The sequence below is a fragment of the Alternaria atra genome (genome assembly GCF_907166805.1).
Source record: "Alternaria atra isolate CS162 genome assembly, contig: 25, whole genome shotgun sequence".
NCBI classification, from domain to species: Eukaryota; Fungi; Ascomycota; class Dothideomycetes; order Pleosporales; family Pleosporaceae; genus Alternaria; species Alternaria atra.
Window position 1 is genome coordinate 3,229,954 of NW_025091323.1, and position 987,868 is coordinate 4,217,821.

General features: G+C 51.0%; 335 protein-coding genes across 336 annotated transcripts; 161 read left to right on the forward strand and 174 right to left on the reverse strand.

Annotated features, from left to right (window-relative positions):
• Positions 1-2,288: 2,288 nt before the first annotated feature.
• On the forward strand, positions 2,289-2,969 carry ALTATR162_LOCUS6139 (uncharacterized protein; the record flags this gene model as incomplete). Its single annotated transcript, XM_043313760.1, has 1 exon — positions 2,289-2,969. One exon carries the CDS (start codon positions 2,289-2,291, stop codon positions 2,967-2,969), a length of 681 nt encoding a protein of 226 aa, XP_043169695.1.
• Positions 2,970-3,809: 840 nt separating this feature from the next.
• ALTATR162_LOCUS6140 (uncharacterized protein) lies at positions 3,810-12,889 on the forward strand (the record flags this gene model as incomplete). Its single annotated transcript, XM_043313761.1, has 3 exons — positions 3,810-8,064; positions 8,112-8,512; positions 8,561-12,889. 3 exons carry the CDS (start codon positions 3,810-3,812, stop codon positions 12,887-12,889), a joined length of 8,985 nt encoding a protein of 2,994 aa, XP_043169696.1.
• Positions 12,890-13,647: 758 nt separating this feature from the next.
• Positions 13,648-15,679, reverse strand: ALTATR162_LOCUS6141 (uncharacterized protein; the record flags this gene model as incomplete). Its single annotated transcript, XM_043313762.1, has 3 exons — positions 13,648-14,984; positions 15,032-15,536; positions 15,623-15,679. The coding sequence occupies 3 exons, from the start codon at positions 15,677-15,679 to the stop codon at positions 13,648-13,650; spliced, it is 1,899 nt and encodes a 632-aa protein (XP_043169697.1).
• Positions 15,680-16,281: 602 nt separating this feature from the next.
• Positions 16,282-17,940, reverse strand: ALTATR162_LOCUS6142 (uncharacterized protein; the record flags this gene model as incomplete). Its single annotated transcript, XM_043313763.1, has 4 exons — positions 16,282-16,452; positions 16,503-16,963; positions 17,010-17,320; positions 17,498-17,940. The coding sequence occupies 4 exons, from the start codon at positions 17,938-17,940 to the stop codon at positions 16,282-16,284; spliced, it is 1,386 nt and encodes a 461-aa protein (XP_043169698.1).
• Positions 17,941-19,726: 1,786 nt separating this feature from the next.
• Positions 19,727-20,800, forward strand: ALTATR162_LOCUS6143 (uncharacterized protein; the record flags this gene model as incomplete). Its single annotated transcript, XM_043313764.1, has 1 exon — positions 19,727-20,800. One exon carries the CDS (start codon positions 19,727-19,729, stop codon positions 20,798-20,800), a length of 1,074 nt encoding a protein of 357 aa, XP_043169699.1.
• Positions 20,801-21,163: 363 nt separating this feature from the next.
• Positions 21,164-22,557, reverse strand: ALTATR162_LOCUS6144 (uncharacterized protein; the record flags this gene model as incomplete). Its single annotated transcript, XM_043313765.1, has 3 exons — positions 21,164-21,491; positions 21,550-22,010; positions 22,078-22,557. The coding sequence occupies 3 exons, from the start codon at positions 22,555-22,557 to the stop codon at positions 21,164-21,166; spliced, it is 1,269 nt and encodes a 422-aa protein (XP_043169700.1).
• Positions 22,558-23,843: 1,286 nt separating this feature from the next.
• ALTATR162_LOCUS6145 (uncharacterized protein) lies at positions 23,844-25,466 on the reverse strand (the record flags this gene model as incomplete). Its single annotated transcript, XM_043313766.1, has 1 exon — positions 23,844-25,466. One exon carries the CDS (start codon positions 25,464-25,466, stop codon positions 23,844-23,846), a length of 1,623 nt encoding a protein of 540 aa, XP_043169701.1.
• Positions 25,467-27,423: 1,957 nt separating this feature from the next.
• Positions 27,424-28,677, reverse strand: ALTATR162_LOCUS6146 (uncharacterized protein; the record flags this gene model as incomplete). Its single annotated transcript, XM_043313767.1, has 1 exon — positions 27,424-28,677. The coding sequence occupies one exon, from the start codon at positions 28,675-28,677 to the stop codon at positions 27,424-27,426; it is 1,254 nt and encodes a 417-aa protein (XP_043169702.1).
• An 811-nt stretch (positions 28,678-29,488) lies between these two features.
• On the reverse strand, positions 29,489-30,326 carry ALTATR162_LOCUS6147 (uncharacterized protein; the record flags this gene model as incomplete). Its single annotated transcript, XM_043313768.1, has 2 exons — positions 29,489-29,969; positions 30,169-30,326. 2 exons carry the CDS (start codon positions 30,324-30,326, stop codon positions 29,489-29,491), a joined length of 639 nt encoding a protein of 212 aa, XP_043169703.1.
• Positions 30,327-30,946: 620 nt separating this feature from the next.
• On the reverse strand, positions 30,947-31,394 carry ALTATR162_LOCUS6148 (uncharacterized protein; the record flags this gene model as incomplete). The annotated part of the gene is made up of 2 exons (XM_043313769.1): positions 30,947-31,236; positions 31,283-31,394. 2 exons carry the CDS (start codon positions 31,392-31,394, stop codon positions 30,947-30,949), a joined length of 402 nt encoding a protein of 133 aa, XP_043169704.1.
• Positions 31,395-35,273: 3,879 nt separating this feature from the next.
• On the forward strand, positions 35,274-36,320 carry ALTATR162_LOCUS6149 (uncharacterized protein; the record flags this gene model as incomplete). The annotated part of the gene is made up of 2 exons (XM_043313770.1): positions 35,274-35,753; positions 35,805-36,320. The coding sequence occupies 2 exons, from the start codon at positions 35,274-35,276 to the stop codon at positions 36,318-36,320; spliced, it is 996 nt and encodes a 331-aa protein (XP_043169705.1).
• Positions 36,321-42,600: 6,280 nt separating this feature from the next.
• Positions 42,601-44,392, forward strand: ALTATR162_LOCUS6150 (uncharacterized protein; the record flags this gene model as incomplete). Its single annotated transcript, XM_043313771.1, has 2 exons — positions 42,601-42,942; positions 42,989-44,392. 2 exons carry the CDS (start codon positions 42,601-42,603, stop codon positions 44,390-44,392), a joined length of 1,746 nt encoding a protein of 581 aa, XP_043169706.1.
• A 1,276-nt stretch (positions 44,393-45,668) lies between these two features.
• Positions 45,669-46,895, forward strand: ALTATR162_LOCUS6151 (uncharacterized protein; the record flags this gene model as incomplete). The annotated part of the gene is made up of 1 exon (XM_043313772.1): positions 45,669-46,895. The coding sequence occupies one exon, from the start codon at positions 45,669-45,671 to the stop codon at positions 46,893-46,895; it is 1,227 nt and encodes a 408-aa protein (XP_043169707.1).
• Positions 46,896-46,988: 93 nt separating this feature from the next.
• ALTATR162_LOCUS6152 (uncharacterized protein) lies at positions 46,989-48,888 on the reverse strand (the record flags this gene model as incomplete). Its single annotated transcript, XM_043313773.1, has 3 exons — positions 46,989-48,328; positions 48,386-48,661; positions 48,735-48,888. 3 exons carry the CDS (start codon positions 48,886-48,888, stop codon positions 46,989-46,991), a joined length of 1,770 nt encoding a protein of 589 aa, XP_043169708.1.
• Positions 48,889-50,678: 1,790 nt separating this feature from the next.
• ALTATR162_LOCUS6153 (uncharacterized protein) lies at positions 50,679-52,398 on the forward strand (the record flags this gene model as incomplete). The annotated part of the gene is made up of 2 exons (XM_043313774.1): positions 50,679-50,845; positions 50,901-52,398. The coding sequence occupies 2 exons, from the start codon at positions 50,679-50,681 to the stop codon at positions 52,396-52,398; spliced, it is 1,665 nt and encodes a 554-aa protein (XP_043169709.1).
• A 1,515-nt stretch (positions 52,399-53,913) lies between these two features.
• ALTATR162_LOCUS6154 (uncharacterized protein) lies at positions 53,914-54,588 on the forward strand (the record flags this gene model as incomplete). Its single annotated transcript, XM_043313775.1, has 1 exon — positions 53,914-54,588. One exon carries the CDS (start codon positions 53,914-53,916, stop codon positions 54,586-54,588), a length of 675 nt encoding a protein of 224 aa, XP_043169710.1.
• Positions 54,589-54,862: 274 nt separating this feature from the next.
• On the reverse strand, positions 54,863-56,707 carry ALTATR162_LOCUS6155 (uncharacterized protein; the record flags this gene model as incomplete). The annotated part of the gene is made up of 1 exon (XM_043313776.1): positions 54,863-56,707. One exon carries the CDS (start codon positions 56,705-56,707, stop codon positions 54,863-54,865), a length of 1,845 nt encoding a protein of 614 aa, XP_043169711.1.
• Positions 56,708-58,149: 1,442 nt separating this feature from the next.
• On the reverse strand, positions 58,150-59,639 carry ALTATR162_LOCUS6156 (uncharacterized protein; the record flags this gene model as incomplete). The annotated part of the gene is made up of 5 exons (XM_043313777.1): positions 58,150-58,565; positions 58,614-58,934; positions 58,984-59,205; positions 59,261-59,564; positions 59,613-59,639. 5 exons carry the CDS (start codon positions 59,637-59,639, stop codon positions 58,150-58,152), a joined length of 1,290 nt encoding a protein of 429 aa, XP_043169712.1.
• Positions 59,640-60,176: 537 nt separating this feature from the next.
• On the reverse strand, positions 60,177-61,658 carry ALTATR162_LOCUS6157 (uncharacterized protein; the record flags this gene model as incomplete). The annotated part of the gene is made up of 1 exon (XM_043313778.1): positions 60,177-61,658. One exon carries the CDS (start codon positions 61,656-61,658, stop codon positions 60,177-60,179), a length of 1,482 nt encoding a protein of 493 aa, XP_043169713.1.
• Positions 61,659-62,252: 594 nt separating this feature from the next.
• Positions 62,253-63,326, forward strand: ALTATR162_LOCUS6158 (uncharacterized protein; the record flags this gene model as incomplete). Its single annotated transcript, XM_043313779.1, has 2 exons — positions 62,253-62,360; positions 62,415-63,326. 2 exons carry the CDS (start codon positions 62,253-62,255, stop codon positions 63,324-63,326), a joined length of 1,020 nt encoding a protein of 339 aa, XP_043169714.1.
• A 1,312-nt stretch (positions 63,327-64,638) lies between these two features.
• Positions 64,639-66,186, reverse strand: ALTATR162_LOCUS6159 (uncharacterized protein; the record flags this gene model as incomplete). Its single annotated transcript, XM_043313780.1, has 2 exons — positions 64,639-65,627; positions 65,688-66,186. The coding sequence occupies 2 exons, from the start codon at positions 66,184-66,186 to the stop codon at positions 64,639-64,641; spliced, it is 1,488 nt and encodes a 495-aa protein (XP_043169715.1).
• Positions 66,187-66,742: 556 nt separating this feature from the next.
• On the reverse strand, positions 66,743-69,453 carry ALTATR162_LOCUS6160 (uncharacterized protein; the record flags this gene model as incomplete). The annotated part of the gene is made up of 2 exons (XM_043313781.1): positions 66,743-68,173; positions 68,236-69,453. The coding sequence occupies 2 exons, from the start codon at positions 69,451-69,453 to the stop codon at positions 66,743-66,745; spliced, it is 2,649 nt and encodes an 882-aa protein (XP_043169716.1).
• Positions 69,454-70,092: 639 nt separating this feature from the next.
• On the reverse strand, positions 70,093-71,098 carry ALTATR162_LOCUS6161 (uncharacterized protein; the record flags this gene model as incomplete). The annotated part of the gene is made up of 3 exons (XM_043313782.1): positions 70,093-70,182; positions 70,233-70,640; positions 70,817-71,098. 3 exons carry the CDS (start codon positions 71,096-71,098, stop codon positions 70,093-70,095), a joined length of 780 nt encoding a protein of 259 aa, XP_043169717.1.
• Positions 71,099-71,991: 893 nt separating this feature from the next.
• Positions 71,992-73,613, forward strand: ALTATR162_LOCUS6162 (uncharacterized protein; the record flags this gene model as incomplete). Its single annotated transcript, XM_043313783.1, has 2 exons — positions 71,992-73,034; positions 73,082-73,613. 2 exons carry the CDS (start codon positions 71,992-71,994, stop codon positions 73,611-73,613), a joined length of 1,575 nt encoding a protein of 524 aa, XP_043169718.1.
• Positions 73,614-76,494: 2,881 nt separating this feature from the next.
• ALTATR162_LOCUS6163 (uncharacterized protein) lies at positions 76,495-77,775 on the forward strand (the record flags this gene model as incomplete). Its single annotated transcript, XM_043313784.1, has 1 exon — positions 76,495-77,775. One exon carries the CDS (start codon positions 76,495-76,497, stop codon positions 77,773-77,775), a length of 1,281 nt encoding a protein of 426 aa, XP_043169719.1.
• Positions 77,776-78,166: 391 nt separating this feature from the next.
• Positions 78,167-80,702, reverse strand: ALTATR162_LOCUS6164 (uncharacterized protein; the record flags this gene model as incomplete). Its single annotated transcript, XM_043313785.1, has 2 exons — positions 78,167-78,212; positions 78,268-80,702. The coding sequence occupies 2 exons, from the start codon at positions 80,700-80,702 to the stop codon at positions 78,167-78,169; spliced, it is 2,481 nt and encodes an 826-aa protein (XP_043169720.1).
• Positions 80,703-80,975: 273 nt separating this feature from the next.
• ALTATR162_LOCUS6165 (uncharacterized protein) lies at positions 80,976-82,728 on the forward strand (the record flags this gene model as incomplete). Its single annotated transcript, XM_043313786.1, has 2 exons — positions 80,976-81,644; positions 81,688-82,728. 2 exons carry the CDS (start codon positions 80,976-80,978, stop codon positions 82,726-82,728), a joined length of 1,710 nt encoding a protein of 569 aa, XP_043169721.1.
• A 2,719-nt stretch (positions 82,729-85,447) lies between these two features.
• Positions 85,448-86,032, reverse strand: ALTATR162_LOCUS6166 (uncharacterized protein; the record flags this gene model as incomplete). The annotated part of the gene is made up of 1 exon (XM_043313787.1): positions 85,448-86,032. The coding sequence occupies one exon, from the start codon at positions 86,030-86,032 to the stop codon at positions 85,448-85,450; it is 585 nt and encodes a 194-aa protein (XP_043169722.1).
• Positions 86,033-89,070: 3,038 nt separating this feature from the next.
• Positions 89,071-91,284, reverse strand: ALTATR162_LOCUS6167 (uncharacterized protein; the record flags this gene model as incomplete). Its single annotated transcript, XM_043313788.1, has 3 exons — positions 89,071-90,454; positions 90,505-91,107; positions 91,154-91,284. The coding sequence occupies 3 exons, from the start codon at positions 91,282-91,284 to the stop codon at positions 89,071-89,073; spliced, it is 2,118 nt and encodes a 705-aa protein (XP_043169723.1).
• A 1,316-nt stretch (positions 91,285-92,600) lies between these two features.
• ALTATR162_LOCUS6168 (uncharacterized protein) lies at positions 92,601-95,209 on the forward strand (the record flags this gene model as incomplete). The annotated part of the gene is made up of 4 exons (XM_043313789.1): positions 92,601-92,723; positions 92,780-93,287; positions 93,325-94,087; positions 94,135-95,209. The coding sequence occupies 4 exons, from the start codon at positions 92,601-92,603 to the stop codon at positions 95,207-95,209; spliced, it is 2,469 nt and encodes an 822-aa protein (XP_043169724.1).
• An 841-nt stretch (positions 95,210-96,050) lies between these two features.
• ALTATR162_LOCUS6169 (uncharacterized protein) lies at positions 96,051-97,369 on the reverse strand (the record flags this gene model as incomplete). The annotated part of the gene is made up of 2 exons (XM_043313790.1): positions 96,051-96,917; positions 96,971-97,369. 2 exons carry the CDS (start codon positions 97,367-97,369, stop codon positions 96,051-96,053), a joined length of 1,266 nt encoding a protein of 421 aa, XP_043169725.1.
• A 980-nt stretch (positions 97,370-98,349) lies between these two features.
• On the reverse strand, positions 98,350-100,903 carry ALTATR162_LOCUS6170 (uncharacterized protein; the record flags this gene model as incomplete). Its single annotated transcript, XM_043313791.1, has 3 exons — positions 98,350-100,419; positions 100,467-100,612; positions 100,666-100,903. The coding sequence occupies 3 exons, from the start codon at positions 100,901-100,903 to the stop codon at positions 98,350-98,352; spliced, it is 2,454 nt and encodes an 817-aa protein (XP_043169726.1).
• A 1,109-nt stretch (positions 100,904-102,012) lies between these two features.
• ALTATR162_LOCUS6171 (uncharacterized protein) lies at positions 102,013-103,503 on the reverse strand (the record flags this gene model as incomplete). Its single annotated transcript, XM_043313792.1, has 3 exons — positions 102,013-102,610; positions 102,665-103,338; positions 103,396-103,503. 3 exons carry the CDS (start codon positions 103,501-103,503, stop codon positions 102,013-102,015), a joined length of 1,380 nt encoding a protein of 459 aa, XP_043169727.1.
• A 536-nt stretch (positions 103,504-104,039) lies between these two features.
• Positions 104,040-109,486, reverse strand: ALTATR162_LOCUS6172 (uncharacterized protein; the record flags this gene model as incomplete). The annotated part of the gene is made up of 3 exons (XM_043313793.1): positions 104,040-104,587; positions 104,640-105,175; positions 108,516-109,486. 3 exons carry the CDS (start codon positions 109,484-109,486, stop codon positions 104,040-104,042), a joined length of 2,055 nt encoding a protein of 684 aa, XP_043169728.1.
• A 3,332-nt stretch (positions 109,487-112,818) lies between these two features.
• ALTATR162_LOCUS6173 (uncharacterized protein) lies at positions 112,819-114,855 on the forward strand (the record flags this gene model as incomplete). The annotated part of the gene is made up of 6 exons (XM_043313794.1): positions 112,819-112,974; positions 113,028-113,322; positions 113,371-113,747; positions 113,798-114,023; positions 114,079-114,201; positions 114,263-114,855. 6 exons carry the CDS (start codon positions 112,819-112,821, stop codon positions 114,853-114,855), a joined length of 1,770 nt encoding a protein of 589 aa, XP_043169729.1.
• A 496-nt stretch (positions 114,856-115,351) lies between these two features.
• On the reverse strand, positions 115,352-117,340 carry ALTATR162_LOCUS6174 (uncharacterized protein; the record flags this gene model as incomplete). The annotated part of the gene is made up of 1 exon (XM_043313795.1): positions 115,352-117,340. The coding sequence occupies one exon, from the start codon at positions 117,338-117,340 to the stop codon at positions 115,352-115,354; it is 1,989 nt and encodes a 662-aa protein (XP_043169730.1).
• Positions 117,341-118,121: 781 nt separating this feature from the next.
• ALTATR162_LOCUS6175 (uncharacterized protein) lies at positions 118,122-119,903 on the reverse strand (the record flags this gene model as incomplete). Its single annotated transcript, XM_043313796.1, has 1 exon — positions 118,122-119,903. One exon carries the CDS (start codon positions 119,901-119,903, stop codon positions 118,122-118,124), a length of 1,782 nt encoding a protein of 593 aa, XP_043169731.1.
• A 534-nt stretch (positions 119,904-120,437) lies between these two features.
• Positions 120,438-121,358, reverse strand: ALTATR162_LOCUS6176 (uncharacterized protein; the record flags this gene model as incomplete). Its single annotated transcript, XM_043313797.1, has 3 exons — positions 120,438-120,479; positions 120,533-121,004; positions 121,057-121,358. The coding sequence occupies 3 exons, from the start codon at positions 121,356-121,358 to the stop codon at positions 120,438-120,440; spliced, it is 816 nt and encodes a 271-aa protein (XP_043169732.1).
• Positions 121,359-121,879: 521 nt separating this feature from the next.
• On the reverse strand, positions 121,880-122,329 carry ALTATR162_LOCUS6177 (uncharacterized protein; the record flags this gene model as incomplete). Its single annotated transcript, XM_043313798.1, has 2 exons — positions 121,880-122,088; positions 122,185-122,329. 2 exons carry the CDS (start codon positions 122,327-122,329, stop codon positions 121,880-121,882), a joined length of 354 nt encoding a protein of 117 aa, XP_043169733.1.
• A 371-nt stretch (positions 122,330-122,700) lies between these two features.
• Positions 122,701-124,217, reverse strand: ALTATR162_LOCUS6178 (uncharacterized protein; the record flags this gene model as incomplete). Its single annotated transcript, XM_043313799.1, has 2 exons — positions 122,701-123,585; positions 123,639-124,217. 2 exons carry the CDS (start codon positions 124,215-124,217, stop codon positions 122,701-122,703), a joined length of 1,464 nt encoding a protein of 487 aa, XP_043169734.1.
• A 471-nt stretch (positions 124,218-124,688) lies between these two features.
• Positions 124,689-125,622, forward strand: ALTATR162_LOCUS6179 (uncharacterized protein; the record flags this gene model as incomplete). Its single annotated transcript, XM_043313800.1, has 2 exons — positions 124,689-124,752; positions 124,982-125,622. 2 exons carry the CDS (start codon positions 124,689-124,691, stop codon positions 125,620-125,622), a joined length of 705 nt encoding a protein of 234 aa, XP_043169735.1.
• Positions 125,623-125,931: 309 nt separating this feature from the next.
• On the reverse strand, positions 125,932-126,741 carry ALTATR162_LOCUS6180 (uncharacterized protein; the record flags this gene model as incomplete). The annotated part of the gene is made up of 1 exon (XM_043313801.1): positions 125,932-126,741. One exon carries the CDS (start codon positions 126,739-126,741, stop codon positions 125,932-125,934), a length of 810 nt encoding a protein of 269 aa, XP_043169736.1.
• A 589-nt stretch (positions 126,742-127,330) lies between these two features.
• ALTATR162_LOCUS6181 (uncharacterized protein) lies at positions 127,331-128,298 on the forward strand (the record flags this gene model as incomplete). The annotated part of the gene is made up of 4 exons (XM_043313802.1): positions 127,331-127,610; positions 127,770-127,858; positions 127,913-128,063; positions 128,117-128,298. The coding sequence occupies 4 exons, from the start codon at positions 127,331-127,333 to the stop codon at positions 128,296-128,298; spliced, it is 702 nt and encodes a 233-aa protein (XP_043169737.1).
• A 172-nt stretch (positions 128,299-128,470) lies between these two features.
• On the reverse strand, positions 128,471-129,453 carry ALTATR162_LOCUS6182 (uncharacterized protein; the record flags this gene model as incomplete). The annotated part of the gene is made up of 3 exons (XM_043313803.1): positions 128,471-129,016; positions 129,068-129,304; positions 129,358-129,453. The coding sequence occupies 3 exons, from the start codon at positions 129,451-129,453 to the stop codon at positions 128,471-128,473; spliced, it is 879 nt and encodes a 292-aa protein (XP_043169738.1).
• Positions 129,454-130,036: 583 nt separating this feature from the next.
• On the forward strand, positions 130,037-131,712 carry ALTATR162_LOCUS6183 (uncharacterized protein; the record flags this gene model as incomplete). The annotated part of the gene is made up of 2 exons (XM_043313804.1): positions 130,037-131,624; positions 131,675-131,712. The coding sequence occupies 2 exons, from the start codon at positions 130,037-130,039 to the stop codon at positions 131,710-131,712; spliced, it is 1,626 nt and encodes a 541-aa protein (XP_043169739.1).
• A 728-nt stretch (positions 131,713-132,440) lies between these two features.
• On the forward strand, positions 132,441-135,031 carry ALTATR162_LOCUS6184 (uncharacterized protein; the record flags this gene model as incomplete). Its single annotated transcript, XM_043313805.1, has 2 exons — positions 132,441-133,544; positions 133,598-135,031. The coding sequence occupies 2 exons, from the start codon at positions 132,441-132,443 to the stop codon at positions 135,029-135,031; spliced, it is 2,538 nt and encodes an 845-aa protein (XP_043169740.1).
• A 758-nt stretch (positions 135,032-135,789) lies between these two features.
• ALTATR162_LOCUS6185 (uncharacterized protein) lies at positions 135,790-148,857 on the forward strand (the record flags this gene model as incomplete). Its single annotated transcript, XM_043313806.1, has 1 exon — positions 135,790-148,857. The coding sequence occupies one exon, from the start codon at positions 135,790-135,792 to the stop codon at positions 148,855-148,857; it is 13,068 nt and encodes a 4,355-aa protein (XP_043169741.1).
• A 482-nt stretch (positions 148,858-149,339) lies between these two features.
• Positions 149,340-150,494, reverse strand: ALTATR162_LOCUS6186 (uncharacterized protein; the record flags this gene model as incomplete). Its single annotated transcript, XM_043313807.1, has 1 exon — positions 149,340-150,494. The coding sequence occupies one exon, from the start codon at positions 150,492-150,494 to the stop codon at positions 149,340-149,342; it is 1,155 nt and encodes a 384-aa protein (XP_043169742.1).
• Positions 150,495-151,480: 986 nt separating this feature from the next.
• Positions 151,481-153,211, reverse strand: ALTATR162_LOCUS6187 (uncharacterized protein; the record flags this gene model as incomplete). Its single annotated transcript, XM_043313808.1, has 1 exon — positions 151,481-153,211. The coding sequence occupies one exon, from the start codon at positions 153,209-153,211 to the stop codon at positions 151,481-151,483; it is 1,731 nt and encodes a 576-aa protein (XP_043169743.1).
• Positions 153,212-153,877: 666 nt separating this feature from the next.
• ALTATR162_LOCUS6188 (uncharacterized protein) lies at positions 153,878-154,183 on the reverse strand (the record flags this gene model as incomplete). Its single annotated transcript, XM_043313809.1, has 1 exon — positions 153,878-154,183. The coding sequence occupies one exon, from the start codon at positions 154,181-154,183 to the stop codon at positions 153,878-153,880; it is 306 nt and encodes a 101-aa protein (XP_043169744.1).
• A 635-nt stretch (positions 154,184-154,818) lies between these two features.
• On the reverse strand, positions 154,819-155,489 carry ALTATR162_LOCUS6189 (uncharacterized protein; the record flags this gene model as incomplete). The annotated part of the gene is made up of 4 exons (XM_043313810.1): positions 154,819-154,847; positions 154,894-155,002; positions 155,055-155,266; positions 155,318-155,489. 4 exons carry the CDS (start codon positions 155,487-155,489, stop codon positions 154,819-154,821), a joined length of 522 nt encoding a protein of 173 aa, XP_043169745.1.
• A 585-nt stretch (positions 155,490-156,074) lies between these two features.
• Positions 156,075-157,493, reverse strand: ALTATR162_LOCUS6190 (uncharacterized protein; the record flags this gene model as incomplete). Its single annotated transcript, XM_043313811.1, has 1 exon — positions 156,075-157,493. One exon carries the CDS (start codon positions 157,491-157,493, stop codon positions 156,075-156,077), a length of 1,419 nt encoding a protein of 472 aa, XP_043169746.1.
• A 1,253-nt stretch (positions 157,494-158,746) lies between these two features.
• ALTATR162_LOCUS6191 (uncharacterized protein) lies at positions 158,747-159,527 on the forward strand (the record flags this gene model as incomplete). Its single annotated transcript, XM_043313812.1, has 4 exons — positions 158,747-158,885; positions 158,948-159,156; positions 159,206-159,313; positions 159,360-159,527. 4 exons carry the CDS (start codon positions 158,747-158,749, stop codon positions 159,525-159,527), a joined length of 624 nt encoding a protein of 207 aa, XP_043169747.1.
• A 2,035-nt stretch (positions 159,528-161,562) lies between these two features.
• Positions 161,563-162,126, forward strand: ALTATR162_LOCUS6192 (uncharacterized protein; the record flags this gene model as incomplete). Its single annotated transcript, XM_043313813.1, has 1 exon — positions 161,563-162,126. The coding sequence occupies one exon, from the start codon at positions 161,563-161,565 to the stop codon at positions 162,124-162,126; it is 564 nt and encodes a 187-aa protein (XP_043169748.1).
• A 536-nt stretch (positions 162,127-162,662) lies between these two features.
• On the forward strand, positions 162,663-163,157 carry ALTATR162_LOCUS6193 (uncharacterized protein; the record flags this gene model as incomplete). Its single annotated transcript, XM_043313814.1, has 1 exon — positions 162,663-163,157. One exon carries the CDS (start codon positions 162,663-162,665, stop codon positions 163,155-163,157), a length of 495 nt encoding a protein of 164 aa, XP_043169749.1.
• Positions 163,158-164,527: 1,370 nt separating this feature from the next.
• Positions 164,528-166,365, reverse strand: ALTATR162_LOCUS6194 (uncharacterized protein; the record flags this gene model as incomplete). The annotated part of the gene is made up of 5 exons (XM_043313815.1): positions 164,528-164,658; positions 164,712-165,535; positions 165,583-165,844; positions 165,901-166,110; positions 166,161-166,365. The coding sequence occupies 5 exons, from the start codon at positions 166,363-166,365 to the stop codon at positions 164,528-164,530; spliced, it is 1,632 nt and encodes a 543-aa protein (XP_043169750.1).
• A 1,703-nt stretch (positions 166,366-168,068) lies between these two features.
• On the reverse strand, positions 168,069-168,633 carry ALTATR162_LOCUS6195 (uncharacterized protein; the record flags this gene model as incomplete). Its single annotated transcript, XM_043313816.1, has 3 exons — positions 168,069-168,165; positions 168,217-168,499; positions 168,552-168,633. The coding sequence occupies 3 exons, from the start codon at positions 168,631-168,633 to the stop codon at positions 168,069-168,071; spliced, it is 462 nt and encodes a 153-aa protein (XP_043169751.1).
• A 1,023-nt stretch (positions 168,634-169,656) lies between these two features.
• ALTATR162_LOCUS6196 (uncharacterized protein) lies at positions 169,657-171,432 on the forward strand (the record flags this gene model as incomplete). Its single annotated transcript, XM_043313817.1, has 1 exon — positions 169,657-171,432. The coding sequence occupies one exon, from the start codon at positions 169,657-169,659 to the stop codon at positions 171,430-171,432; it is 1,776 nt and encodes a 591-aa protein (XP_043169752.1).
• A 556-nt stretch (positions 171,433-171,988) lies between these two features.
• On the forward strand, positions 171,989-172,882 carry ALTATR162_LOCUS6197 (uncharacterized protein; the record flags this gene model as incomplete). Its single annotated transcript, XM_043313818.1, has 1 exon — positions 171,989-172,882. One exon carries the CDS (start codon positions 171,989-171,991, stop codon positions 172,880-172,882), a length of 894 nt encoding a protein of 297 aa, XP_043169753.1.
• A 299-nt stretch (positions 172,883-173,181) lies between these two features.
• On the forward strand, positions 173,182-175,527 carry ALTATR162_LOCUS6198 (uncharacterized protein; the record flags this gene model as incomplete). The annotated part of the gene is made up of 1 exon (XM_043313819.1): positions 173,182-175,527. One exon carries the CDS (start codon positions 173,182-173,184, stop codon positions 175,525-175,527), a length of 2,346 nt encoding a protein of 781 aa, XP_043169754.1.
• A 767-nt stretch (positions 175,528-176,294) lies between these two features.
• On the forward strand, positions 176,295-177,083 carry ALTATR162_LOCUS6199 (uncharacterized protein; the record flags this gene model as incomplete). The annotated part of the gene is made up of 2 exons (XM_043313820.1): positions 176,295-176,578; positions 176,750-177,083. The coding sequence occupies 2 exons, from the start codon at positions 176,295-176,297 to the stop codon at positions 177,081-177,083; spliced, it is 618 nt and encodes a 205-aa protein (XP_043169755.1).
• Positions 177,084-179,691: 2,608 nt separating this feature from the next.
• Positions 179,692-180,636, reverse strand: ALTATR162_LOCUS6200 (uncharacterized protein; the record flags this gene model as incomplete). The annotated part of the gene is made up of 1 exon (XM_043313821.1): positions 179,692-180,636. One exon carries the CDS (start codon positions 180,634-180,636, stop codon positions 179,692-179,694), a length of 945 nt encoding a protein of 314 aa, XP_043169756.1.
• Positions 180,637-181,507: 871 nt separating this feature from the next.
• ALTATR162_LOCUS6201 (uncharacterized protein) lies at positions 181,508-183,853 on the reverse strand (the record flags this gene model as incomplete). The annotated part of the gene is made up of 1 exon (XM_043313822.1): positions 181,508-183,853. The coding sequence occupies one exon, from the start codon at positions 183,851-183,853 to the stop codon at positions 181,508-181,510; it is 2,346 nt and encodes a 781-aa protein (XP_043169757.1).
• A 1,396-nt stretch (positions 183,854-185,249) lies between these two features.
• Positions 185,250-187,885, reverse strand: ALTATR162_LOCUS6202 (uncharacterized protein; the record flags this gene model as incomplete). The annotated part of the gene is made up of 3 exons (XM_043313823.1): positions 185,250-185,535; positions 185,623-186,256; positions 187,597-187,885. The coding sequence occupies 3 exons, from the start codon at positions 187,883-187,885 to the stop codon at positions 185,250-185,252; spliced, it is 1,209 nt and encodes a 402-aa protein (XP_043169758.1).
• A 1,482-nt stretch (positions 187,886-189,367) lies between these two features.
• On the forward strand, positions 189,368-190,108 carry ALTATR162_LOCUS6203 (uncharacterized protein; the record flags this gene model as incomplete). The annotated part of the gene is made up of 4 exons (XM_043313824.1): positions 189,368-189,392; positions 189,439-189,612; positions 189,672-189,962; positions 190,011-190,108. The coding sequence occupies 4 exons, from the start codon at positions 189,368-189,370 to the stop codon at positions 190,106-190,108; spliced, it is 588 nt and encodes a 195-aa protein (XP_043169759.1).
• A 75-nt stretch (positions 190,109-190,183) lies between these two features.
• On the reverse strand, positions 190,184-190,840 carry ALTATR162_LOCUS6204 (uncharacterized protein; the record flags this gene model as incomplete). Its single annotated transcript, XM_043313825.1, has 1 exon — positions 190,184-190,840. One exon carries the CDS (start codon positions 190,838-190,840, stop codon positions 190,184-190,186), a length of 657 nt encoding a protein of 218 aa, XP_043169760.1.
• A 449-nt stretch (positions 190,841-191,289) lies between these two features.
• On the reverse strand, positions 191,290-192,028 carry ALTATR162_LOCUS6205 (uncharacterized protein; the record flags this gene model as incomplete). The annotated part of the gene is made up of 3 exons (XM_043313826.1): positions 191,290-191,523; positions 191,576-191,939; positions 191,985-192,028. 3 exons carry the CDS (start codon positions 192,026-192,028, stop codon positions 191,290-191,292), a joined length of 642 nt encoding a protein of 213 aa, XP_043169761.1.
• A 435-nt stretch (positions 192,029-192,463) lies between these two features.
• On the forward strand, positions 192,464-194,739 carry ALTATR162_LOCUS6206 (uncharacterized protein; the record flags this gene model as incomplete). Its single annotated transcript, XM_043313827.1, has 2 exons — positions 192,464-194,122; positions 194,173-194,739. 2 exons carry the CDS (start codon positions 192,464-192,466, stop codon positions 194,737-194,739), a joined length of 2,226 nt encoding a protein of 741 aa, XP_043169762.1.
• Positions 194,740-201,612: 6,873 nt separating this feature from the next.
• On the reverse strand, positions 201,613-202,410 carry ALTATR162_LOCUS6207 (uncharacterized protein; the record flags this gene model as incomplete). Its single annotated transcript, XM_043313828.1, has 2 exons — positions 201,613-202,297; positions 202,379-202,410. The coding sequence occupies 2 exons, from the start codon at positions 202,408-202,410 to the stop codon at positions 201,613-201,615; spliced, it is 717 nt and encodes a 238-aa protein (XP_043169763.1).
• Positions 202,411-204,959: 2,549 nt separating this feature from the next.
• ALTATR162_LOCUS6208 (uncharacterized protein) lies at positions 204,960-207,222 on the forward strand (the record flags this gene model as incomplete). Its single annotated transcript, XM_043313829.1, has 3 exons — positions 204,960-205,004; positions 205,122-206,458; positions 206,523-207,222. The coding sequence occupies 3 exons, from the start codon at positions 204,960-204,962 to the stop codon at positions 207,220-207,222; spliced, it is 2,082 nt and encodes a 693-aa protein (XP_043169764.1).
• Positions 207,223-207,942: 720 nt separating this feature from the next.
• On the forward strand, positions 207,943-208,976 carry ALTATR162_LOCUS6209 (uncharacterized protein; the record flags this gene model as incomplete). The annotated part of the gene is made up of 2 exons (XM_043313830.1): positions 207,943-208,192; positions 208,237-208,976. 2 exons carry the CDS (start codon positions 207,943-207,945, stop codon positions 208,974-208,976), a joined length of 990 nt encoding a protein of 329 aa, XP_043169765.1.
• Positions 208,977-210,335: 1,359 nt separating this feature from the next.
• ALTATR162_LOCUS6210 (uncharacterized protein) lies at positions 210,336-212,578 on the forward strand (the record flags this gene model as incomplete). Its single annotated transcript, XM_043313831.1, has 6 exons — positions 210,336-210,379; positions 210,440-210,725; positions 210,772-210,898; positions 210,950-211,414; positions 211,467-212,069; positions 212,484-212,578. The coding sequence occupies 6 exons, from the start codon at positions 210,336-210,338 to the stop codon at positions 212,576-212,578; spliced, it is 1,620 nt and encodes a 539-aa protein (XP_043169766.1).
• Positions 212,579-212,968: 390 nt separating this feature from the next.
• Positions 212,969-213,991, forward strand: ALTATR162_LOCUS6211 (uncharacterized protein; the record flags this gene model as incomplete). The annotated part of the gene is made up of 1 exon (XM_043313832.1): positions 212,969-213,991. The coding sequence occupies one exon, from the start codon at positions 212,969-212,971 to the stop codon at positions 213,989-213,991; it is 1,023 nt and encodes a 340-aa protein (XP_043169767.1).
• Positions 213,992-214,161: 170 nt separating this feature from the next.
• ALTATR162_LOCUS6212 (uncharacterized protein) lies at positions 214,162-214,908 on the reverse strand (the record flags this gene model as incomplete). Its single annotated transcript, XM_043313833.1, has 1 exon — positions 214,162-214,908. The coding sequence occupies one exon, from the start codon at positions 214,906-214,908 to the stop codon at positions 214,162-214,164; it is 747 nt and encodes a 248-aa protein (XP_043169768.1).
• Positions 214,909-215,317: 409 nt separating this feature from the next.
• Positions 215,318-216,233, reverse strand: ALTATR162_LOCUS6213 (uncharacterized protein; the record flags this gene model as incomplete). Its single annotated transcript, XM_043313834.1, has 2 exons — positions 215,318-215,770; positions 215,862-216,233. 2 exons carry the CDS (start codon positions 216,231-216,233, stop codon positions 215,318-215,320), a joined length of 825 nt encoding a protein of 274 aa, XP_043169769.1.
• A 230-nt stretch (positions 216,234-216,463) lies between these two features.
• On the reverse strand, positions 216,464-218,359 carry ALTATR162_LOCUS6214 (uncharacterized protein; the record flags this gene model as incomplete). The annotated part of the gene is made up of 1 exon (XM_043313835.1): positions 216,464-218,359. One exon carries the CDS (start codon positions 218,357-218,359, stop codon positions 216,464-216,466), a length of 1,896 nt encoding a protein of 631 aa, XP_043169770.1.
• Positions 218,360-219,523: 1,164 nt separating this feature from the next.
• ALTATR162_LOCUS6215 (uncharacterized protein) lies at positions 219,524-221,090 on the reverse strand (the record flags this gene model as incomplete). The annotated part of the gene is made up of 4 exons (XM_043313836.1): positions 219,524-220,112; positions 220,172-220,396; positions 220,546-220,750; positions 220,802-221,090. 4 exons carry the CDS (start codon positions 221,088-221,090, stop codon positions 219,524-219,526), a joined length of 1,308 nt encoding a protein of 435 aa, XP_043169771.1.
• A 2,538-nt stretch (positions 221,091-223,628) lies between these two features.
• On the reverse strand, positions 223,629-225,188 carry ALTATR162_LOCUS6216 (uncharacterized protein; the record flags this gene model as incomplete). The annotated part of the gene is made up of 1 exon (XM_043313837.1): positions 223,629-225,188. The coding sequence occupies one exon, from the start codon at positions 225,186-225,188 to the stop codon at positions 223,629-223,631; it is 1,560 nt and encodes a 519-aa protein (XP_043169772.1).
• An 840-nt stretch (positions 225,189-226,028) lies between these two features.
• On the reverse strand, positions 226,029-227,652 carry ALTATR162_LOCUS6217 (uncharacterized protein; the record flags this gene model as incomplete). The annotated part of the gene is made up of 5 exons (XM_043313838.1): positions 226,029-226,186; positions 226,241-226,734; positions 226,784-227,292; positions 227,346-227,471; positions 227,521-227,652. 5 exons carry the CDS (start codon positions 227,650-227,652, stop codon positions 226,029-226,031), a joined length of 1,419 nt encoding a protein of 472 aa, XP_043169773.1.
• A 1,501-nt stretch (positions 227,653-229,153) lies between these two features.
• ALTATR162_LOCUS6218 (uncharacterized protein) lies at positions 229,154-229,956 on the reverse strand (the record flags this gene model as incomplete). Its single annotated transcript, XM_043313839.1, has 2 exons — positions 229,154-229,891; positions 229,948-229,956. 2 exons carry the CDS (start codon positions 229,954-229,956, stop codon positions 229,154-229,156), a joined length of 747 nt encoding a protein of 248 aa, XP_043169774.1.
• Positions 229,957-231,708: 1,752 nt separating this feature from the next.
• ALTATR162_LOCUS6219 (uncharacterized protein) lies at positions 231,709-232,944 on the reverse strand (the record flags this gene model as incomplete). The annotated part of the gene is made up of 1 exon (XM_043313840.1): positions 231,709-232,944. One exon carries the CDS (start codon positions 232,942-232,944, stop codon positions 231,709-231,711), a length of 1,236 nt encoding a protein of 411 aa, XP_043169775.1.
• Positions 232,945-234,161: 1,217 nt separating this feature from the next.
• ALTATR162_LOCUS6220 (uncharacterized protein) lies at positions 234,162-235,826 on the forward strand (the record flags this gene model as incomplete). Its single annotated transcript, XM_043313841.1, has 3 exons — positions 234,162-235,136; positions 235,188-235,435; positions 235,484-235,826. 3 exons carry the CDS (start codon positions 234,162-234,164, stop codon positions 235,824-235,826), a joined length of 1,566 nt encoding a protein of 521 aa, XP_043169776.1.
• Positions 235,827-236,106: 280 nt separating this feature from the next.
• ALTATR162_LOCUS6221 (uncharacterized protein) lies at positions 236,107-237,281 on the forward strand (the record flags this gene model as incomplete). Its single annotated transcript, XM_043313842.1, has 2 exons — positions 236,107-236,316; positions 236,364-237,281. 2 exons carry the CDS (start codon positions 236,107-236,109, stop codon positions 237,279-237,281), a joined length of 1,128 nt encoding a protein of 375 aa, XP_043169777.1.
• Positions 237,282-237,908: 627 nt separating this feature from the next.
• On the forward strand, positions 237,909-238,736 carry ALTATR162_LOCUS6222 (uncharacterized protein; the record flags this gene model as incomplete). The annotated part of the gene is made up of 1 exon (XM_043313843.1): positions 237,909-238,736. One exon carries the CDS (start codon positions 237,909-237,911, stop codon positions 238,734-238,736), a length of 828 nt encoding a protein of 275 aa, XP_043169778.1.
• An 801-nt stretch (positions 238,737-239,537) lies between these two features.
• On the reverse strand, positions 239,538-241,141 carry ALTATR162_LOCUS6223 (uncharacterized protein; the record flags this gene model as incomplete). Its single annotated transcript, XM_043313844.1, has 3 exons — positions 239,538-239,680; positions 239,733-240,945; positions 240,995-241,141. 3 exons carry the CDS (start codon positions 241,139-241,141, stop codon positions 239,538-239,540), a joined length of 1,503 nt encoding a protein of 500 aa, XP_043169779.1.
• A 1,023-nt stretch (positions 241,142-242,164) lies between these two features.
• On the reverse strand, positions 242,165-243,572 carry ALTATR162_LOCUS6224 (uncharacterized protein; the record flags this gene model as incomplete). Its single annotated transcript, XM_043313845.1, has 5 exons — positions 242,165-242,777; positions 242,827-243,119; positions 243,178-243,254; positions 243,305-243,367; positions 243,416-243,572. 5 exons carry the CDS (start codon positions 243,570-243,572, stop codon positions 242,165-242,167), a joined length of 1,203 nt encoding a protein of 400 aa, XP_043169780.1.
• Positions 243,573-244,985: 1,413 nt separating this feature from the next.
• Positions 244,986-249,374, forward strand: ALTATR162_LOCUS6225 (uncharacterized protein; the record flags this gene model as incomplete). The annotated part of the gene is made up of 4 exons (XM_043313846.1): positions 244,986-245,464; positions 245,516-245,682; positions 246,133-246,736; positions 248,243-249,374. The coding sequence occupies 4 exons, from the start codon at positions 244,986-244,988 to the stop codon at positions 249,372-249,374; spliced, it is 2,382 nt and encodes a 793-aa protein (XP_043169781.1).
• A 532-nt stretch (positions 249,375-249,906) lies between these two features.
• On the reverse strand, positions 249,907-252,159 carry ALTATR162_LOCUS6226 (uncharacterized protein; the record flags this gene model as incomplete). Its single annotated transcript, XM_043313847.1, has 1 exon — positions 249,907-252,159. One exon carries the CDS (start codon positions 252,157-252,159, stop codon positions 249,907-249,909), a length of 2,253 nt encoding a protein of 750 aa, XP_043169782.1.
• Positions 252,160-253,358: 1,199 nt separating this feature from the next.
• On the reverse strand, positions 253,359-254,469 carry ALTATR162_LOCUS6227 (uncharacterized protein; the record flags this gene model as incomplete). The annotated part of the gene is made up of 2 exons (XM_043313848.1): positions 253,359-254,308; positions 254,385-254,469. The coding sequence occupies 2 exons, from the start codon at positions 254,467-254,469 to the stop codon at positions 253,359-253,361; spliced, it is 1,035 nt and encodes a 344-aa protein (XP_043169783.1).
• Positions 254,470-254,967: 498 nt separating this feature from the next.
• On the reverse strand, positions 254,968-258,109 carry ALTATR162_LOCUS6228 (uncharacterized protein; the record flags this gene model as incomplete). Its single annotated transcript, XM_043313849.1, has 2 exons — positions 254,968-255,103; positions 255,153-258,109. 2 exons carry the CDS (start codon positions 258,107-258,109, stop codon positions 254,968-254,970), a joined length of 3,093 nt encoding a protein of 1,030 aa, XP_043169784.1.
• Positions 258,110-258,840: 731 nt separating this feature from the next.
• On the reverse strand, positions 258,841-261,625 carry ALTATR162_LOCUS6229 (uncharacterized protein; the record flags this gene model as incomplete). Its single annotated transcript, XM_043313850.1, has 4 exons — positions 258,841-258,918; positions 258,978-259,028; positions 259,078-259,178; positions 260,581-261,625. 4 exons carry the CDS (start codon positions 261,623-261,625, stop codon positions 258,841-258,843), a joined length of 1,275 nt encoding a protein of 424 aa, XP_043169785.1.
• A 1,050-nt stretch (positions 261,626-262,675) lies between these two features.
• On the reverse strand, positions 262,676-264,657 carry ALTATR162_LOCUS6230 (uncharacterized protein; the record flags this gene model as incomplete). Its single annotated transcript, XM_043313851.1, has 5 exons — positions 262,676-262,740; positions 262,792-262,829; positions 262,863-263,793; positions 263,849-264,568; positions 264,624-264,657. 5 exons carry the CDS (start codon positions 264,655-264,657, stop codon positions 262,676-262,678), a joined length of 1,788 nt encoding a protein of 595 aa, XP_043169786.1.
• A 1,121-nt stretch (positions 264,658-265,778) lies between these two features.
• ALTATR162_LOCUS6231 (uncharacterized protein) lies at positions 265,779-267,026 on the reverse strand (the record flags this gene model as incomplete). The annotated part of the gene is made up of 4 exons (XM_043313852.1): positions 265,779-266,618; positions 266,664-266,697; positions 266,750-266,820; positions 266,889-267,026. The coding sequence occupies 4 exons, from the start codon at positions 267,024-267,026 to the stop codon at positions 265,779-265,781; spliced, it is 1,083 nt and encodes a 360-aa protein (XP_043169787.1).
• Positions 267,027-267,595: 569 nt separating this feature from the next.
• Positions 267,596-268,656, reverse strand: ALTATR162_LOCUS6232 (uncharacterized protein; the record flags this gene model as incomplete). Its single annotated transcript, XM_043313853.1, has 3 exons — positions 267,596-267,798; positions 267,848-268,288; positions 268,350-268,656. 3 exons carry the CDS (start codon positions 268,654-268,656, stop codon positions 267,596-267,598), a joined length of 951 nt encoding a protein of 316 aa, XP_043169788.1.
• Positions 268,657-269,905: 1,249 nt separating this feature from the next.
• Positions 269,906-270,705, forward strand: ALTATR162_LOCUS6233 (uncharacterized protein; the record flags this gene model as incomplete). Its single annotated transcript, XM_043313854.1, has 2 exons — positions 269,906-270,341; positions 270,395-270,705. The coding sequence occupies 2 exons, from the start codon at positions 269,906-269,908 to the stop codon at positions 270,703-270,705; spliced, it is 747 nt and encodes a 248-aa protein (XP_043169789.1).
• A 366-nt stretch (positions 270,706-271,071) lies between these two features.
• Positions 271,072-272,000, forward strand: ALTATR162_LOCUS6234 (uncharacterized protein; the record flags this gene model as incomplete). Its single annotated transcript, XM_043313855.1, has 3 exons — positions 271,072-271,254; positions 271,306-271,320; positions 271,479-272,000. 3 exons carry the CDS (start codon positions 271,072-271,074, stop codon positions 271,998-272,000), a joined length of 720 nt encoding a protein of 239 aa, XP_043169790.1.
• Positions 272,001-272,475: 475 nt separating this feature from the next.
• On the forward strand, positions 272,476-273,385 carry ALTATR162_LOCUS6235 (uncharacterized protein; the record flags this gene model as incomplete). Its single annotated transcript, XM_043313856.1, has 2 exons — positions 272,476-272,877; positions 272,945-273,385. 2 exons carry the CDS (start codon positions 272,476-272,478, stop codon positions 273,383-273,385), a joined length of 843 nt encoding a protein of 280 aa, XP_043169791.1.
• A 2,586-nt stretch (positions 273,386-275,971) lies between these two features.
• Positions 275,972-277,919, forward strand: ALTATR162_LOCUS6236 (uncharacterized protein; the record flags this gene model as incomplete). Its single annotated transcript, XM_043313857.1, has 5 exons — positions 275,972-276,346; positions 276,397-276,555; positions 276,607-277,278; positions 277,328-277,627; positions 277,677-277,919. The coding sequence occupies 5 exons, from the start codon at positions 275,972-275,974 to the stop codon at positions 277,917-277,919; spliced, it is 1,749 nt and encodes a 582-aa protein (XP_043169792.1).
• A 2,435-nt stretch (positions 277,920-280,354) lies between these two features.
• On the reverse strand, positions 280,355-282,499 carry ALTATR162_LOCUS6237 (uncharacterized protein; the record flags this gene model as incomplete). The annotated part of the gene is made up of 1 exon (XM_043313858.1): positions 280,355-282,499. The coding sequence occupies one exon, from the start codon at positions 282,497-282,499 to the stop codon at positions 280,355-280,357; it is 2,145 nt and encodes a 714-aa protein (XP_043169793.1).
• Positions 282,500-284,872: 2,373 nt separating this feature from the next.
• ALTATR162_LOCUS6238 (uncharacterized protein) lies at positions 284,873-285,241 on the forward strand (the record flags this gene model as incomplete). The annotated part of the gene is made up of 1 exon (XM_043313859.1): positions 284,873-285,241. The coding sequence occupies one exon, from the start codon at positions 284,873-284,875 to the stop codon at positions 285,239-285,241; it is 369 nt and encodes a 122-aa protein (XP_043169794.1).
• A 523-nt stretch (positions 285,242-285,764) lies between these two features.
• Positions 285,765-287,847, reverse strand: ALTATR162_LOCUS6239 (uncharacterized protein; the record flags this gene model as incomplete). The annotated part of the gene is made up of 2 exons (XM_043313860.1): positions 285,765-287,464; positions 287,514-287,847. 2 exons carry the CDS (start codon positions 287,845-287,847, stop codon positions 285,765-285,767), a joined length of 2,034 nt encoding a protein of 677 aa, XP_043169795.1.
• A 2,785-nt stretch (positions 287,848-290,632) lies between these two features.
• ALTATR162_LOCUS6240 (uncharacterized protein) lies at positions 290,633-293,036 on the forward strand (the record flags this gene model as incomplete). Its single annotated transcript, XM_043313861.1, has 2 exons — positions 290,633-290,781; positions 290,846-293,036. The coding sequence occupies 2 exons, from the start codon at positions 290,633-290,635 to the stop codon at positions 293,034-293,036; spliced, it is 2,340 nt and encodes a 779-aa protein (XP_043169796.1).
• A 299-nt stretch (positions 293,037-293,335) lies between these two features.
• On the reverse strand, positions 293,336-294,871 carry ALTATR162_LOCUS6241 (uncharacterized protein; the record flags this gene model as incomplete). Its single annotated transcript, XM_043313862.1, has 1 exon — positions 293,336-294,871. The coding sequence occupies one exon, from the start codon at positions 294,869-294,871 to the stop codon at positions 293,336-293,338; it is 1,536 nt and encodes a 511-aa protein (XP_043169797.1).
• A 1,036-nt stretch (positions 294,872-295,907) lies between these two features.
• On the reverse strand, positions 295,908-296,692 carry ALTATR162_LOCUS6242 (uncharacterized protein; the record flags this gene model as incomplete). The annotated part of the gene is made up of 4 exons (XM_043313863.1): positions 295,908-295,925; positions 295,988-296,175; positions 296,227-296,434; positions 296,495-296,692. 4 exons carry the CDS (start codon positions 296,690-296,692, stop codon positions 295,908-295,910), a joined length of 612 nt encoding a protein of 203 aa, XP_043169798.1.
• Positions 296,693-297,565: 873 nt separating this feature from the next.
• Positions 297,566-299,238, forward strand: ALTATR162_LOCUS6243 (uncharacterized protein; the record flags this gene model as incomplete). Its single annotated transcript, XM_043313864.1, has 2 exons — positions 297,566-297,643; positions 297,757-299,238. 2 exons carry the CDS (start codon positions 297,566-297,568, stop codon positions 299,236-299,238), a joined length of 1,560 nt encoding a protein of 519 aa, XP_043169799.1.
• A 514-nt stretch (positions 299,239-299,752) lies between these two features.
• Positions 299,753-300,934, forward strand: ALTATR162_LOCUS6244 (uncharacterized protein; the record flags this gene model as incomplete). Its single annotated transcript, XM_043313865.1, has 2 exons — positions 299,753-300,293; positions 300,342-300,934. The coding sequence occupies 2 exons, from the start codon at positions 299,753-299,755 to the stop codon at positions 300,932-300,934; spliced, it is 1,134 nt and encodes a 377-aa protein (XP_043169800.1).
• Positions 300,935-301,143: 209 nt separating this feature from the next.
• On the reverse strand, positions 301,144-302,741 carry ALTATR162_LOCUS6245 (uncharacterized protein; the record flags this gene model as incomplete). The annotated part of the gene is made up of 3 exons (XM_043313866.1): positions 301,144-301,569; positions 301,624-301,907; positions 302,024-302,741. 3 exons carry the CDS (start codon positions 302,739-302,741, stop codon positions 301,144-301,146), a joined length of 1,428 nt encoding a protein of 475 aa, XP_043169801.1.
• Positions 302,742-304,520: 1,779 nt separating this feature from the next.
• Positions 304,521-306,278, forward strand: ALTATR162_LOCUS6246 (uncharacterized protein; the record flags this gene model as incomplete). The annotated part of the gene is made up of 1 exon (XM_043313867.1): positions 304,521-306,278. The coding sequence occupies one exon, from the start codon at positions 304,521-304,523 to the stop codon at positions 306,276-306,278; it is 1,758 nt and encodes a 585-aa protein (XP_043169802.1).
• A 418-nt stretch (positions 306,279-306,696) lies between these two features.
• Positions 306,697-307,338, forward strand: ALTATR162_LOCUS6247 (uncharacterized protein; the record flags this gene model as incomplete). Its single annotated transcript, XM_043313868.1, has 1 exon — positions 306,697-307,338. One exon carries the CDS (start codon positions 306,697-306,699, stop codon positions 307,336-307,338), a length of 642 nt encoding a protein of 213 aa, XP_043169803.1.
• A 1,115-nt stretch (positions 307,339-308,453) lies between these two features.
• ALTATR162_LOCUS6248 (uncharacterized protein) lies at positions 308,454-310,057 on the reverse strand (the record flags this gene model as incomplete). The annotated part of the gene is made up of 2 exons (XM_043313869.1): positions 308,454-309,942; positions 309,999-310,057. The coding sequence occupies 2 exons, from the start codon at positions 310,055-310,057 to the stop codon at positions 308,454-308,456; spliced, it is 1,548 nt and encodes a 515-aa protein (XP_043169804.1).
• A 497-nt stretch (positions 310,058-310,554) lies between these two features.
• On the reverse strand, positions 310,555-316,280 carry ALTATR162_LOCUS6249 (uncharacterized protein; the record flags this gene model as incomplete). Its single annotated transcript, XM_043313870.1, has 6 exons — positions 310,555-311,872; positions 311,929-312,278; positions 313,044-314,423; positions 314,482-315,578; positions 315,638-315,649; positions 316,193-316,280. 6 exons carry the CDS (start codon positions 316,278-316,280, stop codon positions 310,555-310,557), a joined length of 4,245 nt encoding a protein of 1,414 aa, XP_043169805.1.
• Positions 316,281-317,664: 1,384 nt separating this feature from the next.
• On the forward strand, positions 317,665-318,075 carry ALTATR162_LOCUS6250 (uncharacterized protein; the record flags this gene model as incomplete). The annotated part of the gene is made up of 1 exon (XM_043313871.1): positions 317,665-318,075. The coding sequence occupies one exon, from the start codon at positions 317,665-317,667 to the stop codon at positions 318,073-318,075; it is 411 nt and encodes a 136-aa protein (XP_043169806.1).
• Positions 318,076-320,570: 2,495 nt separating this feature from the next.
• ALTATR162_LOCUS6251 (uncharacterized protein) lies at positions 320,571-322,791 on the forward strand (the record flags this gene model as incomplete). The annotated part of the gene is made up of 2 exons (XM_043313872.1): positions 320,571-320,635; positions 320,688-322,791. 2 exons carry the CDS (start codon positions 320,571-320,573, stop codon positions 322,789-322,791), a joined length of 2,169 nt encoding a protein of 722 aa, XP_043169807.1.
• Positions 322,792-324,981: 2,190 nt separating this feature from the next.
• Positions 324,982-327,044, forward strand: ALTATR162_LOCUS6252 (uncharacterized protein; the record flags this gene model as incomplete). The annotated part of the gene is made up of 5 exons (XM_043313873.1): positions 324,982-325,055; positions 325,111-325,283; positions 325,335-325,811; positions 325,863-326,271; positions 326,336-327,044. The coding sequence occupies 5 exons, from the start codon at positions 324,982-324,984 to the stop codon at positions 327,042-327,044; spliced, it is 1,842 nt and encodes a 613-aa protein (XP_043169808.1).
• A 1,954-nt stretch (positions 327,045-328,998) lies between these two features.
• Positions 328,999-329,424, forward strand: ALTATR162_LOCUS6253 (uncharacterized protein; the record flags this gene model as incomplete). Its single annotated transcript, XM_043313874.1, has 1 exon — positions 328,999-329,424. The coding sequence occupies one exon, from the start codon at positions 328,999-329,001 to the stop codon at positions 329,422-329,424; it is 426 nt and encodes a 141-aa protein (XP_043169809.1).
• A 2,534-nt stretch (positions 329,425-331,958) lies between these two features.
• On the reverse strand, positions 331,959-332,177 carry ALTATR162_LOCUS6254 (uncharacterized protein; the record flags this gene model as incomplete). Its single annotated transcript, XM_043313875.1, has 1 exon — positions 331,959-332,177. The coding sequence occupies one exon, from the start codon at positions 332,175-332,177 to the stop codon at positions 331,959-331,961; it is 219 nt and encodes a 72-aa protein (XP_043169810.1).
• Positions 332,178-334,558: 2,381 nt separating this feature from the next.
• On the forward strand, positions 334,559-335,982 carry ALTATR162_LOCUS6255 (uncharacterized protein; the record flags this gene model as incomplete). Its single annotated transcript, XM_043313876.1, has 2 exons — positions 334,559-335,569; positions 335,620-335,982. 2 exons carry the CDS (start codon positions 334,559-334,561, stop codon positions 335,980-335,982), a joined length of 1,374 nt encoding a protein of 457 aa, XP_043169811.1.
• Positions 335,983-337,358: 1,376 nt separating this feature from the next.
• Positions 337,359-337,950, reverse strand: ALTATR162_LOCUS6256 (uncharacterized protein; the record flags this gene model as incomplete). The annotated part of the gene is made up of 2 exons (XM_043313877.1): positions 337,359-337,433; positions 337,483-337,950. 2 exons carry the CDS (start codon positions 337,948-337,950, stop codon positions 337,359-337,361), a joined length of 543 nt encoding a protein of 180 aa, XP_043169812.1.
• A 2,604-nt stretch (positions 337,951-340,554) lies between these two features.
• Positions 340,555-342,840, forward strand: ALTATR162_LOCUS6257 (uncharacterized protein; the record flags this gene model as incomplete). Its single annotated transcript, XM_043313878.1, has 1 exon — positions 340,555-342,840. One exon carries the CDS (start codon positions 340,555-340,557, stop codon positions 342,838-342,840), a length of 2,286 nt encoding a protein of 761 aa, XP_043169813.1.
• A 2,301-nt stretch (positions 342,841-345,141) lies between these two features.
• On the forward strand, positions 345,142-346,449 carry ALTATR162_LOCUS6258 (uncharacterized protein; the record flags this gene model as incomplete). The annotated part of the gene is made up of 4 exons (XM_043313879.1): positions 345,142-345,294; positions 345,350-345,423; positions 345,474-345,891; positions 345,940-346,449. 4 exons carry the CDS (start codon positions 345,142-345,144, stop codon positions 346,447-346,449), a joined length of 1,155 nt encoding a protein of 384 aa, XP_043169814.1.
• Positions 346,450-346,704: 255 nt separating this feature from the next.
• ALTATR162_LOCUS6259 (uncharacterized protein) lies at positions 346,705-347,558 on the reverse strand (the record flags this gene model as incomplete). Its single annotated transcript, XM_043313880.1, has 3 exons — positions 346,705-347,016; positions 347,073-347,427; positions 347,476-347,558. 3 exons carry the CDS (start codon positions 347,556-347,558, stop codon positions 346,705-346,707), a joined length of 750 nt encoding a protein of 249 aa, XP_043169815.1.
• Positions 347,559-348,910: 1,352 nt separating this feature from the next.
• Positions 348,911-350,768, forward strand: ALTATR162_LOCUS6260 (uncharacterized protein; the record flags this gene model as incomplete). Its single annotated transcript, XM_043313881.1, has 4 exons — positions 348,911-349,225; positions 349,283-349,632; positions 349,686-350,413; positions 350,461-350,768. 4 exons carry the CDS (start codon positions 348,911-348,913, stop codon positions 350,766-350,768), a joined length of 1,701 nt encoding a protein of 566 aa, XP_043169816.1.
• Positions 350,769-351,984: 1,216 nt separating this feature from the next.
• On the forward strand, positions 351,985-353,478 carry ALTATR162_LOCUS6261 (uncharacterized protein; the record flags this gene model as incomplete). The annotated part of the gene is made up of 1 exon (XM_043313882.1): positions 351,985-353,478. The coding sequence occupies one exon, from the start codon at positions 351,985-351,987 to the stop codon at positions 353,476-353,478; it is 1,494 nt and encodes a 497-aa protein (XP_043169817.1).
• A 620-nt stretch (positions 353,479-354,098) lies between these two features.
• ALTATR162_LOCUS6262 (uncharacterized protein) lies at positions 354,099-355,160 on the reverse strand (the record flags this gene model as incomplete). Its single annotated transcript, XM_043313883.1, has 2 exons — positions 354,099-355,041; positions 355,099-355,160. The coding sequence occupies 2 exons, from the start codon at positions 355,158-355,160 to the stop codon at positions 354,099-354,101; spliced, it is 1,005 nt and encodes a 334-aa protein (XP_043169818.1).
• A 604-nt stretch (positions 355,161-355,764) lies between these two features.
• On the forward strand, positions 355,765-357,702 carry ALTATR162_LOCUS6263 (uncharacterized protein; the record flags this gene model as incomplete). Its single annotated transcript, XM_043313884.1, has 3 exons — positions 355,765-355,884; positions 355,946-356,694; positions 356,745-357,702. The coding sequence occupies 3 exons, from the start codon at positions 355,765-355,767 to the stop codon at positions 357,700-357,702; spliced, it is 1,827 nt and encodes a 608-aa protein (XP_043169819.1).
• A 1,438-nt stretch (positions 357,703-359,140) lies between these two features.
• Positions 359,141-360,220, forward strand: ALTATR162_LOCUS6264 (uncharacterized protein; the record flags this gene model as incomplete). Its single annotated transcript, XM_043313885.1, has 2 exons — positions 359,141-359,168; positions 359,235-360,220. The coding sequence occupies 2 exons, from the start codon at positions 359,141-359,143 to the stop codon at positions 360,218-360,220; spliced, it is 1,014 nt and encodes a 337-aa protein (XP_043169820.1).
• Positions 360,221-360,643: 423 nt separating this feature from the next.
• On the reverse strand, positions 360,644-361,391 carry ALTATR162_LOCUS6265 (uncharacterized protein; the record flags this gene model as incomplete). Its single annotated transcript, XM_043313886.1, has 2 exons — positions 360,644-360,813; positions 360,866-361,391. 2 exons carry the CDS (start codon positions 361,389-361,391, stop codon positions 360,644-360,646), a joined length of 696 nt encoding a protein of 231 aa, XP_043169821.1.
• Positions 361,392-361,652: 261 nt separating this feature from the next.
• On the forward strand, positions 361,653-362,794 carry ALTATR162_LOCUS6266 (uncharacterized protein; the record flags this gene model as incomplete). Its single annotated transcript, XM_043313887.1, has 7 exons — positions 361,653-361,663; positions 361,807-361,880; positions 361,935-361,942; positions 361,997-362,128; positions 362,196-362,257; positions 362,450-362,615; positions 362,666-362,794. 7 exons carry the CDS (start codon positions 361,653-361,655, stop codon positions 362,792-362,794), a joined length of 582 nt encoding a protein of 193 aa, XP_043169822.1.
• Positions 362,795-363,564: 770 nt separating this feature from the next.
• Positions 363,565-364,746, forward strand: ALTATR162_LOCUS6267 (uncharacterized protein; the record flags this gene model as incomplete). The annotated part of the gene is made up of 3 exons (XM_043313888.1): positions 363,565-363,775; positions 363,831-364,351; positions 364,402-364,746. 3 exons carry the CDS (start codon positions 363,565-363,567, stop codon positions 364,744-364,746), a joined length of 1,077 nt encoding a protein of 358 aa, XP_043169823.1.
• Positions 364,747-365,589: 843 nt separating this feature from the next.
• ALTATR162_LOCUS6268 (uncharacterized protein) lies at positions 365,590-366,429 on the forward strand (the record flags this gene model as incomplete). The annotated part of the gene is made up of 4 exons (XM_043313889.1): positions 365,590-365,719; positions 365,793-365,844; positions 365,968-366,151; positions 366,262-366,429. The coding sequence occupies 4 exons, from the start codon at positions 365,590-365,592 to the stop codon at positions 366,427-366,429; spliced, it is 534 nt and encodes a 177-aa protein (XP_043169824.1).
• A 928-nt stretch (positions 366,430-367,357) lies between these two features.
• Positions 367,358-369,178, forward strand: ALTATR162_LOCUS6269 (uncharacterized protein; the record flags this gene model as incomplete). The annotated part of the gene is made up of 1 exon (XM_043313890.1): positions 367,358-369,178. The coding sequence occupies one exon, from the start codon at positions 367,358-367,360 to the stop codon at positions 369,176-369,178; it is 1,821 nt and encodes a 606-aa protein (XP_043169825.1).
• An 840-nt stretch (positions 369,179-370,018) lies between these two features.
• Positions 370,019-371,569, reverse strand: ALTATR162_LOCUS6270 (uncharacterized protein; the record flags this gene model as incomplete). Its single annotated transcript, XM_043313891.1, has 2 exons — positions 370,019-370,581; positions 370,627-371,569. 2 exons carry the CDS (start codon positions 371,567-371,569, stop codon positions 370,019-370,021), a joined length of 1,506 nt encoding a protein of 501 aa, XP_043169826.1.
• A 477-nt stretch (positions 371,570-372,046) lies between these two features.
• On the forward strand, positions 372,047-373,742 carry ALTATR162_LOCUS6271 (uncharacterized protein; the record flags this gene model as incomplete). The annotated part of the gene is made up of 2 exons (XM_043313892.1): positions 372,047-372,213; positions 372,263-373,742. 2 exons carry the CDS (start codon positions 372,047-372,049, stop codon positions 373,740-373,742), a joined length of 1,647 nt encoding a protein of 548 aa, XP_043169827.1.
• A 549-nt stretch (positions 373,743-374,291) lies between these two features.
• ALTATR162_LOCUS6272 (uncharacterized protein) lies at positions 374,292-377,606 on the reverse strand (the record flags this gene model as incomplete). The annotated part of the gene is made up of 2 exons (XM_043313893.1): positions 374,292-375,241; positions 375,293-377,606. 2 exons carry the CDS (start codon positions 377,604-377,606, stop codon positions 374,292-374,294), a joined length of 3,264 nt encoding a protein of 1,087 aa, XP_043169828.1.
• A 2,094-nt stretch (positions 377,607-379,700) lies between these two features.
• On the forward strand, positions 379,701-382,997 carry ALTATR162_LOCUS6273 (uncharacterized protein; the record flags this gene model as incomplete). Its single annotated transcript, XM_043313894.1, has 1 exon — positions 379,701-382,997. The coding sequence occupies one exon, from the start codon at positions 379,701-379,703 to the stop codon at positions 382,995-382,997; it is 3,297 nt and encodes a 1,098-aa protein (XP_043169829.1).
• Positions 382,998-383,159: 162 nt separating this feature from the next.
• ALTATR162_LOCUS6274 (uncharacterized protein) lies at positions 383,160-384,812 on the reverse strand (the record flags this gene model as incomplete). Its single annotated transcript, XM_043313895.1, has 2 exons — positions 383,160-384,240; positions 384,292-384,812. 2 exons carry the CDS (start codon positions 384,810-384,812, stop codon positions 383,160-383,162), a joined length of 1,602 nt encoding a protein of 533 aa, XP_043169830.1.
• Positions 384,813-385,557: 745 nt separating this feature from the next.
• On the forward strand, positions 385,558-386,372 carry ALTATR162_LOCUS6275 (uncharacterized protein; the record flags this gene model as incomplete). The annotated part of the gene is made up of 2 exons (XM_043313896.1): positions 385,558-385,886; positions 385,928-386,372. 2 exons carry the CDS (start codon positions 385,558-385,560, stop codon positions 386,370-386,372), a joined length of 774 nt encoding a protein of 257 aa, XP_043169831.1.
• Positions 386,373-386,652: 280 nt separating this feature from the next.
• ALTATR162_LOCUS6276 (uncharacterized protein) lies at positions 386,653-387,528 on the reverse strand (the record flags this gene model as incomplete). Its single annotated transcript, XM_043313897.1, has 1 exon — positions 386,653-387,528. One exon carries the CDS (start codon positions 387,526-387,528, stop codon positions 386,653-386,655), a length of 876 nt encoding a protein of 291 aa, XP_043169832.1.
• Positions 387,529-388,188: 660 nt separating this feature from the next.
• Positions 388,189-389,539, reverse strand: ALTATR162_LOCUS6277 (uncharacterized protein; the record flags this gene model as incomplete). The annotated part of the gene is made up of 3 exons (XM_043313898.1): positions 388,189-388,427; positions 388,479-389,239; positions 389,286-389,539. The coding sequence occupies 3 exons, from the start codon at positions 389,537-389,539 to the stop codon at positions 388,189-388,191; spliced, it is 1,254 nt and encodes a 417-aa protein (XP_043169833.1).
• Positions 389,540-392,083: 2,544 nt separating this feature from the next.
• ALTATR162_LOCUS6278 (uncharacterized protein) lies at positions 392,084-393,641 on the forward strand (the record flags this gene model as incomplete). Its single annotated transcript, XM_043313899.1, has 6 exons — positions 392,084-392,279; positions 392,333-392,355; positions 392,438-392,666; positions 392,719-392,818; positions 392,875-393,147; positions 393,203-393,641. The coding sequence occupies 6 exons, from the start codon at positions 392,084-392,086 to the stop codon at positions 393,639-393,641; spliced, it is 1,260 nt and encodes a 419-aa protein (XP_043169834.1).
• Positions 393,642-394,087: 446 nt separating this feature from the next.
• ALTATR162_LOCUS6279 (uncharacterized protein) lies at positions 394,088-394,962 on the reverse strand (the record flags this gene model as incomplete). Its single annotated transcript, XM_043313900.1, has 2 exons — positions 394,088-394,858; positions 394,906-394,962. 2 exons carry the CDS (start codon positions 394,960-394,962, stop codon positions 394,088-394,090), a joined length of 828 nt encoding a protein of 275 aa, XP_043169835.1.
• Positions 394,963-395,548: 586 nt separating this feature from the next.
• Positions 395,549-397,007, forward strand: ALTATR162_LOCUS6280 (uncharacterized protein; the record flags this gene model as incomplete). Its single annotated transcript, XM_043313901.1, has 2 exons — positions 395,549-395,987; positions 396,040-397,007. The coding sequence occupies 2 exons, from the start codon at positions 395,549-395,551 to the stop codon at positions 397,005-397,007; spliced, it is 1,407 nt and encodes a 468-aa protein (XP_043169836.1).
• Positions 397,008-397,615: 608 nt separating this feature from the next.
• Positions 397,616-398,219, reverse strand: ALTATR162_LOCUS6281 (uncharacterized protein; the record flags this gene model as incomplete). The annotated part of the gene is made up of 2 exons (XM_043313902.1): positions 397,616-397,959; positions 398,009-398,219. The coding sequence occupies 2 exons, from the start codon at positions 398,217-398,219 to the stop codon at positions 397,616-397,618; spliced, it is 555 nt and encodes a 184-aa protein (XP_043169837.1).
• A 529-nt stretch (positions 398,220-398,748) lies between these two features.
• ALTATR162_LOCUS6282 (uncharacterized protein) lies at positions 398,749-399,606 on the forward strand (the record flags this gene model as incomplete). The annotated part of the gene is made up of 3 exons (XM_043313903.1): positions 398,749-398,789; positions 398,849-399,525; positions 399,581-399,606. The coding sequence occupies 3 exons, from the start codon at positions 398,749-398,751 to the stop codon at positions 399,604-399,606; spliced, it is 744 nt and encodes a 247-aa protein (XP_043169838.1).
• Positions 399,607-400,292: 686 nt separating this feature from the next.
• ALTATR162_LOCUS6283 (uncharacterized protein) lies at positions 400,293-405,977 on the reverse strand (the record flags this gene model as incomplete). The annotated part of the gene is made up of 4 exons (XM_043313904.1): positions 400,293-400,349; positions 400,399-402,135; positions 402,200-405,324; positions 405,374-405,977. The coding sequence occupies 4 exons, from the start codon at positions 405,975-405,977 to the stop codon at positions 400,293-400,295; spliced, it is 5,523 nt and encodes a 1,840-aa protein (XP_043169839.1).
• A 1,482-nt stretch (positions 405,978-407,459) lies between these two features.
• ALTATR162_LOCUS6284 (uncharacterized protein) lies at positions 407,460-410,854 on the forward strand (the record flags this gene model as incomplete). The annotated part of the gene is made up of 2 exons (XM_043313905.1): positions 407,460-407,679; positions 407,730-410,854. The coding sequence occupies 2 exons, from the start codon at positions 407,460-407,462 to the stop codon at positions 410,852-410,854; spliced, it is 3,345 nt and encodes a 1,114-aa protein (XP_043169840.1).
• Positions 410,855-412,562: 1,708 nt separating this feature from the next.
• Positions 412,563-413,238, forward strand: ALTATR162_LOCUS6285 (uncharacterized protein; the record flags this gene model as incomplete). Its single annotated transcript, XM_043313906.1, has 2 exons — positions 412,563-412,596; positions 412,682-413,238. The coding sequence occupies 2 exons, from the start codon at positions 412,563-412,565 to the stop codon at positions 413,236-413,238; spliced, it is 591 nt and encodes a 196-aa protein (XP_043169841.1).
• A 600-nt stretch (positions 413,239-413,838) lies between these two features.
• Positions 413,839-414,207, reverse strand: ALTATR162_LOCUS6286 (uncharacterized protein; the record flags this gene model as incomplete). Its single annotated transcript, XM_043313907.1, has 2 exons — positions 413,839-413,898; positions 413,974-414,207. 2 exons carry the CDS (start codon positions 414,205-414,207, stop codon positions 413,839-413,841), a joined length of 294 nt encoding a protein of 97 aa, XP_043169842.1.
• A 516-nt stretch (positions 414,208-414,723) lies between these two features.
• Positions 414,724-415,194, forward strand: ALTATR162_LOCUS6287 (uncharacterized protein; the record flags this gene model as incomplete). The annotated part of the gene is made up of 5 exons (XM_043313908.1): positions 414,724-414,726; positions 414,788-414,851; positions 414,896-414,942; positions 415,016-415,107; positions 415,158-415,194. The coding sequence occupies 5 exons, from the start codon at positions 414,724-414,726 to the stop codon at positions 415,192-415,194; spliced, it is 243 nt and encodes an 80-aa protein (XP_043169843.1).
• An 818-nt stretch (positions 415,195-416,012) lies between these two features.
• Positions 416,013-419,284, forward strand: ALTATR162_LOCUS6288 (uncharacterized protein; the record flags this gene model as incomplete). The annotated part of the gene is made up of 4 exons (XM_043313909.1): positions 416,013-416,060; positions 416,137-418,363; positions 418,415-418,754; positions 418,810-419,284. 4 exons carry the CDS (start codon positions 416,013-416,015, stop codon positions 419,282-419,284), a joined length of 3,090 nt encoding a protein of 1,029 aa, XP_043169844.1.
• Positions 419,285-419,938: 654 nt separating this feature from the next.
• On the reverse strand, positions 419,939-421,450 carry ALTATR162_LOCUS6289 (uncharacterized protein; the record flags this gene model as incomplete). Its single annotated transcript, XM_043313910.1, has 1 exon — positions 419,939-421,450. The coding sequence occupies one exon, from the start codon at positions 421,448-421,450 to the stop codon at positions 419,939-419,941; it is 1,512 nt and encodes a 503-aa protein (XP_043169845.1).
• Positions 421,451-422,597: 1,147 nt separating this feature from the next.
• Positions 422,598-427,387, reverse strand: ALTATR162_LOCUS6290 (uncharacterized protein; the record flags this gene model as incomplete). Its single annotated transcript, XM_043313911.1, has 2 exons — positions 422,598-422,637; positions 422,691-427,387. 2 exons carry the CDS (start codon positions 427,385-427,387, stop codon positions 422,598-422,600), a joined length of 4,737 nt encoding a protein of 1,578 aa, XP_043169846.1.
• Positions 427,388-427,953: 566 nt separating this feature from the next.
• ALTATR162_LOCUS6291 (uncharacterized protein) lies at positions 427,954-429,043 on the forward strand (the record flags this gene model as incomplete). Its single annotated transcript, XM_043313912.1, has 2 exons — positions 427,954-428,075; positions 428,131-429,043. 2 exons carry the CDS (start codon positions 427,954-427,956, stop codon positions 429,041-429,043), a joined length of 1,035 nt encoding a protein of 344 aa, XP_043169847.1.
• Positions 429,044-429,404: 361 nt separating this feature from the next.
• ALTATR162_LOCUS6292 (uncharacterized protein) lies at positions 429,405-430,050 on the forward strand (the record flags this gene model as incomplete). The annotated part of the gene is made up of 2 exons (XM_043313913.1): positions 429,405-429,678; positions 429,734-430,050. The coding sequence occupies 2 exons, from the start codon at positions 429,405-429,407 to the stop codon at positions 430,048-430,050; spliced, it is 591 nt and encodes a 196-aa protein (XP_043169848.1).
• A 731-nt stretch (positions 430,051-430,781) lies between these two features.
• ALTATR162_LOCUS6293 (uncharacterized protein) lies at positions 430,782-432,476 on the reverse strand (the record flags this gene model as incomplete). Its single annotated transcript, XM_043313914.1, has 3 exons — positions 430,782-432,130; positions 432,180-432,366; positions 432,444-432,476. 3 exons carry the CDS (start codon positions 432,474-432,476, stop codon positions 430,782-430,784), a joined length of 1,569 nt encoding a protein of 522 aa, XP_043169849.1.
• A 2,719-nt stretch (positions 432,477-435,195) lies between these two features.
• On the forward strand, positions 435,196-436,719 carry ALTATR162_LOCUS6294 (uncharacterized protein; the record flags this gene model as incomplete). The annotated part of the gene is made up of 3 exons (XM_043313915.1): positions 435,196-435,296; positions 435,349-435,483; positions 435,561-436,719. The coding sequence occupies 3 exons, from the start codon at positions 435,196-435,198 to the stop codon at positions 436,717-436,719; spliced, it is 1,395 nt and encodes a 464-aa protein (XP_043169850.1).
• A 2,335-nt stretch (positions 436,720-439,054) lies between these two features.
• ALTATR162_LOCUS6295 (uncharacterized protein) lies at positions 439,055-440,192 on the forward strand (the record flags this gene model as incomplete). The annotated part of the gene is made up of 2 exons (XM_043313916.1): positions 439,055-440,064; positions 440,117-440,192. The coding sequence occupies 2 exons, from the start codon at positions 439,055-439,057 to the stop codon at positions 440,190-440,192; spliced, it is 1,086 nt and encodes a 361-aa protein (XP_043169851.1).
• Positions 440,193-447,573: 7,381 nt separating this feature from the next.
• Positions 447,574-448,788, reverse strand: ALTATR162_LOCUS6296 (uncharacterized protein; the record flags this gene model as incomplete). Its single annotated transcript, XM_043313917.1, has 2 exons — positions 447,574-448,541; positions 448,599-448,788. 2 exons carry the CDS (start codon positions 448,786-448,788, stop codon positions 447,574-447,576), a joined length of 1,158 nt encoding a protein of 385 aa, XP_043169852.1.
• Positions 448,789-449,297: 509 nt separating this feature from the next.
• On the reverse strand, positions 449,298-450,782 carry ALTATR162_LOCUS6297 (uncharacterized protein; the record flags this gene model as incomplete). The annotated part of the gene is made up of 5 exons (XM_043313918.1): positions 449,298-449,352; positions 449,406-450,276; positions 450,323-450,482; positions 450,531-450,685; positions 450,737-450,782. The coding sequence occupies 5 exons, from the start codon at positions 450,780-450,782 to the stop codon at positions 449,298-449,300; spliced, it is 1,287 nt and encodes a 428-aa protein (XP_043169853.1).
• A 359-nt stretch (positions 450,783-451,141) lies between these two features.
• Positions 451,142-454,646, forward strand: ALTATR162_LOCUS6298 (uncharacterized protein; the record flags this gene model as incomplete). The annotated part of the gene is made up of 6 exons (XM_043313919.1): positions 451,142-451,240; positions 451,307-451,409; positions 451,471-451,588; positions 451,646-452,010; positions 452,061-452,078; positions 452,137-454,646. The coding sequence occupies 6 exons, from the start codon at positions 451,142-451,144 to the stop codon at positions 454,644-454,646; spliced, it is 3,213 nt and encodes a 1,070-aa protein (XP_043169854.1).
• A 192-nt stretch (positions 454,647-454,838) lies between these two features.
• ALTATR162_LOCUS6299 (uncharacterized protein) lies at positions 454,839-459,630 on the reverse strand (the record flags this gene model as incomplete). The annotated part of the gene is made up of 4 exons (XM_043313920.1): positions 454,839-456,130; positions 456,192-456,587; positions 457,995-458,321; positions 458,373-459,630. 4 exons carry the CDS (start codon positions 459,628-459,630, stop codon positions 454,839-454,841), a joined length of 3,273 nt encoding a protein of 1,090 aa, XP_043169855.1.
• Positions 459,631-460,754: 1,124 nt separating this feature from the next.
• On the forward strand, positions 460,755-463,022 carry ALTATR162_LOCUS6300 (uncharacterized protein; the record flags this gene model as incomplete). Its single annotated transcript, XM_043313921.1, has 1 exon — positions 460,755-463,022. One exon carries the CDS (start codon positions 460,755-460,757, stop codon positions 463,020-463,022), a length of 2,268 nt encoding a protein of 755 aa, XP_043169856.1.
• A 3,956-nt stretch (positions 463,023-466,978) lies between these two features.
• On the forward strand, positions 466,979-467,716 carry ALTATR162_LOCUS6301 (uncharacterized protein; the record flags this gene model as incomplete). Its single annotated transcript, XM_043313922.1, has 6 exons — positions 466,979-467,093; positions 467,150-467,187; positions 467,254-467,311; positions 467,368-467,468; positions 467,515-467,554; positions 467,610-467,716. 6 exons carry the CDS (start codon positions 466,979-466,981, stop codon positions 467,714-467,716), a joined length of 459 nt encoding a protein of 152 aa, XP_043169857.1.
• A 253-nt stretch (positions 467,717-467,969) lies between these two features.
• Positions 467,970-469,895, reverse strand: ALTATR162_LOCUS6302 (uncharacterized protein; the record flags this gene model as incomplete). The annotated part of the gene is made up of 10 exons (XM_043313923.1): positions 467,970-468,073; positions 468,145-468,240; positions 468,380-468,648; positions 468,701-468,722; positions 468,770-468,793; positions 468,840-468,990; positions 469,043-469,084; positions 469,137-469,201; positions 469,460-469,556; positions 469,638-469,895. The coding sequence occupies 10 exons, from the start codon at positions 469,893-469,895 to the stop codon at positions 467,970-467,972; spliced, it is 1,128 nt and encodes a 375-aa protein (XP_043169858.1).
• A 258-nt stretch (positions 469,896-470,153) lies between these two features.
• Positions 470,154-470,789, reverse strand: ALTATR162_LOCUS6303 (uncharacterized protein; the record flags this gene model as incomplete). The annotated part of the gene is made up of 1 exon (XM_043313924.1): positions 470,154-470,789. One exon carries the CDS (start codon positions 470,787-470,789, stop codon positions 470,154-470,156), a length of 636 nt encoding a protein of 211 aa, XP_043169859.1.
• Positions 470,790-471,085: 296 nt separating this feature from the next.
• ALTATR162_LOCUS6304 (uncharacterized protein) lies at positions 471,086-471,523 on the reverse strand (the record flags this gene model as incomplete). Its single annotated transcript, XM_043313925.1, has 2 exons — positions 471,086-471,295; positions 471,374-471,523. The coding sequence occupies 2 exons, from the start codon at positions 471,521-471,523 to the stop codon at positions 471,086-471,088; spliced, it is 360 nt and encodes a 119-aa protein (XP_043169860.1).
• Positions 471,524-472,068: 545 nt separating this feature from the next.
• Positions 472,069-473,258, forward strand: ALTATR162_LOCUS6305 (uncharacterized protein; the record flags this gene model as incomplete). The annotated part of the gene is made up of 2 exons (XM_043313926.1): positions 472,069-472,886; positions 472,934-473,258. The coding sequence occupies 2 exons, from the start codon at positions 472,069-472,071 to the stop codon at positions 473,256-473,258; spliced, it is 1,143 nt and encodes a 380-aa protein (XP_043169861.1).
• A 1,728-nt stretch (positions 473,259-474,986) lies between these two features.
• ALTATR162_LOCUS6306 (uncharacterized protein) lies at positions 474,987-476,831 on the reverse strand (the record flags this gene model as incomplete). Its single annotated transcript, XM_043313927.1, has 4 exons — positions 474,987-476,199; positions 476,245-476,365; positions 476,419-476,465; positions 476,515-476,831. 4 exons carry the CDS (start codon positions 476,829-476,831, stop codon positions 474,987-474,989), a joined length of 1,698 nt encoding a protein of 565 aa, XP_043169862.1.
• Positions 476,832-477,336: 505 nt separating this feature from the next.
• Positions 477,337-477,794, reverse strand: ALTATR162_LOCUS6307 (uncharacterized protein; the record flags this gene model as incomplete). Its single annotated transcript, XM_043313928.1, has 2 exons — positions 477,337-477,591; positions 477,642-477,794. 2 exons carry the CDS (start codon positions 477,792-477,794, stop codon positions 477,337-477,339), a joined length of 408 nt encoding a protein of 135 aa, XP_043169863.1.
• Positions 477,795-478,414: 620 nt separating this feature from the next.
• Positions 478,415-479,797, reverse strand: ALTATR162_LOCUS6308 (uncharacterized protein; the record flags this gene model as incomplete). The annotated part of the gene is made up of 3 exons (XM_043313929.1): positions 478,415-478,628; positions 478,680-479,612; positions 479,664-479,797. The coding sequence occupies 3 exons, from the start codon at positions 479,795-479,797 to the stop codon at positions 478,415-478,417; spliced, it is 1,281 nt and encodes a 426-aa protein (XP_043169864.1).
• A 293-nt stretch (positions 479,798-480,090) lies between these two features.
• On the forward strand, positions 480,091-480,934 carry ALTATR162_LOCUS6309 (uncharacterized protein; the record flags this gene model as incomplete). Its single annotated transcript, XM_043313930.1, has 5 exons — positions 480,091-480,131; positions 480,183-480,208; positions 480,268-480,356; positions 480,421-480,823; positions 480,876-480,934. The coding sequence occupies 5 exons, from the start codon at positions 480,091-480,093 to the stop codon at positions 480,932-480,934; spliced, it is 618 nt and encodes a 205-aa protein (XP_043169865.1).
• A 428-nt stretch (positions 480,935-481,362) lies between these two features.
• On the reverse strand, positions 481,363-481,990 carry ALTATR162_LOCUS6310 (uncharacterized protein; the record flags this gene model as incomplete). Its single annotated transcript, XM_043313931.1, has 3 exons — positions 481,363-481,467; positions 481,518-481,618; positions 481,672-481,990. 3 exons carry the CDS (start codon positions 481,988-481,990, stop codon positions 481,363-481,365), a joined length of 525 nt encoding a protein of 174 aa, XP_043169866.1.
• Positions 481,991-482,274: 284 nt separating this feature from the next.
• ALTATR162_LOCUS6311 (uncharacterized protein) lies at positions 482,275-484,393 on the forward strand (the record flags this gene model as incomplete). The annotated part of the gene is made up of 3 exons (XM_043313932.1): positions 482,275-482,716; positions 482,770-483,985; positions 484,036-484,393. The coding sequence occupies 3 exons, from the start codon at positions 482,275-482,277 to the stop codon at positions 484,391-484,393; spliced, it is 2,016 nt and encodes a 671-aa protein (XP_043169867.1).
• Positions 484,394-484,849: 456 nt separating this feature from the next.
• ALTATR162_LOCUS6312 (uncharacterized protein) lies at positions 484,850-485,888 on the forward strand (the record flags this gene model as incomplete). Its single annotated transcript, XM_043313933.1, has 4 exons — positions 484,850-484,915; positions 485,029-485,187; positions 485,250-485,784; positions 485,845-485,888. 4 exons carry the CDS (start codon positions 484,850-484,852, stop codon positions 485,886-485,888), a joined length of 804 nt encoding a protein of 267 aa, XP_043169868.1.
• A 379-nt stretch (positions 485,889-486,267) lies between these two features.
• Positions 486,268-487,375, reverse strand: ALTATR162_LOCUS6313 (uncharacterized protein; the record flags this gene model as incomplete). The annotated part of the gene is made up of 3 exons (XM_043313934.1): positions 486,268-486,490; positions 486,543-487,166; positions 487,221-487,375. 3 exons carry the CDS (start codon positions 487,373-487,375, stop codon positions 486,268-486,270), a joined length of 1,002 nt encoding a protein of 333 aa, XP_043169869.1.
• Positions 487,376-489,833: 2,458 nt separating this feature from the next.
• Positions 489,834-490,157, forward strand: ALTATR162_LOCUS6314 (uncharacterized protein; the record flags this gene model as incomplete). The annotated part of the gene is made up of 1 exon (XM_043313935.1): positions 489,834-490,157. One exon carries the CDS (start codon positions 489,834-489,836, stop codon positions 490,155-490,157), a length of 324 nt encoding a protein of 107 aa, XP_043169870.1.
• Positions 490,158-490,693: 536 nt separating this feature from the next.
• Positions 490,694-491,795, forward strand: ALTATR162_LOCUS6315 (uncharacterized protein; the record flags this gene model as incomplete). The annotated part of the gene is made up of 2 exons (XM_043313936.1): positions 490,694-491,206; positions 491,262-491,795. The coding sequence occupies 2 exons, from the start codon at positions 490,694-490,696 to the stop codon at positions 491,793-491,795; spliced, it is 1,047 nt and encodes a 348-aa protein (XP_043169871.1).
• A 466-nt stretch (positions 491,796-492,261) lies between these two features.
• ALTATR162_LOCUS6316 (uncharacterized protein) lies at positions 492,262-493,080 on the reverse strand (the record flags this gene model as incomplete). Its single annotated transcript, XM_043313937.1, has 3 exons — positions 492,262-492,414; positions 492,466-492,801; positions 492,952-493,080. 3 exons carry the CDS (start codon positions 493,078-493,080, stop codon positions 492,262-492,264), a joined length of 618 nt encoding a protein of 205 aa, XP_043169872.1.
• Positions 493,081-493,299: 219 nt separating this feature from the next.
• On the forward strand, positions 493,300-494,878 carry ALTATR162_LOCUS6317 (uncharacterized protein; the record flags this gene model as incomplete). The annotated part of the gene is made up of 4 exons (XM_043313938.1): positions 493,300-493,350; positions 493,403-493,478; positions 493,525-494,020; positions 494,323-494,878. The coding sequence occupies 4 exons, from the start codon at positions 493,300-493,302 to the stop codon at positions 494,876-494,878; spliced, it is 1,179 nt and encodes a 392-aa protein (XP_043169873.1).
• A 1,477-nt stretch (positions 494,879-496,355) lies between these two features.
• ALTATR162_LOCUS6318 (uncharacterized protein) lies at positions 496,356-498,202 on the reverse strand (the record flags this gene model as incomplete). Its single annotated transcript, XM_043313939.1, has 4 exons — positions 496,356-496,989; positions 497,040-497,523; positions 497,573-498,020; positions 498,080-498,202. The coding sequence occupies 4 exons, from the start codon at positions 498,200-498,202 to the stop codon at positions 496,356-496,358; spliced, it is 1,689 nt and encodes a 562-aa protein (XP_043169874.1).
• A 461-nt stretch (positions 498,203-498,663) lies between these two features.
• Positions 498,664-500,483, forward strand: ALTATR162_LOCUS6319 (uncharacterized protein; the record flags this gene model as incomplete). Its single annotated transcript, XM_043313940.1, has 3 exons — positions 498,664-498,706; positions 498,756-500,029; positions 500,085-500,483. 3 exons carry the CDS (start codon positions 498,664-498,666, stop codon positions 500,481-500,483), a joined length of 1,716 nt encoding a protein of 571 aa, XP_043169875.1.
• Positions 500,484-501,507: 1,024 nt separating this feature from the next.
• Positions 501,508-502,803, forward strand: ALTATR162_LOCUS6320 (uncharacterized protein; the record flags this gene model as incomplete). The annotated part of the gene is made up of 4 exons (XM_043313941.1): positions 501,508-501,697; positions 501,748-501,889; positions 501,958-502,091; positions 502,148-502,803. The coding sequence occupies 4 exons, from the start codon at positions 501,508-501,510 to the stop codon at positions 502,801-502,803; spliced, it is 1,122 nt and encodes a 373-aa protein (XP_043169876.1).
• A 298-nt stretch (positions 502,804-503,101) lies between these two features.
• On the reverse strand, positions 503,102-504,139 carry ALTATR162_LOCUS6321 (uncharacterized protein; the record flags this gene model as incomplete). The annotated part of the gene is made up of 2 exons (XM_043313942.1): positions 503,102-503,967; positions 504,022-504,139. The coding sequence occupies 2 exons, from the start codon at positions 504,137-504,139 to the stop codon at positions 503,102-503,104; spliced, it is 984 nt and encodes a 327-aa protein (XP_043169877.1).
• Positions 504,140-507,576: 3,437 nt separating this feature from the next.
• Positions 507,577-508,496, forward strand: ALTATR162_LOCUS6322 (uncharacterized protein; the record flags this gene model as incomplete). Its single annotated transcript, XM_043313943.1, has 5 exons — positions 507,577-507,760; positions 507,815-507,978; positions 508,043-508,158; positions 508,206-508,396; positions 508,462-508,496. 5 exons carry the CDS (start codon positions 507,577-507,579, stop codon positions 508,494-508,496), a joined length of 690 nt encoding a protein of 229 aa, XP_043169878.1.
• Positions 508,497-512,772: 4,276 nt separating this feature from the next.
• On the forward strand, positions 512,773-514,201 carry ALTATR162_LOCUS6323 (uncharacterized protein; the record flags this gene model as incomplete). Its single annotated transcript, XM_043313944.1, has 2 exons — positions 512,773-512,928; positions 512,987-514,201. 2 exons carry the CDS (start codon positions 512,773-512,775, stop codon positions 514,199-514,201), a joined length of 1,371 nt encoding a protein of 456 aa, XP_043169879.1.
• A 406-nt stretch (positions 514,202-514,607) lies between these two features.
• On the reverse strand, positions 514,608-516,888 carry ALTATR162_LOCUS6324 (uncharacterized protein; the record flags this gene model as incomplete). Its single annotated transcript, XM_043313945.1, has 6 exons — positions 514,608-514,694; positions 514,749-514,873; positions 516,074-516,339; positions 516,396-516,503; positions 516,562-516,691; positions 516,744-516,888. The coding sequence occupies 6 exons, from the start codon at positions 516,886-516,888 to the stop codon at positions 514,608-514,610; spliced, it is 861 nt and encodes a 286-aa protein (XP_043169880.1).
• A 2,924-nt stretch (positions 516,889-519,812) lies between these two features.
• ALTATR162_LOCUS6325 (uncharacterized protein) lies at positions 519,813-521,069 on the reverse strand (the record flags this gene model as incomplete). Its single annotated transcript, XM_043313946.1, has 2 exons — positions 519,813-520,381; positions 520,430-521,069. 2 exons carry the CDS (start codon positions 521,067-521,069, stop codon positions 519,813-519,815), a joined length of 1,209 nt encoding a protein of 402 aa, XP_043169881.1.
• Positions 521,070-521,585: 516 nt separating this feature from the next.
• ALTATR162_LOCUS6326 (uncharacterized protein) lies at positions 521,586-522,622 on the forward strand (the record flags this gene model as incomplete). Its single annotated transcript, XM_043313947.1, has 2 exons — positions 521,586-522,058; positions 522,112-522,622. The coding sequence occupies 2 exons, from the start codon at positions 521,586-521,588 to the stop codon at positions 522,620-522,622; spliced, it is 984 nt and encodes a 327-aa protein (XP_043169882.1).
• A 76-nt stretch (positions 522,623-522,698) lies between these two features.
• Positions 522,699-523,173, reverse strand: ALTATR162_LOCUS6327 (uncharacterized protein; the record flags this gene model as incomplete). Its single annotated transcript, XM_043313948.1, has 3 exons — positions 522,699-522,717; positions 522,773-523,004; positions 523,059-523,173. The coding sequence occupies 3 exons, from the start codon at positions 523,171-523,173 to the stop codon at positions 522,699-522,701; spliced, it is 366 nt and encodes a 121-aa protein (XP_043169883.1).
• Positions 523,174-523,530: 357 nt separating this feature from the next.
• On the forward strand, positions 523,531-529,267 carry ALTATR162_LOCUS6328 (uncharacterized protein; the record flags this gene model as incomplete). The annotated part of the gene is made up of 5 exons (XM_043313949.1): positions 523,531-523,648; positions 523,728-523,917; positions 523,967-524,109; positions 524,156-526,271; positions 526,324-529,267. The coding sequence occupies 5 exons, from the start codon at positions 523,531-523,533 to the stop codon at positions 529,265-529,267; spliced, it is 5,511 nt and encodes a 1,836-aa protein (XP_043169884.1).
• Positions 529,268-531,603: 2,336 nt separating this feature from the next.
• Positions 531,604-533,108, reverse strand: ALTATR162_LOCUS6329 (uncharacterized protein; the record flags this gene model as incomplete). The annotated part of the gene is made up of 3 exons (XM_043313950.1): positions 531,604-531,717; positions 531,763-532,650; positions 532,704-533,108. The coding sequence occupies 3 exons, from the start codon at positions 533,106-533,108 to the stop codon at positions 531,604-531,606; spliced, it is 1,407 nt and encodes a 468-aa protein (XP_043169885.1).
• A 4,425-nt stretch (positions 533,109-537,533) lies between these two features.
• ALTATR162_LOCUS6330 (uncharacterized protein) lies at positions 537,534-540,863 on the forward strand (the record flags this gene model as incomplete). The annotated part of the gene is made up of 5 exons (XM_043313951.1): positions 537,534-537,756; positions 538,108-539,295; positions 539,356-539,668; positions 539,786-540,605; positions 540,717-540,863. 5 exons carry the CDS (start codon positions 537,534-537,536, stop codon positions 540,861-540,863), a joined length of 2,691 nt encoding a protein of 896 aa, XP_043169886.1.
• Positions 540,864-544,443: 3,580 nt separating this feature from the next.
• Positions 544,444-544,706, forward strand: ALTATR162_LOCUS6331 (uncharacterized protein; the record flags this gene model as incomplete). The annotated part of the gene is made up of 2 exons (XM_043313952.1): positions 544,444-544,556; positions 544,607-544,706. The coding sequence occupies 2 exons, from the start codon at positions 544,444-544,446 to the stop codon at positions 544,704-544,706; spliced, it is 213 nt and encodes a 70-aa protein (XP_043169887.1).
• A 4,303-nt stretch (positions 544,707-549,009) lies between these two features.
• Positions 549,010-550,220, reverse strand: ALTATR162_LOCUS6332 (uncharacterized protein; the record flags this gene model as incomplete). Its single annotated transcript, XM_043313953.1, has 2 exons — positions 549,010-550,142; positions 550,196-550,220. 2 exons carry the CDS (start codon positions 550,218-550,220, stop codon positions 549,010-549,012), a joined length of 1,158 nt encoding a protein of 385 aa, XP_043169888.1.
• A 314-nt stretch (positions 550,221-550,534) lies between these two features.
• Positions 550,535-553,048, forward strand: ALTATR162_LOCUS6333 (uncharacterized protein; the record flags this gene model as incomplete). The annotated part of the gene is made up of 1 exon (XM_043313954.1): positions 550,535-553,048. One exon carries the CDS (start codon positions 550,535-550,537, stop codon positions 553,046-553,048), a length of 2,514 nt encoding a protein of 837 aa, XP_043169889.1.
• Positions 553,049-553,873: 825 nt separating this feature from the next.
• On the forward strand, positions 553,874-556,430 carry ALTATR162_LOCUS6334 (uncharacterized protein; the record flags this gene model as incomplete). Its single annotated transcript, XM_043313955.1, has 3 exons — positions 553,874-553,943; positions 553,995-556,027; positions 556,092-556,430. 3 exons carry the CDS (start codon positions 553,874-553,876, stop codon positions 556,428-556,430), a joined length of 2,442 nt encoding a protein of 813 aa, XP_043169890.1.
• Positions 556,431-557,999: 1,569 nt separating this feature from the next.
• Positions 558,000-559,517, forward strand: ALTATR162_LOCUS6335 (uncharacterized protein; the record flags this gene model as incomplete). The annotated part of the gene is made up of 3 exons (XM_043313956.1): positions 558,000-558,098; positions 558,148-558,235; positions 558,289-559,517. 3 exons carry the CDS (start codon positions 558,000-558,002, stop codon positions 559,515-559,517), a joined length of 1,416 nt encoding a protein of 471 aa, XP_043169891.1.
• Positions 559,518-559,683: 166 nt separating this feature from the next.
• ALTATR162_LOCUS6336 (uncharacterized protein) lies at positions 559,684-560,538 on the reverse strand (the record flags this gene model as incomplete). The annotated part of the gene is made up of 1 exon (XM_043313957.1): positions 559,684-560,538. The coding sequence occupies one exon, from the start codon at positions 560,536-560,538 to the stop codon at positions 559,684-559,686; it is 855 nt and encodes a 284-aa protein (XP_043169892.1).
• A 512-nt stretch (positions 560,539-561,050) lies between these two features.
• ALTATR162_LOCUS6337 (uncharacterized protein) lies at positions 561,051-562,968 on the forward strand (the record flags this gene model as incomplete). Its single annotated transcript, XM_043313958.1, has 5 exons — positions 561,051-561,100; positions 561,160-561,451; positions 561,497-562,421; positions 562,470-562,734; positions 562,809-562,968. The coding sequence occupies 5 exons, from the start codon at positions 561,051-561,053 to the stop codon at positions 562,966-562,968; spliced, it is 1,692 nt and encodes a 563-aa protein (XP_043169893.1).
• Positions 562,969-563,867: 899 nt separating this feature from the next.
• ALTATR162_LOCUS6338 (uncharacterized protein) lies at positions 563,868-565,106 on the forward strand (the record flags this gene model as incomplete). Its single annotated transcript, XM_043313959.1, has 2 exons — positions 563,868-564,226; positions 564,284-565,106. The coding sequence occupies 2 exons, from the start codon at positions 563,868-563,870 to the stop codon at positions 565,104-565,106; spliced, it is 1,182 nt and encodes a 393-aa protein (XP_043169894.1).
• A 1,767-nt stretch (positions 565,107-566,873) lies between these two features.
• On the reverse strand, positions 566,874-569,756 carry ALTATR162_LOCUS6339 (uncharacterized protein; the record flags this gene model as incomplete). The annotated part of the gene is made up of 3 exons (XM_043313960.1): positions 566,874-568,023; positions 568,077-569,476; positions 569,604-569,756. The coding sequence occupies 3 exons, from the start codon at positions 569,754-569,756 to the stop codon at positions 566,874-566,876; spliced, it is 2,703 nt and encodes a 900-aa protein (XP_043169895.1).
• Positions 569,757-570,360: 604 nt separating this feature from the next.
• Positions 570,361-574,558, reverse strand: ALTATR162_LOCUS6340 (uncharacterized protein; the record flags this gene model as incomplete). The annotated part of the gene is made up of 7 exons (XM_043313961.1): positions 570,361-570,505; positions 570,557-570,788; positions 570,834-570,936; positions 571,065-571,116; positions 571,168-572,064; positions 572,117-572,924; positions 572,971-574,558. 7 exons carry the CDS (start codon positions 574,556-574,558, stop codon positions 570,361-570,363), a joined length of 3,825 nt encoding a protein of 1,274 aa, XP_043169896.1.
• Positions 574,559-575,450: 892 nt separating this feature from the next.
• ALTATR162_LOCUS6341 (uncharacterized protein) lies at positions 575,451-577,321 on the reverse strand (the record flags this gene model as incomplete). The annotated part of the gene is made up of 2 exons (XM_043313962.1): positions 575,451-575,542; positions 575,596-577,321. 2 exons carry the CDS (start codon positions 577,319-577,321, stop codon positions 575,451-575,453), a joined length of 1,818 nt encoding a protein of 605 aa, XP_043169897.1.
• A 1,822-nt stretch (positions 577,322-579,143) lies between these two features.
• On the reverse strand, positions 579,144-579,736 carry ALTATR162_LOCUS6342 (uncharacterized protein; the record flags this gene model as incomplete). Its single annotated transcript, XM_043313963.1, has 2 exons — positions 579,144-579,611; positions 579,695-579,736. 2 exons carry the CDS (start codon positions 579,734-579,736, stop codon positions 579,144-579,146), a joined length of 510 nt encoding a protein of 169 aa, XP_043169898.1.
• Positions 579,737-581,151: 1,415 nt separating this feature from the next.
• ALTATR162_LOCUS6343 (uncharacterized protein) lies at positions 581,152-583,226 on the reverse strand (the record flags this gene model as incomplete). The annotated part of the gene is made up of 2 exons (XM_043313964.1): positions 581,152-582,928; positions 583,036-583,226. The coding sequence occupies 2 exons, from the start codon at positions 583,224-583,226 to the stop codon at positions 581,152-581,154; spliced, it is 1,968 nt and encodes a 655-aa protein (XP_043169899.1).
• Positions 583,227-584,011: 785 nt separating this feature from the next.
• On the forward strand, positions 584,012-585,092 carry ALTATR162_LOCUS6344 (uncharacterized protein; the record flags this gene model as incomplete). The annotated part of the gene is made up of 3 exons (XM_043313965.1): positions 584,012-584,027; positions 584,089-584,322; positions 584,389-585,092. The coding sequence occupies 3 exons, from the start codon at positions 584,012-584,014 to the stop codon at positions 585,090-585,092; spliced, it is 954 nt and encodes a 317-aa protein (XP_043169900.1).
• Positions 585,093-585,289: 197 nt separating this feature from the next.
• On the reverse strand, positions 585,290-586,692 carry ALTATR162_LOCUS6345 (uncharacterized protein; the record flags this gene model as incomplete). The annotated part of the gene is made up of 2 exons (XM_043313966.1): positions 585,290-586,477; positions 586,540-586,692. The coding sequence occupies 2 exons, from the start codon at positions 586,690-586,692 to the stop codon at positions 585,290-585,292; spliced, it is 1,341 nt and encodes a 446-aa protein (XP_043169901.1).
• A 359-nt stretch (positions 586,693-587,051) lies between these two features.
• Positions 587,052-588,230, forward strand: ALTATR162_LOCUS6346 (uncharacterized protein; the record flags this gene model as incomplete). The annotated part of the gene is made up of 4 exons (XM_043313967.1): positions 587,052-587,054; positions 587,110-587,195; positions 587,383-587,578; positions 587,751-588,230. The coding sequence occupies 4 exons, from the start codon at positions 587,052-587,054 to the stop codon at positions 588,228-588,230; spliced, it is 765 nt and encodes a 254-aa protein (XP_043169902.1).
• Positions 588,231-589,980: 1,750 nt separating this feature from the next.
• ALTATR162_LOCUS6347 (uncharacterized protein) lies at positions 589,981-591,174 on the forward strand (the record flags this gene model as incomplete). Its single annotated transcript, XM_043313968.1, has 3 exons — positions 589,981-590,154; positions 590,204-590,300; positions 590,387-591,174. 3 exons carry the CDS (start codon positions 589,981-589,983, stop codon positions 591,172-591,174), a joined length of 1,059 nt encoding a protein of 352 aa, XP_043169903.1.
• A 597-nt stretch (positions 591,175-591,771) lies between these two features.
• On the reverse strand, positions 591,772-593,253 carry ALTATR162_LOCUS6348 (uncharacterized protein; the record flags this gene model as incomplete). Its single annotated transcript, XM_043313969.1, has 1 exon — positions 591,772-593,253. The coding sequence occupies one exon, from the start codon at positions 593,251-593,253 to the stop codon at positions 591,772-591,774; it is 1,482 nt and encodes a 493-aa protein (XP_043169904.1).
• A 1,237-nt stretch (positions 593,254-594,490) lies between these two features.
• Positions 594,491-596,622, reverse strand: ALTATR162_LOCUS6349 (uncharacterized protein; the record flags this gene model as incomplete). The annotated part of the gene is made up of 2 exons (XM_043313970.1): positions 594,491-596,049; positions 596,094-596,622. The coding sequence occupies 2 exons, from the start codon at positions 596,620-596,622 to the stop codon at positions 594,491-594,493; spliced, it is 2,088 nt and encodes a 695-aa protein (XP_043169905.1).
• A 2,114-nt stretch (positions 596,623-598,736) lies between these two features.
• Positions 598,737-599,675, forward strand: ALTATR162_LOCUS6350 (uncharacterized protein; the record flags this gene model as incomplete). The annotated part of the gene is made up of 1 exon (XM_043313971.1): positions 598,737-599,675. The coding sequence occupies one exon, from the start codon at positions 598,737-598,739 to the stop codon at positions 599,673-599,675; it is 939 nt and encodes a 312-aa protein (XP_043169906.1).
• Positions 599,676-600,106: 431 nt separating this feature from the next.
• On the forward strand, positions 600,107-602,658 carry ALTATR162_LOCUS6351 (uncharacterized protein; the record flags this gene model as incomplete). The annotated part of the gene is made up of 2 exons (XM_043313972.1): positions 600,107-601,152; positions 601,206-602,658. The coding sequence occupies 2 exons, from the start codon at positions 600,107-600,109 to the stop codon at positions 602,656-602,658; spliced, it is 2,499 nt and encodes an 832-aa protein (XP_043169907.1).
• Positions 602,659-603,538: 880 nt separating this feature from the next.
• ALTATR162_LOCUS6352 (uncharacterized protein) lies at positions 603,539-606,150 on the reverse strand (the record flags this gene model as incomplete). Its single annotated transcript, XM_043313973.1, has 2 exons — positions 603,539-605,872; positions 605,965-606,150. The coding sequence occupies 2 exons, from the start codon at positions 606,148-606,150 to the stop codon at positions 603,539-603,541; spliced, it is 2,520 nt and encodes an 839-aa protein (XP_043169908.1).
• Positions 606,151-606,630: 480 nt separating this feature from the next.
• Positions 606,631-607,359, forward strand: ALTATR162_LOCUS6353 (uncharacterized protein; the record flags this gene model as incomplete). The annotated part of the gene is made up of 1 exon (XM_043313974.1): positions 606,631-607,359. The coding sequence occupies one exon, from the start codon at positions 606,631-606,633 to the stop codon at positions 607,357-607,359; it is 729 nt and encodes a 242-aa protein (XP_043169909.1).
• Positions 607,360-607,599: 240 nt separating this feature from the next.
• Positions 607,600-608,359, reverse strand: ALTATR162_LOCUS6354 (uncharacterized protein; the record flags this gene model as incomplete). Its single annotated transcript, XM_043313975.1, has 4 exons — positions 607,600-607,730; positions 607,781-607,829; positions 607,884-608,203; positions 608,269-608,359. The coding sequence occupies 4 exons, from the start codon at positions 608,357-608,359 to the stop codon at positions 607,600-607,602; spliced, it is 591 nt and encodes a 196-aa protein (XP_043169910.1).
• Positions 608,360-609,692: 1,333 nt separating this feature from the next.
• ALTATR162_LOCUS6355 (uncharacterized protein) lies at positions 609,693-611,191 on the forward strand (the record flags this gene model as incomplete). The annotated part of the gene is made up of 5 exons (XM_043313976.1): positions 609,693-609,759; positions 609,820-610,028; positions 610,088-610,250; positions 610,309-611,113; positions 611,167-611,191. The coding sequence occupies 5 exons, from the start codon at positions 609,693-609,695 to the stop codon at positions 611,189-611,191; spliced, it is 1,269 nt and encodes a 422-aa protein (XP_043169911.1).
• A 407-nt stretch (positions 611,192-611,598) lies between these two features.
• On the reverse strand, positions 611,599-613,827 carry ALTATR162_LOCUS6356 (uncharacterized protein; the record flags this gene model as incomplete). The annotated part of the gene is made up of 1 exon (XM_043313977.1): positions 611,599-613,827. One exon carries the CDS (start codon positions 613,825-613,827, stop codon positions 611,599-611,601), a length of 2,229 nt encoding a protein of 742 aa, XP_043169912.1.
• Positions 613,828-614,856: 1,029 nt separating this feature from the next.
• Positions 614,857-616,490, forward strand: ALTATR162_LOCUS6357 (uncharacterized protein; the record flags this gene model as incomplete). Its single annotated transcript, XM_043313978.1, has 2 exons — positions 614,857-615,145; positions 615,202-616,490. The coding sequence occupies 2 exons, from the start codon at positions 614,857-614,859 to the stop codon at positions 616,488-616,490; spliced, it is 1,578 nt and encodes a 525-aa protein (XP_043169913.1).
• Positions 616,491-616,798: 308 nt separating this feature from the next.
• Positions 616,799-618,480, reverse strand: ALTATR162_LOCUS6358 (uncharacterized protein; the record flags this gene model as incomplete). The annotated part of the gene is made up of 4 exons (XM_043313979.1): positions 616,799-616,845; positions 616,896-617,018; positions 617,076-617,549; positions 617,601-618,480. 4 exons carry the CDS (start codon positions 618,478-618,480, stop codon positions 616,799-616,801), a joined length of 1,524 nt encoding a protein of 507 aa, XP_043169914.1.
• Positions 618,481-618,837: 357 nt separating this feature from the next.
• Positions 618,838-621,139, reverse strand: ALTATR162_LOCUS6359 (uncharacterized protein; the record flags this gene model as incomplete). Its single annotated transcript, XM_043313980.1, has 3 exons — positions 618,838-620,496; positions 620,550-620,816; positions 620,864-621,139. The coding sequence occupies 3 exons, from the start codon at positions 621,137-621,139 to the stop codon at positions 618,838-618,840; spliced, it is 2,202 nt and encodes a 733-aa protein (XP_043169915.1).
• Positions 621,140-622,977: 1,838 nt separating this feature from the next.
• Positions 622,978-623,724, reverse strand: ALTATR162_LOCUS6360 (uncharacterized protein; the record flags this gene model as incomplete). The annotated part of the gene is made up of 5 exons (XM_043313981.1): positions 622,978-623,028; positions 623,081-623,164; positions 623,216-623,303; positions 623,430-623,477; positions 623,528-623,724. 5 exons carry the CDS (start codon positions 623,722-623,724, stop codon positions 622,978-622,980), a joined length of 468 nt encoding a protein of 155 aa, XP_043169916.1.
• Positions 623,725-624,126: 402 nt separating this feature from the next.
• ALTATR162_LOCUS6361 (uncharacterized protein) lies at positions 624,127-625,439 on the reverse strand (the record flags this gene model as incomplete). Its single annotated transcript, XM_043313982.1, has 4 exons — positions 624,127-624,593; positions 624,641-625,065; positions 625,115-625,330; positions 625,417-625,439. The coding sequence occupies 4 exons, from the start codon at positions 625,437-625,439 to the stop codon at positions 624,127-624,129; spliced, it is 1,131 nt and encodes a 376-aa protein (XP_043169917.1).
• A 953-nt stretch (positions 625,440-626,392) lies between these two features.
• Positions 626,393-628,794, forward strand: ALTATR162_LOCUS6362 (uncharacterized protein; the record flags this gene model as incomplete). The annotated part of the gene is made up of 3 exons (XM_043313983.1): positions 626,393-626,638; positions 626,696-628,133; positions 628,181-628,794. 3 exons carry the CDS (start codon positions 626,393-626,395, stop codon positions 628,792-628,794), a joined length of 2,298 nt encoding a protein of 765 aa, XP_043169918.1.
• A 2,965-nt stretch (positions 628,795-631,759) lies between these two features.
• On the forward strand, positions 631,760-632,553 carry ALTATR162_LOCUS6363 (uncharacterized protein; the record flags this gene model as incomplete). Its single annotated transcript, XM_043313984.1, has 2 exons — positions 631,760-632,360; positions 632,411-632,553. The coding sequence occupies 2 exons, from the start codon at positions 631,760-631,762 to the stop codon at positions 632,551-632,553; spliced, it is 744 nt and encodes a 247-aa protein (XP_043169919.1).
• Positions 632,554-633,413: 860 nt separating this feature from the next.
• On the reverse strand, positions 633,414-633,835 carry ALTATR162_LOCUS6364 (uncharacterized protein; the record flags this gene model as incomplete). The annotated part of the gene is made up of 3 exons (XM_043313985.1): positions 633,414-633,494; positions 633,616-633,693; positions 633,746-633,835. The coding sequence occupies 3 exons, from the start codon at positions 633,833-633,835 to the stop codon at positions 633,414-633,416; spliced, it is 249 nt and encodes an 82-aa protein (XP_043169920.1).
• Positions 633,836-634,257: 422 nt separating this feature from the next.
• ALTATR162_LOCUS6365 (uncharacterized protein) lies at positions 634,258-634,753 on the forward strand (the record flags this gene model as incomplete). Its single annotated transcript, XM_043313986.1, has 2 exons — positions 634,258-634,347; positions 634,415-634,753. The coding sequence occupies 2 exons, from the start codon at positions 634,258-634,260 to the stop codon at positions 634,751-634,753; spliced, it is 429 nt and encodes a 142-aa protein (XP_043169921.1).
• A 289-nt stretch (positions 634,754-635,042) lies between these two features.
• Positions 635,043-636,061, forward strand: ALTATR162_LOCUS6366 (uncharacterized protein; the record flags this gene model as incomplete). The annotated part of the gene is made up of 4 exons (XM_043313987.1): positions 635,043-635,115; positions 635,192-635,463; positions 635,555-635,704; positions 635,915-636,061. 4 exons carry the CDS (start codon positions 635,043-635,045, stop codon positions 636,059-636,061), a joined length of 642 nt encoding a protein of 213 aa, XP_043169922.1.
• An 85-nt stretch (positions 636,062-636,146) lies between these two features.
• On the reverse strand, positions 636,147-636,611 carry ALTATR162_LOCUS6367 (uncharacterized protein; the record flags this gene model as incomplete). Its single annotated transcript, XM_043313988.1, has 2 exons — positions 636,147-636,267; positions 636,325-636,611. The coding sequence occupies 2 exons, from the start codon at positions 636,609-636,611 to the stop codon at positions 636,147-636,149; spliced, it is 408 nt and encodes a 135-aa protein (XP_043169923.1).
• A 345-nt stretch (positions 636,612-636,956) lies between these two features.
• Positions 636,957-639,214, forward strand: ALTATR162_LOCUS6368 (uncharacterized protein; the record flags this gene model as incomplete). The annotated part of the gene is made up of 6 exons (XM_043313989.1): positions 636,957-637,103; positions 637,157-637,276; positions 637,330-638,189; positions 638,238-638,319; positions 638,402-639,039; positions 639,091-639,214. The coding sequence occupies 6 exons, from the start codon at positions 636,957-636,959 to the stop codon at positions 639,212-639,214; spliced, it is 1,971 nt and encodes a 656-aa protein (XP_043169924.1).
• A 447-nt stretch (positions 639,215-639,661) lies between these two features.
• Positions 639,662-641,731, reverse strand: ALTATR162_LOCUS6369 (uncharacterized protein; the record flags this gene model as incomplete). Its single annotated transcript, XM_043313990.1, has 1 exon — positions 639,662-641,731. One exon carries the CDS (start codon positions 641,729-641,731, stop codon positions 639,662-639,664), a length of 2,070 nt encoding a protein of 689 aa, XP_043169925.1.
• A 4,155-nt stretch (positions 641,732-645,886) lies between these two features.
• Positions 645,887-647,026, reverse strand: ALTATR162_LOCUS6370 (uncharacterized protein; the record flags this gene model as incomplete). The annotated part of the gene is made up of 3 exons (XM_043313991.1): positions 645,887-646,108; positions 646,171-646,430; positions 646,480-647,026. The coding sequence occupies 3 exons, from the start codon at positions 647,024-647,026 to the stop codon at positions 645,887-645,889; spliced, it is 1,029 nt and encodes a 342-aa protein (XP_043169926.1).
• Positions 647,027-647,296: 270 nt separating this feature from the next.
• Positions 647,297-650,745, forward strand: ALTATR162_LOCUS6371 (uncharacterized protein; the record flags this gene model as incomplete). The annotated part of the gene is made up of 3 exons (XM_043313992.1): positions 647,297-647,391; positions 647,439-650,394; positions 650,446-650,745. The coding sequence occupies 3 exons, from the start codon at positions 647,297-647,299 to the stop codon at positions 650,743-650,745; spliced, it is 3,351 nt and encodes a 1,116-aa protein (XP_043169927.1).
• Positions 650,746-651,219: 474 nt separating this feature from the next.
• On the reverse strand, positions 651,220-651,889 carry ALTATR162_LOCUS6372 (uncharacterized protein; the record flags this gene model as incomplete). Its single annotated transcript, XM_043313993.1, has 2 exons — positions 651,220-651,423; positions 651,488-651,889. The coding sequence occupies 2 exons, from the start codon at positions 651,887-651,889 to the stop codon at positions 651,220-651,222; spliced, it is 606 nt and encodes a 201-aa protein (XP_043169928.1).
• Positions 651,890-652,338: 449 nt separating this feature from the next.
• ALTATR162_LOCUS6373 (uncharacterized protein) lies at positions 652,339-653,048 on the reverse strand (the record flags this gene model as incomplete). Its single annotated transcript, XM_043313994.1, has 3 exons — positions 652,339-652,746; positions 652,810-652,906; positions 652,960-653,048. The coding sequence occupies 3 exons, from the start codon at positions 653,046-653,048 to the stop codon at positions 652,339-652,341; spliced, it is 594 nt and encodes a 197-aa protein (XP_043169929.1).
• Positions 653,049-653,662: 614 nt separating this feature from the next.
• On the reverse strand, positions 653,663-654,119 carry ALTATR162_LOCUS6374 (uncharacterized protein; the record flags this gene model as incomplete). The annotated part of the gene is made up of 3 exons (XM_043313995.1): positions 653,663-653,809; positions 653,869-654,016; positions 654,073-654,119. 3 exons carry the CDS (start codon positions 654,117-654,119, stop codon positions 653,663-653,665), a joined length of 342 nt encoding a protein of 113 aa, XP_043169930.1.
• A 219-nt stretch (positions 654,120-654,338) lies between these two features.
• On the forward strand, positions 654,339-655,138 carry ALTATR162_LOCUS6375 (uncharacterized protein; the record flags this gene model as incomplete). Its single annotated transcript, XM_043313996.1, has 5 exons — positions 654,339-654,396; positions 654,443-654,477; positions 654,530-654,621; positions 654,673-654,984; positions 655,036-655,138. 5 exons carry the CDS (start codon positions 654,339-654,341, stop codon positions 655,136-655,138), a joined length of 600 nt encoding a protein of 199 aa, XP_043169931.1.
• A 376-nt stretch (positions 655,139-655,514) lies between these two features.
• On the forward strand, positions 655,515-657,802 carry ALTATR162_LOCUS6376 (uncharacterized protein; the record flags this gene model as incomplete). Its single annotated transcript, XM_043313997.1, has 5 exons — positions 655,515-655,790; positions 655,932-655,959; positions 656,017-656,247; positions 656,297-657,164; positions 657,220-657,802. The coding sequence occupies 5 exons, from the start codon at positions 655,515-655,517 to the stop codon at positions 657,800-657,802; spliced, it is 1,986 nt and encodes a 661-aa protein (XP_043169932.1).
• Positions 657,803-658,121: 319 nt separating this feature from the next.
• ALTATR162_LOCUS6377 (uncharacterized protein) lies at positions 658,122-658,706 on the reverse strand (the record flags this gene model as incomplete). Its single annotated transcript, XM_043313998.1, has 2 exons — positions 658,122-658,639; positions 658,694-658,706. The coding sequence occupies 2 exons, from the start codon at positions 658,704-658,706 to the stop codon at positions 658,122-658,124; spliced, it is 531 nt and encodes a 176-aa protein (XP_043169933.1).
• Positions 658,707-660,692: 1,986 nt separating this feature from the next.
• On the reverse strand, positions 660,693-661,931 carry ALTATR162_LOCUS6378 (uncharacterized protein; the record flags this gene model as incomplete). The annotated part of the gene is made up of 1 exon (XM_043313999.1): positions 660,693-661,931. One exon carries the CDS (start codon positions 661,929-661,931, stop codon positions 660,693-660,695), a length of 1,239 nt encoding a protein of 412 aa, XP_043169934.1.
• Positions 661,932-664,229: 2,298 nt separating this feature from the next.
• On the reverse strand, positions 664,230-666,749 carry ALTATR162_LOCUS6379 (uncharacterized protein; the record flags this gene model as incomplete). The annotated part of the gene is made up of 1 exon (XM_043314000.1): positions 664,230-666,749. One exon carries the CDS (start codon positions 666,747-666,749, stop codon positions 664,230-664,232), a length of 2,520 nt encoding a protein of 839 aa, XP_043169935.1.
• A 384-nt stretch (positions 666,750-667,133) lies between these two features.
• Positions 667,134-668,130, forward strand: ALTATR162_LOCUS6380 (uncharacterized protein; the record flags this gene model as incomplete). The annotated part of the gene is made up of 5 exons (XM_043314001.1): positions 667,134-667,148; positions 667,208-667,320; positions 667,374-667,384; positions 667,442-667,826; positions 667,875-668,130. 5 exons carry the CDS (start codon positions 667,134-667,136, stop codon positions 668,128-668,130), a joined length of 780 nt encoding a protein of 259 aa, XP_043169936.1.
• A 339-nt stretch (positions 668,131-668,469) lies between these two features.
• Positions 668,470-669,382, reverse strand: ALTATR162_LOCUS6381 (uncharacterized protein; the record flags this gene model as incomplete). The annotated part of the gene is made up of 4 exons (XM_043314002.1): positions 668,470-668,816; positions 668,866-669,169; positions 669,241-669,247; positions 669,306-669,382. 4 exons carry the CDS (start codon positions 669,380-669,382, stop codon positions 668,470-668,472), a joined length of 735 nt encoding a protein of 244 aa, XP_043169937.1.
• A 571-nt stretch (positions 669,383-669,953) lies between these two features.
• ALTATR162_LOCUS6382 (uncharacterized protein) lies at positions 669,954-671,357 on the forward strand (the record flags this gene model as incomplete). The annotated part of the gene is made up of 1 exon (XM_043314003.1): positions 669,954-671,357. One exon carries the CDS (start codon positions 669,954-669,956, stop codon positions 671,355-671,357), a length of 1,404 nt encoding a protein of 467 aa, XP_043169938.1.
• Positions 671,358-681,899: 10,542 nt separating this feature from the next.
• Positions 681,900-683,251, reverse strand: ALTATR162_LOCUS6383 (uncharacterized protein; the record flags this gene model as incomplete). The annotated part of the gene is made up of 3 exons (XM_043314004.1): positions 681,900-682,400; positions 682,451-683,152; positions 683,204-683,251. 3 exons carry the CDS (start codon positions 683,249-683,251, stop codon positions 681,900-681,902), a joined length of 1,251 nt encoding a protein of 416 aa, XP_043169939.1.
• A 4,302-nt stretch (positions 683,252-687,553) lies between these two features.
• On the forward strand, positions 687,554-688,727 carry ALTATR162_LOCUS6384 (uncharacterized protein; the record flags this gene model as incomplete). The annotated part of the gene is made up of 2 exons (XM_043314005.1): positions 687,554-688,531; positions 688,596-688,727. The coding sequence occupies 2 exons, from the start codon at positions 687,554-687,556 to the stop codon at positions 688,725-688,727; spliced, it is 1,110 nt and encodes a 369-aa protein (XP_043169940.1).
• Positions 688,728-691,164: 2,437 nt separating this feature from the next.
• On the forward strand, positions 691,165-691,815 carry ALTATR162_LOCUS6385 (uncharacterized protein; the record flags this gene model as incomplete). The annotated part of the gene is made up of 2 exons (XM_043314006.1): positions 691,165-691,437; positions 691,507-691,815. 2 exons carry the CDS (start codon positions 691,165-691,167, stop codon positions 691,813-691,815), a joined length of 582 nt encoding a protein of 193 aa, XP_043169941.1.
• Positions 691,816-693,830: 2,015 nt separating this feature from the next.
• ALTATR162_LOCUS6386 (uncharacterized protein) lies at positions 693,831-694,417 on the reverse strand (the record flags this gene model as incomplete). The annotated part of the gene is made up of 2 exons (XM_043314007.1): positions 693,831-694,261; positions 694,321-694,417. The coding sequence occupies 2 exons, from the start codon at positions 694,415-694,417 to the stop codon at positions 693,831-693,833; spliced, it is 528 nt and encodes a 175-aa protein (XP_043169942.1).
• Positions 694,418-695,191: 774 nt separating this feature from the next.
• On the reverse strand, positions 695,192-701,756 carry ALTATR162_LOCUS6387 (uncharacterized protein; the record flags this gene model as incomplete). Its single annotated transcript, XM_043314008.1, has 4 exons — positions 695,192-695,262; positions 695,326-697,002; positions 698,147-700,613; positions 700,704-701,756. 4 exons carry the CDS (start codon positions 701,754-701,756, stop codon positions 695,192-695,194), a joined length of 5,268 nt encoding a protein of 1,755 aa, XP_043169943.1.
• Positions 701,757-702,939: 1,183 nt separating this feature from the next.
• On the reverse strand, positions 702,940-704,679 carry ALTATR162_LOCUS6388 (uncharacterized protein; the record flags this gene model as incomplete). Its single annotated transcript, XM_043314009.1, has 1 exon — positions 702,940-704,679. One exon carries the CDS (start codon positions 704,677-704,679, stop codon positions 702,940-702,942), a length of 1,740 nt encoding a protein of 579 aa, XP_043169944.1.
• A 1,405-nt stretch (positions 704,680-706,084) lies between these two features.
• On the forward strand, positions 706,085-707,316 carry ALTATR162_LOCUS6389 (uncharacterized protein; the record flags this gene model as incomplete). The annotated part of the gene is made up of 4 exons (XM_043314010.1): positions 706,085-706,303; positions 706,372-706,534; positions 706,583-706,914; positions 706,987-707,316. 4 exons carry the CDS (start codon positions 706,085-706,087, stop codon positions 707,314-707,316), a joined length of 1,044 nt encoding a protein of 347 aa, XP_043169945.1.
• A 3,014-nt stretch (positions 707,317-710,330) lies between these two features.
• Positions 710,331-715,336, forward strand: ALTATR162_LOCUS6390 (uncharacterized protein; the record flags this gene model as incomplete). Its single annotated transcript, XM_043314011.1, has 13 exons — positions 710,331-710,549; positions 710,632-711,148; positions 711,207-711,424; positions 711,482-711,761; positions 711,819-712,729; positions 712,783-712,945; positions 713,000-713,323; positions 713,388-713,583; positions 713,639-713,689; positions 713,751-714,422; positions 714,491-714,574; positions 714,638-715,018; positions 715,093-715,336. The coding sequence occupies 13 exons, from the start codon at positions 710,331-710,333 to the stop codon at positions 715,334-715,336; spliced, it is 4,260 nt and encodes a 1,419-aa protein (XP_043169946.1).
• A 1,987-nt stretch (positions 715,337-717,323) lies between these two features.
• ALTATR162_LOCUS6391 (uncharacterized protein) lies at positions 717,324-725,363 on the reverse strand (the record flags this gene model as incomplete). The annotated part of the gene is made up of 5 exons (XM_043314012.1): positions 717,324-718,166; positions 718,233-718,559; positions 718,634-724,022; positions 724,072-724,121; positions 724,176-725,363. 5 exons carry the CDS (start codon positions 725,361-725,363, stop codon positions 717,324-717,326), a joined length of 7,797 nt encoding a protein of 2,598 aa, XP_043169947.1.
• A 1,242-nt stretch (positions 725,364-726,605) lies between these two features.
• On the forward strand, positions 726,606-729,476 carry ALTATR162_LOCUS6392 (uncharacterized protein; the record flags this gene model as incomplete). The annotated part of the gene is made up of 1 exon (XM_043314013.1): positions 726,606-729,476. The coding sequence occupies one exon, from the start codon at positions 726,606-726,608 to the stop codon at positions 729,474-729,476; it is 2,871 nt and encodes a 956-aa protein (XP_043169948.1).
• Positions 729,477-747,679: 18,203 nt separating this feature from the next.
• Positions 747,680-758,815, forward strand: ALTATR162_LOCUS6393 (uncharacterized protein; the record flags this gene model as incomplete). Its single annotated transcript, XM_043314014.1, has 3 exons — positions 747,680-750,811; positions 752,309-755,471; positions 756,861-758,815. 3 exons carry the CDS (start codon positions 747,680-747,682, stop codon positions 758,813-758,815), a joined length of 8,250 nt encoding a protein of 2,749 aa, XP_043169949.1.
• A 4,125-nt stretch (positions 758,816-762,940) lies between these two features.
• Positions 762,941-763,836, forward strand: ALTATR162_LOCUS6394 (uncharacterized protein; the record flags this gene model as incomplete). Its single annotated transcript, XM_043314015.1, has 3 exons — positions 762,941-763,178; positions 763,253-763,692; positions 763,759-763,836. 3 exons carry the CDS (start codon positions 762,941-762,943, stop codon positions 763,834-763,836), a joined length of 756 nt encoding a protein of 251 aa, XP_043169950.1.
• A 1,004-nt stretch (positions 763,837-764,840) lies between these two features.
• ALTATR162_LOCUS6395 (uncharacterized protein) lies at positions 764,841-765,949 on the reverse strand (the record flags this gene model as incomplete). The annotated part of the gene is made up of 3 exons (XM_043314016.1): positions 764,841-764,866; positions 764,913-765,583; positions 765,654-765,949. The coding sequence occupies 3 exons, from the start codon at positions 765,947-765,949 to the stop codon at positions 764,841-764,843; spliced, it is 993 nt and encodes a 330-aa protein (XP_043169951.1).
• A 2,721-nt stretch (positions 765,950-768,670) lies between these two features.
• Positions 768,671-769,473, reverse strand: ALTATR162_LOCUS6396 (uncharacterized protein; the record flags this gene model as incomplete). Its single annotated transcript, XM_043314017.1, has 2 exons — positions 768,671-769,106; positions 769,154-769,473. The coding sequence occupies 2 exons, from the start codon at positions 769,471-769,473 to the stop codon at positions 768,671-768,673; spliced, it is 756 nt and encodes a 251-aa protein (XP_043169952.1).
• An 845-nt stretch (positions 769,474-770,318) lies between these two features.
• ALTATR162_LOCUS6397 (uncharacterized protein) lies at positions 770,319-771,432 on the reverse strand (the record flags this gene model as incomplete). Its single annotated transcript, XM_043314018.1, has 3 exons — positions 770,319-770,750; positions 770,813-771,057; positions 771,111-771,432. The coding sequence occupies 3 exons, from the start codon at positions 771,430-771,432 to the stop codon at positions 770,319-770,321; spliced, it is 999 nt and encodes a 332-aa protein (XP_043169953.1).
• Positions 771,433-772,215: 783 nt separating this feature from the next.
• On the forward strand, positions 772,216-772,626 carry ALTATR162_LOCUS6398 (uncharacterized protein; the record flags this gene model as incomplete). Its single annotated transcript, XM_043314019.1, has 1 exon — positions 772,216-772,626. The coding sequence occupies one exon, from the start codon at positions 772,216-772,218 to the stop codon at positions 772,624-772,626; it is 411 nt and encodes a 136-aa protein (XP_043169954.1).
• A 1,166-nt stretch (positions 772,627-773,792) lies between these two features.
• On the reverse strand, positions 773,793-774,732 carry ALTATR162_LOCUS6399 (uncharacterized protein; the record flags this gene model as incomplete). Its single annotated transcript, XM_043314020.1, has 3 exons — positions 773,793-774,014; positions 774,062-774,482; positions 774,539-774,732. 3 exons carry the CDS (start codon positions 774,730-774,732, stop codon positions 773,793-773,795), a joined length of 837 nt encoding a protein of 278 aa, XP_043169955.1.
• A 602-nt stretch (positions 774,733-775,334) lies between these two features.
• ALTATR162_LOCUS6400 (uncharacterized protein) lies at positions 775,335-780,143 on the forward strand (the record flags this gene model as incomplete). The annotated part of the gene is made up of 4 exons (XM_043314021.1): positions 775,335-775,365; positions 775,476-775,615; positions 775,671-780,059; positions 780,114-780,143. 4 exons carry the CDS (start codon positions 775,335-775,337, stop codon positions 780,141-780,143), a joined length of 4,590 nt encoding a protein of 1,529 aa, XP_043169956.1.
• Positions 780,144-780,911: 768 nt separating this feature from the next.
• ALTATR162_LOCUS6401 (uncharacterized protein) lies at positions 780,912-782,030 on the forward strand (the record flags this gene model as incomplete). The annotated part of the gene is made up of 1 exon (XM_043314022.1): positions 780,912-782,030. The coding sequence occupies one exon, from the start codon at positions 780,912-780,914 to the stop codon at positions 782,028-782,030; it is 1,119 nt and encodes a 372-aa protein (XP_043169957.1).
• Positions 782,031-782,678: 648 nt separating this feature from the next.
• Positions 782,679-784,831, reverse strand: ALTATR162_LOCUS6402 (uncharacterized protein; the record flags this gene model as incomplete). The annotated part of the gene is made up of 3 exons (XM_043314023.1): positions 782,679-782,859; positions 782,908-783,028; positions 783,079-784,831. The coding sequence occupies 3 exons, from the start codon at positions 784,829-784,831 to the stop codon at positions 782,679-782,681; spliced, it is 2,055 nt and encodes a 684-aa protein (XP_043169958.1).
• Positions 784,832-786,462: 1,631 nt separating this feature from the next.
• Positions 786,463-787,144, reverse strand: ALTATR162_LOCUS6403 (uncharacterized protein; the record flags this gene model as incomplete). Its single annotated transcript, XM_043314024.1, has 2 exons — positions 786,463-786,645; positions 786,734-787,144. 2 exons carry the CDS (start codon positions 787,142-787,144, stop codon positions 786,463-786,465), a joined length of 594 nt encoding a protein of 197 aa, XP_043169959.1.
• Positions 787,145-787,606: 462 nt separating this feature from the next.
• ALTATR162_LOCUS6404 (uncharacterized protein) lies at positions 787,607-788,644 on the forward strand (the record flags this gene model as incomplete). Its single annotated transcript, XM_043314025.1, has 2 exons — positions 787,607-788,333; positions 788,385-788,644. 2 exons carry the CDS (start codon positions 787,607-787,609, stop codon positions 788,642-788,644), a joined length of 987 nt encoding a protein of 328 aa, XP_043169960.1.
• Positions 788,645-789,025: 381 nt separating this feature from the next.
• ALTATR162_LOCUS6405 (uncharacterized protein) lies at positions 789,026-789,885 on the reverse strand (the record flags this gene model as incomplete). The annotated part of the gene is made up of 3 exons (XM_043314026.1): positions 789,026-789,405; positions 789,461-789,778; positions 789,828-789,885. 3 exons carry the CDS (start codon positions 789,883-789,885, stop codon positions 789,026-789,028), a joined length of 756 nt encoding a protein of 251 aa, XP_043169961.1.
• A 643-nt stretch (positions 789,886-790,528) lies between these two features.
• ALTATR162_LOCUS6406 (uncharacterized protein) lies at positions 790,529-791,969 on the forward strand (the record flags this gene model as incomplete). The annotated part of the gene is made up of 2 exons (XM_043314027.1): positions 790,529-791,298; positions 791,348-791,969. The coding sequence occupies 2 exons, from the start codon at positions 790,529-790,531 to the stop codon at positions 791,967-791,969; spliced, it is 1,392 nt and encodes a 463-aa protein (XP_043169962.1).
• Positions 791,970-792,270: 301 nt separating this feature from the next.
• On the reverse strand, positions 792,271-794,940 carry ALTATR162_LOCUS6407 (uncharacterized protein; the record flags this gene model as incomplete). Its single annotated transcript, XM_043314028.1, has 1 exon — positions 792,271-794,940. The coding sequence occupies one exon, from the start codon at positions 794,938-794,940 to the stop codon at positions 792,271-792,273; it is 2,670 nt and encodes an 889-aa protein (XP_043169963.1).
• Positions 794,941-796,500: 1,560 nt separating this feature from the next.
• On the forward strand, positions 796,501-797,752 carry ALTATR162_LOCUS6408 (uncharacterized protein; the record flags this gene model as incomplete). The annotated part of the gene is made up of 3 exons (XM_043314029.1): positions 796,501-796,529; positions 796,602-796,836; positions 796,889-797,752. 3 exons carry the CDS (start codon positions 796,501-796,503, stop codon positions 797,750-797,752), a joined length of 1,128 nt encoding a protein of 375 aa, XP_043169964.1.
• A 279-nt stretch (positions 797,753-798,031) lies between these two features.
• ALTATR162_LOCUS6409 (uncharacterized protein) lies at positions 798,032-801,014 on the reverse strand (the record flags this gene model as incomplete). Its single annotated transcript, XM_043314030.1, has 3 exons — positions 798,032-798,151; positions 798,207-800,670; positions 800,725-801,014. 3 exons carry the CDS (start codon positions 801,012-801,014, stop codon positions 798,032-798,034), a joined length of 2,874 nt encoding a protein of 957 aa, XP_043169965.1.
• A 280-nt stretch (positions 801,015-801,294) lies between these two features.
• ALTATR162_LOCUS6410 (uncharacterized protein) lies at positions 801,295-804,942 on the reverse strand (the record flags this gene model as incomplete). Its single annotated transcript, XM_043314031.1, has 1 exon — positions 801,295-804,942. The coding sequence occupies one exon, from the start codon at positions 804,940-804,942 to the stop codon at positions 801,295-801,297; it is 3,648 nt and encodes a 1,215-aa protein (XP_043169966.1).
• Positions 804,943-805,334: 392 nt separating this feature from the next.
• Positions 805,335-805,634, forward strand: ALTATR162_LOCUS6411 (uncharacterized protein; the record flags this gene model as incomplete). Its single annotated transcript, XM_043314032.1, has 1 exon — positions 805,335-805,634. The coding sequence occupies one exon, from the start codon at positions 805,335-805,337 to the stop codon at positions 805,632-805,634; it is 300 nt and encodes a 99-aa protein (XP_043169967.1).
• Positions 805,635-806,723: 1,089 nt separating this feature from the next.
• Positions 806,724-808,013, forward strand: ALTATR162_LOCUS6412 (uncharacterized protein; the record flags this gene model as incomplete). Its single annotated transcript, XM_043314033.1, has 3 exons — positions 806,724-807,296; positions 807,346-807,786; positions 807,834-808,013. The coding sequence occupies 3 exons, from the start codon at positions 806,724-806,726 to the stop codon at positions 808,011-808,013; spliced, it is 1,194 nt and encodes a 397-aa protein (XP_043169968.1).
• A 1,071-nt stretch (positions 808,014-809,084) lies between these two features.
• Positions 809,085-810,232, forward strand: ALTATR162_LOCUS6413 (uncharacterized protein; the record flags this gene model as incomplete). The annotated part of the gene is made up of 2 exons (XM_043314034.1): positions 809,085-809,153; positions 809,210-810,232. 2 exons carry the CDS (start codon positions 809,085-809,087, stop codon positions 810,230-810,232), a joined length of 1,092 nt encoding a protein of 363 aa, XP_043169969.1.
• A 542-nt stretch (positions 810,233-810,774) lies between these two features.
• Positions 810,775-812,087, reverse strand: ALTATR162_LOCUS6414 (uncharacterized protein; the record flags this gene model as incomplete). The annotated part of the gene is made up of 3 exons (XM_043314035.1): positions 810,775-810,839; positions 810,888-811,986; positions 812,040-812,087. 3 exons carry the CDS (start codon positions 812,085-812,087, stop codon positions 810,775-810,777), a joined length of 1,212 nt encoding a protein of 403 aa, XP_043169970.1.
• Positions 812,088-812,770: 683 nt separating this feature from the next.
• Positions 812,771-815,486, forward strand: ALTATR162_LOCUS6415 (uncharacterized protein; the record flags this gene model as incomplete). The annotated part of the gene is made up of 2 exons (XM_043314036.1): positions 812,771-812,892; positions 812,942-815,486. The coding sequence occupies 2 exons, from the start codon at positions 812,771-812,773 to the stop codon at positions 815,484-815,486; spliced, it is 2,667 nt and encodes an 888-aa protein (XP_043169971.1).
• Positions 815,487-817,370: 1,884 nt separating this feature from the next.
• ALTATR162_LOCUS6416 (uncharacterized protein) lies at positions 817,371-818,773 on the forward strand (the record flags this gene model as incomplete). Its single annotated transcript, XM_043314037.1, has 3 exons — positions 817,371-817,765; positions 817,825-818,108; positions 818,160-818,773. The coding sequence occupies 3 exons, from the start codon at positions 817,371-817,373 to the stop codon at positions 818,771-818,773; spliced, it is 1,293 nt and encodes a 430-aa protein (XP_043169972.1).
• A 352-nt stretch (positions 818,774-819,125) lies between these two features.
• ALTATR162_LOCUS6417 (uncharacterized protein) lies at positions 819,126-821,999 on the forward strand (the record flags this gene model as incomplete). The annotated part of the gene is made up of 1 exon (XM_043314038.1): positions 819,126-821,999. One exon carries the CDS (start codon positions 819,126-819,128, stop codon positions 821,997-821,999), a length of 2,874 nt encoding a protein of 957 aa, XP_043169973.1.
• A 339-nt stretch (positions 822,000-822,338) lies between these two features.
• ALTATR162_LOCUS6418 (uncharacterized protein) lies at positions 822,339-823,004 on the forward strand (the record flags this gene model as incomplete). Its single annotated transcript, XM_043314039.1, has 1 exon — positions 822,339-823,004. The coding sequence occupies one exon, from the start codon at positions 822,339-822,341 to the stop codon at positions 823,002-823,004; it is 666 nt and encodes a 221-aa protein (XP_043169974.1).
• A 60-nt stretch (positions 823,005-823,064) lies between these two features.
• ALTATR162_LOCUS6419 (uncharacterized protein) lies at positions 823,065-823,751 on the reverse strand (the record flags this gene model as incomplete). The annotated part of the gene is made up of 1 exon (XM_043314040.1): positions 823,065-823,751. One exon carries the CDS (start codon positions 823,749-823,751, stop codon positions 823,065-823,067), a length of 687 nt encoding a protein of 228 aa, XP_043169975.1.
• An 825-nt stretch (positions 823,752-824,576) lies between these two features.
• ALTATR162_LOCUS6420 (uncharacterized protein) lies at positions 824,577-825,739 on the forward strand (the record flags this gene model as incomplete). Its single annotated transcript, XM_043314041.1, has 2 exons — positions 824,577-825,152; positions 825,206-825,739. 2 exons carry the CDS (start codon positions 824,577-824,579, stop codon positions 825,737-825,739), a joined length of 1,110 nt encoding a protein of 369 aa, XP_043169976.1.
• A 716-nt stretch (positions 825,740-826,455) lies between these two features.
• On the forward strand, positions 826,456-827,952 carry ALTATR162_LOCUS6421 (uncharacterized protein; the record flags this gene model as incomplete). Its single annotated transcript, XM_043314042.1, has 1 exon — positions 826,456-827,952. The coding sequence occupies one exon, from the start codon at positions 826,456-826,458 to the stop codon at positions 827,950-827,952; it is 1,497 nt and encodes a 498-aa protein (XP_043169977.1).
• Positions 827,953-828,204: 252 nt separating this feature from the next.
• Positions 828,205-832,766, reverse strand: ALTATR162_LOCUS6422 (uncharacterized protein; the record flags this gene model as incomplete). Of its 2 annotated transcripts, XM_043314044.1 has the most annotated exons (7): positions 828,205-829,113; positions 829,167-829,238; positions 830,958-831,339; positions 831,413-831,931; positions 831,983-832,002; positions 832,046-832,516; positions 832,575-832,766. In XM_043314044.1, 7 exons carry the CDS (start codon positions 832,764-832,766, stop codon positions 828,205-828,207), a joined length of 2,565 nt encoding a protein of 854 aa, XP_043169979.1. The 2 variants fall into 2 exon arrangements, with proteins under 2 accessions (XP_043169979.1, XP_043169978.1); XM_043314043.1 differs by having other exon boundaries at positions 831,987-832,516.
• A 786-nt stretch (positions 832,767-833,552) lies between these two features.
• ALTATR162_LOCUS6423 (uncharacterized protein) lies at positions 833,553-835,873 on the forward strand (the record flags this gene model as incomplete). The annotated part of the gene is made up of 4 exons (XM_043314045.1): positions 833,553-834,166; positions 834,219-834,441; positions 834,500-834,644; positions 834,780-835,873. 4 exons carry the CDS (start codon positions 833,553-833,555, stop codon positions 835,871-835,873), a joined length of 2,076 nt encoding a protein of 691 aa, XP_043169980.1.
• A 568-nt stretch (positions 835,874-836,441) lies between these two features.
• On the forward strand, positions 836,442-837,170 carry ALTATR162_LOCUS6424 (uncharacterized protein; the record flags this gene model as incomplete). Its single annotated transcript, XM_043314046.1, has 1 exon — positions 836,442-837,170. The coding sequence occupies one exon, from the start codon at positions 836,442-836,444 to the stop codon at positions 837,168-837,170; it is 729 nt and encodes a 242-aa protein (XP_043169981.1).
• A 1,104-nt stretch (positions 837,171-838,274) lies between these two features.
• On the reverse strand, positions 838,275-839,543 carry ALTATR162_LOCUS6425 (uncharacterized protein; the record flags this gene model as incomplete). Its single annotated transcript, XM_043314047.1, has 3 exons — positions 838,275-839,012; positions 839,202-839,356; positions 839,408-839,543. The coding sequence occupies 3 exons, from the start codon at positions 839,541-839,543 to the stop codon at positions 838,275-838,277; spliced, it is 1,029 nt and encodes a 342-aa protein (XP_043169982.1).
• Positions 839,544-841,955: 2,412 nt separating this feature from the next.
• ALTATR162_LOCUS6426 (uncharacterized protein) lies at positions 841,956-842,814 on the forward strand (the record flags this gene model as incomplete). The annotated part of the gene is made up of 3 exons (XM_043314048.1): positions 841,956-842,052; positions 842,104-842,545; positions 842,613-842,814. 3 exons carry the CDS (start codon positions 841,956-841,958, stop codon positions 842,812-842,814), a joined length of 741 nt encoding a protein of 246 aa, XP_043169983.1.
• Positions 842,815-843,163: 349 nt separating this feature from the next.
• ALTATR162_LOCUS6427 (uncharacterized protein) lies at positions 843,164-848,177 on the reverse strand (the record flags this gene model as incomplete). The annotated part of the gene is made up of 5 exons (XM_043314049.1): positions 843,164-843,927; positions 843,979-844,474; positions 844,522-845,157; positions 845,203-847,748; positions 847,799-848,177. The coding sequence occupies 5 exons, from the start codon at positions 848,175-848,177 to the stop codon at positions 843,164-843,166; spliced, it is 4,821 nt and encodes a 1,606-aa protein (XP_043169984.1).
• A 749-nt stretch (positions 848,178-848,926) lies between these two features.
• On the reverse strand, positions 848,927-850,554 carry ALTATR162_LOCUS6428 (uncharacterized protein; the record flags this gene model as incomplete). The annotated part of the gene is made up of 3 exons (XM_043314050.1): positions 848,927-849,292; positions 849,340-849,659; positions 849,711-850,554. The coding sequence occupies 3 exons, from the start codon at positions 850,552-850,554 to the stop codon at positions 848,927-848,929; spliced, it is 1,530 nt and encodes a 509-aa protein (XP_043169985.1).
• Positions 850,555-852,379: 1,825 nt separating this feature from the next.
• ALTATR162_LOCUS6429 (uncharacterized protein) lies at positions 852,380-853,502 on the forward strand (the record flags this gene model as incomplete). Its single annotated transcript, XM_043314051.1, has 2 exons — positions 852,380-852,521; positions 852,667-853,502. 2 exons carry the CDS (start codon positions 852,380-852,382, stop codon positions 853,500-853,502), a joined length of 978 nt encoding a protein of 325 aa, XP_043169986.1.
• A 1,293-nt stretch (positions 853,503-854,795) lies between these two features.
• On the forward strand, positions 854,796-856,372 carry ALTATR162_LOCUS6430 (uncharacterized protein; the record flags this gene model as incomplete). The annotated part of the gene is made up of 3 exons (XM_043314052.1): positions 854,796-854,804; positions 854,876-855,400; positions 855,455-856,372. 3 exons carry the CDS (start codon positions 854,796-854,798, stop codon positions 856,370-856,372), a joined length of 1,452 nt encoding a protein of 483 aa, XP_043169987.1.
• A 668-nt stretch (positions 856,373-857,040) lies between these two features.
• Positions 857,041-862,004, reverse strand: ALTATR162_LOCUS6431 (uncharacterized protein; the record flags this gene model as incomplete). Its single annotated transcript, XM_043314053.1, has 5 exons — positions 857,041-857,816; positions 857,877-858,325; positions 858,376-858,600; positions 858,647-858,861; positions 858,912-862,004. The coding sequence occupies 5 exons, from the start codon at positions 862,002-862,004 to the stop codon at positions 857,041-857,043; spliced, it is 4,758 nt and encodes a 1,585-aa protein (XP_043169988.1).
• Positions 862,005-862,441: 437 nt separating this feature from the next.
• ALTATR162_LOCUS6432 (uncharacterized protein) lies at positions 862,442-863,635 on the forward strand (the record flags this gene model as incomplete). Its single annotated transcript, XM_043314054.1, has 3 exons — positions 862,442-862,656; positions 862,717-863,002; positions 863,066-863,635. 3 exons carry the CDS (start codon positions 862,442-862,444, stop codon positions 863,633-863,635), a joined length of 1,071 nt encoding a protein of 356 aa, XP_043169989.1.
• A 60-nt stretch (positions 863,636-863,695) lies between these two features.
• ALTATR162_LOCUS6433 (uncharacterized protein) lies at positions 863,696-864,611 on the reverse strand (the record flags this gene model as incomplete). The annotated part of the gene is made up of 2 exons (XM_043314055.1): positions 863,696-864,335; positions 864,505-864,611. The coding sequence occupies 2 exons, from the start codon at positions 864,609-864,611 to the stop codon at positions 863,696-863,698; spliced, it is 747 nt and encodes a 248-aa protein (XP_043169990.1).
• A 726-nt stretch (positions 864,612-865,337) lies between these two features.
• ALTATR162_LOCUS6434 (uncharacterized protein) lies at positions 865,338-865,691 on the forward strand (the record flags this gene model as incomplete). The annotated part of the gene is made up of 1 exon (XM_043314056.1): positions 865,338-865,691. One exon carries the CDS (start codon positions 865,338-865,340, stop codon positions 865,689-865,691), a length of 354 nt encoding a protein of 117 aa, XP_043169991.1.
• A 1,069-nt stretch (positions 865,692-866,760) lies between these two features.
• On the forward strand, positions 866,761-868,209 carry ALTATR162_LOCUS6435 (uncharacterized protein; the record flags this gene model as incomplete). The annotated part of the gene is made up of 3 exons (XM_043314057.1): positions 866,761-866,849; positions 866,899-866,999; positions 867,053-868,209. The coding sequence occupies 3 exons, from the start codon at positions 866,761-866,763 to the stop codon at positions 868,207-868,209; spliced, it is 1,347 nt and encodes a 448-aa protein (XP_043169992.1).
• Positions 868,210-870,223: 2,014 nt separating this feature from the next.
• ALTATR162_LOCUS6436 (uncharacterized protein) lies at positions 870,224-873,524 on the forward strand (the record flags this gene model as incomplete). The annotated part of the gene is made up of 3 exons (XM_043314058.1): positions 870,224-870,231; positions 870,294-870,865; positions 870,922-873,524. 3 exons carry the CDS (start codon positions 870,224-870,226, stop codon positions 873,522-873,524), a joined length of 3,183 nt encoding a protein of 1,060 aa, XP_043169993.1.
• Positions 873,525-874,311: 787 nt separating this feature from the next.
• ALTATR162_LOCUS6437 (uncharacterized protein) lies at positions 874,312-877,991 on the reverse strand (the record flags this gene model as incomplete). Its single annotated transcript, XM_043314059.1, has 7 exons — positions 874,312-874,460; positions 874,508-874,558; positions 875,010-876,042; positions 876,119-876,144; positions 876,196-876,979; positions 877,510-877,648; positions 877,849-877,991. The coding sequence occupies 7 exons, from the start codon at positions 877,989-877,991 to the stop codon at positions 874,312-874,314; spliced, it is 2,325 nt and encodes a 774-aa protein (XP_043169994.1).
• A 1,106-nt stretch (positions 877,992-879,097) lies between these two features.
• Positions 879,098-879,737, reverse strand: ALTATR162_LOCUS6438 (uncharacterized protein; the record flags this gene model as incomplete). The annotated part of the gene is made up of 4 exons (XM_043314060.1): positions 879,098-879,104; positions 879,154-879,167; positions 879,199-879,439; positions 879,496-879,737. 4 exons carry the CDS (start codon positions 879,735-879,737, stop codon positions 879,098-879,100), a joined length of 504 nt encoding a protein of 167 aa, XP_043169995.1.
• Positions 879,738-880,007: 270 nt separating this feature from the next.
• ALTATR162_LOCUS6439 (uncharacterized protein) lies at positions 880,008-883,051 on the reverse strand (the record flags this gene model as incomplete). Its single annotated transcript, XM_043314061.1, has 3 exons — positions 880,008-881,040; positions 881,086-881,713; positions 881,764-883,051. 3 exons carry the CDS (start codon positions 883,049-883,051, stop codon positions 880,008-880,010), a joined length of 2,949 nt encoding a protein of 982 aa, XP_043169996.1.
• A 386-nt stretch (positions 883,052-883,437) lies between these two features.
• Positions 883,438-884,227, forward strand: ALTATR162_LOCUS6440 (uncharacterized protein; the record flags this gene model as incomplete). Its single annotated transcript, XM_043314062.1, has 2 exons — positions 883,438-883,624; positions 883,683-884,227. The coding sequence occupies 2 exons, from the start codon at positions 883,438-883,440 to the stop codon at positions 884,225-884,227; spliced, it is 732 nt and encodes a 243-aa protein (XP_043169997.1).
• Positions 884,228-884,318: 91 nt separating this feature from the next.
• On the reverse strand, positions 884,319-886,398 carry ALTATR162_LOCUS6441 (uncharacterized protein; the record flags this gene model as incomplete). Its single annotated transcript, XM_043314063.1, has 2 exons — positions 884,319-886,198; positions 886,251-886,398. 2 exons carry the CDS (start codon positions 886,396-886,398, stop codon positions 884,319-884,321), a joined length of 2,028 nt encoding a protein of 675 aa, XP_043169998.1.
• A 911-nt stretch (positions 886,399-887,309) lies between these two features.
• Positions 887,310-888,576, forward strand: ALTATR162_LOCUS6442 (uncharacterized protein; the record flags this gene model as incomplete). Its single annotated transcript, XM_043314064.1, has 2 exons — positions 887,310-887,763; positions 887,834-888,576. The coding sequence occupies 2 exons, from the start codon at positions 887,310-887,312 to the stop codon at positions 888,574-888,576; spliced, it is 1,197 nt and encodes a 398-aa protein (XP_043169999.1).
• Positions 888,577-889,105: 529 nt separating this feature from the next.
• On the forward strand, positions 889,106-889,798 carry ALTATR162_LOCUS6443 (uncharacterized protein; the record flags this gene model as incomplete). Its single annotated transcript, XM_043314065.1, has 1 exon — positions 889,106-889,798. The coding sequence occupies one exon, from the start codon at positions 889,106-889,108 to the stop codon at positions 889,796-889,798; it is 693 nt and encodes a 230-aa protein (XP_043170000.1).
• Positions 889,799-889,966: 168 nt separating this feature from the next.
• On the reverse strand, positions 889,967-890,941 carry ALTATR162_LOCUS6444 (uncharacterized protein; the record flags this gene model as incomplete). Its single annotated transcript, XM_043314066.1, has 3 exons — positions 889,967-890,242; positions 890,307-890,849; positions 890,903-890,941. The coding sequence occupies 3 exons, from the start codon at positions 890,939-890,941 to the stop codon at positions 889,967-889,969; spliced, it is 858 nt and encodes a 285-aa protein (XP_043170001.1).
• Positions 890,942-891,856: 915 nt separating this feature from the next.
• On the reverse strand, positions 891,857-894,604 carry ALTATR162_LOCUS6445 (uncharacterized protein; the record flags this gene model as incomplete). Its single annotated transcript, XM_043314067.1, has 8 exons — positions 891,857-892,188; positions 892,250-892,342; positions 892,390-892,463; positions 892,516-892,684; positions 892,740-893,208; positions 893,270-894,346; positions 894,398-894,520; positions 894,569-894,604. The coding sequence occupies 8 exons, from the start codon at positions 894,602-894,604 to the stop codon at positions 891,857-891,859; spliced, it is 2,373 nt and encodes a 790-aa protein (XP_043170002.1).
• A 699-nt stretch (positions 894,605-895,303) lies between these two features.
• Positions 895,304-897,114, forward strand: ALTATR162_LOCUS6446 (uncharacterized protein; the record flags this gene model as incomplete). The annotated part of the gene is made up of 5 exons (XM_043314068.1): positions 895,304-895,371; positions 895,427-895,850; positions 895,901-896,096; positions 896,146-896,286; positions 896,333-897,114. The coding sequence occupies 5 exons, from the start codon at positions 895,304-895,306 to the stop codon at positions 897,112-897,114; spliced, it is 1,611 nt and encodes a 536-aa protein (XP_043170003.1).
• Positions 897,115-897,353: 239 nt separating this feature from the next.
• Positions 897,354-898,449, reverse strand: ALTATR162_LOCUS6447 (uncharacterized protein; the record flags this gene model as incomplete). The annotated part of the gene is made up of 2 exons (XM_043314069.1): positions 897,354-898,378; positions 898,443-898,449. 2 exons carry the CDS (start codon positions 898,447-898,449, stop codon positions 897,354-897,356), a joined length of 1,032 nt encoding a protein of 343 aa, XP_043170004.1.
• Positions 898,450-898,605: 156 nt separating this feature from the next.
• ALTATR162_LOCUS6448 (uncharacterized protein) lies at positions 898,606-899,865 on the forward strand (the record flags this gene model as incomplete). The annotated part of the gene is made up of 3 exons (XM_043314070.1): positions 898,606-898,894; positions 898,942-899,042; positions 899,092-899,865. 3 exons carry the CDS (start codon positions 898,606-898,608, stop codon positions 899,863-899,865), a joined length of 1,164 nt encoding a protein of 387 aa, XP_043170005.1.
• A 441-nt stretch (positions 899,866-900,306) lies between these two features.
• Positions 900,307-901,945, forward strand: ALTATR162_LOCUS6449 (uncharacterized protein; the record flags this gene model as incomplete). Its single annotated transcript, XM_043314071.1, has 2 exons — positions 900,307-900,509; positions 900,559-901,945. The coding sequence occupies 2 exons, from the start codon at positions 900,307-900,309 to the stop codon at positions 901,943-901,945; spliced, it is 1,590 nt and encodes a 529-aa protein (XP_043170006.1).
• A 427-nt stretch (positions 901,946-902,372) lies between these two features.
• Positions 902,373-902,898, forward strand: ALTATR162_LOCUS6450 (uncharacterized protein; the record flags this gene model as incomplete). Its single annotated transcript, XM_043314072.1, has 2 exons — positions 902,373-902,638; positions 902,811-902,898. 2 exons carry the CDS (start codon positions 902,373-902,375, stop codon positions 902,896-902,898), a joined length of 354 nt encoding a protein of 117 aa, XP_043170007.1.
• Positions 902,899-904,186: 1,288 nt separating this feature from the next.
• ALTATR162_LOCUS6451 (uncharacterized protein) lies at positions 904,187-905,604 on the reverse strand (the record flags this gene model as incomplete). The annotated part of the gene is made up of 2 exons (XM_043314073.1): positions 904,187-905,259; positions 905,307-905,604. 2 exons carry the CDS (start codon positions 905,602-905,604, stop codon positions 904,187-904,189), a joined length of 1,371 nt encoding a protein of 456 aa, XP_043170008.1.
• A 2,975-nt stretch (positions 905,605-908,579) lies between these two features.
• On the reverse strand, positions 908,580-909,977 carry ALTATR162_LOCUS6452 (uncharacterized protein; the record flags this gene model as incomplete). Its single annotated transcript, XM_043314074.1, has 1 exon — positions 908,580-909,977. The coding sequence occupies one exon, from the start codon at positions 909,975-909,977 to the stop codon at positions 908,580-908,582; it is 1,398 nt and encodes a 465-aa protein (XP_043170009.1).
• Positions 909,978-910,835: 858 nt separating this feature from the next.
• Positions 910,836-911,894, reverse strand: ALTATR162_LOCUS6453 (uncharacterized protein; the record flags this gene model as incomplete). The annotated part of the gene is made up of 2 exons (XM_043314075.1): positions 910,836-911,801; positions 911,853-911,894. The coding sequence occupies 2 exons, from the start codon at positions 911,892-911,894 to the stop codon at positions 910,836-910,838; spliced, it is 1,008 nt and encodes a 335-aa protein (XP_043170010.1).
• A 1,616-nt stretch (positions 911,895-913,510) lies between these two features.
• Positions 913,511-914,134, forward strand: ALTATR162_LOCUS6454 (uncharacterized protein; the record flags this gene model as incomplete). Its single annotated transcript, XM_043314076.1, has 1 exon — positions 913,511-914,134. One exon carries the CDS (start codon positions 913,511-913,513, stop codon positions 914,132-914,134), a length of 624 nt encoding a protein of 207 aa, XP_043170011.1.
• A 260-nt stretch (positions 914,135-914,394) lies between these two features.
• Positions 914,395-916,771, reverse strand: ALTATR162_LOCUS6455 (uncharacterized protein; the record flags this gene model as incomplete). The annotated part of the gene is made up of 2 exons (XM_043314077.1): positions 914,395-915,481; positions 915,534-916,771. 2 exons carry the CDS (start codon positions 916,769-916,771, stop codon positions 914,395-914,397), a joined length of 2,325 nt encoding a protein of 774 aa, XP_043170012.1.
• A 361-nt stretch (positions 916,772-917,132) lies between these two features.
• On the forward strand, positions 917,133-919,573 carry ALTATR162_LOCUS6456 (uncharacterized protein; the record flags this gene model as incomplete). The annotated part of the gene is made up of 7 exons (XM_043314078.1): positions 917,133-917,163; positions 917,217-917,254; positions 917,308-917,395; positions 917,443-917,589; positions 917,639-917,841; positions 917,886-918,527; positions 918,575-919,573. 7 exons carry the CDS (start codon positions 917,133-917,135, stop codon positions 919,571-919,573), a joined length of 2,148 nt encoding a protein of 715 aa, XP_043170013.1.
• A 415-nt stretch (positions 919,574-919,988) lies between these two features.
• Positions 919,989-921,334, reverse strand: ALTATR162_LOCUS6457 (uncharacterized protein; the record flags this gene model as incomplete). The annotated part of the gene is made up of 3 exons (XM_043314079.1): positions 919,989-920,246; positions 920,291-920,428; positions 920,894-921,334. The coding sequence occupies 3 exons, from the start codon at positions 921,332-921,334 to the stop codon at positions 919,989-919,991; spliced, it is 837 nt and encodes a 278-aa protein (XP_043170014.1).
• Positions 921,335-922,062: 728 nt separating this feature from the next.
• ALTATR162_LOCUS6458 (uncharacterized protein) lies at positions 922,063-928,822 on the reverse strand (the record flags this gene model as incomplete). The annotated part of the gene is made up of 5 exons (XM_043314080.1): positions 922,063-925,067; positions 925,133-925,490; positions 926,101-927,343; positions 927,818-928,434; positions 928,493-928,822. The coding sequence occupies 5 exons, from the start codon at positions 928,820-928,822 to the stop codon at positions 922,063-922,065; spliced, it is 5,553 nt and encodes a 1,850-aa protein (XP_043170015.1).
• Positions 928,823-929,481: 659 nt separating this feature from the next.
• Positions 929,482-930,130, reverse strand: ALTATR162_LOCUS6459 (uncharacterized protein; the record flags this gene model as incomplete). Its single annotated transcript, XM_043314081.1, has 3 exons — positions 929,482-929,547; positions 929,602-929,702; positions 929,758-930,130. The coding sequence occupies 3 exons, from the start codon at positions 930,128-930,130 to the stop codon at positions 929,482-929,484; spliced, it is 540 nt and encodes a 179-aa protein (XP_043170016.1).
• Positions 930,131-930,953: 823 nt separating this feature from the next.
• Positions 930,954-932,206, reverse strand: ALTATR162_LOCUS6460 (uncharacterized protein; the record flags this gene model as incomplete). The annotated part of the gene is made up of 5 exons (XM_043314082.1): positions 930,954-931,026; positions 931,080-931,152; positions 931,202-931,735; positions 931,782-931,887; positions 931,937-932,206. The coding sequence occupies 5 exons, from the start codon at positions 932,204-932,206 to the stop codon at positions 930,954-930,956; spliced, it is 1,056 nt and encodes a 351-aa protein (XP_043170017.1).
• A 512-nt stretch (positions 932,207-932,718) lies between these two features.
• Positions 932,719-935,109, forward strand: ALTATR162_LOCUS6461 (uncharacterized protein; the record flags this gene model as incomplete). The annotated part of the gene is made up of 2 exons (XM_043314083.1): positions 932,719-932,775; positions 932,827-935,109. 2 exons carry the CDS (start codon positions 932,719-932,721, stop codon positions 935,107-935,109), a joined length of 2,340 nt encoding a protein of 779 aa, XP_043170018.1.
• Positions 935,110-935,504: 395 nt separating this feature from the next.
• ALTATR162_LOCUS6462 (uncharacterized protein) lies at positions 935,505-936,662 on the reverse strand (the record flags this gene model as incomplete). The annotated part of the gene is made up of 3 exons (XM_043314084.1): positions 935,505-936,289; positions 936,345-936,491; positions 936,545-936,662. 3 exons carry the CDS (start codon positions 936,660-936,662, stop codon positions 935,505-935,507), a joined length of 1,050 nt encoding a protein of 349 aa, XP_043170019.1.
• A 1,600-nt stretch (positions 936,663-938,262) lies between these two features.
• ALTATR162_LOCUS6463 (uncharacterized protein) lies at positions 938,263-940,792 on the forward strand (the record flags this gene model as incomplete). The annotated part of the gene is made up of 4 exons (XM_043314085.1): positions 938,263-938,524; positions 938,575-938,588; positions 938,743-939,634; positions 939,696-940,792. 4 exons carry the CDS (start codon positions 938,263-938,265, stop codon positions 940,790-940,792), a joined length of 2,265 nt encoding a protein of 754 aa, XP_043170020.1.
• Positions 940,793-941,234: 442 nt separating this feature from the next.
• ALTATR162_LOCUS6464 (uncharacterized protein) lies at positions 941,235-943,022 on the reverse strand (the record flags this gene model as incomplete). Its single annotated transcript, XM_043314086.1, has 3 exons — positions 941,235-941,311; positions 941,362-942,671; positions 942,721-943,022. 3 exons carry the CDS (start codon positions 943,020-943,022, stop codon positions 941,235-941,237), a joined length of 1,689 nt encoding a protein of 562 aa, XP_043170021.1.
• A 364-nt stretch (positions 943,023-943,386) lies between these two features.
• Positions 943,387-944,331, forward strand: ALTATR162_LOCUS6465 (uncharacterized protein; the record flags this gene model as incomplete). The annotated part of the gene is made up of 3 exons (XM_043314087.1): positions 943,387-943,659; positions 943,713-943,916; positions 943,966-944,331. 3 exons carry the CDS (start codon positions 943,387-943,389, stop codon positions 944,329-944,331), a joined length of 843 nt encoding a protein of 280 aa, XP_043170022.1.
• A 488-nt stretch (positions 944,332-944,819) lies between these two features.
• ALTATR162_LOCUS6466 (uncharacterized protein) lies at positions 944,820-945,224 on the reverse strand (the record flags this gene model as incomplete). Its single annotated transcript, XM_043314088.1, has 2 exons — positions 944,820-945,029; positions 945,120-945,224. The coding sequence occupies 2 exons, from the start codon at positions 945,222-945,224 to the stop codon at positions 944,820-944,822; spliced, it is 315 nt and encodes a 104-aa protein (XP_043170023.1).
• Positions 945,225-945,801: 577 nt separating this feature from the next.
• On the forward strand, positions 945,802-946,977 carry ALTATR162_LOCUS6467 (uncharacterized protein; the record flags this gene model as incomplete). Its single annotated transcript, XM_043314089.1, has 1 exon — positions 945,802-946,977. One exon carries the CDS (start codon positions 945,802-945,804, stop codon positions 946,975-946,977), a length of 1,176 nt encoding a protein of 391 aa, XP_043170024.1.
• Positions 946,978-947,106: 129 nt separating this feature from the next.
• Positions 947,107-949,620, reverse strand: ALTATR162_LOCUS6468 (uncharacterized protein; the record flags this gene model as incomplete). The annotated part of the gene is made up of 3 exons (XM_043314090.1): positions 947,107-949,021; positions 949,085-949,535; positions 949,584-949,620. The coding sequence occupies 3 exons, from the start codon at positions 949,618-949,620 to the stop codon at positions 947,107-947,109; spliced, it is 2,403 nt and encodes an 800-aa protein (XP_043170025.1).
• A 437-nt stretch (positions 949,621-950,057) lies between these two features.
• Positions 950,058-955,841, reverse strand: ALTATR162_LOCUS6469 (uncharacterized protein; the record flags this gene model as incomplete). The annotated part of the gene is made up of 2 exons (XM_043314091.1): positions 950,058-955,367; positions 955,416-955,841. 2 exons carry the CDS (start codon positions 955,839-955,841, stop codon positions 950,058-950,060), a joined length of 5,736 nt encoding a protein of 1,911 aa, XP_043170026.1.
• Positions 955,842-957,003: 1,162 nt separating this feature from the next.
• Positions 957,004-957,898, reverse strand: ALTATR162_LOCUS6470 (uncharacterized protein; the record flags this gene model as incomplete). The annotated part of the gene is made up of 2 exons (XM_043314092.1): positions 957,004-957,584; positions 957,643-957,898. The coding sequence occupies 2 exons, from the start codon at positions 957,896-957,898 to the stop codon at positions 957,004-957,006; spliced, it is 837 nt and encodes a 278-aa protein (XP_043170027.1).
• A 763-nt stretch (positions 957,899-958,661) lies between these two features.
• ALTATR162_LOCUS6471 (uncharacterized protein) lies at positions 958,662-971,184 on the reverse strand (the record flags this gene model as incomplete). Its single annotated transcript, XM_043314093.1, has 9 exons — positions 958,662-962,324; positions 962,378-963,046; positions 963,090-963,280; positions 963,339-963,360; positions 967,020-968,821; positions 968,879-969,005; positions 970,399-970,623; positions 970,675-970,901; positions 970,956-971,184. The coding sequence occupies 9 exons, from the start codon at positions 971,182-971,184 to the stop codon at positions 958,662-958,664; spliced, it is 7,155 nt and encodes a 2,384-aa protein (XP_043170028.1).
• Positions 971,185-971,426: 242 nt separating this feature from the next.
• On the forward strand, positions 971,427-973,381 carry ALTATR162_LOCUS6472 (uncharacterized protein; the record flags this gene model as incomplete). The annotated part of the gene is made up of 3 exons (XM_043314094.1): positions 971,427-971,747; positions 971,798-973,075; positions 973,307-973,381. The coding sequence occupies 3 exons, from the start codon at positions 971,427-971,429 to the stop codon at positions 973,379-973,381; spliced, it is 1,674 nt and encodes a 557-aa protein (XP_043170029.1).
• A 323-nt stretch (positions 973,382-973,704) lies between these two features.
• Positions 973,705-974,763, reverse strand: ALTATR162_LOCUS6473 (uncharacterized protein; the record flags this gene model as incomplete). Its single annotated transcript, XM_043314095.1, has 2 exons — positions 973,705-974,349; positions 974,416-974,763. 2 exons carry the CDS (start codon positions 974,761-974,763, stop codon positions 973,705-973,707), a joined length of 993 nt encoding a protein of 330 aa, XP_043170030.1.
• Positions 974,764-987,868: the final 13,105 nt, after the last annotated feature.

Here is a 987,868-nt window from a genome sequence, read left to right on the forward strand (position 1 = left end):
ATAGTATTATGATTGTGGTACACAAAAGTTCGTTTCTCTCAACTGCAATCCCCGCCCAAACATACCGCAAAGGTATGCGCTATGAATTATATTCTAAATCTTACATTTCATGTCAGGGTGTGTACCTTCAGGGTAGTCTTACATGTTAGATACCTTGGTACAAGGCGGACAAAAGTGGACCTCTTCGTAGCCCGCCTCAACTAAACCATGGTTAGACCATCCGAGGACGGGTAAAAAGAAATAGCCAAGGTGTAAGCATCAATCCACCTGTACCTCCTTCTACTCATATGCTTCAGCATTTTACAATATTCCTAGACAAAGCTAAACATGTCACCCATCCGCACCTTACTACGCGAGATCCGCGACATGATCACCGATGCCCTTAGCATCACGCCAAACAAGAGGGCTGATCAACAAGTTTTCAGCCCAGTATACGCCTCGCCATACCCACGACGTTAATCTCAACTTCAAAGACATCGATGTCGCCATCCAACCCAGACCCTTCCGCCACTTCTAGGCACGAAATCCACAGCCACGCTTGTCTCCTCCCATATATGCCGCCTCGCTACGGCAAGTAGCTACGGAACTCCAACCATATTTCAAACCACATGTCGCATGGCATTCACGTTCCGATCGAATTTTTCAACATAAACAAATGGACTCGCTCCAGCCGCGTCTCCAAGTCTAGCCCGAGGCTTCGGTTTGGCAAAGGTTGTGTTCTTGTAGATGGCAAAAACATTCGATAAAGCATGTAACATGGTACCGCATCAACTGTAAGAAGACTCGGCAACAGGAAAAGGTGCAAGGCGCGATGATCGACCTTTCGTCCATCCATATGAAAGTGCAAGTGGCAAGCATGATACCAGAGGTCTCACTGCAGGATAATCAGGATGTTGGTGGTAGCCGCCCGGGTCTACTGCTGGCGAGGATACATTGCTTGGGTCGTGGCACTTCGTCGACAAAATTTGCAGATGGATTAGTCGTAAGGGTACTGTACTACTCGTAAGCAGCCTCGCTGAACTCGCCATGTCCATGCTCATTGCACGGCATATTCCGTGTTCACGCAGTTGCTTAGTAATGGTTGGAGTGAGTGTATTAGGGCTGGTTTAGGGTCGCTGTGGTGGGTGGGTTGAAGGCAATATTGGAGGATGGGAGCAACAGTACGAATCAAAAACACTAGTCAGCCCTGGGGATGAATGTGTATAGCTGATGAAAACATGTATCCACGGAAGTTCCATAATGCTGAATTCTTTACGTCGCATCTGTTTCGTTACCCCGGTCCCACAGCGTGTCGACCATACAATGAATGTCTCCCGCGCTCATTCCATCCCCTGCTCTCTTCTTAATTGCCTTCACCCGGAGCCGCCCTTCCGCCGTCCCACCCTCACAAATCCATGGTGTCTGCCCATTGTTATAACCGGGTGACAATGTCATGACTGTTTCCAAGGGCGGCATGTATAACGTCGAATTCACATCCCACCCTCCTGTTCTCTCTTTATACAGCCAACCTTGCCACTGATAGTCCCTTTCTAGCATGCCGCCAGATGGTGTGATCAGAGTTTCGTGTTGAATACTCATAGGCGCAAGAGGAATTCGGTCCCTCGTCCAAATGTTGAGAGCACCGGTATGGTTGAGGGGTCCGTTGAGAAGGTGCCGGTGTGTATCGGGGAGGCGAGCCATCAATTCGGTATATTCCTAGTAGACTGTGATGGGCGAATCTTGTGGTTTGAAGTGGATGTCGAAGCCATTTTCAAGTGCGAGAATTGTTTGTGCGTCGTGCAGTGAGAACAAGTAGAAGAACGTCATGCCATAAGCAGCATTCTCATAGCGGAAGAACTGGACAGGGGGAGGTCGGGGAAGGGCCCTATTTATTCCGAGGTGTACATTCATCTTCGTCTGTATATTGATTCGATGTTTGAAAGCGCAAAAGATTTGGGGCTATCGGTATTCTCGGGTTGGTGATGGGGTAAGTGATGCTAGATAATGTGCAACGTCCTGATCTTGGAGTGTTTTGCTCGTGTCTTCCCTCTTTTGAGCCTCGTTCCCAATACTAAAATATAACAAGACGGTGCAAAGGGGTAGAGCTCTGGGGAAGCAGCATACCGAGAAGGAAGAGAAGGTGAGAACGACGAGGTGACAACACTGTCACTCTTCAGGTCTCACTTTCGATGCAACACCAACCTTACCATTCCCTCAGACCATCAACCACTATATCCGCACAACATTAGCACATTACCATCGCTACGTATCGTCTAGCCAGAGTTCGCTCACTATAGCCGTCAGTAAACATGGTGCCTTTCTCTGATCGCCGAGCAGCGCAGAAGCCGAGGCGGCGCGTCATGAATGCGGCAGGAAGGATAGTCGACGCCAGACATTCAGAGGAAAGTCATCGGGAAGGCGATTCGTCATCTAATGATGCGTCTTCTGAGCCTGAGCTATCATATGCATTTGTGCAACCCAAGGAGGCCAAGGCCATACCCTTCCGCGTAGACACACCTGCCTTGAGAAATGGCAAACCGTCTGACGACAGACTACCGAATTGGAGAGCTGGCATCATCGATTGCACGAACCCCATCATTGTCAACACAAAAAACGGTATAAAGCCCAGTATCGTCAACATAGGCAGGAATACGAAGGCCAATCTCACACCCTCCAGTGTTAGGCCCTCGAATACAGACAATATGGGCAAGCTCACAATCATTCACTCGGACAAACACAAACAGCTCCAGCCACAGCACAAGTCGTACGATTACCCTTTCGAGCAACTACAAGTTCCAAAACGGTGCGTGATACGAGACCAACTCTTCCGATGTCCTTGTCTTTGGCATGAGAACACATCCGACGATGTCCACAAAAGAGACGCTGAACGTGCATGTCCTCTTAGCAGTGGAGTAACCCTAGAGACAGACCATGAAGACGACAAAGGCGAACGAGGTTGGGCAACCCGGGCGATGAGCTTCTGGAGGTAGATATGTTCTGAAGGAGAATCAGGAACGATGTGAAGATTAGACGAAGTTATTGAAGTGAATATTGAGTTGTCTTGGGGTATGGCGAGGGGCTCCAGGGCAATGATCCACTGCAAGGATAGATATCTTTGTTTCCGACGCCATTCGGCGGTAATTCGGGTTGAGGTCCCTGGACGTATCGTCCCACGTATGCGGACAGCCGCGATCGGACACACTTGGCAGGAACGACCACCTCGACGGAGGTTTGTATTGGCGTGACGAGACCGCTACACTATACATGGCAGAAGCATAGAAACGTATATGCGTGCCAGTAGCAGCCCACCAGACTACGAGCGCAATGCATGGGCAAGTGCGGTGTTGAAGTGAGGGTCGCACGTCAGGTGGTGACAAGCTCCTTCCAGGTACGCGGGTAGGGCTTGGCAGAACAGGGATATGATGCCGACGAAGCGTGGGAACCTGGAAATCTGACGGCATCAGCACAAGACACCACAGAGGGAAATACGGAGCCCCGCAGAGAGACTGGAGAACGTCTCCATTGCCGTCACTACTCGATACATGGCCTACATGTTGAATTTTTACTAATAGCTAGTCTCTACCACCAGGCGACGCGTTCCGGGACTGCCGCTTTGGCCGCATCCATCACCCGCGACCGTTAAGTCCGCACTTTCATCCACGCCCTCGCCTCGCCCTCGATGCAGCAACACTCGTAGCCCTGCGCCTGCGCCTCGCTCGATTATGTTCGGCCGGTCGAATCTCCAATCTCTTCGGCACATCGCGTGCATTCGCGACCTACTACTTCGATAATACTCCACTCGGTCAATGGCATACGGTTGAAGCAGAATAATGGCCCTGCCAACCCTCCAGTTCCTCGCGGGGCTCCTGCTCCTCATCTACCTGCTCTCCTTTGTCCTATTCGCCTTTATACGCATTGCCACCGGGGTATCCATACAACGACTCGGCTTACGGGGCCTGCGACGCATTGCATTCACTCCCAAGGATGGCCTGCGCATCGAAATTCGTGGGCTCGGCTTTACCCTCCATCGACCCACCTTCGCCCAACCAACGGTAGTCAGCATCGTTCTACACGAGCTCAAAGTCACAGTGGACCTCAAGGTGCTTGGAGAGAAGCCACGGAAGAAGACAGGGTGGGCTCACTGGGCGAACGGTACGACACAGAAGGGCAAGAGCGGCCAGGATACACCGGAACCGGTTGCTGAGGACGACGAGCCGGGCGACGAGGAAACACAGAGAAGCCTGACGTGGAAGAGGCTCACGGATGCCAAGGAGAAGATCAAGCGTCTGCACAGGAACATCAATTGGCTCAGGCAGGTTGATGTTGTGGCTCACGCAACCACCCTTGTCGTCGTCGACGTGGGCTCAGTGCAGGTCGGCGGCCTCAATCTAGCCGTGGATACTAGACGCAAGACGGTGGACCGTAGCCGTCTCTTCAATCACCACAAGCCGAAGCCGGATCAGGAGCAATGGCCTGCCGAATGGCTCTTCTCCGCACGCAGCATTCTGTTCACCCCAGAAGGCAGGGAGTCGACCGAGCTGCTCGATCACTGCACTCTCAACGTTCACGGCTTCCTCAAGAAAGAGCTCGAGGGTCTGCGCGATGCATCCATCGCACTCAAGCTGGGTCGCCTCCTCATTCCGTATGACGATGTCAAACTGTGCATTGAGAGAGCCCAGAAGTGTCGCGCGACTGGCCCTCGTAAAAGATCTCGTGGCAGTCGCACAGATGTATCGCTCAGCGATGTCATGGAAGAGCTCGACGACCCGAACAGTCGTGAAGAAAAACTTGTCCGTGCCGTCTCCGATTCTCGCGAGTTCGCCAGCTCCATTCTCCGCGGCATTCACGAGTTCCAGTTCGCGGTTGGCTTCCTCGGCCTGACCAAGCAGATTGAGACCGCGGATAGCTCAGACCCTCCGTTCTACCTCAATCTTTCCATGAAGGAAGTCGGCATGGATCTTCTTCGCCTAGACCCTCGCAGTCCTGCACATCTCATGTACTTCTCGCCTAACGACATTGCTCACCAGGCTCTTCTTGCTGCAATATCCATATCCGTCGGTATCGACAATAGCCACGGTCATCCTGAACGCCTTCTGTACATTCCCATGGCGACGACGACCTTAAACACAACCCTCCCTTCTAAAACCATCCATTTCTCCAACGACAAAGATAGCGCCGAGCGCAACACCAATATACTCTTTGCCAACTTGGTCGTCACCTCGCCATCGCTCGACCTCGATCCCAAGCATTTACCACTACTCATTGCCTTGTTTCATAACTACGAGACGCATCGCAAGCCACCAGAAACAAGACAACGTAAACGCTATCTCTTTCGCCGGCTCTTGCCTAAAGCAAACATCAAAATGTCAATTCACGAGCCTGTCATCCGAGTCAGCCTACCACCGATGGACCTCGACAGGCATGACAAGGACGAGTTCGACCTGCTGATCTCTGCATCTTCTTCCATATCATTGGATGTGGAGTCATCGCACTCTGCAGATGGCGAGTTGCATTATGCGCTGAGCTCAACTTTTCGCATGAACGCACAGCAACTCTATTACCAAACTGCAGCGATCGAGAAACACAACTTGCTTTTGACCGACTACCTCGAAGTCAAGGTTCAGATGAGTGCAGCTCCCGACCCTGTTGTGGAGGTTTGGGGCACGGCACAGACATTCTCTCTATACATGGTACGCCCTGAAATCAGTGGAGGACTGCGACAGATCGTCACAAAAACGTCAGCGGATATAGGCCGTCGGCGAAGCGCGCCAAAGAAGAAAGGACTTAATGCACTCCGCAGATTACCGGCTTGGATGACCTACGTCCACCTCCAAGGATCAGATTGGAACGTAGACGTCGCTGGAATAGATTCCGATGTATCGAAACACAGTCGAGGAGTATCCCTACATCTGGAATCCTGGACCGCGGAATACAAAACAGGCCGCGAAGAAGAGACGGACCTGAAGCCTGCAAGACGGCGCGCACCAAGTAGGACCATCAATCGCGAAGAACATCTGCTTAGATCACCACCCCCAACCTCGCCAAAGTTACCGAAGGCAACGTCAGGCGACCCAACTGATGGTAGACGTCTTGCTTTGCATTTCTATGGGCTAGAGGGGTTGATCATCGAGGGAGAGGATCAATCGGAGCAAGAACCAACGCTGTCGCTGCCTCGCATGGAGATTGCTCTGCATACGCTCTCTGACAAGCAGGGTCCGATATTCCACGTGCATTCGTACAGCCAGAACCTATTTCTGCGCTATTCGCTATACCGCCATTTTGCTCTATGCATGGCAATGCAGGTCCTGCAGAGGTCTTTTGACTGGGACGTGAGGAAGACCAAGACTGCGGAGCCAACCTCAGCAAGCTCGCCGCGACACTTGTCCGTTCCGACGCTAGGCGAGGATGTTATTGAACCACTTAGCGGAACCAGCCATGAGATAGTGACAGTCGATGTGAAAGCTCACTTCTTCCAGATCAAAGCAGACATGCCTGGAGATCCACCCCTCATGCTTCAGATCTATGGACTTGAAGCGGGAAAACATCGCTGGACCAGCCCATTCCTTCGGTCGCGCCTAGTGCGCTTGTTTGCAGAAAACCCAGCTATCAAGCGCGCTTGGAGTCGAATCGTCAGTGTCAAATCTTTGCGACTGGATTATCGGAAGTCCAAGCTCAGATACGGTCACACGATAACGGACGAGAAATCATTTGACATTGCGACGGACGCGATAAGAATTGCTGTACCTCATCAGTTAGTCATGCATAAGATCTTTGACAACGTTGCCAATGTTGCGAAGACCGTCAAGCAAGTGCACCATCGCTTCAAGACTGGGACTAACGAGTACGTCCTTGACAAGGAAGCTGAAGGCCCCAAGATCGTGCCAAAGATATCGCTTCGAAGCCGCGCTGTGCTCTTTGAGCTGGAAGACAACGCCTTTGAATGGAAGCTTGGGACTATCTACCGGATTGGTCTTATGGAGCAAAAGCAGAGACTTGCTCGTGAACATGCTTTTGACCTGAAAGTGCGGAAGTTACAACAGCAAGACGACCAGCGTGGCAATTCACGTTACCGCGCAAGATCTGCACATGATGTTCGTGGACGGAACAAGATCAAGAAGAAAGACAAAGAGACTAGATTCCACCGACGCACGAAGAGCGCCGAATCAAGCGGTCGTAGCTCACCGGACCGGGGTCGTTCAGATCATCCTATGCGATACAACAAGGACGGCTTCAGCGGTCTTAGTGGGTCATATCAGACGTCTGTACAAGACGCACGCGTAAAGCTGAATCGCCTGAACGCTCAGACATGGAAGAAGCGTATCGACTTCGCGATGACAACGCAAAATCGTTCTATGAACGACATCCGCTCAACATTCTGGGGATTGGACGAACTGCCAGATGACATCGAGCAGAAGGAAACCATCCTAGCTGTCTCACAACGTCCAGCTCTCATGGCTCTCGCAGTCAGTGACCTGGAAATTGTCGTCGACAAGCCCTCGTTTCCTATCTCGGAGTACCCGCGCTTCCTGCACCGCGTCGGCAAAGGTATGCCGTTCGATACTCAGTATGCTCTTTTGATACCCATGCATGTCCAAATACAAATGGGAGAAGCCAAGATTCATCTTCGGGACTACCCACTGCCACTGTTGCACTTCCCAGCTATCGGTAACATACCATCGTCACGACTACCCAGCGTTTTGATGAAGACAGACTTTGTAATTGCAGAAGAGTTCAGGGATGTCGAGTCTTCACGCGTCAGTCGAGTCGTTGTAGTACCGTCAGAGCAAAACTCCGCGGGTGAGCTCGCGGGCGGATATGCTGTAGACGTTCGTCGAACTGTGGCGCCTGTAAAGACATACTCAGACATGGCGATTGATATCAATTCAGCGTACCCGACCAGAATTACCTGGGGCACGTCGTATCAGCCAGCGATTCAAGATATGATGCAAATCATCGAAAACTTCACAAAGCCTGCCATAGACCCCTCCGAGAGGGTCGGATTCTGGGACAAGATCAGGCTGACCTTCCATTCTCGTATCAATGTCTCATGGAAGGGTGACGGCGATGTTCACCTTATCCTCAAAGGTAGGATACAGTATGGCTTCGTAAAAGACCCCACTAACACGATGCAGGTTCGCGTGATCCGTACATGGTGACTGGTCATGGTGCAGGCTTTGTCATGTGCTGGCAGAATGATGTACAACTCAGCATCGCCCAGGACGAAGACCCTAGGAATTTCATGGTCGTCAAGAGTGGAAGCTACGTGCTCGCTATCCCAGACCTCAACCACTTTGCCCGTCACGACGCTGAGACCGAAGCTGTGGCCCGACCAGACACTGCATCAAGCATGTCTAGTCGCAGGCAGAGAGCCGTCTTCAAGAAGACTGTGATGAAGCTTAATGGCAATGTGCGCTGGGTTGCTGGCCTAGTATTTGAGCGTAATCGGGACGATGGTGGACGTTCGTTCAACTTCATACCTCACTACAACATCACCCTCAAAAACCCAAAGTATGCAAAGGCATCGAACGGGAAGGTAAGCAACGAGGCGCCTCGCTTTCAGGTCTTTGCTAATCTTGGACAGGAGTATGACGCTTTCCGAGGATTCCGCAGCCACCATATCCACATGTCTATCGCTATCGCTGCTCCATACGATCGAGAGTGGTCTGTCGCTAACTTAGAACCATCGAAAACATACAACAGTGTCCATCTCTCACCACGCTTCTTCACACACTTTTACAGCTGGTGGTCGATGTTTTCCGGTGCAATGTCCTTACCCGTACGCCAAGGGAAGCTGTGGCCAGGGGTAGAGAAGTCCAGTAAGAAGTTCGGCCGACATCTTGCGACAATCAAGTATAATCTCTTGCTATCACCCCTGTACATGAGCCACATCTACAAGCACAAGGATGCGGAGGATTATACTGCAGGTGTGGTTTCCGCCACTGGACTAAAGGCACGTCTCGACAGCTTCATGTTTGATCTCCACCAGCGCCGCGAAGAGTTCAGAACCTTGGTACAGGCGCCCGAAGGCCAGCAGAACAGCAGGCAAAACAAGACAACTGGTATGCGCATCAACCAGGTACAACTTGACCTTATTCGTACGGACATTCGAGCAGTATCTGCGAGCATCTCGGGGACCGGCTCTGAAGATGTGGATAATGCAACCGCAGATGACCTTGCCAGCTACAACCAAGAGTACCTCACAGCTGATTTGTCGAAATTCACCATTCCAGACAACGACCTTGGGTGGGTGGACATGGATGACTTCATCGAGCTCGGTTGGATCTTGCCTTCACGTCAACACCCCGAAACACAAATTCTACCACTCGCCTTCGCCCCGCGCTTTACGTACTTCCGCCAGACCGATCACAGTAACAACATCTCAGGCGACAAACACCGGAAGAGCGCATTCGGTAATGAGCCGACTCATCATTGTGTCATCTCAGCACGGAATGATCCACGCCGGGTACAGTGTCACCTGATTGAACAACGCATTGAACGCGTCAAGGAACAAGTTGCGCACAACCAGAATGCAGTGAATGAGCAAGAGCTCAACGCCATACGAGAAACATCGGAAGGGCAAGGCGAGTCGCAACGTCGTCTTGAAACGCTGCGGAATCATACACAATTCCTCCAGCGGAAACTGGAGTTTCTGTCTGCAATGCATACCAGTTTATTGGAGCGGTTGGAGACTGCTTCGTCTTCAGATAATCCTGTTCCAGAGCCCGAGACTGATGGAGAAGACGAGTACTTTGAAGCAGACGATGGTCAGGATACGGTTGGCCCAGAAGGCAAGCAAGCAGACTTACCTCCCAATCCCATTACCGATTCCACGAACGACTTTAACAATCGGTTCATCATCCACAACATCCACCTCAAGTGGGGCAACTCCTTACGAAATATAATACTCCGCTACATCCACCAAGTCAGTCAGCGCCGAGGTTTTGTTTATTACATGTCTCGGAGAGCTGTCAAGTTCATACTCGACGTTGTTGAAGAGCAAAATAAGTCTCGTGGACCATCTACATCTGGGCCCGAAGAGACACCTATGGCCGGTGACAACGAGGCAGGGCTGGACATCGACGAAACGATTGAACAGTTCCTGCGCGATGGCAAGAACTTTGTCAACGCTGATGAGGAGGACGCTAAAAGCAAGACCACGAACGGTACTTCTGGAGGCGCGAGCGATCCTTTACCTGCGAACCCTGCAAAAGCGGACGAAGATGTTGCGGACGACTATGTTTCTCAGAATTCATATCTTGTACGTCTTATTGCACCGCAAATCCAACTACAAAGCGAGAAAGACACGAAGTCCGCGGTACTTGTCACAGCAAAAGGCATGCAGCTTAAGGTTTTACAAATCATGGACAAGGACCGTGTTATGGACGAGGTCTCGGGTCTGGTTCAACGAAGATTCATCGCGGCTATGGACAGCCTGCAAATCTTCGTCACAAACTCAAAGACTTTCAGTAGTCCGGAGGATATTCACATGTACTCTGGAAGCATGTACGGAACGCCGGCTGGCTCAGCATGGCCACCATGGGTACCTTTCGAGGTCATGTTTGAGTTTCACACCAATCCGTTTGGCTTCCAGCGTGTGGTACAAAGAACCTCGGCCAGTATGCGGTATGATAAGCACAATGCGCTGCGTCTGAAGTACAATGACGATGTTTCGGCTGGCGACTCTTCCTCTTCTGCCGACAACATGGAGAGCCGAATCGACCATCTTTGGGTGGACTTCCCACACGTGCGGGCCTTGTGTGACTCTAGACAGTATTACGCGATGTATGTCATCGTACTGGATCTGCTGTTGTACCACGAGCCATTGGAAAAGACGCGGAACGAGCGACTTGAGAAGATCATGCTTGCATCAGACTTCACCGACCTTGCTGGAGCTCCAAACTTGGTCATGGGTCTTCAAGAGCGCATTCAACAGCTGGAAGAGATCAAGACTGTCTTCCAGATCAACGAGAAGTATCTGGACAAGCAAGGATGGGAAGATCGTATCGAGGTCGAGAAAGACTTGGCTGTCTACGAGGACGAACTGTTCTTCGTCATGAAAGCGATCACAACCGCGCAGCGCAAGCAAGATGACCGTGCGCAGGCAAGACAGTCAACTGGGCTCCTGCGGATGTATGTCTCTGCGTCTGATATTGTCTGGCATCTGCTTCGCGAAGGTGCAGAATCATTAGCAGAGTTCCAACTCAAGAACGTGGCGTTTGATCGCACCGATAACAACGACGGATCCAATTCCAACTCTCTAGAGATTGAACAGGTGCGAGGTCTGAATCTGCTGCCCAACGCGCTATACCCTGAGATGATCTCGCCTTTCCTGGAGCAAGACCAGACTCTTCCGGAGAACGCCAGATGCCTCAAGGTCTACTTCGTAGCTCTTGAATCGATCGCAGGTATTCCTGTTGTAGAACACTTTGAGGTTGAGTTATACCCGCTGAAGGTACAACTGGAGTACCAGATCGGCAAGAAACTATTGCAATACGTTTTCCCTACGTACGGCGATAGCAAGACTGCGAACTCATCGCCCTTTTTACTCAAACACACTCTACCGACCCAGGATGAGGAAGACGAAGCCAATAGTATCATTTCTGGGGCAGCAAGTATGAACGCCTCGCTTTCAACGGACGACGGTGCAGTGGAAGCTCTCAAGCAACGACTCACGCCCACACTTCAGCTCCCTGATCCGGTACAGAAGTCTGATGCGAAGAGGAAAGGTATGGTCAAGCGGCCGAGTGCTCATTATTTCCGTTTCTTCCGAGACAACAATGCTTCCCGTAGTGGGACTGAGCTCCGTCGCACTCTTCACCCAAGCTCTGCGTTGGTAGTCCCTACATTGGGAAGCAATTCGAATAATTCCACGAGACCAAGCTCCGTCCGGTCAAGCACAACCAATTCAAGTCAGACTGTAAACGAGTCTCAACGAACCGCCAAACGCTTTGCGCTTTACCGTACCGGTACCAATTTGACTGAGAAGCGCACGAACAAGAAGGAGGTTAGGAGCGATGACCTGACAGAAATGATGAGTCGCGCGAGCGAGTTCATGACTGTTGCTTACTTCAAAATTCCGTCCATGGTGTTGTGTCTCTCTTACAAGGGGAAGAGCACACGCAACTTCGAAGATGTCCACGATCTGGTCTTCAGGATGCCTACGATAGAGTACCGTAACAAAACGTGGTCCAATTTGGATCTCGTCACCCAACTCAAGAAAGACGTCTTAAGAGCGCTTCTGTCTCATGCCGGTACGATTGTTGGCAACAAGATCTCGCACCATCGTCCGTCAGCCAAAGCACAGTCTCGTCTTCGTCAACTTGCCAACAGCAGCGCAATGCTCAACACGTCTCCAGATCTCTCAGGCACTGATTCGAACTCTATGCGCGACCACTCGCCCGGCGGCTCTGACCTCTCAGCCGAAGATCGTGTGCCCCGCCGTTCTTTCGCATCCGGACGCCAGGGTAGTCTCATCAGCACCGTTTCGGAAGAAGGCTCATCCTTGAACTCGTCAAAACCGGCTTCAACAAACCAAGCGCGCTCCACGCACGGTTCCATCATGGGTGGCTACAGTCATCACAGCAACGGCCTAGGCGTCGATGATGTCGAGGATGGACGTGCCTTTGCTGATGAGTTGTCAAGAGTAGATAACACGGAGCCAGTCCACGCAAACCTTATTCATAGTTTGAGTAAACATATCGCTGGAGTCAGCGCCCCCTTTGCCGGGCACATAAGAAACAGAGCGAACAGTGGTGCAGCCAGCATGCGAGCTGCGAGCGTGGCGACTGGTATTAGTGGCATCAGTGGTGTAAGTGGGAGAGAAGGCAGCGTGATGGAAGACGACACGGATGGTCCAAAGACGAAGAAAGCGAAGGCTTTGGGGAAGAAGCTACTTGGTAGGGGGAACTAGAAACTTCTCTCGTTGACAAGAAGGAGGGCGTCGACTCCGGATTTTCTTATCTCTCATCATTCATAGCATTACTTGGCGTTCTTTCATTTGTAAATATTGGGTGGATAGACGGGAAAAGAGAGGAGGGGTCTATTTTATTTTATTTTTTATTTTGCTTTACACTATAGCGTGCCTCAGGGCTGTTGGGTTGAAAATAGTCATTCGTAACTCTTTCCTAGAGTTTTAGTAGTATCAAGAAGATTACCTTACTATTCTTTGACTTCATAGGTTCGTGCAGTGTCAAGATGCTGTTCTCGTTTCTTTGTTCATATGACTATATTGGTTGACTTGGTTGTTACTTACTTTCTGCACAGATGCAGGGTTGAGCGAATGGTGTGGAATGCGTGCCGTGAGAACGTGACGCGTTCGCGTTTGGTGGGGCTGGCTGGTGCGTTTCGGAGACGTCATTGCGGCATACCGCCAGAGCGCGTCGAGAGTCGCGATTTTTTCGATTCTTCTCCGTACCTCCCAAGTCGTTCGCTATGACCGACGACGCGGCATGCAGTCTGTCTTTCCTCTCAAAACACGCTTGATAATACCACGAACCACATATGATGAGGCTCGATTCTCTTGATTTGCTTCTAACATATAAAGTACACCCTAGGAGTATTCATTGTGCGCAACACAACTACAAGCATAATAAAAAAGCCAATGAATGCTGTTGAGTTGTGCTACAGGTGTAGCTTGAAAAGATTAACAACCCTCGACATCTCAATCCGTCATGAGGCTTCAGCCTTCTTGCCTTCAGGCTGATTCTCCTTCCCCTTATCATCTTTATGCAAGTCCGGGTTCAGTGGATGCTTAGGATCGTAGCCAACCCTCTTGACAATACCCAGTCCTTTCGTCCTGCCCTCACGGAAGAGTATTCGATCACCTACAGTCAAGTACTCAGGCCGCTGTACAAATCGGAAGGCTACCTGAGCTCGGTCACCAGTACGGATGTACTGGCGGTCAATGTCTATTATGGCACAGGTTTGGGAGACCGGTCCAACGTGGAGCATAGCCTGATACTTGGTCTTGATAGTGGTTGCGTGAGATAAGATCAAGACTTCGGCAACGAACTCGCGGTACACCTTGGGGTTCGGGAGGATACCAGTTGTTGGATCGGGCTTGTCGGCTTTATGCAAGACGACCATGCCTTTTCGCACATCTTTTCGCCGAACGTTGCGCAGCGCAAGACTGCCAGACTGACCAGCGGAACATCCAGGGACCTGTATTCGTTTCCGCTCAATGGATCGTACTTTTGTTGTTTGGAATTGACCAAGGCTGTCGGGGCCAATCAGAACCGTGTCGCCAGAGTGTATCACGCCAGACTTTACGACACCAGAAACTACAGTACCGACGAAGGGGACCGAGAAGGTGTCATTGACGTGGAACTCTAGAGGGGCAGAGCTGTCGTAGTTGCCGTGATGTGGTAGCGCATTAAGGAACATGCGCACCAGGTCCAGATTATGTCCAGTGACGTTGGATACTTGGAAGACGGGGCATATGCGACTGGATACAAACTGGGTAGCGGTGTTGATGCACCCCTCCCTGTTCTTGATGAAGATAGGTATCTTTCGCGCGCCGGGAGATTTGAGGATTTTGGTGAGCTGAGTGATGGTCTGTTCGAGAATTTGCGGTGGACATATGTCGATTTTGGTGATGACGACCATGACGGGCACATTGAGCGCGAGTGCAATACCCAAATGCTCTTTGCTCATGCCCACCAAACCGTTGTTCGCGGCGATCATCAAGAGACAGTAATTGGGCTCGCTGGATAGCAGCCCGAAGACGGTTGTCCGCAAGTACCGCTCGTGACCTGCAAGGTCAGTGAAACTGATAACTTTGGCCGACCGACGTCCAATCTCTTCCCAAGTAAGTTTTCGACCTGCGACGTTCGACACAACAACCTCGCTTTTGCTGTCGAAGCCCATTATTTCCATGCCGACTGAACTGGTTCGACCGCTCTCGATTTCGTGCTTGTGACGGAAGAGGTTGACGCGCGCCTTTCCACGGCCATCGTCGAGGCCGCCTTTGACAAGAACGCCCAGCATGGTACTTTTTCCAGCGTCGACTATGCAGAATCAGCGTCTATCCTTACTTGTACGTTAAGAAACTCACCATTTCCCACAACTGCTATCCTCGTCTCGATCACGTCGTCGACACTCTGCGGCTGCTGTCGCAGGATCATCTTGCCACTGAATCCGGTGTCCTTTGCATCGCGAGGTCCTACTTCAACGTCACCACCAACATTCCGCGTCATGAGCATTTTGTAGTCGGCCTTTATCTGTTCGCATACAACATCTATCCTCGCCAATGCGAAATCCCACTGGTCTTTGGTGAAGCCCATGGAGTCGCCGCTGTCTTCCATTCCAACATCGAACAAGACCTCCCCATGGCCCTCTGCCAGGCGTTCCTTGATATGCTCAGCTAGTGCTGCGACGTTCTCCTCGGCAGGGTCGGTAAGGAGTGTCCTGAGGCGAATATGCGTCTTGTTGTCATCGGAGAGACCGAGCTCGTCCAGGATGCTCAGCTCATCGTGGTCTTCGAGAACGGCGGGGGCTTGGCCTGGCGGTCGGCGCAGCGCTTGTTGTTTCTGTACATAATCGGCAAATTCGCTGAGCGCCTGATATGTCAATTAGCTTGTGTGCGTACTCTCAAGCCACAATGAGTAGTCTAGAAATGCCAGCTCATTTCCGCGTTGCTACTTACAGACTCCCCCTTCCGCCGCTCAGCTAGGCTTTGTTTGGGCTCGTGTCTTGAGGCCATAATATGCGCAAGCAGATGGGGTTTTAGTATATGCACAAGGTATTCGCAGCGATTAGGTGTACGTGGTAATGGCCGTGTTGAATGTGGGGTTGGAGCTGTCAGGAGGTGTTCCGCAAAGTCCGCCGTATTAATAAGACGTTTGGTATTCGCGGTAATCGGAAGAGGTGTGAATGTTCCATGAGTTGGCTGGCAGCGAGCATCGAAGGGTGGCAAGTGCTGGATGGCGATGGGTGCTGCTAGGGAATCCGGGGGACTACTTATCGATAGAAGCAGGAGCCATGACGCCGACACTCACGCGATAGCGCGTCTTGACTCACCCACCACCGCACGACTCATAACCCTTCCATGGCCGACCATGACCCCAACGCCACCGGTGAGCAGCTTCTGCAGTCATGATATATCGTATTTGCGCCCTCGCGTCGTCGATCTTACGCGAGTCATCATGGAAAAGGGCGAGAATACGAGAATATCACCATCAGGCAGCACTCCAATAAAGGCGCACACAGTGGAGACGACTTGGAACTTGATGTGACATGTCGTGACTGGGTACTATGATGATACAATGGTTGTGGAAGTGGAATCCTTTACAAGAGCGCACTCGCTTATGATGCGGCAACACCTCGTTCCCCGCAGTACTTTTCCACCTCCTTCCTCAGCGACTCTCGTTGGTGGTTGACTGTGTCCATGATATCGCTAACACCGCTGACCGACTTGCAGTACTCGGATGTCTCTACCATCTGTCTGAGAACTGCCGTAAGCTGGTTGGGTAGCCACTATTGTACATTAGCAAGAGTAAGAACATTCGAATCAAGAGAGCACCTACTGTCACAATCGGGCTGCCACCTGTCGCGGTTGGGTGCGATGTGTGCTTGAGGATGTATTCGCGCGTGAAGCACCAATGCCGCCAACGGAAGTCGCGGACCTGATCAAGAGCTTGGAGATAAAGCGCGGCTGATACAGAGTCGCCTTTCGCGAACTCGCGTACACCCGACTGCTGGGCGTAATCACGAACAGCCTCCAGAAATTCGCGATGGTTACCAGGGCGATACTGGCGGAAGTCCTTCAGGATGTCTGTGAGGGGTGTCTCCGGCATCTGGACCTGAAGCAAGTTGTCGCACATGGGGACCATGCTGTCATTGGCTCCAGACTCGCCGCGGAAAGACATTGGCTCTTCGCTCACGCCCTCGTACACGACACCATTCGGGAACATTGACTGCGAGGTAATACCGAAAATGAAAGTGCGGAAGTTGGTGTAGCCTTGAGGTTTGCTACGGTTCCACATCGCTGGGTTCGTCAGCCCTGAGCGCACCGCTTCAAGTAGGGCACTTACTGTTCATCACACCGTTGACTTTCCTAAGGCCGCCAACTAAAGTACGAAGACCGTCGTTGAATCGCTCTCGGTCCTTGGCCAGGCAGCTTTCAAGCATCTCGGATGCACCTGTAACAAGCGCACCAGACTCCTTGACCATGGCGATGTGAACAAGAACAAAGCCTGCCTCGGACGATGTGGGATCCAGACCATGCTCGAAAGCGCGGATCAAGCGAAGGTTGTCGTACTCAAGGCCCCGAGATGGATCTTCTAGGCGGTAGTTGAAGAGTGCATAAGACCCGGCGTACTCCATGAATGGTTTGAAGCCAGCACTGCGCGCGAAGAACGTCAGTCAATGTCAAATACTCCAAGATATACCCAGAAGGTAATTGCACTGCAAGCTTCTCCGTGGGAGGTATCATGGCGCATGGCTACCACACCAAGCAAAGGGAGTAGCTAACAACAAACATAGGCATAATATGAAGCCTAGAGAAGGTATAGGTACTTACATCTCAGCGACCTTGACAATGGGCAGCGCAATACATCTTGGCAGCGACTGTCGACCTAGCCCATACTCCTCTCCCCTCACATGCCTTTCATGGCAAGGCTCGAAGAGATATGCGGAGGCTAAGAAGGAGTAGTCACGGTACAAGGCGTTCATGACGACAAGATCATCGCGATACTTCTCTACCTCTGGGGTGAGGTCCGGAAGCTCCTTGAGTAGGGTGTCGCCGAAGGTGAAGTTTGCGAGCAGACCCGGCTCTCCTGATAAAGTCTTGATAGGCATGCGTTGCAAGAGAGACTCAAGAGGAGCGAACTCCTTTGGCAGCTCAACGATGGGCTCTTGACGAGGAAGGAAGCCACGTGTGGTTGAGACCATGAAAGCGGGAAGGGAGTGGTCATCGGGACGGGTGTCCGTCATGACAGGAAAGTCGAATGTTGAAGACGACATGGTGCAAAGAGCTATCAAAGAATAGAGTCAAAAGGTACTGAAGATGATCGGGCTTCGATGTTGGAGATCTGTGGTGTTGAGATGGAATAAAACCTCTTACGACAGCGACGACGCGCTGCTTATATCTCGTGGCCGGAATAAAAACCGGCCACGGAAACCTACCGTTGAAGAAGATAAGAAGTACGTAATGGCTGGATCACTTGTCTCCATCAGCAGAATTTGACCCGAAGACACCCCCCAATGCCCGGTCTCGATCCTGAAGCTCCCCCAGGCGTCCGAGGTGAGTTGGGATGGTATGCTCATCGTCGCCAAGACTTGGGTCAAGCAGAGGTTGAAGGCTCAGGCATTGCAACGAAAGTGGCCGTTCGTCTTATCAAGACTTCATCAGAGTCCTCAGAGTCATCAGGTTGAAATTGTGTTATGTTTTTTATATATCTTGACTGTAAAGAGAGCATACGACATCTCATCCGGTGGCTTTGTTCATCTAGCCCGCGACATACAAGTATCGAATGGAAAACAAGAATTTGCAAAGCACTTGATTGTGTCATAGTAATGAGCTCACTTTCCTACACGGATTGATGGGTCATCAGATACTACTGGCAACTACAACATCATTTTACGTGCCAGTCCTCAAAGCTGTCGACGACATGGCCGACTACGGCGGTGACAACCTCTCGTAAATCGGCCCGAATTGTACAACCGTACAACAGCATAGCCAATACATGCGCAGCCGTGGTAAGATCCCCTTGAAGGTAACCCGAACCAAGCATCGCTCAGGGCTTACTTGATAATATATGATGTGGCTCTATGATGGTGGTCATAGTTGATGACCATTACGAGGGGTAACAAAGGCTCGGTTGGGAGCCAACCAGAATAATACCGAAAAAAGGGCCGCGAAGAGCCGCAAATCGGCGCCAGATGCGCTCTCAATTCCGGCCTCACGAAAAGGTATATCAACGACTTGTTGCCTTTACACGTATAGAACACCACGAATAACGAAGATTTTTAGTGTCAAATGACTCTGTGAACATTTTAGATGCGCTATCACTCAAAACTAGACCTTGCTCACCCTTTTGCAGCCGCAACAAGGCATTGCAACACCAAGTGTCTCCAATTCCGGCCTCGTATTCCGGCCTGGGAAGAGCTTCACTAGGCTATCGCAAGTCTTCAGGGCTGGTGCAGACGGCCAGAAGCTCACTGATAACGATTTCGCCTGTGCACGCGCTACATCGGAGTCGAGTCCGCAACGCAAGTATGTGCAAAGTTTTCTATCGATTGTTTTGATTGCAGAGCTACGATGTCATTCCAAAAGTATTCTGCATGGTTTTATACGTGTATACCAGCATGGTGGCTCTTCACCGCCATCAGTAGCTTTGAAGAGGGCGCTGACAGCATTGCTGCATATCGATAACAGAACCTTGGAATCGCTCCATCGCAACTCTGGTGCAAAACTAATGCTTCTGAGCGACACCACGGATTCCTAACGTTTGCGATCTTTCTTGTTCAACAGTACCTTTTCGTATAGGTATGGTATGTGTTACGGAGATTGTAAGTGGCTTATGTACTCTGCGTCATCGCAGTACTAGTGGTTGAAGTGGATTCGATCAAGGTATTATCACAGTCAAGGACCAGAGTCAAAGAGTGGCAGGAATACAAAACTGAGCGATACCACGCACCGCCGCACACTGCGACAACAATCTACAGCATCGCTAAGCTTGCCTTGATCCTAGGAGGTCTTCAAAAAAAATCCCCCCTAAAATATTTGACAAGGTCGCCTTTACCCACCATGGCAACTATCGACCTTGCACAGTCGACGCTCTACCCGAAGATCACGACGCATATCCCACAGATCATCAGCCAACTACAATACTTGAACCGCGACCCTGATCACCCCGACGTTAACATCGCCCTGGAGCCTGTACCTTTTATCGGTACTGTCAAGCTTCACGGTACGCATGCAGATATACTGGTATATTCTGACGGTCGCATCGTCTTCCAGTCACGAAATATTACTGGTCTATCCGTTGAAAAAGACAACCAAGGATTTGCAGCAACCATGTCCAACAGAAGAGAGGCCATAATTCAACTGCGAGATTCGTACTTGGCACGGTGGAGAGAACTGAACCCTGGCGCAACGACTGAAGAAGACCTACCAGTGCTCATAGCCGGCGAATGGATAGGCAAAAATATACAAAAAGATGTGGCTATCGCCCAACTGTCCCGTCGCCTTGTCGTCATATCAATCAATATTAATGGGCAATGGCAGAAAGACGAAGAATACTCCGATATCTCGCTACCAACTCACGACATTTACAACGCATCAAGAGCTGGCCTATTTCGCACAACACTCTACCCGGAGGACTACGAACGTACAGTCTCAGAGATCGAACAAATGACTGAAGAGGTCGCTGCTCACTGTCCCTTCGCAGCGACGTTCGGAACAACCGGTCTGGGCGAAGGTATCGTCTGGAAACCCCTACCTCCTCAGTACAATGCCGACCCTTCTCTTTGGTTCAAAAGTAAAGGTGGAAAATTCAAGCCCAGATTCTTCCGTCCTCCTAAACAGACCGTCGGCACTGGTACCCTTGAAGATAGACGCAAAGCAGCCGCAACAACGGCAGCCGCGTGGTGTTCGCAGCAGCGATTAGAGCAGGGCTGGGATGTGCTACGCGAGAAGGGCATTGAACGGAATGTAAGAGCGCTAGGGGATTTTTTGAAGTGGATACAACGGGATATTTTGGATGAGGAGAAGATCCACATTAAGGAGCATGGGGTTGATGAGGCGAGTTTGAAGCTTGAAATTGCTAAGATTGCGAAACCCTGGTATAGGGCGCATCTGCGCGGGCTAGCTTCAGGATGAGAGTAGTTTTAGCTTGGTATTATCGCTACAGTACAGAATGCGAAAGTTCAGTACTTGAGAGCTACAAGACTTTCTGTGCTAGTTAAGTGGAGTTGACGTATCGGGATGCTTTCGCCTCAAGAACTTTTCTGAAGACTAGACACTATGGTAGCAGTGCAGCATTTCAAGATGATTACTAACTATGCTTTAGCGCTCCACTCCCATCCCGACCTGAAATCATTACAACTGCGCCTATTGTCGAAAACAAATAAACGAATGAGATCTAAATGGTATGCCGTCCGAACATGCGCATCATAGACTATGTCCCCCACTTGAAACTATATCCTCTATGTCCTACTCTCCACTACTTCACAACCTCATAAACTAAACAAGAGCAGCAGCAATACCCATGGCTCCAGCAACGGCTATACCAGCACCGGGTAGCATGCCCATCGCACCTCCAGTGTAAGTCTCCATAGGCGAGCCTGTAGTTGTAGCATTGACAGCTACAGTAGGCGTAGCGACAGCAGCAACGGTCTTTAGGAGCTCAGGTGTGGTAGTGTAGGTCATGAGATCACCTCCGAAAGCCAGAGATACGCTAGAGAAGGGTAGCTCAGAGACTGAAGTTGCGCCTTCAAAGGCAACACGATCAGATGCTGGCGCAGAAGGCTCAAGAGATGCGCGGTCGAAAGGGGCAAGAGGGCTTAGGACACTATTCAAAGATTAGGGTTAGCGTGTTGTACTTGTCATAAGGTGGGGGAGAAACTAACCTGTCGATAACGTGCGCGACACCGTTGAAGAGGATAGTGTTTGCGTAAACAATCTTCGCTCCATTAACCCACGCACTTCCATCGTCCAGCACTGTAAACACCAAATCTGCGCCCTGAAGACTCTTGACTGTAACGTTACCCAGCGCAGTTGAGAAGATGACATCGCTAGGGATGATGTGGTACTTGAGCACCTCCTGCAGCGTCGCTTGATCCGCAGACTCGAGCACAGAGCCAATAGACTCAAAGGCCTCGTTGGTAGGCACGAAGATGGTGAAGTCGGAGATGTTGAGGCCCGTGGCTTCAGGGCCGGAGAGGCCAAAGTCGATGGCGAGTTGGGCGGCTTCGAGAGCGGCGTTCATGGCGAAGTAGCCCGAGCGGTAGGTGAAAAGTTGGAAGGGTGCGCCAAAGGAGAGGACAGTGTCGACTTTATGGATTGTGATGCCCTCGCCGAGCATGATATCCTGGTGCTTCGCGTTAGTCATGCCATTGGATTGAGATGGATTATGCTCGTGGGGATAAAGTACTTACGGCTTCAGTGACGGTGGAAACAGTTTGTTCTCCAGAGATGACACAGACGTCTTCTCCGTTCTTGACGAGCTCATTGTAGGCTCCTCCAGTGAAGTTGGAAAAGGGCTGGATCGCGTTCACATACGAACTGTCCAAGAGGGTCTGCGCAAACGTCGGGATATTGGTAATGACACTGGCTGGGTAGACACCCTTGAAGACGTGGTTAGCGAGCAGAGCTCCGATGGCAATGGTGTCGTTCTTGTTCTCGATAGCTTGACCCTCAGGGACGTCGCGTGGTACGGCTGCGAAAGCATCGTTTGTAGGCGCGAAGATCGTGATGTTGGAGGCGGCGGAAAGTGTATCTGCCAGGCCATCTACAAGACCGACTAGCTCGAGGAGGGTGCTAAGATCGGGTTGTGAAGCCAGAAGAGCACCAAGGTCGCCCTGGGCTATACTTGTGCCAGCCAGAATGGCATAAGAGAGGACTTGAGATGGACGCATGGTGGGTATCTGGAGAGAAGAAGAAGAAGAAGCAACGGAGAGTGTGACGCGGAAGGAGGTATCACTTAGTAGACACTGAAGCTTGAAGGTGCGCTGCTGTGATGCTCTAAACTCACCCCTAAGGGACCATCTCTTTTATACGCAATCCAACATCGCCATTCAGGCTACATCCAAAGACCATCACAACCACACCCATACCACCGGCTGCCCAAATCCTGCGTGCTTACTTCAATGACATCTACGACTTCACAGCCAAGACCCAAGAATTCGTATCTGGAAGTGCACGATCAAAGCAGCATGCGACAAATATAGCATCGTCGTCTCACCGCAGGTACTGTGATGGCATGGTGCTAGTCATATTCGAGGTTGATGGCTCTCGATAGCCAAGCATCTGGGTGATCTGACAGCCCTATACATCCCTCCTTGTGTACGAGGTGGCGAATCAGCAGGGGGTAGTTGCGGGAGCGTGGTGGGGAAATCTGGCCGGTACCCACTATCTTGCAGCAACAGCAGTCACAAACGACACAACGTAGGACGTGTGATGGCTGTGGTATGTGGGGTGAACGGCTAGAATTCGCCAGAGATCACTGCTAGATACATACACATGTACCAAAGTATCGTTATGGCGTCCTAAGTTCCGGTTCTTGTGCAGGGCGGAAGCTGCGAAGAGAAGAAAGAGAATGGAGGGCATCAGATGCAAGCGAGACGCCGCTAGATGTTGCGAAGACTTGCTTCAGGTACCTAAGCATCAGACTATACACAACATCGTTCTGTGGTCGTCAACTCGTGTACGCGCTAGCTGTGTACCACAATGAAGGGAAGCGAGGAACGCATGGGAGACGACTGCTGAAAAAGAGCGTCACCTGGTGAGGCAGCAAGACATCACCGGCGCAGGGCGTTTCTCATGCAGGAACGGAGAATCCGCCATACCGTCACTAGCGTATGCGGAAAGGACGGCGAGATTTAGCCAGGCTGCCTACGTCAGTAAAGATCTGCGACATGTGTATTCGATGCGCTACATCATCAGATAGCAGGACACCAAGTTGCAAATATCTAGAGATGTTTATGCTGTGAAAAAAACGTCATTGCTGCAAGCCGAGGGCCAATTATTACCGATGGAGGGCGCGGCCAAAATCTGCCTAATTACGCTTATGCAAGAGCGACCACATGTGCACCAATCACCAAGATACCACGGCAAGATTTCACCGATTCCAGCGGCCAAAATTCACCGTTGCGATTTGACTAAAAGTAACTTTGGAAAACTATAAAACTCCGTAGTGATCCCATTAATTGGAAAGGTTTGCCTCATATCGCTGCAGAATAGCAGTGTAATCGTTATACCATTGCTCCAGCCAGCTCGTCGCATCAAACATACGTGTTGTAAAGCAGCTCAAGGTCGGATCCAAAACCTTCATGTACACGACCAGATTGCGCAGTTTCAGGCCGCAGTCTTCGATGCGGAAACAATCTTTTGGGAGGCATTGCCCGTATGTGTTGCCTGGGTCGGTCGTGGCTACCATGACGGCGACGAGCACAAAGAGCGTATAGAGGATGGTGGGTGCAAAGCAAAACGACGGTAGGTGAACAGCCAAAACTGGATCCATCTCTGCAGCTGTGTCGAGGGCTGCATGGCAGTTCTGGACAAGGGCTTCGAGAGTCGTTCTGAGAGGAGCGATGATGTTGGTAGGCTTAGGGTAGTCTTTGATAGGAAGACGGCCTGGGATGAATGGTGCTGTAAATGACGCCTTGTTTGTTGGTGTGTGTAGCACGAGCTCGTATAGGTGAACCATGGCTACATGCCACCATACCTTTAGGGTCTGGGATGTTACCAGGCTAGGTGGGATCTGAGCTGCCCATGCATCGAGTTTGCTCTTTAACGTGTCAATTACGGCATAGGTGTTGTAATCGTTGCCATCGACAAAAGTGGCGATTTGGCAAAGACACAGGTGAGTGGAAATCTTCATATTGAGCTGGGTGATGCGGACGATCTGACAAAGCAGCATGTCAGAAGCATCTCCTTGGCTCTCCAGACACAAAACGCACTCCTCATGATACGCATCCCAAGGGTACGGGTTAGGTCGGCGCGTGCTGATCGACGAGCTCGACAGTGCCACATAGCAGGCTAGCCAGGTACGCCGTGCCTCGAGTGACCCTGTATCCTCGTGCCGGCAGAAGTAAGCCACAGGAGAGGGCTGCAGCGAGAATCCTGCGATCCCCAGATCGATCGCCATGTCGGCGGCTAGCTGCAGGATCTGATAGCAGCTTCCCTGTTGGCCCCTCCGTGTACTTTTGTTCCAGAGTGTGGCCACGAGAAGTGCCTGCACAAGTTCAAGGGACCTCTGCCCCCTACCGATCACCTCCTCGCCGAGAATATGCATTGTTTCGCGCACTAGCTCATCATGCGTTTCTAGGTCTACGCCTTGCGCCTCTTGTGTAATAGTGTATGCCATCACAGCAAGCAGTAAAATAGGAGCTTTTGCGCGGAGATGGTCAAGATCCATCGACAGGCGTATGACTGGCCAAGCCGTTCCCGCCTGATGCGCATAAAGGTGAAGCAGGTGTTGTTGCTTGTTAGGCGGAATTCGGGCGTCTAGGAACGATAATACGCCATCGTAGTGGTTGTCGGATAGGCTACCGGGCGATCGGCCTAGCGTTGTGGTGGTAAGACTTCCAGGCGAGTGGCTCGGCGTAAGGCTGCTGGTGCTTTGGCTTTGTAGCAAGTTGTTGAGTTCTTGTATCTGCGCCTCGAGCTCCTGGATACGATTGCGTTGTAGTCGCGGCGCTGCTGGAACGCATTCCAGGTTGTTGCGCGTACATCTTTCGCAGCTGGCCGCGTCAGGATTACTGCTGATGTCGCACTTGATCTTCAGACGATGGCACTCCTCACAAGCGCGAAGACGTTTCCTCATAATGCTGTCTTCTAGCCTAGGGATGACAAAATTATTTTGCTGTAGTTTAGTGTGGGGCTTTGTCTATGACAAGCTGACTTACGCCCTGGGAAGGCGCGCTTGGTACATGACTGTGCAGGTGGCTGTGCTGTGATACCACCAGTACCAAAGCAGCATGGCGTGACGGGAGAGCCCGTCTTTCGTCCGGGTGACCAAATATGATTCGTCTGCAGCTTCAAATGGGATGAGAGAGTTTGAAGCTCTTTCTCGAAAATCTTACCTATGACCCCGATCTTTGGACGTAGTCTGGTTGCCTGAAGTTGGAGAAAGCGGATAAACTACCCATTGGGCATTGTCCAAGCTGCTAACATTGGAAGAGATAACTTCACTGCACTGCCGGAGTCCAGCTCGTAGTATGAGGACATTGGCTCTACTTAAAAATGTACACCGTCGATTACTTTTGGTAATGTTGATTATGATAGCGAGGACGCGATACCCGTTTGAGCGACAACTTGCGAATCCTACCTACTGCTTACGCGATCACAGGAAAGTAATCTGGAGCATATACGTTGCTCTCGCAGCATATTAAGGCAGAAATCAGACACATAGATCGAACAATTATGTCGATGGCTTCTCTGTTGAAGTAGCAAAAATACCTACATTCCCCACTCAAGCTTCTCCACGCCCCCCAGACGAAGCTTGTTCGGAATAAGCAACGCGTGCCAACACCCCGCTTACCCGCCATTAACCCATCACCACTTTGGGCAACCTTCAGCCGCGGCTTCTTGTGGCGCGCCTGCCCGCGCAAAGGGGGCAGGTCACACCACGCCACCCCTCTTTGCGCCCATACTCTCCATCTCTTCTTCATCCTCGCACTCGGAATCAATGTTGAAGCCCAAAAAGTCTCTCTTCGGCCGCTTACCCGGCATACACTGGGCACCTCATGATATACCGTCAACCGAGCCATCATCCTCGAAGCCCAAGTCGCGAAACCCGTTTGCGCTGAAAGCCTCTGCACCAGAGCATGGCGCTGTGCGTCCGCGCAAGTCAATTATCAGCTTGACGTCTGAGCCTGATGTCGAGGTTGATGCGCGTACGCACGCGCAGGGTCAGAGCACGTTCTTTGCGCGGCTGCCGATTGAATTGAGGCAGATGGTGTATGAGTACGTCATGGGCGCAGAAATTGTTCATTTAACGTTGAGTACAAAGAAGAAGAGGTTCGGGCATTTCATTTGCAACAGCGAGGGAGACGGTAGGGAGTACATGTGTCGCGTGCTCGTGTTCGGGAAGAAAGGCGCGAGGTTATATAGTGGTGGGGTGACCATAGCGAGGGTTTGTAGACGCATGTACGTATTGCTTCTCTTCTCTGGCTGTAATTACAACGGCATTGGGGAGACTAATAGAATGCCGCAATTTAGGTACTCTGAAGCCATTCCATATCTTTATAGCGCGCATACCTTCTCCCTCCTTCACGTCACACATCTGCTCTACCTTCCTTCCTCGATTCCACAGCCACGGCTCAATTCGATTCGCACGCTACATGTTCGCTGGGCCATTCGCGCGCTCCCCTACTTGCGTCGCGGCCCCTCGAATCGCGTCGTATACCGCGAGGACACGGCGAACTGGGAGAAAGCTTGGTCGATAATGGCCGGTATGCAGGGGCTCAGGAATCTTCAAGTTGTGTTGATTGATCCCAGCCCGCAGCAAATCTGGGCGAATGTCTGGTTGGACTTGGAAGACATCTTGCTGGACAGTGTTAGGGCAGTGAAGAGGCCACGCGAGGCCGTGCTTGTTCTACCGTATCCAAGTTGCAGGACAGACTGGGATATGGGGGATAGTACTGTGAGGCTGAGGCTACCGGACAATGGAAGAGACAACCAAGACTGAATTACGATTCTTAGGGCGTGGGTATCTAAATTGCGTTCTTGCAGCTGCAGCGCCTTTAATACTTTTAACTTTCTATATAAGGCATTGTTGCCTACAATCCAAAGCAGTTGGCATAGTAAGTGACGGTGGCCGGCCAATCTGAGAACATGCCTAGGATCTTGACATCCTGAGCAAGCACATCAAGTACCGTGTACATGTCGCCATCATTGTTAGTAATGTTGGCAACGTACTGGTAGTAGTAGCCACCACCCTCAATCTGTAGCCATCCAGAGCGCTCAAACGACCATGCAACCATGTCCAGACCATGTTCCTGGCAAGCGATGGCATACTCCGATGGCACAATCTTACCCGCATCATCCACTTTAGTAAGAGCGAACATAGCGGGAGCCATAATCTTGACGCCGCGAGCAGCGAGTTCAGGAATGCTAGCCGTAGCGTTGGCGTAGCCCTCAGGAGTATCAACGCGTTCATCGAGGTATACGGCTTGTATTCCGAATTCGGGCTCATTGTCGATCCAATAGAAGACATCATCGGGAAGGAAAGACTGCAGCCACACACGACTCGGATCGATCTTGTACTCGCGGAACTTATCGACCAAATCCTGAGCATACTGCTCCTGTGTGTATCCATCGAAAGGCATTTCAACCTCAGGGGTCTTGAGCTCGGGAGTGTACTTTAGGCCCCAGCTATCCACCAATGGGATGTAGTCGTCAACCGTCATGAGCTTGGGGCAGTCTTGGGCGTAAAGGTCGGTGCGGAAGTAGGGTGTGCCATCCATGTATTCCTCAACTGTGGTGCCGTTGGGGTTGAAGCCATCCATCTTGCCGCAAAGGGTACCAAACTCTTCCAATGTGATGTCCGAGGTGCAGCACTTGGCCGACGCAGCGGTGCCATTGGTGGCGGGCGAAAACGGGGTGGTGCACTTCTCGGCGAGTGTAGTATTGAGGATGTTGGTCGTGGTGTGCAAGTCGCATTGGGCGTGGCGGCAGACAAGTTGCTTGTCTTTGGTGAACGCAACATCGCATTCAATCAGGCCGGCACCCATACGATGCGCAGCCTTGTAACTCTGGAGTGTGTGCTCGGGGAATTGAAGCGGGGCTCCACGATGCGCGAAGACGAAGTCCGATGTCTTGAACTCTTGCTCCGAGCAGCTCTCAAGCTTCTCCTTCAATGGACCATCATCCATGTTGTCGACAAGATAATAAGGCCGGACGCCTACTTGCACGTTGAACTTCTTGTGCCCATGGCCATGACCGTAGCCGTCTCCACCACGAGGCGCGACAACAGGTACAGCAGCAGCGGACGCAAGTCCAAAGAGGACGGAGGTAGCAACGAAAGAGCGCATCGCGACGATACTCAAGCCTGAGATTTCCGGGAACCTGGAAAGTCAAACGGTTCCTGCAGCGCAAGCCTTCTGGCGGCCATGCTGCTTCTTATCTGCGCCGGAGAAGCGCCAGAGCTACACAATGCCTCGGATGGATCAAAGACGCCGAAATACCACACACCGCACGGTTGGAGGTGTTCGAGCTGAGCTGCACAACTACTGCACGTGGTGGAGCTACCCTAGCTCGAAGTTCTTGGCTGTACTCGAAGGCTGACGGAGCATGAGATAGTTGTGGAAAGCTATACGGGACAAGTTAGCCCGCCAAGCTGCCAAGTTCACGCCGCCTGTCACGTTGATCAACGGTGCGATAAGATACGCGCGCCGGTACAGCGGGCGGAACAAAACTTGATCAAGCCGCTTGTGGGAAGCTTGGGTGCAGGTCTCTGATGCGTCATTATCGTGTTATGTCTTGGCCGCGTTTTGCTTCTTAGAGTCTACTCCGAACAGACGGTAGAACTGGTCCAACATGTCGGCTCTCGCGAGATTTTCGTGTTCCCTCGGCTTAAGGTGCGAGAAACTCCATGCGAAAACGCTTGTTCTACAAGAGTTGTACATAAGACTGTAGCACATCATAAAGAATACATTGTGGTAGGCTCAAGTCTCTGCGAGCGAAAACCCAGCGAATACCTTCAGGATTAGTTTTTGGGTGCAACTCATAAGAAACGAGCTTCTTCGTAAGTCTCGTGAACATTCATAATGGTTCAGATCCATTTCCGAAAAGCTACCGTCCCTGTGATTGCGATCGCCCGAAAAGCCCTTGCACATGGACGCGTCACGACGCGTTACCTTCCTGGCCAACCCTCTCTGGCAGTTTGAAGACGCACCTAGACTCACCAACGTCAATATCGGTCGAACACTGCCAATTCGGAAGAGTGATGAGGAAGTCTCTTGGAGCCGTGATCCTCTTGATGGGTTGCAGCAGCTCCTTGCTATTTCGCTCCCAAAACTCGCCGTAACATCCCTGCCAAAGGTCGAGGCAGAAGTAGAATTTGATATGTAGTCGACGGAGGCCAGCCATTTTGCTCAGGCCGTCCCAGGATCTGTACCACTCGCTTCGGTGATGGTCAGGCATCAAGTTGACATTGAAGTATTGATGGCGGTCAATATCCCATTCAATGGTGAGGTTGCTGATCTGCACAATGCGTTGGGGTTGGAAGAAATAGGAGAGATAACCCGCTGTTGGGAAGTCTTCCAAATCGGTCGAGATGAAGAATTGGTTGGCTTTGTAAAGATACTCAATGGCCTCAGAATAGCTGAAAACGTCAGCCGGTCAGTCTCATGCTAAGAAGACAACTGCTCAGTTACATCAGATTTTCGACTTACATTTGCCGACACGTTCTTAGCAAAGGGAGTCCCAACTCTAACTTCTGACCGGGTGGGCAGGGCCTAACGTAACAAGTGCAATTTCTCAAGGTACACCGTCGAGCAAGCAACTTCCCATCTGAAACTGACGTATGTATGGATTGTTCTCCTAGGGTCTTTTCGTAGATCATGCGTCGGATCTCCAAAGGTAGCTTGTTTATAAAGGCAGACCGAGGTTGAGCCACCGTCAATTGACCGTTTTGTAAATCTCCCGAAATTGAAAGAGCACGCCTGCGTGGAATGGGCATCATTGGCGGCTCTATGTCGAATAGAGCTGGTCGCGTTCTGCCATGTCGATGGGGCAGAAACAGTAATATACAACAAATGCATGGCGAGCAAACTGTCCACATGATGCACTTAGAGATCTGCCACGTTGCTTTCCGTAAACAGTTGCCTGTCTGCCTGCCAGCATCCTTCAGCTTGCTTCGAAAGTGATTTGGCATTGCCGCGCCAGCCAAGAAGTCGCGAAGATAGCAGCGCAAGGACGGCTCTTATGACGCAGGAGCGGCTAGGTGGATAGCCGCACAAAGTTTCGCGATGTCGGACTCAGAAAACCAGATGGCCTTTCCTGTTTATGCTGCTACTTGGGGCGCTGGGGTGCTTGTGTCGGTTGTTCTCCAGATTGAAGGGGTGGGGAGGCTACCGTAGGGTAATTGTTGTGGCGCAGTTCAAGCCCCACTTAGTGGGTAGCCGCGATGACGATGACGTCTGGAAACAACGCTGAGCACCAAACACTACCTTTCTTATTTCGATCGGTCAGCTGCACTCTCACACCTCATGAACTTAGTATTTAGGCGCCATCCGAATCTCCATGGAATATGCTGAACTATGAACACATACAATACGCGCCCCGCTCTCCCAATCTGTCTCAGCCCAAGTGCGCCTCCGCTTCTATCTCGATCTTCATCGTCTTGTATAAACCCACGACCTGCACGACTGTCATAAGCGGTCCGTGCTTCTTGCATCTTTCCTTCACATTGCGAATAATCGGCTCCGCAATCTCATCGATTGGCACGGTGACGTGGATGCGCGTTTTATAGACCTGGTCCCAGCCCTTCCCACCAGCCTGACGAATAGCATGTTCAACGTTGTCAAAGGCTTGGTCCACCTCTTTCGAGAGATCATCAGGATATTCCTCTGTTGTGCGATCCCAGCCACCTGAGTCTGTCAGTGTAGGACAACTTATTGGATGTGGTGAAAGTACCTTGACCGGATAGCTCGATACGATTGTCGATGCGAACTGCCTGGCTGTAATTAAGATCCCGCTTGGATCGCTCGCCGAAGCCAGGATAGTCGAAGTATTGAAGGTGCGACATAATGTAGGGTCCAGGATAAGATTCAGAATTCCGCGGATGATAAGAGGCGGAACCGCTTCTTATACATTACCTGCGTAGACCGAACACTACAAACCATCCTTCGTTCATCGACAGCAACTGTCGAGCATCGCGTTGCGGTGAACGTTCCGCCAAGAACACATTTGTAAGCCCTGTTCAGGCGTCCTAAAATCTTCCTGCGAATAGTCGCACGCAGGCATTAACTACTGCATGACAAGACCTTGGTCAGTGGAGCTGAAAGTCCCTGATGGGCTAGAAGTCCTCGATGAGCTGAAAGTCATAGCTGAGCTGAAAGTCCTAGCTGAGCATACTTCGGAGTTTAGAAGCTTAAGGATGGACTTTAACGAAAGATATACGTAATCTGATGCATCCTACATCATTTTACCACGGCATCATTGGCTCCTGATCCAACCTTGATAATACCGACATGCCCCACATCTATCCCCAACCGGAAATCTGGCGAACTTCATCGTCTCCAAGAACCATCACACAGATTTGTGAAGGAGCAGCAACCACTTACTGATGTACTTCAATTCTGGGATGAAGGCAAATTTAAGCACTATTCTTTTGTATACTTTCTTGATGTATTGTCAGCTAACTAAGATCAGCCTAGGCTTTAGGTGTACTATGGACGCAAGTATCATTACGGATAGTACCTCTCACCGTGAACATTTCTCTTCCTACCACCATCTCGAATTCCCGTAGTAACGCGAACCTCGTGGCGGGAAGCCTGGCGGAGTTCTCACATCCCTCACCCCTCCACTATATCGCGATCCTCCATCCTGAGAGCCGCCGTAAGCCGAGCTTGGATCTAAAGAATACGACACGGACGGACCCGTGGATCGAATGCCCGAGAACATGCTACCTCCTGATGTGCTGGATTGAGGGCAAGGCCCAGTGCTGTCCTGAAGGCTGCCGCCGCGATAGCTCCAGACAGAGCGTGAGCGGGAATCGTAGGGGCGCCTGGTACCCCAATCTGCGCCATGGCCGAGGCCGAGAATATTGTAGGCGTCGTTGTTGTAGAACGAGTCATTGCTCATCTTTCTTTGGTATGTAGGTTTTTTAGAAGCTATCGGTAAGTGTGATTGTTCTCAGGTCGCGAGTCTTGGTTAGAGAGCGTTTTGTTAAAGCGAGAGAGTCAGACGCGCGGAAAACTTTTATGCAAGGTATGGTGAATACACACACTGTTTACGCATCCAGTTCTGGTACTTTATATGGTCAAATTGAAGATATACTCCGTTCGCTTAACACTTTCCATATCATACATGCATCGTATCAGTGCAAACATTCAATACATTCATAATATCAAACACCTTAGAACAAGTTCTGCAAAACGAAATACATGGGAAAGATACCCTGGAAGGCTCCGACCTCGCGTGAATGCTCTAGTAAGGTAGTAGTTGGGAACGCCGACTATACGGCCCTGTTCTATCCACGCCTCTTATACCCAGACAATTACCACCTACTTCTTTGAATTGTTGCCGCCAGGGGTAAATGACGTAGCTGCAGCATTCAAGCCTTTTGAGGGCTACGATTTGCTACCTTCAGCCGACTGTTTCATCGCCGTGCCCCATGCACCCCCACTGGTGGGCCACTGGTGGGATACTGTGTAGGAGCACCCCAGTTCTGACCATGACCAACGCCTGTAACTTTCCGCCAGTTTTCAAGGTTGTTGTTTTTAGACATTGTGGATTTGTGGATGTGGTGGTGAGTGTGTATGTGTGTGGATGCTTGGGTAGATCAGTTTGGTTATAGCGTGTGGTTATTATGTTAGGATAGTATAAGAGAGCGTAGATATATATATATATATATATATATACACCATTGAAGGGTATCAATGAATATAATCTTTACGCGTACTATGAAAGTGAAGGGTATCATCAGACCCCATATCTTACATTCGCCACGGGAGTGAGTATTGACATATGTAATGAGATCTGGATTAAATCAATGCTGTGCACACGCGTGTACATACGTGCTTGGCGGTTGGATGATAGTTTGTCTGTCCCACTCATATCGTGTATAGACTGGGGGTATCATTTGACCATGATGAGTCCTTGAAATATCTGCACTTCTGCACTTTGTCTTTGAGTTCTCTGTATTTACTGCGTGCGCTTTACAGGATATATACGTGCTTATACACAGGCAGGTGAAAACATGGTACAAGCAATATCAGCTTTGCCCTCTATCTACCCCAATCCCTTTAAACATCAGCTTACTTGTAATGTAGCATGATGGTGTTCAAATACTTAACATCCCCTAGTGCATCTACTGACAGCGTATAGGATACCTTTTAGCTTACTTGTTCTTAAGTGCATGTCCTTCAAAGTTACGTATGATATCCTCTATCGCAGCAACAATTCAGGCTGTATTTTTTTTTAGGCACACCTTCTTGAACCGGCGCAGGTGTTCCACAGTATCAACCGGGACATGTTTCTCTCCCCTGACCGCGTCGATTAAGCTTAGCCAATCGTGCAGTTAGACCCGTTTCTGCTGCTTCCCTCCTTGTTTTGCAGGGAGTCCACGTACCATATGGACCAAAACTGGGATCAATACAGCAGGTTCTTCCGTAAAGGTTCCTTATCGTTAACATGAAATTGGCTTCAACCGGAGAGCTCGGATCGTATCGCGTGCATATGGTCCGAATATCGCTGCAACGTATTCGAACTCTCTGAGGATACAGTCTCTTTCCTCCGCCAGTAATACGTCTTCTGGGGATTGACATTGCGCAGGTAAGCCGAGGTTCATGTCCTTATCCAAATCTTCACAATTCGTAGCGTCCAGCCAGTTGAACACCATACATAGGCCCTATGTAGTAATCAACATATGTATGATCGTTTTGTATGATGCCAAGGTCTAGGGTCCTGTATTGTACCAGACGGATAAGAGGGGATATCCGATTAGCTACATTCACTGGGTCAGGGTCTATATACCCCACTTCCATCTCATGTCCTTCACGCCTGTATATCTGCCCCTCACTCCTCTCTCTCTCCTCCTCCTCTGTGTGGCTCATCATATGCTCCTCATGCGTCCCCAGGGCATATTGTTGTAGGATGATTTTGTAGTATGCAGAGGCATGTCCGATAGGAAGAGAATAGGCCGGAAAAGCTGTATTTTACTTCCCACCTTGCATGATCATACACTTTAGCTTACCACAATCTCCTCTTCTGCACACGAGTCGCTCTTCTTACACCTGACTCGCCCAATCTCCCATTGGCCAGCTAGATCATCATATGTCCTATACCTTTGTAGTACGATCGCTACACAGGCCCCTAGTAGGACCCAACACAACCTGTTCCTCCCCCATAAAGGAGGCGAGTGGCGTTACTCTTGGTTCAGCCATAACATTTAGCTTCGAGACTTGCAATGCAAGCTGCGGACCAAGGGCTAAGAATTCGTTGGATTTCAGATCGTCGTTGAGTTTACGCAAGGGCACAGTCTATCTGTAGATGAGGCCTTTGTATAGATGACTTTCCAAATTTAACCTCTATTACTAGGATCAGAATATAACCAGCGAAAATTCCAGCCAACATTCATGTAGAGATAGTTCCGAGTCGTCCAAGTGGACGATGTCCAATTGAGATACATTGCAAGCCCTCAATCTCGAAGAAAGGGCTAGACCTCCAATCCCTTTAACAAGCATAGTATCATCTTCCATAAACCCCTAAGAAAGAAGTACGCAGAAAATTTTGGCAAACCCAGCAAAGGTCTATTAATATGGGTTTGATCCGGTGGTTGCACAAGGTCAACATCCGAGAAAGGCTAGATCCCGCGGACATGGCTGCTGACTCATCATCGAATCTTCGCATTCGTTCAACACCAGCCAGCTTGTCGCCAACAAGAAGATAGCCATCTACAGCCATGCCACCACGGCTAAGAGCGGTCCGAGCCGCCTCAACTCTGCTGTCCATATGTTCCAGAGCGCCCACAGCGGCATCGGTCGCCCCATTTCTTCTGCCCGCCCAGCAAAGATGCGCTTCCATCCTTTCTTCGCTTTCCGACAATGCAGGCGCCTACAATAAGAAAATTCGGCGAGGTCGCGGTCCCGCCTCAGGAAAGGGAAAGACTGGTGGACGTGGTCAGAAGGGTCAGCACGCACACGGCAAAGTCCCTGCAGGCTTCGAAGGAGGTCAGACACCACAATGGATCACCAACCCCGAGCGAGGGCGGGGGAAGTACAACCCGTTCAAGGTGGAGATGTCGCCAATAAACCTGGACCGCATACAAGATTGGATTAATCAGGGGAGATTAGATCCCAAGAAGCCCATCACTATGAAGGAATTGGCCAAGTCGAGGTGTTTGCACGGCGTAAAGAGGCATGGCGTGAAGTTGCTCGCGAGGGTATGAATCTATCCTTTACGACCTTTGTACGAATGCTAATTGTGACTGCAGAATCCGGAGCAACTGACTACACCCATTAACATTGTCGTCTCGCGCGCCTCTGCCGACGCTATCGCACGTATCGAAGCCCTCGGTGGCAGCGTAACAACACGCTTCTACTCCCCCACAGCCATCAAGCGCGTCCTCCGCGGCGACACACACCCGACCATCTCCCTTCAGGCCTCTCCAGACCTCATCTCTCTCACCGGCCGCTTGCCAGCTGCCAAGATTCCCTCGCCCATCCTCAGCGCCCTCCAAACGGCCACCGAAGAAAAGAAGAGCGAAGCCATGGCTGCTGTCATGAAGCAAATTGGTTCGAAATACAAGTACAGATTGCCTGATGCGACTGCCAGAAAGGACATTGAGTACTACCGCGATCCAGCGCATAGAGGGTACTTGAACTACCTCATGAAGGATGGCGAGAGCCCGAGTTTGTTCTTCAAACCGCCTGGCGAGGCCAGGGACAGGAAGAAGCAGAGCGCAAGGAGAGATGCGGCCAAGGCCAGCGCGGACAACAGGCTATTCTAGAGAGGGACACTGGAGCTTGTATCATACTATGTGTATAATGAGCAGTTTCCATGCGAATGTACTACTACGGCATTGGAGACGCAATCATGAGCAGTGACTTGACTTGCGTTCGTTATCATACGAACAAATGGCAAGATCAAGAATTACATGAACGCCTCATTCCGCTGACCAACGACTGATTTTCCTGCCACAATGAAGTCGCTATGAGGCTCAACTATCGTCACTTTTAGTCCTGCCACAATCTCATTGTGTGGCAGGCGCCTTGTAGGACGTGTGGCTGTGCAGCCTAATACCAGCCATTGCGCAGCATCCCCAAACCAGACCTAGATCAGTCTAAGCGGTAGACAGTCGTAACAATGAATCAAATCAGTATCTATGCGCTCGGCCTAATAGCAGCTCTGGCGGTGTGGTTAGTGAAGCAGGTGTGAACAAAGAAATGCGAAATCATGCCCGTTTCGAAAATGTTTATTACCATCAGCATGAAACATGTCGCACTGTCCCTCATGGCCGGACCTCGCGATTATGTTCTGCGACATTGCCCGAGCGTACGAATCACGCTTGGTGCGAGACATGGGAATTTCATGTCAGACGACACGGGCGTTGGAAGTGCTCCGGGGCTTGGAGTGGAGGCATGTGTCACTTTATGGTGCTGATGCCATGACAGTCCTGGTATAGATGCGGGTGTGAGTGGGAAAGGAATAAGCTTCATATTGAGAACTCGCAACGATGTGCAGAATTTCAATACATGTTGGGCCCCTACTAGTCAAAAGTGGTACACGCAGCTAGATAAACCCAGAGGTGTCTCAGGCGAATAGTTGATTGCGCAGCATGATCTACGTCAACATGTGCTGATTCGGCTAACCTCCCTCTTGTGTTGTTTCTAAGCCAACAATGCCCGAACAGGCTCCATCATCCTCACTCGATCGCATGTATGTTCCAAGAGGTTGTCTCAAGCTAACAAGAGGAAAGCTGTAAAGGTATTCCCAGTCCTCTACTATATCGGGATATCAACGCCGAACACAGCGAACACACTTTGCAGTACATTTCAACATTAGGATATAACCCAGCGAATAAACGAGCTTGTTCGTGCCAGGAGAAGCGACGGCCGTTTTCGTAATAGCGGAGCCCAACTTTAACTTCATCGGCAGTAATAATACCTGTTCAGTCTAGGCTGGGGCAACCTGACCGGAGTGCGGGCACCCGCGTGATGGCAATCGGGATCTTGCCATCAAAGAGGACATTATCTGATGACGAGAGGTCAGGCCAATGTAGAACTAGAGATGAGAACATCACATGGGATCAATGGACGCTGACCGGGATTCTAGCTATGCGGAGTCCGGACCTGTTAGGCAGTACACTTGAAAAAAGATACTCCTTTGGAACATGCCACAAAACTATTAGCTGCAGTGAGAGACAAGCGGTGGAAGATGATGATGCACACGAAAGCCGTCGTGCCGGTGGTTAACTGTCGCGACGTGTCCGTAGGAGTCAGCATAGCATCTAGTTGGTCGGCGCTCCGCTTGTGCGAGCCGGTGAGACTGTCTGCACGTCTTACAGATCCTTTGGATTGACGGCTGCCGGCGGCGTTCTTGCATGCCTCATATCTCTTTGTCGCTGCACAAGGCTGAATATTGACGATGGGGACGCGTATCGACAAGATTATCTGTGTATGCACATGGTGGCGCAAGCCAACGTACCCTGATCCGTTTGGTGACATACACGTGGTGCGAAGGCTGTCTCGCGTTCAGGTGAGAGAGTGATGCGTCGCTGTCCTCATACAGCTGAACCGGATGTGCTGAGCGATGTACTGCGGCTCCCAGAGGGGCGAGCGCGGCCTGAGTCTGTTCCGGCAGGTGCAACGTCTGTACACAGGGTGCATTTGTGTTGTCTAGCTAGGTTAGCTGCAATCGGCCCCTCGAACGACAATCCAGAGTTGCTTCTGAGCACCGGAGGAGGTGTGGAGTGATGTTAGCCGGTCGTCTTTGTTGGTTGTTGCATGATGGTGGCACGATGACTCGCCGCGCGCGTCGAAAGCACCGCCAGGTGTCCAAGCTGGAACATCATTGTTCGGATCGAGCGCTAGGCAACCAACGAATTGCAAGTCGTTTGTTGTGTAGCCCTTCAAGGAGTCTCGCCCGGCAATAAAGTAAAGAAGAATCTGAACTTGGCAGGCTAACAGGATGTATTGTATTTGGAAAAAATAGCGAAGGGTTTACCGACGTCGGGAGCATTGTCTTTGGCGCAAATAGATGGAGCCTCATGCATGATACTTGGTACGCATGGGGTATAATAACAAGGTGCAACTTGGTCACACAAAGTTGGTTGGCTGACTGACGCGTGAGTGGCTTCGCTAGTGTGCTAATGAAGCTTGTGGCGTAACGCATACGGGACTTGTCGTCCTCCATGACAGTGTCAGCCGCGGGATAGATGATACGGGTCAGCTGTGCATCGGGCAGGCTAGCATGACCTCGTGGATCGGTACCAATGCCCTTGTACATATTCACATTCAATCTCCGGTGAGAAGTAGCAAGTATCGGTACCCCTTAGATGAAGCCTATCCTCCCGCGTTATGGCTTGGCTGGTTAGTATGCTGTAATACTATTAGACGAGCGGTCTTGCAGCCCAAGTGCAATGTGGTTGCGTCACACTATACCTTGATACACTGCGCAAAGGATCACATCTAAGCATAGTAAAGGGATCCATCATACTGGGTATGGAGGCCTTGAGGTTGGGTCGCTGAATGATTAGGGCGTACTCGCTCTAGAGCGTGGGGTTGCGCATTGCTCATTCGTCGGGAACCGTCTGACCTACTTCTTTCAGCGCCATAGAGCGGGGAACTGGATATGGATCTGAGGACGCCGCAAGCCGTGCAAAAAGGCTAAACTCGACCCAGCGACTCGTGTGGCAAAGAAGTACAAGATCCTGAGTCGGCATGAGACTTGTTGCAGTGTGTGCGTCTATCGCGTTCTGCTTTTGCAGCTGGGCCGCTAAGACAGCAGTGGCAGAGCGGAATTAAACAGCCGTAGCCAAGATGCATCGCACTTCTCGATGGCGAACGTTTTTAGACACAGTGTCGTAAGAGGACGGTGAAAAATCCACCCATATCGCGCGCCGGCCAAGGGCTTGCGTGCTCATCGCTGGCGCCAACCATATACGATGGTCTCGGCTGAGTGGTTTTCGCAAACGTCTTGTGGCTAGGTTGCTGCACATGATGAAATGCACTAAACGCACATCCATGGAGCTGCTGCCCGGCAGGGTCGATTGTTGAAGGCAGACGATGGAGTCAATCGACGATAGATGCATGGTGTAATGTACGCGTCGTGGAAGCGCGGTACGTCTCAGCGCGCCATGACGGAGCTAATAGATGTGCCGTTCATGGTATAGACTGGGCCAGACGGAAACGAGTCGTTGGGGCTCGTATATTCGTGTACTGGTGAGGAAAGCGGTGCCGAGTATCGTCCGTCCCCTCCGTACCACGCCCCCCAGCCAACCGTGGAAGGAGCTATTGCCCTTTCTGCGCCAAAATAGTCACCATCAATCTCCACACGACGGTCAAGACGCTCGGTCAGACGGGATCGCTATTGAACATGTACGAAGGTACTGGCACTGCAGGCGATGATGCACAGCGGCGAAGTTAGTTTGAATAGAGCCATGACTATTGCAGCGCGGTGGACGACCATGGGCGGTCGTATCACGCGTATCAGCGAATCGCCAGCCGAGATGTCCAGGCATCCCGAGCCTCCCGTTGGCATGGAGCGAAGGGGCGTGTTTGAGATGTCGCCCCTCACACCGACATCGTACCGATGCTATAGTTTTACGGGTGGTGGAGGAGGACTAACAAGCATCTGGAATGCATCCATGCTTTGGTGGTTGCAAGCGTTTGCCATCCATGTGTTGTGTAGAGCTGATTACGTGGGCAGCTCTGTTTTTGCAGTGAGTGACGGACCGAGGAAAGCGCGACGGGCACCCCTGCACATGTACGTATGACGGCGCTCGCTCTGCTAAGCTCCACCGTTCCAACAACAACCTCATTGCATTGCGAAGCAGGATCACCGGCGGCACAGACTCTGCTCAGCGCTATCGATAGATTACGGCCTGCGTATCCCTTGCTTCACTGGCCATATTTCCGTCACGGTTTCACGGTTAGCGCTGCTGGCCAAGCAAGCGACTCGATAAGCAACCATGCTTCACGACGCCGGTGCTAGTTGGACGGGTCAGCAATCGCAACCTTGGAACTGGATGTGGTTTGCAAGATTTGCAAGAGTTGCAACATAGGCATCCGGGACAAGTGAATGCCCCAAGCAAGCCGCATGCCCGAGCAGCACCCATGGCCGGCCTGATTGACGGGCAAGGTGATGGAATGCAGAATGCAGCAACTGAGGCGCGCGCAATACCCCAATTCGTGTTTCGTCAGGGGCGTTGCAAATAGCGGTTCTGCAGTGCAGATTGCCTCAACTTGGATTGCACGCAACACCTGGCTGGCCGGCCTCAATAACAACAGTTCGTCTAGCGTCGGGGGTGCATCATACTTGCCATTCGCCGGAAGCATCGGAACCGAGGGCTGCAGCGGTCAGGATCCACATGATTGGAAGTCACGAAGCAAAATCATCTGCGAAAAAAAAAGAGGATTGAAGATCAGCAGCACTCGCTCAAACTTCAGCATGGGGAGCTTCACGGTGGACAGGGTTCGGGCTCGGATATAGAGCATGCTTAGGGAAAGGTAAGACGGCGATTTGGCTAGGGCGGGCTGGCTGGGCGACTGGTTCGTGTCGCTTCCTCGTCTGGCAGCACAGCGCCGTCGTCTGGTAGTCCAGCCAGTTCGCTATGCTTGCGCTTGCATCAGCGTTACTGTATGCTTTTTAGATGCCTGAGGGCGGCAAGCAGGTAGTCAAACACGGCATGGGCGGGACGCTGCACGCGTAAAGTGCCCTTCCAGACCGCCTGGCGCTGATGGAGGGTGATTATACATGGATGGCTGCCGCTTACGGCAATTCTTGCTGCTGGCAAAGTTTGAATGTGGCAGACGGCAGTCTTCATTCGTGGTGTATGCTCCGCCTTGGCTGGTGCAGGTGGCCGCGATGCGTAAGGGATCTCACAATGTCTGATCAGTCGTCGTGTCTGAGACGGCAGCGCTCCGGGGAGGCAGCAGGCCTACCATGTAGGCTGCAGGTGGTTGATGAGGCCCACCAGCGCTATCGTTTCTTCGTCTGTGGCCGGATGGTGTCCCACTGTCGCAGTGTGCACTGGGAAGGTCGTGTGTGGTGGGGTGAATGATGGCTGAAGCCCCTCTGGACGCGCACCATGCATCGCCTGCGAATGGGGGGGGCGCCAATCAGACGGGTCGGGAGTGCTGAGGCTGTATCGCGCGGCGCAGCTGGTGCTGGGGTGGTTTGGCGCAGGGATTGATTCTTCACGTCGCTCGTGCTGTACTTGTTGTAGTAGTAATTAGCCCGCGCGGCTTGGCTGCTAGCAGTGTCGGTCGCTCCTGTCCTCGCGGCGAACCCCCGGTCGCGGTTGCTTTGTGCTGGCGGCCGTGCGCCCCTAGCTCATTCCAGGCGCGGTTGATGTCAGAGCGCGGCTTCTCCTTCTGGGTCCTGGATCAGCCTCTTGGGGCGTTCCTCCTACCCTGCTCGCTCCTGCCTGGAACCTTCCGAGCCTTCACGACTCCGTGTGTGTGAATTACCTATGTTTTATTCAAATCCAACGGCCCCAAGCCATGTCTGCCATGCCAGCGTGCGGGCCCCGACAATCCGCCTCCCTACAATCACACACAATCAATCACTAACTACTACCACCACTACCCACCCAACACCAAGCCACTCCCGGCATAGCACCGCTCGCAGAGGACGCTCACCGGGCCTGACGTCTCTTTATTGTGTCCCTCTGCACCCTCCTCTGCCAAACCCTCTCCTCCTACAAGTCTAGCTGCAAGCGTCGTTGCCGTGTCCCGGATTCTGCCTGGCGTTGATTGGCCTAGCTCGTCTTGCTCTTGCTCTTGCTCCTCATCTATACGTGCAAGTCGTCAACACCATCCTTCCAAACCAAGGTTGAGTGAAGATAGTAGCGTGCAAACAATAGCTGCCCGGACATGACCGCCTGTTGCCGTTGACGTCGCCGCCTAAACGTCACCTTACCTCACCTCATCTTCTCCACGTCGTCTCCTGCCGTCCCTATGCTCGAGCTACAGCTCCCTCGCCCAATGCCTCACGCCCTGCCCCGGGAGCCTCCCTTCAACCTGTATGCCACGGCACCTCGCAGCTCCTCCAAGCTCGACTCCACGATGCACCTTCCCTACCCAAGCATCTCCAACAACTATGAGCACGACCCGCTACGGACAGCCCCAAGAGCTCCTCTCACACCCCCGGACCTCCCGGGCTCAGCAGTGAGGGTAGTCTCGCTACCGCCAAACCAGGGTGCTGGGCATCAGTACGGCTACCAGTTGCCTGCTATTGGCAACTCCAGATCAGTGGCAGCACCAAGAAGTCCCAGTCCGCCAAGGCAACAACCACAAGCACAAGAGATGGCTCAAACACCAAGGAAGAAGTATTCGATATCGCCAAATCTCAAGATACCACCAACTATCAGCACACCACAAGAGGGCCTTCCTCAGCTAGCAGCAGAGGTAACTATACATACTTTCAGCCCACATTCTGAAACTGACTTTTCAGGTGACATGTCTCTTCTGGTTCGAAAGCTCCACAACGCTCAAGCAGGTACTCGAGACTGCCTCGCCACGTCAGCCCATGCAACCTCTCGTCCCCGACGCACATCCCACGACTGGATTCCGGAAATGGGTAGCAACTATCTTGACGACTACGCAGGTTGCTCAGAACGTCATTCTTTTGGCATTGCTTTTCATCTACAGGTTGAAGCTGGCCAACCCCACGGTCAAGGGGAAGCCTGGTAGCGAATACCGCCTACTGACGGTCGCCCTTATGCTCGGTAACAAATTCCTCGATGACAACACATACACGAACAAAACATGGGCCGAGGTCTCGGGTATTTCGGTGCAAGAGGTACACATCATGGAGGTCGAATTCCTTAGCAACATGCGATACAGCCTGTTCACATCAAAGGAGAAGTGGAATGAGTGGCACGGCATTCTGGGCAAATTTGGCACCTTTTTCGATCGAGCATCCAAAATTCCAGCCTCCGGTGCTGTAAGCCCAGTCGGTCCCCAGAACGTGCTCGGCCTACCACAAAGCTATGCTCCGTCACCACCGACCCAGCAGCAAACGTCTCCACCGACTTCGATGATGTACTCTCCAACCCACATGTCATTTTCCAATACCCCTCTTTTGCAACCACAGGCCACGTCCGCCACTGTTTCTCCTATTGGCGCTCTTCCGGAGCTAGGTCCCATTCAGCGCAAACGCAGTGCTGATTACAGCATCGAGCCCCCAATGAAGCGACAGGCCCATGGATTTGCACCTGGTCCTTACAGCAATGCACCTTTGATCCCAACGTTGCAGACGCCTATCAATAGGTCATTCGAGCCACCACCATCTGTAAACCGACTCCCCCCTCTGCCAAGTCTCTCGATACCTCCACCCCAGCAGATGCCACCTACCCAGTTGAAGAACTGGTCCGACCTTCCCTTACCAGTCCCTGGTGGACGATCCATGGCCATGGTCTACCCTCCACCAGTCCAGTGGCAGCAACCGAATAACACACCAACTTCATCAGGCCCCCCTCCTTATACCCACAATTACACACCTTCTACCGATCAGTCCCGACAGATTAGTCCATATCCCCAGTCAGCTGGGTCCTCACCCGTGGGCAATTATCCGGCAACAGGTTCGAGACAATTGTCGCCATCGCATTTCCTTAACCAGCGCCAGTCTCCTTATCGACCAGTCCGCAGTGTGCAGACACTACTTGTGCCTCCGCCTTCGACCTCGATCCATAATCCAGCGAGGAACATCGGATACGATCAGATGCAATATCAGCCTTTGGGCCGACCTATGACTGATCGCCGCTCTGGCCTCCTGCCGTACATGGACCGTAGTGCATGGCCCGAGACGAATCAGTTTAACCAACTTCCCGTTCCCCAACAACCCATCTTCCGGTAATCGGCTACCGCTTACTTTCATGTAACAACTTTATGAACTTTCTGGGCTTAGATTTATTGCCCATCATTAGTCCAGAGGACACGATATTTGCTGCGTTCGAGCGTGCATTGCATTGGGTGGTTCTTTCAGTGCGCATTTTGTCGGTCAATAGATTTGATCATCACTTTCTTTACATTGCCACTGCATCTATAGGCGTTATTGTACATATAATATTCTGCCTGGTCGACACTCTAGGTCTCCCTAGGACGGGCTTTGTTATGATTGGCGTTTCAAGGATGGCGAGAGTGCCTTGGCTTGGGTTACCAGGAATCGCCCTGTGCCAAGCACTACTGAACCAGAATAGCAGAAACCCTCATAGGGTAGATAACCAAAATCAAAGCAAAATCACTTTATACCATCTGTTTAACTCTCCGCAATATGACGAAGCGATGCGATCCATCCCCATGCCTTGAGAGAAATGGCCAACAAACATGAGCGCCCGCTCATCGTCACGAAAGCATCCGACTTTGCACAGAAGTATTGATGTTGGTTTCGGCTGTCCTTGCAGCATAGGCCTAGCTTCAGACATTGGATACTATATAGCCTGTGATACCATTCGCATGCTAACAAGCACATATTAGTCGAGATTGGGGCCATTCTCTTCTCACCGAATAAGCGTATTGTTCTCACCGAGGTGCGCTTGCGTGCGCTCGCTGATCGCATCTTGTGAAGATCAAGGCCTCGACAAGTTTTATTAGTAACATTTAGAACAGGACAGTCAATACTTTCCTTTATAGCAGGCACTTGGTAGAGCCAGCTGCATGTGAGTTTAATTGGGAGCTTGCTCAACAATTTATTTGCCGGAACACACTCTCTTCTTGCATTGTGCTACATATGCAGACCCGGATAAGCTTGTAATCTGCAAATACTGTGGGCATGTTTCTGGAGAGCCCCATGTATCGGTTTTCGGAATATAGGCAACATGTGCGGTTAAGATGAATGTTCGTCAATCGAGATTGCCGCGATTGACATTTCTGCGATCGGTAATACCCAAGTTGGTCATTCTGGAGTTTGCACCCTCGCAATTATTATTCCTGTATTTGATCTCAATAACTATCTGGTCGTTGTCCAGAAGTCGAGTAAGGTAGTATTTAGATATTCACGCGGATGATACAAGGGCTTTCGTACAGCCCTACGCGCGCCAAGCCGCTTGCAAGAGCCGCGGCAGCGCGTTCACGATTCACCCCAAGTTTGCGCACTTCCTCTATACATCATTTCAATTCCGAAAATCGTCACCATGCCGCCACCAAAGTCCAAAAAGCTCACCGCGCAACCCGTGCGAACGCGCCAGTTCGCCGGCAAACCAAGAGCGCCTGAACCCGAAGAAGAACGCTCGAGCTCGGAATCAGAATCGGAAGAGGAACAGCCAAAGCCAAAACCTTTCGCAAAACCAAAGCCCGCGCCAATCGCATCCTCGTTTCCCAAGTCAGCGCTCAAATCGAAACTTGCATCGCGGCAGAAATCCGAGGCGGAGCGCAAAGCGATAGAAGACGAGTTCGAGACAGAGAGCGAGGATGAAGACGGCGGAGATGGCAGTGAAAGCGAGAGTGGAAGCGGCAGTGAGGAAGAATCTTCAGAGGAGGAAGAATCAAGTAGCGAAGAAGAGGCACCGAAGAAACTGCTGCGACCAGTATTTCTAAAGAAGAACGAGCGGAATAAAGTGGCACCCGTCAAATCAGCAGAGGATATAGCAGCAGAAGAAGAGGCGCGGCGGCAGGAGCAGAACAGGGCACTCGTTCAAGAGCAGGTCGAGCAGCGCATAGCAGAGAAGGCAGCGGGCAAGAAAGACTGGGATGATGACGTCGAAGAGGCCGACATCAACGCCATCGATGACACTGACGGTGTCGATCCCGACGCCGAGTATGCCGCATGGAAGCTGCGCGAGCTCAAGCGCATCAAGCGCGAACGTCTCGCGATCGAAGAAGCCGAAGCTGAGCGCGCAGAGATCGAGCGCCGCCGAAACCTATCGGCCGCCGAACGCGATGCCGAAGATCGCGCTTTCATCGAGAAACAGCAGGAAGAAAAGGGCGATCGCGGTCAAATGCAGTACATGCAGAAGTACTTCCACAAGGGCGCCTTTTTCACGGATGAGCTCAAGGAGCTGGGCGTGGATCGAAGGAACCTCATGAACGCGCGATTTGAAGACGAGACCAATCGAGAGATCCTGCCCGAGTATATGCAAATCAGGGACATGACAAAACTGGGAAAGAAAGGTCGGACACGGTACAGGGACATGAAGACCGAAGACACGGGCAAATGGGGTGACTTCGGTGATGACCGGCCGCGAAGAGACAAGGGCGACTTCGGTGTCGATGAGAGGTTTAGGCCTGATGCTTATGGTGGAAGAGATCGGGACAGAGAGGGCCCTTCAGGTGCAAATGCAAAGCCACTTGGTGAGAGGAAGAGATTTGGGGATGACCACGACCGGGATAGCAAGCGGCCGAAGATGGAAGGAAGAGTTTGAGGCATATCGTTGGTTTGGCGTTTACAGCATTGGGCGGCGTACTATCATCTACGAACATGAATATCATACCCACCGACTCTGATCGTCGGCTCATTATTCTTCACGAACTCTCTCGTACATCCCCCGTCCCTTCATATCTCCGTCTGCCATGGCACGCGCATCGTCCCTCCCCTTCTCTACATCTAAACGCCACAACAATGGTGCAGGCAGGAGTACCAGGACCGACAGGAAGATGAAAGCCGGGCGTATTGTACCCGCCTGATCAACAATCCAACCTACAAGAGCTGGCCCAAACGCACTGCTACCCTTGTCTGTAACAGCATATAGCGCAAAGAACGCGGCCTCACTGCCCTCGGGTATCAAGGGAGCGTAGACCGATCGCGCATACGACGATATTCCACCCATGACTATCCCATGGATGACAGCGATGGGATAAATCTCCCATGCTTTCTGTAGACCAATGAATCCCAAGCTCTTGAACGCAGGGATGAACCCGAGTAACCCGTACAAAGGGATGATTTCCATGCCCGCTACACAACACAGTAGTACAGTCTTGGGCTGTAGACCATAGTGCCGCTGTACACGAGGCCATGCAAATGCGCCTACGATGCCAGATCCGATGGATGTTATGGAGAGCAGCGCGATAGCGATGGTGCCCATATGCAACTCCGTACGTGCGAAGAGAACAGCAGTCCCGGATATCGTTGCCACAGCATCTGACAGCAGGAACCATGATATCAGAAAAAGTAGCGTCTGTCGTAATTTGATCGCTCTCTTAAGTGTCCTGTAGAAGCTACGTAAAGAGAAGGACGTGTAGAACAAGAACGTTCTCAGCCTTGATGATGACTTCCTTCCGGCAAAACCCTGGTTATCCTGTGTGGGTAATGGTGGACCTGGTCTCGGACGTAGCCACAATAGCGTCGGGATGGAGAAGATGGCCCACCACAAGCCGACCATGAAGAGGATTACCCGAATGGAGAGACTAGGAGAGGTTTTCGAAAGGCTGGTTTTGCTGAAAAGGTAGATGATCAAAATGGCCACTACCTGGACGAAAACAGCGGACATGTAACCATACCCCACGCCTTTACTTGAGATTTGCGCGCTTCGTTCTAGATCTCGCTTCAATCGATCCGGATCGAAATGGTGGTGGGCAGACGAAGAAGGTCCGTTGATGGGGTTTAGGGATTCTAGCTCGACGTCTGAGGCTGAGTCGGACGAAAGCGATTTCCCGGCTGTGTTGTTGTCTGGATGGTTGGCGACGAGTAGTGGTAAGAAAGCGTTTAGCAGGACAAATGAACAGCCTAGACTTGAAACTCCAACAAGTACTAGGACTGGAGCCAGGTAGTAAAGTGATGGGGAGATGAAGATGAACAGACAGCTTGCCAGGGCGCCCATGTATGATGTGAACATGAGCATCTTCTTGCGGTATGGGCCTTGAAATGTTGTCAGTCGTTGTCAAATTATTGAACACTATAGACGATGTTACTTACCGTGATCGGCGAAGGAACTAAAACATATCAAGACTACAGCCTGGAGCAACACAGCCGTAGAGAAAGTATACATGGCAAAACTGCTCGTCGACATGTCTCTCCCCAGGTACCTTACCATGCATTGCTCAGAGTCTCCCCCTCCAGCTTTCTGGCCTGCATCGTCGCGTATCCGGAGTCTTCCGGATGCGGAATGATCAACACACGGTTTGGAATGATCGGAGAAGAAAACGCCATTTTCTCGCGCGAGCTGCTCGAGGATGACGGGGAGGAAGGCCCCTTAATATTCGTGAGTATAGAGTAATAAATAACATGTGTGGTGGGTTAGGTGAAGGAATGGGCTATGACGTACCTACTGCGACCACAGCGAAGACTTCGGCCGCAATTGGATAAGCATACCAAGCTTTCAATTCGCGGTCGGTGGTGGGACTGGTATCTTCGCCTTCATATCTATCGATGCGTGGACTCGATATGAGCGTGTCATCATCGTCTAAGTCGAACGACATGTTTGTCTGTTGTTAGGGTTGTGGAATGCAACATTGAATAGAGGTTTGTAAGACTGTTGCCGGGTTCTTGCCGAGTGGATCGGGAATGGGTGGGGCGGCATCGAACATCGAGGGTTATGTCAGAGGAGCCTCGTTTTCGGTTGGGGAAGCTATGTTTCATTTTCGACAGTAGATCTCGAATCATTTGAAACACTCTTCCTAGAAGCATGCTCTGGGTTCTAGCCGGATAGGATCGTCTGTCTTGATGGCGCGTTTCAATAACGCGTTACATCATCGACTTCCCATTAGCGTCATGGAACTGGCTGCAAGCTTTCCGTATAGGAACCTGGCAGCAGTGCGCTGGTTGAGACGCACATTGGAATTTGCTCAGTAATCTCTACACGACGATTATATCGAACGCTTAATTATGCCAGTCACTTTGCGAAGCCGCCGAACAACAGCCTGCGCTCAACAAGAGAAGCGAAAGACTAAGGTCGCGCCTAAGGCGCGCAAAACTCCAGCAAGGACATCCACCCGGATAGATACCGAAGACCACCCGGAAGTCATAATAGAACCGCCAAACCTCCCGTTCAAGCTTCAGCCTGCAAAGTATGGCCTCATTCAGGAGCGTATATGCGACAGCCTATATGCATTAGTAGTCCAAGTGATCTTATGGAACCAAACTCATGGCCGGATGGCACGCCCAGTTCTATTTAAGATACTCACAGCCTACCCTTCACCAAATGAGCTCTCTACCGCATCTCTCGAGGATCTAACCACGATGCTACAACCGATAGGCCTTCACCGTATTCGAGCAGCACGCCTTATAGCACTAGCGAAGACCTGGCTCTCTGCTCCTCCGTGTAGGGAACGAAGGTACAGGAAGTTACATTACCCAAATCGTGGTTGCGGTGTCGATGTCAAGCCTGGGGAAATCCTAGGGCCTGATGACGGAAGAGAAGGCTGGGAGATCGCGCATCTGCCAGGTATGGGCGCGTATGCACTGGATAGTTATCGCATTTTCTGTCGCGACCGGTTGAGAGGGATCGAGCCTACGGATGATGTTGAGCCTGAATGGAAAAGAGTTGTACCGATGGACAAGGAGCTCATCCCATATCTGAAGTGGAGGCGAGAACAAGAGCGTTGACAAATACAACATACATGATATTGGAATTTCCAGGCCGTTTTAGCGAGGTTATGGCTTACGGGCCGCCAGTGCGCGTACTTTCATATCGAACATCTTTCGGATACCGAGCAACGAATCAACATCATCGTTACCCCGCAAAGTCACTCGCAGCGACCCAAGACCGACAAGCAGATATGCCACCTGTCTGACCACCCAGCGAATACTGGCGCGCTGACGAGATCCCAAGGTTGCTAACGTATAAGCTGTGCGACGTTGGTAGGCCAGTAAGGGACACACATGGATAATGTTGGATGCAAGGCGTACGCCCGGTCTTGGCGTTTCCAGCCGCGGGGAGGTGTCTAAACGACACAAATGCTTTTTTGAGTCCAGCTACGGCCGTAATGATAGTCCATGCATCTCAGACCCAGCAGATCAATTGCTGCAACGCCGCACAGGATCCTTCCACTACTGCGCCGCAATGACGAAACAAGAAGGAGACTCTCTGAAGTGAAAGCCTTAAAGGCTACAGGATTACTAGGGATCCTATGGTTGATTCTTGTCTGTGGCTGTGTCTAGTCATTTGGAGGCTTTCTTCATATCAAGAAATGTATGGGAAAGAGCATTTGGCCCACACGACCACTTCAACCATAACGAATTCAGCGCGAGCTACCCACACAGCCCAAATATGGATATCGAGAAAGCTTCCAGTGCCCAAACTACCTTGACCCCAGTCAGCATCGCTATTGGTGACGACGAGCAGGCTCGGACGAACACTGAGTCTGGTACCACTATAGTAGGGCCTACTACAGCGCCTAGCATTGCAACATGGAAACTCGTGTCGTTATATAGCAGGTAAAGTCACCAGAACTGTATATTATGGCCTTTGAGCTGACGCTTCATCGCCCAGTATTTGCATCGGCCTATTCCTATCGTTCCTGGACACATCGATTATCGCAACTGCCATCTACACCATCGGGGTCGAATTCCACTCCCTATCCAAGGCCAACTGGATCGCCTTGTCCTACACCCTTGCGTACGTTGGCTGTACTGCCATCTTCGCAAGCCTTTCAGACGTGGTTGGTCGTCGCAATGCCTACGTCGCCGCCTTTGTGATCTTCCTGGCTTTCTCACTCGGCTGTGGCTTTGCTCAGAATCTCGACCAGCTCATAGCTATGCGTGCGCTACAGGGAGTGGGCGGCTCGGGCCTGTATTCAGTGGGCTTCGTCGTCCTTACTGAGACTGCCTCGCCGCGTATGTCTCGGATGATTGGCGCTTTGGCAGGAGCCATTATCGCGATATCCGGCATCTTGGGTCCTGTACTAGGTGGTGTCATAACCAACTACACGACCTGGCGATGGATTTTCTGGTTAAACGCTCCCGTTGGCATCATCCCGTTAATACTTTTCATCACTGTGTGGCCCGACAAGACTCAAATCCGAGGCTTTCAGCGCCGCGGATTTAAGCAGATCGATATTCTAGGTTTCCTTCTCTTGATTGCCTCTTCAGTGCCTTTCGTGATTGCTTTCCAGCAAGCCGGAATCCACGTCCTTCTGGACAGTTCCATCTGGAAGTCTGCCCTCTTTGTCGCCCCGCTAGTCGTTGGAGTGCTGTGCTTCGTCGCACTTTTCGCCTGGGAATGGTTCGTTGCAAGGCGTTGGCCGGACACAATAGGCGCACTCTTCCCAATGCGACTAGCTAAAAACAGAGTCTACATGTCTGCAGTCACAGCAACGATGTTGACAGGGTTTCCTTATTTCTTCATCGTATATTCGCTGCCAACGCGGTTCCAGGTGGTTAACGGGAAAAGTGCTATTGCGTCAGGTATAGCTCTACTACCAATGCTTGGTGCTTCTGCTGTTGGGACGACTATCGCTGGTGCGGCTTCGAGTAAGAAGAACAACACGTTTGCTATCAACGTCATTGGAGCTGCCCTTATGCTGGTTGGAACAGCATCTCTGTCCACACTAGACAATACTGTGGCCCCACAAGCTCGAGCCTATGGGTTACAGGTTTTCCTCGGCTTTGGGTTTGGCTTAACAGTTAGTAACTCAACTTTGCTTGCTATTCTTGAGGCTGAGCTGCGCGATCGAAGTGTCGCGCAAGGCGTCATGGCTCAGGTGCGCGTGCTAGGAGGAAGCATCGGTATCGCTGCATCAACAGCTATCCTGGGTGTCAAACAACGTCAGCAGCTGCTGGATCCGATGGTTGTCAGTGCTGCGCAATTGGAGTCACTTGCCGGGTCTATACGGACTCTCTCGCCAGAGAAAGTCTTGGCCATTCGCCAAGCATACACGGATGCATTCAACGAGACTCTTGTCGTTTGCTCTGTCGTCAGTGGTGTGGCTCTCCTTGCGAGTCTTGCAGCGTGGCGAAAGCAACCTACCACTATGTGGACTAGAGAATAGGTTGTAGTCAGGTGGTGGTTTGTACGTTAATGCGCACGCTTTACGAGGCTCGCTTAGAAAAACAGGTTCAGAGGGTAGGAAAACGAGAGTTTCTGTACATAATCGGGAAAGCTCGTATCATTAAGTGATGCTGATAGTTACGCCTGGATTGGTCTAGTTGTCTAGGTAGCCCCGCTCGTGCATCTTCGACGTGCCCGAGGCTACACTCAAGACACCAAGCCTCATTGATCGTGCGACCACATATGTACCGGTCCATCCATAACAGTTCGACACATATAAAAATGCGCTTTGTATGCGCAAATGAGCATTCTTGTCCATAGAGCCGTGCAGGCGGTCTGGAAGCACCTGTCTCGTCTGTCCTACTACGTTTGGCCTTCACAACAGAGCCTCGTCAGTCACTTCATCTCAAAATTTACTGGATGGTTTCAATCAACACTTTTCGAACGTTGCAGCTTTCGATGGACGACGTACAAGCCGCTAGTTGAATCGAATAAAGAGATACGACTTCTGCATTTGTTTCCTGGCAACGATGAGGCTGAGTTGCGTTGTGCGCTCAGCGTTGCGTCACTTGACGACGATCCAAAATATGAAGCTGTATCGTACGTATGGGGGCCATTGGAAGATCTTGGTCATATCTCCATTGCCCTGTTCGAAGAGCATGTATCAATAACGAAAAGCCTACAATCGGTCTTGCGTAGCTTGCGCCTACCAGATCGACCGCGTATACTATGGGTAGACGCACTTGTCATCAATCAGGAAGATCTCGATGAAAGAGCTGCTCAGGTCACACTGATGGGCCAGATTTACAGGCAGGCGGAGCGCGTGCTGGCTTATCTCGGCGACCACTTCGAAGGATGCGAGCTCGCTATGGAAGCTATTCGTCAGCTAGCAAGTGACGAGAGTCCGCACTCCTCGAGTTCCATGGAGCCTGGATTGAATGTCGATGGGATGGGGTTGGACTCCCGGAAGCTCCAAGGTTACTTGTGTACGTTGCTCGATCCTCCATGGCTGAGTCGAGTGTGGACTGTACAAGAGTTTATGTGTGCAAAAGATGTTCTTGTTTACTATGGGCGCCATTTCATCCCAGGAGCACTCATCCACGACATGTGCAAGTCAATGATGTTCAAGCACCTCCACTGCTATCACAACACTAGCATGTTGCTTCTAAATTTGATAAACGAATGGCTACTGCTACATGCAACCCCCAGACTCAGTGGAGACGCACCACAGCCTCCGATGGACGTCCTGGAACGATTTCGACATCGCGCCGCTACTGACTCGCGTGACAAACTGTTTGGCCTTTTGAGCTTGATACCTCCAAGCTGGTTGCCATATGTACCTGTCGACTACTCGATCTCCGTAAGGGAACTGTATAGGCGTATTGCTCTTGTTGCCTTTCTTCACGGCGAAGAGCTATATTTCCTGAGTTATTGTTATGCGCACTCGAGCTCTAAACTGCCGTCATGGATACCCGACTGGGATGCATGTCATAGCCCATTGCAAGCAAGCGTTACTATGTTCGAGAACGACTATAAAGCTTGTGGTGCACAGAAATCGAGCGTGGGGTTTAATCCAGACGATAGTATGATCGCCCGTGGAACCATCATAAGCACCATATCGCAACGTACCGAGCTTTCTGACGATGACCCTCAACTCTGCAACCCCGACTTTACAAAGAAAAGGTTGAATGTCGCATACGAAATTTCCGGAGCTAGGGAAAACGGCACGCATATCTACGCAAAAACAAGCAGATCTGTCCTAGACGCTTGCCGTTTGTCGATCATAGGAGGCCGCACTTATAACTTCTCAACAAATGCCTTCGTCCGTGTATACGACATCACAGATCCAGCGCCATTTGAAGCATGGGAAACCCTATTTCTACCAGAAAGTCTTCAGAATACGTCAGAGTCCGGAGAGACGATGGCCAGTAATGAGATTTACGTTTTCCTAAGGTTCGCCTTAGCAAATCGTTGTTTCGTGTTGCTAGACAATGAGTATTTTGGCTTCGCCCATCAGAATTGTGAGCCAGGCGATGTCATAGTCGCATTGGGTGGCGGGCCTGTTTTATACGTTCTTCGCCCGTTACAAACTGGCAACTATACATTTATCGGTACTGCGTACATCCAGGACATGATGGATGGCGAGGCCTTCAAAGACGGTGCGAAACTACAATACTTCACGATTGTGTGAATGTCCAGCAACTTGTGCGTCGCTCTTGTACAACCAATTTCCTTTCTCAAGTCGTGCTCAACATACATTGTGTCCTCTAAACGTACCTGTGTCACGTACAAGTCAAAAGAATCATGCTACTTCCCAAATTCAAAGACTATGTCGACACATTGCAGTAAATTGAATTCTATAAATTAATATGCCAAATAGGAAAGCTCGATTTACCAACTGCCCCGAACTCGTCTAGCAAACCAAAGAGAATACGCCCGACTTCTCAGCACTCACTTCCACCCTTCTAAGGCGCAACGTCCATCATAGGCACCTGCTCCTTGTCTCCCGCTTCGACCCACTCCTCCTTCCGTGGTGGCCCCTGATTAACCGGGGGCTGCGGAATCGGCTGCTTCTCTGGCGGCGTAGGCTTGAGTCCATTCTCAAAGATCTCATTCGCAATCCCAATACCAAGCGGCACACCACCAATTGGCAACAAACCATCATGGCCTTCCCTCGTACCCATAGTCGTATAACGAATATCCTCGACGTTCTGAAACAGAGACGCGCCATTGTTGTCTACAGCGTAAACATCCTTGGTCGTCGTAGGGATCAAAATATCCTTGGCGGAGGCAGCGTCGAAGCGCCAGTGTACACCGAGGAAGATACGCGAGATGGCGTTTTCAAACATCATTTCCCAGACGGAGGAAAAGTGACGGGGGACGCGTGTGCGCACAATACCGGGCTGGTCAGTGATGGGCGCTTTGGGGTCGTAGGGTTGGCGGAGGTCGCGGCTCAGTCCGTTTAGTTCCTCGGATACCATCATGTCGATGGCGATGTTGTCTACTTCATCATCCTTCCAGTTTCCAACTCGCCCGTTGTAGTAGCGGCGGACCATTTGGAAGACGGCTCCGCCGAATGTGGCGTGGCCGGAAGGGTAAGCGGGGAAGGGGGGTTTGAACGGGATGTCGTTTGTGTTTGTGGCTGGAGCGCCGAGTGTGAGCCAGAAGGGGTCGCCTCGGTCTGGGCGATCGGGGTCGCGGAAGTTGTCATCGCGGACACCAGACAGTGGGCGCCAGAATTCGAATTCCCACTTCTCTTTCCAGGAGAAGATTCCTGCGTCTGCACAAGCCACGTTGACGAGGGCGAGGAGACGGACGAAATCGGCGTTGTTGATTTCACTGTTCGCCAAGCCCTCTTCCTTCTTGTATGTCACTGCGATGCGGCGGACGATTTGATTGTAAAACCTAGGTGGCGTGCCGACCAAGTTCGAGCCATCATAGGCCCAGAACATGCCTTGAGTTGTCTGGTGAGGAGAACGCTTGGTGGAGTTGAGAGCGGTAGCTCCACCCATGGCAATAATTTGACGAACGGCATCGTCGTATTCGGCCTGCTCACTAGCGGCAGAACGGATGGCTGGTGGGTCAGCGATCATATGCTCAGTCTGTGTAGCAAAACGCTTAGCTGTTTTGCCATAGAAGGGGCCGTGGTATTGACGGAAGGGCTTCTTGGGACCATCAGGGTTGTTGGCGTCGACGGGGACGAGGACGACAGGGTGAGTGGGCTCATCGTCGAACTTATAAGGACCAGGCGTGGGGTGGTAGCCAGCTTGCGAGGCACCTGGCGCGTGGAAGAGGAGGTTGAAGAAGACAGTGGCTACTGCCTTACCGAAGTTGAAGCTGTTGGACGCGGCGTCGACACCACCGGGTGCGTCAATTGCTGATTGATCAATGACATACTGAAGCTGTGCATAGGCGTTGTCGGAAATGCCGGCGCCAGGGTTGGGGTTGGGATTGGTGGGAGGCTTCATGTAGAGCATAGACAGCATAGTGATAGATGCACCAGCCACTGCCTGGCGAGCATCGTCCGCGCCGTTCAGGTCTGGGAGAGCGTATGCAACGTTGTCGGCACCGGATGTCAAAAAGGTTGAGAAGCTAGTAGAGGGCTTGATGGCGAAGTAGGCATCGTGTACAGCCAATTGAAGCATGCCTAGAGCTCTGGCAGAGATAGGTGGACCAGTCTGAGGACCTCCTACGGTGTGTGTGACACGATTAAGTTCTAAGCCGATATGATGCCAGTAGAGGATGTAGTTGGAGTTGTACTCGGCCGGTTCCTCAATCTGAGGAAGCGGAATAGGAGTGAAAGCTGCCATGGTGACTGTATTCCTGTGCAAGTATTTGATGAGTGGTGAGGTTGTAGTTGGGATGACAAGAGCAAGAACCCGATACTTTATACCCAACAATTCCAGGCTTCCTCAGCGCTGTCAACACTTGTCCATACCCCCAGCATGTGTTTTTCTCCTAGAATAACCCGGCTTACCATCAGGTGAACGTTCATCACGACGTGAAGTTCGCCATATCGAGGCAGATAGGAAGGCAACATGTAAGCCGCACCCGTTTCATAGCGGTGTGGAGGACCATTGCCGTGGAGTGGAGATACTGCCAAGACTTAAAAAAGCCCTCCCGTAAGGATCCATTCGCGGGAGGATCGTACTTCGTGCGAACTACATGTGACGAGTAAGATTGCTGATCGGCGCGTTACTGAGAGGCTGGAATGCCCTGCAGCGAGCAGTTGGTGGTCAGATCTGACGTACCTTTCAGCTGACAAGGGGTCCCGATCCAGCCTCACAGCCTCTTATCCAATACATCCACATTGCGAGATCCATGTAGCTAGATGAATTCTTGAGCAGTAAATAACCCAGGGTGTACACTGTGACCTTGGAGCCTATTGACTTATCGTTGGGCTATGGTGTGCCCGAGGTAAGCCGTCGGTGGCAGTGTTTCGGACCCCGCTGGTTTGAAATCGATACGAACACGTTCCAATCCCATCACATGGTCGTATTGGAGTTTCTGAAGGTTGGAAGAGCAGATAACGGTAGACGAGACCGGAGTGGTAGGACTCAGGTCGTGATGACCATAAGATGTTCAGCGATAGGGCTGAGACAAGCTTGCCTGGCACACCCAAATGCCATCGGAACGACATATTAATACAATCACCCCAACCTGTAAAAGGCAGTAGAGGTCAAATGCTGCGGAAGCGTGACGTACCAGACGAGAAATGGCAATACGCCCGAACCTTGTCCAGCTTTCACAGTAGCAAGTCAAGAGGCGGTGTATCTGAACTCTGAACACATATACCTGGCCTAACATCACAGCTCACCTCAGCCGGATGCGCACGTGGGTCAATGTATCATTGAGCCCTTGTTCCGAAGATGCTCTTCGCCGCCCGCCCAGATATGCAGCAAGGAAAGCTGTTCAAGGCAGATGCACCTCGGTCCGCCACCGGTTTCACTCGGTCCAATCCGTAAATCGGCCTTTCACCTCATCTGATCTCCTGATGTTGGATATGCTGCTGGGAAACTGTTGTTGGTTTGGAAAGCGCTAAACGTGTTACATCCTGCAAAATCAAAGAAGATCAACGAAAAGAGACAAGATGGGACGAAACTGCAACCATGAAGTGGTGTTTCCGATAGATCAAGTAAAGCTAAGACTCATCCTACCTACTAGTACGCAGCAGACGAGAGGTGTGCTGGAGTTCCAGATCCACTTGGTATTGCCGCATCATATCCCCCATCAAGCAATCGAAGGTAGCTCCTTATTTGGCTTCCTTCAGTAACGCCTCCATGGTGGCGTCCTTCTGACTGACGCTTCCACTTCGCTCCGCCGGCTTGAGCTTGCCAGTTGTTGGGCCTTCGCTATTTTGTGCAGCGTTCTTCAGCCTCTCGGTATCGTCGGGGTTTGTGTCCTGTTTCTTCAGGTCCTTCTCCTCGTCATCGCTGTCGCCAAGAGAAAAGGGGTCGTGGTCATCGGGCTCTGGGTTGGGCGCGACGGAGGTGAGAGGCTGCCATTTCTTGCCGCTCGATTTACTCTGGCTGCCCTGGTTGTTTGGTGATGGGTTGCGGTAAAGGGCATCGACTTCATCAACGGGGCCACTCTGGGGCGGGGATACCGGTGTAGGCTTGAAGAGGTCAGGGTTTGCATGCGGGCGACTTGACGATCGCTGGCCACGTCCTGCAACTTGTTAGCGGCGTTTTCACATGCATCGTGTGTGTAGCATACCCTCATTGTCTCTCAGCGCGAGCTTTGCAAAATCGTCGCCAATGACTCGGTTGTCGGCGTCGTAGCGGTTGTGGTCTGCCGACCGTCGCTGTTCAGCCGACTTGCGGATGCCATACATCTGTTCTGACTGCGATGGGCCAAAGTTCTGCCTCTGCTGTGGTGGTGGTTGTCGTCCTGTGTATTGTACGTTGCCGTATCTGTCGTATTCCTCCATCTCACCGCCGTCAAGCTTCTTGGTGAAATTGCTGATCCAATTTGTGACGGTCTTCTGCGTCTCCTTGAATCCTTGTTCGATGTTCTTGCGAATCTCGGGCAGGTCGTCTGCGTCAGCATTAGCGATTACATGAATATCGATGTCACCTGACCATACCATCGAAGAAGCTGTGTTCACGGTCGGGTTCGCCAGGCCGTTGTCGCTGCCCTTGGCCACGCGATGCATAGCCGCCCTGGCCCTCGGGACCGCCTTGACTCTGATAGTGCTGAGCCAGTTGCCGCGCGTATATCTCGTCCTGCTCGAGCTGACTACGGGGCTGCGGTCGCGGTGGTTGCGGTGGGGGAGCTTCCTCGGCCTTGAAGTTGGGATCCGACATGCCTGCGCTGGTTAGCTATACCCCTCATCCACATGCTACAAATAGGCAGTCACGTACTCAATAGCGCGTTGAAGGCAGGCTCGACCTTGCCTCCGCTGGCAACTAGAACGGCCTTGACAATATTGGGGTCGACGTCGGGGAATGCTTCAATCAGCGTGTTCTGCGCCTGCACTTGGGGGTCGACTGGTCGCGGGGGCTTCTGGGGAGGAATCTCGGTGGCCTCTTCATTGAAGCGCACACCGGGCTTGGGCGATTTTGAGGCTGGGGACGGTGATTTGGCACGATCTTGGGTCGAGATAGCCGAAGTGTCATTGTCATCGTCGAAGTCGAGCTCACGCGCCGTCGTTGGGCTCTCTGGAGGCTGCAGCTATTAGTGGGGAGCTTCCTCCTGGAACCTTTTTCTACGTACCTTTTCAGTGCTAGTCTTCTCAGACATTTTGCTTGTATTGTTCGGTGTAGTAGGTCTATGTCGAGGTTGTTGGTGTTTGTAGAAGCCCAGTCGCGATTGCTGAAGCTCTGGACTCGTGAATGCCGCGCAGTGCTCGTGGCTTGGAATGTTCCGCCGCCACTGATGACGTTTCGCGCCAAGTGGGGCTCCATCAACCAAGTCGCCCACGACCCCCCTCCTCTCTAGCATTCACCCCATCCCAGCTCTGCCACGACAAACTCACTACTGTGTTCATTGGACCACGAAGAAGGCTTTCGTCACGGTATTCGCAATCGATGATACGGCGATGCACTCATGTGAATACAACGGCTCTTGGCGCAGCCTTCTTGCATCCACTACTCCGGAATCTAACCAGGCGTCTGATATGCGTTTCCTTGCAGGTATCCCTAATGTCTCGACCGCATGAATACACGGTCCTACACTACAGCTGTTCGAGTTGAGACCCGAAAATCATAATCATCGCTGCCATGTCTAGAACAGTAACCCTTTTCAACTGTATGTATTTGGCGATCAATCAGATATTCTCTATTCAGGTACTTGCATGTCGGTACGACCTTGGAACCTACACTTCTCTAGCCGATCTTTTGTGATCAAAAAGCTTTCAGGGAACCACTCTGGCTTTCCTTTGGTATCTCCACCTCCCATCATCTCCACCAACGCCTCCGCAGACTTCAAACATAGCACCATCCCATGACCATTAAAGCCCGCAGATATCCACATACCCTTCTTGTCCGGTACCTCTCCCACGAAGGGTCGTCCATCTGCCGTCGCACCCATTATACCTGTCCACTCCTGTACCACACGGCGCGCTGCCTCTTCTCCAGATGCTTCACCCCAGTTCTCGGCGCCAAAATACCCAGTCAAGCTCTCATAGAGGTATTTGGAAATATCTGGGTTCAAAGCACTATCGTCAACTGTTCCATACTCACTGGGGCCAGCTGCAGGGAGGCGACCCAGACCACCGCCAATAACGATGTGCTGCCCTCCGTCTGGTAATGGCCGAGGAATCATGTACTCATAGCCGTCGCGATAGATGAACGAGTAGGTTGTCGGCAATGGAGTCGGTAGCTTCGTCGAGGTTCCTGGTCGCTGGGCGGTGATCTGTCCGCGCATCGGTACGATGGCGCCTTGAAGCTCTTTCATAATCTGCGCTGTGTAACCATTGGTTGCAATGATGACGTTTCTCGCTATGATAGTGTTGTGTTGGCTGAAAACGTCCCAATTAGTACCAGTATCGTTGTTCGGTTTTGCCGACGGGCGGATATCGTCGACTGGCGTATTTGTGCATAATTGCAATCCTTTCTTGACGCACTCTGATAGTAATCCTGTTGCGAAACGGTATGCATGTATTCGGCCGGCTATATATTCGAAAGCGCCCGCCAACTCCTCTTCTGGTGATACTGTTGGATTTCTGTTCCTTGCTGCAACGGAGAACTTGCGCTGGATGTCCTTGATATTGTTGTGAATTTGATACCATGCAGTGTTGCCTACTTCCTTCTCATGCTCTTCTGCATCGGCTTGCAACAACTGGATTGCTAACTTTCCCGCTTCGAAGGTGTGTTTATCGTAGATGAGATCCACTGTATTACACAACATACTTTCGCAGTTCAAACCCAGATCTTCCGCCATGCGATGCGTCTCGACTATGTTAGCATACTCCAATCTCGCAATCTTCAGTGCCTCCTCTTTGCCAAGTTTTTGGATATGATGCATGTAGCTGCGATAGCTTGCCGCTTTGGTGTGTCCACCATTCCGCCCCGTCGCGCCTGAGCAGATCTCACGTGCTTCCAACATCACCACGCGCGCATTAGGCCAAGTTTTGAGAATGTGGTGGGCGATTGCTGTGCCAGAGATACCGGACCCGATAATGGCATAATCGTAGACTTGCGTACCGTTATCAGCCTCAGGCTCGATAACATTTGCAAGAGGTGACTTGGGATTGTGCCAGTATGAAGGCAGTGGTGTGGTGATGGGTAGCGCGACAGGGATGCGTGCTCGTTCTTCCATAATGTCCTCAAATTGATAATGGCTTTCTACGCTTTGCAAGATAGAAAGATGGAAGGGTCTTTCTAGAACACGTAAGGATTCTTGGACCTGAGTAAAACATGATCATGATAGAGGCAGGCGGAGAGCAGGTGATACTGTAAAAGTGGGGTGTGCGTCGGCTGTACATGCTACTTCGGGGGTGTCACTGTCTACTATGCGATAGTGACAGGGTATTGATTGTCCAAACGTCCGTTCTTTCTGAATTTTGAAACACACAACGGCAGCCAGACGAATATCGTTCGCCTAGTAGATAATAGTGAAGAAGGGTATAAAGAGACAAACCATCCAAGTGGATCGTTCGCCCTGGTCATATCAACGCTCATTGGCGGATGATTCGGGCCAAAGAGGTCCGGTAGCAAACTTATGAAAATGAACGTGTCCAGAAGGTAACAATTTGGCACCTAACTGGATCCAATGCAAAGGCTATCGCAAGTTTCATTGCATCTTTCACATAACACTCGTGACGGTGTCATTGAGACGAAGTCCAGCTCTACCCCGCCATTCCCACCTGACGCCGATCGCGGACAACCCTCAACTACACGCACCAACACCAACATGGCGAAGACTAAAGTTGTTGTAACGCGACAATTGATTGACGAAGCGCAAAGATTACTCGATGCAAAGAAGGAGGACTTGGAAGTTGTGCAATGGCAATCTGAGAAGGTGCGTGTTCACCATTGGCGATAGAGACCTGCGTTGCTGATGAGATGCATGCAGCCATGCCCCCGCTCCTGGCTGCTCGAGAACGCCAAAGGTGCAAGCGGAATCCTAGTTATGCTCACAGATAAAGTCGACGAAGAGCTTTTGGAAACGGCTGGATCACAACTCAAGGCCATCGCTTCATTCTCGGTCGGTACTGATCATGTTGATCGAAATGCCCTCAAGAAACGCAATGTACGCCTCGGCTATACACCAACATGTCTCACCGATGCCGTAGCGGACCTCATCATCATGCTCATACTCATGGCTCAGAGAAGAGGTGGAGAGTCCATGTCAAAAGTCGCCAAGGGTGAATGGCCTCAGATGCCGTGGCATCCTCTGCTTATGACTGGCCCCCAAATCCGTGGATCGACTATCGGTTTCTTGGGATTTGGACGGATTGCTCAGGCTTCTCTGCAAAGACTACTTCCATTCGGTATTAAAAGAGTTGTCTACCTTACGTCCAAGCCTGGAAAGCCCGTAAAGGAAGACCACTTCGGCCTGATCCAGAACGCTACTATTCCTATTGAGCCAGCGAGCAGCACCGACCAACTCGCAAAAGAGAGCGATGTAGTCGTTGTCGGATGTGCCCTCACACCAGAAACGAAACATCTCGTAAGCACAGATTTCTTCGCCAAGATGAAGAAGCTTGCTGTCATCGTCAACATCGCGCGAGGTCCCATCATTGACACTGATGCCCTGGTCAAGGCGCTGGACCAAGAGCAGATATTTGGTGCTGGTTTGGATGTGATTGAGAACGAACCGAACATCACAGCTGATCATCCCATCCTGAAGCAGCCGAGAGCTGTTCTCGTCCCGCATATTGGGAGCGCCACAATCGAAACGAGGGAGCAGATGGCCACTGAAAGTGTAAAGAACTTGCTTGCAGGATTGATGGGAGAGCAAATGATCAATGAGCTAGAGCTCTAGAGTACACAAAAAATACGATATCGCGACGCTTTCAGCTCGAGGTCTGATAACGCTGCGTTGTACCTCAATACGATGACTGCACTTTAACCCCAGTAGCACTCGGTCATCTTCAGAGAGCTTCACCCCATCAAGTGCATGCGTCTACTGCGTTTGACTCTGTTGACTACAACCGAAGTCGCAAAGCGTCCTTGGTCCTATCACGGTAGTTGCGTCCATTGTACCTCTGCAGCGCGGCGTATGTAAGTGCGAAGACCAGCCAAATCTCTAAGATTGCTCCCAGAACCATGGCAGTAACGAGCGCAGGATGCATTGTGAGACAATTGGTATGTGCCGTGGTAGTGTGACAGAGGATGTCGAGCGGTGGTGTATGTCGGCCGTCGTGAGCTCGTTGCAGGTGTCGAAGTAGCGACGGATTGATCAGAGGTCGCAGGTATAAACGTATAGCCGTATTACTAGTGAGTTGGCTGCTGAAATATTGTCTGCGATGTGAGATACTTACACGTTACTAGCCTAGATAATTGTGAGAGTAAGTATTCTTCAAGGGTTAAGGGTTGATACGGTCGCTTAAGTTGACTGCTTTCTATTGAGTACGAATGGTTATCGTGGCCATGTTACCGCCATCTAGTCATGGGGAATTCGCTAGCGATTGCAGAGGCAGTGAATGTGACTCCGAGGGTGTGATGGGCGTTGCACTTCCATGAATTATTCCTTCACCTCACCTATTTCTCCTGTAGTAAACGAACCTTAGATCGGATATTGATTAATCCTAATGGGTGGTCATATAGATAGTATCGCTTGGGAAGAAGGAATTGTGTTGTCCCTGATATCCATGGTGCCATCAAAGGAAGGCGCACGATTTGACGCTTTCAAGGTTGATCAGAATCCAGCGCCACTACTATTACAATCTTCATTAGAGATGGTTATCGTGCAGTTATTTCCGTCCTTATTTCCCTACCCTGGATTCCAACAGTTTTGCGTGATTGCTCTTGTACCATGAATCGCTTGCTTCGCGTGCGGGTTTGCGGACGACCTTAACAGCGCGTATGTTCTAAAACGTTCATGAATGGCCGCATTGATCCATCACGTAGAATTTACATTAACGATGAATGCTTTAAACAAAACCAGGATACAGGCTGTTGAGAGAGCGATGGTGGTGGTGGTGGTTGGGGCTCACCGGTACGATGACGTAGCTAGATACAAAAGGGGCTGCGAAGTGCACGCGCCAACTCTTCCAGCCTCTCTCATTACTCGTGTCATCGTCGCCAGCAGTAACGGTATGGATCGGGACAAATAAAGGACGCAATATTCAAGATTAGAACAACTTGAACCCTCCGGGCACCTGTGTCTGAAACACACCCGTCGGATCATACTTCCTTGCCACTTTCTTCATCCTTCCCAACGCAACCTCGCCGTAGCTTGCCAACGGGTCCTGAAACGATGCCGCAAAGTTGAGATACTTGTACCGATGGAAAACACCCTCTTCCTTCGTTAGCCCCTCGACCAGCTTCACCAAATCCTTCAAAGCCTCTTCGAATCCATCAGTAGCGAGAGCATCTTCAAAAGTGAAGATTATCTGCAAGAACACAAGATCCTTCTCTGGCGTCTCGTCTGGCCTGAAGCCTAAGCTATTAGGAGATGTGCCGTTGCGAGGTGGTGCAGGAAGAGCTTGAAAGGTTATCTCTGCCACTGGTTTGGCGTAGGCATACTGTGCTGCGATTTCAGGCACAAGGTCTCTCCAAAGGTTGTGGATGCGATGTATAATGGTCGGCGAGATCGAAAATGATGTTGTCGCCCAAATAGTCCGTTGAGGAATCGCGGCCACTTGTCTAGATGCATTTCTGGTATGTTCACTTATAGGCGCTTCTATCATACCGTTCATAACCTGCGGCTTCACTTCGGTGATAGTCCTCAACGCTCCCAACTTCTGAGCTGGCCGTGTGTACCACATGATGCTGACTGGATTGAACGTCGCTGCAGTGTGGTTGTATCGCACTGTGACCCAGCCCGCTACATACGGATCATATGCTCCTAGTTTGAGCTCTGTATATGCCGAAAGTAGAGGCGTGGTAGCATTGGCTCCGAAAACGATTCTTCCACCATAGATGGGACCGGCAGAGAAGGCTTTCAAGTCAAAGCGTGTCACAACACCAAAGTTGTTTTGCCCTCCTTTGAGCGCTGCGAAGAGATCGGAATTCGATGTCGCATTTGCGTTAATGATCTTCCCGCTTGCGAGTACGACTTCGAAGTTGATGACGCCGTCACACGCCCATCCACGCTCTGGACTAAAGAAGGATATTCCACCTGAAAGACGTTCATCAGTCGTCTGTCTTGACTAGTTTGTTAGAAGAAGGGTATACTTACCTCCAGTCAAGAAGCCAGCAGTTCCTACGACCCCGATGCGGCCGCCGAGCGCCGTTAAATTACGCTTTTCAGTCTCGTCGTACACGTCTTGCCACAGCGCGCCGGCGCCGACCCTCACAACATGATCTCCTCTCGCTACTTCGACCTTCTTCATGCTTTGCATATCGATTGTGACGCCGTCATCGATGTTATTAAAGCCGGCATTGGCATTATGACCACCACTTTTGATCGCGAACTTGGTGCTGTTACTCTGCCCTAGAACGATAATGGCATTTGATACATCCTTTGCGGAGCTCGGGCGGACGATACACGATGGGTGCAGTCGAAGTTGAAGGAACGGATAGGATTGGATGGATGCGTTGTAGGTTGGGGCTGCGGGGAAGAAGGTGTTGTTTGGGAGTACCAAGGCTAGGTCTTCACATAAGTTACTTGAGTAGCCTTGTGCAGATACCACACCGAACAAGAACAAGGCCGTAGAATAAAATGTAAGAAGACCCATCTCGCAGAAGTCTAAAGATCTAGTTGTCAACTGGCACCACCGAATGTGACTCTAGAGTCATTTTAAACTTTTTCGACATTCCTGGTTCCCCATGTTGAGCAAGCATAGCAAAACAGCACGTGGTATAATGAGCACGAAGAAAGCGGATTGCAGATACGATGCTTCATTTGTGGCGTCATGGTTCCGAGGTTTCAGTCAGCCGCAGCTGGTGTGCTTCAACGTGATTGGCTGACATGGATATTGGAACCTCAACCGGGTAGCAGAGATGCATAGTAAGGTTTACACAACAGCTCAGATGAGCTTGTTGTTGCAAAAGCGGGGAGCCGGACTGATTGAGCTGCAGTTGATCAGTCCAGAACGTTGTCACAGTCAGAATTGAACGTAGGTTAGACGCAACCCTTCATTGCTGCTTGGGAGACCATTCGGTCGCGAATCCATCTGACGCATTTGGAAAACAGATTATTTAAGACCAATTTTACGCATGTCAATCGCTTAGCTACATACACCTCGGCGTGTGCTGAGATACAAGCAGCCATTGCGGTGCTTCTTGCAATCCCTAATCCCTTCCTCTACCCACCGATAGGGTTTTTAAGTTATTCAGTCCATCCAGAAATTCCTGTAACACCCGCACAGCTATATCAACGATGGGAGTCGTTTCTGCGATGCCCTTATCTTGCTTGCGTCCCCTCTCTTTCAAAAGGAAGGCGCGGTCGAGATCTCCAAGAAGCGTTGACACAATCGAGAAACCACGGTCGATAGGCGACTTCCAATCAGCCTCGTCGTGTGGTTCCGTGTTCCTAGAAAGCTTCTTGTGTTCAACGTCGATCTTGTGACAAAGCTCGTTGCACTGTAGCGTTAGGCTAATGTAGTCAAACTCGAGCCGGGAAAGAAGTTGAAAAAGCTGTCCAGAGTTGCGGAAGTCTCTGATGAAAGACAATATGTTCAGATCGTCGGGGTCTTGCCCCCGTGAAGAGCGTCCAGAATGTTTGGTCATCTCTTCATCCATACGATGCCATGTGCGTAATGTTTTGTCTCTCTCATGGACATAGTCGCGGAGAATGTTTGTCATCGGAAGTGGTACGAGCTCGCTCGTCTTGTGTGTGGGTTTCCCGAAGTCGAGATAACGGTCAGGGTTCTTGTTTAGACTTCGAGCTTCCTTAATCAACTTTGACGAAAACCCCGTCGCAAGTAGCAGTCGCGAGAAAAAATCTCCAGACTTGACGGGAACTTCCTTGAGAAATATCTCTTTCACATGCCACTCCATCACCAACTCAATCTCCGGCCAACCGCCGTTGATCAAGCCCCGCTTGAGGAAGCAGTTGTACAAGTGACAAAGCGCAAATATTTGTGGGCTGGCATTCGCAAAACTGAGTCCCATTTCTTCGCGCAATAGAAGATGGGTTAAGGAAAGCTTTGCTCTTAATGTCGGGATCGTCATCCGCAGAAAGTCACCGTCTCTGGGCGGAAGTATATACTGAGCAGCATAGCTCTGTCGCATAAGCGTGTCGCCTGCGTTATCCTCAATACCTTCGTTCTCAAGACCCTCCATGAGCTCATCCCGGGCTTCTGTAGTCCTGAATGTTGGCTTCGGGTAGTCGTACTGTAAGCCGTAGAGCGGGTGCGTAGACTTCAACAGTCGCATCTCGACATACCGAATTCGAGAAAATGGTCGACCTATGATAAAGGATCGGTGTGTACGTGCGGATTCTGTGACTTCCCAGCTATTTCTATGGAAGTTGATTCCCTGGTTCTGCCAGGATGCGAACTGCATCTCCTCTTTCGCCGCCCTAGTTAGGATCGGGGTATATTGCTTCAGCGAGTGGGCTTTGTCTTTCGATCGGATCCTGATCGCCAACTCGGCAGCGAACGTGGTAACCATCGAAACCTTTTCCCAGATACCGAGGGAGCCGTAAATTCTGGAAGGCGCGTCGAATGCCCCTTTCAGCAATGGCATCCTGAAGCCCTTTTCATGTCGCGTTCTAACTTCCTAGATATCCAATCAGTTTCTGGTAAAGAAGTGGATGCTCACATAGGATCGGAAGAGCTTACATGTTCTAATCCTGATTCGTGTAAATAATGAACGAGAAATTCGTAATCTTCTTTGGAATGTAGCCGTGCGGAAACATCGTGAGCGCCCAGGTGCGGTGCTAGGAATAAGTAATTTGGGCCAAACCTTCTCCGCTCTGCTTCAATCTTTTCGAGAGACCTCGCAGTCTTGCCGAAGAACTCATCCGCATTGAGAGAAGGATCAAACGCCGGTAGCCCTTTCTCATAAGCTGCTAGCACTAAAGCCTCCTCCTCGTGGCGTATAAGGCCGAACGCAGCTTCTGTCATGAGCATAGCTCGAACTTCGTCCAAGTGATCCTCAACGCCGAAGTCCTTGTGTGTGTCCTCCCAGTCACGCTCTAGCTGTATGACGGCCACACGCATGTCGTCCGTCAGACAAGACTTCCTCAAGGCCAACTCTTCTTTGGTCCTAGTCTTCCACTCTTCTTTGCGCTTGGTCTCCAACTCTTCTTTACTCTTGGCCTCCATCTCCTTTTCGTTCTCGGTCTCCAAGTCGAGCTCGAGGTTGCGAGCGAGCTCGTCCAGCTCATGACCGATGGCCTCCCGCTCTGCTTCAGCAGCCGCAGCTTCCTCGGTCACGATATCCCGGTCGTTACCAACGACTTGTAGCGTAGATGTAGACGCTGGGTGGGGTGTTGGCGCTGACATGGGCGCAATCGCAATGCTATATCGAAGGTCTGGGGGGTTGGCGGTAACAGGTCGAGCAACCGACTGTACCTTGACCTTCTTTTCCAGAATCTCGTGGCAGTATTTCAACAACCACAGGAAGTAAATATGACCATTGTCCGAAGTCCTCTCCGATAGTTCTTCCTGGGCATATCGATCGGCGTACGCCTGACGTGTTTTCACGGCCCGCTTGTAGGAATACCAGACAAACTTAGGCATTATCGAAGTCCTCTCTTTCTTCGCGATATGTCTTGCCAACTTGAGAATTGTCTCGGTCGAAATGGAGTACTTGCCCTTCGAAGCGGTCGAGGCTGCATTTGATGAGATAGCTTTGCTGGCAGCCGCTTGTTTAGCTTGCTTCCTCTCTTTACCTTTCAGTCGCTTTGAAGGCTGCTGTGTGGTCATGTTCTGGGGCACAGATGGGTTATCAATCTCGTACTCCTTGTCGCGCGCAGTGACGACAAGCCAGAAGATGAAGCGGCTAGTGTCGAGCTTGTACTGCTCGTACGAACCTGCTACCGACACGGTCGCCATGGCTTGTTGGTTGAAGGAACGAAGTCTATAAGAGTAGGCAGGAAAAGATCGTATAAAATCGTGAGCAGTTATTGGCAGTTGTGATGGGGTAAAGTGTAATGGAATATGGAATGTAGTTGAGTACCAATAGAACTTAGAGGACAAGCAGGGAGAGCTAGTGGGTGGCTCGATATAAGTTGTGCGAGGACTCATATAACGCCCGTTGACTAAAGAAAGGGAAAGTCCGCAAGGGAGTAGCACGGCTCGCTAAATCGCGACACCTACGATCAGGAGCGTCACTTGGTACATTTCCCTAATGGAAGTGACTAGCCGAGTGGGAAATCTCCAAAAAAGGAAAGGCACTTTCACTGTCTTATGGCTTTATATAAGTTGTGCAATCAGGTCAGGCGGACAAAGTACTGGAAACCTACAGCAAACAAAATCTTGCAGCGCGTCGCAAGCGCGACAATCGAGAGGACACCGAATGATGAACGAATGAGTATGGAAACCGTCCTTGAGGGCGACTTGAACATTATCGAGATTAATTTGGGATCATAGTGGCAATGGGTAAAGATGACACAGTCGCTGTTCAGGTCGAGCAGATTTGAGTCGCCCTACACGTCCCCAGAGCTGTCAACGCATTCGCTCTTATACTTGCCTTTATCGTCGAACCGGCGAGTAAAGCGAGACTTGTCCGACGAAGAATAGCGTGACTGCGACGATTGCTACAGTACTATACGTGATCGCAACCTTTGTGGTAAGTTAGAACACTATATGAAACGGCAGCCGCATGAACATACCTTGGTATTATCGTCCCACATTGTCGGATGGTGCAAGTGCGTAGTCGCCGACCAGACGTGAAGGAACATCCCAATAATCATGCAGAGAGTAGCCGATGTCAGAAACATCACCGGCATCTGCCATGTGATAATTTGGAGCAGGCTAGGCGTCCGACGGCCAGTCTTGGATGAGTGGCTCTTTTCGCCATTCGTCTTGGAAAGTAACTTGCGGATGTTGCTCAGTCCATCGCGATGTGATGAAAGGCGGTGCAATCGTACAGTCTGATCAGCAGCTGTAAGGATGCTGAAAAGCGACAGTATGATACCACAGTACCACGAAGTGCGCACAGACCATGGCGACTCTTTTCCGTTTGGTAAGATGTTAGGCCAGCTCCCGGTAGAGGTAAGAACGCCTGCCAAAAGGGCAGCCTGTTACATATCAGCATACAGAAGGCTACATAAAGCGTCGGAAGCCATCAGGAGAAGAAGAGGATGCAGGATTGTGCCCGTCTCAGTGGTACCCTCATTCGACAAGAAGCGGGTGGTATCTGGCGAGCATGATTGCGAACGTATGACCATATAGGAAAATATTTTCGAATACTTACCACAACACCAACAAAATTGAGCTCACTAAGCTTGTTGTCTCTCCATCGCACAGTAAGGTCGTCTCGCTCGTCCTGATCTTCAGTATTGAGAATGATCTCCAGAGGGTCGTACGTCGTCGGGTCAGGAGCATAGATACCTCCGCCGAAGAATTGCAACACCGTTATTAAACTCCATATATGACCTTCGCTCTCTTGTCCTATTCTCTGGTGCGATGAGCTTCCCAGGAGCGGTGTTCGCGAGCCGGACGTGCCTCTATCCTCGACATCGTTGTCGTACGTCATGATTTCCTGGAATACTTTGGTTTTACGGTAAACTGGTCGCTGGCTGTTGTCGGACCGGACCCTGGAAGATTTTCCGAAGATTTCAGAACCTAGAGATACGATGGGGGTGTGGTTGTAGGTATATGTTGCGCGGTAGCAATCATCCGGTTTCTGTGGAGGGTAAAAGGTCGCGTGCTTAGCCGTGCAGCTGCTCAATGACGCACGTTGGCGCGTGAGCCTTGCCAGCCCACGCGATCTTCGCAGTATCTACCATATCGCGCGAATAAAACTCGAGTACAATGCACGTTGCTGCTGGAAGCACACCATGAGATGGATCGAAATGCAGGATGGCGGGAGAAGGTCGAGGATTGATGCTGAGTGGCCAGATGTCGGAAGAGTGGTCGCCGCAAGGCTCCTCGGCGCCCCACGTACCCACGCGTTGAGATGCACTGCCTCTATAGAGCCGCCGAGACTGGTCAACATACGGCTATGACGTGAACCGTTATAAACAACATGTCTCGATGCTAACTACAACGACACTTCACGATACAACGCACCTTGTGACCAAGCATATCTAGGTATCTCCAAACATGTCATCCGTCGCGCAGAAGAAAGACTTCTATGTCGGAACAGACAGGCATCGGTGGTGGAAAGAGGCGGTGGTATATCAGGTATATAAATCCATCCAACTTACTAAGGAAGCGTTAACACAGGTATAAGATTTACCCTGCTTCATTTTTGGACAGCAATGGTGATGGTTGGGGCGATGTTCCTGGCATCACGCAAAAATTGGATTACTTGAAGGACCTTGGCGTCGATGTAATATGGGTATCACCAATTTACAAGAGCCCACAAGGTAAGTTTTCGACACAAGAAATGCATGTAATATAAAAACTGACTTCTTTATCGCTGACATGGGGTATGACATTGCGGACTACGAGGATATCGATCCTAGCTATGGCACCCTGGCTGATGTTGACAATCTTATCAAAGAAATCAAGAAACGTGATATGAAGTTGGTCATGGACCTCGTTGTCAACCATACTTCGGAAGAGCATGCGTGGTTCCTGGACTCACGATCATCGAAGAAATCGTCGAAACGCGATTGGTACATCTGGAAGCCCGCCAAATACGATGCTGAAGGGAATCGCCAGCCTCCGAACAACTGGGCGCAAATCCTGGGTGAGGCAAACTCCGCATGGACGTGGGACGAGACCACTCAAGAGTACTATCTTTCTCTCTTCACACCCGAGCAACCGGATCTTAACTGGGAAAATCCCGATGTCCGTGCAGCTGTACACAATATCCTTCGCTTCTGGCTTGACCGAGGCGTGTCCGGATTTCGTATGGATGTCATCAACTTGATCTCGAAGGTGCAAACATTTCCTGATGCGGATATCTCGGTCAAAGACAACAAGTACCAACCGGGCCACAAGTACTACGCAAACGGCCCGAGACTACACGAGTGGCTGAAGGAACTTCGACGCGACGTACTCTCAAAATACGACACCCTCACCGTTGGAGAAATGCCATTTGTTCGTGATGAAAACGAGGTCATCAAAGTTGTCGGTGCTGAAAATGAAGAGCTGAACATGATCTTTGCTTTTGACTTGGTCGACATCGACAACGTACCCGGCGACTTTAAGTACACACTGCACCCCTGGGATGCGCGGGATCTCAAAAAGATTGTGAACCGACTGCAGCGTTTGATGCTCGAGCGCGATGGCTGGAACTCACTCTACGTCGAGAATCATGATCAGCCTCGAAGCGTCAGCAGGTACACGGACGACAGTGATCAGTGGCGCGAATACGGTGCGAAGCTGTTGTGCTTGATGCAGACTACCTTGGCCGGGACACTATATGTCTACCAAGGTGAGGAGATCGGCATGCGCAACGTGCCCAAGGACTGGAAGCCCGAAGAGTACAAAGATATCGAGAGTATCAACTTCTTCAAAAAGTAAGTGTCTCCTTCTCCTGACCTTCTCACCTCGCTAACAGCTACAGATACCGCGACCTCTACCCTGGCAACGCTGAAAAACAGGCTTTGGCAGCTAAGATCATGCAACGCAAAGCTCGCGACAGCGCTAGAACGCCGATGCAGTGGGACTCGTCTTCCCAGGCAGGATTTACTAATGGAAAGCCCTGGATGCGCGTCAACGATGACTATCCTAGCATCAACGCCGCAGCTCAACTCACAAATCCCGAACCCTCACCCGGCATGCTTTCTGTACACGCATTCTGGAAGCGTGGCCTAGACTGTCGCAAGGAGAACAAGGATGTCTTCGTGTACGGTGATTTTGAAATGCTTGACATGGAAGATCAAAAGGTCGTTGCGTATCAGCGGTGGAGTGAAAAGAACGCTTTTATCACCGTGTTGAACTTTAGCGGCGAGCAAGTAACGTGGGAGAAGATGAGAGATCTGAAGGTGAAGAAATGGGTTGCTGGCAACTACGACGAGAGACAGTTGGACGAGAAGGCGAAAATTGGAAGGCTAGAGTTGAGGCCTTGGGAGGCAATGCTGGGTATGCTAGAATAAAGATTGGTCCATTGGTAGATTATAATTTTAGATACGCATTGCATACAAGATCATGAGGTGTAAGAGATAGCTGGATGCGAATCAAGAGGCTAGACGGGTAGGAGAGCAATCAACGCGAAACAAAGAGGGCTAAAATTAACTCGATCACGACTGCGAGAAGGTGGCCAACACAACTTCCGCGCCCGAATGTACATCTGAAGATTATACAGCCTTTAAGGTATCTTTTGCGACAGCTTGTATTGTGTTTAGACGGCCACATGGACGATCTAGGTCTGAGGGGGTCCAACTGATAGCCGGCGAATCACAGGCTGCAATATTAATATACGGCTTCTTTACATGGTCTGGAGATATTACATGCGTGACTTAAGTCACATTAACACTGGACAGTGATACATGAATCCCAACTGTGTTTGCGGGTGGCACTTCCTTACTGAGAACAGCAAGGCCGACTGCTACAAGCCTCTCGGTGAGTACGAAAACTTTGAGTGAATGATCCCTGGGTAGAAGACATGCATTATTCATAGCCTCGGTCTCGCGGCCAATGCGCGCAAGAAACAGGCGCAATTGCGGGTCGAGAAGACAATGCGCCGGAACTGTAAGCGCGACTCATTCAATGCGCAGTCTGACTGGTTCTACCACGTCCGTCCAAGAAGCCCGCGGTTGCGCCTTCAAGCGCTCGAGCAGTTACGACGCCCTCCTTTTGCGTGAAAAAGGCTATCATCGAGAGCACCTAGCAGAGGAAGGCCACGGCAGCACGTGGAAGCACATCGTATATTCAGGGAACCAACCTTCGCGACAGTAGGTACACAAATTGGGGCTAGACGCGATGCAGAGCTCTAAGTCCTTGATCCATGAGAGGGATCAAGGATGCCAAGCAGAAAGAACGAGGTAGAGATTTCTCGCTGTAGGTTTGCGATGGCGTCAGCAGAGAGTTGGTATTTCGATACCTTTGAGATGATCTTGGACTTTGATAGCACACACTGGTAATTAGATATTCATAATTCGATAGTCCAATGCCTGCAATTCTGAGACACTGACCATGGCGACGATCAGAGTATCGGTATGTGTTCGGACTAGTGCGACATCCGGTCGGGATCTTCGGGTGACATTTACTGAGAGATGCTAGCGCGCAAGGCTGGACGTAACACCTTCACCCTAGGTCGTGAGGATATACCCCGTTGAATCACTCCTATCGATCATGTGATCAATATTCTGTTGTGCTGGATGTTGCAGTAGTGGGCGGCCTTATTTCTGGAATGCGTATAGCGAGCACTGGCGGCCAACAATAACAATATCGTGCATATCTGTTTGCATAGCCAGCGCAGTGGCTAGAACATTGGGAATGATTGTCCTCTTCTTGACGAGTACTGGCAAGCGCGGCTCCAAGCTGTCAGGCGAGCTCGTGTTGCTAGCTTGATTCACGATAGCGATGGGCCGGTGTTACTGTGGATCCATTCGGCACCGCTTGAATACATGGAATGGTCTTCTTCGTTGCGGCGGCGGAGCTGCGAGTCGAGTCATGCCGAGTATAGGGGACACCTACGATGCGAGTGCAAGATCGCGTGAGAAGGGAAATGCCGTATTCGATAGACTGTCAGGCTCATCACGTCACACTCCTGGTCATCGGTACCTGTCTTGTACCATCAGCATCATTTTAGACACTTGCGATGCCGTTAGCAAAACCCTCAAGCACCACTATACCCTGGTATCATAGTAGATCTCCTTGATCGACTGCCGTAGCATAAACTTATTCCGATATGCACGACGGACAGAACGGTCTCCGAATCCCGAAGGGGCGCACCAGAAACGACGATGTAAATGTTACCTATGGGGCTAGTAAGGAAGAGCCTCTTGCGCAATCAAAGCTTGAATAGTCGGGGAGTCCTAGGCCAAAGACCTCGGCCAGGGAGCTTAGATACTGCTTGAAACTCTATGTCGCACAGGCCTGTATCGTTTACCCGGTGGTCACAGTATCTATGAAGGGACAGAGAAAAGACACTATGTGTATTATCTTGATGATCACACCTGTCTGTTGTTGCAATTCTTGATGAATAGTCGGCTAGGAGAAGGTGAGGGTGACAAACGTCAATTGCGGTGGCTGAAACAAGCCTAGCAGTTCCCGCTAAACAACCTCGGAACGGCGGTTTCCGCCACCCAACTCGATTGAGAGTCAAAATAGCCGACCTGGCAAACTCCTGCTTGCGCCACGACTCAGAAATATCACGAATAAGGCCACGCTAACGCTACTATTTTCCCCTCGAACTACCAAAGCTCCCCCCACTTTAGTTTCAAGGCCGCAAGGCTGCAAAACTGCACGGTGCGGAGAAAGTAGGCTAGCATTCCTTCCCTGCGCACATCGGGGCATCTCCCGTAACCTTAACCTGCTTAACCTCAACCTACCCTGCGCAATTCAGGCATCTCCCGTACACTTGCCGTCGATCCCGCAAAGAATAGCGTGAAACAAGACGGTCTAGACAACCCTTTCATCATATCACGTCTTTCAATAGAGTCGCCATGTTTCGAAACGAAGCTACCGTGAGGCTCGCCACGATGATGCTCAGGGGCCAGTCACTGACTACCGATGCCGACTGACTACGGAGACCTACTATGCGACTCGAAGTCTTCGAGTATAAGAGAACCAGTTCCCAGCGCAAAAAGTAAAAAGGCATCAGCTTTGATCTCGTCTACATTCAACACTTTCGCTTTTAGCAACCAACAACACTTACTTTCGCTACTACTTTACTCGACTTTTCAGTCTCAAGTCTTTCGTTTGTGCAGAGCACTTAACTTATTTACTATTTCCATTGATCACACATCGTATCCATTCGATACCAACTTTCAATTCACTTAATCAATCTCAAACGAACGAACAATCGTCAACATGAAGTTCTACACTGCTCAGGTTCTCGCTTTGGCCAGCATCGCCACTGCCCTTCCTCACCCTACCTACAACTCGGGTTCCTACTCTCAGCCGAGTGCTCCTCTCACCACCGGTGTATCTGGTCCTAGCTACGGATCAGGTGGCGCTGGCTCAGGTCCCAGCTACGGATCAGGTGGCGCTAGCTCAGGCCCCAGCTACGACTCTGGATCTTCTGGATCTTCTGGCTCTTCTGACTCTGAGGGTTCTAAGACTCCCAGCTCTGGCAAGGGAGGTCTCAACCTTCCTGGCCTCGGTGGAGGTGCCGGTCTCCCCGGTCTCGGTGGTGCAGGAGGCAAGGGAGGTCTCGGAGGCCTTGGAGGACTCATGGGTGGTCTTACTGGCGGACTCGGTGGAGGAAAGCTTCCCGGTCTTTCCGGCAGCGGCGCTGGCAAACTTCCTGGTCTCTCCGGTGGTCTTGATCTTCCTGGCCTCGGTGGTGCAGGAGGCGGCGCAAAAGGTGGCCTTGGTGGCCTAGGAGGTCTTCTGGGCGGACTCGGTGGCGCTGGCAAAGGCGGTCTTGGAGGTCTCCTCGGCGGAGGTCTTGGCGCAGGCGCTAACGGTGGTGCCAACGGCGGAGCTGGAGTTGGCGGATCCGGATCTGTGGGTGGTGGTGCCAACGCTGGAGTAGGAGGTGGCGCCAACGGTGGCGTCGGAGCTGGTGTCGGCGGCCACGCTGGAGCTGGAGCTGGTGTTGGCGGTACTGTTGGCGGTGGTGCTGGTGTCGGTGGCCACGCGGGAGCTGGTGCCGGTGTTGGCGGTACTGTTGGCGGTGGCGCTGGTGTCGGAGGCTCTGTTGGTGGTGGTGCCGGTGTCGGTGGCCACGCTGGAGCTGGAGCTGGTGTCGGCGGCTCTGTCGGTGGTGGTGCTGGTGTCGGCGGCCACGCTGGAGCTGGTGTCGGAGGCTCTGTCGGCGGTGGTGCTGGTGTCGGCGGCCACGCTGGAGCTGGAGCTGGTGTTGGCGGTACTGTTGGCGGTGGTGCTGGTGTCGGTGGCCACGCGGGAGCTGGTGCCGGTGTTGGCGGTACTGTTGGCGGTGGCGCTGGTGTCGGAGGCTCTGTTGGTGGTGGTGCTGGTGTCGGAGGCTCTGTTGGTGGTGGTGCTGGTGTCGGTGGCCACGCTGGAGCTGGTGCCGGTGTTGGTGGTTCAGTCGGTGGAGGAGCAGGTGCCGGTGGCCACGCTGGTGCCGGTGCTGGTGCTGGTGCCGGCGCTGGAGCTGGAGGCAACGGAACCTACGATGCTTAAGCTGCTTCAGTTGAAGTAGCATGAATGCTTTACTATCTGGACCCCTGATTGGACGACGATAAGATTCGATATACGACTTTTAATTCAACTTTTTTTAAAACATTGTTCCTCTAAGTGACTTGTATCTTGATGACCAAACACCGATTTAAGAAGGGTTAACAAGTCTTTGCAGTTATACTCAATACTAACTTAAGAATACGGCGTTAGAGGCTGTAACGATAGTCCATTGTCGGTGAACCTATTTCACAATATGTTAGCCAAAACAATTGTACGGTTGCTTATCGTCGTATCTCAGGATTTGAACAAGTAGCATGGCTTGAGATGTAACTCTTGCTTCATTTGAGAGGGTCAGGAATCTATCAATACTCGACCAAGAAGACGAATAAGAGTATCAAGGATTCGCTAGCGCTAAACATGCGTCAACTGCAAGACCGACCCTAGATGTTTGTTAGTATCCGTCATACGGTCAGAGTGAGATGAACAAGGACTTACCGGCCCTCCTTCTGCCGCACTACGTCGTCGATGACATCCCGGTCCAGCTGGGGAAACATGCCCGTCAGCGTCTCGACTACGACCTTGTGTTCCTGTCGCTGTATGCGCCTCGCTTCCTCCGCTTCGGCAGACGCCTGTCGCGCTGCGACATCTTCTGCCGCCAACCTCTGCCTTTGTCGGTCTTCTTCATGCGACGGCCGTTGCTTCTCACTCATGTTAGACTGAGGAACCTGACCAGGATACTCTGTTGACGCACGTGGCGGTAAATGCGGTTTCTGGGCTGCTGCAGGTCCAGATGGATGGTGTGTATCGTTGTCCGAGAAGATGCGACCAATAGTGCTAAGTGGCCGTTGTATTGTCCGCAATAGCCCTGCGACAGCGGCATTCTCTTCTTCTGGCTGCTCCGCCTCGGACTTGCGATCTTTCAGACTGGTTGACCGTCGCGGCCCTGCGGTCTCTGCCTCCATTGAATTCCTTTGCGTAAGTTCTGGTCGCAGTGGTGTCGTCTTTTCCGCTATGTGATGATAGTGCGGTGAAGGCATACGCTTATGGTTAGGCGCAGTAGGATGTAATAGCGCAGATGAAGATGAAGACTCGGCCTCTTCAGCTGCGTGACGTTCAGCGATGGCTGAGACGGCCGCTTCGACGTTCTTCTCGAATTCCTCATCCGTCACTGTTAATGACGTCTTGTCAAGACCCTCAATGAATTGGATGGCGCCCATCAAAGACGATATGTAGTAGCCTGCTTCCCCACCAAGCTTGTCCTGGTTCCGGAACCGCAGAATGTATTGTACGTTCGAGACGAGATGATCGGGGTTCGCTTGCAGTACCGTGTAGATGAGAAGTGGTACAAAGGCATCGGCAGACTGATCGGAGTTGGACGTCCGCAAGAACCCGAAGATGACTTTGCAGCAGTTCAAGATGCAGATGATCTTGTCTCTAGGCGCTCGGTAGCTTTTGATCTTCAACAGCTCCTGTTGGGCCAGATGTAGAAACTTCTTGCCCTTGTCGCCTACCGGCTTGATATCCAGGTGCTCTTCACTGACCCACTTGTATATGCGCACCTTCTGCGCTAAGACCTCATCTCGTTCTACGTCCTCTTGATGCTGACCCCTCCGACCTGGTCCCGGTGGCTCTTGTCTCCGTCGACCTTTGCGTGGTGATGCGGGTTCTGGAGGCGGGATTGCGGGCGAGAAAGTTTGGGTGTATAATCGATTCATGACTAACTTCTCCATGCCTTCTCTTGCATTATCGAATTCGGCGTCCGATACAGTCCGCCATACCTCGCATTGTGCCATCTTCTTGCTGATGAACTCGAGGAAGTCGCCGATGATTTTGACCTGCTCGTGTACCATCCATTGCTTCTTCCCAAACTCGAGAAGAAAAGAGCGCAAGAACTTGGCGACAGGGTCGGCCGTCCGGTGGCGTAGCTGCTCGAGGAAACGGTGGAAGTCGAAGGGTAGGTCTGGTTCGGGCTCTGGTGCTGGCTGTACTGGCTTGTACTTGGAGGCATGTGCACTAGGCGACGTGGGTTCTGCGAAGGAGGTAGCAGTGCTGACGCGGTGTAGAGAGGATGTACGAGGAGGTGGAGACTGCAGTGGGATTGTCGAAGCCGCATCGTCGGTCGGAATGGGTAGGGGCTTGTCGAGCGGCACGAGACTTGATCTTCGTGGTGGGTACGGGGTTGACGGTGATTCCAACATAGGGCTCGCTATTTCCAATCTGGGGGACATGATCTCAGTCTCGTCCGGCCCGCCATCCCCCTCGAACTGATCCATAATGCTTTGTATCTCCTCCTGCGAGTTGTCCACCGCGTCTCCTGTACCGTCATGGTTCGCAGCATAGTCGTCAGCCGCAGCGTCTTCGGAGTTCCTTCCACTCGATCGTCCTTGCGACATCGGGGACGTAGTTCGGCTGGGTACGTTACTTGTCGTAAGGTATTTGTCGTCTTTGGGCGGCGGAGGAGGAGGTGAAGGTGATCGTATGGGCGCTTTGCCTGCCGATTTCTCGCTAGGCTCGGGTGGTGGTGTTGATGCTCGGTCCGTCCCTGTGTTCTCCGTTTTGGTCGTGGGCTCCTCTGTTGGCGCGCCAGATGATGGCTGCGAAGCCTTCGCGTCTTCTTCTTGGACCGTCTCTGAGCCAGTGAGTGCCGCATTTGGCTCCTCCAAAGTACTGCGTGCTTTCCCCACCTCCTCTCTCGACTCTTCTTTCGCTACATGCCCCTCGTCTTGGGCTTCGATCTGAACAGGCTGCCCCGCCTTATTGGTGGCATTCGCGTCATCTGCCGTAGTCTTAGGCTCTGTAGCCAGTCCTAGTAGAGGCGCGCTCTCGTTCATCGTGGCTACATCCTGATGGTCGTCGACCTTCTCTAGCTTCGCTTCGGCGTTGCTGTCGTGGGCTGCATCGTGTTGCGGAGTGGAGTTCGGGGGAGACATAGACCGACTTGGACTGGAGGTTATGGAAAGGCGATAGGTGGTTGATCAAGTGTCCATGGGTCTTCTATGGAGCTCAAAATAGCTCTAGCAAAGGTGCATCTATGTCAAGTGTCTCAGTGGTCGAGGTCTGCTGCGCATCCATCTGCGAATCGTCCGCATGGTCTCTCGGCATCTAGAAGCCGAGTCTCCGAGCGGCCCCCACTAGCGCGTCGAGCAATCGCAGACGTGCAGTTGCCAACACGAATCCCCAACCGCGAATTCACCAGCCATATCATGTGCGGTATCTTCTTCTCGCTCAGCCGAGCTGGACATGTGACGCCTGACACGAATACTCAGCGGCTCCTCCAGAATAGAGGACCAGATAGCACAGGACAGCACGAGACTATCATCGAATCCAGCACCCAAGGATCTTCAACGCGTCTTCACGCGACTTTCCTGTCAACAGTTCTTGCTTTACGCGGCAACGACGTAGTTGAGCAGCCTCTCAAAGACAACGCGACTGGCTCTCTTCTTTGTTGGAACGGCGAAGCATGGAGCATTGCTGGACATGCCATTGATGGTAATGACTCTCAGCTTATCTTTACTAAGCTTTTGAATGCATGCACTGGTACAAGCGAGGCATCCATGAAAAGCGTCATTGAGCTGCTGTCTGCCGTGCGGGGCCCTTATGCGCTTGTTTTTTACGATGCATCCAACAAGCGCATCTACTATGGACGCGACTGTCTGGGAAGGCGATCGCTGCTCCAAAAGTCAACTCCGGACGGCACACTCGTCTTGTCTAGCGTTTGCGATAATGCTTCTGGTGATTCCTGGACCGAGGTGGAAGCCGACGGCATCTATGTCTTAGACGTGAACCTCGCAGACCCCACGTCAAACTCGTTGACAGTTACAAAGATTCCACACCGCCGCTCAGACCCGAAAGAGGACTCTGGACTGTGTTTCGTAGGTAGGTCATCTGGTGCGCAACTCCTGCTAACGGACTCAGACTCTGCCGTTTCCCACTATGAATCCCACTGTAGAAACCGAATCTGCAGGACAGAACACCAGCGCTACTGGTCAGTTGAAAGTGTCATTGCAAAGGTCACTTCAACTACGCACCCAGCATATACGAGAAGCAGTGCCTGACGGTGCGAAGCTGGGAGCTCCGAAAGACGCACAAGTTGGTATCCTTTTTTCTGGCGGCCTTGACTGCACAATCCTCGCACGCATGTGTCACGACCTCTTGCCACTTAGTGAATCTATCGACCTACTCAATGTCGCTTTTGAGAACCCTCGAATTCATTCCAACCTCGAATCAGGCACCAGCCCCTACGAGCTTTGTCCGGACCGTATTACTGGACGATCATCCCACGCCGAGCTGATGGAAGTCTGCCCAGGACGTGAGTGGCGCTTCGTCGAGGTCAATGTACCCTACACCGAGACGCAAGCCCACCGCGGCACTGTCATGGCGTTGATGCATCCTCACAACACGGAAATGGACCTCTCCATATCGTACGCGCTTTACTTCGCCTCGCGTGGGATTGGTCTGGCGCACCTTCCGGACGAGGCTAGCGCTGAGCCATATACCACCAACGCACACGTCCTCCTATCTGGGCTCGGCGCTGATGAGCTTTTTGGTGGGTACCAACGACATGCCGTGGCCTTCGCTCGGCACGGATATCCTGGCCTGATCGAAGAGCTGGAACTCGACTTCAGTCGACTGGGAAAGAGAAATCTGGGTCGGGACGATCGAGTCATCAGTAACAGCAGTAGGGAGGTCCGGTTTCCGTTCCTTGACGAAGACTTCATCGCATTGGCGCTCAGTCTTCCAGTGACAGCCAAGTGCGATTTCGGCCTAGCGCAAGTCATCGATAGTAGAGATCCTGCACAGCTTCTCGAGCCTGGGAAGCGGGCTCTTCGATTGCTGGCCTGGCAATTAGGCATGCAAAGGGTAGCTGCCGAGAAAAAGCGTGCAATTCAATTCGGCGCTCGCACGGCTAAAATGGAGACAGGCAGGACGAAGGGCACGCATGTTCTAAGTCAATAAGGTCAGTCATCCTTGTGTTTTTGTTTCCCTTTGGCAATGATTACAAACCGAGCAAACGATTGAGACACCGGTGTATTTCCTCGGGCTATCCTATCTAGTGATAGATGGGTTAAGCCTCTAAGCACTTGGTGTCACTGATTCGTGTTTATAAAAGGCAAGTCTGAGCCTTGTTATCATCATTACGTTGTCTTGTATACTTTACTATGCTTATACTAACATAACGGACAGTACCCACACCACTAGAACTAGTCATGTTCGTATGACTATAGCCTGATATTTGCATTATGTGTGATCTCATTCTGCCCTAAATATGATTAAGAAAGAAGATAATAAAACGACACTCTGCTCATCGCCCCATTATCACCTCACCGTTCCCGGTCGACCGTTTAGAAACTGAGGTCTTGACAGATCAAAATGGATCGACTGTCAGGCGATTTGATTGACACATACTGCTACCTCCAAAGCATAGCAGCAACCCCGAGAAGTACTATCCAAACGGAAGATTGAAAGAACATTGGAACGGCGAACCGTGCACTGGTGCTTTTGGGCCCGCCAGGTGCGCTTCCGCCAGGTCGTACACCGTTATGGCCTCCGGAGCCGCCAGAACCATGACCCCCGCCACCTTTTTTTTTCAGGCAGATCAATGTCAACTGTTATTCCAGTCGGCGTATGTGGCGGCATAGACATGGTAATAGTCATCGTTGAATCGTCGTACACGTTCGTTGCAGCAGGATTCATCGATATCAATTGCAAAGCAGAGGTCGCGGCCATGAGTGATAGCAATAAGAGAACGATGTTGATCAGAGTAGATGGTCTCGTTCTAGACGAGCCATTCTTAATCCGAGTGTTCTTTAAACCTGTCACGCTCGCCTTCGAAGGCCAAGGCTTCCCATCGTATGGCAAATTCTCTGGTACGGTCGGTATGCCTACAGGCCAGCACCACGGCCCAGAACTTTGCGTACCGGTCGCGACGATACAATTTTTATCCGAGGGACAACAGTAGTCTTGGCAGCATACATCGCCTGCATGGCATGTTCCGTAGGTAGTAGCATCTTGTTGGCAGCACCGGGTTGTCGCTGGATCATGACAGCCGTCACCACACGGTTCCATTGGCGTCTGACAAGACCAGCGCTTGTTCAGAAGTGAAGTTGAGTTGCTTATATTAGACCTTTCGGTGCTGTGCGGTGTTGGTAGCGATTGGAGGTGTGTCGCGGGAAAGCCCTGTTCGGAAACACTAGCCGCAAATCGGATGAAAAACGAAAGGAGGCGAAACAGCATAGGGGCAGCAGTTCTGATGCTGCCACTCTTTTGCGCGCTCGGGGTAGCAGTTGTCGCTGACAGATTGCGAAAGTCCTCAGTCTTACCAGTACTGTTGTCCTGTCTCTGCCAACACATGGGACCTCCAAAGCCACCCGCGCAAATCGCACCTTCATCGCAGCACATGTTTCCGTAGCAGTCTTGATCCGCGGAGCAGAGTCCATGCACACCGCCCGGCACAGCACAACACTTGAGGGTGGTTGTGTAGAAGCATGTATTGTTGTAGGCCAATGTACCATGAAGACAGCATCCTGCCGCGATGGTGCCGTTGTGTAGCTGAAATTCAACGCAGCTATCGGTGAGTTTGCAAATATTTTGCTCGTTCTCGCAGCACTTCCCCATTTCTGGATCGTAACATCCTATAGTGCCGCATGCGGTTTGGAGATGTGGGCACTGGGATGGAGGAGAAGACACAGGTGAGGTCGGCTCGAGAGCCCAGCTTGAGAAGATAGACGTGTGGATAGGGTAACCGTGTTTGATGTTGACCGAAGGCAGATTTCTGGTTGTGGATATACTACAGGACGCATGGGGATGCAGTGGCGTTAGCGTCGGCTTGTGATGGGACTTTGTAAAGGCTGTGGTAGTGTGGATTAGCGATGTACGCGACACGATAGGTAACATCGTTTTAGTCGTATAGAGCAGCATGGCAAGTTCGAGAGTATCAGGAGGATATGTCCTGAAGTTTTCAACATGCACTGATCGCAAGACATGTCTATGCGCACCACCACGTCAACTCTCCCAAGGTCTCATTGAATGAATCCCCCATCACGTATGTGTATAAAAGATTTCCTGGATGAACATGCATCATCAATGTGCAAACTGTCTTCACATGCAAAAGTTGGCTGTCGAAAATCAGTGGCGAATCACATCTCCTAGAAGCTTCCAGCCACAGCTGCACCGCCACAATGACGCATCACCGTCTGCCTATATAGTACCCATCACGCGCTCCTCCAATTCCTTTCGTCATCACAAACACTCCTCCAAGCCATTCAATTCGTCAAGAAAAGCTCGAGTTTTACACCCCAACAACACATCCACCACCAACAAACACCAACAACCGAGATGCCTGTCCCAATGCCCTCCAGTACCTCACAATCCACCTCTGCGACGCAGTCTTCAGCTGCGGCGCAGACGGCGCACAACGTACAGAACGCGGCCACGCAAGCCCTAGCGAGCGCAACCCACAGTGAAAAAACTGAGCAGGAGAAGGAAGCTGAGAGGAGGTACGAGGAGGCGATGGAGGAGGAGTACGCTAAGAGGGAGGGTGGAGCTTAGGCTTCAACATGCTGGTCATAAGAGGAGAGAAAGATGCATCACAGGCTCAAAATGATACCCGAATAAATCTCATCACAAACAATTCACACAAATCACCACTTCACTTAACATTCAATTCAAAACGTTATTATCCTGCCAGCGCCTTCTTCACTAACTCCATGGGCCTCTCCCCCATTGGAATCTTCAACGCCAACTCATGCCCTTGATCCGTCATCTTCCCCCACGTCTTCTGCAATATCCTCACAATCTTATCCTCATCATGTTCCTTCTCAAAAGCCTCAAACTGATCGTCCAAGAAAACGAGACATGCCACATCCTCCAACACCATTGTCTCCTCATTGGCCTTCAAGTCTTCCTTCCGTATCAAACTTCCCACTGTCTCGCTATCCTCTTTACTGTATCCAGAATCCAGGCATATTTGCTCAACGAGCTCGGCTTGGCGTTTCTTGAGGTAGGTGCGCCAGGCGTGGTAGCCCGGGCGTGTCATTGGGTAGCTGGCTCGAGGCACTTCCCAGCGGCGGAAGTGCTGGGCGCGGATTGCTATGCGGAGGGGTTCGGAGGCATCAGGGGCGCGTTTCTCGAGGTAGGAAGTACATTTTTGCGCGTAATGCAGTTCGTAAGGCACTTCTTCGTTGTTGATGGTTACTTTGTTCGGGTCGAGCGCGTGGGCTGCGTCGATGGCGGATAGGGCGCGTTCTAGGGGTGTCGACATGGTTGTGGTTATGGTGATGGTGGTTCAGGGAGGTTGCGGAAGTTGTAGAGAGTTTGCACTATGTTGCGAAGGGTGCGCAAGGGTGTTGTCAGACATTTTGTCGCGTGTGAGATTGGTTCATGGGCGTTGCGCAGAGATAGCGGCGGGTGCCCCGCGTCAAGTGGGGGTCGTCCCTGTCTGTCGATGGATGCACTGTCGATCCTCGCACCAGACACGCATCGTCGTCATCATCATCCTCTCCGGTTCATCTCAAGACTTTCACAAATGATATGCCATACCAATACTCACTAGACGTATTCTGTTACATGCGAGCGATGTGCTCTCGCCCTAGTTCTCTGCAATGCTTGGATTGATGCGGTGGCCTCAGCCGATTGGGCAGCAGCGACACCGCTGTTGCGCCTCTCTTAACCTCGAAACTCAACCCGCTCACCTTGTTTCTCAGCCTCAGCATATGTAATTGCTACATTCCAGTAGTTTCCAACATGCCTCCTAAACTTTCCATCCACGTATACAGCGAAGTTGGTCTACCTGTTCATCTGACCAAGACCCTCCAATTCCGAAGCTCCATAACCCATGTCTCAAGACTGGAATGTGTCAGACGAATTAGGTTCCCTCAACGGTTCTTTTGCATTTGATAGCGCGCATGGCTCTCAACGATGACCATATGTGGCTCGGTGCTGACTTCGCTCCACACGACTTCAACACTGGTTGCTATCCCGATGTCGACTTCGCCAGCACAACCCTGGACAGCTTGGATCCCAATGGACCGTCACTCGACCAGTCAGATTTTCCACCAAACCCGTTAAATACCGAGATTCTGGAAAGAGTGAACCAAATAGCTGTGGAAAAGGAAGACGCAAAAGTTGAGCCAGCAATCTGTGTATGTTCTTCTACAGTGGATGAGGCTTTACTCAATCCTAGCAAAACACCCGCTTCGAGAAGATCGGCTTCACGAAGCTCCACAAAGCGTTTAGCATCCGATAAAACAAAATTTAAGAGAACCAAAATCTCGAACCAAATCCGCGCTGTGTTAGACGCACACTTCATCGTCAACCCTTATCCGACAGATGGTGAGCTTACACTGTTATCCGGAAAGTCTGGGCTGCTTATACCGGTGATCAAAAGATGGTTTATGAACGCAAGGTCACGCAAACAGGCGTTGGATGAGGGTCTCAATATTGACCATCATTTCCGCCAACAGAACGACATAGGTAGCTATGCACAAGACGTATCGCCCCCAAATCGCATCTCTTGCGACGACTCCGTAGACCCTGGTCGGTGTTCCCCTACACCCAGCACGAGTTCGCTTGAAAGATATCTAGCCGCCTCGACAAAGGAAGATGCCATTCCAACCGCAACTATCGAAGCTACATTGCAGGACGATTTCGCTATACCTCCAAATCACCCAATCTGGGGTTTTCAAGATGAGCATGTCATGCCCTGGGAGGAGTCGGCCATGACTGTGCCATGGGACACAAACTCGAGGCAACCATCGCCAATGAGAGGCTTCGGGTGGAAAGGCTCCGACAGCTCTGCCTGCTCCAACAACAGCCATATGAGCCTAATTTCTGTCAACTCAAGGGCTTCCCGTCGAGGGCGTAAGCGTTGGAGACGAGCACCAACACCACCTCCAGCTATTCGACAGAGACGAGTACCATTACCACTTCCAGGTGTGCGACAGAGGTCTTCGTTCTCAAGAAAACCTAGCATCAAAGTGAGTCTTCTTTTCGGGCTTCTGAATCTTTGGGGGATGTGGTTGCTCGATCTATAGGCTAATCCTATGCTATCTAATATGCTAATTTCATTCTAGTCAGTATCGCCAGAGAAATCGAAAGAGAAACCTCAACCCCGATATCTCTGTACATCGCCTGAGTGCAACAAGTCTTTTCGATATCGTTTTGACTGGGCGAGGCACGAAGAAGCAGTTCATCATTATCCCTACCACTGGACATGTTGTTTGGATGTAAACACTACCATGAGACTGCCACACTGCTTTATTTGTGGTGAACGCGACATTCTTTTGAGCCACTTTTCGGAATGTCACTTTGACAGCTGTGCGGAGAGATCGGAAGAGAGTCGAACATTCTTGCGAGAAGACCAACTTTCACAACATATCAAGGGGGTCCACGTCGATAACAAGGATGACAAGGTCCTTATACCCAAAGACCTTCTTTCAGCATGGAAGAGAGATAACCCTGCATTGCCAAGATCGGCTCTTAACTGCGGGTTCTGCGGTATGGTATATGATACTTGGTCACAACGGCAGAATCATGTGTTCAGTCATCTTCAGGACAATATGTGTAAATTGGCTTGGTGGCCAGGACGACTACCAATTATCCCAACACGCATTCCAAGGTGATTTATGAGCATACACACTCCTTTCTTTGCTGACGCTGCGGTAGTACTGGCTCCTATACATGTTCTACTTGTTGTAAGACATACCCAAGCATCCAGGTGGCTCTTCAACAACACGCAGTATGCTCGACCTACTCATGCCGCTATCTTCATGACTGGCATTCTCTATTCGAAATCGAAAAAGAAACGGATACTAGTACTAGTACGCTTTCTAACGCTATGAGGTGCAACCTTTGTACTTTCCAGGCTTCCTCATACCTACTCGAAGAGGTAGACTCGGACTGCTTGCATGCCCTGCAAAGCCACGCAGAATCTCACGACTTACGGGCCTGTACCCAGCGGATATTTACTAGTAAAATTCAATTCCTGGAGCATATGCGTATCGAACATAGTGCAGTGCATTTAAAAGGCATTAATTGGCAAAGTACGCAATTTTTGGAGGCTGCAAATGGTGGTCAAGTGGTACGCACATGGCTTGTGTCAACAAAGAACGCTTTTTGCGATACGAATCCTGCCGACTACCATGGAATCTGTTCAGTCGCCACTCCTGTGGATCAAGTGGAGGTGGAGAGTAGGAGTTAAAGCAAACATCTCCTATTATCGCGAAGGCCATTGGTGGTAAATCGTTGGTGAGACATAGTATTGCGTTACATGTTCTAGAATACCAACCTCGCAAGCGTCATTCATCCCCAGTTTCCTTGCGATGAATCTTGGGTCCACGAATTGCTATGCTGTTGCGGCATGGACGGCGGCGCTTGGAAGTAGCCGTTGTGATCTTGTTGCTGTTGCTCCTGTGACGGCCAGGGACTGCTATCCTGCCCTGATATTGAGGATGCGCCAGGGCTATGACCCTGCCCGGGATGCGGTGCCGGGAGTCCTGGACCATATACCATTGCTCTTCTCTTCTGGCCACCCGAAGGCTGTGGCAACTCAGGTACCGGTTGAGGCGACGGAGTGGCCCATGTCTGTTGGCCAGGGCTCGCATCGAAGTTCATACCATGCGGTTGCGGACTGTGACCAGATCCATCGTACGAAGTGCCATTATAGGACAACGAGCTAGCAAAAGGACTGGATTGCGGAAACAGACTTGGCGGTGTTGTTGGACCTCCTGGGTACATCAAATGTGGCGCCTGCGGAGATATCGATGGCATCGGTACCCATTGTGGAGGGTAGGTAACAGGTGGCGGGATCTGTTGTACTGGAGGCGAAGTGTGTGGTGATGTTTGTTGGCGTTGGTAGAGTTGTGCAGAGAGAGCAGCTGACTCTCTTTGGAAGCGATCACGCCAGTGGGTGAAACCGAACCTTAGACCAAACTTGGAAAGTACTGACGTGAAGTCGTGGAGAGCGTTGATGGCGCGAGTGGTGGGGTCCAACGGCAGCATTTGTCCTTCAGGAAGTAGTGGTGATGGAAAGGGTGGTGCGCTGACCTGCGCGGGTGGTGCAAGCGGATCTTCAGATTCTGTTTGAGCAGCCAGTGGCGTTAGAGATACTGGTGGCCTTGGGTCCAGGATCATCTCCATGTTGCGTGACAAAACATCCACAAACTGACGACCGGTCATGTAAGCGCGCATGGCATCATAAAAGGTTACTGGAGGCTTGACCGTGTTTGAAGGCTTGTCCAGTATGGCGAGTAGATTAGTAGCGTACGCGATGCAATGCTCGAAGATCAAACGTTGAGCATACTCGTGAATATGAGGTATCCGTGGGCTTGGTGAGAGAATGTAGACGTAGCTGTAGAGAAGCTCAAGCTCGAAGAATGACTTGACGGCAGGGAGAGTACTCTGCGGCATGTCCTGAAACCACTCCGACATTCTGGCATACTGCTTCCAGATGTATTGATAGGGCTCTTGCCAAGGCTCTCTCCCTGACTGGAATAGATCCATGTACCACTCAGATTGAATTTCTCGTATCTTGAAGAGATCAACAGCTGTATCAAAAGACTGCTGGAAGACTTGAGATGTAGGCGAGGCAAACTTGGGTGAGACGGAAGAATTGTAGAATGGAAAGCCGACGTTCGCAGCCTCATCCGAGAATGAGAAGGCGCGAGTCTGGACGAGCGATGTCGATCTACCGTATATTTAGCACGGAGAAGGGAGCACGACGCAACATGGCCTTACCTATCCAGTGAGTATACGCACCAATATACTCTTCTCCTAATCTCTAGCTTTGGCCGTGGCATGGCAACATTCTTAGAAGGATCTTGATGTATGCCGAGATCAACCATCGCTCTAGAAGCTGCGCCAACTAGCGTCCAACTATCGAAATGATGAGGGTCCATAGTGGCATAGATGATCCAGAGTACCAGAGCTTGGATGCTGGAGACGTAACCGGGATGTAGTACATCTTCGGCATTCTCAAGAGCTGCATTCATATGGCCAACAGCATCGGAGTAGTGGGTATCACCTCTCGATTCAGATTGGGAGAGACACGCGATGGCTAAAACCATACGCACGCTCCAGCGATCCCAGGGTTTTGCGTCGTCGCCTTGTGAGTAGACGGCCTCTACGGAGGAGTAAAGAGTAGCCTCCTCGAAGACAGGCCAAAGGGTAAAGATGTTGTTCAAGTAGTGTTGAATCAGTGGCGTTGCTGCATATTTTGGAGGCAATGCTTTGATCAAGCCTGTGGGGAGTGGTTCCTTTGCACTTGCTGATCGGATCAGGCGGGCGTAAGACATCTCTGTCGTGAAGCCATAGAAATCTCTCGCTGTAGCATTCACGGCACTCGGACAATTAGTGTGGCACAACATGATTGATGGAAGACACTCACAGAAGACCAAAATCTGAAACCAGATCATCGATTTCCGAGGCTTCCTTCCGTCGTGCAGCTCTTTTGCTGATAGGTCTGGTCGCCTTAACGGTATCAACGGATGCTCTACGTGGGTCCGAGTTCTCAGACATGTCCAACATGAGAACGCCAGAAGATTTCCGCCTCGCCCGGGCTTCATGTATCTTCTTCTCTAGTTTCTCGACTCTGGACTCCAAGGTTGCGACATAGCTTCTCTCTTTGCCTCTCGCAAACTGGTCGTTGGTGCTTGAGCACTCCGAGGCCCGGTTGGACTTTTCACATGCTGTGCATGCGGGCAGTTTACCGTCACACTTGACTTTTGCTGCTCGACATCGCGAACAAGCGGCTACTGGCCTGCTTACCCGTAGCAACGGCGTTTCGAGCACCATCTTCTTCCGGTCTTTGGACATGTAAGTATGCATCGCACGATCACCTGACGCTGGGTGGACTACCATCCGGGAAGTACTCGGATAGCAGATGGCATTTAAAAAAAAGGGACCCAGAAAACAAAGGAAGATAGTAACGAGCACAATGTATGGATATCGATGTGAACTACATGCTGAAGGCGGTAGTGAAGTGGAAGAGTTCATTGCCTTACGACTGATACGAGACGGGACGGCACTTACCAGGCTCGGTCGAGTGCACGTTGTAGGTATAGCGCGTCGATGCGGAAAGTGAGTTCCGCGGACAGGCTTGCCGAAAAGGCGGTGCGACAGGCGATGGATATGGTGGTTCGGCTCTCTCGTGGTGTTGAGCGGGTTGACGGGTGGCGTAGCAAGCTCGCTGAACCCTTGAACTTCGCAGTGCCGCGGCTCTATAGCCAAATCGAGAGACGGCGGGCGGCGGTCTTGCCGCGCTGAGTCGGCCAGAAAGAAGGCAACGCTGAAAGGGACAGCTGTGACGCTGTTACGAGCGATGAGATGAGGATAGGCAGGTGGTAGAGTGGGTGTTGGAGAAGGGGCAGCCTATCAGGGCCTCGTCGCGCTTGATGCCCACGCTGCACTTGTTTCTCTCGGCTCCCAGAGTTTGGACACGTTCTCGACCTGTCACCATCAGCCTACGCCGCACCAACTACGGGGCGTGTCATGCTTCGTCTTCCTTTTTGCGCCGCCTGATTGGGGTCGCTCGGTAATGCGCAGGCGTTTTTTTGTGGCCCTTACGACGACGCGCTTTGTTCTTTTGGTTAAAGAGTTCCCACCGGTCGACACTCCGAAGGTACTGCTTGGCCATTCCGTAGACTAGGTGCCGCTGTCGTATACCACATCTCCATCTCGTCACCTCTCTCCGGACTGAGAGCACAGGACCAAACCTCGCCGGCGCGACAAACCTCTCGGGCATGGACGTGCGCGTCGATCTCCCCCACATCCCAGGCCGAGCATCATAAGCCAGCTCCCTCGTCCTCGTCTGCCCGTCTGGTGAGCGACGAGCGATGGAAGTCGCGACTGCGACACACACCAACACGGAAGGGGCCCCGCACCCGCCTGAGGAAGGAACCACCACAGGCCAGAGTCGCATCGCCCACACTCTTACAGCTTGTTGTCGTTGCCGGACGGTAAGCATCATCCCGGGTCAGGCTGGCTACGTAATTATCCACTGACCTTCGCCCAGCGCAAGACAAGATGTGACCCCGGACTCCCTCGATGCGGGCCATGCGAGCGTACCAATTCCCACTGCGAATACTACGACCCCACCAAGGGACGCAAGATACCCCGGAATTACGTTGTGCACCTGCAGCAAAAGGTGCGCGATCTCGAGAAGCAGCTGGCTGATCTCGAACGGGACGATGTCGAGCCAGACCCTGAAGATGTGATGCGTGGGGCGGCTACAGTGCGTGTCCAGGATTCCGACGAGTCCAAATTCCTGGGGCCTTCAAGTGGAATCACCATCACCCGTCTCGTGATGCAGCTGGCAAAGCAGTTTACCGAGTCGAAGAGCATTTCTGAGATTGTGCCACATTCCGAAGCAAAGAATATCAAGGACACCTTCGCCCAGGAAGACCAGCGACCTACCTCCAAGATCTACCCCATGGTCAGCGACGTTGCTGCTGAAGAGCTTCCCAACAGAGATCTTACCAATTTACTGGTCGAACTGTTTTACTGCAAAGGCGCGTTAGGCTGTCCCAGCAATGACTATACATGAACTGACTTGATTAGTGCACCCTATGTACCCCATCTTCCATGAGCCAACTTTCACCAAAGACGTCGATGAAGTTTACAATGGCTCCACAGACCCTTACCAGAATTACTGTCTGCGCATGGTCATTGCTATCAGCCTGCAGAAGATGGATACACAGTACGCAGGTCTCGCCGACAGTTACTATCTCGCAGCCTTGAAATACTTCGAAGCCGCCATCAAGCCGATGAATCTCAAGACCCTGCAGTGTTTCGGTCTCGTCGCAGGCTACTCACTCCTGACGCCAACGAGGACAGCCGTCTACTACATTATCGGCCTTGGTGTACGACTGTGTCAAGCCCTCGGCCTACACGAGGAGAAGACAATCAGCATGGGCCCTGGTGGACGTTCTGCAGACCCCCTCGAGATCGATATGCGTCGCCGCTTGTTCTGGAGTATACTTACTATGGATTACGGCTTGTCGCATAGCCTCGGAAGACCCGCCCACTTCGCGACACGACGGGAACACATCGATGTCAACTTCGGCGAGCTTGTCGACGATGTCTACATTACTAGGGATGGCATCAAGCCTGCACCTCAAGCATCGCTTAAGAAATGGATTGGCATACACTTCTACAAAATGCGCTTGCTGCAACTCGAGATACGCAAGATGCTATACCAGAGGAAGAAGCCTGAACCCAAGGATGATCAACACCCCTGGTTCGCTCAGATGCAGTCCAAGATCGAGGCGTGGCGCGACACAAGTCCTGAAATGGACGGCGGATCGGGGCTTAACAAGGTCTGGTAAGTAATGATGCTCTAATTTGTGGTACATGAACTAATCTCTCCAGGTTCATCGGTCGATACAACACTATGGTCGTATTCATGTACCGTCCGTCTCCACAAGTACCTCGCCCATCTCTGGACGCCGCCATCCGCTGTTACGATGCGTGCCAATACAACATCTACATGACTATGAAGCAGATTGAGACTAAGAGCGTCGACGTCACATGGATCTTTACGCAAGCCATCTTCATGTGTATCAACACCATGCTCTGGACTCTGTCGTACTCGGAGGTGCGACGACGTCATAGCCGCGAAGAAGTAGAAGGCCATCTGAAAGTGGCGATGGAGTCGATTAGGCAGGCCTCAGAACGATGGCCTGGAGTACAGTCTGCTATCGGCCTTTACTATAACCTGATCTCTGCTTGCATGAAGATCTTCGACAAGGATGGCGATGTTCCCATTTCGGCCAGTTCTCCATCCGATACTGCGTCCGTCGGTACTGGCAATATTGTAGATGGCATCAATCGATCAAGAACTACAAGCCCAGCAACGGCGTCTACTGCATCGGTGCGCACGCCTTCGGAAAAGGCACCAGGACCTTTTGGCTACCTACCTGAACACAATCAGCAACTCTTTAACTTTGGAAACGGCCTGTCGAACCCACCTAATCCATTCTCAAGTGCGCCGAGCTCGCAACAGGCTGGATTGCAGACGTCACCTCAACAACCCCCACCATTGATATACAATGAGCTAAGCCCAAAGACGTCGATGGATACCAGCATTCCGTCATACAGTTATGCTCCTACAACCCAATTCGCGCCCCTACCCACAACATTTGCGGAGCTACCTCAATGGAACCCGACATTCACGATGCCACCCCAAGACAACTACAACATGACGAATATGCAAATGGCTTCATCGCCATTCTACAATGAAGCTTACGCGGCAAATCAAGGCTACGAAATGGCCGACTATCTCAACCCGGCATGGAGTCAGGATGCTAGAGGAACCGGGCTGAACCAGCAACAACAAATGGAGTTGATGCATGATTTCGAGATGAACGAGGCGAAGAAGATCGAGATGATGATTGAACAGAGTCACCAACTCTTCCGTCCACCACAACTACAGCAAACATACTGAGATATCTCAAGCAACGTGCGCTCATCGAGAACCAAATACCATATACCATTCACTGTCCCATCTGCCATGGCGTACGAATACGAATGCGATGCGATGCGGAGCCGATGACGTCCCGGCAGGCGGAAATTTCGATCCGCGAAGATCTGGCGCATCCTTCGTTTCACTGGAATCATCATTTTCCGGCTTGGCTTTCGCATCCGAAAGTTTTTGGCATGTCGATCATGTCGATCCCGTCTTGTAGGTTTATCCGGTGGCGGCTGGATCGCGCATTGTTATCGATTACAACGGAAAAGCCTCCGCGGGTCCAGATTCACATTCTTGTCCCAGGGATCCTTGAACGCTTCGGGTGGTCCATGCACCCAACACACCTTCGCCCGAGCACATACAGCATGTCTGGATCGGCCCATGGCAGGAAAACGATTGGCTTCGGCATAAGAACATCAAAAAGGGATGAACGTATATGACTGCGTAAGAAGACAAAGACTTCCGAACACTTTCAGCACCCGCACCACGAAAGCTCGAGCATGGATAGCCAAGAAGTTACATATTAACCTCACCAATGAGCAAAGTGGGATGGCAGATATGAGGTCCATGTCTGAAAGTATGAGATCAGCTTCACGGAGCATGGAAATATAAGGGAAACAATTCACAAGAAAGTCTCGGAAGCGACTACACAATATGCGAGGGGTATTCGGCTGGTCTGAACAATCTTCAAACACAACACAACACAACCTGGATCAGTCTTTGTATCGTTCCATTCAGTATGACGCGTGCTTCTATTCGTTGTTGCCCTAGTCTTAGTCCCCCGCATGTCTCCTGCTTTACTCATGAGTTTTCAATCTCATTCCTGTCCACTACCTAACCTCCCCATTTCCCTATCGACCCATCCCCCAACCTTCTCCACGACAGCCTCAATATTGATATCCTCATCGCTTATCTCGCCATCCTCCTCATCTATCTCTCCCGCATTCTCCTCCCAAACATCTCTCATGACCTGATAGACCCAGCTACCGCCCTTCATCACAGTAGCGTGCTCCCAGTCGTTCACTATGGGCCTCGTATCATCTAGTTCCTCAATCAAATCGATCAAACTAACTAGCGGATCAGATTGGTGATCTGCCAGGATATTTTCGAGTGCGATACGTGCCCCACGTGTGAAGGGAGACACGGAGCGGGTTGACATGAGCGGATAAGGTGCAAACGTTGAAGTGGATGCCGGCCCAAGTGGTGTTGAAGGCTTCGAGATTGGCGTGTTGGTATTTGGCGACGACGGCAGGGGTTGTGAGAGAGGTTTACGTGTCGGGGCGTCGAGGTGCGCTTTGAGTGCTGGTACAGCCCTACGCCGTTGGCGCAGCGTAGCATGTTGCCTGATCCTGAAAGTGCTAGTCGCTCTTTCTTCTCCAACATCGTCATCCTTGATTGTTGTTTGCTTTCCCGTCGCCTTGCGCTTCCCGCGCATATTCACTTCAGGAGTTTCGGTAGAAATTTTTTCTGTGGTCTCTTCCTCTGACTCCACGACTACCGCACTCTTGTGACCACCTTTGTCTTTCTTCAGAGGTCCGCCGGGACGGCGTTTGGGAGCTGGTGTTGGCACAGATGGCCTCCGGGCCTTGAGTTTGACGATTAGACTGGGTTGGGTGGCAAGACTTACACTATCATGCAAGAAATGTGGTGTGTAGATGGAGTGTCTGCTTGGGGTGCTCTCGGTCTGCAGTTTGTTTGTCAGTTTGATTGAGCAACATGAGGAAACGGCGTGCATACCATAACGAGCTGTCCGCGATTTACCCTTCCGGGAACTAGGGAGTGCGAAGATGTTGCTGTGCCGACCTTCCTTATATCGTTGTTGCGCCTGGCCGGTTTCGAAGGAGTCGGCGAAACCGTCTCACTGAGGTCTCGCGACTCAGCTAGTGGGCCGAAGAGGTGACGCTTTGGGTTCTTGTCATTACTACTGGGTGTGCCGTGATTCAGGCGCATTCTCTTTCGCCTGACCTCCAAGGCGGCGACGATTCTGGCTTGCTCGGTGGGTTTCGTCTTTGGCCGGTCATGTATGCGCTTGCCTTTTCTCTTGTGAGACTTTCCGTAATCAGACTCGGATTTATGGTCTTCTTCTGAGATCTCATCAGGTTCTTCGTAGTCCAGTAACTCTGTTGATTCGATCATTTTCAAAGAGGTGATCGCTGATGTTGCGCATACTAAGGACAAGCTCGAACACGAAGTATTGGGGAAGTGTGCTCGGACCCTACGTCGGGCTCGCCATGACCGAGTTGGTGCAGACAGTGAAATTCACAGGCCAGGAAAGTCCACCGGCACACAGGAATCGTCACCAGAAGCGAGAGATTCGCTGCAGTATGAAACTAGTGGTACCCTTTGATTGCGCTTTTACTGCGCTGCATCGTCATCCATCCGTCTCAATGTCGCAGCCGTCGCCGCGGTAGTTACTCAGCATGTAGTTGCTGTCTTCAAACACTCCACTCAGTGATCTCTGCTGGTTCGTAACTCATTGAGGCTGTTCAAGCATGTCTTTGTAATGCGACGTAGGATAGTATCTAACCCTGAAACTATCATTGGCTTGCTCACGTTTGGACTTACATCGTAATTCTCGCTGTAGGCTACGTATAGCACATTTTCTAGAGCTCCAAATAAACACTCCAATTCACATAATAGATGATCCCGGAAACAGCTAGATTCGCAGTATCCATACCGTAGCAAACACTATTACTTTATATCGGAACTCCGCGAGACAGCTTCGTGTCAATCGCTGACCTAATTGAGCACATTCAGCATTCAGTATAAAGAAGTATCTTCTTTGTATGACAGACATGGATCTGGGTGGAAATGGTGGTGATGAATAGAAAGCAAGTGGGTTCTGGACGAGCGTAAGCAATTATGAATTGCGCTCATCCGAGACTTTACTTGCACGTGGAGTGGGTCTGATAGTGTATAGCGATTGAGCGGAAATATGATTTGATAGTACGAACATTATAGATACGAAAATCCTATGCTTCTGAAGCTCTAGCCATTCTTGAACGCCGATGATGCGAATGCTAATGCAATGCCAGACACAAATACCAAAAACGCTAAAATGCCCTTGCGCAAACATGACCGAAGATTAATTGATATCGTGATGATGAAACGAGCTTCTATGCCTCTCCTCGCTGCTTAGGTGGCTGTGACCATGCAGTCAACACACAGCTCGTGCGCGCCTCAAGTTGATCAGCCTTCTTCGCATCACGAACCGCGGCATCAACGGCATCATGAAGATCGAGGTGGAAGAACGGCCTATCGACTCCGTGAGTCGGATAGAACCTTCTCTTCTCGCTCGTGGAAGTCGACTGCATTTCAAGAGCATGTGTGTCAATCGACTCCTTGCCCTGCTCTTCGTCTCTGCTCTGTATATGCTGCTGTGAAGCCTCTATCTCTTTGCGCTCATCATCTGTCGCACCTGCAAAACTGGTCGTGACGGTGTAAGCTGGACACCAGTTCCCCGTATAGCCGGCAGTGATCATCGCAGGAAAGCCAAAACCTGCGAAAGCGAGCGCTTTGCGTGTCCACCGGTTGTGCACGCCAGCAAAATGCCACTCTACCAATCCAGGCGCAGCATGACGATCGAGCGTATCGCGTAAGCTCTTTAGTCCGTCAATGCTTGTAATGTCGAGGATGTTGACAGTGGAGAAGTCAAGAACAACGGCTCGTAGAACTGGAAGAGAAGAAGACGCTTCAATAAGCTTCTCGGTAGGTGGCGTGTCGCACCACAAGCGATCACAAGCGCGGATACCGTCATCGGCTTGGGTTCGGCGCGTGTGTGACGTGATGTAAGAGGTAAGGTAGTCAACGTGGTAGGCCTGGTTAATGTAGTTGAAGTTCTCGCTGAACCGATAGATGAAGACGCCGGGATATGCCGGCTCCACAGTAATGTTTGGGTTGTGGTTGTCTGTGACGTCGTAAGGCATGTAGACTTGTCGAACATTTTCTGCAGCTCCAGTGGTATCCTCGTGTTCGCCATTTGTCTGTAGAGGCAGCGATGTATTTGTTGTCGACATGGATTGATTGCAGAGGCGATCGTTGCGCACTATGCGCGTCACCTCAGCGGTACCTCGGAACTTGCCCGGGCTCTTCGCCATTCGAACGAGAAGCATTGCAAAAGATAATCCCACAGTGATGTAGATTGCAGTCTCGAGATCTGTAAAGAATGCAATGACAACGCCGCAAACCCAAATGAAGAGTTCGAACGGTGACAGTTGGTAGTACTTGTGCAAGTCCTTAGGTCCCTTGATCAGATCGACGGTGGAGTGTATGATCAGACCAGCGAGCGCTGCATTTGGTATGTAGTAGAAGACAGCTGTAAGCGCATACAATGCCAGCACCAGGACCAATGCACTGAAGACGCCGGATAGCGGGGTGCGTACCGCAGCCTTGGAGAGGACAGCAGAAGCACCAAAAGAGCCTGTGCATACGTAGCCACCAACAAAAGGACTCAGTATGTTGGCGGCACCTTGTGCAATCATCTCCTGCGAAGGAATAACGGTATAATTGTGCCTGCGACCGAAGTTTTTGGCGATGGCAATGTGTTCAACGATGAGGATGATGATAATCGCCGGGAGCTCTGATGCCACCAAGCCGAAGAGCTTTCCGTCCATTGAAAGCACGCCAGCGTGACTGAAGCCCTTCTCGATGTGGCCTACTATTCGAAACTTTTCTTGGCCGGCAGGAGTTGTTCGGTGTACGAGCCAGCTAACAAGGGTGTAGAGCAGAATGGTGAACGTGAGGCGTAGTGAAGAGATCAAAGACCACATTTTCTTCTTTCGTGGTTGTCGTACCTCCATCTTAGCGCACAGGTTCTTGATCAGGTATAGGAGCACAATGGATGTGATACCAATAGCCGCATCAAGTCTTGCCCTGGGTAGGCCCTTCAAGAAGTTGACGTACACCTTGTACGGAGACTCACGTGTGTTGATCCCTGTTACACCCATCAAGGTCGGCAACTGTGTCGAGATGATGGTGATGCTGGCGGATGTGACGAAGGCGGAGATGGGAATATATGGAATGAACTCAATGATGAATCCAAAACGAAGGATACCGAAGACTAGAAGAATGCTGCCAGCAAGGAAGCTTATCGCATGTGCTATCTCCTGGGGCTGATATACGCCGGGGTGCTCGGCTTCAACTTTGCTGACTGCGCTTCCGATCAGTAGCGACCCAACTGCTGTCGTCTGTTCATGGATTAGCCGAGTATGACTTATTTGCAGGAGTAGCTTACACCTATCACGATGTCTCTGGATGTTCCAAAGATCCAGTATATACATGCGCCTGTGAACGTTGTGTACAGGCCGAAGGCAGGTGACAGTCGAGCGAGCGACGCATATGCCATGGCTTGCGGAACCACTACAAGGCCGACCGTGATACCTTCCTTGGGTTAACAATTTATAAGGAAAAGCCGGTAAGATCCTTATACATACCAGCGATAGCATCTCCAGCCAGCCAATGTAGATTATATCGTCTCAGCCACCGTGCACTCGGGAACAACTCGCGTACGTATTCTGCGGCGCCATGTGAAGTCGGAATACATTCGCGGAACCATTCTGCTACCGACGGGTCCTCCTCGATGTATGTTTCGCCGATTGTGACATGCGCTATGTCCTTTAGTGACGTCGTCCGCGCGCTGTGGTCTTCCGAAAGGGTAGGTAACAATTTCATTATTCCGTTGTTGATATCCAGGGTTATGTCAGGGCTTTACACCAGATCCGGATAGCACTATTAAGCTGGAAAGTGCGTGTACACCGATTCCAAGTGACGTTAGAAGAACGAGAGTTGTGGTAGTTGCGTCCGGTCAAACTTCGTACGTCGGTGTGGGTGGTGGTGAATCTAATACTACGACATTGGAAAGTATTTGCACAAAGGAAGAGGAAATCACAAAGTAATGATTAAACGGAACGAACGTTTCTGTAGTAATTGGGACGTGTTCTCCATTGAATCTGACGCACTGTCATGCGCTGTGCTTGGAGCATTTTACCGATGGCCCGAAGTCTTCGGGCGAGAGGTCTTGGCGTGGTCGCGCCGATAAGATACTGCGACTCACCGCCGTCCTTCCCCGTCTGGGAGCTTCACGTAGTAAGTACTCAGATGGTGAAAGACCGTGATTTAGTGGCCCTGATCGGCTATGGTACTCTCAAGTCGCGTTTGACGGGTTCGAATTGTTTGAGCCTTGCAGTCACGTTCTACTCATGACGGACACTCAGGTAGCAATCGCCTTGCCAACAGGTCTCGCGATGCCCGCAGGTTGCTCGATCACATCTTGGCAGACGGAAGTCGGTAAGGCAAAGCCGCGATTGGATGATCTTGAGTCGTTGAGAGGTGCAGCTGACGATGGGATGCGGCGACGAAGCGATCAGCCAACGTCCGAGCGAGATCAATGTGTCAGTGCCAAGCTTTCAACGCACGCTTCAGGGGCCCACTTCGGGCAAGAGGTTGTGCGGACTGCGGGGAGGTCCAACGCATTTCCTCGTTTTTCATTCTGGAGTTCATCACAGACTACGGGTGATAGAAAAAGCTATTGCTAGCTTTACTTTTTTGGAAATATCGCTGTGTTCTTTCTTTCTTTCGTTGGAGTGGTGCTGCGTATAGGGACAAGCTACATATCCCTGAATAGGAAGAGCGGTCACGAGTAACTCCTGCGACAAATGCGGCACCAACTGCACATGGCATGCGACAGTCGTGCCGGTATCTATCCAGCCAGGCGCGAATAAGTTCACGCATTCACCGGTGATACTCTGCGTGGTCTGAACTTGTATAAGCGTGTTGTTGGCTCAGTCTAGTCCCCACTGATCTTCGAAGCCAGCCGCTGACCCGACTTCCTCCAGGTCGGGTAAATCTTGGTCATCACTGCTATCGTCGTCTTCCTCATCATTCCTGTCTTCTTCCCCATCCCCCGCGTGAGTATGATGAGAGTTCCGACTATTGCATACACAGCAAACACACTCAGCAAGCTTGCCCTGGATTGTCATCATCCATTGGCGAACTATGGATCGACCAAGACGTTCTCCGCGGATGCACTCTCCGTTCACGTATACCGACAGAGATTCGTCGTGGTTCTCGGCGAAGCCAAATTCGTCCTGGGGTAGATTCGCAAAGTCTGCAGCCGAATGGTCTTCCTCATGGAATTCCTCCTCTTGTTCTTCATCTTCGTCGATGCCTTCGCTGTTTCCACCAATGACATTGTTCTCGTCGCCTTGCTGAGGCCCCTCAATCTCTCCTTTGCACCAGTTGCACATAACCTTTGCTGCGACTTCGGGTGTGAACTCCGCTCCACAGTGACATACATGACTGTGGCCTTCTCCGACCTCATCTGCTACCGGGATGTGGCAGCGCAGATCTTCACCAGCAGTGTCTTCTTTAATATAGCAACTTGCACATAGCCACCGGTCTAGGAAACGCTTGCGTAGGGTACAGGAACATCACGCTAGGCGTTCCTTTCGACGTTCTTGGTAACAGGAAAGGCAAGTTAGATCCTTGCGCTTGTTGGTTATCATGTTGAGGAATGAGACAATCTGATGGCCAGAATACGGATATTGTGTGCGTCCAACAGGATTGATGGACCGGTGGGTGCCCAAGTCCAGGTCGACAATACGCTGTATCGGCTCAGGATCGCCTATAGCATTGACGTTTAGAGGGATGTGGAAGCGGCCTTGGTCGTGGAGAGGCTTCATGTCCTCGATAGGCAGATTCCAGACGCTGCATTCCGAGTCCTTGGGTGGATACACCGCAACGACTGTGGGTTCGAGAAAGTAGAAACCTGCCCACCAGCGACGCTGATCAAACCCGCAGTCTTCCGTGAGAGGGTTGTAGAGGGCATGTATACGGCATTCATCGCAAGTGTTGACACCGCACTCCACGCACGGGCGTGACTCTGTCGAGAAACCAAACCTAGCGCAGCCGATTATGGCGTCGAACGTCTTTGCTGGGCAGGGGCAATGAGTGACAGTCCGAACGCAGACGCCAAGTACGGGACAAAGAGTTTTAGAAAGAAGATTGGCCTTCGAGTTCGCGTTGTCCATGCGAATGTGACCATGGAGAGTCTGAGAGATCAGGGTAAGGGTGACAAGGTCGTCGGGTGTCAAGAACGAGATCAGCGCCTGTAGCTTCGTATCAGTATCGCGAGCTATGTATGTGGATAAATACTATATGCCTACCTCCTGTATTGGATATGTAGCGACAGCGACAGCGAGTGGTCTGGTGGTGTTCGACGCCGCCAGTGGTAACATCCAAGCGCGTTGCGCTGTCTGGTGCACTGAAGCCATCACAGAAACCTTACTAAAGGTTAGCCGAGACCTCCGGAAAGCGTAGGAGCCGTCGCAGTTGCTGTCACAAGCGCATTGCAGCACGCCTGCACTTGGTACACTCACTGTGAGAGTTGCTCAAATGCGCTTGTCGCTTGTCGCTTGTCGAGATTTGAGTTGCGTCCACGGTTTCATGCGAAGAAAGGAAACAGCGGGGATCAGAACAGAATGTCGAGCAGATATGATCGATGGCTTCGCGGAGCAAGAGCAAGAGAAGCGCGTGGTCCAAGGAGGAAGTCGTAAAGGGCATGTGCGTCAGCGACAAACAAATCGAAGGAAAAGAGCCCACATGCGAGGGCCCATTTCCCAAAAGCAGTAAATTATTATAGAAGTGGCATCGACGTGGAAAACAGCATGAACGGCGTTGCGCGACTTCCACACTTTTCAACTCGCTGCTGTTAATGGTCCTTCTTCCCTACCATTCTGCTCAGTCCAAGAGCCAGCACACCTCAGTCAATTCTGGAACTGCTCGACATACAAGGCGCAAACAATTCCCATCACACGCGTCCGACGTTCCCGATAATACCCTTCAGACACTCAGGGACCGTCTTCGCCGCATCGCCCTTGAACATCCAGTCACCTGTCCAAACACATCCTGGCTCGTCGTAGTACTCTTCCATGTTGAAATAAGCAACTCGCGCACCAGCGCTCCGAGCCCGGGGTATATACATTGCAGCTGGAAGGACAACGGCACTCGTTCCAATCACAAGCAATAGGTCGAGAGGTTCAGAAGACACGAAGGAGTATACGATTCCATTGAGGGTGCTTGACAGGCTCTCGCCGAAGAGTACCACACTCGGTCTCATGAGGTTGTTGCATCTTGGGCAATGAGGTAGTTGGGTATGGTCTAAAGGAGGTAGAGGGACGGACGCATCGCTGATATCGGTCGTGATTGTGAGCGCCTCGTTGGCGGGATAAGAGATTGGCACACTGTAATCGCAGTGGGCAGTACAGCCTGGATCGTACTTGCTGCATTTCATCTCAAACAAAGTGCCGTGTATTTGTGCTATCTGCTCATCCGGAAAGCCCGCTCTTTGACATAAGCCTACAAGTATTAGCATACTTATTCCCAAAATGAAGTCTGGATATATGCTTACCATCGATATTTTGATTGATTGCAAAGAACCCGTCTTTCTCTTTTGCGAGTTTCGAAAGTGCAATGTGTCCCCGGTTTGGCTTCGCCTCTTGCGCACGCTTCATACGGTCGCTGAAGAACCACCATACCCTCACTGGGTCATCGGACAGGGCCTCGATGTTCGACAGTTCTTGTGGCTCGATGCCTCTCCATCTTCTGTCTTCGCCGCGAAATGTTGAAAGTCCCGAGGAAACTGACAAGCCAGCACCTATGAGAGCCAAGATGCGCTTCGATGACTGCAGGTACTGGGTAAAAGATGTGTATTCGTCCATATCAATTCCTAGTGCTGGGTCGGGCGTAGTCGTTCCGCGGAATTTGCGCATTTCTTGCTTTGTCTTGAGTGCAGATGTCACTTTCGACTTAGCAGGTGATAAAGTATGGGAATTTTGGGACGAGGTGAGGTTGATATTTCGAAGCGCGGTCGCAATCTCCGTCGTGTGGGAAACGCTTTCCGCGCCAGTAGAGGGATGACTTGCCATGGCGCAATATGTAGGTTTTCTGTACCTTGTCAAGCATCAGAGTGGGAGAAGGTCTTATCCTCTATTCGAAATGATCAGGCAGGCGGAGTGGACGCCTTACATAATTGACATGACTCATGCTACCCTGCTTAAATGGAAGTCACCCACGAAAACAACGGTATTACCATACAAGAGCCAGAAGTCCGGTCATAGGCACTCTGCACGACTGTTGCTGTACTGGGTTGGTCACGCGCGAAGATTACCGCGCTTCATCAATACAGGCGTCATCATGAACAATCAAACATTACGAACAGACCATCAAACAACCAGTAGCTGCCGCATCAGATGTCGTGTATTCTGGAGGTCTCTTCTCACAACTGGCTGGACGAATGCGCGATGCTTGCCGGTGGTGGTGATGGGCAAGGTGTAAGGCTGCACAGGTCTGAAACACGAGTAGCACGCTAATTACGTCAGGGTTGCGGCAATCTGCCCTTTGTCCATTGGCCTTCCAGCAGACCTCATCAATTGCGCAAACCTTACTTGAGCCATCACATGATCCAGTCAGTGCACTTCCTTTTGTGTCTCTCTTATATTAGTGAGCTACAACACTTACACTTTGCACGCCGCTGCACCTTCCCCAATCCTGACGCCATAGACCGAAATCCACGTTGACCCGAGTACTGATTAGGTCGCTCCACCACTTACAAACCTTTCGAGATTGCGCATATTTTCGGCAACGACTCTGTTCCACGGATAATCAACCACGCAAGGAATTTTCAATATGCACTTCGCCAAATACAAAAATTGAGCTCAGATTCGGAGTCCAATTGCAGTGCAAATGATCCTGCCTTCTTTCTATATTGGATGAAGAACCCAGACCATTCAGCGATGCGGCCCGTCTTTGGTGTCGTCCTGTACCAATCTGCACTCCATCGTGGCTATCCTCGTCTTCTGCGATATATTCCTTGTCAATGACCAATTCGTATCTATTAGTCATTGTCAGCGGCTTCCTTGGAAAGTCCTGCCAAGGCAATGACAAAGTTCTGCTTCGTAAAGTGTTTCCCACCTCCTTCCACACAGCTGCTGTTCATGGCGACGACAGCCCTAAGGAGCCGACCTACTGCCTGCCTGAATGTCGAAGATCAGGCAACTCAAGGTCAGGCAATGCTGCTTTTAGCGCTTCGTCCAGCTCACCGTTCAAGCTCTAGAGCCTATCCTATCTGAGATCTTGTAAGTCGAGGCTAATTGTACCCGGGGTGGTCTGTGTTTCGAATGTGTCGGCTTGTTTGTTGTGTAAAGTGGTTGTTTTCTCGGATGACGTGGATTACCTAGAACCCGTCGGAGACTCGGGTCGTGAGTATAAATAAGATACAACTGAATGTGCGGTATACATGTCGTCGCTCCTTCATTTTATAACCACGGTTGAGGAATACCAATGTCATGGGCACTGTGAATGTATTGAGTATCTTCCTTTTGGCAAGCGCTGCAGTCCTAGGAAAGATCGTCCTTCCCGTGTAATGTCAACATCTCGTCTCGCACCTTCACGTATACCCAACACAATGGCGCACCTCTTGAGGTCGAGCATAGGTAACGCCATCTGCACCTCCGCTTTGTAGCAGCGCGCCTCTAGCTATATGAGTAACCTAGTTCGCATTCGCATAGGATGTCGAGTTTAGTGTCCTCCAGACTGGTCAGTATATCGGCCGTCATATGCTCACGATTTCCGCATTGACTCACTTTTAACTCCTAATTATCACCAGCTAACATTAACCATCCGCATCGCCATAACCTTGGCATTAAGCTTGTCTGAGTGTGTTGTTAGCTTATGGTCTGGTAAAGTAGATGCTATTGGTTACTGTACCCAGAATTTATTCTCTCCGCAGACTTGTTTGCATAGGCCCTCATCTTTCACCTTTGGGGCCCTCATCTTTCACCTTTGGGGCCCTCATCTGGGGAAGCTTTCATGGCTTTTCCAAACCACTTTGCATCTGAGCAAGCAGTCATTGGTTCCTCGTCTCTCTCTAAACCTTGGGTGGCCGTTGTGCTAATTGGCTGCATACGCGGTTGCTCAACTGGTCTCCAGATCATTGTCCAAAGTTCGCCTGCCAGATTCATTGTGTAATCGAAAGCGCCTTCCAGTAACGGCCAGATTGGCTGATGGTAGTAGTGATCCATAGCGCACACACGGTGAGGGGTCGGTGTGCGAAACTCAGCCTGTATTTTGAACAAGTTTCAGAATGTTAAAGAAGTTGTATCATTCGAGTGCATTCGGTGTTATAGTGAGTTGTGGTAGTGTGCCGAGAGATAAGGTGATAGATAAGAGTCCTGATATGGCACCACGGTGATTGGAGCAGCGCAGCGGGACCGAGCGCGGTGCACTAATCAGGAATTCCTTTTGGGTATAAGTTTGAATTTTTCTGCTTTATGATGTGTAAACGTCAGCTACCAATACCGCATAACCACGTCGCTCTACTCCAACACATCTTCTGCTGTACATGATGTCAACCTTGACGACGTTATGAGACCTGCTAGCATGTGTCCAGTCCTGTCACCAGACCTAACAGTCTAGGATTCTATGTACCTGCCATGATGGCACGGGGACCAACGAAGATCAACGGTGCTTGCGAGAGAACACAGGTAGCACGAACATGTTCATGTTGCATTGTTCCAGACCCCAACCAAGATTTGATTGCGCATTTCTTACACTACAGGAATAACGTGCTACCGTCATGTTTTGGCCCACTGTGAAGATCAATATTGGGGTTATGAGTGGCAACGCCAGGTGGGATGTGAACTGAATGACGGTCTGTTCTACATTAGTAAGGTGATGTTTGATGCTGGTAAAGCAGTTGTTGTCGCAAAGATCAGGGCGGTGAGAGTTCGTGAGAGTCCAACGCCCGTGGGCGGTTGCAAATCGACTGCTTTGTCATCAGTCACTGCGCCAACGGGGACCCCTAAGTTCGCACGCCATCACGCTCACTTTTGCCACAGAGCTTTTGAGTACCAGAACTCTCTATCAATGACACGACACTATCGAAAAGTATTTCGAGAGATACTGGAAGTACTATAAGTACTTTGTCGATGGAGTAACAAAGAATGGAAGAGATAATGCATCATGGTAGGTTAACATTGCTGAATCGGGAAAGAACTCAGCCCGGCAGACTGCGCACCTGTACCTACACTCATGCTTGATGTTAAGCTGCAAGTCTAAACATGTAGTGCAAAGCTCATGGCCACAAACATTCAACTTTCGCATCTCAACACCTGCATCGGCGCAAAGAGGACAGGATGAATCGGCCGAGCTTAGTACTATAGAGACACTATCCAACTCTGCGTGTTCCGGACCACGAAGCACGTCTTGAACATCGAAGAGTTCGTACTCACGGGTATGCCAATCGAAGTCGTCGTACTGGTCAAAGTCGTGGTTCGCCACGTGTTCAGGTACGTGCTCTTGGTAGTCTTCGTACTCGTCGACTTCATCCTCGTCGTCTGAGACGTCTGGAATGAAGAACGCGTTCAGTAGCGGCGAAGAGTATGAGAAGAACCTACCGACTTGTCGATAGAACACGGCTACTCTCGCTTTATTATCAGCTTGATTCTTGTCGACAGCATAACTGTTGCAGAAGGCCAAGTCATTGATCAACATCTTAAAGGCACTTTCGACATGTTGTCGCAAAGGGTCATGGATTATATGAACAAAGGATTGGCCCACAATATCTCGCGCTTCCGATGCTGAATTGTAGACGCCGCTCGTTCCAAGCTGCTCGCGCACAAACTGCTCGATGGCTGCGCATAGAATATCGATCTGCTCCTTCATGCAGTCGTCAATAATATCTTGTGGTACGCTTTCGGCAGAGATATTGTTAAACATATCGAAGGCGTCTGTGATTTTTGGGCCAAGGACGCTCGTCATCTCGATCGCCACGGCATTCAGCATTCCCAGAGCACCATAGGCTTCGGTGTAATCCCTATCTTCTTGACGGTGTACATGAATGTAGAACGCATTGAGAATCTCAAGCAGGTATTCGAGCTCCATGTCAGGGTTTTGAACACCCTCGGTATTTCCGTAGTAATCAGCCGCAGTCCTCTTGAGGGTACTTACAATTTGCCATGCTCGATCACAGTATAACGTAGACCAAGTCGCTTCCATGCGATCATCACAGAAAGCTCCGATAGCATCGTCAAGTGCGTTGCGAAGCCGAACGGCATATAGACTGTCGAAGTCCGAAGGCAGCTTCTCATTGAGACGGGCTAGTGCTAATACAGCCCATATGATACATGTCGGGTCAACGAAATCGATGTCAAATATACTGCCGAAATCTGCGTTTTTTGAGAAGTTGCTCGAGGGCATCTTACGTCCAGTATTAAAGTACTCACAAACAAGGGATACCGCAAACATAAAGAACACCAGTGTTGATGATAATGCAGCAGCGTGAGTATCAAGTTGATAGTGGTAAAGATTGTGATTGGGTGGCGAATCTTGAATGTTTCGATTCCGAAAGGGAAGAGCTGCTGAGTTACGTTAGACAGAGTCTCACGGCGTGCTATAAAAGCGGAGCTTTACAGCGTATCGGTATTACCACAATGAACATGTAGAGTGTATTTTCACGGCGATAGTGTTGGATCATATTGTGAAGAGGATATCGCGCACGATGTTCCCGAACTTGCAGGTCTTTACCAGATTTGCTCTTCAGCCGAGTTGACCCAAGCCGTCCAGCTTCGTAAGAATTCATGATCACAATGAGACATCCTGGCGTGCAGACGGCCTTCCGCGAGAGGCTTTCCGATTGTATGCAGGTCATCTGGAGCAGTTCGTATCACCCAGACCTGTTGAATAGGGGGCACTTTCTGCAGGAGTGATCCTGTTACCCTGTATCGAAATCGGAGAACATGACAGAGAATATGCGCGAACGGGCGGAAGATTGGAACCAGGAATCCGTCAATGCCAATGAAACTAACAGGCCAGATCGGCTGGAACCTGCACATATATGGAGAGACACTGGGATAGATTATTTGTTGGTATTCAATCAAAGTGTGATGCAGCTCTGGAGGCGTTCAAAGACACTTGCTAGAAGAGGGGGTGACGTCAAGACACTGAGGGTAGATCCCCCCTTTGTTCCTAGCCATCGGCATGGTGTCGGCATCTACCAATGTGACGCACCATCCCAGCGATCAATCGAAAATGAGTGTCTTTGCAAGACTGCTCGCTGCAGATATGCCATATGTTTCAATCTGCTCTTGAGAGAATAGGAAGGCCTCCGAAGCTTTGTGGAAGGCCCGCCATAAAGTTGTACAAGCAGAAGCCCAAGCACCGGCGCTCGGCGCAATGTCTCTGTGGATCTGACGACCTGCCGACATGCTACCTGCAGAATTGATCAACCACATACTTCATCCTTCTCCAAGAAGAAAGCTTGTACACTACACACTGTACTCGTTCACTCTTACGGTACAGGAGTGAGTGTGAAAAACCTGCCTCCTACGACGTTTTGTATATGGATCCAAAGAAGAAAATAGGTCAGTCGTGCGTGCCCGGTTTCTTTCTACATGTCTGCATCCACTACTAGTAGCACAGGTTGTAGTGCAATTATTTACACAATGCTGGTTCGTAGTGCCGTTGTTCTACGCTACAACAGATTTGAGTGGGTTGTCATCCCAATTTCGGTTTCTTGATTCGCATTATCGTCATGTTCGCACATCACAAACAGTTTCGCAAAGTCGAGAACCCTCGGTGGTCGCCAGTTATACCCGTTATCAAGCCTTGACTACCTTGGAGACGTAAACATCAAGTTTGACGTTATCGTTGTTCGTCGCTGTCTGCTTGAAGGGAGCCGAAGCCAGGCTATCAGTAGCAATTATTGTTGGGAAGGTGAATGTGCTCCTGCTACTGCATGCAACAAGCTGCTACAAATAGAAACTCGGAGCCTGCGACGCACTTCTACCCGAATGGACCCGATCAATGCATCTCTAAACATGGTAGATCCGAAGCGTCACGCGTATTGTGTGCCGCGGCAAAAGTATCGAATGAAGGCACGCGCGAGAGGAATTCTGTTTGCCAATCTACTGACTGGCATGCGCCAATACTGCCGAACAGAGAAGCGTTAGGCCTCTTTTGATCCATTCAAACCATAGCTCATCATTCGAGTAGTTACCCTGGAATTTGAAGGCCGCCGTTTCCGGCGGCAAGATGTTATCGCCAAAATAACGCAGTGAGTATCACTTCCAGCTGACGGCATCAATGAGTTGATGTTCCAGCTTGATTTCGCCCTACCCGATGAAAGCACCCTTGACGCTTTTCATGGCTTCCTGCATTGTGATTATAGACGCGAAATGTCGACCAACTTTGTATTTGATTGTCCTTAGAGTGGAGAACAGCCAAAATAATGCCGTGATGCAGCACGAAGAACACCTTTGTGTCTTGTTCTTCATGCTCACTTTACTCAAATATCCCCAGACAACCGTTTTCTCATCGCATACTGTGAGGGGTAGTTATAGGCAATAATATTTGCTTCACACTACAAGAGAATAGTGGGGGAAAGCTCTGTATTACTACACTAGGTGGGGAGGTCGTGAGAATAATTCTTGCCCATCTCCTAATGCACGGAGCGCAGATTATAAGCAGGTTCAGAGGCCGAGGCGCACGCGAGAGAAGCAAACATGTTGGGACCATAATCGTCCCCCTCGCTCAGCCTCTGCCATCCTGTGTTACACATACTCAGGAATGGTGTAGTCAAAACATCGGTAGCAAGATGCGTGACAAATATCGGCCCGATCCAAAGCCATTGGGGGCGTAGTCGAGGCGTCCAGTGGTTCCCGTACGCACCCACGAGCAATGCTCATGCTAGTCTGGATTGTATAGCAGGCACATGCAGCAACTCAATGTCCCTCGGTAACTTTCCAAATACCATGGATTCCAGTGCTGTGGCTTTAGGTAGCCAACATCCAGAAGAGATCGACAGCACCCATTGGACTGGTCACAACCTAGGCATATTGCAAGCGCTTAAGGGTCGCCCTCGCTGAGTCCGTGCGAACATTCCAATGACGTCCTTCTTAGTATCTTCAAGGTTCACACGTGACGGCTCAAGTCCTTTAGCCGCGTCAAAACTTGAGACGATTACAACGATTCTACGATTAAACACAAAGCAAAACAGACCATGATTCGAAGGAGAGCCCTTCGGAACGAAACTGGCTAACCTCGCTCTAAGCATCCCATAAGAAGACGAAACCAAGAGGTAAGCCTCATGTAGAGAGGAAGAAAAGTGCACGTTGCACCAATGAGGCAAGCTTTCTGCTCCGGACGCTAGTGCAGCTAGCAAGCAAGCGTGCGGGGCCCCCGCACTAATCGGTCCGCCACACACTCCACTATGATCTACAAGTCGTCAAACGGGCAATACGGCATGGTTGACGGCGCCTTGTTAGCGGAGAGGTGTCTTGGCCTTGTTGTTGGGTCTGTCAGCCCCGCTTACAGCGCTGTGTTACCGCGGCTCGTGTGAAGTTAGTGTCGATTCAGGCTATCTATTTTACTACCTTGCGACAGATATGAGGGCTGAATCATAAGCTAGGACTACGTATCGATAGTCCCTCTTACTAGGGTAAGAGAACAATCGAACTACTTGAACTATTTGAACGTCTTGAACTTTCTTTTTCTTCCTGACTGTACGCTCTCTCAGCCTTACCATTGTCAAGATGCAGGAAGCAGCGAGATCAGAAAACCGCTCTCACGATTTCGATAAAAATGAACAAAGCCATCTCGAGATGGTGGCTACTCGCACTCCGCCGAGCGAGCCCGAGAAACAGCAGCTGGCGCCTGTCATGAGTAGAGGCCCAGAAGTGCATGAGAAGGTGAGTGCAAACACTCCACAGTCTGATCCAGGTCTGACTGTGACAATATCTAGATGAACGCAAGGTTGTTCATGACTCTTCTGTGTATGTCATTTCTCTGGATTGGCTCTCAGATCCCGCTCTACCTCTTCGGCTCTGTCCTTCCTTTGATATACCAAGATATTGGTGGAGTTGATCGATACGTTTGGTTTGTAATCGGATACCTCATTCCCAATGCAGCCCTCTGTCCATTTGTAGGCGCCTTGTCAGATCTTTTTGGGCGTCAGAAGGTGGCCATCGTGGGTCAGGTTGCACTCATCATCGGGCCGATCATAACTGCGACAGCAAATACCATGAACATTGCCATCGGTAAGTGCCGCAACTTTGTATGAAACATCACAAACTAACGAACTCTAGCTGGCCAGGTCTTCTCGGGCATCGGCGCCGGCTTGAACGAGCTCATCGCCCTTGCCGGCACAGCAGAAGTTGTGCCTGTCAAGGACCGTGGCAAGTACGTCGGTCTTGTCGTGATTACCATCCTCCCCTTTTGCCCCTCAGTATTGTGGGCTCAGTTGATTGCTCAACAAAGCAACTGGCGCTACAATGGTATCTTAGTGGGAGTATGGAACTTCATCGGTTTGATACTATGTATCTTCTGCTACAAGGATCCGTCTCGCTTGACCGAGGAATACACCGCCCGTCATGTCCTCCGCCAGGTTGACTACATTGGTGGTATTCTAAGTACAGTCGGTATCACTCTGTTCATGATGGGGTTACAATGGGGCGCGTCACAGGTCAGTAGACTATCTCGAAGCAAACATACAATAATGCTAACATTTTGTAGTATGAATGGGGAAGCCCGCACAATGTGGTGCCTTTCGTCCTAGGTCTCGTGCTCATCATCGCCTTTTTCGTGTGGGAGGTGTATGCTCCATACCCCATGGTTCCGAGAGCGCTCTTCCACAAGGCGAAGCAGACCATGATCGTCATCCTTCTCATCACTTTCCTCAGTGGTGGTAACTACTTCGTCATGCTACTCTTCTGGCCGACCCAGGTGTACAATGTCTACGGTGAGTGTATCCCACAGCGATTTTACGCACCGCAATCATGCTGATATGAGAGTAGGTGACGACCCAATCGGCGTCGGTATCCGCTCTCTTCCCATCGGCTTCGGTATCATCGGCGGCGCAGTCGTCTGCCTTGTCCTCATACCCATCACCAAAGGCCGCGTCCGCGAGTTGATGATCTGTAAGCGTCACTGTACGAACTGCATGTGAGACATATACTGACTTCGTGAACCCACATTTAGTCTTCACGGCTATGATGACGGCCGGTACAGGAGCCATGTGCGTTGCGCGACCCGACAACCTCAATGTGGTATACGCTCTCGCCACACTAGCATCCGTTGGAGTGGGTGGAGTCATCATACCGTCCTCAATCATTGCGCAGATCGCCTGCCCAGACGAACTCATCGCAACTATCACCGCCATTACACTTAGTATCCGCTATCTGGGTGGCGCAATCGGTTTCGCAGTATACTCCAACCTCTTCTTCCGCAAGGTCACCCTACACTTAACCGAAATCGTCGCCACCAAGACACTGGCATATGGTGCCATCATCAACCCTCTATCAGAGGATGGGCTCGTCGTCATCTCACATGTTACCAACCTCATGGGTAACGCGAGGTTCGACGAAGTTAGGGAAATTCTTGCTACAAACCCGCAAGTCCTAAAGAGAGACTCATTCCCAGTCATCTTGGCAGCTTCGCAAGAGGCTTTCTCGTTGGCGTATAGGTGGCCATACTGGATCTCGATTGCTTTTGGTGGTGCTTGCTTCATCTTGAGCTTCTTTGTTGGGAATATCCGGAACCTTCTGACAGCCAAGGTTGCCCATCCTGTCTGAGAAGGTAAAAGGCTTGCGTGTATTGCTTGGAATGGTTATTGTGATCAACACGGCTACGGTAGCCAAAATTGTATGCAACCTACAACTATTAACCCATATTCACTTGTGCAACAGAGCTCACATGCAACTTGACAATGGCATGAATAGGATCTGTATTGTATTCACGTTACGAAAGCTCGCAATTTGTTTGTGCACTTGAAAGACATGTCATTAAGCTTGCAAGATGCGAATTACTATTACCTTCCATCGCTTGATTAATGTTGTTTCCTGTTTTTATGATGGTGTGCACATGAAAGCACACCGGGTATATGACGCCATGACAGCTGTTAACACGACTATGCTCACTATGCAAACCGATTCGAAGAGTAAAAGAAAGAAAACGAGCCATCCAAGGTCTCTCTGATGTGTGCTGTTGCTCTGGTTGACCTGGCAATATTAGCTACCGTAGGTCTTTGTTCCTCTTAAGCCCAAATGAGCAGTGTCTTGTAGATCCAATCTAATGACAACGCACCATACTCAGCAACCCACCAGCGACCACTCCAGCCGTCATGATGCCCACCTGCGTCCAAGGCACCTCACACATGTAAAGCCTGCTTTTTGTCACTGCGCTAGCTAGATAATCCAGCGACAAGGAGTTCTGCTTCTTGTGCCGGGTAGCGGAGGATGGCAAGGCTGATGCAGGACCGGGAACGTATCTCAGAGGATCGCCCCAGCGACGAGAAGAGGATTTGGAGGCGGGAATATGGGGTGATATGGTAGTGCTGGTAGCAACAGTGCTTTTGGTTGCGGATGAGGTATGATCGGCAAACGGGCCTGGGAAGACGAAAGATAAATCGAGGATGCCGCGTCCTTCATTGTTAATATAGTGAACTTGATCATCCTCTTCAATCGGTCCAACACTGTTGGCTTGCTCAATCAAGGCCAGCGCCAAATCGCTGAGCGGGCAGACCTTAGTCCTGTTCTCTTCTTCCGGTGGCACAACGATAAGGGCAAAGCCAGAGCCCCCATTGGCCCCGAATGGCTCTCCCAGCTCATCGTATGAGATTTTTTCTTTTCGGATACTTTCTGCCACTTCATCGTTTTCTTCTTCCTCGAAGGCGTCGTCGACAGGCTGCTCATTTCTGGCGGCCTGTCTAAACGCGTTGAGCGCATCCATGGAGTCAGTCCGACCATTGGTCTTACGGCGCATAGAAGACGAACTCAATCGCATCTCGGCTGGTATAAAGTCGTCTTTTGTATGCCTTTTGCCAATGGTTCTAAAATTTTCGAGCGTGGGAGTGATGGGTGGTGAAGAGGATGCGTAGCCCTCGTCACTAGGCTCAGAATCGGTTTCGGACTTAGTTTCCGCCTTGTGATCTCTGGCGTCGTCCCCGAATCCAAAGACCACATCATTGAAATCCAGCTCCTCTTCCGTTGCTGCGGCGTCGAACGGGTATTTAATCGAGGATAAGGTTTTATCGTCGTCCATCGAGCCAATAACCGAAAATGACATTCCGTCATCCTCGGCGCAAGGGTGGTAAGGCTCGAAAAGCTCTTCGTCCCAGCTGCAAGCCTCCCAACTATCGATCGAAGTGGTATCCTCTTCCTCAATCACATCGAGCCTGACCTTATCGTATAGCTCTTCAGCATCGCTCTTATCGGCCTCCAGCTGCAGAGCTTTGTAATGGTGATACAAACCCTCGAGCTCTTTCCTGGAAAATCGCTTCGATATGTCAACGTTGTTCTTGCTTTGATCCACAAGCATGCGATCGATTTCTTCATTCATTTCGCGATCAGCATCTCGGCCACGCTCAAATTGGTCGGAGACGGAAGTCTGAACCTGCTCTTCTTGTTCAAAGGGGAAGATCTGCGTGTGTTCATCCTCATCGAAAATCTCTTCAACCTCCTCATCTGTGCGATCGACGATGTCATCGATTTCATGCGCGTTCTCAATGGAAGTGAAGATCTTCAAAGGTGAACTTCGATACACTTTCGAACAGGAGAGCGATCTATGTTCCATTTTCCACTTTTGGAACCCTTTCATGTAACTAGACCGGTATGCCTTGCTGTTGCTCAACTCCGGATATGCAGGCGCCTCGGGATCCTCTTTGCCATCGTAGCGAAAGCCGATAGCCCGGGTAATACGATCGAACCGCGCAGAAATGACCTGGTGTTCTGCACGGCAGTTCAAGACTGCAAGATACCAGTATTCGGCTGGCAATTGAGCGATGGGATCTGGCCCCTGGGTGAGTTCGGCGTCTGGTGACTCTTTTGCGACGGGCGGATCCGGATAAACGCGCTCGTTGGAAATACGCGAGAAAGTGTAAGCCTCTTCTTCATCCTTCGTCACATTTCCAGTGGGAGGAACTTGAAGAGGGCCCAACTCATCAGCGGTTGGTGCGGAAGTGTCGGCGGTAGCATTCCAGCTTTCCAAGTCGAAATCATCGTTGTCATCTTCGGCCCAGTCAAACTTGCGGCTATCAGCAGCAATAGTCTCGCAAGCCATTTTACTTGTGTGATTGTGTTGATGTGGTAGTAGGGAGTGATGGTCGAAAGGTTGAGGTTGGTCGTTGTGTCAACTTTCGCAACGGCGCACAAGGTTTTGGCGGAGTTGAGCTGAGAAGAGTTTGTAAGAAAAGAGTGGTTCGGGGTGTTTCTTGAACCAGAAAGTTGCAGATACAGTCGCGAGAGTGTGACAGTGAGAGTTCAAACACTCTTGGCTCCTGACGTTTTCGTGATGATGGTGTGTGCGCAGTCGTTCGTAAAGAGTGAAACGACGGGCAGGACTGATAGAAAATTATGTAAAGAACGAAAGACTGAAGACATTTTGGTAAGTGAAAGTGTTGTGTACTGACGTCGCGACTGTGGATGATGACCCTCGATCAAACCAGGGTTCACTCCTTGTGGGCTTAGTCATTTACAAACACACTTTGGCTTTCGCACAAAATGCTTGAAGACCTTCGAGGGTAGACATAAGGGTTTATATTCACAGGTGAGATGCTAGTCCTGTATGCAGATGAACATCTTGATCCGGGTTTTCCTAGTGCGCCAAAAGAGAAATAACAAAAGCAAAGACGCTCTACAAAATATGTCTGTGTTGCCCAATGAAACGTCTCCCGCGGAGGATTTTCGATCAAACGCAACGCATTGCCATATTCCCAACATATGTTCCGGTCTGAGGTGGGCCCAAACGTTCGCCGACCCATCGTTCTGGGTGAAATGCGGAGTCGGCGTAACGGTCCGTGAGACTAATCGTATCAACTCCAAATAGTTCCCTGGCCGACCGCTTAGATAATGCTGCCGATCTTCTGGAACGGTTGTCGGCTCGATAACGCAGCTAGTACGAAGGTCCAAGCTGTGCGCGAAAATTTCTTTGTAGCTTTAACACAGTTGCGTATAGCCTGCTTTGTCTTCTTTGGAATCATTTGAAAACTATGTTTCACCATGCTCGCCCGCTTATGATATAAACGCTTAGGTGTGTTGCAGGCCGCAATTGTAGATTCCGAATCGTAACCAGAATCAGTGGAGATATCGTTATAGAACTCGACCGTCTCGTCACACTCTAGCTGAACGTCACACATGTCGTCGGCCATGGTCAAATGCGACATATCTCCGGAATCCTTAGCAGATGTCGGAAGCGATACACCTGACTGCGCAATCTCTTTTACTCGCAGCTCACCATACCAGTCTTTTGTGGGAAGAATAGTTAGGCTCAGGATGCACTGTTCATTCTCAGTCTGTGTGGACTGCGGACGGCTGTTCCGGTATGATGACATGGATGTTGCAGAAGTACATTTCGAGAACAGTGACGTCCGAATGGACGGTTTGGTATTCAATGTATCCTTGGAGGGCGAAGTGCGGACACGGACATCGCGTTGATTGGCGTGTATGATATCATTCGCATCCTTGGAGTGTTCCAGCTCCTCATCCTCATAGCAGTTCGTTGCGAATCGCAACAGCGATGGGCCATAAACCATGCTACACCTCAAGTCGAATTTTGCATCTAGCCAATCCCGAAAATAGCAACTCGTGCCACCACCAGCATAGTGTACCATCCGGAAGCGCTGGCGCAGCATATCCAGTGCGTCATCCGCTGACAAGCCCCAGGTACCTGCGTTGGATGACACAAATGGCGATGAAGAAGGCGAAGGGGACAAGGTCAGCGACCGAGAAGGCGAGCGCTCGTCTTCATCACGGGAAGATGAGATATCGCTAGCGTGAGCAATGAGGAACGCAAGTGACCTGCCGCCGCTATGTCGACGGAGTCCAGAATTCTGCATGGGTTTACAAGGATAGGGGATTTCAACCGCCTCAAGAGGTAATAGCAAAGTTGGCCGGTGGCCGACATGGTTGTTGGTCGTTATTATAGTGATTGTATCTTCCAGATCATTCTCATTTTCCTCAATTCTCTTAGCAAAGGTTGAGATGGCACGCTCGATCTTCTGGCTGAGACCGATTTCATCGTCTTCTGAATCTGAGTCGAAGCCTGAATCAGGGTCATCGACGACTGCGTTCTCGACAAATCGAGCGAGGGAGGGCGCCCTTGTATCTGCGGACGCCCCAGTCTTGAGCGTCATATCCTTCTGCAAGAAGTCGCGCACCCCACGCCATGACCGATCTGCATCTTGCTCTTCATTCACGTACGTATCCAAGTCGGCCTTCATGGCTTCGTCCAGTGGCTCAGTTTCTTCCTCTCGCTCGTCCTCCTCCCCTTCTCGCCCAAGGAAGAGGATAGCCTTGGTACCAGTCCGGTTGATATACTCGTGGCCCACCTTTTCGACAGCCTTGTACTGTCCCACAATGTACCCTTGTATATTCTGCGTTGTAGTCCGGCTTATTGGATCCAGGGTCTTCACAGCGCCTTTGATAGGATATTGGGACTGGTAATCGAAGGTGGAGCGGAAGGTATTGCGTTTGGGGCGCGCAGAGTGCGTATCAACAGCGACTTGAGGCTCAGTCTCTATGCCAGAATGGTCAGGACGGTCGACTGTCTCGTTACTGACTGCTGCATAAGCAGAAGGCGCTGGGCGAGCCTTGACTGGCGACGCAGGAACTCGAAGTCGAGCCATGTCGTCCGTATCAGTATCGTGATCCTTGAGTAAGCTTTGGTTGACACTTCTGAATATCGTATCACTCAAAGGTGTGAGGTGTGCATGATGGTTAACCACTGCAGTAGAGTTTCGGGGTGGTATGAGACGAAAGGTGGAGTAGAATAGCTCAACACCAAAGTCAAATGCGAATGAAGTCAATATGCGCAAATGCCTTGAATGCTTTAGCTTTCCAGATGAGGGCCTACCTTTGACCAGCGCTCACCACGGCAACGGCGATTTTGTTTGCTTAGGTTCCTCTTCCAGAGTCGTGGTGGCGCATAGACTATACTTTCATCTTTCACTCGTTACAAAGTGGGCTTCACGCAAGATTTGAGAGGGGTGAATCAGGGAAAGCGCAAAGAGAGAAGGGAAGCAGAGAAAGCAGCAGATCTGAATTTACTGCTATGTTGTCCACAGCAAACAAATCTTCTACAACGAAGGTCGGATTCGGGATACCTGCTCCGTCGCTGATGTGCAGATAAGCAATCACTATATACACGTCGATCATCACATCTACTGACCAGTGGGTTTCCGATGCATAACCGTCGCAGCCGCCTATCTAATGTCAGCAAATCATCCCCGAATTCTCCGCCTACGCTTGTACATACCTGGTGGTTCGGGAAGATCAAACTGTCAGCCAGCACAACATTCTCCCTCCGTCCCGCAGCAAACACCACAACCTCAGCGATATCCTCCGGTGTCAACGGTTCAACGCCCTCGTACACCTTCTTCGCCTTCTCTTTATCACCTCCAAATCTTACAACACTAAACTCCGTCTCGACCTGCCCTGGGTCAATCTCAATAACGCGTATTCTTGTCGCGATGAGCTCTTTGCGCATAGCGTCTGTGAAAGAGCGCACGGCTGCCTTTGTAGCGCAATAGATGGAACCACCTTGGTAAGGCTCCCGACCTGCGATACTGCCGATGTTTATGATGTCACCTGAGGGTGTGGAGCGCGCTTTGAAGATGGGGAGGATTGCTTGCGTCATATTGATTAGACCGGTTACGTTTGTGCTAAACATGGTGTCGATGTCGGCAGGCGAGATATCGGGGGCTTGGGCGACGCCCTTCACAAGGCCGCTGGAGTAGGTGTTAGTAAGAGAAGCGGGTACATGGGAATGCGGCGACATACGCATTGTTGACAAGCACATCAATGTCCTTGTACTCTTGTGGTAGGTTGCCAACAAAGTTCTGAACTTCATCTGGCTTGCTGACATCAAGCTTGACGGGTAGAACCTTCACGCCCTTTGCGAAACCCTGGATTTCTTGTGCTACCTCCTTCAATGTGTCCTCTCGCCGAGCAGTCAAGATAAGCTTCAGGTCATCGGGCTGTGTCCGCGCAAACTCAATGGCTGTGGATTTGCCAATACCAGATGATGCACCGGTAATGACGATAGTCTTGCCCTTTAGGCGCTCTGCCATCTTCGTCGACATGTTTGCGGTATGTTGTTGGAGGATGCTCGCTAGCTGTGTACTCGCAGGCGCAATGCGGGGTCGTAATGAAGCTTTGGCGAAGATGGAAGCAGTACGGAAGAATTGGCGAGATGACGAGTGATTAGGCATGTACGTCGCAATGCTTTGTAATACAGCGATTGAGGTTTGCAGGACGTGGGGGAGGGCAATTGGTGATTTAGAGATGCCCGCGGGTGGTTACGAGGTTAGCTATCGGCGTATCTCCGAGGCTGCACGAGTCAGACATGCAGCACCGAGGGGTAAGCACGACAATGTGGGGAGCTCTTGTGTCGCCATCAACCACTTGATCCGCACCATCGCACAATGGCATACAGCGAAAGAGAAATGTGAGTTGAAATTATTTCATTCATGCCTTGGCCATGTCTCAGGCCGGCTTCATGGAGACGTTTCATCGTCAATCCAAGTCATTATCTTCCTCCTCCAACTCCTAGCACACTGTGTCTGTGTACGGGGTATCGAAATCGTCATATATCACGACGACTTTAGTTGGCGCCCTTCTTCTTGAGCATGGCCTCGTCCTCTTCCCTCAACTCCTGGTCGATCTTGGCTCCCTTGGAGGGCTCGTTGCCGTGTGCGCGTGCGGGAAGGGTGGCATCTTGCTCGCGCTGACGGTCCTCAAGAGACTTCTCCTCGCCCTCCTGCTCACGCTTCTCCTCGCGCTCGAGCTTGTTGGCGATGGATCGCTCGTCCTCTGTCAATGGTCGTTAGTAAACGGTATAGTGAAGAGATGTCAGGTGATGCCTCATAACAACGAAGGGCAATGGATGCATGGATGGGAGGAACTTACTGGAGTCTTGTGCCTTGTGAGAGTTTTCCTTGCCCTCGTGGAAGCGGTTCTCCTTCTTCTCCTGCTGGATCTCGGCGTCAGAGCGGGTGACTTGGTCCTGAGACTCGTACACCGCGCTGTTACCGACGTTGGAAGTTCCAGACATGTTGTATGTGTGTGTATGGGTGAAAGTGGGAAGTAGTAGAAGGTTTGTAGAGTGTGGTTTGAAGTGAGAAATGGCAATTGATTGTTATTTATTGTCGTGTGAGTGTCTTCTCCCCTCTTTATTAAGGTTCTGAAGTTTGCGCAGAGGCTAGGACCCATGATGACGTAGCTGGTCGCAATTACATCATGGTGGGGAAATCGAACACCACTCATGAATGTTTCGGACACCAAACACGAGAGGGCTGATGACATGCATTAGGCCGATGTGGTGCCTGGGGCTGATTTAAACTTGTATATTGCGATCATCGAGCGCCTGGGATGAGCTAAGTGCAGCCTTCACACAGAACGCGATCTACAACAATCACGCGATATTTACGCGTAACTCCTCTTCCTGAGCCATCTATCAACCAAAGCCAGCGCCTCCTTGGGCTTGTTCATCGGCACCATGTGGCCTGCTCCGTCCACCGTTGCAAATGCAAATGTCGTCTCTCTTCCACTTGTAGTCGGTGTCTTGACTTCCTTGAACCACCCCACCTCTTTACCCTCGTGCTTCCATGTTTTCTTCGGCTGCGCGACAAACGCAGGTTGACCCTTCCATTGCATCGTGCTAGCCCATTGCAGATTACCTGCCGTGTTGCAAGCAAGATCTAAATTACCCTGATAGAAAAGCACATCGATGCCATGCTCAAGAAGATACAAGACTTGTGGTTGCGTGCTCAAGACGCCATCACCGGTGAGGGCGAAAGCCCATGCAATATCGTACGAGAGCCCTGTAAAGTTGGCTACAGCCTTGGGCACACTGAGCGCGTTCCAGACATCTGGCATGTTCATGTAGTCCTGTATTCTTTGCATCTCAGGGTAGCATAATTCGTCTTTCGTCTCGCAACCATCCGTGATATCAAATCGATTACGACCTCCTGCTCCTGACTCGCCGTCGTAGTAGAGGACTACACCTTCCATGCACATTGTTTCGGCCGCCAGGCATATGGCTGGGTCTGGGTGGTTGTAACACACATTGATAAGCTCCATACAACGAGGTAGGTTAGTAGCCATGATGTCGCAGCGGGTCTGGTTGAATATGGGCTTGTCGACACCGGGGTTTGTGGTACACAGCGTTTCCCAGTAACCAAAGTTGGTATCTCTAGGTGAGACAAATGCGTTGCCGGTGAAGGTTGACTTGAGGTTAACCTGGGGCCGCTTAGGATAGGCTAGATTCTTCGAAACGATCTCGGCACCAAGTGTTGGGACGTAATGGCCCTGTTCGTGATAAGTTTCGTGTTTTGTAGAGGGTAACAGCAACATAGACTTACAGCATAGCTCTCTCCCGTGATGTGGAAGTCTCGATTGCGAAGATCTGGGAAGACATCGCTTGTGAAAAGCTGCAGAAAGTAATGCATATCCTCTGCAGCCGTGAAGCTTGTAGCAGGAAGCGGGATTCCCTCATCGACGTAGCTGAAACCGACACCAGCGGGCTGATCAACGAAGATAATGTTGGCGTTCTTGCTCCATCCATATTCGTTGTACACGGTACCATTCCCAGACTCGTTGATCAGGCAAGGCCCCAGCTCGCCCAGCAATCCAATCATGCCTGAGCCACCTGGTCCTCCTGTCAGCCATAGCAGGAGCGGATCTTCAGAGGGCCTGTCTTGAGACTCGAAGTACCAGAAAAAGATATGCTTTGAGCCGATGTCTAACCAGCCAGTGTACTGTTTGGAGCGTGCATCACAGAGGGTGTTGTTTTGTTGCTGCTTAATGCGGATAGAGTGATGCTCTGAGAACTGGCTTTGGTAGATCTGGAAGCCTTCTACTTCTGGTTTCTCCTGAAACGGTACTTGCGAAAATAAGGATGTTGCAGTCGCGGCGAGCAGACTAAAAATAGAGAGCTTCATCGTTGGTAGGTGTACCCTGATGGGCGGTGATGGTGTTGTTCAACACGAGACGAAAGGCACCCGAACACGATTCAACAGAGGCAACACAAGCTAAGGATATCACAAACAGGTATCAGGGGTCTGAGTATCACGAAGGAGGCATGAGAGAGGTAAGAGGGAGAGGAGGTTGGTTCCTTATAAAGGGTAGGGTAACTGGCGCTTGATGACACCCCGTCGTCCTCGGTTGGAGAGGCCCGCGGCGATCGAACAGGGGTGCGACCATTTGGCTCCGCGAACATCTTCACCACCACTACCACACGCGACTTTACTCTCGCCCTGACTATTCTGCGCGATCAAACCGCGTCAAACCATACCTTTCATACATACGAGCTGCTATCGACATTCCGGACAATACCTAGGATCAAGCATAACCCAGAAATAACCCATCGACCCTGTGCGCATTCAAAACGAGCAGTCGCTCCTTCTTTCGCCATGCCTTACAACAACACGCCGATAGCGCCAAACAAGGAAATCACAGGTCATGTGTCACTTCCTCGTAAGTAACGATTTAATCTCATCTCTGCCTCACTCCTTGCCTCGATTCTCGGGTTGCTTCCTGAAGACTACCCTACTGCCCAAATAGCCACTGCCAATTGCGCCTGCGGTGATCTCATAACCTCTCCTTCACCTTCGTGCATGCAGGGAGCGCAATGTCTTTGACTCCCCCCATCCCTAGTGCTCCCACTTGTCCTCATAGTGGACCATTAGTCTAACACATCCCCCAGTCGCACGTGTGCAAAAGATAATTCAAGCGGACCCCGAACGCATCACAACCTCCAAGAATGCTGCCTTCGCCATCGCATTGGCCACGGAAATGTTTATTCAACACCTCGCACAAACCACACACAACGTCGTCAAAGCCGAACGCAAGCCGCGCCGCAATATTCAATACCGCGATGTCAGTAGTGCGATAGCGAAGACGGATAACCTCGAGTTCCTGGTCGATGTCGCGCCTAAGACGAGCACATGGGGAACCGTGAAGAAGAAGTTGGAAGAGAAAGAGAAGGAGGACGCGAAGAAGAAGGAGAAGGATGGCAAGAAGGACGGAGCGGTGAACGGACAGAAGACGTTGGATGGTCCTATTGAGACGGCTGAGGATGATGCGGACAAGGACAAGGACACGCATACCAACGGCGGTGCAACAGCCTCGCCTACACCAGCGAAACCACTCGAGACGCCTGATGCCATGGAAGTCGACCAAGAGGTCCAGCGTGTAGAGGACAGCGAACCAGAAGAGGACGCTGCAGCTATGCAAATCGAGATGGAAATGCGTGGCCCGCCCCGTCAACCCACGGCGAGTGTAAGGAAGAGTCCAGAAGCCAGGCGGTCGACTGGTGGATTTACTGCGATTAATGGCCAAAGGTGAATCTGCTAGGACAAGGAGAGCAGGGACAGAGGACGATGTGGAAGAAGGTCATCTTGCATTGCACAATGGCGTTAGCTGGGTATATCATGGGAACGGCGCCGGGCTGTTTGAACAGTGATCTGCATCAGGGTTTTGTCATCTGATACTATAGAATGTGGACTCAAAATGTGATAAATGTATAGTTGTATACATTTCTTTTGTCCAAGATGAGCTATTCCAAGATCGTCACATACATTACTAGATATTTCTCTCCTTCCGCTCGCCTGCGTGTCTTATTCGCTTTAAATCTGTCTCCAGCCTTCCAGCCCTTTAACTCATCTCTGGATTCCAAACCTCAACACTCCCCATCCACCCCTCCCTAATCACAATATCTTCCAGCACACCCCTCGTCCTCTCCCACTCGACTCCAAACTTTCCACTATTGATCTTACACATCCTGACCCCTTCAATTCCACCAGCCATGCTCACCAACTCGAGCAACATCTCCATAGCCGGCTTCGTGTTTCCGACGATAACATCTGGCTTATCCTTGCCCTTCCCGTACTTTGCACTGGTGAATAAGCAGCCAATCCAATGTTCCTTCCCAGCATCGACAGGCGGGATGAGGAGAGCGCTGCCAGTAGGTACAGGTCGAGATTTCAAGAGGTGTTCTTTGGTGCAAAAGGCGTGGTATATTGTGTAGGCTTTCGGGTAAGTGTCTTTGAAGGCTTTGGCTATTCCGCTACCCCAGGCGCCTTGGACGTTGCAAGCGTGTATTAAGAGAGTTTGTGGTGGCGCAGCGAAGATGTTGCCGGTGTGGTGGGTGAGAGTTAGGGTGATGTTAGGTATTTCAGATGAGAGAGGTGATGGGGAGAGCTGGTGTGAGGAAAGGTCTTTGTGTGAGAGATGGCGCGGTGGTGTGGTAGTGTCTGAGGATTTTGTATCTTGTCGCTTCCCGGGTATTGGGGTTGGGGATCTTGATGATGTTCTCTTGCCTTTACCCTTGTTTTCTTGGGATGAAGAAGTGGTCATTTGCGGCTCGTCAGTCGTACTCTTCACGGCTTCTTTGGCTTTCGTCATGGTTTTAATTCCTTCCGTGGGCGCAAAGTAGGATGTGATGTTAGGGCCTTTGGGAGGCATGGTGTTGTATGTCGAACATAAAGCTTCGTTGTGGTGAGGCTCTTAATTTGAAAGGTGAGGCTACTCGAAGTGAGAGGAAGTAAATGTAGAAGACTTCCGTATACAGCCAAAGAGGAATAAGACGGTAGCGACATTCAGGCAGTCGCCAAGACAATCAAGTAAGGGTACTTACCCAAACTACAAACCGTTTTACCTAGGACAGTACTTCCAGCGTCTAGATAGAGGAAGAGGATCGGTCTCATGCGACAATCCTGGATCGTTGATGCTGGTCTTGAGCCATGATCCAACAGTGGACGCTGAAGAGACGTGGTTGTTCGCTTTTGCGACGACCGTAGACATGATGCAGTATAGTTTCATGACTGTTATAATGAATGGAACAAGTGTGAGATCAAATCCCACGTTGCGTAGTTCTCGTGGTAATGTTCGCCGATGACGCTGCAAATGATCTGTCCAGCGATGGTCGCACGGGCGGTGGACCAATCACACGACACCTGACATAACGCTCCTTGCCAAACCGCCAAAACTTCGACATCCTCAACCCAAGCTCCTCCCCATCAACGACACCGACTCCCGCCCACCCGCGTCCACGATGCCCGCCCTCGCCAACACAACCCGTGCCATTGCACGCTCATGGACCGCTCACCAGATGCCCGTCGCTCGGGCGGCCGGTACCACCGCTCTGCAGACCCGCAACGCCTCGGCTTCCTCGTTCGACAGCCCCTTCAAGGGCGGCCCAGACACGACCAAGATCCCCTCATTCGCTGCGTACAGGAATAAAGGAGGCGAGACAGGTCCCAAGGTCTTCCAGTACTTCATGGTCGGAACAATGGGTGCGCTGAGTGCGCTTGGCGCGAAGGCGACTGTCCAGGGTAGGTCCCCAGCAATGCGATAGCCCGGCGGAGGTGTGGAAAATACTGGAAACAACCGATACTGCATGTTTGGAGCTGGAGGAGAGCAATTGGCTATTTTTGGGATGGTTTGGGTCGCGAATTGATGAAGACTGGACGGCTAACGACTGCGCCCAACAGACTTCCTCGTCAACATGTCCGCCTCTGCCGACGTTTTGGCCCAGGCCAAGGTAGAAATCGACCTCGCTGCCATTCCCGAGGGCAAGAACGTATGTTTCGCATTTCGACATGGAATACCCGGACAGTGGAGCTGATGAAAGCAGGTCATTATCAAGTGGCGAGGCAAGCCCGTCTTCATCCGACACCGTACCGAATCCGAGATCAAGGAGGCCGACGACACCAAGTGGGAGTCTCTCCGTGACCCTCAGCCCGACAAAGACCGTGTCCAGAAGCCCGAGTGGTTGATCATGTTGGGTACGTCACACGCACATGTACTTCATGCAACAAATGTAGACTAACAACACTAGGTGTCTGCACCCATCTGGGATGTGTTCCCATCGGTGAGGCCGGTGACTTTGGAGGCTGGTTCTGCCCTTGCCACGGTTCCCACTACGACATCTCTGGCCGTATAAGAAAGGGACCTGCCCCGCTCAACCTGGAGATTCCCGCATACGACTTCCCTGAGGAAGGCAAGGTTGTCATTGGTTAAGCAGGGCAATTCTTCAGTGGTGGAGGGGGCATGACGGCGATGTCGACTTGTGCATAGGAGCGAGCATCAATTTCCTACGGTTTGATTCACATAGATTCAGCTTGTGTCCTTGCAATGTAACACCAGTTAGAGTCAATCTTCGCCATCTTGGGTTCTATTATCTGGTGTATATTTACTGTCCGCTCAAAAACGCCTTGACAGCCTCCACAGCACCCTTGAACTTGTCCGCCTCAATCAACACCATATGTCCCTTGGGCTTAACCCCCAACTCCTGGAACGCCCGCTTACTGTCACTCGCGCCCTCATCCACCGGCGTATCGTACTCAAAACTCGTGTACCCCACAGCATGTTTGTGCAGCACCTCATCCTCGGGATGAAAATAGAATGTCTCCTCACCCACATCCGCCTTCTTGTTCTTCTTCTTGCTTGGCGGCGCGTCTTCACTCGGCAACTGGCTTTGTATCTCCGAATAGCACTTGGACAGAACGAGGTAATGGGTGAATGTGTAAGGCTCCTTCTCCTCAACCGCCCACTGGATCTCTTCCAGAAGCATCGTGTACATTGGCGGTACAATCTCGTGGGGCATATTTATAAAGCGCTCGGTTAGGATGAGGCCGATCTGCGCGGGAGACGTGGGTGTTAGGAGGGGTGGGAGTGTGGGGATTGGCGCGGACTTTTTGGATAGGTAGGTTGTTAAGTCTTGGATTACTTTTTTGTCCTATTTGCCGTTAGCATGTATGTAGACAAAGTATGGGTGGAGAGGCCCTACCTTGTGTGTCTCCAGGTTCAGGACGGTAAGGAAGGCGTAGGGATCTGTCTCATTGCCATCGACCTTGACGGTGCTGCCGAGTAGTGGCTGCGATAATATGATGTCGGCGAGTTCTGACAGGTTGAACAATTGCGAGTCAACATCGAGGAGTTGGCGCAGGAGGTTTTTCAGACCATGGAAATCGACTGCTGGCTGCGGATCGAACCACTCGAAGTCGACATTCACCATATCCATGTCCTAAATAATTTGTGAGCAGGCGCATGTGAGAAGGAAAAGCGGAAGGCGCATACCTCGTCGCTGCCAGACTCGTCGTCATCGTTTTGCTTGCGCTTGTCCGACACATCGGGGAGCTCTTCGGGATCTCTCTCAGACTTTCGTTTCGCCATCGTGTGTATGTGTGGTGGTTGGGATGCTGGGTTGAGAGAGGTCAACGCGACTTTGCGCGATGCAGCTACGCTCGTTATCGATACCGGTAGTGAAAATTAAAGAGCCCCGCCCTGGGTGAGCATGGTCAGTCACGAGCCATTCCATGGCTGCACATCTGTTCTATGAATCAAAGGCGACAGCTAGTTAATTGGAGGTTTTCCCGGTAAGTGGACGAAGTACTTGTACAAAGAGGCTAGCTTTTCCCGAGAAGTACCTCATGCTGGGAAAGGGTACCCTCGAAGGACTCGCTATGATTCCCAGCATGACACTTGCATGATATCAAGAGTGTATACCTTCAGGCTACGATGCGAGTATTAGGTATAATCTTTGGAACCCAGGCGGCACTCTTCCTCGTACCAGAGAATGAAGATGCATATTATCGATAAGGGATTTTTTTAGCCCCGCCAAAATTTTGTGAGAGTCAGGAACCCTCCCACTATTATACCTCTCTTCCCCAGATACCCGTCTTTCTTTTTCCTTTCTCTTTCCTTTCACTTCTTCCTTCCTTCTTTACTTCTATCACATCAATTCTTATACTTCAAAATGGCGACCGACGGTTCCGACCCCATTCCCCCCCACAAGACGTTCGATACCATCTTGGTTCTCGACTTCGGCTCGCAGTACACGCATCTGATTACGCGCCGCCTCCGCGAACTCAATGTCTACTCTGAGATGCTGCCATGCACTACTAAGATCGCCGATCTGCCCTTCACGCCCAAGGGAGTCATTCTCTCTGGCGGTCCATACTCTGTCTACGAGGAAGGCGCACCACACGTCGACCACGCCGTCTTCGATCTTGGCGTACCGATCCTGGGAATATGCTACGGACTACAAGAGATGGCCTGGCACTTTGGAAAGAACGCTGGCGTAGCTGCTGGCGAGAAGAGGGAATACGGACGCGCGAACCTGAAGGTTGAGAGCCACGGTGGACACATGGACCAGCTGTTCAAAGATCTGAGCAATGATCTGGAGGTCTGGATGAGTCACGGCGACAAGCTGAGCCATATGCCCGAGGGCTTTGAGACGGTTGCGACAACTACCAATGCGCCGTTCGCGGGTATTGCGCATAAGACGAGCAAGTACTACGGCATTCAGTTCCACCCCGAGGTTACACACACAAAGGAGGGCAAGGTCCTGTTGAAGAACTTCGCCGTCGACATCTGCGAGGCCAACACCAACTGGACTATGAGCAAGTTCGTCGATCAGGAGATTACGCGCATCAGGAAGTTGGTGGGCGACAAGGGACAGGTCATTGGTGCCGTCAGCGGTGGTGTCGACTCGACTGTTGCTGCGAAACTGATGAAGGAGGCAATTGGCGACCGCTTCCACGCCGTCATGGTCGACAACGGCGTCCTCCGACTCAACGAGGCCGTTCAAGTCAAGAAGACGCTCGATGAGGGCCTGGGCATCAACCTCACTGTCATTGATGCGTCCGACCTCTTCCTCGACCGCCTAAAGGGTGTTACCGATGACCCCGAGAAGAAGCGCAAGATCATCGGCAACACTTTCATCGAGGTCTTCCAGAAGCAAGCCGAGAAGATCAAGGCAGAAGCCCATGAATCTGCCAACGCCGGTGAGATCGAGTGGCTCCTCCAGGGCACCCTCTATCCCGACGTCATCGAATCCCTTTCCTTCAAGGGTCCCTCCCAGACCATCAAGACCCACCACAATGTTGGCGGTCTACCAAAAGACATGAAGCTCAAGGTCATCGAGCCTCTCCGTGAGTTGTTCAAGGATGAAGTCCGTGAACTAGGCAAAGAGCTTGGTATCCCAGAAGATCTCGTCTGGCGCCACCCCTTCCCCGGTCCAGGTATCGCTATCCGCATCCTGGGCGAGGTCACGCGGGAACAAGTCCGTATTGCGCGCGAAGCCGACAACATCTTCATCGAAGAGATCAAGGCCGCCGGCTTGTACAAGAAGATTAGCCAGGCGTTCGCTGCACTCCTGCCCGTCAAGGCGGTTGGTGTTATGGGTGACAAGCGTGTTCACGACCAGGTTATCGCATTGAGGGCTGTTGAGACGAGCGACTTCATGACAGCGGATTGGTACCCCTTCGATGGCGAATTCCTTAAGAGGGTCAGCAGGAGGATTGTGAACGAGGTGAATGGAGTTTGCCGTGTGGTATACGATAGTAAGTCTGACAAATGCGATCTCCTTGAGGCAAACACTGACATTGTCTAGTCACCAGCAAGCCCCCGGGTACTATCGAGATGGAGTAGACATACCGGAGGACTGACGCGTGTCTGGGTGCACGAAGTAGATGTAGTAGGCAAACCAGATTTATATCTGAAGGTTTTTAGACATATGATACCCCTGTATAAGTCACGATGAAGTGAAATACAACTTTCCAATTCAATACCGAAGTGCTGCCGAACTGCTGTGTGAAGAATGCTGCTGTGAAGAAGATCGTGTTATCTGAAATGTGTACTACACCAAAAAGCACCCTAAAGGTATTCGCTAGGTCTTACCGTGAAACTCAGCTATGCAAAACATGCTGTATACCTTTAGGATAACATGCAAATACAGTTTGAAAAACGTAAGCTTCCTCGCACGTTGTGGTGTTGAGTTACGAATTTTCTTGTGGAGTAGTCATTTGTTTCTGTATACAAACTTCGAGGAGGAAACTTTCTTAAGCTGTACCTAGGAAAATTGGACCCTAGAGGTATTCAATGTATTTTATGGAATTACAAGAGAATGTGGAACTCGGCGAAGACCCTCAGGGTACATTATAGGTACAAGCTAGATACAACGAGCTTTCTTGGTTAACGTCTTCGCAAGTGTGGCGGTGCAATGATCGGACTCCCGAGACGTCGGTCTGGAGCTGGGACGGGTGAGACCCTTGCATGAGATAGCTCCCCAGATACGCAACCACGCCAAACTCCAAACTTGGAAGCCAGCATACTTCACGCCCTTCCCACGCGAAGAAACCACCTACTATAACGATGCGATGAATCGTTCCTCATCCTCGGGCTCACGCGCCCGCCAACCCTCCCAACAACCTACACCCCTCCGTCCCCAGTCCACGCGGCGCCCATCCTCGCGCCTCAGCCAACCCTCACGCTCCACATCCTTCGCGCCCTCTCTCCGGCGGCGCACAACAGGTCAATCGCTCCTATCCCTCGACCCCGATCATGACGACCCAGAGGCTGCAGAAACCACACATACCGACGCTGCAATTGTCGAAGAAATAGCAGAGATCAAGCGCTACGAAGACTTTACAACCATAGACTGGGTACAAGATGCTGCCCGCGAGCAACTTCGACGGAAAGCGCGCCGGCGCGAAAGAGATAGCATTGGTGTACGGAACGATGGCAGGACAGCGAAAGTGTTCCTAGGCAGAGGACAAGGAAAATGGAGGAGGAAGATTGCCGAAGCATACGATGCAGGCCAAGCGTGGATTGTTGTTACGCTTGTCGGAGCGGCAATAGGACTCAACGCTGCGTTTCTCAACATCGTCACTGAGTGGCTGAGTGACATCAAGCTGGGACATTGCACCACGGCTTTCTATCTCAACGAGAATTTTTGTTGCTGGGGCGCGGAAGGAGGTTGTCCAGAATGGAAACGTTGGAGTGGGTTTTGGCCTGCGAACTATATCCTTTACATCCTCTTCGCAGCGCTGTTCTCTTTCACGGCGGCGAGGCTGGTAAAGAGCTTTGCGCCGTATGCAGCTGGATCAGGTATCTCAGAGATGAAATGCATTATCGCAGGGTTCGTTATGAAAGGCTTTTTGGGCTTTACCACGCTGTTCATCAAGTCGATTGGCTTGCCGCTTGCCATTGCATCGGGGCTGTCGGTGGGTAAGGAAGGACCTAGTGTGCATTATGCCGTATGTACGGGCAATGTGATTAGTAGGTTCTTCGACAAATACAGGAGGAATGCGGCCAAGACGAGGGAGATTTTATGTGCGAGTGCGGCGGCGGGCGTAGGTGTAGCGTTTGGAAGTCCGATTGGAGGCGTGCTTTTCTCTCTCGAGGAGATGAGCAATCAATTTCCACTCAAGACGCTTTGGAGGAGTTATTTCTGTGCGCTCGTTGCCACGGCTGTCCTTGCTGTACGTTCTGTTACTACAGGTATCAGGCGTATGTGGATGCTAACCGATGTTAGGCTATGAATCCCTTCCGAACAGGTCAACTCGTCATGTTCAACGTCTCCTACGACCGCTCCTGGCACTTCTTCGAGGTCCTTTTCTACCTCATTATCGGTGTCTTTGGTGGTCTCTACGGCGCCTTCGTCATCAAGTGGAATCTCAAGATGCAGGTCTTTCGTAAGAAGTACCTCTCTGCTTACCCCATCACCGAGGCTGTCACGCTTGCTGTCATCACCGGTGTGATTTGCTACCCGAACATGTTCCTAAGGATTGATATGACGGAGAGTATGGAGATTTTGTTTCAAGAATGTGAGGGCGACAAAGGCTATGACCGGCTTTGTGATGCAAATCATCGCTGGCATAATGTTTGGACGCTTGCTATTGCGACCGTTCTGCGTACGCTTTTGGTTGTCATATCGTTTGGGTGTAAGGTGCCGGCTGGTATCTTCGTACCTAGCATGGCCATCGGCGCCGCTTTCGGTCGTATGGTAGGTATCTGCGTCCAGGCTCTACACGAGTCTTTCCCTAGTTCTGCTTTCTTTTCGGCTTGCGGTCCCGATGGAGCATGTATCACACCAGGTACCTACGCCTTCCTCGGAGCAGCCGCAGCTCTGAGTGGCATCATGCATATTACTGTCAGCGTCGTGGTCATCATGTTCGAGATCACAGGCGCATTGACATATATTCTCCCTACGATGATAGTCGTTGGAGTCACAAAAGCAGTAAGCGAACGTTTCGGTCACGGTGGCATTGCAGACCGCATGATCTACCTAAACGGCTACCCGTTTCTCGACAGCAAAGAAGAGCATACGTTTGGTGTCCCTGTAAGCCAAGTCATGGCCAGCCGCGTTGTCTGTTTACAAGCCACAGGCATGGAACTCCGACAAATGGAACGCATAATGAACGAAAATGCTTACCAGGGCTACCCTATCGTCGAGGATATCAAGACGAAAACCCTAGTCGGCTATATTGGCCGTACAGAACTCCGGTACGCCATCGATCGCGCGAAGATCGAACAACAAGCCCCAGGCCACGCAAAATGCTACTTCACATCCTCCTCCTCCACCACCAGTGCCCCCAGCTCCCGGGCCACTAGCGGCACAGCTGCATCAGCACCGAACACGACATTCGAATTTATACCTACCACTTCTTCTCAAACCTCATTAGACTTTACTCGCTATATCGACCCAACGCCACTCTCAGTACACCCCCGCCTTCCCCTCGAAACCGTCATGGAGCTCTTCAAGAAAATGGGCCCACGGGTTATCTTGATTGAGTACCGCGGCCGTCTAACCGGTCTCGTTACCATCAAAGATTGTCTCAAGTACCAATTTAAAGTTGAGGCTGGAGGACATGGTGCTGGTGGAACGGGGAATGGCGATGAGGGGATGGAGAAATTAGCGGGGTGGGGAGGGCGGTGGTCAACTGGGGGAGGAGGAGAGTTGGGCTGACGGAGGTGGGAGAGGTTAGGTTAGCCAGCCCTACGACTGCGACTGCTGGGGACGCGAGAGGTGCAAGAAGGGAAAGTGGTGGTCACGATGATAGGGTAGATGGAGCATTTGCTGTCGGAGACGACGATGATGATGATGAAGTTGGAAGAAGTAGGGATGTTGAGTTGGAAGATAGAGGGAGAGATAGATAGTACTTTTGTTCTCGAATCAAATTCCGGCGCATGCGCCGCCCGTTGATGTGGATTGCTCTCCTCAGGTCTCCGTGCCAGCCCTGCGAACCTGAGATGAAAGAGCGGGTGGGTTAGCTTAGAAAGTGGAGCCTACGTTAGCTTACTTTGCACGTGGTGAGCTGTCATTGCCTGTCGGTATTCGCCGCTCTTTGTGTGGGAAAGTGCTGCTGCTAGACGTGCAAAAAGTAACCACAGCAACAGTGTCCGCGTGCAACTCGATTTGACGATTACACCAATTCCCACGCCTTGAGTAGCACTGCAGACGTCCTAAATTCAAGGGACCAATTAGACGACAATCACTCCGCTTCCCCTGCCGCTGCCACTAGTCAGGATAAGCGTGTGACGGCCGTGCGCGTCTACTTCGCGTACACCTACTCGAGAAATATACTGAGGAAGGCACCACTATCACCGTCCGGCGCACCAAGACCCTCTTTACAACTAGCAACCACTCCGACTCCCGTCCCTCTCTACTCCGCTGGAAGCGCACACCACATGTCTTCATAGCAACATACGCGATAAACAATCAACATGGAGGGACCCTTGAACCCAGGGGCGCCCAATGGCAGCATACGCACACCCAGTCCCTCACCTCCCTCGATAGACCCCCAAATCATCGTCGACCACCTGGAAAAGGTGCTTGATGTCAGTTTGGGAGCCTCGAAAGAGGATTTGTTCGCTCCCGGTAGTCTGCTATCAAGCGCTAAGCTACAGGACACGCTGCAACGATGCGCTCGCTTTGCCTCCGAGGGGCAGTCAGCGCTGTACGTTGTGAAGGATCGAGCAGACGAACTCCGCATGGATGGCATGGATGGCACAAACGGCAGGTACTATTCTGACGAGGAAGGAGCGTCTAGACTGACAAAAGTAGCAGGGGCGACCCAGCGCTTTACTTATACCATTTCGACTGAGCTTACGGCTTCTCCTACTTGCGCAGCATTTGTTGTTATTTCGAAGCGACCGATACCCATAGACCCCGCGATACCCCTTAGCCAGCAGGTCCTTATTCAGACGCTGCCCGGTTTTATACTTTCTAATAACGCCTCTTCGCCCGACGGCACTCCCTATGAGTTTCTTCGCTCCCTCATTCAGTCTGCGGTCGAGCCGTACTTTGACACCTACACCAAGAGCCAACGCGATCTGGCGGGGAAATACAGTAAGGGCGATAATGATGCTAGGACGGGTATTTCAGCGACAAGGAAGAAGATTGCAGAACTGGCAGTCAGTTTCAGCAATCTGGAGCAGAACGTGGAGATTCCGGAGCTGCTTTTGCCTCTCCACCCGCTCATTCAGAGTGCGTTGGATGATGCTAGCCAGCGTGGCGTGAAGCCCTCTCCGGAGCTCATTCCTGCTGCAATCGTACAAGACAGCAGCTTTCTCAACGGACTGCAATCGACAGTCAATGGATGGATCAAATCGATACAGACAATCACTAAAACATCTCGAGATGTGTCGACTGGAACTGCGGCGCAAGAGATCAACTTCTGGATTTCCATGGAGTCAAGGCTGCAAGACATTGAGACGCAGTTGGGTAGTCCCGGTGTTAGGCTCACTTTGGACGTGTTGAAGAATGCGAAACGTTTCCAAGCGACTGTGAGCTTCAGCGCAGATACGGGACTCAAGGAGAGCACAGATCTGGTACAGAAGTACAACCAGCTCATGCGCGAATTTCCTCTCGACCAGCTGTTATCTTCAACCTCGCTACAAGCAGTGCAGGAAGCCGTACAATCCATCTTCAGCCACATGAACAAGAAGCTTCGGATCTGCCCCTACCCCGTCCGCCGAGCGCTTCCTCTCGTTGAAGCTATATCCGGCGACCTCGACAAGCAACTCCACAATCTCTTACATGGGAAAACACTTATGCACATGGATTACCCCGAGTTCCAGGCCATCATGGCTGTAGCAGAGAGCATTTGGCGTACGTGGGAGGAGAACGTCAAGGAGTTCACCAACGTTGCGCGTGAAGTGACTAGGCGAAGGAACGAGAAGTTTATCCCGATCAAGATTGCGGCTAGGCATAAAGAGACGGAGGAGCGTATTCGCTACATTACGACATTCCGCAAGAACCACGAGCAGCTCCAGCGAACCATCGTCAACGTCCTCGGCTCGCAATCTTCTTTGTCCGAAAGTGCCCCAGCCAAGGAGGCGGTCATCATTGAAGAGATTGGTGATGTGGATGCCGTAAAGGAAGTCAAGGAAGCTTACGATGTCCTCAAAGATGTCGATGTGCTGGATGTCTCACCTGAAGGCACACGCCTCTTCGAACAAGCAGAGCAAAAGTACAATGAGCGTACTTCTCGTGTTGAGAACTCCATCATCGCTAGATTGCGAGATCGTCTTGGTACCGCCAAGACCGCCAGCGAGATGTTCCGCGTCTTCTCCAAGTTCAACCCACTTTTCGTGCGACCAAAGATTCGAGGCGCCATCTCCGAATACCAAACGCAGCTCATCGAGAACGTCAAGCAGGATATCTTGGCACTTCATGAGCGCTTCAAGCGTCAGTATGGCAACTCTGAAGCCCATGCCATGGCGCAGCTCCGTGACTTTCCTCCAGTTTCTGGCGCTGTTATCTGGGCTCGACAGATTGAAACACAGCTGGAGAGCTACATGGGTAAGGTCGAGGATATCCTGGGTAAGGACTGGGCGCTTCATGCGGAAGGTCAGAAACTCCAGGCTGAGAGCAGCATGTTCAAGAAGAAGCTCGACACCCGACCGATCTTCGAGTCGTGGCTTCAAGAGGTGGCTAGGAGGAAACTCCAGATCTCCGGACGTCTGTTCCTTGTCAACAGGAACCGTGCCGCAGGAAACATCTTGGAGTTGAACGTCAACTTTGACGCGCAAGTTATTGCCCTATTCAAGGAAGTTCGGAACCTGACATGGCGCGGCTACCAAGTACCCCACGGCATCAACAACATCTCGAAGGAGGCCAAGCGCGTGTACCCTTATGCTGTTAGTCTCATGGAAAGCGTCCGCACTTACACTCAGACCCTGCGCTCAATCTCTGAGATGGGTGGAGTCGCTCTTTTGCTCAACAACTACATTAACGAGGTCCAAGCGCTGGTCGGCAAAGGTGTTCCTCTCAAGTGGGAGTCTTTTGTTCACGCCTACGACCTCCACGTCCGACAATCCGGCTTTCCTGTGGGAGGTGGCAGCGTTCGTAGTGAGAGCAAACATGTCCAGTTCGTCCGCGATTTTGCAGCTACGACATCACTGCTCCAGCTCAAGGTCGTAACACTTGTTAACATCAACGCTGCCGTCGAGAAGTCGCTGAAGGATCTGGAGACTTGCCCATACACCAAGGAGGCCTTCCAACAGAACCTAGAGACCATTCAGAAGTCCATTGACCAGCTTAACCTCGAGAGCTACGCCAACCTTGCTTCTTGGGTATCTGACATGAATGCGCGCATTGAGTCCATCTTATTGGTTCGTCTCAGCCGAGCTATCACTTTGTGGATCGAAGTCTTCAACAATGTGAATGAAGAAGATGGAAACCGTCGTCCAGTTAGTGAAGTAGTGTCGACAGAGGTACCTGAAGTCAAGCCGACTCTTGCACGATTGACTCTTGAGATCACTATGCGGAACCAGGTGATCTACCTCAGCCCGCCAGTGGAATACGCTCGAGCAAGCTGGCTTGAGCAACTCCAGCAATGGCTCGCCATTATCTGTACTCTTCAGAAGATCAAGGCTTCACGATACGAGATCCGACTTGAAGCGACCAACGACACCTCTGTCAGCCAATTCTCCGACCTGCCAAGCCGATGCACTGATTCATTGATCGAGGTGTACGGCGCCGTAGAGGGCAAACTTCGTGATATCTCATCGTATGTTGACGAGTGGCTCCAGTTCCAGTCTCTATGGGATCTTCAGTCCGACCATGTCTATGACATCCTTGGCGAAGATCTCTCCCGATGGTTGCAGCTTCTTCAGGAGATTCGCAAGACTCGCGCTACGTTCGACAACTCCGACATTAGTCGCCAATTCGGATACGTCACTGTGGACTATGATCAAGTGCAGGTCAAAGTCAATGCCAAGTACGACCAGTGGCAGCAAGAAATCCTTACCAAATTTGCTAGCAGGCTTGGTCAGCGCATGAATGACGTGTATGTGCAGATCGAGAAGGCGCGCAAGGACCTTGAGATGCAGACACTAGAGGCCTCATCAACTGCTCAGGCTGTCTCCTTCATTACCACAGTGCAGCAATGCAAGAGGAAGGTCCTTGAGTGGGAACCGGAGATGTCCACATTCCGTCAAGGTCAGGCGACTCTGGCGCGCCAGCGTTATCAGTTCCCTTCCGACTGGCTGCAGATGGAGCAGATCGACCATGAATGGCAGACCCTGAACGAGGTCTTGGAGAGGAAGACCAAGATTGCGAATGACCAGGCGGACGCTTTGCGCGCTAAGATCGCTGCAGAAGACAAGGTCGTCAACCAGAAGATCGTGAACATTACCGGAGAGTGGGCAGAAGACAAGCCTGTCGCAGGCAACCTGGCTCCAGCTGATGCCTCAGCCATCCTAACCAAATTCGACCAGAAGCTCAGCCAGTTGCAGAATGAGTCCAGCAATATCTCTAAAGCCAAGGAAGCACTTGGATTGCCACCATCGCCGGAGAACGCACTCGAGACGCTGCTGGAGGAAGTGCAAGACTTTAAGTCCGTCTGGTCTGCGCTTGGCACGATCTGGGCCAGCATCGACGACCTCCGTGAGGTATTGTGGACCAGCATTCAGCCTCGCAAGCTGCGACAGAATCTTGACAACTTGCTCAAGATGACCAAGGATATGCCTAGCCGGATGCGACAATACCAAGCTTTCGAATATGTCCAGACTACACTGAAGCAACTTCTCAAGGAGAACACGATCCTCGCTGAGCTGCGTTCTGATGCTGTCAAGGAACGCCATTGGGTTAGGATATTCAAGAACTTGAGGCCGCACAAGCGATACTCGGCCATCTCCATGACCCTAGGTGATGTTTGGGATCTCAAGCTTGGCCCTAGTGAGAAGATCATTCGAGAAGTCATCACCCAGGCAGCCGGCGAGATGGCACTTGAAGAGTTTCTCAAGCAGGTTCGCGAAACCTGGCAGAATTACGCTTTGGAACTTGTCAACTACCAGAACAAATGCCGCCTTATTAGGGGATGGGATGACCTCTTCGCCAAGTGCAGCGAGAACCTCAACTCACTGCAGGCTATGCGTCACTCGCCTTACTACAAGGAGTTTGAGGAGGAGGCATCGTCCTGGGAGGATAAGCTCAATCGTGTGCACGTTCTGTTCGACGTATGGATCGACGTACAGCGCCAATGGGTTTACCTCGAGGGTGTGTTTACCGGCAACGCTGACATCAAGCACCTGCTCCCCATGGAGTCTGCCCGTTTCCAGAACATCAACTCCGAGTTCTTGTCCGTCATGAAGAAGGTCTCGCGACAACCTTTCGTCCTCGAAGTCCTCAACATCTCTGGCGTACAGAAGTCGCTGGAGCGCCTCGCTGAACTCTTGAACAAGATTCAGAAGGCGCTCGGAGAATACCTGGAGCGCGAGCGTGTATCTTTCCCTCGCTTTTACTTCGTTGGTGATGAGGATCTGCTGGAGATTATTGGTAATAGCAACGACGTTCTCCGTATCGCTAAGCATTTGCGGAAGATGTTTGCTGGTGTCTCAGGACTTATTACTGATGAAGACGGAGTCATTCAAGGTTTCACGTCCAAGGAAGGAGAAGAGGTTACGCTTCGCAAAGAGATCTCACTCGTCAAGACGCCCAGAATTAACGAGTGGCTTGGTGCATTAGAGGCCAACATGAAGACTACACTGGCTGAGTTGACTTTCGAAGCTTACGAAGAATTTGCTCAACTCATCGAACCAGATGCGATGGATCCTCAGGCCTTCACCGATTATATCGCCAAGTACCCAACCCAGGTGGTCGTCCTTGGAACGCAGATTGCCTGGACACATGCTGTGGAGAAGTCTCTGGCGGAAGAGGGCACGACCTTGCCTCAGTTGTACGAAAAGCAGGTCAACGTCTTGAAGCTACTTGCTACTGCCGTTCTGGGTGACCTTGATCCCATTCAACGCCGCAAATGCGAGGACCTCATCACTGAGTTCGTTCACCAGCGAGATGTTATCCATAAGCTTGAGAAGGTCGGCGCGCGCTCGCCTACCCACCACATGTGGCTACTGTGCATGCGATATGTATACGAGCCCGGCAATGATCTCCTGCAGCGACTGAGGATCAAGATGGCAAATGCAGTCCTCGACTACGGCTTTGAGTACCTGGGTGTTGCTGACCGCCTCGTACGCACACCTCTTACTGACCGCTGCTTCCTCACCCTTACCCAGGCGCTCTGCCAACGACTTGGTGGTTCACCATATGGTCCCGCTGGTACTGGTAAGACTGAATCCGTCAAAGCTCTCGGTGTACAGCTTGGACGATTTACCCTTGTCTTCTGTTGTGACGACACATTCGACTTCCAGGCTATGGGTCGCATCTTCCTCGGTATCTGCCAGGTCGGAGCTTGGGGTTGTTTTGACGAGTTCAACCGTCTTGAAGAGCGTATCCTCTCGGCCGTGTCCCAACAGATCCAAAACATTCAGTTGGGTCTCAAGAAGGGTGCTGAGGACGAGAAGTCTCAGATCGAGCTCATTGGTCGTCAATTGAAGGTCAACGGCAACACTGGAGTCTTCATTACCATGAACCCTGGTTACGCGGGTCGATCGAACTTGCCCGACAATCTCAAGAAGCTCTTCCGAAGTGTTGCCATGTCCAAGCCCGACAAGGAGCTCATTGCGGAAGTCATGCTTTACTCCCAGGGTTTCTCTCAGGCAAAGGAGCTATCGAAACAGGTTGTACCATTCTTCGACAGGTGCTCGGCGGGCCTTTCCAAGCAAGCTCACTACGATTTCGGACTTCGTGCGCTGAAGAGTGTGCTCGTCAGCTCCGGTGGTCTGAAGCGAGCTCGTATCGCCGCTCAACAAGACTCCCAGACCCTGGATGAAGCGAGCATGGAGCCTCAGATCATTATCCAGAGTTTACGCGAGACTATGGCACCCAAGCTCATTCGCTCTGATGTCGAACTCATGATGGCCATTCAAGAAGAGTCATTCCCTGGTGTCGAATACATCCCTGCGCCTCTTAACAAGTTGACTGAGGCTATTCACAAGTGCGCCGCTGAGTCGAAGTTCGTGGTGAGCGATTCTTGGATGACTAAGATCATCCAACTTTATCAGATCCAGAAGCTGCACCACGGTGTAATGATGGTCGGGTCTTCCGGATCCGGAAAGTCTGCTGCCTGGAGAACGCTTCTTTCTGCTCTTCAAGCCGTCGAGGGTGTAGAGGGCGTCTGTCACGTCATCGACCCCAAGGTCATGTCAAAGGAACAGCTTTACGGAACTCTTGATAGCACCACACGCGAGTGGACTGACGGTCTCTTCACGAGTATACTGCGCAAGATCGTTGACAACCTTCGTGGTGAAGACACCAAGCGTCACTGGATTGTGTTCGACGGAGATGTTGACCCTGAGTGGGTCGAGAACTTGAACTCTGTGCTTGACGACAACAAGCTGCTTACCCTACCAAACGGAGAGCGTCTCAACTTACCATCTAACGTTCGCATCATGTTCGAAGTTGAGACTTTGAAGTACGCCACTCTCGCTACTGTCTCCCGTTGTGGTATGGTCTGGTTCAGCGACGACACCGTGGAGGTGGACATGATGATCAAGAACTACATTGAACACCTCAAGACCACGCCTTTCGAGGACATTGAAGACGACTCGGTTGCTCCAGGTCAGATGTCACAGAAGACAATGACCACTCAGGGACTCATCGCCGATTTCCTGCATATCAAGCTCACCCAAGATCGATTCATTGAGAAGGCCCTCAGCATGGCTAGGAAGTTCAAGCATATCATGGAGTATACGGACATTCGTGCGCTCAACACGCTGTTTTCTCTGCTCAACAAAGCATGCCGCAACGTCCTGGAGTACAATGTACAGCACCCAGACTTCTCTCTGGAAGATGATAAGATGGAGACTTATCTCGCGAAGAAGATGCTTGTTGCTTTGGTGTGGGCTTTAGTCGGCGATTGCCCTCTAATGGAGCGCAAGCAATTCGGAGACCTTATCGCTGGCCTTACCGACGTTGAGCTCCCCACCCTTAACGAGTCTACCTCACTCATCGATTACGACGTCAAGCCTGACAAACCAGAGTGGGATACTTGGCAAAGTCAGGTGCCGAATGTTGAGGTCAACACCCACTCTGTCACTCAAACTGATGTGGTTATTCCCACGTTGGACACAGTCCGCCACGAGGATGTTCTCTACTCTTGGCTTGCAGAACACAAGCCTTTGCTGCTTTGTGGTCCTCCAGGTTCTGGAAAGACCATGACTCTGTTCAGCGCACTTCGAAAACTACCGAACATGCAGGTCGTCGGTCTCAACTTCTCCAGTGCGACTACACCGGACCTTCTCATCAAGACGTTCGAGCAATACTGCGAGTACAAGAAGACCCTCAACGGTGTTCAGCTCACGCCTACTCAAGTTGGTCGCTGGTTAGTCATATTCTGTGACGAGATCAATTTGCCTGCACCCGATAAGTACGGTACTCAGCGAGCCATCTCCTTCTTGCGACAGCTGGTTGAGCACAACGGTTTCTGGAGGACGTCTGATAAGACTTGGGTTACGCTCGATCGCATCCAGTTTGTTGGTGCTTGTAACCCCCCCACAGATGCCGGACGTACGCCTATGGGACTGAGGTTTTTGCGTCATGCTCCACTCATCATGGTCGACTACCCTGGACAGCAGTCGCTTCTGCAAATTTACGGTACCTTCAACACTGCCGTGCTCAAGATCATCCCGACCCTACGGGGATATGCAGATGCTCTCACCAGGGCCATGGTGCAGCTCTATGCAGAGTCTCAAAAGCGCTTCACGCCAGACATCCAACCGCATTACGTTTACTCTCCCCGTGAACTTACTCGATGGGTACGTGGTATCTATGAGGCCTTACGACCACTTGAGAGCTTGCCGATTGAAGGTCTTGTCCGTATCTGGGCACACGAGGCTCTACGCTTGTTCCAGGATCGTCTTATCGCAGAAGAAGAGAGGCAATGGACTGAAGAATGTGTCCACCGTATTGCGGCTGAGCACTTCCCTACTATCGATGAGGAGAAGGCTCTCGGTGGCCCTATCCTCTTCTCCAACTGGCTGTCCAAGAACTACGTGCCGGTCGAGCGCGAACAACTCCGAGAGTTCGTCAAGGCCCGTCTTCGAACTTTCTGCGAAGAAGAGGTGGATGTGCCACTCATCCTGTTTAACGACGTGCTCGAGCATGTACTTCGTATCGACCGTGTGTTCCGTCAACCACAAGGTCATCTCATTCTCATCGGTGTTAGCGGCTCCGGAAAAACAACGCTGTCCCGCTTCGTCGCTTGGATGAACGGTCTGAGCGTCTACCAGATCAAGGTCCACGGAAAGTACTCTGGTGAGGACTTCGATGAAGACTTGCGTACTGTTCTTCGACGATGCGGTTGCAAGGGCGAGAAGATCTGCTTCATCATGGACGAAGCCAATGTTCTCGACTCTGGTTTCCTCGAACGCATGAACACCCTCCTGGCCAATGCGGAGGTTCCTGGTCTGTTCGAGGGTGACGAGTATGCTTCTCTGCTTACTGCCATCAAGGAGGGTGCACAGCGACAAGGCATCATTCTCGACTCACAGGAAGAGTTGTACAAGTGGTTCACTGAGCAGATTGTCAAGAACCTGCATGTGGTGTTCACCATGAACCCACCCGAGGAAGGTCTCTCATCGAAGGCGGCAACCAGTCCTGCCCTCTTCAACCGTTGCGTGCTCAACTGGTTCGGAGACTGGTCTGACCAAGCTCTGTACCAAGTCAGCTCCGAGCTTACACAGTCTGTCGACCTCGACCGCGCGAACTATGTCGCGCCTGATAGCATCCCAGTCGCTTATCGCGGACTTACTCTTCCGCCATCTCATCGCGAGAGCGTTGTCAATGCCATGGTCGCTGTACATCACTCACTACGCAGCAAGAACGCGAAGTTGCAGAAGACACAAAACAGGAAGATGTACCTTACGCCACGCCACTTCCTGGACTTCGTTGCCCAGTATGTCAAGCTTTACAACGAGAAGCGCGAAGACCTCGAGGAACAGCAGCGCCATCTCAACGTCGGTCTAGAGAAGCTTCGTGAGACATTCGACAAGGTCAAGGAACTGCGAGCAAGCCTTGCCGAGAAGCAGACGCAGCTCACTAAAAAGGATGCCGAAGCGAACGAGAAGCTGCAGCGCATGATTGCGGATCAGAACGAGGCAGAACAGAAGAAAGCTGGATCGATCAAGATGCAAGCTCAGCTTGCGAAGGACAAGGAGGAGATCCAGAAGCGACAAGAAGTAGTAGAGCATGACTTGGCGGCTGCCGAGCCGGCTGTTTTGGAGGCACAGAAGAGTGTGCAAAACATCAAGCGACAACATCTTACTGAAGTAAGATCTATGCAGAATCCTCCCGCTGGTGTCAAGCTTGCGTTGGAGGCTGTATGCACGATTCTCGGACATAAGCCCGACAGTTGGAAGACCATCGTTTCCATTGTTAGACGTGACGACTTCATTGCCAGTATTGTGCAGTTCGACAACGAGAGGCAGATGACTGCAGCTCACCGCAGGAAGATGCAGAAGGAATACCTTTCCCAGGAGGATTTCACTTTCGAGAAGGTCAACCGCGCTTCCAAAGCCTGCGGTCCCCTCGTTCAATGGGTGTCTGCCCAAGTCACCTACTCTGATATCCTTGACCGAGTCGGACCTCTACGTGCTGAAGTCGACCAGCTGCAAGTAGAGTTACAGAAGACAGAGGAGGGTGCGAAGGAGACCCAGCTCCTCATTCAGAACCTTGAAGAGAGTATTGGCCGGTACAAGACTGAATACGCCGCTTTGATCAGCGAGACCCAGGCTATCAAGACGGAGATGTCAACCGTACAATTCAAGGTTGATCGCAGTGTACGACTTCTCGATAGCTTGTCCTCTGAACGCGTTCGATGGGAAGCGAGCAGCAAGTCTTTCGATTCTCAGATTGACACCATTGTTGGTGACGTGTTGGTTGCGGCTGCATTCATTGCTTATGCTGGTTACTACGATCAACAGTACAGAAAGGCACTTACGGAGGATTGGTACGATCACCTCAAGCACTCTGGAATCAGCTTCAAGCCAACAAACCCATTCACGGAGTACCTTTCGACAGCTGATGATCGCCTGAACTGGCAACACAACGGCCTACCTGTGGACGACCTGTGCACTGAGAACGCCATCGTCCTTCAGAGGTTCAACCGTTACCCGCTGATCATCGATCCTTCTGGCAGGACCACAGAGTTCTTGCAGAACGAATGCAAGGACCGCCGTCTCACGGTGACTAGCTTCTTGGATGACTCGTTCACAAAGCAACTTGAGAGTTCTTTACGTTTCGGTAACCCAATTCTGATCCAGGATGCCGAACATCTGGATCCTATCCTCAACCATGTTCTCAACAAGGAGTACCAGAAGACCGGAGGTCGTGTGCTCATACAACTTGGCAAGCAGGAGATTGACTTTTCGCCGTCGTTCCGCTTGTACCTCTCGACACGCGATCCTTCCGCCAATTTCCCTCCCGATATCTGCAGTCGTACCACATTCGTCAACTTTACAGTCACGCAGAGCAGCTTGCAGACACAGACTCTCAACGAGGTCCTCAAATCCGAGCGACCCGATGTCGATGAGCGCCGATCCAACCTCATCAAGATGCAAGGAGAGTTTGCAGTCCATCTTCGTCAGCTCGAGAAGCGACTGCTCCAAGCGCTCAATGAGTCGCGCGGTAACATTCTGGACGACGACCGCGTTATCGAAACGCTCGAGACGCTAAAGAAGGAGGCCAAGGATATCTCGGACAAGGTTTCTGAGACAACTGGTGTCATGACCGAGGTGGAGAATATCACTAAAGAGTACACCGTCGTTGCTCGTTCTTGTGCGGCTATTTTCGCCGTGCTTGAGCAACTGCACCATCTCAACCACTTCTACCAGTTCTCGCTCCAGTACTTTACTCAGATCTTCGAGACTGTATTGCGCAAGATCCGCAACGGTTCTATCACGGGCCATGCTGCTCGCATCGAGCAAATTGTCACTGAGCTTTTCGTGGATGCATACCGCCGTACATCGCTTTCCTTGCTACAGAAGGACCGCGTCACGTTTGCCATGCTTCTCGTGCAGGCAGCGCCCTACAAAATGGACAAGACACTCATCGACCAAATTCTTGACCCCGATGTTAAGGGTATCGATGTCTCGACCGAGACTGAACGCAAGGAAGAGGCCATGGAGCGTGCGAGCAAGATCCCGATGTTCAAGGAAGAGTTGGAGAAGATCGAAGATAGCGCTTGGGATGCTTTCCTCAATGAAGAGATGGGAGAACGGCAGGTACCGCAGGCTTGGCCGGAAGATCTTACCAAATTCGACAAGCTCCTGCGAGCTCTCATCCTCGTCAAGCTATTCCGTGTGGATCGCTTCGTACCTGCTGTCGAGCGCTTCGTCACTGAAGTATTCGGCAAGGGTATCCTAGATGCCAGTGGTGATCTGGGTGACATCGTCAAGCAAGTCAACGCAGTCACGCCAGTGGCACTCAGTTCCAGCCCTGGATTTGACGCAAGTTACAAGGTCGACAATCTTGTAGAGAGGGAGCAAGTCAGCTGTTCGAATATCGCCATGGGTTCCAACGAAGGTGCCGCATCAGCTGACAAAGCCATCGCCAATGCCGCCACCACAGGCAACTGGGTTCTTGTCAAGAACGTTCATCTCGCACCCCAATGGTTGCAATCGCTTGAGAAGCGTCTTGAAGCTCTTAAGCCCAACCCTGACTTCCGCCTCTTCCTGTCGATGGAGTCCAGCCCGAAGATCCCAGTCAATCTTCTCCGCGCCTCTCGTGTTCTATCGTACGAGCAGCCTGCTGGAGTTCGCGCCAACATGAAAGACTCGCTCTCTTCGTTGGCTGAGAAGGCTACCAAACAGCCGGTGGAGAAGGCACGTGTCTACCTTCTCTTGTCCTTCCTCCACGCGGTCATTCAAGAGCGTCTTCGATACGCACCCACGCTGGGATGGAAGGGCTTCTGGGAGTTTAACGACAGTGACTATGAATGCTGCAGTTTCATCATCGACACTTGGATCGATACCATCGCTCAAGGCCGGTCCAACATCGCCCCCACCAAGATTCCATGGGAGATGCTTCGCATTCTGATCACAGAGATGTATGGCGGCAAGATCGACGACGCAGAAGACTGGCGCATTCTCGCTTCTCTCGTCGACGCCTGTATGACACCCGCTGCGTTTGAAGACAACTTCAAGATTGTCAAGGATACCGAGCATAGTGAGGGTCTTGAACTGCCTACCTCGACCAGCTGGAAGGACTTCATGGGCTGGGTCAATGACCTTCCTGAGCGCGAGCCACCTACTTATCTCGGTCTGCCGGCGAATGCGGAGAAGCTGTTGCTGGTGGGTCAGGCGAATGATATGGTTGGTGGGCTGAAGAGGGTGTTGGATATGTTGGATGAGGGGGAGCAGGTCATGGCTGAGGCTGAGACGGAGGGTTAGTGCTGATCGATATATGATCTGTGTACTCTAGATGAGTAACGTGTTTCTCTTTGTTTTGCTGTAGTCGTTAGTTGGTGTTATAAGGCGTTTTATGAGAATGGGGAGTCGATTCGTTAGTCAACTCATACCCATAAATTTCTATACTGAAACCTATATGTCGCAACAGTGTCTGGTCTGCGTTATTGTGCTATCTGACTGGATGTTTACTCCTATATCACATTAATGACTCACGATTAGGGGGTCTTCAAAAAAAAATAACATGATGTTTTGTGATTGAATGTTGCTAACTGATAGGTCCACGTAGGTGCCAAAGTTCCCATAAATCACTTTTTCTTGAACCGAGAAGTCTCTAGAGACCCAGGCAACATCTCCTTATTCGGTAGATCTTTGTTCATATTTGGCTGAGCATCAACCAAAGTGCAAGCTTAGACCCATCAAGCAATTGGAGCCTACCGACCTCTCTTTGCTTTTGCGCCTTCCAGTCACTCCATTCTCCTACCAAGCTCAAACGCCATCGCCATACCACCCTGTCTTTCCAGATCCTCCTTCACCTTCAGCAGCGAGTCGGTATTGGATCCGGGTCCCGTCCTCCACTCCAACAACGCAGCTTCTCTCCTGGAGCACGCATCCAGTCGTCGCGCCTCTAGTTCTTCCTCTCTCTTCGCCATTATGCCAGGCATACTTTGACGTGATATTTCAGCTTCTTTGTTACGCTTCTCTATGGCCGCCTGAATGGCAAGCATGTCAGTAGCTATGCTCGGATTCGCCATGTCGGCATGTATCCTCCTAGCGCAGGCTTGAGCAATGGTGGCGAGATGCTGCTTTTCTTCGGCGGGAAGATCTTCAATGACGAGCGAGATGGCGGCCTCTTCCTTGGCGAAGTCGACGATGATTCGCTTGTGTGCGGAGATCGCGGCAGCTTCAGAGGCTAGTTTGTTGAGTATATCAAGGTACTCGTCGATAACCGAGATGTCTCCGGGTAAGGGCGAGGTGATAAGGAGATTTTGTGATATCTTAGGGGTGGAGTTGGACTGTATTGATACAACGATATTAGAACCGGTGTCAGAGTCGGAATCAGAATCAGAGCACTCTGATCCGCTCCCAACGACGATCGACCTCTTACTATGATTGCCACGGGTGGTTGCAGTAATACGCTCGGTCCCTTTAAGGCTTTGCGTGCGAGCGCTAGACGCTGGTGTTGATGGTGGACTCAGCATCTCGACATCGGCATCTCCGTCTTCCTGCCAGCCATTCGTTGGCTCGAACAGTGGACTCTCCTCCCTCTCTTTCCTTGATATCTCATTCTTCTCTGATATCTTATTATCAGCCAATGTCTCAGCTGCGGTCTTTCTCTTGCTGTTGCCAGATACTTCCTTGTACTTAGTCGCCCTCTTACGCTTAGCTAGCGTCTTCGCTGGCACGGGTAGAGAAAGCGGGCTGCATTGTGAGAACATGCCATACGGGCCGTTCATTTTCGCGTCTGGCTTGTCTGGATTCTCGGCAGCGTAGTGTAGGATGACGCGATTCTTCTTTAGATTAGGCTCTGTCGGGGGAACGTTATCCTCGGATGCTTGGCTTGACGAGTCGCTGATGTCTACAATTGGAGCCTTTTGGGTTCTTCCACGTGGAGGCGGCATGACTGAAACAAGAGCGAGTCGTGAAAGGCAGTAGGATCAAGTAAAGGCGACGACGAGAGGCGTACGAGATCGACTCCATTAATCCATCACAGCGATGACTGCGAGCCGGAGTGATGTCGAATTGCTATCAAATCTCCTAAAGATTAGACATTGACACATTGTTGTAGATACTACAAAGCCAGTGTCACCGCGAGCAGCGTTTGCTGTGTCATGCTAGCTATCCACTCTCCGATACGCTGCCCATCCGTGGTGCGCACCAATTTCCGTCCTTCCGAGATTAGTATATCACGCAGAGCCAGTAGAGTCCGACTCCAAGTTCTCCTCCTTTTCATTGGACTCTGCTTGTTTGTGTTTCTTACCGCTCACTTTACTTATTACCGTAACAGGAAGTTCCGCGAGAGCTAGGTATCCGGCCTTCACGCTCTAGCTTCTGTGGTCGAGCGCCTAGACCTGTGCCTAGGGCCGCGGAATGACTACTCCGCTTGTTAGGTCGAGTTATATATCATTGTGAAGCATTCGTATCCTTGGGTGTTGCTAGAGACACGGAGATACGAAGAGTTGGCGGCGAATATGATAGGTCAGCGGTAACATAAGCGGTGTCTTTGTCTATACTCTGGCCTTTTGCTATCTGCATGACCGCTTTCCATCTTTCCTCGTCGTCTGTGTGATTCAAAGTGGCAACACTTGCAGTAGCAGCCGGTTTAGTCACATCTTTTAGGATTTTTGACACGAAGCGAGGTGCGTCGTCCAATTGAACAATGCGAGTATCCAGCTATTTGTCAGACGCGGATGCAACGACTTTGGCATTGTGATTTAGATACGAATATTCGAAGAACTGTCGCACTTTGGGAGGGGATATGATAAATTGATATTGTATTAATGTTGAGTCTAACGCCTGAATATATGGGGTTCACATGAGCCAAGCTTTGCATTATCCTTACATGTCGACCACGGTTCGCAAACATGAAAAGTCCATCACATGTCCATTAGTCATCCTCAGCATCAAGCAGCCTTTGCTTCTTGAACATGTTCCTCACAACACTTCTCTCTTCTTGAATCTCGTCTCTTTTCTTTTCTAACTCAGCACGCTCTCGTTTCCACTTTTGTTGAAAAGCCTCCCGACGGGCGTCCATAACTTCTAGTTCGTGGTCGACGTCATTCAAGTGCTTGGTAAGAGTATGTTGTTTCATTACCAATCTGGTGAGGCTGTCGAATGTTTCGTCTTCGGCTGAGCGCTTGGCGCTGCGCGATGGGGCCTTGGGCATAGGAATTGCTTCGGGAGTGGACGTCTTGGAGAACGAGTTCCTTGGGAGCCCCGACATTGGTACTGGCTTGCTAGAGAGTGTTGAACGGCGTGCGACTGGGGAAGCAGATTTATGAGCAACCGTGGGTGGGAGGTGAGGCAACTTAGGCGGCGGTTCGCGGGCCAGTGTAGGTTGGATGTCGTTCTCTTCTGGAGCATAGGAGCTTTCGCTACCATCATCTGGTGTAGCATCCTCATTTGCGACGGGTTCAGGGGGTTTGACAGCGGCAGGCCCCATCTGGTCGGCAATGTAGTCTAGTGCTGCGCGAAGACGCTCAGGATAACTCTTGGTCTCTCTTAAGATACAATCTGTTGCAATTCCAGCGGCGATAAAGTACCACTTTACCATGAGCGTGAAGCGAGCTCTATCAGCTTGTTCACTGGGTCCGGTGCTCTTGGGATAAGTTTTGATAAAAGGGTGCAATATGCGCTGCTTGCCGGTAGCCTCGGTAGACATTATCGTTTTGTGGTCGTGGACGCTTTCCACGTAGAATCGGATCTCATGGAAGCCGCGCTGCTGTAACCACACCATATATGCATAGATGTCATCCCCTGACTTCGCATGAGTTCCAATAAACAACTTCTTGGGCTGAGCTTCGAAAATATATGTCTGATCCACAAATTTTATATCTTCGGCATCAGGGATATTTTCTAAGAGATACAGCGAGTCATGTTCATCGAGGTACTCCCGCAAGCGGTGCAGGTCTGGGTTTGCTTCCTTGCTCCATAGGTCTGGGGTTCTCATCGAAGGGCTCTGCTGCTCCAAGACGTCGTCCTTTGGGATATCTGCTTCGCCATTCCGGCTAGTTGATCGCAAGGCATACGCGTTGTCTGTATCGTCCGGCTCTGGGCTTTCCTCCACTGTTCGATTGAGCACAGGTTCTCCATTGGAACCCTGGAACATTTTCCTCAACATAGTTGAGAAACGCTTAGCAAAGTCGTCGTTCCAAGAATCAATATTGCTTAGGTAACCTCGCAACAGAAAGTAGTAGCGAACCATCATGCTAAGCACACGCTTCTTGAATTTCAACCCGCACAAAAAATGTTTGAATGGCGCCACAAGAGGCTTTTCCAGGACTTCTTCGCAGGTGATCTGCTCCAGTGTGGAGGGCGAACGTTCATCGCCGATGCGATTAAGACAGTAGCGGACCTCCCCAGTGCCATCACCACGTGATAACAAATAAGCAAGCACGTTGTGGTTGCCTATGCTGCCAATCACTAGAATGGGGAACTCCTCTCCTACTGAAGGTTCTATCCAGGTCATGGAATGAGCTGATGGGAGTGCATTGAGATAGGTATCGGCGCCGTATTTAGCCATCAGCCTTTGAATCGTATCAAGGGCCATCTTTCGGGTTTTCGGAGAGATGGGGGGTTGTGAAGGAGACTCTTCAAAGTCGTTTTCCAGTGTGTCCATTGTCAGGCCAGTTTGTTGGGGGTCACGGACCCCTACTGTTGCAAATCACGCGGCGAACCTCCCGCGTTCAACCCACCGCGAGCCCCTAGACGCTGCAGTCCCACGCTCACGACTTGTGATAATGCATGCGGAAATTCCGCGTAAGCTAGCCCAATTGATAGCCTGATAAGATCGCGATGGAGAGGTATCGACAATGAGGCTAGGGAGATACAGGTCGTAGAAGCTTGCTCATTCAGGGAAGGATCAGGCGGCCGAGAGGCACAAGCGAGAACACGTGCAGTGACCTAGACGCGTACAACATCCGCGCGCCAAAGACAGTTTCATCAAAGACATCACACCTGGTGATTTTGCGTTCGCGTACCGTGACCAGGAAAACGATGGATTGAAAAAAAACTTCCCCTGCATTCTTGATTGCACTACCCTATCCATACGATGCCACTTGGAAGGGCACATCCTGTACTCTTCTCCGCGGGTTATTAGCTGCTGTATCCAAACGGCTTCCAGTACAAAGGCGAGAATCAATACTACCTTCCTCATTGTTGAACCACTATCTTCACATTCACCTGCATTTCCTCCGGTATTGACATACCATTATTCATTCCACTCCTCTTCTTCGCTTTCTTGCTCTTTTCTCCAGCCTTGTCCAACAAATTCATCAGATCGCCCTTACGATCTACCAGTCTGTAAACCGGGCGCATTATGCAATTGGGCAGCCTCCAAATTTGCCTTCGTCTCCTTCTTCTTCTTCTCGGTCTCGGTGTCGCCGATAGGGTCTGCATCAGCTTGTTTCTGCAATACGACGGCATATGTCACGTTCCCATAAGATCCAACAGCGGCGATCTCGGCGTGTAACTGGTCCGGTGAGAGCTTGTAGATAATTACTCGTTGGCCTGGGCTTGATTTAGCTTGATTTTGGGCGTAGGTAGCTGTACAAGCTTCTGCTGAGCCTGCTTGCGAAGACGATAGGGACATGACGGATGTGAGTATGTGTTGGGAGGTAGGAATATGACAACGGAGAATATCTTTGTCTCTTGGTATATGGCTTGTGTTCAATTGCTGCAGTCGAGTGATCTGTTCATGATATGCTGTTCGTTAGACAATCGATCTCTCCATCACTGGTGCATCTTTGGTTGGGCAAAATGGAGTTAAAGAGGCTCATCTGCGGAGAAATCATAGGAAATGACCAAGAGGACCCTTACGCAACCGGCGGAACGTGATCATTATGCGTGTTGTGGTTGTATAGAAGACTGCGCGTCGAAGGCAACCAGAACAAACCGCACGTCCTTGTGTTGTGCAAGATATGCCTAGTCCGCAAATTAATTCATATATCAAAGTGAGACAAAATTTACCATCAAACAGCACAAATAGATGATACTGAGCCGTCTATGGTATTAACGTAACTGATTCAAAGCGTCCTCTATCAGCTCGCCAGTTCGATACCACCTAAATACAATTTTATGGAGATAATTCCGTTAGCCTTCGTTTTTGCTCTTTTCTGTTCCTCAACCTATGTTTCGTCAAAGGAGGCGGTCGCATTATCTGTGCTTTCAATGGCTACAACGCGAGGACGCTTGTTGTGGGAGGACTCAATGTTAGGGGATGAGATGTCAACCGTGAGACCAGGCTCCGAATGTGGCTAGACGAGGTCAGTAACAGCAGGTTATACCGCCAGTGACGGCAACTTAAGAAGTCATCGTCCTCCATAGTCTGAGTGGAGGCGTCCATCATAACCTTTGGAGTGTTTTGTGCGGCCCAGCACATCATGCTTGGTCCCGACAGGTGCTCATGATCCTACATATATATTAGTAATTATTAGATTGCTACGCTTGACAAGGTTGCGTACCGGGACGTTGTGAGCTTCGACACGGGCGAGGGCCGCGATACGATCCTGGAGGCACTTGTGAGAGTTGCGCGTGAAGTCGTCGTACATGGCGAAAGCGTGTGCGTCTCCGGCCTGGTAGGTCTGGTAAAGCGCATCATTCAGTGCATTGACTTTCAGGGACGTAGCTACAAAAAATAGAGTCACGGCTTGCCAGTCCTTGTCAGTCGAATCACCTATACATGCATCGTTAGCGCATTATGCAACGTCCTTCTCGGTATGCGGACAGATCATATAAAGTTGTGTGGAGACTGCAACATTGTAGTTCATCAAGACGCCGTGATCGTACACATAAGGAGGAGCTTGCCCGCGTGCCTGGGCTAGAGTAATTTCAGGAGCATCTTCGTTAGCGGTCTCGGGCAGCTTCTCGCCATGATCTTTTGAGCTCGGTTCGAACATGGTGAGTCGACTTCCTATGAAGTAGTGTAAGACAATAGTATAATTGCGGGATAGTTGTGTCTCAGTGCCGTCCGCAGTGAATATGGTTGTGGTTGAGGATGGAATAGCAACAACAATGATGCCGATGTTGGCAGCGTTGAGTCAAACACTTGACCACGACAAGTTAATGCAGTGTACAGCTTTCATTCCTGCGCAGCCACCGTATTTCATGGAAGAAGAGTTTATACCGCAATACCTGTAGGCCGTACATCGCCACTCTTCTTGGCGTCCGGCGTTATTGCAGGCCAAAGTCGTACTTTGAGCGTGGCTCTGGAAGTATTTGAGCGCGATGTCGGGCTAACCAAGCAATCGCTTGTGGGCGATTGTCTTGACACTTGGTGGAAAAACAACAAAATTCAGTGAGCATGCAAGCTGTGCAGTCAGCAATCAAGACCAAGCAAGGATGTATGGGGAAGCAGGTAGAAAAGAACAAGAAGTAGAGACAAGCAGCATAGTGGCCTGAAAGGAACCCAGAGACCTGACGTCGGGTCGGAATTTGTTGAATATGAATATCGCTGAAACGCTGAAAACGACTACACTTTTGGACTACTGATGTTGCTCCCTACACCGTTGCTGCTTTGCCCATCTGTTGAACTTATCCTTCTTCCATCCGCTCTTCCAAGTGAGTGTGCTTGTTTCTCCGTCGATATTTAGCTTTTGTGGCGCCTTGTGCGCTCCAAAGCGTATACTGCTGCTAAGATGGCACTTGGTTTGCGGGTTGTCGTTCCAGTTCTTCTGAGGAATCGAGGAATAGGACCACTGGACGCAGTACTTGCTGTTGTCGCAGGACGCCTGACATGCCTCGGGCGACTCTTCCCCATTCTTAGCTCGATCGGCATCCGGGTGTTGGCCTTCGAAAAGGATGTTCCATCGTCCGTTGGATGACTCGGAAGATAGGTTGTCCCAGTCATCGCGTGTGTAGTTTAGATTCTCCGGGGTCATGAAACGATACCACAAGTCGGCGAAGCGCAAGGTGGGTTGGTCGGAAGGTCGATCCTTCTCGAGTCTGAGCAGATCGCTACCAAGGTCTGGGGTGATGTGGTGCATCATCAAGACGGGCTCACACCAAATGGCAGGCGAAAAAGGCACGGTGCTGGGATCGAAGCCGGAGATACCGGGCCAGACAATAGTAAACTCAAGCTTGAGTTCGGTCTGCAGTGCGCTAGAAACGAGATCGAAGGCTGTCGTATGCTCTGAGATGCGCTCCCGCCGTTTTTGGATAAAGTCCTTACGGTTCTTGAATAGCTCCAGCATGACTTGCCGTGAGAGAATAAAGGATGTACCGCCAGCAGCAAAAGGGTCAGGGACGAGCGACGTTGCGGCTGCAGGTGGGTTGCCGAAGAAATGCATTGACGCTGGGTCGTGTTGACTCAGCCAGTCGAGCAGGTTTGGCCGGTTGACGTATGTCTCGTCGCCGGCAAAGACGTACCAGCTGCGGTCTGGCCTGTACTCCCACGCAGATGCCATCGTCTCCAGTATCTTGTATTTGTCTAGTATCTCCATATCCCTCCTTTCTTCCTCCGGGTCCGGCTTCTTCAGGTTTGTCAGGGGTATGCTCCTCCGCGCATAGTCGACCTGAGCACGGTATCTTTCCAGCTGCTCCGTCTTCTTTATGAATTCGGATCCGTAGCGCCAGATGACGTCGAATACCGGCCACCTTCCAATCTCTGTTTGTAGGTCTGAGAAGAGCAAGAAGGTGCCATGGTCTCGTTCGTCGGTGTTGAGGATGAGGGGCGCAACTTTGCTGTACACGTGGTTTGCGGTCGTGGTAACGGCGACGACGAGTTGGTCATGGCCGACTGGATGTGGGCCGAGGTTGGATTCTTGCTGCGGTCGCTTGCTCGGAGGGAGTTCTTCGTCGTCGTATGTGCGAGGCCATCCCTTGATCCAAAAGAAACCGTATATGAGGAAGATGCTGAAGATGAGGCGTGCCGGACGCGGCATATGCTTCCGGTAAGACGACATGGTCGCTAGCGTTCGTTACGTAGCATTTGTCTGTTTGGTAGCTAGAGAAGTGTACAGAGATCAATATCGTAGATGTTCAAAACGTGTTTCACCCCATCGCAATGGCCCGATGTCAAAAAAAGCCCGTTGCGAACGTCAGCCCGCACTCAGGGGATGCGACAAGCCTAGACCCGACCGAGACGTGCGGAGACATTTCTCGTGTGGCGCAGCCTTCGTATTGCGGAGGGACACGCGTCCTGAGGATGTGGGAGCGGCATGACCTTAATACTAGAGTCCACCACGCCGAGAAGACGTCTTTCCTCAAAGGCGTAAACTCCAACGTTTGACAGACGCGCTGCATGAGGCGTTTCTGCCCTCTTGGCGATAGATCGGAGGAAACAGCCGGCAACCTCCGATGGTGACGACCAGTGATCGGGCTGCATACAACCACCACCCGCCCATTCAGCTTGAGCATGTCCAATGGCTTCCGTCAACCCCAACAAGAGCGCCGCGTTTCCATGGACAGAAAGAGCTAGTAAAAGAGCATTAGGTTAGGAACGCTCTGCTGCACGTCATAAACGTGTTCTGGTACAAAATCATCATATTGGGAGCCGGAAAGATTGCCGCCTATTACACGGAAAGCGTGCGGTACGACGAGTTACACACTGATCTTCATCCACATCGCACCTTTCAGCGGCCCCCTTTCCAACATCGAGGAAGACAAGGAGGATACTGGTGGTTCAGGCCTGCCGCCGCTTTGCATGCGCAAGCACTAGTACGATGTGAATCGAATATGCGCAATATAATCGTGAGGTTCGCGTCCTGATATGAACACGGAACTATGGAAAGGAATAGGAACATAGAGTTAGTATAAAAGCTATCTGAAAGATGATAATTTTTGCAAGTTTTGGTTATTGTAGAGCATTCTTATTGAGAACATGCATGTTTTTCACCACTTGTACTTTTATAACATCCCCAGCCTAGTTACGGATTTTACAGCCGTTGCCTCGTTTTTCTCTTTGCTTGCTTTATATTCGCATACTTTCGACCTGTCTGTTTCGGTATCGGCGTCGCCTAGTAAACGTTCTATGATGTTCCATCTTACTGTGAACCCGGTGAGAGTGAGCTCAACCTCAGCACAATCGGGATTCACCAAGGACTATGATCATCCACGTCGCATCCACCCCACCTCTAGACAGTTCATGGGGCTCGCATATTGATCCCCCGAACCTTGAGTTCCTGATTCGCAAATTCCCCCGACTGTACAAAGAGCCATGTCGGATCCTCGCCGCGACAGCGCCATCAAAACGTCCGATCCGCCCTCTCAGCTCCAGCAGCAAGTTCGTGTCTGGGGCGGTCGATCCAATATTCTCTCTCAGCACGTAGTCGACGCCATCTATACAGCGGAGTACGGTATGCGCCTTTCCCTCCCTCCTTGATCTGTTGTTCTGCATCATGCTAATATGATATCACAGGTGAACCTACCCAGCAGGATCGCAACGGTTTCCTCTTGCTCTTTATCGGCCTAAATCAAGACATTATGGAATTACAGGAAGAGCTGCTTGAGATTACAGCTGAAGGTGCAGACGCGATGACTATAGCGCCTTGCTTCTACGGCCGCTTGAACGTCATGATGCAAGAACGTGTGGAGGCGCTGGCGAACGGAAAGCCGCTCATAGTCCGCGTTAGTCGGTGCTCACATCCACTTGCGTGCTAAGACTGACACACCGCAGGGTTATCCCCCCATCTATCCAGGGCGCATGATGTCACAGTGGGTGGAAGAGCACGTCACAGGCGCACCTTCGCTATACGATCGGATTGAAGACCTGCTCACGGCTCAGGTATGCTCTATCAGTGCTTGTTGAAATTCACTCTGACTTCAAGTAGGTACAGCAAACACATTCCGAGGCATTGCCAACTGTCGTTCCTACACTGGTCTCGGTATCCCTTTCCCCAGCACATCCTGAAGACGATGATATCGCCAGAGAGACGAAGAGAGGGCGGGAAAAGCGACAAAGGACTCGCAAAGTTACTCAACCCCAGCATGGAAAATAAGGTGTTTATCACTCGAAAGTAGTCGAAAAGGTTACACTAAGATGCGATGGCAAAGTAGAGAGCTTGCTATATTTCACGTCACTATACTATATCCGCCTAGTCTAGACCTCTGGACAAATACTCAATGCGTATAACCTGGGTTAGCAAACCAAACTTAGTACTCCGAAACGGTTCTTTGCCCAACTCTGGCTTATTCTCATTTAAAGTCATTAAAACGTGGAAAGAAACTGCGCATGAGTTCCTATGCCTTGGTTTTCTGGTCGTAGGCAGGGCCGCGCTCGGATCTACAACTTATATACCCGCCATTTCACTCCTGGTCATTCGTTGATGAAGACAGCGAGATTTACTGAAAGGAGGATTTACAGTACCTGCTAGACATACCGATTTCGGATGTGACGCTGTCTACCTGTGCCTCGAGCCTTCAGTAAGTTACTCATCGTCAGTCGCTATTGGAGTGTGCTAACGAAAGCTTCAGAATTTCGCTTTCTTCAAGATGTCGAACCCATACGCGCAAGTTCCCATCATCGGCAATTACTCGATGGCCAACTTGTTGGCCTGGGCCAATGGGAAGTACTCGGCTCGTTCGCGTTCAATGGGAGGTCGGTCTTAATAAGTAAACTAGGTACCGGTTCCAATCCTGCTCCACTGAATCCTGTATCAAACGCGCCAACCGTACTTCCTGATTCAACTCAAGCAGCACCGAGCCAACAGGCCGCTGTCGCGTACATCGGTAGGGTTACGGTCAGCCCGTTGCCTTCACGGTCATCTTCCGTCACAGACGTTGCCGTTACTCGAGTGAGTTGCATCACTCACGTACATGGATAGTATCCGCTAAAGAAGGACCGCCCAGAGATAGACCCATTCGCTGACGATGAATACAGCCATAAAAACGAGGCAGCCAGCGGATCAGTGAGTTTCTTCTTCAAAGTTGATCCATATCACAGTAGTGCCGACGCTGGCGGTAGATCAAATAGTAGAAGCGCTGCAGATATGGCCTGCTCAAGGCGAGTATAGAATACACAACCTTTAATTAACGACCCGGCTTGAACCACAGCTAAAGATTAAGAGCTTGATTAATGAAGGGAAATCTAAATGTGGATCATGATGTCTTAGGATCCTGCGAGTGGATCTCAGAGATAGTAGTCGCGCTTTCCATCAACATGTAGGAAGTGAAAACAGTTCTAGAGCTAAGCCTGATTTAGCTATCAACACCTTTCATTAGACGAAGAATTCTGAAGATCAGTCGCTAAATTATAAGATGTTTCTTTGGCGCCTTCGTGTCCTCAGCATTCGTGACCTAGTCAACGCAACCGCCGCTGACAACATCCCCAACATTACCATAACTCGTGCCACAGCTGCAATTGATGCTGACTTCAAAGTCACATTTCTGGGTCAAGCTCCCTTACCTCGACGTCCAGGAATGTCTTCACCGCCACTTGTGTCACCAACGATTGTCATCTAATACCTTTACAGGGTGTTCGTGCGCAAGGTCAGCGACGTGGAGACGCTTTTCGATTGGGACTAAGGCAAACCGAGCAGTCGCGAAGAGCCTGTCACACACTCGGAAACGAAATCAGCAGGCTCGCGCTCGAAAGATGTTTGATAGTGGTCCCGTTGTAATAGTAAAGAGTTAAATTTTGCTCTGTGTGGGAAATCTTACTATCGAAAGACGTTTGAGGCAGTTAACATTGGATGATGAAATTCAGTCGTTGTTCACATCTCTTGCAGTTACGACACCATGGACTTGAAAGCGCCTGGCTTCTGCCTGGTCTCCGAGCCTGACATAGCGCGTTTGCTGTGCAGTCACCCTCATAAGGGAGCAATCACACTCTCTTGTCAGTCGTCCAGCTGATACTTTTACATTCTCTACATAAATCCTACAGGTAGCTCAGCATAATATTATTGGCCGCTTGCCAGTTGGCTTTCAATTCCTCGCACTACCTCATTAATGTCTTATTCCCCGGCAAGCACTTACGTTCCAGGTCGGTGCAACACTCCACCCGTAGATGCACCTAACAGGCGCACCGGTCTATCTATGAGCCATTTCCTGTACAGTGGACCTCTAGACACACCAACCAGTACGCCCTCAATCCTCGATAGCGACGCGTCGCGCCTCTCAACTCGCCTCTGCGAAAGCCGGCTTCGATTCATAAAACAGGTACCGATCGACCTCAAGAGCGAGCTTTGCTCTCCAAGAGACCGGCGAGCTGCCCTTGCTGTATACAATGAAGCTATTGAAACTTCCAAAAGCACAAACGCAAACCATCTCGACGTCGAAACAGAGGCCGAAGCCAGGATCGAGACAATATTGGGGATCAAACGCGCAGATCCATCCGATCGTGTGTTCCAGAAGAGCCTTCTCTTACCCATCGACCCGATGTACGCAGAACCTCGCATAGAGGCTAGCGAGGATGGATTAAGCTATCACGCGTCCTGGAGGTTACATGAATGGCGACGAGATGGTTGGCCGGGATCGTATCCAGGTAGAGCCATTGAGAAAGAGAAGACCATGGAGGGTGATCCCGGCACATGGCGCGACCAGGACTGGTCTGATGAACCAAGCAAGGATTGGCCGAATTTGGGCGGCAAGACAATGTAATGAGTTGATAGCATCATGATGCAGCATTAGGTGCGTGGTTTACCCATCAAAGTCATCGATCAGATTTATGGACACCATAATACTAGCAACCGACACGAATGTGAGCCTTATACCATTTGAACATTGAGAAGAACTAATAGCTTCACATAGTGAGGCAGATTTATACCCTCAACATGCATATAGGTGAAAGCCTGGCAAGGGATGACACACGGGTGCTACCAAGAGCTTCTATCCAGGTATCTTTCCTTCCACATGCTGGCGCCTATTCGTTATGTCTCTTCGTTGCAGGTTCAGCGAAGATTCACTACAAGAATGGGTCCAGTGACTTTGTAAATATACACCCTTCCATGGTCTGTGGGATAGTATTTAAATACAGAAAATCTTTAGCTGTTCCATAGTTGGACATATCGCCCTTTTCGTCACGAAAACCCTCTACCTCAACTCCACTCGCGCTCGATCAACCCTTTAACTGTTTGTCCAAACGTCGAGTCGTCAGTGTGTCAAATCATTCACCTAGTACTCCCAAAGCTATCACAATGGACCGCTTACAGGAACTTGCTGCTGCCGCCGAGGCTCACTCGAGTCCCAACTCCACCACCCATCCAACTGCTAATCGCACTGATATGTCCCACTCCGTTGCCGGCGTATATACCGAGAAAGAGCTAGAGGCTGCAGCCACTATTCTAACACTGGGCAAGCCGATTTTGTTGTTCGAGGATGATGTAGAGGCCGCGCACATACTTGTAGATATGAGCAAGTCGATTTCGTCTCCCAAGAGCGATAGCGAGCGAACGAAGAGCGATAATGAGCGGACGCTCACTGCAGAGCCAAGTCCAGTTACGACTCCGACTCGCGCGGCTATGCCATCTACATACACCGTAGGCACCTTGGGGTCAATCGAGGATGTTGGCGTCTCGGTTCCTACGGCTATTACAGCTGTGCCTGCTCGTACAGTGAAAGTGGTCACGCTGAAAGAGTATATAGCCATGAAAGAAGGGAGGAAGGATAGGGAAGCGCAAAAGAATGCTTGAGTCTAAACTTGCATCTTGAACAAGTCTTGGTGAACCACAGTGTTGTGTTGTACTTATATAGGGACTGGTTGCTTCGTCAGCGAAGGAAACAATGGGACAGGTAGCTTATATCATGGTAGATAAAACAATCGTGTAAGAAACCCTGCAATAGCTGTGATGGCGCAAACAATTGCTTCTTGTTTGGGATCGCATCACAAATAACATCATGACCTGATCATAGACAAAGCTCCAGTGAGGCTGATTAGCTGAGCTCGTGGATTAGCAAGCTCGTGAAGCAATCAGCGTTAAAGACCATCACTCTTGCGCAGTACATGGCCATGAAGAAGGACAAGAAGACCAAGAAAGCAGCGCCTAACGTGCAAGCCTAGAAGTTTGCGATTAGTATAGCTTAATTCTGATACTCCACGAGACCACGTAGTCCAGATGCGTCCGCTTCGATGCTGCGCGTGCTACAGCGGCCGCTGAAGCATGCAGCAAACCCATATCAAAAATTGATATCAGTTACCATCTCGCGCCATCTTTGGCAACATCTGACACATGTCTTGGCACAAATATATCGTAACCAATCATGCACTGCCAACATCCACAAATCCGAACCGATGGATTGCGCATCTCGAAGGCGAAGGTATCTCTTGCTTCTCTCTCTCCTCAGCTAGAAACGCACTAGGAGAATACCACCGCCGGCTCAAAGATGGTTTCGGTCAACACTTCATACATGACCAACAGGTGTACGAAGATATGCTTAGCAAATTTGAGCAGCATGTCCATATCGTGGAGGAGGCTAAGCATGCGATTTATGCGCAACTGGCGATAGAGATATGAGGGATTACTACAACATCAATATTAAAAATACAGTGAGTCTGAATTTCAGGCATACTGCTGAGGCAGCCATATGGGATAGAGAGGAGCAGAGTCTTATCGATGGTGCGCTACCAGCCGAAGCCGAGGCTGCGAAGAAGAAAGAAAAAGGGAACGACAGCGAAATAGGAGAAGGGAACAACGAAAATTGATGTATTAGGAACTGAAAGACGATGACAGCGGGTGGCGGGTGACGGGTGGCGGAAGCTTGGATGAGCTTGCTGTGGCAGAGCGGACCGGAGTGTGTGGCGTTAGGACCGGAGTGGCGCCACGAATGCTTGTTACGACTGTCGTACTACTCACATCAGCTATCTTTCATTTCTTTAGCCCACAAGAACAAATCAGTGAACATCTCATCACCAAATGCATGAGAGTTTGTGAGACTATAAATCTTTGGCATAGGCGCGGACACACAGAAGTTTTATGAAAGTACCAAAGCGACAGCGACTTCAGGCGCCCGTCCTACACAGCCGATGATGGCGGAAAGCAGAGCATAAGTGGCTACAGATAGCCTAGGCTTTGCGCTCGATGGTTGTAGTCTCCATCTTGCCGTGATCAATAGTTGTTCCTTCATCGTGACCATGGTTGACCGTCTTCTCGACAGCTCTGACAGCCTCGTCTGCGAGCTCCTTGTCTTCAAACACTGTGGAGAAGTTAGCACTAGCCAGGCAGGGGGCATCATCGACTTGTACTTACAGAAAGCAAGTTCCTCAAGCGTGCGGTTGTACGTCTCAGGATACATGAAATACACAAACAAGAACTCGAATGTGATCCATCCACAGTAGATAGCAAAGTACTTCCACTGAATAGCGGAAAGCGCAACCGGGTTGACATAGATGGAGAAGAATCCGGCAAGCTTTCCGAACATCTGTTCGATACCAATACCCATGGTTCGCTGGGCGTACGGGAAGAGTTCGACCAGGTAGGTGTATGTGAGCGAATTGTTACCGATGTTGTAGCAAGGAGAGTATGCAAAGTAGAACACAAGCGAGGCGATTTGCGCAGCTTGGTTCTTGGTTCCCTGAGAATCAGCAAGCTGGAGGCGCTGGAAGGAGATAGTCATGGCCATGAAAACCATAGTCATAGAGCCAGCAGAAAGCATGAACATCCAGCGACGGGGGAAACGAGTGACAACCAGGGCGATGACAACGGCATTCATCAGACTCCAGCACTGGTTGGCGATGTTGATGCGCGTCTTGGCGTACTTGGTGGTATATCCCATCATCTTGAAGAGGAGGTTTTGGTAGTAAGAAAGCAAAGTGTTACCGCTCATCTGCGTAAAGAGACCGAGGAAACACGAAATTAAGACACGGCGTCGCATACCAGGTGTGCGAACCATGTCCTTCCATGAGCGACTGGAGTTCTCCATCTCGATTTTGATCGTAGATCGAATCTGCGCCATCTCGGCTTGTACGAGGATGGAGTTCGGGTCGCCTTCGGCATGATACTTCGTTAGGATCGCGAAAGCCTCATCGTCGCGGTCACGGCTGACAAGCCAACGTGGGCTTTCAGGTAGTAAGCTACCAAGATTAGCGCTAGGTCATCGGATCTCTGTTAGGGGACATACAAGACTGTGCAAATCTGCAGAATGGACGGGCAGATCTGCAGCAGAGATGGTACACGCCAGCCCCAGTTTCCAACCATCTCCGTCGTTTTGATTGAGATAGCAGCGGCAAGAATAGATCCGATAAAGTAAGAGGCATTGAAGAGCGAGGTCATAAAGGGTCGTTCCTTAGGGTAAGCTAGCTCTCCGATCAAGGAAGAACCAGAGACGATGGCGAAGAGGATACCAAAACCAAGCAGCATACGCGCGATGATGTACATGCCAACTGTACATATGTTAATAAAATGATCATGATGTAGCTGGCAGAGTTATTTGACATACTGTGTTGAGCAAACCCTTGCAGCAAAGCACCGACGACCATGATGACGGAGCCGACGAAGACCGACATGCGTCTACCATACCTTTGGCTCAGCCATGGCGCAACCGGAACTGCGAGGATAGAACCAAGCTGGTAGCAAGACGACATGAAACCAATGATTTTGGGTTGAATGCTGGCTTCGCCATCTGCGTCCTTGTATCCCTCTCCAAAGTCTGCGACTATCAGCTCAATTGACCCAGAAACCACCACGTTTGTAGCTTACATGTGTTGAAAGGTACCGAAAACTGGAGTGTGCCAATAAGCTGAGAATCGAAACCGGAAGTAATCTCAACGCCCATGCAGCAGCAGAAGAGCCAGATATACATAATGCGCAGGTTCGGCTTCTTCCACCATCGTACCTTGTCCTGCTCCACCATGCGGGTGATGATGGGGTCGGATGTACCATCCTGAGCTTTGAGGAGACCCATGGTGCCGGTGTTGAAGCGCTGAAGGCTGCTCGAGTCCGGGCAGGTTGGGGATTCACCCTTTATAATACGGTGTGCCAAAGGACTATCCACTACCCCGGCTCTTTACCCCAGATACTCCGTAGCCTAGGTAGGCTAAGGCGGAGAAGACAACCGTAATACCGAACCTGCATCTTATATTGGGTAAGCGTCGCGGCGCATCAGCAGCACGTCTTGGCAGCCGGCTAAATAGGGCTTGCTCCTCCAATTACCGGGTTGCAATCCTACCAAACAAGGCTCAGAACAGCCCCAACGAACGCCTTGCTGCTCGCGAGCGCATCTTTGAGCCTGTGTTTAACCTGTCCGTTGGTACGTGACCTGCCTTCATGTTGCACCTTGAAGTTGCAGTAGCACGTTGAGCTAGGCGGCGCCTGCTCGTACCTGTTGGTCGGCGCGGCCAGGATACATTGACCCGACACCGTGGATCTCGTCCTATGGCGAACTGAGAGCCAATATCGCGATACTTGAATGAGTTTGGGGTCCAGCTACGGATTGATGGATGGTAAGACGATCACGTTGTCAGACTTCGCCCCGAGGCCAGCCGCGAACAATGTCAGAACGTGGAGATTGTATTAAGTGGCATGATGCGAACAAACAGTGTCGGCACATAATGACCCAGACGTGCCCGCGCTAGATGGAGTAGCCAGTAGTGGCAAATGATAGCTCGGAAGCGGCAAAGACTTGTAATGTAGCTGCCGAAGCGACAGGTGGGGTTCAGTGCGAGACTATCATGTCTTAGAGGCGCGTCGGAACGTCAGCATGGCAATCAAAATCGTATAACCCCACACCCAACGAGACCAAGCCCGTAGCTTCAGAGCTTGTAGTACCAGGCCCGTGTGTACACATTCCATCAACCGAAGGCGTAGGATTGCTCCGAATTGCAAGCGAAGCAGATTGAGTGGAGTGGGCTACCGAGACCTTGCTAGGGTAAGTCAGTGCCCATTGCAGGGCAATTATGATATTGTGGTGGGCGCTTCATCAAGATCCAACAATATTCTGGAAAAGTCGGGTATGTCGCAACCCAGCCAAGCGGTACTCCAGGCAGGGCATTCCTCCAAGGCATAATCAGTTGATGTGGCAAGGTGTGTGATCACGACGATGTGCGCTACAACTCTGAGTCGAAACCTCTGGGAGGTTGATGAGACCATAGTCGTGAGTGTGGAGTCGACCAAGGCTACTATTGTCAAGCGCTGGCTTCGTCCGTGATGGCTCGCATCAAGTAGCGCGCTGCTTCGCTATACCCCCAAGATTGGTGAGGAGAGGTAACGAAAGAACCAGTGGCCCCTGTGAGGCGAGACTGAAATATAAGGAGCGAAGGATGTCTTACATTAAGAGTCGATCACCTCAGAGGGGCATCGCTAGCTAAAGTGGGGCAGTCGTCCATCATAGCTTGCTTAGGTCTGTCGCCGCGATCGTCACGAAGGTTTCAGTTGAATATCTGGGACGAGGGTCATTAGAATCATGCTTCCATTATGCGCAATGCTATAAGAACTCATATCGTATGTGAATGGTGGTATCAGGAGATCGACGCACCGCACAAAACACAAACGCCGTGCTAGGCATTACATTCTGATCGTAGGTACAAGAGCAGAAAATGTTTGGGTATCATTGGTTATAAGGCTGGTGGTGCCTCGTCAGCGCCGTAACGAACAACAGATGATGGTTGTTTAGACGCCAGCCATGTTGGGGGCAGGGGCAGTGTCATTCCTGGGTGAGCTGCGGATGTGCAGCGCCGCGAGAACGGTAGTAGCCACAAAGGCAAGCCTATCGCATGTCAGTACATGGTCGTGGGTAGAAAGCAGTCGGTATACATACCAGTTGAAGGCTGAGAAGACAATAGCAGCAACGCCACAGCTGTAGAAGGTGCCATGACGGCCGACCCACCACGAATTGCCCCATCGAGAAGCTACGGCAACAAAGGCCGCGAACCAGAAGATCATGGTCAGAAATTCGACGCCTCCGATAGCAAACTTGTGGGCTGCAGCAGGGAAGCGAGCTGGCGCAAGGACGAGGTATGCGACAGCAAGGAGGGTCCAGATGGAGGTGAAGAGCATGAAGGCGACGCTCGCCGGCACCCAATCAATGTAGGCATCGACAACTGCAAATGTGTTAGTGATGACATAGAATGTAGTAGTCTGCAGGTAACATACTGTAGGCTGTAAGACCCAAGACGATGATGCTGAAGACGACCTGTACGCCGCGCAGGCCTAGGACAAGAGCGGGAGCGACCATTTTGATATGATGGAGGCGCTACGGCTACGCGATGGATGGCTGCAGGGGACTATGGATGCGGGTAAGATGGAATGTGGCTGCAGATAGTCTTCGCTACCGAACGTCGAATATGGGTTATTGTATGCGGAAGTTTGTGCAGAGAGACTCGATGAAGCCTGCGAACGGCAGCAGCCTGGTTCTTTATGCCTTCGCACAGCCTGGTAAGCGATGATGCTGCCACGACCTTCGCCCTTCTTGATTTCCCTGAAACCGACGTCACTGCCAGTGGCGCATGATCAGGGAGCCACATGTGCTGCTGCTGATTGGTCAATCGCCGTCCTCCCAGCCTCTTAGCGCCAGTAGTGATGCGACGCGTTGCACAACCTTCTCGCATCTTCTGGTCTTTGTCTAGCCTTGTGACCTCACGAATCATTCAACCTCTGTGTTATTTCATCTCAAAATATTCTGTAACTTGACAGCTTTATTTTAGGACGTGTCGGATGCCTTGTTTCAACGCCAAAGTCCTTCAACCGGTGTTTGGACAGCCTCGTCAAACATATGTGGCGGTGCACGGTTTCATTTTTACAGCCTGCGACGTGACGCGGCCAAGGATATGCCGGCAACATCGGCAGACACAGCACAGCACAACAACACGCACACACACTGTATACTAAGATGTTGAGCTCCTAGTATTTCAACACTCACCGTACATCGCGAAAAGCCTAAGTGTGTCTTCAAAGGCTCAACCGACTTTCTCACCATGGCGATGCGACAACACCGAATCGCCACTCTCAGCTGACGCATATGTGATTGGGTATACAATAGTGACAGTACCTTGTCAATACAAGGGTGGAGATTCACGATTGTACGGTATACACATGTGCATATCGCCCCATATACGACTGACAATGAATGGACGGACGTGTTCGATAATCTTCACAATGCGAGATGCATGAAACAAAAGAGCGTAGTTCCCTTCTCCGATCTAGATTTCCCGAGGGCACAACGAGACATCCTCCGCGCCAATACAAGGTGTGCAAAGATATGCCTCGTCAAAACTTGTCTCCACGGACTTCTCCCTTGATTCCGACAAACTCCAACGAAGACCTGGCCACACCGTCACGTCACGCTAATATCAACTCCGTACAGAGCTTAGAGATTGCTAAACTAGAGAAAAGGGTCAAGGAGCTCCAAGCCAACGAGGCTGGCCTGAAATGGGGCCGTGATCAGCTCTTTCAAGAACTCAAAATCTGTAAGAGTGATCTCGCCAAGGAAAAGCAAGAAGCACGTAGATTCGCCGGTAAACTGAGCAAGGAATGCCGGAATGTCAAAGCTCTTGGTGAAGAGTTGGTCACCTTGCGACAAGATGCTGAGCGGAAGGCGCGCGAAATCGACATAAAGCTGGATCGTGAAAAGAAGAAGCAAATCAAGGAGCAAAAGGACACTCAGAAGGCTGTCGCGGACTTACAATCTCAACTAAACGTCAAACTGTCTAAGACCGAGGAGCTAGAAGGTCAATCGCAGGTGAAGAAGCTTGACACTATTCAGGCCGGGGTCGACGCCACCCGAAATACTGTTCATCGCCCACCATCAAGTTCTCTTGCTTGTGAGCTCTACACCGATGAGCCAAGCCCCGTCCGAACTACACTTCTCCCTCAACTTCATGACACTATCAAATATCTTCAAAAGGAAAATGTCCGCTTTCAGAATATGCATCATGAGGATGGGTGTGAAGAGTACCAGAGTCGCATCTTCCAGCAAATGGGAGACGCTAAAGATCTACAGGCTGCTGCCGAAGCAGAAACGGAAGGTCTGCGCCATCTTGCAAAAGCTAATGCTGATCTCATGGATGGTCATGTCATTGATGTGAAATGTATCAAGGAACTGATCCAGGAGAAGGATCATTACCGTATTAAAGCTAAGGAACATGTGCAGACTTCCGGCGAGTTGCGTATAGAACAGCACCTTGCTTCTGGACTGGCCGAAGAAAGCGGTGCCGCTAGTTTGTCCCCCCAGCCGTTGGGCTTCTCTCCCCTGGCGTATATCTACACAGCTCCTATCGCTCCCGAAGTCAACAAAGCGGAGACTTTTGAGTACATGCAACTTTTACGCACCGCAGAGCTGGAGGTCGAATTGCTGACTTCACGGAAAGACAGCCTCTTGTTTGAGCATGCCCAGATGAAGACTCAGGAGCAACCCTCGAAATCCTCCCTCGAATTTTCAGCAATCGTTTGTTTGGAGTCAGAGCCCCAACTAGCTTCATCAAGCAAGAGTTCGCTGACTTTCTCTGGTCTGCAAGCCATATCGACAATACCGCGGACACCCATTCATGAACTCACTCCATCAACCAATCCTGCCTTGCTGTCTCACCTCGAAGACCTCGGTCAGTCCATCATGGGTCTAAGTACTGCCCCACCTATCAAACTGCAGCCCACATCCCTTCTCCCCCACGTGGCCTTGGTAACCAATATCCAACCTACCGAAAAGCGCAACTACTCTTTACTGCAACGTGTTCAGAGCGCGATCTCTGTGACGTCGTCTCTCGATATCCACGGCCCCAAAGAGGTTGTCAAGCAATTTGTAGCTAGTATGCATGACGTTGAGACGGATCATGCGGAGAAGAGCAAACTCGTTTACCAGCTGGAGAAGGCCTCCAAGCAGCATCGCGCAGATATAGAGGCTCTGGAAACGCAGCTTCGGGATAAGACAAAATGCTCAAATCCTACACATCGCATACTGGCCGAGGAGCTTGAGGCTAAGAACGTACAATTCGCTATGCAGGAGCGGCTTTTGGCCGATTGGGGTAAACGGAACCTCTAAGCAAGTTCTCTCTCACTTCGCTCCCTATGGCTCGTTCATAAAATGTGAATAGATTAACATTATTACACATTGTATTCCTGCCCTGAGTGAACGTGGACTAACTCCTAGGCTACTGTATACCTCCTCGGTGCTGCAAGAGCTTTGTATGAAAGAAGACGATCATCACTAAATAGCTCCTGGTAATGTCACTTCATCTACAAAAATCGTCGCAAATCCAGCTGAAATACATTACACATCACTATGACCCTCCTCGGATCGTCCATTATCTGTGATGTCATTGTCGTGGAGAGGTCCGTGCATAACTACGCACCTTCAACGTAGTTGCCTGGCACATCATTCTTCGCACGCACACAGCAGCAATGTGTCATTTAGCCATGTGCAATCCTGTGCATATGTTCTCCTATATCAACTTCGAGGTTCTCCTCTGTTACGCGTACGACATTACTTGATCGTGTCAACGTCGCCTGTCACTGTACAGCGACGCGTTGCCCACATTAATAACAATAGCCTCGATCAATCAATAATGGCGTCCTCCTTATCCTCACGCACGATTCCAATGATAAACTGCGCCCGTTTCTACTTTGAATGGAAAGGCCATCCTATCGACGACCTTGCCACTTTCCACAGCCTCACGCTCGCGGAGCGGCCGGATAAGCGGATCGTATACTTGGCCGGCGATTCATCTCTCGACAACAAGTACTGGGTTGATAAGAGCAGTTCTATTGCCCCGCCTCAGATTCCGGATATCTATTCAAAGATATTTAAAAACCCTGTAGTCCCAAAGCCGGATGTTGCATTTTGGATGAACAACCTGCTGAAAGATCGCGCAACATGCATCAACACTGCAGTAGAAGAGTCGATGCTTCGAGATCGAGATGAAAAGCTCCTGCCACACGACCAGTTCATTCGTGACAACATCCGGTCCAACGATGTGTTGATAGTCAGCGTTGGCGCAAACGATGTCGCCCTAAAGCCAAATTCCTCCACGATCCGCCACATGCTGCAGCTCGCCTGGCTGACCCCTCGCAAGAACTTGGAAAATGGTACTGCAAGCGCATTGGAGTACTTCAAGCTCATGTTCGGAACCAAAGTCCAGGATTACGTCGCTCGCCTTACCGCCAAAACGAAACCTCGCGCCGTCATCGTATGCATGATCTACTTCCCTCTCGAGGCGGGATTAGGACAGACTAGTTGGGCTGATGCGCAGCTCAAGGCCCTAGGATATAACACATACCCTGAGCAACTGCAAGCAGCCATTCGAGCGATGTACCAAATTGCAACAAAAGAGATACGAATTGAGGGTACGGAGATAGTGCCTTGTGCACTGTATGAGGTGCTTGATGGTAAGAGTGTGGGCGACTATACGGCGAGAGTTGAGCCAAATGAATCGGGCGGAAAGAAGATGGCCGCCAAATTCGTTGAGTTGCTGGACGAAGTCCTGGAAAAATAAAACGTATTTGTGTATCCTTCACGGACATTGCTGCAATTCTTCCATATAGATCAGACGCATGGGCTCATCACTCCTGGTAGCCACGCTCGCAATCTTTGAGTGGTTCCGGGTGACACTCTAAGCGTTCCTTTGCTTCTTTGTACACACAGTGTCTTTGTGCTCTCAAAGCTTTCGTACCAGTGACCAGCGTCTTTGTTTCGCGCGAACTCGATATGATCGATCGAAGGCCTGCACATATTCAACTTACATGTACGAATATTCCTATTCCTCCTGCCGAGATACAGGGGAAAATCTTCACCATGGAGGGATACGCTTTGCCACGACGTGCGCTCGGCGCAATGCCCAATACATCCGAAGATATTGTCTTTCTTGCAGCAGCTATTGTCGCATTCTTCTCTGGAGCTCTGATCGTCGACTGGCTTCGATGGATTCGTGATGTAAGCAAGCAGAAACAGTGGCACGATATGCAAATGAAGGCATTGCAGGAAGGGTTCGGTTCTTCCCATCATTTTCCCAGGTCTTTTGCTGCTATTCAGGCTAGCCTCAATGTGCTTCACGGGAAAGCAGATGACGCCAGTGACCGCGTCGACGACAAGAGCAGCCGCATTGATGAGATCCGCCAGGCCCTTGATCACATTCACAAACATCAACATCAGGACTTCGATTTCAAGACGCCTTCGCTAGTACAGTCACCGGATACTGCCCAGTTGCAGGATCTCAGAGAGCTACTTGTGGCAGTTCGAAATATCCAGGACACTCTTACTTCTGCCGACCACAATATTTCCGCCGCTCCTTGTCCATTTAGCACTGTCGTCCCAACCGATGAGATCAATCTAAGTTACTCGGGAGTCCGCACTCTTGCCATCCATTCAAAGCTGCCACTAGCGTTAGATACGTCTTCCGCCCAAACCCAGACTGAAGCACCTGGTCTAAGCCATTCCAGCGTGAATTTATTTGCTGTGGAGCCGGGAGTATCTACCGTGGAAGCATTTGCATCTAGTGCCATCCAAACCAAGGAGACCGAACCACTTCATTCCAAGCTTGACCAATATGTCAACCGTCTCCAGGCTGAGTTATCAGATCGTCAAAGACAGTGCGATGAGCTCAATAGAGAGAAGGTGACCTTGGAGTCACAGTTGGAGGTTGCAGAGGGGATAACCGACAGGATTGGGAAGAACGCGAAGGAAGCAGCAAGGCAATACTGGACGCAGCGCCTAGATGACGAAACTAGATTAAATGAAACACAGAAAGAGAATCTACAGCAGGCACATGGCGAGATTAATAGTCTTTCGAAACAAAGAGACGAGCTAGCGCACACCAATGCTGAGTTAAGAGAAGAGATAGAGCGGGCGAGAAAGTCCGCTGAGGACTCCAAGGACGATTATGAAACGCTCGTCAACAAAAACGAGCGACATGAACACACTCTGCGGAAGGATGAGGAGGAGCTCGAGGAACTGCGTCGAGTGTTAGGCGATCAGGATTTTGCCCGGAAACAGCTGGAAAAAGAGATCGAAAGTCAAATGTCAGAGATTATAGACTTGAAGGCTGGGTTATCGTTGGCTGATGATGAGCGGGTCAAAACCGAAGAAAAGATCAAGGATCTCATCAAGCTTCACGAGAGCGCGCAGCTTTCAGAGAGGGAAAAGGGCGCAATGATCGATGAGCTCAACGAAAGGCTCACAGCTGAGGTTACTCAGATAACCAGGATATCTACGGAGCGCGATATTCTAGCGAAAGAGAATGAAAGCATGAATGATCAAATGCAAACTCTTGAAAAAGGAAAGACGGGAGACAAACAGGAGATAGATCGTCTCACGAACGAGATAGATGCAGTTGACAAGCAGAAACAGGGTTTGCAACAAGCGCTGGAAGATTGCAACCAGAAAATAGAGCGTCAACAGGAGGCTCTAGATTGCAATAAAAAGGCACGTGAAGGCTCTTCCGATGAAACAGACACTGTCAGACAAACTATCCCACCTCCAAAATCGGTCACATTGGAGACAACATCTGATGAGGAACCTACTCAAGAACCCGAAACCGAAGATACCGCGCCCGTGACCATGCCTATGGATACTCCTGGAGAGGAGGTTCCAGAACAGCACTCGGATGCCAACGATGGGGAAGAGGATGGGACAGAAGACATGACCTCTACCGCAAAGGTTCCTGTAGCTTCGAGTACTGGGGACGGTGATCAACTAGTTGAAAAGCGGAGTTGGGCAGATGACGACGCAGACGAAGATTTTCTCGTCGGAGAGGTGGAAAAGTTCACGGCCAAAACTGCGCTTTTGACTCTAAGCCCAGCAACGCCGAACACGGTGTCAATTTCTACTATCCCAGCTCGCCTGGACCCTCGCAGTGACTTTGCTCTTGATATAGGACATACTCACTACCAAACCACTCAAAAGAAAGGCCATGTTAATGCAATGTGTACACTTTGCGACAAACGCGTTGTATTGCCGTTTTGGAAGTCTGGAGATGAGCGGATGAATCTTGATTGGGATGACCATAAGTCGAGAGACTGCATCACTGATGCTTATCAAGCGAGTGTCAACACTGGAAACTACACTGGAAACAATCGAGGTGGTTATTGTGGCAGGAGTCGGGGCCCAAAAATAAGAAAGGGTCGTAGAAGAGGTAAATACTAGTCGAAAGAGTAACGTCCATCTCTGCGTGGCGGGACACCCTGTGCCCCGGGATATTTTTTTATCTAGGCCTTTAGTGTTCGGCCAGCACCATTGCAATGAGTTAAGCTCAACGCGCATCTATTCTGCAGGTGCACCTCTCCCAGCACGTTAGTCTCCGACGAAGGTGAGCGTAGTGTAGGCTGATCTGTCACTGCTATCAATCGACCTCTTCCAAATACCCCTCTGTCCGCGCGCGACGAACCATCTCTGCTAATTGCTCGGAAATCCAGAACGGAAGCTTACATCTTAAAGTTTGGAATTACTGTCTCTAAAGATTAATTTAAGCTAAGGAATATGCCCTCTAGCAGTTTCTCCGCGCGGACAGCAAGATAGATAAAACGCGTCTGTACGGACACTACGCTTTCGCCGTGCTTAGCGTGTAGTAGCGTGCTTAGATGTCTGTGTATTGTCTTGTGCTAAAAGATACACGCTTTGCCTATCTGGGATTAGCCCCAAAATCACCATACAGTAGGTCTACTGCCACGCGCCTAGATTCGCTGCGCCTCAGGACTGCCATGCGCGCATGAAGCTTGCGGCTAAGCACTGCTGAACACTCTCAGCCATACAGCCTTACGTGCTCGTCAACTACCTGCTCGCAGCCTACCTAATGTGCTTCATGTGTGTGCGCAACGGAGACGTCTTCTACTGCCCTGCAACACCTCTGCCCGTCTGTGCTACCCATCGCGACCGAGTCTGCTAGCCTTTTAGACAGAGCATGCCGGAACACAATGCGCCTTCTTAAGAGTCGCTCAGCAGGCGGCGGCTTCGAGCTGATATCTTTCAGCGACGACCTTGCTCCTCCGTACGCCATTCTCTCGCACACCTGGACGGACGGCCAAGAAGTTACATACAATGAGCTGTTAGCGGGAGCAGGCGCAGACAAGCGCGGCTATGCTAAGATCCGCTTCTGCGGCGAGCAAGCTGCAGCAGACGGCCTCGAGTACTTCTGGGTGGACACCTGCTGCATCGACAAGTCCAAGAGCGACGAGCTAAGCACAGCAATCAACTCTATGTTTCGCTAGTACCAGCGCGCAGTCAAGTGCTATGTATACCTAACAGACGTCCTAGTGCCAGATGAGGTCACTAACGCCGAAGCCTTCCGCATATCGTGGCAGCAAGCTTTTCAGTGCAGCCGGTGGTTTACACGAGGCTAGACGCCGCAAGAGCTACTCGCGCCAGCTAGTGTCGAGTTCTTCTCCCAGGACGGCAAGCGGCTAGGCAGCAGGATCTCGCTAGAGCAGGAGATACACAGCATTACTAGCATACCTATTAATGCGCTAAGAGGCCAAAAGCTCACTGAGTTCAGCGTCGAGGAGCGAACAGGCTGGGCGGCGAAACGCACAACGACGGTGGCAGAGGACAGAGTATACTGTTTGCTCGGCATCTTTGGCGTCTTCCTGCCGCTCATATATGGTGAGGGAGAAGAGTATGCGACACTGCGTCTCAAAGAAGAGATTCAGAAGCGGCAACAAAGACGGGAGAATGTAGTTGTGCAAGACCTGTCCGGTGTGTATTGAGCCCGGCTCGGATAGCATCGCACTGCACGGACCATACCTAGCTGATGACCTGTAGTCCCAGTGTTGCTGCCTTTTCCACGAAACGAGCTCTTCGTCGGACGAGAGAGCCAGCTGCAGTCGATCGAACGAGCCCTCCTTTCGCCCAACACCCACCGACGGATGACTATACATGGACTAGGAGGATGTGGAAAATCAGCGCTTGCTCTTGAGTTTGCTTATCGCGCACTTGCGAGACAGGCGAAACGCTTAATTTTCTAGGTACCAGCTATGAGTCGAGAGAGTTTCAAGCTTGCCTATCGCGAAATTGGAGTTCGTCTTCGTATACCAGGGATCAGCGACGACAACGCGGACGTCCAGCGACTTGTCAAGGAGACATTAAGCTTAGGAGACGTAGGCGATTGGCTGATGATTGTCGATGACGCGGATGACTCTCAGGTCTTGGTGGGAGTGGAGAACGAAAGCCATGAGTCAGCTCGATTGATCGACGATATTCCGCACAGCAACAAAGGTGCAATTCTTTTTACCACTCGCAGTAGGAAGGCGGCTATAGACTTGACTCAGGGTAGTGTCTTCGAGCTAAACGACATTGGCAAGGCTGAGGCTAGGCAGCTGCTTGCGCGGCGAACGACTGGACAAACATTGCTGAACGATGAGGCGGCGGTCGACGTACTGCTGGAGACAGTCGAATGCCTGCCGCTCGCTATCGTGCAGGCGGCCGCTTTCATGAACCAAAACGATACACCAGTCTCCGAGTATGTATCGTTACTCCAGAATGCTGGCACGAAAGCCGAGCTCTTTGGGGAGCACTTTGAAGATCCTAGCAGATACCACAGTATGGATAGCACGATTGCAAAGACATGGCACATCTCTTTTGAGCAAATTCGTAGACAAGACCCTCTTACAGCAGAGTACCTCTTGTTCATTGCATGCATTGATCGTATCAGCATCCCTCAGTCGCTGTTGCTGCCGGGAGAATCTGTCGTGCAACAGACGAAAGCACTTGGAACGCTGACAGGATACGCATTTATCACAGAGCGCCAGCAGCCTGTGCCAGGATCGTGCAAAGAGAGGCTTTTTGATATGCACCGACTAGTTCACATGGCGTTGATCTGATGGCTGGAGGGCCATGGTGAGCGGGCGGCCTGGGCAGGCACAGCAGCAGCCCGAGCTAATGAGCTAGTACCGTACGGCGGGCATGAAGGAAAAGAAGTATGGGTCGCGTACCTCCCGCATGTAACGTACGTGGCTGGACTCGTTGACGCTGCAGATGGCGCAATGAGTGCCACACTCCTAGAACGCCTGGGCCGATGTCAAGTGAGTCTAGGGCAATATACATCAGCAGAGACGTCCCACCGCAAAGCATCGTCCTTGAGGAAGGAGATGCTGGGGCCTGAGCATCCTGACACGCTGGCGAGCATAAACAACTTGGCGGACGTGCTTAACAGACAGGGCAAGTACGAAGACGCCGAGGCGATGAACCGGCAGACGCTGGCGCGGATGGAGAAGGTGCTAGGGCATGAGAATCCTAACACGCTGACGAGCGTGCTTTGCCTTGCTTATCTTCTTGCGGAACAGCATCGTGTCGATGAGTCTTTACTTTTATATCAGAGGGCATGCACTGGTTATGACACCACTCTTGGAAAAGACCATCCAACTACTGTGGCGTGTCACCAACATTACGCTGCGTTGTGCGCGTCGCAAGAGCAAGAGCAGCTTGTCTGTTCTCCTAGCACGCCAGATAGCGATGCGAGGATATCTACGAGGAAGAGATCAAGACAGTCACGCGAGTTAGCAGACATTAGCATCAGGAACTCGAAGTACCAAAGAAGGTGAAAGGGTTGCATGTGTCGTGACGGTGTTGAATGTTAATTTCTTCCCTACAATATTGCTTCTGTATTCTTGCTTTGAGCTGTTAACTCATGAACCTTTTCTCCTCTCTATATAAGTAACAATGACACCTTATATTTTACGTAAAGAAACTACTAGAAGATATACTTAACGTCTAAATTTTACTATTAGAGCCTACAACTATAATCTCTAAGATTTATGCTCTCTTATAAGACTTCCAAATAATTAATAGATATTGATTGTTACTCGTAGATAAGGGGGTTGTTTAGAAGAGGTTAATTAATAGTTGTAACATATTAACCTACACTACGTCTGACACAACGCTTTGCTAGGTTAGAGGCTAACATACCTAAGGAATAAAATGTACAGAACAGATTGCGTTAAGCTCGACTTCATGCAATCGCGCTGGAATAACGCTGAAAGTCTAGATGAAAATGTGTCCCGCTATGCAAGGATGGCCATCAGTTATTACAGAATAGCTGCAATGCATAAGTACTCCAAGATTAACCTTGACCACCATTTCGGCGCCACTGTCCTATGTGCAAGGCGCGAACCTCGATAGAAGATCCAATCTCTTGTTCAAGTTGATCGTGGGCTAAAGCAGTCATATTATCCTCATCATCTCTACTAACCTTCGAACTCTTGAAGTCCTCAGACCTTTACGCCAAAGAACATTTTCCTCTTCACAGCCCTTCTCTTTCTCGCCATATGGTACTAATACCGACTTGGTATAATACCCGCAGTATTCGTGCTTATCCTCTCACTCTTCTTCTTCTTTCTCTCGTGCTTCCAGCTTGGCTTCGAAGTTCACACACGCGAGGTGTATCTCATCTAGCCGTGACTTTTCCACTTCCACCTTCTTGTGCTGCTCTTCATAGACCCTCTTTGACTCTTCTAGTTCCTTCCGCATTCTTGCCAGCTCTTCATCAAGATTTTTGTTGCTGATGTATGCTTCTTCTGCTTCGATCGCCGACGCCATACTGTTGTCCTCATATGTCCGTTCATCAGTATCGAATTGGCTGTGAGAATATCCAGACTTCGTCTCATGCACATCTGCAGGCCTGCATGGGTTGGCCTTTACCAATGTCGAGGCGTTAACATCTTTTGGCGGGTCGATTATCAGGATTTGCTTTGCAATATGGCGACACAGTTTCTCAAACCATGTCCAAAAACAGTACTTGAATCCCTCTATAGCGGTTTCATAGCCTTGCAACAAGAGACAGTAACGGAAGAAGGCGCTCAGCATTATGAGGTGCTCCTCATCTACTACTGTAAGGATAGAGGAGAATGGTGGCGCGAACTCAAACCCGCGCTGCAGTCTCGATAGTACTTTATCGGTATCGGCGGTCATGGTTTGCGACTCGACAACTATATTAGAAAGAGTCGAGCGATCGACCAACAATACGGTTCGGTCCCTCTCGCCCCAGCGGATCTCTAGATGTTCCGAAAGTGCAGAATGGGGTTCTGAGCCTTGTCGAGAGTCTTTCGGCCACCCTAAGATTGAGCCGAAGCGACCTGGAGCACATTCGTGGTATCTGAGCGATGCGGTGTTTAAGAGAACTTGTAGCTCTTCAGGGAAGTACTTGAGCGCGTAGACATGTCCTTCCGCAAGACTAGATATCTTGCTCATGTGATCGAGTTTGCGCGACTGGTGATTTGGCGCGTCTTCGCACTGCGTCATCGTAGTGGGAGTATCGTCTGCCATCTCGAACTTGGTCTTGTGAATCTCGACTTGGAAAGGATTTGATTGGGGGTCTGGTTGTTGCGGTGGGTGAAGGGCTTGCGGAAGTACCGGAAAGCAGAATGATTTTGAGTTGCGCAATCGTCCAATTGTTTGTTAGAACCCAGGGTTTCAAATGCGCGACGTCACCGCTTACTCTACCCTAGGATAACTTTGAGTGAATATGCATACAGTTTTAGATCCTTCGCTATTCTTCCAAAAGGTGTATTGAACTATACACATGCAAAGTTAATAGCCTCACTGTTTCGACCATTTGCCGAAACGAGCGGCGACTAAATAACCCCTTGAGCGCGTCTTTCTCACAATTGCTTCTATACATTATGTAAATTGCGCAGTACACACCACCCTGTACAATGGAAGCACTAAACACTCCTTAGCAAGCTCTTCCCTCTTGTCTACTACATAAAGCGCATCAAAGTACTATATGAATTTGATAGATAACGTAGAAGCCTAAAATGCTGTTAAATTCTAAGGTTTTTCTTATAGTAGGCTAATATGATCTGTGATAGAGAATTAATTATCTCTGTACTTGTTCAGTTTTTCCAATGTATAGGGTGACACGGTCCCTGAAGCTTTCTCAGTGCGCGAAACAATGCGAAGAATGACGAAGAACAGAGAATTGCAGAGAACGAGAGCAAGTACGAGGAACTCGCTTTTGCAGATTGTACTGACGAAGTTGGACGACGTCCATGGCGCGTATCCTTGAAAAAGAATCGGGCGACCGGCAACTATAATACAATATGAACTGGAAGCAGGTGGAACTTTGGATTATTCATTACGTTGCCGCATTTTCGTAACTAGGAGCCGACAGGATTTAACACTATTTCAGACCTTTTCAAGCCTTCCATTTGCGTCCCAGACCCCTCTTGCTCCACTGGTGACCACCCTTGCTGTTACCCTCACGCGCCTTCTCCTCGTACAGCTTCTTGCTCAGCTGTCTGTACAAGAACCTGCCGTTGTTGTGAAAGTTGATGCTGTGGTCACTGTCGGTGAAGAAGGTGTTTTGCATCTTCTCCGGCGTGACTTGGTTAACCATGAGCAGGTCGACTAACGCAGCCGAGTTCTGGAAGTGCACGTTATCATCACCGGTACCGTGCTGAATGACGACACCACCAGCGATGTTCTTGAAGCCAGTCGCATCGTGTACGCGGCTGCGGTTGTAACCGTCGGGGTTGATGTCGGGCGTCTTCATGTAGCGCTCGGTGTAGAGAGAGTCGTAGAAACGCCAATCGCTGACCGGGGCCGTGATCATGGCGTAGCTGATGATTGGGTCGCCGACCTCAACTACCTTGGAGGAGAGGTAGCCACCGTATGACCAACCCCAAATACCAATGTGCTCGCTGTCGATCCACTCGTTCTTCGCGAGTTCCTTGGCAGCCCAGATCTGGTCTTCAGCCTCAAGTTGACCCAGGTTAGACGTGACGAGGGAGCGGAAAGCGCGACCTTTACGACCGGTACCACGACCGTCGACAGTGAGGGTAACATATTCGAGCTCAGGGTCGGAGGCAACATACGCCTTCCAGTTGAGCGGATTGAAATCCTTGTGAACCTCCTTCGCGTTGGGACCACCGTAAGGAATGAGGAGAAGAGGATACTTCTTGCTGGGGTCAAAGTTGGGCGGGAGACGGAGCATGGCGTCCAGCGTGTAGCCATCGGGGTGCTCCATATCCAGGTAAGTGATGTTGGGAAGAGCGTAGCCCTGGAGCTTCTCGTATAGTGCTGTGTTATTGACGATTGTGCGAATTGGCTCACTGGAGTTAATAGAGTACAACTCCTGATATGGCACGTCGGGACCAGCGTAACGGAGAACATAGTATGAGCCGCCAGAAGAGAATGATCCAGTCCAGAAAGCAGTTACGCTGTCGTCGACGAGCGCATTCTTCTTACCGGAGAAGCTGACGGAGTAGATGTGAGACTCAGCGCTATGATGCTCCGTGGATGTGTAGTATATAAGTCCACGAGAGTAATCAACCTTAGGGACGCTGATGACCTCCCATTCACCATCTGTGAGTGCGATGGCCTCTCCACCATCGACGGGAAACAGGTAGATATGTGCCCAGCCGCTCATATCGGAGAGATCCATGTAGTATTCAGTAGCATTTCCGTAAGAAGCGTTCGCGGTCTCAAGAGCTCCGATGTATCGAATCTGCATGAGATTCTCGAGCCATCCATCGGTACCGTCACGCTCGCGAGTGACCTTGGAAGATCCAGCCTCAACGTCAACAACAACTAGTTTCTCCATGTCTTGCACACGGTTGTAGGCGCGGTAGATGACCTTGCTGTGCTCCTCGGTAAGCCAGACAACCTCGCCAATCACAAGGTCATCCTCTGGAAAAGCGTCAATGGGAATGTTGGTGTATTCGCCAGACTCTACGTCAAGCATGTTCATGACCACAGTTGGGTTCTTGGTGCCAACCTTGGGGTAGCGAAGCTCCAACTCATTAGGGTAAACAGGGACGTATTCGGCATCATCGTCGATGTAGTATGGGATCCTGAATGTGCCAACACCAGTCTCGTTGAAGCTAAGGAAAGCAACCTTAGCGCCATCGGGCGAAAACCATAGAGTGTAGCGATCGCCGAAGATCTCTTCCTCGTAAACCCAATCAGGAATAGCATTGAAGTAGTCAGGCCCTCCATTCTCGGTGATCTGAATGATAGTGCCGTTGGTGGACATGTACAGGTTGTTGCCCTTGACGAATGCAATCTGAGACGATGAGACTGGGCTCCATTCAGCGTACTGAATATCGCCAGTCTGCTCAGGATCAAGAGGCACGGACTCTCCGGTCGCAACATCCATGATCAGGTAGTCAGCGAAGTAAGAGTGGCGGTATTGCTTCGTGTAGTTGACAGCCCACATGACTTTGGTGGCATCGGGCGAAATGAAGTAATCCCAGTAGTCCTCCGGGACCTGATCAGCGGAGATGAAAGTCGACGATTCGCCGGTCGCGACGTTCTCGAAGACAAAGTCGCCAGAGGCGGCTGTGTAGATGTAGTCGCCATCTTCTCCAGTGCCAACCCAAGTGAAGGATCGGGTCGAAGGTGTCAAAGATCCAGGGCTGTTGGTGGTTTCGTTGTAGCTCAGACGTTTGGTACCGTTCCCGAGAGGTTGGTGCGGCGTACGCGGAGGTTCAATCGCATGAATCAACGGCAATGCCGCGGCGAGGATTGCGAAAGAACGCATTGGGTTCAAGAAAGCGCCTGCAAAACGCAAAGGCTCTTGACGAAGCAGTTATGCACAGAGACCTTCTCCGCACTTGATATGGGTGCTATGCGGGCAGCAGGGTATTAACGTTCCCCACTCAATGACCCAAATCGACGCGTCGGGTAGAAACACGAGACGAATGCAACAAAGCACTTGTCATTCCATAGCAAGGCAACGATCCTTTTTATCTGTTTTCCATCGCACATATCAGTCTAATTGATATGCGCATTCTAGTTGCCGCATTGAGCAGGTGTTAAGCCTCCCAAGGCACGCTGCGTCTTCGCCAAGAGGCACCAAGCAACCGGCAACCCGGATAAACAGGGTCTGCAGCGGAGGCCTCGTGTAGCCCACATGATTGCAAGCGGCGCAGTAATGTTGAATAGGAAGGTGAATACAAGACCACAGAAGCAGGCGTCCTTTGGAAGAAGTTGAGATGGTTGGGCGAGTTGGTGGGTGCTGGTGGCGGCTAGGGTTCTACTGGATCCCGTTCATAACAAGGTACGACTAGATGCGATCTGTGCGCTAAAAGCCTTATCGCATCCCGACCATCTTTTCTTCTGCGCGCTGTAAATCTGGCTTCACTTGATCGCCGGGCCGTCGGTGTGTACGATCATAGCAAATGGGCATGATTCGAGCACCAGTTCAATTGTCCGAGTGGATCATCTTCGTCAACTATCACGGCCGCAGCAATGGCGCATCACCTTCTTGATATGCTCACAATATTCGCCATTGTGTTTACTTTACTTGAATTGGAGCCACAACACTAGAACATGTATGAACCCTTTTGCAATCTACTAAAGACATCCATCATGTTGTTAGATTCAAAAGCTAGTGAGGAGCTCCATGTCTTTCTATAACTTTATATGCGTTATACATGTTTGCGTTCAGCGCTGCCGACCATATCTATTCATCCATTTTACCCCATAGTCTTGCTGGTCGTATCCCGCAGTCTTCCCTTCTTTTTTCGCAGACTGCGTCTAATTCCTTCGCCAATCGCTCAAGTTCTGTCCTCCAGAATCTATCCTCAACTGGTTGGCTCTCCAGGTGGTTGATAGTTGAAGCACAAGCCGAAGCCATTCGGTGGTAAAAGCAATATCCTGTGGTAACATATGCATGTGCATAGAAGCATCGCGCGGCTTCATTAGATACATCGCTTCTTCAAAGCTGTCAAAGGGTCGATTGGTTACAGGGTTTTGATAGAGGGTGGCTCGTGCTGGTTGTAGAGAGGCGTCCCAGTTGGAATATTTTTAGGTATGTTGAGCGATGATTTGGTTGAGCTATCTCGGTTTCGTGGAAAATTCAATACAAATGATGAGCGCGTTTGCACTTTATATCACTGCAGCTGCGAAACATTGTCTCGGCCCTTCCACTAACCTCACGAATCATTGTTTGAACTTGCGCCAGGATTGTTCGAAATATCTGCAACTCTGCTTGCGACGTCTCGAATAGTCTCTCCAACCTTCGTCTCGTAGTCGTCGACATCGGGGTTTACCGTCCAATACTCTAACTTGCGAATCAAGTGGTAGAAAGCAGTTGCCAGCAAAGCACCCAGTCCGGGACCAACCCAATAGATCCAATGATAATGTGGAAAGCTTCCTTGTATCACGCAGACGGCGAAGGATCGAGCCGGGTTGATAGCTGCACCTGTGTAGGTTGAGGCCCTAGGTACCATAAGTCATGTAGTATGGTAGAGAAGCTGTGTGATGCCGATTTCAAACAGTGACCAAAACGGGAGAGGAGATACATACATAAGAATACAAGCAAAGACAGTCAGTCCGATGCCTACTGGAGCGATGAACGTAGCTTTGTGTTTCTCCGTCGCTAACATGAAGACTGCGACGACAACTTGTGCCGTAATGAACATCTCAATGAACAAGCCTTGCGTGACAGTAGTCGTGGAGCCCAGTTCAGTAGCTGCCAGCGCACCCGGCGGTAATAGCCCATACGCGATGGCACTTGCTAGGATAGATCCCATAAGTTGACAGAAGATGTCGAGAAGACCATCCAGCGGTGGCACAGCGCGGATTAGCATCAAAGCCATAGTTACAGCAGGATTGAAAAGCCCACCGCTAATGCGGAAGAAGCTCCAGGCATTCACTGTGACAGAGGCGCCCCATACCGTTGCGATGAAGAGGATCTTGGCAGGATCTGCTGAGGCATCTCCTCCACCATACTGTGCAGCAACAGCTGCATCGTTGATGACAGCAGAGTTGCCGCCTAGACCAATGAGCATGAAGAGAAAAGTGCCGACAAACTCAGAAATCATAGCGATAGATCGATTGCGAATCCGTAGTGGCACCTTCTCGCGGAACTGGTCGAGGAGATAGACATGACCTTTGCTCGTGGTGAGGGAAAGGCCTCTGTCGCCTTCCTGGTTGTGCGCTGGGAGTATCGGAAGCTTTACACGACGTAACCTTCGACGCCATAACGGCAGTTGTGACGCGTTACTATCTCTTTTTTCGCCATCGTGGTCGTTTGCGCCAGTCGACAACATGGTATTCGAGCTAATATTTGGACAGCGGAGAAGGAAACTGGTCCAAGCGGATTTGCGGAAGCTGCGAGCGTGTTGGAGCAGATGTTTGGCAGTTGGGACTCCGACGATGGCTGCTGTAGATATACAGATGAACCGGGAGCTTTAAGGTTGCGCGAGACTTGAGCAGATGCGATCAGAAATGTACGAATGTCATTGACACAACGAAGCAACATTAAGAAAAAATGCACATTTTGCTGCGACGACTCGAAAGCATGCTTTGTTAGTCATGCAACACTATGATTCCGATGGCATGATGCTTTGATGATGCTAGTGCGCATTTCTCCGACGCATGTTGAGGCGTCCAAAATGACATCACTCCTACGTGTGCTGGCCCCGCTGAATGTTGAGCCATGTAAGCGCGTGTCAATCTCAGATGAACGGGCTGGATAGCAAAGTGCAACTAATAGACGTCTGGACTTCATTTATCAAAACTATTGAGCTTGGGAGTTATAGCGAAGATTGACAGAAGACACCACGCGCGACTCACACCTGGAAATGCGCGCTTGAGTGACCATACTGAATATGGTATGATATGGAGCCTAGCGCTGTCCTGAGGGTAGACAAGTGGTTGGCTCGATACTCCGATAGCATGCACTGTAGAATTCAATACTTAACACTGCACGGAAAAATCAGATGGGGCGAGTTTAGATAAATAAAGAAAAGACTTCTGTGCATACTATATGGGCCGCACTGGTCATGTGAGATGAGTTTTGCACAGTCGAGTGAGCGTTATTAGAGAAGATCCGGGTGCTAGTATATTCTGGTAGGACGGGGGACTGTTTTTGTTCGATTACATCGTGGAGAAGGTGACTTGTCTTCGTCTCAGGGACCGCTGCGCCAGTGAGTGTAGGCTTTGGAGCAGCTGTGTAGAAGCCTCCGTATTGGAAGCTTTTATACTTCCAAAAAAGGCAGATATTGTCTCCACCATAAGCGTACCTTACGCCCCGCAGCTCTGTGGAGCTCGGTCGCCCCGGAAGAGTCTATGCAGAGCCTGCAAGAACTCTTCTCTGGTGTAGATACACGACTCATCCTCCATGAGCCAAGTTCCTCTGACAAAACGTTGTTAGTACATGATCCTACTGTATACTGAGATGTGGTCAAGTATGAGACATACCCTATGATATGATACCATGCGGTGCCATGGATCTTGAGCGGGAGCGGTCCGAATAGAACCTTCTCGGAATCCCACACGGGTGCACGTATGGCTCAAAGTTTGAGCACCAATCAAAGTGACTGCGTTCGTCCGCTGTGAATATCAAAACTTGGTTGATACGTTCCCATTCGTATTGCACAGGCTGCCAGTTGGTCGGTGGGTCCAAAAGTCTGCTGCTTCTTATCCACTGCTGTTTCCAAAACTCTTCGACAGATTCGTAGTCGGGTCCTACCATCTTGACTTCAGGATCAATGCCGTTTTCATCGTCGTCATAGACGCCTAATGTCGAGGACTGCCAATCAACAGCATGGTCATAATTGCGCATGTATATGGGAAGATTTTAGACTGAATAGAAATGGTTGACCTTTTCAGTTCTGTTTTCCGACATGTATGTAAGGCAAGCGAAACACTTCTTGAAGAATGGTCTTGCCAGTTCTCGATAGGGCTAATTGTTTAGAAGAGACCTTCTCTCGGCTGGGGTATGAGATCGTGGTGGTTCAAGTTCTCTAGTGCAAGGTCTGCAAATAACTGCTGGTCTACATTTGCAGAAGTCACCTTGAAGCTGCGCCTGCCGCCATGTGCGGTGACCATGCGTTACAAGAAATGCGTATGAGGGATTGTTGCTATGGAGTTTGTCAAGATCCGTATCCCAACATTCCGAGCATAAAGGATGTGCTCGCCCATTGCCTCGAATATTGGCACTTTCCGCATTGATGTGCAACCACCAGCACTGGAAACAAATGGTTCGGATGCATATGCTGCACAAACTGACATTGCTAAGACCACTAGGTCCATGTCGTCCTTTCATACAGAGTCGAATGTCAGAGCTGGTTCTTGAAAGTGCTTCGAAGTTGGCAACGCGCAGATGCGGGCAAAGTGCATCGAGGAAAGGTTATTGCCGAACAGCGTCCCTAAGATTCGCCATGTTACCCGTCGTGTGGAAATATGGCAAGAAAGCTCAGGCAAGTGTCTCTGCCAGCAGTCCTTCAAATATTATCAGGGATATCGTGGTGTGGTCCGACTGACTTCCATTAAGCTCAACCAAGAGACGGCACCAGGTATCTGCGAACAAATCAAACTGGAGCGGTTTCAATATTCTGATAATGGGAGTTATTCCTCTCATGCCTCATTCTAGGTATGATTCACTCTCTGTGTAAATCATGCAGAAATGGGTGGCCGACACCTGGACAATGCCCTAGCGAGTGCTGGAGGAAGCGGCAGGACTTTTGTTGGTATAGATTGTACTCAAATCGTGATAGTGCAGCTACAGTGTGGGGAGAATATATTATCACCCTTTCGAAGTAGTGGGAAGTAATCTCAAGATTTTATGTACAGAAAAACAGACGATTGTAACATTTGCGACGTACGTCGTGGAGAGAAGGAAGAAACAGAGCGGCCATGCGGAGGAAGTCTACTCTGATTGGCCTTACGCACGTGCCACTTGAAGCTCCACCGCAAAGCATCGTGAGCTTCACGTACCAAACAGCTACAATCATATCACGACACGCACAAGCAACTCGCTGTGTCCCCTCGTTCGCTCGCGCAAGAAATCTTCAACTCGTACTCCCGTGGCCTAAGACACCTATTCAGTCTTCGACATCCACATAAAACCAAGTTTGAAGCAAGTCGCAACCTTTTCCACAACGCGACGCTACACCACGAAGCGTTGCGCAAGCATCCTTCGATCACGTTCAGAAAGCACCCTAAGGAAACCATTTGAGCGATATTTCCGTACCGGCCTTACAAAGTCCCTCTGGCATAATCGCCGAGTTCCCAAACCAACGAATACATAAACCAAACCTTCACAATGGCACTAAACGCCTACCTAAACAGTACGTCGCTCGTGCCTCCCATCATTTCCCTGCTAATCATTCTTAGAGCGCGTATCAGTTCTCACCCTCGATGGCCGCACGATGGTCGGCCTCCTCCACTCCTGCGACGGCAGCATGAACCTCGTCCTCCAAGAAGCCGTTGAGCGTATTATCCGACCTATAGAAGATGAAGAGCCCAGCGAGGAAGTACCTCTCGGGCTATACATTATCCGAGGTGACAGTGTGGCGGTAGTGGGTAGAGTGGATGAAGAGATTGATGGGAAGATTGACTGGGGGAAGGTTCATGGCGAGGTGCTAGGGGGAACGAGACATACCTGAAGAACGAAAAAAAACTATGGAACGCATATCAGGAGTTGGATCTGGAAGTTGGGCGAAGAGGGTCTGCACGCGGCTGCATGGGGGGGACGGAATATGTGCCCAGCATACTGCATTGGAGCAACACCACAAATGAGCGATATTGGAAGTGGATGCATTCAGATCACAAGCCGAGACAGACGATACTGAATGGGGGAAGGATATACATGCATATATGGAGGACACGATACCCACGAAAGCGCAAAGACACGCTGAGTATGTCATCTCTAATAAACGCCGCATGCGCCTTTGCTGACCCCTCAGACTATGAAATGCTCTTAATATACAAACATCGACGCTCAGAAGCGATAGGCTGTAGCACATCCATGCTATCCGACAATGACCTACTGAACCTGATTTGAAACCATACCATGCGCCATGCTTAATGTGAATCTCTCGCAATATGGCCATGTTTCCTTCGCCAGACGCTTGCCCTTCTACTGTATACTCCGACCAACACCCTGGCCAATCCCCACGATATTCTTATGATCACTGGGATTTGCAGCGGCCTCATACAGTACAGACACAGCCTCCTTGTTCAACTTCATAAAGTCGCCCTTGAACGCCAGATAGCTCAGCCTCGTCTCATCCTCTTCACCATTACTCCAGTTGTCCTCGAAGAACAAGCTTAGACTGCGTGTTGTACCAAACTTGGCCCTCTTGACGGGTATCTCCTGCACCTCGCTCGTCTGACTAATCTCCAGTATCTGTGTAGGTTCCTTCTCGGCCGCAGTCTCGAAATCGAGTGAATCTTCGTTGACAAAAACTTTGAGAGTTTTGGGGCAGTCGGGGCCGGGGCTTGCTCGTAGGATGATGGAGTGCAACCGGACTTGGCCTGTGAAAGGCACCGTCATGAGAATTTGTTCGTCGGCGCTGCTCTTCAGCTCGGGTTCGGGGTCGAGGCGCTGGGCCCATGTCTTCTGGCAGATTGCGCGGCCGCTATTGGATTCATCTTCGTTGAGGGTGACGAGCTTGGGGAAGTCGAGTTGTTCGTAGAGGATGTTCTGAAGGGCTGGGGTGATGTCATCACTGTGGTCGTGGCCATCGTCATGGGAATGGTCGTGATGCTCGTCGTGGCAGTGTAAGTGCGACATGTTTCTGGATGATGTTGGGTGTGTTTGCGCGGCAGGGCTGATGGTGGTGGGGGTGATGGCGGGGTAGCTTCGAGCTTCGGTGTGGATGGATGCTGGGGCCAGGGTTGTTGATGCAGCGTCAACAGACTTTTGGTGGAGATCGGGGATGGATGGCAGAGAGATGGCGTAGATGTAGACGGGAGCTATGACATGACGCGCTTGGTGGGCGAAGAGAAGGCGAGACTGGCATACGTGGCAAACATCTAGGACGACGTATCATTGCCTACGTTCCGCACACGTCGTCACCACATGCATCAAGCCGTAGAACAAACTCTCATATAGAATCTTGTATGTATGCGCAGATGTAGCAAACATGCAGCATGGCCAAAGTATCACATCGTCCAGGTCATGCCAACAAAACACCCCAACGCCACGCTCTAATGCAATCTATACGCCAATGCCACGTCTCATTACGCCAGCATGGGCTGCGATGCCTGCTCGGAAGCCAATTCCCTCGCCCTCCTCGCCGCTCTGTCCTTGGCCCTCTGCGCCTTCTCTTGGGGTGTGAATTGTAGCGGTTCGGCAGGCACCTTGGGTAGTACAGGAAAGGTGCACTTTCCTTCTGCTTCGAGAGCTTCGAGCTCGTCTTCGACTTCGTCTTCGTCTTGGTTGGACATCTTGTTCGCAAGGAGCTCGCTGATTTCCTGTTGCGCATATCAGCATACATGTCATGAGAGGCTTGGCTATGCGGCGCACCTCTTGATAAGCCCGGGCCTCCTCGTTCTCACCCAGCAGCTTCTCCACGTTCTCTATGCCGCCCATTTCCTTGTGAATCTCTTTAAGTACCGCAGTTCCCTGCTGCAGACCAAACAAGACATCCTTCTGCACAAGGGCGAACTCGACATCGCTAGTGAGGATCTCCAGCTGTGCCAGTTGGGCATCAGTCTTCGACAAGAGACCTTCTTGGTACTTCTTTCTTCTCAGCGCTAGCTTGGCTTTATTCGTGTCGCCCTTGGCTAGACATTCTTTCGCAATCTCCGTTTCGCGATCGGTGAGGACGGTGATGCGCTTCTGGTACTGCCGCAGCTTATCGCGCTGGTTCTTCATATCCAGGATCGCCCTGGAATGTCAGAAACGTCTTGGTGTATCAGTAGAATCAACTCACTTATCCTGGGCAGAGATCTTGTTCGCGCTGCTCGAGTTGCCCATATTGCTACGATATCCATGAGTGATGATGGTTGCGCATGCGACATGTCCCGGGTGCCTTGATTGACGTATGCGAACTAGAGCGGAGCTAAGCACGGCGCTAGTCTTATCGATAGTCGTCGCGAACTTTTTTGGAGACACGAGCATGTGCATCAGAGGTGATATAACACCGTCGCATACATCTTCAAGTCCAGGCCCACCGTAGCATATTCGTGCCGCAGTTCTACATTTAGTCCTTGAAAATCAGTGCCAAGGCCCACTAGCGATAGCACTTGCAAACCACGGGAACTCACTCCAACAGCAGTCATCCTTGACAGCCCTGGCTCAAGGGATACTGGCCGTACCGAACCGACTTTCCGATCGTTCATACACTTTGACTGGCAGGTACATCAACCTGTACTCTGCGTCTGACTCACCCACGATACCACGATAATTGCCATGGTCTCAAAAGGTCGCCCCTCCCTCCAGGCAGGTCTGGACAAGGAAGTGTACCAGGTCGTACGCAAATACTTAGACGAGAAAAATGAGTCAGCGCTGAAACTGCGCTTGTCGACGGTTTACGACTATATACAGCGCTCAAACTCGAGCTTGAAGAGACGGCCAAAGAAGCAGATTGAAGACTCCATTGACCGCGTGATCGATGTCATCCGCGAAGACGAAGAACCCGATTCTGAAGACGAGATGGCCGAACTTGAAGGAGACTTCACCATGGACGAACCGAAAGAGAAGAAGGATCGTTCAAGCGATTGGATGAATAAGCAAATTGTCAATCAATGGGCAATTCCGCCTGCCGCGAATGGGGAAAAGAGTGAGAAGAGTGAGAAGAGCAAAAAGCGGGATAGCGGCAAGTCAAAAGAGGAGAGGGAGGCTAAGAGGCAGAAGAAGGCAGGGACTCAGGAGAGCAAAATCGACACCGCAGCGCCCACAGGTGTTACCTTGGAAGATCTCGGTGGCGTAGAGAAGGTCAAAGAGCAGCTCAAAGAGCATCTTGTACTACCCCTTCTCTGCCCACAGGAATATGCCAACCGCAAGATCCCAATACCACGTGGTATACTGCTCCATGGCCCACCCGGATGTGGTAAGACTGTCATAAGTCGAGCCTTCGCCGCCGAACTTGGTGTGCCTTTTATTGAAATCCTAGGTCCATCCGTTGTATCGGGCATGTCTGGAGAGTCGGAGAAGCAAGTACGAGAGCACTTCGAGAAAGCCAAGGAGGTCGCTCCATGCTTGATCTTCATCGATGAGATCGACGTTATTGCACCTAAGCGCGACAGTGCACAGAGTCAGATGGAGAAGAGAATAGTTGCTCAGCTTCTCATATCTATGGACAGTCTTGCCATGGAAGGCAACAATGGCAAACCTGTGATTGTACTGGCTGCTACAAACCGCCCTGACAGTCTGGATCCAGCCCTACGTCGAGGAGGTCGATTCGATACAGAGATCAACATGGGTGTACCAAACGAGCTCATGCGACGGTCTATACTTCAAGCTCTGACTCGCGAACCAAAATTATCACACGATGTCGACTTTGGTATACTAGCGAAGAGAACAGCAGGATTCGTCGGTGCCGATTTGAAGGATCTTGTCAGCAAGGCAGGCACATGGTCCATGGACCAATTCCGAAGAGCACTCGAAAAGCAGGCGGCCAATGCAGAGACTACGATGGAAATCGACAGTGACATCCCTCTCAACGTAGATAGCCTCATGAACCAGTCGATCCGCCGACTGATCACCCGTGTAAGAGATACAGAAGCTCCAAGACCAGAAGGATTTGAGGATACCGTGATCACGATGGAAGCCTTCGAAGCCGTCCTCCCTACCATTACCCCATCATCTAAGCGAGAAGGTTTCGCCACTGTACCGGATACTACATGGCGAGACGTCGGAGCGCTGGCAGGTGTTCGCGAAGAGCTCGAGATGGCCATTTGCGAACCCATCAAGGATCCTGCAAAGTTTGCAAAATTTGGTATCTCGGCGCCTACTGGCGTGCTGCTATGGGGTCCACCTGGTTGTGGTAAGACGCTTCTGGCTAAGGCAGTAGCGGCGGAATCCAAGGCGAACTTCATCAGTGTTAAGGGGCCAGAATTGCTGAACAAGGTACTTTACATACTGCGATATACACTTTGTCCCATGTTAACAGGTTACAGTATGTCGGAGAATCCGAAAGAGCTCTACGCCAGGTGTTTATGCGCGCCCGATCCTCCGTACCGTGTGTCATCTTCTTCGACGAACTCGACGCACTCGTCCCAAAACGCTCCACCGAGCTTCATGAAGCCTCCGCACGTGTCGTCAACACTCTTCTTACAGAGCTCGACGGCCTGTCTATGCGTGAAGGTATCTACCTCATCGCCGCCACCAACCGGCCCGAAATGATCGACGAAGCCATGCTCCGACCAGGACGCTTGGAGACCCTACTTTACGTCGAACTGCCCAAACCGGAGGAGCGTGTCGATATTCTCAGAGCGCATATTCGAAAACGTGGCGTCATCGCCCCCGAACTCGCTGAGATAGGCCGCCAAGATGTCTGCAATAACTTCTCAGGTGCTGATCTTGAGAGTATGCTACGGAAAGCTGGACAGCATGCGTTGAGGCGGCGCAGTGACATTGTGGAGGAGCTAGACTTTGTTGAGGCGGCCAAGACGGTTAGACCGAGTGTGGGCGACGTGAAGAAGTACGAGAAGCTGAGGGAGAGGTTCGAAACGAAACTTTTCTAAAGTAGGTGCTGAAGGGATTCGCGGGTTTTTGTAGCATCAAATGGCTCTGTTTGGGTGCGCGAAGATAGGCAAGCCTTAGTATGAGGAGATCTCCCTAATCATATAGCCTAGGGATAACGTGGTTCACAAGCGAGTCGCCAACACAAGCGGGTCGCCACCCCAACACCAGCGCGACGCCTGCGCAACAACGTAGTGTAGCACCAGAACACAATATTGTACTATAGGTAACAGATTACTATTACTCAGAAGCGTCACTATCATCTACATCCTCTATTTCTACCTTGCAGGTGCGAGAGTTATGCCCAACCTCGCTGCAACGGCCGCAGCGCCTCTCTGCGCGCACCCTCTTCGCAGGCGTCTCGCTGTCCTCACGCCTACCACCGTCCATTTTAGCAATTAAGTTAGATACCTCACCAACTGTTAGAGTCTCCTCTGCGCGTACGTACCGCCTTTTGCGAGTCTTGCGCTTTGTAAGCGTGTCAACAGCTTCTCGAAGGCTTCTCACTTCCTCTCGCATTAACACTATATTATGAGCTATCTGCTAAGCGCCTTTACCTAGCTGCTTAACCTGCTCGTCTAATGAGCTTGCTAGTGACCCTTGGTAGTTTCGCATGCGATTTCGAATCAGCGTAGATTGCGCCTCTATCTTGCGGGCGTTGCGCGGTGTTTGCGCCTCCTAGGCGACTGTGCCTGGTGCAGGTGGCGTCGGCGTACGCAGCTGCACATCTAGCTTTGATAACACAACCTCTAGGTCGTATAGGACTAGCCCAGCACCTCGAAAGCCTGCGCGAACATTCTCTAGTATAAACGTCTTCTTGTGAGCTTCTTTGAAGGCTGGTAGGAAGGTTTCCTTGTTAACATGGTGGATGCGGCTGCGTGCCAAGAGCGAGATCCCATCGCCGTAGTGGCGCTTCAACAGCAAGTGGGGGACAACGTCAAGAGGCTGCAGGAGGTGCGATGAGTGAGGTGGCATACAGAGAGCGATAATCTTGTTCTCCTTGCAGTAGTCCTGGAAATCTACTGAGCAGTGGCTGTCATGGCCGTCAATAATAAGCAGCCTATATGCCCTAACAGAGGACGCCTTCGTATGAGCATTAAAGTGCTTAAGCTACGCGAGCGCGAGGTCGTTGTTAATCCAGCCAGTAGGAGAGACAGTGATAATCTAGTCGCGAGGTAGATCTGCGAACTAGGAGGTAATAAGGACCTTCCCCGCAAAGATGAGGAAGGGCGGGATAACGCGCCCTGTCGCAGAGGCGCCTTGGACTAGAGTTACCCACTCACGATCGCCAGGCTGTAGTTTCTTCTGTTTCCCAGGTTTCTCTAAGCCTGTAACAACAAGCTGAGAGGATATCTTACCCATTATAAAGCTAGACTCGTTAAAGTTCTAGGTATCCTTATCTGCGATACTATGCTTCGCCTTCATCGATTAAACAAGCGTGAACCAGGGCCTAATAATCGCTGGGTCCTCGCAGACAGCTCGCTGGTGATCGTACGGACGGCTCCATCGCGTTCGCAGCTCAGGTGTACGCTTAATGAAGTTATCAACCCAGTTCTTGCCTGTAGGCTTCCCACCACGCTCTCTCAGCAGTCTATCAGCTATATCTCGTACGTTTGCCTTCAAGGGCGGTATACCACGTAAACTCTCTTCAAGTATACGCTGTACAATCGCCTCCTCTTCTAGCTTTGTAAGGCGTTTTGAGTTCGGCTCACAATCGCGTCGAGAGCGTCGTCTAGCGCGTCGGTCAACAAGCGTTCTTCGTGGGACGTTATAGATTGCTGCAGCGCGTGCGTTGCTTTGAAACTGATAAGAATTAATATCTAAGATAGCAAGCTGTATATTGCCTTCATTGTAGGTTCTTTGGGTATTGCGTAGTTGTGACATTACGTGAAGTTGCTGTGCAGGCGCCGCGCTGGTGTTGGGGTGGCGACCCGCTTGTGTTGGCGACTCGCTTGTGAACCACGTTATCCGTTTGCTGCGTTTTCTTTTTGTTAATGTGGAAGCAAGATTCACACCAATGTATATTTTTAGGGTACGTTATAAGCCGAGTATCTTCTAATTATGCATCCATCCTCTGAAATCCAAACACCTCACTATCATACCCCTCTCTAGCCTTGAACTTCTTCTTGAACCAACCTTTCACACCTCCCTCCTTTGCCTCCTCGGCAGGCTCTTTCTCCTGACCCTCCTTGCTGTCACCACTCGGCGGCCAATCGCTCGCCACAGGACTCAACGGCGTATCACTTGCAACAACACTGACATCGCTATCCTTACTCACCCTGTTTCCAGCGCCAATCCTCAGTGACCCCGCAGAGCTGGCGAGCGTCGAAAACGTCGGCGATCTCTCGAATATCGCGAACGTTGGTGATCTAACTCTAATACTAGACACCTTGGGTGACCCCGCCTCATAATTCAAGAAACTAGACATCGTAGGCGGCTGCAGCTCCGAAAAGTTTGAGAAAGTCGGTGATCTTACCACTTCACCCCAACCAGCAATTTCCGATACTTTGCACTCGAAACAAGAGGTGGCGTCGGAGCTATCTCTGTAGCGCAATTTGTGCTTTCTGCAGGAGCGACCGGTGCTAGGCTGGCGTTCGAAGGGTGTGAGTATGGGGCAGTAGGTCCAGTGGAGGAGGCGCGTGTGGGTGCAGCGGCGGTAGCGCGTGTGAAGTTCGATGCACATGATGACAGTTGGGTTGTTGAGGGTATTTTGTTGCGGCGGGGTGGTGTGAGGATGTCAGGAGCTCGGCTGATGGTGGGTGTGATCCTGGTGGACGGACGGTTGGATTGCGGAGAGATACGTGGTCCGATTATGCGAGCTGGTAGTGCAATGGGGAAAGGACAGGATCGCATCATCGCGAAGTCGTTAGTGGAGGTGTATCGCGTGACACAGTCGAGTGGTATCTTCTCCGCATAGAAGTGATTGCATGGTGAGACCGTGAAGAGTGGCGTATTGTACAGTGGTCATGGTGGAAGCGCGTCAATATCGCCTCTACCTTGTGATCACTGCTGCTGTTGTTCCTTTTTCGCACGAGGCTAGCTTCATGATCATTTTGTTTCTAGACTCAGCCGTTGGGTATCTGTATCTTCGTATGTCTTTCTTTACCATTGACAAAGTAGTAACATGGTCTTACCAGCAGTAGTCCGCTCGTACTATCTGTTCTTTTCTTATCCTATTTGTCTCGGCGAAAGTCTATGTCAGCGTTCAACCTCTGCAAATTTATTACTGATCTAATCTCACAATCTATTTTAACATGACTGGCAGCTTTGGGAGCCCTAATGTAGACACCGCGGAGGCAAAGAGACTTACTGTCTGCTCCTTCCGGAAACTCTGAGAGGTGTTGGAAACTGCTGACATACGACCGAGCCAATCGTCGTTCAAACCGTGAGTTGGAGCTCCTTGAAATACGATGGCTCCATGATAGAGCTTCTTTGGGTAACCTGGAGACACAGTCGTCGAATACTGCGGACATAAGACCGAGCCAGTATCAGCTCGTATCGTGGGTTTAAGCTCCACGGAGAGGGTTAGGTCCACAAGACAACTTGTTTGAGCAAGTTGAAGGAAGTACCACTGAACACTGCGGACGTAACACCGAGCCAATACACTTCCGCACCGATAGATAAGACAGCTCAGCATACGACAGAATTTGACAAAGTGCCTGCATCGAGAAAGTAGGCAAGATATCAGCTGAAAACTGCGGACACGGCACCGAACCAATACTTTGCCATTATCTCAAACCTGCAACAACACATAGCAGAAGCAAGTAGCTTAGTGTCCTTGCCAAGAAGCTAGATCAAGGATAATAGGAGACTGCGGGAAGTGTCGCCGATTGAAGCTACCTATTGTGGAAAGTGCCAGCAAGATTACAAGAAGTGTTGTTTGTAGCGGAAAGGAAAACCAACGAATGAAAGGCGCCGTTCACTATTATCTCCAGATCAAGGAGGTTTAATCGAGATCACAGGCTACCAGGGTTTCGAATCGAATGTGCGGCCACACGGAAGTTGGCTCCTCCCTAGTGTAGTATTCATTAGGCGCCGCGGACTGTGAAACAAATTTACCAATCTACGTGCCAGCGCCCTTCTCCAACACCTACGAAAGTTACCGATCAACCATGATGCCTTGGTCATTGGAAAACAAAACTAGCACTACTGTATTATGAGGTGTTCATATAACTGTTGTCGATGATAGACGCATTGTGTGCGAAAAAGACCGAATATTGAAAGTAACCGGATTTTAGTATCGCGATGTAAGGGGAAGAACCGAGTCCAGTTCTGCATAAACGATGCATTCTGGAGACAAGTTTCTCTAGTAGCGACCTTGAAGGGAAATTATAGAAAGCTATCAGGTAATTTACGAACAAGCCAATAATCTTGCATAGCTGCGTGTCCGTGGTGTAAGATTTGCTTCAAACTTACACGTCAAGCGTGGTAGTCGGCGCACAGCCTCAAGTCGCTCCCGAACCTGAAAGTCTTGACGCATAATGTTGGAAAGAAGTGGCGCGAACGGCAAAAATGTGCTTTTTGAACATAGGCCGAATGTGGACAATGAAGGAGCTTGCCACCGAGCTAACCAGAACGTTTAAGAAGCAGTAGGTCGCTGCAGGTCTGACTTAAGTATCACAATTCTTGCATGATCTCGGAACTTGACGTAACGTGTTTTATAAGCGAGTCGTCCTTACAAGCGAGTCGTCCACCCCACCAACTTTGATCACCTTTGAAGATCAAATCAGTTATGCCTCAACGCCAACAAGCTCTATTGCGCTCATCTGAAGCTGATATGCAGCTTACTATATCATCTCTTAATAGCCACCAGATCAAGACTGAGAGAGCTGCTGCTCGCGCGTTTAACGTCCCTCGAATGACGCTACGCGACCGACGCGCTGGCAGGCTTGCACGACGCGATTGCCAGCCTAACTCAAAGAAGCTTACCCAGCTAGAGGAGGAGGTAATTATTAGACATATACTCGACCTTGATCAGCGAGGATTTAGGCCTACGTATACAGCTGCGCGCGATATGGCTAATAAGCTGCTTGCTGCGCGTGGCGCAGGTCGCGTTGGCGTCCACTGGCCGCGCAACTTTGTCAAGCGTACAGACAGTCTTATGACGCGTTTTAATCGATCGTACGATAGGCAGAGAGCTCTATGCGAGGATCCTGTGCTAATCAGCCGCTGGTTTAAGCTGGTAGAGGAGACAAAGGCCAAGTACGGCATCTGTGATGAGGACGTCTACAACTTTGACGAGGCTGGCTTTATGATGGGCAAGATCCAGACTCAGCTAGTTATCACAGGGTCAGAGAGGAGAGGCAGGCCAAAGACTATCCAGCCTGGCAACCGCGAGTGGGTGACGGTAATTGCTGCAATCAACGCTGCTGGCTGGACAATCCCACCGTTCCTCATCTTTGCTGGCAAGTATCACCTGTCAGCCTGGTACGAGGAGGATATCCCACGCGACTGGGCTATCGCAGTTAGCGACAACGGCTGGACAACCAACGAGATAGGAGTAGAGTGGCTAAAGCACTTTATTAAGCATACTGAGGGCAAGGTAGTTGGAGCACGCCGCCTGCTTATCCTTGACGGCCACGAGAGCCACCAGTCTCTTGAGTTTCAAGAGCTCTGCAAGGAGAGCAATATCTACACGCTCTGCATGCCAGCTCACTCATCTCACCTACTGCAGCCTCTTGACGTAGGCTGCTTCTCGCCTATGAAGCGCGCGTACAGCCGTGAGATTGAGGCTCTAATGCGCTACAATATCAACCATATCACCAAGCTCGAATTCCTGCCAGCCTTTAAGGCAGCCTTTGATCGATCGTTCACCTTAGCCAATATCTGCTCAGCTTTTCGAGGCGCAGGCCTAGCCCTCTCCAGCCAGACGCTGTTCTATCAAAGCTCAACGTGCAGCTGCGTACGCCTACTCCACCAGCTGCTCTCGCAGAGCCTCCCTGGGAGGCTCGTACACCAAGCAACGTACGTGAGCTTGAGGCTCAATCAACGTTAATACGTGATCGCGTGCGGCAGCATAAGAGCTCATCACCAGCCTCGATTATTGAGGCGATTAACCAGCTTAAAAAGGGGGCTGAGGTGATGATGCTCTCAGCCGAGCTTATGCGCGATCAGATTACCTGCCTTGAGAGAGCCAACGAGGCAGCAACTAAGCGTAGGCAGCGCAAAAAGAAACGGATACAGAAGCGTGGGACCTTAACAAAGGGAGAGGGAGAGGATATACTAGCTCAAAAGGAGGCTGACCAGCAGATTGAGCGTGAACAGCGTCAAGGTGGTGAGCGATCAGGCCTTAGCCGCCAGGCTATTGCGCGCTGCAGGAGGTGCAGGGAGACTGGGCACAACTCACGAACGTGCAAAAAGGATGCTGTAGATACTATTTAATCTACTATATTAATCGCTTTGTTCTACCTTATTACGTTGTTGCGTTGCGTAGCTTTGAAGGTGATCAAAGTTAGTGGGGTGGACGACTCGCTTGTAAGGACGACTCGCTTATAAAACACGTTACATAGATTGTTGGCGGGAATAGTAGTTCGCGTGGGTCGCGTGCGCATACCTAGGTATGGGCTCCGCGGGATACCAAGACCGCCGCCGGGAGCAGAAAATCCATCATTCGATTCTCATACGATTTTTGACAGCTCGGCGGGGCGGCCCTTTCATGACGTTTATCGCGATCATGTTGTCGTAGAGTCAAGAAAGGACTCGGGCATCAGTTCATGTTTGCATACATATGGCGCGCTAGTAGTAAGTTGTGGGAGGGGCCGGACCACATGGATGGTAAAAGGTAGCGTAGTTGCGATCACCACCAAACCGTAAGACATATCCGTTGCATACCGCTTACCCCTCACTCCGATTTTCCTTAATCAAAATTCCGTTGTTCAATATCGATATCCGGCACCCCTCTCTCGTTCCAACGTTCCCAAGCCTTTTGGTCCCTCAGCGTTCAACGCGCTCTCTGGATGACCCAGGATGATGGCTTGCCTCGCCCCAAAAAACCCTGCATCATCATCGTCATTCAGCGGTACCGTCAGATCGCCCTCCCTTTCCCCTCCGCCTTCACCCTCCCATTTGAGGAATTTTTCAAACGCTGTGGTGCCACGTATGCTACCGGTTTTATCGTATGTCTGAATCATGTTGCGCATGTGGCCAATCTCGCGTGCGCAATCTTTACAGACGACCATTTGCCTACTAACATGCGTGCGCTTGACTGGAACTTCGCACCTCACAGCTGCGAGCTGGTGGTCTGGCAGGGTGCTGTAATCCAGCGTCATGGTACAATTGTAAGAACCTGAGCTTGAATCAGAATTTCGGGGCGTAACTGTGCCTGAGGGGCCAGAAGCAGCGCGACGCGAATTTGTCGATGCATTGGTAGATGACCGCGAGAGTTGTCCACTCAACGAGAAGAAGCGCCGTGTAGATGAGCTGCGCTTTGGTGGTGATGCGAAGTTTAGCGCAGGAGGGGAGATTGGTGGAGAGTTGGGCCCCCGGAGGGCGTTCAGCTTCTGGATTGCCGCGTCGCACAGCGTCCATGGATGCGTATGCGATTCCCCAATATGACCACACCTATAAATCAAAGCAGTCAGAGAGGCAGAATCTAAGAAGAATCGCTCTCTAACACATGCGATGCAATATGGGGTGACTTACCCATTGTGTTGTGAGTAGTTGTGGTAGCACATTGCGACTCCTGGGTAGGCTGATACTGGTGATTGCAAAATAGTATGACGTAGTAGGAGGCTTGAGTTAAAGTGGTGCGGTAGAACGAAGTATGCAGGGGTTGTTCAACGGTGGATGGAGTCAGACCCTGAGTTATAGAACACGAAAGTTGTGTTGAGGAGTGAATCGACTTGCACATGACACTTATGTTGTGAGCAACACATAGTCAACATGTCAGCTATGACTTATCACGTATTGTCAATCTGCTCTCGTATCCTGCCATGGTGCCTTGATTCCTGAGTGGAGCGGTGAAGCGATTTCCACAAGGGTTGAGTTGGTCACGTGCTCTGGTCGACGTGGCAGACCATGGCAAAATGTGATGATTCGAGTCTCAGGCTATCAGCGCTGACGGTTTCTGCATGCGCACTGTAAGACATTGATGTGCAAGGAAAGAGATACTAGCTGCAGATCTGTTGAGCTATTGTAAGCGGCTCTTCGCCTACAACGCAAATGGTAGATAGACCATGGCAGTGAACTTCAACGGACTCTTTCGTATGCGAGATGTATTGTTTGGTATAGGGGTGCACGCCATAATCGTTTTGGAATGGCTACCCGAGAGCCCTGGCGCTTCGTGTTGGATGAGAAGGGCCAGACTATGATGATGTCATAACCTCGAGGATCTCCTCATGGGTGGCATGGCTGGGTGGTGAAGTTGTTGGAAATCTTGGAATGTTATCGCTGGATTCGGCCCTACAAGTAATAACGACAGGAAGGTTTATGGCTGGTTGCGAAGTAGTGATGCAGGAGAATCAATGTTTGGGGTCGTTATGCCGGACCTAGCACGAGCGCTGGCCGTAGCCGCTCTGGCTCATCGTATCTGCTGCTTCGTTTGTCAATCAAACGAGTCAGTCAACATCACTATACCATCCGACTGTCAGCACCACTCATCATTGCAGTCATCGCTGGCGGGTAACTTTGTGGTCGGCCATGACCAAGAAGAAGTCCATCTTTGAGCGCACCGTTATCGAGTCGTCATGGAGGCATTGCATTCTTAAGGGTCATCGCGATACACCTTGTCAAACCCCGAGAAACCCGAAGGCTTCGATCCGCGAACAACTTCAAATCTATATGGACTTCTCGTAAGACAATGTAAGGTAGGAGCTATTGCCGCTAATCCAATAAAGTCGCGCTGTGCGACGCGACGAGACGTGCGGTTCACGGGAGAACATTCGATCTCAAGGCCATCTCAACCATGCCAAAGTATGCGATTCGTCAGAGGCGTAGTCTTCTCTCCCAGTCACGATAAACCGGGGTACCTTTTGCAAGGCTGTACCACGGCTCTTCAGGTACCACAAAGCAGGACCCGAGCTATGATATCGCTGCAAAGTACGGCAATATGTGCGTAATGTAACAGATCAACCCTTTTCTACTGTGATCTTGTTTCACGCCTCGAATCCGCATCTTCTCGTATTCTTGCTTCGCACCAACTACCGGGATACCTCAGTTTATCCTCACGTCCGATGGAAACCCGCCACGATGTGTTGTATAGTATGGTATTAGGGCTGGAAGATTGTAGACATCTACTGACCATCACTAGTTCCGCACGCGTCGCTACAAGCCATCCGAACATGAAGTAGTGAACAACGACCCTGCACAAGTCACCGCAGGTTCATCGACTCCTAAGCGATAGCCCTCCTGTCTCATCAGACTCGATCCACTCGCCAGCACCAAGCCTGTACAGACAAGAAGCGCTGCTATACCTCTTCCGCCTACATACCGATCGCGTGGTTCGAATACACCCAGGGTGCAGGATGTGACTGACCCTGCGATCCGGGCTTCGCTCTTTGGTCCTTTCGCTCGGATCGATCATCACCAGCAATATGGCTCTGGATTCGATTGAAGACCAAATATCACACTCCATGATTCTGGCTGCGCTGGAGTTCGTGGTTCTACGCGTTGTGGAAACAATGATTCTACAAATAGCGTACATCCAAGCTCTACATGCTCCACGAAGGATGACTCTGGGAACGGCGGGCATGGTATCTCACCGCACGGAGGTTATGGAGCCTTCGGTTACGCGGGCACTGATGTTAGTGACTTCGGCGGCGGACACATTCTTGGCTATAGTGACGGATGCGGCACAGGTGTCGGAGATGGAGGAGGTGGCTCAGGCGGAGGATGCGATTAGATGCTCTAATTTCTTTCGCTACGGATGTGGTATCGCGCATATGTTCCTCAAGCCAACACACTCTTCTTGGATGTTGTTGAGGTGCGGGGTCTTACTTTCAGCCCCTAGCCAATGGTTCGTGAGGTTGTTGGGTAGCAGGGCGTTGACCGGTCTTATCAGGCATTCATCGACGCACAGGTGCCGTTCCAGTGAGACTTGATTTACTAAACCTGCAACATATTCCACGAAACGTCTATCGCTACTCTAGTATTCCCTCACCTCGTCACCGCATCTCGCACTGTATTCTCGCGTTTTCCAAATTATCGTGCTGTCTGTATCCTAGCCTTGTCAAGAACACGCAGAATCGACACGTTTACCACTTTACAACCTCATCTACAAAGAAACATGTGCAGTTATCCTGGTATGCCGCCGCAACCGCCGCAATACGAGGTCAGTAGCCCACGATCGCGGCCCCGACGACGCCGAGTAAGGCCAAATTCGGAACAAGAGATGGTCAGACACCAACGCTATAGCTTATACTCCCAGCGAGCTACTGATCGACTCTAGATGAATTATGCTGGACCCTGGGACCCTAGTCTTGGTCCACCGCCTGTATTCGCTCCTCTAGGACCTGGATTACCTCCAGGCATTCAGCTGCCCGCCGAAGACGACCTAACTGAGGCTGTGGAGAAGGGCAGGCGCTGCAGCCACAAAGACATATACTACGTGCCAACCGATCAAGATCCGAATAGATTCCACTGGGTGGATGAAAAGCCGCTCTATTACGGGGCGACTGGAGACAAACTTCGGACGAAGAAAACGCGAGAGGCTTTCGCAGTGAACGTTTACCATCGTTTTGATGAGAAAACCGATGAATGGCTCATCCACGAAGTACGCATCAACAGTGAGCTTCTTCATACGGCTCTGGAGCAGATACTTGAAGGTTACCCGAGCCTAACACAACATGAGATGAAGTCATTTTCACCACCATTCCTCCCATTCATTCATCGATGGGAAGCGATGCTTGGCTATAAGGATCGTCTCGATCTAGAACCCGAGACCAAGGGCCACCTACAGTTGCTACAGGAAGTTCTCGAGCCCCTACTGAAGGAGTCGTTTGAGAAGATCGAAGATGTGAAGAAGACCGGCCATGTTGCGTTTAACGACCTGAATCTAGTGTACATCCCTGCAATGATGGTATTGGAACATGAGACCGACTCAGTTGGAATGGTACGCAGTTGCCAACTAATGTATCCCCCTCCGCCATATCCATGCTTTTGGTCGGTCGGTGTTGATGTCGTTGACTGGGATGGGAGACGATGCGGTCTTCTTGCCCAAGCGAAGCACGTATCCCAGTACTATGGCCTGCGAGCTTTGACTTCACTAGAGGTTTCGCCGCTCAATGGCCTTCCGGGTGAAGAGAAGATCCGTGAGCGACTCATCAAGCGAGGCCGAACGTTCGAACAGCTTCGCGGCCATTTCTTCAAGGCCTTTACCGACCAGCACGAAGAGCGTGTGAACGAGCGGATGGTCATTGATGCGCGAGCATACCACAAATATGAGACTCCGTCGTTCCCGGACTATGCTAAGTTGTCCGAGATTGGACAGCTTACTTGGGCCCAATCAATGAATCGGTACTCTTCCAGTGTCGCTAACACTCCAGGATCGCCAATGCAAGTGGATCTTTCGCCAATGACCGATGATGAATGTCTTCTGACTGTTCACTATGTCAAGTGCTTTGATATCGAAAAGAAGAAGTGGCAGAAGTTGGATGTAACAAAGATCCATGAGATACCATGGGCTAAGCGTGCTTTCGATAGCTTAGTCCTGGATCAGAACGAGAAGGACTTGGTACTGGCTCTGGTGGACCGCGATCAATTCAAGCAAGAGAAACCGTTCGATGAGTTAGTATTGTCCTTGTACGAACTGCATATGAGACCGGTACTGACTTCGTACACCCACCTCTAGCTTTATTGGCGGCAAAGGCCAGGGCATGATCATGCTTCTTTGCGGTCCGCCGGGTGTTGGGAAAACGCTTACCGCTGAGGCCGTGTCAGAGCACCTGCGTCGACCGCTGTATAAACTCGGTGCTGGTGACCTAGGAACGACAGCGCGTGTTGTTGAGGACAACCTTGAAACAGCACTGACGCTGTGCGGTCACTTCGGTGCCGTCCTCCTCCTCGACGAAGCTGACGTGTTCATGGAAGCGCGCACCTCGAACAACCTTCAACGTAACGAACTTGTTTCAGTTTTCCTTCGCCTACTCGAATACTACAAAGGCATCATGATCCTGACTACGAATCGAATGCGCAGCATCGACACAGCTTTCGAATCTCGGATTGATATCACACTGAGCTACAGCTCGCTTACAGAAGCTGACCGTCAGCAAGTCTGGCGTAACTTCCTGGCTACCATGGAAAACAGTGACGTTGACATTAGTGAACCAGATTTGATCAACTTGGCTAAGTTAAACTTTAACGGCCGTCAAATCAAGAGTGCGATCAAGACTGCAAGGATTCTAGCAGCGAAGAAAGAAGAACCCCTGAATGCGAACCATCTGATGGTTGTACTGAAATTGAGGAGAAAGGCTTTGGGTATGATGGATGGCGGGGCGGACGTTCAAGAAGCTGTGGAGCAGGCGTCCGACGGAAATGAGCTCGGTGTGTAGGCAAATTCCGGCATACTGTTGAATAATGCGAAATTTGAGGTTTTACGCTGATGATAATGGCCAACGTTAAATACGTGGTGGAAGGAATCGAAGTGGTGACGCCGTCTAATCACTTTGACGGGACTAACATGATCTGCTAGCATGTTTTAGCTACGCGACGCGTCCTCAGACGAGGTTTGACGTCTAGACGCTCTATACCACGATTTGTCCAACCTGGTTTGCTCCGCGTACAACACCCCGAATAATGCCATCGCGACTTTGCTACTACCGTTCATCGTATTCACGTACTTCGCGTTCCTCAAACACCATTAAATTTCGGCCCTTGTCTCCCCCTAGCCTCGCACCCAACAAAGAGAACGACTAATGACGCTTCCTTCTTGAAGATGAACTTGCCAGACATGACTCCAGTGATTCTCAAGCTGACCCAGTGTATGTTTGCCCCTGATAGTGTCGGAAGACGCTTGCCCTTACAGTGACTATCACTGGACCCGAAATAATTGAAGAAGCTTCTAGGCTATGACCGGTTTAACTCACTGAACAACTAAAAACCAGGATCTCCGGAATATGTTTTGGTTTCCATTAGATCTCGACAAGGGGACTTATAGCGCGGCTTCTGTAGTTGTTGCACTTTGGCCCTATTACCCTTCGCTTTTTTTGGTACTATATGGAGATGGCACGGTACTGGACCATGGAATGCAAACCCAACTGCACGCCACCACTATGGTGCTCGACGATGCTCGTATTGACGAGGCCGCTCTCCAGGCGGAGGTCTCTGAGCTGACTGACACAAATGTCGCATTGAAGCTCGACTTGGAGGACTTGGAGGACTTGAAGGAGTCAAACACCATCACGCTTGCTCGAGTCAACCAGCCTAGCGCTCAGGTCTGTATCATGGAGTCTTCGGAGTCGATCAACAAGGACGTTACAGCGCCTACGAAATTCCTTGGAGACAACGATACCATCAATACATGTGTCGGATATGTCCTTGGCGATGGCGAGAAGCTAATCAATAAGACCTGTCGCAAGTGCGAACAGTTGGTCGCGCTGCCTCATTGGTAGCGTGGCGATGCGGTCTGGGTAGCCAAGTGGGTGTAAATATGAAGACCTGTTCGCATACGCAGGGGAGCGAGAAAAAGGGAAGCCCGATCAAGCGACCGACGAAAAGATTATCCCGGCGGCAGAAGTCAACGACGATCCAAAAAACAAAAAACAAAAAGGACGACCTACAAGGGAAGACCGTCCTCAACGTCGCAACCCCCATGCTTAGGCATGTCTGGGTGCGCCCGCCTACTTATGCCTCCCAACCAACGCCAGACTCAGTACAAGGCTCGAAGCAGTGCAAGAAGTGTGGTTCCTGGTATGAATTTGACACTGATTTCGAGAAGGAAACATTCCGTATACACGTCAGCCTATGCGAGGAGGTCGTCTGCAAGCATGAAGGATGCTGCGATGTGATGAGTAAAGATCACTTCTTCAAGGAGCATCAACAGGTTTGCAAGAAGCGCGCACCGGGTGAGAGGAAGAAGCTCTCGTTCACTGGGGCTGCAAAGTCGGCGCCCAAGATACAGGAAACCTTCGACATACTGACTGCGGATGGAACGGCGAGGGAATCTGCTGAGCGAACACCAGCGGAACCTACTGGTGATGGGATCACAATTGATGATTACCAGCATGGTATCGAGAAAGGGCTGCGACTGGAGGAGGGAAGGAAGCGCGGCGGACTGCAAGGAAGTAGTATCTGGGCAGCTTCGTGAGCAGTCACATTGACCTCTCGAGGTGGGAAGACCGAGCCGTTCGTGTGTTCCTTGTACGTGTTTATTGTTTTGTGCCTCTAGGGTTTAGCGATGCTCTTCACCCCTGCAGACAGATCTTGCAAGCTGTCTGAATCGACAATAAGTTTACGATGTTTCCAAGATTTCTTGCGACTACGAAAGTGACGATGACTGTATTTGGCCGCCGCGAATGTTTCGTTTGCAAAGTGTCTTTCCATTTAGGTATCGTTTGAAACACTACTGTTGTTGGACGTGGCTCGCGGCTCACATATGACGATTGCCGGGTTGAACATGGATGGCATCAAACACTGGTGCACTTCTTGGGTGATGATTAGCAGCTATGACATATCCATCTGCAAGTAATCCACCGCGTCTCTGGGAGCGCTACACCCAAAAAGTCTCTCTGCAACTTCATTTTCATCTCCAAAATCTTAACGCCGAACATTCCTTACGTCGTTCAGGTTTCTAGATCGCGTCGGCAACTCGATTCTTTCCGTCGCCCAGCAATTTCGAAATTAGTGTAATGGGTTGTTGCTTGCTTGCTTGCTTGCCTGCTGGCGTGCTTGCCAACGGCAGCCAGCCTAAACTCGCCCGGCCCGAGGTCCACGATGTACGGATGACACGTGATGTATACTCAACTGTGCCGCAACACAAACCACCGCACGTCGATGAACAGGACCGATAGAGTCTCTCATATGTACAAGGGACCACATATTTGTTTTTAAGCCACTCAGCATAGCCTACTTCCATTAAGGAACCGAACCGATGCTGGAAAACAATTACGGGCCCATCATGCCGATCCTTCAAGCCACAATAACGGCGCATAAAGCCACCACGGTATGCTCCCCGGATAAGGTCGGAGGATCGGCTGGGGTCCAACTCCGCCTCTGCTAATCTCTTTGTGTTCGAAAAAGCTGTCGCGTACGTAGCACAAAAGCCGCCGAACCATTATAAATCGGAAACTCGCCAACGCGCCATGCAGCGATGTGAGAACCGGTCTCGGCTGGGCCCTTGGTCCTCAAAATCGGCAGATGCGGGCGGATCGACTGCCGGTCTCATTACGGTTACTTGACTTTCTTATGTACATATACCTAAGTACTTTTTGAAGGACCATACAAACAACTCGTGCTGTATGCTCTGATCATGCCTTCCCTATTGAGTCTCGGAGCGACTGTCGCGCTTTCTGCAACTGGTCTTCTCGCACATCCACTTTCCAACGCGCAGCTCGTTTCGAGAGCAGAAGATCTTCTCCCAGAATACGATTATGTGATTGTAGGCGCCGGCGCGTCGGGCCTCACAGTTGCCAATCGATTATCCGAGGATCAGGGTAGGTTTTACACCATGTCGCATGGCATGCAGTCAGCTAACGCGGGCCCTGAACAGATGTAAGCGTATTGGTTATCGAGGCTGGTGATCTGTAAGTGACATGGAATTCGAATCCATAGTCAAGATTCTGATTTGTCTATCAGCGACCAAAATGAAGATTACGTCACCATTCCGGGCCTGGCAGGTGGCGCTGTTGGAACAAAGTACGATTGGAATACTTCGTATGCCGCGGACGAAGGATTAGACGGCCGAATTGTTTCTATTCCGCAGGGTAAAGTTGTCGGTGGATCGACAAAACTCAATCGCATGGTCTTTGATCGTGGTGCGCGATCTGACTACGATGGATGGGAGGCTTTGGGAAATGAGGGCTGGAACTTCGAGACATTCCTGCCATACTTCAAGAAGGTATGTTTTCGCGTGAATATGATGAAAGCATCTAATCTGTGATTAGAACGAGAAGTTTACACCACCAACACCAGAGATTCAAGCCGAATACAACATCCAAGTTGACCTCGAATACCATGGCGATGAAGGATATATGCAAACAACTTACTCCCCCTTCTTCTGGCCTACGACGAGTGAGTTTGACACGCCTTTTGTCACGCAAAGGATACTGATGCTTCATTTAGAGAACATCGTACAAGCTACCGAAGAACTGGGTATCTCCATCAACGACCAAGCAACCGGAAATGCATTCGGTGGTTATTTCTGCCCACACAACCTGGACCCCGAGACTGTAACACGCTCCTCTGCAGAGGAAGCCTATTATGCATCTGCCGAGACACGCTCAAACTACCATCTTCTCACTGGTAATGTCGTATCGCGTATCCTCACAGAGAAGTGCAACGATACGGAAACGGTCAAAGTAACTGGTGTTGAGTTTTCGACCTCGGCGAATGCAACCCGCCAACAGACGAAAATCAAGCGGGAAGCTATCCTCGCTGCTGGAACGCTTCACACACCACAACTGCTACAGGTATCCGGTATCGGTGAAGCTTCTCTGCTCGAGTCTATCAACGTGAAGACAGTTGTTGATCTTCCTGCTGTTGGACACAACTTGCACGACCATATCTCTATTGCTGTTGTGAACATACGTGAGTATACCATTATAGGTTCTGGCTGAGGAAAATGCTGACAGTGGCATAGTAAACACCACCATCCTAACCAACACTCTGACAACGAACACTACTTTTGCAGCGCAAGCTCGCGAGCAGTACGATAACGAGAGATCTGGCCCACTGACCTCCCCAACTGGCGACTTTCTTCTCTTCTTGCCAGTTCAAACCTACACTAACGCCACACAATCCATTCTGTCTCAAGCCGTCGCTGGAGGATCATCCGCCTCTCTTCCACCTAACACACCCGCTGAAGTCGCACGAGGCTATGAAGCACAGTTTGACTCTCTTAACAAGAAGCTTGAAGCCAATGACTCCGCAATGTTGGAGATCATCTGGGCTGATGGCGTCGTGGTTCTTGGACTTCAACACCCGTACTCCCGTGGAAGCGTGAAGGCGAGTTCATCCAGCATGTTCGATGCTCCAGTCGCCGATGTGGGATTCCTACGCAACGAAGTAGATACTGCACTATTGCGCGAAGGTGTCCACTTCGCTCGAAGACTGGCTGTTGCACCATCTATCGCATCACTCAACCCCTTCGAAGTTTCCCCAGGCAGCAATGTTACAGCCTTCGCGGATATCGACGCTTTCATTCGTAGCACTGCGTCGACACTTTACCACCCCGCCGGCAGCTGTAAGATGGGTTCCAGAGATGATGGCGGTGTCGTGGATCAGGAACTGAAGGTCTACGGCGTGGAGGGCTTGAGGATCGTGGATGCGAGTGTCATGCCCATCTTGCCAGCTTCTCACATCATGACCACTGTTTATGCGACCGCAGAGAAGGCGGCAGATATCATCAAGGAGGCTGCGAAGGAGAAACGTAAGATATGAAGAGCCTTGATGGAAGAAAGAAGATGTTGAGATCTTGAACAGAGAGAATGAATGCGAAATTACTGTTTAAACACCCTTGAATGCCGTATTTCGACATAGTGATGAGCGTTTTTGCGGAAATGGTGAAGCCATGAAGACGCCAGTCGGACAAAATTCTGGGTCTCTAGTTGTTGTGAAGAAGTTGTCCATGATGCATCATCAACTGATAACTTCCAAGGTCATCGCGGCAAGCCCTCAACGATGAGTGTAAGATTCCAGGCGGCAGTCCTAGCTGACTACGGCCAAGCTGACTGCGGCGTCTTGCGAACTTGATAGATCACGATCTTCACATGCGAGTGGCTGGCGTTAGCCTCTGCCTACAAAGGTAAGTCTCTAACCCCTTCGGTAAAACGGCCAGACTATCTCTCCGAAAAGTCCATTAGTCTCTCCGCGTTCACCACCAGGCTTGCGTATCAAAACCACAAACCCTCCGCGTTTTGCATCCACGGTGAAAATGAGAGTGTATTGTCCCATATTACGCCTCGATGTATGCTGTAAGGCGTTCTCTACTCGTGTGCTCGATGAGCATAAGAGTGCGCGCAACACCAGTCATCAAAGTTCATCATCCCAACGCCTATCAACATTGCGCTACTAAACTTCTCAATCGCATCAATTTTGAAACCACCAGCCCAATCCTTATCAGATCTTGACTCGAAATAAAATATGTCTACGTCCATCCGCAAAGTCTTGATCTCCAACTTCGGCGACGCGTCCAACGTGTCAGTCATCACAGCATCCATACCTGCGCCTTCTGCCAACGATGTTCAAATAAGAGTCCTTTACGCTAGCATGGGTGGTTCAGATATAGCCATGCGACAAGGCGTCTACCCGTTACAAAAGAAAGCACCCTTGACACCAGGTTACGCGCTCGTCGGTCGCGTGCTTCAAAACGGATCTGCTTGCACCAAATACCAAGTTGGAGATCTTGTCACATGTCTCTCAATTTATGATGCGGAAGCCGAGCTCTGCAACCAGCCTGAAAAGCATCTCTTTGGTCTGCCAGAAGGACTCGATCTGCAGCAAGCGGTTGCACTGGTGCTAGATTGGAACACTGCCTACGGGTTGGCTTATCGAGCCGCTAAGATCTCTGCTGGCCAACGTGTTTTCATCCACGGTCTCAGCGGCAGTGTCGGTTTCGCCCTTCTCACTTTTTGCAAGATGCAAGGTGCAGACGTCTACGGAACAGCATCAGTCGCCAACCATGCGGCTGTCCGTGAAGCAGGCGCAACTCCCTTCGTGTACTCTGACAAGAACTGGATGACTACCATGAGAGATTTGGGTGGCGCAAACCTCGTGTACGACGCTCTCGGTTTTGAATCTTGGGACGAGAGCTGGAACATCCTATCGAAAGGCGGTCATCTTGTGGGTTATGGCGGCAATTACAACATGCTGAATGGTGGGAAACCTCGTAGTCAGCCGGTACAGGTCGCAAAACTGCTTGCAAGAGGACTTGTGCCTTTTTGTCCATATAAGACGAGTTTCTACTACATCGACCGCGATCAAAAGACGTTTAAACCGGAGTTGAGAAAGCTGTTTGAAATGCTGGGAAGTGGGGCTATTCGGGTACCAATCAGGAAGATATGGACATTGGAAGAGGTGCCGGAAGCGCATCGTGTTTGGGCCAAAGGGCCGGGTATTGGGGCTGTGATCATAAAGGTCACTGAAGATAAGGAACCACACCGCTAGTGTAGAGTGACATGGTACGAACTTTAGCTAGTCAGATTTCGTAGACTCTAACTGTACTCCTAAAACCTGCGTGTTACAAGTTGTAATCACAGCCCTTTATTCATGAGTTATTCCCATGCATGTGCTCCGTTTCCAATTCCCCGATAGCTTTCTCCACATAGTCTCACCCTTTAGATATTTCCTGCAACATATTCGTTGGCGTTCAGACTATGTGGTGTTAGCTCATTCTCTATTTCACGATAGTGCGTGTCCTGCAACTCACAACACCAATTACAGATGGTCTTAGCCAGCCTTTGTGGTGACTTCTCCGCCAGAGCCATATCCAATGTTAATTTTTGCCTGCGCTCAACCTCCAATATGACGCTTTGAGTGGCCTTGGGTTCGTTCTCAATCAACTTCGCGAACAGTGGTTTAAGAGCTTGCAGAGTGCGACGTAGAGCCATTCCTTGCGCAGCAATCTCTTCCACGCTTTTACGCGAGCTGTTTTCAGTCCACAGATGAATAGTGAGACTGAATTCGGGAGCGAGGCGCTGCTCAGTACATGATAATGTAGCGAAATGAGCTGGAAGCAGCTTGACGTCGATATAGTGTCTGCTATTGGAGAGTAGACTACCATCGACTGTGAGGGCGCGGAGGGGATAGTTGGCGGGCTTAATAGAGGAACCGAGTTTGAACAAGCCTCGCTGCAGAAGAGTCGCGATGCGCAACGGGTGCTTGACCTCGAAACCACTGTACTTGCAATAGAACGCCTTGGCGATCTCGACTGCAGAACAGTTTTCCACGATGCGAGATTTTAGGAACCGAGGGGTTGATTCGTACTTGAAGATAATACGGTCGAGTAGGTATGCGTAAGCGGTAGGGCTCGCGCAGGTAGCGATCTTCTGCATCATGTATGCAGTAAGCTCGTCGTAGATCATCAGGCGCAGTTCTTGTGGAAGGCGGTGGTAGATGCCCCTGAAGAAATCATTGAGTTCATGTCAAGTTAGCAAGTCACTCATCAGATCTGACGGGCTGCTCACTCAGCGTCCGCAATACTGTTACTCATGATCGTACTGCCTGACGGCGAGATGATTCGCATGTCTGACATCTTCAACAGTCTGTGATGTGGTGAATATAGTCTTCATACAAACATGCGAACCGGTGTAGTGTTGTGTTCACACTCGGTTTTGGCAACTTCAACTAGCGCGTGGGTGGCTTCGCGGCGGGTCGAAGTGAAAGTACATGGCGCTTCACTTTGCCCTAAAAGTCCACAGCAACTGGAAAACTATCAGTCAAAATTAGAGTAATATGTTACGTTTAGTCCGTTTCGATCACCGATCCTAATCATCATGTTCCCGCGATCTTCCGCGGAACATGCTCGTCATAATACAGAGTTTCACCACTCTTTCCACCCTCGAACAATCCCAACGCCAACTTCGCAACGGCCCTTCCACAAAGTTCAGGCGGCTCCACCATCTCGTCGCCTATTTCATCCCAGATTCTAAACCTCTCGATTTCATGGTCCGCCATAACGCCCAGGTACTTCCCTTCTACTAACCCATCGATCATCTTTGTCCGCGTCAACTTAGGGTATACGCCCTGCACGCTGAGCAGAGGTTCCTCATGTGCAAGACAAGAGATAAACCGGGTTAGTGCGGCTTTTGTGGTGCTATAAGGCATCCAGCCATGATAGGACACTGTGCTATCGCAGGCCGAAGATAGGATTATGACTTTGCCGCGGCCAGCATTGAGCGGATGGGATGTCCGCGACGCGCGGAGATGTGGGAGGGTGAGCTGAACCTGAGAGATGTTAGCGATGTGGAGATTGCTAGACCCATACCTTGCGACACAAGATGTGCTCAAGGTGCCAGGCTATCAAGTTGGTACCTACCATACTCATAGCCCCAAAAACGTTGATATCAAAACTCCTCTTCACAGCTTCGACGTCCACTTTCTCTAGTCTTTGTATCGGTGTAATAATGCCCGCGCAGTACACCAATGTATCCAGTCCCCCGAAATGGTTAAAACACGTCTGGACCGCCAACTCTCGGTCTTCCTCTACTGTGACATCGCCTTCGACTATCCTTAGACGCTCTCTCTGCTGTTTCGTAAACTCAAGCTTGATGGTTGAATCTATAAGCCCAAACGCGATTACTTTCGCATTCAATGGCAAGTAAGGTGATGAAAGGATGGATTGCGTGATGGCATATCCAATGCCGGACGTTCCGCCGACTACGAGGATGACTTGGGGTTTCGAGGCCATGACGCGTGGAAGAATAAGTTGAGTAAGAATGCATGTGTGACGGAGAATGGATACAGATCAGTTGATGATGCAGATTTGAAGCTTGTGCAGTTTAAGATGGCAGAAGTGGGGACATGCCCCGCGCTAAATCCGAAACTGGCAAAATTGGGGAAGAGCTCTGAGTAGCTATTTGGACCAGGTGCGTTGAACCTCCGCGGCCCCTTCCATGGTTTTGTGGCAGCTACATATCACTACAGCCTCGCCTTCGTGCCTTCGCCATCTTCTATCATACCTTCTTCTACAGCTTTGATCTGCAATGCCAATATCCTACTGTAAAATCTCGACAGAGCCAAATTTCCACCCATAAACCACAAGCCAGGATGACCGCTCTTCTGCCACATGGTTCTGAATTCGCCTTCGTTATTAAATCCCCATACGTCGCTGACACGGTCTGCTACCTCGTCTCCGAAGATCTTACGTGCCTGCGTGCGCATGTTTTGGTATCCAGTCGCAAACACGATCTCATCGGCCTCTAGCTTATCACCATCCGCAAACTCGATACCATTTGGCAGAATCTGTGCAATCTCCTGGCCCTGCTTGACCTTGATTTTTCCATCGATGATAAGCTGGGACGCTCCGACATCGATATAGTAGCCGCCACCGCGCTGGAAGTACTTGATGAGAAGGCCTGAATCCATCGGCCCACTGTCAAGACCGAAGCCAGCTGCGCGAAGACCGTCGTGGATCTTCTTGTCATGATCAGCTTGAATCTTGGTGACTTTTATCTGCTGTGCCTTCAGAAGCTCGCTTGGCAAGCCCCAGAAAGTAAGGTCGGCATCGTCAACGGGCGGCGCGTCTTGATCGTACAAACCCTTGTTGCCAATGTCGGTAATGGCTTCGGAGGAGACAACGCATGTTGTACTGCGCTGCACAATGGTAATGTCGTACCCTTTCTCGAAGAAGTCTTGCGCAATGTCGTGACCGGAATTACAGCATCCCACAACAACGGCCTTCTTGCCTTTGGACTCTGGGTTCGCGCCTGGGTGCTCGGAGCTGTGGCATAGGCGGTCGCCTTTGAAGCCTTGCATGCCTTTGATCTGGGGGAAATTCTTCTCGCCCGAATGACCAGTTGCTTGCACGATGTGTTTTGGGTGCAATGTGCGTGTTTGAGTGGTTCCGTCAAGTTTCCGACGTTCGACAGTAACGGTCCAATGCTTCTTACTCTCATCCCACGACGTTGACCGCAGGCTAGTAGAAGTCCATACGTTGAGTTCGAGCAGGTTCACATAAGCTTCAAAGAACTCAGCTAGCTTATCCTTGGGCGTAAAGACAGGCCAATGTGCTGGGAAGGGCACGTAGGGCATATGGTCGTACCACACCGGATCGTGCAGTACGAGTTGCCGGTACCGCTTGCGCCAGTTGTCGCCAACTCTTTCGTTCTGATCCACCATGAGTGCGGGAATATTGAGCATCTTCAGGCGCGCAGCGACCGTCAGCCCGCCCTGTCCAGCACCTAGAATCAACACTTTCGGGTCGATGTCTTCTTTCTCTGCATCTCGTGTCTCCTTCCAGGTCTTCCTGGCAGGGTCTCCGCCATGTTTAACCCCCTTCGTCCGTCGGTGCCCTAGCGGCTCTTCATAACCCTTGAGCTCCTTCAGCAATGTGTAAAAGGTAAACACCTTCCATTGCCCGTTGTCTTCCGCCAGATTCATGACACCCTCGCCACGCCCAACGCTTGTTTCAAAGGTTACGAAGAAGTTTATGCCATTAACATCGCCCAAAACGTCGATTGCTCCAAACTTCGGCGCCCGATAGTCTGAACTCTGATTTACCTCAATCTTTTCCAGTCGCACCTTGCTAGAGTCCAGGTACTTCTTGATGTCGGCAATACCCTTCGCAGTTCTAAGATCCCAAGTCAATGCCAGATGGTCTCTCCAGTAGCTATTGTCTTTGGAAAAGAGGTTTGCGATGGCCGCATGATCTTGCTTCCCAAGTGCATTGTTGAATCGTGTAACTATGTCGTTCGCTACTTTGTGTGCATCGACGGATTCACTCTTCGACGACGTCGGGAATACACCAACTGGTATGTTGACGCTGCCAGTCTCAGGACGCTCGCTCGAGCGGATCGAAGTGTCGCCTACTCCCATGTTCGTGGCTTGCGCAATGACGTAAGGAAGAAATCAGAGCGAATGGAGGTTATGTAGTAACAAAGTTGAAGACGATTATACAAAACCAGTACGAGAAGAACCTTTTAAACACGGCTAAAAGCCTTAAGACGTGTCATTAGCTGAATACACGGATTACCAGCTTTGTGTAATCCGTATACGCGTGTAGCATGCCAAGCAATCTTTCCGGAACGGTGTTGTGGATAGTCGGCAAACCTTCCTTGCGGGTAAGTGCGGGGGTTTTGTGGCTTTGCTCCGGGGAAGCAAGGTGAGTGTCCCTTCTACCCGCAACACCCTCGCAGCAACCTCCGATGTGCGGACAGTCTCCGCGCTTGCAATGCGTTTCTGCTCGAGCATCGAAAAACAAAGGTGATAGTACAATAGTGTCACGTGCATGAGAAGCGTACCCACCATGACGAAACTTACAGTGAAGTGCCCAGGTGGCCTAGCGTCAACTCTTCCACACACATGTCTGCTTTCTTTGCATTTCCTTGTTTCTCCAGAAAGGCTTTGCTCGAAGTTGTGTACTCTGAGATCGGTTTGCTATCAGGCTATATCAAAGCCAGGTTGGTGTAGGAATCTTTCGTCTCCATTGTCGAAGGAGCCGTCTTAGCATACACTTGCCATCCATGCTGTTAGCGCACTGGCGGCTTCTCAGCAAGGATCGAGTCTTAGATATCGGTGCGGCCCGGCATTAACTTTAACCATAGTGTCGGCATCACATTCCCCTTACTTTTCGGCATGATAGTTCAGCGTGTTTAATGTATTGCCTCCGAAGCTATGCTTGTCAAGTCACACAACACCGTACACTTAGTACCAGTCTGCCTGTACTCGGGTGCAGATCATGCTCAACCACCTCCACGCACGATCTCGAATACTTGTGCGTTATTCGAGAAAGGAATGAGAGTGGCTGAGTCAACTGTAGTAGATGATTTTGATGAGAAACAAGCTTCACTCGCTAGTGGGTTCACGGGTTCGATAAAACTGCACAAGAACAAGAACAAACACATTTTGTATCGTCATAATTATTCGATCTGTGATTATCATTCTGTCGCATTTCTGTATCGCAAGAACGACGGGTATACTTAACAACCCCACGCTAAAAAGAAAAAGACCAAACATATCCATGTTCAAGAGGCATCACGGTCAACTCGGCCGTCTCGGCCATCCCCAACCCTTTTGCTGCACGAGCGCCGCCTCGTCATCACTATCTTCCCCTAGCCGCTTCGGCGTCAAACCACTCTTCATACTCTCATTACCCTCCGTTATACTCTCCAGACTTTTTTGTCTACCCAGTCCCCTCTCCTCTACCACCACACCATGAGACTGTCTCCTTCCGTGACCCCCCGAGATCTCCACTTCCGAGCCTCTGCGCTCGTAATATGGGTTTGGCTCTGTATGCACGATGACCTCTCTGGTCTCCTTGATTTGGTTCCCTATGGGCGCGAAGCTAACGACGCGGTGCTGGTCTTGATCGCCTGTCGCTTTCGTATCGACGGTGTACGAGGCGAAGCTGGCGAGCTCGTGGACTGAGCCACGTGATTTGCGATGCCCGGCTGTGCCGCCAGTGCGCTGGCCGGAGGTGGATTGATTGGACGATGATCTGAACTCTTGCGCAATGGATGCCATGCCTGTCTTGCGTGACGTGGAGACTGCGATGCGTTTGATGAGGTTGGCCATTGTCATTTCGATGTTGAGTTTGACTAGGTAGGCAAGTGGGTGAAACTGGATATATCTGTAGACGCCGAGTTAATACCGTGGGATAAATGGGCGCATTATGAGACAGGCACATACACAAAAGAGTTTGGGATCGACATAGCGGCGATGATCATGACATCCATAAGGAGTGATACCAGGACGATTTGCTGGTTGAAGCGAACGAGCTTGTTGTATTTGGTGAGGCCGTTGTTGATAAGGTTCTGCTTGACAGTTTTCAGGAAATACCAGTTCAGCGCCGCGTCGGCGATGAGGTAGAGACCCTTTTCAATTCGATCCCAGTACTCGTTGATGAGGTGGTACCTATTGCTTCGTCAGTCCACTGCTCGTTACGGTCAAGTGCGCGGTCTGCACGAGTGTCATTGCCACCACTGCCATGTCAAGAGAGTCCAGCCCATTCTCTAGCTCATTTCGACCATTGATGCAATGTGCTTGGGGAGAAGGCAGCTTACTTGGTGCTGACCTGCAATCGTGCTGGTATCCAGACGTTGAATACGCTGATGTTGATAGCAGTAACGAAGACCGCAGTGCCAATCATGATCCACTTCGATCGCCGTCGATCAGGTACAATAACACGAATACGGTTGATGATGATCTGCAGTAAAAGCTGAACCTGAATACACCACCAAAACAAGATTGTGAAGTAGAACGCAAAACCTAAGATTTGGTCAGTATGAGCTCAAAGTAACATATGCTGCAGCCACCTACTCGGTTTGATATACTTCAACAAATGCAAGTAGCTCTCAAGTCCCATCACGAATGAAACAATAAGTTCCAGCCATATCATCCAAATATACACACTCCTCAATGGTGACCGAGATCCCCTCGTTTGCTTCTGTCCAAGCCATATGGCTACGACGACATTGACTAGTGTCAACGCCCACACGACGGAGGCAATGATGATATCTGCTTTTGTGATGGGCTCGTTCACGTAGGTATCCGAGATAAACGGGCCCCATGGTTGAAAGGAAGGGTCGTCATGATATTCGCCGCTCATGTTGGGTCGGCGTAGAAGAGTGGTGTGTGGTGCGAGGAAGGCCTGACAACGATTGTCGAGAACTTAGCGAACGTTCTGTTGTATGCGATAGGTGACGGGTCGAGAGTGGATCTGAATGACACAAGTAAGGACCCTTCCTTTACCTTTTGGCCAAACCAACTGATCCATAACGGCAGCTAAGGGGATTTCAGGAGATGAAGCGAAGAGTTGACAGACCCTTGAGTCGTAATAAGGTTCAGGAGAAAGTAGCGTAATGGCCCGATGTTCGAGAAGGATTGTTTCAATTCGTTGGGCGTCAAGTTCATGTGGATGTCTGGGAGGCCAAACGACCGATCCTTTAGTTCATCTTGCAACTAAGCCTGTAATAGCAGTATTACTTGACCTAGAATAGAGTGGTACCTGGCCTGACCTGCGTACGGAACGGGATCGCTTTCCTTGGAGCCCTAATGCTTGCTCGGCAAGGATGGGCATCCTTTTCGCGGGGTGATGTGCAAATATTACTACACGCGCTTCGGGTAGATGCATGTAAGTGTTCGGGCGGTTGAGGAACCGCTCCAATCATGATGCCTTGATTGCGACATGGCATCAGCAGATTCTAGGTTTGCAAATCCCTTGATAGTTGGCAGCGGTGAGAGGTGTACCTAGGTGGAAACCAAAGAACTGTTCTGATACGCATCGTGGCGCAACTGGGTGCTGCTTCCAAACTGTAGTGCCTGTCGAGTCTTCTGGTGGCGCTCGAGGAACTTACCGCGTATACGACGGTGTTGAGGGACTAGCCGCTGGCTTATAAGTAGGTGTGGCGACCCTTCCGCGTGTTGTGATTTGCTTATAGACGGCGACCATGGATAACTACAAAGTATAGTTGCAGTGAACTGCATTGCATGAAAATTCATGACCGAGGATACGTAATACCCAGCTCTTTTGCTGCCAGATGTCGCAGACGGCGCACCTTCTGCTTCAGCAGATGATGCGATTGAAGCTTCGCATTCTGACTTCTTCAACAGCTGTGGGGCTACATTGCATCGTTGAAGCCACAACTGTCATGATCAATGCGCTTCCCGGGAGCCCGGATATCCTTCTCTCCTCAGTTTCCAAGATTTCGGTTCAACACACGGCGGTTTTCCATGTTAGCGTCGGTGCGGCCGTGCCATTTGGCGTGGAATGGCGTACCGTGCACCACGTATCTTGTACCTTCTATTGGACAAATGATACCAAGTTCTTTCAGCCTCGAGGCGGCGTCAGCCTTGAAAGGTCTGAGCACCTCCTAACAGTGTCATTAGTTCTGGATGAACGTCGGAGGATTAGCGGGTCCCATCACAAGGAACAGGGCTACGAATGAAACGCGTGCTGGGTAATCTAGACAACATTACCAAGGTCGGACCTGTTTCTCCGAGCGAAAACTCAGCATGCTTCATCACCGTGCGACAAGATCTGTGGAGTCAACATCATGTTTTAATAAGACCGCAGTAGGATCGTGGAAGGCCTTGTCGCTGATCGTTTGGAGTTGGGAAGATTTGCGACATGCGTTAGGTGCGCGGATCCGGGCGATCATCGCCATCTAGGCAGCTCGGCGTTTCGAGACGGTCAATTCTGGCCGGCTCGCAGCTACAATCCAGATCTACCCGACCAAACAATCCATGGATTGGCATCGTGACGGCATAGAGTTTCCTGAGATCGACCAAGATCACATCTAAGAGCGTGGCAAAATCAGCTAAAGATCTAGGGTCGTTATTAAGGTCCCCGACAAACGCCCCCTGCCACACGGTGTGCGCCCCGCATTTTTCTCCACCGGCTATGGACACCTCCGATGCGATTTTAATCACCGAGAATACGACCGTTCTCGTCTACGGTGCACTTGCATTTAACCTCGAGTGAATAACGTTTGGGACTATCAAAAATCATTCCAAACATCTCGACGGTGTAGAGATATAGCGTCGCAATCAGCCACCAAAGGACCTCACGCGTAACCGAATTCTCTGAATGCAGAACACGGGCACTCACATTCCAACTCCGCCATATACCTATTGGATCACCGACTGTTTACACACGGAACCCCCTCTCAAATCCCCTCACTAGGTCTACGCCATGCCTTGAGAAAGGAGAAGTGACATAGCGCTCGCTATCGCTCGCAATCATGGTGTACGCTTTCCGCTCCTGTTTTGACCTATTCTCTTTCCGTCTTTTGGGAATTATGTTAGCATAAGCGAGAGGCTTGGTCTGCTTGTTCAGTCTGCGGTGGTTTGGGTGTGGTAGGTGTTGCGTATGCGTGAAGACTTTCAAAACAAGAGGCACACGTGATAGCCAAGCATGAAAAAAACGTTCGTCCTATTCAACCAACACGACAAGAAGATGTGGCATTTAGTCGTAATTGTGAACGAAAACAGACTGTTTACCCAAGCACATGCGACAGAAGAAAGCAGGGTAAGATCATGGTTTGTAATGTTTTGTTACATTGAGTTTTCTACTTCTACAACATTGTCACATCATGGTATCATCATCTTCGTCCAACTACCCACTCGGTTCTATACTAATACAATATTAGATAGCATGCTTTCCGGTACCACAAGTCTGACCATGGTGCGCATGACCACCGCCATCAAATCTCGACATGAGTCTGCTTCTCTCGGCACCACGCTTGCGGAGCGTCATGTTGGCCCTTGGGATACCCTCAAAGCTGAGCGCATACTTGGCTACTGAGTTGGCGATACTCTGAGTGTTAAGAAGGAAAGCATCTTGAGCAAGGTTGTCAATGTCGTCGCAAGCTTGGTGGTAGCATGCATCGAGCGGTTGACCGGCCTCACCACCAAAAAGCTGTGCTTCCTCCTCTGTCTTCAACTCTTCGGCACCTGTGAACAGACCACCGGAAGGAATACCGTTCTCGAGGAAAGCAGCGTAGTCGGAGCGAAGAGAGAAAAGAGCAGGGACGTGAGGAAGACCGCGCTCCTCGTAGAACTCCTCAAAGTCCTTCTCGATCTTGTCGGATCCAGGAGCACCAGAGAAGTTGAATGCGCTGCCATCGCCGTCGTAGATGCCGAGAACGTAGTTGGGTGAAGCAATCATGTCGAAGTTGAGGTAGGCACGAAGCTTGTTGACCTCAGTTGCGTTACCGCCGAAGGTACCGTTGATGGTCTTCATGTAGTAGAAGGAACCAAGCTTGCCAAACTCTTCTGCGCCCCAGAAACCAAGACGGACGGCATTCTTGAGCTTGAACTTGGTCAAAGCAAGACCAGTCATAAGCGTACCGATGGTACCAGATCCGTCGTCATTGATACCAGGTCCAGCGAACACGGAGTCGGTGTGGCCACCGATCATGAGCACATTGTCGTGGTCACCTTGCTTAGTCTCGGCGATGACATTGTAGTTGGTGCGATTCTCGCGGATGGCATCAATGAAAAGAGTTGCTTCAACTGTGCCATTGCCGAGCTTCGCTAAAAGGCTGTCGCCAGCTTCCTTAGTCATACCAACGACGGGAGCGTAGTCGCCTTCGGCACCAAGAGTGCCAGAAAGAGGTGTGTTGGGTTCGTTGTTGTAAATTGCAGCACCTACCGCACCGGCGGACAGGGCGTTGGCAGCCTTGTCAGCAAATGGACAAGTGCCTCGTGAGATGAGCGCGATCTGACCAGAAACTTCGGCGGGGAAATCTTCAACGGCGCATCCAAGGTTGTTGACCTTGACGAGGTTGGCGGTAACGTCACCGGAAGGGCCGAAGGTCATGTATGAGACAGGAATCTCCTCACCAGCGACGGTGAACTTGGTGGTGGCGGCAGTAAAGAGCTCAACGAAGGGTTGCTTGTACACATCGTAGTACCCGGTTGCCTTGAGTGTTTGGTATAGCCACTCGGTCGTGGCATTGTGTCCAGTGCCACCAAAAGCGCGGTTGCCACCAGCCTCGTCGGCGAAGGTCTGAAGCTGCTGGGAACCCTCAAGCAAGTCCTCAAGCTTGATCTCTTTGATCAGCGCTTTTGGGGAGACGAGCTTCCTGGGAGGACCAGATGGGTGCGGCTTTCCGGGCTTTCCAGGCTTTGCAGAAGGCTTTGGCTTCGCATCGTACTGTGCAAGGACAGGCGCAGCAAGCGCAATGAAGGGAACGAACCTCATCTTGAAGGATAGTAGTAAGATATGAGCGTGAGAGGAGGAAGCTGCCTTGGGATATGTCACAGGTACAGACGGACTCTATATACTATACCTCGTATCCATATAGCAGGCCCAGGAAGCGGACATGGGCCATTGTGTGCTTGCAGAACTAACCAATACAGGCAGCTGCTGTATCAATCGCCGCTCCATTGTCGTTCAGGTACTGCAATTTGGTAAGTCAGGGCATGCAGTGGGCCCATGGAAACGGGTAGCCGGGTGAAGAGCTGGGGCGAAGGCGAGGCGATGGATGAAGGTGTGCTTGGCTGCGCAATGCTGTCTTGCATGAGGAAGGAGAATAGCCGCTTCGCTGGGCGGAGACATCTAGCCCACGGCCGGACGCAACTTGATTGGGAAGGAAGGGACTTTAGATATGGAGCCAAGCCCAGATCCCCACAGCTTCTTCTTGGCGCACCAACGCCACAATCAGAACGAAGTAAACAAGAAGAGGTGATAGCTTTGTTCCGCTACTGAATCCTACGCGGAGAAATGCAAGCTTGGCGGCTAAACCCGGTTTCGTGGCAGGCGAAGATGATCAAAAAAGCAAAACGATGAGCAACGGTGACACCGACGCCGCTATATGCTAAGACTCAGCCGTGACAGGACATTGGTTGCTTGACACTCACTTTGATAGCTTCAATCTACGGGTCCAAAACGTGCGCGTCATTGCGCCAAAGCTCTATGGTAGACCAATCACCATACCAGATGCCGCACCGATACCGATGGAATACAGGCGGGATCGACGTTCATGAGAGACTCTAACCTTATTTCTGCCGCAAGTAGTTTCAGAATGAAGATGCTCTTCGTCTATTTGTCGTATCCCTCCTGCATCTTGACGATGAAGACACCGCGTTCCATAGTGTTGATCAAGATGTGACCACTCTTGAACAATGCATAGCTCGACCATGTGCCGACGAAGTCGACGGTACCACCGCCAGGCGTGTTATCGTCCTCTGGGTAGACGTCTGGGCAAATGTAAGCAAGTAAACGATGAGAGCGTAACGTTTGGTTTCACATACCGAAAAAACCAACTTCCCTCACACCAGCACCGGTCGGGTCGTCAGGGATGCTGCGAACATCAAGAACGCGGAATCCGGTGCCATAGTTTGATTGGTAAGCAAAGCCATTCGCGACATACTGGTTGTGGTCGATACCCTTTGCTCCGCTCTTGTACAGTCCAGTCTGCTTGGGCGCACGGAGAGATGAGATATCCCAAATGTACGTGATGGGATGGCCAGGGATAGCAGGGCCAACTTTGTCGTATTCATCATATTCATCGTCGAGCAGAAGAAATTGTTGGTTCATAGGGTCTAGAACATTACCCTGGTGGGTGTATGCTGCACCCTCGTAAGAAGAGTTGGACAGGATGACTGGGGCTTGCTTGTCGGTTACGTCGTAGATTGTAAGAGAATCCTCGTTGTAGCCGTAGCAGATCTCATGGCCCTCAAACTCCTCGTCTGGTCCGCGGTAGATGAGACATTGAGCGTCGTGTACGTAGCCGTCTTCTGATGCACTATTCTTGGTCAATAATATTCTCATCTCCAACATGAAGTCACACTTACCAGCCTGGGCTTGTTGGCTTAGAAGGGTCGGTTATGTCGATGAAGATAATGCCCGACTTGCACTTGTCAGTCCTTGGCTGTGCTCCAACGGCATAGATGAAGTTGGTCTCCGGGTTTGTCACAACGTTGTGGGTCCGGCCATTGGGGAGGCCTTTGAAATGACCAACAAGGTCGCCATTGTTGCTGAACGTCACGGGAGACGCAGGGTCGATGTCGATTAGCTTCTTCATATCGAAAATCTGGATTCCGTGGCCGACCGCCTCGCTGCCAATGATCATGAGGTTGTTCTGGCCACGGATCTCGCGCCATGTACTAGGCGTGGAGTAGGCTGGTAGGCGGCCCAAATATGAGAGCTTGCCCTCCGCAGTTATCTCGGCGAATGCAGCACCGTCTTGTTGTCCGATAGCAACGAACTCACGACCATCCTCTGATGTCCAGCCCCATGACGAAGACCCGACACCGCGAGTGCTACCCAGCTCGGCATGTGACAGGAAGTGGAGCAGATCAATCTGATTGCGTATGTCAACGGTTGGGAATCCAGAACTACGATAGGTGAACTGACATTCTTGCATCGGAAAACATCATTTCCAGTAACAGCAGTGCCGTTTAGGCACTCCACCTTGTCTTTGATCTCAGCGTACTGAGCAGAGTTGTACATGCCCGCAGCTTCCTGACGTGCCCATGACTCCTGGTAAAGGTTAATGCAGGCTCCAAGGAAGCTATGATGTGTTTGTAACCTTCTTGAGGGCCACGTTGTTTTCGTGCCTGATGCCAGAGTCATATAGCTGTGCGGCTCTGAACTCGTCTTTCGGCATTTCCTTTGCCGCCGCAAGGGCGGACAAGGAGAGAAGGGCTGTGCGAAGGTACATTTTGACTGCGACTTGGGCGATGCGCGAGATGCTGATGGATGATTACAGCGGGCTCTTCACGCACTCTTAAATACGTGCTCTCCGACATGGCGGTGCTCGACATGCCAGTATCTATACTGCACCACCTATGGCTAACTCGGCAGGTAGCCACAATACCTGCCCCTTTCGATGCTACCACTCATGTAGTGACCCATCGCAAAAGGTGGTAGAGATCCACGATTGGCAGTCGACAGAGATCATAAGCAACGTGTATATGACGTCGAATGCCGTGCAGGGTATGGCATTGGTGGTGTTAGATGAAGCAAAAGCTTCGAGCAAGGAGCTGTGGACGAGTTAGGAAGGAGGCTTCATCAAGCATATCTTGGCCACCGAGGAAGAGGACAGCGCCCAGAGTGCCAAGATGCAGCTCCGTTGAGCGAAGATAACGACAGGATGAGGTGCTGTCGTCGAACTCTGTGCTAGCACTTGCGCACACGATATCCAGCTGTTCAGTGGCACGCCCTTCGCAGAAAGAACTAAACACCTCTAGGCACGCTAGGAGATAGGAGACCTCTTACACCTGCTGCACATAGCAACAAGAAGAGGTAATTTTTTTAAGAACCTTCTATCTTATACTTTAACGAATAGAGAGTTATCTCCGTAAGGTTTAAATTCTTAGAAACGTTGTTGTTGTGCTGTTGTAAGGTAGTGAAATTGTACATTAAGGGAGCGCGCAGACCACCAGTCCAGTTTTTTCTGCGAAGGGCGTGGTGGGCTGGTTTTGCTTTGTGGAATGACCCAGCCGACAAGGGGCTGTTGGGTCTTGCGCAAAGAACGCACGAGAGCACGACTTTGGGTGATATTAACGCCCCACCTTACCGAGGCATGTTTTGCTTGGCAACCTGGCGGGCGCATAGCTGCTGTGTGGCCTCATCGTATGATCTGCTTACAATCACGTGCAAGTTGCTTTTATAAGGTTCCATCACTGAACGGGTGCTATGGGCTGCTCAGTCGTACGATTGGAAGCCTGCTAGTGCTGAAGTCGGAGTGGGAGGATTAGTGCGTGGATGGATCGGGCCGTAGACGTAGGTACGGCGGCTCAAACTGCGCACTCTAGTACACGTGAGCAGCAGAAATCAACGCCGCGAGAAGCCGGCACTAAGAGATCTGGGATGGTAAAGGCAAATGTTCGATGTTCGGGATGTTTCGCGTTGAAGTTTGCAGGAACCAAGTGGGGATGGCGGGGCAGCGTTGGGCCGTCACTCCGAGCCTGGAACGCGCCTTTTCACTGAACGGCGCGGGTCCCACCATTGCGTCACCAAACAAAACAGTAAACATGGCAGAGTGAGCAATACTGAAGGTGGTTGTTGTAGATGTGAATGGGACCTATGTCCACTAAATCTTCATTACTGAATCTATTTAGTCATTGATGTCGTGAATGTAATCGTAAGCTCCCCTGCAATGGCAAGTAGAGTTGATCAAATGTTCATCTTCCTCAGCTCCCCAGTGTCCGACCAAGCACTTACAACTTGGCCTCTACCTTCTTCAAGCACTCTGGGAACTCCTTCCAGTCGTACATGATGGCAGCGCACTTGGTCTCCTCAGTGAGAAGCTTGGCCATCTCGTCCATCTTCTGTTTGCCCTCTTCGATGCCGTAGATACCAACGTAGCCGATGCACGGAATACCAGCACGCATGGCAGCAGTGGCACCGCTCTTGCTGTCCTCGACGGTGATGGCCTCGGAAGGCTTGACACCTAGCTGCTCAGCAGCGTATAGGTAGATGGCGGGGTCGGGCTTGGACGAAGGAGGGTTGAGTGAGGTGGCTGCGGAGTAGACGTGCTCGGGAGGGAAGAAGTGGGCGATGCCTGCCTTCTCGATGGAAGCGACGACACGGCTCTTGGCGGAAGTAGAGACAACAGACATGGGGTAGCCCTGCTCCTTGAGCTTGTTGAGCTGGTCGGTAACGCCAGGGCACTCGACGGCCTTCTGGCTGAGCTTGAGAGTGACGGCACCGAGTTCCTGCGCGACGAAGTCCTCCATCTCGTCCTCAGGCATGGTGAAGTTGTGCTTCTTCTGCAGACCCTTGAGCATGCCTCGGAAGTTGTGGCCGACAAAGTCCTCGAGCAATGACTCGGCTGTGTAGCGGGCATCGATGTTGTGCTTCTCCATGACCTGGTTGGTGAGGTCGGCGCAGGCCTCGAACGCGAAACGCTCAGACTGGACGAGCGTGTTGTCGCAGTCGAGCATGATGTACTTCGCCTATGCAGGTGTTAGCGGGGTACCGGCGGGGTAGATCTTAGCACGCGAATATTTACCTTGCCCATGGTTGCGGTTGTTTGAGTTGAGTAAGTGGTAGTAGTAGTAGCAGGAGTAGTAGTAGTGTCGATCGACGTCCAAGGAAAGAGTTTGGTAGAGAGAAGTGGGGAATTGAGTGAGAAGATGTAGAAGGCTGGGGTTTTGTTGAGGGAGAAGTAAATAGAGTAGCAGCGCTTGCCAGGTGTCAGGGAAGGGCGGTGCAGCAGGGGAGGGAGGCGCGTTTACGTCATTGGCTGCCCCAGTGGAGCGTGCCCAGTCCATTGGGCGGACGAACGTCGCGGTTGCAGCTTCTCTCACCACTTTCTCTCACCTCGGACCCACTCACTTCCTTAGCCGATCGCGGGGTTACTTTGGCGACAACTCCTTTGCAGCCTGATGGTAAATGCGCATTCACCTAACATTGCACTCTTTTGTAGCGTCTTTCACTACAACCATCACTGCTTCTACGCCCTCGTCTCACCGCCTGTGCATTTCTCTGACGCTGCGCGCCACTGCATTTGATGGTTATGCCACTGCACGCCCACGCCTTGTGCAACCTCCCCTCACGCCAATCAGCTCACCCCGCATAGAGGATTCCCGAAAGTCTAATACGCTTTGCGGTGTGCACAGTGAGTAGTTCCTGCATACAGGCAGTGATGGGCATGCATCCCCGCACACTCCTCAAGGCAGCTATCATTACTTGGAATGCCATCCATTGGCATACGCAAATGTATTTTCAAAAAGAAAGTTTTATTAGGTTCTGCTTATATAATGACAAGACTGCTTCGTCGAATCTATCAACCGCATACTGTATGCCACATTCCCTGGTACGCCGTATGTTAAGGGGCTTGTGTGTCAAGCAATACTCCTGGGGCTACAAGCCTACCATAGAGGCATCCGCCCTATCCTGCGTTAACATGGTAATAATTTAGCAGACTATGAATATCTTCCAGGCACGCTTCTCCCCAATTCTTCCAAGCAGCAATGCTACGCCCCTTGTCCTTACAAGAACTCGTCTGTGTCGTCATCCTTCAATCGCCTACTCCCGGCGCTAACAACAGGGACCATAACCTCCACACCTCTGCCCTGCAAACTATTCTGCACACGTTACAATACGCATTCATCACCAGTTCCGACAGTTGTTCTCGTCGATGTGTTTGTTGTCTGAAGTAGTTCTAGCGTCGGAATGTCTTCGAACTGTGGATTGTTCTGCAAAACACACGTACGAACGACTTTGTACGAGTTGAACGTAATGACATGACCAACGTTCATGTAAATATAGAGATTGCGCAAGCTGGTTAACTTGCGACAAGAGCGAAACAGATTGTTGTACATCCAGAGCCAGGTCCCAGCAAGATCCAGGGTAGTCATGTTCGCTCGACCGTCTATGCCTATCTTTTCGAGGAAAGTAGCGGCAGAGGCACCATGTGAGCCTTGTACACTGAACGTGTTTTTGGAGCTAGGAGTCTTTGGAGCGCTTATACCATCACGAACATGCCAAAGCTGTTGAAGTTCGACATCGACCTTGTGATGGAAGAAAAACAGTAGGTGCATACCTGTACATATGCAACTAGCCAACTGTGGGAAGAATGCATGCCGGACATTACCAAGAGACTTGAGACGGCGATAGCAGAAATGAGTAACAGGAAAGTCGATTTGAAGATTGTTTATAAAGATTGAGATATTTTCGCTAAATATGGGCAACGCCGATGATGCATTATGGTACAAGTAAAGTAATCGTTAAACACTTCATCATGCTAGGACAACATGTTTGCGGTGTCCTATTTCTTAGAGTCCTCCTTGGCCTTCTCAGCCAACTTCGCTGCCTCATCTCCCTTCTTCTGGAGAATGCTCGAGATCTCCGAGATGGTGTCCTTGAAGAGCTTCTGTGCCTCGTCACCGTGCTTCTGAGCAACGTCTTGGAGCTGGCTTAGCTTAGGCATGATTTGGTCGCCGCCAGGGATCTGCTTGAAGTACTGCTCAAAGTCACCACCGAAGCCCGACTCCTTGGCCTTGTTGGCGGCGCTCTTGACGTATGACTCAAGGTCACCAGTATCGCCCTTCTCGACGGCAGACTTGACGCGCTCGTATAGCTCTTGGACGTTTCCGCTCTTCAGCGCATCCGCGTTCTCCTCCACAATCTTCTTGACTTGAGGGTTCTTGTCAAGGTAGGGCTTTGCCTGCTCCATACCCTTATCCCACGCCTCATCGCCCATCTTCTTCAGTTTCTCGACCTTCTCTTGTACGATACTCCTGATCTTCTCGATGTTTGATGCACTCACACCAGTCTTGACGACGTCGCTGATCTGCTTCCATGTCCTGTCGACCTCCTTCTTGGCCTCGGGACCGTACTTGTCGCCGTACTCCTTGAGCTTGTCGATGTTACCGCCGACCTTCTCCCTGAGCTGAGGGTGGTTGTCCATGATCTGTTGTGACGCGTCACCGGCAAGGTCTGCGATGCGGCTCATGTGCTTGGTGATGACGTCCCAAGTCTTGTGTGCGGTAACGAGGCTCATGTCGCCATTGCCGAGAACCCGGCGCATCTCATCGTATGCCTCGGAGACGATCTGGTCAACCTCCTTGCCGTGCTTTGCGCGAATGGCATCGAGGTCGTCAAACGCCGAGTCAACGTAGCCCTTGGCACCGGGGATGAAAGCAGCGTAGCTCTGCGCGGCGTTTCGGAGCCATTGCAGTGCCTCGTTGGGTTCTGGTGTCTGCTCCTTGATCTTCTGTGTGGCTGTGTTGACATAGCTCTTAGCAGTCTTGGAAGCTAACACAACATCGCGAGCGCCTGATTGTCTGTAAAAGATGTAGCCGACTGTAACAGCTGCAAGAGCACCGGAGGCGGCACCGATGGCGGCATGTGAGCCGGCGCCCGCGTTGCCGGAGGTTGCTGACTCGGTAGACTGGAAGCGCGGTTGTTGAGCGCGGAACTGGGGGTTGGGTACCCGCCCAGCTGGACGGCGGGCACAGCGGGCTGCAAAGCGAGCATTCTGGGTTGCTTGTCTTGAGAACATAATTGTGTTGGTATGTGTGTGTTCTTTTCGTTCAATTGATTGGATGAAGAGGTTGGCAAACAATTGGAAGATATTGGGGTGTCTTGCAAAAAGATAGTGTGTGAATGATGAAAGGTCGACAAGGGATCCAGAGCTTTAAGCAGCTGCAAACAAACTGTGAGCTCACAGGAATGACGTCGCCATGATGATGCGTGTCACTAAGCCCTGTGCAGTCCACTAAGCCCGCAAGGGCCGAGAATTCCACTTAACGTCATTGGCCTGTCATTGCACTAAGAATTTAAGCTTAACCTCCCCACCATTTCCCGTGTGAAGGCACGCTAGCGAACAGGTTTCTGGTCATCCCAGCGCTGTAACTAAACGACAATTCACATGCGATCCGAATGGCACAGAGCGCTGCATTCGAACAGACACCGCTGTTTATGCGCGAGAACTTCTTTCTGACTGCAGGAGGTTTATCTTTAACCTTCAACGTTTGGTATTGCAATTTCTTATGTATCCTCTGCACCATTTTGTTCCTTCTCTGGCTATAAAGAGTTGTAGGAAGCTATAAGGAACTCCTCAATCCTCAATTACAATCGTTGCCTTGTTTGAGCTCGAATAGCTCGTCCCGGAGCGACAGTGCTATCGAGTTCTAAGACTATCCCAGCGACCGATTTCTTCGCAACTGGTCGCTCCAGACCCTTGGATAGTACATTGTTGATCATGTACTCTATATTTTCTAATGGATACATGTGTGCCTAGGCGACAGCAAACACTTGGCTGCAGGGGTGCAAGCTTCGAGTGAGCGAAAAAGGAAGATGTCAAGTTGTGGTATGCAAGATGACGTTACGCTGGATAAACGATGAATGTGTAAAGAATCCAACCTCAACGGAGCCTTCAAAATGTATGGACGTAGATCTGCAAAGGTACTAGCGAACGAAGTTTCGCGTTCTGATGTCGCGTTTAGTAGGTGATCAGGATGACGTAACTTGAGCCTATCCTGACGCGATAGCGTCGCGCGGCAAATCGATTCAGCCTTCCTGTCATCTCCTACCACCACCACATTCGACATTGGTTCGTTTGGCTTAGCAATATCAAAAAACGTATGCTTGCGACATTTGAAAAGCTCAGAGAGGACGCGTAGCTCCAAGTCACACCACGTGGACACGTGTGACGCTCCATCACCTCGGCAAGAACGACAATTAGCTTATCAAGCCTCACACCTCAAGAACACGACAATGGCACCCTCAGAGACAGCGCCTCTGCTCCGCCAAGAATCGACGACATCATACGCTCCGGACGAGGAACACGATGACACTACAGCCGCGAGAAGCACATTTGCCCGCAATCTGGGTGCGCTCGATGGATTTGCGCTCCTGATAAGCATCGTCATCGGCTCAGGAGTATTTTCATCGCCTGGACCTATCGATGCGAACGTTCCATCACCTGGCGCTGGGCTACTTGTATGGCTAGTTGGTGGTATTCTAGCATGGACTGGTGCTCTGACCATGGCGGAACTAGGTACCGCGTTCCCTGGCGAGGGCGGCATCCAACCGTATCTCACTTACATCTACGGAGATGTCTTTGGATACATGGCCGCTTGGTCTTGGGTCGTAGCAACCATGCCAGCTACACTTGCGATTCTCAGCATCGTATTTGTGGAGTCCATCTACTCCAGCTTGGGTGTGAACGAACCAGATCCGCCCATCACGCATAAATTGCTGTCTCTGCTTGTCCTAGTGTGTGTAACGACTCTAAACTCCATCAGCACCAAAACGAGCACCCGGTTGTCTAGCTTCTTCGTTGCCATAAAATTGCTTACCATCTTTCTCCTCATCGTAGCTGGTTTAGTCGTGGTCTTCGTTTTTGTGGGAAAGAGCAAGGACCTCGGAGGTCATGATTGGCATCGAAACAATTGGTTTTCTCCAAGAGACACGGTACTACCCGATGGATCGAGGTTCGACTGGACAAAAGTGACTACGTGGCAGTCACTTGGCTTCTACAGTACAGCTCTTTATGGAGCCTTATGGGCGTACTCTGGCTGGGACAAGGCAAACTATGTTGCAGCTGAGTTGCGAAATCCCAGCCGCCAACTGCCACTCTCCATCAACACCGCTATACCTACCATCATACTTTGTTATATCGCGGCCAACGCCGTCTACTATATTCTACTCCCTTGGGAGGTTGTATCAACAACAGATGCTGCTGCTGTAGTAAGTTTTCCAGACTTGCGTGCCACAACTTCACATACTGACACGCATCAGACGGCTGTTACCCAATTCCTTGGCAAGAGTGTAGCTTACTTTGCTACAGCGCTCATCTGCCTTGTAATTGCGGGCTCCGCTCTTGGTAACTCTTTCGTGGCTGGAAGGATGACTGTCGCAGCAGCGAACAACAACTGGTTTCCGCGAGTTCTTGGCACTGTCGGTTGTGTCGGTACACTGAAAGTGAGCAAGATTGCCGATTCGGGCGAACCAGCGGACATGACCATGGATAATGGAGAGTCTCCAATGTATGTACATCCGAGTTTACTTGATAACCACTCCCTAACAAACGCTAGTAATGCTTTGATTCTCAACACCATACTCTCCGGCATCTACATTCTGCTCGGAAACATGCGCATTCTGTTGACTTTGAATGGCCTGGCTGAATATGCTTTCTTCTTCCTCACCGTGCTCGGCGCCATCATTTTGCGTTTCCGAGAGCCCGATCTACCCCGACCAGTGAAACCGCTCATCGTTATCCCCATACTGTTCGCCCTAATCAGTGGCTTCGTCGTTATCAGAGGTGCTGTTTTTGCACCCATACAAGCAGCGGTCCTCGTAGGAATATGGCTTTGTGGTCTTGTGTTTTACTTTGTCAGGGTATGGTTTCTGGAGACGAGGTCCGGGAGATCAGACTAAAGCAGACAACCAGGCATGTGGATAGTCGTAGCTTCTTTACTGATAATAGCAGCACATAGCGTCGCATAGTCATTCTATCGCGTCAAAAGTATCTACACGGCTTGAGTGACACTAGTAGAGGTTGTTGGCTTATCCCGTCATCCAACCGAACCCCGCGCGTTCCGAGGTAACTTTTTAGCGTCGCGTTGAACACCAGTTGTAAACACCAACACCGACTCGGCAAAGCAAGAAAACTAACCATTCAAACCTCTACATCATTTCAGAATATCTCATCGCTATCATGGTTGTACGTTCTTATTTCACCGACGATAGACGCGTACTTCCTTTCGACAAAGTCATCGAACTTGAACGTATCGATGATTGGACGTTTCGCTCGATCGTCAAAGCTTACTCACCAACTGGCGGCGAGAACGGAACGTATGGAGGGCACGTGTTTGCTCAAGCTGCATGGGCTGCGGCGCAAACCGTTAAGGAAGGGTTCCTTATCCACGTAAGCTGTTAGCAATATACTCTCATGGCAGCTAACCAATATGATAGAACATCACCGGATGGTTCATCCTAGGTGGTAAGCCTAATGAACACTACACATACCGTGTTAGAAAGATCCGAGACGGCTACAACTATTGCACCCGAAATGTTACCGTGAGCCAAGTCGCGGCTCATGGAGATATGTTTACATGTACCTGCTCGTTCAAGCGAGAAGAGAGCTCACTTCTCGACATGCAGGAGCATGTTGATCTGAAAGAGATGTACAGGGACGCACTAGAAGTCAGAGACGATGAGCCAATGGAACATGCTGCGGCTCCGAGTAACGACTCCGAGTATTTCCGCGAAACGTACCTCCCAGCTCACCCAAATCACTTCAATCCTATTGCTGGCTTACACATCCGCAAGGTTGACATGGCCAACTACAATCGCAGCCGGCACCCGCTCGATCGAAAACAATTAACCTTCTACACACTCCGCGGCTCACTACCGTTGCCTACCGCGCCATATCCGCCCCCGTCAGATTCCATCAAGAAACCGACTTTGACGCGTGAGGCTAACATGCACGCTTGTGCACACTTGTACGCATCGGACCGTAACTCGCTCTTCATCGTCCCAAACCATCTCGATCGGCCTCGAGATTACACTCGCATGGCATCCCTATCTCACAGCGTCATCTTCCACGTTGGCATCAAAGATCTTATAATGCCATCTGAGCCGCGGATCGACCACCCAAACGCCGATCCGACATTATGGGAGGATGGCGCGCTACCACTTTGCAACCTAGAGAGCCATAAGGGTGGCGATAAAGACGGACGGAAGTGGTTTGTGCAGGAGGCTTGGCTTACTCGAGCTACAGGCGGGAGGGCGCTGCATACTAGTCGTATGTGGGACTACGAACGTGGCGTACACATTGCAACGACCTTTCAAGATGGATTAATCAGATTCAAGGATGATGCGAAGCTCTGAATGATCAGTCCTCCATGCGTACCTCCGAGTCCCCACCGACTACTTAGGATCTGTGTAGGCGAACGATATCTTTCCAGAGCCCGCGCAGATTAGCACCAAACAGGCGTTCATTTCTATCAAAGGGCAAGATAATGAAGTAGATGTTGGGTGCTTCCGCTATGAGATATGTGAAACATTCCTTCGGCGACACGGAATTCGAGTGGTGAAGGATTTACTAGCTCACACTATATTGAATCAACGACGGGGCGTATTACGCCCGGCTCTCGATTGCCATGAAAGAGATGTACTCGATTTCTAAACTCGGGTACTTTAGATGGGTGAAAGTATCCGAGCTCTTGGCTGGAAGAAACCCGGAGACTTAGCAATCGATTCTGAAGATGTAATCAAAGATAGATTCCTTCCGATGGAATACGAGATCTGATTGATGTCTTTCGCGTATCTCACATGTTGACTTGCCCCACTTCAGCCATCACGCGTGTCAGCTGTTGATCTCTCGTAAGCCTTGAGCCGCCTATAAGTACCTTGCTAGTTTCGGCTTGTTTTCTTTCAGCATATACATTGCACCACTCGAGACACAACAACGATCATTTGATCATCATGAGTGAACCCAGTGTAACCGCTAGCGCAATGTTCGACACGCTCGCGTCAACCTATGAGGCCTCTACCGGTGGTTGCACCCGTGAGGTTGCCATATATCTCGTCGACATACTACCTCCGATTGACTCCGACTCCGTTGTTCTAGACAATGCATGCGGAACTGGTATTGTCGCGCAAGAAATTCTGTTCAAGCACCCCGACACTCCGCTGAAGATTACCTGTGTCGACAACGCAAAATCAATGGTCGATCTAGCACACCACACCGTTTCTGCTACGAAATCCTCGGCAACTCTATCCTTCGACGTGATCGACGGCATCGACCTGACATACCCCGATGAGATGTTTACACACTCCATCACCAATATGGGCATCTTCTTCTTCCCCGACGCAGCAAAGGGCGCAGCTCAGATCTATCGCACGCTCAAACCAGGCGGCACTGCTATTGTTACTAGCTGGAAGTCCGTGGGTCACATGTCTGTTGTACACGAAGCGCAAAAAGCCGTCAAGCCAGATGCGCCCTTGTTCCGCTGGCCTGTCTCGGACGATTGGTACGAAGGTCCGCACTTGAAGAAGACGCTGGAAGGTGCAGGATTCAAGGATGTTGAGTTGCAAGAAAAGACAGTGTACTATGCGTCAAAGAGTGTGGAAGAGACTTGCGGTTATTTGTTTGGCATGTGGAAGCATATGGGACCAAAGTGGACGGACGAGGAGAACGAAGAGTTTAGGAAGCAATTGAACATTGCTGGGAAGAAGGCGGCAGTTAAGGTTCAGAGGCCGTTAAACGGGAAAAAAGACGCGGATGTGGTTGAAGTAGAGGGGTTTCCATGCGTAGCGCATGTCGCTATCGCTAAAAAGTGAGAGAAAACGGTGTGTGAGCAACAATAAGGTAGTGCGCTCTGAGTCCTCAAACAAATGTTACATAGTTGGAAGCATTGTCGTTAAGCATGTGCTTATTGCCCAAATTGCTCTCTGGTTTACGAAGACGTGTAAAAACATCACGATACGCAATTTTACTAGAGTTTGTCGTAAGCAGATGACATGTGGCACGCTGCGTACTAGCCCGACAAAAAAAGGTTATAGGTGTCAAGGCAGCGATGGTGCTAACGTGGTTAGCTTACCATTGCTCTGAAACTCCCGACACCGCAAAAAAAGTATCCTGGGATATCTGCTGAAGCAGACGAATGCTGATGAGAGTGGGACTCGAACCCACGCCACTTTCGTGACCAGGAATATGTGTTAAGATAACCTTAACCTGGCGCCATAACCAACTGAATGATGTTAGAAGGAGATCTGATGAGAAGATTGATGGGAGTTACTAACCTCGGCCATCTCACCTGAGGATGTTTTGATGAAAGAATGAACAATAAATGCAAATATATTGTTAAAGGTTTATAGCCGGAGGCATGGTGGGGTGTGGGGTGAGGGGCAGAGGGGTAAAGAAATTTTCACCAATGTGGCCTTTGGCGGCATCGGCGACAGGAGCAGCATCACTCTAGTGCGGGCTGAGCTTGTTACCCATTAGTTCTGCAAGTACGAATCTCCTGCGTTGAGCGAAGGAGTATTGCGATGTGCGCCTGAAGTAGACTTCCATAACATTCACACGCAAAACTCAAAGTTTTCCAAGCATACATCCGGAAATAACTGGTAATATTATTGGCCTTACAGCTTACTCTTCAAGCTCAATTGCTCCGGTCGCCACATCTCGTTCAGCAGTCGTGTTGCATTGACCATTTCAGGTCTGCACTGGTCCAGCGATGTGATGCCTAACAAGCGCATGCCCGTCTGCAGCTCATCCGCAAGAACTATTGCATGTTAGTATGTCTTCTTGACTCCAAAGCCGCGGTTAGACTTTACCATCAACACATCTCTCGACACCCTTCGACCCATAAGCTCCAAGCGCATATAGAAACGGTCTTCCCACGCCCACCGCTGTCGCGCCCAGACATAACGCCTTTAGCACATCGTTTCCATCTCTCAAACCGCCATCAAGGAAGACTTCCAACTTTTTCAACACTTCTGGGCAGTACGTTCGAATCTCCAACAACGTCATGAGCGCACTCGGTGCAGTGTGCATTTGCCTGCCACCGTGATTACTGAGCAAGACTCCGTCACAACCATACTCCATCGCAAGCTTCGCGTCATCCGCACATTGCACCCCTTTCAACACGATCGGTCCATCCCATTCCTTGCGGATCCACTCTAAATCCTCCCATGTGGTGTGCGGACTCAACTGGCCTTGTACTGGCCGTCCACCCATGGCAGGCGCGAAAGCGTTATCGCCGCCTGTCTCCCATTCAGCAGTACTCTCCTCTGCAAGGCCGACAGCTAGCGCCTCTTCGGCCTGGAGATAGCGATCCGCCGTTCGCTTGCCAAGAACAGGCGTGTCGACTGTGATCCACAGGCCCCTGTATCCGCAGCGTTTGACGATTCGCATGAGCTCGATAGCTTTGTTGCGGTCGACAGGCATGTAGTATTGGTAGAATAGTTGCGTCGGGCTGCCATCTCCAAGTCGCTTTTGCTCATCGTGATAGCTCTGCATAATCTGCTCGCTGCTCTTCGAGCTCGCAGTACTGACGACTTTGTGAATTCCCTTCCGTACTGCTCCTCGAATCATCTCTGGCTCGGCAGCTTCATGAATGGCACCCATGGTTCCCATGGGAGAGATGTAGAATGGGTACGGTGAGCTATGCCCAAAGATCTTGCGACGCGTATCCACATCGCCTACGTTGCGCATTACACGCGGTCGGAAATTGATACGACTCCAGTCATCGAGGTTGCCTTTGAGCGATACACCAGTGTTGGCGGACCCGGCAGCGTAAACATACGACTTGTGAGGTAGGACTGCTTTGGCCGCTGCTTCAAAGTCGGTTGTGGAGACGCACAAGCTCACATGTGGGATCTCGTTGGAATTGGGGTCGGTTCTAGATGGCTTTGTCGATTCTTCGCTCTTGATCTGGCGTAGCTGGCCGAATGTGTTGGGGTCGACAGGTCCGAGGAACGCATCTTTGGACAAGTAATCTTCCAGATAGCTCAACGGGTGGTATTTCTTGAACTCTTCTGTCGCATCCTATTCGATATCAGTTATGGAACCTTATTAACCTTAAGACTGCACTCACCGACCCGGCGTTTTTCAGGATAATCGGTGCGCCACCCGGGTGATCTGACAGGAAATTTGTCACATCATATGCCTTGGAATCTAGCACTATCCAGCAATCGTTTTTGCTATTGTGCTTTGCTACTTCAGCTCCGTCAATTCGCGACATCGTTCAAGCTCTCTGCGAAGCCCAGGATCAGTGGAGATCTCGTCTTATGGTTCGGCCAACCGCCGGTAAGGTATTTGAGGGGAAGTCGCCGAGTCGGGTATACTGTGCCCCATCTTTCGGAAATAAAGCCGTCACTGTGACCGGGACAGTTGCGACCGAATGTCACCAACAGCGAGTGCCCTGCTGATTGCCTCTTCGACTCTTACTCTCGTTAGAAGTCGGAGAAATGGAAGCTTCGCAGCTGAGTTCTGATTCTCTCCCCCAGTCGTCCAAAGGGAGGCCTTTACTATTCTCATCAGGTCGCTTGGGCGCACCCAATCCTTGGCTGGTCAACAATTCCCGCTTTCTCGCTTGCTAGCCCCTGGAAAGCTTCCGTTATTTGCCATCGTATTCATCCTCCTGCAGCCCCATCGCAAGCACATAGGCGGCTGCGTGATTCCACTGCAAAGTCGCTGTACCTCGATCCTACTGTCGTATTGTAGTGGATGCGATACTAGGCGAGATTACCAGTACGACTGCTGAAGAGTGGACTCGCGCAATATTTATTTACATATCCAATGGAACTGCGTGAGGAATAACGTCGAAGATTTCGCTATTACATGGCATGCGAGGGTGCCAACGAACAAATGGTCTACTTCCAATCGAGTACGGAAGCTCAAAAGGACCCACATCCTGTCTGGGCGCGGAACCATGCATCCTTAGGGGGGAAGATGGAAATTCGAAGATAAGATGAACGAACTGCATGGTGGGAAATAGCACCAAAGACATCGAGGGGAATCTGGAGTTGGCCAAAAGGGAATGGCTGACGTCTTGGAGCGAGTCCGTAGTGTGAATTTGGCGTCAACCCTCACAATCTTTCGAAAACGTGTCATACAGTCTATTCTTTGAATGTATCAGGGTTTTGTGAGGCGCGGCCCCACTACGTATGCAGCACAGCACAGCTGCCTACGAGCGTCTTTGTATCCCAGTTGGACTCATCTCGATGATCGTAGCGTCCTCAACGTCCCACTCATAACACCAAGCTTAGATGATCTGCGTGGGACTCGCAGCAGGCTTTCCGTTCGTGGTATTTGGATCAACTGACACCGCTTTGCCTATTCGTACTTCTTCTCTCGAGTGTATTGTCCATTCCACAGTCTTGTTGATGCCGTCCCCTGTGATGTGCTGCTCATCACTTCTTGCATCGTCATCCCATCCCTTCTTCTTTTGCCAGCCACTCTTCATCTCGAATTCCTGATGATGAACACTCATCCTGTCCAAGTCATCATATCCACTTTGTGCGCCGTACTGCGACCTGCTTCGTTGGGCAACAACATCAGTATGGTTGCCATATTTGTTATATGAATTCTTGTTCCCGGAAGAGCGTTCGAACGAAGGACGGAGCCAGGGTATGAAGCGCGACAATATGTATTTAATAGTCGGCCCTGAGGTTCCGATGATGGCGACACTAGACTCTATCGCGGAGTAAGATGCTTCGACGCTGTAGCTTTTGGTTCTGCCTTGGAACGAATTGATGAGCCAGATGAAACGCACGACGCCGATTGCGATTACGATGAAACCGAGAGAGAGGAACGATACTGTGACAATTTTTCGCTTGAGTGGCATTTGCAAGTCCCAGATGATCCATGTAGGAATGCTGATTCGTTATCAGTAGGTATCATCATATTAGCAAAAGGGGTTCTTACAGGAGAACCAACACGTCGGTGATGAGTACAATAGAGATGTTGGCCAAAATATAATCTAGCGGATCGTAGCAACGTCCAGGAAGATCTGGTTGCCAGTTCTTTGCGATTGGTAGGCAGGGTATCGCCGCGAGTATGGTGAATGCAACGATGAATGCAGTGTTGATCGCCTGGAGGCTAATGATAGATCGCTTGATCCAAGGGTTGTTTGAACGAAGCTTGTAGAGCGTCCATAGGAAGGAGGCTTTGACGAAACCGATGCATGGTGAATATATAACGCTGAGACCATATTTGAGCTGTACAGAGGGGGGCTTTTCAGTAATATGTCGAGACATGTAGCTTACTCTGATTTACCTTGAATGCATGAACGAAGTCAATAGTTGGATACGGGACATCCTTATCGTGATAACCAGTATATAGCGCCACACAAACTTTGTACTCGTCAGACTCTTCGATGTTAAAATACTACCAACGGCCTTACACTGATGCGTAATGACGCTGTTGCCTAAGGCGAGAGCCCAGGCGATGGCGATCAGTGCATCGTCTATGAGGAAATTAGCGTAGCTCAGCAACCACAATTGTGTGTTCATACCTCCGCCAAGAATGTTATCTACCCATTTCCTCCAGAACCGAACCAGTAGCACCACGAGTGCAAGTCCAGGAAAAAGATACAGCATTGCTATGAGCGTGGGTTGAAGTCCAGAATCAACACCAGACATATCTGGCGCCGGGATACCGGGTGCAGGCATGACGAATAGTCAGACCTGTGTACGGATCGAAAACCAATTCAGTGAAAGTCACACGGGAAGTGGCACTCATGAAGTACTTGCACAACTCACAGTCTGACGGCAGGGAAATTCAAAACGATACCCGGACAGGGTCCATCACACCTCGCAGCATGCCGAGAGCGCCAATTCCGCCCCCGTGATGTTGGTAACGCCACGAACCCGAGAGGTGTTTGGAGGAATGTAACTTTCAAGTCGAAGCGGAGATGCGATCTCATCCGTCAAACACCCGTGTTGCCGGATCCGCCGAGCCGCCATTGAGATTAATCAAATGCACATAGCTGAAGCGGCATAGTCGTAACTTCATCTTGTATTAAAGTTCGAGGCCACGATGCCGACATGAAAGCATGTGCAAGAGAGCAAGCCCTGATGGATTATGCTTCATGCACCAAAGCGTTTTCGAACTAGGATAGTCTGTGTCGCCGTTATTCCTTCGCCATCCCTTAATTCATGGTGGCAGGCTCGGGTTCGCAAACCATAGTGGAGCGTGGATTTGAACGATCCTTCTCTAGGAAGAGCTTATCTTAGCAAAGGATTCAAAGGCCTGGCTTGGAATGTTCTTATTGCCACCGCCTCCAATATCATCATTTGGCTATGTGTTCCTGAGGATACCTATAGGTAAGCGTGGTTCATTTTAAAAAGATATGTCAACATCGTAGAGCAATGTAACACCTACTTGAAGTTACAAAAACTTCTCAGAGTGCTATTTTGGGTGTTGTGTGGCACGGTTATAGGATTCGCTCTATGAGCAGGGTCTTCTCTAGTGCCCCACCAGCTGTCGAATCCGGTATCTTCTCCAGGAATCTGCGCACCGTGCATCCGCGGTGGGACTAAAACTCCACAGGGGCTGATGTGCGGAACGCCTTGCCCGCGGTCCGTACCTATATGTAAGCTAGTATACTCAGTCAAACCCGTCGGCTCGATGGCGGTAAGATGGCTCACTGTGATATTGTTAAACCCGAGTGGCACCATCTTCATTTAGGGAGTCTGAGTTCTCTCCACTGCTATGTTCAGAGCGAATAGAATCCCACAGTCGTGCATGCATGCGGCGTGAATGCCGAGTTTTATGGTATCATCCTTCGCGCCTTCGCGTCCTTTGGACGGGACCACAGAGGAATACCCCTGCAGTCTTTAGACTCTAGACAAGGTGGCCACGCCTGGTGCTCATCCCACTTCCGTTTGCCGATGCCGGGATGAGCAGATGGCATCCGAAGGATTGGTAGATGGCTCGACCGAGATAGGGTTAATCGCCGCCACCTGCACGTTACAAGCAAACTCGTATAAAACCCTGCGTACAACGCAAGAACGTGGCAGCCAGGGACTCATCAACCAGCCGTCCTTGATTTCCCTCTCAACTGCAGGAGTGCATCGTCCGACATGTTGGCGAAGTCGTTCACTCTTTCCTTGGCCTGTGCCGGTTTCACCGCGGCACAGAGCGCTACGCTCACTTTCTCCGTCCCACCTGCTGCTGAGACACTTGCTATCGATGCCACACCTGCCAACCTCCCTCTTTTCGGTGTCGAGGCTGTACAGCTGACTGACGATGTTGTCTCATCGATGCAAGAGAACCCTGATCTCGCTGAGTATGCTTCACTCTTCGAGTTTGAAGACAGCTCAAACTCCACACTATCAGCGCGAACCCGCCGTGTGCGACGATCACTCCGATGCAAGACCATGCCTGGCGATCTTCTCTACCCAGGCAAGCTCACGTGGAGTGTTTTCGATCTCTTGCTAGGCGGTGCGCTGGAGAAAATCGTTCCTATAGGCTCGTCCTGTTACAAGAAGTCTGAGTACAACAACTACGACGCCGCAAAGTGCGCGAACCTGGTCGAGAACTGGGATCAGGAAGAGATTTAGTAGGTGAACGATGACCGACAGCATACAGGCACAGACACTGACAGGAGTAGCTATGTCGACAACGGTGCGCTGATGAACCCTCTGTGGTATGGAATGACTTGCCCTATTCCCACTTCAGGCGACTTCGCCAATGGCACTTGTACCCAAGGAGGCTACTCAGAATACGCTGTGAAAGTCAGCAACGTTGCACAGATCCAATTGGCTGTCAACTTTGCCCGTACCCTGAACCTCCGCTTGGTTGTTCGTAACACCGGGCACGACTACAATGGTCGTTCAGTTGGAAAGGGTGCGCTTAGCATCTGGACTCATGGTCTCAAGGAGATCAAGTACGTCAAAGACTACAAGAGTTCGACGTACAATGGGCCAGTCTTCAAAGTCGGTGCGGGTGTTCAAGGTTTCGAGCTCTACCAGGCCGCCGACAAATATGGCGTTTCCGCTATCGCCGGTATCTGCCCGACCGTTGGTGTGTTCGGTGGTTACTCCACAGGCGGTGGTCATAGTCCCCTGATGCAGTTGTTCGGTGTCGGCTCCGATCAGATCGTCGCTCTCGAAGTTGTCCTTGCCAGTGGCCGCTTCGTCACTGTTACCCCAGAGGTCAACAGTGACCTGTACTGGGCTATGCTGGGCGGTGGAGGAGGTACCTTTGGCGTGATTACCTCTGCTGTAGTCAAGGTCCACCGCAAGGTTCCCGTAACTCAGTCTTCCTGGACCATCATGACTTCCGAGACCGTTACTGTTGAAAAGTTCTGGGAGGCTTTTACATTCTTCTTCGAGAACATGCCCTTATACAACCGAGCGAAGACTTACTCATACTTCTCCCTCATGAAGCTCGCACCAGGCACTTACATGTGGTCTATGGGTCCTTTCTTTGCCACGGACAAGACCGTCGAGGAGTACGAGGCTCTCATCAAGCCCTTCTACGAAAAGTGCGCCTCGCTTGGTATTGAGCTCAATCCCAAGACAACCCACCACGACAGCTTCTACCCAGCCTACCAAGCAACATTTGGTACCTTCAACTATTATATTGGTGCCGCCACCGGTATTGCGTCGAATCGTTTGTTGACATCCGACAACTGGGTGAACTCCGAGATACGTAACCAAACAGTCGCCGCTATTCAGCACGTTGTCGAGAACGCCGTCATGATTAACATGTACCACCAGCGCCCTGTTGACCCGGTGCGGAAGGATATCAACTCCGTTAATCCTGCTTTCCGTAACGAAGAGAGCCAGATGGTCATCATCAACAGTGTCCTCGAAGAATCCGCTGCGGGGTGGCAAGCTGCGGTCGAAAAGATTACCACTCAGGTCATGGCTCCTCTTCGTGAGGTATCACCAGCTGGCGGCGCGTACGGTAATGAGGCCGACATCGCCGAGCCTGACTGGCAGCAGTCTTTCTGGGGTTCCAACTACCCCAGGCTCCAGCAGATCAAGAAGAAATATGATCCTGGCATGCTCTTCTATGTGCACCACGGTGTTGGCACTGAGGGCTGGGCTATTGACGATAAAGGCATCATCGGCGCCGGTGTTCAGTCGACGGACGGTCCATTGTGTCGCGTGTAGTCGTACCAAAGCGATGCGCGCTCGTTCCTGTAAATAATTCAATGCAAACGCGATATTCTCAATGGCATTTTTCTCGATGGACTCCCAGACAATGACACGCGTCACCCAGGCCGCACGGCGCCTACGGTGCTCATGGACGCGTATGATAGTGAACGTCCCGTCTGCCAAGGAATTGATGCGACGATATAGAAACGTTGTTTTGACATATCGGCAGTTGTAATCTGCATGGGCAGGCTTCGAAGCGATTAATGGGCGGAGTCCACGAGGTCATGTTGGCCCACAATTATCTCTCTGTCACAGACTCAGAAGCGATACATGCTCTTCTATAATTTTCCGGTGCTTCATAATGCGGTTTGACTGGAGAGCGGAAAAATTGCCGTAGATTCCGCTCTTTAACGCATCGAAGGATTTACCGGTGGGAACTTTTTGGGGGGCAGTGCGACACTTATGCTGCAGATGCGGAGTGCGGCCGCCTCCCCGTCCTCTAGCCCTGTCATCTGGCAGACGCTGTTCTAGAAGATCTGAAAGCGGAGGGAAAGTCGATGCGACATGCATGACCATGTCTCGTCGCACGTCCGCGCCTATGAGGAGTCGAGACGTGCAAGGAACGGGGCAATTGTGTCGCAAGTCATGGTGAGGGCCAGATTGTCAGGGAAGTGTATCGAGCGCGGAACACCAGGGCAGGTACACCCGATTAGTCAACCTTCAGCAGTCTGTCACCACGACAGGCAACGGGACGTAAAACAAACTGAGATCTCGTCCTCCGCCATGGCTTCCTTTCTCACGCCTCCGTCTTGCGATCGTCACCTGCTTATTCTATACATCTGCACTCAAATCATCGGAAGGCTCAGTATCCGACGCGGAATCTTCAACATCGGTCTCCAGCATGTGCCCCTTCAGTAAGCTTGGCAACTATATCGCTCTGTGATATCGCTAATTAAAAAAGCTTCATTGCCTTCTGGTGAAAGTCCAGCTCGCTTCTCTCCCAGCGCCGTCAAGGACTGGCAGCCCAGGCGAAAGTCCGTCTCGAACGCTTGCGAGCGATGTCGACGAAGGAAGATCCGATGCGACGGCGAGACGCCCTGCTCGACGTGTAAACGTTTTGCAATACAATGCGTGAGAACACAGAAACCAAAAGAAGTTGTTGCATCGTGAGTGCTAGCACCGAGACGCGTCAACGCGTAGTCACATGACGTCGTGTCCTAATGAAGCTCAAGTGAACATCGTGAAGCACTAGAAGGACGAATACACCAGCTCGAAGCACAGCTAGCCAGACATGTCAATGCGCCCATGCATGGTATGGAATCCATCGACCAAAACCTTATGGCCAACACACCAACATCATTCGACTGGCAAGGGCCGCCTCCCCACCTCAACCTCGATACTACGATACCCGCAACATTTACTGCCGATGATTTGGACCTTGGTGCTTTCTCTGCTAGAAGTGGGAGCATGCCTTCCATCGCTATAGATGAATGTGAGCCTTTCCCCAACTTCTCCTCGCCGTCTTCACCAGTACCTTCATTATGGTTAGGTACCACACGTGCCTCGTCACCCGATTCGATGCCACCTGGATCCGCGCTACCGCAATTCGGAACGGCATACCCAGCTATGAGTAAACCCATACCATCGTCGATCGAACCGCACACGGCGCCATCATGGGAGTTCATGGCTCAAGCAAGCTCTAGTCAGTTACAACCGGGTACCAGCAGTCGAGGCCATTCTCGAAAGACTTCAACCTCTTCTTTATCTCAGGCTAGTAACGAGCAGGCCATGTCGCCAATCCCAGAAGTCGAAGATGACATACTTCCTCTGGCTCCGGCCCCGCGATTACCTCGCCAAGGCATATTCGCCGCTCGCCATACGGAGAGTCCTGGCCCGGCTTCTTCCCGATCAAGTTTTACCGATCGCAGTCGTGCTCTGGCAACCACTCCACTTCCTAGTCGCTTCGAAGCGGAGACTCTAACAACGGAGTTTGTCCAGCATCTCGAATCTCTGGACTATAGAGCTTACTCCATTACCCCTTCACTTTTCTCTCGGTTCTGCGAGTCTGTATACCCCAATTCGCAGCGACCTGCAGTCGAAATCTCCGCATCTATGTCTATGGCACGCTTCCACGTCTTCCTTGCAATGGCCATTGCGATGAAAGTGAGAATCAAGGATGCGCCAGAAAACACAAACGCGCTCCTTGATACCTGCTATGAGCTTGCCATGCAGCAAGCTTCTTCTTCGACATTTTGGCAAGAGACGGGTGGGATGGAAGCGGCGCAACTCCTGGCTCTCTTTGCTTCGCTCCGTAAGCCAGCAAGCGAGGAGCCGCGCGGTCTCCAGCATTCCTTCTCCTGGTAACAATGATTTCCTTTTTTATTGGTCTTCTCTTCTGTTTTATGACTGTATGTCTTTTCCTTCCTTCTGCGTTCTTCCTTGATCTTGACGAAAAGTCCCAATTACCCCCAAGTTCTTGTGTACATAGCAAACGTTCACGAATAGCAATTTCCTCGCGAGCACAATAGATACCATGCCAGCCGTTTCCTCTATCCGCGTCGACGAATCATCCGCTGTTATCGTTTTACTGCTTTAATCATTCGATTGCAATGAGTGTACATGCATGTCCTGTCAATCAACGGCGCCGCAATAACACCGATAAGCCTCTCACAGCATCTCCTGCGTCTTGGACGAAGAAAGGATGAGAGTTAAATACCATTACAGACCAAACACGTATTAATTACTATAAATCATTACAGCTCTAAGCCAAGCAGTTTTCGAGAGGGTATAAACCAGAACAAGAGAGCAAACAAATCATCCAGTAACCTCCGCCATGATATATCTCTTCACGTGGCCTTTGAGATTCTCTCTATTCAACTTCCACCTCCCACCCGCTCTACCACTTAGCATCCCGATCAGCATAAGCCGAGCAATCCAGCGCCGGAATGCTAAACCCATACCCGTCGGTCCTGCCCTCCCTATCCTGATTGCTTATCTCCACCCTGAGCGTAACATCCAACCCATATGGTCCACAAAGACCCGAGGGGTTGATACCACCCGCAGCCGGATGCTGAGTGCCAGCCTTCTCTTCACCGAGATGGAAGCCCAGACGCATGTTGTCTTTCTTGCCAGGCGCAGCAGAAATCTTGGATGCGGCGGTGTTATTGGTGTGAATGGAGGGGGCGGAGCCGGGAGGTACGCCGAGAGTTGAGGGGGTAGGAATGGCGGATTCGCAGATGATGGCGTAATTACGGGAGGGCATTGTGGCGTGGTTTGCGGCAGAGGTTTTGGGTTCAATCTTTCCATCTTTGCTGTCGCCGTTGATTTGAGCGGTGGATGTGCCGTTCGTTGCGTTCACACCGTCAGGTAGAGCTGGGTCGCGGTCGAAGATCTCGAGAAGGGTCTCGTCGGTTTCCTTGTCAAGATGGTGGATCTTGTTTCGACGGGCGAGCAAGTTTGCGACAGCTTGGGGTGGGGGCTTGTTGGTGATGGCGGAGCTGATGATGTTGGGCATGTAGCGGTGGTCAGCTTCTGCGGGGATCTGGTGTGTCTTGGGGTTGGTGTAGAAACGACCAATGGCTCCTAAATGTACGTCTCCACCGAGGATGGTGACGCGTACGGAAAACTTCTTGGAGAATGCCTGGAGGCTGTGCATGAGGTTACGACGCTCCTCCTTGTGTTGACGCGCAGTGTAGTGATCGTCCAAGTCATCGAGCAAATCGACCTTGCCGTCAAACTGATTGAAGAAGCCTCCAGCGAAGCCGAAGCGCTTGTTCAGGAACTTGATGGGTGCGATCAGGGGTGACTGCAAGATGTTCTCGAGCCAGATCAAGCGGGGGTAGGCGATGGGGACACCAAGCAGCAAGATCATGTGCTTGAGCTCTGGGTTCGCGGTGAACTCAGCATCCAGACGATCAAAGAGCATCTTGTAGGTCTCGGGGTAGTTGACCTGATGTCTGGTACGCTCTGTTCGCGCATCAATACCAGCAAAGGCAATGCGCGCACCTAGCTGACAGAAGATACTGCGGCTGCGTTCCTCAACATATGGGCCAGGCTTTGAACCAATGAGGTATGATGGGTCGCCCTCATCGTTGGTCATAACGAAAGTGTTTTCTACCTGCGCAGGGTCGGCAGGCGTTGTTCTTTGTCCCTGACCGGTTACATCGGTTGTCTGTGGCGCATCGGTCGTAAAAGTACTCTTTGGAGGAGCAAGATGGTGCTGGAAGAGAAGGTAGTACTTGTGCGCAACACCGCCGATACCCCTAAAGACAGCGCAGTTCATGAAGTGATCGGTGTATGAACCAAAGCCATCAATGATGTCGTGGTCGTCCCAGATGTTGACTTGGGGGATCTGGCTGTTAGCAGTGGAGAAGGGCGCGTGGCCATACCACTTGACGTAGTTGTTGTAGTAGTATTCGTCGCAGTCGGCACGCATTTGCTGGCCGAATGGGAATTCCCGTCGCTTATGAGGACTGTGGATGTCGGTCCAGGGCTTGAGCGGGCCGTCTACTCGCACTCCGTCATTGTAGATCTGGTCGCCTCCTCCAATCATGACGTGGAAGGGTCGCTGTTCGTGCATGCGTAGGACGTCGTTCCACAGTACGGGACCAGACCAGACGTCCATGTCAGTACCGACACTGAAGCCGTTACAAGAGTGGAACATGATGCGCATCGACTGGGTGATTGAAGGTATGACGAAATTCTGCGGCTTCTCCTGCTTCTGAATGTCGGTGTACTTGAGGTTCTGGATATCGTAACGCCATCTTGACTCGAATGGCTGCATGGGTGCATTGATCCGGAAGCGCCAGAAGGCCCTCTTGCCGTCTTCGTAAAGCTTCTCCCCGTGAAAGGTGCGCGCATCTACGCTAAACCTTGCGTCACTGATATTCCTGTCGACTGCGCCAGCTGGTGAGAGTACAAGCTGAGGGTTCGGCTGTGCCTCGTTCGGGTTCTGCTGTCCAGGCGTGGTAACGATTAGGACACTGCCATGCCAGACGGGCTGCCCGGACTGCTCGTTGCTGGTGCGTCTGTAGTTGAGGAGTGGTCCCATGATGACATCCAATACACCCGAGGTGCTAATGACTTGAGGACCTGTCCCAATGCCTATCACGCCACTGGGGTCCTCATGTGGTTGGTATTCGGCGGCCATGATGGTAATGGGTCGCGAGCGATGTTCGATAGCGAGAGAGTGGACGAAGTATATGCGCAGACGCGTCGAAGATGTCTACAAGTCTACGCTCCAGTCAGCTTACCGAGTCAATTAAGCCAAGTAGCGACCTACAATGGCGATGCGCTCAGGGTCCAAAAGTTGAGCTCAGGCGCAGATACGATGCGCGCCGCTAGTATATCCCGCGTTCTTGTCGCGATGGAAGCAATTGCACGCCTATTCAAAGCGCGTGTAATATGGAAACGATAGAAGGCGGGGGAGAGTAAGAATTTCAGGAAAGGCTGGGGCCAAAATGAAAGCGCCTCTAGCCTCAAAGTCTTGAAAGTTGTTGTGCCTGTGATTGATGGCTCAGGGAACAGCAGGGATAGTTGCCGCTAGCCGGGTGGGCCATGACATCCTCGAGCCCTTTCCGCGCTGCAGTGGATCTCACACACACGGGACCTATCGCGATCTTCTGCATGGTCTGACACGCTGTCTCCAATCCAAACCAGCCCGTATGTCAGTTTTCCTACGATGACTGTTCTCAGACTCTTGCATCGGAACTCGCAAGATCTATGAGCTCATTATCTTCCTCCCGCGCCACAGGCCACCCGACCAAGCTTTCGAAACATGCGCCAAGCACCCGCTATGTTTGCCAAGCATCACGTAGCGTGATACGATGACGATGATCAATGGCTGTGGTGTGGCTGCCAGTCCACTCATAATTTCCACACGGTAATCTGCCACACGAAGATCCAACGGGGCGGCGCCATTGTGGCAGTGGATGATGGTGACAAGAGGGGCGAAGTGACTTGGTGTTGTGCCAGTCGAGGGGCGCATGTTTGCCAGTATACTGTTCATTACATACTGTTGTAGTACCACAAACAACATATTTTGCATCGCATTAGGAAAAACACAGCCTGAGCGGACGACCCTTATCCATATCACTCCATCTTTTGCGTTCTTTTGAAGATCATGTTTCAATGAGTTCGTTTGCAGTGATCTGCGATGCTTGCGTCAACCGTGTTCGTAAGTTTTTACGTTGCTGCTACGGGCCGACTCGCAGAGCTCTGGATAATGTGTGTTGTTGGCAACATGTACATTCGTCCATGAGCATATGCTCATATTTAACGCCATTTGTGCCGCTTAATAGAAATCACCGATAACCCTGAGTCTTAACATACCGACAATATATGGTAACATCAGACTTCATCCTCATCCACAGGCAACACCTCTTCCCTACTCAATCCAATCTCTTCCCCAACTCTCCTGACAACTTCCTTGATAGCAGCACACGCCGGACTGTCTGGATATGCTGTCAAGAAGCTCTCTCCAAAATCACAAGCCATGCCTATCCTCGGATCCAGTGGCACTTTGCCCAAGAAAGGTATATTCTCATCCTTGGCCAACCTCGCTGCACCACCCGTGCTTGCTCTGAAAATCTGAGACTCGTGTTTGCAGCCCGGGCACACAAAGCCACTCATGTTCTCCACAATGCCTAGTATAGGTATGCCAGCTTTCCTGCAAAAGTCAATTTCCTTCCTGACGTCAAGGAGCGAGACTTCTTGGGGAGTGGAAACGAGGACTGCGCCGTCGACGCCGCTGGCTTTGAGGAAGGAGTTTACCGAGAGATGCTCGTCGGATGTACCCGGTGGTGTGTCGACAACGAGGAAGTCTAGTTCGCCCCATGTTACGTCCATCAGGAATTTCTTGATCAGGCCGTTCTTCTTTGCGCCGCGCCAAATTACTGCGTCGTCGCGGTTTGGTAACATGAATTGGACGCTCATGACTCCGAGGTTCTCGCTGACCCATACAGGCTCCCATCCTTCTCCGCTGACATGTATCGTCTCCTCCTCCACACCCATCATCTTCGGTATGCTGGGCCCGCAGATGTCTGTGTCCATGAGCCCGACGGTCGATGAGGGATTTGATGCGAAGCCATGTGAAAGCATTGTGCTGAAGGTCGACTTTCCGACGCCACCTTTACCGGAGAGGACGAGAATCTTGTGCTTTACAGAGGAGAGGCGTGCGGTTATGATGGGTATGTCAGGATCGGGGCCCTTGGGTGCGGAGGCGCATATCGACTGGTTGGGACATCCTGCGCAGGAGTCCGCTTGACCAGCTGTGAGAGATTCGGGACCAGGACAGTGTTCTGTCGCAATTGCGTTAGTCTTCTGCCTTCCTAGAGTTGTAGATTGAGCGGCGGAGGGGTGGCGGGGCAAACGTACCTGGCTCAGGCGCAACAAGTTTCGGCGCAGCCTTGAGGGGCGCTTCGAAATCGACCTGCACTGGCTCTTCTAGTGAGGGTGCCATGGTATGTGTAACTGTGATTGTAGGGGTGGATGTAAAGACTACATTGTTGCGTGCTGAGGGAAAGTCCCAGAGGCTTGATAATCAACATTCGTGATAGGGCTGTAATGCTTGGCATTTCGCCCCACGCCATCTCGTCCGACTTTCGGCATCCACAACCAGAAGCGTGCATTCCATGCGGCTCCACCGGCCAGACCGATCTTTACCGGCACAATTGAGTCTCCCATAGCTCTTGGCCCAACGAATGAACACAAGGTGGTATTTCCTTTCATCAGTTAGTTGCGTCTGCGCGCACTGCTTACAATGGTCAGTTTGGCAGCTTTTTGTTTGAAATAACAGGAAACCGTTATAAATCGAATTCTGGAGGGACATTTTGACGTTGAAATGAAGTGTCTATTCATGCAAGCTGTGCTCGTCTAAGTCATGTCATATCATCCCTGTTTGTCGGGAACCAATTCACCATCCAGTCCATCGCTATCTTCAATCAAAGCAGCGAGATATCTACTTCAACTTGACCATCACGTATGGTATCTCAACATCTTCCTCCTTCTGGTCCTCAGCCGTAATCTCGAAGATGACGTTCTTCTGGTGTTCGGGTACGGGCTTCTTGCTGACGTGCTCGACAAGCTTGCTCATGCTGTCTTCTGTTAGTATCTGCGTATAACAAGAGAGTTAGGAACACTTACGTGAGAGGCATCCTATCCTTCAACTTGGAGGGGGGATAGAATGACGCGTAGAGTAAACTAACACCAGAGCTGATCATCTGAATCGATAGACCCTTCTTCTCAAAGTGGTCCACAAAGTCCTTGAGAGGGATATCATCCACCTCAAAACGATCCCACAGCTTGTCGATCGTGACTTCACCATCATGCCCTTGGTATGTACCCTTCGGGCTGGCAATCGGCTCACTGAAGCCGAAGAACGGCAGCGCCAAGTTAATGAAGCCGTTCTTGTACTGCTCGATATCCGTCTTGCCGTCAATGATCTTGTACAGCTCAAGGTTGACGAGACCGGTGACCAAGGCCGTAGTGGTGGCGATGGCGGGAATAATTTTACCAGCAATGAACTTGGTCTTGTGTCGATCCGCTTGCTCGATCTTGTAGTTCTCAGCACGGAGGTTGCTGGCAGCAGTGATAAAGTCGATGTGGTGGTTGGAGTCATCATCCTTCTCAAACTCGACAGGCTCAAGCTTGAATCCAGCAAGAGATTTTGGTGCCGGCAGTTGCTTGATAATGCTGTCGAGCGACTCGTTATCGTCCCCACCAGCCTGGTTGGCGTTCGGATCCGGCTCCTTCTCATCAGCCTGGATCTTCACTGTAGGGTCAGGCTGGAAATCGGGAACGATCATATCGTTGAGAACTTCGATGTAGTGCTCCTTGGACGCATTTGGCTTGATACCGTAGTTGAACGCGTGTAGGGTGGCAGCAGCTTCCACGTAGGTGAAGTGTGTTGGGTTTGAAGAGTCAAACTTCGATGGGTCCGGCGCGCGCTTGGGTCCTGACCAGAATGGCTGACCGGAACCAGTCTTGGAGTCCTTCGGGAAATTGTAGAGCAACTGCGCTATCGCGTGGTTGTAGTTCTTCTCAAATTGATGACGGGCCCAGATGATGCAGTCGTCAAAGGACAACGGCTTCTCGGTGACCAAGAATTCTCGTAGGGTCTCCAGAGTCTGCTTCTCATTACCAGACTGCTTCAGTGATGCGCCAAGGTAGTCGGGTTGCGTCAAGTACAAGTTGACAATCTCCGGACCCTTGACGAATAGTGAATCAAACGACTCTCGCGCCCAGGCGATAGTGTGCTCGATTCGGTTGGGGAAACTCCTGAGTGTGCACATGGGGAAGGATTTCTCTGGAGGATCTTGCGATGAAGAGTAAGACTCTGTGATGAATGGTAGGACAACCTGGGTGTTGCCCTTGGTGCCGAGAGTACCACTATCAAGCAGAGGCTTGCGGAAGAACACACATCGTCGGTCAACATATGTGCGCGCTTCTACATTGTCCAGCGCGTTTGTCACACCGTCCAGAGAATTCCAGAACTCTTCGTTGAAGATGTGCTCGGTCTCCGGGCCAACCTTGTCTTGTAGTGTCACGATCTTTCCACTGAGATCCGGGTTCATGACCTGAACTGCCTTTGCTGCAGCATCGCTCTTTAGCTTGCCAACATCAGCTGGCCGGAACAAGAACTGTCGGTTCAGGTTGCTCTTTTCGATCTGATCGTTGTCGGTTACGGTGATCTTGCCCTCAGGGCCAGTACCGAGACCCATCATAGCCCAGTTCTTGAGCATCTCGCAGCCAATGGCTCCAGCACCAACGAGGAATTGCTTGACGTTGCTGAGCTTCTTCTGGTATTCCTGACCGAGAACAGCAATCTGTCCATCGTAGCGTGAGCCGATCGGAGCGCACTGCTCTTCCGAACGGGTTGTAGACGTAGGGATCGACTCTAGCGAATCAAAGTAGAGGAACTGAACGATGGGATGGAACTTTCCAGACACTGCCTTCAGGACTTCTTGAGCAGCCATTCCACCGAAGAACGCAGCGACAGGGCTGAGATCACCGCGTGCTTGGTAACTGAGTTCCTTGATGAGCTTCTCGTCCAGCTCAACCTTCTCCTCGCCTTCACCCGCAATCTTTTGTGCGATCTTGAAAAGCTCGTCCGCATCGGCTTCGTGGTGAGGGCGTGGGAAGTCGCCTTTGTGGAGGTTCGCAAACTCGTGGATGGCTTGGATACCAACGTGTAGCTGTTGCGGTCGGTCGAATTTGGCGAAGTCGGAGATGAGAAGCTCAGGCTTCTTGAGCTGCTTGCTGAACGGTTCGAAGTCGATGATCTTGGGCATCTTGACCTGAATGAACTGTCCTCCCTTCTTGTACTCTCCTAGGCCAGACACATCACCAATAGAGAAAGTGTATGGTCCCTTGACTTCAATCTTGCGAGGCGCACAGCCGTTCAGGCCCTCCATACCCTCAACTTCAGAGAATGTAACCCAGTCGCCATCCTCTAAACCGTGCCTTGTCTCGTCCAGTGCTGAAACGATACCTTCCTCATCGATACTGGCGATGATGCCGTTGTTGACGTTCTCGCCAGTCGGGTCGCCGATGGTGAAGTTCTTGCCGAAATCAGTGAAGATGGTACCGAACAGACCGTATGTGTCGGTAATGACAACGTAAATGCCGTTGTCGTGGCAGTAGTCTGCGATCTTGATTTGGTCGTCGAGTCGAGTATCGGTGAGGACGATGACCTGGAATTGCTTCAACTGCGACAGGTCTGACGTCAGATCCTTTCCACTGAATTCCTGCACAGGTGTGTATGGGTTGAGTTCGGAGACGCGAGGTACGGTAACGGAGGCGCGCGGCTTTCCCACATCATCGGGAGTGAGGAAGAATTGCGACGATAGATCGGCGAGAGCGGCAGGCTTAGGGTCGTAGAGTGTCAGCGACTTGACACCGGCCAGGGCGATGTTCTTCGCAATCTCGACACCGAGACCTCGCAGACCAGCAACGAGAACGTTGGAAGAGCCCATGCGCTTCATAGCCTCATGGCCCAGTACGTACAGCTGCCTGCTGTAGAGGGACTCATCGATGTCGCCGTTGCTGCCGGAGGCTTCCTTGAGTTGTTCGACAGCAGTGGCAGGGCTGTCGACCTGCATGTTTTCCTTAGACATGTTAGATGAAGGCCAAATAAATGCAGAGGTAGTGAAGCATATAAAGTATGGGAGAGGCGTTGAAGACGCCGGACACCTGGGTTACGGACGCGGAGGCGCAAACCCACAAAGCACTTCTTACTAATCGTTGGGCGAACTTACTGCCATGGCTTTCTCTTTCTTGCTGGGACGAGTGTCCTCGCCGACGGCTTTCCGCTTCCCCAGTTTGCCGACTATAGTGAAGCCTGGACGCTTTCAGGTGTGGCGGTCGCAGGCGCCTGGATCGAGTGTCGCGGGGTAGTGCTGCTGTTTAAAGTTGTGAAGAAGGACAAACGAGATCAACAAGTTCGTCGCTAGATTGGGTTGAGTATGGAGGGTGTGAATGGAAGAAAGGCAAAGGCAGAAGGCGCAGCGGGCAGGAGCTTATTACGTGAGTACTTGTCACAACGAAGGTGCTGGAGCTCCACCCTAGCGCCATCCCACTTTAATCTTGGCACAATCGTCACTTCCGCCTGGAGTTTGCGCTTCCGGACGACCCTCGAATTCACAACATCACAGCTGGTGCCTGCTTTAGACTTCGCGACACGACTGTACACTCCCATTCGCGAAATCTGCAAGCTTTCTTGTTGATCCCGACTGTCCCGTGAGATGCATCCGATATCGCCACCATACCCATCGGTCAAGCAACCAAGGCCCTCATCAACGCATATTGCTCCGTAGAAGACTTTGATCCTCCATCAAGTTATTCGAACGTTTCCAAAGATTTGCTTCTCCTTGAATCCGCTGAAAACGACTTCTGATCTCGACTCTCTGGGCTTATTTGAGTCAGCTCCGCCACCTACACCCTGTCCCGGGACTAACAGTACTTACATACCTGCATCTGTCGCGTCTTAGATTGTATATCTTCGTCCACTGCTTCCTTGCTCTATAATTTTGTCAACATATGCAACCAAGTAGCTCAATATAAAGCTCACGGTATGCTCGGCGTAGTTGCTGCTGTTGCCAAAGGGACACGAGCCCGACAGCCAGTTGAAGCAGGCCGAATATGATGGCTGTGGTAGTTCCCACAGATTGGCTATCGAAAGGCATTAGCATGTAAGACTAACAGCGAATATGCTCAAGAGTGACCAGGCTTGATGTTGTCTATCGACATGAAAGCAGAAGGATCTATCCCCATCGCCTTCTATATGTCTTCTGAAATTGTACTTTTACATAACAAAATTGTACTTTTACATCACAAAATTGTACTTTTGCTGCTACTTTTGTGATTGGCTCAGTATCCCACCTCTCGTGCCTACGGCGTGCAGGAGGCTTATCTGCGCATCCCGGCGACCAGGGTCGGTTGCATGAATTGTACTTCTGTCGCGAAAGAAGAAAGCGCGGACTCTCCAAGGTGATACAGTTGCATCTTGTAGACAGACGACCGCTTCCGGAAGTCAAATTGATGACGGAAGAGGAATTCGGTTTCATACCGGAGTATGTTGGGCGTCCTGTTGTTACACAATGCTTGGACTGACGAGATGCTCAGGATTCGTCAATACCGATGTCGCCTGACCCAATGGAAACTGGACAAAAATATCAAACCAGAAGAGATGAAGGCCATAGTCCGACACCGCCTACAGCGAGGCCTCGTCGAAACAGGCAGGGGTGGTCTGAAGTTCGGCGTGAGAGGCCAAGGAGTTGAGCCGCAGAAAATTGAGAGATGGATGAAGAGACACGATGTAATAGAGAGCATGATTTATGCTCCCAGTCCTACAGCTTGTAAGTTGCTTTATACGTACCACTTCAATCACAGAAAGCTAACAAGCATAGCGACCCCTTCAGCTGTGAGCTATGCAACAATGTCGAAACTAGGATCACGGGGCACAAGGTCACTGCTCTCTCCAGACAGTGTGCCAGACATCGACATGGATATCGACTCCTCTTATACCCAGTTTTCGAGTTTCCCTAGACGCAATACTAAAACACACATTCATCACCAAATCACAAATCAAGTTGGGAAGAAAACATCATATTCACAATTCCTGATTGCACTTGCGTTCCATTCCATTCATATACATCTTTCTACCATCCCATGTCTCATATCCTTGCATACGCATTTCCTCATTAATCGCATACGTCCGGAGAGTAAGAAAAGTAAACTAAAACATAACACATTCGTCGCTTTGCAGTCGTGAGCGAACTCCGCTAGAAACGCCCAAGTAACGCCAAAAACGTCAAGATTGACGAGGCCCCATGTACCCACGATAAAAAACTACCCATGCCATAAGGTATCAGCACGGAGCTAGACACAAAGAGGAAGAAAGCAAAATGACTTTATACAGTTTTTGAAAAGTTGCTGAAAAGATTCCGTTTAGTGAGACGTTTATCTTCTTGACGAGTGGCGTGTTCGACGTGTGTGGCGGTCTGATGAACTTGCGCTGCCTGAACGATTGTTAGTGATTTGCTGGTAATGTCGAAGCTGAGGGTTTACTTACTCGAACTTGTGTAATCACTGTACATGTATGAAGTTCCACTGACAGTGGTGCTCTTATCGTCAACCTTGGCATCGTGTCTCCTCTTCAGGCCCAACGCAAGCGCGAGACCACCAAGTCCGGCCGCAAGGCCCAGACCCTTCTTCGCGCCGCTGTGCTTCTCAGAGCCGGCGCGCGATGGACGAGCAGGGCGACCGGCTCCGTACCAGCGACCTCCAGCAGCAGCGCCGCCACCGCTGTGGTGGTGCTCTTCGATGTAGGTCTCCTCGTGTGTGTGCTTGCGCTTCTTGCCGATGCCGAAGATGGCGAGGAGAGTGTCGAAGAGGGCGCGAGCGCAGCAGAAGAGGCAGAGAAGGAGGAGCAGCAATATACCCAGGATAACACCGATGACGATACCGGCGATAGCACCGCCACTGAGGCCGCTGTTGCTCTCTTCGGTTGGGACGAGGCCGTTACCTGCTGCGCCGGTGGGGATGGGTGTCTGGAAGGGGACGGTCGCGGTTGGGGTGCCCGTGTAGGTGATGACTACGACACCTGAGCTAGTTGGCCGCAGAGGAGCAGAGGGTGATATACCTCCAGAGCTGCCACCGGCAATCAGCGCACATGTGCCTGCGCTGGAAGAGAGACAGTAGAAACCCGAGTCGCAGCACGTAGAGCCGCAGGGGTTTTGCGAGTCGCTACATGTCTTTGTTGCTACGGCGGGGACATAGGTGCTGTAGACTTCGGTTTTGGTGAGGAGACCGACTGTCTCGACGTATGTTGTCGTGTGGTATTGCCAGTAACCGCCTGCTGCTTCTGTGTTTGCTCCAGCAGAGCCGCATTGCGCTTGGTTACTTGCATCGGTGTAGCAAGTTGAACCGGAAGGGCAGCATAACCAGCCTCCATATCCGCAAGGGTTGGCGCAGTCTTGCTTCTTGACGATCTGCGAGGCGTTGTGCAGTTCTTGGAATTCTTCAATGTGGACGGGGTATGGCTTTGCGAGGGCCGAGGGCAGGTGTGCTAGTGCGACCAGGCCGAGTACGGCGGGAGGAGCGTTGAAAACCCACATGATTAAAGGCGAATGTTGGAGGTACCAAACGCAGTAAGAACGAGTTTACTGCGATTGGAATAGATAGGACCGTTTGCAGGAAACGGGGGGAGAAGCGAAAGAAGAAGCGCTCTGCAATTCGTAGATATCGCGCAGTCGGCTTGGGAGCGGTGAATGGGTGGATATCGGTGCTGCGGGGTCGATCCGTTGGCTAGCGTGTCTTTCGTGTGTCTGCTGGCGTTGATGACTGGTTCCGCTCGTGGTACAAGTTTGGAACCACAAAAAGTCAGTTATTATTGAACTTGAATTATGGAGGAGAGAAAGGATGGTACGATGTGTGTAATCGTGCAGGAGGAAGTGCGCAAAGAAAAGGGTACACTTAGAATAATCGTGTGGTTGGAAGCCGCGGGAGAGGCTGGGGGTGGTTGGGCGACCTTTCCTCACCAACTTCAACAACACCGGGGTTCTGCGCTTGCGGGATTTTTGAAACTTGGCTAGAGTCTAGTAGTAGTGGGAACAGTAAGTCGTGTCGTGTTCGTGATGTCAATCAAGAGTGTCCGCTATACGTGAGAAGATGTGTGCTGTCTCGCAACTCTATGAGGCGTGTCGTTTACACTCATGTTCAGCGCTCGCTCCGCCTCCGGTTCACCCAGCAACGACCGTCGCGGGATCACCTAGGCGTCCTCTTTGTCTCAGCGACCACCTTCCGTCATAGCAATTTCCTCCAGAAGGATATGCCCGGCCCCGTGTTGGTCCAAGCCAGATTCTTGTCTTGGCGTCGGGCAGTAGTTCCTCAATCACTCTGCAGCGCAGAGTGATATGGTTCTGCGCATGCAGCCTGCAAGCTGGTGCAGTGGTTTGCCTTAGTCTCGCATAGCTTCTTGGTATCGCTATCCTTCTTTCTGCAGCATCCGAAAAACCGTTAACTTGTCGTGCTCGTTGTCAAGATCCAGACTCCAGATTTCCGGCCGGCTATAAATATCTTCCGCCGGTACCTGCAGGGCTCGTGTGATGTTGTGGGCCCCGCCTGCTGTGCTGGCAAAGGATCTTCCGTTTTGCACATGTCAACCACTACACCGTAAGTCGATGACAAGTACGCAGCAAACTGTCAATGTCACCGAAGAGGAAGGTCAAATCTGCGTTGTCAGGGGGTTCTCCGCATAGTTTCAGATTTCTCAACGACTGACCTGTCTCTCGTTTATGACAGTAAAGCGTGCATCCACCTCTGACTCTTCAGCCCACTCTATCCAACCCATACTCGGCAACCAGTTTCTCCGCCGCCTTCTGCGCAATCAAATACGCCGTAGCCTGCGTATGGTTGTTCGTCGTAACAGGCGCAACACTCATGTCCACCACCCTCAACCCCTCCGCTCCCCTAACCTTAAACTCCCTATCCACAACCGCTTCTGCATCCTCTTCCCTCCCCATCTTACACGTACCGCAAGCATGCCACACTGTACTCGCATTCTCTCTTGCAAAACGATCCAACTCCGCATCTTCCATGGACTTTGGACCAAGAATTGTACGCACAATATGCGGAGCGACAGCAGAATTCCCTGTCATTTTCTGCCACGTATTGCGGATAGCTTCGCGAAAAACGCGGACGTCGTAGGGATGCGTAAGAAAGTTCAATGTGATGATTGGCTTGTCGGATGCGTTCGCTGACCGCAGTGTTACGGAGCCGCTGGACTGTGGATTCATGAGAAAGGCAAGGAAAGTCATGTACGTGTTTCCTTCATCGAGCTGTGTACCTGGTGGCCAAAGGATAGAGTTGTTGATAAATTCATACGCTGGAACTTGATCTTTGGATAGAAAATCTTGGACGTCGGGCGGAAGCGCGGAGTACTCTTCATACGATTCCAGATCTGGTAGTTTGAGAAAGCCGCCCCAGAGCGACGAGTGCTGGAGGGCAAAAGCGCCGGTTTGGTCTTTGGTCCAAGATTCCTGGGCGGACGCGATGAGTTCCGGGTTGTTGTCAAAGGCGTACTTGGAGTTGATTGAGCCCGAGACTTCTACTGTCATGAAGGTGAGGACGTGATCTTTTAGCTGCTTGCCTACGCCGGGTAAGTCGACTTTGACGTCGATGCCGAGAGCTTCAAGCTCGGGTCTCGGTCCAATGCCGTTTAGAAGGAGAAGTTTGGGCGTGTCGATTGAACCGCCGCAGATGATAACTTCGTTGCTTGCCATCGCTTGTATCATATTAGTGCTCGCTATGTCTGGATCAATCTCAGGTAGTGGTTTTACCTTCTCGTCCATCTTCCGTGACAACGCCAACGACCTTCTTCCCATCCCATACGAACTTCTCCGCTTTTGCATCCGTCCATACCTCAAGGTTACCTGGTGGATCGACCAGATGCGCAATCGCACTAGTACTCCTCCCCTCCTTACTATAGCTATGCGGCAAAACCGCAATACCTATCGGATCCCCCGAATTAAGATCGAGATTGATCTTTTCTCCCGCCGCAGCCAGCCCCTCCATCTGGGGTACCACACCCTGCTCAAGCACAGGCGGAAGACCAACCTTCAACTGACCTTCGGTACCATGGGGATTGGCGCTAGGATCAGCGAGGTGTTTGTAATCTTCTGAGCCTGAAAAGTCATAATTCTCAATAGCTTGGAAGGATTTCTTGACAGACTCCCATTTCCAGCTATCATCGCCGACTAGTTCGCTCCAGCGATTGTAGTCCTCACTACTGCCGTAGAGATACACGGCGAAGTTCAGGATGGAACTTCCGCCTAGGCCCTTGCCTCTTGTATATGGTATGATTCTGCTGTTCAAAGCGGATTCAGGCTCGGAGACATAGCCATGGTCTAGATCCGGGCGCAGAGCTTGGGCATAGTACCGGTGGTAAGGCGCACGGAGGTAGTCACCGGAGGGGTTGATGCCAGCTTCAAGGAGAAGAACAGAAGGCCTACGTGCGGAGTGGGAGAGTCGATGAGCGAGAAGGCAGCCTGATGTTCCGCCTAAAGATAGAGGGATTAGTTTTGAAGGGTGTATGGGAGGATAACGAGAACGAACCGCCAACGATCACGAAATCGTACTTAGGTGCCATTGTACAGGTTTTGGTACGGGGTTCAAGTAAACAGCTGGTATGTAGGATGCAAACTCCAAGTTGCGCAGTTGAACCATCTTATATCTCCCATCGCTCAATGCAAGTAGCATGCACCCTGTGTTCCACTTTCATGCATCAGCAATATCGAGGTACAGGACACGCAGAGCGTTGCCGTCGGGAAGCCTACCCACATGCTTAGTAGCTTGATTGGTCCCGAGGATTTGGAACAAAGTACGAGGTAAGCAGCATACGGTCAGTCTAGCCGCATCTGGTCACTACGCTTGCATGTAAGCTGACTTGGCAGTTTTCAGCTTAGCGATGGCGGGGTGTGTAAGCAATCGTCTGTGACGCAACGTAATTGTAGACAGAGTCGGAAACTTCCCAATATTGTTAAGATAAGCAGATCCTTTAGCTAGGTTTATAGTTCAAACTATAAGCTTTAGTTCGGCGTACTGACTGTACTTTGGGTAGACATGTTATATAAAAACTCGAGACGCCTAGCGCAATATATTGATAGACGATTCGACAAATAGCTGTTTAGTACGTCGTGATAAAGATTGTCGACCAGCTAAATCAGCCGAGTCTGGTAGTCAGGTGCTTCCCGCCGGAAAATTCCACCGTCACAATAAGCATGTTGCGAGACATACTAGCAGTCATCTCAGCTGATAGTTCAGCTTAGTGTCATATTCCAAATTCCCTGGTCATGGGCTTTCTAGATGCTGGATGTCTCGCAGTGTTATCTTACTACTGATCTAACACCCATGCACATGGCCTACCGAGCAAAGCTTGGTTATTCAGGCAGATAGCAAGAGATGCGGATGAGTGGGCATGTCGACATACTACTCGTCTATCATGGCGCAGCCGATGATATTAAACTAGGGCTTATGATCAGCCGAGTAGTCCGTACATTGGGTTCCTCTGCCTCTCTTGTAAGTCACCTGCATGTTATTAGCATCATCTCCACTCGACAAAACTGTTTGGGGACATACGTATACCGCCAACACATCCCTCTATATGAAGTGCTGGATCTGAAGAAAGATATTATAGCTGTCATGCAGCATCATTCCTTATATAGTCTAGCCTCACAGACTGCACGGCCACTATTGCGCCAAAGATTGCTCTCAGCTTGCTGCTTTCTCTGGCCGTTGAGGGCTACTGGAGACCTCTTCGGTCGAAAGCCGGGTGACCTCGTTGTGTGTAATCATCGTCGACATCAAACTTGCAGGTATGCTATTCCTCAGCCAATCCGGTTTTCTGAACACCCTCTTCGCTCCAGAAGGGTCTCCAACCATTCCCATATGTGTACACCCTTGCTCAGCATCATGTGAACTGACCGGGCGTCCTTCCCTATCACCACTAGAGGCTGTGGCAAGACTGCGGTGATGAAGTGGCGAGAATTTCGAGAAGCTGCGTGCAATCAACGCGCGTAGATCCGGCAGCGACGCTGCAATTATGGCAAACGAGATTTGGATAGCGATCAAAATGTTGACAGCACTGCCGAAATACTGCACGTTGTCTTCTCGTCGCTTTATAAACGGAATCTGGAGAAGTGCAACAACACAAACGATGAATCCCAGGCCAAAAATAAGTACAAGACCAAGTCGTTGTCGGATCCTCAGTTTGGAGAGCCGCCATACGTATGGGATCGGCAATGCGAATATCATGCTGTCTACGATACTATCGCCGATGGCCGCAGAGTAGCTGTATATGGCGGAGCTGAAGCATTGTGACCCGGTGAATTCGAGCCAGTTCTTGGTCCATAACTTGCTGATGTCTTCGCACAAGACTATGAGGACGGTGAGGACTTCAACAAAGTGCGCAAGAGCCAGAATGAGGAGGACGTAACAGCATCTTCGGAGTGATACCATTCCTAGTGGAAAGATTCGAAGGTAGTACGCCAAAACCGAGAAACGTGTAAATGTGACAGCGAAGATGTACGCAACACGGCGCTCGAATATATGCTAGTACATGTGAGCACAGTATGATGTATCAGAGGAGAATCGTACTTGATAGAATGGGATTTCCGAAGTTCTATCAGGGCTGGCATAACAGTTAGCACAGATCTCATCACACAGTTGCACCACATACGCACCCTTTTCTATCATAACCCCAATTGTCATCTGCGCTCATACAAGATATGACGGTACGTGCGAAAGCCGCGGCCTGGTCGAGGTTAGCTCCAGTAAGTACTGAGTTGCACAAAGCTACGAGGAAGTTCAAGATCGACATACCGTACCTAGCATGATAAGAATGTCATCAGGTGCTATTTTCCTCTTGATCGCTAGCCTCGAGTACACTCTCAGGATGACAGTGCTCAGAGCCAAAACCATCAACGGCACCTCCACTGCCAATGCAGTTTTGAAGCCCATTGTGGCATCCCCGGCATTTACCTCGACTATCGGTTGTGCTATTGTAATGTGATACTTCCGACCGTCCGGTACTACGTACATGGTCGTATGCAATCGAAGCGGCTTCGCAGTCAACCAAGGATAGAATTGACAGGATCGGTCTAGGACCGCGGAAACAAAGTCAAGTACCACCAGCAGAACGAGAAGAAAAGAAAACCAAGAACAGAGAAGGAGGACACACGGTGGGGTGATCTGATGCTGATGTTGATGTTCGCTCAACGGTCGCCAAGCCTTAACATGTGCTTTGATTGCCTGTAGAAGCTTACTGAGCATATCGCATAAGGCGCCCTACCAATAGGAAAGTGAGTCCAGCCATGCGCGCATATAGTTCCTTGGCGGTGGTGCTGACACACCTCCAGCTGTCAGTGAGCGGTATTTTGCAAAACCGTGGGGTACCAAATATGTGAGTTTGCGATGCCAAGTGGGCGGAGCGGAGTGCGAGCATTGCTATATTTAGGAGACATTTGTGCGTCGGGATCTTGATGATGAAACAAATTTGAACATGGTGACCATTGGCGATCGAGCTCATATCAGAAGATGCCCTCAATTTTCTCGGTCTGGTCGAAATCATACGCGTTGCCGTAAGGCCTGTTTAGGTAGTTCTTAAGCAAATGCTCACGCGACACGTAAGTGGCAGCGATCTGCAAACCAGTCTTTTCATAGGATAGCCGCTCGGCAAGCTCTTCCGCAAACTCGACTTCCATCGCGTTTCGGTACCATGACGCGAAGTGTACTGCAAGAGTTCAGATGGGAAGAAAGCATAATGTCAGCAGTGGACTTACTCATTGCAAGCATCACCCTCGGATCTTCACCGAAGTTAGGTTTCCCTCCATGCCAAAGCCGAAGATCGCGAATGACGATACTACCTTTCTTGACAACAGGCTGAGATGGTGGTCGGACTTCGCGACGAGCGTCAAGGAGATGTTGCTTTATCCTTCCACTAGCACGATCGCCGTGTTCACCCTCTTGATCGGCGATAGTAGTTCCTTGATGTGTACCAAGCCAGATTTCTGTCGAGCCGTTCTCCGGTGTCATTGTTACGAGAGGAACGTTTACCACAAGAGCGAAGGGAATTGAGGAGTGATCGAAGTCAGCATCGTTGTGGGTCGGCTGAGAGGCTGGTGGCGATGAAGGAGTTGGTGGCAGCGCAGTGTTGCCAGACATGAAGCGCAACGACGGCCCAGGACCTAACGCAGTCGAAGTGACTTGCGTAACGATCGGGTCTGTGATGTGATGTTAGTATGCGTTCGGACAGCTGGGAATCTAGCTGGACTGAACACGTACTGACGTAGATTTCGTCACTGAACCACTCCTGGGTCATTGGAGGGTCCTGCTGAATGTTGCCTTTATTGTAGTTGAAAGGGCTATCCTTCCTTGCCTGCAATTCGAGTGCATCTTGAACCATCTTCTTGTTCAATCGGTCCAAGACTGCATGGTCGACCATGTCTTCTAGCACCACAAGGCCATCTCGAGACAGCGCCCTAATTGCAATCTCAAGATTGCGTTGGTCGAGTTTCCCGCTTTTCACTTCGGACGCTGAGGGTACAATGGATATTGGTGTTGATGAGAGGTGCGGAGTCGGCGGAGACATAGTGGGTCGGCAGATGACGTAATGACCAAAGGCGTGGAGCTGTAAGGGACGCGTGATATGCTCAAGCGCAACGATGCCAGAGCAAGTAGTTCAACGACTCATCGACTTTATATGTTATAATATCATGCTCTGGAGCAAATAGCGGAATGTACGAAAGCGGTATGGGTACACGCTAAACTCAGTACAGCACTGTAGCCGTTTGTGGAGAACCTGGCTGCAGCCTGCATGTCCTCGTGAGACGCATGATGCGGGGAGCTTACTCTATGCTTCGAGCAAAATCTAAGAGAGCACAAGATAGCTCCTACACTAAACCGGCAAGCAACAGACGGTGTGCTTTGATAGAGTAGACGATCCGACTCTCTTGGGCTTAAGCCCTGAAGTCTTTGAGTTCAACGCGCTGTCACGCGCCGACGGGATACCGGGCGCATTTCGATAGTCTAACCGGTCAGGGATGGGTGGTCAGAGGGGGCACAGCACAACATCCGAGCCTTCGATAGTGGTGCACCTGTGAAGCCTGATAGGGGGCCTTGAATAAGGGACACGTCCAAGTATCGCATTGCGTCAAGATAACTTAACCATTTTGACGTAATTCTGTGTAATGCGTGCCGGAAACGCGCTGTCGGAAACCTCTTTCAAGCAGACACTGGAACCATGTGGCAGTATGCGAACAAAGAAGAAGCCAACACGAATCCATCACAACTAGGGCTGGCCATGACTAAAGAAGGATTTAGGCAGGCACCGTGGCGTAGAATCGCGAATCACAGCGTGGGCAGGCGGTCTGGTGACAAGGATGGTGTTGAGTAGACTGCGGAAAGCGGCATGACGCGAACCAAAAGGAGCCAGGGCCACCATCTCTCCACATTGTTTCCAACGTGGGCCCACCAACCCTCCAACACTCTAAACCACCGCACTGCCTCGGCCAAAATAGCAGTTATTGTGTGCTTCTTTTCTGTACACGTCTTTCTCGCAGAATTATACCACACGTATTATAAACGTTTAATCAACAGCACGTGTCTATACTCCCGCGCCCGACAATCCGCTGCTCGTGCGACAATTGCAGCACGCGGAACTGTTTCGAGCCACAGATTCTACCAACACCACCTCATCGACCCATATACCCAAGACGACATAATACCAACGCCACTGGTAATTGGTAGAATTCGAGCAATACATCAGCCTGACAAGTTCTGAACACGATCGAGCCCGCTCACCACACGGCACATATCCCACCCGCACACACATCGCCATCATGCCGTCACAACGTCGCATGAGGTTCTTTGGCATCCTCATCGTCATCACAGTTGTTGTACTGTTCTACATGTCAAGAGCAGCACACCAAACACAAACCTCGGATTTCTACACAAAGACGCAGCAAGCCTTACAAGAGAAAGAATATGCAGAAGCGGCGAAGCAACGCGACGCAGAGAGCGTTGGGTCGCGACTCAAAGCTGCCGAGGAGCAGGCCAAGAAGAACGCCGAGGACAAATACGCAGACCACAAGGTCCAGGTTGAGGGCCAGGACCAGAAGGGCGTCGCGGGCAGAGTCAAGATGGACGGCGACAAGGTTCCTGGAGTCGCGCAACAGGGCGGTAGACCGCGCGACCAAGCGGCGATGAAGGAGCATGAGACACTGGAAGACCACGAAGTTGAGATGGAGCTCAATGCAATTCTGAAGAAGAGCCCGAGTACGCCGCTCCTGCATTACCCCTATCCATGCGCAGTCGCTAATTGACCACAGTGATTATCTTCTCAAAATCCTACTGCCCTTACTCGAAGAAGGCGAAACACATTCTGCTCGAAAAGTACAACATCAAACCCGAACCCTACGTCGTCGAGCTCGATCAAAGCCCGATAGGCCAACAACTACAAGCATTCCTACACAAATCTACAGGTCGACGAACGGTACCCAACGTTCTACTGATGGGCAAGAGCATAGGAGGCGGCGACGATATTCAAGAGCTCGACGAAACCGATACCCTTGTGGCCAAGGTCAAAGAGATAGGCGGTAGCCGCATCACCGAGGTCGAGCACCGGGGCGCCCGCGCCTGAGATGCGACGGAAGATGAAAGCGTAGATGATTCTGCGTCGTCCCCTGTTGCTCTCAGTATACTTTCACGCCATTCCTTGCAGCGCCTTTTGGGCCCGACATGCTATCTTACGCATGTTTAGGGTAGGCAGGATACGCAGGGCGTGTGTACAAACGCACATCAGATCCCGGCAGTCTGCATATTGCGATGGATATACCCTCATAGTTCCAATATCTTGTACCGTTGGCCTTAGCCATGCACCAGAATTTGTCCCCGTTCGATTTCCATCCAGTCCTTGAGCTCTGTTATTGCCTTGGTGAGGGAAGTCCGCTCCTGCCTCACACGTTTTCCTCTTCTCTCACCTCCCTTGGGCGCTCTTGCCAGTCACATGTCACAAGCCACCTTCGCGAAGTATGAGCTACTCTTTGATCTTCTCTCACCTCACCGATGCGCTTTCCGAACTCTGTTTAGGCCCACGGTGACAAACATTACGTTCTTATCCGCTTTTACTCCAGTGTTCCCCAAAGCATCAACACCAGCTTTCTCAGATCTAGAGTTGCACCTTGACCACGTAAGTACTAACCAGAAAGTATACGCTCTGCAAGTCGCTGACATTATTCAGGTCTGTCTAACATGTGTCTTTACTGGAAGAAGCTGCACACATGCAGCCACCTCTCCGACCGTCCCTACATCGAAATGTGCCGGCCGGGCTTTCTCTCCAACACGGTATGCCCCGACATTAGCGAAGACAACAAGCCTCGTCTGTCGCACTTCCCGTGCTACCCTTGCATCAAGCTCGAGGCTCGCGCTGAGACAGAAGCCCAAGTCCGGTTCGAGCAACACGAATTTGCCAAAGCCTACGAAGCTCGTGAACGTGCAGTGAGAGAGAAGCAGGCGGCAGAGCTAAGGGCCAAGGAGGAGCGTGTCCGACGCGAGGCTCGCGACAAGGCGGCAAGGGAGCGAGAGGCAGAACGACGTGTGAAGCGCGAAAAAGAAGAGGCCGAGCGCAGGGCAACGAAGGAGGGAGGTACATGGATCGAGACTTCAGGTGGAAAGAAGCCAAAGGGCAAGAGGAGTGGCGGTGGCAGTGGCCCTGCGAGCACTCCTGTGACACCATTGAACCCTCTGTCCACCTTCAAGATGGCTGCCGTACCCAAGAACATCAAAGATATCGGTGGAGGTACTGGCGGTGGTGAGAGGATGAGTCCCAAGAAGGGCCGTGCTGATTCTGGTGGTAGAGCCGGTACTTGGGGCCCTAAGAAGGTCTTGAGCAGGCAGGAGAACATCGCCGATGTCAACACTTCTGCAAAGAAGTGAGGCATCTGGTATAGAAGACAAAAGGCACATGATATTTACAGCACATTAAAGGGCCGTCACGATCGTCTGTCATCTGTTGCACCGAGTAAACAGGTAGATCTTGAAAGTTATCATTCTGTTTACGATTCTGCTTTTGGACTAAGGCTACTTCACCACCCTGCTTGCCAGAGGGTAGCATTTTTACAGCATCCTGTGGTACTATAAGACAAGGATGCCACGCATGGTTAGGCGTCTTAGCAGGTGTGGCGTGCTCGTGTGCAACATTGCCTTATTGGTGCTGAGTCCCAAATGGCAGTCACGGTGACGGTGACTGAGGAAGGCACAGTCTGCAAAACCTCGTTTGGCGACCTACGTTCATCTTCACATCAGTCAGAGCTTTCGTTGTTCCTGGTTTGCTTCGCACACTTCAGCAATTTTAACTTCCCAGTATATATTGCAGACCTCATCGATGCCCACCTTCCTCAGCCTGGCCACCATGACTTCAACCTCAGATGTCAGCCACGCGGCAGCAACCGACGTCGCTGACCTTGCATCTTCTATGTCCGCAGCAGCTTTTCTAGGAATTGCATGGTTCATCTGCATCGACCTCAACATCCGCCTACTCGTTAAGGCCGCACGTCGCAGCCTGTACTTCTGGAGCTGTTTGCTGTGCAGCTGGGGTATCATCGTGCATAGCATTGCCATCCTCCTAGCCAACTTCAACAAATGGACAGCATACTCGTCCATCGTCATTATTGAACTGGCATGGTTCGCATACGTGGTCGCTCAGTCACTTGTCCTCTACTCACGCCTCAACCTCGTACTGAAGAACGTGCAAATCGGACGCTACATCCTTTACATGATCATCATTGACTCGGTCATCTTTGGCCTCACTACAGTTTTGCTCGGAATGATTGCTGCACGTCGTTCGTCGCAAGCAACTGTACCATACTAATTAATCATAGCGCCACCCACACTTCAACGCACAACTTCACAACACCAATCTGATTTGGGACAAAGTGCAAATCACCGCCTTCTTTGTCCAAGAAACCCTCATTGGCATTCTCTACATCTACGAAACCGCCAAATATCTCAAGAATATGGAACTTCTCGGCAACTGTCGTCATACCACGCGTACCAATCTTCGAAATCTTATCGCTGTCAATGTCCTCATCATCGTCCTCGATTGTAGCGTCATGGGTTTGTGCTTTAGAGGGTACTTCTTCCTACAAGGCTTCTACAAGGTCGCTGTGTACGCTGTCAAGCTTCGAACCGAGTTTACGATTCTGAATCAGTTGCGGAAGGCGTTGACAGGCGCGTCCACGGGTGGATCTGGACTTGCTGCGCAGAGGGATATTGCAATGTCTTTGCCTAAGAGGAACAACATCGTCGAAATAGTCGAGTGATGGGACTGCGAAGGTAGACGGGCACATGTATGAAGGATGACATGTGAGTAGATAGCATGAGAAATGAGGTCCTCAATGAGACTATTCTATCATTGTTCGCCTTGCCTTATTCATAGCCTGCGCCAACACACCGGCATGTAAGCAGGTGTACATCACTACCTTGAGGTAGCTGGGAGGCCCTCAGTTTGTCGGAAGCTTATGCGAGATGAGCCAAAGCATGTTGAAGACACTTAAGCTTACTCAACATATCACAGTCGGATATCTCATATGCCACTCGTATACGGCAACAAGTATACGATTGGGTTACCGCACGTATATCATTCCTGCCGTTCTGTGCCAATAGTGTTGTCAAGGTTCGAAAGTATCAGGTGCCACTCCACTTTGCCATTCATGAGACGTCCTTTTGACAGCATGATTACATTGTCTTTGAGCTTCCAACATATATATCATTGCATCCCTATCCATCTATAACAGACAAACCTCTAATTTTCTTCGACGTTCGAATTGGCCCAGGCTAACTGATCTCCATTTACTCCTCAAACTCCGCCTCCTCCTTTCTACCACCAGCTACCTTGCACAAGCAGTGACTTGGCAAGCAGCGGCTCGTGGAAAATTTCATCAGAACTATCTCAATAGCACGGATAGAAGTATTCTAGAAAGTACTCGCATATGCCGGCCGCTACACAAGCCTCCGAAGCCTTTTGGTAAATTTTGCAGCACCGACCTGCAGTTTGATGGATGAGTCTCTGAAGTGCCGTCGCATTTTTTTTGCCGAGGACAAGGAATGCAAGATTCAATGACCACAGCACAAACATGGATGATCTGCCATTTCTTGGAGAATTGGTCACGGCGCGACGTGACCTGTATCCGAACCGTACGCGATTGGACCATCGTACCGGCTACACATAACGACAACATTGCCGCCAACGCTTAATGGAGAGCAGCAAGGACACTTCCAGCTTTGCATGACCAATGTAGTCGGCAGCGTGCCAGCATCAGCTTTACCAGAGAACGACCCTTGAGATAGCTTTTATCTTTCTCGACATCACCTTTGATGCAGTGTAGACATGTCCAGTTTCCCCAGATCTATCTTTGAAGCGTACAGGAAAAGTGAGATGCAATAATACAGATTCCGCACTGTACCGCTTGCGGAGCTCTGTAAACTCAAAACAGGCTTCCCGGATGATGTTGAGCTTGCCAAGATCAGCTCTCCGTACATCCGCATGGCTCGGGAGAAATATTGACGGAGCTGTCGAATGAAGTCTAACATTGAAAAGCTAGCCTGTAGGCTCGGTGCTGCACAATCTACCTACGCCCCACCTCTGGATTTTGGTAGGATAACAATCCATTCGGAAGAATAGGCGATGATATGTCAGTCGTGCGATAGTTTGGTTGCCAGCAATCGAACTTCGCTTTGTGTTATACCTTCGCCCGTACTTAGAAGAACAACATCACGTCAAACAAAGGTATGTCCGATAGTAGAATTTTGCTGAGATGAGTTGTCCCTGTGGGAGCGATTGTAGAGGCCGTTCGTGTTGACAACGGGCGTGCAAGCAGCAGCAATAGCCATGTCGAAAGCCGATGCACTTTATGGAATCGAAGGAAGTGCGCTCTAAAGATTGACGGGAGGTTGATGATGAGCTTCTGACGAGTATAAAATTTGTTTTTTTGTGTCAGTTGCACTTGGCTAGGGGTGGGTACAATGAGAAAACTTATCGGTCATGACGTGAGAGATGGCTGCCAGGTAACTGAGGTGGGCCATGCGAGTACTTCAGGGTGGCGTTATCTGACTCGACGCTAGACTACATCTGGTATAGACGATCTCCGAGAGCGAACTCAAGATCTTGGAAAAATGGAGAGGCTGGACCATGGCAAAGAACGAGATTTCGGTATCAGTGCCGGTTTTGTGGATGTCAATGTCAAAACTAGTAGTGGAGCTCCACGGCAATAATTGAGAGTGGAGGGGAGTGGAGCAAAGTTGGCAATAAGCGTGCTAGGAAATGACGCTGCAACTGAGTAGACTGCGTAACCCTCAGCCTTGAGCGGAGGACTTGGTCTGGGCACTGCGTAGTGCATATCGTTTGTTTGCGCCACTTGGGTTCTACCGTCATATTACAACAGGATTGTGAACCTATCAGGTGTTTGATGTACCTAAGCTGTTAGTGCATCCCGTTAGTTGCGCTCAAAACTTATCGTTACACGGCCATGCCGAAGTTACACTCCCATGCAAAGACAAGGCCAGACAAGGTCGCGCGACGAGCCCGCTTGCAATGCCGTCATCAGTTGGTGGCAACCAATAAGATCCAATGAGCTAGACCTCTGCCGTCTTGGAGACAGGGGCCGTTGAGCGGACAAGGCTTCGATCAGCGATTAGATCGTAGCGCCTCTATCGCTTAGATCCGTTTTCGCGAGTAGTCGGTGGTAGCGTGAGAAGGCTAGATGTTCCCCGCGCATACGTATAATACCTGGTCCCACGGTCCCGGCCCTGTAAACTGCCATCACCACGAGGCGACTCATCTTCGCCCACTCTACGCGAAGTCACCTGACGATACCCTGCACTTGACAGCTCGCCCACCTACAGTCGAGATGGATGTCAACCAGTCAGAGCGCAGCAAAGCGCACCTCAGCGATGATGAGAAGATACCAGTACAGATTCCTGAGAATGAGAAGATACCAGTTGAGCACCCGGAGAAAGCGCGCCCTGAGGTTGAGATTCCCATCTACAATGATGTAGAGCGTGTCGATCAAACCGACTTGTCTTTTGCTGCAATTCTAAAAGGCACCGCCGCAAACCCGCTCAACACCTTCGAGAAGAAAGCTGCTCTCATCAACGTCGAACTTGATAAATTCGGAATGGGGAAGTATCAAATCTGCATCTGGTTCCTCTGTGGCTTTGGATACTTTCTTGATCTCGCATGGTCACAAGGTGTCGGTCTGATTGCTTCAGCCATATACCAGGAGGTGAGTTATTCAACATCACGCGCGGGTAACGCGTACTAAAGCATCCACAGATGGGAGTCGCGGACTCACATACTGGAGATATCTTTGCAATCGCTAATGCAGGACTGGCTGTTGGTGCGCTTGGCTTTGGTCTTGCGGTTGACATTATTGGCCGCAAATGGGCTTTCAATCTGACTTGCCTCATCACTTCAGTGTTTGGACTATTGCTGGTACGTTCATGAAACTATATTTCCTACCATCAATGATTGACCGGTGATCAGGCTGCCCCCAAGTACAACTACGCTGCGATATGTGCCATTTACTTCCTCGCGTCGCTCGGTCTTGGAGGTAACATCCCGATTGATGCAACCATTGCGCTTGAGTTTCTGCCCCATAACCGACGATTCCTTGTCGCGCTTCTCTCCATGTGGCAACCCATCGGCGTCGCCATTGCATCTTGCATCGCCTACGGTACCACCGGTCAAGCCAAATGGCGCTGCGATCCCGCACTTCCGGCTTGTCCCCATGTCAATTCTGGAGAAGCTTGCTGTACCGTTGGCAGCAACATGGGATGGCGATACACTGTCATCGTCCTCGGATGCATGACTTTGGCGGTATTTTTCCTCCGTTACTTCATCTTTACTTTCCATGAGTCGCCCAAGTTCCTGCTTGCGAGAGGAAGAGAACAAGAGGCTCTCGACGTTCTGCACAGGATTGCGAAGTTCAACAAGCAACCAGCCCCGACGTTGACCCTTGAGATGTTTGCCGCTATAGATGAGGCATCTTCCAATGCCACATCAAGCGCACAAGTGTCAGACGATGGCCCTCAAGGAACCAAGGCCACTACCAAGAAAGTCGTTAGCGGATTTGGCAAGGAGTTGACCCGCCTCAAGGGTATCTTTACTAACAAACTGTCCGCTTTCATTTTTGTCTTACTTGCTATCACCTACATGGTAAGTATCATATCTCGTAAATAGCCCAGTATTCGCTAACATTGGCCAGGGAGACTACTGGTCCTTCAACCTGGCGGGTAACTTCCTTCCGCTTATCCTGTTACGAAACAACGTTGATGAAGGCCGGGGAACCGTCAGCGACACCTACGAGCAGTACCTAATTATCTATTTTCCGGGCATCATTGGCGCTATCCTTGCTCTTGCTTCGATTCAACTGCCTCTCATAGGCCGAAAATGGTCGCTGGTCTTCTCCGCCATCTGCCAGGGTGTTTCTATGGCTATGTATACTCAGGTGTCTAACACTGCGGCTTACGTGGGTTTGAACGCTTTGGAGTATATTATGCAAACAGTAAGTGCAAAAGCTGAGCATAATGTGTTCAACACTGATAGCATTCCAGTATTTCAACGCCGTCTTATATGCGTCTGCTCCAGAGCTTTTCGACACTGTTTATCGCGGCAGTGTCAGCGGCATGCTTTCGTGTTTGGGTCGTATCGCAGGAATTGTTGCACCCTATGCTGGTGCTCAGCTCCTCGCTGACAACAGTTCCGGTATCCTTTGGCTAGGTGCTGGTGGTATTTGGCTGTCTGCACTGCTGATGTGCTTCTTGCCTGTGGAAATGAAGAACAGGCAGATGTTCTAAGTAAGGGAGCACAAGTATACCCTACAAGTTGGCTTTGATCTATGCCACTAAACAAGATCTATTGATACCCAAGGTTATAGAGCAATGAAATTCATGCACACCGAAGCACACCGATCGCCCGTCTGCTATTCCAACTTCGTACTAGTGTACGGCCACTGACGTATTCTCCGCCCTCAACATATTCTTGCTACCGGTCGGCTTTGTCCACCCGCAACACCATCTCATGTCTTGTGACACTTTGGTCTTGCATTATGCAGTCGATTTCTTCTTCTTTACCTTTGCTACCTTCCGGCGCCTCTCTGATTAGGGATGCTCTTCAGTATCGCCTCTATCGAACGTCTTTCGTGTCTCGTGGAAGGATTGCCATTATTTGAGGAACAAGAGAACTTACTTCTCGCAACGGCCATATTTGCTAAGATGTTACCGCGCACTCGAGATGGTGATTAGTACGCGCTAATTCTAACATGAACACCATCTTGCGCCAGCACGCTCGCCTCAGAACACAGGAGAAGGTCTCAGCACGGATGCAAAGTTGTGGAATGCCAACCAAATGCCAACCATCGACCTTCCCCATAGCTCAGGATCGCCGGGCTATTAGACTTGCAAAGTCATCCGGCACTGCAAAGGCTACTGTAACCATTAGCTTTCATCATCAAAGGGCGCTCAAGCCGACATATGCCATCGCTTCACCCATCGCAGGGGATGTGTGAGGTCGCATAACAGGCATGTCATCACTTTCCGGGAGATGTAGTATTGTTACGAGTCGGAGATCGGCAACTGGTTCTCAAAATTATCAAATGTAGTAATGCGACGCGACGTGGACAATGACAGCGGTCAGGATAAGGCGCGCGCCGTTTCATATACGCCTTATCAAACCTACTGAAATTGATCAGAAACATGGCAGTAAGCATAAGTTTCCTGGTGCCGAACGATGTTGGGCCTAGCATTATGCCATTGGCAATGTACTAGTTGCATCCCAGGGCCTTTGCGCAACAAAGGCCCCCTACTCAGCAACCTCATATTAAAGCAATACGCCACGTTCATCTGGAACAGCCATTGACTTGGAAACGACCCACAAAAATATATTTGTTGCAGGAATAGAGATGCAACGCGCATGGGACGCTCTCAAGGTTGCGCACGATAATGTCTTCGATCTACGGTTACGACTTTCAGCACTTTCGACTGCTGGTAGTTAGAGGTAAAAGAGCGGAGCTCGCGATTCCAACCTGTCCTCAATATTGCTAAGCAAGACAGACGGCTGATATGGGGAGAGATGAACCCACACAAGTACGTATCTACTCGCCTAGTGTCATATGGCAACACGTTCAATATGAAGCACCGCTTCCATGAACTTCAACCTACGAGCGAAAGTATCTGCCCTTCTGGATACAGATTATCGAAGCCATGTATTGTAATATCCCACATATGACCCGGGAACATCAGGGTGCAAGGACGAATTCTCTATCTTAGCATGCCATTTCTCAAGCCCATATTCTGTCCGTATATCATGAAAGCTAAGTTATTCTTTAAGATCTGTCACGTCCCAAATATATGTACGGCGCTAGAATTGCAGTGGTCTTTCCATATTGTCGAATATCCAGTACACACTGCGTAAGCGGGCGCTGTCGATGTACACCAGCTAAATTTTGGATGCCTGCTCTAGACTTTAGCTTGGTGGATCGAAATGATGCAGTATTGTATGAAGAATAATCCGTATACTTTCCATACAACCAGGCCCTGTGGTGGTGCTATCCGAGATGATCTTGATTGATGGAGAGGAGTCGGCGCAAAGTGGTCGAGCTTAACGAGCCTACATCACATATTTTTGGGTCTAGATCATGTCGTAATGTAACCTACAATAGTCCGCAAAAACAACTAACTCTGGCGCAGCTTCTGGAAGCACGTATATACAGAGAGAGGCTCGAGGAAGAGAGACTATTCTTAGAGGCAGTCCATTGAGCATGCAGTGTTATCAGATCTGTCAGACGTGCCTCGTGTTGGTTGTACCGCCCCGATTAACGAGGTGGACCAAGGCAGCAAGATACTGGCTCAGGCCTTACTTCATGAACCTACAATATAGGTAGCCCTATCAGATGCAAGCGATATCGCTTTCACTACGCCGTACAACCGTGCTCATAGGAGACGCTCGATAGAGGAAAGGGTCCAGAGCCAACAATATCTTACCTTCGAAGAGGAGAGAGCTCTCGTTGCTCTGATATTGCTAATGAATGGCTTCAAACAATTGGTCCGCATTAAGTACATACCCATCTCAGCGTTTAGTAGCCGCAAGCGACGTACACATAGGAGCTTTGAAGAACGAAATCCGAATGATAGTCCCGTGTAGTGTACCCCTATAACTTCTTTCTCAAATCGGGGGTTATCTTGTTACTACCAGTTTTATCACTCCGTACCACAATACCTTAGCTGACAGGCACCTATCGTAGGCGAATCACTTCCACCAACCAGTCTCTTCTTCCTGATATATAGGAGAATACAGGAGTGGGACTCAAACTTCCTTTTTCCAGGGCCCTGGACCAGCCGCCATCCTTTTCATCGGGTGTAACTACCCCACCCATCGCCTCTCCATGCATGATATCAGAGATATAGGCCGGGGAGACAACAAGAAAGTGTGAAACAGTACGTCGAAGGACCATGGGTGTTGCACAGCCAAACAGGATCCATACCTCGTCGCCGGATTTTACCGAGGCTTTTCCTTCCGTGATGGCAAGAGCGCTGGTACAAGAGATAGATGACAGACATCCGGAAGATAGAGTTTTGTGTACCAGCTGGACGAAATGTCCGAAGCGTTCAGTTTGATCTTGTATATCCTGAACAGCAGCGAATAATCTTTCAAGGTCGAGCCAGCGAAGATTATGGAATTTCCGTAAAGCTCGAAGCACAACGGTTAGATCCCTCTGAGAATGGTCATAGACGCTCGTTGTGTAAGGAAGCAGATCGATAATGCGAAGTCCGGGAGTGACGAAAGAACAACCAAGCAGGATGCCTGTGTAAAGAACCGCTTCAATCTCGCTGAAATAACTGCAGCCTATGCGGAGCTCAGCAACAGCTGGGCCGGTAAGAGTGAATGCAAGCTTTCTGATATCGGTATAGCAACATCCGGTGGATTCTGTGGCGGAAATGAATAGGTTTGACAAAACCGAGAGCGGAGAGACAGCGTTGTCGGTATTCGAGAGCGTTCGGTCGACTTTAGCATACAGAAATCCTCTAGAGTGTAAAATACCGTCTTCGATATCTTCTTCAAAGGGCGTATTGTACATGGACAAATCGCCTGCCGCATGAAAAGCACCTGAGAAATATTCCGCATTTCCCGGCGAGTTCCAATTTGGAGCCCATGAAGGCAAACCCTGGACGGCAGGATCGGGAATAGTCTGGGTTCTGGCCATGGTCAAAAGTTGGAGACTGTTGCATTTAAATACTAGTAGTCGCGCAACACGTAGGCAGTATTCGGCATGGCTTTGTTCGTAGTCCACTTCCTGACCATCGTCATTATAGTCGATGACTAGATTTAGAGCGGCGATCACCCGATCCTTTGGTTCCGTTGCTTTCAAGGCCTGTGATTGCCGCAACATACCCAATAGATAGATTGGATTTGTGCTCAGCCATGGGCCCCATTTTCGAGGATCAAGTTGCCACTCCGCCTTTGGTTTGAGGAGAGACAAATCTGGTTGGAGTGTGTATGGGTCGACTGGCACCTTGCTTCTCATCATCTCCCGCCAGCAAGCTAAGTTCCGTGAAGGAGCTTTAGTGGTTGATACTAGCGGTCTAAATGGGCGCCAGGCATTATCGGCATCGAAAGGTCTCCCGCCACGAGCCAACTTCCGGAAAATCTGAAGTTGGAGTGCCATTAAGCAGTCCCCGGGGATAGCCATTCCTCTGCAGTGAAATACCAATTTTGGTGCGAAGACAAGTTCCTGTTGTATCCAGAGTCTGTCCCAATACGGATTTTGAAGAAGTGGGAGAAATAGCTTCCAGGCTTCGGGATCATCGCCTAGTTGATCGACAGTTCCTTGTAGTTGAAGAGTGAAGAGTTTTCGAACAATGGGGTCCTCAGCAGGAAGATCCACATCGATCCAGACCCTCACAGTTTTGGACCGAGAGTAAATCTCCTTCATCAAGTGAACTTGATTACCGCGTTCTTTAATATCGCATTGGTTGATGCATACGGCGTCTGCCCAAAGATAGCGTACACTGTCCTGCAGGCGCATATGCCTCAGGGCATTCTCGAGAGATCCAGTAACAGGGAAGGCTTCACCATCGAGAATTATCTCCCCCTTAAGTGATAAATCTCCCCACATGTACGAAAGTGCATCGTACACTGGGTGGCTCTCAATTGCCGCAACACGCAATCGGCATTTCAAAGAATCACCGAAAGACCCGGGGAGGAGTTCAAGGATTCGAAGGTCGCCAGTCGTCTCCATGTGGTAGTTGGTAGTTGAAGCGGTGAGGCATAGAGCATCAACAGGAACATCTCGCGGAGGGAACGTTCCGTCCTTCTTGTACAAGGCTCGCCTACCTTTTCTCAAGGGTAGATAGTTGTAATTCCCATTGTAATGCTCCATCTCGAACCACTTCTGGTAAGGCTGTATTTGATGTGTTTTGTGACTGCAACGTTGAACGATAGAAGAAATACTGTCGCATGGAAATGGGCATCATTATCCAGTGGGGAAGCGATGCACTACCTATGTACTCAACCGGCCAGCGCAGCGACTCCAGCGGCACAGCTGAGGCACAGCAGCTGCGGCGCTAAAACTGCGCTAGATCCCTTGACCGGATTTTTAAGTCGTTCAAACAGACATTTGTCGCTGACGGATGCGATTGCGGTGAAGCAGAATTTCTAGTACATGTTGTATCCCAAGCATTGCATGATTTATACCGGAGAGTTGCCTAATGATATCTAGAGAGATCACTATACAGTCAACGAGCGTGTGTGACACGGAAAGTCCTAGTGCCTTAGCGGTTAACAAAAAGGGGTTTGCTTTGGTGAATGTGCGGAGCAATAGACTTCCAGGCACACAAACAGGTCTAGCCTTGTAGCTCTACCATCTACCAATTATCTTCCACTCATTGCTCAATATACACAGTCCAGGCACAACATCTCTTCCCTACCGGTATTCAACCCTTTGACCACAGCTTGACCTTCAAAAGACATGCCATCACACCAAAGCACCTGAACTCTCACCAAGAGCTCTTGAAACAGAAATCTGGGAAAAGATCGACAGCAATGCCGGATCTGGAAGCTCCCACCGCACCTTCATAACCGGCTACTCGACCAGTGCAGCTTGACAACCCCTCAGATCCGACGACTCGCCCACCACCAGCCGTCCCTAAGAAGACTGTACGCGCCGATCAGTTCAAATGTGGCGTCTGCTATTTATGGGTAGAACCCAAAAATGATGCCAAAGCCGTCGTGCACTTCAACCAATACTGGAACGTGTTGAGAGACAAAGCAAGAGCTGCGGAGAAGAAGGAAGCAAGAAGAGTATCGGGAAGCCATGACATGAAAAGAGCGATGAAGCCATGACTGAGGTTCCGCCAGATATCAACAGCGCACTAGCCGAACTGGAAGAATCGTCAACTCCAGAACTGTCGTGCTCGACAGATCTTCCAACGACTTCCTGCCTGCTGTGTCACAAAGGCTTGTTGAACATGAAACCCCCTGACGCCTTCGACCACCGCATTGCCTGCCTTCGTAACCCCTCTCCACCATACTGTCCAGTCTACAAACAGTCATTCACAGAGATCCCGAAGCCACCTACAGAGCCAAACTCACCCGAGATCACTAGCTGGGAGGTTTATGGCATATTCTAGCACCTACTCGCCTGCCACAACGCCTGTACTCTGTCTCTAACGGCGCAGAATAACTACTCTAGCCTTATCTCCCGCTATGCAGACCTGATCGAAGTTGCTGAAAGGATTTTCTTAAACGTGTTTGGAAAGAAGAAGGAATGGACTACTCGGAAACATCGCGCTAACATGGAGGCCAAGATGGATTTAGGACTGGCGCGGCGGGACGAAATATATCGTAGTCCTAGCTCGCCGCTACTGACTTCCCAAAGCATTCTACCTGCGAGGAGGTCGCATAGTGGGACGGAGATTGAGGTTACGAGATGGGAAGAGGAAGAAGTAACTGACATAATTCCTTTCGATCTGTTCAAGCTGTGAAGCTACTCCGTACTGGACCTTCCCCGCAAATCGAAACTGCAAAAGAAATAAAAGACTAGAAAGGCGGTGATGGAGACAGTCTAGTTCTTTGACACGAAGACGCTTTGGAGTAAGCTTTGCTATCAATGGAAAACCGAGTTGCCGCTGAAGCCTGTGCTTAAGCCTTTTGCTGCTACTTTTCTTCCCGGGGAAAAGATGCCAGTTGAAAGTGCGGCCTCCAAGGACTTCCCAGTCATCCATGACAAACGCAGAAGACATTCACGGTCTCGATGGTTGCAACTCTATCAAGCAAGCAGGATGCCAATGGCGCGTCTCCAAGTAATAACACGGCGTCCATGTCCGCAAGGCCATGGTGACCTCGATGGCAATCGGCAGACGTTGCTGACTCTGCTCAAAAAGCCGAAAGAAGAGGTCAAGCGGTCGCTGTCGAGAATACCTGCGCCCTCAAAGCCCTTTCTAGAAGAGAGAGCGTTAATCCTTCCGCGATCAGTGCGTAAGTTTCCAACCATCGCACTCACTTGCCCACAAGAAGAAATAGCAACGCTCCCACGATCAGTGCGCAAGTTCCCAGGTATCACATTCGTTTGTTCACAAGAAGAACCCGACAACCCTTTTGCTTCGCCCTGCCTTCCACCCCAAAGCAAACCACGAAAAGATTTTCTACTCCAAGACAGCCACGCAGAAATATGACTTCAAATGCTACTACTGCAACGAATGCAAACCCCATTTGCCTCCCCAAGGCGTCTACCACCACCTCCTCGTCCGTCATTATGCCTCGAAAAGAGTTTCTGGAAGAAACACAGCCATACATATTTGTAGCGCCCTACGCACATACGGTCTTCTTCGCAGGCGACTCTTTCCTCGTGTTCGCAGAGGGTGTGGTTCCGCCGCCTCCTGGTTCTGTACGATACAGTGACGCTGAGAAGGGTAAAGTAGCTAGACTGCTAGAGTCTTTCTACCTACATTCCTCAACCTACATTCGCGTCAATTTATGGATGGCGCTAATGCAAGCAGAAGAGCGGAAGCGGGCTGTTGAGATGAATGCTCACGATGACTTACATTCGTCTTTGTCCCTTACCTCGTCCAACATCCCCGTCACTCCCTCCCAGTTCTATCTCTCGAACCATCTCCACCAGTAACCACCGAGACCACACACCACTGTCTCGCGACCTTGCGGCCAGAGACTTTTCTCAATCCCGACGAAGCCGATCGAGAGATAAACGTCGAGACTTATATGTATGGTTCGCGCGGCGCCATCTCAGTGGACTTATGATCCAACGTTCAGACCGCTATCGACCCGTTGCTGAGTGAGGCAGAGCAGAAGGTGCGTAACAGGAAGCGCTGTGGAGGTGTGTTCGGCGACTTCGCGGAGACAAGCGATAGTATCTAGAGCCTTGGGTGAACGCGAAAGATAGAAAAGCGCACGGACAGGAACAAGGAAGTGAAGGGGAGAAAGTAGTAGGGATTTGGCACGGCGATGCAGAGGTAGAATGTGTGCCCGTTCGGGTGCGGAACACGACTTGTGTATAAGTACGTAATGCCATAACCAAGAAGGAAAACAATGGAAAGCTCATCATAACATAATGACACTACTCCTACATAATGAAAGAACAATGAAGAAAAGACATCGCACACCCAGCATGTGTCTCATAAACGACTCTTCTACACTTTGCTCTTCTCATCTCCAACGACTAACACCTCAGTAGGCTCTACCTCAATCTCGTCCGATGAAAATGTTCTCGAGCGGCGGAACACAGCTTCTTCAACTGAATCGTACACCACCGTCCCTTTCTTGTTTACCTCAGTCACGTCACGGAGCTGCCACCCGAACCTCGCAAAGCGCTCACGGACGCGATCGTTCAAGCCCACAAGTCTGAACTGCGTGTTCTTCCCGCCATACGCCTCAATGTCCGCTTTAAGATCCTTGAGATGGGTAAGGCCAGTCGTGTCAATGTTATGCATGGCATACATATCCAACACCACACTGCGGATTTGAACAGGTTCTTCCAGAATCTCGGCTTTTGTGCGTAAACGTAAGGCGCGATCTTTGCCTGCGACGCTCCAGTTGCGGTTTGCGTGGGCAGCTTCAAGGGTAGCAACATCGCCAGAGTTGAAAGTCTGAACTGCGTCGAGACATTGCGTTTTGATGTGGTAAGCATTGTAGAAGAGCATGGATTGGTGGATGCGGAATACTTGAGTGTCGAGAGGGGTAGCGTGCATGCCTGCTTGGCGGCCGTGAGAGGTCACCTCAATAGAAGTGATGCGGTGGACACGGTGGAATGCCATGAAAAGGAGGTGGTAGACTATGTTGAAGCCGACGGCCGTGCCAATGCCGACTTCTGATGAGACGAAAAGGGTAAGCCAGAAGGCTAGCATTGAGGTGGTAAAGTCGACGAGTGAAGTGCGCCAGTATCCGTAGAAAACTTTGAGGGGGACAACAATGTGCCAAACTGCCGTGACGATGATGGCTGCTAATGTGGCTTTGGGAATCCAGTATAGTGCTGGCGAAAGTTTGAAGATGCTGAGGATGACGACACCGCCGGCGATCAAACCGTATGCTGGTGACTTGACACCGGATTCTGAGTTCACGGCAGTACGAGACATGGCGCCACCCACTGCCATGGATGAGAAGAAGGAGTTGAAGAAGTTGGTAAAACCAAGGTAGACTAGCTCTTGTGCAGCATCAGTCACGTAGCCATTCTTGCGACCGAAGGCTTTGGCAATAGCCAAGTGCTCAAGTGCAGCAGCAATGAAGGGAGCAATGCTTCTAGCAAACACCTTGCCGATAAGAGCTGAGTCGGGCATTCGAGGTGTTGCAATACCATCAGATTTGACTTTGCTGAGTGCCCATACAGGGTCGTCGTTCTCGAGGTCAATGTCCTTGTTCACCGCGTACGAAATACCGGCGAAGAGAACGAGTACTACAGCACTGCGGCCAAGCGCTAGCAGCCAGATAGCCTTGTTCTTCTTGCCCCAGCGCTGTCCCATCTTCTGCATGAGGTATAGCATCAGCAGGCCACCAAGACCCACTCCACATGTCGGGCCATCGTACTGGGGTATCTTGGCGAAGAGGTCGTGGATGATGTTCGCCGTACCGGAGCCGACAGTGATGCCAAACAGCGATGGGATCTGGCCGAGCATGATGACGATGGCGGCTGCGGAGATGAAGCCGCTCAAAACGGGCACGGAAATAAACTCTAGCAGGAAACCAAGCTTGAGCAAGCCTAGCGCCATGGAGTAGATACCAACGGACATGGCAACGGCGGAAGCGATTGCTTGTGGTGAATATCCCTCTTGAGCAACGTCTGCGATTATCTCCGCCGTCAACAGACCCATAAGCGAAGTGGGACCAGTCGACAGATCTATCAACCGTTTTAGTGGTTAGGCTATATACCAGTCACGACGACTCACCTTTAGATGTACCCATGATCAGGTAGAGAAAATTTGGTAGCCAGCTCGACATGAGTCCATACTGTCCGGGTATTGTCGCAATCTTCGCATATGCCAGAGACTGAGGGATGAGTAGCACGCCAACAGTAATCCCGGCTAATGTATCGTTGAGAAGCCATCGTGGATTGTACTTTGGCAACCATTGGATGATTGGTGCCTTTTGAAGTAGGTATTGACCTGCGACCGAAGGGGCGGCACGAACAGCCTTGCTGCCATACCGTACTGTACGTTGGAGGGTGGTATCGGTGGTTATCGCTTCTCGACTCCGTTGAGCCTTCTTTCTAATAAACTCCATAATGAATTGACGAGAAGCCAACAAATTACAAGCGCAGGGCGGATGCTCGACAACTGAGACGATACAGCGTTGAGTAGTCAATGAGGCCAACTGAGGGGTACACAGTGCACTTTGTAGCGAATATATACCCCACGCATCCTAGAAAGCGGCATTATCAACCACGAGGTAGCCTCATGTCGATGAAACCAGGTCTTGAAGCCATAGCCCTGGAGTTGGACCTACTAGATTGCTGGCCAGCACACCCACTTCTAACCGCTTACTCGCATGGAAACATGCTGAGAACGTCTAGGTGTACTCGCGTCGGGGTACTGCCAATCATACCAATGGGACATCAGCGTGCCGGTTCAGCGATATCCAATGAGGAAGGGAACTGCAACTGGCATACGTGATACCCTGTTCGAATCTCGACCTGCCGTCTTGAGAGACCGAGGCGCGAGCTGTAGGACGAGTGGAGATTTTGACGTAGTGGTGATTCGACGTTATTTTCGTAGTACACCACTGAGACGCAAAGACATAGTCACGCTGTCGATACCAGCAGGGGGCCGGTAAGAGATTAGACAAGCGCTTGTCACACTGCCGATATGCCTAAGCAGAGCGAACCCAGGGTTCGGTCACACTTGACATTTTCCCCGAGCCCATCTGAAGTTTCACGAAACTGTCCAACCTACTTGTATCCAACTTGATGAGTTGGTACGGACCAGCTTTTATTGAGTTTTGAGTTGCCTGTTTGCAGGAGACGATATCTTTGGGAATGAAGTTACCCCGCAATACACTTCATCAACGCTGTACTAGCTTCCGTCAGCCACCCCGCGCAGGCCTGGTTGAAGACGGACGCTAGCGCATTGAATTAAGCTTTGTGTCAAGCTCCACGAATAGATGGCCAAGAATCCTTGTGGAGTATCTCCCGAACAGAGCGTGTGCCGTGTCAGTGCAGCCGACGATCGAAGTTGGGACGAAACATCCGCAACAGCGATGATCCCACCAGCCTCAATCTGTACAAGCCGGCAGTTGTTTCGATGACCACCAGGATAGGGAGACTTTGCACAACTTGCCGAAATCATGACACACAGGTGTTTCCAGTTTGGCTATGAAGACTAACCGTTGTTACCCCTCAGCTGGTGGCGGCACGACCTAGACACCGAATTGCGCTGGCCTTGCTGAAGCATCGCACTTGTTACGCAACTCCAATCAGCCTCAGTGGCGTACATGGAATTGCCGTTCTCGCGAGATGGGGATGATGACCAGTCACATGCGACAACAACTTGGCAATGTTCATCGGCAATGCATTCGTCAGCAATACACGCAATTGTGGTTACATTGCGGTCCAGGTGTATCAGCGACGGAAGTGAATGTTCAGTCTCCAATCTGTAGGACATCGTATGAAACTGGTACTAGGATCGCCAAATCATGCCAATGCGCAATACACATAAGTTTAGTTTAGCAGCCACCTCTTACATGTCAAGAATGTAGTGCAAACTTGACCTGAGTGTAAGTGCATCTACACATGCACGCGCCAAGCGGGATGAGTTGCCGCAAACGATAGACGCATGCAGTGTGACCAACAACCTTTGGGCCAATAAGGATGACCTTGACGTTCCTGCAAGATGGCTCTCGCTAAGCCGTTCCGGAAGGTAGAGGTCAAAACAACCTCCCAACGACTTGTATGATGGTGTAGGATGTGGATGCCACGATATCGTTGCATACGGCATGTTGATTGCAAAATTGGGTGCAGCACAATCTCTTTCCCCATGTAGAAACGACCTCCGCTGATAAGAAGTGTTTGATGATTGAAGACTGTCGCCAGAGCTTCAATATCAGGGCCGACGTCCTTCCAGCGTACCCCGCATTCTTTGGCTTGGCTGGTGGTTAAGGCGGAACCAGCATGCTTGTTGAAGCTAAGAGACGGCATACTGAGTAGTCCTGCCATGGCTCAGCCATGGTTGCGCCTAGACTGCCCATGCCCATCACGTCGTCCTGACAATGAGCAAACCGGGTCCAGGTTGCGCATCGATCTGAAGATGCAGTCAGGAGGGGCAGAAGGTGCCAGCGTATTGGTTAGTGTGGGACACAGCAAAGCCACTATGCAATATAACGAGTCTCACCCTGCGACTCTCGTACATATTCCGGACACAATCCCCTTGAGCGACTTAATTCCTCCAATAACGGCGATATATCGGAAAGCCGCGAGAAAGCCAAAGACTAGACCATGTGCCGACACCACCATAGTGGCTGAGGATGTGAGTGATTGGCTGGTGAAGTACGATGTGCAACGAAAGAGGGGTTGGGCATGGTGGCCATGTATGTGGCGGCGACGTTGCTCGTTGTAACGGGTAATCAAATATCCAGCCTAACGGAGCATAGAGTAGAGGAAGGGTGACATCATGAGAGCGTCGTCGTCGTGAACGCTCTTGCAAAGAACCAGTGGGGTACGAGGCTAGAGAAGCGCGCTGCAGGAGGCCGTTAATTCCCCCCTTGTCAAGCATCAACGCGTAGAGGCGTGGCAGCCGCAATCCAGCGACCAGCAGTACGGTGATGGGAAGAAAGGGGATGCATCACTGCACGAAGGACACGTACGAGACGGAAAGCCGCGCGACGTGATAGAGAATGGTTGAGAAGATGGCAGCGGAGGTGAGTGATGGTGGTGAAGGGTGCCGTGTCGGAGACGAAGAGGCAAGCTCCGTCTCCGCGCTAACGCCAAGACGAAATTTATTATCGATACGGCATCTTTCAAGACAGGCCCAAGCAGACGTCCCTGGCCAGAGTTGCAAATCGAAGACATTGGAACATGGCGCGCAAGAAGAAGAGCGCGCAGGCTGACGAGGCACTCAGCGGCAGCGCCTCTTCGACGCCGCCGCCCGCAACCAACGGCGCAGCCGCAGCGAAGAAGGCGGCCAACGAGCCCTCGACGTCTGCCCTCATCATCTGTCGCAACAAGTGAGTGTGGGCGGGTACTGCCGTCTTGATGCAGAGAGACAATACCCTAATGGCGGCACTATAGGCATTGGCGCTACATCTCTTCGTTCCACGGCCCCTGGCTCCAACTTCCGCCCGAAGTCCTCGAGTCGCTCGCCCATAGCAACTACCTCTCGCCGCGTCCACACCCGATTGACCCCGCCGTCTTCTACGATCTCGTCAAGATCCGCAAGGCTGTTGATGAGGCGACCAATCTTGCTGTGCGCGCAACGTCTGGCTTGACGTCAGCGGCCCTCAGCAACAGTCTCAATAATGGGAATAGTATGCTTGGGAATGCGGCGGCGCTGGGGATAGGCTATGGGGGAGGGGGGACCTCGAAGCTGAGTAGAGAGCGAAAACATCGCATGCGGGAGCTGGCGACGAACAAGCTGAGTCAGGCATATCATTTGGACGAGATTGCGGCCAGTGTAGCCACTATGCAGAGCGCAAGCACGCTGGAAGACGTCGCGCATTTGGTGCTGCAGCGAGAGCCCAACAACGTGGATGCCAAGTACGTCCACTTCTTCCACGAGAAGATTCCCAGTCGCATGATGGCGCAATGTACACCTTTGGATACTTTGAATGAAATCATCACCGAGCGACCCAACGACGGGAGCCCCCTGCGAACACGCGCTTTGACAAGGATATTCAAGGAAGACTATGTAAACTCAGCCAAGGACCTGAGTGAGGCCTTGAGCTCGGCACGTTATATCATGGCACAACATCGAGCAGGCAAGGACCAGCTAGTACTGGCAAAGACACTGCAGGAGCAGTATGGGAGAGATTGGAGGCAGGAAGTCAAGATCCCAGACGAAGACCACCCCAATTCGCTCGAGACTCAATTACTCTTCCATCGCGCTGGCGTATACTTTACAATAGCATGCGGCCACGTCAATGCTGCACTAGATGGCCTACAGGCAGCCGAAGAGGCAAAGGCGCGGCGGGATGCTCAAATCGCTCAAGGCAAAGAACCAGATCCAGTGACACCAGAAGAAGCGCACGGCAACCATCTCCGTCTAGAAGCCCGCAAGCAAGTCCGCCAAAACGCCAAACGCGCCCTTCGAGACTATGTCGCCTTCCTCTCACACTTCGACTATACCCCCGGCATCTCCGCTGAGCTTGCCGAAGGCTTCCTGCGTAGGTTGGGTAATTCGGCGAACGGCAATACGAACGGTTATTCGAATGATAAGATAAAACCGAACATGAATCGTCTGATAGAGCAGACGAACGGCGCCTCGTCACCCATTTCCGAAGCTCTCGTTCCCCATCGCGGTCCGAACAAATCCTCTTCAGACCGCGCATCATGGCCCAAACTCCCTCCGCCAGAAATCTTCAAAGTCTCCCAGCTCTTCGACGCTGCCCCTCCGACCTCCCTACCTCCTTACCCACCGCCTCGCAACTCCTCTGAGTCTCCAACCTCAGCAGCAGCCACCGCCTTCGCAGATAGCCATGAGAGCATAACCTACCATCCCCTCATTACAGATGCCCTTCATAGTCTTCTCCTCTGCCATGCACTTATCCAAACACCCCCCAAAGAACATCTCCGCCATGCCCACAACGCCGCTCGCCTTGCCCGTGTCTGCGACGGCTACCCCATCTTCCTCGCCGCGCGCTCCCCTGCACGCGCAGACTGGATCGAAGTCCTCCGTCGAGCCGGAAACTGGATCGGCCTATCCACATCCTGGGAGAACCTCTGCCGCCCAGCCCCCCTACCCGGCCACGGCGGTGGTGGCAAGAACAGCTCAACAGACATGGCAGGAAAGAACGGTATGAACGGATCCAGTGGCGGCGAAACCGAAGCTCAACGTCGCGAACGCCAAAAGCACGAAGCTATCCTCGAAGCCCTAGCCGACGAACGCGTCGTCGATGAAGAGAGTTTCCAACGTGCTGTTCGCGCGCGCGAACGCCGGAATAGGGAAGACGAGGAGGCCGAGAAGAAGAGACAGCAATCTCCTCCTAGTGATGCAGATGGAAATCCCGTGTCGCCACAACCTACACCGCCCAAGCGATGGGCGCAGGACGACGGTCGCGAGTACCCCATCAGTACAGAGCGGGCAGAAGCCATTTCGCGCTGGGTTAGGGATGCGCCACCAGTGGGCGAGAGTAGCGGTGCAAAGAACAAGAAGAGGACAAAGGGAAAAGGGAAGAAACCTTCTCTGAGAGCTACTGGCACTGGTCTGAGTCTTGCAGACAGTGTGGATGCATTGAGTGTGCAAGAGGAAGATATTGATGAGTAGTTTCAGGTGTAGTTGATAGAGAGGCATATCCATGGCTTGACGACGAAGAGTTAGGGTAGACTATTTTTAGTGAGATTTTGGGCTTCGGCTTGATGTAATTGAGAAACAGAGTAGTACTCTGGGTAACGCTTGCAGATGATGGCAGAAAGTCAGATGTGCTTTGACATTTTCACTTGTTTTTGTGTCTACGTTGTGACTGTCGTGTTTACGCGCCCAAGCTAGATCCTTTCCCGAATACCTTCTTCTCCATCATGCGAGTCCATGGCATCCTACAGCGAAGGTACTCTCTGCTCGACATCTCAGTCAACCATGAATGCCCTCTCCGATCCACCAGTAGCAAAATGCTCAGGATCAAACGAACCAAAGTTCAATTCATCCACCTGTTGGACAAGCTTCCGCCAGGTCTTTTCCGACTCCTCCACTGATACCGTCTCTCCAATCCACTTTTGCTGTAGGTCCTTCTCTACAATCGTGAATCCATCGCCTTCACAGTCTTCAAGTGAATCAAATAGCTTCTCAGGCATCGGACTACTGTTCAGTAGGCTCTTGAGCGGGAACATGTTAGCAGCGAGCCAGTATGCGCGATGGAATCGTTTGTCCGAGGCTTTCATGTCGGGATGCCACTTCTGCTTGACAGTGAGTAAGCCCTGATCCAAACACGAGCTGAACCACTCTGGGATACTCGGCGCAATGGTCGTCCAATGGATTTCATTGTGCTCGTGAGCATAAAATCCATATACACCAATACTGGTGGTAGATACCGGCGGCACATCCCACTCGAACGGGTTCGCTGCGTTATGCAGGACCAAGATAGACAGTCTATTGCCCTCCTTGATGAAGCCTTTGGTTGTGTGAGTGTGCCACTTATGCTCCTCCGAATCGTAGATGTTCCGCTCGAAGTGGGTTTCCAAGAAACACTGAGCAAAGTTGTAGCCATTTTGGGCTTTTAGCTCGTAGAGCTTGACTGGCCACCTGTACTCATCGTAGTTGTTGGTCATGTGCTGAGGTATGGTCTTAGGGTCGATGACCTTGGGAGGTGACGGTGGATGTGGTGCGGGTGTATGTGTTGGATGCTGAGGCGGGTTCAGAGCGAGCCGTGTGTCAGGTATGCCCTCATACTGCGGATAATAGGAGGATGGGGGTGGTGTATGATACTGCTCTTGACCGGTCCAGTTCATGCCGTAGAATGGTGACTGTTGAAGGGCCAGGTCATAGTTCATCAATACGCCGCGTGTGGCGCTTTGCTGCTGCTGCTGGAAATACGCTAGATGCAGACGTCGGAGAGGCGGAGGCGGGGTAGACATGACTAGGTCATCGAGAATCCTAGCCTTGCGTTTACGACGAGGTGTAGATGCAGGTTCAGGCATTGGGGTATATTGTGGCGCTGAGCTTTGCGATGATATCGTCTTCCTTCTGACCGCCTCGCTTTTCCGTTTGTATGCTTCTTGCTTCTTCTTAGCTTCCGCATCGACCTTGAGGTTGTGGGTTGGCCATTGCTGGATAGAGGGTGTTATGAGAGTCGGGCCCGGGCGAGTAGTCTGCTGCCGGGGCGATGAACGTAAGAGGTTAATGGGTAGGTATAGACGAGGAGGTTGAATAGTATTTCGGCGTGACGGGGCACTTTGGAAGTTGGGTTGCCCCGGGAGGTGTTCATGTGCTGGTGTGTATGTGCCATAAGGAGACGTGTAGTCCGCCTGGGTTTCTGGTAGCTGAGCATAACCTGGGGGGCCTCGTATTGATAATGAGGCATCCAATTGGCGTTGATCTTGGAGAGCATCATCGCGGTAATGAATAGGCGGAGTAGGTGGTCGTTCCCGATCTACCCAGTGTGACATAGGTACAAAGTACCTATGCTGCGGACAGTGAAGAATTTCAGGATCAGGAGAAGGAAGAGTTGGGATTGAATCAACTGTTGGAGTCGTATGTTCTGAGGGAGCGCCAAAAGTAGCCCCGATGAGATGCTTGCGCATCGACGCAGTGCCATGCACGTCATCCAAATTCATATCCTGAGGCCAGCCGGCAGGCGCGGCGTGTTGAGAAAGATCCATCTGAAGTGCTTGCAGCAGGTCGAGTCAAGCGGCTCATATTTGGTGATGAAGGAGGCGGGCGGGGGTTGTTGACTATTTATACCGCCGTTGCTCGTGGCGACGGACGTATGGAAGGCGCCAGCGGTGAGTGATAGAAGGTGCGCTACCCAACAACAGACTATAGCACACTGATAGAAGGAAATTGCGACGTGTCTTCTGCCTTCACCATATGGAACTGGCCAATCGACACGTTGAGGCTGCAACGTCGCTGTCTGACTGTCCTGATGTGACGTAATGAGATGAATTGGCAGATGGCAACGACAAACGCAGATACGACTGATGAGCTGAGGATAGAGCCAGAACCCTGGAAAGAGGCAATGGAAGAGGATCACCTTATATAGAGACGCTGGAGATGGGAGCAGACATGAGCCAATAGTCAGAAGCTCCTGACGTAGGCTGACCATGCAAACATCCACAACATTCGTCTCCGACGACCACTTATATACCCATTTTCACGAAAGCGCCGGGCTGTCTTTGAAGCAGCTGATCGAAACGAACCATTAGACGGCTCAATTTGTGCCAAGCATCTGTAGGCAGAAGCAAGACCTGTGGACTGTTGGGGAACTTGGGGCAAAATGGGTGGAAAATGCATATGCAAATGTAATCTTACCCAGTATTTCGCTGATGAGTCATATAAGGTATCCACCATACTCCCATCCTTTCCCTATGCTTATTTTCCCAAGCTTGCGCTTCAACGCCGGAAAGACAGATACAAGGGCATGAACTAGAGACAAAAACGAGACATGCTGCGTCGCATGCAGTCCATGAGAGGAGTCGTGGGAAGCTAAACAACACGCTTGACCTGTCGAATATGTCAGTTGAGTACTTAGAGGTGGCAGACTGGAGTGCGCAGGTGCTAGTTACCTCGAAGAAGCGTTTCAACCACCACACCTGGAAGAAGCCCTGGCCAATGAGTACCATCAGCTGAAAGATGCTCCACCACTTGATGCGCGCGTTGGTGCTCTCAGCAGTATTCCTGTGCACCCGCTCGCGCACAATAATGTAGCTCTGCTCATCCTTGACTTGCGCGACAAGTTCTGACATTGTTCGCACTGTGTTCCATCAGTATAACCCTCTTATAACGACCCAAGTAGTTTCCTTACCCTCCTTCTCCAATGGATCTTGAGGTGCCTCCGATTCGGGAACGTAGACAATACCATGCACATTGAATGAGACCTCCTTCGTGTTCGCGCCCCAGTGTTCGTTGTTGAAGCAGTATGTGTATTTGCCGTCTTCTTTGGCATCGAAGGAGTGGTCGCCGGAAGACACACCGCGTTCGTGGACCTGGTAGCTTCGAGAGGGCGTCTCGATCTGAGCATGGAAAGTTAGCTACGCCCTCTAGAGGTGATAGTCGAGTCGCAATTGACGCACCCAGAAGTCAATCTCCAGGTTTCCGCTACCGCCAAACTCGCGGTCGCCGACTTGGAAGGTGACCGTCATCTTGTCATCCTTGTGGAGGGATTCGTGGAAGCATTCGCGCTGGTGAGCCTTCATTTGGATGTTGTGCGCGGTCGCAAATGACATCAGGCTGCTCGCCGCAGCGAGAATGGCGAAAGACGGGAACAGCATGGTGTAGGTGTGGGAATGCTGCTCTGTCGTGTGTTCGATTCGTATGTTTCGTGGAGCGCCAAGCTACATACACGGAGATGCCAGCTTGCCCGCAATCCAAGGGCCCAGAGCACTAGCGTGCAGCTTAGTCAGCTAAAGCTTCGTCTGAACTTCCTTCGAACCGCGTCTTGCTCTTCCACCCACTCACGATAGTGTCGTCGATCAACGCAACATGTGCTTCATCTAGCAAGAACGAGACAAGATGCAACACTTATCTCTACGGACGTCAATCATAGAAGTTGTGATCTTGTGACTCGCCGTGCAGTACACTGGGTCTGCACGCGCTGACGTCCGCTACCATCGAAGGTCTTGCAACGTCATGACTGTGTGCTGGTTTGAGGTTGTAACAATAGCAGCTGAGGGTCTTGAGAATGCCCTCGCAAGTTAAGTTAGTTTACGTTGTAGCTGGTGGAGTCTTCTCATCAATCAGACGTGGCGAAAGGTAATACCCATGTACTTTCATGTCTCCCAATTTTGCCGCTATCACTTGTTTGGTCTCACGGGCTTGAGCCATAGTTTTAATGTCGTGTTTTCAAAAGGGTCTTTCTTGTTTTGTCGTCACTCGCTAGAGGCGCGCTGTCAGAATCTGGACATTCTGGATAGGCCCTCCTCGCCGCCAAGCCAACCGCCAGACCGCACGCTCCCACATGGTTCCCGCAATACCAGCACTTCTATCTTACACAGTCAATCGTAGCCTCTTGTGGTATCATCTCAATCCGCCGCTTATCTTCGTGTTTCGCTTCTCTGCTTTCGTCGCTTGCGGATTACAACCTCCATCACACGACACGCCTACGCTCGCATTCCAGACACAACGCCTACACATAATCCATCACGATGGCCAATGCGAATGGCGCTCCACGCAGGGTCTCCATGGCTTACATTCTAGGCTTCAGCGACAAGCCGTACAAGGAGGTAAAGCCGCCCGCACTTCCGCCTCCGTCGCAACCTAGAAAGCCTAGCCAGCCAACTAACATATTGAGACCCTCCAAGAGATTTGGTAGAGCTCGCAGACTGACAGTCATTAGATCACTACCCCTGGCCGCATCATGGAGTGGACCGCAAGCGACGGACGTAAAGGCAAACTCACCGGCGCCGGCAAGCCACGACTCACTGCAGCTAGTCTTGCGAAGGTACCGTCCAAAAGGCGATCAACGAAAGAAGTACTAGGCGCGAAGAGTATATCGAAGAAAGCACCATCGAACAAGCCCGCCGTTGATGGAGATAACTTGAGGGGTGACAATGCCAATTGGGATAGCGCTTCCGTGAAAGATGGAACGAAGAAGTCGGGTTCAAAGAAGGGTGATGAATGGGTCATAGATAGCACAGCCAATGGTATCAGCGATCCGCTCGCGGACACTTGGGGAAACACTGGAAATGCTCTAGGTGGCGATGACAAGAACGGAGGCACGAAGAACCTAACCGCAGAGGAACGGCCAGCTGCCAGTGGCACTGCGGATGCTCCAGTCATCGCAGACACTAAAGACAAGCAAGCAGGTGACGACAATCCCCATGGCTTCACCAAAGAACAGGACGAGAAGTTGCTCAAGTGGAAAGCTGAGAACAGCAACAAACCCTGGGCTGATTTCGCAGGGGACATCGACAAGCAGGATCTTCAATGTAAGGAACGCTTCAAACAGATCAAGCCGAAGGATTTGAAGCCCAATGCGTCCAACCAAGGTGGAGGGGGTACGGGGGGTGAAGGCAAGAAGGAGAACATTAAAGGGAAGAAACAGAACCACAATCAGAATCAAGGCAACGGAGGGAACAAGAAGGACGAGAAGAAAGATGGTAATAAAGAGGAAGAGAAGAAGGAAGAAAAGAAGGAAGAAAAGAAGGAAGAGAGCGACTCAGTTAACTTATGGAAAACGTGGGGCGGCGTCGGCTTTACAGAGGGCACCAACGATGATAAGAAGGATGACGCTGGCAGGGCCAATAACGCGGACAACAGCGGGTCGAACAATGCCACTGAGACTTGGGGCAATAAGGTCGAAGACGGAGGTACTACTGGCGCAGGCGGCTTCGGTTGGAGTAAGGATGCTGGCACCGGTTTCGATCCAGGAGACTCGTGGGGACCCACTGCTGCAGTGGGTGTTGCCACCACAAATCGGGATACGATCAACAATCAGAGTAGCAACAATGCTGGTGGTATATCCCAGGGTTCTGACAACAGGGCCTCGCCAGCTGCGATCAAACCCACATCGAGGCCTTCTTCGAACAAAGCTCCCTCCAAGTCCCACTCTCAACACAAAGTCAGCAACGACAACAACATCCAGCCCACCACGGTCCGTCCTCTAGAGCTCGAAGTCAAACCAGATGACACCTTCTCCGCTGATGATCTACGTCTAATCGCTCGCATCTTACAACAGGATTGCTCCATGGTCTGGAATAGGGTCAGCTGGCGGTTCAGGGACAAGACTGGTAGGACGTTACACCCTGACGAGTTTGAGAAGAAGATTGCTGGGAATCTAGAGGGTAAGGACAGCGAGAAGGGTGAGCGGAGGCGATAGGGTCGTGACGAAGCATAGTTGGGAGACTGTGAGGAGAATGTACCATGGAACGTCCAGAGGGCTGCAAGTAGGGCTAAGGATCCCGTATATCCCGATTAATATCATCTTTTCATATCTGGCTGGCTTTTTGTCGTAGTCCGGTGTTCTACCGTCTCCCATATCTCACAGTAGCATTGGCCATAGGGTAGTGGTAATTCTGACTATCTGTCCCTCCGCTTTCTGCATCAGTTCTTCCATATGTTGCGCGCAATCACTACCTTTTTTCCACATGACGACAGAGAAATCTCACAAAACTACCAGCGGGCGGTACTAGACAGTGTGCAATATTTCAAGAGAGCGTTTGCTCTCTCGTCAGTGAGCCGTCGTCCCGAGCTCACACCGCAATTTTGCTTGAAACAACAATCCCCTCCCCCTCCCCCTACCCCTCCCCCTCCCCCTCGTCTTTACTCGCCGGATCCGACCACCCTGCCAACACTTGTAGAATCCAGATTTCTCTGCAAAGTCTAGCCTCACTATGACTGGAGTCAGGAAAAACAGTGAGGCTGCGCGCAAGCCATACCGCAAGCTCAAAACCGTCAGCCAGCTCAGTGCTGTTGATATCATCATCGAGACTCGCAAAGTCAAGCACCATTTCGATGATCTCCCTCCGGTGGAAGACTATCACTTCGTTGCGATCGGCGTCTCACGATTTCTCGACAAGAACACACATCCGATGAAACTATACCTGGGTCAAAACGCAACTCATAGGACCTGGGCCTTTCTCAAGCACTGGCCTATGTCAGTGAAGAAGGGATCTGAGGTATTGTTCGTCAACGAATACCGTTACGGAGACAGTGACACCATCAAGGACGTCTCACATATGGGCTTGATGTACCCTTTCAAGGCTTTCAAAGACAAGAACCTCGGCCAGAGCATCCGCCATCTGTCCCACTTCGTTCAATATGTCTTCCTATACACCGGCAAAGTGGACAAGGTGTACCCACAGAGTCTGATAACTGCAGAGGAGGTGCTCATCGCTGCGGTTAGCACCATAGCTTCCATATACAAAGCCAAAGGTAAGTCTCAACGTGCTGTCTTGGTAGCTGAATACTAACCTGCGCAAGGTGGCGTAGAGGCAATGCCCGATTGTCATCTTCCCGGCCCCTTCAACGATGCCACTTGTGACGATGATCATACTCCTCTCCCTCCGCATACAAACGCTCGCGCAACTCGAGCTTATCCTGCCCATCTCATCCTAAAGCTCAGAGTATCTCCAGACGCCCTCGCCTCCGCATTGGCAGAGGCTCCTTCCAAATCGAAGGAGATAGCCAAGCCTGATATTTTCTCGTTTCCGCTCGGTCGCACACAAGAGGATGATATGCAAACGGTTATTTCGGAGAGAATGAGCAATCTGGGCTTAGGCGCGCTTGACTCGGTAACAGAGATTATCGGTAGATCGAAGCGTAAAGCTGACGCTGACGAAAAGCCTTTCGAACACTGGAAAAAGCTTAAGCTCGAGAAACAGAAGGAGGCCAAGCTCGAGAAAGAGCTGAAGAGGCGGCTGAAGGGGATACAGGCGAGGCAAGCTCGCTATGATAGTGAGATGGAGACTGTGGCCAAAGAGCAGCCGGTTGCGACCATCATCCGCTGGGCTGCTGCTGACGTGGAGGATAGTGAGAAGGATGAAGAGATCAACCCGGTGCTTGAAGGATACTGAGGTTAAAACAAAAGTCCAGGTTATGGGAGGTTGGGCGATGTAGCCGCCACCATGGCCCATCAGCTGGGTGGATACTTCCCGCCAATGAGCTGAGGACATCCTTGCTTGGTTAAGACAATGATTCACAGGATAGAAAACTTTGACTGTATACTGCATTGAATTCAGTTTCATAGGTATCTAAGTAACCACCTCAGCATCTTCACTAGATCCTAGCCAGTGGCGCTATCCCTCCGAAGGCACGTCAGCTTGAGCTCTTTCTCTAGCCCAGGCATGTTCAAGCGATCAACATCCCAGCCACACGCCTTGCTCTCGCAATGCAACACCAGCGAGCTGAGATGACCAAAAACCTTTCCACATTCCTCATCACGGCACATGAATGGGTGTATGATACCAGCGGTTGACCAATGCTGTACTTCGTGGATGTCGACGCGGCCAGTCCGAATGGATGCATGCATATCGAGATCCATGTAAAGCGGTGAATACCACCATTTACCGAGACAGCGCATGAGAAGCGCTGGGTCGGCAAGTTTGGGACACTTGCCTGACTCTAGGTGGTTGACAAGGCTGGAGAAGGTGCGCATCGGTGCGTCGCAACCCCAGCAGCCGATGCTAACGGAGCTGTGCTTCGTCATGTGCTAATGTGTTGTTAGCGTGGCAGCCACGAGGCAGTCGCACGGCAGATCACTTACAATGTGATAGTTGCCCTCGTGGTGTGTGCGGTAGCCACAGTCCTCGCAGAGAAAGCAGTGCTCGAGATGAAGGGCCAATTGAGCCTTTCCGGCGTAGTGGTCGCCACATTGAGGACAGGCGAGTGCGAAAGAACAGCTCTCATAATGTTGATTGAGCTTCGTCAAGCTCGGAAGTACGCGCTTGCAGCCTTCGCACTGAAAATGATCGCATTTGAGGTGCTGTGTGAGTGCGGCCTGATCCGGGCCATCGAAATCACAGCCTGGCTGCAGGCAATGCTTGTGTTCTTACCTGGGTCAGCCACGTCTACATGATACAGTGGTTGACATGGGGCTTCAAGAAAGGTTTGAATAAAGCACAAAGGCAGGTTAAAGGGACGCTAAAAATTCTCTACACACTTACTGATTGTCTGTTGCCAATGCGCATCGCGCTCATCCTGGTTACGGAAGCGGCGCTGGCATGTTGCGCACCATGTGTGCTTCAGAGCGGTCTGGAGATGGCGCTCCATCTCATTGCGGGTTCTGAAGCCAAGCAGACAGGTGAGACACACGAACTCATGTCCAACACTGTAGTTGTTCTCGAAGTGGTTCTTGAGACCCCAATCATCCTTGAAGGCAGAAAGACAGAGGTTGCAGTAGGTATCATGGTTCCATGAATGGTCGACATGGTTCTTGAGACCATTGCGGTCTACAAAGACGCGCTTGCAAAGGTTGCAGTAGTTTTCGTGCCCGGTGTTGTGCTTGATATGACTGAGTAATGCGGCCTTGTTGAGAAACTTATGCGAGCAGACACCACACCAGTTCTCGTGTGGATCGTATGCCTTCTCGCTGCCGTTGTCTGTTGAGCCTGAGATGGCCCGGTCTCGCTCTCGGTGAGCGAGAGGGTGATTGAGAATAGCTTTGGTGCGGTCCTTCACAACTTGCGGAAGTGGGCGAACTGGTAGCGCCGATTGTGTTGCGGTAGGGCCACGCTTCCTCACCTCTTGCCACGGTATGGAGTCATCGGCGACCTGATTAAGAAACGGATTCTGAGCGGGATCAACAGCGGCACTGCGCACGGGGGTTGCGTTTCCGTCTGCGCTAGCGAACATCGCATAGCGGTTGTGGCCGGGCGCAGCCATGGTTCGTTCGCGGCGGCGATGTTGGAAACGGGATCAGCGTCAGCAATATAGTTCTGTATCAGACCAGCTTGCTGTGTTGATAGAAGTGATTGTGTTATTGCCGCTAGTACGGCTAGCAAGGATGGCCAATAACAAGCAGCCAGGCAGCAAGCGTCCTATCACATGACATTGTGGCACGAAACGGGTGAGAGCATCGGCATGCATGATAGCGCGTATACGCGTATGCAAGATTAAATACAGAATCAAAATGCGCCGACTGAGCATTTAGGGTTCGAGGCGCATCTGCACATCCCGCCAAGGAAGCGAGGGAAGTAACGATGGCGTGAACAAAAAGGTGGTGAGCGTGAAGGAAGGGGCATGATATTGGTATACTTCACAAGAGGCTGAGACAGTATTGGACATACAAGCTATGACTTAGTGAGTACGTGTGTTGCTTTATGGGATCAACTTATCAGAGTTGCAATGCAAATGGTCGCGCATCGCCGCAATTAACGGTGTAAGACGGATGGGAGTGCCTTCTGAGCGGCGTGAGCGGTGTGAGCTGTACCCTCACCTTCTAATGTTATCATAAAGACCAGGTTTGGAGAATTCGAGTTTTGCAGGAGAGCTGACAGAAGAGATCAGGAGGTCGAAATGATGGAGGTTGAGTCAATGACGCAGCTAAAGTTAGCGTGTCACGTTTCCCACGCGCTCACTTCCGAGGTTCATCGCGATGCGTCTCCCACAACCATCGACATTGATCACCTACAGCATCGACGCCATCCCGGAAAAGACATCTTGCGAAGGAAATGTGAGACACCATCACACAATGCTAGTCGTCACTCACGGCAGCCTATCCAGGATTCCAGCTTTGGCAGCCCGCCAGCCTATGGCCCAAACTGCACACTGCACAGATCACATCAGACGCTTGCTCACTCCAACACCCTAATCTCAAGGGCCGGCGGCCTGATTACTTTCTCTGCGGACTACGGCTAAGCATATTTGAATTTATTACATTACCGATCAGCTCGACCACGCCATCTTGTCGCCGTCGTTCCCTTTCTTACACCAAGATACCACTACGAGGACTCCGAGCCTTGAAAGTCTATACGAATTTGGCTCATATCTACCTGTCAATTTTTTTCCGCAAGCTCCCTGTTCCTATGGGGCGATGAACATAAGAAATGGTTTGCTTTGCGGGTTGGCAATCTCCGGACGTCGTATTTTGTAGGTCGCGATGGACTCAAAACGATACGGCTTCTTTGACAGCAAGTTGCTACGTCTTTGACTCGAAGTTCATTCAACTGGATTGGCCTTTCTGGAACAACGCGTCACGCTCTTACCTCTTATACCATCCGTTACAGGACTCCACTAGTGCTTCCCACCGTAATTGCCATGGGAAGTCGCATTCGCGTCACCCATACGAGTGGCGACGTAATGTATCCTTTTCTTCACCAACGTCCTGGTGAATATCACTGGGTGAAAGCTATACGCTGACGCTTTCACGCGCCAGAAATCAGGTCACACGTCGCGGAGCAAAGGTCGTCTGCGCCACAAGACGTACTTCCCTCCGATACAAGTAAGGATGATTCATACACTTCATCAATCTCTTGCTTTCTCCACAACCCTTCTCCTTTCTCTTTGGCTGGTATTATCTGGCACACAAAAGAACCTCCCGGTTCAAACGCGAGTATCTTGGAGCGTATAGATCAGTAAATATTACCAGAGCAAAGCAATATACTATATCATCCTTGCAGTTTTTGCGAGACATCGATCACAACAACAAGACGTCCGGCACATATGGTGTCTCACATTACAAAACGGACGCGCAAGGATTCTTATCGGTCTACCTCGTATGAGCCTCGTCTTGCCACCGATGTAGGGAGCTTCGACAAGCGCATGGAGGAAGCTAGAGACCATCAGTCTCGGGAACTCACTTCTGAACAGCTCGATCGAGCGCAAGCGCTTGCCAACATCAAGTTGAATTACCAATGCCCGGACGAAGGCTTGATCAAGAAGATGCGCAAAAGGAATGCCGCTCTGTTCAATCAAGCGGGAAAGCGCTTTGCACTATCCACATTGCCCACATCATCGACGTTATTGTCTTCGCAAATTAACCAGTTCGCTAGCAATCTGCCCGCACCACAGCTCTGCCCACCGAACATATCTTTTACCATTTCACAGCCTCTCCTAAGCGCGCAATCTCTGGCAGACCGCCAGAGTTGGGAAGATATCGCGAAGAAAAGCATTATTCATAAAGCATTGAGTTTGGACAAAGTCTGGGACCGCAAGACGTGGAAGCAGAAAGCAAGCAACATCGAGCGACTGAAATTGCTAAAAGACGACGGGTACGACATCGCACCCTTACAGGGCATAAAGGGCAAGAGGGTATCCGCCGATGCGATCATCACCGCCCTACTAGCCCACATCAAGACACGAAAAGTGAATGATACCGACTCTGCATCTGCTGTGGTCGCTCCGACCACTTTGTTACCACCCTCAGCTATTAGCGAAGAAGTATCGGAACCAACGCAAGAGGACAGTTGTGGCAGCCATGCGACCCCCATTATAGCGAACAAAGAGGGTGAGATATCCGATGAGAAATCTGGAATAACTGCGGCGGCTCTGCTGTCCGGTATAGTACCACGAAAGGTCCCGGAAGTTGAACGTATGAAGATGGAGCGGCAGTTATGGGTCACGTCCCCGCTCGCAGGCATAAAGCGCAAGCATACTCATGACGACGAGTACCAGCCTGATTGGTCCGAGCTGAACCCACACAAAGCACTCCATGACTTCTATAATGAAGCAAAGACCAACCGTCTCATCGAATCACCATGTACCTGCTGTATGTACGATAAAGTCATGCGGGTATTGACACGGGAAGAGGCCAGTAAGGCCTTTGAAGAGCAAGCTTTCGACATAGTCAAGCGGCGAATCGGTCGTGACATCTTCCGATACTCAAGGGCAGTGAGAAGGCTCCGTCATTTCCAAGTGTCAACTGCATCCAGCCAATATGTTGCAACATCGAAGCCTTCTCGAATCATTCTCCAACCGCAGGCATCGCCCGTTCATCTACCGTCTGGATTGCACGCATGCATTAGTGCGAACGGCATGAATTTGATTATAGAAGAGCTTAAACACATTGCATATGGTTGTAATGGAGACAACAACATGTACATCAAAGACCCTGAAGAGACTGAAGATAGAGAGAGCGATCAATTGATGGAAGCAGGCAAAACTGGAAATGAACAGTTCTTGTACCAAGTCCGTCTTTCTACCACCCCTGCGCTCCAGATGATCATTGAAGGAGAGACAACTGCACTTATTGGTCTGGTAAAGCGCCTTTATGAGAGCGAACTCACTCACTGTCACAGATGGCAATATGACGCGGATCTGATGGAGGTGATCGCAGATAATAGGGTGCCATGGCGTCTGAGCGATGCGACCCAGTCTGCTTTGGAGCATCTGGAAAAGCTCCTAGAGACGGGACAGACTCTTGGTGGTGTGGAGGTCCGTCTTGGATATGTGGGCAGCCCGGACAAGGCGAGGTCGCGTTAAGAAGCGCGCTTGTTCATTAGGGTGGATCTTGATGGTTAAAACCTTGGTCTCGCGTTCGCAATACGAACAATCCAGAGATATTGCAACAATAAACACAGTTGGCTGAGTCTGTGGCGCACGCACGCATTGCCGTATAGAATTTCAGAGTGGCTATGACGTTATGCATTGGAAAGGTGAAGTGCACCTGTAAGTTGGAGGCCCAAAGCAACATGGTGGTGAACGAGAGTTGTGATCCGTGCTTACCAGTTCACGTTTATCATCAATAGTATCTTATTTTCGCTTGATACTGCCTTGGCAACTTTTTTCCCTGCCTGTCTAATCATTTCGACAGTTTCATTCGCGTTCAATCAGCCACTCCATTACTACAGCCTCAATTCCCCACCAGGACCCCAGATATCTGCCTAAAGCCACGTCTAGAATGCCCGCACGTACCCGTAAGCTCGGTATCAACAATAGGGACAAGAGCGCTCTTGGTTTCTCAGAGGATGACTTTTGTCGTCACTGGGTCTCTGCCGATGTGTGGAATCCGCGCAATGCTGATCTGAGAGTTGCCTTCAATCAACAAGACAACGGCTTTGAGCATCTCAAAATCGCGGCTATGCCTTTGATCGGCACCAACATCATCGATGCGCCAGACTTTGCCAACCTCGGCCTCGAAGAAGAGACGAAATACCTGGGGATGCTTCGCGACAAGCTCAGCCTGGCCAAAGACTACATTCTCAAGGAGAAGGAGCTATCGCTCGATCCCGACCGCGTTGGCATGCGCCACGAGACAACGCCAGTAATTCTCGCCGTACCACCTATTATGATCGATATATACTCTCAGCAGATGACCCGACTGCTCATTGAAACGGCGGCAGAGCTCCTTAGGTTACACGCCGAAAGTCCGGAGGATGAATCCAGTGCCGCACTAGATCAGCTAATGCGAGATTACCTGGAGTTCTGGGTCGGGTTGCAGACGAGCCTTGTATGGCAGCTTCCTGGGAATAACGAAGAGGACAAGACGAACAAGGTAGATAGGATTATGGATGAGATACTGGAAAAGCTGGTTGAGCCTTGAGGTACGAAGAGCAAAGACGACGTAGCAAGTTGGATCAGCATGATGCGGAGGTAATTACACGCTCGACAAGATAAGCCACTTGGGATACGTAAATAGGACAAGAGTCGCATTCAGTGTTAAGGCGCTTGCGTGTCGCTTCCAGGATGTCATGTGTTTGACACTATCAGTGCCGTAGCGAATAGAAATGAAGTATTAGCGTCTCCATCGAAGACATGAATGCTTTACAGGTCTATTAAAAATCCAGTCCGAACGTGTCCTGACGGATGTATGGCAGATTTATCTTGCAGACTTCAATGTACATATTTGCTTCTGCTGCATCACCATATATGCACTGAACAAGAGAAGACGCGGATGCCATCGAACGAGCGAACAACCACGTTCATTAGAAATTGATAATGCTTCGACCAGGGCTTTCTATGGTCCAGCGCTTGACTCATGTGGTTGATCAAGCAAGCAACTAATGTGCTTGCTTATTGGATCCTTTTCGCTCCTCAGTCGCTCAGTGCGATCCCCAAGTTCCTCTGCATGCCTTTGACCGTCTATTTCGGCATGGAGCCAGGTTGTGCGGTCAGCGTAGATGGATGTGTCTTCTTCACCGGCGATGCTGGCTAGGGGGCGGGCATAAGGAAATTTTATATAGGTATCGACATGTGCTTCAGTTTCTTCCGATCCAGCTGGTCCTTTTTTCAGAACGCGATGGATCATCCCAGGAAAACGTTCGCATTCCGAATATGACTCGCCATTCTTATCACTGCGACAGTCGATGTGCGCAATAGCAGGGTTTAGGCAGGCCTTTCCTATGCTCATTACCTGAGGACACAGAGTCAGCGTGGCTGTGAGTCTTAACCAGGACATACTTTTTAGCGATCATTCGGAACGAGGCTTGCGGGTCAGTAGACTCTCACCAGGACGTTGTAGTGGTTTGCTGTCAGGATTTGACGGGGCGGGGCGATGGTGAAAAGCTATGTGAGGGTAGAAGATCCGAAGATTTTACGGCCAGACCGATACTGACGATGTAAACAGCCCGCGATAGAAAAAGAAGATTGTGATTGAATTTTGTACCACAATTCGTACCAACGAGGCCGGACTTGCATAGTATTGGTGCCCAGCACCACTCAACCATACCTGACCTCACCGGTGCCCTCCCTGAACCAGTCATCGCTCACCAGACCCTCTTCTGCAGTGGCATAGTTGATGATGGTGCTTTTCGATGTCGTATACGCATTGTAAGCGTCGATGCCGTTCTCGCTGCCCACTCCCGAGCTTTTGATGCCGCCCCATGGCGAGCTCGGGTCATTACGGTGATGCGTGTTGACCCAGCAGATGCCACTCTCGATGCTTTCCGACACCCGGAAAGCTTGCGAAAGATCTTGTGTCCAAATGGCCGCGCCCAGACCAAATTCGCTATCGTTTGCTAGGCCTAGCGCCTCTTCTTCTGTGTTAAAGCCCACGACAACGATGACGGGGCCAAAAGCCTCTTCCTTCCATATACGTGTGTCGACAATCTTCTTTGAAGCGCTGTCTGTAAGTATGGTTGGTGGGTAGAAGTAGCCTTTCGAGAAGTCGGTGTCGTCCAGCGAAGACTTGCCGTTCATCCTTTGGCCACCAGTAACAACGGTCACACCTGCATCCTTTGCGTCATTGACTAGCGTCTCAACGTTACCTAGCTGCTTCGCGGATATGAGAGGTCCCATCATAGACTCCACGTTCTTTGGTGAGCCCATTCGCCTTTCAATGCTTTGCACCTTGGCCTTCAGTTTCTCTACTACCTGAGAGAGAATCTCGTTCTGCACAATGATGCGCGTCGCTGCCACACATGTTTGGCCGCTGGCAATAAAGCTAGCGAAGACGATGCCATTCACTGCTAGGTCAACGTGCGCTTGTTCAAAGACAATGAGGGGCGCCTTGCCACCAAGCTCGGCGGTATAGTGTGCAAGGTTGCGTCCTGCGATAGCGCCGATGGCGCGCCCAGCTGGTGTGCCGCCGGTTACATCAACCTTCTTTACGAGCGGATGCTCTACAAGCGCTTTCCCGGTCGTGCTGCCGTCACCTGGCAACACGTTGAACACGCCATCGGGTAAGCCGGCCTCCTTCATGAGTTTGCCAAGCTCGATGCTGGTGAGTGGCGTGAGTTCACTTGGTTTCAGCACAATTGAGTTGCCAGCAGCCAATGCAGGTGCAATTTTCTTAACAGCAATCAACATGGGGTGGTTGAACGGTGTAATTTGCGCAACAACACCGAGTGGCTTACGATCGATCCAGTTGTGCAATTTACCGACAGTAGGCAAAACGGAACGCTCTTCGGTTCGTATTAAGGCGGCGTAGTATTTGAACCATTTGGTCAGGGTGGGAACTTGCGCATTCATCTCGCGAATCGCACGTCCCGTCTGCTGTACTTCCAGCTCGATGAGTCGCGGGAGACTTTTCGTAAGGAGTTCGGCGATACGGTCCAGCGTGTCCGCGCGAACATGGCGGGGCGCTTTCGACCAGACGCCCGATTTGAAGACATTGTGTGCAGTTTTGACAACACTGTCAATATCGGCAGCGGATGCTGCATGGCATTGTGCGAACACTTCTCCAGTTGCGGGGTCTTCAACGGCGATTCTGCGATGCTGTTAGCAATTGCAGTGGGTCACGAATGAGGGGCTCCGCTGACTGACTGCTCCGCTCCACCTTTCACCTCTTTCCCTTCTACCCACATCTTGTAAGCGTTCTCCATAATAACAATGTTATACGTCGTAAGGATCAATCGTGTGACACAAAAGCAAAGGGAGGATTGGAACTTTAGATGAGGGAGTCGGTGATTGCGGACTTCGCCGACGAAGAGTGGATCGCGATAAGTTAGCGGCGGCTTACCACGCCAGGGACCACCTCGCATCTTGACATCCAGATCACCTTCCAGATTCATGACAAACTGATCAATGTTGAGCGATTTCGGTGTTTAACGAAGGGTTCCAGCATGATCAATTACTATAATACAATACTTCGGGTATATCGTTCTATCTCACGATACCCGCTTGTGGCAACTTGCTGTAACGGCGCCTGACCAACTTCCTATGGTGGGTACAAAGCGGAGTGTCAAAAGGAGATCCCTATCCTGCATGCGTGGCTCAAAGCCGAATCTGGACAGCATATGGCTTGCTACTAGGAGCTGATCAAGTCCATCATGGTGCGTGGAAATAGGAACTATCGTTCTGTCCTGGTCAAGCCGGAGGTTCATGTTAAACCAAGCACATGTCTCCCCTTTTCATTACCTCTCCCACAGTCCAGATCCCTTTTCACTTCGCCCTCTGCCCCGTGTGCAAGCAAAAGCTCGATCAACATGCTTCTCTCTTTACCCTCTAACCTCGCCGCTTTGAGGGCGGACTGTAGTGGTGTCCGTCCATTCTTCGCTTCAAAATTCACGTCAACGCCAGCTTCAACGAGGTATTTTGCTATCGCAGACGCGCCGGGCGTCCTGCAAGCAAGATGGAGAGGTGTCTCTCCGCTGTAATCGGGGTTGTCAATTGAGTGACCCAAAGAAGCAAGGTAGCGGACGGTGCCAAGCTGTCGTCCTAGGGTTGCAGCGTGCATGGCAGAGTAATATGACGAGGGTGCGGGATTATTGCGTGTAATGTCGGCCCCGAAATCCATAAGGAGAGTGAGAATATCAGGCGACATCTCGTACGCTGCTCGGATGAAGAAGTACCCAAATTCTGGATGCGTCGCCATCGGGTTCGCACCTTCCCAGATAACTCTTTCCACCTCAGTGACCGTCGCTTCCGCTGGTATGTTTGCCAAAATCCGATCTACAGCTGCCCTTTGGTTCGGTTCCAACTCTTTTCTCTTGCTCTTTGTTACAGCTATCCTGTCCGAGGTAATTTGCTTCTGAAAGATGGAGACGTCCGAGCTAGATATCGTTGATGTGTACTTTGACACTTGTTTCGATGCGTGCCTGGATGCAAGTTGCAATCGAGTGCTCGCCTTTCCCGAAAGATCAGTGCACCAGCTGTAGGACTTCTTAAGTCGTGATTCTGGCGGTACCAGGGTAGGGCTGGATGCCGCCCCATCGTCAGTGTAGAATGTGCCGCGCGACGGAGTCATGTCGTTCCGCGATGGCGGTATCAGAAGTCGCCTTGGAACGGATGTCTGTTCGATTGCAGAATACGAGAGAGGTTGAGCGTCTTCAAAGGAGGGAACATTAGCGAGCCAGGTCCCGATGCCGTCATTCGCGCTGGTTCGTGTTGAGATCTCGTTAGGGCTTTTCCTCCCGCTTCGGGGCGTTTCACCAAGAACAGGCTCCAGGGAGTCTGGTCGAGGAAGAGTTGTCCTTTTTGCTAGTTGTGATGCTGATGGCGCACCTTCCCGTGATATGGCTGTGATACATGAACGAAGCAGACGAACAGCCTGAAGTAGTGAAGACAGCCTATCGCGTGCTGTTTGATTCACGTAAATCTCATCTGTATCCGTTCTCTTTAGTAGCTCATCACTCTGCGTAATGAGATCGCTGACATAGTTTTGAAGTAAGGAATCCAGCGTATCTTGTTGGCCAAATCTAAGCGAAGTAAGCTTTCATGCTCTGCTCAGTCATATCTAGCATGAACAACTTACAGTGCGACATAATCCAGACTCAGCTCTAGTACCACCTTGGATGCATCAAGATCATGCCGCAGGTTTACCAAGGGTCCGTCCTTCAGCACCTGCCAATCATCCTTTGGTTTGCTACTACACGAAAGCTTGAGAAAAGCTTTATGCAATCGCTCACTGGTGTCATCGCATGAGTCCAGCACTCGTGATACAGCATCAACGAGGGACGCCGGTAACTGGGACCACTTAGCTGAAAAGTCGTCTTGCGCAATACCAAGGCCGGTCCTGATCACCAGCAGATCACTATTAATGATGTTCAAGTCGTGACGCGCATCGCGGAATTTGCGGGCAAAACCGCTGATGTCCGGAATGACCTGGTTTGGGCGTTAGCGTCTGTAGCTGCAAAGTCGAACATCTGGAGCGGCTCTGACCTGCGCAATCGAAGTCCCTAGTGCAGCGCATCGTGCAGCGACTGTACTAGGACGCGACATTAGTTTGGGTGCGCGAAGACAAAATTGATGCTAATATGCACTTTGAAAAAGACGTGGATGGCGTTGCCGGGCTGTCGTCGCTGGCGTGTTTGTTTTGGAGACGGCGGTGCCTGTCGGCGATTTTTGAAAGGCGTGCTGTGTTGGTCGAGGCTGACAAGCTTGTCACATCGTGAAGTACTGGCGTACGGCACGGATCTCAAGCTCTTGCGTGCCCACCGGATACTTGGTGGTCCACGACGTTGGACGCAAAAGGGGGGAGACACAAATCACAATCAATCCACGAAGGAGGTACGCAGCACGTAATCCGAGAAAGAGCTGGATATCGTTGGGCTTTGCATCCCCAGATCAGTAGCTAATGCAAGCGACGAACCTCAAATTGCGGGAGCTTAGTATGAGATTTCCCGTCCGAAAGCCACCAACGGCTGGATTGTGGTGTGCTGCCATGGCTGGTAAAAAAGGAGACACGTCGCTAATGTGGGTTAGGCGCTACGGGAGACGTGCAGGGGACCCCGGCAGTGGAGAAGCGTGGAAATGAAGCCGACTAGGCAGTGGAACGTTAGATTGTCGCTTCTCCGAATGCGAGAACATCAATTTCGCATCGCTTTGCTTTTTTGTACATACTGTCTACCCACAAATGATTCAATCAACAATGCCAGGTGGCAAGAAAGAGAGATAATCGATCGGTGCGGGCTCAATGCCATTAGCTTGGCCTGTCAGCCGCACTTCGTCCCCTTGCCGAACCTCGACATTTCTGAACGTTACGCGTGTCGCCGAGTGCCCGTCAAGATAAATGGACGGCGCATGTCCCAGTTTGTCCTCGAGATCCCCAGTCCATGCACCAACAGTACGATCGCCAAGCTTCAGTTCATATTTCGCTTTACCTCCAATCAAATCGTAGTAGTTGACAGCGACATCGTATGTTCCCGATGCGAATGTGACGTTGGCCGTCGCGATGCCCGTCGTTGAGTTTGATGTGGTGACGATAGCCGTATAGCCGGATGCGGTCTCAAATGGGCTTACGGCGTAGGTCTTGAAACCGTCAAGCATCATGTCTTCCGCCTCAATACGGTATGGATGAAAGCCAACACGCTTGTTCTCGTCCGGTATTTGCGAGAGGTTGTGGTAGAACTCATTGATCGCATCGCGCCACACAAGGGAATGGCCAGCTTGGAAGATCTGCCTAAACAGCACATGTTCGTATCGCTCATCGTCGATTTTACCCTCTAAGGATTCCCACTGTCTGACGAATTCTTGAGCGGTAGCGGCACCTTCATAATGCGCATCGTAGAAATGCTGAATGACAGTCTTGTTAGACTTCAATCGCTGCGTATATGGTACGTGATGGAACCAGAGCAGCAAGTTGTCCGGCGTCGACTCTATGTTCTCATAGATTTGGGCGATCTCGGGCGGGTATTGTCCGGCGTTGCCAGTACCATTCTTCACAGTACGATCCATTCCGATGCTGAATGCATCGGCGCGTGTCCATTGACCCCACCCGTTACCGTCCTGCGATGCTGGATTGGGTCCAAAGTGTGTGTACAAAATATCTGTCAGCGTCTGGATGCCGAGATTGCCGCTGTAGTTTTCGTATGCCGGCCACGACCTCATGGACATGTCCGTGATAGTGTCGAGAACATCCTGATCAAATCCAAACGTCAATCGGATCCAGTCTTGCAGGATAGTTTCCGAGTCGACCGAGGCATCCCAGGCTAGTCGTCCGTAAGCATACAGGTTAGACATTGCTAGATGTGAGCCCAGCCATGTCGCATTAGATCCCACTCCTGTTACACCTGCGTAGCCACCTAAAGGTCGCTTGAAACGCTTGCCAGTGATGATGTCTTTGACCTTGGATGACCGATTCTCAGCCCTCATATCAAACTCTAGTATCTCTTTCCATTGCGGCGCAAGGTAAACTAAGTGACAGTTTTGACCAAGGTACTCGGGTGTGATCTGGAGTTCGATGGCTGTGCTCGTTTGGCGCAGAGATCCGAATAATGGCGATGCTGGCTCCCGGACCTGGAAGTCGATCTACAAAGGTAGGCATACGTTAGTCTACGTTTTCTGTAAGTAGCGTGTATGCACATACTGGTCCAAACTTTATCTGAACAACGACGTTGTCGTCAAACTTCCCGTCGAGATGTTGGAAGAATTCTAACTGCGCATTCGCCCTGTCGTTATACCAGTTTGTTTCGTTGATGTGGTTATCATATACGAAAGCACGGAACATCACCACGCCACCGTGTGGTTTGGCTGCCCTTGCAAACATGTTGGCGCCATCTGCAAGTGTTCGGTTGTACGTCAATGGGCCTGGCTGGCCCTCACTGTTGGCTTTGACAAGGTAACCTGCCATGTCCGGAACCTTGGAATAGATCTGGTTCGTGATGTTTGCCCACCATGCGTCTACCCTAGGGTCTAACGGATCAAATGTGCCTAGTGTAGCGTTTGGAGATGCGAAGTTGAGCGATATGCCAAGTTGTACTCCGTATGGCCTCATCGCATCAGCAAGCCTGCCAAGACCCTCCACATTGCGGTCATTGAGCAAGGTGGCGTTCGCATTGACGTTGTTGATGATCGCACCGTTGACGCGGATTGACGCGAGTATACGCGCATACTCAGCGACCCGCGTAGTGTTGTCTACCACGAAACCGTCTCGGAAAAAGAGCGAAGGGCCAGCGTAACCGCGCTCGATGCTACCGTCCATGTTGTCCCACTCGTTTGTCCATCGAATGGGTACCTGCGGGTTGTATACTGTGGAGCCGGATGTGACATTATTTTGCGCGAGCTGAGAGAGGTATTCGAATGCGCCGTAGAGAGCGCCTCGCTCATTCTGTCCTACGATGATGACTTTTCCTGGAGTAGTTGTGCTGAGGAAAAAGCCATCAACATCCAGATCCTTGCATTCATCGATGTTGCCGTATGCTGCCGTATACGCGTCTTTAGTCCCCACGATGATTGCTGAATGACTCTGGGTCGCACTTGCGCTGACGTTGAGCTTCCTTCCAATAATACCTCCCACTCCTTTCTGAAGCTCTTGGCCGGCGGTGAACACGGGGCTCACTTTTGTGCTGTTCAGTGCGATGATCGCGGAGGGTACTGACTGCGCGGCAGGCCCGTCCGGTATTGGAGCGTAGCGCAGCCAACCCTGTGAGCCATCTTCAGCGACAGCAACGCCAACAGCGAAGACTAGTGTGGTGAGTGTTAGCCGCATGTTAGACCTCATGGAGGATTAGTCAGTCCTCTACCTAGGTGCCGCCCTTCTCAAGGTGCTTTATAGGTCATTATAGCTTCTTCATGATCAAAGATCAAGACGTCACTAGTATGCTTACGGCAGCAAATGTCGTGATATCTCCTACCGAGAATGCACGACGAGGAGGGAGAGTCGTACCGTACTTCAGCCTAAAAGCCCGGTGTGGGAACAAGACCAGTTAAGCGTGCGGAGGGCGGCTTAAGCTTTGGTGGCTGGATGTGGGGATGAATGGCGGGGTTTGGGGGACGATCGGCATCAATTGGTTCAGCAAATCCGCCGAACCGAAGAACGACCGATGATAGTGCGCATCATGGTTATCGCGGACGCGTGGACGAGAACGACGCGTACTCGACTTCATACGAGAGGATTCATGGTTGTGTTCGACGTTGATGACCACGGGAGTGAGGTGGTGGCGTTGATGGGTATTGGTCGTGCAGGAACGACGATAGCCAGCGACATCTGAGAGGAATTCCAACGTCATCCATCGATAACTCTGTATCCGACCATCTGCAACAAAGACAAGTACAGAGCTAGCTCGGATCTTGCAAACTGGAGATCGGATCATTCAGATGACTCTTGACACCAGATACACGTAGTGGGTAGCGGCGACAACCATGATCCTGGAGCGCGGCAGGCATGTTGTAGATGACTACCAAAGCCTTAGTGAAGTCACTTGTCAGGCTCACCAGTGGCTTCTATGAAAACAAAGATAGAGACTCATCTCACTTCGGTTCCATAAGTGTTACATCGCAACCATGGTTGCTCAGCACTAATAGCCTCGTGCTTTCGCTCACTGACCTTCTGTCCTTCCTTCTATCACCATATTCTGCCGGGATCGGGCAGCCTCCTCCGCTACGTCTGCAATTTTCGACTCTTCGGCCCATCTAACTAGCTTGTTCAAACATCAACAAATCGAACGGTACTTTATACATCATCATTCTGCTCATACGTCCACCTCAGTCATACATTCTTTTACAAATCAATACATATACAATCCACACTTGTAGATCGTACCACAGCCATAGCATTCAATTATCGCCAGCAGCCTCGCCAGCTTCAGTCATCGTACTCGAAGAGGCACGTTCAATATTGATACTAAATTTACAACACACTCAGTTCGTACAACAGATTGTTCCAGAAATCGGAATGATACTGACAAACTTTAGCCTACAAGCAACATGTATCATTTCCCGCACTTCTGGATACCGAGGGATCTACTCCGCCGCCATGGACTATGCCAGCGCCAATAACCCTATCACCATTGGTGAGAGCGTACTAAACTGGTAGGCACAAACGATTTCGAAAAGCACTCTCGAGTATACCCGATCATATCAGAAAGATTCCAGCATTTGAGACACTTCAATTCAGCCACTGCGAAAGTTTTGGCCCAACTGTCATCGCCAACTGGTTCCAAGAGGCATCACCCGTGGTACTTGTCGTAGGCATACATGACGGTATTTCGTCAGACATGGAGCAACTCGTTTATGCCTTCGTACACGGAGCGAAGAATAACTTAGTTGGGTATTTCCTCATCAAGCTAAACTTGAGCATATTTTGGGTGTCACAGCATAATCTGCGCGTTGTCGAGGCCGAAGAACCTTTTTGTGATCTTGGAGACTGTACAGTTGGCGAACAGACAGTGCGCAACAGGATACGCGCGGTGATTCTGTATTATCTCTTAGCAGCTGGGCATATGGGGAATCCGCAAAAGCTGAAGATAAAAGTATAGAGACATGAAGCTCGACTAAGCGTCCCTGATCTAGCTGTCCCGGAGCTTGATACTATTGCATATAAGAAACGCGCAGGCGGCGAAGAGCTCAAAGTGGCACCAGGTCAGCTACGATATCTTTGCCCTCTCTGCCAACTAAAGCTCACATACTGTAGCGAGGATTAAGCGTTGTTACTACAGTTACGTGGTGAGTACGAACGATAGCTCGCTTCAAGCCTAAGCTGACCCTCTCTCTATAGATACAGGGACCACCTGCCATCATCTCTAGATCATCTAACCCAGAGTATCTAATCATGGCAACAAGTGTAGCGGCCTGGCTCAGAGCCAGCCAAGCAGCAAATGATCAGTTGAGAGCAGAGATCGCTACGCAGACCAGATCCCTCGAAGTTTACCAGAAAATGGTCACAGCGAACAGTCAGCTTCAAGCACAAGTCACCAGCCTCACAGCTCAAGTGAACCGAGTCAATAGCGAATCAATGTTCAGCCAGGACGCCTATCGTGGCATGCAAGCTCAATACGATGACTTGAGGGTGCAACACGTTAACGCGCTTAACGATAGAGAGGGTCTCTGCGAGCAGCTCCGACAGAGTCAGTCACGTTCTGTACAAGCTGAGAAGAGATTGACGGTGCTAGAGACAGAGGCGGATCGACTCAAACGAAAGATGAGGGAAGCAAGAGAAGGGTTAGATGATATTATTCTCTGACGAGAAAGGAGAAAAGGATTGCTGCGGAATGTGTAGGTTATAGCCTTGTTTCAGATGAAGGGCGTTAGCTTGGAAAAGCGAGTGCATGTTACGGTCATCTATAATGACTTTGAATGCTAGGATAGCAAAAGCGGTGGGCGTTGGGCAATTTTATTCGGAAATTGATTCGGGATTTTGGGAGCGATGTTCTTCAATCTTAGCTTCATGGGAAGTCAGAGTCAGGAACCACTCGCTGGCGTTGGTTTTGAACAGGAAAAGTCTTTTCGGTGTACAAGCATTGAACTCCAGCTTATTGATACTTGCGATCCCAAAAGTCGAAGTACCATGATCGTCGACCCTATTACCTTTGTCATACTCATTGTGCACCATACACCAGACCTTGACGGACCGTCTACTCAGATGTAGCAAACATATGTAGCAAACCCACAAGGTCTATAATACAAGCCTCATTTACGCCCTTCCATCACAATCCACATCATGAGCGGACTTGCTTCCACCCCGAGGGACCGCACCCCCACTATTCGAGACATCGTTTACCTTCACGATAAGATTCTTTGAAACCAGAAGTACAGGATGCAAGGTAAGAATTGAAAAAAGGCGGTTAAAGATCTGGCCGTTATTGTGCTCGATCTTCGGGAGAAGTTTTATGTTTTCAGGCTTTCGTTCGGATGCTGAGTGATCATTGTTTTGCTCCTGACACATGTTGTGCGCGATGCTATGACTTTGGTTACCGTCCGTCAATTCTACGACCCCGCGTAGCATAAAGCCACGGGAAGATACTAGGTAGTTGAATATGAGATGTCGTAACAACAACATATCATGTGGGTGTCGTGAGTGGCTGCTGGCTGGTACCGAGTTTATTGGTGGCCATGAATACTCGGTATCCGGCATTTTTTCGGGCTTTTCAAGACTGTGGGTACAGCACTAAAGGAAGTTGGTAGTGGAGGTAATCTGGTGGTTGACTGTCATCAATCGTTGCTGTTTTCTGGAAGAGGATGGTGATTGTCAGCAAATTATATACTAGCCTTCACCCGAAGCTTGTCCATGCGGAAGATCCTAGAGTTCTCAAAGTCCATGTTGCCAGGCGCTCGAACCGTTCGCAAGAGCTACGAGAGTCGCGAACCATCTCAGTCTGCTATATTTGTCTAGTGAGCTACCGCCCCGATGTGCTTGATGCGATCGTTGAGGGTCTGGAAACATTTGCACTATCCGATATTGCTGAAGGGTAGACGCAGGATTTTGTAAAGACGATGTTACATGTGTCTGGCTGTTCATATTGGCTCACACGAGAGCCCATGTGATGGTGCGGGACGAGGGCGAGTTAGGGATGCGAGCACCTTGCAAACCTCCATGGTATGCATTCATTATGGCGGTCGGTATTTACCACTGGAACATGTATCGGGCGCGATAACCATGATAATAGTGGACTGCCTCCGAGACTGCGGACACGCTAATACCAGTTTCCGGATTGTCGGTGCTTTTGCATGCTCGTAGGTATCGGGCAGTGCCCTTCAGAAGGAGAAGAGATTGAACCTACAGAGACCATCGGGATTTCCTACTTCTTGAGGACCGGACAGCAGGGTACTACAAGGCGCAGGTGCATAGTATATTGGCTCCGATACGAGGCTGTCGCTCAGCTCATTCGTTCGATGCTATCGACCCATCACGACGTGCGCCATCACCCAACTCAAAGAAGCAGCTGCATGGATGGAGTCTGCCTATCTAAGCCAGGCAAGGCAGGTGTAGATCACCAATTTGCTCGTGAAGGATATATGAATATTAGGCCCGCCAACAGGCCCGAGCCAGACCGAGGCTGCCCGTACGATTTCCGCACTTCCAGCCTCTGTATTTCGTAAGGCAGCGTACAAGCGACACAGCAACGCCGCAACTGGCTATCGATGAGTAAGAATTAGGAGGATAATCGTGTTGGACTTTTTATCGACCTGCCTGTTTTGGTGCGCCGTTTTATCCGCCACCAATTCGACTAAGACGGCGCGACTTGGCACGGCCGCCACTAATCTCGGCGAGAGCTTTGTCAGAGCTTCACCAGAGCTTCACGTGAGGCATGTATGGACATCACCGCCAAGCTTGAGCCACGACTGCGGGACATGTGGGCCGTATCGCGATAGGACGACGCAGAAACATGCTTTCTGGGAACCCACCGACGGCGAGCTTGTTTGTGCGCCCGCAGCCTTAGACCCCAATAGGAAGGAGACATCGCGAACAACGCCCATCTTTCTACACGTTTGACATAGCAACTACCGCAATGCAGGGCCGGCATGATGGCATCACCGAGTGCGCAGCCAACGGGGAGCTCCCTCACAGCCAGGTACCGGTCCCGAATGCAACGTGAACTCCACAGGCAAAATATCGTGTAGCCAGGGTCTGCAGCTACTCAGCAGCTTGTTCTACAAATAAGCTGCATGCCCGTCCTGAGCTTCGTTTGACCATCGACCTTGTCCAATTGAGCTTTTACGAAGCTGGTCGCATACAAAATGGCTCGTTACCTCAGTGTTGCCGCAGCTTTGGCTGCCACCGGCGCCTGTGCCTTGACACCTGAGTAAGTTGACCATCAAATCTACTTCCTTGTGCAACTACTAACAAGGAAACAGAGGTCTTCTCAGCACCGTCCGACGTGGCGCTGCCGACCCAAGTCCTGATGGCTCCGTCGCCCTGTTCTCGTACTCGCAATACTCCTTCGAGGAGCATGCAAGCGCGGGCTCTGGCATGAACCTCATCGACCTCAAGACTGGTGAGATCACCGAGTCTGGTCTCAACGCCAGCGAGATCAACGAAGTCGCCTGGATTCCCGGCAGCAAGACTGGCATCATCTACATCAATGGCACCAACGAGGAGATTCCCGGTGGTGTCACCCTGTGGATTGGTGACATCAAGAGCCCCAACATGAGCACCATGGTCGCTTCTCTGGATGCGCCATACAACGGTCTCAAGGTCGCAAACACCTCGACCGGAGACATGCACTTCTTGGTCAACTGCATGGCTTACCCCAATGGTACAGCTGTCAACCCCGAGACCGAAGTCACCCCAGTGACTACTGCCCGCTACTATTCGGACAACTACGTCCGTCACTGGGACACCTGGCTGACCAAGAACCGCTATAACCTCTTCGCCGGAACTCTTTCGGCCAATGCCAGCTACGCACTGTCCGGTGCTGGAATGAGGAACGTCCAGAAGGGCATCAACTTCACCACCACTCAGCCCGAGACTCCCATCCAGCCCTTCGGTGACTCTAGCGACTACGACATCAGCCCTGATGGCTCATTGTACGCTTTCGTGAGCAAGGCCCCTCAGCTGAACAAGGCCAACTATACCGCATCATACACCTACGTTGGTGCTTTCGCGTCTTCTGACGCCCCTGTCGCCTTCAACGGCCCCGACTCCGAGGCATACAAGGCTGGCCACCAGGGTGCTTCTGGTTTACCTTCCTTCTCCACCGACAGCAGCAAGCTCGCCTACGTCCAACAGGATGAGGACTACTACGAGTCGGACAGGTGGATTCTGTACACCGTCGACGTCGCCGCCGAGGGTACTGGTGTCGCCGTCACCAATTGGAAGTCTCTGAGTGCTGGCTTCGACCGCTGGGTTCAGGGACCCATCACCTGGGCTCACGACGACTCGTCCATCTACGTCACTGCCGATGACTACGCTCGCGTCAAGATCTTTAACTTCCCCGTCACCGCTGACGAGAGCTTCGTCCCAGAGCCCATGACCTCGAACACTTCCGTCTCGACTTTCGCGCTCCTTCCCGACGGTTCGTTGTTCGTTGCCGCTACTGCCATCTGGACTCCCAGCGAGTGGTACATCCTTGCCGATGGAAAGAAGAACACCCTCTTCGACGCGTCCCAGGTCGACGCCAACCTCGCTGGCCTCGGATCGCACACCGTTTCCGAGATCTTCTTCAACGGCTCCAACCCCGAGCTAAAGCAGCAGCTCCACGCCTACGTCGTCAAGCCCACCTTCTATCAGGAGAATGTGACCTACCCGCTCGCCTTCTACATCCACGGTGGTCCTCAGGGTAACTGGGGCAACAGCTGGTCCAACCGCTGGAACCCTCAGGTCTGGGCTGACCAGGGCTACATCATTGTCGCCCCCAACCCAACTGGATCTACCGGTTTCGGACAGTTCCTCACCGACTCTATCCAGGGTCAATGGGGTAACTGGCCATACCACGACCTGGTCAACGCCTGGAACTACGTCAACACCAGCATGCCATGGGTCGACACCAAGAACGGTATCGCCGCTGGTGCTTCTTACGGTGGTTACATGACCAACTGGATCCAGGCCAACGACCTCGGCAACGAGTTCAAGTGCCTCGTAACCCACGACGGTATCTCCAACACCGAGGGTGCATGGGCCTCTGAGGAACTTTGGTTCATCCGTCACGACTACAACGGCAGCATCTGGGACTCTGGCGCGTACCGCGAGTGGAACCCCCAAAACCACATTGCTAACTGGTCTACTCCCCAGTTCGTCATCCACAACACCAAGGACTACCGTCTGCCCGAGAGCGACGGTCTCAGCTTGTTCAACATCCTCCAGGCTCGCGGTATCCCATCTAGGTTCCTCAACTTCCCCGACGAGAACCACTGGGTGCTTAAGCAAGAGAACAGCTTGTTCTGGCACACCGAGATCTTCAACTGGATTAACCACTGGTCGAAGGGTGAGCCTTTGGACGACCTGCCCATTGGTAACTAAAATGGTTATCATCGCGCGGTTGTCGGAACAAGGGGGAGTTGCGAAGGCGACTTTGCTCTCGTAGCATTGATGACAACATTGATGAAAACATATTGATGAACGATTAATGATAATACATTGATAAAGAACTTGGTCTCACCGAATAATGCAGTGATTTGTGCCTGTGTCTTGGATGTGCATTTACGAGCTCCTCGACCTGGTAGGTCCATTTACTACGACAGTGATCGAGGTCGGATACTAATCCCGAACCAAAGTAGTGCCTTGCTAGCCAGAGGCTTCCCGACATGCACGTTATCAATGCATGGAAAAGATCAAATCTCCAGTGGCGCCTACATAGCCCACAAGATTAAGGTCACTAAGCTCGATAGCTACGCAGGGTAGTGGTACGCGCATGCCGATATCCGAAGAGTTCCAGTAACCCAGTCGTCCCTGGACCCGGCTACCGATCATACTTCGCGGGTTGATGTAGTCGCACAGCCCATGTACACGTCCGCGCTGCATGCACAAGAGCATAGGTCGTAGGTATCAAGCGCCGCTCCCGCTACCCGGTGGCTGGTATCCAGCGGCTCTACTATCCAGGGATATCCGCGTCTGTCCTCAGGCATGTATCTATTCCCGGGCGGGGTATGAGTAGTCTGCTGGCCTATCTTGGCGTTTTGATATACTTTCGGTTCCCGGCAGCAACTGCACGATGTAGCGATGAACGTGTCTAGACAATATGTTGATAAGAAAAAAAGGTGACTCGACTATCCGATGGCGTGTGCGTGGTTCGATACAACACCCCAAACTTCCAGCGACTTTCTTCGTGAAGTCTACAGCTGTTTTGGGGCGGAAAAGATAAGCAGCCGCCAATTGTCAATCCGCCAAGCCGCATCCTCCTTTGTTCTGTAATTGTCGAGAGATCCTACTTCGCCTCGCCATGTTGGTGTGTGTATGTGCATGGAAGGATCGTCAGATGGTTCCTTCCAACAAACAGCTAACGCCAAGGAAAGGCGGAAAAGAGCGGGTCAGTAACGGTGGGATGTTCAGAGGGTTGGATGGAAATGCAGAATGTGCCATATTACCGGGCGAGGTAAAGCTTCCGCCGATAGAGGCGAAGCCTTGTGCCAACCAGCATGTGCTTTCTTCGGTGCTCTTGTCTTCTTTGGTCGCGTCTTCGCCTAGTCCAGGAGATAAGATTATGGTGTGGTTATGCCAATACCGATGCCGTGTCTTCGAGAAGGTGATGGGGCGTCCGCGCCATGTTGAAGTGGGTATGACAACGCGATGGCTGATTGGTGTGCTAATGTAAACCTCTACGGAAATATGCTGCCGCGTCGCTGAACTGCCTGTTCGAGTTTAGTGGAGTTACATCGCATGCATGCGAAGGTTGTTTCATTATGTGGGGAGCAACCGAGGCGAGAAAACGCCCAGCGGGACGGAAGGCTCAGCGCCATGGCGGAGCGGCACAAGCGTTCGGCGGTGATGAGCGATGACACACGCGTTTTTCGACACCTTCGACGGACCGACCTCTTTCTGGGTTACTGATGCCAGCGTCTACCTTGTCGCGACAATGGATGAATTTTCATGACCTTTCACTCCCACATGTGTATGACTGTGTGCGTGTGTATCGCCCTGTGCATCGCCCTGCGGCGTGGTGTCATGGTACAGCATGTCGTCCAGATAAGAAAGAGCTAGGGGTATCACCGGTGTGAATGGCTGGAATTATCAATGCAAAGCGTGATCAGCGACGCTGCCAAGTAGAGAAGCACTTAATCGATGTCGTCGCGTGCGCCGAAATACCCATTTTCATGGAGCTTGGCCAGCCGAAGCCCTGCAAAGACGGGTGCGAAGCTCTAAACTCTAGTCTTGCTTTCGGCGTCTCCCAACCGCTCAGACTTTGCCCAGTCACCGGCTGGTGATAAGACGGGCCTTGCAAAATGGCCTCTTGAATCTGTATGGGTCGACCACAGGCCTGGGGCAACTAGTCGGATTCCTGGCAAAGAGGTGGAGTGTATCCACCCAGGACACCTGCTCAAAAGAGAGACAGTCAAGGAATACCAAGACGGCGCTTGGAAAGAGCAGATTTGCCGCTCATATGTTACAGGAAGTGTGGGCTACGAGTATAATTGCGGTCGATTGCCCAGTTCCTTACGGTTCAGCAGTAGCTCATTGTTTTTCCCCGTTCAACCTCTTCCCTGTCTGCTAATCATGACGGCCAACGCTGCATCCAACGCCGTGGACATGGCCATGTCCAACGAGCCCGCTAAGGCTGCTATGCCTCTGTTTGAAGTTGACGAGAAGCGTGCCCTCAGATGATCACACGCCGTCGACTCTCAGCCATCAACCCCATGACGCTGATGTCTTCGATGCCGACTTGGAAGGCGAGGAGCCTACCGAGGAGGATCTGAAGACACTCCGTCGTGTATCAGGAAAGATTCCGTGGACTGCCTTCACCATCGCCTTCGTCGAGCTTTGCGAGCGATTCGGATACTACGGTTGCCAAGTATTGTGTATGTTGCCGTCCATCGCCATCAGTATTCAAACCCACTAACCTTTTCAAGACACCAACTTCATTCAGAAGGATCTCCCTATAATTGATGGTGTTGTACAATCTACTGGTCGCGACCCGCGTCAAACGGGTCAACCAGGTGCACTAGGCATGGGACAGCGTGCTTCCTTTGGTATCGGCCAGTTCAACTCTTTTTGGGCTTATACCACGCCCATCATCGGTGCCATCATTGCCGACGAGTACCTTGGTCGTTTCAACACAATCTTCATCGCCATCGCCTTCTCCATCCTAGGTCACATCCTGCTCATCATCTCCGCCATCCCTCCCGTGCTCACCAGCGGTAATGCCATCGGTCCTTTCATCCTAGGTGTCATCACCCCCGGTTTCGGTACCGGAGCTTTCAAGGCCAACATCTCTCCGTTGATCGCTGAGCAATATCGTCAAACCAAGCCGCGTGTTATCAAGGACCCCAAGACAGGCGAGCGCGTACTCTCCGACCCTAACATTACGCTCTCTCGTATCTTCTTGTGTAGGTTGTCGCCTATTGCCATACTGTAATCAGCCCACTAATCTTCTCCAGACTTCTACATGTTCATCAACATCGGTTCCCTCACTGGACAAATTTCCATGGTGTACGTCGAGAAGTACGTCGGCTTCTGGTGTGCATGGCTGCTACCCACCATTATGTTCTGCTTCTGTCCCATCGTTCTTTGGGTCTGCAGAAACAAGTACCACCACACTCCTCCGACCGGTTCCGTCCTCATCCGTGCAGTCAAAGTCTTGAGGCTCGCTACCAAGGGCAAGTGGTCTATCAACCCCGTCACCACGCGCAAGAACTTCAAGAGCGAGCGTTTCTGGGAGGACGTCAAGCCCAGCCATCTCGGTGCCAACAAGCCTGGCTGGATGCAGTTCGATGACGCTTGGGTCGACCAGGTTGCTCGTGGTATGCGTGCATGCTCTTGCTTTACCTGGATTCCCCTCTACTGGCTGTTAGTAATACTCCTGTATGAATTGTATGTGAGACAAACACTGACTTGGTACACCAATCTTTAGGTCGTACAACCAGATGAACAACAATCTCACCTCGCAAGCCGCTACAATGACACGTAACGGTGTTCCCAACGACCTCATCACCAACCTCAACCCCATTTCCCTCGTCATCTTCATCCCTATTGTAGACAACTTCCTCTACCCCGCTCTCCGCAAGGCAAACATCCGCTTCACTCCCATCAAGCGTATCGCATTCGGTTTCATCCTCGCGTCCTTCGCCATGGTATCTGCTGCTGTTATCCAGCACTACATCTACGCCGAGGGCCCATGCGGCGAGTACATGAACAGCTGCGACGACCCAGCCCCAATCAACGTCTGGACCCAAGCCGTCCCTTACGTGCTCGTCGGTTTCTCTGAAATCTTCACATCCATCACTGGACTCGAGTTTGCGTTTACAAAAGCGCCCACGAACATGCGTTCGCTGGTCACTTCGTACTGGCACTTCATGTCTGCCTTCTCCAACGCGCTTGGTCAGGCGTTTGTGTCGCTATCCGAAGATCCTTTGTTGGTGTGGAACTACACAGCTGTGGCTATCTTGGCGTTCATTGGTGGTATCCTCTTCTGGTTCCATCAGCGCAAGACGGACAAGCAGGAGGACACCCTCAACATGCTTCCGGACTCCAACTATGTGGGCAAGGACCGAAGACACGGTCCTGTGATTGACGAGGAGGGTGTTGCTGGCCACAATGTCGAAGCGCATGTGCGCACTTAGATTGTGGTAGTGCACAGCATGATGCGACACGTCGATGTTTACGAATGCGGCTACCGAGGGTGGCTGTATGTGGTTGATTTGTTATGATCGGTGATACCTATTTGACTTACAAGTTGGAAGCTAGTTAATACACGAGTCTTTCACTTAGCTCAAAATACCTCTTCCTTTTATGTTGATTCTTCGCTATGCCATATTTTGCTGCATTGAAGATAACTTGCCTCAATTATGCTACTAGAGGGTCATGTGTATATATAGGGCTGAAATTCTAGGTTGCCGTTACCTTGCATGCCCGTTCTGCGTCCTTCCGCAGCATCGCACCCTTGCTAGTCATGCATTGGCGACATCGGAGGCGAGGCGTGGGTAAGGTAAACACAAGCCTCAGCCTCAACGACAAGATCCGACCCATTGCTTGGAAATCCGCTAGCACCTGCATACGCTCTTGGTAGCCAGCAATCTCTCGGTGCGGTTTTAGTATAGACTAGTCAGCTTTGTCGATGGTATGGATGAACTACTGTTACGTTTGGAGGGTCTACCGGAGATAACTAAATTCTGCCTTAGAAAAGAACAATGTATAGCGAAGGTTATGATGCAGTTCTACTTTAATATGAGTGAGTTGGCTACTAAGGTTGCTGTTGAAGCTTGCCTGTACGTGCCTACTGATGTTGCCTGCTTTAGTACCTGATCTTTAGTACCTGATCTTTAGTAGGCATTCTACCCTCTTCTGTCATTGTAATAGGCACAACGTAGGCAATGCCTCCTAAGGATGAAGCTGGGTATGAAGGCAGTTGGGATACAGAGAGTGTCTCTGTAGCCCCAAGTGAGGGACCACGGTTATTACCAATAGTAAAAAGTGTTGTGTTGTTCTGTATGTTGTTACAAAGATGGTTGAAACATGTTTCAGCTTGGCCTACTACAGTAAGGTCTATAACCTCTTTAACTGTCCTATCTACAGACTGCCTAAACACATCCCCCATACTTAGGATAGGATTAAGGTCTTGCTCAGAATTATAGTCGCGAATTAGGAAAGGATTAAAGACCTAGAACTGTGACTTAAGGCTGTCTATAATGTTCAGAACTTGTTTAGAACTTAGTTAGTGTAGAATGTGCCGGACAAGCGCTACGGAATAAGAGTTCTATTCAAGATGATGTGCGCGCACGGTCTTATACTTACCTGCCATGATTTCTAACCATCTGACCATGGCCTAGACAGTAGCGGCAAGAATCCGGCTAGCGCCATGGTTAGCCGAGGTTGATCCATGGTCAGATGACATTAGTCCTCAGTCGGTATCTGCTTCTACACACCCCACGACAGTGCATTCTCAAGATCTGGAAAGATCAATGAAGCTATTGAGTCTCTTTATCGAATCCATTCATAGAAAATTGTGGTAACTACGCGATCGTGTCGAGCCTCTTGATCCCCTCTAAGGAGCGCGTATGGCCTGCTCAGGTCTATTCAGTGTTGTGGTTCCTCGTGTTGCTGGATTCTTACATTACATTGCATTTCATCTCGACATCTAGCTTCTCGTTTATTTTTTCAAATCAAATCTTGCTTTGGAAAGACTTCTACTTAGTTGTGTGTCCCTACGCTAGGTGTTCGAGAAACACTATGGTGGTGTGATGAGGATGTTCACAAGAGAGCGACAACAACATGAGCGACGAACAGCAAGAACCCCGCAAGATGATCACAATCGTTCGTAAGCCTGCTTTTACAGGGAGCAAAAGACTCGTCTCCTGCCTCTTCTCAAATTTGCCTGAAGATCACAGTGGCGCTCACCCTGATTCACTTCGAAATGAAAGTTTGGAACATTCTAACACGAAATTCGTACTGTTCACCCACAGACCATAGCAAACGCTGAGCTAGGTGAGATGAAGACTGATCACTGCAGCTTCTCTCGTATCGCCATTGTTACCTACACCGTCGTATTTCCACCCCAACTCGCACAGCACAACAGCAATGGACGACGTGTGGAGCGACACGGACACCAGCATGACGCCACTCCACTCTTCATCTTTCTTGTCTACGGAATCGTCTTCTACCCCACCCACGTTCCTCACCACCTACCAAACTAGTCTCATATCCGCCTATACATCGCATAGCAATCGCGTCAGCGACCTCATGAACACCGTCGTCGACCTCGAGATCAGCGTGCGGCGAGAGCGCGACGAATCGAGCCTCCCGTACCTTGCAAAAGAGCTGGAAAGGGCGCAAGAGGACTTGTTGTTGCATAGAGATGCAAAACGAAAGAAGAAGAGGGAGATTGAGAGAGAGGAGGAGAACTTGAAGACGGTGGTTGGGAATGGGTCAGAAATGGCGAGGAGGCAGTTGAATGAGATTGGGACATATATGGAGAGGGAGAGGACAATAGTCTGTCTGCGTTGAAAGAATGACTAACTGGGATGTGCGTCCAGTGGGTTCGAATAAGAAGCGAATCGTGTCTGGCGTAGTGATGCCTTGGGCTGCTCGAACATTTACGAGCTCCACTAAAGGTAGTACAGAGATGAGGGCAAGCAGTACACACAGCTTGATCCTGTCTCATTGTGGATATATTTTGTACGCCAGAGTTCGTTAGGAGGAAGGATACTCTGAAATCCGATAACTGGGATGGGACTGAGCGAGCAACGGTCATAATAAGAAGATTGAGATTACAGTTGTATACAAGGTGATGTTACAAGTAGCAAGGTACCAAGATCAAAGATCAATAATACAAGGTTCAAGATGATGCAATACCAGAGGATTCCGAGCCCAGAGCGGCACGCTTTTGCTAGCTGGTATTTTCTTCCCGGTCCTCGTTCAGTACTTCGTCAAATTCGAGCATCGGATGCGTCACCTCTCCCCAACACCACAAACATGTCTTGATCCCATCTTGTCGTCCGCACGCGCAACGCTCTTTTTGATCAGCGAAGGCTGTGTCAAGGTTGTACTCTTCCGCTTCGTAACAGCGCAGGCACAGCCACCGGTCAAGGAATCGGTTGCGTAAAGTGCACTGGCATTGAGAAGCTTGAAGACCTTTTCGACTCTGGATCACGTCCGATGGCAAACATTCATTACAGAACCATCGTTTCCTCTGCTCCGTGGTTCGGTACAAGGCTCGAAGGACTGGCGAGGGATGAGCAACGCTCGAAGACGCTGATGCGGCCAACGTATGGTTGCCGAAGTCTAATTCTAGAAGGTTTTCCACACTCTCGGGTAGACCAAAGCTATCTTCCTCGAAGGGGACGTCGATGAAGCCTTGATCATGATAAGGCGCATGTGGACTGTTTGAAGGGTCTTGCCACTGCGACCCGGCGTCATCACTCGCCATGTGATGTGGGCTGAGGATGGGTATCTCGAGAGGTGACAGAAGAATGAAGCCGCTGAAGTTGGGCAGTTCGTCCTCGTCGCAAGGTGTTTCGTATATGCTCTGGTAGACGCAGTGAATGCGGCATTCATCGCACGTGCTAACTTTGCATCTAGCACAGGGACGGCATTCCGTGTCAGATTCCTTTGCACCACACTTGATGGATTCAGTACAATCATAAGCGTAGAAGAAACTCGACTTCTTGTGACGCTTGTTGCGGATCTGTACACCTCTACCAGAGCATTTGAGCTTTCCCAGCAAGTTTTCTAGGCTGCCAGGTCGTGGCACAATCGTTTCATGGGTACCTTTTGAGCATAACAGTAGTGCCAGTAAGTCGTCTGGGTATAGGTTGGATATGATCATCTCCAGTAAGCCATACTGGTGGAAGACTTCCATAAGTGGACACCGTTGCCTAGACTCGGACAGAGTGCTGTTTCGGGTCTTTTTATGCGTCTCGATTAGCTTGTCCCTTGACCTCTTGCGCTTCAGCGTCTCCATAATCTTTCAGTTGCGATAATCTTGCTTTCTGATGTTCTCTACTTCTGTTGCTCTACCGGTTGACGAGTGGTGGTCCAATGATTGAGTGGCCGTAAGGATCCTGATGCTTCTGAAGAACAATGAGCGGGATAACAAGGACAGTAACAGTTATGTTGAAGTCATCGTGGGCCAGCAAATCCGTGATGAGAGTACCGGCTCATGAGTACGGGCAAGTCCGCACGACGACGGGAAACGCATCTCAAGGCGACGTACTTGTCTCACACGCCACAGCGTGTATATAGCCTCCGGCGCTTTCAATAGCGCTTAGCAACCTACAATGGTCAGATCCGGATCCATCCTGGTGTTATGTAGGCGGTAATGTTGTGGGGAAGCTGCACGAGCGGGACGAAGTAGAAAATAGCGCTGTGTTACCAACGCTTAGCAGTAAAGTGGGGCGTAGACTTGGGAAGCAGGGCGCCTCGGTGAGCATGAAAGAAGATGGGAATGTCCTTTGTCTCGTCTATTTTGTGTATCGTGAAATGGAAAGTGCGGTGCCGGAGAGTTACGGGACTATGTTCCGATGGCCGCCGATCGACGAATGAGCGGCGATGACACAATGATGCCTCGGTCGTTCCTTCTTTCCGTTCCTCTCACCCATCAACCAACTCTGGTATACTGCTGCAATACTCGACGCTTCACAAGAATCGCGTAATATCCCTTCAGTGCTGCTCGCTACCCATCTCGTTCCTCCGCTGATCGTGGCATGTCATCTTACGAAGTATTTTGCAGTGTATGTTAACGCGACGCGTCATACCAAAACTTCCTTTTCTGGTTACAATCACTCAGAACAATGATTCCATCAGAAGAGCCTTGAATATGGCCACGCTTCTGTTCAACAACTTCAATGTCACTTGGCGAGTGCTTCGATGGGGGTAGATAGATTCGCACAAGAATTGATTCCGTTTCCTCACCCAACCACACTAGTAATTCGAGGTTCTCCCATTAACTAGGTCGCAAGCCCCTTTGTTCTAGTCAGATCTCCTACCATATGGTTCCGATGAGCTCCGACCCTGTCAGCTCGCTGCAGCTTCGTGATCCTTTATTTCTTCTCATCAGGAATGGAGTAGCAGCAACCAATGTCGAGCACGTTGTAGAAAGTGCAGTCGCGCTGGACGTAGAAGCCACCCTTCTTGTAGCAAGTCGCTTTTGTTGTGCAGATACCCGATGGGTCTGATCTTCCACAAGGCGCTGGGTACGGGTCTTTTGGTGCACCAAGAACAAGGGACGTGATCGCAGCGATGACGACAAGGACCTTCATTTTGGACTGTGATGGCCGTTGGTGCAGTGTTTGTCAGAGAAGACGTTGATGGTGATCCTCACGAGGATGTTTAGAGCTGAGTATGTTGATGTCTCGGTATGTGACCGCTCCGGTGATCACGAAACCCATCAGTTTATATATACCACAAACTCGTATCTGCGACGCCACTGACATCGCTGTGGAATACAACAGTCTTCCATGTCCTCTGCATTACAAGCCAAAATTAGCTGAACCTGCCCGGCCGAATACAAGATCGCAAGGTTTGTCCAATCCAGGCAATCCCACGACCACTAGTGATCGCATTTAGTTCTGCATATCCCCAGCAGAGATATCATCAGGTTGTGCTCCGGGCCAATGTGAGCTCACACCTGTGGACTTCGCGATAGCGCTCATATGCGTAAATTGCATCGCAGCCTTTAGCGAGGAACTCAATATATCTTCCCCAGATTCTCGTATCCCCAGAACGTCTGATAAGGTCCACCACGCGAGCTAGACATTCTACCATATGAAGAGGTCCGTACTGTTGTTTCCGATTCGGTTATTAGGCAGCTATGACGTTGCTGTAGCGTCTGGTGCTGGATTCTGTTGTGTTGCCCTACATACGATTCTGTCGAAGTGGAAGGTCCAAGGATGTCAGTGATAACTACGGCGGCAAGTCCAGTTTTCCACCCCGTTGGATCCCTACTCCAAGTTCGCTCCTGATATATAGTCACTTTGCCAAACAATCGTGCAACGCAAAAGTTGCTGGCCATTCGATCCAGAATGGAACGCTTAAATATCCACTGGCTAGTATCGAGTGCGTCTTCGATGTTCTGGTTGGCTAGCAACAATGCTGTGCTTCCAGAGAACGTTTTTTGACTTACTGGTCGATTGGGATTCGACATACTCCTAGCCTTCGTGTGGCCTGATCATGTCGTAGCACAGGAACACAATGCGCCACCATTGGTCTAGACCTTTCACAAATAAACGTTCGAGACGGCTCGAGGCGTTGAGGCGCATGCCGGTATTCGTCCCCTCGATTTCTTTTGCAGCAAAATGTCATGATATCTTTTGCGGGCCTGGAGCCCCAGCTAGTTCAGAATCGCAGCGAAAAGTCCTCGACGTGTTTCCTGACGGACTTCGAGCCCGATTCGACCAGCGGTTCCGCCGAGCTGAGTACGAGTTGAGCAACCAGAGTTGGAAGACCTAGTTAAGGGATGTGCCACTGTCTTGTACATGACCGCAGTCGCACCAAAATAGTTCATGCCTGGGCGCAGTATTTGGTGCGCCCGCTGTCGGACACGCTAAAAATCGCGCATTACGTCACGTATGCGCAGTTTAGCAGGCAGTCAGCCTCACATACCTCTATTCACAGCACCGGACGTAGCCGCAAGGCTGCGGCTTACAACAGGGTGGCCGTCGTCACCTTTTCCAACCCTGGATGCGCTATTAAAGATATTCCTGGTCGATTGGCTCGAACAGCGCATTGCATTACACTCTCAACACAAATTTTCACGACACCAGGGCCCGTGTGCAACACCATGCCCAAAAGAAATCTCACTACGACACGCCTGGTAAGCTTCTAGAATGTCAGTAATCGAATCATATAAGTTTTCGCTTATCTATACCGCGCACAGCCGGCTTGTCCATAGAAGCACCTTTCTTCCATGGAGCTTCTAGCGCCGTGAAGATTCTCGGGCAGACTAACTCGCGTCAGGGACGCCGGCGGTCAGTGGCGGCACTCAGCCATGATTGGTTGATGTCGTCACCCCTGCTGGGAAGGATCAACCGGCCTGCAGCCGCATCTCCACCTTTTGTTCCCAGCATCAGCCGCATCGATTCCCACGACATCATTCTGTATGGACTTTATATCTCTGTACTTCGTTTGATTGTCGTCTGCTTCCGATAAACTCCCCACAAACGCCACCAGTCTGCTGGTGCGTGAAACCCGACCCATCCGTCTAATGACGAAATGACGATATCCCGAGTCTCGTAAATACTGTCTATCCAAAGAGGCTAGTATCTTGGCCCCAGAATGGCCATGGCCCCACGGAAAGGAACGCGACGAGCGTGTGACCCTTGTTCTGTCAGTGAGTGTTAGGTGCAGGTCAACAATTGTGACACAACTGACATTGTGCTCTCTTTTTCTAGGAAAAGTGCGATGTGATGGCAATCAGCCATGTTCAAGGTGCGAAGCGGCTAGTTGGGACTGCACTTATTTGAAGACGCATGGGAAAAGCGGACCAAAAGGACCACGTCGGACTACAGAAGCTGCTATCAGGAGACTGCAAGAACGCAGCAAGGGGCCCCATGATGAGGGGTCAAGAAGCAACAGCGAGACAAGCTTTGATGCTGGAAGCCCAAGAACTGCTGACTTGCCTTATTTGGACCCGATACCCCTGATGAGCGACTCTGATGTGGACCCCAAGGCCTGGCCAGATATATTGAGTCCCACGCTGTCCGCCATCCCCCAAGAGCCTCAGAGGATATCGACTGCCTGCCTATCGCACTACTTGGACATCTATCAAGCACGCGGATACGGTATATGGCCGGTTGTCGATGCTGAAGCACTTACTGCACGGCTTTTGACTCATCCCGACGACTTGGAAGCCTACGCACTAGCCACCGCGATATGTGCTGCCATAGTGAGCCAGTTCTCTATAGATGCTGACCCAGGGAGTCCACTCGAGGGTCACTATCGCGTCCCGAGCAACACGTTTGAATCGGAAGCGAAGAAAGCGAGGAACGATTCTGATCACCTGGAGAATGTCACCATATTCTCTTTGCTAAGCAGCTTCTTCCTACACGTCTACTCAGCAAACGTTGGGAGAATGAACGCTTCCACAGTCCTCCTCGGGGAGGCTATCTTCAAGGCACACATCATAGGGTTACATAAGCCGACGCACTACGAGCTTATGACCATCGAGCAAACACAGTACGCTCTGAGGGTCTACTGGCTCCTCTTCATCACGGAGCGAGCACACTCCCTGCAACACGATGTGCCAACGACGTTGAAGCGAGCCCCTAGCCTTCCTAGATTGGAAGACTTACATGATGGATCGGTTACACCTGCGTTCGTCCAGCTTTGTCGGCTTTTTAACATCCTCGATGTTACCATAACAGCAGAACCTGCAGCTGCACGCCATGCTCTTGCTTTAGCTCAGCAACAGCTGAGCAGCGACGAAGATCCTCGCAGTCTCGAGAACGAGCTTCAGCGCGCAGATATCACTATGACTCAGCAATGGATGCGTATCTTCTTGTGGCAACATGCTCTCAATGTAACCAACTTGAGCAGCCGCGCCAGTCAAGATGAGGAGTTCTCTTTCCGCTTTCCTGCCAAAGTAGCTCAAAACGTTCTCAGTAATCTAAGTAGCCTCTCGCGGGAAAGCGTCGAGGCGCATGGTCCAGGCATGGTATGTACCATATCGCTGAGGAGCACAGAATATCACTGACATGCATATAGGAGTCCAAGCTCTTCGACGTTGCAAATTCACTTGCCGACGTCATGATGATTATGCCTTCGCTCAATCACGAATCTCACTTTAGTGTTAGCCCTAGAGATCTTATTCACTCACTAGCGCAAGTGCTCGCTTCCTTTCGTGGCGGCAACCCCGCTGTCATTAGCATACTACAGGACAAGCTCACTATGCTTGGGCTCTCTGCCGGGTCGCCACAAAAGTTGCTTGAGCTTTCCTCGCCCGAAGAGGAGCATGATGAATGGCATGGCAGAACGATGTCCGCCCCTTCCACGTACCCATCCTCGGCCGCCGACCCATCGATGCCGCCACCACTTCAATCGAGCATGAGTATGGATGCAACGTATTGATCCGTTTAGTTTCTCAAGGCACACACCTATGCAGTTCGACCTGCGCATGGAAGACTGTGAATGCAAATTGCGGTCACAAGCGACGCTCACGCCGAGACCTGCAGCCCACATATCTGGTTCACCAACGTCCGCAAGATATCCGCCTATCAAGAAACCCATTTCTCTGTCAGCAGGAAGCCCGCCGTCTATGAATGCATCACCCAGTATCGTGGAGATCGAGGCGACCATTACGACATGCTCGATGTAACGCTGTCCAGATCACCTACTCATCGCCAAGGGGAAATTCCCAGATCCAAGGCTTGTCAAGGTCACTTTCTGGGCACGGCTGGAAGAATATCCCGAAGCTCTCGAAGGGCACATGCGCCTTGGCGATGAGGGTTAATTTTTGTGGGAACGGTACAAGGATCGTGATGACGCGATACTCAAGGATCTGGTTCATGAGCATGTTAAGAAGAGCGGAAGGGGAAATGGCGGAGTTGAAGCTATGCAGACGCATGTGTGCATGCAGATGAGACAGAAACAGGCTGAGACCAAGATGAAAATCGAGAAGCGAAAGAGTAATATGATATCGACCCTGTGAAGGCGACCTATATCATTAATGGCGACGACAAAGGCAATCTTGTAGCTGCTGGCGTAGAGAGACCGTACGCATATCATTTGCCTCCTTGCAGATAAGGCGTTCGACTGCTCCGGCCGGTATTCGTGGTAAGACTGATTCGACTTGGAAACCAGGACAAGATCAATGGCAGCGCATGTGAATGTTGGAGACAAGCCACGTCGTAAAGTTGCGATGCGTATTATGATTCGGTACCATAGTTGCGACTTCCCACGGGGATTACGAATATAACTACTACCCATCACCACTCTATCTCAAATACGCGAGTCATCCACATTGCTGGACCCTCTGATGAATTACTTCTTAACTAAATCTATCTTGGCTTGAAAACTACACCACTTCGACACCATGAGGTCAACGTGTTGATCGTGGGTACCAGAAAACTGCTAAATCTAGACAACTATTGCGCGCTAATCATATATGACAGCTTTTGCAACATGCTACCACCACCAAGCCTTGACCTGTTATTTCGTGTTCATAACGTATGCCCGCCATCCACCTACTCCTTGCACCCAGAGTATCTTCACTCTACTCTACAAGCCTTTTCGTCGAAAACGATCTCCTTCTGCAGGCTGACCATCTCCAGAAAATTCACGTCATCGTACTCCACCGCATTCTCCGCCTGCCTCCTATGGCATGCCGCGCCGCACAATTCTGGGCGGCCTCTATGGGCCCCAATCTGGCGAGGACAAAGGTAGACTTTGCGGGTTCGCGGAACAACGTGCCACTCTTCGGTCTTGTGGACGGGAAGAACCTCCGGCTATATCAGACTGATGTCTTGGACGCTGCGGACGTTCGGGTTCGATGTTTGGACTTTGATAGCGGTAAGGTACTTCTAAGTACACGTCAATATCGTGTACATCTGATTGATTCATACAACATACCTTGTCTTTGATCCACTCATGCAGAGCATCGATCTGGAAATACAACGCCTCAGCTTGCAGGCGATTGTACAGATCATAGTCAAAGCCGTTCATCTTGCTGTAGAAGAGGGGAAAGACTTCAGGACGACGCATGAAACGAAGAAGATGCTCGAAGAGATCAGGGTCGGCATCCAGGAAGTACGAGCCATCTACCTCAGGCTCCCAAGGGCGGAAACGGCCGGAGAGTTGCCGCTCAAACAAGCCAGACTCGGCCATAAGTGTGTCGCGCGAGACTTTGAACTTGCGACCGCCAATATCGAGTGTAAGGTGTTTTGGATAGCTGGAAGTGATATTTGTTCCTTCAACGGTAAGTACGGTAATATTGATAAGATAGGTAGCTGGGATGGGTTCGGCTTTACCGTTTTGCTGGTTGTTGCTGTCCTTGATGTCAATAGGCGCGCTTGCATCATCGATGTTCGCGGCTGTCATCGCGGTAGCGGTGTTATCGGGACCCATTCTTGCGGTCGACGAAAGCAATGTGCGACGTCGTGGTTGTTATCCGCGATGCGAGTTCTAGAATATGCGGGGTATGCTCTCAGACTCACCTGCAGATTCACCATTCATTGTTCATGTCCCGCCAAGGAAAGGAATAGTCCGGAATCTTCACCGTGAACAGAACACATGCTCTGAGACTATGACCATTCGCACGACTTCTAAGCCGAAGATGACCCAGTACTTATGACACTTCATATCTGCTCACATGCATGGCCTAGAACCCATACTCGCTCCATAGGCTTGCCTTTACAAGAAGTTATCAAACTCGTCGGGCACCAAACTTCTCAGCGATAGCCTTCTGCGCCGCCAGAAATTCCTGTAAAGTCTGCTCCGCCTGCACTCTTTTGCCTCTCTCATAATACATGTCTCATATCAACTCGTTGTAAATTTTCCTTACATCATCAAGACGACTCTTCATGGCTTTCGTTTCATCCTTTGCATCTTCGACTGACTTTTTCATAGCCTTCGTTTCTTTCTTTGTGTCGTCGATTGACTTCTGCATCTTCCGAGCACTATCGCAATGCGTAGACCGCTCTACAATTAGATCGTAGTTGATCTCCTTAAGCACTTTGATATCTCCAATTAGCTCCTCCATCCTATCGTTAAGTTACGCTGTGACTATAGTGTCGCTTTTGAGGGTCGCAAGTTCGTGGTTCAGCCGCGCCAGCTCCGCTGCCTCCTCCTGGTGGCGCTTTCGCATCTTGGGCTCAGCATTGGAAGAGTCTTCGGTCTTGCGCTTTCTAGGTGAAGATAATTGACTTTCTAGGTGAAGATAATTGACTTTCAACTAGCTACAGTCAGATCTGAAAACAGTTACGCTGCAGGTTCAGATCTCTTACCTCCCAATTGCTCGAATGCATTCGGCTCAACGTGATCGCGCCTTGAAAGGGGGCGCCTTGGTTCGCACATCATGTGTAAGAAGGTAGTTTTGGGTGGAGATGCTTGAGGAAATCAAATGTGCGATTGTGACTGTGTGGGAATATAGTGCTAAACGTGCCAAGCGCTAGATAGATGAGGTGAAGGTGAGAGTGAGAAGCACTGCATGAGGAACTTTTGGTGGCTCTCTTCGGCCGCATCATTGTAGCCATCATGCCATAAAGAGAAGTTCCATAGTCTGCCTTCTTCGTCCATGATTGCAATCTCCGGACAGGCACCTGTCTCATCCGACTTCTCAACATGGCGTATGATCGCTGTTTAGTCATACAGAAAGCCAATCATCAAAATCGCCTGTGTAAGCTACACCTGACCCTTTAAATAATCCTCTCGCACCTGCCAAAGAAGCTCATCCAGCAAAGGCTCACCAATCTCACCGCCGTTCAATGCACCTTCCATGTCAGCCTTATCACAGCAACCCGACCATCCATACTGCACCTTGATCCACGCAGCATCCCACTGACTCGGTTCGAACGACATAGGAATCATCTCAAACCCCTTGTCGTGGATCGTACTATCCCTATATACTGCCACCGGACATTCCGCTTGATTGCCCACTTCGCGGCGATATTAACGTCGTTGCAAAGCTCAGCGGTTGTCACACTAGGGTCAGTTTCGCGAGCACGTGCAAGAGCGGTAGAGTAATCAGTGAGCTTCATGCAGTCGTAACGGATGTAAGTGTCGCGATCGGAGCGTTGTTGTTCTTGCAACGTTCCTTCATCTTGTAAGCTTCGTGGCCTCAAGAAAATTAGGCGATTGATGACCTATCCATGATATGTCCAAATTTATGTGCGATGGTCTGAACGCTAGCCCCTTCGCCAACCCAAATAGAAGATGAGGGGTGACAACGACTTCACAGCTTGTGATAGTGGATGGTGAGACCGACTAGCTAGCCTTGGCACATATACGGAGTAGAGCGTCATCGATGTGCATCAACCGAGAAACCTGAATGCTAAAAGTACACCAAGGAAGCTCGAAAATTAGAGAGGCGGTAGTCGTTCCGAAGTAAGATCAGACGTCTGCACCGGTCTCACTGCAGCTGCCCCACAAACTACATTTTCCCACTGTAGAGGATCCAATCCGCCGACGCTTTGAACATGGGTTGTGTGTTGATTGAATTACGACCATTATCATGTCTCATTCCATTATGATCACAGAAATCGCTGATGGTGGCTGCTGCTGTTTCAGGCTCCAGCGAGATGGCCGGACCAAACATACAATACCAGTAGAAGTGCCATGCTTGGACGCAGTCTTTTCATGAAAAGATACCGACATGGTCAGTAGATCTTAAATTGACGTATAGCAGTAGCTGAGCTGGGGACAGTATCTGTGGTGGCCTGAGCGGAGCTATGGCGGTGAACTGTCGGGGTCGTAGTGAAGGTGAGGTTGCCACCCTATCCTTCAAGGCCAGATGTCATTCTACCATCACTTAATTATACACCTTATTCTAGCAGCGTTCACTCAAGCGCGATAGAGGACCGCGAGTCTTGCATTTGGCTGTGGAGCGGCGCTAGAAATATTGCTTTCTACAAAACAGTAAAAACCCAGATTGCCCATCACCACGACCAAACGCCCGCAATCGTTGCGCGAAAAACTCAACTCAAGATGGTGCACTCTCCGTCCGACTCAGGGATTAAAAATGTACGCGACTTCTTTACGTCCGGCGACAAGGAAAAGATCTCTCCGGAGCTCAAACGAACCCTGTCACTGCTGCAATTATCCGGCCTCGACAGCCTCGAAGAGCGTTTCCTCGCGACTGCTGCATTCCTAGAGCCATGGGCTGTATTCCGCGATTCGATCTTCCTGTTGCAACCGGATGCAATGCCACGCGCGACAATGATAGCCACGGAAGAAAGGGAGGATGGTGTATCGCGCACGGATCTATTGTGGTTTTATACACAATTCGACGAAGGGATGCGCCGCTACGATCCACGCGCGAACAAGTATAGCGTGGAGTACACAACAAACTCAAGTGTGTATGGTGTGATCGACAAGAGCGATTGGAATGTGGAGGCGTACGAGAAGCATCTCTTCGCTTGGCTGCTGCAGGTATTCAAGGTCGGTAAATCACGCAACCCATGGAGCTTTGACTACTTCGAGCTTCGCAACATCTGCATTGCCTGGGAAGCAGTCTTCGTACCGATCGTTAACGCGGTGCGTGCTTCCTATAGCGTCAAAGGTCGACGACACTACGGTCGTCTTGCACTCTACATCGAAGAACGGTGCCCATCCGCTCTCGCATTCCCGAAGGGCAACGTAATGGTACCTGAGGGAAGCTTGATGTCGCCCACTCCTTATCGTATCGTTTCCATGCCAAAGAAAGTGATCCGTGATGACGGCGCAACATTCCACAGGCGTGTTGAGAGTGCCGGCGTGCTCACACGAAAGCATTACGACGAAACCGAGAAGGAACTTCGCGACGTGTACCCTCAGTACGGCGGTTTGGTCGAGCGACCCAAGTTCAAACACAAGATGGAGGAATGGTTGAATGAACAACGAGCGCGAGCCGACCGTAGAAAGGCGGCAGATATCACTGGTGACGTGAAGAGTTTCCAGCCCCAGATGTTGAATCGCGGCGGTAGCCTAAGCCCTGTAAAGGAGAGCTCTCCTGCTAAACACCAGAACAGACAAGGCAAAGACGGCAACGAGAGCCCAATTAAACGATACTCAGATAGTATTCGTCGCTCGCTGTCTCGAGGCGTGACCAGAATGGCATCAAAGGAGGAGCCGAAGAGTCCGTTGCACGGTGTGACACGACAGCTCCATGTTCCTAATGAAGGTCCAGCTCGCCGCCCGTCGGGCGCTCGAGAGCTCTCATCGGCTGAGAGACATGCGAGCCTCGCTTCATACGAGTCGTCAGATACTACCATGATCACGCCATGGCCGCGTCCCGATACAGAGCGCAAGCCATCCGAGCAAAGCGTCTTCACTTTGATCCGTAACTCAAATCCTTTCAGCCTATCCGATAGCCCTCAAACCAACCAAACACATCATAATACGGACGTGTCAGAATCTTCGCCGAAGATTCAATTGGATGCTGTACCGCAACCACTACATCGTGAGTACCGATGTGGTGTACGGGTTGCACCACGGGTCTTGGAGAAAAGTTCTTACGCAGATGTGCGGGTACCAAGCTATGAGGGCAGCGGCTGGGACGACGAGATCTCGTTGACGAAGCTTCACACTGTGCGTGAGGATGCTGTTCGTAATCTGCAATGTATTCAGCCTGCAAAACCAGCCACAAGGCTTCCTGTTCCCATCAACCCAGCTGCATATGCCGGCAATCTTCGTATCGCTTCGAAGGACAGCCACTTCAAGGAAACACCCAAATCTCTTGCCTGGCCAGGCACTTCTCCTCCTAATGCAACAGCATGGCCTGGGATGGACGAGTTGATTCCGTCCGTACCATCTAAGAGTCCCGACAGACGGAACAACACCCGGGGCTATGTCAGCAGTTCTCGTCCTCAACAGCTTATGCGCGATAAATCTGATCGTGGTATGACTCGTATCGTTTCGAAGGAAAATATCCGCTCAGCACTCAGAGGTAGCTCCCGAGACAGCTCAGCCGAAGACCTCACCCTGCAGCCTCCCATACGCAACCTTCAAGTACAGAATAGGACCATGAGTCCTGGCGGTACCGGGCTGCAGACGTACAACACGAATTTTTTCCCACGTAGGGACGAGCGCAAAGGAACGCTAGTAGGCGGGTGGGTTGGTACAGAAAAGTGCAGAGATGCGCCTGGCGGTCTCTATGAGATGGATACATTCAGCAGAGCGAGAAATGGTGAGGACTTGCAGGGTACAACTTCAGGAAGTAATACACGATACCATGAGAGGTACCACGGAATGCATGAGCCCGAAGACCGTTGCAGCTTCGAGAAACGGATCTAAGGTGGCGATGCTATCGCAGAACCGCGCTACAGGTATGCTTGTCGTTCGACCTCAGGTAGTCCTTTGCATCCTCGGATCACGTTGGAATTTGGTGGCTGTCATCTTGGCGTTGAGGCATAAGGATTGTCGCTGCTCTTACACAGATTGTCGACTGCAAATTGCTTCCGCGAGTGCTGGGCCATGGTAGGTTGAAGAAAAACGCTTCAAGTAGACAACAGAGAATGAAGAAAAAACTCGAGATGATAGCTCACACCCGCCGTGATGATGTGACGTTAATGCTTGGTCTTAGGCCTGTGGAGGGGTCCTAGTGGAGGTATGACCACGCGCAGCACTCTCAGCCGCAAAAGTGTTGAGACGCGAGAATGTCACGCTAGCATCAGATCAATCTTTAGCGTTAGTAATATGTCATCAACAGGTCTCTTGCAGCTGCGCGACATTACCAATACAAGACTACAAGCATCTCTAAATGCATAGAAAGATCATGTTCATACTGACTTACGGCCCAGGTTATAATCACTTACTCTCATGCCGCACGCCTCCTTACTATTCGCGGACTCTTTTCTCGTCAACGCGTCGTTGTGCCCCTTTGGTGGGGCTGTCTAGGAACTGAGCGCAGCCTCTCAACAGTCTTCATGACATTTATAATCTCGTTGCATTCTTACTAGCAACACCTGTTTTCCAGCGTCTGTATAGCGCCTTGAGCAGCGACCCGCCAACATCCCTCCCGACCACCAAAGCTCCTTATGATGCATGTCAACCCAGCTCGATGGATTACCCGCTGAAGTGATCCAACACATCGCGTAGTTTCTTCCACAAGTCGATATTTTCTGCTTGAACTTTCTTTGTTTGTCGATAAGATCATTGCAAGGCCCGAAATTGCAGAACAATATGTCAAGAGTTTAGCACTGCATTCCTAGGTTACAAAAGATACGGGGCTCCGTCCAAAAGCGTTATCTAAAGAAGACTACAAGAGACGAACGGAAGCTGCAGAGGTAGTGAAGGTTATTGACGTTATCTTCTTGTATGGGGCCGCGCAAGCGACCACAAACAAGAATATATGTGAACAGTGGTGGTTCATAGATCTCGTGGAAGATGCACGGGACGATGATGGGCCCCAAACAATCTCACGTTTTGCCGGTATCCGCGTGCTGGGCATGAAGATGCACTGGTGACACTTATGCTAGCTCTGCTACCTAATCTTCGCGTGCTCATTCTTAGAGGTTTTGTCGCTACATCCGTCCGATGAGGACATGACGGCAGATCTCAGCCAAGCCCAGGATCTCATCTCATCTCAAGAGCGAGTTCAACTTGGATCAAAAGAATTGTTGATTGGACTCACCTAAGAGCAACCGGACTCACCATAAGGAAATGCTTTCGGCGCTTGCGCAGGATCAACAAGTTGTCGATTCGCATGCAAACAGCCGATTGCGTGTAAAGTTGGAGATACTATGTAGGTATATGATCCTTTGAAGACGAGCTTCTATAGCTAGAGACCAAGCGTTGAAAAGGCTCGTATAAAGTGGAGTGAACACGACTATGTGCCTGAGCCAGGTAGAGCACAACCTTACGACCCAAGCCACCCAGGGAGGGATGCGGGTGTGCGAGCATCGACTGGGGAAATTTTTAGTTTGGAACAAAAGATTACTCACTCGAAGATGATTTAAATATGTTTGAAGAATTCGAAGCCGTGTCGGAAAATGAACGGTAATGAGAATACCATGTGTACATTTCGGCTTACAGCGCGCGTGTTATCGGACATAGGAGCCAACATTGTACACATCATTTCAATTCGTAATACGGTGCTTGAAGCTCGTGAGCACGTCTTAGTGCCTGATGGTGCAACTTTTTTGGTTGCCGGAATTCCGATGCAGCTGGTATGTTTGTCGGAATTCCGACCTCCGTGCACACGCAATCGTTCATAGATAATGGAAATCTTCACTACGAAACCAAACCAATGACGAGCGTCAGCATATGACAAACACGTCTCTATTTGTAGGACAAGAACACCAAGAGTCCGCCATCTCAGACCGCTTCGGAAGTGGTGGGGGGGCGCTATGCCCCCTTGGGTTTACGGCGGAATGAACTACCGTCATCGATTCATCGCGACCGACCTGTCCGGTGTCGCACATTCAAGCTGGCGTCTCGCACCTGCTTCGCCAGGATTCGTTCATCGGGACGCGGATGCAGCCTCCTGTCAGACTAAATTAGGTGAACGGAACGGGGCGTTCTCATCTTGCAGATCGATAACCTCGGCCGCCGTTTAGATCTGCACCTGCTACACTCCGATCGCGCAGTAACAACATGGGCGGTGTGCTTTCCTCGAAGGTTGAAGACGACTGGAAGAGCGACGCTCGATATGCTATGGAGGCAGGAACGTTTTGCGTCGTATGTGGTGGCCCATTCGATATCGAAGGGGATGTCTACAACATCGACCCAAAAGACATTCGGTTTCAGGTAAGGTATCTTCTCAAGGAGTCGTTCCGTAATACTAATTCAATAAAACATACAGTGGTTGTACAGTCTCCGTCTCCTTGGTCGCATCGCCGACGTAGCTGAGCATATGGTAGCCAGCGAGGGATCGATGTAAGAAGGAGCGGCTCCCATCCTTCTTCATCAGCTAAAGTCTCGAAAAGTCCGATCAACGTATCTGAAGTGCCTGGAATCTACCTCTCCGAGATTGCATCCTTCAGCTTGACTGGCTCGGGCTACTTTCGAATTATCGGCGACGCTGAACAAGATGATATCTGGTTCGATGCTCTTTCTTACACACGCGATCACGGAACCTTGTTTCCGTTGCACGAAGGGTGCATTGTAACGAGTTGTCGAGCTATTGACCGTCATTATTCGATGAGAAGGGAGGTCGAACCCAAACCCGCTCTTGAAATGTTGTATGAGCTATTGAATACACGCTTCATTCGACGAAAATCCCGCACGGACGAACCACACGAGACGTCAAACGATATCTTCGACCTGTGTTCTTCTTGTTCCGAATACGGTCCTAGAAGCGTATTGGCTTTGAGCAGGCTGGAATGGTGGGGCGGTAAATATGATGTAGGAAGCGACAGGATGTTCCTGAATCACAGCACTGATGAATTGCAGAAATTCTACACCGATCCCATCAAAGAAGAAAGTACTGCATCTTTCGTACGAAGGGTATTGCAAAGCTCGCCGCGTAGAAGAGACGAGCCAGAGTACGCGTTGAAGTCTTCACGTGAACCCCAGAGACTGGAGCGCCTTCCAACAGAATTGCTGGACGCGGTCTGCAGTTATCTTCCAATCCAATCTATCATCGCACTAAACCGCACCTCGAAAGTGCTGGCTCAACGTATTCCGCTTGACTCTGCTTTCTGGCGAAACAGCTTCCGGGACGGAAGTCTACATCCGCATATTTGGGACCTAGACACTAAGTGGATCGAGCATCATCTGTCCAAACCTGATGCAAGGCTCCTAGATCTGACTGCCTCCTGGGATTGGAAAGCTGCTGCAAAGCTCCTTGCGACGAAACGCTTCTCAATCAGTGGATGCGACGACCGTCTGCTTGATGTACCTGATGGCTTTTGGAACCGATGTAGGATCTGGGCTACTATTGAGGAAGCGTTACAAGAGTAAGAGAACTTGTTGCAATGTAACACATTGCAGCGGTAGCGGTATGCATTCAAGAGCAAGGTCTTGAAACTTTCCAGATTTACGGAAAACCTCTGAGACATCGCGACACCAAACGAATTCGTGTTTCGGATCCATTCCGACAGCATAACGCACCTATTTGTGAGAACAAGAATCGCGGAGCTTTACGACCTACTCGATGTCTCACAATACAATTCCTCTGCACCTCCATGAACGCCCCGGAGGTCGCTGCCTTTACTTTCATGGTCCCGCCAGCGATGCGACAAACCCAAGCCAACTCGCAGCAAAACTTTCGTAAAAGCCACACAACGCACTTGTGACAAACAAGTATTCCGCTCGCTCGCGTAGTGCTTTCGTTAAAGCCTCGACATTATCTTGTGGAACAGAATGTACTATATACGCAGTCCGAGGACGTTTGTACGGCGAAGTAGAAAGCCACTCCTGGTACTCTTCAGTCATGAATTCCTTGTACGATGTTTCTACAACCACCGTGACATCTGGTCCAGGAGCCGCAAGCTCAGCACTTACTGCTGTACCGGGGTTATGGATTATCTTGGTCCCTGTCAGCTCAGATAGCTCTCACCGATCTACAAGACGTCCAGACTTACGGTTCTCCTTTCTGCGACACCGATAAGAGTTCGTGCTCTGCAGTCGATAGCATCGAGGTATCTCTTAGCCTCCTCTGAGTACAAGTTCACCGTCTCGTCGATGAAGATGCCATCGACCCTCAGCCGGTCATCCTCCCCACCCCTTCGATCATACGTTCCGATATCCTCCAGAACGTTTTGAACAGGCCGTTTGCAATAGGTTGCTCTCACATAACCCAGGGTCGTGACGTTCGGCAGTGCATTCAGCCGTGGTATCTCCCGGACATAGTCTTCATTTGGCCACCACGGTGCAGCACCCGGTCCGGTGTTTGGATTGATGATGACGACAAACTGAATACACGGGTATGCGGCGACGCTGGGAGATGTCAGTGAGAAACAAAGTCAGCAGCAGAGGAGAAACCACGTTGTGTATAGAGGATCCCATGCACCGGGATGTGGGTAGATGTATAGTGGAAGGAGCACCTTGGTTTGGGGAACCTGCGACATGGCTATCAGGATGGAGTTGATGCGCAAAGTGGTAGAACTGTCCTCTTGGGTCTCATCGAAGCGCTGACTAATCGCTTATAGCCGTCTGTTATATACTGCTCTTACCACGTAGTACCTATCTACTGGGCTGTGCTGCGAAGAAGATGCGCATCAACACGCTTCCGAATACTGAGGTCCTAGATGTACGGTGTTGAAAAAGAGATACCAGCTGTAATATATAGACCAAATTCGTAGCGGTTAACGCGAAACATCACGGTCAATGTCAGCAAGATGGGTTAAGGTTATGGATCTTCGCATTCCTCCTGAGGTCGCATCCACAGCAACCTTTCTACGCCTTTCAGGAACAAAACCTCGACCCTTCAATCTAGATACCCGGTAGTAATGCTGGAACCCTCGGGTTAGATCTTTTAAACATGCTATTCGAAACCATAGACAGCTCTGCTTTGCACATAAATGGTTCTGCAGGGCTCAAATTGAACGACTCGATGCATAAGCATATGCCTCAATAAGGGCGTGTCAACAAAAGGTACTACTCGCAGATGCTGAACAGGGTGGGGTTTCCAACTTTGTTTTTTGGGCTAGCCCAAGATATGCCTAGTCTAGGGCCCCGCTTCGAGTGGCTGAGAGGGGCTCTCTCCGATGACCTCTCAACCACCCAGGTGCCGCCTCAATTGTGCCCCACCACCTACAACGACGCTTATCTAGGGGGGGTTTTTTTTTGTTGCTCAATATTTTCCTTTCTCTATGCTAGTCTTCGAATCCAGATAGATTGACGAGTTTGGACAGGCGTAAGCTTCCCAAAGTCTGGTGTCATCTAAACCTACCGGAATACTAGATGCACGGAAAAGACCCAGGAAGCGTTGATTCGTACATCATTCAAAAGAAAGATGAATTTGAATGGTATTCGTGAAGACCTGTGGAGCTGTCGATTCACCGACTTCTGGAGGCTTCCCGCAGAAGGAAAATGCACTGTGAGATAAGAGTAGGAATAACGTTGTCATTGCACGACAACCTTACTCAAAAATTGACGCATTTGGCACATCTCGGCGGAGGGAAGAGATAGTATTGACATGTCTGTGTTACGAGACAAATGGCTGCCTCTCCGAAGCACTCGGAGGAAGAGCGTGCCAAGACCTCGCCATCCGTTCGCCCTCCGAATACCGTTTATTCAGCAAAGGAGACGGACAGTCGATCACATATATTAAGAATGCTTTTCTCCGTAGCATGCTATATGTATGAAGAGTTCTCGTACATTATATGACATCGCCCACATGATTGTTATACAATACATGTTCACTTTTGATACCAATATCGCTTCCACTCCCCGATCTCAGTTACAATAAACACATACAATGGACTCACATAAAATCGACGCATCAGCTGTGCCTGATACAGATACGCAGTTTGCTAGCGGTATCACCACACCAGATGTCCTAGCAGAAGAGAAGCAGCGCCAGCACCAGCAGTGTATGGAGGAGGAAGTCAAGTCTGCTCAGGACGAGACAATCGACAAGGTTGTAGAAGAATATCCCAGAGGCTTACGACTAGTTCCCATTTTAATCGCCATACTCTGCGCAGTCTTTCTTACTGCCCTGGATATGACCATCATTGGAACTGCGATTCCTAAGATCACCGATGAATTCCAGGGCCTCAACATGGTCTCTTGGGTAAGCCTGAAGCTTTCTTACTATATCTCCAGATCGTACAATGCTAACAGATCCCAGTATGGCTCCGCGTACTTTATGACATTTGGTGGTTTTCAGTCCGCGTCTGGTAAATTCTACCGTTACTTCCCGCTCAAATGGTCCTTCTTGGGTGCTATATTCGTTTTCGAAGTTGGGAGCTTGATCTGTGCCGTGGCTCAGAACTCGACAACCTTCGTCGTCGGTCGCGCAATCGCTGGTGTCGGCTCCGCCGCCGTAGTGACGGGTGCGTTCACTATGGCTGCATTGTCTGCTGAGCCTAAACGACGACCAGCTCTCATGGGGCTTGTGGGCGCCGTATATGGCTTGTCTAGTGTTGTAGGTCCGCTCTTAGGAGGTGTCTTCGCAGACACTGTGAGCTGGCGATGGTGGTATGTAGACACATTTCCGTGGACGTTCTGCTGATCAGCTGACCATGATACAGCTTTTACATAAATCTACCTATCGGCGGAGCCTCTGCAGTCCTGATCTTGTTCACCTACAAGACCCCACCGCAAGTTGTGATTGTCAAAGCGACTTGGAAAGAAAAGGTCTTGCAAATGGATCCTCTTGGCATTGCACTTGTCATGGGTGGCATTGTCGCATATATATTGGCACTCGAAAATGGCGGCCAGAAGCAGCCTTGGGGCAGCAGTCTTGTCGTTGGACTACTGGTAGGCTTCGTCGTCATTCTGTTTACCTTCATCGCATGGGAGATCTTCAATGGCGAGCGATCAATGCTTCCACCCCGGCTCCTCCGTGAGCGAACCCTATGGCAGCCATCTGCCTTCATCTTCTTCTATTCATCAGCATATCTCGTACTATTGTACTACCTGCCGATTTATTTTCAGAGCGTCGACAACCGAAGCGCAATCAACTCGGGTGTGCTTAACCTTCCATTGGTCCTCGCAATGGTAATAGGCAGCATCATCAGCGGTGGCGTTGTCTCGAAGACGGGCTATGCTGCACCTTTTATGAACGTTGGTGCTATCCTAGCGACTGTCGCTACTGGTCTGATGTATACATTCGATATCGGCACTGGATTGGGCAAGTGGATAGGATATCAGGCTCTTTATGGTATCGCAGTCGGGTTGGGATTCCAAATGGCTATCAACACTGCTCAGGCCAATGCAACAATAGGAGACATGTCTTCAGCAACAGCAACAGTCTTTTGTATGTACAAAAATCCTAATTCGATCCAAAGGACTAACGTGTTGCAGTTTTCCAAACCATCGGCGGCGCATTCTCATTGACTGCTGCCCAGTCTGGCTTTGTGAACCGCATGATTACCACGATTGCGAGCACAGCACCAAATGTGGACCCACATGCAGTAATTGGAACTGGTGCCACTCAACTTCGGCAGACGTTCACTGCTGAAGATTTACCAGGCATCGTGGTGGCATACATGGCGGGTATCAAGGTCGCGCTCGCAATTGCGACCGCTTTAGCTGGTGCAGCGGTGTTAGCTGCTGTACTTACACCCTTCAAGAAACTCAACATGGAGAAGGTTCAAGCTGGAGCTGCGTAGCTCTCAAGCACTGAGGTCTGGTAGGGCTGAATGACACATTGATGGTATTCGCTCGATACCCCAATGTCTATCGGGATGCATCTATTGTACTCAGGAGGAGCTTCATTTTGTTAGCCATCTGGGCAAGTAGCATCCTCCTACGCTTGGGTGTCGTTTGCAGTGTTCGGTTTCAAAGAGTATAGATGTCCATACATTTTAAACAATGCACCAAAACCTTCCCATGCAGCCAAGAATACGTCCATGCCTACTTTGACTCGTCCGTCTGCGTGGTAGGCCTTACGCTGCGTGGCTGGCCTTAGTAACATGCTCGGAGTCCGAGGCCTCTTCCGCCGAGCTGGTTTTCGGTCCTGACTGCCCTCATTGCGCTCTCCTTTCGTGCTACCAAACTCAACTCGTATCACCAATATCGCACCTAGTTCCATCGCAGAATCTACAACGCATTCACTGGTGTTGTTCTGCCAGACTTCAAATTACTTTCCCTAAGTGGAGTTCTACGTGCCATCAAATCAGGCTAGCGTGAGTGGCCATGGAAGGCTTGCTGGGGCCGGCCATCAATGACGCCGACACGACCAGCTTTGAGCCTCACAGCAAACGGCGCAAACTTCGAAAGGGCACGACAAGCTGCTGGGACTGTAAGAAACGAAAGGTGAAATGCACATTCGATGCAACATCGGATACGATATGTGTAGCCTGCCGTCGTCGAAATGCGTCATGCGTTCGCCAGGACCAGCCGGATGAAGTCCTGGTTCGGGTAGACGACAGCAATCAGACATTGTCACTGCTTCGTTCCAGCGATGGGCCCAACAGGACCGTCCCAGCTCCTAATCTCACATATGAGCAACTTCTCGAGCGCCTACAAGGAGCGGAAGCATTGGTTGCGCGATCAGAAAATCTAGGACACGACTCAGGAATCAGCCATGTACAACTTCCAACACCCAGCTCGGCTGCACTGACACCGAAACAAAGTCTTCTGGAGACAGAAGACAGTGAAAACATCTCAATCAGCCTACGTCAAACATTCCCTCTCCAACGAGATCTCGACCTGTTGTGCAGATCGGATCGTAACGCGACCTTGTATAGCTACGAATGTCTCACGAGATCCAACAACCTCTTAGAGCACGAATCATTCAATGTTGTCGAAGAATTGGTCACGATCCCCGACGCTTCCACTACACCGCCAGTTCTGGTGGCTAGGCATATGCTTATCCTGGCTGTTATGTTGCAGTACTTTCGGTGTAATGGTGTCGACCGCCTATCTGAAGATCCGAACGCACTCGCCGTGCGCATGATGGAAGCGGCTGTTCGTCTAGTAATCACCAACGACCAGCTTGTGGGCTGTATCGAGGGTTTAGAATGCATTGTTTACGAAGCCATCTTCCAATCCAATGCCGGCAACCTTCGGCGAGCGTGGATAGCCTTCAGAAGAGCCATGATGTTTGCGCAGTTGATGAGGTTAGATACGTGTAACCCTCCACCAGTCAAATTTCTGGAGAACAAGTTCAGGGTGGATCCCAAGTTCCTATGGTTTCGAATTGTTCACATGGACAGCTATCTTAGCCTGATGCTTGGTCTGCCTCATGGGGGCCAACCGACGAATATGGAAAACACTGTTCCTGGAGAGAGCCTCAGTTGCAAGATTGACCGAGCGCATACCCTCATCGCACGTGGTATCGTTGACCGCAATCGAGGGGACCCGCATCAAAACATTGAGGCTACCCGTAAATTGGACCACGAGCTCCAGAACGTGGCAAAATCGCTTCCAGACAAGTATTGGCTCGCACCGAATTTCACTAGATTGCAGCCAACCACGAAGGAAGCCTTTGAGGAGCTAATGCGGCTTCGAGATCAGCTTTATCAGTACAATCTGCTCCATCTTCTGCACCTGCCTTTCCTCATACGCTGCGGCAAGGAATCCGATTATCACATGTACGCCAAGATAACCTGCATTAATGCGGCCAGGGAGGTTCTTACAAGATTTGTCGCATTCCATAATTTTCGACCAATCTCGACCCAGTCTTGCCATACAGCCGACTTCTTCGCGCTAATGGCAGGTATGACGATACTGATTGCGCACATAGACAGCTGTCGCTGGCAAGGCCATAGATTCCTAGTGCATCAACGACCTGGCGATCGCGCCATGGTTGAGCAGCTTGTCGAAAAACTGGAACTCGTCGCGACACAGACGAACGATGTCCTCACCGGCAAAAGTGCTGAGCAGCTTCGAAGCTTGCTTGAGATTGAAAGCGACGCTGCGCGTGGATTGAATCATACCAGTGAGAACACAGTTGATCGGCTCGAAGAGGGTTGCGGCGAGCAGTTTCAGCTCTCGATACCATACTTTGGGATCATCAAGATTTGCACAAAAGGCATCACGAAGGAGTGGCCCGGTCAGCAGACTCCTGATACTACAACCCCCGCTGTGCCGTCTTCTCCGAACCTGGTGGGCGTCAACGACAACGTCTTTTCCACCTTTGGTCAGGACATTGGCAATGATGGATCATCCGACCTCCTTGCGACAGTGTCCGATGTGCAGCAGTATCAAACGCTTGGATCCATACCAGCGTCTGTTGATGTTCTCAACCACTCGCAACAATATCCTGGATTGACCGCTGGAACGAATGACTGGGCGCTCCAAGGTGTAGACGCAGCATTCTTTGACTCGTTGATGAGGGGAGCGGGGGACTGGGAAGACGCACTACTGGGGATCTGAGTGTCTCCATGGATGACCATGTCTGCAACAATTTCTTCTCTCTTGTTGATTACAGTACTTTGGGTTTAGCTGGAAAGTGTGAAAAGTCTAACTCTGCATCGAATTCAGGCAGACAGACCTTGATCCTGAATCCGTTCGGATTGCCGATCTGCGCTCGCGTAAGAGACGTTTTGCAGGATGGGGATATGATGTCCTGTTCATTCGGCCTGAACCCATATCTTCTTTCGCCATCGCACCCGTCGCTATTTGTTCATCGTGTCGAGAACCATGTCACAGAGGAGGTTTTGATCATGTCTAAGGATGTGTTGCAAGAACATCTAAAGTGTCCTAGGCTACCTGCTGGCTGTCGCCTAACCTAGTGTATTGAAACGGTTATGAGCGCGAGACAGGGGTTACAGAGAGAGAGAGTGTGTGCGATAAGACAGAATGTCACATGCTTGGCCACCATCCGCATTCGACAGTTCGTGGGCTCTGTGGTGGCCATGTACAAAGGTCAGCATAATCGAAATCGTAAGAGCAACCAGGTAGTGGTCAGACTCGCCAAGAAGATATAAAGCTGTACTCATGGGTATACATCGTCAAAATATTGCGCTCCCAACAAATGAACTCTATATGTGCTCCTAGTCGTGTTGCGCCTTGTCTAGCAACTCCTTCAATATCGTTGCCGTGCTCCTCATACCCTGCAGTGCATTCTCATCCGGCCCTTGCCCTGGCGCCCACGTCGCGTGCGCAAAGTCAATCATCTTGACTTCAGCCAGCTTAGGCAGAGTCTCCTCATCGTCTTCATCTTCGTCTTCCGGGTGCGCAGATCGTAGCTTCTGCTTAGTGTTTGCGTACTCCTCTACATCACCCTCGTATACTAGCAGTATACTTGCGCTGTACATCCTGCTCTCTTTGCTTTCAAAGACCTCTTGGATATCCTTGACCTCGCCTAGAAAGTACGCGAGCACCTCTCTCGCCCGATCAAGCTCCGCTTCTGACTTGGCGCCAGGGAAAATGTAGTCTGTGAAGCCGTCGCTCACATTCTTGGCGCTAAACTTGCGTCCATACATCTTGTTGTACACCCAATACCCGCCCTCCTTATCCGTCTCCACATACTCTTTCAGATCCTCGGGAACGTTGGGTACGTCACTGCCCTTGTACGTGCGCATACCTGCTATCCTGAAGCCTAGGCTACCACTTGTAGTCTCCTTACTCACGGCATCTAGCCGCGCCCTCTTTTCTGGCTTCGCAGCCTCATCCCAAAGCTGCGCGCCAAGCTTCAGGTCCAGAACATTTGGTTTCTTGAATCCATGCGTAATGTTCTCTAGCACGATATGAAGATCTGTAGCGAGTTTCTTGCCGTGCAAACGCTCGATCGTGCCATCGGCTGTTTGTATAGTGCCGCTTTCGACGGATTCTGAGGCGGCGGCTTGGTCGGCTGAGAGGGAAAGTTGGCCCATGAAGGTGGGGAGATGACGCGCGAGGTCTGGGTGGTCGGTGAGGGATTCGTAAAAGGTGATCTCGGCGAGAGTGCAGGGCTTTACTACTACACCACCGGAATCATCGCTGAGAACACCATCGCTGGGGTGTTGAGTTAGTATGGAAGACGAGGCTGACAGGCGGCAGTGGGGCACTTACTGGCCAGCAGCAGCACTGCCGTATGCTTTCAAATTAGACGCGTCATAGACCTTGGTTGCCATGATGCTTGATTTGTACAAGGAGTTTGGTTAGGATATCAACGTGCTTGGACGCGTGGTTAGTGTTTAGGTGGAAGATACATGGTGTGCAGGCTGGAGGCCCCACGACATGTGTTCCAGGGTCCTTCGCGAGTCAGCGAATGCCGTCATCCAGTGTACTGTGATTCGTGTGAACCCAGTACAAATGATTAACACGGATGTACGATTCTTCGTTATGCCATTTCCATTTTACTGCTATCAACTTCGACTCAGAAGACCCAATACCAACGTAATCAAAATGCACATCTCATTGCCAATGGCCCAACAAATATGGTCTACAGCGTGGCTTACCACAATCCACACCTTGCCGATGAACTCACCGTTAGGGCGTTTAAGAGCACAGGATATCTGAGGTCGAGAGTCGTCACTACCAGTCTTGGATAATCGCGCTCTCTTACCCAAGATGCAAACGCAGTTACCCGCGAAGCACCCCGGCCGCTTGTTGCCGCCTCACTAGGGCGTCGACTTCCTACGCCCAATCTCTTATATATCACTGCTTATACCTCTCAATCCTCTCTCAGCGCATCCCTTTCCCAACCCCCAATACTCAGTACAGAGAGCAGCAGATATGGTGACCGCGATTATGGCGCCAATAGTAGATCCAGGATCTCCTAATGCAGCCTCTAGTAAGATCACTGGCACTTCTACCATCGAAGACCATCCAGATGGCGCAGAGATCCGTCGTCAAGTATGTCTCCCAGTTCCCAGCCTCCCAGTAATTCATGCAGTCATACTAATCAACCTTCAAGGTAGAGTTCTACTTCTCTGATGAAAACCTTCCTACAGACAGACATTTACTACAATGCTGTGGTGGGCGTGAGAACCTTCCTGTCTCAATCAGTCGCATCCGCGGTTTTCAGAAGATGCGACACTACAAGCCCAAGACCCTCGTTACTGCAGCTCTCCGCTTGAGCGCCTTCCTGGAAGTCTCTGCTGACGGAAAGACTATCAAGCGCAAGGTACCTCTGACCGGAAAGAACATCCTTGATCCAGACTACTTCGATGCTGAAGATGACAATGATATCGCCTACGCCCCAGGTTCTCGAAGGGCCAAAGCCCAGCGACCAGCTCAGTATCCAGTACCACTACTCCCCCAGACGAAGACGAAGCACCCCGAAGAAGTGTCTAAGAATATGCTCAAAGCTACTGGGTTTGAGAAGGCTTACGTGGAGCCTGTTCTCACCCCTGCTGAAGCTGCAGAAGAAGAAGAGATGTACGCTCTTACCAAGTCATTTGTCGAGCGCATTGAGATCGCTATCCAGCGCTTCAAGCAAAAGCGTCGCATGCATGAGATGTATGCACATGTCTTCAACAAGCTCATGCGATTCGGTGGAGTAGAATCCGGCCCTCGCATGTACCAAGGACTCTCCAAGCACGAAATGAACGAGATGGGTCCGGAGGAGCTGGCAAGGGCTCTCGCCATCCACAACGTGCCCTGGAACCGCTCTGATGAGAACAAGTGGGTCGTAGACTTCGTAGCTGTCTGCAAAGCGTTCCTGTGAGTCCAACTCTCCCTCTACTTCACAAACACGATACTGACTACAACAGATCGTCTTGGTACCCTGCCCACTATGGCTATGCGTCGCACGCTGTCAAGAACGCTTGTCAAGTCCCCCGCTCCTTCCTCGGGTATCTTCGCTTCCACCGTGTCTGTCCCGAATTCGACGATCAGCTTGCCACTGCACTTCAAATCTGCGACCAGGCTGAGAGGGAGCTTCCCAGAGTCAACTCCGTAGGTCTTGCTCTACCCGGAGACTTCAACAAGTCTGCCAGCGTCGTCTTCGGTGGTGCTCAGGCTGGCATGTATATTGGCAACAAGTTGTGGGCTGAAGACCTGAAGAAGGACGGCCTGGCCGTTACCGAGATCGGTATCCAAGATGAAGAAGCCAGGATCAAATTCGGCACCGGCATTGCCGTGCTGGGCTCAGACGCGCAGTATGACATGTTTGAGTCTAGAGACTTGAAGGTCCTCAGCAAGGAGACTGCTTATCTTGAGGTCACTGCCATTAGCCTCCCCAATGATGATATCAGGACTGCCTATGCAGAGCAGAGCAAGGTCTTCAAACATAAGCTCAGACAGCTGGAACCTCTCGGCAAGCTTGTCTGCAAGACTTGGTATACGGACGACTGCGACGACTACGACCTACCCAAGGACAAGAACAAGTACCTCAACGGCAAGCCACGGAAAGCTGGTGATGGCAAAGAGTACGAGTTCTGGATCGAGGAGAGCGTTCTTAAGGACTGTTTCGTGGGCTTGAAGATGCATGCCAACATCCTACTCCTTTCCGGTGGTCTCGCCATCCTCGACGACATCAAGGAGACCATGTGCAGCTTCTATACTTGGATTCCGAATGAGCTATGGATGGAGAGAAAGCCCAAGGAAGTGCGATGGTTGAAGAAGGGCATGGGTCTTGACGATGACGAGGAAGAAGAGGTTGAGATCAATGGTGAGAACAAAGCGAGTGCGGATAAGGATGCTTCCGATGACGAATTTGATGACGAGTGAATGAGTGGATAGAGGACAAGCCGGTATATTTTCGTGGCAGAGATGTGATGAAACGGTAGTTCGAGATACAGTGGTCAGATCTGTGCCGAGCCGCTTGGTGCGATGCAAGATTGACAGTGTTTGGTTTGGAAAGTATGGTCTCAAAGGACAAAGTCGCGATGAATTTCCAAACGTAGTAAGATTTGCCGTAGATGCGGATCTTATCTCTCATTTAGCGAAAAAGGTACAAAACATCTCAGTTCATCTACACTACAAATATAGTGCATTTTCAGTGTTTGAAGAGTAGCGATCATCACAAAAGGATGTGCCTTCTTCCGCTTTGGAAGACCGTGGGGATGCGCTTGCCCGCTATGTTTGACAAGCACCTGCGCCACACTCGTACGCCTCAGTTTCAGACCAACGTCCTTCATGACTAGTAGCAAGGATAACATCGCAACGAACAACCAAGGCATACAGCTCCAAGGCCGAACTATCCGACAATAATATCGCGCAACGTAGCAATGCCATGGCTTACACCTGCGTCTGGGGCAGCGCTTGGCGGGCAACGACTAAACATCGCGAAGACACTTGGACGACAGTTCAACACCACGCCCAGCGCACGCCCTACACTATGGTAAGACGCAAACTTCCGAGATGCGGATACTTCGGCGATCGAGCTCGTTGCCAACATCTTGGCAGAGACACATGCCATGGCTTTCGTTGGTTTGCCAAGGCCACGCCGCCGGATCATGTGCGCGGATTCGTGACGCGGTCCTCACACAAGCATCGAAAGAGTGAAAATTGGACGTGTACCTACGAGCTGTATTACATGTGTCAAAGGCAGATACGCACATGCAGGTAAAACATTGACTGCACATACGGCTTGCATGGCGTTGTGTACCGAATTACCCGTTCCTGTCTCGCATAAGGGACGTATCTGTCGCAAGTTACCCCGGCTCTACCTAGCCAACACACGTGAGACGCACTGAAGGCGTGGGAGATGATGGTAAGAAAAGGGGACGCGCAATAAAGGTTGATTGCTACAAGTGCGTGTGCGGAGTGGAAAGGGCAAGGGACTGCCAAGAGCCTTGAGTGCTCTTAGCAAGCGGAGAACGCAGGCGGGCTTTCACTGGGTAAAACGTGCGTTACTGCCGCCGGGCTTTTGTTATCTGAGTTCGCCTTTTCCCGCTGGTTCTTTGCCTGGATCACTCGACTATGCGCCTATACGACGAGGGTGCTGCTTTACAACAACGTTGTGGTGCTGCGATTACAAGTGCGACTGGGATATGAGTGACAAGGCTTCGGCATTGCGAAAGAGCGAATATTGCCACTGCTGCGGGCTGCTGTGATCGACGAACGATTTAGGGTCGGGAATTAAAAAGAGGTGGACCACAGAGCGGAGCGGGACATGTCTGCTAGGATGCAATTTACGACCGCCGTCGTAGAAACGCGATCAATCATGGGGTTGCCGAATCGGGCTCAACATGGTATGTTCGTCTCTAGTTTTCCCTACTAACAACATAGCACAACATGGTTGCTGACTGCTATGACAGCGCAAAACTTCCTCAATCCTTACATCTACGACCCTTCTTACCCTCTCGCCATAACAGGGACAATTGTCGTACTGCTGCTCTCCGCATACTCTCTCTACCAGTACATCCGCTTAAAAGCGTACTTCTTCTGGGCAGCCATTATTGCAATCGTCATGCTCGACCTGGGTTTCATATGCCGCCTAGTATCCGCCTATGACGAGCACGAAGAGTCGCCTTTTCTCGCATCCTGGCTCATGATTCTGCTGGCGCCCAGTTTCCTCGCTGCAGCATGTTACACTGCATTCAGCCGCGTAGTATGGTTTTCCTGCCCAACCCACGCACTCAACTTCAAAACGTTGTGGTGCTTCCCCAGATATATCACCGCCACCTTTGTGTCCTTCGATCTCTTCAGCTTCATCATTCAACTCGTGGGTGCCAGTCAAATCAGCCGACAGTACGACGAAGACGTGCAAGGAAACCGGTCTATTGCCTCGTCGGAACGGAAAGCGCTACCTGGTCGTATTATCCTCATCCTAGGGTTAGTATTGCAGGTGCTGTGTTTCGTCAGCTTCTCCATCATCAGCATGCGATACTTTTACATTAGCCGGCGCTGGGCTGCACATGACTTGGGGGATCTGCATCTCTGGCGGAAGTTGGGGTATACGATAAACCTCTCCTCGGTTCTCATCGCCATACGAGCCTTGTACCGCACTATCGAGATACCACATGATCGCAACTACGGGCTGCTGTATCTGCAGAGCCACGAATGGTGCTTTTGGGTCTTCGACGCCGCGCCAGTACTTGCTGTGCTGGTCGTGTTTGCTGTGTGGCATCCAGGTCGTTATTTACCTAGAAGCTATACGGGGTGCAAATTGGATAAAGGCAGGGCTGTCAAAGAGAAGGATGAGATCAGCTCGATGAACGGGGGAAACGGTGCACAGGACACTGGGTTGAGAGACTTTAAGCCTGAGGACTTCCAATCTGAAAGGGCGGCGACGACTGTGTAGAAATTTGGACGAGGAGGAAAAGACCATTTGTTCATGATACCATTGCATTTAGCGGGATGGCGTTTGGTGGCTTTATTGGGATGATACCATACTCAATGATACAGTTGCATGCATACTTCAGCTGAGTCTTTTGACCCGTGCGTGTTCGTAAGCGGTAGAGATCTCTTTGTAAGTCGACTCGCGCTTTCATCCTAGTCCTTCTCCGCACCAAAATGGTCCTCTGTCCCTAGACACGTCTCGCACAATACGACGTGCTTTTGTGCAGAGCCCGTCTTGTCAATTGTTCGAGCTTCGAGTTGTATCGGATTTTCATGGTCGGCGTCGCTGTGGACCGACCCATGAGGTCTATAGGGTCATAGGCCGGGTGTTTGTTCTCCACACAGGCCTTGGAGTGTTCGAAAAATAGATGACGTGTCTCCTTGTTCATATGTCGGGCTGATAGTGCATCCTGAACTTCTTATTTGCGCGATCAGCCGCTCTTGTCTGAAACTGCTCGGCGTTGAGCTCAAGTACGAGTGGCTTCGTGGCCATCGTTCCATTTTCGTCAGGAAGCGGTACCTCGAACCGGAGGATGGTGTGCTCCTTTGGGATAGCTGAGCTTGTTAGATACTTACCACTTACCTGAGCCCGACCCATTAGACTTACATTTCACAGTGTTGTTCTTGGTGATGATCTCGAAAGTAAACCTCGTGTCACGAACAATGATGCCCTCCAAGCCTACGCGACTCACGCATCGGCTCCTTACCACAGTCACGAGCGCACCGTGCATGTCGGCAGTCGCAAGCAGTTGTCCACTCGCATTGGGCGTGACAAGGACGCTCCTCGCAGCATCGTTCAACCCTAGCACTTCCCTCATATAGCCAACCCACAATTTGTGTAGTCCTTCATAGATTGCGTACTTCTGTTGCTCTTTGGGGATCTCGTTAAGACAGAGTGCACGCTTTTTCGCAGCGGATAACGGACGCGGCTTGTTCTTGCTGCGCTTCCGTGCAGTCTCCTTGCGTTCATTGATGGCGCGGCGGCGGACTGCACGTGCAGAAGATGTAGGGGAGGTTGCGCGAATGTGGAGAGGCCGCTTCAGGACGCGCTCGTGGTAGTGTGATTCTGCAGTCGAAGGAGAGAAGGCGCGATGCAGCAGGGTTTGTGCAATGTGTGGGTTAACGTCCGCCATTCTGTTTGTAAGATCGTCGTCTAGGGTTATTTCAGGACTTCGGTAAGCCTCGGTGAGATGCACAGTGGCTAAAACCCTGACTCCTCGGAAAGGATGAAGTTGGTGTTCTTGGACATGACGAGGAAGACGGCGGCACTAGCGCGCACAAAAGCGGGCTAGACCAGTGGCTCGGCTATCGTTTTGTTCCGCTGCCTCCCACACAATTTCGACAATTCGACCTCAGCTTCTCGACAACACCGCTAACCCGCAGCAACCGTCAAGATGAAGTACATGTACGTTTATCCCTCGATCACACGACTCTCAAATTGCCGCATCGCACGATTTTCCCGCTTCCGAACGGTCAATGGGCGCCTCGATATCAAATTCCACCGCCGATAATCAAAATCCGGGACTATTGCTAACAATTGCGCAACAGCCACTCTGAGGAAGAGCTCGCCATCCCCGAGGGCGTCAAGGTCGCCATCAAGAACAGGAATGTTCTTGTTGAGGGTGAGTGCGCACGGTAGAAGACCCTTGGGAATATAACACTGACATCTCCAACAGGTCCCCGAGTAAGCCAATCGCGATAGCCTCAACGATACCGAACCGATTCTTACACTCGCTAGGGAAAACTCACAAAGTCTCTCGGTCACTTGGCGGTCAGCTTCACGCACCCCAGGAAGGATGTCATCAAGATCGAGCTCCACCACGGCTCCCGCAAGAGCGTCGCTACCCTCCGAACTGTCCGCACTCTGATCGTACGTCGCGCACATCCTCAATTCTCTACACTGGCAAACAAGGAAGGACTGGGCTGACTGGAAGTAGAACAACTTGATCATCGGTGTCACCAAGGGTTACAAGTACAAGATGCGTTACGTATATGCCCAGTATGTTGCACCAGCCGCACACTCTTTCAGAACCCGCCGCAGAGCATATTCCGTCCGACACGATTTTTCAATGTCTTCAAAGGGTCAAACCAGGACTCCTGGCTCAGACGTGAGATGCTGGGAGCGCTAGAATGGTTTATGCTCAAGGCGAGGGTAATACACAGGGTCGGACACGACTAACATCACACCTAGTTTCCCCATCAACGTCAACCTAGACAAGAACAAGGAGACCGACTGCTGGGAGGTTGAGATCAGGAACTTCATTGGCGAGAAGCTCGTACGAAGGGTCGTCATGAGGCCCGGTGTTGAGGTTGAGGCATCAAAGAACCAGAAGGATCAGCTCGAGCTGTCCGGAAACGTAAGGACCGCGGCACAACAACTAAGCCAAGCAATGCTAACATCACTCAGTCGCTCGAGGACGTCTCCCAAGGTGCCGCCGATATCCAGCAAATCTGCAAGGTCCGCAACAAGGATATCCGAAAGTTCTTGGACGGTCTGTACGTGTCGGAGCGCGGTAACATCGTCGAGGACGCGTAAACGGTTCTGGGGAGTACGGGTTTCTTTACGGGCAATGAGCATCTATGAACTTCTCTGCATCATATGCGGTTGGCGCCTGGGGGTCTAAGATCAAAAACGATGTTCAAACAATACCACCATGACTTGATGGAATCGCGCCGACACATTCACGATGAAGTGTGAGGTGATGAGAAGTCAATAAGATCAGTACTTGCCAAGAGACATGAATGATCTGAACTTACTTCAACACTACGGCGAGCTTTGGTTTCATCATGCACTTGTTGACGATTCGGTTCTGTGATGAGTCCTCGTTTCAAGACCCTCAGCCTCTTTCCATGGCTTTGCTTTTACTAACAACATGCCCCACACACGGGACTGAATAATGGGCGTGATGATCGTTCCGCATCACCCCTTGATACCCATGTACTAACAAGCATATCTTTCCTCATTTTGGCGATTGTACAGTCCGCGGATATGATATTTCCACATGACGTACACGGCGGCTCTTCGTGCCTAAACCCCGCATCGTGGCTCGTTGCAGTATCTACCACCGGGATAATGATGAAGCTATCGCCGTAAAGCCCGACCTTGACGGCTCATTATACTCTCGATTGGCAAGCATGTAGTGCAGGCACGGAGAAACTGCCGTCGTTGCAGAGTATATGAGTAGGGTGCTGCCCTAGAAATGGGTGATTCATTCACGCCTCTCAGTTGCTCGCCCCACCACAGCCTTGCGAACCCCAAGGACCCCACTAAACATCAATTCGCAAACGATCCACTGATTTGCGATCATGCCGGACAAGCTCGATGTAGAAGGTCTCCTCCAGGAGTCCAAGGCTGAATATAAGCGCCTTGGAAAGAGCGGCCTGAAAGTATCAGTACCCATCTTGGGTGCTATGAGCATTGGTAGCTCCAAGTGGCAACCCTGGGTTATCGAGGAGGAAGAGTCGCTACCATTGCTGAAGGCTGCGTACGATCGCGGTCTAACGACCTGGGATACTGGTATGTTTGATAGGCTGCATGCCAATTTTTGATAGCTCACTAATATCTCGCAAAGCCAATGTTTACTCCAACGGCGTCTCTGAGGAACTTGTCGGTAAAGCAATCAAAAAGTACAACCTGCCTCGCGAGAAGCTCGTCATCCTCACAAAGTGCTTCGGTTACGTTGGTGAAGATCCAGGTCTGCGCACCATCCAGTACGGCAAGGAGTTGCCTCAGTTGAAAGACTACGTCAACCAAGGTGGTCTCTCCCGACAAGCAATCTTCAACGCCGTTAATGCGTCGCTCAAGCGTCTCGATCTGGAGTATATCGATCTTCTGCAGATTCACCGCTTCGATCCAAACACACCTCTTGAGGAGACCATGGAAGCGCTGCACGATCTAGTCAAGAGTGGGAAAGTGCGATACATCGGTGCCAGCTCCATGTGGGCGGTACAATTTGCGCAAATGCAATTTACTGCTGAGAGGAATGGCTGGACCAAGTTCATCAGCATGCAAAACCACTACAACCTACTGTACCGCGAGGAAGAGCGTGAAATGAATCGGTTCTGCAACGACACTGGTGTTGGTCTTATTCCGGTATGCTTCAGTTTCAAGTACAGAGTCATCCCTTTGCTAACAACCGATAGTGGGCACCGCTATGTCGTGGCCATCTTGCTCGGCCTCCTTCCGCATTTGGCTCGACCACCCGTTCAGAAGGTGAACAGAAAGCTGGCAACCAGACATCTGGTAACAATGAGCGTGACAAGAAGATCATCGGCCGTGTCGAAGAGATCGCGAAGAAGCACGATTGGAAGATGAGCCATGTTGCGCTCGCATGGATCAACAAGCGTGTTGCGAGTCCCATTATTGGTTTCTCCAGTACAGAGAGGATGGATGAAGCGCTTGCAGCAAGAGGTAAGCAATTGACTGAGGAAGAGGAGCAGTATCTTGAAGAGCTGTACGAGCCCGTCAGGATTGTTGGACATTCGTAGAGAAGTCACGCGATGACCTCTAGATAGGTGCGCGTGATTGACTAGCAAGACATGGATGCGCGCCATTATAGAATATACCGAATTACCGAAATTCTCTATATTGCTTTTCTGAATGAGTAGTTCTGAAGTTCAACGTTGAATGCGGCATGCGCCTCATGTATGTAGCCTCAGGTTGTCTTACGAAAGGCGGATAGTCCAGTAGGATGCTTACATGCATCTCCGCGTGGACCATGAGCCCTTGCAGCAATCAAGTGGACCTCTGATACACTCGGTCCGCATTAGGGCCTGGAGCTGAGCTGATACGCGTCGATGCGCGCTTTGTTGAAGTCGCCGAGCGCAATGACGTCGGTCACGCGATCTATCTCACCACCGTACCTGATCTTCCGGAACAACCGCACAACGACGACAGATAGCTGAAGCGAGCGAAATGTAAATAAAGAGGCTCAATTGCTAGCTTTCAAATTCTATCCCATGCTGTGAACTAATGCTACCTGGTGTACACGCATGCTTTCCCCGTTGGCATCTTGTTCCTTCCCCGCATTCTGGGCGATGCTCCCCTTCCCCGCATTGGCTCGACCATTCACGTCTCACGCCGGTTCGATTGGACCACAATGTGGTGATCGATCAAGTGACCGTCTCCTGTGCCTGCCGGCGACAGACTGAACCCCTCATAAGCTGCATCCTCCTCCCTTTCTTGCTCTTCCTCCCAGCCTCCACTGTGCCTCAACATCTCACATCTTTCCCATAGCTCTAAGCAATCCCTATACAGCTTCCCAAGCTCTTTCATCATCTGAAACTCTTCCCAATCTTTCAGTAGCTCAGCTGCAACTGTATACCACCACAATGGCCGCAGAGACAGAAAACACTCTCCAGAAGGTCGACTCTTTGACCGACCACCAGGATGGCGCCGCTAAGAAGGGCCACCGCAGAGTCAGCTCCATGGCTGCTGATGTCTACCGGATCGAGGATCTAGGTGAGTACCTCCTGTGATGATGGCCCAGATGAGGGGTCGTGCGTGAGGGGCAGGCGGGCTGACAGCACCACAGAGAAGGAAGGCAAGAAGATCGAGATCGCAATCGAAACCCAGAAGCTGAATTGGTAAGTGATTCTCACTGGTTCATTGATGCGAATCATCCAACAGCGGTGTCGACCCGCTCATCGTCGTCCGGATAGCTCCGGTCAGCTCCGATACTTTGCATCATGCTAACGCAATACCTCCAGGAAGCTGAACAAGTCACCGACCACTGTCGAAGACCCATCAGTCTTGAAGATGCCACTCACCGAGCCCAAGCTCAAGTCCATCGCCCTGCACTTCCCGCTAGGCCTAGAAGTCACCGCACGGAACATGAAGGGTGTCACTATCAAGGATGCACTAGATGCCATCCACAAGCAGTTCAAGAAGCGCGTAAGTATTCCTGATCATTGCATCTTACCCTCGGGCATCGCTGTTGATACTCTGATACCCCTTGTCATTTACGGCTAGTGTGGAAGAGCATAGCTGACCCTTTCCCATAGGCAGACGACGAGTTCGAGAAGCCATACCTAATGGGCTTTGAATGGGACCCAGAGGAGTGCTACACCCGCTTTATCGTCCACCAGTCGGCCGTCCCGACAGTAAAGAACGACTTCGGCTCAAGCAAGAAGAAGAAGAAGAACAAGGCTGAGGGCGAGGAGGGTTCCTAAATGAACGACTCGCCCCTTCCCTAACTTCGACTTCTACACACAGCCTCAGTCATACTTCCGTGCTTCGGCATCGGTATGTGCGGGGTATGGATATGCACTCGGGTGCTGGTCAATTTTCATATCGATATGGGAAGAGCGAGCGCGTCTGCTGCGGTGGCATGACTGGTATGCTGTATGCCTGTAAAGGTAGGCGGTCTACTGGCTGGGGCTATCGAGCGGTGGATATGCGTCGTGGAACCGTTTGCAAGATGCTTGCTGGAAAGGCAGCATCTGCTTATGTATGCTCTCTCGGGCACTGTTTTGGGTTGCTGGAAAGCACCTGGTATAATGAGAAGACCTGGTTATCGTGAATCCCTTTCTCGGATCTTGCTGTGATGTTGTTGTAAAGCTTTTGACGTCGATTGGGGCGGGACCCACTGCGGGCAGCTGGAGCTCTCCACCACGCTGCCCATAAGCGAAGGCACGTTGCGGCTTCCGCGGATGGAAATGACTTCACACATGGCCTATGAACAGCGTCTGCCTGATGGAATTGTTCAAGCATGTGCCGCATCTAGCACAACAGCATGCGCAACGCGAAAAAAACGCCCATAGCGCCCGCTCAGCTGCGCTCAAATCGGATAGCAGGTAGCCATGCATTGGTAGCGCTGCAAGCGCTGGCGCTTCACTACCCTTAGCATAAACCTTTGTCTTTCGACACCGTAATTTGAGCATCACTAACCCGTCTTTCTTCCTCGTATGATTATATTTACTTCTTGACATACAACTTCAAAAGTCTACATATTTGGTCCAGGTTCGGACATTATACGCGCAACGTAGCAGACGACCACAACAACCTCGCCTATCATCACAACGAGTCAACAACAACAATATCCGCCTGTGTCTAAGTCCTTCCAGACACCGCCTACCATCTTGGGTAGATATCAATGCGATGTTCGCAAATCTCCAGATACGACCTGCACCTGCCAAGACTCGACGCCGCAAGCCTAGCTTATCCATCCGCGCTGGCGTCACAAAGCGCAGAGTTTCGACTGTGTCGGCAGTGAGTGCTAGCAATGTGCCATCGATGAGCTTTATGGAAGGGCTGTTCGGCGATGAGTTCCCCGAAGCCTTTGGGAGTGGGGCTCAGAACAAGAAGACCATCACAGACTTGCCAACAGAGCTTCTCGAAATCGTATGCGAACATATCTCTAAGCTCGACATCAAGCGATTGCGGCTCGCGAGCAAGCATTTGGCGTCGAGCGTGTATCTGCGCATAGATCGCATTTATGTCTCGCCTAATCGAGCTAATCTGGACTATTTGCATCAGATTCAGGCCCATCCTACATACAGAGGTCGTGTGCGCGAGATTGTCTGGGACGATGCTCTGCTCAACGAGTATTCAACCTTGAAGGAGTTTCGCGCCGCAATTGTTGCCGACGAAAGAGAGACTACTAGGGCCATCGAAAGCCGACTTGAGGAAGCCATGGAGATTTATGGTGATGAGAACCCTGAGTACCGGTCATTGGAGATGGAAGACCTACTACAAGATGGTCGACTAACTGAGGTTGCGAAGGGAATTCTTCTGCGATATGACGATCAGTTCTCAAGAGACATCCTTGCTAGGAATGCCACAATGATGAGCATTGAAGACAGCTATGTGCTATACCAGGAGCTATATCGTCAAGAACAGGAGCTTGTGGAACAGCAAATCGACGCAGCGGCACTACATCAAGCGCTAGCTGGCTTTCCAAACGTAAGGAGAGTTACCCTCACGACCGATGTTTGGCCCGCGTGGAACATCTTACCTCGATACAGCACGCCCTATCATCGTTCGTTGCCTCTAGGTTTCCGCAAACCAGCTGTCTGGCCATGGCTTCGACCTCGGGAGGAATCAGAGACTATACTGAATCAGTGGCGCTCTCGTAATGCCAAGCTCACCAAGGACGGAGTTCTCCTGCCAGGAGAACACAGGAGTTATGGCGTTGTGGTTTCAGCTGTACTCACCATGCCAAACCCACAGATCGAGGAGTTCGTTATCGAATCCGAACACCAAGCGAATTGCTATCACCACTGCTTCCTTGTCGAAACTTCACGCAACTACCAAATCACGAAACAAATGTTCCAACGGACACCCCTGAAGCACCTTAAACTAATTGTCACTCCTCCAAACGACTATATCATGAATCCAGAAAGCTTGACCAATCTCAAGTCCTTACTGGCAGAACTACAGTATCTCGAGCATCTCGACCTCGGCTTCAACGACAGTAGATCAGGCCGGACGTGGCGCTTCTTTCTGCGATTCAATCCCATCCCTGAGACTATGAGATCGCGTCTGCGGAGTCTCACTCTGCGGAATGTAAAGTTGTCGGAGCAAGACCTCTGCAACATGCTTACGACATCGCCAAACTTACAGCACGTTACATTCTATGATTGTTTCCAGCGCATGCGTCCAGGATGTGGATGGCCATGGCTCTTCCGACAACTACGAGAGTATTACAATCGCGAAATCAATGTTAGCAAACCAAGTTTTACGGTTGTGGCACCACTGTCTCGCCAGGACTCACAACTTGTGGATGAGGAAGTGGATGCTTTTTTGTATGGCGACGACGACGCTGAGAATCCATTTGTCACTCGGCCACCAAAACCAGGAGCTAACGCGATTAAACCACACATGGGGTGGAAGGTTTGGAATCGCGATGGGAGCGTTAGGGAGCGGATGACTGAGGTGGCAGAAAGAGAGGAGATGCAAGAGCGGGATGAGGAAATGTAGTGGAATTATTGGGCACTTGACACAGGTCGGGTGCAGCCTGGAACTTGAAAAATGATTGCCACGGGCAGGATAATGGTCCCTCCGCCACAGTTCGGTGCACGGTGTGGGAACCTCGAGATACTCACGGCGTCGATGCAGAGCAAATCGAGCCCTGTAAACTAGGGGCAAAGTGCAAAAGCCGAAGCTCCTTAGACCACGGGTTCAAGCTGTGATAGGTGAGAGGTCTTCTGTTATTCATCGCCCGTTCATCTGAGAAAACTTCCAGAATATCGCGATGAATTGGGCGTGGACGGAAGTGGTAGACAGACGTCAAGAGATGACAGGGTGGAGAGGAGTGAAGTAGCGTGATCGGGCTTTTCATCCGCTGATAACATTATGAAAGAACTTAGGAAGCATAAGTTGAACTATCTGCTGCGGGATGGTGGCCAATCAGCCCGCTATGGATACCCAATTCTTGCTAGTTAAATTTTAGTTGGACGTTTGCTTACGCACGTGGGATGGAGAAGTAACACGAGAAAAAGTACCGGTCTATACCTTTAAAATAGGTTTCAACATTTAGGGCACAACTCTCTAATACCGTCGCAAATTCTAGATATGATGTAGGAGAGAGCATCCTTCATGGACCTACGAGTACGGATTTTGAGCAGGTTTCGAAGCAGACAAGCAATCTTGACCGCTAAATAGGTTTTTTTTTGAGAGTTTTCTATTACTTGAAACTTGTGTTATAGACTCCTAATCCTACCTCTCGTCCTCTTCATAAACGCCCCCAGTGCCAATGTATCATCCCTCGATCTTCTCGCTTCTTTCCTTTCATACTGTTAAATCCAGGTGATGACCCCCCTAGTTAACTAGCCCCTCCACAGTTTCCGGCCAATTGCCCAAGATCATGGCATTCCCTGGCGTTGCTCCTGGTAGTGGGCTGAGGAGCTTCACCTTCTTCTTCGCCTCATCTACGTCGGCGACGTAAATGTACCCCTTGATACTGCTGTCGCGGATAACAGCCTGCGGATCATTCGGACTCGCTGTAGTGATTGCCAGTAGCTGATTCTGCATTGCCTCAGACGGTATCACTTTTTCAAAGATTTGTCGCTCGACAGTCATGCCGTATTCGTCCACGCCGCCGTTGACGTCTCCTTCGATGACGCGGAAAATGTTGAGGTCGGCAGCATCGGCCATCTGGCTGCTAGGAGCGAGTGTTTCTTCGCCTTTTCCGAAGAAGTATTCTTTGATTTGGGAGTGACGCAGGGTTTTCATGTATTCTTCGCTGCGGTCCACGCAGCCGCCGGACTTGTCGATACGGATTACGAAGACGGATTCAGAGGGATCGCCGCTGGTGCGGGTTGAGAATTTGCGAGAAAGATCGGAGTAGAGACGTTCGGAGCCAAGGGTTATGAGGACGTTGACTAGGGGCGGTGTTAGTCGAATGACCTGAATGTGTTTATACATACAATGGATTGCCTGTCGTCCAGGACATTGGGTGTTGGACGCTGTGTATGTGTGGACATGGGCGATGGTGGAAGGGAAAAAGGCAGAAATAGTATTCAAGACATCACACGTACTAGAGAACTCAGAAACGATATGTTCTATGTTGTCGTAGACGCCATTTCTCCCTTGGCTGATGGCGCCTGAGCTATCAATGATGAAGCCAGCCTGCTTGCTGAGCTTGTCCTCCTCCAATCTACTTGTAACAGCAAGTGCCATGCGTGTCACCAACGGCTTGAACACCTTGCCCTCCTCTGGGTCCTTGAGACCGTAGTGATATACCAGCGGCATCTTCACCGGGATAGGGCTGGGCCCTGAGATTGGACTGCTACCCCAGCCCTCTTCAATGTCTACGATGGACGAGTACACAGCTGCTGAGAAGGAGCCGGGCACGCTGAGCATACCCTGGCGCGGATCCAGGTTTATGACCATTGGCTGCCTGCTCGTCTTGACCGCGTAGGACGTGAGGGTTTTGACGAGCGAAGTCTTGCCCGAATTCTCAGGCCCTACGACGAGTACTCTGGGGCCCATCTCGACGCTGCCGCTGGCGATGCTCTTGTCGCGCAGATTTTCTAGCGCAAAGTGTAGGTTCGCACAGCTCAGCATGGGTGTTTCTTCAGCGACATAATCCGACTCAACTTCACCGCCGATATCGAGCTTGCAGCCGTGCCATGTGAAGATGGCGCCCTTGGTGCCCTGGAAGGTATACGTGGTGGACGGGGCCAGCTCGGTACCGAAAAACTCTGCGGTTCCCGATTGCAGCTTAATTGTGAGTGTTCGGGAGAAGGATACCTCGAAGCGATATTCGGTGTTGGCAGCAAGGTCTTGGGTTCGTGTGGCCGTCGAGGTAGGACCATTTTGGGCTTCGGCGGGCTGCGAGGACAAGTTGAGGCCTGGTAGAGAAATCATGTTCAATATCGTCGCGTATTGCGCACCTAGAACTATGAGAGTCAGCGGCGCAGGTCAGTCGATAGTGTCGGAATGGTGAAGTCGCAGCGGCGACGTGATTGGTATGAGAGACCGCGCTCGAGCAGCAATCGCATGCAGGAAGCGCTGGAGCTGAAGCTCGAGCCCTGCGGACTTAACGCGAGCCTATTGGCGGAGGTGGTGGGGTGCTGTCCCCATGAAAGCCGGCCTGTCGGTAGGAAGCTCATCAATCTAAACTGCAATTGAACCTCGTCATCCTTTCATCTGGCTTTCGATGATGCGGATATTGAGTCGCGTTTATGTATAGTCATGCGTAACGTCTTTGGCTGAACGCGTTCCCCTTGGTGTTGTCAACTTTCATATTCCTCCATCCCCGATAACCGTCGCGCGACTGAATCTGACCCTACTTGCGGGAGCTCCAAGTCCTCACGTTGACAGTCTGGACTTCTCTTATAGACTATGAGGTCTTCAATAGCATCTCTGTCCCTAGGGGCTCTGTTCACCCTCTCATCCGTCTCCGCGGGACTAAATAACGCCGGAGAGCAAGAGCCTCTACGACCTCCCATCGATCCGCTCAAGTACAAAGCAGCATGTCCAGACTACAAGAACTATGCGATGCGACCACAGTATGTAAATTCACACACAAGAAGCGGCACATGCTGATGCATCCGACAGCCCACCGTACAGTACAGGCCCCATGGAACTACCCTTCCAACGGCCATCCAAGTACTGCCGAACCTTCGAATCGCCTCTCGTCGAAAAGGTCATTGATGACATGAACGACAAGATAGTCGACAAGGACCTCGCTCGTCTCTTCGAAAACGCATTCCCCAACACATTAGACACGACCGTACGATGGCACGTCGATGGGACTGTTAAACACAAGACCTCGAAACGAAACTGGGATCCAGCGGCGTGGAAGGGAGCGCAGAGCTTCATCGTCACAGGCGATATCAATGCCGAGTGGTTACGTGACTCTACAAACCAACTAGCACAATACCAGCTGCTAGCGAAGAAAGACAAGGATATACATCAGCTCATCTTGGGAGCCATCAACACACAGGCAGAGTACGTCATTGGCTCGCCGTACTGCAATGCTTTCCAACCACCTCCACCAAGCGGCCTGAACCCGACCTTCCAAGGCGATGGCGACAACGTACACCCAAACTACGAGCAATCATTCGTTTTCGAATGCAAGTACGAATTAGACTCGCTCGCTCACTTCCTCTCCCTATCGAACCAATTCCACAACCACACCGACTCGACCGAGTTCATCAATGGACGCTGGCTTCTCGCGCTCGATACATTACTCAGCGTGCTCCAGGAGCAGTCGAAGCCCACGTTCAACGAGCAAACAGGCGCTTACCAAGGCAACGAATACACATGGCAGCGTCAAACCAACATCGGCACCGAAACACTCAGCCTAAGCGGTCTCGGTAACCCGCTCAACGGCGGCACAGGACTCATCCGCTCTGCCTTCCGCCCCAGCGACGACGCCACAATACTCGGCTTCTTCATCCCCGCCAACGCCATGATAGCCGTCGAACTCCTACGCACAGCTGCTATCCTCAAGAAGGCAGGAAAGAAACACATTGCAAATGAAGTCCAGACGTGGGGCGAGACAATCCAAAAGGGTGTGTGGGAGCACGGCGTAGTCACGCACAAGAAATATGGCGAGGTCTTTGCATTTGAAGTCGATGGCTATGGATCTTCCATCTTGATGGACGACGCTAATCTGCCTTCTCTACTCGCTCTACCTCTTCTCGGCTTCACAGATGCGAACAACAAAATCTACAAAAACACCCGTAAGATGATCCTCGAGAAGAACGGTAACCCATATTACCTCACTGGCTCCGACTTCGCGGGTATCGGCGGCCCCCACGTCGGTGTGCGAAACGCGTGGCCCATGGCTGTCCTTGTGCAAGCTATGACTTCGGATGACGATGAGGAGATTATGACGTGTCTTGCTGCGGTCAAGAATGTGAGTAGCTTAGGCCTGGTGCATGAGAGTGTGAATGTGCAGTCTGGGAAGTCGTACACGCGGAGTTGGTTTGCGTGGGCGAATTCGGTGTTTGCACAGACAGTGTTGGACTTGGCGCAAAGGAAGCCGCATTTGCTTTTTGGTAAGGGGAGTGACGCGTATACTGTTGGTTGAAGTGGGAATCAAGAATGACGTGTGTCACTGATGTCTTCGCTGCGTGCGTAGTTGGATATCGACGCGGTATTGGGTTGATCACGGTCTCATCATTGTGCTTCCCGTTATCAATGCGTCGTACAACTGCAGTCAGTGGAATTCGAATGGGCGATGTATAACGATTTCATTACAGCCGCTTATATCACACAAGACTTCCTTGTCATCTAGTATCCCCCCATCCTATCTACGTCATATATCCGGCCAAATGTATCCTGTCCGTGCAAAAAACGCTCCAGACCTAATGGGTATCCAAAGAAACGAAACCAAAAAGAAGCAGAGAAAGTAGCTAGGCAATTAAATGAGATAGAAAGCAACGGGATGATTAGTATGGGGTATTTCAGGTCGTGTTATCGCCACCAAAAAAAAAAAAAAAAGAAGGAACAAAAAGAAGACCGCATACGCTTGCTCTCAAAGGGTTGCGAAACATCCAGGCCGTCGCAAATCATCCAATAACAGATATTGTCATCCAGGCTGGTAAGTTGCAGCTCTTATCGTGTTGTGTGTACAAGCTCAGCCAGTGAAGCTCATTTGGCTTCTCAACTTCTCCGTAGTTCTCCTCCTCGAAACAGCGCGCTGTTCGCCCGTTCCCTTGCCTTGGGCAAGACTCGTCCAGTCTTCCCAATCAGATGCCATCTCTGTGAGCACGTTGCCCATGACCTGTGCACTGGCCATGAGCCCGTGTTGCTCGCCCTCTAGAATACGGACTTCGCACTTGCGCATGAGCTTGCCGAGCCATCGGACGTTGTCGACTGGTACACGCGAGTCTTTGGATCCGTGGTGGATGACAACGGGCCTATTGATGTCTTCGTAGCGGAAACCGATAGTTTGCTTGGTTTCAAGACAAACAATTAGGTCGGTTGCGGGGTTTGCGTTTGCGGTTGCACGGTCCCAGATGGCGAAAGTCAGACGTTCGTCAAAGGCGCGTTGGCGTTCGAGCTCGGCCATACTGAGCATTTCCTGCATGCGTTGTGACTCCTCACTATTGGGGTCTTGGTTTGACAAGGTCAGCGTGCTTGCATTCGGCAAAACTTGGTCCATCATCATCATCGAATGTCGGTGGGTGTCCTTTAGTGATGGGCGGGTTGACGGTTGCTGTGGTGGCACTGGTGAAGGGGCCATGCTTTTCCGTCTAGTCTTGGGCGAGGTCTTCGGTCCGGTACGCTGAAGGCTGGCGCTTGTCGCACTGAGGAAGGTCGAGTTTGCCACCTTGAGTAAAGATGGAGGTAAAGCGCGAAGGAAGCGTTGCGATCGCGGAAGTTGCTGGGTAGGTGGTGAATCCTGGCTGATGCCGATGGGTGCCATTTGCGATGGCGGTATCCAGGGCGCAAGAAGGTGTACGCGACCACGGATATGTTGTGGCATTCGTAGAGATGTTGCCAATGCGTAAACGGCGCCTGCGGAGTGCGCAAGCATGGAAAACTTGCTGATTTTCAAAGACTGACATATCACGAGTACGTCATCTGATAGATGTTAGCTCAAAATTTCTCTTGGGATGACAAGTATCCACATACCAGGCCAGCTGAGAGGCGTCCCGTTCGGATCAGCTTGGCTGCCTCCAATACCAGGACGATCTGGTGTAATCAAACGCAGCTTCAGAGTCGCAGCGAGCTGATCGTAAAATGCCATCACATATCTAGTCAATCCCATACCAACACAGACAAAAACAGCAAAGCCGTTAGGGTCACCGACTTCTGAGAACGAAATAATTCTCCCCGTTTGTGGATGCCGGATCTTCTGTGAGAGACGTGCTGAATCTAGGTATTGGTGCACGTCCAGGTCGATGGAATCTAAACTTGCAGGTCGCTCCTCGATTATCGGGTGTGGTGGACTTTGCACTGCGGCCGATCTGGACTTTTCCTCCTTCCGATCGATCTTGTCATTGTGCTCTTTCTCTGCCTTGGCCGGCAGATCGGGGTGCGACCACCTCTTGCTGCTACTTGTGCGTTTGCGTTGCAATTGCATACTGTGCGACTCTGGCGGAGGAGACACAACATGCATTGAGCAGTGTCGAGTAATGGGCTCTTCACTGGCCGCTCGAGAGGGTGGTGCCAGTCTGCTTGTTGGATCCTCGGTCACACTGGAGGAGTGCTTGTGTTTTAAAGACTTGCCCATGATGACCGAACTAGTCGCCGCTCGACGCCCGAGCGCAGATCTCCCGCCGACGGCCAGTAGTGAGTTTGCTCGTTGGGGGACAGAGGATTCGCTACTTGACTTGGTTGCTTTCGAGATGATGCTTGCAGCACCGGGCGATCTTGACAGCCGTGGGTCTAGTATGGTCGGCGTCGGCGCAGACTCGTCCAGACTCTGGAGCGCAAGCGTGTAATCGATCGGAAGTGGGGTAAGCTCATCACCGTCATTCAATGTCAGACTTCGGTGCCGCGAGTGGCGCAGGTTGCGTGGTTGTGGTGGTACCGAGAGGTTAGGCCTGTCACCTTCTGCTTTTTCGGCCGGCCTGTCCATCGGCCTTTCCGTTAGCTTCTCGGCTGCTAATGCCGTTTCTTGTGATATTCCAAGCACCCTATGCGCCTTTGTCGAGTTCTGCACCCTCCTTTCGTCCTCTGACACGCTTGAAACCGTCGAGGTGGGCGACAACTCGGGACTAGGAATGGATGAAACGCGAGGCACCCTAGGTGGTGTTGCCCCTGCGTGTGCATCAACAGGCATCTTTCCGGCTAACTTATCTCTCCGCAGTTTTTGGTCTCTGAGTTCTCGGATCCTTTGAGCGACCTCGTTCTCTTCTTGTTCCAATTCTTCCAAAATATTCTTCTTCCTCTGTGCCTCGGGGTCCATCTTATTCTCCACTTCTGGAACCATATCCGTCTTCTGAGACTTTGGACGGCTCTTCTCCCCCGGTCGGCGCTTCTTGCTCTTGCGCGCGGGGCTGCCTGTGTGCTTCAGGGATGACCCGCGCTCGGGGATGAGTCCGCTGTCTGATGGGCTTTCGAGATGATGAGCATCAACTAGGTTCATACGTAGTCGTCTTGGGCTGTTATTCCTGCTGGGATGCCGCTGGGCAAATCTCGATGATTCGGCTACTGTCTCCAGTGATCGTTGTTCTTCTTTCGCAGAGGAGGGCTCTTCGCTGATCGTGTCCTCGTAGGGGAAGAGTTGGAGCGCAATCTTCTTCGAGGGGGAGCCAGTGGGGATATCGTCGAGGTTGTGTACGGTCACGCGCTTCCGTTCGGTCTCCTTTTGTCGTAGTCGCTCTCGCGAGCTCATGTACATTAAGCTCTTGTGCCCCTTCAGGCTCCTCTTGCTCTCGACGGACGATCTGGCGCTGCCAACCGACTGGCGCGGTACACCTGCTTCGACACTGATGTTACCGAAACTGCTCCCTGACCTATTTGAATGGGTCGATTGTAGGGAGCACGAGCTGCCGCCGCTGCGTCCAATATAACTGCTGAGCGAATGCGCTTTGCTTGGTTTCTTGGGGGCGGTAAGGGGCGACAGGCCGGATGGCGGCTTAGACGTTCGGATGACAGGCGGTTCGCATGCGTCGTCGGGGTACAGGTCGTTCTGGTCCCTTATTGAACTGTGGTAGTTGCCATGGTCCACCGAAATTCCATCATGTCCTGCGATCGAGTTCTTCTCCGAATGGGTGCGTACACTGGGCGCAGCGGATACGGAGAGGCCGTTGTCGTAGCCGACGAGGAGGTTCTCGAAATGATTATGCGCTGGAATGGATATAGCCGACAGCTGATCGATCAGGGACGAAATAACCTGGGGCGAGGCGGCTGTAGTGCGTATGTAATTAGGCGTGCGCTTGGTCGGTCGAGCATCCGTTGTCTTGACAGACGATGGGAGGGAGTCGCGCCGTCGCGACATCAAGGTCTGGGTCGCCGGGGCCCCGGTGGCTGCACTTGCACCGGTGGGGGAAGAGCACACGGGATGGTGGTTATCCATTTCCGCCGCGTGCTGCACGAGAGAAGGCCGTAATCCAGATTGGTATGCCGTCTATGTCACTCTGTCTGGAATGCTGCAGAGTTGATGATCAGTGCATGGTTGGCATGCAGAGTCCCCGGGTCCGGTAATCATGCGCGTCTAATTCCAGCCGGTGGGTGTAAATAGCGAAACAAGACTCCAAACTGCAGAGACGTCCAGAGGGCCCAAAGATCCAGAAAGGTACCAAAAAGACAAAAACTCGCCGAAGAGATGGGACGCCTGTGTTTAATTGCACATCGGGCAGCGGGCGCCCGAGGCGAATTGAACCTCCTCAGGGATACGCGATGCCGTGGTTTGCTGCGGCATGGGCCATGTGCTAGTCTCAGTTGAGTCGCCCACGAACTTTAACCCCTCGCATACCATCTCTCTTATACCGACAAGAAACGCCTCTTCTCGACATCCCACGTTTGTACCCTGCCTTTGCTCATTTGCGATTGTAAAACCTTCCGCCTATCATCTGTTCTTGCTGCTGCTGCTATGCCTGACTGTCTGCTTGAACATGCACGCCGTTCAGCTGCCGGTCCTCATGCACAGGCACTTCACGACTCATGTTCACTCATGCATGTCCTCAAAAGAACTGATCAACGTTTGCTTTTGGCCATGTTCCGACGCGTCCTCATAACGTCGGTTCATGTCGTTCCTCCTTTCCTTCTGCCTTCATGCTCATGCTGTTAACCATCGCAATTGCCGCCCCTCCCGTACGCTGGGACTCTCGGAGAATAACGCACACACCACGTAATACATCTAAGACCCGGGAGCAGCCGAATATCTGCTAGGTTACCCTTCGTCGTCAGCGGATATTGAATCCAAGCATCCTTGCTCATCCTACGTTGAAAACGACTTGAGGGCTGCTGTGCTGCCATGAACAATACTCACACTGACTCATGCGCGCGTCGCGCGTCGCGTGGGATTGCACAAAGAGACGACTTGAAGACTGCACTTGTTTAGTATTGACAAAACATCACCAAATAGACTTTTTGATATATATATCTCTCTCTTTATGGGATACAGCCTAGCTACTCAGGCAAAACTGCGGCTTTTAATACCTGGAGTCTTATTCGCGTGTCATTGATCCTTCCAAAACCATATTGCCTTGCTCGTCTAAACAAGTGAGCGAATCCTGTATCCTATCCAGCTCGTTCGAGCGGCTCTGGACGAGTGCTTACTGTCGTGCATAATGATCACCCAGACGATACTGACGACTATAGCGGACACTGATAGCATGGTTTCGATGATGACGGAGACTAAGGGGCTGTCGTTCACCATGGCTTTGGAAACGAGGCTGCTATGAATGAAGTTACATCTACATAGGAAGGAATGATAATGAACATGCTGGCGAGAGCAACATGGTCTTTGATATGTAGATAGTTGGCTCATGCTGTTTGAGCTTACTATTACAAATCTCGACCAGCGTATAGCGAACCATCTGTTATGCTGCGAGACTGCTTCAAGCGTTCGCTGGTCTGTTCGGCGGTCGTTGACTTCGTGACAATACTACCTAGATACAAAAGAAGCTTAACCTGTCTGCAAACCCAAGACCAAAGACTGTTTCAAAGAGGCTTGCTATAGGTAGCGCTAATCATCGCTCAATGTACATACTCATATGCGTTCTGATTTGTCCGTATTTCTGAAGGTTGTAGCTCAGCGTCACTCGTAAGTGATAGGTGCGCTGACGTACGCCAAGCCCTCGCATGGCCAAGTGGGGCATAGGCCGGGAAGCTACAGCAACTTTGCCTTTTTGGCTTACGACACGGCCCCTTCCAGAGAACTAAGCCTCCTTCTTTTTGTAGCTTCCTTTGCATCTTTGCATCTTGAAACGGTGTGTAAAAGGAAGCACTAAGCCTGAGCCAGTGGTTGTCTTGTGTCATCCGCACGCGCCACCGCACCAAATTTCCGACCACCACGCTGTGACCGCGTGACAAGTTCTGTCTTCTCTCATTCGTTAATAAGCTATATCTCAGTCACTAACCGCGCATGATGGAGAGGTCAAAGTCAAGGTTGAGTTCTCCAGAACGAGCCAGTTCCGTGGCGTCAAGGGCTACGGCATCGCGCACCAGCAGTCAGGAAAAGCTAGACGATATTGAAAAGTCGTCAACTGCTGTCGGAAGCCCGCAAACCTCTCCACTTGAATTTAAACCGGAGGCCGACCTTGAAAAGCTACCTGGCCACGGGAAACCACGCAGAGAGTCGGAATCTACCAAGTTTGGCGGTGAAGAAGAGAACCCAAATGTCAACGTATCGTTTCACAGACCATCCTCTCCGTCCACTGTTCACAAGGTCAAGGGCTCCACCTACCAGAATGTCGGCGAGAGCGGGATTAAGAGAATGCACAAATTCTCGCTCTACGAAACCAGTACCCGCTTCTACCTCATCGGTGCCGATATCACAGACAGGCAGTTTCGCGTGCTGAAGATTGACCGGACTGCTGCACCTGGGCACTTGAACATCTTCGAAGATGATATAGTGTACAATCGGCGAGAGATGCATCAGCTTCTGGATACCATAGCTGACGGTAACAAGGCCACAGGAGGCATGAAACTAAAGTGCAGCACGTGGGGTCTATTAGGCTTCATCCGGTTCACGGAAGCGTACTACATGCTTCTGATATCGAAAAGATCACAAGTGGCAATGTTGGGCGGCCATTATATCTACCAGGTCGATGGTACGGACATGGTTCCACTAACGACTGGATCAACATCAAGGTACCAGAAAGACCGCAACCCGGAAGAAGCGAGATTCTTGTCTATCCTCAACAACATGGACCTCACACGATCTTTTTACTTTAGCTATTCTTACAACGTGACAAGAAGCTTGCAACAGAACATCATTCATCAACGGACTGCACTTGGTGAAGGTATCTCCAACCCTGAACGCGATTTCCAGAACATGTTTGTCTGGAACCATCATCTCCTGAACCCTGCGCGAGATGCATTGAAAAATGTGTACGATTGGTGCCACCCAGTAATACATGGGTACGTGGACCAGTCTTCGCTGGATATATTTGGGCGACGCGTGTACCTTACCATCATTGCTCGGCGATCAAGACATTTCGCGGGTGCTCGTTTCCTCAAGCGCGGGACGAATGACCTCGGATATGTCGCCAATGACGTCGAGACAGAACAGATTGTGTCTGAGCAGACTACCACGTCCTTCCATGCTCCTGGGCCACGACTGTATGCAAATCCGTCCTACACATCCTATGTCCAACACCGTGGTAGCATACCGCTATATTGGACTCAAGACAATACTGGTGTGACGCCAAAGCCCGACATCGACCTGAGCCTCGTGGATCCCTTTTACAGCGCGGCAGGACTGCACTTTGACAACTTGTTTGAGCGGTATGGTGCTCCTGTATACGTCCTCAACCTCATCAAGGCGCGAGAGCGAACCCCGAGAGAATCCAAGTTGCTCTACGAGTACAAACACGCTATCGACTACCTCAACCAGTCCCTACCGAATGACAAAAAGATAATCTATGAAGCGTTTGACATGTCAAGGGCGGCCAAGACGAGAGGGCAAGATGTCATTGGCACCTTGGAGAATCTGGCCGAAAAGGTCTTGCGTAAGACTGGATTCTTCCGTAACGGCGACGACGAGTTTGATGCACCTCAAGTTCAAAATGGAGTGGCGCGGACAAACTGCATCGACTGCTTGGATAGAACAAATGCTGCTCAATTTGTCATTGGAAAGCGGGCGCTAGGTCGACAGCTGCAAGCGTTGGGTGTCATCTCCGGCAACACAGTGGAGTACGATTCCGACTGTGTTGAACTCTTCACGCAGATGTTCCACGGACACGGTGATACCATTGCGATTCAGTATGGTGGCTCACATCTCGTTAACACGATGGCTACGTACCGGAAGATCAATCAGTGGCAAAGTAGTTCGCGTGACATGGTTGAGAGCTTCAAGCGCTACTATCACAACTCCTTCCTCGACTCGCAGCGTCAAGAGGCCTACAATCTGTTCCTAGGCAATTATGTCTACCATCAACGCCAACCAATGTTGTGGGATTTATCAACAGATTACTATCTGCATCATCAAGATCCAAAAGCATTCCTCGAACGCACGCGACGCGATTATATTCAATGGTATACACTTTCGCATCTTCAACAGCGCAAATTACCACCTTCAGTCATGCCAGCTCGACCAACTGAAGAAACGGCGTTTGACTTTATCAGCTTTCGTGATGACTATTGGCTCGAGTACTACAGGCCATTAGCCATCTCATCGTATCTCAAGATCTTCGCCTTTCGTTTAGCTAAGCCACGGCCAGGTCGGGATAGCAGAGATGGAACATATCCAACTCGCAAGGAAAACATGTCACCGTTTGTTCCTCGCACCAAGCAACAAGATCACGACGCACATGGAAGAGACGGAAAGAAAGGTCCTCGAAAAGGCGTGACCATATTTGATCCGTCCAGCGAGACAGAGTTAAAACCTGATCACATTCCTAACAATCGCAGGAGAGATCTACATCTTAGCGTTGATTCATCAGTCCGACATTCGATTCTCCGAGATCCACACTTCGAAACCTACCCACCAGCCCCTCCGCCATCAGCATATCAGTCTTTGGCAAATTCAGCGTCGACATCAACTGGTCTCTCATCTACAATCAAGCCCGGCTTCAAGCCCGCCGATAAAGCCCTAGTCCACCAGTGGACATTAACGCAATTCTACGAGAACAGCATGAACCCATCGGTATCCCACGGCGAAGAAGAAGAATACGCCCGCTACATTGAGCACCCACTCAACCTACCTCTCGTAATCAGCAGTGAAATGCCCAGCGCCGACGACCCTAGCGCAATGGAATTCTACGATTACCTTTCCATGACCGAAGGCAGCATCCCCGCACCAAAAGACTTTGACGAAGACGGCGTGCAGATCACTCTCTCTGATTTACCTCGCCTAGACATGGATCGCTCGGCCCACCACTCCTTTGCCCGCCCCATGACCTCGCAGTCAGTCAGCACACCCTTCTCCCACGCACCTTCTTACTCATACCCACAAACGTACAATCTCTATCCACACGTCTACTCTGATATCCAGCAGCCGCCCCCACAGTCGCAGTCTATTGGAAGCAAGTTCCAGACGCCAGAAGAGGATATCGAGGAGTTTGAAGAGTTTCTAAGGGTCAAGGAGAACCCATTGGATGTTGAGGAGGAAGATACGGCCAAGAAGAGGTACAAGGCGTACCGGCAGTGGTTGAGAGGCAAGAGTTTCTTCAAGCAGAGTAAGGTTGATCCGGAGTGGCAGGCACAATTACCTGTGAGATAGAGGTAGAGCTAGAGGTAGAGCTAAAGGTAGAGCTAGAGGTGGTTCTGGGTATCGTGTGCTTTCATTTTGGCTACTTGGAATGTGTCTGAAGCCTGTGTAGCTTTGTTCTGGCTATGAGGCTCTTCTCTCTGATGATACTATGATAATGCTCTTGACTGACTCTCATACTATCTCATCGGTCATGCCCGCAAGTACCCCGGCGCCGACAATGCCTCCGTCCTTGGCCTCCTTGAGCGTGACTTGCTTGTTCTGGTTCGCCGATGAACCCTCCTCGACCAGAATATCTATCCACTGCTGACACGTCTGGAGCCACTTTGGATACTGTGAAATAGTTCCTCCAGCATACGCAATAAACAGCTCTTCTATCTCGCGTTTGCCCTTTGTATGCGCACCATTGGTTGAGGCTTGTGGCTTGTCTAGCGCGACGTCGCCTACACAGTTGAGCAGCCCGACGCAAGCAGCAGCGATAAGCGCCGATGAGCGCTGCTGAACAGCCTCAGCAATATCCCGTATCAATTCCACCTTGTCGACTGTCCAGAAAAAGTCTTCCGAGGACTCTGCGTCTGGGTATCTACTCTCAAGCTCTTGCTGTACGATACGACCCCCCTTTCGTGCGACGACCTCCGATAGGAAGCGCGTTGGTAGCGAGTTTTTGAGCATTAGTGATGACGGTACTTGCACGTCTTCCTCTTTTGATACAACATCAACAAACACTAATCGTACAATTTCGCCGAGATACCGTCCAGAGGTCATGTACTCGAATGGCTGGAAGCCTGGTGCATCGCTGTTGGCATCGAGTGTCATGTCCCAGGGCGTCTTGATGTTCAGGTCGACCAAAGGCTTGTCCGTGCCACGAATCGTCCACTCCGTATTGATGACCACAGTTTCCACGGCATCGGGGTTTGAGAGTGCACTTCTCTTGTCAGGATGAAGACTCTCTGGCTTCATTGGTACGGTAGCGTTGGTGCCAGTGCCGACAATGAGGCCCATGGCTACGCGGCTGTTAGGTGCCGCTTTGGCTGCATAGGCAAGAGACGCGAATGTTGCTACCGTGTCGTTGGTAATGGCCGCTACCCGTATTCTTGGCAATTGTGACTTGGAATGGTTGAGTTGGCTGGCTGAATCATCCGCGTGACAGTATCGTGCATAGCCAGCGAGAAGCATCTTGCCCAGGTTCAGGTCTGAAGTTATGGCGAATCCTTTGCCCATTGGCAGCAGGGTCGCTTCTGAGATGCGGGTTTGCCTAGATGTCTATTAGCGAAGTATCCTAGTGTACATGCGAGTTCACACTTACGCCATCGGAAAACTGAAGGTGATACCGAGCAGAATCTCATCACCTAGAGGGGATGTGACATGTTTCGTAGTCTCCTGCTCTTTAAGAGCGCTCTTGACAACCTCGGCGATACAGTCACCAATCCAGGCAAACAAGTCTTCAGCTTGGTCCATCTTCAGGTGGTCCCCAATAGGCCAATTCCTGTCATGACTTCTCTTGATCCGAGCAAATACATTCTCCCCAACCGTGCTGCTCCGTGTCCGCTCATCTTCTGCGCCACCATCTGGCTCTCCGATTAGCTCAACGAATCCCACTCTTAGATTCGTGCCACCAACATCGATGCTCAAGAATTTGCCCTTCTCTTTCCCCGTGGGTAGTGCCGTGACGGGTGTAACTAGAAAGTGCTCGGTGGAAGTTTTAGCCAGATGACTGTAAGTTGCCGAGAATTGCTGGGCTAGATCAAGCAAGGTGCCCGTATTGATAAAGCCGGTCAATGCTTGAATCGCAGCAGATGCCGCGTCTTGTTGATCATCTGACGCCATGTTTCGGGTTGGTGCCAGACTTCAGGAACGGACCTTGGGAGATGATGCAGCAGGGCTACCGCATGTGTTATCGAATCTGGAAGCGGAAGGTGGACAGGGGATTGGGTGCAGCCTCGCCAGTGGCAGAACAAGTCAATGTCCAAGTGGGGTAATTAGAATGTTAACAAGTCAAAGAGTCATTCCATCATGAGCGAAAGAAGCGAAAGGGAAAAGGAGGCATGGGATTGCAAGCTTTACGCGCCCAGCAGATCAGTCGTTCATGAGGTAGGATCTGTGTAGCCCCTCCGAAGCTCGGTGTAGCATTCGTGTATAACGCCACACGGCTCCAGCATGACGGCTAATTGTTCTGCCGTGCTCTGTTCCCCTCGGCTCTTTTCACGCGTTTAGCAAGTGCATTACATATCAGAATCTAGAGAGTGGCATAGTGCCACGCAGGAATGTGTCTTCTCAACTTGTTCAACGCTCACTAGATACCGAGTTTAGGTTGTTTTGTTTTGTTGTTGTTGGTACCTAGATGCGCCACTCATAGCCCTAGTCAATCACGCTATCAGCAATAAGCCCGAAGGCCTATCAGTTCCATCTTTCCCCATTCGACTACTTTCATCGCATCACAAGCCCATCGTATCTAGCAAGCCAGCCCAACAGCCCTAGTTAGTCGGCTTAACGTCCAGACCACCTACCACCTATTACGCCTAGACGAAGCCCTACATAAAATCTCATGGCGGCCCCGACACCGTTCCATGCAATGGAAGAGAAGGTGCCCTTCCTCGCAAACACGCACGAGGATATAAACGCGCCGCCACCCGACGAGACAATGGCATCTCGCAAGACAAGGAAAACGCGCCTCCAAGTGGCGGCGTTTGTGCTGCTATTCAGCCTTTTCTGGCTGGCGCGTACATTCACCTGTACAGACATGCATGACGAGACCGACACCAAAGTACCAGTAGATGTACACATCATGTCCAAGTGCCCGGATGCGCGGGATTGTCTGAAGAAGCTCGTCTTGCCCGCCATGGCGAATGTGTCGGATAAGGTAGACTTCCGATTGAGCATGATAGGAAGGCACGTCACATTGTCCACGCGCAAAGCAAACCATGTAGCTGACAAACACACAGCCTAACGGCAGACGACGGCGTCGAGTGCAAACACGGCCAGACCGAATGCCTAGGCGACATCGTCATGCTCTGCGCCGCATCCGAGTACCCCGATCTGAAATTATACCTTGGCTTCACCAACTGCCTTACCAACGATTATTCCGAGATACCCGCTCGCTCCCTCATCGAAGACTGCGCGTTGGAACATGGCCTAGACTTTGGCGTGCTGAACGATTGCATGAGCAAGGAGAACGGCGCGTATGGCATGGGTCTCCTGAGGGACAGCGTACAGCATAGTAGCGATGTAGGCGTGACGACGAGCTGCACCGTGAGACTGGATAACAAGGTGCGGTGTGTGACCGATGGGGGCAAGTTTAAGGATTGCGAGGGTGGAGAGAAGCCCGAGGATCTGATTCGGGATATTGAGACATTATACGAGGAGGCGCAGGGTTGGACATATTCTTGAGGGACGATTAGGGCATTTCCGGTAATGGAATTCTGGCGTTTGGTTTTGAGCGGTTCCTACACGCATCGGTAGATTGATATACCCAACGCACCTCGGTATTTTTTTTCAAACTCCACGATACACACGCACACATTCTGCAATGCGGAAACCTTTTTAACGTCTTGATATATCGTAATTGCAAAACGCCTCCCATGCGTGGAAGACCTAGACCAGTGCAAATAATAAACTCCAATGCTAAACATGCACAAAATACCCCCCACTTCTTCTTCCTAACTCTGCCTTATTGGAACTCTCCAAATTCGCCATCATCAAAGCCCAAGTCCTCGGCCGTCTGTTTAGGCGGCTGGAAGCTTGCAGCATCAAAGTTCTGCCTACTCCTTCTCCTCTCCTCCTTGACGCTCTTCGCACTAGGCGGCGGTGGCAGAAACCCAGGACCTGCACCACCCCCACTGCCCGGCGGTGGCTTTATACTAAACAGCGCATCTTGTTCGCTCTTGCGGTCGCCCTCCTCACTCTTCTCACCCCCTTCATGTGATCTCGACCGCCTTCCCTTCAAGCCCCCCAGATTTATCGATATCGTTTCGCCAGCCTTGAGGCTGAAATCGCGTTTCGGTTCTTCGGCGACGGGCGTTTGTGCGGATTTCGAGGAGCGGGATGATGACGACGTTGAAGTGGGGTTTTGTTCAAAACCGAGTACGCGGCGGGCGTCTTGCAGCGCAATGCTGAAATCAAAGGCTTCGCTGCGTTCCTCGAAGCCCATGCCCAGAATTGCTTTTCTGCCGTCGCCTACTACGGTGATGGCGAAGAAGCGGCTGCTGTCCAATGCTTGTTCTACTGTCCTCTCGCTTGTGTATGGTGCTGCGGCGAATAGATCGCCGGTTTTTGGGTCCTCCAGTAGGAGTGTTGTCGTGACCTTTTCCTCTGCATCGTCGTTGCTTTGTTGCTCGTCATTGAGTGGAATTGACGTCTCGAGGACGCGCAATCGAGCGGTGAAGATTTGCAGCTTGTTGTTGTCGGCTGTCCAGGTAGAGGCTTGGTAGCCCTTTGTAGAGGTTGCGGGTGGGATCTGGTAGATGTGGACTTTGGGCGCAAGGTAGAGGATGCGTTGGATGGCAGTTGAGGGGAGGGGTTTCCCAGTTACAGGGTCGACGTTCATGGTTGAGTGATTATTGGGCTCTGCTATGTTCGTCGTCTCTTGCGATAGGTGTCGTAACTTTCGTCGCCCCCTGGATCCAGAGAGTCGGGGGGAGCTATAATCTTAGCGGGGTAAGGGTTCACTTGAATCACGAATCGCGAATCCTACAACTCTGACTCTGTTATGCCAATAATGTTCGAGGGGCGCTCCGATTCAGGGTGGCTGTAATCCCAAACAGCGTTTGAAACGGGCGTGGTCGGAGGGATTGGAGGACATGACTGCCCTCGATTCTTCTTCAGCGGTGATGCGTTGGCACTGCAGGGTCTCCGCGCTTTTGGATGGAGAGACCCCGCCCATTCATATTCGTTGCGGGACATATGCAGCCCAGGTATGGTGACCGCTTAGCGCTGCGGAACATGCGTTAGATCGTGTTAGCTTCCACGTTCTATTCTGATATGAAGATTCGCGATACTTAAGGTTTTCTGATTCGCCATGCTTGTGCGGTCTAGACAAGGCTTGTACTTGTCACGCACTTGTTACGAAAATGGCAATGGATTCTCTTGATTGCTAGTCTATTTCGATCGCATCGGATACGCATGCTTGGTCTATTTTTGAGCTCAACAGCAATATGTATAAGTCAAGTATATACAGGAAGGGCCAGATACAGTTCAGAGACCATGTTTAGATGTAGGTGTAGCAGAAGGGTCCTCCCATAGTGCTCATTGCATCACCAACAGTAATGTTTCCAGGGTAAGCGTGTCCGAGGGTCATGATGTCGGTGAGCTTGGTCGCCGGTGCGGTAGGGTCACCGAGGAAAATTGTTCCGTAGATGGCGTTGGTCCTGTCGGCAGGGCTCATGTTCTGCCACGACCACCATACGCGGTCAATTTGGCCGTGGTGGAAGTAGAACCATGGGTCACCTGTTCAATGTTAACCGAGCGTCCTTGTGCAGCGAAGATAGGAAAACATACCAGGAGAAGTGAAGAAGTCCGAGCCGGGGTCGGCACCCACGGTAAAGTGACCAGCAGTGTGCACACCCATGAATTCAGTGAAGGCTGGGTCGCCACCTTGCATGTCGTACCAGAAGGTCTTCATGTCAGGACTGTTGAGCAGCTTGACAACCATATCATCGTTGGTCCACTGGCTGGAAGTCCAGGCAGAGATGTCACGCTTCAGGCAGCGGGGGTTGTATCCGAGTCCCGCGTTGGGGTCAGTAAAGTCGGTTATCGGGTTAGGAGGAGTGCAGAGAGAGTCGGTGAAGACTGGACCAAGGTTGACAGACCAATCCTTGAATGGACCAGAGGTCACGCAGCCTCCACCAGTGCCCTTGGGAATCTTGATCAAAGGTGCGTCGTTGGTTGGGATACCATAGAAGGTCTGGTTGCTGCATCCTGCAACACCGTTGCCGCCCATAGAGGTAGCAGAGCCGTCCAAAGCGGGGCTCTTCATCGGGTTGTCAGCCCATCGTGGCCAGTTGTAATACGGTTGATAGCCCTTGTAACCACACTCGTTACGGAGGGTTTGCTCGTAAGCATAGGTGAAGTAACGGTGCCATGGGAGGAAGTTGCCAGTGTTGTGAATGGAGAACGTTTGCTTGATGTGAGTGGCAACAAAATCATCGTATCGGTTCTGGCAGCCCGGGCACTCAGACTTAGGCGTCTTGGGAGGCAGCTTAGAGATGCACTGGACAGCTTTGACATAGTCATTCTTCTCCGATGTAGTAAAAGTCGCCCTAATTTTGTGAGCTACAGTTGATGCATCGGTTGCCGGAGACTTACCATTCCTTGCGAACAATGAGGTTCAGGGGGTTGCATTTCTTGAACTGGTCAGGCTTCTGAGTAGCCTGGTATATCTGCTGATTGATGGCGGCAACACCGGCATACAAATCAGCCTGCAGGATTTTTCCCCCGAGGAAACTGGGAGAGACATTCTGCCTCTTGTCGAATGAGACAGCGGGAGAAGCCTCTTCGAAGGAAGGGATGGCGCTGGCTAGTGCCGCAGGTGCAAACCAAAGTAGTGCAGCGGTACGCATGATGCCGTTTCGAACCGGGTAAAGATGGGAGGTCGAAGGTCTGGAAAGGCTTGTGAGGATGAAGACAAACGAATGACTGAAACGGTGGGGGACTTTGAATAAGGTTCCGGATGAAAGGCCAACACGAGCTAGCGATTACTGTATTAATATTAGGAGATGAAAGAGGCGTGAGCAAAACGTGGCGATGCCCTGTCTGAAGTTTCGAGGCTGCATGTGCCTTCAAATACTTGCAGGAAGCAACCCAACACTCGCCTCCATCTAGTCTAATGTTGGTATAGGATACCTGTGCCGTACAAGATCGTGCTGTTTTCAGACCCATTAACTCGGTCTGTTGTTTCCGAGTAGGCATTGATAGACATCGAGTCAGTTGGGGGTGGCCCTTGAGCTTATGGCATACTGAAGTTTTATTCGCCAATATTCTTCAGGCGTTCGAAAAGGGTTCGAAAAGGGTTCGAAAAGCTCCTTGGTGCATGATCTATCACCGAATAGGCGTCTGGCAAATGGCAAATGCCGAGGTCGCCTCGCAGGATTTGGCGAGGCGTTTCCAAAACTCCGCTACACGTGGGTTAGCATGAGTCTCGCCCCTTAGGTGAGTAGAAGGAAGGAGCTGGCGCGGATTTGACGCTCGTAAATGAGTGTAAGACGCGTTAGCGGGGAAGTATCATTGGATGCCGGGTTATTGGAGCCCTCGGCTGCGGATTTACCAAAGGTAGACAGGGTGACGGATAGGACGGGACTGCCGGAGACTTGTGCCAGTGGCTGCACCAGGTGAATGCCGAGCCGTGTGGGCTACTTCACTTTTTTGAGATGGCTCCACGGAGGTAGGAACATCAGCGCCTAAGCATATCCTAACATGAATACCAGCTGAATGCGATCGATACACTGGGGTCTCTCCCTGGATAAGATTTCTATATCGATCTGATGACGCTGTTCGGTCAGGGAAGTGAACGGACAAATCCAAGCGCGATCCCGACGAAAACTTCATCTTGATTAGGCGCCACTTTATTTTACCCGGTCGCATCGTGCGAAGCCCGGGTGCGGGATAGACGGGAAGAGCGGTAGGTTCCTAGAGATACACCAGGTACCTGCTGTATTCTGCTTGTAGTCCGATGAACATGAGGGATCGACCAATAGGTACCTGGTACCAGGAGCTTTGATGGACATTCATGTTTAGGCAATATGCGTTAAGAGGGCTAATAAAAGGTTTGATAGGAGGCCCTGTCGATTGAAAGAAGCTCTGGAGTTCTGAACTAAGAACGGGAGGGGGAATCAGGTAGAGCGGGCCGCCTGATCACACTATCTCGGGACAACTGTCAAAGACCGGATAATTAGAGTCTCCCGGGAGCGGCTTTGTCGCGCTTGAACGATTAGCGTGAACAATTAGCGCCTGTCATCGCTCGACCACCATTCCGTTAACTCATCTGACTTGCGACCACCTACATCACCTGCGGCAGGCCCGGACTTCGCTTAACACATTGTCCGCTTGATGCTCCGACTGCGGACTATGATGATAGCTTTTCCATGGCTTTGGCTTTGGCCTGCGACGAGCAAGCAACACGCAGCTCTTCTAAGAACACCTGCGCAGCGCTGTGCGACGCAACCGAGCTGTACGTTCCTCGTGACTAATAGATGGAGGACAGTGGTAATGGTCATTGGCACAGAACCAGTATCCCCACTCGGGAAGAAAGAAGCCTGAGACTGGCCCATGACTAGGGTATGTTCGTTTAAAGAACGCGAAGCTACGAGCCATGACGGGAACGCATGATAGCTTTACGCAAAGGGAAAGTCGCTACGAACCTCCAATATTCCTTTAAAAAAACACCACTTTTCGTCTATAGCGCATTGCTTCGACGCGTAGTGATTGTACCCGCATCAACTTCTACTCAGACTGCGAATTCCACGGAGTAACTTCTACGAGAGGATGGTTTTCGAACTCTGTCTCCCAAATTTGGCATTGATCGTCCCAAGTCTATATGTTCCTTGCCCATGATTGTGATTTTAACCCTGAATTACTGAGTGGACGGTCCGGACCGTTCGGCATCCGCACTCGATGAATGAAGTTGTATCGCGAATACGTTCTGTTTCTGTGCAGTCGCGCCCTGCATACGCAACCTTTTCTGCATGACGAAAGTAATGAAAGCATCCATCTTGATGCTGAAGATGTAGCAGTTAAGCGGCACATCAGAGGACGAAGGATTAAACTTTGCAACTGCAAAGCCACTGATGACTGCGAGAACAGTTTGGCACTAAAACCGCCACTCCGGTTATTCCCCAGCTGCACGACCCTGCCGAGCCGTCATATCGATATTAAAGTTGCATACTATGCATATACGGACGTGCAGTTATTGGTCCAAACCAATACTACTCGAGACATGAGTTCGCTTGCTCGCAATTCAGGATCTTTGCACGCTGCATGTGCCTAGATGCTCCTTTGGAAAAGAGCCTGCAGAAAGCGTTCTTGAACAATGCTCTAATAGTCTGAGGACCTACTTCCAAGAAGTGCGATCTACTCATTGCTTTCCCTTTGATTGCGCAACCGTCGACATGGAGTACCATGCTCTTGTTTCGAGACAGGAAGGGGGACCGCCGATGATGCCACCTCGGTCACCAGAGTACATGGCTGAGAACCAGGCTGGACGCTTGCTGGCGGTGGAAGGTTCGTTATTCGCATTATCGACGACCACTGTACTGCTGCGATTCTATGTGCGAATCTTCATGCTGAAGACGTTTGGTTGGGATGGTACGTACAATCCACTGATCTACAGTCGTATCAGACATGACTAACTGTAACAGATATTATGATGGCGATCGCATTGGTAGGTTGCCATTACTTTTATGATACATGTATCCTTGTGCGAAGTTACCGAAAGGCAGTCCTTGCTAACCATAGCTCTACAGGCTCTGAGTTCCACCACTCTAGGACTGTTCTTGAAGGTTATTGACCTGGGACTTGGAAAACATGCGGAAGCCTTCCCACTGGACAACATATTCCCATTCTTTAAGGTCATGTACTTCTACTCAATCTTTATCATCGCCGCATACAGCTTCATCAAGCTTTCTATCGGCTTCTTCTTGTTACGACTCGCGGACCGTACCAAGTGGCGGCCGTTTCTTATCGGCATGCTGGGTAAGTTTGACAGATTCACATTGCGAGAATGAAGTAACTAACGTGCAGACAGTCTTCATCGGTGCTTTTACTATCGGTTCAACTTTCGCTATCATCTTCCAGTGCATCCCGGTGCGAGCGGGATGGGACTACACCCTGCGTCCACCGATTGGGTATGCACCCCATCTACGTTCAGTATGATCTATCATCCATACTGACACAATCACAGAACTGCGAAATGCTACGATGCTGGAATCTTCAAAAACGTCGGTGTCTTCAACTCGTCAATCAACATTGCAACGGATCTGCTCTTCGCCCTAATCCCCATCCCCATGGTATGGAGACTCCAGGTAACGATACAAACGCGCATAGGCTTGGCAGTCATCTTAAGTCTGGGTCTTTTCGCCTCTGCAGTAGCCATCTACAAGACACCAATGCAGTATAACTTCTTCAAGATCACGGATTGGTCCGGCGATGGATCATGGTACTACATCTGGCAACAGTACGTGCTCACCCTGCCCAATCTAAACATACACTTGGACTAACACTTTCCACAGAGTCGAGATGCACGTGGGAATTATCGCCGCCTGCCTCCCTACCATGAAACCCCTCTTCGCAAACTTCTTCGGTCAAATGCGTTCCCTCGCTTCAAAAGGTCGCACCACTGGTTCCAACGGCCTCAACAGTACGCCGTTCCGTTCGAACGGGTACATGAAGCACAACGACATGCGCCCTGGTAATTCTTTCGCCATGAAGAACTTGAGCGAAAACTCCACATCGACTGGCCGTGACCCGTATACCGAGGAAGCTGTGCTGGGTAAGGATACATATCATGCTGAGGCGGGACCGGGAAGGGGAATGAGCAGACCAAAAAGCCAGGCAGGAGAGAGCGATGAGAGTATTCTGGATCATGACGTGGTTACGGGACAAAGGAGGAGTGTGCTTCCTGTGGGTATGACGATTGTAAGGACGACTGAGGTGAACATCACGAGATAGTGTGAGCGAGGATGCCGGGAAGTTGTACATAGGCGGTTTAGCCCATTATTACCATGTTGCGTTGCGTGAGATACCCCTGATCAAAGCACTTGTTGGTCGCGCAATGTTTGTATATGTAGTAACGGTCGTTTCATATGTGGCCAATATTTCTTGAGTAAAAAATAGATTCATCAGATTCTATGTCTATCGTGTAATCATATCTATAGCCTTTCTATGTCGTCCAGCATTTCCGTTTTTGGTAATCCCTTGGGGATGGCTCCTTTCCCCACATAATCTATCTACGCCGCAGCCACTGCCGTGCGCACATGATCAAGAGGATCTGGTATTTACTGCGCCGCAGCATAAAGGGTCCCAACCCTCAGGAACCAGGAACCAGGAACCAGGAACCAGGAACCAGGAAATAGGAAATAGGAACGATTTCCCCGACTCAATTTCCGCAGTCCCATCTACTTCTTCGTTTGAACTTCGATTCCGGCCGCGCCACTCTTGTACGCCTCGTAGCCTTCCTTGGCGGCCGCTTGGACGGTAGTCTTTCCTTCTACAATGCTCTTGCACTTGCTCAGGATGTTAGACCAGTCCTCGAAGACTGTGAATGGTACATCTTCCCGTGCGCAGTAGCTGATTAGGTCGTGACCCTTCTTGGCGAAGAGCAAGTCTGTTTCGCGTGCCGCAGAGAGGTCGGATACACCGTCACCAGCATAGAACATTGTTGGCCGGAGGTGCTCGGGTAGGCTGGAGTACTTTCGCAGTTCGATGGACTTGTCATGGCCGAATCCAGAGTCTGGGTGCTTGAACAGAATCTGCCATCCACCCTCCTCGTTGATGCTCTTTCCTTCCCGTGGACCGACGTGGTTACCTAGGACTTGCATCTTGCTTGCATTTGGGCCAACCAACTTCTCCAACAGCGCCTTGATTACTGGCTCCATGCCTGAGCTCAGCACTACTACCGGGATATTGTTCTCCAATGACCACTCAAAGAAGCCTTTGAATCCAGGGTCCAGCTTGATGTTATCGACAAGGTATTGGATACATTGGTCGTAGGGCTTTGTGACGCTGTCCATCATGTCTTGGAAGGAGTCGCGGAAGGAGATTTCGTTGTTGAGGCAGGCGATGTTTCCAGCGCGGCGCTTGTCGCGGCCGTAGCCAATGGTGTCGGTCATGAAGTCATTGGAGTCTTGGAGGGTGATTGTGCCGTCGAAGTCTGTGAAGAAGATGAACTATATTTGTTGGCATGAGATGTAGCAAACATGGCTGAGGAACGTACCTTTGGGTTACTCTTCATAGCAGGTAGTTCTGCCAGGTCAATTTGTGTGGAACCCATGGTATATGTGACGGAAACGAGCGACTGTGTTGCTGGTTCTATGGTTTGGGTCTGAAAGTGGATGTAAGGAGCATTCCACGATATCAACAACTTCTAAAAGATTGGATGGAGGGGCACTAGGGAAACCCTTAATCGGAATGCCGGCAGACTTGCAAGTAAGGAACGGTGGCTAAAGAGCCAGTCATCGTCATGCCGCAACCCCACGCGCCTTGGCACGTCAGCGCTCGATGCGACGCCGCCCGCTTCGGAGGTCCGCAATTTGGCCCTTTTTCGTCATTCGTCATCCAGCACAGGTGCTCTTCATGTGAGGGTAGAGACAAGAATGAGGCCACTGCTTCAGCATGCTTCACGTTCGGTTGTCGCCAGTACGGTAGCACCTTCGTCACCATCTTTAAATAATGTTGTTCGCAGCGCGTCGTCGGTGTATTGGAGGTGTCGGTATCGCACAGCTTCTGGTGCGCTGAAGTGGGATGCAAAGACGCAATTGAGCCCCGGCCCATCAGGACAATGGTCGCGACGCGCCTTTACAAGCTCGACAAGATGGAGGGAAGAAGGAAGACCGCCCAAGTCATCGGATCCCATCGCAATGCCACCGCCTACAGACGATGCGCGACCTATACAGCAACCTCCGAGCAGACTATCAGGAACCCCACCATCACCAGAAGATCAGGAGCGACTAGAAAGAAGACTCAATGCTATACTGGAGGATCAGATGGCTATCAAAAGAGCCGCGGAAACTTCGGTAGCCGCATTGCAAGACCCGCCCGTCTCTGAAGTCGAGCAGCCCCCTCCAAAAGAACCAGAACAACCCAAAAAGGATGAGCCCTTAGACAACATAGCTCGTGTACCGGATGAACATCTGCCTTCGCACCAAGAGAAGCAGCGATGGAGCCTTTCGAAACGCTTCTCCGAGGCCATGGATGAGCTGTTACCGAAGCTTGCTGTGGTTACGCAAAAGGTCAATACATACACCGGAACTGACTACTCCGGCGTGGAAGCACTTAGGAGGGAGATCAAGGAGCAAGGTATACACGCGAAAATCTTCTGCTATCTTCTATGACATCTAACATCACGCAGAGAAACTCGTCAAAGCTCGTCGTCTAGCCATCGATTCCGCCAAACAAGCTCTCGACACCGCCCTCGCCCACCAAGCTACTTCGCAGAAAGAAGTTGTCGCTCTACTTGAGCGCAAACACTCATGGTCAAACGGCGATCTCGAGCGTTACATGGCTCTCATTCGCTCCGAACACATCAACGATCAAGCCGTCCGGGAAGCCAAGGACGCCGTCGCGGACGCTGAAAATGCTTTGGAAGACGCGCGAGCACAGCTAGAAAAGAGAGAACGTGCGCAATACCACGAGGAGCAAATCTGGAGTGACACTATCCGGAGAAACAGTACATGGGTTACGTTTGGCTTGATGGGTGTCAATATCTTCCTGCTGTTGTTGAGCTTGGCGATATTGGAGCCATGGCGAAGGAGAAGGATGGTTAGGGAAATCAAGAAAGCGCTGGAAGCACAGCATCAGATTGCTATGGATGCTGCGACATCATCGGCTGCTGCAGCTGCTGCAGTTGCACCTGCGTCAACCACGCAAGGTCTTACAGCAATCGAGGAAGAGATCGATAGGGTTGTTGATCGTGCAGATGCGTCTGCAAATAAAACGACGCCCGTGGTACCTGAGGAGGTCATCGAAGAGTCACCGACAGCGGGAACCAATATCGTGTCGCCAGTCGAACCCGAAATTATTCCAGAAGTCATCGCTGAACCCGCTGTAACTCCGGAAGCTGAAACTCTCACACCAGAAGAAAAGACCCTAACACCCGAGGAACGCGTCATCATCGCTGAAGAAGCCTCACCATCACACACCACTCCTCCCTCCAAACTCGAAAGCTGGCAGCAAAAGGCCAGCTTCATAGCACATGATATCGTCAGCGATCGCCTCATTTCAATGCGACGAATTGATTACACGAGCGCCATTCTCCAAGGCGCTGCGGCGGGAGCTGTCATCACGGCGAGTATAATCGCCGTATTGAGACCGAACTGAGCCATGTAGTTTGTGTACGAATAGTCTCTGTATTAGAAAAGTGTATATAATCTATCCAGCGAAGCTCCAAGTGCTTCTGCTTTTTGACAGCCTCCTTGTACCGTATTTGTGGCCTGTGCGTGTTTCTCTAAGTACAACTCAAAGAAACCGAGCTTCCTCGTACTTGTGCCAAGGTGAGACGGTATAACCTAGGAAACTGACTTCTACGATAATCGGTGCACACATGGTTCTGAGCGCACCTGCCATCAAACTTGTGCGGTGCTCTCGTGGGAAAATGCCATGGACTTGATGGCAGACCTTGAATTGTGCTCGAGACGAACACCAAGCTTTAAGCAGGCAGCCACCTCTGAGATCCTTCCCGGCTTGTGTAGCATGTTATCGCGGAGAGGGGCCGACGTTGCTGTGATCAGTTCTGCAGAACAATCTTGTGGTCATTCCGAAACTCAGGAGCACACATGTGCGAGGCAGAATAGAAGGAATTCCGGAAGTAGGAATATGGTGTCCATGGTTCATGGTCCAGCGTCTAGCAACATTCCAGACGTATGCCTAGTATCCGATATGCCAGGCGTAGCAGATGAGAGAATAAAAGTGGAAGATGCGAGTACCACCTACTCACTCATGTCTTCACTCTCATTGCCATCGTCAATCTCAGCAAGCACCTCGCTCTCGCTTTTCCTTTCTTTGTCTACCGCCTTCTCTACACTCTGTAGCATCGGCAAGTCCCCAGCACCATCCCAAGCTCTTGCTCTTTTGATGATGTGCCGTGACCGCCGGATAACCTCCTCTTCCGCCTTTTTAATCGTACCGCTTACTCTTACGACTCTTATCACAACGGGTATATCGAGGGGTTTGGGAAGGTGGGTAATATATGTGAGGGCTGCCCAGACCATTCCGTAGTGATCTCGAGGACATCGTATTATGGCTGTGCTGGTCGAGGGAGAACAGTAGTTGACTGTGCTTGTCGTCAGTAAGGCGATTGTGATACACGAGGAGCTATGTACCTTTCAGCCCCGAAGACACCATGCCAGCACCATAGTCGCCAAATAGCTCTTCGACTCCCTCTCGTATCATGCGGATAATGAGGCCTTGCTTAAGAGCATCAGGCGTCGGCGAATTGATCTGAATGACATCTGGGAGCTGCGTCTTGCTCTTCGCGGGAGGTTCCGGGTATAGAAAGTTTACTACCAAGTAGCGATTCTTGACGCGCACCATGTTGACTTAAAATATGTCGTCTGTCTTTGTGTAACCGTCAAGTGCCTTCGCCGGAAGAAGGTGGGGGCATCCAAGTGAAAGGCAAACGGAATTTTGAAAATAAAACGACAGGCAAACCCTCGGCGCCACGCGATTGCAGCCACGGCAATCAAAAGTCCTCACAGTTAGTACCTGCGACAATCTTGGGGCACGCGCAGAGAAGACGCGAAAGTCACTAAAATCACAAGCAAGGCCCCATAAGTCAATCGCAAGCGCGATCCATGCATTAGCGTGTGAGGCGTGAACCGCCTTGGCTATGACGCACATGGCTAGAGGCAGCATCCCCAGCTTTAGTGCCTCTCCTTCCGCAGCAACAGCACCAACACCAGCAACGGCTATCACTACAACAGACCCACACCATCACCACGCTCTAGTCTCCCGAGGACTCATCTCCTATTCGAAATCCCCTTCAAACCCCAAGTCACGCAAACGATCGAAAGCGCCCCCGGCTAAGCGCAGAACCGTTCGTCGTCCTCCGGCTCCCTTCAACATGGCGTCTTCGTCTTCGTCTTCTTCCACGCCTCTGCTCTAGTACGATTCCCCTAATACACCATACATACGTCGAATGATAGTAGCTAACAACACTACAGCGCATGCATAGCCCACAACACAACCGTCCTAACTGAACACACGGCCTCTGCCTCCTCAAACGCCTCCTCTCTCGTCTCCCTCGTCCTCCCACGCATCGCTCACGACAAATCCGCCCACAAAACCATTGATCAATCCAAATTCTTCATCCATTGCCTCGTCAAATCCCCCTCAGACTTCCCCAACAACCAGTCTACGGCCGGCGGGCTCACCTTCCTCGTCATCGCCGAACGCGACCTCGGCCAGCGCATACCCTTTGGCTTCCTGACCAATCTCGAAAAGAAGTTCTTTGCCGAGTTTGAGCCTGGAAGCACCAATTTCCATGATTTGCCGCCGTATGGGTGTGCGAGTTTCAATGGCGCGTTGAAGAGGATGATGGTGGAGCAGGGTGGTACTCAGGCTGGCCAGCAGGATGCGCTCAGGACGGCGCAGCGAGAAATCGAGGGTGTGAGGGAGATTATGACGGAGAACATTGAGCGTGTATTGGAGAGGGGTGAGCATATGAGTGTGCTGGTTGATAAGACTGGCAGACTGGGAGAAAATGCGAGAGACTTCAGGGTTAGGTCACGGACGCTCAAGAGGAGGATGTGGTGGAAGAACGTCAAGTTGATGGTGCTGTTGACCCTCGTCGTCATCTTCTTGATCTACCTGTTCGTTGGCTTCGGCTGTGGTCTTCCTGGTAAGTTCACTGGGCATGGCAGGAATCTCTTGAATGGAAAGCTAACGAACAACAGGTTGGGGACGATGCCTCGGTCACTAGACTCTTGCCAGTACAAGCATAACATGACTGCTTTTCGAAATGCGACAAGGCCTTCACGAAGCGTACACGACGAGTTCAGAGAGATTGATGCGATTGCGCAAAGTTCGACGACTTCGCGCAACGTGGGGAATTTGTTTCCATTGTATACACCAAGGGCGAGGCGTCTGGCGTCTTCCCTATTCCCACTAGTAGTAATGACTACCTTTATTTCCAATCCCATTCCATTTGATTTGACCGTCCCATCGACTCCAAACCATGCAGATGCCTTCCCATAATACCGCCGATAGTTTCCCAGTCCGATCATGTACCGATCATCCCTCTTAACACCGATCCAAGTTCCCAACCTCGATGAGAGGACCCACCCAAACGCCAGAAGAAATCGAAATAAAAATGAAATAACTTCCCCCACCTCTTGAAATACAGAATAATAACACCGAAAAAAATGCTGCAGAAAAAATGAAATAGCTTCCCCCCATCCTGATGTTGATAATATTACATCATACATGTGCCCATGGCCCGTGACCAAAACTCCGTGGAAATGCTTTTGAGTATCTATCTACAATCTTTGCTGATTGATGCTCGTCTATGTCATGGTATAAACTCGAAAGGAAAACTTTTTGTTGCTTTATTCGTTTCCGTGAAAACCGTCAAACGCCTGCCATGAAGTCGTGCGCTACATGATCTGACTAAGGAGCCATGACCATAGCAAGAAGCGCCATACGGGTGTACAGGCCGTATCGCATCTACGATACTGTTAGCTGACATGTTCCTCTGCATCGTTGTAAAACTTACCTGTCTGAAGTAGGCTGCCCTAGGGTCAAAGTCCACCTCCTCGTTGATCTCGTTGTTCCTTGGTAGCGGATGCATGACAATCATGTTCGCCTTGGCTCCCTTCAACAGCTTGTTGTCGATGACGAACGCATCCTTGACGGCCTCGTAGCTGGCAACGTCTGGGAAGCGCTCTTTCTGCACGCGGGTGCAGTACATGACGTCCGATGAAGCGATGATATCGTCAGTCAGCTCAGTGGTGACCTTGTTCAACTGACCGCGGGTCTTGAGCGCATCAGTGACACCAGAAGGCATGGGGAGAGATGCGGGTGAGACGAGGTTGATGGTGACGTCGTAGTGGGAAAGGAGTTCGCAAAGGGAGTGTACTGTTCGGCCGTACTTGAGGTCACCAACGAAAGTGATGTTGAGACCGTTCACTGTACCAAGCTCCTCTCGGATGGTAAAGATGTCAAGAAGGGCTTGGGTGGGGTGCTCGCGGCTGCCGTTACCAGCGTTGATGATGGGCACATCTGAGAACTTGGTGGCGATGTTGATCGACTCCTCAGTTGGGTGACGCAGGACAATGGCGTCGCCGTAGCAGCCCAGAGTGCGAATAGTGTCGGCGATGGATTCGCCCTTCTGTGTCGACGACACCAGTTCGTTGATGACGACAACCTCACCACCGAGACGCTTCATGGCGGCATCGAACGAGGCAGAAGTCCTAGTCGATGGCTCGCAGAACAGGGTGCAAAGGACGCGACCCTTGAGGATGTCGAGACAACCCTGGCGCTGGGTACCAAGACGCATCTCCTGAGCGATGGTGAACAGCAGATGAAGATCGGCGCGAGTGAACTGCTTGACGGAGGTGATGTGTTCCCTCTTGAAAGGTGATCTTGCGAGAAGTTGCTGCAGTGACAGCGAGCCGTTGAGCTTAGACAGGGGCCCAGAAGATGAATCATGCGCACCTGGAGCTGCGGCGAATTCTTGGAAGTCCACCTTGCTAATCTCCATGTCGTAGTGACGAGCAATAGCCTCAATCAACAACTTCGCGTTCTTGACGTTAGTCACCAGAGGGGTCTGGTAATCGACGGCCATACGACGGGTCTGGTATCCTCTGCTCATGTAGTTGGCAGGTCGTCGGAAGCGATTGCTGGATGGCAAGTTGATGTACAAATCAATGAGGTTGTTTGACAAGTGCTGAGTGAGAGAGTACTCTTGCTTCTGCTCGTCGTGTTCACCACTCGACAGTACCTCCAAGAACTTGACAGGGATACCGTGCTCTTGGATGTAGTCAGCAGTTCCAGCAGTGGCGAAGAGGTTGTAGCCCATCTTGTGCAGACGTTCAATCGAAGGTAGCATCTCCAGCTTATCCTTGAATGAACCAATGGACAGCAAGATGTTCTTCTTCGGCAGCCTGAAGCCGGTGGCAATAAGACCTTTGATATAAGCTTCGTATTTGGTGCGACCGAAGCAAGCGACTTCACCAGTAGAAGCCATCTCTACGCCGAGGACGGGATCGGCACCAGAAAGGCGAGAGAAGGAGAACTGAGGAACCTTGACACCTACATACTCCGCGGGAATGTTGGTGGGTGGGTACTCAGTCACAGGTAGGCCTGACATGGCCTTGGTAGCCATCTCGATAAGGTCGACACCCATAACCTTTGAGACAAATGGGAAGGATCGGGAGGCGCGGACATTGCACTCAATGACCTTGATCTCGTTGTCTTTGGCGATGAATTGAATGTTGTACGGTCCAGTGATCTACAGATTGGTGTACTAAGTCAGTAAAAGTCTCATATGCAGTGTGTGTAGGGGCGTTACGAACATTCAAGGCTGCGCCAATCTTGCGAGTAGCATCTTCAATCTGGCGGATAGTCTCTGGGTCAAGGTCCTGAGGTGGAAGAATCAAGGTAGCGTCACCAGAGTGAACACCAGCGTTCTCAACATGCTCAGAAATGAAATGGCCAATCATGGTTCCGTTGCGAGCGACGGCGTCCATCTCAATCTCCTTCGCGTTCTCGATGTACTTGGTAATGACGACTGGGTGCTCCTTGGAGACATCGGCGGCCTGGTTGAGGTAGTTCGCCAGATCGTGCTTCGAGTAGACAGTGTTCATGGCGGCTCCGGAGAGGACGTATGAGGGACGAACCAAGACAGGGTAGGATACCCGATCGCAGAACTCCATCGCCTCGTCAATGCTGGTAAGCTCCTTCCAGGCGGGCTGGTCGACGTTGATGCGGTCCAACATACGAGAGAACTTGTATCTGTTCTCTGCGTTGTCGATCATCTCTGGGGAGGTGCCGAGGATCTTGACGTTCATGCGGTGCAGAGGTAGAGCAATGTTGTTGCTCGTCTGGCCTCCCATGGAAACAATCACACCACTAGAGTTCTCGAGGGTGTAGATGTCAAGGACTGTCTCCAAACTGATGTTCTCGAAGTAGAGACGGTCCGCTTCGTCGTAGTCAGTCGAGACGGTCTCAGGGTTGTAGTTCAACATGACGGTCTTGAAGCCTTGTTCTCTAAGGGTGCGGATAGCGCGAACTGAGCACCAGTCGAACTCGACCGACGATCCGATGCGGTACACACCTGACCCGAGCACCATGATACCCTTGTCATTGAAGCTAATGTCGTGCTCCGCAGCGTTGTATGTCAGGTAAAGGTAATTGGTCACTGCAGGGAACTCAGCTGCGACTGTATCGATCTGCTTGACGACAGGGAAGATTCCAGCATCGACACGCACGCGACGCACGGCAAGCTCGTTGGAGGCCCAGAACTTGGCGAGTTGGCGATCGGAGAAACCCAGCTGCTTGGCCTTCTTCAACAGTGGCATAGTGATGCTGACAGTGTTGTAGCTCGCCATCGACTTCTCGAAGTCACTAAGAGACTTGAGGCGGCTGAGGAACCACTTGTCAATCTGGGTCATTTCCCAGATCTTGTCGACGCTGTATCCAGCCTTCATAGCGTTGGCGATGGCGAACAGACGCTGATCGGAAGGTGTCTGCAGTTCCTGGTCGATCTCCATCAGGGCTGGGGTCTCGTTGAAACCAAGGTTGCTAGGATCGATCTCGCGAATAGCCTTCTGAATGGCCTCTTCGAACGTTCGACCAATGCTCATGACCTCACCAACACTCTTCATGGATGAACCGAGGAGTGTGGACACACGCGTGAACTTCTTCAAGTCCCAGCGAGGAATCTTCACAACAACGTAGTCGAGCGATGGCTCGAAGCAAGCACATGTGACACGTGTAACTGAGTTGGAGATCTCGTTGAGAGGAATGTTCAGACCGAGCTTAGCTGCGACAAAAGCAAGGGGGTATCCGGTTGCCTTGGAGGCAAGAGCGGAAGAACGCGACAGACGGGCGTTCACCTCGATGATGCAGTACTCCTTCGAGAATGGGTTCAGTGCGTACTGGATGTTGCACTCACCGACAACGCCAAGGTGGCGAATGACATTAACAGCGGTCGTTCGCAGCATGTTGTAGTCGGTGTCGGACAGAGTTTGCGAGGGAGCAACCACAATGGAGTCTCCCGTATGTATACCAAGAGGATCGAAGTTCTCCATGTTGCAGACTGTGATGCAGTTGTCCCGGCAATCCCGAACAACTTCGTATTCGATCTCCTTCCAACCCTTCATACTGCGCTCGATGAGGATCTGAGGACTGGCAGCGAAAGCCTTGTTGCAAAGGTCGAGCAGCTCAGCTTCGTCGTTTGCGAAACCACTTCCGAGCCCACCAAGAGCGTAGGCAGCTCGGACAATGACAGGAAAGCCGATGTCCTTGACGACGCGCATAGCCTCTTCTACATTGTTGGCAGAGGCGGACTTGGCACACTTCTCGCCAATCGACTCCATGCTCCGAGCGAAGAGCTCTCGGTCCTCGGTAGTGATGATGGTGTCAATGGGAGTACCGAGCACCTTGACGCCAAGGCCTTCGAATTCGTCCTTCAGTTGGATACCAACCTGTAGGGCGGTTTGACCACCGAAGGTTACATAGATACCATCAGGTCGCTCCTTCTGGATAATCTTGCGTACGAAGTCTGCGTTGACGGGCAGGAAGTAGACCTTGTCGGCAAGACCCTTGGAAGTTTGAATAGTAGCGATGTTAGGGTTGATCAAAATGGTGTAGATTCCCTCTTCCTTCAGAGCCTTGATCGCCTGACTGCCAGAGTAGTCGAACTCTCCAGCCTGTCCAATGCTCAAACCTCCACTGCCGAGAACAAGCACCTTCTTGACATCGACCCTAGGGGTGAGCTTCCTGTTCTCCTCAAAGGTACCACCGGGGAATTCAACTGGCTTTGACAAGACCTCGGATGACGCGATGGCCTTCTGGATGGTGCTGATGAAGACATCGAAGAGGTACTCGGTGTCGCGGGGACCAGGGGTGTGCTCGGGATGGAATTGCACACTGAAGTAGGGCCTTCGCACGTGTCGGATACCCTCGTTGCTGCCATCGTTGGCGTTGACGAAGAGTTCCTCCCAGCCGTTTGGTAGTGTCTTGGAATCTACAGCATAACCGTGGTTCTGTGATGTGATGTGACACTTGCCAGTAAGCAAGCTTGTGCAGGGGATGTTGGCACCGCGGTTACCGAACTTCATCTTGACTGTGTCGGCGCCTGCAGCTCGTGCGAGCAATTGGTGACCAAGACAGATACCAAATATGGGTGTTCGGGCTTCATCCATGGCTGCCTTGATGTGCTTGACGGTAGACTCCATCATAGCTGGGTCACCGGGACCGTTTGAGATGAAAAGACCATCGTAGTCCTTGCCAGCAAGCGAAGGGAAGTCATAGTCCCATGGAACTTGCAGGACTTCGACTCCTCTTCGCACCAAGCACCTGAGCTGGTTGTATTTGAGACCGACGTCAACAGTGACGACACGTACGGGGCGGCCGGAGGGGTGCTGGAGGGCAGTGGCAGGATCGGGCTTGTAGAGCTTGGGTTCCTTGATGGAAACTATGCACATGTTAGAGCAGATCTCTGTACAAGTTGGCGGCTTGTATACCTTCAGCAACCAGGTTCTTCTTGTTGGGGTCAAGCCATTCAATTTGCTCGAAGCTGCTTCTCCAGTCCACCTCGTCGTCGGCGAGGGTCTGAGTGTTGACTGCACCATTGGTGAGGGAAGTAGAGGAGGGGGATGGTCCGGTCCTCTGCATGAGACGTCCCAACATGCTTCCCTCTTCTCGGATGCGCTTGGTCAGCGCTCGCGTGTCGACGCCGGTGATGGCGGGCACGCCCTGCTCCTTGAGCCATGCGCCCAGCGAAGAGGTGGCCAAGTGATGCGAGTATTCCTCTCCAGCGTATGTAGCGACAACCAATCCAGCGATGTGAATCTCGCTGGACTCGAAGTGAGCTGGAACGCCCTCGAGAAGAGCGTCCATCTCTTCTCTCGATGGCACACCATAGTTGCCTACGAGGGGAAATGTGATGACCAAGATCTGGCCGCGGTAGGAGGGGTCGGTGATTGACTCAGGATAGCCAACCATACCCGTCTGGAAGACGAGTTCTCCAGAAATGCTCTTGTCAGCACCGAAGCTGTTTCCGAAGCAGACGTAGCCATCTTGAAGCTCAAGAGCCAAGTTGTGGCTTTGGTCGGGCTGTGGAGCCATAATTGAAGGTATAAGTGACAGCTCTAGGGCTATGGAACCCTTATGAAGCGAGACTGCCAGGCAATTGTAGAGAAGAGAAGAAGTGAAGCCTGGAAAAAAAAAAGTTTCGGAGCCTCACATTAACGAAAAAACGTGAGTAGTCTAGTTGCCGCTGTATGGCGGGGTTGATTGGTTCCAATACCCCACCTTAGCGAATGACGAGTTGGTCGGCCTTTCTGTGCCTCGCCGAGAGCCTTTCTCGATCATAGAGCAACAAAAAATATTCCTCTTACATCGAGGCCTGCTACGTCTTGGTCTCCTCATCGTGGTGTTCGAGAGAAGCTGAGGCGTGAAGCTGTACTAAATTCCAATTATTACTATGCTAGATGTTACAGCAAAGTGAGCGGCCTCGGACAAGTGAAAAAAACTCCATTGCACTTTCTTCGAGATCAGCACCTACTGCGCATATCAAAAACCTTCAACAAAGACTTTCTCCTGCAAGGGCTCGCAAGGCGGTGTGAAGACGAAGCGGCATGCATCGCCAAAGCTGCCAATCGTGAGTAGCGGGAACACCTTTAACGAGGTGGAGCTATGATCAGCGCAGGATCCAACGGCTCATGCACGACGACATCACCGTCTGTTCTGCCTCTACGCGCAAAGACATGTGTGCGAATGCGCATATACCGCAGGCTCTGGTGTTGGTGTTTTCGAGTCCGATAGCGGCTAGGTGACAAATAAGATGGAGCAATTATCTGAATGTCATGCAGGGCCAGTAGCCTCGCCCTAGAAGCAAAAGGCAGGGTTGCTGTCAGGGTATTTATTGATCGAGATCGTCTAGATGCCTTCAGATCGCGGACCTTTTGACCGCATCCTGGGGGCTCTGAGCGATGGATCAGACGGGATTATGGCGCGATACGAGGTAGTGGAAAGCCTCATCAGCTCGTCTCTAGCCATAGATGTGGTGATGGGGAGAGAGTCGCGAACAAGGTTTCGCCTACGTCCATCAGGCATGTGGAGGATCTGAGGTATTATATGCACTCTGCACCCCAGAGTGCTAAACATATCCACTTCAGGGCAATCGACTCGATGACGACTTTGAAAATGGCGCCTTTTCCCCTCGAGCCTGGCTCACATGGCATTTGGGACATGCTTTTGGCGGCGCCCCTCGTTGCAAGCCCTGTCTGCATGTGCTCCATGCCCGCGTCTATTGGCTACAGACGCGTCTGGGGGAGGGACGACGCGAGATAAGGATCGGGTCTTACCCTTCTGCATCTTCTCTCGACGGCGAAGATGGCGCATGACGGGCTAGAGTTCTCAGGCGGTGAACTGTGTGTGGCACGAAAGTAGGCAAGAGCGCTTTTCACGATCCTCCATCTCGTGCTTCATTTCCCACCCGTGATGAAACCTAGCACTCTCCACCCAACTCGCACCACCACCCTCTCCCCTACCTACGCCGACGCTGACGAGGAATCCCGATTCCTTTAGAGGCTCGAGGTAGTTTCCATGTTCGCTTCATTTTTCAGCAAAAAGTCTCGTCGGCCATCTGAGACGACGCCACTTCTCGCGGCCATCAACCGCTACCGTCGGCGCCAGAATGGAGAGGACTCGGAAAGTGAGAACGAGCCAGAGGGCATAGCGCAGTACGACGGCGACGAAGACGACGAAGACGAAGACCGCCAGCGAGACGGGCCCTTGCTGCCCGTCTTTTCTTCACAAGTTTTGGGTAGGCGGAGAAGAATGCTTGCTTGTTTGTAGCACTGACAATGCCCACAGATCGCATCCCCATCTACAACACTACGCACGCAATCCGCATAATCCTCGTCCAGCGATGCGAAACCACGCTGTCATGGGACCAACTGCGCTCCCCGCAAGTGTCGCAATTCCTCGTCAAGCCCATCCAGCAGCAGATTCGCTCCGACCAGTTCTCGCGTGGGCTGCTCTACTGCCTGCTCGCCAACTGCCTACAATTCAAGAAGGAGGGAGAGGAGAACCCAGGCAATGTGGGCGTCAGTAAGACACGGGCACTCATATGCGAGCTGCTGGCTATGCGGCTGCTTAAGGAGTTCTCCACGCGGGAACTCATCGATGCCCTCTCCTACGACTTCGACCCTCTGCAGGGCATGATGGCGCAGGGACGGGGTAACAACACTCCAGGCGGCGCAAACTGGTCGCGACAGGCATACCGTGCTGCGCGTATCTCCACGCTCGAGATTGCCATTCGCGCCCAGGCGAAGAAGTTTCTTGCCCATCCTCTGGTCGTACGCCAGCTCGAAGCCATCTGGGCGGGCACTATCGTCTTCCACTCCGCAGCCGACAGCCTACACCGGAAGCCAGACTCTCCCCAAGAGCGCGGGTTCAACGTCCGCGACGACCTTTCCCCACGAACGGGCCCCTCTCGTCGTATGTCGCCTACCAAACCTGCGCCTCCCCTGCCTCCACCTGCCGCGCTTCTTCGGCGTACAGTGACCCTTTACGATCCCCACGATGCCTCCCTTTTCAAGCTTTCCCGTCTGCGTGTTCCTCGCTACCGCAACCTATTCTCGACTCTCTCCTTCGCCATCATGCTGGGCCTGTTCCTGGCTGTGCTGGCTGAGAAGTCGGACGATATCACAGCACTCGAGGTTCTGTTCTGGTTCTGGAGTGCCGGATACATGCTTGACGAAGTGGTCGGTTTCTCCGAACAGGGCTTCGGCCTATACATTATGAGTGTGTGGAATGCCTTTGATCTAGGTATTCTCCTCATGTTCATGGCTTATTACGTCTTACGTCTTTACGGAATCCTCATGCCCGATGTCAGCCGTCATGGTGTAGCTGCTATGGCTTATGATGTGCTGGGATCTACCGCGGTCCTGCTTTTTCCTCGACTCTTCTCGGCACTGGATCACTACCGATACTTCTCGCAACTGCTCATCGCCTTCAAGATGATGGCTATGGACCTGGTTGCAATTCTAGTCCTTATTGTCATAAGCTGCAGTGGATTCTTCGTCGCTTTCAGCCTGGCCTTCAAGAGAGATCTCGGTGCTTCCGATGCCGCATACGCCATCTTCCAGCTGGTGATGGGTTTCACACCTGCCGCATGGGATCTCTGGGGCGAGGTTAACTTTCTTGGCAAAACTCTACTTGCTCTGTTCCTCTTCATTTGTCACTTCCTCATCGTCACCATTCTTGTCACGGTTCTGACCAACTCTTTCATGGCAGTCGTTAAGAATGCTGATGAGGAGCATCAGTTCCTGTTCGCAGTCAACACCATTTCTATGGTCAAGTCGGATGCGCTCTTCTCCTATATCCCGCCAACCAACATCATTGGATGGCTGTTGATCCCTCTCAAGTACACCATGTCTTTCAAGAGGTTCCTACGCATGAATCGGCTTGTCATCAAGCTGACACATCTTCCCATCTTGTTCATAATCTTCGTTTATGAGCGTGTTCTTCTATCGCATCTATCGTACGGTCCAACCGATCTGGTCGAACATCGGGGTCGGGCTGAATCCAAAGCACCCGTACCCGCGTTCAGCATTCGAGGCCCCACCGAATTGTTCAGCCCTCGCCTGCGTGAGCCTTCTGTCACTACCTTTCAGAAGGACCAGGCACTCGAGGAGGTGTTCCGACGACCTTTTCGCGACCCCAGCTTCCAGCCTACCCCTCGCTATCCGACACCTAGAAGGAACTCGGGTAATGTTGTATCGGATTGGATGAGGAAGATGGGCGACGATGATGAGAACACACCACCTCAGGACGACTCACGATCAGTTTTGGACCGACTTGAGGGGCCCAATCGGCCATATCTGCGGCGAACGAAAACCGTCGGCCAGCCCAGGCGCCGGCACCCGCTCGCTACCAGGACGGTGGTTTCCGATCCCGACGACGCCGCGACCCCGTTCACCCCAGCTATTGCAGAGGAAGAAGAACCAGACCTGAGTTTAGCTATGACCATGGAAGAGGTGCCGCAGCAGACTGATGCCGATGGGGATGACGAAGACGACGACGCAAGTACCGACCAGCAGGTCACTCCGCGGGTTGAAAAAAGTCAGAAAGAAAACAAGCCGCCTCAGACAGGATATGAGTCTTCCGAAGATGAATCTTTCCGTACGCCAATGACTATCCTGCCCAAGTCGCAAAGCCGTACACCAGCCATTGTGGCCTCGCCTTCTGATTCCAGCTTCAAAGCGAAAGCACCCCTATCACCTGGCAAGAGGCGACCCAAATCAGGGCACAACCGCAACACCTCCACAAGCACGATTCTCTTCAGTCCAGTCAAGGAGACTATGAACGTTTCCCGTGCTGCCTCCCCCGAAAAGCGACTGAGGACAAGCGCTCGCAGTGGGACAGCCACTGGTACAGCTACTCCCGGACGTTTGGACGGTTCAAGTGGGACAGGCGCCAAAACTCCGAAGCGTGCTAGTGTACCCCCTCCCGGTGTGGCTTCTCGTCCTCGCGCGATTATGCCACCACGTGGGATGTCATCCGACCTACTGTCTAAGAACAACTTGACACGTGAGCCCTCATTCAACGCCATTGCTCTAGATCTCGCATCAGATCTTGGAGACAACAACCTCAACCCCAACTTTGGGAATCTTAATGGACTACCCGCGTCATTCACCACGCAGTTTGAGATGGCTGCTAGAATGAAGGCGCATCAGATGCAGAAGGGTAGCGACAACGACTCGGACTCCAACCGTATGAGCAGAATTATGCTTGCGCGGATGACCACGCTTGAAGAAGGCTTCCGCGATATGCTTCAAGAAGTCAAGGGGTTGAAGCAAGGAGAGAGTCAGGTAGGCAGTCGCGGTACCCACTCGCCGCCGAACGAGCCGTCTACTAAGAAGAAGGGCAAAGCGAAGAAGAAGATGAGCATTAGACGAAGTGATGAAGAGCCAAGGATGGGTTCTAGCCTATAAAGAAGTAACGAGGCCGTATGTGGCGCATTGCATATCTCGGTGTTTTCATGGTTATCTTGCATGGCTTGCGTTTGGTCGTTTTGGGTCTGGCATAACTGTTTCGACAAGATACCCCATGGGTCTTTTCATGTCTGATCAGCGGCGTTTTAACTGCTTCGGCGAGAATGCATCGTCTGTGTCTTGCTTTTGTATCACTAGTCTTCGTCGTCTCTGTCGAAGTCTGATCGTAATTTCTAGTCGGAATAAATTGGTCTCGGAGTACCGAGAGGCTCTACTCGTTCTTCAAATCTTGACATGGTAGAGATGATTATCATCGTGATGAGGGTGAGGAGCTCGAGGAGTTCGCTTCGCGTCCAGGGTGTTGGAAACACTATGATATGCAAATGGAGTAATGCTGGTAACCTAATGATTGGGGTCTTAATTGAGACAATTCCAATCAGGATTTGGTAGAACAGATATAGTGTCGCTCATTGTAATTCGGAGTTCCTAATCGATGGCCATCTAGCGAGGCTGAAGCATGACTATACCAAACTCTAGTGTCGGAACGAATTGCTAGGTGTCGCTTAGTTTCTACTAACTCTGTTTGAGATGTCGGAAGTGAGCCTCACTGCTGCTACTAAATCATGGTACTGCACAGACTATGTAGCGATGCATAATGATAATAAGCGCAATAGCGCTAGTGCAGATGTGGATGTCGGAGTGAAATCGAGGCTGCTTTGAGGTGTCGGAACCTCAGCCAAGACAGCGACGTGTAGGTGGCTGCCGGACGCTACGCATCTGCCTTCTTTTCGCACACCTCGTTATTCGGAATCTCTATTGAGAAAACCAAGATTAGACTTTGGCTTGGGGGTTTGATCGAAGTCTCCCAATTCTCCATTTATCTTCTAGCACGATGTTCGAGCTGGAGTGAAGAAGATCGAGCAAAAGCAGGGGCTGAGTAAATTGGAAGTATGATACAATGGCTGTTTGTGCAAACTAAGCGTGTCTTCATAGACACATGTCATATTTCCAAGTACGGACTGCAGCGGTCATTATGTTGCAAGTCAAAACAATACCCACGAATGATAGATGAGAACATCTGGACGTCTGAGTAGGAGTCTAGACTTGTTCCCCTGAATATCACATAGAAGAGACTACGAGATAACGCCTAGCTTCTATACGTACAAATGCAAGAACACGCATGTGTGTGTTGCGCAAACCACCTCATTTCCTGCAGGCAGGTTCATAGCCACATCTATATTTGTTCGGACAGCAGACGTTCTAGAATCAACAAAGTGGGTCTCACACCTGAATGAAGCATCGATCTGACGTCGAAGGCATGTCGTGCGTTGCGACGCGCACCCTTTCCCCACAAGCACCTTATTCTGCGGGCAATCGGCGCAGGGGAGAGCTAGCATATTCGATGTTTCGTATATTGGAGTGATCCGTGGATTTCCATAATTAGTTCCTGAAAGTTCAATTGAATCCTTTACTCTTAAATTCAAGAAGTTGCACCTTCAATCGCTTTGACAAGTCGCTACTGCCAATCTACTAGAGTCAGAAGCGTTAAGCCATTGATCATCCCCCCGCATCCGATACCCTTTGTTCAAGGAAACTGGAACGTTTTACCCCGCAAATCAATTCGAGCCTCACGCGACCCATTCAAGGTTACAGCACAAACACACACATACACACACACACACAACATACGCACAGCGGAGGAAACAATATGGCATCTATGCACAAAACACCCAGCGAAGAAGGTACGTATATCCTACTCCAAGCACTTGCGTACACCAAAAATCTCCCAATTGAAGACGCACCGACTAACATGTCGTCTTCCAACAGAAATCGCAAGTACGCTCGGCAACCTCCGACTCTCAACCTCGCACCCACAGAAAACCGCGCAGAAGCCCAAATCCAAGCCTGTAGCCGAAAGCTGGGAAGCCGAACTCAGCGGCTCAGATACCGAAACCGAAGATGTAGATCTCGGCAAGTCAGAAGACAAGGGCTCACCACACGATTCTTTACAACCGCTTTCCACAACGACAACTCGCGATAACCCGCCGAATCCGCCGCCGCCTACACCTGCCAGCCCAACGCAGTTTGAGTACCCGGATACTGTACCGTATAGCTTGAACTCGAGTCTGAGCGAAAGTGGAAGTAGGAGCTCGAGTAGAGGGGGTGGAGGTCTGGATAAGCGACCGGAGAAGACAACAGCCGTAGCGGGCAGGCTTATTGCGGGCGCATTGGGTGTTAGGGCACCAAAGAGGACGGAAGAGGAGCGGGAGTTTGATCGTGCTATGAGGGAGAAGGAGAGGAAGAGGAGAAACGAAGAGAGGGAGAGGGAGAAGAGGGAGACAGAGGAGAGGGAAGCGAGGAAGAAGACTGTTTGGGATGATTAGAGGAGTCAGCTACTCTCATGTCAAGGCTTTGCCAGACGTATGGTATGAGACGAGAGCCTTTGCTACTATTGTGTATATATAGTCTACGGAAGTGTATAAGTTAGATGTAACAAGCTGGTCCTTTCTTTACGAGATTTGGAGTGCTAGCATAGTACATGCACTGCAAACAAGGAGATTGGGTATCGGACGTGTTCGACCAAAAGCCAAATCGTTGCTTCATCCGTCGTACCGGCAGCATCAACCCTCCCACAGTTTCCGGACGTTGCTCGTCGGTCCATAAGAAGTGCATGTAAGACGTGGAAAGTATGTAGTGAATTCAATCCTCCTCGCATATGGCGCACCATCAGCTAATACATGAAGACACAAAAAGCGCCGCGCAAGGCGGGCTTGGTAAATCCGTGACGCCCGAACCCATAGAATCATATCTGAAAGCAAAACCCATGCCTCTTTTCCGCCATCGCCGTCGCTGAAAGCAATCGTGTACTCGTAGGTCTTCGGCAGGTCGTGCTCGTGGGTACACAAGGTGGAGGCCTAACCGCTGGGTGTCGAAGTTTGGTACAGCTGTAGGGAGCTCTGCACAAAGTTGCAGGTGGTCGCTGGTCAGCAGCCACCAATCTGCTCCTGGTGGACTTCAAGGGTGTCGCCGTCTTGCATGTCGAGCTGTGTCGTGTCAGCGATTGGTTCAAGAAACATAGTCTCGCGCTAATTGCGGAAGACTACTGCTCTCCTACATACCGTGTCTGGGTTGTCTGCAGCTGTTACGCGCTGACCGTCGAACAGGAATCGTACGCTCGAGATATTCTTTCCTTGGCGGTCGCAGAAGGCGTTCATAAGTTTACCGAGGGCAGTGGTGCGCTTGATCTTGAAGAAGACTTCGTTGTTGTTATCGGTCACCTTGATGTTAAGGTGCTCGCTCTGGCCGCCATCCTCAGGCTTCTGCTGCACGTTGGGCGAACCGTTGTCAGACATTTTGGGGTGTAAAGAGTTCGTAGGCGGCTGAGTGAGATGTTGGGTCGTAGAGTAGCAGGGTAAGGCTGTTCGGCAAGGTCAGTCGGCTGTACTAGCGGAGGCGCTGGAGGTTAGGAAGGAACGTTTTCTCGTGGGGGGGAGGCTGCTTTATGTGGTGCGGAGATAGCCGTACCTTGATATCGGCGCTTTGAGTGCAAATTACGTCGGGTAATAGAAGGCTCTCGTGAGGCTGCGTAGACGCGTCGGGGGGGTTTGTAGGAGCGGTGGCAACGCGTGAAGGATTATGTGAAGGAGGAAAGCGCAACGACGAGGTGGAAGCACTGAGAATTAGTGGGGTCTCGCGCTGAAAGCATTGGCCAGATCTAACCAACCGGATACACCTTCATTACCTTCACCTGCAAGTCACAATTCCTCTTACCTGAGCGCTCACGATATTGCTGGGGTTAACTTTATTGATATCTGCTCAATTCTTGCATACGAATTTCTGCTGCGTTGCGGCTCCTTGCGTGGTTCACGATGGTATGCTCATGATGTCACGCTTATGGCACTGGCGAGAAACACAAAGTTGACAGACTCTTAGGGGGATATGGACAAAGACCTGAAGACAGATCCACCATGTCATCCTAGAGCATGTGCGATTCAGAGTGTGTAGTCCAGTCAACTCATGGTTCATTGTACTAAGTGATAGATTGCATACAAAAAAACAACTACAATGAAGCGAAGTGCAAAAAAGAGGTACGCATTTCGCATCCCGAAACAGCTTTGAAAACACACATGTGAAATCTGAACACGATCTGACTTTGGTCAGATCGATGCCCTATACGAGTGCTGCAACGCCTTCTACAAAGAGCAAGGAGAGAATGCCAGCACTGTTAGCTGTCCGAAATACTCGCTCCTGAAGTGAGTTTTCGATTACATTCCACTATACGGCAACTCTGACAAGACCTCAGACTAAAGATGGAGCAACGTGCCAAGGGTATATCGTAGCCTCTATCGCAGACTGGTTGTTATGGACTCAAACCCCCATGTAATTGTAGCCATGTAACATAATGAATGAAAACATTCGAAGATTTGTCCTGGAGTGAACCCTAGGACCTCCATCTCTCCATGGTAAAGTTCATATCCCTGCCCTTATCACGAAATGACAGCAATTCTCTGCAGCACACTGCACACACTGCAGGTATTCGCCATCGTTTGACCAGGGATACAGCAACATAAAAACATAGCGAATACGTGTAAGATCCATTTCAACCAGGATAGTCTTGAGAAACGCTGTCCTCTGTAAAGCCAGCGAGTCGATAGACGACCTTAACGCGTCGGCATTCAGAAGGCAGAATGCTGTCAGACGACAGTAGTGTCCGGAGTGATTCTCATGACATTCAAAAGGTTGGTTGTTAGTTTATGGGATGTAACAGTTCCTATATCATCCGCACTGTCAATCCCCACTTGGGAGTCCAGCCAGGTTACCAGGAAGCGTGTTGATCTGGGACAGCACGAGCGCGTCATGAGAAACTGAAGATTCCTGACGAGACTCTAAAGGCGCCGTCCTGTGAAAACATTGTACCGAGAAAATCTGGGTAAGGGCAGGCTCTGAGTTTTATATTCGCTAGCGCGCCGGGTCTTGGCGACGCGCTAACCCGCAGGGACGTCCGGGCGCGACTTCTGTTTTGTGATGGGCTTAGGGCTGTCAACCACGAGCATCGCAAGCTCCCAACACGACATTGGGGCGCGTTTAATCAACTGTTTCCGAGATCGCCTTGTCTCGTTTCTTCTGTCATTCCCAAGATTCACACCTTTCTTTCATCATGGCTTCACGATCACTATCGCGCCAGTCGCAGCCGACTGCAGCTCAGGTAAGTCATCAAGAGCTTCAACTGCCTCCTGTGACACTTTCAATCTATTCATGATAGGCACTCACGCCTTCTATAGTCCCATAACAGCAACGCGCTTTCCTTGGGAACGTCACGAGCCACCAACGGCACGAAAGCCAAGGATCCGCTACAACCGCTGCGTGCAATGGCCGAACGTGTAGGGAAAGAGGTGGAGAAGTTCGCGGAGCGAGTGGACCACTGGCACGTTCATGGCAATGAATCGAAAAAGGCCAAATACCAGACCACGGTCAAGTTGGTCGGGAAGTTTCAAGACGTTGCGGAGTCACATGTGAAGGAGCTGAAGCGGACGACGGAAGCAGAGAATAAGGGAAGCCTCAGCAAGACTGTTCGTCGACAAATACAGACTATGGCAGATGCGTCAGACAATGCAGGTCAGAGTGTCTTCGGCCAGTCCTCCCAATCGGTCATTCCATCTATCGAATCCAGCACCGCCCCCGTTTCTGCGAACGTCCGAGAGTTACGAGAATGGCAGGCAGAGCTTGCGACATGGAAGCTGCTGGAGTTGGTTATCGAGCATTACAACCCCGAACCTGGCACCGACGTGGCGGCGGAGAAGCAGGCGCGGCTGGAACAGGTTGGCGGAATTGCACGATACTGCAAGAACAGCGAGATCTGGGATCGTTTTCTGTTGGAGGATGACCAGGCGAAAGAGAAGGCGCTCGTCCTTCGTTGGCTAGAGCAAACGGCCCGCGACAGCGACAGCGATGTGAAGGCGATCATTACAGGGTTGGAGGAGCATTCCGGAAAGGGCGCACACACCTGGACGAGTGGCTGGTTGGAGACCAAGACCAAGATCAAGCAGGCGAAGCGCATGGACGACACAGAGCAGCCTCTGAAGCCGATAAACTCGAATCTCAAGACGTCAGACAGGACCGCGAACCTCGTTACCCAACTAGACCCGGACGCTCCTTCACGGCAGAAGCGCGCACTCGAGAGGAGTGATGAATATTATGAGCGCTCTCTCTGGATGGTCGCATACGAGATGATGCGACGCGGACTACCCTGGAAGACAATTGTCGACTGGTGCTACGAGAGAAACGAGTCGTGGCGCGGTGTCAGTATTGGAGCGGCGTACGAAGGTCATCCAGAAGGCGGACCAAATGTCGCAGGCCCGACCGTCGGCTACTTGTTTCGCCGCATGTGCTTCTATGCTGCAAGGGGAGCTCGGATACCATATGAAGGCGCTGTATATGGTCTGTTGAGTGGAGACTTGAAGCAAGTACAGGCAGTCTGCAGGTCTTGGGACGACCATCTCCATGCGCACTACAACGCACTTCTACTTTCCCGGTTCGACTCATATCTTCAGAAGAATTACCCGAACCGAGTGACAGAGAGCCTAACCCAGAAGTTCCTATTCCAAGATGCAGTCGCCAATATCGGAGACTGGGAGAAGTCACCTGAGAAGGTGATTGAGCTTTTGAAGCAACAGAAGAGCACAGCAGCCCAAGCCGTCTCCCCAATCAAGCTTATCCAGAGCGCACTTATTGGCAGAGACACTGATGATCTGATGCTGAAGGTCGGTGTGGCTCTTGCGGACATGTTCGACAAGGACGATCGACCGCACAGCCTCATCATACACCCAGACTCATTAGAAGAAGACCGGAGCCCGATACCTGCTGGAGACCATCGCACATTCCATGCAGAACAACACTACAAGACCCTCGCGAAAGATCCGCATGCTTTCCGCATTTTGGTGCATATCTTCATTGTCCTTCGCAATGGATTACATACGCTTTTTGATGATACACATCAGGACAAGATATTTTTGGCTATGGACAACGTCGTCACAGCCTACATCGAGTTCCTACGTTTGACCAAACGATTCGACACCATACCGCTATATGCAGCGCAACTCATTGACGAACGAGCAGCCTATAGTCTCGCGCGCGTCCTCCCTGACATCAAGAACAGCTCTGAGCAACGACACTCTGTTGCGCTTATGGAATCATACCGAATTGATGTCGTTCAAGTCATATCCCAGAGCTTTACGTTTGCTTCGCGGGATAGTGGATTTACACACTTTACCAAGGAGGGCTACGGCGTTATCACGAATCCCATCAAGCGATTCAACATCCTAGAGAAAATTACCCTTCCGACTGAGCAGCTTTTATGGCCAGGTGTACGTATCAAGCGGACGTTCGGTGGTGCTGAGATAAGTGCACAAGACGAGATCGTTATTGATGCGGTACAATGGTACAACTACGTCGGGAAGGACTACGAAAACACTTTCGGACATCTGAAGAGCGCGCTGACCATCTTCCTGCGTAAGTCAAATCCTACATAGACAGACAGAAACTTGCTGACATACTATCTAGTCAACGGCCGCCTTGCAGCTGCTGAGAAGGTCATCAGTGATCTCAGTGTCGAGTCTCTGTCGTTGTCTCGAACAGAAGCTCTGCTCGGTTACCCCTTCGATTTTACAACGGCAGGAGCAGAAGAACAAGATGAGCAACAGCTCCACGAACATCGCGATAACCTTTCAACTTCCGCACGAGCAGCTGCTATGCCTATAGCCCAACTGCCCAGCGCAGATCAGCACCGGGAGATTGTAAATAATCTACGCAAGAGCAGCACAGCATACTACACGCTCCAGCAGATTGTTCGCCTACTGGTTCTCTTCCGCGAATGGCGCGAAGAGGAACAAACACTCATCCAGTCAGTCACCCCTCTCTCCCATCCCTCTACGTACACCAACTAACAACATCTCCAGAATCCGCGCGGAACGCAAGAAAGAAGGCGCCTCTACCAAACACAAGCCCGATACTCAACGCACGAAGGCGCTCCTAGACTCAATATCCAACGTCTTCGATACCCTTATCCCTGCCATCTCCCAAGCCTCGGCTACAGACCCATACTACCTCACACATAAAACCTGGGACTTGATGAAGGCGTACATCCCGGACATGATACTTGCGTACCTTTCTGTCCTACAAGCAGCATCCTGGTTCTTGAACAAGGACCCTGCGATCAAGGCCATGGAGGTCGCTGTTGTAGTAGCAGACAAGGGCAATGAGTGGGTTCAAAGGTGTCTACTTGAGACGGGGCGGATGAGCGAAGTGCTGGAGTGTTTGGCGGCAGTGTCAAAGTGCATGTTGAAGTTGACAGAGGGAGGGAAAGAGAAGGGCACCAAGAAGAGGGGAGGAATGGGCGAGACGCTTAGGTTGTGGGATTTAGGCGCCAGGTAGACGAGTATAGGCAGTTGTAAGATAGTAGTCGGAAATGGGAGGTTATGTAGTATGCGCGTGCACTGGTTTTGGAACGTGATAGACAGCATAGTAAGCAAGCAAGCAATCACATATTGTCAAGTCACTTAACACCCCATATCAGAGTGACGTTGAGTTATGGGGCCTGGTAACCAAACAATAAATTAACTAGTTACGCAACGAGGGAGGCGTGTTAACTTGAGCTCTACTCTTGGAGCTAGTTTCAGTCTCTTTGATAGTTATATATCTACGCAATGATATACACAAAAAGTCCAGAATGAAGAAGTGAAGGGTGAGAACAATACCAAAGCCAGCCCAGAAGAGAGGGAGAAAAAAAAACCGATGTCTTAATGCCATCGTGACCCGCCCAAAACGCCGTTTGGTGTAGGTCATCAAGGTGTCGTGTCTATCCAAAATGCAATGCGTGTATGCAATTTTCGCTTGCTTCAAAAGAGCCATCGCTAATAACAAAGGAAACAAGTAGGCGAGAAAAAGAACCTGGAGGGAAAAAAAAGAAATCGGCTATGCGATGCAATGCAAAAAAGATGCCAACGCTGAAGTTACGCGAGGGGAGAAGTGAAATGTAAATGGGTCTGTGAACGTACTGTGTAGTAGTGGTAGGTAGGGATGATGCGATCAAAAGTCGACACTCCATCTAAACCTGGGGTCCCTCTCTGGCGGTCCAAAGTTCCGGTCAAAAGGCACTCTTACGATGCCTTCTTCCTCTTCGTCCCAGTCTCTTGATATGGTGAAGCCGCTGTTGAACAGATCTTGTCGCGCTCTTTCTGCCATGTCTTCTTCTGAAGGCGGTAATCGTATTTTGGCTTCTACGAGTGGCGCGGAGACGAAACGCGAGTTGAGAAGAGCACGTGGCGAAACGAGATCTTGAAGACAGTTTAGGGAGGATATATCGGATGAGTTGAGAGGTTCACGGTGTTTTGTGTAGTAGGGGATGGAATCGGGGGTCGATGTGGTTGTGAAGCGGTGGTGTGCTAGACTGGGTTTCGTGGGCATGGGAAGAGTGTTTTCGTCACTACCATTTGTGTCTGTTGTTGTGACCAGCGTATCGTTCCTACTCGAGTTGCTGGACAGCACAGTGGAGAGAGCGGGTCTTACTTTGATATCCGGAATGGCTGCGGAACGAGGTGCGGAATTGCCTCGGACAATGGTGTCACTGGAGTCACCAGACGAATGCTGGGTGCTAATTGTATCGGTCCGCGCCATGGCAAGGTCGCGAGCCATGGCGGTGTCTCTCCTCTTTCTCCGACGTGCACTGCTGGTGGCAGAAGGCGGTCGAGCTTGTGGCGTCCTGCACCGTGATGGATTGGAATACGAACCATTCGGCGATGTCGACCGTGCCTCAGGTGTCTCGCCTCGCTCCAGCTTGTGCATCAATTGCCTTGTGCTGACCTGGCGACCCAAGCTCAGTTCCACGCGGCTACTTGCGCCACTACCACTCCGACTCCTGTGGGATGCTCGCTCTTTCCCAGCCATGACACTCGCTTTGGGTGGGGGTTGGAGCATCCATCGGTTATCAATCGGGTCTGGAGATGGGAGACTGACGACAGGAGGGTGCAGGTCGTTGACTGGTGGTGCGCGCGCGGTATAATAGCTTCCAGACCTCGAAGTGCCTGGTCTCTGTATTTGGTAGCCAGCGCCTCCGACTGACGAAGCAGTCATGGTTTGCTCGAGATGTATTGAAGGCTCGTCGTGGCCCCATAGATCCTCATCTTCCCTCTGATAGCGCTTGTGGTTCCACGTCTCGTCGTCCTCGAGTGTATCGTCGCTGAGGCGCATATTGCCACCTTGATCGACATCAATGCTGCTTCCGCCCTTGCTCAAAGCCGAGCTCTGTGTTCCTCGTGTCGGTATGCCCCTTGTGCTGCCTGTAGTGCCCGTGTTGGTTCTCCGCGCTCTTCGTGGTGGTGGTCCCGGGCCCATGGCGATTTCCTCCTGCCAGTATATATTGGTGCCAGTCGGTTCGGGATGGTGATATGCATCGGGCTGCTCCAGCTCCAGCTTCTCCCTCACTTTCCGCGCGGCCTTTGCTGCTTTCCGCCTCTTTCTGCCGTCTGAGTAGCCGGTGCAGGGTGCGCACGAGGCATAGTGGAAGACGGCACTCTGAACTCCTCTCATGAACCAGGCCATGTCGGCGATGATATATACTAGCCAACCTGTAGCGTACGAGTGGATGAGGCAAGCGGGGATTTGGACGCGCGTTGTGGTGTTGGTCGGGTTAGGAGAAGGTCGCAGGCGCAGAAGCACTCGGTCTTCGATGCAGTATGGAGAGGCATTGCCGCTCTCCGTCGTGGAGGCTTCCAAAAGGTGTATGGAAAGGGTCAACCGCAGTGGAGCGCCGACGTTTCGTCGTTGGTTTGGGCGAGCGCGGTCCACGGATCCGGTTTCCGGCCGGGGTGGAGTAGGAGTGACGATAAACACGTCTGGGCAAGTTGGCGGCCGGATGGGGGCTCTGGGATCACGTCTCTTAACACGCGGGCATTGCCATGGAAGCAGACAATTGACTTGGGCCTTTGATCGATGGTGAAGATGACGAAGAGTAATCACAAGCTCGACGAGACTGGTCAGCGATCGTCGTCCAGCACTCCCAGTTCCGAGTTAGCGGAAACCGTCCCGATTGAGCGCGAAACGTTGACTTTGTTTCTAGCGCACATCAATCTCCATGAATAGCCTGACTTTACACATGATGAAACACATGTCCTTTTCGCCCTGGCTACTTGCAAACAACAGGCAGGCATACCAACACCTTTGCGCCTTCGCACCTTCCGTCCGAGGCCAACCTGCAGCATGCATGCAACCGCGGCATAATTCCCCCAGTCGGTGTTATCTGCAAAGCCCTGCCAGCACATGCATAAACTAGCGGGGTTGAGGCTGCCATGTTCCTTGGCGAGGCTGCGAGGCTGAGGAAGCTATTGGTCTTCTCCCGAGGCCACCAACAGACGTCTGCGTGCTAAGAAGCGTCGCATGTCCGTGTCAAGCTTACAATACTGAGGATAAATTTGTTTACTAAAAGAAAAAGCAGATGGTATATTGCTCTAAAACGCAGCATCCCAACCACTCAACGCCGTGTCATGTCATCATAAAGCAATCCCTATCACGCCCTCCACTCCGGCCTGAAAACTCAAGCACCACCAGCCCTGGTCCTAGAGAAAGAAGTAAAGGAAAAACGGCCTTGAAGACGACCATGATGCAAGCATGTAACATGAATTGCTCTACCCGCGCCATGCCAGCCATGATACGACGGTGTGGAAGCATTGCCGACTGCACCGCCGTGGTATTAATTACGCTGTATAAGTTCGTCAATATCGAGCTCCCGCCTGACACATCAGTGTAAGTCAAACACAGCAGAGCAGTCTTGATGACCACTCACTCTCTGATTTGCGCCTTCAAACCAGCGTTCTCTCTCTTCAATCGTGCGTTTTCTTTTCGTAGGCGCGCAAGTTCCTCCTCGCTCGTCTTCAATCGTCGCTCCACCTCTTCGCTAGCCCTTCCTTTGCGAGCACTGCTGGTCACCTTCTCCAGTTCTTCGTTGAAGCGCGCGTATAGTGCCTCGTTCTCTGCATTTACGTCACGGTACAACTGATCCAGGTGCTTGCATCGTGCTTCCGATACTTGTAGCGACGAAGTGACATCGTTGGAGATTCCTGATGTGCGTGCCGAGAGATTATCCAATGTGGCTTTGAGCTTCTCCAGAGTGGCAATGCGATGTTCTGCTGACCTTGATCCCGTCCCACCTGTTATCAGTGATGGAGCCGAGCTCTGCGTCGTCAGGCGCGGGGCGCTTCTAGCACTCAGCTCTTGGCCAATGGCGCTCAACTCGTTCTGCAGAGCTTGCGAAGCCGTGTCAATGTCACGCTGCTGAGTTTGGAGCCGCTCACGCAGTTTCTGCGGTGATTGCATCCTCAACTTCTTGGGAGAGCCCCCTGTCAGGGGAGTGCTTGGTTTGGTTGGAGATCGCGGAGTCGAAGGGGGCAGCTTGACAGCGTTGCCGGACCCATTACGCTCATGTAGACCCGCACTCGTAGTTGGCCTTAGACTTGGAATACCCGAATTACTTGGAAGACTTAAGGGGTTGGGCAACCCGGAAATAGTCTCGCTTCGCTTCTTCGTAGGACTGTTTGACTTGATAGTGACTTCATCCATGATATCTGGCCTCATAGTAACCGATTTCCCCCTTACGTGCGCTGGACGCTCTAAACCAACAGCAGGTAAGTTCTCTTTCTTGTCTGGCCTCTCTACCCGCAACGGTGAGCCGAGTCGCGTTGGCGTCGGTATCGACGACGTGTGTTTGTGCAGCGCCATCGTAGCGGCCGCAGGAGTCAGGGGTGAGTCACTAATCTGTCGATTCTCGTGGCGTAGTGAAGGATCGGCTTTGCGAGGAGTCTGTGGGGACCACGCGGGCACATCGTCAGCATCCTGCAGCGTCTTGAGATCGCTCAAAGAAGAGCGGCGCTTCTTGCGGGGAGGCCCAGCAGTGGGAGGTACCTCTCCAATAGTCCCAAGATTGCCCACGAAGCCCCGACCATTAGCGTTTGCGTTTGAGTTCGAGTTCGAGTTCGAATTTGAGTTGGCGTTCTCGAACGTGAAGGCACCCAGAACAGTTGGACGATCGCGAGACGACGGACGCTTCGGCGATAGGCGAGCAGCAGCGTCTATGGAGTTAGAACGACCAAGGTGCCCAGACCCAGACCTTCCCATGCTAGGTGGTTGGAGGTCTGTTCCGTGGCTGTTCTTGCTCAGAGAGCGCCAAAGCGAGCCTACCTTGGACTCCTTTTCTGACTTGCTGTTCTCTCGTTCCAAGGTACCAAACCCAAAACGCTTCCTCAATGACGTGTTGGAGTTGAGCGAGCCAGCTGCTGCATATCGACTCTTGGAGTCCATAGAGCCCCAGTTTGGGGTACTAAACCCAGGTGTCTCGGGCGGGAACAGTGCGTCGATATCTTGTACCAAGCGGTCCATGAGAGAGATGAAGTCGTTTGCGTTACCGGCGGGCACTAGCATCTCGGCAAATGCTGCAGTGAGAATACCTCGGTCACCGTCATTACTGGTGCCATCCAACAGCTCAGCTAAGAGATTGATGACTGCCCGGAACGCTCGTTGGTTCGGAGGTTGGAGTTGATCGAAAGTGTATTTGAAAAATTCCTCGAACTCATCAGGCGGCATGCTGTCTGACCGCATTTGCAAAGAGACCAGCGTGGCATGCGACAGCACAGGACCCATTCTCTCTTTCCAGCCAACGCTCAGGAATTTCTCGAACACCGCGAACAGAACATCCACCGAGGATTGACCGGCAAGTTCAAGGTTGGTAGGGTTTTCCAGGAGTGTGTTGTACAGCTCGTTCACGACAAGCTCATCTGCCACGGCTCTAGCACGGACGGAACGCCCAACAATGTTGCCTTTGCGTGCATGTAATGCTAGAGTCAGGTTTGCCAAGGTGTCCTCGAGCTTCGCGAGGGGGTCGGTCGGCGCGGTACCGTTGTAGGTAATGCTCTTGGTAGTACTGGACGAGGTGGGGCGTGACATCTCTCCGTCATGACTGTGCGTGCGATTTGGCCCAAGTTGAACCGGAGGCGCCATACGCGGTACCTCTCCCATCGTATGAGCATTGCGCTGCAGCCTGCGAGAACCCCCTCCTTCACGGTTGATACTGCCACTGAAGTTGCCCACGCTGCCACCGAAGAAACTAGACAGCATCTTTACTGGAGAGTGTGGTCGGCTCTTGCTACCTGTTTGTTGTTCTGCTTCATACATTTCCAGGGCAAGTGACTTGAGTATTTGCCTGTTCCGGAGAAGATACGCTTCAGCTAGGACGTGGTTCTTGACACTATTGCGTAACTGGAAGTAGTTGGCGAGTCGCTTCGTGAGGACAGGTCGGAACTCTTGGTCGGTCAGTTTGTCGCGTGACGTGTAGCCGTTGGCACCGTTTGACTCCAGCAAGTAGAGTCCGTCTCCAAGTATGGTGATCGTGACAGTAAGCTCAACGCCGTTGTCGCCCACTTGGATGGGCTTAGTGAACTTTGACCCTTCGACTAGAACCTGAACTCTCGCAGGTTCTCGGCGCCCTTCAACGTGTTGTCCAGCAGTCTCTTCGGCCACAGATGAAAAGAAACTCAGATCGCCTGGCAGATTTCGAACGTCCCATTTGCCGCCATCTCGCTCCGCTTCCGGAAACCTGCCCTCAACGCGAGCTTTGGTAAGCTCTTCGGTGACCTTGTGCCCTTTACCCTCATAGGCGCCCTGCAGGTAAAACATACGAATGCCAAGCTTTTGACGTTCTCGACTTCCCGGTCGTCCGGGTTGGTTGGCGAGCGGTACCGGCGATAAAAGCTGTAGGATGTTTCCTTCCGAGTGCTCACTAATGAAGACATCGCTGAGACTTAGATATTGGTGGAAAGAGAGCTCCGTAGTACCATCAAACGATTCAGCGAACTTTGGGTTGTCCAGCTCTGCGAGCAAGCCACGTGCATTGATCGAGCCGTCTTCCGACTTCTGAAGTAGCACCAAGAAATCTGTGAAGATTATCATGATGCCCGAAACTGTGGCGGGTCCAGACAACTCTCCATGATATGGTGGAGACAGCTCTACACAATCAATAACTGAGATGAGTCGACCTCTAGGGTTGAACCCGGATGGCCATGAAGTAACCATCTTGCGCAAGCGATCGAACACTCTGATCTGCGCCGCTGTAGGGCCTTCTCTAGTGCATATATCCGAGATCATATCCCTCGCCTTTAGAAATAACTTGATGGCAGGATGTCTGACTGGCAATTGCTTGATGATGTTGTCGATGTACAGATTATACCGGGGTAGACGTTGGACAGGCTCGATGAGCATAGATGTGAGTCGCTGCTCACCGGTCTCGTAGACCCTCTTCGAGAAGCTGGAGGCTGGTTCTTTCGTGAAATGTTTTAGTAATTGTGAGAAGTCGCCGTGGGCCGCCATGTAGTCAGTATAACAATCGGCGAACTGTGGTAGCCACTCAAGAAGAGCCCTGGCAACAGCGGCAGCTCCAGTGACATCTGGTGCGTCCTTCTGTCCACGCAACGGTGCGATATAGACGTCGTCTGTCGCCGTCTCGATATCTTCAATCGCGCCATTCTCCGACTCCTCCAAGATTATACGTATGGCATCCAGAAATTGGGAGTTGACTTCCAGTATTTTGTCGAGACTGGGAGGGAACAAGCCTCGTAGCGCCTGCTCGGTGGGGCTAGAGCTCGAGCCTGACTTCTGTTTCGCCTTCTCACGGAACTCGACGGCTACGGTGTGGACTAGCTCGTCCAACTTGCTCACGTAGTTCTCTTCTGTGTCCAAAAGCTCGCACATCTCCCGCCGGAGAGTCTCTTTTTGTTTCCTTGAGAAGGACTGCGATCGGTTGAGGGCGGTGGGTTTCGAGGGCGCACGGCGGAGTCTGGACGTGGGAAGGAAAGCGGCATCTCCAAATAGCTTGACGACGGGCGCGTACTGTCCGTACCGCTGTTTGGCGAGATCTTCTTCAAGGTCTTCAAACTGGCCCGACTCGCGCAATTCTAGCTTCTGGATGCTTCCCTGGGGTAGGACTACATCCAGGTCTATCCATGACAACGTCTGCTCGCCCAAAGCATGGCGCACATCTACTATGACATCTGCGACATTCTCGACCTTGATCATCCTGGCAGCGACAATGGCGGCATGTGCCTCGGAGAACAGCCTAGGCGCCATGGGCAGGTTCTCGGAGGAGCTGTACCGCTTCTCCCAAGCGCTTTTGATCTCCGAAGGCAACTCGAGGAAGTACTTGTACAGGCTGAAGGCGAGACCGCGACATATCTCGTCGCCCTGTTCCTCGCGCGGCAGACATGTTACCGCGTTGTAGTATGTGGCCGTCGGCGATATGATCAAACGGGCGAAGCTCTGGAGACCGGCCGGTGTGAAGACATGGGTCTGGATGCGCGAATGTGTCGCCTGTGTCGAGGTGGCTGTCGGTCCGTAGAAGATGAGCACGGGGGAGTTGGAGAGCAGCTCGTCTGTTGTGTAGAAGAGCGACAGGTCCTCGGCGGAGAGGGCCGCGGGTTCGGGGTTGATTATGGCCATGGTGCCAACTGCGCGGAAACGAGTGACGGCGTTGGCGAGTAGCAGTCAAACGGGTGAAGAGGACAACTAGTACAGTGGTTGCATGGCGCAGCCGCAGAAGCAGAAGGGGAGGGCGGTGTTGGTGTCGTGTTGTCGTCGGTGTCGTGCTAGGAAGCCATTGGGGTAGAGAAGGGACTGTGGAGGCGCGTCCCGGGGTCTAAACAACAACAAATCCCATGGATCTTGTTGAAGCCCGAACCAAGAAAGCGGTCATGCGGCTGCGACCAAGCGCGGGTGGGAAGCTGCAGCGCGAATAACCAAGGTGCCACTGTCTGCCACAGGTGCGACAAGCAGAAGCATGGGGTTCCCAGCAAGCGGCCGCAATGACAAGTATTTTTGGCTTGCAAATGGTGCCCTTGCAGCTTATCGTCCGATCCGTCTGGCTGCTAGTTGCACATCGCCGCACCCCGCAGTGTCCACAAACAAAAAAACATCGTCGTCATAGCAGCTGCCGGCATGGCTTGAAGTAGTGCACAATCTCCAGAGTGCCAACAGTCTGATTTGGAAGTCGTGTGGTAAATCGAGACATGGCCACGCAGCAAGATGTAGGCGGTATGCCCTTCTCCATAGCACATCAACAGCAACACTTCCGCCTGCTCGAGCTTCCCCAAGAGATTGTTGAGCTGATAGACGCGCCCAATCCTCCGCTGTAGGTGCGCCGACTGGTCGTTCCCATGCCGATACTCTTCTCACATGCACGCTAGGCTTTCTATTAAATCCCAAGCCCAGTCCGCTGCTTCTGGCACGTCGAATGCGAAGCCTGCATATGCAGTACTTTGTACGCCGAACAAAACTTTCCAGCTGCGCCAGGTCCAAACATCCAACTCGCTCTTCGTAACCCAGCCCACCCTCGAAGCCCATGGCAGCGACATACCCACCCCTGCCACACGCGCCATTGCACTGTGCACCGCGACGCTCGAAGCGCATGCATCTACCGCGTCTGCTTTTGCCCTCTTGAAGGAGACATTGCCCGTATACGATATCGTTGCAGGAGATGTCGACGCGACCAGCAATGGTAGTAACAAAACCTACATATTCAGCCATCTGCCCTTGTCAGATGGGGAGTGCCAGGTAGGATGGGATGAGCTGATGGCATTCGAGGCGGATGGTGCATCGTACCAACCTTCACCCAATGCCCTCTCACAAGTGTGGAGATCCATCAACGCTGCTGCGTTGGCCGAAGGCATCAAGATGGACGCGCAGTTCTTGACCAACGACATCACCAAGGCTGCAGCTGAGGAAGGACATCCATCGGGTCTCATAGAAGCTGTGCTAGGATATCTGTCGACGGACGATACTGACAAGAACGGACCATGGTCATGTCTTGATCGAGCAAAGACGGTTGCCTTCACTGGTAGGACGTTACTGGAAGCCAAGCGCGGTGGTGACTTCCTCATTGCCGACTTCACCGACACCTGGGAGGACCGCCTGCCCGAGGCATGGCGCAAAGATGCGCAACTCAGTGCCATCGAGGGCATCTACGACTTCCCCTCTGATACGACTATAAAGGCAAAGAGCAAAGCCGCCACAACTTCCAGTGCGGACAATGCGGTGGCGGCTATGAAACCATCAGCGCGTAAATGGCACGAGAAGTTTGCCAAAACGCGAAAGAACTGAATGTATTATCGTACTTAGCGATGTTGCGCACACGTGACCGCGTGACCAACCTGTGGACGCGTTTACCGGGATCGGGAGGTCCAACTGCCGGCCGCTGCCCGCTTGCTAAGGCAAAATTCGTAAGCCGCGAGTGGCTAACCGCTTTTCGAGGCTGTGTGCCACATGCAGAACATAGATACCCCAAACTATATCTTCTTATCGTCTTCAAGTGCCCTTCTAGATTTCCGTTCTCCAGCGTATGAAGCGTATTCAACTCTTGGCATCCGTCCTCAGGCTTCCACCTCGACCTTCTCTGACACAGTTTGGGAGGTATCACTTCACAACCACCCCTACACTGCGATCACCACTACCTCCCGCGAATATGGCAACCATTTCAGGGGATGACGGACCTACTGCGCCAGCCCCTCCTGTAGTCAATGACCCCAATTCAACACCTGCGACCAAAGAAGAGAAACCTCTGCCAAAACTCACACCATCCGAGTTTCGCCAGTATAACAGAATGGCCGAACACATGAACTATTTCCACGACAACTTTCGCGCGACTTGGAAGGTCTTATACGGAGCTTGCGAGGCACAGAAGAGGCCCAAGAACATGTCCATCCGCCAGTTCATTAGCATGGGCCAACAATTCTGCCGTAAGCACTAAACCACAAAGCTCTCAAGCAAACTTATTTAACAATTTTCATACAGATCACCTCACAGTGCACCACACAATAGAAGAACAGCACATTTTCCCTGTGCTAGCTAAAAAGATGCCTGCCTTCAAAAAGGAACTCGAGCTTCTAACGCAGCACAAGCAGATCCACAAAGGTCTCGATAAGCTGGAAAAGTACCTGGAAGATTGTGAAAGCGGAGAGAGGGAGTTGCGATTGGGTGAGTTGAAGGAAATTCTAGATTCGTTTGGGGATGTGCTATGGCAACATCTAGACGATGAGGTTAAGCAGTTGGAGGCGGAGAATATGAGGAAATACTGGAGCCTGGACGAGATGAGGAGGATTCCTATGTAGCTCTTTGTACTAATAGAGGGAAAGGAAGCAACGAACGAGGGCCGATGAGGGTCCCAAGTAATTAACGATTTCACGACTATGAGTACTTGCAATGTTACTGTCAACTTCATTCTTAGCCTCAACGTTCACCGGTCACTAACACCTGCCTGAAAACCCTGTCTTCCTTTGCTAAGGCTTGCAATCCTCGAAATAAAACACCAAACGATGGAAACTGCTAAAGCTAATACACTAGCGCGACCCTAGTACCCCTCCTCGAAACAGGTGACAGCAGACCAAGCGTTCCCTGAACCAACTTCATGTGCGTTTCGCGCTATTGTTTTGTTTTGAAGTCTTATTCTCAGGCACAGTGTCCGGGTTGCTGGGAGGGGAGCCGCGGCACTAAACTAGTTGCTGATCATCGGTCAGGGTGCCCGCGAATAATGTTGGTGGTGTAAAAATGAGGCTACGATGGAGAGTGGTGGTGGGGTTGTGGTATACTGGGTCTGGATTCAAGAACAATAACCGTTTGCTATGTCGTTGCTTCTGTAGCTGCTTTTGTACATGTGATAAGAAAAAGAGAAGTGCTGTCTAGCCTATATAGACCATCGTCTCCATAACAAATAGAAATGGGGTATGTTAAACACAAGGAAAGAGTTTTGCTGCCCAGCAGTGAATTAATGCCTTTCCCAACCCCAAAGAACGCCATCGCTGTAAGCACTTCATCAAACTGCTCTCTGCACACATCTGCGCGCTCATTTCGGAAGTTGCAAACCAATCATACTCCTCTTCTTCAAACTGAGGAATCGTCTCGGACTGCGGAATTCCCACTCGATCCTTGGTGTCCATCCACCCTCGCTGACGACATCGGGTATGCTAGGCGCACCGCTATCGCTCCTTTGGTGGTATGCTGGTTGAGGTGGTTCCGGTTCATCTCCTGTCGTGTGGCTAAAAACGCTCCTTGTCGGACTCCTGCTAATGCTGAAAGCCGTTTCAGTAGGACTAGGGAGTTGCTGCCATGGTCCGCCCAATCTCCTGATTATTCTTCCTTCTTCGCTCTCGCGCCATCGTTGTTTCTGTTCTGCCGTGGCAAAAGTGGTCAGTGTACTGGTAGATTTGCTGATGAATGACGATAGGCGTTGAGAGATGATGGAGCTGCGGGCTGATCTATCTACCGTCTTCGGTGGTGCAAGAGAGCTGCGGGCTGAACTCCTGTGTACTTCCATCTCTGGTGGTGCGAGGGAGCTGCGTGAAGAATTTCCAAGGTCTATCTCTATAATCCTGGGTGCAGCAAGCTCTTCGGCTTTCTCATCATCGATTTCCTTTTCTTCGTCTTCGCTAATAGTCTTGAGGGATTTGCTATCATCTTGCACGCTATCCGAGGACGTAGGTCGAGAATCTTGCATTTCCACGTCTTGCCGTTGTGGTTTAGCGTAGCTACCCGGTCCCTTTGCGCCATTGGGAATGTGCCAGCGAAGATCTACGCGAAGTATGGCATACATGAGTACGGTTTGAATTTCGACGAGGAAGTTGAAGATGTAGAATGGTGCCTTGCCAAGATATCCTGGTAGAGGTTGCGATCGTGGGACTGGTGTCTGAAGGGTAACGCCACAGCGAAACCATGCACCAATCGAGAGGAGTGTTGTGCTGATTAGTAGAACTATTACTTTCGTGCGAAGACGGCCGATACCGAAGCGATCGAGTGGCGAGTAGGGAATGAGCAGCGTAAGCATTGTAATCGGTAAAGGTAGTGTAGCGACGATGGCGAGAAACGTTGCGCCGTATTGCTGGAAGCCACGGTCGGTAGCTCGAGTACCTGCATCGAGGGTGTAGAAGCTCTGGACAGTAGCTATGATGACAGCGATAAGAGTCAAACCGATCAATACGTAAAGAACCCTGAATGCGATACTAAAGGCAGGATGCCAACCCACTGATGGATGTGTCGACCTTACTAGGCGTATCGCGAAGATGATGTTGATAATGAACAAGATAAGGACGCCTGCCGCGATGAAGATTTGCGCGGCGATGGCAAGCGGAACGTTCGTTGGATTCGAGACTGATGCGAGTCGTAGTATCGATGTCAATATGCGCTCCATACAAAAGCCTTCGAAAGAGTCAGCCTCAAGTCGGCCCCAAAATACGACAAGACGTACCGAAGATAAAGATGTTTGCCAGGAACTTGTGTCCTCGTGCTCTGTTCTTTTGGAATATCTTCATGTGTACCGCTGCTCCAATCATGAAGAAGAACATGAAAACTGTTTGGGCTGGAATGTCGATACGCTTCACTTGAGGTCCGCCTAGTGGCCAAACCATGGGAGGGTATGGAGGTCCTTGTGGTGCCTTTTCGTTGTTAGCGACTTCGCCTTCATTCATGTGTTGATCCCATATGATCAACCTATGTGGTAGGGTACACTCACCGTAGAAGGAGGCATACCGCCCTGCGATGCCATGTTACTGCTGAGTGGTGATTGCTTCGCCTTGTAAGATCCGATTTGCTCCTCCAGCAGATAGCGATGCAACGGAGCTGGATGGGAGGACTAGTCAATAGTCAAAGTACAGGAGTCTTCGCGCAGCGAGGCGCAAAGCCCGCCATATATATCACACCGCACCATGTCAGCCAACACTCCACCCGTGTCAATATGCCAGCAGAACATTTGTGCTGTGTTTTGTCCATGCGTCCAAACAGTAGTGTGGTGTTTGATGTTAGTGTCTGAATCGCCAGGCCGAGACACCGATCTTTGCGCTATTTCGGGACTACCGCTAGAACGACGTGGGGCATCAAGGCCGCTTCCTCACCACGATAACCCCGTGTATATCATGTTAATTCCAGGTGATCAGAAAGTGGGGTCTGCATGATGCTGTCGATTCTAGGTTCTAGCTGTCAGATACAGAGTCAGATTGACGCTATAAGAATGTCAGCGACTGACTTTGACGGTCGAGCAAAGCGGTATTGCGCGAAGATTACATGCCGACTAAACGCTGATGATGTAGAGAAATGACCACCAGTTCACTCCATTGTTGTTTCGAATGCTCACAGGAGTCATCGATGCACGCTGTGCAATATCGACTTAGTGTCAGAGCGCAGGTCGTGTAGTCGTGCCATAGGTGAAGTTGCTGATAAATGATGAAGACGTTTCAGGCTGAACAGTAAATCCCCTAGCAGCTTATGGTGGCTCGCATTTCTGTCTCGCGTCTTTCTTGCGTCTTTTCTCCGCTCGCAATTTGGCTGTCTCCACATGCCAAAGATAAGGGACCGGTGAGCGTACATCATGGGCAGTGCAACGAAGCTTCTCGTCGTGATGGATCGTCCTGAGATTAGAAGTATACATCATCGTTCTCCATCTTAATTTGGACCTCTAAATATTGCATTACAAGTTGAAAATAGCTGGCATCGCCGACAAACGTGAAGATTGAGTTAGAAAGTGTGTGGGCTGTCTCATCAGCGTCATCAGTATCGTGGTCTTCTTCGAGTACAACGTCACTTCCATTGTCCCCAGTACCCAACCGCGAATTGGATTTGCACCAAGGCGGAGCCGTTATACCAGGAAGCTGGTGAAGTACTACACCGTCGCTCAGTTCAAGACACCCTTAACTACTACATTGGCCTACAGAGCGCTCTGTGTCCTCGTCAAAACCAGTTGTCTGATCCTTGAATTAGACTGAGTATCTCCAGGTCTGAACAAAGTAGGCCGACCATGAGGGGTTGTTGTCTTGTCCACTGCCAAAACAGCTGAACTAACCATGTCACATTCTGCGAATACGGGCAAGAACCCAGCTCCTAGAGCTAATTCGCGCATAGTCCCGGGCTTTTGCCTCTTGATCTGATTTGTTTTTCTTCGACGGCTTGGTCTTTTTGTGGAAGTGAGCTGGAGTTCAGGGCCAACAAACCCATCATAAGTATCTCGGAAGCATTGACGATGCTGCATTCTGTCGGTAGATGGTATTGGGAGGCCCTGCAAGGGTCTTGCGGTACTTTTTGAGAGTCTGGTGTTTGGTGAGCGGACCGCGTTCGGCAGTTGAGTTATACAAGGTGATAGTCGGCGTTCGATGATTAACAAGTCGCGCAGAGTATGTGTAATCGTCAGCAGTTTCAGCATTTGTATAAGCCGACATACCCGATTGCTCAGTATACCAGCGAGGCGCATTTGATTATCTTCGATAGGATCAATTACAATGATGGGGTAAGCAGAGCCGACAGTGGCATCCTGAGATCAAGCAGTGTTAGCTGGTCAAAACTTTGTCACAGTGGCATCTGTGGAGAATGCTTACACCCGGTAAAGGCAGTCCATCCAGTGTTGTCGTCCGCAATAAGGCGAGCTCATGCACCAGTAGACGCCTTTTCCGAGTGCTTGAAAGCTCTTTGATCTTTCTTGACGTTTTCTCCACGATGGTAGTTGTTGCGATTACCTTTTGCGTGGAATGCAAAATTCTCCTGAACTTAGAGCGACGCTGGCCTTCGTCTGGGCGGTTGTGAGAGTCCTGGTCGTTGACACTAGCGGGTGTCAAACGGAGGTGGTGCACAGGAGATTGCGGCGTATCGTTAATCGATGTTACATGCATAGAACCTGTTGAGAGATCTTCTTCTTCGCCAACGCTAATTTGCATTGGCTCAGCATTTATCGCGGCCTCTTCGTCCACATAAGACATGATGGCTCCTCCCTCGGTCGATGTTTTTGAGGTTAAGACTAGCAGTTCATTGTACGCTTCTGGGACTGACACGTTGCAGTCAACTCGAGGAGGTATCGGAACAAGAGGTTTGGTTGCTTTGCCCAGTATCTGAGGTTGCCGACTGAAGCGTGACGGACGGGCTGGCATACCCTCATGTTCCACACATTAAATGAAAACGCTCAGCCGCAAATGATTGCCTACAAAGTTAGCATCATGCGCCATAGATAGTCGATAGGACGGCCGTCCATGTATAGATTAGTGGGAGTACAGGAATATGTGATCAAAGATGCTTGACGTTCATGCGAACATCAAGAGACTGCCGTGTGTAGGAACAAGGTCCAAAGCTGATGACAGTTCGATGGAAAGAGCGAAGGCTGCTGCCAAGAAAGCTATGACCATTGCGGGTACAACCGCATCCCCACCCGTGGACGCGTCGCGAAACTTTGCAAAGACTATGGCGGAAGGTTCTCAATTGCAAGCTACCCCAAAGAACATTCGATCATGTCAATGCCATCTACACCGAGATGGCCTGCAGATGAGACTGGTGTGCCTGAGATAGTCGGTGATGAGTGCTTCGGAGACTTGGCGGACAAACTGTGCCAGTCAGTTAATGCATGTGAATGCGCCATGTTCAGGAACCTAACCCAAGAGTAGATTTTTTGAGCATACTATCAAGACGCCGCATACATTCGAAGACTTACGTAGATCGCAAGAAGGGAAGGCCCTCCAGCCTCTCATCCTACATCTGTCCACCCAAGTCGATCACCCTGCCCTCGTATCCGCTCTCCTGTACGTCGAAGCATCCCGCATCATCCATACCAGACCGATAGAATTTCAATGCGTGAAGAGAGCTGACTATATTGAAGAGCTTTAAAAGGGCATTTCTCAGCCTTGGAGGAAGCCAGCGATGAACCGGGTGTGAACGAGGCGCGAGGTTATGCATGCGAATTCGTTGCCTGGCAATTCTTGACGAGCCTAAAAGAGGCAGATGTCATCGAGTCTCTGCTAGTGGAACTCCCGCCTGCAACGGCTCCGAGCACCCCAGATGCATCGAACGGCCATCACATGTACGAGGACGGACGCGACACTATACATGCGGACGAGCGATCGCCTCTACTGCCGATATCCAACGGCGATTACTTTGGCCACAGCGACTCTTCTAGATCTCGCTTCGGGTGGTTGATGTCGCAATGCGAGAATCTCAGTGCGCTGGAGCTTGCGACTGTATCCGGTGCAAAGAAGTTCCTATCGCAGAGACCGGTCCAGAAAATTATCAATGGCTTGTGGAAGGGCGACATCGTGTTTTGGGAGACCCTCAGTCTACACTCGGAGAAGAAACCGAAAAAGTACAATCGGAAACAGGCCGACCCATTCTCTCGCCTACGTGTCCCACTGTACCTAAAGATATTCGAGACGCTGTTCTTTGCGGCATTCTTGGGGCTGTACTATGCAGTGTTGGTGCAGCGCAACAACACCAGGGTGACCATTCCTGAAATACTGCTCTACGTGTGGATCGCCAGCTTCGCATACGACGAGTTCGCAGACTGGCTTGATGCGGGGCAAACTTCATTCTACGCTTCGGACTTTTGGTGGACCTGGGACATTAGCATTGTCGTGGTAGGCTTGGTTTTCTGCATTATGAGAATCGTTGGGTTAACTACAGCCAACGCTGCCACCATCGACCTCGCGTATGACGTTCTTGGACTAGAGGCTCTCTTCCTCGTGCCGCGCATCTTTGCTCTCTTGAGTCTCAATCGTTACTTTGGAACCCTCATTCCATGCCTCAAGGAGATGACCAAGGATTTCGTTAAGTTTCTGTCCCTTGTAGTCATTTTGTACCTAGGTAAGCCACTCGATATCCAAGCAGCTGTATTCATGCTCACCGGTAAAACAGGATTCTTGACTACTTTCGTACTGCTAGCTCGCGATAGCAGGTTTAATCCCAAGCAGATGGCAAGTTGTTCCATCGGGGTCACTGACGCGCAATCTGCTGACTCGTACATCCTAGAGTTGGATTCTAATTAAAGTCTTCTTTGGGTAAGTAAAGCGACGTTGCTGCTGTTATCGCACCAGCTAATGTTCCTTCAGTTCCAGTTACCTAGGATTCGGTGAGTCAAATCCCAGGCAACGGCCAAACGGGAACATACACCGCCTCCACTACAAGTGACTGACAACAGCCGTCTGCAGATGTCGCCGAAGAGATGTATGCACTTCTCCGAACAGTAGTATCGATGGGTCGCTAACGCTGCACAGCTCGCCGTTCTTCGGCCCCCCCGTCATGGTACGACTATTTGGGACGCATTGCTTCGCGGTCTGCTGATCCACACGCTAGCTGATCTTCGTAACTCTGACGAACATACTGCTCATTACGTCCTTAATATCGCTTTTGAGTAACTCGTTGAGCAAGGTACGTGGATTCCCTGTTTGTTCTCATTACTCCGCACTCCCAAAGTCGCATGCATGCCAAGCATAACAAAACAACGGCCAACTGCAAACTGCGCCGCGCCATCTTCATCCCCAGTCCCCTGGAGCGCATTCACATCGGGAAGCGCACTTGATTTCTTCCGGTTGGTGTTTCGGGTGTGTGATACAACCACATCTGGACTGTAGATCCAGATCCATCACTGTCGCCTTCTGCCCTGTCACCCATGGATAACAGGCTATATCTTACTTATTTTTCTTCGTCTTATATTGCGTTTGAGAAAATCAATATTGACAACGAATAGGTCTTGGATCATGCGCGAGACGAGTATCTCTTCATGTACGTTGGTATAATCGTAATGCGCCTTTCGCCAGACACTAACGGTATAGCTATTCCGTATATGTGCTCGAAGCATCAAGTTCAAATAGATTGACATACTTTCTGCCTCCACTGGTAAGTACGTCGCTCAGTGCTATTATGGGGAGGTTAAAAGTGGGCATTAAGCGCCGGGTCGTTCAACGGCCAATCGACACAGCCTCTATGACCATCATGGAAGATGCACTCAGAACCAACCAGTCAAAGCTCCATGGTCGGCTCGTGAGGAAAGCATCGTCGGCTCGTGCGCTGCCGTTGTCACGTCACTGGCAAGCCTTGTTCTGCCGCTCAGGCTTTCTCGACCCAAAAATGCCGTGAATCCCTGCGAACCCACGACACAGTGGAACCCGCAACTGTGCTCACCATTTGCAAGGCTGACCGGCTTCCAGAATCTCATTCCGCTAGTCATTCGACCTTTGCGGCTCGTTTTGCCCTCGGAGCGGCTTAGGAGTGTCCGGATTGTCTTGCTCAAGGCCACACATTTACCGCTCGTCTCTGCAATCTGGGCTTTTGAGCAGCTTATCGATACTCGGAGCCGTCATGTGAAAGCGATGTCCTTCAGTGGACCGCAAACACCTACACTGCCCAGAAAGGCTCTTCGGCTGCCTGTCAATTCACCACGCCTACTGATGGCAGATGCACCAAATGCGCTTGCAAGGAGGCCCCACAAGCCTCAGGCTCCCGCAGGGGTTACAGAAACCGATGCTCAGTTGAAGACACTAGTCCTCAAGCTTTCGACGCAAGTTGAAGAACTTACTGCGATGGTGTCGCAGCTCCAGCAGCAACGCGAAGCGAGCACATCGGTCGCTTGATGGTCGGCGCTTGCAGCCGCGGGAATATAGGTATATTCTGCTAGGTAAGAGCACCGTGAATCCGGTTAAAAATTAAGATGATCCTATCTATCCATCTTGAGAAGTACTCAAACAAGCGTGTATGGAAATGAGGTGTTGGTGTCTCACAGTAACAATGGCATCGGGGCCAGAGCGGGTTGAACGATCAACGGCAGATGCAGGCAAGACATCCTTCACCAGACTGGTCAGTTTCATGGGGACGCACATCGAGCAAGGGTACAACCGCCCTCTCCTCTTGCGCCTCAAGCTCCGGTCGGAGCAAGGATGTCTGTGTTCGGCCCGCTAAGACCTAGCTACCCGGCCGTCTGGTTCACTTACCCACCCACCCCGGTCGAGCCAGCATCCACCGCCCCTGCCACTCTTTCATAGCCCCATGAAGCTAACAGGCGCCTGCCGCGTAGGCGGCTTGAGCTCTCTGTTCATGCTGCCCTGTCTAGCATAATTTCAGAATCTGCCTAACACCCAAACGCCCACTGTTTAAATGTACTCTGCGAGAACGCACTGGCACAGCATAGAAATCAGTTCCATCTTGGAGTTAGTCACGCATTGCATCGCACAGATATAACTCGTCCAAGAACGCCCTGCAGTTGTCATCCTCACCCAGCTTCTACCCTATCATTTTTATCTTTGCCTGCCTTCATTCCTCGCCAACCTCTTCAACCTCAAAGACTTGTTACGCGCTTCGCATTCATCCCTTTCATATCCTTTCAACATGTATTCGTACGCGGACCAGCCTACGCCACCCTTCAACTCGCCCTACCAACAACACACATCACGGACAGGCTCCCTACTTGAATCGCCCTATCCTTCACCGGGCCGACAGGAGTCGCGACCCAACTACACACACGGTCTTGGTCTATATGAAGTACAGTCATTGCAAAACGGCCTGCCCCCATCACCTCAACCATCGGAAAGCTGGGGCGGTCACTATTCGAACGGTACTTCCACAGAGCCTACTGCAGACCCATATCTCTCAGGAGCTTTCGATCATCCAGTCTCTCGTTCGCCAGTGCCTTGGAGTTCCGCTCAACCCTCACCTCCTACATCTCCACCCCTATACAGTTCGCGCGCCATGTCTGCCGCCTATTCGCATGATGGATCGGAGTCTGCGGCTTACCCTGATGTAAAGATGGAGGCCCCGTCATGGAACTCGACAGTTCATATTGGATACGGTACAGAAGCGCCAGTCGCAATGGGTGGCCCTTCTTCGTCGAGGCAGCCGCCACTTACTGTAGCTCCGGAGCGGCTCAGCTCGAACATGTACCCGTACGAGACTGCATACCCATCGCCTGCCATGCCCAGATACGAGCCTGCGTCAGCGTACAATTATGACGACCATACCTACGAAAGGGCACCGTCAGTGGCCAGCGGTAGCAGCCCACAAACCCGAACCACACGAACCACCCGATCTACCAACACAATGTCGTTGGCAAACCGCAGACGTGCCCGCAACCGCAGACACACTGATCCTGCCCTTGCTGCATTTCACTGCGAACTTTGCCCCGACAGAGGTTTTGCAAGGAGGTACAACCTTAACCAGCACATGCTCACGCATGACTCGTACCGCAAAAGGGCGAATGTCTGCCCCCATCCTGAGTGTGGGAAACAGTTCGTGCGCAAGACAGATCTAGCCCGACACGACCAGAGCGTGCATTCGGATATCAGACCACACAAGTGTTCCAAGTGCGCCTCTGCCTTTCCTCGCAAAGACACGCTCCATAGGTCAGTAACGAGCCGAGCGCTTGTTCGTTTCATCTCACTAACAGATGCTTAGACACGAAATGGATGGGTGCCCTCGCCGCAACGAGGTGTCGCCGGAAGACACATGCTATGGGCTTTCGAAACTCTGACGTTGATTGAACTCAGCTGTCACGCGACTCTTCAATCGCTGGGGGCTTGGAATTCGAAAGCATTCAACAAATACGGTACGGAAGAGCATGCTGGAAGCAGCTTGGTTATGTTGAAGCTTATACGGTGAACGATGGCTTTCCTATCGCTGACTGGTTGGGATATTCTGTTTGTACTGCGTGGGTGGACATTTGCATTACGGCGTTTTGGTGCGCCTCAAAGAATTTGAGAGCGATAGACAGACTGCAGTTACGTAGTGAGGTTGCCCAGCTTCAGCGCATGATGGCCCCTCTCATTTACTAGGTGAACATGATCACGCTCGTTCACAACTACTTCATGACTCTTCTGCAACGTAGAAAATTCAAATCATTAGAAGCTCGTCTAGCATGATGCCTTGGCAGTCCAGAGTGGCTTCAAGGACGCCACCTAGATCGATCCCTAGAGACTGGCTGCAATAAGCCGGCACTGCCCACAACGTCTTTCTGCACAACCCACCTAAGACGGGGATACACGGGGAATCACTACCGCAAGCCACGAAGCGTGGCCCTTGTCAAGCAGGCTAAAACTACATGGATGCCATCTGTTTGTGAAATGTTGCAGGTTCGGTGCATATTAAGCGCCCTCGTTGTGAGCGATTTCGCGTAGGCCGCAGCTGACTGGCCAACGATACGCCGGGGCTGTGGCACGGTGATGCAGCTCGCGGACGGGCCCATGATGCTACTAATTAGACGCAGGATGATCCTTTGCAGACTATATTACCTGTCATTTCAGTTCAAGGGTTAGTCTGGGGCAGCTACAGCAACAAGGTAGTAGGCGGCTGTTGCTCATGGGATGCTGGAGCATTTTCGGCATGTCACACATCGCTCCCGACCCACATCGCATATACATATCGCATATTAATCCTGGAAGTTGTCTCTGCAACTTACCCGTGTACTTGAAAGACTAGTCGCATAGCGTCCTGACGGGCGCTTAATGTTTGGTCGTCTGGCCTTGTCTTATCTGGTCCGAGCTATGTCGGCTCGTTGGTTGTAGCCCTCGAGTGCGCTAGTCCCCCTACGTCACGGCAGCCAAGCTCCTCCCACCATGATCCCCCAGCGACCTCCCCCTTCTGTCACGCTCGTTTCGACGCGTCTCTTTTCGCTTACCCTTTCCTTTGCGCCAATCTAGAACCCGTTGCAATAACGGCCTTTTGCTGCCTAACCCGGGCTTCTGGGTCGCGCCCAGCCCGCAGCTGCACGCTTTTTGGCCCCTAACATCCTTCCCCTCTTGCGCACTGATACAGGTGATGCGATCAGCGTCTTGCTAGACATCATCGATTGGCACATGACGACACCAAAGGAAAGGGATTCGAATTGAGCGAGGAGGGCTCTGGTACCCGGCGCCACTCAGGTGATGCTCGTTCCATGCGAGTGACAGCACTCGTATGCGAAGGGACGGGACCTTCACATCCTATTTGGGCTAGCCGTCGCCGCTCGACCTTGAAGACATTTTCCATGCCGCGGGATCAAGGAACAAGTCACTGTGCCGGGCCGGACCCTCAACGCTGGCCAACACTATCTCGACTGAGACATTCTGCTGCAATGCACAGCAGTCGGGTCGCTGTTTAGGCCATTGCAACATCGGCATTTCTTCGCAATCACGTCCACATTGACTGTACAGTCTGCATGTATTGATGAGGATTGATGGCCTGCCTATACGAGCATCGCTTCAATCTTCATTGGATAATCCATGAACCCCATCACATTCTGGCGGAGCTCGAGCCTGTTTCCGCCGGGTCCCACGACGGGTCGTCTCTGGTGGTCATCGGCCTGTTGTACCACAGCTTCGAACCTCGGTCGTTGCAACATTGCACCGTGCTCAACCCACGCAGTACCGTTGACTTGGTCACTCGAACTCAGCAATATACAACCAACTGTGTGGTGCAACCCATAGCGTGCCTGCAATGAGCTGACCGGAAAATCCACGAGTAATCTAAGCAGTCAGCAGTCTCCCAAGCGACCTATAGCCCCATGTTAACGGGAAGAAAGGTGCAGTAGTTGGGTAACACTGTGCAAAACATGAGCAACCCCAGCGGTTGTTCAGCTACATGAGGTTCATGAATAAGGTGTCGGGGCAGAAGTCTCAAAACAACGTTGCAAAGAACTCGTTTCATGGCCCAACGACTAGCGGCCCAAATGGCTCTTCGGAAGTCCCCACCGTGGCATCGCCGGAAGACCCCGCCTGAGAAACCAAATTTTAGACAATCGTGATAACGCAAACGCGTGCCTGCGCAGCGTATGCGTAAGATGGATAGCTTGGGTTGCTCCTGCTGCCCATGACGCATATGCAGTCAGGTACCTGCTCGGTAGGGCTGGCGATCGCGCCTTTGCAGTCTGACAGGCCTGCAGGCGAATTGGACAGTCTACACAGATGGCAAACATCAGCAAGGCCACGATTCAACAAACCGTCAACGTCATCGTTTGTTGTGACATCGCGCTTGGAGTGAAGGACTAGAACTACAAATTTTTGTGCATTGCCACTTCACCAAATCATGTTCAGGTTGCTGGGAAACCACACACATGGCACTGGATGCAATACCACGCGATTACCATGCACGCCCTCCTTCTCGCGCCATGCTGTGCGAATCGCATTTCGCAAAGCGCTAAACGGCGCTTCTAGGGATCCAAGTCGATCGGTAAGGCGTTTAAAAAAAAAAGCTGGAGCTGCCGCGATGCTTCCGCTGTCCGCGCGAACCGCAAAACCCCTGCTAGTGGTGTGTGTTGCCGCGCCTTCACTCCGCGATAAACGCCGGCTCGCTAGAGTTGCGTGCAACGCAGCTAAAAACAACGTCACATCTTCGAAGCTGCCACCCCGCACCTGCGGTTCCTAAGATTTATACAACCTGGGCGGGGGAGCAAGAAATGCGCCCGGGCATAACTTCATTTTGACACGTTCTCTTGTTTCAGTACTGGTCTGTTTCGTCTTGCACTGAGCAAAGCCGAAGGTGCGTGAGGTCACAGCTGGTCAGACCTCCCTTCCATTCGTTCATCAGCAAATACTTTCTTCGTGTTCACATCGAGCAAGGGCATAGCGCTAGCGGCTTACATTGATCCGCTGGCCACTGTGGAGCAGACTCAGGGCTTATGACAATATCCACCCTGCATATGTATCGCGGCCTGACTCTCGCGGTGGCTTTGAGTGCCGGAGCTATACGCTTAGCGGCAGGCCGCGATACCCTGCAGAACCAGTGGAGTTACCTAGATATCAATCGGGTGTTTGTCCTCACCATGAGATTACAAAATCTTGTAGCTGGAAGACGCAGTACACCACATTCTTCGGTTGCAAAGTGTGTTTTCGCTTGGTGCATGGGTCGCTTCCGTGGTGAACTCTTCGAGCGCACATTTCTATAGCTCGTTCGGAGTACTACCTCTATCCTCATGGCGCCGAAACGGAGAATTAGGCCACATATCTCCGGTGTCCACTGGAGCCTCATCAAGTTTCTCTCGTGTACACTGCAAGCCAACCCTACGAATTGTTCAAGCTAGCTTACTATCTCCGGGTACGGCTTCCCTCTTCCCCAGCCAATAGCGCTGTAGAGCGCACGGACTTCCTACCGCATACAGATACAAGCCGGACTGTATGTGGTACTGTATTGTGACACTAATTTTATGCAAAACCCACCCCAAATTCCGGGAGCTGGGTACGCTTGAAATCCTACTGTAACTCTGATTACTTGGCAGGTTCCCATTACCTTCCATAATCGAAAAGGAAGGCAGCGAGATGCATACCTTTTGCAGTCAGTCCGCACATCGTGCACGCACACATCAAAGCTGATTCAACGCCAGGCACGATGGCTCAAACGAGGCTGAAAAGTATAACTTGGCTTTACGGAAAGCACTGATGAAAAGCGCTCTTTTCGTTCCAGGCTGTTGGTTCGAAAACCTCATCATCCTCATGACACTGGACTATTCCCTCCAGTCGTGTATGCGAATAATGTTAGCGGCATCTCTGTTGGCCGTCACAGGTAGGCTCGCCAGGTTCGGGGCCCATCTTCAAATAGTTAGGGCTCTTGGCAGACCTACGGCGTTTACCTTGCTTCGGTACTTCGGTAAGATGCTGTCCAATGTTGTAGCTGTCCTTTTCAATTATTGTAAGAGCAGCCTTGTTGAGTCTCAAGCGTCAAGCATCGGCGTCGAAGTGTGGATGTTGTCCGATAGCATCCCCCGGCCCCCTTTGCAATCTTACAACGTTGTGGCACAGCCAGATCGGTACGGCAGCTGGAAACTCCCGCGACCGCTCGCTTTCCCCAAACAGCTGTTCCTCCGAGATCGTTGACTCAGTGCGCGCGCGAAACTGCGCCGCCTGATCATGGCAAACGATGAACGCAACCCGAGCGCAGGCAGGAAACCTCCGCGGGGGATGAACCTGGACCTCCTCATCTCGCTTGCGGGGAAGCACAACCCTGCCTTCCTGCCGAATTATCGTATGAGCGTCGAAAACACAAATAACTAGACATTGATGTCGAGCTATGATGTTCGCATGCTGCATTTGAGATGACAACACATCCAGCAGACTGGTAGCGATCTCTCGGCGTTCACACACGTTGTCACACCAATACAGACCCGAGTCCTTTGACAGACAAAGCCGGCACGCACACATCCACGAGCCCCAGCGAGATGCATCTCGCAGGGTGGAATTTACCGAGCTACGCAGCTTCACTCGTTGATGAGGATCCAGCGAAACGAAGTTGTAGTGGATATGGTTCAACGCTCAAACCCTGTAGTACCAGTCTAACAACCCAACACAGGCAAGAGCACATATGCGACCGTGGTCACAGCCGGATCTATCCCGCCTTTGCAAAATCAGAAAAGGGTATTGTTGATTCTCTATCGTGTATGTGACCATCACCACGACGTGCAGCGTGCTATGCCTTCTTGTGGCCACTGATTACGCGCCTGTCGCCTGCCGATCGGCATCACACCAACATAGCTATCACCAACCGCCCTGCATCTAGCCCCATTACCGCTCATGGGATGAGACAAAAGATGGATAATTGCATAAATCGAGCGGGATGGTCGAACACGTATTGGCTTATCTAGGCAGGTGACAGTCGAAACAGGTAAATGATGGGCCGATTATACTTGTTAATGTTGGACGTGAATGGCGGTAAATTTACCATCCTAACGGTTTAGCCGTTCGCGCTTGGAAGACGCGACGGCCCACGGAAGACGAGGCTGAGCAAAGAGGTCGCCGGCATCCGAAATTTTCGTATTCCCAGGCTGTATGCTCCCGTGTAGGACAGTCCAATCTGGGTAAAGCTCCACACTGAACGGTACTTTTACTTCCTCCACTTGTACCGGTGTACAGTACCCCGGGCAGACAACTGTCGGATCCGAAGACGAGACATTGCGTCCTGGGCATTCGTCAGGTTCCATTGAAAAACACGGCCAAGAAAATAGGGGAGCTGGGTTAAGAGGGCCTCGCAGGGACAAGAGGAAGTGTAGGTAAGCTTCCGTGCCTCGCGGGTGAGGCTGCCATCTGGCAGCAGGTAAGATGCCCACTACCATCCCCGCAGCGGCAAGAACAAAAGTGCAGCAATCCCCTAAGATGCATGTACCGGTTGTTGTGAGGAGCACAGAAATAGGTCCTTCCAAGCCGTGGTTTCATGTCACTGTCACTGAAGTCGTTCTTCGCGCTTATAGGCGCACGGCACAAGCGCATTCTCAGCCCCCACACTATTTGACATCAAAATACTGGGACCTAGTATCACACCGAAACGACGCATGGGTTTTTAGTGAGATATGCTAGATACTGGAAGGTAATCACTGCGAAGCTGCCTGAGTAGTCCAGCAATCACCATTCACGAGCAATCAGCCGCTGCTTGAGCCACCGGCAGTATATATTGCTAGTCGCCACCACACTCAGGGTGACCCTTTGGTATCACATGCTAGCCGTGTGCGAACCCAACAAGACGGTAAACGGATCTCCTTACACCAAGGTATATCCATGAAGGACACCGAACAAAGCGAGTCAGTAAGCCGCCATTCGCCTTTTCGACCTTGTTTCGGCGCAGAACCATGACAGGTAGCCTATATGTGCGTGTGTGTGAGAAAGCCACCGTGAAGCTCGTCATTGTCACTTTTCTCGCTAGGTTTCTCCTGTTGGAGAAGATAACAAGTCCGCCCCGCGTCGAAGGAACGTTCACAATAGCCAAAGAGTATAAACTCCCTATTGCCTCTGCCACTAACCTCTCTGCTAAAAGTCCACGGGATGGTGCGGTGAAACACACACGTGCCTTGTTCCTTTCACGTATTGACCCAACCCATGCGTGTAAACCTGCTCCTCACGCGCTTCGCCTCCTCTACACGGGAAATAACATCCAGTTTGTTAGTCAACGAACTGGATTGTATTAGTCTGCATGGGAAGAGATAGGATGAAGAGTACGATGCTGTACCCATCCACTGCCAAAGAGCTTATTTCACCGCCAGAATCTCAGTCTCCGGAAACGGCGAAGTAGCTTTTCAACAACCAGGGCCTGCACAGTGGCGCCCCAGCACAAGCGAGACGTCCTTTGACTCAAACCTCTACAGCTTCTATCCAATCACCACATCTTAGCACATTGATGCGCCACTATCTCGTAACGACGGACTACTATGATATACATGTATACAGGTTCTCACATACGGTCTAGATATTTAAGCAGCGACTATGGCTGTCGTGGTATGGGTAGCAACGGATTCTTTGTTGGGTTATGAAAGCACTGCGACGATACGAGGACTTCCATGTACTAGCAGACATGTCTCAAGGCTATGCATACTTTATCACATCACATGCACGTCTATTCGAAGCAGATCATAGAAACAGACTAATAGTGACCAGGCAACAAGTCACTATGGACTTTCATCGGAATATGGTAGGGCGTCTTGATGCGAAGTTGTCAGTGGCAGCTGGACCTAACTGTCACTACAATTATCTCGCCCACCAAGTTCAAGTCCCAATGAAGAGCGCATGTGCTCAGGCAGCAGTTTGAATAAGAAGCGATGGTCTTGCTTCGTCCCCGACTGCGGTTAACATCTTCAGGCGGTTAATAGATGTCTAAGCCCCAAGTCTTGATGCTCGATCGATTTCGTTCGTCGCATGGAAACGAATAACGGATTTGACTGCGGAAAGCACTGGGGTATGCAAGTTATAAGTTCTAAATATATTACATGTTCAATTACATACTTATTGTACCTGCACAAGCACCGAGATGTGGTGTTGAGGCGGCGCAGCCAGCACCGCCTTGTCCGTGCCGCATGCACATTAACCGTGGTTCTTCCGTTTTGATCATCATTCGTAAATCTTTCGTCGTGTACTCTACACCTATCGCTTCACTCGTCGTACATGCAGACTTTCGCGAAGCGCTCAGATGAAGTCTCCACCACCAAAGCCACCGAACGGATTCGGCGGTCGTCCACCTGCTCCGCCGAAACCACCAGGTCCGCCAAAGCCTCCTCCGCCTGGAAACATGGGACCTCTTCCTCTGTCCTCCCTCAACGGATCGCCAGGTCCCATAGGGTCGTAACGAGCGCCTGGTGGTGCTCTCGGATCATAACCACCCTGTCCGCCTTGACCGCGGAACAACGGATCGTCGAACGTGGGATGCATACCGCCGCCGCCAAAACCACCAGGCCGTGGCAGTCCTCCTGCTAAGTGTGGTCGAATGGGATCGTTGGGCCCAAGACCCTGTGGATATAAGTCGTCGTGTCCGATATTGATAGGGTTGTTGCCAGGCATGCGACCAGGTTGCCGGTTCATGCCCAATTCATCATCGAAGCCAGGTATAGGCTCTGGCAGATGTCGTCCTGAGCCTGGCTGTGCGGCGAGAGGGTCGTGGAAGGGATACGGTCGCGCGGGCTCTGGCTCGTGAGGGGGTTGCCGTGGGTTGGCAGGCTGCCCTCGTTGTGGTTCCTGCCGGTCTGCTGTAGGGGTACGCTCGCGATCGGTGTTGCCCTCCTCGTACCCTGGCTTGTTGAGCCCCGGTGCCAGCTTCTGAATAACTGATATCTTGAGGAGCGAGCCAAGGTCGTTCAGCCTGCCTGGCGAAATGAACAGGTCTTGCAGCTTCTGTGACACGTCCTCTGTTGACGTGCCCTCCGACACACTGAAAGGTAGTTGTGATTCGGAGATGTAGTCCTTGGTTGTAACCTCGAAATGTGTAGTCTTGTCATCGCCTAGCGCCAGGGCGTAGACGACCGCTTTGCCTCCCAGTCTGTTAACCTTGACCAGGTATTCCATGGCTGATTGCGCGTGCGCGTATCGGAAGGCGTATGAAGACGATGCGTTCCATTCTTTGGGAAGTGGCAAAGGGTTTTCGGCGTCTGCATGCGCTTCTATGAGTTCCCGAGTTATGATAAATGATGATCAGAACAAAAAAGATGTATGCTTACCTATGCGCTCGTCCTCGCCCAGTCCGATCAGACGGAAGCCAACGGCAAGCATTCCAGCGTGAACAGCGAGCGCGACAGCCTCGGTTCCGTTCTTGAGTTGTGATGACTCGCCTTTTGGTAGCGACGTAGCCATGAAGAGGGCGAGAGAACCCGCGCTCAGCGGGTTGCCCGTAGTTCTTGCATCTACCATCTTTGCGGGCGCAAGATGTGTTGGGGGTATTTGAGGTCGTGTAAGATGGCTCAGGAGATTTGTAGAAATCAGTTGCAATCTGCAGAAGTGTCGTAAGAGAGCGCGTGATGGAGCATTAAAGCATAGAAGGAACAAATGTATCCATCATGCGACTTCAGGCAGCGACCAATGACGCGTGGGCGGGGTCTAATACGCGCTAGCACATGCCAGATCTCAATGATCTGCAGGTCTCACGATATCTGTTCATGCACGATGCAAGTGCCAAACTCGATAAACTTTCGACTGTACTACTTCCATGACATCACCATTGAACCAAGATGATACGAGAAAGCAAGTTATATTGCTGAGCGATAGAGCTGCTCAATGTGCACCCACACAGAAGAGAAAACTATGGTGCTACCCAAAAGACACGTGCGCCACACCACGGGGAATAATGTAGGACCAAGTACGCCACAGGCAATGCATGAAGAAACAAGTTGGCGGAAGTTGCAAGGCAGCCGATAGGAAGCCTATTCCGGCAGATCCTGAGAGTTGCTTGCTGCAAGCTCGTTCGGTTCAAGAAGGCTGCGATAAGCGTTAGCAGGCATCAAGCAACAGCAAGCGAATGGTCAACTTACGAGTACTGCTTGTACAATGTTCCCTCACCTCCTTTCTCCAGGTCTACATTGAAGACATAGTAGTTGCCTTCGCTGGTGACGACCATGATCTGAGGGCCGTTGTTGTTGAGTGCTACCACGTTCCTAACAGGTCCTGAAGATGAGCTCGTGGGAGAGCGCGGTATCTTTACCCAAGCAAAATCGCGCGACGGCTCCCAGATCTCCGCTACGGCGCTGGGTAGATATCCGCCGACGGTAGCAGCGAAGGACTTTCCAACGGTTTGCGATGTGCGCCGTATCAAGCTACCGAATGTAGGATTGATTGCTTTTCGCTCTGGAGACGATATATCCGCTGTGCTCGTACCGAACTCATCCTCGGTCTCTTGGCTCGTTCTGCTATTGCTCCGCGCATGGGATGCGCCCATGGGCTTGGTAGGCCCGGAAGAGACGCTATTACTTCTGCTGTTGGGCGCTCCTAAGCGGAAGATGTGGACAGTCTCAGTCGCCGATGATACGCTGAGCAAGGTCGACGTCGAGTTGAAGGACATGCTGTATATCCTCGCTGGTATCGAGCCCCTCCTGAACTGGTACAGCTTCTGTGCATCGGGTATGGAGAAGACACGGATGATGGTGCCTTTCTCTGATGCCGTCGCCAGCAGGGTACCATCGCTATTCAGCGCAATGCAAGATAGCGGAGAGTTGTGTGCCTCGATGACGTTGACTGCCTCCATCTTTGTTGCATCGTATATAAGGACCTCTCCACTCGTAGGTGCGATATGATCCGTCTTGGGCGGCGCGTGCGAAGGCGGCTGGAAGGTAGCGGGTGCGGCCTTGGTGGGTAGCGGATACACAAGGTAGTTGTTCTCGGACGATGCTGAGAGGGCGCATATTGCTATACTTGTTAGCAAAACTTTGGAGTGCCATTTCTCTCGACGTACCGTTAGGATTAGGCGACGTCTTCTCCGTCTTTAGCATCTGAAGGTTGCTTATATCGTAGATATAGAGTTCCGACTCGAGCACGACTACGATTCGTTTCCTGTTCATCCGCATCGCCAGAATAGCTGTTCGGAACGTCATCTCACATATGGTCGAGTGCCTCTTGACATTGTCAGTACCTGTATAGCCATAGTCGCCTGTCTGACGAACCTTGGTGTTTTGTATCCGCAAGACTCGTGGTGACAGTGTGAGTGCAACCAGCGATGTCGAGAAGAGCATCTCAAGGCTGGAAACATCTCCCTCGCGCGACTCAGACTGCTTGTTAAACGGATCGGTGGTATATATGCGGTAGCCGTTGGGTGTGCCTGCAGAGCCAGATCAGTACCCATGAAGCTATAAACAGAGATGGCGCATACCGACGCCTAGATGGCTGTGGTCTTGGTTGAATGTGACGAAATTCATGGCTGCGGTGTGTCTTGGACTGCGTGGTTCGCCGTACTGAGAAGGTTGGGGACTATCCGCGTGATAGCTCGGTGTAGCTTTGGGCAGCCGTTCGCGAGAGGTCAGCCCTATAGGCGGCGTGTAAAGGTAATCGCAGGCCCGAGCGATCGCAATGCAGAAACCAGCATGAGTATATACCTGGGTAGGTGAGAGATGCAATACTTTGGAGCTATTGCGTAGGTTGCAGCCACCACCGCCTGACGATGGTTCACGCGCCCATGCAGGGATCCCGAGGTCAGCTTAGCCCCACGTAGTGGCTGGTGCACCAGAAAACATTGCTCTCCCACGCCCATGTCGGCAACGTCAGTCAGATCGGAGTCATGACGAAAGATACCAAGATGCGGCTGAAGAAAGCCCCTCCGAGGACCAAAGGCAAGCAGAAAACACTGCGCGAAAGAAGGGACGTTGACATTATGAATGTGAGGTTTCCCAACCTCTTCAGCCCGTGGTCCTCTTCCAAACCACTAAACTAATATCCATGTCAGACAAATGACAGCAGCATTGTATCCAAAAGGAGTGTGTCCAAGTTATATCTGAGCCATGAGCCAGACTTCTATGAGCCGTTTGTACCAAAGTTCCTTCGACGCAGTACGTGACTTCCGCGCCAACTCCACGTGAGCGTACACTGATATTCGACTCCCGTTGCAAGACCCGTTAATCAATCGTGGATATTGGCTACGGATGCACGCTATTGAACAAGCTGTCCGTCTGTTTCTGGAAGAAGAGAATGGAAAGCCAAAGATTGTCGTGAACTTGGGATGTGGATAGTGAGTAAGACATCCGTCGTCGACAAGCAACGAGGAACGGCTACTAAGTTCTGAAAGTGATCCCTTACCGTTTCAGTTCTGGCACAGATATGCGGCTCTTACGCAATCATCCACATTCGTAGACGTCGACTACCCACAACTGATGGAACGGAAACGAGATACTATGCTCAGCAACGGTCTTCTTCGAGACGCCCTACTCAAGACCAAACTCCGCCAGTCCGAACAGCCTGTATATCTTCGTAGTGACAAGTACATGGCTTTGGGCTGTGATCTCAAAGACCTTGCAACACTTGAACGTCTTCTACGGGCCGAATTCGATGTCCCGTCATCCTCAATTATGTTCGTCGCCGAGGTGTCGGTGACCTACATGCCGCTAAAGGACTCTGATGCACTCATACAGTGGGCTAGTACCATTGAAGACGGTTCGCCGACTCCATGAATCCTACTCGTAGTGGTATGCTAACATATGCAGCTCGCTTCTGCATACTAGGTACTCAATCCTTCACATATGTCTCCGATTCCTCTCGCACTGACTTCATACCGCATAGAACAGTACCTTCCCCAGGGCTCAGCGCATCCCTTTGCCAAGACCATGCTGTCTCACTTCGACAAGCTGCAAGCCTCAATCAACGCGGTTAAGTTGCATTCATCATTAACTCAGCAAGCCGCTCGTTTCCGTAATGCAGGGTGGTCTACTCTAATCATGGCCCGCAATCTGTGGGACCTTTGGTCCGATGATGCCTTTACCTCTCCCATGCTCAGACGCGGGCTGGATGCTATAGAGCCGTTTGACGAGTGGGAGGAATTTGCGCTATTTGGCGGTCATTATTTCCTACTCGTCGCCTCAAACGCGGAGCAACGGGGAACGCCCGAGTCAATCCACAGTGAGGCAGCAGCCCCCAGAGAGTGCAGCAAGGTTACCGATGCGGAGACTATTACCCTTCAAACCTCAGAACCATCGACTGGTGGTGCTGTGACGCCACGACGTTTCACAGCAGCTTTCACTTACGACAAGGACTTAGTGGCCTTCCACGGAGGTCAAGGGACGCAAGCCCGTCTCGCCGATATGGATGTCCTGAGGCGGGAAGACCACAACGAGGATCATATCATCAAGTCTTGTGACTTTCTGCCTACTGCACGTATGTGCCATACCATCACGTCAATGCATAACGGTAAAGCGTTGCTGGTCGGAGGGCGTGGATCGCCTACCCAGGCTTGTGCAGATTGCTGGCTTTTCAGTCATGGAGCTTGGACCAAAGTGGATGACCTCGTGCCAGCGCGATACCGCCATTCTGCTGTAGCTGTTGCATTAGGAAGTGGGGAGTCACAGACCCCCGGTGTCCTCATCTTTGGTGGGAGAGCCAGTGACGGCACAGTACTCCATGCCGAACACTACTGCGCCTTATGGACTGCCAACGATGGATGGCACAGCATTCCCGTTGACGGACCGCGCCCGTCTGCACGCTTCGGCGCCGCGATGTCCACGATCGATTCTGCTCAAAATTGGGGGTTGCTGACAGGAGGTTCAAACGAGAGCGGCGTGGTTCTGGAAGACGCGGTGTGGGAGTGGTCCATTTCCGCCACACCAACAACTCGACTCAACTTTAAGGACCGAACCAATGACGTTCGAAGCAGTCCAGAAAACTCTGCATGCGCGCGTATAGGTGCCAACCTGGTCCCTTGGAACGGTTCTCTGCTGTTGATTGGAGGTGTTTCAAAGAAGCATATCCACTCTCTATCAGACGACTTTCTACTCTTGAAATGCAAGGAAACGACAATCGAGGTGGAGCACCTCCGCATGCAGGTCTTGCCACCAACTGCATGGCCTTTGCTAGTGGGTGTAGGGGCCGTTTCAACGTCTCGTGGCGAGATTGTGCTTGCAGGAGGAGGGGCGGTATGCTTCTCAATGGGAAGCTACTGGAATGAAGAACCGATCACCATCCTTCCTGGCATTGCGCAAGGGGCCAAGCCGTGGCGTCGCGTTGTGCCGAGTCAGATCAGCGGCACAGAAGGCACAGCAGGCACAGAAGGCACAGCACAAGCGAGGACTGCTGAAACGACATCCAAAGGTCGGCGAGGAGAAGTCAATGCAAAGAAGAGACCTGCTACTGCTGCACGTACTACCGAGATCGCAAGGGTACAGATCCAGTCGTCAGATGACTTTGCCAAGCTGACGGCCTCGTTGAAACCGGCCATCATCGAAGGCCTCGATATCGGTCCGTGCACAGACCTATGGACACTTGACTACCTAAAAGAGAAGCTCGGACCAGAGAGGGAACTTGTCATTCATGAATGCTCATCGGATCGTATGACGTTCAAGGACAAGAATTTCGCATACGTCAAGAAGTCAGTAGCAGACTTCCTGGGCGGAATAGCTCAAGGTTCTCATGCCTATCTTCGTGCTGTATCGTCAAGTCAGCCAAACAAGCTACCCACCAAACTTGAAGACGATTTTCCAGCAATCTCCAACGACTTCCACGTACCACAGGTATGCAACATAGTCAAGGAAAACTACCACAGCTCTCCCCTCCGGATCTCCGGACCTGTGACCTTGTGGCTACACTATGATGTCCTCTCCAACATCCTCTGCCAGGTTCGCGGCTCAAAGACCCTATTCCTCTACCCACCTACCGATGTCTCCCTGCTGGACTTTCCACCCGGAGGCTCGTCCTCTAATATCGATGTCCTGACCTCCAAGAACCCCAAACTTAGGCGCACTCATCCTCATATTGCTTTACTTAAACCTGGTGATGTGCTATACATACCGCCCATGTGGAGTCATACAGCTACGCCGGAAGATGGTGTCAGCGTGGCAGTCAATGTGTTTTGGAAGGGACTGGAGAGGGGGTATGCAGCCGGTAAGGATGTATACGGGAATAGAGACCTGCAAGCATACGAGAATGGTAGGAGAGATGTGGAGAAGATTGTCAAAGCTTTCAAAGATCTACCAGTCGATGTATCAAAGTTTTACTTGGAGAGACTGGCGGGCGAGATTCTGGAAAGGTCGGAGAAGCTAGAAGAGAAGAAGAAGGATAGTGGTAAGGAGGACGAGCAATGAATAGCATACACGCTGTAGCTTACTACGGTCTATAAGCATTTCCACTCAGCTCACTCTTCACTTTTGCACTTTTCCAGAATGTGTGAACTCACAACTCGAAGTGAAGCTCATACCCTATGCGCAGTGCAATAGGATGTGGCATATAAGAAGCAAGGCTTAAATGTCTACTCCTTTCTTGTCAAACGTCAAAGCTTAAGAGGCCTCATTCCACACTTCATTCCATCGTCCCACATCCAACTCAACAGGCCCGTTAAACCGACCGAATCTAGGTGGTCCTGTGCCTGGTTCGGGTAGGCATACCCATTCCCGTATGCATCCAGGCACTTCGTGCTTACTATGGCTGACACAAAGCAAAGCTTGATGTTCTTGTAGTCCTGGTACTACGACCTCACCCTCCCATTTCACCGGTCTTGGCCCGTCATCAGACGGCTTGAGTTCCATGCTCTGGCCACGACTAAGGAACAAAAGGCACTTGTCCCGAACCAGGTCGTCCATACCACTGAAGGCTTCATCCAAAATAACGATATCAGCATTACGGATCGTGGCGCGCAGGAAGAGGAGTACCCGTTGTGCTGAGAATGACACCTCACCGAACAGAGTGTCAGACGCCCATGCGAGAGTCTCGCTACTCTTTTCACCACCGCCGAACCCCGGCCTAAGTTCTGCCTCGAACCAACTCAAGCATGCGTCCACCCTCTTCTTCGCCTCTTCATCAAGTCTTGGCTTCGTGATCGGCGTATCAGCCCATGCACTCTCCAGTGTTGTTCTGAGAGTTAGCCTCTTCGGAAACAGGGCATGAACCTCCGGACTCGCATGACCCATTCGCGATTGTATCTCGAAAATGGTTATGCCTGGGATGCCGGGCTCGGGTAAGCGAGAGCGCTGGAAAAGCTTTACAGGAGCAGAGTAAGTCTGTGGATGATCTGATGTGACAAGAGACAGGAGGGTAGTCTTGCCGGAACCGTTGGCACCAAAGATACCCCAGCGCTGATTCCGACGGACGTTCCAGTGAAGACCGGGTCGAGATGAGCCATTGACCTCCTGTTGCCAGTCTCCCAAGACAGAGTTCTGGCCATAGGCGATGCGTACTCCTTGCATTTCGACGATGGGTTCGCCGATCGTAGGCATAGAGGTATCGACTTTTTCGTAGCCATCTCGATTCAGTGTTGGCGCATTTGGCGATGTTTTAGAGTCATCTCTTGCCGAATGTCGTCCTGCTTCCACTGTCTCCGTAATCGTCGAGATACGTTTATCACCCCTAGTACTCTCGTCTTGCCCATACTTCTCTTCCAAGTACCTCAGGACCTCTTCCTTTGGTCCCAATCTATGCACCTGTCCATCTTCCCCAGCATATACAACATGCGTAACCCATTCCGGAATATCATCCTGGGGTCGCAGACTTAGAACAATGCGTGGTGCATTTGCTTCCGCGAGACGATGCAAAACCTTGGAGATATGCCTTGTGACGATAGGATCCAGTCCGACTACCATGCTGTTAGCTCACTTCCCTCGGACACATACTGGTAGTATGAAGTCAAGACTCACTAAAGGGCGCATCTAAGCACAGCATCTCAGGCCCACTCAATAACGCCTTCGCAATCCTCGCTCGTCTGCTCTGCCCATTACTCAACATACTAACCGGCTTGTCGATAAACCTCTCTAGCTCCAAATCCCGCATAACCCTTTTCATATCCTCTTCATCCACGCTCTTTGCCTTCAATTCCTCTTCTCCAGGGTTCATCGTTACGATGCCGGTGAGATATCTCTGAACGGTAAAATCCGTATCTTCTCTTAGGGACTCATACCGTGCGGATAGATACGCGCCGCCAAAAGCTTTCCGCTCAACATCGAAGCCCACATACTCGATCGCTCGCTCTGGGAAGCGCAGGCGCGGTCTCTCTTCTGTGATGGCTGGGGTGAGGAGGTAAGGGAAAGAACGCGCTGTTGGGGGGAAGCAAAGTAATTGACCGCGAAGAATTTGGAGAAACGCCGTGCGAATGTCAGACGATGGACTTAAAACCACCCAATGTTGGTTTGGTGTTGAGAAAGATGGTAGATCCAAAGTCAGGGCTGAGAACAACGGCGGGTTTGAAGTCGCATTATGGCCTTTGGACGAAGGATGTTGGCGGTAGAAGGTGCCATTGGTAATTTTGACAATAGACGGCGAAGAATACAGTCTACGTGAAGTCTGGAGTCTTGTACATCTTGTGGCTGCAAAGAACAGCGCTTGCGTTTTTCGCATTTCGGAATTTCGGTGTTGTTACGCTCATATTGAAATGGGATAAACAGTCTGCATTTGGTGGTGTTTGCCGTAGCGGAAAAGTGTCCGTGTCCGCGAGAACGAAGTAGGAATGACGTCGCGCGCGGTCGCTCGGTCTGCCGAGGTACGTAGTAGATGGGGTCTCCGCAACGACAGTCGCGACAGTTCGAGGCTCTGGCAGTCCTCACGCGAGCAACTTGACATGCTCCCTAGCCTGCAGCCGTCGAGGCCAAAGGTATGTCATCTTCACGTTTAATCTCATCACGCTTGCTGACAGAACGTAGCCTCCCCAACAGTCCCCAAGACCTTCATACGCGCACCAACAGCAACGCGCCGCCCACTCGTCATCACAGGCCTCGCAACAACCTACAACACAGCCCTCAAACTCACATCTGAACCCTCCAAAACCACGATCACAGATCGAAGCCATGCCACCTTTTGGTCCCCCACAAACACCAGCCACCTTCTTCACACCGGTATACGACAGCGCGATACGGCATCCCGTCTTCTTCACGCAGAATCTAAAGAAGCCGCCGTTCCCCATACCACAAGTCGCTAGTCAAGGTTGGAGTCCTGTGGCGAGTGGGTATGTGATGGAGCAGAGGCGAGCAGACGTGATGGGGAAGACGAAATTATGACCTCGAAATAATATCATATGCAAGCATTGAGCGGCGTTAAGGAGTATAGGCGAACCATCTTAGGTTCGCAACAAAGAGTTCGAAATTGACTGAAAAACGCACTGTTCTTGGTTGCTTTACCCGTATATTGTTCGTCTTATCCTAGTAATGAATGCTACCTAGTGTAGCGGGTATCTCGAGCGCCGAACACGGTTACAAACATTCCCTCACCCGTTTCAGCTCTCCGTCGTACCTCACCCGCTTGCTGTTCCTACAAGCTCTGCCGACCTACAAGCTTGCTAGGTAGCAGGGCTGTCGTGATGACACAGCCCAACGTGACTCCTCCAGCTAGATATAACACGCTGTTGATATCCCTGCCTGCTCCACCACCCGCGTATAAATGCTGCGCAATAAGCGGACTGACGATACCAAACAGCCTGCCCCAGAAACTCGCGATACCGCATGCTGTACCTCTAATAGGTGCTGGGAAAGCCTCAGGTGTCCAACCGTACAAGACCGAGTTGAACATAGATTGGAAGAAGTACTCCATGACATTGAAGCCGATGTTCGAGGCTGCGGAGTTGACAGAACTGAAGAGGAAGATGGATATACCCATCAATGCTGAGGAAACCACCATTGTCCATTTACGGCCAACTCGCGACGCACGGTAAGACAGGGTCCCGAGCACAACACCGAGGACTCCGGGAAGATAGATGAAGATGTAAGAGCGATAAGTATAGCGAAGCGAAAGATCTAGAGCGCCGTTCTTCACTGCCAGGATTTGTGGGAGGTAGGAGCCTGAATAGAGGTTAGTATATACTCGTTAAAGAGAACATGTGTGCAACTTACCGGCAACAGTGAAACCCCAGTAATCGCATATGTAAGTCAACCAAACCAAAAGTGTCAGTCTTGTCATTTGAAAGCTCGAAAACAGAATCTTGAACCGATCGCCTTCTAGTTTGAGCTTCTCAGTCCAGGTGGATTTGAGCTGCTTGACACCGCCTCCGAGCATCGGCCCAGTACTCTGGCACGAATCAAATGGCCGCTCCAGAGATTCAAGATCCTCTAGGGACAGGGTACACTTTGTACCGTTGTATTGAGCCATAGAGTGCAACACTTGGATGGCTTCGGCATCCTTGCCACGGTATATGAGGAACTTGGGGGATTCCTGGAAGGTGAAAACCACCGAACGTAAGACGAAGACAAGTATGGTGATCCCTCCTAGGGTGAAGAGTAGATACCGCCATCCCATGTTGGCCTCTCTTGAACAACACGCTTCCCCTGCAGCAACAGCACCGCAGGCAGGCAACGCTCGATCTCCCTCTGAGAAGTTTGGACTGCAAGACCAGTTTGGTATAAAACCATAGGCGAGCACCGAGCAGATGACAACACCGATGGGTTGAAAGATCGACAACAACGGAAGAAGATAGCGTTTGCTCTGTGGTGTGGCTTCTAAAGTTATCGTGGTGTCGATAGGAATGTTGCCCCCGACGCCGAACCCAGTAAACGCCGTGAGGACCAAAATGGCGTTGTAAGTGCTCGGAGCGCCGATACAAGTGCCAAAGATGCACGCGATGAAGACTGTCAGGTTGAAAGAGAACTTTCGCCCAATCACGTCTACCAGGACGCCCCACACAAACGCGCCCGCTGTGAGTCCTATTGAAAAGGCAGTAGACAGTTTGCCAGTTTGATCAGCTCCAAATCCAAGCTCCTGCTGGATTGGCGATAAGACGAGGCCAAACGCTTGTGCCCACATCAAGTCAATCATGTAGCCAAAGCCACAGAGCGCCCAAATCGACCACTGGTACCGTCCCATTCCCATGAGATCGATCTCGCGATTGATAAGCAAGCATTTCTTCTCGTACAAAGAGATGCTCTCATCGCCAAGCTCTTCAGTTAATGAATGTGAACGCTCCGGGTCGTCAGACTGATCGTGGCCCACAGGCTTTTCTTTGTCTGTGTCCAATGACGTCCCATCTCTTGTAGTTATTCCTTCGGTGGGAGTCGGGTCATCAAGTGTAGAATAGTTTCGAGAAGAAGATGCAATAACCTCGCCGGCGTTCAAAAGGGCGTCGCCCTCGCCCGCTTCAGAACTTCGACGCGACATTGTTGGATTGTTGTCTGAGTATTCGACAGATCGCGAATTGTTGAGAGAGCCTTCTTCGGCGCTTACCCCTCCTGTGTGTGTACCATGGGCTTTACATGGGCGGCACCACACTCCGCGGCGGGGGAGGGCTAAGATGCGTTGGGCAGTAGTTAAGCGGTGCTCTGATAAGCCCTTTGATTGCGCCGGTTTAGCTTCGGTGTCAGAAATGTTAAAGGAGCTGCATCCATGACATTGTGTGCAGACGTTGAGTGCCGGGTGCTAACGCTTTGAGGCGTGGACGAGGTAGATCTTGTTATTCAACACGCCCCGGCATTAGCAAAGGTGCAATAGGGACGACAATAGTTCCAGATGAGAAACGCAGAACATCAGACTGGAGAAATTAACATGTTTCGTAAGGCTAGTGGGTGCGGCCGGAACATCTTCCGACAGAGATTATCTTGTCAACGGTTGTTGAAGCTTACAGTTCAAACCGTAAAAGTCTCCTCTAATACGCGAAGGGATGTCCCTAGGTGTTAAAAAACGTAAGCGATGTAGCACATACTCACACCTAGGGATACAGATATTGCTCTGTGATCTCTACTATTCCCGCAGCCTGTTGTTGTCAACAAAAGGTCATGTGCGGTGACGTATTTGCATGCATGCGTCCTGAGTCGCTGGCATGGGATTTCAAAAGCGCATGTTATCGTAGATTCGAGACCACCCAAGCAATGAGACATCGCTCGACTAGAACATGCGGCAATAGATAGCAACATGCGAAAGATTGTGTCCCATGACCCAAGATTGAGTGGGGGGTGTGCAGGCTGACACCCGGCTTGCCCAGTTGGGCGGGCACATCATGCAAAAGATCGCGATCTGAGATTCAACGCGAACGAAAGGAAGATTGAACGGTGAGCGAGAGTGAGTGAAGGTGAAGAGGAAGAATCCGGTTCTAGTGCATGCGAATTGGAAGACGCAGGTCTCGCCGTCCATGCAACGTTCAGCTGAAAGGGTCTAGCTCCACTTTCTGGCGCATGTGCTGCCAAGGCCGGAGCGGTGGATCTGTGCGCCGTGATGCTGGAACTTTTTTCAAAGACATACCAAAAGTCCAAACCCGCAAACAACGCTTGTCATATAACTCCTTTACAATGGCTCCCCGTAGAAAGCGCCAGCGTCTCTCAATCGATGGAGCAGAAGCCGTCACAGCGACCGCGGATGTTGAACAGCCTTCCAATCCTTCCACAGCCGCGCCTAAAGAAGCTGCGCGCAGACAACTCTTCGTTCGCGGACTTGCGCCCACCGTTACGACAGAGGACCTTACCGAATACTTCTCCGAATCATACCCCATCAAGAATGCGCTTGTCGTTTTGGACAAGGAAACTAGGGAATCAAAGAGCTACGGTTTCGTAACATTCGCCGACGTTGAGGATGCGCAAAGAGCGAAGGAGGAGTTGAACAACACGGAGATCAAGGGAAAGAAGATCAAGGTCGACTTTGCTGAGGCAAGACAACGTGAGGGCGAAGAGAAGCGTCCTAGGGCCGGTGACCGGGCCAAAGCAGAGCGCGAGCAGCAGATCAAGGATGCGCAAACACCAAAACTCATTATTCGCAACCTTCCATGGACTATCAAGACACCAGAAGATTTACAAAAGTTGTTCAGAAGCTATGGCAAAGTCAACTTCGTCAATCTGCCCAAGAAGCCCAATGGTGAATTGAGAGGTTTCGGTTTCGTCTCACTACGAGGAAGGAAGAACGCGGAGAGAGCGATACAGGAACTCAACGGCAAGGAGGTTGACGAACGGCCGATTGCTGTCGATTGGGCTGTGGACCGAGACACATGGCAGAGCCTGCAAAAGACCGAGCAGGAAGGAGACGATGCCAAAGCCGAGGGAGAAGACGAAGATGAAGATATGGAAGATGCTGAGAGTTCTGCGGTCAGCTCGGATGAAGACGACTCCGAGGCAGACGATAGCGAAGACGACGAGGATGAAGACGATAGCAACACCGACTACGAAGACATATCGGAGGATGATGAGGAAGGCGGAGTGGAGCTTGATCAGGCAGACAACCGACCGAAGCGCGAGGAGTACACCCTCTTTGTACGCAATGTACCCTTCACAGTGGACGACGAGCGTCTCAAGGAGCACTTCCAGCAGTTCGGTGGCATACGATTTGCCCGTGTCGTGGTCGATCGCGAGACAGAACGACCAAAGGGTACAGGATTCGTCTCGTTCTTTTCAGAAGAAGACATGATCAACTGCCTAAAGGGTGTACCGCGTGTCAAGCTACAGAAGAGGAACCTCGACAAGAAAGATGGCTCCACCATTACTGTTACACACTCTGTTCTCGAAGACGAAGATGCCGACCCAACGGGCAAATACACTATCGATGGTCGCATCCTACAAATCTCACGCGCAGTCGACAAGAACGAGGCGACTCGTCTGACAGCGGAAGGCGCTGCTTCGCGCTTTAGTCGCGACAAAGACAAGCGCCGTCTCTACCTTCTCTCTGAGGGAACTATCTCCTCCAATTCGCCTCTATACCAGAAGCTCTCCCCCTCCGAAATCAAGATGCGTGAAGAGAGCGCAACGATGCGCCGTAAACAGATCCAAGAGAACCCTTCGCTCCACTTATCCCTCACCCGTCTGTCCATACGCAACATTCCCCGCAGTATCACGTCCAAGGACCTGAAGCAACTCGCTCGTAGCGCCGTCGTTGGTTTCGCAGCCGATGTCAAAGAGGGCAAGCGCCAGAAACTCAACAAGGAGGAAGTTATTCGTGGCGGTCAAGAGATGCTTGTTGCGGAGAAGATGCGTAAGAAGAAGGGCAAGGGTATCGTAAAGCAAGCCAAGGTCGTCTTCGAGACACCCGCTGGTAGCAAAGTCTCCGAAGACACTGGTGCAGGAAGGAGTAGAGGATACGGATTCATTGAGTACTACACGCACCGAAACGCACTGATGGGTCTACGATGGCTCAACGGCCACGCCGTAGACTACAAGATCAAATCTGGCCCCACGCCAAAGAACAAGAAGGCTGCCCAAGAAGCTCTAGAAGATAAGCGGAAACGTCTCATTGTCGAGTTCGCCATCGAAAACGCCAACGTTGTCAACCGACGCTCGGACCGTGAGGAGAAGTCTAGAGAAGCACCTAAGTCGAAGGCCGATGGTGAGGCTGATAACGACGATGCTGAGCCGGGTGCGACTAAAGGCCAGAAGCGCAAGCGTGATTCTAGCTCCGCGGGTCAAAAAGCGGGCAAGGCTAAGAACAACGGCACAGGGAAGCAGGGTACGGGTGCTGCGGAAGCTGGCGCGGAAGCCGCCGCTGCAGTGAAGAGCAAAGATGGGAAACTGGCACAGAGGACGAGGATCATCGCGAAGAAGAGGCAAGCGAGGAAAGCGAGGAAGGCTGGAAAATAGTGACTACGATTACATCTCGTTAATAGCATTAGCGATGGCGTTGATATGAATGGAAAAAGTGATTGTTGATCCATGGTTTCGTTGACCTTGTCATCCACTGTCCTCTTCCACGGATTTGACATCAAAAAAACATCGAGTATGACGAAGACGCACAACGTTCAGCTGCAGCCTACTCTATCTCCAGTCAGCGCCTGAACGCTGTACTCTACCCCAGACCGTACTCGACTCTGCTTGTCCCTGTATCCTTTCCTTGCCGTGATACCGTTATTTCGGTGATTCGATACGATTCCTCCTTGTCGATTTACTGATTTCTAGGCTGCTTCCGTCGAGGCGCAGTCATTTCTGAGGTGTCCTGCAAGGGAAACGAATGATAAGACGGATGCGAGTTGAAGAGTGGGGAGTGACGTGGGAGTACTAAGGACTCGAAGCGACGTGTCGTATGAGGGATAATGAGGTGTGAGGGCCCCTAGCGTGAGCTATCCATAGACTGCTACGATCTGTAGTGGCACTGACATACTCATAAGTCTGGGCCGCTGTTTGGTATTCGCTCGATATGTGCATTTTGCAACAATTCCATCCGTTCATCGCAACTTTCGAATCAGGTGGTTTCGCGATGACCAAACAATTCTTGAACATTTTCCCCTCGGCGAAACGCCCCGAACGGCGACAACGGGAGTTACCTCTCGTACGAACCTTGATCGGAATGTCAGTGTTGGTCTCTAAGAGCCGATAAAGTGGCAGCACCCGCATATGCGGTGTCCCGTATACACCTGGACAGTGCCCAAAAGGAACGTTGTGCGTCAACTCTCATACACAGGCGGGCCCGCCCGTGCTTCGAAAGCTTCCTAGGTGTAACCACCGTCTCAGGGATGCATCTCACGTACCGATACGTAGAAACCTTGTTTCGAACTTCCTAACGAGTCATTAGGTACGTACAAAGTTGATGGCATTGTTTATTTTGATCTTTAACTCGTACCGGGAGATGAGATCGATCGTACTCGATTGTGTGGATCGGTCAATTTGATCGGGTTCGTCGAGTCCGCTGGGTTACTTGTCATATAATTCTGTGGTATATCTCTATGTCAGCCTAGGAACAGTTCCCTTAAGACGTTGAGTCATGCTTCCTATCCGATTCGGAGAGAGTACGCGATCCTCCAGAACGAGCTATAAGCACAGTTCAGATTGGCTCTGATAAATTAGCCACTTCCGTTAGCCGGTTGTCGTTGTAGAGCGCGTTCGTTTCTCTAGGCGTGGACGTGATATCGACATATAATACTACATTTTAGTAGCTAGATCTAATGCGTACAATGTCGCCCATAAACCCTGGATTGTCTATGTGATGTGGGTGCCTTGAGCATAAGGTGTTGTGTTCACTAGCTGGAGTTCAGGGTGATGAAACTTCTCTGGGTTACATCGCTGCATGCACGAGCTTTTCGAGAGCAGGATGCGCAGTTTTCACATGGTTTCAGGTTTTTTTCCATGAATACTGGTCACTTGGACCGAGCTATGAGTCGTGCAGGACTGCACCTTTGTGGGCGTCTACAACAGTTGCACGAAGATAGCAAAGTAGGGTTAGTGATTTCAACACTCCCACACGATATCGTACTCCACGGCTTACAGTTCCCCGCGGCGACTGCTATGCTCTTGTTTCCACGAATATCTTTGTATAGCGAGTTATGGTGTAAGTTCCGCGAGGGTAAGACGGTGGCTTGATAACTTCTGGGCGCTCACAGCGCTCATCGTTCGCCAGTAGCGAGAGCGGGAGGGGAAGTAGGTAGGCGGCCAATTGGAGACGTTCGTGATCGTGAACGGCGTTCGACATGATCTTACTATCGGCCAACCTTCAATGGGCGAACCCCGCTCCTGCGTCTTTCGCATTGTCGCGATAGCCAATTTCATACCAGATCGAGAAGTAGGAAATTGCGTGCGTTCATTAGTACGTGATTTGTATGCATCAAGACCGAACATGCTGATCTGATTCGGCTCCCGATCCATGAAGAAACTACAAATCATCCTCTCAAACCTGAAATTTATGCAGTTGTAGCACAATTGTGTACCGGGTCGTAACGTGGAAGCGGGGAAACGGGTACCGTAAGTATGTGCTGGATTATTTGTAGTTAGACTCACATATTCCGACCCCTGATATGCTCAGTGTGGCGTTAATAATCGTGCAGAAGGACTCAGTATATGGAGGCGTATCTTTCATGCCATGACTGGTGTACATTAATCCCGGTTTGTGTCAAACTGCAAGGGATAATCTTCGGTGAATCTGCAGCCTATGTTTGCCAAACTTCTATCGTCATAGGAGGCGCGTTTTACATCGCAACCATATCCGCCAATACAGCAGCAGAACCAAACGAAAGTATTGAACGAGGGTGTGAGTTGAACTCAAATTATAATACCGTCTTTCTAGTCTAGCTTCTAACAGACAAGCTGAGAGCGGTGTTATCACGAATGGTGAATGCCGAAGCAGCTGATTCTGAGGTTCGACTACCAGCATCCGGGCTCGTGGAACGGAATGCATAGGCAGTGCCTGCTGTAGATGCGATAAGTATCTGTGCGGTGTGGAACCGTACCACAAATTGCTAACACTCATGGTACTACAGCACCATGTCTGCACTTCATATTCTGTTGGAGAAGAGTGAAAGGGTTGTAGCATGAGGCTGCAAGAATGCGACAAGGCAGACCAGATGCTGACCTGGCAGGCAATCAGCTAGCCTGAGATTGTGATGTGTGAACCCAGCTGCTGCAAGAGCTCTGTCTAGTACATGCAATTACTCAAAGGAAAGCGCGGCTAAAGGATATGCTAAAGAAGCGTATGTAGCCACCGCGGTGACGTGAGTTGGTGGCGTATAAAGAGTTGTGACATTCCCTTTGGACGTACAACTCCCAGACTTCCTCAGATTCTCTCTGCAATTCTCTTTACATTCTGCACACCAATAGCTTGTGACAGATACATTCGAAACGTGTATCTTGTGGTCGGAAAATCTCGAGTACAAGCCACGGAATCGTGCTTTAATGTACGCTCGCAAGGTTCCACCGTAGCAAGCAAGCTGACAATGTTTTTAGTTATCGAACAAAGTATCAAACAGTCATATAATCCACACATTAGGAAATGTGCTTTTACGAGAAGATCAACTTTCCTTGTGGCCATCATGAGTATCAACTCATACAGCATTGCCATTTCGCACGCAACGATCCCGGTCATCAATGTTTCGGCGCATGGAACACCAGACGAGAGTGGGATCAAAAGGAATCAAACTGCAGCAACTGTGTAAGACAGAGTCAGTATAACGCAGCAGTTCATGCGGGTCAGTCAGCATACACTGTCGCTGGTGGAGGGTAATCTTCCCTTTACCGAGTAGGATATACGAAGCCAATCCCAGCAAACTGTGCATATTTGGATAGGATATTGGATGAACTGGCTTTCACCATACTTGTCAGGATCCTGCCAGCGTCGTACGCCTGGGCGATTTTTTCGTGCTTATGCGACAGGTCTTAGCGATTGTAATATCACGTACTTGAACGGCCAAGTCACCACCCTCGGTAACCGCACGTTCACTGTGGACTGTCGTTTCATACGTACATATTACCAAACATAGGGTAGACATACAGATAAATCCACATCAGCTGTAAACGGTGTTCGACAGATCGCTGGGAAGCTCAATACTATTAGTGACTCTACCAGATAGGCGCATTGAGAATGACTCGAAGCTTTGTGGAAAATACCTCAGCATCTGTCAGCGGTAGACGGCGATGGGCGCACTGATCGCAAACTGAGTAGTGTCAAGGGGATGCCACTTGTGGCTTTGTGAGATGGGGAAGTTCGTGGCGAAATGAGGCTTGTGCGACAGCCTAGCATGAGCCCCACCTGCCATGCCGAGGCCAGCATCGTGACTTCCCGTCAAGGCATCCGACGTTCCGCATCAATCAACACCAATATACAGCTCTCCACCATGTCAGACGCTACAGAACAACCGAAGAAAGAGAAGTTCGCGCCAAAACAACCCGTCACACTGAATCCACCGAAGGATGATGTTATTGAGCGTGATTACCTCGCAAAGTGTGATGGTATGGCTTTTCAATAACCGGCTGATATTGGGTAGCCAGCCACTGACTATCAGCAGGCACAAATGATGGTTTTCCAACTCTAGTCGCTATCAAGGTATCTACGACGACTCCTGACGGATGGTATCCTCACGCACGTGCAGAAGAATTGACCATACTGTAGGGTGACGTCTTTGACGTGAGTGGTAAAGAGACGTATGCGCCTGGCAAGGGCTATCACGGTTTGTCGCCTCCAAAAGAGACATCTTCTGTCACAAAAGCTAACCTACTCTTCCAGTCTTTGCGGGGAAAGAGCCCAACCGCGCTCTTGGGCTTTCTTCTCTTAAGCCTGAAGATTGCATATCTGACTACTCCGAGCTTTCCGATAAGGAAAAGCAAGTACTCAACGATTGGCACACGTTCTTCAGCAAGCGTTACAACATAGTCGGCCGGTTGCCTTCGGAGGGTGCTAACCTTTGAATGGCGTTCGTCTCCGAGTTCTGACCAGAAGGCGACCCATCGTTGACTAGTACAATGCAGAGAAGCAATTTAACAAGGCTACAAGCTTAGCTGTACATCCATTCCGTCGCAGTCGCTCTGTCCTTAGGGAAGCCCTCAATTTCTGTCTCATGACGACTTTCAACTGAATATGCAGATTTCACCTCCAGCTGTCAATCAATCTCGTACGATTCGGCAACACGAAGCCATTGACTTGTTCATGGTGCAAGGATACGATGACTGGTGGATTCTATATAGCTCCTCTTCCTCCTCCTCCTCCTCCTCCTCCTCCAACCTGTATAGCGACTCAACAAGTGACACAGCCCAACACTAACCTGCGGCCTAGTCTACCTATCCTACATCCACATTGTAATTTCCCGGGACAGTACTATGTTTCCAGTGCTAAGACGGGGACTTCACCATCAGTGTGATAAGAGAGTGCACAACTTCTGCTGCAGCCAAAACGGTGGTTTCCCCTGGGTTATCGTATATAGGAGCCACTTCAACTGTGCGGGGTGTACTTTATCAGCGATTACTGATCTTACAGGAGATTCACTTGTCATCAAAATATACATACCGACATCTGCTCCGATAACATCCAGTCCTTCAAGGCCATCCAGAACGGACAAGAGCTCTCGTGTAGTCCAGCCACCGACTTCGGCTGTTCCCGTGGCTATACTCATGCGTCAGTCACACTGTTGCCAAACCTTCGGGAGCAGAGGTTTCGAGATGGTGCTGCTGTATTAGAGACGACCGCTCTTGGTACGGTGGCACTTGTGTTGCGCAGTGGTATGTCCCATACAATGACTTACCAGGTGCGAACGCGGGATCAAGCACATCAATATCGACACTGATGTAAACCTTCGTTCCAGCCACTCGAGACTTCAGCCTAGCGATGACACCCGCCACACCGAATTGATCGATTTCTCTGGCCTTGACAATCTCGAACCCGCATCGAACATCGTTTCGCAGATCACCTTTTGGTCGTGCCATGGGAGCTCGAATGCCCGCATGCATACTAGTGTTTCGGATCAGGCCTTCTTCATGCGCAATGTGCAGGAATGTTCCGTGATTGACACCACTAGTGCAACTTTTCAGCAAGTTCCAGGATCCATCTCGATATACAGACTTACGCATAATGGGAAATACCTCCGCCTGCTGTATGTTAGTAGCTAGTCACACCTAGAGGCGTCTTTTCTCACCTAAGATTTCCGGATCCCATGTATCTTCAGAGCAATCAGCAGAGTCCAGGCTGTTGTGTTCCTAACTTACCCAGGTGACTGTCGAAGTGAATGACGCTAACTGGGCCCCAATGATGATAAGTCGATCGCAGGGCGGATAACGTTGTGGTATGATCACCACCTAGCGTGACTATCTTTGGTGTTGCGTGCTCGCTTGAATTGGTAGGCCTTGCGGACACGATCTTGAGAACGACAGTCAGACGCTTGGATCGATTACAACTCGGAGTTACCAACCTTGTGCGCCTTGTCAAGCTGCTTCAATGCTGCAGTGTTGTCCTTACAAAGTCGTTAGTTTTCATTCTTCTCTGTTGTTCCAGCATCGGTTTACCAAAAATGTCAATGGCGCATCACCGCAGTCAATGATCTTCGCCCAGTCCACGAACACGTTTTCACCTGGACAGCTTTAGTCAATGCGTTGGAACCTTACCTCGAAACAATGAACATAGCCTTGCGACGACAGGTGTGAACGTAAATGCATCAGGCTGGCCAGGGCACAGCAAGCGAATCTGAGCGCAAGCCTTACGAACACAGCTCGTCGAGGCAACGTGGTGCGGGCGTCGTCGCTGGTGTTACTGTCTCGCACGACCAACCGAAGTCCGTGCCTGCGAGACCAAGCTCCTACATGCGCACACTCAATATACTACAACATACCTGTGTATATGGACCAAGCCGCAGCTGGTGATATCCGGCTTGAGCCCTGTCGAATGCCACTCGGGCCGAAGCGCGCTCCAGGCCGTGCCGTAACGCCCTATCAGTTGTTAATTTTCACTAAAGCGACGCACCCGATGTTGGTGCTTGAAGTTTTGTCTATAAGTGGTATTTGACCTACTGTGTCGAATGGTGCACCAAGGATCGCGATGTCAAATGGCTCTACATCCTGACCCTCCGGGGCCAAACAATGTACGTAAGGTAGATTAGCATATGTCATTAGCCCTGCGAACTTCGCTTGAGTGATGTCTATCTCAAGATTCTGCTGGGGGATGATCTGTTGCGACGAGTACCCAGAGACTGGAGGGAAGGTAATGTCTCGAGCGCTTGCGAAGAGCTGAAGAGATGGCAGTAGAAACAGCAATGATTTTAGCGCCATTATGGATATAGCAATGCTGAAAAGTTGAGATACAGTGAGCAAGAATGCAAAAGCCTCTCACATAGCTATAATTACTATATGCTTATCTTCGCTATTTGTTGATAACATTCCGAGCAGGCGCTCCATGCTCCAAACGGCAGGTCTGGCCGATCATACCCCTCGATCCTCCCGCGGTTCTGCAACGGCTGCTAGTCTGCTACCTCTTCCAGAACTCGCATGCAATTCGCAACTCCGGAACTCTTCGTTGTCCGCGGGTGTTTATTCTAAAATTTCCAGCCCTTCGTCGTTTTCTGTTCCGTTCTTGGGACCAAGGAACATGATGTCATGCAAGCACTGCTTCCACCCCGTTCCTGGAGAATCGCCCACCATCTGGTCATGGTTCGCAATTTCTTCTAAGCGCCACCAGTATTGAACCTTGACCAAAAGACTTCCTTCTCCTCCTTCGTTCCACAGGTTGACACGCATACCAACCCATTTCTCCTGGACAGCTTTCAACTTCAGCTGTTCTACGGTCAAACCAATAGGCGCAACGATGTCGTCTGAGCCGAATTCGAACTCGCAGGGTTGCAAAGGGCGTATAATGTAGACGCTTCGGCCTTGCACTGGCTTTTTCGGCCCCGATCCCGTTTCATAGTGATCAGAGACGTCTGAGATATGAGTCGGAGACGACCCAAGTATATCTACTGGTATCTTCCCTTGTTGTGCGTCTCGGAGATACTGCACGATCCCATCACGACTGGTCGTCGCGTAGGAAGGCGCTGGTCGGCATATTTGCATGCAGTCTGGAGAGAAGAAGAATCCTTTGCGATCGATGTCTTCGGTGTGCCGGTACGCCTGGTAGCAATGCTTGATTTGAGCTACTGTATCCGCTGTGGGTTGTTGGTAACCTGCCATTGGTAATTCTCTATTGCTGTTCTAGGAGCTACGGCTCCTCCCTTTTAACTATCGACGACTCGCAGACCCTTCTAGACACTATTCGTGTTGTGTAGCGTTATGCACGAAATAGTTGCTTTAGTAGGAATGGACATAGCTGAGCTTGCATGTAAGCGCAAATGACTCAGCACGTCTCTGCTGCATCTAGCAGTATACTGTATCGGCAAGTAACCAGACTTTTTTGTGTTTGAATCGATTCAAAAGTATTGTTTTGTGCTGCCCAGCTCATGGAATAGCTTAGGATTAGTGGTTGATTACTAGCTAATCAGCGCTGTCACTTCGCACTCATACAATAGCTCTTTCGTTGCTAGACTTGCAACACCAACCACTGTATCCGGTGGTCTATGTCCATCGGCCTCCTTGTCCATATAATCCATCCAAAGCTCTCCCCAGCCACGATCTACAACGTCCTTTCCGTCCTGCTCTGGGTTACCAGTCTCCTTGACAATGTAATGTCGGACCATCACCTGAGTGAGAAGCGCAGTTAGTAAAGTCAGCACCAATCAACGTCGGCTGGGGGGACATGAGCAAAGTCTAAAGCATACAATATCCCGCGGTGTTGCGCCAGCAGCGGCCAAGCACTTGTGGATGCTATCGTAAGCGCCCTTTGCTTGCTCCCTGATATCTGAGGAGATGGGTTTGTCTTTTCGCATGCCTGTTTGACCGGCAAGAGTGATCAACTTGGATGAAGGCATTACGGGAGTGATGCAGACTTGATTATAGGTTTGCGCAGGTTCTGGTACCGTCGGTGGATTGAACGCATGGGGCTTGTTGGTTGCCATGACTGGTATTCACAACACTTGGGTGTGTGATGCTTGTTAATGATTCCTACTTTCTCTTCCCCTGTGGTATATGACTGAGGATGGATATCTCGGCATGAGGGGTACATTTCGCGTGTACCTGCCGTGGGTATATGTGGGGTTGAAGCATGGACCACAGTGACATCACGGTCTTTCGTCACGCGAATCCACTTTCACCACGCAAACCGGACACGACAAACTTCAAACACAGCCTGGATGGCTGATTAAACATAAACACATCATTGGATCATAGTGGGGTACTTCAACGACGGATGAAAACACATCTGCAGCCGGGCGAATGAGATGCAGCCAGACACGCGCCTGCATCCGTCAGAATGCGGGGAAAGCTCCAGCTATGAGCGCGTTAAAGCCGTCTGCTTGCGACAGTTCGCGCGACCTCAACTCACACCACATCTTGTTTGATAGAAACTACTAACACTATGGCGTCTGGCTGGTTCGGCTCGTCGTCGAACGACCCAAGGCGTCCTCCGGATGTCCGCGTCCAAGTCGCTGAACAGAAACCTCACGATTTTTACTTGCAGCCGGGTTCTAGTGCTTCGAGATCCGCTACGAACCGCTCAGCAGCCTCAGCACCTTCGGCTTACGTGGATACGACTCACTCCATGACGCATGTTCAAAATGCTTCGCTCTTCGATGTAGGCATCTTGAAAGACACGCTTGTCCCTTCGCTCACCCTACACTCCGGCCTGGCTCTCATCGCATATGGGGCTGCACGATACACAGATCGCGTCGAAGCGAAGGACTGGCTCTGGCCAAGCGGTCAGGTTGTAAACGCCTGGTGGTCAGCTGTCGGGCGTCGTCTCGCTCAAGGCTACACGGTTTCCCAGGCCTTTGGTCGTCTGTCGTGGCACGAGCGTGTCATTCTCACGGGTGTTACGCTATGGGGAGGACGTCTCTTCTATCGTATCGCTCGTCGTTCGATCCAGCGAGGTGAGGATGATCCGCGATATGCCGAGGTCAAGAAGGAAGAAGGCTTCTGGAACAGCGCTCTGTTCAAGGTCTTCATCCCTGAGGCCTTCTTCCAGATGCTCATCAGCCTTCCATTCACCGCGCCTTTCCGACACGAGGGTGCCGTCATGACAGGCTACCATCCCTTCGTTCAGATGTTTGCCGTCGGATTGTTCTCTTCCGGGTTGGCCTTGGAGACACTGGCGGACTACCAACTAGACCAGTTCAAGGCAGGGGGCAACAAGGGCATCATGCGCGAGGGTGTATGGAGCATTGTCCGCAACCCCAAGTATGTATTCTTGTTCAAATTCCATACTACTTGCTAACACCTACTAGCTACCTGGGTGACGCCCTCGTACACATCTCATTCATTGTCATGCTTTACGGCTCAGACATGCTTGCTCCTATCGAACTTTTAGGTCCCGCTGCAAACTACGCCTTCCTCCGCTTTTTTGGTGGCGATGCGGAAAAAGAGAAACATCAGAAGCGCCGATACTCTGCTTCCCAACCCGACAAGTTCCGTGAGTTGGAGAAGTTCAGGGCGGATAAGAATGCTTTCTGGCCAAGTGCCGACGAGCTAAGCAACAAGTGGCTATGGACTGTGTTGGGAGTTGGAGGTTTGGGTATCGCGGTCGAGCAGACGCTTAGGGCACTATACTAGGTCTTGTGGTCTCAAGGTGATGAGGCGTCGTTTGGGAGGATCTCCATGCGATAGGACTCAAATTTCTCTGTAAAATATAATTAGCCTGGATAATTTTCACTTGATTCTCATTCCATACCTACATATCTCTACATGTTAGTGGTCTTGAACACTGTCCAGATCGTCTACCTTGACTCAATATTTGACAAGTTTCGCCGGCTAGTCCATCATTTGGAAACTGAGATACGCAAACATATTGACGTTTGCCTACCACAATGAACGTTTGACCTGTCAAACGATACCAGCGAACCCACAAACCTCAGGGCGATGTTCAACCCAACATTAGCTTCTCGCAGCTTCACTCATCTCGACTGGTGCCTGTTCAGATATCTACCATCACTGTTTGAACTTTACATACACGTCGGTTGCAAGTCATGAACGGAAGAGACCTCGCCGGCGTCATCTTCGTAGCTGTATTCCTTCCTCTGTTCATTGTCATCGCTTCTCTATGTCTCTGGTGCAACTGTCGTCTTCAACGTCGAAGAAAGACTCGCAGATCAACTTCGTCACATATAGCTGCGATGCAATTCCCTCATCTCGACTCAGCGCCATTCGATTCGGCGTATTTCTCTCCGCACTTTAAACAACAGTTTAACAATAGTTCCAGGAGATATGTGTCATACAGATACGCTTCCGGTCCTCCTCGGTACTATCCACAAACACACGCCGCCAACCCATCGTATACATCGTTTGTGAGGCAACCGGCCTAGATCTTAGATACAAGGAGCTTGGAGGACAGCGGCAAAAAGAGATGCTGGCTCAGGCAGAGAGGCCGAGAAGGTCATTGGCTCCTAGCTGAGAAACTATGGGATGCATGTCGAAGGCTTGGGATGTACGAAATTCATTGTACTGAAACGAATCCGCACTGGATCGGACGGAGCGAGCCGTTGGCATTTAGAGAGAATGGACCTCAAAAGTCAGTAGCGATCGTGTACAGCTTTCCAAGGCTGTTTTGATGTCTCGATATGCTGTCAACAAACGATCGTTGCAATCAGTATAACTACGGCATGATCAACTTATCTATGTTTAATGAACAAAAAGTAAACTACTGCTGTGCATGCTTCATACTTCTCATCTGACTCAACCTGTTTCAAAATCAGTGTGACTGTGCTCGTTGCAGACATGAACGAAAGAGACAGAGCAGGTATGATCTTCATGGCGGTACTCATCTCCTGCCTTGTTATCGGAGTGCTTATATGCTTCTCGTATCATCGTAGCCGACGTCCACCAATCTATGATTCCCTTTACCATACTCTTCCTGGACCTGGCGGCGGAGGAGGAGGATCCATGTTGGTTCCGACACATGTAACAGCACCCTTACCAGCGCCTGTGCCTGCCAGCACTGCCCCTTCCCATCCACCAGCGGCTCCTGCAACGCCGACCCAATCAACCACCTTTGCCCAAGTAGCAGTACGTGCAGCCGGCTTGCCGACATTCGAGCAGGAACAACTACTTCAGCAAAACGGTGCTATGGGATCGATAGTAACTAGTACAGCATCGATACAATCGTGAGAACTCAGGCTTTGACAACAAGGTCTGAGGATGACATGAATAGAACGGATCAGTCACGGTTATCTTTAGGAATGATCGACGTGACTTTCGCAAAAAGCACCGTAAACGGGTCAAGAACATAAAAGTTCGTTGTATGCAAGAGCAGAAGGATCGATGTCTTGTATTCGCGAGTGCAATTTACAGCATGAAAACAAACTTCTTCCTCTCTCTTCTCGTACTACCACCTTCGTCTAATGGTACACCCGCATATTCCGCACTGCGACCATTGTTCAGCTTACGATTCTCTCTGATCAATACCCACCTCAGTATCGCAGCTAGAAAGCCTACGAAGAGCATGAAAGCAGCACAGATACTCATGCCCTTGACATAGTAAGGACCATCTTCATCTGGAAAGATGCTCGTACCAACCAGTGGACCCATCTGACCGATGATGTTCAGAAGAGCCATACCAGTACCTTTCTTACTATCACTTTCTTGGTTGTTAAGCGTCCACGTGATGATGATGGTGATTGCGCTGAAGAAGCCTGCAGCGGCAGGGTAGAGCGCGATGTAGCGGACCATAGTTTTATCGGATTGCAGGTACCCGGAGACTGCGATAGTACCGTACCCGAGCGTTGCGAGAAGGGAGTGAAGCATGATGAATGTTGAGCGTGATTGTAAGCGATCGGAGTAGTACGCAGTTGTAAGGACGATGACGAAGGCGAAGAGATATGGAGGGGCTGAAAGTCCTTGCGCTGTAATGGACTCCCATCCCATGTCTCGTATGACAGTCGGTAAGAACACAGGCATAGAGCTGAAAGCAACATTGCAGGAGAAGAACATGAGTGCTGTGAGGTAAGACTTCGGATCCTTTAGAGTTTGGAGCACTTCGTGGAAATCGACGTGTCCTCTCCTTCGCCCACCCTGGTACTTCTCCTCTTCCTGGTCTTGATCCTCGCTCTCTTTTTCTGATCTTAGCCTCATTACTGCAACTTCGCGTTGTCGCGGGCTTAGCCACTTCGCCAATCCTGGGCCATCTGGCACAAAATCCCATGCCCAGACCGCAATCAGTACGGACGGGAAGCCTTCAAGCAGGAACAACAGCCTCCAAGGGCTAAGCGGACCATGTTCACCGACTTTGGTGATGAGGTAGGCTAGTGCTCCAGCAAATGATGCTGAAAGGGGGCTGGCGCTGATGAAGAGTCCAGTTCGAAAAGCAAGTTCAGATCGACGGAAGAAGAAGGATAGGTAGAAGGGTACGCCGGGTCCGAATGCCGCCTCGCTGATACCGAGGAGGGCTCGCAGAACGAGGAGGAAACCGAAGGACATTGTGACTGCTTGTAGCGACGCAACTATGCCCCAAGATAGGATACATAGGGATATGTAGATGTGCGGTGGGACGATGCGGTACCTAGCAACATTAGCTGCGCTTCTTTCTTCACTTGCAAAGACTTACATGAGCGTCATCCATTCGAATAGAATGTAAGTGATGTAGAACGCCCACAACAACCACTCATACTGGGTAGAGCTGAGGTTCAGGTCGTCCGCGAGACCAGCTATACGCGCATTGCCAATATCTGTTGTATCCATCAGCATATGTCGCCAGCCCTACCAGATCTGCTTCGCGCACATCTGACGTACATATCACCCATCTGAGCCTCTCCGGAGTAGAAAGTACTCACTCGACCGATCCAAGAAGCTCAACATGTACAGCAAGGCCATAAACGCGACTAGCCTGCGATCAAGCTTCTTAAGCACTGTTCGATCCTCATCCGGGGTATACAGCTCGTAGCTCTGGACAGAGTCTAATGAGGCGCGTCGTGTACTGGGCAGAAAGTCCTCGTCTTCTTCTCCCAGCTCTTCTTTGGATACGGGCTCATCGTGTGGGGTGATCGTTCGGAGTTCGAAAGAGTTCGGCTCATGTATCATGGAAAAGCCATCGGAGGAACGCGAAGAGCGAGCGGAAGGTGTGAACTTGGGCGAGCTTTCATCGGTGCTGTTGGATGCTGGTTCGTGCTGTCTGCGGTGGGAGGAGGAGGGCATGCTTAGATTCGTTTGTCAGAATTGAGCCGCATCGAATAATGAGAGATCACATCGAGCATTATACGGCCATTTACAAAAGGTACGAACTCATTACCAGTGACGGGTCACGTAAATTCGAGGATGTCAAAGCTGTCTCTCGTGAGATGACGCATAGAAGCCCGTGCGCTTCTGTACCCCACAATCGTTACCTGGTTAGCCCTTGTATGTCCTTCCTTACACTTCACTTGATTCGTGGCGTGCTAAATCTGATGTTCTGAACACGACTTGTCAATTTGCTTCAGATGCTTGCAGTCGAGAGCGCAATATGGTACCCGTTTCACACTGTCCCCTAACGCCAGACTACTACGCATGAGCCATGTTATGCAAGCATAACTTTCCGTTTGCAATTCTTGCATTTTGTAATATCACAACACCACCGCCTCCACTATATCGGTACCTTCGATCTTCTTTCCCAGCATACGAAGTGGGTGTCTCAGAGGCGAACCTCCATAACGGAGCGGCTTGTTCACCTCGGGAAGATCGACCAGCGATATATTTCTTTGGCGACATTGATGCATGCATCCCGTTTCTCTGCGTCCCACCATGGAGGCAAAAGCCCTGCGGTTTTCTCGGCATTAGCAATATGCTTCGAGAGTTCTTGGAAGAGGTAACCTGTAATGTACTTGACACTGACGTCGCGGGACCCGTCGCGTGCGTCTACCATGGTCCTGAGGCTACGGCGTTTCGCCTCGTCCCAAGTACGGAAGCTCTCAATTAGGAGCTTGTAGGTTGTCAGCTCGTCTTTGTTCAGGAGAAGCCGGTCGAATCGACCCATGAAGCTTCTTGCGCAAGATTTCTAAAGGACGCACCCTTGTTCAAATCGAATTCAACACCGTCGGAGCCTTCTGTAGGGTCGCAGATGAGGTGGGTGTTGTGCGGATAGACGCGTGCGGGCATTTGTTGCTCAGGCCATTCCTCACCCATGTGGTGACGGGATTTATTGGATCGGTCCTTGTGAACAGCTTTCCAGTGCGCTCTCGGACAGCCTCGAGAGCAACACCGAACCTTCTTACACCCGCCGCAGCATTTTGAGAAGGTTGTTGGTATCTTCAATCTCGTTGCCATTTGAGCATCGAAAAGAGCCTGCTAAAGACTTAGTACAAAGCACGAAACCACCAAAGAGCTTCTGCTTACCTAGAACTGCCATATCATCGTGTTGGCGGTGGGATTTGTTTCGATTGACCCAGGAGTGGAGATGGTGGTGTAGCTGAGTTAACGTAGGTGGCTGATTGGTGTCGGGCTGCCTGTGTCAACACGTGGAGAGGAGTGGAAACCACGTACATAGACGTAGTTTGTCACGAGACGGGCAGAAGAGGTCTGTCTGTAGCAATCAACCGTGCAATCACACCTGCAGGAAGTGACGAAGTCTCAGGCACTTTCTGCTGGTACATTACGCTTCACAAGTCACCAACCTATCCAATGACAGCAGAGATTCGGCCTTACGAGAGTCACCAAAGAACAACATGTGAGACAGGTGAACATAGTGGTTGCGAAAGAATCGCATTCGTACGTATCTCGTCCCTCTCCTATCGTTCCGTGTACCTCTATTCGGGAAGCTTCCAGTCCTTGTAACTCCACTTCTCGGATAAGTGATACTTCTTCTGTTTGCCGTATGCAACCGGTCTCCTAGCCTCGACCTTGCCCTGAAGCATGAAAGTCCTGAAGCGGTCCTTGAGCAGGTTGCCCTCCGGTTTGAGAAGACGTAGAGAGTCGCGAAGCTCATCTGGCAGAACAACCTCGAGCGTGGCCTCTGGTAGACTGAAAAGGGTCAGCAGATGATCGGTGTGTGGAGCATGAACGGATACTTACGGTGTCTTGCCAAATTGCTTCTTCCTCAGCTCCACTTCTTCCCCGTCGTCCTCATCCGCTAGCTCAGCGTTCTTCTGTTCAAGAGCTTGTCGCACAGCTTCCCTCGCCTTCTCCTTCTCTTCTACGCTCTTCGCTAACCTCTTGATCTCCTGCACTTGTTGCTCCTTGGCCTTCATCTTTGCTTCGTGAACCGCCTTTCGCTGTGCTTCCTTTCTCCTCTTGATCTTGTTCCGTTGTGACAGGGATTTCCTTTCTGGTCTCTTCTTCTTGGCCTCCTTGTTCTCGTTATCACTGAAACCTTCCCACTCACTTTCCCAGACGCTCTCCTCGCCCGAGTCGGATTCCGTCTCGGCGGCCGCTCGCTCCATAAGCTCAGCCTCTTCACGAGCCTCCTGCAGGCGCTTCTTCTCAGCCTCGACAGCCTTGTCGGATTCGCGCATAAGCTCATTCTGCCAGTCTTCCAACAGGGGGTTGTACGACTTTCCACCAGTGGGTTTGCGGACTGACGGGATGGCTTTACCGGTCTTTGCCTGGGAGATGGGTGCGTGCTTAAGGGTCTTCGGCTCGACCTTGGGCTTCTTCTTCTCCAGGTAACTAAATCGAGGATCTTCCTTGACCTCTTGTACCGCCCATGGGTCGTAAGCAGCGTCACCAGTCTGCACGACGTCCTTGTTGACCTGCTCGCCTCCGTACGCGATTGCCCTTAGCCTGTCGTATTCCTTGCCTGATACCTTGGCCTTCTTTCTCTTGCCATCGTCGGCGATTTCTGAAAGTCGCTTCCTGGTGGAGACGGCGGGAACGGCAGAACGCTTGGCGAGGATCTCGTCGACTTTGAGAGGCTTGTGTCGTTTCGCGACTTCTTTTTGGATTTCGGCAGATCCGACTATATCGACAGCGAAAAGCTCGTCTGCTGTCTTTTCAGAGATGACACCACTGTAGAAGCGTTAGTAGGTTTGTCGTGTGTACAGCGAGATTGAAATGTACCCTTGGATGATCTGATCGCGCACGTCTTCTAGGCCAGACTGAATTTGCGTAACATCGACGTTCTTGCGCCAAGCCTTCTTGCCTTTGCGACTCGGCTGCTTGTATTGCGCGGGTGCTGCTTCGGTATCCGCCATTATGTCTCACGGTCGCTGTGTCTGAAGTTGTGGGGTTGTTGGCTGTCGCAAAAAGTTCGACCCAAAATTCCGACCAGCAAAGCGGCGCACGGGCTAGATCCACTTGAGACCCCTGCAGCCTCTCGGTAGTCGGTGTTGGCCGCCCAGGGTGCAAGGCCTCCAGATTCGACCGACACTCCTATTCAAACATCACACCCCCACCAAGCCACACGGCCAGAAGATTGCTTCTGATACTCGTGGATAAAACATTTTGAGGTTTTTGCTTTTTACGAAATCTTCACCTTTTCTTCACAATGGCGCAGTCGGGGTACTCAAACCCGCTCAAGAAGTTCAAGTGAGCTGTCCTCCGCGGCGGAAACCAACTTCGTATACTAACCGGCTGTAGGCTCGTATTCCTGGGCGAACAAAGTGGTATGCATACCGTCGCAAACATAGTATTTTGGGGCATGTCTGTTAACCTCTTCTCACAGTGGGAAAGACGTCTCTCATCACCCGCTTCATGTACGACTCGTTCGACAACACGTACCAAGCGACAATCGGAATCGACTTTCTGAGCAAGGTATGCTCTCCGTGAAGTGAATGCAGAACCATGTCCTTGTGCAACGACTGACTTCCATCCGCAGACCATGTACCTCGAAGATCGAACCGTCCGCCTGCAGCTCTGGGATACCGCCGGCCAAGAGCGATTCCGCTCTTTGATCCCCTCGTACATCCGCGATTCTAGTGTGGCTGTGGTTGTATACGACATCACAAACAAGAAGACATTCGAGAACACAAGGAAATGGGTAGATGATGTAAGAGGCGAGCGCGGCAACGATGTTATTATCGTGCTTGTAGGCAACAAGACCGACTTGAACGACAAGCGCGAGGTTACCACAGCCCAGGGTGAAGAGGAAGCCAAGAAGAACAACTTGATGTTTATCGAGACTAGCGCAAAGGTCGGTCACAATGTAAAGGCGCTGTTCAAGAGGATTGCGCAAGCGTTACCGGGTATGGAGGGCGAAGGCCAACAAGGGCAGAGTCAGAGTACGTCCAGTTGTACACATTGCGGTGAATGCCATGCTAATCCAGGGTCCAGTGATTGACGTGAACATCAACCCCTCGCAGCCGCCAGCAGAAAACTCGTGCTCGTGTTAGACAAGACATGGCCATGCGGCAGTCAATTCGGTTCATTCGCTTGAGAGCGTACTGTAATTATTTGGGATGATTTGCAAGTCTGAGGAAGTCATTGTCAGCAAGGCGTTCAGGCATACAGGCATGGGCTGCATGCATCTTAACGTCGAACACGTAATCTGTAGTATAGCAGTGCGTACCCATGCGTACCACTGCATGACGTCAATGGAGAGATGCCGAGTGCTGTTTGGATTGTATGCATTGGAAGCCCACATCTATGCCAACGCCCGCCCCAGCCAGATGAATCACGCTCAACCCGAACGCCGGCCGTGGAACCGACCGACCGCGCTGATGCTGATACGTATACAAGAATATTACAGAGGGTCGTCATCAGGTGGAGAGGGGTCCAAAAATGCGTGCTGAATTCATCGAAGTGCTATCGTCGAAGAGTTTTACTCGAGGTCGCCTGCCGAACCAGCCTCAGACGGCGTCTTGCTGCCGCCAACGGGGATTGACGTGTCTACTGCGATCATCTCGGCGAGGATGTCGAGAACAGGCTGCCGGGTGTTAGCGAATGCTTGGTATACGATAGCAAGCAGCAACTTACCTTGGGCACGGTCTTGTCGTAGATGTTGATCAATTCCCGCGGGTTGGGGTAGACCTTCAATGCGCGGTAGAAGCATAGCGCTGCCTCCACGTTATCCGCACCTGCCATAGAATTAGCACCACGGCCTACCAAGACGGTCAAACTTATGCCATACCCTTCTGTACCATTCCCTCTCCCTGTGCAACCTCCTGCATAAAGTACGCCTCCACCTCCTCTGGGTCCTTGGGGAAGCCTTCCTCGTTTGCCCGCTCTACCGCCTCCCGGATAGCCTTCTTCTGCTCGGCGCCCTGTGCCTCGGCCTCCTCCTTGGCCGCCCGCTCTGTTCGCTTCGACTCCTTCTTAAGCTGCTTGCGGAAGCCGGGGTCGTTTCGTCGCTTGTAGTCGAAGTAGGCGGCATATGCGAGAAGGCCTGTTACGATGGTGCCGGCGCTAATGACCGCAATGGTCGACGGTTTTAATGACGAGTTGGACATGGTGGTGGTGCAAGTTGCGGGTGTGAAAAGCGCAATCAGGCGAGGACAGAACAGATATACCCCTCGGAAATGGCGGAAGGAGATGGTGGTGATGTGGTGTGGTGTTTAACTTTTTCGACAAGTTCAGGGAAGGCACGATTCAACAAAGTGGGCCCAAGCTCACACTCGAGACCGCGGCTACATGCATGGGTGATGCGTCCCGCTACCTGTCACCATTGCACGACCGTCAGCAACCACACTCCCTCGCTCTTTTACCACAGCATTCCGTGTGTCTTGCAGGCAAGATGTCGGAAAAGCAAAAGGGTATCTCTCTCCGCAAGAAGCGGGGGGACAAGAGCAAGAAGAACGCGCCGCCGCCCACCATCAGCGCGCCGCGACAGATAAGTGCGCCTATGCCCGCGGGCGTCGCTGCTGCTTCACTCCCCAGCTCTGGACGCCCTTCAAACGAATCCAGCCGCTCGAGGACCAGACAAGATGTTCCTCAATCACGACCGCAGCGACCCGATAAGACGGCGGACCTGGTCAAGAGGAGGTACTCCCAGAAGATTACGACGCTGCCCGGCGACTTTGGCAATGGGGAGCCTATGCCGCAGATGCCAAAGATGCCGGCTCAGTACCGAGAGAAGAGTCAGACGAGAGAGGGACGGCCGCCTGGAAGCTCCAATGGGCGGGCATTGCAGGTTGACCCGCGGGCATTGAGAGACCCCAACCTCGAAGTAGAGCGATGTGAGAACTATTATGTGGCGGTGAAGTCAGTGACTGGATACTGACTCGCATAGATGTATCGACCATCCTCGCAGACGCCTCTGAAGCGGACATCAACCGCTACCAGGACGAACTGCGCAAGACGAAGCACCGTACATCCCTCGACCTGCAGCACAACGTATACCAGAACCGCACACAATTCATCAAAATCAGTAAAGAGGCCGAGAAACTCAAAGGCGAAATGCGAACACTTCGTCAGTTGATGGCTGACCTGACGACTACATTGGAACAGACGGCTTCAGCGACGGGCGCAAATGACGCTGCAAGCTCCCGAAGAGCCAACAGAAGTTCAATCGGAGACCTGAATCAATTACGTGCAGGTCAGCTACAGCAGCTTTACAGAGATGTTGAGGGTTCGCAGAAGTATCTACCACCTATTCCCGGACGATACATTGTGTGGAAATCGACGAGATGGTTTGAACTGGACTCTGCGACTCTCAAGGCGAGACGAAGAGTGAGACTACTGCTACTGAATGATCATCTCCTTATCGCATCGGAGAAGAAGGCGCGCAATGATGTTCCTGGTCAACGTGATGGCAACAGAGCGAATATGGAATTTACAGCTCAACGATGTTTTCCGTTGCAAGATACCCAGGTGATCCGGACACCAGAAGAACGCATCATCATACGTGCTGGCTCTGAGTCTTTCACGTACGACACCAAGAAAGAGGATAGCGGCGACAAGTCTGCTTTCGTTGCTACCTTCCGGAAAACTAAAGACGACTTGCGCAAGAGCCAAGAAGCGGATGTGCAAGAGAAAGACCGAACGCAAGACTCCTACAACCACCTCCTTTCACGCGACCCTGCTTTCATGAACAGAACGGAGCTGTTGGATAACCTCTCTGACGGCATCAACAACGAACAAGTCAGTACATTTATCGATATGGATGGGCAACAGCGCAATATCCGGTGGGTAGAAAGTCAACTGGACGATCTAGACATTGAGATTGCGCTTCAACACTTCCAAGAAGCTGTCCTGAAAGTCGATCGCCTCAAAGCGCTTGCGAAGAATATCAAAAGCAACGAGATGGCCAAGACGATCGTCACATATAAAGTCAACGAACGTGCTGCAAAGCTAGCCAACGTGTTGGTCAAGCACATGGTAGAGCACAACAACTGGTTCACGTCTGTTAGGCAACATGTCAGCTGGGTCGTCCAACTAGGTTTCGAAGATCGCGCACGAGAAGCTTATCTGGAAGCTCGCGGTAACCTTATCAAGACTCGCACACGGTATGTTTCCATTTTTATCATGATCGACGTTATTCACTGACTCTTTCTAGGCAATGTATATTCGAAGGCAACCTCCCCGACTACATTTTCCAGACTTCCTACATCTATTTCACCATCATCAAAAACACCGTCGACATGTATCAAAAGTGTTTCCCACAACAGCTCATGTCTGCGTGCGTCAAGTGGGCGAAAGAGCACATTGATCAATTCAACATACTATTGAAGAGGCAGCTGAGTAGCGTGGATGAAGGCGGCAATGTGTGGAACGAGTGCTTGAGATTGGCACACGAACACGCAGAGATGCTGAGGGAGGTCGGACTGGATTTCACCGAGTTGGTCGGGAACGGGATCGGGGGACAGGATGGTGAAGATGCACAAGGTCCTGTAGGATTGGGTGTGTCCGCATAGGCATGTTGAGAGTGCGGTCCACAATCGAATGATGCGCCCCAGGAATCTTCATTGCTAGCAATTGGTGCACAACGCAGTGTATTGTTGATATGGTACTAGCGTCCTTTGTGGCAGCAGCTTACACCTCTCATAGTCAAGGCCCACCACTCCTGCCCCATCTGTAGCTGTTTCTCACTCTCACCTAGACTTCTCCAGACTCCTCCTCACGGCGAATCCACTTGACTCTGCAGAAAAGGGCGCTAATCATGTTAGTGTGTCGCTTGTTGTCGCTGCCTTGTGAGAGCCCGCCTTCACCAAGGGAATGAGGGTTTATATCTGATTTGTCTGTCTTTTGTTTCTCTCAGTCCTACAGCCAACAATCAAGCTAGGGACTGCAACAACGATACTTCGACCTACGCCATTAGCATCAGCCAGGAAGCATTCGCATCCAGAAAACTTTCAAAAACAACATTCAAGATGCCATCTGAAGCGGAAAACATCAACTATCTCTACTTGGTGCTGACCAACGATGGAACCCCTGTGGTAAGCCCCACCGTTTCCTCTTGGAAAAAAAAATATGAACGAAGGCTTTTATCGCTATTCAACTGATCTAGTCTTTTGTATCATATACTACTCCATATGCTAACTCACGAAAGATCGATTGGAACGCCGTCTCCGCCGCACTAGACCTCAAGAAAGGCGCTGTCACAAAGCGATGGTCGCGCCTCAAGCAGGCTATGGAGAAGAACGAGGTTCCCGGAGGTACCACGTATCAGTTTCTATGGCTTTGTGCCAAGCACCACACGCGAACTCAAGTGAGTACCGAATTATCTCAGCTGCATTCTTCGGAGTGCTAGGATTGCTAATAGTTTCGTAGCCACCGAACTGGAATGAGATCGCAGCCGAGGCCAACACCACCTCAGGAGCCGCATCGAAGCGCTATTCACGGATGAAGAAGGTCTTTGAAGAGAATGACACAGCACCAGGTACCATTTCGCCTGTTGACAACTCTCCAGCTAAGGCCAAGACTACCCCGAAGTCTACTTTCAAGAAGTCTCGCACGTCTGCCACTTCGTCCGGCAGCGACGTTGACGACACCCAGATCACGCCGTCTACCAAGCGCAAGCGTGCGTCACCAAAGAAGAAGGTCGCTCCCACCGAGGACGAAGCCAAGTTCAAGCCCGACCCGGAGAACGAGGACGACCAGGAAGAGCTCCTGGAGCCCAAGCCCAAGCGTACGAAGGTCGGAAAGAACAACATCAAGGTTACCCCTAAGCTTAAGCTGAAAGGCATTGTCAAGAAGGAGGACACCAACGAGGACGGTGAGGACTCTTTCTTCGACGCCCAGGAAGATCTCACTTGTACGGAAGAGGCTGGAGAAATCGACCACGATAGCTACGCCGTTCATGACCGTAAGTTGCCCTACCCTTTGACATTTCAGCATCTCAACCAACGTACTGAGGATCTATTAGCGGAGCCATCTGATTCCCTTGAATTCTGCCATGGCTTTATCTGAACTGCGTACGCCAGTTGAGATGGACTGTATCAACGATTGCGCCCAATGTACTTGCCACGCCAAGGACATCGCTAACTAGCTTATGAGCAGGGACTCTAGAATGGCTCAGTCACAGCGGGTAGAGCTTGAGGAGATGGTCGCTATCACGGATTGAACTTTTCTCATCTTTGCGAGAAGCTTGGTGAGCTTTCTTCAGGTACATTTCACGAAGTTTAGCATTGGCTTCAATAGAGTGCATGGCGAGGGCGTCAATTGTGTTTGAGCGGAAGATTCCAGCTTTAACTTCTGACGGGGGAAAAAAGGTGTTAGGTCTCTGGGGGTGCTGATATCATGTCTTCTTCCATGCGTCTGATGTAGCTTAGCCGCGATTGTTCTCTAATCATGGTGTCAACACCAGTTTTCCAGTTGTCTTCCTGCCCTCGATATCCTTCGTTGCCCTTACAATCTCGCTCAATGGGTACACATCATGAATCTTGACATTTAGTCCGTCCTTTTCGATGAAGTTCCACAACTCCTTTGCCGCCGTCTGAAGCTCTTCGCGGGTAGCGATGTAGTTGAACAGTGTAGGGCGGATGAGCTTGACGTTCTTTGCTGACAAACGACTGGATAGTGTGTCAGCCACAAATTGACACGGATGAAATCGGGAAAACTTACGCAAGAGCGAAACCCTCAACCGGTCCTGACGCGTTACCAAACGAACACATTGTGCCCTTTCTCCTCACCACAGCTAACGAGCTGTCGAAGGTGGACTTGCCAACTGAGTCGAAAACTGCGTGTACGCCCTCGCCTCCGGTAATTTCCAGCACCTTCTTGACAAAGACATCCCGGTTTTCCTCGTGATATTCTAGTAGCACCTCTGCGCCATTTTGCTTTGCCAGATTTCTCTTCTCCTCTGTGCTGGCTGTAGCAATGACCCTCGCGCCAACCGCCTTCAACAGCTGACATAGCCACAAGCCGACACCACCAGCTGCAGCGGTGACGAGGATCCAGTCGTCCTTCTTGACTTCATACGCATCGCGGATCAAGGTTACAGCGGTTAGTGCCTGGAGAAGCGAAGCAGCGGCTGTCTTGGTAGAGATTGAGTCAGGGAGAGGGATGGTGTAGTTCGCGGGTGCAGCAGTATATTCCGCATATGCTGATTGACCCATGTAAGCTACGCGCGTGCCGGCTTTGAGATCAGAAGGTGCATTGGGTCCGACGGAGGCAATGGTTCCAGCGCCTTCGCGGCCAAGAATATAAGGGAATTGCGGAGGCTTGTAGACGCCTGAGCGGAAGTAGCTGTGAATTTCCATCAGCACTTTCTCTTAAAATTCATGGTCACGTAGTACTCACGTGTCGATGTAGTTAATGCCAATAAACTCGTTCTTGACAAGCACCTCGCCCTCTTTCGGCTCAGGAACAGGTACGTCAGTCTTGTACTGCAAGACTTCCGTGCCACCAGTTTTCTCAATGAAGACGGCTTTCATAGTCTTTGGAAGAGATGACATGGCTCTGATGCTGGGTGCTCTCGGAGCAATCTGTGAGTTGATGGCTGAAAGTCGTGTTGTCGATCTGGAAAGTAAATCTGCAGAGCGGAGAAGATGTGTAGCCAAAGTCATGGATCACGAGAGACAAGTGAAGGGTTTACTCAGCTGAAGTAGGCTACCTAAATAGAAGCATGCTCGTTGATGATAAATATCCGCGGACACGGCATTAATTCCGAGTGTTCAGCGAATGACAGCCCCGCTCCCCGCACACGTCATTATCATCTCCATTCGCGACTTCCTTCCATCAAACACGGCAGTCGCAATTGCTCTCGCGTGGCTTACAATCGATTGATGCTGCATCGGCCGTCACTAAGATGTACTTCCTAGGGCGTGCCAGCATTATGCTATCTTGGCAGGGCGCGTTTGTGTACAAGTCAAGGGCAATACCAAGCCCCTGCAAGTATGCCATGTGGGTATTGCCCGCCGTTTATCGGAATGCGTGGTAAGCAGCAGCTGCATCGCCAACGAGAGGCTTCGCGAATGACCCTGAAAGTCTTCGTGGGTTTTCCCTTTTCCCCACCAAGCTTGTAAATACGTAGACCACATGTTTTCACACCCCTGTAACCCTTTTGCAGAACCTCCGATGAAAACCGACGTCCTCAATGCTCATTGTTACAATTGTGCTATTAAGAACTTCTCATCGCTTCTGCACAAAGACTGTGCTATAGTATCACAATTTCTGGGCTTTGTGCTGTCTTCCCGTGTGCCGCTTCGTCTGCAGACGTCGGCCACGTGCTTCTTCACCAGGATCACTGGAGAATCAGTCCTTTCACCTTTTATCCTCACCACCAAAATGTGCACATCCAGAGGAAGCTCCGAGTGAGATAGAATAAGCTTATTTTTGGATGCGAGCCATGACGCATCCTTCACCACGCCGTTAGAACTTCCAATATCGACTTTCGTTGCTCTCCGCGATACTACTATCTCCCTCTCTTTATTCACACATTATCAACTCTAATCCAAAACCCCAACCTTATCTATCGCCGGGAAGATACTTGGCGACGTGATCAAGTATACGACAAAGAATTTTGCAGAGGACTTCACGAGAGTTCCGACTTTAATTATCCCATTCAATTACTACCACCTCGATGAACCCAAGAGTATCGCATATGCGCCATTGCCTGGAATTTGGAACTTCCATAAGCCCACTGTCAATCAAAGATGAGAATCTGGGAGATGCGGGAGTGGAGTAAGGCCATTGGAGAGTCAAAGAACAGATTTGCGAAGTAAAGCAGACTTCATTGCAACATCGTAAATGAGGCGAGCTACTTGTTCGACGACTAGAGCCTGGTGACTTTCGAATCGCAGAAAACCTACAAGGTGAGATAGCGAACGCGCTGTAACTTTTGTATGTTCGATAGATCTATCGCAGCCTCCAGGATTCCTTCTATAGCATAGTATCTTATCTCCTGTTATCTGTTGCTTCGAGAAGCGAAGTCATCCGCTCCTTCTCTTTCATCGCACCTCCCTTGATCGGCTTGGCCGACGCACTGTGCGGAGGCCGCTAGCCTCTTTTGGGATTATCGGTCGTCACTTCAGGGTGAAGATGAGCTCATTTTGGGCGGAAACTTTAGTAGCTCGACCTCCTCTTGCCCGAGTCGATGTAACGATACCTGCATCCACACCATGGCGCCCACCGGACTTACCTTCCGAGACATCCAGATATGGGCAATGCAGGACTTTCCTGCCGAATTCAAGCTTCTTCCTGACGCCAAAGCCTTCAGGACTCAGTTCAACATCGTCTGGGGCTACAGTCATGACAACAATTTGGAAGTCTCATCATCGGGAACACCTACACCAAAACAGGGAAGCCAATAGACATCATAGCGTGGCTTACAGGCAGCCGCATACAAATCGGCCATATTGGAAAGAACCGAAAGGGAGAGCCATAAATCCGTCACATCGAATTCGCGGAAGAGAACGTCTCATTGTGAAACTTCAAGTTTCTCTTCAATTTCATCCTACCAACCCAAAGCGAGACGGAAGTTGCGTGCTTCTATGCCATGTTACGCTACTACTTCCTTGCGAAAGGCTGGAGCAAAGGAGTTGTTGACGGGTTAGACGTGTTCAATAGATACGTGGCCAGATTCCCCTATGCCTGTCGAGCTGTCGCAAACGCAGTATCGCAGGGATCAACGCCCGGTGCGAAGTCATTCGGTGCAACCTATGCACAAGAAGTTAGTCTAATTGCAGGACAAGGAGAAATCTATGAGTATACGTCTTTTGTCAGCTATGAACTGGGCCAAGCAACTGGCGCTTGAGTCTAGCCCGTTATCAACAGAGAACTCCCTACCTTTCCGAGCAGATTGCCAACAACCCACTCCCAGACAGATCCTATACTGTACTCAGCAGCCCGTCACCCAGTCCACCGCCAACTGAAGACTGAGAGACACCCCAGAGCCTGCACTCCCCACTTGAGATGTACGTCAATACCAGCATACACCATCCACAACAAGTCCAAGCACGACCAAGAGATCCGCAACAAGTTAGTCCTGGCGGAGACCAGATGTTGGCATTCGAAAGATTGAACGATACAGGCGAGCGGGACGAGTATGAGCTGCGAAGGAAGGTCTTTGACCTCAACATCCGGTTGATGATCGCAGAAGGCCTCGCTCGTGATGCCGAAACAGCAGCGCGGACAGCTCAAGAAGAGGCACAAATCTGGATGAAACGGTTTGAAGAAGCTGAGTCTTACAAGACCAGATATGAGGAGGTTAGAGATAGCTCTGGACTGCAGGATTAAGTTGAATACAAGCGTGGAGGTCGCTCGACGAGGCGATGATACTGAGACGGCGAGAGATATGTAATAGTGGAGAGGAAGCTCTTAGTCGCTGTAACAAGCTGCAGAAGGCTGGAACAAAAGTACAAGGTTCTGAGGACGAGGGTGAGCGATCTTATCACATATACGTATTGTCACGATGAACTTTGCTCTGAAGAACACATTGCTTTCATATGCAAGTCGTCGCTAGTGTTCTCTGACAAGGAACGGGTGAGATATGTGAAAGGTTCCAATGATCTAGAGTGGTAAGAGGCAAGGCGCCCTCGCTTATTTCGCCCAAACCGCTACGCACGCGTTCCCACGCGGCTGGCGGCGTGAACCAAGTTCGCCGACTGGCCCTACGTCATCGCTACATCGCAATCAAGCGCAAACCACAAATACCTATCGCGAGCTGAATCTGTTAGTTTCCCCGCCTCTCACATGACGATGTGCATACACGTACCTTTCTACTCCCAAGGCCCCAGAGCATCGATTATCTCCACTTAAGCAACGTCGTCAGCATGGGCGCACTATTGTCCTCCGTCCTTGCGCCTATCGCCTTACCACTGGGCTCATTCTTAGCTATTCCTATGCTATCCTCCTGGTCTACAGGCTTAAATCTTATCTTCCTCTCTGTTGCATGGACAACGATCGCTGCATCTTACTCTCCTCTCCAGCTTGAGCTAGTTGCACCACTGGTCCTTCGACTATCTCTGTACATCATTCCTAGCCTGATCTTCTTGCTATTTGATATCGGCGTACCGAGTTTAGCAGTTGAGTTCAAATCGCAAGGACAATGGGGTATTCCAAGCAACCAAAAGGGTGGCGCAAGAGCAGTGAGGAGGGTTATAGCGTGGAGCTGTGCGAATGTACTGCTCACTGTTGCATTGCAAGCGGGCATCGAGTTCCTGATTACCGACATACTACAAATGAGGAGTCTCTTACTCATCAAAGGCAGTAAATGGGGATTGAATCATCTGCCAAACCCGTGGACGATGGTTAAACATGGCATCATTGGACTTGTATCACGCAATGTAAGTTACCCTGATCATATCCGTCCAGTAAACCGTGCTAACGAACATGCCTTAGATCCTGCAATACTATGTCCATACACACTTGCTGCACTCACCGAACGGCGGAGCACTCTCGGACTTGCATCAAGGCTGGCATCACAGCGTCAAGATCCCATACTCCTTCGCTGCAAATTACGACCATCCCATCTGCCACCTCTTGCACCGCTTTCTCCCCCTCTACCTTCCAGCGATTGCTCTACGGATGCATATCCTTACCTATTTGATCCTGATCGCTATCTTCAGTCTGGAGGAGACATTTGTGTACTCTGGCTACAATGTTCTACCCTCAACTATCATGTTGCGAGGTATGGCGCGACGTGCTGATGCGCACATGATGAGTGAGGGAGAGGGCAACTATGGATGCCTAGGTGTCTTGGACTGGTGCCACGGAACGACGTTGGGCAAGGACGTTGTTGAGGACTTGAAGGCGGAGATGGAGAAGCATGATGTGGAGGGCAAGGCGGGGAAAGCTATAAACAGCGCGGGGGATACGGCCAACGGGCTGGCAGGGAAGTTTGATAGGGCTAAGAAGGGGAGAGGGAAGAAGTAGGTCAATCGGCAAGCAATGGGTTGTAACGAGGCATGACCTTGAATCGTGTTGGCGCAATTGGTTTGGTGGTGGAGAATACCCTTGATTAGCTGTCGCTTCTGATACCCTCACATCATGTCGCTTGGAGTTCGCGTGGCAGTCGGCGCAGTATCGGTCGAATAATGTAACGTCTGTATGTCTATTTCATGCATCAGTACTCTCGATTACCGCCCAGTATATACCGCGCCAATTGAACGCCCAACTATGACATCACGCAAGCGGTGACCAAATGTTCACTTTTGGACCGTCTCAGATTCGCTTGCTTGTTATAAAGTCTTATGGTAAATGCCTTGTCGGTATCCTCCATGAAAAAAAATTGGCTGCCGTGCCGCTGCGGTTCTTGTTCCTCGCTAGTACGGCTGCAGTATGCCGAAGTCATCTTTCATCCCATGCACTGAACGCCGAATGCCCGATCGTTATCCGTCGCTTAGAAGACCATCTGGTGAGGCCTGTCTGAGCTACGGAGGCTGAAGCTGGCACCGAGGTAGTCGGCGAGGTGAGCCTCCTTCTTAATGGTGGCCAGAAGAGCCTTGTCGACGGCCTTCTGGTCCTCGACGCGGTCCTTGGAGGTCTCCTTCTTCTGTCGAATTTGTCAGTGCTGTCGCGTTCCGGCTCAGTCATGGGTACGTACCTCGGGCTTCTCGCCCTGCTTGAAGAACGCATCCTCACCAGGCTTGTGGGCGGCCTTGTCCTTGGTGAAGTAACCGTCCTGGCTAGCCTTCTCAATGACCTTCTCGTCTACGCCCTTCAGGTCGACCTTGGTGGAGGTGGCAATGACATATCGGGCGTTTACTCGTCGAAGGGGAACACCGTTGACTTTGAAGGGACCGGTAACAAGGAGGACACCCTGGGAGAGGTGCTTGAGGACAACGACGCGCTTGCCGCGGAAGCGACCAGCAAGGAGGATGACGACGGTACCGGGCTGGAGGGACTCGCGAACCTTCGCAGGGCGGACAGACTTGCGGGCCTTGAGTCGCAGTTAGCGGAGCTCCAATTGACGTCTTGATTCTCATCCTTGCACACCCAGACACATCCGCCGCATGGTGTCGCAGTGAAGGCATCCAATACCCCTGCAGTCCTTCTCTTCCATGCAAACCATCTTCTATCGCGAACGTACCTTCTTGGGGACAGCAACGTCCTCAGCAGGGTAGTACTTGCTGGCCTTCTGCGAGTGGTGCGGTATCGACCTCTCCCCCTTGGAGAACTTCTGGGTGGTGGGCTTCGTGTCCTCTTGTTTGGCCGCCATTTCGTTTCGCTGTGGTCGTTAGTGCTGGTCGGTGGTGTTGGCGATGGAATCGTATTTTCGTGAATTCGAATGTGTGCCAAGCTGTCCAATCGATACGCGCGACCGGGCCGCGAGTTGTTCCGTCGGTTACGTAACCCGCATGGAGCTTGCAGCTTGCGGCCATGCTTGCGGGATGGCGGCTGAACATCATTGCCCCAACACCAAACACACACCACAAACATGTCTGTCCAACCGCTCATCACCTTCAAGGCCGGCCAGTGCGAGCTGACTGTGAGCGATGCTGCCTCTTTGGTATCGAGCCGTAGACTAACAACAAATACAGCGCGGAGAAGGCAACCAACAGACAGTCAAGCCAGTACCGACACCTGGCTATGTTTATCTGTACCAAGGAGAAGATGGTTTGTTCGCGACCAAAACACTCTGTTCATCAGCTTACATTCCTAGAATTTGTGCACTTCTGCTGGCGACCACGCGACCGCCCACTCGACCAGTCCGATCTCGACCTAATCATGATCCCCGGTGATGGCTCTTTCCAACCCTACACCGGCAAAGACTCCGTCGACGACTCCGAGAACATCAAGTCACCCACCGACGGTCGCATCTTCGTCCTCAAGTTCAGCTCGAGCTCACAACGCCATCTCTTCTGGTTACAATCAAAGTCGCAGCACCCGCGGGGTGCGAGCTGGTTCAGCGAGCGTGATCTCAAGATCGGACAAGTAATTGATTTACTGCTGACGGGCGAAGAGATTGATGTGCAGGCTGAACTCGCAGGTATCTCAAACTCATCTGGCAATGATGAGGACGAGTCAATGGAAGACGTAGAGCCATCCAGCCGAAACCGCCACGGTAGCACCGGAGGCGCAGGGGCTGGTGCCACGGGCGGTGACATCCGAGATGAAGGCGAAGAGTCCCGAGAAGGAGGCGCCGATGGTGGTCGAGCGTAGGTTCCGTCTATTTGTATCGCATCCGGCGTCGTGGCGCGGTCTACCTTTCCGGAAAGAATCGAGCTGCTGTGGAAGACTATCAACCACTCTTTACAAAACTCTAAAGATATCCTGTTACGGTACGGCGTTTTGGGAGAAGCATAAGACCATCCAAACATATGGCAATTGGTACTGGCTGCTCATGTACAACAATAGAAAATAAGCATCATGCTCCGTTTTCCACTGGCCACGCCGCGACGCTCGTTTCGCGTTTTTACTTTGTTTTTGCTTCTAGAACATACCGCTAACGTGTCGACAGAGCCGGCTCGGGTGACGTCTCTGCCATTGTCCAAGACTTTATGAACTCGCTCAAGGGCGGCAACGCAGGCGGCAGCTCACAACAACGAGGCTCAGAACCCTTCACTACCCTCCTCGACCTCCTCTGGCCTTCACATACCCTCCCGACCGTTCAGAATGCGTCCGACGAACTCATCGACGCCCTGTGTGCACAGCTACCGACAACTCCTTTCCTCCTAGAAGCCGAAGTAGAAGATATCGACGAAATCGACCCGAACTCCGAGACCGCACAGATGGCTATCCAGACGCTGGGCCGAGATGAGAAGATCGAGGTACTAAATCGGGTTCTACGAGCACCCCAGTTAAGGGCGGCTTTGGGTAGTTTGACAGAAGCGCTGAAGACCGGTGCCCTGCCGACCGTCAGCCAGGCACTGAAGATTGATGTTGAGAACGGAGGCTACATTAGAGGTGGAGGAATGCCACTTGGTGGCCCGGACGCGGTCAAGGCATTCTTGGAGGGTGTCAAGAAGACTGTCGAGAAGGAGAAGAAGGGTGATGACGAAATGGACACTAGCTAGATGACCAAGTGGTTGTGGAGGCTTGGATACAGTCCGGCATTGAATGACGACCGATATACGACTTATGCATACATAGATGACGACCAATAAAATGAGTATTGCATGGCACAGGTAGGGCAATTCATCCATTTCTGTCCACTATCCAAGTTTTCCCGTTTTTTTTTCTCCTAGAAGGCCGCTTCCTGTCCACTTATGAAAATCTACATCAGGTTCGGGTAATTAGCAAACCGCTATCAGACCTTCACAAGGTTTACATCTTACTATCTGCTCTTCTCTTTCTCCTTGAGTTCAATGGAGAAATCGATTACCTACCAAATCGTTCTTTGACGACACTCACCCCGCTCAAGTTCTCAATATCCTCCGTGACTCCTGGATGTTGTTCCCGATATGCATTCATCTAAGAGTCCTGTCGGTTCTTCCACTGTGGTTGCGAGTAGCATCCTACACAAGGTACTCGCGAGTGGGTAAGATAGTGGGGAAAGTGGTAGGCGCAGAAATTTGGCTCCACGGTGCTGTGTAAATGTTAGTAATTGAGCCTTGGAAAGAAAAGGGGGGGCAAGGATAAGAGGGAAGAGGAAGATGCTCACGTAGTGTCGATCTCCTGATTCGCGGGAGTAAAGAATGTCGAAGGTGAGGATGAGATGGGCACATCAACGAGGGTACTGGTGGTGGAAAAGCTGGGTGAAGGTGCATTGGAAGATGGAGATGTTGGAGACCTGGACGCTGGGGGACCTTCTTGTCCTATAGTAGGCGCTACGAAGCGGAATGCTGGTGCGCCATCACCCTGCTGCAGTCCTTGTACTTGGCTGCTCAGTACCGCAGCTCTCGGTGGGGAAGCAGTCGTCGAGGGCGTTATGGAGGATATAACGGAGCTTGAGCGCGACAACTCGGACATGTTTCCGTGATTGTCGTCGGGAATCTTGCGTCCTGTAGCGATGGCGTAGGGGCATGGCGTGGTACAAATGATTTTGTTGTGGTTACAAGCGTAGACTTGAAGAAGTTTATGACACATTTTTAGTCAACGGTGAGGTTCTCTGAGGGAGTTTGGATTCTTGGTGGATGAACTGATAGGGTGTTTAGGATTGAGAGCTGGAATATCAGAGTAGATGAGCGGCAGAGTGACAGTGTAGAGGTGAGTTGTAACAGTGTCACGCAATACAATGTGGTTAAAAACGGGTAGCGGTTCTGTCATTCATAATCGGTGTGTAAGCGCTGGCTTATCTTGTTCACATCACCTTTACCCGTTTGCTGGCCCACGTGTTTGCCCATCTAACACCCACATAGTACACACAGGAAGACGAGATTAGCTTGGCGAATCAGAACTTCTAGTTCTATGCTAAAGGCTGTATCAACATTGCAAAATCGTAAATGACCAGTGTGACGACAACCCCTCCTCCATGCCGTGAACACCGTGCCATCAAACTCCATGCCACCAAATGCTCAAACAAAAACGTAAACCCGGCCAAATGGTGAAGCACTAGTAGCTTCGTCCGAACAAGATCCATTGCTTGGCAGGAGTCTGGCAGTCGGGGTTGATGCACTTGGTCTTGCCAGGCTCGATGCCCTCAGGCTGGTCGAAGGGAATGCACAAACTCTTTGCACCCATGGCTGGAGCCTGCTTATCTTCGGCAACGCCATCGCCGAGCGCTGAGCGCGCGCTCTTCGCCTTGACCTCGTCTTCACACTTGTCGCCCTCGCAGTGGGGAACCAGAACGACGTTCTTGCCGTTGAGGGTGGGGACGAAGTCGTCCCAGTTGGTAAGCTGGATACGGTGGTCTCGGTATGCCTTGTCAGCCTTGTTGAACATGTCTTTCTGGATCTGCTCGAGTAGCTTGGGAACTTCTTGCGCAAGGCTGTCAACGTCGATGGTGCCACGTGCGGCATCCTTGTCATCGATGTCGCGGCGGGAAGTGGTAACAACGCCCTTCTCAGCATCCTTGGGACCGAACTCGATACGCAGAGGAATACCCTTCAATTCCCAGTCGTTGAACTTCCAGCCGGGAGAGTAGCCCTCACGGTAGTCGGTCTCGACGCGAACACCAGCCTCAGTAAGGTCGTCAGATATCTTCCTGACCTTGCTGTAAAGATCTTCCTTGGCCTCGGCAGACATCCTGATCTCGTTAGCATGGTGGCATTTATCAGTCATCAGTGATAAACATACTTGGCGGTAACTCCCACAGGAATGACAACAACTTGGATCTCAGCCACCCTAGGAGGAATGACTAGACCTCGGTTGTCTCCGTGAGTCAGAATCATGACACCGATCGAGCGGGTAGTCAGACCCCATGAGTTCTGCCATACGTGGACGTGTTCCGACTTGCCGGCTTCTTTTGCCGTAGGGTCCTCGACTGTGATGTTGAACATCTTTGAGAAATGTTGGCCAAGGGCGTGTGATGTTGCAGCTTGAATACCACGTCCAGTAGCGGGAATGAACCCCTCGACGGTTGTGGTGTAGTCAGCTCCGGGGAACTTCTCGTTGACGGTCTTTGTTCCCTTCACTACGGGAACGGCAAGCAGTTCCTGGTAAACATCAGAGTACCAGTCCAGAATTTGTAGTACCTCATCGCTCGCCTCTTTCTGGGTAAGATGTGCGGTGTGGCCTTCTTGCCATAAGAACTCGCGCGATCGGATGAAGGGCATGGGGTCTAAACATGGGTTAGACGTAGGCGACGCAAAGGTCCATTGGGTACTCACGCTTAAACTCCCACCGAACAACGTTGTTCCACTGGTTCAGCTTCAGGGGCAGATCGCGATGCGACTGGATCTTGCGCGCGAAGTAGGGGTACATGGCGGTCTCTGAGGTAGGGCGCACAGCAACGGGCTTCTCAAGGTCAGACTTTCCACCCTTGGTCACCCACGCGACCTCGGCAGCGAAACCTTCAACATGCTCCTTCTCTCGCTCCAAGTTATCTGCGCTGATGAAGATGGGGAAATAGGCGTTTCGGACTTTGAGTGTCTTGATCTGGCCATCGAACCATGACTTGATGTTCTCCCAGATGGCGTATGAGGAGGGCTCGAGGATGTAGCATCCAGCGACGTCGTAGTATGAGATCATCTGTCCCTTGGTAATGACTTGCTGGTACCAGTCTCCTAGGTCAGTCTCCTTTGCGACATCGATACCAATGAGCGCTGAGCCCTCGATCTGTCACATAGTCAATATCGCGTCCGATTTGGGAAGTACATCTGAAGTCCCGAACTGACCTTCTTCTTTTGCTGTTGGGGCTTCTTCGCGGCTTTCTGAGGGTTGCCATCCTTCTTGCTCTTCTTGGTCTGGGAGATGGAAAGATCCTTCATCTGCCCGTCGGCAGCAGTGGCTTCGGCCATGTTGAATTATTCTAGGATAGCAATGTTAGCGCCGTTGGGGGTATAGTAGCATCGACAGCTAATATGGAAAATGCTATCGGGATCGCGATAGGTATAGATGTTGTGCCAGAAACCCTTTGTATATGTGAGGAGTTGGCGGGGCAGGCGGGGTATCAACACGCGACTTGGGGTTGCTTACGCGCAATTGAGTTGTAGAAAGTTGAGGAAGAAGTCTGGAACCTGAGGTATAGGTTATGGAAATACAGCGGACTCACCCAAAGCTAAGACAGAGTCGGCTCGTTGCAGTCTCGTGTGAGTCGACCACCAAATGTGTGGAGGGGGCCGAGTCATCGGCGCAGGGGTCCAGACTAGCGCGACTGACCAACGGAGCTACGATTCGCCGCGCGGGCGGGCGTTGCTGGAGATTTTCTGGACCGCGTAGAGGCAGCAACAACGAAGCAGAATAGCTATAACCCGACACAATGGCAGGAATCTTCGAACAGTCGCGTAGCGGAGGAACTCTGTGTAAGCTGGAAACGCCAAAAGGAACGCCGCAAAAAGCTAACACGTGCAGTCCTCGGCGGTCAGAAAATCAGCGGACAGGACATTCGCGACCAAAACGTCCTTGCGACCCAGGCAATCTCGAATGTAGTCAAGTCGTCCTTTGGGCCCTCGGGTCTTGACAAGATGATGGTCGACGACATCGGTGACGTTACCGTGACCAACGACGGCGCTACCATCCTCAGTTTGCTTGATATCGAGCACCCCGCAGGCAAAATCCTCGTCGACCTCGCACAACAACAAGACAAGGAAGTCGGAGATGGCACGACTTCAGTAGTCATAATAGCAGCCGAGCTGCTGCGGAGAGCAAACGAGCTCATGAAGAACAAGATCCACCCCACCACCATCATCACAGGCTACAGGCTGGCGTTGAGGGAGGCGGTCAAGTACATGAACGAGAACATCAGCACCAAGGTCGATGCGCTCGGTCGGGACTCGCTAGTCAACATCGCGAAGACGTCCATGTCCAGCAAGATCATCGGTTCCGACTCCGACTTCTTCGCCAACATGGTCGTAGACGCTATGACGGCTGTCAAGATGACAAACAACAAGGCCGAGATCAAATACCCCGTAAAGGCTGTCAACATCCTCAAGGCACACGGCCAGAGCGCTACCCAGTCGATACTGGTCAAGGGATACGCTCTCAACTGCACAGTCGCCTCGCAAGCCATGAAGACGCGCATCACCGACGCCAAGATTGCTTGCTTGGACATCAACCTGCAGAAGGAGCGAATGAAGCTAGGTGTTCACATCACTATCGACGATCCGGAGCAGCTAGAGAAGATCCGAGAGCGCGAGGCTGGCATTGTCACTGAGCGCATTGAGATGATCTTGAAAGCCGGTGCCAACGTTATCATGACCACAAAGGGTATCGACGACCTTTGCTTGAAGCACTTCATCGAGAAGGGTGCTATGGCTGTGCGAAGGTGCAAGAAGGAGGATCTACGAAGGATAGCGAAGGCCACCGGAGCGACGCTAGTTAGCACACTTTCCGATCTGAATGGTGATGAGAAGTTCGAGGCGGCAAATCTTGGTCATGCTGAGGAGGTTTCGCAAGAGCGCATCTCCGACGACGAGTGCATTCTGGTCAAGGGCACCAAGGCCTTCTCGTCCGCATCCATCATCCTGCGAGGTGCCAACGACTACGCCTTGGACGAGATGGAGCGATCAGTACACGATTCATTATCAGCCGTAAAGCGAACTCTGGAGAGCGGACGCATCGTCCCTGGCGGAGGTGCTGTTGAGACAGCGTTGCACATCTACCTGGAAGAGTGGGCAACGTCGGTGGTAAGTCACTTCAATCTTTGTGTGTCGAACAGTATCACTAAACATATTCATCCAGGGCTCTCGGGAACAGCTGGCGATAGCTGCCTTTGCCCAGTCTCTTCTTGCTATCCCCAAGACTCTTGCCATCAACGCCGCCAAGGACGCTACTGAGCTTGTCGCTAACCTCCGATCACGGCACGCTCTTTCACAGCGAACAGTGAACCCTTCAGACCCCTCGTCGCAAGATGCGAAGCAGCTGGCCAAGTCCAAGAACTACAAGAACTATGGTCTGGACCTGATGAACGGTAAGGTACACGACTGCCTAAAAGCCGGTGTGCTGGAACCCAGCATGAGCAAGGTCAAGCAGTTGAAGTCAGCAGTGGAAGCGTGTGTGGCCATTATGCGGATCGATACCCTGATCAAGCTGGATCCAGAGGAGCAAGGCGGAGGTGGTGACGACGGCCATGGACATTAGATGTCCTAGCGTCGAGAAGAGATAGAACCGACTGAAAAGATAACGAAAGCGTAATGAAGGCTCAAAGCCCACGTGCAAGATGCTAATCCTCCGTCCCCACTCAGTTTTGAACAACACACTGAGGACTTTGACCAGAAACCTGCTTGCCGAGGCACTGACTCATGATAAGTTTGGGGGCCAAATGCTGAATGCAGTTAATATGTAGGACCTTTCGGACCGAACCCAGCACCTGTTCTCAAGGCTGTGTAGGCAACTCAGCCTTGCGGACCTCAAACCACACCAAACAGCCCTTTGACTTTACAATCGGACGATGGTTCATATTCAACAGCTGTTAGTTCAAAGAACGAGGAGTCTTCTCAAAATCTTGCGCTCCAAGTTTGTGTCCCGCTTCGGCACTCCAATACCACAACAGGGATCTACATGCGAATCTGCCGCGCCGCCAGCACATGCCTTACCGGTGAGACTATCTTGCGATCAAAAGATCCGACGTGCCTGGTGGTCACCTAGATGGGGAAGCGCACGGCTGTATTGGGTCCGCGTGGCTTACGTTGTGACCTATCAAGAGGCTGCACAAGCGAGCTGAAGAAGAAACAAACATCCACCTCGCTACCCCATGCTCGTTATACACCCGTCGTCCCTGCAGCGGTCACCGTTGCATCTAGCGTCCAGACGGATGGTATGCTTAGGTGAGGAACATTTGAGTTTTCAGTACTGAGGGAACGGCAATAATAACAAGAAATATCGTCCAGCTATCCCAACGATCTCTTCTGTTTGAGAAGCAAGTTCGTTTGTACTCTTCGCTCAAGCCTCAATTGACACAGATCTCAGGTGATCAGCCTGCCAATACCCTTTTCTCGTATCTTAACCGCGGCATGCAAGCCCCAGCGGGTCACTGCACGGCTTATGGCGCAGCACCTTTCGCATTGCTCGCAACCCAATATTGGTACTTAGCTTGGAGAGTCTGCTCTTTCGCGGCAGGACTATTCTCATTCTCATTCTTGTAAATATCCGAGTCCTGGGCGCCATGGCATATACCAAGCTTAGTCCGCTGCTGGTCGTTCTCTTTTCTTCGGAATATGTGAACGCTGCTATGATACGGGCGCCGACGCCTGCTGTCACGCCTGCGCCCGCTGCTACAGCTGCTCCACTAGCTATCAGGGATATCACTACCATCGGGTACATATCTACGGGCATGTATGGCAGTACTACACTATGTAAGAGTGATCACCCAAATCGAACTCTCGCGGATACTAAGACTGATCAGATGAAACTATCACCGCAAATAACGAGGGCCATGTGATCGCAACGAGCGGTAGCCTTTACAAAATTTGTGCACCAGAGTCACTTTGCGAATTCTTCTCTTGTGAAAATGACTATGCTGTTTTCCCAACCACAAGCATCTTCTGGTACGTTGCACCACCTCATGTTCGATCTTCCGATTGTTTCCATACTGGATGTTGACATGGTATAACAGTGGAGGCGCAAGCAGCACGTGTTCCTACTGGGAATTGGCAACGGACATCAATGACCCTGCACCATTGACTAACTACTGGTGTGATGCTAAGACAGAGACGGGTGGATTGATCTTGATGGTCACACCTGATGATGGTATGCAAATCTTTTCATATTCCCAACCACGCGTCTGCTAACAATATATTTCAAAGACTCCTCAACCTCCCCAAATACGGGCCGATCAACGAATACTCCCCTATTTTCATCATTCACTCCGGTCTCCCGTTCCGCTTCCCCAGGATCCTCAGATATACCGGAAGCTCTCCCACCTTTGGCAGAAGCTAAGGAAACCAAGAAATCAACTCCAGTTGGCGCCATCGCTGGTGGAGTGGTCGGTGGCGTCGCTCTCCTAGCCGCTGTCGTCCTAGGCGTCTTCTTCCTCCTCCGTCGCAAGAAGAAGCAGCAGAACACCACCACCACTAACAATAACACGCAACTACCACCCACCGCACCCCAAGCCCCACCAGCAGGTGTCCAATACTACCATGAGCAAAAGCCCGTTCCTCAGCAGCAGGTCCAACAGATGCCTTCCCCACCTCCTCAACACCAACAACACTACGGTCACTATGATCCCAACGCACAACAGGCGCCGCAGTTCTATGATCCTAATGCTCAGTCTGCGTATGCTGCGCAGCAGCAGGGCGGCTATGCAATGCCCGAGAAGACACCAGCTGCGACGAATCCAGTGCAGGCAAATCCTTACTATGCAGATACTAGTGGACCAGTGAGTCCTGTACAGCAATATACACCGTCCATGCTGCCGGCGGTTCCGGCCAACGTTAATGAGCTACCGGCTGGGAGGACGTGAGTACGAAGATACTGTGGTGGATCGTAATTAATATGCTCACGCTCTCAGAGAGCGGTCAATGTCTCTGTCCTTTCTTGAACAGGATCATACTGCATGTCACATGGTGGGCGAGAGATCAGTGTGCCTATCAAGTACGACATACTTCTAGTCTTTATTAATTATACCCTCTGTTGTACATCTCGAAAGAGGGCCATAACGGATGTTCCAGCAGGAAGTATACAGCGGGCGAGTCTTTTTGCATAGTGCGGCTGGTTGCGATATCTTGACGTGCTGATGGTCATGCCATCCGATGAATCCATCATGGCTTTGAGCAATAACCCTTGTGAAAGCCCCAAGCCATCTTCTGATGGTCTCTCCCGCAATAGTACGCATCACCACATCCAGCACACTTGGACTTCGCGCTTGGGGCTCCGCAATGACCGCACCACTTCTCTTTCGCTCGGTTATCCCACCTCTTCTTCGCTCTCAATGCCACTTCTCCGAGCCAGTCATCTACAGGTGTACCGCTTGTCGCCAGAATGCGTTGGCTTTTACTTGGGTCTGCACCCGTCGCCAATTTACTAAAACGCATCGCAAACTCTTCAGGAGTATCCAGAGCAAATAATTGCTTTCCTTTTGGCCCGGGTCCGCGTCCTATATCGCCAAACTGCATGGAAGAGAGATCGAGAAAGGACTGAACGGTGTCGCTGTCGGGTGGGGAGAATCCTACGACCGCGTGTCTGAGATGTGGCTCGTGACCAGTGGCGTGCATTGAACCCTCCGGGAGTACGCAGATGGCGGTGGTGAATTTCGGGTTGCGGAAGGACTCTTCGATGATGACACGCCTACTAATCGTTGTCGTATAAGACGAACCTGGCTCCTTACCATAAGGTGCATGTCTCACCCTCAACTTTGTGTCCTTCCCAAAGAGAGCAAAGAACATTTGGAGAAGACTGATGGCCTGATAGGAGCCATCATGATTGCGAGCTTGGTGAAATAGAGTCTCCAATTGCTCGTTCGAGAGCGGGCTGTCTATGACTTTGTCCTGCTGTAAGAACTCTGTCGGTAAATCTGGACCATTCGGATTATTCGCTTGTTGTTGATCTAGTACAATCCAGGTACACGCGTTATCATTCCAGCCTTGGTTTACCGGACTTTTGAGTGCGATTGTTTGTGGTTGCGTACCTAGGAATGTTTGGTTAGGCATGAATCAACCTTTCTTTCTGTTCTACAGCGTACCCGGATAGGCGACTTCTCTTAATTTAGTGTGTCGAAACCGAGGTTCCGTAATGTTCCGTTCATAGTTGAGTAAAACCGCGATATCGTAGAGGTCCAGCAACTCTTCGGGATCCGTCATATTTGCCGGGGTCTTGCAAGGTTCGTCTTGTGTGGTATTAAATTGCCGACGGGAGCGTTGTTAGTGCGCCCTAGAGGTGGGGATGATCCGGATTGTGACGCGCTAATCGTCCACTTGACTGTTTTAAGCGTAGCGCAAAACGGGTTTCAAAGAGCGTGATCTCACCCGTGGACGCATCGTAAGTACGTAGCTGCGCACACACCAGAGCAAGATCAACGTCTTGTAACCCTCAAGGCTGAGCAAGAGCGTCCGACACTCCCCGTGACATGTCCAGTGTCTACTTCAGGCCAAGGTTCTCGTGTTGTAGCCACAGCGAACCTTGTATGTATCGCATACCTCTACTGCCGTGGCCCAGACGCTCTTGTGTATCTTCCACTACGCCACTAAAACACTTCTCCCGCCCCCATTACAGTATATCTTTTCTTCCAAATTCAGCTCTCGAGCACTACAAGATTTGCTAGAAATCACATCAGCAAGCTTTCGGACGCAAAACTCTTCTTTGGGTACAGAACCCTAGCTACTGGGCTGTTGTTGGCTTACAGCTGCTGCGGCCTTCTTTATTATAAAGGGTAAGTTCACAACGTGGTTGGATGCGATCCCGGCGAAACAGACGGCTAGCTAGCCGATGAGATATTCACAGAGCCTCGCCTTCGGATCGAGATCAAGATCGAGATCGAGACTCCCTACAATTTGCTCAGCCAAAGAGCATTGCTAGATGAAAAAGTCGTTGTGAAGGTTGCACTTGACAAGGGACGGTAAGACAATGATTCTAGTTATCTCATACGGGGTATGTCGATACGGAACTCAAGCACGGCAATGGTGAACGAAGTAGCCTGGATGTGATGGCTATGCATTAGCGTATCCGAAGCCGCGGAGATTAGCTACGTAGTCTCCTTGGAGATCCACCTGCTATCCACTGTGCTTCATGCCGCTCGTCCTTGCTGCTGGCTGTCAACGTTCGCCACGCCATCGTATAAGACAGGAAGTTTTATGGGAACAGATTGTATCACTTTATTTGACGCTGTTCCTGTAGACGGATCGCCATTGTTCGATGATCGAGGTTGGGGCCTACGGCGCAGCGCTTTAGCTATGGTCGATGGCCGCGCCACATTGGCGCATACAATAACAGCTTCGAAAGCGTTAATCGGCAGACTTGAGCGAGCCAATGAGCAGATGGTTTCAAACTCAATGCGTATACTGTGCTACTACAACCGAGGCCGGACGAGAAGTCGCAACTATTGATATTGTCTCCTAGCTTACCGAACGTCAGGTTGTTGAAGCTGCCACTCCATCAACAGGCGCGTCCAACGGAACAGGTAGTGAACAATATCTTTTCAGTTTCCTTGTTTGCAGTCCCTTGCCAGAGCTGTGTCTCGTCATCAACTCCACTATGCTTCGTCATTGCTGTCTCCTCAGATATGTCGTCCCGCAGTTGCAGTTCAGATGCCTCCTTGGCTTGCTCCCGGCTATTTGACGGAGGTAGCCTTGGCTCATGGTCCTTCGATCCATCATTTTCTCGGTTGTTACTGCGAAAGTGGTAATATAGAAGACCAGGGATGTAGCGTGCAAAGAAAGGCTTGAGGGCGGGAGCGCAGGCGCAGACTATTCCAGCATTGACTTCAGCAAAACACCACTGAAACTGTTCGACCGCGTCCCATGTATAGTCTGTTGAGATCATGAGCGGTTTCAAGAGTGTCGTTCGACGAATTGCTACTACACAGACGCTGCACACATAGTCAGCAGAGTTTTTCTGGACAACAAATGCTGTAACTCACAACCCTCCGGTCGCGAATATGCCACACACAGTGATCTTTTGTCTCCGCGGCATCCGTAGTCTTGCAATAATGGGGATCGGAAGCACCAAGGTAAACACGTCGATGATGATATTGAGTACTGAGAGCGCCATGTATTTTGTCGATGGATCCATACATGTAGCGCCGGGCAAGAGTGTGAGATCCCATGTAGCCGCTATCGGTCTACAGCCGAAGATGCTGACAAGGTCGTAAACTGTTGCGTAGGTTACGACACAGGCGATGAGAATCCAGACCAACGTGCGGAACCATTTCTGTGGTGACAAACGTAGGTAGAAAAGTAAGATAGAGAGCTTTGAGAAGGCGAGGCTGGTGGCATATAGGATTGTATCAACTAGCGTCCACTGTGTGATTTCTCAGTCGCGCAACGATACGCTTGTAGTGCTACACGTACCTTCTGAAAAGGAAACATACAGCTTTCTGGTCCTGACTTCCCACATATGGTAGCCCAAGCCGGATTTCATATCTAGAAATCGTTCAGCTTTGCGAGAGTAATAGAATCCCCATACCCATTTTTGTCACATGCGCTCGTGTGAAGAGCTGTAAGATTACCGCTACCAGAGCAAGTGTGGTTGTCGAGATTCCAACAGCAGCAAGCTCTCTGTGAAGATTCGGTGGGTCAACTGCATGTCTGATCTGACCGGACGGTGGCACCGCCACGTAAACTGATGTCACACTCATCCTCGTTAATCTAGGATACTTTGTAACTTGAGATCTAAAGTCTGACAGCTAAGGTAAAATACGCATGTTTATAAACCCCGAGTCGACCCATCGGCTTTCTAGATTTAACTGCGCCTCATCGTTACATGGTACCAATGGAGTGGTTGCTATGCGTCACCAAATCTCGGTGCATCCCTTTTGATCACATTTTTTCCGGTAGATATCTATAAGGCGAACTCGGATCCATGAATGTGACGAGATTATACTGGCTTGAACCCAGAATCATTCTCCTCAGCCAGCGATGTGCCCAGCATTTCATTCGTCTTCAAGTTTGGGATAAGAGTATCTGATTGTACAATGACGAGGTCTCAGCGACTTTGTAAGACCGAGACAGGCACCTCAAGACGATTGATTTCTAGGAGATATTGTTTCTGATGATATGGCTGTGGGACTGTCTGCACATCTGCGGCGCGGATGGATTGCGCTAGCCCCGGGGGTGGGTTTCCTGAACAGGCTACGGCACAACGTAGTGCCCTACAGAAGGATGCAATGTTATTTACCACGTGGGCACGGGTCCAAGTAACCAAGCAGCGGCCCTGTCCATGGGTTGGTTCATGTGCATCTGCGGCGCGGTTGTGCAGAGACGACTCGTTGCTTGCGGTCATTACTCAAGAGGTACCGATGGCTGTAGGGTATATGAGCGGCAGGATGCTGTCGAACTCGTGTTGTAGTATACTCTTCATGTTTTGCGGTGTGTCATTATGGGCGACATGTCGAAACCCCTTCCGTATGCCGTCAACCCCCTTCCTTTTGATGGAAAGGTTATCGCTGTTACTGGAGCCAGCTGAGGTCTGGGTCTAGCTCTTAGCAAGTACTTGCTGGTTCGGGGTGCCACTGTCAGTAATGTCCCTTTACGAACTACACATGATATATATACTGACTCTATACACTTACATGTAGGTCTCTATGTGTGCAACTTCAGCTGATAATCTCTCCAAAGCTGCCAAAGAGATTGACGATGAACTTCCAGATGCCAAGAGCCGGTACTGGACGTGTATTGTGGACATTGCCAATCTGGATAGTGTTCGTTCTTGGATCGAAGAGACTGTGGCTAAGTTTGGAAAGCTCGATGGGGCTGCAAACGTTGCAGGTAAGCTCGACTAGCTTTTCCAGGCGTTTGAGACGTTTTTAGTCGAATGCTTAGCGGTGGAACAACGTGAAATCTTCCCGATCACAGATCTTGACCCAGAATACTTTGCGAGACTAGTCAACGTAAACGTTGTCGGCACCTTTCATTGTTTGAAAGAAGAGATGAAGGCCATCAAAGATGGTGGCTCGATCGTAAACGTCGGAAGCATTGCGAGCCAGGTAAGTTGAGACTGTATGAAATGCATGTGAGACACACACTGACTTCCTACCTTCACCCCTATAGTACGCCACATATGGCACATCAGCCTACGTCGCAGCTAAACATGCACTTATCGGCTTGACGAAAGTTGCTGCTTTTGAAGGAGCATCAAGGCGAGTCAGAGTTAACGCGCTGTGCCCGTAAGTGATAGTAGTAATCGACGAGAATCTGAGCTGATCATTAGTAGTGGATGCTTCAACACACCAATGATGACGCAACCATTCAACTCGCCGAATGGCCAATTCCATCTTAATAAAGATAACATTCCGTGTATTCTGAATCGTGAGCTCCCAGAAACATGGGAGATTGCTGGGTCCGTCGCTTTTCTACTTGGTGATGAGGCTGCTCACGTTACGAAAGCGTCGTGGTTTGTTGACGGTAAGCAAGCCTCCTTTTACGAACTACGTGTGAGACATATACTGACTTGTTACATTAAAATTTAGGTGGCTGGGTGGAGGGAAACTACAGCTCTGGCTGAGGTCGCTGGCGCGGTACGCAACCTTGGAACATTGGGGAAGGAAGCCACCAGTTCTAATGAAAAACAACAATAACAGCAAGGTCTTGAAACTGGCATGTGTCGATGTGGAGTGCATAGGCCTTTAAATGCAAGTCATAATGTTATCTGGACTTAGCGCGATCGCGTTCTTGGTTTCCGTAGCATATCCATCGTGTATCAACCACCGTCCGTAGCTAGCTACAGTATCCGTGCACCAGTTGAACAGGGTCGCCAGTTGAACACCCCAACAACAAAATATTTTCAAAAAGATAGACTTGTAGAGCCCCCACCTGTCGTAATAAAATTGCGCAAATAATAATTTGTACTATACACAGGCCTGGGAGAGTTTTGCGCTAGTCAAATAATTTTTTTAAGGGCTGTATTAGTCGTGAACGGCGCCTACGCGCTAGAGTACCCAGTGCAACGCTTGCGACTCCTACTACAGCTAGAGCAACCCCAACACGCTTTTAACGCTTTGTAGCTAGCTTATAAGGTTGTAAAGCTTTGCGCTTACTCTTTTAGGGCAATTGTATAGCTTTTGCAGCGTCGCGGAGCCTCTTCTAGTGGTCTGTTTCAGCCTTCTCTGCAGCCTTCCGCTTTCTGTTTGTCACGAGATGCTACGAGCACGTGTTTAAGAGCTTACTAGAAGCGTTAATTGTGGCTACGTACGATATCTGGTGTAATACAAGACGTTGCGTAAGGAAACAGAATCAGCATGTACAGGCGGTGAGAAGTTATCGACGGGGGCCGTGCGCATGGCGCTAGGCCCGGCCGGCCAATCAGCAGAATTCGGGTGCTTGGCGGAGCACTCGGATTCTGTAGCGCGTTCAGTGTCAAGGGAACCACGGTGGTTACCGTGACATACAGCGTCTAGGTTAGCTAGGTGTATACTAGTAGCTTTAAAAGACCTCTTAATAAGTAGAGGTTTAAATACAAAGGTCCAGGACCTCCAGAAGAGCAGGAAGAAGTCTCCTTTAGTTAAATTAAGCAACCCCTAGCTGTCCTAAAGGTATCCAGCCAACTAAGTTAAGTAAGCGTTCGAGAGGGGTTTAAACATACAAACGTCAAGGGGTTAAAGCGTATAGGTAGCGTAAGGGGGGAATACAGCCAACAGGATCTTTTTATCGTTACAATATTCAATAAACTTCATAGTTACATAGGATCCGTAGCCGTTAAGGAGTAGTAATCGATACCTAGTTAAAGCATGCCGTCTAGTTTCTCTCTCAAACACCCCCTTAAGCCAAGCTAACCTAATATCGTTGTTGCTCCAACCAGAGGGAGATAAGGTAACAAATACTAAGTGCTCCCCTGCTTGTATAGCATCAACCCAGCTTAATTAAACAGCTCCGTTAGCTCCCTAGAAGATAAGTGTTAGACTTAAAGCTTTGCCATCCGAACAAATACAAGCCATCACTGTTATCCACTCGCTTGAACCATCTTCAAGGGCTTACCTTACCCCTTTTTGCTCGTAGAGTCTCTTGTTAAAGATACGCTTCGTTCTACTAACTCGTCTAACGTAGGTCACAAGCGAGTGGAACCTTCAAGCGAGTGGAACCTTTTTGCCAAGACCCAACCAAACTTGAAGCCTACCTGTAATGTCTTAACGCAACAATGTTAAAAAGACCTCAAACGAAAGAAATATACAGCTTGCCTTACAGGCTATCTAACAAGACGCGACATTTAAGCCGCGACGCGCTGCAGCTACCTATAACGTCTCTGAAAGCACACTACGAAGACGACTCGCTGGAACGCCCTATCGACGCGATTGTGAGCCTAAATTAATGGCTCTTCGAGGATCTAAAGAGGTAGCGATTGTTAGGCATGTTCTTAAGCTAATAGAGCAAGGATATCCGCCTAGGCTTGCTGACGTTGAAGAGATGGCCAATTCTTTGCTTAAGATCCGCAATTAGAAGCCAGTTAGCAAGAGGTGGGCTGCAAACTTTGTAAAGCGTCGCCCTAAGCTCAAAGTCAAGTTCAATCGAAAGTACGACTATAGTAGAGCCCTCTGCGAGGATCCTGAGGTTATACAAGGCTAGTTCCGCCTAGTACAGAATACGAAGGCTAAGTACGGCATCTAGGACGAAGACACGTACAACTTTAATGAGACTAGCTTCATGATGGGCGTGATATTGACTGGCGCGGTAGTTACAGCAGCAGACCGTCGAGGACGGCCAAAGACAGTGCAGCAGGGCAACTAGGAGTAGGTTACAGCTATCTAGGGCATGAACGCGACGGGGTGGGCGATTCTACCCTTTATCATCTTCTAAGGCAAGCACTACCTCTCCGCCTGGTACAAGGAGGAGAGCCTGCCTCAAGACTAGGTAATTGCAGTCTCCAAGAACGGCTAGACGACAAACAAGCTTAGTATTAAGTGGCTAGAGCACTTTGACAGGTATACAAAGGGGAGGGTTGTTGGCAGCTATCGCCTGCTAGTTCTCGACGGTCACGAGAGCTACAGCTCGATCGATTTCCACTAGCTCTGCGAGGAGAAGAAGATTATCACCCTCTGTATGCCTCTACACTCCTCGTACCTACTGCAGCCGCTTAACGTTGGCTGTTTTGCGCCGCTAAAGAAGGCGTATGGGTGCCAAGCTGAGAAGCTAATGCGCAATAAGATCACCCACATCACGAAAACAGAGTTCTTACCGTGCTTTATTGCCGCCTACAAGGCCTCTATTACAAGGAGCAATATCCTAGGAGGCTTTCGAGGCGCTGGCTTAGTTCCATTCGATCCAGAGGCTGTTATATCGACGCTCGACGTCCGCCTGCGTACTCTACCGTTACCCACCGTCGAGGACGGTCCCTAGCAGTCGCAAACCCCAAGTAATACCGTAGAACTGGGGTCTCAAACGAAGCTAGTTCTCGAGAGGTCTCAGAGGCATGTAGATAGCTCGCCTACTTCGATGGTTGAGGCGGTGAAAAGCCTCTCTAAAGGCGCAGAGATAATGGCGCATGCTTTAGTGTTGTCGCAAAAGCGTATCGCTGAGCTTGAAGCAGCTAACGAGGCCGCCACGCGACGTAAATCGTATAAAAGAAAGCGAGTACAGAAGGAGGGGACCCTTGTAGTAGAGGAAGGTCTTCGACTAACAACTCTAAAGGAGTTTGGGGCGCGCAGCGATGGGAAGAAGGCAAAGAAGAAGGCGCGCGTTGAAGTAGGCGAATCGTCTTAAAGACGCTGTGGACGCTGCGGCGAGGTAGGACACAACTCGCGCACATGTACGTAGGATGTAGTAGATATTTCTAAATAAATTAGGCTACTACGAATATTAATTACTGTTCTTAACGGTGCTGCATAGTAGTGCGTAGTTGCAGGTTTGGTTGGGTCTTGGCAAAAAGGTTCCACTCGCTTGAAGGTTCCACTCGCTTGAAGGTTCCACTCGCTTGTGACCTACGTTAAGTTAAAACCCCTTCTCGTCCATATTAAATATATAGATCGGCTGTATGTTGTACTCCTCCATCTTTTCATGCAAAAGCTTAAAGTACAAGCAGTACTTGGCTCCTAAATCAGCTTTAGTCCGCTCCTTAGCCATGGCTTTGCTAGAGCGAGAGATGAGATGGTTAGGATGCCGGCGGAGGAACCAGGTAACCCAGCTTTCGGAGACCTGTTTGCTAGCCAACTCACTAGCAAACTGCTGTACCATTGTTCTTATAGGTGGCAAACGTCGTTCGGTAAGCGTTTTGACGTATCGTACAAGCTCAGCTTCGTGTTGTGGGTAGAGGGAGAGGTTGCGTACGCCATAGGCCTCGTGTTCGTGTTTATGCCGTCTCATCAGCGTAACGCGGTTGACGCCATACTTTTTAGCAATTTGTGAGTACGAGAATTCATCTCCTAAATCACGCGATTCGATTTCTGCAATCGCTCCTTAAATCAGATTCATATTAGTTGAGTTATGACGCGTTGAAGTTGAGTTGCTGTTGTGGGTGGGGTGTTCAACTGGCGACCCTGTTCAACTGGTGCACGGATACTGTAGGGGTTATCTCTTGCGACACCGCCATGACCGCTCCAATCGATTACTTATCACTACCTCACCCCCGTCACTTTCTTTCCGACGGGATAGAGATCACGTGTCTGTTCTTCGATGCTCTTAACGTCTCCGTCGGAAAAGGTAACAATGTGCCTTCATGCGCACCTTTCCGTAGAGGACGATCAGTACGCAAGCTTATCTATATAACGCCCAAAGATTTAGCATGATGAACACAAGCACCTCCAAACATCCTGTTCTCCAATCATCAGTACAATTGTAGCCAGACGGATACCATGTCTTCTCTTCCATATGCAGATGCAAAAATTGCGCAGCTTCAGCGTGACGCGGACGACTGTCTACTTACATATGGAACTGCATTTCATCCGGAAATCATCACTTCAACTGATGGCATTAACGTCGAGACAGCTTCGGGCCACCGAATGATGGATGTAAGTGGCTCCAAGCCCTGGAGCACGTCGCGAACTCAATTCTAAGCACAATCTATAGTTCACCTCTGGCCAAATGAGTACTTTGATCGGACATGGCCACCCTGAAGTTGTGAAAGTGATTGCGGATCATGCGCAGCACCTCGATCATCTTTTTAGCGGCATGATTAGCCCTCCGGTGATTCACCTTGCGAAACGACTAACTAGCGTCGCGCCTGCCGGGCTCGACAAGGCTTTCTTCTTGTCCACTGGAGGGGAAAGCAACGAAGCCGCCATTCGACTAGCCAAGTTCTATACCGGCAAGTGGGAAATCGTGGGCCTCGCTGCCTCATGGCATGGCATGACAGGCGGATCGCTGGGTGCTCAGTATCATGCAGGACGTTCCGGTTACGGTCCGAACATGATTGGAAATCTAGCGCTACCAACCCCCAACTCCTATCGCTCAATATTCAGGCACGTCGATGGTTCACATGACTGGAAGACTGAGCTGGACTATGGCTTCGATCTTCTAGACAAGCAATCCTGCGGATCACTTGCGGCAGTTATCGTCGAACCCATTTTATCGAGCGGAGGCATGCTGGAGCTTCCTCCGGGATACCTGAGGGCCTTGAAGGAGCACTGTGAGGTGCGAGGTATGCTTCTCATCGTTGATGAAGCACAGACAGCACTCGGAAGAGCTGGTGATATGTTCGCGTTCACACATCATCCCGAGGATGAGGGCGTCGTACCGGATATCCTGACACTCAGCAAAACGCTTGGAAATGGAATACCACTTAGCGCCGTCATGACATCGAACCGCATCGCCCAGCATGCTAAAAACCACGGTTTCTTGTTCTATACCACGCACATCAACGATCCTCTTCCAGCTGCTGTTGGCGATAAGGTTCTCGAGATCGTTATCAGGGACGACCTCTGCGCTCGTTCCAGGACACTCGGTGTCAAGCTCCAAGCCGGTCTCAGGCGACTACAGTCACGATATGGTTGTATTGGTGATGTACGTGGCCGAGGCCTGATGGCCGGCATGGAAGTCGTCGGCGACAGAAAGTCGAAGGTTGGCGCCCCGGAAGTGGGGGCTGCAGTGTCGAACAAGATGGTAGAGATGGGCCTTTGGGCTCAATTAGCCACCATGGCATCTTTCGGTGGAGTGTTCCGCATTGCGCCTCCGATCACAGTTACTGAGGAGCAGCTCGATCTCGCATTGACAATCATTGAGGAAGCATTGAGGACGACTCCAGGTACGATGCCGCTATACACTGATGTTGACGCGCGGCTATAAGGCGGAACCATGTAGACAGATGGTCTAGGTGTAAGTTGGCAGCGGAATGTAAAGTTCATACTTCCATTCAGTAGAGAATTTCTATTGATAATCAGTCATCGTCTTCGCAGCTTCCCAGAGAAGCGCACCGCAACCACCCAGCATCGCAAAACGTGTGGTCGATGCGTTATCAACTCCAGGGGTATAGCCCAATCCCTTTCTGTTCTTCAGATGTTTCAAGCATGAAAGGCGTCAAAATTCCTCTCAAAGGTCTTGTTCTTTGCCACCCTACTTCGAACTTCCTCGAGTCTTCTCTCTGTGGCTGCCTTTACTATCTGCACCGCCTTGAGCCTTGCCTTGGCAGCTAATAAGGCTTTTTTTCTTTCAAGCTGAAGACATGATGTTGGGTTTCTGTAAGTGACATTGTTTATGCGTTTAGTGTGATTTGAACCGCAATCTCTTCCCTTTCTAGGTTCTCAATCTTGTGTCGGACGAGGCGCTTGAAGCGGCGGAACTAAGATGTAGTTATTCTCTTAGTACTCTCTACTGATAAGAACACACGACTTACCACAAGCTCTGGATCTCCTTGTGGCTCTTCTTCTCTCATAGCGATATCGTTGGCAGGCCTCTTTCTCTTGGGCTCATTTGCGGGTACGGGCGTTTCTTTCTTAGCCTCAGGTTCCGGTTCACCGACTACGGATTTTTAGATTAGCCGCGCAGCGATTTTGTCGCCCTGTTGTACCATGGTACTAACCGCGCGTGTAGAGTCGTTCTCAGTTACTTCCACCGGCACCACGGGCAAAGGCTCTCGCTTCATGGATGACCTCTTGTCATCCCGCTCACTTTCTCTTGCGTTTAGCTGAGCTTGAGGGTTTTTGCTAGTAAAATTGGTTCTCTGGAGTCTTAGAAGCGGCCAGGTTGGCTTTATCTGCATCCGAATTGGCGTACTAGTGATGCTGGTACATGCTCTCTTTAGTGCCTCAAGTTCGTTTCTTGTGAAACTAGAGCGGCCGATAATTTTTTGCTCAAGGATGTAGTACAGGAATAAAAGGCGTAGTGACTTGCGCCAATCAGTGCTTCTAGCGCGGCTACTAATGTTTATAGCTTTGAGTGAACGAGTAAAGGTGGCTTCAGCCAGAAACGTGGCTACCAAAGTTTCTTCGACACCCCTGGACGTATCAGAGTATCAATAGTTTCTATATACCCGGGCAACGCCTCACGTTGATTCTTGATTAGCATCTGACACCGCTGCCACCTATTGCGGTACATCGTCCCGTCTGATATCCCTTCCCGTATCTCCAGCATATCCAGACCACTTCGCGCCACCTGGCCAACGATCATTCCAGAGCTTCTTGCCTACGTCGCCTTGCTTGAGTTTACTACTGTGTTCTCGCATCCAGCAATCTATACACCACTCGCCACTTGGCTGGAATCCATCAACGATGCTACTACATTGACGCTGTATCGGGTGGTGCTGGGCTAGTTCGCATAGTGTAAAGGGATTCATGGAGCTAAGAAGGATGTGTTGATTTGGACAAGAGTATTCGACATAGTTGCGGAAGCACATTGGGAACAATGTAGTCAGAGTGATGCAAACAAGGAAAGACAACTGGCTTGGCAAGTTGTTTTGAGCAGTTGCGATCATGAAGACATTGCAGCAGTGACTGATATTAATGCAGACATGACGTGACGAATGGCAAAAGTTTGACATTTTTGCACTAGCAAGCTAGCAGCATAGCAAGATATGTACAGAAAAGAAGTTACTAGCGAAGCCAGCAACGCGCACACCAGCGTATTCCTTCACAGAATCCACACGGTCACCATTACTTCGGAACATCAAGCCGTATAGCTATTGAATGGCTTATGGGCAGTTCACGGTGATAGACGCAGAACCGGTAGAGAAGTAACCCTCAGTAGCGACGATTTGGTAGTAGTGGTTGCCAAGAGTCATGCCCTTGCTGGCCCAGGCATCGAAGTGAGTCTTCATGTTGACAGATCCGCTGGAGCGCTTGTTCTGGCGAACAGACCAGTACTGCTGAAAGGTCCTGGTTCCATCGATAGATGGCTGGTTGGTACGGGTCGACTGAGCGATCTTGTAAGAAGAGCCGTCGGCAGTCACGGTGCCCTTGTTGGTAGCCTGGGAACTCGGGTCGTAAGTTCTGTTGTAAAGATCAGTATATATTTCACATGTAATTCGTACAAGGAGATTGCTCACCCGAAGTTCTCAACGACGTAGTACTCAACAAGCGGGTTACGCGTCCAGCCATAGATGGCAAGATAAGAGTTACCGTTGGGGTTGTACGTGCCCGAGTAGGTAATGGTGCTGATATATGGTCAGCAAGGGTGTCTCGTCAAGCGTCTAGCCGAAGGGATTGGCGTACCGGGCCGATCCAGGGTTCCATCCCTTTCCACCGACAAAGTTGCCACCGCTTCCCCAGTTAACGCTGTAGCTACCACCGGCACCGTTAGTGTAGGTGACACGGGAGCCGCCATCAGTCCACCAAGAGTAGACTAAAGTATGTGGTCAATTACTGCTTACACACAGCTTAACAAATCTACTCACAGCAGCCGTTGTGCGTTCCCTCGGCGTTGGGGGTGCTTTGACGGGCGACGAGGTCACCAGACGAACGAGCAGCTACATCAGTAGGAGCAGCGAAAACGCCCGTCGCAGCAATAGCAGCAGTGACAAGAGAGGTGAACGAGACCATCTTGAATGTAAGTTGAATATGGTAGAGAACGAAGGACAATGTTTGGTTCTGGTGGTGATGTACAAGGACGACTCAAGATGGCTTTATAGCCGTCGCTGGTGTACACCGCGGCGTGATGGTCGAATGGAGTAGGCCCGGTCCTGCTGGCAAAGCCAAGCCAAACATTCTCGCCATCATAACGGCCGTCCATCTCTGAGCAGCTAGGATGTAGATCAAGGACTGAGGCGGAAGAGTCACTAATATGCTAGGCTTGGCTTTCGTAAAGAAATGTGCCTGCAAAATGAGTAGGCTAGGCCAATAGCATTGATATCAGCTTGAAACATTCTGGAATTCCAGCACATATGTCGAATTTGATTGGTCTATGACTTGAAACAAACGTTCATGGGACAAGGCCGTACGGTCATTAACTTAGATGTCAACATCTCCGTTATGGGGTTGGCTTCGGGTCATGGCGGCGCTACGGCCGTCATGGCAAGAACTCCTCCACCTATGTTTCCTGTCTCTTACTCGTGCATATGCCAAGCTCTCCGCCTTTGTATTCTCCCAACGGTTAAAGAGAATCTTGGCGTGAATGCCGAATCGTGGAGCCGTGAGCTGTTAATCTATGCGAAGCCGCGTGACATGTGTGGCGCTTGGAGGTGGCGGTAAAGGCGTAGTCCTTACACATCGTTCCGTGGCCATTCGACATCCAAGAAGCTTAGCATGCAGTATAGCATTTCATGCATAGGCTGTGTGGTGTTGGCGATGTTACAGTGATAGATGAAAGGGGGCTGAGAGGTCTTCGTGGGGCGTCCAGGGATGCTGCCAAGAAACTGCGGCCCTGCACCTTGCTTGAGCCGCATATCCTGGTGTCTTTCTTCCACCACCATGACTCTCGTGTTCTAGGCTAATTGATCAGCGAACAGAGACGAAACCACACCAGCAAGTCACCATGGTCGGATGACGTTTCGACCCTTCAGCCCGGTCAAGCACTCATATTCCCAGTTCCACCCCTCGAGATCCTAGGTGTACCATCTTGGAACGATCTTTGGTCACGGAAGCATGCGGCTAGCAATCCGAATTACCCCACAATATCAAAGTGAACTATTGCACTACCAAGAGTACGCAAATGAGTCCTTTCATGCCAGTAGATGAGACTGTCATACCCATAACCGACACATCACCACATCCGCGTCACCGCAGCCCATGATGCTTCTTCCAAACATAAACACTAGTCGTATACTGCAGTGCTTGCATTTGCAGAACGCGAGATGATCACAGGGTGCCGTTTGCCCTTAACCCGGAGAATTGCAAGTAGCTTGGTGATCCGGGAAACTTAACGCACGAATCACGATTTACCCACCATAGTACGAAGCCCCGTCTGCGGTGGATTTTACACAGCCGTCTGCACCCCGGATTCCAGGATGTAAACACTGCATAGCGGGATTGCTCGCCCAGGCTCTTGGTACTGTATAAGATGTCTTGTCCAGGCTTGTCCCGGTGGGTGAAGGGCAATTGCGTGGAAGCTTGGTTGAACCGCTAATTATGAAGGGTCAAACTATGGAAACTGCTGCACAAGAGTCTGCATTGAATGAAACAATGTATACACCATGCGTTGGAATAGGTGTAATTGCTGAACGGCATCCATCACCAGGCTGACACATGTATAGACAGCAACGTCAGGATCGCTGTTCACTGGACAGCTCAGGGCAGTGTCACATTCGACGAGACACCTGATATCCCTTCGCCGGTCTCTGGTGAAATCTTGTATGAGCTCTTTGTATCCCCCCGGAAATGCTGTAAACCAAGATTTCCTAGTAAGGAGTGCTCCTGATATCTCTGAGGTATACAATTCATTCGACAGTCTCTATCCCTTTATACTCTTCTGCGGGCCACACTCCATCTCAGATGAGCGTGATGCTAGAAGTGGCAGAATCATGCTTCACCGTGAAGTTCCATATGCTATTCAAAGTAGCTCTGCACCCACCTTCACCTCACCCTGAAGGCGGCGATAACGCAAGCATTTTCAACTCACAGTGAACGAACGATGTGTATTCTTCAACCTCCTCAGCCTTGGACCTCTCAGCTACACACTTCAACATCGAATCTACATTGACAACAAACACCAAGATCTAACAACCATGTGTAGACGCAACTACTACTGGCACACCGCGTGCGAGCACATCAAGCAAAACCACGCGAACCCGTTCACCATGTGTGGCGACAACCCGGGAAGCCGGTTTCGACTACCGTGCATAATCGTCATAGAAGTTGTCTCGGAGTTCTCCGGTCATTGCAAGGATTGCATGGAAATCCTGGAGAAGAAACTCGAAGAGTTGAGGATTCAGCGGGGAGCTGGTTGGAAGTGGGAGCCGAAAAGGCCAGTTGCCTAAGGCTCTCAGGGTTGAGCAGGTACGGGGTGACAGAATGGGGATTTCCAGGGGCTACGTGGGAGATGAGGTGAGTATAGAGATTGAAAATCAGGTCTTGGGACCCACGAGATGCTCAAGTCGAAGTTGATATAGGTGATTGTGTTTACCTGACGTCTACCAGCCAGCATCACAATCACACAGAAGAATGCAATTGCATGACATCTCCCAGTAGTTCACATGATCACTATGTGATTGCTACGATCAGTTTCACCTTCTTCATTCTACCTCATTGACCGCTACGTGTATGCTTCAATGCAATCGTGTGCAAAATGCCGCAATTTGATAGAGTCTTCTCCTCCAGCCGTTCCCCCCGAGCCAAACATTGGTGGCTCAACCAGATTAACATAAGAAAAGAAAAGGAGGTTGGGGTATTGCGCTCATTACAGGGTATATCGCGAAGCAAAAAGCCGCGCACTCAGTCGTATCCGATGTTCATAATTCACATCCATCTCTTCATTACGTGGTTCGTTATCTCTTTCCTTCAGTCTCGTGATTTTGTGTCGTGTTCGTCGTTCAAAGATCAGGGTCTTCTTCAGTTGATACCTCCGGCTCTGGCAGCCATTCCCTCAACTGCATCATCCTGTTCCTGCAATGAATAATGAAGATGGAGATGGCGAGGGAATTCCAGACATCGCAACCTTCCTGCATGAAGTCGTACATGGCGAGTAAACGCACAGAAGGCTGTTCATTCTTCTTGGTCGGCGGCGCATAGCTCACAAAAGCCATAACGGTGTGTGTTGCAGTGATACCATAAAGCGTCGGAACTTCAGGCACGATGGAATCTCCACGATCTACGGCTTCGTCGATCTGCAGAGCGTCGTACCACAGCTCGTGTAGTCGACCAAGCTTCTCGATCATCTTACGCTCCCCGACGGCCGGGTGCACATGCTTTGAGAAGGTGACAGTTTGGAACAGCGGGAGTTGGGACCAAAGGTGTTCAACTCTACCATCCTTCATGGCCCATTTTGTGTACGCCTTGACGGCTTTGCCAATCTGGAAGTGGGGAGCCCGCTTGGTTCGTGTATACCAGGCGTCACGAGAGACACTGCCCAGATCGAAGAGCTTCTCAAGAGCATACTGCGCTGGACATCATTAGTAAGATTTTCACAGTGAATGGGGCTGTAACATACCATTGTGTTCAGTGCCGTAGGCTGGTTTGATGAATGCCTTGTCGATGTTCTCAGTGAAGAGATCTGCGGGGACAGTCTCAAGGTCATCAATCCAGCTAATGGGCATCAGTGGCTCGAAGCCGCGCATACCCAACTTCTGGAAAAGAAAGACAGCGTCCTCGGACCAGCCAGCATCGCGTAGATCACGAGCTTGTTGATCTTGTCTCTGACGCTCCTGGTGGTAGTTCACTTTCTTCTGTACAACCATGTAAGTTCCGTCATCGACAACCATAGTTTCCTCGTTCGCGTCCCACAAGTCGGCCGAAGAGCCCTCTGTCTCGTTGTCTGGCGCTGCGGGCGAATTCACAACCAGCGTGTCGTCTTCTAGATCCTTGGACGAGATAGCTGAGGCTGGAGGAGAAGGCGGCAACAACGTCGCATCGATGTCGAAGTGAGAGCTTGGTGCTCGCGGATCGCAAGTCTTGACACGCGCTTCTGGACTCATCTCTCGTGTGAGTGGTGCGGTCTGTTTGGGGAGAGGCGTGGTTCGGGTGGGGATCGCGGGGGTCTTGAACGCGAATGGCTTCTCCCGCCGGTGTTGTATCTTGCGCGGACTGACGTAGTTCCAGATAGTCTCAGGTATTCCACGAAGAAATGCCATGGTGGGTAGTGGATTGAAGTGTTTATGCGTACTCGCGCAGAGCTAAGTTTGCTGTCGGGTGGTCGTTGGCGTTATGTGGAAAGAACTTGGTGGGGCTTTCCAGTCGATATGCGAAGTCGCGGTGAGGGTGAGGGTGAAGCGTACTCGATCCCTCATGCGGCAGGCCCATGTACCGTCTTTGTTTCTTTGTCGCGTTGTTGAATTGCTGGTGGTCTTTCACTCACAATGAGCAAAGACGAGGAGAAAAGGAGTCATAGTGAAGGTAAGGCTTGTTCCTGCATGCGCACCCGCACCTGCAGCCCTGGACTCGGTGTGCCACGCTGTCACATGCGATCTAACCGGCTCTGGCTAGCGTCAGCCGGAGCCTGCAGGTTGCGGTGAAGATCTTATCAGATGGGAGTTTGACACCCCACCAAATCTTTGGATCCCCGCCAAAAAAGAGTCGAGCCGCGATCGGGAAGACATTTACGTGAAAGACTAGGTTTTCCAATCACTCTTCTTTTCCACAACAACAAAATGGCAGTCACAGAACAGGACACCCAAGTTCTCACGCTTCGCAAAATCCTCACTTCGGAGTCGGAGCCTCTTGCCCGCCGCTTTCGCGCTCTTTTCTCTCTCAAGCACCTTGCAGGTCTGCAGCCACCCAATGCGCAGACCGTCCCCGCAATCGAGGCCATTGCTGCTGCTTTCGCATCGCCATCAGCTTTGTTGAAGCATGAACTTGCCTACTGCCTGGGCCAGTCTGGACATGATGCTGCTATCGCGCCGCTGAGGGGGGTATTGGAGGACAAAGAGGAAGACTCCATGTGCAGACACGAGGCTGCGGAGGCGCTCGGTGCACTGAGCGACAAAGGCAGTCTTGAGCTGTTGAGGGCGTTGAGGGACGATGTCAAGGAGATCGACGTTGTGCGCGAGACTTGCGATATTGCCGTTGACCGCATAGAGTGGGATCATGGACTGCAAAAGGGGCAAGAGAAGTTGAAGAAGAGGTATGCTTGTACGCAACTTGATGTATTTGGCATGCTTGCTGACAAGTGAACAGTGACTTCACGTCCATTGACCCTGCGCCGCCGCTCCCACAGAGCACTGAGAAGCCATCGATCCCAGAACTTGAAAAGACACTGCTTGACACGTCCTTGCCACTGTTCCAACGCTACCGAGCCATGTTCGCCCTGCGCGATCTCTCCTCCCCGCCCGACCTTCCAACTGCCGTCCCGGCTGTACAAGCGCTCGCCCGCGGATTTACAGACCCGTCTGCTCTCTTCCGCCACGAGATTGCCTTTGTCTTCGGACAGCTCTCACACCCTGCATCCATTCCCAGTCTTACAGAAGCGCTCAGTAACACAAAGGAGGCAAGCATGGTCCGACATGAGGCTGCCGAAGCACTTGGAAGTTTGGGCGACGAAGAAGGCGTCGAGGATACCCTGCGTAAATTCTTGAATGACCCAGAACAGGTGGTACGAGACAGTGTGGTTGTAGCGCTTGACATGGCAGAGTTCGAGAAGAATGGAGAGATGGAGTATGCCATCGTGCCGCAGGCTGTGGCAGCTTAGAACCGAAGGTATTGCATGAACACGGCGTTTTGGGTATATAGAATTCAACACAACCAACATAGGTAGAACATGCGCTTCAGTTGTTGGTGTTCCATCTGTAAGATAGCAATTAGCATAAGCTCAGCTCTGTACACGGACCTCTGAACGTACTTGTGACCGCAGTCGCACTCGTAGAAGACAGTACTCCCTTCATCTGCACTTCGCAGTTGCTGTGTGTAGTATCGAACCTCCTCCCTTCCACATTTTTCGCAGGGGTGGTTGATTATGCTGCTGGTCTGGACATCGGCCTCGGAAATGGTCTGCACCTCGGATCTCTTTGCGCGCAACGACGACGGGAAAGCGGTGGGCTTAGAGACTGTGACGACAGTCTTGGATGATGTGTCTAATGCAGGTTAACTCTCCCATCCCCGATGTTGCGCAATGTAGATGCGCATACCTTTACATTGCGCTCCGCACGCAGCGCAGGTAAGAATAACATTCTGTTTGCCGGCGGATCCGTCGAGGAGATTTCCACAGTCAGTGCAGAAGACAAGACTACCAATGGCTGACATTGTGGGTGATGTATCAATATGTCGTCTTAAAGTGGGTGATTGGTGTTGGAGTTGAGGAAAAAAGTTACCGGGAATCGCGACTTCCGCGGTTGCAGCCAAGCTAGGACGAGAACGGTAGGCGGTGAGAACGCGTCTGAATGTCGTGCACCACCACATGCATTTGATGATTGCATCGCATAGTACTTTCACCACAAGTCTGCTACTACGAGTCCATCAGGCAGTAACCGGCCAGCGGCCTGGAAGAAGCATGCACGCGCGTAGGCTCATATAGCCATATGCCCTAACCCACACAATCCAACACCGCCGCATCTCCACTGCGCTTGTCTACATGCACGAGTGCTCACCACGACAAGCGCAATGAATGGCAACTGGCATAATGGCAACGGAGGCGGGCTCCCGTTCAGAAGGCCTCCTCCCACAGTGGATGAGGCCCTTCCGTACTCGCCCTTTACCTCCATCATCCCCTTCTCGCCCGGTCAGTAACTCTGCTTCACTTGCGCAAATTGCCAGAGCACTTCTCTCACCTGGCGTAGAGCCCGACTAACAGTCTTCAGACATGATACCCTTTCCGACCGCCGAACCTCCTACCCCACCCTCCACCTTGAACCTCGAGCAACAGAAGGCTGCGAAGAAGGCTGTGGGAATCTTGAACGCAGAGATCGAAGGCCAGTCCACCGCCCAGCATCTACACGATACCCTCAATCAGCTTCGTAACCTTTTGCTTCGCGACAAACTGCCAGAGTAGTAAGTTTATGCTCCTGCCCCAGCTGAGCGCCGTCTCTAATACTTTCAGTCACTTCAAGCCTATGCCACAACTAGCAACCCCTCCACCCGACAGTCCTGTCAAGGGCACCAACGGAGACACTCCCAAATTTCTATCTGCGTTGAGCCCTTTTGCGCGCAAGCTCTATGAACAGACGGATGTAGCATTTACAGGTAGGCTTTTTTGTCACCTTCATCATGCGCCCACTAACTAGAACAGCACCGAGTGTCAAGCCACTCGAACAACCTCGAAAAGAATACGCTCCTTCCCGAAACGCTCCTCCCAGAAACGATCCTCCCCGAATTGCTCCTCCTCCTCTTCCTCCACAACAGGCTCGCGTAGCAGCCCCACAGCCGCCTGCCACCCCCAACGGCCATGCCTACGCACAAAACGCAGACTTACCATATTCGTCGAGCGCTCTTTCATCAGTTCCCAGCAGCACACCCATACGACCTCCCGGCCCGGCCGTTATGATAAAGCCAAAAGCCGTCCCACGCGGAGACTACACGTTCATTGACAATATCGACATAGGAAATTTGTCTCAAAAGAAGGAAGACAACCGAGCCGAGGGTGGCGCCACAGTTTTAAGACCTCACGAACGGGAGATCGCTGACGGCAAGATTGACGTGCTGGACTCTTTAGTCACCACTTTGACCGAAGACAAGGATGATCTGGACGGCTCACTGCATTTTACCAAAGTCATGACTCCTGATGGCGAATTCAGCGTGCTCAAGTCCCGGTCCATGGATAATCTTTCCGAAAAGATGTCTGGTGTAGTCAGTCTTGGTCGCTTCAATGTGCTTCCTGTAGATTTGGCCATGCAGATACAATCGCTCCTGCACCCGGCTGTCGTATCAACTACCAAGAATGGGCTCTTTCCCCAGGAGGAGGCTAATTTGGAGCTTACGGAGAGCATTGCAACAGCCAAATTTGCACTGAAATCATCCAAACTTCTACTAGAAACCATGATCGAAGGTCGCGATGACTACCGAATGCGACGAGAGGACATTATTGATACCATTGTCGATCTTACGAAGCTGATCAAGGACGCCTGCATCATTCCTGTCGTCCGATCTCGACGGTTTGGCGAGGCTCAAGATCTGTTCAATGCAGCGTCAGCTCACAGGCAAGACCTACAGATGGTACTGCGACTGTGTGGAGCCGTTCTGACCCGTTTTGCTACGCTCATCGGCAAATACAACCTGTCGGACCGAGCACTCAATACCTTGGAGTATCTGACACTGGAACTACTGGTGGAGCAGAACAGCGATAATGAGAAAGACTCCGTGTTCAGTATCAAGAAGTTTGAACATTTTCGACAGAAAGCCATGGATGTTCTTGCCCAAATCTTCGCTCGCCACCCAAGCCAACAATCATCTATTCTGGGAGGTATTATCAGCAATCTAGAAAAGCTGCCTGACAAGAAGGCGAGTGCGAGGCAGTTTTTGTCGGCTCGGGAAGTTCCTATCATGACTATATCTGCGCTGTTCATGCGATTCGTTCAGGTAGTCGCAACAAATTCGAGCACTCGTACTGTGTCGCAAACAGACAACGCGCTCGCAGACATGGTCGAGGACGATGTTAGCGATTATGAGCCTGGTCAGGCACTCTCCAGGGACTCAAAGAGAGGAGGTGGCAGCGAACCGCCAGCGGTAACTGCTCAAAAACTGAACATGACCGCCGCCAACATAGCCTCATACATCGTAACACAACTTTGCGAGAAGGCATCGAATACCTCCAAGTCGGGTGACAAACCATTCCGCAACCTCCTGGATCTGTTCGTGGATGATTTTTGTAATGTCCTTGGTTCTCCCCAATGGCCGGCTGCTGTCATGCTATTGCAAATGCTCTTAGTCCGCATGCGAACCATACTCCAGGACGACCAAGCGACCAAGCATTCTGTAGTCGACAAAGACATGGCACTCACAACCATGGCAAGGATCGGATGCGGCGTGATCGACTTTAGAGATCAACTCAAGAAGATGAGGCAAAGACTGGACATCTCGCAGTCAGATCTGTCTTCACGACTAGATCGTCTCGTGAACGATGCCATGAGTGAAGACATCAAAGAGAGGGTTAACGATGTAGATTTGCTAGCTTTTGATGGTCCATATCGCATGGTTCTTGAATCTTTGGTTGACTACCTCGATTTGCGACCTTCTCAAGAAGACCCACATTTACAGGCTGCGACTGGTTTTTATGTCAGTTCGTGGCTGACGGCTGTCGTCAAGACATTTCCCGAGGGAGATGAGGGTCATAGACCTCAAGCAATCACAACTGTTCAACAATGTCTGGAAAGCATGGTTGCAGACCCCAAATGGCTCGCTCAAAAGTAGTAAGTTTTCCGGATTGTCTAAGATCGTTTCGCAACTGACGCCATATGATAGCAAATTCCAATCTGTATCGGATGATCAGAGCAAGCTAGCCGCTGGTGTCATCACTTTACAAAGCCAGGTGTGCAGGTACCTTTCGCAGATTGTCAATCAAATGCAGATCTATGCTCGGGACAAGAGCTCTTCGAAGCTCCGAACAAGGGGGACAGCAGGACTACAACAACTGCTGGACAAAGACTCTCGAGTCATCTCCGACGAGCATGTTATCAACATGATTCCATCACTAAGAGACAGTTCACCAATGGTTCGAGAGGCGACACTATCGCTTCTTTCGAACTGCCTGGCCAAAGAACCATCTCTCGAACGACATGTTCTGCCACAGATTCTGGAGATGACTACAGATCCCTCAAATGGCCCCAAGAAGAAGGCTATCAAGCTGCTCAAAGAAATATATCTCCGCTCTACTTCAAAGCAGGTCAGGCTGAAGATCGCTGCCCCGCTACTTCTACCTTCACAGGATGATGAAAACGCCATTTCCGAACTGGGTCGCAACGTTCTTGAGGAGATATGGTTAACCTCGGCAAATGCCAATGTCAAGCCCGATGACAGTCAGCACAGGCTCAATCGTGTCCAGCGAGCCGCCTTCATGGTAGATCTCTTGGAGTCTGTTGAGAAAAGCACAATACATCTAGAAGCCTTTGAGAAGTTCTTTGTTCACTGTCTATCACCCGAAGCTAAAGGTCCGGCTGCCAACCTCAAGATCTGTGGACAGCTGGTTGCGGACTTAGTGGACGAAGTCATTGACCCCGGAAATGGCACAGATACCAAGTCTCAAGCACGCGTCATGAACACCCTCAGCGTTTTCGCGAAAATTCGACCGACCCTGTTTACGGTCGATCACTTGCGGCATTTAAAGCTATACATCAAGACTATCGTCAACAACGACGACGTAGCCCTTGTGCGACCGACGGTCGTCATCTTCCGGCATGTCTTGCCGACACTTCCACCCCTTCAACACGCTTTCGCAGAAGAGATCCGAGCAAGTCTGATGCGCAATGTTCCCAAGCTGGCCAAGTGCGCATCGATGGCTTGGCCCACAAGCAGAGAGACGCTTCTTGATGTCATCCACTGCCTGTGGGCAATCAGCGAAATGCCGGGTATGGACGCTGACAAGATTTTTGCTACAGTTTGCTCCGTCATTTGCAACCTTCGACCACTCCTGGCCTCAACAAAGGAGCAAGCAGCTGAAAACAATGATCGCATCCTGTCCTACCTCATCTTGCTTGGCGCTTTCGGTCAAGTTTGTAGTCTTGATCGACAGGCTGAGTCTTTCATCACCAAGCTTCGTACTTTCATCAGTAGGAATGAGGCCGTGAAGAAGCAGATGGAGCCGTTGTTGAACCAGAAGAACCCTCCCCCTCCTTCTCTCCTACTGTTAGATACCGTTCGACCTTTTACTATGCAAACTTGGGAGCTCAAATTTCGCGAGCAAGCCTTGCAAAGCATGGGTGGCATATGCCAGCAGTCGCCAGAGCATTTCATGCGTGGTGAAGTGGAGAAAGTAGTCAAGCTTGTCTTTATCAATGAAGGGAACGACTCTCTTAGGCACATCGCATTGTCTTTCTTCAGACAGTTCTTCTCTGTCGCTGAGCGGCGCTCTGAAACCGGCGCGCAGATTGCAACGGGCAAAGGAGCTGCCAATGGCTCGGCGCGCCTGGAAACATCATTTACTGCTACAGGGAATGACCATGCCACACTGCATCTGGCGCAGAAATTTCTGGAATATTTCGTGAAAGCGGCGTTGGAGAATAAAAACGATTCTGCCGTCATTGCCACAGACATCATTGCCAGTATTAGTCGACAAGGTCTCGTCCACCCGAAGGAATGCGGTGCTGCACTTGTCGCTCTAGCGACCTCACCAAACCCAAGCTTGGCTCGAGTTGCAGCGGATGAGCACAGGCGCATACACGAAAAGCAAGAGTCGTATCTGGAAAAGGAATACATGCAGGCCATATACATGGCTTTCAAGTATCAATTGAACATGTTCAACGATCCTCACGGCATGGTCGAAGCCACGCACACTCCGAAGCTTGCAAAGCTGTTTGAGGCATTGAAGACGGGCAAGAAAGCAAGCCTCAAAAAGTTCATCACCAACTTTTGCAAACAAGTTGACTTCGATCTTGCAAAGCTGGATGTTAATGGTACCATACCGGAAGCCATCTTGTATGCCCGTTTCTGCTTGGAAAACCTGGCCTTGCTCGACTTTCCTCACCAAGAAGAGCTTGCTGTGTTTCTTAATGCGGTTGAGGCAATGGTTCTGAACACTACAGGGCCCGCTATTGGAGTTGTCATTGCCGACGAACTTCCAAAGCAATACATGAATGTGGCGCAACCTCCGCCTCAGGATATATTCCAACAACAAATGCTAGAAGCTAATGGTATAAGTGAGATGCCACCCATGTTGCCAGCTGCAGTTCCGACGGCATCTCAACTTGCCCCTCCAGTAATCGACGATGGCAGGCTTCGTCAGATTACCATAGCTTGCATGATCCTGCAGATGGTATGGGAGACTCGCACCTTCGTTCGACGATGCTACTCAGTGAAGAGTAACGCACCCATTTCGCAGAAAGACTATATCAAACCTGCACATCGTAACAATCTCGTTACCGGCAAGGAAATCTGGGAACGCTTCCAAACAATCATGCGCGCGCTCGACAGCCGTGAGAGCATGGTGAAACAATGCTACGACTTTGCAGACTTGCTGGACATTGATCGCGAGACCTTTATCGACGCCGAAGGAGATGATACACTTGGTGCAGGGTATGAGACGCCAAATGAAAACGGCGAGGACGGTACGCCATTGCCTACTAGCGGTCGCGGCAGAAAGAGGAAGAGCAATGTTAGCTTAGGTAATACACCGAAGAAGGCAAGGAGACCTTCTGGATCGAAGAAGAAGCGGAACTCTAGGACACCGGATGGTGATGGCGACTCAGATTAGGAACCTTGATCGCTCAGCTACCGAGTGTAACGGCGAGCAAATGCGCATGACATAGCAATGTTACACTCCGGTAATTCCATCCAGCATGTCGGCATCTTCGCCATCCGACGCGGATTGAAGGCTTAGTGCTTTCTCACAACATCAGCATGCATTCGGCGTTCAAAGGAAAAGGCACATTATCGATACCCCTCAGCATATGGTACAGCCACATGGTGTATCTGGCGTTTCTAATCTAATGGCATCATCCCAAGCTTGCCGGCTTTAGCGACGATCTTTAGCATCGTCATATCCAAATAGTTGGAATCTACAAAAACATCTATTGAAAACTCTCCCCCTTGCTTTGAGCTCTCCTGATACAACTCATATGTGGCGGGAGCAAGAGTATACTTATGCAACAACATTTGATCTGTTCTATATTCTATCTTTGATTATTATCTAAAATCCCGTGCACTCGATCGACCGATACCGTAGTATTTTCCGACTCGTTCTTAAAGTTCTCTTACTAATGCTTCACACTCACTAACACGTATCCGCTACCTCCGCTCCAAACTCTTAGCATGCAACGAGCGGTTCTTCCACCCTCGCGGTGAAGCTACCCACCCCGGCACTATCACAATTATGTTCCACCTCTACATCTTTTTTCACCTCGCCTAACAGCGGCTTTTTCCGCGTCCGTACTGCTCTCTTCCTTCGCCTCCTTCGCACCATGCGCGCCATCCTGTACTTGGTTACCCTCGTCTAAGCTCAGCGTATGCGGAGAGTGTGCACCAATTTTCTTGTCTTTGAGGCCCGTTTCGTAAGAAAATGAAGAGTAAGAGATGTCCTCTTCGCCACTTGGATCGCTGCGATATGGCCGTTCACTGTTCTGCGTACTGTTCATGTGCGTCGCGGGTGAATCGTACTCTTTTTGTTTGCGGCGAGGTGACGTTGAAACGCTACTGGGTAGTTTTTGAGAAATGGTGCTGAGAGGTGCCATGGTGGGTTCCCCCGGAGATATGTCGAAGAAGGGATAGTGCGAGGTAACTTTTGTGTTGGTGTCAACTGATGGATGGCGCGTATCTGATTTGGTGGGTGAAGGAGGCGTGGGAGGCTGAGGTTGTATGCTTTGAAGCCGGAGGACGCCGCTAGAAGCTTCTTCTCTGATTTGTCGACGTTGGGCGTCTGTGAGGCCAGGGAGGAAGTCTGAGACGTCGATTACGCGTACGTCGGTTGGTTCGCCCTTGGGTGTTTGTCAGCGCGCATATGAGCTTGAGGAGTGTCTGTGAATACATACAATGTTCAGACTTGGCTTTCGCTCACGTTTGTCGCAGAGCAGATTTCGTTTGAGTCGCACGATGAAGCTTTTGAACGCCATCTTAATTTGGAGTACGCGTATTATGTAAGGTTGAACGTAAAACGTAATGCAATATATGTAAATATCTAACAAAGACGGTAGCGCCCAAACTAAAGGTGTAAGGGACGATAATTCCACACTAACACGAAAAACAATAAGATACCAAGGATGAGAAGAGGTCACGATAGCAAACTACTATAAGAAGTTACCAGATGAGCGACGTTAAGGGGGGAGATTAGATGGACGTGGACGAAGAGTTATGAGAGTTGAGCAAGAAGTTTACTTTGCTTAGCCCATCGCGTGGCGCTGGATCGCCCCTTGCGGCTTGCGGTCATTGTTCCGATTTGGCATTCCTTTGCTTACGTTGGAGATGGGCGAGTGGGAATCGTGGTTGCGGAATGTAAGGAGCCGTTCAGTGCTCCGGACCTTGTAGTTCTCAAACACTCGGACAAAGGACGAATCGGAGATTTGGAGGGAAAACTCATAAGCGAAAAGTATCCACTATCACTAAGAGCAAAGGCTGGAGGCTGTAATTGCTCAGCTAGTCGCCAGCATCTCGATTCGAGGTGCTGTTTTGTGCTCCTAAGCTTCATGCTTTGTTGGGTTACAAGAGAGAAAGCGCGTACTCAAGGACGATCTCGCCTTGTTTTGGACTTCGATCTTGTGTGACACAACAGTTAATCGTGCTTGAAAAGGTGCTAGGGAGTCCTGATAGATTCTTGATAATGTGACATTCACCGTCCTCCGGAACGCGTCTTCAGGTGACCTCGCGGCACACGTTGACAATGATTTAATAACACCATGTAGTACTCTTGTGACCATAACTTCAATGGCCTTGGGGTCATCACGGATGCACTCAACTAAGAACTGACGATGTCACATTGCGCCCAAGATTGAAGATTTATCGGATTGTGTGACACGTCTCTAGCAGGTATTGGATCGTCCTCAGGGAGAGAAAGATGTCCGCTTATTATCGGTACCTGTGTTCTGCATGCAGTATCATCTATTTTGGATAATCCTTGACGTGGTAGCTCTTGAGCTTGACGAACTGATCAAACCCGAATCTGCTCAATGTTTGGCCTCTTCCAGAGTCCTTCCAGCCGACCCATGCCAGATCCTAAATATGTCAGTAAGGTATTCGTCTGATATCAGAGCAACTTACTGGTGCGGGGTAGTCGCATCGGTTCACGAAGACTGTGCCAGCCTCGACGTCGTCGGCAAGCTCGTGACCTTTGTTCACGTCCTTGGTCCAGATACTGGCCGTCAGTCCGAATTGACTGTCGTTCATCAACTTGATAGCTTCTGCGTCATTCTTAACCTTCATGACCGGGATCACAGGACCGAATGTTTCCTCTGTCATTACAGTCATGTCATGTGTAACGTCCGTCAGAAGCGTCGGAGCGATGTAGTTACCATCTGCAGGTGGGTTCTTAAACGTGGCATTGTCCGGGGTAGCGTCCTTGGCTCCCTTCTCTAGAGCGTCCTTAACGTGCGCCCGAATGGTCTCTGCCGATCGCTTTGAGACCACGGGGCCAATATGCGTGCTCTTGTCGAATGGATCGCCGAGTTTGTACCCACTGAGTACGTTCTGGAGCGCTGATACGAATTCGTCATGAATCTTCTCGTCCACATATACCCTCTCGACACTGCAGCAACTCTGACCTGAATTGAAGACGGCACCATCCACGAGCTCTTCCGCGGCCCACTTGACGTCAACGTCGGAACGTACATATGCAGGATCCTTGCCTCCAAGTTCGAGACCTACTCGAAGTGGCACACGGTCATTTGCAGCCTGCTGGACTGCAAGGCCATTGGCTACTGAACCAGTAAAGCAGACCAGCTGAATCTTGGGCGAGCGCGCGATCGTCTCGATCTGGGTAATGGATCCACTGTGAAAGATTTGAAGCACACCGTCTAGCAAGCCGGCCTCTTTGAAGATCTGCTGGATCTGCTCGGCACTGGTAGGCGTTTGTGGGGAAGGCTTCAGGATGACCGAGTTACCAGCAAGTAGGGCAGGCACCAGCGAGTTGATGAGGGTTAGATACGGGTACTGCAGGTAAAGTCAGCACGTGGGGAGCAAATATAGCCTGTGGCCACACGCACATTCCATGGAAACAGTATCAACACGGGCCCAAGTGGGACTTTCTTGATGTAGCGCTTAAAGCCTTTCTCCGCCTCGCCTGGGGTGTCTTTGAGCGTATCTTCACTGATCTTGAGTAGATACTCGCCGCGCATGACCGCAGTAGTGACTTCCTTGGCGGTATACGCAATGGGGCGGCCCATCTGCTCAGTGATTTCCTTGCCCAACACATCCTGGCGGTCATTAAGTAGCTTGAGAGCTTTCTTGACAATCTCCTGCCTTTCGGCGAGGGATGTGCGTCGATAGGACTCGAACGCAGCTACGGCTGTCTCAGGTAAAGATTGGAGATCTGCATCTGAGAGGCCATTGCGTGTGAGAACTGGCTTATTCGTAATGGGAGAGATGGTTGTGATCTTCTCTAGCGACATGTTGATGACGCGTGTTTGGTTCGTGATTTATTTGGATAAATAGAGATTGAGACGTACTGTGAGCAATGACGACAGTGTTAATTCAGTGGCGTCTTGCGAGCAGTTAATTTTGAGTTGAGGCTTTGCCCGCAGTAACATCGGAGATGACGTATGACAGGCTAGCACTAGCTTGTGCACGTCCCACCACAGTGGAGGACATTCACAGCTTACGCCGAAAAACGGACTCCAATGTCTGCTATCGATAAACATCATGGCGCTCTCTGAAAATTGTTATCAAGACGACGCATTGCGTTGACATGTAACGAGACGCGCTCATCGTGCAAGCTCCACAGAAGAATTGCCAACTGATATTACTCCATTTTCTGGTAAGCCGCCAGCATCAACATGCCGGTACTACCCCCCGCAAACCTGGTAATTTACAAGCACACGTGGCTGTCTTTTCTCATTTACTCGGAGACAATCGCAGCTGGAGTCGAGATGCTGGATTGCTGATAGCGCAGATTCGGGCCTTTTCTGATTGCCTCACTGACATGCTGCCATTATGTACGAGAACGATCAGCCCGCGCCGCGAGCCGCCCACCACAGTCTAATGATATTCAGCGATCAACGTACCCTTCATCTGTGAACAGGATGGCGAGCAAGGCACGGCGTCGCCGATTCGTCGACACAGCCAGATCATACGGGACCCACATGCGCAGTGTTCAGAGGCCAACCATAACAATCAGGCAGGCGTACCGATGCTACCCTCCTCACTGAGACAGCATCCATAGAGCTGGTGCCGCGCCCACCAGGCAGTGTCCCGAGCGAAACGTAAGAAAGAGAATCGTATGGCTCTTCCCAGGGAATAAGGATGCCACTTCGTGGACCTTTCCCGCTCATCGTCACTAACTATATCTACTCCTATCGCTTTGTGGCGTCAAATCTGCGGAGGGGCAGATGGCCTTGGATAGAAAGTCACTCAGCTATCACGCGGCCTTCTGAAGAGATCACGTTCGGTTGACAAATTTTACTGCGCTCACTCATGCAAGCTGTACAACGTTCACTTTGGTGCCCCATGTCCGTGGAAGCTTCATGAACATTTCAGCTCTCGGCCAGTGGAAGGCAGCGATGGGGAGTTCAGACCAGACCTTGAGCGTCAGCATGTATTGCACAAGATCACCGGTGGTACATGGCCCTACTAACGGCGCATAGCTTGGCGGCATGACCGGCCCTCGCTTGCGCTCATCAATAAAGTCCACGCGGTGCATGCGGCGGCGGCGTCAGAAGCTGCGTGCGCAATATCTGGAGGTCACCAAACCCAGCCCAGGTCGGAGCTGGGGAGCCGTGGTGCCTTGCGTATTCACCCTTTTGGTTCCAGAATGCAGGTGGATGACAGCCCAGAAGAGTCAAGGCACTCATGATAGGCTTGAGGAACCTCTTGCAGAGTGTGGTCTAGTTTCTCGGTCCCAGGGCATATGTCATTGCAGTGGAGAACTTGACAAACTCCTGTACTGCTTTATACTAGCTTACCAGCTTACATACCTCGTCCAGAAACTCTTCACTATTAATGATCCGCTGCTATGATGAGGGGGTCGGGCATTCGCGTGAAAGTCTCGACTTCGTCGACTCACTTCTAGGTTGTCATCAGGATAGCCATTAGTCTCACCCCGCCATGTTGAACAACTAAGCGGCAGTAACGATATCACGATTCGAAGCAGTGGTCTTTACATGGCCTCACAGTAACCGTGAGGCAGTCTATATCTAGCCAGCAGCCTGCATCTCAGTATACAACCGTGCTACAGACTACTATTGACACAGACGCGAGCCAAGGCATCCAACGCGCTCTAACTTCAGAATGCATCTCGAATATCCTGAAGCGTTCGTATCACTGCTACGTCTTTCTACTCGCCTCATGGTCACCAATAAGTCGTCATGGCCAGAAAATTACTATACAAAAACAGTGAGATGATCAGAAACGGTTGCACATAAGCCTTCGTAATGGCCCAATAACGGCTTCTTCGTTGAGTTCCTTGAACCAGAGGAATACGCAACACCCATATTGGCTCCTGATAAGACACGTTGCCCACCATCTACATTACGCGAAGAGCTCACCAGACTGTAGATGATCTAGACTGGTCATGTTACTGCTATTAATATTGCGGAAATTTGCAGCCGTATTTGAATCGGCGTAGCCCGGGCTTCTGGACCCTCGTTCTGCTAAAACCCCGGAGTCTGTTATCATACCTTGGCCTATAATACTACAAGGCGACCGTCTGAGTGACAGCTTTGACACAACGCTTGAGTTGTCCTTACCAACTTCCTTTGCTCGCCAAGACTCGTGGAGTATCTGTCTCGTAACGAAGAAGACATTGAGCACAGTAAAAATGCACTCATACAGTTCTACTCCTATATTTGAAGCCGCGAGGTCCAGTTTCGATCTATCAACGATAATTCCAATCGATATTGATCTGTACTGAGATACTTCTCGTATTCTGGGGCTGCAACTCTGCACTTACATTACTAAGTGTGGAACATTGCTGCCGTAAATGCAGGCTGAGTCGTCGATAAAGCGCTTTTAAGCCACCATGGATAGCAGCCAACAGTCGACATGCGGAGCGATCCGCTGGCTCCGCTGCGTTGTCGCCCAGTGTCAATTGTGGAGATCTGCCAGCTAGACATTGAACCACAAGGCATCCTACAGGCAGCTATTCAAGGAGCTAGTCACTTTCGACTCAGCCTTGCTGTAGCGAACGCCTTCTTTACCAACCTGTGGATGTCCACTCTAACGACTTGGGCGGAGCAGGCCGCACCGTAGAGAAGATGGGCGCATAGCGTGAGTTCCTAGCATCACTGGCGCCACTCGCTTCGAATAACCGTTATGCAGGCCAGGTATTACCGCACTCGATATCATAACACAACGTGTTATAGACAAGAATTTGTGCACACCAGGTCAATTCGTTCTTTATCTTGGCATACATACATCTGTCACTGCAGGTGGCGAATCTGGCTCGCCCGTGGTTATGGAAGAGTACATAGTATGCATTACCGAAGTGGATATGAGAATAGACTGTCACGCGAAGATCGTCTCGGTCTCCAGCGTCAGCGCAAGCGAGTTGCATCGGCAATGTTCCTTTTTATGCTCGTTCGCTTTGAGAAACGGAGCGAGAAAGAGGATAGTTCGAAGGGTCCAATGTCCCTCCTCATGCTCTTACTTAGCATGGTTTATGTATCCTGATATACGTTTTTACGTGAAAGGGATGTAAGCGATCAGCGCAGGCTGCAACATACGGCGGATTGTTCGCTGGGGTGCAGATGACCGGCAGCATGGCGGGTAGCGCTGGCTGTCAGGGTGCATCGCGAGCCAGGGGAGGCGTATTCGGGCTGCGACTAAAAAAACGGCTGTCCCGTGGTGGTCGCGTCGAAGACAGTCTGGGCGATGGCGGAGACTGCCAGGTCCCGTGTTGTCAGCGGCTCGTCTGCTAACAGACGCACTGCAGCACGGGCTGCGGTCGCCAATCACAACGTGGCACCTTGTTCTGATCGCTCAGCAACGGGGAACGGGCGAAGGGGTGGTAGTGGGTGGGTCCTGAGCTCGGGCAGGGTACCCCAAGGTACTTGTTGAGCCGGCATCGGTACGCCGCCTTTCTTAAAACGCTGCATATAGGGTCGGGATGGCACCGATCAACCAATATGGTTTTTGATTGCGAGTCTAACCTGCGGCGAGGATCCTAGGATGTATCCGTTCAAGTCCGCGGCAACGATGATCCAGCGGATTTTCTGGATTGTGCTCAACGTGGAATGTTGGTGTGCAGCAAGACCCTGGTCGTGCAGGGGTGAATTGCTCAAAGTGGAGATGGGAGAGCGGAAGGCGAGTTGACCATCTCAAACTCCTGGACGCACGCACGCGCGAACATGCGTGCCCTGCTGCCCATCTCGTTTGCAGCATGGGGCCAGAGATGTCTCTGACGCGCGATGCAGCTGGTCCCGGAGAAAGGACCTGCCTGTCCATGCCGATTCGGTATTCTCACCCTGCACCCCCAGGCACTGGACAGTTCTGTATTATACCCCACTGCGTCCACTAAGATTCAGCGTTAAGGCGGAGACAGTAACGGCCGAGTGCTATATGGTACCCTAGGCGCACAGCAGTGGTCAAAAGACAGCGTTTGGACAACTGACCTGCATATCTTTTTTGACGTCCTTCGACGACATAACCTTGGAATCCAGCCCTGTGCTGACACCTCTCGGCCTCGTTGCCAGTTCTTCGCCCTTCGCCACCCCTTGGGCAATCTCAACTCCGACTGCATTGTTGCTCCTCCCGTTATTGACACCCCAAGATCTGCCCTCGAGTGGTGGAATTGTGGTGGAGACGGACGCTAGAACGCAGTTATGCTTTCCACGAATCTCCATCAATACCCCTCGGCATTCAGCCATCTCCCCGCGCCGAACATGGTCGAACATCAACATCATCATCTCGCCGCCCAGCATATGGGACAATCACCACTCGACACCCTCGCGCATACATCACAATACACAGCTCTACAATTTCACCAGAACCGGCATGTATTACCCAACGGGAAAGCTATCGTCAAGCCTCATCGGTTGCCGTACGCCAGCGGTCCTATAGCGCCTCGACACCAGCGAGAGATGCTCCACGAACGATCAGGACGAGGTAACTCAACGTCTGGACCAGTACGACGCAGGATCAGTCGGGCTTGTGATCAGTGTAACCAGTTACGAACCAAGTGCGATGGTAGACAATCTGTAAGTCCTTTCGCAGACTTGCGCCTCGTGAATCAGCATGCTAACGACCTGAGCAGTGCGCGCACTGTATAGGTACGTTTCGACTGAGGACGAAAAGCTCGGCGGTGATTGAACCGAGATGAGAACCATCTAGTTAGATGGCCAAAAGCCGCTTTTGTAGCGTCTGCTAGAGGCTCTTAGCTACGGGGCTTAAAGCTGCCGCCCACTTTTCATCACCCAGGTGCTACCACATCTGACAGCTTAGCTAACGTAGTGTCAGAATTTGGATTGACTTGCGAGTACATCCGTGAGCGCAAGAAACGCGGAAAAGCATCGCGGAAGGATCTTGCTCAGCAGCAAGCTGCTACCGCCGCAGCGGGGACTGGCGCGCCCAAATCTGAGGACTCCAGCACCTCACAATCCTCGGATAAAGCTGCTGAGTCTATCCACGGTAGTAGTCCTAAACTTCCTGAAGGTCAAAGATCTCTTCCAGAGCTGTCCGGTCGATCGGCCAGTATCGCGACAACAAGGCCCGAGATGGATACCGCGCCAATGTACCAGAACAGGACGATGAGCATGGGCGCAATTGACGGTTTGCCAGAAGCCGAGATGCATCATCATATGACCGAGAGCATGCAATCTATACATCCTATGCAACCGCCCCGGATCCAGACTGAAGGTCTGCCCATGCACAATCCGATGCCTGAGTACACGTCTATGGAGGAGTATCACCGGAACCTTAGCTACCAGTCACCACTCCAAATGATGCAGCCCGGAATGCATCCTGTCTTACCTTCTCATGGTCATGGAATCGAATATTCTGACAGCCCCTACAGCATGATGAGCCCGCAAAGCGCGCACACACAAGCACCAACGAATACCTTCAGGATGCCTGAAGAGGCATCCAATATGGGTTACATGGCTCAGTCCCCAGTTGATGGATCTCCAGGTTGGATGCTACCTTCACCTTCCGCAACGATGTACTCGGGCGCACAACATCAAAACCCTTCTCAGCAATTGAGATACCCTGTTTTGCAGCCGTTAGTACCACATCTCGCAAACGTCATGCCGATCTCATTAGCCTGCGACTTACTTGAGCTCTACTTCCAGAGTTCATCAACCGCCTTCATGCAACCAGTCTCCCCTTACGTACTAGGCTACGTCTTCCGAAAACGATCTTTTCTCCGATCCAACAGCCCCCGTGTGTGCAGTCCAGCACTGCTAGCAAGTATGCTGTGGATTGGCTGCTTGACAAGCGAGTCCCCATACTTATCTTCATCTCCATCTGCGCGAAGCCAGTTATCGGAGAAGCTTATCAATCTTGCCATCAGTCTTTTGAAGCCTCTTGTGCATCAAACACCGGGTGGTCCCGACGCTAGCCCCACGGCATTTAACGGTAGTGGTGTGGTCAACGGTGTCACCATGGGTGGCTTCGGTATGCCTGCACAGGACTCTGATATTGGTATACGTAAGTCGCGCATACACTTCCAGATCTGAACTTTCCTCCAACTAACAGGGCGATAATTAGCGGGAGCACCAGGGGGTCTTGATGATGTAGCGACTTATATGCACTTGGCCATAGTCATTTCGGCCAGCGAATACAAGGCTGCATCACTGCGCTGGTGGAACGCGGCTTGGTCACTGGCCAGGGAACTTAAACTGGGCAAGGAAGTGCCGGTCACACCACCTCCCGAGCCAAACAGCGAAGATGCATCGGGAGACCTCGACGCGGAACACATGGGCGCAGGGTACCCGACCAGTCAACACACCCCCGGGGACTTTACAGAGGAGCAAAGAGAAGAGCGCAGACGTATATGGTGGCTGCTGTTCACTGTTGATCGGTAAGCCATCCGACCTTTGTCACCCGTGGCACCCGCAAAGAGACATTGCTCGACTCCTGCCAACATTTTTGCGCATACACCAAATCTACCAGTCAACATACACTGATCGCTCAACAGCCACCTAGCGCTATGCTACAACAGACCTTTGTCTTTATTAGACGTCGAATGTTCGGGCCTTCTGCAGCCACTTGACGATAACGTATGGCAATCTGGCGAATTCTTCGAGGACTCCGCTCAATCGTTTGCAGATTCCAAATTTCGCAGACGAGGGCCTGCCTTTGAGTGCACCGGACACTCCATTTTCGGATTTTTCCTTCCTTTGATGACCATCCTTGGGGAAATTACCGACTTATACCATGCTCGCAACCATCCCCGCTTTGGAACGAAGACCGACTGGGATCACCACGCGCTTGAGATCAGCCAGCAGCTTGTGGTTTACGGACATTCACTACAAGAGCTACGAAATCGCGCAGTGAACGAAGCCAACGCGGAACATGAGCCAGCGCATCCTGGCACACCATCTGGCCGATCCGTCAACTCTACCATGTCCAGAGCGCAAGAGTCACTGATGCATGCTAAGATCGTGGAGGCCTACGGTACACATCTTATGCACACGCTTCACATCTTGCTTAATGGTAAATGGGATCCCATCTCGCTCCTTGATGACAACGACCTCTGGATATCCTCGCAAAGTTTCGTCGATGCCACTGGCCATGCAGTATCAGCCGCCGAAGCGTTGAACGAAATACTGGAATATGATCCGGATCTGAGCTTCATGCCGTTCTTTTTCGGCATCTACCTTCTGCAGGGAAGCTTTCTGCTGCTTCTGATAGCCGACAAACTGCAAGGAGAGGCAAGCCCAAACATCGTGCGAGCATGCGAAGTTATCGTACGTGCGCATGAAGCATGCATCGTCACCCTCAATACCGAATACCAAGTAAGTGTCTCGAATTATTCGTCATTCTTGCATCCTGCAATCAACCTTTGTCGCCCCAGCACGACAGCATAATGCCAAGGATCTGGAGCCGGGCTAACAAGCATTCTACAGCGAAATTTCCGTAAAGTCATGCGCTCTGCTCTGCAGCAAGTGCGCGGTCGCGGCATGGATGAACATGCGGAACTTGCGCAGCAGCGTCGGCGCGAGATGTTGAGCCTCTACCGCTGGAGCGGCGACGGCACCGGACTCGCACTCTAACTCGCGTTTGAGCTTCGCTTCGCTTCGCCAATCCCTTCCCGTCATCGACCCCTGTCGTCCGGAATCATAACACCGCATTTCGCGACAACATAGCAATACACGCCCTTTCACCTTACCGTTTGGCGGTTAGAGTTTTTCTCACTCGGCCGAGACACGCTCTTTGTTTGAAGGCAGCCTGGCCTGCCACTTTGCTCATTTTTGTGCGTTCCTAGCATCCATTACCCGATACCCTGACATCGCGCTGTTCTTGGCCTCGTCCGTTTTCATTTCCTTTCCTCCGGCGCACGGGTCATTTGCTACATGACTTCGACTTAGCTTCATTGAGGTTGGACGCTCACGATTAGTGTGGTGTATGGTCTCATGTATACTGGTTTTTGGTGTTATAACATAATGGGTTCGTCCCATGAGATATTGGTGTTCGGACTTGCGGCACGATGGTTGCGATGGGCGTTCTCGTACTAAACCTTATGCACGCCATCCTGTTCCACAATTTTCTTCACATGTATCACGTCATATCTCGAAAAGCGCAAAGTCCTCCGTGTATCTTTGTTTCGTTGGCTCGGGTCTAGCTACTCCGGGATTCTATGCTGTTAGCCTCTTGTAGACCTTCGGAAGGTCCCTTCGTCTCCTGGCTTCGCTTCTAGAACGCAGTGGAGAATAGTGGATGAGTCAGTAGTTGGATGCGAATGCGATTCGTCCCACCTCGCGTGCACACACACACCGAACAATCCTAAGTAATTGACTATTTACGAACTCAATTTGCTATTTAGTGCGTACAAGTTGAGCAAAGCTACACGACATCAGATCCTATCAAAGTAAAGAGCAAGGCGCTGTACCGTGCCAACGACTCGTTAATATTGCTGCCATGATCGCTCGCTATAGTCACGCCCTGCGGACAGCCACCTATCTAGCTCATTGCTTCAAGGTACTATAGCCCGGGTTGATGTTTCAAGAGTACACCCCTGCGGTTAGCGAGCCCCAAGCTTCCTTCGTTAAATCTTCGACTGAACCAAGGACCAGAGAGCAACTGCTACCTCAGAATACAACACATAGCTCTGTATTTGAGGCGGAATGATCAAACCGTTAGGTGGGTCGCGCGTGTCTGGCATGTGTTGTGCTGACGGCCGTGCCGCACAATCCGTTGGCCAGTTAAAGTGAGATGCGATGCCTGCCATGGCGGTGTAGCGATTGATCGGGATAAGAGCCTTGAATGATAGCACTTCATCGCAGCATGTAGATCTGAGCAACCCAGCCATCAAGCCAAGCATATCATGGAAACGTACAAATGATTCTGCTCAGGTCAAGGACGTGACAGAAAGTCGTGCGAGAAAGCATGAGTTGTACGTACTAAGCGACGCTGGTACTTGGACACCTGATGCACTGTGACCCTTTCCGTTACCAAATACTCGACCTGTGACCCTTTCTCAACTTAGCATACCAGAGTTCGGCTTCCCGGTCCAACACCCTACCCGGCGAGATTTCGATAATCTCCGGCAACAGATCATGTCTGAACCAGGAGTATAGAACGTGCTGTATGCACTTTCGAAACTCCAAGTGTACTGGGTAGAGCGAGGAGACGGAAATTTCGCCAGATGCAACGCACACGACAACATCGCTAAGGATCGTTGCAGCGCGAGACTCTTGAGGATAGTGACGCGATTGGGCAGGAGCGACTGTTTTCCATCGTAGATGAATGTCACTGAAACATAGGGTACGGAGACCACCTACCGGCGCTATATGAGGAAATGCAAGGAGTATTACCCTGCTATGCACCCCAGATCTGTTGAACGTTGGGGGTGCGGCACTGTTGGCCAACACCGTCTAGGGAGCCTGGGACTTTACGGGTCAGCGACCATCCGCTCCTCCCGAAGAGCCCTGCTGCTTGAGCCCTTGCATGCGACCAGGACATTTCTTGTAGAGCTTGAGCGACTACGAAGAGACGCACAGATGCTTGAAGCAACCTACGTTAGTAGAGTACAGTTAACCGCTTGTCATGGACTCGCGAGCCAATCCGTCTTGCGGGTAACGATGAAATTTTGCAGCGCAAGGTGCATATTGAAAACGATAGATTATGCGTTCATGATCCATTGCCGCAAGTACACTAAAGCTTTGGTGGTGTGAACAACAGTGTATAAGTCGTCTTAGTACCGCTATTAAGAAGTTGTGAATGCCCTCAACTTTACAAATTCGCACGAAGAGTCATACGACACGCAAGCTGCAAGCCCCTTCATCACTGGCACACCTCAGCCGGAGTCTCTCCCTACTCTCCGCTACATCTGTGCATGACCCAGTACAAAGGGAATGGAAAACCCAGGATGAGGAGACAAATCATGGTGACACTGCAGTCCTTCACGGTAGTGCTGCGTGCAATACCGGATCAATCTAGCCATCCCATCCCCACGTCTGCACCATGTGTCGCGGGCGAACGCCACTCTCTCAACATGCTTCTCCACATTTTAGGGCTTCTTTGGAAGCTTCGACATATTGAGGGGCTCATCTCTTTAGATGAAAACAAAGGAAAAGGCCTACAAAGGGCAAAAAGACCCCACACGCAGCACTGTGCACTGCCGTATGAGTTCGCATGCGGAGAATAGTGAGACAGTGTCAAAGCGCGTGGTACGCGCTTTACGGGCCATACGTCTACCGTGTGGTGACGTTAGACAATCAACGTGGGTCCCAAAAGTCCGGAATGCGGTGAGCAGACAAAGAATCACTGGCTGCTCGGTGTTCAAAGAGTCAGCCACGATCCGGAATTGCGGCCTGCTATGAAAGAACGGGTCATTCTCTGACAGATCGTCGCCAGCCGTTGCGGCAGGCAGGCTACTGTAACCGGTTTTTCTTGGTGTCAGATAGCTTGTACGACCTAGAGACTGCTATGGCTCTTAGTGACATCGTAACCTGTTCTTGGCGTCTGTTCATTGGCGATGTCGGCTGCCCAGACGTCAACCTGAGGTTGTTTAGACATGTACGCTCTGGATCAGTCAGATGGCGTGCGGCTGGCGTGAGGCTTGCATGTGATGCGCCGAATCCGTGCTACTTTGGCTCAGAGAGACTGCTGAGCTCCGTCGACCATGGCCAGAAAGAGACAACATGCGATGGTGGCTAAGATCGTAGCAGGCAATGGAGTACGAGATGCACGCGACGGCAACATAGAGCGCTTCCACGGCTCACCACAAGTAGAAGCGACCTACACGATCGACAGTTCAGGATGTGGGGAACGTGGTAGGTAGGGGTTAGTTGTTCGGGCACATGGGTACCCCTTCACTGGTTGCAGCTCGGTTGTACCCTCAAGTATTCCTCGATGCTTGCGTGCTCGTCTGTCATTTGCTAGATCTCGGTAATCAGCAGACAGGGATGATGTTTACGGTAACAACAGGGATAGGAAAAGTGGATATTTGACCATTTTGACCCGCTGTCAGCATTTAGCCTGATAACGGGTCGAACAGTCTTGGTAGAGGAGTCAGCCACATATGCATACCACACCTGTGATATTGGTGCTGTGCTAGGTCGAGCAGAGTCAATCCTAGACCCTACAGTGGCGTAACTTTGAGGCAAGCGATGTCAGAGTCGCAGTTGACCGATGAGGGCGTTGACTATCCTTAGCTGTGTAGAGGGTCGTCCCGAGGAAGGCTGCTTACACGCAGCATGCCGTAAGAAGAGTATCATAACGGCGGCGACGAACTTTGACGAGAAGTAAGGCACATCCTGACCCCTTTGTAAGGTTACTGATCTTCACATGTCAGCCTTACGCCGCGGACGCTTCCTTTTCGAAGGATCTATAACCTTTGTCAAGATGCAAGAATCCATTCGTCGTTACGTTCGGCATCACTGGTGCGCTACTAGCCTCCTTGTCCCTAGGTAGTAATTGTCGGTTTGAGCTCAGAGCACTCCGAAGTCGTTGCTCGATGTCTTAGTTGGTTAAACTTCCAACGCAGTCTAGCATACCAAAGCAGTAAAGCCAGATCAAGCAACTACTTCACTAGCACATGGGGTGCTGGAGTCTGGTTCCGAAAGTGGCCACCAAGGCTGCGCTGGCAGGCTCTGAGAGCCACTTCGGGTCAAGCGAGCGCGCGCAGGCAGCTCGAGACTACCTGTTCGTAAATTCATGAAGGACAATAGCGGCGCGGCCCTAGCACCTGCAGAAATCTCGCCTTTCCGAGATACTGGACAGTTGACAGCTGTCACTAGTGCAGAGGAGACGCCAGTGATGTCCTTTATTGACGAAACTCTTTTTGTGGCCAATCGGGTCCTCTACAGACAATAATTGGGTTGATAATGGTTGCATGGCTTTGGCCTGAACCTTTCGGTATCGGGAGCTACATCTAGACTTTCGGCCGACCATGCTTGACTAGACTCGGGCTACTGTAGATGTGCGGGATCGCGATGCAAGCGTCGCGTATACCTACGCAACTTTGTAGACTTCGCTTCGCGCGTCCCCTCGATGGAACTTGTCGTCGTTACTCAAGTCGCTCTTATTGTCATTCTGCTCCCGAGTTGTCATCTCGAGAAGCTTTGGGTAGAAGTCAACGATGGGAAGGTCAAAAATGACATCTCAAGATCATACTTTGAATGCAGGACGTGACCCTAGCAGTATCGGGTGCCTATCCGCCCGACGAGCAGTGAGCGGAATGCCATAAGCGATCGTGCTAACACAATTGCGTCAGACACAAGAGTCAGCCTCTGCGTCACGCCCAGGGGAAGACAGATCGATGTACGGCGCGCACATATAGTCGGTAGGACGATGCTATAACAGAGAATTGTCGATATAGCGAGGTACCCTACAGACACCTATAGCTACCAATAGCTACCTGTAAGGTCATACCAGGCACCCTTGATTAGTCTGTAATAGATGAACAGGTTCGTGGACCACCGGCCCTGGCCTCCACGAGTAATTAAGGCCTTCGAGAAGCCTTCCGAAACTATGCTTTTTCTTGGATCTTGGTATCGCCATGGTGCAGAATTGTTAAGCATGCCATTTGCGGCCTTGACCTTGTACTTAAGATGTGGGGTATGCGAAAACTGCAGGGTTACCGGTAATATTCCCCAGGTTTGCTAGGGTGCGATATCGTGGTTGAAATGATTCACGAAAACCAAACAGCCTCGATGGATCCACGTGGTCCGCAACCCCACACAGCAGAGTGTCATTTGGTCCGAGGTGTAAGCTAAGTCTTTACGACTACTACATAGGACAGCAACTCAAAGTTACCTCCCATTGCAGTGTTCTCGCCTCATCATTGTTTGAAGCTTGAAAGGGGTAAGCTTCAGAGCCTTAGCCGTGGTCTTCCAAGAGGAGGCTGCCTGCGGCGACGAAGCGGAATGCGGAGAAGCATGGTCGTACAGGGTGTGGATCCTGGCTCAGAGCGGATCGCTATATGCGAAGCACAAACATGCCAATATCTAAACATCGGTCGTGCAGCTGCGAAAGACCTTTAGGGTTGATCCTTCGTCCGGCTACATGTGCTCAAACTATATTGTAATCCCGCGCGTCTTTCTGTACGGGGCAGCGTCAGGGCGTAGAAACACTAGACTTGAATCAGTTTATGAAGAACGTAACGCATCTTGTGGGGATCTTAAAAGATGAAATATAGAGGTATACGTGAGGCCGCAGCTATAGCACTATCAGAGCAGCGAGCTCACTAGTAGCCATCAGGTTCGTAATATGGTCGCGTAACTGTAAGTATGCAGAATAATTTGAAGGTGATCCAGGTGAGGGTTTTCACTGGATCTCGGACCGAATAGTAAGCATTTGGAAGCCTCAGACAGCGTCTGGTGACATATCAGTATGTTGAGAGGTTACTGTAGCATGTTTGGCGAAAACTGACGCATTGATTTTGCATTATTCCTGAGACGAGTAAATTAAAGACGCGACATAAGCGCAACGATGAAGTTTGGAGCTTGGGCTCTGCTCGATCTTGAAGATGACGTTACCGTGCCACTAACCTTACGGCCACTTCATGTGCGCTTTCTTCATCGTATCTCCAACCTCGTTCTTCAAAGTCTCTGTAAATTCTTCAACCCTACACTCTGTTTCGTGTGGTTGACTAGACAATCTTAGCCCCCGACATGTCTATGAAGGGTGAAGTGCCCAGTCGGTCACTACGTACGTGCCATGACGATGATGAAACGGTTCCAATAAATCAGCCGCAAGCGTCGCATCATTTCCACACGCTTGTTGCTTGTATTCATACTTCTTATCAGGAAACATGACTTTGCACCTGCGTTGGTATCTGGAACATGCGCCGTGCTGGGGGAGCATCGTAACTCATCGATCGAGCACACCGTCTGTTTCCGAGGCCGTCTTGTTGTTTTTGTGTCTTTCTGAGTATCTCTTCTCCTCTGTTTTCTATCCGAAGTTTCCCTACTCTTCTCCGTCGAAACATCTTCCCAGAATTCCCGTCATGCTCACACTCCATCCGCAATCCTCAACTGATATTTTCAGCCCACTTGCCACACCATTATCTCCACATCTCGCATGTCATCTCCGATGTTGAAGATGTATTTCCACATAGCTGAAAACCGCCGGAGCATCTCTTAAACATGTATCAAGCCTCTCACTTCCGCCTATCACTCTGAAATCTCCCACCGGTACTCGGGAACGCCACAAAGCCTTTTATCCACCAATCGGACAGCTATACGACAACCACGTCAAGCCACCCGTCACCAAAATTAGCATTCTCTCTTCCAGCTACCTTCTGGAAAGAGGATGGAAGCATGCAGGGACGATCTTTGATTAGCATTGCCGGCGCTTAAAGAGATGTTGGTGGTGGAGGAGCAGGCTTGCTTGTGGATATGCGGGCCGCTGGGGTCTACGGCTTCGATGATGCTGTGCGTAAGATATCTATGATGAGATTATGTTGGTGGTAGACGGGCGGACGGGTAGAGGCGAAGATGAAGGATTACAATGGCTTGCAGACTGCAGTCACGGAGATGAAGCGGTTCTTGGTAAAGTGAGCATTCGAAGTAGGGGAACGACCGAAAGCTTAAACAGACGTGTCGAAGAACAGGTTTGTGCTGATGAGTTCGGTGTACTGACCTTCTGGAGCAGCTGAAGACGGCTTGCAGTTCGTTTTCACGGGCCGACCTATGCTTGGAGGCCTCGTCTCTTCAAAGCCACTCACAATGTCACGTTCCGTGTACATTTTATTCCGAACCGCGAATGAAGTCCTTCTTCATCTTAATAGCAATCTACAAGAAACAACAACCCATAACTAAACACACGGGCAAGCGAATCCAACCTGTGGACATGTTCAAGGCAACGCTCCCATCACATCTCACCATGTCGGGTCAGACAGCGGAGAGTACGCGCGTGACAGCTTGGGTACTCGTTGATGTGGAGTTGACTGCGTAGGTATACTCTGATTCCTCTGTGGAGTTCAGAAGAACGGCTACCGCAATAATCGTTTACCACGACGTTTCTTAGAAATATGCTTATTTAACCACGCCTTATATTCTTACATCCTGACGTGATACACCCGTTGCATAACAAGTGAGAAGAAGGTTGAAAGCCTGCGTTTCAGTTCTCCGTCCGCTACTCCGCATGCTTGGTCTTTGCTCGATTTGTGAATGTATCCTGCATCTTACGTATATCCCATGTGTTCATAGAAGCAAAGCGTTGGCATAACGCACCTCAAGTAAACTGCCTACAACTCCACTACCATCTTCCTCTCTTGTTCCTCCACCGCCTCTCTCTGTAGCCTCCATGATATCATGCAGATACGGATTGACGAGGCCGGCAACTAAGGTAAATCTGGAAATGAACTAGAAGAGGCAAAGTATGGAGTGACTATGCGTTGAGACATCGCTTGTTATCAGTTACGAGTGCGTGAAGTCGCCCCCGCAAAGGGGCATCGTGTGCCGGAAGGTTGCAGTCTGGGTCTCCAATAGTATTCGCTTTGTAGTAATAAGAGGGAGCAACAGTTCTTGTGATCAGAAAGTCCCAGCAAAACCGAGATGCAAGGGGACTATACGAACATGTCATGACAAGATGTATGACGAGAACAGATCGGTTCAGGAACAGTCCGGTGCTATTGTAGCATCCGATGGATACACAGGCAGTGCAGTGCATTTACAATTACATCAGATACTCGCACCCCTGAATGTGATGCATCCCTTCTCATTCATAACCAGCTGTATACATGAGATTTGGTTATCTCATTGGGTCCAAAACTATGTTGTCAATCAAGCGCACAGGTACCTGACGACCTTCAGCATCCAGCTGACCTAAATCCTCACCGTCTTGCGGTTCTTCGACCGGCAGCATTTTTACCGCACCACTGAGAATGGCACCTTTCGAATCGTCGATTTGATCAATCTCCTCCATGGTGTCAGGGTCTGCAAGACTAATGTAATCGACCTCAAACTTGGCGCGTTTGCTGGGTTCCATCTGCTCTTGCTCGAGCAGTGTCATGTCGCCGTGGTCGAACGCAGGCCAGAGGACGTCGTTCCGAAGCCTCATACCATTTTTGTACTGTAGCTCTGCTTTGCGAAGCGCTTGGTTGAGAACGATGCCAACATTGCGACGCCGTGCACCGAGATACACATTGCGCGAAGATAGTGCAAGTCCGTCTGATTCCCTAGAGGTAGGAACAATGCGCAGATTCATGTCCAAGTGGAAGTCTTGAATCAGCCGCTTTATGACGCGGGTTTGCTGGACATCTTTCTGGCCGAAGTAGACGCGATCTGGGGCGCAGATGTTGAAGAGCTTCATACAGACTGTTGCTACGCCGCGGAAGAAAACAGGTCTTGACGCGCCCTCAAGAAGCTGGCCAAGCGGGCGCATCTCGATGAAGCTTCCTGCACCCGGTATACTGCTATCGGGCGGCAGTGTAGGGTACATTGTCTTTGTGGTTGGTGCGAACACAGCTGTTACACGTCCCTGGTTTGCGGTTGCCAGCTCTTGGTTCAATTTTTCCAACACCTGCATATCTGCTTCCCATGTCTTCGGGTATGAGGCGAGATCCTCGTTCAGTCCGAACTGTGTAGGGTTCACGTAGATGGTGACGAAGACGTCGGTGTTCTCAGCGGCTGCGTGTCGCATGAGCGAGACATGGCCCTCGTGTAGGGCACCCATGGTTGGGACAAGGCCAACTGTGCGATTGGCGGAGCGAAGACGTCGGCTGTAGTCGCGCAACGGCGCGACATCGCGGAAGATTTGCATCTGCGCTGCTGACGAGGTATTACGCAGTGATGGGCTCGTAGCCAGGCACCGGATGCCATGGCTTGTATGAGCTTGTAATGGACGCGGAGAGCTTCTTGAGAGGCATCGTCGTACTATCGGCACTGCATAGTGTTAATTGTTTGGTTCAATGGCCTGTATCGAGGAGCACATTTACCGGCAGCAAAACGGAGTGATGCCATTGCGGAGAGTTGCGGAGGTGTCGCGGACAGAGCCCTCTCTTAGCCGTTGGATCGCGCAAAAATGGGGAGGATGCGAGAAGCGTCCCCTCGCAACTTGAAAGCGGACGATGCGCAAGGAGTCAGCGAGAGGGCAGCCATGGTCATCAAGTTGAGAAAGGTCAAGACGACTCGTTTCTGCGCTGAAGGTCCCATCATGGGGGGAAAGCCCATCTAAGCCTAGTGCCCCACTAAAAAGATCCCAGGTTCGAGATTTCGAACTCTTTCGCATCTACACCCCGCCGTACTCACGACCACACGCGACGACATAGGACAAGATGGCTGACGATGGCATGCTCCTCAACTTTTCCATACCAGACAGCGGCATAATAGCGAAACCGACCTTCAAGGGCGGCAACTGGAAGAGCCGGCTCACTGCGAAGAAGGCGGCCCAGAACTGGCATACAAAGGCTACAGCACGACTAAACGGCGAGACTGTACCGAAGAAGACGGTTGATAATGCGACAAACGTGAACCGCATAGAGCTAGGCCCAAGGACGGCACGCGTGTCCAAGAGTCCAGAGTTTCCCGATGCTGGCGACAGGCCCGTAAAGCGAGCGCGTGTGAGCGGGGATTTTAGGCCAAGGACGACCGAAAAGACAGACGATGCCAATTTCAGACCACAATCGAACCCGAACCCGAATCCTGCGAAGAGACCAAGCGAGCAGAATAATGCACCAAAGGGTGGAAAGCAGGTCATTTCTTCGCTGTTCACCTACAATCCCACATCAAAGACGAAGCCGGAAGCGAACGAACGCCGCGAAGACGATGCGTCCGTTGAACCTTCTAACGCACCACTCAGCAGCGAGCTGGATACCTTCACATCTCTTGGCATGTCTACGACGCTGGCGACGCACCTGTTAAATAAGATGGGGTTGAAGGCGCCTACCGCGATTCAAAAGGCCGCGATAACACAACTCGTCAAAGACGACTCAGATGCGTTCATACAGGCCGAGACTGGTTCGGGAAAAACGCTGGCATACTTGCTACCAATCGTGCAAAGACTTATGGAGCTGTCCGCGAACATGAGGAAGCGGAAAGTCGACGACAATGTACAGAGAAACTCGGGTCTGTTTGCCATCATCATGGCGCCAACACGCGAGTTAAGCAAGCAAATTGCGACCGTACTAGAGAAGATTTTAGGCTGCGCGCATTGGCTTGTGGCTACGACCGTCATTGGTGGTGAGAAGAAGAAGTCTGAAAAGGCACGATTACGGAAGGGCATCAACATCTTGGTCGCGACACCGGGTCGGTTGGTCGATCACCTGGAGCACACAGAAGCTTTGGATGTGAGCAATGTCAGGTGGCTTGTTCTGGACGAAGGCGATCGGTTGATGGAGCTCGGGTTTGAGCAGGAGATCCAGAAGATTGTAGGCGCACTGAATCTACGAATGCGCGCAAAGAAAGACGAGCATTCGAGAATACCTGGGCTGCCGGAGAAGCGCACAACAGTACTCTGTTCTGCGACCATGAAAATGGACGTGGAGAGACTTGGACAGATAAGTCTGAAAGACGCAGTACACATTCGAGCCGATCCATCAGAAAAGGGAGCAGAAACGGTCGAGGCAAAAGACGATCAGTCATTCTTTGCACCAGCGCAATTGAAGCAGTCATACGCAGTGGTGGCACCGAAGCTCAGATTAGTATCTTTGATAGCCTATCTGAAGCGGGCTTTCGCACGAAAAGGATCGGTGATGAAGGCCATCGTCTTCATCTCGTGTGCTGACTCTGTCGACTTTCATTTTGACATGCTCACCAGCGAAATTGAAGGGATCACCGAGACGAAGAAGAAGGAAGACACAGAAGAAGAGGAGAAAGAGGTCGAGGAGGCAGTTGAAGGCACAGAGAAGAAGCCAAAGAAAGCAAAAGCGATAGCGCAATCTGACCCGACCAAGCTCACAGTAACGGGTGCAGAGTCACCCGTACTCTCTGCAAAGACGCACACAGTAACAGCATATCGTCTCCACGGTTCACTCCAACAATCCGTGCGAACATCAACACTCGCTCAATTTACGAAGAATAAGTACCCTTCCGTCCTCATCGCTACCGATGTCGCGTCTCGTGGTCTCGATCTTCCGAACGTCGACCTAGTCATCGAATTTGATCCTGCTTTCGCCCGGGAGGACCATTTGCATCGTATCGGTCGTACCGCGCGTGCAGGTCGCGACGGACGGGCTTGCATTTTCTTGATGCCCGGAACTGAAGAAGGCTACGTCGATATCCTCAAGTCAGATAGGAAAGACACAGAAGCTGGAGTCCACATCTCACGTCAAGACGCCGACGATATCCTCAACCGAGGCCTGGTAACAAGCGGAGTAATGGAGAAGAACGCCTACATGGACAAAGCCACCGACCTCCAGCTTGCGGTTGAGCGTTGGGCTCTAGCATCCCCCGCTCGCCTTGAAGCCGCCCGAAGAGCCTTCCAGAGTCACATTCGCGCGTACGCAACTCACGTTGCTGACGAACGCCAATACTTCGACATCAAGTCGCTTCACCTAGGTCATTTGGCCAAGGCCTTCGCTCTCCGTGAGCGACCATCTGGAATGAAAATTCCGGGACAACGAACAGGTGCTGGACGCAACGACAAGACACCTGCCAGGGTGCGCGGTGGTGCGAAGGTGGACCTTGCCAGTCGCAAGGCTGATACTGGTGCGTCGAAGAGGGCGGTTGTGGATCTGGATCTTCCGGAGGGTCAGGATACGGACGAGGCGGCGAAGATGAGGAAGGCGGTTCGTGCGAAGGAGAAGTTTATGCGTCATGCGGGTATGGCGAGCGAGTTCAACTTGGGCTGAACATTTTGACGCAGATAGCAATATACCAGTCTCACAATGCGGTATTTTATGAAAGCACTTGTGTTCTGCACCATCTTTGAACCAACGTATGAGCTTGAAGACGTACAATAGCTTTATGCCGGTTGTCTGGTCTATACCCACTATCCCTTCTCTAACAGCGATCATTGAGCATAGTCTCCGCCACAAAACAGATACATGAATGTAAACAATGTGTGTGTCATTAGCTGTCATTCACCAGTCGCCTGAGACGTTTATGGAGCTCAATGGACATAGCTGTGATGCGGCTTTCCGATGTTTGAGAGCGAGCATCATAGTTTTGAGAAGGAGGTTAAGGTAAAAGCAAATATAGCGTTGATTCTTGCTGCGCGATAAGGCCGTCTGTATTGTACTTCGATGTTGTGCGACCACTGTACGATACCACAACATCTGGATGTGAGAATTTGGACTAAGTCGCATTTGATCTAGTGCACGTGTCTCCCGTCAGGTGACGTCAAGGGGTCCTTTGAACCCATACTCTAGCATCTGCAGTATGCGATACAATACCATAACTATATGCAAATCGCTGAACGAGACAAAATGAACATAAACGAAATGAAGCTATACACCTTGTTTTCTTATCTGCGGCCTGCCCACCTGCAGGTGCTGTCGCATCGTTTGGGCGAGCTGAGCTCTTTCCCGTCCCGACTTCCAATCAAGTAGTCCCCCTCCAAGCCACACGATCAGGCCTCCAGCCGTATACATTCGCCTTGCTACACGTGAAATGGTTGCCGGTGATGCGATGCGCCGCGCCATTTTGGCAGTGCAACGTCTCCACTAGCTAAGAGGATGAGTTTCGGCATCAGTATTGGAGATGTTCTCAAGCTATGCGAGCTAGCTGGCAGGGTATACAAGAACTGTCCGCTTTGCCCCACGCTTCGTAGCTCTCAGTAAGCTGAACTTAAGACAGGTCGCGACTGCTCGGGCGAATACAAGACTCTCACGTCGCAAGCTAGAACGCTATCTAATCTACTCGAGGACATACAAGACAAGTATGACAAGATACCCGAGAACAAGCGACAGCAGCTTATCGATGCGTACGAACCATGCATCGAAGTACTCGAGGAGTTAGACAAGCTTGTCTTGCACTACAACGGGCTCGATACGAAGAGTAAGCGCGCATGGGACCGCCTCAAGTACGACCCCGACCGTTCGCGAAATCTACGAGAGCGCCTTATCGCCAGCGTGTCGATGCTTAATAGCTTCTACACGTCCTTGATACACGATAGCCAGGTTCTTATACTGGAAGCGTTGGAGAGGTTGGAGAAGGACTACAAAGGCGGCCATCGCGAAGAAAGCATCGCTTCCATTGGAAGGCTCACATCTGGGGGCATAGCGGATAACGACGAAGACGACGGGGAAGCGTGGAGTCAGATCCTCCGCGATCTCGAAGATGTGGGAGTTTCTCAGCAGCAGGCTTTGAGTTACCGAGATGTCATTGTAGACTGGCTTGTTAAAGCTGTCAATGAAGGGAGGCTCTTGGAAGAGCGGCCAGAGGACGGGTTCTTTGCAACTATGCCGCAAGATCTTGGCACAGCTCTTCCCGAATTCGACTTCGAGGAACAATCGCATAGACTTGACGTACCGGCCATCAATACGCCTGTGCATCGAAGTTCCCCAGCTCCATTTGCAGAGCACCCTCTCGTATCAAGCCCACCGATAACACAAGACCAGCCTATCTACCTAGCTCCTTCAGCTACCGCTCGAGGCCATTCTACCACCTCTTTGCAAACGTCTTCATGGCATTCCGAATCAGAAGCCTCGTCGCTGTATATGGAACCACAGCCATCGTCTTTGCCTGCAACTCCCGCAGGCTCCGCGACTAGACGCGTCCTAGTCCCGCCTCCAAGCGCTGCGGTTTCCGTTATACCCGTGGACAATCCCGCTACGATAGTGTCTGTGGAGCCGACCAGACCTCCCCCATCTGTGCCTTCAGTCACAGATGTGACAGAAACATCTGCTGCGCCTCCGTCGTATTATGAAAAAGACATATCAGTCACGATAGACCTTGAATGGACGGCACACCGGATTGTGGCTGCGTGGTCTCAGAGTGACTTCGTCACGGCAGAAAAACTCCTCGAAGACCAGTTGGCCGCTGTAGAACGTGGACAAACATGCACGTCTGGGACCCAGCCTGATCGACGCATTCTTAGACACCTACTTGGAGTCTGCGCTTCCTATACTGGGAAGTTTACCAAAGCAAAACGTATGTTCGAAAGCGTGTTCAACGGAATTTATCTCAATCGCCAGAACCTGGATGATGGTGACATAGCTGCCGCACGGTGGCTAGGAGACGTATGTCTGCACACGCAGGAACATACGAACGCCGCTCTTGCATACAGTGTTGCTTATGAAGGGTCTATTGGGCGCTTCGGTGTAGCACGCGACCGTACTCGACAAGTGGCTGCTGAGATAAAGCTCGTCGACCACTGGCTGTGGGTATTCAAGAGAATCGAGAATTCCCTCAAGCTCAATCTGGACCCAACCAGTATTTTCGCATCTACAAACGTCGTTGAAAAGAGCAATTTAATGATGTCTGTCAAACACCATGTCTACGAGACGCCTGGATTTGCTGGTCACGATGCAATGCCACCACATCCCGGGAGGCGTCCGTCATTCACTATAGCGCCTCGGCCAACGTACGCTCTCATGATATCAGAGGGCTTTCTCCTGGGGCCTCTGATTTCTTTGAGCTCATGGCCACTGCCTTGGGATCCTCTTTTCTGCCCTACGGACGCTGTTCAACTGGATCGTTATATGAATACTGTACGAATGGCGAATTACATCGGCAGACGCTTGTCTGAGCGTGAGCTGCCAACCAACTCACTGGGCGACTCAAAGAAACTGCATTTTTTGACTAAAAGAGGCAGCCAATGGTTGATAGATGCTGTGAAGCAAGGCCTTCGCGAGATAGGGATTGAGCATGCTGAACATGGATATGAGGTAAGTGGTGACTGTACGAGATGCATATGAGACATACACTGACTTCGTATTTTCACCTCTACAGCCATCCATTCTATGCTGCCTCAATCAGCAGCGTGAGGGCGTGGTTTTCTCTGAAGGTATTGAGATTTGCTTCAGCAAGCTCCCATTCCGTCATGTTTATGGGATCAAAGTTTCGGACGTAAAGTGGGCCACACGAAGGTTCGGTGCGGTGACACAACATGTGGCGCCAGGCTTCCGAGACTCGACCAATTTTAGGAATGTCATCAAGGGTATTCTAGAGAGAGCGGAGGCACAGGCAGCCCTTCCAGGGTCAACGCAAAATGTGCAGCATGTGAGCATGGACGTGTACCCGCAATCTCCCCATGTATCACCGACTCTCAAGAGGCCATCGTACGGCTAAGTTGCGCGGCATGTCTTCCATTGAACACGGGATATTGAAACGATTTGGAGGCTGTAGCCAGTCAACGACGCGCTCATGACTCTGCTGCTTTATACTGCAGCATCAGCATCAGCCTGGGGTTTTCCGCAGGAGCTCTTTGTCGATTTTTGGCATCCGATGCACTCCACGAGAAGTAGGATACTTTTGCGCTTCCACTACATCTCTGTGCCTTGGCAGTCGGGTATGGTACATGCGTTTTAAAGGAGCGGTTGGGGTCTGCCAACGTTTGAAGTCGTGACATGCCAGGGCTACCCGGGCAGCTTTGATGTGTTGTTTTGTTGTTCTTTTTGAAAACCAACAGCGACGATAATTCTCGGCCCCAGGGTAGTCCTGCGAGATTCGGGAACCGACGACGGCTATCAGGCCAATTCGTTGTGGCACAACTCATAATTTCACGGGGAGCCAGCAGCAGGAAACCATATGTGCACGCCTCCAAGACAAGACGTATATCATCACAATTGCCCGCCCTCCTGTACGGTGACATCACGAAACGTCTGTTTTCATAGTTTGCGTCTAATAGCCAGATTGTGTTTTGCAGTGTAAACACTCTCAAGGGTGGGACCTCGCCGCAATTTGGCATCCTACATGACCCCAGGAGAAGCTGCGGGTACTCTTGGCATCAGGCCGAGATTTGCAATGTGGATGGTTCGCGAAATTACATTACTGGCAGCCTAATCCGCCAACACCGCAAGCTGCCTCCTGAACCAAAGTTCGTAGAACTCACCATGTTCGACGATGGGTAGCGCCCAGGAAAGGAGTGGATGCGCTCACTCCTGGCATCGGCAGTCTGTATCGATAACCCCGCTTCTGACGTTCTACGGCGGCTTCATGTGCACATGGCCGACAACGAGATCGACCCGCAAAGGCGCAAAGTTGTTTAATGAAGGCGCGGTACCTGAGTTAGTGTCGTCTGAGAAAGCGCCATCTAGCGGGTGAGCTTGCCAAAACCCCGATTAGGGTCCCGCTAAAATAGCTCGTTTGTGTTTCATGTTTCAGCGGCACAACCTCAATTGTGTTTTGATTGGCCGATGGTGCCTGAGGCTGACTGCATCTTCGGAATCCAGCGTTACTGCTAGGAAACAGAACAGCGGGCTCGAACGCCCTGCGATCTGTTGCAAGGAACCAAATCCGTAGCGGCGGCAAAGCGGATGCACAACACAGGGATATCGATGTCTGTAGGAGTCAGGTGTACTGATGATACGGCGGATATGCACCACTGGTCTAGGCTGAGCTCATCTGAATCAAAAGCTACGAGCCGCCGCGCTCGAACTGGCTTTTCTTCTTCACCTTTGACCACACGAAGATCTTCTCTTCAAAACCCAACTTCCTGTCTCTCCTTCTAGGGCGCTTTGCTGCTCATTCCATTCCTTCAGTGTCGCTAGTCGGCCTATTCATTCATTCACTTATTCTTCTGCACATTGAGTCCTAGTGACCAAACGTCCTCGCCGTGTGTCATACTATCACAGATATCTTGTCGAAAAATACAAGTACAATACCTCTACTACGAACAACAATCGAAAAACAGTCACGATGAAGACCCAATCTATGCTTCTCGCCGCTCTGGCCTCGGCCCCTGTTGCCCTTGCCCACACCGTCTTCACCGACTTCTTCGTCGATGGCATGCCTCAAGTTTGTTTTGCCAGTCATTTCATACGTAGTATATACTGACAGAAATCAGGGTGATGGTGTTGCCATCCGCATGAACCCCAACGCTGCGAAAGCCAGCAGCCCCATTGCCAGTCTCGATAGCGAGGACATGGCCTGCAGTAGGTTCTTTTACATCACTCTTTCCGATGCAACGCTAACGATCGATCCTTAGATGTCGGTGGTACCAAAGGAGTCTCCCGCGTCCAGCCCGTTAAGGATGGTGCCCTGCTCACGTTCGAGATCCGTTCATGGCCCAACGACCCTAGCAAGGAGCGCCTTGACCGTGGCCACAAGGGTCCTTGTGCCGTTTACCTGAAGAAGGTTGCCGATGCTAGCACCGACAAGGCTGCTGGTGATGGCTGGTTCAAGATCTTCGACCATGGCTACGACGCGTCCACAGACCGCTGGTGCACTGACGAGATCATCGACAACAAGGGTCTGTTGAACGTGAACCTTCCCAAGGGCCTTGAGGGAGGTGATTATCTTGCCCGCCCCGAGATCCTTGCTCTCCATGCCGCAAACGACAATGACCCTCAGTTCTACACTGGTTGCGCGCAGATCTTCCTTGAGAGCAGCGGAAACCTAGTACCTGAGAGCACTGTTTCCATCCCTGGCTACGTGAAGTACGGTCAGCCGTCTACTGACTTCAATATCTACAACACACCCGGCAGCGAATACGTGGTCCCTGGCCCCAAGGTCGCCAAGCTCACAGCTGGCAGCACACAAAAGGCCTCGACCACTCAAGCCGATGGTCTGAAGCCCGAGGGCTGCATCATGGAGAACGCAAACTGGTGCGGCAAGGAAGTCCCTTCGTACGATACGGAGAAGGGCTGCTGGGCCTCTGCCACAGATTGCTGGGACCAGAGCGATGTGTGCTTCAACACTAGCCCCGCAACCGGCAACGCAGGCTGCAAGATCTGGCAGGACAAGTGCAAGGACATCAATGCTCAATGCACAGCTATGAACTTCAAAGGTCCCCCTAACAAGGGCAAGATCCTTACTCCCGTTAAGAAGAGCATTGATGTTGGCAAGATCATGGCCACTGTAGGTGGTGGTGTCGTGGATGCTGCGCCAAAGACTAGCTCGGTGAAGAAGGAAGAGAAGGTTGCGAAAGCTACTCCTACGCCTGTAGCTGACAAGCTTACACCTGCTGCACCCATGCCTACAGTGGACGACCAGTACGAGAGCCCCCCTATCGTTGAGGCCTCGGCTGCTCCTCCGGCGCCCACAAAGCCAACCACCTTTTCCAAGGTGCCCGTCTCTACCATTACCGTCGGTCCTTCGTCTGCGAACGCGCCTGCGCCGACTGAGGCGTCGTGCCCCAAGGGATGGAAGTGCGTCACTGTGACGGATGTTGAGGTTGTTACCACGACAATTTACGTGACTGCTACTGCCTTGTAAATGGGTACTCCTGCATGGGGGAAAGGAAAAGAGAAGAAAAGAAGGTTACTTTCTGCGAAGGCAATTCGCGAGCCCATGAGCTCTGTTTGGGATAAGGTTCGCTTTCCAGCTACGAATGATACATGTTCACCTGTTGCACTCTTTACGCTTTATATGGGCTACATGCCTATTTCTCTCCCTCGATTGTCCGCATCTTGACGCTTCCATCCTCCATGCCAAAGTAGACAGCGACAGGCTTCTGACCACCCCGTACGGTCTTGGTCAACTGATCCTGCTCGCGAAGTTGCTGCGCATCGATTCCGTTGAGACCAGAAAAGATGCCAACCTCCAATACACCAGTCAAGCCCTTGATCGCCTTGCTGATAGTGTTGACCTCCCATGTACCATCTGTTCCGTCGCCCTTGCCTTTGCCAGCTGCGACGTCGGCGGAAGTGAGCAGTGCGGGGAACGGGGCATCGATAATGTAAAAGTCCTGATCCGTTTTCAGGGGCCCAGACTTCTCGAGTAGCGTAGTCCTTAGCTTAGGACCCGTTGAACCAAGCATCTTAAGCGCAGCAGCGACCTTGAGCTGAGACAGCGGCGCAACCTCGATTGGTATCGTTGGCCAGTTGGTCAACAGACGATCTTGTCTCTTCCTGTAGTCTGCGACACAAACAAACTTCTTGGCGCGCTCAGCGACTAGCTTTTCTTGAAACAGGCATGCACCTCCTCCTTTTATGCAGTTGAGTTCCGAATCGACCTCGTCGGCTCCATCGAAAGCGACATCGAGCATTACGTGATCGGGGAGACTGTCGAAGGAGATGGCAGTTAGGCCGGCGTTGACTACGAGTTGGCGCGATTGGTAGCCTGTGGGTACGAAGAGGATGTTGGGATTCGTGGAGCGCTCCTTGATGGCTTCGACGACGTATACAATGGTTGTTCCGGAGCCAATTCCAACGTGGGTGGCTGCTGGATCGAAATGATCCGCTACTGCTTGGTGTGCGGCAGCGCGCTTTGCGGCTTCAACGGTTGTGTCGGTCATGGTTTTGGCGTGACTAAGGAATCCCGTGGTGTGGAAAGCTCTGCAGGAGGGATAGCGAGACTGAAGAGGTTTTGCAGAAGGAAATTTGCCGGTGTTGTAAGTTTTAGACGGCTGTATATGTAATCTAGAATTTGACAGTGGTCGGAGGGGCAGTCGAGACTTGAGATGACTGATGCTGCGCGCTTGCTGATTTATATTGGCCGCCCAGACGTGGTTCAGCTTCAAAGGCATGAACCAAGATACAAATTTACTTGCAACGATCAAGTCAATTGAAATCTTACCAAGAGTCGCGACGAGACGGCACGGAATGAATGATTTGCTCGTGACGAGATGATTGAGGGTTCGGCCAAAATGACGATTTGAGCCCCACCAGCACCGATACCCCGCGACAGGGATGTTGCCTTAGCGCGCGGGCTGACAGCACGCGTTTGGTGCCTGGCAGCTTGAGCTCCCAGTCGTGTTGGAGCAAACATCTCTCTCGCCCTCACACTCGTCGTACAAAAGTCGCGACAATGGAGGATCTTCCGCCTCCAATCCAGGGCCCGACTGCCAAAGAGAGGAAGTAAGTCTCTGGTTTCTCGTGCATTTACATTCTGCTCGATTACCTTCTAACAAGACCAGATATGACCGCCAACTGCGCCTCTGGGGAGCTACCGGCCAAATCGCACTTGAGAACTCGCATATCCTGCTCATCAACTCCGGCCCAGGTGTTGTTGGTGTAGAAACACTCAAGAACCTCGTGCTTCCTTGCATCGGCAACTTCACGATCCAGGACTCTGCTATCGTGAGCGAAGCAGATCTAGGCGTGAACTTCTTCCTAGAGGACCAGCATCTGGGAGGCTACCGGGCTGAACATACGTGCAACCTGCTCAAAGAACTCAACCCGGATGTGGATGGCCATTTCATTACAGAGGTAGGCCAGACCATGTCTTCTCACGTCACCCACTGATCCAAGTAGCCTATAGAACCCTGGCTTGCGAAACCTGACGCTCTGCAACCATATACCCTCATCATCGCGACCGCACCTATTCGTCCCGAAATCCTTGCTAAGCTCTCCAACCACGCAAGCGCCGCGCTTATTCCGCTATTCTATGTCCACTCAGTCGGCTTCTACGCCCACTTCTCCGTACACCTACCTCCTGCCTTCCCCATCGTAGATACACATCCTAGCCCCGAGACCACATCAGATCTGCGCCTATTACGACCTTGGCCAGAGCTCGTACAGTACGCGGAAGAGAAGACGGCCGACTTGGACAACATGAAGCCAGAAGATCACGGGCATGTGCCATGGATAGCCTTGCTGCTGCACTTCCTTGAGCGCTGGAAGAAAGACCACGGCGGAGAGGTGCCGCAAACATACAAGGAGAAGACCGAGTTCAGGACATCGGTAGCACAAGCCGCGCACACCAACAACCCAGAAGGTGGCGAAGAGAACTTCGACGAGGCAGTGGCGGCAGTCCTCAAGTCCCTGAATCCACCACAAGCAAGCAGTTCTGTCAAAGAGATCTTTACGGCGCCAGAATGTCTTCTGGTCCGCGAGGATTCACCAAGCTTTTGGGTAATTGCCAACGCCATCGGTCTGTTCTACACCAAGTACAACGTCCTTCCAGTTCCCGGCTCTGTACCCGACATGAAGGCCCGGTCGGCGGATTACATCCAGCTGCAGAACGTGTACAAATCAAAAGCACGAAAGGATCTGGCAGAGGTGGTAGACAGCGTCCGCTTCTTGGAGCGTAACGCTAACCGAAGCACGCCAATTGATGAGAAGGATATCGAGACATTCTGCAAGAACGCGGCACACATCAAACTAGTGCGTGGACGGCCGTTTCACGTTGTACAAGCAGGCGAGAAGATCAAATGGGGTGACCGCGCGAAGTCAATCGGTGAGTAAGCCAATTTAGACATTCGCAACCTGAGCTAACACGATATAGCTCAAATGCTCACCTTTCCCGACTCTCAGATCCCGCTGTATATTGCTTTCCTAGCCTGGGACGAGTTTGTTGCAACACACTACCAAGATGGTCTAGGAGGAGCACCCCGTGTCGCTGGAGAGACCGACCCCGAAACCGACTCAGAGAAGCTCACAGGAATAGCCTTGAAGATCGCGAACGATCTTGTCAAAGAAGCAAACGCCTCTATTGAAGAAGATGAATATGACACGATCAAGTCACAGATTGGAGAGTACGCACGCGAGCTGTAAGTTACCAACCTATACTTGACACCATCATTGCAGCATAATATCAGGAATTTGTCGGCTGACCAAACCACAGTGTGCGAGCGGGTGGTGCTGAACTACACAACATCGGTGCCTTGGCGGGCGGGATCGTTTCACAGGAGATCATCAAGGCTATTACAGAGCAATATGTTCCTGTTGATAACAACTGTGTGTTCGATGGGATCAAGAGCAAGAGCACCGTTTTCAAGATCTGAAGAGGCATATTGGAGGGCATAATGCTGGTGTAGTGATCCGGTCCCCTTGTGATAAAGCATGCTTCTGCTATCGGATGGGATGGCTGCACACAGCAGTAACGAGGAAACGAAATCTAGCATGAAGGGAGTTGGCATAGCCTGGCGTTCATAAATCGCTTGTGCCATGTATGTCTGGCCAATGTGAGAGATAGGATACATCCATTAGGGCGCAGCAAGTGGTTTGAATAATAACAAAGACTAGTAACATGTGGGGACCTTTTCAGAATGTGCAAAGTGAGAGTGAAAGCACGATTAATGCATCATTGATCTGTGTCTTGCAACCAAGGGTATGCGCAAACGCTCTTACCCAACTCAGTCTCACTCGCATCTGCTCAAGCCAAGACTTCAACTTGCGAGCAGCATGAGAAAACCACGTACAATTCAGGAACATGTCCAAACGGCGCAGGTCAAACCAACCTGCTTTAGCCTTTTTCCCGACTTCCCGATCGAGACCCACTTCCATTGATGACAAAGCGATCAGACCCCGAGTGCAGTCACGTGGTCGACGTGACGCGATCGAAGCCGGCGCGTCGGATTCTAGCCAAATTGATACGTCTGTCAACTGCCTGTCATCCCAAGTGATTCCTGTCTGCGATAGACCCATGGACTCTTCCTTCGACCTCCCCGACTCCACCGATTGGATTAATACATCCTTGCCCACCTTCGAACCGCTCGAGGCTGCGTTGCGCTGCGAAGTCTGCAAGGAGTTCTACAACAACCCTGTCATCACGTCGTGTAGTCACACGTTCTGTTCGATATGTATACGGAGATGCATCACAGCAGACGGGAAATGTCCCAGCTGCAAGACTGGATGTTCCAGCGACAAATTGGCGCCTAATATCGCGGTCAGAGAAGTGGTGATGCGGTTCCAAGAGGCGAGACCGAAGGCTATGGAGTTGGCGCGCGCAGACAAGGAAGAGGAAACTGCAGCAATTAGCAAGAAGAAGAGAAAACTGGATGATACGGATATGGAAGATGGGGAGAATGTTAGGCATACACGGTCGCGACAAACGCGAACTAGAAGCCAGCGCAATGGAGACAGAAATGGATCGCCAGTGGTGGTCGCGGATAGCGAAGACGACGGCGACGAAGATTTCATGCCAGACGGTATGGCCAAGTGCCCAATGTGCAACAGGGCCATGAAGGCGGAGCTGGTCTACAATCATCTGGACGTATGTACTGGGCCTGAAGCTTCGCAGGGGCGCAGCACTCGGTCAAGGTATGCAAAGATATCGCCTCCTTACTAGATCAGTCGGCTGACTATGATTTACTGCAGGACTAAAAGCGCCTTTCCACCCGCCTTCCAAATACGAAAGAAAGACCCATCGCCTCCGCCGACCAGATTATCACAGCTCAACTACGCTATGTTGAAGGAGACTGCGCTGCGCAAGAAGCTACAAGAAATCGGCATACCTACCTGGGGTACAAAGGACTTGATGAAGAGGCGACACATCGAGTGGCTGAACATCTACAACTCGAACTGCGACGCTGATGAGAGCGTACGGAAGAGTAAAAGACAGCTGCTGAGAGAGTTAGACGAATGGGAGCAGACGCTCGGTGGAAAGGCGGGCACTAAAGAGAGCAAAATCATGAAGAAGGATTTTGACGGCAATGGGTATGCGAAGTCACACAAAACCGAATTCGACGACTTGATAGCACGAGCGCGGCAAAAACGAGCCACACCCAAGACAGACAGCGAAGGACCTTCCGAGCAAAACACACCTGCGAAAGAGCAAAACACAGAATCACAGGATTGTCATACTATACCAGTCAGTGATACCGAAGTTTCCAATCATGGATCGTCGTCGCACCATGCTCCCCCAGATATACAACCATCACCACCCAACAACCACAACTCCTACGAAAACAACGACTCAGCGCTTGCTAGTATACGAGCGAAAGTCGAAGAGGCAAACAACACATCCGCTGAAGTACTTGCATCAACGTCCGAGCAGTCGATAGAAAGTGTAAGAAGGCGTAGCTCAGCGACCTTGGAAGGCATACAGAACCCTTTAGGAAGTCCAAGTCGCAGGATGCCCATGTTCGCACTTCCTGAAGAGCCGGTTCGAGATGTGGAGGGAGGCACGGCTGTGCAATAGTAGGTAGTTGCGATGATTGACAATGACAAAGCTGTGGCAGGCCTGGTTGTTAAAAGGGCTCTCATTACTTCTTCCACATGGGTGTCTTCTATCACTTCCACACACTCTATCCGCACGCATTTGTTAAACACCCGTCGTTATTCTTCAACAATCTTGAACGATCTCGTGGCGCTCACTGTCTACGTTCACATCACACGTCGCTACTGAGAATATATACACTCACTGTTACGAACTCCTACATCTCCAGCGATGAATCGACCCAGTCCAACGCCGTCCTTCGACGAAAGCCCATCCCACGATTCAGCAATCGGCACGCCACACAAAACGGGGTCTTCTCGGGTATCATCAGGCACCGCTCCTTCAGCTTCCTCTCCATTGGCAACACTACCAACCCCCACAAACAGCGACCAGCTACAAGCACAACAGACCCAGGCGAGACCACGACCTAGCCCATTCGACTACGCAACAGCCGCGCGTCAGCACAGCTTGAATGTAAGATCGCGCGCCAACAGTGACACATGGCCTGAGAACCAAGTCCCTCTTCCACCATCCAGACCTGGCAGCGTGCCGTCAGTGAGCCCAAATGGACATGCCCCAAGCGAGTGCCACACCACAGCACCCCAATCACCAACATCACCTAGTCGACAGAGGTTTGAAGAAGATAACATAGGCGGCGAGGTCGTACAAAGAGTTCTCAGTCTTCCCCGAGGAAGACGAACACCATCACTGAGAAATGCACCAGACCTGCAATGGGATCTATCGGGACAACTACCACCAAGGTCTAGTCTGGATGAGCTGGGGAGTGTGGTGTCAGAAGACAGTGTTCCTGTTGGTAGGAGGGAGAGTCAGAGAACGAGGCTTAGTCCTGTGGTAGAGGGCCCGAGTTCCATTGGAGAACGTCCGATAACCCCTCTACTTCCTCCGACTTCAACTAGACAGCCCGCCGTTCGCGATTTTGCGAGGGTACTAGAAGGTAAGACCACAAACATCCTATATCGCCGTCCCTTGAGTAACAAATGATACAGTCACCCAGCACTATGACCGCATCAACTTCTCCCGTCCAACCTCTGCCCGATACTCGTGCACCCCGTCGCCTCCCAGAATCCGGGACGCATTTTCTGAATACCGACCCCACCGTCTAAGTCCCCTCAATGAATCCCCAGACTTGCGTCCGCAACATTATCTAGGAGAGTACGATGGGCATCCCGCGTACTCACCGCAGCCACCCTACCGTGCGACTTCCTCCAGAGCCACATACAGCGCCGAAGACGAAGATCCGTCGTTGAGCACAGCTCATCTCCTCCCTGTGCGGAGAGTGACGCGCGAGGATGTCCAAAGAAGCAAGATCACCATTGTAAGCCGGGATAGAGATGGGGAGCTCGAGCCTCTCTTCTCTTCGGAAGAAAGGCGCCCTGAGGCACCAGAGGAGGAAGAGATACGATTTATTCAGGAGCTGCGGGATAGGGCGGCGAGGCATGCGGCGTGGGGGCAGAGGCATCCCTTCCGACGGAAGATCAGAAAGATGTGGGACAAGGTTAAAGGATTTTTTGATTTTTGATTTTGGAGCATACAAAGTGTATCATTAGTTCATTTCTAACATTGCGACGCCGTTGTAGACGCCTGGGATACCCTTAATGAATCAACAGTGGTTCCATGTCCTCCCTTCCCTATATCCACACAAGAAGCAATCCAGAAACAGAGTATGATACCGACAGCTGCTGCTGCAGTACCACTCCAATACAACAACAAGCCATACCTCGACCTGGCCTACTGGTACCAGCTCTGTTCATCATAAGTAAATCCCGGCATTCCCATACCATTAAAGCCACCTGTGCCAAATCCATTTAAACTTGGGCTCGGATTCGGGTTCGCATTCCCGTTCCCATTCGTATACCCGTTGACCGTGCTGCCACCCACAGGCCCACCACTCATCTCATTGCTCATAACAGGCGCGTTGGTGTTACCCTGGAACGCACCTGCTGGACTGGTTGTGTTGGCAAACCAGTTCGCGATATCGTCGATGCCTTGCTGGTTCCAGTTCTCAAAATCAGTCGCGAGCTGTGTCTGATCGCGATAGATCCAGTCTTGGCCTTCCCGTAACAACTGGTCCACACCACCGAAGAGCTGGCTTGGAGAGTTTCCGGCAGTAGTCTGTCCGCCATCGACGGAGCGCCGACCCTGTGTGGAGGCCGGTGTTGGTGCGTTGAGGGCGGATGATGAATTTTGTGGTGTGCTGATCTGGTGCTGATTGCGCATGTAAGCCAGGGCGTTTGCGTCGGAGGGAGGTATGGAGTGGGTGCTAGAAGGGCGAGCAGAAGGATCATTGCTTACGGAACTGTTGGTGTTTGCTGTTACTCGGTTAAGGAACTGCGGTGTTGCCATGTTTGTCATGTTCATACTGTATGGTTGAAGACTTGGTGACGCTTGGTCTGCAGGTGATGGGTGCTGAGTGCTCGTCTGTATGGATGCGCGGCGATTTGCTCTAGGCGTGCTGATCTCATTCCAGGGGCCATATTTGGCATCAGTCCGGGACAATACTGTGGCAGCTTCTTCGGGCATCTCGACTTTCCAGCGTTTGGCCAGAACGCTGAGAATACCGAGCGTCCGACGAGCACAGAGCCATCCTTCTGCTATCTCCTCGAGGTGCTTGACACCATGTATGATATCGCGCTTCGCGTTCTTTTCTGGTAAATTCAGAAGGTGTATCGTACATGCCGAGTGTGTGATGTATACACAGATGTTGCATATCTGGCGCAAGCCATGCGATCGCTTATACAGTCGAAGTAACTTTGAGATCATGGCAGCAGCTTGTGTGCACAGCTTCCTTGGCGATACAGTTGCGGGCAGTGGGGAGTTGTTCGGACTATACTTGAGGAACGGTCGGAAGAGATGGATATACAACAGCTGGAAGAACATACTATGACCACGTTAGTACGACTGCTCATGTATGATACGTAAGGCGATGCTTACTGCATGACAAGCATGTGTGGCAAACCACCTTCCTTCGGCTCTAACTCCTTTGGCAATTCTCTTCTCCATGTCTCTAATCGCATGTGTATCTCGCTAAGCTTCTTCAGCTCTGCCTGTCTACCCTTGACTTTATCCATATCGATTGGGTTGTAAAAGGAGTTCATCAGGTCACTCGAGATCTCGCAAAGTTTAGAGATCTGGAGAGCGACCGCACGCGTCCGACTCGGCTGAGAGTGTGCTTGACTGAGACCCGAGTCTGTAACTGCGCTCCACGTTTCCGCATCTTCGCTAGGAAAAACTTCGAACTTGGGAACCGTAAGGATTGTGTTGGGCAGTTGTGGTAGCCGTCCCAAGTAATTACTCCAACACTTGTCGAACAAGAAGCAGCCCCAAAACGTGATCCTTCGCGCGTCTTCTTCGTTCTCGTCGATCGCGTCTTTGCTGTGCATGCCGAGATTCAGGCCGAGGTCGCATGCCATGCGGAACGACATGCCGCTGTAGACCCATCCCTTTGCTTCCCGTCCGCAACCAGCTTCTCGTACAGACATCAAGGCAAGAGCTTGCACCGTCGTCAGAGCTGGCATCTCGTGCAGATCGTCCTCCATGATCAACCGTTTGGCTTCTTTGAAGAAGTGGTCGCCTGCCGTCGCAGAATCATCGCGGATAGCTCTGGCTGCAGGCCACGAGGTGAAGTGACACCCCAGTGCTAGCATGGCGTTGACCAGTAACGGCGAACAGTATTGCGTCTTCCTCCCGGATCCTGGCAGTGGTTTGCCCAGTCTGAACTCTTGTAGGAAGAGATTTTTCGACAGCGTAGTGAAGAAGCTGTAGTGCCAGCAAAAGTACATACTAATCAGATGCTGCACAAGCTCCGGGTCCGAGGTGACGGTTGTCCACGAGCAGAACGGATCCTGTGTTTCCTGGTACTGGTCCTCGGTGTATGTATCCGGCGATTCCACCTCGTCATTGCTTTTCCCCATATATATGAGGTGTGATGTACCGCCAATGTATCTCGTCGAGCCATCCTCAAGCCGCAGCTCGCCCATCTTTCCGCTCAGCTGGCTCTCGAACGTGCCCTTTGCGGGCGCCATGATGGGCGTTGTAACTGGGCTGATAGGCTCATCTTCGTCGTCTTCGCCATTCTCCTTTGCAATGATAGCTTCCGCAACCGAGTCCAAGCTCTCACATGTCCGTATTTGGTGTACGAGATCGGCGACTTCTTCTTCGGGATAGTTGAGAATGGCTTGTATAAGGGTTTGGAGGGTCGAGTTGCGCGTCTTGAGGTTGTCTATGTCCTTCTTGTAGACACCTTTGCGGCGGTGGTCCGAGTTGGGGTCGTAGATGCATGGCGTGTTGTAGACGGCGGCACATGCTGAGCAAGCCGGAGTGGTACCGTCGCACTATGTCTCGGATTAGCGACGAGTCGATGGCCTGGCGCGTGATGCCGAGGGCGTTGGTGATCATCCGGAGAATGTGTGTATAGACCGGAGAAAGGGCATCAGAGCCAATTCTCGTTACCTAACATACCTTGGACTTGCGCTTTCTGCATGGAACACACGCGGAAGAGATGCAGCGCCTCTTCTTAGAGTCCTCGCTTCCCGCATCCCTCTTGCCTCTTCGTCCCTTCTTGGGCGGCGTATCGGAAGTTGTTTGCGCTTCCGCAGTGTTGTTGTTCTCCATAACAGGTCTTGGAGGTTGGCCGGAGAAGCAAAATGTGGGGGAATGGCGGGGCGCGCTTTCAATCAGCGCGACATTAATCAGCGGCCAGTGGATATAATAATCGGTCGTGGTTCAGGCCTCTATCTTGCGGGCTCAACATGGCTGACCAAGGACAGGGAAGCGGGCGGAATCGAATCGGAATGGGCGTCGCATTGGGCTGGTGAAGAGTGACTACGCGACCGTCCTGCGTCGCAGAGGTTCCTCGCTATCAGCAGTCGTGTGATTGGCTCAATTCGGCCCTTATCTGGAGACATCCCCTTAGCCAACGAACGCCGTCCATGACTGCAGCAAGGCGCGATAAAGCAATGAGGCAGTTGAAGTAATTAACAGGATTTTTGCCTCAAAAACAAACGCCCATGGTGGAGCGGGGAGACCTTCCGTGCATTCTTGCGAGCAGAAGCAGGCCTAAAAATACTGTAAAGACCTCCAGCCCACCCCAAAACCTACCCAGAATTGAACCATATCGTACTTTTCCCGAACGCCTAAAAGAGTACCCCGAAGTCCCTCGCACTTTTCCCGAACGCCTGAACGCCTACCCTAAAGCCCTCGTAATCCCCAAGCCATCCTAGAAATCATCCGCATAGCCTTCATCATCTCGATCAGCCCGGAAACCACCGCGTGGATCCGGGTTGTCGACCATGATGAACGTCCTACCATCCGGATCCTCCTCCAAGTTACCGAACAGTCGCATCAACGAGCGTGTATCCATCCTAAAGCCGTTAGTTGTATCTGATTGAAGGGATTCGCGAGCAGTCACTTACTTCTTCATCGTCTTTCCATCGTCCTCCATAACCGAAGCGATCTCATGTTGCTTGCGCTCCTGCATCTCGATGAGGCGCTCATCGACCGTGTTCTTGACGCAGAGGCGGCTCATGAATGTCTTCTCAAGCTGGCCGATACGGAAGACGCGGCAGAAAGCTTGTTGTTCCGATGCCGAATTCCACCAGGGGTCGATCATGATGACCTTGGAAGCCATAGTAAGGTTAAGTCCCACTACCGATAGTCAGTAAATCCCAAGGCGGAATTGGTTGTACTTACAACCACCGCAACGAAGAGAAGCCAGCATGATCTTGCAATCCGGATTCTCGTCGAATGAGTTGATAGCCTTGTCGCGAGCGCCCAAGCTCATGCTGCCATGGTACTGACAGATATGTTAGCAAAAGTCGGCAATAGACTGAGGCCTAAACTAGTGTCTGGAGGCATCCAGGGGTAATTTTAGCATCAAACGAAGACACAGAACTCCATGTCGCCGCCTAGCTGGGTGCTTACCTGCTCAGTCTGCCAGCCTTCTCCTCGGAATACTCGTGCCAGAATGCGGATCCTAGGGTCTGTTAGCATGTTTATTCGAGCAGAGGAGCGGGGACTGGCTCACATAGGCAGAAACTGGGTATAGACGATGATCTTGACGTGCGGGTTCTCCTTAAGCCAATTCATGATCTGACTCTTGACAGCGATCGTCTTCGCAGAGGGGAGAACATCATCGCCAGCCAACTCAAGCCAGTCGTCGGCAATGTCTTCGCGATCCTGACGCGTGCGTTGCTGCTCCTTATGTTTCTTCTTGTTGGCTCGTGTGCCTTGTGCTGGCGCATCTGGTGTATCATCGTCATCGACCTCGCAGGGGTGAATGGTTGTAGGAGTTTTACCGCACGCCTTGCATGGCAGAAAGATATCGGAGTCGTTCCCGGCCATTTCGACCAGCAAGTTTTCGTAGCAAGGTTCGCTGCAGATGAGATGTCCACAGGACGTTAATAGCGGTACTCTGGGTTGCTTTCCGCACCAGTTACACTTAGCCTTCTGCTTTGTCTTCTCCCAGCTCTCACCAGTCTTGAGACTGTTCAGGAAGGGCTTGAAGTTGAAGTCCTTGCCGAATTCACCACCCCCGGTGAAGCGTCGGATTATATCATCTGCAGACTCATCATCAACGGCCTCGTCGACGTCCTCCTCTATTAAGACATCGTTGTCGTCATCGTCGTTGTCTGATATGTATGCCTCGTTTCTAGCTTCGGCAGCCTTCTTGGCGGTAGCTTTTTTAGATTTGGCCGCCTTCTTAGCCTCAAGAGCGGCCATCCTCTTCTTCTGGTCCGCTGCGATCTTATCGAGCTGCTTACGGACAGCCGTGATCGTATTTACACCCGGCTTGCTGCTTAATTGTGCCTCTTTGTCAACCACCTGTTTGATGGCTTCGATGTCTTCGCGTTCGAGCAGATCTCGCACGACAAACTGGAGCATAAGGATGTGCGCTGTCAGTTGACGAAGTCGAAGCAGCATCCTGCAGACTGTTAGTAAGGTTGCTTAGGCTGGAAGGAGTCGTTGGTACTTACACCAATGCGTTACTGTATGACTTATCCAAAGTACCATTTTGCGCCCACATGTTGATGCACTTGGCGAAGCGCATGCGGACGATGTCATAAATGGCTCTCTCGACAGAGTTGAATTCGCACCAATAGGTTGTCTGGTCGGCTTGAGGAAGCTTCAGAATGGGAGCCCCAAACATCTTATCCGCGTGAGTGCGTCGGATCATGAATTGTGAGAGGCGTACCAACAGCCTCTCAGTATTCTCCGCATCTTTACTGTCGCAATAGTTGTTCTTGAAGATCTTAAAACTACCGGTGTGCGGGACATCAAGGAACTTGAAGTAGGGGTAAAGCTCAGTCAAACTGTTGAGAATCGGAGTGCCACTGAGAGCCCACTTGTGGCGCGCCATTAGAGCCCGACAGGCGATCGACGTTCGTGACATATGGTTCTTGATGGCCTGAGCCTCGTCCAGAACGATGCGTAAGAACATCATACGGTGTAGTGGGCCTCTCTGATTCCTGAAGACTTCTTTCCACCATTCTATCTTCTGCTGGGCGGTCTGGCACTCGATAGGTGGCTCATTTTTCGGGTAAGACTTCATGATCTCGGTATAGGTGGTGAGAACGACGTCGTGCCCTGCTAAGATCTCGTAGGCGTTGGTCGAATCAAGGCGCGTGCCAGCGCCATAACGCATGATTCTTATCTTGACCTTGGATGCATCGGTATGCAGTTCGATTTCGCTCTTCCATTGAGCCAATAGTGCAGGACTGGCGACCAGCAAAGTTGTCTTGGGGCCTTTGTCATTCTTAGCCGGCCGTCCATTAACCATGTTCGCTGTAAGAGTCAGTTCTGTTCGAGCAAGTCTTTTTGATACACATACCCAGCATCATGAGGGTCTTGCCAAGTCCCATTTGGTCGGCCATCAAGCCACCCCTTGGCTCTTCCGTTGCGTTCTCTCGACGACGCATGAAGGCGGTGCCAAGTACCTGATAAGGCTTGAGTGAGGTGCTCATACCGGTGACTTTCCAGAGGCCGCAACCATCTGCCTTGACACTGCCCTTGCCATCAAAATCTTTCGTTGCAGCTAACAGCATGGCCATGTCACCCCTGGCTTTCTTCTGGTCATCTAGAGGTACGCTGGCGATGAGTTCTTTCAACGCATCTGCCTTGACTCTCGATCTGAATGTAGGCTGCTCAGCTGCGTTCGCACCAGCTTGTTGCTGGAAGACGTCGGCGTTGAAAAGAGAAGTTGCTTGTTTGACTGCATGTTCCACAACTTCCTTCCTTGAACTTTTCCCACCACGGCTCTTAGTGGGCTTTTTAGGACCAGACCTCGGCTTTCTAGGCTTGCCTATCGACTTTCCTTTAGAATCCTTGCCACGACCAGAGGTCGCAGAACCCTGGACATCATCGCCGGCTGCATCTCCTTTCTTCTTCTTTCGCGGTAGATCGCCTTCGGCCTCAAGAGCAACTCGCATGCTCTGCATTTCAGCGTCCTGTATCGTCATCTGCTTCTCCTCTTTCGTGGGCATCGGTCGACGACGCTTGCGAGGTTCGGAGTCCTCAAAGCAGAAATCATTGTCGGACTCCTCCTCTTGCTCGTTGTTTGTTGGGAGGTGGAACTCCAGGAACAGGTCTGGTTCATCCTCATTCTCCTCCCGAGCTTTCTCAATATCACGAAGTCGCTTCCTCTTTCTAGCCGTTTCAGCACCCCTGATCTTCATCCACTCAACATCTTGCTTGAATGAAAGCGTACCGTTCTTCCTTTTGATCTCATCATAATGGCGTTTCTGCTTCTCGTAATCCCTGGCCGCTTGCTTGTCTGCAAAATCATCCTGGTCGATAGCTGGAACTGCGGTAGATGAGGGTTGTCCTAGCATGACGGCCTCCAGGTATGCCTCATTGTCAAGGTTGGCAGTGGTCTGATATGTCGAAGCCTGTCTGCTGGCAACGAGCTTCTGTTCCTGCCTCCTTTTCTGCATTTTCTTAATCGCGCCAAAGACCGAGAGACCAGGCATCTTCTTACGAGGAGGGGCAGGACATGCAGGAGGGGCCATAGGCACGATGGAGTCTTGTCGAGGTGCGATAACTGGGGACGGCGGGCTGTTCTCAGAGATGAACAGTGAGGTAGAGTCATTTTCATGGATGTGCGGCGCTTGTTCAGAGGTATCGTGCCTGGTGGTTTCTGCGGCGTCGTATTGCTCCACTGAGGCAACGGGTGTGTCTTGATCGTGGCTGATGAACTCTTCTTCCATAATCTCTTCATGGTCGTTATGAGCCTCATGAGTAAAGCCTTCCTCGTCATCGTCTTGATACCCGTGATTGGAAACTGCTTGAGCTTGTTGTTCGACACTATCGCGCTGAGGTTCATAACCATCACCGGTCGCATCATGGTCATTGAGACCCTCGATATCTGGAGCCGGTATCTGGGTGCCGATGATGCCGTCCATATGGTCAGGCTCGGCCATGATGGCTTGAAGTTGATGTAAGATTGGGGTAGAGTTGAGGGTCAAGTGTAGGCCGAAGTAGGCTTGAGGAACCGACAGAGGAAGAAGCGGAGTGTGGTGTAGAAAGGATAGAGGAGTAGCAGGAGGTGAGGCTTATATAGACAGCAGTGGGTTGGCAATGGGTCAGGGAAGCCAGGTAAGAGAGCTGCGCAGCAGCACCTGAAGAGCCAGACTGTGAGTGAGAGAGCGATGTCCGACAGGTATTTGGTTGGGTAAGTCACATGTACGAACACCTGAGACTGACGGTCTGGAGTCGAGGTGAGTAGGAGTCTACAGACCCGGGATCCATAGATGCCACATTTTCAGTGTACTCGGCACGTTGAGAACCTCCTGGCACCTTCGGGAGAGTTGCGATTGTAAGTGAAGTAGGGTCTTGTAGGCGGCAAACCTAACCGAGGGTTTGAGACTTGTGAGCAGGTCAGCGTATATCTGACAACGAGTGTGTGAACTCAGGCTGCGCACCGGCTGTAGATAAGGGAAACGTTTGAAGATCGAAGAGATGGGGTGCAGCAGGCCTAGGGAAGGCACACTGTGCCCACAACAGCAAGAGCTCCTGCCCTTTACGTGCAACATCAATAGAACCGTCGCCCTACTACAAAACACGCATTCTGAAAGGGAACCATAACTAGATATTATCGCGTGTATTGCTATTGAAATAAGGTGCTACACTAGACCTGGTTGTACAATTGGGTATCGGAACAAATTCAAAGGAAAAGGCAGTAGTCGCAATATGTAATCCCGTGAAACCCAACTAGACTCCCGAAGCACCATCCCCTTTTGAAGAGACCCTACGAGTATGTACATGAACAAAGGGAAGAGGAAACAGAGAGCGAGAGCTTGTGTGAGTATGGCTCTAGCACTGGTTCTCTTCAATGTCTGGGTAGAACCAGGCAGCTAGCGCGATGATGATATAACTTGCCATGAGCAAGATGCCTTCAAGCCAATCTGCGTAATGTTAGTAAAGTGCGCGGATGAGGAGGTCGGGAGTGGGAACTTACGTGACTTGCCGTCCTGAATGAGGTAGTTGACGAGCAATACCGAGACGAACAGTGTGGCGATCTGGAAGGTGTCGAAGTAAAGCGTCATGCAGTCCTTCCCGAGAATCCAACCCAAGATGACGATAAGCGGGAAGACGAGGAGAGCGATTTGCATACTGGAGCCGACAGCGACACCAATAGAAAGGTCCATTTTGTCCTTGATAGCGACAGTGACAGCGGTGGCGTGCTCGGCAGCGTTGCCGACAATGGGGAGCAAGATCAAACCGACGAATGTGGTAGAAACTCCGCCGGTAGCAGTGAGACCATCGATACTGGAAACCATAAACTCTGAGCAGAAAGCAACGAGAGTAGTGGAGATTGCAAGAGTGACTAGGGCGCCGGCAACGGAAAGCGAGGGTGTTTCGAACTCCTCTTCTTCCTCATCATCCTCTGAGCCATCAGGGTTCTTGAAGAGAGATTTCATGTTGACTCCACCTCCAGAAGCTGCGGCAGTACCAGCGCCAATGGCTGCGATACCGCGCGATGCGTCGCCTTCCTCTTTTTTGCCAGACTTGCGCTTAGGAACCTTCTGACTGGGCTCGTTGTACATTGCAGCGTGGGTCTTCAACTGGAAGCCAAGATAGCAAGCGTAGACTAGGAGAAGGATAACGGCCGTTCCATGAGACAGCTCCTGGTTCCTGACCGCATCTGCAGCACCGTTTTGTGCGACTGAGTCATCCTCGGCGATGGTGTTATGGAAAACAGTTGGAATGATAAGCGACGCGATACAGAGAGCAAGCAGTGACGCTGCCGTCTGCGCGACCGTGACGTTGAAGAACTGTTCCAAGCGGTTGATTCCTCCAAGGAAGAACGACATACCCAAAACCAACAGCAAATTCGACAACATGCTGCCAATGAGCGAGGTCTTGACGATGGTGATCTCGTTCTTGAGTAGGGCTTGGACGGAGACGATCAACTCGACAGCGTTACCAAAGGTAGCGTTTAACAATCCACCGAGTGTTTCACCAACTCTGATGGCCAGCTCCTCTGTCGCGTTACTCAGCATGGCTGCGAGGGGGATGATGGCGATGAAGTTGATGATGAAAACCGGAACGGGCTTTAAACGGGCATAGTAGACAGCAAAACCAACGGGTACCATGATGAGGAGGACGTTGATCCAAGCACCAAAGAGAACGAACTTGATCTGTGCGCCGACCGGAATCTTTCTCTTGAAAGCCTTCTTCTTGCGTTCCTCCAACGAAAGCTCATCAGCCTCTGGATGCTCGGCCTCGGCGTTTTCTGCGTCCTGGTGATCTTTGCGGAAGATGCCCTTGAACTTCGCTCGTCGGGTGGGACCAACATTGTTCTCTTGGTTGGAGGGCGCGATTGTGCTGTCGCCGGATGTCTTGTGTGCGCCGTTAAATTCAGAGGCCATGTCCTTCTCGGTTGCCGATTCTGGAATAGTCGTAGATGCGCTGCCGTATGTTGGCGAAGATGCGGAGGGTTCGGTGTTGTGGTGGCCAGGCATGCCGAACTCCTTTCCCGCTTCGCTGCTTTCTAACCGTCTTTGCTCCTCAATCGCAGGAGTAGCATGTGTTTCCGATCGCGTCCTGTATACTGCGTTCTCTTCATCTAGATTAATGTCGCGCGACCGTTGTCGGGCGAATGGGTTGTAGTTGGCTGCGCCGTTACCACCATGTTGCGATGCGACGCGATGCGCCTGCCTTCGTACAGTATCTAGATTCATCGTTAGATGCAATTTGGTGTTTGACAGGAGATGTTGAGTTGTTGGGTGATCAAGACTTGACATGATCTCGATGCCTCGGAGATGTGGATCCACTTACGCATTGATCTACTTTCGCGGCAGCTGGGCCGTCTTTTTCCACTTGGTGGTGGGTGGAGGTTTAGTCCAATCGAGAGTCGCGCTCAAGTGCGACTTTCAAGTCGATACGTGTAGTGGTTACTCGGAACGAAGTGCTTGTGCTTCGGAACGAGTGGCTGGAGGCCAAAACCGATGAAATGGGGGCGAACAATTGTTTGGGTCAACACGCGCGTAAGTTGTTGTACCTGAGGCGACCGGTGAGAGATGGAGCAGTCGGGGTCGGGAAATTGTAGGTGGTGGGATTGCCTGTGAAAGAAGGACCGGTGAAATGAATGAACAAAGGGAGAAGGACCTAAGGGTAATTAAACCTGTTGACAGGAGGCCAGCGCACGAACACTCGTCAGTAGATGTGGCTGTTGTGCACTTCGCACGAATGAGAAACGCGGCGAATGCTTCAGCCACAATTGAACGTGGCGACTAAGAGAGCTAATGGCGATTGTCAAAGGCTGTGTTCGGTAGCACGTGCATACAAACACAAATCAGTGCTATCTGAGTCTAGTTGATTGCTCCACGGAAGAGTGATATGCGAAGCTTCACGTCATAACATTCAAGCCTTGTCACGTAGGACCAAGATGCACTCAAGGCACTTGGCTAGGGGCTTGGGCTAAGACTCGGGGCGCAGAGGCGGTCTGGGCATGACGATACGCCTAGACTGCGGAACGCTTAATTAGTCGTCTCCGGCAAATATGAGCTGCAGGCCGGGCATCGTGATTCTTGATCTGGGGAAGCAATTGACGTCTTAAGTCTTCCTTGCTTTCGTCTCAAGAATGCTTGGTTCGCATCGGAGGCTTCGCTCCGTGTCTTACCACATATGCTATACTGATCTCACCACTGCAATCTCAAGAGTGATCTACGTGTACACTGTAAGCGTAAGACAGTTGTACAATGCCTGCTTGCAACCACACTGCAACCACACGGGGGACCCGAAATAAGCTCCCGCTTAATCAAATGTCTGCATGCAACATATTTTTACCTGCTTGTCTGCGCATCATACCGGTGCCTCAGTTGGACGGTTAGAACGACAATGACACGGCAATGACGGTGCGCATCCACCCCTCAACTAAAGATCGTACACGAGAGAAAGCATATCCTCTGGTCCGCATCAAACAATTCCAACGAGTCTTGCTTTTTCCCATGTCCTTGTCCCAACTAGGTAAGTTGCGCAAAAGTCATAGATGACGGCGGGCTCAAAGCAAAAGAAATGCCGGGGCCGTTGTCGTAGCATTGGTGCGCAATCGCCGAGGGCATGCCGCGTCGACGTACGTGGCGGCACGCCGCAACAATCTGATTCGTGGTGTAACATTTCGAATGGAAGTTGTCCATCTACGTGGTGCTCAATCTTGGTGTAAAGCATGGGTTAGGATCTTATGTCGGGTACGTGTGCCATTGTTCCTGCAGTCATAATATTCAGGCCGTACGATGACGTATGGGCTGAGGTTTGGACCGACACATACATGATCAGGACGCTCGTCACATGTGTAATGCTCGTAAGTGCATAGTCCAATAAGGTTATTGAGCCTTGGTAAGTAATGTATAGTATACACTGTTCCTTTCCACAGGAAATATCGATAACCATCATCCTTAAACGCCATGCTGTTATCCCAGCCACTCCTGTACGCCAGCTACCACAAACTACACTACTTCACTATTCCCTCCTCTTGAGACTGGTATACCCAAAACTATCAGCCTACGGGCCCTGTACCTTATTGTCACCCTTGATCACATCGGCATAGGTCGGTGGCGGCCCTTCAGGCTGGCTCGAGCTACCCTCGCCGCCTTGCGGTGCAGTCACAGGCGCAGGCGAAGTGCCCTTTGCAGCCTTCTGTCCCTTTGGCTGCGCAAAGCTGTTTGTCACGCCACTCTGCTGTCCGGGGAACTGTCCGTTGCTCGGCTGGCTACCCACAGTGCCGTAGTTCGCCTGTCGTCCAGCCGGCTGCTCATGTGTGATAACGTAGTATGTAGTTCGGCCGCCGCCTGTTGTGCCATGCTCGCGGTCGGGTACTTGCTGGTATGCATCGTACGGGTCTGGATTCTGCAGGATCACGTACCAGGCGTGCAGGAGGCCTGGCAGGAAACCGAGACAGCAGAGTGCGAGGTTTATAAGGGAGTCGGCGCTGCAGAGTCCTTTCTTAACCCAGACGCCGACGGGTGGGAACTAGTCGACGTGTCAGTACTGGAAGCGGTGGGTCGCAGATGAACAGCTGGTGCTTGCTTCAGCTGTGGGGGGCGTGAACGTACCAGGACGCTCAGGAGCATCAGAAAGCAGTCGGAACCGCACATGATGACGATTATATTCGAAGTAGATTTTGAGATAATCGAGGCGCTGTATGTGCAAGGTTGTAGTTGTTGCGCTGGCGTGGGAGTGTCGCCTGAGCGAGAGGTACAAGTCGCTTGACCAGATGACGCACGTTGTGGCTGAGCTGTGGCGCGTGCAGCCGAGGAACATGGAATACGATATACGAAACATTACGGCAACGCCGGTGCTAGTCAACGTCCAGAGACATGTCTGCAGTTCTAGATTTTTCTAGGTCATTCTTGAGCCACTGATGACATTTTTATCAAGTGGCGAGCTCGTGCAATTCAGCTGTCATTCACAGTACAGCTTTATGTCGATACCACGAAATTTGAGAGCACGAAACATTTGTGTAATTTTGTATATTCCATATCTACGTTGAGATGCACTTACATAGAATCCACCTGCTACGAATACTTTTCCTTCCATACAGAGAAAAGCATGTCTAAACATTCTCCACGCCCCAATCCTGGAAATCATGGCCAGTGAATTTGCACACAAACTTTACGGCACATGTTGGATCGAATAGGTCCATTGGAACCCTTCGAAAACCTCTGCACTCGCTAAATAACGGACAAGGTTCTATAGGTCTCTACAAGTTTGCCAGAGCGGAATAGGCCCTGTTGCTGGTGCCGCTTGATTCTAAGGAGCTAGCATCGAACAGGATGCAGACAAGCAGATACTTACTGCATGCACGACTATAAAATCTTGCTAGATCGCGTAGTCAAAACACGACCTGTAATGGTAAAGCGGAAAATAGGGCCAAATAACAGAGAGACAAGATTTGAAGACATAAAGACCAAGCGTGATAGAAGATGAACGGATGCGGCGACAATATGAGGAAAATAGAGGTTTCAAGGCGATTTAATTCGCCAACTGAGGGACGGTGAAGGTCGAATGAGATTAATATAAATATCGGTGAAGATGACAAGAATGCAGTACGTCTGGAACAGACAATGAAGAGAAAAGGACATGATGTGCAGTCTGTCAAATAAACACAGAGCATTGAATGACGCCATACCCATAAGACACCCATCCAGACAGGCTCATGAAAGCGTATTTTGAGATAGAAAATGGGGCCGCAATCTCTTGCGCCTTTCGATGTAAGAATGTGATGGCAAGACAATAGATAACGGTTTTTGGAACCTCTCGACACATGGACGTGCTAAGATGAATGCATACCCCAGGATCATGGACAAACCATAGTCCGAAGTTAAGGTAGTGGGGAAGCGTGCTCCAAGTCGGTGGATTGGAAGTCGCAGTGATCGATACTGATGTGACGAGAATACTGGGCAGAGAGAACAGCGGGTGTGCCGACGTACTATTTAGCCATTCAACGGCGACTGTGACTAGTAAGAAACTGCAGGGGGATTGGACAATATTGAAAGAAACGGGATAGGCCTTACCTATATGCGGCGTCAACCTGAGAGCGCCTCTTCCGTTTGCTGTGGTCCTCTTGCTGCCGCAAACGCTCATGCTCATGATCGGCATCCTCGTAGCTCCTCTTCCGAGAGATGGAGCTATCGCCTTGACCGAGTGAGGGTGCAGCCGGCGTGTCTTGCTGTGTCCCGCTGTCGAGGTTTTCGGGTTCAAAGTCAGACCCTGCCATTGTATGGTTGCTTCCTTCGGAGGGCGCTGGGCTGCCCCTAGAGCCATCAAGGCCATGGCCACTACGCTGAGGCGCATTCCAAGGATCGTACCGCTGTTCTTCAGGGGGTGGAGGTGGCGGAGGAGGCCTTGAGTTGGCGGAAGAGGACATAGAACCATAGGGCCGAGGAGGCGGAGGTCCATGCCCATTGTTACGGTGCCCTCCAAAAGATTGCGCACGTTGTGGTGGAAGAACAGGCTCGGTAGTCATTGCAGGAGGAGCCAACGATGGCTTCCCTGGAAGCGATGCAGGGGGCTTCGAATCAGAGGCTGACAACGGTAATGAGATCGGCTCATTCGATGGTGGCTTCGGAGTCCCAGTCACACCCAACTTAGCAAGAATGTCTTCCTGGCTTAGCTGTTGAGGAGAAGCTGTCTCAGATTTCATGGCAGTTGGTTTTGCGACTCCATTGTTAGTAGCAAGTGCTTGCTCGAGGTTATCCATGATGTCCCATGTAGCGTCGCGCATCTCTAGATCTTCGTCCTGTCGTGCCTCCTTGTATAATTCGTCTGGACGGTCTCGCTGGGCAATGCAGTCCTCTAATGAGACTAGATTTGATCGCATCTCCTCATCTGTGAACTCGACAAAGACTGGGTCGTCCTTGAGTGTTTCCCACTCATCCGTCTGTCTAACGTTCAAGAAGGCCTCATGCGAGTTGTCAGCTGTGAAGTACATGGACACTGAATCTCCGTTGTCCAGTTTCTCCGGCGTGGGTTTCAGAGCTTCTGCCTCGGCCTCGGCGAAGGTTGAGGGTAATGCACGTGTCACCTGCTTTGCGGGGTGCCAGATAATGACTCCGAGACTCAACGCCGGATCGACAGGTTCATTACTCTTCGGCCATATCGCACCATCGAAGTCGAAATCCCAATCGTCCCAGGCAAGAAATAGTTGTGGCTTCTCGCTCGAACTTTCCTCACTTACAGCACTGGTTGACTGGTTAGATGGTGGAAGAGGATGGGCTGTGTTAAGATGAACAGTCGCTTGAGTTGGCGTGGCATGAGGATCTGGCGCAGGGTGAGCATCGTGGGGTAGTCCGTTGCTTAAGCTGTATTGGTTCGGCTGATAAGATGCTTGCGCATGCTGTTGCGACCACGCTGAATTCTGGCCGTAAACCTGCTGGTTGGGATTAGCAGCTTGATGCTGGGGTTGATAGCCTTGATAGTGGCTCTGAGGTGGTGCATAGGGCTGGTTCAGAGGCTGCGAGTAGCCTGGGTTTGATGGGTAACCTGGTTGTGGCCATTGATAGTTAGGTTGTGCTTGTGGATACGAGGGCTGTGGATAGTTGGAGGCTTGAGGCGGCGGCTGGCCAGAACCTTGGGCAGAATAGTTTTGGTGCGCAGCAGGAGCAGTGTAACCTTGCTGTGGGTAAGTTGGAGGTGCTGCTTGTGCCTGTGAAAATGCTGGCTGCGGCGGTTGATACTGATTGGGAAACTGATTGGAGCCAAAAGGACCCTGAGGCTGCGCCGGTCCACGGTAGCCTGGGGGAGGAGGATACCGGGTAATTATAGGATTTCCCTTTTTCTTTGGCGGCCTATGCATATGTCAGAAGATAGTTTCACGAGCCATCATCTGTAGTTTCGCAATTTTGCAAAATGCCCGGCCAAGCTGGGAGTACGTGGTAAGATAGAAGTGACCTACTGAACATGAGGAGCCCGGTGGGGTGGGCCGGCTGGCGGGTAAGCCGCTCCTGGCTGATATTGTCCGTATCCTGGCTGCTGTCCTGGTTGCTGTCCGTATTGATAGGGTGGGTGCTGGCCATATGGCTGACCGTTGGCATATGATTGTTGCTGGAAAGGCGTCGCACCCGTCACAGGTCCGCTCCACGACATGCCACCTAAAGCAATTTACCTGTTGTGATGCAAAATACGAGCAAGACAATCAAGACCGGACAAGTACTAACGCGACTTGATGAATTGCTCGGAAGTGGTGATGTAGGTTGAACTTGATGTGGACAAGAGATCTCGAGGTGCGAGCCGGCGAGGTGCGCGTCTCAAAATTTGGTCTGGTCGAGCGCACGAGCCAGGACGAAGAGAAGCCCAAGCTCATAGAGGGGTCTTCAATTCAGGAATGCCCTGGTAATGCGTGAAAGTTGACTGTTTGGGGGCGAGACTATGACGATGGGAAAGACGGGATTGAGTTGACGGGAAGAGTGAAACAAGCCAGGCTGATGTGAGGAAAACCCTTGGAAGTTGCTATTGAGAGCACAACAGGATGCAGATGGCGAATAGAGAAGGGTGCAGGGGAGTATCCTCGGAATGTCAGGATCAAAAGTAGACGCGGCAGGAGAAGAGACGTAAGAGGCAGAGGCTTCGAAAGCTTCACCTATATGTGAAGCCTGACAAACCGACGTCGCGTTGAGATGAAGTCTGGAGCGTAGTCACGTTTTGCGCTCGGGCCAAGACCAGCGCGGGATGCTGCCGCAATTCAGACCGACAGCACACATTGCCCCCCATTCCCGTTGCTCGCGTTTGCGCCATCGCCCGTATACCGTCCCTCGATGCGCCCCCGAGGATGATTGTACGATATAGACATCTGTTAGCGACCAGTATAGACTCAATACCCTGAGCTGTGCCGCGGATGCTCCCACTCCCACGCTCACCCCACAAACGCCACCATGCCCGGTCTACCGTGTACGTCAGTTGCCGACGCCGCCTGCGCATTGTGTACATGGCTGTGCTGACAACTTAGCAGCTACCGTAGACCTTGATGAATGTATATCGCGCCTATCAAAGAAGGAACTACTCGCCGAGTCGGTAGTCGAGGCAATATGCGCAAAGACGAAGGAGCTGCTTATGAAGGAGAGCAATGTGGTGCATATCAGAGCGCCTGTTACTGTCGTGGGTGATATCCACGGGCAGTTCTTCGATATGATGGAGATATTCAAGATTGGCGGACCATGTCCCGACACCAACTACCTTTTCCTGGGTATGTTCTGGCTCATTGGCCACGTGCGGCACGCGACCTTGACTCACGACGCTGACAATGTACTAGGTGACTACGTCGATCGTGGTCTTTTCTCAGTCGAAACTATATCACTCCTTGTATGCTTGAAGCTCCGCTATCCGCATCGAGTCCACCTTATACGCGGCAACCATGAATCTCGCGGAGTCACCCAATCTTATGGCTTTTACACCGAATGCTCCCGGAAGTACGGCAATGCGAACGTATGGCACTACTTTACCGACATGTTCGATTTTCTCACTCTATCCGTCGTCATTAACGACCAGATCTTCTGCGTACACGGCGGCCTATCACCGTCGATTCACTCCATCGACCAAATCAAAATCATAGATCGCTTCCGAGAAATACCTCACGAGGGACCCATGGCGGACCTAGTTTGGAGCGACCCCGATCCTGAACGAGACGAGTTCTCGCTCAGCCCGAGGGGCGCAGGCTATACGTTTGGGGCACAAGTAGTCAAGAAGTTCCTGGAGGTCAACTCCATGTCGCATATTCTACGCGCACACCAGCTATGTCAAGAAGGGTACCAAGTTCTCTATGACGACAGGCTCAGCACGGTTTGGAGTGCACCGAACTACTGCTACCGGTGCGGCAACATGGCGAGTGTACTGGAGGTCAGCGATACGGGCGAACGCTTTTTCAACGTCTTCGACGCGAGTCCTGATAACGATGTGCACCGGGCAGAGCAGCAGCAACAGCAAGGAAAGGAGGTCACCACGGAGTACTTCCTATGATACCCAACAAACATGGCGATGCATTACTGGTTCGGCGCGAACCTTGCATTTATCGGCGTTGGCAAGAGGCATGGCGTTCGGACAAGAATATGTTGGTTATATACAATCGAACGTGAAATCGAATCATATAGTGAAGATCATCCGCAATCTTAGCCAGCTGGCCGTAACATGCGTAATTCGTGATGTGCGCTCCCTTTTCAGCATCCCAGATACTTCGTCTCGATCCATCGCGCCTCTTCATCGTTACCCAGTCTTGCAACCACAATCCTGATATCTGGAAATACGCTCAACACCCTGTTGAGCCCAACACGACCTGCAGTATACGTCACAAAGACGATCTTGTTCTCGGGAACGCCATGGTCGACCAGTACCCTGACCGCCATCAGTGCGGCCGCACCTGTAGAGAATTGAGGATCCAGAACTAAGACGAGCCCATGCTCGGCAATGTTCGCAGGAAGGGCCCGGTAATGCAACTCTGGTTCCCCAGTTCTGAAGTTTGTTTGGATTAAGACCCTGCCAGTCCTGCAGTCTGGAATTGTCCGTCGAAGGCCCGTCTCGAATGCACTTCCACCGCGTAGGACTACAACTGCACTGACTTCCGCAACCTTTTTCAGTCCCTGGTACTTGTACTCTTGCGGTGTAGTGACCTCATACGGTGCGAAAGGTAAGAAATCCGCAGCAGTTTCGACCAAAAGCGCCACCATGCGGTCAAAGTAGAACACGAAGTCTTCTCTCGATGTGCTCGGGTTCAGTAGCAGGGTGTGCATTCCCTTGACCTGATTCGTCTGCTTCAGCACGATAGCGTTCCCGCTTAAGGGGTTGTCTTCCGCGATTTTTCCCAGTCGTCTCAGCTCCGTCTGATGTTGTATACTCTTACTCTCTAGTGTCTGCCGAACCTGATTGCTCACCATGGTGATTGCGACCTTGTTCTCAATACCTCTTGGAATGATAAGATCAGCAATTTCCCTTTGTGGCGCAACGTATTTGTAGAAGTTGGGCTTTACGAAAGAGAACCATTGCTTGATGCATCCTTCGATGTCGCGGCCACGTTCTTTTACGTCCCGTACGAGACGTCGCGAGAGACACAGGTCGGCATCGGCTTCCGCAAAAATCTTGAGATCCAAGAGATCAAGCACGCGTGTATCGTGTAGAGCGAAGATGCCTTCCAGAATTATAACATGTGGGGAATAGATCGTTGTCGTCTTAGACAGGCGGGCGTGCTTCTGGAAGGAGTATATTGGGACTTCTGCCACCTTGCCGTTCTTGATGTCTTTCAAGCGCTCGACCAGGATATCGAAGTCTATAGCGTCTGGCGAATCGAAGTCGAATTCGTTCCGGAAAGCCGCTGCAGATTGCTCTGGTGTCAAGGGCTTGTAGAACGAATCCTACATGCAGTGGTCCTTAGCTGATTGGAGCACGTGACCCACTGTGCGAGGCTGGTACGAACCATAGACAGGATGACAACCCATGGCAAGTTCAAAGACGCCACGATAGCCATTGCCAAAGATGTTTTCCCAGATCCCGAGCTGCCAGCTACACCAATAATGCTCGCGTTGCCCCATGGCGGTTCGTAGTGCGTCCTGCGGCCTGCCGAGGCCATGTTTGTGATGTCTTTAGTTTTCCAAGTGAAACCGTACTTCTACTACCTCATATTCTACCAGATCGCACCTTTCGTAGCAAGATTGGAAGATATCGAGTGTATGCAGGGTTCCAGCACAATCGGGTTTGTGCAGCGGGCGGCTCTAGACTTAGTGTCAGGCTTACGTAAGAACGACCCACCGCACTAGTGTCGCCAAGCTCGCAAGTTCAGTCTTTGTCTTCCACGAACCTGAACTCACAAACTTTCTCCCACCACGCACCAAGCTTTGCGTGACTGCCAGCACACTCGACCAACGGTCGGGCAGCTCTATCTTTCGCTGATGGACGTCGGTTGAGGCTTGCTGAGCGCCTCGCTTCACCATGGTAAGCTCCAACGCGCTGCTGTCGCAAGTCTTCCCATCCTCTAACAATCATGCAGAGCTCATCCACTGTTTCTGTGTCGGCGGCTACGCCAACGCAGCATCCTTTCCAGAGGAAGATTGATGACATCAAGCCGTCTAAGACGTAAGTTGCTACCTTTTCGCGTCGCCGCAGCTACTGTCCCCACATGATGATTTCAAAATAAGTTGGGAATCTCTCCGAAACAACGTGTGGAGAACATGTTAACTTGTATCTCTGATCTTGCAGTAGCTTCTGCTTTGCGTACTACACTGTTTGCTACTGGATCGCAAAGCTAACGACTCCGCTACAGAGACATCAACTTCGTCATCATGGACTACCTGGTTAGCGAAGGCTATCCTAGAGCTGCTGAAAAGTTTGCCAAGGAAGCCAACATAAAGCTCCCTCTTGAGGAGGAGTCCATTCAATCCCGCGTAGAAATACGTCGGTCGATCCACGCTGGCGATATTGATACTGCCATCACTAAGATCAATGATCTGAACCCTCAGGTATGCTTTCTCTGCTCACTACTCTCCCATCTTGCAGGATTATATCCAGTTTCATGCACCACGCAGAATCTCTTTGATGATAATCAAACCTTCAGTCCTCAGTATGATTGCAAGCAACTACATCTACTCATATCGCACACCTTTGTCTGGGCTTTGCTAATTCCTGAGTCAGATTTTAGATACAGACCCATCGTTGCACTTTGCACTGTTGCGGCTGCAGCTCATTGAGCTCATCCGCGCATGCACATCATCTTCTACCTCCGACATCACACCCGCGCTTAACTTCGCTTCGTCTCAGCTCGCTCCCCGTGCAGCTACGAACAATGACTTCTTGAGGGACCTCGAGCTTACCATGTCGTTACTTATCTTCCTTCCTGCCGCTCCTGGAACACTACAGAAGGAGCTTAATGAGCTACTTGAACCCTCGCTTCGTCGCAACGTTGCGAGCAAGGTCAATGAGGCAATACTCACCAGTATGGGAGCTCACGGAGAATCCCGTATGAGGAGCCTGGTGCGTCTACGACAGTGGGCAGAAACCAAAGCCCGAGCTGCCCAAAAAGATATCCCTCCCGCGTTACCTCTTGGCCTGCAGGACGCCGATGAGCGGCCAGCTAATGGGAACGGCGAAGCTGCCGACGTTATGGTGCAGTAGAGACGTACCCCTGATGTGCGTCCATATTTTGTTGAAGCATGTACACGCCTTGACTTGTGTTGTAATGTTCCTGATGATTAAAGACTTTGAAGCCTCTCACTTGGCTATGATACCACAATGAACTTTTTGATACCCTTGCCTCTATACTTCGGGTTCTGTGTGTCTTGCCATGACCTTGCATTGCTCTATGCAAATTTTCAGTACTTCCAAGATGGGATGTCGAGCGCTTGTGACGTGAGTTGATCGCCTTGTAGCTCGAGTCTGGCCGTCCAGTTCACCAGACATCACATCGCGCCAGGCATGTAGGCCTAGAGAAAGTCATAAAGGTACTCATGTATGCAACAGGGTTCTCAAGAAGACGTGTGTATAAGAGGGGTCTTCTGCTCTGATGTTGTGAGCACTCCAGATCTTTCCCCTCCTGTCGGCTGTATAGCTAGCTAGCAGCAAGATACGTGTCTACGGCCCTTGGGAATCCTGTGCTTTTTTCACCAGATCTCCAGCCCCGCACTTTCCAACCACCTTAGATCTTGCTCGGAGCTTGCGTTTCTGAGCTCACAGGAAAGCTATCAACGGCCGTCCCTTGCTCCGTAGCCTCCGGCTACTTTCGATAGATGCCAGCGAGCCACTGTCCACAAACTACCCCGCGATTGCGGACGCGCTACAACCATGCTTCTCGGGACCCAGAACCCCCGCATAGTACAACAGGAGCCGCGTGTAGTGGAGCCATTTGGAGGCAATGGTAGGGATCTCTTATTGGCCAGCTAACTTTCTCGACTTCTTCAATTGGGAGATGTAGATGCAAGGCTACATGTGGCTCGACAAGCTTACGCAGAAGACCTGGGAATAGCGTTTGAGTTTGCGCTCGACCGACCCAGTTGGCAGGTTTCGTCAACTCAAATGCGCACTTACGGGGGTTTGCTTCTCACATGAGCTGTTGAATGATGCTGATGGAGGGACCCGATGGAGACGAGGCGCGGTTAAACCGAACTGTGGCCGAGCCTGGAACAGGACGTTACCATTGTCACCTGTGTCTTCAGTTAACATGTCACTCTGACAAGAATAGAATTTCGCCTTGGTATCTTTGCGGCAGCGGCCGTGGACGATGAGTGCTGAGTAACAAGTATCAGGAGATATTCTGTCCAAAGAGGCTGGTTGCCTGACGCCGACCCCACCTAGGCAACACATCCTCCAAATCACCCCTCACGCCACAGCAATCGAGAATTTGTGTCGAACCATGATCCTTGAGCTGATTTACATGCGCTAGAACTAGGCCACTCCAACTTTCCTCTTTCCGGCTTTAGTTTCCACCTTACCACGGATACTCCGCGCTCACGCTATAGTCACTCCCACCCAGCCGATGCATCATGATCCGATCACCATCCAATCCTACTACATGTACCCCTCTAGGGTCCACTGTACATGTGTACTTTGCAGGCATTGACCAATGAAAACGGCCCACCAGCGATCTTCCAACTCCGGCATGTTGAGCAGGAGACTTTGCTTGGCTATGGATGAACGGACGTAGTGCCTGTAGCTTTCTGTAAGGAGGCACGGATACAATCGGACCCTGATGAACTCACAGGTTTGTTCCCGGGTGGGGTCAAATTCTTGACCTTCTCTGTGCCGCAACGAACGAATATATAAACCGTATACCTTCTGCAAGGTTGAACTCATCTACCATCAATCATACCATCGATCTACTACTGCAAACAATTTAGCAACTCCCCAACATCCATTACACACTATCAATATGAGCGAAATTCCCAAGGAGCAATGGGCGCAGGTCATCGAGAAGACCGGCGGACCCGTCGACTACAAGAAGATTCCCGTCCAGAAACCCGGCCCTGATGAGGTTCTCGTCAACATCAAGTACAGTGGTGTGTGCCACACTGATCTTCACGCTGTGAATGGTGACTGGCCATTGGTGAGCATATTTCCTTTTTTCCATCATGACATAATCTGACGGCTTCTAGGCTACCAAACTACCTCTTGTTGGCGGTCACGAAGGTGCTGGTATCGTAGTCGCGCGAGGTGAACTTGTCACAGATGTAGAGATTGGTGACTATGCTGGTAAGTCATCCTTTCATAGCTACACCTGCATATCTTGGGGCTATCTCCAAATGATATACGTTTGAGCACTGCTAATCCATCGTTAGGTGTCAAATGGTTAAACGGTTCCTGCTTGGCTTGTGATTTCTGTCAGCAAGCTGATGAGCCCCTTTGCCCAAAGCCTCTTCTTTCTGGATACACTGTCGACGGCACATTCCAACAATACTGTATCGCCAAAGCTGCCCATATTGCACGCATTCCCAAGGAGTGTGATCTCGCCGCCATTGCTCCAGTTCTGTGTGCTGGTATCACTGTCTACAAGGGTCTGAAAGAGTCGGGCGTCAAGCCCGGCCAATTCGCTGCCATTGTTGGTGCTGGTGGTGGTCTCGGTTCACTCGCCTGCCAGTACGCAAAGGCAATGGGTGTACGAACAATTGCCATCGACACAGGCGATGAGAAGAAGAAGATGTGCACTGGAGAGCTTGGCGCCGAGTCCTTTGTCGATTTCGCTACGAGCAAGAACCTCGTCGCCGACGTACAAAAGGCAACACCCGATGGCCTTGGTCCCCATGTTGTCATCCTTGTCGCCGTCAACGAGAAGCCCTTCCAGCAAGCTGCCGAATATGTTCGCCCACGCGGTTCAGTCATCTGCATTGGCCTCCCGGCTGGCGCCTACCTCAAGGCACCCGTCTTCGAGACTGTCATCAAGATGATTAGGATCCAAGGTTCATACGTCGGTAACCGTAAGGACAGCTCAGAGGCTATTGAGTTCTTCCGCCGTGGCTTGATCAAGGCTCCATACAAGATCGTTGGTCTGTCCGAACTTCAGATGGTCTATGACAAGATGAACAAGGGTGCCATTGCTGGACGCTATGTCCTGGACACATCGAAGTAGGAGATCTTCGATACTGCAGATATGAAACGAATGTAATGTATATAGCAAGATTTTATTATATTAAACAATAGCTCATCATACTCGTGCCTGTGATTCACGCTTGGAGTATTCGCATTTTCGCGAATTGCTAAGAAAAGATGATCATGTGCCTCAATACTCGGCGGGTATCAATACTCGGTGCTCCACTGTCTCTCATAAGGTCACCTTTTCCTTCCGAAATCTATCCTTTTCCTCTCTTCCTAACTGGTGCTATCCAGATTGATCTTTTAGCCCAACCAAACACAATATTCCTCGCTAAGTCTGCCCGGCCTGCTTCACGAATCGCGATACGAGACGTTTTAGGGGCGACAAAATGTTGAGAGCAAGAGTCGCTAAGAGTTCGAGGCCAGCGCTGCTTCCTAAACATCTGCCATCTGGAGTGTGTAGCTATAACAGTCGTCCAGATCCTTGCCCAGAAGATCCACTCGAGCTGTTAGATGTGCAGCATCGCAGATAACAAGCTGGAAGGTACTGGCAGGTTAGACTCTTCGTCCTCGCTGCCCTGCCTAAACTAGCCAAGATGGCGCGACAGTTTAATCCCCACTTGATAACCTTTCTTCAAACGACCCACCTCACCTCCTCGTCCCCACCACACGTACTATCCATGTCCGCCACATATTGCTCAAGTCGGTCCATTATCCACCCAGATTGAATCGAGCCAGCAAACTGTGTACCCTCCTGCCAGCGAATGCACTTACTCGCTGCAATAGAATACTCTATACACCGCGTCTTGGCACTCTCACCGAGCACCACTTTTGTAGATGTCGAGCATTTCCCAGCGGCGTAGGAGAATTGGAGACAGGTTGGTTTGGATTCGCAGAGTAGTTTACATGCCTCGAATGGGCCCGTGTCGTCGGATTCTACATCCATGGATAGGTTGTCCCAGTCATTGACTTCGGCGTAGAGTTCGGGGAGGATGTACTCTTTGAAAACGTCGCGGTGGAGGAGTCGGGTTCTGCCAATTTGCTGGCGGGTCTGCTCGAAGTTCCATAGGTCTTGTATGTTTGTTGGACGCATATGGTGGTAGGTAATGGGCGCGTAACACCAAGGTGTTTTGTCAAGCTTTGAGACGTTGTGGTCGAGTGATGATACTGGATCGCCTTGGAAATGGGGAAAAGCCCAGAATAAGTCTATGTTGACTTCTTTCAGGGCCTGGGCTAGTACCATATCGCCCGCCCAGCTCTTGGTTGTGAATTCGTCATATTCGGCGAGGTTGGCATTTCGTCGTTCAGTTACTTTGCGTATGGCAGCGGAGGACAAAACAAACCCAGATCCGCCGTGAGCGAACACGGTTTGTCCGACGTACATGTGTTTACCGATATACAATGGCTGATCATGGTCGAACTGGCTCAGATATTCGAGCAGATTCTGCCAGACCATATAAGTGTCTGCTTCTATGAACACGAACCACTTCGCATTCGGCCGGTACTTGAGAGCCTTGTCAACCATAGGGAGAAATTTGAAGCGATCAAGTTTCCATGAGGGATTATCCAGCGCTCCGCCTGGTCCACTTCCAAGGTGCGTCGTGTTCTTCAAGCCCTCCCTGCCGTGTGTCCGGAGATGGTCGTTGAGCTTGAACTCTGGTGCTGAAGCCTTGAGCTCGTCGCTGATTCCTTCAAAAACATCATAGACCTGGTGGCCTTGGATCTCCTCCTCCATATCAGAGTAGACAATGTAGTCTGGGACGCAACGAAGTGTTGTTTCGAAGTGAACGGGTAGCTTCTCGAGAGCTTCCGTTGCGCCTGTTCGAAGAACTACCAAGACATCGTTTGCGATTGGTGATTCCCGACATATTGGTGTTTCGGCGCCTTGCGAAATTTGCTGTGCAGAGGGTATTCCAGAGATCGATGTATCGTTGGTGCCTTGTGAATGGACGTCAATCCCGTCACGTCGCGGCAAAAGAAACTTGTAAAGAACGAGAAAGCAGACGGCAACCCCAAGGAGAACCGTGCGTCGACTGCGTCTCCTTAATCCTACCGGAGAAGATTGCCTTCTCGGCACATAATACTGAGCTTTGTCATCCCGGAAATCGCGACGCATCTTGGAAGGAACGTGAAGAATAGAAGGAGAGCGATTTCCAAGGGAAAGAGATGCGAGACACGGCTGACATCTTCAAGTAGCGACGTTCCTCTGATTTGATACATGAGCCAAGTTTCGTGTGGCGTAGTTGGCGGCTGGATGCCTATTCGTACTTCCTTTATCTGGTAGGCAGGCGAGGCGCTTGGGTACGTACCTATAATCGCATATTGCGGCACAGTTCATCCCTGACTCGCCAAACACAGGGGAAAGCGCCACCATCTTGCTGGACTCGACCAATTGGATAAATTCACGGATAGCGCAGTGGGCAGTCGAGTGCAAATGTGCTCGAAATATCTTTTGCATGTGGACATGTTATGCTGAATGTCATGAACCTGATCGACGAACTACTCGTACTCGTTGGGTGGTCTTTGCTCAAACAACGAACGATAAGAAACGGATCCCGTACGCAACGCGTTTGAGAGAATTCCATGGCATTACCAAAATGGGATGTTAGCAACCACATACTGTGATCGTGCATAAAGCTGCGTGTGGTGCAATATAGCAAAAAGGGGTAACGCCATATACACACCTGCCTTATACGGCCATAATCCACTCACATCTCGTCGCTTCGACTGAATAACCCAGTGTGTCAATATGCGAGTGCTTTTTACCAAAATCGGAGGGAGATAGCAGAGTTTCATTTTACTAGCAGTTGTGGCGTACAAAGCCAGCGTTAGGGCTGAGGTGACAGGCGGCCTAACGAGGACTAGTAGACCAAGCTACTTCATCACACCAAATGGAACTTTGCCGAAGCGAATACCGAGTCTCAGACTAATTTTCACGATCCGAGCTATCTGCGAGCGGAAATGTGCATGCACATTGTAGTTAGGAAGGTGGCACGATTGGATATTCATTTGAATATCAGATAGTGTGCAAGCGTGAACAGGGGCCAGATGCTGATAAGTCAAGCACTGAACCATACTTTTCAAACCTAAGGGTACATATATACAAAATTCCCATGTGTACCAACCTATTTCAAAACATCCTTCCCGTGATCTTGTTATTAGGTATCGCAAATATGCTATTCATGACATCGTTAAAAAGATGACTTTCGTCACAGGCAGAGATACACAAAAAAATAATTTTCCAAGCGCCTTGCCTTTTGTGTAGAAATGGCCGTAGAGCAAGACACCAAGTAATACAAATCAAGAAGTCAAACAAAGACTAGGACTGGAAATGGAGGTCGTGCCAAGGATCGTTAGAAGAAATGTTGTCCGCCGTACCCATTCATCGCCGTCAGTGGCGGTTGAAGTAATGTTTGCGGTTGCTGCTGCTGAACTATGTTTGCGGGAACATAGTGGGTCTGGTATGGATGTTGTGGCATGCTGAAGTCTGCCACAAGCAGAGGGTTACCAAAAGCACGTCGTTGTACCGGAGCAGGTGCTACCGAGACTTGCGGCATCTGTTGCTGCACGACGATCTGGGGTTGTTGCTGGTACACAACGTTGCCTTCTTGTATATGACCATTCATTTGCTGCTGCTGTTGTTGTTGTTGTTGTTGTTGTTGTGGAGGCGGCGGAGGCGGTGGTTGTTGCTGTGACTTCTGGTCTTGGTTCTGCGGTGTATCCCAGCCCCACTTCTGCTTCAGCTCTGTGTTGACGAAACCTACACGCCAACCTGTCTCTTGTCTGATCTTGTCGAATATCTGGAGTACCTCTTCTTGCTCGCGTCGGTCTGTGAGCGGTTCGGCTGCAATAGCGAGTGATCGAAGTGCGACGCTAGCTACACCACGGTCCTTGACGTGTGCGCTGATACCGCAGATGAACTTGGAGTTTTGTTCAAGCATAGCCCACATGTCAGGTTCGCTAGGACCTTGTAGTGGGTTGATCTGCGCTAATAAGACAAGGGATGTGTGGTAGAAGAGCCGCGCTATTATCGATGCCCTCTTGATAAGCCAGACTTCGGGGAACGCTGAGCCAGATATCGTCTGCCCAGGATATAGATATGCCATTGGGTGCATGGTTCGCGGTATGTTCTCGTTCCACCGGTCAGTCATGTCTTTTAGCCGAAGCCACTCATTGTGTCGGTCCTGCAAGGTTTGCCTGGCGACGTCCTGGTTTCGCGGTATGGACGCACGGAAGTTGCAGATCCTTGCAACGACATAGAGGATGCGATGTGTCCATAATTCTTCCTTGCCTGACTCAGTCTCCGGTGTAAAGTCCATCTCGATGCCCCATTCGTCTGGGTCCCACGCGACTTGCCAGTTGAAGTGCAAACAACTCAGTATCTCCATGCCGACGTTCAGCCAGAAGCAGGCCGCTCCGATGCCTGTCGACCTAGCATTCCAGCGACATTCCTTGATCAGAGCACGAGCTCCCGCAATATGATTCATGCGTTGTAGCGCACGTTCGCCCATGATTTCGTATACATTCAATATCACCGCGGTGGTCGCACATAGGACGGTGTCGCGGTCGGGGTCCTGCAAAGAGTGCAACAGATCGCGTGTGGCTACATCGTAGTAGTGGAGTGCCTTTTCTTCGCTATACTTGGGGTTGACAAGAGCAAGATGGCGCGCACCGCATGCGAGGAAGGCGTGTAATAGCATAGGTTCGTTAAGCGCATGGAAGGGTAACAAGCGTGAGAAGTGCTTGTGTGCATCCATGCTGTCCATCCAAATACCAATCTCCTCGACGAAAACCTGCATGTATAAGACCTCCTCCTGGCTCTTCAGGTAGTCGCGCGTGGGGAGGGGCCCGGGACTCGCCGAGTGTTCCATCGTGTACGGGGACGGGGTTGGGCCGTTGGAATAACTCGATACTATGAGAGTCAGCATGGATTCCTTGCACGAATGCTTGACTTACTTGAACGCCCATGGTGCTGCTGTGTCTGCTGTTGGTCGAAGTTGTATGTGAGTTGCGCTTGCTGATACGACTCCTGTGCAATGCCCTGTATAGGAGTGATGTGTTGGCGCGACGATGCTGGTGGGCCCATACCAAACCCGTTGTTGCCCATGGGTACCTGTGATTCCGTATCCTCTACTGGATACATTTCCCGTCCGCCTACGTATTCCGAGGCGATAGTCCGTGACTCGTCCATGAAAGCTATTTGGTAGTCGATACCCTGGGGAATCAGGTACGCGTTCCTCTCGCAGGTAGTGTCGAGGAAGTTGAGCTTCTTGCCCCAATTGCACTCGCGCTGAGACTTGAGGCAGTTGCTGCAGGTCGGCTTGGTTTCGTCGCACTTGAGATGGCGCTCTCTACATGTCAAGCAGCCGGTACGTGTTCGCTTGGGTTTGTCGTCTGGTGTCGCATCGCTGGCTCTCTTCCTCGAGGGCAATGGCTTGCTCGTCGGCGAGTCATTGTTGGACGGTGGTGTAGCCGTGTTGGCCATGCTGACGTTTCTTCACCACACGCGGCTCGCGGCTTGTTCAAGTACAGTCGTTGTGCCGTCGGTCGCCGACGCAGGGCGATCACGACCCCGTGACAGGGCGTGCAGTGAACTGAGTACGTTGACCCCTCCACTTCGCCTCTGGTATCCGACAGTCGAGCGCCGTAGGAGTTTGGCAGCTGGGTTGCGACCGGACGCGACGCCGCAATGTAAGATTCGCAGTAAGGCGGTTGCGACAGGGTGTGTTTTGAAGACAATGAAAAAAAACACAAAGATACGGTCTCGTCGTCGTAAGGCGAGTACAGAAGTCTCAAAGTCCGGCGCAGGGATACGGGGTGTTTTTGACGTCGTCTTGTCCGGTGTTGAGCTGCGAAAGAGGGTATCTGCAGGCGTTCGGCCGCAGGTGATATGCAGGAACGCGGAGGTGTCTAGGTTGAGGGGTGGGCCAGAAAAGGCATGGGACAGGATGATGCTTTTGGCGGGACAGAAGCAAACAAGTGTCGAGAGCGAGTCGTGAGAAGAGGTGGAATATTAGATTATACCTGGGCGGGCTGGCGTAAATGCAGGTTATGACGAACGATAGGAGAATGCTCAGGGAGGGTCGCGGGGGCAGGTGTACGCGAGGCCGTGAACCGAGGGGCCTGTAACGTTGACAGCTATACTCTGAAACAAGACATATTCCGGGATTCCGGATATCAGAGTGTGGACATGTGGACAATTATCACGACGATCCTAAGATGGAAGACGGCAGAGGAAGGAGAAATGCGCTGTCGGGGAGAGATCTGGGCCTTGGTATACGCCAGTCCGGGGTGCGACGCCATGATGTGCGCGCCCTCCCAGTAATGATGTGCAAACTGGCTTGGATTCGTTGTGACCTTCGGCGACGTAGCATGGAAACCGCTCTTCCCGTCCCGCGGACCCTCAGTTGCTGTATATCATTTCTGTAGCGAGACGTATTGCCCAGCACGTTAGCATCCTTCGTGGCAGTTTGTGCGAAGAGTTGCGCATTGTGGCGCAGGCGGCAATGTTGACATGAGGGCCCGAGTGGATCACTTGCCCTCAGGTAAGACACCAGAAACTACTGAACAGATACACAAGATTCGCAGACAGATAGCGCCCAGCCGGCTTCCGCAATCTGCATGCTGCATCGCGCCCAAGCAGCTTCAACGCTCCGTGAGATGCTGACTGGCTGCATCATCCCTCGTCTAATCTTGTAGAGTTTTGCGATTAAGCTCAAGACCAGAATAGATCCCTGCACGCCTCGGCAATCTTTGCACCGTCATAGCATCTGGCATCCTTGAACACCTGGCGACGCCTCAGTATCCACTCCAAAGCTGAAAGGAGATGAATCATCTTCCTCTTTACCATTCACCATGGCCATACTCTTCTCCTGCTGCGGCTGTTGAATGAAATGAGCTCACCATTACCAAGCACCATCTGAGAGGGGACAGCCTAGTTCACAATCGTTCCAAGGGCGCATGTACCTGTCGTTCGCGTTCCATAACCGATATTCAACCGCTCATCACTGGCCCCACCATCGCTTCTAGACGATCGTCTCTCGTGCCGGCCTGCCCGAAACTAATACCTCAGCTTGCACATGGCTCTAGAGCGCCAAACCGCCACTCTCCCACCAGCACAGCCCGTCGCTATTCTCCGTGGCCATGCTTCGCATATTCACAGCCTTCTGTTTGTTCGCCAGAACAGCCGTCTGCTGACAGGCGACGCTGATGGTTGGGTCGTCTTTTGGAGTGTTCAGACTAAGCGACCACTCGCAGTCTGGCCAGCCCATCATGGTCCCATTCTAGGATTTGCACAATGGGGAGAAACAAAAATCATCACGTGAGTCATGTTATGACAACCTGCGAGTCACTTTGGGAACTGAACCAGTCTTCATTTCCATAGACTGTTCAACGATTATCTGTCGAGTCCTACTGACTTGACACTCTGTGTATAGACATGGCCGAGACAACAGAATAAGGATCTGGCGATTGGAGCTAGATGATGAGGCAGGGAAACTCTCGTCAATACTGCCCGAAGATGGGAACCGAGAAAACACTCCCAAACCATGGCTTCTCTATTCACTTCCCGTCAACACTCTGAACTTCTGTTCTTTCTCAATGTGCTACCGGCATCCTGCAACATCAACCGCAGAAGACGATTCCATCTTTGTCGCCGTTCCATCAACGGACGACAAAGTGATCGATGTGTACAGCTTCCCAGATGAATTACTCAAGGTCAGGATCCCACGAATACAAAAGGTCGAGACTGGGATGGCCATGGCCTTGAAACTTGTTCGCAATCAAGTCACGCAGAGAATCCTAGTTCTTGCAGGCTATGAAGGTGGTGTTACGGCCGCATTCATGTTGCCAGAAGAACATTTCAACACAGGCGTAGAAACTGCCCAACTCGTATACCTTAGCCAGCCCCATTCCCAGCCTATCCTATCACTGGATGCTTCACCAGACGGTGACTTCTATTACACATCCTCAGCAGACGCTGTAATAGCTAAGCATCGCATACCAGAGTTGCCACGCAATTCCGGTGAAGTTGGCAATAGCTTGGATACGTCTATTTCCGAGCCGTCACCAGGGGTTTTCTCAAAGCAAACTGTCACCCAACCTAAGCCCAAGACCTCCGGACCCAGCGGTCTATCTTCACTGCTTTCGGCCTCAGCACCGCTACCGAAGCTCAAACCGGCTCCGCCAGTCCAAGCGGTGGTCAGCCTACAACCGCCGTACAAAGTAGTGGACACCAAACATGCAGGCCAACAGTCCCTCAGCGTCCGCTCCGACGGTAGGCTCATCGTGACGGGTGGCTGGGACTCCCGCATCCGCATATATAGCACCAAAACACTCAAGGAAGTTGCAGTGCTCAAGTGGCACAAAGAAGGAGTCTACTCAACTGCTTTCGGGGCTATCTTTACACGAGAAGAAGCAGGTCATAGCGACAAGGTTGTCAACAAGCGGCAAAGAGAGCGCGACGAGCAGACGAAACTTAACCACTGGGTTGCTGCTGGAGCCAAGGACGGGAAAGTCAGTTTGTGGGGGGTCTTTTGAGAGGCAGCTGGATAACGACGAAAGTATGTAGTCAAAACGTACTATAGTATTGAGCCCTGCATTAGCAGGAGTCTACCATACAATGGCCAAAGTCGGTGGTCGTGATGGATAGCGAATCGGAGATGATGCACGCCGGCGTGGCTTCCTGTGGGGAAGCCGAGGCATAGCGACCGGGGAAGTGGGTCTCACCTCAAGCTTGACGTTTCGCGCCGTCCATGATGGCACCTCCCAATGGCTTGCCTCGCGATTTTTATAACATCAACCCTTGCATGACTTAATACCACCAACGAATAACGAACACTCGACAAAACCTGCATCCCGCCATCAGTCCGTGAGCGCGTCTTACTCATGCCATTCGCGCTTTTCGCCGCACTCTTTCCTTAAGGAGACGCTCCTTGCTGTCGGCTCGATATTGGCACATTCCCAGCACCATGGCGTCTTCCGATGAGGATCGCAAATCCTCCACCACCCGCCCCTCAAGCCCCGAACAAGCTCCCGATCTCAGCATAACCGCCGACGATAATGTTTACCTGCACGCAGCCGGCTATAACGAATCGCCCGATCGGGGCCTTATACACAGCTTCGCGCGCTTCCGCTCTTCGCCGCTCGACTTCATTCGTGAGGTTTCGCTACACTTTTCAGGCACAGGATGGCGGTCCTTTGACGATCATATTGGGCAGCCAGAGTTCTACTCGGGCTTCAGCGAGGACATGAAGGCGAGGGTGTTGAGCAATCCGATGCTTGTAGCCAAGGTTCGCGAACTGGCAGACAAGCGAGTGGACGTAGAAGCGAAAGAAGGTTTGTTGGGCCAAGAAGCGCAAAATGGGGGCGGTGTTGGCGAGAAAGACAACAAGGCTAAGAGGAAGGTGCAGATTGAGGAATCGCTTATGCAGGTCAGCGAGGGCTGGACAGATTCGATGATCTGCAAGATGGAGAGCAAGGGGTTCATAAGAGGCGCATACTATTTTGCGACACAACTCTTGACAAGAGCATACCATCAGGGCGTCCACGTTTCGAGCGAGGAAGTGCTACGGTTACGTGCTGTTGCCGAGAAGGCAGCGAAAGACAAACACTCCATCATCTTCCTCCCATGTCACCGCTCGCACGTCGACTACGTCTCCCTACAAATCATCTGCTATCGGCTCGGGCTAGCTCTACCAACCGTGGTCGCTGGCGATAACTTGAACATTCCAGTCCTCGGGTCCTTCTTACAACATGCGGGTGCAATGTGGATACGAAGAAGCTTTGGAGACGATCAGCTGTACATCACGCTAGTCCAATCGTACATAGATACTTTGCTGCAATGCGGATACAACCTGGAGTGCTTCGTGGAAGGTGGGAGGAGTCGCACAGGCAAGCTTCTGCCCCCCAAGTTTGGCATACTCAGCTACATGCTGGACAGTGTCGCAAGTGGCAGGGTGGAAGATGCCATCATCTGTCCGGTTTCGACTCAGTATGACAAGGTCATTGAGGTTGAGTAAGCTCTTCAAGCACTTTCAATGCCATCTGAGAAATACTGACATGTCCCAGCTCATATATCAGCGAACTTCTCGGCCAACCCAAACCCAAGGAGAACCTGATGGACTTCCTCTCCGCCTCCTCCGTCCTCTCTCTCAAACTCGGCCGCGTAGACGTTCGTTTCCACGAACCTTGGTCGCTCAAATCATTCATCAACCAACAACGCGAACGCTTCTCAAAACTACCCCAACAACTTGATACCAAAGAGGATCGACTTCGCCTCCTCCGTACTTTGGGCTACAAAGTCTTGTCAGAGATCAACGACGTCTCAGTTGTGATGCCCACCGCTCTTGTTGGTACCGTACTCCTAACATTAAGAGGTCGTGGCGTAGGTAAATCCGAGCTCATCCGCCGCGTCGAGTGGCTCAGCGACCGTGTTCGTGCCCAGGGTGGTCGTGTAGCACACTTTGGCAATCTCCCCACCAGCGTTGTCGTCGACCGCGCTTTAGAAGTTCTGGGACCTGGTCTCGTGGGCTTGGTCCCCGGATTACCAGAGGATACATTTTACGCCGTCGACAGATTCCAACTCTCCTTCTACAGAAACATGACCATCCATCTCTTCATTTTGCAAAGTCTAGTCAGTGCAGCATTGTACACACATGTCAAGCAGGGTGGCGGCCCGGAGCACCAGCGCATGTCGTACGGCGATCTCCGCGCGCAGGTACACTTCCTCTCGCAACTCTTCAGGGGAGAGTTCATCTTCCCCACCGAAGGCCTGGATACAAACCTGGCCAAGACTCTTGACGGACTAGAAAAGGATGGCGTAATAACAATGTCACGATCGAAAACCGAACTCGGCGAAGAGACTGTTGATTTCATCGAGCTTTCTCCTGCTGAGCGGACACAAGGACGTGAGAATTATGACTTCTACTGTTTCCTCATCTGGCCATTTATCGAAGCCGCGTGGCTCGGTGCCATCAGTCTGATGATGCTTACACCGCCCGTCTCCCCCACCACTACATCTACTACACCTACATCTCCATCCTCATCACCCTGGCTCGACCTCAAGAAGGTTCAAGATCGCGCTCAACTACTCGGTAAAACCCTCTACCACCAAGGCGACCTCTCCTATTTCGAAGCCGTAAACAAAGAAACGCTGAAGAATGCTTACACACGCTTCCAAGAAGAAGGCATGGTTCTCGTTACGAAGTCCAAGGACAAGACTCCTGCCACTATCACATTGGCGGAGGAATGGACTCCGCAAAGAGGGTCTAACGGTGATATCATTGCGGACGGTCCGTTGTGGCGCTTCGCTGAGCGGATTAGTGCTTCGAGAAGGGAGGGTAAGAATAGGCGCGATGGAGCAACGGTGCAAACGAGGGTTTTGGCGCTGGCGGATCTGGTTGGTGAGAAGCTTTGGGATGATGCCGTGTTTGATAGAAGGGAGCTAGATAGCGAGGATGTAGGAGTTGTGGAAGGGAAGGCGAAGAGCATGAGGAAGAGAGGAAACATGGCGCGACTTTAGGTCCCGTTACACGGCTGGCTACTTGCAGTTTCGTGTTTCGACATGTGCCATCATGTAACAACTGGTAGTGTCGTCTCAGACCCCATCATATGATTTTAATCCAGCTGAAAGTATAATTCGCCGATGCCAGAGTCGGAGCACTCATCTCTACTGCTACCACATAATCACATAATGAGACTACCATGATATAAATGGCCAACCTCTACAAACTTGGCAACCTGTACATATGCCTACACAGCTACATATAATCGCTCGACGATCCGGTCATTCCACCGTATCCTGCAAATTCATGTCCACAACGACATCGCCATGTGCATCCTATACGCTCAGCATAACGGATGTGATATCGAAGAAAACAGACACGGAACTTTCACCGAGCATGACAGACTATGTTACAAGCCCAACTGTAGCCTTGAGAAAAAAAAATGATTGACCAAAGAACAAATCAAAGAGGTAAGAAAGTGCAAGGAATTCAAGCTACCGTTGAACTATCGCAGAGTTCCCAATGCAAACGGCAATATGATAAAGCCGTCGTGTGTTACATGCCAGACAAAGTATGGCGTGGATATGGAAAAGGAAACCTTTGAGAAATTAGAAACGTGAGTAGAATGAGGACGTAGATAGAAAGGAAGTAAAGAAGGGAAGTAAAGAAGGGAAGTAAAGAAGGGAAGTAAAGAAGGGAAGTAAAGAAGGGAAGTAAAGAAGGGAAGCAAAGAAGGCGGGAATGAGAAGCAGGAATTCGATCGACAGGACCGTGGTCATTAGGTGGAACATAGCCGGTGTTCAAGTTGTATCCAGATTTATTTCTTTATTAGTAGAGCATGCGTGGTCTTTGGTCGTTAGCAGTGTATTACAGCTCTGTATCCCATAGAACTAAAGCCTACTTGATGAGGTTCCCTCTTTCATCGTCGTCAGTCTCCTCCTCACTATCTGTTTCGTACTCGCTCTCCTCCTCTGTCTCTTCTTCCTCATCCGTTTCCTCCTCACTGCCACTCTCCTCCTCTTCTTCTTCTTCAGCAAGCCAGTCATCCAATGTCTTCTCTTTCTGCGGTGCCTTGCTCGCCGCGCCAAGACTGGAATCTCCACCCATGCCATTCAGACTTCGTGGACTCAGCATGCTGTCAGGTGTCATCCTGCTGCTACCACCAGCTGCAGCATCTAACCTTTCTGCTGCAGACATGTTCTTCGCAGTCTCGTATGCCGACACGTAGGTTGAAGAAGAATTTGAGACAGCCTCGTCGCGTAGAGCTGGATCTGGTTCATCACCCTCCTTGACCCAGCGGGGTAGATCTTCGTAGCCCCGTAGACCGCCAACACCGCCTTCGTCGCCGATGACGAGACTAGCGCTGCCGAGCACGTAGCCTTTCCTTGTTTCACTTGGACTGGGAATGTGTGGTACCGGTTTTGGTGCGAGAAGTAGGAGCGACGCAAGTTGTGTTGATGTTGGTGTTGCCAGCAGCGCCTTGTAGACGCGGGCACGGTCGCGGAGATCGTACGAGGTGTCGTATCTCACGAGTAGGAGCACATAGTTGTATAATGCTTCGATGATGTGTGGCTTCTCCTCCTGAGGCTCCTCATTTTGTGGAGTGGACTCAAGACGCTCATCTCTAAAGCCGCCTTGCTCTTCCTGAAAATCATCCATGAGCGACGGGCTCGGTTTGGGCTCTTCTACTTTTAGCTCCGGAGGCGGGTTTGCGGCCAAGTGATGTACATAGACCTTCGCTGCTAACAGTACGATCTGAAGCTTTGCTGGCTCGGCTTCATCCGCGAAGCCTTTCACAAGGATCCGTAAGACATCAGCGGCGATGTTGTTCTCGGAATCGATTCCAGCAAACTCTCCGACCAGCCATATGATGCTCGCTCGTGCTTGGGGGCTTGTTGCTGCATCCAAGTGTTTCGCTAACCGGACTACAGTGGTTCGGTGAGCGTTCGGGTCTCGTTGAATCAGATGTCGGATGACTTCTAGCGACTCAGCAACCAGGTGGGTGTCGGCGGATCCAATGTGCTTTAGCAATAGCTTCAGACATCTTGCTGAGGTCTGTGGGCTTGTCGCAGGACTTTGCGAACAGCGTCCAATTGCGCGCACTGACTCCTTGACCAGTGCAGGATCCAGACTGCCAGAATGCGAGAAATGGCTCAGCTCGGCTAGGATCAGACTCTGTAGTCTCAATTGTGCGTGAGGAAATATCAGAGTAAGCAGTTCTAACTTGAGTTGCCAGATGTGTGGCGCGTCTGTTGATCGGACCAGGAAATGGGTGTAGTACTTGACAAACGGTTCCGGATGTGTCAGGCAGACCTGCACGATGTTGTACAGTGCTATATGCTGGATGTCACCTGCAGATCTCAAGAGAGATACTAGCGGTCCAATGGCCTGGGTCAGGTACTCCGGGGTGCCGAGATACAGGTATGTTCTTGCTACTGCTATCACCACAGCCGCATTTCGAGATTGCAGAAGCGATTGGCAACCCTTCAGTAGCAGTTCAAGGTCCGGATCTAGTACTGCAATCTCTTCCATGTCTTGTTCCTGTTCCTGTTGCTCCTCGTCTGACTCGCTTTCTGAGTCGTAGAAGCCTTTTGTCGACTGCTTGGGTTTGCTGTTGGTACTGGCCCCAGCTGCCTTCTTGACTCTCCTCGTCCGACGCGGAAAGCACTTCCTTGCATATATCATCATGAGTCGTAATGTAGCCAACTGCCCCCACTCGTCCATATCGACTAGCTTTCGTACCAGTGAGCGATAGTGCGGGTGTATAAGATCCAGACGGTCCGGACATAGCTCCAGGAAAGACGATACAGCTGCACCAGTCACAAAGTACTGTTTATCACCCAGTAATGTGGAAAGGTATTCTAGCAATTGCGGTTCGGTGTTTGGATCCAACCTATAGCACTTTGGTATTGCTAGAGCTGCTGCCCTCCTCACATATGCCGACATATCTCCCGAACCGCGCTTGATGCCCAAGCTCACAATCTGGCTGATGACAGGCACCCTTATACTGGACATGACGCGTAGAGCAAGCGCGCGAAGCTGAGGATTCGTATCCGTAAGCGACTTCTGTATCGTATTGATGGAGAGGAGCGCGGTATCCGGTTCGTGTTCGGCATGTTGAAGGAGGTAGATGTAGACAAGCTTTTTGACCTGGAGAGACGGTGACGCGACGTTCTTGATTACGTGAGAGAAGAAGGGTAGAGTTTGCGATGGAGGCTGTCGGTAGGACATCTAGATGCGCTATAGTCAGTTACTACACGTTCCACAGCATCCAATGGGCTGATGATCTGAGAAGCTCGAGACCATGGCGGGGGGCTTCCTACAGTGACGACTCTGCGCAGACCTTCCAGTACGTCGCGCTCTGTTCTGCTGTCAAGAAGCTTCTTGAGCTGGCCCGAAGGCAGCTCCTTGGTAGGGGCTCGGCGGACATTGCTGGCATCGCGGGCGGCTTCGAGGGTGAGATCGCGTGCTGCGGAGAGAGACCAGTGAGCGAAGTTCGAGGGATGCATGACAGCGGCACCAAGCAATTACATGTCCAAAAGGCCAACAGGCCAGATGAGGGAGGCAGAAAGTATGCAGTATATCTGTATGAAAATTGTGAAAGGCGCCATACCTGTCTCCAGCAAGCTCGATATGCGACTGATGGACTCCATGACCGCGACTTGCGCCTGGGAGAGCGCTTCGGTCCGGAGCGTGCGCGCTTCGTCTCTGCCCACGAACGGGATGCCGACTATGCAGAGTCAGGCAAGGTAGAAAGCAGGTTCTGGACCTGGTGGTCGTGATTAAAAGTGCCGGCGTGCATGCACTTGGTGTTCTGATGGATGGACAACGTAAGTAGTGGGGGTTGGTCGGTACTACCGCCGATTGGCGTCTAAGCTCTCGATGTTGCACTTCTCCAAGGGCTACCTTCCGCCCCGAATCAGTACACCGATGACAGACTGGACCGACACATGACAGTCGAGAAACTTTCCAAAAGTACGCTCTCTGTTATGTCGCCAGCGCCAACGGTGCTCTACCCGCTCACCCTCCCGGGCTTGCTTCATTACGTTGTTACTACCCAATCCGACACATGTCCAACGCTGCTGATCATATGCTCGAGTCGAGACATCTTCATTGAGGACCTTGCAAGCTCACTGCAGAATCACGGCGATCATGACACAGATGGTCTAGAGCAGCTGGTCGCGCCCACTCTTCACAACTTACTCACGACACGGCATGTCAAACTTGCCTTCTGCGCGTCTGTGCAAGCCTTGTTAGCCTACTTGACTGCATATGGTCGGTCTGGAACTAATCTCCTCGGTGAAGCCGAAGAAAAGGAAAGCATCGTGTTGGTGAATCCACTCGCTTTACATGCGCCAACGTCATCCTTCTCAGCTCAAGGCCTATCCAGATGCTTTGCTGCAGCGGCCGAGGTTACGCTCAAACCTGGTGTAACGCTTCATATTGCCGAGTGTGAGGGAAAGCGCGAGCGTCCGGAAGAACACGATGATGAGGATACAGAGATGGAAAATGATCACGAAGAGCTCTCCGCTGAAACGCAGACCCAAGATCCGTGGGAACAGGAAGTCTCCATCTTGAATGTGTCAGCCCGGAGATTCGGATCTGGCAGCGGCGAGCGAGCTTGGGCAGGTCGCACCGTCAAGGTGAAGAGGATAGCAGCAAGGTGGTTTCGCTTCCACAATCTCGAAACCCGGCAAACACACGCAGACCAAGAATGAAAAACAAGGCGCTCTAGTGACCACAAATGAAAGGATCCTGCAGTTTTGATTCGCCGTATGTGCGCCATCGAGCCGGACTTATTGAACCCATCTACATGGTCGACCGTCAGCCGTCGCTTCGTTACTTCGTGGGAGCCTAGGCTGCCCTGGATATCCATCGCTTCCAATCGAAAGAAAATGACATCTTCCACCACATGGCTACATGACTCTCCCCATTAGCCAAACTTATGCGACCCCGGTTTACCAGTCCTTCTTGATGTCGAAAGACCAGGTGAACTGCAGATGGGTCTGCTTGTCATCGTCGACGAACTTGGAGACGGCGGTGTAGTGGCCACGGCCGAGCATACCGGAGGGAGCGGTTTCGGGTTCGACTGGGACGCGTGTCAGTAGATTGTGCAAGACATTGTCGGGTTGCACGTACACTTCTTCTCGTAGTAGGGCTTCTCCTCTGTGTTGGGACCGTATGAGCCCTATTACGGCTGTCAGCACTTCTCCAGACACACTATTGTAGCGGGTGAACCTACCATCATCTCCTGCAGCTTCTCGCTGACTCCCATGCGTGTGACCTTTTGGAGGTACTTCAGACCAGACAGAATGTCGTGTTGGACCTTGAACTGTGCCTTCATGCGGAACCGAGCACCCTCCTTGATGGTGAAGGGCTTCTCCTTCAGAGCTTCGACGGCACCAGGTGCACGCAGGTCGATAACGATATCATCGCGGCCTTCGACTTCGAGAGCGAGGGAGAGGATGATACACCGGCGAGGGTCATTGGGATCGGAGATGTCCTTGCCTTGTCCAAGACCAAGGGATTTCTTCCACTTTTGGAGAGACTCGTCGTTCTGGTCTGTGGCAGTACGTGTTAGCTATGTGTACAGGAGATTAGCTCCTCGGGGAGATTGTGGAACCCACCTAGCTGCTGGTACTCGTCAATGGTCTTCTTCTCGCCAACCTTGAAGCCCTCGGTCTGCTCGGCGTGTAGGTCGTCTGCGTGGTCGGCCATGGCTGATGTAAGTGATTGCTTGGGAGTGATTGCTTGGGTGATTCGTGTAAATCAGCAAAAGAAATGTTGTGGAGAAGTCAAAGGGTCAATTGTAGGAATGAGGGGCGCGGCCTCGTGTTGAGCCTCGCGGTTAGCGGGGCACATTCACCGCTCCAGCAGGTCAGAGCTCCTCATTGGCTACGTTCCTGGTGTGCCGCAGTGCTGCGGACCCTTTGATATGCCGCAGGCTGTCCAGACTCTTGCTGCAACACGACTACCTCTACCATGATCCTATTTCCAGGGAGAGAAGATTCTTGGAGTATGAACTGTCTCATGGTGGAGCATAGACCAATCCCCGCTTGTTCTTTCTGAACTGGCCAGTTAAAGCTGCAGGGTCGTGTTGTATGCGCCCATGGGTTAGAGCTTCTGCCAGACCGACACGTCTTGTCAGTGAGCTTCGTGACGTGGTTAGCGCTATGCGTGGTAGCGTATGCATTCCGCCTCGGAGATATAAGCTTAAAGTGATGGTACCAGGTGATGCCCGGGCAAGAAAACAACTTGGAACAGACAAGCTTCTTTGTGTGTAGCTTCCCAGCACCGGTTTCGATGATTCCCCGTGGGCTCCCACTAGATTGTATCCCCCGAGATTTTACCAGATGATCACGGGACCTGGTATCTATTTCAGGGCCCTTGGCATTCTTTCCACACTGTATCAATTGATGTTGCATTGACTGGATGGAGCCATCTGCTTGCATTGTTTGAGAATGGAAGGGTGATATTGTTCAAGAGCAACGCGTCGCAAGGTCACGAGAAAGTAGGAAAACGCGTAACTTTCTGCGATTTCCTAATCCAGCACACGGAAAGACAGGCGACGCTTCTTCGGGCCTGTAATGCCATGACAATATCGGCAGAGCCAATCGGCAAGCAACACAAGCACTGCAAATACACTAGAAAGGGTGTCGCGAAACTTTTGCGTTTGCGCAGACATGTCCGGGGTGGCTGGGGGCGTCATCTTCCTGGGAGCGCTAGTGCACAGGGATAGCACACCCATCGCTCCTTCCTGTCCGTCTCTGTCGCATCGCAGCATCTTTCATCACGTCGATCGCGCGCTTTCACTCACCCTCGCCACGTCGCCATTTCGTCCCGAACTGACACTCTGCTGTCTTCACCCGTCGCACGACTCGGTCCGGCAGTACGTTATTACTGACGATTGCGCGCGTCATACGTAAACCAAAACCGCTCCAAACTTCCCGCAACCACATTTGCGCTGCGCGCTCCACCTATCGCCAACACGCGTTCTTCTATTACGCGCACATCGGACCAAACCTTAATGCGTACCGGCGACATCTCCAAAATGGTATCTCATCGCAATCTGCCCGAGAGGAAGAATCCTCTTCTCGAGCCTACCGATGCCACGGCTGGTATGTACACGTTGCGCATCGCGTCATTTCAACTAGCCGTCATCTAACATTTGTGCGCAGTGGAAATTCTCATCGAGAGACGCCGACTGGGACAGACAAACCTCGGCGTAAAGCCCGGCGTCAGTGGTCTTACCAATGCGACCAAGCCGGAGAACATGGGCACGTTTGACTACGCGCATCTGAGGGTTCCGTTGCCAAAGGACCTGACGGGATCCGGCATCTTCACACTGAACAAGACCTCGGCTTTCCCCGAATCTTACTTCCTGATGGTATGCGATGAGAAAAACCACCGCAGTTAGCGCAGACACTCGACTAACGCGACAAACAGCGACGCAGCAGCGATGGCTACATCAGTGCAACAGGCATGTTCAAGGCCGCATTCCCTTGGGCTTCGCTCGCAGAAGAGGAGTTGGAGCGAAAGTACCAAAAGACTTTCCCTTCCGCGGGCGCCGAAGAGGTTGCCGGAAGCGTGTGGATTGCGCCCGAAGAGGGTGAGTGATTTATCTTCACTTTTGCTCGAGAATTTGCGCTAACAGAAACGCCATGTAGCTCTTGCTCTGTCTGATGAATACTCTATGCGCCACTGGATCGAGGCACTCTTGGACCCCGCGCCAATCGAGAAGGGCAACAAGGATAAATCAAACACCCACATTCAAATGCCTCCCAAGTTCGATGTCGCAAACGCCACACCTGCGACTCTCCCCGCACCTGGTCTTCGCACAACCCGCGCGCGCTCAGCTCGATCTGTATCACCTAGCAGAGGCGCAACCCCTAGCCGAAAGTTTGCGACTCCACGAAAGTCACGAGCTACAAGAAGTGCGATGAAGCCTGAACTCACCAAGGCCGACGAGGTCGTTACTCCATCGAGTGCTCTGCAAACCATAATCGCAAACGGTGCGACACCTTCCGAGTCAGTCGCATCATCTGTCGATGGCGACTTCAAGGAGAAGGAGGTGGCAATCGAAAAAGCAGAGCCAGACGTCAAGGAGGGTACAGTCCACATCGAAGTCGAGCAGACCGTTGAGACAAACGGAGACACCGAAAAGACGAGCACCAATGTCACTGTGGACGTCCCGCATAGCCACGCAGCGCTTCCCGAGCCGGAAGACCCTACCGCTATGATTGAGGAGGCTAAGCGAATGGTCGCAGAAGCACAAAGGCTAGACGGCGGATCGTCGGCCCAGGTCACCAAGTCGACAAAGCGCGGAATTGAAGATGTCTTGGATGTTGAAGATCTCGCCGAGGAGCGCTTGACCAAACTTGCAAAGGTCGCATACACCACCGAGCAAAAGATGACCAAGGAGAAGGTTACACGGAGAGCACTTGTTGGTGTGGGTGTCATGGCAATCATTGGGTAAGTCTTTACTAAACACTTTCAAAATTGAGCATACAGCTAACGACAAGCAGCACTGCGTTCCAATACTTTGTATAGGTCGACCATCTTACTCTGTGTCATTGTTTCCTTTAAACCATACCGTCTCGCGCATGTTTTGGGTATTTGGAGGCTCTCCCTCGCGCGATTGAGTTCCACGTGCCTTACTTCACTTCGATTTCTTCGCAGATACCAACACCCAAATTTTTCTGATTGATCTTTTTACAGGCGTACGGGAGGCTTGTACGCTATTGCATGAAGGACATCGGTGGCTGGCTCCCTTTGGAAGGAAAGAGACATGTTCTGAGGTGGGAGCGGCAACACACTCGTTCTGTGATCCAGAGAAAAGGTTGTCCGGGTGGTCAACAGTAGAGCATTTTAATCTGATATCCCCCATTTTTCACTGCAGCGTTGTATATTATCAAGTGAGAAATGTTGAGGGTCTATTGTGTGCGTATTGGTATCATTTACCTTGCTCCACTAGCATTAGCCAACTCTCCAACTTTTCGAACTGCTTCTTCAAAGTCGTCAAATGCATGGATGGGTAGTTTAGCTTCCTCCAACACCTTCCGTCCTTTCTCCTCGTTCGTACCCCTCAATCTTACCACGACTGGCTTCTCTACTCCGATTTCCTTAAACGCCATAATGATGCCCTCGGCAATCATATCGCACAACGTCAGTCCTCCAAAGATGTTCACAAAGACAACGGACACGCGGGGATCAGAAAGTATAAGCTTGAACGAGGTCTTGATAGTGGCGGAAGTCGCCTTGCCACCAGTATCGAGGAAGTTGGCAGCAGAGGTCGAGTAAGGCGGTTGAGAAAGGCGTAAGGAAAGTGTATCAATAGTGTTCAGTGCGAGTCCAGCACCGTTCACCAATGTACCAATCAGATTTCGCGGGCCCTCTTCTGCAGTAGAGGAAGGTGGCGTTTGAGTCCCTGCCTGAGTAGTCCCGGCAGGAAATTCCGGAGAGCCCAACGGTATATAAACAATACCGGCTTCTTCGGCTTCTCGGTCGGTTGCGGAAATTGACTCTTGATCGCGTAAAGCGTGGAGTTCAGCTTGTCGTTTTCCTGACTTGAATGCCGCATCATCGAAGAACAAGTATGGTTCGTAAACTAGTATCTCGTCGCTCTCTACCGACAAAGCGAGCTTGACGTGGGCGTCGATTGCTTCTTTTTCGCTGTATAACGCCCAGAGATTCTTGATCAGTTCGACGGTTTGGGCTTTGGCTTTTGGTGGGGCGGCGTCAAGCTGCATGTGTGCGATTGCGGCTTGGATGGCTTCTGGACTGGGGCCAGAACGGTAGTCGAAAGGGAATCGACGGACGCGTTGGTTCAGCGTGGAAGGGTTTGCTGTGGGTGATACTATAATTGAGGGACTGCGGGCTGAGCGATGAGGAGATATACCTAGATAGTGTGTTGAAGGTGAGCCCTCGGGTGGTGTTGTTAGGTTGATCTTGTATTCTGTGAGAAGGTTCGTATATTGGTCCTTGGTAAGATGGAGGGATCGTTTTTGCTGAGAAGGGATCGATGGTCTAGTGGAAACGGTAGGCCGCCTTGTGAAGCTTGAAGTGTGATAGGAGCGGCGCTGTTGAGCTGCGGATTGTTCCTGGTCCTTGTCAGTGTTGATAGCTTTATTTTCTCTTGACTTTAAACATACGATCTTCTTCACATTGCGACCGGATTTGGCAAGGATATCCTTCATCACACTACCGAACTTGGCAGGGTGGTCCACCATTGTCACACCAACATTTTCTAGCGCTTTGTACTTTGATGCCGCTGTACCTTCTCCAAGACCAACCCACGCTCCTGCATGGCCCATCACTCTGCCATGTGGAGCTTCAAACCCTCCAATAACAGCAGCAATAGGTTTCGGATTATTGACACGCTTTCTGTAGTCTTTGATCCAGTCCGCTGCCTCCTCTTCTGTTGTACCACCTAGTTCACCGACGATGATAATAGCCTCGGTATCTTCGTCATGCTCAAAAACTTTCAAGGCATCGACAAAGTTGGTCCCAGCGATCACGTCACCTCCTACTGCAATGCATAGGCTCTGTCCAACACCAGCTCGCGTCAGAGATCCGACAGTCTCGTATGAGAGGGTACCAGACTTTGCTACAATACCGATGTGTCCAGGAGAGAATGTTGGAAGTGGTTGGAATCCAATCCTGCATTTTCCAATAGCTGAAATGATGCCAGGTGCATTGGCACCTACAAGCCGAGATTTGGACTGCGACTGCAGCATTGAATGTATCCTCATCATATCATGCAACGGAATATGTTCGGCAACTGCAACGATGAGTGGTACCTCAGCTTCAATTGCCTCTTCGATCGCAGCAGTCGCTTGGTGTGCTGCCACATATATCCCCGTAGCATCTGGCTTCAACTGTTCCATCGCAGCCCTCACAGATGGTAGGACAGGCAGCCCGAGATGCTCTCCCGATCCGTTAGGCTTTACACCGCCGACTACGTTGGTCCCCCATTCTATCGACTCTCTTGCATTCGCGGTGGCTTGTTTGCCGGTAAATCCTTGAAATATAACACGTGTGTGCGAACCGATCTTGAGATTTTGAATGGTGTCATCATAATTGTTGAGTCGAGAAGAGACCGAGAATGTAGCACAGGGTATCCGAGGGCCAGGTGTTCGCGCCGTTCGAACGTTGTTGCGCAAGACACGCGCTTGCTGTGAAAGCATATCGGATAGGACAGGCTTTTAGATGAACGTCATAGACTGTTCCCGTAATTGGAAGGAAAGAATCGTCGAAACCAGTCCAGATCAGGTTCCAACAGCGGAAAAGAGAAAACTGACGGGAGAATACGCTCGTATCTTCGTTACACAATTTGGGTCCAGGTTTCGACAAATGATACCTTGGTTGAGGTCAGAGCTATCGGGAGTAACCGACCTGCATTGCGGCTACATGCGAGTAGCCGAATGGACCCCTCATGCATGCGAACCTCGGGCAACATCGGGAGCCTTGGACAAATATCTATACGGTCTGTATAATGCGATTTGATGGTGTTTTCTTACCATTCACAACCGATGGTCGGCAGACATCTACTAAAGCTGACAAACTCAGCTGGTTCGAATGAGCAGTTCATGATATGGCCTAGATACAAGGCAGGAGCAAGATGTTACAAACTAGCCAAAGTATAGCCGATACTCAACAACTCATCATCCGTTGACACCATTCCGTCCTCGCATTTGAACTCGAGTTTCATGTGCGACTATGCGCAGACCTCGGCCATTTTCATGTGTTGCATGCCCAGCGGAAAAGTGCCTTGCATGCTTACCCCAGATCCGCGGAAGTGGGTCGCGTGACATTGTTGGCGTCGGCTCGCGTGGCTTTTTACACATCACCCGCCAGGTTAAACAAGACAATTGACCGCCCGCGCGACCACCTCCATTGCCTCTTACTCGTCCACGCACTTCGCTAACGTTGGCACGCGACTCACCGTCATCATCGTGATCGAGAATATGGCCGGTGGGAAGGATGACCGCGGAAGTCGAAAGCATGGACATCTGAAAGTTCGGGGGCCATGGGTGGCTCTTGAGCCTCTTTGATCGACTACTAACCCGTAGTTTTCACGAGATCTTTTACTCTGCCTCTTCCTTTGCTTTCTACTCCATCCCGCGCTAGCTATGAGCTGCTAATTACATTACACTACACTTCTTTCAGTGTCCTAGTCCATCGGCCCTACCCAGCCAATCTGACAACCAGCCGTCATGCTACCTCGCGTAGTTCTCCTCGCAGGCTTTCTCCACCATGCCTATGCCTTCTCAATACCACACGTTCCTCATCTGAGCAGTTTTATTGGCGCGAGTCACACGCAGACACAGCAGCAACCGCTACAAGATTCACTCGATGCGTGGATCGAGAGGGAAGGGCGTATAGCGCTAGACAAACTCCTGGCAAACGTCGCGCCTGGTGGCAGTAACGTCCAAGGGAAGGGTGTAGCGGATGGCACGGTCATTGCGAGTCCGAGTCAGGATGGCCCAGATTACTGGTTCCAATGTGAGTTTCGCCAACCTGTGCTTACTACCAATCGTTTACTGATGTATATCAAACAGGGGTCCGCGATGCTGCGATAACTATGAACACTCTCGTAGATCTCTACGCCGATGACCCGTCCTCTTCTCGCGGTTCCGCTCTATCTACCATCCTGGGCGCATATACTTCCCTCTCGAGCGACATCCAACATACCTCGAACCCTTCAGGCACATTTGACGATCTCTCTGGACTTGGTGAACCTAAGTTCCACGTCGATGGTACACCATTTACTGGCTCTTGGGGACGACCTCAGCGTGATGGACCAGCTCTACGGGCGTTGACGCTTATGCACTATCTGCGTGAATACAATGCCTCACACCCTTCGCTTTGGAGCTCAGAGTCATCTGAGGATTTCTTCGGACCATACTACACTGTGGAGATGCCTCCGCGTAGCGTCGTCAAAGCTGACTTGGAATACGTCAGTCACTTCTGGAACCAGTCGAGTTTCGATCTATGGGAGGAAGTCGAGGGCCTGCACTTCTTCAATCTAATGGTCAGCGCAAGAAGTTTGAGGGAAGGAAGCGATCTTGCAAGGGCATTCGGAGACATAGGTGCGGCGGAATGGTATGAAGTGCAGGCTGGTCATATCGAGAGTTTCCTCGGCAAGTTCTGGGATGCTCAGAAAAGTCACCTTGTAGAGACATTGTCGAGCAAGAGGAGCGGACTAGATTGCGCATTGCTCCTTGGCTCTCTACATGCTCTGCCCGCAGAAGATTTCGGAGACGACTCTGCATACCCACCTTGGTCTGATGAGATACTCGTTTCGCTTCTCGCCCTTGCACGCGACCAACGCGATCGTTTCCCGATCAACAGCAGCCCATCCGACGAGGACCAGGATGATGAAATGGAAGAAAACTCATTCGAAGGAACTGGTCTTGGCCGTTATCCCGAAGATATATATGACGGCTATGGCACCTCTAACCGCGGTGGCAACCCTTGGTTTCTGTGCACATCGTCAGCTGCCGAAGTTCTTTACCGCACCGCATCACATGTCTCGGTTGTTGGTAACCTGACCATCTCTGAAACCGGTCTACCCTTTTTCGAAGCTCTCCTTGCAACTTCATCACTCGATGTCGACGTCGGCACTTTCGGCCCCTCCGATGCGCTGTTCCACTCTGTCCTTGAGCGCTTGCACGCCACGGGAGATCAGTTCCTCGAGGTCATCAAGACGCACGTTGATACTGAAGGAAGCATGAGTGAGCAGTTCGATCGTGTGACAGGCTACATGAGGGGTGCTGAGGACCTGACGTGGAGCTACGGAGCATTCTTGCAGGCAGCCAGAGCAAGGAAAGCCTTCATGAGCCTTTGACAGATGTCAGGGTCAAGATGGCACAACTATGAGAAGGACGAGTTATGAATTACGACTGATATATGACCCCTGAATAGCGTGGAGTTTGTCCGGTCCGGACTATGGCCACGAAGACTTGATACCCTCGTTATGTAGCAATGATATTCTTATCATCAAACATCCATTATGTTGCGGTGGATATGCGATCAGGTGAACAAGCACTTTAGCTGGCTAGGCAAAGAAGAATATGTGCATTAGTATGTATACATTATGTTCTTATGATTAAAGCCACAAAGACATGTTCTATGTGCTAGAGAAGCGCTTCCAGCTTAGTCGAGAGGCCAGTACTCATGGATATTATGTTGTGTCTTCCATCCTGTTCGATGTTAGTATGCCAAAGTGTCCCAAGATGCGGAAGAGACTTACTCATGAACCAGCAGCAGAACGGGAAGAACAGCGTGTTAACTGCTCCCCAAGCAATCAAGATACCGAAATCCAACCCTATTCTCGAGTGTAAATCGAACAGTATCGACCGACTTCCTTCAACAACTGTAATTCAACATTAGCCACTAATCTCGCTGGACGTTCGAACTAAGCGTCACTTACTTGAGTGTAAAGGCCAGGCGTATCCCCATCGGTAAAAACCAGGCGCAATTTCAATGTCGTAGAAAGAGGTAGAAACGTTGGTAATGACCCAGAAGATCAAAAACAGTCCCATCCATGGCATACCCACTATCATCGCCACATTCTCACATGCCAACCCTAGTGCAATCATACCGCAGAAGTTAAGCATCCAGTATACCACGAACGTTCCGCTTCCATATGCGATCGGGTTGCCCTCCATCATATTCGTGGCTTGCGTTTCGCTCGTGATGGAGTTTGTGTGCCAGAAGTTGATCTGGAAAGCCATGGAGACGAATGAATAGGCGAGGGAGAGCATGAAATAGGCGGATATGGTAGCGCACCAGCGCCAGATGATGAGCTGGGGAAACTTGAGTGGTGGGTGGTTCTCGGGCTTGAGGTATTGCATGTGGATGGGCATGTAGAAAGAGAAGCTGAAGAAGGAGATGATGATGAGATCTGCGATAATCGTTAGCTAGAATTAAATTGGAAAAACACAGGCAATCTTACAAATGAGTCCGATGGATACGGCAGGAATACCAGTATACGGATAGAAAGGCCGCAGGTTGAACTCAGAAAAGCCAATTGCCGGGTTGATTGCTTGAGGTACGTTTTGTATGTTTGACAGTACGGCCGGGTCGCTCGCATTCTGCATCACCATCTGTGCCCATTGCTGTCCGACCATACTTTGCGCTTGGGTCATAAACTGGCTGATGATGGGAAGCATAAAGTCAAACCAATTTGTGTCGTCTCGCGCATCTTGATAGATCAACTGACACGCCCCAAGAGGGTCGTAACTCGCGTTTCCGTTGGCGATGGCAGAGTACAACAGCGCGCTTGCGTTGGGGTTGATGACAATAGCGGCCCAGGCATCGAAATTATAGACAGCTTGTCGGACTTGTATCGGGTCATTGTTGAAATCTGAACCAGGGCGTAGACCCCATCCCAGCGTCGGTTTACCGCTGCTTAATTGCTGTTGTACAAGCTGCGTAATAGTCGGTCCAACGAACGGCGCGTTCCCGGTGTTGTCATAAGGCGCCGCACCATCCATATCCACGACATAAACCAACAAATGGCTCAGCCTATCCACGACCTTGAAGAACACTGCCCAGTACAGTGATAGTATCGCCAGAATGAATGCCATCAAGAACGCTGTCGTAATGATCCATTTCACGAATGCGCGGTTGCGAACTTGTCGAAGATCGGGATGCCAGAACCCCACGGGTTGCATGTCAGACTGTTGCGATTTCTCGTTGCCATTCTCAGCCTCTTTAGGCGCTGTTTTCCCGCGATTCGTCTCTGGGTGTCCATTTGTGCCCTCTTCTGCCTTGATCTGAGCTGGAGGGCGAAATGCGCGTGGTAGGCGGATGCGATAGATTAGTTGTGACATGGTGATCTGGATGACACGGATGAGGCGCAAGTATCGTCACGCAAAGTGGACCACAATTCGTCGCTAAAAGGCTTGATGCCCTTAGGAAATGCATGGCGGCCGTTTGCTTTTATTTGTTGTTGCGGTTATTTCCTCTAGGAGCTGGTTGCTCGATGATAGGCAGATCTATGACGTATTGGCGGGTTTTAGATCGAAGTATTATGGTGACGTTTGTAGCCGCGAGATCCTAGCTCTAACACTTAGCTCCGACGCAAAGAGAAGAGTGTCTGGATTTGATCTTAGTTCTATATTGACTGTCCAGACACATCGGTAATTAATGGAATTATAGCAACCGCATCCAGAGTGGTACTTATCGCATCAGCATCGCTCAAACACTCGGTATAGACCTTTCAGATTCGCTACCTCCATCACTCCACCTTTCAGTAGCCCTTTCGTACCCACTAATCTTGCCTTGCAAGCTGGGAAGATAGTATACTCGATTACTCGCAGTAACTTCTTCCTCCTTGCTGCAACCTCAGGATCTTCTTCAGCAACCGGACCCTCGCCTTTACTATCATCGCCCTTTTGTGCCGAGGGCGGCAGAGGCAGACTTTCGGGTACGTAAAAGGATGCAATCTCTCGGAGCAACGTCTGAAAGCATCCTTTCTCCTCATTCCAATTAACGTGTGGTCCGAGGCGCAGTAGGAATTGAGGAAGCTTGGCCATAGAAGGAGTATAGTCTTTCATCAGCAACGGGATAGAGCAAAGTTCGCCTTCTGTAGTGATGTCCATTGAGAAGTATTCGCTCAGCAACGCTGCCTTACTGATCAACTGGTCCTTGACGACTTCGACAACCTCGTTCCAGTCTACCTCATCCGCCGTGTCGCCTGCATTGTTCTTTTCTTGTTCTGCGGCAACCTTGAGTAGATCACGTAGTGACAAAGGCGGATTAAAGCGTATTGATCCGTAATTGGCGAAATCAGTCAGACCGACTTGGTAGAAGTACTCGTTGCAGAGCATGCCATAATCAACAAGGAAGAGTTTGACGCCGCCTTGTATGGCTGCTATACGCTTCTGCTCGTCAACGATTCCAACAAACGTATGCGTTGAAATGATATCCGTAAGCTCGTTGTGCATGGCATCTCGAACCTCAGCGCGAAGGTCTTTGACGGATGTGAGACGACAGGCTATTGGTTCCTTTTGCGCGAACTCGTATTCCATCTCTTCTTCATCCATTGCAATCTCTTCGACTGATTTTTGCGGCTGCAACATCGATGTGATCTTGCGTGCTGAGGCATCTGTGCGAACAAGGTGGTTGTCATTTCGCTTCTTGGTTGCTGTTTGCGGTGCTTTCGAGCCGCTACGGTCAGATGCATCGCCGGTCGCAGGAGTCGCAGGTATAATCTGTTTTACGGGTGTTGCAAAGGGGGCTTTGGGATTTGAAAGCAACGACTGAGTCATAAACGATCTGCTTGTATCCACCTTGCTCAAGTTTTCGCGGATCGAGTCGCATATGACAGCTATGATCTCGTCTTCATTCAAGAAGTGAACCTCGCGCTTGGTAGGATGTACATTCACATCCACTCGCTGCGGCTCGATTTCGAGACTCAGATAGAAAAACGCATGTGCTCCTTTCGGTAGGAAAGTGGCATAAGTCTGCTCAACACTCTTTTTGATCACGGATGACTCTACCGATCGATGGTTGATGAAGAGTAGCATCTGCGTCCGTTTGATAGTGTGGTTTGCGTTACTGACCCAACCGTTGCACTTGAAGCCCCAGCGGTCATCTTCGACGTTTAGGGCTAACAATTCGTTCGCGATAGCGCTGCCATGGATCTGTCGTATTCGGTCTTTGATGGTAGCAGAAGCAGGCACCGTTATGCTTCCACTGTTTTCGCCCGCCTTCCTACAGGAGAAGGAAACACCCGCGCAGTGAACAGCATATTTTCCGACAAGTTCGAGGATCTTTGCATACTCTTCACTAGCGGAGCGGAAAGCTCGACGCCGTGAAGGAATATTGTAAAACATGTCCTCAACCTATATGGTTCGTCAGCGACCATCGTGAATAGTTCAAACAGGGAAGAACGTACCGTGATGGTTGTGCCCTGTCGACCAGCCTTGGGCTTGGGCTCTGCGCTCTGGCCGGGCTTCGCACTTGCAAGCTTGCCATCCGCAAAGTGTGCTTCCCACGCACAGCTTGACTCTTTCGTCCTCGTAGTGACTTTGAGATGAGCAATGTGACTGATGCTCGCCAACGCCTCGCCACGAAAGCCGTACGTGCCGATGGAGGTCAAATCTTCAAAAGCCTTAAGTTTGGAAGTAGTAAAGCGTTCGCACAAGATTGGCAAGTCTTCTTTCTTGAGTAAAGTCAGTATGTGATGATTCTGAGAGCGACTGTACATACATCGATGCCGTGTCCGTTGTCGGTGATCTGTAACAACTTGAGACCACCATCCTTAACTAGGACTTCCAATGCGGTCGACCCTGCATCAACAGCGTTTTCGACCAGCTCCTTCAGCGCGTTCACCGGCGCGACAATGATTTCTCCGGCCGCAATTTTGTTAACGACATCTTGCGAAAGCGCCTTGATCCTGCGTGGTGCAGGAAGTGGGAGGCTATCGTCGCCTTTCCTTTTCGTTCCGCGTGGTGACGGCGGCGAAACTTCCATTTCATCCGCCATGCTCTCACACTGAATTGCGCATTCGAACAACGGTTTGTGCTGATGTTGGGGAGTGATGCACGACGGAAGTGTGAGCGAAATAGGAAACGCGATGGATCAAGTGCCCCACTTTCGCGCTGTCACGTGGCCGGGCACCTACCTGACACCTACGCTTGCACCATGCATCGCCACGCATCAAACCTCACAGCCTTGAGGGGTGTGCATCGGAATTACACTGAAGATCGGATCCTTGGCAACACCTGGGGTAATGAAAGTCAAGGCAGAATGGCGTAGGCAAAGGAGTTGGATGCAGCAGGGCGTATAAACGACACATCCAAGTCGCCACTGCTTCTACAAGATACCTCAGGGTCGAGTTTCTGCTTTCTCTCCTTCCAAGGTTGCGTACTGAAGCACGTCGTTGTAGCGATGGCGCCCCCATCCTATGCCCGCGCCACAGCCTCGTCCGCGTCCAGAGCTAGCCTTAAGCCATTGAACAATACTCACATCACAGAAGAACCGATAATATCTTCACCATCCGGTACAAGAATCTCCAGGGCACCCAAAGAGATCGCTCCAGCTCCGTCAACACCGAAGAAATCCCTCAAACGACCATCCTTTCTCACACCTCAAGCGAGAGAACAGCTCATCTACAATCGCGATCTCTACCCAATCAAACCCAAAGATGCTTCAAAGCCATGTCCCTTGTCAGATCTCCCATCCGAACTACGCAGCTTGATATACACTTTCATCCTCCCTTCAACACACCATATATCCGATTCCTGGCCCGCAGTCGTCAAACACGGCCAACAACAGCCACCTCCCTTACTCCACACCTGTCGCGCAATCAGAATAGAAGCAGCATACGACTACTACACCAGCACAGGTTTCAAATTCACAGTCCGGAACCTGAACTTCCATCCTGTAATGAAATGGCTCGATGAACTACCGAAACAGCATCGCGCTCTCCTGTTATCTCGGAATCGACGTCTAGAAATCAACGTCTTGCCAAGTGTAAAGAATACTTTCACTTATCCACCCAAAGGTTGGTTGATAGATGGATACATGAAGGATCACTGGAAAGCATGTCAACCCTTTGGAAACATCTATACCGTACCTTCCGCTGTTCATAAATCCCATTTTCTGGTGTTCTGCCGGCTGGCTGCTTGGTTCTTGTGGTGTTCGAGGTCACAGCATAAGCCTATCAGATGGGATTATACATTTGAGCAGTCGCCATTTCATAATCCGTTTGGGTTGCCGGGTTTGCAGGAGCAGGCGGTGCTTGAGTGGTTTCTCAAGCATCATGCTATGGTGCTGACAATGGGGTGTGTGGAGAAGGCTTGGAAGAGGAATAAGAGCGGGGCGGCTGCGATGCGAGGAGAGGTGTTAAGGTGGCTGGAGGCGTTAGGTAAGAGACATCTCTGTACGAACTGCATATGAGACATACACTGACTTTGTACACCCACATTTTAGGGCGGTGGTATAAGACACGCTGGAGCAAAGAGGCAAATGAAGGAGACTGGAAGGAGCAGATGGAGTCAGTGAAGAAGGCTATTGAAAAGTGGTAATTAATCGACATGGTTGTCGGTTGAACATGTAGATCCTCATTTGGGTATCATCGCTAGTAAGGAAAGAAAACGCCTATTCCCTTGCATATGAAATCTGTCTCTTCTCTCACCAATCATACACATGTAAGGGTCTATCCAGAGACCGGTTGTCATGATATATCGTCCACGATCGGAAGTCATCAGCACGCCTTTGACCCCATCCATGTCGTTGTCTCGTACTCAGCATCGAGCTGTTGTGGTAGTGCACATCGCTTAGGTGGATGTCGGACATTGTGCATCGTGAAGAACATGCACTCAGCGAGCATTGAGGAAAGCGGACTCGAAACCGTAGATGGGGTTACCGAGCTGTCGAGATTGTTAGCGTCCATACCCAGAAGGATCTAGGACATAGACTTACTCTTCGAAGGGTGAAGACGATGTCAGTGACTGAGACAGTTTTGCGTCCACTTGAGTCCACGATGGCGCAGACATCTTTCAATATCTAACATTCGGTTAGTGAATGCGTGCAATGCCTTATTCCCGAGCAACTGACCCTTATTAGCCGCTCTTTGAGAGCTTGACGAACATCGTCGTAGATCGTACCTGAGATGCGCTTCACGCCGCCACGGCAAGCTAGTCGTCTGAGATGTGAGTTAGTAGATCGTTTTATTATTATCACGGGTCAGATCTCGCAGTGTTCAATCGCAATAGCACTCTACGACCAGATCGCTCATGCTCTTGCTTTTTCGTGATCCGGTACCACTCACCGAATGTCACCCTTCGTAACCCCGTATATAGTGTCTTTTTGTATTTTCCTAAAACCCATTAGTCCTTACATGATTCAAGGTGCAGACTGTACACTCACATGTGTCGTTTTTGCCCACCTTTTCCCAAGCCTCTTCCTTTTCCGAGGCCAACAGCGCCTTTGCCCAACCCGAGCCCTAGTCTTGCCGCTCTGGAGACAACTGGCGAAGCGGAGACGGTGGCACCTGATGCATGCGACCGCGCTGCCGAAGCGTGGCGGGATGGGCTACCGAACTGCCTGGGTCTCCCGTTGACCATGATGCCGCGTGATTGGTGTTGTGCTCAAGGTAAAGTGAGCGATGACGAAGTCACATTGGTGATACGGCTGGTGCACGGACTGTAACGCTACGCGCTGAGACGCGTTCGCGTTGTCAGGTGAGAACGTCTGCGGTGAAGGGGTCGATGGACGCGGGGTATTAATAGCGGGGTAGTATTTCCTGCTCTCATGGGCAATGAAAACAAGATGAGAATACATCACAATCTGCCAGTTAGTACCATAGACAGTGATGGCTATTTTTGATCTTCACAAGGCCACTAAACGCCAAACATCTTATGCGCGGCAAACGTGCCTCATTAGATTCCAGGTGCTAGCCCTGATGCATTATTAATACTAGGGTATACATGATCGTAGGGTCCTTGTATCCAACCTTGAGACCATATCTACGAGATAAACGTAGCTTCAGTGAATAGGGTACCCTCCTCTTCCTTAACCTCATCGCCGACCTTGACCTTGATGGTCATCTTGGGCGCATATTGGTAGATGTATGGCTTTGTGCCAGCTGCGCTTGCGACGATAGTCTTGATGAAGCCTGGCACTTCGGCCATGACATCGACACGGTCGATGTTCTTTCCTAGAGCACCAGATAGGTCTGCAGTGACTTCCTTGCCATCCTCGGTCTTTCCCACCCAGTGGTAGCTTGCCGAGGTAGGCTCCGCCCAGCCGGTCTCGTCTTGCTTGGTTTCGGTGTGCTTCACATCGCCTTCAGTGTTGGCGAAAAGTAGCTTGTCGTCGGTTGCGATTCCGGCGACTCGAACAACGGTCGACGCATAGGAGGCGGGAGTGGTGAACTCCATCAGGATGGCGGAGTATGAGGGTGATTGGAAGTTGACAAAGTTCCATCGCGCAGCTGTACATGTTAGTGGGGAGCATGGGAATACTTGATGAGATGCTTACCAGCGTGGTGTGGCTTCATTCCCTGGAGAGCGTGGCTCAGCATGCCTCGGCCCTTGACGTCAACTTCTCCCTCCTTGGTGATGATGGAACCCTCGACGCTGCATCGTGGCCAGAAGTGGTGGTGCATGGAGCCCCAGGGCGCCTTGGGGTCGGTGCCGTAGTTGGTTGTGCCATCCTTTCCACCCATGAAGCCAGGAGCAGTCCTGGTGAACTTGACGTTGACCATGCTGTTGTCGTTCACAGCTGCCTTGATGGTGTACGCGTTGCCGTCTTCCGAAAGCTCGATCGAGACGCCATCGGCGTAGAAGGAATGCTGTTCCTCGTCGAAGCCGTAATTTGAGACGGGGTCACTCGCCCATAGGAAGGGCTTCTCGTTGTTGGGGTAGAAGAGCTTGCAGTTGAACTGCACGGTTACTCGTAGACCGCTGCGAGCTGTGAGTACTACGACTGTCTAGACATGGAGACGACACTCACGCGATGTTGTTGTAGATGACCTGCAGGAAGCCCTTGTGGCCGGCATCGGTGAAGAGGTAGAAGGTCTGGGTCTCGACGTTGGTGTAGTCGAGCGTCACCCACTTGAGGTCCTTCTTGGTCAGCTCCGTGTAGGCGGGCTCACCTCCCTTCTTGCCCACGGGCTGGATGGCTTCGGGGCCGTATTCGGGCTCCTGGGTGCCGGCAACCGCGGCTAGTCTGCATTTGTAAGTACGCGTCCTCTACTAATACACCGTGTACGCCACGGTCGCGCAGGCACGTGTGGAGGCGAGGGTTACACTCACGTTGACTTGGCCCAGCTGAACATGTTGTGGGCAGGTCGACGCACTATCCAAAAATAACAGACGTGCGTAAGTAAAGGCGGTCACGGGGTTTGATTGGAGGAGGGCAGAAAAAACTCTGGAAAGGTTCTGTTCAACAGGTCTGGATTTGAAATTTTCGGAGTGACGAGAGCACGGCCGGGAGCAGGTAGGTACAGCGATGTGTGATGGGCGACGTCAGAACAGACGGTCGGGACACTTGGTGGGCGTTGATGTGCTGCGGGGGTATCACGAGATGCTGCGGTTGGGAACTGAGGGACCTCGGTGCTTGGGGAGGGTCTTTGGCGTGTTGGGTGAAGATGCCAAAGACGCTATAGACATGGGAGTTGAGGCGGCGGTGCATGGGAGAGGCTTAGCCGTAGCCTCCCGATGTTGAACGGATAGGGCAACCCGCGCGCCCTGTGCCTTTGGAGGTAGCACCTATCGAGTATCGTCAACCCCTCCGAAGATCAATTTCTTGTCGCTATTTACGCCCAACGCCGACCTTGCTATCCTCTCTCACATATACATAGGACCAATCCCCCGGCCGCAACCCCTTCCAGATTCCGAGCATCCGCGGTTCTACGGACGAATTGGTTGCACGCAATCGACGGCTAGCGCGGGGCTTCTTTACTCTAGTCTCCGATGACGATTCTCGATGCTTTGTAGTCAGGCACACGACTCGAGTATTGCACCTTGTTACTCCTCCTCCAGCATCACCACTGCGCGAATTGCTATTCTAATCGTTTCCGGCTCCTCCGCGCGCGCATTGGGACGCTACATCTGGCCTGCACGAGAGCTGTGACGGAGCTCTGGGCAACACGCATCACGAATCCACCCGGGTAAGCTAGAGCTGTTCGACCTAGACATCTGCATGTTTCGTCATGGCCTGGACCAAGGGAGCTGACCCTCTCTGATAGAACACCCACCTCACACTCACACTCAACAATCACCACCCATCATGACGGAGACTACCCCCGCCCAGTCCGTCCGCTTCAGTGATGTCAACCAGGAAATTGAACCAGAAGAGGCTGTGAGGGGTGTCGCGGAGCTCACGGGCACCGACAAGGCAGCCCATGATGGCCCGTTAAGCCCTCAAGCCGAAGAAGAACTACGTAATCTGTCGTCGACGCTTCAAAAATCACGAATGCAGGCAAAGCGCATGGAAAACTTCTCCTTCGAACCTGTCTCGCTTCCGCCCTCTCGAGTAAGCAAGCCTCATAAACTAGCCTATGACCATCAGCATACAGCTAACACGCCCAAGGCACCTTCCCCCTCTCCAGCCTCACGAACAGCTTCAGCACACTCAGGACACCGTTCTTCCATTCCGGGGTCACCTGCATCCGCCATGCACTCTCCACCCTTAACGCCGGCGGGCACTTCATCTCGCGAAGAGAGAGCTAACACAGAGGGACATAGAAAGCGCCCGAGCGATCCCGCTATGATGACGCCTCAAGTCTCACCCCCGCATGAAGCTCCGCCAACGTCCATGGACTCATCAGTGCAAAATCGAAACGATGGCCAATCTTCACTACCAGTTCCCGGCTCTCCCAGAACCGCACCACAATCCCCTCGACCTTCGTCAGATCTGTCCGGCATAGTACAGCCGCACCCAAAACGCGGCCCTGCATTCACAATGGGCCCTACTGGCGACTCAAACCCAGCTTCCCGGGATGCTAGTCCGGCTGGGTCCGGCGGAGAACGTACGCCAGGAACGTCGACCCCGGCACCAGGCTCCCGGCCATATACACCACAGGGAGATAGAGACGATACTTATGCTCGCTCCAAACGCGCAGCGCAATCGAGGAATCTGGATTCACTCGAAGCCCGATACATTTACGGCGGCCGCGATGGACGCAATTCGGCAGCATCATCTACGTACCAACTACCACGCTCCAGAGGTACCGACTCTGACAAAGAGGAGAGCAAGAGAACGAGCATATTTGGGAAGAAAACAAAGGCTCACTCTGACGTGGAGGACAGCAAATCGCAAATAGGCAAACACAGCCATGGATCCATGTCCGAGCTGAAGCGCTTCTTCAAGATCGGACACAAGAAGGACAAGGACAAGGACAAGGAGAAGCGGAAAGAATCGCCTGCGCCGTCTATCAAAAGTCAAAAAATCAAGTCGAATAAATCAGGGGTTATGACACCACCCATTACAAACGGAGCGATGAGCGTACCTTTCGCCGATGATCACGGCCTCCAGAGCAAGTACGGCAAGTTTGGAAAAGTGCTGGGCTCAGGTGCTGGTGGCTCCGTTCGACTCATGAAGCGAAGCAGTGATGGTACCACATTCGCTGTAAAGCAGTTCCGCAACAGGCATTCGTACGAGTCTGAAAAGGACTACAACAAGAAGGTGACTGCCGAGTTCTGTATAGGCTCGACGCTGCACCATGGAAACATCATCGAGACCATGGACCTAGTGAATGAGAAGGGCGCCTACTTCGTTGTGATGGAGTACGCACCTTTTGACCTTTTCGCCATAGTAATGACGGGAAAGATGAGTCGCGAAGAGGTCACCTGCTGCACTCTACAAATCCTCAATGGAGTGACGTATCTTCACAGCATGGGCTTGGCACATCGAGATCTGAAGCTAGACAATGTCGTTGTCAACGAGCACGGAATCATGAAGATCATCGATTTCGGAAGTGCTGCTGTCTTCAAGTATCCTTTTGAGGACGAGATTGTCCTTGCAAGTGGTAAGTCTATCATGTCGTCTTTGAAAAGCTTGTTCTAATCCCTCTAGGTATCGTCGGATCAGACCCGTACCTCGCCCCAGAAGTGTACGACCTTTCAAAGTACGACCCGCAACCGACTGACATCTGGTCTCTTGCTATCATGTTTTGCTGTATGACGCTCCGTCGATTCCCGTGGAAAGCCCCGCGCGTCTCCGACAACTCATACAAGCTCTTCGTCTCGCCTCCCAATGATGGACCGAGATCGATCACTGGCCCCTCAAAGTCGGCCACTGACCTCCAGAGCAGCGCAGGCGACGATCGCCGTCAATCAGGGTCGCAATCAGAGCCTGCATCTCGCCACCAAACTTCAGAGCATTCTACGGCCGACCATCGTGTTTCGACATCGTCGACGAGCCAGCAACCTCCTCAAGTGATTAAAGGCCCGTGGCGTCTTCTCCGTCTACTACCAAGAGAAAGTAGGCACATCATCGGCAGAATGCTAGAAATTGACCCGAAGAAACGTGCGACTCTTGACGAGATCCTCGAAGATAAATGGGTCACTGGTAGTGCAGTGTGCACGCAAGAAGAGGGCGGACGGGTGCTTCGATGTGACAACCACGACCATACTCTCGAGCCAGGCGCTGGCGTCGCCTCAGCTCCGAACACGCAACAAAAGAAATGAGCTTGGTCCATGAACCTGATAAGGGTCTTGTTATTTTTCTATATTGGCGTTTGGACGATTAGCAGGCGGGTGTTTACAGACTTTGCTTGTTCGCATGCTATAAGGTGTTCCAGCCCGACTAGAAAGGCGGTACTTCTCCTCTTCAACTATCGCGCGTTCCGTACGCCTTTTTGTGTAATACTTTGAATGTTGTCATGTCAATAGGAAAGATTGACGAAACCTAGTATATGGAAAATACGAGCCAGCAGAGCTGATGGAGTTTGGCGTCTGTAAATAGCTGTATGCCTCACGGAAAAAATGTACAAAAGGATCGACGAAGTTTGCCCACGCTTTAATTTCTAGTGCTGATATGCGAATGCCGATGACGAGCTCTATACAGTTCATCTACGTCGAACATCAAACTATACAAAGCTTGTATAACAGTCGTGTTTGGCCGGCCGGTTTTCCTTTCCCCAGCCTTCGCTTCGCCTGTCGTGCGGTGATCTTGACACTTCGAAACAAAGCACAACTCACCTGCCATAGCCGAAACATGCGCATCCACCGGTGCTCGTTTCGAACACACGGTTCACTCTGTTCATAGGATCGTCCGCGTTAACGCCAAACAAGCCTTTACTCTCCATTGTCCAACGGGCTTACTCTTTGCCTTGTGGAGAAGGCGACGCGTGTTTACGCAAGACGTGCATGCAATACCTCAGGCGTTGCGATCTGAGGCTGCAAGTGGATGACTGATGTGGAGTAGATGACTAGATGTGGAGAGCACACACGTCAGATGGCAGTATTGTTAAGCCAAGCCGGGGGACAAAGGATAATGTATGCGATATGGTTGGCTGGCAGGTAGAATATGATGCGCGATATGCGGGAGTTTTTTGTACAAGGGATCTAGGCCGGATTCCGAAAGCTGAAATGTGGAGTTGAGAGCTCTTGGTTGGAGAGATGTATGTTGGCTATACCGCGAGACCTCATCACGAGGGGAGGGGCTTATCGCACTAGATCGCGGTACTTGCCAGGAGTAGACTGGGAACCATGGCATTCTACTGGCGAATGGGTCGTGTTTGCGAAGAGACGAGGCATGCAGCAAGCACGTCTTTTCTGTAAACAATATGTGCATCCCACGCCTGTGTCACGATACTCGATTTTGACAAACGCCGGTTCGGCGTCCAGCAGCAACGCGCAAGCAAGTAAAGTGGGTCCATGTGTATCGTCAATCGAAAGCAGGGGGTGCTATGCAAGGCCTGGGCAAACGAACGTGAAACGAACTACGGTAATACAAGACGCATGCTTGCGCAGTCTCAGCCTGTCCGCTTTGACGCGGAGGGCGGCGTTTGAGATTGATGCACGGGTGGCCAAGAACGGGTTGGAGGGGTTGTGAAGGGTAAGCGCAAGCGAGCCCTGACGCGGGAGTCGCATGACGAAGATGGAGTGACGGCTGTCATCATGACAGATCCTGGGTATCAAGCGAATTGCAGATGGCATAATTCGATTCGGGGCGACAAAGAGGCGTAGAGGACAGAATTGGATGAACTGGAATAAGCACAATAGGAAAAAGCACCTTTGCTCCAACGACTATCGTGCTTGATAAAGCCTACCCCAGAGATGCTCGCCCTGGTTTATAGCAACGTGCCAACAAAACAAAAGATGGTGTATGCCTTTATGGCCGTGTTCCCACTCAACAAGAACAAACGTCTTCATAGAGGCGGTGTCTTGCACGTCTGCCAATTTTTTTCTAGATAGCCGCTTGCACAAGCCCGAGCTAGAAAAATAGAAACAACCACACCTCCATCAAAAACCAACACAAAGACTCACACGCGCAGCAAAACGGATCCGCAGACTGTCCATATCCAACCCCGCCACACCGCTTTCGCCGATGAATGCATCCCATGATCCAGGTCTGTTTGGATGCAGTCGTGTTGTTGGCCCTCAAGCGTCTTATCTCTATTGCAGCCCCCAGCCAATAGCCATCGCATACACTTGTCTTTGCAGCTGAAGCAGTGCGGACAAGGGGGGTCAAAAGTGAGCTCAGGGTGGGCCTGTGAAGATCGTCGTCGCAGCGCCTCGACTCCTGCGCTTCGCTCCCACCCGCACGTACGCAACCAAGGAATGCGCGGAACGTACCATGACATGGCTTGTGCGTTTGTGTTGGACCCGCTTCGTGCGAAAGAAGACCCCGTTAACGCGGGAAATCCTGTGGTCAAAGGATCTGTGTTATAGTTGTCTTGGCTTATAAGCCAATACTTTAACGCACGTTTTCCCACTTGTTCGCGAGTTGGATTTTTTTGCGGTTGTCTGGCTCAGCTTCTAGCCTCTAACCTTTCCACATCTACACGCCCCAATTCCCGACTCACTTCCCACCTTACTTCATTTAATTACTCTGTCTTCCCTTTCCTGGCTGGTCCGCCCACGTGTTTGACATACGCTTGTATATGTAATCGAATTTCGAAAAGGATTGAGCCTCGAGTTGTTTTATAAGAAGGATGCGTCGCCAACTTCCTCCAAGTCATCTCAAGGTCCCACCTGGTCCGCATGCTTTTCCAAGACAACAGCACTTTTTGAGTCAAGATACCGTTATTGTGAATCATTACTCAGGAATCGAAAAGGCCATTCCTGCGATACCGTCGTTACCTGGATTTAGGACAAGTGCGGGTATGTTTGGTTCCATTCATTTTTCTTTGGCGAGTGTTGATAGTCGTGTGCTCGGTTGCCGCGACTGGGGTTGTGATGTCAACCATGCAGCAACATAGACGCGCGAGATTTATGGGTACGAATACGAGCTAACGCGCGAACAACAGCATTCTTGACGTCGCTGAGCGCAAACCTCAGAATCGACCCTGATTTACCTTCGCCGTTGCCAACACCCACGTCTTTTCGATTGAACAACTTCTGTCAAGAAGTTCCTTCCACATCACTTTCCTACTCAACATTGCCTGCGCAGTACAACCCGTACCCTTCACCCGCCGAATCCCAAGCCATGTCGTCAACCGAAGCAAACATCCCGGCTAAACCACCCACCGACGAACTGCCGCAGCTCTCCACCTACACTGCTGAGACAGAGGATGACCGCATTGAGGGTTTGCGCTTAGTCGCAGACTCAGTGGCACAACAGCGCCAGATCGCGAGCAAGGTCATGCTGTTCCACCCCGTCTCGCTAGCCGCCTACTTCGCTATCGTCGCCATTGTGGCCCAGTACACGCTACGCTGGTACGAGGACAAGCTGATGCTTCTCACGACCATTGGAGGCATCTCGATGACTTTCCTCATTTTCATTCGATGGATGACTGGTGGCTACATCAGCATGGCCGAGGATATCAACATGGAGTGGCTTGGCGATGACAGGCTCATCGTGGTGAAGTGGGGTGAAGACGTTATTGGATCCTTGGTGTTGGGTTGGGCCGATAATGATGCCGCGAAGAAGCGTGGCAGGAGAAGGAGGGGCAAGGCAGTTGTGCGCGCTTGGACTGTAAAGTTGAAGTACCGCGGCAAAGGTGTTGGTGAGGGTCTTTTGGAGGAAGCTGTCAAGATTGCGGGAGAGCGAGGTGCAGATGGCATTGTCTTCGATGCTGACCATGCCAGTAAGTTCACACCTACTCATACTCTTAGATCACTGCTAACAGTACATAAGACTCCAAACGCGTTCTCCCTGCCATCTTCAACGGCTTCATTAACAAGCAAGATGCCAAAGCCGAAAAGGCCCTACAAAAAGTCGCAGATGCAAAGGGCAACTTCCGTCAGCGTCAGAGCTCTCCCACTTGGGGCAGCAGGTAGACACATTACACATTTCTTTTTGTTAGGACAGCAGGAGGTGTTCTGTCTTTACTTTATCGCGGCGACAAGTTTCTTTTGGAAGATACCCCATTCCTCTCGTTGATGATACCCCAAACGATCGTTATCGTTGCTAGCATCAAGCTTTCTGTACTTGCTTTTCCATGTTCCTAATTCGGCATCGAGTCTCTGTCATTGGATCACACATCAGAGTCATAATAGACGACACAACGGCCCTTTGTTGATAGAATGCAATGACGATATCTAGCAGAACTAGTTGCATGATGCCCGACTCCGCTGACCGGTGACTTGCATCCCGCCTGAAGGTGATTAGATTAATATTCACTGATACGTATTGCATACCCGACTGTTCCGCGCACCCTCCACAAACCTTGTGGTTGTAACCCGGGCTGCCCTTATCGCGACATGCCTCCCGATCCATGAACATCTGAGAAAACAAGCTCCATGTACTGATAACGGTGCATTACCTTTCGATATCAGCACCTTGGCGTTAGATTCCGGTTCGTTGGTAGATTTGCCCCACGTTACTCGCTACTGCCCCTCCATGTACAAGGGAAGATTAGGCTTTCCAGGCTTTCTGTCAAGGTTGCATGATGCATGCCAAGTACGTACATGCGGAACCGGAGACGAGGGCTTAGTCCAACGCCAATGTCTGAGTATGTTGGCTGTTACGATGATAACGATCCAGGCTCAACACAGGACAAATGATGCCATAGCCACTATTGATTGACTCCTCCTGTTCGCTCCTTCCTCGGTCTGCATGTGAAGTTGCAGACAAGCTTACACGGAACCGCCCGTGTAAGGCCGCACAACAACAGTTTCGGACTCGAACCTACTCGGACTCAACGCGCGGCTGCACCAGCCTCTGTATCGCCGTCAACCGAACTCGCTGGATATTCCTCGCGCAGCTGCAGTATGACTTTCTGTGCCACAGTCAGTATTTTTAGTAGTCACGCAGAAAAGGCCCCAACTTCGACGCAGCATCTCGAACCGCGCGCGAGGCGATCTGCTGTTACATCTTGCTGTGCCGTAAGGGCTACGTACCGCTAATGCCTCCGGGTTCGCGCCGTTCTCGATGAGCGATACGCAGTAAGACAGTTGTTGGCGATCAAGATGCGTATTCTGTAGCTGATGTCAGATACCGGGCGCTTCAGTGAGGCGCGGTGCCCCGTACTAGCAATGTTGCGATTTCATGAAGAATGTCGATGACTTCACGAGCGGCCTTTCGGCGGGCATCAGCTGATGACTGCTCGGCTGCTGGCATCTTCGATGTTCAATATGATGTTTGGAATTTTTTGATTGTGCAAGTAAACAATTTTGGGAGTTGTCTATTTGTTTACTGTCTCTGCGAGTTTCCGTGGTCAGAGTCGCGTCCCCACACGCGGCGCACTTTCCGCGCGTGAGTTGCTTGGCACATCTCACCCCTCAGGTACTTGATCGGAAAGTCGGAATCCTCATCTCTTGCACACCAAAACAGTGTTGTGATATCACCATCATTATGACGACAGATGGTCCACTGGTGCTCAGGCACGTAATGGAAGAGCTACATAATGAAAGCTCGCGTGCTTGCTGTAGGCTTCTTTCTTGCTAACACACAGCTTCATTTCACTACTTGAACGTACCCAAGCTTCACAGCATATAAGAGTTTCAAAACTTCTCCTTCAATCATATCTCAGATCAGACATTATGGCATCAGACCCACACCAAGGAGGCCGTCTTGAGGACATGGCCGTTAAAGGCACTTCAATCCCTGGTGACGCTGGAAAGATGAACGTAGTAAGCATTTACCCTTACTCTGGGGATTGTATGTCTTCATAAAATCCATGTATTAATGAGAACTCAGGTTTCACCCTCGTCTCACCCAGACCAGACTCATACAAACATCGCACACGCAGCGGATAACGCCTTCGACATACCGCGCAGTGTCAACGATTGCGGACAAACAGGCGAGGTCATTACCGGTACCGGTGACCAACTGCCAACGAGTGTTGAGAAGAAGAACCTGGATGATGCGAACTTTGACCCGAGGGCAAAGGGCCATGACCAGTATGCGAAGCACGCCAGACAGGATAACCCCATGAACAGCTTGAAGCATGGTGCTGGCGACCATAACGTAGAGGCTGCGCCGGGTGAAGAGGAAGAGAGTCAGGATGCGCTTCTGAACAAGAGGGGCGCGCAGTAGGTGTTGTAAGAACCTGCGCCTCTGATGTATATACTTTACGATGTCACGACCAAACAATAGCCAAGAAGCTTGAAATTTACTGAATTACGCATTCTTATCTTCAAGAGATCTGATCACCATGATGTGTTGCCTACTTGTGAGCTTTGGACCCTGAGGCTGGAGCGTGGCTCAATTACCTATGGATACCCCGCTAGACCCCACACGTGCTTGCCAAATTCACGATCCTAGCACGTCTCTGACTTGCTGTTTGACACTGGCCCGCGAAATCTAGGAATACCCGCCCAGCACGATGGTGTACTATTTCTCCTCCAATACTGTGTCCCCGGCAGCCTTCATCTACGTCGGCAAGGACAAAGTTGAGAGTACGTACATTTCGATTCGCTGTTGCACACTCAAAGGTCAAACAGCTGCAACCGCACATACTGATCGCTTGAACAGATGAAGAGCTCATCAAATACGGCTGGGACGAAGATGTCTGGTTCCACGCAGACAACCTGTCCTCGGCACATATCTACGTCCGGTTACCTGAGGGCGAAGATTGGGAGAAGATGACTAAAGAGCTGCTGGTGGACTGTGCCCAACTTACCAAGGCAAACAGTATTGAGGGCAACAAGAAAGATAACGTCACGATTGTGTACACGCCTTGGAGTAACTTGAAGAAAGATGGAAGTATGGCCGTGGGTCAGGTTGGGTTCAAGGATCAGCGAAAGGTAGGCACGTCGCTCTCTTGTAGCAAACGATATGTAGAACGTTTCTTGGCTTGATGATTATTTGATATTTGGTATACTGACGACATATCAGGTCAAACGCATACACGTAGAGCAACGAGAAAACCTCATCGTTAATCGTCTTAACAAGACCAAAGTTGAGAAATTCCCGGATCTAAGAGAAGAGCGAGAAGCAAGGCGGGCCGAGTTGAGGAAACGAGACCAGAGTGCTTTGCAGGCTAAGGTATGTATCCTTATTCAATCTTGTTTTCTTTTACTATATTCAATATTTTTCGCTATCGCGCAAGCCTTTACACATGCTCTTGCTCTCATGGTCTGTTATGCCATTCCCAATCACTCGGACGCTATATATCCCCAATCACCCAAGCTCAAATGCGAACACACTTCTTCCAATTGACTCCAAAAACCAAGGCTGGACGCTAATGTGACGCAGCGCAAAGAGGAGGCCCGTATAGCCAAGGAGCGCAAGGAGCTTGCATGGCGCAGAGATCATGCCTACGACGATGTCATGACAGAGGAGAACCTGGAGGAGAACACCAACGAGAACCGCGATGAGAACTTCCTCGACGACTTCATGTGAAGTGCCTTTTCGTATTTGCGCATCCGCATATAATGTGGGTGCGACAATAGCTGTATGGCGATGGTCTCGGCCTAGTGGGGTCGCCTCAACTGGGATCGCGGATAGTCATGGCTGGAAGGCACAGTCCCATGCTCTCATTTAGCATGCGGATATTGTGGTTGAAAGTATCGTACGCGGTGGTCTTTATCTCGATCTCGTCGCGCGTTCTGGGAAGCGTAAGCTGCGCGGCATTGAAGATGGAGCAGAATAAGCTGGCTACCTACATATTCTTCGGGTTTTGCTTTGAGCGACCTCCGTTGTTCTGTACCCACCACACGAACAGAAGGTTCTTCACTATCTTGTGTTCCAGCCCACTCTCTCTAGTCGCATACTGCAGGAATTCAAGCGTGTTCTGGATTCTCTGTGGCTCATAGTCGGCAGCGGACCCGTTGCGAAAGGCTAGGCGAAGTCGATCGCGCAATGTATACCGAGCCGGCTTCGAAAACTGGATAGCCCTTAGACTATGCCGGTATAGGTGCCTATATGCGTGAATGACTGCTTGTTGTGACATATTCGAGGATCAAGATCGCGATCACTCTGAGACCGAGGATCATGCGGTGGCGGAGAAAAGTATCACCGGCGATGATAACCGCCGCCCGCATTCCAACTTCGCCACTTTCCTCTCTCACCAACACGTACCACTCATCACCCCGCCTGTGCCTTTGCATCGCCTGGGGCTTGTAGACACGCAATCTGGATCTATTCTGGACAATTGCACTCCATCGTGACTGCTACGCTTGCCGTATTAATCACTAATTTCGTCGACTCAGGCCACATAGGGTGCTCAGTCATCCAGTAGCGACACATTGCCCTGGTCCGCTGTGGGATCTATGAACATCATTTGAATACCAGAGCTATGACCAGAGTATATCATGCGCGTCCGCAACAGGCGCCGCAGCGCAGCGGTACGCTTGATCAGTCGCGAGCCGCTGTCAAGAAGAAGAAGCCCTACAAGATCCTCCTAGAGGCGGTAACACAAGAGAAGAAAAAGCTACATTCCATTGTCCGTCGACGACGCGATTTCACCGTCCTGTAACACCACTAACTATAGAATAGCTAACATACGCGTCGAACGCCCCAATCGGCTTTGGTTTCATCCCAGCCGGACACCCAGAATTCACCGAATGGTGCAAAGAGCAGTGTCGACAACGCAACCTTGATGTGCACGTTGTCTCTGTGAGCATCTCACCTCTCCCAAGCCAATGGGCCGTCCACTAACAACGTCGCAGGCCAAGCCGAAGAACAAAACCCACTCCGACCCCGAGAAGCTATCCCATCATGTCCACCGAGTCGGACATCACTTTCCTATTCACATCATCGAACTTGCATGCAGCAAATTCGGATACATATATGACGAGAGACGCGGTTTGCGGAAAGACAAAGAGGGCGAAAGGACCAACTGGATTGCCCAAGAGTTTGAAGACTACTCTTCGCGGCAAGTACAGCATGGTCATCCTGCCACTGAAAAGGAAACCAAGGGTTACATTCATGGCGCTGTTCGAGAGATGTTTCCCAAGATCCCAGAGGCAGATCTACAAGCCATCGTTTCTCATGCCTTCGAGGAAGGGACAAATCGGGTAGGTAATGCCAAGGAACTTTCGTTGGCTCGTAGAGTGCAACTCGCTGTTGTCGCACATATCCGCCACACATATACAGACTACGATAAACTGCTCAAGACCGACGGCTGGTCGGAAGCCCGCAGCCAGGTCGAGAAGGTCTCTCTTGCAAAACTCAAGGAGTGGCGAGATGAAGATGGCAAGCAGAGCGATGAACTTGAAGAAACGTTCCGCGAAGTCATTGTTCTCGACGATGATGATGACGCAAGCAGCGATGAAGGATCAATGTCCACGCCTGATGAGCGTGAGCAAAGCATGGAAATTGTTTCCAGTCGTGCTACTGCCCGAGATCTACAACCGGAATCGCTTACTAACTACCCACGCGTATATGCATATGATATGCGGCGAGCCCCACGAAGAACCATAGTCCTTCCACGCTACCCACCACCTCCACAGTCCGCTGGTTTGTCTGGCACTTCGCGTTCCCAGTCGCAGCAGCCTTTCCAGTCAGCTCGAACAAGGACGACCGATCCGTAAGTGCAGATGACAGCTAACATCTAAATCCATGCTCACAATTATAGACGAGCGAGACCAGCTGAGGCTGGCCAGAGCCTGAAAAGCGCACAGCCGATTGTGCGTGAGATCAATGGCCAACTGTACCAAGTGAGTGTTCGAGAGTCAAGCTCCACAAGCAGGAGACAATGGTATTCCGATCCCTATCCTTTTCTTGAGCTAACATGTATAGCTGCAACCCATCAAGGAAACTCGTGGTGCTTCAAGGTCACAGTATGATCCTCCCATGCATGCTGTGCCGCGCCGCGTGCAAGAAGGTTATGTTCAGCCTCCATCACCTCGTCACAGTGCCTTTGACAGACCACCAGCGCACATAAGGCGCCCATCGGATCAAGATGTTGTGCTGCCTTCTGTTGAGCCTGAAACAGTTGATCTGACATCGCCACGACGTGCGGCAGCGTCTCAGCAGCCTGTCAGGCACCATAACGCGAATGCCACCAGGCCATACAATGAGGTGCCGTCACCAAAGCGAAAAGCGCTCTCTTCTTTTGCCAATGGCAGCGAGTCTCATGCCGAGCATTATACCAAGCGCTTAAGGCCCGTATATCGTGAGGAAGTGCATTCCCTGAACTACTATGATGGCCCGACAGAGTTCCATTCAAACCAGCGCATGGCGCCCAACAGTGGGCCAAGGGTACCACCTAGGGAGCAAGTTATTGATCTAATCACCAGTCCCTATCATCTGCCCACCAGTGGTGGCAGAGGTTACGATGTACCTGCACGCTCGTTTGCGGTTGCTGATCCTCGTGGACACGCATATGCTCCTGGACCATCTCACCGAATGCCTGCACATGAAGTGAGAGGTGCACAGTATGATGTACCCACTGTTCAGCCATCTCGTGCTTATATGCCTGACAACAGGGTGTATGAGAGACGCGCTCCTCCAAACCATGACTACATTCCCTTCCGACAAGATCAGCAGCCACGACGTCTTGAGGAAGAGAGTGTGCGATACTTGAGAAGTGGTGTACGATATGGTGGTTGAGTGCTTTGACATGCATCGGTAGCAGGATGGGCGGAGTTTTATGGCTTTCCTACGGACGATACCCTTTTCCTTCTTTTTGTCACGCATCCCGGAGCCCCGCATATTGAAGATCGCCCGTTTCCCGTCACTCGGACTTTCCATTTCGCATGACCTGTTAGCAGCCTTAGCGTCTTATTATCCTGGATTGCTAGGTGGATTCTGTGCATTGCAGAGCATCATCGATCGATTGTTGTACGCCAGTATGACATCGCAGGACAGGTGTCGGTCATGGACGAATTGTCAACAACTACAGAGTTGAAGGTATATCTTGATGAAAAACGAAACCATGTATAGATAGCACGAAGGCACAAGAGTGTCGGTGTAGAAGCAACGACGTTACGCAACTATTGCTTCTCTTGAACTGAGTGAATTCCTATATGTATATACATGCTCATGTAATCTTTGCAATTACTTGTGCATTTGCGCATACTTCTCCATGACGCGCTCGACCACTTTCTTCACCTCCGTGGCATCCAATTTCTCTTTTCGGTCGGGTGTGTATACTCCATTGACCTCTTGCTCGATATCTGTAAGCTGCGTGTATACGAATCCGCAGCAATGCCCTCCATCGACAATCCCTGTCATCATCTTCTCAATGCGTTTGAGCAGGTCCTTGGGGTCTGTCGCAGTGGTGTAGCCCCAGTCCCTCTTTCTATCCTCTTCTCCACCCGCTGCCTCCCTCGCAATGTTGACGCCACCGAATTCAGTGCAAATGACTGGTGCACCAGGCGTATGCTTCGATCCTGGATCCGACAAGCTCTCAATAGGTGCAAGGAAAGTTGGTCGATTTGACTGCTTCTTCATGATGCCTTCTAACGTCGAGCAAGTCTTTGTAAGCTCGTCCGCGTCCGCGTAGTCGTGGAACGTGGTCAAATCCGTGATGACATGTTCCCAGCCACAGTTGTCGTTGATGGGTCTTGTGGAATCCAGCACCTTGGTTGCATAGTACAAGCTCCTGATGTGATCTCTCTGCTGCTTGCTCGTATGCAGATCAGTGTACGCCCACGACTCATTGACGGGCGTCCAAGCGACTACGCAAGGATGGTTACGATCCCGCAGAACCGCCTCCCGCCACTCTTGATCCATGCGCTCTACGTACGCTTCCGAGAAGGCGTATGCATTTGCCATTTCGCCCCAGACTAGCAAGCCAAGACGATCAGCCCAGTAGTGGAATAATGGGTCTTCGACTTTTTGGTGCTTGCGGCATCCGTTGAAACCCATTTTCTTGGTCAATTCGATGTCTAGCTTTAGTGCGTCCGAGGATGGGGGTGTCATGAAGGTTTCGGGCCAGTAGCCTTGGTCGAGGAAGAGAGCTTGGAAGTAGGGCTTGTTGTTTAGACGGAAGGTAGAATTGTCCCAGTGGAGAGAGCGCATGCCGGTTGTTGTGTGGACTTTGTCAACAATCTTGTCTTCACTGTCGTATAGATTGATAGTCAAATCGTAGAGTGTAGGGTGTTCCGGAGACCAGAGGGCTAGGTTGTTGAGCCATGCCGTTGGGTCGGAAAGCGGGGCGGTGGATGTGAAACTTGAAGGTAGTTGCGAAGTCTGCGAGTCTGAAAGTCGCATTTTGGTGCTTAGGGAAACGTTGTCTGAGTCCCGTGGTAACGAGATCTTTCCTGTCTTGCTGACGGATATGCCTTCTAGGCTGGCTTCGAGCTCTACACTGTACGCATGGCCAGCAGGTCGCCCGAGGATCTTGATACTGGCTTCCAAATTGCCGCTTTCGATGTCATTACTCTTGAATAGCGTGCCCGCGCTTGCATCTCCGATCGTTACCACAGGCACTGACTCAAGCCAGACGCTTTGCCAGATACCGCCACTGGGTGTGTAGAAAATACTCTCCGGCTGTGCCTTCCAGTACTGCTTTCCACGCGGCTGAGTCAAATCGTGTGCAGAATCAAACACCCGAATAGTGAGTCTCTGGGTCTCTTCAGTCGTGAAAGCATCTGTAACGTCAATGTCAAAGGGAACGTGTCCACCACGATGACCACCAAAGAAGCGTCCATTGAGCCAGATTTTGGCTTCGTAGTCGACGGCTCCGAATCTTAGCAATACGTGGTTTCCAGCCGCCTTCTCTTCCGCAGTTCTCAAATCCTCGATAACCCTCTCGTACCACAACACCTCGTGCACGCCTGTCTCTTGGATACCCGAAGCAGGGCATTGGAATACATACGGGACCTGTATGTCCCTCTTCTGGTGTACAGTGTACTCGTTCTTGAACTGATTTCCCTGCAACAACTCTTGCGTACCAACAGCTATCTTGGCTGTGATGCTGTGGGCTTCGGTGTTCTCGGCGCTATTTGTGTTGATGGGGTTTACGGTAATCTTGTCCGGAAGGTTGGTCAAATGCCATCCTTGGTTCAGTCCGACATCATTGTCGTCGAAGAGGAAAGACCAGGGGCCATTGAGAGATGTCCATGTCAGGTCTTCGCGGAGGAAGTCTGGTCGGGGATAGGAAGGTGGGGCTGTGGGCGACATGTTGATTAAGTGGAACTTGAGATTTTGTGGATGATTGTAGGAGGCTGGAACGTCGTTTAGAATGAAGACGTGTTATAAAAGCTAGCATTCACGTGAACTCGATGCAACGAGGTGGAGGTGTGGAGAGATAGACTGGGTCAAGTGAGCACCAAGCTCGATTGGGACTAGACGATTGAGGGTTCATCATCGCCGTGTGTCGCAACCATCTTTCTCTCATGTCCTCCACAGTGCCAGTCATCGAAGTAGACACTCACGCAGCAAAGTAGTGACGATGATGCCTAGAGATTCTCTTGTGTCTATCTCCTTTCGGAAGGTAGTATAGGGTTCCTCCCGCAAAATCTCCAAATCCGTCAATCCCCACCGCGCAACACATCACCAAACCCCGTACTACTAGTTTCTCCCACCGTTTTCTGTATTGCAACCTTTACATCCTCCTGGCAAGCACTTCATGCTGGAACTAACATTGGTACTCAGCGTTGTCTCACGGACCTGATGTTGATGCTCGATATACATCACGGTGCCATCTAGGCGTGTGTAATAGCCCGATGATACCGCCCAGGGACTCTGGGGTAACACAATATCATCTCCTGAATTCCAAATCAATACAAATCTTGTAAAGACACAAGAGGGAGCCGTATACATACGATGAGGCATGCGATTCAGGAATGCGTGGATATCAGCCGGTGAACCTAGGTTGTACCCAGTTGCAGAACCAGTTGTACTAGGATGCTTTCCGGAGGAAGTGGTATCGCTAGACTTGGAAGTCATTGAATGAGATAAAAAGTCCTGAAGCAGAGTTCGAGATCTTTAGGACGGTAGTCTGAAGGCTTGAACATTCGTCACCTAGACTGCAATGACTATTGTCTCTATATACTGAGAGTTTTGAGAGCCTCTATATCAATGCTGGGGGGTCTCATTCAAGATGACACATGCTGAAGGGTCACGAGAGACGTGCCTTGGTGTCAAACGTTATGCCTTTCGAACGATGGCATGTTGGCCAGGGTCTCATCAGCCCAACTGCAGCTGAAGCAGTGCTCTCAAGAGTACATTGCAAGGCGACGAGGGTCTCAAAGTAGTTATGGATGATGAGTGAGGGTCTCATCGAGTTCGGACTGTAAGTACCCTGATCATGATTGGGCTAAGCTGACCATGCTGGTCCGATGGTATCAGTTCTCCTCAAGCCAAGGAAAAACCAGGATCTACTCTCTAAGCTGCGATAGGAAGTATGATTGAGGGTCTCAATCGCCGGGCTTGGCGGATTATTCTCGGTGTAGTCTAACTGGCCCGCGAACGCTCACCCTCCTTCGACAAGGCTCACGCAATGTGGGCCTCATACCAGGCATCGAAGAACTATGGCACTCTCGTGGATAGGGTGCCTCATTTCTGTGGCTTTAGATGCCTGCGCCAAGATTCTGTTCGCTGTCGTGGCTGAATAACAGCCAATCGGCCTTCGGAGGCCAACAGGGCCATGCAGTATTGAATGAGACCCTCCAGTTCTCTTTGTATACTTCTTGGCTTTCCTTTCTCGATCTGGATAGTCTCATGTAATCGATTGGCTACTACGAAGGGTCTCAAATCTCTTATTGGCCATCGCTTACCAGGAGCTCCTAATCAGCTGGTGAACACCGCTACGAAGGCTTTAGACTTTGCAGACGACATGAACCTTCTTGAGGTCTGATATAAGATGCCCATATGATGGCTTTGTTCTGCTATGATCATTTCCAAATCATTTTACTCAGTAACGTTTTGACAGGTACAGCTTAACACCCCTCCCTCCTTCCAGATCGACTTTCTTCGATATATCGGGTCCGACATCAAGGTTCGCATGAACTCATCTCAGCGACATGCTTACCAACAATTTTGCGGGTGGAGATACGAGTAAAATTCTCGCCACTATACACGCCCCCCAATCTGTTTGCTACGATGGCCAAAGCCCTTGCTTTCCAGATAATGTGGACCTCCCGGCGCATAGTGCATTACGTTGCGATCGTAGGCCGGATTCCAACGAAACCGAAGGTTCTGAACAAACGGGTTCTATGCCTTTATCGGTTTGCAGAGAGTGGTTCACGGAAACTGCACTAGAAATGAGCAACATCGGATTACACGACAACGATTTCTCGCAAAGCAACAGTCACACAGCTTCGACATGCATTCGAGATAACTGTGGCCCAACAAGTTCTGTCGATAGAGTGTTCAATCTCTCATCAGCACCGGAAGAAGGGCTAGACGATGCCTACGGTACGATAATCTGCCCATCATGCTTCGCCTGGTTTGTTAGAGTTGGCAATTTCAAGCTGATGTGCGCGATGCTACGGCATCTCTATGGATGCAACGTATACTATGGCGGTGAAGAACGACCGCTGTCTATACCACCGGGCTTTCTTCTTGTAGAACAAGGCCCTGGACTGCATTCTCTCGCCTCAAATATCAAAGCACAATACTCGGAAATAATCTGAACCAATCCCGTCTGCTCCCTCGATCCAACCTCAACATCCACCATCGGCTATTGTCTCTAGTCAGGTGCCTCAACTTCTTAAGCGCACCTCTTCGAGATTCTCCTGCAAACAGCAATCGTGCGGACAAGTCTTTACAACCCGCTTTCAGTTGGAAAACCACACCAAAAGGCAACACACAGTATATGCCTGTGATATCTGCTCCGTATCTTATCCTCACCCAAAGAATCTACGAGAGCATAAAGCGAGCGAACATCAGGGTATCCGATACTCGTGTGACATTCCGGGTTGCGCGCACACTGAGAAATACAAGAAGAATCTACCGAGACACAAGAGGGCGAGGCATGCGACAACAAGGCATGACGGATGATGCGTGAGGACATGGACGAGGTTGAGCCTAGGTTTCTTCCCTTTGTAATTTCTTTCATGATACCCAATCTCATATCTTGATAAAATCCCGGAAGTGCTCCGATAGAGGTTTTTTCAGGATCACGTTTGCTTAGCGTTATGTTCTGTATCCCAACGTCGATACCACGGTTTGCATGTTGGATGTTTGGCGTTGTCTACATATCGTTGTATTATTCCCATTCATGTCATTTCACTCTGTTCTTGGAGAATCTTTTCATTTTTGGAAAGTTATGTTTATCTGCCCGATTTGCACACATCTTTGGCTTATTAGAGAGTGGATGCTGGTCTTGGGGGTCCTTCTTAATGTTATCTTCACTAGCATTTTCACTTACAATTTAAATGCATTGAGATTTAATTGCCAAGCTTGGAGGGCTTGTGCTTCGAGCTGTCTTTTCACTGACACATAAAGTATACTATATTCAACAGTGAAAACCAGATGTTGTTTCCAACCACACTACGGCGATGCCAATACCCATTACCACATCTCATTTTACCTTCTTGTTCTTGCTGGGGATGCTTGCAGCAGATTGTCACATATGGACACTAATGATCAGGCCAGGGTAACTATCTTACTTATGTCGCTAGAGTGGCATAGGCGGCGCAAAGCACTCGAGCGACGATTGTACATAGAAGAGATAATGTAGGTCTCTAAACACCTGGAAGGACCCTGGTGGAATTCATGACATCCTAAATCGGCTATTCAATGTATGAACCCTACCTAGGTAGCGAGGCCTGGTACCTTCGAAAAGTATCCAGTAACAGGCCGACGACAACGAAGCTCCCACTACTACTATACAGTACCGATACTAGTACTCCTCCTTCCCGCATAGTCTCCATGTTCTGCGCATCGGCCACCAACCAACAGGCCAGTGACCAGGCCTAGAGTCCTCTTAATCTTGCGTTTCTTGTACGTACGTTCCTATTCCCCCAGGCAGCTCAATTTTTGAAGTAGTACCAGTCAACTGTACGAACTCGGTGCCAACCATCTTCGTCTCGTACCATCCGGGTGCCACGAATCTGTTGTGGTACCGCCTCGTAACCCAAGTCTATATCGAACTAAGAAAGGTCAAATCAGCATTGTATCACTAGATGGTCCAGGCCTCTTGAGGAGACGAGAAATACATCGATAGGCGCAGACCTGTTGCGGCGTCATATAGTAAGAGTTTAATAATATTTTGGGGGTATCTAGTAGGTAAATGGAAAGATAGATGTCGGCTGCCATATCCGGTAATGATGATGCTGCGAGAAGCTCTTTCGCACAACAGCCAGTGTCATGGGCGCGAAATCCACTTGCTCAACTCACTGATGGCTCGTTAGCCTCTTCTTCCTCGTCGGATTCGTCGGATATCTCGATGAGGTCTTCGGCGCCGCGCCTGGGCTTCTTCTTGCCGCCTTTACCACTAGAACTGATGGCGTCGAGAAACTCGTTATTGTCGATCTTGGACTGGAGCTTGGGTGCTGAAGCAACATCTGCGAGGAACAGGCGGTCGTGGTAGGCGTCGAAAGCTCGTTCGTCCTAGAAATTGATCAGCTTACCACTAGCGAAAATGAAGCGCAAGGCGCCAAAGGGCAACGTACATTCTCGTCGAAGTAGTCGAGCTTCTGCCACTGCTCTTGGTTTGTAGACTTCATGAAAGCCTGCGTCATCTCTGCAGCTGTATCACCACCCGTCTTCTTGACTTGTGCAAGGAAGGCCTTGGGTTCAGCGACCTTGGCGCCTTCTTGTGATTCCTTTTCGCGGCGGCGCTGGACAGCCTCTAGCTGAGCAGAGGCATCGATATGGTGGAATTGTGTCCGAAGTTGGACGAGACCGTTGCAACGTGTGAGGTGAAGTTCGTCTGCATAGAGTCAGTCTTGCAGCCATACTTTCTGCTATGCGCTACTCACTATCGCGGAAGGTGCCGAGCATATAGCTAGGACCTTTGCCGTCGTCGTGCATGATCTGGCCACCGAACGTCTGCGAGTTGAAGACGTGGCCCTTCTCGTTGGCGTCCTCAAAGTGAGTCACATACTCGTCAAAGTTATCGTCGTCTTCGGTCGCAATGGGTGCTGCAGGAGCTCCTTCGCCGGCGGCGCCAGGTCGGTTGGTGCTGCGAGGCATAGTGCGCTCGAATCCAGATGCGATACCGAAAGCCTTCTGGCCAAAGCCCTTGGTCTTGCGCATGGCCTCTCCCCATCGCACACCAGCAACACGGTTGTAGTTGCGGTAGATGTTGATGGGGACGTCGACTTCAATGAAGCCAGATTCTTTCTTGATGCGCAATTCCGAGGGCTGGCTGTCGGTGGCCTTGGTGAAGGGCTGGTCTGGCGGGCGGTTCAGGTACTGCAGCACGTAGAGCTGCTGCTCGGCCATCTCGGGGGTGATGTAGACATCGTACTCGGCCACGACAGGGTCGTCGTCTTCAATTTCCATGGCCGCTGGGTTATCCATCATGTTAGCGGGGTCGCGGTGTGGTGTTTTGGCGGTCAAGGGCTGGGCTTACAAGCCATTCTGTGCGCGCGTCGAGGTTGCGAGCAAAAAGATTCGCGGTCACTCAAAAGTTCCAAAAGTTAAGTCCGCCCCGCAACGCGAAGTCGCGTGGAGCCGCGGCCCGTGCAGCTCAATGACGGAATACATCCGATATCTCCAGCCCGTCAACGGCGACAATCGTAGTCTCTGTTCTTGAAGCTATCCATAGGCTACAGAACATATCAGAACGCCGCCATGGCCTATATAGCACCTATTCACCGGCCAAGCAGCGTTCGGCATGCGCTCAAGCTCAACTTCCTCGCCCCAGAGGAGGATTGCCTCGTAGTCGCGTAAGCAGTACATGTAAAGTACCCACATGATGCTAACATGATTACAGCAAGTCCAACAGACTCGAATTCTATACGCAAACGGACGATGGATTGGCCCTACAGCACTCGAAAGCCATCTATGGCAAGGTCACTATGCTCCAGAAGCTCCGCCCGGCACTATCACCCACCGACCACCTCTTCGTCGGCACCGATCGATACATGTACTTCACCCTGTCGTGGAACGCCGAGAAGAAACAACTACAGACGGAAAAGTCGTTTGCGAGTGTGGCCGACAATGCTGCTAGAGAGTCTCAAACAGGCGAGAGATGTCACATAGATCCAACGGGACGATTCATGACCGTCGAGGTTTACGAGGGCATCGTAACTGTCATACCATTGGTCCAAAGGGGAAAGAAGAAGAAGCAAGAGTCAGACATTGCCCACCTGGGAGACCCTCAACCAGTCAGACTACCGGAGATGTTCGTTCGTTCGTCTGCCTTCTTACGGCCAAGATCTTTCGAGGACAAGCCGAAGATGGCTCTGCTATACGAAGACACACACTCCCAAGTCAAGCTGAAACTACGGGAATTGACCTTCGCTGGCGAAGAAGTAGAACTGCAAGAAGGGGAAACGTGTAAGAGCGAACTGGAGCTTGGTTCGAGCCACCTCATACCTGTCGAGGAACCTTCGCATGGCCTCATAGTTGTCGGGGAGACGTCTATCGGATACTATGATGACGAGAGTGGAGAATTGCAAACCGAACCGCTGGACGAGGCGACAATCTTTGTGGCCTGGGAACGCATCGACGCCCAACGATTCCTACTTGCCGATGATTACGGTCGCCTGTACATGTTCATGCTGGTCTTGAGCAGCCAGGGTAGAGTACAGTCGTGGAAGCTCGATGTGATTGGGGAGACGTCTCGAGCATCTACATTGGTATACCTGGACGCTGGTTACGTTTTCGTAGGATCGCATCAGGGCGATTCGCAAGTCATCAAGATTGCAGAGAAATCCATGGAAGTTGTCCAGACATTCTCCAACATCGCGCCTATACTTGACTTTACGATTATGGATATGGGCAACAGGTCCGGTGAAGGGCAAGCGAACGAATACTCATCTGGCCAAGCACGAATAGTAACCGGTAGTGGCGCATATCAGGACGGAAGTCTCAGAAGCGTTCGGAGCGGAGTCGGACTGGAGGATCTCGGTGTGCTGGGTGAGATGGAACACATCTCTGATCTCTTCAGTCTGAAGTCGACTGCGTCTGCCCAGTATGCAGACACATTGTTAGTGAGCTTCGTCAACGAGTCGCGCATCTTCCGATTTGACCCGCAGGGCGAGGTAGAAGAGGTGGATGAGTTTGCCTCGCTCGCTTTGGAAGAGACAACGTTGGCCGCAACAAACATCTCACAAGGCCGCGTCGTCCAGGTCACCAACGGACGGGCCCGAATCTGTGATCTGGATGGTGGAATGATCACGTCTGAATGGATGCCAACGGATGGGCAAACTATCACTGCTGCATCGGTCAACGACAGCCATGTTCTAGTCTCCTTAGGGGGTGTTACTATCGTCTCTCTAAGTATGGCGGATGGTTTGCAGGTGGTCAAAGAGAAGAAGTTTGGTGCTGAGAGCCAAGTCGCCTGCGTTACTCTTCCATCAGTCTCAAGCTCGATATGCTTCATCGGCTTTTGGAGCAACTCACAACTCGCCATATGCTCTCTCGATACTCTGGAAGCGGTCAAGACTGTACAGATATCGGAGGATTCTGTTCCCCGTTCGTTGTTACTCACACAAATCTTCCCGGAACAACCACCATCTCTCTTCGCTGCACTAGCCGATGGTAATGTTGTCACATATACTTATGACCCATCAACGCATGAGCTCTCTGGAAGGAAAAGCATCGTACTAGGTACGCGCGAAGCCAGCTTCCGTGCCCTACCTCGGGGCGATGGGCTCTTCAACGTCTTTGCAACATGCGAACACCCATCTTTGATCTACGCTTCAGAAGGTCGTCTTGTATACTCCGCTGTCACAGCAGAGAAAGCGACCTCAGTCTGTCCTTTCGATTCAGAAGCATACCCTGGCTCAGTAGCCATCGCGACCTCAGAAGATCTCCGTATTGCCCTAGTAGACACAGAGCGGACGACGCACGTACAGACACTAAAGGTTGACGAGACCGTACGACGAATATCATACTCACCAAGTCTAAAAGCTTTCGGTCTCGGCACCATCAAGAGGATACTGAAACACGGCGAGGAGATTATGCTAAGTCACTTCAAGCTCGTTGACGAGATTCAATTCAAGGAGCTCGACACATATGCTCTCAACGAAGAAGAACTAGTCGAATGTGTCATGCGCTGCGAACTACCAGACGGCTCAGGCGGTGTGGCAGAGCGTTTCGTCGTCGGTACTGCATACCTTGACGACCAGAACGCGACTGCAGAACGTGGCCGCATAATTATCCTGGAAGTCACACCCGAGCGCATACTCAAGCTCGTCACTGAAATTGCTGTCAAGGGTGGTTGCAGATGTCTAGCTATATGCGAAGGCAAGATCGTCGCAGCACTCATCAAGACCATCGTGGTATACAATGTCGAATTCCGAACGCAAAGCTCCCCTGATCTGGTTAAGCTAGCCTCGTTCAGGTGCTCAACTGCACCGATCGATGTTACGGTCAATGGTACTATGATTGCCATAGCCGATCTCATGAAATCGCTCACAGTTGTGGAATACACAAAGGGCGAGGCGGGTCTACCAGACAAGCTTGTGGAGGTTGCGCGGCATTATCAGATTACTTGGGCGACAGCTGTGGCTGAGGTAGACACGAACACATTCCTTGAGAGCGATGCGGAAGGAAACCTGATGGTCTTGTACCGCGACCCGAACGGTGTTACAGACGACGACAAGAGGCGGCTGAACATTAGCTCCGAAATGCTACTTGGAGAAATGGTAAACAGGATACGCCGGATCGATGTCCTGACGACTCCGGACGCTGCAGTCGTTCCCAGAGCGTTTGTCGGCACTGTAAGTCTACTCTACATTGTCCTTCAAATGCGGATACTAACCTTCTTATAGGTCGAAGGCTCAATCTACCTCTTCGGTCTCATCTCTCCCGCACACCAAAATCTCCTCATGACGCTGCAATCCAACCTCGGCGCCCTAGTGGCCGCACCCGGAGACATGGAGTTTGCCAAATTCCGCGCTTTCAAGAACACCGTCAGAGAGGAAGAGGAGCCTATGCGCTTTGTGGATGGAGAGCTGGTGGAAAGATTCTTGGACATAAGCGAGGAGGTACAGAGAAAGGCGATTGAGGGGCTCGGTGTGGAGCTCGAAGAAGTCAAGGGATTGATTGAGGGATTGAGACGGTTACATTAGAGAGATATGAAGGTATATGATTAAGCTAGGAATATGAGTTCAGGTTACTCCTTGCATAGATTCAAGAAAGGAGAAGAAACCACACACTTTACTTTATTACTACGCAAATACAAATTCACTGCCTTTTCTTTCCCGTTATAAGGGCAAATCTTCAACTCTTGAACGCCTTCGCTACCGTGTCGTCGTACCATATTTGTCTTAATTCCCACTACATGCCCCATCTCATTATCGCGCCTGGACTCCTTGCTTGCTATATAATTGTACAGTTTGAATCTCAACATGTGCCCATTACCACTACCACTTTTAGACGTCTGAATGCCTTCGTTATCGTTATTACCCCCCACACAATCGTGCTCTAGCATCAGTATCCACTGCGGAAGACTCGGCCATCTTCAGTCTTGCTCCTCGATAGTGATGTAGTCCTTGGTCTCAGACTCCACATCGGTCTTTGACCTTGATCTCAGTCCCAGTCTGCTATTCCATGTTTTGACTATCGACATCAATCTCGAGCTTGGGCTCAGCATCAGTGGGCTGCTCCACGTTCTGCTCCTCAGTACGGTACTGCCCCCTTTTGAACTTGTTGAACTTGTTGCGCTTGTTCTTCTTTCCTTTCTTCTTGGGAGCACCGTTGCTGAAATTGATATTGTTGTTTCCGGTGCCGTAGTGGTACCATGTGTTCTGTGGAAGTCAAGATACGAAGTCAGTGCATGTCTCACACGTATTTCGTATAGTTGGAACGTACCTGCTGGCTAGGGATGTAACCATTTCGCACACCCTGAAGCTCTCTGAACTGGTCGTCAAAAGGCTCCTGTAAGTTGACCGTGTAGCTGACGCAGCCGTTTTGCTGGGGATACCAAGGTACTGCTCCTTGGGGTTGTGCAGAGTAAGGAGGTGGAGTAGCTGGGAAGTCGTAGGTTTGTGTGTAGCCGTTGAATAGAGGGAATGGCTGGTATCCGTACTGTTTCTGATGGCTGTAGTACTTCTGTGGCGGGAACTGGAACTGAGATTGAAAGTTCACGGCTGAGAGGGGCGTCGAAGGGGAAGAGAAGCGCTCGCTCGGGGCTGGGCTGGGATGCGCACTGTGACCGGGAGCAAACTCGGCGGCCGTGGCATTCAAAAGGCTGGGGGTTGGAGTGGTCGGCATGATGCGGCAAATTTCGATGTAGAGGAGAGAGCGGGTGATGGGTGGTGGGAAATTGTCAAATAGAAGGAAAAGAGCGCGTCGGATTTTGGTGTAGAAATAGTGGGCAGCAAGCGAACCAGATAGTAAAATACTTTCCAGTCCAGACACTGTGCACTCGCCCTTACGCCCCCAGTGAAAGTGAAAGAGTGTGATTCCGAATGCGATGGAAATGCACTGTTCCGGCTCAAGCGGCGATGAAGCGGGAGCGTGCTGTACCTGTTTGTGAACACACTGAACCCATTTGGCAAGCTGATCGGACCTTCGCATGGAGTTGTTGAGGGAATTTGAATGTCCTCGATGACGAAGAACGAGGGGTGGAAGGGGGAGTGGTACCGTGGTAATCAGGTGGTCAGGCTCCAGTAGTGAGAGTCCGAATTGTGTATTATCATGACAATGCATCTGCGTCTGGTCTACTTCAACACACCGTCTTCGTCGCTACTGTCTCCTCCTGTATTCTTCACACTGTTGAGTTCGACTCTCTCCTCGCCTTCGTCATCGTCGTCCCTGAAGCCCTCGGCGTTCGCATCGCCATCACGGTCGAGAAGTGGGGCCTCTCCCGTTGTAGCTACCACACTCTTCTTCTCCGTCTCTTCCCTCATTCCAATAATCACACTCCCAGCTACTAGCATGGCTGCACCGAGCCACCACAGTCCCGGTAGATTCTCGCTGAAGATAATGAAGCTGAGGACGGCGGTGACGATGAAGTTCGCAGACGTGTTTATGATACTGACGCGCACGGTGGAGGAAGCGAGAGTAAGGGCGCGTGTGAAAAGCCCCCACATGATCGCATTGAAGAGGAGGTTCATGCCGAAAAAGAGCTGCGCACCGTATTAGTAGTCTGCGAGTACGGAGGGGTGTAAGCGGAGGTGGAGGCGACGTACACCTCGTATCGCATATTCAACAATCTTGTTAGAAGCACTCAGCCCAAATGAGAGGGCTATGGAGCTTGACCAGGAGGCTGTGAGCTCTGTTGTTGTGCTACATCATCGTCAGCATGCATTGTGGGCTAGGGCGACGCGATGGTATCTTACAGCTTTGCGAACACGCCATTAAAAGCTGCACAAGCGCCACTGGAGATGGCAAGCATCAGCCACGCTGATTTGGTTTGCGGAAGGGACATGGTCGCAGCCGTATAGAACGCTGCGGGGAAAGAGGTCGATGTTCACTGACAGACGTAGGTTTAACGATCTGCAAGGTACCGGATGCGCTTCCGCGCTTAGTCAATGTATGGGGTAGTCGATACAAGCTGCATCTTGACGCAATGCTTGAGGCAGGCTCTTTACAGTCCGCATGCTGCGGAAGATTATTCAGAAACACTACTCGTCTTTCCTCTCATTTACATTATGGTGCTAATCAAAAAGCAATTGGTTGGACACTCCAGTCGAGCGTGGAATTGATCACCTGTCACAGCAAGCAAATAGTATGATAGTTGAGATGTGCATAAGATCATAATTGTTTCAATTTGTCGGCATTCAGCCAGCGCAGATTGCGCATCCAATCCCAAACTCCCGTTTATGCCATAGGTATCGTGAAAGCCTTGGTTTGTCCATAACGCCGAAAACATGTGACAGTACCAGTCTAGCAAGACATATGCTCTGCCTGGTTGACCGTAATTTACGCAAGTTACGCCCTTCTTTTCCATTCAAATGCGGTTGTCTCCTTGCTAACACATCCCAATGTGCTCGAGTGTTTCTAGAGTCACCATGAAGGACATGCCAGGCGAGTGACTTGGCTCTAGGCCTCGCCGGGACGCTTCGCGTTGCAACTAACAATCTTGACGCGGTCGGCGTGAACTTGGTGGGTGTTGTCCAGCTTAAAGTTGATGTCCTTGATGATGAAGGTCCATACGTCGTCGCAAAAGCGGTAGGTATCGAGATGTCCCTACAGAGTTCCAAGTCAGTATAGCATGCTTCCCGTTTGGTCTCACGCGCGCAACTGACCTTGAATGTCAAGCGCGACTTGACCTTCTCGGAGAGGACATCGGCAACAGCCTTGTCAAAGTTCAAGAGGATCTTCATGGCGAGCTGGGGCTCTATGCGGCGCTCGGTGATGAGGTTATCCAGTGTGTCTGTCAGGGAGCCGCCCAGACTGTCCTCCGTTAGCCAGCGCCCACGAGAAAGCTCCCCAAGATTCGCATATAGTACCTGCTTCGGCGGTAGAGCTCATAGTACTTGGTGTTGTCGGTAGCCATGTTGGTGGTGTTTGCGACAAGCTGGTGGTTGGGTCTGGGTGACGCCTGAGCGGGAAGAGTGATGGGGGCGCGCGGAGGCGGTTACTAAGCTGTTGGATACTAGCGCGACGCGGCTTGTTCCGCCTGCATCATCGCCAGCTTCGCAGCGAGTCCATCACGACGAAGCTCCAGCCGCCACTTTTACCATCCATCTCCGACTCTACAAACAATAAACCCAACATGTCTCTTACGTATGGAACGGGCGGTGCGACTGCCGCCCTCGGTGTGGTTGGCTTGTGTATGTACAGCGCGCAGGGGCGTGGGCGATAGCTAATGATCATCAGACATGCTCTTCAACAACGAAGGAGAGGCCTTCAACGTACGCACGCCTTTACAACAACATGATACGGTCGTGACTGACTGTACACCAGGTCGGAGCTTTCCTCGAAAGCATATCGCCATACACATTTGCTAGTGTTGGAATTGCGCTATGCATTGGTCTCTCTGTCGTGGGCTCGGCATGGTACGTCTAGCGGTCGGAATTCTACACGCATGGCATCTGACAATCGCAAAGGGGCATCTGGACAACCGGTGTGTCCATCGTTGGTGGAGGTGTCAAGGCGCCTCGGATACGAACCAAGAACTTGATCTCCATCATCTTCTGCGAAGTCGTCGCCATTTACGGTGTCATCATGGCCATCATCTTTTCCTCCAAGATGAACCAGCTCTCGGACCCTGAGCTACTGTACTCCGGCTCCAACTACTTCACCGGATACGCGCTGTTTTGGGCTGGAATAACTGTGGGCATGTGCAACCTGATCTGCGGTGTATGCGTAGGCATCAACGGAAGTAGCGCTGCGCTGGCCGACGCTGCGGACCCTGCAATGTACGCGCCTATCATCTCTGGCTTTCTCTTTCATTGCTAACTTTGTCCTAGGTTCGTCAAGATTCTCACCATCGAGATTTTCGCTGCCATTCTCGGACTGTTTGGTCTCATCATCGGACTGCTCATGCAGAGCAATGCCAAGGACTTCCAGTGAGCATAGAAGGATTTTGCCAATTCGCCCCAGGGCACTATCACACGGACTATATCAAAGTTCAGTCCCGCTCAGAACGACGCCAAGGAGGAGGGTATTTAAATTCCAGCTTGTGGAGCTGGTCAAGAGGTTACTGGAGGTCATTTGTAGAGGTTGTACGATGTACATGGGGAAGGCGCTTGTATAATGCATGTAATATGAGCGAGTATCGGCGTTAAATACCATTTATCGATTGGCATTTTATATATCGTTAAGTAATCCCTTTGCGTGATTCCAAGAAGCAGATCAACTGGGCTTGTAATCAGTGGTCCGTGCGCAGAGTCTACAGAGTGGGATGTCCGCTCTACTCCGCTTGCACTCAACCTTTACATCTACCAAAATGGCCACCACAAATTCCAAGCTGAAAGCAGCAATCTTGGTAGTATCTGAGACTGCTTCTCAAGACCCGTCTACCGACAAGTGTATACCAACCCTCAAGAAAGTCTTCGGCGAGCTCGGAAACGACCAATGGGATGTTAGCGAAACCGAGATCGTGCCCGACAATGCTCTTGCGATTCAGAAGACAATCAGAAAATGGACTGACGGTCCAGAGCCGATCAGTCTGATCGTTACTAGTGGAGGCACTGGTTTTGCAACTAAAGATGTTACTCCGGAGGTGCGCGCTCCAACGCACATAATGACGGAAGATGGGCAGCTGATAGAAAGAAGGCAGTTACACCGTTAATCGATAGGCATGCTCCCGGTCTTATGTATGCTCTCTCTTCTGATTAGACGTGGAAATGCTAATAGACACTAGACATGGCATGCTTACAACTTCATATGCCGTCACACCCTGTGAGACCAGGAACATCAAGCTAACAACACAGGCTAACGTTTGTTAGTTGCACTCATGGCGAGACCTGTTGCGGGTCTGCGAAAGAAGACTTTGATCCTGACTCTACCTGGATCGCCAAAAGGTGCCAAAGAGAATTTGGAGGCAGTTCTCAAGTTGCTACCACATGCGTGCATTCAAGCAGCTGGTGCAGAATCAAGACCGCTACATGCTGGTGGCGTAGAGAAGCTCGAGAAGGACGCTGGTGTCTCTTCCGCTAGTAGTAGTACTACTACTACAGGTATGTGATGTGTCATTCCTCCTAGCAACACTGCGACTAACAAGAGTAGGAACCGGATGTGGGCATCACCATCACCACCATGGTCATTCTCATGGCCACGGCGGCCACGCAGGACCAAAAGCTCATACGAACTCAGAAGAGCGCCCACAGTCCAATGATCCTTCTGCAGGACCAACACGCAGATACCGGTCATCGCCTTACCCTATGTTAGCTGTTGACGATGCACTTAAGCTCATCACCGAGCAGACCCCAGCTGCTGTAGTACAGCGGGTACCAGTAGATATGAGGTTAAGTGGTTCTGTTCTTGCCGAAGATGTCAAAGCCACGGAGTCCGTTCCAGCCTTCCGAGCCAGCATCGTGGACGGTTACGCCGTAAAGATCCCTTCTACTGGCAAGTTCGAGAAAGGAGTATACCCTGTTACGATTGTATCTCATGCTCAGGCTGGTGAAGTCAAAGAGTTGAAAGAAGGAGAAATTGCGAGGATCACGACTGGCGCCCCACTTCCTCCTGGTGCCGATGCCGTGGTCATGGTCGAAGATACAGTGCTGAAGAGTCTGACGGAGGACGGAAAGGAAGAGAAGGAGATCGATATACTGACTGATGAGATCAAGCCAAACGAAAACGTACGCGAGGTGGGCAGCGACGTCAAAGAGGGCGAGATCATCCTGAAGAAAGGTGAAGGCGTAACAGTCGTGGGCGGCGAATTTGGTCTCCTTGCATCTGTGGGTACGAAAGAGGTATCTGTGTACAAGAAGCCCATCGTCGGAGTTTTGAGCACAGGAGACGAGATCATCCCTCACAACAGAGAAGGCTCGCTGCGACTGGGAGAAGTGCGTGATACCAACCGTCCTACTCTCATCACTGCCGTGCGAAGCCACAGGTTCGAAGTTATCGATCTAGGTATCGTCTCAGATAAGTGAGTAAAATTGAGCAACACTACTGTCGGATCAGCTGTCGCTAACTATGTGTAGACCTGGTACCCTCGAGCAGACTCTCCGCGACGCGATGCGTAAGTGCGACGTTATCATAACCTCTGGTGGCGTCTCAATGGGCGAACTCGACCTCCTCAAGCCAACGATCGAGCGCTCTCTCGGCGGCACGATCCACTTCGGTCGTGTGAATATGAAGCCTGGCAAACCCACCACCTTCGCCACTGTACCTGTAAAGGACAACTCTGGAAACCCTGTCACCAAATCAATTTTCTCCCTTCCTGGCAACCCTGCTTCGGCCGTTGTATGCTTCCATCTCTTCGTCTTACCTGCATTGCATCAGCAAGCTGGTATCAAGCCACTCGGTCTGCCGAGAATCAAAGTTATACTAGATGAGGATGTGAAGATGGACAAGGGCCGTCCGGAGTATCACCGTGCACTTGTAGTGACCAAGGAAGATGGGTTGCTATATGCTAGCTCTACAGGTGGGCAGAGGAGCAGTCGAATTGGCAGCTTTAGGGGTGCAAACGCGCTACTTGCCATGCCACAGGGTGAAGGTAGTTTGAAGAAAGGGGAGAAAGTCGAGGCGCTGCTTATGGGAAAGTTGGGTGAGGTTGAGCGTTGATGTACATATTTGTTACATTGGAATACATATATCTATTGCACCTACAAAGGTGTCTAACAACATCTTTCTAGGTGTGATCTCCTTTGAACATCGTCATGACATAAACCGAACGTCTAATTTAAGAGAAAGGAAAAAGAATGCACCCAAGGGTATTCGCAACTGCCGAATGAAGCAACCAAATGGGCTAATACCCAAGACCAGTCAACACCAGGCCAAAGCTCAACATTACTCCACCCCATCATCACCATGACTGGACCCATGAAACACCGACGCTAAAGTGGAAGAGTGAAACAAAAGAAAAATCGGTCGTGTGTGCCCCTTACTCCGAACTACTGGACTTCAGTTTTAGATCGTCCAGGAGAATACTGCCTCTGCAAGATCCTGCGCTCGACGCCAACGCCTTTCGGTATGCATTGGTTTGCGAGAATTGCTCCTCGTAGTGCTCCTTTAACCTGCGCTGTCTCTTCTCCCTCTTATGCATCCAGTAGATAGTGGCAGCCAGGCCTACTATAAGTATGCTGCATACACCTGTGATGGTACCGCCGACTATCGCTGTTTCTCGTTTCTCTTTTGCGCAGACATTGGCGCGTGGTGCGGTAGTGGTTTCGAAGGGGGTTCCAGTGGAAACCACGGTTGCGACGACTTCTGTAGGAGCAATGGTCGCGGTCGGGGTTTGTAATTGGAGGGTAGCGCTGAAGGCTGTTGTAATTTGAGGTGCCTTTGCGTTGTTGCAGCAGCTTTTCGTATCATTGGCGCCGCGGCAACAGTATTCTCCCGAGTCGCACGTTTGAAGTTGCCAAGCTTTTACTGGCTTGAGACCGTTGAAGTCGTCGGAAACTGTAGTGGGTTAGTTGGAGAACAAGAATATGAACCAGGTTTCTATGAACGTACCACCAGGGCACATTTGTTGGCATGATGCGTCATTCCCTTTGGAGTCTGTACAACCTCTTGAAAAGATCATGCCAATCGACTCGTTCGTTGTTCCCATACACAGGCCATTACTCATGCAAATATCAGTGGATGCGCAACAACTGCTGTGCTTCGCGCTAGGATTGCATGGCGTGTATGTATTGTCGAGGGCCGTACCGTCGACCGCGTAACATTTTTGACTGGTAGCGACCGCAATGAAGGTCGCGAAGACCGTAAGGAGGGACCAGCTCGACACCATATTAAGCAAAAGACAGTATAGAAGAAGTAAAGGAGTGACTGGTTGGAAAAGCAATGGGTCGGAGATATTTGACGACAAGTGATGGTGTGAACTGCGAGTATGGAGAACTCAAGGGTATTTTAGACCATTAATGAATCCTATATGAGAGTCGACAGGACATGCAGGTTCATATTTAGTCTCGGGCCCTACATTCGCAATGTTATGCGGCGAAGCCCTGTGCAACTCTACTCCAGCTGGCAAAGCTGATGGTTACAGGGTAGACCCCGCCACCATTTGAAACAGGACAATCAAACCCGGTCTTCGAAAGACCTAGGGACCCGTATGCGGTAGGCTGGGGTGACGCAGCTAACAAGCAGTTCGACGCAAGTGTACAGCCTTGACTTCAGAAGCAGTGGTACAAAGACGACAAAGTCTAATTCAACAAGGCGCAACAGCGCTTCCTCCATCACTTGTTCGAAGGGATGCGCGCTTTCGGACCCACGTACACGATCGTGGCGCTTGCTGACGCGCCACTTTGGCTTTGTTTTGCGATGACGGGTCGTTTGGTCGTGCTTTTGCTTCAGTTTAGCCGCATAAGGTAGGTAGAGAAAGAAGACGAGAGCTTCACAGCAAATGATGGATTGGGGCGATGATGCGCCAAGGGATGGCAGAAGGTTTGAGATGCAAGGCGGAGTAGGCCACGTCTAGCATCTGATAGGTCGAGTGCCAGCTTAGTACAGCATCACAGACCCCTTTTCGGCTCGTACCTGCATTTCCACCATCGAACTCTCTGTCCCCCGATGCGACTTATCACCGTTGACAACGGCGCCGCGACCGACCCGTCCTGTCAGTTCGCCTGATGATGTTGGCAAAAGTCAATCGTAAATCGTTCACTCGATCAATAGGTCGGATGTCATCAATTGGCCGAAGCAGGCGCGACACATCGCACATCTGCCGCCCATCTCTATCAACCCCCCCTCAATCGAGATCACTCAGCGCAATGGCTTACTCGACCGTTACCTCTTCTGACTGTGGGATGATCGCCCACCAGATCTCACTTCGCCTGTGTACCCGGTACGTGCAGATCTGGGCACCCTTGGTTGTGGCACCAGCCACACATTCTACCTGTTGCTGCTGCCGGCAGGTACTCCGGGTGATAACGAACTACTACGTGTGTTAATTTGCACACGGTCTCAAGGAGCCTCATCTCTCAATATCTCGTTGCCCATTGCCCATTGCGCGTTACTCATTGTCCATTGCCCAATCCGTCGCTCACGTCATCTTACGACCAACTCTCTGGATCCTATTGAGGTTTAGTCCCCACTTGGGGATCACTTTCAGGCATTGCGACTTTAGTATCAACGACTATTCCAGCACCGCTGATTGATCAATGATGAAATGTGGGTTACTCGGAGTATTCGGAAGCCATGCCGACCTGTGGAATATGGACCGACCCGACCATGTCTTCGCTCACTGTCCACGTCACGATCGAGAGGCAGAACGAAGAAGAGTCAGCACCTTTAGCTCGGGCTGGGGGGTTGTACGCCGTAGAACCGTCTGGTCATTGCAAGCTCACTAGCACGGCTACCGTACGCGGACACCAGAGGCCTTTCCGCAATCAGACGCGAATCTTGTAAGGCGTGGTGTATTTCTCTTAAACTTTACAGCGTCCACGGTCCGTCTCCAGGCAGCGTTGTAGCCCAAGTTGACTCGACTATCAAGCCGAGATATGACCAGTCCAGCTTAGCCATCCAGCTCTCTGAGTAACTCCTCTATCCTCCTAACCTGATTGTCCGGCCCACCATCAACGATCACCCATTCCAATAAACTCTCCTTGGCCATCTTGGCCCAACGTCTTGCGTCCTTCACCATCCCATGACCCGCGTACACGTACGCCAGCCTCTCATAGTCTTGGGCCAGCAAAGTCTCCAAGCCCTCCCTTTGACCGATCTCCATTACTTCTTTCTCCCACGCTACAATTTGTTGGGCGTCGTAAGTTTCCGCTGTCAAGTTCTCCAGCATCTTTCTTAGTTGGGCGAACCTAGCGCGGCGCTGGTCACTGCCAATTATTTCGTACTGTGAAGCAGTGCAAAGCGGGCATGTGCACCCGAAGTTCCAACCTTCCTGGTACAGTGCCTGTCTATCCGCGTGCTTCAAGTCGACACGGCCGTACGAGATGCCGATTTCCTCTCCAGCGGCGATGTCCCGTTGGGCCTTGATCTCCATTGACATAGTCTTCGGAACAAAGCGCGCATGTGCGTTGGGTTGGCATGCATGATTGATTCGAGCGACAGATGGGAAGAGACACATGTAAGCGTCGTCCACATCGCCATCGGCCAGTTGACACGCAAAGGCGTTGGTCTTCATGATATCCTCAACCCTGCTACCCCCCAAACTTTGGTCTAGTGTGAGCACTAAGTCGCGGTCCACCCGAGGCAACTGATCGATTGCGGCACTGAAGAGGGCTTTGCCTTGCGAACGAGTGACCTGCGTCGGGAAATGCGAGCTTGCAATGATATGTGCGGAATCAAGTAGTAACCTCTCTCCTTTCTTGACAGCTTTTGTAGTGACAAGACCTTTGCCCTTGCCTGGGAAGGAGCGAACTTCGAGGCTGCTATTTCCGCTCTCATCTTCGCTTCCCAAGGCTAGAAAGGCTGCGGATATCGCGTCTGCCGCGACGGATGTCGCGATAATGCTCAAAGCATGACCGCCACGCGACTCGAAAGTCGTGTATGTACAATACTCCTTGTCCTTCCCTCGGGCACAAGGGGGTTTGTGTGACCATAGTGGGTGTTGAAGTGATTGCACATCCTGCAATAGTCGTGGGTCGCCTTTCGTGTTTAGACACAGCTGTAATTGAAGTGGCAGTTGGACTTGGGCTTTGAAGTGTTGGGGCACGTTCGCGCACTGTGGTGATGCACGAACGCGCGACACAAATGCGCATACTGCGAATGAGATAACGAAAGCTTGTATACAACTCATAATATCAGTTAAAAGTTCGCAGATTGAATCACGGAAAGCAGTCGAGGTGTCTCCTTTTCTCCTCGCTTCTGTAACACCACTGAAACAGAGACTGCCGGACAGCTGCGTCTTTGCACAACATATTCTGCAATACCTCAGCACTTCAACATTTCGACTTCACGATGAACCACTTCCATCAACTAGCCCATCGTCGCGTGTCTGAATACTGCTTGCGCTAATCAGGAACAAGTTGAACCAGACCCATGACTCGACAACAACCAACAACCCGGTTCCTGGTACGCCACACAATTCGACAGTGCCACGTTCAGCCCCGTGCCACTCGAAACATCACCACACCACCACATCGACTTCTTATGATCACCAGGGCGGATAGATCAGTGCACGTTATGCGGCTGATGCCGACAAGCCCTAGCCTGCTGATTTACTCTCATCTCCACACTGGCGCATCCCCGTCATACCTTGACGTGGTAGCACACGGCTGTCAGGCTGTCTCATAGTTGCGGTTCGTGCCACCGGTTGCCATTTGCTGTGCAACCACTGCTACCAGCTGTTGCTCAGTTTCCAACTCTGGGAGATTGGAGCTGCATCATAGTCAAGGGTACGAGGGCCTGTTGAGGTAGTGGCAGGTGACACTCCGACATCGACGAGGGTGGGCCTGGTTACTTAAAGGGGTATATTGACCTGCTTGATCTGGTACTGGGAGGTACTGGGATAGACCTTCATCGTGGGGAACACGTATAGGGACTCGCGCATCTCCGTGATGGAAGAGAAAGTTTGATAGGCATCAACATGCTGGGCTTTGACTGCCGTTGGTGCAAGTTCAGAACGACGTCAATACAGCGTGAGCGGTAACTGGTTTCGTCGAGCACAGCATACGCATGCGTGAAGCAACGAGAAATAAGTGACACGCAGCGTCTTTTGGAGCAGTGTATCGTGTGGAACTATTTCCCCACTATTAATGCCCCCACAGCGAAGAAAACGTGCCCCGCATGCCTCCCTAGTTGATTCGATGTGTCTTGTCCTATAATACGTCATTTGACACTGATCGCACGGGACGCTCATGTAAAATACCTGCCCAAGCCTCTACTTAATGAGTATCCGCCTGAAGAAAACTTCGTCACGATGCTAGCACGCGTTCGCACCAGCGTCTTTCGGCGGGCTGAGCTGCTACTTCCCTTTAGAACACGATGTTTAGCTAGAAACGACGAACAAGAATCGGATACGGATCGGACTCGTGAAGACACCAAGGGTGTAGAGGCAAGGGAAACAACAAACAGAGCATTAAGTGGCACCAGAAATCCTCCAGTTCAAGGAACAGAAGTACTACGTGGGAACGAACACAGGGCTCATTCAGCTACGGGTTTGTTGACGAACGAATCCCTTATTGGTATCATTATATACTTGCGTACCATAGCAATCTGAACGACAACGCGGACCATGTAACCATGCAATGATCGGACGTGACGTGAATGCCTCGCGTCGCTGCAAGCTTGATGGTCGCTCCTTCCGTCTTTTTTTGCAAATTCAGCTCAACAGGAGAGAAAGCGCATGATGAAGCACGTGGCTGGCCCCGCTTTCCCCTCCCTATACACTAGGAGCAACCAGTTCTTGGAGTACCTGGGTAAACCGTACATGTGGTACGTGTTTATTGCAAAATGAAGCCATAGAGGTGGGATGCAGTTTGCATGAGCTGAAGGCTTGTAACAGTCACGACCTAGGTATAGAACGGAGCAAGAACCAGCTTCAGACCCATCGCATACTTGAAAAGAAAGTCAGGACGTTGACTGAGGAGTGAATAGTGCTTGTTTTTGGCTAGAGTATTTAATATGACATGGTGAAGTTGGGAAGATGTTGCCAAGAACATACTGTTTGTTTGACCATTCGACAAAAGAAATCAGCCCACCACCAGGGGCTCTCTCCCGATCAAGATGCCTCGGACATCGTTTTGGAAAAAACCCTCACAAAGAAAAAAACGCCATATATGCAAAACGAACAAGTTGAGACAAGCTGTCAAGGTATCGATCGAAGTCGAGTAAAACACAAAGATCAGACTGTCGAAACCTCAAAAATTGGGGAGGTCGAAGCAAGGGAGACCGCACTGGATCAACCCAAATGTACACAAAGCAATGAAATAGTTCCGGAGTAGCATGGTACCTTCAAAGATAGCCAAGTGTGTTGTTGTCACCTTCCTCAAGTAACGCCGTTGAAAATGCATATCTTTCATCCTAATCCACCCACCCTTGACCTGATAAAATACCCTGAAGGTGCTTGCACGGAAAGCAACCTTGGTTTCGTGAATCATAGGTCGTCGTCGTCCAGATCGATCGCATCGGGGTTCGCGGCTGCCTCTTCGGCAGGCTTGATGTTACCACCTTGAGGACCGGTACTGGCGGCGACGAAGCCAGCTGGTGCGCGAGCTTGGCGTTCGAGAGCGGCCATTGCGTCCTCACCAGCAGGGTCGGTGGCGTCGGCGTCTTCGTCGGCAGGTGCACCATTCTGTTGGCCGCGAGCGACAGCTTGGGAGGCGATGAAGTTGACGTCGGTATTGTACTGAGCCTGGACACTGCGTTTGATGCGCAGCATCTCCTTGTAAGTGTCTTCGTTGCCATGCTGGACTTCGAACGACTCCCACTTCTTCCAGAACTCGGGGCTGGTTCTCGGATCGCAGAACTGGCTGGCATGACCGTAGATTGCTCTAGCTCGGTCGATTTCTCCCAATCGTCGTTCCATCTCGGCAAACTTAAGGCACATCTCCTTGGCTTCGCCGTCGGGGAGGGCAGCAATGGCGCGCTCGTAGATTGGTCGTGTGGAGGTAAGACCAAAGTTGGATGCTGATTTGGTAATGTAGAAGTTGAACATCTCCAGCCTATCTTCGTCTGCTACAGCGCGTGTAGCACGCTCGTAGATACGCATGGCATGCCTAGCTAGCCCGCGATCCTCTTCAAGTGCACCATACATCAAGTATAGTACCTTGGCAAATTTGGGTGGGCAGTCCTCGACAGCCTGTTCGAACAGATCCCGCAACCGCTCCATTCCAATCTTGCGGTCTACGGCCTTGGTCAGGTATAGATTCCAGATCTCGAAAGCGACAGGGTAGCTGAATAGGTCGAGGCCGCGCTCATACACTTTGAAGCAGTCTTCATAGTACTTGTTTTCCTCCAATAGATTCGCGTAGTTGACAATAGTTTGCGGTGTGGCGATGCGAAGCTCGAAGATTCTTTCGTAAACCTTCTTCGTCTCTTCCAGGGTACTGACACTCTCGACGAGATCGACGTAGAAACTCCACAACTTCCAGCTCTTGTGTACACGCTGTTGAGGCGACAGCGACTCATCGAAGTAGTCAACGTTGGATCGCTTAGGCGCTTGCGTAGCCTTGGCCATGATGTCCACAGCCTTGTCGAAGTTTTCATTGCGAAGCTCCATCTCTGCCCATTCGCACCACATCTCAGCCAGCTCGGAGACCGACTTGAAGGGCACCTTGACAGCCTTCTCCATAATGACACGAGCGTTCTGAAGATCGCCGCCTGATTCGTAGAGTTTGGCGTAGTTGGCCCAGAGCTCGTGAAATTTGCCCAGTGCTTTCTTCGGGTTGATGGCGGCGATGGCATCGGTATAGGTCTGTACCACCTCTTTTTTGTTGTCACCCCAAAGAGCGACGCGCTTCTCCCATTCGATGACATTGTGCGGGTTTTGTCTTAGCATGACATCGTTCAGCAAGAACGGTCTTCTCTGCATGAGTGATTCAAAGCGGACCATTCGGATGTCAAGGTCCGCGTCGGCAGCCTCATCGACCTTGCCCTTCTCCGATCGAGCAGCCGCCTCGTTAAGCTTGATTCCGATCATGGCCTCCTCGGCTTCGACGTAAGTGTCAAAGACGACGGAGAAGTCGCGCACAGTCATGACTGTGGTCACACCCTCCTCGAAGACGTCGCGCGCTTTCTCGTACTCGCCCTTGTGCATCCAGTACCGTGCCAGACCAACCCAGAGAATACCTCGCTGATCGGGGAACTTTGAAATGCCGCTCTGGATGATCTTCTCGACATCGATACCACTGTCGTCGCTGGTGTCGATTTCCTTGGCGTGGTCAATCATCAGATCGATCATCTCGGTCCAAAACTGGAAGGGTCCCTTTGCTTCCTTGCTCTTGAAGCGCGGGTTGTTGAGTATTTCCATGTACTTCTTCACAGCCTCGGTGTACTTGCGCATGTCCTTGAGTAGCTCGATGAAGTCCTCGGCATCTTCTGGGTGAATTTGCATGTAGCGACGCCAGATCTTGACGGCCGTTTCGCCAGACGCAGACGTCGCGAACGGTCGGTATAGGGCCCATATGCGGTTGTGTTGAGTCAGGGGAAGGGCGCGCAGTGCTCGGTCGAAAGTGCGGCGGGTTGTGGTAACGAGGGGCTGCTGCATGAGGAAGTTGAGGTACATCTCCCAGATGCGCGGCATCTTGTTGAGCAGCACGAGGGCGCGTTCGAAGAGTGCGTTGACCTTGACATAGTGTGCCGCGAACTTGGCAGGATTCTTTTTGGAGAGGTGCTTGGTCCGGAGCTCGAGGTAAAGCTTCCACAGCTTGTACGAGCGCGGCAGAGTCGTGACGGCGCGCTCCAGTACAAACGCCTGCTCCAAGATGCTCCCACGTGACTTCTTGAAACTGTAGTAGTCCAGCCACGGCTTCACACTGCCTGCGTTGCGCTGAATGTCCTGCTCGTACGCGACGTCCTGGTCGGTGATGAGGAAAAGGTCCAACGACGGCTCCATCTTCCGCTTGGTGGGCCGCGAGAGGCTCGCGGTGACGGTCCTGAGGAGTTCGCCAGGCATGATTGCGCCAGAGCCAGGGCGTGTATTGGCCCGCGGTGGGCAGGAAGGCGATGGGATGCGGTGCTGGACGGCTGATGGAGCGTGTCGCAGCGTTAAAGTTCTGAGGGAAAGAGCGATGGAGTCCGAGCGGTCAGCGGTAGTCTGCAACCAATAAGCAACGTGCATCCCGAGGACCCGCTTCGCAGAGTTGGCAGGCGCGCGAGCACGGACTCGTCTCACATAGCTCCCCGGCATAGCTGCGTCACGTTCCGTTGGATTCACTTGATCGGACTGCGCACGCTTACTGGCTCCGAGACACCTACCAGACTATCTTCGGAGCATTGTCAGCCTCTATACTTGGTTTTAGCCCCAGCACCTTCTCCACCAACTGTTCGAGCCGCAAATATGTCTGGCAGCGGGGTACGGCCAACTATAGCTATGCAACGCACTAGGACGTATGATGCTAACACGACTCCCAGGCAAGAGAGGCGGTCTTCGCGACACGGCAGTCGCTGGGTCTGATGAAGAGCAAGCTCAAGGGCGCCCAGATCGGTCACGACTTGCTGAAGCGAAAGAGTGAAGCCCTAACCAAGTATGCAATCATTGTCTACTACACATTCCTGAAGCTTTGCTGACCATATGCAGGCGTTTCCGAGGTACGACTACACTGTACATTCCCCACCATGTGCCCATGTAGCTGAAAATGTTTCCAGAAATAACGCGCCGTATCGATGAGGCGAAGCGCAAGATGGGCCGGGTCATGCAGGTTGCTGCATTCTCCCTCGCCGAAGTTACCTACGCCGTCGGCGGCGACATAGGCTACCAGATCCAAGAATCCGCAAAGCAAGCACGGTTCCGCGTACGAACGAAACAAGAGAACGTCTCCGGTGTCTTCCTCCCTCAATTCGAGAGCTTCACCGTCGAGCAGAACAACGACTTCGCCTTGACAGGTCTGGGCAAGGGTGGTCAGCAAGTACAAAGATGTAGAGAGACGTATGCAAGAGCTGTGGAGACGTTGGTAGAGCTGGCTAGTCTACAGACTGCCTTTGTTATATTGGACGAGGTTATCAAGGTGGTCAACCGCCGTGTAAACGCCATGTGGGTATCATTTCCTTCCAGACAACTGCCAAAGCTAACAATCAACAGCGAGCACGTCATTATCCCCCGAACCGAGAACACCATCAAGTACATCAACTCTGAGCTCGACGAGCTAGACCGAGAGGAATTCTACCGCCTGAAGAAAGTATCCAACAAGAAGCAGAAAGACGCTGCCGAAGAAGAAGCCGCAAGGGTAGCGGCAAAGAAGAAGAACGAGGAGGAGACTGAGAGCGAGGCGAGACAAGATGCTGCCGAGAGCAAGGATATGCTCGGCGACGAGGACAACGAGGACGTCATCTTTTGAGCAGTCGACGGACGACTAGTAGGAATTATCCGTGTTTTCCTGTCTGCGGCGGTGCTGTAGGCGGTACCTCGACCTTGCTAGGACAAACTCGTCATGTTCTCGCTTGAAATATTGGGCCTTCCAGAATGCTGACACGGCCTTGTAAGACCATGTTCCATTTCCAGCCCAATTCTGGGCGTCTCCTGCGAAGCTAAATAAGAGATAAGCATTGTGCCAGATAGATGTGAAGATAGGCCGTCAGATAATAAGACTCTATTATGCCGGCCTGTATCTGAGGAGAATGCCGAACGAGGTATCATAAACGCATAAATCCATAGCAATAAATCCATATACAGTAACCTACTGTTGCCGCTGGTAAGTGACCTTCATTGGCTTGCCCTCGGCGCCAATCGGCGTGTTGGCCGTCGCTTCTTTCGCTGTAATCGCAAACTGTTCGTTTTCGAATTCCGCAAAGGCCACAGCCCTGACCGAGACGAGACGTACTTCCTTGAATCCTTCGAAACGCTCGAATATTGTAGTAAGATCGTCCTCGTCGACATCGCGGGGAATGTTCTGTAAAAAGAGCGTTTTGTTTGGCCGCACGTATTCGTCGGGAACAGCGGCAGCTCCAGTTTTGGCTGCACGGGGCTTCTCGGCAGCGACGGGGTTGGCTTGCGCTTTCGCGTCTTCTTCTGCGCGCTTGAAGTCTGTGGTCGTTAGTGTATGAGACGCCAGGAGGTAGTGGGATATGCGCACCCTTGAGTGTCAGGCGCTTCCGCTTGTGATCCTCGAACAGTTCCGGCGCCTTTCGCTTGACCGTCTCGTCGCTGTGTGTCTTCGCCCTGTGCACCTTCAAGACCTTGCCGTACATCTCGAATCCGTTCATCTCCTCTACCGCCTCCAGCGCTGCCTTCTCGCTATCGAAAACAATAAATGCCTGGCCCTTTCGCTTCAGACTGCTCTTCGCGATAACATCGAGAATCGGACCGTAGTATTGGAAGACTCGTGTCAAGGCTTGCTTCATGGTATCAATCTTAACGCGCTCCTCGAGGTTGTTGACCTAGTGCTGTCAGCAATCGCGCCACCGAGTGCAATGTGAGTGCGTTGCTGGCGCGCTCGTCTTCAACTCACGTAGATTCTGTGGTTCTCTATTAGCATCAAGGGGACCTACCTTTTGGGCATGATCTTGCACTTACGTTTCGATGGGCACTGGGTATTTGCTAGGGTCTACGAGACCACCACCCATTACTACGCCCTCCATCTTGTCCGCCATCTTGAAGGGACTGTTGTGTGTGGAGTGGGGTTATATGGCTTGGTCTGACCTAACGGCTGAAAGCTATCAGGAGCTCGAATTCGAGATCCGCGCCAAGCACGCTAGGCTACGTCCCCACGTGACCGTGAGCGCAGCACCTACTTTGGATTTACTCCAGGGCTGCCATCCGCACCCAAATGTCTCGCCCTTTTGACTGTTCGAAAATAACAGAGGCCATGGCTATTAGTTTGCAAGTAGAGTTGCAAAAATCACACTCCCTCGAGGTGAGCTATGCGGCATAGACGACTGCGTGGGCATCATTCGGGCTGCTGTTCTGTCGATGCAATGTTTTCTTTCTACCGCAAACACTTTTCGTGCTCTGTTGTCTGTTGCTACGCGTAGACAGGCTGCTTGCATTGCATATCAAGCATATCAAGCAGTACTGACGTCAGTATGTGTTTAAGGGCTCGTGCGGAGACATCTTTCGGAAGCCTTTCAGATCGAGCTGAGGACCATCAATTTTGCATGTCATCACGCAGTTCCGATCTGAAGTCCTGCCATCACACCATCAATTTTTAAAGCCGCCTCAACAATGTCTCCACCCAAAGGAATGCGATGGCGATCGCACCCGTTATTCGTCGTCTTCACGGTGGGCATGGGTGCATTCGTGGATCTGTTCCTGTACGGACTTATCGTACCAGTACTCCCATTTTTGCTCAAAGACCGCATTGGACTTCCAGATTCCCAGATCCAAAGCACGATATCAAACCTTCTAGCGGTCTATGCGGCGGCTTCGTGTGCGGCATCACCAATCGCCGGCATCCTCGCGGACAGATTCTCTTCATCTCGACAGCTACCGTTCCTCCTCGGGCTCATCCTACTTCTACTTTCGACTATCCTTCTCGCGCTTGGGCGTAGCGTTGCTGTTTTGGCCATTGCGCGGTTCCTGCAGGGAGCATCGGGAGGCGTGGTATGGACCATCGGCATTGCTATCGTGATCGAGACCGTAGGCCAGGAAAATTTAGGCAAGACTATGGGCACCATATTTAGCTTTATCTCAGTTGCCGGACTCTTCTCGCCTCTCATCGGAGGGCTCCTCTATGCCAGAACTGGATATAAAGGCGTCTTTGGCGTAGGCATAGGCTTGATTGTCATAGACTTCATCTTGAGAGTGCTCATGGTGGAGAAGAAGGTGGCCGCGAAGTACCCTGGTCCTGACTCACATGCCTCAGAATCCGACGGTGAAAACGACCACGAGGACACAGAACAAACACCTCTTCTATCAAACAGCCGCACTACGCTTGACCGCTATCGCCTACCCAAACCCACGAATCGCTTCACACGCAACTTTCCCATCCTCATGCTGTTCCGTGACGCGGGTCTGTTGACGGCTATCTGGATCGGCTTCATGCAGGCCCTTCTGCTTGGTTCTTTCGACGCTACCGTACCGCTGGTGGCTTCGGAGCAATTCGGCTTCAACAGTCTAAAAGCTGGATTGCTCTTTCTACCACTTGGCGGCGCGGACTTTTTACTGGGTCCACTCTTTGGGTGGTGCGTCGACCGCTATGGTACAAAGCTAGCATCCTTCCTTGGGTTTACTTGGCTGATACCAACGCTTGTATTACTCCGGCTTCCGAACGAGTCAGGTCTCATCGAGAAGCTAGACAATGGACATCTTATCGCACTCTATGCCGGACTATTAGCGATGAATGGAGTAGGTCTGGCAGCTATCAACAGCCCTAGTATTGTCGAGGCTGGGAACGTCGTCGAAAACTACTACAAAGCGAATGAAGACATGTTCCACCAGGTTCCGTACGCTCAGCTCTACGGCATCAACAGCATGGTTTGGAGCGGTGGATTGACTGTAGGCCCATTGCTGGCAGGGGCTCTACGAGAAAAGATTGGGTACGGAAATATGAATGCAGTGCTTGGGGGTATTTGTGGGCTTACAGCGATTTTGGCAGCACTCTTCATTGGTGGCAGAAAGAAAGATTGAATATGTGTACGAAGAAGCACGTTTCCTGAATAGCATTGCCTAACTATGAAACCCATTGTATACCTTCGAACAACTCGCAGAATTTTGCATTAATTTGCGCTAGAATAATACTTGTTGAATACCTTCGGATTACAGCTTACCTGCGTACAACCCCCAAAAAGAACTACTCCGCAGCGAGAGTGTCGACCAAACGCCACCCTACAATTGCAAATATTATGCGTGATATAATCTCTCCACGATTCCATTGTGTGTGCAGCTATACCGTAACTGACAAAGCAAAACCAACGAGTGGCGTCGGCTTGTAAACACGCACATCCTTCCTATCCGCGCTTCATGAACACATTGACCAATTCTGAAACCACAGCGAATGATGAAGCTAATACTTCACGTCGGCTAATCCAAAGTCAAGGTCTTCCAAGAAGGCTGAAGGGTCGCCGAAACTGGGCCACAAGAAACCTCCGAAAGTGAATGGATTTGTTGAGGATTCCGCCAGACCTTCTATCACTGTGGGAGGGGCTCTGTACGACTCTTGGGTTCTATCTGCATCAGTGGTCCTACTCTCAGACGGAGGCCGAATATCCACTAGTGCATTCGACTCCATGGGCAAGAACTTGGCATCGTAGAAAGACTTCACCCACTTTGTTTTGGCAGACCACTTTGCAAAAGCGTCATTGTTCAGGACCAGACCATTAGGATGAGACTGCGATACAGCATCATAGCGTTGCGGAACTTGCTCCAAAAGCGACGAAAAGCCGACAGAAGATCTCAGAGCTTACACATCCCAGCCGTCCATTTGGATCAAACTTGCTCGGACAAGTACAACGAAATGTACGCAAACTGCGCAAAAACACCGAAAGGAATGAGAGGATAGTCTTCAACAAGTAAGTGCAAGTATATGTCTGTGTACCTTTTCGCAGCGTCCATGCAGTGCCACATGCCATCTAACCGCTGCCGTAGGTCCGTTTCTTTGACTGTGTGAGTAGTGAGATTCCCGAACGAGCGTTCTCAGATGGCGGTGCGAAGCCGTCTTCTCACAAAACCCTGGTGCGCGATCGATATCTAGGTCGTGGGCGAGCGCCATGGTAAGATGAAGGAGTACTGTAAGGCTTGGTGGGGCGAATAGATGTAGGTTACACCAATTCCCAAATACTAATCTGCCTTAAAGTAGATCAAGTGATTTCCCGCCATTGACCATTACTCTCTCAGAGATTTGTCGCATGAGGTCCTTGACCATAGACTGCTGTATTGCTGTGTCATGGAAGAAAGCTACTGTCTCGACGGCCTGTAACAAGAACGGCTTGTTTATGGCTATGCTCGAAGCATTGGTATCAATTGGAATTACCACGAACGGCATATGAGGTGCCATCAGTCTCTGATAGCGATCCAGTAAGGCATCAGTGTCTATTGCATCACCTCCTGGTAATAATTGTCTGCGATTGTTCGTCTCAAGTGTTGAGCCGTGAGCAGAGGCCACCGAACCGGTAGACCTTGTAACGCCTGGAGTTATGACCGGCGGTGTTCGATGCATAGCATGACTGTCTTGATGTACTCCATTCGTTAGCTATGATATAAGAGTCTGCAGGCTTGGTCCTGGAGATACTTCTCGCGCTTGTTTGTTGGTTAAAGCTTGAGCTATGTCTGCGAGCTTTGGTTCGAGGTGCTGCAACTGAGCGGATCGTCTGCACATCCATCAACACCACAAACATGGAGTCAAAACGAGGCTCAAAGCTTGACTTACATGATTTTTTTTGCCTTGCTTTTGCGTTTCACTGGCTCCGAGGCTAGCAGGCCTTATGTAGTCGTGTGCATCTGAGAACATGTTAAGTTACTTAAATTCGTCTACTATACGCTTTACAGACTGATGAGCCGTGCTATTGGATTAACTATTTTGCAGTCACTGACCTATCGCAAGTGTCATTTCCTCTACGCCTTACACATTTGCTCTTGGCCTTCGCACAGACTGTACATAATCCATAATGTGCATAAGTCGTGTTCTGCGAAGTAATCGTTACTTCTTCTAATTCTTCGAGTACTAAATCCATAGCGACTGAGACGTAGTAAAGCATATTAGGAACTTTCTAGAAGGCAAAAATAATAACGGGGAGAGGGAAGGAGAACAGACTAGATAGATATAGGTAAGGCAACGGATGAATATTTCCGTCCGTCTAAACTCTGAAATCTCCAAAATAACATCCTCAACCACGGTGCAATGTTCAACTGTTTAGTAGGTTCTCATGCGCGCCTCTATATCGCTTACCTGCTACAGGGAAGGTCTTCTGTGCCTCTTAAAGGTCCTCCATATCCTCGTCAGTCAATTCTAACAGCTTGCAATTCATCACAGCGCGCTTGATATTAGTAGATCCTGGAATAGGAATCGCCCCTTGACGTGCTACCCAAGCAATAGCGACCTACAATGTCTTAAGGCCTTTGCGCTAGGCGACCTTCTCTACGGCCCCAATAAGCTTGTAGTTTTAGTCAAACACTTCAGGCTTAAAGCGGTCAAACATCTGGGGGCGATAGTCATCGGGCGAAAGATCATCTATCTTCTTAAAGTTGCCGGTTAACCAGCCTCGTCCAACTAGGCTGTACGCAATAACGCAGATGCCGACTACGTTAGTGTTGTTAGTATTAGTCTTTCATAACAATGTTAGCTGCATATCACCTTACACTCATAACATGTCTCCAAAATCCTATTATAGAGAGGATCGGGTGTAAACAAGCTTAACTCAATCTCTACGGCTGCAATAAGATACACGGCATAAGCTTTGCGAATAGTATTCGCATTAACCTCAGAAAGGCCAATACCACTAATCTTGCCCTCTTCTACTAGCTTAGCTAAAGCTTTAATAGATGTCTTAATAGGCGTGTAAGGAACTACACGTGCTAGAATATTTATTGACTATAGGTCTTAGGTTAGTTTCTAAAGGTTTTTGTACCTATCTCGAATATATTGATAGCTATCGCGCCTCCCAGCCCCTTAAGAGCTTGCTCTATAGACGCGCGAATAGCCTCTAGACTTCCTGCTAGTCTAGTGTTACAGCTAAAGGCACCCTTAATGTTAAGGACAACCTTTTTAGCATACTTAGGGTATTTCTTAAAGTAATGCCGCATTAAATGTGACGGGCTAGAGCCCTTTGCTCTCTTATCCTCGTCTATGACCTCGGTTTTCTCCTTCTTCGGCCCGATAGGCGCTCGGACGTTATCGGCCAATAGTTCTTCCAGCTCTACACCTAAGTATATATAGATAGCTACGTAGCCTAGAGCTTAGCTCTCTATCGAATACAACTCCAGTATACCTGTGCGATAGCTCCCCGAGCGTAGCCCCTTACATTAAATGTACTAAGTTTAACTTTAGTGTGCTATAGATAAGTCCTCTATTCTATAGGTTAGTACCTTATTCTAATACCTCTTTAAGTAGGTTTATTAAATAATTCCGCTTAAACTTAGGGAAGAGATGTAACACGGGATATCAGAGGCTGAACGAGGGGGACGATTATGGTCTCAACATGTTTGCTTTTCTCGTAATCGCCTTGGCCTCCAAACCTGCTCATAAGCTGCGCCCCGCGCGTTAGAAGAGGGGCAAGAATTATTCTCACGACCTCCCCACCTAGTGTAGTAATACAGAGCTTTCCCCCACTATTCTCTTGTAGTGTGAAGCAAATACTATTGCCTATAACTACCCCTCACAGCTATCCCGTGTTACAGTATTATTAAACTTCTACTATTACTTATCTAGTACCTACTACCTCTTACTATTAATCAATTACTTGCTTACTCCTTTTATATATATTACTTTGTATTTGTTCTAAGTTTAATACTTGTCACGGCGCTGACCTAGATAGCCTATTAGAGCGCGCCAAGCTGCTAAGCGAGCAGCTGCGCGATCGCTGAAATTCCTGCGCGAACGCGCCCTGTCGTACGCTCCTTAAGCTACGTCCTTGTCTTAGCCTAACCCCGTACTATTAGCGATATCGTAGTGAATATACTAATTACGTGCACCTACCTTCCCTGCCTGCCGACCCTGTAACATTACGTAGCTCCTATCTATAGGTGCCTGTCCCCGCGAGGCCCGCTATAGATCGCCCTAAACCTCCCGCAACCCTAGACTTAGCTGAAGCCCTTATAGCTAAGGTGCAGAGAGACCCTAATGCCTAGCTGCTGTACCTGCGCAATAACTACCAGTACCTGCAGAGCCTCGAGGGCTCCCTAAGCGACGCGCGCACTACTAAGCAAGAGCTCTAGACCTCTGTTATTAAGCGCGATAGAATTATCCGCTACTAGAAGGAGCAACTCGCCGCCGACCAGAAGCAGATTACCTAGCTTGAGATTAAGAAATCTTACCTTGCTGCTGCCGCAAGCCCCGCTGTACAGACCCCCCGCGCCTCTACCCTATCCCCTTAAGCTACTACTAAAGCTCGTGCAGATAACCTAGCGAGACCGCCTACGCCTGTTACTGCCCTACATTCTAGAACTGCTAGCCTTAGCGAGAAAATACCTAACCTAAAGGAATTTAATAGAACTTAAGACGACCTTTAGCGCTTCGTCTAGCAGATCTATAGTAAGATAACTGCTAACGCTAACTGCTTCCCTCTAGCTACAAATTAGATAACTTACGTCGCTAGACGCCTAACTAGAAGAGCCTATTAGCTTATGCTACCTAAGATCTAATACAGAATCCCCTAGTTCGTGGACTACCCGCAGATGCTCAAATACCTAGAACAAGCGTTTAGGGACCTAGACCGTACCTAGAACGCTTAGAACAAGCTTTTTAACCTAAAGTAGAAGAACCTTAATTTTAGCACCTACTTCGCGGAATTCTAGCGCCTAGCACTAGAAGGAGAAATATTAGAGAGCACCCTAACGCCCCTGCTATTCTAAGGGATATCTCGCGAGCTGCAGGATATGCTCCTGCACAATCTACCGCCCTTGCAGGAGTTCTCCGTGTATGCTAGCTACCTCCAGAAACTTAATAACTGCTACTGTTAGCACTAACAGCAAGTCTCCCGTAACTGCACCCCTATAGCTAGGGCGTTCCTAAGCAGCTACGCTGCAGCCGCTAAGCCTACCGTCTACTTAAACGTAACTGCCAAACGACCTAGCTCTCCCCGCTCCGGCCCACTAAGTCCAGCTCTAATGTACAAACCTATAGACCTCTCTTCTTAGAAGACGTTCGCACTAGGCAGCTAGAGGGAGAGAGGCGAATGTTTCCGCTGCGGATCAAAATCCTACTAAGTCGCCTAGTGCCCTAAGCCTAACACCCGCTAGTCTGCAGGAACGATTACTAACTAGCACTAACGCTACCCTAGTCCGCCAGCCGCCTACTAGGCTCTCTGCTCTGCGTCCCTGCAGCCTTACCGCCCCGCTAGCCCCCCTAGGTCTCTACTACTCTGCCGTGCCGCTAGCCTGCCCTCTAAGACGAACTACTCGTTAAATAGAGTAAGCCTAAACTAAGTCGCGTGCAGGCTCCTAAACGGCGCATTAAGAAATCACTTCCCTTAGTCTAATTATCCGCCGCGTCTATTAAGGGACTATTAGTGCACGAGGAAAGTGACTAGAGGTCTAACATAATTATCCTGCCTATTACGCTAGAGATAGGGAAGAAGGCGATACTAACGTACGCTATAACTAATTCTAGAGCAGAGAGTAAAGGATTTATAGACTAAAGCTGGGCTAATAGCTACAGGCTACCTCTAAGGAAGCGAAAGAACCTCTTTAGCATTGTTACGTTTAAGGGCAATATGTCTATTAAGGGGATAGTAACGCACTATATAGAAACTACTATGCAGGTAGAGGACTACCTAGAGACAATCCAGCTAAACGTGACGCAGCTAGCGCACTACCTAGTAATCCTAGGAATGCCCTAGCTAAAGCAACATAACCTAAAGATTAGCTTCGCTAGCTACACGTTAACGTTTAAGAGCGAGTACTGCTAGAAACACTGTAACACGCCTAGAAGGCTAAACAAGATCTACGCTCTGCACGAGCTCCCGCTAAAATCCCGCCTAATTAACCTGCCTAACCGCCTAAAGCTGCTAAGGAATTAAGATATTGCGAAGGTATCGCTAAACGCTTGCGCTGCGTACGCCCAAAGAAACTACCGTATGTTTACGATTACGATTGAATAGATAGATCGCTATCTGTCCTAGCCTAACACGCCTAAGTTACTAGACCCTAAGTCCCTACTGCTAGAGGAGATAAGGGACTTCTAGGACGTCTTCTCGCCTAAAGAAGCGGAGAAGCTCCCTCTACACCGCTCACACGACTATAACATCTGCTTACTTAATAGCAAGACGCCGCCCTTTAGGCTGCTGTACCCTATGTCCTAAGAAGAACTTAAAGCCTTAAAGGAATAGCTAGAGGAGAACCTGCAGAAGGGCTTTATCTAGCTAAGCTCTTCGCCTGCTGCCTCGCCTGTACTGTTTGTTAAGAAGCTAGATAGAGGCCTCTAGTTCTGTGTCGATTACTAAGGACTAAACAACATCTTAGTAAAGGACTGCTACCTGCTGCCGCTCGTAAAGGAGAGCTTAAATAACTTAAAGGGAATAAAGTACTTCTCTAAGGTTAATATCATCGCTGCCTTTAACAACGTACGTATAAAGGAAGGCTAGGAGTATTTAACTGCGTTCTGAACGCGATTTGGCCTGTATAAGAGTCTAGTAATGCCGTTTAGCCTATCTAGAGCACCAGCTACCTTTTAGAGGTTTATTAACAATACCTTAAGGGAATACTTAGACGTTTTCTGCACTGCCTACCTAGACGACATTCTGATCTACAGCTGAACTAGAGGAGAACACGAAAAACACCTGCGCCTAGTACTAACCGCGCTGCGAAAAGCTAGACTGTACGCAAAGATCTAGAAGTGCGAATTCTTTAAGGAAGAGACTACTTTCCTAGGCGTTATTATTAGACGCGAAGGGATTCGCATAGACCCACAGAAGGTCGAGACAATACAGGAATGGAAAACCCCGTCCTGCCTAACTAACGTACAAGCGTTTATCAGATTTAGTAACTTCTACCGTTAGTTTATACAAGACTTCTTAAAGATTATCGCCCCGCTAGTCGCTCTTATAAGAAAGGGTATTAAGTTTATCTAGAATAGTGACTGCTAGAAGGCCTTCAACCGTCTAAAAACCGCATTTACAGAAGCCCTAATCCTAGCCCCGTTCGACTAGGAAAGGGAGATTATCCTAGAGACGGACGCATCCGACTATGTATCCGCTAGAGTGCTATCTCAGTACGGAGACGATAGGATACTTCGACCCGTAGCGTTCTTCTCTAAGAAACACTTAACGACTAAGTGTAATTATAAGATATACGATAAAGAACTGCTCGCGATTGTACGCTGCTTTAAGGAATAGAGACCTGAGCTAGAAGGAACCGCATCGCTAATTAAGGTTATTACAGACTACTACAACCTAGAGTACTTTACAACTACTAAGTTGCTGAACTAACGACAAGCCCGCTGGTCTAAATTCCTGTCCCGCTTTAACTTCTAGATTACATACCGCCCTAGCAAGCTAGGTGCGAAGCCTAACGCGCTAACTAGGAGGTTAGAAGATCTGCCTAAGGAGGGGGATAAACGCCTGCAGCACTAGAGCTAAGTCGTGCTAAAGAAGGAGAACTTCGATCTGCCTCCAACCCCGCTAGACACGCCCGCTACAACCCCTATACTAGCCGCCGCCTGCCTTGTCAATATACCGCCAACACCACCAGCTTCCCTAAAACCTAAGAAAAAAGTCCGCTTTGCCGTTAACCACTTCGTCCGCCTGTTCCCTATTACACGCGCCTGTGCGATAGGAAGTCTAGAACTAGCAGTGCTAGAACTAGCCGCTAAACCCGCCCGTCCGATACTACTACCTAGGAGAGCTGCACTAATACTACCGCCGACTATAAAGGATCTGTTCACGAAGGGATACAAGAACGACAAAGAACTAAGTTCTATACTAGAGGCCCTCCGTACTAGACAGAGTCGTTACAAGAGGATCACACTCGCCGAGTGTGTAGAGCGTGAAGGCTACCTGTATTATCGAGACCGCCTGTACGCGCCTAATAACCCTAAGCTACATGCTAAGCTACTACGGATGTACCACGAGAGCCCTGTCGCCGGCCACATAGGCCGATCCCGAACCTACAAGGCACTATCCTAAGAATACTACTAGCCTAGAATGCTAGACTACGTTAAGCAATAGGTTCGGAACTGTTACACTTGTAGACGAATTACGACGTCACGAGAAGCAAAACAAGGAGTCCTAAAACCGTTACCAATACCTAACCGAGCCTAGCAAGATCTGTCTATAGACTTTATCACGCACCTGCCTAAGAGTAGTGGATTTAACGCTATCTTAGTCGTAGTAGACAGACTTACTAAGATAAAGCACTTTATTGCTTGCTAGGGTACCTGCGACGCCAAGGAGGTATCGCGCCTATTCACGAAGTACGTCTAGAAGCTACACGGCCTCCCTAAGACTATCGTATTAGACTGAGGACCACAGTTCGTATCCGAGTTCTAGAGCCACCTAACCCGACGCCTAGGGATCTAGTCTATCCTATCTACTGCGTACTACCTAGAAACTAACGGGCAAACGGAGAGAGCGAACTCCTTCCTAGAACAGTACTTGCGAAGCTAAGTTTCGTACCTGCAGGATGACTAGGCGAGATGGCTACTGCTAGCCGAATTTGCGGTAAACAACGCTAACAACGAGAGCACCCGCACAACGCCATTCTTCGCGAACTACAGCTTCTACCCCTGCCTAGGATTTAAGCCTGTTAATCTAAGCCGACAGCCAGCGGCGCAAGACGCTGAAAATCTAGCCCTAAAGATAAAAACCGTCTATAAGTACTTGCGCTCTAAGATCTGTGTCGCACAAGCCTAGCACGAGAAGTACGCTAACAGGAAACGCAAACCTGCCCGCCAGTTCTTTGAAAACGACCTAGTGTAGCTTAACGCCTAGAATATTAAGACCGCCTACCTGCAGAAAAAACTAGACTGGAAATTCCTAGGACCCTACAGGGTCACTAAGGTCGTCAGCCCGTATGCTTACCGCCTAGAGCTGCCTGCTTCAATGAAGATCTACCCTGTGTTCTACGTGAGCCTGCTCCGCCCAGCTGCGACTGACCCCCTGCCTGGGCAGCGACAAGACCCGCCTCCTCCTGTCGAAGTCGAGGGAGTCGAGGAGTGGGAGGTCGAGGACATCCTAGACTCCCGCTAGGACCGCCGCGGCCGTGGAAGCCGGCCCTAACTAAAGTATATAGTGAAGTGGGTTAGATACGACGAGCCTACTGAAGTACCAGCCGACTACGTCGAGAACGCCCAGGAGATTGTCAAGAACTTCCACCGCCGTTACCTAGACAAGCCCCGTTAATCGCGTCGTCAGAGCTCCGCCTAAGGAGGGGAGTACTGTCACGGCGCTGACCTAGATAGCCTATTAGAGCGCGCTAAGCTGCTAAGCGAGCAGCTGCGCGATCGCTGAAATTCCTGCGCGAACGCGCCCTGTCGTACGCTCCTTAAGCTACGTCCTTGTCTTAGCCTAACCCCGTACTATCAGCGATATCGTAGTGAATATACTGATCACGTGCACCTACCTTCCCTGCCTGCCGACCCCGTGACAATACTCCTCTTTTATACTTAAACTAGAATAAGATTACACATCTTACTAACTTCTCTACTACCTGCTATACTAGTGACTACTTAGCTCGTAGGGATTACGTCTTTATATCCTTATACACCCGTACAGTATTACGACCTTAGAGGCCCTGCAAGTAGGGCGATAACCTGCGCTCTGCGCGTTAGGAGAGGAACAAGAATTATTCTGACGACTTCTCTACCTAGTGTAGTAATCTAGAGCTTCCCCCTACAATTCTCTTGTAGTGTGAAGCAAATACTATTGCCTATAACTACCCCTTATAACTACCCCTTACAATTACATCGATCGACCAATCGTGCTGGCACAAACCTCTTGTCTATCGTCGCTCGCTCATTCCCCAAGAACTAACCTTACATTATCTTCGGATGATCTTCAAAACAATAGTCAATTGGTTTTGGCAAAGTCCAACTGCTTGAGTGAGTTTACTTGTTGTTGTAATGGCTTGTAATAATGATAGGCAGCCTCCCAACATCTGTGCAAATTCAACATAGCTTTAGAAAGAATATAGCATTCGGCGCGCCTAGAATAGCTTAGTCGAGCTGTTTGAATATAGTACACGCTAAACGTCTGTGTAGAGTGGTGAGCCAATACGCGGGGGGTTATCTCTTAGCATCTCCAAAGGTCAATCACGATCACGTGGCAAGTCCTAGTTGGTTGTGATATGGCATATCAGACAAAGATAGACGATTGGGTATCTAGAGCGTACTGATCACAATATAATGGGCCCGAACAGATAGGCCCAGGCGAAGCGTGTTATCATGAATTCCCGCAAGTAGAAGCCTACATATCAGCTTGCTTGCGCCGCTGAAGTGACAACCCCAAGCCCAAGTCCGTTTTCACTTAACCCATGAATAGAGTCAGTATGAATACACATACAAAGTTAACGATATGGTAAGACTTACAGTGAATGAATAGAGGCACGCGCATTACGTTCGTCATCAACCTCGGGAGAATCATCAGCCGAGTCAGTTCCATTCATCGCGCTATTTTCTTCGTCCTCCTGGATGTTCTGTCTGTCGTGAAAATTATCCTGCTCACCCAGGACCATAACTTCAGGAAACAGTTGACCCCATAGCCAGATAGCCTGCTTGAAAACACGTTCACAGGCTAACAGTTCTGCGCCACCATTCTTTGAGGTCTGGACATTGACAAGCTCATCGACCATTGACTTGCATGCGGCTACAAAGCAGCCAAAATTTTCTGATTTCCAGTTTTCGATAAGTGCTTCGCGGAGGGCCCGGTTATGGTCGTTACTAGTCTGTGCTTGGCCGCGCCAAGGTATCGCCGGTGTCTGAAAAGGGACGGAGGAAGAAGGAAGGTAGTGGGTATCTTGCTGTGTTATCCGTGATGTCGATTGATTGACGAATGTGCCTGCGTAGGAGAAGGAGCGGTAGAAAAGCTGGGAGCTGGTCAGCTTATAGCAATCGGCAACATCGTAATACAACTTACTAACTCGATGGCCCAGAGCATAACCATTCCCTCAAGTAGCGTTGCAGACGGGCATGATGCACTGTTAAATAGATCGATGAAACCTTTGGTAGGTGGTCTAGGTTCATCAAACTTCACTCCTAGCCCATATTTCCGCTTAGCAGCTTCAAGGAATTCCAACTCTTTTTTCGTATTGTTTACCGCAGAGCATAGCAAGTCTAGGCAACGAAATGTTGAATCAAGTTCTAGGTCAGGGGTTTCCGGTATACGGATCTTGCCTATAAGTGTTCCGGTAAAGGAGATTAGTGACCGCGAGATATATCCAATTTGTGCGAGCCACTGGTTAAGAGCATCCTTAGTGAGCGATCCACAACCTGCGTGCATCAAGAAGATGTGACGACTAGCACCCATTAGTGCATCTTCAGTTTGATCCAGTAAATGGTTGGCTAACGAAGGGTTTGGGCCGAGAGTGTTAGTGGTAGTTCCACCACGAGGTTGATTCAAACCGAGACCATTGACCACGAGATTGGGATTTGGTTTCGCACCATTCCAAACGCCCGAGTTCTGATTTTGCTGTTCGTTTCGGGCCAGGTTTTCTTTCATCAATAGTTCTTGTCCTTCAGTAGTTGACAGGAACTCCTTGCATTCAGCGAGATGTTCCGCCTGGCGGGTTGTATTTTTGGCTCGAACAAAGCCACAGCTTAGGCATCGGACACATGCGCACTAGTTGGGTCATTAGTGAACATCTTGGAAAATTACATGCTTAGAACCCACCTTGCGACCAGAGCTGTCGTCGAAGAACTCGTCAAAGTACTTGTTCATGTTCACCCTCCATCGTGGCCGCTGTATTGTTGTGATGTTTTTTGAAGGCAGGGACGTATCATCAGGATTGCAAGCTTCACTAAGACTGCGTCGGCCGGTAGCGTCGTAGGGATTCGGTGGAGCCAATTCTTGACCGTTGCCCGCCGCCCTCCATGCTGCGTATTCCTGACAGATGCGGAGATGGTCCTGGAATAACGGTGAGTTTCGTTGATCTCAAGTCGAGTTTGAACATTTGTTATTGAAGAGTCTGACCTTCTTGCGACCAAGATTTCTGGCGCTACCTCGCCAATGTTTGCAATGGTAACACTGAACAGTTTCTCCTGAATTGGCACCATCGACCTGCTCAAACTACAAGATCTCTCAACGACTGTACGGAGAATGCTATGATGCTATGGGCTTGCGCATAATACCTGACTGTGTGTGTACGTGTCTATTGGACGAGCCATGGCACTTGCAGGGCGATACAATGACTGAAACAAAGTAGTCACTAGATATCGCTTCGATTACGAAGTACAAAATGTGACGCGCTAGTAGGGATAAAAAACTGTATGAGAGAATAGATGGCTGACAGCAGGATTGTACGGAACACATGTAATGTAATATCGAATTCTGATGACAGGGCCCATTTTGCTCCTGGCATACCGCCTAGCTACGTGCATGCATGCTTTTATTGGCGAAAAACGTACTACCTAGTCCTATATATGTAGCGTGATAAATTAGTAAGCTAGACAGATCACCAAGCTGAACAGCCCACCAAATCGCCGTAACTGTGTGTACGCCAACGACAATGAAGCGACAACAACGTCTGCAACAACAACGTCCGCAACAACAACGTCCGCAACAACAACTGTATCACCAAGGCACACTTTGTCTAGCTGTACGACAGTTTTAGCCTAACCTACGTTAATCTCTCTACTCGCTCGCGACAGCGCACGACGTCCTAAAATCTTCCCTATATACGCGTCTTGAAATTGGCAGGTGTCAGCACTATATATTACAGGGCGAACATGTAAGAGCTTATGCCACCATAGATGAAGATATGGTATATTTCCTGTAAGGACGAACGAATCGCTGCCAAGCTTACCCAGGCAACCCGTATGTGGTACAAAGAAATGCATAAATACCTACGAAGCAGGTCAGCGAGGTCTAGAATTTTAGGCAATAGTTATTGCGTGACATAGTCGAGTCGATGCATGTGCGGCGTTTCTTCGCCAAAGACGATTCTCAATTGCTGCTACGCAGAAATTGTGACGTCGGCGCTCTCGTACTTCATGTCTTATGACCCTGAGAGAGACTTTTGATCAGCGGGCCATTCCATCTACCACATTATGGGATGAAGATTCTGATCATCTCCATCTCAGCTGGCTCGATGGCTGATCAAACTCTACACCAATCACCTACAACGCCAAAGTGTCGTGGCCGCGTGGAAGGAAAAGAGACATGAGGTTGTCTCACAGATCGCTCTTCGAAAGGGGATAAGACAAGATCCAAGTCCTGTTCGCGACTATAACCAACACTGAAGCGCGATTGATCAATTAAGACGCTATCAAAAGACACCGTCATGAAGCCTGCTGGCTATGCAGGTGTGCAAGGTATGGGTATACTGGGATACAAGATTCCACCTTTCGATGGCGGCTAACATAATTCATAACATAGGTAGGTGGATCTCTGCCTGAAGGATTGTTTTTCGCAGAGATCAAGCATCAGGGTCCATTGTATAGCTCCAGCACAAGAAATCGTACAGCCGCGTTGCCTGGTTGGAAACCGGTGCCAGAATGGCGGTCTAACTGCACGTGGCAGGTGATTCAGAGTTCCAGAGCGTCATGAGGTGATTAAAGAGGCCAACTGCCTTCATAGTAACGCCCCTCACTATGCAACAGAAGACCCTGCCAAAATCTACCAATGAGAGTGCGAGGATAGCACATGTCTTGACCTAGTGTGACATTAGCTGTTTTCGGCCCGCCGGGTATTTCGATCCACGGAGAGGGACGTTAGTAGGCAGCCTTAGGTGAATGAGAATGACAAATATGACTATACATAGTATGTGCAAGTGGACTGATAGGCCGAGCGGGAGTAGGATTGTATGGATCATGGTGGGGGCCAGGCCGCATACCCACACCGGAAAGGGATTACCCGCCCGATCAAGCTGCCCCGGTCGTTCGTGGTTGGAAAGAACAAATTTATCAGGCGTCCAGGTAAGATTAAGATGACGCTGAATAGAATGGCTGTAAGATTGTGGTGGAGCGCTGCAGAAGATGACACGTCGTAAAAACCTGCTCTACGACCGAACGTTAGCAGGGGGCCTTGTCGGTTGCCGTGGTTCTTCGGCAAGTGGATTGAGCTGAATCCACTTTTACATAAGCTTAATGTGACTTTAGCCCCACCTTCTCTACTCCATGTCTAAAATCGTATTATAGCCGGCCAATAAGCTAGGTGGGTGGCGTACATAGGTCTCAGCCAATAAACGCATGGCTCGATTGTGGCTAGGAAAATTCGCTATGTTAGCTGCGGATGCGGGAACCTTGCGTTAAGCTAGGCTACCTAGTGTTAGGCCAACCTAGAAGTGGGTTACCCTACTAAGATCGTAAGATATTTTTTAAGTTGCGATTGTAATAAAACAACAATTACATTTACTACTCTAAGTACATAGAATAAAACGTATAATTACTAGGTAGTAGAGTTACTTTGTTAACTACTATACTACGCTTTTTAAGTAGCAAGGTAGTTGCTAAAGCTACTACAGCGTCTATTACGAGTCTAATTACTTCAACGTTTATAAACCTCTAATTCAGTTTAAGTAGGACTTATTATTTTAGCTCTTATATTATAACGTTATAATTATCTATATTAATAATATTGTAGTAATGCTATATAGCTTCGAAAGATATCTTACGATCTTAGTAGGGTAGTCTACCTCTAGGTTGGCCTAACACTAGGTAGCCCAGCTTACACGCTGGCGGCGGGCACGCCCGAAGGAACTATTCTGCTGGAAAGCCACCGCGGGATCTAGGTACGTCCAGCCACAGTCTCAGCACGCCCTCTAGCTACCCGCGGAATGTCATCCCTACCTACGCTTTGGGCTTCAATCCTCCTTTTTGCAGTGGTTCGAGAATCAGCTAGGCGCAAGCATGGTCTAAGGCTCAGCCAAACAACATACGCTCCGCAGCCAAGGGCTTTCGCTGTTTATGGGATTTGAAAAAGCTAAATTGCCTCTGTTTGACCTAGGTATTAGACTTGAAGGGCATTTCGCGGCCGCACAAAATCAGGTTTTCTTTCCGCCTAAACTAAGCTCCCACCTCTAGCGCGCTCCGAGCCGATCAGGCCGCTGCTTGCCTTATATTTAAAGCCCATCTGCACTGGTAGGTGTAAAATCGGACGAGTACAATAAACCCGGAGCCACGCAGTAGCATGAAATACCTGGTTCGATCGCTTCGCCTCACACGGCTGGCTGTCGGATAGTCTGGTTCTGCAGCCAATGGGACACACGCCATGGGTTCGGGAATAGATGTATGCGCTTACCCTGTACAACCACATTCTCAAGAGGGCTCAAAAGCGAAAGAGGCTGACGATTACTACGCTCACGCAAATCAATTCCATAGCTAGCAATTGTTCTTTCGAATACTATAGATTTCCTCTCACTCTATCCTTTTTATTCTCAATTAAACCTTCTTTGAGGCCACGCGCCAGGAGTATGTTGTTCGTTGTTTGATGCTAATGTACATACTTAATACATCCGTCCATTTGACAGAGCACTAGTGAAAACCAGGCCATCTGTCTTTTACCGACAAGTAAGCTAGGAGCTCGAAGCATACTGTCCTAATAACAATCGTTCTACCTGTAACGCAACGACACGAACACAAAGATCGACATTGGTTCGCTGAGATTCGTTCCAGAGCGCATGGAGCTGGTAAGTTTTGAAATTTATCCGCTTGCTGGAGCAAATCAGCTAATTGTAATCTGTAGCCAGAGTATGCTGTCCCGGCTTCTTTACTGTCACCGCAGCCGGGACCTCCCTCACGCGAAATCCACACTTCAAGTGAACCGTTGAACAAGTTTGACGAACCCGATGTTCATGACAGACCACGGGGCAAAAGAAAGAGAACACATGGCGTATCCCCTTCGCTGAAGTCCAACTCAGGACGCGTCGGACTCGTATGTCTTTGCAGCTCTCACATCTGTCAATAGAGGCTAATCAAATCTATCTTGCAGCCTCAGTACTCAGTCCCAGAAGCTTTACACCCATTGCCACCCACATTTCCCTCGCGCGGCGATGTCGCCAATCAAGCGCCACAGAATGGAACCATGGAACCGAACCGTTACGAGAACCCTGCCGCGATTCCACATCCAGGGCATAGCATACCCGTGCACACAAGATCAGAATCGGAGCATTTCGCTACTGGTGCTCATGGCGAGGCGCAGAATCACCCTCGTCTCCCACCTTCGACGAATACCAAACAATCCGAGGAGCTGTTGCACACTATGAGGCCGACAAATCGATCGTCAGACGATAGATCAGACTTGGCATTCCAGACAGCAGCCAACGATCTCGGCATGAAGAATGACGGCTTCTTGGGTGAGTGGATGGCGATCGACCATAGAGATGTCCCTTCTGATGGATTAGGAATATCACACGACATGTTCTTCCCAACCCCAGTCATGACAGAGGTATGGGGGGAAGAGTCTACTCCAAATCTATCGTGGGATTCAGGTCAGGAGCTGCCAAATTTTCTATCGGATAGACCTATGGTTCAGGTTGAGCCATGTGAAGCAGTAGATGGAGCCGCGCCTGCGGGTGGAAGGCGCGAACTCGCCTTGGAGAAGAGAATGCCAGAAACGCATAATGACGTCGACACGGCAATGCCCCTCCCAAAGACAACCTCTCAGCTCAAGCCATCCGCTCTGACTGGAGAACGTCTAGTGCATATTCTCAAGGCTGTTGCTGCAGCTGGCTTTGACAGTCTGGACGACGCCGTTCTTGCCTACTATACGGAAAATCTGAAGGACGAGGATCAGCTTCGGCAACAGCAGAGACTGAGTCGCATTCGACGGTTGCCTGTGCTCTTAAAGGAACTCCATCTCGCAGCGCAAGACTGGGGTCCATGGCAGCGGAGAGGGTTTCATGAGCAAATAATCAAAAGTACGGAAGATATCATCGTTACAGAGCTTCAAGAACATCTTTCCACAGGCCGATCCGGTCATTGCAAGTCGAATTGCAGCACTGAGCAGCGATGTCAACCCTGCAAGCAAATGGCGATGGATGAAACAGATATTGAGGCTGAGGTTAGTTCAAGCAGCGATGCCATTCACCATAACATTTCTCCGCGAAATCTAACGATATACGTAGATTCCCAACACATGGACCTTGCTGACCTCACTCTCTTCCAAATTTGATGCTATCAGTTCAAAGAATGGGAAGGCTGATGTGCCCAAGTTGGTGAGAAGGTTCCTGGCAACTGGAACTGATCCACATGCTTAAGATATAGAACGACAGGAATTGGGGACTCCACACGTAGTAAAAATCACACACATACTAAAACCAGGAGCTTCGTTCATGGCAGTCAAATCAAGTGGGTGGTTGTTGCGATCGACCCGCGCAATACCCAAAACACCATTTCGCTTCCTGAAGGACTTCGAGCATTTTCGGACCAGCTTTCTCTACGCGTTTACTCGCAGAATTACCATGCTAGAAATATCTCTCATGATGATATGAATGGGCCAATCGATATACGTGCCTGATTAGATCATAAGATCTTTTAACCTTGATCACACCGACAGCGATGCGGACACTCGCAATATCTCCTTCCTCGTTCCACCAATTGCTTCTCCCGCTCCAAGCCACTCTTCTGATACAGCTGAAGCTGCTGCTGATTCTTTGCAGGGAGATTGACCATATGTGCAGTCAATGTTCGAGTAACGAGTGCAAGAAATAGTCAAGGTGTGCAAAGCTATCACTATATGGAAATGAACGAGAAGTAGGAGGTTGGTGGGGCGAAACGTGAACATTCCGAGGTTCGAGTATGGCTTCGACGATGAAACGAAGTTCTATTATGCAGGATAAGGTGTTGGAATCTAGAGAGAATGTCTCATACACAGACAGAGTTTATATAAAAGCCGAAGAGCCTCTACACACTTACCGCATGTCGTTTGAATAGCAAGTTGTTCATACTTCGTACGACGGTTCACATTGGATTGATGGTTGCTTTTCGTCACGATGAAAACCTCTAGAAACTCTACACGGGCTCCTGCCCTTGCAGCAACAGCCCTCCAAGAATTGCTCGCGGATGCTACTCGCATCCAAGTCGGCATGCACGTCACTGTATTCGCATCATGTCGACTGGCGCAGTCACGCCCAGCAGCGGGCCAAGAGCTGCCAATTTCTCACCAACTGCTTACAATAGCGAATTCATATCCGAGAAGCTCTCGTGCATCGTGTACGCGACTGTGACCTACAACTTCTGACCATGCAGCTTTGGCCACGCCGCCAGCCAGCTGGGGTTGATAGAGCTCGGCTCGAATATATATAGCACTGGCTGAGATAATCCCAATAGGGGCAGTGGGCCCAAGAGGGTAACATGCAAGGCATTCGCCGCATGGAGGTGGGGGTCTTGGCCGGTGGCCATGTTAGCGAGGTCACCGCTCCGATGATGTCCTAAAACAGCGATGCGATCGATTGGGAACTGTCGGGGCTCGTGCTGGGAAGGCAATTTGGCAATGGCGGTTGCGCTGCTCAGCTGATCAACGATAAATGATGTCCCCCGGCACGGGCTTACCCGTCCCGGGTAAACTCCTCCAGAGTAAGCTTACTCAGGGCATTTCCATGCACTTTGCTGATGTGAGGATGAGTAATAATATCATTGTCTTGGGGGTGATCAACCATATTGACTATGAAGCACTCGCGGGCGAGCGATGGAGGTCTGGACTGGTTTTGTTGTCTGGAAGCGGTGTTTGATAGCCCGTGTCTCCTATCAGACGCAAAGTCCCTGCCCATACGTCGTCGAGTTATCGCTGGGGGGCTGTCGATTGCCTCATTGTTGTCGTCCTCGAGGCGTTCCCCAACTTTCCCGCAGCCATTTTGTCAAGTGTAATCGTCAGGCACTTCTTTAGCAACTCCATTGCCGTGTGATTGTGAGCATAAGAAGATAAGAGGAAAGGCGCTATAGAGTCGTGACATATTCAAGAGAACAAAGTGTCATCGCTGTCGAAAGATGCCTTGGAGGAAGAGCCGTTTTTTCTTCATTCCACTCCTTATCTATCATACATACTGCTTTGGCTCAGTCGTGAGTCATTTCACGGTAAACCTCCGCTATGAGACTGCTCTCCACATCTTTAGTGGTTACGGCTCTCTTACTTTATCGCGCGTTCGAGCGCAGTGTGATCATTTATGTTAAGCTTTTTAGTGCTGTCTTGTGTTTGGATGATCCGCTCCACTTTGCGGCGTGGCTAATGACCCCTCTCTACCCGCTTTCCCCGCAACAACGCCTCCCTCAAGATAACACGCACAAACAACAACCTCGCGCGACAACGCAAACCACGCCCTTACCACGCACCCCATCAGAAAATTCACGCCTGCAATACGACCCTCGAAATCGCCCGACACGCGCGCTATCCTCGTCGCTGCGAGAGCCATTACGTCAGCAAGATTCGCAGCGCGGTTGCGTCACTGCCCCTAGCCTGGAGCTCGAGAGTCTGGCTGCTACCGGGCGACGCAGCTGCCCACTTTCTTCATTCGCGCATCTCTCCGCACGCCTTCGACTGCGCGCCGTCGATTGTGCGCCATAAGCTCTGCGTCACTGCCCCCAACCCCGAGCCTGAAAAGGCCTGGTCAATCGGGCGACACAGCCGCCTCCGCACGCCTCTTGCCTCCCTGCCTGCCCTCCCTTCCTCTCCTACGCGTCTCCACATATGGCGCCGTTATGGCGCACGGTATATCGAACCCATATGCGACGAAGCAGGCCCTGCATCTCGTAGAATCCGAATTCGGCTCTAGACAAGGTCCGCGTCTGAGAAAGGCCGATCCATCAGCCGCACAAGAGAAGCCGATGGCCATGATCCCCCGCAACGGCAGCGTTACACATACCGCAATACCAAAACCAAACTTCGTTGAGGGCCGTGGCATTCCTGGGTATGCCGCCGTCCGCTTCACAGACTGCGCGTCACAGGAAGAAGCGGGTCGCCTGCTGGGACAGGTGCAGGCACTCAAACGCATAAGCTTATGCGTCGTCCATCATTGTCCGAGCACATGCTGATGTTCACAGGCCAAAACGCACTCCTCAAGGGCTGCCGCGCACGGCGATACGTTCCTCCAAGCGCAAATCGGGCTTTGGCGCAAATACAGCAAGGTGTCTTTTGTGTCCGTGGGATGTAAGCAGAAAAAGCCCTGGCTTGACCAAGGCATTCGCATTCTTATACGCACCGTCGATCGAAGCCTCGCGAAGGCCGCTGCATATCTTCGCAAGGTCGACGAGCCGGCCTATAATCGCATGCGCTGCAGTCATAGGGATATATCTAAACTTGCTGTTTCCGGCGTCGACCAGCTTCGTGCCGCTGAGGCTCATAAGACATAGTCCGCCAAGGACTTTAATCGCCTGCTGCGGTGCACGGACAGAGATAGCGCCCAAGGCTTTAACTATACTGTGCTATCAGGCATTAGTTTTGTATGTGGGCGGCTAGCAGAGGGCTGCAAAAGTGGAGTATGGGTCAGATGACCCCCTCACAAATCGAATTATATAAGCTCTTCTGATTGGTACGAAGCTGTCTGAGATCCGTGCGAGGTAGCGTTCCCACATACAAAAGTTATGCCTGATACCACAGTAGTACATGTCAGACTCCCCCGCAACGGCAGACGGCCTAATTCGCCGCCGCTTGCGACCATCGCAGATTGGCACCCGCAAGCTTACATCTAGCCCGCACCATAGTCCCAAGGTCGAATATACGCTAAAGCCATTGCAGGCTAATGTAGAAGCCCGTGTACCTAGTGTCAGAGCACGCATACTGCTATGTAGAGGTAGGAAATGTAGACCAGTTGCTGTAACACGGGATGACAGAGGCTAAACGAGGAGGGCGATTATAGTCCTAACATGTTTACTTTTTTCGCCCGCGCCTTAGCCTCTAAACCTGCTTATAACCTGCGCTCCGCGCGTTAGGAGATAGACAAGAATTATTCTCACGACCTCCCTACCTAGTGTAGTAATATAAAGCTTTCCCCTACTATTCTCTTGTAGTGTAAAGCAAATACTATTGCCTATAACTACCCCTCACAGTTGCTTTAGTGTGTAGCAGCTAGCTAGATCATAATAGAGTCTAGATACTCACCATCACCGCTAATGCACTCGATCACGGTAACTATTATGCATTTAACATGCGCGCCTTTATAGTTTCGCACAGCATTCTTACCTGCTAAGAATTTTACCATACCTAGCATAGACAGCATAACCACTAGTCTTATCCATGTTGTATAAATTCTTTTTTGGAGATAGCCGGTCTTTAAGCAGCCTCCCAATCACTTTTGAAAGCAATGTAACGTCTCCCACGATGTGCTTTTCTCGTGAGGATTCCAGCGCCTTGACTCTACTACAATCTGTGCGAGCCATGGTATGATTCGGACAGTGCTAGGAGGAGACGATTGTTGTGCTAGAACACGGCTGGCCTTGTCCTATCGTGGCGGACTTCTTAGCGATTGAGTTGTGAATTTCTGGAGTGATTCTAAGCAAGGCCATGTTCGGCGTTCAGAGGGCAAGAAAGAAGAAGGACCGTCAGTGTGCGCAAGTGGCGCTGTATCTGTGAGTGCAAGGATTCCGTAATCTATCCAATTCTTCCTTACATCATTTGGGATGAAAGGGATAAGGGGGGAAATAGGAAAGAAAGAAAGCAAGAAAGAAAACAAAGCAATTGGAGCAGCACTTGCCGGGAAGCACTACCTAGTAATGGAACATGCGAAAGCACTTCCATGTAACCGACAATGATGTCGTTGCGACTGCAACGGTTTCTGCTTGAGTCTCTCTGAGCCGGCACAGGAAATAATCTGCAAAGATGTGATAGCAGAAAGCGAGACCTAGTATTGGGACGATGTTGTGCTTCGATCATGTGCTGTGTACTCATCTGGACTAATCCAAAAGTATGTGATAGTTGAGCTTGCCTGCAGTAGATGTGCGAGCAGGTATACGTATGGACACGGGCAGTGGACAGGGAACTCTGGGGATGCCAAGTGAGCCCTTCAATTGCATGCTAACTAGTGACGTACATATCACGGCGCCACCCTTCTCGTGCCATTGGCAATGGAATGGCGGGATCAGTAAGGATTGGCGCGTCCTATTGGGCAGGAAACAGGAAATCGCGACCTTCGTTCTGAAACTGCCTTTTTTGAGAAACCCCTTTTCCAAATCTATGTAAACATGATCCTGCAAGTGAGGTATTGACTCCTCAGTTATACATGGCTTACTTCCTTCATCCATCCTGTACTTGATTTATAACAGATACCTGTAGCATACAGCGTTACCAAAGCATTCTCGCCCAAAAGTCCGCGACGGTCTACATCGCCTATGACGCGGGTCCCAATGTATAGAAATGCCGCCACGGGTGATCAAACGTGTGCAGTCTGGCTGGTGGTATGATGGACTGGGTGGCGCTTCCTGTTGTTGAAGAGCGAGATGGTCATGGCAGTGGTAAACATGAAGAGCAGCCACGTGAGGGCGGCAAAGGCGGTGCCGGCCTTGATTGCGCTGCAAGAACCATGGTCTGCCGAACAAGCGCTGGTGCCAATGTTGGCCGCCGCGGCAATCCAGCCAGCAAACCACGAAAGGACAGCCACAATCTCGACGCCGACGCGAATGTAGCCTATCAGCGGGTGTTCGCCAAAGGTGCCTCCGGAAACGAGCTGGAATATGACGACCAAGATAGTCCACGCTGCGCAGAAGAGTAAAAAGCCCCAGGAATTAGGCGCGCCGACGGTGACGTCGAAGTCACCGGTAGGGGTGTGGGCGACGGAGTCGTGAACGTGATACCCGTTAATGGCTACGAGGTGGAGTCAGAATCAAGCGAGGGCAATAGCGTGGGGGGAACAAGTTCCGTACCATAGCCAACTGTTCCTATCACAACAATAGCGAGCACGATCTGCAGCGCTCGCACCACAAGGTTCAACGGCCTGTTGTCTGCCGAGAATATGGCCATGGTGTCTAGCGATCTGTGATGAAATTTGATTGAGGGGCAGGGACCGAGCACGACGAGTGGTAATGAAAGAAGAGAGGAACGCGGAGTGAAGTTAAGTAAGTAGGCACCGTAGGGCAGTTGCGCGTTGACTGAATAAAGGTCGGTGGTTGTAATATCACCAAGATTTGCGCGATAATTCGGTGGTGGGTAAATACTCTGTACTCTGTACGGAGGTAGTAACTATATAGTGGCGTTGCCCAAGGTAAGGGCTGGAGTGGGGCACCCTCTGTTCTTACCCAGCCCGGGCGGGTGCCCACCGATCGCTGTGTATTGATTAATCGTCTCCCCTACAAACGCGCGCTTTTACATTCTCGCTACTTAAGCCCGACCGGGTGAAGCTTGCGAGGCCTGAAACTGTCACATTACAAAGGGCACCTTACTCAACTTTGCACTTCGTAACACTAACCTTGCTGTCTACTGTCTCATTGGCAGAAACGTCCTCGATTTTGGGGTAAACGGCAGGCGGAAACCTAGATGTTTCACACACCAGAACCGCCAAGGGACGCTAGAGAGGGGAAAGTGAATAGAGTGCAGGATGCTCGATGAGAGCCACCAGGAAAGAAAGCAGTAACCACGCTGTATCCTTTGTAGAGTTCGATATGATTATGTATACTACAATCAGGGTACGTCTGCAACAGCGCCAGGCTGAATGACGTTTCATATCTGTCACACTCCTACATCGCTACTCTCTTTCGTGGCTCATAAATCTCTAAGCCATTGACTGTAAATTCGGTATTATTGTGTGAATGTCGCACCTGGCCTGGCTTCCGCTGTGGAGGCAACAGCAGCGTTCGTCTCAAGATATACTGTACAGGTGTGTTAATTTCTTTTGGCGTTTGTCTTCTTTTTCGCACCGGATTGCAACTTACTATTAGGTTTGACAAACCAGCTAATGACGAAGCCCACTACAAAGACGAGAGCTAAACAGACAAAGACCGCCTGCGTAAAGTTGCCCACAGTCGCCGCGAAAATGGAGTTGAAGATGACGGGTGCAATTGTCTGTGTCAAAGCATGAAGAAGTCCGTTGGCACCCAGCAGCTGCCCCGTCTGGTCCGATGGCACATGCTTGGTAAGCGCCGACTGCAACGCAGGTGAAGAAATACTGCCTGCAGCGCCGAGGACGCCGAAGAGGGTGAAAAGGTCTCCTCGTCGTGTCAGACTATATCCGACCCACCCCAAAGTTTCGAATAAGATGCCAATCTGCATGATTCTCAGGTCGAAGACGTCAACACCTTTGCTGGATACAGCGGCGCAGTCGCTCCCCCGGTCGCGTACAAGGTAGGTTATAGCAGGTAGAATAACAAGCAGAAAGGCCACCCGCGTACTGTTCACAATAGTCATGTATCGACCCGATTCAAATGTTTCCCAACCAAATTGGTAGTTGACATATATCAGCAAGACATTAAGACTTCCCATGGCAACCCCGAACATGATAGTGTCCATGGCAGCCAATACTAAAAGGTTTCGCCGTAGAGCGGGTGTACTGTCGGGTCCGGTGAGATAAAGGATCTTGAGTGGTTCCAATAGATTGAGCTGGCGAAGTCTCTGTATCCAAGGCCCCCTTTGGTGACGAGCCGTCTTTTCTCTAGCTGCCTTGTCGCGTGCCTGTTCTCGACGACGTTTTGAAATGGACTCGGGAACGCAGAATAGAACGAACAGAATGCAACAGCCATGGGAAACCAACATTATCCAGAAAACGGCCAAAATGCTGCCCGTCCATTCCACCACGTAGCCCGCCAGAATGGGTCCAATGGATAAGCCTATGAATGTGCAGCCGTGCAGATAGCCGAAAGCCATACTGCGACGGTGGGCGGAGACGCAGTCGGCGGCATAAGTGTTCACCATGGCCATGGCCAAGATCGAAGAGCCCGTAACACCCTCGAGGGCAAACGAGAGAAGTATCCAGTCGACATGTATGGTGTCTTGGTAAGAAGCAGCCAAGATGATAAGGACTTCGCCGCACAGAGCTCCCAGGCTGCACAGGACAAAAATGGGTTTGCGGCCGTATAGATCTGACAATGAGCCTAGACGAGGGCTGACTAGGGCGGAGAGAATGCCACTGAGCAAAGTACCCAGAAGCAAGAAGATAGAGACTCTTTGGGAGACTTCAGGGGTGCGGCATTGATCATCAGATCCGTCGTTCAAGACGGTCGGAGGATTTTCGATATAGTATTGTCGACAGATTAGATCGATGATTAGGTTGATCTTAGGGGTGATGATGCCGCCAAAGATCAGGGCCATGATGAGGTAGGGAACAAGGACCCACTCGATGGTAGGTCGTTGGTACCAGGGGAGATGCGCAAAGTCTCGAACATACCTGTCACGATCATTTCCATCTTCGTACAGAGCAGGAGGGTGACCGAGAAGGGGCTCTTGCTCGTGGTCGTAGCTTTGAATGGGTTGTAGAACTCTGGCGGCGTTCTCCTGCCCTGCAGCTGCACGCTCAAGCTCATCAAGTTCATCAAATTCTTCCATCACGATGACAGTGAAGGATGCGACGCTTGGTGGGCGTGCGTCGGAGCCGAAGAAGTTGATAGAATTGAGAGCTGGGACGGGATGGGATGGGCTTGCATTGCTCACGGCTTGATCACCAATGGCCAGCGCTCAGGTAGAGAAGGAGTCGCAAACAAGCGGTTTCAGGAGAGCAGTCACGTGGCAGTCTCTTCAGTGCATAGCACCACTAGGCAATTAATGCAAAGCTACACTTGCGAGTGCACTTGGCGGCGTATGGGCACATCTCCGTGCGTTCCTTTGTGAGTAAGGAGGAACCGGCAGTCTTGCTCCTGCCCGTGCACACACACAGCCCACCTAGGAAAGCGGGGTTCATTCAGCTCGGACTGATCAGCCTAGGCTGCAATTGGTTATATATATCAGAGGCAGAGAGTTGGGGGCAAAATCATGCGCCTCATGCAGCGGAGATTAGCCTGTGTAATTCGCAGCTTATGTCATGTCTTGCAATTCGATGGGGTGGAGCCGACCCTGGTAACGGCGCCGGGCCGTGCTCAACCGACCCATAAGTGGGCCGTGCTCAACCCTACATGGGCCTAGGATGCGTTTGTAATGCACTGCTTTTGTCATGCTTCGTTTCCATATTCACACGCTACCGTGGCTGCGCCGCACCAAGCCTGTTCGTCATTCTGCCGCAGTTGAGGCAAACCAAACTGCCAATTACGCGCCCCTGGGACTTCCTGGGTTGTGGCATGCAGCCAGCGGGGTGCAGCTACGCAGTATCCTCGGGCTAGGCCAGAAGTTCAGAACCTCCCAAACCAATTTGGTACGTACTCTCAAATAAAATTGTAGTACAAACCTTAGCATTACACTATACATGGTAGTACCGGTTTTCTGCCGTGGTTTTGAGGTGCGCGCACACTGTGCGCAGGTTCGCTGTAGCGCCCGCGGCCAACTTGTCCATCACTGACTCTTCCATGATTCGGCGGGTTGCCAGCAGAGCATCCACCTCAATTGGGTGTAGATGAAAGCTGAGCCACCAAGTCACTGCTGTTGTTTCCTCTCGCTCGTTCGCTGTTGTCTCACATCTGCGAGGTTGTGGACAGGTGTTGTGCACATGACTACCACCTTCTTTCCCTACTCACGGGCTTGAGTAATTACATAGGTCACGTCACTAAGACTCGATCCCTTCAAATGAACATCGCATCAGAGATCATGTCGTTGAAGGCCCCGCGTACTGACCAGTCTCCTGCAAACTCAGCTTTAAGACCCTCTGCAATTCTTCGTCGTCCTCATCGTCTCTCTCTGTGGCACGGCCTTTGCCTTTGTTTTGATGGTCCGCTTCCAAGAGACTTTGCTTTTTGATGTACTCCATCACAATCTCTTCTTCTGTCTTCTCCTGCGCTGTCTTCTCCCCCTGATTTCCCTTTTGCTCTGCCACAAACTCGTTTTGCGTGGTGCCCGCGAGATGCCCTGGATCATACACAGGAGGTCGCTCGTGACGAAGTGATTGATCAGCGACGGCTGCTGCCCTCTCTGACCTCGTTTCAGACTCGTTTCTTTCACTCTCCAAGTTCGTGTTATCGTGATGCACATCCGAGTCCCATGTACCACCACTTGCGCGTCGCTGCGCTTCTGCTTCGCTGGCCAATATCGTCTGACGCACGTTGACTTGACCTGCCTGGTGATCTTGCCCGTGGCTCTGGAGCTCCGACACGTCTTCCTGCATCGTCTGCCTCAAGTTGACATCCATTGCTGTTTTGGCAACGCGTGGAGAAGAGTGTGAACCACCAATGGCGGGTGAGGTACTGCCGAGCTCCACGAACTGGTCCTCTGGACTGAGAATTGCACTGTCGACAGACTGAACGGGTCTCATAGCGTGCATGCCATTTTGTCCGTATTCTTCGTCGTCCTCCAAATTCGTTGTTTGTTGTAATTCCTGGGCATCGGGCATAATCTCATTGGACCTGACCTTTTCCTTCAAATCTTTCTGAATCGACTTCCACCCATTGATGACGGCTTGCTTTTCTGCATCTGAGCTCTGCAGCCACTCTTCATACCCTTGCGTTGCTCTCGATGTGGCAATGTAATCCTGGAAGTTGTTGCCGAATAACTTCGCCACCTCCTTGTTGACTCCCTGCATCGTATGACTTAGAATACCAAGGACGGCCGCGCCAGGTTTCACTATAAAACCTCCAATCCCTTTGCCAACTCCTTTCACGAAGCCGCTAGCGCCCTTTTGCTGTGCGCCTTTCCATGGTTGGGTGACTAGGCCAGTTATGCCATCGTAGAAGCCGAAACCAAACTCTCTTCCTACCGCCTTGACGCCTGATCTGAAATCGCTGACCCTTTCCTGTGGGCGCACGGTAGTGTCTCCCCAAAGTTTCGGAATATTGTGCATTCCTCTCGTGAGATTCACCGAAATGTCCACAGGTCCCTGAGCAACCGCTCTGGCGAAACGGCCGGCGCCCTTGGTCATGTGCACGCCAGTCGGGCGCAGCATGTCCTGGTTGTGTCTGAGGCCAGATTCATTCCCACTGCGGAGTCGACCCAGGCCAGGGTCGTCTTGTTTGGGATTCGGTGGGCCTTGTGATGGACCGGACACCGAGTTTGAATCGGCATTCGAAGTGGGAGTTGACCGGCCGGAGATGGCGTCAGAGGTTTCAACAGGAGCAACAGAGGCAACAGAGTCTTTCGTGATCGACCTTGTTTCACTTTGTCCATGCGAAGTCGAAATAATGGAAGCCTCTCGTGTATTTGCAGCCCTGCTTGTGCTCGCGATGGTTGGCAATGATGCTTGGGACTGCTGCCGGCTCCGTGTAGCCGGCATTCGCATAGCTCTCCAAGTCTCCGAAGGAACGTCAGCTAGTCCCATCATCATACCGCCAACTGAACCTATAAAAGCTGTAAAGCCACCGGATATAGGATCCAAAGGACCCTCGTCGATGTAATGTTCCTGTGGTCTGAAAAGCTTCAAGTCCTTATATTCCAAAAGGTTTGCATTCACTAAAGTATAAGCAGCGAAAGCGCTCAGCCTAACCTTAGTACGCTTGATACGCCACGCACTGGGCCTAGCTGGTGCGATTGTGCAACGAAGTCGGTCAGGTTCAAGAAACTGATGGATTGACTGAGCAGCCAGGTTGTTGCCTTGCTCTGCCGCGATCTTACTTGCGAGTTCTTGAGCGCGTTCCAGGCTTTCAGGTTTCAGACAGAAGTTGATAGCATCGGCTAGTTTGTCGACCGTGAGTTGTTTGTGGGGGATCGGCTTCGGACCTGCACCTGCTCGCGCGACCATGGCACCCCAGAATGGCTGATCCCCAAAAAAGGGCACAACTACAGTTGGCCGGCCTGCGATGATGCCTGCCGCCGTAGTCCCCGCGCCACCATGGTGCACGACGCATGAAACATGCCTGAAAAGCCAGTCATGTGGCACGTTGCCCAGCATGAAGATGCTGTTGGGTACATGAAGCTCGTCTGCGCCCATGCCTCCCCAACCTTTAGAAAGGAGGACACGCTGGCCAGTCTTGCTCACGGCCTCGAAAATGAGTTGTGTCATCGCATTAGGGTCGTCCAGGACTATACTCCCAAACCCTATGTAGACAGGGGGTGGACCGTTGTCGAGAAATGCCTGTAAGGCAGCTGGAGGCGTGTAGTCCGAGGCCAAATTCAGAAAGCAGAACCCGGATATAGATATATGAGAACCCCAGTCCTTTGGTTTGGGTATTAGCGCTGGAGACCAGCAATAAGTGTGGGGTATTTTCAGCCGATGAAGCATTGCAGGGCCCCAGACCCTACTTACGGGGTCTAAACCAAGGCACTTCGCGCGAAATCGGTTAATAATATCGCCAAGGACCTGCCACGAGAGAAGTTCGATGACGGCGTAGCTGAAGTAATTAGCTAATTGGGCGTCTTCATTCGAGGATTGGATGTTCGCAAGAGGATGGGGAAATGCATGGGTAGGCGAATAGGGCATGGTGAACATGATATGGAGCGGGATGCCGAGCTTCTCTGCGCAATGAATGTGGGCAAAACTCGGAGGATTGGCAATGATGCAATCGGCAACAAAGTGTCTCGCTGCTGGGCTAGGGCCAGTCTCGTCACTAGGAGACTCATAAAGGTCATCGTCGATTCCGTCTCCAGGTTGGTAACATGATCGCCAGCAGCCTTGAATGTACTCAGCAACATCCTTCCTTCGCCGCCCGACGTCTCCGCTCGCTACACTGCGCATGTCTGGCCTCAGGCCGGGATTTTTGACCATGAAGGCCATTAGTTGGGCTGGGTCGCCGCCAATGCTAAAGAATTCCAGACCTTGGTCTTGGACAAAGTCTCTAAAGGTTGGATGGGTGGCAAGGCGTACACGATGACCGTAGGTTTCTTTCAAGACCTTTCCCAAGGCCACGAAAGGCTGGACGTCTCCGCGCGAGCCCACGACCTGGATAACGACGTTCAAGGGCGGAGGCGGATGAGCGTCTTTTGCGCCTCCTAGGGATGGGTGAATATATGGGGGAGGGGGTAGACTATCTTGGCTTTCCTCCAGTTGTCGCTGCAAAGCAGGGGTGAAGATCTGGGATATACGGCGGTTGAAGTGATTGATGCGGATGTTAACACGGCCATCGTCGGTGGTCCTGGCAGTCGTGCCCGAGCCGTTCGTTTCATCGTGGATCTCGCCGTAGATGTCGCCGTAGGCAGGAGGGGGCACTTTGTCGTCGGCTAGCTCGTCGTCGTCGAAGAGAGCCGGATGCGCGACTTGGTAGGTTGTCGGTCTTGCCGAATCAGTGAGGGTGTCAGTGGTAGCTTGTCCGGGCCGAAGTGTGGGGTGTTGCTCCGGGGGCTCTCGCACGGGCTTCCTCATCTTTCAGGCAGGTGGTTGAGGGCGGGAGGGCAGCTGAGATTAGGCTCGCCGGTGGTGGGCGACGGGGACGGTCTGGTACAAAGGGTCCTTGATTCATGACGCTAATGCCACGGGCGGGAGAGAGGCAGGGACAAGGGAAGCTTTAACAAGGAGCTCCTCGTCACATGTAGCGGAAATAAGGGTTCAACGCCAGCCGCGGGCTTTTAGCGCGGGATCGCGCCTGCTCTGCTCTACGTTGGTGCCTTGGTGCCTACTGGGTGCCTGCGTTCTAGAGCCTGTGTCGCTCGGGCTTCGACCTACGCGGTATACGGCTAGACTACGATAACTGGGCTTGGTAAGATATTTCTGAGTCATCAACAAACTTGGCCCCTGCCGTAATCAAACTGCCCACCCACTCCGTTTGAAATCGCATTGCAGCCGCGGAATGTTACGCGATAACGTGAGAACGAGACGATACAATTGACTTATAGGCATTAGTTATGAACTTGCGGATCATTACGCCGTCTTCACATCTTTATCGGGTGTAGCTGACCAATACTAATCCTTACGAGTCCTAAGACGGGATTCGAAGGATCTAATGCGATTTTCAACATGGATTATTACTGACACGCCCCAGCCCTTTAAATATAGCATGGGGGCTGAACGCTCACGCTCTGGGTGGTACTAGGTGCATCGATGTTCACAGGGTGCGCCGCAACGCCCATCTGGCTGGGAAGCGGACAGCGCATATTTGTCGCAAACATTACTACACTCGTAGATTCTGGCCGATCATTTCTTTGGACGACATCACAACCATCTTCCGGCGCCAATTTACTCCCCTGCATGTGGTTATCAAGTCAGCTCTTCGACGGACCGTTAACCGTCATCTTGGTATGCCTTTGACTCGCTGAACACGCCATGTACGAGGTTTCCAACTTGACCGCATCACGTTGATTGGGCCAGCTCCCGATCCTATCTTGGCCGGAGATGAGCAAACCAATGTCGGTCAAGGTGACGACGTGCTCCAGAAGGCACGAGCATCTACTGGGTCTCGCTGTCTACAGAGCGCGTGGCAGTAGATCGCTACCTCCTATTGCTGCTGCTGCCGTTACGATGGAGAAGCAAGGTGACAGCAAGTTTGCAAAGAATTGGCTCTCAACGAAGATCAAATTTACTTCTTCATCAATTCCGTCTCTTCTCTCTATCAGTCTGGAAATGCACCAAACAGCTTGGCATGTACGACATTCAGCGCACGAGTCGCCTCCTGCTCCTCGACCACGCAACCAATGCTGATCTCACTGGCGCCCTGGCTTATCATCTCAATGTTGATGCCGTGTTCACCCAACGTGTTGAAGAAGCGACCCGAGATGCCCCTCATACCCCGGAGATGGCGCCCGACGAGGGAGATGATGGCCAGGTCGGGCACGAGGTCCACGTCGCCCCAAGCTTTGAGACTGTCGACCGCACGTCGCAGGGCTTCCGATTGAATCTGGAGGTTGTCCTCGCCGTACAGAGCAGCGAGGCGCGTGTTTTCCGAATGAATGGCCATGGAAACATGGACTTCGGACGAGGAGATGAGATCGACCGAAAGGCCGTTTTGGTCGAGGATGGAGAAGATAGAAGCGAGGAAGCCGTGCGCTCTGGTCCGTTTGTTGGAGTGTATGTTAAGCACCGTAATCTGAGGCTTGGCTGTGACTGCCGTCGGTCGTTTTGGCTCGACGCCGAGAAGAGTCGAGGCTGAGCGGTTACGAAACAGTGTCGGTTTTAGTTTGGCCAAGGTGGTATCTGCTGGGTCTGAGTGGATTACAGTGCCAATAGAATGTGGATTCATGACGTTTTTGATACGGATTGGGATATTTGCGCGATTGACTTGATCCATAGTGAAGGGATGAATTACTTCGGAGCCGTAAAAGGTCAACTCGGCCGCTTCGGCTGGGGTGATGGAGTTGAGGAGGCGGGCCTGGGAGACCTTTCGAGGGTCGGCGGTGAAGATCCCATCGACCTCCTTCCAAATTTGCAATTCGAGAGCTTGGAGTCCACCGGCAACGACTGCCGCGCAAAGATCCGTATAGCCTCGACCAACCTGCTCGAGCAGACCGCCTGAAACTTTGCCAAAGAATCCGGTGATGACGGGGACGACGTTGGGGCCAAGGGCCAGGATCTCGATGCGAATGAGGCGAGCGAGCTCCCTATAAAGTTCCTCGTCCGAAGCCATGGCAGTTGAGCTGCGGTCGGTAATGTCACTGAGATCGACGTAGACAGCATTGGCGCCTTTGATCTGCAGGAGGGCTGTCATGAGCAGGCAACTCAACTTTTCCCCTACGCCAATAATCATATCCCTAGTCTGATTTGTGACGGCCCTGAGGAATCGTGCGCTATCTAGAATATTAAGCAAGTTGTGGCATTCCCAATTCACTTGGGCAATATACTGCTTCAGAATTTCTTTGTCCTGTAACGTTTCTTGGCCAGCGGTCACATGGTCCCGATGCAAACCCTCGACGATGTCGACATACTTGCGCGGATCGGCCACGAGAACATTTTCAGCGGCGCGCAAGAGACGGTTAGTGGTGCCATCACTCTTACTTTTGCTATTCCTCGCCGAACAGACAACAGCAACTCGGTGTTGCTTGAGGCCTGGCCTGTTGCGATCAGTCTGTGACGAATCGGATGTGGTCGGACTAACATACAATACAATGTCCTCAGCGATAGTCGCAGCAAATTTGCCAAGACTTGTGCCTCCGAATTTTTGGACAATCCACGTGGTACCGTTAGGAAGTTCCTTTTCATGGCTGTCAGAGAGCGATTGGGGATGGCCATTGACCTCTATGGTATCATGAAGTAGCATGGCGGCCTTGGTTGGGTACTCTTTGCAAACCATTGGGGACTCCATAGCCGCGCTTTTGCTTGCTTCCACTGGGGGACTGTATACGGCGTTGGATGTCATTATCAAGGCGAGGGCACTGGAATACGGGAGCTGAGAGACAACCGCGGCTGTGATAGATTGGGACTAGTGCACGGTTGCTGCAGATGAAAGGCTTCAGGATTTGCCTGTCAGTCGTTTAGTGTTCGAATGACTAAAATGATTCCGGTCATATGATATGTCCCACAAATTGATGTTTTGAGGCACGCATTAATTCTGTAGTAGAGGACCGGCGCCCATGAATGCTCGGAGGTCTAGGCACTCTACGTTCATGAAGTGCGCTTATCTGGTGTAAGACCTTTGTAACGATTATTGGAGCCAAGGTCCAATGTGGAATGCGCTAGGGATAGCCCGCCTTGCTCGTGAATATCCCATGTAAATTTGCCGCTTTGGGAATAGTGGAGGGTCTAATAATGTTATGTGACTTCCAATGCCCTGGCATCTTCTCTTGGCATATTAGTTCTTGTACTCCCAGGCGCTCTCCATCGTCGAATTGAAACAGCCTTGAGCCGCTATCTCGGCAGCGAAAGGCGCACAATCATAGCAGTCACATTGAGATAACTTCGCAAGCGTACTCCTTTCGTCATCTACAGAAAAGATTGTCATCATGATCTTCACACCACCGGCCTTTCTTCCCACCTTGCCTTCTCCTCTCCCGCTTCAAGAAACTATTGGAGACTTTTGTTTGGCAGTAAATCTAGCGCATGCCGCAGGACCTGGGTCGGAGGAAAAACGCCCTCCCTTCGTCGAGGCATCAACTGATCGGGCATGGAGTGCAGATGAGATTGGTGTTCGTGTCGGTCAGGTGGCGGCAGCTTTGGCATCGTTGTGGAAGCTTATCCCTGGGCAACCGTGGCACAAAATCGTTGCCATTGTGGCTTCTAATAGTGTAAGTCTGTTCATATACCAACGTCGAGACATAAGTTTGAGATTGCTCTAGGTTGACACTCTGATTCTTTCATGGGCTGTCCACCGCTTAGGCGGTGGGTGCCTCATGTTGCAACCAACGAGCTCGGCTGATGAAATCGCTGGGCATCTTGCTAACGTACCGCCATGTGCTATCTTTCTATCACAAGATTTGCTTGCCTTGGGTCAAGACGCAATTCGGCGGAGCACTCTGCCCTCAGAGGTACCCATGTACAGGCTTTCAGTTCCTGTCCATACTCCGCAAGGAGCAGCGGTTGAGCCAGACCAGAAAACGGCTAGCATCCCCACTCTGGATGACTTGATCGCAAGTGCTAAAGATCTGCCCGCAATTGACAAGACTAATTTGTCTGCCAACGAAGCGGCTCGACGTGTCGCGTACTTTTGTACCACTAGCGGCACTTCAGGTTTCCAGGTAAAATTCATTGCCCACTATGTATTGTATTCGACTAACCAGACCATTCTTACGACGTGATAGCGGATTGTGGCAATCACACACGAAAACATGATTGCCAGCATCCTACAGGCTACATCTTTCTACAAGGCCACGAGGGAGAGAGGCGCCGAGGTGACTCTGGGCTTTCTGCCATTCAATCATATCTATGGTCTTTTGATCACTCACGCCCTCATGTACTACGGCGACAGCATCATCGTGCATCGGGGGTTCAATCTGATGGAGGTCTTGACTTCTATCATGAAATATCGCATCAACACACTTTATTTGGTCAGTGTGTCAATTGAGCCCATTTTCTCGCCCCTAGTCCTGCTTAGAATGCAAGCTGATGGCACCAGGTGCCACCCATCATCAACGCTCTATCGCGAAACGCATCCATATTGAGTCGCTTCGACTTAAGCTCCGTTCGCGCCATTGTTTCAGGTGGCGGGCCTCTTGATAAAGAAGCTTTCGCGAGAATGCAGGCTGCGCGACCTGATTGGCAACTCCTCAGTGGCTGGGGTAGGCTCTTGAAAGCGTAGTTTGAGCAAAAGCCTAATACTCTACTAGGTCAGACCGAAACCTGCGGTATCGGATCCTTGTCTCATCCTCATGATATATTCCCGGGTTCGAGCGGTATCCTGCTTCCAGGTGTCCGCATCGTACTGAGAGATGATAACGGCCGCGAGATTGAAGGACTAGAGGAGATGGGCGAGATCGAAATTGCCTCTCCTAGCGTCCTACGTGGATATATCGGCCATGCCAGCGAGGCGCTTCTCCCGCCCGCAGGTGACGAAGAATTCTCGTGGCCAACAGGGGATGTCGGTCTCTTCCGCACAGCTCCAAGTGGCGAAACCCATCTATTCATTGTAGACCGGATACGCGACATGATTAAAGTCAAGGTAAGCGAGCTTGCAAATATAAAGTGTGAATCATAGAACCAGGACGATGTTTGTTGACAAAATACTATTTAGGGCAACCAAGTCGCGCCTGGCCAAATTGAGGGCCACTTGGGCCAACACCCTGCTGTGGCCGAGACTGCGGTCGTTGGCGTGCCTGACGAAGTAGCCGGCGAGCGAGCTTTGGCTTTTATAGTCCGGGCGCCTTCATACACTCCGGACGCAAGCGACGCTGAAGTCAAGAAGACGATTCGGGACTACAATGACCTGACGTTGCCCGAGGTGTGCCGTCTACAGGACCGTATCATCTTTGTTGAACAGATCCCGAAAAGTGCAAGTGGCAAGGTGCTCAAGCGAGAATTGAAGAAGCAGCTGTCTACAACTGACCCTCGGCAAAAGGTGTGACAGATGGATGAGGGCTTTTGGGAGCGCTTCGGAGTATGTACATAACTAGTCTTGAGATTTTAACCTTAGATTATACAAGCCGAGCCATCATGAAATGTGTGCGCTCTTCTTCCTCTGCCAGTTATTAGAGTCTATCGTCTTGTAAACCGGTGTCGAAGAGGGAGCAGCTCCCTCACTTAGAAAATTTCCATGATGATAACAGATCACGTGATGCCATTCTTGATTTCTTATCGCAGGAACAATTTGGTGATGTCTGCACTTTTCTAGCCAATTAGATGAGAGATTGATACACGAATCAGCGTGCTGGTTCGAAATGACTCCAGCACGCTATACCAACAAGACATGGGATCCGGACCATGATTTGCAACCAAAGCTGCAATAGTATGCGCATGGTTATAGTGTATGCGATCCTATGCGAGAACCTGGGGTTGGTGGCCGGTAGGCACCTTGTTGGTCTCGCCATAGCCACGCGAGTCAAGCGCGCCAAGCGGGCTAAATCGTGGCGATGAAAAACCGTGCCGTATGCAGGGACTGTTGGAACGTGATGGTTAACGTGGTTCACAAGCGAGCGCCCCACCCAAGCGAGCGCCCCACGAAACACCAGCGCAGCGCACGCGCAGCGACAACACGCAATGTCACAACAACACCAAGCTCTAAGACTCTATACTGAAGGCGACGTACAGCTTGCTGTCTCTGATGTTCAAAGCAGCCAAGTAAAAAGCCTACGACGCGCTGAGGCAATCTGCAACGTTCCCCGAAGGACGATACAGCGGCGCTGCGACGGAAAGCGCCCTCGACGCGATTGCGAGCCAAACTCAAAACGCCTTACTAAGCTAGAAGAGGAGGCAATTGTACAGCGTGTACTTGAAGAGAGTCTACGTGGAATACCGCCCTCGAAGGCGCACGTACAAGATATGGCGGATAGACTGCTAAGGGAGCGTGGTAGGAAGCCTACGGGCAAGAACTAGATTGATAACTTTATCAAGCGTACACCTGAGCTGCGCACGCGATGGAGCCGTCCGTACGATCGCCAGCGAGCTGCCTGCGAGGACCCAGCGATTATCCGGCCTTAGTTCAGCCTAGTTCAATCGATAAAGGCAAAGTATAGTATTGTAGATGAGGATACCTGGAACTTTAATGAGTCTGGCTTCATGATAGGCAAGATATCCTCTCAGCTTGTTGTTACAGGCTCAGAGAAACCTAGGAAACAGAAGAAACTACAGCCTGGTGATCGCGAGTGGGTTACCCTAGTACAAGGCGTCGCTGCGACGGGGCGCGTTATCCCACCCTTCCTCATCTTTGCAGGCAAGGTCCTTATTACCTCTTAGTTCGCAGATCTACCTTGTAATTAGATTATCGCTGTCTCTCCTACTGGCTGGATCAACAACGACCTCGCGCTTGCGTAGCTTAAGCACTTCGATGCCTATACGAAGGCGTCTTCTGCTGGGGCGTACAGGATGCTTATTATCGACGGCTATAAGAGCCACTGCTTAACAGAATTCCAGGACTACTGCAAGGAGAACAAGATTATCGCTCTCTGCATGCCATCTCACTCGTCGCACCTCCTGCAGCCTCTTGACGTTGTCCCCCACTCGCTGTTAAAGCGCTACTACGGCGATAGGATCTCGCTCTTGGCACGCAGCCGCATCCACTATGTTAACAAGGAAACCTTCCTACTAGCCTTTGAAGAAGCTTATAAGAAGACCTTTACACCAGAGAACGTTCGCGCAGGCTTTCAAGGTGCTAGACTAGTCCTATATAACCCAGAGGCTGTGTTATCAAAGCTAGATGTGCAGCTGCGTACGCCGACGCCGCCTGCACCAGGCACTGTCGTCTGGGAGGCGCAAACACCACGCAACGCCCGCGAGATAGAGGCGCAATCTACGCTAATTCGAAATCGCGTGCAAAACTACTGCGGGTTACTAGCAAGCTTATTAGACGAGCAGGTTAAGCAGCTAAGTAAAGGCGCTTAGCAGATAGCTCATAATATAGTGTTAGTGCAGGAAGAAATGGGTCGCCTTCGAGACGCTGTTGACACGCTTACAAAGCGTAAGACTCGCAAAAGGCGGTACGTACGCGTAGAGGAGACTCTAACAGTTGGTGAGGTATCTAACTTAATTGCTGCAAAGGAGGGTAGTAGTCGTAAGGAGGGCGAGACGCCTGCGAAGAGGGTGCGCGCAGAGAGGCGCTGCGGCCGTTGCAGCGAGATTGGACACAACTCCCGCACCTGTAAGGTAGAAATATTAGATGTAGATAATAGCGACGCTTCTAAATAATGCTACATTATTGTGTATAGTATAATAATTTGTTGTAGTGTTGTACTGCGTCGCTACGCGTGCGCTGCGCTGGTGTTTTGTGGGGCGCTCGCTTGGGTGGGGCGCTCGCTTGTGAACCACGTTAATGCTCTGTACTATAATATATGGTATGAGTAGTATGCATTGCAGCGGTATAGAACAAGCGTAAAGGGATCTGATCGTCGCCGGAGCTTCCGGACAGCAGCAACTCGATGTTGCGCCAGCTAATTGCTAATTAAGCAAATCTAGCGAATGAGAGATGTTGGCAAAAGCGCTCACGTTTCCCCTGCCTTTTCCCCTGCAATGTACACTAGTTATGACATGCACATGTACCATTATAATCGCTCCGGCGTAGGTACCCAATACTAACTTATTCCAGGTACATGCCTTTGCACGGGCCACGTCGACCCGTGAATAACGAACTTAACATCGCACCCTCGCTGCAGGGCGCTTTGCCTTTCCTGCTCCTCAATAACTGTAACTGCCCCACCTGACTAAGCCCGCTGTATTACAGTCGTTAACTGTGGTAAGCCACACCTGATACCGCGCGCTAAGGCAGAAGGAACGGCTTCCCATTGCAGACACTTGCAGCTAGCCAACGCACTATGAGTGCGCAGGGCCTGGTCCCTTTCCCCTGGCTCTCCCACTTCAATCAACGGTGATCGCTGTCGAGTATAGAGCCTCACAAAACCTTGCACACGGCTTCTCCAAACCTCCACGATGATGCGTGGGCAATGTGCGCGCGAGGACGAAGATGTTTTCGGCCCCGTGGTCCAAGGCTGCCTGGACAACTTCGATTTCACATTGCTGTTTGAGGAGACGATCCTCTTTGTGGTTCCCGCTTCGTGTCTGATTCTGCTGGCACTGGCATGGCGCATACCAGAGCTCATTCGCGCCGAGGGCGTCGTGCGTGTATCTATCCTAGGCCTCTCCAAGTCTGTAAGTCCTCTTTCGCAACAAGATGCAATCTTGTCAACCCTTACAATCTTTGAATCCCAAACCTTACGGCTCGGTCAAACAGATCATTCACGCTCTTATCTTTATTTCTCAAGTCGTCTTCATTGCCTTGGCCTGCACCAATACCATGGCCAACACGCGGGCAACGATTCCAGTCACCGCCATCGGACTCTTCGCCATTGTCATCATGGGCGCTCTTTCGTACTTGGAACATAGGAGATCTCCTCGCCCTTCATCCCTCCTCACGTTGTATCTCCTTGTCGCTGCACCGACAAATGCCGCTCGTTGCCGCACTCTTTGGAATATGCCAAGTTCGACTGGGGTCCTCACAGCCTTTATCGTTACTACAAGCCTCATGGGAATTGCTCTCGTACTTGAATTGGCACCCAAGGATGCTCTCGTCCGAGAGGAAATACGAAAACCTTCCCCCGAAGAGAAGCGTGGCATAGTAGAGCGTTCGTTTCTTGCTTGGATTGTACCCACTTTTGTCTACGGTTACAAGCACACATTCACGCCTAAAACCTTGCCGCCGGTAGACCCTAGGTTGACTACGTGCGCACTGGACCAAACAGTTGTGAACGGTACGCTGCTCAGCATTGAGACAAGTGAGTGCATCAGCATACTAACTAGACATTGCAGATCTTGATCAAACGTTGTTCGCCAGTCTTCTCAAGCTCCATTGGAGAGATCTACTTAGTCCTGTGTTACCACGCGCTTGTTACCTTGGTTTGACTCTAGCACAACCCTTCCTTGTCGAGACGTCCACGGCGTGGGTCTTAGACGCTCCGGATTCTCAGCACTCCCAGACAAGGACATCGCTGATCGGTGCCTATGTCTTGGTCTACCTTGGCTTGGCTGTAAGTATCTCTCTGCTCTCGATCTAATGGGCTGTTCTTTCTAATCCCGGTTGACAGGTTACATACACTCTTTATCGCCAGAAGACCGTACGAACTGCCACCGCGATGCGAGCCAGTCTTACCGACTATGTGTTCCAACGTCTTTCGCATCTGGACTCTGCCATGGAGCTGGCAGGTTCAGCCACGACCTTGGTGAGTGCGGATATCGAGCGCATTCAGTTTGGAGTTCGTGAACTACACGAGATCTGGGCCAACGTCATTTCGGCCGCGATAGCACTGTTTCTAATCGAGCGCGCCATTGGTGTTGCCATGGTAGCCGCGCTTGGTGTTTCATTTGGTAAGACATGATCCCGTAACTTGCAAAATAGAAGCACTGACATGCTGACCTAATCAGTTAGTATGGCTGCTGTGTTGCTTGTCGCAGTCAGTGGCAGCGAGGCTCAGAAACGCTGGTTCGAAGCTACTGAAGTCCGTGTCGCTCAGGTAGTCAAGATCTTGGCCGAATTCAAGAGTATAAAAATGATGGGTTATACAAAGGGGCTTCTCGACAGTCTTGGTGCAGCGAGGGTTTTCGAAGTGCAGCGTTCTCAAAAATTTCGAGCGTTTTTGATCATGGTAGCTACGTTATCCCAAGCCGCCGTTGCACTCGTCCCAGCCTTTGGATTCGTCACGTTCATATTGTTGCACAGACACGGAGATGCAAAAATATTGGACTCCAGTCGTGCATTCGGGACATTGACGCTCTTCAGCATCCTGAGTTCCAGTGTAGGAATCCTGGTCGAAGCAGTGTTTGAAGTAGTGTCAGCCATTGGTTGCATTTCGCGTATACAAGGTGTGTGCACCAAGCACTACAGGTTGGACCCGCGTCAAATAAACGGTTCGGCAAACTCTTCGCAGTCCATGGTGGTCATGAAAGACGCAAGCGCAAAGTACGAAAGCGAAAGCGATGACATTATTAAGAAAGTCAACATCGACATCAAGCCTGGCTCGATCATCGAAGTCAAGGGCCCAGTGGCATCAGGAAAGTCTACACTCTTGAAAATGGTACTTGGCGAAGTGCGGTACTGCACAGGAGAGGTAGCTGTCGGTGACAACATCATCGGCTATTGTGATCAAAACCCCTGGTTGGACCATGTAAGCATCCGGGATAATATTACAGGACCTGCACCATTCGACCCAGAACGATACGCCGACACCATTCGCATATGTGCCTTGGACCTTGATCTGAAAAACATTCCTGGAGGGGACAGCAGCCTCTGTTTTGGAAATGGAACCACTTTGAGCGGAGGCCAAAAGGCTCGCATTGTTCGTCATCATCTGGACCCATTGGAGTGAAATGACTGCTGACTAATCTGTAGTGTTTGGCTCGTGCTATCTATGCACGTCCGCGAATCCTTGTCCTGGACGATTGTCTAAGTGGATTAGATGCGAATACAGAGCATACCATACTAGAGAATCTCGTCGGCGCGCACGGTTTCCTTCGAAAGCATTCCATCACTACCTTCTTGGTCTCAGCTTCACGTGCGTCCACTCGCCTTGACCGCCAGAGAATTGAACCTGCTAACATGCTCATAGGCAAACCTTTGCCCACCAACATTGCAACACTTTCGCTCGGGCCCGACGGACCCCGGCTGACTGAGAACGAATTGAAGCCATTAGACGTTTCAGTACCAAACAATTCGGAGAGTTATCATTTCATGAATACTTCGGCGCTTAGTGCAGACGAGGCTGCAAAAGAAGAACGACTATTGTTGGAAGAGAAAAGTAGGAGCACTGAGAAATATCAAAGGGGCGGCGAACGAGCTCTCTATGCTATGTTCATCCGAGTCGCTGGAAGACGGGGTCTGATAGGCTTCGTCTTCCTACTCTCCATATTTGTGGTCGGGATTACTTATCCGCGTAAGTCTCCTTTAGGTACAAGACGATGATATAACTTGCTCAGGAGGCTCACACAACCTAACAGAGATTTATATCCAGAGCTGGGTGTTGAAGAGTCCGCAACAACAACGTGACAGCATTGGCACTGTCACGGCCGTCTACTTAGGTTTGAGCTTTTTGGCCTTGTGCGCGTTTTCAGCAGCCTGCACGCATTTCACACTAGGCGTCGCACCACGCATTTCTCTCTCATTTCATGGGTCGTTAGCCAGTGCGCTTCTTTAGTAAGTTGCTATCTTTCTCCTACACCATCTTACTTCCTCCTAACAATACTTTTAGTGCTCCACTTTCTTTTCTCGCTACAACTGACATGGGCTCCATAACCAATAGGTATAGTAGCACACACGCACCAAGTCATAAGCGTCTTTAAGCTAACGCACTCGTTTCCCAGATTCGCTCAAGATCTTGCCGTCATAGATCAAGAGATTCCTTTGGCATTTATCGGTACGATACTCACAGTCTTGCAGCTGCTTGCTCAATCCGTCACTCTCATCATCGGATCGCACCTTTCTGGAATCGCAGTTCCGTTCCTCCTGATTTTGGTATATTGGATCCAGTCCATGTATTTGCCGACGTCTTATCAATTGCGCTTGTTGGATCTTGAGGCCAAGGCCCCCATCGTATCACTGTTTGTTAGGTCTATTGAAGGCCTTGCAACTGTACGGACTTTTGGATGGATGAACCGTACGCAGAAGGAATCAAAACAACACATCATTGCGTCCCAAACGCCGTTCTATCTTCTGGCAACCGTACAGATCATGCTTGGTCTTGTTCTCGATCTCGTGACCGCAGCAATGGCAGTTATTATTATCTCTGTCTCAGTTTACACGCGCGAGCCACGCATTGGTTTAGCGTTGTTCAGCATAGTGGGACTTGGGAGTTCTACCAAGCTCTTAATCACGCAATGGACAGAGCTGGAAACATCTTTCGGTGCTATGAGACGCATTAAGGAGTTCTCTGAAAACACCCCTCGCGAGATTGCGTCGTACAGGAGCTTACGGCCACCCCGAACTTGGCCGGACAAAGGCGAAGTCCAGTTTTCTGATGTTTCGCTTTCATATAGGTGGGTCGTTTTGACACTGCTGAAGACGCGATCAATTGGACATCAGCTGATGCGTATTAAATGGACAGTGACTCTATGCCTCCTGTCATACAGAATTTGACACTCAAGATCGAGCCAGGATGGAAGGTTGGAATCTGTGGGCGCACAGGCAGGTATGGAAATGACCCCCCCTACCACTGCATCTTCTCTTCGAGATACTGACGATAGCTCTCTAGTGGGAAAAGCACACTCGTCGCCTCTATCCTTGGTCTTGTTAATATCCAGAAAGGCACCGTCGTCATAGACGGCATAGATGTCTCATTCCTCGAGTCAGACTCGTTGCGTTCGAGCGTGACAGTGGTTCCACAGAATGGCGTATTACTGCGCGCAACTGTCCGGAAGAATCTGGCTCTAGGTTCTCCAGATCCCCCTACTGACGAAAAGATGATCGAGGTCCTGACAAAGTATGGCCTATACGACAGGTTCAAGGAGCGTGAGGGTCTCGACACTCTTGTTGTTGACGATATTCTTTCCTACGGGGAGCAGCAAATCTTCTTTATCGTTCGAGCACTGCTTCAGAAGACCCGTTTGGTTTTGCTTGATGAACCCACAAGCAGGTAAGTCCTGGTATACTGAGCTATCATGGTTCCGCGTTCAAGAATGACAACTGACCTCGCACTTTTTTTTCTAGGGCCGATAGCAGCACTCAGCAAGTCATAGACTCTGCTGTTCTGAATGGCTTCGAGGGTTCGACGGTGCTCTATATCGCGCATCGTCTCGAGATCCTTGCACAATTTGACTGTGTCATCGTCATGGACCAGGGTCGGATCGCCGAATTTGGCGACCCACGTGAATTATTGCAAAATCCTGACTCACATTTTGCCAGTACATTCAAAAAGGCGCAATCGCAGATAAGCAGCCTCAATGCATCGTGATAGCTGCGTTTATTCAGCAGGCCAAAACAGGCTCGGAGAAATTGTTGCTGCATGTGACGAAAAAGATGGAGTTCAGCGGTATCAACAACGGTTGCGGCTTCCAGCATTGCAATATCGAACAGGCTCCTTCGCTTGCTTCGCACATTTTACTTATAGACTTTGAGCGTTGTGCATTCTTTTAGTAATTCCATCAGAACTGATAGATATCACGGTGACCAGTATCGTGAACAGAGCAGCCAATTTCCCATGCAAATTGTCGTAGTGGAAAAATGCGTCTAATGAAGACTGAAATCGATCATTGCACACGATAGAGCCACCCACGTGAAGATCACAGGTGAACTCAATATTCGACTGCTTCGGACCGACTCAAGAACAGATACACCGCTGATGCTGATGCTGACGCAGCCCGCATTGGGAGGATGCGCTAGAATGGCGCATCGTAAACTTAGAGCAACTTACTCGTAGTCCTTCAATCCATATGACCAAGGACTCATACGAATAACGTATGGTCGAATAAGCCCAAAATTATGTCGTCAAATTCCTACCACTAGACAAAGGCGAGCAGCCGGAGCGGGAAGTAGGTATGCCATCAACGTCAAATACCATCCCTAGTCTTGAATCTCCTATCATGATCCCAATACCAAACAACATGACTGACACCGAACTTCCTGTTACGACCTCGCAAAGGTACACTAACCCTATCACTTATATTAGGGCCAGGTCGGCTGACCACTCCAGCCGTTACACCCACGCTCAACCTGTGTCTCCTGTATCCCACAAGTGCCGCTCAGACAACTACTCCTTCCTCACATCCTTAGGTACGCGCCAACACAACATAAAGTCGCCTGAGTAAAAGTTTATATTACAACAGAAACGTCGGAACAATTTCGGAAGCTGTAGGCGAAATCTTCTAGGCGCGATGCAAATAACAGGACAAAGGCAGCCAGAGTCAAGCACGAAGACCAGGGTGGCCGTACGCGCAATCCCATGATCCTCTTCGGACATGGCCGTCACTCAGCTGAGAGGTCCAAGACGGAAGTCGACCACCAGGTGCGCAAGTTTCGATGGGGAAGCCTAGATGGTGTAGAGAATAACAATGGCAAATGTGTCGGCCATCACCCCCAGGCTGGCGTTACCGCAACATTGTCTACTTAACGCCATGTTGAAATAGCTGCCACTCTCCACCTGCAGCTTCTCGATTTGTGGAGTATCATCTCGTCAGGCATGGAATTGTTGTGCATTCGTCATCAAAAAGAAATTGCATCCGCATGGGTTCACATGGTTCACTTCAACGCTGGAGCAGCATCATGGAGACGTGTTAGACAGACACCCTTCGCCCGAACACGCGATTCATCCCGGCCATAGCGATTCTAGCGATCTATCGCAAATATTTAAGGCGTAGCGAAGGAAATGAGACATGTAATTCATTCCGCTCTTGACGGCAAAGGTCTCCTGCTCTTCTTTCCCTTCTTAAAACGAAAGATGCGTTTTCTTCTTTCCTGCTTTTTCCATAATAACTAAGTAATCAATGGAAATTCTCACTGGCTGTATGGTCATTCGAAACATTAGATAAAACATACAGTACTCGTCCATGCATCAGCTACGCTATTTCCAATTGTTGTCGGCGGATAACAAATGGTCTGGATTGGCCTGTGAAACTCTCTCTACCTGACTTGAAACGTAGTCATGATCGACAAGAGCCCTTGCCCGTGGCTGTAGCTGTCACTGCTGTACTGTAGGAAGTGAGTCAACCAGTTTCATGCGTCTCATCAGCGAAGCTTGCATCTCGACTTTGGCGGCTACTCAGCCCTTGGTCGGGACACTCTCTGCGCAATATACTACGAAGTAGCGCCTGAGGACTTCGCTCCAATACCACGAAAATGTTGTTTCGATTTGAATCTAGAACATTGATGGAAGATTATAAATGCACGCAAACGAAGGAATAGAAACACAATACTCATAACGCCGGCCTGGTACATAAGAAATCTCAAACGAGCTTCGACACAGCTTCTTGTAGCTTGGCTGGAACCAATTTGGACCTACCCACGACCAAGCGGATAAGCTCTTCAATACTCCTAGACTCTCGAATCAAAAGGAGGGATACGTCAGCAGCGAGCATGACCACGATCCAGTTGCGCAATTCGACCGCCACTAATGAATCAACTCCGTATGAGTCCAGAGTACGATGAAGCAAGATACCGTCCACCGGAGTGACTGTCAGTTTGCTTAATTCGCCGAGCACTGCGCGTCCGACGGCGGTGACTGCTTCTTCTGCAGTCTTGGCAGACCTGATCTGGTCGAAGTGCTCTGCGCCATTCCCACTGCCGTCGGCTCCTCCTGCACGTCCAAAATTCTCGGAGTCTTGGACCAGATGTGCGATACGCCGTTGCTCCAGCCAGTCAGTTATGCTTACACCGGCCTCGGGGACCAAGCCAATGGTGGCCTGGCATTGCGATCCGCTGTCAGTCAGGGCATAATCGAGAGTGGCAAGAAGCTCGACGACCGAGATGGGGGAAAAGCCTTGACGTTTCATGGTGGCGAGCACAGCGGGAGTCTCACTGACAAAGCCAGCGTCGCCAACGACTCCAACATCGATCGCGAATCCGGACTGGCCTTGGTTTCGTCGATAGTGAATGAAGGCGTCTTGGAACGTACATGCAGCCGTGTAATTAACTTGAGCAGTATGGCCACTGATGCCAGCAATTGATGACAAGACGACGAAAAAGTCAATGTCAATGGGCAGGGCTTCGTGGAGGTTCCTGGTTCCGGCAACCTTAGGGGCCAAAGACGCCTCCCATTGCCGGTGTGTCATCTGGTCAAATAACGCATCCTGTTCAGTAACGCGTCAGTCACTGGGCGAATCACTCTTCTTGGGTGGATGGTAGAATTTACTGACCTCAAGCGCCATCGCGGCGTTAATGACACCTCGAATCGGGCCTAGCCCGTCGACAACTTGTAGCTCTCTTACAACGGCTTTTACGGCCTCTTTAGAAGAAATGTCACAACTCCTGGCAAGGACTTTGACGCCCATGCTGCGCATTTCTGCGACGCACGCGTTTGCAGCTGGAGATTTTTGTCCTGATCGTGACAATACAACAATCGTCCGCGCGCCTCTCGCTCCGAGCCATTGGATGAGACGAATTCCCAGGCCACCAAAGCCACCAACCAAGATATAGGTGGCCTCAGGCTGTAGCATGGGAAGCGCGTACATTTCTGGGAGGGCCTGCGAATGTCACCACGTCAGTATGTATACCTTCCCATCGCAAGCTCAAAAGGGTCATGCAATATTGTACGCACCGGAACAAGTTCATCTTGATCTACCGTGAGGATCACTTTGCCCATATGCTTGCCGGACGATATTAGACGGAAAGCAGCTTCAATCTCGCCAAGCTTGTATGGCTGGATGGTCACCTGGTTTTTCAATTCCCCACTGGCGATTAGTTCAACAACGTCGTTGAGCAAGCGGTACACTAGCTGTTTGTCTTCGGCCATCATCTGCACCAGATCGACACAGGCAAAGGTGATATTTTGAAGCAGAAACTTCGTTGGCATCAGCGAATTGTCCAGGAAGTCCTTTTTGCCAATCTCGACGAAGCGTCCAAAGGATGCGAGGCAGTCCAGAGATTCTCGGAAAAGTTCACCAGCCAGAGAATTCAGAATTACATTGACACCTTTGTTTCCGATCGAGGTACGTAACGCAGGCCCAAATGCTGGAGACCGACTCGTGAAGATGTGAGTTTGAGGAACACCAATGCTCTCAAGAAGAGCGCGTTTCTCCTTTGATCCACATGTTGCATAAACCACGGCGCCGAGATGTTGGGCCAGGATGACAGCGGCTTGACCGACTGCTCCGGCAGCGGCATGGATCAAGATCGATTCTCCTGCTTTGAGTCTAGCTACATCGACCAGCGAGTGGTAAGTGGTTGCCCAGACAATCGGAAGAGACGCGCCAAGTGAGAAGGAGACGTTGTCTGGGATCCGAGCCGCATGATCTCCGTCAACAATGGGGTAATTGTTGTACGATTGCGCATAGTAGCTGCAGACTCGATCACCGACCGCGTAGCGCGAACTCATCTGGCTGCCAACTTCCACCACTGTGCCGGCACAATCGTTCATCATGGTCGCAGAGCCGCCGAGTTCACCAGTGGCAATGAGGACGTCTCGGAAATTGATACTGGCTGCACGACACTCGATGCGAATCTCGTGCGGTTCCAGGCTACGACTGTACTCATGATCATCTACCCATCGGAAGGTTTCTAGTAGCCCAGCTACGCCTGGCTCGACCCTGAGTGTCCGCGAGCGGTTCAGGAAAGACGTCTGCTCGGGCTTGGATCTTGACGTGGAGCGCGCGATGGTCTGTTCGAGCTTCTCGTTGTGGAATAGTCGATTGACGTACAACTGTCCATTTCGTTCGGCAAACTCGTAATCGACATCAGCCAGGCTGCGATTGAAGTCGAATGTCTGAGAGGTCAGAAGCTGGGTTATCAAGGAACTCGTACGCTCGTCATCGGCTCCGCGCGGAGTGCTTGGATCGAGATCAAGCGTGATGTAACGAATGGTGGGTTGTTCCAGCCTCAGAGATCGAGCAAACCCCAGAGTCAGTGCTCCATCGGGCGCGGTCGTGTTCATAGCAGCGCCTCGCGTGATCAAGAGCAGGGCTTTGCACGACAGGGCACAACTCTGGAGTTGCTGCCACAACGAAGCATTCATCTGAGCGAGCGCTTCGCATATCTCTGAGTCTACCACAAGCACTGTATCAGCAATGTTCGTGATGCTTTCAAGACCACCGGTAGTAATCTGGCGCAGACCGAGTCCGGGGCTCTGGCGAAGAGTTTCAGCGATATCGTCAAGGTTACCTATAGAATCTCCGGTCAAACCACTTGCAAGATGGAGTGAGATCTCGCTCAGATCCGGCTTGGATTCAACAGAAGTCTTGGCAAAGATGACACTCATCGTACCGCCTTCAGACTCCGCGTAGTCGGACACAATGATTGGATCAGATTCGAAACCCTGCTCTTGTAACTTTTGTTTCCATTCAGTGTCGGGGAGAATGGGAGATTTTACCCGTCCTTCGCCGGCACCAGACCACCAGCCGGGAAGAGAGCCAAAGACAAGTTGGTACGAAGGTTCTGGCGTCGTGATCTCCATGAGGATCAGCGTGCCCCCGGGACGAAGGAGCTGGCGAATATTGTTCAGAGAAGACGCAATGTCGGGAGTAGCGTGTACAACATTGCAGGCAATGACAACATCGTAGCTGCCAGGTTCGAGACCTTGCGTATCAGGAGCTTGCGCAAGATCGAAAGCCTCATAGTTGACATTGTGGCCACACTGAGCCAAACGCTTGCGAGCGGCGGGAAAGAAGGCTGTAGAGAGATCGGTGAATTCATACTGTCCGATTAGTGGCTGGCCATTCTGAGACATTGCTTGCAGCAAGGGTAGTGTGGCTGAAGCTGTACCACCGCCAACCTCGAGCATCCGGAGCGACGGGTTGTGTAAACCGAGGGCCTTGCAGTACATGTTGATCTGATGGTAGCAGCGAGCATTTCGTTCCTCAGAGTACATCCTGCCGAGCAAATCATCTGGAGTGAGGAAGGAAAGAGGATCTGCAGTGCCACGTAGGAGATCAACAAGATTCTCACCGACGCGTTTTACTGCTTCGAAGGCAACACTGGTATCCGAAGTCGTTGCCTCCCTGGCTTCCAACACCACTTCAGGAGAATAGGCATCTGTGGCCAGGAAGTCCTGCATCCATTTGTACCACAACTGCCGATAATCGGACGCAACTTGGTCTTCTTCGATCTGGCCGAGGGCCCGCTGCACGTGATTGCGTACATCCGTGCTGACAGCAATGTTGCGCAGACGCGAAGATCCAGCAGGAAGTGAGTCCTTGCATTGAGCGATGATTTGCTGCCGTGTCATACTGGGATAATGAAGTACCCACTGAGGGCTGTGTGCCAATTGTCGAGACATTGCCGCCTCGACATTTCCAGGCAGCTGGGCCGTCCTCATTCCATGAACGCTTATTACTGCTCTTTCCTCCACCTCTATTTGAGCGCTCCAGGAAGAAGCTGCATCTTTGGCCAGGGCATAAGTGCGTAACTCGGTTCCTTCTGGAACCTCGAAAGCAGTTGAGATAGTAACTTGTTCAATGAAGACCGGCACCACAGGAGCCCTAATCTCTCGTTCCACTAGGAGACTGGCGCAGATTCCATGGAATAGCGTGGAGTCGAGCATTCCGGGATGCACTATGTATGTTTGCGGTCCGAAGGGATGCGCCGAGCTCTGCACATTGGGCATTTTGTTGGTGGTCACACAACAATCAGTCCGTCCCTGCAGATCCACAACGTTATCAAACGGAGCATACCACTCCATTCCAACCTGACGCGCGGTGGCGTAGAATCGGTTCGGCGAGATGTGGTGCGAGATCGAATCGAGAGTTTTCTCCTTGACCTTCAAGTTATCGCATAGGCGATCTGCTAGCATGGAGTCGTCTGTAATGACGCGGATACGGCCGCGACAATGCTCATTCCATTCTTTGCCAGAGTTTGTCGAGAAGACCCGGAACTCTTTCCAATCTGGCCACGAACTCTTCGCGCTCTGTGCCTCGGGTCGCAGCGACAGACAGATCTCAGTCTCTGTGTCACCCTCCTTGAGTACCAGTGCCTTGGAGAAGCTACAATCGCTTAATGTGTAGCCAATGACTGCCTTAGACTCATCCTTGAATGCCATGAAGCGACGCATCGCCTCAAGAGCCATGGCCAGATATCCGGCTGCTGGAAAAATGACTTGGCCCTGCACAATGTGTTGCTGCAGCCAAGGCAACTCCTTGAGCCTCAGGAAACGACGCCATTTAGGCTCTGTATGGTTCACGTCCGATGATAGGTTGCCCAACAGCTCATGCGGCAAGAATTGACGATGACTGAACTCGCGTGTAACACGAGTTTCATGCCAATGACGCTGCTCATGATTGAAGGCATACGGCGGCACGTCTCTCAGCCTACGTGGCAACTGCGCGCGGAAACCGGCATTCGCGCGATGAAAGTCAATGGGGGCGCCTAGGGTGAAGAGGTCCGCGAGAGCGCGCAACATAGTCTCAGTTGCGCTTGCCTTCCTTTTGAGGCAAGACACATACTGGATGCGAGTCGAAGATCCTAGCCCCTTTAACGTCTCTTTGACTGCACCTTGCATCTGCGCGTGAGGGCCCACTTCCAGGAGAATGTCAATCTCAGGGGTATGTTGTGGTCCTCCATGCTTTTCGCCGAGGATGAGTCCTTTCAAAGCTCCGCCGAAGAGAACTGGAGAGATCAAATTTCGAGCCCAGTAATCTCCGTCCAGCAAAGATCCAGTAGGCAACTCTTTTCCCCACAAGGAAGACATCATGCGCCCAGTAATCGGACGTGGCTGAATATGCGCAATAGCAGATCGGTACTCGTCTTCGATTGACTGCATCATCCGAGAGTGATACGCAGCTCCCTGAGTCTTGAGTTTGCGGTGAAAAACATCAGCTTCTTGTAGCAGGCGCGCTATCTGCTCGATGCCGTCGTTACCGCCAGAAAGCGTCACACTGGTGGGGCTGTTGTAGCAAGCAATCTTGACCAAAGCCGTGTCAGTGGTCTTGATCTGCTCAATGAACGTCTGCACGACTTCAGGTGTGGCGCCAACAGCAAGCATGCCTCCGGATACACCAGTGGATATCAATCTAGATGTTAGTCGACCGCGGTGATATGCCACAGTCAAGGCGTCTTCGAAAGTGAGCGCGTCAACAGCGTAGGCCGCAGCGATTTCTCCACTAGAGTGTCCCACGACAGTTGATGGACGCAACTTCAGAGATGCAAGCGTATCGACCAAAGCCAATTGTATGGCCGTTGAAAGCGTCTGCCCATACTCTGGCTCGTCCACATGTGAGGTTTTGGGGCTCTCATGACTCAGCTCAGTGAACAAGTCCCATTGGCAACCCAAAGCCCGGAGGTGGGTGCTGGCGCGATCCAGAGATTGATGAAAGACGGGCCAATCATTAATGAGCTCTCGACCCATGTTATGATACTGGGCTCCTTGGCCTCCGAACACATACCCAACACGGGCTCCTCCTTTGAATGGCGCTCTAACAGGGACAGGCATCTGCTCCAACACGTCGAGCTGCACCAGCAAATCGTCTTCGTCGTAAGCAACAACGGAAGCGCTGTAGTCGTGGATAGTACGCTTGTTGACTGTCAGAGCTAGGCGGTCTAGGAACGTGTTGACGTCCTCCAACGAAGTGGCGAGGGTTTTGCTAGAATATTCAGCTAGACGCCGTGCATTTCTGTAACAGCCCTGCTCTTCGGCGCCGCTCAAGATAAACACACGAGGCAACTCTGTTGCGACGTCGGATTCAATGCCGGTCTTTTCAATGACGTGGTTGTTGCCGCTGATAATGGAAGTATGCTCCGAGTCATTGACTCCATTGATGCGGCCAACGCCATTGATGCCATTAGTTTCCTTGATTCCGTTCACACCGTTGATGCCATTGGTATTTTTGGTGCCGCTAACACCATTGTTCTGGCTCATGCCGTTGGTGCCGTTCACACTGTTGGTGCCGTTGGCGCCATTGGGTGCATTGATGGGGTTGGAGTGGTTTATGGCGTCGGGATGAACATGCTCATCAGCACGGTCAAGGATGACATGAGCATTGGTGCCGCCATATCCAAAGCTTTAAGAATCAGCACAAGCTCGCAATTTTTAGATCTGGGCCGTTTTACCTGTTGACAGAGATGCGACGAAGAGTTTTCTTCTCAAATGTGGTTGGGATCTGCAACGAGTTAGCTGAATAGCCCTACTGACTGCTGATCTGTGCCATGCATACTCTCAAATTCCAGATGTCCAGCGGAATCTTGGGGTTGGGCTTTTCATAATTGACCTGAGGGGGCAAGGCTTGGTTTTCGAGCATCAAGACGGACTTGATCAACCCTGCAATACCAGCCGCGCTCTCTGTATGACCAATATTTCCTTTGACGGATCCCATGATTAATGGCCCTTGAGTCGAGTCACGGGGGCAAGCAAGTACATTGGCAATCGCTTGAGCTTCGATCGGATCGCCGACCGCTGTGCCTGTTCCGTGGGCTTCGACATAATCCGTCTCAGCAGGAACAAGCCCAGCCTCGGCATATGCCCGGCGAATTAGTTCTTCTTGCGCTTCACCACTTGGCACACTGATGCCTTGTGGTGTTCGGCCGTCTTGATTAAGAGCCGAGTTGCGAATCACGGCGCGGATCTCGTCGCCGTCCTTGATGGCCAACGAAAGTGGTTTCAAAACGACGCAGCCACATCCTTCCCCACGACCATAGCCATTAGCCCGCTCATCAAATGAGAAAGAACGACCATCAGGCGAAAACATCTTTAATTTACTTTGGTAAGTAAAGCGCTGAGGATCCAATAATATATTAACGCCGCCGACAAGGCTCATTGTGCTTTCGCCGCTGCGCAAGCTCTGGACAGCATTGTGTAGTGCCACCAGACTCGCAGAACAGCCCGTATCAACGGTAAAACTGGGACCTCGCAGGTTGAAGAAGAAAGAGACGCGATTCGAGGTAATGGCTGCACCAGTACCGAGGGTGTGGTAGAGTTCCTGATGTTCAGGATCTCGCGCCATGATTTCGCTGTAGTCGGAACTCCACTGGCCAACGTATACGCCCGTCGAGGATCCCCAAAGTTGGGAGATGGTCAAACCAGCATTCTCGAATGCTTCGTACGCAAGCTCTAATGTGAGACGCTGTTGAGGATCCATGGCTCGAGCCTCGGTAGGTTTGATCTCAAAGAAGCTGCAATCGAACGTGGCCACATCCGAGTCCAGGAAATGTCCTCCGGGAGTGTTTGTCGTGCTAGGGTGGGGATCTCCCTTGAGATAAAATGCCTTCATGTTGAACCGGTCTTTGGGCACTTCACTCCATGCCGATTTTCCGCTCGACAGGACGTCCCAAAGACGAGCTGGCTCGGAGGCGCCGCCTGGGAAGCGACAGCTCATGCCAATGATGGCAATAGGCTCTGATGTCATGTTGGAGGCCATTCCAAGGTGAAGGGAAACTATGGTACGTAGTATTAAAAATTCAACCGGGGTATCGGCGCATAGGATATCGCATCCATGCGCAGGCTCGTCTTAAAAAGTACCCTGATTTTGGGGGCTCACATCGGTCATCCTAGCCTAGCCACGTTATACTGACCCAACTTACCAACCCTTGTTACCTGCTACCGACGCAGGGACGAGAGAAAGGGTGGAGCAATACCAAAAATAAACTTATTCAGCTTTTCGAACCGGTCTCAAAGTAGGCCTCCCTACGAACAAGATATTCACCATTTGTCATCCACAGCATTTCTTGACCCAGCACTATGGTGCACGGATAGAGTCAGGTTGATTGCCCTGCTTTCGGGATTGCTAGATCTTGGCACCTGTGGACACCGGGGAGCCGGGTACGACACGGTATTTCGTGAATGCACACGCTAATACATACCTGCATACTGCACGACGAGCCAAAGACATTAGCCTCGAGCCTTCACAACACGACACATTTTCCCCTAACGAACCAAGTCATTAGAAGCCGCAGAATTGACATTTGAACGCCGCCAGATTCAGCTGGTGGTAAAAGAATGTCAATAAGATCGTGATCACACAAGGCTTAGTACAGCGCCTTGCTACTGAATACACAGAAGTTGGTAATAACCAGGGACCGAGGAGGGCAATAATGTTTCCTGGCATTACCGGTACCATTACCTCGGCATTAAGGTTTCCGTGCATAGCACTGCGCATGATATCGATTGCAGCTGTGCGTATGCGCTTTTACATGCCAATTATTAGGTAATCGTACGCTGCATCTGGGTGGATCTAACGTGGCTATACCCTGCACCTTGCTAATGCAGGGTCCAGCCCTACGGCCAACAAGCGCTGTTGGCGTCCATCTTTAGTGGCCGTCTAGCGCTTCTCGATTCGCCTCTACCGTGCACGCTTTCCGAGTAATAACGAAATGACTAGTTTACGAATTGCAGCTCATGCAAGGCCATCAGCAGTAGCCAGTAGCGAGCTAGCAGATCAGCCTTGAAAGCATGTCGCTTTTTTTAGTCTTGACTCGAGTGAGGGTCAGCAACTAGGAGAAGTCAAGCTTCGCTCTCTGTATTCCTTCGTGAAACTTTTTTCTGATCGCAAACTCGATTCAATCCGAAACTTAGATAGCCTTTTACAGAACATTGTCGCGATCAGCGAATTCGCCAGCACCTAATACCATCAACCCAACACACATCGAACATGGCACATTCCGACAGCGCGGAAATACTCATGGAGCCATCGAAGCTCGTACTTGGCAAGGTCATAGCTGACTTGCTCGAGATTGATGCCGAATCCCTGGACTGGAATACCTCGTTTATATTGCTGGGTGGTGACTCCATCCTAGCAATTGACTTTATTGTCAGATGTCGCGACGAAGGCATCGTTGTAGATATGAAGGAGCTCTTGGAGGCGGAAAGCTTGGCAGCACTCGCTGAGCAGATAGACCGCCGCAACATTGGAGCTGCCAACGGAGTCAATGGACACACAAATGGAGTCAACGGAAACGGAAACGGAGTCCATGGACATGCAAATGGATTAAACGGACATGGAAAGCCCGCAGTTTTGAACGGCCGGAATGATTGGAACGCAAGTGGTACGGCGGTTGTTGGTCGTCGATTGCGCTTTGCGTCCATGGAAATTGCACAAGGCGAAGTCGCGCCCATCTTGAGCACATTGGAGCGCATTGTCGCCCGACACTCAGCTTTGCGTTCCAAATGGTCCGTCTCATCACTCGGTCACTGGAAGCTCACATCCAGCGCCCCGTCAACAACAATGGGGCATCGCCAATTTTATTTCGCAGAGAGCTTGGGAGCGGAAAATATGAACGATGCATATGAAGCACTGACGAGGGCTTTGGCATCTGTTGAAGCGCCGCCATTTGGATGTTTGGCCATGGCCAACCATGCAATCAAGGGTACTCGTACCATGGTCCTAGCTGCAGATGCTAATCTCGTCGATTCGCTCTCTATGCGCCTTGTGCTGCGCGAGTTGGAAGTATGCGCCAAAGGGTCGCACGTTGAACCCAGCTTCGACTTCCAATTCAGCGATTGGGTAGCTCAAGGATGCTACGGTCGCTCAGTAGGTCCTCGGCATCGTCGGACTTCTCCAAGGTCACTGAAGTATCCGCTGGAAGAAGCCAATGTGACGAGGTCTAAGTCGACGGACGATACGGGTATGTCGGGATTGGATGGACATGCTGAAGGCTTCCTCACTTTCACGCTTTCTCATTCGACAACCGAGAAGCTTTTGGCATCGCAAACGCACGCTTCCCTGAGGACAAGTCCGGTCGACATTGTGAATGCAGCTCTCTCTCGCGCCCTCTGGTCACACTCTCAGGATCCGGAGGCGGTCCTTCGTATCCAGTCTGCGTACAGCATTCGCGAGGAGCAGAGCATCCCCTTGGAAAGCATAGGCTGTTACGAGGTTGAGGTTGGATTTGAAGCACTCGCACCGGAACCTCAGGAGAGATTGATCCACGCAGTTCGGCGCACACGTGATGCTCGCGCAGGGCACTCCTGCCGCGACGTCTTGGAGCGATGCGCCGGGTCCACCGCGGCAATCTACGTCGACTGCACGCGCCTCGAGAAAAGCCAGCAAGACTTGTCATGCCGCGATTGGCGCTTCTCGGATCCCATTCTCGGCCATGGTGCGCGTGTGGTTGTCGAAATGGTAGCCGACCAGGCACGTGTTTCCGTAGACCTCGAGGGTACGAGTCTTGATGCTGAGCGCGTTGCCAACGAGTTGGAAAGCTGCCTCGAGCAAATGGCGAATGCGCTCATCAACGCTCCGCCAACGGCGACGCTGGCCGACTTTCCCCTCGTGCAGTGGCCCTACTCGGCGCTGGACGAGCTCGCGGCAGAGCTGCAGACGCACAGCATGAGCATCGACGACGTCGAGTCCATCGCCCCTTGTTCGGCGGTGCAGGAGAGCTTCTTTGTCAGCCAAGCCATGAACTCTGCGTCCTACGTCAGCCATGTCTCCATCACGCTGCAGTCTGCCGCCGCCCAGACGGCCGGCGGGCCCGCAGTCGAGCGCATTATCGAGGCGTGGAAAGAAACCGTCAAGCGGCATGCGATGCTGCGCACGACGTTTGTCGAGAGCAAGGACCGGCTGGGCAAAAGCGACCAGGTGGTTCTCGAGCCCTTGGCGATGCCGCCCTGCGTCGAGGTGCGGCCCGCTCCCGCCAGCGGCCGCCCCGCGGTACGCCCACGCCCACGCCCATTCCAAGCCCCGCTCCGCCTCTGCATCTCCGAAGTCAGCGCGGCGGAGCTTCGACTCGAGCTCGAGATATCGCATGCCCTCGTCGATGGCCACTCTGCACGTATCCTGCTGCACGACTTCCGTGCTAGCTATGTGCGCACAGCCCACTTCTCCGCGCAGCCGCCGCTTCCCTACGCTGTTTTCGCATCCCGCCAGCAGCGCGTCGCGGGCAGCGAAGAGGCATCTGCCGGCGCCGCCTACTGGACAGGGTACCTCAACGCCGCCACCGAGTCGCGTCTGCCTGTCCTCACCAGCAATCCCCACCTCTGCCAGCTCGAGACGGCCAGTTGTTCCTTGCCACTACCCGAAGGACAGCTGCGCGCCGTGTGTGGACGATTCGCCATCACTCCGGCGAACCTGTTCCACATTGCCTGGGCGCTGGCCATCCGCCGCCTCACGCTTTCCGACTCCGTCACCTTCTCGTACATTGTCTCTGGGCGTGACAGCCATGTCGAGGGCGCCGAGGCGATTGTGGGTCCTCTGCTCAACACGCTGCCTTGCGCCCTGACATTGACGCCCGAGACGAGCGTCGCCGATGCGCTGTCGTTGGCCAAACGAGACTGGCAAAATGGCTTGCAGTTTCAAAATACACCCATAGCCTACCTGCCCACGGCAAAGACTCAGTCGCTGAAGCTCCTCGGAAATACGCTGCTCTCCATTGAGCGAGAAGCAACAAACAGCCATGTCTTGGCCAAGGGAATCTCCATGACCATAAACGAGAGGACAAGCGCAACAGATGTAAGAGACATGTTCCTTGCTTATTCGGTACTTCACTTACAAAACAACAGTTTGACCTATCAGCCAATTTGAGGTTCAGCGAAGAGCGCATCCACTTGAGCCTCGAGTACTGGGCGTCTAGACTGGCATGGCCGGTTGTGAATGCACACATGACGGCATTCCAAGACGCAATCGACTTCTTACTGCAAGGAGCCGGGAGCCACATTCGCGCCTTTGCAAGCTATGCCGTCCAAGATCGCGACGCCATTTCCAGTTGGAATTCGACCATGCCGCCGCGCCTCGAGCGTCGCGTTCACGACCTCGTCCAGGACAACATGGTCGCCCAACCAGCAGCGCTCGCCATCAGCGCTTGGGACGGAGAGCTGACGTACGGGGAGCTAGACAACGCGAGCTGCCTGTTAGCATGCCATTTGGTTCAACTTGGCGTGGGGCCAGAGGTCAAGATCGGTTTGTGTATGGACAAATCAAAGTGGGCCGTCGTGGCCATGCTGGCTATTCTCCGCGCCGGTGGTGCTATCGTCCCCCTGGGAGTACAGCACCCGCTGGCTCGAATCGAGAGCCTCGTCCAAGACACCACCGCGCCGCTTGTAGTAGTTGACAATAATCACCGACAGCGGCTAGCAGCGCTGGCACCCCATACACAGTTGCTATCTGTGGGATCCTTCTTTGAGGCAGCCGCACCAGGGTGCGCAAGAGGGCTCGAGACGCGTGCAGAGCCGTGCGTGTCTGTACGACCGGAAAATGTCGCTTGGGTCATCTATACCTCCGGAAGCACTGGTAAACCCAAGGGTGTTGTGCTCGAGCATGGAACCATGTCGACCAGCATGCTTGCTCACGGGCGCGTGGTCGATATACAGCCTCACGACAGAGTCTCGCAGTTCGCAGCATACACTTTCGATGTCTCAATCGCGGAGATTTTCACAACGCTCTCGTTTGGCGCATGTGTGTGTGTTCCGTCGGAGAACGATCGAATAAATCGACTTGCGCAATTTCTCTCAGACTCGAAAGCTACTATAGTCACATTGACATCGACCGTAGCAGCTCTGCTCCGGCCACACGATACTCCCTTAGTGCGAACTCTGATCCTAACGGGTGAGGCTGTTCAGCCCAAGGTTGTCGATGAATGGATAGTGCACGCACACATCATTAACGCTTACGGACCCTCCGAAAGCTCTATATGGACGACAGGTAAGACGATCGACAAGAGCTCAGATGCTACCAATATAGGAAAGCCGCTCGCTGGCGCCTTTTGGGTAGTGAACCCTGCTAACGTAGGGCAACTCCTTCCACTTGGGATACCTGGTGAGCTACTAATTGAAGGTCCACTATTGGCGCGTGGCTATCTGAACGACCCAGTTAAAACAGCTGGTGCATTCATCACTGATCCTGCCTTTGTTGAAGAGCTGGGCCTTCGCAATCGGCGCATGTACCGCACCGGCGATATGGTGCAACAGAATGCGGATGGCTCTCTCATCTACCTGGGCCGCCGTGACACACAGATCAAGATCCGCGGCCAGCGCGTGGAGATCGGGGAGATAGAGAATCATATCATGTCCCTGCTGCCAGAAGCACGGGAGGTCATTGTAGATGTGGTCCGTCCTGCAGGCGAAACGGAGGCCCACGATGGATCTCTAGTGCTAGTTGCCGTAATCGAGTTTCCTTTGGCTGGAAAGAACGACAGCAACAACAGTAGTAGAGGACTACAACCCTACAAGTCTTCGCAGATTACTGGCGACACACGCAAAGCGTTGGATGTGCTGGACGCTCAGCTTGGCCAGGTGTTGCCGGCGTACATGGTTCCTACAGCATTCCTACTCGTCTCTAGGATCCCGATAAATGCTTCTGGCAAGCTGGATCGTCGCGCCGTACAGGACGCGTTGCGATTGATGTCACGGGAAATGCTGACCAGCTTCGCTTGCTCGTCAGATGATAAACAAGCACCAAACACTGCAATGGAAGAAAGGCTACAAAGTCTTTGGGCCACTGCCCTTGCGCTCCCCCAACAGGGAGTCGGGATCAACGACTCGTTCCTGCGGCTTGGTGGAGACTCAGTAGCAGCTATGAAACTTACAGCTGCTGCTCAGGCGGAACAGCTCCCGCTTTCTGTCGCTGATATCTTCCGCTGGCCTCGTCTTGCAGATGTTGCAACAGCGATGGAGGAAAAAGAGAAGAACCTCCATCACAGCGACATTAGGGACCAAGATCCAGCTCCATTCAGTCTCTGGACAGAACTTGCCCAGGCAGATAATGTCGATGCCGAGCGGGGCCCACTGCTCGCAGACATTGCCGCACAATGCGGCGTCTCCGTTGATCAGATTGAGGATGTCTATCCATGCAGCCCGTTGCAAGCTGGGCTGATGGCGATTACTGCTCAGCGTCCTGAAGCTTACTTTGTTCAACGCGCGTTCCGGTTAGATCCCGAACTATCTACCGAGCAGCTAAAGGCGGCCTGGGCGAAGCTAGTTGAGCTGCTGCCAATCTTGCGGACACGCATCATTCCTTCGGTTCAGGTTGATTCGCTGCAAATTGTGGTCCGGGAGCAGCCAGTATGGCATGAGTCAACGTCGCTACAAGAATATCTCGCCACGGATCGCAACATCCCTATCGCTTATGGTGGCTCACTGAGTCGTACAGCCATTGTGAGTGATGAGGAGACAAATCGGTACCTGGTGTGGACGACACATCACAGCGTCTATGATGGCTGGAGCTTAGCAGAAATGTCACAACTGCTCGCAAGGTTACTGAGAGGTGAAGCGCCACCAGCATCCTTAGTGCCAGTCTCGCGTTTTATTCGTTATCTAGGACGGCAGAATAAGCAACAAACCACAGAATTCTGGCAGAGGCACCTCGAAGGTGCTGAATGGGCTCGCTATCCTTCTTTGCCATCCCCACAGCACCAAGTCAATCCGCGCGATTTTCTACAGCAGCAGCTCGAAATCAGGTTGTCTACGAGTACAATAACAGTATCCACACTCCTGCGAGCCGCATGGGCACTTCTGGTAGCTACCAACACTGGCTCAAACGAATCTATTACCAGCGTTGTGCTATCAGGCCGCATGGCTGATGTACGAGCTATATCAGACCTTGTTGCTCCAACCGTCACTTCGGTGCCATTCCGCGTCTCGGCCTCGCCGGAACAGTCTATAAGCGACTTTCTCGTTGGCGTTCATGAGTCGGCCACCAACATGATCCCATATGAACATACGGGCCTCCAGAATATCCGCCGCATGGTCCCTAGCCTTGGCCCAGATTTCGACCCGGGTCATAGTTTCATCGTTCAGCCAGCTGGAAAAAGCAATTCAACTATGCCAATGCCACATATGGAGATTGAGGATAACGCAACATCTACAGATGACGCTTTTGACGCCTATCCGTTAACAGTTGAGTGTACACCAGCCCTTAGCACAAGCTGTGTTGGGATTGAGGTACACTACGACCGTACAGTACTCGAGCATGGCCAGGCTCAGCGACTTCTTGCGCAGTTTGTCTCTATTGTGGAGCAGCTAGCGGTTAACGCTGATAGCGAGCAGCCGCTCGGTGATCTCCAGCTGCTTGCAGCGGAAGACACCGCGCTCTTTGCCAAGTGGAACTCTGTTTTGCATCCACGCCTGGAGCGTTGTATCCACGATCTTGTGCTCGATAGAATGGCTGCCCACCCAACAGCACTGGCGATTAGTGCCTGGGATGGAGACATGACGTATGGCGAGCTAGAGGATGCCAGCCGCAGGCTGGCTTCTCATCTCATTGGGCACCATAGGGTAGGCCCTGAGAAAATGGTTGGTCTGTGTATGGACAAGTCGAAGTGGGCCGTCGTGGCCATGCTCGCCATCCTTCGCGCTGGTGGTGCTGTGGTTCCACTCGGGGTACAGCACCCGCTGGCTCGCGTTGAAAAGATTATCAACGACACCTCTATGGACGTGATCCTGGTGAATGCGGCGCAGAATGACAGATTGGGCCCCGTAATGCAAGCTGCGTCAACAATGACTGTCGACGCTGCCCTGCACAAATCGATTTCAGCGACAGCAGCTATTTCAAGTGCTATAGCCACGCCTGACAACGTTGCATGGGTGCTTTATACATCCGGTAGCACTGGCGAGCCAAAAGGTGTGGTCTTGCAACACAGTTCGCTCGCTACCTGTGTGGTGGCCAACGCTCAGTTTCTCTCTCTTTCTTCTGAGACTAGAACCCTTCAATTCGCCGCATTTACCTTTGACGTCAGTATTACTGACATTTTCTGCGCTATGATCAGCGATGGCTGCGTGTGTCTAATGTCTGAGGAAGAGCGCATGAATGATTTGGCTGGATGTTTTCAGAGAGCCAATGCGGACTATGTTGAGTTGACGCCGACAACTCTCAAGTTGCTCTCACCCGAGCAAGTCCCGTCACTGAAGAATCTTGCTGTCGGTGGTGAGGCAATGGAACCACAGATTATCGAAAAGTGGAGCAAGAGAGTCCGCCTTACTAACTCCTATGGTCCTTCAGAGTGCACCGTTGTGTGTGCAGCTGCGAATATGGAGCACGCCAAAGATGCCCAGAACATTGGAAGGCCTCTGGCGGGAGCCTTCTGGGTGGTATATCCTAAGGATCACAACCGCCTCTGCCCTATTGGCGTTGCCGGCGAGCTCTTGGTGGAAGGTTCGCTTTTGGCCCGGGGGTACCTGAATGATTCGTCCAAAACAGCCGGCGCTTTCATTATGGATCCTGCGTTTGTGCAGAAGCTAGGCCTTACCTCTGGCCGTCGCATGTACCGCACGGGAGATATTGTGCAGCAGGAGAGAGATGGCTCGCTTCGCTACATAGGCCGACGTGACACACAGGTTAAGATCCGTGGACAGCGGGTCGAAATCGGGGAAATCGAGACCCAAATCATGCGCCTACTACCAGAGGCGCGCAAAACCATGGTCGATGTGGTGCGTCCGGCAGGCGAAACCCATGGACCACTCATACTAATGGCTATTGTCGAATACCTCGACGCTGGACCTGTGCCACAAGGAGACAGCGCAGTAGAGCCGTACGAACCGTCACAGATCACGGACGCAGCGCGCGAAGCCTTAGAAAAGCTGGACACCGAGCTGGTACAAGTACTGCCGTCTTACATGGTGCCCAAAGCATATCTCCTAGTCCCCAAGATCCCAGTCAATGCTTCTGGCAAGCTGGACCGTCGCGTCGTCCAAAATCAGCTGCGATCAATGCCTCGTCATAAACTCAGCAGCTTCGCTGGCTCACTCAATAAGAAAGCGCCGACTACTTCCATGGAGGAGATGCTGCAGGGCCTATGGGCCACGGCACTCGTGCTCCCTTTGCAGGCGATAGGGATTAATGATTCATTCTTCCAGCTTGGGGGAGACTCCGTCACAGCGATGAAGGTGACGGCTGTGGCCCGCAAACAACAAATCCCCATAACAGTTGCTGATATCTTCCATTGGCCCCGTCTTGCAGACATCGCAGCGGCGATGGAAGAGAAGGATCGCAATAGTAAGGACCTCGTGGACGACAACCCTGCTCCATTCAGTCTTTGGCCAGGAAATGCCCAGACCAGTGGCACTGAACGAGAGCTGCGATTGATTGATATTGCGGAGCAGTGCAGTGTTCCGGCCGACCTGATTGAAGACGTCTACCCATGCAGCCCACTGCAGGCGGGGCTCATGGCCATTACTGCTCAGCGTTCCGAGGCATACGTTGTTCAGCGCGTCTTCCGGCTTCATGCAGGCCTATCTACACAACGGCTCAAGACCGCGTGGACACAACTAGTCAAGATTCTACCCATTTTGCGGACGCGGATTGTACCATCTGTAGAAGCTACCGCACTGCAGGTCGTTGTGCATGAGCAGCCAGCCTGGAACGACTCGAAATCACTAGAAAACTATCTAGTCTCGGATCGGGCGATTCCCCTCTCCTATGGCAGCTCGCTCAGTCGCACGGCGGTTGTAGATAATGGCATCCATCGATACTTTGTGTGGACGACACATCACAGCGTCTACGACGGTTGGAGCTTAGTTGAGATATCAGAGTTGCTTGCGCAGCTACTCAGAGGGGATACGCCGTCTGTCTCCGTACCTGTCTCACGCTTCATCGCCTACTTGTCTCGTCAAAACCAGGAACAGACGGCATCATTCTGGCAGGACCATCTCGGAGGCGCTGACTGGACTCGATATCCAGCCTTGCCGTCTCCGCAGCACCAGATCAGCCCCCGTGATAGCCTTCATCAAAAACTCCATATTGAGTTATCAGTCACAAGTGCTGTCACAACGTCCACGCTTATGCGAGCCGCATGGGCGCTTCTAGTAGCTACTAATACTAGTTCTTATGAGTCAGTTATTAGCGTCGTGCTATCTGGCCGTATGGCTGCTGTGGAGGGGATCTCTAATCTCATTGCACCCACGATCACCTCAGTGCCATTCCGAGTTTCTGCCTCACCAGGACAATCTGTACGTGATTTCCTGGTGGATATATCCAAGTGCGCAACACAGATGATCCCATATGAGCACACTGGGCTCCAGAACATCCGCCGAATGGTCCCTAGCCTTGGACTAGAATTCGATCCGGGTCACAGCTTTATAGTTCAACCAGCTGGAAAGAACGAACTATCCTTACCCATACCAAATATGGAAATTGACGATAGCGCAGTATCTGCGCACGATGCGTTTGACGCATATCCGTTGACAGTCGAGTGTACACCCGAGCTAGGAACAGACAACGTCGGAGTTGAGTTACGATACGATCGCGCAGTATTGCCAGTTGAGAACGCACACCGCTTGCTTGCGCAGTTTAGCCATATTGTGCAGCAGCTGGCGCACTACGCAGAATCAACACAGCCGCTCGGGAAGCTCAAGCTGCTATCGCCAGAAGACAATGAGCAGTTTCGTATATGGAACTCAACTACGCCGCCACGAGCTGAGCGCTGTGTTCACGACCTAGTTCTAGAGAAGATGGCCATCCAGCCTGCAGCGCTTGCAATCAAGGCCTGGGACGGTGAAATGACGTATGGTGAGTTGGACAACGCCAGCCGCCTACTAGCCTACCACTTAGTGGACCATGGTCTTGGTCCAGATGTGAAGGTTGGCCTTTGCATGGAAAAATCCAGACTAGGAGTAGTGGCCATGCTAGCCATCCTCCGAGCTGGGGGTGCTGTTGTCCCTCTCGGGGTGCAACATCCACTGGCTCGTATCGAGGGTATTGTTCAGGATACAGCTTCTCCGCTATTGCTAGTGGATAGCAAACATGAGAAAAGGCTAGGTGCATTAGCAGCCTATACGAAGCTGCTGGCCGTCGACTCTTTCTTCGATGCAGTCTCTGAGTCAATCTCTCATGCTCCTTCCGACATCCGCCAGCTTGTAAAACCAGACAATGCGGCTTGGGTCATTTATACATCTGGTAGTACTGGGATACCCAAAGGAGTTATCCTTGAGCACGGCGCCATTGCGACGAGTGTGCTTGCTCATGGATCTGCGTTCGGAATTGAGCCCGACGACCGCGTATCGCAGTTCGCTGCATACACATTCGTGGACGCTATTGCAGAGACTATGACCACACTTTCATTCGGCGCATGTATCGTTGTCCCCTCGGAACACGATCGTATGAACCAGCTCGCACTGTTCTTTTCTAGGATGAAAGTTACTATAGCCAACATGACTTCAACCGTTGCAGGACTGATTCAGCCAGCTCATACTCCCACAATACGAACCTTGATTTTAACAGGCGAGGCTCTGCAACCAAGGGTCATCGACCAGTGGAAAGACCACGCCGTCGTTATCAATGGTTATGGGTCATCGGAGTGCTCTATATTTGCGACAGCCAACAAGATTAAGGATAGCTCGCAGGCTGCAAACATCGGCAAACCCCTTGTCAGCAGGTTCTGGGTAGTGAACCCGGCTAACATAGGAAAACTCGTCCCCCTTGGCTCGTCTGGGGAGCTGCTTATCGAAGGTCCACTACTAGCTCGCGGATATTTGAACGATGCTAGTAAGACAGCTGAAGCTTTCGTAACAGATCCCGCCTTTGTGCACGAGCTTGGTCTGCACTCCGGCCGCCGCATGTACCGTACTGGTGACATAGTAAAGCAACACTTGGATGGCTCGGTGCTCTATCTTGGGCGCCGCGACACACAAGTCAAAATCCGTGGCCAGCGCGTGGAGATCGGTGAGATAGAGAGCCAGATTCTCCGCTTACTGCCAGCAGCACGCGAGGCTATCGTGGAAGTTTTGCATCAAGATGGCGAAGCCGACCATGGCTTACAGATGCTCGTAGCTGTTATTGAGTGTCCTATGGCTGGGAATAATCTCGAAAATCCCACCAGCAGCAGCGAAGAGTTCCAACTATACGAGCCTTCAGAGTTTACTGAAACCATGCACAAGGCTCTAGATACGCTGGACGCTGATCTTGGTCAGGTGCTGCCACCTTACATGGTTCCGACAGCGTTCTTCCTCTCACCGAAGATCCCAGTCAACGCGTCTGGAAAATTAGATCGTCGTGCTATTGAAACTCACCTACGATCCATGTCTCGTGCAGCGCTGAGCAGCTTTTCTGGGCCACCTAATAGTAAGCAAGCACCAACTACTGCCATGGAAGAAAAACTACAGAGCCTATGGGCCACAGCCCTTGCGCTCACTCAGGACGCAATTGGCATCCACGACTCCTTCTTCCGACTTGGTGGAGACTCTGTGGCAGCTATGAAGCTCACGGCTGCAGCCCACGCGGAACAGATCTCACTCTCAGTTGCCGATATCTTTCGCTGCCCGCGCCTTAGGGACCTCGCAGCGGCAATGGAAGAAAAGCGGCGCGAACAAGCAGGCCTTGCGGATGAAGAAGATCCAGCTCCCCTGAGCCTCTGGCAAGAACTTGCTCAAGCTGATAACGCCGAAGCCGAGCGGCCGGGACTGGTCGCCAACGTCGCCTCGCAATGCGGCGTCACTCCTGAGCAAATCGAGGACATCTACCCGTGCAGCCCGCTTCAGGCTGGCTTAATGGCCATTACGGCCCAGCAATCCAGTGCCTACGTGGTTCAACGTGTCTTTCGAGTCAAGACATGCTTGTCTACGCAGCATCTGAAGGAGGCTTGGGAGCAACTGGTCAAACTTCTGCCTATTTTACGGACACGCATCATTCCCTCCGTCCATGCAATCGCGCTGCAGGTTGTCGTTCGACAGGATCCAGTCTGGCACGATGGATCTTTGTTAGATGATTACCTCGCGACAGATCTTGCAACTCCCATGACCTACGGCGGCCCACTCAGCCGCACAGCGATCATAGGTAACGGGGATCGGTATTTTGTGTGAACGACGCATCATAGTGTATACGATGGCTGGAGTGTCTTCAAGACAATGGAACTGCTTGCGCAAATCCTAAGAGGAGCAGAGCTACCGACAGCTATAGTGCCAGTCTCACGCTTTATTGGCTACTTAGCAAGGCAAGACCAGACACAGACTACTGCATTCTGGCAGAAACATCTCTCTGGTGTGAATTGGGCTCGGTATCCGGCCCTGTCAGCATCTCCGCAGCACGAAACGAAGCCAGGCAAGATACTATACCACCAGCTTCATATCCCAGTAATGACCGGATCTGCTACAACGTCCACAATGCTGCGCGCCGCTTGGGCTCTCCTCGTTGCCGCTCACACGGGTATAGACGAAGCCGTCATTAATGTCGTAGTATCTGGACGTATGACTGCTGTTAAGGGCATCACAGATCTCATAGCCCCAACAGTTACAACTGTACCCTTTCATGTTTCTACAACCCAGGATTGGTCTGTGAAAGACTTCCTGGCTAGTATACATGCGGAGGCCACAGAAATGATCCCCTATGAGCATACTGGACTCCAGAATATCCGGCGAATGGTACCTAGCCTTGGGTCAGATTTTGATCCTGGCCACATTTTTGTAGTCCAGTCTGTCGGAGAGAGTGCCACAGCGACATCGATGTCTGATCTGCCCTTGGAACGCGAAGGGCCCTCCGAAGACGCTCTTGACGCCTACCCGCTAACGGTCGAATGTACGGTTAGCGAGAAACCGAGCGATATCACATTGGAGCTTCGTTTCGATGAGGCGATCGTGCCAGTTTCTGATGCGCACCGCCTGCTTTCCCTATTTGACTGCATCACACAGCAGCTAGCTCTGAACGCAGGATCAGAGCTGCCTCTTGCACAGCTTCAGCTAATGTCATCTAATGACAGCGCGCAGCTCTCCAAGTGGAACTCAGCCACCCCGCCACGCATCGAACGTTGCATTCATGACCTTGTGCTTGAGAAGGTGGCGACCCAACCAACGGCACTCGCAATTAGCGCCTGGGACGGAGAGATGACATATAGCCAGGTAGAGGAAGCTAGTCGTCGTCTAGCTGATTGTCTGGCTGCGCACGGAGTAGGCCCAGAGATGATGATTGGGCTATGCATGGATAAGTCGCGTTGGGCCGTTGTAGCTATGCTCGCTATCCTTCGCGCCGGCGGCGTCGTAGTCCCCCTCGGAGTGCAGCACCCTCTTGGTCGTATCGAGGCGATCCTGCAAGACACATCGGCACCGCTTGTTCTAGTCAATCAGACCCACAAGATGCGACTAGCGCCGCTTGCATCTCATACGCAGTTGTTTACCGTGGATGACTTCTTCGAAGCCGATCAGTCAACTCCAATCGCAACGATATCCGTCGAGCCGCACACAGTCGCGCAACATTGGAACGCGGCTTGGATCATCTATACATCCGGCAGCACTGGCAACCCCAAGGGTGTCGTGCTTGAGCATGGTGCCATTGTCACAAGTATCCTCGCCCATGGGCTTGCTTTTGGTATAAAGCCCCATGATCGCTTGTCGCAATTCGCAGCATTCACTTTCGACGTTTCCATCCAGGAAATAATGACGACTTTGGTTTTCGGTGCCTGTATCTGCGTGCCGTCGGAAGATGACCGCATGAACGACCTATCTCGCTTTTTAGCAGACGCCAAAGTCAGCATAGCTACATTGACCTCGACTATCGCTAGCTTAGTAAAGCCAGATAGTACACCAACTGTGCACACGCTGGTCCTTATGGGTGAAGCAGTACAACCAAAAGTTGTTGACCAATGGGGGGAACACGCCCAGATCATCAACGCTTACGGACCCTCTGAATGTTGCATACATTCGACGGCAAATACTGTCACAAACAGAGCGGAGGCGAGTAATATAGGCAGGCCGCTAGCAGGTGTGTTCTGGGTCGCTTCCCCAACCAATATCCAACAGTTGGTCCCGCTCGGCGCGCCTGGCGAGCTGCTTATCGAGGGGCCCCAACTGGCACGGGGCTACCTCAATGATTCTATGAAGACAGCTAGCGCATTTTTGACCGATCCAGCATTTGTGCAGGAGCTCGGCCTCCGCTCCGGTCGACGCATGTACCGTACTGGAGACATGGTACGGCAAAACTTGAGTGATGGCTCCCTGGTCTATCTAGGCCGGCGTGATACTCAAGTCAAGATTCGCGGCCAACGCGTGGAGACTGGCGAGATAGAAAGCCAGATTGTGTGCCTGCTTCCAGAAGCACGCGAGGCTATGGTCCATGTTTTGCGCCCAGCAGGCGAGCCCCACGATGGACTGCTGATGCTGGTGGCGGTTATCGAGTACCCCCTCACCACCAGCATGAGTAATGCGAGTAGCAGCAGCACAGGACTTAAACTGTACGAGCTTTTGAAGATCCCTGATGCTGCTCGGAAAGCATTAGACAAGCTGGATGCCCAGCTTCGGCAGGTATTACCAGCTTACATGGTTCCAACAGCACTTTTATTGGCTCCAAAGATCCCAATCAACGCTTCTGGAAAACTCGATCGACGTGCTGTGTTGGAGCAGCTGGCCCTAATGCCTCGCGATGTGCTGAGCAACTTTTCTAGCTCCCTTGGCAGCAAGAAAGAAGGGCCAACTACTGCGATGGAAGAGAAGCTGCAAATTCTATGGGCCGAAGCTCTAACGCTTGCTCCAGAGGCTGTCGGAATCAACGATTCATTCTTCCAGCTTGGAGGAGATTCAGTGACAGCTATGAAGCTCACAGCTGCAGCTCGTGCACAACAGATCCCGCTGTCAGTTGCTGACATCTTCCGCTTCCCCCGTCTTGCAGACGCTGCAGCAGCAATGGAGAAGGAGTGCAAACACAGCCTCGTTGAAGAAGACCCCGCCCCACTCAGCCTGTGGCCAGATATTTCAGGGACGAACAACGCTCAACGAGTACGAATGTTGACAGACGTCGCCGAGCAGTGCAGTGTATCCGTCGATCAGATCGAGGATGTTTATCCCTGCAGCCCTCTACAGGCTGGACTTATGGCTATCACTGCTCAGCGTCCCGAGGCCTACGTCATGCAGCGGGTATTTCGACTGCATCCAGACCTTGCTACGGAGCAGCTGAAGAAAGCATGGGCAACCGTCATGAACATGCTTCCAATCCTACGGACGCGCATGATCCCCTCACTACATGCTGTTGCCCTACAAGTCGTCATACGAGAGCAACCGGTTTGGTACATGGAGACATCGCTGGAAGATTACCTCGCCACAGATCACGCAACTTATATCACATATGGCGGCCCACTTAGCCGTACAGCAGTTGTGGACAATGGGACTCAACGATACTTTGTGTGGACAACGCATCATAGTATATACGATGGCTGGAGCATAGTCAAAACGATTGACCTCCTAGGGCAGATACTAAGAGGAGGAACGCCATCACCGTCCGTTCCAGTGTCGCGCTTCATTCGCTACCTCGCGCGACAGGACCGGGAAAAGACAACGGCATTCTGGAAGAAGCACCTCGAAAACGCTGAGTGGTGTCGCTTTCCGGCTCTGCCATCGCCACAACACCAAGTAGACCCAAGTGATGTGCTGCACCGTCAGTTTCATGTGTCTCTGACCGCAGGACCGGCCACGATGGCCACTGTGCTGCGAGCGGCATGGGCCCTTCTGGTCGCTGCTTATACCGGCGCCAACGAAACTATCATTAACGTTGTTCTGTCAGGGCGTACGGCTGCTATTGAAGGTGTCACAGAGCTACTAGCGCCGACTGTCACTACTGTCCCCTTTTATGTCTCAGCGAAGCATGATCAATCTGTGCGAGATTTTCTCAATGCCATCCAAAACAGTGCGACAGATATGATTCCATTCGAGCACACTGGTCTCCAGAATATTCGACAGATGGTGCCTAGCCTTGGAACAGACTTCGACCCAGGCCATATTCTTGTAGTGCAGCCCACTAAAGAAAGCGCGTCCTCGACAACATCTTTCTTCAACATGGAGCTCGAACGCGAAGCCACCTCCCTGGAGGCTTTTGATGCCTATGCGCTCACGGTGGAATGTACAGTAGATCAAAGAGCAGGGGATGTTGAAGTCGAATTACGCTATGACCGCGCTGTGGTTGACGTTGATAGAGCACAGCGTCTCCTCGCGCAGTTTGCCCACGCTGCGGAGCAGCTAGCGCGTAATGCCAATACCGATCAGTCGCTCAAGAATCTCATCTTGCTAGCAGCAGATGACAGGGCCCAGTTGTCCAAGTGGAACGCAAGTATAACGCCCCGGGTTAACCGGTGCATCCACGAACTTGTGGTTAACAAGATGGTCACTCAGCCCGCCGCGCTCGCCATCAGCGCCTGGGATGGAGAAATGACGTATAGCGAGCTGGAACATGCTAGTCGTCGCCTGGCTAATGATCTGACCGCGCGCGGGGTAGGCCCCGAGATCATGGTCGGTCACTGTATGGATAAATCGAAGTGGGCCATTGTAGCCATCCTGGCAATCCTCCGCGCTGGTGGTGCGGTAGTCCCTCTCGGGGTGCAACATCCGCTGGCTCGCATCGAGGGCATAGTCCATGATACAAACATGCCGTTGCTACTCGTCGACAGCACCCATGCGAGGCGGCTAGGAGCAATGGCAGGCTCCACGGAGTTGCTTGTCGTAAAGTCTTTCTTCAACGCGGTCCCGGCAAAGCGGATGCCAGAACTCGACCAGTCCTCCGAGCCATGCATGTTGGTACGACCAGAACACGTTGCCTGGATTATCTATACCTCCGGTAGTACTGGTACACCGAAAGGCGTTGTGCTTGAGCACGGCGCTATGGCAACGAGCATACTCGCTCACGGACCAGCTTTTGGTATACAGTCTCATGACCGGCTCTCACAGTTTGCAGCGTATACCTTTGACGTTTCGATACAAGAGATCATGACGACTCTTTGCTTTGGTGCTTGTATCTGCGTGCCATCAGAACACGAACGTATGAATAGCTTCACTCAGTTCTTATCAGAAGCAAAGGTCACGATCACAACCTTGACCTCGACGATCGCCAGCTTAGTGCAGCCACAGGAGACGCCTTCCATACGAACACTCGTATTAATGGGTGAAGCAGTTCAAGCAAAGGTGGTTGATCAATGGATAGGCTACGCCAATGTGATCAATGCGTACGGCCCCTCAGAGTGCTGTATACATTCAACAGCGAATAGTCTTGTAGACAAGACGGAGGCTAGCAATGTTGGAAAATCCCTGGCAGGCTCGTTCTGGGTGGTAAACCCTTCCCATACCGGACAGTTAGTCCCAGTTGGCTCACCAGGAGAGCTTCTTATCGAGAGTCCCCAGCTAGCACGCGGTTATCTCCACGATCCTATCAAAACATCAAGCGCATTTGTTACAGATCCAGCATTTGTTCATGAGCTTGGCCTCCAGCCTGGCCGTCGCATGTACCGTACGGGCGACATGGTGAGACAAAATTTGGACGGCTCGCTCATCTACCTTGGTCGTCGCGACATGCAGGTTAAGATCCGCGGCCAGCGGGTAGAAATTGGCGAAGTACAGAGTCAGATTCTCCGGCTGCTGCCAGAGGCACGCGAGACTGTCGTCGACTTGATTCGCCCTGCTGGCGAGGCTGACGACGGACCACTCATATTAGTGGCTGTTATCGAGTATGCAATAGCCGGGTCAACTCAGATCAACGACAGTAGCACGACGAGCGGAGGACTGCAGCCTTATGAGCCTCCACAGATCACCCATGCTACCCGGGCAGCTTTGAACAAGCTAGACGTCCAACTCAAGGAAGTACTACCAGCGTATATGGTTCCCTCGTCGATCGTACTGGTTCCAATGATGCCCATCAACGCATCAGGTAAGCTAGATCGCCGTGCGGTTCAGCATCAGTTGCGATTGTTACCTCGCACTGCGCTCAGTAACTTCTATGGCTCACCCGATAGCAAGAAAGTACCGACAACTACAATGGAAGAGACGCTGCAGGGTCTCTGGGCCACAATACTATCGCTCTCACCAGAGACAGTAGGGACAAACGATTCCTTCTTCCAGCTTGGAGGAGACTCCGTTGCAGCCATGAGGCTAACAGCTGCGGCACGAGCCCAACGAATTCCTCTGTCTGTCGCGGATATATTCCACTGGCCCCGATTGGAAGATCTTGCAGCCGCAGTTGAAAACGACAACAAACACCTTGGCCTTGTTACGGAAGACCCAGCTCCATTGAGTCTCTGGCGCGAATTTACCCACGCTGGTGATGCTGAACGCTCACAGCTATTAGCAGATGTTGCTGCGCAGTGTAGCATATCTGCAGAGCAGATTGAGGACATCTACCCATGCAGCCCACTGCAGGCTGGACTCATGGCTATCACCGCTCAACGCCCTGAAGCCTATGTAGTGCAGCGCGCTTTCCGGCTTCATGCTGACCTGTCTACACAGCAGCTGAAGGCTGCCTGGATGCAACTCGTCGAGATGCTGCCGATTCTGCGGACACGTATAATTCCCTCGGCTCAGGCTATCGCACTGCAGGTTGTAGTTAGAGGGCAGCCGGTTTGTGATGAGGCCCACGAAGCGTCACTGGAAAGCTATCTCGCCGCAGATCGGGCTGTCCCTATTGCTTACGGTGCCTCGCTCAATCGTACGGCAATCATCGGCCGTGGATCACATCGATACTTGGTGTGGACCACACATCACAGTATATATGATGGCTGGAGCATAATAAAGACGATGGAGCTGCTTGGGCAAATACTGAAAGGAGAAGCGCCTTCACCTTCAGTGCCCGTGTCGCGCTTTATCAGTTACTTGACGCGGCAGGATAAAGAACAAACTGCGACCTTCTGGCAGAACCACTTCCAGGGCGCAAACTGGACTCGTTATCCGCCCTTGCCATCCCCGCAGCATCAGGTCAACGCATGCGATGTACAACACCAGCAGGTTGACGTCCCCGTAATGACAGGATCCACGACCATCTCTACAGTGTTACGTGCAGCCTGGGCGCTGCTAGTCGCTGCTCATACAGGCACGGACGAATCCGTTATAAATGTCGTACTGTCTGGACGCATGGCTCCTGTTGACAGCATTACACACATCGTAGCACCCGCCGTTACGACTGTGCCTTTCCACGTGTCTACTGCGAAGGACCAGCCTACACGTGACTTTCTTGCTAGTATACATGATCGTGCAACAAAGATGATTCCATTTGAGCATACTGGCCTACAGAATATCCGACGAATGGTGCCTAGCCTTGGACCAGACTTCGATCCAGGCCACATTTTTGTCGTTCAGCCAGCTGGGGAAAGCGAGTCGGCAACCTCTTTGTTCAATATGGAGCTCGAACGCGAGGCCACGTCGATGGATGCGTTCGATGCGTACGCATTGACGGTCGAATGCACAGTGGATCAGTCAACACGGAAATCTGACGTCGAAGTACGCTACGACCGGACAGTCCTCGAGAACAACAAGGTCCAACGACTGCTTGCCCAGTTTGCACATATTGTGGACCAGCTAGCCCGTACTGCCAACACTGATCAACCACTCGGAGACCTCAGACTACTATCATCAGAAGACAGCGCGCAACTGTGCGAGTGGAACTCAATCATACCACCACATCTCGAGACTTGCATACACGAAATTGTGCACGAGCAAATGACCAGCCAGCCAGACTCGCCAGCCATCTCTGCATGGGATGGGGAGATGACATACCGCGACTTGGACATTACCAGCTGTTTACTAGCCCGCCACTTGGTTGAGCGCGGAGTAGGTCCAGAAGTGAAGATTGGCTTGTGCATGGACAAGTCGAAGTGGGCCGTAGTTGCCATGCTGGCTATTCTCCGTGCCGGCAGCGCCGTTGTTCCCTTTGGAGTACAGCATCCCTTAGCTCGCATTGAGGGCATTATCAAAGATACAGATGCACCCCTTGTCCTGGTTGACCGCGGCCACGAGCAGCGACTAGCAACTCTGACAGCCCAAACACAGCTTTTAGCTGTAGACTCTTTCTTCGAAATGGCTTCGAAGGCCCCAGAATTGACGGGTGAAGCGTTTGTCAAACCCTGCTCATCAGTGCGGTCCGGAAATGTGGCGTGGATCATTTTTACGTCCGGTAGTACCGGCAAACCTAAGGGTGTGGTGCTCGAGCATGGCGCTATAGTCACCAGTGTTGCTACCCACTTCCGCTTCTTTTCCATGGGAAGGAACACCAGGTGCTTCCAATTCGCGAACTATACATTCGACGTAAGTATCTCCGACATACTTGCCACCTTGTTCTCTGGTGGCTGTATCTGTATCCCGTCCGAGCATGAGCGCATGAACGAGCTGGCATCCGCCATGCAGAAGTCAGGCGCCAACTTTGCCAACCTCACTACTACCGTAGTCAATCTCTTGGACCCTTCTGAGCACCCAGGGCTTTCTACTCTCGTAGTTGGCGGAGAGCCGCTGGATCCCCGCATCATTGAGCTGTGGTCCAGCACTGCTCGTGTAATCAATTCATATGGACCGTCTGAATGTTCCATGTTCATCGCATGTAGTCACGCTCTCCGCCGAAAAGAGGAAGCTTCAATAGTGGGCACACCCATGTCCAGCGGATTCTGGGTTGTGGATCCCATTGACATCAACCGACTGGTTCCTTTGGGCGCGCCGGGTGAACTACTAATCGAAGGCCCGCTACTAGCGCGTGGGTACCTGAATGATGCCGCAAAAACGGCTGCCTCGTTCGTAACAGATCCTGCTTTTGTTCAAGATTTAGGCCTCAGCCCTGGTCGTCGCATGTATCGCTCTGGGGACATAGTACAGCAGAATGCTGGTAACTCGCTCACTATGATCGGTCGACGCGATAATCAGGTCAAGATCCGTGGGCAACGAGTGGAGATTGGCGAGATTGAGTATCACATGGGGAATCAGACAGGCGTACAGGATGCTGTCGTTCTCTACATACGCCAAGGTCCTCTTGCTGGTCGTCTTGTTGCTACTGTTGTCCTAGGGCAGAGTTCAACCACTACTGCAGTCAGGCGCCATCAGTATACTAGCGATGTCGTTCAATGCGTTACTGAAGACAAGATGGAGGCGGCTCAATTGCGACTACGGGAGATTCAACAGAACGTGTCACAGCAAGTCATGCACTATATGGTGCCGAGCGTCTGGATTCCGCTCCAAGCTGTGCCCGTCAATCCCTCTGGAAAAACAGATCGGCTTGCGCTTACTCGTTGGGTGCAATCTCTGTCACAAGATGAAATTGCTGCCGTGACTAGAAGCGAGTCCGAGGACGCGAACTATGTGCCCGCCACGGACGTTGAGCGACAACTGCGGCAAATCTGGAGCGAAGTGCTCGGTGTAAGCCTTGGCGAAATAACACAATCGACAAACTTCTTTAGCCTTGGTGGCGACTCGATTACAGCCATGCAAATCGTCTCGGCTAGCCGCTCCCGCGGCATTCTTCTCACTGTTCGGAAAATCCTCGAAAGCCAGACGATACCCCAGCTCGCTTCCCAAGCCGAAGTTGAGACAACCGAGGACGTTGATCAGGCAGCACGGATACCTGACGAGGCTTTCGCACTATCGCCAATTCAACAACTTTACTTTGACGATATATCAGCTAACGGGCTTCGCGCTGACGATGAGCACCGATACAATCAAAGCGTCGTACTCCGTCCTACGCGTCGATTAGAAGTAGCAGAGTTGGCCCAGGCGCTAGATGTAGCTGTCGGGAAGCACGCTATGCTCCGCGCCCGCTTCCGGCGTACCGAGCATGGTTGGGAGCAGTGGATCGAGAAAGAGCTTGCTGGATCATACCGCCTTCATGCCCATACAACTGCTGACACGCGGTCTATACAACGCACTATTGCCCGCTCCCAGGCTACGCTTGATCTTGAGCACGGCCCAGTATTCACTGCCGATTTGATTGAAGGGCAAGACAGCAACAAACAAGTCCTCCATCTGGCCGCCCATCATCTCGTCATAGACCTCGTGTCTTGGCGTATCCTTGTTCGAGACATTGAGGAACTTCTTACAAATCACAAACTACCAAACCCACGTAGCTTATCGTTCCCTGTCTGGCTAGAGAGGCAGCGCACCTCACTTGGCAATGCGCAGATCTCGCCGATGGACTCTTTGCCAGTTACTATCCCGGCGGCGAACTGGGAGTATTGGGGCCTCACTCTTGGGCAAGCTACCTGGGATAGTGTCTCTAGCATCCGTGCTGAGTGCGACTCTCACACAACGTCGCTTCTGTTTGGCAGCGCCAATGCCGCCCTCAAGACCGAGCCAGTTGAGATTCTGCTCGCTGCGCTGTTCCTTTCCTTCAAAAAGTCCTTCAATGACCGATCTGTACCAGCTGTTTTTACTGAGGGACACGGTCGTGAAGCTAGCGACGAAACCGACTTGTCAGATACAGTTGGTTGGTTCACCACAATGACTCCGATCCACGTACCAATAGAGACCGATACTCGCAGCGCTGTTGATGTCCTCAGACAAGTAAAAGATCAGCGTCGACGAATCCCTGGACGCGGTGCACCCTATTTTGGCAACCGTTTTCTATCCGCTTCTGGACGCGAAGTTTTTGCGCATCACAGCCCAGCCGAAATCATTTTCAATTACACTGGGCGTTTTCAGCAGGCGGAGCGTGAGAATGCACTTTTCCATCTTGTTGATGATGATGATGATGATCAAGACGAGGGCACTGCATCAGAGGTTGGTGGTCTTGTCAGGATCCTTGCTGCGCTTGACGTGTCCGTGACAGTCGAAGCAGACATTTTACAAGTCAACGTCCGCTTCAGTCGCCAAGCACGGCACCAGGAAGCGATCCAGCAGTGGATTACAGCCTACGTCAACACTGTGAGCAGCCTCGTTCAAGATCTAACAACGACGGCCCCAGTAGCCACAGCTACCGACTTTCAGCTCATGCATCTATCTGATAGCGATATGGAAGTGGTGGAGAATCAGTACCTTCCCGCCATCAATATCTCGTCCACGAGCGAGATTGAAGATATTCTCCCCTGCTCGCCCTTACAGCAGGGTATCTTGCTCACGCAGCTACAATCGCCATCAACCTACTGTATCCGGCAGACGTGCCGGATTCTGCCATCCAACTCCCTCCAGCCTGTCAGCGCAGAACGGCTTCTAAAAGCATGGAGTCAAGTTGTTGCGAGACACTCCATTCTCCGCACTATTCTTCTTGAGCCACTGGCAGGTCAAGAGAGATTTATCCAGATTGTGCTCAAACAGCCAGATATCGCCATTGTTCACATGGACGGTATATTGGACAATGCCGTCGCGGAGTGGCTCGCCTTGCAGCCCACACTTGATCTTTCAGATATCCACCATCCACCACACCGTCTAACCTGCCTAACAACAACTACTGGCGAGGTCTACTGCCGTCTCGACATAAGCCATACACTTGTGGATGCCTCTTCAGTAGGAATTATACTCAGCGACCTTATCAACGCCTACGAGGATGCTTTGCCAGCTGAAGGTGGCTCCAAATACAGTGCTTACGTTGCCTTCCTGGACGAGAGAAATCCACAAGATGACCTCGTGTATTGGAAAGAGATGCTGAGCACCGCCAACCCGTGTCTTGTACCTCCACAAGAGCCCCTGCACAGCATCGAACACGCGCAGCTTGCGAGAGTTTCTACTCAGCTTGAAGATCTTGCAACAATCTATCGTTTCCGCGATGCGTACGGCGTTTCTATCGCCAGTATCTGTCAGCTCGCCTGGGCTCTAGTGCTTGCAAGGCAGATTGGGTCGACCAATGTGAGCTTTGGTAACATCTCGAGCGGTCGTGATGCACCTATCCCTAAAGTAGAGGAGTTGGTTGGTCCTATGATAAACATGCTTGTTTGTCATGTTCAATTAGATTGGACTGCAAAGGTATCTGACACAGCGCGTGAGCTGCAAAGACAGTCTGTCAAGGCCTTTGATCATCAGCAGACCTCCCTCGCAGCTATCCAACATGAACTGGGCCTTTCTAGGAACCAGCCGCTTTTCAACAGTACGCTTTCGTATAAGCGGCAGCGAATCTCCCCTAGCTTGAAGCAAGCCGGAATCGTCGTTGACAGCTTGGGCTCTGAGGACCCAACAGAGTACGATATCAATGTCAACATCGATGTGGCGGAAACTGGACTCGAACTAGCGATTCAATACTCGACCGCAGCCCAGTCAGCTTCAGCGGCTACGAGACTCGCCCAGAACCTAGTGCTAGCTATCCGCACTGTGTGCGAAAACGCTGAACATTCGCTCGGCCAGCTCAACTTACTTTCAGTCGAGGATACAGCACAGATTTGCAGGTGGAACTCCACCGTGCCGAAACGCCTCGACCGCTGCGTTCACAATCTTGTGCTGGACCAGATGGTTGCTCGGCCGGATGAACTGGCAGTCAGCGCATGGGATGGGGAGATGACGTACAGCGAGGTAAATGATGCTAGTCGCCGGCTGGCCTACCACCTGGCCGAGCGAGGGGTGGGCCCAGACATCATGGTCGGCATGTGTATGGACAAGTCGAAATTAGGGGTGATAGCTATGCTGGCCATCCTGCGAGCTGGCGGAGCTGTCGTCCCTCTCGGAGTGCAGCATCCATTGGCACGTATCAAGGGCATCGTCGAAGATATTGCCACACCACTCATACTCGTCGACCGTGTTCATGAGCAGCGGCTGGAACCTTTGGCAGCGCGTGCGCAGCTGTTGGCCATTGACTCATTCTTGGAAACTGCACCAGCCACGCCTGTACCTACCGCCGAGCCCTGCATTTCCGTTGGGCCCGAGCATGTGGCATGGGTCATTTACACTTCTGGCAGCACCGGCAGGCCTAAAGGTGTCGTACTTCAACATGGATCTCTTGCGACAAGTATCTTCTACCACGGTCGTCGACTCGATATACAATCGCACGACCGTCTATTGCAATTTGCAGCTTTCACCTTCGACGCTGCTATCCAAGAGATCATTACAGCTCTTGCGTTCGGAGCCTCTACCTGTATTCCCTCCGAAGAGGATCGTATGAACCGGCTCACAGCCTACCTAGCAGAATCAAGGGTGACGTTGGCCACCTTGACATCGACTGTAGCTGCACTCGTCCGGCCTCAGGAGACTCCCAGTGTACGAATCATGATATTGATGGGAGAAGCCGTTCAACCAAAGGTTGTCGATCAATGGATAGAGCACGCTACCGTTATAAACGCTTACGGGCCGTCGGAGTGCTGCATACACTCGACATGTAAGAAGGTTGCAGATAGCTCAGTAGCTCTGCATATAGGGACGGCGATCGCCGGTGCTACTTGGATTGTAAATCCTCGCAGTATCGGACAGCTGGTTCCACGTGGCGCACCTGGAGAGCTCCTGATTGGAGGTCCACTGTTGGCGCGCGAATACCTCAACGACCCGGTCAAAACGGCTGCTGCATTCGTGACAGACCCGGCCTTCGTACGTGATCTAGGCCTTGTTACTGGCCAGCGAATGTATCGCACCGGCGACTTGGTCCGTCAAACCGAGGACGGCACGCTGGTCTACCTTGGCCGCATAGATTCACAGATCAAAATCCGTGGCCAGCGTGTTGAAACAGGCGAAATTGAGTACCACATTGGTAAGCAGGAAAGCGTGCATGAGGCTGTCGTTCTTTATGTGCGTCAAGGTCACATGACAGGTCGCCTCGTTGCTGCTGTCGTTCTGGGAGAGAGCTCGACTTCCGAACGCCACCAGTACGCTACTGCTCAACGGATCCCTGAAGAGCAGCGGGAAGAAGCACGAATACGACTGAAGGAGGTGCAGCAGAGCTTATCACAGCAGGTTATGCACTACATGGTCCCGAGCATATGGATCCCTCTAGCTGCTGTGCCAGTAAACGCTTCTGGGAAGACCGATCGCTCTACGCTCACTCGATGGGTACAGTCCTTATCACCAGACGAGGTTGCCGAACTCAATAGCACGAACAGTGACACTGGAAATGTGGACGATCAGACAGCCACGCCCGTTGAACGACAACTACGGCGGATATGGAGCGAAGTTCTCAGCGTACCGCTCTCCAACATAACACATTCGGCCAATTTTTTCAGTCTTGGTGGCGATTCAATTACAGCAATGCAGGTCGTCTCTGCTAGCCGAGCTCGTGGCATCCTCCTCAGTGTGCGCAAAGTCCTCGAAAGTCAAACAATACCCCAGCTGGCAGCCAAAGCCCAGATAGGCGGGGACACGGATCACGCAGCACGACTGTCTAATGGACCCTTCGCGCTATCACCTATTCAACAGATGTACTTTAACGATATCGCCGCAGATTCACTTCACGCTAAAGGCGAACACCGTTATGTTCAAAGCGTCTCGCTGCGTAGTACTCGTCGAATAGAGCGATCAGCTTTAGTTGAGGCACTTGATGTTGCTGTCACCAAACACGCCATGCTCCGAGCTCGCTTCCGGCATAGTCAGACAAATGGCTGGGAGCAGTGGATCGAGAAAGAGCTGACTGGATCCTACCGTTTCAATACGCATGTCGCAGCTGACGCAGAGTCCATGAACCGCACTATCGCGCAGTCTCACGCTACGCTTGACCTTGAGTATGGCCCAGTATTCACAGTGGATTTGTTCGAACGGAAAGATAGACAAGTCCTCCATTTGGCCGCCCACCATCTTGTGATTGACCTTGTATCCTGGCGAATACTTCTTCGAGATGTGGAAGACCTTCTCGTCCACCAGAGGGTGCAAAACGCAACTAGCCTGGCATTCCCAATATGGCTAGAGAGGCAACGCCGCTCGCTGAGCACACTGGAGATCCCGAACACCTTGCACTTTGCGGTGCCGAAACCAAACTGGGATTACTGGGGTCTTACACCCGGCCAAGCTACCTGGGGCAGTCTGACCAGCGTTCAGTCCAAGTGCGACTCTGATACAACCTCACTCCTCTTTAGTAGCGCCAATACTGCGCTCAAAACGGAGCCGTTGGAGATCCTGCTTGCTGCTCTATTTATCTCCTTCAAGGAGATCTTTGAAGACCGTCCTGTTCCCGCAGTCTTCACTGAAGGGCATGGCCGCGAGGCTACTGATGATGAAACCGATGTATCGGATACCGTTGGCTGGTTTACAACAATGACTCCACTTCTCCCGGAGCTAGGCACGAACGGTGCTGTTCGCATTGTCAGACAGGTGAAGGACCAGCGACGGCGCATTCCCGGTCGTGGCGTACCGTACTTCGGTAGCCGCTTCCTAACTGCCCATGGACAGGAAGCGTTTGCGCATCACAGCCCAGCTGAAATTGTCTTTAATTACATCGGACGATTCCAACAAACAGAGCGAGACGACGCGCTGTTCCATTTCAACAACGACGATGACAATACTGGTGCAGCGTCTGAAGTCGGTGATCTAGTCAAGCTCTTTGCTGCGCTCGATGTCTCCGTTACTGTCGAGGCCGATGAATTACTGATCAACGTTCGTTTTAGCCAACAAGCGCGGCATCAGACAGCTATCCAGCAGTGGGCTCAAGCATATGTGAATGTCATAAGTACCTTGGTACACGAGCTGGTCAGGACAGCGCCAACAGCTACTGCTACTGATTTCCCGCTTATGAATCTCTCCGACAATGACATGGCTGTTGTGGAGAGGAACTTCATGCCTGCTATCGGTCTCTCCTCCACTAACGAAATTGAAGACATTCTTCCTTGCTCGCCACTCCAGCAAGGCATTCTGCTCACGCAACTCCAATCGCCGTCAACATACTGCATTCAACAAACGTGTCGAGTTGTTGCATCGAAAAGATCTCTGCAGCCGGTGAACGCAGAGGAGCTCATCAAAGCGTGGCATCAGGTTATTGCACGGCACTCAATTCTTCGAACTATCTTGCTAGAACCACTGCCAGGCCAAGAGAAATTCGTCCAAATCGTCCTCAGGGAGCCTAGTTGCCAAATCGTCCAGGTAGACGGAATATCGGACGACGTCGTGGCGGACTGGCTATCTTCGCAGCCGACACTCAACCTTTCAGACTTCCGCTCCCCACCACACCGCCTGATTTGTCTGACGACGACCACGGGGAACGTCTACTGTCGCCTGGATATCAGCCATTCCCTTGTAGACGCTTCCTCGCTAGCTCTGATCATCCGCGACCTCATCGATGCTTATGGGGGCACGATTCAGGGTGGCGGCTCCCAATACAGTGCCTACATCACCTTCCTTGAGGAACGAAAACCGCAGGACAACATTTCGTACTGGAACACCCTGCTGAAAAAAGCCGAGTCGTGTATTGTACCACTGCAAAACCCACCACATGAAGCCAACAATGCACAGCTTGCAAAGGTCTTCACACGGTTCGACGACCTGGCTATACTCCATCGTTTCCGAGATACACATGGTGTCTCAATCGCCAGTATATGTCAACTCGCCTGGGCTCTGGTACTCGCCAGATACACAGGATCGAACAATGTCAGCTTCGGCAATTTGTCAAGTGGCCGTGACGCGCCTATCCCGGGGGTAGATGAGCTAGTGGGACCCATGATCAATATGCTCGTGTGCCACCTTCAGCTAAATTGGAGTGCAAGTGTATCAGAGACAGCACGCGAACTTCAACGCCAATCTATCGAAGCGTTTGATCACCAGCAGGTATCACTTGCGGCTATCCAGCATGAACTTGGTCTATCTAGAAGCCAACCGCTATTCAACAGTACCCTGTCATACAAGCGGCAATCCCCGACTAGTTCTGATGAAACAGCGATCACTATCGAAGGTCTAGGTTGGGAGGATCCGACGGAGTATGACGTGAACGTTGGCGTCGACGTGACACCAGCACGACTTGAGATCAATATACAATACTCAACAGCGGTGCTCTCAGAAGCAGCAGCTGCGAGACTCGTCCATAGTCTCATACAAGCCGTCCGTGGCATTTGTGAGAACGCAGATCAGCCCCTAAAAAACCTCAGGCTGCTTTCGCCGGAAGATACGGCACAATTGTACAAGTGGAACGCGATCATGCCGCCACGTATCGAGCGCTGCGTTCACGAACTAGTACAAGACCATATCACCGCTCAGCCGACAGCCTCAGCTATCTGCGCGTGGAATGGTGAGCTAACATACGCGGAGCTCGATGTGGCTAGCCGTCGGCTGGCACACCATCTGGCTGGGTGCGGCGTGGGTCCAGAAGTGATGGTTGCGCTTTGCATGGATAAATCAAAGTGGACTATAGTGGCCATGTTAGCCATTCTTCGGGCTGGCGGAGCTGTAGTGCCTCTCGGAGTAGGGCACCCGCTGGGTCGTATCGAGCTTATTGTGAAAGATATCTCCGCTCCGATCGTGCTCGTCGATCGTGCCCACAGGCAGCGGCTAGCCGCGCTGGCAGCCCAAGTGCCTCTGCTTGCAGTAGACTCCTTCCTCGAAGCGGCTCCTGTCACCCAAGCATTGACGTCTGAAGCGTCTACTACAGTCTGCCCGTCTGTACGGCCCGAGAACGTGGCATGGGTAATCTTCACCTCTGGAAGCACGGGCAAGCCCAAAGGCGTCGTGCTCGAGCATGGCAGTCTTGTAACAAGCATCTTGGCTCACGCACCATTATGGGGACTGTCATCCTCCACACGCACTCTCCAGTTCGCAGCTTTCACCTTCGATGTCAGTATCTCTGACATATTTGCAACTCTTGCTTTTGGTGGCTGCGTTTGCTCGCCCTCCGAAGACGAGCGTCTGTCGAACCTCAATCAGACAACACAAGCCTTCCAGGTGACATATGCCAATGTGACACCTACAGTCGCTCGGCTCTTAGATCCAAAGCAGCTCCCCACGCTGAAAACGCTTGTGCTTATTGGAGAAGCCGTTGATGCAGGCGTCGTTCACAGGTGGAATAAAAATGCTGCAGTAATCAACGGTTATGGGCCAGCCGAAGCATCCATCGTGTTCCATTGCAGTCCACCGATACAAGATCCTGCGGCTGCAGCAAACGTTGGGCAGAAGATCGCTGGAGGCGACTGGGTGGTCGACCCAGACAATCTTGACCGCCTTGTTCCTATCGGCGCGCCGGGCGAGCTTCTCATAGAGGGTCCCCTCCTTTCGCGCGGCTACTTGAACGACCCTATCAAGACAGCCGCTGCCTTCGTCACAGATCCTGCGTTTGTGCTCGATCTATCCCTCGGTCCAGGCCGGCGCATGTACCGTACCGGAGACATGGTACAGCAGAATACGGATGGCTCGCTGACCTTCCTGGGCCGTCGCGATACGCAAGTTAAGATCCGCGGCCAGCGGGTGGAAATCGGCGAGATTGAGAGCGAGATCGTACGTCTACTGCCAGACGCGAAGCACGCTTATGTCTCCAAGAAGGGACAGGTCCTAGTTGCTGTCATCGAATCCACCACATCCGATAGCAATATCGAGGAAGCTCCAAGACATTCGATAATCACCCCCGACCCTGAGCAACAGAAACGCTTCGAGTCCCTCCAGACATCTCTCCGCGACAGTCTGCCCAGGTACATGATACCCTCAGCGTTCCTGGCCATCAACGCGTTTCCACTCAATGACAGTGGTAAAATGGACCGCCGATCGGTTGGTATCTTACTGGAGTCCATACCATCAGAAAAATGGCTGGAATACACAGCCAAGTCCCAGGTTTATCAACCGCCTCTTGGCGCTATGGAGCAACTACTCTCGGAATTATGGACGACCTGCATTGGCCTCGATAATATGGCTCTATCACGGACGAACAGTTTCTTCGACCATGGCGGCGATTCTATCACTGCGATGGCCCTCATTCAACAGCTACGGAAACGCGGATTGCGACTTTCTGTACCCGAGATTTTCAATTACCCCGTCCTCTCTGATATGGCGAAATGGATCACTGCGGACATTGACGAAAGCGCACAATACAAGCCCTTCGCGCTTATCTCACAGGAAGAACGATCAAGCATCCTTGAAAACGTGCTTTCTGATACCTCGCTCGGACAAGAACTGGATGTGCTCGACATGCTGCCAACAACAGATTTCCAGGCTCAAATCATCAGAGAGAACATGGAACCCGAACGCAGGCAATTGAACTATTTCGCCTTTGACGCGGGCGGTCGTTGCGACCCGCACAAATTGACACAGGCAGTTTCTGAGCTGGTCGTTAGAATCGAGGCACTTCGGACTGGATTCGCGAGATCCAGCGGGCAGAAATTCGTGCAAGTCGTCTACGCGAAATGGCAACCAGAAGTCCGCATTTTCCAGACCAATGAAGGTCTTGATAGCTTCTGTCAACGATCACTAGAACAAGATATGTTCGCAGCGCCAACCCTTGCACGACCAATGTTCGATGTAGCCATCGTCGTTGCCAAGGACCAACATCGCATTGTGTTCCGCATCTCACACGCGCTTTACGATGGAGCTACCTTGCACCAGGTGTGGTCAGAGTTGGAAGCCATCTTTGCCGGAGAAGTCAAAGGCATTTTCATTCCTGTCGGATCGTACTTCCATAGTCTGCAAGCCAGGACAACACAAGAAACCGAAGACCACTGGCGCGAGCTTCTTTGCGGAGCTGTCATTCCAAGCGTTAGTGGACGTACCGAACCGCGGGTCTCACGACTGGGTCTGCTTTTGAGCGAGCCGATAAAACTGTCAAGAAGCGGCCAATCAGACTTCACAGTCGCTGTAGCTGTCAAAGCGGCTTGGGCAATAGTGTTGAGCCAGCACGTGGCAACTCACGATGTCGTCTTTGCCGAAATATCTTCTGGACGGAGCACAGTGCATCCTTCAGTCGCGGGCGTCGTCGCATGCTGCGCAAGGGCGGTGCCATGTCGTGTCGCATACGAACCAGAGTGGACACTGCAGACACTGCTCGAACAAATCAGGCAGCAGCAGATCGACAGTATGCAAAATGAAAGCCTCGAATTTCAGCAGATCGCTCAGCGCTGTATGGGCTGGTCACAAGCAGAGGCAGAAGATCTACGCGTCAGCATGGTGAATCATCAGAAGGCGTCAAAGCAAGACATGTCGCTCGGTGCGACGGTCTACAGGAACGCTTTTGTCAGCCAAAAAGACCCCTACGCATCTGTTGATTTTGCCATCGAGACTGTAGAGGATGAACATGGCGCCATCTCTGCGAGCCTTGCATTTGCTGTGGATCGAATTCCTGATGAGCTCGCAAGAACACTGTTTGGCCGATTCCAGGACACCTTGGCGACTATCTTGGCCAATCGACATTGTAGTAGCAATCACTCGATCACGCAGATAACGGACATGGCGGCAAGTGGTAGGGCTCCGGCCAGCGATTGAGCAAAGGAAATTTTGCTCGCACTACTCATTCATAACAAGATTGTTTTCAACTAGATAGGAGCATCGTGCTTATTTTCATTTGTATTTGTTGGCGCTTGTTTCTAGTTATTTGCACTATTTCGCAGGATGTGGGATCAAATTGCACAGTTCGGATTTTGGTTAGTAGATCTTAGTTAAATATGATTTTGGTTCCCTTATTGCTACGACCATGGAGACAACTACAAGTGCTTCACTTCAAAAGAGCAGCCGTACAATCAGCTCCTCCAAATACTATGAATAGCGCTTCTACTACTTATGAAAAATCCCTCTACCATTCATTGGCTTTTCCAAGTGCGAACAGAAGGGCAGTCAGGTAATGAGCAAATATAGGAGCAGCTTAGAAGCACTGCAGGTTGACACCACTCGCTCGATGGTCACGATGGGGGTGGATAGGCAAACCGTCCATGCACAAGACACCCCTCCATGCCCGAGACCTACGAGTTATCTATGCATACATATATACTATATAATCATCACTACATCTTTTATATCGTGGCGTGATAGCAGTCTGGGCTGTAGATAGCTTTTTTGGCTACATGTCGCCACGCCATGCAGCCTATCACCGACCAAACCGGAATCAAATACCCGTTTAGTCTGCCACAGACTGGTTGCATAGTCGTTACGGCCCAGCAAGCTTGACTTCCAAGACATTCAGCGCATCTTCTTAACTTAAAGCAAGCATGTCAAAATACTAACTGATGGAGACCTGGTTACTGGCTAGATCTTATTGAGTCAGACAGATCTTGTGACAGTGTCATTCCTGGAAAATTACACGAAGCATCTGGTTGGGTCCGAACGTGCACACCACATTCTATTCCCCCATCATCTTCCAGAACGAAGTTGGTTGTGTAACGCCCGGGAACAGTGCTCTACTGAGAACGCCATCTGGGGTGTGGCTAGGGGTTGGAAGGCTCGTCTACAAAGAATGCAGCGCTGCATTGAAAGACCCAGATCTCGTCGAGCTATGGGGCGGGAATTGTTGCGGGCGCATTTGATGGAGGACCATCATTCTTCGATCGCCGTTATGACTCGAAGAGACGGCGGTCGATTAGTACAATGTGTTGTGTGATTGGGACCCGATAGACTGTAGAATGAGCAGCCATTGCACAGTTGCTACGTGGTAACATAAGACCATTTTTCCACCTGGAAAAAGGTTAGCTTGGTTTTGACTTGGTTGCAAGACGCATCGAATGCGCGCGGCGCAGTCATGTAGAACATGCGCACGTGAGCCTTAATGTCGGTAGTCCGCATCTTCTGCCAAGACTGGGCCCACCACGTTAAGATCGATTACCGGGCGCGTTTATTACTCGGGTTCTTACATATGCAGGTACGGGGAGGCGCGCTCGCGCTGTGACTGCGCAGCCTTGCTTACTAAGTAAGTGCTAGGTGCCTCCTTCGTATCTTCATACGTACGGCTCGTTCCGGTCGATATCGACTGAGAACATTCAAGACTATCGGCGCATGGCCATGAATGTAATCATGTTCGAGAACTCAATAACGAATATAATGTAATTAGCCTGTAAGGGCAGTTCCGATGGCTCTCTTCGCGTGGCATGAGCACCCCTAAGACAGCCCATCCAACGCCTTCTACTTCCTCAGCCGGACATAAATCGCCCCGTACCCACCAGGTCACACTAGCAGGTAGGTATCTGCGCTTATAACATGATATGTTTTTGTGTGCGGCAGTGACTAATTTGCTCTTAACATGCAAGAATGTAAAGGAGCGGAAGATACAATGGGCAACTTCGAGTCGATTAACTGCTCGAACATTATATATCAACCTAGGCATGTGGTTGTAACAGGCCGGCGTATACTACCTGCAAAGTTGGTTCGTACAATTACTTACCCACTGTCTATCTGCTCAGCGCCTTACGTAAAGGATTTACTGCTTGCTACGGCAGACAAATACAGTCCCGATCTGCATATCATATCTCTTCGTAATGCAGCGCTGCTTTTCCCCTGCTTACCATGCATATATACATCTCTGTTTATTATTATGTAATATTAGCGATCCTTGGAGGCATAAGACGAGAGTAGAAAGCTAGAAGAGTTGACGCACCTACGGATAGACTACTTGCACAATATATAGAAATAGCACATACATAGCTGTAGGGGGGATAGTGTGAGTATTAAACATCTAGATCGAGGTCTTCTTACCACAGTGCTGACTCCATGTTGGACATTGTAATAAGCCCGGCCGGTTGCGAAAACGTGGCAAACTAGGATCTAAGCCATGTATCAAGAACTATGTAAATTCGTAAGCTGAATAATTAGGTTACGATTAGAGTGCTAATTTCACTCAAATTTGACAGCCCTCCTTCTTGGCTAAAGCGAGGTGACTTGTAGAGTTGTCTAGGACAGAAGCCTGCTTATAAGCCGGGCATAATACAGTTCCACGCCAAAAGTTTAGTCGACCGCAACCTACGGGCCACGAACCCAGAAAATCTCAAAACAAGAGGGTGCCTGGTTAATCTCACACATTTCAACTCAACTCAACTACATCAAAGTAGCTCTAAATAAAATTCCGAAACGAAAGAATTGTTCGCAATTGCCTTAATATCGTTTCTAGTAGCCTCTTGCTTAAGGAATTATGCTAATACGTTATAACATAGATGTAATAAGGCTGCGTACTAGTTTTTCCAGTATGGCAGCCCACGCCTCCTTTAAGCCTATCCTAAACTCAGCCTACTTACTTTCTAAGTCCCCTATATTTAACATAAGGTTTGCGCTTATAAAGTCCTTTTTTAAGACTATACTACAAGTGTCCTATTAGGTTAACATTAGGTAAATATAGTAGCTAATCGATAGTATAAACACTGTAAAGCTCTAGCTACTCCCTTAAGCGATAGGCAGTATACGTTAATGCGTTATCCTACAGATACAGATTGCCTTATTTATAATTATCGCGGAGTCCTTCCTCGAAAGCCTTAGTATAGCTAAGGCTTGTATAGCTATTACGCGTTGTTGCTATATTGCGGGTTATAATTACTAGATAACTACGCCCCATTCTACCCCTAGAGTTAATTAAATCGTGGTCTAAATTATACGAGCTAGCTGCTAGCTAGTCTCCTCATTTTCTACTATCTTATACCTCTAGTTATCAGCTAGTAAACGCTAAACACAGCGAGGATTGCAGCTAGATCTGCGGGCAATACTGCACTTAACGCTGAACTTTAGAGTACTACGATCCTAGTCAAATTAGTCTATTATAGAGCCTACTTACGGCGAATTCTGGCAGTACTCGCTTTGATTCTGGGCCTCCGGGCGGCTCTATACTCAGAGTAGTTTGTACTTGCAAGTGCGCAGGCGATAGTTCGAAATCAGACCCGTGGTGTCATCACCGTCAAGGTCCGCGGCCGTACGGAGAGCGCTGTACTCGATTGTAGGATATTTCTTGACGATGATAAGAAGTCGACAATAATCTCTACTAGTTAAATTAGGGGCGCGGCCCATACGGTCGCTCCTGTTATGGTAAATGGTCGGTTTCCATCGCGCGACAATCTTCAGTACAGCGCGCTATGCACAACCAAGCGTCTCACTAATTTCGTGCGTCGATGCACCAGCATCATCCTGGGCTAAGATATACGTGTTACGCTTCCGATAATTCCCCTCCTGTGGTTCGACCGCCTAGAAGCTCAGTGCCAAAGACCTCATAATAACGAAACCGTGTGGTGTCACAGAACCTTGTGATCTCATGTTGTTATTGGGCCCGTGCGTTTAGCGCGAACAGACTTATGGCTTACTACATAGAGTATAATCATGCTGTTTGTAACAACGTAACTAAGTAACGGCCGGTTTGAATAATGCCCATCAGCAAAGGCAAGCATGTAGGCAGACTTTTGAAAAACTTTGACTCATCGACAGCTATCATCCCCGTACGTGCGTATATATCCCTGGAGAGGTTATCCTTCCTTGTACCCACTTGTTCAGCGGCATAATTGGTCGACCGACAATCATTTCCTCTCCCTCTCACAGCCCTCGTTATTTCCTTGGTCCATCGCATACCCAAACGAGGCATCATCGTCCCAAACCCCTTCACTGGGTATCCACCTACATAGGCTATACTAGCTATTCATTTTCATCATCATGTTGCGGCAGATCCAGAAACGCTCGTCAGGCTCCACCGCCATCCCTCTATTTCTCTTCCACGACGCCAGCGGCACTATCAGCAGCTACTATGCGCTGGGCCCCATGGGCCGCGACGTTTACGCAATTGCGAACTCGCGTATGGATAGCGACGAGCCCGAAAGCATGCGGGATATGGGCAGGCGGTATTACGCGGCCATCAAGGCCGTCGTACCAAAGGGCAGGATCATGCTGGGCGGTACGTAGACCCAAGATGACTCCCTGCTCGATGATCACCGCGTATATGTTATGGCTGACTGAAGAAACTTCCAGGCTGGTCGCTGGGCGGCATGATTGCACTGCAGGTAGCGTGGATCTGTGTGCGCGACCCCTGTCTCGCTGTCGACGGCATCGTCATGATTGATAGCCCGTTCCCGGACTACCGCCACGTTGAGTACATGGGCGCAGAATCCCCCATTTCAGAAGACGCTCCAAGTCCCGCAAAGATGAAGCTAGATAAGGCCATTCTGCGGACCGTGAATACGCTGCATAGCTGGCAGCCGCCGGTGTGGCGGCGACAGCGCCAGCCGTACACGTTGATGCTGTGTGCTACTGAGAGCGTACAGAATGAAGGGTATTCGGCCGCGCTGTCTTTCGTTGACCAGTTCCGCGACAGCCCAACGCTTGGCTGGAACGAGCGTGCTAGTTCCATTGTCATCGACAAGAGCTATCCCATTAAGGGTCATCACTTTAACGTCCTGGAGCCCAAAAACGTAAGTGCTAATGATATCAGCCCCTGCGTCACCCATTACCTCGCTGACTGACGGCGCGCTCTCTAGGTCGCGTTCCTCACCGAGACAATGGCTACGATCGCAGAAGGTATCGACCTAGTGTCCTTCCAAGACGACGATGAATGAGCGGACACAGGTATATGAGGAGTGTCTCTGCTCTGATTTTTCTAATGCTCCCTGAGTACGAATCTCACTTCTTCTTTTGCTACGTGTCATAGTGCCGACAGCAGAAATTTGCTCGTTCGTCGATGTTAGACACGAGAAGACTGGCGATTCTCTCAGAGGCTGTGTGCTGACATTTACGACCCAGTAAAGGCAGTTCTATGGGAAGGGTGTCAGCTCAAGATCCCTGTGTTCTGCGGTTGCTTACTCTTCAATTTTCCTGTGGTGCCTGGTTTTCAGTCTAGATGATGGCGTTGTATACCTCTTTGTTTTCCTCCGCAGAATCTATCACTTCGTCATGTTTCATCGTCGTCAATCAGCATCGTTCTTTCTTATGTTGTCTAGGATCCTAACGAGCAGTACTATAGCTATCTGAGGTGGGTAGCAGCCCACAGATCTCACAGACGTCTTAAATGTAGACTTCGAGCGTGTTGTTGCCAGAAGTTATTAATAACATCGACGTTCAGTTACGGTCTGTTTCTACGGCAACGTTAGCTACGCTGTGATACTGGCGTGAAACAAAAAAGGCATTTGGGGTCGGAAGGGAAGGGGGAGGGGGAGAGAAACATGTGTTGGTATGTACAATTTGTTCAAAATATAGGTGCAGAGAGTAAAACGACATAAGAAAGACGCAGGCTTGGTGCCATCCTATCGAGTCAAAACAACGAACTTCTTGAGCTGCGCTGTCGCCGAGGAATGCACTGTCACCATTCAATAAATTTTTCCAACTCTTCTTGGGATCGATGGCACTCAATGGAACATTTCGCGTATTGTTGCAACCAGGACTTTCGTGAACGGCTAGTCCCACTACCTCCCCCTTATCTGCCCCTCTTATCAAAGAGACGAAGAAACAGTAATTTGCGCTTCCTACCTCATCATCTCGGCGTGTGTACGCATCCAAATCGCCCTCCATGTGCCTGTCCTGCAGCTTGATATCGGTGCTCAGGCCCATCGCCGATAAGGGAGCTTCACTTAAGCTCGGGACCTTTGCGAGCTACGTTGTCGGCTGTGCGAGCTACGATGTCGGCTGTGCGAATTACGGTGTCGGCTGTGCGAGGACCGCCTTCGCCTGTGCTTGGACTCAGAGACGGATGTGGGGTCGTTGTTGGGCTTGGATCGGAACGACCAGTTCGCGGCGTGCCACTGGTCACCAAAGGCGGGACCCGGGTGGAAGACGGTCAGTAAAAGCACGGCCAGACTAATCATGGCTCCGTCGAGTACCATGAAATCGACCTCGTCGTTCCACAGTTCGCCCGAGAAGCCCTGCCACAGCTCTGCGACACGGAAAATGGACCGTGCGAGGATGGCGATGGTGGCGAGCACCAGGCTGAACAGGAAGACTTTGAAGAGCCCGCGGCTGCGGCACGCCGTTCTTGCCGGGTTCATGTCCAGGACGCCGCCGCTCCGACATTGCAGATAAAAGTAGGCCAGGTACAGCAGGAACACGGTCAATGAAATGGCTTGTAGGAACAAACCGGCCACCATAATGTTCGTGCCAGTCTGCCTGGCATCGCCTTCGGACGTGTCCGCGATGGCGCCTCCTGCAGCTTGGAGCACTAGCGAGACGAAATCGGAGGTCATGAAGATCAGTGCAATGGTCCGCGGCTTGAAGTAGGACAGGTGCTTGCCGTACAGACCGATGATGCGCACGATGGAGAGGTAAATGCTGGCGCTGATGAAGACAGGGGCAATAGTCAGGCAGATGAGATAACTAAGACGTTCATGCGTTAGCATGGGATGCATCCGTCTGCAGAAGCAAATTGGAGAATTTCGAGACTTACATCAGGAAAGCATTGGAGTTGAAGGGATCGTTGTGCAGCATCACGCGGCCAGCGTAGCCGACGGCCTCAAGGATGAGCCCTATCAGCATGCCGATTGCAAAGCCCGGCTGGCGATAGCGGATGCCAAGCCATAACTGCGGAAGGCACAGGACGGCAAAGTAGATGGTGAAGAAGAGGTTTCCGCCCCACGTGGGGATGTAGAGAAAGGACGATTGAGCGAGACAGCACGTTTCCAGAGTGCATGACACATTGGGGTCAATGTCGAAATTGCAGCCGGCCCACGGATTAATGGCCATGGTGGAGGGAATATTAGGACTGCTGGGTTGAAGGTTGAAGAAGACGGATGGAGAGTGGATAGTTGCAGCAAGCAGCGCCGAGCTACATGTAGTGCGTAGTCTGGCTTTGATTTAGACGTGGGTCTTGTGAATGGGGGCAGGGCAATGCTATTTGGCTCACAATTTGTGACAGTGATGCAAAGATAAATCGACTCTGTCTGGCAGGCGCAGCTAGATTGGGTGAAGCACCAACGGCGGCACGGGAGTCTGGCGGCAAGTTCTTGCAAGAGTCTACCTGATGCACCGCTTGTCCGCTGTGTGGAGTGGTGTTTACTATATAGAGTCTCTGTGCCTTTGGTGGGAGAAAGGGTGTTGGGGTATTGCACGCCACAAACATGGGTACTCGCAACTGGACCCAAATCGGGAAGAGCTTGCGAACGCTAGAGCCCAATCAACATTGATTGCTGTAACACTCAAAAAGGAACCCCCTTTGATGCAGGGCTGATCGGCAGGTACAGTTCCAGAAAAGGGACACTGACGGTAACGGTCAGGATACGCAACACTGCATTCACCCGACGCGTGGAGATTGGCACTGAGCGCTACATGTCGACTTTTACGCATATATCGAAAGTAATATGAAGGTACCAGCAGAAAAGTGCGAGAGGGAAACATCTACAGGAGGGACATGAAGAGAGTGGCCACAAGTCTCGTAGTAGTGCCGGTTGGACATAGGTACGTACAGCATCACTCGAAGGAGCCCTTGACGCAGCCCTTGACGTAAAATGGCTATGTATGCGCATAACAAGAGGGACGCGTCTGCATGCTGTCCTTCATCCATACCTAGTTGCATCGCTGGCCCTGCGAAGCATGCAAAGGGCAGCCCACCGCATAATTGTCCCAGGCCCGCATGTACTCCATGTATGATTTTGTAATACGGCGCTCCAATAAGCTGGTAGGTTGCAAAAAAGGATCTAACGCTAATGATCGGGCTTGTAAGATCTTTAGTTGGAAAGCAACCTGTCACGTGATAAGACGCGGAATCACGTGCCGTAGAATCAAGTCCGAGTATTGTTTCGATGCTCGATCTCACCCTACAATAAGCTTATTGCCTAGCAATAATACAGAAATATACATGGAGTATGGTGAGCGCTGAGCGCGGTTGGGAAGCGTAATGTTATTAGCGTAATTAACATACAATTACAACGGCTACGCGGTGAATATCATGGGCGGGTTATTAACAGGTACTCGTGTTGTCTTTACAGCTGGGTGCACGATTATTAACCACTAGCGTTACAATGGGCGCACCTCTTCACCTCTTCCCCAATGAAAAAAGAAAGCGCTGGGACGTGTTGACGCACAGCCCCAGGATGACAATCCTAGTGGTAAACCCACCCACAACGATATCTTCTGGCTTTCGCGCTCGGCCTGTTGGATCTTTACGCAAAGGACTCTGGTTGGGTACTTTGATGTTGTAATCTAACTGTGTATATTACTGCAGGCGTTGTTTTTATCCCAAAGAACCCCTCAATGGCCAGCGCTAAGAATAACTAGGCAACCCTGAGTTAAAGGCGCATTTATTTATTTATTCTACGGTAGGGAGTTAATGCGAAGACTGAGCTACAAAACACAGTTAAGTAACTTAGCCTAGTAAACTTAATGTAGGTGTATTTCCTAAACACCTTGTATTCGCTGTATGCAGTTGTAGGTATTGATAAAACTCGACTCATTAAGGCTTTGCCGTAGATTTAATAGCTAACGACGTGTTTAGGACACTTAGAGACTTGTGATAATATTAGTTCTATATTACGTTTGACAGGGAGTATATCTACCTTATACTAACGATATGTAAGGGGTAGTTATAGGCAATAATATTTGCTTCACACTACAAGAGAATAGTAGGGGAAAAGCTCTAGATTACTACACTAGATGGGGAGGTCGTGAGAACAATTCTTGTCCACCTCCTAACGCGCGGAGCGCAGGTTATGAGCAGGTTCAGGGGCCAAGGCGCGAGCGAGAGAAGCAAACATGTTGGGACCATAATCGTCCTCCTCGCTCAGCCTCTGCCGTCCCGTGTTACACCGATGGTTCGTAAAACTTCGTTCCACGAGTTTTTGTTTGGATCGTAACAACTATCTGTCTATCTAATAAGCTTAGCGCCCTTAATTAAGCTCTTATAAGTAGATTACTCAAGTGCTTCTTAGAGATAAGAGACTACGCTATTCACTTTACTTAACATATGTTTTTATTACCCTATCAGACAAGGTTGACTATGGTAGCAGCCAATCCCATGAAACAACCATAATTCTCTGTTCTTCCACTGCCTGCGCAGCTGGAGCATCCACAATGCTTCTTGAACAATGAAAAGCTTTCCTCCAATTCCCTATTCGCATTGCTTAGAGAACCGTTCAGACATTCTTCCATCGACGTGCGTGAGTTCTGTGATGAGAGTTCTGGAAAGGCCGTTCGAACTGCGTGGATGGAACCCCTTCCATAACTGCTGTCGGTGTAATTTATGAAGAATGTACGATCGAGGGAATCGAGGGTCGTGATCCCCTCATACTTGACCAAGTAGATACGGGCTACACATCCTAACAGGGTACCTAAACATGTCTCCAAATCCATGAATCTGGTGAACTCCGAATCAAACGCCTCGTGGAAGCAAGAATTCCAAGGGCAACGTCGGCAGGTAGTTCCGACCTCTTCGACACCGAACAAGCTCTTGTATCTCCCCAACTGATATGTCTAGTTTGTGATGGCAACATGGGGGACGCTCAGGTCGGTGACATATTGGACGTACACTTCGGAAGACGAGGTGCTCATGGCAGAGGTGAAGATAAAATTTCCGTTATGATCCTGAACCCACACTTTCAGTGAGAAGAGCCAGTATGCTGCAGCAGCAATGTAAGCACCACTCTGACCTCCAGTAACAGAAATGGTCTTCTTTCGTCCTTGGGTGATGTCGAAAAGTCCTTGGAGTGTTTTGGCTATGTCTATAGGATCAGATCTCGAGTCGTCAGGTCTCCAAGGTTTTGTTGGACCTAGCATATGGCGAACGATTTCCTGAAGTGGTGACCCTGCTAGTGCACCACTACAGACCTTTACGAAGCCCAGCAGTTGCGAATGTGATGGATGGTAGTTCTCAGGACATTGTTGATGTTTCAGTAGAGCTGACAGTACCCTAGCGGCGATGTTGTTGAATGCATCTTACTCAAAGAGGAACAGAACGTTATGATTTTGAGGCCTTCGGCATTGTCCGTCAAAGTCATGAATAAACTCCGTTCGTCAAAGCCGAAGTAGAGTGCCTCCCACCGCCAACAGGCCTTCTGTTGCCGGATGCTGGCAATAAGGTTCTCCTCGCCTTTCTCCGAAAGGGAAAAGTACTTGGAAAGTTCCATAATCGCTAGATACGTACCATGCTGCACGCCTGCTCCTTGAAACCTCATGATCAAACCAACAGTTAGGTTCTTCACACCCTTCCCAAAAGACACCCAATCGACTTGGCCTTGTTGGCTAAATCCAACATCTCGTGGTGACATGCCCGCCATGATATGTCGCGTATACGAATGAAGAATGTGATATACCGTTGTTGAAGAAGAGCTCCGGTCCCAGTTATAACTAAGCCAGCGAGGCGTTCCTTGCCGGTGCAGGTCTCCTGACCGGGTGTAACCTCAATGAGGCCGTCACCATATTACGCGACACATCAATGATTTGTTGCCTTCACATGGATGAGTATTGGTGCAAAACACCTCACGCGGTTAGGGGCATAAAACATTGGAGCCGGGTTACTGTAGGTGCGCATGTTCGCTAATTAATACCATGCGCGTACACCCGTGTAAACCTCGGGAGCAATGGCTGAAATAACCCTGGAGTCAGTGGGGGTCGCATCCTCCTCCTTCCAAGCCCTTATCTGGTTGGTAAGTGGAATTATCAAATCGAAGATGTTTGGTGCAGCGGCTAATAGATTTTGAATGTCGCTCGTTGGTCGCCAATTTGAATGTCTAATGTTGCCTAACTAGGTACCGGTAAGACAGATGCAATTGTCCTAACACAACATCAATCAGCCATTACCTGGTTGAGGTTCCCATATACATTTTGTGTACCAGCACTTTGTATATCGGTGGATGGCCACTAGCATGTTAGCTGTGGTACGTTTCTGTCTTCTTACTCGGCTCCAGAGCTGGGTGAAGGCGAAGTTGGTGGGCGAACTCTGTTCAAGCAACACCACCACCCAATAGCTGAACCCACATGATATTAGAGCAAACGCCTACATGCCTTCTATACCTTGTAAGGTCACTTATGCATGTCGCTCTTCGCATCAGAATCGGAGATCGGACGGATAGCTAGGTATATATTATAAGAACCATACTTGGCACGTCCGGCTATAAACAATCTAGAAAGCCAGTGTCTGTCCTGCCTCCTTGGTAACAGCAGCCTTGACGTTAGCGCTTCCCAATAGCTTATACTCGTAAGGGAAGCTTTGCGCATTAAGCGTACCCTTGGGCGCCGTGTTAGCGCTCTGGCCACCAAACAGGACGTCCTCTACAACTGCAAATCCATCTTCTGCACTACTCTCCGTGTACACCATCTTCTTGCCACTGTTCTCGAAGACTGTGCTTTGAACCAGAGCTTGCGCACCCATGCGGGTGTTTACGCCCGTAGACTGCTCGTTATAGTAGTTGTTGAAGATATGCGCTGTGCCGAAACGAAGCAGTGGGCCACGACTGTTGACGCGGTAGAAATGGTTGTTTGCGTATGTTACGCGGAGGTGGCCAGTGTCTTCGGCAGCATTCTTGTCGGAATGACCTACTAGAGTGCCTTTTGACTGTGTCGTATTAGTTATCGTGCAGTATTACGGAGAGAAGTATCTAAGAAGATCGAACGTACATGGTTGTGGAAATAAGTGTTGGAAATGGTGACAAAGTCAGCAGCGTGCGAAAGGTCGACCAAACCATCATAGGTATCTTTGCCCACAGACTCATCACCGGAGTAGTCGCAATGATCGACCCATACGTTGGTGGAAAGCTGGATGGTAGTGCCGTCGCCGTATGCAGCGGGCACTTTTGTGATCTTCATGTTGCGCACGATGACATTTTTCTGACCTAGAATCGTGAGACCGATACCAGTCAAGGCTGTAGAGTTTTAGTCAAAGCTCAAGTGAAACAGACGGAGGTTGAGGGCGTACAGCTTCCAGTCTTCCCAATAATGGTCTTATCCGAGCTGACCTGGACCTTTGCGGCACCACTAATAGCTCCTGAGACGACAATGTTCAAGGGCCCAGTAGAGTTGGCCGCGGCTGAGAGCTGAGGTAAAGTGCTGACAGTGGTAGTGGGACCACCGGCTCCGCCTTTAGTGCCTCCGTTTGCCATCGCATATCCAACATTAGCAGCATCTGTGATGCTAGCTCTCTTCTCTAGGGCCTTCGCCGGTTCTTCCCGAATAGTTGGAGTAGGCGATGCTGTGACCGCGGCTACTGTGAAAAGGATAAGAGAAGTAGGAAGCTTCATGATTGGTGTTATTGGGACACGAGTTTGGGTGTCTTCTGCTGGGAGACTATATGAACATACTAAAGCTTCATTATGTATATACCATCGGCGTTTGAACCGCAATAATTGTTGCTATTCATCTCCGTGAAGTTCAAAGAGTGGCTTGATTTCCGACAGCTTCATATCGAAGACGAACTCTCTTAGGTGGGATTCGGTCGCCAATGGCGCCGCGGGAGCATCCGCATGTATCGGACACCATAGATCTTTCCGCATGACCAATATGTGGCTCGATAAGGTAGCTCGGACGTGTATCATGGCTGTAGCCGAGTGTTGGCTGATGTATGCAAAACATCTTCGGTTCGGAGAAACCTCTGGTTGGAGGAAGTTAAAAAGACCCGGTAACCCCAGATCTCCGTTTGCGCAGTGTCGAAAGGTAAAGTCTGGGGAAAAGTGTTAGCTCTAGAGAATTTTGCGGGGAAGGCAATCTCTTGGTAGTATTCTGCTGGAAGGAATGGATTAGTGGATGAGGCGCATGATCACGTTCTGACTTTGGTGCAGGTTGACATCTCGGCGCCTTCGGAATCTGCTCGTCAAGCACGCAACACACGGGACTGATAAACAGAAAATCTGGGAGTAGTTAAGAGTGTTTTGAGAGGATGTCGTTCAGATGTTCGAGGTCGTGCCGATCAAATCCGACCTAACTAACTGCGACACCTGGTATGAATGCGATCATGAATACAGAGGCAACCTCGATTCTCACCTCAACAATGCCACTCATATTCAGCACTCGTTCCACCGACCATGATGTTCGCATTCCCATTGGCTACTGCAAATCCCGCACAATTTTTGTCAGGTCTTATGCAGCCGTCGATAACGGCTAAGATTGCCAAGGACAGATCGATGCTGTGTCTCATGGGTCAGATTAGTCCTAAACCAAAGTCGGTCGTCCGAATGGAAGAAGTCAGGATGAGCATACCAGTAGCTACTCTCGTGGACTCCAGTCCGACCTACACCAACGACAACAGTATCGATTCTATGCCAACACAATACTTTCGCCTCTCTGTTCTCGAACTCACAGCGCGTTCTGCCAAGTTTCTGAAGATAGTTGTAGCAGGCAATAAGGTTATCGACGCGAGTGTAAGCGCCATCCTCTGGTCCGCACACCATTTCATTGTCCGAGGTGGCTGGTTGAGCTGTGAAGAGATTGTTAGGTGAAGTCACATACCAGCCCACGACGTATGATTAGGAAGATAAACTCTTACCAGTCGAACCCCTTAGCACCGGTAACTCAGATAGGTCAGCTGAAGTCAGGTTGAGGGATGCTAGGGACGGAAGTCCCGGTCCTAGGATGAACTTAGAGTAACTGTCTGGGATTACAGCTGCAGAGCTCTTCAGCGTCAAGGGCAAGAGAACTAGGAAATACGTCGTGAAAAGCATGTTGGAAGTCAAAGAGCCTAGGGTATCTCCAAGTTCTACTTTGCCGGTACAGATTTAGAAAAGGAGTATAGTTGCCCATGAACATATTCTGTAGCACAATGTTGACATCTCCATCAGTTTCTGCTGTTCGTCCACTTGTTGATTGCGTCCATCATTGGTGCTTCTCGTAGGACTTCAGATCTGCTTGCCTGCACACATCGCAAACGTTAGCTTCGGGAACAGTTTGTGCAGGATAGTGTAACATACCAATTAGTGCCACTTAACACGTTTGATACGATCAGATTTGTGTACTTGATGTGCAAGATGGTAGGTTGCATCCGCCAAAGGTTACGAGCTGTGAGCCTTAGCAGAAGACAGCTCATGCGATCACGAGTCGGCACATGCTTGTGCGACAATGCGCACTTTTAGTTGAACAAAAAGCTGCCCACAACAGCTCGATTCGTGTCTTGATACCAGTCTTCTCGTAGTTCGCGTGATTATGGACTGTTGCGGTTGCGACGAACGGCCTCCACGTCGCAGCGGTCACACCAACTCACCGTCTAAAACACCCATCCAGTCAGGATCAAGTCAAGGAAAGGGTAAAAGAGAGGTGCCCGAAATATCGCAAAGTAGTAAATTGACCCAGCATGCATTTATCGCGAGTACGAATGCGAGTGCAGACTTAGGACGGTGGGCGAATGTCTCCGAGAGACCACCGCGCGAACGGAGAAATTGGGGAATATCCGAGGAAACTCCAATAGGCTTGAGAGTACCGTGAGCTCCCCTCCTGAGAGGCTGTAAGGTGAGTATGTTTTATACAGAGCTTGCTCGTCCCGCATCGTGTATCCAAGGGGAAGTGGCCATGCTGGCGAAGTAGAAAGTACGTTTGTCAACCGGGGAGGAACGTCATCGTGCGACATAGCAAAACAACGCAGATACAGTGCACATACAATAACATAATGTTTCTACCTATTTCTTCCTAGCCTTTCCTCGTAGTCATCTACCAATTCGTATGCCGGCCTGAACTTTGGCCTCGGGGCGCCAATCCCATTCTCAGCTTGGGGTACTTGTTGCGTAGATGGCTGGCGTACGAGCTTCGGGTTTGGGTGGGTATCAGTCGTCCCGCCTAACGAGGTATATCCACGATCGTACAGCGAGCAGTAGGGTATGTTGAGGAACCGTATAAACTAAGCATGTCAGTAAGCAGATACCAAGGTACGTAAATGCCGCATACCGTCCAAATATCCACGTAGTGCCAGTCTATGACAGGATGTATCCGTACAAAGGCCGGCCACCCTGAGTCTGTTGGGTCAAAATGCTTCAAATGTTCTCCATGCGGATCCGTCCGCCGCGTCCCCACCAATATCGCCTTGACTGACGGCATGTCCTTTAAGTAGTCGGCAAAGGCGGCTTTCATAGGTTTCGCATATTCTAACAAGGCAAGCGAGTATATCTTGCTACTATGGGCGACGAACTCCTCTACTTCTGGAAAGGGATGCGCGTCTTGTATGTACACGCACTGTACGGCGGTTTCGATGCTGGACGAGGGATTCGAGGTCTGCGTTAGACCCCTTCTATGCATAGCGCAGAGATATAGTATAAGAAGAACGAGGCAGTCTTTGCCGCCATTATACGATAAGGAGAGCTCCGGTAGACTACATAGCTGTCAGTCCCCAGCTTCCGCACGGTGCCCCACATTGTCAGGACCAACCTGTACTTGTCCAGTGCCTCCTCTATCACCTTCAGCGACGTGTGCGTCTGCTCCTGGACATTTTTGACGCGATCTGATATATCCTTCACGTCCAGGAACGCGGCTATGCGGTCATTGATGCGCGTGCACAGCTCGTGGAAGGGCAGCGGGGTATCGGAGACGAGGGGATCTGGAAATCCGGAGGCGGTGTTCATTGCAATAAAAGGACGCTAATCACGACATCAGATGCAGATGTAGGCGATTACGGTAAGGGTAGGTGTGAGTGTCGACGATTGGTCGTACGGGCGTGCTGGTTCATGCCATGATGCATGTGTCGGCCATGCCAGCAGAGGCGAACAGGTGGAGGTAGCCTGTGCCCCTATCGATAAGGATATGGATCCTCGGTACATCCCTATACGGCAAGGCGGCGTTGCCTCACCTGGCCACTCAGGCATCCGGGAGTAAGCATCACCACTACCCACGGACAGGACTCCACCACGAGATGCACTATGGGTGAAATTCGGTTTTCAGCCTCGCCTCGTGCTTGACAAGCAGGTCTAGGCAAATGCATTACACCGAACTCGCGCATCTATGATCGTCTGATTCGCCGCTGTTCGGCCTCCGCCCCAGACCCTGAAGTGCACTAAAATATTGCGTGCTTTCGGCACGCGTTGTCATGACCTCTTAAAGGGAATTTTTCCATTGCCGTTGCCGCTGATTATGAGGACTGTCGCCGACGGTCCGAACTATTACTACTACTCGTCTCCCCCGTGGACATTTCCTTACTGTTACCGTCAACCCTAAATTTGCAGTCAATATGGGGTCTATCTCGACTGCAGGAGAGGCCGGTATGTCCCCCGCAACCACTGGCCCCGCCATTGCCTCTACCCCAGCACGCCGCCGCCTGAGAGCAATTGGAGAGTTTGAAGTTACATATACTGATCTATACATTGCGTAGTGGCCCGAATTGCCCACTTGGCCTCTGACGTGATCGTGTCGGTCGTCCCTTCCCTCACGGCCGAATCCGAGTTCTCTGAGCCTTTGCGGGGACTACAGAAGCACAACGCGCCCAGCGTCGTTTGCAAGATACAACCAGAGGTATGTTCACATATTCTGATTGTATTCGACGGAATTGTAGTAACACCACCCTCAGATCCTTACAGTCCGCCAAAATGCGGATCCTCTTCTCTCCGTTTTCCAGCCCATTCGCGCTGGTAAGCTCACCAGCGTCACCACAACCTCTTCCATCCTCGTCAAGTCGATACCGCACTTATACAAGCTGGCTCAATATCCCGTCGTTCTCCACGTATCGGTAGCGCCCTCCGGCTTCCCTGACTTCTCCGACATCACCTCGATCAGGCAATCTGGATTCGCTTTCATCCAGTCAGAGACACTACAAGAGCTGCAGGATCTTGCACTTACTGCACATGCCTTGGCCATCAAGTCAGGCAAGGGTGTTATTCACTTCTTCGACTCAGGCGCGACCGCTTTCAAGAAGACTGTTGAAGTCGAGGATGCCGACCTGGTCCGAAGTGTCATCGACCTGGACGCTGCGGCGGCATATCAGAACGCCAAGTCAGAGGAGACATCACTATACGCCGACGATGGCAGGAACCCCACACTGACCTTCGCCCGGAGTCAGGCTGTCAATGCCGCCCCTGCAGCAACACCAGTCAGCCCTCCCGAGCAGGCTAAGTCGCTTCCGGTATCGGAGAGGAACAGCCAACGCGCCGATTCTTCCTCTGGTTCATCACAGCGTGACGCTAGCACGAGCGGTGCGTCCGTGTCATCTGCAACCACAGTTGAGTCCCTAATCTCGAAGCCTGTCTCGTCCGAGGATATCTACCGCTTCGCCACACAGATCTGGGGCACCATTCGGGATGCCACCGGCCGAAGTTACGATGCATTCGCATTCTCCGGCACTGGTAACGAGGAGGCTGCCATCTTCCTCTTCGGTGCGGACACGGCTGTGTTTGCCACCGAGTTGGACAGCGTCGAGGAGACCAAGGCATACGCCAACACAGCCGTTATCACCGCGAGGTTATACCGCCCCTGGTTGGGTGCCTCACTTGCGCCTATGCTTCCCCGCTCGCTCAAGAGGATCGCTGTGCTAGAGCAAGTTCGACGAAAGACCACTCGATGGGGACCTGTACTGCTCGACCTGCTGATGTCGCTGAAGTCGACTGGCGGCGCCTCTCCCATGGTTGTAGGATACCAACTCGGCTACATCAATGAGGAGACTGTGTCTCAAGCAATGCGTGGTGTCTTCCAGAACCTGATGAGCGAGACACCTGTGCAAAACCTCGTCATCGGCAACCTCGATGGCCCCGAGCCCCAGGCTATCAAGGCCGAGCAACCAGGGTTAGAGAACGCCTACATGAAGATCCTGAACCAGGTCTTTGGTGAGAAGCTTCACATTGCTAACCAGCTTGGTTCACAGCACGCCGGAATCTCCAACGAGATCTCCTCCAGTCCGGAGTACGGATTCGGCTCACTAGTAGCGCGCAAGGAGCACCGGAAGCGACTCGTGGACGAGGCTGCGGCTGCTTCGAAGGAGAATGCCTTCACTACACAGGCACCTAAGGAATGGTTATCTAAGTGGGCACTAAACGCCGATGACACCGACAAGGCCAATGACCTCGCTTCCGAAGTCATTGCCCGTCTGAGCACCGATGGTTCACCCGCTGCCAGCCAACTGCTATCATCAAAGAAGCTCTTCTACAAGGAATCACCGTGGTTGATCGGGTCAGACGCTTGGGCATATGATCTTGGCAACTCTGGTGTCCACCACGTACTGGCCTCTGGCGAGAATGTTAATATGCTCATCGTCGACTCCACACCCTACTCTGAGCGCGCTGCCGCTGATGCCGCAAGGCGGAAGAAGGACATCGGTCTGTACGCAATGAACTACGGCAACGCCTATGTCGCTTCAGTGGCTGTATACAGCTCCTACACTCAGGTTTTGGAGGCCATGATCGAGGCCGACAAGTTCAATGGTCCCTCCGTCGTGCTTGCATACCTTCCGTACGAGAAGGAGAACGACACACCTCTGTCCGTTCTACAAGAGACCAAGAAGGCTGTTGACCTTGGTTACTGGCCGCTGTACCGATGGGATCCACGAGCTGAGGAGAAGGGCGAGGAGAACTTCAAGCTTGACTCTGAGCGAATCAAGAAGGAACTAGAAGAGTTCCTCTCTCGTGACAACTACATGTCTCAGGTTATGAAGAGGCACCCCGAATTCTCGTCCAACATTTCCGGATCCTACGGAACTGAGGTCAGACAACTGCAAAAGCGCAAGGCTAAGGATGCCTACAGCAAGCTTCTTGAAGGTCTCCAGGGCGACCCCATGACCATTCTTTTCGCCTCTGACAATGGCAATGCCGAAAACCTGGCCAAGCGCCTCGGAAACCGTGGCAAGGCTCGAGGTCTCAAAACCATGGTCATGGCCATGGATGACTTCCCGATTGAAGACTTGCCCAATGAGCAGAACGTCATTCTGATGACTAGTGTAGCTGGTCAGGGAGAGTTCCCTCAAAACGGTCGAACATTCTGGGAAACCGTCAAGGACTCTACAGACCTGGATCTTGCGACAGTCAACTTCGGTGTCTTCGGTCTTGGTGACAGCCATTACTGGCCGCGTAAGGAGGACAAGGTCTATTACAACAAGCCCGCAAAGGACCTTCATGCTCGCCTAATCGCTCTCGGCGGCAAACCTTTGGCGGAGTGTGGTCTTGGAGACGATCAGGATCCCGATGCTTACCAGACTGCATACGCTGAATGGGAGCCAAAGCTTTGGGAGAAGCTTGGCGTTGCCAACGTTGAGAACCTGCCTGAGGAACCAGCGCCGCTGACCAACGAGGATATGAAGGCTGCTTCAAACTTCCTCCGAGGCACTATCGAGGAGGGTTTGGCTGACACCAGCACTGGTGCTATCTCGGCAAGCGACCAACAGCTCACCAAGTTCCACGGTACTTACATGCAGGATGACCGCGATCTTCGCGACCAACGCAAGGCGCAAGGTCTTGAGCCAGCATACTCCTTCATGATCCGTTGCCGACTACCTGGAGGTGTCTCTACCCCTAAGCAATGGCTACAGATGGACGAGATCAGCACAAAGCTTGGTAACGAAACCATGAAGCTGACCACTCGACAAACCTTCCAGTTCCACGGCGTCGTGAAAGGCAAGCTCAAGCCGGCTATGCAGGCTATCAACAAGGCGTTGATGACCACCATCGCGGCTTGCGGTGATGTCAACCGAAACGTCATGTGCAGCTCTCTGCCGACTCAGTCAAAGTATCACGGCCAGGTCCACAACATTGCACAGAAGATCAGCGACCATCTCCTTCCCTCTACCACCGCCTACCACGAGATTTGGTTGGAGGATGACGAGACAAAGGAGAAGCGCAAGGTCGCTGGTGAGGCTGTTCAAGACCACGAGCCACTCTATGGCCCTCTCTACCTCCCACGAAAGTTCAAGATCACCATTGCCATTCCTCCTCACAACGACACCGATGTGTACGCTCACGACATTGGTCTCATCGCCATCAGGGGCGAAGACGGCAACCTTGTAGGTTTCAACGTCCTCGCCGGTGGTGGTATGGGTGTAACGCACAACAACAAGAAGACCTACCCGCGAACTGGAAGCATGTTTGGCTATGTCCCCACTGAGCAAGTGCATCTTGTTTGCGAGAAGATCATGCTCGTCCAGCGCGATCACGGTGACCGCAAGAACAGGAAGCACGCCCGTCTAAAGTACACTATCGACGACATGGGTGTCGATGTCTTCAAGGGCAAGGTTGAAGAGCTCTGGGGTCAGAAGTTTGACGAACCCAAGCCCTTCAAGTTCCAAAGCAACATCGACACCTTCGGTTGGCAGAAGGATGAGACTGGCCTTAACCACTTCACCTTCTTTATCGAGAACGGTCGCATTGAGGACACTGCCGAGTTCCCCATGAAGACTGGTCTCATCGAGGTGGCCAAGGTACACAAGGGCGAGTTCCGGTTGACTGGTAACCAGCATTTGATTCTAGCCAACGTCGCTGACGAAGACCTGCCGGCCATGAAGGAGCTGCTGAAGAAATGGAAGCTTGACAACACCAACTTCTCTGGTATGAGGCTGTCCAGTTCCGCCTGCGTTGCCTTCCCCACTTGCGGTCTTGCCATGGCTGAGTCAGAGCGTTACCTGCCTGAGCTTATCAGCAAGCTTGAGGGTACACTCGAAGAGTCTGGTCTACGACAAGACAGTATCGTCATGCGCATGACTGGTTGCCCTAACGGTTGCGCACGTCCTTGGCTTGCCGAGGTTGCTTTCGTTGGCAAGGCCTATGGCGCGTACAACATGTACCTTGGTGGTGGTTACCACGGCCAAAGGCTGAACAAGCTTTACAGGAGCTCGATTAAGGAGGAAGAGATTCTGGAGATCTTGCAGCCGATGATCAAGCAATACGCCAAGGAGAGGAACGAGGGAGAGCACTTTGGTGACTTCGTCATCAGGAAGGGTTACATTAACGAGACCACGCACGGAACAAACTTCCACGACAACGTAAGTTGACCCAGGTCAAAAGGCATATGAGATATATTGTTAACACTATCACAGACTGCGGAAGAAGAGTCGGATGGCGAGTAAACCTACTAGCCAAGTGTCAAGGAAAGGTTTCATTGGATTCTTGTCGCATCTCGTCGATTTAACGACAATTTATGATCATTTCATGGCGTTATATGGGGAAGTCAAGCGGTTGGGGGAAGTTATGTCTATACTTTATGCCTATTCGCACGACCAAAAGGAATGAATGATACCACAGCAAGTGTTTGATACTTCTATCACAGCTTTCTATCGAGTACCATGATTGTTCACTGTTTGAGCGTTATTTCCATGATAGCGCTGCATCACGCCACTTTCGGGCGTTCCTGTGCCACCTCAACAAAAGAGATAAAGGAGGAGACTCTGAGCACGCCGCATCGTGCACATCGTTACTATTATTGGACCTCTCTGCAGCTTCAGCATGAGTCTATGCGCATAAACATGGAATTACGACAACGTAGTCAGCAAACACGAGGCGCCTTTGCCTAATGGCCGCCTTGAAACTCTCAGGCTCTAAACCCCAACAACGACGTCAGATCTTGTCGCGCACTGGAAATTGGTCTCTTCTTTGGTTCAAGAAAATCACAGGACAGCTGTCGCATGCTTTAGATGTCGGAAAGACTATGTCGGCCAGCTTACGATGCAGAACGGGGGAACGAGTCCTCGGTCACGTTGACAGAGGATGAACAGAAGCAGAAAATCTTTCTGGAAAGATTCGAGCACTTCACATGGGTAGGTACCAACGAGGTTTCGGCCATGTCCTGATTCGTGCATTCGCTGATCATTTCGACGCAGGCATGGTTCGCACTCCCAATGTCAACCGGCGGTCTAGCACTACTGCTCCATCCCGACAACCAGCCCAACAGGTTTTCTGGTCTCCTCGCCATCGGAAGAGGCATCTATGTCTTCGAGGTCTTTCTTTTTGTAGCAGTAGCATGCGCCATCAGCGTTCGTTTCGCACGGTGCCCACGATTACTCAGGGAAAGCTTGACCCACCCGTCCGAGAGCCTCTTCTTCGCAACCTCGTTCCTCTCCCTAGCCAGCATCATCGGCGGTATGCATCTCTATGGCGTGCCCGTTTGCGGCACCTGGCTTCTCATCGCTTACCGTATTGTATTCTGGCTCTACTTTACAGCTACCTTTGTCGTGGCGATCGGGAGCTACTACCTCCTCTTCTCCTCACCAGCGCTCAAGATCCAAGACATGACGCCCGCCTGGGATCTACCCATCTTCCCTTTCATGCTTTCCGGTACGCTGGCTGCGATCGGCGCTGGACATCAACCGGCAATGCACGCAGTTGCCATGATTGTCGCTGGACTTACAGCGCAAGGACTGGGTATGACTGTCAGTCTTATCATGTATGTCATGTACGTTCATCGAATGATTGAATGGGGCTTTCCTAGTTCGAAGAGCAGACCGGCTATGTTCATCGCTGTTGGACCGCCGGCCTTTACTTCGTTGGCAATTATTGGCATGGCTAGAGCGTGGCCGGTCACTGCGACCTTTTTCGGTACAGATGGACAAGCGACGGCTCATATGCTGGAGATGGTGGCTACGATGGTGGCAGTGTTTATCTGGAGTTTGGCACTCTGGTTCTTCTGCATTGCGGTGTTGAGCATACTTGCTGTGGCTAAGGAAATGACGTTTCATCTTAACTGGTGGGCGTTTGTGTTTCCTAATGTTGGCTTTACGCTTGCGACGATCAAGATTGGAGTCATGTTTGGGAGCATGGCTGTGGGTTGGGTAGGCAGCGTCATGACCATCTCCTTGGTCGCTACGTATATGTTCGTGTTTGCAATGTGTGCAAGGGCACTACTCAAGCAAGAAATATTGAGTCAAGGGAAGGACGAAGACACATACTTTGGTGAGGAGAAGCCAAAGGTTAGACGGAAAGAGGAGATCGCGGTAAAAGCTCAAGAGAAGCATGTATAACAGAGTGGTGAATAGGAGAAACTCGTAGACCCCACACGTTCAAGTGTTAGTACTAGATATCTTCTCTCGACTCTGATAAGAGAAGGTGGTAACAGCACTGACACGCGTATGAAGAGCAAGATGGAAGGAGACCCAATTCTTGAAACTAAACGTATGTACGCCGTAAAGTACTTTGAAAGCCGGTACTCCATGATCCTTCAGAACATCAGTCCACGACAGATCGACAGTAGAACGCAGCAGCGCTAAGTCCGTTGCAGCGGATCGAGACAGTAATACATGGATCAAAAAGATCAGTGATGAGGGATTCCCCAGCCCTTTGATACCATAACTCATAGACATCAGATACGGTCAAATCCTGCAGCCGTAGTTGCGCGAAAATAAACCAGACAGCGCGAAACTAGGTTCAGATCCGTAATGCAAAACAGCAGGGTCGCAGTACGAAATCAGCGCAACAATGTAACAGCCGGAAGTATTAGGAGAGAGTATGGAACGAACAAAAAAAGAGACCGCAAACGCCGATGTATCGCACGCAAAGGATGTGGAATCATCCTGCACTGAAAAGGTAGGGTAGAGGTGAAGGGCTTGTAGTCGTACATGTACGAGTCGTGTCGTCGTGAGTCATATCGAGTAGATAGGTCGTGGAAGTCGTTATCTGGAGTAGGGCTTGTTCATGAGAGCGATTTCGCGCGCTACAGTCGCCCACTCCAGGTCGCGGCGAAGAGGCTCATTGCGTCGTTGACGCTGGTACTCTTCCCACTTGAGTAGTTCGTAAGTGAATCGAAGGTGAGGTTGGATTATAACATTAAGTCGTCGGGCCCGGACAAAGCAGCTGGGAGAGTGTTAGTCGTAGTCGCGACGGAAGTCGTTAATTGCTTACTAGGCACGGGGGAAAGACAGCCCCAGCTCGTTCATGACTTCGGCAATACAGATCGTTGCAGACCGTGATACACCTACACGGCAATGCACTAACGTTGCGCCTCCCTCTCTCTTTCCTGCTTCTACAAAGTGTTAGTAAAAGTAAGCCTTACCATGAAGCTGCAATACATACCAATAAACTTTAGGCAACGCTCAAACTCGCCCCAGAGAGGATCTACACCATTGTCCTGAACTCGGTCAATCATCAGAAAGTTCTCCTCGGGCCAATCGTGCTTTTTCTCGACGTCTTCAGGCCAAGAAAGTGCTTCCCCAACGCTCAGAACTCGTGTGATTCCGATAGCGCTGAGGAGCTCCGGGTTGTTAGCATGTCCAAGGTTGCCGAGGTACATGTAGGGCAAGATCCGGCTGGGCAGGCTGCCATCAAGCTTCGACAGCCAGCGTGGTTCCGAGATGTTCAGAACACTCTGGCTGAAGCGAGGAGATTCTTGGAGGATTCGAGGTTGTATCGCTGTCAATAACGCAACGTCTGAAGGGTACGCAAAGAAATTGCGACCTTTGTCACGATGCATTTGAATCCAAGCATCGTGAACAGGCAAGCCCTCCGCATACATGAAGTAAGCTAAAGCAAGAAGAGTCGTCTCAGTGTAGCCATCTGTGCAGTGTATCAAGAACCTGCGCGGCGCCGCAATGTCGTCCATCTCTATGGCCTCGTCCTCTTCTTCCCGTCTTCGCTTTGACCGCCGGACCTCTTGTGGGTTCGCCAGTTCGTACATCCATTTGCACATGTCCATAAGACCATCAACTTCGCCATGTGCCCACGTAGGAGGCATGATGCTTCCTGATGACGGGAACTCCATGTGCAGGGTGGATTTCCGGTGGACTCGCTCAAGACCCATACGGAGAGCTCGCAGTGAGCGTGATTCGGGTATATGCGCAAGATCAGTCGCTTCGATGAGCATGTCGTAGGCTTCTTCGCCCACACAGTCCGGATGCAGTGCCTGATCAGGCGTAGGCCCCAAGAAGACATTGTTGCTGATCTCAGTCGCTTTTGACATTGCGCTCATCTCATATCGCTCCCAATAGAAGAAATCAGCAACCTCTCCCGTCATATCGCCCGCGGAATTAATGGCGATGAGCTTTGGGTATTTTTCTTGCATAGACGCAAAAGAATCTGAAAGCACGAACGTATTGAACAAGCAATGCGAAAATCCGTTCTTTGTTTCGTACTGCCTCTGAGCCTTCGAGATCTTCTGAGCGAGCGCAATCGTGTCTTGCGGATTGGTTTTGTGGTCGCCATATACGATGATGTCCGAAACCATAGCCAACTTACAGGCCTGGATCTGGAAGTTCCGCACAGAGAAGCCATCCTTTGGGTCGCACTCCAGAAACTTGGGTGATTCAGAAGACACAGACTCCAGTAATTCATCTGGTGCAACCGCGCCCTTTAACTTGGACGATGACAGATTTCCACCAGTCTTGACCACGGTAATGCTGCGAATGCATCTAGGAACCTTTCGGCCGCTTCTGCGACGAGACGAGAAAAAAGCAAGCTGTATCTGATTTTCGGAATGAAGACCGTGCATCCATGGGAAGACTTGGTCAGGGTTCGGAAGAGGCTGAGTTGCAATGTGCTCTAGGGCCTCCGCCATGCGATCCGCAGTGATGGTGTATACAGGCGGGTCATCCGAGTATTGCGAGCAGTATGCATCTGGTGGGTATGTGATTGATGACTGTTCAATGAGACTGTCTTGCCGCGGAGGAGATGCCGGGGGGGTTGCGGGAAGTCCACCAGGGGAGCATTCCGGAATGTGCTTGTTGGGGATAGCAGTAGGTGTACCACGAGAAGAGGTGTTCATCGATAGGTGCGGTGGAGGTGTTGAAGAACGACCGAGCATAGAAGGATACCTGGCGACAGCAGCGGCCATATTGACAAGTCCAAGGCCTGGGGGTTAAGATGTGGTCGAAGGTGCGCAACGTGGGAAGAGGACTTGCGGAGGGCGAGGGATCAATTGGGCAGGTTCTCTGCAACGACAATAGGCTGGCTAATGGTGATGGTCCCTTCCCAATCAACGAGATGCAGCGGAGGGGTCAAGACCACCAAAGTACAGCAGAAGCGTGCGTATCACGACAGAGTGGAGTGGCAAGAGTAATCTGTCGCGCAATTGATAAATATATAGGACCGAAAGGTGTCTTCGGCTTCGAGATGTGGGACCTACTGTGTTGAAAGTTTGGGGATGACGGCGCACGTTAGTTGTTGAGTTGATCAACAGCCGGGGTTAAAGAGGCAAGTACGGGAACCGTGGAGAAGTCGCGGCCCTTTGCGGAAAGAGTCAACCTAAAGCGCGACGGTAGACATGCTGTGAGGAAGAGGGGTGGAGTGAGAATTGGCGGGGGATGCGATGAATTGAACTAAATCGAACAGGAAGAAAGAAACATGGAGGGGCGAGGGGTGTCGATGGAGGTTGTAGCCACCAAGAATGATATGAGCGTCTTTAGTGGTTCCCCGCTATCTCACCTTCCCAAGCATTCGACAAGGCGCCGTTTTAATTCACCCAACCCGGCTTCATGGTGCAGCCACCATGCAACGCTTGCTCCGATAGCCTTTTGTGGTTGGCTCGTGCAAACCACACAGCACGACAAGCAGCCGAAATAGCAGTTTCGGCTTCGTGACAGCCGCTGGGATTCGGCAGCATCACGGCGCAGCTGTTGCAAGGGCGATAAGGATACCAATGAGTGGATCTCGCGGGCTTCGCAAGGATGTGTGCGGAGATATGGCAGACGCACTGTGCATATTCTACTAGCAACTATAGTGAACAAGTCCCCGCTAGCAAGGACGTCGCCGGCTGCGTGGAATCGGGCTGACGGTTAGTGTGCCATTCGCATGCGGATCCAGCATCATGCCCCACTGCCGTGCAGCTCAGCAATTGCCACCCAACACGCGAGCTTGAGGTCTGGAGCTTCATCGAGCGATTGTCGATCAACCCCGCGCCTTTTGGCTCTGGAGCCGCCGAAGCATACTAGAGTCTGGAGCCTCGTAATGGCTGTCAAACGACCAGCTGCAGACTGCATGCCATGCTAATCAAGCACCGTTTGTCGACCATACCGCATCGTGCCCACTTCGCAACCCCGCATCTCCATGTCGCTTCTTATCGCTTCTGCAAGGAGGCCAGGACTAGGTGTCTTTGTTAGTTTAGTAACTCCGAGCCGATGCCCCAGTCTCGAGGGTGTATGCTCCACTGCATGCTGACGTACAAGAGAGAAATGTGAATTAGATTCGTAGATTGAACTCTTGCATCTTGCATCGAATTCATGTAGCTCAATCTAGCCAGCCTGAAGTCGGCCTATATGGCGAAAACTACACATGTGCTCGCGTGCCCCACGATCCGCTTTTGCTGTACAGGCACAGCCACTCATGGGCACTGTTCAATCATGACGCCCAACTCCTCCCATAACGCCAGTATCCTAAAGCTCATGTTCATAGCACGAGTCGTCGAGGAGCAAGTTGCTCCTACGGTGTCCTTGCGGCAGTTTGCGCCCAACACGCTAGTACCCATTCTCATACATCAAGCTCGGCCTTGGAATTCAGAATATCATCGACGATCGAGCGCTGAACAGCTATCCTCTCTTTATCGCTAGCATCCTGTTCTCTCAACAGAACCGCGAGTACTTCGATCGGTGGGTCGAGATCGAGCCGTTGGGCTCGCTTCCAGCGCTTCAACCGAGCGATTCCGGTACATGGCTACATAGCGCATATCGTGTCAGCAGTGCAATGACAACGTAGAGGGGTCTCAAACTGGAGCTTGCTGGGTGGGGACTTGGTGACTTACGCCATAGTGTGCGCTCATGTCGAACTCCCTAAGTATCTTGTCATGCAGGCTCAGCGCTCCCTGATGCGCCCGCGGTGCAAGCCTTTGCTTCTCCTTTGCTGCCCAGTACTTCTTGATCGCTGCATCTGATATGCGCCGTGCTTTGTCCTCTTCTGGTGTGCTCTCCACCTCTTGCGCCTTGACCTCCTGTTTTGTTTGCTCGATTATCGCAGCTTCCGTCGTTGTCGGCTCAGTATTTGAGATGTCGACAATCTCCGGCTTGATGTCTTTCAGCCTCGCTTCGAGTATGTTCTTCTTTGCGCCTTGTGCTTTGGCGCCGGACTTTGTGACCCTATTCGTCGTCCCGTGGAACGCGAGGGTCGATTGTTGCGATTTGGCCACTGGGCCGGATGCTTTGCGTTTAGGAGCCATTCTGGAGTATTTTCGATCGATTTTATGTGGTTGTTGGTTATTTGACGTCTTGATAGTTGCGTGCGATGATGGGGTGGTTGGGCTCGGTGACCTCATTCGATTTGCTTGGCGCTGATGGGGGTCGCATCTATTGGTTGCTGCAGTGATACGCGACATCGCGCAGACATGTGATCTCGCAATCTCCACCCCCACATCAACCCGAAATTGCGGGAGACCTCTTTGTGTGTACTTTTAGGACCATTCCATCTTCGTCTAGTAAGTTCGTTCTTTCTAATATGGCATGAGTAGCCTTGTTTCCCTACCCAGATACGGCATGAAAAGTCTATAAGAAAGAGTCTTGACTCAGAGTCTTAGACATTGAAATCGGCATGTGTCTTACGCGTTCTGTTTTACTGATTGTGATGTACAGGCATAATCTGTCTAGAATAAAGACGCTGAAATAACACCCAATCACTACCAACCATGACCTCCACAACACCCCCAGATATCGCCGCCCACGTCGAATCTCTAATCCCTAAGTTCCACCTAACCCGCCTCCTAAACTCTGATCAAGCCGGCCGCCGCATATCTCTCTTCGGCACCATAGAGTCCAAGCCCGCTCTTCTAATCGCTGAGCGCGCCGCCTTCGACACCAACCCCAGCGTCCTATCCAACTTCTCCACCTCACTCCGTAACGTCAAAAATCTCGGTGCAAACGACATCTACGCCTGGTTTCTCGCAAACTCCAATCCCAACGACGATAACCCGCCTCCAGATTTCAAGTTGAATTTGATCTATCCTTGTACAGAGAAACATATCAAGAAGTATGAGCAACAGCGTTTGAGAGTTGTCACGGAGACGCCGAAAATCTACGAAAAATATGTGAGGCCGTATATGCAAGCGCAACGTGAAAAGGGCGCATTGGATTGGATCTTCAATATCCTCGAAGGGCGAACCGAGCAAGAGGATGTCATGTACCGTGAGTCTGGTGAGGAAGGTTTCTTACTCTTACCGGATCTGAACTGGGATCGCAAGACAATGGGTAGCCTGCACTTGCTGGGTCTGGTGGAGCGAAGAGACATTTGGAGTGTGAGGGATTTGAAACAGAACATGGCGGAGTGGGTGAAGCATATGCGGGAGAAGATGATTGAGGCTACTGTTAAGCTGTATCCGGAGATCGAGAGGGACGAGCTGAAGCTTTATGTGCATTGTAAGTTCATATCGAGGAGTGGTTTGGGAAGATGTGCTAACAGGTGGGTAGATCAACCGACGTACTACCACTTTCACATCCATATCGTCCATGTCTCGCTGGAAGCTGGCAGTACGCAAGCTACCGGAAAGGCACTGGGTTTGGAGAACATCATCTCGCAGCTCGAAAACATGGCTTCTAAATCAACTGCCTCGTCGCCAGGTATGCAAGATGTTAGCTTGACATATCATCTTGGCGAGAGAAGTGACTTGTGGGAGAAGGTGTATTTGCCGCTGAAGGAAGGGCGAGAAGTAAAGGTAGATGAGTTTTGAGCAAATCGACAGACTTTGTGGAGTAGCATAGATCAGGAAGGTCTCGGCATGATCTGACAGCATACTACAAACAGCTGTTACAGCGAAATCGAAATATGTAGCCTCCTCCTTGCCCTAGTCCAACTTCGCACTGTGTACTGCGTAATTGACATACCTCGTCAAGACAGGGTGGAGGAAGGGCTTAGGTATCCATGATGAATTAAACTCGGGTCTTCACAAGTCCATCAGTGACAGCACCTATGTAGAGCTATTCTTCGTTTTCGAAATATTCTTGCTCCAAAACATCCGAGATTCCGTATCCTGCCCATGTTCCCCTGCACACGGAAGGTTACCCCAGCACACTTGAGGAAATTCATGGGCGTCTCTCTATGCACAGTCCTCCTAGAACGATTCGGCAAGCGTAATCAGACTAAAACGTAGTTCGCCTCCACCAGCTTCTGCTTCGCGCTTGAGGAAACTGCGCACACCCAGATCAAGAGCCTTTTCACTGAGGACATCCTCGTCTGGAGCCAATGCGCCACGGTCAAGAGGACCCTTCCGGCGACCATCAAGTTCCCACAGATGGTTCTTGTCCGACTTGATGAAGCAGACGTAGTGCAGATCGACGTCAGAATCGGCCTCGGGTGCCGCGGTGTCGCCTCCCGATGCAGCGTCTTGATGTGCGCTCTCAAGTGCTTCAGACTCGTAGAGGAGATCGGCTCGTTCGATGGGCTTGAGTGGTATCGCGTCGTTGACCAGCTTGGCCAGGTTCGAGTCGGGCTCTGAAGCCTTTGTTAGTATGCTCAGCCCCTTTCTCAGTGCACTACGACTACCTACTGATGTGGGCGCGTGCAGAGCCATTGGAGACACCATGGAGCAGACCGATCAAACCACAGGCATTACCAATAGTCTGCTTGTACCAGACGACCTCTTCATCTGGGCCATGGCCCTGATATTCCGCCTTGTCTTGGTCTTCCTGTACGCGAAACTTTTCGTATGTCTTACTGACGGGGAAGACGAGGAGTAGAGCGTGGGCAGGCCGCGGTACGAAAGCAAGCAGTTCGGGCTCATCTATGCTGAAGACATCGTGGAAAGCAAGCTTCTCCGACAAACCGAGCTTGTGAACGAGAGCGGACATGACATCCGGGTTGTTCTCTGTCGCGCATTAGCTGGCGTATTTACAGTGTAAGTAAACATGTCATACCCAGAGGAATGAACCTCTTCTTGCCCTTGGGCACGTCTGGCGATGTCTCGGAAGCCATGGTAGTGCTGTGTAGAAATGGTGTTGCGGGGAAGGGGTTCTGAGCTCGACATGTTATACCCAGGTAAACGTGGGGCGCAGGCAGCAAACGACTCGTCATCCGAACTTTCTTTGCCTCTACCAGACATGTCATAGGCTACAGCATCGTCTGCTCAGCACGGTTGGGGGCATGGTTGTGCCATTTGAATATCGAGACGTGGACAAAACAAGATCAAGTACCATCTACTCGTCGAGTACAGTTTCTGATACAAGGCGACGTCTCACTCCAACATGATGAGGTCATCCTGAGATGCAGCAGACGTGAATGCATGTGATGGATACGCGACTTTGGGGAAACGCGATGGCCTGTGCGGCGACATGCAAGCTTCTGAGCCCCGCGGTGACGGGGGACCTGAATTTGACTCACGTGTATCATGCATCTTCGTCGTTATCCCTCAGCTACGCCCTTCTCTCGCATATTACACATCGGACGGCCCCAATTCCCACGGCCCAGACACTGTCAGCTCGGAGCATCTTTGACACCGCCTAGATATCCCCGCAGGTCCATAGCCACCGCCGCCAGTAGCTTTACCGCGGATTTCTTTACCCCACTACAGCCACTTGCTCTCGACTTTTTCCAGCGAACCTTCCCACCACTGCCCACCATGGCCACAATTGACGAAACCTTGGCTATCTTCCTCAAGACACACGCGCCTAACAACGCTGCCGACGAGACAGACGCTGTCAAGGCTTCGCAGGCTCTCTTCCCCGAAATCACCTACACCGACGCCGAGAAGACCGAGCTCAGCCAATGGCTCATCACTGCCTCCCACATCGCCTCCTCTTCTGAGGACGCCGCCAAAGCTTCCGAGCGCCTGTCATCACTGAACACACACCTTTCGAGTCGAACCACCGTCCTCGGCGCAAAGCCCTCCGTCGCAGACATCGCCCTCTACCAGAAGCTCGCACCAGTCGTCTCAAAGTGGAGTGCCGAGGAAAGGACTGGAGAGCAAGGATACCACCACATTGTCCGCCATGTCGACTTTGTCCAGAACTCGCCTGTCTTCGGTTTGAAGTTGGACGACAAGGTCAACATCGACCAGGACAATGTTATCTTCAAAATCAAGCCGGTAGACGCAAAGGCTGAGAAGGAGCGCAAGAAGAAGGAGAAGGAGGCTGCTGCCGCCAATGCCGCCGCATCTGCCGCCACAGCTACTACCCTGACTGGCGATCAAGGACAGGGTGGACAAGGAGGCCAGGGAGGCAAGAGCAAGGCAGAGAAGGCAAAGGGCACGGCCGAGGCTGCTGGCTCCGCTGTAGCATCCGCAGTTGTTGGCAACGCAGCGGGCGGCTCAGCTGCCGGTGCGCCAGAAGGTGCGCCGACCGAGAAGAAGAAGAAGGAAAAGAAAGAGAAGCAGCCCAAGCCTCAGAAGGCGTAAGTCAAACAATCTTGTTGAGTGTGTATGCAATCTGACAACACGCAGCGCGCCAGTCGAGAAGCCTCTTTCCCCCGCCCTCATCGACCTCCGTGTAGGCCACATCCTCAAGGCCGAAACTCACCCCAACGCCGACTCGCTCTACGTATCCACAATCGCATGCGGCGACGCCCCAGGCACTGACAACACCTCCGAGTACGAAGGTCAGGTGGTACGCACCGTATGCTCTGGTCTCAACGGCCTGATCCCTCTATCCGAGATGCAGAACCGCAAAATCGTCGCCGTGTGCAACCTGAAGCCCGTCACCATGCGCGGTGTCAAGAGCTGTGCGATGGTACTCGCTGCGTCACCACGCGTCGCCGAGGGTGAGGACAGCCACAAGGGACCGGTCGAGTTGGTAGATCCCCCCAAGGAGAGCAAGGCTGGCGACCGCGTCTACTTTGAGGGCTGGGAAGGCGAGCCTGAGCCCGTACTCAACCCCAAGAAGAAGGTATGGGAGATGATCCAGCCAGGCTTCACTACAACAGATGGTCTGGAAGTGGGCTTCGATGTTGGTGTCGTGCCACAGTTGAGCGGCGAGGGCGCGGATAAGAAGACGGGTGTAGCTAAGTTGAGGACCAAGGACGGTCTGTGTAGCATCCCTACCCTCAAGGGAGGTGTTGTGCGATAGACTGGCCTGAGGGTATACAGCAATCTTGAGAGAGTTGTTTGAATCACCTTAGTTAGAGTCTGGTGAATACAAGGGGTATTTAGAAGTAGATACCATGCCACAAAAGTGAGCCTGTGGCACTTCATTACATCACAAATCATTGTAGTCTTCCTGGCTTCATTATCATCAAGTTAGATATCAATTGCTAGTGCTCTAGTACTATTCTGGGGTATACAAAAACACTCGTGAAAAAAAAACCCAAAGGTATATGATAAAAAATAAATAAAAACGCCGTCATACTTTCGTCCCAAACATTACCGGCCTAATCCATTAGGCTAACTGGGTACTCGTAGTCCTTCTCCGCGTCTGTCCCATGTAGTCTCACCTGGTACAGGCACGTGTGACTAGCACCCCAATTGCTGGTCACACGTACCATGGTCCTCCAAATGGGTTCGGACGGCTCACCAGCGAGGTCAAACGTCTGGAGATGGTTCGACGCATGGATGTTGTACTTGAATGATCCTAGGCACTTCCAGGTGGGCCCACCGATGCTGGATGGCGGCGGGTCGCGGCAAGTCACTTGGCGGTGCGAGTAGTAGGGGTTGATGGGTGCATTTGTCTGGACCCAGAGCTCGATGTCACGGGGAGCGTTGGAGATGTTGCGCGCTGGCATCATGCTTATAGGTACGTGCTCGATGGTGACCTGCTTCGGAATGACAGGACGTGCGAGTCTGACTGTGAGCTGAGCCTGACCGGTTGACGTTCCGCTTTGTCCAGCAGAACACCAGCAGTCGCCTGGCTCTTCCCACTTTGTAAGCGCCGCCATCGGTGGGTTGCGTCTGGGGGTCAATGCCATGCGGCGCATGAACTCGTAGAATCGACCGGGCTTATTGTTGAAGGTGACGGAGGAGAGGTCAGGTTCGACAATGGCGCCTAAACCAGGGGAGAAGTAGTTGGGTTTGCTCAGGTGATGTTCGTAGTTTGCGACAAGGTTGGCTTGGGCTAAGGAGTTGAGACGGATTTGATCCATCATAGTCTTTCGGGCCTCTGCTTGCACCATCGTCTTGAATTGGGCGCTCTGGGCTCGGATAGCCTCGTCGATCTTCTTGTCGACTTGTACGGTCAGGTTTTCGTATCGGCGCTCCATAAAAGTAACAAACTCGTCACGAGAGACAGCTTGGGGCCAGCTGTCGGTGTGCCTGCGCTCTTGATGAGCTGTGGTGTCGAACAGCTCGCTGAGCTTGGTCTTGGTTTGTTGCACGTAGCTCGCCCATTCCCTGTCACCCATGCTTGAACGTGTCTTGCCAGTTAGTGCCATCCAAAATTCATCCGTGATTTCAGAGGAACCATCCTCATTACGTCGGACAATCATGATTTCCGGAAGCTCCCGTTTGAGCTCCTCGATTGCCGTACGCATATCTGCACGAACGTCCTCCACGCGCTTTGCGTTACGGTTCTCAATATTGGACATACGGCCCCACAAGAGGTTGTCGTCGCCGTTGTTCTTGTATGCCTGCGCCAGCTCAGCCTCAGTAAGTTTGCGCTCGGTAGGAGGCAGAATGGCCTCAGCAATCTTCTCGTACGTGTAGCTGACTCGGGCACCCACAGCCTTCAGCAACCCAGGTGTCCGCGCTGCAGACTCAGGATGCTCGGTCGCTGTCATGTAGGCGGAGGTCAACCAGCCCAATAGCAAAAAAGCCGCCAACGCTGCGAAGGCCCATGTCACAGGCTTCTTCCACGCCCACGCCGGCTCGTCGACCTCAGGCGGCTCGACATCGCCAAGCCACGCGTTGAGCTCGACTCTGTCTTTTTGGTGAGGGCGACGTCGCTCAGTCTGTCGCTGTAGTTGTGGTGGTGGTGGGCCTTGTTGGTGGAGCCTACCCTGCTCTTCAGCGATCAGTTCCTCGATGGATTCTTCAACCTCAGCTGACGTAGTGCGAACAGTTGGTTGCTTCAGGTTCGGCCTAGTTCGCGCCTGGTCTTGGATGGGTGCCTTGGCAGGCTTCTCGGCTTGAGTGGGAATCTTGGTCGAATCTGGGGTCTTGTTACGAACAGGACGTTGAGACAGAACCGGGGTTGGTCCTTGCGTCCTTGCTCCGTTCACAGTGCGGCTGGCGGGCCTGCGATTCGGCATTGCAGGCTTGGCGAAATGATCTTGTGCGATTGACGCTGCCAATTCGGGCTTGCGGTTCAGTGCTGCAGGCTTGACGAAAGGTGAGCTTCTAGGCTCGTCCCGAATGGGCGCCCCAGCGAATGGGTCCTGGGAGACAAGCATGCCAGCCTCGTGAGCAAGGCCGAACGACTTGGTGGTGTTTCCTACAGACGCTGCGAGATCATCGTCGCTATGACTGAAGTCATCACTGTCGATGAAAGAGTAGCCGGGAGTGGCCTTTGATTTGGATGTGGGGTTGCGCGCAAAATCCGGTGAGAGCCTGCCGCTGTTGCGCATTTGCCTGATGAAGAGTGATGGATGCTCGCTACCAAGCTCGTCGGCGTCATCATCCCCTTTGTTCTCTCGTTCTGTCCGATGGTCTTCTTCCTCTTCCTCGTCTTCACCGTTGGCATACTTTTCGAGCTGGCTCTCCATGGCCTGCGTAAAACCTGTAGCAGGGGCAGTCGGGAGCTTGTCAGGGGCTCCAATACGACCGCTTGCACCGTAAGCATTGGATCTGCGGTTGGCGACTTTGGTCAAAGTTGTTGTTGTGCGTTTTGCTGCGGCAGAAGCTGTGGCGTTGGTGACAACTGATTCCGCAGTAACGGAGTTTGCCTTTGCGCTGAGTCGATCTGAGCGGCGGTGCCGCCCTCCAGGCGTGCGCGCTTCCCCGTTAGCACGTTGAGACATGGCGATGAGTTCGTCACTATCCCGATTGAAGTCTGGAAGTGCTGGGGAGCCAGGAAATGTGAAACCAAGAACGGGCGATGAGGGCTGGATTGCTTGCTGAGCTTTAGTGAGTAACTGTTCGTTTAGAAATGGAGTCGTCGGGACAGTCATGTATGAAAGAAAAGAGGCGGATGACTAGAGTCGCGCAACAATAAGTGTGCAACAAAGAGAAAAGATAGCTACACAACAATGGCGAAGACAATAGAAAACAAGGGTGGGGAAATTCGACTCCTGTTGCAGCCAGCTGACGAAAATTTGCGCGGTGAAGATGAGAGGTGAAGGTGAAGCAGAACGACACGTGCATGCAGCCTCGATGCATGGGAGACATTTTCACACCGCGAGATATGGGTAGGAGAGTCGCGCCAACTTACATGTCGTCCTGAGGTCCAGCTCTTTCGCGTCCAGACTGCGCGAATTCAAGCGCGTCAACAAGCAATGTTCCAACTCTTGCGCTTTAACACTTCCAATGACGGTGTTGTTGGTGACGGGTTCCTGCAGTGGGTCCGTAAACACGTGGACAAACTCTCACGCGTCGAGGTCGGCAAAACAGCCGTGGGATTGAAATGGGTGGAAAAACTTTTGGCGCTCGTGTATGTGCAGTTTGCGACTCGCGATCATGTTCCCAGGATCCGGTGTGATGTTTTCCAGTGTGTATTGATGGGTGACGATGTGGTTGTTGAAAGTTCGAGGTCGCGCTTTGAGGTGCAAGGGTTCAGCCTGCCCGGAAGCCACCGCAAACGGGGGGTTAAGCGAGTAGGCGCTTAATTCGGCGGTGAGTGACATGGCAGTCTTTGACACAAAAAACTAACTCTTTAAAGGACACAAGCAGACATGAGCAAGAATAGCAAGCTGGGAGCGATGGAGCATCCATCAGAGAGGCCTGGGGGCTAGTGTCTCCGCTACCACAAGACATGGATGATGCATGAAATTTCCGGGCCCAGCTGGAAGCGGAGCACAAGACCCTGAGAGCCACAACGCTTATTTCGCATTCTCGCATGTACCTGCGTCACCCAACTCTAGTCCAGACGAAGATATGTCGTACGGCCATACGTGACTGGCGCATGTAGCTGTAGGACTGGGAATGGCTTGTCAAGTCCACGCAACGTCTCATGAACTGCCTGTGGGTTGCTATGATGATCTACGGGCTTGACAGGCGGCGATGCTGACACCTGCAATCGGCCCACCATGTCACAATCCCTTGCTCCTACATTGTTGCTCTACCCAACTTGACATACTCGTACCATACGTGAGCTTCACGGTGTCTTCAGTCGTTGCATAACCTACTTCCAGCGTAACGGTAGAGCAGAGCACAAGAAGTTGAACCCTTGCGCCTACATGTGACATGGTCAACTCGTACGCTTCATCTGATACGCATATGTATTTCCAACAAAGCAGATTAACATGCTTAGACATTTAGAAGGTCATAGATGTCCTTAAGAAACACATGTCTGGCCATGGCCATAACACAGCTAGACAGCCCTTGCCATATCAGGAAATCTATCCGCACGCGGCTCTTCTCCCATCACTAGTGGCACAGCCCATGAACCCAGCATCTCGTACTGCCGTGTTTTTATATATCTGCAACCTCGCAATCAAACACGAACCCCAGATCGCATAAGAGCAACATCCCCCCAGATACATCCCCTACTACCCACATTCCAAGCTCTCACAATGGTTGTAGGATCTGTTCTCGTCACCGGGTAAGCTACCCCTCCACCCCTCCATTCAACTATGCGAAAGCATCATGGTCATGGATATTGACAAGAGCGTAGTGGTACCGGCTACATTGGCTCTTTCACAGCCCTAGCCCTCCTCGAAGCAGACTACAAAGTCGTCATCGTCGACAACCTCTACAACTCCTCCCCAGAAGTCGTGAACCGCATCGAGCTCATCTGCGGCAAGCGACCTGCCTTCTACCAAGTCGATGTCACAGATGAGGCCGCGCTCGACAAGGTGTTTGAGGAGAACCCCGACATTGACAATGTCATTCACTTCGCTGCTCTAAAGGTACGTTTACTTGTCAATTGCCAGCTAATATCGTCGAGCTAACATTTCCCAGGCTGTTGGAGAGTCTGGCGAGATTCCCCTCAAATACTACCGCGTCAACGTCGGCGGCTCCATCGCGCTCCTCTCCTCCATGGTCAAGCACAATGTCACAAACATTGTCTTCTCTTCTTCCGCGACCGTCTATGGTGATGCGACGCGCGTCCCCAATATGATCCCCATCCCTGAACACTGCCCCATCGGTCCGACCAACGTATACGGCCGCACAAAGTCCACCATCGAGGGTGCCATCACAGATACCATTGAGGCTGAGCGCAACAATGCGAAGAAGGCTGGCAAGGACGACAAGGAGATCAAGAAGTGGAACGCTGCGCTACTAAGGTACTTCAACCCCGCTGGTGCGCATCCCAGTGGTATCATGGGCGAGAACCCTCTCGGTGTACCATACAACCTCCTTCCCTTGTTGGCACAAGTTGCGATCGGCAAGCGCGAAAAGCTCCTCGTCTTCGGTGACGACTACAAGAGCAAGGATGGCACAGCAATCCGCGACTACATCCACGTCCTCGACCTGGCGCGAGGTCATCTCCAGGCGCTCAACTACCTGCGCGAACAACAACCCGGTGTCAAGGCGTGGAACCTGGGTACTGGCAAGGGCTCAACCGTCTTCGAGATGATCAAGGCATTCAGCAACGTTGTCGGACGCGACCTGCCATATGAGGTTGCGCCACGGAGACAGGGTGACGTGCTCGACCTGACGGCGAACCCAACACTCGCGAACAAGGAACTCGACTGGAAGACAGAGTTCACACTGGAGGATGCTTGCGCCGATCTGTGGAAGTGGACAGAGAACAACCCAGAGGGTTACGAACAGCAACCACCAAAGGAGTTCCTGGACGCGTTGAAGAACAAGAAGGCTTGAATCAGAGGGGTATAGGGTACGAGCTATGGGTTTAACAAGGTGCAAAAGACATATGAGCATCTCAAAGATGGACGTCGTAGCGTTACATGTTTAATCTGCTGGACATGATTGTCTACGTTTGATGGGGGGTATAAATGTAAATCTTGATCACCAGACCATTTTCTTAGTAAACGTCATATGCTTGAAAGCCACATTTGGGTATAACATTATCAAACATGTAGTTGACTGTGGTATCCAAACTCCAGTTCACATATCAACAGAAACATGGCCACGCAACGTCTAAACAATGTCCTCAATCGGGCAGTTGGGGTGCAATACGTAGACCGCCTTATCGTTACCCTCACCCTGACCCTGTTCGTCCGCGAGTCCTTCACCCCGGATCAACATGAGATATTGTTCCTGTAGTTTTCGTTAGTACGCGTATCACTAGAAGTTTGGTCTTGTTACAACGTACCTTGACAACCTTCTTCAGCACCTTCTTGGCAAGTGCCCTCTCCCTCTCCAAATCCTCTTGCGTTTCCATTTCGTTCTCCTTCTGTTCAAGGTACCAGATGAGCAGCTCCTCCTCTTCGACACCGTCTTGTGTCTCTTCTTGGTCTTGGTTGACGCGCTTGACAAACATGTTACGCATCGCTACGTACTTGTCGTGCGTGATCTTGGTCTTCTCACGCGGCGCAGCAGCTGGAGTCGCTGTTCGGTCTCTAGAAGCATCTTGTTGGTCGTCCATTGGCGCATCACCCTCCTGTTCTGCTGCGGCGGCCGCGGCGAGTAGCGCTTCATCGTCATCGTCCTCAACTTCGACGTCGTCTTTCTCGACTGAGATGATGGACTGACGGAGGAGGTTGTAGGCTTCTTTGACAAACTCGGGGGTAATGTCGCTGACGCAGTTGGCCTTTGCGATTGCTTCCGAGAGACGGATCATACTCTCCAGTTGTCGAACAGTGATACGGTAGCTGTTGCGGCCGATACCGCCTTGTGCATCGTCTGCTCGCAGCTCCTTGTACTTCTCGACTAGTGTTTCCCTTGCCTCATCGGTAAATTCAGGCCTGAACGTCCTTGCAAACCGGATGTAGCGTTGTAATTGCTCAGTATTGAACTCCGGGTCTACAGCTTCGTCTCGGTGCTGGTGGATACCAACAATGTGCTCAGCAAGATGGCGATCGACAGCCTCGTCGCACTCGTCCAGAACTACGAAGAACAAATCGAAACGAGACATAATGGGTGCAGACATGTTGACGTTGGCGCGTAGCGTTGTCTTGCGGTTGTAACGTCCACCAACAGGATTGGCTGCTGCAAGGATAGAGGTTCGTGCATTGAGCGTAGCCTGGATACCGGCCTTCGCAATAGAGATGGTCTGCTGTTCCATGGCTTCGTGGATAGCGACCTGATCAGCAATGTCCATCTTGTCGAACTCATCGATAGCGCAGATACCGTTGTCGGCAAGCATGAGAGCACCAGCTTCGATTGTGAACTCTCCTGTCTCCTCATCCTTGACTACTGCAGCTGTGAGACCCGCAGCCGAAGAAGCCTTACCAGAGGTGTAGACGGCACGAGGAAGGAAGCTGCAAATGTACTTCAAGAACTGTGACTTGGACGTAGAAGGATCACCGACGATGCAGATATTGATGTCTCCACGCAACGCCATACCTTCGGGTGTCTCTTTTGATACACCGCCCATCAGCTGGAGCAGGAGACCCTTCTTGATGACCTGGTGGCCGTAGACCATTGGCGCTATCGAGTCAACCAGTCGCATAAAGATGTTGGGCTTATGTACCATGTCCTTGAGATCCTGGATCTCTGCAGCAGTCAGGGTACCGAGGTATTCTTCCTGTGCCTCTTCGCCGCTTGTTGCATTTGACTCAATCTGTCCCTGACCAAGAGACGCAAGGATGTTGCTTGCCTGACCTGTCAGGTGATGGTTTGAGGTTTGTCCGGGAGTAGAGTGATCTGGTGAGACCATGCACGCCAGGAAGGACATGCGATATGTCAGATCGCGGACACCAAGGGCTTTGAGACCACTGACACCCGATCCACCAACATCGTTGCCTCGCGTCGTGTTTGCTGTATCCCTCATTGCTTGTGGGCGTACACCAGGTACGCGGAACTGGCTCACATCTGGGATGACGATCACTGTACCTGTAAAGATACACTTCTCACCAGCCTTTGCTCGATCCACCATCTCTCCTCGTAGGATGACGTCCATGGTTCGGGGCATGCTACCAGTGGGTATCTCTGAACTGTTCTCTTGGATGCGTACTTTCTGCCAATCTACGAAAGTCGATTGCCGGATATCGAGGCGCCAACCCTCCCTGTTCATGCAGGTTATGTTGGGACATTGTGTCGGTTCGGTGTACTTGAAGGTTTGTTCGATATTCGGCACGACGGTGTTGCAGATCTCGCATACAAAGGTGGCCATTGAAAGCTCTGGTCGGACTTCAGATGTTCGTGTCGCAGTGCCAGAAATGGAAAGCAAGCTGCCGATTGATGTGGTGCGCAACTGGCGAATGCGGGAAACAAGAGGAAGGTTGTAGAAGGCCAAGGTAAACAGCTTGTCTGTCTGCTGGTTCGACGTCTTCTCGTTGAGACTCTCATTTTGGCTCGTAGCGTTACCGGCGTTCGATGTACCTGCTGCGGAGGCAGTCGAGGCGGGCTGCTTGTGCTGGCGAAAGTACTTGGGCTCGTACTTTGCAATGAGGTTGTGGAGCGACCGGACCATGTATGGCAGGAAGCGGTAGTATTCACTCGCAATTGCTGCGGCGAGAATACCATCCTCATGCCTGAGGAGATGTGTGTAGTCGACGTAGAGGGTAGAGAGCCCGTACAGTCGCATGCCCCGTATTTGGGCGATGTAGTACTTGTCTGTGGTGGGTACGGCGCTTGAGGCGGGAAGAGCCGATGACGAGGGGTCTTCTGTGTAGCTATCTTGTCATCAGTACAGTGCACAGCATCGAGGCTGCTGTTGTGAGGCTCACTTTTCGAGGAACTCCTGGAACCGCAGCGACAGTGTCTCTCCAGTAACATCCACCACCTTGGGGATGTCTGTTCGTGGGGCATTTGTGCGCCTTCCTGGTACTCGTGCTCCAATAATTTCGTCATCTGGGTCTCCTTCTACATCGCTGTTTGCGCCGGCGCTTTCAGAGGGTGGTCCGCGGGGTCTTGCAGACGAGGATCGCATTTGCGGTGTGCGTGCATCGTTGCCGTACGCGCTTGAGGGAGTGGGAGCGGCATCGGAATTTAGTGCGAGATCTAGTAAAGAAGACATGGTGTGCGTATAGGTATCGTGATGTGGGGTGCTGTTTGCTGATACAGGAGTCTTGCGGGGACTGTAAACACGCGAAAACGCGGTCGCGCTGTCCGGATGGGGAAATAAGTGTGGGTCTGTGCACACCTTCTTAACATCACGCGAAGAGCAGCAACAGTAACAGACTAGATATCCGATACACTGACAAAAGCGTCAGGCAATCGATCTTGAACTTTCAATAGGTTTTAAGTAACATCCAAAGGTATCTCATACACAGACTATAGTCCCAAAACACTCAAGATTAACCCCATGTTCCACCACCACCTCTACCAGCCCTCCTCTGTGCGCTCAATCTCCAATCATCTTCACCTGCAAACTTGTTGTGCAAAGGTTGGATCCTCTCGGCCTTCTTCCTCTTACTCAATCTATCCGTCGGCGCAACCTTGAAGAACGTCGGCGCTGCTTCGACAAGCCACTTCGGCTCGATAGCACTGCAGAAATGCATGTATTCCTTCGTCGTCTCGACAAGAGAATGGTATATAACGTGTTCGGCAGGCTTGCCAAACAGCGAAGAAGAGGGATGAAGGTAGACCGGTGTGCCTTCAACCAGTGTCTTGTAGCCCTCAGCAGGATCTTTGCGCGCCGAGTTGCGGAAAAAGCCTGAGCATAAGGCTTGTCGGACCTTGATCGTATTGCGACCGCATGATACGACTTGATGTTTGTGTCGCGCCATAATCTGCAGTAATTGGTTTCGCACATCGCGCACGCGCTGCATGTTCTTGGGCATGACAAAGTTCTCATGACACCATGGCGTACTGAATCCTCCCTGCTTCCAGCCGTTGTACACGTTGAGAAGGGTGATATGGTCGCCCGAGGGGTCGTTGAACTTCTGCTTCTTCTGGTCGGCTTGTTGTTGCTTGTCACGCGGACGGTGGAAAACGTTCTGAGTTGCGCTGATCATGGCGACGATGGTCAGAATCTCGTCCGAGCATTGAAGGTCGACAGATTTGATAAGTGACTTTGACAGAGACGGGTCCATTGGGAAGTCTGCCATTTGACGGCCGAGACGCGTCAGCAAACCTTCGTCATCCAGCGCGCCTAATTGATACAGTTCTTCCAAGGCCGTCAACATGGTATTTGTAGGCGGCGGATCCATAAAGTCAAAGTGCAACAGGTCGTTGATACCCATGGCCTTGAGCATCAAAATCGTATTGGACAAATTCTGACGCTGAATTTCCGGAATAGTAGTCGGCAACATCTCATTCTGGAACGCGGCCTCGGTATACAGACGGAAACACTTTCCTGGTCCTGTCCTACCTGCTCGTCCACTTCTTTGGCGAGCCTGGGCTTGCGAGATAGGGGTAATCTGCAGACGATCCATTCCCAACTTTCCATCATACGAACTTTGTTTGACAAAACCCGGGTCCACAACGTAGTAGATGCCGTCTATAGTCAGACTGGTCTCAGCGATATTGGTAGCGATGACAACTTTGCGAGTGCCGTTGGGGGCGGGCTCGAAGATACGAGAGGCCACCTCGGACGGCAAGGCACCGTAAATGGGTAAAATCATCAACTCTGGGACATTTGGACCCAAAGCTTTCATACGCTCTGATATGATCTCACAGGAAGAGTCGATCTCCTCTTTACCTGTTAGGAAGAGCAGAATATCACCAGCTGGCTCGGTCAAGTGGATCTGCATGACCGTGACCAGCGCCGCGTCGAGATAGTCAGACTCTGGCTCTTTACTGTACATGACCTCTACCGGGAAGGTTCGGCCTGGAATAGAGAATATAGGACACTTGTAGAAGTATTCCGAAAACTTGTCGGCATCCAAGGTGGCACTGGTCACTATAAGCTTCATGTCCGGGCGTCGCTTAAGTGTCTTCTTCAGCAGTCCGAACAAGACATCTGTGGCGATTGTACGTTCGTGAGCCTCGTCAAGCATGATACAGCTATACTTTGACAGCATGGGATCCAACAGAATCTCACGCTGCAAGATACCGTCCGTCATGTACTTGATACGGGTGTCCGGCGAAGTCTTGTCCTCGAATCGAATCGTGTAACCAACCTCATTACCGAGAGCGCAGCCGACCTCCTCAGCGACACGCTTAGCAACACTCATGGCTGCTACACGTCTCGGCTGAGTACAACCTATGACCAGCTCGTTACCATAGCCAGCTTCGGCCAAATATTGGGTCATCTGCGTGGTCTTTCCGGATCCAGTGTCACCGACGACAATTAGGATCTGATGGGTTGCGACAGCTTCTAGAAGTTGGTTTCTGAACTTGAAGACAGGCAAAGACTCTCGCTGCTCCTTAATGCTCATGTTTGTACGTTTACCGAAAGAGGTTTCCCTGCTATTCGTGGAGATCTTCTTCCATTCTGGTAAAGCTTGGCTAGGTTCGTTCGTTCGGGTGTTGCGAAGATCGCTTGCGAACTGTCGTTGTTGAGCCATGGGGTCATTCCACTGACTACTCAAGTCGACGTTTGCAGCCTCCTTTGCGGCCTTCTCTTGAGCTTCTTGTTGTTTGAGATCGCGACGTTCCTTCGCTAGTGTATCACCAGCCATCGCAGCGCGATTGAGTGAGCCGTCTGGTGCCTTGACAACTCGAATTGGTGAAAGCTCCAGTGATTGCTTGGTCTGACCGGCCAAGAAGGGCGGCTCCTCCTCACGAACTTCAATATCAACATCCTCTTCCTCTTCGAAACCACCTTCGCCATTGATATGCGCGTTGAAGTCTTCATCGATGTCGGGATAGTCTGATTTTGGTATTACACCAGAAGCGATAAGCTGCTTGATTTCCCAACGTTCGGGTGAGGTCATGCGCTTCCGCATACCATTCTTGCGACTGTTGAAGCCCTCTTCCACAACTGGCACTGAACTGTCAAGACCTGGTATTCCTCCAAGTCCCTGAGAGTTCGCGCCTGTTCCAAAAGAGGCTATGCGTTTTCCGGGATCAAGATCTTGGCCTGTCCTTTGGTCCACCTCTTTCATCGAGAGCGAAATCCTGTTGTTCTCGTTCTTGATGACTTTGACTTTGACTTCTTGCCATCTCGACACAAGATCAGACGGATGGTTGACCCGCCCCTCCATCATCTGTGTGACGTGTACCAAGCCATCAACCTTGCCTTTGACGCCCTGAAGATTGACAAAGCACCCGAAATCCTTGACACCTGTGACCTTGCCATCGTACACTTTGTATAGCACGGGCTCATCGTCGAGCTCGGGGGTGGGTGGTCGTCGGAACTCGTCCAGATCTTCGTCGCGGTACTTCTTGCGGCTTCGTTGCTTGTTGTTCGGTTTCACTGTACGTGTACGTCCAAACTCGTCTTCGAAGACTAGCTCGTCATTCTGCTGCCTTCCTCGCCGTGGACTCCTTGATCGCGAGCGAGAGTATGACCTGTCTTTCCGCCTGTGTCGCTTACTTCTGCTTGTATCGTCATCGCTGTCGTATGGGCTCATGCTCCTTTTCCGCGACCTCTCCTTGGGCTTGCTGCCCGGCGCCTTTCCTGCCAGACCCTCCAACATCGCAAAAGTATCGTCCAGCGCGTCGACTTGTGGCGCATCCTTATCAGGCTCCTCGTCTGCTACCTCGTAGTCCACGTCCTTGTCGGGAATCGCCAGGCCCTTGAAGACACGCGTTTTGCGATCCGTCGCATCGCCGCCATCCTCCCCGTTTGCGCCAGCTTCCTTCCCGTTTGCTCCTTTGTTCTTGTACTTTGGATGAAGTGTCAGGATGAGACGGTCAATACTCTCTACCAGACTCTGGGGGAACTCGGCGCCCATGGCCTCCAGCTGGTTCTTGAAGTCTGTGACACCTTTGCATTTCGCATGCTGATCAATGACAAACTCGGCGAGCGTCTTGTCAGATACACCGACGTGATTTTGAATCTCGGATGTGACTTTTGAGACGAGCGACAGGAACTCGAGGTTTGCGAGATCGTCCATGGTTGCGGTTTGGCCTCGTTCGCGGCGCGCGTTTCTTCGTGTAGTCGAGGCGTATGTAAAGAACGATGGTGTCGTAGTCGTGAAGAGGGTAACGGGTTTGTAGAGATTTGAAGATGTCGCGCCAGATCTCTATGCGACAACTAATCCTCGTCCAGCGGTGGCTGCCAAAGACTGGAGTGAATGGATGGAGCTGTAGATCGTCAAGAAAGTTGATTGCGGCTCGGCGGCGATTTCGCGCTAGGCTCCCCGCGCTGCAGCCACTCACCTCTCGCCAGACTCCGCAACACCGACGTCTCGTCGTCCTCGTATCACCAACATCCAGATCCTCAGGCACATTGCGTGTTCCTTTAGTCGTGCTAGACCATATCCTTAGCTCTGCACCAAACATCACGATGAGTTCCACACGTATATACCACAACATCTCGCGGATACCTATCACCTCCACCATCGTCCTTATCTTTGGCAACTACGAACTGTGGCGGATCCACAAGGGCACCCACCCGTACTGGAGTCCTAAATTCGAGCAAGCAGGCTTGACCATACCGCGTAACAAGACAAATTCAGGCACCTCCGATAATGGTGCTACGGGGACTCGGGTGGAAGCTGGACGAGAGTCGCGTGGGGTCTCGATTCAGTTCATGAACCTGAACGGTGTCCCCATACCCTTCCTCGGGCCCAAGTCGATGGACTAAGGGCCGCGACACCTTCAAGGGAACAGTATGCATGAGATTAGGGTCTCTACCAAGAGGTACTACATGTCAGTGAATTATTTGAAGAGGCGGTGTGCACGGAGTACAGGCGTTAGATATCGCAGCGTTCAAGCGAGAACTTTTGTTCAAGAAATGATGCCTCGGATACGCGGACTGGAAAATGGCACTGTTTGCGGGATCGGTTGTGGAGCTGGAATCGTCCGTATAGGCTGCTACGCTGGCATTCTCATACAGCCACGAGATCGATCTTACAGAGACTGTCAACCCACGTCCAGATCTGCGATCCAATCCAGGATTCGAGAACATTCGCAAGTCCCCTCTTATAACACCGGGTTCAGATAACGGTAAAGAAGAAATATGAGCAAGAGAGCAGATGGGCGTGAGGTGGTCCGAGCACCGCGATGTTGAATTCCCCAGGGTAGATAACGAAATATTGCGCCATCATTAGCGCCGATCTTACTCCAGCTCCAACGTCCCACTTGCAATCCGCTACTGCGAATACAGTGAGAGGCGTCCTCTTGGTTTCACGGATCATCGCAAGGATGAAGTGAAAGGCGGAACGCAGAGGAATGCGGTTATGTCTTCATGCTCGGCTGCGCTCTTGGTACATCCTCCTCACAGTTTTTGAGCCTGCAGCGTGAGCAATATGTCTCTTACATATCCCAATCGTCTGCGGTTGCATCTCGATGTTAGTGTCATGCGGCTCGGCGTCAGAGACGATCGGCTATCCTATTGTGTGCGATGGCGCAATTGTCCCGATACGGCAAGTGGGCACTGACTGTGACATGAATCACACGTATACCGCTTTGAAGTAGTACATATAAGGGCATGCTTCTTTTCCTGGCTATCTATCTATCATCTACCGATCCCTAGAGACCTCACACAAACACATCTTCCCTTCATATACCAAGTCTAGCACCTTCTTCAGCATCTACTAGTCACCCCATTGCATTGCCGTACCTACTCATTACGAAGAGGGACCACATCTCCTCAAAGTACCAAGATCTTGCCGCCGTAGACTTCAAAGTATCCGCATTCCATAGGATCTCTTGCCTATACCCCAGTACAACCATGGCGCCCGGACTCGTCGAAACCAACTACCCGCCCACCACCACATCCACATCCACATTCCTCCCCACACCAAAGTCTAGTAATGCCCACAGCTACGTCCCTGGTCGTACCACTGTCAAGAAGCATGCTGTACCTTACAAATACGAAGATCTTCGGCCACACTTCCCCAACATCACATGGCCAGCTTACACTGAGATCCCCTACGCCGACAAAGGCCAACTAGGCGACCCCAACTTCAAGAACCTCCTCGCAACTGCCACAGATGTCTTCGACTACAATCCAAAGATTGGTACTGAAGTACACGGTGTTGATCTAGCAAACCTTACAGATGCTCAGAAGAACGACCTTGCTCGACTGATTGCCACACGTGGGGTTGTGTTCTTCCGAAACCAGAAGAACTTTAGCATCGATGAGCAAAGGGAGCTTAGCAAGTACTTTGGTGAGCTTCACAGGCATGCTACAACTGGTGTGCCAAAGCGTGAAGGTTTGGAGGATGTTCATGTTATCTACACCGGCGAGGATAGCCCAGACCTGAGGGCGTTGTTCACCCCTTCGTTCCTATGGCACTCCGATGTAAGACTTCAACACCTTGAAAGTAGCTTGAGTTACTAACACGAAGCAGGTAACATATGAACTCCAACCTCCTTCCTACACCTCCCTCAAAGTCCTCACCGGCCCGCCTCGCGGTGGCGGCGGAGATACTCTCTGGTCTTCACAATACGCAGCATACGACATGCTATCACCACACATGCAAAAGTACCTTGAAGGCCTCACCGCCCTACACTCCGCTGAGCTCCAAGCCCAAGGCTCACGGGACCTTGGACGAACAGTACGCCGGGAGCCTGTTACCACTGAACACCCACTCATCCGAACGAACCCTGTCACTGGCTGGAAGAGCATCTTCTTTAATCCTGGCTTCGTGACGAAGATCGTCGGTGTACCGAAGACGGAGTCAGACCACATCATCAGTTTCTTGACTGAGATTGTGGCAACTAGTCCAGAGGTACATGCCAGGTTCCAGTGGAACGAGGGTGATGTAGCTTTCTGGGATAACAGGGTCACGGTATGTCAAGTCTTCCCAGTTATGTGATATGTGCTGACACGCAGTAGAACCACTCTGCTACTTATGGTTTTGCACCCCATCGCCGGCACGCTGTGCGGGTCACTGTCCGTGCTGAGCGGCCGTACCTTGACCCAAAGAGCCGGTCGCAAGAGGAAGAGTTGAGTGAGAAGTATGGAGTGCCCAAGGCAAATAAGGATGGAAGTGGTGTGGTGAACTACAATGATTGATTGTTGTCCATCTCATGAAACAGCGAGCAAATATGGTTTTGGGCTTTGATGGTATTAGCGTTCTTAGCGAGCATAGTGGTACTAGCGTGCATTTCAACTAGATTCTCATTCTTACGTCTCCTTCACGTCTTCGTTCACACACTCCTTGTCTTCTAAGAAACTGAGTGATTCCACACTCAGTTCAATTACGCCATATGATACGCAGGTTTAGGAAATGCCAAGTAACTTGCTGAAGGGTATCCCACAAACGAGCTACCTACGTAAGTAAGCTGCGTCCTCTCGGTAAGACTTGCCTAGTATCTACTACGTCTTAGTCCAAGCCTTGTACGAGCTTAGAATCTTCATGGACTGTTATGGAGAATCTTGCGAATCGTTCCAATTCTCTAGTGCATCAGACGCAGAATTATGGATTTTTTTTCACTATTTCTCTGAGCTTCAAATCCTATAACCATTTTCATTACCAAAATAATAGCGCGACTTTGATTCTTGCCTGGAACCACTGCCTATATTCGGCTCGTCTCGCAAGATTGGAGCTTTAGGGTAAAGCTTGACTTGGCACTTCCATCGTGCGATGTCTCTACCTCGGCACTCAGCTGCGACTTGATTGGTTCAATCTTTTTCATGTGTTACTCAATCGGCCCGTGTGAGGATGAGTTGCGAATATCCAATCGATTTATCATGAACAAACCTTGGAAGTTCAACCGACCATACTACTGGAATACTTCATGTAATTTGTATGGGAACTTTTCTCATGTGAAGTTCACCGCTTCGACAGCGGCATGTATATAACTTGGAACATCTGCGTTTTTCTCTTTCAAGAAAGACGCTGCAATTTGTTTCTACTCAGTCCTCATCATGGCTCCAGATATATTCCAACCCCCAAGTTTGTCAATTTCGCTAGCATGCGTGCGAGCCTTTACCGCGAAGCATTTTGTTTTTATGAGCTTTTCAATTGCGTATCTCGCCCTTGTTCGTTGGTTACGTTACAAGCGTGCCGACAAGATTGCGTCTCCCTTTGCAGACAGTAAAAGGCCGTTGTCGAGCATGACTACGCAGGAAGCGTTTGACATCATGACCCAGCTGCAATCGCTCGAGTTCCCCTATGCAATGAACAAGGCGCGAAGTGTTGCGCTTTTGAAGGTATGTGTAGTACTCCAAACCCTCTAAGTGTTATTGCCACTGACTCGGTCATGTAGGCGGGCGGGATACCCACAATGTCAAAGCTATTCGCCGTCACCGGCCAAAATAACACCAGAAATGCAGGAAGACGAGCTGTTGATACGGAAATCCTTCTACGCGAGTCACAGACGCAACCACGGGATTCTGAGCGCTATATGGATGCTGTTGCGCGAATGAACTACCTCCACGCTCGATATCGCAAAGCGGGAAAGATTCTAGACATGGACCTTTTGCACACCTTGGGTGACGGGGCATTGGAAATCTTGCACGTTATAGACAAAGAGGAATGGCGGAAGCTCAGCGATGCCGAAAAGTGCGCCGTGGGGATCTTCCATCGCAACCTTGGCGAAGACATGGAGATTCCATTCACTCCACTGAAAAGCTCTGAATCGGGATGGCAGGATGGGTTACATTTCGTGACTGAGTTGATTGAATGGACGGGAGGGTACGAGAAAGAGGTTTCGAAGCCGACAACGACAGGCGACCAGTATGTGAGGGTCTATGTTGATTCAGTCACCAAGAAGATGGGCAAGGGAGCCACGGCATTCCTTAGACAAATCGTTGGTTCGGATCTGGATGACACGATGAGAACAAGTCTCTGCATCGAAGCACCTCATCCTCTCGTGTCTGCTCTCCTGTTCACCATTAGGAGCATCCGCAAGATACTCCTCCGCTACTTTATGCTGCCTCGTCCGGAGGTTCTTGCCTACCAATCCGTCGCGCCTACTCCGAATGCTGAGGGCTTGTACAATTTCAGCCATAGTGGTTTTCAACCTTGGTATATTCAGCCCGGCTTTTGGTCCATCTGGAGTCCTGGCGCGTTACTTCTGAGGATGTTTGGCGCGAGGAAACCAGGGAGTAAGGCCGATAGGTACAAGCCAACAGGATATGACCTGAAAACGATCGGACCGCCACCACAAGAGGGCAAGGGCTTTGAGGAAATGAGGGCGACTGCCGAATTTATGAAGAGTCGGGGAGCAGGAGAGTGTCCGTTTTCGGGTATGAGGCAGCGTAAGGAGTCTTTTGTGACGAAAAAGTAAACGCAGGCATACGATAAACACTGGAATCAGACTACGAGTCTTAAAAAGTGAACAAGCAATATCTAGATTGCAATGGTTCAACGAAAAGAATATCTGAGATGTTCGCACATGATCGAAGATGTCATTACTCTACAATCATCAACTGCATGTGTGCATCGATTCAACAACACAATACATAGGTAACCGCCAATTGCCCGCCCACATCCGGATGACTTGCCAAAAAAGTAGCCCACAAAAATCACCAGAACCAACACCAATTCCGCATATACACCGATATGGTTTTGGACTATCCCTACGAAGGCCACTTGGGCAATGAAGTTTTTCCCTGATCAAAGTGCCCGGTCGGTCGCCGCCCTCTGGCAATACACGTCCCGAGGAGAGTCAAAATTGCGAGAACGAAGAAGACAATTTTTAGCACACGCCAAACCTTGGCTGAAGTCGAGAGTGGTGCACTTGACGAATAGTCAGACTAGTGTGCCAAGAGAGATGAGATAAATTCAAGGTTGTTCGGATCGAAGTAGGATGGAAGTGAGATTGAGCGCTTATTGCTCCTTTTCGTACCCTGCTGGCTTCTCCATGCCTTGCATTTCGTAGAAGCGAGATGTGCCTGTCATGGTGTAAGCGTGTGTTGATGGTTAATTTCAGGTGAACTTACAGCTGTATCCGTTCCAGTCAAAGTTGTCCTTGGGGTTACAGGAGCACTTGTGGTCGAGACGGTATTGCTCACCAGTTGGGCAATGCGTAAAGGGAACGTGGTAGTAGGCAATGTCGTTGAAGAAGTGGATCTCGTCCTTTTGTAGGAGCAGACCAGCAGCAATGGAGTGCACAGGAGCATCGCCCCATCGCTCGTAGAAGAAACCACCAGCATGGTCGAGCGAGGTGAAGAAGTCGATGTATGCGTCGGAGCGGAGCCAGTTGAGGTTGCCGATCTCGAAGTTGGACCAGAAATGGCAGTGGTTGTACGTCTCACCGCCGTCGTCACTAAGGAACTTCATGGCGTTGTCCTTGACAATGTGCTGAGGGTAGTGCTTGGTGAAGTTCTTGGTGGCGTCCCAAAGGGTAGGAATGGTCTCGACGTATTCGTAGAGACTGAGGGTGAAGCTGTACTTCTTCTTGTTGTCGGCCATGAACTTGAAGGTGTCGTAGTTGATGTCGCAGTAGAGCTTGACGCTGGGCTCGACGCGCCAGTACCACTCGTAGTCGAGCATCAAGGGGTGGCGGAAGAAGAAGCCAGACTCGTAGCGGCACATGTGCCTGTAGCTGACAGAGTCGCCGTAGATGATCTTCTTCTCCTTCATGGTCTCGCGAACCTTGGCAGCCTTGTCCTGGTCAATCCATTCAGGGAAGGACCAGTGTTCCTTGGGAATCTTGCCGTACTTGGTCGTACCGGATACGAGCGCAGTGGTAACCTTCTTGAACTCATCGCTGAAGTCGTCGTCGTTGAGGAAGACCCAGTCGTAGTTGAATTTGCGGTTGAAGCGGTCTTCGACTTGGCGGATAGACTCGGCAATCTCCCAGACATCGGAGTTACGGGCGAGGGTCACGAAGGTTGCGTTCATGCGGTCGCCGGGCATGGTCGCGGGCGGGAGCTTCTGCTGGTTGGGTGTGGTAGGGGGCGTGACTTGCTGGACGTCATCGTTGGCGACTGGAGCATTGCCCTGGGGAGTCGCGGGCGATTTGTTGTCTTGGTAGACTGGCCAGCTTGCGGAAGGCACAGACGAGGAGGAGCCGATGAAGTAGAGGAGGACAAGTGCCTAGAAAAAGTCAATGGCTGCTTCTGTAATCATTACACGTGGACGGCACGTACCACTACCGCAAAGACAATGTAGCGGATATACCGCTGGCTGCCTGCCATGGCGTTCCGACCCTGAGGCTGCTGCTCGGACGGATGTTTCTTTTCGGTGACGTTGGGGCCCTCCACTTTGCTTGCTCAATTGCGTGCGCTGCAGACGACGGTCGAGGTGTGGTGGGAAGCGTAGGTTCAAGTTCAGGTGAAGGCGTGAGGCGTAGCCCAGATGGCGGTGCCGGACACTCGGCGCGAGTCTTCCCCGGAAATGGACTATAGGGAAACGAGCGGATGCGAGACGCGGGGAATGCGCATCAGCAGGTAAGGGGTGGTCAAGGTGAAGGAGGGCGTGGGTGAAGAAGAAAATACGTGGTGGAACAAGGTAAAAGGAGTGGTCGTATCGGGCGCAGTGGTAAAGTGGTCAAGTGTGGCTGATTCGCCCAGAAGCCATGTTTGGGTAAGGGCGGGACTTGCCGCCAATTGGGACGAAGGCGCGAACACAGCCAACCCAAGTCGTAGCACCACCTCGCCCACTACCACCACCGTCCGAGTTGCTGTACGCTGCGACCGCTTTCGGATTCCGCAGCTTGCACCTTGACCGCTGTTCTTTCGTGATTGCGCCGATGCGACCACCGCCCTGCCAATCTGCCCTTACCCTAGCCCAACGTCACCACTCTCGCGTGTCAAATATCAGCTCGCCCGAAGTCTAAGAGCAACAGCCAAACCATCAACCCCACCGGGCACCGCCCACCATGTCTTTCTTCGGCTTTGATACGAATCTCCCGAGAGACCGGGGCCACGCCTCCAATGCTCCCGGTTTTGGCCAGCACGACGCCTTCGCCGCACTTGGTGGAGGGGCAGCCGATGACGATGTGTAGGTCGCGTCCAATATAGGCCACAGCTCCCACTTACCCCTTCCGCAGCATCGACTTTGAGGAGACGTACGACGGCCTAGGCGACCAGCTCGACGACGATGCCGATGACCTCAACGACGACACCTTTGGCGGCGGCCCCGCCACGCAGCAGTCTGTTGGGAAACACTTCGATTTCGCTGGCCAGACGTCCATGGTATCAAACACCCTGCAAGAGGAGCAGATGCTGTACCAGGCTCGTCAGAAGTATCCTCAGCAGCAGCAACAGCAACAGCAGCAGCAGCAGCAGTACCAACACCACCAGCAACAACAGTACCAGCAGAGACCGCCTGTCCCACAAGCGTCCAAACCTAACCGAACTGGCTACGAGAGCTACAAGGACCCCGAGTACATCCCTCAGTTGGAGGCGCGCGCCGATATTTGGGGCCTCAAGCCGAAGCAACCAGCTGCACAGAGGCAACCTTCTCCGCAGCCCCCTGCCGCTTCGCAACAGCCTGCACCGACTAGAAAGGCCATGAGCATGGAAGAGGTCGAAGCCATGATGCGCGCCCAATCCATTGGTGCACCTCCAGTTCAACAGGCGCCACCTCCAGGCTTCCCAGGATATGCGCAACAACAGCAGTACCCGCAACAGCACCAGCAACACTTCTCACACGGTCAGCCCCAGTACCCCGGCATGCCCGCTGGAGGTATGCCAGGACAATTTGCACCCCAGATTCTGCAAAGGCCTCAACAGCAACAGCAGCCACCGAGACAGCAGCAGCAGCAGGTTCGAGCTGAGCTCCCCGATCAACCCGTCCGCTCTCAACCGCCTCAACAGCCCACCATCCTACAGCGACAGAGGCCTCAGGCCAACGAGCCCAGCGCCCAGCAGCAACGCCAGGCGCCACCCCAGGCACAGGCTCAGGCTCAAGGCCCACCTACACAGCCTCGACAGATCTTGCAGAACCCGAACCGTCTGGCCGGTCAAGGCCAACCGATGGTTCCAAACGCTCCGCAAGGCCCTCAAGCCGCTCGCGGTCTTCCGGCAGGTCACAACCGGGGTCCTTCGTTTCCCGGAATGGTCATCACACACCCCGAGCAACTCCTACAGCTTTCCGAGGCCGAGCGCGCGGCCTTCCTCGAGGAAGATGCTAAACGAGCTAAGCGGAACCACAAGATTGCTCTCTTGGCAAAGGACAACGGCCTGATGACGCCGCAGGATAAGAACTTCATCACTCGAATCCAGTTGCAGCAGCTGATGACTGCGACCGGCAACTTGGAGGAAAGAGGACCCGAGGCGGCTATTGCTGAGGACTTCTACTACCAGGTCTTCACCCAAATTCGGGGTGCTCCACGTCAAAACCCTCACCAGCCAGCAAGCCAATTTGCCCAGACTTACCTGTTCCAGACTAACAACCGGTTTGGCAACCGCAGACAAGGCCGAGGAGGTGACAACCACATGCAACGCATGGAGCAGCAGATCCAGCGAGCAGTCGAGGCTGCCAAAGCGAGGCCAAAGGCTAGGCAGCTCGTTGTTGAAGGCAGCCTCGGAAAGATTGCTTTCAGCAACTCCAAGACCCCACGACCACTGCTCAACCTCAAGCGACCGGAAACCAACGACAAGCTGCCGAAAAACCACAAGTCTTCCATTGCTGATCGGAAGGAAGCCCTCCGCAACATCGAGGCTGTGTACAAGAACCTTATGCAGATGGAAGACCATGAGCGGGCAATGCCACCGCCGATCCAAGAAAGCAGCCCTCCTGAAGCCATCCAGGCGCACATGGAGTGGCGATCGAAGATTGAGGCTCTCCACCAGCAACTTTGGCTAAACACCAAGATCATGGAGCCCATCAACCCCAGGCATGTGTCGATATCCCCCAAAGTCTCTTTCTCGCTAACAATGACTAGCACACCGCATCCCTTCATCTCCATCCTTTCACATGCCAAGGGAAAGAAGGTGATTCCGCGACTCTTCCGACACATCAACGAGCAGGAGCGCATCACCGTTGTCACCATGATTGTGGTTCATCTGGATGCTCTCTCCGTGGTTGGGCATGCTATCGCTACGCCCGAAGAGCCTTTGAGCGCAGCCATCCGAGAAGAGGTTGACCTTTTCTCTCAGACCGTCATGTCGCCTATCCACGCACACATCTCGGAAGCACCATTGAACATCGTCATCGGTCTTCTTGGTCTTGTCTTGGACCGTACTAACCTCCACGTTGTGGCTCGCAGCAGGATTGGTCTTACACTCCTCACGTTCCTCATCTCCCGTGCTGAGCTTCTTAAGCAGTCAGCTCCTGAAATGGTGACCGACTGGCAACAGTGGACAGCGCTCTACAACCGCCTGTTCGACGTCATCGAGCCTGTTCTTCCCTATCTGTTCCCTGGAAGCATCAACGATACCGACGATATGTACATCTGGCAGTTCTTGGCTGCAATGGGTGTGGGCGCCAGTCCCGAGCAGCAACAGCGTTTGGTACTCGGCGTCAAGGACCGTGTCATGGAGACGGTCTCTGTTAGCAAGGCTTTACCTGCTGAGATGGCAAGCGCACGTACAGCCAACGTGAACCTCTTCATGAGGGCTATCGGTTTAGATGTGGAGCTGCTTGGATGAAACGCCTGAGGATCAAAATTTAGCCATACCAATGCTATCAGGGCGCCATGCATCGACCTATGCGGTAGGCCGATGTTCGGAGTACAAAGTCCATGCCGAGGGGGTTGGACGCCGATGCACTCGAATGTACAGCACCAATCTTGCATGCGGTTATCGCCTAGCTGTGATGTGTACATGGCATAGTTCGAGCAGAGCAAAGGATCAAAGAGCTGGCAGCGTATGAGTTGTCCGAGAGTAGACCGGTATTGGCGACCAGACTCATGATGAGGAATGGGCCTATGGTGACGCGTCGACGATGTAATAGGAACATCACCTTATGATAGAACAAAAGCGCTCTCATTCACTATTCGAATATACGCATTGATTTCATGCAGTCGACTCCGCCTGTCAGTGTCAAGATGTTGGCGCCTTCCCGGGGAAGCTTGTGCACTTGCGGTTCCTTCTTGTGACGCCACTCTCGCTTGAGTAGATCAACGCGACTACTTTTTCGGACTAACGCCTAGCGATGCGTGCTGTTCCCAACAGCACTCATTTATGCTTTGCGCCATCTCTTTTACGTGACTGTACCAAAATATAGAGTGGAGAAGCCTGATCGTCCACGCAGCCTGGCGCTGGCCATTCGTCCTTCGAGGCGACGGCTTGTAAAGTGAGGAGATTATTGCACTGGTCTGACCAACAGCTCGTCATGAGATTCGAAACATGAACTTCGCATCGACGCATGCCCAGTCTGTTTACTTGCCGAGATAAGTGGCGCCAAACCGCGATGAAGCATGTTTGCAGTGATGGAGCATGTTTGGGAAGAGACACATCAGGTTGGTTGGCCGTGGAGGAACCGCACATCCGACGCCGCAACATGACAATTAAGCCTCGCCCCGGTTGCTTGTCTAACATCTCGGATACGCGAGAGACATGGAGAGAATCCTCCGTCGGCTGCTTCTTCTCGAGTTGCGGGCTGGCGGGCCCTTTGTTTCATCCTTGCGGCGACGCCCAGTTAGCTTGTCTGGTCTTGGCATTGCGAAACACTACTCCCGCGGCTTCGTCAGCTCACCGGTTCATGCTCGTTGACGGCATAACCGCGCGTCGTCAAGTTCAGACGACTCGGCAGACAGAGATGTGTGCTTCCAAAGCAGCAGAGCAATAACAATCGTCAGTTGAAATGAGGTGGCTGGCAGAAACAACTTTCTAGCATCGCCACACGCAAGCTAGTTCTGCCGTTAGAGAGCCTCTCGTGCGACTCTGACGTTGGCTGGTACCACGGTACTGAAACGTACCTGCAGTCGATGCCATGCCTGTTGCTAGCCCTCTCCACATTTCTTCAACAGCGTCAAGCTGGACGCGTAACGACCCCCATCCCCTTATCGATACCTCTCCGATGAGGCTCGAGGTGCTTTTGAGCCAATCATGTCGCGGTTACCAGACCCATAGACCCCGTTTCTCACGTTTACTAGCCAACTAGGCCGGCTTCTAGACTTTGTGCCTGAAAACCTGACAGGAGCTAGGCTTGATGTTCCCCATGGATCATCATCAATGCAGCACGCATAGCGTTTTGTCTGCTGCCGCGTGGATCTCAGCTTGGCCTTGAGTGTCGAGTTAGCGCTCCCACATCTTTCATCATGCGTCGGTATCGGTTCGAATTGCAGGTACGGGTTTCATCTTCCTCAAGTTTCACACTCTCTACATCGTTGGTCGCGTAGACGTTCCTTCTTTAAAAGCACTCTCCTCGCACACTCCTTGAGAACCGTGGACTACCATCAGGCCGAGCCTTCTGTTCTGTTTCTTTCGAGGAAGTCGTGTTTCGTTTCGTACTTTTCTTTCTTTAAACCATTCCCTTCTTTCCAAACGACAGGTTCTTCCAGTCCGGCTGCCGGTCAGCATTAGCTCAACATGTTCTCTCTACGATTCCTCTTTTTCGTCACTCTTTTGGCAGCCGTTGTGCTAGCCGTTCCCGCCCCTGCACGCAAGAGGGGTCTCCAAAAACGTTCATTCAAAGTTCCCAGGCAAATCAACAGGGCTCACCCTACTGGACCCAATGGCGCTGCTGCCATGAGGAAGGTGTTTAGGAAGTACAACTTCAAGGTCAAGGAAGACTTTATGGTCAAGGAGGGTTTCATCTCATTCTCCAAGCAAAGCCAGAACGTGACTGCGGCTGCTGCCACTGGTGGTAACAAGACTGGTACTGTTGCGGCCAACCCCGAGGAAAACGCCGCTCTGTTCTTGTCGCCCGTCGATATTGGTGGTCAGACGCTGAACTTGGACTTCGACTCTGGCTCTTCCGATCTGTAAGCTCCACACCTACCATGTGTTTATGCAGCACAGTTTACTGACTCTTATCGCCCAGCTGGATGTTCAGCACTGAGCTCGACCCGCAATTGATTGGCCAGCACACAGCTTTTGATGCGTCCAAGTCTACTACCTTCAAGGCGACAGCCGGTGCTCAATGGAAGATCAGCTACGGTGATGGTTCCGGCGCTGCTGGTGTTGTTGGAACCGACACTGTCACCATTGGAGGTGTCAAGGTCGAGGGTCAGACTGTCGAGCTTGCGAACCAAGTGTCTCAGTCTTTCGTTCAGGATACCAACACTGATGGTCTTGTCGGTCTTGCATTCTCCAACCTCAACACTGGTAAGTTTCCTATGCGAGATGTACACATGTATTTGTACTGACAATAGCCAGTAAACGATGGTACCAAGAAGACCCCCGCAAAGACCTTTTTCGACAACGTTATGCCCAATCTAGACATGCCCGTCTTCACTGCCGATCTCGACCCAGATGGCACCGGCGTGTATGAGTTCGGCAAGATCGATGCCACCAAGTTTGAAGGCGACATGGCATGGATTCCGGTCAAGGCCGACACTGGCTTCTGGCAGTTTGGCTCTACCAAATTTGCTGTCGGCGATCAGCTTTTCGAGAACCCTCAAGGATCCGACGCCATTGCCGACACCGGTACATCGCTCCTCCTCGTCGACCAGCAGGTCGCCGAGGCATACTACTCGCAAGTCAAGGGTGCTCAGCTCAACGCTCAGGTCGGTGGTTTCATCTACCCTTGCGGTGCCACTCTTCCCGACATGAGTGTTGCAATCGGTGACTCGTACATGGCCAAGATCCCCGGTAGCCAGATCACTTTCGCCACTGTCGATGCAGCAAACACCACTTGCTTCGGTGGTGTACAGGGTAACCAGGGTGCAGGTCTGCAGATCTACGGCGACACCATGTTCAAGGCACAGCTTGTTGCTTTCAACGGTGGTAACCAGTCCCTTGGTTTCGGCCAGAAGCCAGTTCCTAAGTAAGCGCACACGCTTAGTGGAAGGAAGTACAGTTTTACCCGCATGTACATAGTTCGATATCCTTTGCACATTCACTTGAAAATATATGGAAGAATCCGAGACAAAGCATGGCACAGTGTAGCCACGAGTTAATGAAAGAATAAATCAACAAATCATCCAAAGCATCTGTGTGCGACTTGCTCATAGTGATACTCCGCTGACTGTATAACCACGTGAAGGCCCTAGCGTGTAGGTTGAGGAAGGCGCAACTCTCGAACTTGAAACTCACCGTTTGCACTAGTTTCAGTACTGAAGCTGAAGTATCGCTATTCTCACTCACCTTTGTCGATACAAAAATACCTCGGCCGTGTCTGCAATGGAACTGAAATTCGACCCAGATCCCATATCGCAAGAGCAGGATCCAAGCATCCTCGAATGGGCGCGAGCGCAACGTGCCTGCGTAGATTACGAGACTGAGCTGCTGTATACTGGCAATTTCCTGGTGCCATCAAACGATGATTTTGATCGATATCTTCACGATCCCTCTAATGCGACCATCATTAGTGCCGTCAGCGCACTTATCAAGGAACGACTTGCAGTGGACAAGAACGCTGCACTACTCCTCAAGGCAGTACATTCCCTTAGAGAAGTGCCTACAACCGACCCGTCAGCGACTAGCAGCCAAATGTGGATACGTGGTCTGAAGCAAGAGCTGCCGGTATTGCAATCGGACCATCAGCTCGATTTGCTGAGCTTCGGTAATTTAGCTGTGCCTGACTTCAAAACCTTGCAAATCCCTTCCGAGGTTACTGTAGAGCAGAACGACGAAGGCTTCGGATGGCCAACCAAGTACTTCTCCTATCCTGCACAGTGCGACGCGCAAGTCAAAGCCGAGAAACTCGCTGTCACGAGGGAAGTGTTGGCTTATCTGCAGGAAGCTATTCGAGATGCGTATATACCGGAAGATGGCGAAAAGATCGAAGCAGAAGGCATGATACGAAAACAGGTAGGCAAAGCTCTTGTTAGTATCCGTTTACTAACTATGCAGAAATCGATCGTCCGGCCTGTCACACCACCATTGCTCCCACTATCGCCGCCAGTGACACCTTATATTCCATCCTCACCTGCAAATCGTCTGCCACTAGCTTCATATAGTAGCGACTCGGTCACTGTTGAGGCGCAAGCTTTGCACGACCAGATCATGGCGGCGGATTCTCTGCTTCGCAAGGACTCTGATAGCAGCGACTCAATGTTACTCGATATCACTAACCCACCCAATTTCGATACTGTCTTCGAAGTATCCACCTTACTCACACTGAAGCGCCGAGCCGAAGATCTCAAGGTGGAAGGTCCGCTCACGCCACCAATGTTTTCCACTTCGCCCATGAGAAAGCTGAAAACTGTGTCTTTCGCAGACACTCTACATGAGTACATTCCCTACGAACCATGGGGTCAAGATCTAGTGACTGGTGAGGGAAACAAATCCGGTATCGAGTCCGACGAGTTCTTTCAAGAAATCGAGGCCTTGGCGGAGCAAGCGAGGAGGGGAATCGACCGTGAGCGATTATCAGGCGCCGACACGATTGCGAGAGTGAATATTCCTGAAGTTGACTTCTCGCTACCCATTGCACCATGGAATGAGTACAATCAGCAGAAGGGTGGCAAACATCGGCCTGGTGGTTCAGAGCTTCAAGCCCAGATGAATTTCATCTCGCGGATCAAGCGCGAAGACCTAAAGTCGGCGACGTCGTGGCATGGGCTTTCGGTTCTGGAAAGAGAGTTAAAGTGGGGCTTTCTCAATACCAAGGTGTCTACTCCAAGCCTCCAAGAGAAGCTTCATGGCGAGTCTGAAATGACTAAGATCATCACTGAAGCAGAGACCAGTGACTTTGCGACCAGCTCTGCACAGGTATGGAAGCGTGAAGGTTTGCGTATTCTTGATGAAGACGAGAACGAGGAAGAGTTGGATCCGGAGGAAGACAACGAGCGGTGGGACATGGAAGCCCTGATACGCAAGCGAAAGTTAGAAATGGAAGAAGAGATGGAAGAAAAGCATCGAAAGCGGACATCCGCGCAGAAGTCTGGACACCTACAGATCCAGCCGCTTAGAGTGATGCAACAGAGTCATCATTTTGAAGGACAAGGACCAGTTCCGATCTCAACGATCCGATCGAAGACGATGAATCATGCCTCTCAGAGACCGCAAGCGCCCAAGGATGCGAGTGGCGATCTAATTTTTGGTGGATTCTCAGCGTCAACCGCTCTTCATAAGTTCATGAAGACGCGGGGAAAGCCCGTAGACCCCGCGAAGGTCAGTACGAGCGAGGCGCCGGATTTGAAGGGATATGCTCGATCAAGGCAATCTTCGCACCGGCCAGCGACTCAGGACCAGCAGGCGCAAACGGTCAATAAGCCACTGCCCACACTGCCCGCCGTTCCAAGCAATCTAGCGCCTTGCTCTTTCGTGATATCGTCGACCTTCCTCCAGCAGCGAAGAATGCTGAAACAGATCGAACAAACTTACCCAAAAGCAGAGATGGTGTATCGGGACTACACGCTACCGCATTCAGTAGCCAGAGAAGCCGACATTATACTCTCGCCATCCACAGGACTGATCTTTACCACTTTACAGCAGGTCAAACAAAGAGCTCTCCCCGGCCAGCCAGATAGATCACCAGTGAACGAACGTATGATGACTCTTCAATTACGGTACGAGAGACTGGTGGTCCTAGTGGGCGAAGGCCTAAGCCGTGAAATGGAAGAGCTGGGATCAAGTCGGCCGGATGACCCACGCGATACAGAGGCACTAAAGGCTTTTGAGGAATTTGCTAGTAAACTGGAGGGTGATGTGGTCGTTCGGTATGTTCGTGGAGGGGAAAAGGCTCTCGCACGCTCCACGGTGGTGGAGATGGTAAACTATGGACTGCCACACGGCTCTGTGGACATTGGCGACATCAAGCCTATTGCTCAGGAGACAAGCTGGGAAGTCTTTCTTCGTCGAGTAGGATTCAACCCATTCGCTGCTCAGGCGATCGTGGCGTGGCTCCAAAAGCCCTTGAATGTGCCGGTAGTTCCTACTCATCACGCGAAAACCGTGTTAGCCATCGGTCTACCGCGCTTCATACTGATGGATAGGGAAGAGAGGATACGTTCGTTCCAGGCACTAATGGGTGGAAGTAGGGTTCTCATTACGGCTAGCAAATTGATGGATCAAGCATGGGTCAGCGCTGTGCATGGGTTCAGGATGTGAGATGAGGAGAGAACTGGGGTATGATCGATGCTGCGGATTTATGGCTTGCGATGTACAGAAGTCACATGGAGTGACTAAATTTAGAACTTCAAGATTTTTCGTGATGGAGCACTACGCAGCATTTCAAGAGACTATCAGCCTGAGCTACCTCGAAGACGGGTGAACGTGGGGTGAAGCTTGGACCAGGAATGACGCAGAAACAATTCGAAATATCGCGAAGGCTGCCACAACAATGAATCTTTCATGACAAAAGTACTTTCGTTCGGCTTGCAGCCTTACTGCCACTCCAAGTACATCCCCGCTCACAGACTCGAATACTGAGTCTCCAACACGCCCAACATGTCTTCCGTCGGCGTTGTCATCTCAGGACGGCCTGTCGTGACCGAACCTTCCTCGGTGATATCGCCTACCCAGTTCGCGTTCCAGATTCCTTCGCAGCCGTCGTTCTCCCACATCGTCATCTTCCTACTCCCAGGCGTTACATTACCAGATGGCACAGCCGCCGCCGTATACGCGCAACTACCCGGCACCACCGACTTCAAACTTCTCGGCGCAATCGCAAACGAGAAACCTAGCGCGATATTCAAAGTCAACGCAAAGGCTGGTGGACCCGCAGGTGGTGGACTAGGCGACAATGACGATGCCATGGTGGATGAAGGTGTGTCAGTGGATGCGTCGAACGGTAGCACCGCACCGCTAGCTCTTGGGATAGCTATCGAGCCTGCGCAACAAGTCGCTGCAGCTTTGGAGCAGAAGAAGGCACAAGATGCCGCGGCATCGGCAACACCGAACATGGGACAAGGCAACGAGTTAGTACTTCGGGGGCAGAGGAGTGTGGAGACGAAGGTACTGGCACAGAGGATCATTAAGAATTGTTATGACTTCTTGACAAGCTGGGGCACGGGAGATACGGTGCCGTTGAAGGCATTCCAAGCGTGGTGGACCAAGTTTGAGGGCAAGATCGAGAGGGATCCCGGGTTTTTGGAGAGAAGCGATGGAGGCTGAGGGCAAGAACGATATAGGTGGGTTACAAGCCTGTACGATACGAAGCTCGCAGACAGCCTCTCAAAACGCCTTGTTGACACCATCCCACTCCGGCTCCGCGAGCGACGCCACGTACATTGCATGCGGCCACGAAACCTTCGGCGCCTTCTCTGGCTTTCGCTTCGCCTGTTCCACTACCGCATCACCAAGCACCTTCTCGATCCCTACCCGCTCGTACCGCACTTCCAACTGCTCTCTCAGTGACTCGAGCACCTCCCAGTCCGCGCTCTTCCTTCCAAAGTCTGTGATAACGGCGATTCGAACCAGCTTCGAGAGCTCGCCAATCCTTTCGGCGATTCCCGGGCTGGTATGGCACGCAATCGCTGTCCAGACATCATGCGCATCTGCTCCTTCGACACCGTGGGTGAACAGAAACCTGACTGCTGCATCGGCGCCCTCAACCTCGAAGCGCTGCGAGCCATCATACTTTTGCGTAGTCCCCATATCGTGAAAAAGGCATGCGGTGAAGAGTAAATCGCGGTGGTGGACGTCTGTGAAATACTTTGATGATGTGTGTTTGGCCAACGCGTTAGCATAGAGATAGACTCTGATACTATGGTTGAGGACTGCTGTATGTAACAGATCAGCTGCATGTGTATAGGCAGCTTTCGATATGTCTGTGTTGGGGCTGCATTCCAAAAGACGCGGATATGTCTCGTCATCTGAATCGCGGGCACCAGTGATGGCCAGGTCTGATGGTGGGCACATTGCTGCGTTAGACGATATAAATGGTGATAAATAAATCAGAAAAGAATGTGTGCAATTCCATGGTGCTATGTGTCAGTCTTATATGACTTTGGACGCCTTCTTGTCATTTAATTCCTAATCGAGAGGAAAGGCGTGAGGGAGCGGGGTTAGCCACCATACCTCCGAGAACTCAACTCTCACCAACACGACTGGCCTGGACAGGATTCTTCAATCATGCACTTCAACCAACATGCGTCAATAACTTGATCCCTTTTTTTAAATTACTGTTTGCATCGCGACTTCCTTGGCTGTAGTTCTGACCTTTCTCTAGCGCCGATCGGCAGTGCGTATCTTCCAGGTACCGCCCACGCTCACACCCTAGCAAACCAAACGTAAGCCGCCTCACGACTAGAGGCCAGTAACGACTATCAAAGAAGACTCCCAGCATCGGGATTTGCTAGCATACTCTTGGCATTCTTACTCGACACATCCTAGCGGGTCCAGAGTGTGGGGTATCGCATGCAAGGCTTACTGATAAGACACGATGTCGCGGCGACGCATCTGGAGAGTTTCCATAGCCAAGAAGTTCAAGCCTTGCTACTACTCGGAGGATTAACTAATTGAGCTGCTTCAAGACATACCAAGACGGTATGGCGATAGTATTTTGTCCGTAGCTCGACACTGGCTTGATAAGCGGCCGTAGAGATAGGCGTGGTAGGTTCGCCGGCGGTGAACTTGGCATTTGAGCTGTGTAAGATGGAGGTCATAAGAGAGTATAAAACCTGGCGTCGGTTTCTTGTAAGCATTGATTAGAGTTCCAGTTACGCGCGCCTTCCAGTCGGCGAGATGAGGTTCCCAGCTCACCTCCTCCCTCTCTTCACAACGCTTACCCTAGCATCACCAGTCGATCTTAGTCGGTCAAATCTCCACCGACTTTTCGTACGCCAGGACATCCAAACACCAATCAATTCGTCCCTTCCTAATGTCACCATCTTCGCGACCGGTGGCACAATTGCATCACAGGGCAGCAGCAACACACAAACCACTGGTTACTCTATCGGCCTAGGCGTGCAACAGCTCGTAGATGCCGTCCCAGAACTTCTCAATATTTCGAATATTGCCGGCTACCAGATCTCTAATGTCGGTTCTGGCAGCGTCAATGAGACTATCAGCTTGAGCTTAGCGTATATGATTAATGCTGAGTTGGCGAAGGAGGAGGTTTCTGGTGTTGTGGTTACGCACGGTACGGATACGCTCGAGGAGACTGCTTTCTTCTTAGAGAGTACGGTGAATTCTACAAAGCCAGTTATTGTCGTCGGCGCTATGAGGCCAGCTACAGCACTGAGTGCTGATGGACCGCTCAATTTGTATCAAGCGGTTACTCTTGCTGGATCGCCTGCTGGGCGTAATCGAGGGACAATGGTGAGTGAATCAATCAAACTCATCTACAGAACACATTTTAACAGCATTCCTAGATCGTGCTCAACGACCGCATTGGCTCCGCATTCTACACGACAAAGAACAACGCCAATACCCTAGACACCTTTTCCTCAACAGAGGCAGGGCAACTCGGAGTCTTCATCAATCAGGTTCCATACTTCTTTTTTGCGCCCTCAGAGCCTGTAGGTCGCGTAGTCTTTGATGTGACCAACGTCACAGACCTAGCATCTGTACCTATTCTATACGCCCACCAGGACATGGATACCTCACTATTCAACGCGTCTTATGCCTCGGGTGCTCAGGGTATCGTCTACGCAGGAGTTGGCGCAGGAGGTGTGTCTACCAAGGCTGCTTTAGCCGCTGAGGAGCTGTATATTGCCACTGGTATTCCGATGGTTGCTAGTCATCGAAGTGCAGACGGGCTGGTACCAGACAGTGGTTACTTTACTATTGCGAGTGGATTTTACAACCCGCAGAAGGCGAGGATTCTGTTGCAATTAGGGCTCACCATTGGCTGGAGTGAAGCGGAGATTAGAGAGGCCTTTGCATTGAGTTATCCTGCGCCTTGAGGAGGACATTTCATATATGCGTTAGCAGGTTTAGAAAATACCACGAACTAACTGCAATAACTTCCAATAGATAATCTACTACATCAGTTCGTGTGCTCAGTGATTCCGCCGCCAAGACGGGTATATCGGACGAGTAGAAGGCATTGCTGTTATAAACTTTAGTCTACGTACTCCAAACCATGTCTCCACACTCGAACAAGTATCCATGCGGTTTACATATCCTTTACTCTTCAAAAGACATCGCCTTACCGAGCAAATATGAACAACGAGGAAATCTCCGATTCGCAGAAAGAGGATATACAGTTCAACGACATGGTGAAAAGGAAGCGGCGAAATAGGAAGTCAGCATAGTGGATGAAGTTTATGATTGGTTGCGTGTCAGGCTACAGTGCTGCCTGCTGGCTGGTGTCAAGACGTTGCTCCTAAAAATGGTCTTGAATTTTCGTAGACTGTAAGGGAAGAATACGCGACGCTGTTTGGTCGGACTTCGCTGGGTTCATCGTGCGACGGACCAAAATCACATACGGCTGATTGCGCGATGCGCCGTTGGAGTCGTCAGTGCACAGCCTCCCAAACTCCTGGGCCAGGTCCCGCTGCAAGGCGCTGCACCATCGACGTCATGACTTGGCGCTACTACAGGAAGCCAACATTATCTCCATAACTACATCCATGTACCCGGTAATCACGATGTTAAGTTGCAATTCGAATCCGCAGTCATGTCGAATGAAATTGCTGCAAACCGCTCGGGGCTCAAGGACTTTATCTCTTCCATAGCGACCATCTCGGGAGATCTTTCAAATATTACTGCGCCGCCTTTTGTACTAGCCGACAACTCAACGGTTGAGATACCACAGTACTGGGCGGACCATCCATATCTTTGGGCTGCGCCGGCGTTGGAAGAAGATCCTGAGAAGCGCGCGTTGCTTGTGCTGAAGAACTTTCTGGGCTCATTACGAGGGCAGCAATATGCGGGGCGGAACGAGGAGGATGGTGTCAAGAAGCCGTTGAACGCTTTTCTTGGCGAGCTCTTTCTCGGCAGCTGGAATACTGAGGAGCTGGGAGAGACAAGGTTAGTCTCCGAGCAGGTTGGCCATCATCCACCAGTAACGGCGTGCTACCTGTGGAATAACCAAGTTGGCATCCGAGCTGAAGGATTCACGGAACAAGAGATCACCTTCTCAGGAAACGTCAGTATCAAGCAAAAGGGTTATGCCCTTGTACATGTCGACAAATACAACGAAGACTACCTCCTGCCTTTGCCAAATATCAAGGTTAAGGGTCTGTTGGGTGGGGTCCCACATCCGGAGTTGTACGGTGAATACTCTCTGATCTCTTCGAACGGATACATATCGCACATCAAATTTGAAGGCAAATCCTTCTTTGGTTCCGGTCACAAGAATGGATTCGAAGCAAGATTCTTCCACGCAGACCGACCTGATGAGACAATCTACACAATCGAGGGAGCTTGGAACAGCACGTTTACCATCAAGGACGCGCGGAACGGCTCCGAGGTGGAGACATTTGACGTTAGGACCATCAAGCACATACCCATGACTGTGCCTGACCTTTCAGAACAAGACCCCTGGGAAAGCAGAAAAGCATGGAGCGACGTCATCTCCTCTTTGCATAAAGGCGACATGAAGGGCGTCACAACAGCGAAAAACGCAGTCGAAAACGGCCAAAGGCAAATGCGCAAGGACGAAGAAGCAAAAGGCGAGGAATTTAAACACATCTTCTTCAAAAGAGTACCCAACGACCCAGTCTTCGACAAACTAGTCAAGCATGACCCTCAAGCTTATACCGTCGACCCCTCGGGCGGCATATGGAAAGTCGACAGGGAAGCCGCGGAGCAGCGACAACGCCCGTTCCGCGGCGACCTAACACCTTCAAACCATAGAGTAGGTGGAGCGCAAAAACAGGGGCAGACGCAAGAGGGTAGGCGATCAATTAATGGCCAAGATCAGCAGCACAATGGGGCTGCTGGCGCGGTGGATGCGGCAACGACGTCTAACGGCAACGCACCGGACGTGCCGGTTCAGGTTGGAGCGCTAAGGAAATCGGTCGGCGACGCAACGCCTCGTGAAGAACGGCGTCCAGATTCGGCGGTCGAGAGTAACGGGGATTCCCGTCGTCAATCGGCTAACGTAGTCGAGGTTACTGATCAGATGGTTGAGAATTTTTTGAGAGCCAAGACGAGTAACCTGCGCTTGTAGATGCGGGTCGGCGTGGGGATTTTTTGTTCACTGGACCCTCACGTGGCAGTTCCCCAGTTCCACAAGTGTCACGATACTTCTAATGAGAACATGGCACACAGACAAGCTTAATCAACTATCCTTTTTATTTTTGTTATGTTGTTTTGTCTGGCTCGCGCCGACATGAGGGTGGTATCATGGAATCTAAATTAACTTATAACCCGGCCGTCTTCATCATGTACTTGTTCAAACCGTCGCCTTCCTCTTATCAGCCTATCGCCGCTCGTTCTTCTGGTTGATGTGCGTCTCCATAGTGATTTCGCCAACTCGGCATTCCTCATCAGATACCTTGCCTCCCCCCTTGATCCTCCAGCTATTGAAGACTTTATCGCTCTTCTCGTTTTCCGCGGAAAGATCATCTCGCAGTCTCACAGGCGCGAGATTTCCCATCCCATAGTCCTCGTCGATTTCCGATTTGGAAGGTTTCTCAGTCTTCAGCAGAGACATTGTCATGCTGAAAAGGCTGGGCTTCTTTCGCAGCTCTTTGTTCGGGTCGTTGTTCCATTGTGGTGTCCGCACGCCAGATGGACGCGAGGGGCCGAATGATGAGTTGGTGAAACCGAACTTTTCGGAAATTTGTCGCCAGAGGGGGCGGAGGGTAGCGAGGGAACCAGCCGTGATTGCGAGTCCTTGTTCGATGTCTGACCAAATCGCGATGTCAACCGTGGCCCAGAGGAAGTCGGGGTTCTTGAAGTCCATAACGTATCCCATGCGAACGCAGACGGCCACACTGGCGATGCAGGCCATGCCGAGAATGGGTATCAACAAAACCCTCGTCTTGACCGACATGTTCAAGCCCCAGATGAGAAAGAAAGGTAGAATAGCAAACGTGAAGTCGCTAATGACCGAAATGGCGCTGTACAAGAACGTGAGACCGATGATGACGTCCACGTTGATACAAGTACCATCCTTGATGCTTTTGTTCCAGAAGAAGCTGACCGGGTGGCATTGGAAAAGAGTGACGAAGAAGAAGATAAGTCCGCAGAGAACCGTGAGGCCCATCGCACTGTAGATGATGTACTTGTGGAGCTTCTTGACGGTGACGCGGAGGAGGAAGAGGCCGATAGACATCTTGGATGTGATCATCGCCCAGCAATACGCGATATAGCAGAGCCACCAGTACTGTAGGTAGTGTTAGTTTTCTGGTTGATGAGATTCCATTGGCCAAGGCATACCCGCATTGCTTTGTACTGTTGCTCGCCTGAGAGTGTATCCATGTGACGTCCGGTGCCATAGTGAACTCCACCCTAACATAGTTAGTTAAGACAACTAGCAGGTAGAATTCATAGATCTTACAATTGCACAAGTGGCGAACATTACATGGCTACATAATGCTGCCACCATCCACCAATCGTCCGCTCCAAAAGCTTTAACGACGCGCGCCCGTACGTAGACTCGCAGCACAGTGGCTATGAATGCAAGTGAAACGAACGTCGAGCATACCTACAAACATTAGCGGATAGTTTTTATTTCGTTCAGGTTCCGGCAACATACCGCCTGCAGCTCAGGTCCTCGATTCTCGAGTTCGTGCCTTGTAGCCATGATGATGGCGTAAAGTCGGGCAAATCTGGTTCCCCCCAGATTCCTGAGAAATCCGGCGGGTTTTGGCTCCATATACGTTGTACCCGAAGTCTTGGGTATCAGCCAAAATGAGTCAGCCCACAATTCTAGCGAGTCTCGATTCGATGGGCACCCAGGGGAAAGGCGGCTCGTGGGCCTGCCCAGTGCTACTGAATGGGAAACACCGCCGCCATGTCAGGGCAGGGTCCGGTTGCACGCCATGCTGATTCAACGCTCAGGCGCTACGATGGGGTTCAGGGATGTTGTGGCGATTATTCCCGTACTTTCGCAGCTTCCACTCTGGGCGTACATTCTCGGTCCCCTGCCGAGTTACGTGAGTAAAAGAAGATCATAATTTGTTGATAGATGCTTGCGGCTCGTGAACCTCCCGCAATCTAGACTACCCGTACACAATAAACGTCGACGGACTCCGTTCCTATCAATCAAGTGCCCGCTCTGACTGCGGATGTCAGAGTTTTCGGTCCCAGGCTTCCCGTGTGTGTAGCTTTCAAGACTTTCGAGACCCGCTCTTATTCCACATGCTGACCCCGATTTTGGTTTCTAACGTTAGGGAAATCCGGCTAAACGCCAAGTTTCGCTGTCGCGTGGCCCAGAGACGGGAAGGATCCGCGTGGCTTCAGGGACTGTTTTCGATGCATGTTTGCTTGCGCAGTTGCATGGGAGTCGTGACCCTGTTGGGATGAAATTTCCACCAAGGCATAATAAGCGAGACCATCTAGCACGGTCTTGGTAAAACACGTGGGAGTTACATGGGTAGCTAGGAAGTCGGCGACCTTAGCGGCAGATCGTGAAACTTAAATGTTGAAATGCCGAGGCATGATTAGTGGGTGATTGATCAATGGGGCATGACTCAGTGACAATGCACACCAAGGCACTTGAAGACGGCTTGTTCAGTAGTGGGACTGTCTCCCGGGTCGCTCTTGTCGCTCTTCGCCGCTTGACGCTGACGGAAGCTACTCCGGCGATGTACGTAAAGCTGTTGACATTCATTATCTGATGGAAAGGGGAATGCCCAAGTAAAGATATGAGGGATGAGCCGCGAGTCGTATTAAGTTTGCAGTTCGATTCCCTTCGATCAGCCCGATATGGGAATTGAGTTGCATTCATCCGCTCGAAAAGACATCAGCATAGCCAGGAACGCCTGATCGCCCTTGTATCCTCCACACCGCAGGCACCTCTCCTGTCCCTCAACCCAAGGTGGAAGATCGGCCTCAACAAATACCTGAAAGAGTTCGTCGGCCAAGCAGACACGGGAGGAAGCTCAACTGGCCAGCAATATGCTTTCGACGACGATCGTACTTGGATACAATATCTCGGCTCATCACGAACTTCCCCGTCTACGCATCCCCACTACGTCGACAGTAGCAACTCGCTTTGATACTAACGTCAGCTACAGCAAGTGCAATCCTCAATTGCTGCCCGATGATACCGGCCTCATCCCTCCGACCCAACGTCAGCAAACTCTCATGGTAGCCGCGCAGGGCCCATACGTTGTTCGGATGTTGCCTTGCCCGCGGTAGCGTATCATCGAACCCCAGATCTGCTTTATAGGCTGCCGCCGCATCTTCTATTCGGCCCTGTTCCATCAACAGAGCGGCATACGCATGTCGTGTCGGTTGCATCCAGGGCCAGGGCTCGGCGTATACGAGGTCATCATCACGTTGAATTGCCGTCTCGAGGTGTTTGAAAGCTTCTTCGTAGTTGCCTTTCCGGTACTCAAGCTCGCCATTTAGCATTGCAACTCCAACTTGCAGGACAACGTTAGACCTATCTTGGTTAGTATGATTCTGTTTTACATATGGGGGCTCCCGCTGTTCTGGAAACTTTGACTACACTGTACCTGTTAGGAAAATCTCCGCATATCCGCGATGCTGGGATACGCTCTACTGCTTCTACTAGGGCGTCGCGCTCCTTCTGTGCCTTTGCGACATCGCCAGTAGCGGCATATGCAACGCCTTTGCCGTAATGCATCATTGCTGTTGTCACACAGTGAAGATTTCTGTCCGACGGCATTTCGAGCGCGATGAGATCCTCCCACCGCCCGAAACGAACCAGGACATGAACCCGAACTGACGCGAAGTTCTCCAGCCAGTCTGCCATGGGCGGGCTTTCGATGCGTAGTAGCGAATCAGGCAGCGACGCCTCCATCCGGTTGACTGCATCTAGTGCGACCTTGAATTGACCTGCAAACATGGCTGCATATACGAGTGAATGATAATTATGCATCATGTAGAATGAGTAGAAGTTTCTTGCTCCATGCTCGGCAACATACTTCTCGTCAGCACGGCAAGCATCCACATTAGCGTCTATGGCACGTCGATAGTCGCCAACAAGGATGTCCAGATGGGACGGCATGTGTCTGTAGGTGTATGGAGTTAGTGCATGCCTCACATGTAGTTCGGACACATACCTACAGCAAGTGTCCTCCGTCTGGGGTAAGTTTTCTTAGATGATCTGCGCAGACAAGGGCTACTTCCGGCGTTGCTGACATCTCCATAAGATGAATGTACAGATGGAGAACTCCTGGATGTTTGTGTGAGCTCTCTTGCTGTAGGGCTTTCTCGAGCACGGTCTTGGCTTCCAATGATCGAGCACCTGGTGTCGGATCGCCAGTCTTGAGATCCCAAAGATTCCACGCCGAGAGGCAGACGAGGGAGTCTGCATAGAGAGATGCGATATCGAGGTCGCTAGAGAACCCCTCATAAACGGCCTTCATGGCTTCGGCATATTCCTTGTTGCATGCCTGGAAAGCGGCTTCGTCTAGACCTTTCGGCACACGCACCTGAACAGCGTCGATCAGAGCTCGTTCGATTTCCGTTGACTTGGCTGCGTGTTTTTTGGCCTTTTCGTTCGCTTCATTTATCCTCCTTAGTGTATTCTTGAGCTCTGTCTCATCGAACAAGTCCCAAGGCTTATTGTAATTCGGTCCGAGGGCGAACGCAAGCTGTGGCGATCAGCTACAAGAATAACAAGACGTCTCTGGGGGCTTGTCAACGACCTACACCCCAATAAGCTATTGCGCAAGTTGAGTCTTCGTCGATAGCTCGTTCGAAGCATCGGGCAGACTCTTCATGGTGAAATGCGTAACACCAAATCAAGCCGCGATCAAACCATTCCTGTGCTTTTGGACTGGAAGTGCTGATCTTTCGATGGAAAGAGCCCAGATCGTATCGATAAGGAGTTGAGTCGTGCATTGTAGTTATTGCCAGGTGGGGTGAGTGTGGGATTTGTGTATTACAAACATTGGGCGGGAGGGTGGCTCTTGCACGTATGAAGCGGAACGTCTCCGCGTCGGTAGGCCAGACCTCGGGGTCGCTTGCGTGGCAAAAACACGGTCGAGTCGTCTCACAAACCACGTCCTGTCTTTTTACAGCAAGCTCGGCGGCTTTTGTACGACTACTCGTCAAATGCTGTCCATTCTGGCATTCATCATTTGCGCAGACTCGCACACCACTGTACCTAGGTAATGCACGCATCCTTAGCCGCAAAATATACTCAACGATTCCAAACCTCTAACCAACACTGGTTTGACGACTGCACCCAGGATGGCGGTGCAAGTGCCAAGGAGTTCTTCTACCTATAATTGGAGTTGTAGAAATAGCAAGAAAAACTCCTACTCCGTTAAACTACTTTACTCCGTTCACTAGGTTACTCTGGTTACGCAAAAGCAGCATGACACTCAGAACACGTCGTCAGATTACACCCTCTTTTTATAGCTCACTACTTGTAATGCTCGTGCTACAAGACGACAGCAATTTTTGTGTCCCACAACCTCATATCAGAGTAGCCGGACGCCAAGGCTTGGTATAGGCCTTTTGGTCCCCAAAAGAGAGACGCCCCGCTGACCTGAGGTGAAACTTGGCCTCGCGCCACCAGGCCCTCGAGTACTGCGGTTGCATTCTTTGAAGATTGACCTCCGTCCGCTGGTCTGGCTGGTCGCGGTATCCGTCTTGTGAGGAACTACACGATTGAAAGATATCATGAATCATCAGTCTGAAGCTTTGTTACCTGTTTCGCTTGATGAGCCGTCCCCTGCTCCATCATGGGAGTCGAATCCAGTACGAAATCCGAGAACGATTCCGGTTGAGCGCCATGGCGAGATGTATAGCGGAGCTGGCAGTTACGAACGACTCATCTCTAGGAGACCTATATCGCATGTAGAAGAGGATCTAAATACGGAGCCATCGACTCGGGTCGAACCACGCTCATCACCACCTCTCCTACCTCCCTTCCATGAGTCCAAGGTAACATCCGGACCGCCTCCGAACCGCAATACAATAACCTCATGGGTGTTTGAGATCGTTGCATTAACAATGAGTGTGGCCTCCATTGTCGCAATTATCGCAATCCTTATCCACCAGAACGGTAAACCTATTGCGGCCTGGAAATTTGTCCTCACGCTGAACACAGTCATCGCCACTCTTGGAACGATAGCCAGAACTACTCTGGCTTTTGCTATGAGCCCTTGCGTTGGACAGCAAAAGTGGAGCTGGCTCCGTCGGAGGTCTGATAGTATACGGGCTTTCCAGAGGTTCGATGAAGCAAGTCGCGGCCCATGGGGCGGAATACGGCTATTTATCTGGCTGAAATTTAGGTACGGTGCCCTTGAAACGTTATGTGCGAGAGTTCAGCTAAAGATATTACAGACATTGGGCAGCTCTGGGAGCTTTAGTAACTGTCGGGACAGTTGCGTTCGACCCTTTTCTGCAAGCGGTCATATCCACGTACGGCCAAATGGACAACATCAATGCGGACCCAATCTCTACCGTGGGTCAAACTTGGAGAGTTGATGGTGGGCAGATTGTGAAGTCTCCAGGTTCCGCTATGGTAGGATTCAACTCATCGGCTGGATGGCTCGGTATCATACAGGTAAGTCCCAGTATACAGCTTCACGTCAATCGACCATCATCCCCCTAACGATATGTAGACGACTAGTCGACCAGACTTTGGGATGGTAAGCTCCATCTATGGTGGTTTTCACAATGACTCAGTGCTTACTGGAAATACCGTGGCGTTTGAATGCACTACAGGCAACTGTACCTGGTCGACCTTTGTCTCGGCTGCTGTGTGTAGTTCGTGTAAAGATATATCCAACGACATCTTTACCCAATCAGGGTCCGGGATGTACAATGGAACTAACGTTCCCACAACTACCAACGCGGGACTCTACGAAAATAATTTCACTATCTCTGCGTGACCGTATTCAGAAATCCGAAATTGGAATGGCTACTCAGAGATTGTCAACGAGAATTGGTGGAATCTCACCACTGGCAACTCGCAGTCCTTGTCCCGAACTCTTATGACGTTGAACACCACTTGTAAGTCGTCGCGTACCCTGAGGCATGCGAACATCGATACTCTGATGATGGCTTTTGCTATCGTGAGGGCACCTGATGAATGGATCCAATCGAAAGTGCCTTGGGAATCATCGCGGCCAATTGCGACAGAGTGCGCGCTATACTTTTGCACGAATGCTTACCAAGCCAAAAGCCAGAACGGAGTACTCCAAGAGCGTGTGATTGGTTCATGGGCTATTCGAGATCAAGAATCTTTCGCAATCGATCCTTCAGGTAGCATCCAACCGGAGCCGGGGGTGGAGGCCGTACAAGGAGCTCCGTGGCTTGACGTCGATATCGAGGATCTATACGACCCGATAGAGACTGCAGATCTGTCAAGGTACGATCTACGTCTCAAAATTGGTCCGGATCCAATCGAAGGTTTTGCACGCCCCGATGCGATAGCGCAGGGTGTTAACATCTCTCATGCGCTCATCAGAAGCACGATCAAGTACCTCCACGAATTCACAGGACGGACTGAAGACGACATCAAGATGGCCGTTACACATGGCAACGAATCGTACGTGCGTCCTATCGCCTTCCCTTTCAGCGACGCACCGCCTGTGATCGACGCGCTTTGGAACTCTACGAATTTGACCGCAACTTTCGAGAATGTCGCCAGAAGTCTCACTAGTCAGATACGCAACACCTCGCCTCAGCGACACGAGGGGTCTACGCAAAGCTGGGTGATACACGTACGGGTGGACTGGGCGTATTTAGCGTATCCCATCAGCATGCTTTTGATAGGAATACTCTATGTGATTCTTGTCATAGTCGAGTCTGCACGACTGAGATTACCAGTGTGGAAGGAAAGTGCGCTCCCAACATTGCTGTATGGATTCGACGATGAGACTCAGGTGTTGCTCAGGACAAGGGAGAACTACGAAGGAGGTAAAAGGGTGGACACGAACGTGAGGTACGATGTTGATGAGAAGGAGGACTGTTTGAGATTGACCGCTGATTAGGCAATGGCCGTTCAATGTCTTTATGGGCGTTCTTTGCGCAATACATGTCTTGGACCCTGCAGGAAACTATTTTCGCAACGACGCTCGCGCGGCCGTTTCTCGATTTGAAGTAGATTAGCGTGTCCCATATATGGAAAAGCCTCAATTTATCTTGGCGTAGCAGTGAAAATCCAATGAAGAATCATTCAAAGAGGTTCTAAGAACAATGTTACTATTGCATAGAAGCTTTAGGGCCTCATCCTTTCTGTTAACAGTCGGAAGTTGTGCAAGGTTCGTGTGATAACTCAGGTGCAAGGTCGACAATCGCGCTAGCATCTCGTTACGTCACCTCGCTTCGTTCCGATCGTGAGGACTCATTCCGAGCAGTTGTACCACTCGAATCACGCCACGAAAGTCACTCGACGTACCGAATCCTCACCACAGTCTGGAAAAATCAATGCTAATACTCAGCTCTAGAAACCTCTTCAGTAAATCCTCAAGGATCATCAATAGTGCAAGTTACATACGCCAACGCACATCGCTTCCCGTTGTAAAGCTTCCCCGAACGACTCAACGCCGACCGAAAAATATGCTGCATTCAGCTACCGAGTCAGCGAAGAAGATCTTCGCGCCCACGAGTAACTCTGAAGACCCTGGCCATGCAACCCAGTATAACAAAGGCGCACTAGACCGTGAAGACCTCCTTCCCACTCCAACCGACCAATTCCACAAGTGGTTCCAGGAAGCCCAGGCAAACAACGTTTACCAACCCGAAACCGTCACCTTGTCCACCGCCGAACTACCTAGCGGTAGAGTTTCCGCACGTACGCTTTACATGAAAGAGCTGGACGATCGCGGCTTCGTCATCTACTCAAATTGGGACACGAGTCGCAAAGCTAGCGATGTACGAAGTAACCCCCATGCGGCATTGACTTTCCATTGGCGCGAACTCGAACGCCAAGTTCGCGTCGAAGGGACTGTAGAGCGGCTTACGTCCGAGGAATCGCAGGTTTACTACGATACTAGGATTCGCGGGTCAAGAATTGGGGCGTGGGCCAGTCAGCAGAGTAGTGTGATTGAATCAAGAGAGCAGCTAGAGAAGAGAGTGGAAGATGTAGAGAAGAGGTTCAGTGGCAAGGATAAGATTCCGGTGCCGGAGTTTTGGGGTGGAATGAGAATTGTGCCAGAGATGGTGGAGTTTTGGCAGGGGCGGCCGAGTCGGTTGCACGATCGCTTTATTTATAGGAAGGTTGGTGGGGACGAGAACACGAAGGGGATCAAGGAGGCGGAGTGGACGATCAAAAGGTTAAGTCCTTAAGGAGGGAGAAATAGCATTGGAGAAGCACGTGTAATTCGGACAAGTCCCAGAAATCATACCTTGATTGGAGCTTCCTCCTTCCCCCGCCTACTTCACCACCCATGTGGCGCAAACAACTCTCATGAAGCGCTTGCCCACCTTGTCAGGGTCTTGATGACGCGTCACCTTGCTCGTTTTACTACTGGTTAGAACCCGATGCTCTGTTTAGAACAAACCTTAGTACTAAGTGGGATACCCGCCGTGAAGACTACATCGGCAATCGTCCAGTGCTCATCTCTCACCTCGTCGTCACTTTTTTCATTGGAGTTCTTAGTGACGACTCTCATAGTAGTAATTCCAATATTTAGTGGGGCTACTTGCAATGGCGTCGCATTACGCTCTATACAATACGCAGGACTATTGATCGTGGTTTAGGCATCACATGCCGTACCTTGAAAGCTGGCAAAGAGTTTGATCCTTACCTCACGCAGTTCCTGATACTGATTTTGTCCGAGCCAAACACATCTACAAAGTCACTATCATCAGCTGTACAAGCGATCGGGGCTACGAGAGCCTCATCTCGATGCTGCAAACCAACGACCTAATTTATACTTCAACATATCTTGGAGAGCTATTAGAGCTCTGCGATGGTCGTCCGATAAACTCACACGAGAGACCTGCATTCTCATTCCTACAATGTCAGCCACTGAACGTCTTGCGACGACCTTCTGGCTCGCACATTACCGCACTGATCTGCTACTATACTAACAATGTATTTGCCAAACCTAACGAACTTCTATCCAAGGAAGCGCAAACGAGCTTCCCACCTGGACCAGTGTGCTCATAACGATAGGCGCTCTGCAAGACTTCTTGTACTTCATATATATTCAAGAAGAAGCGGGCAACTGGAACTGTATCTGTGCAGAACGGGAGACACAAAGAGAAAGCTGGGCTTTGAAATTAGCAGGCAGGGCATTCGAATGCCGTATAACTCGCTGCTGGACGATCTGGCATATGTCGTGTTTCATAGCACTGCTTAGAATGCCTTTCAAACAGACATAGCAAAAAGAACTGGAAATATGTGTGAAGCTAGAGTTGATGTTCACCAGAATGTTATTGTCTAGCCTACTCCTTGCCTCCAAGATACCGGTAAACTACTGAAAAATCTTTGCCTTTGCAGTTTTCGGCTTTTTCACAAGCATCGTAGAGCGCTCTTGCAGGTTCCCCTAACGCGAGCTTGACACCTGCCTCATCAGCAGCCTTTAGCGCGAGCTTGAGATCTTTGCTGGCCAGACCTATGCCAAACCCTCCTTCATAGCCTCTGCTCGCAGGCGAGCCCTCAATGACACCAGGAACAGGATTGTTAACCTCACTGGGCCAGCACTTGCCAGTCGCTGTGTTGATCATGCCAGCCAGCGCCTTTGGATCTAAACCCCACTTCACGCCCATGCTCATGGCCTCTGCAGTTGCAATGTTGTTGAGCGCGAGCAAGTAATTGTTGGCAAGCTTTCCCTTGAGACCGGCACCCGGTCCGCCAAGGTGCACTACTCTCCGACCCATCATTGACAGCACCTTGGTAGCACCCTCGACTGCTTCTGGCGGCGCACCGATCATGAAGGTGAGCGTGCCAGCCTGCGCACCAACCACACCACCTGACATAGGCGCATCGATGAACTTCCCTTGACCCGTAGAGTGAGCAGCTTGCGCCACCTCACCAGAGGTCATGGGATCGATGGTCGAGCAATCTATGAAGAAACGCTCTTTGTTGACAGAGCTGTCTGAAAGAAGAGTAGCTGGCTCCAGCATCTCCTTGAAGACTGCCTTTACATGCTTTGGTTCTGGCAACGAAGTAACAATAGTTTCCTGCAACACTGTCAGTGTACCGCGCTCGAAGCTGGTGACGAGAAGATGTGTTGAGTATAAAGCATCAGAGGATTGGCTATAATATTTGTGTAATCAGGAGGAGGGTCACGAATGACCCCAACTTAGATCATTGATAGGAAAATTAATTCATCATAGAGCGATAGGAGGTGATGAAAGAGATATACGTACGGCTTTCTCGGCGACTTCTCGAACGTTCTTGGCCACTTGTACGCCTTGTGGGTGTTCCTCAAGGAACTGCTTTGTAGCTGCGGTGTTGACATCGTGCACGAAGAGAGTGTCTTCAGCCGGTATCTTCGCTCTGAGGTTCTTCGCCATGGGATATCCTATCTTGAGTGTTAGGAGAGGGTAGTCATGTGAGCTGCTATGGTACTAACCCATGCGTCCCAGTCCTATGAAACCCCATGTAGCCTGCAGGTTGTGGGAGCTTGAGAAGCATCTCCGCGTACTCTGGCGCGCTGCTGTAGGTGTTGATCTCCGCAGAGGCGAAGCTAGCGCCGAGATTGTCCGCATCGTGTGATAATGAAGAGAGGGAGGTGATCTGTATAGTTGGATTTGGCGACGTGTTGCGGAGAGCGGTTGGAAGCGGTCTCCGCACTCATGGATCGCGTTCAGCCGAGGTCGCGGTCCAAAGCAGCAGCTGTGGGAACATTGCCAACACCCCTACGCGGGGCTAGCAGCATTTGCGTATGCATCGCGAATGCTGTGGACCTGATTCCAGGCTGCTGGAGTTTGTCTTCCGTGTGACTTTTGTGAAGCTTGGGACTAAAGACGAGTGGGCGGGTGCGAGCTCAGAGAAAATTACAGGCTGGCGGAAAAGTAATTCCGGCCGAAGTACGCTAGGTCCAAATCGTCGTGAGCACGTTCACAGTGCTACACACTCCAGCACTACAATGTTCTCTATACATATTCACATATTTAACGTATTGATCTCCTGTTCTGGTACATACCTGGTGATAAGTTCTGTAAAGGCAGAACTGATAGAAAAAAACTTATTTGCATCGAGATATTAGAAGCTTTAGGGCTTTCCAAGGTTCCTTCATCCATTCTGGCTTTCGAGTTTAGATCCCATGTACTTCGCATGTGGCACACAGTTTGAAGAACGCATGTCGCTTTCGTTCTTCGACCGATTGCAATCTGATCAGCAGATCAGCGATTGCTCAAGATGACTGATTTGGCAAGTCGCAAATCCACTCGTCTGATGAGTTGGGTCGTGAATTTAATGCACACGCTGCTCGACGACCGCCTTCCACGCTTCCCATTGACTGTATGCAGGCGGAATACCCGGGTCTGTGGAGTCCACATGTTCACATGCTTGAGTCCTTTCCATCGTTTTCAGGCTACAGTGCCCTGAGTCGGGTTTCGGTTTGCCCCTCTGGTTTTTCCCTGGAGTGCGTTTACATGATCTGGTCAACTCTTCATCCGTATTCCAATTGTGTCGCTTCCACTCTTCAAAGACAAAAGCCGACAGATCCTTGCTGAAGCAAAAGAGCGAACGATGACGCAAATTCAATCCATACCTACCAATTTGTTTAGAGCGGACGTAGTATGAGCTGTTGAGCACATCCAATACTCGAGCCTACCATCGACGCAAAGAAATCTGCAAGAGACGATAACGGAGCGTTCCGTCAGCGAAGGCGATGGACACACGGCCATCCGAAATTGGCAAAAGACATGACTGTCAACGTGTTCGATTCAGAGAGTAGCAGGCATGGAATTGCTGTCCAGTCTATACAGCCGCTGTCGCTATGGATACAATGTTAGTCATGTCTCATATGGAAGATCTCTGGGCCTCGGTATGTGGAGGTTATATCATCGACGGTATGTGGAGGCTATATCATCGACGGTATAGATACTCATCTCATTCACCATCGCATTATTCACGAAAAAGCAGTAGTTATGCGGTCTGAGCCAAGCCGGACATGAACTTTGGAAGTGTTTGGCGCACTGAAGACGGCAGAGATAAAGGGGACCGCGGCACCGCGGCACCGCGGGTCGTGGTGGACCCAAACGTTCGCTCCAGGCAGGAACCAAGCACCGACTTCCACCTGCGAAATACCTGTCATCCACAACTTCGATAGTATTATGAATGCGCCTTTTCTTTTGATGATATGTTGATACAATGGGAGGTCTGCAGGAGTCGCGAATCGCCCTGGGACCTGTCTGCAGCGGACTTGCTCGCAAACAACCCTCTCCAGAGCTCGACCAACCCATTGACTCTATCCACATCATCGACGCACGCATTACTTCTTCTGGATATGCGTTCATCCATCACCAAAACATACCCTGCCGTTTATCCGCCTCTGCCTTCCCAAGCCTAAGCGCCGCGCATGGTAAGGCACTTCAGGTTTCCAAACGATCATGATGCAACTCGGCACTCCTCGCCCCACTCATCTTCAAACGGCATACTACGCCACTACCCATGCACATTTACCATCCTTTCTCTTGGCAATCAAGGCTGTCAAACCTCGTTTAGCTGACGTGCAACAATGCGACAGCTTGGCCGCCGTGGTCTTACAGCTTCGGTATCCACACGGTTGTGTGCTATAGGTTGCTTTGTGGCAGCCCTACAGAACCTCAGGCCATTTTCGATGTTTGAGGTATTATGGGCAGGAGGCAAGGTACGTAGGCAAGATTCAGGCTGTGGATAGAAGACGGTAAGGGTTGATTCAAGCGCGCGGACAGAGTATAGTGGAGGAGGCAAGTCTATATGAAGTCAAAAGTATTTGTATGGCTTTTCTTGCGCTATTGGAGTTTCTTCACCCTTCATTCTCTTCACATCGCTCTTTGACTACGCAAACCGTAGAACGGTCTTTACATAATACTTACTTTCGATTCTTTACTCCACCGTTGAACGGTATTTTAACTCTTTTGTCTATATACCAGCGATACCTTTTTGTAACTCAAGCTATTCGCTATTACACAATGAAGTCTTTCATCTTCTCTATCGCCCTTGCTGCCACTGCAAGTGCGCTTCCTGGTCCGGCTTTCAGGACTGTCAACAGACTGCCTAGCGTCAAGTGTATGTTTATGCCCCCTTGTTCTCATCTGGACTATACTAACTGAGAACAAGCCAACCCACTTCGTCGCGCCAACCAGATCATCCCTGTAATCGTTGGTGGTCCACAAGATACCTTCATCCCCAACACTGTCACTGCAGCAGTCGGCGATATCATCCAATTCCAGTTCTCCAACGGCAATCACACCGTCACGCAATCGACTGCTGATACAGCATGCACCCCTATGGAAGGCGGTATCCACAGCGGTCACATTCCCTTCGAAGACGGCCAGACAGATGTTGGAACCTTCAACATGCCTGTCACTAGCGCCGACCCCATGTATCTGTACTGTGCTACCGGACCGCATTGCCAGGAGGGTCAGGTCATGATGGTCAACCCTGCGAATACGCAGCAGTTGGCCGATTATGTCAAATTGAGCCAGCAGAGTGAATCCAGCACTGATGGCACTGACGTTGTGGGTGGAACGGCTGGAAAGCTTGCTTTGGACACTGCAGCGTAAGTCTTTCTCGACATCCAGGATATGCTGATGCTCCTGATGAACAAGATACTGACTCTGCCATAGCTTCGTGCCTGCACCACCAGAGGATCCGGCCGCCGCGCCTCCGCCTCCCGCCGCGCCCCCTGCTGGAGAAGCCCCCGCAGAGACACCACCTGCCGGAGAGACTCCTGCTGCAGAAACTCCTACTGAAGCACCACCCGCAGAGACTCCTGTAACAGAAGACCCAGCAGCAACTCCTGCGGAGACCACTGCCGCCATGGTCTAGGGAGCACATGCTCAAAGCAAACGAGGAGATACGGAAGAAGGGGTGCGTTTGATTGAGGGGGTTTCTAGAGATAGATGAAGCATTCGAATATATACATTAGAGCGGAGTAATGGTACTTTCTTTCTCCTAGTGCAGTCTGTATCCTCGCTAGACGATCCAGTATATGTGAGTTAGTATGCTGTGTCATGATTTTAGTATGAACAAGACCACATGCAACATGTGAGAAAGCAAGTCCTGCTTGGCGTCGTATGATTGTCTTCATTACTTCTCACTCCGTCTATGCTACAATGTAAAATTAATGCTACAACCACGTGCCCGATGCTCCTGTCGCTGCATGATGAAGTAGGTCCTAGCCCTCTTTCTCAGCAACCTTCTCCTTCTCTTCCTCAACCTCACTACCATCTGCGGTCTCGCTACTGCTGCTGCCACCCTTTTTCCTTTCTGCGACGTCCATCTCCCTGCCGTCGATTACCGGCTCACTCTTTGCCGCTCTCTCATCCTTACTAGGTCGCGGCCTCGCGGGCTTTCCAGCTTCTTCTGGGAACAGCTCAGCGAAGAGGTTGGGCTGGAAGCGATTGATGCGCTTCCACGTCTCATGCCATAATTGTTCCCGTTCGGGGTTTTCGTCGGGCGGCGCAAGATACCCGCCATTGCTGAGTACCAGGAGCATGTTCTTGAGATTCTCGGCAACGGCCTCTTCCATGTCACCCTGCCCGCTGTTGCCTAAGCGGTCCATGATGCCCACGATTGTGATCCATAGTTCTTCGAAAGATAGGCTCTTTTCTCCGTCCTCTTTCTCTTCACTCGAAAGGCCGTCCAGCAGTGCCAGGTAATGCAAGAAAACCTTGCTCAGCAGAGTGGCAGCCCGGACGCGGGTCTCGCTCATACCCAACGGATCAGACTGGTAGACTTCTGGTTTGAGAAGCTGCGTGATGAGAGGGATCAATACTTCGCTGAAAATCGCGGTCCATTCTCGGTGTTCAGAGGAGGCGAGATCGTTGGAAAGAAGGGTGCGTTGGAGTGAGGAGAAAGCTTGTTGGCGCAAAGAACGACAGGGGTTGAGACATTGATGAGCGAGGGTCTTCAAGATGGGCGACCAGTACGCCGTCCATGCTGAGAATTTGTTAATATCTTGATGCTTTGTGAGAGGGGTGATGACTCTACCTTCAGTAGTTTCGAGGTGAGACTGCTCGATGAAATTTGGCACTCTGCTGGAAAGCTGGAAAACAATGCTCATAGCAGTGCTACCGCGGACAACGACTTCGCTGCTCTCAAGCTTCTTATACTTCTGTCCCTTGTTGCGTCGTGCAGCCTGGTCATGCAGCTGCTCTTCTCGAGCACCAACTTGAGCCGCAGTTGCGAACTCGTTGAGAAGTGCAATCGCAGCTTCGTAGTTGTCCGCAGTGATGCCGGGTTGAGGGGAAGTGGTAAGGTCTTCGACAAGTTGGAAAACGTCCCCAGCAGCATCAGGCACACCTGCGAGCCTGTTAAGGATCGTCCAGAAATCTGGTGAGCCCGCAAGTTCACTGCGAAGAGCGTTGGGGCCTTTGCAGCAGTCTGTCAGGCCCTTCAGGATTGGCTGAGCGCACTCGTGCAGGAGGGCATCGTTGAAGCTTGAAAACGTGTGCATGAGGACTGGCGCACGGATAAAGTCGTAGTCCTGAATCGATCAGTATATGGCTTTCTTAGAGGCGCATCGGGACTTACGTTGCTGGCTTTGAGTAGGCTCAGAAGATAGTACACTGATCGCGCAATGACTACGTAATGATGCTTAGGGGCGTCTCGAATGACAGACACCAAAGCATCTGTCACATCCTTTGCAAGCTCCTTGACCGTCTCATCATCCCTCAGCGCCAGAACAGTCGCTAGCTCGAGAACGAAGACAAGGCTAGGATCATAAAGCGGGCCCTTACCCTTCTGTCTTGGGCCAGTCGTTCGCGGACTTGCGCCGGGTATTTCAGGTTTCACAACGATAACCCTTGGTGAGCCATCTTCAGGGAGGTGCTCAAGTAGCGACGCCAGAAGCGATCGTAGTGACTCTACTGGCAGTTGGCTAATGTTAGCAAGGATGTCTTCGAAATGACACTCCTTGACGGTGTCCACAGTGCAGAGTGTGTACTCGATTTCTTGATCTGATGGCTCTGGAGGCTCGTCGTTGGCAAAGCTCGAGACATAGGATGTCAACGCCGAGAATATGCCAGTGTCCGCTGGGCGCTCTGCACGGTCGATGACTTGCGCCGGATTCTGAAGCGGTATCGGTGCGAGAGCGAGCGTCTTCTGGAAGGAAAGGAAGTATGGTGGTATCAGCGAATTGACGAACAGATTCACCATGATGCGAATGAGCTAGGGATGTTAGTAGTGCACCGAAAACAAGACTGCCAATCTTACATGTCGCCATCCATCTCTTATCGATGCTTCGTTACCCTTGATGACCTGGAATAAGACCACAGTCGCTAGTTGCGCCCTGCCGTCACGACCGAATCGCACAGCAGTCTCGCTGACCATGACGCTCTTCTTGTCAGCTTGAACCTCGGTGTTGAGTGAGGTACTCGGCGGCACATCAGGCGCCAATGTGCTAATGTATGACAAACAGGAGATGATACGGTCCAGAGCATCAGTCAAGCCGTACTTGGCAGCAATCTGCGCGCACTGGTCAAAGCCTTGCACAACGCGTGAAAAGACAGCATCGTCAGTCGCGGACATGAAAACATAAGACAGTGTTGCGATGATTGGCTTCCACGTTGCAGCGAACATGTCCGCGTCAAAGATGTTGGTGTCACAGATGACGATATCGGGGGTCGACTGGCACTTGACTAACAGCTCCTTCCACGCGTGGTCGTAAGCGTTTCGATCGCTGTGCTCCTCGGGCAATACAATCTCGCGGTTCTTGATAGACTCATAGATTCCTTGCAAGAACTCAGGATCGAAATCCTTTCCGTCGTTCACGCCTCGGACGTTCTTTGTGAAGTCTTCCAGCTGCATTCGTTTCTGCTTCATGTTGGGGTTATGTTGATCGGTGTTCAACATGATGACAGCGTAGGTGAGGATGTAGATGGCATCGTGGTTGGCGATACCTTCCGGCTTCGCCATGGAGAAGTACTTCTCGGAGAATTCACTCAAGATTCGCTCGATCAGGGCCGATTCACCGGGGAGACGGAAGGCGTGCAGGAGTTGTCGAAGCGCTTCATCGATTCGTTGTCCTGTAAAGTCGAACAAGCTGATGAAGGCGCTGAGTACCGCTTCATTTCCTCTCTTGGAGATGAACTCGCCCAGCACTTTCTTGTCGACTCTCGTAGTACCCTTGACAAACTCGGCAATGCATTGAGGATCATTTGGGTCTCGGATGATTCCTTGAGATGCGAGGTAGGCAATACCAGCCTTGGGCTTCTCGTTGAATTTGGTTGCACCACGGATGATGATGGCCTTACGCGCCCGCTGCTCTCGGAGTGACTCGACGCTGGGATAGCCGTCCGTTACAGGCTCGTCGTCCAGGCGGTCTGCCATGGATTGCACAAACCCGAGCAGAGCGTCCAGACATAGTGGAGGTACATTGACAGTACTCCATGTCGCAGAGTCTGGAAAGGCGTTTCTCGAGAGAAGTCCGACTATATCCATACAGACATCTCCACGGTCAATCTCACAGTCGTAATTGACAAAAAGCTCTGCCATGTAGGAAGGTATCCGGACCAAGCCACCCAAGTTTTCTACCATGGCTTCCCGGGCATCTGGCTTGCGTGCACCCCCCTCTAGTCCCAGCTTTTGCCGATCCCTCACAGGTACTGGAGATGCACGGCCACCGGGGTTGCCGTTCTGTTGCGGCGGCTGCTTGATAAGGCTAGGCGCATGCGGGACGCCTTCGTATAACGAAGGTTCGATACCGGGCTCAACTGGTATCTCGACTCGTGGAAAGAGACACGCGACCAGATATGACAGGTAGAGCTCTTGCTGCAGCTTGAGCACGTTTCTGCATGTCGCCAGCAACGTACCCGCGACTCTCAATGACTCGTTCAGTATGGCCATGTTGTCTGACCTGACGAGCTGGAAGATGTGCCTGCACAAAGTGTCCTTGGCCAGATTCGCCAGACTAGGATGGCTCGCTATCGATGGCCCGGCGACTTCGAGCGCAACATCCACGATGCGCAACGCCATGACGCGCATGGTGTCAGTGTGTTGACGGTCGTGTGGGTCCAAGAGATCGACGAGTACTCTGAAAAGCTCTCTTATGGACGGCAACGAGTAAGGCTTGATCTCGAGAGGGGCTTGTGGCTGACCATCCGCGGCTGTTGCTGGGAGATCCAGGGTACTGCTCGCTGGATTCAGAGTACTATCGTTGTCCTCTTGCCCTTTCTCAGGGTCGATCGGTTGCTGAAGGGCTTCGACCTTGTGTTGTGAAGAACCTCCCTCACCATTCGCTGTTGGATCCATTCTCAGGCCATCTTGCTCGTCCTTTCCTTCGAGCTCTTCGTCCATGGCGTCCAGTTCATCTGGCGATTCTATTTCCAGCGTCTTCAGTCTCCGGAATATGACCTGGCACATGGACACCATAGCAATCTCTGCCGAGCGTCGGAGCAGCTCTGATAGTCTCGCTTGGCAGCACATGCTCAAGCCTGTCTCCATCATCTCGCACACGCTCTCGTCGCCCAGTACTTCTCCGCCTCGACCTGAGATCATGACCTCCATAAGCCTGAGTATGCGAAGCAGCACAATCTCGTCAGCGGCCGAGTCGCTAGCTTCGAACCGGCAATGTGTAATGGCGGAGGAGAGCTGTTGCATAGCTTCTGGAAGACGTGGAGAGTCATGGCCAATGATGCCGTACGACAGAAACTTGGTTATTGCGATGAGGGCGAGTGAGGTTATCGGTGCGGAGGTGGAGGAAGAGCGGATGACCTGCAAGAAGGGATGGAGCATGGAGGGGGTATCGAAGGTCCGGATGTCTGGTGTCGCATTAGCTTGGCTCATGTACCGTTCCGACTGCAATGTTCACCTTTACAGCCCTTTAGATCATTCCTCAGGCGCGCAAATGCAGACATGAGGGGGTTGTCCTGCATGCTCTTGCCCTTCTTGCCGCGTAGGCCCCATCTGCTCGGTACCGCCTCCTCTTGCTCTCCTGCGCTTATGATGCCTTGTCCTGTACGGTCGCGTCGTTGTACAGCTGGTGCCTTGTTTGAAGAGCTACCCAGTATAGCTGCGACTGATGAATGTGCCCAGCGGGCATGCTTTCGCATCGCCGACGTGACGGTAATGCATTCTGTGACCACCAGAGCTATTGGGTTGACTGCGACGGTAATGGGTCGGGGATCCAGGTCCACAATTGTCCCTTGGAGTGTTGACGCGACATGGTCGTCGCTGTCGGTGCTCGACATAGTGCTGAGGGGTTTTGTATGTAGATGTGTATGCGACAGGAGTGTGGTGCGCGACAGGGTGTCTTCAAGGTGGAGGGCACATGGACAGCTATATGTCTAGTTCAGTCGGCTTGAAAGATGACACGCATTCTCCCAATTGCTGCCGCCTGATGATAAAGACAGTGTTCAAGTTTGTGGAATGCAGAGAAGGCGTTTCCCTCGACAATCTGTCCACAAGTGCTGAGCAACTGATAGACGTCGAGTTGTCACCATTCCAACATTTGGCGCGGCTTAGCTCTAGCGGAGTTTCGGAGGTGCTGGCGCCAGGGGTCCAACCAGCGTCAGACGGCGATGACGAAACACATGACAAGCTATAGTCATGTTTCTCGGCAGCAGTTTTATAACGTTTCTTGATATTGTTACAGACAAACGCGATGCTCATCTACTATCGAGCCTACAACGCCCGTAATGCCAAAGCTACTGTCTAATGTATACATTTCTCCAAATAGTCTTCAAACGCCCCCCAAGCAGGAAGACACGTTTCCAATGCCACCATCGGAGACCGGCTCGGCGGAATGTTGCTGCCTTGAAAATCTCTAGGCTCCAATCCAAAGCATACAGTAGATCGAAAGAAACATAGGTTCAGATCTGCGCCCAGTCTGCCCAAGTCGTTACTGTCGTTGCTGTAGTGCTTCGCTCCATTGTGAGATTGCAAACACGGGTGCGGACCTAGGTCTCACACCCTTCAAATTACTGGGATACTGTGACGACTATGGTTGATCGCCCTCCTTCTTCTCAACTGGCTTCTCTTCTTTGCTCTCTGCCTTCTTCGACTCCTCTTTCGCTGCTGCTTCTTGTTGCCTCTTCTTCTCATCTGCTGCCTTCTCTTCGTTCTTTGCTTGCTGAACCATATCTTGGACGGCTGCCTTCTCCTTCTCCCAATCACTCTTCTTCTCGTCGAAGTTATCCTTGATCTTGGCCTCCTTTGCCTTCTTCGCCTCTTCTTCGGCTTCCTTCGCTTTGCGTTCCTTCTCCATTTCCTTCATGTGTCGAATATCGTCAACACTTGGCTCGTAAAGATGCCAGATAGTGTAGTGGGGTAGGCCGACAACGGAGAACTTCATGCGCTTGGCCATCTGCAGTATGTTAGCGTTGTATTGGAGTAGCAAACACCGCATCTTACCTTGCCGAATCCCTCTGTCTCAGCGTGCTTCTCAAAACTGAATGCAGGGAAGTGGACACCAGAACGGAAGACCTTGGCTTTGGCTAAAATACTGACACCACCAACACCGTCGATCTCCATCTCCATGTCTGGGTCACCGTAGGGATCGCGAAGGTAGGCCAAATGCGGGCGCCAAGTAGCGTACTCTGCGTAACCCTCCACAATGACTGCATCCTCATCGAGTGTGTCGGCGAGAGCGAGAGCGGTCTCAGATTCTTGCCAGGAGTTCAGGTCGTATGGCTGTTCTCCACCAAGCCAGTCAGGCAGGGGTCGCCAGACATCTGAGTGACATGTTAGCAATCGAGACTTGCGCTATGTGTGATTGTACATACTAGGTACGATAACGTCCTTGTTGTGTCGCATCAGATCCTCCAAAATAGTGAATGGAGCAGTCTCCACATCCACATCTCTCCAGTATACCCAGCTGTGTGTTGGTCTTAGAGCAGCGCTCAACAACCAGTTTCGCGCTTGCGCCATTGACTTTCGGCGGCCAGCCTGTGCGGCAAAACCGTGTCGACTCTCAACATCTTGGTTGACCTTTTGTCCAAAGTCCTTCTCCATGATCGAGATCTCACCAAATTGCTGCTTAGGGTCGGGGTTGGCCTGTAACTCCTCCAACTTCTCCGTCAAGAGTGAGATGGTGTTATCCTTGGAATCTCCGACAAGAAAAGCCAAGTCGATGAGGTTGTGGGGATATGTCAGGTTCTGCAAATGACCAAAGAACATGGGCAAATGCGGAGCCGCGTCTCGCAACGGAGCACATAACAGAATGCGCTCTTCCCTTTCCCATCCCCTCGCCGTTCCTTGCACGTTGTTCAAATCGTAGTATCGTACAGTCTCGAGTTGCGCGTCGTCGTTCGAGGTGATCAAGCTGAGGGGCCCGGAGCCCAGGTTCGGTCGCAGGTCGGGGAAGAAGAAGAATAGGGCTGTAAAGAACAGCGAACCGATAAGCAGCAAGCGCTGTATCAGCGTTCTCCGCCGTCTGAGCGCAGGCTGTGATCGCGGTTGGAATCTGAAGGTGCAACGAAAGTTAGATACATGCTTGTTTAGGTCGTAGTCGTAAAGGAGGCGCGGGCTGAGATGTTGTGCGATAGTTGCGCTGGTAAACGTACTTGTGAGGTTGGATTGAAAAGGTACCCCCTCCTTGCGAGGGATATGCCCCGTTGGAAAAGGCATGGCGGTGCATCTTCCCTTTCGACGATGAATGTAAGGGCAACATTCAGAGTTGGGCGCCAGATGTCGATTGCTCCCTTGGAGACCCCGGTCACCGAAGACCTGCCAGATCACCAAGATGCTGAACAAAGTACCACTTCCCGTCCTTGTTGGTCACAACCAAGAGGAATTGCCGCTCCCGAGAGTAGTTGCGACGTGAAATACCTCGATACTGGTGTCCAGATGGTGGTTCGCGTGCGTTCGGGGTGCTGCGCGTCGTTGATAACCTCCGTTGTAGGGCTTGGCCAAGGATTTGTTCGCTAAGGCCACGGTGACGTCCAGACGGAGTGCTGATAGCTCAGTGGCGTCTGCAACAGATATGGCCGAATCAATCGACTCGACGCGCAAGGCTGACGAGATGCACGGTGGTTGTCGTTTGGGTGCTGACGCTTTGCAAGATTCCCGTGGTGTGAGGCTAAGCCAAGCCACCTAGTATGGCCGTTTCAGACTGGTAGAGCAATGATGTGCAGGAGTACCTATCCCCGCCCAAGCAGCGAATGGTAGCAGTACATCAGCATAAGTGAGTTTGGACATTCGTATTCTCCATATTGCATACGCACTCTACCTCGAACAGAGTATGAACATGCAGTAGGTAGAGTGACTGAGCAGGCTACAATTGCCTCAACATGCACTACGTGTCATGAAGTGGAAAAGTGAATAGAGAGCGATACTGAGTGAGATAAGAATAAGTTCAATGAATGCATTTAGAGTTGTACTATCTATCACGATCTTATAACCACAATGAGCACTATTTGCAGCCATGTCTCTCCCAACAATCTGAGTGCTGTTAGCAGTGCTCGAACAGCAATGTCGTAATATTATCAAGTGATAATGTGTGCTCAGTAAGCCGTGTTAAATCATCCCCCATCGCCTGGCCTCGGGTCGCGGCAGCCCAAGACGGATTGCCGCGACTTTTGGCTCAAAGACCACAATTACGCGGCGTTGGACAAGCCAACAGTGCAACTCCACAACCCGTCATCCCAGCCGAGATTGGTAGGGTGCGGGAGGGTGACCCGGCGACAGATGTCGTTGAATGGATAGACTAGTTTTCCTCCTTGCGAACGGGGTGGGAATCGGGGTGCTTACCAAGAGTAGTAGGCGTGCGGTGTATGAGCTGAAGGATGGATATCTGGTGGGCAAAGTCAGTTGTGTTCTTCAATTGCTGAAATGAAGAGCTGAAAGTGCAGGGTTATATCAGACAAAGGTAAGCGGTATAAATTTTCTTCAAAGAGATTCAGTAGCAGAACTGAAATAATACGATCATCATATAAGGTAGGGCTGTAGGAAAAAATCATGACTTACCAATGATCAATGTGAGCTTGGGGGCGCTGTAGGTTAGCGATAGGTATGGTGACGCTCGATTCTTCAAGCTTTGCTGTCGCGTCAACAACAGCATACACGGACTATGACTGCCGGTTGTACCGTCGCGCGATACGGTCTGATCCTAGACTGTATCTAGGCTGAGTTAGCTAGAGTCGCAAAATCGGGTGCAAAAGCAGTAGCTTCAAAGTTGAGATCAGAGGGTGGTGCATGTGTTCAAAGCTCATTTGAGATCGCAAGAACTATTTCAAGGGTATCATCAATGAAAGGGAGGGGATGGGTGGGAGTGTGTCAACGTACCTTGAGCGCGGATGTGAGTTAAGGAAAGAAAGTTGAACCGGACGCGCAGGAAAATTGAACTTGAGGGTCCCGAAATCTTGGCGGGTCTGTGCTTAGTCATCCACTTTTCCGAACACCATGAAATCATCCGCAAGTACAGCGCGTCCAGCACAACACAGATACAAGCACAATGAACGCGGACAGAAGACGAAATAATGCGCCGAGCGGTGGGACTAGTGCGCCAGTCTTTGTGCGAACGATTAGAGACCCGCAGTATCTGGAGAAGCTGAGGCCGACGAGATCAAGAGGCGCGAATGAGCTTCGCAGGATCTGTAAGTGTCCGAACAGCTTCATGTGTTTTTGTACACGCGTGTGAAGACTTCAATCGGGGTGGCTTGAGCCTTCCATAGCTACTTGCGAGCTTCATGTCTGGTGAAGCAAACTTCATACATGGTCCGCCGCTAATCATTACAATAGTCCTTCAAACGTCCATCATACCATCTGCGTCGGGCTCTGCCTACCTCGAAATACCTTCTTCTTCCCCTGCGACCAAGTCGACTCTTATTCCGCCAACTTCATCGCTCAAGATCACTGCTTCTATACAAGGCCCCAAGCCTCTTCCCCGCAGCGCACCGTTCAGTCCATCGCTCCTTCTCACGACCACTGTCAAATTTGCGCCGTTCGCAACACGTCAAAGGCGAGGCTATATACGCGATTCGGCAGAGCGCGACCTGGGTGTTCACCTGGAGACTGCACTACGAGGTGTGATTATTGGAGAGAGGTGGCCCAAGAGCGGAGTTGAAGTGGTGGTGACGATTCTGGAAGGTGATGAGGACGGCTGGTGGGGAGATTCCGTGAGTGAAGGAAGCGCAACTGGAAGCGGATGGGGTCTCCTGAATGTGTTGGCAGGGTGCATAACGGTCGCCAGTGCGGCCATAACAGACGCCGGCATAGACTGCGTGGATGTAGTGTGTGGAGGTGTCGCTGCGATCACACGGAACCCCGAGTCAACACAACAGCAAGACTTGGCTAGGATACTCGATCCTTGTCCAGCAGAGCACAGGGAAGTTGTTGCTGCATGTGTGGTTGGCTACCTGGCTTCAAGAGACGAGATCACAGAGATATGGATGAAGGGAGACGTCGGCTCAGATCCTGATGCTTTGATCGAGGGAGCCACGCACGCAGCTGTGGGCAGTCTCGCGGTGGTCAAAGAGGTCTTGCTCGAGGCGCTTCAAGCTAAGTTTCAGGGCCAGATTGAGGGAAGCGAAAGTGGTCTGAAGAGGAAGGCACAAGATGTGGATATGACGGGATGAGCCGCAGTATGAGAGAGATGGCTACAAAGCTTTCAGCGTCGCAGTTGCGATCGTACAAGTCAGACAAACGTCAAGCCACTTGCGACTCAACTGCCGACACGTTACCATCTTCAGCTGAGCCTGGCCATTGCTGGTCGGGTAGGCTCCGGAACGTATACGGAATGTGAACTCGTCCACATGGCGTTCTCAAGATGCATAGCTTCGGCATTCAAAACCACCTGGGCAGGACAAGCTCATGCATGTGGATCTTGGGACTACTGTAAACTCTGCGGCTAAGAAGACCCACATGTATCCACCTGGAAGTAGACGTTGAGCCTCAAGTGCAGAGGCTATCTTTGCCAACGATATGTATAGAACTATGCTGTCCGCATACTTCCATGAATGTGTCTGCATTGTTAGTGAGGCTATCGATGCGAAGCTGCACCGACATCGAACAAAGGCGGTTCAGCTAACGACTGATCTGATGGCATTCGAAGCTGTACCTAGGAGTGCCCTCAAGAATCAGGCGCGCTATATCTCTCTGTCCCGCATGTGCAGTAAACATTGCCAAGATGCATATCGGAGTTGTGATTGCGATGATTGGTGCGCAAAAACAGAAAGTGGCTGGGGTGCAGCAACCCCTGCTGTCTGTTTGGAGAATGGCGTCATGATCCTACTCGAAAATCCAACACGGCTCGCGAATTGGACATATTCCTGATAATTTTGGGGGAGAACCTTGGAACAAGATGAGACAAGCTCATCGGTAGAGCCAGTATACGTTCACGGCCCACTCGGAGCACGCTAGACTAGGCATCTTCAGAGCTTTCTGCGCGGGCCGCATTGGCAATGGCAGCGGCGTGGGTCTTGAGGTCATCCCGTTTCTGCTATCGTGAAAGTAATCCCTGCCGAGATGGGATGAAGCAGTAAGCACAGCTTCCCAAATCATCACGTCCATCTGCCACTGCCTGCTTCGGTTGACAAAGAAGCAGAAATGTCTTTGGGTTCTGTCGTTTCGTTTCCCTCTCCCTCTTAACCCACTTTTGTCAGGTTCCTATCTTTTCCAGCGGACTAGCTGTATGCATGTCGTTCGTTTTTCACGCTCGAATCACAGTACAGTAGCCGGCAAGCGATTCCGTCTTAGCTGCTCCTCCGCGGCCAAGATCCACTGCAACTAGTCTTGGTGCATAACATTGCGATACCAACACGAGCGGATAACGGAGAGATTATAAGGCTTGACGGTAGTCGCTGTAATTGCCCAAAGGTTTCCAGATCTCTCATTCTACTGTCGTTGTTGTGTAACAGTCGTTCGCTGAAATGCCTTCTGTACGTTCCTTGTCTCTTGAGCATAAAACCCATGTTCCCTGCACCTGGAGCAACGCTAATCGTCTTCCCAGTTCACTCGTGCAGTCGCGTTGCTCCCCGCGCTCTTCTCAACCGTCGCGTATGCCGTTCACCCAGTCGAAGTCCGCGGCCAGGACTTTGTCGACACCGTCACGAACAAGCGATTGATGATCGTTGGTGTTGACTACCAGCCCGGAGGTCAAGGAGCATACCAGCCCTCAAACAGCGAGGATGCCCTCACAGATGCCGATGTTTGCCTGCGAGATGCAACGCTTATGCAGAAACTGGGTGTGAACACAATCCGTGTCTACAATCTCGACCCTTCGCTCGACCACTCCAAGTGTGCCTCCATCTTCAATGCCGCCGGTATCTACATGATTCTTGATGTCAACTCGCCCTTACCAGGAGAGAGCATCAACCGCGAGGCGCCATGGACTTCCTACAACAGCGATTACCTTACTCGTGCGCTTGGTATCATCGAGAACTTCAAGGGCTTCCCTAATACCCTGGGCTTTTTCTCCGCAAACGAGGTTATGAACGACCTGTCCACTGCTGAGTTCAACCCACAATACATCCGGGTACGTTCAGTCAATCTTGCCTCACCCAGTGATTCAAACTAACAAAACGTTCAGGCTGTCCAGCGTGACATGAAGAATTACATCAAGAACCATGCCGACCGCACCATCCCAGTTGGCTACTCTGCTGCAGATGTCCGTGAGATCTTGCAAGATACCTGGGCCTACATGCAGTGTGTACATGAAGAGGATGCATCATCCTCCGACTTCTTTGGTCTCAACTCCTACAGCTGGTGCAACGGCGACAACTACCAGACTTCCGGCTACGATGGCTTGGCCACCATGTTCGCCGACTCTGCCATTCCTGTCTTCTACAGTGAATATGGCTGCAACCGTGTTACTCCCCGGGACTTCGATGAGGTCCAGGCGCTCTACGGTGACCAGATGAGAGCACTCTCTGGTGGTCTCGTCTACGAGTACTCCCAGGAGGAGGCCAACTACGGTTTAGTCGAGATTGATCAAGACGGCTCTGTCAAGCTCCTCAAGGACTACGACAATCTCCAAAACCAGTTCAACCAGCTCGATATCAGCTCCCTTGAGTCGACCAACCCTCAATCTACCGAGATCCAAGCACCTGAATGCGACGCTAGCCTTATATCCGCGCAAGAATTTGGCAAAAACTTTACGATTCCGGCTGTTTGCCCTGGATGCCAGGACCTTATCGACAACGGTATCGAGAACCCGCAGAACGGTGCTCTGGTGGACATTGGTGACAGAAACGTCAAGCAGAAGGTCTACGGTAGCAATGGCCAGCAAATCCAGGACTTGTCGCTCAACGTTGTATCGAATGATGGGTCTAACACACCCAGCGGCGAGAACACAAGCCCGAGCGGCACTCCAAGCTCCAGCAGTGGCAACCCCAGCCAGACTGGGGACGCTGCGCAGCCTTCGGAGACGCAAGGCGCAGCCTCGCACGTTGGGTCCAGCTGCACCGCAGCTCTGATCGCCATGTTCGTATATGCACTCTTCTTGTAATCTCCACGCATGCGTATCATAAAGTTAGATGCGCCTCGCCTTGCCGCACTTCACTGTAGATACTATTAGATGCAGTTGTGACGAAGTTGGAGTGAAAGTTGGAGTGAAAGTTGGAGTGAAAGTTGGAGTATCGTATAACTACACACATTGCTCTGGAAGCTATCGTTTGTACATATTACGAAGTATGAGTTGAATGACTGGAGGAACTAATGGCGTTGTTATTCTTGTACATAGTTAGGATGAATATACCCTTGATACAATCTTGTAGCCACAAGACTCCGTTCTCTTGGGTTGTGCTTGTTAACACGTAATCTGATGTCATTCGCTGTGTTTTGTATCGATCGCTAGAAATGTAAAAGGCAGTGTATACCTTTAGTGTAAGTTTTCACTGCAGTCGGTTTAGGCGTCTATATTGCCGCTGGTAACGAACAACGGCTACTAATTGTTAGTGGACTGCAGTTCTGTGGTCCTGACGCGAGTCCCTTGAATGGCTGTCGTAGCAAGACAGACTCAAAATTGTGATTGTTGGCTAATTCAAGGTTTTTAGATATCATTGACTCCCTTTTCTTTTAGAAGCTGGGTGCTGTGGAACTTCCGTATGCAAGAGACCATAATGTGCATGCTCTGCAGCCGTCTAGGCGAGGAACCGAATACTCCAGCCCGACAGTCTAGATGCTCAGACCCGTAGCTTCCTTCATCCGCTCCTCCTTCGCCTTGAGCACCGCTTCATCCTGCTCACCTACGCCCTCTCCCTCGTACACGCAGTCGCAGCCGTACTTTTTCCGGAACTCATAAGGCGAGAGCCCATCTAGCTTCTCCAGTGCTGCATGACTAGCTCTGACACGCGCATACCTTCCGCTCTGACCCAGGGTGTGAAAGACCACCTTCCCATGGATCATGATCATAGCAGCGATGGCCTTGCCTTTACCAGGGATTAATGTGTCCGTCTCCATAGCGGCCATGCGCCACTCGCTGCAGCCGAAGGCAATAGAGAGGAGGCGACTCAAACGTGTGGTTGGATGGTTGGAAGCGAAGTTCTCGTAGGAGCTGAGTGTCATGTCCTCAAAGAAGGGCTTGAGATGCATGTCGAAAAAGTCCTGTACGACGCTGAAGTCAAACTCCGCATCAACGAAGATGGCTGCAGTATATGCTTCGATCACATCGGCCAGGCATTTGGGCGGTTCGCTTATGGTGACCCAATAGTCGACAGCACCACTCGCTTCCTCCTCTGCTACTTCGGCTTCCAAAACGTAGTCGCGGATCTGGGCGCTCAGAATAGCAGTATTCTGCTTGATGTGGACATGCCAACCTAGCTTGACACACACGGCGCCTAGGAATTTGTTGGATACCATGGGCGTCTTGTGCTCGGTGAGCCACTGGGGGTCCTTGTCCGGATACTTGTAGTAGAGATGCATGATGAAAGCCATGTCCAGAAGCGAATCGCCTGTAGAGACAGGAATCGTAGTTAGTGTATGCTAACATGCAGTTCTTCATGGAGACTTACCTAGGAACTCGAGGCGCTGATAGTTCGGTATGTTCTCATACATGTATGGGTACGAAGGGTGAGCGAATGCTGATCGGAGAAGCCGAGGATATTTGAAGTGATGCGGGTGCTTCAGTCCAACCTTGCGAGCGGTATCAAGCATCGCCGCGGTGGCGTCTGCGACTTGGTACTTAGGCTTCTGGTATGCGTCATAGTAGTCCGACCACTTCGACATTATATGGTCTTGACTGTTGGCGAAGAGCTTGACAGCTTTGACGGCTTCATCCCAGTCATTGGGATTCCATGGTCCACCCTTATAATGTTGCTGGAAAGCAGCACCGATAAAGGCCTCGCAAACGTCCGCTACACTCTTATCACCAAGGTTATGCGTGAGTTTAAGCCAGTCGTCCTCGGACTTATTCAAGCCCTTACCCTTGAGAAGCTTGAGCCCCTCAGGGTACCATGTGCGCCTATACCAGTTAGTCTGCGAAGAGCTCATTAAGAACAATGCCGTGCGTACCGTGAGAAAGTATCCGTACGGATATAGCTGTAGAGCTGAATATCGCGCTCAGTTCCGTCTGCAGAGACCACTTTCTTTTTGCCCACCGCAGTCTCCATCAGATTTTTGTTGCATAGCATTTCCATGCGACGGACGTGAAACTCGAACTCGTTCTCATCTGGCTGCTGGACGAATACCGAAAGAGACGTAGCCATCTTGAGGAAGCAATCCCCTAGAAACTCAAGACTAGGGTATATTAGCAGATAGTTTTACGTTTGAATCAAATACTGACCGTTCATAATTCGGACCCATTCCGCTCTTGAAGTTGATTTTCTCATCGCCATGCTCTTCAGAGTTGTCAGAGTCTTTAGTCAAAGCTTCCAAGGCAAGCGCCGGACTGATATTGAGATCCAGAACTTTGCAGGCGTCCAAAGCAATGAGGTAACTCTCGAAGCGATGGATGATGGCCGGTAGGACGTAGCACATGACTACGAAGGGCGTTTCGAGCTAGTTTATTAGTAATTTGTTGTATACTTGATGAATATTTGGATGCTTACGTTGGAGATGTGCAGGGGCTCGGGACAGATGTATGTCTTGGGGTCATCGAGCTCACCCTTCTCTTTATCATCGACGCATGCAAGGTGATTCCGACGGAATGGGATCTTTTCGACCTCAAGAACCGGCTGCGATTGATTCCACCTACTGATATCCCTGCTCTTTGCCCACTTACTGTCACTGTAGTCAAGGATGCTGTCCATAAACTTGTGTCCACTGCGAGGTAGACTCTTTGGGACTGGATCTTGTGGTTTGAGCTGTGTGGCAAGGTGGTTTGAGTAGTAGCGTCGACCTCCGTTCATAGGGTCCACAAAGTACCGACCAAGTAAGTCCTCAGGCTTAGTATCGGTTGTCCATCTCCACGTAGGCTCGTCGTAGACTTTGCGAATCTGATCCATGTCCAAAATCTGATCGAGGGCGGTAATGAATGGCAGAGAGGACATCTGGGCAGAGAGTACCGGCACAATCCAATAAGATATCCTTTGGACATCATTCTCATACTTCTTGTTGTAAATATCCTCGTATATACGCAAAGTGAAACCTGTGAGGACCTCTATTGTCTTCGCTGACACAGGTAGCGAAGTTCGAGAAGACTGGGACACGACATAAGAGGGCCTGCCATCATTAAGGTAAATAGGGAAGTTCGGCATTTGCGGGAAAGGATTGCGAGTGAGCAGTCCCATGGGTTGATGAGGTCGATCCAAACCAGTGTCGAGGTCGATGATGGTGAGATATAGGTACGCAGGGATGCCTCCTCGTCCCACCTTCCAGAACTCTGGCTTGATCAACATGGAGTACATGCCCTTCTTTTTCTCGCTGAGTGCTAGTAGTGCATTCCTTCCAGCTGGCAAACTTTTGTAGGTCGTGGGGAGTAGGTTATCGTCCAGATAGCCTTTATTGTATAGCTTGAGACACGCCTTGAAAGCGGCTGAACATTTCGCAATTGCTTTCTTGCCCTGAATGTCACCAGTGACCGAGATCACAGGCGAATGCTCCGGTAACATTACCTCACAAACGAAACCCCTTCGCTGCGGATCAGAGACATCGTAGTTAACCTCAGGGCTGATGACATAGGTAGGCTGAAGCATAGTTTGTCTGTCGGGTCCGGGTAGTGTAGCTACAAAGTGGTTGAGGATAGACAAGCTCGAGCGATAAGTGAGCTTTGCACCAGGCTTTGTGACAAAGCTCGGGTACATCTTGTCTTCGAATGATAACAAGTCAACATCATTTCCGCCGATTTGACGATCCTGGGGAAGAGCATTGCAAAATTTCCGCATGATGTTTTCGTCGCTTTTGACATCAAAAACCCAACCTTTATGATCCTCGTTGCCGTCCTCGACCATATGAAGGTATCTGGAATTTCGATGCCGTGCTCGACCCCGAGACTGCACGTATGCTATCATAGTGCGATAGAGGTCAAACCGTACGACGAGGTTGCATTGTGGGATATCCAGACCCTCCTCTGCTACAGACGTAGCAAACAGGCAGTTGAGTTCACCGCGACGGAATTTGGCGACTGTTAGGATCTGGTTTCGTAGAGAGATGTTGTGCTCGCCCACACGATTGTTGACGCCAACAAGAACGCTGCAACGGAGGTTTGGTCCACCAATCTGGGAGAAGATGAGCTGAAGCAGCCGAGCGGTGTGTCGCTGAGTAACGAAGATGATGCAACGAGCTTGATCATCGCGCTCGTAGTATAGATTGAGCCATTGACGAAGTTTCAGAACTTTGGAACTCAGGTCTTGATCACTGATGGCGCACAAACCGAAGTCGAGCTGCTGCACGAATGCGGCTGCCTCCTGCAAGCGTTTAGATTTAGCGTCCCATTCCTGCGTGGCGTCATCATGCTTAGCCTTGTTATGCTTGAAGTGCTCACGATCTTCGAGCTTGCGACTCTGCTCATCAGTGAAAGCAAAAGACCAATACATGTCGGAAGCCCAACGCCCTAGCTCGGAACCATGGTGCTTAGATGCTACGAACAATTTCTTGAACGCCGACATATCCCCAAACTTGGCTCTGATCTTTTGGTGGAGAGGTGTCTCATATTCGTCCTGTAGTCGTGCATATACTGCTATCTCCTCGATAGGCCTGCTGATACTGTTCGACGCGAGAACGCTCTCGGACGTAGTGACGATCTTAGAATGAAGTAGGTTCTCCAGGCCGTTTGCAACATCTCTGATATGATCGACCGATAGTCCTCTTGTATCGATCGGAGAAGCTGTCATGCCAAAGATCCGAGGCCGATTGGAGAGCTCCAATTCGTGTACGTAGTAATCCTTCATCAGACGGGCATAAGGATGATTGCTCTTCGCATGGTGGGCTTCGTCGAAGATGAGGATATTGACCTGAGCCATGGTGATGAAGGAGTGCATCATACATTGCACGAGGACCTCAGCGGTACATACTATCACCATGTTACTGTGAAAGTGACTCTCCCAGGTGGATTTTGACCATAGTGATGTACCCATGGCGCCACATATTCCCTCCACGGTCTGGTCAAGACCACAGCGCAAGACGTTTGCTTGTTGAAAAACGAGGTTGACCGAGTCTACCAAGAAGAACGCGATCTTGGGGATGCCGCCTGCGGCCCGGTGTTCAAGTTCGCCATCTAGAATATGTTGTAGAAGAAGAGTTGCGATGTGAGTCTTGCCGGAACCAGTGTCTAGAACCGCTATCACATTCTCGCTCTTGGCTCTTTGGAATAGTTCAATTTGATAGTCGCGTGGATTCGTGATGCGGGATGTGCCCTCTTGTTTTGCCAGAATATCGCGGATTGAAAGCTGCTCTTCGTTGGCGGTCTTTGCCGCAGCATCGTCAACTTCTTTCTGTGTCAAGTGCGAGCTGATGTTAGCAGCAAAGGCCCTCAAGACCTCGTTCTGCGCTCTGCGCCTCTCCGAGGTTGTTTTCGGGCCGTGGGCGCGCGCAATGTCAGCGTCAACATCTGAGTCTTCATCCTTATCTTGTTGTTTCGCCTCTGTGAATGAGTTTCCATCATCCTCGGAATCAGAAGATGCTGATGTCTCCTCGAATGAGAAGTAGTCTTCCTGTTCCTCCTCGATCGTTACCCACGATGTGCTTGAGGCGACACCTTTCATGCTATCGATTGCCAGAGAATTAATTCAAATTTGTCACAAGTTAGAGAAGGTGAGAGAGGGACTACTCTGATAACGTAGTCAAGGGCTAAGGGCAAGAGCGCGCTGCTAGTATTTGCGCAGCTTGTTGCGCGTCTCGCGAGCGGAGAGAGTAAACCACGCATGTACCCGACGCCGGGTGCTCAGACGCACTCGCTCGTCCTGACCCAATCAAACGGCCATAACCGTTTGAATGTGCTGGGGATACTTCGCGGCATCAAGAACGTTTGTCGCCGTGAAGTTACCGCTTCCAGAGGTGCATGCTGTACTGGCAGCGATAGCGGGGTACGCGATTTGAGAAGGGTCGATGCTGACTCATCAACACCATCTCACGCTCTCACGTGTATTCTCACTGCCATTTCCTCAACATTATCACAACCTCCAGTCTGAACCTCTGCACAATGTCGAACGAACCGCAAAGTCTCCGGGGTCTGTTCTCGAAAGCTGAGAGGGCGCGCGAAGAGCTCTCTTCTTCTTACGAAGCGAACAGTCCCACCTACCAGGAAAACCTTAGCGCGACCATCGCCACCTACGAAGAATGTCTAAAGATATCGGAGCAGGTGTCGCTGTTCAGCCCAAATGAGACTCTAGAGGATATATCGTCGTCTGATCTACAGTATGTGTTTTGACACCGGCCCACGATCCCGTGCACATGGGCCCTCGCTTACCCTTTTAGATACATGGCGATAAATTATCAGCTGGCAGAACTCGTACAGAAGATCTTCAACACTGACATATCAATCCGAAAGCAAAACCTACTTCGAGCGCGGGGGCACTATGAGCGATTTCTCAAGCTCTTAGATTCCTATGATGTGCTTGGCAAAGCAGACGCGAAGCTCTTCGAAGCCTACGCGGAAGATAAGAACAACTTTTCTACCGCTAACACAAGGGATGCCGCGGCGAAACGGGACGCGAAGATTTCCCGTTTCAGGGAGGAGAAGGAACTGAAGCGAAAGCTCGAGGTACGTGTTCACACTAACGTTGCTTTTATGGGTAGAATCTGGAGCTAAGACACGCAACAACAGTATCTGCGACAAAATCCCAAGCTTGCCGAGCAGGATGAACAAGTGGTACGAGAGCTACATCTCACCAATTTGGCGTTCATGGTGCATCAGACATTCGCTTCATTGGAGTCGATGGCCCAGGAACTGCACATCATCTCGCTAGCTCCGCCCGCGCCCCCACAGGGACAGGGACAGCAAGCGCCAGACGGCCGACAGGACGGTCGAGATAAAGATGGCTATTCTGAGCGCCTCGATGGTCAGTATGCTGGCCTAAGGTACTCTGGGCCCATCTTGAGCGGCGACGGCAAACCTATGCGGCCTTTTACACTATTGGACAGCCGCCAAACCCTGAAGAAGAACGTCTTTCGCCCAGACCACAGCCTACCGACCATGACTATCGACGAATATTTAGAGGAGGAGAAACGCCGAGGTGGCATGATCGAGGGTGGAGGCCCTCAGTCTGAGATCCAACCTGAGCCGAATGAGGACGATCTTGTCGCCGCGGACGAGGAGACGATGAAGCAGCGAGCATGGGATGAGTATGTAGAGGCGAACCCCAAAGGCTCAGGCAATACTTTGAACAGGGGTTGAGCGTGGTTTGAGCAACAGATCAGATACCCAGTAGAACGAACGCACGATTACAGTACAAAGTCACAACCTTTCAGCTGCCAGCTCTGGCCACTTCGCTGGCACTAACTCGTACAGTGCTTTATTCAGTACCCCGTATCCCTTGACATCCAAATGCAGCCCATCCGTAAACCATCCCGTTGGGAACGATTTCGCGCCAAGCAGGCCGCATCCTGGCGGCACATGCTCATCATATTGCCATCCTTCTTCTTCAATGACTGCATCCACAATGTCTTGCCAGAAGTTAAGGCCAACAACCCTCCCTGTCTCTTCATACTCTTTCGAAATTTGCATGATGCCATCTGCATACCTCTTCTTGCTCATGTAAGTCTTGTACCTTGGCCCTTCCTTTCTTGATTGATTGATTTCCTCAATCTCCTTTGCAGACGTACCTTCCCCAGTCTCAACCACAGCTCCGTTGATGGGCGGAGGGGTGATTAGAACGATCTTTGTGTTTTCCATAGCATGCTCAGTGAGAATGGTATCGAGAAAGCCGCGGATGTTTGCTGAAAATAGAGGCCAAGGCACGTACTCCGTCTCTCCAATCATGCAGGCGTCATTTGCACCGATGAAGATTGTGAAGAGGAGGGTTGGTGCTGCGGCGGGAGATGTTGCGCGGTGGATTATTCGGGAAAAGTCCTCTTTCAAACGAGTTGATGTGTAGCTGCGTGATCGTTATTGACGTTGTTCATCGATGCGAGCTTAGATGTGTACCCTGCTTTGCCTATTGTGCTAGTTAGTGTACCATCTAAAGTTTGCCCTCGATCTGCTACAAGCACCGGCAGAAGTGTGCCGTAATACCTTCATTCACTACCCTCGTCTTCCCCGCGTACTTCTTCTCCAAAAACCACCCAAATCCTTGTGTCTTCTCTCCAAAACTCCACTCCGTCATCGAAGCGCCGAACAAGACGATCTCGGGCAACACCTCAGACGTAGCCATGTTGGCGGCGCGCCTTGTCGGTCGTCACGGTGGCGATAAACAATGTATCGAGGGTCGGAATACAGTTTACTTGGGACGACCGTGATAAAAAGTGCTTAGACCTACCTTCATTGACAATCCGAACCTTGCGTTGATACTGTTGCCTAAGAAACAGCCCGAAGCCTTGCGTTTCCTCGCTAAAGCTCCATTCGGTGAGCGAATCACCAAAGAGAATAAATTCTGGCATCTCAGTAGAGAAAGGTGGCATTTTATCCACTATGCCTCTGAATATCCTGAAAGTCCCTCTGAAGACTACAGTATGCTGTCGCAAGGCTCTCTAAACATCTCAAGTACTGAAGAAAACTGGTGCGTAAACTAGTGCGGCGTAATCAGCACGCTAATGCTTGAAGCACGTGTAGCTACCACGCCTGGCTGAGCATTGCGATACACCTGTTAGCATGATTCCTTTCATCCCCTGTTTGTACATGGAAGCATGTGAAGAAGTATATCAGAGAATCTCAAGCTGTGATCTCGCGACTTCAGAGAGGATTTATGGATCTTCGCCACTGACGAAGCGGTCACAATGACATCACATCTCCGTCTTGCAACAACCGAGCTTCTAACGCTCGTCATGATTTATATTGATATGTGACTTGTTGGAGAGTTCTCCTCTGTAGAACCCCACTCGACACAATTTCAACAACCCTTCAACAAGTCTGAATCGCAGAACGTCACCATACATACAACATGTCGTCAATCAGCCTCCGCCTCCGCGCCCTCCAACGCCCACTCACATCTCAACTGCGCGCCTTTACTACCACACCCAGTCACGCAAAGTTGATGGACACACCAAATCCTGCTTCCAACCTTCCGGATCCTTCTGAAAACTCGTCAGCCGCACCAAACGCGAAGATGCGTTCGGACACGCAGAACACGGATCAGCAGTCTAGTGCGTCAAAAGAAGAGCATAAGAGCGGAGACGACCATCCGGCAAAACAGCCAGACTACCAGGCGCAGCCGAGTCGGACGACGGGTATTGGAGGCGAAACAAAAGTTGAGGGAGGGAAAGAGGGACTGGGTGAGAGGGGTGATAAGCAGTAGATTGACATGGTAGCGAAAGGGGAAGATGAGAACTATCTATGATAAGAAAGAAAAGAAGAGGATTGATATTGAGTAAATAGCACGAGTGGAATGAACGCACTGAACACTTCTTTCGACACAGCCAGTCGATACGATTAGTACTAATCGCCGACCATGTGACATTAATCGGAGAGCGGACTTTGGGGGTCACTCAAGAGGTTCGCCTGACGATATTCATACTCGCCGACATACTCTCAAGTCGCTTCATATAGTACCCTTGATAAGCCAGGTACGTATTCTACGACCAACATATAGATGCTGGCGCTACGACATCATCGTCTGATATCCGATAATCAGATTTATTGGACCCTATTATAACAGCGGACCGTAGTGGATGACGATGGCAACGTGGGAGATTCCGAGGATCACACTGTTTAGCACCAACATCTGATTGGCTTGACTTGCATGCTCCATCCACATCACGGCCCGCCGCGTAATAGACCATGTAACAACGCGTTTACTAGAACATGACCCTAACTAGATGATTTGGTGATCTCGACTCTTGCGAAACCGAAAAAGCCTTACCAATGTACACGGTTCCCAATGCGTCTCTGCAGCTGGTGGCCGGAACAGCATGTGGCGTTGCGGAAATGCGCGGAACGGTCCTTGAAATTGTTTCGCAATTATTGCAGTCGACGGCCTCAACTCGTCCACCCTCTCAACTTCGAGGCAGAATTTGGGTTGCTTGCAAAGATCTATGGCCGCGATATTCAGGCGTTAAAGAAGGGGGAAATATCCTGCGCGAACATCAAGAAGATGGCTGTTGTTCGGATAAAGTGGAAAAGGCAGCGGGGCCACAATGCTACCATCTGCGTAGACATCCCTGTCAGCAGACCTAGTTTTCATTTCGTACCCGCCACTGTTTACAACGGCGAGGCTGCCACGGGCTGTGTAGTCGGCTGCCTTACGCAAACGCATGTTTCGAGGAAGCCTAAGCAATACGGCATCGAAGGTATAAAATAGATCGAGGCTGCCACCCATCAACCACATCGCTGGTTTGGTAATTGTACAACACTCGAGTATCACCAAGATGCGCTTTGTTTCTACCATCGCTGCTGGCCTTATGGCTGGCGCTGCTGCTGGTCGGGCTACACCACGTTCTGTTGTCGACAGACCAATGTAAGTAACCCGATGCTAGATATCTACTTGTACTGATCTTCCCGTACAGAGTGGCCCATTACATGGTCGGCGGTCTACAAAAGGGCGATGTTCGCCAGGATATCCTTGATGCGAAGAGCATTGGCTTAGATGGCTTCGCACTCAACTTTGGTAAACGACCCTTGTACGATTCCACCCGTACGCCTTGTTAACAAATTCTCTAGACCAGTTCGAATGGTGGTCCACCGATACCGTGACCTACATGTTCGACAACGCCGATGAAATCGGCGACTTCAACCTCTTCTTCTCCTTTGACCATGGCCATGGCGTCTTGAAGAGTCCCATGGACTACGCCGATTACTTCCAAAGTTACCACAATCGTACTTGCTACCTCAAGATGCGAGACCCGTCCGACAATATCGAGAAGCCTCTACTGTCGACTTTCGGTGGTGAGGACTTTACGGATGACGACTGGAACGAGTTCAAGGGTGTGGTGGGCGACGTGCTAGTTGTCCCCGGTTTCTACCAGATTTACAACCCCAGCACCAACTTCTTCGACAGCCATGCCGCTCTGGATGGCGTGTTTAACTGGAACTCATGGCCTGAGACGAAAGACGGGAAAGTCGCTGTATCTGCAGCAACAGACCGTACGTTCCAGACTGCTGCCAACAAGGCGGACAAGCTCTTCATGATGGGTATATCACCGGTACAATACAAGCACCTCGACAACGACAACAACTGGTATCGTCGTGGCGAAGAAAACCTTGAGAACAGGTTCGGCCAAATTCTCGATCTCCAACCGGACATGGTGCAGCTTCAAACCTGGAACGATGGTGGTGAGGGCCACTACATGGGCCGTCTTCACTCGGATCCGTTGGACGACCGAACAAAACTTCTCACAAAAGACTATGACCATACGGGCTACTGGCAGATTCTCCAGCCTTTCATCTCTGCGTGGAAGAACGGCGATCGTACAACGGCGAACATGCATCCTACCAATGGCAAAGCTGTCCAGGGCACTTTCTGGCATCATACACTTACGGTCGGAGGCACCTGCTACGACGACGACGACGTAATCAAATCCCCAGACATCGAAACCGCCGCCGAGGACGCTGTATCTGGCGTCGTGCTCGTTCCCGAAGGCAAGACGAACCTTGTCGCTGTTGTCAATGTCGGTACAAAGGAGCTGAACAAGACAAATCTCAGACCGGGTTTCAATAAGTTCAAGTTCACCGGGCTAGAGAAGCTGATTCCAGGAAAAGTGCAGTTGGAGGTTTGGGATGGAAGCACCATGGTAGGAGGCGGATATGGAAGCATCGAGGTTACGGACTCCAAGCCACTTTGTAACTACCAGTTTGAGGTTGTAGGTGTGCCTTCTTAGACTCTTCCTTTGAAGGAAACGGGTGTATTCTAAGCGTAGTGCAAATTGAGATGTGAAAAAAAAACGACGTTTAAATGTTCTAAGCACTGAGTTGTAGGCGAGGTGTTTCTGGATCATTTCTGCAGAGTCTTTCCTGCAGCTCACGTTGAAACAATCTAGCTCGTATAATGCTCCGTGCTGCATGGCGCCTGCATGCGCGCCTAGCCGGTTAAGCGACGGTGTACATGACGGTGTTCGGTGCGTGTTTGACACATGTCCAGCTATATCCTATTGTTGTTCGTATACCATGAATGGAACGCCCTGAGAGCAATGCAGGGCTCTTGTATCAAGCGAAATAGTCTCGTCATGTGTGCTCGCAGTGCTAGCTGCATGTCTTGACAATTCAATAAAACAACTGTAAATCTCGTACACAAGGCGACTGACTACCTTGTAAACTTATAGGTGGTCTTAATGTCAGTGCACGAATGCATGACTTGATAGGCCGGCGCAAGGGTTGGGCCAAGGGGTTGGGACAGATTGGCCTATCTGGTTTTGACGGACATCTCCAGGCACGTCGATATGCGTACTGTTGCAGGGCGACGAGACACCTAGGGACGATCACGGTTGCGATCCTTAGTATGCGGTGTTACTGCTAAGCCGATCGGAACAGCAACCGATCCGGTTGATTCGCTGATCTTGATGGAGAAGGTGTGATGGAAATTGTAATGCAATGTCGGAATGGTGCGGATGAGGGAGATGCTTGCGATAAGAAGGAGTTACGGGGCGAAGCTGCACAAGGCGGCATGGGTCCGAGGTTACCGTGTTCTCGGTATCGGTAATTGGCGATAGTATGGATAGAAGCCCTAGGCGACGGCGCATCCCGCGTACCTCGTCGGCCCTTTGGAAGTTTGTTCTAATGTACTTTACGATTGAGAAGGATCGACCTCTGCTGGTCAGTAAAGAAAATACTGCTACCTTTGTGCATGAGGGGACCCATGTATAAAGTTTACTGCAGTTGGATAAGTGAAATATCGGGGTAGGAGTGCATGCAGGGCTGCCGCATCTAGCATAGTCTTTGATCGGAGCCTACCTACGTAAAGTGAAACGCCACGCCGGGACATTTTTCTGATATAGAGGTATGAGCCGAGCGAAAAGATAACGGCATGGCTGACACACGCAATTATAGGGCGAGTTGCCAGACGATTAGAGGTTGGGGTAGAAGCTGTCTGTCCCAAGCACGTCTGATTGGTGGTGCGGCGAGCGGCTGCCGTGGTGACAAGGCTGTTGGAATCCTCTTGGGATGCGCAGGCTAGAGTTTTCCAAGTCGCATATCCGTGAGCCATCAGGACTGGAATAAGTCGCAGATGTTTGATCTTGTCGGAGTAGGCATCACGCGATGCTTGTCATGACAAACGGACTTGTAGTAGCAATCGTCGCGTGCACAGACGCACTGATTGATAGTTACACACAGAATTGATGCGAATGGGCCGAAGGCAGATGGGGGATGTCTTCAGGGGTGGTTGACAGAAGCAAGCATGGTGGCCTCGAGGCCGTTTGTGGTGGCTTGCAGGGCTATGACGCACGGGCGGCGGTGCCCTGTAGCCGCGACTGGGCGCTGCACCTCGGGTTAGCATCATCAACCAGAACAAGCCTTGCATGCTCGAGCGCACTTGGGACGCCGGCAGTGAGACGAGCATTCTTTTTTGGCGCATCTCCGGGGTTGGGTCAATAGCGCTGGGCATCCATGGGGCCATGCTCCCGCAAAAGCACCATTGAGTACATGTTCCAAGGCGTGGCAGTTGAACTATTTGCTGCCGGTTGCTGGTCCCTCATCATTCATCACCCCACGCATTCCCGCTGCCAAAAAGCTTTGGCTCCCCAGACCGGACCTGCATGAGCAGTGACATGCTGACTACCTGCCGGACCCTCGTGCATTCTACCTGAGACGTTGCTTTGCACCCGTAAAATACTCATAGACGTGCGGATCGCCCACATAGCGCAACTGTAGCAGCGGCAAGTGGAGATAGAAGACACCATGTCGGGGTATGCTGCAACACCTGATGCTACTGTAGCGTCTGATTATACCGAATCGCTGACACGCTCAGGTCTATGCGCGAGTCGCTCAAAGCTCTCAACACGACATTTTCTGCCACCACAGTCCCCTACCCTCTACCGGACGAGCTCTATGCGACCATAGAAGCCTTCCTCGAGCGCTATGACGACATAGACGACCACGACTCCCAACGCTTCCACGATGATCTCCACGCGCTATACCTGCGCCATGTCGCACATAGTCCCGAGAAGCGCGGTGCCTTCTTATCAGCCCTGCGACTGCTTCGGCCCGCGATAACAGGCGAGGCGCGTCTGACCGCCTGGTGGAACTCGGCCCTGCGACCTGTAATCGACGGCATAGGCTACAAGAAGAGCGAGATTGAAGATGCGAGGGCCTTTGTACAGAGCATACTGGTATACGACCCAGAAGAGGACAAGGATGGAGAGCACGCGCGGTTGTCAGCCCTCTTCGCCAACAAGATACTCGACGCATACCTAGCGAGGACCAAGCTGCCTTCGGACGCCGTGTCTCCAGAGAACGACTTTGTCGCCCATGAGCTCGAATCAGTGTTGGTTGCCTTTGGGCGCAAGATGCCAAAGGTTGCTTCTGTCACTTTATACCATGGTCTTGACTGACTCTTCCAGGTCCTTCTCCTTACACTCGATGACCTCCTCCTGCAGAAGCAACATCGCATACAGGCCTTGAACTTGCTGAGTGCCTTTGTCCGCCTGCAGCCGCCCCACCTTCACCCTGGTTCTCATCTTCACCTCACAGAACCTGGAAATGTCTGCTCATCGACAACTCGTCCACCGTTATCGAGCTTGCCCTTGTCGTTCTCATCATGTTTCTACCTCACATATGTGGAGCGCTGACATCTGATCACCACCTCGAGAAGATGTTCCTTGTCTACTGTAGGATACTGTGTTGGGATAAGTTGGGGAACAACGACTCGAAAACTGGCGACATGGACATGCAGGACGACGATAGCGAAGAGGACGACGATGACGGAAACGATGATGACGACTCAGAGCAGGCTTGGGAACAGGTGCAGCCAGCCATGGACTACCCCGACTCGCCCCCACCAACCCTCATGCACTACTTCACCTTCCTCTACGGTCTGTTCCCGCTTAACTTCATGAGCTTCGTACGCAAGCCAAGGAAGTACCTCAAGTCGCTCAATTTCCCAGGAGCGCGCGACTTCGACCTGGACCAGGATCTCATCCACAGCCGAACCGAACCCTATCGCCGTGTCCATCTACTGCACCCCAACATGTTCACTACTACGGTCGAAGATGAACTGAGCGAAAACAGGTGGCTGAAAAGCGATCCTGCAGACGTCGTTGTTGAGTGCATGGATCTCTGCGTTGCTGTATCGGCGACATTGGAGGATCCCGGTCCACCACCCAACGCAGCTTTACCTCCTGTTCCAGAAATACCTTCGCACTTCACTCTGGATGATCAGGATGGCACGACTGTACATGGTTCAGATGAAAGCTGGAGGAATACTCAATCGACTCTGAATGTTCCTTCGGGTGATGCTCCAGAAGTTCTCGAGGTTGAGATGCCGCCAAGAAGCAAGTCACTCAAGTCTGCCGTGTCCGTGAAGTCGATGGCTTCTCCCTTGCTGAAAGGTCGCGATATGATGGACTCTCCAACACTGCCGCCTACCACTGATACAAAGAAGCCTGACATGACTAGTCCGTTGGCACAGCGGTTTGTAGCACAACAGCCCAGTCTAGATAGTTTTGCCCAGTCGATATCCGGACAGACCTCATCTACCCACCATGATTTCCAAAATCACACCATGGCGTCTTTGCAGAGGGAGATCATGCTGCTTCGAAACGACCTCAATTTCGAGCGTTATCTCAAGCTACAGCATCTTGCTCATATCGGTCAGCTTCAGCGGAAGCATATCAAGGAAGCGACTGTCGAAGCCGAGACCCAAAATCTCATCAACACCAACAAGACGCTAAAGGCTAAACTCGCCAAAGCAAACGAGCTGTATGCCCAACTCAAAAAGGAGACACTCACGAGTCGAAGTCAATCCAAGAAATGGGAGAGCGAGCTGAACAACAAAGTTCGGTCGTATAAAGAGAGCGAAAAGACGTGGCACAGTGATGAAGGTGGTCTACGATACGAACTTCAAAGGACGCAGTCAGACTATGAGCAACTCAAGAAGATTGTGGAGAGGGCTGAAGCAGAACAACTCAAGGCCCAGCAACGAACAAAGGCATTGGAATACGAGCTTGAGGATTACAGCGACATTCGACGAGAGCTTGAGTCCGCTCAAGATAAGATCATAGCGTTTGAAGATCAAAGGAAAGAGCTGCACACTCTCATCCAGGAGCGGAACGACTTGCGCAACGATCTCGAGATCGCAAACATGCGGCTAAACAGCCGTGAGCAAGATCGCGAACGATCGGTCAAGGCTTATGAACGCCGGATCATGGAGCTAGAGTCACGATTGCAAACGTCTGACAGAAGTATCGGTAAACCAGGACAACTCCCGTCATCCGTTCAGCAGATGCTCGACTCGGCGCTTGCAGCGAGCAATGCTAAGATGCAGCAATTGAAGAAGACTCATTACCGCCTGCTTGAGCAATACACCGAGCTGCAGATGAAGTACCACGAGCTCCAAGGTGAGCGAGAAGCCGAGATGGGACAGCTCTATCCTCGAGACAAGGCCGGTCACATCGATTTTGGCACGTCACGCGTCAGTCGTAACTCCAGCGTTCGGACAGCGAACAACTACAGCTCGAGGTATTTGACGCCTCTCTCAACTACAGAGGCTACCCCAAGCGAAGAGCAAGAATACTACGAGTACCGCTCACCGGAATCAGTCCACGGCCCCGGGTCAGCTGTGTCACCACCTCGCCCTACTAGGCTCGAATCGCTACAACACGGAAAGCCGCAACGATCGCAAACAGCACCATCACCGTACCCTGGATTTGGCGGAAACTATGGGCCGGATTTCTCCGCAGCCTACGACGCCTCTTTACATAGCCAGTTTCAGGCTCCAAAGCCCCAATCCAGCGGACAGAGTAGCTTCTCCGCCGATACCGATGGTAGCTCGAACAAGGATAGAAAGGACAAAGTGGACCCGAAATCAGAGGTTCGGATATACGGTCGAGGTGAGCCATGTGTATTACGTATTGCAAGATCAGAAATTGACTATGAGACAGGTGGCGCTCAGAATATTGGAAAGAAGGTCAAAGAGAAGGAACAGAAGAAGCCGTCGTCTTCCAAAACTGGTGGCTTTCGCGGACTCAAGGGCATAATGTAATGCTATTGGTCCAGGAGTTTGTTTCGAATGGGGAAGTCGCACCGATTGAAGGCTTGCGATGCGCCACCATGCTATCAGATGCAAAATGCGCGACGCGCCTCTATCACACTCGGTTATCTGCATCCTGTATCGGGATTCGCTTCTGCGTCCACCTCGTCATTGTTGTTACTTCTCAACATATTTTTATCCACTTCTGTTTCTTTTCTTCGTCATTTTTCGCATCTGTTCATCACGACTTTGCATGACGCGGAGGTTGTTTCGACGCGTATAGACTGGTTGCATGCTTCAGATACCTGCCTCCACTGGCACCCCCGTCCTGACCTTCTATTCGTTGACTGTATCTTATTACTAAGACTAATAGCGAACACATCGATACCAATTAAACCCATTGCGTCTCTTATGTGTACATTCATGCATCAGTATCATATTGTCCTTCAAAACGCAGGCATGTATCGAAGGCGCTTCGTAGCAAAGCGCCGACACGCCAAGTTGCTGATCTCCCATTGGCGAAGAAAGGCCGAGACATCACAACCACAACCTCCCAGCCAGATCTCCACAACACTCACATGTGCAACGACATTCCGGAGATCGACTCGACGAGATCTACACACAACCTCAAACCTAGGGAGAATCAGACCCGCAATTGCTGCAACCGCCATCACATTCAGTAAAGCTCGAACGAAACCAAGAATTGCTTTTTTCCCTTTCGTCATCCACCTTCCGTACCTCTTGCAGCTAGCGCCATTTTTATCTCGGAAATTAGCTCACCTGCGCATTGTATCCCACACTAAGATGTACGACTAACAAACGGCCGCCTTTGCGCTCTTTCTCCCCACGTTAGGGGTGGGTGAAACGGTGAACAGTGTTCGGTACTGTACTGCTGGCCATGACGTGGGGGGGCCCCTTGTTTGACGTACGATGCTTGATTGATCTCGACTGAACCAGTCAGTGACTTATACGGCGGATACGCTCGTGCAGCTAACAATTATCGAGATATGTGGTCGGTTCAGAAGCAATGCTCAATCGCACGCGATCTTATCGTGCTACCGATCTGACTCGTGTTGTGGTGTGTGATCGGGCGAACAGTACCGACAGTTCAACAATCGCGGAGCCGGGTGCTGCCACACTGCAGCATGAATAGTGGAGAAGGGACGGTATCGTAGGTACGCTAAGTGGTTCCGCGCAAAAGCAATTGTGTTGGGTTTGGGAACGGGTAGCTACCCTAGACTTGGACTTGGGTTGGTGTTTTATGCATGTTTGGGAGATCGACTGCGATGGACAGTTGTTCGTGGAAGAAGGAAACGATCGTGTCGTGAATGAGGTGTAAGTGAAATTGGTCACTTTTGACTTGGCGTGCTTATCGATCTTGGATACATTATCTTTCAGATACACTAACATCTACTAAACAACAACCCATGAACTGCGAGATCAAACCCAAAGACTTGTACGGACGATGGAACCATTATGTTTGCCTCAGTCAGTCACTTGTAGAGACAACGTCTGCTGGCATAGCATCGCCAACAACTCGAACCTTGCCCAGAGACATATTGATCTGATCCACCACCTCCTTGACCTTCAAGTTCTTTATGGCATCCAACTTGGTTCTGGTGCAATCCAGCTCAGCTTTGGTCATGTTTACTGACGTTTCCATTCTTTGAATCTCATTCCTTTGAGCGAGCAACTTGGGTTCTGAAGGCGCGGCTCTCAACGTGTTGACGCTCCCTTCCAGATATTGAACTCGCTGTTCCAGCGTCTCCACCAAGATATTAGCGGCCGGGTCTCCTCTTGTGCGCTCCCTTTCCTCCCATTCACGTATCTGTAGCTCTAGAGGTGACCGTCGCCATTGTGTATCACGAAGCTCCTGGATTGTGGCTCTCTGAACAGACTGTGAAGCCTTCAGCTGTTGCGTTAAGCTTACAACGTCAGTTTTGATATCCAAACATTTCGCTAGTTCGTGGTATTCGATCTTGACGTCCTTGGAGGCCTTTTCGCTCTCTACCAACTGTGCTTTCGACTCGGCGGCCTTCTCTTCTCGATTAAGCAGTTTGCGTTTGCACTCTGTGATTATGATGTCCTGCTTCACTGAACTTGCCTCCAATGTTCTTTTCTCCTCTTCAACCGTGATGTACTTGAGTTTGTAGTGCTCCTTCTTTCTTTCTTGCTCCGTTGACTTCGCCTCGATCGTCGCCTTCTCTTCTTTGGCGGCGATGTACTTGAGTTTGTAGTGCTCCGTCTGCCTTTCCTGCTCAAAAAGCATGGCCTTCCAGTTGGGGCTCCCCTCTTCTTTGACCGCTACCGTCTGGATAGCGTTCGTCTGGGAAGTTTCTTGTTGTTGCGTGCATCTCTTCCAGTATTTATCACGCTGTCCTTCAGCCGGTCCCCGTCTAGACTTCTCTTGAACCAACTTCGCCTTCGTAGCACTCCTTCTTGCTTCTTGGTGTTCAAGCTGGGCTCTGAGATCTCGCACTTCACGTTCCAGGTTGGCGTGAACCTCGGTTTCATAGTTGCTAATGTGTTCCTGTAGCTAGATATTAGTGGCTATCATACCTGAAATGAACCCTGGTCGAAGACGCAGATGAGAAGGAATGACTTACGAGTAGACGCGCACGTTTATCCAAGGCTGAATAGAAATGTCAGCTAAGTATCAAATACATGCAGACGCTGTACTTACGCCTTGAGTGATCACTGGTCGGATCGTCACTGATATCTACAATCTGGCGTTTACGCAGATTGGCCGAGGCCGGGTTCTTGTTGTAGTGTGCAAGCCGGGCGCTTGGCTCGATAGCTGCAATGCAATCGTTAGGATGAAGATGTCCATTCGCCCCTGAAACAGAGGCTTCACCCTCTGAATACTGATCATTTAGAGCATGGCCGGTAACATGGAGAGGTTTCTGGTATCGGACCAAATTTGCGCAAGCCTGTCTGAAGTTGCCAAGTATGTCCGGGTTTACTAGGTCTAATACCTGTTCCAGCCGGCCACTCATCAAGAAGATGAATTTGATTGCGGAATCAACTATCGTACGCTCAAGCTTGCGTTCCGGGTTCATCCCAGGCTTCAGACTATTGTAGTCTAGCGAGCCACTAATGTAGCTAAACGGAGGATCGTAGTAAACTTTCGACGAGTGTATATCCTGGACCAATAGAGTCACCTGGGTTCCCACTCCAGAATAGTAGCATATATTTTCGCCTGTAGCGTACGCCCATACTGGTGGGCCGCCAGACTTCCGCGAATAGTGGCCGACGAGAAGCATATGACATTGATGTGCGCGGTTCTTCTCGTCCAAATGTAGTTTTTCGGAGAATTCATAGAGTGCCATATTGGAGATTGTGGCGAACTTCGTTGCAAGCTTTCCCGTGCCATACTTGGTGAAGTCGCCAAGTACGTACTTCTTTCTCATCGTCATGGTAGCCGGTGAGTCGAGGTGCATGTCGCATGCGCGGATCATTGTAGCGACCTAGTTCAGCAATTAGTCAAGCCTGATTGTATGCGTGCTAGATCAATAGACTCACCAGTGTTTTGTGGCAATAGGTAGTCCCGCAAGAAAGTTGTCGTGGAAGGAGCTAGACAGATGGGAAAGCTGTACTTCGGGTCGAATTCGCCGAAGGCAGGAGCAAACGCACCCTCGTCCACTATCGACTTGGTGAAGGTGAGCAGGGATGATGGGGTTTGGCGAAGCTAGAGAAAGAACTGTCTGAAATTGAGAGCTTCAACGCATGTGCGCGAGGTAACATTAGTGTTACCAATAAGTGAAAGCACATGTGGCGTGAAGTGAGACAAGGCAAGCTCATATGTTCCACGTAGCCATCTAAATAGTCCTGTCGACTGCTACGAGCTCATCAATGCACTGTCCTCTGTGAGTATCAGCAGCTTATAAGGCCTGAGCAGCTAACTTTGTTGTATGTTCTCAAATTCTTCGAGTCTCCAGTTTCCAGTTATGATCTGAGTGGCTGGCTCTGCCGCATCTATTCAAGACCGAGGACAAACAATGTCTGACGAATAGAAGTCGACACCGGACATGTAGATGTGGGCAAAATGGTGACTAGCCTTAGCAACCTTGCGATGTAGCTCCACTTCCATCTCTCCACCGTTGTAGTCTACGTCATTCTCATAGTTCTGGTACATACTAACATCAGCTTTCAGTGACTTCCGTCCTCATCTCCCTCAAAATCTTGGTCCATTTCGCCACCAGATCTCTCGTGACTGCTCTTGTCGTGAACTTCCTGGTGTAGCGCGGCCTGAATAGCTTGCGTCGCCTTGAGCAATGCCTCTTATATATGAGCGCTCCTCTGTGTAGATCGTTCAAGTTTCTTCTCCCATGCGCACTTTTGGCGCTGTGCCCTCAGTGGCTGGGCCTTGTCCTTGGAGATGCGCTCGAACTTTGCGCGGGCTTCCCTCTCTCGTTCTAGTTCGGTGTGAAGCTTGTCCTGGTAGTTTTGGCGATGCTTCTGTAGATCAGTAGTTAGCATGGTAATTTTAGTGAGCAATGACGGATCAAGGAGATATGTATGAGAATAGATAAATTGCGCTGGAAAACTAGAGAGGAAATGGCAGTAAAACTGCGTGTACCAAAGCGTCGGAATATTCACAAAGATTGATCCGATTGGAATTGTCTGAGGGCTCTGTCTTGATACCCGCTACACGTTCTCTACCAGGCCTGTCGAAGTTGTTGCGCCGAAATCTAGCTTAATCTTCTTCATTTTGCTCCTTCTTCTCGGCGTATGCAATGCACGCCTTAGCAAAGTCGGTCAGCATGTCTGTGCTATTTTCATTCCTGACATGATGAAGCTCACAGCCTGCAAGGAAGACGTAGTCAATGACGATCTCGACTAGGACCCTTCCATACGCACGAGCTCTGTCCCTAGTAACGGATTCATGTGCGGCGATGAAACGGAAGTTTGTGCCGCGGTAGTAGATGCGTTGCTTTTATCGACCTTCTACCTGAACAAGTTGGTGTTCATGCGCGTATTGTAGTAGTAATTGACAGACAGTCCTGTCGCACATGCCCAGACTTCCTCCAGGCCGTTGCCCAAGAAATACAGACCAATACGCATTATCCTTCTGCGCTGTTTTACACCTTTGACGTCAACGAATGACTTCTTCTTGAATGCACAGAAACTGGCATGGGAGATGAGATCGGAGCCGAAAGACGCGTTGGCAGGAGCATAGTTGTTTAAGTCAGCTAGGGACTACTTGGCTTTGATGTCCATTGCCGCGGTTGGGCAGCTGCTGGATCGTCAGACTGTGTACCACATGATCATAATCAATCAAATCACCGCGAATCAAGTCGTTGGGTGTAGAGTAGATTGTTTACCGCGAGATGTGGAAGTTGTTACTTGTTTTCAAGAATGGCCAGCGGCGGCGAGGTCATATCAGGTGCCAGGACAAATCAAACGGCATCCTTACAGCGACAGCAGTCAATGAGCATGTTTGGGAAGTGAAGGTGACCAAGAACGAAGTTTACACTACGAAACATGGACAAAGAGAGGAATTGGAGCCATAGATGTGAGGTGAAGGCGAGACATATATTGAGAGACAGAGATTAATTGAAAGCTCTCCGCTCGAATATACGGAACTAAACTCTACTGAGAGTCAGTATCTTCAAGCAAATAAAGTCGCAAATACACTTACCTCCTACATTCTGCCTTGACTGGCGTTGTACACAACCTTACTGACCTTATACTCCACCACGACGCCCGGCTTTCCCTCGCCCGCTACAAAGTGACCTGCAGCAACATACGTTCCATTCTGAAGTTCTTTGTACTTCTCGTTGCCGGTCTCGAAAGTGAAGTTGACAAATGAGTCGCCATAGTCGGTAGTCTTAGCATCCGATGCACCAGACAGCACTTTCCCAACACCCGGTGTAAGCTTCACAGTACCCTTGTAGTACATTGCCAGAATCGTGCCGTCATGGTTCCTAAACACCTGTCAGCAGACACTTCACCTGAATTGATGCAGGCAGCTTCCACTCACTTGACTTGACTCCTCACATCCAAGCGCATGTTTCCGCCATCAGCGTCGTTATGGATGTAGTCGTAACCGACACCGTGTAATTCTCCGTCTAACTTCGGCTCAAAGCCCTCCTCACTCTTCACCGTGCCAGAGACCATCGGAACAACAACCAATTGAGGGCCGTGCTGACCTCCGACTTGCATCGGCGCATCGATGTCGACGCGGACTGTGAAGGCGGGCTGGAGAGATGGGAAACCTGACATCTTGATTTGGGTTGTTCAAAGGATGATTGGGAGTACTGTGGATATGGGCGGATGGTTGCAATGCTTGGTATATAGGAGCGGATCCGGGGTAGGGCTAAACTATGTAGTTGGTGATATGGGGAAGCTACCCCTCCAGCCCCACTTTGAGGAGAAGAGGTTCCTTCTTTCCGCGCTGATGACGGCACCGAATCAGAGACATCCATTTTATACATGCACACTATGTGTATGCCCCCGAAGGCCCATGTCCGGAACAATACGCCCATCCAAGGCTCAGAATCCACTAATCCTACCCTTCTTCTTTTTCTTCTTGTCTAGCTTACCTCCGAACTTGCCACGCTCCGCTTGACTTTGCGGCATCATGAAACTACTGCCATGAGATGGCACCTGACTTTGACTTTGACTTGGTACCTGACTGCTGCTGCCCATACCACCCAACATGGGCCCTGGAGAGCTCCTCGGGAACGCGGTAGGTTGACTAACAACTTTAGCCTTCATGAGCTCAGCCCTAGCCCTCATGAGCTCGTTTTCACGCTGTTGACGCTTTTCTCGACGCTCCCTCTTCTTACGTTCTTTCTCGCGTTGCTGTTGACTCTCCTCGTCAAGATCTTCGGATTGAAGAGCACGCTCCAGGCTGGCCCAGTTGTACATGTGAGGATCACTTCCTAATTGCCAATGCGCAAGACCTTGAGCCACGTTTGGGTGAATGATCGCTGCGTCTTTGGAGGTCGGAAGATACTTGCTGAGGCGACTGAGGGAGTCCGGTAGGGCAGGCGGCGTGGGAGGCACTTCTGGCGGGGACGATCCCAGCACAGAGGATGGAGGCAAAGACGAAGGCGGTATAGACGAGTATGGTGGTGTCGGTAGTGGCTGAGAGATCGGATATCTGGAGGTGGGAAGAAAAGCACCTTCTTTGGGCCTGGATGGCAAGATGGGCAACGCGACGCGATTATCCTCGCTTTGTCCATGTTGTGTGCTAACAGTAGGCACCTGCCTCCGATCATCACGTATGCAAGTGCTTGAGAACATCAATTCCGTGGCGATCCGCCGAGCCAGACGTTCCAAGCGTTGCCGAACGCGAATTGGCACCTCTGGTGGCAGAGGTGCAACCCATGTTTGGAGTATAGTGTCGTACACATCGGAAATCGTAGGGTCGCCGTCGAAGGTTAAACCAAGCACATGCATAGGTGCGATACGTTGAACATCCATTGTGTTGTGCCCATATCCGGAAGAAAACAGCTCTTGAAAGTTGGAAGAAGCTTCGTCGATGTCTGCAACGTCAAAAAGCGTGCGCATAAACTCCATCCTGTGAATGTTAGTTCAGATCTCAATGTGAGCATAAATTACTTACAAAGTACCCAATGGTAAAGATGGCAAGTCTGCACCAGTTGCCAGCATCTCGTTCACCTGGTCCATGACTGCCACCGCATCGATTGCGCCAGACTCCTCAGCCGAACTTTTAGACCGCGATATGACCTCACCCAATAGACTATTGTTTCGTGTTTCGTACGTAGCAAGATCATTCGAAGTGTTGTACCAGTGCGACCGTGGCCTTACAACCTTCGAGCGTGGCAATTCTGTGGTAGCCAGACCATCAGGGCTTACGAAATCATCGTCCTTGTTGACCGCATGAGACTTGAATGTCCGATTCCTAGGGCGTCTTATCGTGCCTCGTGTAAAGTTTGCAACGGCTTGGTCGTCCTCGATCGAATCGTCCGCTGTAGAGGCCCGTGTATATACAACGAACTCGTGGACGCTCAAATCGGTCTGCATCACAAACAACTGGAGAAAGCCGACCTCTGACCTCAAATCTCCTTGTTCCATCGTCTCGATAACCATGTTGGTTATCTGCCCCGAGTCCGGAATGGATAGATCAAGCAGAGTCGGATCAGAGCCGGTAACAAGCCCAGAAGAACGCTCAGTGAAGCTGTGTACTTGGATGAGGTTGTTGACACGGGAATGGATCATCAGACACGTCTCTGTTAATCTGTCAGTCGGTCTCTTCATGGAGGATGAGTTTATCACTTACCATCATCTGTCAGCATTTGCACGCTCATCCCGAGTGTGAAATCTTCAGCGCCTCTATAATGCCGCCATGAGAGAAGGATCTTAGCGCCTGCTTCGTGAGCACATGACAAGAGCTCGCTTGGTGCAGTGATTGCAATAAGGGTAAGTCGAGTAGAGGTCAAGATGAATACTCGACTACGGTCCTTTGGATGCCGCTTGGCGTCCAGAATCCAGTCTGCGGATCGCTCGCTGAAGATCTCTGGGCAGGGTAGGTACGACGTTGATCCGCCCTTGATACTGACAATGCTCAAGTGGCGCCTGTTGCAAACAAGCAATGTCGCGATGTCGGCCACCCATAGGACTTTCGCCCAGCCGTCTTGGCCAGTTGTATCCCCGTCTTCCGATTCGTTAATTCTTCCGCGAAGCACGCATGAAGCTGAGTATGTACCAAGCCTGAGCCGATGCTCGATATCCCATACACTCCACGTCTGGCTTTCATCGACGAGCGCAAACTGTAACTGGAAGTCGGGATTGAAGGCAACGTCGACATGAGGAAAGCCGCCCGTATCGTTCTGGTGTATGCTGAGTATGGGGTTTGGTTGAATCGTCGAACTGGGCAGACGGTAAAATGGGGAAGTTACGGCAGCGCGAGGTTGGTGGAGGTAGTCTGGATGGAACAGAACAGTACGAGTGGGGAGTCGCACGGCAAGCAAAGGTCTTCTGTCTTCTGAATACGCAAAACGAATTTGCTGTATCGGTGCCGCTTCCTCATTCCAAAATGCACTCTCTGCGGCTTTCAAGGTCTGTCCCTGTACCCACGGCTTCGGGTCGGTTGTCCAACCATGCCTTTCGCTGTCCAAAATAGACAACTGTAGTATGCTTCCAGTCTCTCCTGTCGGCAATGCAGCTATCCGCCACGCCTCGTGTCTACCCTTGGGCGTAATCGAACCGAAAGACAAAAGGTCACCGACGAGCGGATCATAGGTCGAAGCCGTAGAAGAGATGGCAGCAGATACCAAGGCTAGCTCCGGGAGCAGTTCGACAACTGGGGCGAGTAGAGGGTTGTCTTGAACAATGTTACTGATTTCATTCTGTATGCTCGTCCTATTCGCTGGAGTTTGCGGAAAGACAAGTTGTGTCGAAGTAGGTGTCGCATGGTTGCCCGTACAAGGCGTGGTCTTCAGGGCCCGGATTTGCTTGAAAATTCGTCTCTTGTATTGTCTAGCAAAAGCCCATTGTCTGTTTTCCAAATCATAACTCGCGACGCCAGGATGGCCGTAGTTTAGATCTTTGAGCGATCTGTCAGCCATTTGGTTGTCGTAAAGGTTCTCGATCCGTAACGACGCTGCAGTATAAACTCATACTTTGGGCGCAGAAAACAAAGGGCCGTATGCGGAAGCGGAGAAGATGTATGTCGAACCTGGTGATGCGCCCAACACGATTATGAAAGTGAACGAACCAAAAAGTTCCACTAGCGCCAAAGGTCGCGTCGGCACGTGCATGCGCCCCGCTCTTGTTCCTGCCGCATTAGCGCGGATGTTTGTTTACGGAGCAACCATCTCAACCACCCTCACCATTCGTCATCGCATCGCACCCACGGCGTATTCGCAAAGTACTGCGCACCACGAGATTACCGCAAGTAGTCCTGCGATACCGGCTCACCATGACGACCTTCGAACCTTCACTCAGCACCACCATGCGCGCCTCCTCGCACGATGCGCCGTCCATGGCCGATCAACTACCAAGCATCAATTTCGGATTTGACGACCTTCGCAGTCGCATGAACCAGTTCACTACACGATTTGACGCCTTCATCGAGAACGGACGAAGACGAGTACTCGAAGAGCGCAACCAGTTCCGCATGAACGTCGCAGAACTTCACGGTATGTTGTGATACGACGCTGCTGGCGCTGATCGATCATATGCTAACTGTAAATGCAGAGGACCAACGCATGAAGAAGCGCGACATTGAGATTCTCGAACTCAAGACAGCCCAGCACAGCCAGACTATCTCCAAGGAATCTCAGGAGACTTCCGAGATGCAAGAAGCCATCTCCGCCCTCACCCTACAGCGCGACGAGCGTCTAGCGAACCGCGACAGTCTTCGCTCCCAGATTGCCGAAGTGCAAAAGACCATCTCGGCGCGCCGTGAAGCCCAGCTCAAGCACCGCAGATACCTTGATGGCCAGAGCCGGTACAACGAGCCGGAACTCGACTTCTGGGAGAACTATCTGGGACTGAGGATTGAGGGACTTGGGAAGGATGATAGGCTCAAGTTTGTGTATACCAACGTGGATGAGAGGGAGTGGGACCGTGAGGCCTGGTTTGAGCTGGACACTAGCGAACGCGACTACAGAGTGCTTGAGATGCGGCCCAAGGTTGAGCGCGAAGAAGTCGAGACGGTGGTGGAAAGACTGAACGAGACACGCGATCTAGCAGGTTTTCTAAAGGGTATGCGCGAGCTGTTTGTGGAAGCATGCAAGTAATGATGCGAGACTAGCAGTCTTTTCATGATGTTATGTAATTATGCCCTTTAGTTTTGATAGATACCCGCAAGATTCTTCCTTTCCTCCCATCTCATCGACCGCCGTCCTTGATCTTATAGTACTCGGGCGCATATTCCGTCAGCCAATCCATATCCACTGTACTCAGATCCCTGATGTAGATTTTGTCCCTCGTGGACTGGATCTCGGTGTATATGACCCAATCAGCCTTCCTCGTGAAGAATACAGAACTCGGGTGAGCCCATAGTGTCGTTTTTCCGTCAACAGTAGTGAAAGTTCCGTCTGACTTCATTCTCGCAGCATGGGCGAAGAATCCAGTGGTCAAACAACGTCGGACGCGCTCGGCAAGTGGTGTACCGCCAACCCTCAGGACGCCCGACGATGCGAGAACATTCTCCTTGACACCAAAACGATCCAGATAAGCAACTAGTTGTTTCCGGACACTGACTGCCTTGACGAGCGATTTGTGGTTGAGACTATTCGAATGACACCATGCCGTGTTACCCATACCAGCTTTAACGAAAGCTTCGTACACATTGTACAGTGTAAGATGATCGCCCTCCGCTACTCCAAATTTCCGCCTCGCTGCATCGAGTTGTTTCTTTGCACCGTCATGGGATACAAAGGCGTTGCCTTGCAGTGTCATCATAGCAGCTATCGTGAGCATTTCGCTCAAGCAGCCAAACTCTGGTTCCGCAGCTTTCAACAAGGCGCGAGCAAGCATTGGTTCGAGAGGTAGTTCTGCCATACGTGTACCAAGGGGCTTTGTAAGCCGAGCGTGAGTGTCCAGGGCCCCAAGGGAGTAGAGAAGATCCAGAGCACGTGTTACGAGAGCTGATGGCGGCGAGGAGAGGTAGTCAAACCGCACCACATTCGTGATTCCTAAGTTGAGAAGCTGCAGAATTACAGGTGCGAGATTGGAGCGAGCGAGCTCAGGGAAGGTGGCTTCCTCCAAGCCTTCATATACGCTTTCTGGGTACAGTCTAAAGCACTTGCCTGGCCTTGTGCGCCCAGCACGACCTGCTCTTTGCGTGGCACTGGCTTTCGATACGGGGACGACGGCTAGATTTTCGATGCCTAGGCTGGCGTTGTAGGCGCGGAGCTTGACGTATCCTGTGTCTACCACGAAGGCAATGCCATCAATAGTCAAAGACGCCTCTGAAATATTGGTGCTGAAAATGACGCGTCGCGTATTCGGCGGTGGCTTTGTGAAGATGAGATTCTGGTCTTCTGTGGGCAGGCCGGCGTAGAGGGGCAGGGGCATGAGCCTTTGCTGGGATGAAGTCATCTCGGCAATGCGATCCCCCAGCTTGTCAATAGCGTCATCTATTTCCTCGCGTCCCGTTAAGAATACGAGAATGTCGCCTTCACTCTCGTGCTCGTGAATTTTCATGACTGTATCGACTGATGTTTCGACGTAGTTGTTCGTTGGTTCTTGTAGGTATTGGATCTCGACCGGATATGTGCGCCCTTCAATGCCGATAATGTACCCAAAATCTTCTCTACTCTTGCCATGGACCTTTTCCCCTTCGTCAGGATTGAAAAAGTCAAGGAAGTGTTCTGCTTCCAGCGTGGCGCTACTCACGACAACACGCAAGTCTTCCCTTTTCCTCAGCACTTTCTTCAGTAGACTCAGCAGTATATCAGATGATAAGCTTCGCTCATGTGCTTCATCAACCATGATAACGGAGTAGCGAGAGAGCAACGGGTCGACAAGCATCTCGCGCAGTAACAGACCATCTGTGACGAACTTTACCTGTGTGGCCGCGGATGTAACATCTTCGAACCGGATGCTGTACCCAACTTTCTGACCAAGTGATGTACCTATCTCTTCCGCTACTCTTGCTGCCACGCTAGTGCATGCTATCCGCCGAGGCTGGGTGATGGCTATTTGCTGGCCACTATTGCACCAGCCTCCTTCAAGGAGGAATTTTGGTATCTGCGTGGTCTTGCCTGGGCAATGTCAGCTCCAAGACACTGTTTAGTGTGAATTCAAAGAGCTTACCGCTGCCTGTTTCGCCAACAACAATTGTCACAGGGTACGTCTCTATTGTGTAGAGTAGTTGATCTTTGAGTTGTGCTATTGGTAGTAAAGCGGGCGGCTTGTAGAGGCTTGGAATCAAAGCAGATTCGACTTCCTCATCCTCGGCCATGGCTGAATGTTAAGAGAAATTAGGAAAGGAAGACAGATGGATGTCGAAGATGAAACGGGTATCGAGTGAAGGATGGCTGCTCTGGAGAGCGCGCTAATGAGATGCGCTAGCCGTGTCGGGAACTTAGTGCGAGATGGTAACATTTGGAGGAATGAACATTAGAAGCTACTAGTTGCAGAATGTGCAAATAAAGACACGAATATATGGAAAAAGAGAGTCTGAGCACGAATGAAGAGATAGATAAAAGTAAAGTCTAAGCACAGAGAGCATAGTGCTCACACGGAAGCAAGTTTGCAGAAGGCGCAGGCTTCCTATACAAACCAGGATGAGCTGCTCGAACTACAGGTGACAGACTGCAGAGGGAAATAGCAAGAAGACTATGAAAGGATACGATGAAGGGCGTTGATAACTTAGTCCGGGATGGGAAAAGCGCAAGCAATTGGCGCTTTCTGGAAGTAGTTGTGGTGTTTGCACGTGTTGAACTGGTTTGCTGGGGGACACTGCGAAAAGTTTGATATTAACTGTGCCAAACCAGGGACTCGATATTCATTCAAAGGCGTAAGGAGACATTCCGTTTAGCTAAGGGTTGTTTGCAGTTGGTATAAGTCTGACTCTCACATCAGATATAGAGGGAATGCTAGATTGTCTCAAACATGCCACTAGGATGAGAAGTGGCACAATTTCTGGTACGGAGTCACAGGAAAACCGCATAAAGTCCTAAACCCTTGTAGTGACCTTGATAGAATAACTGGAGAATCATAGTTCTGCTTCACGAGAACAAAATACTTGCGAGAGGTTGCCGAGCGCATCGTGGGCGCAAGGTCTGGATGACGTCTGACGCTAGCTAGCCTTATCGATAGCCCCTCTAACATTTTCGAGAAGTCGCGACTCACAGCTCAAGACACCTCAAAATGGCGTTTCGCAAGCGCAACGTAGCACTATCCCGTGCACCAGCAGGCGAAGACGCGTTGAACGCGCCCTCATCTCCCATAATAGCACAGCCTGCGCCAACACCTCCTGGTGTCCGTCCCTCGCCCATCGATGGCCGCCCCACCACATCCACCGGCACACCCTCGCTCGATGGCATTCTGGCAGGACATGCTGGCCTGGCGCTAGGGCACTCGATACTCATAGGCGAGAGCGGAACGACGGACTATGCCGGGGCATTGCTACGGTTTTACGCAGCCGAGGGCGTGGTGCAGGGCCACAAGGTGCATGTAGTAGGCATGGGTGAAGTGTGGGGTAGGGAATTGCCAGGCATATCGGAAGACAAGTCAGACAAGAGGAAGGAAGGGAAGGAGCGAGCGGAAAAAATGAAGATCGCGTGGAGGTATGAAGGTCTTGGACAGTTTGAGAGTGCTAGAGGTGCGTCTTGTACATATATCCTGCGAATGCAAAATCATGTTTCGAGCAATTTTGACAAGGTTCGCAACAGGCTCCCCCAATGTGCAAAGGACAGCGAGTCAAAGCGATGGTGCAGCCGAAGAACAGACGGTCTTCTGCCATACCTTCGACCTTGCCAAACGTCTCACACTGCCTGTCGGGTCGGCGATCAACTACGTGCCAATATCTCCACCGACGGGCGCTTCTGCGTCACCCTTCCCTTCGATTCTGCAGAACATACGGCAGCAACTCGAGTCGACACCATCACACACAATCCATCGCATTGTAATACCGGCTCTTCTCTCACCAGCGCTGTACCCTCCCTCGTCAGCCCACCCGACCTCCATACTCCAATTTCTCCATGCTCTACGCGCGCTACTCCGACAATATCAAACACGTCTGACCGCCATTGTCACGCTTCCATTGACCCTGTATCCAAGATCCTCAGGCCTCGTCCGCTGGATGGAGATCCTTTCAGACGGTGTCCTTGAATTGTCTCCGTTTCCATACTCGCGCATGCAAGCGCTTGCACAATCGGCAGGTACGACAAAGGACGAAGAGCGACCGCAGGGTATGCTCGCCGTGCACAAACTACCAGTATTCCACGAGAAGGGCGGCGGTGGTGGAGCAGAAGACTTGGGCGAGGACATGGCGTTTACGTTGAGTAGGCGGAAGTTTGTGATCGCAAAGTTCAGCCTCCCGCCAATGGAAGGCGACACCGAGGCGCAGGAGGAGGCTGTAAGGGAGGCGGCTGGTGCTAGTGCGATGCCCAAGAAGCAAGATCTAGAGTTCTAGAAGACGCAAATCGGCGGTAGTGTGTAGTAGATGAAGATACCCTGTATGGCACCGAGATGGCCGGTCAAGCCATACTTCTTGTCGCATGTGCCAGCTTCTTCATTCCGAGTCGCTGTCCTCCCCAAGCATATCTTCCATCTCAATCTGTTCCCAGCCACCGCTCCCTGCTCCCGATCCGAAGCCTCGCGTGTAGTTGCGCCCGAACGATGCGTTTCGAGGATTGAATGTGACTCCAGCAAATCTTGCGCGGAAGCCGTCACCCATGCAGGACGAAGCGGCAAGAAATGCGAGAAAGAAGATGAATGGGATAAAGAGCAACAAGCTCAAGAGGACTAAAACGTTCATCGTGAACTTGCGGTGTTGTCGGTGCGGTGAGAGGGCTAAATGCAGGCACGTGGAAATGTTCGAGACCCCTATGACATAGTGTCGGCGGTTGGCCAGTTGTTGAACCGAGCCCCTGGCCGACAAGGCCTGGGCTACTACTCAACGCAACCTTTACATGCTTTTGAATCTCACAATTCAAGAAATCATGGATCGCATGTTGAAACTGCCACTTGGCGCGCTCCTACTCGTATCATGCGCCCTCAATGCCTCAGCGCATGGCGGCAACGAGCATGCGCAAGTAGAAGTAGCACCGGACGCCGACTGGGCGACGCGACATATGGCTGGTATGAACTTCCCCGGATTTCCGCGATACGAAACACATAACAAGGAGTTAATGACTAACACAATCGCAGAAGAGCACCATATCTCCGGCTACGACGCAGCTACCTTCTTCAACATACACGACTACGACAGCACCGGTCTCTGGACTGCTGTCGACATCCGACGAACCTACGGTCTCGAAGACCCCTCCAGCGCCTCCATTTCCGAGACAAAGAAACAAATGGTCGTCCAGACTATCCTAGACATGTTTGATATCAACAAAGATGGTTCCATCACTTTGGCTGAATTCGTCCAAAAAGATTCGGAGAACGTCAAGCTACCAGACTTTGGCATGGGCCCAGGCCACCACGGTGATGATGAATACGAGTACGAGATCCACCATTGGGAGAAGTACCATAGTGGCGATGACGTAAAAGAGGAGGATCTGAACCACCCGGAGGATATCGCGCATTTCAAGATGCATGAGGAGAAGGAGGCTGCGCAAGAAGAGTGGGAGAGGCTGGAGCTTAGGGGCGTCGTAGAGAAGAACATTCCACAGAAATATAGGCGGAATTGATAAGCTCAGCAGAGCGTTAGATGGGCGTGCGGCGCTATGCACCTAAAGAATTCTTAAATACGTCGAGGCGATATACCAATTTATGGCTACGAAGATGCTCGTTCTCTGAGTTGTACCCAAATGATCCTGAAGCCCTGGGGTACCTGTACACGAGTTGCGAAACGACTTTCACAGCCACCTCTTCAACCACGCAAGCACCTGCTTCTCCGAATCCTCCAAGGCCTTCCTTTCCTGTGGATCGTCTGGGTTGCCTCTAACTGCGAACCCGTGCCTTCCGGGCTTGTACACTTTATGTTCGATCTCCGGAAATATCTTTCGCTCCTTCTGTGCCTTCGCATGACATGCCTCCACCTTGCTCTTTGTCTCAAAGCTTACAGCGATATCATCTACGCCCCACGCAAAGCTCGTGGGAACGACGAGACTCTCGACGTCATCCGGAACGACCTATAACGTTGATACACTACGTCAGTGTATGTCTCACATGCAGTTGGTACGTAGGAGCTTTTACCAAGTGACTTGGGTGCAATGCCACAATCGCGTCGACAAGCGGTTTCTTCTTCCCCTCAATCTCGATCATGTTGCTCTCCAATCCGGTACGAACAGCGTACTTGCCTCCCCAACAGAACCCGACCATACCGATCTTCCTTTCGCTCGGCGTCGCTCGCCTCAGCTCTCGCATAAAGTCGAGGCAGATCTTATCCGTCTCCGCTTTCCCATGTCTCCTCTGCCACATGAGGAAACTCGGCATACTCGCCAAGATACCCGTGTATTTGGCAAATGTACTCTGGGCTGCTGCGTCAACAGGGAGCAACGCGTCAGCAACCTTCAGTCCGACCGGATCGCCCTTGAAGAAGTCAGGGAGCAGGACTAGGTACTCTCCTGACTCGGCGTAGGCATCAGCGATGATTTTGTTGTTTGGAAGGCCTAATCCAAAGATGTCTGAGTATATGCAGATGACTGCTTTTGGTGTGGTCCGGTTTCCGACCATATAGACGGAGAGACCATGGAGTTGCTCGATAGTGCCCTTGGGGTTTCCGGCGTGAATAGAGCCCTGAAACGGGAGTGGTTAGCGACGATGTGGTATTTGGTGATGGGAAGACGTACCTTGATACACTCCGTCGAGCAAGACGTCCCTGTTGCCATGATGATTGTCTTGGTACGCAACACAGTATCGAAAGGATAGTAGTAATGGATTATATTCGAGAAGCTCTAATGCAAAGGCTTTGTCTACAAGTAGAAGATAATGCCGCCGATCTTGACGGAACTCACTGCTTTTATACATTCCCCATTAACCGTATACCCCGTATCTACGTTCTTTCAAGCATTTTGCTAAACGCTGCTAGCGCACATTAAACCATGCCAACGGGTCAACTCGCCCTCTCCACCTGTATGACCCCGTAACCACCAACTGAAACATATATTTCACTCGCCAATCATAGATTCCATAGATGGTGTTAGCTAGTGATGAGGCTGTACGCCCGACAGATAAGATGATTCCAAGCTAAACCTCTTGCGGCTCATTGAACGAGCACGAATGAACACCCCTGTCATGTCAGCATCGAAGCTGCACACGGGTGTATCGGGCGTACAGATAGTGTATTACGAAGCATTTATCGTAATGGACTTGGTCGCGCCTCTGAACATGTGAATCTGGTGGCGCTTGTTGGAAGAGGGACCTTTTGCACCACTCACGCAGGGATATTAGTGGTAGCTATCTCCGGCTTCGTCGAATGCTAACTTCTCCAACAGTATGGATGTGCTGCTACACACTGGATCTGGTTGTTTTTGTAATGTTGGCGTGGTGAAGCAACGGTTTGCTAGATATCTATAGCGGAACGGACCTCAGCATGATCGTCTAACTAATTTGTCTTTCAGAGAGATGTTTTGAGCGTCATATCGCTGCCTGGGTTGGTCGGATCCCGGATCAGTATCTGGTCAACGGTTGGTAAATCAAAATATGTTGCTCATTGTATTATCACAAGACAGGTGCATTCTCATAACCTCAAACCCTTCCTCTCTTCCTACTTCCTCCAAATATTGTCTTCTGACTACTCTCCTTCAAGATATACCCTTCTGTAGCCTCTTGTACAACTCCTCCTCAGCAATCAAATCCTGCTTGAACTGCTTCGTCTGCTCAACAACACGAATGAGATGGCTTCTTTTCAGCTTTCCCCCATTCGCTTCGTCCACCAATGCGATGCCCATAGCCGTCGACACTACATTCCTGATTTGGCGACCATTGAACGCTAGTTTGCGGGTCTCTCTGTGTACCCACTCTAGCAGATCATCGTAGTCGTAGACCAGCCTTTTGCGGTTTAGTTGTTCGAGGAAAGATTTGAAGATTGCCATTTGCTGGCTATGCACGAGTTCTTCATACTTGATCGCAATATCTGCGAAAACCTTAGTACGAAACAAGACGTTAGAACAGTTTGCACTTGGAATGAGACTTACGGATGCGGCTCTGAACGGCAATATCGAACGACCTCATACGGTTGGTGGTGAGGATCAAGATGCCATCGTAGTATTCCAGAACACGAAGGAGCACTAAGGTTGTCAGTATTGTGGAGCCAGCGAATGTACACTGTACTCACCCGAAACCATGGCATTACGCCTCAGATCGTTCTCTCCGCGACCACGGGCTTCAAGGAACACGTCCGCCTCATCGCTGTGCACATTAGTCAAAGGTCTTCATACAATCCGGAGGGTGCGGGACCCACAAGAGTAGTACAGCCTCCCACTTTCCTGCAAGGTCAAATACCTTCTGTAGGTTTGCTTCGACTTTGTCACCTTCGATTCCAATATCAGAGACACCCACAGAGAGCAAGGGTTTGCCTGCCATCAGGGCTACGCTCTCTGCGGTAAGAGTCTTTCCAACGCCCGGATGACCTATCTTGTAGTCAGTTCCCCGAAGATTATATAGGGAATGAAAAGAGACGCTTACCATAGAGCATGATGACGAGACCCTTTCCCTTATCCGGTGCGAAATCCTGCAAGCTCATTGACTCACCCTTGGCATTGAGGTTCTTACCATATTCGTGCGCTTGTACGGAACAACTAACCAGATCTTTATAGTCAGGATCGAGTTGCAGCTTATTGTGGAATACACTTGAGTCGGCTTCATTAGGCGGGTTGAGTTTATCGACTAGCAGTTGCGCCCACTTCTTCTGCTTTAGCGCATATCCGAGTACTCGTGGGGGACAGTGCAGGTACTGATCATCCGACATGGTCTTCCCAGGTGCATGTCGATCCCAGTGAGTCTTATACATGTCCATGTAGATTGGGTTGGCTCGCTTCTCGGGCGACAAATTCTCGAGTTGGCCCCGGAACTGTGATAGATCTCCCAAAATTGGTGTATTGGGAGAGAGATATTCGAAGAACGAGGCGAAGTCCACCATGGTGGTGCCATCGACCTGCTTTGGAGTTAGATAAGCGGTTCGGTTTACCGATAGCAAGGGGTATACAAGGACACACCTTCTTCCTCTTGACATAGCGGGCCTCGCTATTTCGGCCTCCGGCACCAGTTTCGGTGGAAGTTGACGAGTCGTCGTCTTGTCGACTACGGCGCATTCCTTCGTCGTCGGCGCTGTTGACGAAGCTCCGGCCAGCGTGAAAGTGTGCATCGCCAGAGTATGTTCGCATTTGTTTGCCTTTCTCAGCAGTACAGAGCTTGACGAATTTCTTTCCCCGAGCGATAAGCTGATCCTTGAGTTGGGCGATTGCATCCTCCGATGTAATGTTTTTGTCGACTGGGCTAGTATAGTACTCCAGGGGGTAGAATGGTAGCTCCGCGATACTTTTCCTATTAGAACCCCAGTGACGGATTTTCATCTCAAATGGAACACGTGTAAACTCGGTACCTGCCCAGTCAAAGCTGAAACAAACCAAATCGAATGTGTGTTCCTCACGGACAAAATAATCGCACGAATCGACGGTGAAGATCTGGGGCTCTCCTAGGAAAGGGTGCGAGACGATCAGAGTACCAGGGGGAAATAGCGTCCAGAGTGCGGCATGCGAGATAGTACCTTCTTCGACGAAGAAGCTTCGCTCTTTGAAGTACTGGTCGAGCTGTTGAATGCCAGATGATGTGGAGACGATTCTCATGAGTTCACGAAGGTCAACTCGAGCTTGCTTCTCATCGGGCGTCTCGCTCTCTACATACTTCTTAGCTTCCTCATCGGCCTCTGCCCACGTCCAAACTAAATTGGCAAAAGGAGAGCTGAGGCTCGTGACCAGCTCAGGTGCTCCGAGGCCTTTAGTTATCGTCCCAATCAACCTCTGCAACGGTTCAGACTCGATTTTGGCTTCTGACACGACCGTTTCAATGTAGTTGATTCTTGACCGAAGCATGGTGGACTTCCGAAATGTGAATGCTCTACGGCTTTGAGGTTTCGGTCCTATCTCCTTCTGTTCGGTGCTCTTCGTTATATCGTCATCTTTGTATTCTCCAGTGTCTGGGTCCCATTTGTTCACGATGATAACATATCGGGGTTCCTCTTCTTCGTTTGCATCCTCCTTCTCAACCGGTACCTCAGGTGGGCGGTCATTCTTCTGTATCACAGTCGATAAGCAGATTCGTAAGCGATGATAGTCTGTATTTACCTGTGACGCATGATCGTCATTATTAGCTGCTGGGAGACGTTCCTCAAGCAATGCTATCTTTCTCAGAAGTAGCTTGATGTATTGATCTTGGACCTGGGTTGTTTCCAAAGTCTTTGCTGGGCCCTAGATATCCTGTCAGGACTCGCAGATCCACAGGTATGGCGTTCATACTAGGCCTTCTTCTGTACCGGCGGTGGTATCATCCATCATTGACTGTTGCAATGCCTTGAGAGGATGATTCAAGCAATGTTGGATAAGACTCACGCGAAGTGGAGTAAGATGTGTAGCGAGAGCCCTGTTGTATATCTTTGACGTAGGCCGAATTCGTACTCGCCTACATGATGGGATTCTCTTCTGTGGAAACCGCGAAGCGCCCCATATCGCTGACGCGAAAAGACCACAGCATGGGGGCTGTAAGATTGGCAATCCAATATTACCCGTGGAAAGGATGAAAGCGTGTATATCGGACGCGATTCGAGGGAAGGCTGCGCCATCCATCACCTTGCATATGCACTACAGTCATTCGAGTTCCGAGATTGACTGAGCAACCTTGAACAACAGCAGAATCTGCTGTTCGGGTGCAAAGCGCAACATGCGCGGGGTTACCATTGCACTGATCCTTGAAGGACGCCACATACAAGGCTGAGTGCGGCAAACCATGCAGGCTGGTCTCTGATTCGCACGCTCTCTGCCCCCAAGACGCATCATGTATTGACAATCTAAGCCAACTGGGCAGTGTTGCAAACTTGTGCTGACAGATTATGCGGGTAGATCTCCTGTGTTGTAGCCTATGCGAGTGTTAGTTGTGTGGTAATAGCAATACGAAGCGGCTTCACATAACATTCTAAATCATTTCCTCGCAGTCAATTTAGCCAAAGCCAAGCTAACAACATTTGCAATCAGACAATGGAAGTTAAAGAAGATGAGAAAGCATACAGATCTGTATCGCAGTGGTTTCCTAACTCTGAGTGCATGTGCGTATCCTGTTGAACGGTTACGGATGGTGCGCGCTCCGACTGACTACAGCAGGAAGCGTTTGCCATTACCCCAGTTCGTTGCCGAACACAATGTTGATATAAGCAAAAAGCTCAAGCGCACAGGGCTCGGGATCAAAGCAGAGCTTACAAGTATCCTTAACTCGGTACCGCAGAAAAGTAATGCTGCAGTGACGGCGCCGAAACAAGAGAGTAATCTGATGGATTCGCTGAATGCTATTCCGCTCGATGTCTTGTTGACCTACGTTCATAAACAAGCTGAAGCTCTTGAAACTGCGCATACTGCTCTCGACCAGAGCCGGTCTAAGGGAATTCGCAAAGCCTGGTCGAAGACAGAAGAATTCGTGGTTCAGTTCGATAGATTCCTCAACGCTTACTCCGGCATCTTGGGTATTGTCACTTTAGCTGACGCTCAATATGGTGGAGTAGCTGGTGCGACACTTGCGTTGCTCTTTTCGGTAGGACCCCATCATTAAGGTCGGGTCGGAGAAGAACTAACTTGTGCAAGACTGTGAAGCTCAAGATCAAGAATGAAGAGGCCATCGTATCCGCAATGGTGCAGATATCTGATCGTCTCCCGGATTTGGCAGTGTACCGCAAGATTTACCCCGAGCCCGAATTGGGGAAGATGCTTATCGAAGCATACAAAAGAATTATCCTTCTTGCGCGTGAAGCGACGTCGTATTTCCTTGGGTCCACTTGGGGTAAGTAGTATTATGCTAGCTCTATGCCTGTTCACTGAACAGGCCTCAGGACGCCAACTGATCAACTTTGGGAACCCTCTTATGTTTGAGCTCATGGAGCAGGATATGAGGAAGATCCTCAGTCGTATCCGGACGAGATGCGAGGTTCTTTTGGCGCAACGAGTAGATCAACTCGCAAACGAGCTCAAAGGTACGGATAATACCGATGATGCTTGTCGAATACTAAGGTCTAGCAGATATGCAAGAGCGCGAAGATAGAAGTATGGTCGTTTCACTACGCGAAAGACTGAAGATTGGAAACTATCGAACCGAAGATGCTGCCTTGTCGCTGAAGCAATACCGAGAAACGCTGGGGTCCAGCTTCGATGACGACAGGCATCGCTCAAAGCTACGCAAGTCGGATCTCATGGCTGATAATAGGGCTCGCTGCTGGCAAGAAGGCTCCTCTTGTCTATTGATGCTCTCGGGTCGGAACGAAGAAGGTGTCAGTGAGGTAGCAATGTCTTGGCTATCACCTGTAGCTGTTGATATCGTCCTCGATCTGCTATCTCAACGTCGACTGGTTGCCTTCGAGGTTTGTATCAGATCGAGTACATTGCAGAATACGCTGGCACGATTCATCTTCCAGCTGCTAGAAAAGAACCCTGCCGTGGTTCGCAGAGGCCAGGATTGGTACGATATCGAGTCGCATATTGCTTGGGACGGAGATTCAGATGAAAGGACCCAGCATCTTTGCAAAGCCTTACTCAAGATCATTGATTTGCAGAATGACGAGGTGTTCATCATCCTAGACAGGCCTGAGCTGAGTGACGATGATTCCGTCGGAGCTTTCGCTTCTAGCATGCTCCACTTGGTCGAGCAGACGAAGGGTGTTTTGAAGGTTCTCATCGTCCATCGAGCTGAACTGTGGAACTGGGAGGAAAACCAGGGAAGCGTCATCAAGAAGAGTACGAGACGCAACGTCTGCCAAGCGCTTCGCATCGATCAATGTCGTCTGGGGAGTGAACATATTGAATAATAGGGTGAAGGCGGGGTAATAAGACGGTAGGTGTGGCATATACGTGCAGGAGCGATCAAGGTCCTTGACACGTGTTAACTGAGCTGAAGCACATGTATCACGCTTAGGAAGAGACCAACCTTAGTTGACTTTGGATATTCGAGATGGTGGTGGGGATCCATTGATCAACTGGTATATTTATCTCGTAACTTCCGACCGCCGCGGACAAACTTGGAGCATTGGTAGCAACTTCATCATGCTTACTTCTTCTTGCCTGACGCTTCGGTCGCGCTCAACTCCCTTATGAAGACCTTGGTCACACCGTCGGGCACATCATCGACACCATCCTCGAAGCCTGGACTGACACCAATGGCTACGTATTTGCCGTCGTTGGAGAAATCGATCGTCTGCACGCTAGCAGGGAACTTCTGGTACTGTCGTATCCTCCTCTTCGCTACTGCATCCCAAAGGGCAACTATGCCATCGCCACCTCCTGTCGCAAAAGTGCCGTGAACCGGATGATATGCTAACGCATGGACTGGGTAAACGACGTCCTGGCCGTCAACTTGTTGTCTGTGGCACTTGAACGCGTACTTGCGCGACTGTGACTCCTCAGATGGATCGAACCACTCGACTGCCACACGTCCCTCGATGCTCGAACTCGAGTATCCCGCATCGTTTGGCATGCAAGACACGGCGCGTGTCATGTACTTCATCGAGCTCTCCCGCTGCTGCCACGGCTCCACTCCGACTTCCTCACCGCCACCTCTCTTAGCAGCCTCGGCCAGCTTGTCGAGTTCGTAGATGTTGACTGCGCGGCTAGCCATGGCGACGACTAGTTTGGTGGGCGAGGCGGAAAGTGAGAAGGGCTTGGAAGGCAGGCGAACAGCAGAGAAGTCGCCAGGTTGCGACAGGTCGTGCAGGTGTAGTGTGGAATCCCATGATGATGAGATGAGAAGATTATGCGCGGCAGAGTAGAGGACGTTGCGAACACCCTGGGAATGTGTAGACATGATGGTCTGCGCGCCAGTCTCGAGGTCGATCCTGCGTACCTCCCAGTCCAGCCCACAGGAAAAGGCCTCGTTGTCGTCGCGTCCAAAGCAGACATCTAGTACTGGCGCACGGTGTTCGAACTTGTGGAGTAGCTTGCCGCCAGGCTCAGCATGTGTGTCGTAGAGGTAGACATGGCGGTCCCAGGAAGAGACGAGTAGGCGTGTCGGGTTGTTGGTCGCGAACTTGACCGACGATATGGGTTCGGTCGGGTTTTGCGCAAGCTCGAATTGGCCTGGTTATGTTAGTCAAAGTCTCTATCGCGAACCAGACGCTAGAAAAGGCTATAGCCAACTTACTTGACATGTTGGCGATATTACGCTGTGCGAGTTGGAGAAGCTAGGAGTTGAAGTGAAGCTCTTGAGGGCGGAGGTCCGCAAACCAAACAAATAAGATGTACGCTAACGCCCCTCCAAACGTTCCCCAGCTTGTTCCCCCATCGATCGCACAACAACAAAAAAGATGCCTTTTGCACAACTGGTTATAGGGCCGCCGGGCTCTGGAAAGTCGACATACTGCGATGGCATGCAACAGTTCATGGGCGCAATCGAGCGCAAGTGTTCTGTTGTCAACCTCGACCCCGCCAACGATCACACCTCATACCAGCCCGCCGTAGACGTCAGAGACCTGGTCACGATAGATGAGATTATGGAGCAAGAGACTTTGGGTCCGAATGGTGGGGTTCTGTTTGCACTCGAGGAACTGGAGCACAACTTCGACTGGCTAGAGGAGGGCTTGAAAGAACTTGGAGGTTTGCGATAGCACTGCATTATCTTGAAAGTGTACTCATGGCTTTAGATGACTACATCCTCTTCGACTGTCCCGGCCAAGTTGAACTCTTTACGCACCATGGCTCGCTGCGGAACATCTTCTTCCGCCTACAAAAACTTGGGTATCGAGTATTCGCCCACCACCCATGGCTTGTAACTGGGGACTAACATCTATCAGCTCGTCGTCGTACACTTGACCGACTCCATCGTACTCTCGCGACCATCGCTATACGTTTCCTCTCTTTTGCTCGCCCTGCGCAGCATGCTACAGATGGACCTGCCTCATCTCAACGTCCTCACAAAGATCGACAACCTCCGGAATTACCCCAACCTGCCCTTCAACCTAGACTTTTATACCGAAGTCCAAGACTTACAATACCTATTGCCGCACCTCAACCGCGAACAGACGTCCGGTATCCCAGGCCCCACAACGGCTGGCGCAAACGAGGACGTAGATCTGGATGATGACGAGCCAACGTCAAAGTTCTCTGCATTGAACAAAGCAATCGTGGAACTTGTTGAGGACTTTGCGCTGGTAGGGTTCGAGACACTGGCAGTTGAGGATAAAAAGAGCATGATGACGCTATTACGAGCTATCGACCGCGCGGGTGGCTTTGCAATGGGTGGAATAGAAGGTGCAAACGACACAGTCTGGCAGATGGCTATGCGCGAGAACGGAGCGACTATGGACGCTCGGGACGTGCAGGAGAGGTGGTTGGACAGGCGGGATGAGCTAGATGAAGAAGAGAGGAAAGCATGGGAGGACGAGACCAAGGACATGCGCGATCCACCACCACAGAACGCTCCTCAGATAATCCCCACATCGAAGCCTCCAGCGAAGCCTCCAACAAAGCCCGAAAACCAAGACAGTGACGACGATATGGACGACCTGGAGGAGATGCGACAGTTCATGGAGAAGAAGGATACCGGCATCAATATAGTCAAAAAGTGAAGTGGGAGTATATGGGCATCATAGTCGGCGTGACGACCGCAAGACCAAGCCTCTTTCGCCTGTGGTCCCAAGGATAGCACCAGACACGTCTAATTACGAACTACATGGACACGAAATGTGCAACTTCAGAGTCCCTCCCTGTACAGAGTACATGATATAGGGTTATGGCAGCTTCCGAGCTTACAGGAAGCAAAGGAAGACGGGAGCGTCGCTAGTGAGACGTAGGCAGTGACTGGGCTGATTGTTACCTAGGGAGGAAAGTAAAGGCACTTAGTGGGGTCTTGGGATCTTGAAACAGCGCGTCACGTCAGCAAACAGCTGCACGCGCCCGTATTGTACGATAGTCTACATAATACTACCAGGATATCTGACCCTGCACTAGACCCTAATAGATGCCGTCTAATCAACTCGTATTACTGCTCTGGCTGTTTGACCGCGCACATGCTTAAACGCAAGCCATCTCGCGACCTGGCCAGCGGCCCCCACGTCTCCATCTTTAGCGACGACCCCACGCTTAGTCGTCATAAGCGGAAGCGTTCGCTCTTCCGTTCCAAGCGCAGCAGAGCGCAGTGGGTACCTGAACCAGAGCACGACATGAGTGAAATGCTAGAATTCGTCTTGCAGCACGAAGAGGCGTTCAAGAAGTAAGATCAGCCGCACATCGCCAACCCCCTGCATCACTGACTAGCACAGCCAGTACCGCCTTGCATCGCTCTATGCAGACTTTCGGCAACAGCTCGAGATAAACCCCGAAGGCTACCATGCGAACATCGCCGCATGGACAAAGGCGCTCACCGACGCCTCGAGAGCGGGTGTTGTTCCCAGACAGGGCACCACACATGATCTCCTAAACATACGAGCAGCCGACGAGCTCGCGCGAGCCCTGCAACATCCGCAATATGGCAAGCCGACGTGCCTCCCCGCCGTCTTCCACGAGGCAGTGCAGAAGAAGGAGATGGTACCTCTGAAAGACTTCTTGACATCGAAAGAGAGCATATACAAGACATCGTGGATACCATCACCATGGAAGGTACTTCAGTGGAGCTTACGGCAGGTTGGCGTTTTAGGACAGGTACAAGCGCCAGCTAAGATGGAGGTTGGGGACTTCGTGGTCATCAAGAACGTGGAAGTTGCTGCAGACAAGATACTGAAGAAGATGAAGGAGCACACATCTACGGCTGATCGGGTGTTATCGAAAACAGACTTTCTGAAACGCTTCGCGACTGTACTCAATCCCTCCGCCCCGCTTACAACGAACGATCTTGATATCGTCCTTACATTCCTCGCTAGAGACAAGCAGGCGATATCTTACAATGAGCAGACGATCAAGTTCAAGCCGGAACATGAGCCTGCGCCTCTACCAGTCACTGAAGAGGACGCTGCTATCGCCAATCTTCGCGATACACTAGCGAACATCAACGCTCAAATATCGCCATTGATGGAAAAGATTGCTTTGGCAGATGCGGCGGCACGGGAAGCCGTAGTTGCGAAGCAGATGGTCCGCGCCAAAGCTGCACTGCGCTCGAAGAAGCTTGCCGAAAACGCCCTCAAGCAACGTTCTGATGTCGCCCTCCAGCTTGAGCAGGTTTACACAGACCTACAACATGCAGCTGATCAGGTCGAGATCGTGGAGGCCATGCGCGCTGGCGCCGCTGCACTGAAGGGTCTCAACGAGAAGGTGGGCGGTGCAGAGGGCGTTCAAGGTGTTGTTGATGCCGTCAACGAACAAATGGCGACTACAGAAGAGATTACGAACATCATAAACGAAACCGACCAGCCTCTTGATGAGGGTGAGATTGACGACGAGTTCGAAGCATTGGAGAAGGCGGATCGTGAGAAGCGGGAGAAGGAAGAAGCCGAGAAAACCGCTACGAGACTCGCCGAGCTCGAGACCATGGAGAGGAAGCGCAAGGAGAAGGAAGCTGCAAATGAAAAGCAACGGCGGAAGGAGGCTGTCGAGGCGCACGAGACCGAGGAACAGGTTGATGAGGCATCTCAGAGCATGGCAAGAATGTCTTTCCATCAGCCAGACGATGAGATGGAAGATGCCGAAGAGAAGCGCACGCCTGCTTATGCCTAGGCATTCTTCGATCATTCGGCGTTCATTTGATGTTTCTGCATAGCATCGGCGTTCATGGCTCTTATACCACAGACTGGTCATTGGTGGTAGACCACATGTTCATTATTCTGGGAGGGTATATTACATCAAGGTCTTATATTACCAACTACAATCATACACCTCGTGAATATGGTCCTTGCGAGTTGCAAATCAAAACGTCGTTCCAACTAGAGTGAGCGAGGTCTGACGTCTTGATAGTTCTGCTGCTTCGCTCCGACGCCGCTAGCTTCTCGCCGCCACGCCAAGCCCTTGCAACCAACGCGGAACCTCAAACCCCGAACATCACTACCACAGCCATTACCCACCACAACCCATCTCCCCTGCGTCGGGAACGACCAAAGCACTTCACGCCTCCCCTGAATTCATTCCCGCAAGACTTTAGACCACGATGAACTCGGTCCGCGCCGCAACCAGCGCCTCGCGCACCGCTCTCACCGCTACCGCCCGCACAGCAGCTCCCCGCCGGGCTTTCTCACAGTCACAAACAAAGCGATCGGGTCACGGACCTAGCTACGATCCCCCATCCGGATGGCTCTTCGGTGTCAAGCCTGGTGAGCAGTATGAGAAGGAGGGGTGGGAGAACGCTATGTACTGGGGATTCGGAGGAGCTTGTGCCTTTGGCGTCGTTGCTTACGCTTTCAAGCCGGACACTAGGTATGTACGAATTTCACGTATGAGAGATGGATGGTGGATGGTGGGCAAGAGGGGTAAAGAGACGGATAAGGCGGAGGAGTCATGGGGGAGCCAATAGGAATGACGGCAAAAGAGGAATCAGGAAGAGTGTAGTGGAGATGCAATAATTGGATAAAAGCTAACAGCCTGCCAGCATTCAAACCTGGGCCCTAGAGGAGGCGCGACGAAGGCTCGAAGCCGAGGGTATCCTCGCAGACCCAGATACCGTCAAGAAGGAGTAGACGACACTTGGAGCAAGTCAGCCAAGCCCAAGACAAGCCGAACTCTTACAGCAATACCACTGAAACTGTATATATGCTAGCGAGGACGAGGATGCGATTTTTCTTTTGTGAGCATGGATCTGGATGAGCTAGACGCTCTGTAGACTTTGCGAAGACGGCTGAGTAGCCGAGGGTAGGCAATTGCATTTTGTTATCGATGTTCGCAATTAGTACGCATGAGAAGTGATGTTATCAGATCCGCGAGACCATTGGTTACGGATTGGTAGGTTATGATGGATCGACGAGCATGGTACTAACCAAATCCGAGGAATTGTGCAGGTCCGTAGCCATCAGCACCCTTGCCGATCTGGTATATCTTCGCGCGTTCTTTGTAGGCACATGTGAGTTTTATCATAGCTACCGTTGACCTACTTGGGTGTACAACTCTCAAGTTTTGCATACCCATGCCGCATTCACGCTCGGGGTGTATTCCGTTTCAGCACCGCTGGAGGGGAGTCTTCATTTGTCATGAGATGCTATGTTATGAGTAGAAAACAAGGAGGCTGTGGATCAGAAGCCCTGTTCATGTTAAAGTAGGCAACTGCTTCATCCACGGATATACATCAACACTAGCCATATGTAGTTAGCCATTGCTGTGCCACAGCTCACGGAAGGGTACAAGGTCACTTCCTCTCGCATAGTCCAGCATATCAGTATGTGTTCAGTATTTGAGCCTATGCAATGATCCTTTCGGACAAGACTGACAACGCAAGTCTACAAGCCAAACTCAAGGATCAAACCCGGATGCGCGAAGCAGTTAATCCTCAACTACAACGGACACGAGCACGTTCTTGGACACTTGATGAGGAGAGGGAGAAATTGGATGAAGCAATGCAGTCAAGAATCAAATAACCGCAGGATAAGAACAATTTAAAGCAAGGCAGAATCATGGAACTCAGAGCTAGAAACAAGGAGCTCAGAAAGAGGATTTAAGAGTTGCAGAAGCGCCAGAGGCTTTTGGAGAAGGACATTCAAGGACGTTCTGGAAAGTTTGAACAACTACAAGAAACAAGTGAAGCCTTGGGCAACGAGCTCTAAGATAGCAACAATTACAACGCAAATGGCAGGATGAAGTCTTCGTACTGAGTGATTGCAATTTGTTTGTCTATATGCACACTTTCTATATCCACCACAAGTATATACAATTGTGAAACGAAACGAGAGGACGGTCGAAAGAGATCCACCAGCTCTTACAGCCCAGAGCCGTCAGTCCTTGGTCAAGACTTTACCCAACAGCCTCGTCGAGCGCTTATGCGGGCGCGGCAAAAGTAGAGCCGATGGGACCGAACTTGATGTTGGAGAAGATGACAGTCGCACCGGGCGAGTTGGCCTCGACATCCTCGGGCTTGCCAGAGTCGGTAGCGCAGGTACCACGGGCGGCACCAGGCTTCTCTGGGTCAGCATCGGTGGGGTAGGTGGAGTCGAGCCAGAGCATGTTGACCGCATGGTCGTCCCAGAGGGACATGACAAGGACGTGGCCGCGAGCAAGCGAGGCACCCATCTCATTGAGTCCACCAAGAGTCTTGAAGGAGGATGTGTCACCAAAGGCGGTCTTCTGCTGGTCACAGAATTTATCAGTGATGGAGTTACCAGTGACGCCCTCGATAGCGGAGTCGGAGTTCTTGAAGACAGTTCCTCCCTGGATGTAGAAGCGCTTGATATCAGAGAGCTTGGAGCCGGAACCGATGAACTGAGTGACGACAGTCATCTTCTTGGTGGTGTCGAGGGTCATGCCTGGGCCGTAGAAGTCACGGACGCCCATACGGTAGCTGTTGAAATCGCAACCGTCCTTGTCGCAGAGTCCGCCGTAGCGGTTGTCGCCATCACCGCAGCTGACCTCGTCCTTGCACTCCTGGAGACCAGTGCCCTTGCAGGGATGGGGAGTGTAGGCAGTAGAGATGGAATTGGCCTCCCAGATGTCCATCTCGGGGCAGCAAGCACCAATCTTACCCTGACCGGCGTTGGGGTCGTTGTCGGACGGGTTCCAGCCCTCAACGTTGGCTACACCGTTGATGAACTTGATGTCGTGGGGGCACTGGGAGTCGCAGTAACCGGTTCCGTACTTGGCACCAGCCTTGTTGTTACCCTTGTTGATACCACCGTCGGCGGCCATCTCAACAAAGTAGAGAGCACCGTTGAGGCCGCAAGGTAGCTTGGAGACATCGACATCGAAGGTGAACTCCTTGCCGATGAGGTTGAACATCTGGTACTTGGTGTCGCTCTCCATGAGGTAGGTACGCGAACCAATGTTGGCAGAGTAAGAGCCCTTGGTGACGAACTTCAGGGTCAGAGCATTGCTGCTGGTGGTGATACCGTAAGTGCCTGAGTAGGTTAGAGGAGCGCATTGTACAGTATTTAGAGTTACACACCAGAGTAATCAGCACCGTCGATAGCACAGTTCTTGGTGCAAGTGCTGCCGTCAGGGCAAGCGGTCGTGTTCCAAGAGTTGCCGTCGAAGCAGTTGGTGTATCCGCTGGTGACGTGGGACCATCGCCAGTTGGAGTCGAGCACAATGGAACCCGACTTGTTGGTGCAGCTCTTTCCACCGGTACCAGTGCAAGTCTGCCATGTCATCTTAGGGTGTGTCTCCGTTGTCTCTTTGCCAACCTGCTGAGCGCGGGCGGCTCCGAAGAGCGAGAGTGAAGCGAGGGCGAGTGTCCTGTACATGGTGACTTGTTGAGAGAAAGTCGGTTGTTGGATATCGAAGTATTCAACGGTTCAGATGGCCTTCTTATACAAAAACTTTGCAGTTGGTACGTACTATCCAAGGTACTTTACAGAAGTACCCATATGACTGTTGATTATTGCAAGGCGCAGAAGATCTACATCCTTGACCTTCCCCTAAGTCGTTTTCACCAATACCATAAGAGTAACGGGACGTCGGGAGTGTGAAAAGACGCTAGGAGTGCCGGAGTAATGAAGGGTAGATGAAGCCTCCCTGGTCGTAACCCCATCGTGGGGTAGTCTGGGGTATTGCGGAGATCTGTGCGCCACGACGTCCGGGATCTTTGCCTCAAGGGGATAGTGCATGTAGTGATGAACGGAGAAGCATATGGAGACGTACTATGACCGGTCCACCCAATTGGTAGCAAAGTTTTAGCCTTCAATCCTATTCGACAGCGACTGACCAGCCTCATATGTGCGAAGGCAAAGCTGTGGATCAACACTAGTAACCATAACTCGAAATTCGCATACCGCACTGTGGCTGTATCACGAGTCGCCTCATGCGCACTTGTTGTACGTCTTCGTTTAATTATGCTCTCCATGTACGAGCATTGGCATAGAATACTAAGGTCAGACGATCCTCTTGGGGGCGATCCTTCGCCAGTGCTACCGCTCATACATCTGCACCCAATAGTTTCGAAACCCGGTTGTATTAGATTGCTTCTTCCACGACCCATGGGCATATACGAGGGAATCTTCTAGAAAGATCTTCCGGTCTCGGGGAGGAATTCAATTTGTAGCAAAGGTCATGAGGCTCAGGTTCTTTCCCTGGGTAGCGGTTTAGCCCTGGGAGTAATGGCCAAGGTTTTCGAGGTTCTTATGTCGCTAGGACTGGTACAGGGCAGACGCATAGCGACACGAGCTATGTTTCTTCTTGAGCTACTGCCGAGTTACGTAGCTGGCTAACGGGTTTTGCCTGAGGAGCCATCATACGGACCCTCAGTCGTATTGCCAGGTCCACATGAAAGACAGCACTCCTCGTTTTAAATGCATGAGAAGCATTGAGAGAGTTTCGTCATATCATCTTTCACGTCGGAACGCAGGTACAAAACTGGAGCGCCGAACCCTGTAAGCAAGATGAAGCTTCCGGACCAGACGGGACGAGACTCCTTCAACAATTGGCTGCAAAGCTTGGAGCTTAATCAAGTTGACTCGAGCCTTAGCAAAATGGCATTGACCGGATTTCTCGGTCGAACTGCTGGTGCAGATTAGATTGAGGTTCAGGGGTGTTCGCTCGCTAAGGCCGGAGTATGCGCCTCGAGTTTGTCCGCCTGATCGGCTTTTGGCATGCAAAGCTTCCATACATGGGAACGTCATTACGTTGTTTTGGTATGATTCAAGAATCAGTTTTGCATCTCTGCACCCTTTCAAAAATAATGCGCATATACTGGAGTCCGAAATCAGTTGTTGCAGACGGAGATCCAGGTCCAGCTTAATCAATTAGCGACGGGCAATATAGCTTCTGACCACTCGATATGAACTCCGCACCGGTACACTGTCGATCACAGGTCCACGGCGGTTGCATCCCAGGTAGGCGGCAGTTCTTCAGAAACTAGCAAATGAGATGCTCTGTAATATACTGCGACCGGGTATAACACATTGAGCCGCAATCATCGTGACAATGTGACCTTTCACAACAGCTCCTTGAGGCAACGGATGTCATGGAATACTTTCTAGTGGACAAGCTTTGCTGTTATCGAGTCGTGTTACGTTGCCTGGGAGCCGGAGTGAGAAACACGTACACTTCGTTGCTCACTAATCACGTACACTGCGGAAGCTGTTGATTAGGGACTTGGACACGTTGAGAAGACATGTATTGTAGCGTACAAGAAATACCATGATGCACATGACAGTGGGTACTTTTGCGCGTGACGAGAGGAATGAGGATGTCAATGTTGTTTCCAAAAGTAGGGGGCAGGAAGGGGTAAGTCGGCTAGCGCACAAGAAGACTAGCGTAGTTCCTTCTTACTCATTCAAAATTGCCATATCCGTGTTTGCTCTTCGAACACCATATGTGACGTACGACCCATGACTTCTACATCTTGCACTTCAGGTCAGTGTCAAATATCAACGCCATCTCCCTCTATCTCGCTTCCCTCCCGATTGCCGCACTCTTACGACATTGGGCCGGTTGGAGCTGTTCTGGTCGATGGTTGAAGCTTCGAATCTTGAACCTGGTACGAAAGGAGTCGCCAATGGTATTAAACCTGTACTGTGGTTACTGCTCCTTACGAGTTGCTGCATACTAGTGCCTTCCTTGTTTTTAGTTACTGAATCCTCTATGTGGCCAACGAACGAGATAGCGCTTACTGTCTATATACTCGTAAAAGGTAAAGTGTGTGTCTTGTATGTAGTCCTTGTAGGGATACTAACCTTAGCTATAGCTACAGAACATCTAGTAGAACACAGCGTTTTAGCACATCTTATAGCGTAGATTTAGCGAAGATTGCGATTTGCAACAGGGTTTGGTGTAACGTTGACAACCTGGCGCTATATCGCCTGCGACAGTATCGGTCTTGAGCGTGGAGTGTTGATGTTTTCCAGGTGTTGTGCGGAAGGGCAGAGCGAGGACAATCAACGAAGAATGTTTCTGTGTGTCTAAGGTTTTTCTTGCGGCTACCACTGTTCACGATCCCAGTCACCTCCGTTCGAAAATTGGGTCCAATAGTCGCCTGTACGATCCTAAGCTACACAGAAAGCCAGTAGACCCGTTTGTTGTCTTCGCTGTCCATACAAATCCTTTGGTACGTCCCTAGAGGAACTCGCGTTCTCTTAACCAGACCCTTTGCGCCTTTATACATGCGCTGTATCCAAAAGATTATGGTGACGAATTAGATGATTGCAACACACTAAAAGTGGTAATAGCAATCATGTGTGCGCAAGCAATTGTGAGTAAATGTAAGAACTTATATACATATCTAGAATAGCCCTCTACCACGCTGAGCATCAAGTCTGACTAGCTCTTCAGCAACACTTCTCGCAACATCTCGTCTATCCTCTTCATATTTCCGCGCCACTTCTTCATTCTCTTCTCGTGTACGCCAATAGCGCGGTCTTGCACTGGACCGTCTAATTTCACCATCGTCTTCTTCCGACATAGTCCTCTTCATGAACGACCGATAGATACGCGACTTGGACGTATTCTTTGCGGCCACATCGCCTGTATCTGCATCTTCTGCTGCATCGTCCACACCCGCAGCCTCAAACGCGCGTCTAACAGTTCCCGCAGGTAGACTGGTAAGTCTTACGAGACAAGTGTTAGCCCCGCTACCCTCAGCACAACTTCCTACGCCATGCGCCCTCCAGCCTGTCTCGAATGGCGTCCTCCCCGTGCCCAGATCCCTCCAGCTCTGCACCACCAATCTAACCTGTCCACCAGTTGCATGCGAAAAGTCCTGGGTAGTCACACTCCAATCCGTCGCACAGGTCGAGCAGTTCTGCGTAAACTGGTACTTCCAACCTCGGCGAATCACGTTATCAATGGCGGCCATGAGACCGGTGTGACCGTTTGGTGTGTCGCGGTGGCCGGTAACGATATGTGGAAGGAGAGGCCAAAGCGACTTCAAGAGGTTACGATTCCTCGTTGTGAAAGTGGGAAGGATGATTGCGTAGGAGCTGTGTAACAGGAAATGGCCTTGTATTATCCTGGCGGAGAGACTGAGTTTAGTGGGGACGGGTGTTCTAGAGATCCGCGCCATTTCTTTCTTCTCGTAAGTGAACGCAGAAAGGGGGATGCCGTGTTCTTCTCCCCACAAAGCACCGTTGATGGCCAGTCGAACATGATGATAGCGTAGTTTGTATCCGTCTCCAGCATTCAAGTAACTATTGAAGTCTGCACAATCTTTTTTCTTCCCTGTTTGCTGTTGGTTCTTTGGTCCATCCTCAGCACTCCAGGCGTGGAATTTATCGCACCAAGCGCAAAACCATTGACCAGGAAAGGCACGCTCTACTACGGCTTCGATGGTCTTTCTCTTTTCAAAACGGTTCTTGCTCCCCTCGACATGGCGAGAAAGAGCTTCAGTGCCGAGAGCGTAGTAGATGTATCGACTGGACAGACAGAAGGCTGCTGCGGAAGCAGTGTCGAGGTAGGTGCTGATTTGCTGGACAAGTTCGAGTGGGAGACTAAGTATCGGAGCCTTTGGCGATGACGTTGGTAATTGCTTAATTGTAGCCAGAGAATCTGCAATTTCGTATTCTTCGAGAGTAGAGTCTATGCTCGTCCTTGAGCTTGCGGTGCCGGATGCAGATGAGTTGATAGTCGAAGGACGTGATGATCGTGAAGAGCTAGAGCTCATCGAACGACGGAAGATACCCATAGTTGCGATTGTGTTTATCCTTTCGTTGTCCTTTTAAGTGGTACAAAAGTAGCGAACTGTGAGGCTGAGATCAACGATTCAGTGCCACAAACACCCAAGGAGTACCAGATAAGCTATAAACAAAATGTGCCAGCAAATAATCTAAGAAAAAGATTTAGTCATAGAACACGTCAAAAAGGTACCGACATAGCCGTTACAAGTTCGACGCCGTCTTGCGCGCGGCCACTGCATCCCCTTATCAATGCACTTGCCCGTCGCCCGCCGATGCACGACATGTCATCCAGCCGCCGTTTCTAATGGGGCATGACAGTGGCACGCAACGCACTTGGCACGTCTAGTCCAGGGCACATGCCTACCATCTGCCGGTGTCAGGGTCCAGAGACATGTCCGGCGATGTGGTGAGACAGGCCGGTCATTCACCTGACGCGTTGCACTAAACGACACGGGGCTTAGTGCAACGTTGGCAACGTGGGTGTGGTGGGGTCATGCTTGTAAGCGCTCATCTGCGCCGCCACTCCTGCCCTCATAACGTGTTAGATTTAGTGCCGGATGAGTCAGAGAGAGAGAGAGAGAGCAGGTTTGACGAGAAAATGTTCTCGTTATTCTTGTGAATATTAGATCGAATGGCAGATAGTAAATGCTATGCTATGCGAAAGAAAAGTGGTAGCTTCGATATGCTTCGCTGTCATGCGATGCATGTCTGATGTACGCCCAAATAATAGATGTATATAGTACACATGCGCTTCTGGCTCGTGAATGCGCAACCCTAGATCATGTCATTACAACTTCTGGCTCTGTCGTCAATCGTCCCTCTCCTCATCTGCACCAAGCAGACCCAGTATCTTCTTGAAAAACGGCCTATTTGGGCAGCTCAGGGTTCAGCTTGAGCTGCGGTACTGGCGGACCGGTTCCAGCTCTCCGCCTCCGTTCGCGCTCGTTGAAACCAACGGGTTGGTCGAGCTGTGTGCTCTTCTTGAATTTGCCGCCCAGGCTACGCATCCAGTCCTCGCCCTCGCCAGCATCAGCACCAAGCCAGTATTTGGGTGAGCCGCTGAGCATGACTCGTCCGAGTTTGCCCTTCCAGCCGCTGCCCTCTTCTTTGCCTTCTGCAAATGGGTTTTCGGCAAGGTCGTTTGCGGACGTTTGCATGTTGTTCGAGTTGTACCATGCAGCGGAGGAGGCGTTGGCAGCGATGTGTTGACGGAGGCACTGGCGAGCAAAAGCCAGCATAATGAAGACGAAGTAGACGCGAAGGGCCCAGAAACCGGAGATGAGGGAAATGGACATGATGCTTCCACTCTGGAAAACGGCGTTGCCGAGCCCCGCACCACCATCAGTGCCCTGTCCGACTGCTACAGCGTGTTGGCCGGCTTGCATGCCTTCGGTCGGCTCGGCGACAATATCGACCTTTGTAACGTTGTGCTTGGGACTTGTGAAGCCGGCGTTGTCCTTCATGCCCGGAGATAGCCCGGCACCCTCATCCGGGTGTGCGGCGAGTGTGTAGAACCATGCGATGCCGAAGAAGGCTGTGTACAACGCGTTGATGACCGAGTCAAGCGCATACAGATGCGCCAGTAGTACCGACTCAAAAGGACTTTGTAACCGGATGTGCTTGTACAGGAACGTCGTAGCGATGAGCGCGAAAGTCGAATAAAGGTACATGGACAGCTGCCAGCCGTCGATTTTGGCCCCCGTGAGCAGCGCGAGGAGGCCATAGACGCCAGAGGCTTTGTTGATGACTTGTAGGAAGGTGATGATTTCTGCCCCTGTGCGAAGCGACATTTTCTGGAGGAACGTCTGCGAGCCAGAGTCAGTCTCGTCCATCTTGCAGCACGTGTTTTAGGCTGTTTAGGTGGGTGTTGTTTCTCGACCTACCTTGGGCCTGGGAATCTCCAGGATGTGTGAAGGCGCCATCATCGTGGCTGTTGGTCGCGGAGTGAATCTCCACGTGTATTCAGCTATACTCTTATTAAGACTGTGACTTTGCGCGTTAGGTAGGGAGACGACGTTGAGAGTGAAAGAGGCTGATTGATGACGGATGCGCCCGGCTCTGGGAAATTGGCCCATGTGCTCATCTTGCGCTAGCCCCCTTTCCATGAGTCGGGCGCTCCCCTTCACTTATCGATACCGCTTTCGCAGAGACCTCACATGGGATTCATCACAATTACAACCAAATGCTATTTCGACGGTCATCGGCCCGCACCTGTTATTCCAAGTCTCACCACACATCAAACCAGCTATGACGTATTCGCTGCACGTCTCAATGCTTACTATTCCAACCCCATATACGTCGCCGTCGACATGTTAGGTGGTCGCCACGTCTCGATATCCTCCCAACTTACGAACAGCCCTCCATCGATCATATGCCGAGACTCGCCCAAATAAGTGTTCGGAACCTTCATAACCATGGCTTCGCCCTTGCAAATGCTTGTACGATACAGAGTCACGAACCAGCCGACTTTTATATCAGACTTTAGAATGTTAGGTCAGCAGGCGAGTGGATACGTGCGTGCAACCTATCCTGTTTGGCATATTGGCTCTTTTGGTAGGACTAAATTATGATGTGCGAGTGCTTGATGGCGATGAGACTGCAGGTGGACTTTTATGCGAAGAGCCCGCATCTTATACACCACTCACCCTTGCCCTCCAGTCGCGCAGCTGAGATGCAAATATATGTTGCCTCAAAACGTGCTATTACATGATAGGTCGCCTGGTGTCATGTGCAAGACGAAGGACCTCCAAGGCTGAAGACTGGCAGGTGAGGCTTCCAAGGTTTTCTTGGCAAACGTGGGTTTGGCGAGTGCGAATCGACAGGTGCTTCATTTGGTTTGTCTTAGTTTACGCTCTGTCGTATTACTGATACCTCTGGAATCATACTTTGGTAATCAGTACCGAATTATGGTGTTGGCTCTATAAGGAACAGTCCAGCTTGGTGATGACGTAGCCTGCGCCTGTTGCCGCAAGCTCCAACCCATCTCGTGCGACTACATGTGACACAACAACATTGCATATAGTCGTATAACAACATCAAGAACTGCATCTCCATCGTATCTGTACCCTACACTTTATATTTACGATAGGCCCGTGAGTTTCGACATGGCGGATTACATACCACCTGCGCCAAAACTCCAGGAGCAGGATCTCAAGGGCAAGGTTGCCATTGTCACGTAAGGCATATATTTCTACACCTACGTTTTCTTATGCATCCAAAATCTGCTTCTAATTAGCCCTCTCTTATGACTTGTTGTCCTTGACGGAACCTTGTTCCATTCCAATGTCACATCATACATGTCCGTCTACTTCTTGATTTCAACATGCTCTACATCAACTCGCATACAGACCTGGAGAATAACATCTAACCCAAATGTAAGCGGTGCCTCAAGAGGCATCGGCCGCGCAATATCCCTCTCTCTTGCAACACGCGGTTGTTCCATCCTAGGAACCTACTCGTCCCCCGAATCTGCCCACAACTTTGCACCCTCTCAACCACCGTCCGCAGCCTCTACGCTTCCACTGACAACGAAGTCCCAACCATGCGAGGCGTAGCCGCAGACATCAGATCTCTCCCCTCTATCGGAACTCTCCTGACAGGCTTCACGAATCATTTCCCGGGCAAGAAACTCAACATACTCATCTTCAACGCATCATTCAACACTCGCCCTAGAATAGGCAGCGCAAGCGAAGCAGACATCAGCCACTCACTAACAGGAAACCTACACTGGCCCATTGTTGTCATGGAAAATCTGGTTCGTCAAGAACTCTTCGCCCCACACAGCCGAGTCGTTTTCATCTCTTCAGATCGCGTGCGAGACCCTTCCCCTGGATCTGGGTTATTCAACGCTACGCGTGCCGCTATGGAGGCGCTCGTGCGTTCTTGGGCTATCGAGTTGCCACACAGTTTTCCAGGAACAACCGTGAACGCAGTGTCGGTAGGGTTGACGGATACACCCGGTCTCCGATCATATCCCCCTGAAGCTGTGCAGGCGTTGAAGGAGCAGAGGCTACCAAAGGTCAAGGTTGTTGAGGGAGGGAGATTGGGACAGGCGGAGGATATAGCGGATGTGGTGGGGTTTCTGGTCAGTGATAAGAGTAGGTGGGTTAGTGGGAGTGTAGTCGCAGCCAATGGAGGGGCTGAGTGGATTGGTGGGAGTGCGTAGATGCCTGGGATGTGGACATGGTCATATACGAAGATGCTCGTTCTTTTTAATTTGTACGTAAGCAAACTACGACCTAAAGGTATCCAGTAAGTTCTAATATAATACAGGCTAATGTAAAACCTTAGCGAGTACCTCTAGGGTACAGTTTAATTATCAATGTTAGGTGTTCCAACCCATTCATGACTAGACAGAACATTTTCTACAGGTTTACCCAGAATATACAATACAATACGTCATACATACATTCATACAATAACCATCTAGGCACTGGATTGTAAAGTCTCGTTTCGCATCGCTTCATCCGTGGTTGCTGGCATATCGGAGGCCAACTCCGGATCGTTAAGGATGTCCTTTGCTTCTTCTGGCATACCAGGAGGTGCAGGAATTTGACGCTTCAACGTTGCTACCTGGGGACCGTCCACTTGACTCACATCCTCAGGCTCCACAACCATGGTCTTTCTTGCTTGTTCCCTGGTGTTCTTCATCCGCATCCTCGCTTGTTCGATGAACGAGAAATCGGTGAGCGTCTTTTCGATTTGATCCTCAACAAGCTTCTTTGTATAGTTGGCAAGAGACCTGGTGGTGAAGACATTGGGGAACCGGTAGCTCAACCATAGATAGCATACAAGCATCTTATGCAGTTGCTCCAGTTCGTAGAGGTATTTGCGCTCGCCTGAAGGAGGCTGGTCCATGATGCCAAGTGGGAGAGTGTCAAGGTCCAATAGGCTACCTGATTTGCCTTCTGCAATACATGCAGCGAGTTGGCGCAAAAAGTTTCTTTCGCCCGGATCGCGCATGTTGATGGGCGCTGCACAAATCATGATACGGTCTTGAATACTCAAATTCTTGACAGTATGAATGACGTCAGCAATCGCCAGTTGGTCCTTTAGCGCACAGAGATGGAATCGAGGGTGTATCTCGGAGATCTCATGCAGACGGAGCATTATGTAACTGAATGGTGTACCTGGGGGAAAGTAGTTTGCGAATCGCTCAACGATGAGAGATGGAGGAAAGAGGCCGGCTGACGTGATATCTTCGGGTTCACGCTTCATGCCCAATCTCAAGTTGGCGTGATCGACCTGGTCGAGTGTAGTAACCCATCCTATAGTCTTCTCTTCGGGCTTATCTGCCTCGATAGTATCGGGCTGCTTGTCATCTAAGCCAATGGTGGGATCAACAGCGCCGTCAGCAATCGAAGCTTGTTCGGAGTCGGTAGTAACTGCTTGATGAGCGGTCTTGTAACGACCAGCACGACCGGCGATTTGCTTGATTTCAGAGATTTGCAAGGGCATGTATTGGATGCCGTTGCTTTTGATGGTAGATTCGAATATAACACGCTTGATAGCACTGCACTAGTCAGCCCCCCGGCTACTTTGGGTCAGGAGTGGACGTTACTTACAGATTTAGGCCCATACCAATGGCGTCACTAGCTACGAGGAAATCATAGTCGTTATCTGGGTCGTTGAACAAACGTGCTTGTTGAGCTCTTGTCTCGGGTGGCAAACTTCCGTATACAATAGCGCACTTCTTCCCTGTCTTCTTCTCAACCTCTCGGCGTAGAGCATGGATACCCAGGACGGTAAAGGCAACAATGCAGTCACCCTTCTCTAGGTTGTTGAGGTTCCCTTTCAAACTCTGAGGTTGCACCTGGAGTGGCGTCAGACGCTCGTATTCGTGTACATGTACTTTGTCGCCAACAAGAGCACAGAGCTCGCGCATCAGCGGCACTGTCCGCGCTTCTCCGCACAGATGGATCTCCTTGGCTTGTAGGCCCATGAAAGCCTGTGTCCACGCCCACCCTCGCTCTTTGTGACTGATCATCTGTATCTCGTCGATAACAGCTACGTCAAATCTGGTGTTCAGCGGAGCCATTTCAACAGTACAACTGTACATGTTGGCACGACTGCCCTCAGGCATGCGCTGCTCCTCTCCAGTAACCAGAGCGCATGGCTTTCCCTTGGCATTCAGACGAGTGTAGACCTCATGGGCAAGCAGACGTAGTGGACCAAGATAGATGCCCGAATCCACTTCTTCCAGGCGCTTCAGAGCGTGGTATGTCTTGCCAGAATTGGTCGGCCCAACGTGCATGTGTATCGTTCGTGTGATCTCTCGTGTCGCTGGGTACCATTCGGCCGGATAGCGCAGATCCGCTACCTCCTTCTGATTCTCCAACTCGGCCGTAGTGAAGCGTCCACCACATGCCTGCGCATAGAACAGGTATCGTAGTCTCGTCTCGAGCGTGGCCTTTTTCCGTTGTGCCTCATTCACCAGACTCACCAACTCGGGCGTGGCCTGCTTGATCCATAGGTTGATGGACCGCTCGAAGGTACGCCATTCTTTATCGAACTCTCCAGGGCTTAACTGGAGGCTCTCTAGGAATTCCGGCTTCTCAAATTCTTTCCGTAGTTTGTCGAGTTTATCACGAACTACGTGGAACGCAGGCGTACGTGGTTTGGAGCCTCCTGATCGAAAGGGGTTCTTTTGTTGGAGAGGGTTGAAGTAGGCCCTGCCGCCAGCGGGGTCTGATCTTTGTGCGACTTGGATCCGGGGGAGGAGGCGTGGGGGAAGCGAACGTGAGCGGGCGGCGAAAGAGCAAATGAGACACAGCGAGTTCCGCCGCGCTGGCAGTAGAGGCATACCAGTAGTGGGTAGGGACGTGGGTGTAGTGCGGGCAAGGAGAATACAACAGTCAAAGCGCCATGCGCCTGTAGCAAAAGAAGGACGGCAGCAGTATTCGGGTCGACGATGTCATGTCGAACAAAAAGTTGGGCCAAGCATCTGCTAGAGACCTCCGGCGGGCAAGGGACCGCCGCCGCAACCTTGCGACACCACCTCTAGCTGCGACGCGCTCCCCACACCCACCACTCAGCCCAACACCACGCCCGCCGCGTCCACACAGTGCTGCTGAACACGCACCCTCTGCCCTCTACCGTGACACAGCTCTAGCCTTCACCAACGCGTCCCCTTTCGGCGGCATTGGCTGCCATACCCCGCCAACATGGCGTCCATGATAGATATCCAGCGAGAACGTACGTGGACACCTTGGGCGCCCAGGGGAGACGGCTGCTGACAGGACACATAGTCATTCTCAACTCGATCAAGCAGACGACTCGCGGCGACGTATGCAACCCCCCCAACTCTGCGCCTACGCCTCGCTAACGACTCGTGCGTAGTGGAAGATACTCATTGTGGACGAGGACAGCCAAAAGCTCATCAACAACGTGGTCAAAGAAGATGATATCCTCAACCTCAACATTACAAGTACGCGACTCTGTACCCTACCCGGCCACCGGTTTCTGACCTCGCAGACATCGAGCGCATCGAAGACCGGCGGCAGACGATACGCGACATGGACGCCATATACATCATCACACCCAAGCCGCACATCGTCGACTGCATGATGGCCGAATTCGACCAGCGGAGATACAGGGGCTTCTTCCTGATATGGACAACATGTACGAGGGCACTACTCCAACCCTCTCAAGCTCTGGCTAATGCGCACAGTGCTACCACCACACCTCAAGGAGCGCATAGACCGGTCGCAGATGGCACGCGAACAGATTCGGAGCTTCCGAACAGTACACCTCGACTTCCATCCTCAAGAATCACACCTCATCACCTTCAAAGACCCCTGGAGCTTCCCCATCCTCTACCACCCCGAGTGCAACAACCTTGTGGTACGGCACATGGAGGACATTGCAGAAAGAGTAGGCACTACTCCTTCCCCAAAGTGCGTTTGCTAACGAACCAGATAACTGGAATCTGCGTCGCGCTGGGCGAATACCCCATCATCCGCTACTACCGACCGCGAACTCCAACCCACGAGGCTAGTGTCTTGTGCTCCCATCTTGCCCGCTTCGTCCAAGACAAGCTAGACATGTACGCGCAGTTCAACCAAGACTTCCCTCCACAATCGAACCGACCCCGCGGTGCCCTCTACATCACCGATCGGTCCATGGACCTCATGGCACCCTTTCTTCATGAGTTCACATACCAAGCAATGGCCATGGATCTGCTCCCTATACAAGACAGCGACAAAGTAACGTACCGCACAATTGTCAACGAGGAAGATCCAGGCGCTGAGGAAAAGGACATGGAGATATCTGACAAGGACAAGATATGGGTCGAGAATCGCCATCGGCACATGAAGGACACTCTCGACAAGCTGATCAGCGATTTCCAAAAGTTCATCGCCGACAACCCCCATTTCACCAACCAAGACGCCCAAAACGCTGCCGGCATGAATGGATTGAATGCAATCAAGGATATGATCGCTGGATTGCCGCAGTTCCAGGAGATGAAGGAGGCCTACTCCTTACATCTCACTATGGCGCAGAAATGCATGGAGATATTCCAGAAGCACAAACTTCCGGACCTGGCCTCAGTGGAGCAGGTGAGTCTCAATCATCATCAAGTCGCAATTGTTGCTAACCTTGTCAGTGCCTGGCTACCGGTCTCGATGAAGACTATCGGAAGCCGAAGAACATGACTGATCAGATCGTGCGCACACTAGACGATGAGGAGATAACGCCAGCTGACCGACTACGTCTTGTTGCGCTCTACGTACTCTTTAAGAACGGAATACTACCAGCCGACCTCCAGAAGCTCCTCTTCCACGCACAGCTGCCGCCCACTGACGGCGAAGTCGTTCGTAACCTTGACCTCCTTGGGGCGCGAGTCGCCAGACAGTTGAAAGAGAAAAGAGATGCTCCACCACCACTATTCCCCCCTAAAGCAGCACCGCCCCCAAATGCTGAAGACTACGGTCTGTCCAGGTTCAGCCCCGCGTTACAGGACATGCTAGAAGAGCACATTCGCGGCAGTCTGCCCCAGGATGTCTTTCCTTTCACTAAGATGTCGCCGGACGATGCTGCCAGCATGGCGCAAGACAATGCTGCGCCTGCGTCCCTTCGCTCTGCGAAACCGACATGGGCCAAGTCGCGACTCGCCAGTGCCGAGCCTCGTCAACGCGTTATTGTATTCGTGGCTGGTGGCGCAACTTACTCCGAAGCCCGGGCCTGCTACGACGTCTCGAACAAAACCTCAAGAGACGTCTTCCTCGTCACCTCACACATGATGAAGCCGCAACTCTTCCTCCGCCAAGTTGGCGATCTCAGTCAAAACCGCCGGAATCTGCATTTACCCATCGATCAACCACAACCAAAAGCTCCAGCACATCTGTTCGAGAAGCCTGAGCCACCAAAGCCGGCACCACCTCCCGCTGGCACAAAACCTCCCATGTCTGGAGGTCTGCCATCAGGACCCAGAGTCGCTGGTCCGAAGCCCCCAACAGCCGCTCTAGGTGCCATCAATCTTAACGCCCAACCGCAAAAGCACAGCCCGTCGTCGTCACAAAGCAGCACGAAGCCTGGTAAAGAGGAGAAAGAAGGCAAGGAAAAGAAGAAGAAGAAGTTGCATTTGTTTTCCTCGAAACATTAGTCAGGCTTGTTAACATTTCTTGCTAGGGTGGTGCATACCTTTTTGGCGTTGTTTTGCTTTGTTCATAGCGAGCATTGATATTGCTACATTTGCTCTCTTTGCGGGACATACTGCATAGCAGGTATGGCGTTGGACGGCTTGCACAAGATTTGTCTGGCGATAATCCCAGGCCTAATCGCTTTGCTGTTGGGGTTATAGACGGGAGGCAAGGATGCCTTTTGATAGACAGCTCGTTTGAAAAGTATTATTTCATCACCGCAATACTACTCTCGTCAGACTTTTTGGATGGTGGACCATTTAGGATATGTGTGCCTCCTCATACCATCTGCCGTAATTTCAGTATTAGTCTTACTCCACCCGAATGACCCAAGATCAGGCTTCCTCTTCTGTTGTCATGCTATCACCTAGCTCCAGACTAGTATGCCCATTTCGTGGAGTAATCCCTAGGACTAACAACAAGCCCCTTCCCCTTGCTCGCTCCCTTGTACACCGTCTCCAATATATCGATGAGCTCCTGCTTCGTGCCAATAGGGAAGTTGATCTTGTTGTTATTGCCCGTGCCGAAATCGACTTGCATGTGTTTGTTGCGCCAGAAGAACATGACTGTACAAGGGTCATAGATTTCATACATGGCGTTGAAGTCGGGAACTTGCTGTTGTAGCATCCGCATTAGCTACATTTTGAGACGACAGAATAGGTGAGGGAAGCGGCACCTACCTTGTTGTCGACTACGTAGATGACAACCCAGTCTTTGACTGCGTCTACGATTTTGTACAGCTTCTCGTCCATGTCCATGCATTCGGGTGTGTAGTCGTTGCCGAATCGGAGGCACACTATACGAACCTCTTCGCTGAGCTAGGTCATGTTAGAGTGAGAGAGTTCAGAGCTGGCTCTTGCAGAGGACTTATGGCCGTGGTAGAGTGAGGAAGGAGGAAAACGCACGATGGCTTGGTCGACGTGCCATGCCGAGGGTAGGTGCTGCAGCATCACTGAACCCATAGTGACGAATTCTCCGAGGGAACTGTAGAGGATTGCAGGATAGGTGTGAGTTCACTTTACGTAGTGTGAGAGAGAGATGAGAAGAGAAGACATGAGGTGTGGACGAAGCTGGGGAAGATACTATCAGGCATCGCTGATTACGGGTCGTGTTTAGCTACGACTGCACCTTCCAAGTTTCGTTTGTCACAAGCTCACCGCCTGCCCAACAGACCACGTCATTACATGTCATTCGCGACGTTCCAGCAATCATATACTGTCGCAATCAAGTACCAAAAAAAGAAGAAGAAAAGCCCAGCTCATGCCAGCAGTCTAATCCCTTACGCCCGTCAAGTAGTACTCCTCCACCCTCCTTTCAGGCGCATAGTATTCTGTCCCACCCTGCGGCTCAAAATTTCCAGTCCGCTTTGCTACCATCTCTTGCACAAAAGCCTCATAGCTCTCATATGGTCGCCCAGCCGCCTGTGGATGTTTTGCTGCCCAAGCAAGGAACGCCGCCTTTTGTTCTGCTGCCGCTTGCTGCTGTTGCTCCAAAGACGGTTGTTGCTTCCTCGCTTTTTTGCTTGCGGCGCTGGGTGTTCGTTGTCCAGTCACGGGATCACGACCGGCCGCTTGACGTGCTTCAGCGAGAAGATCGTCACTGGTGGGTGTATTTGTGGGGTGAGGGAGGCTGTTGGCATGATGGGACTTCTCGTATGGATTTGATTTCCCACGGAGCTTATTGATAGGGGACAGTAATACTGATGTGATTGATAGTCCAGCCATGTTTAGTGTTGATGTAGAACAAGGCTTCGCGCTCCTGTGAGATTGATGAGATATTTATGGAGCATATCAGAACCTGGAAGGAAGGCTCTCGGAACCCGTTCTCGTTGCCTCGAGGACGTGGCACGCTGACGAGATCTTGCAAGGAAATGTATATGCCAAGGACTCTGACTGTTTGTTGAAAAAGATCTCGTAGTGCGTGCCGTTGAGTCTCAGATTACTTCGTAGATTTCTGACTCTCCCGAACAAGAAATTGTTCGAAGTTACTCTATGTTTAGTACTGTGTGGAAGAGGAACACAATGTCGCCGTTGGAGCCTGGCAAGAGTCAGGGGTCTGAGCGGTAAGGCGCCCAGACTAACCGCATTGAGAGCGGATAATGAAGAAACAGTCAAGTGCCAATAAGTCAGGTCGTGGTTGGGAAGGGATGATAAAACTGTTCTAAACATGTGTCTTAAGAACAAAAATACTAAAGTCATCTACTACAACCAATAAGCATATCTAGCTAAGCGCACGCGTACAGATGATCCGTTCGCCCCGTTCTCGAACCTAGAATGGCGAGATCATGGTGCAACGGAGCAAGTCAAGGTAACACTGGGTATCTGTGTACTGTGTTTCTCGAAGCGACGAAGTGAGAAGATACAACATCCAAGAGTTATGAAGCGCAGGAACGCTGAAGGGAAATGGAAGAAACAAACACGCCCAACACAAGCCAGCTGGCCGACAAACCACATTACCACATCCTCCCTTTACCCTTACTACCAGCTGCTGGACTAAGCGGTGGGAAGGCGTCTTCAGCATCCTTCCGACTCTGCTCTTCAGCAAGACTTAACTGCATGGCAAACTCTAAATCTGACATCTCGCTCTCGTTGCTCGATCCAGCAGTGGCCTTGCCCTTCCCAGGGGTGTTGCCTTGAGAACGTGATGGCAGAGACCTTTTGCCTTTGGCATACTTGATCGGAATATCGAACGCGGGAGGTGACGTTGAGGCGGGTTCATACATGCCAGCGCCCGAGCTATCGTTGAGAGAAAGGCGGATGGCTTCAGCAATTTCGGCATCCAGTTCTTCATCGTCCTTGATGGCAGGTGGCGAAGGCTGAGCCCGGATACTCGGCTCTGGCGTTACAGTATCACTGCTGAAGGCACTGCTCTCTCGCTCAATGCGGCGCAATTCTTCCGCCTCCATAGTCTCTTGGGAAAGCATCGCGGCATATGCCAAAGCTTCGTCCTCGCTCAACAGCTCTGTACCAAAACGACCAGCCAAACGCTCGGCCTGCTTGTGACGCTCTTGCCTATCACGCTCTAACTCAGACTGCTCGTTGGCGATGTAGTTCTTCAAGTTGACTCTGCCCGTGCCAGCAAAGCGCTCTGTAGTGTTATTACTTCCACGCTCGGCTCGTCGAAGCCTACGTTTGCTGCTCCTGTACTGATCGGCGGCAGATGAGCTGTAACTCCAGAATCGAAGTTGGTTGCCAAGCGATACTGCGCCTCGCAAGACGGTGGGATCAGGATCCAGGCATACAGCACCAGCAGCAAACATGTTGATGCCGACTCCTTGGACGGAGGCTTGGGCCTGTACAAGTTGTCTACGGGCACGCGACGCATGCCGAGAGTGAAGTGTTGTGATAGGCGACATACTCGAGGCCAGTGGATCCCATGCTTGTACCAGACCATCGTTTCCACCAGCTACAAGATAAAGGGAGGTGACAGCCAAGCATGATATCTCTGGCGAATCAGTGTAGACGATCCGGACAGGATCGATGTTGTTTATATACTCGGACGAGCGCGATATGGGCGCCCGGACATCCCAAACTAGCACTACACCTGACTTGGTGCCAGCAGCTAGGAATCTTGCGCGCTGACCAGGAATGTCAGATGGAGATGCCGGCTGACTTGCAACAGACATGGGTGAAGCATAGGGCGAGGAAGCAGTGGAGGAGGTCGAGAAACCGAGCGCGGGGTCTTCAGACAGGGTTAAAGTGGCGAAAGTAGAAACGTCCAATGTAGTGGTAGTAAGTCGGGTGCTCTTAAAGCCGCCGAAAGTGAGTTTGGAACACCTCCACTCTTCGAATAGGCTTGCTCGATCCGGTGAACTTGCAGTCGACATATATGAAGAACTGCGCCCGCGAGGAGAAGTCCTTCCAGAATCTAGGATTCCCATGCCTGTGCCACCGAACAAAGATGTAGTCTGCACGGGCTGAGTCGTCAAAATGTGACTCGAGGGGCCAGTACTTTTTTCTTGGCCGTTAGTCTTACATCGGGTGAAGCGTTTGACGTCAGTGACATCTCCTTCTTCAAGCCCACATTCGAAGACGACCATGGCCTCTCCAGCATAATTGCCGTCATCGCCGGCAAAGTCGACCTCAAGTCTTCGACGCATATCCCATCCAAGGCAGGCCTTTCGGAAATGCTTCGGTTGCTTGCGGATGAATTGTTGTATTTCTTTTGTCTCCGCAATGATTTGATCCTTGCTTAAGCACATCCCATCCCATGATGTTCTGGGCGAATAGCTACCGTCAACATCGGCGTCGCTGTACGGATCTGGCCTTGCAGTACGTCGGCTAGGCTCTACCAGATTCCAGTAGACACTGCGACCAGTGAGCCAGCCCAGATATTCCGAGTACTGCTCAATGTCGCCCTTGGGAGCCTGGCTGCGGATTGGGAACTTGGTTAGATAGAAAATCTCGCCAAGAGCATTCAGAGCGACCGCCCAGATGCGGTTCTGGGCATAGCGCTTAGCTGAGTATTGCTCATCCACGGCGATAGCGATGATGGGTACGCCTGGACTAAGAACCCAGCGCGCAGTCAACTCGCCACGCTGTACACGAGATGAACGAAGACCATCTGTGCCAATGCTACAGGCGCTGACGACACCAGCTGCAGAGCCCATCATCATTCCGATCAAACCTTCCGAGAGCGTTGGGATTGTGCTCGACTTGGCGATCCAAACGCTGCAGATGGCGCCGCCATCGATGCCTAGCTTTGGTATACCAGCCTCTGGCAAAGTGAAGTCGCTGGGTTCAGCTATGAAGCGACCACGCATTTCCTCGAGGGAACGGTAGTAACACGAGCCTTCTGGACAGCCCTGGCCGTAGATCATGCCATACGGCTGCGATATGTCCATTACATTGGGCCGCCCGACGACCTCCCCCGAGCCTAATCCCCACTCGGCGACACCAGGAAAGCGTTCTGAAAATTGACCGTAAAAGTGGGGGTCGCTCTGTCCCCATGGATCGACCTTGCCAGTCATTGGATCGCTGCTGGTTACCATACCGATATCGTCTGCACCATGAATGAAGCGCGGCATCTTCTTATTCAGACCAGACCCAAACGTGGCCTGTAGGTGATTGATAATGGTATACGTCTTGGCATCATAGGTTATCATTGGGGTGACTGTCTGCATCTGAGCGGCGCGGGACGGGGTTGAAGGAACTTGCACAGGCTTGCCCCTAACTAGCGACCGCAGCAGTCTGGTACGCAGAATGTACTCGCTCCTCCACGAAGCCAATGCTGTGAGCCTAGTGAAGCGTCTCTTTTCTGACCGCACGACTAAGCCATTGCCCTCGAGCGCTGAACGGAATGCGGCATCTTCGAGCGAATGCGGGCCAGGAAAATAGCGACCAAAGGCCACCTGCCAGGCGTGTGGGGTAGTGACTACATCGTGGAAGCGGCGAGAGACAAGGGAAACGGCGGCAAGGTCGTTTGGCGACAGGTGGGCAATAGCGTGGATCAAGACCTCTACGCAAGGTCAGCTCATATTCAGGTGTTCACATATTGCCAGTCTTTGAGGCATTTGTACACACCATTGGGCAGCTTCGTGATAGGAGAATTCTTATCGCTAGGCTTCTTGTTGCTCTTGATAATCTCGAAGAGGGGCCCATCAGCAGGCTTTCGCGGTGAAGTCTTCAGCGCATTCTCATATTCAGTAATCTTATCCCTCGGTGGCAGTGAGGGAGACGCGTTGCGCTTCAGTCCGTCTGACTCCACAGCGTCGACGGTTCCGTTGCTGGCCTCGTCTGAACGCGTCGCATCGCATGTGCGTCTATCCGATGGTGGCCCAGGCTCTTCCCACAGCTCACCGGAGTGAGGCTGCAGAGAGTCCTGCAAGTCATCGCTACGGCGCTGTCCATGCTGGGAGACGGTGGCGGTGTCGGGAAAGGTCTGTTGGTGGGAAACGTTTTGTAATACGTTTGTAGGCTCTGGCTGCATAAAATTGTGGGAAGGGTTCGTGGATGAGGGCAGTCGACCGAGCTTATTGGCAGTGCTCAGTCAAGGTGAATGGATGCGTGCGCGAGGATGTATGGCTTCGTGGTGTTGGTGTGAGGACGGATTTCGGAGGGCGAAGTTGATGACTCGGTCTACGGTTGCCAAGATAAGAAATGTGAGTGATTGATATGACGATCGCCACTCCCAGACGGAAGCTGCGAACGTGGGGTAGCAACAGAGATGGCACTGGCAAATCGCATCAACAGACCCACTATTACTTGCGCATTTAGCACTCAGAAACGTCACGAGTACCGTTTAGTATCTCACTATAGTTGGCGCATTCCGATAAGTTCCGAAGCAACTGACCATCATATACAGAATCATACATACATACATGCAAACAAGAGCAAAACGCCAGCCCGTGTGCAAACAATCATACTCAAGGCACATACAGCCGTGAGTATGCAGCCACATTCGTCCTGCAGCATACACACGCAGTATAGTTCTTCGAAGCCAACCCCACTCGACAATCATCGCACAAGCTCAAGCATCCACACGGCCATACCAGTACTGTTCTTGGTGACATTTGGCAAACTACGCACTGTGGTCCCTCCGAGCCCATACCTTCTGCTCCCGTGTCCCAGCTGCCAGCATTGCTCGCGCCCTGCGGTACAGTTGCGCTCCGACGACTGAGAATAAGATCTTCCAGAAGCTGCTCCTCTTCTTCTGGAGACATGTGGACGCTATCGCCCATTTTGTAGCGCGATGTTGTCAGGATCTTGGTTTCTTCGCGCTCAAGAGCCCTGCGATACTGCGAGCGTGTCATGATATTCGAGCTCTGAAGGTGCCGTGACAGCAGCTTGGCCTCCTCCCGATCCTCTCTAGTCTTTGGATCTAGGAGTTGAGAAAGACGGGAGAAATCCATTGTGTCGTCCGCTAAAGGTGTTTCTTCCCGGCTCCGCTGGTATGTGGCATACGTAGGTGTCCTTTGTCCATCGTCCATGTCTGACCATTCGTCGTTGTCTGTTGTCGTAGCATATGATACTACGCTAGTAGTGTCGTCGTCTTGCGGAACAACATAGTCCCTGCTGTTATCAACCTCGTTCCAGAGACTGCCGTTGCGCCACCAAGAATACAGGTAGTCATTGAGACGATCTTCAGAGTCCTCAGCATCTGGTTCGGAGTGAAAGCCACTCTGTCGAAGTCTCTCCTTCGCGAACAACTCAACGTCGAATTCTCGATCCTGACGGACTCGAGTCCGGTCATCCATGGTAAGCCATGACTCTTTTGACGACATTGTTTGGTTCTGGTATCGCCCTGTGCCGGCTGCTGAAGTATACATCTTGTCATCATCATCATCAATATGGAGCCCCACAGTACGTCGTAGCCATCTAGGCCGGTAGCTAATTCCCATTTTTGTCAAAGCCCAGTCCGTAATCCTTGCAAGGCTAAGGATGATCAACTTCGATATACGGAAGAAGAATTGGTACGTTTGGAGATAGCGACTGCGCTGCTGAAGGGCGGGGTCATTCTGTCCTATAGCATTAGAAGAATCTGTGGAGGTAACACCTCGCGTCTTGCGTTCTTTTGCATAGCCTGACGATGATGTATCCGTTCTAACATCACTAAGCTCATCAACTACCTCAATCCCATGCGCGAATGTATCGTTCCTGAGCTCGGATGGGATGCCGGTGATCGTCTCCCGAGTTTTCCTCCGTCGAGCGAGCAGTTCCTGTAATCTCTGTTTTTCAAGCCATGTCATTGCGTGAACATTGACCTTGGTTCCCTCATTGAGGAACACGGCTTCACTAGCCGAGGTTAGAATGACGTAGCCTACTTTGAGTATCGTGGTGTAAAAGTCTTCATGCCAGTTAATCGTTAACGGCGTAATCGAGGATAGATGAATGTTGGCATGTAAATTACCATATGCCAATGAGAATCTTTCTCTCAATGATAAATTTTCGGTGTGTCCTGCAGGCGGGGATAATACGGTGACAAGGAAAGCCAATACGTATATTAGTGCGCATACTGCGATCCCCACAAGTATCAGCAGGTGTGGAATGAACCCGATGATACATACTGTGGGAAACCTCAAGATGCCCACATAGTGGTCTGGATCAGTGACCATCCTGGTGAGACGGATACAACTCCAGGCGAAAGCTGACATGTATGCTAGCCCACACATGGTAGTCGTCACTAATCGCCATCTCGAGCGCACCCCAGCAATTGCTAACAAGTTGCTTATGAAGTGGCTTACACTAGAAATGAGGGATATTAATAACACTTCCGGCGGTACATTGGCCATCTTGGAAAGCTTCGACCTGGGAATCATGAGGGAGGTGCCGTCTGGGGTGAAGACAGACTTTGGTTTGAAGAAGCGTGTTGAATCGACCGCCAGCGGTTTGGTTACCACAGCCTCTGCCTCTGCAAATGCGAGCGAATGTTCAAAAATGGTCATTCCGACTTCCTGAATCGGGCGTCTTCCTTGCAGGGCGCAGGCTAGGGTATCGACAAACTGACCGAACCCTAGGGTCACGAACATGGGCCATAGAAGCGCTAGTGACCCAGAGGGTCGTGTGGTGGATGGATCCACGGGTAGCATGTTTGCAGCTCGGCACGATTCCTCGGTAGTCTCCCAGAAGAGCATTGCCGATGCGACTTGCCACAGATAACCGCCTTCGCCGCCGAAGTCTGTGTCCAGCTGCCGTCCGTTTGCTCCGTATTGCATATTGGACCAACCTGGGGATGTTTGGCATCGTATGGCTCGTAGGATGCCATGGGTTTGATAGAGGAACAGGATTAGGGGCATGATGTAAAGGGCGAAACGAAGGTAAAGGCGGTCGAAAGAGAGTGGAACGCGGCTGTTTCCATAGAAATGAGTCCTATTGAGGATGATTGCCTGTGAACATAGATTTAGTAAGAGGAGACCGATGTAGAGTGGGAGAGTCCAAGCTTACAATGGCGAAGGTTGCAATGGCCCATTTGGAAGTTATGTAGCTGAACCAGGCGGCTACATTCCTCAAGGCTTGCCATACAGTCATATCGCCCTCAAGCGTAGCCGCCGAAGAAGCCGCAGCAGCAATGGATTCCTGTACAAAGCCTGGGGTCGTAGTTGTCATGGTGCTGTTAGTCAGGTTGGCTGTTGGTTCCGCAATAACGCTCCCACCCGAGCGCATCATATCGCCAAGAGAACTGGCTTTAGAGAACAGGCGCGGTAGTGCCATGAGCAAGTCCGCTGGCGACGGCAAGAAAGAAGTCGCGTTGGCAAACGCGCCTGGCGTCTCCATTGCTGTCGATTGCGGATATCCGAGGATAACCAGAACGATTTAGAAGGCTGAGGGGATTAGATAGTTACTCGACTAGAAACATGGTAACTGTCGGTGTTGACACGGTCCGTGGTAACAGCTGTGTTAAGCGTCGTGTAAATGCGCGAAGACGGATGGATAGCTAGGTCCGCAAGTTGGCCGTGTGAAGCGTGGGGATGACGCGACCCGAGCGGGCGGGCTGCAGCTACATGGGTAAACTCCCGCTCTATCTCCGAAGTGAACCCATACTAGACACACAAGTCCACCTCATGCAAGGAAAACCTCAATAGGTGTACCTTAGTCTTCTATTACCTTGCAGCCTACAACAGTTTATAATGGAAGAACTCTAAATTGTTATCATTATTGTAGACTTCCAGCTAGTATATTAACATAAATAATACCTATATTAGTACAGGTGTAGGCTGCAAAGTAACAGAAAACTGAGGTACACCTGTTCAGGTTGTATCATGGATGGGGTGCTTGTCTGATACGTTGCAACGGCTCGAGCATCGATAGTTCACCCGAATTCTCATATAATGCACACTAGAGTGACCACATATTGCATTTCCAAGTGCTCTATATTCCAACGCCATTGATGCTAGGGTATGTTACAATCATATACACTCCACCGCAGCTTTCATCTATGCCGTCTTGGGCTTCTTTGTTCCGTACTTGGACCGCGAGGTGATTCTGCTACCAACACCACCCTACGAGTAGTTAGCGTCGTCTTTCTCGTTGACATTGACAGCTGCACGACTTACCAAATCCAACGCTCCTCTTACCAAATGGTATTTCACACCTGGACAATCTTGCGCTCGTCCACCCCGTACCATGACAACTGAATGCTGCTGTACGTTGTGCCCTAAACACGAGTTAGTCTTTTCGTCGGCCCATAATCCTACACCTCCATGCCATACCTTCTCCCGGAATATAGGCCGTGATCACTTTGCCCGTACTCAGTCTGACCCTCGCAATCTTCCTCTCGCCCGAGTTTGGTTTCTTCGGCTTTGTTGTTCCCACTTTCAAACACACGCCCTTGAGCTCCGGCCTATCCCTCAATTGTGGTGATCGCAGCTTTCGTGCCTTTTGTGCTATCCGTCCTTGTCGCAGGACTTGTATCAATGTGCATTTGTTTGCGCGCGATGCTGGTGTTCGGCCGACTGGGAAAGCCGGGGTGCTGTTCTGGAAAGCGGTGGCGGCGATGGAAGGCCGTATCGATCGCGCCGGGGCGAATGAGGCTGCAGAGAGGACCGAGGGTCGTGCAAGACGTCGGAAGAATGTGAGAGACATGGTGGGCGCTGTGGTGTGGCTTGAGATGTTGGCGATGGACAAAAGTTCGATTGCACAGGTACGGCGGTGGCTGACTCAGCTAATATTCCCAGTTGAATCGCGTCTGTCTCAGCCAGAGGTACCTCGAACACCAATCTTACGGTTCGCGCCAGAGATGACCTCAATTATAATACTGTGTTATCTAACTACGTCACAATCCGGCAACTTGATTTGAATTGAAAATATCACGGGGTTGTGGACACTTCGACCTTTTGAACACTTTTTTTGACCGTACTGCGACAAAGAACAAGTACCTCGCATTCGTGCAGGCAGGCTCGGGAGCAGACATAGGTTCCAGCTGATGCACCCAACCCTCTGATGTACCCAGGTTGCGTCCCCGACAAACCAACGCATGAATCGACTCGAGGTAGGAAGGAGGGCACATGGAAAGAACAAGCAGGGAAATGAAATGGCAACGATGATAGCATACTAAAAATGACAATTTAGGTATAGGAATCAGTCAGGAACATCAAATATCTCTTCACGAAGAAGAAGCTTATGGGAGTATCGAGCACTACAATCAAGTCTCTACCATTATCATTTTGTGCACGAGCTACATTACAACCTGTTGTAATATTCCCACGCCTCTCTAGTATGGCTTCTTGGGGTCTTCTAGACAGTGAAAGCCTTACTTCAAGCGAGCACGTCAGTGTCACGCGTCTCCCGCCACTTCTCATGGCGGCTTTGGTGACCAGGAACGCAACCGTACACAGTGTATTCAGCGATGACCTCCAAATGTAACGCTGTGCAAAGATAGCGGTAGGAGCCAAGATTAAGAGCCTATTTAGAGGAAGTAATCCGGGGTCCTTCGTGAGACCATAGGTTCGCCAGCGCGCGGGCAAGGATCGAATTGCAAGCTGTGGCATGTGTTAGAGGAAGGCGATGATGCGCAGTAAGGATGAAGACTTACAAGGTATACTTCAGATGCTCATCAATCTCCATGATGGCGGCCTGGTTACCGCATCTGTAGCAATAGTTTGGTGCTGTAAAATGTTAGTCGTGCAATCAGCGCCAGAACGGGGGGTAGCTTACCCGAGAATATGGTCACGACATTCCTATCTTGCGACCAATTGTACCCCTCCATGACTAGCTGATGAGCACGTGCCACTAGCGTCAAGCCGTTGTTGTGGTTGAAGGCCTCTGAAATATCCTGACCGAACGTGTATCCTGCACCACGGGGTGAGATTCCCCAGCCACACCTGTCATCTGGGTCGGACCAGAGCAGGTCACACATTGGTCCCTCGTGAGGCACCTCTTGTATGCGATCGAGCGCCCTGATGTTGTCAAGCGTGTCAATGCTAGGCGAGAGACCACCGTGCAGACAGAAGATCTGGTTGTCGATCAAGGCAGTGAGCGGCAGGTAGTCGAAAAGGTCTGTAAAGTATTTCCAAACATTGGCGTTGCCGTACTTGCGGAGACACTCGTCGTAAAAGCCGTATACTTGAGTGATTTGACGGGACTCGTGGTTGCCACGAAGGATGGTGATGCGCTGGGGGTATCGAATCTTGAGTGCGACCAGAAGGGTCACGGTCTCGACGGAGAAATAGCCTCGGTCGACGTAGTCGCCTGTCGATGTCAGTATGAGTGAATGCGGCTAAAGCAGGTAACGTACCCATGAAGAGATAGTTTGTGTCCGGGTTGGGCCCACCGATCTTGAACAACTCCATCAGGTCATGGAACTGGCCATGTATATCACCGCAGACTGTGACGGGGCATTTCTGTACTAAAGTGAGCGGATATCGGAGTCGCAGTAGAGATGGTTCGTACCACTGGCTGTACGTTGGACTCGTCCTGAAGTACCTCGCGGGCCTGTAGCACAATGCTTGTCAGAAGGTGCAATTTGGGCAGTTTTCTGCGCGAGGCAACGTCGCATACCTTGTCGCATAGTCTCTGTACGTCGCTCTCGGCCAACTGCTTGCAGCTCATGAGGCTCTCAATCCAGCCATCCAGCGTGGGGATTGTGGTCGGCTCAGACGTAGGGGCAGACGACAGCTGCATGGGCTCCGGCATCTTGACATCCTCCATGTTGGTATCCATGGTTGCGGGGCTGCGGGATCGTTGTAGGTGGGGTGGTCGATCGGTTGTTGTGATGTAGAGCTGTCGAGGGGTTCTTGCCCTTCAAACTCGGCCAATGACGTGCAGAAGACGCGAATGGACGCGGTAGGCGATAGCGACTTGAAATCTGGGGATAATTGGGATCAGAGACTGTATGGCGTACAAGGGGATATCAAAGGCGGCAGCAGGGTCTATGACAGGAATATGGGGAGAATCAACACCACGCACCGCAGGCACATACGACCTTGGAAGCGTTGGCCGCCATGGAGGAATGTTTATCCGCGCCGGATACCAAAAGCCGCAGAGGATTTAGCGCGAACTGCCGCCGAAGTCTGTGCGCGGGCGCTACTGCGGGCAGCTTTGTGCGGCAGCCGCGACCCTCGTCCTTTCTCCACTCTACACTCTATTGTCACTATTGCGCATCGCAACCACCAACGCGACAAGTAATAGCAGCAATGCCCACAAAACGCGCATATAGCGCCTACCTCTCCAGCATGCCTGCGGATGTGCCAGTGGTCACTGCCAATGGCTTCGGCGCTCCACAACTGCAGGTAAGTGCTCGCTGTAGGTATTGACTGGAATGAAGCTCACAACAACGGCAGTCGCAGCACCCTACGCCTTCCTCTGTACCGTATATGCATGTTCCCGGTGGATGGCCGCAGGAATACGCCAATGCCGCCGAAGAAGTCATATCTCCGCGCGCTTCTCTATTCAGTACGCTCGGCAAGTGGGCTGCGACCGTCAGCGTTGTCAACCTGCTCTCACTCCCGGTGCGCCTCGCAGAACGATACCTTCGCCAGCAGACTATCAAAGCGATCCCGATCATCTCTTCGACTGGCTCCAGCAAGAAGCGCTTCGTTGCCGCAGGCGTGGCAGATGAAGAGGACTCGACACCCTCACCTTCAGTGCGCGCGCGCGCAAACCAGACGCGTCGCGAGAATCAAAGGCAGGCGCGCGCATCACAGTCGTGGAACTCCAGCCTAGGCCCTGGTCATTTCCGCGACTCACCGATTCAATATACGTCACCACCAGCGAATACACAAGATTGCGCCGAGTTGGAGACTACATCCACATATGGCAACAACTCCGACGACGCAAACACATTTATCGACGTCGATGTCGACTTCTCCTTTGACAACATCCTCACCTCAACCCCGCCGCGCAATTCCCAAACAGGTTCTCCCATAAATGTATCCTTGGAATTCCCTCAGATCGATTCACTAGCGAGCTCGACTCCCCCGTCATACGAATACGAATCGCCTGTTTGCGACAACGCAGCTCCGGCATGGCTCTTTTCGCAGCATCAGTCCCCTGCTGTACATGCCTCTCCAGATTTTGCATCGCCATCAGTGCTAGGATCCGCAAACTCAATCTTCAACTCAAGCCGCAATGGCCAGCGTGCTTTCAAGCTTCCCTCGGTTACACCTATGCGACGTCAGCTGTTGAAAAGACAGCTTGGTAATGATGTCAAACGCAGACAGGCCGCGCTTCTGACGGAGTCTACGGAGCAAGGTTCCACCGAGACCGAGCCAGCTAAAACCAATCCCACCGAGGCAGTCAACCAAGACCCCTCTAACTCCACAGATACTTTGTCATACGCACCTCCTATCCACGAGCCACACACACACCAACTCTACAACTCTCCATCGGTACCACAATCAGAGACCGATGGCTCGCTGATGAAACTTGACTTTGAGCCTGAAGCCCCTGAGTTCGAATACGAAAACGATTTGTCGTTCCTTCTTGATGCACCGACTTCGCCACGAAGGAAGGGAGTACGATGGGAAAAGGATGCTAAATGCAAACCTTTCTACTTTGATGAGAAAGTCAGCGAAATGCTCGATTCCACACTAGAGACGATTACCTCCAGTCCGATCAGGGACTACTACGATGTGTTCCAGAACAACAATCGCGGCGCATCAGACGGCAGTCGGGCAGCATCTTCTCCTAGCTCTTCAGCAGCTAGTAGCCCGAGGATTACGCTATTCGATTTCCCTGCCAAGGATGGTGGTTGGCGCGGTGTCTCCGTGGATGCTTTCAACTCTCCAGATGAATCGCTCGAGGAATCTCAGCTTTCACTAGAGCTTTTCGAGGATCTTCAGAGAGACATGCAGAGAAAGCTTGCCTTGGCGCCACCACCTCCGCCACAGAAGCCACTGATTGCACCACTCTCTCCTGAAGAAGAAAAGATACTGCAAGATGCTGCACTGAAGACTAACCACGGCCGCAACGCAAGTCAATGGGTCATCGAGGAGAAGCTCTATGCTCGAGACTTTGCGACCCTGTTGCCTCGAGTGTTCAATGGGGATCCAAGGGCATGGTTGAACGACAACATTGTCAACGAATATCTTTCCATTCTTGTCGCCGCAAAGAAGAAGGAACTGGGCTTTGTACATAAACGTAACGGCCCGGCACCTGCACTTCACGCTTTCTCTTCCTTTTGGTACCAAACCGCCGATACGTCGCGCTGGACAAACAGGTTCCAGCTCAAAGGCAAACAATACCTAGATGCTCAGCTTATCCTCTATCCCATCTGTGACAAGGGACATTGGCGTCTGCTAGCTGTCTATCCCCAGGACCGCTCTATGGAATACTTCGACTCCATGGGCCTTGACGGACAAAAGTATATCGACAAACTGATGGAATACCTTAAGCAGGAGCTCGGTGAACACTTCATCCCCGAGGAATGGGACAAAGACAACATTCAACGGAGCGAACAACAACTGAATGGAAGCGACTGCGGTGTTTTCACCCTCATGAACGCTTTGATCCTCATTCGTGGTGACGATCCCAAGCGTGTCCTTGCTACCAATGGCATGGATGACGCGCGTAAGCGTATCGCAGCTACTCTGCTGGCCCGACAGCCTACTACCGAGCTGGAATGAGCAAGTTCTCCGCCACTCGAAGACACGAATTTTGCTTTTTGTTTTGCGTTGCATGGATTGGGCTGGGAATGTTCGTTTTTTTTATTTTGGATTGTTTTACGGCGCATAGCATGGAGTTCGGTCACTTCAGACGATTACGACGTTGATACCCCATGATACCCATCGCCACATTGGCATAAATGCATAGTTAGGAGGCTTGTTCTTGTTTTTCCTTTTGACATGTAAACATGATCCCTAAAGGTATTCTCTGGGATATGCCTTTGCAGAAACTTTTAGCCCACCAACCACGCACCCTCCTAGGTGTGTCTATAGTTTTTGTACAGCTTGCTCCAAATCCATGTCTTTGCCAAGGGTGAAGTAATTTGTAGAATTTCTATACGCTACCTTCCCATACTCTACGCAGCAACCTTAACGGTAAGCTTACCAAAGTGCTTCTGTTCCCACATGTATTGGTACGCCTCCTTGAGTTCCTTGAGCTCAAATACCTTCTCGTCGACAACGGGATGGATGTCATTGGCCTCAATTGCCCTGCACATATCCTCCATCTGCAGTCTGGAACCGACCAAGATACCACGTACAGTGCAGATGTTGTTCAAGCAATCGAGGAAAGTAGGCTGTTCCTTTCCGCCGCCGCCAATGAAACCAATGATGCTAATGACTCCATCGATGGCAATGGCCTTGAGAGATTGCGCCATTGTAGCGGGGCCGCCGACTTCGACAACGTGCTGTACACCTGCGCCGTTGGGTGTATGCTTCGCGGCTTCTTCGCCCCAATTGGGTGTCTCCTTGTAGTTGATGACATGGTCGGCACCGTATTTCTTTAGAAGCTCAGCTTTCTTTGCGGAACTTGTTGTAGCAATCACGCGGGCGCCGGCCGCCTTTGCGAATTGTAGAGCGAAGATGGATACACCGCCGGTGCCTTGTGTGAGGACTGTGTCACCAGGCTTAAGAGCGCGCGACTCCAAACCATAGAGAGCGTTCCAAGCTGTGAGGGCGGCGCAGGACAGTGTTGAGGCTTCGAGCATGTTTAGGTTGGAGGGGGCGTGGACGAGACCAGCTTCATCGAAAACGCCATATTCTCTAAGGGTGCCGTCAAGGGCGCCTCCCAGACCGGTGGCGAGAGATTGTCCGTCAAGGGAGCCGGCAATGTGACCTTGGTTGAAAAGAGTGACAACCTTGTCTGGAGGATGTTAGGAGGCTATATGGATCGGTAAGGTATGCACAGGAATACGAACCTCCAGGCTTGAAGCGCGTGACATGCTTGCCGACCGATTCTACAGTACCAGCGCCGTCTGAACCGGGAATGATGTTGTCCTTCATGGGGAAGGGGTATTTGCCCATGGGGATGATAAGGTCGCGGTAGTTAAGTGACGCAGCGTGAACTGTCAATTGATCAGTAATTGCTACGGATAGCTGTTCGATGGGTTGTACACACCCTTGATCAGAACGTCTTTGTCGCCAACCTCAGGTACCTTAGCTTGCTCATTGAACTTGAGAGATTCGAAGCCATCCTTGCCTTGGACGCTCCAGGCCTTTGTCGTTGATGGTGCCATATTATGGGTTATTTTTGTGTGTATTAGGGTAATTTGGTGAGGAGAGGAGTTTGGTGGTATATCAATTGAAGCTCTCAGGAGATCTTCGAAGCTTTATGACGTCTCCGCCATGAGGGTGCCTGCTCCTTATGTACTGCCATGTGCATGTGGGGTCGTCGAAGGTCCGAATAGTGACGCAAGAACCACAGAAGCTAGCTTAACTTAACGTCACCTCTCCTAGCTCCCTGTAAACTGCGGCTATCCTAGATCATTAGCTTGGTATGTAGGTGGCGATTAGCCTGGTCGCATGGGGAAGACCCAATAGCGGCTTGAATGTCATGGTTTTGCTGGTGAACTGCCGGTCTAGAAGACGGATCCATCAGGACGGCAGACCGCTGCTCTGTCTGCTTTGCCGGAAATCGCTCGGATCTTCGGTGAATGTTCAGTTTAGAGAATGGAACAGCGTTCAAACATGGCAGATGTCGGCAAAGCTCAGTACTCGAAGCCGCATTTGTAAGCTTGAAGCAGTTGGGGTGGGTCTGCCGGTAAAGAAACGCGAGGGTGTCGCGTGGTTTCGCGCCTATTCGTGCCCCGCTCTGTCTTCCACTGCCTTCTATGCGCGACAGGTCCCTTAGTGAACAGGCAACCGACGGGGTAACTATGCTTACTTGATTACATGGGCATTCGAATCTGCTGCGACACAGTCAACGGGTGACGAGAAGCTATCTTAGTATACTACGGCTTGCATCCATGGCTGCACTCACGCCCGGCGTGCCACGCATGACAGACTTGTATCTTCTGAGTGGTACCTTTCATGTACTTAGGGGTGTTCACTAGGTCTTACGATGTGCTCGCAGTCACGGACAGCAGACCTAATGCTTTAAGGTAGGTCTTGCTGTTAAGTGGTGCGACTGAAGGAACGCGAGCTTCTGCGTAGATACCGTATGGCCTCCAGTCACAAAGAAATTGTGGTATTGGAGCTGGCAGGGTGTCTAAATAGTGCTAGGGCGATGCCTGCGCGCTGTTGTAGGCGTCAAGCGGTGTTAAGGTGCGGTCTAATGTTGATTGAGCGATATTTCAATGCTCAAAACCTACTTCGGCACGCAGCGGTATTCAGCTTCATGGCGCAGCTTGGCAACATTAACAGCCTCATTCAGCTAAAGCCCGAATACCCTCCAACGCACATAGTTATCAGGAACTGCACTATCGACCCGATAAGGCGCGTCGAAACAGTGAAACGCTTCAGCTACCAAGTGTCTTCAGCTCCAAGCCATCCATCTGCAGTAGCGCTTAGTGCGTCAATTGCCTACCAATAGCCAGTCCTTCCTGCGCTTCGCGCTACCACAGCGTTGTTCTCCGGAACAGACTACATCTAGCGGGGCCATGTTGAAGCAACCGGGGATACGTTCTGAGCGCCGTCTCGTTTCCGTTGCAATCTTCCCCAAGAAACGTGTATGCGATAATGTGCGCTCTCATGTAGTCTTTCAGCAGCTCTCTTCTTGTTGAGATGTTGCATACACCACTACATCGCATGTGTAACCTCTCCGCTGGATGCTAGCATTGTGGTGTTGTTACCGATGACTGTGCGGCAGTCTTCCAGATCCCCAGAATCGCAACTACGATGACCTCTCGAGGGCCTCGGCCGCCGTACTCCTCACGGGACGTTTCCCCGGAATCGCATCCCGAACCCTACGATCCGTTTCGTTCAGAATCCGATCCTATCGAGCTCGCCTATCTATCTCAGTGGTCACCAGATGCGACCGAGACACACGGTGCACGCGGACGATCTCAGGGCCAGCCCCAGGATGGGGTTACGAAAGATGAGTTGCGGCCGGGAGCATACTTTGGCCTATCACATGACGATAGCCGATATGAGCCCGTTCGTGAGCGAAACCTGGGTCAGGCTATCACCACGAATCGTTCCGAAATCCAGCTAATTTCCTAACAGTACGTTCTTCTGTTGTATACATTAGGCGAGGCAGGAGGATACATCAACTATATCTAACACTCTGCTGCTTACGGAGGCAGTTCTGAGCCTGCGTTTAATATTCTCCTACTTGTGAAGGAGGCAACAGTATTGTTCGTGCTGACACCTAAACAGAGTCCTGGTTTCTCCGTACACTCGACGAGAGAGTCGACGTACACCTCCACCTCGCTATATCATAGAAAGACCGTGGATGCGGACACACAAGCTCTGGTCGATCGGAGATCTGGCCAATTGGCGCAATGGCACATATATTGGGCTACTCCAGCACTCATCGTAGCGTTGTTCCTGGCTGGGCTCGCGGCAGCAGTGGGCCACCACTTGTTCTATATGCATCTTGACGGGCAGCCGGCTACCGAGCAACTGAAGATGGTAAGATACGGTACTGCCTTGGCCTTCTTCGTGAAAAGCACACTTGTTGGGACTGTCATCATGTGTAATCGACAGCGAATATGGTACACATTTCGGCGAAAGGCGATGACGATCAACGGAATCGATGGCCTCTTCTCTGCAACAGAAGACCCAACTCAATTCTTCCTAAACTGGGAAATGATCAGGAACGGCAAGCTTGCGACGTTGATGGCCGCCTGCACTTGGGTACGCCCCCAATTCCTCCACAAAATGTTTGTGCTGACTCTGAAGTTACTACCACTCGCATCCGTTCTATCCCCAGCTTCGCTCACATCCGAGCTCAGAACGTTCAATGATACTGCTACGTGCTCAGTGGCTACCCTAAACTTCACCCAGGAGTCTACATACGATTTCCGGGACATGAATAAGTTTTCGCTGAAGAGCTTGAACTTCTACAACACTACCGAGCCAGTCGAAGAAGAGAAACGAGAGTACAGAGAAGGGGCCAGAGCAGCAGCAAAAGCAGGGAGTTATTTCGATTACTATGATCAACCGTCGAAGAACGCCCGCCGCTTGGCATTTAGTAGTGTGTACATGCAGAAGCCACAGCCTCGGGAGAATGCGTCTTCAGCTTTTTGTGGAACCGGTTGGAATTGCAGTAGGTGTCTCTGTACGAACTGCGTGTGAGGCTTATACTGACTTCGTATACCCACATTCAGCATATACGATAGATTTTATGGGACCCGGGTACAAATGCGATGACATTGACGACATCAATGGGTCTGACGCACCTTTCAGCTCAGCTACACTTGCACCAAATGGGAGCCTTGTATATTCTGCGGACGTCGATCAAGGTGATTATGGACATCAAGACCCAGAAGCAGATAAAAACGGGACATCTCTGGGTGTCTTGCAAAGTGAGCCTGATCTCTGGATCGGTTATGCCATCAACACGTCTGAACCCTACCCGGATGACCAGAAGAAATACAGAGCCAAATGGGGAAACATCCATGAGCCAAAGATATTCAAATGCGTTATGCAGTACACCAACTACACTTTCGATATGAACTTCAGTCCCAGGCAGTCCGCAACACGTCGAGAGCGAGTGTTCTTGCGCCCTGTTATTGACAAAGATTCCATTAAGCCCCAAGAGAATGTGGAAAAGTACAAGTTAACAGCTTCATATCATTCTATGGGCTCACTTTTACGTCACTTCCTCCGTGGCAAGATTGAACAACAAAAGATCCTAATCACCTACTCAGATCTGTCTGAAACGCGATTAGTCAACAGCAGCACTTCATATCCGTTGGTGGATCTGAAGACGGAGATCCAAGACTTTTTCGAAGATATGCTAATTACCCTTCTCAACGAGCCGAAACTGGTCATTGCCCAGACTCAAGAAGTACCTTGTCTGAAATCACGTACCATGATGGTGTACGTGTACTACAAACGATCCCTTTGGATCGGGTACACAATCGTCATCGCAGTCACTTTTACCTTCATGCTCGTCGGCGCATGGTCACTTCATGGGAATGGAGTAGCATCCGACGTACTCTTTTCCCGTATCATGGCCACAACCCGTAACCCTACCCTGGATCAGTTGAGCGTGGGGGCGTGTTTGGGTGGTGATCCTTTTCCTAAAGAGCTGACCAAGACAAAGTTACGCTTTGGCGTGCTTCTCGAGGATGATCCTAGGGAGGGACCTTTGGGCAAAGTCGAACATTGCTGCTTTGGCACTATAGGCGAGACCAAGGAAATTGTCAAGGGTGGCACGTATGCGGGGCTGAGAGAGTATCAAAAAGGCTCGTACAATTGAGCGCTTTATTAACAATCGAGTTATGCTTGAAATATAGCGTAGAAGGTCCTCGATGTTTTACCCGCAAATGATCGTTGTGTCGATAATAGAGCCTGGAGGTATACAATATCCTTTACCCTTTGTTTTTTTGCTTGAGAATGCATCGAGTACATGTTGCGTCAAGTTCAACATGCCTAATAACTTCAATCAAAGCGTAGCCACAAGGCAACAAATATGTATGCTGTATTCAATTCCCATACAATCACTCACTTGTCTTCTCCTAGACCAAGGACAAACAAACCAGGGTGTTGGTGTTTCGACATCAAGCTCAGTTTCGATACATTCGAAAAGTTCGTCTTTTGAATCATATCATTGTTTCATTAGACAGGCCGTCGAGACCGGCCAACTGTGTTGGCAAATGTACAGCAAAGAGAATGTGACAGGAATTGGAAAGCCGAATAAACTACGACTGATTACCCATACCCAGACCCAAGAATTCGAATAATATAGGGTTACCTGCCACGGCTATATATGCAATACCTTCTCATAGTCAGTCATCGTCGTGAGGCTATTGACGGCGAGATACTTACCAGTGTACACAATCAGCTTCGTGACAACCTCAACATCATAGCGCACCCGTGGCGTCGTAAGCTTCATGAAAATCTCTCGCTTCTCATTCTCCTCCTCAGTCGGACTCTGTGTAAGCTTGTAGACCTCGCCTGCGACGTCTGTATCGCTCTCTGGGGGAGTGATTACATTCTTCTCCTTCAACTGTACGTCACCAGTGCCCATCATCTGCTCGTACGAATGTACACGGGACGCCATAGGTGTAGGTAGGAGACCTGCGCCAAGCAACAGCTCCCCCTTCTCGATGTTGGGTGTATCGAGAACAGCTGGACTGGGTGCCCACGCTGAGTCTTCAGGTACAGCACCATCCAGCGAATTGACGCTTTCTCTTCGTCGTCGGTTTCGGTAAGCAAGCGTTTCGTAAGCATCAGCGGCAGATTGTGGTCCGACAGAGACAGATCGCTTGCGTGGGTGAGCGAGGTTCTTGAGCATATGCGGTAACTCTGACGCAGGTGGAATCACGTTGTCGTCGTCAGCGAAAGGCTTGATGGACTTGTACTTGGAGGCATTCAGGAAGAAGGCGCGAGGCATATTCCAGCGAGCCTGCTCTAGAAGGCGAAAGATGGGTGGCAGTATGGTAAACAAGGCAGGCTTCATAGTCGCTCTCCAGACGAAGATGACCACAACACCAAGCAGAATGCGCATTGTCGCCTTCAGCAAACCCATCTCTTGCAAGTCGAATGGGACGGACGATGGATAAGCGTCTTTCAATGCGTAGCCAGTCTGGGCATAGTGCCATGCACCAAGATTGATGCCAATGACAACGCCAGAGAAGGACACGCTATCGTCGTAGCATGGACAGTCGTCGGCTGGCTCCGGGTGAATGCGGACTAAGACGCAGACGACCAAGGTTGCGATGAAGATGTCCATATAACTTCCACTGAAGACGAACGAGTCCATCCAGTCTCCACAGACAAGTTGGAAAGCTGTAATCAAGGCACCCATTATACTGCCAACCAGGACATCTAGAAACCCATGCATACCGCAATACAACCGCCCCGCGATGATGGAGAGAGCGTAGAAGTAGAACAGGGCCTGCAGACCCATGTTCCAATTGGAATTATCCTGTTCGGCCGACTGGCGCAACATGTATATGGCATAGAAGGCGACGGACACGGCATTGGCAGAGTGGGACGAGGGGAAGCCGTATTCGAGGGCCGCAGAGCCGGACATGGAGATACGAGCGAGTGGAGGCGACAAGGGCCTGGGCAGACAGAGCATGTCCTTCAAGAAACCAGTCCCGTACACACCGGCTGCAAGCATGAAGACAGTCCTGTGTACGTCAGACGTCGCACGATAGTGAAAGACAGCTCCTGACATACGCTCGACCGATGCTAGTGTATCCGCACCAGAACTGGATGGGCAGGAAGACCATGAAGAAGGTATGTGTGCCGAGGTTGGCGGTATAGGCAAAGTACGAGTCGAGTGCGGGCGAGCGCATCTTGTGCTGCATCAGGGCGAGCCATGGTGTTTCCCAGCGCACAATGGGTATGAGGCGGTTCCGCAGGGCATTCCGCCATGTGGGCAGTCGCTGGGCGTAGTGGTCGTGGCCCTTGTTCCCGGCATCTAATTTGGGCTCCTTGGTCTCTACGGTGTCGGTGGGCGCATCATGTCGCGGACTCATGGCAGCGGTCGCAGAAAGGGCGTGGGCGAGTCGATCGAACGTGCATGTCCAGCGCAGGCGGAGGGAGAAGCGCTACGGGAGATGGTGTCTGAATGTAAGACGAGGCTGTGGGTAGATTGCTAGCATGCATGCCATCGATCGATAGACATGGACAGGCACGTTGCAACTTGGCGCTAATTTAGCGAGCCGCTGGTGACATAGCGTGGTTGCCATATGCGACCAAGCACTCTAACAGTCAACATGCAACTCTCTTAAGCCCCGACCACTCGCTCCCCACACCAACTCCAACACCATCTTCCTTCTCCGTATTGATAACTACCGTCTGAAACTTGACACCACCAGACATCCCGCCCCAACACCAAACATGGCCACCGCACCTTCCCAAAACTACGACTACCTCCGGCGCAAGCAGAGCACAAAGGCGCCCGTTTCATCAATCACACCAGTCCGCACCCACGCCCGCACACCGAGTGAGCGCAATAGCAATGGCACTGTCAGCTCATATGGAACCACCAACACGCGCGACACGGCCATTACCGAGCCGCCAGCCTACTCCAAGAAGCTCGTTGTTGTCGGTGACGGTGGATGCGGAAAGACATGTCTGTTGATCAGCTACAGCTCCGGCAACTTCCCAGAGGTAGGCGCCCAAAACAATCAAGAGACACGTCATGTGATACTAATGCGACGCAGAAATATGTCCCTACTGTCTTCGAGAACTACATTACTCACACTCCTCATCCGCCAACAGGCAAGATGGTTGAGCTTGCTTTGTGGGACACCGCTGGCCAAGAGGAATACGACAGGTTGCGACCGCTCTCCTACCCTGAGACAGATGTTATCTTCGTTTGCTTCGCCATTGACTGCCCTAACTCACTAGAAAACGTCATGGACAAGGTAAGATGCCGCAATTCCCATCCATCATACACGTGCTGACAAAGCCCAGTGGTACCCAGAGGTCCTTCACTTCTGCCCAACAACGCCACTCATGCTTCTGGGTCTCAAGTCTGATCTGCGCAACAAGAAGAACTGCATCGAGCTACTCAAGACACAAGGCCTGACGCCCGTCACCACCGAGCAAGGTCGTGCGGTCGCAAAGAAGATGGGCGCTGCCTACATGGAGTGCAGCAGTAAAGAGCAAGACGGCGTAGAGGAGATCTTCGACATGGCCGTCACAATGGCCGTTGGTGAGGAGCACAAGGAGCAAGAAGAGCGCCGCGTAGGCACAGCGACTTCATCAAGAGGGAACACATCAGCGTTCCCTGCTGGGGGCGGCAAGAAGAAGAAGCGCAGCGGCTGCAAAGTGCTATAGTCTGTGTCTATCGAGAGGAGAGCATATCGAGATTCACGACGCTGGACGACACGATCAAGATGTTTAATGACCACATACGGCTCACCTCCATCACTGTCCGCACATGTTCGCTTCCTCTTATACATCATAGGGAAGTCTTCTCATGTACATGGTCGGCTGGCGTTTGGGTTTTCTTTTGGCATGAGAATGGACACAGCGATTCCAAAGGTCCACAGTAGCAGCATTTTCTTTCCCTGTATCTGTATTCGGTATTCTGTATGTACGCATGGCGGGAGTTGGTGCCAAAGGTTGCCTGCGCCTAGGCAATAAATGAAGCATATTTCTGAAACCTGTTTTCCTCTACACTGGTCGTGCTCCATGCTGATGACTCGCTCTGGGGTATCATTGCATCATATTCCTTATCGTTGATGCCTGTTCGGCGGCTGGCCGTGCACCTCGAGGCGCGTTATTCTTCTCCGTGCACTAACAAGGTGCTTCCCTGCACCTACTCATTTCCGTTCTTGAGGCAACTCTGTCTCGCCTTCGTGTTCCGTTGTACCTTCCTGCGTACCTTCCTGTTGCTCATTCGGGTCCTTGGCCATGACGTTCTCAAAGTGACTCCACAGCGACTCAACGGGTGCGAACTCGTTCCCCACCGACGTTACTTCCTCGAGTGAACGATTCAATTTGTTGATGTTTTGAAGGACGACTTCTAGACTCTGGCAATTTGTTAGCATACATGCGGTGTGAGAAATGTAAATTTGGGAGGCTGCAATGCGCTCCGTGAGGGACTATGTGGCTGCACGCACTTGGGCAATTTCAGTAACAAGCATCTCGCGCTGTTGCTCATAGTACGTCTTTGGCGGCGTGGCATCTTGGCCATTGTTCGACACGGGGAAGTATGGCGGTCCCATCTTCTTGTTTCTTAGTACTGATGCTCAAGGCGGATCGTGTTTACGGATGCGGCGCCTGGCAGCCGTTTCAAAGGTCCTTAGTAAGCAATCAAGCTTGGCCGCTTTGCTCAGCCTAAGCCACTTCAAACACTAGTGTTTGCTTCAGACCAATCATAAGCGAGCAACCTACATAGATGGACGCGGATAATAGTGGGTACGGCCCAAAGCTAAAAAGCCTTTCAAAAGTTCAACCCTGAGCTCTTCATCTCTCGTCTCTCATACTCGTTCTCGCGACGACTCTCGCGATGTAGGTAAGCCTCAACCCTTCGTACTTCAACACTGTCTCTTGTACACACGGGAAATGGAGAAATAAGCTCGAGCCACACCACCCGTCTATTTTTCACTTTCACGTGTGCACGAGAGACTCCATCCTAGGATTATAAACCAATAACTCTGTCAATCCGCTGAGATCCACCTAAGGTGGACATGCTGTTTTCTTATTGTATTCACACAATGAGGATGACCTTTTTACTGCCTTCACCGCTCTTTCACGCTTCGAGACAAGGAGCTAACCAAGCTTTTGCTTTAGTTCCATATTATGGCGGCAGCTCCGGCTCCCAAACCAATTAAAGAACCTTTCCCCATATCCCTCGTAGCTGGCCGTTACCTCCTCTTTGATGTGGACGTTATTGCGCACTGCCGTCGCACGCACAACATCTGCGGTCTCCTGGTCGGCACGATACCGAACCTCAGCCAACAAAACGTTTTTCTGGGCGTACCACTTGAACTCATGCCGGAAGAGGCTAGGGTACTCGTCGATAAAGGCGCTGCGTATATCGTGGATGATGCGCAGGCACATCAGAAGGCTTTTGCGGAGATGAGTCGAGAGGACAGGCTGAGGTACATGGAGGAAATGGACAAGCGAGGAGAGGATGTCACCAAGGAACAGACCGAGTTAGCGGAGAGGAGGAAGGAGAGGGCATTGAAGGAGAAGGGTCTGAAGAGGGAGGAAGTTGACAAGGACATTGTGGGTAGCATTGCTGCAAGCACGACGTCAGAAGACACACTCCAAGCAGACGACTCCAGTGTCGCAAGTTCTGGTCTTGGTTTCATCATGAAGGGCTCCAACTTCTCAGACTCAAGGGCGCCGGTAAAGGCAGCCAAGGTCATCTCCAGTCCTGCTAGTTCAGTCACTGATAGCTCGGATCTTGGTAGCTCTGGTTTAGGGTTCATCATGAAAGGCTCTAGTTTCTCAGACTCCTGGGTGCAAGTAAAGGCCCCCAAGATTGACTCCTTTGCCGCCGAGGTTTCGCTGTTCGACGCTGCGCCCCCTTCGCCTGCTCCCGAACCAGCCGTCCCTGTTCAGGGTAGTGCGCCGAAAGGCGTTGCCGCTCAGAAACACTACGTCACACCAACAACCTCATACCCACCCCTATCAACACCCGCGAAGGACCCTTCTGTCCCTCCACCAACTGTGCCGGATAGCTACCCGCTGTTCCGCTATCTACACTCCAAGGGCTACTACCACATGCCTGGCCTACGCTTCGGATGTCACTACAACGTGTACCCGGGCGACCCACTTCGGTACCACAGCCACTTTGCGGCAACAGGCTTGGGTTGGGACCAGAAGTTCGACCTGCTAGATGTTGTGGGCGGAGGACGCCTCGGTACAGGAACGAAGAAAGCCTACATGATCGGTGGCGAGAATCCTGAGGTAGACGCGCAAGAGAACGAGTCCGTCAGGGCCTTCTCTGTTGAGTGGGCAGCTATATGAGTGCGGCATTACCACAGCCCTATTCATGGAGATTATGACTTGACGAATGGAATGCATACATAGAAGTACAATGATGAAACTTTGTTCAGCTCGGATTACTCTGAATATATCTTCGGTTCATGATGATGATCAAAATTCCAAAGCAGTCGCGGTGGCTTTCCCTGCTACCGCACCCTTCTCCCCATCTTCATCACCTCTTGGACCCTTGCCCTTCCTATACACTCTCGCATCTCTAGGATCGAATCCGCCATTGCCCCAAAGAGCCCATTCAGGTGTCTCCTCGCCAACATAATCTTCGGGTCTCCAGCCCACCACTTTCTCCCCCTCCATTCTCGTTCCCTGCACCTTGCCTTCATAGAGATCGAAGAAGCGTTCAAAGTCAATTCTAGTAGCCCATTTGTCGTTCTTCCTGAACCTTGTGCGGTCGGCTAGCAGGACACAGCAGGAGTGCGCGTGCTCGGCGCCGATACCATAAGTAAGTCCGCGGCTGTTTAGTTCTTTCTCAAGCTCTGTTACAAACTCGGCAACTTCTTCATAGAAGGGAACGTTCTGCATAGTAAGGCCTGCGGACCCAGCCGCAGAGGTTCCGCAATATGTGACGCCCTTGACCTCGACGAAACCAGGTAGAGCGCGTTCAACAAGGTCAGCGTAGCCGCGCACTTCCTCGGCCATGTTGAAACCCTTGACGAGCGTAAGGCGGAAGACGGTGCGTTGCTCGAAACGACGATTGCGAAGGATATCCAAGCAAGCACAGAAACGCTCCCAGAAGTCTCGATGTAGTGGTCGATCAATCTTGCGGAGACTGTCTTTGTTGGATGCGTCTATGGAGACGTAGAGCTGTGTCACTGGGATCAAAGAAGCTAGTTGAGCTGGATGCTGGGCGTTGCAGACAAGGAACGTGGAAATTCGATTCCTGTGCATGATATCGAGGAGCTCATTGATGTGCGGGTAGAAAATGGGCTCACCGACTAGACTCAAGGCACAGTGACGAATGCGCATGGCCTCGCTAAAACGCTCGGCTCGGACTCCGGGGACACCCTTCATCATTTTGATCTTCTTGTAATGTGCGGCTGTTATGCCATCGAAAATCAGGTCCGGAGCATCAGTTATCCAGCGCCATGTTGTGCCCACGGGGTTTGTACCGTGTCGCCAACAGAAGACGCACTTGTTCGAGCAAGACAAAGACGGGGTGGCTTCCATGCATAAGTGAGAGGCAATACCGTAGAAAGAGTACTTGTAGCAGGAGCCTCGGCCTCGTAAAGCGGATTTAGTCCATCGGCAGATCTTGACGCCTGAATGAGAGCCAATGATGCTATAACCTTGCTTTGTAAGAGCGGCATAGGTAGGGGAGGTAGTGGGAACCATCTCCTTGGGAACCTGACGGGGTGTGGCGGCCTGGAGAGATTCAGGTTTGGTTGCGGATTTCTTGTAGGTCGTAAAGTCGACCGGTATCGGTCCAGCAGACGAATTTACCATCGAACCTAGGTCTTCAACGTCATCTACTCGTGTGCTTTGACCATCTTCATCTGCGAGATCTTCTTCATCGCTTTCGATGGCATCTCCACTACCTGGTACGCCTTCACCGAGTCCCCGTCCTTCGACGATTTCCACGAGGGCATCCTGGACGCCTATTCTCCAATCTTGTAACCTCTCTTCAGCCTCGCTCTTGACGTCGGCCATGCCTAGTGGATATGCTCTCTTACGACCGGTAAGCCTGGCCATCCACTTATCCACCTCCCTCGATTGACTGCAAAAGCCCTCTTCTTCTGTCGGCCACCCTTCCCTATCGCCAAAGCCAAACACAGCATATCCAACCAAACCGCTCAATGGCGCCGTATCAATCCTGAAGTCATTGTGTGTCTCCTGCAAGCTCTCTACGAAAACGTCCAAGACGGTGTCGATATTGTACGTCGGTACGAGGATAATGTAGAAGTATTTGACGTTGACGTCGGATTTGGGCGGACTGATGAAGTAATCGTCGTGCTCAATGTAGGATATGTCGAGTGTCTGGGGCTCTAGGAAGGACTTCGATTGGTCGCACCCTCTGCAAAGGTGAAGACAGAAGTAAGTGTATGTCTCACATGCCTGTTACATATCCAAGACTTACTTTGTCCACTCGGAGAGAACTTCAACAAACTGCTTAGCGTAACGTTCCGTCGTACCAGATAGCGACTGGAAGAAAACCAATGGCTGTATCCTATCCGCTTGGTGGTCAAACGTCGGGGCTGCAGCAAGCTTCTTCGGTGTCTTCCTGCCCTTGACCATCTTAGGTCCCTTCTTCACCTTTGCGACTGCAGCCACGGCCCTGGTATCGTCCTCCGCATGGTTATCGACATTAAGCTCCGAAGAGTTGAGCGTCGTGGTATATTCGGGCAGCCATTCCGGTTTGAGCTGGACCGAAGTCGTCTTCTCCACGGGCGCAGGTGATGAAGGAGCTGGTGATACAGAAAGCTTCTCTCTCCGGTCGCGCGAATAGATGGCAAGACGCGCAATCGTCGCTACGACTAGTGCAGCAAGGAGGATGGGGAGTCGGTGCTCGTGCCATATGCGGAGCAACCCTGTAGCAATGTTAGCAACATGTGTTTGTGTGGAGCCCAACAACTAACCAGCTGACAATTGTTCCAGCAGCTCAAGTAGTGCCATGGCGCTGCTCTGGACGTTGCGCCGGCGTTGTGTTTGGGGCACGAACTTTTGGCAAGCTACTCGCGTGGGGTCCGTTGGCGGGGCCCAAATGCATGCCAGTAGCGAGTGGCCTATTTCCCAAGTCGTACCCCACATTGAACCGTGCCCTAGAGCTCTGTGCTGTCGCCTCTGTCAAAACACACAGGAAACGGATGGTGATGCATTTCTTGAGGGCCTAGCTTCGAACGCAAGACATGAGTGGATTGTTGTACCAGTGCATCGCTCGGTAACGGAATTGAGAGACTGCACCATTTTCACTGTATCGTTTGCAGAAATCTCCAACCTGTCCATAATACCAGTTACGCCTGTAAAGCCCCAAACACAAATAACGAAATAACAAAAAGGTGCGCGGACTGTACTGCACCCACGCTTATACACGTTTAATGCCGTTTGTGGGCCTATATTCCAGTTCCAGCACTTCCCTGACTATTCTGTCGCCTCGGCGCTCCCTCCATGCCCTCGACCACACTGCCTCTTTTCCCCAGGCTATACATGCTTCCCTCACTACCCTGCCTTCGACCAGCTATACCACTAGGCCCTCCAAATGTGCTACTTAGTGTCCAGCCTCCAGTCGTTGGGCTAGCATCCCTAATGCTAATCGCTGGCGGTAGTCCCAAGCTTGGTATCTTGTCTTCCCCTACTGGTAAGATCCGTGGAGAAGGAGAGGGAGCATGGCGGAAAGCTTCGGCGTAGAAAGTGGAGAGAAGCGAGGCCTTACAACAAAAAGCTTCAACTTCATCTTTGACTTGTTCGGGAGTGAGGGATATACTGGATGCAAGGGCTGGAGTAGTCGCTGCTGATGACCTCGAGTCGTGGAATGTGAGCGCAGTATGGAGGAGACTGGCGTCTTGAACTGGTCGTGCCAAAGGACTTGCAAAGGGACTGCGGTGCGGGTTCCCGCGCTCTACTGCAGGTGTCGACGGTAAACGACTGCTTTGGCTACCATCTGTGGTTGCTCTCTTGTGCTCATAGGGATCCACAGGCCGAATCCTACTCTGGTCTTTGGCACGGTTGTGCGCAAGCCTATTTGCTAGCAGAAGGAAGTTGCCATCGTCAGTAATCTGAGCAAGCACGCCTCCACCCTTGTGAATAAACTGTGTATACTTGTAGTCGGGCGTACCCCAGGAATATGTAACTTCAACGTCAGGCGGAAAGGCACTCGCAGCCTCCATATCCAGAACAAAGTTGAGTCTTCGAAGTAGGAGCTTGTGATAAGCAAATTTGTCTGCCTTCGGGTATTGGGGAGAAAAGCTTGCCGAGTCCCACATCGCCTCAGGCTGAGCTTGAGGAGGCTGTAGTGCAAGCTTAACTGCATACGGCGAACGGAATGGATGGTGATCAATGATGTCCGCTACCTCCGCGATGGGCACCTCCACCAGTTTCAAGCCGTACTTCTCTACGCTCGTAGCCCAAGTAACGATGGCATCTTCGATAAGTTTCGCGGTAACATTCATCCAATCAATGCGGATGTGGTAGCAGTTGTCGGGATTATGCAATCGATCATAGTGTAGTGAAATAATCTCAGGTCGATAGGAACGCTTTCTAGGGTCCACATCATAGCGCATAACGCGTGACATGATGACTTTTCGCTTATTTGGTTCGTCGCGTGTCGGTGTCTTTTCTCCCTCTTCGAGGGAGCCAGAGCTGTTAGATGAAGAATCGGCAGTACCTGGACGTGGCTTGATATTCTTCGGCATCAGAGGTGACGTGCGAGGCGCCTCCGCCAGCGGCGTGGAAGGAACAGACTTGTCTGCCTTGCGCATACCAAACCACCCTGTTCGTGATTCCGCCCGGGGAGCCCTGTACTCTGCTGCGATCTGGAAAAAGAAGTTACCATCACGGAACTGATGCCGCCCTTGTACGTGCTGGAAGAGGCCTTTTTTCATGAGCTCGTTACCAAAATCTACCGCCTCATCTCGGGTTTCGATATCCTTGAAATTCGAAAGCAGCCAGTTGGTGAGGTCAAAACCCAGGAAACAGTTGTAGTGCAACTTTAGATGCCATCGACGATCAAGCATTTGAATCCCCTTTTCGCCTTGTAAATCTTCTGCAAGCTTTCTGATGTCTATATTAGATGTATGGTACTTTTCTGCATCGGAAAAGATAGAAGTTTGAAATTCACTGTCGGTGTCGTTGAGCAAAGAGTGATCTGGACCAGCCGCAACGACCGCCGAAGGATCGCGTGTGTGATACTCAATTGCAAGCGGGTTTGGGTCCTTTTGTTTAAAGGCAGTTGCCGGCTGGAAGTAGCGCTCTTCTGGGGGAATGTAGCGGAACTTCTGCCATAGTTGAGTAAGCTTGCGAATGCCTTCGAGCCTGATCTCCTCTGGCGAGTCTTGCATAGGCAACGGTCTCCGATGCATGGCTGGTATATCGACTGGAATCAGGACAAAGCGAGCTCTCCAGAAGCGTAATACCTCTGAAAACTCGTCATGATACCCAGCCAAGAAGGTGTCAATGATGTTCCAGTTGTATTCTCTTCGTGGTGGACGCAACACAACTTCTCGAGGGTCATAGGTATCCTCGAACGCAGTACGGATAAAAGGTTTGTATGGAAAAGGCGTGTCAACGCCAGCGGATGACTCCAGTGCTGTAGTGGGCTTCCTGTTGTATCTTCTTACCTCTACTTCTCCTCCAGCTACACACACCAGCTGATGGATGCTGTTTCCAACGCTCATAAAAACAGTGTCTCCATCACTAGACATGTACTCAGGATCAAGGATGCTGGCGAGAGTTTTCTCTTGTCGGCCTGAAAACTCCGCCACGGAAGAGCCCACGATGATTTGGAACCCGTGTGAGAGGCGGAAAGCAATTAGCTCTTTGATGAGAGACTCTCGGCTCTTTGGTGCTTCCAGGATGTCGTCATCCTCATTCTGCGTGATCTTGTACGGACTTTCGTTGTACTCTGATGCTATTTGATCAACGGAAGGAAACCACTCGTGAGTCAACGGCACTGCAGCAGGTGAACACAACGACCTCCACTTTACGGTACCTGTCCTCAAGGTTCTAGGAAAAACATGATGCCAGCGCCGATACTGGTTCTTGGAGCTTATGACATTTTTCTTCGGGTTACATGGGTTGACCAAGACTGCCCAAGGGGCGATCGCGCTTGTTGGAGACAAAGTTCGGGGAGCTTCTCTAGCGCCTCCACTAGAAGAAAGGTCTGGTTTTGGTCCAGCGTGCTCACCTGCACCTCGCGCTCCTGCAAGTAGAAACGTTGATCCAGGATCCCTCACAACTGAACCAGGCTGCGAAGGTACATTGGACCGATTGGATCGCGCCCCTCTCACGGTCTCAACTGAGCGGCTTGCACGGTCGGAGGCGAGAGATTCAGCTGACGTAGGACCTGCGCGCGATGCAGGTTTTATCGCAATCGGTTGTGATGGCTTTCCTGTAGAAGTATGACGAGTGCTCGCCAACCTTTCAGCAATGGCGCCCTTCTGATTCTTCTCAACGGTCAGCATTGCAGGCTTCACTTTGCCCTGACTGAGATCAATGGTGGCATCGCCAAGAGTTGGCTTCGCCGGAGCAGCCTTTCCACCAAAACTCATCTGCCTTAGGAACCAATTTGAAGGCCTACTCTTCAGTTCTGTTTTAGTTGGTGCTGACGTCCCGGCGCTAGCCAGAGGCAAGAGCCCAGCTCGCCTTGGAGGAGATGACCCACGATTAGGAGCTGGAGAATGTCCCTGGGTGGGAATCATAGTTTGATGGTCCTGGGAGTCTCCAGAACTACCTCTCTTGTGCACCACAGGGCGCCCAGTCCTAGAATCATCTCTAGTCAAATTGTTCTGCCGCCGCAAGACATCGGCTCGCGGCACGCCTTCGCCTTTGGAATCTGGCATACGATAGGTGTTGCCTCGCGGAGATTGGCTTTCGACTTCTCTCGATCCCTCACGCGTAAGCTGCGGAAAATTTGTTTCTGGTGGAGGTCGAGCTGTCTTTCCAAATGACGGAACCGTGCTACGGAATGAAGAAGACAATCGTAGACTTCGTGATAGCTCCGGAGACCCGCTGATAATCTCATCACTTAGCCTTCGCTTATGAGCCTGAAGTTGGTCTGACGGAGAGTGCCTCTCCATAAGAGGAGAAAAGACTCCACCGTCGTATGCCTCCATCCAGGCCTTTTGGGCAGCTCTGGTTTCGTCCAGTTGATCGTCATTGTATTCTTTGTCGCCCCGCGAAGAGTACGAGCCTGCCACAATTGCGGAAGGCTTGGATACTGGTGGGATTTGCTGATCTTCCTCATCCGGTTCAAACAACTTGCGCAAATGATGTGGGTACATCGGGTCCTCTTCTAAGTAAGGAATTGCAATGTCACCCAGTTCATTCTCCATGACACCCATCATCTGCAGCTCGTACAATCGGCACCGTAGAGAAAAGATGCGACCTTTTTTGCGTGACTTCTTCACAATTTTATCAGCCTTCCGTGGCTTTGTAAGTTCTAATATCTCTTCAGATGTTCCAGACCAGAAAGAGACGTCGACCCAATACGGCATTGCGAACCTCCATCCGTCCGATGAGTCGGTAGACACGTCTATCGGTATGTGTCGTACGGTGGATGCGCGTGACATAGAGCCAAAGTCTGGGTGGCTCTGACGGGGAGTCTTGTCCTCTTCTGTCCGCGCCATTCTCGCAGCAGCATGCTGTTCCTTGTCCTGCTCAGCTTTCAAGTCGGATACCGAACGAGGCGTTTGGTACTTGAACAAAGGCACGGAGTGAAGAGGCATTGGTGAGAGACACACTAGATCAATACCGATGCCTGATCCAATCAAAGTATCCGTAGTCAATTTGAGCATGTTGTAGTCAACCTCAAAAACACCAGTACCCGGAGTAACAACAATGACTGAGATGCCCGTGCGGACAAGGTCGCGATCGATGTAGTCCCTAGCAAATTGAGCCGCAGCCAGATTAATAGCCTCCAGGATGTTGCCTTGGCTTGCGGAAGAAGGTCGACCAGCTACGACAATATCAGTAGCCGAGTCTTCAGATCCTAGGTCCTCATTGATGGTGACGTGCTTTACAGGCTTACGGACTAGGGAAACTTCCCGGAGAAACATTCTAAACTCCTTCTTCAGTTGATAGAGAATGTTGATCCAATCGCCGCTGGCCATATCGCTCACAACGACTCTGTAGTAATCTCTGAAAGTGCCCGAATGCGACTCAGTGTAAGTGTTGCTTGTGGTCCCTTCGGGGCGATCGGCCAGAGGCTCCCCATCGTATTGCATTCTTGTAAACAGGATGATGGTAACCAAATGTCGCGCATTTATTCTCAACCATCTCTTGAACAAGTCTGGAAGGAATCCGCTTACAACCTTGTTGAACATGATCTCACCGGCGCCTTCAGTATCGAAATCCCACATTTCTCTGGACATCTGGATGAACAGCGTGTATCGTGCTGATTCGCTGCGAAATATAGGTTTCGATTTGGGCGAGAAGTAGCCGGAATGAACGGACTGACCATTAATATATATGTGTTTGATCGTGGCTTTGATGGTACCCATGAAAAGCAGCCTTTGGCCTCGGTAGACCGTTCGCTTGCTGAGTTCGGCGATCGCCATACGCCACATATCTGCGCGTGCGAGATACTCATCACGGAAAACGATTTCCACATGATGAGCTTCGTACGTATCCTCATCAGCCTCAGTCACTACGACTTGCATCCTATTGCGGAACCCGAACACCCTAGCAATTCTCTCGGACAAAGAAACCTTGTCTGCATTAGCTACGCAGATTTGCCACTCCTAAGTATAGCTTACTTGAAGGTTTGGATACTTCGACTCTAAATTCGCAGGGAGCGCTTTGGGGACAAACACATAGGCCTTGTCCGCATCGATTTGGCGACCCTCCGGGATGGTTGAACCATTCTCATCAATGGTTATTGTTATCGAATCCCGACGATGTCTCTTCGGATGAAGATCTATATTCGCATCCTTATGCAATGTATCGGTCTTGGATTGCGTCGCATCTCCCGATGTGCTTTTGGGTCCCGTGTGAAAGTCTCGAACAGCATTATCTGTATGTATCGCCACGATCTGAAGGAGCGCACCGGCATTAGTGGGTAGCTCAGGGAACTTCTCACCATTGAAAACGATCTCATCCCTTGAGAGGTTGTCGTCGTGAGTCCACAGGGTGCAGACTTTCTGCACTCGAGCCGACTGTGGGATCGAGGCGGTTTTCGACATGTTGATTGTTGCTGCTACTATGCTGAGTGCTGGCTTCGTGTAGAGTTATGAACATCTTCAGGTTACTCAGGCGCGTGTGCGGTGGCACCATAGTCGCTCCATACTCTGCTCTGCGCGGATAAAAGACGTTGTGTTGATGCGTCTTGCCAATACGCTCATGGGCAATCAGCGTTGTGACGCGTGATCTGACGATCGCGTCACGAAACGAACTGCATGGGACTTCGACGTGCTGGTAGCGCCAAGACGCTAGTGTTTACGGCTAAGTCAAATGCGATAGCGCGCCTCCGAAAGTTGCAAGCCCAACTGACACAGACGTTTTCTACACATTGGGCACTTGCTGTGTCATTTCGCTGCACTCCGTCTAGAGATATGGTGCTTGGAATGTTGTATGCATCGCTACTGCTCCCCTCATGATGGCTTCACGGTCGTAAGTCTAACTGATTTTCAGCCAGGACATACCACCACTGCGTCTCCGCAACTTCATAGCAGGAGAGCAGATTGATGCGTAAGAAAGACCATAATTAGAGTACGGAAAGCGCTATCCTAGTTGTGCGGATATCTATACGTTATAACAACTAGAGATGCTACTCTGTTGCAGTAGTATTGCATCAAACAGAAGAGGGGAAGCCAAGAGAACAAATTGCGCAGGGGTGTTGCTTAATCGACCTTCGAACACGTTACCCTGGAAGTCGTGCAAAGAACGTCTTCAGGAAGCGAACTGAAGAGGCAATACCCGTTACTCCCTGCACGCACCTCGATTCGTATACGAGGAACCTCATTAAAGTACCCTTTCTGACTTCAAGGAGTGGGCTAGTGGAAGCGCAGTGGAGAAATCTGGATAGTCTGGATTCGTGTGGAATTGTATTGACTGTCTGTTAAATAGTTCTAAGATTTACTGATACCATCACTAGTACATGAACGTATAAATTGTATCATATCGAAATGTTGTACAACTAGGTGCGATTGTCTGTCGTGATCGATGAAAACCACGACAATCACAAAAGATTGATGAGGTCCGAGATCTGACGAAACAGAGGACGCAGAGTACGTGATTACATTACCTCAAAAACGGAGCGGCAGGGCAGGTTCAAAATTTGGCAGTCTAATCTCTCTGCACTCTCGAGGTCTTTGGGCTTCTTAGGCCAAGTCAGATAGCTTTAACCTACAGCTTCTCAACCCTTTTCCTCATGTCCTCTAGATCCTCGCCCTCAGCAGCATCCTGCGCCTCCTTGACATACTTCTCTACTGCCGTTTCGATGGCCTTATCACCATCGATAATATCAACCCAACCCCTCAACCCATCAGTCTCCAGGACTCTGATCACACTCTCTGCAACCGTCGCACGGCTCGTCTTGCCACCCGCTCCAATCTTTCCCATCTTTACCTTGCCAGTCGGTTCCTCCGTCAACGTACCGGGCCTCAAGCTGATCCCACAGAAGCGCTCATTGGTGGGCACACCATCTTTCTCCTCGTTCTGTACTCGGTCTTGAGAAAGGATGGTGAGGACCTCATCGGCTGCAACCTTAGCTTTGAAATAGTTCGGCAAAATCTCCGTGTTGACCTTTTGCGCAGCCTTCCAATCCTCATCACTCCACCAAGGTGCGCGACTGCGGCGGGAAGACAGGTAGGATACGGTCAGAAACTTCTTGATGGAAGGTGTGTGGATGCTGGCTTTTGTGAAAGCGATAGCTGCGTCACGGTCGACTGCGAACGTCATCTCCGCGCCGCCCTTGCCGCCGGCCCCTAAGTGTTGTGAGTATGAATGTATTCTCCTGACGTAGAAGTTCAAGTCTGTACTTACCAGCGCTCCAGACAACCCAATCCGGTTTAACCTGCTCCAAGATGCTCTTCGCATCCCCCTCGCTCTTCACGTCCGCCACACTATTGACCAGCACTTGCAGCTTTCCGGGTTGTCCTTGTCCCAGCTTCTCAATTGCTGGTTGTTGAGAAGCAGTACGTATCATACTGGTCACGTTCCATGATTTCGCCAGAAGGAGTGGTGTAAGGATCTGGGCGATCTTGCCGTGGCCGCCGATGAGGAGGATATGGTGGGCCATTATTGTTGGGAGTTGGAAAAAAGATAGCACAAGAAGCAGCAGTATTGAGCGTTTGATTGATCGAAGATGTGTCGTTCAAGGAGGTTTGATGCTACTGTTGGAGCCAGTTAAGCGTACTGTCAGCAGTGGTGTGCTCGTTCGATTTCTAAGATGACGTCGTGAGCATCCATGCTTCCGAATATGCGCCGACGAAGCTCCATGCACAAGAACTTCTTTTTTTGCCTACCACAATAAGGCGTCATGGCCGCGATGCATATGCAGATAAACAATTTTAAAGTTTGTTTAGTTGATGAGCATTTTGATGTCTTTGTTACATTTAGCTTCCTCCTTATGTTAGGTGCGTGCGTGCTCTCGAATTAGCAGCATGCAAGATTGGAGGTAAAAGTTAAGGCTTTCAGCAGCAACACGAATTTACTCTTCTTTTTTCAATTCTGCTGTTTGGTTTTACTACCTAATATTGGAGCGCTCCCGAAAAACAGCCACGCTTTGAGAAGCGAAGAAAAGACAACACAGCTATAGGAGCTTGTTTCTCTATACCATAATGCAGCAATAGGAAAAAGGTCTCAGTAATACATCAAGCGAGGCAGTTACAGCCCGGCGTGAGGAAGAGAAAATCAAGAGAGCAAAGGGTATGTACAATGTAGCTCGTTCTCGCGGCGACAACTCCTGAACGCCACAGAACATGCATTACCATGCACGATTGATAACATAAGGAAAGACGCATAAAAATGTGTTCGGGTTATAGGGTGAAGGAAAGGACACCCTATGTTCCGGGTCCGGTTGATTTGGAGTTATCTCCTGAGTGGCCTGAGAATGGTCCCACAACGAACTCTGGCGTCGTATCCATGTTCTGACTAGGAGGGCCACGATACTCGCTCGCGTCGGGCGCTAGAATGGGATCGGTCGACTTGGTATCCGGATGCACGTCGATGCCATCCTGTGCCTCAAGATCTTGCTTGGTCGCGTCGCGGCTGAATTTGATGGAGTCGTTGTCGCCATGACCACGGTCTATTGGCGACCAACCGGCAACACTACCGGCAACAATACCAGCCATAACAGTTGCCGGACCGAACGCGGAGTTTGAACGGGACCTATTACGACGACGACTGTTCGGTGTGGGGGGCGCTTGAGAACCGTCATCTTGTGGGCCGTTGTTAGGGGTGCCAGGCAGTGAATGGCTAGAGCGGGACTTTGTGAATATCTCCTTGGGATGTTGCACCTTGAACTTCATGGCACTAAGACGCCCACCACGTACTTTCCGGAGGAAAGCAAGCTCGTCGCGGATCTCCAACAAGCCCTGGTTCCACTGATAGTCGTCATCGGAAATAACAAGCTCGGGAGTTCGTTTACGCCTGAAGAAGTCGGGGATGCACTTCCGGATGAGCTCATCAGGTACCAATCGAACGATTACACCAACGGGCAGAGAAAGGAAACCCAAGACTATCGAGTAGCCCCACTGAGCACCATTGAGTCTCGTCACCTTGAAGGCGACACCACCAACAAAGATGATCATCGTCTGACCACCAATCATGATAGCCAAGATAACGATGAAGAACCAATTGTGGGTGATGCCTTCAAAAACGTTGAAACGGTTATCAAGTCGACGGTTGTTCAATGCGTTGAAGATTTGCATCCAGACGAAGGTGTTGAAGACTAAAGCTGGCAGTTGCTCTCTCTCGTGATCACTGTGGTAACTGAGAATAGACTCGCCGGCGAAGTACAGGATGAAGGTGACGACCAGCTGGTAGATTGCTTGACCGATGATCATCTTCCACATCCTCAATGTGATAAGAGGAGCAGACTTCGGGTCGGGCTTTCGATCGAGAAGGCTGCGTGTCGGAGGATCGGTCGCGAGGGCCAATGCGGCGAAGGTATCCATGATGAGGTTGACCCAAAGCAGTTGAACAGCGGTCAGCACAGATGTTTGATCATCGCTAGATACGGCAGAGACGAAGGTGAGCAGGACCGCTGTGATGTTGACAGTGATCTGAAACTGCAAGAACTTCTTGACAGCGTCGTTGACTGCACGTCCCCAGAGCAGTGCCTTGACAATAGAAGCAAAATTGTCGTCCATAAGAATAATGGCGGATGCCTCCTTTGCGACTTCTGTACCAGCAATACCCATGGAAAAACCGACATCGGCAGTCTTTAGCGCTGGCGCATCGTTGGTTCCGTCACCAGTGACGGCAACAGTCTCACCGAGCTCTTTGAGGCGTTTGACAAGCCTACGCTTGTCTTCGGGACTAGAACGAGCGAGGACACATAGCTTAGGGATGACAGCGTCCATGTCTCGCTTTGACAACTTGCGGAAGGTGGGACCTTCCATGACGACACCACCAGGTACAAGAATTCCACAGTCTTCGGCGATAGCTTTGGCGGTGAGGACATTGTCACCAGTGACCATGCGAACGTAGACACCGGCGTGCTGACAGTCTTTGACAGCTTCGCGAACGCTGTCTCGCAGAGGATCTTGGATACCAACGACGGCCAGGAAAGTCATCTCCTTGGAGACGTCCTTGAAGACAGCTTGGCTTGGGTCATCTTCGTTCTTGGAAGACTCAGCAGGAGGCCAGCTTTCGAAGTCACGGTATATCAGGCCGATAGTTCGCAGAGATCGAGACGCGTAGGTGGTAATAACCTGTTCGAGGGTCTCGCGGTTGTCCCCCGTCATAGATGTCTCGACGAGCTCCTTGTTGGCGTCCGTGACGATCTTATCGCACATTCCCAGTAGGATTTCGGACGCGCCCTTGACGTACATGCGATAGCGACCATCGTCTAGTTTTGCAACAGCCCCAGAACACTTGATAGCCGAGTCGAAAGGTATTACCTGTACGATGTTGGCGTTGGATCGCGCCTGAGCAACGTTGCCCATGCCGAGAAAATCGCGTGCGAAGCCGAGTAGGGCGGTTTCAGTTTTAGAGCCAATGAACGGATCAGGGCCTCCAGCCTGACCCTCGAAGGCGGTCGTGTTCTGAATGATTGATTGCAGTAGAACATCCTTGACGTCCTGGTTCAAAGTCGCAACAAATTCGGGCGCCGAAACATCATTGGGGTTCTCTACAGGCGACTCCGCCACATCTTTACCCTTGTTGCTATCATCGGTAGATGGTGCTGAGGATACCTTGAGCTTGTGGTCGCCGAAGCGAAGAGCAGTCCCTAGGGAGCCAGCAACAACCGTCATTTTATTTTGTGTTAATGTGCCTGTCTTGTCGGAGCAGATAGTGGTTGCGTTTCCCATGGTTTCGCAAGATCGGAGAAGACGGACCAAGTTGTTGTCTTTCAACATACGCGTTGTGGCAAACGCTAGCGCAAGAGTGACAGCCAGTGGCAGTCCCTCAGGCACGGCGACGACAATGACTGTGATGGCGACGATGAGAATGTTGAGAAAGTTTTGACCCTTCTCAGCAGGCGTAGCGGAGCTGCCTTTTAGGCGGACGAGGAACTCGATGAAGAGCACAACAAAGAGCAACAGGGCAGCTGCTCCACCAAGCTTGGCGATGTACGTCGCAAGAACGTTCAGTTTGTTCTGCAAGGGAGTGACTTCGCTGTCTTCGCGCAGGGACATCATCGTTTTTCCGTAGCTAGAATGTACACCAGTAGCGGTTACCATGAAAGAACCAACACCTTCGGAGACTTTGGCGCCGGATAGGATAAACGGATCGACCTTCTTGAGGTTGTCGTGCCTCTCGATAGCTTTGAAAGCCTCGTCTCCAGACATCTTTTTGAGTAGGTCAGACTCTCCGGTAGCCGAAGACTCGTCGCACTTGATGCCATGGCCTTGAATGAGGATACCATCCACAGGAATCATGTCACCCGGTTCAAGATTGACAACATCTCCAACAAAGATGTCGTAGACGGAGATTTCGCGAGTTGTGCCTGAGCGTATTACCTTGATAGTCCTGTCCTCCTTCTTTTTATTGAGTTTGACAAACTGTCGTTCTTTTTGCCAATCGTTTGCCGCACCTACGACAACTACGATGACGATGGCGACAATGATGGCGACACCTTCGATCCACTCGACAGCAGGCTCGCCGTCCTTGTGCTCTACGCCAAAAGTTTGGTAGAGTCCAAGGGCCAACGAAATGACAGCAGCGCATGTAAGCAAGATTAGGACCTTGTCGTTATAGGCCATCCATGCTAGTTGAAAAATGTTCTTCGGTTTCCGCACTGGAAGGCGGTTATCACTGAAAATACGTTTCCTGTCGGCAAAGGCGTCTTCTTTAGATCCAGAGAGCGCGCTGTCGGTGTGAGCTACTCCATTTGGAGACGACTTTTGTGGAGACTCGGTCCGGCTCGGAGTGATAGCCTCCTCAAAGGTCACAACGCCGTCCAGATGTTGCTCGTCAATACTTAAGCCGGCCTTGCGGTCGGATCTAAGACCTTTTTCTATACCGTCAAGGCCGCCGAGAGCATGGAAAGCTGATAACTACACAATGATGTTAGGATGTGCACGCATGTGATCAAGGCGCTGGTGCTTACACTTTTTGGGTTGTAAAGCTTTCCTAGTTGTCCAGGCGAAAAGGCGAACTTGTTGTTCTCGACCTCGAAGTCAGCCTCAGTGCCCGGATCGGGCTTCAAAGCATCTTTATCGTTCATGACTTCGGTTGGTCCCAAGTCTCCCTTCAATGTATCACCTTGTGATGATGCGACATATGTTCCAGTGCTATTAGATTCGCCATTGTCCGTCGCCGAATCGACCGAGTTGCCGCGGGATCGCGCACCAGGGACGTTGAGTAGACCAGCATTGTTGTTCCATGTCATGACCGGGGAGCTGATGTTATGCGGGCTCGTGGGTCTGCTCTCCTTGCTATCGAAAGAATGCGCATTACGCAGTTCTTGTGACTGTTGCCTTGTGTGTGTGGGCGAGACATTATCGGTATTAGAATGTGTTGCTGGTCGGTTATTATCTTGAATGTCTCCTAAGGGTACCGAGTCGCCCATGGTAGGGTCGTTGGTAGCAGATGTGTCGATGGTGATGGTCGGTGCTCGTGGCCTTGAAGGAGCATTGCTCGCGTCGTTGTTCGCCATCGCGGTAGCCTTGTGCGCTCGAGGCTGCAATGGAAGGCTGAAGGGGGGGGGCTGTGCAGCAGGCAGACGAGTAATGGACGTAAGCGTAGCGATATCAGGTGTAGAGTTCCGGTGACTTCGCTAAGTTATGAAGACTTCATGTAGAAAAGTACATGCAGGTTACGAGGATACTATTGGTGATGGCGGCTAAGGCGAGAGGACGGTGTTGCAGCCTTGCACGTAGTAAAGAGCGGAGGCAAGAGCCGATGGACGAGTATTTGAGAGAAAGAGTCTGGTAACTACCCTTCTTAGCACCTTTCCCTTGGGTTTGCAGCTCCATGTCGTTGCTCAGCCACAAACTCGGGTCTGCCCAAACTGGAGGAGCGCGTGGTTATAGCCGGCAAGAGCGATGGAGCTTATCAAAGAGGCTTACCTGAAGGAATGATTCGGGGATGCTGAAGAGCAGGATACTATCGACTAGAGAGTGGCAGTGTTCTGGCGCCGCGCTTGCTCATTCGCGGTCGAGTGTGGGATGAGATTCAGGTGTATCCGGATACTCGTAGAAGTTATTAGGTGACGAGACGACGCGACAATCACGCTTTTTGGTAAGGAGAAATGCCTGGTGATCTGAGATGCTGGCTCCCAGAGGACATAAGGCAAACAGGCATTTCGCAAAGGCACAACAAGGTCCATGGCCTTGGCTGAGGATCTTAAGACTTGCACTGCCCCGATGCCAACCCTGAGCGCTAAGCCATCTTCGTCGAAAGCTATTTCGCAAGCAGCATGGGTGCGGGACTTAAGCGGGATGACCTCTAACCTAACCCCTCGAGTCCCAGCCTCCGTTTCACCCCACGATTAACCGGTTAACAACTGTTCAAGCCAAGTCCGTTTTACATCTACATGCGTCGCGACTGCATGCTGTCTTCCAAGCGACGATGCGCCATGTGGCCAGTTGTGCAACAACAAGCCTGACACGACTATCATCAACGTCGTGCATACCCAAACGGGTCGCCTTCCGTATGGCCAGTAGGTCAAGGCCAAGCGACGCCTACCGCACAGCGTCTGAGCGCTCATATCGCAAGTGATTCATCGATGCAAAATGCTAAGGAGCGCGCTTCCGCCTATAGCTACTCCTGTCTTCTTGGCCGCACCAGTGCCATTCATCTAACTAATGCTGATGCCGCAACACTACGCTTTCATTTTTTCCAGTGGCGGCGACACAAAATTCTTTTGCCGCCTGCGCAGCCTCAACCGATGCCGCTGGGCGATTCATCAGCTCCACTTGTCTTCGGCTTTGTTGGCTTACGTTTATGTCGCCGCCCTCGTACCTGAAGATCCAAGATATGTATGGATAAAGGGATGCGTCAATTTCCGAGAAGCCAAGAGCTCCAGAAGCTTGGCTGTTCCGTGCTCATCACCCGCCCAGTCTTGATGGAGTTTATTTGCGTCATTGGCGCCGTGATGGCTCTCATCGTCAACCTGGATCGCCAGGCGCGTTGACCGTTACAATCCTGCAGGTTCAGCGTCCCATAGCATTTAGTAGACTTGGGACCATGTGCGCGAAAGTGTTCATTCAGGAGCACCTTTTAGGCTCATTTTACTCAAGTTTCGATGAGATTGGCAATCGCTTCATCACAACATAAGCTTCTGATTGTGAGCTACAGTAGTGAGAGCTTGCTGCACACAAGATCTTGACATGCTTCAGATGACCGCTTCTGCGACCTTGGCGGTCAACCCCACGACGTACAGGGCCTGCAGCAGTATGATGTCGTTGTGATGAAGCTCATTTTTTCAAGTTCTTTCTAGGAAAAACTCGCCCTAAATATACTCGCGGAATTTCACGATGGTACGCGAATAGGATAATTGATGATGTACACTTTAACCTTGGATACTCGTCGCGACTGACTAAACGCGACCTTCTTAGTACATTGTTCAGATCTCAAAGTTTGATATGGTAAGTTTACTTTCCTTTGAACTGCGCACATGTCAATATTGCTCTATTTGCGTTATGGCGTGAAATAGAGCAAAGGTAATATCTAAAGAAAGCGTTCAGTATTGCTTGCTTGTTGATTCGTCTGTGGGTGAGACGCCGGCGCTTAGTAGACGCCTGACGACCGTGTCCTGAACCTTTGCTGCACATCAACAAGGTCGTCCTTTGGAATGTCATGGAGTAGCTTCTCATGTTTGAACACAGCATGTGCGACCCTATCGTGTCACGGAAATGATATGCTGAAGGTTTTTGAAAGCTTCGGGAGAGGACAGACCAAGGCGCTCATCTTTCTCTTTGGACCGAAGAGCGCCCTTTGAGATGGTCGCCGACATTTACAGGGTGATGAGAAATTTGTAGCATTGGTCACTGTATCGGTTGACATTAATTGTAATCTAACGAAATAGAGTCTGTGTATGCTTGCATGAGTGACTACTTTCACGAAGCCTAATTCCCTTAGTTTTGCGATAAGCTATGGCTTCAGACAGTATGAACAGCGTATTAAAATATTTCCTATTTTTCCATGCACAGTCACCAAGGTAAGAAGAAGCGAAACAACAAAGACTGGGGACTGTGGACAAGCCCCGCAAGAAGAACCAAGAGACATGCAAGACTATTGGTCTCGCGGTAGACGTTCCAGCGTCCGCCGTTCCTGCGCGAACCATTCACCTTGGTACCTAGTCCGAAACCGGCTAGCAATGCGCTGGCGGCTAGAGTACACAGCCTCCCAAATCGCCTTCGCATGCCGTACCCTGGAACGAGAAGGCTCTATCCTGAGCTTGTTCGCCACCGCACATTTCTCTCAACATTACACCTATTCAAAGCCTTACCGCATGTACCCGTCACGAGCCGGTTTTGGCTGTGAGGCTGTGTAATGAACGCGGTAGTAAGGGAAGCTGTTGCTTGCATGGCTGCGACAGAATGATTCACTCAGTGTTCAGGGAAAACAGCCACCTGGGAAAATCTGATTTGAAATGTGGCAACCGATTGGCCTGCCGGTCTCTCTTAGGAGAGTTCCAAAGATGAGTGTGAGCAGATGAGTAAAGGGCAGACACACTTTATCTAACTGGCCGTTAGGCTGGTACTGCAGATACGAAAAGCTGAATGTATGATACACTTTCAACTTGGAACTTTGAGTTGGTAGTCCTCATCTCAAGAGAGTTCTATCAGCCAAGTTACATAGTGACCTTATGAAACATCACCTGTCCAAGTATTACTCATTCTACGCGTGTTTCCAATTTAATATCAATGCTGGGGAGTGGGGGTTCTTTTAGAACAGATTAGGGTAGTTATCATACTCTGATCTGTAGTGCTCGATTTAGTGCGTTTGCAAGGATTTGTGACGGATATGCAGGTACTGTCGTGCCAGGACGGTTGCATACGGGGCCAAATGATATGTGGAGATGGAAGCCTAGCTAACCTATCTGACACGAAATGTTGCACCTGAGCCTTTGTGAGAGGCAGTGCATATTTGACAACTGCCAGACGTGTACGTTGGGATCAAAGAATACATCCAACGTGCTTTTAGCATGGTAAACTAATAGTTTTGCGATATATCTGTGGGTGCATAGGCGTCCGTGACATGTCTAGGCGGATTGCGAGTCAAGCACTTGTGTATTCTTTTGCTTAAGAGACCTGAAGACCTCTTAGCTGGCTCGGATTTTCACTGGCCTAGTTACTAATAAGCGTAATGAGGGTGTTATACATGCAATACATGCGGATATATTACTAACAGGTTGAACTACTGTCAAGCGTTTCAAGTCTTTCTCTTATATGCTACTTTAGACTGCAGCGAAAGAATCAATAGCTTCATATAACGGATATATACAACGATGCCCAGTGCGTAAACAAAACGCCTCTACTAGATGAGACAACGCCATGACACCAGATTGCACCGAATTCTCCTCTTGACTATACTACATCGGAAGAAATCTGCTCCATAGAGAGCAAAACACCGAGCCAGAGAGGTAAAGATCATCGTCATAGAACCGTTCATTCATCAAGTTTGCTCATCCCTTTCCCTCTCTTCGGACTGTTGGCGCGGCTCTTTATTCTCTCCCGACTGTACGTTCGGCTCAGCTCAAACGCGCTCGGAGGTCCAAGACCCAATCCCGTACCCTCTCTGACCACGTCTCCGGTTGTCGTGGCACCGAAGTAACTCGGTCCACCCGGAGCAGGCTCAGTCTTGATCTGCGGCGTCGCCCAACCACTCGTCCTTCCTACCTTGGAGCCCTCAGAAGAATCAGAGAATTCATTATCTGATGACTCCAAATAAGTCTCTTCAAGTTCGAATTCATTCGCTGCATCGCCATCTTCCAAGTCCACACGTTCGTAGGGTTGCTGGGTCTGAGACGAGGAACCGCCTAGGCCGAAAAGTTTCGCCGGGAAGCCGCGGCCACGACGGCGGTGCAGAGGATCTTTGCCCTGTTTGCTCTTGAAAAGTCTGCTGATAGATTGTTTGGCTGCATTCCTCTTATCTTTACCAAGTATGAGGCAGAAGATGAAAATGAAGATGAATATCATGATGAAAAAGCCCGGTATACGTTGCGGATTCTCTACAAACAGGCGATGCCAGTCGCTGTCTGATTCGTACTGTCTAGGTACGCCACCGGGGTATTGGAAGTCCGATGGTATACCAGGAACGTTGGATCCAAAACCTACTGCTAGCGCTTTCTCAGATGGCGGTGGGACCTCGCTTGAGGCGTAAAGGACCATCTTTCCAAGAGTCCAGCTGACTTCGACGTCGTTAATCTTGTTGACTGCTTGAAACGGGTCCAGGAATCCCTTTGCTTTTGCACTGTCGACGACAGATTTAGTGGTGTTTTTGCTGCCCTTCATGTCTTCAATGCCAACTCGAGGTACGCCGATTCCGTCGTGGAGCATATTGATGATCCAGGAAGCTTTGAAGCACACCTCCTGTGCCTTCTCCTCGTCAACCTTATGACCCCACTTTTCCTTCTTGATGCCCTTTTCGATGCTCTTCCAGTCTTGACTACAGAACTCTTCCACCCGCTCCTGGTATGTTTGGAGGTCATATGCCTTGTCCTTGTGTCCATGTTCGAAGATTTCGTGTGTAGTATGCCAGTACTCGGATACGCCTACAAAGTGGTTTACGTTGAAATCGATGGCTGGTACATGCTGACCGTTGATCAGGCATGGCGAGTCCTTACACTCCTTCTCTTTCTCCAACAATGGGTACGTCTGATGCAAGCATTCCGCAAACTGTCCCGTGCCAATCAACTTCGCCGCCGCCTTCTGTTTGGGCTCATCATCACCCTCGTCGTCTGAGTCGATGATTCTTCCATCTTTTGTAACCTCTACTTTGAGAGCTGCGGGTAGGCAAGGATCGGGTAGCTCAGTCTCCGCGCTCGACTCTAGCAAAGCCTTGATATATCGCTCTCTCGCTTGATTCACGCCAAACCCCAGCCAAGTTGTCACAAACACCTTGTACTCCAGCGGTGTGCCATCAATCGTTCGTAATCGCATGAGCGTCAAGTCGTTTGCGTGCTTCTCCGCTTCGGTCGCATTCGGTGCGAAGGCGATCTGAGCTGACGCACCTCCCATATCCAGAAATCCATAAGTGTTGTGTCCTTTGCCATGATCGTGTTCTTTCGGCTGATCGAACCCGCCGAGCAGGTAATTCGCGGCTATCCAACCATACAGACCCTCTGTCTCTCCTGGTATGACCTGCACGTGCACGTCGCAATCCGGTAGTTGGAACTGAGTCGTACTACGCGCGAATTTGCAGACTTCCTTCAACACTTCTTTCCGTTGTCGCTCGGGGAGTATGCGCATGCCCGCTGTCGCAAGCAGGAACAGAGGCGTATTCGGGACTTCTTCGAGGGGTACATGTTTGAGCGCATGGCTAAGGAGCTTATCGAGGTGTTCAGACCCGACGTCGTGTGGGTGTTCGCCAAAGGTTGAGATACCTGTCCCATCTCATGTTAGTCTACTTTGCGCCAGGGTCCTCCATACTGCCCACATACCCGGATGTATCTTCTTAGTCCACTTCTTGTCGGTTTCTATGACCGGGAGGCTGTGTAGTTGTGTATCGCCAGCCTTCTTGCGAGCTGCGTCGCTGTTGAGCCATCGGTAAATATGGACGCGCGTCCCCTAGGATTGAGTTAGCTGCAACCCTGCGATAATTGCACAGTGGCTGCTTGGGAAGCTTACAGAGGACCCAGCATCCAGAACAACACCATATCTCCCTGTTTACCGAATACTGTCAGCGTACTAGCTGTGTGGCGGGCATGGGGCTGCATGTAGGTGATTGCATACACTTTCCCATCGGGAGTATTTGAGTCCGTAGACAGTTATCGAGCGATGCGCATGCAAAAAGCAGCGTTGTGTATTAAAAAAGGTATTTCGGAAGAGTACGGTAGCGGCGCGGCCGGAATCGAAGAAGTGCTTTGCGTGAAACGAGCGACGTAAAGGGAGGGGAGCAGTTGGTGATGGCGGATAATGAAAGGTTGAGACTTGGACCCTGGTAATCTGTCGGCGCCGCTTCCAGAAGGCGCATTGATCAGCGTTCCGCGCCCGCTGCGACGTTTTATGGGGCGGAACCAATGCATGAATGTGCGAAAGGCCAGTTGCCGGCCGTTAATGACGTGAGGCTTAGCTGGCCTCGACGCGACTGTCGTCCTTCACTTTCGAACAAGAAACATTTTACGCCTGATGTTCTTCACGGACGACGACCTGACAGAGTACAAAAGCGTTGAACGAAGATGACAGGTGCACTGAACAAGGCACTTACGATACGGGTGTCATCCGAGGTTTTGACATCTAAGCACTCCGTATCGCGCTATATGAGTGCAGGAGCGGCGTCAGGAAGAATCAGCAGTGTCGTGCACGAACATACCCAGCGCTCAAGAGTGACTGTGACGTACAAGCATCTTACATGCAACATCCATGTGCGAATTGTATGTCAGACCTTAGTGTCAAGTAATGTGAACCAACGATGCAAGCCAGCAGCAACAACATATGTGAATTGTATATAGCAGTGGTAGAAAAGTACACGAATGGTGTTAGCTCAGCTTCAAATCAAGGTTGGTAAAAAGAGAACACGAGTAGAAGTATTGCAAAAAAGAAACTGCTTGTGACCTCGAGGCGATTTGAACGCCTAACCTTCAGGAATCTCCAGAGAAACTGGAATCTGACGCGCTACCATTGCGCCACGAAGCCAGTCTAATTGATTTGAAAAAGTGGTGAAAATTCTAAATAATAACTAGAAATTGTCATCGTCTGTTTTATCCATTCCTGGCGGGGTTCTATGGAACCGAAAATTCGCCCGGAACACACAAAGTGGGTGTGGGGCAGTCTCAATACCCATCACCTGTTCCCGATAATATTTACGCCTGGAGCAAGGTAGTTATCAGCACGTGGGTATATAGTCCTCAATTTTACAATAGCTTGTGTTCTACACCACGATCAAACGCATCCTTCAGTCCTCCAGTAAAAATTTCAAGAACGCTTTGGCAATGGTCACTCCATCATGATGATTCCCAACTCTCTCCAGCGCATCCTTTGCTTGCTCATCATCAAAGATACCCTGCTCCGCCCTCATTTTGACCAAGTAGGTTACGATAGGCTCAGTGAATTCAGGATGCCCTTGCACAGAGATGAGCTTGCCTTTCTTGTACATACCCTGCACCAGACAGCGTGGTGATCCACCCAGCTTCTCCACGCCGTCTGGGTACTCAAAAACGATATCTTTATGCATCTGGTGGATTGCCTATTGATATTAGCAGGAAAGATCCAAATTGTTGAGAGCTAGGAGACATACCAAGGTATCTTGTTGAAAGATCTCTTTGCCTTTTGCGGTAAGTTGCACAGGCAAGACTGAGATCTCCCATCCATCGTCGCTCCGTCCGACTTTAGCCCCCGCGGCTCTTCCAAGAATCTGATGACCAAAGCAAACACCAATGATTCGAACGCGGTCTTGCTTCAGCAGCCTCTCAGTGAAGTCGACAAGCTTCAGAATCCATGGGTCATTATCGAAGGAATTGTGTTCTGCGCCATGTCAGCCACAATCTCGAACGTTGCTTTTTCCCCACTAGTTCTTACTTGAGCCTGAAATCAGCACAGCATCTACATCTTGCGAGTCAGGATACTCCTGTGCTGTGACCACATCGAATGCGCTCAACTCCAGGTCTTGCTTCGGCGATAAGCCCAGTTCCGTAGCTGCTGTTTCCAGTAAGGTGGTGAAGATACGGTCATATCTGCCATATTTCTCAACAACAGCTGCCGGTGGCGTGTCGCACTCTAGGATGGCTATTCGAAGTGGCGTCTTCATTTTTCTGCAAGTCAATATTAGGAGTTGCGGCGTGCAAGATAGGGCCGTCTTTGATAACGGATAAGTGACGGCGAACTCGGAAACACTAGCGTGGTTCGGCTCGTTGGCACCTGAATCACGAAAGCTTGTCAGCTCCGACTCTCCCTGCACTCTAACGTCGTTGACGCGATCCATGCAACGGGCTGATTTTTGGACTTACAGACAAATTGCCGTGGATTGGGAAACAACTCATTGCCGCTGTGATGTCATCGTCCGTGTCCGAGCGAACACCACTTCTTCGCTCTAATTCGGCAAACCACCGGGACCGCTCACATTCAATTACAGAAGATGCGATCACGACCGCAGAGGCAGCGCAACAAGGCGAGGGCGCTGCGCCCCAGTTCCCAACATCAGGAGAGAGCAGATGCGCTTTACATGCTCAATCGGTCGACGTCAACGACGACGAGACTACCATCGCGCATGCGACGAAAAGCCTAGTCAAATTCCAGAAGAATGGGAAGCTTGAGGGCGTCGGGGTGTGGAAATTTAGACTTGTGTTTGGTGGTATTCTGCTTGGGTATTTTGTGAGTTTTGAAAACATTTGGAGATACGTGTACTGATTGTATGCCGGTAGGTTGCCATGTTTGACTCCACTTTAATGGCATCAAGTCATCCAGTCATCACATCGTACTTCCATGCATCAAACTCAGCGTCCTGGTTGTCGACAGCCTTCTTGCTTACATCAACCTCGCTCCAACCGCTAATGGGTCGGCTGTCAGATACCCTTGGTCGTCGACCATTGTATCTGGCTGGTCTTGTTGTCCTTGCAGCCACGACCGCATGGTGTGCTCTTGCACAAACTGTTGGTAGCTTCATCGCGGCGCGAGCTTTCTGCGGCATCGGCGCAGCCGGGGTGCTGTCGATGGGTAACATCATGACCAATGATCTAGTCAGTATCGAAGTACGAGGCACCTACCAGGCCTACATCAACCTCTTCTACGGAGGGGGTTCCGCTTGCGGGGCGGCTTTTGGTGGCTTTCTATGTGACAAACTAGGATGGCGGATGACCTTTGCTATACAGATCCCCGTCCTAATCATACTCTTGATCAATGCTATATTCACGACGCCTGCTTCGCTTGGTCCAAACCTGGCCAAGCGCTACGGCTTAGGTCTAAGAGATGGTCTAAAGGGATTCGACGTCGCCGGATCCGTGCTTTTAACGGTATCCGTCGCATTCCTCATTCTAGGATTGAACCTTGGTGGCAACATATACCCGTGGAAGCATTGGATTGTTATCACTTCGCTCGTGATAGCGACGGTAACCGGCACCATGCTTGTCAAAGTTGAGTCAGGAGCTGTCCGACCGGTCATGCCTCTGCCCATGTTGTTCAGCAGACCGCGAGGCAACCTTGTCTTTAACAACTTCTTCGCTCAGGTGGGGATGAACACCATCTTATTCAACGCACCACTGTACTTCCAAGCAGTTGAACTCGAGACAGCGTCAATTTCCGGATTCCGCCTTGCTGGTCCTTCTGTCGCCCTCACTATCTGCGGCGTCTCTGCAGGCTTCATCATGACCGCGACCGGACGCATGAAATGGCTCATCGTTGTTGGCTCCCTTTCCATGCTGTTGGGCGCTGTATGCCTTTCCGCAATGTGGGACGGGATACCGAAGTGGCTTGCCACGATCTTCCTAGTTCCGTCTAGTATCGGTCAAGGTCTTAGCTTCCCTGCAACGAGCCTTGCAGTCCTTGCAACAAGCACACAGGAGGATCAGGCAGTCATGACCAGCACACTCATTTTGTGGCGCAGTTTGGGCATTGTAATGGGTGTCTCGCTGAGTAGCCTCATCCTCCAGAACGCCTTGACATTGCACCTAGAAACCTTAGTCACCGGTCACAACAAGGCTAAGGTACGTCCCACTTCAACCTTACCTGAATGTTTCCCCGAGAATTCTCCAGCGAACATACAAGATTGCAAAAACATCCATAGCGCATTGTGTCTACGCTGTACGGGTGACAAGCTTGACAAAATGCTTCACCGCGCTTCTTTTTGCCACGGACTAATTCATCCGACTAGTTTGGCCGGTTTTACTACGCCATCGTTTTGATAGCAACGGTCTTACGCTAATCGGTTTTCATAGATTATACAACACGTTCGTAGATCGGTCCGCAGCATCATTGACCTCGATCCGGAGCATCAGAGTCAAGGTTCGTAATACTCTTAGTCTAGAACCTCTTACCCGTTGCTTCTGAAAACCAGGTTTATCTGTCCGCCTCCGCATAGCACCAACGCTAATATCACTATTAGTAATTGAGGCATACAGCCACAGCTTGCGCCTGGTATTTATATCAGCAATCGCTATGTTCGTCATTGTCAACTTGCTAGTGTTCGCGATAACCTTACCGCAATTAAAGAGAAAGACAGCATTTGATGAGGATGCAGAGAATAGGGAGTAGGCAATGGCTTAGTGCAGCAAGCGAGTGTACAGCGGTAAAGCTACCGAAGAAACTTATGTATCCTAGATTATGGCTTCGGTGCCTACAAGGTCCACTTCGCGAACCACTCCAAGATAAGTGGCGTAGCGTCCCATGTTGTAGGCCCAATTCTCAGAGTATCGAATGGCTCGCCTTGAGCATTACGACTCGGCCATCCATGGCCAAATCCTTGAATAGTTCTGTGAACAACCACATCTTTAACACCATCGCACTGCCATCGTCGCTCTGTAACCTTGTCGCCTGCCACGTTCACGGCCGGAGGATTGTTCGAACAGTTGCCGCGTTTTGCCCATCCCTCAACCCAACTCAGAACTGGGATAGATGCTGGTGGCGGATTGTTGTTGCCATCGTATGCAACCACACTATCGTTCAGCCCGTGAAGATTCATGTAAGGAAGCGCTCTGCCTTGCAAGTTCGGAAGACAGCCACTCTGGAACAGAGGTTCTGTTAAACTTGCGTCCGGGTAGAATGCGCCCGCTACTGTCGCGAAGGCTGCAAATCTCTTGTTCAACTTGGGATCGCACATCAACAGGCCCGTTAGTCCACCTCCGTTAGAGAGGCCCGCGGCGTATACACGGTTCTCATCAATGCACAGCGTGGACGTGAGATGTGTAAGGAGTTCATCGACAAAGATCCGGTCGTCGATCACTGAGGACGTAGGGGCTAATGGGTCCCCTAGCCATTGCACCTAAGCAGTACGATCAGCTCCACTCGTTGTCCGACTCAACAGCGTATATTGGTAGGAAGAACTCACGCCGGGAGCCTGAACATCCATGCCTTCTGGATAGACCACGATAGTGTTTGGGTTAAATGCCGGATTGGATAACTCGCTGATCACCTCCATGCTTCTGGCAGGCTGCTGCTGGCCATGGAAGGCGATTACCAGCGGCACCGCCTTGTCGTTTGAGACTTGGAACGAAGATGGCAGGTGCAAAATGTATCGGCGTTCGGTAGTCTTGCCAATGACGGATTTTGAGGATATTGTCACGTTTGTGGTAGATTTACCCGGTGTAAGCCCCGAAGGCAAGGTGCTTCCACATCCTGCGCTAGCTGCGAGTGAAACAGGGCAAAGGACGCTGAAAATCAATGAGGTAGTGCGCATAGCGGCGATGAAAAAGGGCAAGGCACGAAAAGGCGTCGTAATACGAACGACGTTATCATGATGTCGTCTTATACCAAGCCCCTTTATATGATTAGATGATGCATAGTGAAGGATAACGCCGTACGAGATGAAACGATGCTAAGAAGTCGGTCCTTTGAATCGTCAATTTGCAAGGCCTGTCAGCAACATCAATGCTTCTTCGGCCCGACTAGCTCGCGGGTTGGTTTGCACCGAAGCGCGTGGTCTAGAAACGCTGATTCCAATGCTAGCGTAAGGCGGTTTGCGCAACGCGTCCCATAGTATTAGCGAGAGTGATAGCGTAGGTCAGAAACAAGTAAAACATTTACCGTGTATGTGGGCGTTCTGCACATGGTCGAGTTGTGCACCCTCTACCACAGATGGAAAATTCCAAAAGAATCGTGTTACAAGTGACACGAAGGATTCTCTCCTTGACATGGAAAGTGGGTTGGAGGTCAACCACGTCCACGTCAGAAGGTAAGGATCATCGGGGGGCCAGGGGTCACGTGATGAACCATCCCGCCAAGACTAGCTATCTGGGATGGCAAGGCAGGAAGGGATGGCGACGCTATTACAAACATCTAGCTAAGGAGGGATAGTAGTAATAGCACAGGTGTCACGAGATGCTACGAGCACGTGTTTAAGAGCTTACTAGAAGCGTTAATTGTGGCTACGTACGATATCTGGTGTAATACAAGACGTTGCGTAAGGAAACAGAATTAGCATGTACAGGCGGTGAGAAGTTATCGATGGGGGCCGTGCGCATGGCGCTAGGCCCGGCCGGCCAATCAGCAGAATTCGGGTGCTTGGCGGAGCACTCGGATTCTGTAGCGCGTTCAGTGTCAAGGGAACCACGGTGGTTACCGTGACAACAGGACTTAATAATAGGATATAAAGATAGAAAGGTTTTATTATTACACTCGTTGTAGTTAACTTAAATAGTTTATCTCTTATATAGATTGTTAACTAGTTATTTTATTACACATAGAATTAGATTATCTTTACCTTTAGTTAACTTTAATAACTCTTTTCTACACAAATTACTAGATAAACTGCACAGCTTACTGCTTTAGTCTACCTCGCCTTAGTACAGACTAAGTGTCACGAGATGCTACGAGCACGTGTTTAAGAGCTTACTAGAAGCGTTAATTGTGGCTACGTACGATATCTGGTGTAATACAAGACGTTGCGTAAGGAAACAGAATCAGCATGTACAGGCGGTGAGAAGTTATCGATGGGGGCCGTGCGCATAGCGCTAGGCCCGGCCGGCCAATAAGCAGAATTCGGGTGCTTGGCGGAGCACTTAGATTCTGTAGCGCGTTCAGTGTCAAGGGAACCACGGTGGTTACCGTAACACTAAGCTTAAAGAGGTATAGCCTAACCCTGTGTAATACTTTAACAACCCTTAGATTTAAGTAGACAAATTAACTAACTAATTACCTAATTAAGGTTAACAAGATGTTATCTCTAAGAGCCGCTTAAAACAACATAGCCTAGGGTCTAGGACCCTCCTAGGCGCTAGAGAATAACGTTATACTTAACGCATCTAATTCGGACTTAGAGGAGAACCCTAGCGCTACAAAGCTTAGGGACCTTAGGCGACAGGCCTATATTTAAGCACAACAGATAGTTAAGCTGTAGAATATAATTAATTAGCTTACAAGTTAGCTAATAGCTACCCTAAACAAACGCCTAGTTTCTACAAAGAAACCTAAGATAGTAGCGCCTAAGAAATACGATAAGGGACGCGAGAAATTGCGAACATTCCTTACTAACATCGACTTATACTGCAAATTTAATAAAGTACCTAACGATTAGGACAAGGTCCTTATAGTAAGCATATATATAAAAGGTAAGGCCTTAAACTAGATGCAGCCCTACGTAGATAACTACCTACTAGATACAGAATATAAGGGAACTAAAGACAAAACTAGAGCTATGTTTGTAAGTTAGACTACATTTAAGCAAGAGATAGGACGCATCTTTAGAGAAGTAGACGCTAAGAACTAGGTAGAGAAATAAATTACTTACCTAAGGCAAACTAAGTCTATATTAGCCTACATAGTAGAGTTTAAGTAACTACAGGCTAGGATTAATTAGGACGACGCGGCACTTCGAACGGTATATAAAGCAGGCCTAAAAGAGGATGTTAAGGATAGCCTTGTACACTATAATAAGCCTAGAACGCTACAAGCTCTAATTAAGCTAGCTACGCGCATTATCAATTACTTATAGGAACGCTCTTAGTAAAAGGGACGATTCTAGCCTATAGTAGCTAACATAAGGAAACAGCGTAGTAGATATAACAAGGATAGTAATACTATTATAACTAGTAAGGTACAAGAGAAGGCTAAAGATAGAAAGACCTAAGGAAAGAGATATAACGGACTTTCTGAGGAAGAACGCTAGGAGCGTTACAATAATAAAGCATATCTCTGTTATAGTAAAGTTAGACACTTCGCTAGAGACTGCAATAAAGAACAGGTTAAATAGGCAGCTGTTAAGATTAAGATAATTAGATAAGGAATGCCTTACCAACCTAGGCGGAGTTAGACAATAACCTAAGCAACTTAGACCTCTATAAGGAGGCGCGCTTAGCGACTAAAGAAAGATTCGTAATAGTACTACAACTTAAGGTTTTAGTTACAGAAGAACTAAGAGCTACAGATTAGAAAGTTAAAAGAAAAATAGTAAGGACACAACTAGCTACTAATTAGTGCTAAATATACAAAGATAAGACGCACTACGCTAAAGACTGCACGATTTAGACTTAAATTATAATTACTAGTAAGGACGCTAAAAAAATTAGGTACCAAGCCGTACGCTAACAACCTTACTTTAACGAACTTATAGCTAAGGTTTTAGACTAAGAAGCTACTAAAGTAGAAGATACTAAGGAATATAAGAAAGTGTGCTAGTATAACTATAAGATAGATTGTAAGTTCTATAAAGAAGATATAGAGAAGTGCAGGGCAGACTAGGATTAGTGCTATTACTTAAGTCTATAGGCAGATAAATGCCTAGTAGACAACTACTACATCTATAAACTAGAGAAGGTAGAGATCTACTACAGGCTCTTATAGACGCAGTGTAAGAATAGATGCAAGTTCTATTAAGAACAGCTTAACAAGGTACAATAGGTAGACAACTACTACTATGCTACCCTGTTGTTAAATATCTGCAAGGTTGTAAATTACCTAATTTACAAGGCTAAGAAGGCGAAACCTAGGAAGAAGATTACTAAGGAGGAGATACCTTACTAGAACATACACTAGAGTTTCTGCTACGATAATAGATGCTTAACGCATTACAGCTTAAAGAATAACTTAGGCTACTTTCCCTAGTAGAGGGAGAATAAGAAGTTAAAAAACTAGGATACTGCTAGGGATAGGGTCACGCTAGCAAAGGTACTCCTAAAACAACCCTTAGGAAGTTACAGGATGCTAATAGTTAAGTAAAGCAGCTGCTTACAACTATGTCTGTACAAGGTTAAGATATTAAGGCGCTCGTAGACAGCGGGGCCGCACGAACAATAATCTCCCTATAAGTAGTAGAGAAACACAAGATACTATATTAGGTTATAAGTAAACTAATCCTCATAATACTTGCTAACAAGAAACCTATAGAATATAGAAACGGTATAATCTAGTTAGAGACTAAATTATCAAAGCTATAAATAGCAGGTATAGATTACTAAAAAAACATTAACATTATAGATCCAGGAGGACTAGACATGTGAATAGGTTATAACTAGCTAGATACCTATAACCCTGCTATTAATTAGCAAATAAAAACAATACATAGAAGAGAACCTATGCACAAGATTACTAGAGTACAATATAAGATACGCCTAACAAATTAGAGCTTACCCTAGGACAGGAGATTTAGCAAGATCTTACTGCATAAGATTATAAGAATCTATACAAAGGACCCTTAGAAGATAGGAGTTATTTAGATAAGATGAGTCGCGACTATAAAGGAAGGACCCTTACTACTAGAGATACTAAGAGAGTATTAAGCAAATAAGTTTAAGGAACTATTCGAAGAAAACGAGGCTACAGACCTAGTAGACTATTAGGATTAGGATTACAAGATTATCCTAGAGGAAGGAGCTAAGCTAAGCCTAGGACTAATGTACTCTATAGTGCCTAAGCACAACGCTAAGCTATAAGATTACATCTAGAAGAATCTAAAAAAGGGATTTATCTAACTAGGATTAGGCCTAATAGCCTTACCTATCTTATTTGTAAAGAAGCCTAATAGGAAATAGTAACTATATATTAACTTTAGAAGGTTAAACAGCGCAACTTAGAAGAACTAATACCACTTACTACTAATTACAGAGCTTATAGATTAACTCTAAGGAGCTAAGTCGTTTACGAAATTCAACCTTTAGGAAGGATTTTACTAACTTAGGATTAAAGAAGGTCACGAATAGATAATGGCGTTTAAAACGAAGTATAGACTTTTTAAGTACATAGTTATACTGTTTAGATTAATAAATGCGCTAGTTACCTTTTAATTAGTTATTAAAACGCGCTCTACAAGTACCTTAGGATCTTTGTTACATTGTACCTAGACGATGTACTAGTGTACTTTAGCAGATTACTTAAAGAACATGTAGAACATATTAAGAAGGTACTTAGGAAGCTTAAAAAATATAAGCTATACTTACAGCTAGGGAAGTGCGAATTCTATGTTAAGGAGACAGAATTCCTAGACTTTATAATATCTACGGAGGGAGTTAAGATAATCTTAAAGAAAATTGCGGCTGTATAGGATTAGCTAAAACCTAAAATAGTTAAGGATAAACAATCCCTTTCTAGGATTTACTAACTACTACTAGAAGTTTATTAAGGATTACTTAAAGATTACAGCACCCCTCTCTAAGATTACAAAGAAAGAAATAGGGTTTAAATTAAACAAGGAACATTAGGAGGCTTTTAATTAAATTAAGTAGGTATTCCTTAAAGCACCTATACTTAAGATGTAAAACCTAAAACAAGAGACGCAAGTTAAGACTAACGCGTTAGACTATGCACTTAGAGCTGTATTATTATAGTAGTGCCTAGACAAGAAATAGAGACCTATGTTCTACTATTCAAGGAAGTTCTCTAGAGCAGAACTTAACTACGATGTTTACAATAAGGAACCACTAGGAGTAGTTAATGCCTTAAAATAATAGGAAGTCTATCTATTAGGACTACTGCACTAGATTAAGGTTTTTACTAACTACTAGAACTTAGTAGGGTTTATAATAATAAAGAAACTTAACTAACAACAAGTCTAATAGGCTAAGATGTTAGCTTAGTTTAACATTAAGATAACCTATTACACTAGAACGCTTAATAGAGTAGTAGATGCACTAAGTTAAAGATCTAACTTAAGCGAAGAAAGCTACAAGGAACTACATAATGCTATGTTTAAGAAGATGCCTAATAGTAGTTTACGTTATAACTAGCTAGAACTAGCTAGGATAGCTAAGGTAGCTAAGCAGGTAGAAACGCTATAATAAAAATGGTAGTAAAAAGTAGCTAACTAGCAGTTCGAGCCTAAGGGAAACGGCTCTAATAAACTACTACAGGACGAACAAAAGTACTAAGATATAGTTCGAAAGAATTAAATATATGTACCTCCGCACATGAGATCGAGTCTTATCAAGGAACTGCATAAATCTCTAGAGTACGGACATGCAGTAATTAAAGAAAAAGTTAGACGACTAGCTAAGGTGTTTACGATACTACGCTTACAGGCGAAGGTGCAGGATGTATGAGGCAACTGTTTAGCTTGTTACCAGAACAAGCCTAAGAGACAGAAGCCCTACGGCCTGTTACAACCCTTATAGCTACTAACAAGACTATAAAGCAGTGTAACGATACACTTTATAGTAAAGCTCCTAAAATCGTGAGAACTAGGATTAGGACAGCTTTGCAATACAGTCCTAGTAATTGTCAAGCAATAGAGTCTTTATAGATACGAGATGCACCGCGATAGTGGAAGTAGAGGTATATTGCCTTGTAAGACTAGAGACGAACCGCTGTCAAGCCACAACAGCGGTAAGGTAGGCTAATATACTGCGATTGCTTGGCATACCGGCCCGAACGGGCCCGGAGTAACCTAGTGCCTAACAGTAATCGTGTGTTAATTAACTAAAGGAGTAAAGTTCGTGCTAATAGAAGAGACTATTACAGCAGAAGACTGTGCGTATAAGGTCTCTAAGGCACTAATGTTAGAGTATAGAGTACCTAAAGAATTTATAATAGACAGAGACAAGTTGTTTACGTCTAAATATTAGACAATATTCCTAGCAAAATTAGGTGAAAAGAACAAGCTATTAACTAGTTTCTACCTAGAAATAGATAGCTAGACAGAACGAACGAACTAGACACTAGAAAAGTATCTAAGGATGTACGCTAATAAGCTGCAAGACAACTAGGTTAAACTCTTACTAACAGCACAATTAGCATACAATAGCATAAGGCTAGCAACAACAAAATACTCGCTACACTACGCAAACTACAGATATAAGCCGACTGCTTATTAAGATATAAAAGACGTAGAAAGTATCGCAGTAAGCGCAGATAATAAGGCACGCCTTATGCAAGAATTGTATAAAGAATTAAGCAAGAATATTACTTATAGAAACCTTACAACAGCTAAGGCGGCTAATAAGCAAAGGATTAAGGGACTAACCTTTAAGAAGGGGGATAGGGTTTTCCTATTACAATAGAACTTAAAAACTAAGCAACTAGGCAAGAAACTAGATAACCTCCGCGTAGGACTATTCAATATCCTATAGGAAATAAGCACAGTAAACTATAAACTCTAACTGCTACTAGGCATACGCGTCTACCTTGTCTTTTACAAGAAACTCCTAGAACTAGCACCTCTAGATGCTAAGCTAGTAATAGATATAGAGCTTAAAGACGACGAGTACGAGATTAAAGAAATTAGGGACCTACAGAAAATTGGTCGTTAGTAGAAATACTTAGTTAAGTAGCAAGGATAGCTAGAAAGCTAGAACACTTAGGATCTAAAAGAAAATTTAACGAACTGTAAGTTATAGGTAATTAAGTACTACTAGAAACACTTAGGGAAGAGAGGACTAGGTCCTTAAGGGAAAGGAAGTAATTAAAAGAAGGATTGAAAGATGCGTTAGCATGTAACTAGACTAAGTTAGTTAACAGTCTAGGTAGCGATAGTTTAGTTGTTAGAAAGTCCGTACTAAGGGCAGAATTCCCCTTAGCTTGCTCTTTCGCACGATCCTAGAGATTTAAAATAGCGAGGTCTTAATTAGCAAACGCTTACTCCTGCGCCTTAGTCTCGAAGAGCTCTAACTCGCTTTAAGCTAGTTAAGCTTTTAGCCGCGCAACCTTAAGACGTTTTTACGCTTCTTACGCTAAACCTTCTCACTCTTCCTTAGAAACAAAAAGACTACACTCCGCCTTTACAGAAATACAACTAGCACAGCGCCTAGTTGCAGTATCTATAAAGCAGCGAAGGTTTTCTCCTCGCAACGCTTATAACAAAACGCTATCTCTAAACCCTGCTCTTTTACGTAATTAGTATAAGCACGACACTTAGAGGTTAAGGATTGCGGGCGGTTACAGTAAGAAGACTGAACTTTAGGTATAGTTAGGAAGGCGCGAAAGGGAAACGGCATATAACGCGACGGGGCTTACTAACCTTATATGCAACTAACGCCGCTACACAGCACAGGAAAACGATAATCTAAAGTATTAGGACGATACGCCTAAGAGGGGGATAATGTTACAAGTAACACAAAGGATTCTCTCCTTAACATAGAAAGTAGGTTAGAGGTTAACTACATCTACGTTAGAAGGTAAGTATTATCGCGGGGCTAGGGGTCACGCGATAAACTATCCCGCCAAGACTAGCTATCTAGGATAGTAAGGCAAGAAGGGACAGTAACGCTATTACAAACATCTAGCTAAGGAGGGATAGCAGTAATAGCACAGGACTTAATAATAGGATATAAAGATAGAAAGGTTTTATTATTACACTCGTTATAGTTAACTTGAATAGTTTATCTCTTAACGTGTTGGATAAGCGAGTGACGCGGGCAAGCGAGCGACGCACCCCAAAACCTACGTAAAATCACGAACTACAGGGGTCTAGATCTCTAGATCTATTAAATAGAATTTTCTAAAAACTTAATAGCTTAATACTTTAGATATAAAGAATATTCTATTAAAATTTCTAAGCTTCTAGCTATAGAATTTATCAAGATATAACAAACTACGCTAAAATAATCCTTGCATTCTAGTACTTTCTGAATAGCTACTTAGCTACCTAGGCTAGAACCTTTAAATTTTTAATATAGATTATTTGTCTAGATACAGCTCTAGTATAGAAGTTTTAGAGATTTCTATTAAGTGGACCTAGAGATCTAGACCCCTGCAGTTCGTGATTTTTGGTAGGTTTTGGGGTGCGTCGCTCGCTTGCCCGCGTCACTCGCTTATCCAACACGTTATACAGATTATTAACTAGTTATTCTATTACACATAGAATCAGATTGTCTTTACCTTTAGTTAACTTCGATAACTCTTTTCTACACGAATTGCTAGATAAACTGCACGGCTTACTGCTTTAGTCTACCTCGCCTTGGTACGGACCGAGCTTAGAGAAGTATAGCCTAACTCCGTATAACAAATCGCCGTCAAATATCTTGCAAATTAGGCGGATGTAAGCATTGCTTGCGAATTAGCGAATAGCGCTATTAGCAGGCAGATAGATGTAGGATTGTGATTTCATTCTTATTCTTGCAAATTACTCTACTAGAACTATAAGAGCTACAAGGTTACTTCTAGAGAATACTGTTAGTGGTATGCCAGTGCGCAGGGTTCCCTAGTGCGTTCTTATCTAATGCTTAACTATTAAGACTATAAGAGGGACAGTGTAAAGCAGACTTTACACGAAGAAGAGCAAACTAGTTAAGTAGAAGCTTGTATATAGAGTAGAGAAGATAGTAGTGGCAGAGCCTAGAAGAGACAGAGCGTACGCGTACTTATATAGCCTAAAGAGAGAAGCAAAGTGAAGGCGCACAGTGCATAGTTATCTCTTGCCTTAGCTAAGGTTTTCACGCACCCTACTATATAATAAACTTAGAAAGTTAAAGCTATAGAGCTACTAACAAAAGCTATTTTTACGAGATATTTTAGAGTTGTACTATATATACTATTATAATTAACATGTGCTACTTATATTTACTTAGTATCTTAGTAGTGCAGCTAAGGTAAGTAATTTAAGTTAGGACGGCTAGTGCAGCTACCTTAGCTTATACATAAGATAAATAAATAATAACATGTTTTTAACGCTTCTAATTTTAAGTAGAGGCTTATAAGGCCTTAGGCTTACCCTTTTAGGACACAGTTATAGCTCTTTTAGCGTTATAAGCTGCTTTCTAGCGCTCCTTTTTAGCTAGCCTTTTAGCTTACTACTTCTCTCTTACCTCTTTAAGCCTCTCTCTCTTAATATGCCTCTCCTTACCTTATTAAAGCTTATATAGTTAAGCCTACTTTCTTTGCTCTAGCTTCTCTACTTTTTAGAGTTATTAAAGCTATTCTTAGTAATGTTATACTCTCTTATTATTTTAAGCCTAATAAACCTTCCTAGGTTACAAGAAAACAGCTTCTATATAGTATTATTTTGGGGTACTAAACTAAAGCTAAGAGCTCTTCCTTTAGTGTCTCTTTTTAACCTTAATACCTCTGTTAGGCTTTAAATTCTTTCTGTAAGTATACTATTCTAAGCTAGGATGTAACAGAAACTTCAAAAAAGCTTTTTAACAGCCTCTTTACTCTAATCTCTTACCTTACAACGTATAATAGTTACGACTTTAAGCTACTTATCTGTACTAAATATAAAAGAAGAACTTATATCTAAAATAGATACCTCTTATTAGAATTATTTAAGCATAACCTTATAGTTAGGTAGATAGTTCCTAGTTATTGTAAAGGAGTTCTTGATTAACATAGTTTATAAGGAAGTTGCTAACACAAGCAGGTTGCTACCTTAACACTAGCGCGACGCCTACGCAGCAACGTAGTGTAGCACTAGAATATAATATTATACTAACCTGTTTCACCAGCGAGCGGCCCACCCCACCGAGCGGCCTATGAACACTAGCGAAGCGTACGCGCAGCGACGTAGCTTAGCACCACAACACAATTTTTATACTCTTGCAACAGTATAATATTATTTAGAAGCGTCGCTATCATTCGCATCCTCAATTTCTACCTTGCACGTACGAGAGTTATGCCCAATCTTGCCACAACGGCCGCAGCGTCGCCCTGCGCGCACCCTCTTCGCCGGCTCCTCACTCTCCTCACGACTGCTACCCTCCTTTTCAGCAATTAAGTCTAATACCTCGCTAACTGTCAGTGTCTCCTCTGCCCGTACGTAGCGTCTCTTGCGACTCTTACGCTTAGTAAGCGTCTCTGTTGCGTCTCGAAGGCGCCCCATCTCTGCGCGCATTAACATTATCTTATAAGCTATCTGCTACGCGCCTTTTGTTAGCTGTCGCACCTGCTCGTCAAGTAAACTTGCTAGAGACCCTCGATAGATTTGCATTTTGTTTCGAATCAGCGTTGATTGCGCCTCTATTTCTTTGGCGTTACGCGGTGTTTGCGCCTCCTAAGCGGCGTCATCTTGCTGTGGTAGAGTTTGCGTACGCAGCTGCACATCTAGCTTTGATAACACGGCTTGTAGATTATGTGGACACAATCCAGCGCCTCGAAACCCTGCGCAAGCATTCTCTCTTGTAAATGCCTTCTTAAAAGCTACTTTAAAGGCTGGTAAGAAGGTCTGTTTGTTAATGTAGTAGATGCGATCGCGTGCTAAGGCTGAGATCTCATCGCCGTACGCGCGCTTTAACGGCGAGAAGCAGGCAACGTTAAGCGGCTGCAGGAGGTGCGACGAAAGTGGAGGCATACAGAGGGCGATAATCTTCTTCTCCTTGCAGCGATCCTGAAAATCTATTAAGCAATAGCTCTCGTGGCCGTTAATAATAAGCAGCCTGTACGCTCCTACAGGCCTTGCATGCGTATCAAAGTGTTCAAGCTAAGCAAGCGCTAGATCGTTGTTTGTCCAGCCTGTTAGGCTTACTTAAATAACCTAGTTGCGTAGGAGGTCCTCAGTGAACTAGTTAGAGATAAGAACCTTGCCGGTAAAGATAAGGAAGGGTAGGATAACGCGCCCTATTACGCTGACGCCTTGTATTAACGTAGTCCACTCGCGATTACCAGGCTGAAGCTTCTTTGCTTTCCTAGGCTTGTCTATGCCTGTCACTACGAGTTGCGACGATATCTTGCCTATCAGGAAGCCAGACTCGTCAAAGTTGTACATGTCGTCGTCTATAATGCCGTACTTCGCCTTCATGTTCTAAACTAGCATGAACTAGGGCTTAATAATTGCTGGGTCCTCGCAGAGAGCTCGCTGGCGATCGTATGGACGGCTCTAGCGCGTGCGCAGCTCAGGTGTACGCTGGATAAACCTGTCAACCCAGTTCTTGCTAACAGACTTAACGCCGCGATCGCGCAGCAATCTATCAGCCATATCTCGTACGTGTAGCTTCGAGGGCGGTACTCCACGCAGATTCTTATCAAGTATACGTTGTACAATCACCTCCTCTTCTAGCTTTGTCAGGCTCTTTAAGTTTGGCTCGCAGTCGCGTCTAGAGGGCTTCCCGTCGCGTCGCCGTCGTATCGTCGTCTTTAGGACTTTGTAGACTGCCTCCGCACGCCGCAGGCTTGGAATTTGGTTACGTTTAACGTCTAAGAGGGCAAGCTGCACATTAGCTTTAGTATAAGCCTTAAGAGGTTGTAGTTGTTAAGACATTACGTGTTGTTGCTAGGTACGCGTGTTGGTGGGGGAACTAGGCCGCTCGGTGGGGTGGGCCGCTCGCTGGTGAAACAGGTTATAGGTAATAAATTACTATTACTTAGAAGCGTTACTATTATCTACATCCTCTATTTCTACCTTACAGGTGTGAGATAATGCCTAACCTCGCTGCAACGGCCGCAGCGCCTCTCTACGCGCACTCTCTTTACAGGCGTCTTAGTATCCTTACGCTTACTACTCTCCTTTTTAGTAATTAAGTTGGATACCTTACTAACTATTAGAGTCTCCTCTACGCATACCTACTGCCTTTTGTAACTCTTACGCTTCATAAGCGAATTAACAGCTTCTCGAAGGCTTCTTACTTCCTCTTACATTAATACTATATTATAAGCTATTTACTAAGCGCCTTTACCTAGCTGCTTAACCTACTTGTCTAATAAGCTTACTAGTAACCCTTAGTAGTTTTACATACAATCTTAAACTAGCGTAGATTGCGCCTCTATCTTACAGGTGTTACGTAGTGTTTACGCCTCCTAGGCGACTGTGCCTAGTGTAGGCAGCGTTAGCGTACTGTAGTAGAGAATCTAGGGGAACTGCAGATCTGAAGGGCTATCGGGCTTAGAGATAACACAGAGAGTAGAAAAGGGACAGGAATGTCTGAACCCCGTTCAGACCACGAACACCACACATACAACACACACAATATACTCTACTTACTTACATTGAGCACACGTTTCGATAGGGAACTACTGAAACACTCTACTACATATAGCGACCGATTAAAACTTGAACCTCACAACCTTTCTAGCCTTAGGAAAGCTGCGCGCTACTAAAAACAAAATACAGCGCATAAAACATACTCTAAAGGTTTTACAGAACATGTTGTTCTACAGCCTTAAATAGCAGAAAAAGACTACAGATAAAGCATGCAGAAGGTATAAAGAGCGATTTATAGTAATAACATGATACTGTAAACAGAAGAGCTTTTAGCAGCGAAACACAGTACCTAAGGAACAGTAAAATACAGAGTAGGCGTACAGAAAAACCCCTAGAAAATTAGAGATACATAATTAAGGCACTAAGATATCCGCTAAATAAGATTATAACTAGAATACAACTGCGCCGCTAACTGCAGCGCAGGGTGCAAGAGGTGCGGATTAGCATGATAGGCCTTTAGAGGACCGCATAGACAGTAAACGACACGACAGAAAGCACACAGATGTGC